General features: G+C 40.3%; 2 protein-coding genes across 5 annotated transcripts; both read left to right on the forward strand.

Annotated features, from left to right (window-relative positions):
• Positions 1 to 18,369: 18,369 nt before the first annotated feature.
• On the forward strand, positions 18,370 to 736,889 carry GRID2 (glutamate ionotropic receptor delta type subunit 2). 4 transcript variants are annotated; one of them, XR_011140833.1, is made up of 17 exons: positions 18,568 to 18,923; positions 168,318 to 168,473; positions 439,562 to 439,846; positions 454,691 to 454,896; positions 507,837 to 507,890; positions 515,456 to 515,629; positions 521,307 to 521,468; positions 528,785 to 528,904; positions 583,480 to 583,581; positions 598,444 to 598,641; positions 606,146 to 606,458; positions 628,257 to 628,395; positions 638,961 to 639,156; positions 666,825 to 666,991; positions 730,446 to 730,686; positions 732,335 to 732,731; positions 734,800 to 734,887. XR_011140833.1 is itself a non-coding variant. In XM_009674498.2 (16 exons), the coding sequence occupies exons 1-16, from the start codon at positions 18,836 to 18,838 to the stop codon at positions 735,220 to 735,222; spliced, it is 3,024 nt and encodes a 1,007-aa protein (XP_009672793.2). In that variant the 5' UTR covers positions 18,370 to 18,835; the 3' UTR covers positions 735,223 to 736,889. The 4 variants fall into 4 exon arrangements, 3 of the variants coding, with proteins under 3 accessions (XP_009672793.2, XP_068797664.1, XP_068797663.1); XM_009674498.2 differs by lacking the exon at positions 732,335 to 732,731 and having other exon boundaries at positions 18,370 to 18,923; positions 734,800 to 736,889; XM_068941563.1 differs by having other exon boundaries at positions 732,335 to 734,923.
• Positions 736,890 to 754,471: 17,582 nt separating this feature from the next.
• Positions 754,472 to 756,344, forward strand: ATOH1 (atonal bHLH transcription factor 1). Its single transcript, XM_068940983.1, has one exon. The coding sequence runs from the start codon at positions 754,478 to 754,480 to the stop codon at positions 755,363 to 755,365; it is 888 nt and encodes a 295-aa protein (XP_068797084.1). The 5' UTR covers positions 754,472 to 754,477; the 3' UTR covers positions 755,366 to 756,344.
• The last annotated feature ends 85,202 nt before the right edge of the window (positions 756,345 to 841,546 follow it).

An 841,546-nucleotide genomic window follows, 5' to 3' on the forward strand; every position in this document is an offset into this window, starting at 1 on the left:
CTGAGATGGTTTTAGATACAAGATACGGAGATGCACCTGTTTATAAATACAAGCATTAGCGATTTAATCCAAGTTGCAGAATAGATTGTATCTGTGTTGCCTTAAGTTAATTATGCAGTTAATTATTTTGGTAGAGCTTTACTTCAGTGGAATGTTCCTATAGACCCTGGTCTAAGGTGGAAAAACTGAAGTGAATTCTTTGGGGTACGTGTTTTTCAGTTTGTAGGTATATGGTCAGATTAGTTTAATTGTGTCTGCTTCTTTTTCCCTTTCCTTGGAAGATTGTAGGTTTTCCTAGAAACAATTTTCTTTCATTTCTAATGTGAAATGACTAAACAGAGCGCTGAAAATGTTTTGGTTATGTTCTTAGTCTGAGCCTGTACTAGTTGTTAAAGGATTTAATTGTACGGGGGATAAATACTGTTTCCAAAACCGTCAACCATTGGTAATCATCCCTTGAAAAATGACATATACCTTGAACTGCTAAAATGGTCACTGTTCGTACTTACATTTCAACAATGTTTGCATGAGCAGACTGTGGGGGAGAAGGAAAAACTATTTATATTTCGGGGGGGGGAAGGAAATTGACATGTTAAGAAAGCAAATATGTACAATTTGCATGCATTTATTCCTTGACTTCTGAAACGTGCTTTGTGGGACATCTTTGTCGTGTGATGGGTAGAAGTAAAAACTGGAGTAAGAAAACTAGTTGATTAGAATAATTGTCAATTTTTAGAGTTTATCTGAGAAGAGAATGTGCAGTTTGAGATTACCATAACACCAGGGTAAAACTTTAAATGTGACATGCAGCTCAATTAAGTGTTTAATCTCGTTCTATCACTAGTTGACAAAAAATTGAGTGTAGAGGAACAGGCAACCTGGAGAAATTGGTGAAATTCATGAGAAACAAACAACTACCAAATTTATACAAGTGAGAGTTGTAAAACATGCTTGTAGTAAATTATGACTAACTGAATCTCTTTAATATGGGAAACAATTAAAAATTCTCAATTGTTCTACACAACGGAGTGCAAATTACACTTAATCATTTCCTGCCTTCACAGAATAGCTGACTTTATCACATAAAATTTAGAAAAGCTGCAAAACCCATGCTATATTTTAACTTTTATTTTTGAACAAAATAGTCCTGAAAGGATACTCCTTGAAAGGAGACTGGTGTTTACTTTTGGCGACAATTAAGAGAGGATAGTGGTTACATCATCTGAAATGTGCTAAAATGTGCTGATTTACTAGGCTTTATGCTATTTTTACATGTTGCTTCACTGTATAGCATTATTGCAAGTGACATCGAGATCCATGATTTGACTGCACTATTGCAATAACAACAATATTGTACAATATATGTGTGGGCATGCTGAGTTGCTCCTGTGTTATCTGAGATTAGAATCAGCACAATCTTAATAGATCTTTCTCAGAAATCTCCAATTAATCTCAGAATGATCAGCAGAAAACATACTTTTGTAATGCATCTTCAAATACCCTTTTCAAAGCCTCTTATGTAATAAAACAAATTAAAGGTAGAAATTCAATTTCACGCATTCAGTCCACAAGAACATTTTGCCCTAGATAATCGAAGTCATATCTTTAGGTATGCTAGAAACAGCATCCTCATATAATTTTCCAAGCATTAAAGAAATGCTTAAGTGGAAATGTGTATGCACGGCCTGACGTTAAAGCACAAGACTCTTTGTTTAAAAAGAAAGCAGTCGTCATCTCTGGCTAAAAGAATAGTGGGGAACAATTAAAAAGTTGGCGGTACTATGTAAATACCAATGTGCAATATCTGAGGTCTAGTCTGAGTATTAGAAAAAAAGAGATTTTGACAGAGAAGAATGAGGAAGTAGTAAGAGGGAGAAATAGTGAAACTATTTGAGGTAGACACCGAGCTGTTTCCTGAACCGTCTGTGTGATATTCAGAAGAGAATCTGAAAACAAACATTTCAGAGAAAATAATAATAAAGACCAGCTTTGGCCCTGCATACAGCAACAAAAGCTACTCATGCAAGTTTGGAGAAGTGCTGTCTTTTTACAGCAAAATTCTGCTCAGCTTCTCCAGGAAGAGTTTCACAACTCTCACTTCTACCAGAGAACATTATAAACCTCAAATAAGTGGCTCTGCATGCTAGCGTTTCAGATTATTCATATCTGTCTTTTAAAAAAAAAAAAAAAAAAAAAAAAAAAAAAAGACTTTTTCCAAACCTCTGGAGGAACAAGGCAATTGAGGAGGAGATTAGTTGGTGGGAAAGCTGGTCAAAATGTTGACTACCTGTAGCATACGTGGAAACTTTTAATTAGGCATGGAATTAATATTTGGAGAACACACAAACTTAGACATATACCTTCATGAGACTAAGTGAATCCAGGTGAGAAGGTGTGAGTTTTCAACACATTTGGGTTTAAAAGAAGAGAAAAGAAAAATACATGGTCAAATTACTGACGAAATTTTACATGCTCAAGGAACGCTACAAATTGGCAGCTCTGAGTAAATGATTATGTCAGCTGAAAGAAATCAGAATGTCTGGAAGCAAACAAATTATGTGGAAACAGTCTGATATATCTAGATAAGTTGTTAAAATGTCACCAGAGTATTACATTATCAAAATATGGTTCTTTATAATTGTCAAGGTCCCAGAGCTATTTGTAATTATTCTTGGTGATCGAAGTAGCCTTGCCAGACTTAAGAGATCAACAAATCTAAAGAATGCATAAAAAATGACTCTCTTGGATCTCAATGAGCAGATTTTATTTCTGATAGCAAGAGATGATTGATATGTACCTTGGAATTTTCTCATCATTTTCAAGAAAAATGAATTAACAAAATGACTTAACTAATCTTTTTGACTGTTTTTCATCAAATTAGCTTGCTGCTTTTTCCATTTCACTTACAAAAGTGCTGTCAAACATTTGTGGGCCTGTCTTTCATCCAAATACCTGCTGCTCATTTGCTGTTGACCAGAATACATTTGCGCATTTTAGCCAAAATTACAACCATAAGCACAGAAGCAAGTATAAGATGACATTAGCAAATTTTAATGTAATGGGAGGAAAAGCCTTCAGGAAAATTTCTGGGCTGAAAAAAAGAAAAAGAGACCAGGAGTTGAAGTCTTACTTTTTCTGAATGCTGTTTAAATAATGTTCATTCACTGTAACCATGGACATTAACTTCTGTGATAAGGAAGATCTGAGTTCTTCTGTGAAGCACCTCCTTCAGGGAAATTAAATACTTGGGGTGGGGGGAGGGAGGCGGTTATCTCATCTCCATTCAGTGTAGACCCACTTTTCCAGGAAAAAGAAGTCAAGTCCTGGATTTTTAACCACCATCATTCTACTGCTGACTAGTGAAAATAATTGGTTACTGCTCTGAAGGAGGGGTGTTTCAAATTGTAGCTCAAATAAAAACCTTAATATTTCTAGGAACTCATGAATTTTTAATTTAATAATTTGAAATTTGCCTTGTATGACAGATCACATTAAGGCACATCTCACATAGTGAAATCAAACCACATTTTGAAGAAAATGTGTTTGGTTGCTATATACATATATTTGAATTAAAAATATTTTTGACTTGTGAAATATGCTCCACCTTTATCTGAGATTTTTGTCTGATTCTTTACAATTTTTAGGGATGTGTAAGATAGGAAAGCAAACTGATTGAAAGTAACTGAAGTTACTGAAATGTTAAGAGGGCTTTACTGCTGATATCTCAGGCTGTAGCTTTGCTCTTTTGCCTTTTTAGTAGCTTCTTTATTTCAAAAATGACAGAAGCATTTATTTTATCTTGTAGAGATTTTGTTTGTGAGGTTTTGGTGAAATCTCTGAAGAAATTGCCTCTTTCAAGGAACTTTCAGGTTTTCCTTCGTAAAGGACTTGGACTTTGCTTAGTTCCTCAGCCAGACAATACAGGAATTTGTCATTTAAACATCAATGCAATCAAGCATGTAGAGAAAACTACCGTTAACATAACTTTAAGCAGAACTGAAAGCTAGTTCACCATGAGCAGAAGCACCACAGGTAAATTCATAGACAGTAACAAATTCTATGTATATGGTGAATATACAAAATGTACAGGTAACTTTGTCTTGAGAAGTTGGAGTGCTAGTGCTCTACACTTGAAGAGCATTGCATTTTGAGGATAGGTTTTGTTTTTAAAGAAACCTCAAGTCTACTCTCAAAAGCAGATCATGTGTAAATTTAAATTCGAAGTGCACCTGCATACTGACTTGACAGTAAATATATGCAGATATTTGCCTCCCAACTGTGGACTTTTGTCTCCTTTTTAACTCTGCTCCATAATAGAACGATGAAACATGTCATACTTTGAAATCAAATAATCTGAAGGTATGTGAATATATTTGAAGTTACCTCAATCACATCAACAAAACCCAGTGAAATCAGTTACCTTTTTGTTTGCATCGCTATATTGGCTGTTATGTACTTTCATGATAAAAAGATAGCTTACTATGGTGAGCAAGCACTGTTAAAAACAGCCTAGAAATTTATTTGACATGGAGAATTTTCACATACAGCGAAGCTGACACAGTGTGGCCTAGAACTGCCCGTTAGAAATACTCGAGTAGAATGTTTCTGTAGAGGTAAGGGTCTCCTGTGTGATAGTGGCATCATAAATTCTCTGAACAGATGAAACGTTTTTTTTTTCCCCTCATTTGAGTGTAGATACATATTTTGGAAATATGAGCATTTTCTTCAGTTGCACGGGGTTGCGTATGCAAAAAAAAAAATGTTTAAGTTATAAAACAAATCAAATTGCATGACAGCTATTGTATATTGCACCTTTCATTAATCATTTTAAACTTGTTTACATAGCATGACATTAGCTCTGGCCGTGGCGTCACTCTTTAAGTTTTTCTCTCAAAAGATTTGTCAGATGACTTTGACCGAGGGGCTGAAATTTTCTAGACGGATGAGAGCAATAGGGAGTGTTACTTACTGATAAACACTGACTCTTTTTCTCTGTCTCCCTGGCAGTTTCCTGCTTATAAAGTCCTCTTGACCATCCTCTAAATGTGTTAAAAGGAGGTGAAACAAAGGGTCGCTTTGATATTAGGCTGAAGTTCAGGAAGGAGTCTATATGGTAAATCCTGTCTTTTCTTTGAATAGTGATGATACATCAAGTTAGGGATGGGCTCTTTGACATTTGTTTTGACTTTTGCTGCAAACTTTTATAATTTGAAGAATAACTGAATACATCTTTGATGCTTTCATCTCATAGTCTTTTATTTCTTCCTTTTTACAAAAATGGGTGCACATCTTTGTCTTTTACCTTGTGTCCCTCAGCACTTTCAAAACCCAAACTGAAAATGCAAAACCCAGTTTCAGCTGTGGCAACTTCTGGGTAACACTTTAAAAGCAAACCAAAAAAAAAAAGTGGAGCCATCTGTAATATACATGGATTTGGTATGTAATACAAGCATTCCATTTCATGGAAATTTTCAAAGTTTTTAAATTAGTGTCCTTCCTGGAATTACACTTAAATCTTACCAAGAGCATCCCTTCCCCCTCCCCCCCCCCCAAAAAAAAAAAAAAGTGGTGAGTGGTGTCTCAGAATAATCACTGTCCCTATGAATCAGGCTATTAACTGCAGAAGTAGAAGGTCCAAATTAAATTATGTGAGAATGGCCTAAGCATAGAGTCAGTCTCCTTTAGCTAGAGAATACTTTTATTTATAGAAAGTGGGACAGCTCTGTCAGGAGAAGCTCAGGTGCATTGTATAAATTGCTGTATCCGGGAATACTTCTGAGCTCTCAGTACTTTATTTTCACCCTCGCTGCTTTGGACCTCAGTTCAGTGAGAGCCCCTGTCCTACTGGTAAACTTGTTTACTTTGAGAGGCAGTGGTTGCACCCTGGCCAGGTCCCCTCTCAGGAAGCCATGACCTGAAAGCTCTCCGTACCATTTAGCCAGCACTTATTTATAGCTTAACAATTAAGGAACTCAGTTGATGTGCATGGGTCCAGGTTCTACTTCTTACTCTGCCTTACAGCGTAATCCATGATGATACTGCTTATTCTGGTACTTTAGTCTGGTTTCAATCAGAATTGCCATTCCTGCACTGCCGGATAAAAAATTTATCAACGGTAATATGTCATGCAAATTTTTGGGTTCAGCTGTTGGGTCTCACAGTTTTCTTTCTTCTTTTGAAGAAAAACGAAATAAATGACAAAACTCTAATCACCATTCAAATGTACGCTATTATCATCTGCGTTCCTTTCTCTGTATTTTCTCATAGTGCTGTAAACTGAGATTTTGCTTCAAAATTCATGTCAATGAGTAAGTTTAGTACTATTTCTTATACAGTTTATATGAGCATCCTCCTACTTCAGCCCTTGTACCCAATCCTATATTGCTCTATACATGGGTCATCCAGAAGAAGGACAACCTTTTTTCCCTCAAAAAATTCTGGAAAAACAGAATATTTCCATATATGTAACTACTTCTGCTCTCTCTGGATGCTACTGTGACAAGTCCCTAGAGATCTTTTTTTATTGTTATTTTATTTTTATTTTTTGTTAAAGATGGCTTTCTAGCAAATAGGGCTCATTCCCTTATTTCTGCTGCTCTCAGGAGACCAAAACATTCAGTTCTCACTTTGTTCTACCAAAAGGTTCATCTTTATACTGAAATAATTCTCATTTTATATATTACTTGATAGAAGAGAGAGTTGATTAGTCTAAATGGCTTTGTTCATTATTTGATTTTGAATTCACTTTTGCCTGCTGGACTTTGTGTTCTTCCACATGTATAACCCTTTTAATGACCATATTAGAATTCAAATCCAAATTTGATAGCCTCTTGCAATGTTACTTTCTTTTACAAATGAGCAGCAGCTTGCTTTCTATTTGCAGAGTTTGAAACCACACTTCTCTTTCTGCTTTTCCTGGAAGTTTTGCTCACAGTTGGAGTTAGAAGAATCTCTCTGAAAATGCATTTATTAAAGTTTCTTACGCTCTGTCATCTATTTTTTATATATATATATATATACATACACACACATACATACACACACAAAATATATAAATATATATATAGACACACACATGCACACACATGTTGCAGACCTCACGGATTATAGATTTTTATGCTCCAATATTTTGGTAAGAACAACAGTAAAAAATGCTAAGAAGAACTGATAGATAGTATACCATTAAACTCCAATGCTTCCAAGTTGTATTTGTGTGTTCAGCTTTCTGCCTGTGGGTACTCCTCTGATTTCACTGAAACTCTTTGAAGCAAAAAACCAAGCAGATGTATTTAGCCTTGATCTTGTGGTGATTTTAACTGATTTGAAAGAGAGTTAGGTAACTGAGTCTTTATGCTAACGTGAGTTTTTGGATATACGTGGAGTTTTAAACTCTGGGGGTGATTTACTGCTTTACAGTTTGTGCCAAGATTCACCTGTCAAAAATGTTTTGAATGTGACTTAATGCAGTTGCAATTATTGTTTCTCCTTCACTGGGTGCTTGCTGTGTTAGTGTGAAATTTATTTTGTAAGGCTGGCAGTTTAAAGTCGGAAACTGCAGCTCATCAAGCAACTTGGACAGGTCAAGGGCCACATTTGTGTCACTATAAGCCATACTTTGCTCCTCAAGCAATTTCACTACATTTCCCTTCAATTACTTGAGAGGTAATGTGTATAAAGGGATCAAAGCTCTATGTGTTTGCTTGACTATGTTGCTATGTATGAATATGTAAAATACAAAGAAATAAAAGTGGGAGGTAATAACACAGTATTTACAGCAGACTTTCAGTAAAGCAGAACTTACTGAACCCGAACATTTTTTGGGTATTCAACAGAAATATGCAATCAGGACACAGATACTCAGGCTAAATGGTTTAAGGGTTTTGAAATAGGTGGCTCACATATATCAGTAGAAGTCCATTCAGATTTGTGTGTATAAGGAAGATCGTAGAACATATAGCTGTTTATCTAGAAGAATAATTCATTTACATTTGCTGTGTTAACACTACTTGGAGAATCCTCTGATAAAGTAATTAGAGGGTGGGTTTTTAAGGTGTAAAAAGTGCTTGGCTTTTTCTGCCTAAGCATTCAAATTATGCTGCTGTTATAGTGTAACGTGTGTGTGTTCTTGTTACTGAACACTTCCTTTTTTTCCAAAGCCAAATGACCAATAGAAGTACTGTTGTTGGGCTATAAGCTACATTTTGACAATATTACTGACGCTATTTTCCTCTCCTGAGGGTTAAAATGAGACTTTATAATGTAGTCTTTCTGTGTTTGTGTGTGTGTGGTTGTACTCTTAATTGATTGTTAAAAGCATTCAGGGTAAGCAACACGTAAAGGAACTGAATTATTGTTACCATTTGACTGTTCAGAATAGATCGCAAAGTTGAAAGGCAAAGGAGAACGGAACGGTGCACTTTGTCATTGCGCCCTGTGATGAGATTATGCTCAGCATTCCACCCAGCTGGTAGGAGCTCAGAAAGATTTTATACTTCACTGGTCACTTAAATGTGTACTGCCCATTCACTTCTTTTTTGTGACTTAAACTGATAAAAGGGCACAGAGCGGAAGAGTAAACATTAAAGAGGAAATGTGAAAAGAGATTAAAGAACACGGAGGGAAGGAAAGGTTGGAAAGCTCATAATATAAATAGATAGTGTAGATTTTTGTGTGTGATGGGGATGGTGCAGGAGCATTCAATGTCTCAAATCATCCAAAACACATTTTGAAGTCATGCTATTAGGAATTGTTTCAATTCATCAGCATGGCTTTGCTCATGTGAAGCAAATTAACCTAGTCGATATAGAATATGCAGCTTTTTTTCTTTTCAAAATTTACTTGTTAGTAATTCTAAACAAATGAAGTAGGCATCAAGGAAAAGTAGGTCGTAATAGGAAGATAGTTTTACTTTGCTTGTGTTTCCTTTTTTCATCTATCATAAGGTTTTTTAGAATTGTATATTTTCAATACGTTATTTGAAATGAAAAGTCTTCCTGCCTGGCTTTCTGTGAAATAGCAGCATTTCAGAGTTATGTAGCCTTTCCAGTCCTGTTGGGATGGTTGCATAGGGTAAATACTAGGTGAAAAGTACTTGTGGAAGCCACGTCTAACTGAGAAAAATAGGTTGTTTATTTTAATTTTAGGTACTGTACAAACAAAATTGAATTATCTTAAAAATCACCACAAATAATTTATCATGTTAGTTAGGTACTTTCTTTCTTGCCATGTCATCAGATCTAATGGTTCTTTCTTAATTTATGACAGAAAGACTGTGGAATAAGGTAAATGTCAACTATAATGATGCTGTTTGTTATGATGAAAACACTGAGAGAAGGAAATTATGTTTAATGCATCAAAGCAAGAAATTTCAAATAGGTTATTTCAGCTATCATGATTTAGTATCTCTTTTGAGGAGAAGAGAATGAAGGGAAAGATGAAGAGTACTTCCTAAAAATAACAACAGTGTGAAAACGTGCATGTCATAGAGAATGGTTAGAAGCACTTAAACATGGAAACATGTTTCTCGCATAGATGAAGAACATATAAACTTTTTCAGAGACTATTAGACCCTGCTAATAATCAACCATGTAACAACCAATCAGTGCTTTCTGGCGTAAGGAATTATTTGTCTTTTCACATGAGGAGCGGTGATTTATACAGCTCTTATACTTAGCGGTCATCCTTCTCTACCTGGCTCTTCTCTACCTGGCTCTTCATTTGATTCAGGTAACTGCTGGTGTGTTGGACAAACTTTGCACCGATAGTTGTGTGACAAATCTTAGGCAAGATGTGAGATTAGTTTTGTACTGAGAATTTGTTTTCTAAAAGCTAGTGTGCAGAAAGCAGTGTGTAGCATAAACTCATACTTCAGATTTTTGTATTACAACAGCTTAGCAAATGTTTCTGGGGTACCAATATTAAAGACATATACGTTCCCTGGTAAGAGTAATTTTTGTCCAGTTACTGCTTCTGTTCAAAAGAGGTCAGGTGCTGTTTAAAATGCAGCGTAAAAGGTAGCGGACAGATTTTGGTGAGTAGTTCCCTGTATTGGAACTTAGGAACTCCAAATTCTGTTTCTGATTTTGACGTACAACCTTGATAAGATACTTGATGTTCTTGTTTCCTTTTCTGACTCTTCTTTTCCTTATGTTATATTAGTGTAGTGTATTTGTGGAGAGGACCACTTTGCTATGCTTTTTGTCCTTTGTCTACCACAATAAAATCTTGAAATCTAGAAATCCCATTACAACACTAATGACTACTACTAAATAAAGATGCAGTAGGAAAATGTGTACAGCTTTGCAGGTGCCAGCTTGACTACAGTGTTAAATAACTAACAGCGCCTGTACTATTTGTCTTTCACTTTCACAAATAACCATATGAGTCACACTTTTGCTAAACCGTCAAATTTAACAATCTCCTTGCTCTCTCTTCCAAATAGGCCAAAGAACATAATGTGTGGGGTTTTCCCATGCTTGAACCATTGGCTCGCAAAGCAACAATAATTATGTTTCAAGATTAAGCCTTTCTGACAACTACTTCCACTGCTCGCAGTAGTACAGACTGAGCTGATTCTGGCTCTTACGTGATATGAAACAAACAGACAGCATGTGGCATTTCTGGTTCAGTGATGACTTCTGACTGGCCTTTCTTTTGCTGTCACAGCTGAAACTCTTCTCAGTGGTAGTGAAGAAGTAGAATGAGATTAGTGAAATGGTTTGCTTTTGGTTGGCTCTTTCATTCCTTTCTCTCTCCTGTACTTTCCAAAAAACTTTTGAGTCCTTTAGCTATATGACACTAAAGGGCTACGTGAAGAGCTACTCAGGTCTGAACTATGACCTCATCATATCCTGCCACCACTCTGCTTTCTTTCGTCAAAGCTTTTCTTCAGATTTCTCTCCACTGTAATGCTTACTATTTTCAAAGCTGGTTTTCCAGCCTTCCTAACTTCTCCTCTGTGCATACCTTCCCCGGTGACTGGTATATTTGGTTTGGCTTCTTTTCCACAGCCTCTACAGAGCATCGTCGGCCCTTACCTAGGTTTATTCTAACCTGGACTTGTGGCTAGAGAGAGACTTCTGAGCCCTTAACAGGAAACAGGAGAGGAGCTAGGAGCGAGGTGGACAAACTGGGCAACATACATGTGTCCTTCATCATTTGCTAAAAGGGAAGTTCCTCTGTGCTTTCAACGTGAAGGCATATATTCCTATATAAGCCCATGGTGAAAGAGACTGAAAATAAAGCCTTGTTTTGAGCGAGTAGAACACAATAACCTAGTTCTGCACATGGCTAATAGGGGCCCTTGCCTTAATCTATTGTTTACTGAGAATGCTGCCTCTGCATTTACCGTTGGTAACCTGCCCAAGCACTTAGGCCTGACTGAGCACTGTGAAAGTGATTGCTCTCCTGAGCTGGATACTCTGTTGGTATCCGTTCTAGCTGTGTCTCAAGGCATCAGCATATGCCCTGCTGGTCTTGCTCCACCTACTGCTATTTTCTGCTATTGGCGATTTGCTTTTCATTGGGCATAGTTACGAGGTGGTGCTAGAGGAAAGTGCTATGCATCTCCTCCTCCCTTATGTAGCTCTGGAATGGAAAGAAAAGATCAGTAAAAGGACGAGGGCAGGAAGAGCCGTGATTCTGAAATGCAGTGTGGTGAGTAGCAGGAGGAGGAGTATTAGAAAGATATGAAGCACCAGCAAGAGAGAAGAGTGAAGCTTTATATATACAGTGCTGAGGTAAGATAAGACGTCTTCAGGAGGAACCAGGAAAACTCTGGAGGAAAAATGGCTGTGCAGAGTGGTGGATAAGAGAGGGAGTCAGAGGTTCTCAGAGATGAAGAAAGAAGACTGACAGGGTGTTTACAGAGACAGAGAAGGATGTGGCTTGATAGTTTGGCTTGATACTTGCTACTCACTGGGCAGATGAAGCAAGAAAAGGAAGAATTCATTCTCTAGTTTGCTTTTAACTTAGATAATACTGAAAAGATGCTACTTAGCTCTATGCATTTGTTTTCTTAGCTTTGTTTGCTACAACCCCCTGAACAAAAGTTCACACGGTTTGATGCATGGCATCTATTTATCTGTATATCTGATATATGCCATCTGATATGTCTCTGATATATCTGACAAATATCTGATGTATAGGTGTCTCAGAGCATAGCATTGTCTCCTCTGCCAACAAAATGAACAACTGAAAACAATTTTCTTTCTTTGTTTTTGTTTTCTCAAGTTTTCTTCTGTCCTGATCAAGCCTAGGAAGTCTTTCTGCTCTTAGGCACTGCCTGCTCCCTCCAGTAGCGTAACAGCTTCTAAATGTGGTGCATAAAAAGCGTGGCTTAGGCAGCACAGGAGATCTATAGCAAGAGTGTGAGAGAGGCAAAGTCAGTCTACTACAGCAGCAGTCCTTGCTAATTCGCTCTGATAACACTGGTTGCTGTAAGGGTTGACTTTACTTCACAACCGCTTTCTAAGTTTTTCTAAGTGTAGTGAGGCTAAAGAATAAGACACAAGCTCTGCACTAAACTCAGTAATAAGGTAGTTGGAAAAAGCAAAAGGCTTTGCAGTTCTTGCTGTATACTGCACACAATTTTTTGGATTTCTTTGGCCCAGCAGAATAACTCTTGGTTCTAATTTGGTATTTGTTTCTCTGTGATAAGACTTTCAAGGCTATCACATGCACTGTCCTTTGAAATTGAGTAAATATTAAATATGTTATATTTATGTGTATAAAGATCAAATGAAATTACTTTCCATCTATTTATATAGATAAGCATGTGCCATCTCCAATTATCACTATCTTTATATATACATAGGCACGTACATACACATTCACACCTTTGAACTAAGGAGGAATAGAATGAAGAAAATTGGAAAAAGGACATAATACTTTGCCTTTGACAAAAATGAACTAATTGGTCCTCAGACTACTCCATTAACTAAAGAAAAGATTAGTGCCATTATTCAGAAGCGGTAGCAGAGATCCGAGAGTGCATGGTTCACTTAAATATGACAGGACAGATGGAGTCAATGTCTGGGCCACTATTTAGAATTCAAATGGTCCTATTAACCTGGACCTCTTTTATAATACAGAGAACAACCTGAAAGTTGGCAGTGGACTAAAGCTTTCATTTAAAGGTTATTTGGCGGTCACTGAGGCAAGTCTATTTCCTGACGGACAGATGCCCTCTTAACTAAAACCCTTCCAGAAGGCTTCTTGTTTGAAGCTATGCCAGGCCAAGCAAAGACTGAGTAGACATGTCAACTACAGTAACCTCTCAGAGGTAGCACTTTCCCTTAAAGTCTGGGCACCAGCTCCGCGGCAAAGGAATGTTTGCTTGTGGCCTGTACTCTGCTGATAGGTCTGTCATACACTTTACATTAGCAGTTGAGAAAGCATATTTTAAAATAATATAGCAACGCAAGGTGAGGGCTATTTGTCAGCTTCTGTTTTTAAAGTGGGAGAAAATCAATATTAAGATTCGAATAGCATTGTCAAATGGAACAAGCTGTCCTACGTGAATTAGGGGTTGGGGGCCTGTGGTCGGTAGTCTTATGATCATTAAATATTTATCTGGACAGTCTTGAGCACACCACATTTTCAAGTTAGCCAGATCTTTTTGAAATCTATATCACAATCATCAAGTCACAACAGTTAAATTGTTAAATATTTGTGGTGATTCTTTTTCTTTTTCATCTCAGTTAAATTAGGCTGTGGTCTGGGAATGGCAACCTTACAGGGAGGTGTGCTGTACCTGTGTCAATACCCGCTGAAATGGCTCTCTGTATAGAATCACCTATGTTGATCTGATTGCATGATCACATTATGTTGTGAGAGTTGTAGTACTGAAAATGTTATGAGTTCCTGTGTTTAATCTATAATGTTACTATATAATGACAAATTAGAACTACAAAATATCATCTGAAGAGAGAAATAAGCCTATCCTTTGGTATAGCCATCAAAGAAATATGGAGACTCGCAAAATTACTGTTAATTTTCCCCTGTCAAGAGCATTCATATAAAAAATGACTCGTAAGGACTCAAAGAAGAAGCAGCTGCGGTGAGAATGAAAACAAATGATATTAAAAAGTCCAGAAATAGAAACCAATCTTAGGAATAGTAGGTGGGCCTTTCTGGCATTTCTCCCATGTTCACAAGGCATCAATAACAATTTGGGTACGTCTTACGTATTTGTGGTTGATGGTTCTCTCCTGTAACAGGTGATCAGTTCTTTTAATCCTACCCCATAATGCAATAATATTGAAATACTTTTTGAAAGGCGGGAGTAAATTTGAACAAAGAAAAAAAAGTGTTATTTTTCACAGCCAATGGTACTGTTGGAATTCATTGCCACAGAAGGTCATTGAATTTAATGCTGTTGTTGGATTTTTATTTATTTACTTATTTATTTATTTTAAGGATAACTCCATAACTGTTAACAGGATTTGTTACTAGCAAGCTAAAATGAAAAGGTTAACTGAACATTAAACTTCAAGATATGAGGTGATGTGGCTTAGTCGGGTCAGGAAGGAATTTCTCCTCTCTCCCTTTCTCACTGAGCACAACACAGAGCAATTGGATGGAGGCATACTGTTGTTTACTTTCCTATGAAGTCTTATTTATGGGCCTTCATGAGAAGGAAGATGTGAGAGCAAAAGGACCAGAGTACTAATCTCAAGTGTAATCTGATCTAATCCAATTTCTTTTTGTCATTAATCCAATTTCTTTCTGTCATTTTTTTTAATAATACACTTGAAGAATACAAAATAGCAGTTTCTAAATGGCTTGCATTTAGTGCTTATGTACGGAAATGTTCAGCATGCACTATGTAATTTAGAACCCTCACTGTAAGGCTTTGCCATTCTGATTGTTTCCCAATGTTGAAGGTTGTAAGTGACTGTTTTACTGCTATGTGAATTTCTTCCGTAACTGAAGAAACTCCTGGGACTCGGAATTAAACAAATCATGTGCAAAGATAGTACGTGGTGGTTGATTAAACTGTAATTTTTAACCTCTCTGTATGGTCAGATCTGTTTGTTTGGCCACCCAGACAGGAAAAGGGGCATGTGGCATAGCATTTTGAAAATCAAGGCTTTAGATGAGTAACGGGAACATAAGATTTGTGTATCTATCTTTCTTCTTAGATAGAAGTTCAGGTCCTAAGCTGACTTGGTGAAGGGGGTGGTGTGTTTTGCACGGATGAGAGGAAATAAGCGTTAGATGGAATTTTTTTTTTTCCTGCTGCATCTGTTTTACAGGACTCCTTCCTTTGCTGATTCTCTAGAGGTTGCGCTAATTTGGAACGCTGCAATAGCTGATCAGTAATAACATTATGTACGTGAACCATTAACCATATTGCACTTTACACCCTCATGGAGCAAGGTGACAAAGCTGCTTCCTGTGGTTAAAAACATTGCTTCATCTGCAGTGGTGCTTCCACTGTAGATGCAGTGGGGACACTAGTGGTCTGATTTGAAGAGTGGTAATATTGTTACGAGAGAACAGCCATCCTGCTATCGTACCAACTCCTGTGAAACTGTGTAAATACGTCTACTTTGGTACGCTTGAAATGTAGTAGTCTCTTTTTTTAGAATACTATTTTCACAGGATAATGGCAATTTATTCTGACTTTGTAATTTATTCTGACTTTAACTTTCTGTAAACGCTTAGCGTATATTGATTGGAAGAGACTATTATCCTTTTTCAACATTCTTCTTTGATACCTTGATCATTTAGCTAACCGTGTAGCCTAAGATTTTTCTCAGTCTATTTCTGTAGATGACACTAGTTGTTGTTTTTAATGAATAAGAATTGAAGAGAATGAAAGAGAGGAAATGCAAATGATTTTATCTCTGTGGAGGATGCATATTAAGTCAATAATGTGTTCATTATTTAAAGTGAGTTTATTTAAATTTACTTTTTAACTTCAGACTTTTCCTCTCAAACTTTCAGATAGCTATCTTTATCACTAGAATTATCAATCAGAGACACACTCAAAAAGCAATTTCTTTTAGTTAGAGGATATTTGAGAGCTACAGACTTTCAGCTCGTCCTGTTAAACATGTCCACAGACTTAAAGGAAAATTTCCATTTGGCGTGGCTAATTCAGGGTACATTTACTGGGTGCTTTAAATAGTCAGTAAGGATAGCTGGTTTCTAGATAAGGCCGCAAAATTCTCAGTATTATCTAAACTGAGGATTAAAAAGTTACAATTTTCTAAAGGTTTTCATTACATTGCCTACTCTGCCTACTGTGCATTGTACATTATTAAAGAGTACCGCTCTGACATGCCCCCCCAAAGAAGCAAATTAACATTTCTTGTGAACTCTGTTCTTTTGTGAAGAAGTAATAATGACTAAAGCAGCTCCAAAAGTTTCTCAGATGAATCAGAATTTATTACTTGTAAAATTAATGCCCATTACGCTTGCTGATACTATGCATAAACTGTCACTTATAGAAAAAAGCCTTTTATACTGCTCGTTCTTAGGGATAACAGATCTGTTACGCTCGCATAGAGGACACGGAAGAATGCAACATGCGAGTGGCATCATTTGTGAGATTTTTGCTTCTCACTGCTCATCATCTTTTCTTCTCTTTCTGTACCCCTTTCTTTCATCTCTTAAAGTCAATTTTAGTTACCTTACTTTGTTACACTCTTAGAAGAAGCAAAGCCCATTCCAGTGGAAAGATGATTCCTTGCTTGCTTTGGGTCTGGCTCTAAGCCGTCTAAGTGTTACCATTTTTAGGAAGTACTCAACTGCCAATGTGGACCTAGGCAAAGTAGAAATTGCTGCTGCTGAGTTCTTGTTTGTTTGTTTACAAATTGAATTACCTTGTTCCTTTGTATATTTTCACTGATTTAGTTTGTCCTTTCTTAAAAATCTTAATTCTTCCTCCTGAGCTAAATCCTTAAATTTTAGAAGCGTACAAGCATGCTTGCTAAGTAGTCCCAGGGCTGAAAGGAGTCTGAGTTCAATTTTACAGAAGTCTTCAATTCAGATAAAATGAAATTAGATTCTAAGTCGTGTACCTAAAGAGATGCCTTCAGAAAGGGATGTTCAGAGAGGGTGAGGGTTGATCAGCCTCTATTCAGACTTTCACAAGGACTAATTGGTCGTTTCAATGACTTATGAGAGTTTAGGATTTAACCTAAAGTTAGTATTTCTTTATTGACTTGTGCATCCTGTCCCTAATACGACCAGAAATACCAAAGTCAGAAGGGAGTGTAATAGGACATGAAAGGGGGATTTGGAGTAGCTTATAGGAGCATTCTTAACCTCTCTCTGCAATTCGCCATCTGTGTAATGGGGATAATGTATTTAACTGCAGCACAACAAGTCTGAAAATTAATCGGTTAATGAATTTGTAGTACCCTGCACAGGAAAAGTGCTCTCTAAATACTGTTTTCCCATAGAAATTTCTCCACTACCCAAAGAAAAAAGTAAGTTCACTGCTTTAAATAATTGTGAGAATTCTATCAAGAACACAGATAATTAAAATCATATTAATAGATTTTTAGGTCTTCTTTTTCCCTTTGAGGCCAGATGTCCCTGATTTTTTTTTTTTCCTTTCCCCTTCAAACAACGTCCCTGACTCAGTTGTCAAAGACCGAAAAGCAAAAGTGCCCATCTAGCTTTGAACTTGATACCTGTGGTGGAGTTACAAGGTTAAATAAATGGGGTGGTGTTTTTTTTTTTTTTTTTTTTTTAAGCTGAACCTAACCCTTCAAAAAGATCCTTTTTTCTCCTTCCCTCCCCCTAATTTATTTTTAGGTTGCATGCACTCCTGGCTATGTTTCTTCCTCAGTCCCAGCTGAAGATTTCAAGGGAGATGAGAGCTCTATTTTGTTTCTCCCTTGTATTGCAGATAGGGGGAGGAGGTGGTTATTAGAGAGAAGCGCTCTCGCTCGCTCTCTCTGTTTCTCCCTCTCTGGCTGATAGCACTTATCTCTCGCTCTCTCTCCTTCTCCTAGGTGATCCATTTCTAGGCAACGTGCTGGCTGGTGCTGGAGCTGCCAGCTCTCTCTGCATCCCACCAGCAAAGCGAGCTCCAAAAGCAACCTGCAGACCATCATCTGCTTTCCTCTGCCTTGCTCCGGGCTCTCCTTCTCTCGCTCCTGCCCTGTCCAACCACTGCCTTGCGCGACAGAGACAGCACGCTGGGCTTGATTTGCAGATTTATTTATTTTTTTCCTCCAGTTGTGGGAAGCGATTTTCAAGCAGAGGGTGGGGGGGGGATCTCTGCATTACTATCTGCATTACCTTGAAGTTCACTTTGTTTTTTGGCCTCCGGGGGGGCTTTTCCTGCAGGAATCTGGCTGCTGGAACCGGGATCGCCGCCTCGCCCGGTTCCCCTTACTGAAGGCGAGCTGTTTGCAGCGGGCTCCTGGGGCTCCTCTGGCTGAGAGGGTTTGTGTGGCTCGTGTGTGCGTGTGTGTGCGTGCGTGCGTGTGTGTGCTGTGGGTTGGAAGTTGCTGTGCAGCAGCCGGGACCGAGCGGATCCCTGGACCCGGCGGAAGGATGGGGATTGTCTGACCAGCAGAGGCGTCTGCTGCCCGCGGCGGCGCCCGGGCTGGATGGATTTGCTGCCCGCGCTCCCAGCAACTCTGGTGCTGCCCAGGAGCCCCCCGAAGTGACGCGGGGTTTTCGCCACGGGGAGAGGCGCTCGGGGCCCCCGGCTCGCCCCCTCTCCCAGCCGCAGCTGGGCGCCAGCCATCGGGATTTACACGCTCCTCCGGCGCCTCAAACTCTTGGGCTTCCTGCGCCGCGTTATCCTCCTTGTTGGCATCGTTTTGCGAAGAGATCTGTTGTTACAACGCTTGGACCTCCGGAGGAGATGGAAGTTTTCTCCCTCATCCTGGTTGTGTCCGTCTGTTGGACTCGAACCTGGAAAGCGGCGATTGCAGATTCAATCATTCACATCGGTAAGGGGGCTGCTGCGTCTGCTGGTGCTGCTGGACACTTTTCCAGCTCTCCTTCGCAACCTTCTCTCTCTCTCTTTGCAGTCTTTCTCCCCTGCCCCCCCCCCCCACTCTTTTTTATCCTTTGCTTGCTTGTCTGCTTTTTTTGATTTACTCCCCTCTTATTATCGCTTTTCGTAAGGATCTTGGGTGTCCTCTTTTCCCCCCTACCGCTCTGGCTAAGGGTTTCTTTTCGGCCGAATATGTGCTTGCTTTAGACCTTGAGGTTTGGCGCGGCTGCTTCCCCGGGGGCCAGGACTAAGGGACACTTGCTCTTTCCTCCGCGCAGCCCCTCGGCTGCAGCCTGCCTCTGCTGCAGCCTCCCGCTCGCCCTCGGAGGGGGGAAGCCCAAGTCTCCCCGTATTTCCCACAGCACAGTCAGGCCACGCAACCCCCCCGCTTCCTCTCCCGCCCCCCCCCCCAGCCCGCCTTCCTCTCCCTTGGCGGAACAGGTGGTTTGGCAACGTGAGCGCGTCCCCTCCGCGGGTGGGCAGGCGGCGGCGGGGGGCTCCGGGCCGCCACCCCGGCGGCCGGGCGCCTCCCGCGGGCCGTGCCGCGCCGCGCCGCTCCGCGGAGGCGGCCGCGTCTCCCCCTCGCCGGCCGGCGGGCAGGCGGCGGCGGGCCCCCCCTCTTGGCAGCGGCGGGCAGCGGGAGAGGCGAGGCAGGGCAGCGCGGGTGCGGGCTCTGCGCGGCGCTGCCCGCACGCCCGGGCCGGGCTTCCCCCGCCGCCGTCCGCATATCCGGCCCCGGGAAGCGCCCGCCGCTGCCAAGCGACGCTTTGTGGCCGCCGCTGCCCGGGTCGGGGTTTCGGGGCGAGAGGAGGGCGCTTTCCCCCGCCGCTGCTCGGCAATCTGCAGGCGAAACACGCAGGCGGAGCAGGAGCGTGAATGGGGGGGGGGGGGGGGCGAGCGGGCGCGGGAGCGCCGCGCTGCCCCGGCGAAGGGGCATTTGGGGCGCGGGCCCGCGGGCCCCCGGCCGCTGCCGGCCCCCTCCCGGCTGCCGCCCGCGGGGCAGGTGCCGCTCGCCGCGGTCGGCTCTAAAACATGTCTGCCGGTGGCTGTCGCGGGCATCGGTAGTGGGTTTCTGTGGGAGAGGAAACGGGCACGGCGGCTGGGAAGCCCTGCCGTCAGGAGCTTTCTGCAGGTCGCCAACATTTGGGCAGAGAGGCAGCGGCCTTTCGTGTCACCCTTCCCCCAGGAGCCCACGGGCTTCGGCTTCCCGTAGGTACAGCAACTTTATAGGGGTCAAGCCTTCTAGCTGTGTGTGACTGGAGCATCAAATATTGCACAGGGGAGCCAGCGCTTTATGCCCTCCTTTTAAAGGGAGAATGACTTTTTTCATTCTTCCCAGTTGTAAACTGTTAAAGCAACACTAGGAGATGGTTAAGCCTTGCGATTTGCTTCTTAGGAGCTTGTAACGCGCCATTCAGATCTTAGGATTTGGGGGGAAATCTTAACTGTGTAACAGAAAAGGAGTTTCCTGGCAATTTTGTGTATCCCATCCTCCTGACTAAAGGAGTGTTGTTGCGTGAGCTGTTAGTCTTTGCACTTGCATCAAGGGAGACGATAGCTGTTTCTCTGTTAATGGTAATTTTGTTTATTTCACTTTATGTATGATGAATACACCACATTTTGCCACTTCTTTCTTTTATAATGCTGTTAGCAGTTAGATGCATCAACACAGTAAATCTTCCCTGAACAAAGAATTCCAAAGTAGTTGCTTCTCACACATTTAATTTGTCTTGAGAGACAATTAGTACATTTGACAAGGGGATTTGCTCTTTTTATAGACTGCTTTATGTTGTCGTGAAAATGGCAGATTGATAATTGTTACACAGAGCTTTAAATCTTTGTAATGAGTACGTTGAAAATAAATGACCTCTAATTAGAACTATTCACATGAAGTGAGTAGAGGCTAAACATTCAAACTTGTGCAGCTCAGAAATGAAAATTTGGCCCTGAGAAATGCCACTGTGTTTTGTGACCTGGATATTCTCAACCCCTTTCGTTTTTCCCACTTGTATTGAGTAAACAAGTATAAAATACTTAGGCATACATAATAAAGAGTATATATTTGTTTGAGTGATGAAAAGTGATAGCAGGGCACTCTATGAACAAGTTAATTAAAAACAATTTATCAATTTATAAAGTCAAATAAGAAAACAAAGCGTGCAGTTCAGGGGAAACAAAATACTGCCACAGGTAGTATCGATGCCTTAGGCAACAAACAAAATCATCAGAAAAAGGACATACACAGCGTTGGTATGTACTTGTTCAGAATGGTGCACTACCTTGTCTTGCTTATTGAGTTTTTGATGTGTTTTCTGTAAAGGATTATTGTTTTCTATATCCAAGTATGTTATTTCTTAGAGAAGGATAACAAAAATGTTAGAAGTATTGGTAGAGATTAATGAATTGGTGATGGCAGTGGGAGGAGAGTGGTAACTTGTATTTAGATATGATGCACTTTTCATGTTTTGTCTTTTGAATGATTATAGCTGCTGCTTTTGATTATCAGGACAAGTCTCTGCGTGTGCATGTGATTTTTGTGTGTGTAAATGTGCACATTTAAAATAAGCATTTTCCTGTATCTATTATTTTGACTATTGGGAGGGCTGCTTGTGGTCTCTACATATCTGTTGGCCTGCTATAATAAATAGGAACTGACGGTTCAGAAAGACTACATTAAGCCCTCTTGTGAAAATGTTGAAATGAATCGACTCCACTGTAATTTTCCTTACCCCTATATAAAAAGGAAAGGGGCAGGGTTACCATGTCAAAGCTGTGCAATTCTGTATTATGCTGCTTCTCTGAGCCTATGCATTGATTGAGTAATTTCATCAGACCCACATTACTTGATTGCTTAGAAGTTTCCTAATGATCTGTATGCTGTAGGAAGAATCTGAAAGACGTGAGTGGAATGGCAATGATATTGTGTTTTATGAGGCTATTCAAAAAGTCGCTCTGATTTATGTAGCTCAAAAGCTCCAAAGTCTTTGAGATTAGCCACGCTGCCTGATATTTTCTTCATACATCAGTCGTCCCACACTCCTCACTCCCTAAACAGGAGTTTAGAACAGTGTTTTAATTAAGCAGGGATTAGGTGGCATTTCTTGTCAACCGTACAATTTGTATACGCTTTGTATCTTCTACAGTTGATGGTCTCATGCTTTTCTCTTTGTACTTTTTGCTCCTTTTTCCCCTTGACATGTACCCAGTAATATATCTGTATGTGCATATGGATTTTCTAGTCTGCGTATAGAAGTGTATATGCAAAAAATGTGTATATTAGATACAGCAAAATCACCTAAGTCAGCTATCACATACTACGGTACAAAAGTTCTTGCTGGAAAAAATACACTAAACCTTTTTTAAAGAATAATTTGGCACAGCACCGTGCCACAGTAGTTCAGACGTGGCGACTACTGCAAGTAAATATACTCACTCTTTCTTTATTTTTACCACTGGCTTCAGCCATATGCATCCAATTGTGTATTGCCCTGAGCTTTTTTTTTTCCCCCCAGTGGCAAGTTCAGAAATATATATGTGTGTGTGTATGTACCTATGTATATATATATATAATTTTTTTTTTTTTCTAGAGAAGAAAATTTGCTGTCTTCCCCCCTTCCTTCTCTCAGCTTGAAGGCTCTTTGAGGTCAGGACTCTTACGTTCCATGTATTAGGCAAGTTCTTAGCACTGCTGGGGCAGGAGGCAATTCATCCTTTAAAGCTTTACTGTAGTGTGGATAATAATATCAGGGCAATTGCACCATGCAGTTTATCGCTTACTATTTCCATGAAGACATTAATATCTTTCAAATATAAAAATTCTTTGTCAGGGAAAAGAAATCATCTAGTTAGGTGATACCCGCATTTCATCTTGAAAGCTGTTGTACTGCAATGCACTTGGCTTGTGTTATGATGTGCATTGGTAATAGGAATTTAATTTGCTGTGCCATTGGTAAAGGCTCATTAGAAAGTATGTAGTATATGTCACTAACTGTTCGTTATTTTCACATTAATTTTGTACAGCACAGGATATAAATAAGCAAAGGAATCCATATATGCATATAGTACTTATAGTAGATACAGATTAGCCTTGAGGTCCTTGTTTTCCCTGCTCTCGAATGTGCCGAGGTGACTGGCTTATTTTAAACGTACGTGCAGGTGGAGACCTGCAGCATAGTGCACTGTAGGTTAGCGGCCAAGAGGTATTGTCAGTAACTGTGTTCTACTTAAACGCGTAGCATGCACAACATAGTTTATGTTTCTATCTATGCACGTTATTTCTTAAACTCTCTCCCAGGAGCTTAGATTTGCCACAGTGTTTCAGGTCCCTGTAATGTTTTTTAGTGCTAGTTACTCTACTGTTAAAATAGGGATAATTTTCCATGCCGTAGATTACCGTTTGCTATCCTCCAAAGACATGTTTGCCATTAGGTGTCACTGCTTTCTGGAGTGTTTCTTAGTGTTCACCAGGGCCTGATCCAGAAACTGGCATAATCTAGGTAAGTTGTTTTGTTGGCTTGAGAAGGTTTTAAATTGATGCTGCAGATTGCTCACTATAGCAGGCTCCTTTTCATGTTCTTAAATAATAATTAGCGTTATTTCTAGTTCTTTGTCCTTTATAAAGTCAGACCAAAAAACAAAAATACCATCCTCTTTCAAGTGGCTTCCTAACAAATGCCTAACAGGGCAATCACTGATGCTGCTGCGTGCTTTGAGATGACTACTTATGGATGTGCAGAGTCTTTATTCTCACAATGCCATCTTTTAAAAAACACACTGGAGAAAAATCTTTTAAGACTGTGAGTGCATAAACCTACCAACTAAGGTTCATTTAACTTAATGAACAAAGGCATTAAGTATGGTTCTCTTCCACTCCCTGGCCCTGTAAAGCAAGTGGTATTGGCAGGAGATGACTTTTGTAAGCCATTAGGTTACTCCCTGGATATAGACTTGAACTTGCATCATTTTCTTCCATTTGATATATAGCTATCTATAATCTGCCATGACAGTCTGTTTTTTTCCTGAAATTTATTGGAGGCTTTTGCCTTTTGAGGCTTGTATTTTTACTCTTTGTCACTGCTACTCCATTGCTTGATGTTATTTCAGCGTATTTCAGCGAAGAAATAGTCTTAGAATTATGATCTTTTGACCATCTGTCCTAATTACTTTCTAGAATTAACTTCTTGAATTATATATGCAAACATGGTAAAACTCCCTTTATCAACCCACCCTCCAAACACAATTTGTGTTTTCTATCTTCAGTTTTCACAATACTTCTTAGACATAGTCAATTAGAGTTGCTTTTTGGACTTTCTTGTAGTACTCTTGGGCCAATTCTTGTAAAAGAAAATACTGTTTGTAAAATGGTGTGTAATTTGCATAAAAACTAGAAAGCAATCAAAGCTTAAGATTGTGTTTGGTAAGTATACATTGCAGTACATGATAACTTGGTGTGTGAAAGATACTGAATTCAGGTGATACACTGGTAATGAGGTAAACTAGGATACCTTCCTGCCTCTGCAAACTCATTTGTCACCTTTTGGTTTTTAAATATTGATTTGTACTCCAGAAGGAACAAATGGTTATCTAAGCTGGTGAAACTGGAAGAAGACTTAGATTCCAGAGACACTTGTACCTACCAGACTGTCCAAATCTAGGCAGCCCCACACCTCTCCAACTCGTTGGCACTGCTGTCCAGGTCACGGCTCCCGTCATGCTGATGCCCATTTTTCAGAGCCCCAGATACACTTGTTTGCTTGTTGAGTCCAGAAATGCCGGGAAGCTGGTAAAGAAGTCACAGCCCAACAGTAAAGCAGAACCTTCAGTTTGTTGGCAAACCATGCTGTGGCTGCTGGGGCCTGGGCGTAAAAGCTTAGGTGTCTCTTGTAGCATTTTGCAACCTGTACTGATTGGCTGTCTAGCAACTAGTGTCCTACTGGACTTCTTGGATACAGGTGCTATCTTTTCCTTCCCTGATGGTTTTTTGCCCTCCTGCACTGTGGGCTAGGTCCATTAGCAAGTAGTTGACCTGTTGCTTGTGGTTGTTGCCAAAAATGAGTTACATTGGCCTTTTTTACACTTAACGTTGAGTATGACTCCACTGCCTGTGTAGGCTAGTAAACTGTACTGGAGAAAGAGTGATAGTGAGCTGCTGGAATGTGATCCTTGGCACTGAATACGTGTTAAGTGTCTGTTAAATAAATGTGGTACTGTGCTAGTTAAGCAGTCTTCAACACCAGGTAATGAAGGCCTAGGGAAAACCTGAGCACAGTTCTTAGCCATCTATGCTAAGTGGCACGCAGAAAGGAGGAAGGAAGTGCTGTTGTCTGCTACTATGAGGCAGAATTTAATGGTGTACTCTTGACGTAGAGGTGGTAAATTAAACATAGAGACTAAAAATGGAAGTACTTAGTGGAAGAGTGGGTGAGGAAAATGCTTCTTTTTTGCCTTGTCTTTCTGTACTGGAGTATCTTTCCACGAACCTCAACAGGACTGTTTCCTCTGGTATTCTTCCATTACAAGGGTTGGGTTTTGTTTTCTGGTTATTGTTGGCCAAGCGGTTATATGAGAAATGATAGAGTAAGGGGAAGAGTCTCTTGTGTCTGAAAGCACTATAATTAATAATGGTTTATGTGACTTGGAGAGTTATTACTGGTCTGTATAAATGTCATGGAGGATAGAAAATGAAATTGAAAGTTAGTAGATGAAATGTACTGGAGTTTGGATGACAGTTATGAAACCTGGCAGCAGATAGGGCTTGAAATTGTGCAGCGTTGTAAGGTTCAAAATTTATATCCTAGTTTCAGTGATAATGTGCTTAATTCACATATGGAAGTGTTGTGTTTTGCATTGTATCACTGAATGCACTTCCTTTGCATATCTTGTTCCCGCTTTGGTAGGGGATAAAGGCTCGAGGAAAGCACGTACTGTGAGCTTTTAGTGTTGCATAAAGAGACCCATAACACAGTAACTACAGAATTTCAATGTAGTATTAAAGTTATGTTGGAAGACTTCAGTGCAGAGACAAGTACTGTAGTCTTAGTCAGTTGTAAACTGATTAATATCAGATTCGTAAGTGCAGGGTTAGATTTAAAGCAGATTTTCATTGCACGTGGTAGTTTTGGAATGACCAGGAAGTAGCATGGAAAAAAAGAGGAAAGGTAAGTTTCCTGAAAATTATGCTAGGTTTATCTGACAAGCCATGCTCAAGAGGCAATTGAAAAGGAAGATGAGTGAAAATGTGAGGAGGGGAGGAAAATAAGATATCAAAGGCAAGAGCCACTAGTTCTCTCTTCCTGCCTCTTTAGGAGCTGTGTAATACTCCTGCAGCTGCTATGCTAAATAGAAATGATCTGAACCAGAAAGGGGAAAACTTGAAGGCATAGAATTTAAATGAAGAATTATATGTGTGTTTTAACCTATTAGATAACACTCTGTGCTGAAATGCTAATTATTCCTAATTGTGATATTTGCTTTGCCTATGAATAAAATATCACATATCTAATAAAATATGCAATGAAAATCATTGTAAAATTCCTCTTGGAGTCTTTCATGCAGATTTAAAGGATTTAATCTTTTATTTCTTCATTGCTTTTTAAATCATTAACTTTCTATAATCAGTTGGATTGCTAAGGCCAATATCTAGTGAACCTAACAATAATTGCTTGTTTTGCAGAACAATTTTTTGTTAGTCCAGCCGTATCTTTCTCACCAGCTTAAATGGAGACGGTGATTTCATTATAATAATTCACTTGTGATAAATCAAAATCAAATAGCACCAACTCTGGTGATGTGGAAATTAACTCTGGATTTTATTCCTTTGTAAGAAACATACAGAGCAGAGGATGGCCTATCAGCAGGCCTCAGTGTGCGGCCTGGATTTTCTGCACCTCTTTTTACTGAATACCAATGTAACAGTGAGCACTTTGGTAAATGGTTTTCAGTAGAGAAATGAAAAATGCGCATGGGGCAGGTTTTCCTGCTTTAAAATTCCAACACTCAAAGCCTGTGTTCAGGACCCAGATCCGATAATAGCAGGTAATTTGATTTGTTTTTAAAGCACCCAGGCACTCAAGTGCCGTTGACGTCTAGTAGAGCTTAGGCTCTTGAGCCAGGGAGATGTTTTTGAAGACATCAGTTGTCTTTCTCAAGTGACAGGAAACTATTTGCAGAGTTACCTAACTGATTGCAACCAGTATTGAATGTAAACTGGCAGTATACCAAATGCTCAAAGCAAGCGGCAAGGAGATCTCTAGACCAAACACTATTAAAAATGTACATTTGTTGCTGCATGCTTTTTGCCTTATTACATTCTTTAGTGTGTTCAAAAGTAAATGTTTTAGACTGTTTTAAAAACATTTTACATACTGGAGAGGTTGTTGAAGAGAAAAAGATACTAGTAAAGATCTATTTCTAACTCAGCGAAGCCAGTATAAAATACTGCAGCATGAACTCTATATGTTTAATGGAATGAAAGGTTTATAGCTATTATTGGGCATATTAAAATACATATACTTGTCTGTTTTTATTCGCTGTTTTTATTCACTTCTTTCCTGTATTCCAAGTTCGTGGCAGGCAGCTATGCTCTGTACTCTTAAATATTTGTTTTTCCTATCCAGGAAGAATAAAGTTAAACAGATATAAAATAAGTAAGTTAGCTGTTATTTGGACAGATAAAGCTGTTTGTTCTTTTTCAGGAATTCCACTTATTTGGCCTCTTTTGAGACAATTATATACCCAAATACTAGTTGACAAACTTAAATGTTAATCCTTCCTCAACTCTTCCATTTATGAATCTGTAGGCCTAAGCAGCATTGTGGAATATTGACCAGTATGCTTACTGACACTTTTTAGAAATGCACTACTTACATACTATTAGTTTTCTAGTTCTGTGCTGCAGTTTAATAGCTAGCAATGGGATATGCATTTATATATGTGTGTACAAAATATAAACACACACTTTTTAATTAGGCAGAGGGATTATTCTTTTTGAAAATGTTTGCCTGGATTTTTTTCTTGAATTTCAGATGAAAATTTCCTCTTGTCTTGTAAGGAACAGCACAGAGACTTGAGAGGCTTTTTTACTTGCAGGCAGGAAGTCTTGACATGAGTATCGATCGGGAAATGGCACCCCACTGTGCTAGAAGCTGTACAAATGGGAAACAAAAAGTTGGGCTGTCAGAAGATTTCAAGATGAAATAAAAGAGAGGACTTGGACCTCTCTACAATTCAGGTATTTTATACACCAGGAGGCAAAGTTCCAAATCTTTTGGGATGTTTTGAGAGACAAATTCTTTCATTCATGTTTGTGAATGATCACTATGACTATAAAGGAACAAATGTATGTAGATATGTCTGCAGGGATATACTGAAAGTACAGATACAGCGTGGCTGATCTCAGTACTTCCCTGATGCTCGGCACTTTATAAAAAAGGTGACGCTTAGTGGTGTGGGTTAACATAACTTATAGGAAATGAAGGACAGAAATGTGTATATAATCATTGCCTACAATTCTTCATTGCCAATGAAATTGGTTAAACTGACAAAATAAAAATAGTCATTATCTTATCAGTTGTTCTCAACGTATTTTTCCTTGCCTTTACCTAGTGCAGGAAATAAAACATGCTTCTGTGCTCATACTGTCTCTCTTGCACGTGGTTGCACTCTTTTTGGGGGGAGGGGGGTACAAATATTTCATAATGCAGTTGTGGAGATGTCTAGGTAGAAAGAAAAGAGCACTAGGTAGAAAAATACATGTTGCAAAACATCCCCATTTGTTTAGAGGAGATATTTAAATATAATCAATGATTCGGAAAGCATCCAAAGCCTCATTAGTTAGCCTCATTTTGTTCTTAAACAGTTATCGAAATATTATTGAAGCAATCTGGATAAATGGTTTTCATACTCCTAGGAATGGCTGTCCTGTTATGGAAATGGATTGCATCCTGGGTAGATATGAGAAATACATATCTACTTGAAAAAATTCTCTCAGTTTTGCCAGTTGTACGAAGAGTGCGGTGACAACTTGAAGCAAAACGGATCGGGGGGAGCACGGGCAGGAAGTAAACGTGGCCCATATCTAAGGTACTAGCTCGGCGGAGGATGATCTGCAGAGCTTGTGTCAGCATCGCAGAGGATGATGTGGTCTTAGGGACGTGGTCGCCATGATGCCAAGCTGCAAGGAAAGGAGGAGTCTGCAGGAAAAGGAGAAGTGTTATCCTTGAGGATTTCCTCTGTAGAAGAGCAGCTCTGGGAGCAGGAGGGATATGGGGAAGGCTTTGGTGGTACTTTCTGTGTGGGAGTTGAGGTAGGGAGGCTGAAGGCTGTGATTAGCAGTGAAGGGAGTTGGCTGGGTGGTGAGATGGTGGAGGGGGAGGTGGCCTGAATGATGGGCCAGACTAGCTTTGTGAGAACGTAGGGTACTTTTTGGGGTAGCAGGTAGTATGCATTGTGATGTTTAGGTGGAGTGGAGAAAGAAGGTGCATGTATATAAGGAAAGATGAGACGTCCAAAGCAGTGAACGAGGCACTGGGTAGTCCAAACTATTTCCATTAAGAAGAAGAATAAAATACAAAATGTGCTGTGGGAACAACATATCTAGAAGATAGTTTCCTGTAAAGTCAGTACTAAAACACAGATTGGAAAATGGTATTATTTCTCCCTGCCTGACTCTCATAGTTTCACTTCAAATTATTCCATTTGTGTGGTAGATTTTTGTGCTTTAGTTTGTAATTGTTTCTGACTACTCCTTTGCAGAAAGATGAGGTCCATCTTAGATTTGGATTATGTAGTACCATTGCACAAACGAGTGCCATCTTTCACCCCTCTGCACCCAGGAGACCTCTGAGCGTATTGCACCTTGTGCTTTGGCATTATCCCTCTGAATTAAATAGTCTTCCATTGCTTCCTCTGTGCAGTAATTTATTGCTGGTCTGTACCATGTCTCCATGTAAGCTCAGCTACTGTGTCTCGTGAGTGAGAGGAAGGGAGGCATAGAGCCATCGCTTCGGCACCAAATTTGACCAAATTTAGGAAGGAAGTAAAGGAGAAATAGTGCAGCGTATTTCTGGTTTTAAAGACTGTGGTGTTTTTTGTGGACAGAGATCTAGGTTTCTCCTCCTCTCTTGAATAGCTGCATAGTTTTCATTAAAAATTAGACCTCTCTTCAGTGAAGCTTCAAAGTGGAACTGCTTTTCTTGTGGCATATGTGCTATTTGGGCTGATGTTTGGTTTTCTGTCAATATTAGGCTGGTCCAGCCTCCATTCAAAGCAATGAAGGGACAGCCACTGCCTTGGGTTTCCTTTAAATGAGACACGTGAGGACTTGGGGTTAATGGGTTTTTAAATATATTTCTGTTTGAGATCAATGATCTCTAATAACAGGGCTGAATGATGTATGGGAGGATGAGGTAAATACCTCCTCGGGGGAAGATAGATAACGATACCAATTGGAAACTGTTATTGCTGAAAATCTTCTGCCAGATTTAGGAATGAAAAAATGTTGTTCATTAAAGTACCCTTTTTTCCAGTATTTTTTTTAAAGGGATGCCTTTTCCCCCATTTCTTGTAACACAGCCAAATGTCCCTGAGGCTAGAATTAATTGGCTCTTTGTGTTGTGTCAAGTAAGGAGTACAACTGTTTTGAGAAAATACTAGGTTTATAGACCCCTATCTAGAACCTGAAAGGGAGAGAGGCTAGCCTTATATAAACAAAATGCTTGCATCGTTTTGTGCCAATAGCTTGGAGTAGCGAGCAGAATATTGAAATTGCCTGTGCCTGTGCTTTGGAACTCGCTAAAATCATCCCTGTAACCCCCAGCCCTTCATTCTGCCTGACTCTCCCTTTCGAACACTCGCGCTCAGTTTTCTTTCCCTTTCACCTCCAAGCGTCTGCAATGAAGAAGGAAGTATCTGCTACTTAGAAATAACCGATACTTGTTTTTAAAGGCAGCTTCAGTAGTAAGTGCCACGAAGAGATATTTTTTTGTGATTTGTTATTTGGGAGATACAATAGAGGTTACCAGTTGTGGTTCATTTCACAGATTCTTTCTGACCACTTTGGATTCTAAGGTTTTTCACATCCTCGTAATTTTCAATACTGCTGTTTCAAAGGCCGCTTCTTATGGTAGTGAGAAGTCAGTGGACAGCAGCAAATGCAGATGTAAGCTTTGAAATACCTCTTTTATGGAGAGGTTTGAGAAGTATGTCTTGGAGCTGTTGCATTAACATTCCAAAGTGTTAGCTTAAATGTAATAATGCTCTGACAAAGTGCTACTACCATCTGCTAGGGAGGATTAGTACTATTTAAAAATCTCCATAATTCCCAGAAAGAGTAGAGGAGTCATGGAGTGAAGAAAGTCTAGCTCTAAATTAATATTTAGTTCAAGGATTCACAAACTCTTTGTGTGGACTGCTGCCTACTAGAAATTGAGTCACACTCTCAGCTCGCATGGATTGGTAAATGTTTTTGCTACATGAGTAGAGCGATGCCTATTTCTAGCAGTTTAGAACTTGGCCCTTGGTTTTGCAGCAGCATCCTTGCTATTCCTAGTAACTTCTCGTTCATGTCACAGTAACAGTTCAGTAGCAACTACAAATACAATTTGCATGGCAAGCAAACAAAGAAATGTGCTCACTGTGGGTATTTAGAAAGCTTCCTTGATTAGCCATTCCTTATCATTTAGTTCTCATCACTGGGGAACGGTTCTTTGCATAGCTTTCCTATAGGGCTTTACCACTTAAACGCTGAGCCTTTTTTGTATGTAAAAGTCAGTTACCCCTTACTGAATGATCTCTTGTTGGAAATGTTCTCAGTAGCAGAACCTCTCCATCCCCAGACTTCTCTCACCTGAATTTGCAGTAAAGGAGGGTCAGACCACTTTCAAACCTATTCCAAAAATCAGCATACGTTACTGGTATCTCTTAGCAAATGTTTTCTGCAGTAGTATTAAGGCTGCTGTACTCATTGGAACAAACAGCTAAATTTTGCTCAAATTTAAAGGTGGGAGCAAGAAGAGACAAAGTTTGTATAGCTGTTGGTTTGCTAGTTTAGGAAGATCCATACGCAGTGAAGAAGTGGAGAGGATGAAAATTCTTCTGTCATCCATCCTGGAAAAAAAATGGCTAAAACGTCTTAGTGTTGGAGTTCTGTATTAAAAGATGCACTTTATGAAAATTCCAGTTGAGAAGAAAAAGGAAAAGGCTGCCACCAGAAGCATTTTTGGTGTCTTTCTCTTCCTTTCCTTAAAGGGTTCACCGAGTTTTTTTTTACTCACGTTGTGGCGTGGAATATAACTAATAATCTTGAATAGCTCTGCAGAGAAGTAGGTCATACCTCTTGCGTGCCTTTAACTGAAATAATTTTTCGTCAGTATTGCTTCCTAGGGTACAGGTCTTTCCTGTGTGCCTGTTAGTGCAATGGATACCTGGTCCAGCGGGATTCTCCTCTAAAACCAACTCTCCTAGATGAAATACCAGTTTGTACCTTTAATTCTTATTTATCATTTTTCAGTGCTGAAAGTAGAACTGGAACTGATTGCTTATTTGAAGTCACAACCCTTTCTCTTGTTAGTTAAGGTATAAAGATCTTGACTTCCCCCTGCTTGCCCCCTCAGGAACCCTTAAACCTTTCCTTGCTTTTTACGTAGAAAAGCTAATTGCCTTTGTGAAGTAACTTGCGCCAGACTAGACACTTCAGAGCCAGGCTAAATGAGACTTCTTGGCTGTCTCCTGCTTAATCCAAGTAACTGTGGTGTTTTGCACTATCACTGAAATGTGGTTTAGGTTATACTGTGTGAGAGAGGGAGTACAGAGAGCCAACTTCTATTGTGATAGCAAACATCTATTTGAGGTATGGTGAATGGGGGCTGTTTGTACTGTGAGAGTATGGTCTTAGCTTAAGGGTGATTATTGTCATGCTATTGCTTTTTTGCTCAGAAAGGCTTTTGTTTCCTTTCATATCTGATATAGAAACAGAAGTAAGAACAGATGGATTTTCCACCCATTTTTAGTGAATAACAGGCTCACGAGATAGAAGTAGCCGGTCTGCAGTTATCAGTCAGTAAAGCTTGCCTTTCAAGGGGGCTCCATATATCATGACTGGGTGCTGAGTAAGCTGTACTAGGTGTACCTCTGTGGTGACCCTGCCTGAGAATGAAGGCAGACTTGTTCCAGTGTTTTCCCTCGCTTGTTTTCTTTTGCCTAAATGTTTAACTTTCTTTTTAAAAACTATTTTAGTGCTGACAGGTTCAAAGCGTATATGAGCAGGGACCAAACTTTATAAAGAGGCAACTTGTAGTAGAGCTAGCGAGAGTAATTTCCATCTATTGAATCCCTTATTTTTTTGCAGGGACACACAGCTATTCCTCGCAGCTACCTTTTTTAATTATCCCTCTCCTATTCCCAGCACCTTGACAGAATGAGGTGAGACCAAAAGGAGCACCAGGAGCGAAGGAAGGAAGGACTTGTTACAGTAGCACCAAAGAGTAAGGGTCTGAAAAGGGAGAAAGTGGCTGGGATGTGGGTGATTATTTTAAAATAGAGTTCCTGCCTCCAGCATAAAAATAGTGTGACACTGCATAGTGCACATGTTCCTGCTGTTTCTTCCTTTAGGATCATGTGCTCTATGCTTTTTTGAAACTGGGCAGAGAGATGTTTTGTGAAATTTTTTGGAAGTGCTCAGAAATGTAGCTCCTCCAGCAAACTCTGCTCAGTACCTACCTCTATTTACAGAGAAGTAAATACCTTTTAAAAAAAAAAAAAAAAAAGACATGGTTGCCAGAAGGTAGGACAGCCTGGCTGAGGCTGATTAATGTCAGGGGACTAAATGAGACAAAACTGGGAGCAAGCTAGCGCAGAGCTACCCTTGTATAGTTTGCTGCTGAACCACTCAGGGTAGCTAAGCCAGTTTAGCGCTTTGTGCCAGACTGCATGTATTATGGGGCTGGTGTTGTGTTGCCCTCCTTTCACAACCTCTCACCAAATAACCTAGGATGTGCCCCTGGCCACCCTGACTATCTTACTGTGTATGCAGGCTGCTGCCCACCTTTCTCTTTCTGGTAAAGTTTTTTTTCATCTCATCCTGTCACAAGTTTGCCTTTAGTCTCCTACTGCAGAAGCCACTTAGGGGGTAGTTAAGGCTTTGGCTGCCACCAGCAGTTTCTTGCAGTCATCAAATACCAAGGGACTAATCTGAGCCAGTGGGGAATTTTCTGCATGTTGGCGTTTACAAGAAGCAGTTGTGTGGGGGTCTCGCTCTGTCTCAGGTCAGTTCCTCCAGACTGAGTTGGGTACCTGCAGTTACACGTGTCACCAGAGTACTCCTATTGCAAACAAACCTCTTAGCTTTTTGGAGATCCAGAATTTTAAGATAATGTCAGTGTGTGTTTGTGGTTGGAGTGTAAATGTTTATGTTGGGAAGTGATGTGATGGTAGGAAGGAAGAGGAGAAGTTTCTGGGGCAAGAGCTTTTCAGGCAACAGCTGTCACTGAAATTCATAACTAAACCACAAGAAAAGTGTACCTCGTGTTCTCTAGTGCTATTTGTCTAATAGCATTGCATGGCGTTCATGTTGTGTTAAGAGTATAGTCCCACCTGAGATCATGACCCTGTTGTTTTATGTGCTGTCTGTGTACACAGCAAAAAGCAGTCCTTGGTGAAGTTCCTGTAATCTTGCTGTCTTGTTGTTTCTTGTCAGCTTCATTTTCTTGGTCTCATGCCCCAGGACAATGCTCTTGTATTCATGTTTCCAGAAAGGCAAGGGAAAGCTTAAATAATAGCTCTAGCCTGAAACTATGTGGGAAATGTTTCTGCTTCTGTTACCTCTTATTTTTCCCCATCTGTGCTGACAGATTATATTTATAAACACAACATAATTTTTGGAGTCAAAGTACTTATCAAAATCCTCTTAACGTTGCTTATTTATCAGCCTGCTCCTTGTAGAACAGAATTTTTAGGGTCTTGTAATGGTCTGTGCAGTATTGTGCAGAAAAATGCCAGCCGCTTCCAAGAGCTGCTATCGTTTCCGTAATATAGTACAATACCTTTAAATGGCATTGATTTGGATCCTAGGGCTAACTTGTCTGGGCACAGCACTAAACTTACTCCTTAGCCTTCTGTTCTTCTGTCTGTATTCAATTGTTTTTGTACACAATCAAAGTGAAAAGGAGATGGAAAAGTTTTTTTTTTTCTTAAAACTTTTTTAACCTTTTTTTTTTTTCCCTAACCTCTTGTGCAGCCAAGTTTATGCAGTAGCACAAGAAAGAATTTTGCATGCATTTGCTTTTATTTCATGCAAAGGGATGTTTTTGCCTTCAGCTGCTGACCACTGAGGCTTCTGACTGAGTACAGCCTTGAAATGTTCTTGAACTTGAAGTTTTTCCTGTTCCGTTAAGCTCAGAAAGAACTTGTCATTGTCTCATCTCACCTGCTGGGCAGCCAGGTCCACAATATCCCTTTGAACATTTTGCTGAATCTGAATGAAACTTTATTCCTATGTTATTTCTTCTCTGGGGAGTAGCTCCTACCAGAACAGTCATCAGAATAAAGACTGCTGACTATGCCCCTTTTTCTCACTTCTAATTGGAATTTGATGAAAGGAAAACGCGATTTTCAAACTAGTCAGCGACTGCTACATTTTCAAGCAATGTGTAGCCCCTGTTATTTTCATAATCTCTGAGAGTTGTGGTTGTTTGGCTGCTAACACAGCCTGATGCATGTGTTTGGATAGTATGTTTGTTAGGATATCAGGAGGAAAAATGGGATTTCTGTTATCACACATATGAGAAAAAGCTGCCATTGAAAGGAAACAAAATAGAATATAACTCTCATTTTACAGATTATAATTTTAGGATAAACATCATGTCCTCTATTGCAGAACATTTGGAGAAATACATGTCAACCTCTAGGCCTGAAATCTGCTATACTCTGCCTTTTCTGGCTCCTTCTGCCATGACTTCTGAAGTCAGCATGAATCATTCCATTGGCTTTATTGGACTTTGGATCACATCTTCTCTGTCTATGTGATTCCTTCTTGTCCTTTTATCCTTCCCTTCTCCCTCCCATCAACTGCTTCCTTGCTCTTTTTATTCAAAGTCGTTACTAGCTGCCAAAAGTCATAAGCAGCCTTTCAGTAATGCACGTGTAGTATTCATGTGCGTGTGAATAAGAGAGACTACTCGGGGAAGGTTTCACATTTCCAGATGTAAACATAGGTGGAAATCGAACAGACACGTTATTCCTTCTGTTGTTAAAATCTTTTGCATTGCTTTCATGTATTATTGTCTCAAGAAGTAAAAACCTGATTTAGTAGACAGTTAATTTTCAGTGGGCTTAATGCCCTTCTGAAGCAGCCATCTCCATCAGCTGCCAAAGACAGGACCACTGGTCTACAGTGATGTCTGTCCAGGGCAGCTTCATGTACTTACTGCTCTATTCTTTATTCTTTTGAGTGAGAATGCCTATTTCCGTTAATAGAAATGGAGACAAAAAGCCAGTTTTGCAGTTAAGGAACAAGGCTAGGATTTGTGAAAGGTGGAATCAATTTTGGACTCTTGTGATTTTTGAGGAAGTCATGCAAAGATTTAAGCATTTGAGCTATCAAAATGAAACCATCAGGACTCTCTGTGAACTTAGTGTGGCATAGGCACTGTTGTACCTTGCTCAGCTGTTATATTTGACTTGTTGAACCTGTTTTCCACATGGATAGTTATATCCCCTTACTGAACACTTTTTGTCTTGTCTGCTGAGTTTGCAAGCTCTTCAGGTAAAGCACTGTCTCGTGCTATGTGTATGTGCATGGCCAATCACAGTGAAACTCCATTTCAGCTGACAGCTTTGGAGTTTACTGTACAACTGTTAGTTATGAAAATGGATTTTTTGCATCAGTGACCAGAACAAGCTATGCTGTTTCAGGAATGCAAATTTGGATGCAAGCAACGAGCTTATTATATGATATGCTTCCAAGATGATTGTCTGTGAGTGACGGAGCGGGACTGTTCGCTAAGTTCTGCTGGAGGATGGAAAGTGCTGATATGGATATGCTGATATTTCTGCCATTACAGGCAGAAACTGGGGCTTCAGGTGTAAGTTTCAAATATATATGTACATTTACTAAACCTGAAGTCCTAGTATGTGTAAAGCTGGCGATGACATTTCAAATGGTACTGTAAATATATCTCCGTGGGTCTATGAAACTACTGTTACTCTTTTACATGTTCTTATCAGCTATTGCTGGCAAACTTGCCTTAAATGAGGGAATTGCACAGTTTTGCGTTTGCTGCACTATTTTGAATGAGAATTTGGATATCTGAAAACCTAAAACTGAAAATTATAAATTATTTTCTGAATTATCAGATTGTTTGTTTGTTTATTTATTACTCTGGCATACAGTGCTCTAGCATTGTAATTCCACCAAATAACGGACTAACTGAAACAATGCAAAGCTCAATCAAATTGCTATACAGAAACCTATGCCTCTCTCTCTAAGCTTCTGGCTATATTTCAGCTGAGCTTTACAGGCTTCTTTCCTTTCACATCTTTCTTTCCTTACCAAGTTGCTGTGTTTAAACACAAAGGTATTTTTGAGAACTGCACAGCCTTTGGAAATTAGAAGAAACTGTGACAGTAGTTAACAGGAAATGCTTGTTAAAAAGCAGTGTATTTTTGAAGGGAGACGGACCAATAACTTGATATTCCACCTGAAAAAACATACAGCATCTAATACAGTCTTGTTTAGGTATCCGTATGTATTGAGTATCATCAGTATGTATGTATTGAGTGTCAAAGCAATATATATGTAAGAACAGTTTATACTGGGTCATAAAAGTAGTCCCTAAACTCGACGCTTATGTTCATCTTTCAAATGTTTTGGAGGCAAAGAAGTTCCAAGTCCTCAAGGGGCATGAGTATCAGAAAGAAGCAACTGAGTCATGCTGCCCAAGCAGAGGAGAAAACTTCTCTTTCACTGAGCAAATCGCATTTAAGGCGTGTGTTTTTTCAACGTGTCATTTCTTATATGCTGTTATTTGGACAGCTTTACCTTTTTTCTTATCCAAATAACGTCAACTGTTAAGCTCTGAAGAATGTCAACTATGGCCCTGTGTTGTGGCCGGTTTCTGTAATTACTGAGTCATCCTCTTCATCTGTTTGTCTGTCCTAGTGTGGATGTGTCAGTCCGTCCAGTTGTGTCTGTGGTGGAAAAATTCCCCTTAGCCTTTTTTCCTATTCCATCTGTGCTTTCCTCGTACTGGTATCTACTTTTTGACAGATAGAAAACATATCATCTACGTATTCTGTAATTTGTTGCCTCATGGGAATGTCTGTACACTGACGTCCATAGATTTGCAGCACAGTAGCCTTAAAATATTTAAGGGAATTAAGTTTGAATGAGCTTTGAGAAGTTTGTGCTTCACAGCTTACTTTAAAGTAGTTCAGAGTCTTCATCTGGAAGTCTTGCTAAATAATGAGTACTTTTAGTAGTATTTCGTGTGAGACAAAGCAGTGTAAATACAGGACTTGTTAAAGTTACTCAACAGTTGTAAGTCTTAAATGTTAAGTACAAATTCAAATTTTAGGAAGATTTGGATTGTTTATTATGCTAGCTGGATTAATCAAATCCTATTTAAAATACTCATAGAAAGAAACGTCAGCACTTAATGTAGAACTTTAGCTTTAGGAATATCTTCTGAGCAAACAAGGTCAGGTTAGGAGCACGCTTTAGAAGCGAAGGATAATACTGTCGTTAGAGCACCTGACTTGCACTCAGGAAACTCTACTGTTTTTCTTGGCATTGCCACAGATTCTTGGGTGACATGGGACAAATCACTTGCCCTGTTTTATTGTGTGCATATAGAGTGAGTAGCACTGGCTATGTCAGTACCTTCAAAATGTTATTTTTGAATTAGTAGGATCTATAATATTTCCCTAGAGGTTTTTTTTGCTGTCATTTCTGCATGCAGTCTGAGGATGTACAGGATTTGATAATAAACATCAAAACCAAGGAAATTGGCTCAGGAGAATGCAATGCAAGGTTCAAAAATTTGAGGAAGTTCTTTCTGGGAGGTAAGTACAACGTGCTAAATAACTTGCTGTTGTATTAAGTTATTTAGAAAAATAATGCTTCTTTGATTAGAGAGATTACCACTGTTACCAAGAGAAGTTATATTTCCTTTATGCAGGGTGCATTTTGCAAAGAGTTTTGTGTCATATTTAGTCATATGTCATTCATTACAGTAAGCCAGAAAGATAAATTAGTGAAGGACTACCGGATAAGTAGTTATATTAGGTATGAAAAAAAGTGAATGCAAACAGGCTTGCTAGAACCCAGTTTGTAGTTCACCAAAGTGTTTGGAGAATGCACTAGAGTAACCGCTGATGTAGCTGAGCGTAGTGGTTCCTGTATACTGCACATTGTGCAGTTGATGTAGGAAATTTGAGAGAAGCTGCAGAAAATGTAGTTACATGTAAAGTAAACTTCAAGTGATTGCATCGGAAAGTTTAACTGATCACAGTTTCAGTTCAGAATTAATGTCTTGTGGAAAGAGTGTTTCTTTGCTTCTGTATTTCTTTGCGTTGTGCCTGAAATGCAAGAGAGGAGAACTTGCCTGAGTCAGCTGCAATTAAATGTGAGCTGCCAGAGCGTCTTCAGTGGTTATTCGCTCACTGGTAGTAGAAGGCAACGTGGAGAAGCTGGGGTATCCTAAACAGATAGACAGGAAATGGAGCTTCCAAAAAAACCCAACAAAAAACCAAACCAAACCAAAACCCTTGAGCACTTCGAGGTCACTTTAAGGCACACTCTGAATGTTCTGTTCCCTCTGAATGATATAGAAAGCAATAACAAAGAATTGCCAGTTTTGACAAGGTTATGGCAACGCATATTTAAGTGTTTTAGTGTGGTAATGGGAATACTTTCTAGACTGTTCATACACATATTGACTTATATTGTGACATGCAATTACATACTTTTGTGCCCCCAACAATATCCTGAGAAATGATTTACTTGCACTGTTATACTAGAAAATTGAATATTGCTTCAATTTTAGCAACTGATTGCAAATACTTATTTGGATGCTTTCCTTATTTCTCATTGAAGGTTTGTTACATAAGGACGGCTGACCCACATACTAATATCAGAAGTGAGGGGAGTTACATGCATACAAACAAAGATAACGTGGCATATTCTTTTATTTTTGGAAAAGAAAAAGAAATTACGCTAGCGGGTGTTGGTTATTTTTATAGCTCAATGAGAGTTTTCTGGTAAGACTTTTTAGGCTGTGCTGTTCAAAATAATGCCTCAGCCCTGACTGAGACTTGAGTACTTTGGCTGTATGGATATCTGCTGTCCAAATTAGCAATCTTATGTTGTTGTTGTAGAGGACAAATGATTATTTCTGGTTGTTAACGTTTATTTTGCCTGCATACCAAGTATTTTTCCTTCTGTTCTAATATGCATATGCAGCTTGATTCTTCTATGGGTGATTCTGTGTTTGTACAATCCTACAGTGTTTCCTGATAGATTAAGGAATTTCCCTTGTTCATCATTTGCAACTATGTAGCACAATAATTAAGACAAGAGGGAAGATATCTAATGTATTGATTATTCTTTAAATCTAGAGCTGCCTGTAAAAAGGGACAGTCAGCCATAAACTCTGTTTATCAGTTAAGCACAGTGTTTATTTAGGGGGGTAACTTTAGTAAGTACCTGGCAGCATTAGCAGGTAACTTGACCTTCCATAGGTAAATATTTTTATTTGACATACCATGCTGGCTTTAATAATGTTTTGCTGATGGTCTCTAACTAGACCTAATGCAATGTGCAGTTCTGTAGGGAGCATGTAATTTGGTTTCTCTACTACCATAGTTCTTAGAACTTCCTAAAAGACTTTCTGTCAACTTTGCCTATTGACTTTGCTGTGAATGGAAAGATGCGTTGCTTGCTGTGTAAAAAGGTAGAAGAAATACATCCCCTGAACTCAGAAAAGGAAGCAAATGAGTGTCCTAGATGAGATTAGCCTATTTATTTTCACATTTTAAGCCATTGTGGAATTATACTGTGAGTTTTTAGATTAGCTGGTCGGAGTTGTGCAGGGGGATGATAAATTTAAGCCATTAGCACATTAGCAATGTGAAAAGGAGAAAGAAACACACTTCTATTAGCAGGGCTGATAGACCAGTCAAAGTAGCTGGGAACTCATTAGGTGATGTATTTCCATCAACACGTCCGTCTGCAGCAATTGAAAAACACTTAAGGATTTGGAGGCTTCAGATTATGATTCAGACACTTGCCTTCAGTAAGGCATTTGTATTTATGCTAGCTGTGATGCTCAGAAACATTCCTTAAAATTCATCGGAGAACTACTCCGCACTTGCCTAATCCTTATACCGTTGCGCAGTGAGTATCTGTGAAAGGCAAAAGAATTTGAGGTTATGAAGAGAGAAAAGACAAACACAGTCTTCAGAACCGTTTGCTTGATTGAACATGTTTTACCATACATAAGATTGGTGTGGTAAATGTATGATGAATGCATGACAAATAACATAATTATTCAATCTATCCTTTGCAAATATGAATATAATTGCCTTCTAATACTTGTTTGCAGCGGTGGTTGCTGCCTTTAATAGCTGCTTTGTTGATTGCAGTCAAATGTGAAAAAAATCTGGCTTTCATAGCATCTAATTCAGACTCCATGGCCACTTGACTTCCAACTGCTGGCTGGAACAACTTCTGCCCTAAGTATTTTGGGTTTTTGGTTTTCTTGTGGGAAAACTCTTTGTTCCATCTGGCAAGTGATGTCCTTCAAAAGATCTCTCTGCAACAGAAACAAAGAAAAGCCATAAGGGCTCTAGTTGTTCTCTCCTCCTAGGTACAGCCCTCCGCAAAATGTCAAATTCATTTTAATCACAGGTGCCTGCCACTGCAGCCTTTTCACTCTGTTGTGTGATGTTTTCCAAGGAGAACTGCTGCTCCTGGAGTAAATAGTAGCTGAAGAAAGACAGCAGGTGATCTTGGTGTATTCTTGGACCAGAACAGCCGAAAACATCTTTGGAATAATTTCTTGACTCAATTAATTTCTCTAAGGAAAACGGATTTGAGGTAAACATTTTACAAAGAATCTAACTCACCAGAAAATCAGTTGAATCTTGGTCTTTTCAGAAATTAAGTTAAATTCTTCATTCATATATCATGAATGCATCTGTAAAGAAATTAGTTCTGTGTCCGCAGCGTGTACCAAAGTACAAAGTCCCTTTCTTTATGTTTATGTAGAAAGTCACTGAATAATTATAGTATTAGTCACTGAATAGTTATGGTGCTGTAGGATGAAGGTGCTTGGCTCAGCTACTTGGTAGAATTGTGTAACCAGTTAGTCTCCAAGTATCTGAGATGTATCTGGATGCCCTGTCTTCTTATTTCCAGCTGCTATTGTTAATGTTGATCTTAATCCAAGAAGCTGTGGTATTATCACTGGCACACAGGACGAAAGAGTGCGCATTACTTCTGTTTGGATGACCAGCTAGGCCACTTACTCAGTTTAGCAGAGACGGAAGTGAATGTGGCTGCCAATAAAATTAGAGTGACAAGAGGTCGATTGAAATATAATTTTATTTTTTTAAATAATAATAACTCTAGTAACCCAAATCCAAGAAATACGTTGGAACTATACAGAAAAGGACTTTGCTGAAGTTTCTTGATGACAGTGAATGTTCTCGGTTGGGTTAGACCTTCTTCTCTCAGCATTTTATTGACTGAACTAGTACTGATCTGATGACCTGGGAACAAGTGTAGAACACTTAGTTTGTGGTGGAGAGATTGGGACTGATGATTTTTTGCAATAATTTCTGGCCTTGGAAAATACCGTTCAAGCTATAGAAGGGGTTAATAGCATCGATGCTCATGGGAAAGGATATGTAAATGAGACTTTTTCCTGTGGTTCCAATAACATAAAACTGTAAGAAATTTTTGTTCATTATTCAGAAAAAAAGCAATTTGGGTTAGTTAACTGAATGTATATTAATTCCCTTTTTTTCCAGAGCTCTGTTTGTTTGTCTTAGGAGGCTCTTGTTTCTGTTTTGCAGTAATTTTAGTTCCAAATATATATTTTACCTTCAGCAGCTTTGGATAAAAAGGAATACATCTCAGTCATCAAAAAAAAATCTTTTTTCATCTTTCTAAAACCTCTCCCTCTAACAGTATTCTCCTATCATTGCTGATGTTCTTTGAAAGCTCTTGTAATACAGCTAAATTGTACAAACAAAAAGTCACTGCAACACAGGAAACTTGCAGACCGTCTTGCATTTGGCTTTAGACACTAGGTTTTGCTAGAGGATCTCAAAAAGGCTATGGTGCTCTCTTCTTGAACATGGATCCTGTGGTTGAGTTATCGAGAATGCTATTGAATGTCTGTCCCTTTCTCTGTAATTTTTGACAGTTCAAAAAGTATGACTTCTGTCTCTTGGCTTGATGTTCAGCCATATTAAATTGAGTACAGATTGGGGTATGTATACCTTTGCAGATCACTCTTCGTAGATCTTCAAGGATTTTCAATTTGCTGACGTGCAAATTGACTTCAATGTTTATTACTCCAAATTAAATAACTTTTCTATAAATGTATATATTTCAAAACAAGACAAATCTTTATAAAGTGTCTTTTCACTTTTGTCATTAATAAACTGCCTAAACTGCAAGCTCTGATTTTAGGTGCACTTTAAGTGTCATGAGTTGATGAATCAGTTGAGAACAAAACAAACATTCTGCTGAGTAACTGTCAGATTTAAACTGGAAAGTAAATACGCTATGTATGAAAGCATGAAGTATATGAAGAAGTTTGGGTTTTTTTTTTTTTTTTCCAGTCAGCTAGACTGTGTTTTGCTTTCTTGACATGATTTCATTTTTGTACAGGCATGTTTGTTTCCAGTTGGGAAATACACTCCACCCGAGAGGAGGAAACGTGGCTGTTCTATCTTTTCTGCCACATTTGCTGATGTTGAATAAAAATAAAACAAGCCCAACAAGCTAAAATTCTTGACACAAGAGTACATTAAGTGGAGGAAATGGTGTGGAAGAGGAAGGGCAGAAGAAAGACAATTTCAGATAGTTTTTTTCTGAATTTCTCTAGTCAAGTTTAAGAACTTCCTGCCTGTCTAACATACCCTGTGATAAACTGTGGCTTATGAATTTTAGTAAGCAGTTGGTGTAAGTGAAGCAGGTTCATGTTGTACAAAATGTATTCAGATAGGACGTTAATTCCAAGACCAGGCTTGTAAAGTGTATTTTTTTTATTTATTTTTATTTTTATAGTCTATCTAGTTTGAAAGTCTAGACAGCAGCAGTGCCTGCCCTTGCTTCCTTTCTTCCTTACACAGGTTTTTTCTGTCCCCAGTGAAATACCATAGTAAATTGCTACTTAGGATTCTGTTGGTGAAAGAAGAAAAGCTGGTGGAGGACTAGTTACATGTAATCAATTGACAGCTAAGGAAATCAAACAGTATTATAACATTTATTTGATGCTACTTTACACAAGCATCTCAGCAGATCAGTTAGTATAAGGCATATCACTTTCCCACATGCCATATTGATTTATACAAAACCAGAATAACGCACATTGATTCAGATATGAGCTCTACTGGTGTGTGAAAGTCTTTCCAACATCATCTAGTGACTTGGTTGGATTTTTATGTAATAATACTACACGGCCCACGATCAATCCAGCCTAACAGCTCTCCAAGGCCTAGTAGCATTGCCCCTGTGCTCGACTATAGGACAGCTTGAGAAAAGAGAGAGTAATGATGTTTTACTCTGTTACGTTCTGCCCTCCAAGTCGGTTAGGGACTCAGGGTACGCATGCAGTTGCAGGTATGATTTCTAGTGTTTATGCCATTGTACCGTTATTATTAGGAAGTATTAGGAATATTGAGAGTGAGTCACGTAAACGTACAATTTGATTATTTCTCTTGTATAGTGGTAGAACATTCTATCATTGGACTTCAAAATCGGGAGCCATATAGGGTTACGCAGAGATTGTTACAGCTTGTATCAGCCTCGCTTTAGAAGAGTTAGAATATTCTGCTTTCAGTGTCTACTCGTGTAGCATCTGCTTTAAAAGATGTTATCCAGCTTTATTTTAAGGCTCTAGTTCTTCTAATTAAAAGTGACTACCATGTCAGTGGGCAATGAATTGTCTTTACTGAAGATATTTATAAGGACTAGGCGTGTTCTGTAGTTTCGACTTAAGTCTTTTCACTTGTACACCTTAGGTACACACTGTTCTGTTGTTTCCGTCTGATCTGCTTGTGTGGCTCTTTTCCCGATGTCAGTGTTCCCTCCTTTGGAGCGACACACCTTTCAGCTTTAAACTGGAAGTTCAGAGATGTATGCACAGTTTAACAGAAATCTTATTTTTCTACACCCCTTTACACACTGTGGTTGAAAACCAACTTCTTTTTACTTCCTCTTCTGCAATTACTGGGTTAAGTAGAAGCTTCCGAAATGAAATCAGTTTGCCCTTGTTGGATTTGTTCGACCCACTTCTTCTGGACTAATGCTAACTGCCCGGATTTGTTACACAGTCGAGCACTGGTGTCTCCCCTTTGTTTCATTAACACTTCTTCCACAGAGTCGCTTAATGAGATCAGGGACTGGGTAATTTATAATCCTACAGCTGAGGAAGTTAGAGTTTATTATATTAATAGAATAAGTGTTTGCTTCTAAACCACTGAGATCTACTTAATAAAACAGATGATCTCATGAAGGAAGAACCTTTTTGAGCTGTTCTAAGAATGCATTCAAAATAACAAGCGTAAGCAGCAACGAGGGATAGGAGGCAATCCAAACACCTCTGAAGATGTGGGAGCTGATGTGACTGCCTTTAACATGCTAGCGTGATCTTAGCTATTGCTATTATTTTGCCTCTAATGAAAATCTAGATTTATAATCTTCTTTTTGTATTCTTGCGTACATGAAATATCTTGCTTTTGAGCAGCAGTATGCCTTATGAAATACTGCCAAAAAAAGTTATAGAGAGAGCGTGCTTGTTTTTCTGTGTGCACACACTTTGCAACATCATCTCCAGAATGCCCCTAGGCTTAATTCTAAGAGCATAACAATGATTCTGTAAACCTATGATTTTTGGTCATGTCCTGTTTGGCTGGTACTTGTAGCCTTATCCTACAGCAGTGGCTAGTTATTAAAAGATATTCAGAGGAAAACTTTGAACTAGTTTATGAAGAACTGCAATCTTTGAAACTTGGGACAGTCTCAAGTTTGCTGTGAGACTTACTAGTATCACCATCTCATGATCTATTCTGCTTTTGACAGATGCTAAATGAGTTTAAAGTTCCCTTCTACAGCTTATGCTACTGTCATGCTCACCCTTAGATTAACAATGTATTCTTAAATCGTGATGCTCACATGCAAACTGCGGAGCCTAAACTGCAGCTAAGGGTAGGCTTGCCGGGGACCCAGTCTTGGTCTGACAGCATGGATATTAGGATTGTCAGGTGTCAGCTCAGATTGCGTCTGGCTCCTAAGAAGAGGGATGAGACTGAATATGATTGACTTTCAGCAGCTGAAATCTGGCTTGTGCACAGGCAGGAGATTCAGCTCTGCTGTCAGGCTATCTGGGCTGTTCTGCCTGCTCTCTTTCTGACCCAAATCCTGAGGAAGTGCTCTTAAGGAAATCAGAGGATGTACCCTTGCCTCGGACTTAACATAAACCATGGATTTACAGCCACAATTATGGTACTGGCAAAAGTGGAATTGGGCTCCTTCTGATTTGGAACCTAGACAGATGTATTTCCAGAAGTAAAACAGTACCATATATACTGTCAGTGCAATCTCAAGAGTTTAATTGTCTTCTGACTGAAATTAGTAACTAAACTCTCCTTCAGTTATCAGACAGAGTAGGAACACAACAGGAGAATTTAAACTTTCTTACTCAATTTTAAATTATGTTTGGATATTTCGGTTAACGTTCTAATTATTTCCATTTTACAAATGAGAATAACACATACATATTCTATAGAAAAGAACTTGGAAAGATTTCTTTCTTTCTATTCACCAGGCTTCCTTGTCAAAATCTCTGTGAAGTGATTAAATTATTTAGTGGAAATGGGTAATTGTTAATCTTAATTTGAAAAGTTCATTTCTGCCTACTTGTTTGTTTGAGGTAAATCTGTCTAGAAATTAATCTGCAAATAGCATGTTTTTCAGTAGGACTGAATCATGGAGCTATTGTATAGTATATTCACAGTAGCCCGAACAACAGGGTTTATCTATTGTACTGATACAGAATGTACCTGATTATTCTCTCTTGCAGTGTTAGAAATCTGGGCTAACTCCACACAGTGCTATTAAATCAGTGAATAGCTGCACTTACTGGAATTAGTAGTAGTACGGTAGCACTTGGAAGCTCTATTCTTTGCCAGGGATTCTACTGCGTTACTATGGGACTTAAAGAACAAAGATTATTTCAGCTCTTTAAGAACTTACAATTTGAAGATGAGACAATATATGATTATACAATACAATGTGATATTCAGTGTGATATATTACAATATATATTCAGTATGATATATTACAATATATATTATATACATTATATAATATATATTATATATTATTATATATTATGATATATTACAATATGATATAGGCGGTTACATCCAGACAGATACAGTGGGACTGTTAGTTTAGTTAGCATTGTAGACAGAGTCCCAGAAATGTTACTGTAAGGAGGGAGAGGTGAAACAGGGCCAGACTTTCTTTCTGTAGAGTAATTTAATTAAACAAAAATGGAAACATGCTTTTTATTAGCTGAACATAAATGAAGCATCAGAACTGAGACTAGTTTCTAAAATCACTTAAACTATTGGTCACAGAAGAGTAGTAAATGGGAAAGATTACACAAAATCTGCTCTCTTCTAATCTTCCAAAGAAAATGGAGATGCGTGTTCTACTCTGCCAGACCCTTTATAATCAGTGACCATAAATACCAAGTAAGACCACTGATGTGGGCAATGTATGGGCATGGCATCTTCCTGCTGTCGTTTGGATTGTCAAAACTCAAAGAAGTGTAGTCTTCTGATGTACCCTGGACTAACACTGGTGCGCGCTGAGACGTGGAGGACTGGACACGTACTCTGTAAGAGAAGCCGCTTTCCTAACAACTTTATCAATTAAAATATCAAAAGTAATCACTGCTCTCCAAATGAAATGAAGCAGCTTTATAATGGTGCTGTCTGAGACACCTCTCACCTTCGCTGCTGTAGAAGATAATTGTGCTTGTTTGGTTGCCCAAGTGTACAATTTTGTCAGATATGCCCACCCACCCAAATCTATCTCTCAAGTGTGTGTGTATGTTTGGGTTTTGTTAAGTAATATTTTCCAGAATGTCAACATCAAATAAGAAAGGAAGACATTATTTTGATAGAAGACCAGGGATGCTGTGACTGGAAGAAGCATATCCTTCATAGGCAAATTGTGGAAACTTTACTTTCAAACTAATGTTGTACTGGAGACAGGCCAGAAACGGTGTGCTCCTTTACAAGCCAGTATTATGACAAAGGAATAAAATAATGTGAAGCTAGGGAACTAGGAAATGGAGATTGTTTGAATATACAGATGTGATTTTTTTTTTTAATCTGATTTTGTTATTTTAGGTTTTAAACCATTTGCTACCAAAAGGATCGGAAATAATTACTGTAACAGCTTTTTTCTTTTCTTTGCTTTTTCTTTTCTTTTTTCCTTTTAACTCAATAAACCTGGGCTGACTGTGCTGGCTGATTTCAAGCAATTCTTTAAGCCTCAAAAAGTCAGTGTTAGTTTACTGCATGTGTTTCTCAAAAAGAGGACACTAATAGCGCGTTCTGTGTCAATAACCTTCCTTTAGATACAGCTGCTGAGTAATAATGAAACAAGAAGTATAATATGAAGAGTATGAAGGTGGCTTTAACACCAGGTAATGACTTTCTATGTATAAAGAAAGAAGAGACAACTTCAGATGGCAGACTAGCTTATTTTATGTAGTCTGGTAGATTAGCAGTCCTCACAGAGGCTGTGAGGTAGTCCTGAAATGTTCCTTTGAATGTTTTATCTTTCCTACTTCCCCTTGCCAAAGTTGAGTACAAGTCCTGAGCAAAACAACCCAAACAGCATTATAGCAGTGTCTTGAAGCGCAGTTGTTTATGTCCAGGAAGCTAGACACCTTTTCCTAATTTGATGCTGGCGACATTTCCACAGGCATCTGATGCTTCTTGCTGCCAAAATTTCTACCGTTTGTCATGGGCAAATCTGCCTTGGCTCTCTCAGTCCCCTAAGGCTAACGAGCCATTCAGACCTGCTCAGACTGAGGTCCCAGAAGCCCTGAAGCTGAGTTCTCAAACTAAATTCCCTTTCCGATGACATTTAGTATGATATTGGCTTTTCTTTATTATCAAAGAGTACCTTACTCTGCTTTACAAGATAGGATGAAAATGTTACTGGCTTTAAAAGACTTTGGAAGTGCAAAGGCAAGCAAAGCTGTGCTCATGTATGTTGTCAAGATCTAGGCTACGGTGCCCTGCCTACGCAGCTTAGTGGACTTGACAGGTGTTAATTCACCTCCTTAGTTTAGACATTTGGCAGAGCGAACAGGCTGAAGGATAAACTCATGTTTGGAAGCTTGGAGCCCCTAATTAATTAAGAATAGATCTTGCATGGTGTAGCATGTTCTGCTAAATACATATGCCTATGCGTGTATGTAGATCAATAGTATTTAGTATTTGAATGCAGAGGGAGAGATGAACTATAGGGAACAAAAAAAATTTACTTGATGTGGCTGTTCTTTAGTCAGGCACACATCAATAAACTATGTTCACTTAATCTTTTCAATGCTTTTTGCTTTTTCATAGCGCTTTTTCTAGAATGTAAGCATATAAGTATCTATGGATATATATTAGATATATTCTGGCTCCACAGAGTGATGTTTTCCCTTGCTACAAATGAATTTATATACTCTTCCCATCTATAACTGAGAAGGGTGTGATCTGAGTTCTCCCCCCTTTTTTATTTTTAAATTCTTATTAAAAATTTAGACTGATTGACTGTAGAGGTCTGAGATACCAGTTTCTTTTTTTTGTGATCCAGCTGTTATCTGTAGTTTTACCCTTCATAAATTCTTGGGGTAAAGGTCTTTGTTACATGTTTGCACTATAAGTAGTACAGTTGGCTATCAAAGTGTTGACATAAAGATGTCACTGAGTAAGTAACACTTGGATAATTGTGAAAAAAACCATATTTTAATCTTTTGATTTTTTTTTAATCTGTCCAATTAAAGAGTTGTGGTTAAAAAAGGAAAAAAGCCATCTCTGTTAAAAATTCACTACTTTGTCCAGTGCTTTGGTCACTCCTCTGAAATACCCAAAGAATTAAGTTAGAACAAATCACAAAGATCTATATGCTTAGGAAAATTTTAGTCTCCAATTAAACAAGAACATGTGCTTTTTTAGAATAAATCAACCTTTCAGACCTTCTCTGTGGGCAGTGAAAGGAAAACTTAAGTCAGCAATCCATTCTCTCCCCATTGCTATTAACTGTAGTAGCTATAGTATTTCCTCCTTTCATTCAGGTCGTCTCCCTCCTCACAAGATACTGATGCAGATACAGTCAGATGGCATTTTATGTTAGAAATGTTATTCAATGCTGGTCTGCTCCTTTCTGGAGAGAATGAAAGGCTCCACTTGATATCAAATGTTTTAACTGTGATCCTGTCATAGCAGTATTCTCAGTTGCTGCAGTGAGGTTGGTATCTACAAGAAAATACTACTGACTTTAAAGCAGATGATGCAAAAAGTCCATCAGGACTGATGTAAGAAGCAGATAGTAGCCAACTGGGCGCAGCCCTGGGCCACCTACTCTAACTGACCCTGCTCGAGCAAGGGAGTTGGGCTAGGCAATCCCCAGAGGTGCTCTCCAGCCTTGGCCGTTCTGTGGGTCTCTGATCTTAACTTAGCTGTATATGCAAGATGCTTCTGTTAAAAACAAACTTTTTGACAACTTTTTGTAAACAGTGGTGTCTGAAATGATTATTTCTTATAGATCAGCAGAAAATAACTGTGGTGATTATGTGGGCTTTTCATAGGGATTGGCGTGTACACATGTAAAATATTCCCGTTCTAGAGAACACACAAAATAGTTTGAACATTGAGCTTGGAAACAGTGTCACTGGTGTTCATCAAGATATCAGTGCTGGTTGTCTGGACTATTGCAAGCCTAAACCTTTCTTTTTTTTTCTTTCCTTTCCTTTCCTTTCCTTTCCCTTTTTTCCCCCCCTCCTCCTCTTCTATATGTAACTTGATGGTAATGCTTAGGTACTACAAAAGAGTCGTGAGGAGTTTATGTAGACAACCTAGGAAAACTGCCTTGGCATTAGAAAATAGCTGTCTGTGTATATGATAAGCACGGCTTTCTGAGGGTGGGTTTGAAGAAGGTATGGTAAGTACTGACCTCTGTAGTGATCAGTTCAAAATTTGAGAAAGCAAGAGCGAGAGGAAGATACAGAAACTGAACAGACTGCTTTTGCATGTTCAGGAGAACAGGAAAACAGTTGTGTAGGCAGGAATGGAGGCCTGTGAAGAGAAGAAACTTTATTGTACAGAGTTAATGGAGGGGGCAGATAAAAGCCATGGTCACATCAGCAGACTTATCAAGGTGGTATCTGTTAGTGCTAGTGTTTGCGTAGAGGCAGATGATTACCAAATAATCATGTTGTCCTTTTATTAGAAAAGTTAACAGGTACTTTTTAAAGATAGTGTAGGAAGTTGTCCCTCCCCTCTTTTTAAAATTTGTCTATATAACCTGTGCTGTGAATCCCTTTTCCTTGAAGCAGGGGTTCTGCCTTTCCTGAAGGAGCAGCAGGATGTAAATCTCAGTCTGCCACATACAGATAGATCCATTAGTCATTCATTTTGTGTGGTGACTAGCTAGGTGACCTGGTCTTACCTTTTCAAGCTCATCTTGCACAGCAAATTAAAACTGAGTCTGTTACCCAGAAGCAAAACAAGACTGAAAGCTCCTGACAAGCTTTCCTTTCAATTAAGCCTTAAAGTTTATCATTGGACTTCATTTCTGCCTTTCCAAATGCAGCTTTGGAAATGGAAATTTGAAATGCTTATCCTTCCAACAGCTGCGATCCAGAGCTCTGGTGAGCTTTCACTTAAAGTATTTCATGTACCTGTTGAAATGCTCTATAGTTCTGTCATAGAAACATTTAAGTTGCTGTACACTACACTTCACTTATTCATAACAAATTTAATTGGAATAGCCACAGGACTGGGATCTCTCTCTCAGGGTAACGTAATGATATGGAGATGCAATGACTGCTGCTTGATCAGGGTTGAATTAGACTATGTTCTGCTCGGAGGCACAGCAGTTCCCTGGTGCTATGCTACTAAATGTTGTTTAACCAGGTGATAAATAAGTGTGAAATTCTGAGTCCTAGTCCTTTTTAATGCAACAGATTAAAAGAGGAAGCAAATGAATTGTGGTAACTCTTTTGTTATTCTTAGATTTTAATTTGTTTTAAGTTTTATCTTGCTTTTCAGTCACAACCTCCTTCCTCCACCAGGAACTAAAATATTATAAATCTTTTCTTTTCCATTATGTTCTTTTTAAGATTTTAATAGTAGTCTTAAACTTTTTTTTTCCCAACAAAGCAGAATTCTTTGTTTGTTTTTATGTTGAATTTTCTGCAGGGATTTAACAAAATTTTTGAGTATATGGTTAGCTATAACACGAGAGAACATATTTTGTGTTTCAGCTGTTCTTTCCACCTCTCAACAGCTGGGGTAAAGCTGCAGATCAGATGTCAATGATATGTGATATTGCTGTTTAAATTTGATAAATACCTTCAAAACTATAGCCCTTTTACCCACTTCGTCCTGTCCGTTTCCTGGAAATAGAATAGCTCTCTGATCTAAGCAAGGGTAAAAACCCCAACAGCTCAGAGAATCGGACTGAAGTCTCATACGTGAACACATCTGTGCCATCTATTAACTACGTCCCTGTAACGGGACAAGGAACTGATGGGATATCGCTTTGGCTCCCGTGGCTGCCAGCCTGCCTGGAAGGAGGGAAAGGCTGCTAGAACAGCGAGGGATGGCTGTGCAGCCAGTAGTTGCCACTACCGGTCTTAGAGCTGTGTATACCTCTGGGACGTGCTTCTATATGATACCTGTGGTAGATACTAAGATTAGTATAAATTCTATGAAATGAAAAGATTCTGAAGTAATATTGATGTTAATTTGAGTCCTGGCCCACAGCAGGTATTGCTGGGCACTAAAGCAATGCTAATAGGAGTATTCTTGGAGAGAACTAAGAAGCATTGAAAAACTGAAATTTCAAAATGATTTCAGCTGGAGTTTCTTTTGCATTTTATTTGAACTTGCTCAGGCATCCAGAGTGGAAACTACTGCATAGAACACTTCCATGAGAACCTTCATCTTTGTTGCGCTTAAAGGAAAATACCACCTGGATGTTATGACTGCTTTGTTAGGGAATGGCATGCTTTAGACATCTGGACTAAAGCTTTTATCTGCAGTTACTGTAGCGGGAGATTTTGTTTCTTGGAAGCGGCAGAAAGACGCTCCTCTTGAAGATCTGTGTTTGCTCCTGTGCAGGTGCTGTATAAGCATTTAGTAAAATTGCATTTGTTCAGTGTTGTTGATTATCTCAGGAGTTCAAATTATGTTCTAAGGCGTCCCCAGTGTGTAAGTACAAAATTCCAGGGCTATACAAATAATAATGTGGGACTTGCTTTTACAAGAATGTTTACTGTAAGCAGTCTTGTCAAACTGGTAAAAGATTATCTAATAATGTGAAAAACTAATAGGCCTTGAATGTAGCTTGAAAAAATGCTGATCCTGATAAGAATCTAAATTGTTCATGATTCAGTTGGATTAGCAGTGAATGATTTTGCACAGCTTTGTGGATCCATTTCAAATCAAAGGGTTGGATCATTGAAAGTTGAAGGAATGACATTTCCGTGTAACTTGCATGACAATTTGCTATGTGTTTGACCAACCAGCAGGGGATTTTGCCTTGGCAGGTAAATATTAGTTTACCTAACTCGATATATCCTACTTGAGAGTACCACTCAAGTGGGTGACCTGAGTCACCCAGCTGGGTTAAACAGAATCATTAGTCCCTTCCAAAATGTTAACTTTAATCTTTTAGCAGTCTCTTGAGTGAGTCTGAATTTTTATATTTAGTGGAAAACCCTCATGTCACAGTAACTGTAACAGTAGATAAAAACTAGAATGTTAAACTTAATGTAATACCAAAAACAAAACAAAAGAACAACAACAACAAAACCTTAACAGTTGAGAAGGTCTAAATTTAAACTAACCTGAACCCCAATTCACCAAGCAAGTATGGGAGAAACTGTGTTCATTTGAGTAGTGTTGGGGAGTGTGGGTATGATCCTGGCCCTGTTGAGTAGTCAGCCTGAGAGCAGCGCCAAGAGGAATTTAGTACGAAGCAGAATAAAATACCTCCAGTATTGTTAAAACTATCACTTCATTATTTTAGGATGCTATGGTAATTGTTTGCTTCATTTCTGTTAATGTGTGTTAGACTGTAATAGGCCAATAAACACTATCCTTTTTCAGGACATGCACAAATTCAAGAAAAGCATTTTGCATTACTACTTTAAGTGGAACTAATAATGGATTTGAAGTCGTGTTGATGGAAGTCATCACCCAGCCTCCTACTGACTTCAGTGTCTATGACCCATACTAAGAAGTTTGCGAGACAGGAACTGCATTGTAGATGTTGCTTGTAAATTGAGAAAAGACAGATTAAAGGTCATACCAGTTATTGATCTGAGATAGTTTATTGGTGCTTGCATTTTGTTTATGTGAGTGAAGTATGTAGACACGAAATATGTAGATGTGCACACACATGATACTGATAATATAGGTTCAGAAGCCATTCACAACATTAGATTAAAAAAAAAACTTAGGTACCTACATTAATAATCTTTTTTGTTCTGTAATTCTAGTTTTTGCTCATTAGAGTCTCTGCCTGACCCAGTGCATTGGATGGATTGAATGGATTCACTCAGCGAACAGCTTTTGATACTTTGTTTTCTACTTGTTCAGTATATATCCCTATATCTTATTTACTTCACTCTATTTAAATTCTTTTTGAAGTCAGAATTACTCATTTTCTCATGAGCTTTTCTATAGCGCTCATTGCTATAGTATCTGAGTGCATCACAAACATTAATGAATTTATTTTCACAACAGTGACTTCCATTGACTTCAGTCACTGTTGCAAGTGCTTAGCAGTTCTGCAAATCAGACCCTAGAGTCTCTAGGCAGGCAACCGGAAAATGAGAGCATGCCATTACTATCTGTGAAAACCCACTATCTGTGGGTTTTTTTCTGAAATGGGATTCATAGACTTGCTGACAGCAGAGTACTGATGAGACTTCGCATTCTTTGGTTGCGTTCCAGGCTCTGGTGTGGAATATACTCGGTTTACTTCAAGATTATCCCATGTCTGATTCCATTTTTCTTCTTTTCTTGTTCTAAGCTTTTCTTCTTTACTTACTGAGACCTCGTTTTCTCTGCTGTGACTTGTTGCCAGCTGGCCTTTTTCACTCCCCACCACTGCATGACTCAGTCTTTTTCTTCTCTTTTCTCCTCTTCCCATTATGAGATTCCTATTCCGTTCTACCCTGTCCTCTGGATCCATATCCAGATCTCGTTGTCTCCTTCCTGTTTAATTGTTCCGGTTGTGGCCCTCTGCCCCTGCTGGCAATCCTAGGTTTGGTTCAGCTCTTTGTTTATGGTTTTACTTTGTATCAATTCCATTTCCTCTTTAATCCTCAAGTTTTCTTGCAAGGCTGTTCCAGGCTTCTACTCCAAGTCATTTGTATTTTCTCATGTCCAACCCTTATATCCCACCGTTTTCATCTCTATTTCTGCTTCTTTTGCTTCTTTTCTTGCTAGTCTCTCTCTCAGGATAGAGCGTGAGAAGTACTGTAGAAATTAGCTGGCTATTCTCTGTTCCACTTTTTGGGCATGGTTTGCCTGTGGTCTAGGGGAGCTGCAGCCACAAGGACAGTCTTGCTCAGTCTCGGGCCAGAGCTGAGCAGTGTGTTCACGTGGGACAGTGAGTTCACGTGGGAAAAGGACGTGCAGATTGTTTGTCAGCAAATTGTTTATACATTTAAGCCTGTGTGTGTTGAGGTCCATGGTGGGGGGGCAACAGCATACCTTTGAAATGAAACCTGGATGGAAGGAATGGGCTGGGAAGGGATACTGAAATGAGGAACACCGTCTCATCTACAAAAGCAGCTTAATTGTCTTTGTTCAATAAAAGGTAAAATAAGTCAAACTGAGACAGATACTAGAGGAAAGGTGCGCCTGGGTGGTTATACCAAAATTGAAAAGGATATATAGTTGTCATATTGGGATGTATTTGTCTGACTGAAAATATGACACTCTTATCTATAGATTCCCTCTCTTCTTTTTTTTTTTTTTCCTTTTCTTTTAAACAGCCCAAGGTAAATGGGGCATGTTCAAATCCACCAGTAAACCATTTGAATAGTGTTTTAAGTGTCACTGCACTTTGACTTAGCATGTCATTGTTTTGTATTTCCTCTGAAAATTACTCTTTTCCCCTTTTGTTGAATCATTGCATAAGGTTAGTGATGTTACTCTAGCTATCAAGAAAGGCAAATTATTTTAAATACATATTTTTACAGAGAGTGTGTGTACATATACATACACACACATATGTGTGCACACACACACAGAAATTTTTAGGAATAGTTTTAATTTTGATGTGTTGTTACAGAGTGTAAAGAAAACGGGAAAACTAGTGCTGGAATGGATCTCAAGAGATAATCTAGTTGCCCCAAGTCATATTATGTGTATTATTCCTAGCAGTTATCTGTCTTGCCTGCTCCAATTAAAGACTTTCCACAGCCTTGCAAGGCAATTTGTCACAGTCTGTTACTCTTTTCACTGTTTGGAAGTTTCTGTTATGTTTAATATGCATTGTTCTTGCTGCAAGTTAAATCTATTAATGAACATGGAAAACAGGCTATTCCCATCCTCTTTCCATCCTCAGCCTTTTCTGTACCTGTGGATTATCATCATCCTGCATCTCCTATAGTTTATCTGTAGCCTATCCTCAATGCTGCTTCACATTTTTTGCTAATTGTTGAGATCTCAGATGAGATTTTTTTTTTTTCAAACTTTATCCCAGCTTCTTAGGTAATACTTGTTAGAGCTGATCTGAAATTCTGAGAAGGCAGATACTATATCCAGGCAAGCAGAAGGATGGATTTAAAAGACTGAAAAAATCACCTGCCTTGTTTACCTGGAGGTAAATTTCTGTACTAAATTTCTATACTAAATTTCTATTGGAACTTTGTGGACTATTTTTCCCCAAAACTTGTTGTCACTAACTGACTTTTTATTGCTCTATGTTATAGGTTTCTCAGTGACTTTGCCTAAAAATCAAGCTGCCAGGGTACTCCTGCTTCTATAACTGCATGATGAGCTGACTGCGTTTTAGCAAAACCTGGGAACTGAGTTAGATGAATACCTTTTTACTTAGACAAAACATGCGTACATCTTTTCCACTAAAATTTTTTGGAAGTAATTATTAAAGAAAATGTCTTTTTATATGTGTGAAATTTAGGCAAACTTGTTAAGTTTTGGTAAATAAACCACAGAGGGTATAAACGGTTCATTCTTTCTGTTTTTGGGCAATGTGAGGGAACAATAAGAACATAATTAGGTTTTAATATGCGACTTTGGTGTCTAAGCACAACTCTCTCTTGAACTGCTGTGCCTAGTATCAGGGAAGTGCTGTACTCCTCTGTTCTCAGTGCCCCCCATCCTGCTTCCTGTGCCACATAAGCTTGAGCTGAGCTAAATGTTTTGTTGCCCTATTTTCATGACAAAAGGATTGTTCATATTGGTTTATTTCTTCCTTGTCTCCATTTTATCAAATTCCCTGTTTTGGTATCCAGTGGTAGGCAGACTTGATCACAGAGTGGCTGAGGTTGGAAGGGACCTCTGGAGATCATCTAGTCCAACCCCCCTGCTCAAGCAGGGTCACCTAGAGCACGTTGCCCAGGATTGTGCCCACATGGCTTTTGAATGTCTCCAGGGAAAGAGACTCCACAACCTCTCTGGGCAACCTGCTCCAGGGCTCTGTCACCCTCACAGGAAAGAAGTTTTTCCACATGTTCAGAAGGAATTTCCTGTGTTTCAGTTGTGCCCGTTACCTCTCGTCCTGTCACTGGCACCACTAAGAGTCTGGCCCTGCCCTTTTGCCCTCCCTTCAGATACTTGTACGCGTTGATCAGATCCCCCCCCCCCCCCCGAGCCTTCTCTTCTCCAGGCTGGAGAGTCCCAGTTCTCTCAGCCCTTCCTCATAAGAGAGATGCTCCACTCCCTTAATCGTCTTTGTAGCCCTTAAACATCTTTGTAGCCCTTCAACTTGGACTTCATCCTTCTATTTTTACTCATTCTTAGCTATATGGCAGTCTGATGTGCCTTGGCCTTTTTCAGATTCTTGGCTGCTTTCTCAGTCATGGCAATTGCTTGTACATTGACTCGCTTTCTGCTTTTAATATGAACTGCAGTCCTTTGGGGCTGCTTCATGGCAACCTTCCATCTTTTTTCTTTTCTTTTTTGTTACCTTCCACTTCATCAATTTTCCTTGGACCTAACAAAATAATGGGCGTTTCTTAGGAAGTCACACAAGTTTGAGGTTATTCATCATCAGAATTTTTAGTTGGTTCATGTTACAGTTACTGTTCTTTTTGACACTGTTCTCAGCTTTCAGACCTTCCTTGGTTTCATAAGATGGTCTCAGAAGAACCAAACCTTAGAAGGTTTTGGTTTTGCCACCAGCTCTAGGTTTTGTTCTGGAGCTCTTAGAGTGAAGAAGGAGGACCTGAAGGAGGAAGAGGTCTGTTCATTTGGAGCAATCTAAAGCTGGAACATATGCTGAAGTAGGGATAGGAGCAAGAAACAGCACGGATGAGATAGATAAGGTTGATGTAAGAAAGTATATGTTGAAGGAGAGAAGGGTGAGAATAAGCTTAAAGCCACAGGCAGAACAGTTTAGTTTGTACATATTGCTGTTTAGAGTCTGCCCCTGAACATCAAAGTCCTGAGTCTCAGTTAAAGCAGATAGTGAGTAGCAGTGAGACGTGCTGGTAAGGTCTTCTAAAGAATGATCTGCACAGAGGATTACAGTCTATGCCTGTTACCATTTAATTTAGTAAATTTACTGTAGTAATCTAGTTATATGGTCACTTTTTTTATTTTTTTTTTTTAAAGACCTATACAGCAGGCTGTATATGTGACAGCTTGTGCTATGGGAATGAAGCAGAGTTGCATAGATTGTCCTTTGTTTTCTTCATTTGATGCCAGGTGTATGGAAAAAGAGGCAGTGGAATAGAAAGAAAAATAGTCTGGAAGACTGCACTGTAGAGAATGTTTTTGCTGATTATGCGGTGAGCCGTACAAACAAAAACTTTTACTTTGCACTTTTCTGGCTTCCCCACTTGAAATAGATGAGATCTGAGTTGATGAAGTTCTGAGTGCTCACTGCTTTAATCATATCACTGGAGATGGACTATATATGGATATATAGTGGCTATATCTATGTAGTGGATGTATAGATATTGTTTTCGAGTTAGCCAGTTTCTTTGAATTGACTCATAAGCACTTTTAATTGCTGTCCCTCTTCTCCCTGTGTATAATATGGACTACCTTGTTTTACAGGAGAGTTGTGAAGACAAATTAATTACAAATTAATTACAAATTAATTCGAAGAGGAGCACACTAAGATAATACAATAAAAGAACCATAGAAAGCCCATGAGGAAAGTAATAATTCTGTAGTCAGTGCAGGGTTTGGATGGTGTCCAGTAAATACACTGTGGGATCACACTCTGTGTAGTGAATATGAAAAGAAATGATGAATAGCTATCAATTCAGTACTCTCCATACCCTACCTTGAACAAAAAAGACATCCTATAAAAAGATAATATTTGAATATAAATAGGGAATATGCCATATGCATACAAGGACATCAGAGGTTGTCTGTTTAGACAGGCTTATTTCTGGAATCTTCCAACATTTGAGGTTTTGAATTTACAACTTCTATATTCTTTAAATATTAACAGTTGTTGTGGGTGGCGTAAACATATGTGTATGTCTTATGATTCATGCATTTTATAGGATGCTTAGCTTTAATTTAATCTAGTCTTGTAAAAAGCACATTGGAAATTTGCTGGAAGGGAACCAAGCAAGGTTAGTACCAGAGTGTTATATGAAAGACAGAGTAGGTCATGTATGTGGAGTAGTGCAGTGTAGTAAAGCAAGCTGTATCAGACAAATTAAGTATGTCAGTGAATAATTAAGAATCTCTATTGAAATTCCAGGCCTAAATTTAGAACAGTTAGTAAGACTACATTGATAGCTGTTTGATCATTGGTGACAATGAACGTGGAGTATCCAGGGAGGTCAAAGAGACTGTTGGTGAGGAAACACAACATTTCATCATGATTGCTGCCTTCGCGTGTTCGTTGGGGAGTTGTCAAGTCATTTCCAACTCAACTTTTAGACACATTAAATGACTTCTCGTTGAAGAAGCTAGTCAAGGAGTCATTAGAGGAGCGCGTTATCGACACAGCGTTGTTACCAAAGTACACCCTGTAACACCCAGCTTAAATTCAACCTCCTTTCAGGAACAATAGAAGTCGAAAGAGCAATTACAATAGTACTTATTTCCAAAAATGGAATTTTAGAAAAATGCAGGAGTTCGTTAAAAGGAAACTAAAAGGGAAAGCTGAAAGAATAAAATATTTGCAGGTAACATGGATATTGTTTAAAGCCATTGTATTGGAAACTAAGAACTAATGTGTACCACCTAAATAAAAGCATTTTAGAAAGACCAAATAAAAAAAGCATCATTGTTCAACACTGTGGTTAGAAAGGCTGCTAGATATAGGCATGTCCTTCAAACAGTTGAATTTCTGTTCAATTATGGAAAATACAAAAGCATATAAACTCTGTTAGGGTAAATGTAAAAATGCAGTCAGGCACAACAAACAAGACTGAGGAAGAACTTCCAAATACTTTTTTCAAACTCATCAGGAATAGGATGCAACATGAGTAAGATGCCAGGTAGCCTGTAAGGCCAGTGGATGATCAGCATATAAGAAGTTAAGGCCAGTATGCACAAAAAATGGGTTTGTTGTAGTAACAGTAACTGTGAAGGAAATTGAGGCAATTCCCACCCAGTGGCATCCTTTTTTGCAGGCATTGATTAGAGAATGTAATTTAGTACAAGAGGCAACAGAGCATACTGACAAAATGAGCAGTAAATATTGGTTACAAATATGGTGGCATTCACCCAAGACTTCTAGAGGACCTTAAAGGTGAATAATTAAATTAAACTGTGTTTAATGTGTTCCCTTTTGCATAACGCTTTCTCGGTAACAAAGTATTGGAAAAAAGCTAACGTGATGTCAAGTTATAAAATGGATTCTTGAGAGTTTTTACGGAGCTAATAACCTGTAAGCCTTCATTCAGCAAATTGATAGAAACTGTAACAAGGAATAGTTATTGGACATTTCAGTAAATAAGATATGCTATGGAAGACTCACCATGGCTTATTTAATCGTTCCTCACTTAACAATTAGAATTCACTCTTGGGGGCTGGAGTGAACTGACTGCTACAATCTGCTTAGATTTCCAGAAGATATTAGATAAGATTTCTCACCAAAACCCTCTTGAAGAAACTAACCTACCGTAAGAGAAGAGGAAAGGTACTGACATGGGTAAATACCTACTTAAAAGATTAAAAAAAAAAAAAAAAAAACCCAACCACAGGATGGGAATTAGTGGTTTGTTTTCTTAATAGAGAGAATATCACAGGATTTTGCACTGGGTTCAGAATGTTTTGAAAAAGTGGATTTAGAGTGACAAATGTTGACAAATTCTCCTGAGGTTGCCACATTAGTTAGGGTAAAAAAGAGAAGGGACAACTTCTAAGAGCGGTGAAAAGGCAAATGGAATTAAGTGTAAATAAACGTGAAGAGGTGCATATGGAGAAAAACAATCCTAACTGCAACCCTTTGCACTGATGGAGACAAATGAGTTACTGCTTCTTCAGAATGAGATCTTGGGGCTGCAATGGATAATTCTAGGCAGATGTTTTCTCAGCTCTTTGTAGCAGTCAAAAAAAAAAAAAGATAATATTAGGAATTACTGGGAGAAGAGTGGAGGGAAAAAAATTCACAGTGTGCCTCTGTCTTGAGGACTGACCTAGAAGGCTATACTAGAACTTGGAAAGCTGAAACGGATGACAATGGTTATTAAAGAATTGCTTTCCCCTGAGTACCGATTGAATAATCTAGGACTCTTCACACTAGAGAAAGAAATGACTAAGAGGGACCTATGATAGGAATCTAGAAATCAGGGTTAGGCTGAGGGATGATGAATGGAGAATTGTTATTTACAATTTTTTCCTATATAAGAACAATAGAGCCTGACATTATGCTGGCAGAAGGCAGTCTCAAAACAAGCAGGAGATACTCCTCAGAACATGTAATTCAACTGTGTAAAACTGCTGTTGGGTGTTAGGAATGCTGAGTGTTTGTATGGATTTTTAAAAAGTAAAAGGATAAAATCAGGGAAAATGATTTTGGATGGCCGTTGAGTGTAAATGCACCACCACTAATTCGGAAAGCTCCTAAGCAGCAGATCAGTGGAGGGCAGGAGAGGTAGAATGATGGCACAGGCATGGGAAAGGAGAAACAACGCGTGGCCCTGTGATCACAGGAAGCAAACATTAACGGTGGTGAGGTTTGGGAAGGCGTGCATATGCTATATGGGAAAGGGTGGAGATGGAAGAGGAGCAAGCAGAGCTGGTAGAAACTGCAGACAGCTGAATGTAGCAAGAATGCAGAATTGGCACCAGTGATAAGATGCACTGGTGGCATTGTTTAGAAAAGGAGTGGCATGAAAGCCGCATGAGAATAGCAAAGGAGCAAAGTTGAAAATGCATGTATTATGTGCATGCCTATATTTCTTTCTTGGATTAAATGTTAGAATGCCTTTTGATCCTGATCTAACAGCACTGTCCAGGTTAAATAGTTAATTGAAATATTAGGTTGGCTGAATATTTTTGAAGTGCAACAATTATATTACGATACATTTGCAAACTAATATATTTAAAAAAATAACATAAGGAGAGCTTGAAAATTTCAGTTATGTTGAGATGTATATTCAAGCACAGTGATAGTTTCTAAAGTATATGTTTTCTCATGTGTATAATAATGAAAAATCGATCACCAGCTAGCCTAGCTGATTTGCAGAGCGCGTAGTGTAATTTCATTCCTGGTCTTGTCATAGACCTGTCTTATATCAGTAGTATAACTCTTACTTTGTTTTTATTTTATTTTATTGTCATTAGTTATTTCATGAAAGCACTATCAGTTTAGCTTGTAGGATAGCAAGCATCAACAGAAATACCAAAATCTTCCAGATATTGAAGCGAAAGAAGGCAGAAATTAATCTCCTGTGAACTCCATTGCTGTTTGTTCTTTAAAACAATTCCTCGATGAATGAAATGATATTATAAGCCTTTCCAAAGAGTTAATTACAGAGTGTGTGCGCTCAGGAAAGACCACTGAGTATGAGGTGAGTGGCTATGTTTTACATTAGCCTGAGACACAAAATTATGCTGATTAAACACAGGGCTTTTGAAGGCATGTTAAAACTGAGCTTGAAGTCATAGCTAATGAAAGGAGCAGGAGAAGGGACATTTTTGTTTACCTAGTAACCTTTTTGCCCAAGTATCTGGTTAACCCATAATATGTTTATTTCCAATGTGCAGTTAACTCAGACATGCAGATTACCTCCCAACTGCGTATTTCATACAAAACAGAAATTATCCAGCAGACTGCCAGTTCCAGGAACCTTGTGGGTTGCTCTCTACCACCTACTAGTGAGAGGCAAAGATTTTGTGGGGTAAAGTTTTGTGTTAGATTTATTTGCCTCCTTTAGATTTATAGAAGGATTAGCCTCCCTTTGAAAGCTGATTGCTTAGATTACTAGAATACATGACTTTGTTTACAGCCTAATATTCTATGCAGAAGGTGTTACACAGGACTTGTAAGTAGTTCTGTTATTTATTTGTCCCGCTGCAGTGGAAGCTGGTTCAGAATGAAAATCTTGTATTAAATATTAGATAATTAAAGGCAAAGTTTGAAACCACAAGGTCTCTCTCTCTCTCTCTCTCTCTCTCTCTCTCTCTCTCTCTCTCTTTTTTAACCGCAATCAGCTTAGTCTCAACATTAATAATTGTATTACAAGTGGGAAGTCAAATAACCCTGAGGTTTCAAGTTTTAAATGAGGAATAACCATTTTTGCAATAGTTTTGCAGATGGAAAGGACGAATTCTCTCTTTCTGAGGCTTATATCTTAAATGTCATTCAGAAGGGCTGAGGTTTCTATTTTTGGCCAACCTGAGAAAATTGCCCGGAAGCTGGTATTTATCGGCCTGTATCAATGCTAGAAGCTATTCTAGAACCCAGGCAAGTTCAGGCTTTTTGCGTTTTCCTTGAGAGATGCAAAGCATCTCTTTGTTCTTCTCTTTCAGCTGTGTCTGAAGATTGTGTCTACCTTCAGAGCTGGCACCTGCTAAGGAGATAGTCTCTCCCTCTTAAGGGATGAGGAAAAGGAGAATTTTCCCCTTGACTTTTAAGGCATCTCTGAGGTTGTTGATGCAAGTTGATGGTATGTCATTTGGTTTGCTGGTAGCTGAATTCTGTCTCATACGTAACCTTTAGCAAGACCACTTGGTAACTGTTATTTCCTCAGATACGATGTTGGCCTTTCTGTTACCTTGTTCCTAATAGCCTCAATTTGTATGTCCAATGTTGTGGCCAAATTTGGAAAGTTATTTGATGGACTTCATTATGCTTGCAGAGAGCTTAGGTCTTGCTTGAGTGGGCTTTCTTGCACTGCATTTTTGAATGCATTCTGATTCTAGCCAGAATGCTGGTTTTCTACAGGCAAAGCCTCTTCTGTCTGCCATGCTTGCTCATATTTTTTTACATTTTCAGTGATGGCAATTTCTATACCCCTTATTTAGAAGTTTTTCACTAGGTTTGTGGCATTACTTCTCTTATTATTAATTCGTAGAAATCTTTTTGCTTCTAGTTCTGTGACATCCCTACAGTGCATATCTGCTTCGGTTTTATCTGTCTGGCAGAGTCCCTCTGTCTAAGAATAGTTGTCAGTGGTAAAAGAACATTACCTCTCTGTCTAAGAGCAGCAGTCAGTGATAAAAGGATTTCTGTAGGAAAGAAAGGAAGGGGATATTTCATGCTTTGGCATGTATTCAGGAGTATGTTCTGCATCTGTGATTTTGGGGGCTTGATGCAATTCCTGTTGAAATTAGTCTGAAATACTTACCTTAGTTGCATTGTATCCGATTTTGGTGTAAAGGATTTGTTAGGTAGTTTAGGATACAGCAGAAGTGAATTGCCTTATAGGTAGGAATCTTAAGATAGAGAAAAAAACTGACATGGATGAAATAACCTAGTTGTATTCTTCAAGCATCCTAGAGTCAGAGCGACTTAAAAGGCAGATCAGGCCCTAAGGAGTCATGTTGTGGGGAACAGTTACTGGGTAAAGTTAGAGATACGTTTTAGTTCCTCATAGCTGTATGAAGAATCTGTTGCATTTTACCAATATTGTTGCTGGGAACTTACTAATCTAGTGTTTTATTACTTTGAGTCACTGACAAGGAATGATACTATACATGCTCACACGCTGTCACCCTTCGTTTGATGAATACTAACAAAACATAAAAAGTGGTGATATAATACAGCTGAGTAATTTACAGGCCTCTTGATTGATAGCTTCATTTAAGAAGTGTTGTGACAAAACAGTGTAAACCACATTTCTTAATACTTTTAGCGCTTAACTATACAGTTATTCCCTCCACCCTGCCTCACCAAGCCCCAGTGATTTGAAATGCGTTTGCATTGTCATGAGAAAGCTCGTTAGATCAGCAAAACGGAAGTATTAGGAGGGATCTTATTTTCCAGTACAATTTTAAAATATGTGACTGGAGATGTTACTGCTATCCAGGTAACCAGAATATGTAAGTGTGTTTTGAATGACCTCTTGGCGTTCCTTGGTACTGATAGGGTAGAGGAATGAAACAAATGCACTTCAAGACTCATGAAGACAAACGATACCTGTGTGAACGCCACTAGTCAAAATGACGAGGTCTAAACAGGAATATAATCCATCAGTGCTGTTTTATTCTATTTAAACCTCTACTACTAGACAAGCAGCTTTTAATCAGGAGGGTAACAATGAAAGCTTAGTGTAATATTTATGTAGATCTTTATTTTGTGAATGTGTTCTTTGGTGTTTTTTTCCCATCTCTATAGATCGTATGATTCTTTTTCCTTCAACTGTAAGAATGAGGGCAGAAATGTTTTCCTACTCATCAATGAACAGGTCTTTCTTCAACTGCTTCTGAAACTTAGTTTCATTTTGTTTTTGTCTACATACACATAAACACATATACACAATGTATATAGAAACACACACATTAAAAATGTTTTTGTGTAGGGAAGTTTTGGTGTCAAGTGACAGTTTCTTAAAGACTTCTGTGAAAGCAGTTAGACTAAAGGTAATTTCCTAAAAATACCTACCATCATGTATAAAAAAAAATCATAGATTAATCATAGATTTAATTATAGATGTCTTTATTTGCCTAAAGACAAATACTATTTAGGGAGAAAAGAGAAGAGTACTTATATTATGGGATGTTAAAACATGGCAAGTAACAGTAAAACACTTCCGATATTTCCAGTGGGAATCTTAATTCCTTTGGAGGTTTATAGACAACATGCTAAGAGAGACTGACTAAAGCTAATTGCAGTTGCTTTGTAGTTAAACTCCAACTTTCAGCAGTACACTGAATAACAGAAGCATTTTTTTTATATATTTTATTCATGCCTTCTGACTGAAGACCTAAACTTGAAAGATTCATTAATGTTTTCTATAATTATATGTGCTTTCAATAAAAATTTGTTTTTACTTGATATAATTACCATTTGCATGTAGTAATTGAAATAAATTTGCTTATGTAAATCAGAATACTTTTTAGCATAGAAGCTACTTTTAATAGCCATGTAATTTTATGAAGTCCTTTATTCCTTTAAACCAGATCTTGTTTTTGAATTTGCATATGCCTAACATGCAAATTACTCATATTCCCCAAATCTCATTAATGCTTTACTTCGTTTTAATTGCTAAACTTCTTTTCAAGTACTTCAAATGGGAGAGTTGCTCTGTCTTTCACACTTTTGGTGAAAAGGATCTTGTTTTCTGAGCCACTACATAAGAAACAGGCTTCCGTTGAATCAGTTTGTGAGAAGCAGGTTAAATAGGAAGCCCCTTCAAGAGAGGCTCCAGCAGCATCAGAGACAAGCAGTTCAGCCATAGACCCCATACCTGCTGATTCCAGGGGTCTTTCGCGTTAGTCTTTCTCATTACACAAAGAAGATTAAAACAAGTTTCTTCTTTGTTTCCTATCTTCCCTTCTTTGTTTCGACAGCCTCTTGTTCTGTGATTTCTTTCTAGTCGAGAGGGTCTAGAGACAGCAATACGGTGACCAGGTTAGTTGCCTGTAGATCCAGTGTGTGGCTTACCGGTGCTGGAGACAGTGGAAGCGGGAGATGGCCTTTGAGGAAGGGGAACTTTGTATATTCCACGGTTGTCAGTCCTTTGCTAATTCTTTCTTACTCAATTCTGTTTTTATGGTGATGTTTGACGTTTTTGGCAGCTCTGTTAATTAAGCAGAAGTTATCCCTGATTAATGTAGTGTAAGCTGCTTCTGAAGTGCTATAAATAACGTGGTGATTAATTGTTGTATCCAAACTCAGTCATCCCTTAGCATACCTCATAGATAGATTGTTTTGGTAAAATAATATCCCGTTCTCATACATATTACAGACATTCATTGCAGAAAAATGTATCACTCGGTTTTTCTGTTTTCTTCCAAATAATCTATTTCTCCTGGTCATTAGGACAATTGGTACAGAGAAGCCATTTTAAAGCTATAACTGTAATGTATTCCTGAGGATTCTGTACCAGACAGTGCGTTGCAATGGAAAGAGAATGACATGAAACGTCTCTAAGTTTTGGAATTTTGAATTTTCTTCAGACCTTATGAGGAAATCTACTAACCACACACAAAGCAAGTATATCGCTTGTAGAGCGAGGAGAGGGTTTGAATTAAAGTTAGCTAAACTAATCTGGTTTTCAGGTTTTTGTTGCAACAAAGTAGGCATAAAACGTGCAGAGAGAAATGTGATTATTTTTAAGTTGTTAATGTCCAATTTGTATCAGAGAAAAAGCTGGTGTACTGAACTGAACGCTTACGTTAATAGTTCCAAATGAATCATCCGTATCATTTACCTGAGATTCTGATTTTAAACACATCAACTGGAAGTAAGCTAGTAGTGCAAAAATCAGAAAAACTTTTGAGAATTTGTCTGTTCCAGGAGAGGAATTCTCTGTACCACAACAGCAGGGTTGTTGCATTTGCTTTTTAGAATTTGTTAACTATTTTGCTTCTACAAGCGTTAAAAAAAAGCTAGTTATCTGTTCCCACACCTGCGAAGAGAGAATTTTCAATTGTGCATGCGTGCATGCATGCATGCATGCCTGCGTCAGGAAATCTGTGGGAAAGGCATGGCACTTGGCAATATCGGAAGACAGGGCCCTGGCTTGAAATCAAAGATCTAACAGGATAGTTGGACGTTTTCACACAGAGTAACCTGCTACAGTGACTTCTGTACAAGGGTGGGTACTGTAGTGGTCACGCCGGCCTGCCTGCTTGCTTCGTAGGCCAGCGGATCAGATTCTGGCTGTGTTTCAAGGACTGCAGCAGTGAAACAACGTGGTTCAAAAAATATGCACTGTTACTCTGTAGGAGAAAAGGTGTTTGTCCAGATGGGATCTCACTGAAGGCCTAGTCCACGGGTTTATTATAGAGAAGGGGGTGGGGATGACTATAGAAAATTTCTAGTCTAGAATGCTTTAAAAATCACCTTGCAGTTGATCTTACTTCCCATTTCTCAACTAGGACTCTGGCTCATGAGCAATTTGTATTGACATAATAGAAAAATCAAACTTACGTTATGACCCCAGTCAGTAAATCTTTTGTTTCATTTCTTGAGGAATGATTTATCACAATAGGATTAACCTCACATTTTAGAGCGGAAGTTTTTGAAAATTCCCCATTCTATTTATTTCCTAACCTATATCTCCTGTCTCCTCAACTTTTCTAGAAAGCCAAATGGTAAATGTAAGCCCTCCCTCTGTTAAGAGCTATGATTATTCAGCAAGAAATGGTATCATCCCTGGGCCAGACCGTGGGCTTCTTGATTTTGCATAGTTTTAGCGATGACAGCAGGATTCTTTGCTGATATGAAGAAATGGCTGAGTCTCAGCCCAAGTGACTTTAAGGGTGATGTTTAAGACAGACAGTTATTTTTATTCAGTTAATAAAGTTGTCTTGATTCTAACATAAAAACAATATTGAACTCTCAACAAAAGTAAAACTGACCTCACCTTAAGGTTGTTTTTGTTGAGTCGTAAAGCTGATTGTCTCTAAATAATCTCCTCTTCTGCTAAGAAAGGAGAATTAATATATTTTTGTAGTTTTCCTGGGTAATTCAGGGAGCAGGGGAAAATGAAACCACTGGAGTGTCTTGGTTTTTTGTTTTTGTTTTTTTTTTTTAATATAAGTGGTGATATTTCTTTTCTTTAGTATCTTGTTATTGGATCTGTGTTGATGTGCAAAACGTATTATTTGATAATGAAGAAGCTAAATCTTCCTGCGTTTGCAAGAACAAAAAACAGGGAGGAAAGGTAATATAGAAAGCTTGGGAATTCTCAGCGTAATGATTTGTAGGAAAATTCAGTTGTTGTGGCATTTGAAATAGCTCCAATTATTATTGTTACTCCTATCTAATCTGTTCTTATCTTGAGTCTGAATACGTTAAAGTGATTTTTCTTAGGCAATATATGCTGAAGGATAAACTAATTCCAATTTAAGTCAGTGGGAGCTGGAAAGGATCCCAGTCTTGCAAACATTCACATATCATGCTTATGTTCAAATAAGTGAGAAGCTCTGGTAGCTGCAGAGAAATCTGTGCATGTGTAGAAAATGATGCACTTAAGTAAGTCTTTGCAGAATGCAAATTAAGGACATTTATGTCTTCTTAACAGAGGCTGTGTGCCGGTCACAACTTTTTAATTCTTCTTATACGTTTGAAGAAGTATGATAGTACTGCTCCAGAAGCATTTTCCATCCATTTGGATAGACTTTATATAGTAAATAGGGGATTATATATGGAAAGAAGATAAAAAATAAAATATTCTGTCAAGTAGTGTCTGAATTGATACTGCTGACCAGTTACAGCCGTTTGTACATTTTGGAATCTGCCCTATATATAAAAGTGCTCCCATCTAATATTTTATTGTAGATGTTTATGGTGGACTGGTACACTTCTGTTCATAAGCACAAACAGATCACACTGAGAGCGCTAAGGTCACTTATGTGATTTTTGTAAGCCCATTTTTTTTCACATGAACAATTTAGATCAGTAATTTATGAAAACATCAAGCACAGCATACGTTCACACTGCAAGCACGGCTCTTAAAAACAAGGCCAGTATCTTTGCATGCATACTTTGCTTTCAACCACAAAATCCACCAGACTTCAAATATCCACTGTCGTTCCTGACAGGAGTTAAAAACCAAATTAATAGGAGTTGAACTGACAATTATTTTTCGCCAGTCTTCTGTTGCTCTTGACCATTTTTGCAGTTAGTGCTGTCCTTGTGACCATAGGACAGAATGCTGTTGCTTCATCAGCCTAGACATACGAAAGCTGAGGAGAATCCTAAATCCTAAAGAGAATACTTCTCTTTTCCCAAGAGAGAGATATTGTCTGATACATCCTAGAAATGAACCATGGAAATTGAAGTCTCAAATCACTTCAGTCATTTCACAAGCTCTGGTTCTCACAAATAATATCATCTGGTACCAAAAGTTTGAGAGAACTGAAATGTGAAAAACTCATTGAGATGTCTTTGGGCTGAGGACAGAACCAGGAGAGCAATTACTGATCTACTGGTATGAAGTATCAGATTCAGTGGGTAGGGAGATAACAGAATAACTATGAAGAATAACTTAGTGATTTGTAAGACAGTATCAAGGAGAAAAGGGCATGTGAGGACTTATGATACACTATATATAATTTCTATACTGAAACATACAGAAAGAAATGATGTGAATGGCATTGATAGCTGCTAACTGTGAAATAACATGGGTAGGGCTGCGGCTGTAAGAAAAACACTTCAGAAAAGAAATCTGATGATCCTTGAAGAAAAGATGTTGGCCCATAATGCAAGTATCATTAAGAAGCAAACCATACTACACCACCAGAGGAGGCTGACTGTATAAAATTAACTTGTCTTGCAGTGAGTTACACCTTAGCAAGAGATACTGTTTCACTGCCCCTGATATTGCACATTGTGAGGGTAATAAAGAATGTGTCATCTTGAAGGTGTTCACTTACAGTCAGTGAAGTATTGATCTCTCTGTTTCAGAGATGTGAGTTATATGAAGTACAAGAAGCATTTTTCAGGAATGAGTGGACGTGTAGCAACTGCAGTGTAGATCAGAACGCTATCCCCGTTTGATTGGGTTTCCTTTTTTGTGCATAATTTTCTTTTTTAAATTTTCTTTCATTTAAGTAAGACGATCTATATTTGATGATCTTTGCTTTACTACTCTATGTGGATTCTTACCTTTGTACTTCATTTCCTTGCAAGAACAGGGTTAAAATTCTCTTGTTGGAGGGGGATTCTGTTCCTTCCCACTGTTGGCATAATTGTGTAAAATAATTGGCTCGTCTTCTGCCATCTTGGGAAGTAAGAAGTGCAAGCATCTTAAGCCTTTTTAATTAACTGAGAAAAGAATATGAATGTTTTAAGTGAACTGATGTAGTACTCTCTAAACTATAGCATGTGGTTCCCTAAAAGCTAGGGGTATAACACATTTTTCTTTGCCAAGTGTTGTAATTTATGGTTTTAAAAGCAGTGGGTACACTGTCAAATATCAATATATTTTGCAAGATGGTCATCTAGAAAGAAATGTTAGATACCTTTCTGAAGTTTAAAATTCAAGGTCAAATTAATTTTAAACTATAGTTTGGAAGTAAAGTTTTATTGAAACAGCTTTTATTAAGGTGATACCTTTTACAGTGGCCCTTTTAAATTGAAGGAATGTAAATTACGGATTTCTGAGCGCATAAAAGTTATGGCCAAACTGCATTTCCTGGAATAAGGCCACTTGGTTTCTTTTTCAGATGGGAATTTATTTTTTGCAGTATATTGTCAGAGAGTCAGTAAAGCTCAATTTAAAGTCCTATTTAACACTTGCTTTACACAGTTTTTCTACCTAATAGGCAGGTTAGTTCAGCTTATGGGAAAACTAAAACCTAAGACATCTGTAGAATGGGTAGATTGCGATGGAGAAAAATTACTTTCCATAGTCAGCAAAGAAAATAGACCTAAAATTGGAATAAAATATGTGCTTTTAAATACCTGGATAGAAAAGTTAATCTCTGTATCTTATTTTTGTTTTTTGAGACCTTCCTGGTCCCATATCCCCCCGATATCTCTATAGAGAATGAAGATGCAAATCATTTAAGCACCTGCCTACCTTTAAGTTTTGAGAAGCTAACTTTAAGCACTGAGAGGTTCTTTTGAAGTAAATGGGATTATATGCTTAAAATTAATCATGTGTTTATGTACTTTGTAATGGAGTGATCTCAAAGAACAATGACATCTCTGACTTTTACTGCCAAAGTTCCTATCACCAGTTCTGTCTGTATCTCACACAGCTATAAAGGAATGTACTGTTGAAACTGAAATCTTGGGTAATGTTTTCAAACTGACAAAGGAAACTTGAAGGCTGATATTCAATTTCTATGTATATTCTACTCCCAGTGCAGCATATGAAGTGAAGAAGGTATCGGCAGATCTGTGAGGAGAAATATTCTCCTAACTCAGAGTATTCCAGTCAATGAGTTGGTCTGTTTATATCTGTAGCATACGGTCTTAACAGTCCTGCTCTGTCCAACCTGTTGTGCCACCGACTGATGGTTTCTTGTCTGTCTTCTGACAGATTTTCTTACACAATTGTTATGAAATGTTCCTGATTTTAAGTATTCTTGTAAAGTGGGGACTAAAATCAAATGTCATGTTTTTTGGAGCATGATTTGACAAGACCAAAATCAGCTGATAGCGTGTAAACATGAATGTGCTCTGCATTTATTTGTTTTTGCAAAAGCTTAATTGACAAGGTGGGGAAAAGAAAGCATTTTTAAAAGTGATTTGGTCATCAGGAGGGCAACCAGACAATATTTTTTAGAGAGTGTAGAGGGATGTTCTCATTTTTGGGAGGGAAAGAAATGAGAGAAGAACATTGTTGAGTCATATCACTGACTCTTTAAAGTAGCAGAAGCTACAGTAACGAAGAAAGCATCACCAGTGAATGGACCACAGTAGTATTGATTATGCATGCATATTTGAGGTGATTATTGAGATTTCCTTAAAACACATTCAAGAAGTGGAATACTATTGTAAAGCCATACTTTTCTCTTAGGATGAGGCAAAACAATTTTGAAAATCTCTCCCAAATCTTCCAGCCTGTTCAGTGCTTCGCCCAGGAGCAACTGAGATGAGACATGGACATACGTTTATATTTATAGAAAAATCAGGCCCACTGTTACAACTACTGCTTTATGACTAGTTAATTGATAATTGTGGATAAGTTTCGCTTTTGGAGGCGATCAAATGTTGAAGTTGAATGGTAAGTGCTGTAGATCATGCAGCTCTCCTACTCCTGCTGGGCCCCTGCCAGGCTTCAGCAGTGCTGCGGGAATACTGGCTGTTCCTGCAGAAGAAAAAGATTTTTGGATTTTCACGTGAAACAACCAAAAACTCTGAATGCAGCAAAATTGTTATTTCCTGAAATAACTTAATTCCTAAGTAATCAGCAATAAATGAATTATTAATTGCTTACTCTAAAATATGACTTTTTCCCTCCAAAGTGAAGTTCATAGTACTGACTGAGACAGTAAGTTTCAAAAACTTCTTCACTGAAGTTGCTATAGTTACCAAAATAATACCATATATTCTTTCATATCCAAAATGCTGTCCAAAATAAGGGTTGTATTGTGTCTTCCCTTCTTCGAGTGGTACTTAATTGGGGGGGGGTGTGGGGGGGGTTGGAAATGACAGTTGGGCCTAGAGTGGGCAGAAGTAAAACTTCTGTGCTTGCAGTACATTACGGTACAGATCAGTGTATTGCTTCATGTTCCAGTCTTTGGTGGGAAGAGCTGAAGGATAACAGAAAAGATGATGATGCTTTTTGATGAGATACAGAAGGTGCAGTGGAAAAAGCACGTGTAAAAATGTGTTGGCATTCCAAAATGTGGCAAAAGTGTTGACGTTCTCCCGTCACCGTCGGGGAGCTCGAGCATGTTTATTTCTAGACAAAAGGCAAAATGCTTCTGTTTTGATCCTGAAATTCACGATTCTTCCATTTTATGTCTGAAGGCAAAGAATTTGAGAACTGAGCCCCAACCATATTAATTTTTTGTGCAGCTGTTGTACAATAGATTAATGTCCCATTTCATGTAGCAGGACATGACAAAGTTGGTATTACCATGAACAAGTAATCCTGTATAATAAACCAGTGTTCCAGTGATCATTATTCTCTGTAATATACAGCAGAGTATAAATATCATAAAGTTTTATGTGCGTATTTTATAGTTCTGTGTATGCTGATCAGAATTCATCTGCATTAAATGTTTCAAATTAATACTTGCGTTAAATGCGCTTTGTTATGCATTTCTAGATGTGTCTACAGATAAGTTAATTATAACAGTAGGAGAAGTGACATTAATTTTGAGAGAGAAAGACATCTGGAGAATATGGTTACTTATTGTTAAGGGTATGTGTAATTAACATAAAACAGTGACATTTATGTTTTCTTTTTTAAGAGAGAAAATATTTTAGTATAAATGATGTCAACAAGGTAGTAAAACAAGGTAGTTTTAAAAAGTTCATGGATGAATCATTAAAACCACTTGGTGCTGTGCCCATAATGTGGGGCTGCTTTCATGATTAAGACTTTATGCAACAGGCTGGGAGTTGTGTTAGATTTTTTTTTCTATTCTAATGAGATATACAATTGATAACTGAATCTTTGATTTTTTTTTCCCATTAATTATGCATTTCTGCTCTTTCTTTTTAAATTGAAAGTAGGCCTAACACCATAATATGGGGTGAGGGAGAACAGGTGAAACACAACAGCAGAATTTTTGGAAGGTTTTTATCTATTGAGGCAAACATTTGGCCAGAATTTCTAGTACTTGCTCCGCTACTGCCAAGTGGCGCTGACTGATAAGTCTAGGATCTTTTTAAGCGATTGAAGCTCTGGGATGACTTTGGCTCTGGGATCTGCTGTGTCAGCAAAAGCCTCGAAAAAACTGACGTTTCTCAAAGCTAACATTTCTCTAGGTGTGTTCTGCTGTAACTTATCCTTTGCATCGCTGAGGTGCATCCACTGAATACTGCTTCCAGCAGTAATGTCCCTGGTGCTTTGTAGGACAGGCCCTTTTATTTTAACTGTTTCTGGGTGGTTGTAAGAGAGAAGAGGAAGGGCTTCTCTGCAGCTACTTGTCCTTATCTTCCTCTCATTTGTTTGATCTATTTATTCATTTATTGTTTATAAACTATCTTAAAATAAATATTATTTTAGCATAATGGGGTAAATGTTATGCATTGGTGATAGAGCATTATTTGAAAATATATATTTTTTCCTAGCAGTGGCTTTGGGAAAGTTTTTTCAGCTGGAGCAAAAGACAGCATCTTGCGATGAGTGTAATCACAATTTAAAATACCTAAACACCAATTTCAGTAGCAAAATTACTGGATTATTACTACAATATAGTTTGATGCAGGAAGCTGGTCATCTGGTTTAATAAAATGTTATAACTTTGGAAGGACAGAATGTATTTAGATGTTGAAATACTCATATAAATAAGCTGATTCTTTCATGATGCTGATCTTATACAGAAGGTAACAGAATGAGATCTGTGATGGTCATATATTAATAATGAAGAGTAAACAGATGTTCTGCAAACTGGATTTCATGGGAAATGTTTGCTTTGTTTAAGGAGAGGAAACAAGGTCAGATCCTCATCTGAAATAAACTGTTACAGCTTCATGGAGAAGAGTTTTATAGCTGTTGAAAAATGATTCTATATCCACGGAGGTGTATGTAGATTACAGCAGAACAGCAGTAGCATGAGATGGTCAAAATATCTTATATATACGTACTTATTTTTACACAATAAAATTGCAAAGTATCTATTGTGAATTACACATTTTTATTATCTGCGGTGTGATTTTCTTTACTTTTTAATTGAAGAATTTCTTTGGCATAGGCCAAAGGGAGAGCAGTGAGGTTAATTCTGAAGTCAAGACTGTTTGGTTTCTTCTTAGTGATTGTTCAGTGTTTGCTACTGGCTTGTTTTCATTTATTTATTCCCTTTAGACATTTGGCTAACTGATATATCTAAAGGCCACCCTGCGTGACCCTTATTTGTGCTGGTGAATCGTACGCTTCCTGGGCAGGAAGAGACAACATGGAATTCCTTGGTTTGACCCTAGTTTAGGAAAATTCAGATTTGTTAACAGTGCAGTGAGACTGAAAGGTTTTATTTCCAGTGCTTAATTGCTCTCCTCTGCAAACAGTGCTCCTGAGCGCTTGTCTCTGGAACTGTTTTCCTGAGACGGCTTGGTATCGTTGCCAGGCGCACCTGACGAACTCCACTGTAATGTTATCTAGCTGTATGGGCTACCATTTATTAGTTGTTGGAAACAGATGCTATTCCTGTAATAACTGAATAAAGAAAGCCCTACAGCTACTTTCAGCCAATCTCAGTATAATAATTTTGGCTAAAATACAAGATAAATTAGTACTGATTGAATTTAATTATGACTGTACAAGACCCAATCTGCAAAGGGCAGAATGACTTAGCGAAGGAGCACAGTACCACTACTGCTGTGGCTGCCTTTATGGGGATGTTTTATGTGTGGTGCATAAAGCTGCAAATATACTTGCAGTAATGGAGCTAGACATGACCTAGAACATAGTTTGACCAAGATTTGCTCTTTCCCAGCTAACGTAATAAATCGAAGCGCCCAAATAAGTGCGAGGACTGCTTAATTGTTTGCTTAATTGTGATGGAATTCTACAGACCCAGAAAGTAATTTTTTGCTGTTTCCTCAGTCTTCAACTGCATTGGACATGCGTGAAGTATGTGACATTTACCTGCCTGGAGTGTTAAGAAGATCGCTTCCTTTGTAATAAGGAATGAAAATCATTGCTATTTCTCGGTAGGGTATGATAAGCTTCTTATTGGGAAGAGAAATCATTTCTACGAAAATGATTTCAGAGTAGCTTATGAAATTATAGCATTTAAACATAGCCATTTAATCATGTCAATATTACAGAGGATTTTAAATGTAGCCTTTGTAGCCTCTTTCTTTCTTTCTTTCTTTCTTTCTTTCTTTCTGCACATGATATGTGTGTACTGGAGTACAGTGGGAATTCCTCTCTGCTCTTTTTACACTCCCTTGAATTTAGGAGTGGGATGACATTATAGCATTACACTCTGGCTAATTGTATGCATCCCAGGAGCAGAAGTAGGTTGCTGTGGAGTTATTATGGATTACACTGTACTTTAAAACAGTATTTAAATAATAGTGTATGACATGTAATATCTTGTCGCTGAGGTCCAGCTCCCAGAGAGGCTACCTTCAATACAGGAGAAGAGTTAATGTAGGGGTATGTATGTGTGAGAGACAAAAGGGAAGAAAGAGATAGAAATCAACAAAAGTAACATTTAAAAAAAAAAACTCTCCAAAGGTGTCTATAATAGTTTTAGAAGCAGCCTTTATGCAGAAGTGTGTTCCGGATGGATTTGGGAAGAATTCTGAGGCAAAATGGGCTGGAGGGAATAGAGTCATCTTTCTCTTTTCCCTATTTGTTTGTTGGGTCAGATAGTGCTACAAAACTCCTCATGCATCTACACAAGCTGGTTTCTCTTTAGCTTGCTTCTCTGTCACCTGCTCTGTATCTTGGCTAGTTTGCGTTAGCCTTGCAACCTGCAAGTAACTGTAGATCGAAAGAAACCTTGTGACTCTGTATTTTATTTGAAAGTTGAGAGATTTTTACTCTGTTTTTGGTAAGTAAAATGGAACACATGCCTTAGATTAGTTCCTATCTGTACAAAACAGTTTTTATGAAATATGCACGGTAAATAAGCATACCTCAGACAGGCGTATTCCTGTTGTGGTGAGGTCCACCTGTTCATGGTTGCCTGTTGTGATCAGGACCAACTGCTTAGATCTCCAAAGCTTTCATGATTAGAGAGCAAATTTAAATGCCTGTCCAAAGAAGCAGTTGTTCATCATCCACCACTTTGGGTAGGTCCCCTTTTTCTTTTCTTTTGAAGCTACAAACAAGTTAAAAGCAACTTCATAAAAACAAAGTACATGAAAGTATTGGTGAAAATCTGACTTGGATTCCAATAAATTGTATCATTTAAAACCTAGAGGCCATTAATAGGGCGGTGGTAACTTATATGAGCTGAAGAATCTTTTCATAGACAAATCTGGTTATACAAAGATTTAGCATATATTAACTTCCAAGTAGGTGCAAAAATATTTACAGAAGTAGTGTCTTAAGAACTTCTTGCTGGTAGTAATACTGTTGTCTTTCTGGATCATCAGAATAGTGCTGATCTTACAGAACCTACGTATACAATAGCTCAAATGGAAAAGATTGTCATTCACAGCCGTTTCTAAAGTGCCTGGAGAGAACATGCTCTTAACAGACATACCCATTTTTAAGGGCAAGGCTGCTCTCTATCAACCCTTGACGAAAGGGCAGTTGCAGCCAGTCATGCTATTTGTGACTCCTGGGTCCCGGCGTATAAATCATGAGCTCTTGCTAATAAAGTGCCCCTTCGCTCTGAGACCTTCTGTTGTAATGCTCCCCCTTCCTGATGGCTGCTTGCATTCTGGCTTCCCATCCATAGAAGACTCGTTGTAAGCATTTTCTCCCATTATATACGCTTAACACATAGTGTTAAACCTTTTGGCTCCTTAACAGAGAATGTCTATGTCTACGCTCTCTTAGCAGTTTCAGTACTAAATAAACCACACTGTCTTTATCTGCAAAATGTTATGAATTGCCCTGCATCACTAGTAACTGCATTGTGCTTCCAAACATGCTTTCAGTTCTTTGAGGGTAGTGTAATTGGATTAGCAAAATTAAGGCATGATTAATTCATCATTGTAATAAGATTACTAAAGAATTCATGATGCTCTTGATAACTTAACGCTGAGGAAATGATAAATGGCCTTTTATGAAGGATTTAAAGAGTAGCTGACCGTGCTTTGAGCAGGAGGTTGGAACAGATGACCTGCTGAGGTCCCCTTCCACCTGAATTATTCCATGATTCTATGAAAAACTATTAACATACATTTCCAAATGCCATGGGCAGATCCTCAGCTGGCCTGAATCAAAGGACTTCCTTCAGAACCAATAAGCCCAGGTCACTTCACACTTAGCCTGAATTTTTATGTCATTAGTGATTTTTTTTTTTTTTTAACTAGCAAATTTTAATTGTTGTACTGTGTCTCAATGAATATGCCTTTCACATGCGGTCTCAAATGATGCCATGAATACTAGTTTTACCTCAGGATTCTTTGCAATAAAGTATAGTAAACTGATCACAAAGCAAATCAGTGGCACAGCTAGGAAAAGAATTTAGGAGTCCTAAACCTTAATTTCCAGCTGTAATCAGTTGACTGCACTTTTTCAACACCAAACGTCATGGATAATGATGTGTACCCTGCTCACAGCACTCTGCGTAAATAGCTGTCTTCATTCAAAGTTTGTATTGGATGTATACTGATTTTTAAAAAAAAAAAAAAAGCCTTCATAGCACAGCAGCTTTTACAGATGTGAAAGTTATTTAACTCTGTCATGCACTATAACATTAAATCTAGTGCTTCATGGCATGCAGCACTGGCGTATGTGAAAGCTCTGGGAAAAAATAGGCAGGCGAAGGGCATGTTCCTTACATTCTACTTGTGCTAGTTTTGTATTTTCTCTTTTAAAATCATCATTGCAGGCCTAGAAAGAACCTTTGATGTTTAAAATACACAATGTGTCACAAGAACACCCTGAGGAAGGGAATATAGGGGAAGAAGGACTGTTTTTTGTTTGCCCTTTGCATTCATCAGCATCTTTGTCTCGTTCTGTCTACCAGCAGGAGTTATGGTTAAAATAATGTTGAGATGAAACAGAGCTTTTCTGAGTCTAGTTGTCACCCAAACCCTTGAAACCTCTTGAAAATTTTACAAGTTTTAGATAACCCATGTACTGGAATATGTTATTAGGAGCAGCTGAATGATTCAGACAGCTTATTTATTGCTTTATAACTGTACATGATTCAGTCTTGTTTTTTGCTTCCTTGAATCTGAAAAAGTAATAGTAAAAAGTTACTAGTAGTGGGAAATGGAGTAGGGATTTTCTAGTCTCCTATTAATGTGTTACCTTGGTTGTTAGGACATGCGCTTTCAGCTGTTACTATGTTCTTTGACTAAGGCAACACTACTTAAGTGGCTGCCCCCAAGTCAAATACAGAGTGGCTTTTTTCCACATTGCTCAGAGACGGTCTCTTCTAGAGCACAGTGAACGCTATGGAGTACTTGTCCTAGGTCTTCTCTGCTTCCCTTGGCATAGTGATTATTTCTGATGGGTTTTGTTTTTTTCAGTATAGACTAACTGAAATAATGTGAAGCTTGTGTTGCAGCCTGCTTGGGTTTTTTTTTTTTTTTTCATAGCATGTGAACAAGGATAGGTGTTGCATGCTATGGGACTTGGTATGAGGATGTTTGAGAGTGTTTGAAGGTAGCAAGCTTGCTGGGAAAGCGTTCCAGGTGGAGGGGGGGTCAAATGAGGTGTGAGCTTATGTGAACTGCATATAGGGCTGCTCTCGAAAGCAAAATTGTCTCAGAGCAAGCCCCTTGGCTTGCTTAGAGTTTTCCAAGCTCCGTTGAATGTGTCTTGAAAACTTAAATGGGGTAAATGTGTGGGATGAAAGATGATGGCCTGTTCTACACAGTGTGATGAGGCTCATGAAAAGTCAGGCTCTTCCCTAGAGACATTAAAAGAAAGGAGTAGGAACTTTTTAAACTCCACTTGCCAACATGGTGTAGTGTTTAATAGGAGGAAAAAAGTTAGGGAAGAGGAGAAGAGAAACTGAAATTTTTTTTTTCTCCCTATGTCAAGCATGAGGAATATTTTTCTATCGCACCTTAATATATAAACAGCTAGAACTGCCTCCTTTTCTTCTGGTGTGACCAAAAAGGACAGGCTGTAAATGGTGAAGTTTACTTCTATTATGGGAAAATTAGCCCTTATGTTTGCAAGGTCTGCTTACAACGGTGTATTATTATTATTCAAATATCCAGTTCTTGCTTTAAAAAAATAGCTTGTGTCACTCACAAGTTTGCTAACAGCAGGCATTGCTTTCTGTTCTTCTCATAGCTTTGCTAAAAATACTGCTGCTTTAATTCATTCAATTGCTATTCTTTAAAATATATTATTGGGTCTTGTCACTTGGAGGAATCTTGGAGAAAAACAAAAAATAGCAGCAAGAAGGAATCTTAATGTTTTCCTCACTTGTTGTTCACTAAAGCTAAAAGCTATGTGAGAATATGTTGAATACCTGGAATACTTTTTTTTGCCATTTTTGCTTTTTATTTTTGCTTTTTGTTTTGATTTTTTTTGTCTAGTAGTTGGCAAGATTAACTATTTAATAGTAATAAAACTACTCATTTAATGAAGTGTGTTCACTTCAGCATTAACTACAGATCCTTCCCTTTGATAATGTTTTTCTCGATTCTAAATATTGTTTCATACCTCATATTAACGGTTGTTGAAGTCCTGGAAAGTTAACATTTACCTTTATTTCCCCTGTTTAAACATTATTGTATCCCTTGCAGGTTGTTTTCTGTTCTGTGAGAGCACGGTGAGGAAGAAATTTGAAAAACATCATTTGCATTGTTACGTACAAGCACGCATTTTTAAAAACATGGTTTATTTTTCCTTTCTAGGGAATTAATTATGTCTGTTCCACTGAGAACACTTGTCATCTTAAAGCTTTTAAAGTTTTACAGTCAAGTAATTAACAAGAGACTTGGATACTGTCATCTATGTTAAGAGTTTTATGATGAATGTTACTTAGTGTAAAATTACCTTGCACCATTCCTATCTGCATCACTGCTGCAGGAAATTACCCACTTTCCCATCAAAGAAAGTAACTGTGACTTGCTCCTTATAGTACAGAACAATATTTATAATAATGTACAAATTCTTAATAAGTTAAAAAAAATCACAGCAGCTGAACTTCAGCCTGTACCTGAGAGATCTGGCTTCTGCATTGCCCATGGCAGAAGCCTCTCTGAGGACACCTCCCTGGTATAACTGACTTGCCTCTCCTGTTCTGAAAGCAAGAGGTGGTCCAAAAAGTGGGTGTTGGGGGAAGCGGGAATGTGATGGGAAGCACACTGATTGAACTATGTGTGCTAGTTTTTTGTCGAGTCTGTGAAAAGCAGCTTCTTCTTTGAAGCAATAGTAGAGGAGGATCCTCTGGGACAAGGCTTAGTGGTTCTGTGAGATGACTTCTCTGTGAGGACACAGTTTCTGCTGGTATAGAAGGCAGGAAGTTGTAATATGAATGCATCTCTGAGTCAACTCACTTGTGTGAGTATTGTTACAATTTATTTACGGTAAGTGAGTTTCATTCCCAGATGCTATTTATTTCAGCGTCGGAGAGAGAAGTCCATTGGTGAAGGCTGCAGAGGGAATCAAGTCCTCTAAAAAATGTTGGATGTTCCTGGGCCTCTAGTCCAGTACCTGAGACCAACTTTTCATTATGGTAAAACACCTTCTGTTATCCATGTTGTGAACATATGAGTAAAAAAGAAAATTAGCAGTACCAGGAGGTACAAAGATGCTTGACTCTGTCGTACATGTTTAGAGGTATTCAGGGCTGAGTCCAAACTTTTTCCTGAAATGAATTTATTGATAGCTTACTGATGACTTTGTGGCAGAATGTAAACTTAGATATTGAACAATTCAATCTCTAGTTGTGCTGTTATTTGTGAAGAGTTGGTGGGACAGTGGCTTTTGAGTTTATGCCAAAGGCATGTGAAGAACTCCAGCCGTCACTCTGTAATCTGGATAACAGAAATACTGTATTGATTGAATTCAAGCATTTTGGTAAATGACACAAATGACGTTTAAATTAGTAGGCGTAAGGAGCCACTTACACAAAAGATGTATTTGGCCTTGGCATGTTGGAAGGGCACATAAGCCAAGCTTGTCTGCTTTTTCCTGCTACCACTTCCTCTGCCTTCCCTGTCTGTGCCAGAAACGTTGTTCAGATGCCAAATCTGCCATTTGTGCCCATCCTCTGACTCCCTTGTCTCAACTGTATAATTAACATCACTACCTAGATGGCAGTTGAATTAAGTTTAAGTTCCTGTAGGAGTTTTGTGATTTTGGCTCAGTTTGGTCCTTTGCCTTTTAAAAGTGACCTCAAGAAGTGACTTTGCTGTTTTGGTCCAGATGTTCAAGGTTGAGTCTCCACATTTAAACTGCAGTTTTTCAAGGTTTTTTCTCAAGAATAATTTCTCTGTTTCTCTTTTTATAAAACCCAGTGACTCGAATGAGTCAGCCTGGTACTGCTTGAAACCAGGGCCAAGGTCTCAAGTTTAGGTATTGAAGCTTTCATGTCTGGACTTGGTCTTATATCTTGCACTGGCAGGTGTTGCAGTACTAGGAACATGCTTTTGGGTTCATACAACTGCTTTTCTGATTGATCTAATAACCCAGCATCCCTTCTGCCTACCTCTTTGGGTTCATCAGGTAGGATTTTGGTTCCCTAGAGACAGGGAGAAGAAAACCTAGTCCCCTCCAATGATATTTTTAAAAAGTATGATATAAAGTTCCCTTTTGTATTAAAAGGGATCTAAAACCCAGGTAGATAGTATTTTCTATCAACTGCCTGTTCCTAAAACTGCTCAGTTAGCATGCTAACATGCTACATCTGTACCTCTGCTTACTATCAGAATTGAACTGTAGTTTTGCCTACATTGATTGTGCTGTAATCTTTTTTTTGTTTCTTGCTTATTGCTAGATCTTCTTTGTCCATTTTCCCACTGCTTTGTGCAGAAGAATGAAGTGACAATTATGTGTGTATCAGTTATTATAAGAATGATTTTCCTGTTTACTCAGCGCAAATTCTGTTCTTGGTAGCAGTGGCGGGCTTTGGGTTGCTTCTTGGCGATGCTTACTGCAAATCAGTTTTCTTCATTACTTGGGGAAAAAAGGAGCAGAAGTAGGGGCCATAGAAACCACTTAACAGAAAAAGGCAGCGCTCTCAGTCACCACAAGATCACTGAAAAGGTCTGGAGAAACTTACTCCTCTCTGAGTAGCACCCCAGCCAAGTGAACAATGGGCTTAACCGGTACATAATTGAGTCCATTGCCCTAGAGTGGAAGCAGGACATTTGTTTTCACTTTACCTCTTTTTGGCTCTAATTCAGCAGTGTTTAAGCAACTGTCTAATTTTGAGTGCATGAACAGCCCAATTGATTTCACATGCTCAAGTGCCTTGTTGACTTGAGACCCTTATTCCTTCTGAGAAGAGGAACAAGTGGTGTTCTGGGCAGCAGAGGAATTACAAATGTCATTTCTAAGGAATGGGGGCATTCCTTGCAGGAGAATATTCGTAAGAATCACATTTGTTGTCTTGAAGTGAGAGTTGTTACCAGCAAGTCCTTTTTGATGTTAGAAATGGTAATATTTTTTGGAAGTAATGCAGGAATGATTGTTTATATCTTTCCCTTTGTTATTTTCCTTTGCAAATTATCTTACCAAGCAAATATGATGATATTGGGACATCTTTTAGATATTGCTTTTTAGTCTCCTTCCTTACTGCAAGGGTTCTGCCAGGTAAAGGCTATCTTTTTATTTTTAATGGGAATAGTGTTCATCAGGTGGCACCATTCTTTAGGGACAGTGAGAAGATCCCATAGGAGGTTACCATGAGTAGTGTGGGACTTTTAGGAGAAGGAGTGATTAGGAGGATATTTGAAGTCAGTAGGACTGTCACAGCGTGTAAATTTGGTGTGTTTGTATGTGTGGAGGGGCATGTTCTGTATTTTGTTCCACTGAGGCCAGGGCCACACAAGGCATTCATTCATACTTCCGTGAACCTCGTTGTTTTGCTTTTAGGGGTGAATTACCAGTTGTATATAGAATATTTTTTTTTATTTCTTAACTTGCCATTGCATGAGAAGTGTATATCATATTTAGCTAACCTTAAAGCAGTGGAAAAAAGTGATTCAGTCCATTTTGGGAATAAGTACATCAATGCTAATTATTAAACTTTGAGAACAATTTGGATATTTTTGCATTTGACTAAGCTGGGATGTGTTATCTTCTAGAATATCCGTATACGTGCTCTGTGGGGTTTCGTGGGTATACTGTTGACTTGTGCCACACTCCAAGCAGTTTTAGGAAAATTGCTATTATACTGATTGGAACTAAATATTAGAAAGAGGTGAAAACCAGCTTTAGTTAAAATTAACCTTTTAAAGTTCACTTCCTGCCTTTTCACTCCCATCTGTTCCTTTCCCCATCCCACAAGGAAAAACGCTTCACAGTTTTGGATGAAATAAGAGTATCAATAAAACTTGTTCTTCTTCATTTTATTCACAGTTTTACTGGCCTTTCAAGTAAGGAGATATATTTGTGTGTTAGACTGTTTATTTGCCGAGAGTGACCAAGCTGTGCAGCGTGTGAGAGTCGGCAGTGAATTTAACCTGCTGCTAGTATTTGCTGCTGATTCAAATGTTTCTCTTCATACAACGTTAATGATGCTTTTTGCTAAATTGCCTTTTAAAACTGAATAATGCTAGAGAAGTGAGCAACTTATCTTTTGCTATTTTGGTAGTAGCACGGCCACAGACGTTAGTCCCTGAATCGGTTGTTCAGACATTTGAAAAGGCAGCTTCGTTGGCAGTACAAAAGTTATATAAATAATCATGCAGAAAGGGTTTTCTTGCTGTGCTTCCTAAGGAGCTTCTGTGTATCTCTCTGGCTGTACCATGTAGAATCACGGAGTTGCTCAGGTTGCACGGGCTTTCTGGGGACCTCCTACTCAAAGCGGGATCAATATTGAATTCAGACCATGTTGCTCAGGGGTGTATGCAGTTGGGTTTGGAAACCTCTGAGGACAGAGCTTGCACAACTTTTCTGGACAACCTATTCTGATGCTTAATTAACCCTACAGTTAGACCCTCATTTTCCCCCCTTATAGCCAGTTGGAACCTCCTATTTCAATTTATGGCTGTTGCCTCTTGCCCTGCTGCGATGAATAGCATGGCTTCATCTTATCGATAGCCTCCTTGGAGGCAGTGGGCACCCTTGGGTCCTTCTTAGCAGAGCTCCTACCCAGGCACTCGGACCCAGGCAGTGCCATTGCAGAGGGTTAGTCCATCCCAGGTGTAGGACTTTGCATTTGCCCTTGTTGAATTTCATGGGGGTTCTTGTGCAGTATTTTATTTATTTATTTATTTAAGAATAGAATATTGTAGTAGTTAATTTATACTTTGTTGTACAGTGTGTTTTACTACCTGTTTCCACAAAATCATAGAAAGGTCTCAAGAGGTTATACAGTTTGTTCTGTCTCCTGGAGGTGGGATTATGATCCTCTTATGTGATGATACTGAGACATACCACACATCTATCATATAATAGTATCCTTTAACTTTGAAAATACTTACGGCTCTGCTGCTTATTCAATGTTATCACTCTAATGGGAGAGAAGCTGTGGCCTAGTAGATAAGACATTTATTTGGAAATTAAAAGACTTGTACCTTGTCACTGATCTATTATATATCTTTAACAAAGATTCTGCTCGCATTCCTGTGCCTTTTTTTTTTTTTTTTTTTAACCCATTAAGTTGTCAGGGCATGACATTCTTCCTGCCATCTCTAGTGAACAGGTAAAACTGTAGCATCTTCTTTATAAAGTAATACAGTACTGAATCTTGATTCTCAATGTAATGCTTAGGTTCTCCAATAGCTTAGAAGTCAGAGAATAGCACAGATAAACAGGTAATGGCTTTATTTGAGATAAAAGAACTGACCATTAGAAATTTAGAAAACCAACAGAAAAATCACAGTTGCCTTTTCCAGACAGCATTGTGGGGTGCTGTCTCTTAGGCTACACGTTTGGAAAAGGTTGGTGCGACTCTGACTAAAAACTTCCTTTTTGGAGAGCGTGGACTTTGTGGTTATTCCTACTGACTGCCCTGTCTAACCAAGTTCCAAAGATGACATACTTTTTCTCAAACTTCCACTTGACTTGAGAAGTCATCAGCAAAATTTTTTTTTTCTTTTGCCACTTCAAAGAATGTCCAAATGAGGTGTTATATCATCTGTATAGCAATAACTGTCCCATCAGATGCTTGAAGACTTCTTGCAGAAATATGTGGCAGGTCTTAAGCCAAACAAGCCCAGCATGACCATTCCTTGCATTAAGAATTGCTCATTTGCCTTCTCTCTCCTTTGTTTGTATTTGAGACTATGTTGAATTGGTACAGTGTGGTTTTTTTTTGCACGTTGTGACCTATTGTAAAACTTAAAATAATTGATCTGCCTTGCAAAACAGGGTCAGAGAGGCTTCATCCAGTTACATTTTAGTTTATGGTGGGGGCAGAGCTTATAAGAATACCTCTTCAGGAATAGATTAGTTCATGCGGACTTCCTCTGAGAGTTAGCCTTGCTTTAACCTCAGGTATGATCTGATCAGCTGGGAGCTTTTCAGTTGGAAGGAGGGAGGGTATGTTGCAAAGATGATGTTAACTTGGATATGGCTGAAAAGAAAAAAAGGAGCGGGAATAAGTGAGGAGAACTGAACTGGGTGGATGTTTGGTAGGCAGAGAGGTGCAAGTCTTTAACATAAGTGACCATATCAACCTGGAGGCACTGATGTTCACAGAACTACTTGTTCTAACTTTCTAAGATGTAGGACTGTGAAGGCCTGACAGAGTTGGTCAGAAAATGAGTGCTGCTCTTTTTGAAAGAGAGAATCCTACCTGTAATGACTGTTTACCTATAATGACTGTTGCACTTGATTTTTTCTTACTATATTCTGATTTCTGATTACTTGTTCCTACTTGATCTGAAGTTGTTTTTTTTTTATCGCTTTATAAGGCACTTTTAAACCCACTCAGAGGGAGAGGAGGTGCTTTCAAGTGGACTTTTAAAAGGTTACGGTTTAAATCAATTTTGAGGTCAGGAATTAAATTAGAGGCCTTAGACAGAGCATAGGGGACAAGAGCCATCACCAGTAAGGCAGCATGTCTAAATTGACTTTCTTTGTTTTACAGGGCAATCTTTTTCTGAGAGCTTTATAAAGTTGAGTAAGTGAGGAGGGTGTATTATTCATTCTATCAGTGCTATATTGACACAGCAGTATTGCCCTATTTACACAGTGGGCAGTTTCGATTCATTAGCCATAACAAGCTAGTGTTTATGCTCTTCTTCCTAATTGGGTATTTTTGTATGTATCGGCACGTACAAATTAAAAGGTCCATTTTCAACATACCACAAAAGGTGTATAGTTTCTTAGCACTTATGCCCCCAGCTCCTCCTCCTCTGACTCTGCGGATTTTTAAAAAATCAAAGTCATCTTTGTTGTCTCTGAAAAGGTAAACGAATAGCAATATGCATTACAGAAATTGATCTCTACAATTAAATATAATTGATTTCTGTAGATGGGGGCTCACAAAGAGAGAAAGGCTGTCTCTCCGTTCTCTTGCAGCAGATGAGAATTCCACTTCTAGAAGTATAAAGCTAAAAATACCAATACTCGGTACACTCTATATGTTCCCCATTTTCCAGGGATTGTCCCAGTTTGGGAACATTTAATTGGTTGTTTATATCCCTTTATATTTAATTAATCATGTACTTTGAATTGATTTCTGGCCGATAGAAGAATTGGCTGCTTTCTGGCACGAAACTGTCCAACAGTGTCACTGTTGACAGTAGAAAAGGCTCAGGATAGCCAAACGACTGAAAGCCAGGTTTACCTCTAACTTCCAATAAAGTACTTTCTGTCAAAGATAAAACCAGCTGATGCATTCTCTCCTAATAGTGTTCACTGTTCCTCTTTAGATAAAAATAGGAGTGGTTACTTATCGTAATGCATAATGTTGAGACAAGAAAGAGGTGTCACCTTAGTTCTTTGAGCCTCAAGACCTTAAAATACTGTAATTTAAATGCATGTGAAAGTATGGTGGAATTATACAAGGTGATAGGAAAACAGAGTATGCAAACATCTGCCTACGCGGTTTATAGGTTAGTAATCCTGTAGGCTCCAGTTTCTAATACCACTCTTTTAAGGCCCAGTCCAGAAATGTGGAAATACATGGCTGTACAGAATAGCATCTGAAGTCCCTGAAAAAGTCTCTTTATTTTACAGACTTGCTGAATGGCTGAGATTGGAAGGCACTTCTGGAGGTTGCCAAGTCCAACCCCCTGCTCGAGCCAGGTCACCTAGAGCACATTCCTCAAGTCCACGTTCAGTCAGGTTTTGAATATCTCCAAGGATGGAGACTCCACAACCTCTCTGGGCAACCTGTTCTGGTGTTCAACCACCCTCACAGTTTAAAAAAAAAAAAAAGTGTTTTCTTATGTTTAACTGGATTTTTTTTTTCATTTTGTGCCCATTGTCCCTTCCCTTTTCACTGGGCACCACTGAAAAGAGTCTGGCTCAATCTTCTTTACTCCCCTGTCAGGTATTAATATGTATTGATAAGATCCTCCTGAGCCTGCTCTTCTTCAGGCTGGACAGTCCCAGGTCTCTCAGCTTCTCCTTGTATGTCAGATGCTCCAAGCCTGTAATCATCTTTGTGGCCCTTTACTGTATTCACTCCAGTATGGTCAGATCTCCTCTGTATTGAGGAGCCCAGGACTGGACCCAGCCCTCCAGATGGGTTGTTTCATCAGGGCTGAGCTGTGGGGAGGGATCACCTTCCTCGACCTGCTGGCCATGCTCTGCCTCATGCAGCCCAGGAGGCTATTGGTGATCTTTGCTGCAAGGGTGCATTGTTGCCTCATGGCCAACTTGGTGCCTGCCAGCACCCGTGGTCTTTTTCCTTGGATCTTATGCATTTCACGTGCTATTCTTGCACATTATACTTGCACATCCACAAAATCCTTTCTCAAGCAGAGAGCAGCATGCAGTTAAGAGGCCCAAATCCAAACAGGAACTGAGGGTACTCAGCCCTGCAGGATATACTTGACAATTAATATGACTGGGGGCTTAGAAACTGGCATACCAAGCAATAACACCTCAAAATCCTATTGCTGGCAGTTGTTGCCTGATTTTCTTTTTAAGCTCTGCTCTGTATTCTTTCTGAGAAAGCATCTTAACGCTTAAGAAATGCTAGGGAATCTCCACACAGCAATAATAGAGATAAAGGGCAGACCGATGAATAGGGCAAACTTTAACAGAGAATTCATAATTGGAAAGATGCTTCATTTTTTTAATGGTCCTGGTTTAGTAAAAGCTTGGGTTGTTTCAGGAACTATGTGTAGAGCTGCTAGTGTCCTTTTCTACTTAATTATCCCAAAGTATGAAAGTATTTCTTGCTTTCTGAACTGGAAGATGATCATCATTAGGTTAATTTAATCTTTTAAAAAAAATCCTCAAAACATGCCAATCAAATATTTATGTGCAATTCACAAAGCATTGTACTTGTATTTGAGATGTCCTTCCACCTTGTCATGTTCTCAAATTGGCTGCCCATGTTACAAATAATGAGCTTGGGAAAAGTTGATATAGAGGTCAGCTCAATTTACTAATATTTTACACTAATGTGAATAGCTCTTATTTTATTTCTATAGGTCTTGATTTATACATCTACTTGCTATTTGCTACACAAAATAGCAAATTTCATTGTTTGACATGAATTATGAATGGAGAACGCTTTTGATGAAAGACTCTGTGGGGAAACCAAAATACTCTGGAGCAAAAAATCGATTAACATTGGAATTAAGAAATAATTATAGGACTTCCTATCCTAATTATAGGACTTCCTACCCTTTTCACTTCTCTTTATTTTACTATGGATGTACTTCTGTTTTCTTGAGCATGTATAATGTATACTTTTTCCCATAAAGAAAATATTATTTGTTCACTCCAGAAGGAAAACATAGGAAGAAAAATCTGATCTTTTTATTTTTTATTTTTATTTTTTACTACTAGAACATGGTTACAACACTGGATAAAATTATCTTCTGTTTCCTCCCCCCATTTTATTTAGTTGATGTAATTTTTTTAAACATTAATAATTTATTTGAAAATATTTATTTTAATATTTCATCTCATAATCCCTGTTTCAATATTATCTATAACTTCCATAAATGCTTCTAAATTCTATCTATAAAATGTCTACACATTTAACACTAACAACAGGCTCAAATTATACTAAGCCGAAGGTTTTACAGAACGTGCAATATTGTGGTAAAACTTTCAAGTGGCAGTAGGGAGTTTTGGGCAGTTTCCAGACCAGAAGGGGCCATGTAGGTTATCTAGTGTAAGCTCCCTTAACTTCTCCATCAAGCCCTAATTTCTACTGAATCGGTACCATATAATTTGAAAAGATACCCAGTCTTGATTTAAAGAGTCAAAGTGATGATGATGGAACACCTTTGGCAACTCGATTATTCCAAAAATTCTGCCTTATTTCATACCTGAAACGTGGCATTTCAGCTTTCCACCATTAGCTGCTTGTGATGCCGTTGCAAATCAAGTAACCGTCTAATATACAAAATATTTTCCATGGCATAGTTGGTATAGTTGGTATATTCCTTTACTGCCTGTCATTCTACAGTGTGTGTTCTGTTTGCCTTTAATTTGTTTCATAACCTCTTCTTTTTGTTCCTGATTTTCTTATTTTATAATACCACCTAAGGATACGAGAATCTCCATTATTGTAATGCTATTGGGAACAGTAATGGACTGTATTTTTCCCTGGCTCTGAAGGCTCTTTTTCTACCTTTCTCTCAATGAACCTTCCTCCGTCTGTTACTGGGTTAGTTTTATTTCCATGCAAAAGAACAACGTGTGCTTTTGACTGTCGTTTTCTGTGAAGTCCAGTCATCTGACCTCTGCGCTTTTTTAGCACAGCGTTCTTTTATTGAGATAGAGTGATTGTAACTTCTGGAAGTGGAGAATGATTGCGAGTTGGGCAATCAAAATGAATGCCCAAATTTCAGTTTCAGAGTAAAGCTTTAGACAGTGTGCAGCCTAATATTTTTCGGTTCTATCTCTTTGTAGCTGGCAAGAGGAGAGAGAGGAAAATAAGAAGTATGTTCGGATTCACATGGCATTAATTGAAATTCAGGCATATGGTGTCAGAAAGGTAGCATCTTGCAGAAAGTAAACAGAAAATTTTCTTGCAGAAAATGTAAATGAAAACACTGATGTGAAAAATGGCTGTAAAACTAGAATTTTGTAAATGATCTCATTATCCATAGTGTATCCAAGGAAATGGCACAGATAAAAAGGTTGTTTCTGACGTTATATTTTACAAGACTGTATTCTGAACCTGGATGGTATATTTAAATTGTTTTGGAACATTACATTTCCATTAGTGTAGTACTGATAATGCTCATAGTACATCTTTGCCCAGTCATAAATCAAGAGAACAGTATTATTAAGTGCAGATACTTAAGAACTGTAATGGAACTATTTACTTATTGAAGATTTTATGGTTCATGTTTGACTATTAGATTACATTACAGCAATTGTAAATATAGAGTAGTTGGAGGATATCTGCTTTTTTATAAGGGTATAGCTTTTATTAAATGAATAAAACAGCTGTGTTGTAAATACAGAGCTACTGCTTGCTAGGGTGAGCTATAATTATAAAATATATCTGTGATTCTTTGTATATCCCCATTCAGATTTGATTAGCTCCAAGACTGTGACTGGCTATCTTAAACGCAGAGATTGTGCAACTTGATAGATTTTTTTCCATTTCCCATCTTACTCCACCTGTCAGTTGCTGTTCTCACCTCCGTTACGCTAGTCTGATAAACAACTTTTCCTCCTAAACAGCCAGTATATAGCTTTAACTGGATACTTACTTGGGTCGTAAGTATATACACAGCTGGGCAGATTTTAGTCGAAACCTTCAGAAAGCATAATCACCACTGCAGGAGGCCTGTTTTTTATTCTCAGTGAGAACTGAAATATATAGATTATGGAGTGGGGAAGGGCAGAGAGGTAAGACTGACAAGAGGAACTGAGAATGGAGTATTTAATGATTCAGTCACTCATCTCTTTGCTTCCTCTAGTTCATATCTTGGAGGCATGCTAGCTATATAGTAAATCGATGCTTTTTGTGTAGGAAGCAGGTTTTATATTTATAACTCATTTTCTAACTTTGTATAGCCCATAGCTTTAACAGAACGTTAAATCTGAGGATGAGGGAGACAGTGTAGGTAAATGAGTCACAGGTACATCAACAAACGTGATGAGCAGCATCACAAGCGTGCCAGTGATCACAACTGAAAATACAGGAAAGTCTCCATGACTTGAACACTTAAATGACAGCATAAACATTTTCAATCCTGCCTGTTCATATTTTTGGTATATACTGTATGCATGGTATTTTGCCGTGTTATCTGCAGGATATTTCTGTATACAGTAACACAGAACAAGTTAGTTCCTCAAAAAACTCCTAGTATAGGGCTTGGCGAACAAAAAAGGATGAATGGGACAGATGAAGAATGAAACGTTGAGGTGACAATAAAGCGGTGAACATAGATCTCAGCTCAATGCCATGTTGAAGCAGATGCTTATTTAGAAAGCAAATAGGTATTTAAAATAGTTGCAGATGATTCATTTGCATAATATATGCTACTTGTCAAGTGGCTTTTGGACTGCTTCAGTAGTACAATTTTTTTCTGTAAGTCGATAAAGCACTAGCTGATGAATTTAATCCCAAGTGCCAAAACAGACAAAAGCAACCTATGGTAGTTTTAAGTTAAGTGTTAAGTTAAGTTAAGTTCTCCATATTTACTTAAATTCATCTCATCAAATAGTGTGTATGGTAGCTTACACAAAGCATCAGTCATGCTTAAATTATTATAGCAAACCTGAGAGGAAAGTTCTAGGTATTCAGTTGTAGCAGATTGTTTGAATTTAAAAGTTGCAGATTGTATTAGTTTCTTTTGATAAAGTGTAACTGACATGATGTTCTTCCTGAAAAACAAGTTAACAAGCAGAGAATATAATGAATCATATAGGAAAGGATATTCCTACATTTTAATATGCAAAAATTTCTAAATTAGAAGTTGTCAAAACCCCCACAATGAACAGTTAACAGTTCCTACTCATCTGCAATGAAGTCTAGTCAAAAAACTTCGTTAAAGAAGGAAACTGCAGATGGCAAATTATGGAAACTGTGAAATTAGTTTCCTCAGGGGCACTTGGAAAACTCTTAGTTTTCATTTTTTATTGGGGAAAGTGATGGTCAGTGTCAACAGAAGGCAATTTGATTTTTTTTTTTTGCTTTTCTCTACAATTTCCTGGGCTGTTATTTATTTTTTATTAAAAAAAAAAAACTTAGGTGCCATATACAATTGCATCTCTTTCCCATTACAATTATTGTCATTTTATGACTAATAGTGTTTCAAAGGAAAATGATTTTCAGATGATTTACTGAAGCCTTCAGGAGAGGGGGAGAATGAGAGAGATGAAGAATGAGAGAAAAGAAAAAAGGTCACTTGCCAAAGCACTATATTTTTATTAGATCAGAGAGCAGAATTTAGGCATTAATTTTTCCTGGATCTTATGTTATTTGTTTTCCAATTATTCCTTAGGTTAGTCTGGAGTTTTACCTGAACAGAAAGGGTTCAGGTAAAGCCCAAATAAGAAGTATCGTTTCTTAGCGCAGCAACGAGTCAACTGGATTGCTCATAGAAATAAGTTTTTCATTTTGATCTGTAAAGCTTTTATTAGCTTTGTAAAGCTTAATATATGATTCATGCTCTTTCTGTGCATAGTTCTGTGTGGCTTTTCAGCTGGATTATTTATCACTTGAATGCAAAAGGAGTCTCTGACTTGCAGCCCTTCTGCTCTGGAACAGGTTTTTCTCCTATTGTGGTAAGAAAATTGGAGGCAGCTGTGGAAACTCATTGGATTTGCGCAGGACTTTTGATTAGGGATGCCTGTGGGTCTTGAATACGCCTTGAATACTTTGTGGATTTTTGTTATTTATATTGCTTCTCTAACCTACCCAGGTCAGACCACTGTGCCCTTTTTAGGCACAGTAATAGTGTATTATACTACATACTGGCGGTATTTGATAAGGAGGGCAAGAGAGCTGACCGGTTCTTCTGTGGCTGGAGATGGGTGGTACCTTTTCTCCGGTTCCAAGGCCTTGAGGTGGCAAGGCAATCCTGGAGTACTCATATGAAATAGCTCTGGGGGGAGGAGGGGGATTTTGAAAAGAAATCATATTTTAAGATGGCTTAATTAGGGTTGTTTTTTTCTTTTTCTCTTTTTAATCACCATTTATTTTTGAAGGATTTCCTAATACATGTGAAAAAGGGAAAATTTGTGGCTTGTGTTTAAAAGTTAGCTGCAGCAGGAAGCAGAGCAGAAGTAGAAAAACAAAAGTTGAGAACATCTGCGCGTATAGAGGAACCTTGGTCTCTTGAGGTGTTAGTGTTGCTCCAACCAGGATAGAACAAAGTGAACAGGAACTGCTTTAGAAACATTGTCCATAAATGAAGTTTTTTAACTCACCAAAGGCTAAACTCAGAATGTTGTGTCAGCATTGAAGACGTCTTTTCATTTCATCCTTTAAATGTATGAGATAATTACAATGTTATTAATGCAGACCGGAAACTTCTGACTGCCAAGAGTAATAGTAACTAAGAAAAAGAAAAATTAAGTTCAGATTATATTTACATAGATCTTTTCGTAATGGAGAAAAAATGGAATAACTGGGAAGGAGTGTATCTAAAGAATAAAAGTCCACATAAATGAAATCAACAATTTAGAAAATTGTCTTTTAGTATCCTCAGTACTCTTTTGTCCTTAACTCAGTACGAATTTGCAATCACTTTGTCATGACATTTTGTCATGACCTACAACTAAGCGGAAACAAAAACTTTAATGAGATGCTTGAAGCAATTACACTTTAAAATCTTTCCTTGAGTACTGTAATATGAGTTACATTGAAAATTGTAACTAAGAGATTGCTTTAAGTTGTTTGGACCTACACTCTGTCATTGTTTTCAGTGGTCTTAATCTGAGTTATGATTCATTAATACATAGTCATTTTATCTTAGTTTTTTCCCAGGGAATATATCAAGTACTCATAGCTTTTTCTTAAATTGCTGAGATCTCACATCAGCTAAAAATGCCCGTCGTTTTTGGGAAGTGAGAAAGTTAAAGTCAGATGGCAAATATTGAGTTTTCCTTGTGATTTTTTGTAGGCTTGCTGCCATAATAAAGGGCTAAAAATTAGATGGCACTGGGTTCTTGTGTGATTCCCAGTGCAGCCATGGGATCTAAGTGAAAAAACAGACAACCTCATCCACCAAAGCTCTGTGAGGCATTTCCCTTGGGTGAAACAAGGTTTAAGATTTCAGTGTAGATCACTAATACTATTTGATGCCTGTGCGTTCAGTATTGTGGTATAAACTGAAGAGGAAAAAGCATCTCTGAGGAGTGTGACCCAGAAGTCATTCTTATAACCTCTTCAGCCTGTGTCTTTGGAGCTTAGCAAACGCTTGGAGACAGTGCTGACCCTCTGGTGGGGTTTCCACAGTGTTCACAGGTAAAGCCATGGGGCCTGATCAGGCAGCAGCAGCGTCCTGTGCTGCTGTTATCGGTGGGGGACTGCTTTTCCAAATCCGGCAGTAGAAAGTCAAGGGCAGGTAATGGACTCATTGCTTAAAGTAGTTTAACTTGTACTGATGTTTCTCAAAGAACCAGGGCTTCACTGGTATCTTAAATGTGTCCAGAAACAGTAGCTGCGGTTGTGGTTTGCAATGTATCCTGCAGGAAACAGGGTGGAATAGAGCAGAAGAAAATGATTTGAATTTTAAAGTGAAAGAAAATGATTGTAGTGAATTTTAGAGTGGCAATCTCTTAAAAGTGTGGTGACTTTCTAACTGCAACTAACTGATGATTTCGGTATTTCCTCTTTTCTCACTATAGATGATTTTAGATTGGTAAATTAATTTTATTTTATTAATTAAAAAAGATTCATTTGCCTTTCTGTTCTGTCTAGTTATCTTAATCAACAATAGCACCTAAACAACGTTGAATAGAGACCTGACCAGTTGTGAATGTTTTGAGTTTATTAAAGAAATTGTTTCTCTTCACAAACTGCTCTAATCTATCTTTTCGTTATAGTGGATCACCTTTGGGTGGAGTATTTCAAATTCTCCTGGGGATGACTCATCCTCAACTTACATTTAAAAACCTCCAAGTAATCTCACATTCTTTTACTCGTAGGATATCCGAACTTTTGCAGCTGTGAGAAGTAATAAAACTAGCCTATAAAGGAAGCTGATTGAATGAACAGAAAGGGAACAATACTGGTCTCTTTCCACCTATTGTGTGTGTAGGCTGAAAGAGGAGTTAAACATACAATCAAATTTACCAGTCTCTTTGCTGCTGCTCGTGTTATTCCACCTCATTATTTTGTAGTTGGGAGTTACAAATTATTGCATCCTATATGGATGCAAAGATGTTCTCTCCCAGTAACGCTAAAAATTGCTATACTGTTGAGACATAAATTTATGATCATAGCATAAATACATGTCCTTTTTCACTTAAGAAGTCCAGCTTGCAAGGCCATCAGAACAGTGCTTGCGTCCCTCAGTCAGAAAGCAAAAATAGTTGTGGAGAGATGCATAGAGTTTTAATAAAATGCTTAAAATCCTCACTTAAAAAAAAATTTTGGGTATCATACTTTAAGCTTCTGTTGCTTTTATCTGAGGAATCAGTGTTCAATATATTCACCAATTAATTTTAAGATATTTTAGATATCTACAATGTAGATTTTTTGGGCATGTGTTTATTTTCCTCTTTCTTTAAGTTCTTCCTCCCGCTAGTCTGCTCTTGTTCTGAACCTAAGCACTCTTCATCTGCTGGGTTCTCTTTTCCCTCCAGGTAAGGCCCTTTTTATGCTTGTGAATCGGCAGGGTGCTGCTGCTGTTCTAATCTTCGGCACTGTGAGTACAGCAGCGGCAGGGTACCAAGTCTCAATGTTGTTCACGTAGCGGGCACCTGACACCTAGAATTGATTCAAATGTTTAAGCAGAATAGTTTCTTTTCAGAGATGCTTCATCAAAAATGCATGATTTGTGTGAATGTGATTTTGACAATTTTTGGTAGTGAAAAATCCAAATGAATTGAGAAGTCATATTGAGAGAAAAGGAAAGGACACATACACTTTGATAAAACACTTCATGTTTTAATGCAGCTAAATGTAGTATATCCAGATGAAAATGAAATAAAAATGTTCTAGTAAAAATGTTGGAATGAAATGAAACAGAAAAATACAGTAGAAACAGCATTTTCACTCCCTGAATTGTCATGATTTTACCTAAATGGAATGATGCAACATTGACAAGATTAAAGATTTCAGTGGTCAAAAGCTGAAATTATTTTCAAAACAGAATTTCACGGGTTATTTTGACTTTTGCTGGATTCAGGACAAAGAAATTGAAATGCTGGGAATTTCTCTGGGGGACAGGTTTCTAACAAAGCTGCTCTTCTTCTTAATTTCTGCCCTGATGAGTAGAAAGAGGAGTTCTACCTAAAGGAAATAAAAGGACTGAGCTCTGCCACTGTGATTGTTGGCCTATCCCCGATTTCGAGATTTTAGAGAGCTCTTTTTTTGGCAACACCTGCGATAACCGTAACCCTGGACACCTGTATGGCCGTGAAGTTAGCACAGGCTGCTTTTCCAAGTGTGGAGACTGAACTGCATTTTTTTTGAATTGAATTTGGTTTTTTTTAAGCCATCAGGATGATCTCTTGCTTCATATTTCTCTCAAAAGTAAATCAGTGTGCAAATGAGAAGCTTGGCTTCCATTAACTCCCCCTGTTCTCCAAAATGCAATCAAATAAAAACACCCCAAATCTGGAGCTTAAGGAAACAAGAACTAATATGATCTGATATAGACACACTGGAAAGAAAGTAATGGAGTTCACCTAGCAGGCAGACATCGGCCTTCCTGCAAAAAGGAAGACCCATTCACTCACAGACAGCCTTCGAAAAGTGCTGGTCCTCCTGGCAAATTTAGATCTACAATTTGTTTCTTTTTGAAGTGATGTTAAATTTGTGGTTACTTCCCATTCAAGATACCTTTTTTATGAATTTTTAATGCCGTGGCTTGTTTATCCATTCTGCCTTTGCAACCAGTGAAAATGGGATGATTCACCTACTCAAAAAAGAAAAAGAAAATGAAAAATACATTTGCTTTTATTCTCTCTGTTGAGCGTCAACACTATAAATCTATGTCAAGTTTATGTAAGAAAAATGCATCAAAGAGACTCCTACTACAATATATGGAACTTCTGCTCCCTCTGCATTAGTAGAGTACTTTTTGGTCCAATGCCAAATCAGATTTTAAGTAACATCTCAAGGGTAAAGCTTCATTAAAACAGGAGGATTAAGCCATCAAAACAGTTTTTCCAAATTATGTAAGTCTTTATGACACTTGCCTAACTGAAGCAAACTCATGTTAGAGGCTAGCTTCCTATCCTTCATTCTTTATATAGTATTAACATCACAGGGTCCTATTATGGGAACATTAGGACTGTGTCTCATTCATGAATAACAGACAGGATGAACACCACATGGAAAATTGTTCAACTTGGCTGTAGCCTTCATTTATTCAAGCCTTTGAAGCTGTGTTTGGATTCTGAGCTGAAGCAGGGGAACGGAAGAGAGTTAAGATTAATCAGGAGTATATTTTGAAAAAGAAAAACCCAGGGCTACAGGAGGGGAAAAAAACCCAGCCAACCAACCAACCACTTTAATGCAGTTTGGTGGTTATTCACTCACAGCTCAATGTTCTGGGACTATGTTATGAGATATCTGGCATTCTGGTGTGACAGGCTTAAGATGAGTTTGTTTTAAAACTTTACTAGACTAAATGGTGTATAAAGCTCATATATCGCTGCATCGTTTGTTTACAAAATCATGGGGTTTTCTTTAGTTTTAATGCTGGACTGCTCAACCTCACTGGGGAAAATAAAGGCTCATCTGCTGTTACTTAGGAAGATCATTTCAATGTTACGAGTGCTTGATAATGAGTTACTGTGCGGGGTTTGAGCTACAGTTCTGAACGTGAGCGTTCTGAGACACAGAAGCCTCACTGCTTCGCCTTCCTTTTGCTAATAAAATCTTTGATGTATGTTTTAAAAAGGGGGCTGTGCTGTGAAACAGTGCACATTCATTTTTATACTCAGAGTAATTAAAATGCTTTGTCACACATGAGAAGTTTTTTTTTTTTGTGTTAAAACGTGGAACTTCTGAAATTAGTGTTATGTGAGCGTGGAGAAAGCTGATGACTCCAAGGGGTGGTTTGTCCCACCGCTTGAAGGGGTTGCTAAAAAAGTCAGAGGTTGAAAAAGCAGCTGGTGAAATAGTGCTTGAAAGGTTTGCGTGCTAGAGCCTTTGCTTTGCACAGGAACATTGTTAGCTTCATCACGTAACTATGTAACGTCCAGGTGGTGGTGTGAGGCAATGGCAGCCTGGTGGTGCCATGTAGGTCCTTGTAGTCCACCTGCTTATCCCTGCAACATGTTTGCCAAAAGAAGTGCAATACCACATTCCCCTGCTTTGAAGTGCAGCTGCTTCTTCTGATTCACTAACGACAAAGGCAGTGGGAGGCTCAGAACAGACTTTTCAGATCGTAGGTTTCTGGTACCCGAGACTACTATGAATGCACGTAGTAGTATACGTATTATTAACATATTTTAGCAATTTTGCCAATGCATTTTTCCAGCTAAGAACCCAGGGATACTGACTTGTTTGAGTGACGCAGGGCCTTTCGTCTGAGGATGTCAGTGATGTTTATCATTATACTCGCAAGACCTGTGGGAGACAATTTAAGTGAGGGATATTAGCTCCATTTTAAAAATGGCTAAAGTGCCCAGAAGTGATATCATTCTCATAATCATTCGTCAAGATACATTCAGGGAAAATATGTATATAGTAAGATTCAATGACAAGTGCTAGTCCTTTTTCTCAGTAGGAAGAAAAAAAAAATTTAGAAGACAACAGCAGCACGATGGAAATCTGGTAGCTTGTCAGAAAGCCAGCCCAGGATAGAAAAAGTGTTTTGGAAATTGTGCTCCAGAGAGATCTATAGGATGGTTGCATAGGGCTTATGGGTGAGTTGAAGGTAGGAATCAGAATATGGCAATATTGGGAAAGAAAAGGGAAGATTTTTTGAGAGCTGATTGCTCTGGACTGTCCCTTACATACTCTCATACTCTCCTGGTTTGCAGTCTGAGTGACTTTTTGGCTATATAAGGACTTGACAGAGTTGAAAGAAAGTGAGGGGAGAAAAGATGGATTACATGTTTCTTTAAGGATGAATTCTATATCTAAAATACAGAAAAGAACTGATATTTATGACCTTACATGGGTTACTGAGTGGGCTATACTAAAATACTATTTTAAAAGGATCAATTTTATCAAAAGGTCTTGTACAGCAGGCTTAAATTATTAGCTGCTTCGTTTTTGCTTTCATAGGGAGGATACTTCTTTATCTGAAAGTAACAATGCTGAGACCATTTTTTTCTCTCTTTTTTTTTTTTTTTGTCCCAAAGATTGAGGGATTTTGTTTTCAAGTTTTCACTCAGGTTGGTAACACTTGCATAAATACATTACCTGGAATGTCATCTAAAATTGTTTTTGTTTACCGTTTCAGGAGAGCAATTTGCCTTTGCATGCAAAGCGTATCCCTCCTCTCCTGTCTGTGTGATTCTTGCCTCTTTCATGACCTACAATGAATAGCAATGAAACTATGGTGACTCTGAAAGCAGTCCCTGAATGTCAGGTGCCGTAGGATTTTGCTTTTATATAGGAATTAAAATGCAAACTTTTTGAAGACTTCTGATTTTCTTACTTTCTGTTATTTCTGTATATTCTATTATTTCTATTATTTTAAAAAGTATCCCAAATTACAAATGCAATCCATGAAATAATGAAGTGAAATGTAATCCATCTGAAATAAAAAGACATTGTTACTGTTAAATTGAGGCAGCTTCATAGGTATCATAAGATTAGAGGGAAAAATTGGGGGGTTTGTGGGGAAGTGCGGTGGCAAAGGATCTTCTCATGCTGAAAAGATGAATTATGTGATAGAGAACCAGCTACAGAATAAAAAGGTAAGTTGTGAAGATTTGAAATAACAGGGCGATAATTTTAATGGTGTCTGGAGAGAATTTGAAATGGGGGAAAAGTGCTAATAGCTTGTAGTTGTGCAGAAGGACTATGGGGATTTAAAAAATAAGATGAGCTGGAATAAAGCAGAAATGCAGGCAATATGCAAAGTGAACTACTGTGTTGTGAGCATTATGAAATTACCACTGGTGTCTTTGGAAATGAAAAATTCAGCCAGATACTGTGTGTCATTTCCAGAAGAACCATCTACAGGTATTAGATAAAAGGTAGGTCCTGGAAGTGGTGGCTCTGCTATATTAAGGGAAACGTAACTACATAGACACATTTTTGCTTCCTAGCGTGACAAGGGGCTGGTCGGTCGCATTTGTTTCTTCTCGGGGAAATAGCACTGGAAATAGTTACAGAAAAATATGTAAGTTAAATATTGAGGAGAAAAACACAAGCAAGATGTATATAAAATATCAGGGGTCTGATAATTTTTTTAAGTTGGATTGTAAACATTTTTGCTTTTGACTAAAATTGAAACTAAATTTAAAATTGAAACTAAAATTTTGACTAAAATTGAAACTAGGAAGTAGAGAAGCATTTTGAGAAAAAGTTAGGTCTTTGCTTTTTTCTGGAATTGTGAATTTTGGGTAAATCTTTAAGGATTTACCCAAATTTACTTTTGGGTAAAAAGGTGTGGACCAGAAAGTAAGAGACCTGTGAAATGTTTGTGTGCAAAGGTGAGGAAAGAGAGTTTTTCCTCATTTTTTCCTTCTGTTTTTCATTTTGCTGAAAGGTTTCTAGAGCCTGAAGCTGCACAGGCAGATTGCACACATGGCCAGTGCCAGTGCATAAGCACACGCGCAAGCTGCACGTACTGCGGCTGGGGAGACATCGATTTTAAGTGCATGGGCGCGTAGGGGTGTTGCGCAGGGTGTGTGTGTGTGTGTTTTCTAAACATGCTCAGTCTATTTGAGGAAGATGTAGCACGTTCATTTAAAATACGGTACCTTCAGTAGAAACTGAACTCACTTCTCAGCCCCCTCCTTAAAGCTCTGTGGCATCAGTGAAATTGAGGAGCCAGACTAACGTCCAGGTTTGCGCAGTGCTGCGCGGTGCATCTGTTATACCAGAACTGTATTTGGTCGCCTCTGTCCAAACCTCCTGTTTCTGTTTTAGGGTCAGTTTTTGTAGTCCTGCCTCTGACAACTGTTCTGTGTTATCATTAGCTTTTTTAGGAAAACTGTATCCTACTGAAAGGAAAAAAAAAAAAAAAAAAGAAAAGAAAATGGGCTACCTGAGCAGACATGGGTACAAGGTCATTGGGTCTCAACTTTGCATCAGCCTTTTTAACAGTCCCCAGAGAACAATTTTTAGAGTGGACATAGCTGACAAGCTGATGGGGCAGATCCTACTGGCAGAGTGTTCTAAGGTAACATTAAGCTGTTTTTTGGACAAAAGCTGTCCAGCAAAAATCATTTTGTGTGATAGATCTGGTATATTTTTTATATTAGACTGTACATCCTAGAACACATTGTCATACTATCTGTCAGAAGCTCTTCACAATATTGGGCTGAAATAATAAGCTTTCTCAATAGGTAACTGAAATTCAGTTCTTCTAGAACTGGAAATATAACTGAACATCACTTAGAAAATAACTCAAATGCTGTTTACAGTACCAAATATCATTGTGATACAAATAGAAGTTTTCATTATTTTACCACATTATAATTCTGAGATAAGGCAACTAAACTTCTTGGATGTCTGAAACAGTCTCAGAATATAAGACTAGCCTTGTATTATAAAGGACACCTTTAAGATGCTGTTTTTTCATGGACAAAAATGCGACAGCTTGGAGCATAAAGTTTTTCCTATCTCCTCTGATTACTTGTTTCTAGCACCGAAGCAGGGATGAAGGGCTTCAGCCTTTGTATCAATGCAGCCTAACTGAGGGAGACTGTGTCCCCTCTCGTGATTGTTTTCTATGTCCATAAAAAAAGAAAAGTCTGGTCACGTTATCTGTGGATTGTTCCAATGAAGAGAAATTGTTGATGAAAGTAGATATCTCTGATGCAATCCTGGTTAAGTGCAAAGGATATATTAAGTCTAATAGCTCTGTGCATTAGTGAAATCAAATAAGAGGGAGCTTCTTTGCTGGCAGCAGTTAGCATTTTTCAGGAAGCATTTGTCTTAAAATACCCCAACAATCTCTTTTTAGACTTTTTCCTTCTCTTTTCTATTGCTTTCTCATTTTACTTTCTTTCACTTCTGAGATTTTACACGTTCTCTCTCCTTTCGCCTTTCTCCTCTCTTGCATATTTCATGCTGTAGGTACCTCAGCGGTTTCACGTTTGCCTGTCTTTGCGGTAACAGTAGTTGTCTATCATTAGTTGGAGGTCTTCGTAGTCTCAGATCTCTCCTTCCGTAAAGAGTTCTATAGCTTTTTTTAAACTGAGTTGAAAGTTATTCTTCTGCTGTGGTCCACAATATTAGACTTTTGATTCTTTGAGCTTTCCTTTCCTGAGTATGTAAGGAATTAGGTGGTGTCATCTGTCTGTCTGTATCTCTTGGCTTGAATATACTTCTAGAATGTAATTTCTTAGTACAATTTTACTGTGATTTCAGTTCTGAAAGGACATTGTTCATTTTACAAGTGTGAGTCATTCTGTTAAAATCTTCAATTCATGAGTACAAATTAATTACCTAACGGGTCATGGTTGTATCTGCAGTATGACTTGAAGAGAGCAACTGGCTCAGAAATCGTAATCCTGTATTTGTGTTAGATCCATTTCCTGCTATACCACTTGCATTATGCCACAGTACAAGCACAGGTTTATAACTTCAAGTAAGGAATTAGCAATATTTGAGCTCCTAGGGAGCCATATCTCCTCTGCACTACTGTTGGGGTTTTCTATAATAAGATAAAGAGGAATCCAAAACTTATTTATCCTGTGGATTCAGCTACACAGTGTTCGCAGTTCTGCCATGGACTTCATGTGTAACCGTAAGGCATTCATACATCTGTCGTGCTCCTCAGGTATAAATAGGATTAGTCCTAGTCATCACATACAAGAATCGGGAATTGTGGCTGTTTTTGCCATCTCCAGAAACAAACCTGAGAATAAAAATCTTGAGCCCGATCCGGGAATACTAGCTAGTATTTGACATGTTGGTAATAAGCTCACAGAAATCCATTCAGCTACTAGTAGAATAAGGCACTACTCATGGGAAGTAAAATGTGACTTAGTAAGATGTAGTGTTTTACAGAAACATGCTCTTTAAGCAAAGAGGTTTTTTGAGTTTTCTGAAAAGATCACCATATATTTCTAGTTTCTGTCTGCATATAAAAAAGGCAACAGTCAGTAGCAGGAAGAATTCAAATCTCAAAGGAGAGGAAGAAACAAAAAGGTAGAGCAACTGTGCTGCAGGAATGGATGGCGTGGTCAAGGTGAGGACTGATAAGAATATAAAGGTTTTACTCATGTACTCCCCAGTGCTCTGCCTTATATTACTAGTTTGTTTGTTTTTTGGAGAGATGAGGTAGGGTGGCTATCATGATCAAGTTAACTGTTGTTAGTGGAAATCCTTCCTGTGAAGGACAGAGTCATAATAACTAGCCATATGAATGCTCCTCTTTCACCAGTTACCTGGGTCACTTATGATTCATTTACCTAAATTCTAAGATAGTTAAAAAGGATGCATGAAGTTAATAACAGAGCTTGAATATCAATGGATTACTCCATCTGTACAATATGCATTAAGTATGAATAGAAACAAGTCACTTATACAAATATGTAGTCCCAATTAGATGACTGTTGTATGGTTATGCCTGCTCGCCTGCCTCCCCTTAAGTGACGAATTTGCTGAACAAAAAGGCATATTGTTAATTTGATGACTATACGTACAAACCAACTGTTGTCAGTTTTTTACTGAGCTATTTTCAGTGAAGGATAAGATACCGTGTTTGGTGGTTCGTCAAATACTTGAAAGAACGATGGCCACATGCAGCGAGGTGGGTAAAGGATGCATGTTAGCAGCAAAAGCAGCAAAATGGATAGTGAAGAGTGCCGTATTTGTTCTTTCTCCATAATAGATTAATTCTGGAAGTTAGCATCTACTAAAGATTCCCTGCAGCTGCAGTACTATTAGAGAAATAAATAAAAACAGTGTGTGAACAATTCTACCTTCTTCCTTTCCTCCTGCCTATTCCTATTGTATGTTTTGGTCCAGAATTTGATACCTATATATTTAGTTTTTCTTTTTTCTTTTTTTTTTTCTTCCAGAAAAGCATACCAGAGACTGATATGTATGGGGATTTTAAACTTTACTACCTTCTCTAAGTTTGAATATGGTTTCGTTATCTTATTCGTTGCTCTACAGTACCTTAATCTGTGGCAGGAACTGTTACTGCTTATGTTAGTACAGTTCCCCCTTGATACATTGGTCTAAAAATGAATGTCAAATCAGCATTCTCATTTTTATCCGCCACAAGACTGGCTATTTCACTTACAAAGGGTAAGCTGAAATTCTGCCTGCTACCTTTTTTATACACATCTGCTGGAGCAGCATCAACTTATGCATACCTATTGTTATTCTCATACAATGACAGTTGCAGAACAACCCTATGGGAGGGAATCCTGCTTTACTGAAGTGTCCTTATATATATATCCATAAAATATATGCCACTATGTATGCTGGATAGAATCTGAGAACATGAGATGATACATATCTTAAAGCGTAACTGTGAAAATAGAAGGGTAGTCGTGATGTAGAAGCCTATTTTATTCGTCTCTCTTCGTTTACAACTGGACTGTGCCATGAAAAATAAATGAAAAAGGAGTGGAGGTAAAAGTGAGCTGCAGCCAGTTTGGGAAGCCCATCAAAACCGGTGTATCTGCTGTTAGAGCGAGAGGTTGAACTGTGTCCTTTGCATTCCTCCTCCATTTGTTACTTACTTGTCTTTTTGTAGTGTAAGCCCTGTGCCATCACTTTTCCAGCAGAAGAATCCCACAATAAGAAAGAACGCTTCATGTGTTGTCAGGTAGTACAGATACAGTAGTAAACTTGGTAAAAATGTCCAGAAATTATAATAAAAATTATTTCCTATCTGAAAAAACAATCAAGGATAAGAGCGAGTATTTTTTTTTCTCTGACAGGAAATCAACTGTTTTTCTTTTTGAAACAGGTTAGAATGATTTCATTGTGAATTACAGGCGATCATTTCTAGGGCCTGCTGAGATCCTGCTACATGAGGTTTCTGAAATAATATATTTTATATTATTTTGTATGAGCTACAGGCCTAAGATCACTCTGCTTTGATAAGAAAATGAATTCTAATAATGACTTCATCTGTTGTTCTGCTCCTCAATTTGGTCTAACTGTTGTATTTTGTACAACATTTTCAGAAGGAATGAAATTATTCTAAAAGCTTTTTTTTTTTTTTTTTTTAACCATTGTTGTTGGATCCAGGTACCATTATTGTTAAGGTAAAAACACTAGCATAATTTTTTAGTATGTGCCTTGCGTAACTACTAGCTCCTTCTGGTTATCTTTCATTGAAGCACAAAGATCTAAAAGTAGTTTTAAAGTAAACATTATTCCTCCAGCACCCTCAACTTTATCAGTGTTATCAGCTGGCAGCCCCATGGCCAATCTGGGAAAAGGAACCACTAGCATCCCATCTGCTGGCAATTATTATAAATAATAAAAACAGACAAGAAGACAGGTTTACTAGACTTAGAAGTAATGCATTTATGTTCTTTTTTTTTTTTTAATGCTTCTGGGCTCCTTTGCAATAGCAGCCATGTCATGTATAAATGACACATGGAAGAGCTGGTAAGAAACTTAATTTTTATTCTTGGGCTCATACTGATGACGATGGGTAAGGAACTGAAAGAATAGGTCCCTACCATTTTATGTTAGTGGTTCTCTCATTTGGTGCAACCCAGTGCCGGAGATGTTGCTGGCAGGATAATTTCTATATCATTCATGGATGTTGGTACACTTAATTACATGCAGATGCTGGGAACTGCTAATAGAAACACGTTGCAGTGATAGCAGAGGTCCAGAGAAGGGAAGTAGGAAAGCCCGTTGCAGGAGAGTCTTGGAGACAAAGCTAAGGGCTAAGGAAAACCTAGTGATTCAGAAAAGGCTCAAGGGCTGGTTCTCTACTATCTCATATGTTTGCAAAGGGACTGCAAATTATTTCACCGGACGACAGAGGACCTCACCAGCAGTGGAAACTTAGATCCTGTGTATTCATTCAGTTGTCCTTAGAGTTACCTTAGAAAGGTATAATTAGGTGCAAGATTGACTATGCAATGATTATGTGTTGTAATGGTAATTCCCAGTAGGAAGCTGTGATTGAATTCCCTTTGCGTATCACCCATCTGGGAGAGGAAAATTCATTTATAAATGTGGTTGAACAGGAGAGTTCTGGCAGCCATCTGAAGGAACAACTTGTGTGCTTAAGCCTAAGGGAGCTTAAATCTCAGACTTTCTGTTGACAATTCAGAAGAACAAGAGCAGCAAAACAGCTTGCCATCTTGGCAATGAGAGAACTTGACACACAGGGTGAAAAGCTCCTACTGTAGGAAGAACTGTTTAAAGGTTCCTAGACATCAATATTTTACTTGACTCAGTGCTTTCAATTTTTGGTAGTAATTGGTTGTGTCATTTTTATGTAAAGGATTCCTGGTGTGGGAGTCAGTAGTTATCGCACAGTGCTTGGAGCCAGAGGGAAAAGAAAGCTGTTTTTTCTGAAGCTGCAATACAGGTTATTTACCATGAGTTTGTCTGAACTTGTGGTTTTAGTTACATACATATTGAAACCATTTACTAGAAGATTATTCTAAGCTAACACTTATAAATGTGGCCTATTGCTGTATCCCAGGCCTCCTCTCAAAGGTGAATGAGGTGACTGACAGACTCTTTGAAATATGTATTGCTAATGGGCGTCTTGCAAGCCTGGCGTGTGTTTTGAGAGAGTCACCTCTTGGATAGCAAAGAGGATGGAAGAGGCAAGAAGGGGGGGAATAAACCAAAGTGAGCTGGAGAGCAGTTGTCCAAGCACTTGCTGTTAAGGAGAAAGCGAGCTGGAGAGCAGTTGCCCAGGCACTTGCTATTAAGGAGAAAGCGCTGCTTTATGCCACAGATGGGCAAGTGTCAACGCTGCAGAACTGCAGAGTCATCTGCAGGGATTTTAATAGTATCCAGAGCTCCCAAAACTGGGAAAACAGCCTGGGAATGTGAGGAACCAACCCGTTTATTCAAAATCTGGTTCAATTTGTTTTTCATCAGGTTTCCAGTGTGGGAAGTGTCTACCTTTCTTAGTGTTGTACTTAGCCTAGCCAGGAAAACAGTCATGAAGCTGTGAAAACTGGAAAAGTGAAGATGATCAGAATTGTTATTACTGTGTTTTGGACCATAGAAGGTTAAGTTTGAGTTAAATTTAGCTATCCAGTTTAATGATGAATCCAGGTAATTTCTCCTTATTTTCCTGGCAGCACAGAAAAAAAGAAAAAAAGATTGAACTGCTTTGTTAAGCTATCAGGAAAAAATGGCAAATGATGTCATGCCTGGCGGTTTATTTGCGGTAATGTAGACCCTGCCAGTTTGAGACAGCTGTAAGCAGGTGAATTAAAGGCATTTGCCTGCCTACAGAAATTGGAAAGAAGTGACCAAATAGTTGATACGCTTTAAATGAATATATGCTAATTCTACACAGGGGATGTATAGATGGCTTTGCCTCATTGCCCAGGCTGAGGTTTTCTTCAGTGGCTTGCTTGTAGTTTACTCACTAACCTAATTCTCAAATTCCCTAAAAAGGATTGAAGGGAAAGAGAAAGCTTACAAAGCTGCAAGTTGATGTTTGGTGCAATGCTTGCACCTATTGCCAAAGCCTTTATGCAGGTAGACTTATCTGGTTTCTGTGTCTTTTGTTGTGGCTTTTTCTTTTCCCATTAGATGAAATGTAAGTATCGCACTGTGCTTAGATCTACGTAGTTTGCAGTGGCAATGGGAATAAGAACAATTTATTTCTTCAGCTATTATTTTCTTCTTATTTTAAAAAAGGGAAAGTTAGGTGGTAAACTGGTGGTAAATAGTTCCTTGAATGAGCACTGAAGACCTGTCAACATATCAAATATAACTGAGTCTGCGAATCCAGATACAACTTAGGTACACTTCATAGTCTGTTTGTAGTAGTGTAGTGACAACTAAAGACCAGAGACATTATCCTGGAATATATATATGCATAAATTAATATATTTATATATGTTTGCAGTTATTGCAGCATAGTGCTGCAGTTCATTAATGCATTTAGCAAACTTTAACTTCAGTGATCTTGAGCAAACACGTTCTAGACATCTGTTTGAACCTTTTTTTTCTGGTGTCTCTGCTTGTAGGGTGATTTTCTTTAATGTGCTAATACCTTCTTTATCCTGTGGCAGGAACAAATTAGATTATGCGTCAATGGAAACAGTATTCACTAGTGGATTTGCAAAATGCTTGGAGTAAATCTGATTTACTCTAATGACCTTTCTCTGTCATACTTACCTTTATGTCCATGACACTTGCATGTTCTTAGTTAACCAAGTTTTAAAGCTCAGTTCTCCTATAAGAACTTCTTTGCTCAGATGTTATTTCTCTGCTTAATTGCCTGAAATATATTTTTTCTGAGAGACTTCATTTTTATCAGGCGCTAAGATACCATGTCTATGAAAAACTTAGTGATATGACTTCTTTCGCTAAGAATGAACTAAAAAAACCTGAGAACAAAGCAAAGAGAGGCCCTTAATAAAACTGCATATTTAATTGTATTTTTCTACTTTGCTTTCTAAGCATATTTTCTACTTCATGACAAGGAGTGTGTGTGTGTGTACACATTTCCATATAAATCAAATGTACGTGTATATATAAAATATGATTTTTTTTAATTGATTGAAATAGACCTTTAACCTAGGTGTGTTGCTAAGGGAAAGATGTCATCTGAATGGAAGACACGTACTACTCAAAATAACTCAGAAAGGTCAAGTATATTTCCTGTGTAGGACAGCTCGTTAGCAGATAATTAGACCCCTGATCAGGTTATATATATATATATATATAAAATATGTATATATATTTAAGTTCTCCCTTCAGCAGAGCAGGATAAAAATGTTCTTTATCTCTATTAACACATCCTGGCATCCAGGCCCCAAATAACATGGAAAAACAGCAAGGCCAGTACTATCTATCTCAAATATAGCTATGGATAATTCATTAGTTAAATTGATGAAAGAAGCATTAGAAGGCATTATTTCCCACTATTTTTAAGAAAGCAGCAAGCAGTATAGCTAGTGTCAAAGATTTAGGAGCCTTTGAGCTACGTCCGTCAGAGACCCTTCTGAATAGACTCATAAAACCCAACGCTGTTGCTGTTCCCCTCAGGACCTGTGGATTCTCCCTTCCATGTGTGGATTATCAGGAAACTTTGAAGTAATCAAGTGATGTGAGCCAATGAAATGATTCATGCCCTTCCTGGGCTTCTAGGGGACGCTGTATGTGCGAGTCTGGCTGCTAAAGGGAACCTTCACTGAAAAAGGCTACGAGATGCTGAAAAGCCAGAGATGCGTCTACTGTCTGTGGAAGTACAATGGCAATTTCATTTGGCTTTGCATTGTTTATGCAAATTTAATCACAGAATAAAGTCTGTGACTTGAGGCTAGATGTTATTGTGTGGAGAGACCAAAACAGGAAAGAAACTTGGAAATACAGGCATTTCTGCTTAGTACTGCTGCCTCCTTCCTTTTTTTTTTTAAGAGCTCTTTCCTTCTCTATCTTGCAGAACTTTCCAGTCTCCACCTGAATATTCAGTTCAGCATCGATTCGTCTGCATTGAGAATGTTATTATCCAATTATCCATGCTAAAAAGGGGGTGAGGGATGCTGAAATAAGAAGTGACTATTTCAGATGAACAGGGTGACTTTGCACTGTGAATAGGAAGTGATGTGTCCGAGAATGGCAGGTTATGCTGGACATGGTATGTTTTAGTTTAGGGAGGCAAAAGTATTGAGCAGAGATAGGGTACCTGAGTCCGAGAACTATTTAAACGTAAGAGAAGGAAATACATTTTCTTGATGCCTTTGTAAATGAAAATATGAGAGCTGAGCAAAAAGTGAGGTCACCACCTCGAAGACCACCCTCAAAACTGTGAATTTTGGAGGTAATGAGCCATCTAGGAGATGGCAAGAATTCTACTATCCTATTCATGATCGACTCGCTGTGGAAGAGTTAGAATGAAATAAATCTTATTTGAGAATAAATTTCTCCAGAATAAGTTTCCGGCAGGGTGAAATTCCCAACAATTCTTTGTACCCATTTAATTTCTTATTCCAAAGAAGGGACTAACAGCAGCAGTCATCAGTTCATTTTCTTTGTTTGTCTTGAATTTTATATTTCTCTGTGAAGGATACAAGACAAATCTGTGCAATGTTACCACCTTCACCTAATTTCCCTAAGAACCAACTTAAACTTCCCTCCATCTTCAGTGTTACTAACAACCACTGAGTTTCGCAAAGGAGTCATAAAGTTGTGAAGAAAAACATGACATCAGCATATATTTAGTTCAGGAGAGAGTTGTTAGGGTTATCAGAGGTGAGACATGCCAGACAGTTTTAGCAGTATCTCAATTGTTACTTGTTACACTGGACACGCTTTTGGCACCAGTCCGCTTATCATCAAGATAATTTTTGATTTGCTTTTACTGGGATGCTAAAGACCTTTGGAAAATAACCACTGAAGCAATGTCTCGTGCTGATGCCTGTCCTTTTTTCTCGTTCAAAGCATATTCTTAGCTATTCTCTTTGTACTTTATACTGAAGATACTCCTATTAAAAGTCATAACTGGCTTTTACATTGTAACTCTTGCGCTTTAAACAGGGTCATATAGCTTAACTCAGTAAATGGTCATTAAATGTAACCACTTCCGTTAAGGACTCTGTATCATCACTTAGCTCTCCTGCCAGGGCTCCCTGCAGTTTTAACTAGTGGTCTTAGTATTGTGGCTGTTCCCTGAGCTGTATCTTTGACATGGTACTAAATTGTTAACAAGACAATTTTTATTCATGTACGAGCACTGAACGCTCTCAGAGGAGCAGGTCTTAACGTATGCATAAAGAACAATAATAGTAATAGCTGCAGGAGAGAATTATTGCTACACTGAAAACAGAAAATCACTAGTATAAATTTGCTTCATAGGTATTTGCTAGTGGTTGGGCGGGCATCCAATTAATATTGAACAGGTAGTGAGAGGCCAAAACCAGTATTAACATTCTGAGTGAAGCTGCTAACCAAACAAATAGGTCTACAGAGCAAAAAAGCTGCGTAACTATGTCGTAGTATTTCTTACAGAGGGGCAGTGATTATTCATTCCAAAAGAGTAATCTCTGCCACAGTGTAAATCCCTTAAAAGCATTTTGGATACTCTCTCATATTTAATTTATATTACGCTACAACAGCCACGAGCCAAGTGATCAACCTGAAATAAAATGGAAGGAGAATAATTGGACAATGTTTCATTTTATTACTGCATTTCAGGATGAAAGATGCTTTAAGTCAGTGTTTCATAACTCAAAAGGAAAGATATCTTAGATCATAGTTTGCCGTCAGATGGTCAAGAACTATCAAGAGGAGCTATGTGATCAGATTTGCCAGCAGAACTGCTTCGTGTTGGCAAATTGACAGGATCCTTCCTCTGAGCTGCAGCTATTGCAGTGTCATTGACTCAGATAAGGCGCCAGGTTGGCAAAAGACTTTGTCTTCACATCTGGGAACTAATGGATAAACTGCAATCCTGTTAAAAATGATGGCAAAGCTGCCATCGACTAAAATGGGGTTGGTATGGTCTCTGTAATCAAATTTCTGTATTTTTCAGTTTTTTTCCGTGGCTGACTTTGTTTTGGAGCAAATTATCTTGGGCACTTCAATGTACAGTTCAGCTGCCCAGACAACTAGCATTCGCCAGCAACAAAAGGTGAACGTTAAGGTGAACCTTATTGTTTCATTTTTAATCTATTTTATGTTTATATTCAATATCTTGTTGAAATGTTATTATTCTAGCCTCTTGCCAATAAGCTACTCCTCTTTAACAATTCATTTTCAGTCTCCATGTCACACAGTTGGAAAGGAGGAGAAGGAATTCACAAGTGTTAAGAGCCAAATTCCCTGCTCCAGCAAACACCAACAGAAAATGTTAGTAAGGAAAACTGCCTTAAAATGACACTATGGTCAGATTTTTCCTGAAATGTAGGTTATGTAAGATCGAACTAACAAAATGTTAAGCCATGCGATTTAATGAATTTTTAAAAAGGCAAACAATCCCTACCACAGTCATATACAGAATCACTGTTCATTTTTTAAAAATATTTCCCTAGAGTATTTGACATGCAGATAATACAGCAGTGCCCTACTGCCTGAGAACACAAAAATTAAATTAATGGATAAATTGATCATTCTATTTTTATCATGCACTCAGTGAGAAATGTAAATACACTAGAGAAATTGTATGAACTTTAAAAAGGAAGTAGAAAGTGGAAAATCTCGGATTGGTCTGATTTTCTGTTTTCTGAGCATTTTCTGAGTTCTTAATAATCAACAGACTGAATCATTTTTAGCCAAATGGTTGGGGGCTCGGGTGGAGGGGAAGGAGAAGGGAGGGCTGTGTAAATTCATCTGGTAATACATCGGGTTTAGGTTGGGGTCAAATAAAGGTTGGTAAGATGTTTCGGTTTATTTTTTCTCTGGGTTAGTCACTCTCCTTCCTTTTTCCCTGCCAGCTTGTTCAGTTGCAGCATGTGTTTTTCAAGACTGTCCTTTCCTCCCTGCTGGATGCAGCCAGCATCCCGTAGGGGAAGGTATTCTGAGCAGGGGCTCGGGTCCAGTTAGAAAAAGTCCAATGGGTGAATCAAATGTGATGCTCAGGTGGCACTGAAACATCAGAGGAGAGCTTAAGGTACCCAGGTACGGAAAGGGTGTGACTCAGGCTTTTCTGTAGTGTGAAAGACACACTAGGAGATTATAGAAGGGCCTAATCTGTAAGAGAGGTCGCAGTGAGCGTTCTGATTAAAAAAAGGAGCTGGAGAATACTCCATGCACAATTGTTTCATATAGTTAAATAGGATTTATATTATTCATCAGTGATGGTGTTATAGTTAAACCACAAAGGTATTTTCTGTAATTCTTTTCTCATCATTGGTAATTAGAATGGTACTTGCCTGTCAATATAAGTCATCTCACTAATTAGCACACTACTCCTGTGTGATTTGTTCACTGAAGCTAAAGAAGTAGAACTGCGTATGTGACACGTATTATGAAAAATGTGACTCAGACCGGAAAGTAGGAGGTCTAAGCTATAGTTTAACCTGACAGCAGAAATGGATAAATTCAGAAGAAAAAGAGTTTTAATGTCTAAGGCTCCAGCAGTCCAGTCTAGACTCTGCTGATTAGAGTCGTTGGGCCACCCTTGAAGTTCAGCTGAGCAGTTAGAAATCCTAACTTCAGACGTTAGATTCCTGTTTTGTTTTGTTTCATTACCAAATGTTGACTATTGTAATAACTCCCTAGTTGAGGTAGATATTTTTGTTGTGCGTTATGTTAATGTGCATGGGATAACATAAGTGCTAGAAAGGGGAGTTGGTCAGGTTACTTTTATGGTTTCAAGTTTCCTTGAGATACTGAAATTTCCCTATCGTAATGACAGGCTTATACCCCTAATGAAAACAACTCGTAGCCCAATTCGTTCCATGTTTAGAATTTCCTTGGGCACAAAGCTGCTGCTTCAGAGTGATGTGCAGTAAAAATTTGCTGTAAGAAATGTGATTTTGTTCTGTTCTTGCTCCTTTTTCTTCATATTTTAACTTTTCTTTTCTCTGGAAGGCTTCTTTTCCAAGAGTCGTGAGATGTAGGTTATATGCTCCCCTTCTTTGGTGAAAGGGCCAAGAGTGCAGCCTTACTAATGAACCCTGGGTGAGGGGAAAGGATGGTGGAGATAAACAAACATCAAAAGTTGTACTTAAGCTATAAATCTTTCAGCATCTTAATTGCTGAAATCTTAAGTCTCTTACCCTATAGGAGCACATGCTTTCATCTGTTACCTAATCGTGCCCAAATCTTTTGGCCGCTAATGTAGCGGCTGAGCAGGGAGCGAAGCCTGTGAGAGCCAGGTGCCAGGCTGCAAAGGCAGAGCAAGCGAGGGAGCCAAGTCAGTTCGACTGTCTGCACGTGGGGCCTCGTTTGTGTACCTTGCGCCGTGGTCTGTGCCAGTGACACTGTATTCCTACATCTGTGGAGGACAAGTGTGACTTGTGACGGGAATAAGCGTTTCAAAACAACAACAGCAAACCTTATTAGCAGGACCAATTAGCTTTTCTTTATGAAAAATCAAGGGGGGGGGGTCACTGCCTGTGCCCATTTTGTATGTGTTAACTTCAGTTTCTACTCTAACCTTTCTTTTTTTTTTTTTTTTTGCGCTGTAGCCATTTTTAAATGAAGGGAAATCACTGAAATCTCAAGCTCTGAGTAATCCTAAAAGAGCTGTGTTGGCTACTGGGTCACAAAGCTACTGACCAGAAGTGAAATGAGTAATTGGTGTTTTCGGGGTAGTTACGGAGGGGTCTGGAAAAGGAGGTGGTGCTCGATGGTGGCCTGCCCATAGCGAGAGTGATGGAGTTTCCGTGTCCTGCTGAATTCTCTAGCCTTCCTGTCTGTTCTTCCAGGTAAAGCAAGGGGGAAGGGATTTTGGGGATGCAAACACAAGCAATAATGTGGCATTTTGGAGGAAGTTTTTCTCTGAACTGTGGCTAGATTGTTCAGAGTGTACTAGTGGGTCTGGGCAAAAAGTTAGTACAAAATTCCCTGCGTGGCTAAAATGCAGATTTTTTTTTTTTTTTTTTTTTTTAGTAAAACACAAAATGGATCCCTGCTAACTGACTTCAGTAAATTGTTCACCCCAAATACTTTGTTCTATCTTTAAGTTATTTATTTATAACATAGAATTGATTTCCAAGTTCTGTTATTTGACTTAACAATACTTTTTATAGTTTATGAAAGCAAAACAAAGCATATTAACATAAAACAACTTTTTTCAGCTGCCAAAACCAGTCATTTTCAGCCCGATACAAAAGGATTTCTTTCTTCTCAACTTCTCAAAATTGGTGGTGAACTCCAAAACTATTAAGCATTCGCCTTTGACAGACAGATTGTAATTGGCACCTGGAATTTCAAGAGAAGGAAAGTAAGATATGCTGAAGATGATTAGTGAAGAGGTTGCTTACGGTGTACGTAGGAATTAAGTACCATTTGCTCATCTTTGGAATGTGTTGTATGGAGCCCTGGTCTGTTGTCAAAACAGTTGGGAGAGAAAGGAAGAAATACGTTGCAAGGATGGAGAGTGAAATAGAATATTTAAGAATGTAACTTCCAGAGGTTTTTCTTTGCTTGCTTCATTTTTTGTCTTAAAGGTAGTAAAGCTAGCAAAGATTATAATGCAGAAATTAATATTCCTTGCTTCAAGAATGTTATCTAAAGCTAAAACAGAGCAGATTAATAAGGTGTATGAAAGAATATATTAGTTGCTCGTAGCAACCACTGTAACTTTCCCTTGTAACTCCCACTTTTCACACATCTATAGTTTTCCAGACCGTTACCTTTCTGAAATAAAATTTTCCCAGGATTTCCCTCCATCTGAAATAGTTTGCATTTTTAAGACTGATAAAATTTTCTTTTGATCATTATCCAATCAAGAGAAAATGGGAGAAATATCCTCCCTGTTGGGTTTTTCTATCTAACCAAGTTTTTCTTAATAGAGACATGAGAAAATTATTTGTCTTACTGTTCTCTGCTTGTTTTTACCCCAGCTTGGATTAGAGTTGATTTCAGGGTAAGCGACAAAGGCTAAAGTGTTCTCTTTCTAAAATACAATGTGGTTATTGGTAATGTTAGGGTCTTGGGCCATTCTGTCAATGCCCAGCAGCAGTTCAGTGCCCTTCTCAAGGGAGCCACTGAATATCTGGTATTCACAAGCTAAGAGGTACAGACTACCTGGGCAGGGGAAGGAGGAGGAGGCCTGCATGCAAAGGCTAAAGGCTTCTTGTTACGAAAGAACTCCTAGCAAGACTATGCAACTATAGATAAATCTCACCCATTCTTAATCACATGAAAGTTTCATGATCACTCGGCGTCCTCCCCCGCAAAGCTGGTTTTGTCCTACAAGATTGTTATTAATAGGATCTGAAGGGACTCGAAGAGGTCAGCTAGTTGTTCCTTCTGAATCCCAACACAAGATTTGGCATGTTTCTCAGTGTAGTAGATTAAGATAGTCAAAAGAAGAGGAAGAAGGAAAAAAACTAGAGTGGGGGGATTCCGTCAGGATTCGGCTAACAGTCAAAGCCCGTTCTAGTTCTCTCTGCAGGGGTCAGGGAAGCCAGATTTTTCCTTCATGCATAATAGCTACTTTTCCTGCTCCGAGGTTAACGCTGTCTTTCCTTCAGTCTTTTATCACAGATCAGGTTTTATAGGCCTCCTTGTGCTCATTGATGTTGTATGTTCTTTTCCAGTGGACCGTCTCATGGTCCGTTATTGGACTGTATTTTTCTTTAAGCAACATGTGCAAAGTGGAATGCACTACTGCAGCTTCCTTGAGAGCGCTAAGTAGAGTGAAAGATTTAACCGGTATCTTTTATAGGCTAAATACCAATTTATGCATCTCAGTTTGATGTTTATCTTTCCTTGTAAAAACATAACAGTGTTTACTTATGTTGAATTTGTGATCCATTATAATCTCTAAATTGTGCTCTGCAAAAATACTACCTAACTTGTCATTTTTCATCTTCTATTATAGAAAATATGCTGCACCCAATAGGGCAATAGTCTTTTAAGAATACATATTTCTGTAATTATGCTAAACAATTATGTTAAGATCTCACATGACACTTCTGCTTTCAAGATTAGAAGCTCAGTTTCTGTGCATTTCCTTCTTCTTTTGTCATAGAAAATTATATTGTGTTTCAGTAGTGGCTCCCATCCCAGACCTCGAATCGTTTTACAAACGTTAACTAGGAAACCTTAACATTGAATTTTTTCATAGAAATTCTGTGCCTTTAAGGGAAAATAGCAAATAGTTTCTTTACTTTGAGTGCAAACAGGTCAAAGAATTTCCCCTATGTTATCTAGCATTAGTCAGTGATCTGTAAAGTTTAACATCATTTTTTACTCCCAGTGAAGTTAGTTGCAAAAACAATCTTTCTTAGCTGAAAGGATTATACCTCTGTAAAGGTTTGTCTACTACATAGCTAAAATGAACTGTAGAGGTCTGTGTGGTCATTATCTCAATATTGTTAATCATGTCAATCATTATTCTTGTCTGGTTTTGAGTAACAGCATTTGGAATATCTTAGATTAACAAACAAAATACAAGGCTAACAAACAAAAATTAACCTTCCCAAAAGCTGTTATTAGTATTTTTGGTTTTTTTGGAGAACCATAGAGGGTTTTTTCTTTATCCTAATAGAGTTTTTCATTTCAAAGAATTCAGGGGCACCATAAAGTCACAGCTGATGTGCCAATAACTTGAACTGGGTTTCATCTAGAGAAAACAGAAAATATTGTTATGCTACAGGAGATGTAAGTTTTCCTAATAATCTTCTCTCACCCTTATTCACTATGATATTGCTCCCTACTTCCAAAAATGTCTTGGAATTTTTAATGTATCTATTGTATCCTCATCTGATATTTATCTTGTCAGACCTTCTTTACCAATAATAGGAGCTTTAACTGATGGAGTAGTGCATTATTCAATAAATATGGAACCTGCATTAAATTTAACTTTTTTTTGGTATTGTGCATTACTCCTGTCCAAAGAAGATGCCAAAGACATAAAGAACATGGTGCAGGGCCCAACCTATAGATTCTTCTATAGTCAATTGAAAAGAATGTATTTCAAATTAGAGAGTGAAGTATTCTAGAGGTCACCTTAGGAGTCATCACTCCATTCCTTCAAATGCATTTTCATTTGAATGTAGCAGTCTAGAAAGCAGTTTATGCAGTGAAAAGAGTGTTTCGTTGAAACAATAGATTAATTTTAATAATGCTTGATCCAGAATGCACTGGAGATATGTGTCTTGCTCAGTGAATTATGATACTTTGATCCTATTCTTTTCTCTAATTTAGAAAGCTGTGGCACTGATGCAATAGGACTCTAATTTAAACTCTTAAAATACCATTTCTGGTGTTAAATCCAGCAAAATATAAGTGGTAGCAAAAGCAGGCCTGTTCACGTTCTGTCTGCTTACCTCTGATGAAGTCTTGCTGTGAGATGCATTTTAATTGTTTCAGTCTTATTTATATAATGTTTAATTCAAGCTTTAATATTTTTAATGATGAATATTTAATTTTCCTATTGGTTTATGACTAATTCGTTTGTAAGTCGTGCATGTAAACTGGGTCTCTGATGCACCAGACCCTGTTCAGGTAACTGAGGAGGGTTTTGCTCTGCTTGATTCGCAGTCCAGGCAAGTTTATGAAAAAGCATTCCACAACTGACCAGAAAAAAGTATATTTTTCTCTGGTGCCTCGGTCCGTGAATATAGTGAAATATTTCTCATAGTTGCTTATTACTATCCAGTTGCAAGGGGACTAATCTATTGTTTGCTCAAACAATCTCAGTTCAGCAGTGAAATGCTTAGGAATATTGGAAATGTAAATATTGCACGTTTGAACTTTGGCAGTGTACTATCACTTGCACTTGATAATACATAGATTAAGTCGGGAAGATACCGCTGTCTATGGTGTGATAGGGAAGAAGAATATATGTTTGTTTCTAGATAATTGCATTTTTCATATAGTACGTGCTGTGACAAAATTGCTTAAATAAGAAGTCATTGTTAAATCCCAAAGACGAAGTGGAATACTTTTTCTTTCCTCAGGAGTACTTTGGAAGTTTACCCAAAAGTATTTCCAAATTTTAGGAGATCCCTTGTTTTATCAGCTTTGACTCTAAGGCAGTGTATCACAAGGTGGTTATCTTTATGCTTGCAGTTGGGACTCTAAAGCGTTTTTTCAGTTATTAAAAAAACAAACAAAACCAAAAAACAAAAAGCAGTAATTCCTTTTTTGTACGTTAGTAGAAGAGTTCCCATTTACCTAATAATGTTTAAATTCTGTAGGGATGATGTAAACTGGAAAGATAAAATATGCTTTCTGATTGAACACTTTATTTTACAATATTCTGAAAGATTTTTTTAATGATACACTTCTTAAAAATATGACCTTTTGCTATAATATGTAGAGAAGCTTGTGATGTAATACGGACTTTGAACGGAAAGTTACATCAGAGGCTTCATGACACAGTCTTTGTTTGATTTTGCATTTTGAGTTCAATGAATGTGGCACCTAATGTGTTTCATCCGCTTGTTCTTACCTCCTCTCCCGTAAAAAAAAAAAAAAAAAAAAAAAAAAAAAACTTCCCAGGATACCAGAATCACTTTTTCCGGTCCTTGTGTAAGCTTTTGGAGGTCGCTTGATCACACCTGCACTCAGTATTCGTTATGTGGCTATACCAAGGGTTTGCAGAATGATATGAAAATAATTTCTGTTTTATTCCCTCGTCCTGTCTTAACAATTTATTGAGCTGTATGACTTTATAGAGCTATCTGCAATATTATGTGAGGAGATTTAGTAGGGGGCATGTGTGTTCCCAGTCTTGTTATAAGAAGTGTTACAGCTTTCCCCCAAACATTTTTCTATGGTTTCTTAAAATAAGTGGAATTTAGTGTGTCAGTTGCTACCTGAAAGGCAGGAGCAGAGAGAATGCCTTCGCTGGGTAAACATATTTGAAGAAATGTACTAAATACCCTTTCTGTGAAGGCAGAATTTCACTTTAAAGCTGGCTCCATGTCATAGTGTATTATGAATTGATTCAACAAATGAAGATGTATTGAAACAATAAGTGGAAATTTATCGTAATAGATTTGTAATTGGAGGAGAGTTGACATGTACAGCTGAGATCAAAGTACTGGATACGCTAAAAGAGTCAGTGTTTGCTAAAACACCTGGAAATAAAGTATTGTCCTTTAGTTTTCATTTTCTCCTTATTTCCAGCAAACAAAGGTGACCTCCTTAAGGTGGAGAAGATAACTAAGAGATCCACTGTTTTAGATTTGATTCTTACAAATAGTAAGGATAGAGCTGAGAATCTGAAAGCAGAAAGCCATTAGGATGAAAGTGTTCTGAGAACACCTTAGGAACATAATACTTCAAAGAATCGGTTGGACCGCTGAGCGCCATCTCTCTGACTGTAAGAAAAGGGAAGAATCATAGTGACAGATCAGCAGCAATGAGCATTAAAAAGTAGACTTCAGCCAACTTACAGGATCATTAGGTAGAAGTAGTCATTTAAAGGATAAAGGTCTTGGGAAAGGTTCCGTGAAAAGAGAATACAAAAAGCACGAAACAAAATGATTTTGGTGCAAAAGACAGACAGGAAGTATATTAAGAGAAAAATATAGTTTAATTGGAGATTCTAATTCAAAAAGAATTATACCGTAAAGGGTAATAGGACCATCTTGCTAATGACACATATAAAAGGATAACACAAGCATATAGGAACAAAATTAAAAAGATGTAATGAGTTCCAGCAACTAAGAGACATTAAAAGGCAATAAAAATTTTCTATTAACCAGAGTTGGTGTTAAAGGGAAAAAAAAGGAAAACAATAGATCCATTACTTAATGGGGAGGAAGAGAACAATGGATAACACCGAAGAAAATTTAACATTTTGATTTTTATGTTGAAGGTCTTTTTGAAAAAGCTACTTATGGCAAGATACTTAACATGATTAAAATCAACAGTAGGATGAGAACATAGGCCAGAACAGGAAAAGAACATGTCAAAGAATAGTTATCCTAGCTTTGTATATTTAAGTCAGCTAGGCCTGATGAAGTTTACCTGCAATGCCTAAGGAACTAACTGAATCAATGGCTCAGAAACCAGTAATGTTTATCTTTGAGAGCTCATGGAGGATGGGTTGGCCCTAGAGGGCTGAAGATGGGCACAGTAATTAATCCTTCAAAAAAAGGAAAAGGGAGCATAACTGATCCAACGCTCACTCTTTCCTGACTTCAAGACTTGGAAAGAGGCTAGAGCAAACTTACAAACAGCCAGTTTTTAAGACCCTAGAGAACAAGAATAAGCCAATATGGTTTTTTGAAGAAAAAATAACATCAAACAAATCCAACTTCCTTCCACGTAGCACAGTTTGACTAGCACATATGAGATGGTGAAGCCTGGGGTGGTCTCACGTATGACTTTCCAAAATGGAAACAGGAAATAATGCAGATGCAAGATGATTGTAAGACAGTTGCATCTTATTGGTAACCCTGTTTACAGTAATCATGACAGTAGTCTCTGCCATTTTATAAAGAAACAGAGAGCGTATTCCCTAAGGATTTTCTCTGGGATCTGATACAATTCAGTATCTGTCTTAATGACTTTATTGATGGAATAAGGTATACCAGGAAGCATTGGTAGTAATTTTGACAATGGAATGTGAATGTAAAATTACTTTATCACAAATTTCAGAGATATTCTGAGATCAATAAGAGGAAATTCAATAAAAACAAATGTAAAAGTTTATATATGTATTCCTATTTTGGAATGAAAAAATAAAATTCAAGAGTGAAAACTTGGGAATAGCTGGGTAAAAAACAGTATAGTAGGAAATCATCTGGGACCTGGTAATGAAAACGTAATAATGGACCGCAAACTATATGATAAGTGTAATGGCCAAAAAAAGCTTAAGTGTTTCCTGCATTTAATTAAGAAGTGCAGTTTCAAGTGTAAGGCTATAATCTATCATTTCACTCTATTTGTCAGCAGTAGAAGACCTCACCTAGGGTTTTCTGGCCAGTTCTGGCCACTTAACTTTGAGAACGGCTGGACAGAGTCTAGAGGTTGACAAAAAAAGGAATGCTAGAAAACATGATTTATAGTGAATTGTTGAAATAACTGCTTTTAAAGTTTTGTATGAAAATGTGTTGGATTGAGGTGTGATTGTCTTCAAATGTGTAAAAACTCTGTATAAAGAAGGAATAACTCTGATTTGGACTAGAGGAATCGGTCTACTTAGCCAAAGAGATATTTAGGTTAGGCATAAGGAGAAAAACATCTATCTTAGGAGAATTTTGATGTACAGGGAAAAATTTCTGGCATAAAAATAGTTAAGTGCTGGACTAGGCTGTGAATTTTCTGTGATAGGAGGAGATATTATAACGGGTAAAACAAATCTAGGATTATTATAGCATTTTTGGCGGGGGAGATAGGTAAGGTGTGAGCTTTTGAGTTACTTTCTAGCATTGTGTTTGTTATTTCCAACTTATAAAAACAAGGGAGAAGATACGATCTAATAATATCTTTTTCTAAGAGTAACACATTGTTCTGAATTTTTAATTCTAAATCCAGATGATGTGAGTTGATCCTTGAGTGCAGAGCATTGTAGCTGGAGTTTGCACAGGGACAGGAATCCGTCATTGTTGAGAGCCTGCTCAGGGCTCCGGGTAGTGTTTGTTTTGTTGTTTTTTTAAAAGCAGTTGATGGTCAGTACTCTCTGTTTTAGTAGCACATGGAAAATGCATGTGGCCAGAGCATACGGAGATCTCAGCTTGACCTGTTGTCTGCTACAAAGGCATGCCCACAACTTTAAATCGTGTTGTTCTTCAAAAGGATCCCGCTGAAGGCACAAGGGAAGAAAACCATACACAATCTGACAGTTTTAGGGTCAGTTACAGTGTGTCTTCATGTATTAAAACATCTTCCTGTTGTAATGACAATTGTATTGGCCCTTGCAACAAGCATGGAGGCAGAATTTATACGCCTTTGCAAGGAGGAGAAACGTGCGCTTTTCTTGTCGTTCATGGAACAGTGAATTTTTCAAACTGTAGCTTATATTTCAATTTTCTCTGCATTTGTGTTTACTTCAATTTCTTTCTCTTCACAGAGTGGCAGTGGCAAGTAGCAAGGATCATTGATTATAAAGTCAGAAAGCAACATTTTGCCAGTGTGATTAGAGGGCCTGTGTGTGTGTGTGTGTTTTCTGTTTGTTGTTTAAGGATGCATATACTCATACTGAGGTCCAGAGAGGTGAGGGAGGTAGATATACTCAATGTTTACGGATCTGTCATGGAAAGAATTTACTACAAGCCACAAAATCAGGAAGACAGGGGCATGTTCTATATTTCAGTCACTAGGAGAATTATGCCATACAGGAATAGTTCTGTTCCTCGAGCAGTGAGTACCGCAGGAAAGTTCCTCCTTTCCTGATGGTTAAGGACTGCTAAAGAGCTCAGATTATCAAAAATATTCTTGAAATCTGTTGGTGACACATTTCTGATGTAGAAGGCAGAGAAAGCAGCCAGAACCGAGGCTCTCTCCGTTTTGACAGTAAGAAAGACAAATGTGATTGAGAAGAGGAATATGGAAAATTACTTGCATAGAAGTGATCATGAAATGATAATTTTTATTATCCTTAGAAATGGAAAGAGGGAGGAAAACCAAATAAAAATAGTGAATTTGAGAAGGTAGTTCTCAATAAAATCAAATAGCTGGTCAATGCAATTTCATGGGAGGCAAATCAGAGGGAAGATATGAAGTGTAGTAAATGAAGAACTATATTATATTATGAGACCTTCAGTGACTTCAAAGATAATATGTGTTAGAACAGTTAGCTAAGAATCAATATGGAAGACTACCTCAAGCAGCTAGGGGCGTAATCAGAAAGACCAAGGCTTTAAATGAGATAAAACCAGTAGGAGATATAGAGGGAGACGAATACCTTTTTATACATAATTAATAACAACAGAGATAGCAAAGAAAGTCTTGATGTTGAAACCGCAAATGACCCAGTCCTTAAACACCCCAGCCGTTGTAAATGGGCTCACAATTTTTTTGAACCTTATTTCAAGCCTGAATTTTGTATTTTCAGATTCCACCCATTGCATCAGGTAGTATATTTTACGGAATGGAGCAGACCTCTTGTATTACGTTACGTGAAAACTGACAGTCTGCCTTACAATCCCCTGTACTAAACTCAGTATACTCAGCACCTTCAGCACCTGTAGTCTTGTACAGCCAGTCCTTCCATTTTATTAATATCATCCTTGAAGATATCCTAGATCTAGATAAATCCCAGAGCAGGGCAGAGCATTTCAGCAGGGACTAATCTACCGGTAACAATTGCAAAAGATAACAGAACCTTCCTGCCCTCAATGACATTGTTCTGTATCAAAGTGAAAAAGCTTAGATACAATTGAGGTGTGACAAATATCATGCTGGACAGGTAGAAAAAAACTTCCGAAAAAAATTGACAGTGAAATCCATGCAGATGTAGAGTAGCTTCCCAAATATAATCTACATTTGTTCAGAGACACAAGACCAAACACTAGGAAGTATATGATAACTGTTTATCCTGTAGTGGCAACGAATTTCTGACCTGATTTGACAGCTTTTTTTTTCCTCATTTATCGATATAACAATATAGGAAAGAATGGGTCTTTCCTGTTGCTAGGGAGAAGTAGGTAAGTCAGGATAAAACAGATCTGGCTCCCACAGGGGCATGAAACCGAGCATGAGATTTTTCCTCATCATTGTATTTCCAGGGTAGCTCCAGGTTTCTAATTCTCTATAGCATTGGAACTGCTGATATAGAGGAAAGATAGTGTCGAGGTAAAAGCCCTTGTAGCGCTTCCATCTCTGTCCTGCCATAGACTAGGTATGTTGTTCGGCAAGCTACAAAGGTGTATGCCAGTCCTATCTTCTCCTTGCTTTCCACAGGAAGAAACCCATGTGTGAGATAGAGACTGAGCATGCAGCATCCTCTGGCCAAGAGCTGAGTCTGTGCAGCCAGTTAGACAGGTCATCACCCCTGTTCCTCACAGATCAGTTCAGCTGCAACCTCTCTGTTTTGGTTTTGTAAAGTGGATAATAGCACTCCCTCACCTCTCGGGGACCGTGAAAAAATGAGTTTGTTAAATGGGGCATTGTAGTTAGGAAGCTTCGGTAAAATAAGTCTTTGCTAGATGATGAGAACCTGCCAGCATGTCTTCATAAGCTGTCAGGTGCATCTGGTGTAAAGAGAAAAATTAGGTAACAGAAAACATGGAAATTACTTAGATGTTTTTTCACACTGCAAAACTTTTTTACATGTAATCAAGTCTGTATATGTATGTATATACAGAGAGAGAAAGAGAGAAAATAAACATTAATGGTGTTGCACAGTAGTTTCCTACATATAAAACTAAAATAGCCAGAAAGAGTTAAAGGCTTCAATGAAGAACTGGATCAGAAGGGTAGAAAACGTCCTGCAAAATTAAAAATAAATTCAAGAAGTGTTAGAGTGATTACAAAGAAGTATCAGAAAGGTTGTTTACTTTTTTAAATGAGCAAACTGCAATACAAATATGTATGGCTCACATGGATAACATACAGGTAACGGTAGTTTTCTGAACTCTTCAACTCAGTGTTGCAAAGTGGCAATCAAGAAGCAACCAAGTTAGAATACTACAAATTACAACATGGACTGTAGTCCCTCAAAATACTAAGACAGCAGAATCATCATACTATTTCCAAGTAAATTTGCAAGAGACGCATTTGTGACTCTGCTGCCTAAGTAAGGATCGCTGAGGCAGAAGCAATGAGGAAGTTAGAGTAATGCCTTATGATTATGCTTATCTACACATTTGGCAACAGCAGATAAACAGAAAAAAAAAAAAAGAATAATCACTCTGTATAAGGTCCAGGGGGAATATAAATACTGAGACACTATTGAAAAAGCACTAAGTCTGACCCAAAAAAGTTACAGGCAAATCAAATTAATGCTGGGGAAAGGTGGGAAAAAGTGCTTGAAACTTTTCCCTTTTTCTAAACGAGCTGAGACAAATATCGTAATGGCAGAAGATAAATTGATGCAAGTCCTTTGGATAGCATGATGTGAACCTTCGAAAAAAGGAACAAAACTTTCCTTACAAGTGATTTAAATGTCAGTTCAGTGATTTTGAAGGTTCTGTCTCTGTAGATCAAGTAAAGCTGCTAGAAACTGTTTGGAAAAGGTAGGAAGAACAACAAAGTTGTATGGCATTCTGGTAACGTTCAAGTACCATACACGTGCTACAGAAAGAACATACCCTTTTGGTAAATTACTTTTATTTTATTTTTTGCACTGCAGCCCAGTAATCCATTCCTAGAAGGGCTTTTTGAGACATGATGAACCCTCTCGGTTTTAAGAGCAGCCTTCATTTCTATGATCATCAAAGCACCCCTCTTTTCTTGTTCTCTCCCAAGAACTTGTTTTGACTTGAAATTTAGTATTTCACCTTTTGGATGCTTTAACTTTGGTAATAAGTTTAACTAAGTTTGATCTCAAAATGCCCTTTGAAAATATTAAATATTGGGAGTTCTCCATTTTTTACTTTTATTGTTTCCCAGGAAAACAATCACTGCCGAGGATAAATTTTTTTGAATTGATTTGATTGACTTCAGACTGCAATTTGTGTTATTGTTTTTTATGCAGAAAAACTTTGCCCATTTTGGAGCTGTTATACAAAAGGCATAAAGCTGTGTTAACCTTTTGCACGCTGTAGTTAGCCACAGATCGAGGTTGGATAGGTGTGTTACCATTCAAATCATGGATGTCTTGGTATAATTCTTTCTCTGTTAAGTTGTTTATCTTTAAATTGTTGCAGTAAAGATCGCTGATTTTCATTTCATGCTTACGTTTATCGGTGCTGCAAGAGAAATATTTTCCACTTGGCAGAGCATTTCTGAAGCAATGCTATAGGTTTGACAGTTGCATAGAAGATTTGTACTTAGATTGGCAGTCGCTGTGCGAGAAGACTGACCTCAGGAGGCTGAAAAACCCTATAGCTATTTTAAAAGTTTTCAAAAGCTCCTTTGCACTAAGGAAAGTCTGCCCAACTGTTTGTTTAAATGGATTTTCTAGTAGGAATAAACCTTTAAAGCTTTCAAATGGCTCTGAGGACTTTCTCCTTTGGAAGACAGAATCCAAGATAGCTTTTGCTGGCAAACCCATTTTGAAGATTAGGATTTTTCATTTGAAAAGTCGAAATAAAGCTCTTACAACTTAAATGACCATAAGGAATTTCTTCTTCCTAAGCTCTTGCTTTCAGCCAAGCTAGGACCCAGAAGAACTATTGTGTAAATGAGTAGGGTATCTGGATTATTAGTCAGTATCTCACATGTATGACTAGTATATTTCACTTTAAGACGTGTTGCTAGATAATTCAACTTACAAACAGTAAGAAAGAAAAATAGCAACAACAATAGCCCCCAGCACTCTCATGCCACTGGGTGCTATTGGGCTGATAAATGTGATGGAAATCTGTTAGAATTAATTCCTGAACCTCTTTCTCCCTTCAGCCACACTCCTCTTGCTGTCTTGGGGTGACATTCATGCTTTGCTAGAAAAGCTGACTATTACTTAATAGCATCAACTAAGTCCAAAAGGAGACAGGACACATGATCCGACATGCTTTAAAAAAAAATGAAACGACAGCCCTCCTGCTCCTAGCCAGTTACAGTAGCATCAATAACCCAGTCGCAAGGGGATGAGCAGGGACGATGTGATTTGAAATCCTGGTTCCATTAACATCAATAGGAGGGATTTTGCCATGGATTACGGTGAGACAAAATTTGCCCCGCGAAGAGAGGAACAAATCATTTATTGCCTTCTAAAAAATTACAGTGATGGTCTTTTACTGATACGTTTGTGTGAACCAGTGCAGGTAAAATAAAAAGCAGAGTAGAATTGCATCGAGGCTCCAGAGGACTTTCTTTTAGATGCTGGACGTGTTGGGCAGTTTTTTGAGATGATCGTACCTGATTTCACTCAGTTCTAAAGCTGGATACAAAAGCCTGTACTTTTAGCTCAGTGAAAATCATGACCGTGCCTGCTTCGTGAGGTTTGTGTTTGAATAAGTGTCTGAATTTTAAGTGGCTTGCATATCTAACTTGCAGGCTATACAGCTATCTGTTCATTCCAGAGAGAGGACATACCTGTACAGACAGATCTTTTTTGCTTCATGGTTGATGGGTTGGGTTGGTCATAGTATGAAAACCAAGACTGGCACTGGTGCATTACTTTATATTTTTAATTGCAGATCATGGTCTGGGATAGCCTCTGATACTGTCAGCTTGAAGTAAAATAAGTGAAATCTATTTCTAATTATCTTGCATATTCTCTCTTATTTTTGTGAAAAATGAAGTGATGTTCTGTATTACTCAGGACTTAGAATTAATTTCCCTAGATCTGCTTTGAATATTAAATAATGCTTCCTCTTTAAATTAATTATACCATCACTTCTTGTTTTATATTGCTGTAGCTTTTTGAAACAAAGGACTCTCCAGAAAGTAGGGAAATCGATACAAAGATGCAGCATTTATTTACAGAGCCTGACACTCTCACTGAGCTACCTTGAAGGATTCAAAAATGGAAACTGACGGCTTGAAAAAAACTGAGACTGTATCAAGACCAATCAAACATTAAAAGAATTAACACTGCAGTAAAGTAGCTGATAGTCTGAATTCGACCTGTTGTTTTGCTCTTTGCAGCCTTTGGTTACCGTGGCCCTTGTATTCAAAGTGACAATGGTGATGCCAGCCCGCTGCTACTTGAGTTTTGCTTTTCACTCTGTGGAAGAGGTATCTCCACCTACTGTATAAATTTAGCATGCTTCATGGAGATAGATGCTGCCAGGCTTTACTTAATTTTCTTTTGTTCTCCTTCAGAGAGTTCATATTCTTTGCATTTTAGGTTTTCTTCATAGTAGTATGCTTCCAGCTTGAAGTTGTATGGCACCTTTCCATCTTATTTTGCGCCAATGTAATTCTGTATTCTTAGCTTGATGGAGGTTGCAGCATCCTGACATTTCTGTCACAAAAACCTCTACCAGGAAACTTTGTTCTTATGTTATCTTAAGTGCTTTAAGGAATGAATCTTACCTGCAGCAAAGGATCACCTGGCATTGTAGATCATTACAATTTAAAGCTGCATTACATTGCAGCTTATTTATTTTCTTAGTTGACAAAGTGAACTACATACATGAGTATCTCATACTCTGAATAGTATTTAGATGAGGGAGAAACTGTGCTGGATCTTGAAAAAGCAAGCAATTCAGTACTCAGATTATATGCTGTGGTTTTTGTGCACTGCACATGCTCATATGACTAAATAGCCAGAAGGTATTGTTGACTTATGGTTTTAGAATGACATTGGAACTCCTTAGATCTGTCCCCATCTGAGCCACTTATGTGTTTTATGACCTTTGGCAAATCATACAATTTCTCTCTCTTTCGTGCTCGCTCTCTCTTTTCTTTTTCATTTATTTTCTGTGGCTGAGAGAGAGAGGTTTAACAGGGATGCCCAGGGAAAATGTAAAGTATTTTAACCTCAGGATTGTGCTCTCTGATTTTTCTTAAGCCCATATTGCAAATAATCTATTTCTTTATTGCAAATAATCTATTTCTTTTTATTTTCTTGTTGTTTCTTTAAGTAGCAACTGTGTAGCAGGCACATAAAATTAACTGACTTGTAATTTCAATGCATCAGGACAACGTTCTGAACTCTGCGCTGTCAGGCTTAGGGCTAAGCCTGCATTTTCTAGATATAACACTAAGAAAGTCTGAGACAACACCAACAGAAAGAAGGGGAAAATATCAAATAACGACTTCTGATCCATGGTCTGTCATCATCACCTAATGGGTATTTTCAGATTCATGAATATATTCTTTGTAACTCTCAAATAATTCTAAATCAGCCATGAAGACTATAAATTGTGAAAATGAAATGCACTAATGTGGTGTTTTAATTTTTCATACCAATTTGAGTACTTGTGTGACCTTTACAAGGCAAAATAAGCTTTCTAGGCCTAGTATGCACAATTCAACATGCAGGTCAACCTCTAGGTCTAATGAGAGAGGGAGAAGGAGAGATCTATCTATCTGCTGGATGCAGCTAACTGGTAACTTGGCGTTTATGTGCCCTCTTCTGCATTCAGGTATCGATAGGTGAACTCTGTGGATGCATGGTCATGCCTACCATACGGTTTCCAGACGCACACCCCCTTTTTTTCCCCTCAGATAAACATGGATATGACTCAGAGGCTACTTTGTTGGAAGAGGCCATTTTGACTTTGTGTAATTAGAAAGTATGAGAGAAAAAACTTTGTTTCTGAATCAAGGGAACTGACCCCTAGTTTTCCTGAAGAAGTTTTGCTGATGGAAAGGAGGTTCCAATTTTAAAATGAATCAGGAGGTCTAAATAATATCCAGTGCCTACAAAGCATGGAATTATTTAATATCTATGCTTAAAGGTATGATCCCACTAAGACTTAGGGAGTTTTTATAAACAGCAAACAGAAGGGTTAGCAAAGTGATTGTTACAGCTGCTTTCACAGGACTAGCTTATCAGCTGATGGGACAGTCTGCCAGATTTGTCAGAATACTTACTCTTATACAGTCTAAGGCATTTTTGTGTTTCGTTAGATCTTTACTGTTTATATAGTCTATTTTGCTTATTGTTTTTTGTCTTTCACGCTCTTTTTGCGTAGCACTGAGCCTCTTGATAATTAAAATTCTATCAAGATTTTGTGATGGCCTTCTTATGAACTGTTGCACATGCTTATCATGAACAGTTTGTTTCTCCGTGCCATAAATAAACAATGTACACATAAGGTAGTTGTTTCCAATTTTTCTAGCTGTGCGTGCAGATTCAACAGCCACCAGCTCTCTGAGAGATTTTGTGGCATGCATGCAGCTACTTCAGTCTGTATTCTCCTCAGGTTTTATGGCCCTTTACTTGCTAGAGTTTGTGTGCAGTTAAAAATGTAAACAACAGTGGGCCCTTAGTAGCTCTGTGATGAAAATTCTGAAGTACATGTTTGTTTTCTGTCATCCAAAGTCGCAGATTTAGGTTAGGGCCAGTGCAGGTGTCAGTCTCACAGAAAGTCAAAATCTGCTTGTGATGACTCTGGCCTGTTTAGAGTGAGTTACTGAACCCATTAGATAGTACAGTGGGTTATGTTACTTCTGCTACTGAATTATCTCAATTGTCAGGAGCTTTGGTTTGTTAAAAAGTGCTGTCCCCTTTGAGAAAGCTCTAGCATAATGTTTGTGATTCTGGCTGATGTGTTGTGGAGACAGCTCTAGCAATGCTGCATAACGATATCTCTCGCTTGCTGCTCAGGCACCGTACACTCAGCTGTGTGTTTATCTCCTGCTTTTGCAGCTTAAGTTTTCAGCACTGGAACACTTTCAGATTTTAAGACTGTTTTATATTAAATTGATACCTAAGTGGAAATATTTTCAACATTCGTTGCACAGCTCAGACCTCTCTGATATAAAAACAGAGAAGCAAGTTACATTTTTGGGCTGATACCTAGTTAAGCTGAGCCTTACAAGAAGTTGTCCCCAAACTCTAGATGATTAATTAAATTTATGTACTGATTTCTGGGCAGCACAAAAGAAGAATGTCAGTAGGATGAATTATGTGTATATACTTTTGTGTTCACCATAGTATTTTCCCCATTCTTCTAACTAATACAATCTCTCCAGAGCAAACGTACTTGAGTATGGGAGTGATTTCCATCTAGCATTAATTGCTCAGAAGATGGTTGTCTTCCTGACATTGTGCATGCCTTTTCATCATAAACATCCTGAAAACCTTCTGGCTACTAGATACTTGCCAAATAAAATGGCATATTAAATTATGCCTTTTTTCTTTTTCTTTCTTTCTTTCTTTTTTTTTTTTTTAAACTTAGGGAAGTAGCTTGACTACAGAGCTTCAATTACAATTTGCTGGTTTGTCATATTCTGGCACTGGAGTCAGCCAATTGCAAAGGGAAGGGACCCTTCTGTAGAGAAGGGAAACAGAGAAACTGTTGCAGACTGTTCTTTGAACAAGTGTTAGAACACTGTTAGGAGAACAATCTAATAGAAAAATCTGTCAGTGCTAAGATACAGCATTAAAGGAGAAGAACCTTGGCTTAAACTTGAGAGCTGTTTTCAATCCCAAGGCAAATCATCCTCCCTACTATTTTATTTTATTTTATATTTTTATGATACCCCTTGGGTTGTATTTCTTAGGGGCATATTCTTTGCAGGAGAAGTTGGTTTTTAATGCCAGTACAAATGCAGCTATAAAAAATGGGATGAGGGTCTTTAAAGTGGCAACAATAGATAAGATATATTTGGTGTTATCATCCTTTTTTTCCATTCTATATATTAATTTCTTTAGATATAGTTTTGGATTGCTCTCCAGATGTTCTGAAGAGCCCAAAGGCCTGAGAAACATTGCATTTCTCACTGAAGTTGAATAGTATTTCTAATTGTTGCAAAATTACGTGCTAACTCTCTGTCATTGATAGAGGCCACAGTCAGAATTATAAAAGCTAGAGGAAATTAATAGACCTGGATCTTTTATAAGGTCATCTTGAGAGAGAAAATACAAACTGAAAAGGCCTTTTCTTTATTGTTGTTTGCATATCTACCTTTTAGTAACGCTTGCAGAAATTCATAATTTGTATATAAAAGTTGGTGTCCTTGAGAAAAACAAGCCATTGAAATATATCATTAAGTGCTTACAGTGCCTCATAGACCCTTACATGTAGTCACATACTCAAACTGAGGAGCTTGGAATAAGCAGCGAGTTGCATTTGGGAAAATGACACTCAAAACAAAGCTCTGTATTTATATGCTTAGTGTTTATTCACAATGAATGTTATTTATAATAAATGATTTATCTCTTTTGTTAAAGTATGGAATAAAATATAACTACTTTAAATCTCTAGAGGAAGTAATTGTAGCTGAGATAGTGACCAATGTGAAGGTTTATTGCTGTACTGTTCATTAATGATAAATTCATTCAAATTAAAATTTGTTGACAGTCTTCTCAGATAATTTATCAAGAGTTTCATATGAAAGTATCTGTACCATTTTAATAGACTTTTAAGGGAAGGAGAATGTATAAATACCAGTGTAAATCTGAGGAACTACTGAGGACCTTTTGTACAAAGTAATGACGCTTCAGACCACAGACTTTTCTGGTTCCCTATCAAGCATTTAGGCTCTCCACATGGAGGATGCAATTGTTCTCATTTGGTCCGTCAGAAGGTTTTTTCCTCCTACCTGTCAAAATCTCATGTCCCCTCCTTTCACCCCTCCTTGACCAGGCATTAAGGATGGCTGGGTTCTAGTTTGTAGCATGCAAGATTTGTTAGCTCTTCAAAAGCTTGTATCATCTCCTCTGTTTCTTTGACTCCCATCCTCTTTCTGTGGCATTGGTTCAGTCCCTTCAAATAACTAGAAACTGAAGTAATTAATGGTGTATCGGTTTTAATAGGGTGACCACCAGGAGCTCAGGTACCTCAGATACTTTATCTGTAATTACATAATGTGGTGCAAATTAGCTGACAACTGATGAGTTTACTGTCATTTCCCCTCAGAGTCAGCTGCTTTGGGCTGAATGTTGGGACAACAGAGAGGTGCCTGATCTACAAGTACAGAGGAAAGCCTTCTTGCTTCAGGGCCTTTAAGCGTGGGCAGAGCTGAAACCTGAATGTGAATGCTGAGGCTTTTTGATTCTGTGATTGTGTGTTGCCTTGTGGACAAAACCCCTCTGTCAAGCCACTCCATCAGTTAAAGTCTGTAGTAATATTTGACCGATTTGGTGCTTGGCTTTTTGTTTCTGTTTTCACATAACCAGCCTCCACCTCTGCACTTCAGATGCAAATTTCATGTATGATTGTATCTGTTACGATAATTATTCTTTGGAGGAAGAAGTTATTTAACGTTCTTAAAATTTCAAAAATAAAACAAAGGCTGATGTAGCACGTAGGGCATTAGTTCTGTAATTTACAAAACGCAGACAAACAGAAGCAAAAATATTTCCTATCTGCTTTAACAGATGCCATTAGCCTTTCAAAAGGGGAGAACAGAGAAAGCCAAAGATAAGCTTTTCAACATGCCTGGTAAAACAGGCAACTGCATCTGGCATAGATTTCCAAAGCCCCTTTATAAAATATGCATTGGTCACAGTTTCTTCTAGCTGGAAGTAGGTACTGCTCTGAAGTCTGTCTTTTCCTTCGAAGTACATGGAAGAAGGCATAATAGAGAGTAAATGCAGAGCAAAGCATGGCATGCTGCAGGTGACCCTGCTTGAGCAGGGGGCAGCACCACGTGAGCATTAAAGGTCTCTTCGAACCTCAGCTGTTTTGTGATTCTGTGACTGGGGGGAAAAATAGTTGAGAAAGCAAATGGCTGTTTATAGAGGAACTTTGAAAGTTACAGATCAAGTTCATCATGTTCTTTCTTAAGTGTTAATGGATCTGAGTTTCTCAAAGATATCCTGGTTTCCCTCAAGCAACTAGATTGTAGAGCTCTCTTCTAGTTTCATTGTTGCCTATAGCAAACCTCTTTCAGTGAGCAGTTGAAATTTTGGGGATGAATTTAACAGTTGGCTCTGAATAGCCTATAAATTCTAGAAATCAGCTCTCAAAGAGTTTTCAAGATGAAATACAACTGTGTGTGGAACAGCGAGGATGATCTGTTAAAGCAGTTCTCTGCTGCTTTAGTACAGCTTTTTGATTTTTTTAAATTAATTAAGTAACTAAAGATTAAAACAAACGAGAGCTAATCGTGAGGCTTTGTTAAGTATAATATGAGTAAGCTACTGCAGCATCTTGTTCATGGTCTGAAATACAGCTGGGTTGAAGAGTTCAGACTCGCATTTACATACAGCATGTTTGACTGTTGACTCTGCAGTTAATGTCTGACAGCCCTAAACGCCTTAATGGAATACAGACGTAAGAGCAGAGAGGCTACCTACTTCTAACAGCTCATCCGAAGAGGCACAAAGCCCTTGAGTGGTGCATGTAGGAAAACACTCAAAGGCTGAGCCAGTTTTGTATCGTGCCATGCATTTGAAGGGAAAGGGAAAGTGTGTTACCATGTACTGCTGTGTCCTTAGGGCTACGCATTTCTGTGATGGCATTAAGCTTGATCTGAATCCAAAGACTAGCAATAAAAATGGTTTAAAAAAAAATTACAAGGTCAGACCAAGAGAAAGAGCTGAAAATGACTTAAACTATACTTTCACCTCCTTTTGTTTCATGTGCTGTATTATTTTCTTCTGCTTCTTTATGATGTAGGCCTAGGAGGTTTAGGTTTTTTTTTTTTTTTAATTTCAGCGTCATCTTTTCTTTTGCTGAAGATCTAACCAGTTCTTCTAATGACTGATAGCTCCTTTGGACGTTAATCACAAGGATTTCCTTCCAACTGCTTTGCCAGATGTTTGAGTTAAATATGTGTTCACCAAAACAGAATATTTAAGGAAACTGAACAAAAGTCACTTTATTCCTTATTAAGTTGTATATCACTACTTTTGGCTTCTGAAGTCATAGTGCTTATTAGATTTCCAATGGATATACATCAGAGGAAGAAGTGCTACAAAAAAATTTTTTTGAGAGGCCTTTCTGAATCTTTTTGAAGAGATTCATTATCGAGTCTCTTTTTAACATACAGAAAGATTTAAATCATTTACTACTTACTTCTTCTTTTCCACATCACTTAGATATCTATGTAAAGAATCCAGGAGATCCTTTGACAAGGGATTTTCTCAGGTTGTAAGAAGAATCAAAATTAAACCAGCAATGAGCAGATTCAGCCCCCCGGAGGTCACACAGGTGGGGTGAAAAGGAATCACGCATGTTAATTCACAAAGAATTTTAATATTTTAGTATTTCTTTTCAGCCCATATTGGAAGAAAACAATAAAGAGAAAACACATTTTGAGGTAAGCAGTTTGGACTACCATGTCCACCTGAGATGTGGAAGACGCAGCTCCAAATCTAGACTGAGTCTCTAACTCTGTCTCAACCAGAAGCCCTCTATCTGGGCTTCAGAAACTCTCTTGACTGATCACATTCCAAAGAAAGATATTAATTTTGAAGAACTGGTACTTTTTGGAGCAATGTTCCTGATCAACTTCATGAAATGCAGCAGGACAGTAGCATAGATATAGCTGAACTTATCAGAGCAGATGCTAGGATTTGGATGTCGTTGCTTCTCACCGTCTACTGAGTGTTAAATCCAGAGAACCATTGCTTTCCGGTGCACTTGGAAGCTGATTGCAACTTTGACTGGTGTCTAAACTTGCCAGATTAAATCTGCTTGATGTTTCAAAGCATTTGTCAAGTTTCCAGGTTTCCTGGATCATTAAAAATCATTAAGCGGTTGGGTCTTGGCTCATGGGCAGGCAGGGTGCCCTGCTGTCAGTCTCTGAATGCCATGCCAGCTCTCGCAAAAGAGCATCTCGGGCATTGAGGTGGGCACAGCGTTGACATAAACTTTTGGCAGGAGCCACGCTCCCCTCAGTGGTGTCTGTGAGACTGCTAGAGGAGTTGTTAAGGTTTGGATTCAGATATAGGTGGTAGACCCACTGGTGCTATTTAGAGAAGGGAAAGAAATCCTCCTGAATGAGGACTCTCGCTCATGTAGCGATGTCGAGTTTTTTAGGAAATTCACTTTCATTAGGTCTTAATGATACTGTCTATCTGTATGATCAGAAGGGAGAGAAGGGGACAAAGAGATTGCAGCAATACCCCAGTAAAAGCCACGTATATACTTAAAAATGCACTACTATAAAAAAAAAAAATCTCCAAACAAACCCCAAATTTAGCTGAGCATATGCTGTACTTCTCAGAGCTGTCTAGACTAAAGTTTGCCTCCTGAATGGGGAAGCTGCAGGTGCCGGTTGCCCTGAGTGCCTTTCTCCTGTGCTCTGCCATCCACAGGAGCTTTGCTTCAGCCCTGAGATGATTACATGCTTTTTAGTCTCATGCTCAAGAGCTACCTGAACACAAGCTTTGTGAAGGTTTCAAATATGCACCATGGCCTTCCAGAAAATTGTGTGTTTCCCTGGCCGTTCTTACAAGTGAATAGCAGATCATGTCCCAGCTGGAAGCAGGAAGAGCTGAGCCTCATAGCCAGCTCTATGAAGACACTATTTTTTCCATTCTGTTGGCATTTTTTGAAAGCTCTCAGGAACATTCTCACTTTTTTTTTTCAGCCTTATTGTAAAATTTAGCCTGTCAGTGGGGCTGTACTGAAAATGGATGAAAAGAACGAGTCAAAACATAAGAGAACAAAAACCCGTACTGTGGAAATGCAACAAGCATCACTGTGGAAAACATGAGAGTCCTGTTTGTTTCACGCTGACACTTTGAACTACTCCTTGAAGAAGGGTTTAGCAACTGTCACTGTCATTTGAGTCAGATTGCTGACGTTTTGCTGGAGGAGCTAAGAAAACAGATCTCAGTTATATCTCTCTGACTTTTATTTCCTTTGGTAGTAGTAAGCAGTATCATCAAGGTCTTCTGGTATTTAAGGTTTCCAGCCCCCACCAACACTCTCCTACTTCCTGCTTGAACCTTTGGGTGTGGTGGTGGTGGTTGTTGTTAGGATGTACTGGTGCCTGACTATGCTAATGACTTCAGAAATAAGCAAATCTTCTCACCTAGGGTATGATAACAAAGTCCAATGCACTACATTATACAATGTTTTTTTCAACAGTTTCCCTTGTCCTTAAGAAACACTGTCAAGATTAGAAAGCCAGCTAAACAGAAAACATGCTCTCAGCTTTGCGGTTCCAATTATGATGAGGGCAAGCATCATCGTACTGGTGCAGGAAGCAAGCACAAGGGCTACTGCTTACTGCTGAAGAGCAGAGAGAAGCATTTTCTATTCCCAGTTGCCATGGACAGCATTGGTCTTTTAGCACTCGCGTGTCACACTAAGTTCCAGCTCTCTGTTTTTACCGTCTTGTTTTGCACAAGGTCATCTGACAGAAAACTGTTACAGGGAAAAATTTTACAATATTCAAGCAGAATTAATGCAGACCTATAGAAGAATTTCTATGCAAAGAAGAGCCCAGTTCTTGTTATTTTTGGTCATTTATTTCTGGTAGAAGGTAATGTCCAGCCACAAAGACCAACTCTTGCTCACCATTCAAGCCTCACTTTCTTCCTGTCTTGCTGCGTAAGGCTGTAAGCTATAGTTTTGAGCTTTGCAGGTGAAAATTCATTATGGTAGTATTTACCACCACTTAGGTGTGATGATATTTACAAAAGCACTGCAGTTTAGATAGGATACCAGCAGCTCTGCTTTATGATGCATGTCCTCACACCAAATGAGTTTTCTTTGATTTATGTTAATGCAGTAAATAAGAATTAAATACATACAGACTATTGTTTCTGTGTTGTTAAGTATTTATGTGTGATGTTACAGAATCTCATTTCATTTCAGATCTGCCTTTTTTCTTTTCTTGCTTTAGGCTTGCTTCAGGCTTCTTGGATAAAAATCATTAGCTAACTCTAGAGCTGAGTTGGTCCAGCTTCCCTCTCTAACTGATGCATGCAAACCAGCTTTTCAACAAATTTCCTTGTGACCTATTGAACCCACCTGACTATTAACCTGAGCAGATGTCCCAAATTTTACCTAATGTAGCAGATAGCTATTGTCCTGAATCACTTACTGTTGTTGGTGATGATGAGCCACTTCTGTTGAGGAAGAGAGAAAGGGGAAGAAGAGATCTGTCCCCTGTTTGTTAGGGTGACCTTTAAAATGACCTTTTTACTGGAGTTTTCCACCTTCAAGTTGTCTGTTCAGAGCGTATTATCTGGTACCAGAGATGGTGCAATGACTTAACAACAAGCTGATTGAGCCAGCTGAAGATTTGGAGTGACTGGCTTTCCCAAGATGAGATTTATCTTCCCACATGAAGAAGCTTTGAGAAGCAGGTATTCTAAACTGTAAAAAGGTGTGTGCTAAATTACACTTATAACACAAAGATCTCTAGATGTCATATCTATTTTGTTAGCTAGGAAACTAGAAAGAAAAGAGCCAGACAGAGAGATGGGTGGCTTGGGGTCAAGTTGACCGAATAATCTGCATTATCTAGTTATTATTTGCAGCTGTACATGCCCCAGATCTATGTACTTTTGTATTTCAGTGAGGTTGTAAGCACTCCCATTTACTAATACCCTGTGGCAGGCAGTTAGAAGAGACAGCCGACAGCAGGCCTGCTTTTGCAAGCAATGAAATAACTCTTTTACTCGAAAGAAGGCATGCCTGCCCTCTGGGCCCGTTTCTAGAGCTCAGTGTGACTGGCTGTCGGCTGTAATATTAGCTGCAGTGCCAAAGCACAGTTGCCTTCTTGATCTGGAACCATGTGGACCAACTGAATGATAAAAGCATTCAGGAGGCATAGCAGTGAGAAGATGCATTTTTCTATCAGACTGTTACTTGTCATGACAATACTCAGGCAAGCTGAGTACCCAGGCTCATTGGGTTTTGTGACTGACAGCTTTTGTTAACATGGCAGAGACCACAATTTTGGCGTAGGCTTACCGATAAAGTTAACGTGGGTGTATTTCTGCAGAGGTGGCTATTCATGCCCTGGATAACCCAGTCATAGCTATTCTTGGACTGTTTTTGTAAATTAAGGTGGAGATTTATACAGATATCTGAAATGACAGAGAGAGAAGCACATAGGACGAGAGAAAATATGCCCTCATAACATTTTGATCTAAATTCTACAAATCTTTTATATGTTTTTCTGTAAACTCTTTTTTATAAATATCCACCCTTTGAAGAGCTAATTATATCTGAATGAAACCTGCGGTTGTCTCCTCACAGGGTTTGCCTGCATTCTGTGCAGGGGCATTAGCTGAGTTTTATGCTGGTTGATTTGTGTTTGGCAGGTAGCAGGTGTTTGCTTTACTCTTGTCTGAATTATATTTTAATAGGAAAGACCCATGCTCCAACAATGCTGTTAACTAGAAAATAAAGGCCTTTTTACTTCGTTAATAAGACGTATGAAGAAAGAGAAAACTGAGGAGCTATGAATTTTTCCCTGCTGTAGTCTATTGGTAAACTTATCTAAGCCTTTTCTTTATCCATGTGTGAACTGCCCTGAAATGCTGCTGGTTAGTTAACATCTGAATGAGAAGTTCAGGGGTTCTGGCTGCAGTATATGCTCAGCGTGACCAGAATATATGCCTTTTCCTTTATTTAATGGCTATTTTTATTCTCTCAAATAGATGCTGAAATTCTGTGTGGTTAAATATTGTAGTTGGGATGTTCAATTTATTACAAGGGAATGAGAATAACTTGATATTTTAGAAACACTCTGCAGGAAGAAGTACCCCTAACTTTTGTGTGGTTGAAGAGGAGCAAAATCAGACTGTGTACTGTTTTTAGTTCATTACAAAAAAACGGTATCAACAGTTGAATTCAAAGAATAGATCTTTAGCTTCTCTTTCCTTGTCTGTGGTGATATAAAAAGGCCACCAGTGCTTCATCAAACGTGTTAAGTCCCTTAAAATTTGATTGTGACCAGGCTTGAATAATTGACATCAATTGGTATATTACATTTTAATTTGGATTACAATAAGCCATCAACAATATATCACAGGTCATCACACAAGTTACAATTTAAGCTCCTCAGATGTAGACATCTGGCTAACCCAACCATAGATTAACTATGTCTGACTATATTTTAATTTTTCATACTATTAAAATAGCAATGGAGGATTATATGATCTGGTCAAATTACCTTCTCTGAAGCTTTTGCAAGAGGCATGTTTTACTGTGTGATATAGCATGTCCTGACTCTCACATAAAATATGCAGTTTGGTTCTAATGAAAGTAGCAATATGGCAGCATTTACCGCTTTTCTGTATTGGGGCTGGCCAATATTGAATGCCTGATAGTTTTAGTGTTCTGTTTTCTCCCATTTTTTAACTTGGTTTCGCCTTTTAACCTTACCATGTTATTAATTTACAACCTAATTCTCTCTTTGTGCCTTCATAACAGGTGTTTCTGATTGCTAGTGGAAAGTAGTAGTTTAAAGGGATGTTGATGATTTAAAATCTTGTCATTTTCAGAAAAATGATTTCACAGTAGTTCAAAAACTACATCTGCTTCTGGATCACCCTGCCAATTCTGTTATGTTCTTATAAATGCAATTTCATGTTTTTTATCTCTCTTGCTGTGTTGTTTAAAACAGTAATATACCAATGAAAATGAAAGTTGACTTCCTCACTGCAAAAGGAGGTGTGAAAATTACTGTATGGAGAGCCAAGTAGTCCATAAAGTTAATGTAAGGCATAAAAGAATATCTGATTGTTTTTTGTGTCAGTATTTTTAGACACAGTTAATTTAGTGTACTTGTAACACTCACAGATGATGCCTCTTCAGATGTGAATATCAAGCTTTTTCAAGTGAAGAAAATGCATTCACTACAGCGCATGTGTAAATGGCCAACTGTGTCTAAGGGTTAATATATCTTCAAACTGCATTAATGTTCCTTGGACTGGTCATCTGAAACTAGAGAGCTGTTGGTCCTCTTGTCTGGACACGTGAACCTTTACTACTTGAACTAGAAGGCAAGCCTGGTTATTTAGTCTTTGTAGTCTCAGAATCATGAAACTTCATTGTGATTTACTGAATAGAGAGAGGATGGTGTGTGGTGCCAGCTGAAGTTATACTTGCTGACCTTGATGGAGAATCCTTGCGAAGACTCTTCTCTCTGTATGATTCTGTTCTATACAAAGGGAAAACAGTTTGGCTGTGAAGGCAGAAAAAGGTTAACAAATTTAACATCCCTAACCCTGAGCAATTGACATGGAGACTAGGGTTCAGCCTTTGAGACATCTGAGGCTTGCTAAACCAGAAGCAGTATCAAGTTGGCTTCCGTTTAAAGTAAAGATGCTCAGAAATAAAAATCGGAGTTAATATTTTCTGCGGAAACTTGCCAATTGCACGATGTTTTGGTTTTGATAAGAAACTGATTGTGATGAAAATCCCATAGAAGCCAGGCAGAGTTCCAGCAGAAACCTTCCTATTTGAGACGTATCCATCAGAAACTTTTCTAGTTTCCTGCCAATTCATTTTCTGCATGCTTGGCAACTGGCCTGAATGACTGCAGAGTTTATTCTTTGTTACCATCCAAATCTACTCCTGGCCAATCTCCTTCACCTACATGTTGTGCTAATCTATGAGCCCTTTTCTGGAAGACAGGGGTGTCTGCTTCTCGCTGCCTCGACCCTCATTCTTGTGAGTGGAGAAGCTTCACTTTCAGCTCCTTGACACTTGTGCCCTACTGATATAGAGCAGAGATCTTGCAGTTGTGAGGTTCAGTGCTTCTCAGACAAGAAAAAAGGTCCAAAAAGCTCTCAAAGCTCTCAAGGCTTTCATGTTCACTGATGTTTTTACCCAAGGTTTTCCCATCTGAAGACCTACCGCTATGTCTTAGATTGTCTTAGAAAGCAAACTTAGAATAATAACTTTTTATGTAAGAGGTGCATGAGGAGGTGCTAACAGAACTGTCACACGTACTCCAGACAAGGATGCAAGAAGAATAAAAACAAAGAAACAAATATAGATGTTACCCAGAATTTGTCTTTGAATACTTGGTTTAGGGGAATGGAAGCAGCAGTGAGCTAGCTCTGCCCTGAGACATAAATTCACCTCTTGTGGCCACTCAATCTTGGCTGCAGAGTTAAAGCGAATCAAAGAGCAGAGTGAAAAATAAACATAAATAGAATGGCAGCTGTTAAATCCCCACCAAGGTGTCCACAAGTCATTTCTGTAATTCAGTCCTTACTAGATACTTGTGTCGAGGAAGAAAGCTACTACGAAGTATACTCTGCAGGAAGTCTTTCACACTAGAATTACTTCTGTTGATTTGTTTCAGCTTCTTAAGTGTGGCAACCTACGGAGCCTTTGACAAAGAACACGCTGTTTAGTGTACAGTGCTGGCCTGATGGTAGGAGGTGCTGAGTATCCAGAATCTCCCACAGAAAAGCTTAATGAAGCACATTCTCAAGTGTCTTCTAAAAATGCTACTTTCACTGAAGCATATGCCTCCCTTTACAGATCAAAGCAATATTACTAATTTTAATAGGACCACTGCATGAAGTTAAATACACGGAAGCCTTTCTTTTTAGGAAATGAAGTACTGAGTCTGAGTTCGCATCTGTCAGATGTGGGGCAGAACAAAGAAAGTGTTTTAGGGTTCCGGGTGTGAGGGAGTTTAGAGAAGAACAATAAAAATGTTTGCTTATGAAGCTATTTTATTAGGAAAAGGCGGAGGGCATCCACACTGCATGCTGCAGTACGCTATGCAGATGATTGGGCATCACAGTGAGGTAACTTGGGTACTAAAAACCTTATAGCTGTCTTAATATTTGGTTTGGGTTGGTTTGGCTGGGGAAGTATACACTTCATACCCTTCAGAACAATCAATACCCTGCACTGAGGCTATAGGCTGACTCGCCTCTAGTTTATGTCCATCTGCATTAGTCTCTTATTAGTAGGCCAGCAGACTCTAGGTTCCTGATTGCAATGGCTTATATTACTTGGCTTTCAATAAAGTCAGCAGCTATTAGAGTTAGAGAGGAGTCTAAAATGTTGTCTTCAAAGCCAAGTTCACTATTCTAAGGTTAATGGTAGCAGGGTTTTTACAAACACACACACACACACACACACACATATAAAAAATGTTACTTTTTTAAACAAAATCATCTGTTCCCAAATGAATGCAGATGAAATTTATGCAATAAAAGGTGTTTATGCCAGTAAGGGAAATTCTATCACAGCAGCGATCCTGCAGGAGGAAAGTGAGATGCGAGTTTTGAGTCTTCCCTGTCTGTTGAAGAGTGACTTGAGGGTGGTAAAGATCTCATCCGTCCTGTTGTTACTTTGATTCTGTAGATGGCAGACAGTGAAAACTTTCATAAACTTGAGTTAAAAAGTCCTCGCTTTAATCATCATTTGTAAAGCAGTGTCAGAATGCTGCCACTTGGATTAATCCTTTCATGGATTAAGTCACCAAGCAAGCTTCTAATGACAGCAACAGCATGTTATCTGGACTCTGAAAGCTTTTCAGAAGGTTGTGAAATTGTACCTGATGGGCAGGCTTCAGTGGTAGCTGAGCGCTTTGGGCGATTTTGTCATCAGCTGTTTGCTGTGTGCGGTTCTTTCCCATGTTAACTTCATTAATGTCTGACACATTGAGGAGAATTACATTGACCAATCTGCAGTATCGGTCTGATCCAGCGCCCAGTGAAGCTAATGGATGTCTTTACAGAGGCTTAAGTTGATTTTTAGATTCCAGATGCTCTTGGTTGCATATTGTAATTAGCACCGTTGTTCTGAGAAAAGAGAAATGTCATCTCTGAAATGGAGGCTGCGTATCTGCAAAACGGTAGAGGTTTTTGCTGTTGCTCAGAGACTGACTGGTTTCAGTCTTAATGTGGTATTTCTATTTAAATCAAATAAAGCCAGCCTAAGTCTAATGATGTGAAACGTTATTTTGAATTCCTTCTAGAATAAGTAAAAAAGTATATTCCACATTACTAAGTCTTTATATAAAAATGTTTAAAACTTATTTAGTTATTAATACCTAATATTGGAATTATTAAGCCAACCTGTAACATCAAATTAGCAATGCTGCAATGTGGTAAAACAGTAATTATAGGAGGTAAAAGTCTTCCTTTGATGAAATGGTAAATATGGAGTCACTAAAAGAGGTTCACGTACAGGGAAAATCTGGCCTAGGGCACTTCTGAAAAAGGAAAACTGAAAACTATGCTGAAATTTTTCTCGAGTTAGCTTTTGGATGACAACACAGAGCATTTCTGGAAGTACTAGTCTCTACTCTTCCATCCTCTCTCTTCCCAACTAAGATTTCCTGACTTCCCGAATTCTCACTTCGATAGATGCATTTGAATGCCATCAGAATATGGACAGCTGTCAGTTTTCATCAAGTTACTGAGTCATAGACAAATCCGAGGTCAAGACCTAATCTACCTTAGCTCTCTAATGTGAATGGATGGTACTTAGCCCAAACCACTGTAGTATCAAAAGATTGCTCAGTTTGTAGTGTATTGGTCTTTGTACCGTTCCTGTGAGACTGGAAAGCAACTGTTATCAAAAGCTATTGGAAAAATGTTATTTTTTCTTTCAAAAAATAGTGTCAATGTATAATGGGCCTGTTCTGCTCATATGTCCATTTTCAAATACCTGAGGTTACTTTATTTGGTTTTAAATCTGATGTAGGCATATGAATTGAGTTGATTTCTAAATATGTAGAGAGCTTTCTGTTAATGCTTACATACCTTTCTTGTAACCTCCATTTACTTCTCCACCTGCTTGTTTATGTTTAGGTTGCTAGCGAGTAAATTTAGAAGGAGCACACCAATTAGATTTGTCATTGAAAATAAATAGATAATGCAACTCTTAGGGTAATACTACAGCTTAAACCGGGGAAACTAGCTTCACAGTTTCTTCTAAATAGCTTTGTTCTGGAAAAACTCACACTAATTGTTTAACTGAGCGTACATGTTTGGGGTGGAAAACAAAAAAAAATATATATAAATGATTAGACAAAATTTGTTACCTTTTCCTATTTCACTTTTAAGAATTTAATTTATATTCCAAAGGCAGACTAGGATTTATAGGAACGATTGAAAAAAACCTGTTCCTGAGAAGCACTGCAAGGGAAGGCAAATGCTTAGTGGATGAAGTTAGGAATGGAAAGGAGATAGTGTGGTAAATAGAGCAGAGGAAGAAAATGGAGGTAAGGCTGGAAAAGGGAAAGACATGAGGTGAGAAGAGAATGCAAAAAAGAAGACAGAGTTAGTGACTTGAGCATGGAAGACCAAATTAAAGAAGGAATGAATGAGACTTTTTAAGAGGACCTACACTTGATTGTGTAGTAGTTTGCGATCATATAACTAATTTCTTTCATGGACGTTTCTCAGAGGATGAAAACCATACTATTCAGTAACCAATCCCATTACCCATTTAGCGAGTTGAAGTAGGTGTGAAAAATTGCCAAGGGAAATTTGTTCTTTTGTTTCCAGACTGTGCAGATCATACATTCTGGAAATTTCAGGAGTTTTTTCTCTTAAAAATATGGGCAGATTTGGGGATTTGTTTTTAATCATTTACCTTAGGTCATGATCAACGTTGGAAGCACCATATAGCCTTTTCACACGTCCACATCACCCAAAACATTTCTCCTTGGCAAACCAGAAAGCCAGTCCTGCAAAGAACTAGGTCAGGAAACCATAAGTGAACATCTCGGTCTTTCTAGTCAACCCTGGGAGGAGCCATGCAGTTTATTCAGCTTGTGGATATCACTCAGGCTATCTTGCAGTTCAGACAGAAAACATCCGCCTATTTTTGTGGATGGCCAAACTTTCCCAAATGCTTTGATGTATCTTTGTTTTTTTGATCCTGCTCTTCCCACCATCATCTATTTCTCTCTCTCTTCCCTGTCATCGCTCTAACCTCAGGGTGTTTAGAAGCCTGTCCTCCTTCCTGAAGCTTGGGGGTTGAAGAGAGTAATGCGGTGCAGTCTGTGTGATTGATAAAGAATAGATATCGCAGTCTTTCCTGTCTTGTCTAGCAGCGTGACTTTATGCCATCCATCGCTTTGACAGCCTCTCCCTGTAGGTTGTAATTTCAGTCCTCCTTCAAAGGCGGGTAGGCCAGAACCCTGGCAACTTATCTTTTTATCATCTTTTGATTTCATTCATGGTGGCTGAGGTATAAATATCTCTTTAGGCAGTTCCTTTCCTTGGCCACAAGAAAGGCAAAAGATGGCATTCCCTCCTCTGACGAACGTGTTGATTCCCCTCAAGGGAAACGTGAAAGGAACCAGTTTGCAACGTGCATACATTTTGTTGTTGTTCTTAAAGCTCCAGGCTGGCTGCCGGTTTAATCTGTTTTGAAAACAAAACAAAACCAAAGCTGCCCCTGGCTTATCCTTGACTTTTTAAGGTCTTACAGTCACTGTCCTTGTTCCAGACGTCCTGAGCCTGAATCCGTGTTAGCCCTCATGGGTATGCTTTTCTGAGGGATGATTCACCCAAGTGTTCATTCACACTAGTAGAAAAACCGGTTTGAATCATGTCCAGACATTGCTGCAGTTAACGCTGCTGAAGCCCTGGACAGGGTTTTTTCAGGAAATGGGTATATTAGTTGGTGATGCTGCAGGCAAAATATCCTCCTACAGGATAACACCCTTTCTTCTTACTTTCTTCTCACCATTTATAAATAAAAGGTAGAAGGGCTTTCATTAGCATTTACTAAGTTTCTTTTTATTTTTAACATTATATCTTACTGTAAAGAATTCATTTTTTACATGGATGTGGAAAAAAAAAACCTATGAAAAAGTTTCTCATTACAATTAGTAGAGCAGGAATGACCTGAAATATTTATAGTGCGTTCAGACTTTGCCCACATTTGGATCCTGCCTTGAAGGCTGCACCATGTGTAGAGGTTTCTGACACAGGTGAGTTCTCTCTGTCTGTAAGTGCAGAGTCCTCTTCGGCTGAGTTATTTGATGAAATGCCTTGTCAGTCTACCTATCTCTGTTTTAAAAAAAAAAAAAAAGTTTCTCTTTGAAAGACTGTTCCCTTCCCAACCTAATCATTGTAAAGCAATAAAAATAGATGCGCACACGTGCACATATGTATGTCAACACACGTGCTCAGGTTGGACAGGCGTGTGCTCCCAGTTGGCATCTTTTTCTGAAATTGCCTCTCTCTCGTAGTGAGGACGTGGTGAATTTTCCGGAGAGATTGTTTTAGTTTCAGAAGTGGAAAAATATCTCCTGCTCCCCCAGGGGTTATTTTGGGAGTCCTTTTGAAAAAATTAAATCCCTGCTGTTGCAAAAAGGCGCGCGTGGTTCTTTAAAAGAGCGGCCGGGGCAGATGCAGCATGGTTTGCAGCATATTCTGATTGCCTTCAACCGGAGGAGGATGAGTTGCCAGCAACGGCAACAAAAGATGGTGGTGGGGGAGGCAGAGGGAGAAACAGAAAATGTGTTGACAGTGTATGTGACCGACACAGTCGGAAACAATAGGATGCATGTTTGGCATGACTGGCTCCATTCATCCTGCTGTCAGCGCTTGGCATGCCTGCCTCTCCCAGGCAGCAGCGCTGCAGGAAGTATCCCTGGCTCACACAATACGGAGGGAGGCATTTCCTTTACCCTGTGTTCTGCTGTCGCAAATTGATGGTCCTGGTGGGTTTTTGATCAGTGAGCGGCTCTAAAAGACGCGGTAACTTAGTCATAGTAATGATGCAGAATAATATACATGCATGAGAAAGGCTTATTGTATAAATCGGGAGCGCGAGCCTTGCCTGGGTAAGCTGTACTCTTGTGGCTACACAGTATGCATGCGTATTTCAGCCTGCTGAAATAGGCAGGGAAAACACTGTCTGCACCCTATAAATGCTGTTTTTGTTGAGGTTACTTCAGCTAGGTTGGGCCCGGTAGGATAGGGTGGCACATGAGCAGCTCTCTTCAAGAACATGTTTGCTTTGCAGCCGAAAGGCAGCCCAAGGCAGGGTTTTCTTCCAGTGCGACCTCAGGCCCCTGGGAGGGCCCTGTTTAATCCCCCGCCAAGCCCCTTGATTTGGCAAGAGCGGTGCGTGAGAACTGACATGCAAAAAGCGAAGCCCCAATTACTCTGCATTTGAAGTACTTGAATACGGTTCTTGATTTGCACAATAGCATTATGATGCAAAACAAGTGCCTCCACTCCAGGTTGCCTGCATAATGCCTCCAACCCCACTGCAAATCAGGGAGAAATAACACAGTGCTAAAAACTCTCTTCAAGTAACTTGTTTGCCATTCCTGCCTCTGTTTTCATCTCATTTGCGACTTTCAAATTGGCACTTTCACCCTGACTCCTCCTGGCAGAATTTGCAATAGAAAAGTAAATATATTCAGTACAAATATTTATGTACTGTTGTGTTCATAGTGTAATTTAAACTGCAAAACATATAAGGATCCTTGAGGAAGGGTTTCAGTCTGTGTCTTCTAGTGATTTGCTTGCTGCATGGGGTAAGAGCTAAGCTAAGTTCTTAGCATTAGTTTCCTGTGGTTGATACAAGCCTTCCTGTCTGTTTAGTTTCCATGCCCTACCAGAATTTAGTCCCCAGGTAATCACCAGGGCTCAGCAAGAAACTGGTTTTGAACGGTTTTATTTGGGAGATGATGATACGTGCTCAAGCCATGCAGAGTTATTGGGCAGTCCCGCTTGCTTTGCAGATCTATTAAAGAATGTAGACTAAGTGTCAAGCTGTTCCTGAAACCTACTGAGTATTTCAGGTTTCTCTGGAAATGTGTCACAAATAATCTCTATGAAAATTAGTTCTAGTTCCGCAAGCAAGCATTTTGACTATATCCCTACCAATACTGCTTCAGTACATGAGCAGTGTAGGTAGGTGAAAGATAGGGGTTAGTCTCTCTACAGTGGTTATTATACTTGGTACTTGAAACTCTTTTGTAGACTCTCTTTTTATTGTTATTGTAATGAATATTTTTTAAATATAAGTATTATTTTCATTATCTGAGGATAACGTGGCACCTGGGTGCTTTGCAGCAGATTCAGCACACAGTCTTTGCAATTGGCATGAAAATATGATCGTCATTGTAGAAGTTACTGTGGAAAGGCTTGGTTGTGCGCCCCCTTACTTCCAGGAGATAACAGCCAGATTTTGATAGGGCTGCTTAAAAATGAAAACAGTATTCAGTAGTGATAAAGATGCAAAAAGCAGCCCAGGAGATATTGGAGGATGTTTTCAAGTATCAGATTTGTTTCTTACTTAAGCGAGAGCTGAATTAAAACTGATAGGGTGGATTTTTCTTGTAATTCCTCATATTATTTTCCGTTTCTTTATAAAAAATAAAGCAAGATGCTGCTTTCTAAGATGCAGCTACCTCCATTAAATTTGTAATGAACCGCAACAGAACTGAATTCTGGCAGTAGCACAGTCAGAGTTGGAGTCAGCCTCAGTGGGACACTTAAGAATCAGGAGCTAGTTGGCCAGGAACCTGGACAGAGTTTCAGAAGTGTCCACACTCAAGTGTTACAGATGGGAGAAGAAATGTTACTTGAACGGCTATGGCACATCCTATGGACTTGTTCAGTAACTGCATACAGGTTTGTGTCTATTGTCCGTTTCTGTTGATGTTGTAAATAACCATCCAGCCAGAGAAACAAAACTTGATTGACGACAGAGAAAACCTTGCACTGTTTTAAGCTCAGGAGAATCGTATGGAGCCACTTGAGAATAGAGTTGGAAGATCTTCTTTTGTAAAATTTAGTAAGCGCTAAATAGCTTGGAATAGATGAAAAAAAATAACTAAATAATGGAAACCTTCTAATACTAATGAAAAGAATGCTATTCTTTCATTTCTATGGTTAGGAGTTTCAGGTTACCTTTCTATAGTATTGCTCTTGTTTCACTTAGAGAAATCTGAAAGTAGCCCTCTAAGAGCTCACTGGTTATATTAGTTAAATAAGACTTTATTTAATGTATTTGCAGAGAAATATACCGTAAAAATAAAGTAATTCTCTAAGTTTGCAGCTATTTCCACAAATTCTGTGCAAGTTTCTTAACTGATTCCTTTACAAGGGTGTAAACTAAATCCTCAGCTGCTTTGAGAATCTCTCTTTTATTGATCTGTGTTTGTAATTATCTTAATAGTGTATACTCTAAATTATATTGTAGTATCTTTCAGATTTCTAAAATGCCTGCCTTGGTACCAGAATAGGTTGTATTTTCACTGTGGTAAATGCAAAGAGATCCTTAGGTCTGCAGATTGCAACTGATTCTTCAAATGTTTTGAGAAACATAAGCTACAAAATACAAGTAGCATTGATGAAGAGTGCATGGATAACTATAATCTCCTAGACTCTTAGAAGAAATTGTCTTCCTAAAAGAGTTTATTGGAAGATATTTTCCCTTTGGCATTTAAGCAGTGTGTACTGTTGCTCAATCACTCTTAATCATCATTTGATTATGTATACAGTATGTGATTTTTCCCTTCTCTTAAAGTGAATTCAGGTATTATTTTTGGTCTTGGAATACTCTCTAATTTTTTGCATAATTCTGAGAATAAAGTGAACTGTGTGCAAAAGATGTAAGCAAATATGCAATTCCATACCTGTAGTATGTCAGGCAGGCTTTTTTGCAGTCCTATGGAGGAAGGCTACACTTGGATACTGTTATTTGTGGAAATAGAGAGGAAAATTATTATAATGATTCAGTAGTGCAAAAGTTTCCTTAAAGGAGGCAGAATGAGCTTTCTTCTGATTTACTGATCTTTTGGATGTTTGTATCACTTCTTGGGGTGATCATCATCTCTGTGAAAATTGGAGCTTGAGATGTGGACTCATATGTAATGGGCTATATATGCTAATATTAGAGAATTATAATTAAATAGTTAATCTTCATTAGTTTGTCATTCTTACACTTTCTAGAATAGAGTTTATAAATCCTAAATAATCTCTAACTGACCAGATTATACTTTAAGAAAGCTCTGCGTTCACTATGAAAATGTGATGTGCCATTCTCTTTGATGGAAACACGTTCTCTTTTGGGAGAGCGTGTGTGTGTTTGTCTAAGGCTATGCATAGATGATGATTTTATATAGTGTTCCCCTTCTGTGAGCTTGCACATGTGCTTTCCTGTTTTTAATCAGTCTTGTGTAATTTCATACTGCTTATTTCAGTAATTTCAGTATTTTCATAATTTCAGACTTGCTTATTGTGGACTGTAACTGGAAGAACGTGACCTTCTAGAGTACTGTTTTTATTTATGCACACCACATAGATAGGAAAGGGAATTTCTCTGCCACCGTATGTGTAGAAACATTGAGGCTTTTCTTAAAGTAACGAGAGAACCAAAATATTTTAAGTCCTTCTCTTCAAGCGTGAGTATTGGATTTCTCCCTGGTTTTCTGCAGGTGTGTGTTCAGAGAGAGAGAAACAAGGTAAATAGGAGTAGAGACTAAAAGCTTCTGAGGATAGCTAATTACTCTAAAGCCGCTTTACATGAGGTGAAGTAGTCAGCTTTATGTATTCGGTAGGTTAAAAGAAAACCAGGCATAAAACCTGTATCGCCTTATGGGGCATAGTTCGGAAACACACGTGGTCTGTGTATGTGGCATGTGCATATTGCAATAAGTTTGTTCTGAGATTCTCCTGAGATGACCAAAGAGGAAAGCTGAAACTTCAGGCAGAACGCCTCCTGGTTTCTGTAAGCATAGGCTGATGAAAAAGGCGTACTTTTAAACCTTGCTCTTTCGAGGAAAGGCAAAGGTATGCAAATGAGAAGCAGGGAAGCGTATTATGAAAATCCTTTAGGTTTTACTGCCCTGAACCTTCTGCAAGAGTCAGATGCATAAATTCCCTTACCTGCGAAACACAGTGGGAAGTGGGGTGGTCCTGCGCTTTCCTCTTCTATATTAGAATATTGTTTCAGGAATTCAGAAAAGGTGTCAAAGATCCCTGTTTAGATTCTTCCTCCGTCTCAGGAGTTTAAGCTCTGTGTGCCACAGTATTATCTTAGCCACCATCACAATGTCCTACTGATCTTCAGCAAAGGTGTTTTCAGCCCTGCTCAAGGTGTTCTGCTGTCCAAAAGGTTAAGTCCATGAAAGTGAAGGAGAGATGGGAAGAGAAACGTGGGAAGACTCTGTAGGGCAATGACTTACCCGACAGGGCTGTACGTTCTTGCCCCTATTCAGTATATGGCATGAATTTTACTTAGTGTTTAAGGGAGGCTTGTTTTGGCAGTCTATTTATAAGACCAAAGAGGAAAATAATGTTATGTATGTGTCTTACCAAAAAAAAAAAAAAAAAAAAAGTGGAAGTGCTATCACATACAAGTGATAAGATGCATTTCAAGGCTATTTTTTCCTCAAAGAACCTGTGAAAGGAACCATCAGGAGATGTTACACTAAGATGACTAGAGACTGGAAGGATTATGCTAAATAAAATATTCTACAATCCAAGAATCAAGGCAATGCTGTTTACTTGCCCTGTCAATCCAAAGAATCTTTTTCTGTAGTGTAGCATGTATTTTTGAGACTTTTTTTTGGCAACAGAGGGGAAGTTGAATTTTGTCCATGACACCGAGTGTTGCAACCTACAATTTCACTTTAGAGCTGTGTATCTGAGTACAGACTCATGCTGCGTTGTATCTGGCGCATAGGATGTGGGAGAGGAGGTCTGGATGTGAGTACTTGCTATAGTCCCAGTTCTTCAGTAGATACTCCTCTGAAATAAGGGCCAATTTGATTTGCATCCTCTGTTATTATGCAGCATGTCAAGCACTTAGCTCTCAATTCAAGTCACAGGCAGGATAGTTTTCCCTTTCCTCAAGAATTTTATTGTATAGTAAACCTTGGTTTGCTAACAGGAGAGGATTGTACAGTGTCAATCTAGAGTGGAAAATCATGACTTCAGTAAAGAATTGCCCCCCTTAAAAATAAAAATGAGAGTTTTGGAGAAATGCTTGCAATGATCTATTTCCTAGAAATGCCTTGTCTAGTGCTATTAGATATCCAGTAATGACATCTTAGGCATCCTTTTTTAGCTTGGAAACAGGTCGACAAGGAGAAATATCAAAAATGTTCTCTAAGAAATCAGTTGTGGTTAGAAGAGGCTGAGCTTCGGATGAAGTGCAAATGAGGGCAGAATTTGGATTCTAGAGTTGGATATAACATGCGTGCTTGTGCTTTGTAAAATCATTTCCCATTTTCCTTTGCTGTTCGGATTTTCTATGTGCGCTGATTATTGGGATCATTTTCTCAGAGCTGAGGAAATAGTTTTGTAAGAAACATCTTTTCCTGAGTTAGCGAGCTAGTTGCTAATACTGAAAGTGACTACAAGAAGAATAGTATGAAGGTTATGCTTCTTGCATGGGTTTCCCTGTGCGTTCCTCATTTGGGTATTAATCAAATGCATCAGAAAATAAAATGCACATTGTTTACAGGTAGTGTTCTGCTGAGGCAAAGAGAACAAAAACTTGAGCTGTTCCCAGTATGTCAGTAGCAGGAATTGTTTCAGGTGATATTAGCACTTTGTTAAAAAAGAATATCTATTCTTATGATGATGGGGAGAAGTGGGATGTTCTTTTTTCATCCTTTTTTCAGAATAATAAGAAAATTTTGTCAGAATATTCTGCTGGTTACTGTGTTGCCAACGTACTACTTCATTCTTAATTTCGTTGGCTTTTCACAAACTTGAATCAATTAGTAGATGTCAAGTAATAGTAAAAATGATTTTATCTCTCCACAGGTATCGCTTATAGATTTTTTTTTTATTTATTTTGCAGTCTATACATTGCATAAATGGAATACATTATCAGGTTTTTTATTAGATTCTTCTAATTTCAACAGAAAACCAATTACTGTGAGTCTGAGTAAGTCACTATACATCTGCTTATCCTTAATCTGTAAAATGGAAATATAATTACTCACTTGCATATAGCTCTTAAGAAGTGTTTCTTATGAGGGGACAACTAAAACCAAATGCTTGGTTCTAGGTTTCATTAGAAATTCAAAAATCTAGTTTTTGTCTAGTTTTACAAAAATGTTTGTGAACCTAACTTTGTTCGTTTCTTCTATGTATTTCTACAGACAAAGTAATTTTTTTTTTTCTCTTCAGAAATGTGTATCTCTTCAGAAAAGAGATCGCTACGTGAGGCATTCTCAGCCTCAGGTCGACAGATCTGATTCTATAGCACAATCTTAGGAAGCCTTCTGAAATCGTAAAAATAATAGAAGCCACCTGAAGAAACAGCTGTTCTTAGTTCTTTGCTGAGTTTCTGTCTTAAAATTGGAAATTATGACTAAAATTTCTCTTACAGACTTATTATATATTGCACCCTGGAAACCACTCTTTAGCAGAATTTGACTACATTTAATTCACTTGCAGTGAGATGCTGGGAAATGTAAATTCAGAGACATTTCACTTGACAGCGTTATAATTTTCAGAGAGTTTTATATTGATGAAGAACCGTAGGGTTATTAGAAACAAAACGTAAAGTCAAATTGTAGCTGCAAGTTGAAGGCATTTAAAGCAAGTGGTTTTGGTCATATTGGGGAAGTCTCATGTAGGATGACGTTAAACTTTGGTTATTCTCAATTCCTGTACTTTTTCTTATACCCTTTCCCAAATCTAAGCAAATTTACCAGAATTTATTGGAAGGTTTTTTTGAAATAAGAAGTCTAACTCTAATCATCTGTGTGTTATATTTTATGATTTTATAGACACAGGTGTAAATTATGAACTGGGAAACTAGTCTATTATTGTCTTTAACGTAATTAATAGAAAAGAGAATTTGGCACTTATCTTCTATAAAAAAAATGGCAGGCAGGCTATTTAACATCCATGTTCATGAGGTCACTATGAGCCCGTAGTTCTGAACATATGGAGATCAAATATTAGAGCAGAATGGGTTGTCCTGATAGCAAAATCATAAAGTAACAAGTTTACAATGAAGGGGAGTAACACCAGTTCACCAGATCTGTATCAAAAAGCTCTTAAGAAGTGTTTGAGTAGAGAGTTCCTTGTGCCATTTTTTGGAAAGTGACTGTCTTTCCTTGTTCATTCTGGCAATGATGACTTTTTCAACCTGTAAAAAAAAACATTTGCAGGGCATGATCGCTGTGTGTCATCATTCTGCTCGTGGGTATTTTGTTTTCGCCCAAAATGATCCCTGTAAGAAAACAATAATAATTTTTGTTAGAGTGTTAAGAGGCCATTTAGCTCTCAGAAACATACCTGTTAGTAAAAGAAACTTCAATTTCTCTGACTTTCTCCAAGTTCTCTGAAAAACTGATTGCTTCTAGATTGTTATCTTCTGTGTCCCATGACCATTTAAGAGCTTACATATGTTAATTTTCTACTGAAATGTGAAGGACAAGGACAGGACAATCCTGCTTTGGCAAGAAAATGGGCTAGAGGACTGTGAGACCCTCATAAGTTTGATTTCTTCCTTTACCATTCAAAGAGTGTGTTTGCGTGCGGATTTACTGAATGTCTGAATGAAACCCTACCTTAAAGAGAAGAAAAGCAGTTTAAGTAAAGGATTAATTTCAGAGTCAGCCTTTACATTTTTAGACAGGCACATAACTTTTCAGTGCTGCTTTCCTTTCCTGTTGTCATTTCATTCTTGATCGTGGTATTCATAATTTCATCAAATTCTTGAAAGCAATCTATCCAGCAGGTATTCAACTGAATGGCTCTGTAAGCTGCCGACTCAGCATCTCTCACTCATTTTTAAGAATGAGGTCTAAAACAAGGAGACCTAGTTAAGGACTTGAGAAAAAATGTCTTATACCAGTAATATCATCCCCTTGGCAACCTTTACTGTCAATGCCTGTATCCCAATGTTGTAAGCCAGGTTTCACCACTACGTTAAATGCTTAAACTATTTGCAGCAAAAGGCTTGAGTAAATTTTAAAATGAAATAGAAAGGAAAAAAGAGAAAAACATCCTCAAAAAATCTCACTGAAATCTTTGTACCTTCGTGTCAGGCTATGCGTATGTGAGTAGGCATATATTTATATCTTATCTCCAGCATATTGGTAATCTCATTTTCCACAAAGTTCAGCTACTAATGGAGTAAGGTGCTGTAGTTGCTCTATGCCCATAAAGTAATGGCTTGGCAGCAGTCTTCGCTCCGTCTCTAGCTAGCAGTCTGAATCATTTGATAATTTGGCATTAGTTCATCTTTCCAAAATTACAGAGCAGAATTCCACATAGAGATAGAGCAAGGAGTGTGAGAGCAGAAGATAGTAAACAGTGACAAATGCTTAAGAACAGTTTAGGATTTTTAGGATGCGTTCATCCATGTTGACATTGTCTTGCGAGATGTCCTTGCAGTCACAGTGGAGGCTAATAAAGTTGATAAAATGTTTTCTTGAATCAGTATTTACTCTGCTTCTAAAATAACATATAAGAAAGCTATTAATGTACAATATAAAGTTTCTTTCTAATGTTTCTTTCAAGAACGCAGATAATATTCAGCAAGTTTATTATCATTGAGCTAACTTTCTGTATGGGACGTTAATAATAATATGGCAATAATATCTACCAAACCAGATGCTTTTCACAGCTAGACCCCGACTTGATGGTTATGGATATGATAGAAAAAATGAAAAGCTACTCATTATTATCAGCTCATTTGTTGCATAATGAATGTGATGATGTTATCGCTGTAGTTAGTCGCCACATCAAGTCTACAGTGGAACAGCACATAGAACATATCTTTATTCTTATCCTATGAAAGTTATATAGTCTATAAAATGCATTTTTTATGTGATAATAATATTGTGCTGTGCTGCATATGCAAAAATAGATAGCAGTTTCCAACTCCGCAGTCAGCATATTTGCATGGTACTTTTGAATTAGCAGGAAATGCTTTCTGGTTCTGCAACATGTGCCATCAACTAGATAACTACAAACAAATGCAAGGTGCATATCAGTCATTATTTGATATAGTAGTTTTTATACCTGTGTGGTACTGAAGGGTTATTTAAGTTAATGAGAATGTGAGCAAGTAAGACGATTTGTTATTTACCTGGAAATTTTCCACAATCACGTTTTTTAGATGACTTTGATTAGAGATTTCATAACCAAAAAATGCACTTGAACAAATACATTTTAAATAGGATCGCAGTGTTTTGTCTTCCTTTTCCTCTGCCCTCCCCCTGCTTGTACTCTTCAGTCAGGAATAGGCCTTCCCGAAAATGCATTAGCAAATTACAGCCATTTTTACAATGAGGCTGATGAGACTCAGCAGAAGAATTTAACAAGTTGTATCATTTGTTGTATTAAATGATGGTTTAGAACTTGAGAACAATTAGAAGTGTCTGTCAGGATGAGCTCAAAATAAATCAACAGTGATTGGAAAGTGTTCGTGCTTGTGCATATGTGCCCGACAGACAGCGTAAATAAAGAGGATAAGATCTGAGAGTCTGTTCTTTCCAAATGTGAACATAATTCCCCGTGACACTGATGTGTATCCACAATGCTGCAATAGAATTAAACAGAAAAAAAGATCTAATTTGCTTGATAATGCTGCAAATTGTGAGTAGTGATTCTCACAATTTCTGAAGAGCTCCGCGGATCTCCAGCACCTATTGTGGCCAAATGAATTGACCCAAGACTGCCTCTAAACTTATTAAAACTAAATCTTATAAAAAGGCAAAGCAAAGACAGTTGGTTCCATACCTTCAGGCTTGTGTTTCTTCTTTCCTAGATATTCTTTATTGCTCTGTAATTAATGGGTTTGACATACAATACCGGAAGCGTTGGCTCTCAATATGTTTAAATCCATTCAGAAAAGCTTGTAACATAAAAAGCTGAGTCTTTATTTTCTTTGTCAGCCTATCAAGCCACCTCAATACTGCCAAAGCTGGGCTTTAAAAAAGCTGACTAGCTGACTTTAGAGAGGGGGGGAAAAAAAAATGTAATGCAGTGGAATTTCCTCCTGTAGTCAAATCATTTAAAACAAATAACAGACCTCAGAAACAGACAATGCTATATAGTTGTTTTACTGTGAGACTGGGACATTAAAAAACAGCCCTGCTTCAGCAGCAGAACACAGAGACTTCTCTGTGTTTAGATGATAACTGCATTTTTATTACTTTCGTTGTATTTGAAACAGATTTTGCCTCTAGCAGTTTGACAGATTGAAATACCTGTAAAATTCCTCATTCTCCTCTTTGTTTCAAACATTTAAAGTTACAAAATAAAAGCAAAAATTTGTGCAAATTGCTCCATCATTTACATGATGTTCCAGCTATATAGCTGCACTCCAAACAGGAGGTTAGTAGACTTAAACCGGCACAGACATGGACCGTGTATTTCTATGGCGTAGCTCACCCAGTGAGCAGAGGCACCTTCTGCAAAGGTCGGGGAAGTGGTGCCCTACAAAGTCAGCGGTGCCATATTAAGCTCAACAAAGTTCTTAATCACTTACCTCATTTGAGATGAAACTTGAGAGAGATGATTCATATGCCTGAAGTTAGGTTCATGCATCAAAAGCATTGCTGAACTCAGATGTGAAATATGGTGGGAAAGTGTTTCATTTTCCAGTCCAGCTCTAATTTGAGTGCTTTGCCCTACTAAAAGGGTAGCTTCTCTAATTCCCAAAATATTAGTAACATACAATTAATTTGTGTACGTCCAGCAGACTGCAGAATAAAGCTGCTAAGATTCGTAGCAAATGAAAGGAGGGTGGCTTCTCTGGATTATAGTGTTTGCAGCTTTTTTTTGTGTGTGTGTAAAAGCTTTCTATGGTCTGGTTAGGTGCAGACTGTGTATTTACTCCCTTAGAAATTTTTTCATTAGACAGTAAAACTAAAAATACATGTCATTTGTAATCACAAATGATTAAAGAATGTTTTCTGGAGATAGCAATGACCTCTCCTTTCTGCATGCAAGCATCTATAATGTATAGTCGAGCACTGTCAATAACCTTGGTGAAGCTGGCATTGGTTATGTTCAGAAGGCCAGGAAGCCAAAGGAGTCTGCTCATAAGGAAAAATATCAGCCCTTCTCTATCAGAAATAAACCCTTACAAAAGTTAGTTTTTTAAAAAAGGGACAGTAGGCCTGATGCTGCTTTAACTTGAGCAATCTTGCGTCAGTGAAATCCAGAAGCTACAGTGCAGTATCTCTAATCTCACAGCTGCCACTTCAAGTTGCAAGTGGACCTTCCATATGTATGCATAGGTGTAGTGTGTGCAAACTCATTTTCTTAAATTGATTATTTTAATTTTCTTTTGCATGCCCAACCACATATAGTGAAAAATATGTGCTGATGTATAGTTCAATTTCATGTACTGTGCTTGTAAAAATACGAGTAGAAGGAGAAATCCTACCTTTACAGTTGAGGGGGGGCCTTTGTTCCTCCCCAGTGCATCTACTCGTTATGTTTGACAGAGCTATGTTGGCAATTGGCTTTCTTGCTCTGGAGAGAAAGAGCTGCCCTGCTTGTTCCATGCATGGGGGATTCGGTGTTAGTGCTGGGGGGGCCTGCCCTGCATTCTCGTTTGCCGTCATCACAGGAGCTGTGAAAATCTTAAACAAACAAACAAACACAAAACACCAAACCAATAGTGTTTCCAAAGAGTTCAACATGTCCTGGCCTAGATTCTCTTTGGTGCTGAGATGCCCTCTAAAGTAAGATTTTTTTCTAAAACTTCCTCATCTTAAAAGAGGAAGGTAAAGCATGCTGACGTTTTCCCTTCTGTTTCAGAATCAGGACTCGATTGCATGTACTAGACTGCCTATCAGTCAATAGAGAAATCTACAGGAGCTCTAAATGTGTCATAAGTGAAATTTGGGGTCCAGCTGTATTAGCGTAGGCTCAGTACCGCAATAATGGGAGCTGCATACGCAAGAGGAGGTCTGTACGTGACCTTCTAAATTTCTAAATGAGAGCAGGCAGACCGTCAAACATGTCAAGTCCCTCTTGTTCTTGTTGACAATAATTCCATTATGTAATTGGCCTTCTAATGCTGTATGTATATATTCATTCAAGCAGACATGATAGTATGCCGTTTAGCCAGGCATTTGCTATTATAATTAAAAATGAATGGATTTTATATAACTTTTCTCAACAAATGGACAACCCTATGGTTTAGGTCTAGTAATAACAAGCGATTTTATTCTGCAGTATATTTCAGGATCTCAAATATCAACTGATTGAAGTAAACTCCCAGAAATTAATGTCTCTTAACCTTGTTTCACATCAGGGAGTGAGATCTATGCTGATTTGCTCGTAGTCCTGCAGGACTTCTGGGATGGGGTCAGCCGTCGGGACTCAAAACTCCTGGCTTCCAGTTTGGAGTATTAACAGCAAGGCCATCCTTTTTCCAGCAGCTGCATTAAGTTTCTCATTTAGAATAATAACGTGATAGTAGTTGAGAAAGTACAGCACAATTGGAGTCAGACACTGGAACGGACTGGCAAAATATTGGTGGGAACAAAGAAGCTTCACAGAAGCAGCAGTTGTTAGAATATCAGATAGCTGCTTAAAAAGTTAGTGTGTTTTAAGGTTTATCTTTTTCTTCCTTTTCTTGCCAAACATTCGCAGACGTGTGAACCAGTACATTTTTGGCCAATCTGTATACTGCTTTTGTTGACGAGATGTGTGCGCGTGATGTTATGAGGTGAAAATCAAACTTGTGTGCTGAAATGTGAACTCTGAATCCAATTTACAATGGCATTTAATCTGTATACTCCCTCTTCCTTTTGAAATGAGGTAGTTAATTTGTGAGGCTAATACAGGGCACAGAGGTCCAAAAATGTCATGCTTTCATAGATAATAAGATTAAAATGTTTGAAACCACTGCAGGCAGTGGACTTTCTCCTTTCTTAGTCAATAGAAACATGAACACTGGTTAAATCTCTTCACATTTCATCCTTGCAGTCATGACACATTTCCGTCCGTTTTCTGGGTTGATTCTGGTAGACAGGGCAAATGATTTTAGAAAGAGCTGATGATATATAATTTGGATTATATTTTTAATAAGTATAGGTCAATATGACAAGCGATCTTTGATAAGTCTTTCTAATGATGTCATTGGTACTTAGTGAACTTATTGAACATGCATATATTCATTTAAATTGACAGATTTCTGGTGATATTGTTGAGTGAGAATGCGGTAGTTAAACACAGGGAATTTTCTACTAAGCTACAGGACATTATTGATGTGCTGAGGATTTTTAAAAAGCCAGTAGAGAATTACATTTGTGCTGGCCTCATCCAGATTCTGAAATAAAGCTGAAAGTAATGACATGCTAATAAAACGAGGGGGAAACTGGTGTGAAGCAGTTGCTGTGTCAGCATGTTGGCTGCTGATGCAATAACGGGAATACTCCTTGAGACAGTTAGAAATGGCATGTTTAGTATGAGGCCTTTTTCAGCTGAGGTGGACTGTGGGGGTAGAAGAAAAATGAACAGCATCTAATTTTATATAATTGTAAACACTTTTTTCCCCCCTCCCAACTAGCACTATCGCCTCTTTTTCTAGAGAGCAAGTGGCATGTAGTATATGGAGGAATAATTTTGCTCCTTCTCCTTAACTGTTCATGACTTTCACTTTTCCTGTTGCTGAAAGGGTTCATTTTTGAAACAAGTCCAAATAAGTGTGAGGTTATGCCAGTCCTCTCATTTTGTAGCTATAGGAGAGGAAATGAGAAAATATGTAGCTCCCACTATAAGAGTAGTTTTACAGTGTGATACCCTTTGCTTGTTTGTTCCTTTGTCATGGATAAAGGAATGAGTTTGAAAGAACAAACCTCAGAGCTTCATTGTGATTTCAGTCCTCGGCAGGGAGAGAAATTCAAATCCAATGCAAAAGCTGAAAAAACTTTGATAGCCCCATTTCACATCGGAAAGTCCACCTCCGCCAACAAGACGACTCCTCAAACAGGAAAAGGAAAATATTCCAACAACGTTAGCACAATAAAACAAAACATTTTACTTTTTTGTTGAAATGTCTTTTCTTTTAGAAAATAAAAACAATCAAAAAACTTAACACAAGCATATGTATCTATTGCATATATATATATATCTATACATATAAACTGTGTAATACTCACACACACACCCCCTCAGTTAAAATAAAATGCTTGCACCTAAAAATGTACATGTAAGAATAGGAATAATTTTGGAATTATTCAGATACTTTTGAGTTTTCCAATTTTATTCAACAACTGAAATTAAACAAAATTTCAAAATCAGTTGGGACATAAAATTTCCCTTCTGCTTGCTCTTCCACGTGGAATTCATAAGGTGCTGTGCACTGCCATCTCCTGAAAGGAACAGTGCCATATATATCAGAAGATTTATTTATGTAGCTAAATTAGATACTCCAATGGATAGAGCCTTAATTTTTGAAAGAGGACAGTGTAATTCCTGCTGGGAAGCTGAGGCAGGAGCTATGGTTGCAACTGTTTTGTAGTTCATTTTATACCTTTGTTTATTTTACCTGTGGAGATATTCCTGGACTAGAGCATGAGTAACGTCTCATATTTGGAAGGTGTCTCATTTAAAATGTCAGACGCAGTATTGGTTAGAGAGGAAATTTGGAAAATTGTGTCTGATATACGGAGCCCTAAATGAAACCAGTAGCAGGCTGAGCAAAACTCGAGCAATTGTATTGCAGTGAGAAGGAGCAGTGTTGGGGAAGGCTGCATGAGGTTTCATCTAGGGCAGTTCTTCATATGTGCAGAGGCTCTCAGTGGTGGGATCTGTGTCAAGCTGAGAAATGGGAGAAAACGTGTGGGAGTTTATTAGGGATATTGTGCATAAAAGAGGAAGAGAGATTTTCAGCAAGAAGATTCATCTGCAGAGAAACTCAAGCTTGGACTGGGGGATGTACTGAAAAATTGAGTCTCGGGAGCAGTTCTCTGCAGTTCTCGGGCTGCAGGACGTCCCTGTGGTGGCTTGTGCTCTGCAGCCTCTGCTGAGTAAGCTCCATACATTATTTTGGGGACAAAGCCAGATTTAAGATGACGTTTCCCGGTTGTAGAAGCAGCAGCTATACTCCGAAACATTGGCTAGATTTTCTTTGTTTTGCTCTGTTTCTTTGCTCTGTTGTGCGACAGAGTCAGCTGCTGCGCTGTGAGTGCGTGTGAAATAGATGCCCCTTCGCTGCCTTCCAGTTTTTTACAGAATTGCCCTAGAGCCTACTCTCATTATTTTCTGACTTCTTTGTTTCCCTCGATTTTAGCTTTGTTACTTGCCTACACTCTAAACTAGTTCTTTCAGGTGTTTATTAACAATATTTCCTAGGTTGTGTAGTTATCATCAGTGTAGATGTGCCCCCCCAAAAGCAAGCAAGTGTGTTTTGGGCTTGAAAAGAGCTGTTTTATACAGTTTAAAAAAGGAAATATTTTTAAGGTATTCCACCCAAAAATATCTTTCATACCTTTAAATGCTACCTGGATATGAAAATAGCCTTCTTCATGGAGAAGACATAGTTTGTGGCATCTTGCATACCGAGTGTATCCTCAGCCATATGATGCTTTGCTTTGTGGAGCAAAATAAAACAAGAGAAATAGAAATGGAGGCAAGGGAGAAAATGAATGTTTTCAGCTGAGATTTGCACAGAGATGACAGGTGAATGAGGTGGAGAGGTAAAGAACAGCTGTTCCAGATGGCAACAGCTTCAGGAGGGAAAATGCTCGAGTCAACGCAGTCAGGTTGTATGAAGAGATGACACTCAAGTAGGATGAGTGCTGCTGGCAGGGAGATGAGTGTTGGAGGTCAGTGGAAAAAAATATAAATAATGTATATGAAGTTTGTTTCTCTTAAAGTAGATGCTTATAAATAAGTCCTTTTTTCTTTCTTTTTTTTTTTCCTGCACTATTTTGTATTTAGCTTAAACGATCAGCCATCAGCATTTTTTTCATCATCTTTGGCCGCCTCACTGCACGTGCTGCCTTAGTTCAGTTTACTATTGACAACAGACGTTCAAGGATGAGTAAACCTAAAAACTGAAGAAGTTTCGTAACGATTAAAAATGGTTTTCAAAATCTGTTTTTGAAGCATCTCTTCTGTCTGTTTAATCCACTGACTGGAAAAGAAAGCTTTAAAGGCGCTTGAAAGTCTTCACAGACCTGGTTTTGAGGTCTAACAATGTAGCTCTCTTCATAGGACTGTAACATTGTGATTTGAGCTTTTAACCCTTCATGCAAGGAACAGATGTAAAATAATGGAAATTAGTGAGGCTAAAAGTACACATTGTAGTTTAAAGAAAGGAAAAAGCTAAACCCTTCAGGTTAGCCTTGGAGTCCTTTTTCAGTGCACCTGAAGAGTTGGCTGTGCAATTATTAAAAGTACCCAAGGAGCCTTTACTCTGCCAACTCCTCCTGAATTTAATGGTTGCATGTTTACCACGCTCAGCTTGAATGTTTTGGGGGAAAGGCAGAGCAGTTGCTTTCTGTCAGATTTATAAAGTCAGAAATTTTTTTAATTAACCAATTAGACTTAATTTGCAAACTTCAGTAGTCAGATGTTTTGCAGGTGTGATCATTGTATAGATTTGATAGAAATTAGAACCGAAATGGTTTATATCAGCCACTGACCTGTCTCCTGATGGAGGCTGTCAATTTTAACGCATTTTCCCAGTGTTGCTGCTGTTCTATGCTTATTCTCACCTCGTTTGAACTTTATATTTTTTAATTGCCCCTGGACAAGATGTAAAGCAGATATCCTAGCCAGTTGTGGTCATTCAGTGTATTAAATGGCACCTCTGCAAAGGTAATTAGTTCTCATTTCTTGGCCACATTTCAATACAGATAATACGTTTTATGCCTGCCCAGATTTCCCCAATGTTTCTAGTTGGAGTCAACGCTTCTCTTCACTTTCTATCCTAAATTTTGATGTAGAAATTCTGTATGTTGTGAACTGGCTTTCTGGGCTCTGTTTTGAGAGAGCTGCTTTTCAGGAATGAGCAAAGGGATGATGTTATAGCATAAAATATGTCTAAATTCTTATGCTTAATGCTTAGGGATACTGCCGGGAGAAAAGTGCAACATGGTTTTTGTTCTTTTTTCCCAGGGGCAATATTTGATGAGTCTGCTAAGAAAGATGAGGAAGTTTTTCGAATGGCAGTTGCTGATCTCAACCAGAATGATGAAATCCTACAAACAGAGAAAATCACATGTTCCGTGACCTTTGTGGATGGCAACAACCCATTTCAGGCGGTTCAAGAAGGTAGGACATCTGAACTGATTTTCTGATATCATTTCTTCAGAGACATGCAAAGTACTACCCTAACTAATAGCTTATTACCTTTAAAAAAGATTGTAATTTTTGTTGGCTTCTTTTTACATAGAATATCAAATATTGCATGGATTTAAATTTGGGTTTCGGTGGTATGGCTTGTTTTGCTCTAGTGGCTTCAAGCAATAAACCTAGCTTTCATTTGTTTTGCAAGTAAAGGCTCTTGAAAGAACAGTGAGAAGTCAGGCGATTTGCCTGCATCTTCCCTCTTTTGCAGGCTGTTTTGAGGCTATTGTCAAGCAGATGGTCCTTACTTTATGACCTCTTAATACTACTGTTTGGTTTCCTTTCACACAAGTACCAGTGCTTGCTTAGTTGGAAAACATAGGTTGCTGTGGATAACCTTTTTAGCACATACACCTGAAAAAGTTACCTATTTTGTAGCAGGGATTAGAGATAACCTGGTGACTCAGAAAGCTCCCTGTGTCCAATATGATTTTGTATTCACTCCATCCTTTGTCATTTCTCAGTTATTGCACAACAGATGAGTATGTTGGTTTGAACTCATGTGATAGCAGTAAGATGATAACAAGACTCAATATTTGAAATCCTTCTGAGATGGATTAGTAAGTCGGGGCTGTGACCGAACAGTTGTCTGGAAAAAAAGCAATGTAAAGTATTTGGAGGTAGAAATTTATATTTGTTTCCTAAGCATTTGTAGTTCTTCTGTTGTTCTAGCACAGTGACTTCATTCTGAGATGTGGAGCATAGGCTCATTATAGGCAGATTATTAAATTCTTTTCTTTTATAAGAAAACAGTGTTTCTTTGCTGGCTTTCTATTTATTTCAAGTGTCAATATAGATAGCCAATAAGGATATAGATCTTGAAAGCTGAGGTGGCTAACTTGCAAATGTTTGCTCTGATGCTTGTGAATCAACAGTAAATAGCTCTTTGGCCTTGATGGACTATTGATAAGGTAGTGCTAATAAAAAGGCAATTAGAGTTTATAAGATAACTTTTTGTCAGTGACATCCTTAATTTCTGGGAATGTAGGAATTTGTGATTTTGTTAACTTTCACAAGAAGTAGAGGGACCCATGTAATGGGAAGCGTTACCCTCTGGGCTCTGGTTAAGGCTGAAGAAGAAAAAGAAGTGCTTTTGAAAATAATGTGGGTTTTAATCTAAAAAAAAAAAAAAGACATGAAAACTGAAGCTAATAGATATATTTTGAATGCAGAGGGGAAAAATGAGGAAGTGAGGTTTGTTTATTTATTTATTTAAAGAAGCTTTTTGCACTGTTAATATTTAGGGGATTTTTTCAATCCATCCAGGGTGGATAATGCTGGATGGTGCTGATTTTTCTGTGGTTAACACTGACACTTAAGAATAAATTGCCTTTATCATAGTGTTAGAGCAGTAGCAAATTATTTCACAGAACTACCTTTTCAGCCCTGTGGTAGTTCAGCAATTTGTTTGTTTATTTATTAGTTAGAGAAAGTAGAAGTACCTAGTAAAGTAGAATATACCGAAGGAGTTAATGACTCCATAATTCGATGCTGAATTACTCACTTTTTTGCAAACAGATATCATTGTCATTTTTTGGAAAATATCTTAATATAGTCTTTATGTGAAATGTGAAGGGAGTAGGTTTGACATGTTTTATTGCTACATGCCAGGGGAAAGGTTCTGTTGCAATACTGATGAATCTAAGAAAATATTTGCTAGCAACAGCTCTGTTTCCTGTAGATGTGTGGTTGAATACAACTACACCGCTAACAAAGGTTGCGTGTTATCTTGAAAATAAAATAGCCTTTAAAAATGCTTTTAATGTTTGCTGAAATGTTCATTTGTAGTGTTAGACTTATGATGATGACTTAAAATTGGTCTACATTTATCCAAAATATGCCCCTTTTAGTGAATAGTAATACTTTTTAAAAGCTTGTCTCAGATTTTAAATTTCAAAAAACAAGAAGCCGTGAGCAAAGATCTGATAAAACAAGTTGTTAGGACAGAGGTAAACTTACAAGTGTGTTTTCAATCACAAGCCGCTAATGGGCAGCATGTTTTATTTCTACCTTTAATTCATTTCATTAGCAAAACTATAGCAAGTAACTCCTGAACAATGTACATGAGAGCACTGATACTTTATATTGATTTTTCTATGAAAGATAATTAATTCCTGAGGATCGACTGCTGTACTGTACGAAATGTTCTTTCCTCTGAATCTGTTTTTATAAATTATTATGGTGCCCTGAAACGTCTTCCATTTGTACCTTAGGGCATCTCATTAACAGGTCTGATTGGAGCTATGAAACGGTATTGCAGAGCTGAGTGGTTTTATCCCAGAAGAGCTGTGAATGACGCGCCCTGTAATACCAGTGGAAGTGCCCTCGGGGACAATTTATAGGCATGTTACAGAGCGCGGAAATAGGAGGTGAAATTGATTTTATTTAAGTTCAGGAAAATTTTCTCCCCTTCAGTATACGCTCTGGCATAGAGGACCAGGAGCAAGAGTGGCGCCTAACGTCTTACAGTCCCGCTCGGTTTTGTACGGCAGCGGTTTCGGGTTGCGTCGTCACCCGTGTGGGCACAGCGAGCCGGAGTGCTGGACAGGGGAGGCGAGCGGGGCCAACGCACAACGCAGCTGTGGTGATTCCTGCCCTTTGTTTGGGCTCTTGCAGCATTTCTGTGTGTGAGAGAGGAAGAATATTGCGCCCGACCTTTTCGGCTGTGTCAGGCTCGGGTGCTGCTATGGGAAAGCAGGGACTTTCTGCGTCTAGGCAATGCAGGAAGTACAGATGTTGCAGGTTTCTTACGGTAGTGAGTCCAAATGTTCAGCATGGTGAAAGAGTGAATTAGGATGCCACGTTCACGTTAGTGCTCATAATAGTATCTATATTGTAACGGTATCAACTTCACTTCCTATCTTGTGAGACTTTAGGATAGAGGTTATTTAAATACCTATATGTGGGATAGGTCTTCAAAAGGTTTTGAGTTCTACAATGAACTTAAATATCTTCTTGATATTGGAGAGAGACATGTTTCTGTATTTCTTTTTAACAGTCTGGGTTGTTTTTCTTTTTTCCGTTGGAAAATTTGGTCAAAATGAATACATCACTTCACTCTTGTTTGCCAGGAAATCATTGCTTTTTCCTAATCTTCTCTTACTTTTATTATTCTTGTGCTTACTTCTATCTGCTAATAATTAAAGCCTCAGTGTTATGATTCTAGGCCTGCTATTCCTGCCTATCCTTAACCTATCAATAATAACAATATATGATTGCTGAACTGCTAATGTGAAATATGCAATAGCATGTGTATTTTTGTGGGATTCCTGCCTGAGTTACCTTGGTGGACGAACCACTGAATGTCTGTTTCAATCCACCACTAATGATTCTCTAAACCACCTTCGTCTTCTAAATATTTTCCATAGAGTCATATTCTTGCAGTACTGATTTATTCATATTTACGGAAAACATTTTTGAACGATACAGATGTTATTGTCCTCCATAATTGCTATCCCAAACCTCAGAGCAGGCAAGCGGAGGGAGGCAGGGGAGGCTTTGATAACTTAAACTAAAGGGAAAATGTTAGCTCCTGCTGATCTGCCTCCTTGGGCAATGCAGTTTCTGCAGCCCCCATGCTGCCATTTCCACCTGCATGCTAAGAGTTATGGAGCAAACCCTGCAAGTGTTCGCAGTGCTCAAGGCATCTGTAACATCTGGGGGGCTGCCGGATCGTCAGAGCTCGGCAGGACCCATGGCCAAAGATGTATGCAGACTCCTCGGAGGTCGTTGCCATTGCTTTAAACCCCATGTCGAACGTTTCATTTTTATTTGTTGCTGTTTTTTTTTTTATCCTACTCTTTTTCTGTTCCCCCTTTTTTGACGTCGTTTTACATGACTTAAATAATATCTCTAGAGTAATCCAATGCTTTCTTCTATAGGCTACCTAAAACGCATCACAAATAGGTTTGCTTGATGCTGCTTGAAATCCACTTTGTTTGACAAGATGCACTATTGCAATCCTATTTATGTGGGTTTTGTTTTTATTTTTTTAAAGCAACCTCTTTGTCATTCAGGTTAGTCACCGGGGTATGCTTACAGACACCAACTCAAGCCTTCGTAATGGCTTTTGAAAGCTTATTGTGATCAGTGAGGTAAATAAGGCAGTGAGTCATAACTAAATGGGATTCAGCTGCAGAGCAACAGAGGTTTGTAGGGCAGCGATATGTATGAAGGTCACATCCAGGATTTTATTCAAGCAAGGTTTTACGGTCAAAATTTATGGCCTGATGGATACATCTGCTTTGGCCTTTGGGGCTAGATGAATGTGATAGGATTGTCCTTTCCCGTTTCACTGATTGCTGTAGAAACCTGTTTAAAGCCGCAGATTTCATGGACTGCTAAACTTTCTGTCACTATCTGTCACTTATTTCTTCAAATTTCTCAGCTTTCCTGGTGCTATTTATTAACTAGTACATGTTCGGTTTGTGATTCCGCCTTTACAGGATTGCACGTCTTCAGTGCCCTTCCATTTCATTCCAGATTTGCTTTCTTATTTCGCAGTGAAATAGATTTTGGTATGAAGTGATATTGCTAATAACACTGAGAGGGAAAAATGCACTTTCAGCTAGGGTTTGAACTATAGAAAGTTTGGGGGAGGGAAGAGGAGGAGAAGGAGAAGCATTTCAATAGTGATAGAAGATTCTGTTGTAAAATGAGAAACTATTGGAAAAGTTTGCAGTGGCAGGAGATCTTTGCACGTACTTCAGAAAATACAAAAAAAATCTTTTGAATTACTGGTTCTCTGTACAGTCACTTAACATATAAACAGTGGTGGCATTTTGCCCTGTTCCCAAAGTGTTGGATGGGAACCACGGTGCTTTTATGCAGTCTTTGTTCTTATTTCAGTCCTGCTAACCCCACAAAATCAGTCAGATCTCCGATTTGCATAAATATGATGTCATGGGACTTCAAGTGTTGGCAGCTTAAGAAAAAACAGATTTTACAACGCTTGTGATAAAATCATGACAGTTGGGAAGACTGTGGGTACATGGGAGAAGATCAGGGAGAAAGGAAGAGGGAGCATTGACTGAACTAGAAAAGGGCATGTAGAAAAGGTTGAGTTTAGCAGGAGCAAGATGCATATTTAACACATTTTCAGAAACAATTTCAAAGCTATTGTGACTTTCATTTGCCTGGAAGTAATTACCAAGAGCATACTGCAAACTGTAAAAGTGGATCAGATTTATTTTAGATAAGGCTTCATACTACTTTGGCAGTTATAGTAGTAATTCTGAGACTTCCACAACTCTCAAGTTTTTGAATTTTGGGCCCCAGTGTTTTCTAGTTCGTAATTCTACCTGTAGTGTTTTGTGGGTTTTTTTTTTCCCCCCAATTGCAGTGTAAGTTTCATTATCTGTGCTTCCAGTCTGTAAGTTATCTCTGGCTGCTGTAAGCTGTACTAGACTTCAAGGTGTACCATCAATCCTTTATCTTCAACTTAAACCTATCCCCCCCCCAAAAAAAAACCCCAACTCCCCTCCCCAAATTTAAAAATTCACCCAGTCTATCAAGAACGTATTTTTCCAGATGAGCTTATGCAATGAGAAAAACATGATGACAGGAAAAGAGGCAGGAACTTCAATAGTCCTTAGCATGCACAGGTGGAAAATCTAAAAAGTTTAAACTACAGAGACTGGTGCAGTTGAAGAGCATTTGCTGAAGTTTGATCTCCAAATAGCTGACCAAAAGTGGAATAAAGGCTTTGAACAGTGCATGGCATCTTTTGTGCTGGTTATCCGTGTTGTCTCAGATAACGTATGGTCTGTGCCTGCTGCATGTCTTTGTTACGGTTTAAGGAAAGATTATTAGTGTTTCCGTGGAAACCACGTTTCTTCAGGTGACCAGGAAACCCAGTAGCATCCCCTCTTTATATTTTGCCACATTGCAGCATTCAGATGAATTTATATGGCTAGCGGTGTTTATGCCGGACCACACATCGGAATAAGGGCTAATGTTTAAGAACTTCTCTTACCTACAACACTACGTTTTTGAGGCCTTTTTTTCCTTCTGCTTGCTCATGACTTTGAAATGGCAAGAGAGGTTTTCTTAAAACCAATGTTCCCAGTTGCCAAAGCTCAACATTAGTTTTTATGACAATTTTTGTAATTTCTATCACAGAGCTTCCGCTTTCAAATGAAGGATAGCAATTGTAATAGGCCTTAAAGAACTTCCTTTAAGATTTTTGCTTAAAAAGCCCGTGACTGTAAAGCAGGCTATTATGCACTTTACCTCTGTTAAAAAGGCAAATCTAATAAAGAACTGAATAAATAACTGGACAGGTGTGATGCTCTTTGGTGCTGGAGTGCAAAGTGAATTTTCCCATCTTAGAAGTACATGTTATGGTAGAAGTAGCTAGATAGGCTGCTGTTCTGCATCACTCGCACTTTAAATCTAGATTGGATCACTTCTGAAGTTGTGATACGCATCTGTGCTCTTGAACTTCACAAGTGTCCAAGATGCGTTTTCATATACTAAATGCAATGCCCCAGTCTGCTGTAATGTACGCTGACACACTGGTAGTAGTTTGTACAGCTCTCTTAAAAGTAAATTGTGATGCGATTAAATAATATCAGTACGGCATTTAAATGTTTAAAGCCACCCTGCCTGAAGGCTTTTGAGGCATTTTAACAAACAGAAGTACAGAGACTAAGCAAATGAGAGATACTTGATCTTCCTAGATGCTAATTATTTAGCTAGCACCTTAGGCAATTAGTCCCCCACAGTAATCTGCCTAAATAAGTAATGGGCAACCTATCCAGATTTTCCTCCCCGTCTTTTCATGAAACACTGTCCACCAAAATCACTACAGCAGTCAATCATCCCTGGCCAACCAGAAATGTATGTTCAGAGACAGCCCTCACAGCACGCAAGTTTACAGCATGCGGCTTTGCAGCGTGGTGTGGCACCTACGAAGCAGTTAACTGCTGTAGTCAACTGGTTTCTGCTCTGTGGAGGTAATCTCCCAAGCTCTTACGTAACGCAGTGGTAATTGTAATTTGGGATTTTGCTTTTGCTTTTTCAGGTTAAGCTCTCTTAATTTAAGACAAAGTCATTAAATCTTCATTACAGCTGTCAATTTAGATACAAACATGTATCTAACTGCATACGGATACATATTTGATGCGTACGTCTATATCTGTGTTTGCCTAAAAGTCAGCGTAAGATGTACGTGATCAATAACTTTCATGCTGCCCTTTAATCCTTCTTCCTTCCCTTCTCAAATATCTTTTATTTAATTTAAATGGCTTTTTTTTTCTGTTGTAGTCTGTTAGCTATTTGAGCACAGTATGTGTTCTTAGTATGCTGATCTGTATTTGAGCCATTTAGGTATTTATGTGATGCAAATAATGATCTTAAGTATAATCCTCTCTATATATACATATAATCAGAGACAAAGTGTACTTTATGGAGGACAGTAGTGTTTTAAAGCCTAATTTGGATAATGAGGAAATGAGCCATGGCACTCTAGAGGTGAAATCTGAAGTGAGTTATGAAGGTCATTCCCTTAGATGTGGAAATTAATTATATTTTAGCTGGATTCACTGTTACTCAGTCCCTTTATATTGTACAATACCAAGTAATTTTGACTAAATATCAATTTATGAAAAATTATCTGAGCAAAATGGAGCAGTTACAAGGACAGATTTGGAAACTACGCAGTGTTTTATTAAAACACTAATCGTATCAGAAAACCGTAGCCTTTCATGCAATCTTTCTGAGAGGGTATCTGCTACAGAATTGTAGTGTTCCTTCTGTCCCTTATGTCGGCGTGACTTTAGCCTTTTTGATTACCAGTCGTATTAAAAAAATTTTTCCCTCTTTAAAATACAATCTTCTGCAATTCTTCGTTTAGTACTCTAAAATAGTATTGAGGAGAGCTAAGCCGTGAGGATAGATACATCTGGAAGTGGAGCACTCACGAGAAGAGATGCAACAAGTAGTGCTGATAATAATGAGAAAAATTCCTTAGGCACCCTTTGTTCTGAGCCCAGAATAAACACAAAAGTCCTGCAGAGCAGCTCACCTACTGTTGGCACACAAAAGTAAACTTACTTTTTGGTGATCTTTATGTAATGATTTAAAGCACTAACACGTGTGACATCATGATCAGAGATTAATTTAAGCAATCCCAAACCAGGGAGTTTGTTTCGTTGGCAGCTGGTATTTATTATTTTGTTCACTGTATGGGAACTCCTGGAGTGGGTTCTAGAGAAGCTTGTAGACCTTAGCAGCATTGTCACGTCCTGCATCTCTCGTTGCCTGGACGGCTGCTACAGGTGGTTGTAGCTCCTCTGTGGTTGCCCAAAGCCCAGAAAGCGGCTGCAGGAAAAAAAGTTGGAAATCAAAACAAACCTTCCGGAGTGCCAGCCCACAAAATAAGATTAAGTAAGCAAAAGCCCACAGAGAGCCCAAGAGCCCACTGTCTTATGACAAGAGGGTTGTGATATACTGGGCTCAGTCACAAGTACCAGGGCACCGCAGTCAGAAATTGTGGTTTCATGTTGCAGGTGAACAATTGGCTTTCTTTTCTGAAAATGTTATCCTTTTATGAGTTGAATACAGAGTTGCAGCTCACTGACAAGCCGGGAGGGGAGAGGATGGTCTGTGGGGGCTGCAGCGGGGGGGCCACTGGGCCGCAGGCACCAAGAGGGGAAAGAAAAACACACTTGTTAATCAGGCAGCTACGGGAGACAGCTGCCTTAAAAGAGACTTCTACATCGGTGAGACGTGAAGCATGCTTATTTAAGTGAATAGAGGTGCCAAAACTTGATCTTTTGAATGAACAGGGAAGAAGAATATTTGGAGAAGATTAAATCCATTCAGACTACAAAAAGGAGTTTTAAAAAAAAAAAAAAAGCCTAGCTATAAAAGCTGATGTGCTCTGTAATGGGTGCAATCTGAAGTGCAAGGTGATGCCAAAAAGATAGATTCTTTGAAAAAGTCTCAATAGTTTTACTAACTTAAAACATATGTAATGCAAATTGCCTCTTGAAGTCTTTGCTAATCCTAAATCTCTGATGAAAGAAAGGAAAAGGAGGTAAATGGGTGTAGATGAGGGAGGAAGACCATTTCCACTGGGTTCTTTTCTTACCTTTCCATTTTTTTCTAACTCTTTCTTGCATATTTTTCATATTAGCTTCTTTGGTATTGATGGACCAACTGTTGAGCCAAAATCGTACTCTTTTGTGCGCTTGGATTGTGGAGTTTGGCACATCTGAGGATAGAAACTGCTACCTGTGATGAGAGGGAGAGATACTGGTGCTGCGTAGGAGCAAAATAACGTTCTCCCTAACTTGGTGAGTTAGAGCAGCACAATGACCTTCATTTAGAAGAGTAGTAGTTGAGCTTAAAAAAAAAAAAACCTCTGGAGTCTTTAACTGAAGAAAATGCTTTTAAGTTCTTTGCTAATTAATTTTCTTTGCTGCGTTAGTTCACTTTAAAAGATGTACTGCTCTCCCTTATCTTTATTTTGAAAAACACGTAACTATTTAGAAGAGCGTTTGCAGGAAACAAGACTCTTCTTTGTAGTCATTGCCATTCTCGGGAGACAGACCGTAACAACAACTTCGTTCCTAATAGGTAAATTGTATCTTTAGAAATGGGATGACGGTATTCTACTGATGGTTCAAAGGAATTCTGTACCAGGCTGGAACAAGCAAGAAAGACAAGGTGTTAAGATGCTTGTTTTTTTAGCAAGTGCTGTAATCCCAAGACTTGGCGGAAGCTGAACAGAACTACTTCCAAAGTGCAAATCCCTTTTTTAAAGGAAATGAGAATGTACATGTTAAATGGATTTAATCATACTGAGATTGTATCTCAGGAATTCCCAGCTCTGACTTTTGTGTCAAGTCTAAACTAGGTTGGTACAGATAATAAATCTTAAGTTCATGTACATTTCCCCTCTATCTTTAGGTGGTTTCCTGCTTTTCAAGCAGTCAATTCATAAGCAATCTAGCTAACTTCATAGGAAAGTTAGAAGCGGCTATAAATCAGCAGGTGCTATTTTCTTGCCTGAAACTGAAAAAGTAATTCATTTCAGAAGATTAAAAAAGTTTGAGTTCAAAGCTATCTTTGGATAAGTGATTTCACATTTGATTTGCTAATGAAAAGTAGACTTTTCAGTAGTTTTTCTTTATGTGAGTGTCTCCTGTTTTACTGAACTGTACTATCCTCCTCCAGAATCAAGTTGTGGAGAACTCCTTGAGCTTTCCTTTAACTGGTGACTATAATGCGCGCAGTACTCATCCCTGACCCAGTTTATTCCTGTTGGTTATTTCTGGCTGCTTGTTGGTTATTTTTGACAATGTTTGTTTTAGCTGGCCAATTTTTAGCTTATCACGTGTTTGTGTTATAAAACTAAAGTATGCAGTTTTCAGGTGCATTATGAAAGAGTCCAAACTTCAGACTCTAAATGACATCTGAAAATCAGCATGATTACTCATGCGGAGGAGCACCAGGTTCAGTGAATCTTCCTCATAACTTCAGTGAGATCAGTTGTTCAACAGAGTACCTCTTATAATAGTAAGCTGGAGAATATTACATGTAAAGCCCCCATGGACTCGATACTATATCTGTCACAATGATTTTATTAAAAGCCAATGCTGAAAATAATAGAAACAAATAGAATAAGTTTTCAATTTTTTTGTTGTATTTTGAGAATTTTGCAGAGTTTGCTTGCTGCATGAGACCTTGGTGGGAGCTCTTCTTGAGTAGCATTTATTCAGGATTAGATTCAGACTCTTGCTGATCTTCAGAAAGCAAAGGAGTGTTCAGTCCTAGCATAAGTAGCACACTGGTTTGTCTTGAACATTTTACTGTTTATTGTAGTAAATTGGCCTGTTTTTTTTCTCAGAGCTCTTAGTAAGCAACATGCAAAACTCTCTCCTGAAATAGGAGAAACTTAGGAAAGGCCTGTCAAAAGCAAATGGAAATAATGTAGCAAATAAACTGTAACTGAGAACATATTTTTTCAGAGGAGATTTCTTCCTCACAAACCGACAAGCTGAACTATGCCACTGATCTGTAGGAAAATAGTGAGGGAGGCTGCAAGGAGAAAAATGTGAAAGTAGCATTTAAAGATTTGTTAGTGCCTTTCCACACATGCTTAATATCAAGCTTGTTTGAGTGCAGTGATGTTCCTGATGGAGACTGTGATAAAATATCTGAAGGGCAAATGCAAAAAGTTAAAGGTGACTTTTTTTAATACTTTCTGGAAGATGCAGAAGCAGAATAAGCAGAAGTGTAGGTGTTTATTGACTGTTGCACAATAAAAATGGCTTTAAGCCATTCTTCCTTGTAGCATCCTGAGACTGTGAATATTAATAATGATATGGAGCCACTTGGGAAGCAGTGCAGGATTCTTTGCAAGAATCCTATTGCCTCTCTAAAAGGGCTTGTGAATTTCTGTGTGATAAACATTGCAGCCGGAAGCAAGAGTTTTTGAATGCAGTTTTTGGTGAGGAGATTCCTGCATCACAGGAGATTTTTGCTTGCTACTCAGCTGCAGGATTACAGAATGAATTACAATTTTTCCTTTCCTGGAAATTATCACTTTCTCCAGCTTTGTACGTTGTTCCTTTCCCTAATGTGAATTAGACTCGCCATTTTAACTTCCAAAATAATCAAATCATCCCTTATCAAAAGCGTGCAAGTCTTTACACGTGTATCACTCTTCAGATTTTGCAGTGCTGGAGAGCGTTAGGAAGTGCATACCTTCTTGGTGTATGCAGGTATCCTGGGACTTTTGACTTACCTTAGGGCTACTGATTTTTGATTAAGTCAGAGGAGTTTAGTACTAATGGATATCTCTCTTCTGTAGTGAGCTATATTCTATGCAGAGTAGAGAACAGCTAGAGAAATCCTGGTGATGCTGTGTATAGGGAGTCTGTGCTCCTTCTTTGTGGAAGTCTGTGCTCCTTCTTTGAGACCCTCTCTGAGGGTCTCAGTTGTGACATGCACAAAAAAATCCCTGAAAGCGTAATTAACTACATTTAATTGTAAATATTTATTAAACAAGATTGAATTATGTAATTCCGACATCTGGAATGCATATGCATACCTGATTCTTTTGAAACAGAAAATAAAGTAAACCTTTATAAAAATACGAAACGTACCTTCTTGTCATGAGTTGAATAATTTAAGTCTAATAAGGCCAACTGACCCAGAACCTCTTTTTCCTCTCACTGTCTCCTGGGGACTCTCCAGTTCTGTTAAAAGAGATGAAAAGCTATCTTCCATTGGGGATTTCTATATCATTTTAGTTGTCTAGATCACAGAAGCAGATATGGAGGACTTAAACCTAATTCCCTAGCTCTCCCTTTCAAAATAGGAACTGAGTAGAAACTGATGCCCGCAACCTCTGTTGTAATCTGCAGAAAGCCTGAACAATGACATTGCAAGAAAGAGATGAATTTGCATTTTTCAGCTAATACATGGAATTTGAGGATGTTTTTTCAAATCAATCATCTGTATAAACTCTTGGTATTTATACATGGTAATGCATTAACAGAAAATTAAGTACTACCATTACAGAAAATGTAAGAATAGTTTTGGATGGAGATGTGTGTGGGTACATAGAAGATATTAACTTGTGGTAAAATTCATATAGCTACCAAGCTACAAGAACATACATGATGTCATCTTAAAATGCTTCAATAATCTTTTCTGTTAAACCAATCATTGCAACAACTTGGAAATAGACATTTCCTAAAGCTTTACCTGACATAAAAATTACTTGGCAGAAATAGCTGTCATGCAGAGTCAGTACATCTGGCAGATGGAATATATATCTTGATAGGCTACATTGCTGTTTTGGAGATACCAGATTTTTTTGGAAAAGCAAAGTATGATTCACAGGTTGTATATTAGTCCTATATGAAAGTAAACTTTGAAATGTTTGCTTATTTCTGGTAGCTTGTCTGTCAGCCCTGCTAGAGCTCATTCAAAGTCTGATTATTTCTTAAATTTATTCAGTATTTCTATTAGTCATATCAACAAAACTTGGTAGTAAGGTTTTATATCTGGCCTGTCGTTATAGACTTGCATAGCATATAATTACATAAGTGTAAATTTAGATGTCTCTTTTAGGACCTTTACCTTTGCCGTCTTCCCCTCTGCCACTTTTTACATGCCTCTTGTAGCAACTGAATCAACTTTTACCTTTCCCTGTACCATGCACTAGATTTCCGCCAACGTGTGAAGAGCAAATATTGCTTGGCTAGGTTCCCTATTGCAGGCATCCTCATTACAGGTTTGCAGGACTGAAGTCGTACGGACTAGTTGAAAGAACTCTACAGTGGGCCATAGTGGGATGAAGGTTGCTTTCTACACAGAGCAGCTCATTTGTGTTAAGGTAGGACCTGAATTAAAAGAGGAATAACCATTTCTCATCAGATCTCTTTGTGGTCTCTCTGGTCTGACGTGAATATCAACTAAGTACGTCCATCAAAGTATTTAATTAAGAACAGCTATTTTGGAGCAAGGCTCCATGTAGTTAGAAACTAAGATATTCATGTTGGAGACCATCTGAGACAAAGATTTACTACAATGTGTTCTTGATGCACTGCCAAACGCTAAGCTTACTTCAAGCGGGAAAAGGGTGGTGGTGATTTTTTTGGCTTGGTAGTGGCAAAGAAGTAACATTTGCCTCGGAAAGGAAGGGGAAAATATTACTGGTGAGCTGTGAATAAAGAAAAGCATACCTGAGTATTGCTGATTCATTGATGCCTAAGAGGTGCTAGAGAGCTACTCCTGAATACCAAATAGTCAACAGCAGCCAGAGATGACATTTATTTTTATCTAGCACATAAATCCTCTCTCGCAAGAATAGTCAACATCTCTGTCCTCCCACAAAAGGGAGGAATGAAACAGAAGAAAAAAATCTCACTTGGTAACTTTGCCTGCACCTGCAAGTGTCTTGTAAGAATCTCATAAAAACTGTTTTTTAAGTATTGTTTTTCATTCGATATGAATATATATTTCTATTTAAACCCCAGATAACTTTTTGTCAATTGCTCCTTTTTTATATCATAAACGTTATGAGAGTAGTATTTGCGAATAACAGGAAAATGACTTTCTGTTTTAGGATACTTTTCTTCTGACTTTTTTGCTGCTTAACATTCTCCTCTGTGTAAACACCTTGTTTGATTTGGACAAGAGGGAAGAAGAGGGGAGCAGAAGAAAATTTCTTAGTGCTCCTGGAAGTAGACTTTTCCTATTTTTTATTGACAGTTTTCTTTGGCTCCCTAATTATAAAACGTGAGGCTTTACACAGCATTTAGTTTCCTGTAAAATTATGTGATATAACTTACATATGATGCTTAAATAAGATTTTATTATGGATAAACTGTCTAAAGATCTAACTAGGAGCTGCGCTGGGGAGCGTCGCCACTTCATGAAGTTTTGCCCGTCCCGGTCGATAGCAGTTTATACAACGCCTAATTCGGAAGTGTAGATTCTAAAAGATATTTTTTCCAAAAATATCCCTGCGCTGTGTCTCCGCTTCGTGCAAGTACCGGAGAGATGTGCAGTTTATAACCTATCCACTAATTCTGTGCCAGCTTTATAGTTTGTCATTATTCTGTCTGTGACTGATACTATGGTGAGAGGCCTATAGTTAGCAGGTCACCCTCGTTCAGTGTTTGGATATTATTATGGTTAATGTCGTAGAGTATCTTCACTATTTCACATTTTTTAAAATACTAGTATCGGCATATTAGCAATCATTTCCTCAGCTAACCCTTAGGATTAGCTGATTCTTAGATTATGGATACTCGGGCTTGCTGACTTGAAAGCCTTTCTCCTTAAGGAGTGGGGTTATTTCCAGAAAATAAACAGATACTGCCGATACATCCATTTTTTGCACGGCGGCACCAATTTCACCCGCTATCTCCAGCCTCTTTGTGGCAGCATGCAGCCAGCGGCCCAGCCTTCCTCTCTGGTCACAGCAGTGAGATCCGGTCTGTTTGAAGGACTGGCCGTGCTCTGCCGTGACCGTCAGGCCACGCTAACGTAGTGCAGACGTGTAAGTGGAAAGCCATTCCCCAAACTGAGTTAGTATCCCCTGCTGCTCTCGAGCGTCAGAGGCTCCCCAGAACGCACCTGAGCGCAACGCGCGTTGCTGGCGGCGGAAGAATCCAGGGATGAGACCTCAACGGCAAGAATTTGACATCCCTGAGCTTCGTGAACGCGGTGCGTTCCCTTCGCCCGCTCTCTGCAGTGTCGTGTCCTGCTTGTTTTCAATAACTGGGCAGACAAATTACACCTGGGTGTTCCAGCCAAAACTCTGAGTATGGGGGAGACAAGCCCAAGTTTATTGCCTGATTCACTTTTTGCTCCTTGCTCTACGTTATTATAAGAGGGCAAAAGAGCTTCATGTTTTATTCAGCTAATATAATGTATATTTAATTTGCATTTTTAATGTTTTCCAAGGTGAAGGGCGACAACATCAGCAGCCCTGAGCGTGGTAACTTAATTGGTTGTAGGGCAATCCTGAGATTCTCCAAAGTGGCTTCCTTGTGAAATCTTGCAGGGCCATAAACAAGACTACTGGTCAAAAGCTCACCTTGACTAAAGTGCCACACTATTACCCCGTGAATTAGCAGGGAGTTATAGCTGTGAAGTTACCTCAGTGTTGCCTCTTCGGTCATTTATTTTCAAGTGTTTGTGGGAGGAGAAACAAAATATTAAATGGGTGAATAGAGGCAAACAAAGTGTACAGAAATTGCTGAGTGCTTCCTTTAATTCCTCTGTCATTGGAAATTTTTCGTGTTAGCATTTTTAAGTAACTCTTTGTATACGTGAGAAATGAAAGAACAGAAAAAGGCCAGTTTTTAAGGCCATATATAAAGTTTGTGTTAGTGAATAACCCAGTGTCTGGCTGCAGGATCGGGCTCCTAAGTCACTTGGATGCATTTGCAATTTTTACCTGCATATCCTGCCTGATACTGAAGACCCAGGGTTCCTGATGGTTCATACGTTGTTCCTGACTTTCAGAGAAATGGATAATTTTATCAAGGCCAAAGTTCTGCATTCTCCAGATTAGATGCTGAGGTGATAATATTTTCAACCATCTAATAAATATTCTGGAGTGTGCGCTAAGATAGAAAATCTCCTTAATCAAATCAAAGTAATTAAAGTTGGTCCAAAGAGGCTATTTATCTATAATGGGTAATTGTACTGCTCACATTTTATCAGACTGTGATTACCAAAATAGAGATCACTGAAACAATAAATTAGGTACTGTTTTTGCAGTGTTTCTTCAGTATGACTGAGTTCTCTCTGCTGTTTTTTGGACTTTGTAGAGAATTAGTCATGGACTCAAGTCTTTGTTTACCTAAAAAGATGCATGCCAGCAAAGCTGGTGCCCTAGTACTGCACCTCATCCATACTGGGAATATGCCTTCCTCTTCCAAGCCTGCCTCTGCGTCTTCATTCCAGTTTGCTGTTCTAGTATGTAATACAAAGTCAAAACTCTTTTCCCTGGACATCATGCCTGTTTTTTCTTAAGCTACGATTTCTTTTGAAGAGTCCCTGAAACACAAGATTTTTTTGATGTGAAGTTGATAAATGCAACATCAATATGAGAATTGCCAAGGTGTCTTAAGACAAAGTTAGTGACCTGACAGCAAGTCTTCCCAGGCTTCCTCCCTTAACTGTTCCTGCAGTGATTTAAATATATATATATCTGTATACAATTTTTTTTTAAATTTTTGTCCTCTTGGTTTATATTTTATATGTTGGAAGACAGAATTCTGAATATGCTGGTTATTAATTATCTGGAGTTGCTGACTATGCTCCATACAATGTGCAATAGCCTGACATTTCATGCATTAATTTTCCCTTCATTAGACTGGGAATGCTATTTTTAAGCTGGTGGACTCTTTCCTGCATCTTGTGTAAGAGTCTTCAGGAAAAAAGGTGGACATACGGGGCTATCAAATATCCTTGCACCTTGCACTGCCCCACTGGAAGCCAAAATACACATATAGAATGGGTCGGGGAGGATTTTGTTGAAAATACTTGTTTAAAATTAGGTCGTAATAATTTCAGCAACATCAAGCCATAGCGTTGGTAAAGCGGTTTAATCCTGTATGAATTATTGTTTAGTTAGAGGTTATTATTGTTTAGTTAGAGGTTATTACCAGCTGCTGTTCAGTTAATGGCGACATGCCAAGAAAGCACTCGGAAGGCCTCCCTGTTCACCCATCTATCCATTGCAGTGAGTAGAAGGCAACTCGAATATATGGCTGTGGAGCAGAAAACTTCAAAGAAACTTGTCTGTCAAGCTTTTAAATTATTTCAGTTATTCTTTCCAGTAATCAAATGCAGATCTGGAGCATCTTTTTTAAAGCTTGCATTTAGATAGAGAGGGAGGAGAAAAAGTGATTGTATTGGTACTGTTGTGTCATTCCACCTACCAGCAGTCATTAAAATTATTGTTACAGGTGCATTAGTAATAAACTCCAGTGAATTGTCTGCATCTGTGGCTTTTTCCTAAGACACCTAGGCTGTTCTGGAAGTTACTTAATTTTTATTGTTTGTTCTGCTATCATTTCTTCTGCTCATCACTCTTTCCTTTTCTTTCCCCGGAGGATATTTGCATTTGGAAGATACTACCACACAAGGTAATATATTTTTCTCTGCCAACAGGTTATCAAGGCCCATTGGAAATTGTATTATTACAGCATATACAGTGCAATAACCTATTCAAAAATATGAAAAGAAAATCAAAGGAGAGCAAATTTATTTTCATTACACTTATGCCATTTGACACGTGTAATTTTTTATGTGATGAACCAGCACTTTCAGACGAAGAGTAGTCAGAGTGGGTAATTCACATGTGTATGCTGCAGTTGTATGCAGGGCTGGGAAGGAAAAGCGGGACATCGTACCAATCACTTCACCGCAGAAGGGATGGCGTCTTCCCATCAGCTGCTGCCTGGCACTGGGAGCACTATGAGCAACAATCCCTGGCTAAAAGAGCCCACGATCCCCAAAGAAGCAATGGTGGGAATTTGACTACAGCGTTGACAGTGACGGTACTGCTTTGAAGTGCCTTTATTTAAGTGTTAAGGTGATTGTACTGCAAAAGGGCATGAAGGGCACCATCCAGAGGTGGATAAGCACTTGTGCAAGGGGGCCTCTGTATTTCTAGTGAAAAAAGTAATCCTGTGTCTGAAGAACTGACTTAAATAATGGCATTAGTGAACGTCACAGACATGATTAAAACACAGAGCAGAGTCCTATACGGTATTTTGGCGAAAATCAGTCATTGTTAGACTCCTTCCTTTGTGATACAGACTTTTTCTCCTCAGGATATCTTCTTACTCAGTATAACCAAAGAGCTCTCAGATAAATTGTCTAGGTGCAAATACAGTTTTACAGGAGATTTTATCATTTAGGAACGTTATTACAAGAAAATACTGTAGGCCTTAAGTAGAAGCTCTTAAAGCTGAGAATTGTCCTTGAAGCTGTACAAATAGCCTTGGCACAGAAGAATTTCATGTCTTTTGGTTGCATATTTTATTTCTGTGTTTTTATGTAAAGTATGAGCACACATTTACACCCGACAATGTATATAAATAAGATGTGAGATTGCAGCAAACAGGTGATTTAACAACCTTTTTAAGTGCTTGGTAAGTGAATTAAGACTTTACTTTTTTATCTGCTATGCATCAAAAGCCCTTTAAACCACTCTTCCACCCAAGATTGTAACTTTGACCGCATTAATAGGCTTAGTCAGCAAATCAGAAAGTATGATGGGATAAGGGAGAGAGGGGGAGGTAAGCAGACTGAGGAAATGACATGTGGCTTGTTGGCTCTGATACAGAACATGTGATGAATGATCTGTTCCATGAGAAAAAAGACCAACTGTTTGCTCTCTTTTCTTCCTGTGGCAATAGGTTTTGCTGAACTGATGCTTGCACGTCCTAATAGTGTGATTGAGCAGACCTGGAAAATGTCATACCTGGTACATTACAAAAGTGCAGAACCCTATTACTTACCTAGGTACCTTTGAAACTAATTTGTATGCGTTCAGCTTACTTTTAGATCAATTTATTTATTTCTATAAGAAATCATAGGACAGGAGATGAGAACTTCTCATCTAAGAAATAGTTCTGCCTTGGTTCTGTGTTTATTCTGTATATCCACATACCAAATGAGCCCCACACCCCTGGGAAAGAAGTGAATCCAAAGCTTGAGTGGTATAACAACTCTCTGTGAATGACTGACGTTCAGGATATCATTAAATGTAACCACAGGCAGTTTTCTGTTATCTCACTCTTCCAGTGCAACAGTTTTAGACTAGAGGAACATATTTTATGACACCTTCCCAGCTCATGATACTCCTACACTGAAGGAGCTGCTGTTTCCTTTCATCTCATCACTTCATTCATTGCTCTATGTGTTCATAGGAAGACCTTCTATTCAACCTGGTACACGTATACTTGGCAGCACAGGGCAAGCATCTCGGGATACAAATTGCTTCTGGAAACCAAAGAGATCCTTAATATTCTCCTGTAGGGAGAGAGAATTGGAGAAAAGAGCTGTCACATACTTATCTTTGTAGACAAATGGGAGGAATGAGGAAGAGGTGCTGGTCTGTCTTGATTCCAGCAATAGAAGGAAAAGGAAATATAAAATGGTGACTGATGAGAAACCTGTTAAGAATGTTTATTGTGTTTCCACTTCCAAAATCTACAACCCACGTCTGTCTTCCATCCATGGAGACAGAGTGATGTACTGATAGAGGTATGTTCCGTGCCACCGAGATTGCCGTTATCGCGTCGGAGGTTATTTTTTCATGCCATCAGACCAACACAGTGCTAAAGCCAGAACTCCTCCTAAAGTAGTCCTGGGATGCCTCAGCTCCCTAGACATCTCAGTAGCAGATTGCACACCGGAGAAGCTTTGGGCAACAGCTGCCTTTGTGCCCAGCACCCTGTGCTTGCTGCTGAGACCGATACCTGCCTCCTCCTCGAGGCTGCAGCTCTTCTTTGTGGTAGCTAAACAGAGATTTCAGTGCTGAGTCTTTGCAGCCTGCCTGCTCCATGACTTTCCTGTCCCAACTCTGGTTGTTCTTGCCTGCTCTGGACTTCCCAGGTTTGTGACACACTTAGCTAGCTCTGTGTGTCCACCTCCTTCCGTCTGCCAATCTCTATCTTGCCCGAATTAAAGAGCAAATTGTGGTTGAAGGGATAAACTGAGGTCATCTTGTCTAATTCTATTTGTGATTGGCTAGAAAAAGAATTATGCAGCCTAGAGCCCTGTAAATTGCTGCTGTGTATTATTAAATAGAGGCTTTGTTTTCATCCGCAGATGGATGGATATTGTTTTAGACAAACTGATCCCTGAACAGCAATTTTTTGTACCATATGAAGTTTATGAAGTATTTTGAGATCCTATTTGATGAGACAAGTTATGTAGAGAGAACCAGCTTGTGTAGGCCTTACTGACATGTAAAAACTGCTTGCTTTCTTACTTTTCTACTTGGAGTATTATAGTCAACGGGGAGTTTGTTAATGGTTCCATTAGAATGATGTTTGCTGGGTTAGTAAAAGGGATATGAAATAGAAAAACGTTTTTTTGCCTGACCAAATGGCCAACTTTCAGGCTCGTATGTCTGTTTCACTAATAATCTGTGAGGGAATTCAACAAATATTTTATTTATTACCAGGATCGTGAAATTCTACTCAGCCAGCTCATCTGGCCTAGCACATCGCACTTGTTTGGTGTGATAGTAATGAGCATGTGCTTATTCTCATCGCCTAGTTTGTTGTTAGGATGATCATCCTCTTTTCCCCTAATCATCATAAGTGGAAGCAGTGAGTCTTTACCTCTGCACTGATAAGTTTTCATGGTGATTTTATAAGTCTAACTTAAACGACTATCTGTTTTTGGAGTGCAGCGTTTTCTTAATGAAACACAGTTAGATTTGAGCTTATATTTTATGTTTCTTGTAAGAGACAGCATCAAGCACTTATAGGCATGAAGAACAATTGAGGCTCGATTCTGGAATGAGTTAAACCCACATAATAAGATTGGGTTTCTAGTGTTATTGATCTTCCATATCTGCTGATGAGGTAGTTTATGCCTACAGACAATGAGTAGGTCAGTTGGAGAGTAATTTATCTCTTCTTCTGAGGCACCAGATCTTGCTGGAGGAGCTGGCAGACTGCAGATAGGAGCCATTCTACACTTCAGGATCGTAAGAGGAAAACATTCATTAATGAGCTTACTATGCTTGTTCTTTATTGGGGTAGTGCCATCAATCCGGAAGCATGCATGCAAGTAACGCATGACGTCAGACTTCATTTAAAGCAGTCTAGCAGTAGTACTTAAAATAGACCTGGAATACTCTCAGTTTAATGTGTGACTTGAAATGCCTTCATGAAATATGTCCATTTTGTATATGCATCTTGTTGTTGTTGTTAGTTTGTCTATTGAAGAGTTGCTGTGTTTCTAAAATGTAATGAGCTCTCACAGCACTGCTTAAATAACGCTCTGGCAGTGTTATATTTGGAGCAGAAAAACCTAGGGCACAGAGCTGTGCTGGGTATGGATTTCGCAGTTACGGGGATTCTTTAGGCAAGAGCTTTCATTTTTATTCTCTTCTTATACTTGGCAGCTTTTAGCGTTATGCCTATTAACTTTTATAGATGTCATACATTTTTATGTTAATGGTTCAGCTTTGGGTATAGTGAGAAGCTCAACTTCTGCTCATCAAACTAGTGTACAAGCAAAATTATGTCACTTCAAAATAGTTAAAAAGCTTTTTTTATTGTTTAACATCAATTTATTGCTTGGGATTTTTCAGCGTCTATCAGGACTAGTAGAACTTCACACCTGTTATACTTACTAGAAAGATTTATACTTAATTTTATTTTTGTAGGTGTCCTAGGCACTGGCATTTTCAATTTTGCTGAGACTTGTGCCAGATTTGGCAGTGAGCTGGTGGGAAAGCAACTGCGTTCATGTGGAGCTCATTTTAATCACTGGATAATGAGTACTCCAACAGTCGCATGTGACTTTGTGAAGTCCAACACCCAAAAAGTGTAAAACCTTGTTCTCTTTGCTTCACTACCGCTAGAGACGAGTTTCTGGTTTCACACAAAATCTTATATGATTTTTGCAAGGGAAAGACCATTCGTAGTGCAGGCTGATGTATCACAGAAATAAGTGAGAGCCAGTCTGTATTAGAAATCTTCCAACAGCATAAAGTAGTCAGTGAAGCATGTAGAGAAAGAAAAATGAGTCCGCCTCTGTTCTGCTGGGAGAGCTCCTGGCACAAAGGAAAGTACACCGGCAGAAGGATCCTTTTGTAAGTCATTTGTCCTTTTGTATGTGACTCGGCAGAAGTTCCTGCCACCAGCCTACACTATTTCCCCACTTAGCAGTTCTGTTTCTCCCATTGTTCTTCTGGTGCAGAAAGGCTATGATACTGTATTTAGTTTTTGGGTGAGTTTTCATTTATTGAATTTTTTTTTTTTTTTCTGAGAGATGGAGAGGGAGGATAGGTGTAAATTTTTGTTAAGATTTCTTGACCTACATGAAGAGATGGTGAGAAGAAAAAGTATTTTCTTCCTTCCCTTCATCCATTTGATATGTTCTATACCCAGTACCGTTGCTAGAATAATGTCCTTATTTGCAAACTGGTGTCCATCAGGTACAGGCATGTATAGAGTAAAATGCTGTGCTTTGCAAAATTAGGCAGTTGAAGTACAATAGCAATATTTTGCTTTCCATTTAACTGTTTTGCAAGTACAAAATAACCCACGTTGCAAAGGCAGTATTCTTATGTAGTTCATTATGGGATACTTTATGTACTACCTTGATCATTTAACCTCAGATAGACACAAACCAGGAAGGATGCAGTCTACTTCTATTCCTTGTGTGACCTTGGCCAAATCATTTCATCTCTCGGTTTTCTTGAGAATTGGAAAGTAAAACCACATCAATAGAAATAGTTACTTAGGGTTACTCTTGGTAATTACTGAATATGGTAATGTTAATAATTTAAAGCTTCTTTTCCTCTTGATTTATGCTATGACCTTATCTGCCAGTAGACTTTGGCCAAATCACCTTTTCTTTTTTATGTGTGTATGTGAATTTGGAATTATTATAAATAAAATTCATGAGAAAATTCACCATTATTTACAATGGTGGCTTCTCATTAGAGCAGGCATACTGTTCCTTTCTTGGGAGAAATGCCAGGAGTCTGATGTGAGAAATTAAAAAAAATATGTTTTCCTCTCTTCCCACAAACTAGTACAACAGTTGCTATTTCTCCACATTCCTTTTCTCCAGTTTGGATATTTTTTGATTTAGAAATTAAAATTTACTGTCATTCTGTATGTACCTTTTTACCAAAGTGGAAAAAATGTTGTGATACAAAATCTAAGCAAATATATTATAAACAGCAGAACTGACTGCATCTCAGCTAGAGATGGCCTTATCCCAAGATATGAGATTTTGTTCATTTGAGCAGTATGCAAGAGTAGAAGTTGAGATTTGCATAGCTGACGTGCAACTCAACCCTAAACAAAAATCTTATAAATGCCATGAAATGTTGTACATTTCTGCTCTAGCACGGAATAGAAATATGATGTCCATGGCTTATTTACCATTTATACCTTTAATTTTACCAGATGTATGGCTGTGATCATCCACTGACTTGTATTACCTGTATAGAACTCCACATAGTCAACCATGGGAATGTTATAATTATTTACATGAGATCATTGAGGCATATCAGATAAAAAAAAGAAATCAAGGACTGTCAAAAACCTTTCAAAATTAACCTTTTGGTAGTTCTTATTTGCAAGACCTGAATGGAAAATATTATCAGATTAAAATGGTGATATTTTTCCATCCAGTTGGCATAAGTTGTGAAAGACTTACAGGTGCTAAATAGGAGAAAACCAGCCCCCATCAGCCAAGATTAAAATATTAAGATGAGCAGCAAATCCATTCGAAAAATGTCTGGTATAACTGCCAAATTGAATTTAATTTTTATGTGATGTCATTTTTGTCTGTGACTTCCCAAAGGAGAACAATGATGCTGTTATGAATGCAGATGGGGCATGAGAAAGGCAGGATGAGCGCTGCTGAGCCAAATGGCTGGGTCAAAATGATTCAATAAATTCAGTTTACCTTTGGTAATACATTTAATAAACTTATTAAGTGCGGTTACAGCAAGAGCAAAACAGAGATGATATATAAAAATGACAACAGGAATGAACACAATATTTGGCAGAGGTAGACTTGACCTCTTACCATAGATATGAGAAGCCTGAGATTAAAAGATTCTTTTTTTTTTTTTTTTTTGGCAATGTTTCTAATCTATATTGTGTGAATTAGTCAGTGAGTCTCTCTTAGTTTTGAACCAGGGCCAGGTAATTTATTCCTGGAATTACTGCAGTAATACTACTCGCAATTAGTACTAATCTCTCACCTTTGGGATGTAACGCAAAAAATGAAATTTTCAAGAGGGTGCTTTTAAATGTTAATTTATTCTTTTACATCTTCTTTGCTGCTAATTATTATTGTTTCTTTCATGCACATTTTCCTCTAGAAATATAAATCGTAAAGGAAAACTATTCCTGTGTTATTATAAACAGAAGAAGGCTTAACATGTCTTAGCCACATTACGAAAAGGCAAAATGTATTAAGTGTTTGCATCACGATTCAGATAATTTACTCCACTGCAGAATATGCCTATTGTACTATAACAAATAGACTTTGGGTATTTGCAGAGCATAATGATAAAGGCTCAGATCCTGTGAGGTATTTAGGTTCCTAAATTCTGCTCATTTTCCTTGAGCATATTGGAATGAGAGTTAGGCCTCTGAAAATCAGTGACATATCAGTGACTTCTTATGAGATGGTGATACGTCAATAATAGCTACTACATGTTGAGCAGAGTCGTCTTGATGTAATATCGTGCGGATAGATCAAGAAGCAGTAGTTCATGTGCTGTATGAAAACTGTCAGTGGAGATTTTATAATTTTTTTTTCCCTGTGGTGTTCAGATCCCTTATTTTTGTTATATCTCTTATTGACTGGGTAGCTTAGGCTGGAAAAATAAGAAAGATATTACATCAAAAAATGTGTAATTTAGAACAGTATGAGTATGGTGTAGACTATAAGATGCATCGCTAATGATGTTATGCACAACAAAATAAATTACTGAATGGGAAAAGCAAGGCCTCATTAAATCTAGTTAAGTGGTGATTTTGTCTTCCTCCTTCTCACTCAAAAAAAAAAAAAAATCACAGTTTCTTCAGGAGGGGGAAAAAAAAGAAGCAATCTTGTCTGAGGGCCGGCAAGGTAAAAGCACTGTCTTTGTTTACTGTGTATCTCGTAGATTCTAATTAGCCATCCCATTTGGCAGTCTGCACATAGACTTCACATTAGTTTGCCTTGCAACCAACAAAGCGCCAAAGATAGGAGGATTTTGCCATCACATAAATTAGTAAAATGGCTTATTTATCTAGCTTTTCCATTAGCTAGGCATTCAGAATATGTTTGTATCATTAGAAAGAGTCAAGAAGCAATTAGAGGATGCTGTAATAGCACATACATGTATCTATACACATTTCTCATACATACATGTCTATAACTTGATATAAGTACCAACCTGTCATCCCCATCAAGTTTCGGATGGACAAAAATACCAGTTCTAGATTTTCAGAGCTGAAAACAACTGGTGCTGACTGTTTCTTTAATTTTGGGTTCCCAGCTCCCACACTTGTATGTATAGTGTGTTGACAGGGAGATTTCTAGCAGGCTAATCCTCCTGGCAGCAAGCAGCAAGATACCTTTGCTTATAGCTGAAGAGGGAAGAACGCATGCCCTATAAATCTGTTTAACTTTTAATCCCCTGTTTGTGTGTGGTGTTGAGCTACTGAGTTAATTTACTGCAGTCAGTACTTCTCGCCAATGTGTTTTATATAATGTAATGACCATCCTGGTCAAAACGAGCTGGCTAGTGTGTCCATGCCTGAAACTGCACAGGACAGGAAGGTACAGCTTGAAATTAGAGAGGAGATAAGAAGTTTTGAATCTGGCTGCTGACAGAAATACTCAACATCAGTTCAGGGTTCCTTAGGCATCCCAGTGCTGAACACGTGAAAATCCCACCACACTTTATTTCCTTGCAAAGACAAACTTGGCAATGAGGATCATCTGTGGAGAGAGCGCTTTGAGCATTCCTTCCGGTTGCCAAGTTGTTGTTTGTTTGTTTTGTTTTGTTTTTTAATTGATTCTATAGTCCAGTGAATGGAAATATTTTCCAAATCAGCAAAAATGTTTTGAATTTTACTGTTGTGTTTAACGATCTGTTTATCTCCACGTATGCAGACTTGAGTCTTTCCAGCTTCTGAACGTTTGCTCTCCCACTGTCCAGTTGAGTGTTTCTCAGAACATGAGTTGAAGCCCAATTCCTAGATAGCACAAATTCCTAGATATTTGCAGGAGATTATAAATAATATTAATTAATGTTTACTACCTCTGGCATAAGGAGCAGGTCTTCAAGTGAGGGCTGATATTTTTGTAGGTATTTGTAGGTATTGTAAAGCTCACCCAGGTTTCTGGACATCAGACAAAAGGAAACTTAGCAGAACTCAGCAGAAGTCTTCTAAGCTCAGCAATGATAGCGAGTGAAATGTTTACTGTTGGAAAAGATTTCTCTTCCAAAGAGAACTGAGACTGTTCAAGAGGGAGATGCAGCCCTGATGCACCCCTAGGTATTCTCAGGTGTGCTCTGCCCAGATTGCAGTTTTGTGCACCCAAGTGTATACTCTTTCCAGAGGGCAGGTTTTTTGCATTGCCCTGTCACAGGAACTGCTTTACATCCTGTCACAGACCTCAGTATCCATTGCACTCCTTTGTGAGTGCATCCTTTAGGTGACAAGAACCATTGCATTTTTTCACTCCTTACCTCAGAGTGGAAGTCTGTTACTCCGCTCTTCTCAGAGCCTGCGGATACTGAAGTTGGAGGCAGTGGCTGCTTTGGGAAAGTGGAATCGCATTAGCATGAAGCTCGGCACAACCTCTGAGAGCTGCCTGGTACTGAATTAATATTCATGTCTCTCTTGTTCACTGAGCTCTGTGCCATCACAGTTGCTTGAATTTGTTATTTTGAAGCTAACTATTCCATTGTAGGCAGATTTGAGAGTTTCAGTTTGCTAATTTCTGCGTGTCAGCATAAAGGCCTCTAACCAATATCTGATTAAAAGGACTTAAAATAGCTCAGTTGATCGGATGAATTCAGGAAGACAGGAGAAAAATGTGATCTTTGGAAAGTTCTACAGACCTGCACTTCAAGCAGATAGCGGGGTTGGGACCTTACCTGTCACTAAAGTCTGCAATTAAGGCTTGAGATAGGATGCTAAGTGAGCGCACACCTATCCCATGTGGAGGCAAGGAAAATTCTCCCACGTGCCTTTCTGTATGTTGTCTTAACATAAAGGTGATAGCAGTCACTGGACTTAGAGCTTATCAGAAATGTCCTATCCCAGGTCTGGTCAACACTTCAGAAACTGTCTTGGGATCTTTTCCCTCCTCCGATATGATTCATACAGTTAGCCAGCTCAGCCTCGAGGAGGTAACCTGACAGAGCAATAATATTTACACAAAATAGGACAGATACTGCCTCCGTTGCTGCGAGTCCTGCACGATGATTTGTGTGTATCTTAAGGTGTCCATTCTAAAAATTATCTGCTCTTTTGCCAAACGCTGATTGCATCTGTCAGCAACACAGAGATGTCACAGAAGGTGAAATGCTAAGTGCTCCTCCGGGTGGCTACCGCAGGATCAAGTCGCATGAGTGCTAAGGGGCTCTGAGTGTACTTTTGTGTGTCAGGTTTGCTTTCGTTCCTAGACGAGTTAATCTCCTTCACTGCTTTTTGTATTTTTTCACACTTGCGTTAACAAGTTGCTTAGGAAAGTGTTTAATAGCATATGGGAGCCACATTCAAATCAGAGCAAGAAACATGGAAAGAACTGACTGGCCCATATTTATAATATCCTTTCACTGCATCTGCGCTGCTACTGTGTTATCACCGGGGAGAAAAGGAGAGGCTGTTGTTCATCTAACGTTAAGGTAACATGAATGCTGAGGAGTGAAAAGGGCTACTGGTAGATCAGCAATTTTAATGTCCTTTGGTTTTCCAGCTCCCTTGAACATGTCATTCCCAGGACTGTTGTCCTAACTCAGCTAATAATATTGTATAGCAGATGTGAAGAATCAAAATTTTCTTACTGTCTAGAAAAAAAGAAAATATATTTTTAATTTGCTTTCCAGGTGGTCTCATGGAAACCTCACTAAATCCAATAGCTGAAATGGGTGGAAGGAGGGAAGGAGGGGGAGGTGAAATATAATCCAGGTATTGTACCGTTATGTTTCCGTGAATAGCATGAGCTATTTTCAGCTTTGAAAACTGGCTCTGTAGCAACAGGATTGTGTCAGAGAGAGAGACCAGACAACTCACATTTTGGAATATAATCTAAAAGGTATGAAAATTTCAGAGCAATTACTTTCCAGGTGTGGTGTGCCTGAAAATTAAAATGGACTGTTTGTATCAAAGCTTGAAGCAGATATCTCCTTCTGAATACAATATCTTTTGTTTCTTCTAGTGCCAACTTGAGGGCAATAGCTAGCATTCTGTAAACAGGATTGTTATCTTAGAGGCACTATTTTACTGTATTTTGTAGCTACTGGGTAATTTCAATGGACCACAATTCCTAAAGCAATTTGAGGAATCAAACTGACAGGAGTGTTTCATTCCAATATCACTAATTATTTCTGGTGACAGTTTTTAAGCTACCTAAAAGAGGATGGGAGTAGGAATTGAGATTACAGTGAAAGAGGTGAGTAAATCTGTGCTCTGTCCCCTTCCCAAATCAAAGCCAGTCGATTAACACAGCAGCACTGAAACCTTTTTGGACAAATGTCAGCAAATCAGGCTACAGGGCTTGTTCTGCCTGTAGTCTAAATGGATAATAACTCCCAAGTGCCTTGAAGCCAGACAGCTTTTCAATCCCCAATCTGAATTACTGCTGCAATTTTAACCTGGTTACGTGAATAAATCATTCTAAAAAAATAAAAGTAAGAGGATATTGAACAGCCTCAGTATTTATGGCCCCTAGTTACACTGGTGCTGGACACAGGGCAAGAAAACCAATTTCCAAGGGTAGCCTACTTCATACATCACTAGTCAAGTATGCTAAAGTGCTGATGGCTAGGAACACCTAACTATGCGTGATTAGACCATGGTGGCAGTGCACATTTTTTCCCTTTATGTTCCTTGGCTTGAAATTTTAGAGGACACATCACTCTTCTGCTTAAAAGATCAGGGGTCAAGAAGTTTCAATCTCATCCTTCTCGCATCTGAACCTTCATTTCATTTTTCTGCGCAAAACACTGTTTAGATCCATGATTAGATGTTGTGGTGAGAGGCCCTTTTAAAATATCTGTCTCTTTTGCCTGTCATCTATCTGTCTCACCAACTAAATAAAAATTACCAACTAAACGCGAGAAAGAGCTAAATAAGGCCAGGTCATTGCAAGCGTGTCCCCGCTTTCCCTGTTGGTTGTAGGGCAGATAAGGACTATGGGGAAGGGGTTCTGTAGGTTATGCAGATGTGTGCATTATCTTGCATAGGTGTGACGGTGGCAGAGATGAGGAGACTTGTGAGACACGAAAACCCTGAAAGGATCGCAAAGATAAGATATGGCCCGATGTTAGCCCAATACCTTAGGTAGTTGTCTGTGAAACTGAATCTGCATTGCAACCTAACCCTCTAATGTCATTTTTCCAGACCTTGTGCTGTCGGAAAGTCACATCATTGGGCTTTAAACACATGAAGCAAACTCCTCGCAGATAAAAGTTTTGCCAAGACTGAAGATAGGGTCTTTAATCATGATGATTGTTTATTGACTTGTAGGTAAGAATTTTAAAGTACCTTCTGCTGAGCAGAATGCTAATACTGATTGATTGCTGTGGTTTGTTTGTCCTCTTTCGGTGCCCAAGAAGGAAGCAGGGACAGTTTGATCATCAGCCAAGTCACCTAGAACAGGATCTTCGAGTTCCATATTTCTAGTATTCCAGCTTTACTGCTTTGTCATACGATGAATCAGTTGGCTTGTTTAAAATATGATATTCCTTACCAGAAAGGACCAGAACAGAACATGCTTATACCTTCATTAAGATTGTGAAGAAGGGGTATAAAATACCATTAAACCTTTCGCTTTGTGCAAGTGGGAATGAAAGCAGAAAGCACAAGTTAATGAACAAGCAGGTCTCCTAGTTCTCTTTCCTCAGATGCATTTGAGAAGGTGCTAAGAAGGTGCTTCTGGGTTATCTCAGTCTGTCCTGGGAGCACTGGCACATAATTTATGTCATTTAACTTAAAAGTGAGGTTGCATGATCTAACAGCTTCCTGCTTCCCTAGATTCCTGGCCCAAAGCTCTTTCTCCTTCTTTGTATGAGCTCTCACGGTCACCTGTTCCCTTCAGTGAGCCGTTCCAGCATACTGATCTAGCAGAAAACAAACCCAGGGAAAAAGAAAAAAAGTCTCCTATGCAGTGGAAAGAAGATTAGGGGTAGCAGGCTAGGAGACTGTGGGTTTTGATTACCACCTATTTTTATAAGCATCAGTTTGCCTGATCAGCTGCCTTGTGAAACTTCATGCTCAGAGCATATTCTGGAGTCACAGCTTCAGCGCTTCCTGTCTAGGGTGCTCAGCACTGGACTTTCTCCTGGCGGTGCAGTGCAGACTCCGCTTATCTCAATGAAACAAATAATTTTCATTAGCTATTGTTGTGCTTTTAAAAAACAGTTTAAGACGCCCTCCACATTATGTTGAGAGTTACTAAGTTCTGTGTGTGACTGCAGTACCGTGAAAGTTTTCTTGACACAGGGACTCACGCATGTTAATTCAGTTGGTACAAGGGCTGTATTTCTTGGAATAGAAAGTTAAAAGAGCTTTTCCTTACATATACATAGGGAAGATCTATAATGCTGACGTGACTGTTGATTCTTAAAACTACTTTAGACTTTCAGTCTTCATACTTCAAAGAATTAACTGATCACCCTTAACGGATATGAAGACATTTCCTATAACTGTATAATAATGTACAATAGGATGTATTATAGAGTTTTTGCTCTCCTCTGAAGTATCTATTAAATGTCTGGTGAAGACAGGAGTTGTCATCATCTGTCTAGTACACTTTCCTTTGTTCTCCGGTGCTTTGTAGTGATGAAGACAGGCAAAACAGAAGCAGCCTTTAATACAAGGACTTCCTTTTATGTCCAATAACATTTATAGTTCTGCATACTAAGAAAAAGTAAGCAAAACATCTTTCAAGATGCATAATAAATACTAGCAGAAAAAAGCAATTGTCTAGAGCAATTGGGTAGATGCTTTGTGGTCAACATCTCTGAAGCCTCTATTATTGGCTTACGGATTTAATTGACTAACAGTCTGACGCAGTCTGGCAAACTCTGTGTTGTTAAAGACTTGAACAATGCAGTTTCTGTATGGTTTATATGGGATTCACTTAAGGGAAAACATATTTGAATGCATTTTTTGTGTAATTATAAATTATTCATTTTGGCAATTTTGTAACCCCCTTTTCTCTGCATGACAATTACCTTTCTTTTCCCTTCATGTGCACAGCTGAATTTTCCTTTTCTTTCCCCTTACCCTCCCTGCAGTTTTCATTACTGAAAATCTAATAGGCATATTGGTGCTTTATCACTGCCCTCTGAGACCTAGAATTGCTTAATGGAGAACAGGGTCATGCCACAAATGTATGAATTCCATTTCAATTTTTTAGTAAATGTATAAAGAATATGAATTATTTGAAATCAGATATTGTTTTAAAAAGGAGAGAGGAACACAATTTGTACCAAACAGAAGAAGAGTCAAAATCCTAAAATATTCTAGCACTTCCAGTTCAATTATCTCAGACTAACTGCTGATGGAGAGGAAGGAAGGAGTGCTCACAGATTTGGCCACAACTACGCTGACTAAATTTTAGTTTTCAGTATTTCCCTATATAAAGCTGAGCAAACAATTCATGGCTATTTGCAGGGATATATGAACTTTGCTGAACCTCTTCAAATAAACTCTCTGCATTGTATTTTCATTATTCACTAGTTTTAGCACGTGCCTTTGCTAGCATATTAGTGTGTTTATAATGGCAGTAATGATGTGTGAAGAATGCAACTTTAAATTACTGTACTTAATTATAACTACTTTTTCCTCTCTGCTGTCCTTCTGAATTATTTCCTTTTTATTTAATAGCCAGTGATCAAATGATTTAATGAAATGATCTGTGGAAGGTTTCTACTGAAAGGAGATTTGACACTTCTGATAATTCAAGGCGTTTTGGCTCATTTCTTAGGAGAAACGGCTTTAAAGAGTCTCCAGGCTTTAATATTAACTTCTGCCTATAATTTAAGTTTTGGATGCTGTTTTTAGGGACGTTGACTCTTCAAGAATTGCATGCTTTGTCATTTAAAACCTAGTATTCAAATGATCTAAAGAAATTATCTGTGGAGGGTCCACAGTGGTCTAATGGAATCTCTTCTGATAGACTTCAGTTACTTTAAAATTGAGCTATAAAATGTTACATTACTTTCTAGGTCTCAGGAAGTACCCTCTCCATATAGGAGATCATATTAAAATCTATGGACCTTTTAGCACCCAGGTTAGTTGCCAATACTCTGCATAAATATATTTGGAAGAAAAATGGAAAATTCCTCTTGGTTAGCATCATCTCCGGTGTCACTAAAGTGGATATAGAAACTTGAGATAGAAATGTGCTTTTTCTCTTGCGAGTGAATGTTTATTTTGCCTGTAGGGCGCTATGTGAAACCTACTGTCTTCTGCTCAGGGTACATGTTGCATGATGGCAACGGAAAGGGGGGTGTATTTATGTTCTTTTAAGTTCTACCATTTCAGGTAATGTTTAGGGTATACGAACTTTCTATTCCTCCAGTGAGGTCAAAAAGAACAGTAGTAGACACTATTCTAAGAAGCAGTCAAATAAACAAAACGCAGGGGATGCTACTTGAAGCTAGCAGCACTGAGCCAAAGAAACCAATCCGTTTCTTGGTAATTCTCCAGACAAGTGCGGGAGGCGGTTTGGGGAGGGAAGGAGATGCCCATAGGATGGCAAGGGAATTGGAATTGCTAGTGAGTGCGTTAGAATAAAGTAGCAGAAATGGAAGAAAAATGGGTATGCTAACTTATGTCTCCTGTTGTCATATTATGATAGAAATAATTTATGCAGAAGATAGGAAATTTATGCTGAAGTTATTGTAGCAGAGCACCTTTCTACTGCTTCTCGAGCTTGTGAATTGGCAGACTACCTTTCTAATAAGGTTTTCAGGGCAGAGATATTGGCAGAGCAAGAAGTGTAAGATGCTTGCTTTATCCTTTCCGCTCCATTAGTACCACAACGTAATGTAGTTTAGGTGAGGTGGTTTGTTATGATGGAGGCTTCTGCTTTGGTGCTAGCCCGTAGTGTAGAGGAGGTCAGACACTGCAGTGTCAAAGAAAATCAGTGCTAATGGAGTAAATTAATGAAAATTCGCTGGGTATGATTCTATCTCTTAAACATAAGATTGATGTGGGATATTTTCAACTACTTCTTTGCTGAAGGTTAAATTCAGTTAAAATACCCTGTTTTCTTTCTTTTCTTCTGTTATTGACATACAAATTTAAGTACAATAGAATGGTTCAAAGATTTGGAGAATTCCAACAGTTGGAAAAGACATACCAGGCCACCTAAGCCTGTCTCTCTGCTAGGCCTCATTACCATTTATTCATTCACTCATTCTTCAGTATATCTGTTAATTGAGCTCACAATAAGGATTGTGTTTATGAGAACAAAAAACAATTACATGTGACATGTTGCATTTTAGAAGTTATACGTCTTCTCAGCATAAAATCTGGCCTTTTCTCATTCAATGGCATATTCAGCATTCCCTCCAGTTCAATGTGATAGCTGCAGACTATGGCAAATTAAAAATGTGTTTTGCATATAATTCTATGCCAGTGGCAAATCTATATAGAGGGAAGATGAAAAACAAGTGTCATGTTCTGTTTTTTATAGAATAGCAATTTCTTTAAGTGCTTACATGGATTTTGTATTGCTTTTGGATAAAGCCTACAAAGCGTGTGTTTCCTTATGCCAGGTTATGCTATTTATTTGCTATTTATTCATGTACCAGAAGATAACTTTTACATGTACGAATATTTGTAGACGGAGAAGGAAAAAGGAAAGGTAACAAACGCAGTTGTTTGCATTCTTGTTGTTGAAATACAGTGTTGACATGGTATCATCCAGTTTTTGCGGTAGTGCATTTCAGAGGAGATCAAAATTGCCTCTGTTCACATCACAACGCTGGGACAATAATCTACACAAAATATCATCTAGTTTTACTGCATAGTTGACACTTTCTGAAGTGGAAAACTGAGAAACATAAATGAAAAAATCACGGCAGCCAACAGTGCATCTCTTGCTGAATCTTGTGCAAAGAACTTTTACCTTGAAGAGCTGTAAATTAGACTCGAGAAAATTGTTTAGGTTGCAACTCAGGTTAAATATTTTCAATTATTAAAAGGTATGCCATCACTATCAAATGTGCATTGCCTCAGAGAAAAAGCACTAAAAAAACCCTCTTAGATGTGAAACATGCTCGTTTTTGCTTCCCTTCAGAATTTAGGTAAACACAGGCAGTATAGAACTGAACTTGCACTTACCTACTTTCTTACTGCCCCCATTATTTAAACTAAAATTCTAATATTATGGTTTGTGCTGCTATGTTAAAACTACGGAGGGAATCGAGGGAGTTGTTCATTTTTTATAGCTGAGTGATTAAAACATCAGCTTTTCTTTATATGTGCGGCCATGCTGATATGTGCTATGAACATGCTTAATTTTCAGTACAGTATTCCCATTTTATGATGAAATGCTTTGCTCATATTTTGCTAGTGTTAGCTAGCACTAGTACTCTTTTCTTAGAGAACTCCTGTAAGTAGCTAGAGATGTCCCTCAGTTTTCTGCTGAAGAGCTGATGGATCATTAGTGCTGCAGGAGAGAGTTGTAATGACCTTTGATTAATCTGTAACCTCCACTACTCCAATATTCTTTGTTAATGGAATTTTTGATTAGATTATTATTTGAATTACAAGTCTTTGCATCAATTCTTTTTGTAAAAGCTGCGCATCTGGTGACGTTACCATTTGGGGGCGTTTAGCAAAAAGACAGCAGATACTCTAGAGGAGCAGTCCCCTCTTGGCATCGCCATCTGTGGTCTGCAGGAATCTGTTCATAATGGTTTTCCTCTGATTTTCTTACAAACTAAGCATAGAGACTAGTCACTACTGCCAAGATGTTTTTCATACCTGCTCTTTTACCGACTGATGCCTGCATTTTATTCATTTTGAGGCAGATATTTTCAACTGCTTAATAGACTGATTGAAAGAGAATCAAGTGCACAGTGGATTTTTGGACTGGATATTGGTGTTATAACACATAATCTACTGTTTCAGAGGCTGAAGCTGGAAGTAAGGTAGTATCTCAGGTAAACTCAGATAGTTCCCCTTATAGGATTGGTTATCCTGAGTGAGACTTTACAGGCTCAGACTTTTTAAAATTTTGTTTCTGATTCCTGTATTCTCCAAATTCTCTTAGTCTTAGTGAGGCAGAACCTCAAAACATGAGTTACTGTGTCTCCTTCCCTTGAACCGCTGAGCTGACTGTTCTGCTGTGTGCTTCTCTTCATCATCATCCAAATCCTTGAATGATGGGTGAGAAACCTAGGAAACGAAGGTTCTCTCTGTCCTGTGATAAACTATCACAGGAGCTTCCACGGCAGCTTCTAGATGACTGTAGTAACCTTCATTTTTGAAAGTTTTCATGCTACAGGGACTCTGTGAGTCCAACTGCAAGCCCTCTGGAAGGCAGAGAAAGGTAAAGGGCCAAAGATTCCTCCAAAACTGCTGTGGATCTGCCTGGAGAATCAATGGATTTGTGCAGCATTTAGATGATGCACTGATCTAAATTTTCTGACAGATCATAAAATGGAATACCGTTCCGGTCTCTTTATTGAAAAACATTTCAGTTATTTAGCAATGAAAACCCAACTGCATTTACCAAACAACTGAAAAGCTATTTGATATATATTTATGTATTGTTATATATAGCAAATAGTGAATAATATTTACCAAATACAGGAGGGATACTGTTTCAGACCGAGTTTCTTGAAGTATTAGTAAAAGTCTAGCAAACACCTTACTGTAAATATTTTTTTTACTTGAATTTACTCAAAGTGTTTGATAAATTAGAGCAGTTCTTTAATTATGTAAAATAAGCCCAAGTTACAGCAGAAATTATGAGAAATTAAGCGTTACCTACAGGAAAGATCTAGGGAGTTCTACTGAATAACGGTAATCATCAAGGAGAGCAGCATTGAGTAGAATAGGGCAGGTGTCTTGGAAATTCAAACTTACTATATACAAGCCCATTTTTAGAAAGCTAGCTCTCCAATGAGTGTACAAAATAAATTGTATAAATAAAGCTAAAGTTCCTATGTGCAGGAGTCATGAATTTAGGAGGCTAGCTATATGGGAGTTGTGGTATCTCTGACAGAGAGGGGATCAAGCAAAAGTGCAAGTTTGTGTGTGAGTAATAAAGCTTTTGAGTCTTCAGGTGAGAGCTCATGAGCTCATATTTTATGTGATTAAAAAAAAATAGCCTCACAAATCTTTGGCATTTTCTAGGTGTGGTAAGGCTTTGAGTGAGCCTCATCTTTTAGGTGGCTTTGCCTAGACTCTCTCTATAGTAAGTGTCCCCAGAAGACAAAATGGCTTTTAAACCCAAAAGCCAGACTCATCTTGGGTGTAAATTAGAGCAATTATTTTAAAGCAGAGAAAACTCAAAATAGTGACACAAACCAGAGCTGAAGTTAAAAGTTTGCAAATAATGTTCCTGACAACTTCTCCACACTTGCAGTCTTCACGTTGCTTCCCTTGTGTGACCACAGCCTTTCCCCCAGGCTTAGTTTCAATCCAGCAACTCTATGGCTGGAAAGAAACTTTTACAGAGCCTCCTCTGAGTCTCAGGGTAAAGTCTTTTCTCTTATACCTCTGAAGCCTGGCCATGTGCCTGCTCCTTGCTTCGCTCAGTTGTTTCTGCTGCCCAGGTCAGGACTCTCTGCTGAGCTCTCATTCATGATCCCTCTTCCACCTCCCTCACCTTGCAGTCAGGAATTGTCTCTTCCTTGAGGAGATGCTTTCTGTCCCCAGAAGCTTCATCATGACTCAACGTGCAGCAGCAGAGCAAATAAAAAAAGCAGTTTTCTCCCTTGTGCACGCCTACACCGTGTTACATTTAAAGGGGCATAACATGTGTTATACGGTAATTTGCAAATTAAAAATAAAAGACACTGGTCGTCACAGCAGGTCACAGTGAGTTCACAGGAGAATTGGAATACATTAGGAAATAAGCAAAAGTCTAGAAATGTATGATGTTCTGTGAAGACTGAATAATCCACCAAGGATAAAAAGGTACACAGCTTTTGTTCACTAATGGTCACCTCATGGTAGCACTAAGGTGTATGGCAAAGTTTTCCCTCATTTCTGTAGAACTGGGTTTGGCCTTAGTTAGTTTTACTTAAAAGACGCTGAGGTCTTTTAAGATTAATTAGAGTTGCAGTGAAAAGTGTAATGCACTAGGTACAAAAGCAAATATATCAATAAGGCAGAAATGCATTTAGCATTATGATATATGGTCTTATTAATGTCAGACTTGGACTAGTGTGTATGATTTTGGCTAATACAACCACCCTGTTATATTAGCACGTAGAAAAGCAAAACAGGTCAATGCAGGTATCAAAAATGTATTTTATGAAAAACAGTGCAAAGATAAAATTTGAGATTAGGGATAAGAGATTGAGAGATTACCTCATTTGTTCCCTGCACGTGTTATATACTGTTAAAGAATATGAAATATGACTTATTCTTTTCTACTTATAAGGAAGACCTGTAATTCATAGTCACAGCTGGAGGCAATTGAATTTTGGGCTAGATATGAGATAGGGTTTTTTTAATTTTTATTTTTTTGTAGTTCTTAGGCTGCAGAACAGTTTGTCATATAATGTTGTGGAAGCTCATGTGTTTAAATGTGACTTGCAAATAATTTTTTTTTAAGTGAAGGTTATGCCTTCCTTTCTTATTCTTGTAAAATCTACAAATAAGAGTATCCTCTTTTCCTTCTTCTGTTTTTTGCCTTCATTCATCTTAACAGCGAAACTGTTCTTTGGTATGACTGTGTTTTCCCTTGACACCCTTAAGCATATGATGAGGTTTTGGAGCCTACTTTTGAGGGATCAAATGTATTGCCTTATAAAAAAGAGGAATTGGATACGAAACTAATGTAGTAATGCTAGAAGACACCAAACTTTTTTTAGAGAATTCCTTAAACACAACAACATGACTGTCCCATGTGCTCAGCTACTGACAGTAGTAGTTGCAGATTTGCTGGAAAAGAACAGAAGGACTAGAGCTAGCATCTAGCAGTGCTTCCTCAGGTTTATCTTCTCACCATCCTGCTACAGCTGCATCTTTGTGTGTAATAGGCCCAGGCAGGCTGCAATGAATTTGGTTAATCTGTTTTTGAACCTATATATCCTTGGATTGTGACAATGAGTTGGCTATGTAAAAACAAAGAAACAAACAGCTTTTTTACTATGCACTTAATGGCTCCTTTCTCATCTCAGTTTCTCTGCCATGAGTTTCCAAGGCAGAAAAACTGATAGAAATCGCAGAATAGTGGAGGCTGGAAGGGACCTCTGGAAATCATCGAGTTCAACCCCCCTGCTCAAGCAAGGTCACCTAAAGCACATTTCCCAGGATCACATCCAGGCAGGTTTTGAATATCTCCAGGGAAGGAGACTCCACCACCTCTCTGGGCAACCTGTTCCAGTGCTCAGTCACCCTCATAGGAAACAAGTTTTTCCTCATGTACAGAGGGAACTTCCTGTGTTTCAGTTTGTGCCCGTTGCCTCTTGTCCTGTCACTGGGCACCACGGAGAAGAGTCTGGCCCCATCCTCTTGACAGCTTCTCTTCAGATACTTGTACGCATTGATCAGATCCCCCCTGAGCCTTCTCTTCTCCAGGCTGAAGAGTCCCAGCTCTCTCAGCCCTTCCTCATAAGAGAGATGCTCCAGTCCCTTCATCATCTTTGTGGCCCTTTGCTGGACTTGCTTCAGGAGCTCCATGTCTCTCTTGTACGGGGGAGCCCAAAACTGGACAAAGTACTCCGGGTGAGGCCTCACCAGGGCTGACTAGAGGGGGAGGATTTCTTCCCTCGATGTGCTGGTGAAATACCAAACATCTACCTGAAATATCATCTGCAAAAGATATATGAGTGTATTTCATAGTTACATGGGAATTGAGAAGGGTCAGAAGTTCAGCTGTAACTTCTTTAGAGATCAAATTGAAGATCTTACGTGTATATTTTGTAGTTGAAAGTGAGCTGTCAGTGCATACAGATTTAGTATACCTATTAAATATCTTGATGCTACTCCAAACACAAGAACAAACCAAGTGATCTCTGGTTTTGTATAGACTGACTTTTGTTTCCATTTTTCCTTTTGTTTTCTCTAGGTGTTATGTCTAAAATACACTTAAGAAAGTGGATTTTTAGTGATGCTGTAGATGTCGCTGCTCATTTTCAGTTAATTAAGTGCAGTTCTAGGATGCCGTCTGGCGTTAAGAAAAGCATAGTTCATGAAAGTAATTTTCTTTCATGTTTTATGATAATCCTTAGTTTAGTTTGTTATAAATTTACAAGTTTTTAACTTTCAGCTGCAGGTTTGTTTTGATCATTTAGTCTCCATTCAGTAGCAATGGAAAGGCCATTCATCTTCACTCTTATTTTATTAGAACAACTAAATAATGAAGCTTCTTACATGGATAGCACTGGCAATCAGATCCAATAAGAAAAGCACAGAAAAGAACTAACGGCACAGGCGAGAAACATAATTGATTCTTTCCTTTGGACTTTTAATTAGAAATTTATAAGTTTTCAGAGGTTAAATTTACTTCTTGGAAATGAATCATCCCTCTGAAGTTCACTTTCATATACTTTTTCTTCTCTAATGGGTCGTATCTCACCTACATGCCATAATGTGGTCTGGTTTTCCATAGATTTTTTTCTACAGTACTATGTATACAAGGTGATTGTGCAGATTTTCTGCTTGTATTGTTTCTAATTTTATCCAACATCTATATCGGACAGTTTCAAGTGGAAATTTGTAGCCATCAAGCCTTGGACCGTACTGGCAAAATTTTGCACTCGCTACTTTGCTGTGGGCTACCATTATGGTTAGGGCAGAAGCAATTAGGTTGAGCATTTCTTTTCCATAGGTTCAGAAGACTCCGATTTCTAAGACTGTGTCCTCACTAGTTGGCTCATGAGAAAAATTGTGAATTGCTGTTTGTTGTTTCTAATGCAGACCCGTGCAACCATTTTACAACAACTGAAGATCTAACCCATTGTGATTATGGCGTATAGCTTTTGGATTTTGTCTTTTAGCTAAAATGGGACACTTAGTCATTATCCAAATGTCACATTCGAAGAGTCATGGACCTATTGCTCTGCCTTACATGCAGAGGCTTTGGCAGGTTGTCTTCAGGTTGCAATGTTAGTTATTTATAGAATGGCACAAATTGTTCTTTGAATGAGTAGGGAAGTACAAGGTGCTAGGAAAATAAGCAAGGATCACTATGGAACGCATCTCCTCACCCAGCCTACAAACTTGATCTGTGAGAACTGCAGCAGATTGGTTGCAGACCTGCATGGATGCATGTGGTAGGTAGGTTCTGAATTTGCTTTATGATAGAAATGGAGGCAGTGAACCTTCATTTTTCCAAGGAAGTACGGTAGAAATTCCAAACTGTTTCTCAGCCATAGAAACTGTAATTACAGATATAATGCACCTCTTATGTCCCTTCTTGTCTGAAGGTAGAGCAACAAAACAAACTTCAGTAGAAAAGCTTCAGGGAACTGCTTTTAATCTGCGTTCTTTTAAGAAGAAAATTTTGTTTGAGGGAGTTCAATAACATCTGGATACTGACAAATCTGCATAGTAATTCTATGAATTATGTGATTCACCTGCTCCCGAATTCCTACAGGATTTCTTTTCTCACCTTCAAAAGCAACGGGAACAAGACAGTGCTAGGGAGAGATTAGTATCAGATGCTTTATCAGTCATGGTTTCCTCCTAAAGTAGGAAGGGGAGAGAGGAGAACAGAAGTTCTCTGATGACTGTCTAGCTCCAGGATTGTGCTTAATCCAATTAGCAATGAATAATTCGCAAAAAGGACATAAAAGCAGGAATATCTGCTGTCCAGCACTACTAATGTGCTCCATAGAGCTAGAAAAACGGAGCTAGCGAACACCCAAGGATTCTGATGCAAATGTTCACACTTCGGCCTTAATAATAATTTTATCTATTTTCTGACTTTATAATGGTCTGGATTAGATCTTCTCTTCCAGCATATAGAAGCAAACTTGAAATGGTGGTATTTCCTTCTGTTAAGTGTCTTTTGACACACATTTTTGGCTTGTTGAAGGGCTTGTCACAAATTAAAATAGCAGCCCCCGCCCCCTTTTCTGTATTATATTTCCTTTTCCTCTGCTTTTTTAGAGATGGGGTTGTTTATAAGGATATGTTTTTCAAATACCTTTCTGTATTTTACTTTCTAATTACATGACAAAGAGTGAGTTATTAGTACTGTAATAAACTATCTAACTGAGTTAGCTGGAGGGAATTCCATTTTTACTTAACTTCCAACATTTATCAAACCCTAAACTGCTAAAAATTAAATTAGGCCCTTAGAGATAACACTTCTCTACCAGTGTTGTGCTGAATCTGACACCAGCATCCAGGGGTTATATTCAGTGTTGCTTGATTGGCGTGAGTAAAAATCAAACTAAAAATTACATCACATTTCTAAAACATGAGATTTTATCTTTGCTTATAGGCATTGCTTTCACCTCTCATTAGAAATTAAAATTACAGCTAGATGCATCAGTATTCCATAGGAATGATGCCTAATATTATCAACTGTCAGGTCTAACAGATATCAAAGACAATTCTTGGCCCATGTTGCCTTGACAACACATCTTGGTTTTGGCCTTTTTTGTCAATTCAAATTCTTGAGTTCATAGAATTTAATTAAGCTTCTTTTTCTTTTTCTTTTCCTGTCTTTTTTTTTTTTTTTTTTGCCAAATAGGAATCGTTCAAGGATGTCACAGAATTTGAAATATACTCAAATAAAACAATTAAGAAGTGGATGTTGTAACAATTTGTCTATATTATATGCTGAAAACTGAGCATATTTTACCTTCTTATGGTCTGCTATGCTATGAGGCTCCAGTATGTGTGCCTGTCACCTAATAAAGGCATGTTCCTTACAGTAGTTTCTCCCCAAGCCCCCAGTATCTTTTTTCCAGATCCAGCATCCTGGAGGTTGAGAGAGGTCATTATCATCATCTACTCAGAGACCTCTCCTCCAGAAGCTGTTGCTGAGCTGCGCCTTTCAGAAAGCACCAAGCCTAATGTTAATGTTGCTAATGCTGCAGAGCTGATGTCAACCCACGATGAGGTGCTTCACTGGTTCATTGCCTTCGGTGTTAAAAATATCCTCTGTATTTTTAGACTGAATTAATCTTACTTCAGGTTTTGGCCATTCATTTGTGATTCTTCCATTATCAAATTTTTCTGCTTCATGTAGTGCTTAAAGACTGTAATCAAGTCAGTCCTTCATTTTCCTTTAGATCACTGAAATAGATAGCAGCTCCTTTTTATGTCGTGTCTTTCCCAGTTCTTTAGTACTGGGACTCGAGGTTGCCTTTTGAATCTTCTTCAGTCATCACTAATTTTTCTGAAGTTCAAACAGCCAGTCAGGACCCAGCAGTTAAGCAGCATTTTGATTCAGTGGTAAATTCAGAGGTGCTTAGGACTCTCCTGATCCTACTCTGTATTTTCTTCCCTACACACCTCCAAGCTCCAAGTGTCACTCATAGCATTGCAATAAGTTGCTCGGGTACGCTGGGCTAGATGCTGTGACCTGTAAATCTTCTTCAGACACGGCTTCCCAGGAAAGTCCCCACTGAGTAAATCTAGTCTATGCTGTTGATTCCTAGGAGCATGAAATTACGATATTTTTTATTGAAAACTAAAATAAAAAATATGAAAAAACCCAGATAGTTTAGATCAGAGCCATCATAACAAAAGGAAATTACATCCCAATTTTATACAGAAGAGGAAAAAAAGTCAGAAATCAGACTTTGGTATTTGTTTTGATTCCTATCTGTACAGATTATTTTTCTCTAATTTACTTGGAATTCTGGCTTTACCGTCAGTCACAGTCACTATCTATTTATTGATGATTGCTTAGTAAAAGGGTAGTAAAAGTGACAAATCATCAGTCAAGCTGGGGTGTAATTGATATTTTTATGTAGTTTTGTTTTCAAAATAGATAACTATTGAACGACAAAACAAATGACATGTCCTTGCAACATCTTGGTTATTGCCACTTTCTAGCAATTTCCTGTCTAGTGGAAGTTCAAACCTTTAGCTCTCTAATGCAACTCAGCCCACTTGTACTTACCCAGCTTTTGTAGCACAGAGCTGTATTTGTTACCACAGTTGTGCCTCTCTATTATTTGCTTTAATAAATACATGGTAGGTACTGTTACTGTTTCTGGAGAACTTTTTCCATTTTAATTTCCTGATTTTCATGGAGATACATATCAGGTGAAAATTTTATCCCTGCGGGATTTTGTACTGCTTTTTTCAGTTTTATCAAAAGATCAAATGGATAGCTACCTTTGTGTTAGAATGTTTAATTATAACAATTTGAAAGGGGCTTGCACATTCATTTCTGGCTTTAAGGGGCTAAAATACTAAAAGACGAGGGGAAAAAAAAGACAATTTGTTTACTTACATTATTATATATGTTTAAAGAAATACACGGTGTTATTCATGACTCCAACAGCATGCAAGTTTCTCTAACCATTGTGATCTGGAAGGAGCCAGACTTTTTTTCCTCTAAGGTTGGTAGTGATTTGTGGGTTTGTTTGATTGTTTGTGGTAGTACCAGAAGTCCCCAATTAGCAGTGAACTCTCATTTTCTGTACTGTGCTTAGCACATGTAAGAATCACTGTCTTTGCCTACGAATAGGCAATCTAATCTTATAGTCCTGTTAAAAGCAAAATGTAGTACTCATGACTAAAATTAGCAGGAGGAAGGAAGAATGACAAATTTAAGCATAACAAAATAAGACCATGATTTAAGATAGCTTCTTAGTTTTCAAAGTATTGCTTTACATATGATGGAAATATATTATATCAGTTTTCCACAAGTGCCACTCAGTTTGGCCGTCGTTTCTTCGCAAATAGCTTTTATGAATCATAGGCAAGAATTAATCCTAAAGAGAGATTTAATTGAGAAAAAAGTGGAGTGCATGGAAGAGCAAGGTATCCGAAAGAAAAAATAAGTCTGTTACAAGGCTATTTTAAAAACATCTTTTTTTTTTTTTTTCTCTCTCTCAGACTGCATTCCTTACTGACTATGCCAGATTAATTTGGACTGCAGGGGTGAGACATCTGCCACTGTAAACTCTGTACCAGTGTACCGAAAGCTGCCATTGGCACAGCAGTACATGGAGATGCGGCAGGAGTGGGACAGCTTGTTGCATTATGTGCAAGAAGTATCTATATTTAAGGCTTGATGTTTTAGTCCCAAACTTACCTCCTGCAGTTTTAAAAGCAAATATTTGTTTAAATTATAGCAATTTAAAAAATGTTCATAACTAAAAAGTTTTCTGCTTATGCTTTAAAAACATAGCCAACCCAGAGAATTGAACTTTTTCCTGACCTGTGTACAATTTTTATCCTTAATTTAAAGTACTATGGTAGACTTGAAAGCATGTTTAAAATGCGTATGTGGAGCACAGATCATATCTGAGCTCTGACACATTAAGAATAATACTTGATTTGCAAGGAAGAGTTATAAGAAAGGCCTATTGGAGAAATTGGAAACTGGTTAAAATAGCCCACTGTAGATTTAAAGAAGCGAGTTTGAACTTTGCAACTATTACTGTGTATTCATTTTTTTCAACTGGGAGTCAGGCGAAGTCACAAAATCTCTCTAGGCACATTATTCATTTTTGTACCATAGGAACATCTGTGCCTCAGCTGCGTTAGCTCCATTGTGTGCCTACGCTTGGGATAGACCAGTGGCTTGTGCGGAGGTTCCCGTTGAGTTCAGTCCCAGCCTGCTTGAATATGATATCTCAAGAGCTTTTAGGTTAAAAGAAGTGGTTAATAAAAAAGTCTCTTTCACTCTGCTTTCCTCCCTCTCTCCAAAGGTGCTACTTGACTTTGCAGGGAGGCCAGTGAATTGGAACGTCTCACAGATTGGTGTCCTTTGCACCTCCTTTTCACAGCAGTAATTTTCCATGACTTCCAGCTGCCCCTTCAAAAGTCTGAAAACCCCCAGTGCGGTTTCAGATCCGTCGTCCCTCGATGTAGCGCTGCGTGCCTGCCAGCCCCCAGCAGCACACTTAAACGGGGGCGCGCAGGCCTGCCGGCAGCCTGCTGCGAGGGTCCTCGGAAGTGAGGGCAAAACTGAGCTGTGAGAGGAGCTGGAGAAGGCCCTGGTGTGGGAGGTGGCCTTCAGCCTATGGCTGTGAGCTTTTTGTTACCCGAGACAAGGAGTGGTACCAGGTGATGGAGAGCTAGCCAGCCCTCCCCGGAGTGGGCTCTCTGGGGCTGTTCTCCTCCACCAACCTGCATGTTTTACAAAGTTTTTTTTAAGAATTCATTGGCCAGTGAATTAAAACATGATTGGGAAGAGCGACAGTGGACACACGTGAGCCTTGGTCCCTTAAAAACTGGGCTAAATTGAGCTGGTTTTTTTTATCTTGGTGTTCATAGTTGTGAATGTTTTTCTTGGATACTCAGACACTGAGAAAATGTTCTGTTTGTCAAAAACTGTGGCCTTCAATCTGCATAAAAGGGTGAAGATCTGCATCCTGTTGTAAAATTAGGATTGTGCCAGTAGGCTGAATATCCTGATGGGAACTAACAAGAAACTGATAGCACCGTCACAGGAAAACACTAGGAGCAGTCAGAGTTGCAGGCTTTTAATCAGTGGTGGATATTTCTGCACATGGCTCTGCGTATTCCTTTTCATTGTGTGCAAATGGAGTTACAAATATTCATATGTACACAACCTAGCTAAGCAGCATATGAGAACCTGCAGCCAAGAAAACGCACAAAACAGAGGCAAAGAGGCAGTCTCAGACTGCCAGTGGTATAATAAAGGAGCTGAACGCATTTTGGTGTATGTCTGCACAGAAATGCAGAGTGTTATGTTAGAAAGTAAAACACCATGACACTGCATTCGGTATTCACACACGCTAAAGGCAAACTGTGCCTGGACACACCGTTCTTCACCCGAGGGCTCCTAGCTTTGCCATCAACCTCGGAAACAGATCTAGAGTCAATATATACCCATGTAACAGCTTGTAAAATCCTCAGGGATTCAAGTACAGGCCAATGAAAAATAACACTGTTCAGCAATAACAAGGTTTTATTCAGTGGCTGTTCACTTTCTCCATAAGGCAACAGTATCCTTTTAGGATTAGGGTTGTTAGGGTAAAGAGCCGTGCTTTTCAGCTGCTTTATATATGTTTATTAATTGCATTATGAAACTAAATTAAAGCAATGGAAGCATAAATACTCTAGTTATCTACAGTTAGGTAAACATGATATTGTTCTTGTAATGAAACAGTAAGTATTTAATTTTGACGTTCCCACTAGGCAACTTGGCAAACAATCACCAGTTATTGTTGTGCTGTGCCGCTTCAATGTGCAAGACCTATTTTCCCAATTATTCTGTGCTGCATTGCAGGACATCTTGTAACATAAAAAACTCCACGCAAATTGTCTGAGAACTAAACCCTTTTCCTGGTCTTAAGAAAATAACCTTGATCAGCGAACTTGGACATCAGCAGTATATTCTTTCTCTTGATTTGAAAGTGGATCAGATTGCCATGAAAGATTTATCTAACAGTTTCCTACAGCCCATACAATACATTGTACAAACACTGTATGTCCTGATGATATGAGACTTCATCACAATTTTTTTTTTAGCAGGGGAGTAATAGCCTGCCAAAATCTCAGATTTATATGAAGCTAAATGTTGAATAATGAGCTGCGTAAGCAGAGACAGAATAGATCTTTGATACTGTTCATGAGTCCTCTAGGAAACGATGGTGAATGTGCCGTCATGTTGCTTGATTATTTCTTTGAAACGTTCTGTATATTGTATGCTGCCAATACCGTGTAATTTAGAAAGCTGCCATTTAAATCTGCATATCTTACTGTGATATTAAGTGTATTTAAACCCCATAAAATGCCTTCTAATTTATTTTTCATTTAGTCCATTTAATAAAATAGCAATAATGTTCTTTCGAGTGAAGGTTATGGAAGGAAAATTGCTCCTACTTTTAAAATATACTTCTCAATTTGCTGTACCATTTATTGCACTGCAGAAGTCATTTACCCTCTGGAACATTCACTTAGGATAAAATTATTGCTTAATTTCTTTAAAAAACACTAGAGATTGGTCATGTTCTTCATAACTTTAAATGAAATTCTGGACATTGTTAATGCTTCATTGGTGTACCTAGCAATAAATTTAAACTTAATTTATCCTTGTTGGTATTGGTTTTGATTTTGTTCTCTGGAAGACTTGTCGTCTTCTACAGCCTTTGGGGAGGCATGAAAGAATGACAAAAAGAATTGTAGTGATAATACTAAGTTATCTTTAAGTGTTTTATGATCCGTTGCTGTTGCTCTCAGATTTCTTCCTGTTATAAAAGAAACCAGTTTTGAAATAACCTGTATTGACTTTGCAGACGTATAGGGAAGCACGTTTGGTTCATGAGTGTTGCTGGCAGGACATGCGTTTCTGATGTACCCAGATGCTTGGCAGACATCTAGGAAGAAAAGCTCTTTCTGAAAATGAGAACACTTACCTGTTTGGTTTTTAAATTACGTTTAAGCCTCTTCAGTTTGGTCAAAATCCCAGTACCTTTTTTTTTTTTTTTTTTTTTTTTTTAGGTACCTGCTGCTCTCCTCTTCCTGTCTTGCATCCCCACATGCAAGCCTTTCTGCCAGTCACACGGTTATATTCAGAGGGTGGGAATTCACAGTTCGAGTTGGAAAAGTAGCTCTGCAACCTTGACATTTCTAGAATTTCACTTCTGTATTTCAGTGATTTTCCTATAAAGTATTCTCAATTTACAAGTAACAGTATGTGTTTTCTAAACTGCCAGCCCTATATGGTACCTCTAGGAGCTGCCAGTCGGGCTGTGCTGCAACTTTAATGATGTTGCTGTGCTTAAATGATATTTTTCATTGTGTAATTGCCCTCCTCTTACACCTGTGCAACCCTGCCACTTTCAGTCAGTATGAGTCGTCGTTAACTGTTTGGATCTGCTGATTTGGTACATAACACATCCGTAAGATGCGTAAGAGCTGAAAACACTGGTTTGCCTTTGTTGTCCTTCAAACTGACTAAGGCCTTGTTTTGTGGCTGCTCGCAGAGCAGATTTGTTGCCAGCTAGTTGAGCGTTATACTTGCCCCAGCGTTTTATGCAAAATACTTCCCGGCATCAGTTCAGACTAGGGACAATCTAATTTGAGGGAACATAAAATTACCCCTTTTGGACTGTTAGTTTGGGTGTAAGATTGGCTCGCTATTGTCATTGATCAATCATTTTCTGTGAATGTCTGAGATTTAAATGGATTATATGCAAAAGAATTAAGATCATCCCTGTTTAGCGCCACAGACTTGAGTCTTGGTCCGGGGAGGTTCTGGAGGATGGAGCCTGAGTGACTGCTTTGCTCTTAGGTGATTTGGGACTCGTACAGCTTTGACAGAAAGGAAGGACTGGCTTCCACTTGTCACACTTTTACCAACGTGAGACAATGTTTATTCTTTCTCCGGTATTAAACATCAGTGATAATAATACTTCTGTTTGTTTACTTATGAAAGCTGATGACTCTAAGTGGCTTTCACTATTCTTTCAGCAGAAACCTTGTAAAGTTTGGTCTTCTCTACAGATGTCCTATTGTTTGTTTATCTTGCATCTAAATCCTTCACCGTTTACTGAGTGGCTCCTAAATATATTTTCGCAATATAATATCCTGCCAGAGCTTAGAGCAAATGAAACTTAGACAATATAGATAACCAGCCAAATAGTGGAAATCACAGTGGCCTCAACAAAATAACTGTATTCAAGTAGGAAGCTATAAATAATCACGCTTGCCTGTGGCATAATGACAACGTGCTTTTTTTCTCCTTTTCTACAAAGCTGTGGCTGATGGAGGTACTGTGGTTAGTGGATAGGTGAGGGGTGGGCAGCAAGTAGCAGTCAAATGCTTCTGACTGCAAACAGTTTTCTGGAAACCTGGCTAAACAAATAGATGAGATTACTGTTGTGGGAGGTCATTGTTAAGAAAGGACAAACGTTACATACAAAATAGGAGAGTGCTGGATCAGTCATGTACTGAAATGGGAAAGCATAATAACCAGTAGCAAAAACATATATGTGCAGAAAATATGAGGGTCTAGGCTCGCATGGCGTGCCTATGCTTGACCTTAAAACTTCACCTTGGTAACGAATATTTGAAATGCAATCCTTTTCTTCCTGTCTTCAGCATGATGAAAGATATTATTAAAGCAAGCCCTCTCTTTTTTTCTGTTCAAACTTGTGATTTTCAAATTGTTTCCAAAGAACTGAGCATATTGTCAAAGTCGCAGCTTTATCTCCACCGTGCAGAAAGACACCTTTGACAATGTCTTGCAATGATGATAAAAAATAGGAGGATCTTCTCTCTATGTGTGGGAGGGTAGTGGAGAAGTGTTGTAGCAAGAGTATCTATAGTTACCCCTAATGGTAAGATAAATGCCTAGGTTTAGGTCTTTAGAAAATCTTGTTGTATTTATGTATTTTGCGACTAAGGAACAGAAACAGGTAAAAATCTAGTTTCGGAATGGCAAGGTGGCTTGTGCTCTCGTTAGTTAAGAACACGTTATTTTAAAAATCCCTTCCAATTTCAAAATTAACATTACTGCCTTTTGGCAACACTCGCCAGAGTGTTCTTTGTTGGTTCTGTTGTTCCTAAATTATTCATGAACTTTCCATAATACCTTTCACTTTGTTTGTGGTGCCAATGCAAGCTCTGCAAATAGGCTCAGATTTAATTTAATGAACTTCCTATATGTAAGAAGCAGTGTGGGTGTGTGTTTACAGATGCACAAAATTGTGTGGGTTTAAAAGCATGATGATTCGTTCTTTTGGTGTATGAAAATTAGTGTTTAATTCCTAAGCTCTTAATGTTCTTTACTAGGCAACTGTGAGCACTTGTGGCAGAATCTGCGTGAACATTGGATTTCACATGGTTACCGCATAGAGGTTTCTTATAGAAGTCATAGAAGGGAATTAGACATTATCCGGCGTCAGAATTGAAGACAGAGAAATAAGACTGGACTGGCACTTGCTCCTTTCCCCTTGTGAACATCTCAGTCACGTCTATCGTCTGTCCGTTGTATCTCTCCCTGCTTTGAGTTACCTTCTCACACGCCATGCAATGGCACGACCTCTCTGCACACGTTCCCCAGCAGGAGAGTTTGGTTAAGCTAATATTTGCTTTACCAAACTGAAAAGCATCACAGGAAGTGTCTTCTTTTTTTTCCTTCCCCTCCTTCCCCCCGCCTTTAGTGTTTTGTGTAAATGAAGCATAAGTAGTTACAAAGTGTAAGAAAAACAGTCTGTGGGGGATGCCGTTTGTCTAATTTATTCAGCTCTTAAAATCTGTTATCTAAACTGCCTCAGGTCTCCTGGTTTTTATGAGGTATTTACAATTGTTTGCCTGACAAATTATATTTATGATGTTTTCTTCTCAAGTTTACTCAGATTGCTGGAATTAATGTAGTCTTTTCCTGAGGAGCTGAGCGGGGCTGTGCTTTTGGAGATTGCCATCGCCATCCCTGGGACTAACTCCGTATCTCCAAGTACAGGAGGAGCTGATGCTCTTGCATCTTTACAAAGGATGATCAGGATGCTGCACCTTGCCCTCTTTCAGCTTGAGAAGGAGTTAGCTGGAAAATAGTGTGGTGTTTAGGAAAGCCTGAAGGCAGTGAATGTGGCTTAGGGTGTGGGTGGATAAGGACTGCTTTGCATCCCCCAGTTCCCTTCAAAAGTGTCCCAAGAGGAAAGCTCATCCTCCTTGGTATAGCTCCGGTTATAGGGTGAGATATTAGTATCATCTTTCCTATGGAAAAGTTTTTGGGAGGAATGATTAAAGCGTTGATAGGTGTTGATTCTATCTTTGCGTCCTTTTTCAACAACAGTGAAGTCTCCAGGAAATGTTTAATTTTCACCTGGTACTGGCTGTGTTTTCCAAGTGGCTAAGGCACAGCTCTTTGTCTTGTCCCCGCTACCGTATAGTACATCTTTCCCCGTCGCTGTGTGCAGTAGCATTGCTTTTCTGTTGCTTGGTCTGTTACCTTGATCTCACTCTCAGTTTTGATTACCTTTTGCGTCCTGGCATCTGTTTTCACAGATTTTCTTCTTACATGGCAGCGCTAAAATACAGCCTTTGTTAGTCAGCCACGAAACTAAAAGTCATGACATTTTATATGCCAGTAATGCAATATTCTGTTTTCCGGCCTTGGCAGATGCCGTATTTTCTGATTCACATCTATTGAGAGCTGCTGCAAAAATATTTTTCTTACCCTGTGACTTCGAGCATTTTACCAGTCTCTCTACTGGCCCTCCCTTCTCTATCACATCAGCCTAAGATGCCTGTTTTTTCTGTTAATGATGAAAGCCTTTCCCAGCCTCCCTGTTTTCATTTGAGGCCAAACCATCGATGGCTGTTTTGGTCAGCCTGTGAGGTGAGGGCTTCATCACCCCCCATGTCAACAAGTTCATGCGCCCTCCTTTTAGCTTGGGAAGAGCTTGCAGCAGCGCACAGAAACCTCCACCACTCTGTTTATCCGGTCCAACCTTTCTTAATACACCCTTTTCTCTAGAAAAAGCTTGATGAGAGTTGGGCGACCAGTGTGCCTGTTGTGGCCGCTAATAACATCTCACTGCTTTCATCTTCCCTGTGGCTTCTCTCCGTGGGTTTTCTCCTGGCTTGCACTTAGATTGCCTCCTCAGATCTTTCAGGCAGAGACTGTCCTTTTCATTCGGTGTTTGCAGCCCGAAAGGGATGCAGGAAAGGCTCCCAGATAGTACAACAGAGGAAAAAATTAATACTAAAAATATAGAATGTGTGTATATTGGAAATAGCTAATATCTAAGTAGGCAGATTATATAATGACTCCTTTGATAGAAAAGCCTTCACTCTCTAGTCTGTTACTTCTGAGCAATCTGTAATTTTCCTCTTTGTCTTCTCTCTTTTTTACACACTACCATTGCTTTGAAATTTTGTTGTCTGTGTCTACTGAGAGGCTGCCTTATTTAAAAGTGCATCTAGAGGCTCAAATTTTTATGCACAAAAATGAAAGGGAAGAAACAAAAAAACCCTATTGGATAGATTTCTAAAATGTGATGTGGACCTAAGGAAATGAATTCTGAAAATGAAGAAAAAGAACTTCCAAGGTTTAGAAAATGCTAGAAAGTCACACACAATTTTGCTTTGAACTACAAACATCTGTATGAAATTTCTAGCCTTATATTGAATATAACACAAGAGAAGCAGGCCTCTGTTGAAACCTTGTTTAATTACACACTTGAGAAATATTTACTTAAAGCTCACTGTTCTGACTAATCTGATAAAATGTTTTCCTTGTAATAATATCTGCTTAGACTGGAAGAAAATGGGGTACAAATCAGGCAAATTAAATTTGTCTTTAAAATGTAAATGAAAATGCAGCTGACCCTTTCCTTAGGAGGGCCCTAGGAGCCAGGATCTCATGATCCAGTTCTCATCCTTTTGTGTTTACTCATGAACATGGTCTTTCAGCTGAAACCCAAGCCTGGTTTTAGCTCCTTGGCTCTTTCTCTCTTGCAGTACCTTCTTTTCTTATCCAGGCACTTTTCCATCACTTTTTCCTCTAATTTACCTACTTCTTCTTGGAAAGAGAACTACAGTGATGTTCCCAGCCTATCAAGTATAACATCACTTTTCAGTGTTCTCCGGCTGGTCATTGGTTGCTGGGTTTTTTGTATAAACCACTTTTTGCTTTTTGTGTGCTCTTTTCCACCGTTGGAAAGGAGCGATGTGACTATGTGCAAGAGCAGACAACTGACCTGCTGAGGCCATGATCCCGCTTGCACCAGTGGCTAATGCCGGATGTGTCAGAGGTAAGCGGGGCAAGAGAATATGCTGAAAGCCAGCGTCTCTTGTGCTGACCTGAAGCTATTCCTAGAGGAAGTTTTCCTTTGTGATCCCAAAGGCAAAGTGCTAGCACCCAGGAGTGTGACATTGCCTCTTTACTCCAAATTCGTGCTTTAAATAAAAAAAAAGTTGTCTGTTTTTATACATGTTACCAATGACAAACTTATAATACAAATATTTTCTGCAGCAGATGAATCCAAAGTGAAGGAAATATTATTTCAGTGTACTTGTAAAATAAGAAAGACAAAATATCGTATTTCAACTTAATGCTTTGTCTTTACATTTCTTATACCAGTGAAATATGTTCACGTTATTCAATTGGTTAGGCTAACGTGCTTGCAGTATGCTTCTTAGTATGAAGTTGCGTTTATATTTCAGTCCTAGTTTTAGCAGTAGATCATATGAAAATCCAGCTGTGGTATTTGTTTTCGTTGGAGTAAACAGTTGTGGACTTGCAATTATAACTAAGTATAGCACTTCAACTTTTCTCCCATACATGTAGCAAAGAGCATTCTAATACAGAAAATTGCCATTTGAAATGCAGCTCGCAAAAACATGGGAGAATTATTATTTCCAATACGTTATCTAAATTGTGAACAGTTTTCATCCCCATTCATTCATTCTACTACAGTGCTAATGATAATAGTTTAAAAATGACCTTAATTAGTAGGATTTATTTGTGCTAATTGCTGGTATCTACTCCATAATGCAGCATGTCCATGGCTGTGCTTCTGTGCAGGGGTGAGTGAATGCTATATAATGAGAGCGAGACTGTGCTCGGCTTGTGCAACACAGAGGCAGGTGGCCTGCGCTTCGCCCTTCTCCCTCCAGTGCCAGGGCTGAGCTGACCTGCGACTTCAGGTTGAGCAGCAGCGTGGACCTCCTGAAATACTTCACTAGGTCAGCTGGGATCCTGAGACCTACTACTTACTTCCATGGGACTGGCTTCCCCTTTTCCTTTCTCCTTTCGTCTGCCTGAAATACTTTTGTGAGGGATCTTTGGGTCCACCTTGTGCTATTAGGGCAGTAAAGCTGAATCGTAGACGAGGCTAAAGATATGGCTTGTCATTTATGAAATATCCCAAGCCATGTATTAGTTAGAGTTAGCGCGCACGTGCATATGTATGAAGCTTGCTCTCTTTCTTTGAAACGTACTTTTCTAAATGTTACAGGATTTAGTGGCAAATCTTGAAACAGTGAATCTGGCTGAGACTCTTTCAGAGTTCCTCAGGATGCATGTAAGGAACAGGCAGGAAATGATATCCAGACCTTCTAGAAACGTTCAGATTGTGGAAATGAGGTTTTGGTTCAAATTCCCAGTATATGTTGTCCGGACTACAATCCGTACTTTGTATGAAGCAGTGCACGTCTTTGTCTTGTTCCTTCTAAATTGCAGGAATGAAAATAAACAACGATAGGTCAGGCCCTAATCTGATAAATGCATCCTATAATTCTCCGCAAGTCAGAATGAGGCTGGTTTACTGCACAGTGTGCTATTTTATGAATATTAATACTGAAGATAAATTCTAGCTAATAACGGCTTTATTCTGCTCTTCTGGATTTTGACAGGGGTCCCCAACAGAAGCCCAGTCAGGAAGGGAAAACATATCTGAAGAAGAATTGCATAAATTTAGAATGAATCTCACAGTCATACAAATTTCACCCAGCTTCATATTCTGCTGTAAAAATATCCTCCAAAGGGAAATTTTTAAGCCAGATGAGCAGTTTGGATGCAATCTGCAGCAATTTTCAATACTGGCCTAGGATGACGTTACAGCAGAGTTTGTGGTTTTGTTTTGTTTTTTGCAGTTTTTTTGAAACAAAATTCAAAGCAGTTCTGATAAACAGAAATCCTGAACTAGAAAGAAAGAGGCACTCAAATCCTTATTTATTGGTCTGTTGCAACAGGATAATATCACACAGCCCTGTTTTTGCCAGCCAAAGCGCAGTTCCAAGTACGGCTGGAAAAGTCAGTCGCTAGCCAAAGAGGGCTGGGAGAGACTAGGATAGGATTCATGTAAACGTACGATGTTTTGGGAAGCTTATGTGAAACCCTTTGGCATCTCTTGTCACATACTTCTGTTTTAAAAAAAAGTGCAGCTACTGTTGGTTATTGCGACTAGCTACTGTAGTCACAAACAGCCTTTCACCTGTGAGATGCACTTGTCAACATTTTCCATCCAGAGTCCTGTGCGGTTTTTTGGCCTAGTGGACATCCACAGAGAATTAAAAGTCTAGATGATTTCATTCGCTTTTTTTTTTTTTTTTTGACTATAAAAACACAAACGTAGAAAAATTTTTATTATAGGATTTGCAGCTGAAAGTTAGGGAATACGAGAGAGCCAACGTCTGTTAGGAGCTGAGCAAAGAGCGAGGTATTTTGGTGGGAGCCTTTTAGAACCACCTGCCATCGTTTAAAAGTTATTTTAGTGGAATCAAATATACTCTTAAGAAAATCTCTTCAGACGTGTTTATGCCCTGTAAATTGGCAAACAGGTAAATGAAATGTTATGCCAGCTATTTTTACGTGACTGGTTTTATAATAGTATCAAATATTGTGTAGCATCCCTGAACCTACACACGCAGACTGTGCGTCCTGCGGCCCGCCGTGAGCTGAGGAGGTTTCGACGTGGGCCTTGAGCAATTCAAAGTGACTGTATTTGCCTGCTTTCCCTCCAGAGCTTCCTGATGCAGCAGAGGCAAGGGCTCGGTCCCTGTAAATCTAATTCTGGTGGTGTCAGGGGAACGATACCGTCGCTATTCTGTTTAATCATTGGGTATTGTAGGCAGCACATGCTGCTGCCGCGGAACAGAAAGCCATAATACCTATTTGGCTGTAGCAGAATGCAGGGTTAAGCATATGAAGTTGGATTTTCAGAAGTGCGCAAGCAATTTGGAAGCAGTTTCTGTGGAAAAAAAATCAATGGGAGTTGTGCTCCTGTGTCATCTGGGTATTTCTGAAAATCCCGGTGAAACATCTAAGGCTTTGTGGCAGGGTGACAGTCATGGAATCATGTACTGAAGCTTACAGAAGGTAAAAGCAGACTCGTGCGCAATATGCTTTTTGCTTGTTTCCTCTTAGTGAGCACCCGGGTTTACTATATTTGTATGACCAAATTTGCCCGTTGCTGAGTTCATGTGCTTTTTGATTCCATGTTGTGTGTTGCAGTAGTTAGTTTTATCAAAATAAAGGTTCATTAACACTCACCTTTTCTTGAGTCCTTGAGACCCAGTTGAAGCGTTAGGGCTCTGCTGTTAACTAGAAGCAATCTCTTTGCTGTAAGAACCATATTCAAATGTTACCTTAATACCACTGGAAAATAACAGTTTCTTTAGAAAGATCATAATTCTCTACACAGGCCTTTCTGGGGATGAAATAGCAGTAAGGAGGAAAAGAAGGAAACATTTTGAAATTGCTTTTAAAATGTTGCTCATAATGACTTAATATTTATTTTCTTGCTATTTGAAAAGGGGTTCATTGCTTCGGCAAAATAACATACTTAGAGTTCCATATTTTTCTTTTTTTTTCCTGTGCTTTTAGAGAGTTGGCAGTGGATTGAGAAAGCCACGTGATCTTTAAAACTTGCAATGCAATGCAAAGCCTGACCCAAATTTTCCAGACAGTGGAAAGTTTGAGTGAAATCATGTTGAAGGAGAGACAGGGAGGATTTGGAATAATTATATTGATGGAAAGAGCAAGAATGTACTAGGTTCAGTAAAGAGAATGAAACTTTGTGGACTTTATCATTTGAAAGAGAACTCTTATATTGACAAGTCCTTGATTCCCTGCAACCAACCTTCCCTGCTCTCACTGTTCTCGCTTCTCCTTTCCCTTCCACGCACATCTTAAAACCCAGTTTGAAAGAGATCCCTGTCTAGGTTTTCACTTTTGTTTCTTTTCTTCTTTCCACTCTTTTCTCCTCCCTATGTTATTGGAAAAAAAAGGGGGGGGGATTAGAAGAATGAGACCTGAAACAGATAACGTAAATGAACCTAGGAACGATCGTCACTTGGAGTGATGTAACTGTAAGGAAATCTTTTGGCTTCATTTGTTACTTAACAATAAAAAATTCTAAGGTGATAAATTTCTAAATATCCTCCCAGGTTTGACAATGATGAAGGACCAGATTTTCTCCCATTCTCATGAGTTTCTCTGCTCCTGAGATTCTCCTACCTTCAGCCTTTGCTGTAGCTAGCAGAAATCAGCTGTGAAAATGAGCTCGCGCACTGCACAGTCTTTTTGCAGTGTCCTACAAATCCCCCCACCCCTAAGTTGGGGATCTGTTAAGAAAAAAGAAAAAAAAAATTTTTTTAGCCTTAAGAAAGAATAGCTAGTTCTGTTGTAGCTATCTTGCTGGTAATTTTAACTGAGAAACCAAATATTGAGGAGTTTACAGGTAGAAGTGGAATTAAATGCCTTATAGAGGGACTTCATTATTTTCAGGAGTAATGAATGTCAGTTTCCATTTAATTAGAAATAAAACCATCTGAGCTCTGGTTATAATACATTAATGACGTAAAATGATCTGGACCTAAATCATTTTAGAGATGGCATTTTCTGAACTGCTGTAAACTGCTAGCGTTGAGTAATAAAAATATAGATCAGCTGTAGTTCTGCCTTCTGCGTGAAATTGTGTGCAGCAAGTTCTGTATTTTGATAGACGATAGCTAATGGGTCAGAAAATATCTCAAAAGACTTTGCAGTCTTGACAGAAATTTCATCTATGTAGCGCTGATGCTTTGCCATAATTTTCAGTGAAATGAAATTAGGCTGCGTCATTAACATCATATTCAAAGTAAAGATAAATACATGGGTTTTTTTGGTGGCATGCTAATTTTGATTTGGGAAGAAATAATTTAGTTTAGCTACTGCATGTCAAGTTTTAGGGACACGTATGTGGTTGGGTTGTGCCACACTGTCGTCAGTAGTTGCTTATGTTCTCTAGGAAAGAGGCTTTGCCAAACATCAGCGCAGGCAGCTTGCAAAAAAATAAAGATTAATGAAGTCTTCCTGTGTAATGTGTGTTACAAGCTGAAGTTTGGATCTAGCTCTCAGTTGTGTATTTTTGACCCTTTCCCAACAGAGAAAGCAAGAAGATGCCTCTTTATAACCCCGGGGGCTCTGGGCACAGGTCCTGCAACCTGTGTTTATGTTACATACCGGGCTGGGCTTCGGCATGTCGCACCGCCGTCCTGCAACCCTGCATTTAGAGCAGCGAGCGGGCTGGCTCTTTCTTGGGAAGCAGGATAACCAGGCCGGATCCTGCAGCTTCAGGCAGGATGCAATCATTCCCTGCTTTTGAAAATGAGGACCTGTAAGTAGTTCGAGGCTGGAGCTGATGGCAGCCACCAGCCCCAGCCCGAGCCACCTGCCTGTGTTCACATAAACAGCATCCATGCTAGGAGGATTAGGTGATTAATGCTTGTGCCATGTGCTCCCTAATTCCTCGATAGTTATTTAAAATGTGCTAAGCAGCGTTTGTTTTACGCTTGAACGGTTGTAGGTTGAAAGTGGTATCTCTCGGCTCTTTAACCCTGACCGTTATGGGAAGTAGAGAGTGTCATACCTGTCACACAAATACAACAGCAAACACGGGCCCTAACACCAAACCTGTTTTATCATTATTGTTATTATCAGTAGGCTCTGCAGAGTCAATGTCAGAGGCCTTCTTGATTAACATAGAGCGAGAGATAAGCTCCTGTAAATTGATGCTAGCAAAGCGCTGTGAAATTCAGAGTAACACATGCTCCGGGTATTGCTTATTCCATTCTACCGCACTGCTCGCCTGTCATATTTTTACATTACCTATTTCTCAGTGATTGATTTTTTAAAGCGACAGAACATATTCCTTTCATGTCATAAAGAGCTTAAATGCATGCACACAGATTATGCGGTGGAAAGAAGTAGACTCAGCTACAAAAACAGTTGAATGTTGTAAATATTTTTTCTTTGATTAGCAATCAGTGCTTGAGGAGAAAGTTGTATGCACTATCCCAATCAAAGCTAGGTTCTCTGTCAGCACTGGGAGGCTAACGTATCAGACAAGAAGCCAAGTAGTGTTTTTTAAGATAAGGTGGCCGTTTATTAGCAGAAGTGGTGGTTATGACTTCTTTTCCTTCTAAATTATTGTTGAAAATCTACATCGTATCAATTTTAATGCCTGAAATGGAGTGAAGAATGGATAGCAAAGTGAGGAGGAAATGGGTTGAGTTGTACTTAATATATGGGAATGTGAAGTTTCAATTCAATCTTGTGACAAAGTAGTGGAAAGCATATACAAAAATCAGAGCAATGTCTGTTCTTGTGCCAATGCATGTTTTTATAGATAAACCAATGGCTGTTTCTATAGTAGGCTGGATGCAGTTTCCAAAACCTTACATCCAAAAGCTTATGTTGTCCCCATATATGTAATTTTTAGCTGTATGTTTTGCTTTCCGTTAGATGCGGGGTCGATTCTAGCAAGATGCCATTCGCCCCCTCCTCTGCTCTCCAGGCTGGACCTGCTTTATTGCCTGCGTGAGCTGGGCAGGAGGCGTGCTTCACGTTCATTTGAGATTAGAGATCCTTCCTGGTTCAATTTGTTTTCTATTTAAATTATTTAGCTGCACTGGCAGTTGTTTGTATCAGTCTGAGGTATTTCTCCTTTTTGTCAGGCTGCCTGCCCAGAAAGGATCTAATTCTAGCAGTTCAAATTAGCACAGACATTTGGAGTAAGTTATGGAAAAACAAATTGTAGCTTCTGCTTCTAAGATCAGTTAGTTGACAGACAGGTTTGTCAAACCAAAACTCTCTGCAGGATTACTCCTGCCGGTTTTGGCAATGCTGGGATTTCCCATCAAAAGTAAAGGCCCAATGGACAATAGCCAGGCATACACATAGGAGGGGGTAAATTAGGGATATGAAAAGCCAAGGTTCACACCTTGTTCTTGAGCATCAGCTCCCACCTTGCTGCTCTTGTGTCCCATGTTGTGTTAGTAATTAACTGGTGATTAGAGCTGGAGGGTGGACTTTTCTATCCTGTGCCATAGGTGAATGACTTTATAAATAATGTGTAATTATTTGTAATAATTCCAGTAAGACAGGCAGAGAGAAAGCCTGTCCCTGGAGCAACTTAGTGGCTAGGACACTGTCCTGTGTTGAGGGAGATGCAGGTTCAACTGCAGCTTAAATCAGTCTGTTTAGGGCCTGGGCTTGGGATCTCCCAGGTGGGTGTGGGATGACCACTGCTTGGTAGTGTGGCTTTGCTCTTTTTGCTTTATTCAAGGAAAAGCCTCACACATGCGTAGGGACTTCTGGAGTTTTGTAGCTTCTGCACAGAGCAGAGGAGATTGGAGCATCTCAGAAGTGGTAGCGCTCATCGAGTCTTCCCAAACTGCTAAACCTCTTTTATCAGCAAAGAGGCTTTATAGTGAAATACAGTGTTAAGTGTCAAAGTAATTCCACATGAATAGTAATTGTCACAAAGACTAATATTTTTTCCATCCAATAATTCCAAGGAAGAAAGTCCTATAGGATGTATGAGATATAAAAACTGTTTTATAGATACATACCAGGATTCGAAAGAAACAGTTCAGAATACCTCTGAAGTTGAACAGAGAATAACAACCTGCGCGGCTTTCTTGAACCTTCCCGCAGCGCTCAGTGGAAGGGATATAATTCCCTTTCAGACTTCATAAGAGCGTTCAGCTGAATAGCAAGCTGAAGGATTATTTATGAAAATCTTTAATTATGTGAGCGGTTCTTTATAGCTCTCCTTTATCTCTCTGGTTCTATTACCAGCCGAAACTGCAAAACATAATTCTCTCCTTTTAAAGGAAATAAATTTGAAGCATTACATAAAATTTCTAGAAAGGCAGTGCTTGGACCCCGGTCTCTGGTAGACGTCAGGTTTGCTAAAGGACAGGTGTCCCACTTTGGTCCCCTTTTCCACTTGTCAGCAACGCTGTCTAGTTGTTAGCCGATGTTAGCCGTCGTCTGAAGGCTGGTCTGGTTCAATACTGCCAGCAGCTCTGGGAGCGCTCGGCAAGGTAGGCCCTTAGGCCCTAGTCAGGTATTTTGGCTGACGTAGCACTTCCCTTGAGCAGGGCTGAAAGACAGCTTACTCAAATGACTGGTAATACTTAGTAGTCATTGAAATCGGCTAAGCAATTTTCTTTTTAATTGTCTTTATGTCGGCTGGGCTAACCTAGCCACTTGAACTGTGCTGGAGCAGGTGTCGTGTATGAAAGCGTGCCTGAGGGAAAGGGGAAAGAAGCAACTGTTGTTTTGTGTTCTCTGGGATGCCCGAAATATGCCTGTCTCTCATTTCGCAATTTTGTATTTTGACCGTTTTATAGAGCGACAAAAGATCTTTGGAAGCTTCTAAAATGAAAAGCGCTCACGCCACCTCCTTGAGCACTGCCTCGCTGCAGTTCAAACTGATTAAAGCTTTGAAATGAGTCGAAACAAGAATATGGCGCAGCATATGTTTGCAGAGGGAACGCACAAAACAAAGGGGAAAACAGATAATGAAACTGAAGAAAGCAGTGCTGGTTTTGGAATGTCACCGGACTATGCATGCGTCTCAGATTTTCTCCGACGCTCCAGTTTTAACTTATATGTATTGTTTTACGTTTCCATGTTGAAAAACTTGGCCATACAAAATGGTGTCATAGCTGTGTGCAGCGTGGAGTAATGGCTCTCAGAGCAAACCCATACGAAACGTTCATGTTGCTATGAAAGACTTGGAAATTAAGGGCCAGTGTCAGACTGTGGTTTGATTTGCTTTGCACAAGGATGCACGGCATCAGTGAAATCCAAGCACAACTTTTTAATTTTCCACTCTTGCAGAAGAGCGCAAATAAGTCACAGCCTGAATCCCGCCATTCATAAAGAGCTGTCAGAAATAAAGGCAAGTTTGGATGCTGATTAATTAAAATACGGAAAGGAAAGGAATTATGAAATTTAAATAACCTAATGCAGTGAATATAGCAGAACACACTCCTCCTGTATCAATAAAACACAAAATTTTGAGGATTATACTTTATGTACCAATTTAAGCCTTTAAATCATTTGTGTTTGCTTGGCTCAGCTTTGCCGGAAGACTTGCTAGTCCTAGTCAAAAGTAACCTGCCTGTTGTTATTATATTTTAATAAACTTCTGTATCATAAACCAGCCTTTGCACATGGAATCCTCAGAAGTAAAATAAAGGAGTTTAGTATTTGATTGGCTAATTAAGTGAAACAGGATAAGCAGAATTTCTCAGAGCAACTTGGACTGGAAAAATCCTCTAGGTATACGATACAGTTTTAAGTCTTCAACGCTGTGGAATTTTACTACGAAAGCTATTATGCAACATTTTAAAATATAAAATATTCACGATAAAGAAAACCTTTCATATTTCGTCAGCAGATTCACCTTGTAGTAGTTGTTCTTGCAGTTTTTAAAAATGGAGATAATTCTGCCTAGTGTGGCATGACTGAGAATAAGGCAGATGTCCAGGTCTTAGGCCAGCGGATGGAGAAATGTTGAAATGCATGGTAGGAAAAAAAAAAAAAAAAAAGACGTGCACGTTGGTGTGCTGATGGAGTTCCAGGTAATCGGTTCTTTTCCTCTTGGCCTTCCTCCTTTCCCAGGACGACCTTAGCATCCCTCCCTTGTCCTGCTCGGTTCTTTCTCCCGCATCTCTTTATCCGCAGCCAGGCGAACACAGCCGTGTGCGGACAGATGCAAGTCCCCTCAGCCCTGGCTTGGGCTACCCGGAGGCCGTGGTTAGCCCCGTCCTGAACCTAGGCTAAAATACGCCGCGTTGCCAAACAGGTTGTTATTTCCTCGGGCTCCGGCTACGCTCACAGCAGTCTTGCTCGTTGGGTCAACTGTGAGCGCGCGCAGAGCAAGCCAGGGTCCAGCGGAAAAATACCACCCGGCTAGCTGTGCGACTGTGCCATGCGCCATGGCGCTCCACTTTTAGGTTTTAGCTGCTGAATTTCTCCCTTTACTTTGGCCCACTGCTGAGTGCTGCTGGGTTCGCTCACGCCGAGCTTGCGCGCCTGAAACAGCCTCTGGTTTGCCTTGTTCGCTACTGTCGCTAAGTGCGTGGGTATGGCTGCAGGCAAACACCTTCTTAGGTAGCAGCTTTTCTAGACCTTTGTTGTACCTGACTTTGGTAAGCTGTTTTGCATTTTCTCAATTATCGTGTGGAAAGATCACCTTGAGGCACATTTATAAATGTTGCTAGAAGTTATATTTCTGTCCTGCCGAAGTATGCTCACAGTATCGTTAACGTGTTTTAAGTGTAGTCTGAAAAACGTCGTTTAAAGATCCTAGCTCTGACTGGGGTCTGTGTATAAGCTTATTTCTCTCTGCAGCATATGAGCGTTAGGTGTTTTAGTTATGCCTAATGTTAATGATACAATAGATTAACATTCAGAGATACATTCCCCCCGGTTATGATCTGCTTCTAGAGAAACTCAGTAGCCTTTTTTTCTTTTTTCCTTTTTTTTTTTAACCACCCTAATAAACATTTCATCTTCCAAGCAGCCGTAAGAGCTATTGTCTCCGCATTCATCTGAATCTTACTGTGGGAGAGACTGTTTCCATTTTAAAAGGCAAAGTAGGTATGTCATTGTGGTGATTTACAATAATGTCATGGTGTCAGCGTTTCAAACGGAGCACAGCATTAGGCTTTTTTGTACATAGCATAAGACAATTTACCTGAGCGAGCTACAATAGTTTTTTTTCTTTTTTTTTTTTTTTTAATTTGAAATAAGACAGCAACTGGTTGTAATATTGGATACTAAGAGGTAGTAAATCTATAACAGTTTACAAATCTATGGTCGTATCCTGAATATGCTGTAGTAGCTGCAAGTTTTTGAGGACTTGTGTGTGATTACAGTAGGGAAATTAAAATGGTAAGGGGAAAATTGGGCAATATTCATCTTGCTATGTAAATAGCCTAATAGGAATCAAAATATTACAGTGCGGCAGTGGAGATGTATTACCTGGTAACCTGGTAGCGTTGTTAAAGTACCTCTGAATCTGTAAAGGTAAATATTTTAAAAGGTCTGTGCATATAAGAAAAAGGAAGTACTGGTGTACTGCTTGTAACTGACTGCACTTTTCCTGTACGTCTTAAAACAAGAAGATACCAAGGAAGTCTTCTATTCCAGAAGATGCGCCTATACTTTCTGGGAAATGCAGATGGCTTAGGATGTGATCTTTAAAAAAGAATGCAGCCTTCTGAAGCTGTAGTTTGACACCAGAATCGATGGCCTGAGTTTCTAGTATTGGGGGGGAGTGACATGTGTGTAACGAGAACCACGAGGTGGTAAATACTTTTGAACATCTGGACATTTATTCAGGTGATTGTTTTGAAATTTCTTAGTGTTAGGTCATTAACACTAAGATTACTAAAAATGAGCTCTGTCACCATAGCATCTGGATATTTCCCAAATGCTAATGAATGCATCCATGCAGCATAGTGGTAAAAAATTGTCTCCAGTTTTCGGGCAGGGAATAAATATTGAGTATTGCTGCATTCCCAAACCTACTGAAGACAGTAGAGAAATTATCTGTGACTTGCCTAAAGTGAAAGAAATTACTTGACAAGGCTGGGAATTGAACCGACAACATTCAGGTTCTGGGAGGATCTTACCTCTGTCGTCTTAATTAAGTTTTGAAAATTATAAAAGCATCCTGTCATCCCACAGAAGACTCAGAATTTCTCATTTCATCTAGAAGAATCACAGGGTATTTAACATTGCTAATGCAAGTTCTAATTCATGTAAATTACTTTGCGAGCGTGGCACATTTTACCCAAACAGTTTTTATTTCACTGAGTACTTAGCAGTTAGTACAGCTGTGGAGGATGCGTGCTGAAACATACCTGACATAATAGGAAAACAGCAGTATTTTGTGGAAGTGATACAGGAATAATATATACAGAAGAGTGCTCAGGTGACAGTGATACTCCAAGGAAGATCATATAAACTGCGTGTTTTTCTTCTAGTGAAGTGAAAAAAAGTTAAACATGTTAATTTTATGCTACTGCAACTGGAACCTAAAAAGTCAAAAACCCCATGGTTATTTTAGTTCTTCCTTTTTTCTTATCTTCCGTCTACCTCTAGTTGGTAAACGGTATGCTAACCTCATTCAGAGGCTTCCCTAATTCCTATCCAAAAGAGGAAGCAAGGATTTAATCAGCCCTGCCCTCATTAAAATCTTTCTAATGTAATCTGTTGTTCTCAAAAAGCTTAGCTTCAAATCTACCAAATGTATTTTAATTATGTTTTAGATGGATTGTGTCTGGAGCCACGCAGTTGCTGAAGCAAATTAATCCATTACATCAGCCGGTTCAGCTTCTTGGTCTGTACTAGACTATTTACAAAAGAGTCACAGACTAGCTAAAGACACTCAATACAGCTTTAGGAACAATAGTGCCTTATAGTTCATCTTTTTGTCCCCCATCTATGCACGGAGTCTATAGATTAAAAAAAAAAAAAAGACAGCATATGTCTCAGTGATAGGTATTTTCAGCTCACAAAGTAGATATTAGGAATGATATTTACCAAAGGTATACTCAGTGGCGAAGCTATATTAGTTTATCTAATTCCTTCTAAAATCTGTATAACCAGTAATATAATTGCCTCAATAAGGAATTTACTATGGAAAGCATGCAATAAATGGTAGATGATATTAAATGCAAAAATAAATTTTAGTTAAAGCATGCTATCCTGGAGAAGTTCACTTTCCATAGAAAACGTTGACTTCCTGTTTAAAAACAAGCACTGAACAACTGGGGAAGTCAGTGGGTTGACTGACTCATTAATCATTTTTGCAGTCTTGCTATCTTGCTAAATACCTTTTAGGTATGGTCTTCAAAGTGTTTCTAATGACTTCAGTTAGCTTTGAAGTGTATCCTTTTCCTCTCTGGCTGTGCCTGTAATGCTGACCCCAAGAGGATTTTCCTAGTCTTCAGATCTTGGATATGTTCCTTCTCCATTTCAAGGTAAAATCCAGGCCCACTGGAAGCTCCCTATTCGCATAACTGCCTGTTTCCATGAAAATGAAATCTGGGACATTGTCACAGCTTTTCCTTCTTCTCCCATTTGGACCCCTTGGGTGAACAGGAACCTGGAAACCTGGGGGACCTGTTGGTCAATAAGCAAGTATGGATGTAACCTTTAGCCCGTGGGTTGTTTCTGAGGAATTTAGATGTCTGAATGATGGTAAGCAAATAAATATCTTGCATAGTTAGACTGAGATTTTAAAAGATGAATATTTAAATAACTGGACTGATCTTGAAAAGAATTGAACAGTCAGCAGCTCATGGTCAAAGCACTCTACACTTAAAAATCAGACCTATTATTTTAGTGGCTAAGTATGTATTTAGGAGCTCATCTCCAGAGTATCTTATTTCTGGAAACTGGAATTTGAGATACTCAAGAAAGCTAAAATAGCTATTCTCATTCCATTAGCTGCTCTCCATCTATTATCATCTTCAAGCCTTGAAGTTAGATAGTTGTTCAGAAAAAGTCAAGGTAGAAGAAGGGAAGGTAAGAGGAAGACACATGCCCAGAAAAATGATGAAAGGCACTTTCACTTGCTTTAGTATTATCTTTGCTCGTCCTTTTCTACACCTCTCCTTTCTCATTCCTTCTTGTCAATTTATGGGAGAGGGATGTTTTAAGACAACAAAGACATAGTAAGGATTCCAGCACAAAATAGCAGGACCACTCAAGATGTAGTTAAAATATGTCTCGGAGGAGCAGCAAGCTCACTCTGGGTGCGCTTTCCCCCTATTCAGTTAATCAGGGAGCGCTGAGCTTGCAAATGAAAGAGAGCGTTTCCCCCTGGGCGCAGCTTGGTTAGGAGGTCTGGGCTCCTGGGGCCCTGTAAATGGGACTGAAAGCTCGGAGGAATTTGGAGTTGAAACGCACTTTGGCCTGCGCTCAGTGCAGTTTAGCACGGTAGCGTAGCAGGGGGAGAAAACTGCGCTGCAGAAATAGTCGGTGTCTTGCTGCTCTGATTCTGGTTTTTCCAGGATTAAAGTGCCACCTCGGAGATGGGCTGGTGGCTGGCTAATAATTAGTTTTCTACAGCTTTCATATCCCTGTGACTTGCATCGTTAGATCTTCATCTGCTAGCTCAGCCCCTGTTCATAGAGTGCGTGGCTGTGAGGATTTTCTGTCATGTCACGTGACTTGGAAGGTTTCTTGCAAAATTGGCATCCTAAGCAAGTGATCTCAGCACTTCAGCAAATATACATCTTAATAAATTCCTTTAGGGGTGTTTTTTGGCTTCCATCTTGATTGTTCATGTCCTTCCTGGTAAAGGAAAATACGTGCTTAACAGGATATATGACTTCAGGTCATTTTTATTGAACCTCCTTTGTCCCAACTGTAACTTATTTGGAAGGCAAAAAGGTTGCTTATTTCCCTGATACTTCGGGGGGAAGACTTTTCAAGTGTTCCTGAGTCTATTCTTTTTTCAAAAATTACACCTTTAGAAAAACAGGTCAGATGACTGTTGCTCACATTTGTTTGGTATCAAGAATATCATTGCTCTTACTAGAGAGAAAGAAGCAGAAGTATCTTAGAGCCGTGTCTACAAGCATCTGCTTGTGCCTGAAGTCATCAGCAGTGGTGGCATTTTAGTCCCAGTTATTACCAGTTTCTATGTTATGTTGAAAACTGCTGTGCTGTCAGGTTTAATGAGAAAAATTGCAGCTGCGATTTGGAAGAAACAATTTATGAGATACGTAAGGTCTATCATGAGAGAATGTCCTTGCTTCCAAACATAGCTATGTTTGCTTTATTCTTACCATTACTTTACTATCTGTTGGGAAAAGGAAAACAATTCATAAATGAAACCAGTTATTAAAATTGTATATACTGTTGCAAATGTTGTTCGTATTTCATCTTTTTTCATTTCTTAAGGTTAATACTTAAGTATTATTCATTTATTGGATTGATTCTTTCAAGCCCTCTGAGCTTTACTTTGACATTCATGTATGAAAAATGAACCCCGTTTAAAACTACAAAATCTTACATGATTTGACATTAAAGGTAAATGTTATTAAATATCAGTTATGTTGCATACAACCTTTAGTTAGGTAAATTAGGGAGGAGTTCAAGGTCTGTGATGAAAACTTGAAACTAATGACGTTTGATTTCTTAATTCTTTCTTAAATGCACCTTTTGAGACATTTGAACCTTAGTATTTGAAGCTTTTTCTATGCCATATATGGCATGCTTATACATCTTTGCTCTGAGCATATAATATACTCTGATCTACAGATAAAACATTTTTATGGAAAGCAGCATCATCTATAGAGGGGTTGTTTTACCTTGTGAGAAAATAATTGGTTACGGTTAATTGTAATTAATTAGAAGTTAGTGAAATTGTTGGAGCATATATTTTCTTCAGGATTCATAATATCCTTTCATCCTTCCGTTTCCATGTAAAATGCTGGAGAAGGCTCATTTTTGAAGTTGGGTGGGAGACCACCTTTGCAAACACGTATCTGTTTGTATTGTATGAAACCTTTTTTTTTTTTATTCCAAATGTTTTGGTTGCAAGCTGCTGAATGTTTGTTCATCTGTATTCTCAGTTGATGATTATACCCTGGATCATAGGAAAATTGATCTAATATGTTCTCAAAACTGAGAAGAGGAAAAAAAACACAGTTAAATATTTTAACAAGTAGAAAACATTCAATAAAGGCTGCAAACCAAGGTTTACTTAGCTGCTGTGAAAAAATTTCTCTAGCAAATTATTTAGTCTGAACTGATCTACAAATTCAGTAGGCACTTTTATCTATAATCAGAAAGCAAACTTTTTTTAACAGGAGTATGTGCTGTTTTCCTGAATATATTTGAGGAAGTGATCCCTTCCATCTCCAGCTGATGGAGAAGAAATATGCTGTGATTACAGCTTTTCTGAGCCGAGAGTGACTAGCAAGCTTCCTTGTAATGCTGTCAGTATTGAAGCCACGTACTGATTTAATTCTTTGAATATGATTAGAATTTCCTTTTCTCTACTTTAAGAAAAAAAAAAGTGGGAAACCAAATGAAGTACATTACTTTTAAGGCTAAGACAGAGTTCAAAACAATAGCCTTCCTGTTGACTCCAGAGACAAATGCATTGCGTGTGGTATTTGTTGACTTCAATCAATGTGGCCTCTGATGTCCTATGTTTTAAGTGTCTGATTTGTGGGGGAGTTTGTTCAGTCAGTATATTCAGGAGCTAGGGAAACCTTAAGAGATGTGGAATGACTGATACTAGCACAATTCTTCAATGGCACAGCAAAGGAGGACGGTGGGATATGAATTTTTTTTTGCAAACGGACCAGGTATTTTTCCTAAGCGATAACGTTCAAACCGAGGTAGGTTACATTCCTTACTCTGCCTTGCTGCCAAAAGTTTCTGCCCACTTTTGTGAAGAAAAGTGTGAATGCTTTTGTTAAGTCTGGAAGTCAAAAGAAAAAGAAAAAAGGATGATAGACAGAAAGTCACTCAAGCCCATAAAACTTGTTGAAAAAGGAGTACTACCTTGCAAAATTGCCGTTTTAAAGCGAATGTCATGTTTTGGAACACACAGGTGTGATACACTTAAAAAAACATGTACAGAGTTGTAGGAAGGCCATGCAGATTACTTAACTGTGCAACTGTTTGACCTTCTTCAAAACAAGTTTATATTTTGAGAACTGCTGACATAATTGGGGTCTGTGTATACATATACCTATCTATATATATTTATATATATATATATATATATATATAATGTCACACTTTTCTTTAAAGGAATGCACCTGAGTCATTTTTTTATTTCTCTTATTTCAGCATAAATACAGAACAAGTCCATTTTTTTCAAGAACTGAGACGAGTAATTAGGCATCAAGTTCATTATTTGGAGTTATTCCCAGCAACTTTCCCAACTGCATGGCTCCCAAATATACGCAGTTGTGATTCTAAGAAATTTAAGTTTGTTGGAGAGATTCCTTAGTGTGGCCTGGAACAGAGCAAAATAAATCTCTGAGGATAAACTTCCTTTTTGCATCTGGAAAAAATTCTGTGGCGTTCCCCCACATCTCATAGTGTTTATCGGTTCTTCAAAATTCTTACGCTGAAAAATGAAAGTAATTTGGTGTATTAATTGCATCCCTATTGCTCTTTTGTATGACTTGATTCTTACCTATGCATGTATGTTGTCTTTTGTCAAGGTTAATTGTAAGATACCTTATTAAAATACAGTCGGTGTCAATCATTTTTATCATTGATAACAATTAGCATCAAAATCTACATGAGACGATTTATTAATTCATATGTTTTCTATTCATGATATTTCCAGATGTTGAAGAGCCAGCAATGGTATTTGCAATATTTGTATTTAATTTTTTTTATTAAGTTTACAAAGCTTGATATAAGCATCGAAGGTTCTCAATGGAATTAAATATTAAAGCACCCTGAAGCTACTTTTAGTGCTGCAAAATGAGAAAATGCAGATAAGAAAGAAAAAACATGCTCAGCATGTAAATTTACGTTTCCAAGTAATAGGATTTGGCTGGGAGCCTTTTTTTTCTCCTCTTTCTCTTTCTCTCTCTCTCTCTCTCTCTCTTTCTTTTTTTTTTACCCTTGCCTGTAGTGTTTAATGCAATAAGAATGTCCCAATAAATATTAGATTTTTACAGTGGTGCTGAACCACTGGAAACAGGAGAATGTCTAAGTCAGCAAGCCATCATTGACTATTTTGTGCTGGATTTCTGGAGATCTTTTGAATGGGATTTGGGCGGCTCACAACAGTTAGCCAAACTGCATTTGTCATTTGTTCAGAACAGGCTCTGTTCCATATATCTGCTGTGTTCTCATTAATGTCCTCCACTTAAACGCGTGGAGCCAATTGCAATGGGAATTTTGGCCTACCTTTTTCTATGTAATCTGTACAAGGCGTAGGTGATCATCTTGTGTCTGGTCTCCTACTGAGTCCCTGATTTGGTTGTTGGACTCGAAAGCGTTTGGTCGTAAGCCCAGTTATCTCAAATACCAGATCTGAATAACCACGGAAAAACACTTGTTCTCAAGATGTCGTGCTCCTAATTTTGCCTATGCAATATCAAAAAGTTGTAATAGTATTCCCTCTCTGATTCTCTGGCAGTTTCTCTGGAGCTTCTTTACTGCCTTTCCTAAATCTCTCTTTCTGAGAAAGTTTCAGCCTCTTAGAATCACATGAAAGCTCTGGACAGATTTCTCCCAACCTTTGTCACATTCTTCATCCCTCTGTCTCGCTTCATCCTCTCTTGCTCTTCTGGCCTCACTGTCACTTGTGCTGGGCTCTCTCCTATTCCTCAGTTCATAGACTAGTATTTTCAGCTCATTCTGAGTGAGCATACATCTGTTTCTGTGTAAGAAACACGACTGTCTTTACTGCATTCGCATCCTAGACTTCTCTTGCTGCCCTAATTCAGTCTCTGTTGGTCCAGAACCCGACAACTGGTGCCTGGTATTACATACCAAGAATTGGCAAAGATCAAAATAATCAAAATGTGTAAGAATCACTCTATTCTGAATGTGAATTTTGTTATTTTATCTTTTGTTATCTTTTGTTATCTATTTTCATCTAGCCACTTCTTCTGTTTGTGACCGATATCCTCACTGTAATTTGGATGTTAAATTTCAAAGCAAAAATCAAGTTTTATTTTTAGATGTTGTAACTCACCATGAAAAGTGATATGATTTTACAACTAGGCAGCGTAGTAATGAGAATTTGATGTCTATACTCAGTATCAATACTACAAGATGAATTTTATATTGGTTAAATACAATGAACGGTGAAACACATTTTTAAGAACAAAACAATGCAGTAACAAAATAATGGAAGGGAAGGGAATATACCAAAATGCAGTGTTGTGTGGAACTGCTAATACAGTTCATATATATGAATTCATTGTCTAAACAGCTGGACAAATTCTGGCCTCGAGTCATTCCAGACACGATAATTTCTGAGATTGTTATCTGAGATCGTAAATCTGAGTAGAGATCATACTTGTAGCTCTTCCAGGGCTCTTGCATTGTTTGTTCCCTTTCTTAGTATTCTTAGAGACTGAAATAAAATCAAGGTAAGTAAACCAGAAGATATTTGTCTTCAAAATAGGTAAACCGTATACAAACAGACAAAAAATAGAACCAACCAGTATTGACGGTGGTCTTTGTTGAGATTGAGTTAATTTTAACAGTAAAACTACTCCTTTCTCTGTCCTTGAGAAGATAGCCTGGTGTTTCTTCTTGATATGTGGGATTTCAGTTGGGCAGAATTAGATCAGAGATCCTCATTTTCCTTCTCTTGTTGCAATAGGAGTGGGGTTCGGTGCTTGAATTCTGAGATGCTGAATATGATAGCCACCCGAAACGCAAGTGTGCCCGGCGTTTCCGGCATGTTCAGTGCACCTGAACTCCAAAATTCTGTTCTGCCTGCGTGATCCTAAGTCTCCAACTTCGCTGGCTGAGCCATATATGAATTCAGTCTCTTGTAAGGGGTTTCAGGAAGATAGTTTTGTCTATGATTTCTAGCAGCAATAAAAAGATGAAAAAGACACATAGCAAAACAGCTTTTATGGCAACACAATGCAACAACAGTGCTCTGATGAAATAGCTGATCTGCATTTGTGGTTGTTACAACAGTATTGGTTATGCGGTAAAGTGCAGCTTTGGACGGAGTTATGCTATCACTTTAAATTTGATAAATGTAAAAGATTTTATACAAAAATCTACCCTTCCTAATAAATGCTTTTATAGAATCATAAATATGTTTTGATACTATTATTTTGTGATAAGATATAGCTGTATATGGTACACTGCCATTACAAAGAGTACAGCGGTACAACAGTTCTTCATTCCTGCATATAAATTTAAACCTCTGAATAAGGGACCTAACTTTTGACTGCATATTGGCCCTGTTTTATGCTCCTCCACTTGTGCTCAGAGATGGTAGACAGTGAATTACCATGAAGAAATCAATGTCTTTCTAATCGACAATCAAATGGAGATTTCACATAGAAACTCTCAAAATGTGCACTCTAGTATAGTTAATTTAGGGACCTGCAAACCTAACCTAACATTTCCTTACCCACGCAGCTATTAATGTTAAGCAGAAATTAATACTAGCCAATCTGTCAGGAGTAACCATGTGGCACGACATGATGTCTTCTGACACTTAAAGTCGCTTTAGCTTTCAGGCAACCTGAACAGGGGAAGGGATTAAAAATGTAGGCACCTTTTCTCTTCATAGTTCACTTTCTTGAAATGTACAGTTTTGGGATAACGCATTAAGGTGCATGCTTGGTATTTTGCTGCTGGCCCTACTTTTATTGTCTCTGTTATTACAGCCTCTCTAACTTGCTCTTAATTTACTAGGATGAAGTATTTCCTTATGGAAAATGTTGCTTCTGAAATGTCTTCTGGAACCTGTTAGGATTTGGGAATCCCCCTCAAGAGCTGATGTGACAGAGTCTGAAAGCCATGACGAACTGTAGCATTTTGGCATTTGAAACAGAGATGGATGAATACGAGCGTTATGCCATTTAATGAAGCAAATCTCTCTTCAAAAGGTGTTTCTCAGCTTTCTGATCTTCATCATACCTTCCCTTCTGTTTCTGTCTTTGCCTTCTGAGTTCCCTGTTGAAGGAAGTATTTGTGGATCGATGAGAGTTCTCCCTTTGCTCTGCCAGCCGTCCTTTTCTTTAACACTATCTTTTATCTCTGAGCCAGGGTAGCATGAACTGGTTTAGATAAGATTAGAATTGGAATCTGGATTAAAAAAAATACATCTCGAAGAATAGCCTACCTGATTTTTTTCATATATCATTATAATTCCTTTCTTAGACTATTCAAGTATTTGAGATATTCAGATAGCCTATTCGTATGCTTGTTTCATGAATTGTCAATGTGAAACAGTTTCTGGTGGAACTTGAATAATATTTTCTACTAACATTCTCCACTCTTTCATTTTTAAATTTATCTATTGTTAGTATTCAATTAGATGAGTATTTCAAAAAGTAATAATTTGAAAGTGAGAATTAATCCAGAGCTCTGGATCCAAATTCAGAATTGTGTGATAGTTCAATTTCGGGGAGATAATTAGATATTCCTTACCTCATATGTCTTTAGCCTAACAGATTTTCTGCAAGTCAGCGCGTGAAGAAAGTGAACGCTCATTTTGACTTTAGTGCGTATTAAACGTATGAACGTATACAATTTTTCATGATCCCTATATATATTGTTAAATTCTGACCAGAAGATACTATATTTTCCTTTGAATTCCTGCCGCTGACTTCAGTTTAGAATTGTCATCCTCACCATCTCTATTTTAGGGGTGCAACCTTTTATTTTTCCCATGCATCCAATGCATTTTCTACTTAGTCAGCTGTACACACTATGTCACTTCCTTGCTTTGCTTCCTCCACAGGTTCCCCGTTGATTTATTTTTCATGTTGCATTATATGGCTGAAATGGGCTCCATAATCTTAGGTGCCTTGTAAGCTTCCTTGGCTTTTAATCCATCCTATAATCTTGTTGTTTTTGATTGACCTTCCAACTCTGGTCTGTGCTCCTACCCTACTACTACTACCCTTTGGCTTCTTAAACTGTTAAAGTTTGAGAATCAATATTTAGCAGATGTGACCTCAGAATTGCTTTAATTCAGTTGACTTCAACTTCTTATTTTATATGGGAGCAGATTTTAAGTATGTGGGAAAGAATAGGAGCTACTACTTCTTTTCTGTGATGCTGTTATGATACACGAGAATTAGTGCAGTAAGGAGGGAAATCTAAATGTATTACGTAACAGACACAGATCGCATTATTTCTTATAAGATGTGGCTTTATGGCTACTGGTTCATTTTGTAAGAAAGTACAAAAAAGAAAAACAGCCTATTTGTTTTCAGGTGGAAGTAGTAGATAGCACTGAAGGTTGTACTGTCCTCCTTATACAGGCAGTGCCAGCTCCCCACCCCAGCCCGACCTGCCCCGCCGCCCCGATGAAAAACCCCAAAGAGGTTGTAAAATAAAAATGTAGTGATGATTTCCTCTGTATTCCAGGCAATTACTTCTAGGGGCCACCTCAGTTGTGTAAGAGACGTCAGTTTGATGGTATTTTGAAAATCAGACCTTTGGTGTTGTCATGAAAGTTGAAATTTCCTTCCTTTCAGCTGCGTCACTTGAGAGATCAGAAGTCTTGTGCTGATATGAAAGATCATTTTTATTCCACTCTATTTTCTTTTTTCCTCCTGTGTCTGTGCAACTACAATACAAGGCGCATATAGCCGTAGGACTGTCAGTATGTAAAATAAAGCAATCTATACTGAGGTTACATATATATTATTGTATGCCAGCACGTGCTGATCTGATTTTAACGGATAAGTGTCTCAATTATAAAAATAGTGTGGGTTTTTTTGTTGCCTTTTAAGAAAGATAAGAAAGTATTTGTAGACACCTTTAGCAGTAAACGGGGTTTAAAAGGTTACTAAATGCTGAGAATTCTTTTGCCATCACTTAGGAGAAATCAGCAAGGGGAAAGACAAAGCTTTCTATTAAAATCTTTTTAAATAGCAACATTCAAAAGGTTTTAAAATACACATTATCTGTTTCTGATCACCTATCGAGTGTGTTGTGTGTGTACACCCCTTTCTGGCCCTGTATGCATTTGGCTTTTTTTTTTTTTTTTTAAAGATAATTACTGTAAAACTCCATTTGATATTAAAGCTCCACTTGGCTCACACTGATTAGTATAAATTAAATATAATGGTAGTCAACCTCAGCATTTAGCATGTGATATGGAAATCTGTGATTTCCATTGATTGCAGTGAAATTATACATATGCTATTTGTGCAACATGCGAATAATGCAAAAGTACTTTTACCACAGATATTAGTACAGTATATTTTGCAATTAGACTGTATCCTTAACCCTAGGAGGGTACAGAGCAGTTCACAAATTATGGCTCCAGTACAGCAACAGCAATTAAATGCATGCTTAGCTTGAACCATTTAAATAGTTTCACTGAAGTCGGTGTAATCATGGCTGAAAAGTTGCACTGGATTCGGGTATATATCTATACCGGTGGCATGGAGTCAGTGCTGGATGTCTTGTGCGTACCAGTAATCCTGTGGACACGCAGGTGCCATCAGTGGTACTCTAGGTGCTATGCTTGTATTTCTTGCAAACTACTGAAAGAAACTGTTTTTACATACTTATGTCTCTGAGATTGACAAAGTTCTCACTGCTGATGGAGTCTCCTCCAGGTTTTTATCAATTGTACTTCTTCTTGCCTGTCCTGAGAATTGGTTGGCTTCCCCAAGATTTGATCCCAAGGTTAATAGACAAATGCTAATTCTCATTTACACTTGCAAAGTATTTCTTTTGTTAAATGAATATGAAAAAGTAAGAAAAAATGGGTCTTTTCAACTCTGCTTAAATAATGAGCTATGTGGAGTTTAGGCTCCTACAGTATAGTTCGTTCCTAAGAGAATTACGTTCGTTTAGCACAAGCCAAGTAATTTTGCCACACTGCTGCTCTCATAAATGCAATTTTTCAGTGACATTTCAGTTTAGTTGCAAATCAGTTACTGTAATTCATATAAGTTATTTAATTGCTGATATAAAAGCTTCTCTGCTAATGCATGTTTTTCATTTCTTTCAAAATACATTTTCCCCTTGCAGGTAATAATAACTGTTAACTCAGCAGGTAGGCCACTCTAAGGTCTAAAACAAGTGTATCTTTAAGTACAGCTAACAAAACTCTTAAGAGCAACAAAGCGAGTGAAGCTGAGCGTTAGCTGCAGGAAAACGTAAAGCAATGTCACAATACGCAGTTGCTGCTAACACTTAGAAAACCCTCTAGACAGCTGAAGGACTTGAGAAGTGAGTACCGATTGGGGGAAAGCAGAAAAATAAGATATTAAGAACCGTTGTCAAGAATAAATTCCACGAAATGTAACAATAATAAATATGCATAGTGCCTTCCAGCCTCCCAGTTCAGAGGTACTTTGCAGACTCGGCGACACTGCTAAAAAGGCACATGAAAAGTGGCAGCTTTGTAAAACACTATTAGATAGAAGAGAGGAACATTTTTCTAACAAAACCGAAAATTGAGCAAAATATCACAGTTAGTTCCCTTATGTGAACTCCAGACTGTCCAAACAGTCTGTCTGGAGATAAACATACTGTTGAAATATTTTCTACTCAGATATTACATCATCACAGAAACATGAAATGATTAAAGATGGCCTGTCTGTTTTGTACTGTTGTGACATGTAAGCTTGGAATTAAACGATGTAAAAATGAAGTATCAGAATTGAATAGAACATTTTTCTTCCTGTTCTTGAAATTAGCACTCATTCATTTGACTGCAATACAAATTTGATTTACACTCCTGAATATTAATAACATGAAATAAAAAAGTTAAATCTAAATATAGCTTCTAGGAAAAAAAATCAGAAAGAGAAGAAGAATAATTTAACTCATCAAAATGATGTGGAAGTCTGGAGCAGGCCAAATTCTGTGTCTATACTTTCTTTTAGTTTTTGTTTTTATGGACATCTAGGTAGGAAAGGGTTCTTAGAAATCTCTTTGGATGAAGAATGATGGAGATACCTGTCTCAACTTTTTGCACCTGTCATCTGTGTATTTAAAAGCTCAACAGGACAAAGGTGTGCCCTTCTGCAAAGGACAGCTGATTTATTTTATGATTAAATCAGTGAAGAGATGGGTCATTAAACTAGGGTTAAACCCAGAGTCAAGATACTGCACAAATCTTTTTGTTGCAGTCTTGCAAACCTACCAAGATTAGGATGGTGGTTAGTGTCTGAAAGATGCTGTAGTTCACAGTTTCACATGCACCATTGGACTAGAATTAAAACATTAAAACAATTAAAATTTCTTTCTTTTGAGAAAGAACTTATGGAAGACCTCTGCTCATCATTAGTTTTCTCTCAGCTTGCAGATTTTTGGGTCTCAGGGAACAACAGATTTGACCTAAGGAACAACTCTCTCCATCTTGGTGGAAGAGATAAAGTCATGTTCAAGTAAGCTAATGTGGAATAAAAAACATGTGCTAGTTCGCTTTCTCTTCTTGAATCCGGAGTCTCCACAAGGGGAGATGCTTATTTAAAATTTTACCAATTTTTCAATAACACATTAAATAGTAAGTAGAGACTGATTAAAAGCTAGATAACTGAGCAGACTATTTAGTCCAGCTGAAAATGGGTGTGATTCTCCCCTAGGAGGAAAATGCCTATAAGCCAACCACTTGGATGCGTCCCTGAAGAGACGTGGAGGCAGGCAGCTGTTACAACTCACCCCTGAACCACAGGGTTGTGTACAGACTCCAGATATAGCTTAAAACGTTGAACTTTTATTCCTTGAAGCTGTGTGACTCTGATTTTGACTATGTGCGTGTTAGCATTCAGCATCAAGTGGATGCTGGAAAAGAAAACGAGTGGGAAAAGGGATTGACCCTGCCTGTGTATAATTAGCAGGATGATAGGAGCAAAAGAGAAAGTGTGAGCTGAGAGTTTGTGCTTTAAGTCTGCTGTGTTTGAAAGGATTCCCCAGCGTATGAAGTGAAAGGGTAAGGTGAGAGTTTATGCTTTATGTCTGGTATATTTGAAAGGATTGCCCAGAGTATGAAGATGGCGTTTGCAGTGCCTCTAGCAAAGGTGCTGGGACTCTTTTTCCATTCGGGAATGGACTATGTCACTGCAGTGGCCTGACCTTTGCTCACTCTTCACTGTGATCACTTCTTGCAGGCTTGCAGAGCTACGACACAGATGGTAAACCAGGCTGATGTCCTGCGTCTCCAAAATGACAACATTTCTCACGCTAGAAAGACGCGTGTTGCACCTCTGTGAGGAATATATGCGGTGCTGTTGCTTGCCTGAGCTTATAGGTAATGCTTCGGACGTCTGTCTTCTTGGGGACTAGGCGTGAGTATAGGAAAGGAAAATTAATATGAGCTTTGTATGATTTAAATAGAGACATTGCAAGTTACAGACCTGACATCTGCCTTTCTTGGCAAGAGAACTGAGGACCTGGCCGGCGAGTGCTTGGGAGCTAGGGGGATTCATTTCGCAGCAAGGTCAAAAACATAAAAGCAAATTACATGAGCCAGTTTGAACATTATTTTCCATTAAAAATCAGTGCCCGAGCTTACTGTTAGACACGTTATTATGACCATATGTTAGGACTAAAGAAAAACAAAATGCACTTGGAAGATGCCGTTGGTCTTTAATGAGTGTGCTGTCTGTGATTTAATGAAGTGTACAGCTTGTCCAGCTCATGAAGCGGAAGGGATTTTCACTGGGGACGTGTTGACATGGCAAACGTTTGGTACTTTTTAGCCGTCACGTCGTCATTTTTACCGTGTGGTTTATGGCAGCGTGGAAGCTGCTTCGACCCTCGCGGTGTAGCAAAACGACAACTCTGACTTGCGAGGAATTCCCAGGGAAAGGAAGATTTGACTCGTTACGGCAGCATTACGGTTTCCTGTAGCTTATTTTAAACTGAAGGTAGTTCTTCTTACCCCGTAACAGTATGAATACCGGGAGTGGGAGGGGGTCGCTCCTCTGTGGGGCGCCTCCGAGGCGAGGCTGGGAGGAGCGCGCCACGCGAGGGCCGGGAGTCTGAGCGGCGTTACAAGGGAAACGGTTTTCACGCCGGCGCGAGTCTGTCTCGAGCCGCAGGAGCCACCCCGGGCTAGGAACTGATCCAGTTTCCTGGAGAGCCGAGGCCACAGGAGCCCCGCGAGCTGGGAGTGGGGGGGTGAGCAGCCCCCCGGGGTGGGGACAGGGACGGGGCAGCCCTGGCTGTGCCCCCATCCCCAAGCCCCCCTCCCCGGCAGCCAAATCCCCGGGGAAGGTGGGCCTGTGGCTACTGATAAGCGAGGTAGCAGGCGGTTGGGGAGCCGTGCTCTGCCCTGCCCCGGCTTCGGGCAGCCCGCCAAGGGCGCTGCAGGGCCGCGAACCCCGCTGCCCGAAACACCCGGCATCTCTCCTCGCCTGGCGCTTTTTTCGAGCTGCGCCTCGCCGGGGGGGAGGACAGCGCTTGCGCGGTCAGCTGAACGGGCACGAGGCCGGTCGGCTGCGCGAGCGCGGCGTCCTCCCCGCGCCACAGCCGCTTCCGCGTGCCGTAATCCAGGTAGATGAGGTGTTGGCCAGGGCTGGTGCAAGTTCAGTTTCGAGCTGGCGTGCAGCTGAAGTCTGGAAACGCCCCCAAAACGTTAGGGAGCGTCGCTGGGACTCGTTGGGATACAGACCTACAAAGATAAGCGCTGCCGAATCTGGCCCTTCACCCTTCGTCTGTAACGTGAAGTTTTTTTTAATTCTCCGGGTTTAGAAGACGGCTTGCGTGCGGTTTGCTCTCCATGTCTCCAAATCTTTTGATTTCCAGAAGCTGGCAGGTGTGCTGAAAGGGAAACAGCAGTTTTCTGATGCGGTATATGTTCCTCTGTGCCTCGGAGTCAGCACGCTGAGTGGACGGGCCTTTGCCCAAACCCATTACGGCCGTTCCTAAATTTTTGCGTTATGTTATATGTTTCATCCGTCAACATACAATCCACAGTAAAAGTGCCCTAGAGAACTGAAATTGCGTTCAAGTGCATGTAACTGTTAGGCTTCTTTTCTTTATTGTGCACAGAAGTAGTGCCTGTGACCCAGGAAAAGTACTTTGCTAAGCTCATTTGTTGCTTTCAGAATTTTTTTCAGAATTTCAGAATGAATTTCAGAATTTTTGCAAAGTGTGCAGGCATTTCTCTTCCCCCTCCCATCTAATTTAATTCACCTAGTTCTTGAATACTAAACTTTGAGACTGGTACAGTGCGTTTAATTTCTCATATTAATCGTGAACGTGAGCGTAGACCCTCGTCTGCCAGACGAGGGTTGTTCCTCACCTAATATCCAAAGTCAGAAAATGATGAACAGGCGTGACAAAAAACGGAACTCGTTTTTAAGCAACGCTCGGCTGTCGTTGGTTTTAGGTGCTACTTGTTGCAGCAGGCAAGCCCTTTCCAGAGAGGTACTGTGTTAGGAATTCACTTCTTTACATTGGTGGATAAGAAAAATGGATAGAAGGTACCATGCAATATATATTCAGTTAGTATAAAAATTTAAGCACTGAAATGACAACCAGGGCTAAGTTGCATTTTCAAAACCGAGTAGTCTTAGTTAGGCGTATGCATAATTCTTTTACAGAATCCAGGCCTGCATTTGGCACTTTAAATAGCCCTGGCCTATTCCACACGCGCAGATTCGGCTGACTCCTCGCTGGAATCGCCTCGCTGCAGGAGCTCTGAGTGGCTTCTCGCGGTCCAGGTGCATGAGCGGCCTTAAAGCACTCTCCTCTGTACAGCAGGAAAGCAGAACTGATGAGAGAGAGGAAGGAGAGAACTGAAAAAGAGAGGTAACAAAATTGAACGGGATGACTACGCTTGAAATAGACTCTTTAGATTTTAAAACCTGATTAAATCTTTCAAAAACAAATGCCAACAGTTTCAAAATTAAGGCCTGATTTTCAGGTGCAGAGAATCTCCAGCTCCCATTGACATTTGCACTTAACTGATTTGCATCGCTTCTCAGTCTGTACCAAAAAGAACTCCACAGTCAAATAATTACATATTTTTGTAAATTATACAGACAGGTATTTAACACAAGCCCTTTTACCATTTTTAATTTTAAAAGAAAGAAAAAAATAATTGTATCCTGTTTGGCTTGTTGGTTTAAACAGTGGCACATCATGTTAATCTGTTTGTTCAGTTGCCACTTAAATAACTAAGGTATATATACATACCAAGTTATATCTATTATAGTACATATAACGTGTATATGTATCATGTATTATATATATACGCACACAAAAATATATGTAATAACCATGATGTATGTGATCTCACTTCAAAATTTCATCTCATTGACAACTTGGGAATGTAAGTGCTACTCTGTGGGTATATGCATTATGTCCCTTTCGCTATTTATCCGTATAAATATTCAGAAAAATTATTTGTAGCCCAAGGAACCAATAATAACGTTAGAGTATAAAGGTGTTGGAAGGCAAGATTGTAATGTTATTCTTTTGGGGGAGGAGAATCGGGATGGCTGTAGGTGCTGGAACTTGGCAGAACTTCCACTGGCGTTGGTAAGGTCCAGGTGTCTCCAATAGATTGTAATATTTACAGCAAAACTCGTGGAGGTAAGGAGGGGAGTCTGGTTCGCTTTCATGACTCTGGCTGGAGCACTCAGCCTCAGTAGCTATTAAGCAAACAGTTATATAAGTGTCATAAAGATGATTTTTTTTATCGCTTCCGATTAAAGAAAAAAAAACTTTAGCTTATTGTAAAACTGTTTTAGAAGTAACTAAAGAGATAAAGCTTTTTTTTATGATAGAGTAATGGGGCTGTTTCCTTCTGCTACCTTTTTGCAGGGTGGTCAAGGCTTAGGGAGTGCCAGTTTGGCTTGTTTTTGCCCACCTCTTACCAGGTGTGGTGCTCTGGGGGGGGAAATTTCCTTTTCGCCCAGCCTGTTCAGGAGTCGGGCTGTCCCCTGCCTCCTGGCAAAAGGCTCCAGGGTCCAAGGGAGCACAGGGGAGTATTGCTGGTTTACATACAGTGCCTATGTGCTCTCTTAATACGTAAGTATTGATATAACTTTTGCGTGAATTGTTGATGAGATCCGTTGTCTTCACGTTAGCGTGGTTTCTCCACATGGATGAAAGTGGGGGAGAGGAGCGCCAGGATTTGTCTTTGCTTGGTTGCCATACTGTGCCTATGTGTGTATAAGTGCCTCTCTACTGGCAGATTCCTTATGGTGGTGGACTGTTTTCAGGCATATTCCATATATAGCTGTTCTTCTTATATAAAGCGATTCTAACTTTTAATTTCTGAAAGGATATTGCCCTGCTGTTAAAAATTGCTAAATAATAATAATGACATTTTAAAGCATATAGTTATTTTTAATACATTTTGACATTCAGAAAGAAAAGGTGCACTAGAGGGTCTAATAATGTTATAGCTGCGTGTAAGATTTTCATATCGTAACAGCCATCTCACTGTTTAGAATTAATAGATATTTTAATTCATGTGATATTTAGTAGATACTGTATTGAAATAACTGTCAAGCAAAAGTCTGGGCGTATTAAACTGCTCAGAGGTAACATTTAATTTTGGTGATAATCCTGGAAATCAATAACTGTTAGGAGTTCCTTGTAATTACAGTTAGTAATTCTGCACAGCTGTTCATCATTGCTCTATTCCACTCCCTAGCTGAGGCTCCATTTCTCTGGTTCACTCCTCTGACCAGAGCTTACACATTGTCCTTTTTCTGTCGCACATTAAATAACTGAACCTAATTTTTACCCACTATCAAACAGTTACAGTTGGATTTTTTTATTACCTATTGGACCGTTGCAATACTTGGAGCTTTAATAGTAAAACACAATTGTAACTGGCTCGTCAGAAGAGACCATGATGAATAGTATTGTTTTTGTCTCACCGTACTCTCGCCATTGTTCTAGACGTTGCACAAACAGTAAGGTGAGCCCTGCTCCAAGGAGCTTGTCATCTTCCTGACTCGCTGTGCTAAACCTTAGTAATGGAGCGCTAAGAGATGCATCTAGCAATTAGGAACTGACTCAAGAAATATAGTTCTAAGTGCTTTAGCCAAACTTCACAGACCCAGTCATGCAAAGACAGTGAAATTACAAATACTAAAATCAATTACTGCACATAATACTTCCTGTGAAGCTCTTTTTCCTTGTGTTTTTTGAAGTCGTATCTCCTGTAGCTTGAAGGATTGCAATCTATGCTAGTACATTTTTCTGCAGAATAATTTAAATACTTTAAATTTAGTCAATACTGGGGGCATATAATGCCCCTCTTATCCAGCATTGTGCCTGGAGCTGAAAGATTACAATTCAAAATGATGTTGTGACTATCAGAGTTTTCTTCCAAATTGAAAGCCAGTTTCACTGTTTTGCAGGGGAGAAAGAAAAGCTTGATAGGGTGGGACATGTTCCATTCTGCAGAGAAAAGCTCGTCAAAACCAAAATACAAAAAAATATTGGGCAAACGTTGTCTCTCTTTGAATCATAAATAGAAACAAACTGTCTTGCCATCTCCAGAAAAGAGCCAATTGACAATGTTATGATAAATAAAGCAAAAGCTTTGCCAATAAAGTTTATCACTGCTCTATAGCATGATGGAGGCATTAGACTCCTGGCTTATCATAATAATACCAGAAAGTAACTAGTTTACTCTAACCTACCTTTTTGAGAATAAATTAGTGCTATCTTTTGGATTGCATTGTAACTGTTTTGCCAAGAAGTAATGTTTTGTTTTATTTTGGATGCAAGCTATTTATCTCCTGTGTGCCCTGAATTTATATTACCAGTCAGCACAGTCCACATGAATTTTACTTATGCAGTTAAAAAAAAAAAAAGTATATATTTCTTTTTACGAGAAGCCTGCAAAATTTCAATCAGTCTGGCCTATATTTCTCTCTCCTTGTCTAGGAAACAAAGCATTTTTATTGCACTTTTTGTGGTACTGTTTGTCTGATGTGTATTTCTTGATTCTTTTCTTTCCATTCTTATTTTAAAAATCTGATGATTTAATGCTTATGCATGTGACCACTATTCTCTGCCAAAGCCAATTTGTAATATTTTTATGTTTAGTAAAAATAAAATCATGCTTCAGATTTTGTAAATAATATAATTAATTCTTACATGTAGTAGAAAAACGTAGATATACCATTTAGAAAAAGTTGGGTGGCCAGCACAGCATGTGTCCGTCCCCAGAATCATATGCTCCGTCCCTTCAGGGAAGTATTGAAAAAGGCAGGTGTTTCAGACATGCTCAAGAATACTGTCCCTGCTTCTGTTGTTTCCCATCTGCTGCTGCTGGCCAGATTGCTCTTTGAAGCTGGAAGATGGCTGTGGCTGAAGCTGTTGCTTGCAATTTGCTGATGAAATGACAGCGAATTTAGTACACTTTACATAACAATCACATTAAAACGTTACTTAATAGTACTTCACAGTAGCACAACAAAGCCCCTTAATCATCCAAACTGTGACTGTAAGAAGTAGAATTAATTTTCTGCTAGGAACCAAAAGGCCATTCCCAATAAAACATGCTTAAGCTTTGCAGCCGTCCCCAGAGCGGGGAGTACCTAGATTTATCACAGCGCCGTAGCTGGAGAACGCGAGGCAAGAGGAGGATTAGGTCGTTTACCTGGCGTCTCACAGCAGCCAGCGCCTCGGCTGCAAAGGGACTGAGGATGCACGTTGCTGCTTGCCAAGCAGCAGCTGTAACTGGGGCTTTGAAGGAAATAGGAGGAGCCTGGTACTGCTGAAAACGGTGATCTGAAGGAAAATGTGAGTAAGGAAATGGGAATAATGTAAGCTGGAGCACAGGGTTTACTCAGGTTTAAAAGAAACATGATGGAAATCAAATAAGAAAAACCAGCCAAGCATATTCTCTTTCCAAGCATCCGTTATTAGGAAAGTGAATTTCCAAGGTCACTGCTAAAATAGCATCACTTCATAATCTAAACAAAAAGTGCCCTTTGTCAGGTTTTATCAGCAATTCACTTTAGGAAAGTTCAGTACTTCAGTGTTTTTAATGGATCATAATATAGTCAATGAAAATAGGGATCTTGCTCCCTTTCTGGTAGCCAGAGGGTTGCACGTGGCTATTCGACTATAACACGGCGAGTTAAACTAAGACCTCAGACAAACAAGCAACAGAAACTGTCTACAGCGCTGGCAGCATCCTTTGAAAGTGGTAGCCTTGGGCATTTTAGATGTGGATTTTTCCCATATAAGTCATGCATAAAGTACAGTAGCTATCACTAAGCCAATGAAAGCATGAAGAGACACTTCTGAGAAAGATTAAGTAATATGCTGCAAGGAACAGAGCTTCTCAATAGGAAGCAAATATCTAGAGACGATAATGATAATCGGTTCGCGTTCTTTGGGATGCATGTTAATCTTCAAAGATTAGTCTATAACCTAAAGCCTGGTCCACAGTGACCCTTTCAGCCTTATTTTTGTATCTCCCCTGTGTGTTTTGAGCTGCTTTTTCATTTCTTTCTTGGTATTGCCAAGTTGGTAAAGATCAGTGTGGTTTGCTACTTTCATTTTAAGCAGAGTATTTCCAAATGTGTGTAAAGGCTAGATGATGTTAAAGGCTGGGAAGAAAAAACTTGTGAAAGACTCTACTCTTCTCGTTTTACTCATTCTCTGTCCTTTTAAATGGCAATTACATATCCCCTTCAAAAGCAGCCTATACTGAGCACGAGATTAATTTTAAAAATGTTAACACAGTGTGGATGCTTTCAGTCTCTCGGCATTTTTGATCTGCCCACGCTCACATTGCGAGTTCATAGCTACAGATCCTCAGTTTGAAATTCCATCATTTCTTAATGGAATTTTTTTTCACTCTTTTTTCATGGACGAAATCCTTTCTCGTACAGAGGACCAGAAGAAAAGATTTCTTACCATTCAGCAGCGTGTCAGTGGCCTACAGATACGGTTCTGGCTCTCTGCAGAGCAGAGTTTTACTTGAGGGCACGGGTTTCGCCAAGCAGGTGCTGATAATTCTGGCAGACTCACCTTTGCCTGCAGTTTGTAATAGCAGCTGGGGGGATGGTTTGCTTGTACCAGCTAACAAAGTCTTTTAAGTTAAATTCACAATGTAAGATAGTTGTCTAAATGTCTTTATAATAATTGGAGAAGTAGATACCGTCCAAAGTTAATTCATCGTTTTCTCAGACAGACAATCTCAAGAGCCCTTTGGAGATTCCTCTTTCCCTCTATTGACTATAAAGAGGACTCCATGTGACTGGCTTAGATTTGAACAGCTAACTCTTGGACATCTAACTAAATTGTTTAAGTCAGGTTAAGATGGGCGTAGCTTTGTTCGCCCGCTCCTTAGTGGCTGCCTTTGGCATGTTGCTGCTGTCCTGAATGCGAGAGGTTGCATTGCGCCTGACAGCTTAAGCCCTTTCTAGGAGACGGATGCCATACAGGTACGATTCTCTGAAGACCTCTGCTGAAGTAGCGCGAAGGTAGACAGCTTCGTAAGTAATGCTGCTGTTGATTTCAGTGGGAGCAGGATTTGGGTAAGGATCGGAAGTGGTTTTTATTTGTATCATTTTGTTCAGATGGGCCTGACTGAAAATACGTTTGTTTCTGAGAAGATGTTTTGCTGTGTTTTTGTTCTTGATTGACTTTGGACTGTTTAGCATTAAACTTTATTTTCCATCCATATTCTCCCCCAAAACAGGCAACTTCAGCATTTGTAACAGCCGTGGTTTTGGCATTTGATCAGATGCTAATGAATTCTTTTTGTAATCCCTAATTTTATCCAGACTTTCTAAGACTCCTGATTTGTGGAAATAGGAAATCTCCTGGGAAAAAGCTTTCTTATCAGTTCTGATAGTTCCTTGAAATCACAAGTAGAGCAGAAAACTGCTGAATTTTTCCATCATACTTAAAATTTTCCAACTTTCGTTCGAATTTTAATTCATATGGGAAAATTAGGTAAGGAAAAGAAAAATTATAAAGTTCAACTTTTTAAGCGTTAGGAAAAGTGTAATCTATGATCTGTGATATTTCTTATTGTAGCTGAAGCAGTCTGTGCATGTGGTACATGCAGTCACACTTCAAGTTTTGCATTTTCAACTGTAGCCGCAGGTTTATTAAAACAATGGAACTAAAGTGCGTTCTTCTCTCATCCTTTGCACGTGTTACTGTAAAGCTAGTAATTAGTTTTCTTTATTAACGTCAGCATGTCTGTTTTATCATTTTAGTTGCTAAATGTATTCGTTGTTTAATTCAAGGCCAGCTAATGACTATACTTAGAATGTAGCCCTGGAAGTAAGTTTATATTTATACCGCTTGCAAAGCAATTTAAAACCTTGATCAAATGAGTTGCTGTGGTTGTTGTCTCGTCGTTTCTCTTTTACCTCTATTGGTAGCAGAGAGTAGAACAAAGATACTGTATTTAATTGTCTTTCTCTCCAAATGCATGTCAGTTTGGTTAAGAAAGGGGTTATTGTCAAGTTAAAGAAAGAACACGCTTCTATTGATGTGTGTAGCTGTATCATCCATAAGATATATATGGGACATCAAAGTTACTTGGCTTATTTTCTGTTTTTTCTGGTTTGTCCTTGAACTTCCTGTTCAAGTCCTATGTATCTGTACTCTGTTCAGAAGGGCTTGTGAATAGTTTGGCATGTGACATAGTTGTGAAGTGCCTTTTGCGGTTGTTAAGCAAGTATATATTTCGAACTGGGATACTTGCTTGAAACAAAAAGAAGTTGGCAGGCCTTCGTACTATATATTTCAGAGTATTTCACAATTTCTTTCACACCGGTCCAAGTCCAGATGTGTATCCAGCCATATCCTGATTCTGTAATGTGCATGACGCCTCTCTTCCTGCCCCTGTGGCTACCCCACAGCGGTTGCTTTTCACAGAAAACCTAAGGGCCGTGGCCCAAATGTCACTTTGCATTGATGCCATCCTGGGTGATCAGGGATTCATGCTGCATATCAAATAGGAATGCAAAAGCAGCCCGAGCAACCATATAGATGTTACTACTGTCGTGGATGGAGATCGTCCTCTTGTGTTCTCTAAAGCAGACGGTAATGGTAATACTAGGACATTCTTTCAAACTTGAATATTTTAGGTATTTTCACAGTGAACCTATGATCAATCAGGAAGAGCTATAGTAGTTTTGCAGACTAAGTGCTCACTGGTGATCGTTTAATGGATTACACCGTTTTAGACAATTTATAAACAATAAGCTTATTAACTTAAGGAGCTCAACAAAGCGTTATCAATGGACATATTTTATGCTGCAGGCTTAGCAGATGTTTTACTAGGAAAAGTGTGATAAGGCTAAGAAGGATAAGATTGCCATTCCTATTCTGCTGTACATAGTCTTTTGAGCACAAAAAGAATGCAGTTATTGTGTGTGGGTTTTTTTTTTTGAGATGAAAGATTTGACACAGCAAGAAACGTTTAACAAAAATTTGTAATTGGTGCTCTGATTTAAGGTACATGAGTTGAGCGTTGGTGTCTCAGTGTTCTGCCTACCCAAATTAATACAGTATATTATGCTTTCATTTATTTAGTACTATTTGATAATAGTAAAATCCTTGCTCTTCGGGCAGTACTGATTGTATCGCAGAGCTGATGCCTTTTGTACTCTTGCATGTTTATGACAATTCTTATTTGAGAAAAGAGTAATAGTATAGCATTGGGTAGATTTCCCTGTGGGGTAGGTTTTATAGACATATAAATAAAACAAAGTTTTCACTAGGAAAAACTATATTCCATTCAACGAATACATTTATCTTTCCTGTGAATTCAATCTGTCCTTGCTGGGGTATCTGCTGGGGAGATGTACTTTTCACTTGAGCAGATAAGATTTCTGCGCACAAATGTGTATCTAAACATCCTACGGGCCGACATCTACATCTTTAAGGCTGGTGGAAACTGCTGATAGTCAGCGAGGCATTGCAGTCACGGTATCTTATTTACTTTCCCAAGATTGTATCGTCCAACCTTTTTGTACATGTGCAGTATCAAAATACTGCACACCAGGATTGCAGTGATCCCCGCTCTTCAGGCGCGGGAGCTCACCAGTGTCGCCTGTACACAGTTCAAACCGGAGTTGCTCGCGGAGTTTCTTCAAGAATAATTCTTTACGTTAATTCTTGAAGAGCCAAGCGAGAAATAAGGTCATGTTCAGAAGGGGCATTTTGTTGAGCAATAAACACACTCATTAAAACACTGTCAGGAAGCTTAAGACTGAATGTTTTGGCAGGAATTGATTATCAGAATGTTTTCTGCATTCAGCTCATCTTCCTTTAAATAGGAGCAACTTTTATGCTTTCTGCATCACTGCTTGAAGGTCAATAAAAAGATTAGATAAAAGGTGACTTTTACGTACCTTTATCTTCAGACAGACTAGGTAAATATGACATTAAGACGTGCCTTCTCAGAGATAAAATATCCAAAAATTCAAGTATATTTCTTAATATTCTTTGTGTTAAAAGTTTTCCAGTTTCTTCAGTTTCAAATTAATTAACTTTATGTAGCGGTCAGCCTGACAGCAGAATGAAAAAAACAGGTACATTTTTGAGCAAAGTGTGACTGTTTCTTCCTTCAGCAGCAGCAGTGGAAAAACTCTGATGCTAAAACTGTGCTAGGAAATCATATTATGGAAAGATATTTAGCTGCAAGCTATGTATTATGTATCAGACTTTAAGAGAAGAAATGTTTTAGAAGACAAAAAGCAAAGTCTTGTAATTGAAAATCACTGAAATGAGAAATGTACGTGTATGTATAAGGGACTGAACAGCTAGGATGGAAAAAACTGGTAACTTGCATTTTTACAAAATACTAGGGTGAAATCAATTGATCGTATTAGAGGCAGAAAAGTGTTTTCATTAACCCCACCGGGACCAGAATTGTAATTGTGTGCGCCTGTACTCCTCTCCCCTCTTTCACCCCACCGAGATTTATCTCTGCTTGAGGCTAGGTATTTTGGGGAGTGATATAGGTATAAGTAAGAGAAAATAAGTGGGTTCATAGGATATTAGGGTTCTTCACAGTTATTTCTTTGCAGCTACTTCCACTGGCAAAGTGTAAGAAACCTGCTTTGGCCCTTACTGACACTAAGTTGAACTGTAGTGTACTCTAATACCAGATTAATGTATTTGAGACGGCTAGAACTTGGCACCAATTGCACAATCCTGAAAGACTTTTCTTTATATCAGTCTGAATCCACCTGGATTTGTAAGTCAATATCTTAAAAAATCCTCAGAAATAACTAATACTCTTTGACTTCCACTTTCCCAGATGCACCTACAGCCCCGAGGTGCAATCCAGATATGTCCGTTACTTATTTAGGCAGTTTGTACCACACTTAAACCCTTTCTGCTAAAACAAGGGCTTGTCCTAGAATTAAATAAGTAGGGACAAATTCTTGACTTATTAATACCAGTGTAAATCCAGATAGATTCTGCTCATTATTTTTAAATTATTATTTTATTTTATTATTTTTGTATTGCACAATGCTATGTGTAAAAACCAGTTAATCTGCCTGCCTGGAGTGTCAGTCAGTTGCTTTTCTTGTTTGGCAGGAAGGTTTTAGAGTAGATGTACTTACCTGTAACTATTTTTAACTCATCTTAAGGAATGAAGTAGATTGAAAGTTTTACTTCTTTAAACTTACAAAAGCCTCTGTAAGCAGCTATGCTAAATTTTGGGTGTCTATTCTATATACAGAGTATTAAAGTACCATATATAGTACTATAGAGTCTACATATGTTTCATGCAGCTTCTTATCTTCTCTACTGTCAATGTTGCTTTCCTGACATCTCCTCACTTTTCCGTATTATTAGCCTTCCTCAGTGACACTGTACATCTGAAAATTTTATTTAATTTTCTTTAACCAAAGACGCCAGTTTGACAGAATTCATTACAAAGGAACATCAGTCAAGAAGCCAAGAGTGAAATGCAATACAGATAAATTGATCACTTCATGACTGTAGTTCCCATGCTTGGTTTACTTGTTTACGTCAGAGGGAAGAGGACTTTCTTGTTCTCAGAGATGATGTTTTGTATTTACAGTTCTGACTGCATTAATACAAATATGAATTTCTACCGGGCAATGGATCCTGTTGCCATACTCCTTATGAATACTTCTTGGGTGTTTTAGAAGGCTATATTTAATATGCTCTTCCACCATTTCCAAAGTAAAAGTATTGCTGAGAATATATATTCCGAGATCTGAATGCCCCTAAAGTAGAAACTATTCCTCTCTTAAAAAACAAAACCAGCAAAAAACCAACGAACGAACCAACCAACCAAAAATACCTTTCACACGTCCCAGTCTGGGTAGTTGTTGTAGACAAATACATCTGTGCACATTCTTACTTTGGGCTGGGTGAGGCAAACTGAAAGTTGAACAGTGCTGTGTTTTTGTGTGCCTGTGCTGGGTTACATTGAAAATGTGAAGAAGAAACGAACAAGGGAGCAGCCAGGAGAATCTGCTTTCTAGCATATTACCTGTGTAATGCTCTATCATGTGCATGCAGTTCATATTATAGCCAAAATATATCTTCTGATGAGAATACAAAAGTGCATTCTGAGAAACCTTGGTGCAAACCAGACAGAATATGACATTAAATATTTCTAGTCCCTAGAGGAGCAAGCAGCTTATACCAATGGAGAGAAGGAGTCACATGGAATGGAAGGCAGCATACCAGAAAACAGATGGACATATGAACTCAAGCAGCTAATTACAGTACATACCATATTACTAAAAATGAGCTGTAGGGAGAAGCATCAGTGAGCCATAATACAGTGTGCCTAACAGCACATTTGAAGTGAGCTGTATTCCGCAGTACACTGCATCTACATTCAGAGCTGAGTTGGAATGACATTTTATTATTCTTCATAACTGAATTGCTGAGGATTTATTCAGCTTTTAAAAGCTGAAAAAAAAATTAAACAGCTCTCTGTTTATCACTGTAAAAATACAGTGATAGTTATATGTCTGGAAAAGCTTCTTGAAACAGACTTTTTGCTCTGCATTCAGGCTGCACCTACAATACGGGTAAACCAAAAGAAGTTTGGGGAAAGGGCCGTGATAATGGGAACATAACTTGTTTTAGTGACTGACTTTAACTAGCTCCAAAATAACAGTGTAAGAGCTCTGAAGCCTTAATAAGCTCTAACTCAGATGTTAACTGGTCAAGGACCTCCTGTGTTCCCCACAAGCTAGATGTCATTGTCACTAGTCCAGTGGAAACATCTGCTCAGTGCTTAGCAGCCATGAAAACATTCGACTGTATTAGGAAAGGGATGGAGACCAATGCTGAAAATATTACAAAGCTGTTGCATACATCACCAGTGCGCTACTTTGTGGAACATAGTGTTTCACTTTTCCTGCCCCGTTTGAGAAAAACACATAGCAGACAGAGTAAACATGTAAGGGGCATGGATTATAGGCAGTGGAAATCCATTAAATGCTCTTATTTTTCTCTTAGCAAACATCACAGCTTATTAAAAGAGATTATTGAGGCTTTGTGCCCTTGACTATGAACTTTGAGAGAGACTGAATGCATTAATATTTAGCATCAAAATCCCAATTTCCAGGGAGAAAGCCTTGCAATGAAACATCAATTGGATTCCAGAAAATGTAGACCTTAAAAAATAGCCAGAGTGCATGCTGAAAACATGAGCTACATAAATTGTCACTAGAACTTGGTATCATTCACTTCAGGTGCCATATCACTTTCAGGTTGACTGAACATTAAATAAGCTTAGTAAGTGATTAATATAGGCATTTTTTGTCATTTCGGCATTGTGCAGCCTTCCTTAATTTTAATAGAATTCATGCTATTTATATTATTTATATTCCTGCCTATCCAGACTTCTGTTAAGAAATTTTAAACATCACAGTAAAGACTAAGCAGCTGTATTTCAGATTGTGCATTGTTATATTTAAATATACTAATTATAGACTTGTTAGAGCCCATAGCAGTGACATGCATTTATTAGGTCTGTTCATAAGGAAAGGCTCTTTTCTTCTTCTAAAGCAATAGATATCATTTACAAAAGTTTGACCAAGGCAGTGAATTTTAAATCTGCAGTACGTCAGCCATTGCTTTGCAATGCAGCAATTCATAAACTCGAAAGAAGCCCTATATCTTTTATAAGTCTGCCCTTTAGATTACCTTGACTTCCACACAGCTATATCAGGACTTAATTTGACCCACAATATTCAAAGTGTAAACAAGTTTTAACCTGTCTTTGCTACCTACGAGCTTTGGGAAACATCCTGTGCTGTGAGATCCCATTTTCCATTTAATGTTACCGGTACCTGAGGGAACTGGCTTTTTAATTACACTTCTGGCTAAGAGGATGTGGGCAGGATGAAACTAGATGAATGATATTTCCTGGAAAATCAATGGGTTAATTATACAGAAAAAGCAAAGCTACTTTTCACTTTTCCTTGCAAGTCAAACATACTGCCCTTACAAATTATGGCTCTGCTGATCCAGCATCACTTGGGAAAAGCAACTGAAAATCCTAGGCTAAAATTTTTACCTCTTTACTTTTGGTTTTTGCAGCTTCTATGCTAATTTTTCTGTTCAGCCATATTTAATATTTAAAAGTGAATAGTTAATACTTTAAAGTGAAAAGTAAGATTTTCTCCTCAGTTACCTGACTTGATGAGCTGAGGAACAAGGAAAGAAGTTAATTGTTACTGAATTGGAATCAAATTTTAGAAGTGAGTGGCACTGACATAAAATGGATTTACAGGAGTACCTTTTAATGTTTGATTTCTTCTATTTGCTTTCCTTGAACACTCATAATAGAAATTTCACATTGGGCATCCTTGACTAAATATCCTGTCCCGTGCTTGGAGTATGATGTATGTGAATACAGAATTATGGCTCATTATCCAAATAAAATGAAAATAATTGAAGCCATAGAATAGCATTTCTTGGGCAAGGAATTTTAGGGTCCTGTCCAGAACCTCTTCCAGTGAATAAGTCTTTCCAGTTACTTCAAGGTCTTTGGATCAGGCCATTACTTTATTTTTTGCAGACCGAATCTGTTTTCTAAATTGATCAGGCAGGTCTTCCCTTGTGTCTGATTTACCCATAGAGTAGCACTTGGATGCTGGGTAGAGGTGGTTACTTCTTTCATTAATGAATGACATTAATCAGGATGTTCTTATGAGACATGGCAAAAGAAGACAAAAACAGGGGAATGAAAACATCCCAATTTCTGATTTTGGAATGAGCCCGAGGTTCAACCATTGTTCTTCTTTGGATCCTTAGAATTTTCTGTATGTGTCAGAATTACGTGCTAATTTTACAGAAGAATATTTGAAGAGGTGAATAATCCTTTGTGCCATAGTACTGTAGAAACATTAGTATTTTTTTCCTTCTGAATCTGTAAAAAAGAGTAAAAAGAGTATGGATTCTTCTTTCTATTGTCAATTGATTTCCTCTTAGAAGAAAAGTCCATCTGGTTTTACTTGAAAACTTACCAGTCAGTTAATCCCAAGTGTGCAAGCAGCTTGGGTTTTTAAGGTTTTGTTTGTTTGTTGGTTTGTTTTAGCTGAATTGAAATGATATAAACTAAAAAAGAAGGTATGACTGTTCTCACCAGTGGAGAAATTCCCGGATCAAATTCTTGGATCAAAACATATCTGAACTTCTGGAAACACCTTATTTGTGCTTCTGATTTCATCCATAATGAGGGGCTCTCAGCTTTCTAGGCTGTTACGTGCCCGCCAAACTGCTGTTCAGGCCTTTGTGCCTGGGCAGATGTGACTAAATGTGAATCGGATATCACAGAATTTCTCTGGATAGAGCTGTGGCCTCGTGTCCTGCACGCCTGCACAGCCCGACTGGCAGCCCCTGGCCGTGACGGCCTTACAGCTCTCCTAGGCGGAGAACATTATCTTTAACGCATGATGTACCCTGTGTCTTTGTCAGCGACGGTGCCGGCAGCATATGCCTTCGGTTTGTATCTAGTCCTGTATAGCCTCCGTCTGTAAGGCCATTACATTACAAGAGGACTGGTGCTCAGAGGGCTGTATAAGGAGGGAAGGAAGTAGTGAAAAAATGCCAAAAATGAAAAGTTGGGGACGGGGGGTCAACAGCTCAAATCAATACATCCAAAGATTTTATTTGTATCTCTTTCAGTATCTATGGAGAGACCGTACCAGCTCTGGGTTAAAACTTTTTCCATCTTTAAAGTTGTTCTTGTAATCCTTTGCAGCAGTTTGAGGAATGTTGTTAAGTTTAACTAAATTTGATGAAGAGCTTTGTAATCCTCCTCTACAGGAACATCTTGTATCAATATATATTTTTTTCCTAATGTTTTTACCCGTTTAATGGGGAAGAAGGTAAACGAACAGTGTACCAAATGCAAAAAACGGTCAGCAGATGGGGGACATTACACAGGGAAGAAGAGGAGTGGTAGTCAAGGAGAGAAATAAATGAGATAAAAATGGAAGTAAGGAGAAAGAAGCTTACAAAAAGAAGTAAAGAGAGAAAAAAGCATATGGAGGAGAAAATTTATATCTGAGTGTGCTTTTATGCAGCATATGCACTTTTTTTCTCTGCCTTGACTTCTTATACAGTATTTCTTAATATATATGTTAGTTACATATATAGTGATATGTTAGAAATACAGATTAATTACAGTACATCTGCATTTTACGTGCATTACCCATTATCGGCCATATCCAAAGCTGTTTGACAATAAATGGAAATCTCTGCCTTTTTCATCTCAAGGATTATTTTCCTATTTCTGTCACTCCTCCTTCTTGCTGGGAAACACTTCCTTTATTAGTGGTCTCAGGAACCCAGTAACATTTTTGTACTTCTTTGAATTTGGTGATGGTAGCTTCTGCACTTCATGCCTTTAACTCTCTATGTGAAGCTTGCTTCTTGATATTTTTCTCTCGTTCCTTCTTTTTCTCTATCTTTCTGTCTTAAATTTATGGACTGTCATTTTCAACTCCATAGGAACACAGATGTTAGCAATGATGACTTCTGCTATGTTTTCATTTGAATCTGTCTTCTAACGTCTCCTAAAACGCTTCTTCCATCTCTGTTGACTAAGGCTGCAATTCCAGCAATAAATGGATGTATGTTTATTTAGATGAACCAATTAAGTATTTATTGAAGGTAATCTGAAAAGTCTTTTGGGTAAACTAACTAAACACACTAAAGCTGAGCTGCAGCCCTCCAGGCAGCTTGCTCCTTTCTGCCACCCCGTGTGTAGCCGTGCAGCAGCTGGGATTGCTCACAGGTGATGCCAATTCCTCTGCCTTGCCTAATCCCCTTGCAGTAACAGCAGCTTGCCTCTTCCTGCTCCGAGCCCTCTCTCCTTTGTGGTGTAGGAGGCTGCAGGAAGCCAGAGGCTCCCACCTTGGGAGATGAAGAAGCTGAAGATGAAGAAGAGGCTGTTGCTCACATGGAAAGGGAGGTAGGGCTTGGCTGCTGCTGCTTTGGGGAGTGAGGGAGGCTGCCTGTGAAAGTGCTAAATATCTAGTCGTGTCTCTATGGCTACCGAGTTTGGTGCACCCACATCTAATTTGCAGGCTTGCCTTTAAAAATCGCAAAAGGCGCCAAGTACCCATATGAAATTCTAGATGTAGTGGGATGAGCTAGCCTTCCTCGTCATGCTGGTACAGTTCTCTTTAAGTTCCTGGTGAGTTAGATCTGAGAGACAGACCCAAATGATGATAATAGAGATATCTTATTCTCTGCTATCTCTTAAAACAAACAAACAAACTGTTTTACTGTTTTTCTTGTGATGAAGTCACATGCTAATACCTAGTACCATGCAACAGTATGTAAGGCTGTTTGGGTGGTCTGATGAGTTCATGAGCAAGATCCACTTGAGTCAGTTCATTCCATAAGAGGTGAAACAGGTGACCCCCAGTGTTGTGTTTTGAAGGTTTGCGGTGTTGGTTTTCACCTAATTTTTCATCATAATATACACCAATCTTGCATGCTAAAAAACTGTAAAGGTAATAGCTGGCTTGAAAGACATTGCTTCATATTTTTGAATATAGCTGGAACAGAAGCTAGAAGAAAGTTGTAAACTCATTTCTGTACCACAGAAAGTGTGTTAGTATCTGCGGATGCTCTGGTGTTTGAATCCCAGCTCTGTTATCAGCACTGTTGTTAAGTGTTGGGAGCCAGAAGTTCACCACATACTTGTTTCCTCATCCAGTAGGAAGGTTAGTTGTGCTTCTGTATCTTGCTGCATATTGAGAACTCATTAATGAACGTGCAGAGATGTGAAGATTTACAATGTGCTGTTATCCAAAGTGCTAGTGTTGCTATTGTTTATTTTCAGGCCAGTGGATGGGATATGTTTGAGTTTTTGTCTGCGGGAGACAACTTGTTTAAGCTTATCCTTAAGGAGCTAAAAATAGTTCCCTGGTTCTGCAGCTGTTTGTTTTCTGATGAACCTATATTTCCCTTTCTTGACAGATCTGAGGTACTTTATTTTTAAATTCTTGATTGTGTTTGTGTGCCAGCGAGGTTATAATAAATGCGATGAACAAATACATTTCTAAGTGAACATCTAAATAGAGTTCTGAAGTGCTTGAGATTTGCTCGTTATCCAGAACGCACTACTTGGTCCTTTTGTGGCCAAGAGTGCCGACTGCGTTGGTACGGGTACTTCAGACTTCAAAACGTGTTCAAAAAGCTCATTCCAGACATCAAAATGTCTTTTTAAAGTAGTGTTGCTCAATAGAATTCTTGCACGCTATTACTTTCTTTTTTTTGAGAAACATTTTGGAGATGGATAAAGGCTGGAAATGGGTGCCGGGGAGCTAGCTGGATAAATTAAGGTGTTGAGCGTGGTAGCGTTTTTGACCTTTCTGTGTAAGGTTGCAAGATAATCTGTGAAGCTCTGAACGGCTGTACAGAAAAGTAGGTGTAACGATAACTATCAAGGCAAGTTGAGAAATACTACATGTAACAGGTTTGGCAGGTGAGGAAGGAGCCTGCTTAATTGGGAATGGCAAATGAAGGGAGCGCTGATCAAGTGACTGTAACTTGTTGCAGCCTACCAAGTCCTTCCTACTGACAGTGCACTCCAGATTTGGCTAATATAAAGTACTAAATCCTCGTATAACTCTGACTTCTTCAATCCATCTCCTCTTCAGCGCGGGGGAGAAATGAGGTTCAGAGAGGTGAAACCCAGAACGCAAATCTTGAAGCTCCCTTTCGGTGTTGTATTACTGTACCATGGTGCCTCCCCTTAAGTCATCTGTTTTCAGCTGCTTAGAGTTTCCAGGTGATTTACATTAAATATTGAACTTTGCTATGATTAACTTCAAGCTAGAAGTGAGTGGGATTTTTAATGGCTTTCTTGAAATTACCTATGTTTTACTGATTTTAAAAAAAGTGTACTTTGTTTCAGTTACAGTTAACAATAAGGTTACTAACCTGTAACAATAAGTTAGGTAATTTGATGTTATTGCAGAGTTATTTCCTTTTTAGTCTAGGACATGGCCTGTGAAATATGTATGCCACCCACTAGTGTTTGTCAAAAATATGACTTTATTAATCTTATCTGAGATGCAGGTAATTAACTGCAAGGTCATGTTTGCAGTGTGTACCCTAGCATGTTTTCAACATTAGACCTAAACAGTTAAATTTTTTTCAGCACTTTGAAATGTTCGATGAGTCGGATGTGGTCCGTATGCCGTTCTGAATGAGGATGGCCTGTTTCTTTCATAAACTTTTTGTTTGAGAACAGACTTAAAAGGGTGATGTTCCTGGGATCTGTACTATCCCTGTTAGTGCTTTAAGTGAATTCCATGATGAGATTTTGCAGCTGCCCTGAAGAATAGTGTTTGCTGTTTTTACTTCTTAGCTCTATAATCCATAGAGGCTGTAAGAATAAAAGGATTATTTAAGGTACACCTTGATAATGGTCCAACTTGTTGTACAGACTTGTTGTGTAGGAAAAGCACAGAAACACAGAAGCATACTGAAACTCTTTGAAATTCTCTCGTGCAGTATATAGCTCATGGCTTCCCCTGAAGCATCAGTATTTATAAGGGATCCAAACTGGGATGAGAGCACTGAGATTTCAATAAAATATTATGTACCTAACCTAGGTAATCTCATAGACAACTTCCTATTTTTGTGGTGAATTAAGAGACTGCCAAGGGAGCTTTTAGTCAGGAGTGGGAAAGCATTTGAGACGGTTGGTCCTGACCTGTGCTTTGGATTTTGGACCAGACCCAGAGGTAACTGCGTTGTTAGATTTTGAAGCTTTTTAGCAGTAAATTTATTTAGCGTTTGTTGCTGCGTGGTGGAGATGACAAAGTAAATTTCACCTTGAAGATTTCTTCTGTACCAGACTGGAAAGGGTGTTGGGAGGCAACAGGAATGGAGAGGGCAAAAATGAGAATTGCAGAAACAGTTGTTCTGTAAGACTGAGGTTTGGGCTGTTGGGCTGCGATGGAGAAATTGAGACTTGTGCTTTCAGAGTAGATACTGACTGGAGTGCTGCTTTATCAAGGGGGAGGTAAGCTGGCAGGAGAAAGCAGGAAGGTGATTAGGCCCTGAAAGCAATGTTCGTGGAGAATGAACCATGAAGTTGCATTTGCACAGAGGACGGGACGTGCAGTGTTAGCAGCGACTCTGAAATCTTAACTCTGACCCTTTTAACTGGCATCAGAGGATGTTTAAAGAGTGTTTGTGGTTTGAAGGTCACAGAGGCATGGCAGGCTTGTCAAAATATTTGAGAAATGTGATAAACAATTTTTGATGGTGGCTTTTTTTAGTGCTGGTGGGGGACAGACCAACTGTGGTAATCGCTCTTGGTGCGACACGTGCTTCTCCAGCGGAAGAGGGACGCATCCGTATAAACGCATACCGCACAAATTGTTGCTGACTTATCTAAGCTTTTGCTACTTATGTGAAGACAGGCCCTACTTTAATACATGTGCAGGGAGACTTATGGTTGCCATGGGAACCGCTCCTCTACATTTTGAGAGAATGTGCTTCTTATTAATGTTACTCTCATGCTGAGATTTTGACACAGAGTCTCTCTGGTGTGGGTTATTTATTTATTTACTTACTCTAATTGGACTGGTTTGTGTGTACTCCTGCCTGGCTAAAAAGCGACTCGGAACAAATGAGTGCTTTCGTTAATAGATGTTTATCAGCTCCAGAATCGAGAAGAAAATTGCATCGCGCCAAGGCTGGGGGGAGGAGAGGAGGAGGAGGAGGGGAGCCGCGGAGCCTTTGTCTCATTAATGCTACCGGAAGGGACGAGCAGTCTGCAGTTAGCACATGGAGATAATGTCTCTTTACTTTGGTAAACCTTACCGGAAATGCGATAGGCTACGTTTTAATAGAGTGCTTCTGTAGGTTATCATGAGAACAAGTGCAACTCTAATTTTATTAGAGAGCTTAGATATTGTTTGTTTTTTCCCATCTTATTTTTGCAAGCTCTTGGTGAGACCTTAAGCAGCAAATCCCCCTCAAGTAAATGGATTAGAGGGTTGAATTTTCAGGAAAACCTTGGAGACTTAAGGGAAGAACGGGCAAGAGACTGGTAATTTTGTATTAGTTGGATGGCAATGACAACCGTGAGTAGGTTATTCGAAAGGGACGGTGACCTCTTGCAGAAACTGTTCTGGTGTCCACAACGAAACTTGTTTAGCTTACTGGGAGCTGCCTGGAAGTTAAATGTTGTTGTCACAATGCATTCCATGTATTGACACAGTCAAGTTTTTAATAAAAAATTCATAAATAATAAAAATCTTATTTGTTTTCTCAAGTTTGTCTTTATTTTATGTGCTTGTGTGTTTTTAAATTCAGTTAGTAGTGTACAAATGCTTCGGCCTTCTTAGCTACCATGCAAATTGTTGGACCAAAACTACTAGTGAACTTAGGTAGAGGAATAGGTGTGTGTATGTGTAAATCTCCCTACAGATATCTAAAAGGAATAACTGATAAAGTATTGAAATTTTACTGTGAATTTTTACTAGTGTTTCTGAATGGCTAGATGAGGAGATTTTGGGGCCTTCTCTAGTATGATAGTACGTTTCCCTGGTACTTTATTGATGTGGTTGGTGTGGTGTGCTTTTTTTTTTTTTTCTTCCTTTCTCTCGAATTTGGTCAAATTCTCTTATTAGTGTGTTGAGTTATGCACTCAAAGAAATGAATTTGCCGTACCAGAACTGGAGGCAGTTCATTACTTAGAATTTAATGCTTTCCAACTGTGAGATGGTTCAGCTGTAGATCTCAGCTTTCAGTAATAACTTTGCCTGTTTCAATAGCACAGAACTTAAATAAGAACAAAGTAAATTTTCAAAGAATGTAATAAAAGTAATGAGTTCTTAATGAATCTGTTAAAGGAACTGAGATGAATGGGAGGCACTCGGGCTTCTTGGAAAGCAGATTTTGCTAGTTCCTCTTATAGGATAGGGCAGCAACAAGGTAAGGCTATGTTTGGAAGTAGGCTTCTGCTGAGTACCTTTTTAATAATTTAGTATATGGGGATTTAAATTGAGGATAGGGTGTCACTTCCTTTCCGATAACTAGAGATCAAAAGAATTGGTCCTCTTGAAGCTGGTTTTTACAGATTTAGATCATCTTCGTCTTGACCGCCACCTCTTTCTAGGCTTTGCCCTGTGTTGATTTCTCACAGCTTCCTAGTTGAGGCTTTTATTAAAAGGCCTGGTAGGCATTACTATGGGAAATATTTCATGCATTTTCAAATCCAAGTCCCACAGAGGCATCGCACTGCATGAATGACTCCTGAGCTGCGTTGCCCAAAGATGGAAGAAGTAAAGCTGTAAGAGGGTGTGGTGTTTTGTATTTCAAAGCAAAGTTGACGTTTCTTTGTTCATACCTGTTTAAACTGTGACTTTAGGCTTGAAAGGCTTTGAAAACCTGTTATCAGTGGAAATTTTTCTGCATAGTGATTAAAATATTAAGGTCATAGAAAGCACAAACAGAAATGGCACAGAAGATGTGAGACTAGCAAGATGAGTTCATGATTAGATTCTGTTGGAGGTTATTTCGTGTAGAAAAACAAAACTCTCCCTAACCTGCACATCAGACACAAGATGTCAATAGTATTGCACACCTGGCTGAGCCCAGGACACTTGGCCATTTCAAGGCTTAGTAAATTTTCTTTAAGAAGTATTGGTGTGATATTATGAAGTGATAAAAAATCAATGAGGCAATGATTTTGCAGTCAGATGGAGAGCTTTGTTGTTAAATTAATTCTTTCACCTGGGGCTGCAAGGCCTAAAAAAGTTGGAAAGCATTGCTGGGTGACTTGATGGAGATTTACTTGTTATGTTATTCCAGAGAAGCCTAAAATGAATCTGCGAATGATGTTTTTGACTACAGTAGGGCACCTGCAATTACTCACTTCACCACTCATGGAAGACAGCATTGATTAAATTCCAAAGACAATCGGCTGTAGTGCTGTGGTTGAACTTATTCTCTTCTTGAGACCCTGTATTTACAGGGTGTGCTTAAATTCAGGTTTGTGGGGGGGTTTGGCTTGTTTTCTTTTTTGAGAGAAACAATAAAAATAAAGGATATGTTCGCTATTAAGAGAGTTTACCCCCGAGTTATTGGAATCTTGCTTCAGCCAACCACAAAAGTGAGATGCATGCTTAAGAGCTAGAGTAAGAGGTAGGTTTATTGACAGTGGATGACTTAAGTTACTTCTCTTATCTTCCCCCCCCCCCCCCCCATGCGATAGTTAAAAGGAAGCTGAAAGACAGATAAGAATTCCTCAGTTTTACATGTCGTTTGCGTGAGTTACTACCAGTTAGGGCACTCGTAAAACTGATTTAAATTATGAAAATGTCATTAAAATGCTGTACTGAAAGCTTCAAAAATGGAACAATCTGAGTAGCATTGGCCTATAAAATGAAGGAAAATTTAATATTAAGGGCTTTGTTATAAAAGTAAATTGGAAACTATGTAAAAATGAAGCATGTCTGTATCATCCCAGAAACAAAGGGCTGTTTAAGGTTGTGTGACTGTAAAGCTCAAAGGGAAAGTCACTTTGTTTTCAGTTAAGCTATCAGCAGAAAACAAAATAAATTTCAATTCCTACTCCCAAGTAAGTTTACTGCTATGAAAGTCTGGTGCATGTCAACAATTTAGTTTCAGTAGTGTAAAAAAAGGGGGGGGGGATGTGAGTAGCAAGATGTCTCTTTAGATAAGTTAAAACAGATAAAACTCGCGCATACGTCTCTATAGGCAAAGCCGTTAAGAGTCATTCATTCCCTGTGCTTCTGTTTTGATCTGTTCCTATATGTTGGCCACTAATTATTTAACAGAACACATGAGAGCAGTCCTGGATGAGCATCCTGGAATACTCTTAGGTAAGGGCCTTGATCACAAAGTAGTTCTCTTTTGCGTAATGTGCCATTAAGCCTACAGTTAGGTACATCCCTGAGACTGCTGGGAAAGGAGTGAAGGTGTGAGGAGGGAACAGAGTCTTGGTGTCTAGGTAAGAGTTCTCTACTGACTGAGGTACTAGGTTTTTTTTTTTTTTTTAAGGAAGAAAAATGACCTTTTTTTTGTGGAAAGAGGTTCCCACACTTGACTCTGGCAGGAAGATATGGGTTTTCTGAGCCTGCAAATCTCTGCATTTCTCCAGTGCTGGAGATGAGTTTCTACTAATTATTTAGGTTGTCTTTAAGATTAAGTCCATTAAAATAGGATTTCAATCTCTGCAGTCCATCATGAACTTGACCTTGATGGAAATAGGTTTTATTTTCCTTATTTTATTTTTAGCTGCTCCAAGCAGCTTTCTCGTTATGTGTTGGCTATTGCTGGTCCCCGTTAGGAGTTATGTAAGTCTTCCCAGACCCTAGGTGGGAGTTAAGCACATACGACGCTCAGCTCCACAAATTCTCGTCCCTGTCATTGATCTCGCTCTGCGTGTTTAATACTCATGGGCATTTCCAAGTGCGTGAGCCTCAGAAATCTGTAGAAATAGCGTGATTGATATTTATCAAGATAGGCCTATTAACGGGGAATGCTAATTCTTTCTTCTGCTACTTCCTCCAGATAGGAAATTGAGTTTGGAAGAAGTTAGAGGGTGGGAAGGGGGGGAAATCTGGGGAAAAAAATTGATTGGGAAGTGGGGGGGCGTTTGTTTTTGTGTATGTGTCATTAATAGCTTTTTGCTAACAATTTCTTTGCTGGTGCTGGCAGGTTTCTGCACTTGGCTGAAAGAGAGGAACAACGTGTTCTTTGCAAATCTGCCTGGTTTTGATCTGTAAAAGTGGCGGAGAGGTACATTATGCAGATGCTCTGTTTTAACTTAGTACTTAAACGTGCTCCTGTGTAAGGAGACACTGGTGTGTGTTTGCAGTAATGCAGGTGAATTATTTTTGTTCAGCTGGGCTATCTGTTAGTGATAATACAGGGATTAAGAACTAAGGCAGGGTGTTTTAGGACAGGAAAATGCTTTTGCATGATGGAAAGATATTTTGGCAGTCCTCACTTAGAAAAACTTCAACTCCCTTGTGGTATGAGCGAGAGGTGCTTTTCATGGTATTATGGTCACAAACATGCAATGTTATCTGTTGCATATGAAAAATGGGGTAATTGTGTAAGCTTGTTTTGCAGTTGTTTTCCCATTTGTGTAATGCAGAAATAATAGTTATGCTTTTCTGCCATTAAAGTCTTGCTGTCAAATCTGCTATTGATGAAAGAGCAGCCAAATGGTTATTACTTGCCAAGAGTGCTTTAATGCAACTGACACTCATGCAAAAGAAATGACCTAATAAACCCAGTTTTAAAATATTTTACTATCTGTGTTACTATAGGAGGCAAAGCCTGATTTTTCTCTTCTCAAAAGGTGTGGGTGGGGTAGTAGCACCAGCAAGGGCAGCACTGATGTGCTACAGGTGAGGGTAACTGGCAGGTGTTTTTGGTTGAGGAGGTTGTAGGTGATGTTTCTCAGGAGCTTAAGTTAAGTTAAACTGCAGTGTTTCTGCACTTCAGGGCCATTTAAAAATGAGGCTATATACTCTCTCTTCATTTGCCTTCATAAACCACAGTGCAGAAAGATTCAGATAACCTCTGTTGCCTGCAACTGTGACCCCCAAAATGGACTACACTGCTACCTGAACGTGTCATTTGGGGTTCTTTGCTGGAGACTGAAGTCCAGAAAGAAGCTGGAAACTTTCATCTTTCTGTAACTATCGTAACAAATATGATTTGTGAAAGTCTTCTCAGCATTATCTTAAAAATTGAAATACTTACTGTAGATTTACAAGTGTAGCTGTGGTATATAATTTTAATGCACTCTTATGCAGCGGTTGGGAAGAGGATAGGAACAGTCATTGGTGTTCAGGATAGTTGTATGTATTTTCTTAAATGTTAGTCCTGTAAAGGACCCTGATAGAGTAAAGAATGAAGTACCTCGTGTTACTGAACAAAGTATGTGACAGAGAGGTTAAAATAAATAAGTTGCTGCCAAGACTTAGCAATGTGCATCAGTGTATGCCGAATGTTAAAAAGACCAATAATCTTATTGTGTATTAAAGTTAACAGATGGGGTGCTTTTTGAAAAATGTGCTCTGATATTCTGAATCTCCCAAGTGTTTTCGCTCACTTTTGGAAATGTAACTTATGCATCTTTGTCAATTAGTCTTATAGAAAAATAATTTTCCTTGCTAAAAGCTTTTAAGGATTGATGTTCAAGCTGCAAATAAAGGGAAGGTATTCATTTTGGGAAAGCAGAATTTCTTGTTATATTTACGTACTTTCTTAGCAGATTATTTTAGAAGAATTGAGATGTATCTTGATATTTTTATACATTTTAGATGGCATAAATGCCTGTGGCTGAGTTGAAGAAAGCATAACTTATTATGAAGTTTATTTCAGCTGATCGCTGTCAACTTCTTATTTTGAAAGCCAGACACATAATAGGAAAAGAGTGCCTCGTAGGCAAATCTGTTACCTGTCTACAGCATTTGAAGAGATGACTTTTGGGGGAGGATAAGGCACGTTTCTAAATCCATGTGGATAACGTAACAGTGTGAGGAAACATGGCAATTTGAGATTTCGGGTGTGGTCTTTTCTTTGTACTTTTCTAGGATTATCAAAAGTGCATATAAACTTGGGTTTCAGTTTGGCCCCCATGGAAGAGATTCCAGATCTCAAGCTGTGCATTTTTCAAGTGGGTGAACTGGTTTGACTTCACATCAGAGTATCTGCATGTGCAGTCGAGAAACTTAGAAGTTATTCTCATGGTGCAAAAAGTTATTCCTGCTTTCCGGAGGCGAAACTCCAAGAAACTGATGAAAAGCTGAGATATGTGCTAGTTCAACCAGAAAGTATAGCTTTGTGTTTAGAGAGAGGGTATTACGTTTATTTTCTGGCTTAGGACATGGTTTTGTCCTCTTCAACTTTTGGATCAATCATACTTTCCTTCTGAGAAATAAAGGAGTGAAGTGTTTTTACATGAAATGTTCGCATAAAATCTCCCAAAGCATAACAACAGATTAATGTGAAGTATTAGAGTTGCTGTGTCTTAAGGAGAGGAAACCAAAGAATCCTGTCTCTGTACCAAGAAACAGGATTTATGGCACAGCATGTGATGGTGTACCCCAAGAGCTTTGGTCTACAAAGTAAGTGGGTTTATGGGCAGCAGGGCAATTGAATGCTGAAGATCAAAATAATAATTAAGTGAGAACAGAGAGAAACAAATTTCAAATTTCAAACAAATCCAACCAGATGCTGAGAATACTTAGCCAATTTTCAACAGAAGATGAAGTTGTAAAGGATGGCAAAAATGCTCTTCCAAAGTCCTTATGTTTAACTCTTTCACTAGCATCTGGGATGAGCAAGTTAACTGGTATAAAATATTTCAGAGATGAGTTTTCAAAGTAACAAGCAGTCAGGGCAAGGTGGCAAACATTGGCTCTGATATTTTACTGAAATTGCTTAAAGGCAGAAGTTTTCTAGTGTGGTGAGGAGTTTGTTTCTTGCAAATTATTGTAGCAAGGAGGTTCCTTTCCATTACTTAATAAACATTGAAGTTTGAAGCTCAAGTGTTACAACACATGAGGCTAAGCCACATATGGATTTTTGAAACCGTTTCCCCCCTGCCCTTTGCAAAGCTCTTTGGAAGTATTTTTGTTTCTGCCTTAGATCAGATATAGACGTTTGTATCAAAATGGGAATTTTATGCTTTTACTATTGATGTCTGTCTGCTGTAGCTGCGTGTCCCCTGCTGCCAGCATCTGCCCTGTAACTTCTCTCTGAGCTGCCCTCCCCAGTTCAGCTGTGTCTCTTCTGGGGCTCCACGGTCTTGCTCTGATACAGCCCATTGCCATAACCTGGGCTTGGATGTCGGAGAAAATTGCAAAGTTGCAAGAAAGAGCTGCAAAGAAATCTGTAGGAAAAATAAGAAAGTTAAAATTTCAGGCAGAGGTGAGACGGTAGAAACAAGGATTGTTAGTGTTTTTTCTCTCAATTCTTTGAGGTACCAGCCTCGGAAAGTATAAAAATCCTAAAGTAAAGAGAAAGGAGTGGCTGGTTAGCTGTTGGCAGGTGCAGCTGGGAGCCAGTTGGGTTATTGGTGCCAGCAGAGTCAGCTGAGGATGGGGACTCAGTGGTGCTGGGCATCTGCCCTGGGGAGCTCCAGGGGCCGACCTCTCTCCCCGAAGCTGGGCTCTGGGTCTTGAGTGTCTTGCCAGGGTAGTGAGTAGCCTTGTAGCTCTTAAAGCAGCAATCTTGTGTGTGTGTTAGCCTATAGATAATTGTACTTTGAAACATATACTGCTGGCGTAGTCTCTTTGCACTAGGCCAAAGCTGAGTGAACAAACGGCCTCAAAAGAGGGGCGGTCACACACCACCCACCCACGCAACCAACGGGGAAGCACAGCTAGGTATTTGAGAATTTAAAAAAAAAAAAGAAGACGACAGCAAACTTCTCCAACATAACATATCCTGTGCTACCTTTTTTCCCCCTTCCCTGGTGATACCCAGGTAGGAGAGCAAGAAAAGGTGGCTGAGGGGAAGGGCTTCAGGGCTCTTGCAGTCCAGACGTGTTCTGGCTTCTTATTTCCCTGCCTGGTGCGCGATGTTAAGGATGTGGGTCCAGAGCCAAAGCAGGCCATAACTGCGGATTCTCAGCATGTTTTCTTTGGTACAATTCCTGTTGCTATTGTTTAAATAGCAATTGTAGATGGGGTGTGTTTAATCGAGATTTCCCCAGCAGTTGAGTAGGTTGCGTAAGGCACGTGGGAGGCATGTTTTGATACTGCAGATGATGTGTGTCTTGTAAATTTCTCAGTTGAAAATTATTTCAAGTTTTAATATCTGTTAATCCAACTTGATTTGTATCCTGGTCTTCAATATGAAAAGTTTAAATGCACTCTTTCAGCAGCTTTGCAGGAAAGGGGTTGTCATGCTGTTTGGTTTATTTTCTTGTCTCCCGTTTAATCTTATTTTACATTTTGATTTGAATTTTTCTGACTGAAAATTCAGCTTAGCTAAGGAGAGAGACTTATAAAACGTATTGTTGGAGATCGCTTTTCTTGCTTTGGGACTTATATGCCTGGTATATGAATTCAATCCACCTTCATTGTCTTCTGGATGACATACTCTTTCACTTCTTCACCTAGCGCCTTTCCCTTTCTCTCCCTCCCTTCCCCCCCCTGCTCCCCCATTGTGATGGTACTCGTTCAACTTAAAACCCTTTTCAATATATCATTGCTAATATGTACGTGACATTTAAAAAATATTAGATTTATTGGAAAGAATTAATCCAGTCAAAACAGGAATATAATGTAATCTTTTTAAAGAGCACAGTCAATTTATATGGTAACCCGTATTTTATTTACAGCACACTATGTTCAAATAGTTGGTGAGCAGTGTTTTGGGCCTAATTCTTACTTTAAAAGGCTGTATTTAGTTTCTTTGTTAATGTAACTGATACAAAGAACGGTATTATTGGGAACAGGCAGATGATTGGACTTCTGGTGTATTTTTTTGTGCTACCAGAACAATATTTTGATCTGTAGATACAAGGCTTTAAAATTTTGTCAGGTGTAGCTTGCAAAAAGTTCATTTAAAAAAAAAAAAAAAAGGCCTAGTAGAAACTAGGCAACACCAGATGACATCTTTGTAGGACTGGAAGCAAAGCTAGGGAAGAATAAAGAAGATGCAGTAAAATCTCTGAGCATTCCTGGAGTATAAAGAATGTGAACTTTCAAATTTGGATATAAGAGCGTTTTTGAACAGCATCACAAAGAAACACTTGCACAAAAAAATGCAACTGCCTTTTTATTGTGGAGCCAAGAAAACGCAGGGGGAAGACGAAGGTGTGCAGGGAGAAAAAGAGAGTAACGAAAGATAAAAATTGCAAATAGATGTAAACCTAAAGCTATTAGCAAGTGATTATAGCAGACCTGGGGATGGAGCAAAAGGTCCTGAAAAAATGTGCTAGCTTGGCCAAGGCAGTGGTACTCCTGCCCTGTCCTTAAGTCCTATATGGAGGCGTCTTAGAGACTTACTTAGGCAATTGTGTGTTCAGTGCAGGCGGAGGAGATCTGTAAGGAAGGATTTATGCTTGTGATAGCAAAACTAACTCGGTGGCTGCATGGTAGTCTATTCATTCCACTCAAGTTTAAAAAATGCAGCTCGTTGAAAGGCTTGTGGATGAATGTGTAAAACTAAGAAGGACAGTGAACAAAGGAGAGAAGCAGTGCATGCAAAGATAAAAGGCTTTTCCTTGAAATGAACTGGGAATCTGAAGAAGAGGAGGGCATATGCAAAGTGAGGACGAGAAGCAACCAGCGTAGTAGGCGGCAGGTATGTAAGAATAAAAAACAGAACAAGCCTGTCGGGAGGGCTGGACTTTGAAGTAGCCCTGCCTCACCCTGGAAGTCAAGCTGCACTTCTATGCAACGTAGAAATGTTAAAGCAGAGGTTTTTAGTATAAAAGGGCCTGAGGAGTTAATGTTTAAGACCTACTTTTTCAGCAAAAAATTATTGATCCTGTTTCACTTTTGTGTGTTATTTTTAATGAAGCACTGCTGTTGGAAGCAATATGTCCCTGAGCTTTTCTGAAGAGGCTAATTTAGAATCAGGCTGACAGACTCTGGCCCAGCTATTTCCTTGCTGCTCACCTGCTTCTTTCAAGCAGCATCCACCTGGGAAGCTTCAAAGTCCTGCCGTGCAGTAGGCCTATGGTAATAGCAAAATATTTAATAGATACTTGAGTTCTCTTGCTAGAACTGATAAGAAGCTTGAAATAAAATGACCACAAGAAATTCGGTCATGGATTTATGGCTGTTTGGAACTTAGCAGTTCTTCACGAGCCCGGGAAGTGTTAGGGCCTGTACCGATTCCCAGCTTCCAATGGCCTAGAGCAGATCCGATAACTTGATAGACACCCTGGAGCAATGTCAACCTTTGAGCTACTATAATTTGGAAAGGCTAAAAAGAAAGGATCCTTGGGCAATGACTTGTGCAATTGTTCTCCCTTCAACCTCTCTTGGTCCCTAAATTTTTATGCAGTGAAGCAAGTGTCTGCAAAATGTTCTGTAAAGGGTCTTAAAACAGTGCCGTCTCCTTCACCAGAAGCGATGAGTGCTTTTCCAGAGTACTGTAGCTGATCCGTGTGTGCTTATTTGTGTCTGTCTGCCTAGTTAGAGCCAAATTTAGTGGTGGGATAGAAGGGCCTCTTTGGTAACTAGCTTGCTGCCAGCTTCATGGAAGTGCACAGGCTGGTACGTGGGAGCTACTGTGTCGAGCCCTTTTACACGTGTCTGAGGGAAAAGTTAAGTGTTTGTGCCTCTTGTAGGTGGTAGAGAGAAAGGGTCTTAATGCTAACTTAAGAAAACATTAAAATTGGGAATTACTGATTTGTTGCTTGTTTCTGAGTGCGAGAAACACGGTTTCCTTGGCCTGGCAACGCACAAAAGGGTGGCATAGACACAAGTGTTAAGTTTGTAGCTGTATTTGTGCAAAAATCAATGTAACTGTAATTGAGCATAGGTTGTATTTAGTACATGAAAATACAGGGGCCACTCAGGATGATGGGGCAGGGCGGGGGAAATCCCCCGAAACAACTATAAAAAAGCAGAGCGTCAAGGAGTTGTGCTTAACGGGATTTGAGGGGGTTTGCTCCTCTTCCCAAGCTAATGGTCTGCCAGTCTGGGTTCTGTAATGGGTTGTCTTAGCTGTGGCTCAAGAACCATCGGATTACTCCCATATCTGTTAATTCCAAGGGCTAATACGCTGAAGCTCCTGTGCTAGGGCTCTTGGCAGGTTCCTAAATTTGCACCACAGCAGAACAATACCTGTTCTGGGCACCTTCTGCTTTTTCCTGATGCTGCAGAGAATTTTGTGGTTGGTGGTGGTTTTTTTTTTTTTTTTTTTTTTTAGCCCCTCCAGCATTAAGGGATCTTGTGATTGTAACAAGAGTGACTCTACTTCTGCTAATGGCCTGCTAAGGCAGAGTGAAGGGGCTGCTAATTCCTTTTTGGGAATCTGTTAGTTTGGGTGAGTTCAGGATTACGTAGTCTTCTGCGCCTAGTGTGCAATCATCTTTCTTAATGGGGAGGAGGCTCTGATGAGAGAGGCCATTAGTGAGTCATCTTCCTGCTTGGCCAAATCTCTCACCAGTGAGAAATCCTCTTTTAAGAGTAGAAGTTGCCTGGCAGAATCTGGGCAGGACACTGAAACTGTTATTGTTACATGCAGTATTTGAGACCAGGCGCATAATCACTGAGAGCACTGTTGCTGCTGAGTGGTCATTAACAGCAGTGTGTGGACCGAATTCAGCCTTTCCCAGCTGGCCAGAGTCAAGAAATAGAATTACTATTAGTAACGAACTATATTAAGCAAAAATATTTGGATTTTTGTCTTTCGCATTTGCATGCGCACACACACATAAAATAGTTACTTATATTAGTTGCAGCTACAAACTTGAGGAGATGTATTCTTAAACATACAGTAGCTGGTCTTGTGTTTCCTATTAGAAGCTAAAATAAGTTTCTGTAAGAATTTGATATGCACAATCAATAGTAGAATTTTACTGGAATGCTTAACTGCACCCTTGTGCCAGTAGTTGAAGTGATTTGAATTTGTATTGTAGCACAATACAGTTTGACACTGGTAGCTCTGTAGAAATTTAAAATATGTAGATACATATGCATAAAAACCTGCTCACATGACTTCCTATTCACTACAATGTTCTAAATCATCAGTCATTAATGATAGTAATAATAAAGGGGTTATGCCCTTCCTTAATTTGGGGGGATTGCATTAGCACCTGTGGGACTTTATCACGTCTCTCTGACATCGATAGCAAAACTCTTGTTGGCTTCCAAGGCGTTCCTGTGAGCGTTTCTACCATGCCTGCCGCTTCTGAGCATCGCAGGTGCAGTACCTGCGTTGGGCCTGGAAGGGTTCTCTTTGACTTCGTTTGGGCTTGGACACGGCCCCATCTCTGAAATTGTTGGTGAATACCAGTGGCTTAAGGTCACAAAAAAGAGAAGGATTTATACAAGCAAATACAAGGTGTATTTGAACTGTAGGATGATGTCCCAGAAATTATTTCTTTATGGCACTTAGATATCTAGTGGTTTGGAAAGCCAAACCTGGTGTGAGAGGAGACGATCGTTACATTGGTTTCTTTTGTATTTGGAATGCCTTCTAATTGACTCATAAATCTTTGGCACAGTAAGACTGTACTTGTTTATATATTACTGAGCTTTCAGACCCCCAGCGTATGCCCCCTTACGTTTTAAAGATGCTAAGGCTTGATGTGACTCAGAGTAAACTGTCGTAGGTTTATTATTTAACGGGCTGCAGAGCACAGATTGTATCTAACTTTAATTTTCTTCTATGTTCAAATATATGCTGCAGTCCCTACAGGGATTGTTAGAGGTATTGGATGAAAATTCAATCAAAATAGAGTTGAAAGAAAAGGAACTTGCGTTGATGAATATGGGAGGAAGAAAATTATATAAACCTTCAATTACATAAACTGAATTGAGATTAAATATTTGGAGCAGTGTTTATGCATGCCCCTGTTTATTCTGTAGAAAGACATTCAAATTTCAATACACTGTGTGTGACAGTACATGGCAAGTATGGTGTTTTGTCCAGCAAAGTGATGGGATTCATGTGAGCGCTTAGGGAAAGACAGGATGAAGTAATATGAGAATTACTCACCCGCTATTTCAGCTCAAATTCAGCTTCTGTTCTCAATGTGTTTTTCTGACTTTTGGATATATGGCAGTTTTGAAATTTGCCTGCTTTCCTAGGTTGATGAAAGCAGTGTAACAGCTAGGACTTGCAAATCTTTCTTCTGGTACTTTGTTGTGAGAAGAAACTTGACTGCTTTCACTGGAACACTGCTAGGTAGGAAAGACATGTGGCACCGGTATTTGCTTTTTCCCCGTCAGGATTTAACTGAAGTCCTGGAAACTGCTTCCCTCAGTGAATACTTACTGGCTGTTCCCATTTCGTTCAGCATTGGCCAAGTCAACTGTCCGTTGCTGTGTTTGTATGCAAGCACTTGTAATGTAAATCTGTAACACAAGCTCTTTTCCCCGTAAACCGGCCTGGCTTGAAGATGGCCTATGGCAAGTAAATGGGAAAATGGAAGGATTGCACCAAGATTAAATGGAACTGCTTGGGAAGGTCTGCATTTACTCCACCTGTGCAGAAACTTTTTGTCTCTCTTTCAAGCGAGTGCCTTGTTTTCTCATGTTCCCATGTGGCTTGCAGACTCTCTTGGGAGACATACTTTCTTCTCTGAATGTTTGCGTTATTGGTGTCTGGGGGCGGGTGTGTGGATGTGGTGGTGGTGTTGTGGGTGTCTGTGGGTTGTTTTTTCTTCTTTTCTTTCTCTTGTGGTGATACTTCTTAAGAGAAAGGTAAGAGCCAGACTGCTTGTCCTGAAGCAGCAAGACCTTGGGGCAATGGTTTAAGAATCTGGCTGGGAATGGTCCTGTTGTGGTGCGTGTGCTGCTGAAAGGGGGGATTGCGCAAAGGCAGTGGTAGTTTAGTTTCCAAATGGGCTGAGCAAGAACCATAAAATATTGAATGCGATTAAATGAAATCAGTTTATCTCTCTCTGTCATATATAAAATATACACACCCCTACACGTGATGGCCAAAAAAACCCCTCAGATTGCCTATTTAGGAATATCTTAAGTGTATTGCATGTAGGGAGACACTGAAGATGTGACATCATATCAGGACTGTGGGGATAGATGCTCTTGATGTGACAGTAGCAAATCTTCTCTCACAGGAAACTTCTCTTTTTTTCTCCCCCCTCCTTTTTTCTGCCATCTTTACATCACTACAGTGTAATGAAAATTTAAAAACTTGGCTTAGTATCCCTAAGTCTTATGAGGAAGTCCTTGCCTTTTTCTCGCCTCTGAAAAAGCAGTGCTCCCCTTCTCGCCGGGTGTTTGGCCTCGTTCTGAAAACTTTGTATGGCTTGTTCTCCAATTCCCTATCACGTTTTAGAAAAGGATTTTCTTTGCTTTTCTCGTCTGTCTTGTCTTTCCTTGATGTTGCTTGGATCCGGAAGTATTTCAGAAGATCCAATTCTTGTTAAACTGAGATCTTTTGAAGTAAGCATATGTATATATTTAGAATTTACTGATGCTTCTTTGAAGAGCTGTTCTTACGCTCTGAGTAGCTCTAATGAGTTTCCTTAGGTTGATTTAGAAACATAACACAACTCAATGTTATTGTTAAGACTAGGTATGTTTCATAATACATGTTATGAAAATCTTTGCTGCTGTGAAAGAAAAAAGAGGAAGTCTGGGAAGGTTTGTTCTTTTTTCTTTTTTTTGGTTAGTAAGCTGGCAGGCAAATAATAAGCTAAGAACAAAAGCTACAGCCTACCTTTTGACATGATAAATATTGTTTGAAGATGCCTGAAGCCAACCAGATGCTTAATAGATAGGCGTAATATAAGAAATCTCTCTTGATTTTATGTGAGAAATGACTCGGCAGTTTAAAAAAACAAACAAAGAAAATGCCCTCCCATCCCCCAAAACAACTTGCGTTTATTGCTCTGTTAATGCAATGAATGAATTCATTTTCAAAAATTACTTTTTTTTTTTTTGAGATCTTGTCCTTGATGCTCTCCCCTTTCTGTCCATCTTAGGTGCAAGTGAAGTGCTTGGAAGTGAGCACCAAAGCCTGCACATGATAGAAATGTATCTTTAATCAGTGCTTCTTAGGTAAATGCATTAGGAAATCTTGTGTGTGTTGTCCTTGTTATTCCATTGAGCATTGAATCGTCGCAAGGTAGATCAGTTCTTAAATCAGTGGTAGCTACATGTCGGCGCTGGGTGCTGGCGGCGGGGGGGGGGTGGAAGGGAATCAAAAATGCTCTCTTAACATTGATGGCTTTATTCGGGAGTGTTTGGGACAGACATAAACTGATGTGCCGTTCAGATAATGCATTTTAGCAACTCTGTTTAGTGACGTCTCTAGCTTGGTGTTTGCACGTCGATAGATGTACTTCAGAGCTCATCTGAGGACTTGACAAAAAGAGTAAACCAAACGCTTTGACTGAACTGGTCTCGCCTGTCTAGACGATTTGGCCACAACTGAAGGTATCCAGCATGTTTTGCAGAAGGGTCCTCGTCCTTTTAATATGGCCTTGATTCTTCTCATGTTTTCAACAACCTCATCTGAATACTATATACTATATAAACAAAAATGAAATCTATTCCAGTTACAAAAATAACTGTTACTGGCCATGATCCCCAGCATATTAATAACTTTCTGCAAAATAACATGGAACATTTGTCAAATGCTAACTGGTTTTTCAGAAGTATTTCAGAAATCTTCAAAACTTTATGGCCTAAAAAGATTAAAACAATTCATTTTCCGTATTTTCAACCCCGTGAGATTCTTCTTTTGGGAACTGCAGTTTGGTACCTTTCTTGCATTTTGTTGGATGTTGGGGTTTGGATTCACTTTGGTGGTTCTTCTGCCCCCCTCTCTGGGAGGGGAAGAGTAGGGGTAAATTTGCAGTGTACTAGGTACTCTGTGGTTATGGCATGGGTAGACACACTTAATTCTTTACTCCGCTGTACAGAGATACTTTCTAATGGCACTAAAAGTGTTTAGAAGAGAAAAGGTAGTTATGAGGAAATCATGTGATACACGCTAATGCCCTTGCCTATTATATGCTGGTTTATCCTATGTAGAGAAGTCCCCAGAGTATTACCTGCCATCTTTATTCCCAGGATTTTTGCCTGGGGTGTAATACAGGAGGGGAAACTGAGTTTTAAGTAACTTATTTTCTTAGATTTGTCCAGTTCCATTTTAATTTTTTTCTGTTTTATTTTTGTTCCTTCACTTGTTTTCTAACCTTGGTTTACAGTTGTGGAGAAATTATTCAGGGCGAGTAAAAGATACGTGGATGCCATCTGTTTAATGTTGAAGTTTTACCCCTCAAGGTAATGAGTTGGGAGAACTAAAAGCCATTTCAGAATATAAGAAAATATGTAATTGTAAACATCCCTCGCTCCAGGTGGGTCTGAAGGTATTTGCTTTCATTACTGTGCCTACCAAAGCATTTGAAATGGGAAACCTGACTTCTGCAGAAGCGACCAGCAGCCGCAACTCTGAGCGGGTGTGGGTGACCAGTGCGCTTGTACATTGAACCAGCGGAGCTGCTCGATGCTGCTGGGGCCTGAGCCTCACGAGTTTTTTGGGGAGGGGGGAAAGAAAACTTTCACCAGGAATTTGAGATCAGCCTCATAGTGCAGAAAGAAGGACGCATAACTCTGCCTGGCTGCCTCTGTGTTTGTATGGAGAGGTGTATTCTCAGACCTATCTGTGAGTAACAGTGTTTGCTTTGAGGCAAGCAGAGCTTTTTGTGCCTCTGTGGGGAAGGCTTTTAAGTGTGTGCAAGTATGTGCCCAGTTAAGCATGCAATTGCCAGTCCTAGCTGGCAGCTTGGGTGTATAACTGCTACAAAGTCGCTCTTTGTTCAGCGTCTGTGTCCAGTCTTCAGATATGCACCTGCAAAAACTTGTCTCACTTCAAATTTTGTTGAGTAAGTCTCCCACGGCCATTCCCAAAGCACGTACCAAAGTGGAGTTGCTCTTCTTCTGAGGATAGGGTCTTTGCAGGTTTTAGGTTTTGGTTTTTTGTTTTTTCTTTTACCTTATCACATGTTTAATGTGGTTTTTCTAGTAAACAAAATAAAAATTGCCTTGTACTTTTGAGCCATTGAAGTATTCGCGGCAATAAGGCAATCTACTGTTTTGGAGCAGGGACATCTAGGAATTGCCAGGTTTGGTTTCCTGTCTTGCAGTTCTTTGAGTGACTGGGGAGGGGGGAAAACAAAGCACATGTGGAAAAAGCTGTTAAAGGGCAAACAAGACAGGATTGCAAATAAAGCTGCTTAGTGTATATTAGCCAAATGCCAGAGGAAGTAGCTGCTAGTGAACTGTACAATTTATTCAACTGTTAAGTACTCTGAAGGGATTTCAATCTCAAACATTGTTCATCTGGAGAAATATGTTCTGACTTAAAAATAAATAAATAAATTCAGACACCTGCACACCAATGTGTGTGAATTCATATGCCCATACTCTTGCACTCTTGTGTAGCCCAACTTTCAAGCAATATATGCAATTAAATAATCTATTTTATAGCGGAGGAGTGACTAGAGGGGAAATATCTTCCATGTGAAGACCTGGGCATTAGCTAATGCCTCAGAGATGTTTTGCACTCAGCTACATCCCAGATTGACGCACCTTTTTAGCAGCAGGGTGGTGGCACAACACGAGTGGTGTGGAGGCAGCTTGGGAGAAGAGCAAGGAGGTGGGCAGGGCTCGAAGGTGGAGGCCTAGGAGGAGAAGAGAGGCAGAGGAGCAGAGATGTGACAGGGGAGAACCCAGCCGGATCATGGTAGGAGCTAGGTAGGGAAAAAGATAGGAAGGGTAATCTGGCCCTGCAGGTTGGTTATGGAGCAGTGAGAAGGGAAAAGGTGGATCACAAGGTTGGTGGGGAGAAGGGGGTAGAGAAACTGGGAGCCGTGGAGGTGGGTTTAGGATGTTGATCTTGCCAGCAGTGTTTAAAATGTATCTAAAACACCTGGAGGTTATTTTGTGTTATGTTTTAGCATGCACACTTTATTGAGCCTACAGGGAGGGGGGACGACACACCAAGCAGGAAATGGGAGGAAGAATCAGGTGGTTAAGATCCAGCGTGGCTGGTGTGCTGACCTCGCCACAGATGCAGCGCCAAGAGGGGGATGATCTCTTCCCTTCCGCGTGGAGAACGTGCCGTGGGGGAGTGTTACCTACACAGCATCGCCTGCCCTTCGGATAGAGAGCACAGCGTGCTCTGCTGGTATGTTGTCTGCCTTGGGCTCTAATCAGGCTTGGTCACAGCAGGGAGAAGTATATCAGTGCTTTCTCCATATTAAAGATAAAGCAGATTGCCCTGAGTTATTCCACCCTGATGGTGTATATCTCTCAGGTTCAAACCCATCTCCATGGTTGGAGCACTTTTTTTCCCCTTATCCTGTTAGTATATAAACCTAGACTAGCATTTCCTTGATGCAGATAGCCTTTATCTGTCAGACTTGATCAGGCCCTGGAGATCCGGTTTTTCTGCTGTGTGCCAGCATCCAAAGGATAAGGATTCGCTGCTTCTGGTGTCTGATGGCCTACCTGAAGGGAGAAGAAGAAAAAAAAAAAAAGATGTATGATTTGGCATGATTTTGGAGTGCTACCAAGTTAATAGATTCATCACTATTTCAGGTGAATGGAGCTTCTCTCCGGACTGTGTAATGGATTGCTGTACAGCAGTGTGGATAACGTTTTTGGCAGAGTATTCCTTATTGCTGACGTTCTGCTAAAGGAAGCTATGGCCAGCTTGGCACCAAACCGTAAGCCAGATTTTCTGCTGGCACCGACACCAGCTTGGCTGTGTACGTCGGGCTCTGTGGAACTGCCTTCCCCTCGTGCTCCTCTTTACCTGGAGGTACCACGATGCAGAACGCTTCTGCAATACGAGCTGATGCCTCAGAATGACACCTTATGACCAACTGTGCTATTGGGCAAAGAATTAATGAGAATTTGAAGTGGAAAAGGGAAAGTAAGCTGTTAGCCACATAGTAATAGTTTGAGAAATATAACACCTTGGGGATTGCCCTTCTCTAGACTGTTTCGACCATGGGCCTTTTCACATAAGAGCCAGTCTGTAAATTACAGTATTTTAAATCCTGAAGCAGTCAAAGACATTTAGAAAGAGCCTTTATTTAAAAAAATAAAAAAAAAATAGAACATCATCTCTTAAGTGCCTGTCTTACACAGGTGGCCCTTTAACAGATTGAAGACCAACTGCTTTCCACCATAGGTGTTGTATTAGTTCAGTTGACCTTCACTCAGTAAACTACTTTAGATGTCTTGATTAGTGTCCAGGTACCAAAATTAACAAAAGATGTAGGAAATAGCTTTTGACTGTGCTTTTCTCAGCTTAAATGCCCATAGACTCACTTGACTCACTTCTGTGCCTTCTGTTTCTGGAATAGATGGGAAGAATCGTAACCAAAGCTCCTGTCAGCTTAACAATAAATACAATCCCCCCTCACCCCCCCCACCACAAATACAGTAATTCTCTCCGTTTTACAGGACCATTATACAGAAAGGGAGTTTTCACCTTTCTGCTCTGTATGAAAAACAGAGGTGTTGGGGGAACCCAGATGTTCTGCAGTATCTGCAGAAGCTGGATGCCAAATACATATCTCTTTCCAAGTAATCAATAGAGAACAGACCTGTTGTTCTTAAATCAAGGCCCATATGCTGGCAGATCATAGTTATACTGTGTGAAAGACAGCAGCCGATACACTGCTAGGGGGAAGCTGATACACTTTTGGGAGGAAGAAGTCTGGAGGGAAGAAATGTGTTCGGCAATATTAGATCCCTTTTTGCAGGAGCAGGAAAATGTTTGTGATTATTGAAACTGATGGGGTTACTGTAGCATTTTCAGTGCAACAAACTGAAACGCTTGACTGGAACGGTCCCTAACCTAAAGATGGGATGAACCTCTAATCAGCTAATATAGATGCTCTTTGCAGGTTTAGGGTCAGCATGTATTTAGATATTGGAGTACTGGAGCGTGTTGACTCCCATAGAGGCATTAATTCCTCATTATTAGACCTCGTTGAACAGTGATGACTTGAAATTGTAAAAGAAAGTTGGAGGACAAGGCTTTGGTAACGTGTGTTCTGCAAGTAGCATGCATGCTTCAGATGCTTTTAACAATGTGAAGAATTTCTCTGCTGTGTACGTGGGTAAGAAGATAACACAAGCCATCTTACAAAGCGAAGAAATAAGGTATTTTGAGACACTGGATGTGGTTTTTTAGTTCTAGAAAAGCAAGAACATATATGCTTTGAGGAGAGGAGAAACTGGTTTCAGGATATACTTCAAGGTGTAGAGGAGCATGTGATGAACTTGTGACTCTCGGTAAGCGCTACTGAGAATTGCCTCTCATGCTGGAATTGATCACAAATAAGGATTAGGGATCCCGAAGTAATATTAGGGAAATTCTGAGTCTTTTGTGTGAAACAAGATTTCTGGCATGGCACGTTATCTTGATATTTACTTGCTTATTAGGATGTTCATCATAACAGATGTAGCTGTTGGTCACTGTTGTGGGAGCAACAAAAGAGAATTTTGCAGTATGTTTTCAATCAATTCCATTTCTATTCCATATGTCAATAACATCTGTACGTTCATAACTTATGCTAATTCAAGTGTCTCAGGACAAAGCTGAGCTTTGTAGTTATAAACATCTCAGAATTCATTAAGTGATATGACTGTCATAAAGCACTGTTTGACTGGAATTTATTAAACTATAACAAATGTTTAATACCTCAGAGGAGACTGTCAAAGGTGAATGCTATTATCTAACCATGTCTAGACTCCTTGTCAGACTAGCAGAGAAATTGGCAAGTCTGCTATTTTTAGTTTGAATTAAATTCACTGACTTGAACTAGAAGGTGAAGTTTGTGCTATCCAAATGTATCAGATAATTAGGATATGCTTTATCTTTGAAGATCTCTTTTTATCCTATTTACCATGCATGGGAGTTGTGTGGGTTTAAGTATAATACTCACAGTATCTTAATGTCTTTGCGGGATGCTGCAAGAATGATAGTGCGTTACCACCGAACTGTGGTAAGTGCTGAGTATTTCAACTCTCTTATGTATTTATTGTTAGTTCCTTGAGCCTGTTCTTGATATAAGGTATGAAGTTGGTAAAATTTCTGGAGTGTCCTTTTCTGAGTGACTGTGACCAAGTTTCAAAGTTTGCTGAGATCATTAAGAGTCTCTCTTGATTTTTCATGACCTTTGGATCAGGTTGTAATGATTTCATGCTTTTCCATAATTTCTCTCTTCTTTTTTTGAGGCAGCAACATACTTGGGCTATATCCTGAACTGTACTGGGAGCTGAACTTTTTGCTTATGAAAAATGAATCTTTCTTGGAAATGTCCTTGGGTTTTCGTTCTTTGCTTTGAAAAACTGTTTAAGCATCAGACGATGCCTAGCTCCAGCAGACATCCAGCCACTAAGGCAGTTCATCTCTGAGACTTTTTGATGTAAAGTTTTACTGTCCATATGAAAGCTATCAACTTGGGGTTTTTTATTATACTAACTAAAAAAAGGAAAAAAAAAATTGTTTTCAAGCTTTAAAATTGCCTTAGAATGATAATTTTTTACCTCAAACTGAATCGTGGTGTTCAAAATTCAGTTACCAAAAAGAAAAGTCTCATTTCCCCAAATGGTTTCTTTGTACAAACAGCAGTATTGCTCATAATCAGCGTTCACACCATGTTTAGTACTTCGAATCTCAGGGAAACTTGAGTAAATCCCTACACACAGCGAGGCATCACGTTTACTGAAATTCTGTGCTATTTAGCTATTGTAGGTTCACTATATATTTTTCTTTTTTTCTACCAGAAAGTATGTTTCTCTCACAGTTGGACCCAATTGAATTTCACGCTTTTATAGGACTTTGGGGAACGTCGGAGGGGCTTGTTAAAGAATAGTGTTGTTTTTAGAGCTCTGTTCAGCCTTTAGATCTGCACGTTGGGTTTCTACTGCGGTGGTTATGCTTCCACTGATACTAATAGCAAATCTCTGTGATGCCGCAGCTTCCAGTGGATTAGGAGGTGGTTGCCTAAGAGGCTGCTTATTTTGCTCTGCTGTGCTCCTAGAGCTGTAGACAGCAAAGGCCCCCTCAGCAGGAGCCTGAGGGGGCTTATGCATGGGTAGGAGGAGCTGGGAACGCGTGAAACATCTCCCTTCCCATCTGGCCCGTGGGTCCTGGATTTGCTGACGTCCGCTGCCTTAGCGTCCGTGTACGTAATCCTTATTTTCTTCCTTGTCATCCGGATTTGGATTGGCATCTAGGCCGTGGTTAATCTAGTCTCTAATTACAATGAGAATTGATACCAGATGCAAAGGCAGTCCTTCAACCTGTTCCTCCATTCAAGACTCCAATATGATTTTTGTTTTTAATGTTTTTAGGAGAAATGCATCTGTTAATGCTTTTTTTTCCTCTGCATCCAAATGAGTAAGTTTCAAAAATCGGGAAGAAAGGCAGTTATTAAAATGTAAATAAGTAGTGTCTACGAAGTTTCGACTGATACGTTCTACTTCCTTTAATACTTGGAAGAGGCACGTGTAAATACAGTATTATTCATTGTCATTGTACCAACCCTATCTTCCTACTGTGGCAGTGGTGAATTTGTCCCCACGCGCTTGCCTGCTGTGCTGATTCAATTGAGAGGCTGCATTCAAATACGAGGTGCGTTTAGTAGCTGCAAAACACAGGCTTTGGTCGCCGATTTCCAGCGGTGACATCTGGGCCATTGGCTCCATCCTCTGCCCTGACCTCTGGTCCAGCCCCGCTGCTCACGACGGCAGCAGCTGTGAAGCTGTCCGTAGGGGCTGGCGAAGGGTCGCGCGCCTGCTGGGTGAATGTGGCCACGTGAGCACTGGGAATTGAGCTCCCTGTTTGGGGTCGGAGAACGTGCAGCACAACAGCGTTCTGATATTTCACGGCCGCTGTGCAGACCCAGCGCTTGCAGTGGTTTGAAAACGCTGCCTATAGGTGTTTTCTTGGAACATAAAAATAAGATCTCGTACTCTGGCCCCTGAGCCAGTGTTTTCTGGTGCTGCTGTTATTTACACATTATGTTTGTGAATCACTGACATACAGGGATTTTCTCTATGCTTCAGAACTACTATGTTGCTTTTTTTGGTTAGTGTTTGTTTGTTTCTTAATTTGCTTTGCTTCTCCTCCTGATAGAGTAGGCAAAAAACACCCATAACTTTAGGTCAGTGGAAAAATTAATCTAAGCCAGTTAGATTGTACTTCCTTGGTTCCAGCTGTGGGGGTGGTGTGTTTGTGTGTGTGTACTCCTCCCAGAAAAAGAAAGGTCCTCCTGCCTATGCGCTTTGCCTTTACTAGCAGAACTGGGCCTTCACCAAAACCTTGAATTAGGACCAATTTCCTCCTTCAGAGCTCTGCAGTAGTCATAACTGGATAAGAAGTTGCCTGTCCTTCTCCATCACTTCTGTGACCGGGTTTGCATGCCTCATGGGCTGTCACCAGATGCTTCGGGTGAAGGTTTAGTTCCTTCCCACGCCAATAGCAGTGGCTGCATGGTGGGCGCTGGACCCCATCTTGGTGGGGCCCTGCTGCTCATGGTCTTCTCCTGGGGAGATCTAGGGGCTCTTGTGCTAAAGCACCTGTAGGAGAGAGATTTTTGAGGTAAAGCTGCTGCGGAGCTTACAAGCAAAGTACAGGCTGAAGCCCCTCAATGATGTGGTCCCTGCTGCCTGGGGTTTTAGCCTCAAAAATATTGAGGGATGAACTGAGGGCTTTCTTCATGAAGTGTTTGAGAAGCCTTGGACAGGACTGAGGTTTCGCAGGGGATGCAGGCTCAGGAGAGCTGGGGTGGCCTGCTGTTCTGTAGCGAATGCTTCACTCGGTGCTAGCAGCCCCCTCTAGTAGTTACTTCTTGTGCCTCAGGGCACCGGTTTGACTGCGTATGCAGTTAAAGAACTAGTAGTATTTGGTGTCAGATGCATCCCTGTGTTGAGTTGCTTAACGATAACAAAGCTGGCTATCGATAACCGGAGTATCATCTTCCGTACAGTTAGACCCACTGCAAATTGCAAGGTAACTTGCTGAGCTGTTCAGTCTGGGGCGAAGCCAGTTAGCTCGGGCACCAGCAGTAACGGAGCTGTATCAGCTCCAGAACCTCCCGCAGCCTAGAAAGCCCCCAAATGTGGGAGCAGAGGAGTCCGAACCCCGCTGGGCGCGAGGCAGCGACCGCAGCAGGGAGTGTGCAGGGGATGTCTCTGCGTTTATCTAGAGGTGTGAGTGTTCGCAAGAGGAGCAGCAAATATGCTGCTTCTCATCAGAAAGTTTCTGTTTAAAAGTAAAATAACAATAAAAGCTGTCAGAAGCTGATACTACAGTGATGATATTATAATAATGTTGACTTTTAATTAAATGAAGTTGACATATTTTAAGTCTGCAGATTAACCATCTGTTGATGCATTAATGAATATCCTTCATGGCATCAGATCAGGACCCATGTTTTGTTATGTTTTGCTTTTTTTTTTTTTTAATTCCCCCAGATAGCTTTCTGAAAAACATACTTGTTGATTAAGGCGTGAAATACTGGCCAGAATCAATTTCAATTAGGCATTTACCCACTGCTGGGAAATGAACTTTGTGCATGGGGCTTTATTTCTGTATTTCTGCGTTTCTTCTTGGTTAAAATGTTTATGAGCAGGAATTTTCACAGTTATCCTCATTACTACTACTCCATATCAGATAACTTCTCTTAAGGAACACCTTCTGATTTATGGTCTGTGAAAAATCCTGGTTAATATACATATCTTTTTGCATGGACGATTAAAGTTCTTCAGCTTTTCTTTAAGGTGTGATGGAATGTTTCAAATGGCTGTTAACTTTTATTCAAGCAAAATATCTTAGTATACATGATTTTATATTGAATTTTTATCTTCAGCAGCAGATGTATCATGCATAAAACAATACTTGTTTTGTAAAAATGACTCCTGTAACCAGCAGCTAAACAATATGAGAAGTTTCATAATGATAAAGTAGCTGTAAAAAAAGATGTTATGCCATAATTTGCTGTTGCATCCTGCATTGCTTTAGGTATTTACATGGCTGATTACGGATAGGAATTTTTTTCTTTTTATAAAATGAATTAATTTTACTATGAATTAATTTAGATGAGTATTTTTGTCCTCCATTACCCTTCTGTAGGGAGCTGTCTGGGTATTAAGTGTGCTTCCTGACACTACTTTCAGAACCTCTTTTTCTGCAGATGTTTGATATCTTCATCTTCTCATCAGATCCTTCCATGAATGTCAATTAAAACTTCTTTTTTTGTCAGTGCTGAATAGCTAATGTTGGATTGTTTTTCTCTTGAAAAGGAGCTTAAAATGACAGTGGTCAAGTATGCTTTTGTGGAAAACCCTACAGGCGACTGTGGCGACAGGGAGGGTAAAGTCTTGGTGAGCAGTAGAGGAAGTGCAAGTGGCCACTTAGGGTCAAACTGCTGGTGTTACCGCCTCATGCAGAAAGTGGTCGGTGGGGAGCTGCCTATGTGCCGCTAGGAAAAACAGGTCAGATGCTTGATTGTTGTGATGAAAGCTTCCAGCCCTGTTAGGGAGCGTAGTCTTTGTGTTAGCGTCAAGACAAATGGTTGGATAGTGATAGTAGTATGGGTTTTTATTGGTTTATGTGATAGTAATTGCGATTTTATTCTTTGTTTTTGATTCCTGACTTAAGGATGATAGCTGGGAGGAGTATGTGACTAGCTTGATACACATCATGCATACCCAGCCTATTTGTCTAATGGCCGGACGTAGTTAAGAAGCCCTGGAATGGTGGGGCATGGCATCTGCTATTAAAAAACCTTCTGGTGTGGTCCAGGCTTTCTCCTAGCCCTGCAGAGAAGCTGACCGATGGACAACATCGGCTGACTGAAGCCACCTTCTCTGTGTCCCACGTGAGCGTGTAGCGAGGGTCACAGCCTGACCCCAGGGAAGAGGGAGGGGGAGAGGAAGGCTTCTGCGCCTGGACTCCTGGCGCAGGCAGCGTGGTTTGCTGATCCTCCTTAGAAGTCAGATGCTGAGTTGAGATGGATATCTAGCAAAAACACAGGGCGGTAAAGCCAATGCTGCTTAGGGCTTTAAAGTCAACAATGCCATTTTAATGTTAATTTTCCATTTTAAAAAGCAGCCTTTGAAAACATCATCTTCTATAATATCCGCAGGAGTACAGCGTGGTATCGCCCATTAACTTGATTAATTTCGCATTTAATAATGTTCTACTGCAAACAGAACTCACCAGTTTGCTCTTGGATTTATTCTAGCGTTTGAAGAAAAAACCCTCTCAAGTGTGTAAGAAAACTATTAGTTATTTTTAAAAAGGGGAAGAAAGCTTTGCACTCTTGTTAATGTAAATGTTGTTAGACTTTGATATGTACTTTTTTTACGCTTAATAACTGATTGATATCGTTCATCAGTATCATTTGAATCATTGTTATCCTGGAGGGAATTGCCTGATTAAAAATATGCATCTCCCAAGAAGATGAAAAGAATGCCAACATGTAAAAGATTAGCAAGTCAAATTTTGTAAGTTCAGTACAAAACCAGAAAGCAAAAGGAGGTCTGTCTTCTCATAGCAGTGCGCTAGGAGGGTGTGTGTGAGAAGGTGGTCACCCACTGCCCTGCCCTTGTGGGGGAAGGAGGCAGCTTTTTGCTGCTTGATGAGTGCTCCTGAAGACTTCCCCACTGAACAGGCTGTCAATAGCGATCAATCCGAATGCCCCTTCAGCTGCAAAATGGCTTTTCCCCTCAGTTACTTGTGATAGACCTTAAGTTCCTGTTCCTCTCGCAGGCTGGTGTTCTCGCTGTCGCCACCTGCCCGGTTGCGCTGCAGCCATTGCCCTGGAAGCCGAGACTTGGCTCTGTCTCTCTCCGGTTTGCCCCTTCAGCTCTTGAATATTGGTTGATTTTTAAGTAGCCGATACTGGCTGCCAGCTCTGAGTGACCTGGCTCGCACCTGTAGGGGCTGTGTCCCGGAGGCGGTGCCATGTGGTTTGACCACCTGAAGCAGTGGAAAAGAGCTGTGAGAACTAATTAATTGGGCTTTTTAGCAAGAAGACGAACTTGGGCTTTGGAGCCCCGGTTTTTTCCGTGACGGACTCTAGCGGCCAGCCGAAGGTTGGTGGCTGCTGGGGTAGCCGCATAGATGAGCACGGCTGCGTGTGAGCCGGGGAGGTCGGGCCGCGTTGCGGGTGCCGCTACGACGGTAGGCTACAGCAACCTGCAGAGGCAAAGCAACGAAGGTTGCTGGGGCAACCTGATTTGAGTCTGAATGAACATGAAATATGAAACGTGAAATATCGACATAAATGCTATTATGCTGCATTTCCTGAGGATACAAGCTCAAAAGAAGGAAAAAAAAAAAAAAAAAAACCTAAGAAAAAGATGTCAAGCTTTACCGTTTGTGTCTGCTGCGGGAATTCTGTTCGGTTTGGAGCGCGGAGATCGTGTGCTCTAGGGAGCTTTATAGTCGAGCGTGATGTAGTTTTGAGGTGCAAACGTGGGTAGCCTAGAGAGCAGAGCACGCAGGCTCACGGTAAAAAGTGTGTGAGGTCTCCAAAACAGCTATAGTCGGACTCTGCATAAGGCTTATTTTCATGTATTTTTTTTGTTTGCACTAATTAGCAGCAAGTTATCAATTTCTTGTTTTTATTGCTCTGTAGTGAAAATTAACTGGTTGCAAATACTGTTCTGGTGTATAAAAATTATAGCAGAAGTAGAACCGGAAAGGTTACATTTAAAATGCCTCAAACACTTCAGGAGGAGTCTAAAATAACAGAAGTATCTAGCAGTATTGAGGTGTGCTGATTTGGTGTTATAGTGCACCTGAATTCTACAGAATGGCCACATCCCTGAGAAATTGAAGTAATCTTTGTTTGGAGAAAAAAAAAAAAAAGGGAGAGGAGGTATCTTATTTTTCTTTAACAAAATCCTTTAAGGTGGAAGTGAAGATTTCTAGTCTCCGGTCAGGAAGCAAAATGTTTTAGGGGGAAAATAGTGTGAGGTGCTGCAGGGCTTTGGGGATGTGTTGTTGGGTGCAGACTTGGTTCATGAGCTCGTACTCTACAATCTTCTCCAAGCTTTCTTTTAAGCAGAAGCTTCCTTTGCCAGTACCTAGAGCAGGAGGAGGAAAAAAAAAAAGTGGTAGGAATGAGCTAGCATGGTGCAGAGCCGCAGTTAATAACCCCTGCCTGGAGAAGGGGTTCACCTGAGAAAGAACTGTAACTTAAATAAGGGCAATAGGTAATGTTAGGGCAATTATCATTTGATTAAGTGCATGTCTGGCCTCAATTTCTTGTGTCCCATTTATCTTTGTAGGGCAGAGGTAGAGCACAAAAGGAAATAATATCGTGGGAAGTTGTTGCTGTAAGATTTTGACAGCCGGAAGAAATTTAGATAAATCCTTCATGTAGCCAGGCAGAAATTTTTAAAGGTGATATAGGGCTACGTTTCTAAATTGGGAAACTCTGAGGAAAGTTCAGGATCCCTCCCATAAACATGGCATTGGAACAAAACTTGAAAATTGAAGTAATTAAAGCTGTGCTAGCGCTCGACAAACAGCCGTAAGAGCCTAGTGCTACACTAAAGGTAATTCATGTGGACTCAGGTAGTTTTGCCCTGCGCTTATGTATGTAACAGAGATGAATGAAGTGGACCTGAGTCTGCTGTCACAAAACTGAAAATTAAACTAAAACTAACTATATTTAGTATTTTAAAAAAAAAATTAAATTTGCTCCAGGGCTAAACTAGGATAAGTGAAAGGAGATCAGGCACTGTGCTACGAAAGCTCGTGGTACAGACTGTGAGGGCTGATAGATGAGCACAGCACACTCATGTGTGTCTCTCTGTTAGGAGCATAAACAAGAATTTGAAACGCTGCAGATGGAATCGTGAAGCCGGGGGTCTATGTAAAACTGAGGAGAAATTGTTGCCAGTTCATCTATCATTCCATTTTCCTCCAAAGATAATTGTCTTAAAATAGCTGATTCCACAGCACAGTCCTTGATGTCTTCCCCCCGCCCCTTCTTTTTACAAATAGGTGGAGATTGAATCAAAGCATACAGATCTTGGCCAGTAATAATCAAGGCTATCTTTAAAGCCAGCTTTCTTCTAAGTGGCTTTTGGTCTCTAGGTGCATTGAGTTGGACGGATATCAAATGCAAAATCAGAATAGCATGCAGAATATGTAGTTTGCCCCATGCTGATATGTTTTCCTTTTGGAGTGAAATACATCTATCTGCCTGATAGTTTATTTTTTGGGATTTAGGTGTGGTGTGTTTTTTTTTTTTCTTTTTCTTCTCTTTTTCTTTTGCCTGAAGTGCTCTTTGCAAATATGGACTTCCATGGCCAAGAATGGCAATGGACTGGGCAGTCCCACTTAGTGTGACTTCAGCTGGGCACACCTTGGTCACAAGGTAAGAGAGCATAACAAGAAGTACATCTAGCGACAGGAAATTAATTGGAATGATTTGGATTGAAATTTAAACATGTATAAACCATATCTTAGCGGATTTGGTCATAGTGCTGTTGCAGCCACGTGGGTTTCCCCCTAGGCAGAAGGATTTCCCTTCTGCAGGGCACGCAGCATGCTAAACCTTTATCTCCATATCTGACTCAAAACTTAAAGCAATCGCTATTTAGGACAATGGCACTTATTTGGCTGGTAGTTCAGCCTAATTGGGGCTGAGCTTTATTGATTGTCTTGTGTTAAATGTATTGAAATCATATTGGGTGAGTATAACTAATATTTACAAATTTTGCTCCAGTTTGCTGTAATTCACAGATTATCTTTCCAAATGCATCCTTCTAATCTAAAACTCAAATGAAAACTGACAATTCTTCACACAGTGCTGCTTCAGAAACTATCACTCGGTGAATGCCATTATCAACATAGATTTAGGTTGTTGCTGTTGGGGTTTTTTTTTAATACAAGTTTCCTGGTATTAATTTAAACAGCCTGCAAATCTAATTATTTAGACATAAACATTATGTAAATAACTCTGTGGCTCTCTTTCTGTGAAGAGCTTTCTTCTTGCAGAAACATCTGAAAAACATCTGAAAAAAACCCGTAAAAACTGTTGACAGTATTTGTTGCTGCTGGTGACAGGTTGACAACTGTGTAGCCAGCTTGGGCAAATCTCAGCTCATTATCTGTTAATAATTACCCATTGACTCGCATGCTCCAAGTCCCTAAACTTTCCCCTTTAGCATTCAGAAGGGGAGCAGGGAGGGTTGCAAAACTTTTTCACTCTGTCCCTGAGCTCTGGTCTTAAAAGCATGAATCTGAAACGTCCTGAATGCTAAGTGCAAAATGGGAAATTTGGCTTTCTTTAAAAAGATATCATGGCCTAGATCTCCTGTCGTCTTTCATGCTGCTTTGTGCCGTCCTGACAGATAGGAGCAGCAGGGCAGCTGGCGTGGCTCGCTGCAGCGGGAGCCTGCTGGAGTAAAGAAAATCCCATGGTGGCACAGTGCCAGAAGAGCCTTCTTATTCCTCTCCTCTTGGTAGCTGGCAGTATGAAAAGTGTTGGAGGAGATTTTGGGGAAGGAGTAAGGGGCTGCGAGGGGATTGCCTAGAGTAAATCCTAGGGGCCCAGAAGGGCTTTTTTTTTTTTTTTTTTTTCCTTTACTCTGTCACACCTGAGCAAGATTTGAAGCGGTCTTGAGGTGACTCCAAGCTGAGATTTGATTACTAAAGAAAAAGGGGAAGGCCAAGGTATAGCCTCCAGTGCATCAGCAGGATCAGGGTAAGCTGTACTGCAAAACACACTCCTCCTAAACTAACTAAACATTGTGGTGCAGAGTAAATACAGTGTGCACAAACTGTAAAGACAAAAAATCCTGTTAAATTCAGTTACAAAAATATATATGAAAACATCCATACCTGTTCCTCGGCATGAATTGGGGTACACCTAATTCAAGAAATGATTGTTCGAGTGGATTAGATGAAAACAGGCAGACCTCTGTGACTTGTACCATCAGGCAGCCTGATTTTTGAAGCGTGCATCAACAGTGGAAAGAAATTGCCTGTGATCTCATGGGAGCCCCATTGCTGTATTATGGGGTGTATCTTCGTTGTTGGAGCAAAAGGATATTGGGTGATATGGAAATGTTGAATGTCAATGCAACTTTGGAAAGAAGTGGTCAAGAGTGCAGCCAGCTGATTTGTTTGAATTTAGTTGTCAAGGCAACAGTTGGAAATTCTTATGAAATTTGACAGATGTATTTCTATAATGTACATGTAAGTACAAATTGTGTCCAAAAATATGAATGTTAGGACTGCCAAAATCTAGCATTCAAAAGGCAGGAGACAGCAGAATTAAAATACCTTTCAATCGATAATTCATACCTGTTTTGTGTATGGTTATACTGTAACACAGTTTTTATGGTGGAAACACACATTACTTTGTCACAGAGCCCCTTCACCATCAGGAAATTATCAGTTATTCAGTATTATGAATGTATGTTTTTAATCCTCCAGGATGTAGTCTGTGTTTAGTATGCATTATCCCAACTTCTCACTAAATACTGTTTTGTAATTATCAGGGTTGAAATGGACACTTTATATTAGAGGGCCATGGTCTTGAAGTAGTATGCGATCTCTAATGAATTTATCCTTACCGTGCCCGAAGGGAAGTTTTGGCCTTATAATCTCTTTTTCACAAATAGAAGATTGGGTCTTTGGGAGATTATGACCAAAATTGTTGAGTAAACTTTTTTTTAAGAGGCGTGATCTGAATTTTCAAAAGTAGATTTTTTTTTTTTACAGCAGTGTTTCCATTCAAAAAAAAAAAAAACCCACTTCAGTCAAATACAGTTGCAGTTTGAATGCTTAGCACTTCTCTAAATCCGGCCTCAGGTGTTGCCTGCTACGCAGGCAGGAAATGAGAAACACACAATTAATAGCCATCTGTGAAATGTTTGCCCAGCCTCATGCTGGAGTGCGATGGCAGAGAGAGGGAGGCAGTCCGGTTCTCGGGAGTAGCGTTCGCTTGTCTTCACCATCACATCCTCCTTTCTCTTCCGTCTGTCTCCTGCTCCGTTTATTAACTGCTTCCAGTACTGGCAACAAATGAAGCACGGACAACAAGCTTCACGCTCAGCCCCAGTTCATTCTCGTGTGGTCTCGCACTACACACTGAATGAGGCAGTGGTCCCGTGGGGTGGGGGGGAGTATGCTAGTGAAATTAAACTGTTTGATAGTGCACACAGAGATAATGTTGGTTTGGGCTATTTTTTTTTTTCCTCCCTATGTTTTGAGTATTTGGCATTACATCGTTGATGTTCTTTTAATGCAGATCTGTTAAAATGTTGGCAAAGTTTTGTGCAAATAAACACACACATGCATGCGCACAGAAATGTATACGTACATACATGTGGGTAGGCATGCATTTGTGTATTAGTGCTTAAGTAATTTCTGTAGCGATGACTGTCTCTAAAGCTGTATGCAACCTGTTTAAAAAAATACGTAATTCTGAAAATGCGATATACTGAAGTTCTTAGTCGTGGAGGTTTGGGAAGAAGTTGGCATTATTAGTATTACTAGTAGTGTTTTTAATCTTTGACTTGAAAGTAGGAACGATTCACTCCTAATCTGGAAGGTGCGGATGAAAAGAAAAGAGGAATCAATATGCCTTGGGAGTTAATTCAAGATTTCTAATAGAAAGGAAAAATGCTTCTGGAACAGAGCTGAACGGTGAATTCTTTTTCTAAATACCTGGAAGGTTACATAGGTAAAGAGAGTCAATGATTTTTGTTATTTACTGTATGAAGCATGTCTTGGTTTCACAAATTTACTCCTCTACAAGGAGACAATTTGCTCTGTTGCAGTGCCCATCAAGGAGCATTAAGGTCTGGAGATAAGAGAAAAAGATGTGCTTTTTGGTCTCCTTCAGATTTCCCTGGGGACCTGATAATAGATTCTGTGTCAAGAAAATGTAGAGGAAAGCAGCTTGAATCTCAGATACTCGGATCCCTGCTTAATCTATGCCAGTTTGCCAAATGGATTTTTATCAAGATTTGAAACTTGAGAACAGCCCTTTAGATTTTTGCAGTCAATAGGATGCTCAAAACTGTTAGGCTGGTTATCACTTAAGACTCTCGAATAACTTTTCTTCCTTGGTTTATCAAAGCAGCTATAACCAGACCGAGCTGTACGTGTGCACCACGAGTGCTGCAGAGGGGTCTCGGCTGGTCATGCCTGCAGGTCGGGGCTGAAGGGTAACAGGCTGGTGGCGGCAGCTGAGCTGGGAGCCCGGGATGAAGGCGAGAGGGTGGCGCTTGGAGCCTAGTCGTGGGGTGAGAGGCCCCCGGGCACCAGCGCAGCTGCGGAGACTGCTGGCAAGTCAGTGATGCTGGAGTTGACGAGCTGAGAGCAGGGCTGAAGCAGTCAGGGTCTCCCAGCGCAAAAATGCGCTTGAGCGCTGTACATGGCAGATGTTTGCTTTTTGCCTTTAGCGTCCTTGAACGCTCAGGATTTTTGATCACTGGAACCAGTCAAAGCTGGCTCTTGAGACTCTCCAGCATCTATGTAAACTGCATCGCTGGCCTTTGACTCATCATTTGCTGTATTCTCCCCCATGGGCCGCTACCGTGCTGGTGCATTAGTAGTATATTCCAAATAAACATGGATGTGCTCTGGCTGTGCTTTCAGCTGAAAAAAAAAGTTACGTGGCCACCCTGTCATCTGCTGAGACTGGTAGGTACTCGTTACACTAGCAGATCCATGTGACTTTATCCAGACCTGAGGTAGCACGAGTAGATGATTGTCTAGGGTGGGTTTTGTAGATGTTTTTTATTAGCTAGTGTCCAACAAACAAACAGTTGCTATGACAGTTGCTGTTGCTATGACTGCTTAATACTGCCAAGCAGATAGCAAGATGGTGACAGCCATTTTATGTTTTATCTTCTATTTTTACTTTGTTACCGATATAGAATGCAACGTTGGGAGTGGAATGCTATTAAAAAAGAAGACTTGAATTGGCAAAAAGTTATGATCCGTGTCAGAACTCAATGTCAATAGTTTTTGTGCTCTTTTATCTTCATAATGTAGTGAACTAAAATTAACTTTTTTATAGGGAACTTTAGTCACTGTGTGTAGTAACTCTAGAGGCCTGCTTGGTTACTATAATAATTTTGTGTCAGTATAGGAACTCTAGGCAAGGAATACAGCACTTGGTGAAAAATCTGTAATGTTGATGAATATATGGTATATGCATGTGATTATATTATGCATATATTGTAGATAAATTATGTACCAATTCTCAATCCAAATGAGGGACAATTAAATGCTTTACATTAGATAACACTCTTGTTACAGCTGGGGGTGAAGTTCAGGAGACCTAACTCGGGACTTCTTGTTCTAACTGTTACTCCTGTAATAATTTTCTTCCTGGAACGGCATGGTCACTTTTACAAATGTCATGCCTGTAGAGATTACATAATAGTGACCAAAGGCACCCGTAGAAAAATCTGTGGGCGACTGGCATGAACACAGCCTTTGTTATATTTAGCTTGCACATCTTGTGATCAATACAGTTAACTGTCTTACGGGAAAGTTCTCCATGCTGTAAATCTTATGCTGAGACTGTGAATATTTGAGCTTAAAAGAGCAGTTTTGATTTATAAGCTTCACAGTCTGTAGCCTATGTTTGGCTGGAAAAAGAGGCAGGAAAAAAAAAAACAGTGGTAAGAAATTTTGCATATGTTGAAGAAGGAGTTCCTGTTCTGTTTTAATGTGAGATTGACTATTGGACTCGAGGGGTTTAACCTTTGTCTTGATTCTTGAGAGTAATCGCTGTCTCAAGTAGTGGGAGAGTAGAGTAATAGTCTAAAGTGGTCCAGGGAAAAGTAGTATTGATTCACCCTTATTTGCAATTAATATAATGCTCTTTTCCCTTATGTTGAAGTCCATAATTAGATACGTATTGGGACAATCGGTCGCTCATGGCCTAAAGATCTCAGGAGTTGGTATCAGAGAGTAAAAACAGCAAAAGAACTGCAGCTTTTAAGGTTAAATCTTTAATACTATTTTAAGCCTCAGCCCCAAAACATGAAAAATCAACTGGTTGACCTTAAGTTTGGTGTCAGCAGAATCAGGTGAATCTAATTAAATCAGAGGAGTTTTGCATAGTTTGATATTTGGAGTGGCTGTATGTATTGTTAATCTTTGTTGTGATTCTGTGGAATTTCATAAGCTTAGCGTGGTTTAGCCATGGCTTCTGGTGTCAACATAGACACAGCTGGAAATAATGTGACGTGCCCCTTCCTTTTCATTTTGTACCATAGTGGAGTTAAAAAGTACTGTGCTATTTGAGCTGCTGTGATTTTGGTGAGATGTCAAGCTAAGGAACTGCGCAGACTATTTTAAACCCCATGGTGCTTTTGCAGGAATAGGTGTGTTAAGTTTAATGAGTTAGCCTAACTCCCATATAAGTAATTTTAAAAGTTTCCCTGAGATTTGGTACGACTTGTCTGTTCTCAGGGATTTTGTTAACTTGCTTCAAATGAATCCAAGAGTCTTGAAGAGGTCTTAAAAACCACTTTGACAAGTCTCAAAGCAATGTGAATTAATGCTTTATTTTGGAGCCAAATAAAATAAATTTCTCATATGTTGTGAAAGCTCAGAAAGTTTTGGAATTTAAATGAATTAAAACTGATACATTGGTCTCAATAAATCCATGCAGTACTTGCATAGATCAGTTTATTTTGTACTTCCATTAACAAATAGTGCTATATGAACATCACTATTGTGTGTTGCAGAAGATAGCTTCCATAATTTCTTCCTTAAATGATTAAATTGTTGTGTTACGGGGCAAGCCAATAGAGAACTTTTTCCCTGTATTATAAGTATTGCACATCATTCAGAGATGCACATTTGCCATCTCTAGTCGCATAGTGCGTCATGATTTTTGTTGTATTTTCTGTTAAAGGTGTATAGGCTAACTGAAATGTTTTAAGGGCATATAGGAGCATGAAAAAGGCCACGTTTCAGTCTTAACTGCTGCATTATAAGCTTAGATTATCTATTGAATAAAGCCTCTGGGTACTGAAGGATCATTTTGAAAAACAGTATGTATAGCTGGTGACCCACTGTCATTACTGGACATTTTATCCCATGGCCAGAGTCACCATCTTGGAAAAATGCCCAAGAAAAAGCATTTTGGCTGTTTCTGCTGTGCAGTTATCATATCATGAAGTGGTATAAAAGCAGATACAGTTTCTCATTGGTTATCACTTTTCAGCAGTGCTGGAAGTGTGTCTCCTTTAGGTGTTAGTGGTCATGTCCCTACTGCCCTATTGGATTTTTCTGTAGGGGATCCAGGGCTGGTGCCTAGCAGTGTCGGTAGGGTGCCTCAGATGGTGTGAATCCTCGGGAGCATCCATCCCTCAGAGCCTGCAGATGGTTTGGATGACTCGCACCTCACAGTGACCCACTTGAAATGACCCGATTCTGTCAACACATCTCTGTGAAGGACATATGGTATGGCCTACACCCTCCATCTCCCATTGCCATCGGGTTGCTTCTGCAAACAGCGTGCCTCTTCACGAAGTTGCTCTGCCCAAAGCTCAGGAAATGTGTACTGCCTTTTCAATGTGGAACACATATATGCGAAATAGTTTTAGCAGAGCTACGCGCAGCAGCGGCCTGGAAAGTCAAGGAATCTTATTCTAAAGTAATAACTCTCTGTGGAGGCAATTTTCTCACAGAGAAGATGCGGAAGAGCTTTGGCAAGGAGGTTGCTGTCTTATCTGTGGAATAAGCACATGTTTAGGGGAAGAGAGAAAGCAGCGCCCCAGACTTTGGGAACGGAGGAATGTCTTGTAAGGAAACTGGTAAAACACAGCCTTAGAAACATCATATGGCCGGTGAAACCTTCTTTCTGAGGGTAGTGTGCTGCAGTCCATCTGTGGACCACCAGCACCAAGATCTCTTTATCAGCTCTTCTCTAGGGCTGGGAGGTAGCCAGGGAAAATCCACAGTGAGCTACAATATTCTTTGAGACCATAGCAATTTTTTTAAAATTCTGGATGAAGAGGGAAGCCTGCATTGATAACTTTAGATAGAAGCCAATGCTGGTCCTTTCTGAAGCCAGGCCTAAGGAATAGAAGCAGTATGTCAATGAGTCTGTGGACTGTAGGACACAATTGTGAAGCAGTGACTATGCAAGGATTGTACACTTAGCCAAACTTTACGAAAGCGTGCTCATACCCCGGACTTGTTATGTGTGGGGTTTTTTTTTTTTATGTGACGTTCTTAAGGAGAGGCAGCCAGAATTATTCAGAATAAGGCATATTCAGAACAAGGGTTTATACTGACCTTGTCATTTTATCTTTTACTCCAGTGCAGGGTGAGGCAGTAGAACAAGTGGTGCCTTTGTAATAGGGAGGCCTTGCTTGTGACTTGGGGTGGACTGGGAAAAAAATCTGTTACTACAGATGGACAACTACATCCCAGATCACAAATGTTTTGGTGGATGTCTCAGACCCCCTAGTGTACAAAGGGCCGGCAGTGGGTAGTAACATGGGACCAACGTGCCTGTTGTGCCCTTCTGGATATCCCTGAGAATTTAAAATGGCACTGGGATGTAACCCCGAGTGTCTCTGATTAGCAGTGGTCAGGGCTGGGCAATTAGCCATCAGCTCCACTTCCACCACAGCTGTGCTTACTCCTAGACCATCTCCTGTGCTTGTCAAACTGCTGAAAATCTGAGTCCTGTGGTGCGATTGTGCCTTATCGTGATGCCACATGCATCCAAGTATGGACAAATTCAGTCTGGTAATGGACACTGGTTCTGCATGCATGAGCGGATGGCCAATAGTTTTGATGAAAGGTTTGAAACTGAGGAGGAGGGGAGCCTAACAACCTCCCTTTTGTTTGGTATAGACAGACAGACCCATGTCAGTATTTCAGGGGAACGCTCTTATTTTTCAGCTTTCTCCAAGGGTCAAGTCAGATATGGTCTGTATTCATGTCCCTTGTCTTCTGGATTACCTGCTCTACCACGGGAATAGCCTCTAGCATTGAAGTAGATTTGTAAAGAACTTGAAGCATCTTCTTTTTGCTGTGGCTAGGTCTCCTTTCTTAGAATAGGGCCAGTTTTTATCGACTAAGGGTTTAAAAAATGAAGAAGTGGCCTGTATACAAGTGCTTCATGTCTGCACTTTTGAGTGTTGTGTACCTGTCTGGGATATTTTACTCAGAGCACAGTTGGATTACTCAAATAGAAGCTGGCTGTTCTTACCAGTGTCGCTAGGATGGGACTTGCCTTTGTATAAATGTTCTTTCGCATTTGTTTTCTGTTTCTTCTGCTAGTGGAATGGGTAAATCCATGAAGTGCTGTTGAATCTAGACTGTCTTTCAAGGATAAGCAGTCCCTTTGCAAGGCCAGTACAGTTTGCTTGCCTCTAACAAGATTTTTTTTATTATTTTTATGCTTGATAACATAACGCTTTCATGGTTTATAAGATATTTTCTTGATTCACTGCCCTGTATGCAAGCACGGTGGCCCCCAGTGAAACTTGGCCTGGTGACTGCAGGAGCTTTGAGCAGGGACTTGGCATCTGGGGAGCTGTTAAAGGGCTAAGACCAGGAGCTGCCAGCAGGATTTGTCTTGCTGTGTGTGCTAAGCTGAAGCTGCAAAAAGCTGCCTGTCTCACAATCCCTGGCTTTCTGAGGACCTGCAACTGTGCACCTGGTGTTGTGTGTGCGCCTGTCTCTGCGGAAGTGTTTGCGCTGCAACCAATGAGTGTTTTGGAAAAATGATGCGCGTGTGTGTGGAGGGGTGTAAGGGCAATGGACAGTTCCTAATGTAAAGCAAACTTCTCTGTTGAAGACAGGTTAGAAAAGTAGTCCGGAAGGGAGGAAGCACTTTTCACATAATATATTTATAATGTAGGAATTAAAAAAGATCTTTTAATAGATCAGACAGCCAAGTCCTGCAAGGGCTGGTGGTGGCATCCAGCAGTGCTGGAGGGTTTTGTTATGATCTGATGATGTACTACTTAGGCAGTCAGCAGGAATTGCCTTCTTGGCTAAAACTTCCTTTTGGTATTCTGGCTGTTAGGAGAGGGCCAAAAATAACGTGACGGCAGCGAATAAGTGCCCTAATGTATCTATGTACATCTTGGAGTATCCTGGGAGGAACGTTTGAAATTCAGAAAGGTGACAATGTTATATAAATAATTTATTTGCCTGATATTGGTATCCATGAATCACTCGTGTTAATTGGGAAGGTTAATTAGGAAGGAGCAGAAGGGAATGGATCTGTCTTCTGTCAATGGCTCCAGACCAGAGAGCGCACTCTCCTTAGTATCGCCCTTGAGGGAAACCTGGCTGGGTCACTCTGAATATGAAATTAGGAACCTGTTCCCAGCTATAGGCTACTGCACACCAGAAATGTTTTTTTGACAAGGCTGTTTTTGTAATCTTGAGTTCAATACCTCCGTAAGTTATTTATATTTCACTATTCTGGGGCTTTAGCAAGTGTGTTGCATGTTTAGTATTTACTTAGACTGGACATGTTGGAGGAAAAAAAAAAAAAAACCCACATCAATAAAAACCTGAGGCAAAGAGTGAGAGGAAGAAGTAGTTGTTGATTGAGGGTCTTGGGGAATTTATTGAGTGCAAAAGTTTTTAACTTCTAGTAAGGGGTGTTCAGTGGAAACTTGCATCCTTTGGTCATGATTTTACCAAGAGGCGGGATACAGAATGTTTCCTGGATGTTGCAGTGAGGATAAGCGTATAAAGACAGACTATCCCATTGCTGTTGCAAGACCTCCCCAACACACAGAGAGCTGATGCGTTAGCTTTGACAAGGCTTGTGCAACTTACTATGACAGAGTTGCTGAAAACTGTAGATGGGGAAATAATATAGATTTGTTTAGAAGGGATAATTTTCTGCAACATTTTTAAATGTGGATTTTCAGGTTTCAAAATCATTGGCTATATAGTGATCTCTTTTCCCATTGCCCGCCTTCTAGCCAGTGGCGGGGGGGGGGCATCCTCAAGCGCTTGCAAACGCTGCAGCTTGCTGCTCTGTTCTTCTGTAGGGTGTGTTGGGATTGTAGAAGGGTTAGGAAAAGCCTTGGGAACCATTGACCTCTTCTGCTGCAGACAGCAAAACGTATCCGACTTGGAGGATTCCTGCTGGTTGTGTGGTTTGTTCCTTCATCCCGAAAGAATCCATCTTCTGTGTACATATGAACGCGCTATAGCTTGGTCGTATTGCACGTAGGTGTCTCAGTAGCTCTGCTTGTAGTGATTGCCCAGCAGAATATATTAAACCCTTGCCTTACTGAGTGAAGGAGATAAAATCTATCCGATAGACACCCCTGTATTGGAGCAGAGGTTTCATGAAATCTGATTTCTATGTCAGATCTATGCTTGGCAGCTGACCTCTGCTTGGTCCCTGTGATATCTATCTGTCCTGCTACGTCATGGTTGTGTTACTGCTTTTGGATGTTCTGATCCTCCTGACTTGTCTCTGAATATACTCTGAGGTTGAGATTCACTACGTCCTTCCGCCTTTAAACAAAGGTATTGTTTAAAACACATGTAGAGTTATATATCTATATATTTTAATATGTATTTTCAATGAATTATGGTAAGTAAGGAAGTATAAAATGAAAACAATGACTTCTGGGCTGTATTTTCAAGAGATGAAAGGATTCATGTACTACACACTAAAATGCGACTGAGCTCTTTATTATAGCACTATACGAACAGTTTGAGCTATAGCATGTGAATGATGAGACAGGTAGAGGCTCTCTGAAAGATTTACCTAGCTATTTTTAGTAGGCAGTGAGTGGTTCAGAGTTCTGCTAGTTTAAGGTTTTTTCCTATTGCTGTGAAACAAGTTTTTGGGGGAGTGTCAGAGAAGGGGCAACTAACGAGTCCTGCTGTTGTGCTTATCAGCTGTGTTTGCACCAGGGGAAACTGATGGATCTCTGCGTGATTATTTGTAGCTCATAGTTGTTATGATATGATGGCGTTTTACTCTTTTCAATCTTAAGTTTCTGCTGTGGAAGAGTTAGGATAAGGTCTTCCGGATTTTACTAGCGTATGCCAATATCTATCATTTTAGTAGTACTAAAGCTGATTAATAGTATGTTTATTACCTTCATATTACATGTTTTGAAGTTTGTCTCAAATTATTGATTTTTTTTTAATAAGGAAAATAAAATATCAACATTATAGTTCTTTTCCATATAAAGAGGCTTAGGCCATATCAATGCTGTGCATTGGGACCCAGGTTTGTGCTTCCAGATTGAGCAGGGACCTGGTTCAGCAAGCCTATGTTTGAAGAGCGGTGCTAATGGGAATAGGCCTGCACAGGTCAAGAAGCAGTAAAGCTGCTTAAGTTAGTAAATTGGCAGACAGAGAATATTAATTGCAGTCAACTCCACTGGGAATGTAACTCTACAACTTGTGGATCCAAGTGGGCTTATGCACTTGAGCTGCAGTTGTGCTTCTTAGTGCTGCTGGTCTGTAAGTCCCTGGCTTTTTGCCATTGTTCCTCATCTTCAGCTGTTTTTCCTGCTCTCCACAAGATCACTTCTGTCAGTTCTTTTAAGTGTCTACTAATGAAGCTCATCTGACCTAGCTATCCTGAAAACATCTCACTTGTCTATGTGTGCCCTAATGGTCTTTTTTCTTGTATTTTGCATATTTAAAGTTGATGTTGCTTTAGTTGGTTTCTTCCACATCTGGTGGTTTCTTTTTACCCTTGAAACCTTTCCTACTTGCATCTACAATAGTGCCTCAGGTTTCAGGCTTGCACATCAGCCACACACTACTGCTCTATACTTTACTCTAGCAATTGCAGTCCAGTTTCTGTTTGCAGCTGTGCTTCTGTCTCATGCTTAAAGCTAATGGAAAACTCACGTTGTAGTTAAGGTGGCGTCTATTACTATACCTCAGATCAATGTGTCCTTTATGCCTTAGACTTTTGCTGACGTTGGCTTTTGGATCCTGTGCAAAGCTGTGAATTCAGTGCCTCAGGGCACGCTGAATCCCTTCCCCGTGCTCTGGTGGGTGAGCCTTGCCCTGCGACACGGCTTGTGCATGGTGCTCACCAGCTCTGCCCCTCCAAACTCTCCTGGTCTGCATAGCAGTGGCGCGTGACTGCCCATGCCTGCACTGGGGTGTTCAGGGTATTTAAGGAAGTGTAGGTGGGTAGGTTCCTGGGGTTCCTCCCAGGAAGTACCCTACAACTTGCTTTCTGGATAGCGCAGTTACGTTCCCTTTTGTTTTCAGCTCTCTGTCTACTCGCTGGCGTACTACTGCAGCTTCCTATACCCAAGACCTGTATTGGTGCTTAGCACGCTAATGGCTCACTATGCTAAAAAGTGAGTGAGCAAACCCAAATCATAATTATTGGGTTAGTCTTTTCTTTTTATGGAACATCAAAAACAATCAGTTTGCTGATATAATTTGTGGTCTATTCTAAATGAATTGTTGGCTGTCTTTTTTAGTAGTTTGCGATTTCTTCTTTGATAGACTATTTAATGTTTGGGTGAAAGACGCTAGGAGAAAAGAGCATTTTAAATAAGCATTTTTTTCTTATCGCTTCCTAATGGACTCTGGTGTAATTGTTGTTAATTTTTGTGAATTGTTTTTAAAGGAATTGAGAACAATTGTCAGAAACTTCTTACTGTTCATCCACAGAAGTCAGCTGGACACGTTAGTCTCTTGTTCTACCTAATGGGCAAAAAAAGTCAAAATCTGAGTGATGCAGAAATGGGTCCTAAACTCTGGATTGATTTGCCCCCCGATCCCTTGCTGTGCTATTAAAATAAAATGCTAATAAGTGCACATCTTTCAGTCAAGGGGAAAAATTACTTTTTTATTTTATTAAAATGTTACAGCAGTGTGTTTTAAGTTTTAGAATCTGACAGATGAACAGCGTTAGATTAATACCTGGTTACAGTAATTGGATATTGGTAACAGGGTTGTTAGCAGATAGTTCCCGTTAACTTGTTTACGGAGTTGCCTTACATGGCTAATCCAACGTGGAGCTTAGCATTAATTATAGCTATGTGGAGATGGATGGAAATCGGGTACATCACCGTTCAGCAGGGAAGATGGTACTGGTGGGGTGGTGCTAGTTAAGTTGCACAGATAACTGGAAAACAGCTGAAGTTTGAGAAGAGCATACCCCGAGAAGGCTAACTTAGAGAGTTGTTATGCCTGGCTACCAGAATTGCAGGTATTGCTTTTCTGGGCACCGAAGAGCTCCAAGTTGGCCAACACTGTTCCTGCCACAGGTGAAAGAGAAGGTGATTATAATTTTCATGTAGGAGACTACAATGCATGGGTTTGTGTATATGTTTTTATTCTGTGTTTGTATATGATATGTAACCGGAACAGGATGTGTATAAGTGTGTGTCGACTCATAAAGGACTTGCCGTTGGGACCTGGGAGTCCCAACCCAAGCATCGTTTGGCTGAGTTTGAGAGCAGAAGGAAGCAATTGAGCCCCTTAGGGCGTCACACGCGATGCTTCATATGAAACTTGGCAGACCTTTCACTGAAGCTGCTAAACTAGGTGACAGTGAAATAAGGGCAAAACTAGGTAATTCACTTTGCAGTCCACCTAAATATAAATGATGTACTTTGAATGTGGGGTTTGTTTGCTTTCTACTTTTGCGTCCTCTCAACCATGTGAATCTGTAGTACCTGTGTGGTACTTATGTGGGACTACGTGAGTATTATTTTGTTGTTTCAGCAGCCAAACCAAAGTAGATGGGAGATGCTGAGTCAAATGCTATCAAGTGAAAGAAGGGCTTAATCTCTGTAGTTGCCCACACGGAATGAGTGCTTTGAGTTTTTTGATGAAAGTATGGCTGAATTTTTTTGCTCAGTGAGGTTTTCACACATTTTCAGAGCTTCTTTCTAGGTGAAAATCAAAACCTAACTTTTCAGCAGAAGGATTATTTGTTCAAAAGATTTACTTGTCAGATTAAGTGAGGTAAAATGTCAAATAATACTTTTGAAATATTGTTTCTCCTGAAAGATATGGGATGAACAGAAAGGTACCAGTAATTAAATCCGTTTTTCTGTTTTACGTGGCTTTTGGTGATGGAAAGGATCTTTACCCAAAACCCTTTTTTTTTTTTTCTTTAAAGATTTTTATGGCAGATTTAGCAGCTGTTGAAGTGGTATAGCGTTATGTGCTTACAATACATCTATGAAGTTGACAGTCGTGTCAGTAGTTGATACTACAGCCTTTCTGTTTCCTCCCTTAACTTCTTTTGTAGCCTCCACAAACCTGTACTCTCACTCTAGTCTCCTGCACAGATCAGATCTGCTTCCTTCTAAACAGTGCTCTCTTTTTTTTCGCCCCTCTTCTTCCTGCAGTGTCCCCGCATACTTGCACTTAGTATTTCAGAGCTGACAGAATTGGGTATTCATGGAAAATTCATATTCAAGACTTCCCAGGCAAGGGTTTTAAATTTCACAAGGTGAAATTGTAACACTTTTGAAGTTGGTGACAGAACTCCCTTCAACTACAGCAGGACCTAGATTTTGTCCTCAGTTTTTAGGCCTAAGTAAGCACTTCAGACTTGATTACTTGCTTCTGAGTTCACGGTGGAAAAAACTGACAAACACAGGAGTTGCGGCTGTTCCAGAAAGGGAGTCAGCAATTAGATAACAATGAATTAAAAACTGTATTTGATGTTCTCACCTGCTTGCCAAGGTCACGTTATGCTTTCAGCTTCCAGTCTGGTACTGATATATTACAGATACATGCGGTGGAGTGTAACCTATTTTACATTGCAAAAAGCAGAAGAAAGGGAAAAATGATGTCATTGTGTTCTCTCTATATAGTGCTAATGTGGAGTGACCAGGTTATTGGAATTAAAATCAGTTTTTTGTTCTTTTATAATCAGACAAGCAAGTTTAATGATTTTATGTAAATGTTGAGCGAGGCAGAAGTGCAGACTTCCAGTCAAAGTGACTTGGAGGACGTGCCGCTCCCTCCAGTGAATGCCGAGTAACTGGGACAGCCTATCTAGTGAGCAAGCACATTGCAACCCCCTGCTCCAAGCTCTTCCTGCAGGAGAGCACAGGGGCAGTTTAATTAGATTCATATGAGAAACCTCAGTGCTAAAGGTAAGTACATAAAAATATGCAACCCTAGTGACTTTCTCCTCTCCATTAATATCGGTAGAAGTCATGTGTATTTATGGACATAGGAAGAGGCCCCCACTGTATAATGACCAGTTTACGTTCAGGACTCTTAAAAATGTTTCATCTCCCTAGCTAAACTTCATTTTCAATGAGACAATTTCTTTTTTTTTTTTTGCTAATGATAGAATTTTACTGTATCACTCACTTATCTCATAGTTGTTATTTTATAATTACTCAAACTCTCATTTATGTTTTACTGGGATATTGTAATACTCTTGAAATAGTACAACAAAGCCACAGGCCACAATGTAAAATGAAAAACTTTCTTACTCTGGCTCTCTTTAAAAAAGAAAGCAATGTCTAATAGAAGTTACGGTGAGGCAAACACATATTTGTTACAATTTAAGTAACGCAACTTTAATTTCCCGGGCATCCTTGAAAGTGGTAGGTGGGAAAGAATGTATTTTCAAAGTAGACAAGTATTAGGTGGTAGGTATTGCCCTGACAGCATCTCTGGTGATGGGAAGGATGTGTCCAAGGCCACAGAAAAAACGTGTGGCAGCAGACTACAATTGGAATCTGTGGGTTTTGGCTCTTCGTCTGTCCTCTGGCCATTAGGCTCTACTTTCTTCTCTTTAATACAGTGTAGAAATCAGTATAAATATTCCTTTTCCCTCTCTGTGGAGTTTCAGCTGAGTGCTCTTACTTGCCTGACTAATCTGTTGAAGTGCTCTTCTGTGGAGGGCTTGAAATACTTGACAAAAGTCTTCAAAGTCTGAATGACTCTGATTTACAATACTCGCAAAACTTTCATTTATTAAATTTAAACTGTCAGTACTACTTAGTTCATGCTCTCCTATTTTCCCCTCTAGACTTAGTTGCAGAAGAAGGGAAGTAATGTGGTTTTGATATGAGATTGCCATGTATGAGGTAGTGATAGTTGCCTGATTTCAGCAACCTGGGGGAGCTACTTTCCATTCAGGATGGAGGAGGCAAGTAGCCTGCATGTCTCCCTGTAGGCTCCCCCTGGATAAGTCGGGAAGCTTCTTTGCTGCAGCCAGGCTTTCTGGGAACAGCTCACTGCTCTGGCTCAGCGTGGATGGCCTCTCGTGCTGATGATGTGCTTGGCCGTGATTGAAGAGCACGTGTTCTCCGTCTGTGAGTGAGGCTATGTGCCTTTCCATGAGGTTTCGCAATGACCTACGCAAGCACCGTCGGCAAGGATGATCCAAACGCCGACAGGAAACGTTAAGATTAGACAGCAAAGGAGATTGTCTGGCCTTTCTTTTTGCTACCTCAAATTTACGCGCGCAATGCATCTGTTTAGGAGCGCAGCCGCCTCGACTCACCATGGCACACCATCTTTGTATGCGATGCAGTAGCTGCCCATTGAACATATGGGGAACCACCATTTCTGAGATGGAATATATGGGGAAAGACCGTATTGTTTTAAATAGGTTCTGTAGGCATGCCTTTTGTAACTTGCCATGTGGGTGGTGGCACCCAAAAACTCATGGAGACTGTGCATAAATAGCATCACAGGAACATAAAGGGAAAAAGTTTAGGAAACATGTTTAAAGAAACAAAATCATTGTATTTATTTGAAGTAGCCTGAGAAATATATACACTGCACACAAGTTTGGTGTTAAAATTCTTCACTTTTTTCCGCACTGGGAGGTGTGTTGACACAGACTTGTCAGTATTCTCCCAGAACCTCATGTTTCTTGTGTTCCTGTCTTCGCAGCTTCCCTTCTGCAAGGATGGTTTTTCTTTCTCTCCTTTTTGACAGCTTCATTTGATCATGACTGGTCCCACAATTAATAATTCTGATAATCTCACTTCCACAGATGATCTTGACAAAGCTGATTTTCCACTTTGAACTTCTCAGTGTGCCTGCTGTTGTGTAGGGGAAACAACAAAGCTTGTTCTTTGCATGGGTGAGGCACATCAGGGAGTGAGGAATGGAAGAGGTGCATGCTTTTTGTTTTTAAACCTATTTAGAAATTGTGATGCAGCAATCTCTTAATAAGAGTTTATACTAGTACATGGAATCCATAAGTCCCTTCCTTGTTATTTGGTTGACTAGTTGACTGACGGACTGCAGTTTGGATTCATATGTTGGACTTGGGGGGGGGGGGGGGGGGGAGAGTTTATTGACAATCAGCTTGCCATTTGATCCTGTTAGATGCTTGCCAGTCAATAAACTGAATGCTTTTCCAAGGGAAGACTTGCAGACTTCCAAAACACAAAATATAACTTTGTTGTCCTTTGCCTTGAAAAGAAACAACAATCAATTATTTATTTTGTACAGTTGTCTTTAAGGCTTAGAAAAATCTTTCTTTTTAAAAAAAAAAACAAACTAAAAACAGAAATCAAGACTTATTTCAAAAGTGGAAGAGCTAGTGTAGTGTACAATGTATCATGCAGCACCACAGGAAGATAAAATCCCTACTGTTTTAGGGGTGCAGTTATTGCAAAATAGAATTTGTTGTGGAAGTCTGGGATGTTTTCAGAAATTAAGTTTTGCTGAATATAGGGAGGCAAATAGCATTCTTTATGGGTAATCCTGAGGTAGTCACAGACTTTCCATCCCTCTGTATTTAGTCAAGGTTGTAAGATGGGTCCTCTTTTATACTAGTTGGCTTGACCTCATAGGCCTCATCCTCAGCTCTGCGTGTTCTCGTCTCTTTTTTCTTCTTTCTAGTTATAAAACATACAGCCTTAGGTAAAAATAAGAGTTGCGTGGAATTTGGCTACAGTTTCTCTTTGCTTTTGGTGGTCATTGTGTGGATAACTTGTTTAAAATTTGCGAGCAGGTTTTACCGTTGTATTAAATTAGTTATTAAACTTAATGGAGAGACTGTGCTCAAGTCACGAGATACGTAACTATCATTGTAAACGGCTCAGGAAATAAGTCTGCAACAGCAATTCTGTGTACAGGCTGATCATCTTATTTGAAAAATTCAGTGTTTGTCTAATAAATATAGACTGAGGAAAATGTGTGGTACTGGAGTATCTAGTTAAAGCTGATATTTCAGCTTTTGATTATTGGGAAAGGGAATATCCTGGAAGTCTGACCAAACCCCCCGTTTTGGTTGTTGAGTCAAATCGGTCAGGCTTCCAGACTTCAGGTGTCTCAGGAGTATTTGCCTGCAGATGTGGTTGTTGGGGACTCTTTGCATGTTGGAAGTTACAGGACAATTTAGGCTCCTCCAGAAGGATTCCTAGAGACCCTCTTTAGTTGTCTACGTGTGAGAAAGAGTCTTTAAAAGATGCAAACCATTAATTTAAAAATTGGCAATAGAAAGGCCGCTGATACACCACACTCGCCCGTATTATGCTATTGTTTCCTTGGAACTTCCCCCTATTTGTTTAAATGTCTGTGTGCGTGCGTGTGTGTTTAGCATCGCTGTGGTCTTGCTCCCACAACTGTGTTTCAGGGGTAAGAGCAAGAACAAATCATGATGCTGATGCTGAGAGTTGGTCCAGATGTTTATCCTGAGGTTAAAATCATGTCAGCCGTACCATGTGATGTGACTTGTCTTGTCTTCGTCCTACAGCAACGGCGTATTGTGACGTGCCAGGATGGAGAGCAAAAGGCGTTCTTGGCTACTCTTTTAACCCATTTGTGGAGCAGATTCGGCAAGCCTTCTGCACATCCTTGTAGTTTGATCTTACAAATTGGGATTGCACAAAAGACAACTGTTTAAAGCTCTTATTTTTATTAAGAAGTGTTTCATGAGAGAAATCAGAATCTGAAATGAGATCCTTTTCCAACAAATCTTCACATATAGATTCATGTGGGTGGTCTTTTTTCCTCTCTTTTTTTTTTCCTCTTTACTGTGTGCAAGGGTACTGGTAGCCTTCATCAAGGAAGCCTATTGCAGAGTTATGTAGCCAGCTTCATATACAAACTTAAGATATATTTCTCAAATATTATTAGAAGGAGTCTGCCTCCTTGGCCCCACGTGCCATTGCCTGTTTACTGAACGTGCCTGAGTAGAAACATAGGTCCAAAGAGAAAACGGTTGGCATCTGCAGGAAGCTGGCTTATTTTTCCTGCAGTTAACTGTCTGGTGCCATTTTGTAAAAGAAAATGCCACTTTTCTTGGCGTAGACCGTTGGGAGAGCAAGCTGCAGTGGGACTGCTTTCTCCTGACCCCTGCTTCCCTCCCAGAAAATTGGATGCTGTGGAGAAAATCAGCTTCTGCCTGCTTGCTGAAGCCTTTCTTCAGGCTCTGTGCGGAGCATGGTCCTTGCCGATGCTGCTGTCCTGCTGAGCTGTGCCGGGGTGGGGGGGGGGGGGGGGGAGCAGCTTCAGGAGAAGTGCTGGCATGATGCAGGCCTTGGGAAGCACTCGCTATCCTCCAGGATTGATCCGAGAAGCACGAAGGATGAAATCCTTTCTTGCTACCTATGGTGATGGCTTTTTTCCATCTTGTTTCTGTCTCATAGGCTGTAAGTTATGAGACTGAAAATGAGTGAGTGTTTAAGACGCCCCTAGCTGTCAGAACAATACCTTCCCTGCCAGAGTATCCTTGCCGTACTCTCGTATGTAGGTGACAGAGTAAATTACAACTTATCATTTTTTTAAAAAAAAAAAAAAAAGTAGACCCCCAACCACCTGCTGAAAGAGCAATTTCAAAATTAAAGTGAATAGAAATGGTACTCTGTTCAAATATCTTTACAGCTTGATTTTATTTTGTCCCCTGTGTCTTGTTATTAAATACTCGGAATGACCTGAAGTGTATTTAGACAGTAAACAACCATCCCTGCTGCAATCTGGAAAATCCAAGTACTATAATACAGTACACAGGAAGTATACTAGATACAGTCTGTCTAGGAATAGATACTATTAATAAATGTAAACCATAGCCTATGTTGTCTTGCCAGATGATACTGTTTTACATTAGTAAAAATTGGTCCTGAGTTGGGGAAATGCTAAAATGCGTGTTTATCCTTGTGATTATATTAAAAAGGATTGGTATTCATCCATTCTGTACAATACTGGCTGTAGAGCTTCCTAAAGTTATTGCTGGGTTGTGTAATAAATTAGGTGTGCAAAAACATAGTTGCCAGTCCAGCTTTAAAGAAAAGCATAAATCCCTCCCCTCTAGGAAGTTAGGGGTATTGCTATATGGAAACCAGTGTAACTGTAAAAGGTGCTTTTGGGGCATGATTTTTAGAGTTGGACACTTTCAGTCTGTTCCTTCTTATAGCATGATTGAAGTCTTTGGATCTGAATTATAATAAAAATAAAGCCTAATTTGATAGCGTTTCTTTAAATAACACATCAAAGCTCTCTTTTATTAATGTTCAAAAAAAATTTAAAAATGCTAAGCTCTTTAAGGAAGAGAATTAAAAAAAATTCAGCATTGCCTTATACTATTGTGATCTCCAATATGAGCAACACTTGAGTTACTGATGAGAGCTGAATGTATCTGTATCTAGGAATGGCAAGGTAGAGGGTTAAGCTATCTTAACTGTTCATGCAGGGTGACTTGGAGCCGAGTGGATCAACAACGAAGCTGATAAAATGTTCATTGAGCTTTTAAAATACTTTCATTGCTAATAACCTGTAGTTTTGCTATTTTAATGGACTTCTCAAGGAAGTTAATGATACCAAGTTTCCAGTTGACTTGAGAAAATACAGTTCAATTGCTGGCTCCATTATTTATCTCAGAGAAGGAACTTGCTGTGTTTTGTGGGTGTTAGTAATGTTACAGATGGGGTGATGAACACTTCCTCGCCCCCCTCCCCCCAACAACAACTTCTCAACTTCAAGGGGCTGCCTGGGTTACAGATGGTAAATAAGAGAGAGGGTTTTAAACTGATGGTAGCTGAAGTGGTCTGGTAAGCCTCTGTGGTGGGAATAGGAAATTTTGCTCAGAGTCTTGCAGAACAGCTGGGTCTGCATGGTCGGGGCGCTGTGCAGCTGCGCTGCTCCCTTCCCGCTTGCCGAGTCCTCTCTGCTGCTTGGAATTGGCTGGGTTACCTCGAAGAGAAATTTCTTTCTGGCTTGGACTGAAGCGTGCCCCTCCGTGGAGGAGGGGAGAGCAGGTTCTTGAAAGAACAAAAGCTAGTTGCCACACGCCAGGATTTTGGCTGCCGTTAGCACTGCTTGAAGCCTGGGGGACTGCGGCTGGTTCATGATCGCGGACCTGGGGTTTAAGGTCAATTGCTGAGATTTGAACATCTGCTTTTCAGAAGAAATCAGGGACAGGTCAGCCTTTCCTTAAGAAATACCATCCTTGAGTATCTGTTCCTGTGCTTCCACATCCTTTGCGGGGAGAGAGGAAGGGAGCTCGGAGTAGAAGACACAGTAATAACCTACTAGTTCATCTGTTGCTTGGAAAATAAGCTTTTGTTAAAAATGTTTGAGAAGCTGAATGCGCTGTTCTGTCATACGCCTGCCATCTTGACGCCTGGTAAATGCAGTTGAAGTTTGACCTGTCAGCGCTAGTATTGCCTCCTTAAAGAAAGGTTCACAATTAATATGCTGCTTCGGATGAGCGTGTGGGGTTTGTGTGTGTGCTGTGGTGGTTTTTTGTTGTGTCTTTGTTTTTTGGGGGCAGGTTGTTTTCTATTTGTTTTTTTTAATATACTCAGGTGGGAATCTAGTGGAAATTTGTGAAGCATATCAACCGAAGTTATCGAGAGCCACAAGGACAGCAGGCCACAGTTTGAGTGTGAAAAGAATTGTCCGGAAAAGATTTTTGGGGAGCATCCCTGAAATCCTGTGATTAGACTGACTTCCATAGCTACAAGTCACTTGGTCATCATTGAGTTTGGTTATCTGTGTAACTAAGCAACTTTATTTTTCTGGCTTAAGCGACTGTTACACATGGTGGCCATACTTCTGCCTTTTTGGATTCACTCTTGGAGATCTTTACTTTCTGCAAGCTCTTCCAGGAGAAAATCAACAAGATAAGGGGTCACTCCTTTGGTTTAACCTTCAGCTCCTTATGCTTGTCCATGTACTTACTGTTTTCAAAGTGGAAAGTATCCATGTAGAGTGGGAGGATGATTTCCAGATTAATTTCAGTCCAAATCAGAACAAATGCACCCCTGGAGCTGAAGGGCCTGCCATCACCACTTCTCCCCTTCTGACAGCTGGCCCTGCACAACAGTTAGTAAGTAGGTTTTATCTTAGCTGGCTTCATTCCCTGACCTGTGCACCATTGTCCCGTTTCCTTCCCCATCCCCCCCCCCCCCCAAAAAAAAAAAAAATCAAGATATCAAAGCTGATGACAGGGTTAGTCCATTTGGACACCGATGGCTAGCCCCAAGAGAACTGTTGTGTGCATAGGTAGACCTTGAGCTACAACAAGAACCTCTTTACTTAGTGACCCTCTTAACTTCTTGGTCATGTAGACCCTGAAAGTGGTTTTTGAAACCTGTATCTTCAGCTTTAGTTCAGAAGGAATGCAAATGAAAATAGAAGTGGCAAAAAAAAAGTTATAAAATGCGTTGTTTAAAAAAAAGTTTTACTGATGAAAATGTAGAAAATATAATTTTAAAATTCACATGTTTTTCTTTTGAAAAAATCAAATTTAATAACAGTTTTAAAAACTGAAATGTAGTAACTTATTTCAGGTGAGATGGGCTATTTATTTTTGCCTTGGGCATTTTCATTGCAATAAGAGCTCTGGCGGGGGGGGGGGGGGGGTGGTGAATCTCAGATTGACCTAAAATCTGTCTAGCATACAAAAAATGTTTAAATATTTTTTAAGCTATGCCATCAAAACAAAAAAAGTACTTGCTCAGCTCTAAGTAACCCCACCTCTCATAAGGAGTCTTTGGGTACCTTTGCATAACCTTTGACTTCTGTGCTTCAGTTGTCTTGCTGTAAAGAAACAGTAGCCTGTTATTTAGCGGATGGACTGTTTTGGGGTTGGTTGTGCTGAAGACAGACGAATGCTGCAGTTGCAAGTGGAATGCTGAAAGGAAGCGCTTGAGAACACTCTGACGTGTTACCTGGCCCTTTGCTAAACACGTGCGTTCCCTTTTATGCCGCAGGAATGTTTGCCTTAACTTTTAGAACAAAGATGTTCAGTTTAATTTTTTTTTTAATGGAATTACCTTTTGAAATCGGAGTTTACATAGTAGAAGGGATGGGGGGGAAGTGGTAGTTGAGAGACAGGATTGTTGCTTTTGTTCTTCTGTCCTTTCGGCTTCCTCTGTGATCTGCGGTAAATTGCTTAGTCTCAATACTGTAAGCCTCTGTTTGTTAAAATGAGAATAATACTTTCATACTTCATGGGAGGTGAGAAAGGGAATTTATTTGTGTTTGTGGAGTGTTTTGAAATTCTGATAAATTAGATGTTATAAAAATGCAAAACGTTCTCTTTGATAGCAATTTCAATGCAAAACCCAACATTTAAGATTTAGCTCTTTAACTTTCTGCTTTACAAAGACGAGCCTTCCCTGCAGAGATTTTATTCATCCTTACTGAGGTGCTTGCGCTGGAGCACCTCCGTTCCTTCAGCAAACCCTCTTCTCACGAGCTCAGCATTGGCCAGACAGTTGTCCGACCGAGGTGGAACGCCGTACGGATGAGAACCGAGGTGCTGCAAGGATGGACGAGGAGCGTCGGGCACCTCTCTGGGGCCGGACTGGGCGGCAGGGTCACAGCCAGGCACGGATCCAGTGTAGCTTGTGTTTTCATATTTTTTCCCCCTTTCTTATTGTGTGCTTAGAAGGTCAGTATATCAATTTGGCGAAGAATCGCTAACTGACACACGGATGAACTGGGATTAAGGCTTCTATGGTTAGTTTAACGTAGTTTCTTTAAATTGGAAAAATATATTGGTAGGGAAATGGATGATCCAATAACATTTTATTGGACAAGTTTATGATTTTATATTCCCTTATAAAGTTATCTTGGGACAAGTTAGCTGTAATTAAAACTTTTTTTTTTTTAAATGACCTTGTAACAACCTGTGGGGGTTATTCGAACATAATGGAGAACTGAAAATCGAGCTTTAGCCAGTTTTCTATAATTAGCTTCTGAGGAGCGATAGAGGCTTGCTGCAGAGTACGTACTGTTTTGACTTCAGTTCATCATTATTTAAGGTGGATGAATAGTGTAACTGCCAGTAAAGATGGGAGTTATGAAAATGCATGACTTTAGCCCAGGAGATAAGGCCCGCTCCTGAGGAAGAGACCAGGAGATCTTTTCTAATTTCTGCTCCAGAGATTGCTTCTGCCCCTCATAGCTGTCAGGGGAAGGGTGCACACTAAGGTTTCGTCTCTCTTTCCTCATGTATCATGTCCCCTCTTTCTGTTCCTGTGAATTTTGTGGTGTTTCTGGGACAGTCATTCCAATTCCTCAGAAAATCACACTGAGGCGCACGTTTTAGCCTTTCGTATCAGATAGCAGTGAATAAAGCAAAACCAGAGAGTCCGAACGCCTTCTGGCCTGCAGTCCTTCACCTGCTACTGAAAGGCTGTCGCTGCAGAGATGAGTATTTCTTTTTCTCTTGCTGCGTTTCTGCTGCACTACTTCGTACCGAATCCAGGGCTGTCAGCACGTATCGGCTGTGTGCCGAGCCACTCGCAGGGTACAAGTATCGCAGCAGGTAGCTTGTGCATCCTACGTGACCTTACGCAGAAGAAATGCCATGGTGCTCAGACTGGTTAACGCTGCAGTGCCTGCTGTCATGCGCATTAACAATTTCTTGTACCACGCTGGACTTCTGGTACTAATTTAGGCGCTCTTAGATACTAAGACAAAAGTATCTAGGCAGGAGCTTTTCAGCTACTGTACAAGACTTAAGTAAGACAGCTAAAATGCAGTTGCGTCTTGTGCACATAAGGCTCTGTAGGTCTTTGGCTCTTTTTCATGAGCAAATAGTATGTGTATATTAACAAAAACTGTGGGTGTAACCTGGAAAAACAGTATTGCATGCACTTTTGCATGTAACCACTGGGTTTCTGGCTCTTGAAAGTCAGCTGCCGAGTCTCAAGGGCAAATAGCACAAACAGCCTGACCCTCAGTTAGATGTTTGCAGTGTGGCACACATGGAAAAGGTTGAAGGGTGCAAGGTGGGTTTTACTTAGGCTCATTTACAGCTAATTGAGAGCACTGAATATGATGCCAACAAAAAAAAATGCTGTTTTCCAAACTTAGGTGTGCTTCATGCAAATTTTTCACTGAAGTATATTGCGTTTTAAACCATATGGTGGTAATTTACATTAATCTTAAAACACATCACTGTAAAAGTGCTGGAAATGAAAGATTTCAAAAAACTATGATGGGAAAATATCCCAGTAAAACAGATATTAAAATGTCATTCTGAAGACTTGCTTCCTATAACTTATGGGCTATGATAAAGAGGAAATACTCTGTACTATCGAAAATCAACTGTTCCATTAAAAATGCTAAAGCCTACCTCATAGTGTGTGATAAAACATCTCAAAAACCTGTGAGGAGTATATCTGCTTGAAGCAAAAACAGAGTTTTATCTATGGAAAAAACCTGGCAGATATTGTGGACTGGGGGTAGATTTTTATGCTATCTTGTGTTGGATAACTCAAGAATCCAGAAGGTACGTTTTCCAAGTAATAACATTCTTTCCTAGGCAGTAATTTTGACTGTCTTTTAAGACCTGAGGCCCTCTGAATCTTGCTAGCTCACTAAGCCTGAGCAAGCACGAATGTTTCGCGGTGTCCGTAAGTATTCAGTGCATCCTCAGTCTACCTGGAGATGATGATGTGGGGCATTGCGCACCTTCAAGCAAGCTGCCCGTTGGAAGAGTCAGCAACAGCAAGTTTTCCTGCTTCTGAATCTCTGTCTGTCAAAGGAAGTGCTGCTAGAAGCATTTCACTGTGGGAAAGAGGTTGCCTGCTGGTATCTCCTAACAGTGCGCTTTCTGACTTCCGTAGCTTCAGTGAGAAACGGCTACAATAATGCTGGCAACTTGGGGAGTGGTAAATGTACCATGCTGCTCTTGAGCTTTAGCTTGAGACTAAAGAGGAGGACTGTTCTGGTAAGGTTTTAAAAATGCTCTGCCTAGGACCTCTCCGCTGTAGGCTGCTTTTTTATTTGGAACTTTAGAAATTCTGTTTTTATTAAATGTCACTGGCACAATTAAAATATTAATTCTGGTCCCAAATTATTTGTCAGAAGGAAATCCTGTTCTCTAAATTATCAACAAATGCTGTATGTTAAAACTGCAGGACCCAACGTAAGGCTTTACTGTCCATTTTAAGAAAGCATGTATGCAGCTGTGGGAAAATGTGGACAGTTGGCGCTTTGATTTGATTCTGTGCAAATTCAATTGCTGATCCTTTCTGGTGTGACGGGTCAGTTTTGGTAGAGCTAGAATTGTTAGTATAAGTTGTAATTTCCAGTGTATAGTAATCTTGGCCAGATGGGCAGGCAGCATAGCTGTAATGGTACTGTTAAGGACTTCCCATTGTAAAATAACTGTCACTTCTCGGTATGGTGTGCTAAAGCAGAAAAGAAACCCAGCTGGGCTAAGCCAACACACTTGCATATCAAGCCCTGTGGTCTTTACCTGTCTAACTTGTTCTAGTGTTCATTTGCGTAATTATGTCAAGGCAAAAAACTGACTTTGTTTCATTCACAATCGATCGGAGTATTAATTGTATGTGAATGCAACCGTCTAATTATTTCTTTTTGGACTGGAGCGATTATCTGGTACGGCAAAAATGAACAGCAGTTAGAAAATCGACCAAAACGGGATTTGCTGGTGGAGGGAAAGCGTAGCAATAGGTGCGTGTCTTGGGCCAAGTTTCACTCCTCTTTGGTGTAGGCTAGTTCATGAGGTTAATGACTGCATGCTAGAGATTTACTTTGGGTTACATAAATTACAGGCAAAAATCTCAAGTGAAAGAAGGGTCAGAAAGGGAATCTTCTTCAAGCAAAACTGCTCTTTTATTTCGATCAATGCCAGAGGAGACATCTTTGTTTGGTGGCTAGAATATATCCTTTCCAAAAGGCCAGTAGAAAGAGATTCAATAGATGAGCTAATTTTAAATCGAGAGCTGTGTGATAATACCTTAATCTCTCCTCATCTGACACTATGTCTATCCACTAAAAATACATAGGCCTGGGTTAACCCAGCACAGGGAATTTGACCTGCCTGCACAAGTAGCAAAGGAAAAGAAACCCTTATGTGCCTGAGGCCAAGATCATCCAGGGGAAGCTGTGAAGAAACCAAACTCTTGAGCCACTGTTGGGCCCTACTCAGTGATTTGGGTAGTTTGCATGTGTCCTAGGTTAAAAGAAGAGAGCAAAGACAAGGGAGGTGAGTGGACTACTCTCAAATATATTAGTCGTCTTTCTATGACACTGCTGTATTCAATCTAACAAAAAGGAACGAAGTAACAAGTGTATATGAAACAAAGCTGTAATTAAGTACCATGAGGGAACCTGACTTTATTTTTCTGGAATCACCCTTCCAGTACTGTGCTTTCCTTTATTGATTGAAATGAATTTCTTTGTGCACCCCTTGCCCCCCTCCCCACCCCAGTTCCTCCATAAAGATAATGGTGTGTACTACGGAAAACGTTCCCAGCTATCCATACTGTGTGGTTGAGAATTGCTCTTGAAGGTCAGGCGGTTGCTGTTTTTCTTTTCGGGCTGTTCTAATTTAAACATGAAGTGCTGAGGTTTACAGATCACAACATGCCCTGTTTGCCCTGTTAGGGCATAACCTGCGCTATGCATGTCTCCAATTCAACTGGGGGTCTGTCCCAGTCAGTTAAATTGCACTGCATAAAGGGAATTTATATCTCAAAAACTGATTGACCTAATTGGGTTAAAAAAATAAAATAAAATAAAGAAACCAAATGAAAATCATGCAGATCATCTAAAGTTCCAGCTGCAGCACAGTGATGGGACTCTCTGGCTTGACTTGAGTCAACAGCCCATAGAAATGTCTCAGCTTCTTGAGTGCCTTGCTATGGCTGCTAGCTGAAGGGATCTGAAAGCTGTATTACTTTAAAACGTATAATAGTCCCTTCTTGTTTCCTGCAAACCAAATTAGATTTTCTCCTGAATTTGTGCGGATTGCACATATGATCTTGAAAGGTAGCTGTATTTTTTTTTCCCCTTGATTGTGCCTTTCTAGCATCCAGACTGAGAGGTGAGAAGGCCAGAGTCACCACAGCTGTGCGGATGAGGTTGGTTAGGAGTAGATACTATGAAAGGAGGATCCAGGCAAGATTTAGGAATGTGGGAATTTTTGAGGCAGATGAAATATGGAAGTCTACTTCTGACTTTTTTGGTTAAATGGTGCATTGTATGTGGCCTTGGGCGTGTTGCTTCCTGTTCCGTGTCACTTATTGCCGAAGTAGAGGGGTGAAGTATTGGAAGCACTGGAAGGTGCTGCAGGTAACAGTTCACAATTTTAACATCTCTTTCTACATTCTTTTAAAATGACAACCTTTCTTCTGTCTTTTTTTGATGTATACCTCTGCCATTCAATTTTAGCCACGCTTGTAAAGCAGAATAGGAATTCCAATACAGGCATTAAAAACATAGTGTGTTTGTGAATCAGTTGCATCTCAGATCTCATACGCTGCTTTTCTCATGAGGCCCTGCCTTGTTTTTGGATGAGAGATAAAACAATAAAGCTGCTAAAGGAACAGGTCGGATCACCTGTGAAACAGTTCCCAGCAAACAGCAGGCTAAGAAAACTTGCAAACACAAGCAGTGCTTAACGCAATCAACTGAATTGTTTTAAGATCTGAAAATGTGGTTACGAGACTAGCTCGAGTTGATGCCTTAATCTTACTGGATGGTGTTTGTGCATTTATTTCCATAGTGAAAATAAAACCTTTTATTCCAAAAATTAGATTTTAGACTTTTTGATTCTTGTCCTAATTTGAGCAAAAATCAGTAGCTGCAATCAAATGTTCAGCTGTGGCATATACCCAGCTCCTGCCTGTCGGCTACTAAGAACTAGGAAGAAATCATTTCTAAGGTGATATACATTTCTAAAGATATACAGCAGGTAAAATGCAGTGCTACTATATAGCATTAATCAGCATGTCACAGCTGCTGCAATGAGCTCCTGTCAGGGAGCACATATCGCTGCTCTGGCTGATAATGACCTTGCTAATTTACAACAGACTACCCCTTCTGTAATAATAAAAAAATCTCCTCCTTGTGCTCTTTTGATATTTTCCCATTGATGCATGTCGTTTTTGAACAGGATAAAACACTATGTCATAACATATACCATCTCTGTTCTGTAAATGCAGTGTATGCTATTATTTGGAAGGAAAATGTTATAATATACTGTGTAGGCAAGAAAATATAAACACCTTTGTATTCTGTGTGTTCTTGGTTAACGGAATTTATCCAGTGTACTCTTTCTCCTTTTTTCTTTTTTTACTTTTTTTTTTTTGAAAGAGGCTTCTTAGAGAAACATGCAAGGCTTGGCTTATTTAAAAATGAAACTTTCTGACTTCAAGAGTGCAAAGGTTTAGGTTTAATTCAGTAAATTGATATATTGGTAAAATAACTGTTTTACAAATCATAAGTAATGGAATGTGGTAATGGCTTGTTGGCTCTTAGAAAGAATTCTTTATCTGAATCTTTAAGCTACCTTGTTCTCAGTTTAGACTTACCCATTTTCTTAGTAGAGCCTTTTTTTTTCCTCAGAAACAATTGCTGGAGGTCATTTGAATAGTCCCTTTTTGAAAGTATAGTTCATAATGCCTATATTGTTTAATATGTTTTATTCCTAGTAGGCTGTGCTGCTTGTAATTTGAATGCTAGCTTTTTGGGTAGATTTTTCGGAAGCAAAGAATGTTAGTTCTCCAAAGTAAATAACCACATATTACACAATGTATGGAAATACACATTTTTATATATAGTGTGTATATTTGCAGTATGCAAGAAAAAAATTGCCAGCTAAGTTATACCCTACAACACGGCTAGTAGAGGCTAAGGTATAAACTTTTGATGCATCTCATCCATTTTTTAAGAGAAATCAAAGTCTAATCCCTGAGAATTTTTGCCCAAAAAACTGTTGTTTTTGAAGGCCATTTCAGCACTGGGGAGAGTGCAGTCGGCTGGTCTGCCTTTGCTTAGCCGCCTTCCCGGGGAAAATGTAGAGCAGTTCAGAGATTTGAGCATGCTCAAATCCTGAGGGCTGAGGGAAGTTGCCCTTTATGGCAACTTCTGCTCACTGTTTAGCTGACCAAGAATATCTTCTTAATCTTGAAAAGAGATTTTCATGTTGAGTATTTCTGCATTTTCACTAATATGGGCAGTGTCTCCCTACCTGTATTGTTACTGTTTTCCCAAATTCAATAGGCAGTTATCATAAATATATATGATGATATATGCATGAAGATAATACAGGATGGTCATAAGAAGGTGTTACAGCCATAAGCTACTGATGAATCTCTCAAATTTCCTGACTTTGCTAACCTACTTCATTGTAGCATTACTCTTCATCAAAGGCTTGGTAAATGTCCTGCCTGGTGGGATGCAGGCCACATGTTCAGGACGTAAGAAACCTGCATCTTCCTTTGTTCCTTTTCTTTAGGTGGGAGGAAAATATGATTAGCAACTCTTTAACCTCTTGGCTACGCCTTCTGGGACTATTTCCAGTCCCTGCCACAAAGAAATTTCATGTGGCCCTTCCCAGTACAACTGATGAGGGCAATGCCGCAGAGATGGTGCTCATGCTGGAAGGGGTGCTTTCTGCAGCTTATTTAGATGGTGCACTCCACTAGCTTCTGGACAGCCTCAGAAGGCTCTGCTGAATGTTTCAGGCTGCCACTAGCATGGTATCCCTGGAGAAATTGGATGAAGGCAAATTAAGGTCTTTCCAGAAAAAGAATGGAGATGGCAAGTGGAAACATTCAAGGCTTTAAAAATAGTTTAAATATACTGCTGTCTGAAATGCAGGATCAGCTTTCTGTCTGCCTACGTTTCAGTGACGTTTCTCTGTATGGTATCAGTATGGTGTCATGGAGCTATTTGAAAATAGTCAGAAGTTTCAGGATGTCAGCAACTACACCCCTCTAAAGAAGTCCTAGACTCCAGAAATTTCCTTCTATTCCATGCTGTTCATAGTAACACAGAGTAGCCTTGGGAAATTAGTTCCTTTCAAATATCAAACACTGGTATGTGTGTTATGCACCAGGTTAACCATCTTCTTACCCCTGTTTGAATCATTACACTGGTTCCATGGCAACTACCTTTTCTAGTTTACCAATTACTTTAACTATGAAAATGAGATAGAAAAGAAGCTTGAAATGATGGAAGAAATATTTTAGTCAAAAAATCACCATAAACGTTTTGAAAAGAAAATTGAGAGACAAGTATAGGTAAAGTACAGTCCTCCTCAAGAAGGAAAATACAGGGTATGTGAAGCCGTCTTGATCGGAAGAGGAAAGCATAACCAAAAGTAAAGGCAGAGAGGTAAAGTCAGGCAAATTCCAGTGATGTAATGATGTGTGAATTTAACAGAGACATAAGCCACTAAACAAAATGGAAAATTCTCCAGTGTCTTGATATCTTCACTCTGGAGTAGATGCTGTTTTGAAACATGTAGCAGTGGCAGTCAGTTATTCATGGCACATCAGTCTAGGTCCACTGTTTATGGTGATGCTTAGAGTTGCAGAGGGTTTGCACCAAACCTCTTGCCATGTTCTTCTTTTCCTTCTCTTGTCACCTGCTTTGGCAGTTGTGAATATGCAAGTACTTCTCTATATTTTGATGTAAGCTCTAGGCACTGCAGTTGAGCAGGAGATTTTTTTATGTCGCACTGAATTTTGAGGTTCAAAAAGTATTCTGCCAAAAATGTCACTTCAAAGGTAGTTGGATGTCTTGTTTTGGAAAAAAAGCAGTGCGTGTGAGAAACTGGAGTGGCTGTTGTCTTGGTGGTCCAGTAAATCCTATGGCTTTCAAGAAGCACGGCTAGTCACCCTGGGTGGTGGTCAGTAGGATATGATGGTTGCCTAACCTGGAATATCTTATGGCTCATTGGCCTTAATATGGGGGACTTGATTTCAAGTCTGTCTTCTTTCTGGTTTGGAAACTTTAAACTGTGGTGGTTCTATAAGTTCCTGCTCTGGTAGGGTAAAAACTCTATTCTGAGCCTGAAAAAAGCTGTTATGATAAAAGCTCTCATGAGCTACAGTCTTTTCATTCAGTTCTTCCTCTCTCCCCCCAATCATTGTTTGACCCTTTTCTAGTGTAAGATCACATAGTGGAGCACGAAACCCCACCAGTTTTGATAAAAGGTTCTACTAGATGACTACTGCTACTAGCATAAAGGTATTCCTTTTGCTGTCTTATTGCACAGTGTTATTCAGAAAATAACATTTACTAGAGCCTTTGGCCTCTTTTTCATCTTTATATATGAGGGAGGAGACAGACACCCATATTTTCTGTTTTCTCTGTAATATGTTGGCCTGTGGTCAGCAAAAGTTCTTGTTCCTGTAAGCGTCACTGAAGGTGTCAGCATATGGAACAAAACTTAATTTTCTGTGTCTAACACAGAAGACAGCTCATGTCACCTGGTCTTGTCACACACATACATACACACACACGTTATGTAATTGCAACTTTAATGAAACATAACGATGGTACACTAGGAACATTATTCACTGGGGGTCCAGCAGACAAGGAGCCTCCTGAAATTGGGCAATTCAAGAGACTATTGATTGTTTTCTCTGAACTAAACCCGTCCAACCTCCTTTTCATCCGTGTAAGAATTATCCATGCCAGCATTTCCAGTGCATACTGAATTTCAGTATGTAAATATGAATGACTTCCTGTGAGAGGTATATGGACAGAAAATGTCTGTTGCAAGCATCTGCTGAAAGATGCAGTTTCATCATTTAAATTGAAAATACTCATATAATAGTGCTACATAAATGGAAGACTGTTGTTATAATGAAAAATAAGAGTTAAGGCTGGAGTGAAAAAACAGCAGATTACTTTTCTGGTGATTTTAATTATGAAGTAGAAGGCGTACCAGATAATGAAAGGCATTTGCTGGAAATGCTGCAGACTTCAAAGGCATAATGTTTTTCTCTAGTAAGCTATTCCTAAAACTTATTTAATAAGCCCATCAAACCTTTACTGGGCAAAGAAATGGTGAGTAATGCCTCTGTTAAGAAGCTGCTGGAAGCTCACTGCGAAGGTGAGTTTGCTCTGGCCAGCGGAGGGGTGGCTTAAACAGCTTCGGAGACTACGGAGAAAGGAGCATCTCTGCCCTGGCTAGAGCTCTGCTGGAGAGTTTGGGAGGCCTTGCTGTGGTCCTGCTGCTCCGTAGCCTGCTACCGTGATCAGTGGTTGGATGGTGCATATCAACAGTCCGCGTTGATGATTTTTATTTTTTTTCCCCTCTCTCTCATGTGAGCTCGCTAATGCCTCAAGTATGGAGTCATGCTCTTTCCTCTGCCTCGTGAACCTTTATTTTTTTACTGTCTTACATATCCTTTTTAGAAGCCGCTGTAAGTGCCCCTAGCTCCTTGCTGGGCATGCTGGATATGGCGTTCGCTTGGAAGGTAGAAACTGAAGTTCCCCCGGGGGAGGAGTGAGAATGATCCAAGAGCTGCTCTTTCCTCCACATGAATTCCCCACGTCAGGTTACTGCCCCTACAAGGGGGACGAGGACAGCATCACTCTCTTTTCTTCCACCATTTGCTGTGTTTCACTGGGAAAGCCTAAGCCTAAACATTATGCAGGGAACGGGTAGGTGCCTAGCCAGAACAGTGATGTGTTTGGTGGACTGTATCACTCCGGTGTAGCTCGCATTATGGAAGCTGAAGCGTGACGATGATTGACGCTGCTTTTGTCACGCCTCTGTTGGTGAACTTTTGGCAGTTGTATGCTCAATCTACAGACTTTAGGCTGTTTCTTGTTTGGTTTGCAGTGTTGGTGGAGTCATAAAATCTGCTGATTTTTTTCAGTATAGGGACCCTGCATGCTGTTGCAGTGCTCTTTACATAGTCATTGGAAAGTTGGATTGAAGATGCCCACGTCCTTTATTGGATCTGATCCCTTGTTCCCAAAGGAAGCAGCACGTGGCCCTGCACTTCATTTTGCTCTCTTTGCTGTTTCCTACAGCTACTGGTAAGCATTCAGCTCATCGCTGGTTAAAAGAATGTGAGGGGGAATGCCTTAAAGCAAAATGTATTGATTCACAGCACAAGAATAAAACGCATAATAAAGCACTGGAAAAAAAGAAAAAGCTCCTCTCTTTTTTTCCTCCTTCAAGTAAGGATTATACATAAAGGGAAGGAGTCAGATCAGAGACTAGAAAAAGGAATTCATGGTAAACAAAAACAAGTTACATTAATGCTCTTCAGAAACAAATACGTAGCAGTTTGAAGCTACGGCGAGGCCGCAGTGTTTCATCTCTAGCTGAACAGGATGCCCTAAAAGAAATGCAGAAAACAAATCTGTAGCTGCTTTGAAAGGAAAGAGATGGATGACAGACTGGCAATCCTCGCTCTTGAAAATATTGGAGTACTTTATTTTAGAGCAACAGCGTCAGTGGGAGAAACCGGGAGCACCTTACCCACGCCTATGGAATAGCTAGGTGGTTACAGTGAGGCGGATACAGATTTGACTCCTTTGGATCTGCAGGAGAAAGCCTGCATTTCATTACCCGTGCAAGCTCCTGACTTCTGTTAACAGGAAAGAGCACCAGCAAACATCATCTGTGGCAGTTTGTAGTGAAACCTAAAATATGAAAATCTGGTTTCAAACCAGTGGGTGAAGTTGGCTTCAGTCAGCAACTAGTTTCAGGACAACTGAAACAATTTTTCCAGTGAATAAACTAATAGATGAAAAAGGCCTCAGTGTATGTCTGGGCTCCGTCGTAGTCTGTAAAGGAGAGCACAAGTTCCTAGCTGTTGCCTTGCCTTCTCTTATTGTTTTTAGGGAGGCTGGGTACGCAGCAGGAAGCTAACCAAACTCATCCTCTGTGTTGCCCGCATGATAGGCGTCCCTAGATAAGGAGCCTGCAAGAGATCTATCTACTTATGTATTCTTTAATTTCTATTTAGAAGGCTTCACTGAGATTTAAATCATACACGGATGTTTGCATCTCTGCCTGCTGCTTCTGAAGAGCCAGCACCCTCTGCCCACCTGCGTTGAATGCCCTTGACAAGACTTGCGCGTGGACTAAATGTTACTTAAATGCTGAAGCCTCAGAAGCTTATGCCAGGGCAGCAAGCTACCTTCCGATCCAGCCACAGTTTCCTTTGTAACTGGTGATTTGAAGGTCTTTGTTTTGTTTTTTTGTTTTTGGCCTCTTTCTAGCTCTTGGCTAGACAGGAGTGATGTATGGTGCAATTCTAGACATGCTGGATAAGTATTTTTCTATAAGTAGGAAGAAATATTGTGAAGCCGTGGAAGAATAATTATCTTCCTTGGCTGAGGACCTCGTTCTGGGTATTTCACATGGTTTTGTTCTTAGTAGATCAGCCTGAAACAATAGAGTACCTTCTTGCTATCAGACATCAATTGTTTTTTGTCTTTTCTGCTTAAGATGTATGGAATCTGAAAGGAGCTCCATACGGGGATCAGTAGTGGACCATTAAGAAGAGGAAAATACAGTCTAGAAGTTGCGGCAATGGAGTAGGGACGTGAAAAACTGCTTTCAAACCCAGACTGGGCCCGTGGCTGGACCAATTACTTTCTGTCCCTTTGCCTCATTTTCATCACATGTAAAATGGCCATACTAACGCTTTTGAAAGAAGATTGAGTACTAAGCTTATTACTGTGGCATGAAGAAATATCATGCTGTTTCATAACCAGCAGTAGCATAGCCGAGGCACCGCGGCTTCTCGCCGGCGATTAACCCAGATGCTGCATCCGGGGTTGCTGGCTGTCCTGTTCTGTGCGGAAATCGCTGACTTGCTCAGGGCAGGCTTGCACATCTCTGCGCGGGACTGCATTGCAAGGGAAATGTCGCGTGGGATCGGAACGATATTAATATGTCTAGAAATTCCCCTCCTCTCCATTCCAGGTCAACGTATAGGGCATTTCATTTCCAGAGAATGAAGCTTGTAATTTTAGTGGGCATCAGTAGGTAAAGCTCAGCGGAGCTCAACTGATGGGTAGCTGTTGAAAATTTGACCCTGTGTTTTCTTCTGCTTAATCCTAATTAAATACTAAGTGGAGCTTGTGGTTTGATACTGTATCTCGCTGAATGCTGACTGATGCTGTGCTATCTCTTCTGATTTTTATTGCTACTGGCCTTTTCTGCCAGCAACTCTTTTTCAGATAAATGTGGGGAAATTTTATTGACAGCTTATTGTAACAGATCTTATGATGAAAGATGTTTCTGTTACAGAGGTAGAGAGCAGCTGTGAGATGGGTTTTACTGGCTATGATCCAATTTATCTAAGTTGTCTGTCTTGCTGTGACTCATCAAGTACTATAAAAAGTAGATGTGAAATGGGCAGGGGAAAAAGAACCCACCTCAGAGTAAAAAAGGCAGTTTATGTCATGGTGTTGTGCATTAGAGCAGGCCGAGAAGAGCAGGCTCGCGCTGACTGTATCTCGCTTCGCTTTGGGGTAAAGCTGTGTGCGGTGAAACTCCTGTCCAGAACAGCAGCCGAATTGCCGCACTGGGTGCAAGCATTGCTCTTGAAGCAAGATTGCAGTCGTAAACCCAAAGAAAGCCAGCTTTTGGACCGCGTGACCTGTCTAGGTAATAGCTTACTCTTATACTGCATCTTCCTGCCTCGAATATGCCAGTGTGAGTTTGGGCGGTTTGTCCGCTTTCGTATAGAGCCTCCAACGTGACGAGACGAACTCGCCGGCTGCTCCTGATGGAAGGAGTTGACCTTTTGCTTTCCTGTCCCTTGCCTTGATTTCTGGCCCCTCTTTCTCCCTAGACGCATAAAGAGAAAGGGGGAGGTGATGTAAAGACTTCCTCTGTAGAAGAGTCGTCGGTTTGCACGCTGTGATAGCTGTGGCAAGGGGAGGGTGGAAGAAGGAAGAGAGCTGGGCAGTAAGCTTTTGGAAACTGCAGCTTTGTAAGTGTGTGTGCATTGAAGTTGTTGCGGTGTAACATGCCAGAGTAAACAGCAAAAGAAAAATGTTCAGAGAGTAACAGTTTGACAGGCATTTTGCTGGCAGAGTTCAAATTAAATGATGCTTTCAGCTGCATGGTCTCGCTTCTCTCTTGCAGGCACTCTTTCTCTCTTTACCAAAAAAAAAAAAAAAAAAAAAAAGTACAGACTGTATATACATAGATATGGACATACATGCATCTAAGTATGTGTGCAGAAGATGTTATATAAATTGTATATACAGTGTTTATTAAAGTGTTTCTGAAGCACCTTTCATATATTTAAAGGGTTTTGTGTTCGATAGGGGTGGATGCTGCTGGAGATTATGAACTGTGCATATCCATGACTCATGTCTAAGTCAAGAATTTTTTCTTCTCTACTTTTTTCTATGACTTGATATTTCCTAAGGAAACATCCCAAGGCCTACTGCCATCATGAGAAAACATGAATTGATGTGGGTTTCATCTCAATCTCTGAATGATTAAATCGGGCGTGTGCTTTCTAGTTGGAGAAGACTTTTCTTTTGGCAAGAGGGCACCCCTCAAAACTCTGAGATTTCAATGCACAGTATTGGCAATGGCATGGCTAACTTCAGATAACTGACTTCTAATATCTGTTAAAGCTCTTTAAACTAGAGCTGCTCTTCCTATTATTTGACCTAATGCTTTCCTCATCTTTATTTTGCATTAGCAGGAAACATGGTAGGCATATGGAAGGGGAATAGGCTTTAGATGAACCACCAAAATATGAAAAATACACATATTTTCAGGCTTTACTGTAATTAAATTTCAATTACTTCTGAATTTCTTATTTAATCTTTTTACGTGTTAATTCCAAGCCTATTCATTTTACTCTAATTAGTTTCAGAAAAGTCTTTATTGATTGTGGTTATGAAAGAACGTATCAAAGAAGAGAAATTTCAGACACTTTACTACTTTAAAAAGATGCATGGTATGAGAAGTTGAAAAATACAATTTCCATTTTTTTCCTATTCTTTAGCCCCAAAGCTATTCCGTTCCCATAGCAGGGTCGAGGTCCTAAAGTAACTGATAAATTCTGTCAAGCTTTAAAAAAGACACTGTTAAACTCCATTATCAGGACAGTAGTTTCTTTTGGATTAGGATTTAAACTCTCATTTTCTGAAGTGTGTTAGCTCAGTACATAGGACTTAGAAGTTAATGCTAGGGCTTATCCATGGTGTTTTATTGTTCCAATTGTAGTTATCTTTGGGAGGAAACAAGACATTAAATTATACCTGGTAGAAATAGGATTAAAATCACCTTTTGAGTTCCAAGGTTCTCATTCTCTCTAAGGATTTTCATTCTCATCATGCTCATAACTTTTTTGCTAAAAACTTTAAATAGTAGTGAAACAGAAATGGTAGGTTGAGATTCAGTCACTTCTCGAGTCTATCAGCAAGGGGTCTTTCATCATTTTTGCCATAGTGGGTTTTTGTCATAGTAACTGCACCAATTAAGCAGGGCAGTCTCACAAAGCAACACTGCAGTTCTAGAGGAGTTTGACTAAGATATGCCTTTTCAAAAATGAGTTATTTTTTTATCTTTTTTTTTTAATGGAGACCGTTTACCTGGCAATGGCATGCAGTCTAAGGGTGATTTACCATTCTTGATCCTTTTTTGCTTTGTCATGGATAAGCTAAAATGATAAACGCACTTAATTTTATGAAAACATAGCAAGAGTTCTGTTTAGCACCTTGCAAGGAATAACCATTTGAGGACAGGCAATGCTAGTAACACCTGGCATGTTATTTCTTGCTTGAAAGAGATGGAATGAGCTGCTCTGTGGAGGCAGAAATTTCACAGAAGTTGATAGCTGAGACCTGACTTGCTGTCCATGAGAGATTTATAAACTGGGGAAAGAAACAATTGTCCTTTTTAAAAAATAGGTGAGGTATGTGAATTGAATTTCTGAGGTATGTGAAGTAGATGCTTAAGTATTGGTGAACGCCCGATTAATCTGCCAATTAGCAACATATTTATACTGAAATGGCTTCTTAGTAATAGCACCAAATGACGTTAACATATTTATGCATAAAACAATTTACTATGTATAGCAGTGATGTTGAACAGGTTTTGAGATTTGCAATTAAATAGTTCAAAGACGCTTGTACCCTTTTTGACTGTTTCGGCATCAAAGATATTCTACAGCGTACTTTGCTACCTTCAGCAGTTATCCTTGAAGTTACGTGTTTACAATGCTTGTGAGACAGAATAAGTTTTTAATTAAAATATTCCTAGAATTCTCTGAGATAGGTTCAAATGGAAATTCTTCATAAGGAAAAAGAGGTTCCCGTTGTATTCGTGCGGTCTTGACAAGCATACGTGATATGCTGATTTCCATAGTCCTTCCTGAGGAACGTGTTTCTTCCTGAAGCTTTCTGTTGCCTGCTCTTTTACTGTACGAGAGCACCGATGTTCTAGGAGCCTCTGTAATTGCCCCGAACACACAATTCGTAGAGCAAAACTGCAAACTATTGCTCCCTGTCCACTGAGAGCAGAAGGCCTTTAAAGTGCATTTTGAAAACTTCCCGTGTGTGCAAGCAAATTTTAAAATCTAATATTGTGAGGTGTTTGTACCAAAAGAGCTTAGTTGTCCTATTTCGGCGGCTGCTGCTGTTTGTACCCTGCTATATGACAAAGTGTAAAACGTAGGTGTTACTGGTAGGATCTGGACTTACGCAAGTGAAAAACTTTGAAAGAAGAAAAACCTTACCAAGTGATGCTTAATAAATAGATTTACTGGTGCTGTTAGTTAGTCTTTTGTCCTCAATAGAAAGAGGGATGTGGATGTAGTATAAAAAAGTATTTGACAAATAGTAGTGTGTCAACATGAAAGCTTTTTTTCTTTTTCTAGCACGGGGATTTTTTTAGTTTCACAACATTACTTCTACCTGATTAACTATTTATGAAATACTGCACTTCTGTGGAAGTAGATCCCCAATTCGCAGGCTCGCTCCTGGGGAAGAGGGCTAAACTGACTATTAAATTAGGCTCCGGCTCAAATAAGTTGGCCACATGGTTACAGGTTCTGCTTAATTGGCCTCGGAAAAATCACGTGAGCTCGATTTGCTCAGCTGCTCTAATGCACCTCTGCTGTTCTGACTTGCTTGAAATCACAGCAATTTATACCCGCTTGGTTATGCTGATGTCTGGGGGTTTTTTGTTTTTGCTTTTTTTTTTTCCTCCTCATCTTTCCAAAGGAGTTTTAAAGAAGAGGTAGAGGAGGCAGGAATGACCAGAAAAATCAAGTTTCCCTTTTGTTTGCAAATCATCCTTCTGGGAAATCGGGAGATTTGAGAAAAGTCTGAGTTCTTTTCTTCAACCGTCCATTTAGTATGTGAAATGAGTTGTGTATAGCTCTGCTTGCAGTCAGCTGGTATATTATGCGCTGTGATAGATCAAACATCTTCTGAGCTACTCTCGTAGCTCCTTGTAAAGATTTTCTTAAAATATGCTTTTATAATGCAAAGTGCATGTTCTGCTAGTAAATGAACTTTCAGGGAGCAGAGAGATTTCTTTCAGGTAATCAGGGGATTAGGAATTTGCCAGAAGTAGATTTTGTTTGTTTGCCTGGCTGTTTATTTACAGGAGCCTAAGACTTCAGATGAGCTGCAGTACTAGTCTTGGCACATGTCAGCTTTTTAATTACTCTTCTCTTAAGCAAATTCATTCCTAATCCCCTCTTGCTGTTCTGCATTCTTCATGTATTCTTTAATGGTTGTAAAAAATCTTATCCTTCCCCCTCCCACCCCTTTGCATAGTCTGCTGCTTCACCTTTCTCGAAATACCTTAATGTTTCATTGGCTCTAAACGAACAGTTTGGACTGGTTTCATAAAAGAGAAGTAGCGTGTGGATCATTGGTAAAAGGGTTTATGATCTTTTTTCTTCCCCCCAGCTGCGAAGTAGTTTTTACCTTTTTTTTTTTTTTTTTTTTTTTGTTCTGCCTATCCACTCATGTAAACTTTGGGTATATGGACAGAATGGAAGAGGTAGCTAGCAGCACAGGTAAAATCTGCAAGGGTAGATGTAGTAATCATTTAAACAAATCAACCAACTCTATCAGAAGAGCGTAAAATGCAAGCAAAGCTTTTCTTCCCTGTAAAGATTCAAAAGACAAGATAATGGAATAAATGCATAGTATTGGTTAATGTATATATGGTCTGGCGACTTAAAAACGCATGAGCTGGAGTCGCGGGTGTCTGTCTCTGGCTGCAGAATGCCAATGTTTTCCCCAGTTTCCTATTTGAAATCGTGAAGGAAAATGTGCTTGCTTACTAAAATGCTCTGAGAATTGATTAATACATGTGCAGTGTCTTCACAATATGAAGCACTATTTTAAGCTGTAATACTACTGATACTTCATTTTATCTAGTGATTTTATTGTTTTCCTTACTTTCAAACCTTTGTGAGACTACAGAAATGCAACTTCTGCCAGATATTGAAATTTCAGTCTGTATATTTACTTCTGCTGAGAGAGTTACAGAAGGAGTGAATTATTTTTAGTACAGTTTACCTTTGTGACAAAAAGAAGCAGAGGTAGCATTTACTTGGGTAAATTCTTAGGAACTTGCATTATTTTGTTGTGTAGCATTGAAATGCTGGCAGTTTCGGAAGACGTATAGTCACACGTTTGCACTGAACTGTGCACGCTGAGCCCCAGCCAGCCATGCACAAGTGAGGAATGAAGCCAGAGGGAATAGAGTAAGGCTTCTTTTTTTTTTTTTTTTTTTTTCCTCCTCCTTGTTTCTTTAGCAGGCCTAATATCTTCTAGGACTAAGCTGTGGTGTAAATCTTAAGCACCTGTTAAGGTGACTGGAACAACCCTAAAGGTTGCTACTGCTGGGTGAATATCTGAGTCTGCGTGTGCCACCTACGGGCTGGTCCGCTTCGGCTAGGGCTCGGCTTCCTTCTCGCAGGCTGTCGGGAGCTGCTGTAGGCCAATGCAGTGCAGGTTTCCTCTCCCCAAGGAACCGTTGCCTCGTGAAACGAGGGACGTGTGCACGCTTCTCTGCATGGGTTTTGGCTGTTTTGCTTTACACTGCCGCTGCTAATGCTTTTACATATGTGTTTTTTCACGGCGTTTTTTGTTTGCAGTTCTGTTTTCTCAAGGTCGCGATGCCGGCTCGCAGGGCGATGAGCGCACAGTGCCTTCTCTGCCACTTCTGCTCACACCCTTCCTTCTCGCCCTCAGAGGACAATTTTGGCTCTCCAGAGATCTTGCGAGTGTACATGCTTGTGTCCTTTTCTGTACCTGCTTTTGTCTCTCGTGGGCAGAGATGGGCAGGACTGCGGGTTGAGAGTTTTTCCTCATCTCTTCCCTAGAGAACAGCTCTTAGTGCCAGTTTCAGAAATCTTTTGTGACCCTGGGAACAAGGAGGCGGCTCCCTGGCACAGGATTGTGGGTGCTCTCCTTCAAACATAGGAGATAGTAATGTTTAAAATGCTTTATTTTTCCCTAAATTCTTGAGAGAACGTGGTTTTGAGGTTTTCTTGGTTTTTTTTTTTCCTTTGTGCTCTCAAAAAGGACTTTTCAGCATGTAAATTGTGCATCATTTCCCTCCAGAGTCTTGGATGACACTGTAGGTCCCTCTAGCCCCAAAGATTTTAGCAGCTTGGAGAAGACTAGTGGTTAATTGTAGATGACTGGAGACGATTTCGCTCAATGTGACGCTTTGCTCTGTCACACACTGTTAGGAAAGGAAAAAAAATTTCTGGGAATGTCAACAAAATGGAGATAGGGTGTAAACAGGTTAAATGTGAAACAGTTTTTACTAAATGTTTTCCACCTCTAAGGATAATCATCTTGCCGTTCTGGCGCAAACGAGAAGTGGTATATATGCAGAGTGGTGGGTGGAACAACTGGAAATGAGAACGGAGATCCTCTGCCGTGAAGCATCTTATTTATTGGCATGCAGATATTTTAATTTAAGGGCATCTAGAGGTTGCTTTAGTCATGATGAAATAGGGGAAGAAAAGGTTTCTCTGCATAGAGAGCTTGAATTCCTCTGCTGCCCTTGGCAGCATGTGAAAATTTTAAAATACTTGGCGTATTTTAATTTACCATTAAGGCGACGTGTACCTAAGGTTAAGTGTGCAATTAGGTCTCCTCTAATAACTACGGCTTTTGTCAACATGTCCTTGTATTCTCTGGAGTCTAATAGAGGTTCACATTTTCTGGAAGTTTTGCAATAAACAGCCTTTAACTATTTGGCAGTTCAGCGGATCAAATGATGCTGCTTCGCTGTGATCAAAGCTAGTTAAAACGCAATGCATTCAGTCAGCAAATGACGGGATATTTGGCCGTTTATACCCTGAAAAGCAAAACCTGTTCCTAGAGGTTGTCTTCTGTGCCCCTTCTGCGAGGGTGAAGGCAAAAGGTACCTTGTGGAGGGCACGGAGTCGGGTTCGCAGCAGGGACATAGGGCTGGGAGCTGTGCTCGTCCGCACAACCAGCGGAGCTGGCAGACGCGCAGATGCATTTTCGGTCTCTAAGCTGTTCTTGAAGTGTCTTTTACCGCAGTTCTTGGCCTTGCAGTCAATTGCTCAGATTAATGTTAAATCGTAGTATCTCCAGTACTTTTAATTTGTTTTCTGTGATAATATCTTTCTGCCTGTTTTACGTGAGATTAGCCAGGGCTTTTGCGGCAGGGTATCCTGCTTGTTCTCCGAGTGACTGCAACTGTGAGCGCTCAATGGGACGCTCTGTAATTACATTAACGCGTGCCTTGCGCTCCGTGAAATGCCTGACGCCTCATGCCTGCTGCACGCAACGCTGGCTGTGTGTGTTTTACGCCCTTCTGAGCGCCAGGTCTGACTGACAACAGTATCGCTTTTTTTTTTCCCCCTCTGCTTTGGCTTGTCTAATGCCCGTGTGCTGTGGTCGCGGCGTTTGCTGCTCGTTATGTGTCAGAGGCGTCGTTGCGTGCGTCACTTCATACGGTGGCGTGCTCTGAGGTGCTGTAGATGGAACCGCTTAATGGATTCAAAAGTTGCTTAGTCTTGAATCTTTTCAACCGTTTCCTTGGAAGCCCTGTGGAATAGTCTTACTAAAAGTTAACGTAGTACGCTTTCCTTAAGGAACGATGAACAAAAATAAGCTTAAAATTTGAATGGTTTGTTTGAAATCAGTGTGAAAGTCCGCTCTCCTACTGCCTGTGACTCAAAACGGACGTGTGTATTCCTGGAACGCCTGGTTACTATCGTTCCCTCAGTTGCTGTGTGTGGTGGGTTTTTTGTTGTGGTTGTTTTTTCTCCTGGTAGCAGAGCAAAATAGCCATCACGTGCGTTGGACGTTTTTCCTCTTGCTGCACAATAAACGTGGAAGTGTTGATCCTCAAAACAGGAGGAGGACCCACAAATTCCACAGGTGCGTGTCCTCTCTAGAAGGAGGCTACTTTAAAAAAACGTGGCTAAACTTGATTTTGCACATCTAGTTTGTAGGTGTTTGAAATTTTAGCCTCTGTTTCTGTTCGTTTTAGTTTGGTACTAGAGAAGTAGAATAAAAGTGCACTTTTCTGGGAGCGCTGGCTGTGTTGCAAAGTGATCTTAAACAAACCGTGGACCTACATAGGAGCTCAGTTGTTTTTAATGCAGATGTCGAGGGTCAGTATGCAGCATAGATACTAGGCTGAGTGCTGTCATGCAACAGAAGGAGAAAGAGATAAAAGTACACCTTAGTGTTTTGCCAGAGGAAAAAGTCTTTGGAGGAAGGTGAGTAAGGTTGTAGTTGATGTCACTCAGTAATTACTGCAGACTAGTGCCTTGAATATTTAGCACTGGGGCTGGTAAAGAGTCTGAACCAAAACTGTTGTCTCCTAATAGACTCCGTTCCTCAGAGTGCTGGGAAAAGGTGGTGTCGTGACTGCCAACCCGAACTGCGTTCCTTGCAGGCGAAAGGACTAGAGCCTGCCTTCCTTCCTTTGAAGAAATTCATCTTCTGAGCTGATGCCACGTGACCAGAGAGAGCAAAGCGTTGGATCTTACAGATAGATAAGACCCTGCTGTGCTGCTGCGTGAGGTTACGGTTCCCTAGCTGCACTCGTTTCGTTATAGCCTGGAGAAAGGGAAAGCAGTGTGAGAGAGCACGGCATCTCGCTAAACAACCGCGTCACTAGAAACCCCCTGCAGAATTTTAAGTCATTCATCATCTTCCCACCCCCGTCCCTCCTCGCTGTGCTGATAAAATGCTTTGCATCCATTATTAAAACACATTTTTCTATATTAGCATGGCCCTGCAGCCAAAGCTGTTCTGTGCTTCGTTATGTGCGGCCGCAAACTACGCAAACTTCTAATTTAATGTATTTTCTGACGGGCTGGCACTGTCAGACTGCTTTTGGCTACTGTCTTTTTTTCCCCCCTATTGTTCTCATGAATCAAAAATCTGCAAGTTAAAATGAGGTGACATATTTGTTTGTGGTTTGCATGAAATAAAAAAAAGACTTGAACTTTGTTTAAAGGAAATACAGAGCCTATAATAATGGGTGCCTAAAGCAAGCCATCCAGTGCTAATGCAAACCCAATATGAATTGTAGATTTGGTAATGTTCCCTGTGCCCTGCCACGTTGTATTTGGTATACCAACATCACCCCAGATATGTCTTACGTTAACTCAGTTAGTCTTAGCGTTGGGTGCTATTTAAAGTGAAAACTAACCACCGGATTTATTTAGTTTCTGTGTGAATCTAAACTGAGTAGGCTGTAACATGTGGCCATCTGTCTAAAGGTAAAAGGAAAATGGTATTAGGGGTGTCATGTATTTTTCAGTCTTACTGGAGCCCTCTGATGGTATGAAATGACGTATTAGATGAGTATAAAGAGGAATAAATTGAAAGGTAGAGTGTGAGAAAGAGGCCTTCCAGACCTTAACCCAGTATGTTCTCATAGAAAAGACTTGTTGTTTTACATAGCTGGTTTTCTTGCATTTGAACAGTGGTACAGAGAACGCAAAAAGGAAAATCTCTGAATATCGCCGAATCCTCCTCTGAAAAGTTACCTGTCTGCGACAGGCTGGTATTTCTCACCGCCTGTTTTCAGCAGGAGAGAACTCCTCGAATGCAAGTTGAAGAAATTGTGGCTCGGGCTGTTGCTTTGGGCGTGGGATTCGGGACAGCACCTGTGCCTGAAGGCAGAAAGCATTACCAGGGTTTTGGGTTGTGCCATGCTCCGCTTCCCAGCTAGCGCGATCGTGAAGGGGGCGCGCGGGCGTCGCGGGAAAGGCTTGCAGGACAGATTTTTGCTTTAGCACTTTTCATGCACCCTCGCGTTCAACGTCTTCCTCCGCTGAGGCCATTTAAAGGCTCGTAACAACCTGCCACGAACACGGTCGACCAGAACTTGCCGTAGACCGGACCCTGGCAGGGCCGCTGGCGTTGGTTTCGAGGGCGCGCTCTGCTGACGTGGGGCGACTCCATCAGTCCCGCTCTCTGCTGAGCGTCAGGAAATGCTCCCCGCTCTTCTGCAGCTGCTGGAAGCCTTCAGAGTCACCACGGCACAAACAGTGCCGGATATACTTGTTTGTAACTGCTCCCTTTTATCCTTAAAAAGGGAGCAGCAGAGATCTGGGAGTTTAGATGCTTTCTCAAATGAGTTCTGGAGGGAACCAGAATCACTTGGTTGAGGTTTTGTGAGATAAATACCAGTGTCTCTTAGGGTGTTTAGGTGTAAAAGGATGAAAAAAGAATTGATATTTCACCGGAAGAAAGGGGAAAATGAAAGCCAACAAGCCTACCTACCAGGAAATTCTCAAAGCTCTTTTGTCGCAAATTTCCAAGCCCTTTGTTGCTGCGCTGTCCCGGGGGTCTGTCCTGCTGCCCTAAGTGTGTGGGGGATTCATAGAGCTAATTCCCATGTCGCAGGGAGGAATTTTGCATTTAAATCTTTCACAGGGAGATTTCATACGTACTTGAGTGAGACATTGCTTTTTATCGTGCCAACAATCTACAGACTTGAATTCTCCTTAGTGTTCTCTGACAGACCATGACAAAACACTCACTAGTGGCACAATAAGTCGTTCACAGCTATTATGCTCTATTGTGTGGCGTGGCATAATTGAGAAATGTTTTAATCTGCAGAGGCTTCACCCTGAGTAACAGGGATTATTGACAGGCTAAGCCATGGCTGCAGTTTTTGCAGGCTAGCACGGCCGAGCATCTCCTGATGTTCACAGAGCCACGACGCTCTCTGGCACGGATGCTACAGAAGATGCCTTATAGCAACTAGTTGCAGACAGCAGACAAAAACCTTCACAGGAAGTGACTGGTGAGTGATCTCACATACCAGTTACCTTCAAGTGCCTTTCCTGGTGGATCTCAGGGCTCATGGCTGCAGGACAGCTGAGCCCAAGAAATGCCAGAGCCAGCAACCCCAGGGCTGCTCGGTGGGCAGCCGACGGCCGCCTGGCTTGTCAGCCTGAAAACCTCCCTTTCCTCACCGCGGGGCTGCCTAAGAGGTACATGCCCTCGAGTCTGCAGCGCGGCGATAAAACAAGCAGGAATGTCAATTTTATTTGGATGCTGAAGATCCCAGGATGTATTATGCTGTGGAAATGTGCATTTCCTGGTTTGTGATGATATTGACTGTATCAGATCTAAAGCCAGACATCTGTGGTTTTGTGAATTGCCACGAGCTTGCATTTTAGCCATCTTTACATATGAATGTGCATAAAGATTCATTTTGCTGAGTAAGGATGGGGAGCTGGGGGGGCATGTTTGATCTGCCATTTGTTCAGGAAAACGGCAATTTCTACCACCTATATAATTGACTTTAAATGTAGAACAAAACTTAACCAGCAGTATTCACTGATGCTTCCAGTGCATCAGTACTGGGTTTCTGCTTCACCTATTTAAATATAAATTTAAATGACATCTTCTGTACAGAAGAAGAAAAAAAAAAAAGATACTACTAGCAAATGGGGGTGTTGAATGGCCCAGATACCAGTGATGAAAGTGTAAATGAGGGATCCTGTTACTTACAGAAATTTGAGGATATGGGAGCGGAGAAATCCACGTAGCGCCTCGAAACACTATTTTTCTAGCTAGAAAAGAATGGGAAATGGACAGGATAAGCATACTCCTGTCAGAGAGCAGAAAGATAAGCAGGCAATATTTGAAATAAAAGGAAAGTCCCTGGCATATGGCGGGGGGAAATGGGTACAAAATTGTGGGTATGCTGCAGGGGAAATACTAGACTGAGGCATGGGGCTGTTGGCCTGTGTTGGGAGCCTTAGAGTGCCTTAAAGGGTTGGCGCAGGACTCCAGAAGTCTCTGAAATAGATGCAGGCAGGCAGGCCCCCAGAGGGAGTTTGTTGGAAGAAGGAAATTAGAAAACTGCTTGGGGGTAAATAATTTAATACACAGAAGCACAAGGTGTGTGACCATCTATTTCGTGGCGTCATTAACTTCCGGCATCAAGTGGCATTGGTAGATGACTAAACAGGCCAGCGAAGATGCGAGTGTATTTTTTGCTAGTATGCTCTTCCAGATCTGAATAATTCAATGAAAAATAAAAAACATACTGTATGCCTCTCCAAGGTTTGGAAACCTTGATCTGCAGCAGCTTTCCGAGGAAGCACGTAGAAGCGGAAAGGCTTATTCAAAGCTCAGCCAGCTGACTGCCTGCGATAGGCAGGAATTTCATAGGGACAGCTTGTTTTGTGACGTATCTTTCTGCTTCTCTTTTTACTGGGAGGAAAATAGCTAAGACTAGTCCCCCCCCCCCCCCCCCAATGCTTCACCCCCTCAATTTTTTCCTTCTCGGATGGCAGCAGAAAACACGAAGGAGTACAGGCTTGCACCTTCTCGCAGAGTAGTAGGGCTCATGAACGTAGTACGAGAGAACATGCATGTGGTATATGTAAACAAATGCAGTTTGGCGTGCGCATACCACATCAGGGCTTTTTCTCAGCACCCAAAAATGAATTTCAAATTAAGCAAGAATTCACTTACAACTATGAAATGATTCTTTTACAGATTAGCGTGTGGACTGTGTTTTGTTCCTGCAGCGACTAGGTGGGTTAGTCCACCTGCACCCGTGTAGGGTAAGTCCCGTGCAGCGTCTCTATAGTAAAGAAATGGTCGTTAGAAAGCGTTCATAAATCGTTCACCATGTCCTTTTCATTTTGGTAGCATCTTCCCTGAGCTGATCGATACCCCAGGCTATCATTTTTTTTCTCCTGCTTCATGTCCTTTTTAGAAAGATACAATCTTGTCAAAATCGCCAGAAAAACATACTCCATCTTATATCACCTTCAGTGTAGGAGGTTAGAAAATTGAGTGTTCTCCCAGAATGATTTTCAGATCATCTCTTAAAGATTGCCTCAAAGTTTGCCTACAGTTTACACTTTCAAACATTTTTACATCTGTGGTATTGAAGGCAAAACATGTTTTTTTTCCTGTTTCCTTGGAGACCTTGAAATTGAGATAGTGTTTATTTTAACCTGTAACATAAGCAAACTTCAACAGAAAAATTTGTTATTTCTGTTCTGCTGATGGCTCAAAAGACTACTCTAGACATCGTTTATGTAACAGTCTGACTAGTAGAAGATTTAGGGGATTTTTTCCACCTTTTTCAGTTTTTCCTTTTCATAGAATTATTTTCAAGTATAACTTTATCTAGCAGGGGATGGGTTGATTCAGATACAAATCAGTTTTAGGAATAACTAAATTTGCGAGAGAATGGTGGTGTGGCTGGCAGAATTAAAATCTCTCTCTTTTACGACTGAGTGCTTGTCCATTGCAACTGCCTATCCTCCCACCTTGCAAAACTTCTCTTGGCAGGGAGGAAAGGTCTATTGGGGTGCAAAATTCCTGCTTCACACACAGCTATGTTGGTTCAAAGCCCATTTCAAATATTAGTAATGTTAAATGGCTGACCTACGTTTCTCAAAATAAGGAAAAACAAATGGAATATCCCTGTGTCTTGTTTGCACTTGGACGTCATGTTGTGACTTCAATAAGGTAAAAACATGACTTCTTTTTATTTTTTTGGAAGCCAGTTGTTAAGTGTTGAACAAACAAGACCGTCCATCAGACAAATAGTAACCTTTCTGGAGTTGTGACAGTTTGTTTTCATACTAATGCAAAATTGTGTGATTGCTTTGATATGATTGTAAAATGAACTAGTTTTGCATTACTAGCTACTTGAAAAGGAGTTTATTAAGTGGATGATAAGTACCGGTATTTTTCCCTAGTTGGAATTTTCCTTGAAAATATCCTGTCTACTTAGCATCATTATATTACTGTTGTTATTAAGCTTTTATTGCTTCCTTCCTTTCCTTTTCAGAGGAAGAGGTGTCAGCCTTTTCTTAGTGAGACTAGACAAAAGTTGACTCGGAGCGACCTGGAGGTTGTTCTCTGCGTCCGGCTTTAATCAGCTGGCAGAGTGTTCCGTTCCCCCCTTCTGCCCCTTCGGGTCTTCGTGGGGGGAGAAAGGAACTGGACTCCGAAGCAAGAATTTCTCCTGTGATATTTAATTGGTAGACTACTGTGAAGATTGAAAGGCTCTGTTGGGTGAGAACCTGAGTCAGTATTAGTAAGAAATTAGCCATCCATAAGATTGTCAAGGAAGAGTTGGAATTTTTTGCTAAATCGAGACTACGTTGACTTTTCTAACAAAAAATGACTATCTGAACAAAATATAGTACAACTAATCCACCATCCAATATTTCTATACTTCTGAAAATATTTTTCTTTGCAAGTGACAGGTGCTATATATTTCCATTTACCAGTATATTCAAGCCAATGAATATTTGCTTTCTCACTTGAGAAAATATATCTAGAGGTTTTTAGATGCTTGTAATCATAACCATGAGAAAGATTAAAGGCCGTACTAGAAGCACTGTAATTTTCACTTTTTATTTTAGAGGTAGAAACATTTGATGTGGACAATTTCCAAAGTGCTGAGAGGAATGTCATATCCTATCATTTAACGGGATTTGTTGGTGATCTGCATCTCCCAGTTCTCTTTCAAAAACCAGCCTCTGTGTGGTACAAGTAGTAGTATACAGAGTGGCCTGTATTGGTGGAAAAGTGATTGATTCTCTGTGTGTCTTGATTATTTATCGTGTATAAAAACAACCAGACTACGTCCCTATCCTGTTCTAGAGAGTCCTTGGCGCTTGAGGTGCGTTAATGTTTTTAATTGAATAATCAGAGCCATGAATCAAGTTCCATCGCAAGCTTTGGCATGTCAGTTGATCAGCAGCTGTATGAACGTGGTCAGTCTATTTACCATCATTTCTTTTGTCAGTCCTTTCATGGCGCTCTATGCGATGATATCTGAAAATCTTTCATTTTTAACAATTTTTCTTTGCAGTGCTGTTGGCAAAGTATAAAAATTCATTTCTGGAGCAGAGATCAGAATTCTTTTACAATGTTACCGTGTTACCTTAAAGAACTTACCATATGTTAGAAGGAAATAGGAAGAGTGAAAGTCATTTTGCTCCATAAAAATTAATGATTAGTTGTGAGTCTTATTCTTTCAAAACTAATTAGGCAGATGGAAAAGCTAGGTTTGAATCAGCTGTTAGGTATGCCCCCTGTAAAACAGGGGGTCATCCACCGAAGTTACCAGATGTACACCAGTAAAGTATGAATTATAAATATGTTGTTTAAGTTATTTGCTATTTATAAGGGAAAGTAATATTTTTACTGATGCTAGCCACATGTAGTGTTTCAGTTAATGATCTTTATACATTTCCATTATTAAGAAGATTGCTAAGGTGACCATGTGGAACTTTGAGTTCTTAATTGTATTTTCCTCTTAATTTTCACGAGTTCCTATTTGACAGCTGTTAATTTGGAAAAAGAAAATGAGTAAAAATATCCCACAGACTTTGGTAACTTACTGCTGTCTTCAGAGAGATGTCTGTCTTCAGGCTACAGCTTGTCATTTACGAGAAGGTTCACATCTATGTCTGTAAATTATGCCTAACATAAACCAGCATTAATATATCAGTGTTTCCCTGCGAAATAGGGTATCAGCGTAGAGTATCAAGTTAGGGTATCAACGTTTATCAAAGCGTGTCTAGTGTGTGCTGTATGTAACTAAGATGGTGTTTGCACAAGTTCTGGAATGTTTTCTCCCTTGTATATGACTAAAGCTATATCCAGTATTTCTATGATGATCCCTGTAGTTGTCACTTGGTTATAAGTAAAGAGTTGAATAAATACAAAATGAATATTTAACATCAAGGTTGACATAGATTTAACTCCATAGTAAGCCTAGCAAACAGACCCTTCTACACAGGACATCGCTACCAGATCTCAAAACAACTGTTCCACTGCTCCGTCAATAATTCTGGCCTCTTTGCTAGCACGTCCTTTGAAGCTCCTCATAGGAGATAAAGAAATAAGAGTCAGTATTCAGACTACTTGAGCCTTTCTTTTTCAGTTCCTCATGGTCTGTCACTAAATTAACAAAAACAGTGTGTCCTTCAAGTTGTGGAGTCCACTTAAACTGTAAGCTACATTAATATAACATTATTGGTAATTATATTAATTGGTTTAGCACAGTTTACCAAAATTAAAATGAATCACCTTAATCTATCCACTCTTAATCATGACAATAATTCATTGTTTGCTTGCCCATCAAAACATTTTTCTTCATGGGCGTTACATGTACATAGCTTTTTTCCCCATGTACAGTTGCTTTTTTTTTTTTAAAGCTATTGTAGCAATTTGAGGTGGAAAGGGAGATACCTGAAATACTAAGTTTCATCTCCAAGCACTTACAAGGAATGAGAGGTTGTGCACTCTTAAATGCTAACTGGCTGGCATGTACTGAACTGAGTTGTCCCTTGGTGTAAGCAGCTGAACCTGTATAGGTTTCAGTAAAGTTCTCTGGCTTTGTCAGTTTGACCCAATAAAATCTACTCTCCTTAATGTTGACAAGCATGAAAAAGCAAATCAAATTTAGCACTGAGAAAACGTTAGTTCAGGACAGTAATTCAACTGAAGTTTTCTGTCCTGGTTGGTAGCAGCTTACGGACCCGTGTTTCTCTTGGGACAGATTAGTTGCTCTTAGTTTTTGGATTTAAGAAATGCAGAGTTGCAGACACACTCCTCTTTTCACATTCAGAAGAATAAATTGCTTGCTTGCAATTTAGTTATTGTGTGCTAACTCCTGAATAGCATTTGTTTTTTAATCTTTGTCATCTTTTGTAGTGCTACACAGGCCTTAATTTTTTTCTAATTTAGATATGGTCTACAGGATTGACCTCTGCCTGTAGATGTTCTCCTCAACACTTGTGATCCCACTGTGCCTCTGCACTGGATTCCTAAATTGAAACTTGAGCTCAGTCCTTCACGCTTTGTAAAAGCAGATGAGTTGTGTACTGTCCGCTTCCTAGCTTTGTGTGTTCTCTTAGCCACAGGAAATTTTTGGCGTGTATGTTCTAGTTGGCAACATTTGTCTTTCCCTGAACTTGACATCTCTTATAATTATGTTTTAGTTTGATTGCTATGTTTTTACTTTTCGGCAGGGTGAGGCTACTCTTGGTTATTAGGCTTCTGTTCTTCCATATGCATGTCTAGGTCTACGTGAATAAACAGGAATAATGCTAATAGTGTGGAATCTGGCCTAAGTTCGTGATCTTTCTGGTTCAGCTAGCAAATAATGCTTGCTTACTACTATCATGGGCAAGGCTGTAAGTGCATGCAGAAGCAAACTATATCTTGGATGCCTGAGACCTTTGTCTCCTTTCTGAAGCTGATTAAATAATGTGAACGCATGCACGCATACATAATAAGCATCTATGTGGTTGGACTGCCAGGAACAAACACATTTATCACTGCTGCTAGGAACTTGTTGCGTCATGAAATTGTGTTTTCCGAGTCTGATACAATGTCAGCCCTGTGACAGATTTAACAAGATTAGATGACCTCCAAAAAAAGCTTTGCGAGGTATTACAGATAATACTATGCAAATTGACAAGCAGCACAGACAAAAAGCTTAATAATTACTCCTCTTTCCTGTTAAAACATTTTCTTTTTGGAGGTCAATCCAGGTTAATTTATAGAGTCCAAAAGTGTCTGTTACACACACTGTGGTCATTGTTCAGAAAATGAAAGGGGAAAAAAAAAACCCCAACATCTTAAACTGAGAGAAGTGATCAGTGCAGATGATGTCAGCAGGTCTTCTCTGAGCCTCAAAGGTCAGTGAATTTCGGTTTACAATTGGACAAGCTCCACCAGAACCAGCACTCAAATATAATGTGACCCTGCTGGGTTAGAAAATGATTTAAAAAGAGCAAAAAATCCCCCCCAAAACCTTTGACAAGTAATTACTCCAGTGGCGATACACTCCTACATTGAAGGATTTCTTCTGGATAAAACTCAGTGCCATCTAATTTATGGGTCATAATTCCCGTGGCCCTGTCTTATGAATGCTTTCTGTCCACACAACTTTTCTCATTCAAGCAGTTTGTTCTATTGAGGTGTTTGCAGAATTGGGCCCCTAGGGCAGAGCTTGGATCAGATATTAAAACTCCACTGAAAGATCTAACCCTCGTCCTCGGTCCTCCAGGCAACGAGGTGGTTAACTTTGGGTGTTTGCATAGTTCTCACTTTCAAACGATATCTATATGCACGTGTCACCCTTTTAGAGGAATGTCTATACTCATGCACCGTAATCTTGAGAGGGTCCATCCTGCGGCAGCTGCAGCTCGCATACTGGTTTGGCAGCTGTTCACAGTGCAAGAGATTAGCATGAACTGTAAAGCCATGGCAGAATATGGGAAACTTTGGAGCTGAAAAAGACATGAGCATGGCTGTGTTGCTCACTGTAGGACAGTGTGGGGTGCTGGGGGTGGCTCTTACAACTTTTTTTTTTTTTTTTTTTTTTAATGTGGATCAGTATTTGGCTTTTGAGTGTAATCTTCCAGTCATCCCCAGCCACCTCCTGGAGTGAGCTTGGAGCACCTTGGCTAGGTCCCTTTCAAGTGAGTTGAAACAGGCAGCTCCACATGGGAGGACTGCTGGGCGTTGACCCTCCTGAAATGGGGAAAGGGTGGACACCGTTGACTGTGGATGTAGGCCCGCAACAGACTATTCTTTGAGCTACCTCAGGCACTAGGAATGGCTCAGTTTTAACTGTGAAAGGTGTGCCTGTGTTGATAAGTTTGGCTTCTTGGTAAGGGCTTATCAGCTTTATTAGATAAGCCTGTTTATGGGCTTTCAAGAATAAGGCCGGTGTCACCAGGTAGTACTGATGGTGCTGTATGGGAGTATCTCTTCCCGTCAGTGTTAGGTCATGGCTTCCTACACCATGATTAATCACATAGGATAGACGAATGCTTAAATTCCTCAGGGTCTGTGGCAGAAGATGTTTTCACTAGCACGAGAGAGTTAATAGCCAGTTCAGGTTTAAATTTAATAGTGTTTTGGGACCAAATTCCCATATGCTATTTTAAGAATTTCTCTTAAAGTTGCTATTGAAAATAAGACACTGACAGCTCAGTTATTATGGCAGTTTTGAGGAATAACTACATGAAAGTGGAATGGGCAGTAGAGATGTTGGGTAAGTAAAGTAGAGACCTGTCTGTGCATTTTCTGTGAGACTCTGAAAACAGATCCATGGAGAGATCATTTCTGTGATGAGACTTGAAAGGCAAAAGGAGTTGCAATAGCTTGTAGGTGAACGACTGATTTAAATTATTAAGTCCTGTTAACCTTTGTGTAATGTTTGACATGGCTCTGAAATCTGTTTTACAGCATTTTCATTAAAGATTAAAAGCCCAGGGTCAGCACTACTTTCTCAACTTTGCCATGGTAATGAAAAGTGGAAAAACAAACAAAAAATCATGATGCATTCGGGAAAGTGAAGAGTTTTGTCAAAGATGCTCTTAAAAAATAGCGTGAGTGGACAAGGTTAGCATGAAACTTGCTGTGGCTTCTGTCTGTGCTGCAAAAAGAGGACCTGATATTACCTTAGAGCTAGTTTTCACGGGCTTTTCAGATTTGGACACTTTGGGAACCATAGCAAACCTCAATTCCAGGCCTGTTAATATTTTCCTGTTACTAATCACAGCCAATCTTCAGAGCGTCTAGCAAACTGTCATGAATGAGTAGGGGGTTGACTGCTGCTGTTAATAGGAAGATACAGGGGCCCAGCTAATACTGGCACCTCATTGCTCTAGGTAGACATTGCACAAACACTTTGCTAGAACATATAGTTCAAGCAAAGAAAGGGAGAAGACCTAGGAGCAGGGAGAAGCATGATATGCCACATCATACAGAAAGCCAGTGTTAAAGCAAGGCAGAGCCTCTGTATCCTCTCACTTCAAGGCTTACAACCCTCTCCGCTTTGCCTTTTTGATAGCTTGCTGTTGGGTTTTGTTTGTGTGTTTTGACTGCTTTAATGCAAGATGTGTAAGGTGAAGGAGGATAAAGAACTGTATGTAAGCCACTGCAGATGTTTGCTGTTCAATATGCTTCATAATAACATTTGGAAAGGGTAGGGATAAAGGACTGTCTCCAAGTCAGTGCAGATTTTTCAGTGTTAGTCTGTTCAGTGTGCTTCAATATTTGTTCACAGTAATGGTTGGAAAGCTAATCGTTTAGTTGGACAGATCCCTCCCATATAATACCTTGGGCTTATGCCAACTAAATGCATGTTATTCTTTAGCTAGTCGCTGTAAGCCCTTTCTTCTGCTCTTACGTTTTCTCTTCCTGTCGACTTACCATGGATGTTTGGAGATTTTGCTTCATTCAAGCTGATTATCTTGGTAGGGCAAGAAATTAGTCTTGGACAATAAAGACAAACATTTCTGCTTGCAGGGACTGAGAATTTCTTATGGCAAATGATAGATTATGAAACAATAGGAAAAAAACTTGAAAAATAAGAACAATTGCAAGACAATAAGGCTAAAATAAAGCAAGCAGTCAACAGTATTGCTATCTTTTCTGTCTACGGTGTGTTACGTTGCCCTGTGTGTGTGTTTTACGCTATTAATTATGGTTCATGATTTTAATTTTGAAGTATTGGCTTTTGCTTGTATTATAGAAAAATGCATCTTGTAAGTGGATTCTAGGCCATCATCTCCAAATGTGTATATGGCTGTTTGTCTGAAAATAGCAGTCAACCAATCTCCTAGAAAATATAAGCCAATGCATGCAAGAGTCATGGGTTTTTTGATTTCTTTTTTTAAAGTACAAAACTGCACAATTGACTAAATGCGTTATGTTTTTATTTACTGTGCTGCAGAGCATCAGGTATTGGTCGCTGCCAGAGGCAACATGTTGCATTACTTCATGATGTGGTCTTGTATGGCAAATCCTCCGCTTCTTTGAAATGAATAGACTGTCAGGGCTGCCTCGTGTTTTTAAAAGTTTTCTATATTCTGTGACAGAATGACTCATAAATGTGCCTTTGATTCATGTTAAGGAAACTGATAATTTACGAATTGGTCTCTTCCTCACCTCTGCAAGCATAAGAAGAAAAACCATGTATTAGAGTTAATTTAGGGGTAAAATTCGAGTAATCTTCTAAAGTCTGAAACTTCTGTGCTCTTGGAAAATAAGATACTTCTCAGTTCATGAACCTTAGCAAGTTTTGCAATTGTTTATTGCTCCCTATCCCCTTTTATTCCCTTGATTAGGTATCAATTTATAAGAATTTCAACAAAAAGACTACCCAAGGGAAATTAGTCTGTAAAGTCCATTTGAAAATTGTAGAGTTCAAATACTTTCTGTACTGAGCAAACAAGAAGAGGACTAATGAATATTAAACAAGCCTGTCTTCATTATACCATAACACCTGAAAGAGAATAGCTGTAATCAGCAGGATGTTGGCTTTATAGATTTGCAGCAGCTTCTAATATGAACAAATCAGGTTCTCCAGCTGATAGGAGTTATCATTACCATATTGACTCTTCCAGTTCTATTTTTCATGTAAACTGAGCATTATGATTTTTACCTTTGTATGTAGCCATTGCTTCAAACGGATCTTCTACAGTCTTAGTTTTAAAAAGAAAACCTATTGTTAACACACAGCTCAGGTTCGGATATTGACTCTAGTCTCCCAGTAGTTGTAGTTTATAAGAAGATATCCTCCAGAATTGAATTAACCCAAACTGTCTCAACTATCTATCATTTGGCCTAGTTGCATGTTCAGAATTCTGTAAATAACATGGCCAAGAACTTTAGTTTGTAGTTAGGCACAAAATGTAGTTACCTCTTCACACGATAGATAGTTGCTGTGTATCTCCTTGCCAAAGGATGTAGATGCTTAAAGTTTATATAGGTTTAAAAAAAAAAAACTGAAGTGACTACATTAATTCAAGGACGACACAAATTCTTTGAGGGCCATTAACTATGAGGACATGAACTCTAGCTTCAGCCAGCAGTTGTTGAAGTTTGGGCAAATATGCTAGAGGGTTATTTGCTTTTTATCCTGCTGTCCTGGGCTTTGTCTGGACTTTGTTTTTGAATTATAGCCTTGGAGTATGTTTGAAGTCTGGCAAGGAGTCCTCTTGTTTCTAATTTTTACCACGGAAATCCATTTAGAAAAATCTGTTTTAGTGTGATAGCATGCATTACCGAAAATACAAGATTCTTGGATGCAACTCCCAATTACCTTCTATGTTCTTGGAATAATAACATCTCATTTGTACTTTGTAGGAAAAAATATTTCAGATTCAATCAGCAAATTCAGTGTAAATGTTGATAAGTACCTTTTGTTTCTCTTAGTAAAAGAAAAAAAGATTTTTGCAGTTCATTCTGTGCCTTCCCAAGTAACACTGGAATTTAAATTAAAAAATATACATTTTATGTATTGTGTGTGTCAGACATCAAATTGTTGCTTGTCACTGCCTTTAGGAATGTACAGTTCAGCACTGAAAGGTGAACAAAGCTCTTGGGCACAGTGCTGGCATTTCTAAAGAATATTGCTGATAAATTAGTTAAGAGCCAAATAAAGATGTGTAGTATCAACAGGAATGTTTGATAGCACAACAGAAATCTTCACAGTTACATTTCATTCACTGTACCTGGGCAGCAGATCGTTATAGGATATAGCTTTTCCTAACTTTTTTTTTCTAGTGCATCCTGAGTGGTGTCACATAAAACTACACAATGAATTCTTCCTACGTATTTACACATGGTAAAGTTTGTCATGACTGACAAACTTGAGTGCATGCTGACAATTATTTCTGAGAGCTGCTTTGAGAAGCAAGCCCACTCTGGTAGTATTCTCCAAGTGCTGAAGACCATACAGGAAAACACTTACCTTGGAAGAAGTGGTGGTGTGGGTTTTTTGTTGTTTTTGTTTTCTTTTTGTTTTGTTTGTGTGTGTATTTTGTCTGCAGTGTAGTTAAATAGTACAAATACAGAGGGGAAAAAATAAAACCAGGAAAAAAAAAAAACAAACAAAATTTCCCCAGGCTTTTATAGTTTGCATAATCTGGTATATGCAGAAGTTGAGGGCAGGTGTACAGATTGGTTGTTAGCATATGGCCAGTTAGACCCTTTGACTTTATTGTGCACATTAAATAATCATGTGCATGAGTTAACTTCCACAGATGTGTTTGTAGCATAAAGTGTACATGACTTGGAAAATATGGCCATAAAAGTCTGAAAGGATTGTTTCCAAGACTGTCATGAAATGGTTTGTATTAATAACTGTTGAAAACAGGCTGTTCGCTACGTAAATTCATTGAAATGTTGGGAGAGTTTGCAATTGGAAGGTAATTTTGCATTCCTACTAGCTTTGTTAAACATCTACTGGGAAAACCTGTTTTACCGTTTGGTATTTCTACCCTCTTAGGAACATAGACTATCAGTTTGGTGTTAACTCCCTCAAATTTTGATTATGAGACTTGCCTTAACAAAATATTTCTTTAGGAAATACTTCTGGTTTGGAAGCAGATTAGCCTGAAGCCCTTGATGTACATCTGTTATGGAGGCGATATTATTTTGATATATTAAATCATGATAGGTACTTGGATCTTGTTTTTCTGATTGTGATCTCTGACTGGTTTTCCTGGAGCTCTTTAAGTCTTCACCTTTCTACTTCCTTGCATCTTCAGCAGTAGTTTGCCTGTACAAGCTCTGGTCCCTGCACTAAGCCTTTGCACTTACCTGATATGTGTCCTCACACACAGTGGTTGAGAAGAGAAACCTCTGTGTTTTCAGGATACTAATGCACTAGGAGAGTCCAAAGCCACAAGTAGTTTTAAACAGATTTCGGACGTACTTGTGTTGATCTTGGTCTTAGCTGAGCAGTTCGGGCTTCGTTCCTTCGCAGATGCCCTCTGCAGTGCTCTCTTTCATACTCTTAACCTTTTTGCTCTCTTTTCTTCTTTTTTCCTTCCCTGTTTCCTTCCTTGCTTCAGTGTCATAGTTGTGCACCTTCTTTTTCTGATTGGACCTGAATTGTACAGATAAGGCACCTTTATTTTTGCAGCCATAGTTTGGCTCTTGACTAGTTCATCACATACACACTGACTGGGGCTTGCATTTTCCATCAGACTCTGCCCTGCGCCCAAGCCTTGCGCGCTGCTGGCAAGGACAAGCAGGCAGGCAGACAGATGATGATTGCACAGGTTGTTGCATCTTATACTTGTCTGTCTAGCAGCAAAGAACATTATTGAACCCAAACTTAAACTGGCAGCACCCAAACGTCATCTGCAGCAGGCCTTTTTGTTGCACGGTGGCCTTCCTCCGGCTAGGCCGCAAGAGCCTGGGGAGTTGAGTCATTCCCAGGCTGAGATTTCTCAAGAATGTGTTTTATCCTGGCTTACTCCAGTATAATTTCTAGCAGTGATAGTTGTTAAAATACCCACATGATTGCTCTGGAGTCTGGCCGTATGTCTCGGTGTATAAGTAAAACTTCAATTTTCCATCTTAGCGTTGGGAATAAATCTTTCTTTTCACCGATAAAAATTCAAATCTCTCTTTTAGTGAGAAACCAGGCAGTTTGAATCTAATTCAGGGCTTCATCTCTGGGTACTCAATGAGCTTATTTTAAATAAACCAGCCATAATTGCTAATAATAGCTAGGGGAAAAAAAAGTATCCTGAGTGAGCTGGAAATTGTGATTTATTCCGAGTGTCGCATGCTTGCATTCAAGTGAGTGATATGGACAAGATGGAGGAATGCCTCTTGTCCCTGATCTCTTCCACTCGCCTCACTTTGACAGTTCAGATTTCCTTGTGTAGGTCTGACCAAACTATTATGTTAGTAATAGAGCATATAAATGTAGTGTAACAATATAATATGAAACAGAAAAGCCCAGAAATTTATTTTGTGTGGCTGCTGAAGCCGTGTCCCAGGTGTTACATGGATAGTGTATTAAAATCTGCTCACAACTGAGATGAGCAGAGATGACATGCAGCCTTGTTCTTCTCCAGGGAGAAGGGGGTGAAAAACCTTAGCTTATTTTTTGTGCTCTTCTGAAATGAAACCTTGGGTACCCTTTAACATCTGTGGCTAAAAAAGCATTTATGGCTCATGGTAAGTCTTTGAAAACAATACATGCTGCATCGGCAACTGTGTATAGTTGGAGTAAGCTGAAAGTTGAAATTGTTTTTCAGAGAAAATTCTGCAGTGCGTAAGGCAACTGCTGCCAGGTGAAGGGCAACTGAGAATGATTTTTGTCTCTTTTAATGCTTTAATAATACATGGGCTTTTAACACCTTAATGCGAAGGTTTTAATGCCTTAGTAGTACAAAGATAGCCATACTAGTCAGTATTTGATACTGTTTAGCCAGTACTTCAGTGAGGGAGGATAAAGAAGAGATCTGCAAGAATTTATAGTAAAAGTACTGTTCTCTCTCTAACTGCAGTAAATCTGGTCCCCTAGGTGCATGATGTATTTGTGTGCTGAAGCTACTGTTTTGAGGAAGGAAAAAGATGATATGAGGTCTGTGGTGTTTTTGACAATTAACAGCTTTGATGACAGGCTATGTCCTGACCTGACTATCTGAATACCTTTATAGTAGTAAGTGATTTTGGCACTTTTAAAAACCGCTTTTTAGCGTTGGATTGTTGCGCAGTGTTTGTCACAGAGGACCAAAACCAAGGATTTTTCTGTTAGCAGAAGCTGGGATTTTTTTCTGTCCCTTTCAACTGCTGACAACCTCCTCTACTTGACGATTGGTGTAATCTGCATATGCAACGCTGCGTTTCTCCAGGAATTTTCCATATCATAGGCAGAGGTGCCAGGGAGAAATATTTACCTCAGTGGGGATTTCCAATGGCAATGGCTATTCGGATAGCCTTATTTGTAGTGGTCTTTTTTCCTGAGGTGATCAGGACTGTGTTCTCAACATTCAACGCATATGCGAATATATGTAACGTTATGAACACTGCTGGGAGGCTTGCAAAAAAAAAGAAAAAATCACAGTGAATATCACTAATTTGGAAGGTCGAGGGGGTTGCATGACTGTGCATCTTTAATTCATTTCCTCATACTATATTTGTTGAAAGATAACTTCAAAAGATGGAATAACCACTGGATAATCATAACACTGTTAATGAGTTTTGCTTTTGTCAGTATCTCATTTACTCCATTTACTTATTTTCTTTCTGGGAGAAAATTCCTTTGCATCATACAGCTTATAGTATCAGCTGGGTTGTGGAGATCAAGTCTTTAGCGTACATCCCAAAGTGAAGCTTCTAGTGGCCGGCCGTACACCTGCTCCTAGTCAGTAGTGTTCTGAGATAGAGATGTGTTGATGTACTTAGATGTGTTTTAATATATTGCAGACATTTTCTTTGTGCAACTTGTAGCGTTACTGAGCAGCGCAAAATCCAAAATTTAATACAGGTGTCATCTGAAGTAGTAGCTCTGCCTTGGTACCACTGCTCCCGTTCTGTTTAGCCTATTCTCAGTTAGTTTACAGTGATTATAGGAGATATTTTTCCATTCCTGTAACAGTCACTTCTTTCTCTCTTTCTTTGTGTCTTTCCATTGCAATGCCTTTCATCTCAAGGAAAAGGACAAGCTCAAAATCTGACTCAAATGTTTCAACAGGGGGTTTCAAAGGGGACTTAAACAAATCCTAACCATCTCATGGCATATTTTATCATTTCTGTGCATGGTCTTAGCAGTCAAAATGGCTATGAGAAGGGGGAAAAATCACTACTTTGCCAAGAGCTCTTGCCAGGAACTGATGTTTTTTTCTGTAGTGTTAGATTTATCTAGGGGGGGAAGAGGATTCATGGTAGCATAATTCAGCTATAGAAATTAACATCAGGAAAATTTAAAATCCGGACCTAAGGAGACTTAAAAATTGAGGGGAGGAAAAATAACTAGCTCTTAATATTTTCAAGTTTTGAAAGGATAAAGCTCTACAAGCAAAACTGCATTATGTTTGTGCATCTGAAAATAGCTTCTGTTCTAATGAAAATTTGTAATGATTAAACTGTTGTGGGCTGGATTCATTAAGGGGATTAGCTTGTGTTTGGGCATATGTGTTTATGTAGCTATGGGTGTGATGTGTGTTGTATATAAATCTATTCCCACACAGAAGACTTCGTTAGCTTTAACTTGAGATTGCTAGACAACATATCCCACCAACACAACCTGTAAGGGGGGAGGAAAAAGCAAGAAATGGTTCGTTCTTATATTTCTCACTCTGTAGTCCTTGGCTATGTCTTTTAAACGTCTTACTACTTTCCCCATGCCTTACGCAGAAACCTGGAATTTCTTTTAATTCCAAGTAATAGCGAAGCAGTTCAGACTTTGACCCAGTTTCCTGAACATACGGTCGTGATATTTTCCTGTGATGGCTAAAGCTGTCGTCAGTGATATTTCATATGCTTTTGCATCTTATTTTACCGACTTTGTGAACATCCGCACTTGGTAACTTGCATTCTTTTATGGGAGACAAGGGCTGCAGATGAAATCTGTGAAAGAAATTTCTCTTTAGATTCATTGTTTTGGAAAGATCAGTGTATCACGTGGGTCATGTTTTGCTCTCAGTTGTCTTGCATTCACATCCGTTTCTACTCTGCTTTTAATATAGTTTGAGGGTACATAAATAATCATAATAGTGATGCAGATGGTTTATAACAGCAATCAATGAACCTGTGGGACAGCTGAGCTTGCTAGGCTATATCAGTGCTTTACTAGGGTAAATGCTGTGGACAGCTCTTAATTTGGTGACATCATAGCATGTGAATATTAGACATGGGAGTCATCCAATGCAACTAGGACTCTCCTGTAAGGGATCCCGTTTCCTGTTTTTTCATCGCTACTTTGCCTTGCAGAATGCATCTTCCTAACTTGTCGTTTGCAGTCTCAGAAGCTTACCTTTGCCAGAACATGACTGTAGCCACGTATTGAAGGATTGCTCTCTAGTGGCTTATCTAATAAAATGTTTTTTTCTGGAAATGTCACATATAAATAAAGGCCAAAGATCATTCGACATCTCTGCCAGATCCCCTCCATCATGCTATGCTTACTGTCACAAGAGATTTAGTTTCATGAGAGAGCAGCTGTGCCAAGTGTTCCTAACCCCCCCCCCCCCCAAAAAAAAAAGAAAAAAGCACACCAGTCAAAACCAGTTCGACTTGGACTATTAAACCTGAAACTCAGGCCAGGGGCATTTGAAACAAAACAAAAAACAGCCCCCCCACCAAAAAACAAACAAAACCCTCCAACCGCCTTGCACATAAGCATGAAAAGCCAGCAGCTGTCTATGCTGCTTATGGAAGGGGTGGGCTTTCCCTCCTGTCCCCAGTGCCCCGTTTCATGTCACTCCTCTTGCATCTGCCAGGCATACTACGCCAGCATATTTCTTCTGCTACTGGAAATCAGCCTAAGGACTTCTGTTCTGGCCACAGACTCCTTTCCCAAAGACGAAGGAGGCCCCAGGAGGCTGCTACATCTAGGAACGCAGGATTTTCTGTGCTGCCTGGAAGATTTTCTTTTAAGTTTATTGGATTTTTGTGTAATTATGGAACATGGCGACTGTGATATCTTGATCTTTTTATTTAAACTGTGGTGAGGGAATTTATTATGTTGGTGGGGTTTTTTTCATCTGTGGTATATGAAAGCATGTGTCACTGGGGCATAGGCCGGTGTGTCACCTTCGGGTTCTTTTTCTTACTCCCTCTTCTATATGCATGCAGTATGTCAAGATGGCAGATGAATAACATGCTCTTTAGTCTAACTGTATACTTGCTTCATCTAATTACTCTTGCTCTTTCCAGGTCTTGAATTTCTTTCTCCCCTTGATTAGTAACCATGGAGCTTGTAATGTGCAGCAATTATAGATTGGAACATACCAGCATTGAGTAATTTATGCAAAAGTAATTACTTAAATGACTCTTCATTATATTGCAATCAAATCCTAGATGCTGTGGTATAGATGTTACATATCCGATCTCAGCATGCTGCTTACAAAGTCTTCTAGTCCGATTCTGAGATGATGTAAATCAGTGCAGCTCATCTACACAACACCAGTGCCTGGAGGAGGACTGCGTGGGCTCATGCAAACAGGCCCTGGCTCACTAATTTCCAGCTATAAAAGCCAAGTAATTGAACTTAAACTGATGCAGAAAGGTAAAGCTAAGTGAGATAGGGTTAAATATTCTGAGGACAATAGTCTCATAGTCCCTAACAGTGATCACATCCGTTCCTCTCTGAAAGTCCTTTAAGATAATTTTCTGCATTGTTAGCTTTAGCTGTTGGGATAGCCACAAAGCGGTGAGTGATACCCATATCGATATAAACACTGGTTTTCTTTTTTATTTTTTTCTTCCTCCCCTGCTGCACTTTGGTTGGCTTGCTGAAGACCTTAGCCCTGTTGTAGTCCTAGCTCGTCTGTCAATCCTGTTTAAGATTTACAATAGCAAAGTTGCCTTTGACTTTTTGTCAGCAATTTGGGACAAATCTGACAGTAGCTGACTTGTGAGGAGTATTGCGAGGATGTGCAAATGAGGCTTCAAAGCCTCCTAGTGCAACTTGCATGTCTGGTTTGTAGCGCAGGGAAGTGATGAATGTTTCTGGGGATGCTTTAATTTGAGGTATAATAACTGATTGCACTCTGAATGATTTGGAAACTCGACCTCATTTCCTCTATAATTCAGAGTGAAATCTAAAAATGCCCAAATCCTACTGTGATGCCCGGAGAGGCTAATATCAACCATGATATCCGAGTGCAAGCACTAGCCCTGTGTTTCAGGCTGCATGACTTGATTTGCTGTGATTTTGAGTGTAAAGAAAACCCTGTGTGTTGATGCCAGTTTTCATTATATTGAGATTTGCATAAAGTGCATCTAGCTCAAGCAAGTCTCATGAAAGTAATTCCAGGAAACTCTGAAAGTCTCCCAGCTATGATACTTAACGTGGTCGGCAGGAAACGCCAATGAGAATCCATCCGTCTTTCTGGTTCAACTGCTTTGCCATTAGATAAACAGCATGGAATCTGTGTTTCACAGAAAGATTTCTTCCAACAAGAAACTGCTTTGTGTGAAGTATTTTAGCACTAAACATCTTTATTTCTTTGCAATTCCACTTCTTGCCCTCCTTTGTGTTAATTACAAGGTAACGGCGAAGTGATCTTGGTGTGTGTGTGTGAAGATGGCACTGCCGTATGTGGAATGTTCTAATGTTATATCACTGGTTAAGTTTGTTTATATTAACTTACTACTTTGACTTCTTGGTTTATTAGTTGACTGGTTGGTAGGAGGTTATTGAAGCTTTATTTACATGTAAACTTGCAGGTAAACTTCACTTAGATGTTATAATTACCTCTTACTATATAAGTTTACTTTCAAATCATATGGTGACTACAGAAATAGAGGTAAAAATGAGAGGTATGAGAAAACACTTGGCTTATGTGTCCGTAGGATGTTTTGTATGTGGAATGTCTTGTTTACCTGTAGAACGACAGTGTACAGTTACAGGGAACATCACTGAGCCTTAGAGGTTTTTTTGTTTTGTTTTATATAGTATCAGAGGGTTGCTTTGGTCAACAAGTTTTTATCCTATAAAAACACTTTAATTGCTAGAAAATGACCTAAAGACCTTTTGTTCATCACAGCAGGGAACTGTAGTCTGAGCATGTTGTGCTCTGAAAGCTGTTATATAAAAATGGCATTGTGGAGTGGCATGCATCTCGGATAAAAGTTTGGCGAGAAATTCAATGCTGACACAGTACAGCTCCATTAGTGAGGTGCTACAGTTGGGATGCTTAGTCCTGACTTGCACATTTCACTGTGTGAGTGTTGATTTACGTGAAGGAAAGACATTTCTTATTATTTTGGCTCTATGTAGTTTTCAGCTGTCTAGTCTACAGAGGGTTATTGAGACTTTACTTAAACTTGTATGCAGCGATCTTATAGGCGGCCTACCCTGAACTGACTAAGTTGAACTGCAGGCAAATTGCTGATTTTCTTCCTTAAGAAAACAGGAAAGGATGTGCATCATGTACATGACATTAGAAAATAATGTTTCCCTTTTTTAATAAGCAGTCATACAATTTCAGGCTCTACAGGTTCCAGATAACGGATCATTCACTTGTCACTAATACAGGATGTATTTAGCGCACTTTACAAAGTTTGGAAAGACAGTGCCCGTCTGAGGCAAAGGCGAGAATTTCTCCTGCAGATTTTTCAATCTGGAGGACGTGTCTTGCTAGCAAATGAACATCCGATTACCTCACGTTGGGAATGCATGGTTAATTTTTCATTTGCCAAGCCAGCAGGACCACTGAGAGGGCACAGATTTTTGGTAGGCACCAGTCTGGCAGGTTGATAGATGCAGTGAAGGCCTTCCAGTTGCCCTTGTGTTTGCCCAATGAACGCTCAAGTGTGTTGTCTTTCTGGATAAAATCCTACCTTCACGTGCTATATTGATAACCTTAGTTTCTCTTGCACTGAAAGCCATAGAGAGATATGCCCGTTACGTGGGTATGTTCCCATATGACTGCAGCTTGCGAGCGTTGATGGTTCAGTAAAGCCGACCTCAGTAGAACGGTTCTTGCTTGCAGCCTTTCTACCCTACACTTACATCAAGGTCAGAGTAGCTCTTTCCGTTTTCTTTTGTAGGTTTCTACTTTAGCTAAATGAAACAAATTCATTTAAAAGAAAAAGAAGGGGGGAAAAAAAGCTTAAAAGAGGTTATATTATTTAGGTTATTTGGAAAGTTGAAACTGAATTAGAAATGCATAAAATTAGTGCTATATGAGCTTTGAAAAAGTGTGCCTGGGGTCGAACTTGAGGGTGTTGTAAAAGCATGTATTCAGCTTTAATTGGGTCCCAGCTGAGCGCAGTGGGGGGTGGGGACAGAAAGGGGCAGAAAACAGTGCTTTTGTTAAATATGGTTTAAAAATTTAACAGTTTTGTAGTCTTCATTCTGGATGAGCCCTTTATTTTTGGGTAATGACATCCTTAATTTCTGTCATGTTCAGAGTTTGGTAAATATGTTAGAGATTTCTGTAAAATTTTACTGAAATTACAGAGCTAATTTACCTTAGACCTATTTGTGTCCTTTAGTCTTTTTGCGAACGCTCAAATGAACAAATGATATTTATTATGGATTAGATTTTTTGTAGCTGCTCTGTCACCATTAGTCCTGCTTGTTTCGTGGGGCTGATGATGGTATTGAGGTGTTTAAGAATAGTGCTATGTATTTAGAACCAGTGATTTTTTTATTGTTGGTAAAACGCAAATGTGAAGAGACCTTCTGTCCTTAAGAGGAAATTCTAAGCTGAAAATACTTCCGTGAGTTTTGTCTTTTTTTTGTTTTTTTTTTTTTTTAAATCTCTTCTTTAAAATAGTCCTCTTCTCCTGGACGCTAGTTTTTAATCTTGACGTGGAACAAACCATTTCTGTTTGGGTAAGCATTTAACCATAACTTCATCTGGAACCTTCAGCACTTTCTTTTATCTACTTATAGAAAGTATCTATCCATATTAATTTATTCAAGATAACCTGTGGCTAACACAGGGAGGGAAAGTGGATGTTTCATTAAATAATAATAATAAAAAACCCAACAACTAAAGCTCAGGAGAACAGGAATGAAAAAGTAACAGCATTGATGCGGGTGCTATATTGTGACTGAAAGCCAGTCTCTTCAGTGATTACTTTCCGTTCTCTCTTTGAGACGAAAAGGAGAGGAGAAAATCTTTCCTGTTAACGTGGCCTGTCATTACTTAGGATGCATTTTGTACTATTTTGAAGTGGGAACGCACATACGAGTGACACAGTTTGGGTACGTTCAACATTCGTGAGGCAGATTATCTGAAATCTATAACTAATTAAATCTGCATAATTTAATAATTAGATTTAATTAAAGAAAATTATATCCAGTTTTGACAACCTACAAAACGAAGTTCTCCCAAATTACCATTTATGTCTGTCTGTATTTCATTTCACCAAATGAGAGACTGACTACAGAAATACTTTTCATTTAGGTTAGAAACCAATTAGGCACCAACTATAATTCCATGGTTGAAATAAATATATTTGATAGGTTGCCAAATCCTAACACTTAGGCCAAGATTTACATTGATCCATTGATTTTCATAGAGTAGGCACCTGAGTTATTTTGCAGCTCAGTCCTGTAGTTCTTTGCTTTGAAAGTTATACTGAATTGGCATATATTTTTATTTATTGCTTATTTAATAGGATGTGTTAAAGTGCACTGAAAGAGATCTTTTGAGCCAATCAGTTTTGGTATTGTGTTGCATAAATCCTAAATTACTCTTAAAGTGTTAGGATTGCAGGTAATAACACAGTACTATGTCTTTGTCCCAGAGGATCCAAAGTTGTGATGTTATAATGATCCGCTTTAGGCATCTTTCATAATCTTTGCTTTTTACAAGTATGGTGTATGGCATCTGCTTCACTTTCAATTATAGTAATGTGAAATCTACAGAGGCAATAAAAATGAGGAAATATTTGAAAATATTTATGAACACTGACACTAATAATGCCAATCTATGGAGCTATTTCCTGTAGCCCTCAGCTTCACCAGGATTGCTGCGGTCTGTTTTGGACTGTAGCAGAAATATCCAGAGCTCTTTGGATTTGGAGATACTTCAGGGACAACAACTATTCCTGGAAAATATGATCCTGTTTATTTCGTTTTCAAATGTTTCATTTCATGACTGTAGCACGTATGACTATAATCTGCTCCATGAACCTATGTGTCCTATCTTCTAGAGTTTCAGAAGAAGTCTGATATTTCAGATGTTTGTTATGTTTTTAAGTAATGTCAAAGCTCGCAAAAAACTGTTTCACAGAAGTCTCAACCATAATATTTTCTATTTTGTTGATAAATACAGTTTCTGACGCTAAGACAGTAGCAGGTGGATAACGTGGCAAAATGTGCCTAGTAGTTCTGGAAGAGCTAGCTACCTTAGAGTTTTCTTGGCGTAAGAAATGTGCTATGGGAGGAGAGGCTAAAAATGTTGAGATTCTTTGCTCTGGAGAAGAAAACACCATGGAGGGGACATGACTGAGATTAATACAGTCATAAAGGTAGAGTGTAAGACAAATGCAGAACTGTTATTCACTTTCCAGTAGGAGAAGAGCAGGGAAGAACTCACCAAAACTGTAGGAAATAGTTTGAAAACGTATGAGCGTGTACATGGGTCTTTTTGTGTGTGTGGTGTCCCTCCCCTTCCCCCAGCAGTTTTGAACTTTTGGTGGTGTTGCCGCAGGTGACAAAGGAGACAGCAGGAGGAGGTTTAGAAAGGGTTGGGCAAAGCAGTGGACAGCAGGTCCCTAGTAGGCGCTGTGGGAGGTGAAGGGGGAGGCATGGTCCATTCAGCCCCTCCAGTGGAGTGGCTGGAGTTGCTTCTGGTGGAAAAAGGGAATGAACTGTGTATAGTGGCCAGGCTTTTATGCCCTCCTCGAACAGCTTTTCCTACTGGCAAAGTCAGAGATGGGACAGATGGTCCTACCCAGTTTTGTGTGGGGTAGGTAAGTCATTGGGCTGAAGAGCAGACCCAGTGGAGTATTTCTTCTGTTCTTAGGTAAATCTGCATTTTAAAGAGCATCAACAAGATTGTAATAGGAGTTGCTGAATTAGGATCTTAATTTATTTGGGCTTCTGTCTCTCTTACGGTTTTCTTCTGCCATTGCCATCTTCTAGCGTCTGGTCTCATACACAGTAAGAGCAAAATCTGCATTGTCTCTCACTTTTCCTCTACTGTGTATTTACACAGGCTTAGTCCTGTGGCAAAGGCAACTGTTTCATGTATGTGCGCTTGAATCTTGCACCAATCTGAATCACTTCATAATTTTGTGCTGAAATGGGTACTGTTCTTCCAGACAAATCATAAACTCAAGAAATGCCACTCACTGCCAACCCAGCTGCAGAGCCCAGTAACAGTTTGTATCCTGGCCATCTAGATAGAGAAACATGGCCAGAGCCTAGTTTTGGAGGAAAAGAAAATCACCTCCTTTTACTGATGCTTTTCCTTATTACTACTGTTACTGACTTCCACTAAGAAATGTAGTTTTTGGTTATAAATGTAAATGGACGTTAGCTATGGTTCTCTGCGGCTGTGATTATGGAAACAAAGGTAACAAAAGCGACTCTACTCCCACACTCCATTGCTGTAATTACTTCCTGTGAGCGCAGGGTAATTATTGGGCTTCAGCTAGCTGAAAGCCCCTGAGCAGTCTGCCTTAAGCCCTGCAGGAAAGTGAAAATGAAGCCAGAGGCACAGCTTTGGTAAATAAATAATAAGATAAAGAATTTGGATTCTTTGTAGGTGCTTTGAGGTTTGAGGGACAGTGACTGAAGAAGCATTATGCAGTTTAGTTTGCATTGACCAGTGCTTGTGGAGTATTGATTATCTGCCATGTCTATATCCAAAATCATTACTGGTGAGGGGAGAAAAGGTTTAGGATGAAAGGATCAAAAAATATCCTGCTTCAAGATGAAATGCGACACACCTCCAAGTGAGAGAAAATCGACATCGATGCACACGAGCAATTCCTGAGATGCAGGGAGAAGTCCTATGTATCGGAGAATAACAAAGAATAAGTAAACAGCTTAAATACTAAATTTAAAACAAGGGTCCTTAAATCTTGAAGGAACTTGATGTAGTTAGTAAAACACATGATCTTATAAATTATTTAACAGATAAATGACCAGGTAACAGATTGGCATTGGATAACCAAGATTGCATTTGTTCATATAACTTGGTGCTGCCTTCATTCCTGTCTCAGTACACTTGCGAAGAGGGCATAGACAAAAGAATTGTTTTGCCGAGTTACTGGGTAAGTAACTTGGACACTTGCTCTCTCCAGCTGTCAGAAGCAAAACTATTTCAAGCGAAGAAGCAGGGGAGTACGTTTTGTAGAATATCCTACGTGGTGGGGGATAGAGCTGGGTGACTACTTCCTGTATTTTCTGTGGACATTTGCATATCTTTAAAAATGGTCCGCTCCATGTGCTGTTTGCAGATGATAAATTTCTACAAAACAGCCGTTCCCATAGACTTGAATGCTGAACTTCTGCATTCAGCAAACGTGCTGTGTACCACAGGCGCACCCGAGGATTTTGCCAGAGACCTGAAAACTTCGTAAGATCACAAAGTTCATAAATGCTCGTGGTGTATAACATACCTCTGTCCGCTCTAACCAATATACTTCATGCGTATGGTTAATCTGTGCAAGTAACCTTAATGCTCATTGTATGGAAAGATACAAAAAAATTGGTCAGTAGATGGTGTGTTTTTCAATGTGGAATAGCGCTTAAGGAGCAGGACATCAAATTTATCCCTCAGCCCTTATGCAGGCACCCCTGAAATGTCTTCCTTTGGCTTCTAGGTTGCTGCCTCTTTGATCGCCAAATCCTCATCAAGGGTAGAATAAAGTGAATGTAAACATTGCCTACCATCAGTACAACTTACAGGAACATCAGTTTTCTGGGGATAAGCAATGTTAGCTTGGTGCAGAAATTTTGTGAAGCACCCTAATCCGGTTCATCCTCCTAGTCTCTCTAGAGATTAAAATATCCCATTACCTTCACATGCTCCCTTTCATTAGGGTTAGAGTTGCATTCCTCCAAAGAGAAAGAACGGTAGCATGTCATTCGTGTTGACGTGAGCAACAACGTGATACCCAAATAAACCACGCAGTAAATATTCGGTGCTCTGTAAATGAGCTCTGTATGGAAGCTGCTTTTTAAGCAAGTAAAATCCTACTTAAAATGCGTTTAGAGGAAATTAAAATAGGATCTAATCCAAAGCCCACTAAAATTAATAGAAGGCTTTGTGCTTGCTGCCGTTCTGTGCTGTGACAAATACATTAAGAGAAACTGTCTGTTTACAGATATCTTCCTAACAAAGAATAACGTGCGTGTTCTTTGGATTGTTCTGTCTGACCCCAGGTGGGGCGATTCTCCTGCAACTGGGAATGAAAGCCTTGGTAGATCTATACGCAGGCCCTATAGGCAGATATTACTGAGAGCCTTCCAGAGGTTTTTTTGAGTTCATAAATCTTCCTGTGGAGATCAGCCCTTGCACACCTTCCCTGACAAGCCAGAAAGCTTTGACAATAGTCAGAACTTATTAAGGGCATAATTGCTGATGAATGGCAAGATATTTCACTTATTATTCAAAGCAGGCTTCATACATTAGCCTGAATATTTTAAACTGTTCTGTAGAATTTAGTAGAGAATTAGATCCCCCCTGTCAGATTCCTGAGAATTGTAGAAAGAATCTGTAGAAAGTTTATCACAAATTAATCATTCAGTTCTGGTGTCTGTTTTAAAAAAAAAAAAAAAAAAAAACCAAAAAAACAACAACAACCTTTTTTGCCTCTCCACGGAGCCCTACTGTTAATGTTGTAGGACTATTTCCTATGGTATTCCTCAGCTAAATTTCAAGTAAGTGTTTGTTCATATAATACAAAAGAAACTGCTCTAAAAATGTGAAATCAAGCTATACAAATAGGAACATTTCAAGTGCTTAGAAATGGTTTAGTTTGGAAATGGGGCCAGTAAATTTTGGCCGAATTTCTAGGCAACATCAATTATTTTTAGAACTGATTTGTTTACCTCGTATGCCAATAACCTTGGAGAAGGATGTATTTAAAAAAAAAAAAACTGTGCCTCTGCAAAGCCAAACTTCAGTTGATGCTGGTAACTCCAGCTTTGTCTTTAAATACAGAGCACCAGCAGAAACCGGTTCTGGATTGTTCTGATGGATATGGAGACTCAAAGGTTTAAAAGGCAGTGAAACTAAGACCCAAAACACATGCTATAACTGGAAAAGGGAGAACAGTGCAGCCCCTAACTTAAAATTATTTGCATCAGATTGCTGCTGTGCAGCATACTGTGGATTGCATTATCTACAGAAAAAGACGCAAGTCTTGATATAGGCTTGTGAATAGACACTTATGTGTGTAATTCATTTTTAAATTATTTTGGCACAAATTGAAGAAATAATAAAATTGCATTTAGAATAATTTGTGCACTTCTCATGACCTTATAATAAGAAGGACATTGCTGAGATTAGGTTGCAGCAGAGACCTCTAATTTACAGTTTGCAAGATGTGAAAGATTAGCCAAATTTCATCTACAAAGCTCTAAGGGGAATAGAATAAGGGGATTGTCCTCAAGGCATACAAAACCCTGGGAGAGAGGACAAGATTGATGCTAATATAATATTATTAGAGATGAGTAATTTAAACCACCAAAATACCTAAGGATTTGTGGAGTGAGAAGAAATGAATTCATAAGAAGTTGAATCACTTGCTGTATGCAGAGTGTAGGTGAAAATCAGACTCAGTATTCTGAGTCAACGCTCGGAAAATTGGTCCAAGAGGGAGCTGAGCAGAGTTTTGAAAACATCAGCTTTGAGACAAATCTGTTTTCTGTGTAGCGGTGTTTGCTATTCATCCAGTTTCCAGGTTCATAAAAACAGACTTGATGGCCGGCTGTCACCTTCGCACAGCCATCAGAAGCAGCCACTTGAGTTCACCTCTGTTCTGAGGTGGGGAATACCCGCTTGTCTAAAGTCTTTGTCTTTCCCAGATGAGGCAACACTAATTTTTGCATCTTGGCAAACTGTGTCGGGGAGGTAGTGCCCACGCTCCTGCATGGGTTTCACTGGCCGTTAGTCTATTTGCTCTTCCCAGCTACGTGTCAGTGGAGAACATCTTTCCATGAGTGGAAGGCAACGGGCCAAACCATCCCGAGACAGATTATTTTCTTCCACTGGAAAATAGGTGAAGCCGTGAGAGACTGTGGTGGTGTCCTGAAGACCACAGCGCCTTAAGCAGCACCCACCCCCAGAACATTTAACAATTAAATGTTTCACTGCATGCTTGCCCTAGGTGTGCTGCTGTCCTGGGTTGCTGTGTTCAATGTCACTTCCCTCTTTTTGGAGCGGGCACTGTATGTATAACTTTGGCTTTCCCTGTGCCATTCCCAAGTGTTAAAATATATGGAGAGAACGAATTCTCTATGTACTGTTATTAAGTAATAAAACTAGAACGAATTCTCTGTGTACTGTTATTAAGTAATAAAACTAGCAGTAATGCTGTTACTGGAGATGCTGCTTTGTCAAAAGGCTGCTCTGTGCTAGATAGCTTTGCATGATTGAGCTTTGATTCAGCTGGCAAAACAGTGATCTACATAGTGCAGGATGCATTAAGGACTCACCTGCTCTCCTAGACATCTGAAAAAAGATAATGAAATGTCATTGGCTTAGGCATCGTTACACTTATCTTTGAGATCCCTTTCAGCATTTATCAATTTTACAGCAGCTGTAAGCTTTTTTCCTGCTTTTTGTCAGACCTCGTTCATTTGTATTATTTTTTTCCTCATTGGAGAGCTGTATATTTTTTCCCAAAGCAGAGTTATGCATCTTCTAGCACTAATAAAATTCTTGTCTCTTTTCATTGCAACTTGCCTCCAGAGCAGAGCTTTCTGGCATACTCTGCAGCACAAGAGATAAAATAATCAATAAGCCCAGATCTGAAAATGAAATGCAGCATTTGTTTTGTTACTGAGCTATATGTGGCCTAAAACAGATGGCTTTGTGATGATGCTTTTTAGTGTGCTCATAAGGCTTTTTGATTCGTGTATGATTTGTATTTTGAAAATACAAATTGAATGAATGGCTATAGCAAAATGACTTGACATCTATTTCCCTTCTACATAGAACAAGAGCTCTAAGTGATGTACAATTAGAGCAACGCTTAGTAGAACTCTACACATTGAATGGAACTGTAGAAAGCTGAATGTATAAAACCCACTTTTTTTGGTTGGAAAATGTTTCGGTCTGTTTGTATGTCTGCTTATATTGGTATGTGCTTTTTAGCATGCACCACAGCTATGATAGTAAGTATATACGCCTCAGTGTGGTTAGTAAATGTTACATATCTGGTAATTTGTCATGAGACAATTTTTTTATGTTTATTTGTCCTTTACGCATTTCTCTGATTACTACTTTTTACCAGAATTTATTCTTAGCATTCAGCTTTGTCAGATACAGTGTGCTAGTTTAAAAAAAAAGAAAAGAAAAGAAAAGCACCAGCATACTACTGTATAACCAAAGAGATGGTATTTAACCACACAAGAGATACCACTTATCTGTGTTGAGATTTACTCGGTTATTCCTGGGCGTTCGGGGAGAGCAGCATTGTCATGGCGATCTTCCAGATAACGTCATTTTGAAGGTGGATGGGAGGGATAGCCGTAACACTTTAGTGAGCGAGTGCCATTTGATGTTCTCAGTTGGTAAGAAACTGTTTCTGAAGAGCACCCTCTCCTATGTCCATGTATAACTGCAGTCAAGTCAACAGCATCGCTCATGCATTCGTAAGGCAGCAGTTAGCTGTAATGCTGTTAGCGCAGGCATATGGTCATTGCCCCCTATTAGGAGGGCACCAGCAGAGGCTGCTGACAGAAATTTAGTAACTGATGCACGTAGGCTGAGAAAGCCCAAGCAGATCTGAAGCTCTTCTGTTTTCTCAGAGTTCTCTCTAATACCTTTTCCAAAGAAATGAAATTTAAAAAAAAAAAAAAAGATTTTAAGCAGGCTAATTGGTAGCCAGGTGAATTTATGTCAAGGTAGAATTTCTTAAACAACAGATAGGTAGGTGCTCTGAAGAACATGTTGCAAGCAATAATAGGTTACATGCACATGAACATTTAATATCTCCTTTGAAGACCACATGCACTTGTCAGAGATGGTTGTTATGGCCAAATAAAACTAATATTGCAAGCGGTCTTCAAGCTACTTTGTGTACATATGATGTAGAGCATTTGAATGAGTCAGCTAGTGAAAACTTTTTCATTAATGTATGTCAGTGACTCGAAACAAAAGAGAACTCATGTTTAATGTTTTTGTAGACTTTCACAGAGGCAAAGAAACTTCCAGTTTGCCCCTCTACTTAAAGGCATTATTATTAGTATAATTTCATTTTGTTGAATATAAGTGAAAGCAATCTGTGAAGAAAACCACAAAAAAAAAAAAAAAGCCACACAACTGCAGATGAAAGTTATTTCATAAAGCTCTCCCAAGGGTTGGCTGACCAGTCAGTCAGTTACTTTCAGCAGGCCATGAAAGTGCTCTGTTTCCAGCCATCACCAAGGGCGTAGTGACAAAATAGGCCCATTCCTCGGGAGGAAAAACATGCTCTAATTGCAAGCTATGGGAGATAATGAGTGCTCTAGCATTTGGCCAGAAACCAAAAGTATTACACATTTGGGATGTAAATTCCATTTAGAGAGACCCAAAAGAGGCAAAAAAGCTCCAAAATGGTTCAATAACTGCTCTTTGAAAATCCAGCGTGCTCAAGCTTATTCCCTTGGATGATGTCAGAAGCTGGTGGAGGCAGGAGGGGGATTTGCACCTGCCACTACTAATTGCATTTCAATGGTTAGGGGTATTTTTTGGAATTTTTTTAAATTCCATCTCAACCCAAACATCACATTAAGAGGGCAGACTGACTGACTGCACACTGCATGCCTTAAAGATTTAAAAAGAAATGAAAAAACAAAAGGGGAAGGAGAGAATTTGTAGGAAAGATGCAAGTATGGTATTGTCAATCTGTAGAAATGGTTGTTTTGGTTTTTTTTTTTATTGTGTCCTGAAGTAAGAAGTAGTTCTCAATATTACCCACTGTGCCACTAAATTGAGCAATCTCGGGGAGTTACAGTGAAATTGATGAATTTATAGCAGAAACCTGAAGTGAATACTGAGAAGACAAGGGAGTCTCATTGAAACATTACATATTTGCTTTAAGAGTTCAGATGAATATAACAGGCTTTTATCGTAACAGTTTCATTGTGAAATGTAATTTGCATGCTCAATGCACAAAAATTTCTTTGCCAGAGAGGGATTTTTGAACTTTTCCAGCTGAAATATTTCATTCATGACTAAGTATTATTTTGATAACAATGTAATGTTGCTGCTTCATCTCATTGATATTGTAGAGATGATGTCTGCTGATGGGGATTCATCTTTTATTCACTGTGTAGGTCACCAGTCTTCATTTTTTGTTACCAATAAAGAATATATGTAGTCCTAGCATTAGTATGTGTGTCTACAGGAGAAGTATTTGCTGCTTCGAACTGTGATTCTTAACTGTATGTATCAATGGGCTATGATCAATCCTCAAAAATCGTATTCAGACCACCGTGAACCTTTTTCAGACTTGCACTTGAAAATATTTTAATGATTCTGTCATTGACCTCACAGGATCATGGCTTGAAAACCGTAGAAAAATTGTGAGTTAAATTGTTTAATGGAATAAACACAATAAAAAAAATTAGTTTCCACTGACATCCACTGGAGCTATGTTGTAAATGCGCATCCTTTCTGAATCAGTGCAGGCAGCTGAGCCTTGGGGATTCATCTTTGCAAGATGATGAGTAATGTCCATAGTTCTGCTTGCTCTAAAGGCTTTACCAGAAGAAACGTTGGAACTTCCAAACAACGGAGATTTCAGCAATACTGTGTACCTAATAGTACCCTGAACAAACTCCTTCCTGTGGCGTTAGAGGCGTGGAAACTTGCATTGACTGTGCTAATAGGAGATACAAAGCTCTAGTTGCTTTCCAGCCAAAGCTTTGGCAAGCGTTGACCTATATCTAAAGCAAGGTCACTGTATTTGGTCTTAAGATTTAGAACGATATTTAGCTGGTAAAACTTTGTAACTATGAATGCTAGATCTCTGTTGATAGAAACCGCAGCCTTAATTTAAAAGGGCTAAAACTTCAGCTCCTGAACACCACTGAAGTATTTTCTAACCTTTAGGACATATCAGAGTCATCCTCTGTCATTAGTGTCATTTAGGTAAATCCCAAGGAAAGGTCACCTCCCACTGGGGAGAGAAACGCTGCAGGTAACTTGCAGATAAAAGGCCACCCAAACCAATTGCTAATCAAGTCATCAAGATTTTCAGTCTGTCAGTCATCCTTCTTTTCGTACCACTGTAGCTCTTGTCGCTCACCAGATTGCTAGCTGTGGAACAGCATTTCTTGCCAAGCATGTTTTCTGTCACTTTTTCCTCTCCAGTTTTAATAATGTCTGCACTAAGCCAATCCTTGGAGGAGGATCAATGGAGGTGATTTCTGGTTTTGACTATGATTATCATTGTTGACTTGATTTTACAGCAGAAGACGGAGTTTTCACAGGTGCCATGAGCATTGAAGCTGTGATCTCAACCAGTCTGTAAACATCTTAGCCGGTGTTTATAAGGGCATACACTCATGTTCTCTAGGTTCATGACTTCAAGGAATGTCTGATGTGCCTCTGTGATAGGCTAATCACAGTATTTAAGTATGGTGATGGCCATTATTACAGGCGTCCACAGCTCTGAGGCTTCTTCAGAAGTTATTGACAAAGATAAAATCTTGTGTGGAGGAATAAGTAAAGAAGGATTTATAACTTCTTTGTCCAGCTAGGCTGTCAGCTATAGTGAATCACTGAAGTGTACCTACAAGACAGTGCCTTTGGTATTCTTGATGTGTCGTGGTAATCTCATGCCACTAAGAGAAAAGATCTCTCTCCACTAATTCATCAAGAAATCGATGGATAGCACGCAGTCCTGCCACGGTGGTGCCATGTTGTGTACTTGCCGTTATTTCCAGTACTGGGAATTACCTTATTGATGTCATGTCGTTATGGAGCTCTTCTGTCAGTAATGCATCTTCCAAGGGATGTTAAGTCACTACGTTACATCCCGTAAACTTGCTGGAGCCGGCGGGTGGGGAAGTCAAGCCCTGATGCAAGTCTATTTAAAGCACTATTTTTTTGATACGGTTGCCTAAGGTAAAGACCTGATTATTATTGAATGTGCTGAATAACCTGTCCTTTGTCGGGTTCTCCCCTGCACCAAATCCGTTATTAGTTTGATACATTGACACTGAAGAAAATATTTTTCTAGGACCAGTAACTGTAATGACTCTGTAGGTATAGCTTTTAGTCTAATCATGCTTTTGAAGAGGGAGAGACTATTACCCTTCCAGTTATCAGTTTTGATAGAAGCGTGGTAGATGGTCTGAAAAACTCTTTGCAGCCATTGCAGAAAGCGTTCTTTCCTGTCTTCAGCTTATTGAGGGTGATGTTATGAAAACGTCTTCCAAGACTCAAGCTTGTGGACTGTAAACAAGATCTTTGAATAAAAGATTTTGAAACTACCTTGCTTACCTACTTCAGGCAAAACAAAGGCAATGAAGAGTGTACAACTGAGCAACATCCTGAAGTTATCTTTTTATTTATGCAGCTGATGCTGCAAAATGGGGTTAATGCTGCTGTGGCGATATTTTATTTTCTACTGCAGAGGTCACAGACTTAGAAGAAGAAAAAAAATAGCTGGGGAAATTGCTCTTTACAGAAGATTATTCTGAACTATCTTCATATGTCTATTGCCAGAATCTCTGAATTTTCCTGCACAATGATGGGCAACTTTCTGGACAAATCCATTCAGTCTTTTATTCCCAACAAATAGTTTGGAAGCGATACTAACACATATCTAATTAATCACTCTTTCAATTAGTTGACTTTGAGAAGTAGGGAACCATCACTTCTTTAACATCTGCGTACAAACTGTGGGCAACAGTGACTGTGCTGTAAAAGAAAAGAAATAGAGTAGCTTGTTACAAATTTTTCACAAAGGAAATTAAATCTGCAGAGCCATATCAAAATAAACAAAGATTTATCTCAGCGTAGATTCCGCATTGGAGGCCCATCCCTACTGCTATTGTTTTCAGTCCATAAACGCAAATCTCTGGTTCTGGCACCACAACTTGTGCTATGTGTTGTACGTTATGTAGGAGAGGAGGGAGATTTTCTTCAAGTCTGCCCCCACCCTGAGCTTTCTGAGTAGTAATGTTTAGTTTCAGAATAAGTTTTGATGGAATACAGTTTTGATGGAATACGGTTTTGATATTTTGTTTCTCTTGCTGTAAGCTAGTCAAATATCAGGACATTCAAAGTACAACAAAAGCAAACAGAAAAAACTTATAACTACATCAACAATTGTCTGAACACAAAACATTCATTTTATAACCTTCTTTAAAAGAAAAAAAGGATAGAATTAAAGACTTCATGTGATACCTCTTGGTTCTGGCAATTGCTTGTCAGTTTTGTCTGGAAGACGCTTTAATACTGGTATTGAAGAACAGTGCAAAATGGATGAGTCAAAAAAGCAATGAGTGTGCAGGCTTTTCCTCACAGAAATGCAGCAACTTCTTGGCTGAAACACAAAAGCTATATAATAATAGCACATAGCAACAACGTAAGGCTGTAAAGAAAGAAGAATATCATGCGTAATGAAAATTGTCAAAGCAATTTAAGCAGGTAAGATGCAATTATCCCAACTGGAGCATGGCCAGATGTGAAAGCATCATGCTTTTTGTTTCAGAAACGTGGTGGGTACTACTGTTATCGTAACAAGCGGGAAAATTTTCAAGGTACTTGCACATCCAAATCGCTGGTACTTTACATGCAAACGTTAGGATTTGTGTATTTCTACCTCAACCTTTGATGCTTTTTTGAGCTTTTCACATGCTTACTCGGAAGAGCTAGGCAGCTCTTCCCCTGAATCTCAAAAAATAAACTAAAATAAAATATTCCTGTGATATGCTATTCTAAATGTTTTGTCGCTCAGAATCTTGGAAGGATTTATTTAGCACAGGAATGTTTTAAATACACAGCTTTCCAGATTTGCTTTTAAAAAAAGCACTGCTGTGGGAGTGTGTTCAGACTAAAACAGGAATGTATGTTGTAAACCTCAGTCTTGCAATTTTCTCTGAACAAGCCAAACAGTGTACAAACATTGAGTAAATTATTCTAGAACAGTTTTTCTGAAAGTGGCTATCTTATATGTTCAAAATTTTGACAATGTAGTAGACATGTGAGGTTGAATTTAGAAATGATGCAACAAGTGATTTTAGTTAAAGACTTGGACTCCAGTATTGCTTGGAGTTATGAGCTCCTTCAAGCTGAACGTCTGTAAGGATCTGTTTGCCTGTGGCTATTGCAAGAACAAAGGTTCTTGTTATGTACAGCAAGTTAATCTGAGTATAGTTTATATGCCACATAGAGTCACGGAAAGAGAAACCCAAAGGTTGAGGTAGAAGGCTGTTCTCTATTTTTCCCATGTGAGCTCTGTGTATGTGTTTTAGTCATTCCTGCAGGCTGGGCTACTTTGGGGAGTTTCTCCTCTGTTCTGCACAGTGCTGCTTTACATACTGTAGACCAGCTGGGATAAGGGCATCGGATGATCTGTATCATTAACAAGGGAACGTGATTCTGAAGCTAAATTGATTTAGCATAGGTTAACTGAGGGCTGGAAAAACACATAAATCATACTTTTTTTCAGATTCTTTCTGTGGGCTTATTTAGGCTTGCCTAGATCTGCTTCTAACTGTTGCTCCGTGACTGAGTGTTAGCCTTGGTTTATAAAATGAGTATGTGTTTCCTAATCTTAGGCTTGCTTTGAAGTTTAATTGAAGCTACTGGGACCTATAAATTGTTGCCTTAAGAAAGCGTGTTCCCAACGTCATGTTTCTACGGGTACAGAGACTGCGATAGCGTGGTTTCAATGCGACCTATGTGTTCTTCCAGGCATATAAGTAGTCAGCCAAGAAGAGAGTGAGTGAGCTACTTATGCTGTTTAGTAAAGGTTGCTTTGGATTGGCTTGACTGAATTTGAGAGGCTGGCAGTGAAATAGCCCTTTGGAGAAACGCAGCATAGGAATAAATCTGAAACAAGCTTTAAATGTCCTTCACTGTGGCTCTTTAATCCTGTTACAAAAGACTAATTAGTGCTAATGCACATTTTGGAATTTTTCAAACAGTGTTTTTCCCTTCCTGATGATGCATTAAAAAAGGTTCACATTCAACTGGAATCATTTTTACACAGCTAAAAAAAATAATACGGCAAACGTACTTAGTGAATTTTCTCATATAACATCCGTTCATGATACCGTTCAGATGTTGGCACTTTCTGAGGCTAACCAAGGTGACTTCAGTAGCGATACCTGTTGGTGAGGAAAGCAAAAACAAAGGGGAAAAAAAGGTAGGATTTAGTTTCAGTTGGTATTTGAGCTTTCTTGCAGTTGTTACCTCTGACTGTAAGTACTAGTTCTTTTGTCTTTACTTATGAAGGGCTGTTCAAAACAGTATGCAAAATAGGCAGTAGCGCTAAAGACAGCAGCAGGCTGACTACGTTGCCAAGGTTCTGGAGGTTTCAGATAAGTGGCCGACCTGAACGTCATCTTTGTCCAACTCTTTGCCCCTGCCGATGTCCTCTACAGCAGGGAAGGGCAGCTTTTCCAGGGAAACCGTGGTCATCTTTGCTAGTCCTGGGATTCCTGATGTCAAGAGGAAGGTAAATGCCTGTTTTTCTCCTCTGGTACTCCTCAGCCCTTTCCTTTCCATTCATTTTCGCCTTTCCTAGGTCTTGCCTGCCTTCCTGCAGCACAGGAGCAGACCCTAACCCTTTTCCCCTTCCTACCCACCCCAGAGAGATATAGAAGCCTAAGAGCCAAATTAACAGGAGAAACGAGAAGCCTGGGGTGGGGAGGGGTAGCATCAAGGTAGAGAAGGACGTAAACGGCCCTGACACTGTGTTCCCAGGCGCTGAAGCAACCGCCGCAGATAGCCATCCTGTGTTCCAGTAAATTCTCTTAGTCTCCCAAAATCAGGATGCTGCGTACAAATAACTTTTGGGAATGGTGCCTGGAATATTTTAACAACTTCTGCGTTGTGTTGGGGCCTTGCTGCTAGCCAGTGTGGGGAATGTTTTAAATGCTAGTATGGGTGTAAGCCGGGGTGCAGGTGTACCACAAAGTTGAGTCAGGAGTGGAGAAAGGGGAAGAAGTCATGCACATGTGAGGGCAGGTCGGAGGAAGGGAAGACAACTTTTGAAGCCTTTGGTGAGGTAGTGAGCACTTCTGGTGAGGTAAGAGGGCTCCTTCTACTCCCTCATCCCTGTGCATTGCCACAAGAAATCTTCACTGACTTTCTTCTCCTCTCTTTTCAAAAGCCCAGGTTTTTTTGTCACTGAGAAAATGAGCATCTTCACCGTTTGGGGAGGGAAGGCCAAATTCAGTTTTGTCTGTGTTGCTGAGGCATGTTCTTATGCCTTGAACCCTTTAATGCAATCTGGTGTATAATTTTAGTAACTATCGAATGATATTATAGCCCTGGTTTTCTGGAGTGAATTACCATTTGAGCGATCCACTGAATTCAGTAAAACCTCTCCCGACCAGCTGAAAATTTCCTCCTGTATAGCTGAGGTAGCGTTTTGTTTGCTTGTTTGTGGGATGTAAGGTATACTTCAAACATTCAAATATATGTTTAAATATACATTTAATTAAAATGTTTTATTGAAAAATATGACACAATTTCTTTTTGATGTGCAAGCACATTTTTCTATTTAGCTGCCTAGTTCTGATTTAAATCAAAGGGAATGAGGTATCTAAACACCTTTGAAGATCTCAATTTAAATCTAGAAAGCTTATTAAAAATGCAGGACTGTGTGGTACCTCAACATAGTAGATGACAAGCCAGAGAGAATGTTTCTAAAAAATTGAATGCTATGCTGATAGATACTTACTTCTAAAAAGGGCAGTGAGCTTTTTGTGCCTGTCTTGAAATATGTTTTTATTTCATATGAATGTATTCTACAAGTACTGAAATTATTTAGAGTAATTACATTAGATGAGCATTTTCAGAAATTAATATTTTGCTGACAAATAATGTATACTTTCAAATATATATTTAAAACCTCTTCTTTTGCTGAACGCACAACTGTATTTGCTCTAAATTAGATAATTATCATTCATTGTCCTTTCATTAAAATCAGCTGAGCTTCATTCAGCTCTTTCACCTATAAGTCTTGTGACTAACTTGTTTTATAAAATATGAATAGAAGACAGAAAACCTGAGAACTGCATAGTTCCAGAACTTGGGGAGTGACAAGTTAGTGGAAAGCACTGAAGAGGCTGAAAACTGTATCCACATCCTTGGTATTATTGATGCAAGTATCATGTGGGATTTGGGGTCACGACACTGTTAGAGCATCACATGCATAGCAAGACTGATAGGTCTAAAGAGTTGCATCCTCTTTCTCTGATAACCTTATGTTCTTCCAAATACAATAAGCATGTAATTCAATGAAATTTTCCTCTTTAGAAATCATAGCTATAATAAATTTCTAATTATTTTCCTTTATTGTTTTTGTGGAGAAAACGTTTACTGTGGAACCCTGATGATTACAAAAAGAACATGTAAGGATCAGGGAATTTGTTGGGGAAAAACGGAAAAAAGTAAGGATAATGATAACTTTTAATATAAAGTTTATGGACCTTAGCAATTAAGATCACTGGGACTGCGATTGTGAAAAACACTTGTGAGATACCATGCTAGTTCTCCGAAGAAAGCAATCTAATTAAAAAGCAGAGATGGAGAGAAATCAAAAGCACAGCAATAATTTGTTCAAGGATTCAGGCAAAGCACTTATTTAGAATTTGACTCCCTTTTTACGAATCGGTTTTCTTACACAGAGACCTGGTTATATTTTCTGATCATCTTGCTGATAAACAGATTCATGATTAGCATGTATAAAAGATACAGAGGCTTTGGTTTATGATTTAAGCTAATAGTGAAGGAGATTACATACCAAACTTGTATGATCTTATGTTAACATAAGGACTACAGAAACCCTCTTCTCTGTCGCTGTCTAAGCTTTTAGCCTTTACTCTTCCCACGTTTCGTGCTCAATAGCCGTACAAAGGAAACTTCACACACGTGCAGACACAAATAGCTTCTCTTATAAGTTGGTGCTGAATTGTTCAGTAATGTTCAAACTTCATATTTTCAGAAATCTTAAACAAAAAAAAAAAAAGGAATTGCTGGTAAGAAGGAGCTTGAATGCCACTTGTGCACATGCTTTCCTGCTGTGACAAATTGGGTCCTGATGGGAAGCAAGAATACAGGTCCTAATGCTGTGTTTTAGGTTCAGAATATGGCAGGACACAATGCTTAAGCTTAAACAACAACAAAAACCCCACATCATCTCTGCTATTCTCCATTCTTTCTTTGTAAAAGAATTCTTCTGCTAGGGATGGTTCATTTATAAAGGTAAATCTTAATCACTGCTTGAAAATACTGCAAATGGACACTCTAGATAGGTGCTTTATTGTATCTTAATGCTTGTGCTATAGGTGCATCGTTTTGAAATATTTTAATATTCATTTCCAGTAGAAGCAGAAGGTTCACAACTATTTCTAAATCCTAGATATCCCTCCTCTCCTCTCCTCTCCCTTCATCAAGCAATAGTCAAACACTGAAAGAGCTGAAAAGCGTTGCTAGCTAAGGTTGATAGAAAACAGGTAGCCCCAACTAGCAGAGAAAAGCTGGTAAATGTGCTTTCACATGGTTGAAATCTTGTGACTGTGCTTATGGTATTGGCACAAATGCAGGAAAAAAAAGAATCGATAGTGGAAGTTATCTGTAGCTGACCTAACGTGTGAATGTTAGGTACCAGACCAATAAGAGGTTAATGTAATGCCAGTAATTACTTACAGCAAGGGAAAGATAAATAGGAATTCTGCTGGTGTTTAGAAAAAATAGTATTCTCTATGGGATACTATATAAACAACATGGGTAGTGAACTCAAGCATATTTCAGGAATTCATTGCAAAACCTCTGCCAAATGTCTGTCAACGTTTTAGGCATCGTCTTGACTTAGCAGGGCAGTTATTTAAAAAAAAAAAACAGAATTCAGAACATGTTAGGTAAAATGTTTTAATTAAATAATGCTTATGCAGATGCCCAGCAGAGATCGGAGTTTCCAACTGTCTAGTCTAGGCAAGAAGTCATTAAAATCTTAAATAAAAGTCTGTTCTAAGCTATTTACCCAGGGGGCTGTGCTGGGAGAAGTTTCGTAGTGTTGTGGGGTTTAGCAAGGATTTTTTCAGGCCTTGACAGCAGCCCAGTTCTATTTGCCATATGTTGCCTAATTCTAGTCATTTTTGGCCACAACATGCATTTAAAATTATTTATTTTTCTAGTATGAGTTTTAACAACAACAAAAGGCCTAAACTATTGCTTTGACCTAGCATAAGTTGGTGCGGCTCTATTAAAATCACAAGAGCCATGCTGATTTATGTTAGTTCAGGCTCTCAAAGGGTTTTTGGTTGGTTTTTTGTTTGTTCTTGTGTGGTTTTTTTTTTTTTTAATGGTCTGGTGAGCCTGTTCCTACCACAATTAGGTGGAAGATGATATCTATGAGATGATATAGCAGCATCTTACTGCTTCTACAGAACTGATGCTTCCAGAAGCCGTATTTCGACTTAACGCATTGTATTTAACACTCGTCTGGGTCTCCTCGCTTGCAAACTTTGCCTGAAACTCAAAGCTCTTGGGTATTAGTAAGATACAACGCTAATTAACTGAACTGTCTACCTACTGAGGTTCTTAAAATGCACCAGTCACCAAGGTGTCTGAGTACCTTTGATGGATGCTAAGACTAATGTATTCAGCGATAGAAAATCCTGTTAGGAAGACAGGCGTTAACTGTGCATTGCTTTGCACTAATATCCTGACATAACCCAGGCACGTTTAGCCTTTGGCGGACTCTGTACCAGGACTGCTGAGGCTCCCTGCTGCCAGGTGTCAGCAACCTACTCGGCTACTGTGCCAAGTAGCTCTGGTTAGGATCACAGCTTCACGGTGCCAGGTGAAGTATAAAAGAGATTATGATCCAGTAATTCCTGGATTTATTCACAATTTTGTACATCAAATTAAGTGCTAAGCATTTGCAAGACTGCGAGATTTCCTTTTCCAAGTGTTTTACTCATACTGCGTTGCTCTTTCTATCTAGGTAATGCATACTGTGTGTCAGAGTATGGCACGTGGCAATGGCAAAATGGAGGAGTTGTGTAACTTCCCTGGTGCGTGAATGTCATTTAGGAAGTTGGTGATTCCTTTCTGAGCGTCTGACGTGTTGTACAGCAGGACTCATGCTTTTGTGATAAGCCTGTATCTCACCAAGTGCACAATAACCATTTGAGTGTAAACCAAAAGGCACATTTTGTAACTCAAGGACAAGTTTGCAGACAAACTGAATATTAGTCTTGCAAGGTATAACATTCTCCTGTACCTGGTAGTAAAGTGTTAATGCTGCAAGTCAGTGTCAGCACCTGAGAATATTGAGAAAAACATGCAAGAGAGAAAATGGGAAAAGTCATAGCGTGAAATAAAGCCAAGACACAATGGATGGTAGAGATGCCTGATGTTACGGGGCCGCGAAGAAAAGACTAGCAGCCTCCTGACTTGTATATTTCTATTTCTTTTTTCCTCCATTTTTCCATGACGTTTTCCCTGTTGAACAGATCTCTTGCCTCACCTGTGGTAAGAACTGATCGTGTAGTGTGTGGCTCCCACTTTATAAAGCGGCAGTGACTGCTGTTTAATGTTTGAACTTGCTCTTCTGCGATGGTTGTCTTTAATGCTACCTTTTTTTTCCTGTTGTCCTTCAGACACTTCTGGCTAGGAGAAGTAATCCTGTGCGTAACCTTCACGTTTTCATTCACTTCTTACACAGATGTTGAGGATGATCTGGCTGGGCTAATCTCTTGCATCTCATTGCTAATCTCTTTTGTCAGTTTGTCCATTCTTCACGTGTTATCTATTCTTTTGAAGTTCTTCACTTCTGTCCCTCATATTCACTGAACCAACCATGACAAAAGATCCAGTCATAGCAGCATAGTTTACATATTTCAGCTCTTTCTTTAGACTCATGCTAAATGTATAGTGTTATGGCCTGCCTTGTCTCTTCTCTCCATTGTTTCATGCCTAGGTTTTTTTTAATACCTTATTGATCAATACGAGAAAAACTAAAGCTTTTTGGACTTGTCTGTAGTTGAAAATATTAATATTTGACCTTCAGTCATGACGGAGGACTTGGTTTCTTTTATGTTTTTTCCTTGTTATTAACTCTCGGGCACCAGCTGTCTTCAGTACAAAGGCAGGCTGATGTCTGCTGACAGCTGTATTTAGAAATTAAAGTGCTTTCCAGATTTGAATCCAGGATCTAAAATTTTAAGATCAATGCACAGATACTGTGGAGGTGAGAAACTGTTATTTTCAAAAGGGTTTCATTTGAGTGCTGCATTGATCTATCCTTCCAATCAGTGTTTCATCATGTTCCTATCCTAGGAAAACAGCAGCAGGCAAAATTGCACTAGTTCACAGAAGCTCAGCAAGCTGATATTTGTAGAAGAAGATGCCATATTTTCAAGAAATACAATACAAATATATCAGCTTGATGCACTAATCCTTATCTCTGAGGAAGTCCAAGGAGGGGAGGGATGTTAAACTGGCTTCATGTGCTTTCAGCATTAATTAGCATTCCAGATAGATTATGGGGAGCCTGAGCCCTTAGGTTGCACCAGCACAAGTTCATAGTTCAGGGCTGTATAATCATAGTAAAATTTCTAATCATGTGTTTTTTCCTCTACCCCTGGCTCTTGTAGTCCAATAGCTGTCAAACAACTCGGAAAAGTTAAATATACTTACGACAGTCTAAAAATATTTTTTCGAGTGGAACCACATGCCTCATGGTGTGGAATTTAGTGATAGGGAAGAGCTTTTATATTGTTATAACCTGTTGCAATATTTGTACTGCAGCATATGGCTATTGGAGAGGCTGCTTCGTTTCTCATGGTGGAAGAAGGGGAGACATAAGTTGTTTCTGATCCTAATTTCAAGCTATACTGTGCAAAATCAAACACAGTTCCGTGTCTTTTAAGGGAGAGCTGTTGCTACTGCTTTTTGGTGTTCAGCAACGGTTGGCAGCGCACCTCTTCAGTTCACCTTACCCAAGAGCATGTATCACCCCTGGCCACAAAAGGCCAAACCTGGTGAGCCTCGCTTTGGCTCGCCTGCTACCGGTGGCTGGCCTCTGAGCTCCAAAAAGCATGACCCACCTTTCTTTGGCTCAGGTCTGCTCAGAGATCTCCGTGATATGGGGACAAGGCTCTTGGCTGCCTTCAGCTTCAGGCTTTGCCTTAAAATTCCCCATTCACCCCAGAGCGTATTCCTCGCGTACCTTGCTTTGCAGCTCATTGAGCCAGATAGCAATTCCACGTGCACCACCACTTGTGCTCCCAGTAGAAACGCTGGGCATCCAGGAATGGTGTTATAGCAAAGGTGGAGCGCGTGCTTCAGGAACGAGGTCTCGAAAGGCTAAGGAATAGATTAGTAAAAGCTACAAAATCAACTGACACATTATATGCCTTATACACTGCTTTTGTGATGTGTTTGAGATTCTTGTGGGGAAAATCAACCCCCAAAACCCATCACATGTCCAATTTTAAAACAGTTTGTGTTCTCCTAGCTAATACATTTTAAATTCCACTTAAACGTTTTATGAGACTCTTGTAAGATAAAGCAGCCTTGTTCGTAAGAGAGTTTTCTTCAGAACTCTGAAAATTTCAAGTATTCACACACTCCAAATCCCTGAGCCAAAATTCTTAAAGCTTTTGATAACCTATTTTGCATAAACACATAGCTATTGTGCCTCATGAATTGATGATGAATGTGTTGTGTTAAATTCTTAGGTACCACTTGCTCGAAAGGGTTCTTGAATTTGCAGGATTGCCTGGTTTTACTCTTGTGTGATGCAGTAAATGGTTATGCTGATATACTAATTGTACCTCAAATATTACTGCTGTTCTTCAGATTCAGAACAGATCCCGCTTGGAGAGTTTCACCATCACTCCTCCTCCGCTAACTCAAAGTAATAAACCTATTCCTTTTCAAAGTGTAATTGAACCCTGCTTTAAATATGAAAGTCTAAGTTGTCTCTACTCTTGTCTCTTCAGTTCTCCCACACTACTGCTTCCCCTCTCCTAGCATTTTCCAATAGCTTCATTGCCTTTTGTTTGCAGTATAACAGACTCTGTTTCTTCTTAATTTTACCTTGTTTGAATGCCAAACCTTTCCCTTGTTCTTTCTTTGTGATGTTGCTTTGGCAGCCAGGTTTTCAATTGCCGTGATTTCACAAGATCTACTACTCTTCAGTCTATACGCTATACATCTTTATCTTCCCTATCTTACAATACTTTTTTATTTTTACTTGCTCATCAATGTCTGTGTATCTGTCTTCTTCCCATCTCTTTCTTTACTTTCACATCTGTTTCAACCCTATTTTCCTGACAGCCTGCTCTTTTCTCCCACTGTTTATCTTCTACACCATGTAATATTTTTCTTCTTCCACATCCCTTCCCTCCTTGTGACTTCAGAATGTTTTGGATGGACCTAAAGCAGGATATTGTCCAAAAAGATGTGCTATGCCAATCTTCAAGCCCTACATGTAAAATGAAGGTTTGGGGGTTTTGTTTCCCCTCTAAATGAAGAAAAAGCTTGATCCTTATTACAGTCTGGTCACCATCAGAGTGGTCATCAACTGTAGTATTTCAAATACACTTTTCAATTTTGCAGAGGCTAAGGAGCATGTTCCTTTTTTCACTTGGTGTTAATTTATCATTTTCATGGGCATATTGTATGGAAAATTACTTAAAAAAAGGAATTGGGTTAAAACTTGAATCTGATTACAGCAAGCAAGGAATTTTCTTCACAAAAAAAATAACGAGGTTAGTAACAGATGTTTGGGGCAAATGATGCCAACACTCGCTTCTGTTTGTATTTGACGTGCTCATTAAATATAGATTTAGGTTGCCTGAGCTGTTCAGAAAACATAAAATATTTAGCTGATACTCCAATGTTAATTTGCGGTCACAGGCCCATGTATGTACTGCGATGTGGTATTATAATATTTGTTTTGCAAACCAAACAGAAGATGTGACGATATACAGTTTTCTCACTTTGAAATTCTACCTAAAATTGGCATTGGAATTTCAGCTGCAGCCAGCAACGTTTCTAGAGGGGCAAAAGTCTCTCTCTGCCTGTATAGAAAAAAATCATACAAACAAAGATGCACATTACCAATTCATGACTGATTAATTGCATAAAAACCTTTATTACACTCAAAATAACAAACGGTTATGATACGTACCTACCATGGCGACTAGCCTTAATCTGAAGTTAGTACAATTGTTTTTAAGGCTGTATGCAGAGCAATAATTTCAGCAACATTTCCCAAACAGTTGCAAATTCTTCTTGTAGGTGTAAAAAATCTCTGGTCTCAAGACAGAAAGACTTAGTCAAGTGTTTTTGAATGGATTTCAGGTTTGCCTTGGCTTGTTTGTTTTCAAGAAAACAGAAATCTTAATTTGCCTTCTCTAGCTATTATAACCCAGCCAAATGACAGCACAAGCAGCTAGCGAATGGAAAGGGGAGGCTGGTGTGGCTCGAGGGGTGGAAGCAGTGGGCCAAACCATACAGAAACAGGGAATGAGAAAGTGAGGCAGCGTTATTAGGCAAGACTAGGCAATTCCTGTTGTTAGGAAGGCAGCATCTCTAGTGGGCTAAAGGAAGGTAGCCAAAGAGAGGCGATGAAGTTCGGAGCTGTTTATGCTAAAGAACAGTTGAATTTCCCAGTTAAATTTCATTTGGACAGGCAGAGCAATACGGATGCTGGAGAAGTCCTGCTGGGAGGAGGTTACAGTAGTCAGAGTTTATACTGGTGAAGGCATAAACAGCAATTGTAGTTATATGGAAAGCTGGAGAAAAAGTGAGGTCGAGGAGGATGCTTGGTAAGAGAGCAGAGCGTTTGGGAAAGCAAAAGGCTCTCTTTTGCTGTGTTAAGCTCAAACTGATGGTGAGTTTTCCAGGAAGATGCATCAGAGAGACAGATTCGCTGTTGTGCATCCTAGACATTCAAATGTAATTGTAGGATGGGCACAAGGAAGTCCTTCCTCCCATTCCCTCCCCTCCCCTCCCCCCCCCGGCTGATATTTGTACTTTTAGTTTACCCTTAAGACATATTTTTCAAGATTCTCTCCGCAGTTGCTATTTTGAAGAATCTCATCTTTTCTTTTTTAAAAGTTATGCTGAGATCTTTGTATGATCCCATCATACAAAAGCTTTAAGGAACCACAGTGCTGAAAATTTTGTGGTAACAATATCTAGTTGTAAATCTCCTTAAACCTTTGGTTCTACAGCAATAACAAAGTTGACATTTGAATATAATTATGTAGCAGTAAGGCCAAAGTTAAAACACCTAGGTATCTGTTGAATTGTCCAAACAATTTGGACGTGTATTTAGATATATTCTGAGCCATGTTTTCTTTTCTGATAGAACTGAATAGCTTTAAACACAGACTAGTCTACTGAGGCCGCTGGTTAATGTGCCTCTGTCATGTTCAACATTTCAAGGATCATATTTCAAAGAGTTTATTTTTAAATTGCATTTTAGTCTCTGATATAGTGTCTACAGTTTAAAAAAAAAAATCAGCAAATGGAGGTAAGTAAATGCAGTCACTTTTATCTTGTCAGTATTAATTTGCTACACAATATTTGGAATAATTTCATATTCTATTTTAATGAAATGTTTGAGTTCCCTCAATGAAAAGATAACACAGCTTTGGAGTATACACGTTCCCTGGGATGTTTCTCTGTACTGCCAGTGCCTGCATGCCATGCAAAGTCTTATCTGCGCATTAAGCTGACTGTACGTGCTGAAGGACCGTGCGGATTTTTGCCGCAAGTCCCTCCACAGTGAAGACGGGAGAGGCAATCACAGTTGCTCGTTGATTGTTATGCTGCAAACCATTCCTTGAGTAACTTGAGATTTGAAGGTGGAAAGTGAGGTCATCTCCTTGTTTCTTGCAAGATAGAGGAATATAGGAGTTTGTTCAGTTAAAAAGTGGGATGAATTGCACAAATTTTGGTGACTTAAATCCTTGTGAAAAAATAAAAGGAATTAGATTATGCGTACTATAATTTCCGTGGCTAAGGCAAGCGTAATTGTTGTCTCAATTCAGAAAATTATCTTCCAGTTACGCCGTTTGTACAATTTAGTTAATCTGCATCATGGTGGTAGCTGTCATACTTGGAGGTTATTTTGTGTTCTTCTTTTGAAAGAAGAGCGCAATCAAGCCTCCCTCTCCCTCTTTTTCTTTTTTTTTGGCTCCATAAAATGAGACTGTCGAAAGAGAAGTAGAAGCAGGCAGCTTTCGGTCTTATGTTTTATCAATCAACAAGCCCAAGGAAGCTATTTTAACAAAAAAACCACTTTCAGCTTCGGGGCTGTTGTTCCCGTGGAGTCGGTGGTTTGCGGAGCAGGTGCCGCCGCAGGGCAGTTCGCTGGCGTTCCTTGGATGAAGCAGTCCGTAGTAGATTTGGTGCCTGACAGGGGAGGGCACCTGACTGGAGAGTATGATAAATGTTCCCAGGACTCATTTGCTGTATCTGTAGAAAAGAAGCGATTCAAACATAATGTTAGCGCACTGTAAAATGAATGGCATTGCCGTTCTCTGCAGGCTACTGGGAAGGACGTTGTCTATGTGAGAATGTTTATGTATTATGTTTTCCTAGGCTGTTGGTATCCTTTTCTTACGCGAAGGTTTTTGTTCTTCCTCTGTCCTTCTATGGAAGGTTAAGTTCTTCCATAACTTACTGCATTTATCTGGTGCTTAAAGCCATCTATATCCTTTTTTTTTTTTTACATTGAACATATTTCCACACTTGCATCCCACCCTGGAAGAGAGAAAATTAGCACTATTAGGAGATCAGTTCGTTATTTCTTTACAAAGGCCAGTTGGCAATTCGCTGTACAACTTTGCTGATAATGTAAAGGTATCTGGTTAGTTTTGCTCTTAAATTTAATGGTAATGATTATCTGTTTGTGTAGAGAGATATCTGTTTTGTTTTTGAGACAAAACACCTTTTTTTGAGGCCCCACTTAAAGTTTTGTTAGTTTCCCTAATGTGAATATTAGGTTTTTTGATGTGGTTGAAATAAATGTTACGTTCATATATGTATCATGTTTTATCTTTAATATGAAGGACATATGGTTTGCTAATAAGAACAGTTAGTCTTGTATTTGTAAACTAGGTAGTAAGGTTATTTCTGTGTCAAGGATCCTTGTGAAACCTTCCCAGAAGGTTGAGGGAAATGATTATTCCCCTTGGCTGTATCTCAAATGCTGTGCCAAGCTTTGTCCCTCTAATGCTAGAGATACTGCTTAAACTGGATTGAGTCCAGTGGAGAGCCGCTAAACGCGTTAGGAGCCAGGAGCTTAAGATGTTTGAGCTTGAGATGTTTGAGCTGAAAAAAGCTGGGTTTGTTCTGCCTGGAGAAACGAAGGCAAAGGTGTGGAGGTGTCCTAATTGTGGTCTTTAATGGGGTTATAGAGAAGGCAGAGCTTGACTTTCCACAGAGGTGCACAGTGAAAGGGCAAGAGGCAACAGAAACAGGCTGCAGCAAAAGAAATTCTGGTTAGATAACAAGGAAAATAATTCTGTGCACTGAGGAAGGTCAAACACTGGCGAGGGGTTCAGAGCGGCTGCGGGATCTCCGTCCCTGGAGACTTTCAAAACTCAGCAGGCCGATGCCCTGAGCAAGCCCGAACTAATTTTGAAGTTAGCCCTGCTTTGAGCAGGAGGTTGGACGAGGTGACCTTAAGAGGTCCCTTCCAACCTACATTTTTCTGTGCTCCTATGGTTATAGGAACTGAGCTGAGGTTTTCGAGACAGTTATAAAGCTAATATTAGATAGCTCTGAGGCTGATCTGTTTTGCCATAGGAGGGAATGATGCAAGTATATCATTACTTTGTAGAGCAAGTTTTTATGAATATTGTTAAATATAAAACCAAGGAATACAGCTTAGAAATGCATAGCTTGGTGGGATGGTTTAGGGGTGAAAAATAGCATGACTATAGGTTACGAAGGAGGAGCAGCTGTCTCTATAGATTAAAATCTCTGCCACCCATCATTTGTTTCATTTTTGCCAACACAGAACTCGGGTATGATGACAACTGCTTGAAGCTTTACTTGCAGCTCTTACGTGGCAGTGTATTTTCTTATTGCTTCTAATATATAAGTGTACCATATTTCTATCATGAATAACTTTCAGATAACCATTTATTAACCTGCTTAAAGAACAGTTCATGAATTGCCCTATTTTTTAATCTAACCTTTCACACTGTCTTTAGCAGGCAGCTTGAAGAGGTTAAAGTTTGCTGAATTACAGTTTTGTAGACCTATCTCAAGGATTATTGTTTACCAGCAAAAGTAAAAGAAATGAACTCTTTGTTAACCTTAAAGAAATGTGCCTACTGTCGCAGAGAAATATATATATACATCATTGTCTGTATGTACCCTTCCTGTTATCAGCCTTAAAATGCTCTGTAGCTTGTTGCCAACTGGTAAACAGCGAGGACATTTAAAAGATCGATAATATATTAATATTTATGTTTTAGAACCTTTTATTGAAAAAGCATCTTTAAGCAGCTAGGTAGATCCATGGCTTTAGGAGTCGGTGGTGTTCCCATCCCTAATTTGCACTGAAGCCTTTAAAGCATAAAGGTGCTCCTCCAGGTGATGTGCACTGGCCCCGCTGTTGGTCTCTGGCTTGCTCTGAAGCTCTAAGGCTGCTCTTAGCTAAGCCCAGATGATTTACTTTAAGAGCCAGGGCAGGGCCTGTATTTCACAGCACTGTCCGGGCTGCGAAGGCACCATGTTCAGTGAGGCACACGGGTATGCATCCCTGCACAATTTTTCCTTCTTTCCTTCTTTTGCTGTTGCAACCACTTTCTAGGCGAATGGTAAGAGAAGCGAACAGAAGGTATGAACTGGCAGCAGGAATTGCTTGAGCTTAGTATGTTGTCTTTGTTTTTCTGGTTCTTTTCCAGAAATGCAGCTCAACTAGTGGTCTGGTAAATTGTGTTGCTGAATTAGTTTTGCATGAATTTGACGATTCCTTTGACATATTCCTCCATGAACTGGACCGCTGTGGGGAATCAAGAGAAGAGGAACAAAAAGGGTTATCCATCTTACAGATGAGTGTATTTGGCAAGATGAAGGAATTAGGTCTATTTAACCTTAAAAAAAAAAAAAAAAAAAAAAGACAAGACAGTAACAACGTTTGGTGACATTAAAATAACTGATAGAGTGCAAGAACAAAAGATTCTCCACATGTACTTAGGGCAAGAAGTAATGGAAGTAAATTGTGGCAAGCAAGTCCTCAGTTAGATATTAAGAAACACTTTTAAACTGTAAAGATTGTGAAGCACTAGAACAGATTGCCTGGAGAGACTGCAGTATTTCCATCTACTGGAGGCTTTTAAGTGTAGATTAGACAGATATCCAACAGGAATAGTTTATGCGTAGCTGATCTTGCTGTGGGGACTTAGATGACCTCTTAAGATCCATTCTAGCTCTTTTTCTGATTCTATGTAAATAATCTGAATTCTGCTGACCTCTGGGCAAGCTTGCTGAAAACCAATTCTTTATATTATCTTTGTTGCCAATTCTACACAAACAAGAGCATTTTTGTGTTCAAAATGCAATGGATTATGTATTGCATTTGATAATTAAAGACATACTGATTTTGGAAGGATAACACTAATTATTCCTAAATACTGACAGTCAAGAAGCTAGATGTGGGGAAAATGTGCTTTAATGTAAACAACAATAGAGAGAAAAAGACTGTTTTTTATTAAAAGAAAATTCTACTGGAAAAAATTATGAAAAAAATCTATTTGCTCTGATTACATTTTAGGTACCTTGATCAAAATGCTCTTTGAGAAAAGTAAGGGGAAAAATATGACATTACAGTTAAAGTATAGTTTCGTTTCAGTCCCAAACTTTGTATTTTCATTTGTATGGCGTTTCATGGCATAAGTCAAAGCACAAAATATGACAGTAGTTATTGACGTGTCACAGTATGATTGACATGTCACAGTATGGCACAATTTTTTTTTTTTTAATTATGGTAAAAATCAGTGAAGGTAACTTTTTTGTACAAGAGATTAGGACATTTTCTTTTCTAGGTCAAATCATCTTATTATTTTATAATGAATCAGCTCGATGCAATGACAAATACCCTTGTTTTAACTTGATATTATATATGTTACTGACAAGAGCTCTTCACTGGCTTAGTACACTGTCTACACTGTGCTAAGCTCGTTCTTCCCAAATCACTGCCGCCTTCGCATTTCAGTGAAACAAAGTGACATCTTTCATGCTGTCATTTTCAAAGAAGATGGCCTCTTTCAGACTACTTGGAAAGTATAAAAGAACATCCAGCACCAACTCTACAAATGGAATAACATAAATACAGAAATTAATAGTGGAAATCAGCAAACATGGGGGAAAAAAAGAATTTAAAGAGTTAAATTGTTTCTTTTACTATTTTTCAATTATTTGACAGGTTATTAAGGAGGCATTTGATTAAATGTTAAATGCTGCCAGCAAAGTGTGAGGGAATTTTCTTACTGGCAGCACATGAGAGTTATTGCTTTGTCACCTTTGCAGATCATCAGTATCGCTGCACTTGCGCACCTGACTGGAATGTTATCACCTAGTTGACACCTGGATATGTCAGGTGCTGGGCTAGATTAGGAAGTGAAGCAGGAGATAAATTGGTTCTTCACAACTTGGTTTGCTTTTACCTCCTGCTTTCACTAGGAACCAACAGGAGGTAGTAATTTTTTTTTTTTTATATTCTGGTGCATGCCTCTCTGACAAATTTCCCCAAAAATAAGTGAGTAAAAGGGTATTGTTAATATTACAATAATCAATCTTTGCAGTGAATGTTCTGCCGTACAGAAATAGAATCATGATGTATTAGGTAATGTAATGGATTTAATAAAACCCAGACAGACTTGAATTGTGATATGAGATTTGAGTTTATTAAGCTCTTTACATATTTAGCAAAAATGTATTGTTGTGAAGTTTGTAATACAGAAGATGATAGAGAAATAGCTATAAACTGTAGGAGCAATTAAAAGCAAAACACGTTTCATTGTAAATATTATTTTCAAATGGATTAAAAATACTAACCTATTGCACTTGCTGGAGTTATTGAAGAGAAAGAACTTTATTCTAGGGGAGAAAAACAATGAATAATGAAATAGTTTAGAGAAGGTCATTGGTTTGGATGAAAAATGACAGATTAGATAAAAGCAACTTAGATCTTTGTATCTGAGATGAGAAAATAGTTTTCAATAACTGTTAAGAAAATAAATAAATTATGGTCCATTATGTCTCACCGTGACCAGAATCAGCCAATTAATTTAGGTTACATAAAGCCATTTTGTATTCTGGAAAGAAGTGCTGTCTTATTGTACTAAATAAGGTGTCAGAGTAATCAGCTGGTGGATGGCCAGGCATTAATTAATATAAGTCATCAGAAAAAAGGTTGGAAGGGAATAACCAAGTAAAAAAATACATGGTTTATCCATAGCTATGCAGGTTACCTTTTCCAAGTTGTGTTCATTGAAAACTCAGTGTAATTAGAAGAATAGCTCACAGAGGAAAGAGGAACTGTTTTGTTTGGCTTCGCTGACAGAGGTTTTGCTGTGCTCAGTATTTCTCAGAGTTGGCATCCCAATTTGAGGGGAGAGAAGAATGCATGCAGGTGTTTTCCTCGATGTGGGTTTTGTAATGAAATACCTTTGGCATTCCCAAACAAGAACTGTAAAGGGCCAAGCTTTAGTGATGGCTTGTGTCTGAGGCTCACTGTGAGATGAGGCTCGCTTTATGGCAAAGATGTAAAAATCGCCTCGCTGTTTGAGTGGTGAATGCAGGAAACTTTAGAGAGCTGAGCTTTCAGAAACTGAGCACCTAGCAGTTTCTGAAGACCAGGCTTCCATGTGAAATCTCATGCTGGGCAAACAAAAGCATTGGATGTGTTTGATAAAAACATCTTAGTCAGCAGTAGACAAAGAGCAGCTTCATTTGAGTTTTGAGAGTCAAACATAGCTATTTTACCTCAGTGACCAGACAAACAGAGAGACCATTTTTGCATATTATTTTTCTAATACTTTGAAGGCCGGGGAAGTTCATAGCTATAGCCTGACTATATTTTGAAACTTTTTTTCCTTGCAAAATGAGAATCTGTCCCTTCAGTCCATAAAGGTTAAATTCTTCTTAATGCACAGGTTATTGACCTGGCAAGGAAGAAAGACTCTCCTAAAGTGTTTCCTATTTAGGTCAGTTTAGATACCTAACCTTGGTTAACACCTCATAGAATCTGAACTTTTAGATTTATAAAATATCTGCAGAAGGAAAAAAGACCTATTAGCCCATAAAATCTGTTTTTCTGTAGCCTCTCAGACAGAGGATAGATATATATCCGATATTTAATTCTTGCTCAACTTGATCTTAGCCAAAGGGTTAGGGTGATTTACACTCTGAAGTAACTCAACTTTTGAAGTTTTTGCTGGGATGTGGCACATCATTGTAGCCATCGCTAATAATTTAATTGCAAGTAGCTTTCTGAATCCTGGATAAGTGTCCTACAACAGTTTTTATTTTAACACAGTTCTTTTGCAATAATAGTAGTATTTCATAAATGAAAAGATCTTTTGAAAAGATAGCAGATTTTCCAAATGCTACTTACTTTTTTTTTTTTTGCTTTGTTAAACTAAGCTGTTAAAATACATTAATTGAAATATCAAGGCCCTTTGACTGATACCTTCTGCTTTTGCTTTTAGATCCCTTAGGGTGAAGAAGGCAGTGCTATAGATGAAAAGGTCATTCATGATATAATAAAATGTAGTGGTGCCCACATAACCTTATATCCTAAGGTGAAATGTATGTGCTTATCTCATTTTCCTGTTAGTGTACATGGCACTTTATATATGTAATTTCAAGTTGGCTAAGAGCCAGGCCTAATACGTAATCAATCACAACTGAGAACATGTTATTAAAATATTGGGTTCAATGAAAGAATGTATTCTGAGAATTTCTTTACTATTAGAAGGAGAAAAGAAAAGAAAGGAGAAGGCAGGCTGGGGTATTGTTAGCGTTGTGATATGGGCATTTAAATAAAATGCAACAGCTGGCTGATTGCCAAGCACTTCATTGGGCAGATGCACAACTATTTAGCGTTGCAGTTACGACAGATTTCATTAATTTTATACCAATTTAATTATCAAACAGGAACGTTTGCGAGAACTTTGCTAAATTAACTTTTGGGGAAAATGTGGATTTTAGGATAGATTACAGGTGCTGATCGCTTTTTTATTCTGTAACGTTAGTAAATCTTCACTGTTACAACTGTGCAGTGTTTCTATAAAAATGTGGGAGGCTGAGGACATGCAGCTACAAGATGTCTTTTTAAAAATGTAAAGGAGGATTTTATGAGCCTGCGTATCTGTGTGGATTTATAGTAAGAAGTCTCTCCCTGACCTTCGCAGAAAGCAAAGCTCTGCCACAAGCTGTGCCTGAGCTTGTAGATGGTCTCGTTGTCTCCTATGGTAAACAGGCACGGTTGTCCCTGATTCAGAGTGGCAGCATCTCGCCACTAGAAATGAAACTAGTATCATCTCCTCTTCGCTTTGTAAGATATTCCCTTTGACATTGATCTTTACGTTTTAGTTGCAGCAGGAAAATGGCAAAGGCTACCGCAGCAGGAAATGTCACTTGACTGCTGCGAAGCAAACCCGGACCTATGACATGGGTTTAAGAGCTGAGTTCAAAACTGAGGTGTTTTATTTCATCCCTGAGGAGGTGGTGACCGAGTGCCTTGTTGAACTGTAAATACTTCTCCTACAACCTGTATGGGAGGGAGAAGAAGCAGCAACTCCATCGGCGCTAGGTCAAATAAAGTACTTTGCCCTTCTGTGCTCGGTATGACGTAAAACGTAGGGCCAGACCTCTCTCGTGTCGAAGTTTTCTGTGGGAGTCTGTCAGTGTGCTCCAGATTGCCCGGTGGTTCTAGGAGGACTGAAAATAACTAATTCTCTCGTTCAAAATCGCACTTTAAGATGTGGGGAAATATGATGGGTGGGCTATCAGCCTCAATAGAGGCTGCTGTAGTAATACTGGAGGTGGCGATTTGAAGGGGACCTATCTTGAAATATAAAAAGATTTGTGCGGGGAAGTTCTGGCACACCAATGCTGTAGCAAATGTCTGGCTAGCTGGGGTTTTTCAGGACTTTTTGGCATGTGGGTAATACTGATTTTTTTTTTTTTGAAGATCATTTGAATGTGTTTTGAGTTATTTTATTAAACGGACAAGCCTGCCCTTCAAAGTTAGGGAGTCGTGCTGCACTTAGCAGGAATCTCCCTTCAAAACAGGACTGGCTGCTGTTGAAATAGTAGAGATGGAAAGAAAGGAACACAGAGGAGAAATAAGTACTTGTATGTAAACTGGTTGAAAGTCAGCGTCAATGTTTCAATCTTGAACTACCAGGCACAAAAAAAATCCCTTGAGCTGTTCTGGTGGAATTTCACCCAAATGGCAGACAGTCTGTGCAGCGAACTTGTTCTGCAAGACTTTTGTAGCTTTGAATTGTACCTGATTTCAAAACCTGTTATTCATCTCTTGAGAGACTTGTGAGGTCCAAACCAGAAGATGTATTTGGAGTTGGGAATGAAAGTGTAATGCCTTTTCTTTGGGAAATGGAGCAGGACTGATTGTTGATAACTCTTCCTTTTTAATGTGAAAACTCTTATTTTAGTCTGGCTCCTGAGAATGTTATGTTTCCTGAGCCCTTCAAGTGAAGGGTATTTGTTAAAAACTAATTTTCAGACACTTTTAGCAGCTATATCTTTAATGTCAATAAGAAATGACTTGGAAAACTGCTGTGAAAACTGAAAACGGGGGCTTTGGGCATTTAGCCTGCTTCAGTGAGCTGTAGATCATTTTCTACAGTTCATGCCAGCTGAATGCTGCAGGTAGAGAAATATGGCAAAGAGAATCAGCAGTAAGTATGAGAGAGAGGTTTGGTTCAAAGATTTGACTTATCTTTGTGCTCATAAACATGAATCTCATCTCCCTTGTATTATTTTTTTTTCTGTCTATCTCCCTTCCATTCCTTTTCTCAGTATATGCGTTTATACTTCACCTCATATTATTCTGATTTATTTACTACTTCCCATTAACTTAATTCATGTATATCTTTCACAGTTTGATTAAAGGGACCAATACATTTTGTTCCCATGATTCTCAGTGATGTTAATACACTGTTATCATGTTTGCGATTCAACCTTATATGTTTATTTTGCAGTATATTTCCATTGTGAAATAGCGAGGGGATAGGGGACTCAATAGTGACTTCTGGCTACTAACCAAAGGATCGCTGCTATTAAATGGGGAAATCCTTTCTACAGCTCCGTCGAGTGGAATGGAAAATCCACAGTGGCAGCATGCGAATGACGACAGGTTCAGCTGAGGTTTTGTGACTTACTTTTCAAACACTGCACTGGTAGAAAGACAGCCAGCTAAAATTCAAATTAGCTGTACTCTGCAAATTTTTAGAAACAGAGAGTTTATATAGAATAGGATTCCTGAGGAGGAATATGATAGTTTTACCTGAAATCATGAGAGAGATAAACAAGATGGATAAAGGCTTATTCAGTTATTCACTTACTATTTTTCACAATACTTGAGTGGGGGCTATAGGTGGAGAAGAGTTAATGAAATCATCAGAGAGACTATATAAGGAAATAAAAGAATAGCATGGAGCTCATTGCTTCAGGGACTTTTGTAGGCCACGGGTTCAGCTGAGTTCAAAAAGTGCGGTTTTTGGCACTCATCTTGGTATGCTTCTTGCTGTCTGGGAGGGAGGAAGCAGAGGGAAAAAGCAGATGAATTTGGACATTAGGTAGTGAAGTGGGGAGTAAGTTAATGTTTTTATCCAATTTATATGGCATAACCAGATCCAAACTGTCTAGCATATTTTCAAGAGCAGTGTGCTAATGCCTCTCTAACATCCATTCAGAAATCTAGTTAGAGGCAAATGAGGCATAAGAAAAGATGGCAGGCTCCACAACCAGCAAATGTGCTAAATATATATACATGGTCTGGATGAACTGGAAAAAAGAATAAGAGCAAGAATAAGTAATTGGAGGGGGCTATGTGTATGTGGGTGTACGTATATGTGTGATGTAGCTTTCAGTCCTTTTCATCAGGTGAAGCTCTTAGCCCTTATTTGGGGTTGATGGTGTCTGTCTTTAGGAATAGGCTGACTATTCCCCTGGGGAAAGAGTGATGCTGTTTGTCAAAATGGCAAAAGCTGGTTCTTCGAGTCCAAACCGATGACATATCTTGTTTACTTTATCACTGTTCCTCTTAGAATTGATCTGAAAACTCGGCTGTTGCCAAAAAGTGACAAATGGTTGGTGCTCCGTATCTGTGGGAGCTATCTGGGAGCCTTTGTAAAGGCTAGTGAGGTTGTAGCGGTAGAGATGTAATCTCATGAATGGCAGAGCAATTGTAATCTGAGAGGCAGAATGAGGATCTTAAAATAAATAAATAAAAGAAACATTGGAAAATGCCTGATGAAATCTGATAAACCCATGATTTATTTCCTATGAAAAAGAATAGGATGCTGCCCTTTGTGTTTGGTTGCAGGTTTGCTGAAGCTTTTTCAAACAAACACTGATTTCTTTTCCTTGGGGCCTAGTGTTTCTCAAGAGTTGTCTGAAATGAAACGTATTGGGTCATTGTTGCCCTCTGACACATTTGAAGGAAAGGTAAATGCTGATGCACTAAAGGTTATATTTTAATTTTCCCCTTGGGTTTCCCAGTCCATTTGAGAAATAGCATTTATACAAGTGGACAGTGTTCTATATGGTTAAAAATGTTCTATGAAAAATTTGGTCCCTCAATTTTTGAAATAAAGGAGGTGGCCTCGGTTCAGCTGCCCTTGACATGCAACAGCAGCAGAGCGGAAGCAGTGTCCAATTTATATTTAACCAAACTGGCTTATGCGCTAAAAGAATGTTTAAAAAAGGAAATCTAAATATTGTCAGCAAAAACTGTTACCTTAGATGAGGAAGGGATTATGGAGGGATACTTCTAATTTAGGATACTTAAATATTTATATTCAAAAAGTAAAAAGGTAGGCTTAAGAATGAAAACCAACAAGGAAGAGGTACTGAAATGAGGGCACTGGTAGGGTGCTCTCTACAAAACAAAGCCATCTTGGATGCATTCAAAAAGCACACGGAAAATAGCCCAGAGCAGTAGGGAGCTGCTGTGCGAGGTGTTCTCCCTGAGGTTTATGGCTGGAGACTTTCCCTAGGTCCTGGCTTGACAAGAGAGACTCCAAACTTTGTGGGGTTGCAGACAAGATCAGTGATCTTGTAGGACAAGGGTCTCGCTGTCTTCAGATATCGCTGGGGTCTCGCTGTCTTCAGATATCGCTGAGTGTGGGAAGTCAGGGTCAGTCCCTTTAGGAAGCCACGGACCGTAAATCCAGCTTAAGTGGGCATTAAGCACTCGAAAGCCTCTCGGGGCTCTCCTATGGCTGGCTGGCTTCAAATAAAACTCCACGCTGGGTCGCACCCGTGGCGCTGGGATAGCAGATCAGCATTAATATCTCCCTAGATAGTTAAAGTTAGCCACTAACCCTTTGAAAATTTGCAGATCGTTATGTGAGCTACACAGACTATTGCTGCCTAAGATTGCACGTTTCTGCATGTAACTCTGAAAGCAGACTGCCCTCGTTCCTCTTGATGAAGTGGCATGGATGTGGGATTTTCAAATAAAGTAGAGACTGAAAGCCTTTTTAAGACTTATTTGCAAAGATATCTCATGGCTCTTTCAGTAGAAGCATTATGCTTCTGGTCTCTTTATTGATGTCACTTAAAACTGAATTCAGACCAAAAAGGAAATCCCATGTGTTCTAAAATAAAAACAGGGACTTGTCAGCATCTGAAAATAGCTAATAGAAAATTATTTTTAGTTAAAAAAAAGAAAAACAACAACAACAGAATAATAAGAAGCTTATTTAAAAACAAAGCTATCCCCCTTATAAAACTAAATTAAACAGATAAATCTTTCTGCCGGTACAGGGCAAAGAGAAAGCATGTTTTATTCATACAGCAAGCTGCTATTTTACACTGATGCAAATAAAACTACATGTGAACTAACAGCTGCTCTCCAACAGATTGCTGCATGCCCCAATCTGCTAAGGGAGCACAGCTGGAGAAATATGCAGAACATTTTTATCTGTAAATCAAACATAAACTAGGAGAGCTTTAAGTACTGTATGTATAATAGTGCTGATGTTAACAAAGGGTTTCCCCACGCTGTATGTAGGGTAAATGGTGTTTAGGCCGCCTTCAATAAGAGGTGCAGCCAACCTGTGATCTCCAAGATGCTTGTTCCAACCTCCAGCGTTTCGCCATCTGCTGATATGGCGCGGGCTGTTCACTGGGGTCTTAGCGGCTTGGTTGTCATCTGCCGGGAGCGAGCAACTGAATGCCGCTTTGACTTGAACTTGCACCGTGCCCTTCGTTTGCGTGAGACAGGTTCGGTCAGGGACGGCCAACGGCTACTCAAAGAAAGCCTCATATCGGCCTTAGGAAAAGCTATTTCTGCCTCAGAGATGAGTCCAATCTGTCAAGCAGATTTGCTGATTGTTTTGTTGCTTGAGCAGAAGCTCCTCTTCTCCCCATAGTGCGTAATTCAGGCCTTGAGGTAGGCTGTGGGGGCAGGCTGGCTCCGCTTCCTCAGGTGCGAGGCACAGTTACACCTTCAGGGTTCACAAACTTAGAAAAGACACCTTTTGCCTTTAACAAGCACCCAAACTAACAAAAAAAGCCCCAAGAAACCCATCTGAGATGGCTAGCTAAACATGTAAACTGTGGAGGCTGTTAGTCTAGCAGATAAAAGTGGAATCGGTGTATTATGCCTTTGTGCACTGGGGGTTTGATGAATAAATGTTTGTGGAGTTGCTGAAGGCAAAATAGACCGAAGCATACAGCCTTATCAGCCCTGTAAAAAACATATTTAACAGTTTCTCTAGGCAGGGGTCTTCATCATGTTACACCGTAGTAGCAGAGCAAAGGCTCATTTGTATGGAAGAGATGGTATAAAAGAAACATGAATTGGTATGTTTGAAATGCTCTAATGCGTTGCTTTGTTTACAGCTCAGCAAGCCACCACAGGTAATGGGTCATGCATAAATATTTACATATCTTTCAGTGATTCAGACTTTTGACTGGGGAAAAAAAAAGATCTATTTAGTGCCTTTGAAGACTCACCTTTGTTAAACTTTTTCTTAAATATACTAGATAACATTTACTTCTTTACAACTTCAGATGCTTTTTTCCTTTTTATAGTTCAGTAATGTAAGTGACTGTAAGTAGTGTAAGGGCCTGATTCAGCAGAGCATCTTAACTGCTGCATCAGGAAAATTGCACAGAGCAATACAATTTTATTTACTCTGAAGAATAAATTTACTCTGTAGAGTAAATAAAATTGCTGTTCCCAGAAGTGGCTTCTTTATATTGCCACTTGTGGCATAAGAGAGCATTTCAAAGGGAGCAGAAACTTGTTTTGCAATCCAAAAAAAAAAAAAAAAAAGTGCAGTAATCATTCAGAAAATGATTAGTTGAAGCCAGTGCCTCATGCTTAAGGGCCAAGTCTGTCTCTTGAGCCAGCAGTTATTTCGGTTTATGTTATGGTGCGAAACAGTTTTGTGTGCTCTTTGCGTTTCAGGTCATGGCCGTGATAGTGCAGGATTCATTCACTCTTCCATCCTTTGATTGTTTTGGTTCTGCCTTAGTTATAAATGGTACTGATTTCTGTTCGTGTCTGATAAATTCCTCCTATGCTTCCTGGTTAAGTGGGGAGATGCAAAAGTTTGCCTTTCTGGGGGAGGAGCCGATAAAACGTAAGTCCATGAGGTCGTGAAGTGATGTGTCGTGCAACGAAGTCTTCAGGGAACCAAGATATGTCAAGGAATTTTGCAAATGAAGGACAACTTATTAAGGGGATGGCACTAAAAATGTCATCTTTTATGGTGAAGGAAGGAGAGTGTTTTTGCTGGATGTCTTTGATTTGTCGTTAAGATCTTCTTTTCTTAGTCCTTTAGCTTGTGATGGAAGTTTTATTTTTATTGCTTAAATGCTGCCTTGATATCCAGTTAAAACAAAGTATGTATAGTTATAATGAAGCATTGTCTGCAAAGAGTGATTTTGAGTTATAAATGCCTTTTTTCAGAGTCACTACTTAGTTTTTGTTTTATTGTGGCATACTTTATCTGCATTTTAAAAAAATCTGATCCATAATATTTCATATTCTGACATGACTTATTAAGAGAGAAGTTCCGTTATTAAGGAGAACAATTCAAGCATGCAAGATACCTATAAAGATAGCCACAATGGAAAAAGATGAGCAGTTCTATAATCACATTAAACAAGATGTAAATAAACTGCTTTGTTTTCCTCCCACATAGATTAGAGCTCTCTCTTGTGAGGGTATGCAAATACCAGAAGATAAAACAAGCTAGCGATAATTATGGCTTGTATAAAAGTCATGTAAATGACCAGCGCTTGCCTATGGTAATGTTTTACGTTTTTGACGTGTCTCTAAACTCTGTAACAAATAATGCCACCCAACCCCAAGACATACAAAAGTGACTGGGAAATTTTTAATTTAAATAAACTAGGATTGTTGAACTAGAATTACTCAAATTATTTACATTCCAGTTGGCTGTACTGACTACATTTCTGAGTTCCCAGAAATGACAATGAAATCATGTATTACTTTAGTGTTAGTTCTAGTACTGTTGTCTTGTGTTGATCATCAGCTTTCTTAGTTATTACTAAGAGTGCAAAGTATTTCCATCCCATTTATTTCTGGGGAAGGAAAAAGGGGGAATGATAAAAGCAGAACTATCTAGAAATGTACAGAATATAGTAAATACAGGATGTAATATATAGAAGTGAAATAGCTGCTCAATGTGGGTGTAAAGTTGAGTGTTGGGGGTAGGGTTTGGGGATGGTTGGTTTGTTTTTACCTTGACCTTGCTGTCAGCCTCATGCTGTTCAAAGCAATACCAGAGTTATTGTTAATTACGGCATTTTAGTGCTTCACAGACTCTTCTCTTACACTGGCAAGATGACTGCTGAACCATCCTCCTTTTACATTTCACAGTCACAACAATAGATGCATTATTTTTAAAACAATCCATTTAATGCAGATTACTCTTGGAGGTTGAAGATAATTTCATGTTGAAATAGCAGAGACATGCTTGATCAGAAAGGAAAAATAGAACAAAATAATTTTTCATCAAAGTAGCCTTTTACTTTTAAAGTGAGGTTTTATATAAAGTGAAAAATTGGAGGCTGTTAGCTTAAAAGAGTTAACCGATTCTTTTCGGTAGTGACAAGGAAAACGGAACTGTCTCAGAAGTGAAAAGTGAAGACTTAGAGCAATTCATGGTGAAGTGACTTGTAACATCCTATTCAGGCAAACGTGTACTAAAATGTATTTGTTATAATTGTTATTGCATTCCAAGTTCACTTTGTAGGGCGCTTTCTCTTTGCATCATACCTCACGTTCTGTTGCAAGATGAAAAATTTTCCAAACCAAATTTTACAGGGGACAATAGAGTTATGCATGAAATTTTGGGGGATTTTTTGTTTGTTTGTTTTAAGAAAAATAAATAGGAATAAGGAAACCTTTGTGTTAGGTCTAAAGTAGCTGAAGCTACCTGTAGTGGGTATGAGTTGGTTAAACCTAAAGTAGTAGTAATAATAAAAGCATAAATAATTTTTGTATGTTTACCACTTAACTGTCCAATTCACAGATTAGCAAAACGTAAATATACCTACTGTGTAGTACATAACTGCCAGCAACATTAAATTGTTTTGAGACCTTTCTAGATGAAAGGTGCCATAAAGAGGCACTAAAAAAATTAAAGACTGAGAGGTGCTACAAGTAGCACCGGATACCTGTTTTAAGTAGTCAGAAAGCAGGAAATCCTGCAGTAGAGGTGAAAGATGCATCCTTTGCGTCAGTCTGGTGCGAGTAAATGACAAACAGAAGGGAAATTCTTCAGGACAGAGAACTTAGTTTTTAAAAGTTTGGCTTCTACATAGGTATCTAAATGAAGTGCAAGTTAGTCTCCCTGGAGAAGACCAAGGAAAGTCTTGCAGAGGTGCTGAGATCTCAGTACCAGTAATTGAAAGCAACAGAGAATTTCCACCACTGCTTCACAGACTCTGAAACCATTCAGGAGCTCATCTGTGTCCCAAATGTATGGGATAGGGGTGTGAAGTGATGCAAGAGATTCAGTGTCTAGGCATTGTATATGAAGGGAATTAATAAATTGCCAGTCGTAACCATTCAGTTGAAGCTTTGGGTGGTTTACAGAAAGCAGTGTGTGATATGATTTTTCACTACAGCTTCCCTTTAGCGTAGGTAACTCTTCTGTGCTCCCGCAAGACTGCTTTTAGAGGACGTATGGCAGCAAAATGGTAAAAGACATTGTAAAAGTTGGGTATGCGCTACATGTCATGTTCACAAGAGCATAAAATGTACAGTGCAAGCAGAGGCTCGTGACTAAGCTGATTTAAAATTTGATACCTAGGAAGGAGACATGAACATCTGGTTTTGGTTTCCAAAGAATGTATTAAGCAGGAAGTGAGAGTAAAAAGGAACAGAGCAACAATAGCAGCCTTCCCACAAAATGTATTATTGTAATTAAAGGATATAAATAATAAATATACAACACAGTAAACAATAAGAGAGCAAAAGTAGTCATGGTCTCTCCAGAGACGCTGCTGAATTCAGTTGCGCGTAATTGTAGGCACAGACATGGTGTTGCATCACGGTTCATGTTCTAGAGAGAAAACAATTGTAGGCTTCCAGAGAAAGGCAGTGTGTCCCTAATCTATTTTGTGCAGAGTGCAGATGAAATATTTTTTCCAACCTCTTTCAACTTTTTCTTATCTTCACCACCCTGCTTAGAAAGCAGGAAACCTGAGTCAAGGAATCATTTATACTAACGGTATTCTCTGCCTTATATGAAGGTCCTTCATTGGAAAAGTCATGCCCAACTGCGAAAGTAAGAATGAAATTTATGCAAGCTCATACAATTTCTGTAATTCTCATTCATTCCTTTTATTCCTTATTGCTGCTTATAGTCATTCCCTTATTTGAATTTTCTGTATTTTTAAAATATCCATCTTTCTTAATCCGAACAGTGGCTGTCCGCAAGAGATTTCAAATTTAGATGAGTCTGCTAGATTATATCAGGACTTGTTGTTCATATTTAGATCAAGTCTTTGACCAATAAATGATCTTTTTAATTGAGGTAAGCATTTAATGTAAAGTGAGAAACACGTAGTGCCAAAACATATGTCACTCTAATGGAATACCAGAGCAATTTCTTCTCAGATTTCTTCTCTTTTTGTTGGGTCTCTATTTTTGACTTATCTTCTATTTTGATTCTGGTTTTTTTTTAGTGGATGTTTATTTCTCTGTTGCGGCCTTTGTCACAGTCTCTTCTTTTTTGAAAGATAAGCCTATTCCAAATAAACTTTCAAAGACGTCCGGCTAGGATGGGTGTTTCAAGAGGCTAACTGAGTTTTATAATTATCAGCAAAAAAATTCTGATTATAACCACAGCGTAGACCTCGTCCTATGCTTTATGTAGCCGACATTTAGCAAGCACTTTGAATGTCAAGCTTTGCTTATACCTAAGGGCCTCCTAGTGTCTTAATATGCCACAGCTGGGAAGTGCTAGAAAGCACATGCTTCTGTTCAGGGCTTGTATTTGTGTCTTCCTTGCAAGCATGCCCGGCGCTGTACTCCACTGCCAAATGATTGAGAGATAAGGATGTTGCAGGAAAGTAGTCACGTGCACTTAATTCTCAGACTGATTCTTTCTTTCCCCAAAGATCTAATTGGGAGCGTCTCAGAATGAAATCCCCTCGGCAGGGGAACATGGTGGTGTTTTAGTTTTGCCTTCTCCCGAACGTGTGCAGTAGCATCCTGTGTGATTTACTTGTGTTTCATCAGAACAGACTTATTAGATATGGGGCATCAGTGGGACATCTCTGATGAGACTCATTTGGCATAATGAGAGTGAATGGCGATGACTGTGGCTTAATTGGGGCATTATAACTAAGAATTCCACTTAATGAAGATGCATTCAACAAGTGCCAAGGGGTGAAATAGTGTTTAACCAAGTCTTACATAAGCATGAAACTGTAGACTTTGGCCACTTAATATAGTTACCACATGAAGTGTAAAAGAAATGAACGTTTGTTATTTATTTATTATTTTGTTTTAATTTACTTTCTTGAGCATATATACTTTTAAAAATACCCAGTCGCCTCAGTCAGGACAGTGGCTGTTCCTCGAGGATTCTGGTTGAGTTTCTGAGATTACAGTAGTATTTCTTATTTATGTACTGTAATCTTTAATGAGCGCTGAATGGCTCATACCTAGTTTGTCAGATAATGCAGTTACCAAATAGAAAAGAGTAGGGCATTTTTCAAAAGCGGGGCAAAAGTTCCAGTTGTGGTTGAATCGTGTAGAGATGAGACAAAACTAGACATCGTTATTGAACACTTCCACTTATTCAGATCATCTGTGATTTATCTAAAGTGGATCTTAACCAGCCCTGACTGTGTGGGCTTTCAGAAACAAACTAACATTGTGATTTTTTCCCCCGTTTTTGGAAACAATGTGGTTTAAGTTATATACACTGAAAAAGTATGGGAAGTATCAAAGTGTGGTAAGAATCTCAGCAGGGTAGTGAGCAGATGGAGGGACAGGATTTTTAAACGATTGTCATTTAAACCATATGTTAAGACAATGGTTAGTTAAGACAACGTGTATTTATTTGAGTATATTGCTTTTCCTGTTGAGTGCCGGCACTGCCAATGGCCCTGGTTCTTTTAAGTAGCTATTATGAAAACAAGCACCTACCCAAAAGGTACAGCCCTTAAGTGCACCATCAGAGGTGGGGGCAAAGCTGCAGTATGTCCCTATCTGTGCAGTTTTGATGTACTTTTTCCACAAAGTTGCACCAAGGTGAAGGTAGCCGGAACCATTTCTCTCAAATTAAACAGATTTGCGTGGTAATATTACAGGAACTTTGTCCAGTTCCATCTGCTGCTAATAGCTGGACTAAAATTTAGTGTTCTGCAACTTCAGTGGCATCAGTAGGTGCTATCTCGTGAAATGTGATTGGCACTGTGGGTGTAATTAATTGAGGAGATACTTTGACAAATGAAACTCGAATTGAATAGAAAAGGAGTCACGAAGGATTGTTCCTGTGAATTTTCCTATTGGTGTCTAAAAATTCCTCTGCCTCGTGACCTTTAAACCTGCTTTAATGGTCAACGAGACCTTCCTGAAGACGTTCGATAGGAAGGCAGTAACGTCGTTTCGCTAGAGGTTGCAGTGAAAAAAGGTGTACTGCTTCTGACGGCGCAAGTGCCGCTCGTTGCGGTGCAGAGCCTGGGGTGTGAACAGCAACGTCTCTTCGGGCCACCAGGACCCCCTTATCCCGGAGCCGTGAGCCCTCAGGTGACACCGAACAGAAGAGGAGCACATCAGCTGTTGCTGTCGGTGGCTGATTTTGGACACAAACGACCTTTCTCCTGGTGACGCTTCGTTGCTAGAGCTGGGGCGCAAGTATTTGCCCTCAGGTGTTGCATGCTGTAGGGAAGCATGGGCGTTTAGAAACCACCGGGCGGAGGGACCGGGAAGGGAATAAGGCAAAAAAAAAGTAGGTTTGAGGCTTCCTCTGGTCAAGGACTGACTTGAGCGTTCCCTTGGCAACAGAGCTCCGCGCTCTCCTTCGGCAGCTGCTGATTACCCGGTGAATTTTATTTGCATTCATGATTAAGGAGGAGTATAAAAGGACTGAGGTAAAGAATTAAAAAAGCAATAAGAGGATAAAAGACCTTTCAATCAATGTTCTTCAGAAGCTTTAATTAAAAAAAATTAAAAAAAAAAAAGGAGGAGGAAGGAGAGGGAAAGGAACGGAGATAGAAAATGATGCTAAAATTTCACAAGTTTTTATTTAATGGGTGAGTAACTGTTGCCAGAGGTATTGGAAGGATTGCCAGCATCATCGTGCATTTCTCTGTGTTTCATAGCTTTGCACTGTGTAAAAGGTAGAGGATTTCTTCATTGTAGCAAGAGCTACTGTGCTTTAGGAAAAAAAATATATATATACACATCAATGGAAACTGTATTTAAGTGAAGGATCTACATTATGTTGAAACATTTGTGTGTGTGTGTGTGTGTGTGTGTGTTCCCCCCCGCCCCCCAATCTGACTTAATGCTTTTCATAAGTCTGCTGTAATACTGGAAGTTACCATGGCTCTTTAGTTCTGGCCTTTGTTCTGTCTTGTGTGATATATAGCCATCATCAGAGATTTTTATATAGGAAATACATATCAAATATACTATAAATGTGCCTGTACTACGTGCAGGTAAAGAGACTACCGCTGAGATTCAGAAAGATTGGCAGTTTATAAAAACCTCTTCTATTCTTAACTGATGTGCAATACAGTCAAGTTACTGATGTCACGTCATTGAAATAAAAAGCCAATTTGGCCTTTTGGATATACTTTGCAGTAGATGAATGTGAGCTCTTCTACATTCCTTCTAATAAAAAATAAAGTTCATAGGAGTTTGACAGTGGGCAACCTGTCCTTTGCTTTCCAAGAAAAGGGATTTTTTTTTTTTTTATAGGAATAGGATTTGTCAAGGAGGAGAGTTTTGCCGTTGCCCTCAGTAGAGCTAGATGTTAACTTTGTCTTCTTCGAAGTGCTGTGGCACAGCTTGGGGAACTTCATTTTAAGTAACAGTTGATACGTTCCTGTGATATGATTAATAATACCAAATAAGATGAGTGTAAAACATCACAGTACTCTATAATACAGCCAATTAATACTTCAGTTATTAGCGAACTGCTATGGTATTTGTCATCTTCAGCTGCAGAAGTGTGACTGTAAGTGCCTTTGCTCTCTGATTTCTGTCTCTGTCCACTTTTGTCTGTCAAGTCTCTCTCTAGCCAGATACTTTCAAGGTTGCTGTTATTGCTGTGGCCGTGCGAGTGTCAGACCAAATCTCAGTGACACCTTGGGCTTGGGGCATTTCTCGTTTTGAGCCAACTATATACGGAGAGTTAGGAGGTCAGGCTAGGAGGCAGCGTATTCATGCAGAAAGGGAAATCTGGGCCTTTGCTCTCATATTTTGCCCCCAAATCGAGAGGAACTTGACCATGAATACTGTTTACGGACCTGTCTAGCGTGTTGTGCATCAGGTAAGCGCTCTCTGTTATGAGAAGGAGGTTTCTGTAGGCAGCAGCTTTCATCAAGATGAAAAGACTTGTGGCTGCTTGGTTAAGTGATCACACGTGTATTGATCGTGATAGGCACGTTGTAGCAAATGTTGAGGCTTATTTGCTAGCTTGTGGAAATATGCTTTTGACTGAGGTATCGTAAAGGACACGTAGGCTAGCAGAGTTAAATATATGCAAAAATGTTGTCATTATCTAAAGTTAATTCCATATTTAATTATACACCACATTAGTTTTGCAGAGTTTTTGGAAGCTCTGAATTTGCTTTTACATTTCAAAATTAAAAGAAATGCATTTCCATTTTAAGGACTCTTTTACGCTGCTCTTTGAGTGAAAGGCGTTTAACAGTGGAAGACAGACTCCTAATATTAAATGGTCATACTCTGAAAGAGGAACGTGTAAGTACTGGGTGTTTGGCAAAACAAAACATATGGCTTTCTATAGGGAGATATTTATGTCTTTCAACAGCTGAACATTTTTAAATTGAAATGATTTGGCTGTAGAAAGATATTCTTTTAAAAAGGTTTGAATCGGCGTCTGTCTTCAGTAACAAACTTTCCATCAGAGCTTTTCTGCTAAGATAACTTAAGTCAGCACAGACACCCTACCTGTTTGAATGCCCTTTTCCCTCCTCCATTAGTATTTGGAGTTTTGATCTTGCAAGCTGTAATATTTTTTTATTGAACCAATAGCCTGTCTATTATGTCAAAAGATGATTCAAACTTTTAACGGCTGCTCAGCAGGGAATGCTGCAGAAAATAGGTATTGAGAAGATGAGTTAGGAAAAAACTGCAGAGAGTATCATTTGTCACTGCTGAAACTCATTACTGGCATGAAAGAGATCCGTGAAGAGCTGAGCATTTTTACGAGAAGATGTCAGAATCGTGTTTAAGTGAGATTTGTAACAATGCATGTGATGAAAATGAATGTTTACTGCTAGTATGCTGGGGTAAATCTGATGCTACAGACAAACGCGCTACAAATACACTCTGGGCAGTGACCGCTGTCCCTCCCGTCAGATCCCTTCAGATATCAGATGCTCATCTTGCTTAGATGTGTGGATAATAATGTGCATATCATCGTGCTGTTATGCAAGTAATATTGCTTCTCCCAACCCCTCCGTCCCTTATGTAGCTCTGCTAAGATTAAAGGACTATAATTCTAAGGAAAAATGGGATCTCTGAATAAAGGACATAGGAAAGTAAGTTATCAATTGTAATGCTGTTGTAACTTATTTTGACTTTTGTTACTAAACAGAGCTAAACCCAGTAAACAACATACGCGTTCTAAATTCACAACACACTTCTGTCTCTTTAATCTGGTAAGATCACCCTGACTTCTCTGAATAGCAGTATGACTAGTATAACATTTGAAAATTGAGTTTCATTCAGAGATCTATATTTTAAGCTTTCCTTACGTTGTCATTGGTCATTTCTATTCCTAAGCATCTTATTCAGTCGGGTGTTTCATTTACAAATGTAGTTGTAAAACATACACTGAAAATTAATATGTGACTTAGCAAAATCAAAGCAAAACGTAAAATGGTAAACGCTCATGATAAAGTGGAACATCACTGACTTTTTAATAGCTGATCGGCACATAGCACAGGGAATCCTAACGCAGGGCAGGTTGTCCTCCTTGGCGAAGCATTTCTGCTGGTCACTATTACTGGGAACATTGTAAATGATCAGCCAAGACTCGTCTGAAGTTTGTTGTGGTCATGGCCTTTCTTCCCACTCTTATATAGGATTAACCGCTTCATGTGCAGCATGTTTCACGCAAACGGAAGTTCCTATTAAGAACAGCAAATTACGTTTGAAGTTTGACTATACAAACTAGAAAAGACATGGTATTTCTTGCAGATATTACACCTGCCTTTGAGGTGACCCTAAGCAGACGTATACACTCATGCAGACATACACCTGATAACGCAGTTATGTGCCTGGTTTCATGCTGGGGGGAGATAACACCTGTGACACCAAAAAGATCTCCGTAATAATCAGTCTTGGTCAGAAGACAGTACAAACTTAATATTTCTTTTCTGAAGTAATATGTATTCAAATACTTTGAAGTTATTACAAGGATATCGGTGTATTTTCCTTCTAAATATAGGAAAGATGACACCAGATATTCACGCAGCCTAGACTGCCAAAAACATAGAGCAGTTAGCAGCATGCAAGTTCTTTTCTGCCTTGCTTCAAGCAGCTGCCAGGGCTCAGTCCCCAAATGCTTGTCAGATCCTGAAGCGTCATGTTAACTAAAAAGAGTTCTTTTTGTTTAAGTCAACAGGATATAAAACAATGCAAATTACACAGGTACACGATAGTTTAATTTTTCTGTTCAAATGCAGGACTTCTCATACCAGTCTAGTCTTTAAAAGACTGCGAAATCAGGCCAGATAGCTACAAATCCAAAGTGCTGGGGTTTGGTCCTTACATCTTGTGAGCAGGTAATATTCCACTTGTATGATTGTAGTTAATCAGCACAGAAAATATTATTCTGTTTTTTCTTGCTTCCCTGAACTTAATTTTTGTGACTAGGTAAACCAGAGGGATGGTGGTCAGCAGTTCTGTGCTTCTCTGCTCCGGCGTCCCTGCGCTCTTTGTGCGCCAGACTCCCTCGCTTCTCTGCGTTTTACCTTCTCTTCTTCTCGCAACTTTGACTCTCTTTGTCCATTCCTTAATCGTCCTTCCTTTCCGTCATCTAGCAAATGTACAAATTGGTGGCAACTGTTCAATTGCCACTGCAAATGCCACTGCTATTTTTGGAACAGACTAGCTGCTGCAGGTCAGGCTTGTTTTTCCTTAGGAGGCGCAATTTCATTGACACTGAATGACAGAAACTGCTTCTAACAGTGACTGTTCAGGGTCCCAGTCCTGAGGGGGAACGCACTATTTTCTTATGTTTCAGAGTTGACAATAAACTGGAGTGGAAGCACTGTCATACTGAAATTTAGAATGCAAGCCGTCAACTGAAGGCCAATATTGACAACACTACTAACAAATGTATGTTATTCATTTATTTGAGAGGGTATGCCAAGAATATTAAGGCAGTTACTTTACTGGGAAAATTTTCCAATAGAACCTTGCTATTTTAGAGAAGTAGAAAATAATTGTTCCGAAAATAATGCGTGCGCCCATGTGCATACACAAACGCAAGAACCAGGACCGGTGATGGAGATAGCCGGCTGTTGGAGAATTCAGGCAGCGTTGAAAACATGGTATTTTGCGTTTGTAATTACCATGCTAGCTCCGCTTTGCATTCACCAGAGGATGTTGACAGGCAAACAAGTGTCCAGGGCTGTCTTTTCCGCACAGCAGTTGCTTAATTAAATAATGGAACCCGGTATTTTTTTACATATAGCTCCCCCTCCTTGTGCCACAGAAATTGTGCAGAATGGTAGATTGTGGCAATATAACTTTCACCACTGGAAAATAATTGTAGGAAGGGAAAGTTTTCAGATGTTTAAAAAAAAAAAACCAACAACAAAAAAACAAATATCTTTCTAGTGCCTACTGTCATCTTTCAGTCTAGGAAATTTTTTGGACCTGTCATGTCAGGAGAACAAGTTCAGTTCTGCTACACTAGTTTTCATGGAATCTGGCCCTTTTGGTCGCATTTCATTGCTGGGTCCCAGAACGCCTCTGTGCTGGGAGCTGAAAAGGGGTCGTCTTTAATTGCTGAAGTTTTTTGTGGCCGAGAAAAATTGGACTGCCTCAAAAGGCTTACAACTAACTATCGCTAAATTCGAAACGGGCACGTGGGTCGTTATCATGGAGCAGTTGTAGCTAATAAAGACGACTGTTTTTACAAAGACGTCTGTAACTTGTATCATTTTAATGCAAATGAAGAAAAGTTTTCTAGTACCAAACGGAAGGCTTTATTATTTTTCACCGAAGCAGGTCTAAACCTATACAGAATGTGGGAACATAATCTGAGTTTCCCCCTGTATTTCCCCTCTGAATTAGAGTGGTATAGGGAAATGACCCTGGACTGATAGCTTCTGTGAAGTGTTCTGATTGTAGAGAACAACTTTCGCTACAGTGAACTGGCATAACTTCCAATTAGTAGAATAGAGACAAGAATAAATAGAGAGTGCCTTAAGAATAAGGTATTTAAATGCTTCTCATTACTGAATAAGGAATCTTGTAGGCGTATTAATTTCTGATATGAACATAGAGTTTTTTCTGCGCTTTAAATGAATTGAAATTAATCCGGTCTGAATATCCTGAGAATGTACATTTGCATGTATGAATGTGATAAAATAACCAAAAAGAGCACATAAATGCTTGAGTAATGCATGTTGTAATTGTAATGCCTACCTTTAGCACTCAGAAAATGATTGCAATATACATGAATGGAAGGACATATTTTTAAATGTGTGGCCAAAATGGACTGTAGTCAAATTCTAGCTAGCTAAAGCATTTGGAAAAAGCTCAGGTAGTTGGCAAGCTATAAGCTGACTGTTAATGAATGCAGTCTATATTGCCATCTTCTTCCAGGCGTGTGGATATTTCTTTCTGTGCTTTGATTTTACTGAAGTCTTTTGATAATATATATGTTTACTTGGTTATATTCTGCTAGAAAAAACATCTATTTTGGTGGGGGGAAGGGGAGAAGTCTGTCGTTCTAGCAAGGAGCCTATTAAGTATTTCACATCATAGTGGGTGTGGTGTGCTGTTTTAAAATTGCATTTTGATGGGAGTTGGTACTAATTGGCTTGGCAACAGTTTTCTAATTTAATTTCTTCTATCCTAGATGTTGTGCGAATATACAATCTAGATGGCTACAAAATCGCTTATTCTGAAAAGTGAATGTTTCTCACGCGTTCTAAATATGAGATGCTTTGACAAATCACTGCATGTGATTAACAAGGTTCTCCCTGACATCTGCGAGTCATTGCCGAGCCCCAGTCCTAGAGGTCTGTAGTTCCAGCGTTTTTTTCCCCCTTTAAACTGGCAAATGCAGTATAGTAGGGAACTAATGCCTCTATCAGAGCAGCTTGCACTTAAATTATAATGGATTGATTGGCCTGTGCTCAGGCCAAAAACCGTTCCCATAAGTTGCTATTTTTGCCCACATGAGCCAACAGAGCAATTGTAATTAATATGCATTTATGTGGGTTTTTTTCCCTCAATTTCTTCTTCCTCTTTCTTTTAAACAAAGTAAAAATCAGTGCAGCATTCTGAGCTCTTTTGGAGGGGACACAGTATTTCTGCTGTTTGCTTTCACTCTGATAATGCTGCCACAGTGCTTCCAGTCAAATATCAGTCACTATTTACTATAGAGAAAATTTTGTTTCTGAAGTTAGACTTGTACATCATGACCAGTCACCCCACGGCCAGTGAGCAGGAATAGTTATTGTCTCTGTTTGCTCTGCGGAGAGCTGCTGTCCAGGGAGATCACCTTTGCATGTCACATCTCTGTAGCACCAAAGATAATTTATAACTTGGAGAAAGAAGACCTGTTTCAGTGTTGTTCCTAGCCAGGAGTGAAAGTCATCTTGTGTGTGTGTATGTGGTGGAGGGTTTATTTGACAGCTTCTTAGCACTTTCCAGCTAATGGCTCAAGCAGCTCCCCATTTCCAGGACATTTAGTGAATGTGATGGCTCTGGGGTAGCTGGTGATGATCTGACGCTTCCTTGATGGAGCTCACAGGAAGACTGCTTCAATAAAGGCCATGAAATTTGGGCCTCCCTGCTTACTTTTCTCATAAACCTGAAAATATTGATTCCTCCAAAGCGTCTCTACAAATGCCAAAGGGAGACGATAAAATAAACCATCTCTTCCCTGCTCCGCTTTTTTCCTTGACTGTATTTCTCTCAACTTGCTGAAGTTGTTTAGATGTATGCGTTTAAACAACGTTCTCTTTACGAGTGCTTGAGAAAAATATTATGGAGCAATAAGATGCTACAGGGTCTTGTAGTCATTTAAGGAATCACAATCAGTAGTGTGTATATGAAACAAAATTTAAAAAAAAATCAAGATTAATTTGCTGCTTCTTTCCGTGAGCTTTTTTTATAAGGATATTTGTGCCCAAACAAGTTAGAAGCATAAAAATCCCAAGTTTCAGTGTTACTTTTGGCAACAGAAGAGATACTGCCCAGGCTTGCATTTGGTGAAAGAATGATGTTAAAGTAGTAGGGGCATGAGAAAATTATAATTAAATGTGATGTTTTGAGGATGACCTGATGGCTTAGATCCTGTCCGATGACTCCGTAACCTGAAATTGGTTGTGTCGTGGGTCAGGAGGAGAGCATCCTTGATATTGTTATCCCCCGTTTTCTAAGGGATACCCGAGAGTGATGAAGTTGGGATTAGAAGCAGCGTTACCTCCAGCATCATGCTTCCTGTGATGTTACATAGCGCTTTCCTTAACCTCAGAGTACTGAACAGATTGATACAGAGCATTACTATCCCCATTGATACAGAGCAGTACTATCAAGTAGATTTAGAAGTCCTCTTATCTTCATAGTAAATGTTATGGGATAAGGCAGCTTTCCTCTAAGAAAAACCGTACCAAATAGACAGAGGGCAAAGGAAAGCATAGTGGGTTGTGTGTCGTTTTTTTTCTTTCGGTACAGTTATCTCCAACTCTATGGAGCTCCATTTACTTATTCTAGGCCTGAATTTGACGCAGTTTTCCTAGTCGGAACAAATTAATTGTTGCTAATGGGAATTGCACTGACACTTTTTTACATTACATGTAAAAATTAAGCTATTTTGCATGCTGCAGCAGAATTTACTTAGGAATGTTTAGGTAGGTCCACAATGGACTAAGTAACCAGGCAGGTAAATGCGATGACAGGATGTAGAATTGACTTCCTATCCCTGTTCTCAGTGATTTGGATGAGCAGCTCAAGCGGTTGGTTCCCCTTTATCCTAGATGAGTGCCATGAAAATTATCTAAATTGTTCTAGATAATTGCCTTCTTCCATCCTTCATTCTAGGGATGACCCTCTTTTATTCTTTCCTGTTACAGCAGTTTCATTCTGTAGAAATAAATACTTACTGATGCTTGAGCTTTGCTCTCTTTCCCTTGCACTCACTCACAAAATATAGATAAGGTCTGAAGGTTAGTGTTTCTTGGTTTTGTGTTTTTAATGGTTTTGATTGCAGAGCTTTTTTAGCTGTCTCAGATTTGTTCAAATGCAAAGCAATGAGGTTTACCAAAATCTCAAAACACATGCGGGTAAGATAAACTGTTGCCTGTATAACCCTAAGTTTATTATCTGTGATCGCTACGTCATGAAGGATGTTGTGTGAGCTCATTTGTGGTCCCTGTTTTAATAGTTCGTCTGTCTCGTAAACTAGTGCAGCCAAGAAACTTCAGCTCAGAAAAGAATGAAATTGGAGTGGAGTCAGAGGAAATACAGGATGCATCACTGTAGCTGCCTACTACGGAGCTTGCTGGGTATTTGTTGTTTTTTAATATGGAGAGAAATCTCTCTTAATTTCTGTAAGAAAACATTTGGGATGGTAGCAAAAGGTCTGAAGGATTTTATTTAGGATGTAATCCTTGGAGCATTACATATTTATAGTTTCTTTTTTTTTATGTTCAGGCATTTGAACATAAACATATGATCTTGTTTCTATTTCCTGTTTCCCTGGCAGGTTTTAAGAAAAAAAAAAATCTTGAATAACACTGAAAGAAGTGAGCCCTCTTAGACAAGTCCTCATCAACACTATTTTCTCTCGTGATCTAAAAAATGACAAAACATGCGTTAAAAATCAAATCTTCTCGTGTGTTTATTTTAATTTTATAAAGCCATCCACCCTTAATTTAAATTAAACCGTGCACATTTGTCATTCAAAATCCACGTAAGGCATCACCATAGGCTTCTTGTCTTTCCGTTGCTGGGCTGGACAGATTCTGTCTTCATCAGCTTTTACGTGCATAGATTTGAGGGACGTCTCATTTACATATGAAGGGAAAATTGCAAGCCTGTGGCGCAGCCAGTGGCCACTGAGGACTAGGCTAGGGTGTGGGAATTTATGACTTGTCAAATGCTCTGTGACCACCTGCAGTAAAAAGGGATAAGCTACCTTGCTGTTTTCGCAGGTCACGGCAGGGTGAGATGAAGTATATGCATGCAGTGGTAGCACTGTGCATTTACCCTATCTCACTCAACTGCCTTACCGATTGTCCTTTAAAAGAAGCGAGACAATTGTAATTCCTTTCATTTGATTCATTAAGATGCTTGCTGGATGTGTGTTCCCCCTACCTTCTCAGGAGTCTACTAAAAACAACTTGGAGGTTGTGGGATTTCATGCTTCTATGCAATTAGACTTCTCGATTTGGCTGCTGAAAAGAAGAGAGTAGGAGAGGGAGGGAAGAAAAAACAGACCCAAAACCAACCCCCCAAGCCTTTATTCCAGCAGATGAGAAGCATCTGTCCTACCTGAAGCAAAATGTCTGAAGATTTTATAAGAAGCAGCAAGCAAGGTGAGAGTCTGGATTCACGGATTTCCTTAGGGAGGAGATGTTCTCCTTTTAGGTGACAGCTGAGTGATCGGTGCACGCACTCAGGAGACACATGCTCATTTCCACCACAGAGTTTTTCAGCTCATGGTTAGCAGGCTATATGGGCAGAGCGTCTGGTGGGAGAACGTGGGGCCGCTGCACCCCTGCGTTTCAGTCCTCGTTCCATTAAAGGTTTGGTAGCTAACACAAAGTGAAATGGTCAGCGAGGCGGTCTTGGGCTTCTCAACCCAGTATATTCCAGCCTGGGGAGCAGCAAGCTCCCTTGGACTGGAGCAGGTGAGGTATTATCGTTAAGGAAAGAAGAAAACCGGATCTAAATGTCCCACATCCTGCATGATTTCTTTAATCACTGATGCTCTGGTTAAAGGTGGGCTTTACTCATAAGTTGAAGGTCTCTCCCAAGCAAAACAAATTGCAAATGATTTCAGACCAACAGAAATTGCGGTATCTAGCAGGTTCTTAAACAAACAAACAAAACAAAAAAGCTAAAAAACCCCCCACCTCCCAGTGCTGTAGACCTTCAATAAATACCTGCATTTGGATAGTAAGGGCTGGATCAGATAGAGGGAAATGATAGAGCACTGTGGCAGAGAGGTAGGTGAGGAGAAGGGTTTATGAGCCTAGATTCAGGTGAACCCACTTAATTCTGGAATTTGAAGGCATCAGCAGTCTTCCGGATGAAGAACTGGTGACCTCTGCTTGCTGAGACAACTGCTGGTGAGAATTATGAAGAGGTCTTGACTCAAGTCTTCTAAAACACTCTGTCTGTAAAATGGTAATTAAAATACTGCAGTGACCTATCTGTGCTGGGTGTTTTACCCACCCTTCCTGGAACCACCCTAGCAGTAGCGATAGAAGATTTCCCAAAAAGATGAAGTCAAGGCTATGCTTTCAATTCCAATTTCTGTCGTACAGCCTAATATGCATCTTTACTGATTGACCTGAATCAGTAAAATTCATAATGCAATGGTTATGAACTGCAACAGAGCTTTGTTTAATATTACATTTACTAAAATGTAAATGTGTGGCCAATAAAGCAAACATAATACTACAGTGTGGCTGCATTGACTGGGCTGGTTGGACATTTTTTCCCTCCTAATTTAGATCACTTTAGGCATGCGCTGGCTTGTTTCAGTTTGTAAGGCCCAACCTTTAGTTGGTTTACATTTCCAGAGTTTACAGTGTGTCTTTGGTGACTGTTTCCAGTTCACACCAGCCTCAAAAAATAAAAAATAAAAAATAAAAAGGTGTTGTAGATGAAAGGTTAAGGGATAAAAACAGTAAACACTAAAAAGGTGGTGTTCCTTTTGGCTAGTGTTCTAAATGAACACGAAAAAAGCACGGCTTTGTGTAACTAATGGTAAAGTCCTTCCCAGCCAGGGTGTGTTTTTTTTTTTTTTTTTTTTCCTGGAATGGATGTCCGCCTCCCAAATGCCAGACTCTCTCTTTACGTAAATGTTTCGCTGAGCCTGTTTGTCCAGGCTTACTTAACGTTATAAGGACGTCCTATTTAAAAATCCGCTCACTTGAAGTTGTTAGGTTTTGCATTCAGAGAATCGCTGATCTATTCCAATTTATACTGCAGGAAAGTCATAGGAACATCTTGCATTTCAAAACAGATGCCCTTCTGATTTTATCATCCTTCACGTGAGCAGCGTTCTCTATAAATTGTATTATTTTGTCTAATCTATTTTTCATAACACCAGTGCTGTTAACAATTCCCTTTGCAGTTGTATCTATTAAAAATAAAACAATGGTATGAGCCCACTGAAATAATCTTTCATGTTACAGTCCTTCTTCATGAAGATGCTTTACAAACAATGGTAGTCCCTAGCTCTGCAGCAAGATGCGCTAGTGCGAGTCCCTGAGCCTGTGCCAGCTCCTATTAACAGCACAGAGGCCATAAATAAGGGCAGTGGACAGTTTGCGTACCTTGAAGTCAGAAGGAGTTTCTATTTCTGTTATACTCGCAGGTATAAAAAAAATCTGCATAGGAAGAAAGCTGTCCTTTAGCGGATGGAAACGCGGTACGGTGGCACCCGGTGTTCTGTGCGATTACAAAGCTCGACTGGAGATCGTGTCTCGGAGCTAAGCAGGGCCTGAACAACGCGCTTGTTGTTTTCGGAAATAGCTGAATCGGATCCTGGAAGGGCAAAAGCGGGAGGATGGCTCGAGGGCTGCAGCCCTCTGAACCGTCCTCCCGTCTCATAAAGCTTCTGTGGTCGCCTTTCGCCGCTGTCCCGTGAAATCAGCAAACCTCTCTTTTTGGGTGCAGCCTTGGAGACCTTCCTGCAAATTTGTCCGTGGAAACGCAGAGGAAGGAAGCTCCCAGGCTCCTCGGTGTGAGTTATGCAGAGGGCTTCACGGCAAACGGCCCTGTAGGTACAGGGAACACGATTTTTCCCTGTGGCAAACGTCAAAAGGTTTAACGCACGAATTGCACACTGATGCCTAAGGTGGTTCCGCTAGGCCAGAGCAGACCACAGAGATATCTCCGAGTTTGCCTGCCTTCATTGCCTTTAAAGAGAAAGGAAGCTTTGGGGAGACAGGGCTTCCCACGACGGAGTGGGGATAAGGCACGTGGATGACGCCAGACCTGGGAAACGTTCCCAAGTGTGCTGCATAGCTGTAGTCGCAACTTTAAATGTCTGCCAAAAACATGTTGTCTTGGGATGTCTTCAGTGCTAATTGGTACCAAGCAGTCCAAAAAGATAAGGTGATCAAGTCCAAAAAAAGAAAGAGAAAAGAGTTTCCTACTGGAAGAAACTGTGTAAGCTGTTGAACTCCTGGGAAAATTGCTTTAAGCGATTTCCAGGGCCCTGTTCTTCTTCTTTTAACAAGATAAAGACTGAGAACAGGGCTGCAAGCTTTGTTTGTTTTTCTGTTTTAAATACTTTTCCAGTTTCTGTTGTTCCCAAATCTTAGAGGGGCATGCATGAAGAGGGTAGGCCAACTTTTTGCCATTCTTTATTTAAAAAAAAAAACCTGCGTTTTTGCCTCCTGTTTGTTTTTGTTCTGGAAAGGGTGCTCATACTGAGCATAAGAGGATTATTTCTCCCTCCTTTGTCTCCTCTTTTATTTCTTACTTTGTGAAGCATGGCAATTTGCACAGAAGTCTGAAACCTTTATAAGGACTGTCAAATCATCGTCTTCTGTGGTATTTGACATTGCTCATCCGCCTTCACACGAAATAATAAGGGATGAGAGCGGCCTTCGTTCAAATGTCAATTTCAGGCTAGGAAGGGCTTTCGTTTGCTATTTTGGGGAGAAAATCACTGGATTTGGGGTCGTCTCTTGCACTAATACCGAATATGTGCCTGGGTTAATTGAAGCCTTACGAAGGAGTGATCTGAGACTATTTCTGCAGTTGAAAGACTTAAAGGCTTAGAAAGGCCACCGGTTTCCATAAATTATGGAAGCTGGGAGGAGGAGACCGTGTTCCTTAGAGTCGAAGCCTGTCTCTTTCTTTCACTTTTACGTTTGGCCCGTGTGGCCTGTCTCAGACTACTGCTGTGCGCAGGGGGAAGAGGGACAGAGTCAGTGTGAGATTTTTCCAGGTATATAGGTACATATTTGTTTGTGTGCTCCAGATACACTAAAAAAGAAAATGCTCGGATCTAACCCTTAAGAAGAATCCTGGGGTATTGACTATGTTTTAAAAATAAGTTGGCATCGAGAGCAGCCAGGGAGAGAGAATGGGAGAAAAACACAGGCTAGCTAACAGTGCCTTGGTACGTGGCAGGCTGAAATTCGCCTCCTAACAAATGGAAATGAATGGATTGTGTGGAAGTTGAAAGATGTCAACGTGTGGTTGGCTCTCTTCTCACTAATTCATAGGGCAAAGGCCAGGTACAATTCTGGGAAAAGTTCACGCGTTTTGAGAACTGGCGAAATGAGATCAGATTTGGGCTATTTGCTAAGCCTAAGCCTGCTGTTTCATACCAGTTCTGCCGAAACGGATGTGTAGATAACGAAATAACGTACGAGAATTAGGCAAGCTCATGCATTACAATGCATTTTTGAATTATTTACTCTTGGCAGTTAGTCAGCTGTAATTAAATTTCTGAAAACTGACCTTCTTCCTCTTTGCCTTCGCATGCCTCTTGCAGCACGCTAATGAGATGCAGTGGGAAACGAAGGCAGCGCCCTGTCTTTGATCACACCTGCCCAATGGCAGACAGACAGCGCAGGCACTACTGCAACGCCCTTGGCAGTGCTCACAGCGCTAAGGAAATTTTGCTTTATTCGGTGCTAAAGAAACATTTCTGAAAGTTCAGCATCTTTCGTGGTGTTTTGAATAGCAGAGCTAGGCATTTAGAGTGATGCTTGCACATGTGCTGACCAGCTCCTGGCTGCTTACCTGCGTGCTGGGTGGGAAAAAAGACCTGCTTTGTACCTTCAGCTTTTCATGTATGCAGCTTAATCTGTTATATTTTGGAGCTATGACTGTAAAATGGGAGTAACTACACTTCCTTACTTGTGTGCAGCATTGGGCATGCCTGAATGAAAAGAATGCTCTTTGTATCTGTTTTTTTCTCTATTTTGCCACTTTGGTCTCCTAAGGCACGACACCTGCAGTACTGTGTACCAGACGGTGGTATGCACTGCTCTGGTTTAGTGCCAGTTTTAAGGCACCCCTGCTAGCTCTACGTGCACGATAGCAAAAGGATGGCTCCCCGTGGGCACAGGTCTCCTTACTAGAGCTAAGCGCACAGTGTCTTGCACCAGAGGCACTTGACAACTGAAACAAGCATCCTCGTGCTTGGGGCCTCTCCCAGGAGGCCGCCTGGAGAAAGCGGGCTGAAAGGAAAGATGTGGTTTGCGGCCCGCAACTGGGAGCTCTCGGTAGAGACAGTAAGCCAGGTTTTCCTTTCATATGCATCCAAGCAGTGACAGAGCAGCTTCCTTGAAACTGGTGAAGTGATACCCGTGCAAAATGAGTGAACGTGCCAAGAGAAATGAATCCTGTAGTGGGCTCAAGACTCTCATTGCACGCAATTATTGTAGCGGTGTGTTTAATGAAAGATCCGAAGAAAGGGGAGAAAATCGTGTCAGTCCCTCGCCACAAGAAACGCTGCGCCCAGGGGATTAAAGACTGCAATGAAGGAGTAAAGTTACTGGTATCCGAAGTCACGCAGCGCGTACTGGTACTTAGGGCTGATAGCAATTAACAGTTAAGTTTAAGAGAGTTAGCGAGAAAATCATAACCTCCATTTGATGGAAAAGTGAGTGAGTGAACTGAGCAGTTCAAGTCCATGTGGCGTTACTGCAAATGCCACTTTTGTACTGCGCAGTCTGTATAGTGAGTCGGTGCCAGTTTCGAAAGCTGAGACCTCTGGTTTTTCCTGCCCCACGTGGTTTTACGTTGATCAGGGAGAGAGACAGTTTTAAAATGCTACTTTCAGGCAAGGGGAAGCTTCACCTCTGAGTTACAGATAGGATTTTGTGTCTATTGTTTTCTGATAGTGGACAGCTACATCTTCTGTGGGCGCGTGGCCCTCCGTTGCCAGCGAAGGATTTTACACCTCCTGGCACTCTCATCATACTGCGGTGCGTGCGGTTTGGAACAACCGCTGCTCTTCCAGTTAAGGTTAAGTGTTTAGTGCTACCCAAATGGTCTCTATTGTAAATGTGTATTTTCCATGTCAGAGTTAGGCAGATTTGTTTCTGTTTTGGGTTTTTTTAAATGACATTGGAAAAAGTCAAGGGAAAAGAAAAACCTGCATTGCCTTCTTTTCCTGGCATCTCTTGCACCCATTAAAGTGAAAGCAATCTCAGTAAAAGGTTGCAACTGGCACCAAAGAAACACTGCGCCATTATTCCTGAAGCAGCAGAGCAAAAATAGACTCTCAAACTTCGGCACGTTTTGTCTTCTCTCTCCTTCTCCTTATACATTGAAGCTGCTGCCAAACCCTGCTGCTGCTTTGTCTATAGCACGCACCAAGTCGATTTTTTCCTCGGTGCCCTTTTAACTGACGCGTTTGTCAATGCGTCGGCTATCTACCGCTTTGGCGGTTACAATATCGCGGTCTCTGGCCTCCCTGCTGTATCTTCTGCTCTCTTCCATTCCTCCCACATTGCAGCAACCTACATCTTCCTCCTTGACGTCTAAATGGATTTATTGCTTCCCAACTGCAAATGTGGCTACCTTATTGCTTACTGGATAACGTTTAGTACCCTCCCCTATGTCCTCAAAGCTGTGATTATATCCCTTTACTTTTTATGACTTCATCTCATGGCTGGCATTCTGTGTTATCCTCCAGCACTTTGTCCCTCACCTACAGCTCTGGTTTTATTTACTGCGCTCGCTCCCTGTTACGAGCACGCTTGTCTTTGACTATTGTGTGCCTGCTCTGGGGTCACTGCGCATCTGGAAAGCTTTGTCACTTAATTCCCTTGTCATAGGCCACATTGCCTTGCCTTTCAAATCTTTCCTCTTCATAAAGCTTAGTTATATTAGGCTCAGAAAATAAAATGCTTTCACTTAAGCACTAATGCTTAAAACAAACAATGAAGAGCTCCAACAAAAGACTTTTGTTTTCAGTCTTTGTGCATATTTTAGCTTGGCTCATGGAAAACAATTTCCTTGGTTTGTTGTCTGACCTTGGGCAAGTAATTCCCCTTGGCACATCTGCTTTTTCTTCTGTGAAATAGAGATGAAGATGCTGAGCTTCTTTGCAAAGCTTTTTCAGAGCTAAAAAGAAAGTGTGTTCTATAAAAGGTAGTTGATATTTTTATTCTATCATGATTGTTATTCTGTGTGTCAGTCAGCGAAATAAGCACAATGTCTATTCTTAGCAAATAATAATGGTGATAGTTGTTTTGACTCGTCTAAGGTTTTCTTGAGTGGCTAAGTTGCTAATGGAACTGATATTCTGAACTCCTACAGACTTCTCAGGTTTTTCACACCCCTGTATTTTTTGCAACTGAAGTACTCTCTCTCTTGCATTCTTTTTATTCGCAGACAAAGCTCTTTTATCTTGACGGAGAGTCTGTTTCCCTCTTTCGTGGCAAATGCAAGCTCTGGCCTTAGCATTGTTTGCTGTTCAAATTGCTCTGCTGGTTTCACTTGTCTAGTAGAATTGCTGTGTTGAAAATGGAATTAATTTGCGCAATTTTTTAGCTTATGGAAACTCCTTTCTCTCACTGCAATGCCATTTGTTTAAAAAAAAAAAAAAAGTTACTGTCCCCTTAGCAGAACACTTCCTGAACCTTCACTGTGTGCAGCGTAGGAAAGGGAGCTCGCCAAGACTGCTGTTCATGGATATTTTTTCCTTTGGGACTGGTCTTATTTTGAGCAGTATTCAGTAATATCTGTACTTGGGAGAATGCCAAACTCATCCAGGGCAGCACAGGCAGATCTTTCCATTGTAGGGGTGCCAATTAAACTAACGCTACCAGCTGCGTGTTCTTTTGTCTGCCCTGAACTAGGTTGTGGTATTGTGTTTCACAGTGCTGCTCTCCAGCAAAGCTTGTGGTCTCCATACTAATGGTTTGAGCAGGAAAGGGGAGCTATGAAACATGAGCCTTCAGAAAGGAGAAGGGATGTAAAGGAGCTTCTGGCAATGTGAGTAATGCAAAGTTGTGAAAGTATCATAATCCCCAAAGCCTTAGAGAAATCAGATTACTCATCCAAAATGTAGTCATGCAAGAAAGTAATGGCAGATGTGGGACCAGGCTGTGAGCCTTCAGATTCTCAGTGCAGTGCCAAGTCCTCCATATCTGGTTGTTTCTTGATGTTGGAGATAGGGTGAAATAGGTGGGGGGGGGGGGGGAAGGAGGAGGAGGAGGAGGAAGAGCAAGAGCAAGTTGCCTTGGCTGGCTGGAGCAGATCCTAAGGAGAGATGGCAAACAGGCAGTGGAAGGATGGAAGCAAATGTCTCCGAGTACTCTGGGGAAAAAAAGCAAATAGGAAGGAAAAGCTGGATCCAAAATGAAGAGGCTAGAAGGAAAAATTGCCTGACTGTCTGGCCAATAGGTGGGTAGCAAAGTGTAATTTTTGTCAAACGGTGTCAAGTTCAGTATTTTCTTCTCTGAACAAGGCTGTTGCCCTGGCTTGTTTTGAGCTAGTAAGTCTGTAAATGAGAATTGTTAATGCTTACGGTTTAAACATGTTTTTTGTTGTTGTTGCTTTTTTTCTCAATACTTCTGTACCAGCTATCAAAGATCACACAACTGGAGCAGAGCCCTCTGATTTTAACAGGGCGTTATCTTTTGACAAAACTGTCATTAATTCTATATTAAGCTGCTTAGAGTCAGCCTTTTTGTTTCCACATAATTGCTGCTGTGCAGCAAGCTAGCTAGCTAGCTATTAATAAGTGTATCAGACACTATTCACTGTTCAATAACTTCTCAAAGAGTGCTAGTAAGAGAAAGTAAAAGATTCAGCAACTGTATGAGGGCAAAGATGAGCAAAGGATGGAGTAGTCTGAAGTAATACATGCTTCATCATTAAATAGGTAATCAAGTCTAATCTATCATTTTTCACCGCACATGAAATGAAAAATTTTCATTCTGTTTAATGGATGAACGGAAATTGCTTATGCAACACTGAGCAAGGATGCTAGCAGTAGGTGAAGTTTGGCTTGTGCCAGTGCAGGCTTGATCAGCACAAAAACCAACCAACCAACCAACCAACCAACGAACCACGCAAACAAACGAAAAACACAGGATTTTGGAGCCATTCTTGTAAATTAAGGCTCAGATTTCCCCACGTTCCCTATTTTCCAGTGAGCTACATTAACTTTACAGACTGTCATTCTTGGGGGAGGCAGGGAAAGGAAGTCATCCCAAATCTAGGTGTTAATTTTGTGTCTTGAGCATTGCTGTAGCAGTGCTGGCACCCTCTTGTTCCTGGACCATCAGCACCATCTCTTGACCTCACAACCATATGTACCTGATTGCAGGGGCGGAAAAGATGTTATGGCACGTTTTAGGAGCGTACTCACATCCATGCGCTAGGGGAGATGGTGGCTAAAGCCAGGGTTCAGCTGAGGACCCATTGGTGTGTTACTTTTTTGAAATACTATTTTTAAATGCATTTCAAAGCAGTTCAGGGCTTTGCTGGTAACCATTACTCCTGTGAGCCAAAACCAGGGTGCAACAACTTCAGCACGAGGTGAACCCAGATTGAAACAACTAGGCGTAGGAAGACTCACTGCCATCTCTCTGCCTGCTATGTGCCTCTATAGTGTGGATCAGAAGAGCTGCAAGCTGGCTTAGAGGAAAAATAAATAAATATGGACGTTTTCTCTAGAAAGAGAATTTGTCTAGTGTTTGGTAAGTTTTGTAAACTGACCTTCATAAACTAAGCTTCTTTCAAGCTCTCTCATTGCATCCTGCAAAGGATGCTGTCAAAAAAAAAAGGTGTAACTCTTACTTCTCTCTAAACTTGGAAGCTTTCTGGTTTATTTTTCAAGGCTCAGATGAATTATTAATGTAATAGATTTAACATCTACCATAATTGACAAAACCTGTATATGGGAGGAAATCTGACCCCAAAAAAGACTTGTTAATAAAAACATTTGAAAGTGGTTGAGGGGCTGTTGTGCAAAAGAGATGCAAATGCTCTGTGGTAATGTTTTTTATTCCTCAAATTTATTCTTTAGATATTAGAAGTTTGGATTATTTTTCCCAAGCAAACAAATCCCAAGGCTTAGGAAGCACAGCTGTTAAGACTCAAACACAAGTTTGTTTTATGGGCAGGACAAACTAAAATCCCTTAAAGGTTAATTACAAGTGAATTTAAAATACCGTGAGCTTTCTGAGTTGTGTATAATGTAATGGAGGAGGGAAAGATTGGTTAATGTTTACACGAAATATGTAAATGAAGTGGCTTTCTATAATCACATCAAAAACATGAACAGGAATGGATTTGCAGAGACTGTGTTATCTGCGCTTCAGCGGAGAACATTCTTTAAAATCCAGGCAATAATACTGTTTCCCACATCTTACCCTTATTTTCTTCTGAATAGTTTTCAAGATATATTAAAAATGTGCTGTCACTCATCTTGCAATAATTCAGTTCTAAGTCTGGGATGAACCACTGTGTTATGAAGGAAGACTAATTTGCAAGAGCAGAAGTGCTATCCAAAAGTGACTAAAAAGATTTATTGAGAATTTGAGACCAGGCTTACTTGATCACAGGCCTCATAATCGCATTTTATCCTTACTCCTTGCATCTAAGATTATGAACATCAACCAAAAGACTTGTAGTTCATCCGTTTAAACTTCTTGCGAGTTTTTATTTATTTATTTTTCTCCTGTAAACACGTTATCTCTTTACACTGAGGTCATGAATGTTTTGGGACTGTTATTTAAAGGTGACAAACAAAGACAGAAAATTACTTTGTGATTAGTGTGCCCATTTGAATAGAGGGAGCGCAGCGTTTCAGTGGCAGATACCCAGCCTTTACCCTTAGTCTTTGTGAGGAGGAATTTGCATGCATGCCCTCTGTCCTCATCGTAACCTCAAATTAAGAATGGATTTGTGGGCCAGCCAGCAGGATATTTTTCTCAAAGTAAACAAGAAAGCATCGTTTATTTTTTCAAAGCTACCTAGAACTTCTGTGTGCCTCATATCCATCTCTTAGGTGTTCAAGTCCGTTGCTGTTGTATTTTGCCCTTTGAATCAGCAGTTTACTATGACTTGGATGCAGATAACTATAAATAGAGTGAGGGAAGAGGCAGTTAATCATCAGAATGCAATAATAAATACTTAAAAGATATTCCTCACCGTTAATGTATCATTATGGGGAAAAATGTGGAGGTTCTTGTGGACTAGACTTTTCTCTTCGGCCTCTAGCTGCGTTGTAGGATCTTGGCTATTTTTCTTGAAATATGGAACAAATCTGCGGATTCTTCTCGGCAACCTGTGGGTGGATCTTGTGGACCCCAGAGACACTGACAGCTTCAAAGAGGACCTCCCAGGCGGTGACACTGGGCTGCACGAGTGGTGATGGGCCCCCAAGACAGGGCAGCCCTTGGCACCAGGTCTTAGGGAACTTGCCTCATTGTTTCGATCCAGTTTCTGTTCACTAAACGTATGTTACGTATTAGGTCAAGCCACGCGACTGTTCTGGAAGGAGTCTTGTAGCTTCTAAATTGTAGAAAATGAAGGAGGACCTCAGATTATTTAAAGGGATACTACCCACTCATTATGTTCAATATGTATCATGTTCAGAAAACTAATGTTAAGAATTGGTCTGGCTTTGTTTAACCAGTTGTTTAAATGGAAACAAAATTGTGCTGTTACTGGAAGCTCATGAGGTTACCCTCATTTTTTCACCTGTGCTCATGAGTTGAGGGTGTATGAGTGCAATTTCTTATGATTTATGAGCAAGGAGAAACAGGGGACAATGATTAGTAAAGTGCCCACGTTAATAGCAGTACTTAAATCTCAGTAGTCCTTTTTTGTTGCGTCTTATTTATTCCTGCATCTGTTTTTAAACTTGCCCTTAGTTATGGATTTTTTCTGCTGAATTACAACAACTAGTAGTTATTTAAGGACCTACCATTGTTTCCATTTTATAGAGAACACATTTTAAAGACACATTTGTAACCATAGCCATTTAAATTCTACTTTGCTAGAAGTGCTTATACGAGCTGATAGCCTAGACATAAATTATTTATTTCAAATTGCAGTAGCTGTGCACTTTATTTAAAAAAAAAAAAAATAGCACAGTGAACGCAAAATTTATTTAGCTGCTATGGCAAGCTCTAGCTTAAAAGAGATTTTACTCTAAAAGATTTGTTTTTTTGCTGGCAGTTGGCCCACCAGTATTGGACCTTCAGTAACTTTGTGTTTTGAGAAAGACAAGATCAGCTGAAGAGTTAGGTGCAAGGCTGTGTGCGTGCACTTGTGTGTGTTATACGGGAGATAATGGCTGTAAGTGTGTATATGTATGTGTGTGTGTGTATATATATGCATTTGAGAAACGTTTAAATTATCTTATAATATAGACATTCCTGATATTCTCTCTACATAACATGAGAAATTTTGTCCTTTGGTTTTATTAGCATTTTCGAATAGCATCTGCTCTGTGGTGGTTATGAGGGTGAATTGATATCTGGACAACTTTTATGTTTCATAAACATTATTACTAATTCTTTGGTCCCTCTACGTCAAACTTGCAATGGAACGGTGTGCAAGTCCAGTTGAGTTTGATATTTCTACTGTACTGCGTGGGGTCATAAAAGGTGCAGCAATATTTTTGTTCTTTTGCAGATGGTGAACTAATATAGGTTGGTGATATTGGCAGTGGACTAAATTAATATGAGCTTGAAAATACAATCTCTGAGGTGGTTTTGCAATTTAAATTGCAACAGAGTTTTCAATGAGAAGACACTACTTAAGTCCTTTTATATAAATGTGTGTGTATATATGCATGTATAATTTTTTTTACACAAAGATAGGATAAAATATAGCCTTGATATTTCAGGCTCAAGAAGGAATATGTGCTTGGACAGAGCTTTTAGTCAGTTGATAAGATACAGTTGCAAGATTTGGATCACTAGCAAAGGGATTTAATTAAGCTTCTGTTGGGGGAGAGGGGAGAAAAGGATTAAGAAAACATGCAAAGCCCAGTTTTAAGCTTTTTACCAAAAAAAAAAAAAAAAACTCCCACAGTTCAGCTTGGCTAAGGAGAATATGATATTGTATGTGATGTTTTGGCATAATGTGTAGGCTTTACTTTGCTTGTATGTGTATATACCAAAGAAATTATATTTGTTTTCAAAAAAATAATCCACTCATAGACTGATTCAGGCAGGAGAGGTGAACTCTGTAACTTATACGCTCATTTTTCTAAAAAGCCTGCCTCTCAACTGACAGCCCTTTCTCCAGCAGGTAACTCTCTGTATTAAACAGTTTCCAAGCGTAGGGGTGCAGGAGTAAGGTGCAGGAGGGTCTGCATTGCCCTAATCCAGGATACACAATTCTCATAAGCGTACATGGAAGAAGGAGCTGTACAGACAACTCTGATACCGAGGCTATTGCAACAAACGTGGTGCAATGTCGAGAGAGGAGGTTGTAATCCTTCACTCAATTTGTTTGCCAGTATTAGCATTTGGCCCTGCGGAGCTAGATGTTCTGTATTGTTTTTTTTTTCCTCATCATGTTTCAATAACCCGATTCACAAAAAGCATTTTTCCCCACTTGGTAGCATTACGGTGCGCATACTGATTGTTCTTGGTCTGACGGAGTGCCTGCAAATGCAGGCATTTTCAGGTGGTTTTTGGAATGCAGTCTAACATACTTTTAAAGTCATATTTGAGAGACTGGAGGGTCACACTACATCTTTTATTTAAAGGGGTGGTATTGGGTCCACATAGACCTAAATTCTGTTTGAGATAAAAGCATGCTTTTGCAAAACCTGACATTGGGTTTATGTTACAGTTACGTCTGTTGACATCTAGGTATATCTATTGGCATATGTATATAGCTATAGACATCTATTGATGGATAGATCTGTATATCAATAGAAGTCGTTTCTCTGTCTAGCAGTAGCGTTCTCATCAGGATATGTAACGTAGGTATTACAGTGCTCATGCAAGTGTAGGAGAACCGCATCAGGAACGAGATTCAGGAACTGCCAAAACAGATAAATTGAGTAGCCTTTTATTTTTTTGAAAGTGAGGATTAAGAAGAACATAAACGAGCGGCATAAAAGATGAAGGAACAGGAGTGTCTTAAAATGTCCCGAATCTAAGAAACTCGTGAGATACTAATAATCTCATTGGTAATTGGTACAAGTGCATTTGGTAACCTTCTGAAAAAGGGCAGCAGAAATATGAGAAATATGTTGCGTTTAACCTGAAGCCCAGCAGCTGGTCCCAAAGCTGAGTCATGTGCAGAGCATGTATGAAGGAAAACATTTTCCTAAGCAAAAAGATTTTGGAACTGCTCTATGGAAAGGCTGATTCTCCCATACTTATCTAGATGAAGGAATTCAGGAGTGTTCCCAGGTCTGTTTCTAAGCTTGTTTTCAGGCTTGGACATAGTCTCAGCATTATCAGGATGCCCTGAGAATCAATCCTGGAGTGTTGCAGATCTCTGTATCTTAACTGGAATGATACACTGGCACACTCTGAATTTGTCATCTACGGTGCTGCAGTTTGGCTATGGAGTCAAGCTCCGCATGGACCTGATTGTGGTAACTCATCCGTCACACTGTAAATATTCCTGTTGAAGGCAATAAGCATTTGCAGAGTAAAATATTACTCGTTGTGAGTAAGAGCCATATGATATGAGACAACAGGTCTGAACATAAGATATGTTTTCATGTTGTTAGGGGAATATTTTCTCGCATGTGGGTTTCTTGCTTTTGCCCGCACCTGTCGTGTGCACAGAAGATTCTTGCAAAATAAGTAATTGCACAGTTAAGTATTAGATATGCATATGTAAATGCGTACTAGGTGTTACTGCCCCATTACCTAATTTCAATGTGTGAATGCAGGTGGACTGCACAAGTAGTTTTTGCCAATGGCAAAAAGAGTATTTCAAAATTTGGCCTTGAGCGCGCTCTAGGAAATTATGCCACAAGCTTGTGGTGTTTCTTCATTTGAGCTCTCAATTCTATTAGGAGCCCAACATAAACACTTGACTCTGCTTTATTTTGCAGGGTAATGCTTCAAAATTACAGACCTCATCATTATTAATTCTTTTGGTATTTATTGATTGCATTAACATTAATCATGATAAATACCTCTGCTGTTACTCTGGATGTCACTTGTATAGTGCTTCAGGATGTCTACTGTAACTCTGTCTCATAAACTGGATCATTAGTTACAAGGTAGTTTTTTAGCGTAAACATCTCAATGCCTCTCTCACAGAAGTGAGGAGAGAAAACGTATGTAAACTAGTCACTGAATTTTGAAAGCATCCTGCTATTTTTAAGGCTTGCTTTTTTTTCCTCCCCTAAAAGGATAAGTTACATAAGATTGTTGCATATATCTCTCGGAACCCAAAAGCAATTCAGTTTTTGCTTGGACAAGTTGATGTACATAATCATGTTCAGTTGTCTTCAAAAGTTGACAGCAAGCTTGAGCTGTTGTTTCTTCAAGTTTTCTCTGTATAATGCAAAGATGCTATTTGTGGAGCTGGTGTGCTAGACTTTGAAGAGCGTTTATCTCCTCAGGAAGTCATGTTAATTCAGTGGTTGGAATACATTTTTGCTCTTCCTGGGGACCCTCAGAAGGCCCAGGGCGAGGTTCCATCTTCAGGCGATAACTCATTTCTGGGCAAGGTGGAAGGGGCAATCTTTCAGCTTTCACTATAAGACAGCTTGAAATGAATAGAGAAGCCTTCTGACTTTCATGAATGTAGATCTGAATTACTCAATGTGCAAAATTTTATCCACGTTTCACTTGATTGAAACTGTTGTGTTTCATTTCCCAGCGTCTGCATTTCAACAGAAAAATAGACTGTATGTACTGAACTGCCCTTGTCATCTTGAATATCGCTGTGCTTTCTTACAGCCTGCGACCTTATGAACCAAGGCATCCTGGCCCTTGTCAGCTCGATTGGTTGCACGTCAGCCGGATCCCTGCAGTCGCTGGCGGATGCCATGCACATCCCTCATCTCTTCATCCAGCGCTCGACAGCGGGAACGCCGAGGAGCGGCTGCGGGCTCACCAGGAGCAACCGCAACGATGACTACACGCTCTCTGTCCGTCCCCCTGTCTACTTAAATGATGTCATTTTGAGGGTGGTCACAGAATACGCCTGGCAAAAATTCATCATTTTTTATGATAATGAGTATGGTAAGTATTTATTTAGCAGGGTGATTGTTGTTAAATCCATGATTCTGTTGAAAGCAATAGCGTTAAATCTTTATAGTCTTCCATTAGATTACATTTTGCCTGTGAATGTTTCTGTTAGCGTTTCACAGCACCTCAGAAAAATCTATTTCCAAAATCAATCAAGTTTTACAGGTTCATTTGATAATTTCTTTGCTAAAGTTAGCTGATAAATATAGAACTTTTCTAGCTTTCTATTTTGTCAGTGTTTATGAGGCGTAAATGTTTTTAGCGAGTTCTTTTTCGTCGGAGTATAGGTAAGACGTATAAGATGACAATCTGAGAGAAAGCATATAAGATTTTACATGTTGTAGAGCTCTTTCTTGTGTGATGAAACTCCCCTACTTATGGGCGCACGTTTGATGGCAAGAAGTTGCAGCAGCAGTGAATGTAGGAGAGAAGCCTCAGCAAGAATGAGCTGGTATTTGTAAATGGAAAGCTGCTAGACAGAACTTCTGTAGAAATAAGTATTTGAGGAGGAGGAACTGGAAAAGACAATGCCCCTTCGTTTTTGAGCGCGTTTAGTGTTCCAGAAATGTGCTGAATTGACAGCCCTTATATAATAGGGTACGTGTAACACAGGGGGCATCGCAAATCAGACTGCGCCATCTAACTTGGTGACTCCGTCAAGTTCTGTAAAGATATCTTCTAAGGTTGAGTAGACATATTGCTGTAGTATAGATACGTTATCTGACTAATGTTATCATCTTTTTCTATGGGAAATTGCTTTGAAACCAGACCTGCTTTCCTCAGATGCATCCATTATTCATAAGTAATCATAACTGGTTTGGATGAACATTTTAAAACTTATTTTCAAAGTTAGATTTTCAAGTTGTTGAAAAATGCTCGCTTCAGCAACTTCCTGTGTATAATAACTGGCTCATTCAGATCAGGTGTTATTGATTTTTTCCCTCGCCTGGCTACATAATAAATTCTTAAATTAGAATGATAGAAAACGATGAATAAGAGAATTTCTATTTATAATGAAGCCGCACTGAAAAGCTTCAGTAATAGGATGAGGAGCACACATGCAAAAGCAAATATATATCTATGTATCTCTATCTAAATGCGCGCGCACACACACACACACACGCACACACACACACACACGCACACACACAGCAAGAGATAAAAGCATACCACCACCTATCCAAAAAGCTTGCAACAGAGAGTATTATTGTTTGTGTTTTATGAGTTTGTGCGTCTAAGTACCAGCGTACGTATGAAGAATATAATTATGCCAGCTAAAACATACCTTTTTGCATGTATATTCTCATGTAAAAAAAAAAATCAAGCCAACTCTACAATTAATGGATAGTTCTGAATAATTATATTCACAAATATTAGTTCTGTATTATTCAAGTTATGTTATTTAACTTGAGAATGCAGTTCAGACACCATGTCCTTTTGTCCCTGATTTCTGGGTAAGAATTTCGTTATGGCATGACTTATGTAATGCAGGTGCCTGTCTGCAAGGAATAAGCTTCAGACCAGTAGTTCGTTCTGTGACACGTGCTCCCTAGATGTGACGTTAGACAGATATTAAGTCTCTTCACTGTTCTCTAAGCTGCTCTGACTTTGGTAGGCTATAGATAAAGACATACTGGACTAGACAAATTGATAATCTGACTTTGATCAGTGATCGCTATCATGTGTACCAGAAAAAGGTGCAAAAAATTGTGCCTTTGGCCTTTATTGAGCAGTCTGTCCTCTTTCTGACTATCTGTGAGCTTATTGTAGTTTGGTGCTTACACTACGAATAAAATGGTTTTAAATACAACCTCAGCTTCAAATTAACCTGTAACTCTGAATAGGGTTATTATGCATACAACGATGTAGTCGTCTTTAAATCATCCTTGACTTCGACAGCCATCCTGGGGCAGCAAGCAGCTTCTATATTCTCTTTAGGCTTCTTGTATTTTCTTTATAAATTGTGTGTCACTGATTGCACTGACTATCTAGCTCCTCCTCCTCTTTTAATAGGGAAAAGGAGAGCAGAAGTTTCAGATCACCATCCCTAACCCAAGGCCTCCCTCGTTATCTTCATCATTAAGACAGTTCTTTTCTGTCTCTCCAATCTCTTTTCTCGTGCTGGAATGCCTCTCTAATTCCTCCCTACCCTACTTCATGTGAAATCATTAGGCCTGACATAGTATTTTGCCTTTTCTTAATTCTCTTAGCCAGCTTTTGATACGTGGCAGTAGTTTTCCTCTTACCCCTGATGACGTTATTTTCTTAGCAGTCCCTAGCAAGCAATCTTGCCAGGAGCTTTTTATAAATCTTAACAAGTTATGTCACTTTCTCCCCTTTTTGTGCTTTTTTGCTTGATATATTTGATGCATTTCCAGTACATTAGCAGGGCATAGGTTTTCTTCCCACGTTCTGTGTTGAGTAAACAGGGACTTGCACAGAGGGAGGGACAGAGAAAGTGAGGGCACAAAATGAGGAGCTGGGATCACATGCTAATGGATTATAGAGTGGAGAAGTGTGAATTCAGTGTTGACCTTGCTTTGAACAGGAGGTCAGACTAGATGACCTCCTGGGGTCCCATCTAGCCTGAATTATGTGATGTTTGAGAAAATCATCCGTTTAGATGAGTCTGTAGACTATGACTCTATAGAGAGTTGGCCCAACAACATCAAGAGAGCTTGGGAAAAGCGGGGAAGGGAACATTAGGATCGTTAAGATTAGTTTCTCTGCCTATTTTAGGAAGCAATCAATAACTGGACAAGCAGACATAGCGTGCAGGCCCCAGAGTGAGGCATGCAGCTGGTCAAATCGTCAGTGCAGCTAGGGATGGCTGCAGTCCTCTCTAGAAGCCACCAGTCCCACGCCCAAACTTGCCTGAGAGGATCTGCTGTAATGTTTGTTTTACTTCTGCCCTCAGCTCATACAGGCCTACAGTCAGATTCTGTTCGGAAGCTTTGCTCAGTTTCACTGTCCACAGCAGTTAACATTAGACATTTTAATGAAATATTCAACATTAAAGTGCATGGGAGATCAACACTTGCGTAGAATTAAATTCATATTTTTGAACGTGGAAGAGATTATTCGTGTATTTAAAGCTAAGCACGTACTCCAGTCCTTTGCAGAACTGACACTTGTGCAAACAGAGCTATTTCTTGCCCCAGTGGTTTTTGATATGCGGTGATCATTCCTTCTCAAGGTATGTTTCACAGCTTTAAGTGATGTCTCCATAGCTAGCAGTAAGTGGCACCTGAGAAGTAATGAGAATACAGATTCCAATATGAGTTAATCCTTTAATTTTTTCCACCGTTGCCATCTTTTTATAAGTTAGAAAACAAGAAAATGCTGTTAGACTGACCAGTTCTGCTAATCAGAACAGTTTCATTTCCTTTGTGAGAAATGATTTCTCGCAGTGATTTAATTTAATGATTTATAACAAAACACTTCAGTTGTATTACTGAAATTATTCCCAGTAATGTTTTTGCTATGTGAAAGAAAATATCCCTTTCATATTTATAATAAATTTTCCTACAGTAAAACTAGGCTCAAATCCAAAGTAAATACTGTGCTAATCCAGATCTCTCGCTCCGCTGAAAGAGGCTGCAACCATTTCTGTGTTAATTTACCAGTGTTATAGATTTTTAATTTTATGAATTGGAGTTGCATTTTACTTTTATCTTGCAATCTGTCATAGACTGTTTTTCATTATCAGAGAGTTAGAGTATTGTTTATAATTGGAACTATGTCCTTCTGCAGGAGAGAGTTATTTGCCAAATATTCTCCTTTTGTAAAAATCCCAGAAAAAATAGATAGTTAAAATTTTTGAAGGAAGCAATTACTTCGTTAAGTCCTAATTAGCCGGGTGTTAAAGAAGTGATGTAGAAACATATCTTTGCCTTTCTCAACCTGCTGTTAAAGGTACCATCCACGCAGCCTGTACAAGCCAAATTTACTTCGTTAAAACTGTCAAATTGGCTCGTACTCTTTTCATTCTTGACTGCTCAGCTCAAATTATAGCACCACTGTACTGTAAAGAGTAGCTATGCCTCTCCCTTTTAAATGCAGGTGCAGTGATTGGCCGTTTCCTATGCTAAGGCCGTAGATCCCACTGAACTCTTTCTTAAGACCATCAACACCCTTCTCAGAGAAGGCACTTTCAGGCTGGACACTGTAAAAAGTAGAGCTTATTAATTTGGAAGTTGCTAAGTTTGCATTTGTAAAAAGAGCCACTGATATTTCAAAACGTTTTGAACACGCTTAGCCCAGTCGTTATCATCTGTATTCTGTGGTTGCAAGTTCAAGGCAAACAAATTATAGTTTGGCACAGTAAATAATGCAAATTCTGGCCCACTACAGATAGGCATCTGACAATGGCCTGTCCCCAAGTATCCACATGAAAAAGACCCTTACGCATTGAAGAAAGTAAATCACAAAGGGAAACAAATGAAGAAGTCATTTGAAATCTGAACGTATGAGCCTAGGCTACAGTAAGTTGAGTACCGACTTAGAACCCCAGCACATTGGTGATTTTTATCTCTGTGGTGTATCAACAAGGGGCAAGCTTTTGCCGTTCATTTCTCTCTCTTTAGGCAGCAGTGTACAGCTCAGTATTTTCCAGGAATGCATCTGAACTCAGATACTTTCCAGTAGCAGTAAATTCTTTATGAAGAAGCCAGTGAATCACTGCAAAAGCATAATTTGTGAATTTTGTGCCATTTTACGGTGTAGCTAGCTCTACGTTTCTTAGATGAAAAGGAGAAACTTTAGCTGTTTCAAAACATTTATTTTTAATGTTTTGTTGGAGCCAAAGCTGATAGAAAGATTCTGCACTTTATCTAGAAAGGTTAGGGGAATAAGATTGTTTCTGGGGAATGAATTTTGTCTTATTTGCTATCCTCTTTTATAGCAGTGGTAGTAATATTTTAAAATCCTTTTGTATTTTATATGCAAAAAAAAGTTACAAAACTCCGCTTCCCTGTCCAGCATTCTGGTCTAAGCTTGTATTTTTCAACCCAGCTTGCCTGCAATATGCAAGCATCGTTGCTGATTTACATCGTATTTCTTGATTTCAGGACAAATATATCTTTGCTTACAGTTTTTCGACCTTCTGCATATATTTGGCAGTGGATTTTTTGCCTGTCCCTCAGGTGGTAATTTAATTTTTACTTTTGCAAAGAAATATCATTAAGGCCAATATAAGGGGGATTTACTCTGCTAAGGCAGGGGATCTCATAGCAAGTGGAGGCTGAAAAAATAATTGAAAACATCAATATCCCTGGAAGGGAAGGGAGAAGGTTAGCAAAAGGAAAAAGAGGGTCTCTTTCTGACAAAACCTTTCTTGTGGAGATCCTCGTGCTCGCCCCCTCAGCATACACAGCTGTTTGGGATTAGTTGCACACCTGAGAAGGATGAAGGCAGTGCTGAGGGGCCTAATTGTGTCACTCAACGTCATGTCTCAAGCTCAGTCTGAGGGAGGTTGGGGGATGAGGAAGATACAAGCTCGAGGAGGGGAGCAGTGAGACCTGTAACACGGTGGACGCCAGCCAGCGAAAAGAGGTCTGTGAAACTATGAAGTCAAAAGAAAGCGCTCCCCCTACCCCTGCCCCAGGAAGGTGGCAGTCCTCCACATCAACTAGATGCAGTGTAGCAGGAGGGGAGTACCCATCTTTAAAGATCCTGGAAAAGAAGGGATTATACCTTGGAATGCAAAAGGGTGAGTTGCTTGCAGAGAGGATGCCACCTGTATTTTACGAGGGGTGATAACCTGAGACGGTGCCCGTCTATGGGTTTGAGCCCTGGATTCTTAGTCTCTCCTTTGACAACCGCGGAAAACAAATAATTCCGTTGATACTTTCCTGCATAAATGTTTTCCAAGAATAAATATCAGATGACCACTCGCAGAGATGCGCTTGGAACCGTAACATTTCAGATTATTCGAAGTTTCAATGCAAGTTTAATAAAGATTCATAAAAGAATCACATTCTCCTTAATCGATTGCAAATGCTTATAATTACCCTGAGGCTGTTTTCAGCTGCCTGATGACTATAATATTCTCAAGTCTGTCTCCAGACAGTCTTAAAACTGTTTATTACTCATTTGGCTCCTTGCCAACTTCCTGTACTCATTTACTTCACTGTGCCTCAGTAAACATATAATTAATTCAGGCTTATTATTGATTTTTTTTTGCATTAGTACATATTATGTTATCCAGCTAAGGAAAGGAACATGTATTTTTCTTCTGTGTAACTTTAATGTGTCACTTAATTATATTGCAAGTTAGCAGCTGTTTGTGAGAACTTTTGTAACAATTTACTTTTGCTGGTTGGCATACCACTGGAAGTTGACTATATTTTGGTTGGCTCTAAAATTGATGCATTTCTGAGCTAACTAAACTACTATATAATATTTTTCCAGTGGAATAATGGCCATGCGATCGCCATGATTATATCTAGAGTTTCAATGCTGAGGTCAAAATAAAACTGTAGATGTTGTCCTAATACTTGTATAACAGGTAAACTCTGTGAATGAGATGCTGCCTCAAGGTTTTCCCCACATACGAGGTTTTATCAGTGCGTGCAGTCTTCAAGCCTCAAAAGAAAAGTGACTTCTCATAAGAATATCTGAGTACCTGAACCTTGCAATGATCTCTACTGCAGCTTGCTAAGTTTTTTTTCAACTTGCAATACATTGTTTTAATGTCTTTTCAGAAGTACTTAAAATTGAGCTTGTCAGCTGATATTCCAGTAGCTAAATGGACAGTTTTCAAAAGGGAAAACTATTGAACAAAGTACTTGGATGCTGGATTAAAGAAATCATGCCTCCAAAGACATGAGTAAATATACATTAGGCATGTTGTGGTAGTTTTTAAAGCTGATGGTTGCGTTAATAAAATCATAATCATCAGGTAGTTTTATAATTTGAAAAAGAAAATTGCTCTCTGCCACAATTTTCGCTGATCTTCAAGGAAAAAGAGACACAAGGAAAAGGTAGAAATGATTTATTACTGTATTTCCAAATCTTAGCTCATCTTCATCATTTTCAAAGCTTATGTTCTTCATATTGCCAATCCACTCTTAAAATCTTCCCATTCCTGTAGTATAAACTTCTAATCAACTGAAAAAATTACTGAGGAGCAGATTGATGCATGCTCAGAGAACAATTTGCCTTAGTTAAGATTATAAGATTATAGTAAAATTATAATACACTCTGTCACACTTGTTTCACTCCCAGGAAGTGCTGTATGGACAGTCTCTTGTGCTGATGCCCCTGACCTCCTTGGAAGGGGACGTATGGCTCCTCACGCTTATGAAAACCAAAAGGCAGCAGCAGTGACCTGAGGGAGAGCTGGTACACCATATACATAGAAGTATAGATTACTTGCTAGTAAATAGTGGTATATATCTAGGCTAAGTATGGAGCGGGGTTGTACAGCTGGGTAATATTTAAGTCTAATTTTATAGAGCATAATTTTATATTTTGCTCTACATTTATATCTTTTTATATATATAATTTTTATTATGCCCTATATAATTTATAGGGCATAATTTTAAAGAGGTGAGCAAATGCTGAAGATGCATAGATTTAGGCTTTGAGCCATTACTTTTTTTGGAAGCAGTGGATGGGAAAAATATATTTCTCTGCAAGATGTTACTTTACTCAAAGGCAACTACTAGAAGCCTTTTGGAAACTTGATGCAAGTTGTAGTCGCAACGAAAAAAATGAAGAGGTAGAAAGCAGGTCAGACAGTCAGAAGTACATGATTATACAATTTATTGGATTGTTACCCTCCTCAAGTGTGTTATCTGACTCCCTCTCTATTTTAGAGAAGCTAAGGTAGCAGCTAATACACTTATGGATTAGTTCTAGCTTCAATTTTATTTATCTTTTTTATCCTTTGCTTTTTTTTTCCTCCTTTCTTTCCAGTTAAAAAGCTGAGAAACTCAAAAGAAAAATCTTGTGTCAGTCACCAGTAAGACTGGAAACTAAGGCTTGCAGGATTTGAAATCTGTAAAAGTTAGTATCGCTTCCCCAACATTGATTCAGCTACCTGAGACTGTCTCTATATTTTTTTTCTTTATTTAAAGGATAATTTCTAATAATTAAAGTATGGCATGAAACACAAAGTTGCTAATGTGGATGGCATATTCAGAAGATTCTTCAAAATAAGAGTTTCCTAGCCGTTTGAGCAGCACTGCAATAGTTCACATCAAACAACAAAATTAGTTACTTGCTTCGCTTGAAGACTGAAATGGAATATGGTCTTCAAAACAGAAAACCTCAAAACTTTTGTATATTTTTTACCCTTTTTCCCAGCTGGATGATGATCAGAAATTTGAGAGAGAATTTTTTTTCTTTGCATCTATAGATTTCAGAAAATTGCAAGCGAAGGAGGAAACAAATGTCATAGTTCACAACTCTTGGGTTTCTTTGGGGAATGTTCTCCACAGAGTTTTGACAATACAAAAAAGATTTCATGTGTAATTAAGCATTTGAGTTTAAATTTATTTATGAGATTGAACTAGTACTATATTTTCTGAAGTTAGACCTTTTAGCTACAGTAGTCTTTGGTCCCAAATGCTAATTTAAAAACACTACTAGAGCACCATGTATTTGTTTTGTTTTGTTTTAGTTCGGAGGCCCATTGAATTACATATAACCTGACTAATGAGAGGAAATCCCACTGCTCTGAAAGCAGGGTAAAAGACTGATATTGAATCATCTTGGTAAATTGTTGTTTTCCCTCAGTCTAAATCTTAGCCATGTTAATAAATATCAACACGCACAGAGCGTGAACATTTCATTCAATGCTTTAAGCGGAGCAGTGGCGTTGTCAGAGTCCAGCCAGAGCTGTGCATCTCCCTTGTGTGCAGTGTATTTCTGTAATTAATAGTTGCTGTCGTGTTCACCATGATTGTGTAAGGAAGAATCACTGCACTGGACTTACAAAGCTCTCTTGATAAGGACTTGAACAGTGTCATTTGTTATACAATGGCTTTTCTCATCAACTGGACAAATAAAGTGGTCTTTTCTGTAAATCAGCCAGTGAATATTTATGACAGGTGCATTCACCTTTACTGCCACAGCTGAATCAGTTGATATTTATCATCTGGGCAGGCTGTGAGGAAAATGTTGGCAGATCTAAAAGGGTATCAGAGAGGATGAGCTAATGACTGTAAGCTGAGTTTGAGATAGCCAAACTGCTCAGTAACAGTGAGCGCCTTGTAATTTAGGTGGAATATAATGATAGAAGAGGATAGGTTAATTTATTACTGTTGGTGAATAATGTCATCTTTCTCTTCTCCTGGTCATACTGAGATTTGGGACAAAAAATTGCATCTACTGTGTTTTTCTCATTTTTCATAAGAGCGTTTAAGTGGCATTTAGCATGTGAGGTGTTAATATAGTCACTTTTTGTGTTGTGTGGCATCTAATGGCTTCGCTGGGTATATATACTGTTTTTGCTTTATGAGAGGTTTAAACCCACCATATTTTGTTTGAGGATGTCCTCAACACTAGACTTTTGCCTAAGAAGGAAAAGGAGATTTTTTTCCTGCATAGAAATTCCCCTATGCATAGAAACCTGCATATTCCCCTGCATAGAAACAGAGATGCAAAAGCAAAGGTACATAGAGCCAGAGAGGAGAAGCAAGGGAGAGCAGGTCCAGTGATGAGGAAACTCTTGGGAAAGGAGCAAATTTTAATTTTTGAGAATGAGATCAGGTAGCAAAAGTCAAGGCTCTACTCTTTCCAGGTGTATCACATAAACAGTTTAGCCACCTCCGTAAAAAGAGAGCAAAGACACAATTTCTCCCATAACCTAGTGTTAAGAAACCTTCCTGAGATGTGGAAAGCTGTGGAGTTTAACCCCCCCCGTCCCCCAATCTCCTGAAAGTATTGATTCCTTTTTCCTGTCACCTGGCTGTGCACATGTCCTAACTGCTGAGCTTTCCATTAAATGATGTGATTGGTTTGTGTCAGGTAAGGTTCTCCTCACCTGCCCAACTCCTGCCAAGTTTGGCTCTCAAGGAGATTAGAGATAGCACCCACAGTCTGTGAAGGATGCTTAGCTCTGCTCTGAGCATGCTGTGCAGGAGCATGTATGATACTTGCATGTATCCCATGGTCTTTCTCGGACCCAAAAGGTTATTAAATGCAGTTTATGTGGATTTAGGTGCTTGCATTCCCTTTGACTTGCATGTCATTTGTGAAGGGCTTTCTTAGATCAGGTCCTCTATAAATCGCACAGTAACAACAAGTCTGTGGTAAAGCTGGCATCTGAATTCTGATCTCAGTTTGACTCTTGTTGTGCCGAGTACCCACATTTGAGTATGTCAGTGACGCCCTCAGAGCTGAGGAGGCTACGGGCCTTGTGCTCACCTTCACAGGATGCTCTGCATGTGCCGCTCAGCTGTGCAGTGCGGGAGCAGCCCAGCAGGTAAGTCCTGTGTTGGACCTTCTGGGCACCAGCAGTGGGGACCCTTGTGCTTGGGACCTGGGTATAGGCCTTTGGGGCCAACTACCTTGCAACAGCAGGGGTATATAGGGATAGTCAGAAGTCACTACCCCATGCATTGCTTTTGTTTAATAGACTTTTTAAGCCAACTTCAATTAGCCACACTTTTGGTTGAAAAGAGAATGGTTGATAATGTTTCTTTTAAATTTTCAGCCTGGTTTAACTTTATAGCTGATGTTGACTATCTGACTGCAGAATGACACTATGTTCCTAGGCATACATGTGTAGAGCTGAAGTGATGACTGTGCAGTAAAAACAGAAAAAGTAATTCTAACTAACAGTGAAGTGACATGTAGCTGGGAGAGGAGATGGTAACTTTGGCTCTAGCGCTGCTCTATCTCTAGATGGTGACTTTGGCTCTCTTCAGTAAACAGAATTATTAATATTGTTGATATCAATGGGCAGCTCTTCTACATTTCTGGAAATGATTGCGACTCATCTGATTTTAAATAGAAAATAGAAATGCATCTTCTGGCTGGGTGACAGGTTGGTTAGCGAATTCAGGGTGAGAAACACCTGTGTTCCAGACGTGAACAGTTCTGTGTCGCTGCAATGGAGCCATCTGTGCTACAGGTTGCCTGCCAGATTTTTTTACAGAAGGAGCTTATCTATTAGAAAGATGATTCCACAGAGCAGTGTGGAAATGTGCCATTTTCAGACAATCCACGCAGGAAAGATAATGCTGCCCATTCAGTGGTAGCATCTGTTCTTTGGCATACGTTTTGAATATGGTCATTGCTGCTGAAACACTGGAAGCACCATTGTAATTAAAATGGCATTTAAATAACAGGGTGTTTTTATCTGCTCTCTGCTGTGTCACAGCAGCAGGTGAGCATCACCAGTATCTTCATTTTACTACCGGGTAAGCTGAGGTGTAAGCCGAGTAGGTATTTATTTCCTGCCCCTAGCATTGTGTTTTATCAATGGTATAGGTAGTAAAGAAGTTTTATAAGTCATGGTTTGGTATCCTTTCCATTAGAATGGTGCTGTTTTCCTAAAAGCTTATCATGGCGATGTCAGGCACACACTGATAGACTACTGGCACGATCACCTAATAAATACACAACTGTAGATTAAGTGCAGTACTTCTGTTCCTTCTGCCCCTTCATCCTATGAAAGTTCAGCGTGTTTGTCTTGTTCTTTGGTTGCAAGCGTAGGTAGGTATTCATCATGGCAAGTAAAACAAAGTGGTTTGATCACATCATCTGGCTTCTGGGACAACACAGATTACTGACCGTCAGCCAGTAACTTCTGCATGTTTGTAAACTCGGCTCAAGTGGAATCATGTTTTTGTTTTGCAAATAAAATTTCCTTTGGTGGTTCCTGCCTCACCTGTCCTGGTGCCAGAGAAGATTATATGGATTTATGCTGTAGAATTTAAATTTTTTAAAAAGGCTTTCCTAATCAAAGTCTTTTTCCCTTGATATTTTGATGGTACATGTAGGTTCCACCTATAAGTGTTCTGTGCACTTCAGTAGTTTTGACTAAAAGTGGTCAGTTTTTATCCAGTTTATATTCCGCTTGTCCAGATGCTGAGTAATTCACAAATTGGGTTAAGTTCAGAAGCTTTAGAACGGAGGGGTTAAAGTGGAAAGAAATTATTTTACCATTTGCATAAAACTAGGCATATTTGCACCAGTTCAAATAATCTGGTTGCTTCTTAATTTAGTGCTTAAGTGCCCCAAAAAAATTCTAACAGCTCTGATTAGATTGAATTTAATTTTCCTGATTTAGATATTAAATAGAAGCTGTAATTAGTAGCTGATTCTCTCATGGAACTTTATTTTTAGGATAAGCGTGGATTTTACTCGTGTTTAAGCTTATTCTTCAAGCGTTCAGTCATGCCGATATTTCAGCAGCATCTGAAGAACATAGCTGCAGCGCTGAATGCCTGAAACCGCCTCTGTGTCTGCCCAGTTCCCTGTATGTTAGCGTTACAGACAAAGAGGCCCAGCTTGCTGGCTGTGACGGTCCCGCTTCCAAGGCCGCGCCTGCTGAATGATGTTTGTGGGCTGTTTAGCTACCAGCTGTGAGGTGGCTGTTTCTTTGCGTTTTAAGATCGCTGAGGAACCCGCCGTCTGCAGAGGGCGGCCACCTCTAATAGTCTCTGGTTAGTACGTCTCCGCTGGGGAGACGGACGAAGCGCTTTCTCTGCGTGCACAGGCTGGACTTGGTTTTCCTTACGCTGTTGTCTGTGGTGGAAAATAAGCAGATCTGGATGTGCAGGTCGTCTTAAGCCTCAGAGCTTCTTGATAGGGCTTTGGGCTTCTGAGACACCCCCAAACTTTTCAGATATCTGCTTTTGCCCAGTAACTTGAAGTTACTGTTTCTCGTTGTTTCATCTGGCCTTGAACTTCAGTGCCTCTGAAAGTGTTAGTGTAGCCCCAGGAGAGTGTGGTTACTACCGTCCTGGTGAGGTTAAAGCAGCAGCTCTGCGCTCCGCCATTCTCTGCGGTTTGCTCCTGGGCGGCCCGGAGCTGTTACCACGGCGTGCCAGTGCGGTGCCCCTCATCCCCTGCGAAGGAGACGGCCCCGAGGGCCGGCCGAGAGCCCTTTCCTGGCTGTTGGGGTAACTTCTCTTCCAGCGCTTGACCCTGTGGTGCTCGGGCGCCCCTCTGGCCTGCTCGCTGCCTGATTTTCTTTTCCCCCCGTCGTTCCTTTGGCTTTCCTCTCGTGTCGCGTGGCGGCTTCTTTTCTTTCCCCCTTGCGCAAGAGGGCCGCGAGCGGGAAGGGGGGAGCAGATGAGAGAGGAAGAAAGACCTCAGAAACAGGCAGGGTAGTCATCTTTCACGAGATCTTAAGAGAGTCGGAAAGAGTCTTTTCCCAGATGCAGGACGCTCCCTGAGAGGACAAGGCGCTTGGTCAGTCTGTAGCCTCTGCTCTGGCCCTTCGCCTGGAAGGCGGGTGATCCAGGCGCGGGCCGGGCAGACCGCCTGGGACCGAGGAGGGCCCCTTGGAGCGCAGGTCACCAGGCTACTTGGTGTGCAAACCCCAAGAGGTGGTGGTTTTTTCTTTCTTTCCTTCCCCCCCCACCCCGTCTGGTTTTCCAGTGGGTTTTAACCACACATGCCATCGTAAATGTGAAAAACCTTTAACGTTGCTTCAGAAACGCCCGCTTTCTGATGGGTTACCGGTGTCCCTTTGTCATAAATAACACCCGCCTCTGGCAGCCTCCGCTTTGCTTATCCTAAGGTCTGTTTTGCTCCTTTAAACGAGATCCGGGTGGGGGGAGATGGAGGAAGGATTTCCCTCCGGTGCTGGGTGTCCCCGGGGGCAGCAGGGGAGCTGGCGACGTCCATCCAGCGCCCCAGAAAAGGCTGTGAAAGGGCAGCGGTGAGGCACCAGCGATGCCTGCAGGGGTTTGCTTTTGAGGCCTAGAGGGCCACTGGGGAAGTGGCTGAAAGATTAAGAGTAGAGCAGCAGGGGAAGAGTAGTTCGTGTTCAAAACAAAACAAAAACAACTCTGAACTAGTCACTTTTGGTCTTCTCTGTTTTAAAAAAAGGCAAAGTTTCTAGTTTTTACTTCAGTAGAGCCCTTCGGAAGAAGGAGGGGAAAAAAGGGGGGAGGGGGGGAGTTTTTTTTGCTCATATGTGGTAGTTCAATCCTTCCTCCCCGAGTCTTTTTTTTTCTTTTTTTTTTTTTAAGGCGGAGGATTTGGTCAGGACGCGGCCGGCGGCGGCTGTGGCAGGCGGGAGCAGACAGCGAGCGCGGCTACGGCCGTTGTTTGGTTTTTAAAGGCAAGAAGTAGGGCGCGCGCACGCGCCGTTGGGTACGACGTTAAGGGCTGTTGGAGCGGGCCCAACCCAAGCTGCGCGTAGGCCCCCGAAGCGGCACGGTGTTGGCGGCGGATGCCGTCGTTTTGAGCCACGGAAAAAGGAGAAGGAAAAAAAGCAACCTGCTTCCTTCCTACTCGCCCCCCCCCCCCCCCCAGCCCTCACCGAAAGGAAACACCCTGCGTTACCGTCCTCTTGGCGCGTTGTCGATGTAGCGCAAACCCCCCCACCACCACCACCAAAGAAAAGGTGGAGCTGGTGTGGTGGTCGAGCGAGGAGATTAGGAAAGCTGCTGGGACTAGTTCAAGCCCCGTTTTCTAGCGGTGCTTTCGGCCAGTAGCTGGCGCGTGGCGGTTCCCTCTCACTTCTTAGCGCTTTTAAGAAATAGCGGGAGCGTTTTTCGACTATTACGTTGAAGTCCAAAGAGGGTTTACCTGACACTGAATAAAGTACTTTTGGGAGATAAACTGAATGTTTTTTTTTTTTTGTGTGTGTGTGTCTCTCTTTTTTCCCACTCGCTAATTAACATCTTGATGGGCTTTTGATATTCCTAGATATCCGTGGCATACAAGAGTTTTTGGACAAAGTGTCTCAGCAGGGAATGGATGTAGCGTTGCAGAAAGTAGAAAACAACATCAATAAAATGATCACGGGGCTCTTTGCCACTATGCGGATAGAAGAACTGAACCGCTACCGCGACACTCTGAGACGGGCTATCCTTATCATGAACCCATCGACAGCCAAATCTTTCATAACAGAGGTACGTGTGTAGCGACGGTCACGTCGTCCTTCCTCCTTACCGCGGCTGCAGCTGTTTGTCAAAAGTTTCAGCTTATTTGACTTCGCAGAAAGATAAGTGTGTAAATAGTCTCTTAAACATCCTCGCCGCGCACAGGTGTTTTCTTATGCTCCTCACTGGTCGTTCAGAGCAGAGGGAAAACTGCGCTCAGCATGAACAAAAGCATTTAGGGCAGAAGAATTAGCTCTCAGGCTTCTTTTTAATGTTTGTGGATATTGTATTGCTGTTTCCTTGCTTGCTGTGTCCATTCCTAAAAACCTTCCAAATTTACAGCTGACAATTATTTTATTTTCGCTTGAGAAAAATATATATCTGTGTGGGAAAAATGCATGTACCTGATTGGTACTTTATTTTTTTTATGTAAGATAAATTTTACTGATGATCTGCTATGTACGACTGAGTAGCAGCAGGTAACAGAATTTATGAATATGAAGGATCAGGTCTGAACGAAGAACTTACGATAAGGTAAGGCTGTACTTACATATATAAACAGAAATTGCAAGCAATATGCACAGAATTTTCAACAAGTTCTTCAGGATTTAGAGAGAAATGACTTGTACGGTCCATTCGACTCCATTAGGTTGCATAATTTTTCTTATATGAGTGACAGGGTTCCTCTTGCACAGTGCTGTGCTGCTTCACCTGTATTTACGTGAAGGTGCGCTCTTCCCTTCGTTGACAACCTATAGTTAAAAAGCTTTGCTGTTTTTTTTCTGTTCCACGGAAACGCACTTTCTCTCTAAAATAATTTCTCTTTGAGTGGATATATTTGTAGCTTGTATAATTCTTCTGCAACTTTCCTATTGCCTGGGTCTGGAAAAATTGAGGCTTAAAAACTAACTCTGTATGCAGGCGCAAGTGAATGCCTCTGAGCAAGATGGAGTTTGGGAGAGGATTTTGGGAGTTGGGGTTTTTTTGTTTGCGTGTTTTTTGGCCGGGCGTTCTGACGTCCTCGTTACACGTGCAGGCTTGCTAATTCTGGGTAATGAGGATGTGCTACGCTATCCAAATGTTTGCAGTGCCTTGTGAACAATTTGTGGGCATGTTTCAGATTGTTCTGCACCATTGTCATCATCCAACTCACAGGCGTGGGGTTTTTTTGTTTTTTTTTTGTTAAGGGGCGCTGTAAGTTATTCCACATTTCAATCCGAAAGCGGCAATAGTCAAGTCTATAACTACAGTAACTCAATGAGGCAAAACTCCTGTATTGCGCCTAAAAAGAGACACGCTTTTAAAAACACACTTACTTTTTATCATCATTTATTTTTACATGCTTGATTGTAGTAATGAAGTCATTGTGATCTCTTGAGATTGCAGGCACTGAGCTTTTAAAGCTTTTTAAAAGAAAACCTGGATAACTAAAAATGCACAGACCCCATGTACCTGTTGTCAAGGGATGAAGCTGTTTACTTTAAAGAATTCTCATTTTGTCATTCTTCCTTTCTGGTAAGACTACCGTATTGCTCATTGTCGTCTTTGGTGAGCAAAGTTTGAGGAGAGAATCTCAGATTAGGCCTACCTTACGGGTTTTGCCGGCATAACGTTTGTTTCAGGTACATGCGTGACTGGTAGAATTGACCGCCGAAGCCTCTCAGTAGGAACAGTTGCTCAAATAGAAGTGAATTTACTAGTATACTTTATTACTAATGATGTGGGGGAATGAACTACCTTTCACAGCAGTTGTGCTCCTGTAAGCGTTGTCTGAACAAGGAGAAATATGCTAGGATAGCTTCGCCAATGTATAGCTGAAACCTGTTTATCAGCAGCTGTACTGCATGGGCAAACAAGTTATAGTATCTATGTACTGTCAATGCATTAAGATGTTCCTGAATAATTCAAGTGTGGACATGCCTATTCCAAAGAGCGTGCCTTGTGCCTGATTATTTTAACTTTGGAATTCAGTTTAACCTTGTGGAATTAGCGTGCCAACATATGCAGTTAATAAGAAGCAACTGCGTATGTAGACAAGCCCTCAATTTTTTATGGCTTTTCTCCCTAGGAGATGCATTTAGCTTCCTAGCTGGATTCAGCTGTCGGCCTCTCTCTCCAGACCTCACAGTCTCAAACAGTCTCTGCGACTTGGTCCCTTCTTCTTGGACTACTGATTTGGCTGAACCCCTTCATTGTTTAGCTGAGAAGAGGGCTCATTCACTCTGCGACAGCTGTAGTAAGCGTGGGCTTGATTACTATGCAAGTAACAACTTTTCCAGGGTAAATAGTCGGACACTAGCCTGTGTAAATAGGCATTCTGCAAATTGGAGATTCCTTGTGGTAGAATTTATCTGTGTTCTGACTCTTTGAATATTTATTTATAAATAAGAGCATTCTGGGTCCGAATTTTCTGTGGGTTTTTTTTTTTAAAGCAGCCTTGCTTTTTATTTTAGATCTTAGCTGATCCCTTCTTTCTCTTCAGCTTTTCTGTCTCTTGAGCTTGCAGAGATGAGGTCTCTACTTAAGACTCAAGAAAATGGAGATTAAGATCTAAAATACACTGTTCTGGCTATGGGGGTGGTGGGTAAAAGCCATTTTTCCCTTTAACAGTTATGTAATAATTTGCCCTCTGTGGGGCATGAAGAGGCAGGAAGACTTGGGAAGGGGAGCAGATATATCACTACTTGTCTCCTTGTGGCCTAAGGGATAACGTAAAAAGGGAGGGATTAGCCAAAATCTTTTCTGTTCTTCATTGCTTTGAGCTGGGGATGGAGAGGTAGAAGACTCTGCCAGAACAGGGACATCCAGTGGAGCTGAGAAGTGTGGAGGCATGGAACTAGCAGAGATCGGGACCTCTCCCCAGATCGGTTTAGGGACATGTCTGGGGGAATCCTATGCCAGGGATACGCTGATGAATGTTTGAGTTTTCCGTAGGGTGGAATCTTTCTGTACCCTCCAGGAATCGTCCAGCTCTCATTGGTGAAGCAAAACATTCCCAGCTAGCCTTTTTTAACTGCTGACAAGCTTCTCACAACCAACCATCTTGCACCGAAGTTGTTATTAGCTAAGGGCACCAGTGACTAGTGTGAACTATGAGGCTCTTACTTGCTTTTTATTTTGTTTTTTGTATGTATTCTTCTGATCTGTGAGGGACTTTGAGGATATGAGAAGCCATGTGGGGGATGAGGAATAGGATCTCACTGTAAGCTCAGCATGAGAACAAAACCCCAGGGTCAAGTGGCACAAGGCCAGGGTGGAAAGAAGAGGAAGAATCACTTGCTGTGCTTCAGGAAATAAACAGGGGGGAAAAAAAAGAAAAAAAAAAAAAAGAGCAAGGAGGCTTTGGGACAAGAAAGTGTCTATCTCCATGTCAGTCATGGTGGGCAGGCATTTCAACAAAACAGTAGGAAAGGCTTAGGAAAGGCAATAGAGAAAGCAGCCCAGTGTTGAGCCTTCTTTGCAAAGCAAGTACTTCTAAAGCCAAGTACAAGAAGGTTGGGCAGGAGGAGCAACAAGCCAGCAAACTCTAGCTCGACGGGGGATTGGGGGAGAAAGCTTAACAACTTTTGGGGGATCCAGTTGTCCTCAAGAGGGTCGAATCACTCCCAGTATGGTTCTGCTTACAACTTTATGTCTCTTTAGCTAGGGAAGCTACCTTATCAACTAAGAGCAGAGAAAAGATGATGTTATTTTGTGCAAAGACTCCAGGAGCCAATTGCAGACTGCAGGAGACAGATGAGGCAGCTGATTCAGTTTTTAGATGTAGCAGAGGAAAATTATGTTGACTAGCGGAAACCTTTACAGGCTAAAAGTCCAAGTAAGCCAAGTAAGGGGAGAGAAAGCTAGCTTCAGCCAGGGATTTAGCTGGAGTTTGACAGGCAAGGTCTAGAGGCTCTTGGTAGAGAAGCTGAATGTACTGTCACCTCCAGCTATCAGTTCTTCCCCTCGGCAGAGAGGTCACCACACCGGAAGCAAGCTGGGCGGATGCAAATATATACCTTGCCACTGCTTTCCAGGTCCCCCCTGTTGGTTCTGTTACGGGGGTAGTGACCTCTTACAGGAGTGGGGTAACAAGAAGCAGTAACACCTCTGACTGCATGTATCAGTCAGCAAAGCTGTCGTGAGGGCTTGAGAATTTCAAGCTATCGGTGCAGCGAGCGTCATCAGTTCCCATACCAGAGTACTGCTCTTCAGCTGTTTTCCTCGCTCCACCATGTGTTTTTTGTAGTTAAAAATATTTAACTTTTATTATTCCAGAGGCTCAGTTCTGCAATAAACTGAAGCTGCAGAGCCCCATATTGCCAGGACGTCAAGCATGCAAGTAATTATGCTAGAGATACTGGGAATGTTTACTGTTAAATACTTATTTACAGTCTCCCGTATCATAGAATTGGGGCCAGAGTGGTCAACGTCTCATGAAATCGGGCAAGGTTCTTTCACTTAGGCTGGTGAACAGTGAGTTAGTGCCTATATAAAAAGTGTATACAACAAAACTAGTTGCGGATCTCAGTTGGCAAATTTGAGAGTTTTAGCAAAGTCCTATGTGTATGCAGACATGCTTGTTTTACCAGCCTCTGTAGGAGCCATTTTATTTCTCTGTGCTCACTCTCAAATCAGAGTTCAAAAATATGTAGCTGTTAGGCATTAGTACAATTTACTATGCATGATTTCTGAAAATTAAAATACATTTTTTCTACTACAAGCTGATATGGGACTGTAGTATGGTAAGGTTACCTTGGATGAAGAGAAGCTGCTCTACCACCTTCATAAATAAAAGAACTCTTTATAAATGAAAATTTAAAGTAGACAGGGGAAAAAGAATAAAGCATGTAAATGAAGTACTGAATAATAATTCTTGCCATGTAGTTTTTAAGTGAAACGGAGAACAGTAAATGCGTATAGAGCAAATACAATTTAAAAATTCTTTATATTACTGAACCTCCACTGTGCTTTTTCTAGTGGCTCCTGTGAATAGAATGAGAAGTAACATTTATTCCGTAAAATGACATCAATGCTGGTGGCAAATGCCCTGTTTTTGATTATGCCCTCTCTTGGAAATGATAGGGCATTGTAAAAGTATTTGAATAAATATAATTTTTTCACATAGTGAAACTGTTATTATTTTATCAGGTTTCAACTTTAGATCTGATTATGCAGCAAATCATGAGTCATTGAGAGCTAAGACAAGGTTTTGCTATAGTGTTATGTAGCACTCCAAGCAGGCTTATTTCTTTAAACAACGTATTTGCTGAGAAATAGGAGAGACTGTTCAACTTTTTTGTGTCCAAGGTTCATGGAAGCTCAGTCGTTTTTTCACTTTATTCTGTGATGTTGTCCTGACTGAGTTTTATATATATCCTAAGGGAAGTTACAGTTACGTTTGACTGTGTTTTGTTTTTCTGTTTCTTTTTACTAATAAGAAAAATTATCTCATCTTTAGACGAGAGCTTTGATATATAAACATGACCTGAACTGAACTTAACTGGAAAATATAAGTTAAGAATCAAAGTACCTGGGTGCTACTTCTACTGAAAACTGAGGCAAAATTTCTGTAACTTTCAGTGGGAGCAAGTGGCCATGGTTTTTATTTCAGTTCTGGATGCCATGAAAGCATGACTTTTGCATGCATCATAGGAAAAGGTAGAAGACTCCAAGTAGATATCAAGTCCATGTAATTAGCTCTTGAGGAGATATTATCATCTATTACAGGTGTGAGCACCACTGAATTGCATGTGCTACGTGGTACCTTGCCTCTTTTTGTAGCACAGCTCTTTTTGGTAACTCGGCAGGGACTGGTAGCTACTGCTTGCCCTGATGCCTCTTTAAAATGTTGTAAATCCAAGCTCTTGATCTTCTGTCATTTAAAAAATCTTTCTGTTTGCCGCCTTTGACATGTATCATAAGCTGCCAACCCCAGGTGGACTCAGGGACGAGCATGGGCCTGGGATTTGGGAGAGCTGGATTCTCTTCTTTCCTCTGCCACTCACGTGCTATGTAATTTTTGAACGCATTGCCAAATCACACTTTCATTACTTGTTCCCTCGATAAAAAGTGAGAATAATGCCTGCATACTTGTGTAGTGCGTGAGAACTAAATAGTAACGTTATTTTATGTACAACCATATGTTTGCTGTAAAGGTAAAAGCTTATTCATTTGCCATCTAAAGCTCGCACTGGATTTTATGTGTTTAAACTAACTCTGCTGCCTGAAGAGTTTCTTCTTGTCAAAGCTACATTGAGATTGGACCAGAAGGGATTTATCAGGTGGCTTTGGCAGTGATGGGCTCTTCCAGACTGGAGCAGCCTCCCCAGGTCGTAGGGGAGCACTATTGCATTTTCCATTAGGCTGGTGGATGGCTTGATGATTTGCCACATTTTTAAGTAGCTCACTGTTTTCTGGGCACTACTGAATGTTTCCTGCTGATAGCTAGTTGAGGCTAATAAAAATGAGAAAGGTAATTTTTCTGTCTTGCAGATATGAAGGATCACCTTCTTCAGAGATTTTCAGTGTGGTTTTTTTTTTTTTTTTGGTGAAAGGTTTTGTGTGATTCATGGTTTCTGGGAATTTACACAGAATACAAGTCAGGTCTCTAATGGCAACAGTTGTTAAAGCAGTTCTCTTTAGATGGTTGTGATGGTAGTAATGGATCAGCAGCAGCCGCCACGTGAACTTGTCTGCTGCTATTTGTCATCTCCTTTTCCTGTGATATTTTATCATAAGTGCAAATCTTCATTTTGAAGACTTATCCTGGAATTTAGCTGGGACAGATGCTCTTCAGAGTCTAAAATCAGATGTTGCACTGTCAGTGCAACATGCTCCTCTGTTTTTCTTGTAAGTCAAATGAATGCTGTATTTTTTTAAGGTTGTCTTGCTCACCAGTTTTATCTGAAGAGAGTTTGAGTTTTCTGAACCTTCACTCTGGTGAAGAGTACTCTTGGCCTTTTGAGTCCATTCTCTACATTGTAACCTCTGGTAGAATAAATCCCTTTCAGTATATCCCACTGTAATTTGTTATTGTTAATGAACTAATGAAATCTATTTTCATTTTTTGTTTTTCTCTAGCATTAAACACAGTATTTATAGCTGTATGTTGAGCTAACAGCTTAAAGACTTTTTACTTCACCGTATCTCCCAAATCCCTTTACTGCTTAGAATGCTGAACATGTGAAAACTTTGAAATGTAGCAGAAGAATTCCTTTGGTGACTTGTTAAATTTTTTTTTTTTTCCAGATCCACAAAGAGGGAAGCAGGGATCTTGGAGGCTCCTATATTTTACCTTCCAGTAAAAAAATTGAGCAAGTTCTCTGATTTAGTCTTTAGTCCAGGCTCTGGACTTGGTCCGTGCTGTTACAGCCTTAAGTATAGGTTGTTTACCTGATGAGTGAATGATAAGATGTGAATGCTGCTCTTATTTTCCTATGTTTGAAGACTGGACTGATTTTTTAATATGCATTTTCCTTCCGGAGATTACAGGTTAAGTGATAAAACATTTTTAGTCATAGGCAAATGAAAGTGGTAAGAAAGTTTCAGTGCTGAAGTAAGTCAGCTTGAAAGGGATTTGTATTCTATGTATTGTCGCCATGACTCTGACTTAAAACAGTCCATATCCCCCACTCTGTTTCTATTTCTGCACGTTCGGGGAAGTATCAGGAGGAGAGTGAAATTCAGTTTTCCAGCATAGCAATGAGGAACTCAGGGTGGAAAGCAGTGCTCACCGTTGCTAAGATGGTTTACATTAGTATCTAAAATGAAGAGGAAACATGGGAAATCTGTCCCAGTGCAAAGGGTCCAGGTCTGCATTAAAGAATAACATGGAACAGAAAGCTTGCAGCAGGTCCTTTGCACGGATCTGAATTTTAGAACGCGGGCTGCACTTTGCTGTTCCTGAAAAGTAAGGTTGTATACTGATAAGGTGGAGCTCAGCTAGTGCAGTTTGTGTTGGCTGTGGTTTGGTCCTGTTTTTTAATTAAGATTGCTAATAGGAGTGGCTGAGGAGAACTGAGATACTGGCATACTCATCTTGCCATCAGCCATGCCTCATATACTTATGTGATGTGAAAAATGAGATAGAAGCCTGACTTCACAAGTCTGGTGGAACCAGTATACCCCCAAGGATTATCTATACTTATATATACCCCAGTATACCCCACGGTTTAATCTATGCATGCTTTTAAATCCTTTTCTGTGGTTGTGGTGGTATAAGGATACCTTCATTAAAGTGTGTGACTGGAGCATCTATATTTTTTACAATATATGATTAAGAGTAATTGTACTGCATTCTTCTTCGTTCTGGATTTTCTTCATTTTGGATTTATGGTGTTTAGTGACGTGACATTTATTATAGATGAATATTGGCGTGATGCTGGGTGTTTTCCCAGTGCCAGAGGATGACAAGAGTTGAGAGACCTGAACAAGGTATACCTCTCATATTACCAACAGTGAAATCTGTAGGGTATTGCATATTTTAATACACATCCTTACATTCGTTATATAGATGAGTGCATAATGATGTGCATGACTGTAATTGCTCTATGTCTTGTTACCAGTAAAAATATTTACGCTATTAGCTTTTTTTGGTAGTTATGCAATAAAATGCATGATTTTAGACGATAGCAAAAGCAGCAAAGACCCTGCTGGAGTGAGCTTTGACTAGTGCTCTGGATTTGAACCTACTTTCCTTCTCAGAATTTTGGAACCACCTAATAACCTTTCTGTTCTCTTCTGTCCCTAACACACTCTCTCTCTCTCTATCCCGAACTGTAACTTTGAATCCAAATTCATGAGTCTAAGTATAACTCCTAGTCTCATCAGTTTCATAAATAATTTATTACAAATATTTAGGAAACCCATAGTTAAACAGCTAGGGTGTTTATTTGAGAGGAAAGAAGAAAAGCTTTAGTGTTTAGGGACTGAGTGGAGAATATAATGTGTGCTTTATAAGAATCTCATCATATCTGCAGTTGTGCAGACAACTGCTTAGTGATGCTTTCCTATAATTTCCTTTTGTTACTGTTTTTGGCTTTTAATGATTCCGTCGTTGGCATTCTCCTCTTTGGGACCTTGCTTGTTGCTGTGTGTGTTGTCTTCTGTACTAAAATATGCAATTGAGGTGCTGACCTCCTGTGCTCTTTAAAGATGTAATAGCTCTTTTTTAATTCTTCCGTTAGGGTTGTCTGTTCTTAATCCTGCTTTCTTAAGTTGCTATCATAGTTAATTATATTCTTCTGTTGTTATACCAGTGATTTTAATTGGATCTAATAGTCTTGGTAACTGCTTATCCTTCCTCCCTACTTTTTTACCTTCACAATAAACACCTCTGTTGTCTTCCTCTTGAGATGAATGTCTTCCCATAGAGAACAAATTACTTCAGCCAGCCAGAGTAAAAAGAAATGATATAAAACACATTAATGAAACAACACTATTTATACACATTGGTAGAGACAGTATAATAAAGCATGTGTTTTCCTGAGAGCTCAGGGTGGGTGTATGATTCGTGTGGGTGTTACAAAAATCCCACTCTGAACAACTGTGAAACTAATATGCGATCGACTGCTGCAGGATGAGTGCCGTTTTGAAACAAAATGACAGCTAGAGAGGATTAATTTAAAGTGCAGATAAGATCTGATAAAACTACTCCTAATCCAGTTCTTCCTCCAATGTCAGATTGCCGGATTGGCAGAATTGTTGTGCATCCTTCCTACCCACCAAAAAAGAGACGTATAGCCAGTGCACTAGCTTTACTACATTCCCTGAAATATAAATAATTTCCTAGTTTCCTTGAAAAATCATTGTTGAATGTTTCTAACGCAGAAGTCCAATTGTCTCATGATCAACTAGTATCTAAATCATTTTGTCCATCTATTAGAATGAAACGAGGAGAACTAATAAATTTTAGTTCCTTTATTTTAAAAACTTTCCCTGTGGCAGTGAAGAAACAATGCTATGTTGTTAGTTTGATCTAAAATTGAGATAGAAACTTATACTCTGTCACCCCTTTCATAATATTACCTTCGAATTTGCTTATGAAATTTAGGTGAGTAGAATCTCCTATGTTTGTTTTCACCTTTTTTCAATATGCATCTTGTAGCTTTACTCTGATTGTAATGTTTTTTCCACGTGTACTTCAGTTATCTTATGCAGTTTGCATCAATTTAAATTCTTTTTTTTTTTTAATTCACTCAACCAAATTGGATAATTATCCTCAAATGGATTGGGTTCAACAGCACATTAAAAATGTTTAGTACACCGTTTAAAAACAATTGCTATAACAATGGGAACCTCAGGCTTTCATGGACATCTCATAATCAGCAGTGATATTTTTGAAGACTGTTGCAAGCTAAATTATTCTATTTTGGAAGTACTTATCAAACAGTAGCTGAATTGTTGTCTCCACAGATCATAATGAGTTGCGGACTTGCTGATATTATAAGCTAATTTTTGAATTAGGCAATACTAGTTTCTCACCTCCCAACATCATCTTTCCCTAATTAGGACTTGTATTATTTAGTTCATTTGCAAATGATTTCAAAAGATTTGTTTTTTGTCCTGAATGCTCTCATTTCAAATGGAAAATTAATTAATGGCTGTGATTCATCTTAGAATTTCCATAAATGAAAATAACAGCTGCTTCTGTTGATTGTAAGAATAGATGTAAACAGTGCCATTTTAATTTTGTAAAAACATGTTATCTACTGGTTCCCTGCGTCATCTCGACTAAAGGCCCCATCTTCTATTAGGCCCCCGACACTTCATTGAAGGGTTCATTCATTTTCTCTCTACTAACAGAGGACTAGGCAGTCAGCATTACTGAAGGTGTTGATCAACCCAAAATACTGCAGTGAAAGGACTTCATAGACTTCTCTAATTGTTGCTTATGAAAACGCTAATTATGCAAGTACTACCGTGTGTGTTACCAGGATAGCCCAGTTTTGGGGCCTTGGGGTGATAACCGATGAACCTGATGTTGAAGAGGTGGTGGATTTTCTGAAACAACGTCTGAAGAAAAGCTGCAAGTCAGTGTTTCCCGACTCTGTCAAGAAACTCTTGAGAATGATTTGAACAAACCACATGAGATTTGTGGGAAAAAGGAGAATCGGCATTTATCTTAAAATAAATATCTTTATCTTCTGCAAGTTCCCATATTTCACAGCAGAAGAATGAGAAGCAGTAGGAGCTTCGTCTGCCAGCAGAAATTAATATACGAATCAGTGACTGGACATGAAAATCCAGTGAGGAAGAAAAAGAGGAAAGGGAAATTCACAAGATGATACTCATTGGCCTGCTGTGTTAAATGAGGAAAGAAGTCTATTTTGTTTGGTCTTCTGTTGTGTATTTAGCTTCTGAGCCAGTGTTGCTGAAGAGTTGAATGGCCGCAAATCCAAGAGAGATTAAATGAAGGGATTGATTTTTGTCAACTTACTTTAGGAACTGGTAAATGAAGTAGCCTTAGGGAATGGTTCATGTGGCATTCATTTATTTACTTATAAAGGCGCCAGGGCAGGAGCTCCTTTTAACTCCTCGGGCAGTTGGAAGCTGGCCCCAAGTAGGCCTTCAGGAAGTACTAGCTTGCCTTAGCTTAGGAAAGTAGACTGATTTGCATCATGTGACTTTTATAATCCTACAGAGAAATGCCAAAAAAAATTCCCAGCGATTATTACATATGTTATTGGACGTTTTAGCATTGAGCAGGATCTGAGATATGCTGGGAGGAGTCGGGGAGGGAAAAGGGGAAAAGAAGTGGATGATTCAAGTTTCCTGCAGTTTCAGTCAAGCCAATGATGAAAGCAGCTTCCCACTAGTTCTAATTTAAACAGAGACTTTCAAAAATAACATACTTGGCATTTTGCGATGCTCTAAGCAATGAAAGCTTTTCATGTGCGATCTTCTTAAAAGAGAGTTCGTGTCTGAATTTCTGGGATATGTAGGAACAAAGAGGGATAATGCGTCCCAAGAGCCCTTGCAGCTTTCACAGATAGATATGTTTTTCGTAAACAAACACGACAGCACTGAAATTTTTGCCTCTTAGAGGAGAGGAGAGGGGCTGTTGGATCTACAGCCATAGGACTTGCAGAATTCCTGTGTCATGGCCACCTTCAGCTTGGGACCGTGAAATCTCCCTCATCCCAGGGGACAACACAGTGTAGATGTAACTGGTAGAAGCCTCAGGGTATTTTTGGTCAGAACTTTCCCAGGTGCTTTGATGTTCTCTCAGGGGTAAAATGTGACTTTCCATCTCTTTAGCTGATCAGATTGATGTGAGCTCTTCACACTTGTGCTGTACAGTCGCTCCGATTCCCCTTCAGAGTGTGATTCAGTATGTTATTCTGGCCACAAACTGCTCTTTGATTTGTAAAATATCTAAGCCATCTTTGTCGTCTTATGGAAGATCTGAATGCTTTGGTGGTTTGGTCTCAGATGAAGGTGGATGGTAGTCTAGAGGGTACTGCATGCTCAGATCTTTGTCCGTGCTCTTGTCTGTCAGAATCTACACTGGGCAATTTTGAAGAATCAGGATGTGATAACCATCATCCTGGTTTCGACTGTGGACCTTAGAGCTAAAAGCGTTAGCTGGTGTTGGAAAAGCCATGCAGGAGAGCCTGCCCGTAGTCTGCAGATTGGCACATGGAAGAGTCTGCACAACACACTCACCAGATGGTTAAAACTGCGCTCAACGGTGACACCATATTCCATGTCTCCTGTTAATTTTACCTCATTGGGACATCCTTGCGGTAGCAATATAAATATATATCTGATTTGTACCCTTTTTAGGGGAGGGCAATAGATTGCCTAAATTTTAAGAAGCGTAAATTAATAGCTGTAAAGTAGAATCATGTATTATTTATATTTTGCTTCAAATATATGCTTCTAAAAAGTGTGCTTGTAGTGCAGAAATCATGCTAGCTGTAAGCTGTTGGAAAAGTAGTTAAGGAATCAAGCCTATGGTTCCGCTTCCATAAATTAGCTGAATGTAGGAGTAACTTCGTTAATTTTAACAGATCGGGTCCTGTCTGAAGCCAGCTGAGGTCTGCCTCCATCAAAAATCTCCAAGTTTCCTATGGTCTGTGGTTCCAAGGTAGTCAGGCAGAATACCTTGAGAGCTTGAACTCTTCTTTCATAGAATTTCAAAACTTCTGAGTTTCATTCCAAGCTGGAATAAAACCAGATTTTCAAATATCTAAATCCTCTGCAAAGTTACGTGACTTTTTTCATGCAACTCCCCTCCAGACTAGCCTTTAAATTTACTTCCAAGCAGAGCGGTTTAAATTTCAGCCTTGGCATATTATGGTCATGGGTCTTTCATTACTGAGAGAACATTACTGTCCTTGCTGTTAAAGCATCCATATTATGGCATTTGAATATCCCTACTGGCAACTGCTAAGTTTGGGATTAAAGTACCTTTTCATCGTCCAGTTCATCAATCTTCATTTTCATCTTGTTTAGATAGTGGTTGCCAGCCTGCAACCACTTACTGAGGATCCTAATTAGGCTTGCAACAGTGAATCCAAGCAAACTGTCAAACCAGTGTTCAAAGAGGACACACAAAGCCAAGCGCTTTGTGTCGTCAAACCAATGATGACCTGCTTAGGCAGGCTGAGGGGCAACAGGATCTTCCACACACACACATTGAGCAAGAGAGGAGGCAGAATAGGATAAGAGCTCCTATAATGTTTTACCAGTTTCCCGTCACAGCTGTCTGATCATACCTGAAATGTATGAAAAGATAAACCCTGCGGGCTGCATCCCCTACCTTTCCCGTTTCCTGTGGAAGGACTCTTGGCAGGCCACATCAAAGACAGCTGAAAGATGGAAGCATCAGCATTTTAGTTATTTTGCCACAAACTAACTTGCGTATATAGTATATGTACTAATTGGGACTAAGGTATATTACGTGTACTAAGAGTACAGAGTTTCGGCAAAAGAACCAGGAATGGAATATCAGCACCAGTTCTGATAACTGAGGTGCTCTTACTTGTGTTAAACCTTTTTGTAGTCTGGATGTCTGAAAAGGAAATGAGAGATTTATTTTCAAAAAGCGCTATTTAGAATGTATGATATTGTAACTGAATTTTATTTGAATCTAAAATTAAATTTAAATCCCATATTGTTATTTCTGTTCACTGTCCTTGTTACATCAAGCAACCAAATCAGAGGCTTTATAGTATATTGTCTCTCTATATCTCTTATCAGTGCAGAGATGTTCCCCGAGGTATAATTGTTAGTGTTTGTCTAAGGAATTTTTTGTTATGTTTGTACATGTAAGATGCATGTAATTAAGGTTTTGATACCTCTAAAGTACATTACAAAAAAGGGAGGGAGAAAGGAATAAATACTGCATAAGGCTTCCCCTTGAGAGAAGGGGAGTAGAGGCATAGCATTCCTCTTGGGAGAAAGTAGTTGTTGAACCTGGTTTCAGTGTTGGCAAACGTGGTGGTTGGATTTTGAAATAAGTTCTACAGGACAAAATTTGTTGAGTGTAAACAAACACATATGTAGCAAGAGTCTGAAATGTAACTTTCAGCCTGGTAAAGATGTGCATCTCCTAACAGGACAAGGGAGTGGTATCGCTTGATGCAGCAAGCTATGTTTCAGATTGAGGTACTGTGTTACAGAAAGATGTGGGGAAATTGGAAAGAGCCAACGAAGGGCAAGGACAGTTAAGGACTGTTGAAGATCGGTTTAAGTGAACAGGTTCAAAATAAATGCTTTTCCATAGCTTGCTTGCTCTCTGAACCAATAATATGGTTTGTATTTCAATTCAGTTTATACCATTTCCACCTAAGAGCATTTTATTCTGTTGGCTGCTCCTTGGTTGTATTTATTTAATACTTTTTAAAAGTAAAATATCACTGTAGTGCCTTTCCCCATTGCCATAACATATTATGAAATTCCTTTAATTCTTAACCTAATAAATCTTCCTCTCAGCATTATTTTGAGAGGCCTTATACATCAGTTCTTACTTAAAATCAGGTGAAGCGCTTTATCCATCTTCTCTTGTTTACTCTCTAACATTTGCATGGAAGTATGCATATACTTGTTTATGGTCTCATTACTTTTGTATGCCCAGCTTAAATAAGACTTTTGCCTCCTTTTTGTAGGAATGCAGAATTTGTCTGACTTATCTCTGACTATGTGATTATCTGCTACATCTCAGTCTTGAGTGGTTGCTGCTTGATTCCGTCTTATTTTGGATAGATCCCTTTCCTTCTGTATAGCTCTGATTGTTCTCAGACTTTTCCCAGGTTCTGTGAATCGGCAGCTTTTCCTTGTGCCCATGCATGGAGACTATCTCTGCTTTACCACTAGGAACTTGTTAGCAAGGTAAATGTTGCCTCCACGACCTTACTGCCTTTTTTCCTTTTGTCACTAGTGTCCATAGGGATTGCAGCCGCCAGCTCTCTCTTTGTGGGGCCCACTGCTTACTGTTGGAGGGAAAATCAACATGCTACTTATATTTATTTTACATTTGACAATAAAGTTTGCCATAGGTTGCCTCTTCTGATCAGCCAACATACTGCTTTTCATGGGGCTACTGAGTCAGATTCTCTTTTGTGCTATCAGCTGGTGGTGAAGTCCCCCGATTCTGTGTTGGTTTCCCCTTCCTCCTCAAGAGCACACAGCCTGCTAAGATGGAGATAAAACTGCTTTATGATGTCCCTGCAAACCTTATCAATATTCTACTTTGCCTTCTTGGGCTTATCCAGTTCAGTCAATCTGACCTCAAGAAGCAGTGCTGGGATTTGAAGATGATGAGCTGTCTGCATTCTGCGCAAACACATCTCGCTTGCCCAAGGCAATCACACCTACTGCACTCAGTAAGACTAAACTGGGACTTTTAGCTTTTGGCTGCTTGGAGATTTTTGGTTTGCTTTGTTTGATTCCCCTTTTTAAATTTGTTGGTGCTTGTTTTTGTTTTCCTCACGAGTAAGTGGTGGAGAATCCCATAACCTCCTCGCAACTCATAGTTCAGCTTCCCACTACAGCCAGCTTCTCCTTTACCTTGTTGACTTGAGTCAGTTCTGCAGTTTTTCTTGACCTGCGGCTCTACTTGCTCAAGGATTTCGCTTCTTATCCTGGTGTTTTTTGCCATTTTGATTTCATATGAAGTGATATACTGAAACACCAAGTTTTCACTGAGGATAAAATTTCATTACTTTTCTCAGAAAAAGCAGCGCTTGATGGTGAAATTGACAGAAGTTTACTCTGAAGCGGAAGACAGTAGGTGAAATTAAGCTGAATAGAGTGTTAAATATGTTTCACAAAAGCCTATTTCACACCAAAGCATAGCTATGCAAATAATGACCTCATTCTACTTTTCAACAATGAATGTGCATTTCTCACAGAAAAGTCTTTCCTGATTCTCTGTGTATGACTTTTAACTGATTTGCCTGGTGCTGATTTTTTTTAAAGGAGCTCATTCATATCTTACGTGATAGCTGTAGGGTAGATTGATTTGCTACAACCCACTGCTGTTAATGTTCTTTGTTTAACTTGTAGAATCTGATTCTTCTTTAATACGTTTGCATATTCTGCAAAAGGGTGTTTCATTTTATCTACATTATTGGTATGTATTATGCCTTCCATATTGATAATTCCCTGCAGAGTGAAGTTCTGTGTTTGTTAACTGTAACACAGGTATAACCATATCCACATCATCCCTTCAGTACGTGGTAATTCTAAAATAAGAATCATCATCTCTAGGAGTGAACGGGAAGTTCTACTTTTATTTGCGTTAAGATTTCAGCGGTGATAGTTACTAGTCAACAAACTCATCCACATCAGTAAGTCCTCGTCCTTCAAAGAATTTCATGGTAGTATTTCATTGTAATCAATGATGTTTCTCCTAGGTTACCAAGGTGAGTTTTAGTAATAGACTAGGTCCTAGTAGCCCGTACCATAAAAATTACTCTCATACTATAGAGGCTGGTGATTTGCAGCTGGGCATACTTATTTCTTGCCATCTTCTCTTTTTATGCAGTGACTGGGTAATTATATTTGTCGGCATAAATTCAAGATCTACTCTGCACTGATGACTCAGATTTAACCTCTCTGTCTCTGTCCACCTTAAACACGTTCTCAGTCTTTCAGACATCTGTTCAACGTCTAATCACCTAACCTCAAGCATATTTTCATCTTTATTTGTTTACTCTAATCATTCTAGGCAACCTGCTTGCATTCTCATCCAGCCCTTATTCCTCAGCCTTGCCCTTGCTCAGCATCTCCGCATCTGGCCAACGTTTAAATATAGAGGATTCCACCTAGAAAGTAGTTTTGAGGTGCAGACTTTCCAAGTAAAAGGTGTACAGCTAAAATCAGTCCCTTGCAACTGCAAAATTTCTTTCTCTGGCCTTGATAAATATAGTCTCACCCAGCTTGAAGTTATTCAAAATACTGATGAAAGGTTATTTTTCTGGCTTGTTGCTCTAATCATCTACCTGCTCTTGGTTCTGCCTCTCTTGTGATATAAAACACAAAGCTTTTCTTTTTTTTCTTTCAGAACCTTTCCTGAACTATTGAATCTTGCCTTTAATATTTTAAATGACGTTCAGATGCCAGCTCATTCGCTTTGCCTCTAATATTGTTCACTGCTTACTTTCTCAGAGATCTTGATTGTGCCATGACTGTCCTTTGCATGTGGAAAGAGCACACTACTAATTCACACTAAATTAATTCATTATCCTGCTTCAAACCTTTCCTTAGAACTTTTTTTGTCATCTTGCCTGTGATTAACTTGACAATACATAGGCAGCTGTTCTGCTGAGACAACTGCCTACTGTGGTGAATAATATTCCCCTGTTTCTTTGTACTCCTCATCTGTCTACCCGTCTGTCTATCTGCATGTCTTGTCTGTCTTGTTTTTATATTTTAGAAGTGAAGCTTTCAGAAGGAAGGTTCTCTCTCTTATCTATATACACATGTGCCTAGATGGATTTTGACCTATAAGACTTCCTCTTGCGGAGTGCAGTGCCATTAATAATTTACTTGTGCTGTGGCTCCACAGTAGCCTAATCTGTCATGCTCCTGTCTGTCCCTAACTGCACGTTGCAGCTTCTTTGTGCAGACTCTTTCGCTTTTTGGACTGTTTGCTTAGTTGCTCCAAAATGATAGCCCAGCAGGTAATTACCCACTTTTCATGTAAGACAGCTGCAACATTACTTTTCCATTAGCAATCGTCAAATACATTAAATGCTTTTTTTTTTTTTTAACTGCATCTGTGTCACCAATTAAAACTTGAAATGTGGGTGTGCTTCTTGATGTTTTCATGGAGCCATGAAATAATAAGAATGTTTAATGTAACTCCAGTGTAAATCTGTTGGTATGAAGAGTTATTAAATATATTTAGGAAGCTAAAATTATTACTGAAATCATGTATGGCAAACTAAATTATTACTGAAAACCTCAGAAATCAAATAGATGAGCAAAAACCATCTCAAATAACACAAATTCTGAGAAAAACCCTTATAGTTGAGAGTGAAAGGTAATACCAGCCGGCACATTATATTCTCTTCTGAGGGAAGAATGAGCTTTCAATTCCCATAGTTAATGCGTTGAAATATATTGTAACATAAAGAGTGATATTTGAAAGAGCTGGATAATACTGAATGCATAAGTATGTGCAGTTGTAATGACTGCACTATGCATTATACATCTTCTCTAATTTACTAAGGCTTTGTTCAGTGACACACATCTCTCTGGTACCTGACCTGCTCGTAACTCCTTATCTTCTAGGAGTCTACTGTGTCAACTATGATTCCTCTGGGGAGTAATTTTAGCTAGAGAAGACATTTTGTTATAATTTCATATGTAACATTTGTAGGCTTGTTCTGCCCGGAGGCTTCAGGGCCTGCTTGTTTTAGGTGCTGTAAAAGCATAGGAGGAATAAAATATCTGCTCTAAGGCATAGTTCTGTACTTCACTCTAAATCATAGTTTGCCTTAGTTCTACAAATCAGAACATTATATCTGGATATCAACTGTTATTTGGTGTGCATGTCCTAATTTAATTTCCTGTGTTACTTTACAGCCATTGAGGTACAAAATTATTGTCTTTATCTTCGTCCCCATTATGAGTAGTGGGCAGGAGAGTACGTTTGTTCAGATGAAGTGCAAGGTGTTCTTCATAAACCAGGTTATCACTGAGAATTTCTTAAGCCATAGATAAAACTAGCAGCACTTATTTTTCTGCAGTCTGAGTGCGTGGGTACCTGTGGGTTTCCTTTCATCCCTGGTCTGTAACCTGTATTTTGACTTGTCTAGTGCAACGTCATCCCTAACGTTGGCCTTCTGCATACATGCATTCTCTGGAAAGAAAGACTAGCCTTTTGTGCTCCCTCTTCTAACGTTTTTCCAAAAATGGACGTGTTCTTCCATGCTTTCATATTGCTATAAAGAGACAACAATGTATCTCTGGCTCTGAGCTTGCATTTTCTTCCGTCTTCCAGATGAATTATCTTTGACATTTCCAGTTTCAGTGGTCGTGGAACCACAAATTTTCCTCTTCTGAAAATTGAATTATCCATAGCAATTAGTTCCTCGTGGAATGTCGAGAATTCTGTTTTATGTGACGGATGGGTAAATAATTTTCCCCGGGTCAATTGACGACGAAGGTTTCTGGTGATGTGCAGTACTGGGCCGTTATTCGATTACAGTATTTAAATCAAGTTATTTTGAGACATACATTTATTTAGTCTGTGTTAAACTTCCTGTATTGTTTCCATCTCACAAATAAGGTGGAACTGACACAGCAAACTTGTAGGAAAAATTTTCAGAAGTGATTGATACAGGACCCTATGTCTCACTTGGAAGGTGACAGGTATTTATGCTTTTGAGCTTCAGTGATACTGGAGTAGACATGCTGTCTCAAATACCAAAGTCACTCTAGGGGAGACTCATTTAAGTCGCAGGCGGAAGTCAGTAGCACAGGTTCCCAGAGTCTACATGGGATGCCAAAGCAGAGGAGTCTTCTCCTGTCAAACTGCTGTTTTCACTTGTGCAGAGGAGCAGCTTTTCTTCAGTATGAACAAACGGTGTCTGTATGTGTATATATAATTCCAAAACAGTTGATGAAATTTTTTTGAGTAGCGTACTTTTATTTTCAGTGACAGTGAAGTGTTTCCTGTGAACTAGTTCTATCAGTTTTGCAGTAGCCTCGATAATGTTTTAGCAGTTTCTTTATTTCAGTAGGAAAGCACAGTGTGAGATTAATGTAGCGGTTAAGAACTGCTTGCCAGTATTTGAGAGAGAATGAAGGATGCCATCCAATGTAAATCTGTATTGCCTACATTGACAATAATAGTTCAAAAGTAATAAAGTCACTTACATCATTGTAGCGTTAGTGCAGCCAATATATACGTGACTTTGCTTAAAGAGACAGCAACAGAAACGTGAGTGAGCAAAGTTTATTCAAGTAATGAAGTGTGGCCTCAGAAAAGGCTACCTCTTTACTAATAACTCATCCTTTATAACAGGGACATGATGTTGAACTGGCTTTTCTGAAGATGTCTGTCATGATGTTCAGCAAGGAGATAGCGCTCTCTTTTTGCTGCTGAGAACTTAAACCGTAGATAACCGATGCCCATTCACGCTGAAGAGGCACTAATACTTCTGGCACTAGTTTGTGCCAGCTTGTATCTGACACTGGGAGGAGGTTAGTCCGACAGTGTCCACCTCTTGGAGAGAGACGGCTTGGTTTATTGTATCGACTGACACTGGAACTGCTTCTCCTACCTGTGCAGCTCTGAGCGCAGGCTTGCCAGTGGTCTTCATAATGCATAGTGATTTCACAATATTTTTCCTTATGAAACAAACATCCAACAAGCAAATACTTTATGTTCGTTGAAGTACCAATATCCATTCTCATTATTTTTAACAAAACTACCTTCCATTTCCATGGCTTTTTACATCTTCGGAGTACTTTGCAAGTGCCAGTAGTTTAACTAAGAAATTTCTGCATGGCATTTTCCATTGCTAGTTTAACAGTTGTCGTGCATTGTAATAGAAACTGGTCTTGGAGGCACTAGGAAAAAGACAATAAAAAGAGGTCAAGAACGAGTGACAGATATTTGGAAGATGTGAGTTTCATTATCAAAGCAGAAAGCATGAGATTCTGTTGTTTCAAAGTATGGTAGCTCTGTGTTGTATCAAATTATCCCTATTATTTGCTAATGATTTCAGCAGAGCTGGACCACTAAAAGACCATATGTTTGCAACAGTAAATTGTGCCCATCATCTTATATTAGATGCATATAATTTCTAGCCTAGATCTGAGAGCTTCAAATTTTTTTTTGCAATTGCAGAGTGAATTCAGAGAACGGTTACATGCAAATTTCATTTTGATTTTTCAGAGTTATTTGAGTATGGAGTAATAGAGAGATTTGCTGATAAGTCTCTTTGAAAAGGGTATGGAGATGGTTGCTCTGGCTATGTATGACATTTCATATGTTCTGCCCTGCAATTTCCTGTCCTGAAGCTCATTTCTTGTCACTAAGCTGTTGGTGTTTTTGTTTATTTTTAAATATAAACTGTATATATAAACTGGACATATAAACATTTACAATGTAAATAGTGAACAAATGTAAAACAGTCTGCATTTTGAACAATATAGATTAGTACTCTCCTTAACTTCTTTATTGTAGTTCTAAAAATTCTGCTTTCTCCTATAGTTGGATAGCAACACTGATAAAAATTTACTAAACGTCAAACGTGATGCTTATAAGCCCTGAGGGGTGTATCTGTAAGATGAAGTCTGCCATTTTGAGCAGTATCGTGTAGCAGAAAGTCATGAATATTCTGACTGTTTCAAATTGTAAAGACAAAATACGGGCTCTCAAACTGAAAATTGGTGTCACATACAAGAACCTATGAGAATTAGGCATTGAAATACCATTAAAACTGAAAGGGAGTTTGCCACTTAACACTCAAGGTTTCTACAAAAATCTGTCGTTCACAGTCTGAAATGATCAGGAGCTCTGTCACATGTCTTATTCATATAATCTTATGTACATTGTTTGAAATTAGTTTAGAAAAGATTTAGAGCTGTAAGCAAAGACCCATTGAAAATGTCAGACGTGATTAATTCTCAAAGCCTTCACTTTGTAATAAGAAAATCAAGATATGTCACACTTCTAATTTCAGAACCAAAAGGGACGGGAAAAAAATCCTGCATTTGCCTAAGACAGCAGTGCGGCTTCAAATGTCAGTGCTCTGTATCACTCTTTGAAGGTATCAGCTGCCCAACAAGGCAGAGAAGTTAGTGAGCTTTAGATCTGAATGTAGATACCTGGGGTAGGTTCCTGATGTTATGAGGTGTCAATGTTCGGTGAAATTTTTCATGCAAGTCGGGCTAAATTGTCTAGTTTCAGAAACTTGAAGGTAAAATGACTTCAGATACATGTCACTATTCAGTCTAAATTCTGAAAAATGCTACCCATTCATAACGTTACACTTAAATCTATATCAGTGTCTGAAAATCAATCATTGGTATGAAGGGAGGTTAAACATTTAAAATTCCTTGTGATTTTTACTGACTGTGCTGCTCAGTGGAAACTTATAGATGTAGAGCTCTCTGAATTCCAGGAGGTGGGTTAGCATTCAAATGTGGATTTAGGTATTGCTTTGACTACACCCTTTTAAAAATGTTGGCTTTATGGTATAGTATTTTCACACCTATAAAATATCGTAGCTGCTTTAGGTACCTCTTAGGGGTGAATATGCTGCTATGTTTTCTTTGGTGTATTGTAACAAAATGGCTGTTCACAACTTGTGTAATGTAGGTATGAAATCTGTTGGGCTATAATTCTCAGGTCATAAGAAATAGGCATGCACATTTATACTATTGTACTGGCATCCTACACAAGATAAGATTCAGCACGTGTGAGATGGCAGAGACTGAAGAGACGAAACAAGCTCCTCAGGCAATAATAGGTGAGTTCAACTATCTGCATTATAAACTAATCATTCATAATCTCAGCAAAAGAATCCTGTGACATTTTCTGCAGTTACCTGTTATATGATTAAGTATATATATAAAAAGGGAGTATTTTCAACTTTAGCTGTAAAGCTGATCAGAAGAGATAATTTTCCTTTGATAAGAATTTCTGGGACTTCCAAGCTTCGACAAAATGCAGTGAGAAGTCAATATTTGGACGTTGCTTGGGGAATGGAAAGTTAGGGGAAAAAGCACTTTGGAAATATTTGGTTTTGATAATGTTAAAATATAATTAAAACCATAAGTACAATATCATGTTAATCATCATAAGAGAACTATACTAGCCTAAAAGCATAAATCCTGCTGTTTCACCCTGTAAAACATGATGCTTACCACTTTCTCAAAATGGATGTGTTGAGACACACCTGGGAGACTTTTATCATGCAGAAAATTGTCCTTGAAAGGTTTTTTTTGTTTTATTGGTTTGGTGTGCTTGGGGTGGTGGTTGTTCTGTAGTGGATGAATTTCAGATGGGTTGTGCCTTTGGAATACATTGCAGGTAGACGTGAGCTTGCTTTGTCCGCAGAGCAGAGAGGAAGCTAGCTGAGTTCTGCTGGTATAATGCTGAACATCACTTAATTACTCCTGCTGACAGGGAGGGTATATTAATATGGAGCATGTGCTGACTTTTGTTCGGGTCAGAGCGTGAGTGGAGCAAGCTCATATTTGTTCCTGGTATACGGTGCAGAAGCAAAAAGCCTGAAATGAATCAAAATACCACTTGGAAGTAGTGCTAGAGTACCCAGGGCTTTGGGTTACTGAGGTTATAATCAGATTAAACAGATCTGAGAGTAGGCTTTTATTATTTTAGGGATAGCTAAAACTCCATCACAAACGCTCTAGGTTTTTAAACTTCTGTTTTGGGGACAGCCAGTGTATTAACAATGGAAATGTTGGTGGCGTTTTTCAGGAAAAGAATATTTTACAATGTTCTTAACGATGACTCTATAATACATATTCATCCATATTTAGGGCAAAAGTCATTGTCTTAAGAGAGGATGTTTTATAATAGAAAAGAAAGCTTGGAAATCCAAGTAGTTATAAGTTTTCATACTTAATGAACTGTACCACAATTTCATTCAATATATCCTCTATTGTCTAATAAGCCACATTATCTTGCCCCCACCCCTTCCTTATCTAGGGGTATTGTTGTGAGTCCGAACTGGGCAATTACATAATGTAGAGAGAAGTGTGGGTATGTGTTCATTAGGTAGCTTTTTTCTTATTTTTAGGTATGTTTTAGAGCTATTCCTAGGAGGGTTTTCCTCCCTGCCTGAGGAGCAAGGGTCTGCTGTCCTCACATCTCTTTTTCTGGCTTTGCATATATTTTTTTCCTCTTGTCTTCTGAGTATTAGTATTTTAAAGAGAGACATTTGGAAGAGAGGAGGAAGGTCACAGAAGCTATTCAGCAAAGCTTAGGAAAACACCAAATCAGTTTCAAGGCTACAGAGAACACAAACCATGCACTATAGTTTAAGCCTTTACAATTATAAAGTACGTAAATTGGATTTTTATGGAAATTTCACAGAAAGGCTCATATTTCCAAATACCAGTATAATATCTGAATCGGGGTGAAATCCGCGTGAGACCTACTGACTTTAAAATTCAACACTTTCATTTTATGCCATTGAGCAAAAAACTAATTTATTTTTTTTATCCTATTGCATAAATAACAAAATGAAATTTTACCCTCTGTTGACTGTCAATACCTTGCATTAGCCAAGATGAAGTCATTAGAGAAGCATTATAGCGTTGCTGCAGTTCAGGGTCTGCTGATGTTTCCGTTACGAGCCTTGGCTTTCAGGGTTATGTAAAACCAGAGGTTCAAGTTTATAATTATAAGTTTATTTCCAATGAAAATTGAAAACTTCTGTCAGAGTGGAAGCCTTTTTAAATAACAAAGAGGAAAGAAATCTTGAAGATACAAGATGACCTCTTGCATTAATCACAGGAGTCGCTAAACTCTATGCCTGCTGCCGACTTGCTGGCTTGCTCCATACAGGTGGGCAATTTCCTTCACTTCTTGGTGGGTGCGACACCTCTGTCTTTTGGAATTTAAGTTCTTGGGGAAAGGAATCTTTTCTTAGGGATTTTAGTCACTTGACTTTGTTTCACCCAAGTAAAATGACCTAATAAGAAAAGCCGTCCAGTGCTGTGAAATACAGGAGCATGTTTCGGTCTTCAAGGGTAATTGAAAGTGTTGAAGGCAAATTGAACTTAAATGACTTTTGGCTGAGGCATTTCGAACGGGACTGATTCCTATCCCATTAAAGGCTGGACTCTCAGCTATCTTCCACTGAATATCAAGGTACACTGACACAGATGACTTACAGGGCTCAGTCCAAATTTTTCCCTGTATAGAAGATGAGAAATTAGACCAAGATTGATGCAAAACCTAAACTAACTATAATGTTCTTTGTGTTGGGTTGTATTTTAGCGAAGTGTCCTTGTTTTAGGTTTTACTTTTACGTGATTCAGAGAAATGTAATTTTTCTTGTAGTATCTTATCTCACACCTTTTTTCTCTCTTGCATGGTTCTCAAGGCTGGAATGGGCCAATTTAGTGATACAGCATCTTTATCACTTGAAATTCCTAAGCCATGTTGAGGACAATTGGAAAAAACAGTTTCAACTTTATAGTGTTCACTATGTTTGTAGTCCAGCTGCACCAATAAATGTTTCTTTTAGCTAAACAGACTTAGTGCAATCATTTGTTATTTGGAGAGTTACTGAATAGCTGCTTTAACAAGCTTAAGTCAACAAACTCCCAGCAGAATGTCTCATTAGCCTGGTCTCTGAAAAGTGTTATTTTCTGACGTGTAAAAAGCATTTGAAATATTTACTCAGTGATTCAGACTAGGATCCTTTAGAAAGGAAAGATATTTTGCTAGGTCTCTAATGCGTTCAAGTTTTCAGTGGCTACAGAACAAGGAATGAAATACAACGCGTGCATGAAACGGCTTCATCTCTTTCTCTGCCTTCCCTTCCTTTTGAGTAGCATCGTCTCTACACTATGTTTCTTTTCTATGTTTCTACGGAGAAAAGAAGGATTGATTAGGCTCTATTCTGGCATTTCTGTCCTGTTTCGACTTCTGATTTTGTGCAGTGAAAACACAGGGCTCCTGCTCTTGTAGGGTCTTTCAGTCGCTTCTCAGAAGGAGTAGGAAGCAGACAACTGATAGGTGCCGTTTTGGTGATCTGTTTTAAAGGAAACATGCATACTTAGAGTCCAAATCTCAGTGCTTGGAGGAGACGGCACTAGCTGCCAAACTGTTTTTTCCTGAATTGTTCTTTATTCCTTTAGGAAGTGCTGGACTGCAGTAGCAGCAGGTGCAGCTGAAGGCCCTGCTGCTCTGTTATCTGAAAGGTGGCTGCCTACAGTGGAGAAGAGTTGAGGGAGGCGAGACAGGGAGGAAGGCAATCAGTTGCCTTTGGGGCCTTCCCTCTGCTTTAACTTAATTGTAGCAATCGCAGTGAGCTACAAGAAATGGTCCTTACCTGCTCAGGGACTGTGACAGAAAAGGCACAAATACGCTCCAGTGATGAGGAGGAGAGGAGTCCCTGCTTGCCTTGCCCCCCCCCCCCAAAACAAAAAAAAAAAAAACGTGCTAAGACGCTTTTAACAAGTTATAATCATTCTGCAGGGTTTTTTCTTTGTATTTCCTTGGGTGTTTTTTGTTTGTTTGTTTGTTTTAAGTTGAACTAGAAATGAAAACAGTACTTGTTTCTTACTAATATCAATCATCGCATATATGCTATTAGAATTTCCTCCTGTACTTTCCTGTATCAAAGGATAAGGCAAGCTTTTGTGTCTGTGCCTAAGGAAGACAAAGGAAAAAAGGAGAGGTTCAGAGGTCCTCCTTTTGTGTTTTAACTTATCTTCTTCTGGCTGTGTTGAAGGAACAGAGAGCTATGAAACAGGAACAGCCTCTTCAGAATGAGTCCTTTGCTGCTCTTCCTTCTTGTTCTCTGTCCTGATTGTCTAGTTGGGGTGTTTGTGTTAAGAAAAATGCTTATTATTGCCTAATAATTTGAGCAGTCGTTAACCATTCCTTCAGGATTACTTCTTCCAAGGTTAGTTATGTGAAAAGTAAAATGCTAAATAGATAGATAGTTCATTACTGCATTTAATCTAAATCTAGACCAAAATTGATTTTACATGCATATTAAATACCCTGCACAAATCCTTCTGGTTATTGTAAACTGACAGTGAATGTCCTGTAAAGGAGCTTTCATTAACGGTATCTTGGACAAAGCAGAAGAACAAAAATATACAAACCTGGAGCAAGATATGAATTCTACCAGTAGTTAAGTAAAAGGCTTTTGTAACTGAAAGCTAGCATACAGAGCACAATGTTATCACTGATGTCTTTTTTTTAAAGACAATACTTCTCATATACTCTATGGTATAGATTATATCTTACTCCAGAAATCATCTTATTGAAACATCTTCTTGTATTCACGTTGGTGTAGAAATATTGTCAACCAAAGCAATGACTTTGCATGGAGTATTGATACGTATATTGCTTCCCCCCACCCCCCGCCCCCAATAAGCATAGCCGATGAATTTAGGAGAAGTCAGAGACGTGTAACTAGCTAGCTCTCGGCTGACCACTGACATACTCTCCAAAGAATACCAGGCTACTATATATTGCAAGTATAGAAACAGTGCATTTTTTTCTAAAATAAAGCTGCAAAAAATGTGTAGAAGTAACATGTTCTGCCTTGGGAAAGGTTTTCAGCTTGGCTTATTATGATTTACAATTTAAGCTCAGTGTATTATTGCTGTAGCTGATGGGTAGAGAGAGAAGAACCGAACCAGCGTTCAGGTGCCCTGAGGAAACTGATGCTACCTTTTATTGTTTCATATTCTACTCGAATAATTTTGGAGTACTAAGATGTAAAGATGACAATGTAGATGCAAATGGACATTCAATAAGTTGAGAATTACGTTATTTGAATTGATCCAATCCTTAGGTATATAAAAAGATTTTATCACCAGCGTTATTTCATGTATTAAGGGGAAAAATAATCTTTACTGTAGATTTGGATATAGTGGATTTTTACTCAGGTTAGAATGTGAGGTTCATATAATTTTTTTTTCAAACTGTAGGTCAGTTGGGCATGGTTATGTAGTTACGATATAAATCCAAGGGCCTTCCAAGGAATCAGGTAATTGGTTTCCATGAGGTTTCCTTGCTTCAGGAAGGGACAATTCAGAAGGAACAAACAGCATGCTACATTTGCCAAACAGGAGAAAATACTGTCCATATCTGGTAGGCCGAGTGTTTCTGAATATTGTTTGAAAAATATTTGATTGTCATATTCTCAGGAGAGTAATGCCAAAATCGATACCTCTTCCTCTGAGATCTTCTAGTTTCAGTCTCGGCATCTCACCTAAGCAGTGGCTGAAATTATTACCCAGAAATTGGCAATACTTAACAAGGACATATCTGAAGAAACTTATATATAAAATAAACTCCTCATGAGAGAGTTGGAATGAACCACTTTGAAGTATTAGACCGGTGGGTGGAATTAAAGTAATGAAAAGTACCGAGACTAAAGAATGAGTCACTGCATGAAACCATTTGAAATAGTTTGTATGCAAAACATTTACAAGCTCATTAGAAAATGCGATCCCCCCCACTGTCCCTTAAATACTGATGCAAATGGTTATTACTTCTGGAAAACAAGCACTCTAACTTTATCAGCATCCTCAAACTATCATCCCAGTAATAAATGACTTGTTTATTATTGTCATGCTGTAATTCCATATAACAGTCAAAATGGAAAGTTTTTAGAAATATTCAGGATGCAACTTTGAAAAAGGAAATGAGAAAGGAAAAGATCTCTACCCAAGAGGTAGTTGTCTACAAGCTATAACCTAATATGGTACCTGACATGATAATGATATTGTGTCCCACTTTAATGCCTGCTCTGAAATGTAGCTTTATGCTTCTCCCTCTCTGTCTTTTGCCACCTTCTCTTCCCTCCTTCCTTCCACAGAGTTGCTTTCATTACAGTGCAATTTGAAAAGTTTTTTTTTTCTCTGATTTTTTTTTCATGACAGAAATCTTGTTCTCAGCCGGCCCTGATGCTCAGTGTTACGGTATTTTAGATCTGGTAGTTTCTCCACTCCTATGCTTATTCCCTTTGCTCAGCTTCCTGACTCCATTCACTCTCTTCCCCTCTGTCCTTGGACATCAGGTTAGCAAAGTGAACACAAAAGTCTTCTCTTGTGAAATGAAACGTTAAATAAATAAATAATACATGTTTAATAAAAATATTAAATGAAAGTTTTCTGTTACAAATTAGTTCTCTGTGAAAGCTGATGAAACTAAAGATGGAAAAGGCGCAACTACCTTGAGCTTTAACTATGTCTCAGCATGCCTTTAGGAATATCTTTTGTGCTTTTAAAAAGCACTGAATCCAATGTTAGTTGACTTTCAGGTATAGACAATTACACTAGGTTTTTATTTTGCTGGACCTCATTTTTGTTCACACTATTGCATTCCACTCATCTATGTAAAGTTATTGTAATATGGAAGGAAGTTTAGTTTTGGCTCAATTTAAGGCTTTGGCTAAGGAAATACAATTTCAGTCTTAGACTCCTGCTTATGTATGAGAAGACTTGATCAGCATCTGTGCCCAAGAAGTTATTTTATCCCATATGAAAATCTGGTGCATTCTAAACTTTTCCTGTAATTTCCTTAGTGCTACCTTTATAAATGACTGACTGTGTTTTCCTGTCTTTACATTTATCATTTGTAGCTTTACTAGCAATACTTTCGCTGGTAATGTTGCATGTCAGAATGAAAGAAGCAGCTGATGGAGGCTGATACAGGTCTCCTTTCTGAAGCCGTGGAGTGCTTTCCACTCAGCTTTCTAAGCGTTTTGGAAAAGGGTTTCCCAACTTGCTCTTACCACGGTACCTAGGAATTAGTGAACTTAAGAAATTCAGTTCGTGGGGATGTGGGAACTGATTTTCACAATTGCTTTAGATTTTCTAGGGCATATGGCTTCTAAGATGCCCTGTCCTTAAAAAAAAAAATGGGTATACAACCAGTGAATGTGGAAAGGAGCTGTAATGGAAATAAACCTTTCTTCAGAAATTTCTGTTTACCGTTACTTTCTACAGAGTGCTAATAGCTTATGGCTTCTGAAAATAGAAGGCATGATCCTGCAGATCGTTGCAAATTCAGACTGCAGACAATGGAAACCGTTCGCACGTAGGATTCACAGCACATGAGCTTGTCTTACAGCAGCTCTGCCGTTGCTTGTTTTCAATTCTCTCCTCTTAGACACTATCCTGGATGTAGTCTGTGGGCATTCAGAAGAAAATGTTTGCTAATTACTGAGTCAGAAGAAGTGAAAGAAATCACTGTTGGTACAGAGGGTTCCTTCTTATGTCTCATGATAGTCATTTTCTTGTGTGCTGGCATTTATAATTCAAACAGTGTATTAAGGGGTGGGCGTGAGAATGGGAATTGAGGTGAAACTATCATAAATGTACATCAGAGGCAGAAATTTTCCTGGTCTCTTGAAGTGATGTGGCCTATTTTTATCCCCGGTTTGCAGTTCTGTTTTCCTTTCATGATATCTTAAAGCATTTTAGTTTTAACATGGATTGCATCAGCAGTCTTGTACGAACTTGCCAGCTGAGGGAAAGGCAGCTCCAAAATATATATGAGCTGTAAAGATGTAAAGACCATAATAGATTAGATAGAAAAAAAAAAAAGGATGTTTTAAAACAAACGTGTAGTTTTTTAGCAGAAAAGGTGATGATTATGGTGAGGTTTTTACAGGAGGTAGTTGTCAACATCCTGCCATTGTCCTTGTCTTATGCTTAATTTACTGCCAACTTTAGGTTCTATACAAGAAGCAAAGCATGACATAGTCCCTGCACTGACAGCCTTTTAACCTTAAAATCCGGGTAATATGTAAAACAAGAGACTTAGATCAGTCATCAAGCAGGCCACACACTGCAGTGGCATGTGTGTCTGGTTTTGTTAAGTCAGTGAAGAGCACAGAGCTGTTAAGCTGCTCAGCTGTCAGTCTGCGTAACAAATTTGACGCAGCGTTTGATTCTTTGAAAGTCCAGAGTGCTGAGTTGCAGGCTGCAGGCTCTCCCTCACCTAGGAGGCCTCTCTCTTTTCTTTCTTTTTCTCTCTCCTCCCTTGCTCTCCCAAGAGAGGGACAGGTTTCGAGACTAAGTCGCAATGACGGTGGGACCCCAGGGCTCTCAAAGAGGAGGCAGTGCCACGAAACAGGGTTTTCTCTTTTTAGGGACAGCGATAGTTCTTCTTTTGCAGGCAAAGAAAATGAGACTGTGTTTGAAAAGAAAGGCGGATGACCTCTGCATTCGGCTCTTTTCCTGAATTATGGTGCTGCTTGCTAGACTTCCAAGAGCAGCGTTCCTTGGCACTGATACGTGGGGGTTAATTCATGGAGTTCACAGCTTTTGCAAGCAGGTAGCCGTGCACAGTACAGTGTTTCAAGCTTATCTCTCCAAGTCTGTCAGAAAATAAAAAACGAAACTTTTCAGGGATGGGTTTGATTCTGATTTCTTTTCCTCCCCCCCTTTTTTGAGCAAGTTGTAGTCAACAGAATGCAAGCTTTGAAGGAGTGATTCTTCCCCTCGCCACCAGACGTGTCCTTCCACTAGTGGAGGAAAAAGCAGGATAAAGGCGATCCAGTGAATAAAAGGAGGAGATGCAAGTCGGTGTTTTTTTTCTAATTTGCAAACTGAAAACCCAACCTCATTTTACCCATGCTGTGATACATTATGATTGCTTAGTGTTATGTATCCACAAACCTTAAACATCCTTTTCTGCCTTATGGCGCTGTATTTTGCAGTTAGGAAAATGAGACTTGTTACAGGATTTTGTCCAGTTCTGTAGACTGTCTGTGGCAGAGCACAAGAAATCAGTCTTCGTAACCCCATTCTAGCCAATATACTTAAAGATCTTTAGTAATGGAGTTATACATGCTATTATTTGTAAAGATTTAGAGTCCTCAAGATGTGTAAATGGCTACTCTGTGTAACCCTGTAGTCCCCATAATGTTATTCCCATATTTCTCCCCTGAATGCGAACATAATTGTTATTACCCACTGTATATTAATCTGGACTGCAACCTCTCCAGAAAACACTACACAGTGTGGAGCAAAATGGATTCCTGTTTTGAACTCGAGCTACTCCTTACCTAAAATAAGGCTGCAAGAGCATCTTCAGTGTGTATATCTTTGTAGGGAAAAGAGGAGGGAGAGAAAAAAGGATAAAGTTATTGCCTTGACATTTTGATAATGGGATTTTTTTGCTGGGCTGGAGTTTAGGAAAAACACAGTGAGTAAAATTAATAGAAAGTGGGAAGGAAAAGAGCAAAGGCTGCAAGGTATAAGGGAGAGCTTTGAGGTTGCTGGTCTCCTCTCCTGAGCTTCCCCAACTCACCTCGTCTTGCACCAGCAGCTCTGCAGTGGCTGAAAGGTATCTAGCAGGTAGTGAGCGTTGTTGTAGATAGAGCTGCATGTATGACCTTTGATTATCTAACTAACTAAATATGTAATTTGCATACACATATATATACACACGCACACGCGTATACACACATGTGCACATAGCTTTTTTTACAGCAACGTATGGTTAAATAAGAGTGGTGGTTTTTAGACACGAGTAGATAACGCTAAGGGAAGTTTGTCGTCCTCCATCGTAGTCGATCAGTGTCACTGATGCCCTGTATCTGGCTTTCTTACCAGTTGCTGCTTCCTTTGCTCTTTCCTGTTTTTACATTTGATTTTATTTAGGCTAGCTGAGAGGTGGGGATCTTAGTCTTTTTGAGGGTGTAGTAGCTGTATATCCAATATTTTCTGATTACTTTATTGAAACTTTAACTGTCCTGTATGTGCATGACACAAGTGCATGTATTGCACACAGCTGTGGAGCTGTGTAGGTATATACCTCATACTAGTCCTTTTCTTACTTGGAAAGTAGTTTTGAGCTGCACTTTGAAAGCTTATATGTGAAGATCCCAGCATTACTCTCACTTATTGATCCAGACTGCTGGAAGTTCATTCCCTTGGGTATTATGGAGCTTTCATTTTGCCCATGTATAATTTGAAATGAAAGTGCAGTGTGCTGTTTGGAGCAAATGCAAGGGGCTGAGGAACAGATAGTCTGGTGATTATAAAAGAGCGAGTGAGCCAAGGCAGCAACCATTATACGTAATTAATAGGGTTTTATTTCAGGCTTTGGGGTAGGGGGTGTCTGTCTTTGTCTCCTTCTCTTCTTGTTTCTTCATTCTCCCAGCCTTCTCCCCCCAACCCACACACTACCACTATTTTTTCTTTTAAAACATTTGCAACTCAAAAAAGGTTAAAGAAAATGTCCAGTATGACATATTCTTATTCTTCAGTTAACCAACTACAATGATAAGTCAAGGGGGCTATTGAGTATATGTAGAGCTCTGTATGTATCGTTCCTTTCTGGATCAGAGCCTCAAAGAGACTTCTGAATCTGTCTGTCTGTCTGACATACAGGTGCACATGAGATTTTTTTTGGCTTTTTGTGCTTCATTCAAATGCCACCAAGTTCTGTTACTTTCTGACATCACTGAGGTTCTAGTCCAAGTGTACTACAGAAAATAGACTCAACTTAGTATAAAATATGTCTATTTATATATAAATACAGACATCCTTTCTCCTCTGTAGCTGATAGGCTTTCAAAAGCTTACAGCTTTAAAGTTAAGGCAAAATAGTTTTATTTTATCCAGAAAATATTTCAGTTCCCCAGTATTACCTAAAAACCTAACACTTTATTTTCTACAGCAAAACACTTTTCCAAACATAGTTGCCAGATACATATACGTGTTGCCTATGAGGAAAAGAATCCATTTGTGACAGCGTATTTATCTGCTTGTATTAGCAAACGTCATTAGCACTAGTATGTTTGCATTTAGTTGGGACAATTTAGGTACTTCTCCATAGCCTGATTTTTGGGAGTGTGGACTATCCACTGCCTCTTTAGAGGGTGTTCAGACCCTCTAAAACTGAAGCCTCTGTTGTTTGTTCAGCAGGATCGCCCTGTGGCTTCTCTTGCAGGACTACTCCGAGAAGTGATTTACGGCGAGGCAAGACCTAGGAACAAAGCTCTCTTTTCTCTGATTTTTCTAATATATGTGGTACTAGTAATGGACAAAACCTTAAATGACTCCAAGGGCTGGTAAAAAATAAGTATCAGAGTTTGTATTTAGTGAGTGTAACTTTTACTAAGCGGTTTTTAGTCTGGGAAACGCCTAAAAAATGGTTTCTAGTAAAGTTCTAATATTCCTAGATTCTAGCAAGATAACAAATACTACAAGAAAATTGGTGCTTTTTGTCTGGGTATATTTGAAAATGTGGTTCCAGTCAAATCCAAGGAATTTAAGATCAACCACTGCTAAAGAAAACTCTTTTCAAAATTTTCTGAGTAAGTAACTCATAGCTGCCTTGTAGATGTGCTAGCTTCATGCTTTCTGTAAGTAAAAAGGAAGAACTTTCTTAATAGTAGCAGGGAAGTGAGGCTAAGCCACTGTGGTTAATGTGCTAATATACTGTAAAAAATAATTAATGAATTAATTTGTGCTATGATAAATTGTTAATTTGAAAGCCAGGCAGATTATACCAGTTCCATAATTAACATACATAATAAGCCTCACCCCAAGGACTTTGTTTAGCACAGTAGCTGGTTGAATAAAAACAACTGCATAACTGCAAATAAATCAACAGGTCTTAAATGTGGTGCTCAAACCTGTATTCTGCCTATGTCCCCCTGCACTCCGATGGTATGTCAACACTTGATGTCCTCAGAAGGAGAAGGTGCGTTCTCAATTTATTTTGTGTCTGATGCACAGCTTCCAGCAGTCGATGCACTAAAGTGTTTGCTTCTCAAATCTAAAGTTCACATCCGACTTCAAATCTCATTGAAAAACGATGCATCGTGGATATCGTATTCCACTTAGGAACTTAACCTCCAGCTAATTGCGGTCACTGAAGGAACGCTGCCTTTTCCACTATAGCTCTTACATGCGTTCTACATCAAATTTAACAAGTTTGCCGGTTTGTATTTAGGGTTTTTTGGGGTACCATCATCTGTCTCAATAAATAGCACTGCAGCAATTTAGTGCCTTTAATATAAAATAGGATAAACCGTGAAAAAGCACAAGCCTAATAAAATGAGAGGTGGCTGCAGGGGAATGTATATGCTTGGGACTGATTTCTTATTTAATTTAGCAAGTGAGGTAGATGCTAACTTTTTTTAGTCACTATGTGTTAATGTTTTACCCTTCTTGAATTGCAGGACTACAGACACTTTAATGAATTAATTCGTTATAGTCCCCTCTATCATGAGTCATTTGCTTCTCGGATTTCTTATGTTGGTATTCGTCTGTGAGAAAAAACACAGTAACACCAGGGGAGTTTCTCTGTATCTGAGTGTGGGAAAGTAACGGTAGTACAAAAGCTGTGGTAAGCTGGAGCCGTTTACACGGAAGCTCAGACGGGGTAACAGTATCTTACTGGGCCCGTTTTGCAGTGTGGAACTGTGGTAAAGAGAAGTGATTTGTTTAAATTAACATTTTTTCCACATTATATAAGGACAAAGGTTGAATCATTTTATATTTGCTTCATCCTCACCTGAGCCAGCATAGTTCCTTCATTTCTGCGTTTTGGACACTTCCATAAATAATTCAGGTATAATATCGTAAGCGCCTTTTACTAGATTTTATTTTCTGTGCTGTCATGGGAGCATCTTAACTTCTTTTAGTATGAAAAAAAGCTTTTAAAAATTATTTTTATAGGGGATCTAATTTGGGACCAGTTTTAACATGGCCATGTATCCCTTTTGCATTGTTTTATAAATCACCATTTTCAGAAAAAAAGGAAGCTGGAGGACAGAAAAAGAAGGTGCAAACTGAAAGATTTGTCCCTTTCCTGAGGCAGGGATAGGATGAAAAGTGAACCAAGCATGTGTAAATCGCAAATGGTTCTCCGTTGTGTGAGGTTCAGCGCTCCCCTCTTTCCGTATTACAGAATTTCTCCGAGGTTTCCTTCCTTTTAGGAGGGTGTCGTTCGCTTCATTTATAGGTCACATTTCTAAAATCAGGTATGCTGTTTTGGATGTATTCTCTCATGTCTATATTTGGTGACACTTACTGTAGCTACTGAGTAATCACAGTATTTGAATAGCACTTACATAGACAAGTTATCAGGATTTTATTAGTGTATACTTTTCATCCAGCGGCAGTCTGAGCCTGCTTGCGTTTTCTTTGTTGTCATTTCTTTCTCTTGCTTATGGTTTCTTTCAGGTTTCCTCAGTGCTTATGCTGCACAGCTAGTAAAATTTCAGTTAGTTAATGTGCTTGGGATTGTAAAGAAAGCTCTCCAGACTAAATTACAGAAAAATCTGTTATGATTGCATCAATGTTTGTCACTTTATTATCTGCTTTTAGTACTTTTGTAGGTGCATTCATACTAGCAGCAACATATGCTCTAATACAGACAGGCCTCTGGCGGTGCTCAGTCAGTGTTGATAGGGTTTGAATGTTGTTTAAGCACTCACTGGCACCCGCCAGCACAGCCGTAGCCGTCACAGTCCTGGGAAGGTGAGTTATATGTTTGCTAGTGTGCATGTAGCTGAGAACAGTCCTGCTTTGCTTGTGTCGCTGGTAAGCAAAATCTTCTTTCCTGTTTTCCAAAGTAAGAGATAGGTTTCAGAAAATGCAGTCATTTTTTGCCTCTCCATTATCATCATTTGTTTGTAGTAATGTGTTTTCCGACTGAGTCAAGGACCAGAATCCCATTGAGGACAAAATTGTGTACAAACAAACAAAAACATTCCCTGTTGCGTTACGGTCCATCTAACTGCTGTAGTGAGTCCCGCTGTTGTTCCTTTCAGCATTATCTACCTCTAGAACAGAAGGTACAGCCACGCATCCTCCCCTACCCCATTTGTTTGTGCCCCAGTCATTTAGGGGATAATGGTTTGTGTGACGGTCTGAAGTCAGGAGAGTGGTGGAACGTGCACCCCTTCCTGCAGCCGTGGCTGTATGTCTCGTTGATGAACTGTGGCGCTCGTGTCGTAAGTGGTGGGTAAAGCCTGGGCTCCGTGACCCCATAGGAAAGAGCACCCATAACTAGTATCTCTGTTTGGTGCGTGTGTGCCATGTCTGCGCATCTGCAGCATCCCCCCCCCGCCCCGTCTCAGGCACAACAGATGGGGACTTGTTGCACGAGCAGTACAGGCTTATTCTGTGTGATAGAGCATCGTGTCGAGCCTTTCAGCGTCTTTCATTCTTTCCTGGGACTATGAGAGAGAGGAAGAGCAGAATAACATTGCAACAATCCTGTTTGTAGGGACTTTAGCTTATGGGGCCGACTAAGCTAGCATTACATTTGCAGTGCCTCTGTGTCTGTAAGGATGCATGCCTTTGCAAAAAGCCAGGCTTTGCTCGTAAACGTTCGAAAAGCATACCTCTGCAGAGTGAGCAAAGTCCCAGAAATTCCAAGGAAAGGAGACAAACCACCTGCTTTTTCTGGCTAGGTGATGCCAACTCCATTTGTAGTTTAAATGCCCTTTAAACATGTGAAACACAGACTTGGGTGCCTGCAGGAGCTTTGCTGCATGCATAAGAATGCACTACAAATGGTAGCTGAAATGCGATGAAACGCATGTTGCCAGGGGAAGGAGATTCTGTACTTACAATATATCATACTTTAGGACAACAACCCTGAAGTTAGTTGCATTAGGTCAAGGAGTATGGTTTTTCATTCTTTTCCGTGTATCCCTCCTCCTGCTGAACCAAAGCAGGAGTTGCTGTCATGGTGTCTCCTACTATTTCAGATCAGATTACATTTTTAGGTTGGGTGATACAGTACTGTGTTCTTCATTTCAAGATTTTTATTATTGTATTTGTTCTCAAAGGCAAAAAATGATATTCCTTTCATTTAAATGCCAAAGCGTAATGATAAGAGCACTGATAATATTTTGCCCGAGGAGAGATGTCTGATTACTTTCAGTTATTGCTCAGTCATGCGCCAGGATGCCATTGGTAGACACCATACGACCTAAAAAGTGATTTAGAAAATCTTTTGTTACCATAAATAAAAATAGTGTCATCTCTTGGTTATTAAAGCATGAAGATTCAGGAAGATTCGTATTTTGACAGAAATATGACACTGCTCTGCATTTATCCTCTTTTGCCTGGGGAAAACAGAGCAGACATAAACTAAGCAATTTTGATGGCCTCTTCCATTCTGGAGCCGTTATGCTGTGCAGAGAGTCGTGGATCAAAGTCTGAGTCTGTTTCATTAGAAGAAATTTTCTATGGTTTTTATGAGGAAAATCTCCCCTCCAAGATATAAGTGTCTTTAGTTTAGGAAAGTAAACATAACTGGTCTGTGCTCCAGGATCCAGGAATATGCCTGGAATGGGAAATGAATTTTGGAGCTGGATTATAACTCACGTGAAGGACGTTTTCATGTGGACTAAGATACATTACTGATCTCTCACAAAAGCTTACAGTTCACGTTTAGAACAAGATGTGGCAGATAAGACAAATAAAAGCAAGTGTGTGGCATGTACGTGAGTTGTGTATGTGTTATAGGACCACATAAGAGGGAAAATAACCTTGTTTCATTTAGTGGGCACAATGCTGTGATTTCAAACAGCTGTATTTTGTAGCCATTGTTGCAAACATCAGACATTACTGAAGATTTCTAATGTGAATGTCCAGGACATCAGTGCAGATGATGTTCTGAACTTTAATTTCTCACGATTGCTTACAACTTTCATCTCTCTTACTGAGTTTTAATTCATATTGTGTTTCTTACTGAGCTTTAATCCATATTTATAGCAAGCCTCTCCCTTTCCCTGCACCAACTTTAAATTCGATTATAGAAGAGATTTTTTTTTAGTTTTTTTGTTTTGTTTTTTAGGATTCTCTTGACTGCTCTAGAGAAGTGCTAGAGACATGCTGGAGGAAGAAGTACCATAAGAAAAAGAGGGTGAGAAGGCACTGCCTAGGGAAGTGGCTAGCGATGGGAGGAAGTGCATCAGTGCATCCCTGGCTCCTCTTGCTGTGGGAGCCAGGATGAGGGCTTCCTGGTCAGTACGGTGGCAGCAGCCGGAGAAAGCTGAATAGCCAGAGTAGGTGAACACTTGAGAAAAGCAACGATGCTGAGCGAGGACTCTGCTGCAGCACTCTTCCCCTGTGCCTCTGAAGCTTGAGGCAGACCTGCTGCTTCTCTTTCTCATGGGTGCTTCAGCAATAGGAGTCCCATGTGGCTTGGGCGGTTTAGAAAGTGCAGTGACTCCCGGCAGGAGTCCCAGCCTGACAGGGTGGTTGGTGACTGTCATCAGGGTAGGCAGTGCCATATATAAAGTCCATGGAGGGAACGCAGCGTGCCCCTGAAAGCAGTTATAGAAACGTCTTCAGGACAGTTAGGTAGCGCTGCCTCAGTGGTTATGCCGAATCGCGTGGCAGATATGCATCCCCTCCCGGTCACCCCTGTTTGATCTCCCCTGTGCCCGTACGGGGTGGGATTGAATTCCCTTCTTGCTCAAGGTAAGTTTCTGGAGAACAGGATGTTGTGGGAAAGGCTTTGCCTCCACCCAATTCCCAGCATAGGTTCAGGAGATGGGTCAGGCAGTTGCCTGACACATTTGATGCAGCTCTTCTGGCTTTGCCAACCTGACTCCCTGGGGAAAAGTGGGATTTGACATCTCAAGTCTGATTAAAATTGGGCCGTAATTGTGCTTGCGCATGCAAAATTTTGACTAGGTCAACAGCAAGCCTCACTGTAATTTATTTCCTCGTGTCAGATGTGTAGGTCTCCTGCTTCCTGCACAGGGGACCAAATTATGACCTTCCGAGATCATTGTGATGATCGCTTCTCATGTACCTGTTCCCAGCTGAAAATACAGCCCTATAGGCAACTTGTTTTTCCTGTCAATCAGCCTGGGGAGAAGTGCTCTATCTTGTTGATAATCCTTGTGTAAAGCTCATGTATCACTTCAAGGATTGTCTGCCTGTTGGTTCTGTCAGTGCGCCTCTATCACTGTCCAGCAGCACAGACCATGTGCCTGTAATATAAATAGTCAGAACAGGAGATATGTATCACTGCTCTGGTTTTAGGTTAGTCGAACAGGATGGCCGAAAGAACGTTACAAAACTGCAGTGCTTAAAGGTAAAAAGATGTTTGACCATGGCTAAGAGAGAAAGAAATGTGATTCTGGAAAAAATTATGAGTTTCTATAATGTGCCTTTCATAACTTACATGAGGAACCTGGACCTGTAATCTATTATATGTATGAGTTATTTTCCTTGTGTGAATAATTTCATTGACTGTTACTATGAGTATGAGTGAAGTTACTGATGTTTATCAACCTAAATTCCAAAAAGCAATTAAAAATGATGCATTGAGTATTTTTCTTCTGTGGAAAAACAAACAGTGGGAATTCAAGTTTAGACTGGAAAGATCTTCAAAGCTTATTTTTGCAAAAGTTTAAAAAAAGTGTTTATTTTTATTTTACAGCTCATTCTGCCATGGCTGAATTAGCTGTCTCGCGCTGTGTTAAAACGCAGGACCTGCCTCTTTAACAGCGTGTCTGGTGTTTTTCCCCTTTCTGGAGTGTTCAAATCCTCTTAAAGCTTTCCCACTCTTTCCACTTTTCTCCACCAAAGTTTTCCAATTTATTTGTAAAAGATGATAGCAAGGATCCAATTTAAGCCTCTCTGTGCAGGAAGCCAGAAGAAATGGGCAACTGTTCCACAGTGAAAATTCTTGGCAATTTAATCCCCATAAATTATTAAAGAACTGTATGGAGTGGCTCAAATTACAACGCCTTTGTTAAACGCTGGCATTTTTCTGTTTTTCTTCTGATTGCAACCTTCGCGCCTCCGATTAAAACTTTGCATTTTGTCTTTCATACCTTAAAATAGAAGTTATTTAGAATTTCTGCCTACTCTTGAGGGCTAGGCAGTTTTGGATGCTTCTGAGCATCCAAATGAGCACATATAGGGCCCGTTGTGCTTTCCTGTTGCTGCTAAAGTACTTCGCGATCTGGTTGGGATCCATCCCACGTGAGAGTTGAGTGCCGATGTCCCAGCTGCAGCTGTACTTCAGGCGCTCCTGAGCCTGCAGTTCTGGCGTGTTTGTCTCCTCAGCGTCTGTCCTCCAGAAACACGGCTGCTGCCTGGACGCTTTAGATCCAGATGCAGTTACCGTGTTGAACCAACTTTTAAACCACAATCAAACAACAAGTAGTGAACTCTTTTTACACATCGTTTTCTTTCTTTTTGATGCTGGGAAACTTATTTAACCTACGTTAGTTTCTGCTGAGTTACTGTACTTCAATACATATTGAATTCAATATTAGACACTTTCTGTGTTTTCATCTTCGACTTTGTTAATAGTTTTCAATGAAATTTCAATATATGAAGGATGCATCGGGATTTCAGACCTGAAGCACATAGTCGTAGTTTACAAACAGTTTTATGGCCAGCAGATATTTTTCTGGGAGAAGCTGAGTATGAACCGTGTTGCGTGTTTGATTTTAGAATGGATATTGCTTACCATAAATATATTATGGTCATACTAAATTATTTAAATTGCAGCATTAGGTTCGTATAGTTTACTGGTTGAAAGTCGGGTAGTAGTAGAAATTCCTAAAAAGCAGAGGTGCTTCATTAGGAAAACTTAACGAATATCATGAAGAAAGCCAGGTGCTCTGATGCACGCCCTGTCTAAGACTCAGTGACTTCTTGTACAGCTCTGCGCCTTCATGAATTTGGACTTTTAGTACCAGTGGTCTGTTTTATTGATTTTTTTTCTTATACGTTCTGCAGCAAAGCACAGCAACCAAAATGGCTGACGGGCTTCACGTTTGATATTGCAGTTTGGTAGGCGAAATTTTTTCCGTATGTTTGGAATAGATTTTTATCTCCGTATGTGTGCTTTTGAGAGGATTTTTGCTGAGGAAGCTTCAAGCCTGCAGCCAGTTAGAACTCTATTAAACTGCTCTTGATTCTTGAACTCCTATTACCAGAAAAGTGCTTTCGGTCTGCTTACTGGGAAGGGAGCTGAATACTAAGTTTGCATGCAAGCCGGAAATGCTGGCTAGCTCGCTTGAACCCCTGCCGCTGTTGTTCTCCGCAGATATGCAAAATGACAGGAGCAGCACCACCATAAAGCTGAAGAGCAAAGAGAGCTGATGGCTTTAGTGGTGTTTTGTCACTTGAACAGAGACCTTGGTTAATAATGCCCGTGGTAGGAAAATGAAACACTTTCTGTTTCAGTAATGTCAAGCTGATGCCTGGCGAGGAGCGCTCTTAAGCAGACGGTGAAGAAGAAAAGGAGAAAAGTCATTATTTTCTGCATGTATACGCTCATGATTTTTAATGTTTCCCTTGCTACACAAGCAGACTGGATCTTAAGTTTACTAAGAGATGTAAAAGGAGGTGAAACCACATTTCTGTATCACTAATAAAACGCAGAACATGCTGCCAGCATAATCGGGACTGGATTTTCAAGGCCCTCAACTTCCATTTAAAAACCTGAATGGAACGGGCAAGCTTTCAACAGCACTCAGCATCCTATAGCTCCTGCTGAGGAAAATCTGGCTAACCTATGGATGCGGAGCAGTTCAGGATGTCTGGCCTTAAAATATTCCCTTAATGCTCCTGGACAAAGAAGGTGAACTAAGCCTTGCATTTGCAGTTTGTGGACATGAATTCATTCTATATGCTTAATAGTTCTCCTACTTAAATACTTTTCAAACCTTTAAAAAGCAACAGTGCCCACAGCCAGTATCTGAGAACAGAAGAATGATGCCAAATGGGCTATTTTAAAGTTAATTAGTATTTAATTTTTACTTTTGGTTGCTGGGCCAGGGGGTTTCTCAGTGGACAGAAACCTCTTTAAGGAAAGCAGCTGCTATTTAGGGCAGCTGATATTTTGTCTTTTGGAGTTTTGGGGTTTTTTAGAAGTGGTAGCAGTATGAAATTGTTTGTTGCCGTTATCAAAAAGCTTTCTGAACCGATGACCCTTTTTTTTTTTGTACTGCTGCTCTTCACTTGCCTCTTTCAAGTTCTTCCTCAAACTCCATGTTTTTCATGCTCATTCTGATGGTATTTGTCATCCTAATTATCTATATTTCCTCTCATTAAAGTGTTGTAAAGCAAGAGCAACTGCATTATGACCTGTGGAATTTCTCAGGTATGGATGAAAAGAGCAAGGTTGTTTAAAAACGCTACTAGTCTTACATGTTTTTTTTTTTTTTTTTTTTTTACAAGCTTTATTGGATCCATGCCCTCTTGCTGCTGACAGGCAACCCATACTAATGCATACTGGGAAGGAATCTTGTGTTTTACAAGTACACGTTTCTTCACTTTTAATTATTCACTGTCTTACTACAGTGGTAACTTTAGATAATCATGATTAACAATTAGACATGTAACATGTACTTCTATGTTGGAAACAGATTTAAGGAGATAGCAAATAATGAAATTTGTATATTTACATGAAATAAGCATGTTTTGAAGATGTTATGACAGAAGCTATTTTATCCTGTGTGTCCAAAGCTCTCTTCGCTAGCAGCCTAGTTACCTAAAGCATGCATTAAGAATGATCTGTTATCAAGCTGAAATTTTTCTTTTCCTCAGAACTAATGGCTATTTGTCTAATTTTATCTCCTCAGACTAGTATCTTGAAAGGCTGCTTCACATCAGTAAGATCTGGCATGAGGCTGTTGCTGCCTACAAACTCCGCAAAGGGTTAAAAATAGGAATTTTCATCCTGCATAGAAAAGTAACTTCTGTATACAGATAGGATAAATTTAAATCTGTAAAAAGCCTCATTAATCCCTAAATTTCCCTATTGTGGAGAAATGCTGGCCTTAGTGAAGTCAGTGATACAAATCTTGAAATCAGCAAGGCAATTATTTTATCTTGTTTATTGGAGGATTTGTGAGCAGCCCTCCATCTAGAGCTGGTTCACCTGAAGGGTAGCTCCTGAATGGGATCAAGTGTGGTGAGGTGTTCAAAACAAACAATGTGTTTGGGGGAAATCTCTGTTATCAGCTCTTAATCCGTACAAAGAAGGGTATTTTGAGACTTCAACATGGATTTAGGCTTTTTATGATTGATTCTTCACCTTGGAAGGCGATGACAACCAGTTTGATTTAAAGCCTGTGTTCAAGTCAGATGCTCAAGCTTTCTGCTTAGCTTCCAGATTTGCACAGATGGATTTCAACCCTTAAAAAAAAAAAAAAAAACCTCTAGTTTGGAATACAGATGAGGAATAGGCGTAGATCTTCAAGTAGGAATGTAGTCTTCAATGATATAAAAACTATCACTATGAAGAAAAAAATCTAGTTACGTGAAATTCTTAGCAAGAAAAGAAAGTACAAGCAATTGTTCAGCAACAGTAGTGTGTACGTACTTATGTGATGTTTTGGGTCACTGTTGCTTTGAAATAGGCAGCTTCCAGGTGTGAGATACGCTACTGATAATTGCAAATATAGTTTTCTACCTTCTTGCATCTATCTTCTGGTATAGGTAGCTTAATGTCATGCTTATGGCTCTGGGTTTGAGTAGAGTAGTTCAGGACAGATCTGTGCTTTTTCTTACAGTGGATGTCATAAATGCTTTTCAGCAGGACAAGTCAGAATGTGAATCAAAACATAAATTTGAAGATAATGAAAACTACAAGACTATAAGAATAAAATAACCCTTAAAATGGAAGATGTTTAAAATAGTCTAATACAGGCATTGCTTTGAACCTGTAGTTCACAGATTGACTTCACAGGACTATGTGTGGTTTTAAATGTGTGATTTCTATCAAATGCATATGTTATTAGCGCTTCTGAATCATGAAGGAAATGAAAAATTTTAAACGGCTATTTATGGCAGACAGACAGAGCTTTTATTTTGTGTTCTCTATACAAACCTATGGTCATATTCCCTGAAGGATTAATATTAGACTTAGTTACTTTTATGAATATTTAACTGTTGACTTGTTTTTTTTGTATATCTTTGGCATGGGGCAGATTTATCTGTTTGAACTGCCTCCGTCTCTTAAAATTTTAGTACAGAGGAGATGAAATCTTCCCTGGAGCTTGACTTGTTTCAAATACAATTAGGATGGCAAGCCAAGTCAGTGTAAAACTAATTATTTAGTGGAATAACCCAATTTCTTTTAGTTGAAAACTATCATCTTTTGAAGTAAATCTGAAAAAGAGGAAAACTGATCGGAATAGTTGAACAATTTTTTTCTTTTTCAAAGAAATCAATGCTCTCGTGAGACAAGCAAACAAAGCCATGTCAGCCATCTCAGCTGTCCTTAGGAGGAGACTAAAACACTCCCCCCACGAGTGCTTTAGAAATTTGCTTTTTAATGCTTGGGAACTAGATGATTAGTGGTCTAGAGAATCCTCTATCAATTTTCATCCAAAGTATCCCCTTTTGTATGCAATGAACTTGAGGGAAAGGAGTCCCGGAAAGGGATTATGCTCCGTAAGAATAAAAATAATAAATATTCTCATTGTTGCTTTTCTTTCCCCTTCAAGTAGTGGAAGTGGGTAGAGATTAAAATTAGATTCCAAAAATATTGCCTTCAGTGCAGAAAGATTTTTATGAGCTTTAGTTTCTGGTGTGCAAGAATGAGCTTTATAAATCAGCAGCTGATTTCCCTACTGAGAAACTCGAAGGCTAAGAGCAGAGACAAAGAAAAGGCCTTGCTGTGGCACCAGCAGGAAGTACTGGTACAGATAGCCTGATAACATGGCAGTGGTTTAATGAACTAGCAGCTAGAAGGGAAGAAAGAAATGGGAGAAAAAAAAAAGGGGACTTGGAGACAGATTCAGGATTTCCATGCGCAAGTCCTGCAGCGTTCAACTTAACGCTACAACCCTGTGCGTTTACTTTTCTGATCTTCAGATCAGTTAAGGCAGTCAGTCCTCAGTCAATCTAACTTTTTTAGTGTTACCTGCACAGTAGCTGTCTAACAATCTTTAAGCTTCCCGGTTTTGGGTTTTATACCACCGCCCAAGGAGCCACCTATGCTACAGGAGACTGCTCCACATGCCCAAACTAGTCAAATCACATCTCTTCAATTAAAGGAAAAGCCAGAAAATAGCCTTTGAGTTTTTATTTTTGTTTTTAGTCACTGGGAGCTGCCTGCCTGCTTTTTCCATCTCGCAGTGATCAGCAAATTAGTATGTCCACCAGGACATACTAATTTTTTTTATAGGTATTCACCTTTAAAACAGCAGTAGAGCCAGCAAGAGACTGATCTGTGAAAAGACACAGGTAACGAGTCTACTGGTCTTTGAGGAAAGCAGTCTTCCAGCTGGAAGAGTGCAGTTAAGATTACAAGACTACATAAATGGGGCGTATTGTAGATAGTGGATGTTTGGATGAGATTAGTAGGGAGTTTGTGTCCCAGCCCAGCTCTTGAGAAAACTAACCAAGAAATCGCTTTCTAAATTATTTCAAAACGAGACAGTTCCAAAACAAGGGATTATGCAATGCCATCTGTTGGCGTCTGTGAAAATTCAAATGGAAAATGTGGTTGTCTTGGTGGTGGTCCAGCAGAAAGAGTTTCACAGTCTCTACTACAGCTCCTGGAGCAGCAAATTAACAGGAAGGGCAGCTCTGATGACAGAAACTTTTCTTCAGCATTTTGAGAAATGAGTCATGGGATCTGGGTGGCTCGTAGCAGAGCAGTCTCAGGTGTAGTAAAGCTAAGACTGGAGCCCAGGAGCTCTCCCCTCTATTTACAAGCAGGAGACACCTGGGATGGCTGGATTCAGCGTGGAGCTTTCTGCACGTACAACGTTATGGATCTTGTCAGATAATTGCGAGGCTCATCTTACTGGGCGAGTGTGTATGGAGATGAGTTTTGAAGACTTGCAACAATTTTTTTCTGGGTTTCCTTTGTTCTAGTCTGTATTTTGTAGTTTTGGCCAGCACCTATGCATTGTCAGTATCTGTACGGAAGAACAGACTGAGAGAACGTTGTGGTTCCTGCTAAAATACCTGTTCCTTTTGTTGGGAAGCTATTTTTCTTTCTTGCTTATTATTACGCATGAGAGAAACTTGCATGCTGGCAGTATGGCTGCTTAATTTGCTTTGGATCGTCTTGCATTTAGCCTGTTTGAAGGTTTGAGAGTGAACAATAGAAATAGTTGTGATAAATTGTCAGGCTCTTCCAAAGATTCAGAAGTTCTGGAGTTACTGCCAATGACAGATGGTTTGTCCTTGCTCATCACTTGTCTTCTTGACAGCATTTTTCTGCTCTCTGCAAAATATCCCTTGGTGTGTAGTTGAATTCTTTAGAAGAAGAAAATTATTTTCTGCTCCAGCCCTTCTCTTGCTCAGCAGTTCAATAGCACCCATGTTTGACTAAGTGGAACACCTTCCTCGTGAAGGAGACGTTTGATTTATTTTAATAGAGTGTTAGGAAAACTGCTGGAGTTTGACATGAACACATTTCTAAAGTTGCAAAGATGATAAGAATGATCTTTTATGTCTATGCTGTGGATTTTCCTGACTGTGTATGAATGGCACTGAATAATCTAAGGGCCGTATGCTTTGCTGCAGGATTTACGCAACTAATGTCACAATGTTTCCCAATTTTCCAGTGTGAACACTCAGTCTGAGCAGGGGTTGAGTAGATAGAGAGAGATTCTTTTTTCAGTCTTTCCATGATTTCATGAAGTCTTACTTCAGAACTGGCCTGCTAACATACTGCATTGATTCTTACTACTGGAGAGTCATGTGCTATGGCAGTACAAATTAACTAACACTGCCTATAGATGAAAGATCCTGAATGGCAGAAAACTCATTCGTTGAAGTCCTTGGTTGCACTGGCCACACTTTGCCTGTTCTCTGGCACAGATTTATTTAGGTGAGACTGAAATGCGTGAGCTGCTTTGGGCATTTGAGCGCAACAGCACAGCTCCCCCGTTCATACTGGAGTCCGTCCGCTTATGAATGCTCCTGCACAGCGAAGGCACTCCATGACCCAGAAAAAACGCCACCTCAACAGCACAAAATCCTTTATTTATTATTGTTGCTTTTGTTGTGAACATCAGGAAGGCAGCCAGACAGTTTCAGATATTTACCTTTTCAGTAAATATAGTCTGAGCTCTGCAACACTTGGTAGAGAACTACTAAGTTTCTGCTACTTCTGCTGCTAGTATGATCCATCCCAGTTAAGCTAGTAAAATGTAAAATGAAGCACAGAAGAAGACATCTTGGGTTAGACCAAAGGTTGCCTCAGTATCTTGTCTCCAAAAGTGGCCATAACCTGAGGGAAGAGAAAGGGGAGGATAAGCATATACGATACTGTCTTCTAATAGTCTCCCAGCTACCAACTGTCTTTAGCTTAGAGGGCTTGCTGAACTGAATATATTTTTATGGGTGTAGTAACCCTCAGTTGAATTCTTGAATGGTTTCCCCTAGAGGAAAGGAGAAAACAAAATTTGTCAAATACGTGCATAATTTTCTTTGTTTTGCGAAGGGTTAGCTGTCCTCCATTCAATAGTTGTGTAGAATTTGGTCTTCAGCCCTCATTATGAACACACGCTACAGGTTTTCCTCAGCTTTAGCTTAAATGTGAGCTGCATAAACAATATGATCACCTGCCTTCTGTCTCATATGGAAATTTCCAATCTGTCTCTTCCCTTTCCCAAGGGTGCAGCACTGCTTCCTGTCACCAAGCCAGCAGGATGGGCAGAGGAGTGCAAAACCTGCACTGTACTCAGATGCGTGGGGTTTGGAAACCCCTAACTCATACATGCCTCCCATCAAATTGCATTACTGTTTTCAAGTTACAGCCTCTCAGTTTTCTTGTTCTTTACTGCCCCTGCGCCTTTGCAAGCAGCGTGTTGCATATTCATTATTCCTGGCAGGGAAGCTAAGTTCATGCCAGCTCGCTAGGTATGCATGCAGATGTTAATTTAAACCAGAAAAAGATCACCACTCAGTGGATATATGTTTTAACTTTCTGAATGTATTAGCCATAAAAACCTTCTAAACAACTTCATTGCATACTTCCATGGAGGCTATATTGCGTATACTTTTAGGTGAGGATCAACTTTAGCAGAACCAGCAATTCTCTCTTATTTTTCACTGTAATTTTGTTTGCTTTCACCCTTCCTTGGTGAAGATAGAGTGGCTCTTTAAGTAAACAAAACTGCAAACTCAGTAGCGAGACGAGGGCATTGTGGAACTTTGTGTCACAATTGTAGAGGCATGCCTTGTCCAAGTAATGACTGTTTTACTGACATAATTGGATCTCAATTGTGCTGCTGTGGCTTTAGAGTTTTTTTTTTTTTAACTGAATTAATTAAATTAGGAACTTGTAAACTTGTGCTTAATAATTGCTGATCAAGTGAATCTTATGACTGCGTCAGATTATGCATGTGACTACTGGTAGCATTTGGAGAAAATGTAGGTCTGAACAACCTCTTTCTTCGAGTTTCAGAATAGGAGGAAGGGCACATATAGTATTGGATGTATTTGTTTTCTGTAAAACAGTGACTGTGCCTGTGCATTCTTCCTCTACACTGGAAAACTGAACCATAATAATTGGAAAAATATTGAAAGGTTATCACTAGAGATAATATAGAGCCCTGCAGTTTGTACAGGCAATCAGAATATACCCTGCCTACCTTTAAAGACAATTAAATAGACGCTATAGGCAATGGGTGGGAATTCAGGGGTATTCAGAAGTGAGGGACTCAGCAGTTCAGCAGATCCGGCAGGTCTTGATCCTGCTGCAATCAGAAGATATTTTGTCAGTGATTCAGGGGAGTTAGGGTGTCATCAAGTAAGACTGAATGGCCTAAGGACAAAAAGATGGCTCTGAAACTCCAAACTAATGCTGGTTTTATAAACCTAGTTTGTGTGTTAATCTGTTTTCACTCACTCACTCACACACACACACACACACACACACACACACACACACACACACACACACACACACACACACACAGCAACATTCTCACTGCATCATCAGTCTTAATTTTTTAAGCAACCACTATCAATAGTAGAACAAGCTTTGGGTGGGTAGGCTAAGGAAAATGCCAAAAGTCAGCTTCTGACAGACTGAAAGGGAAAAGTGTATTCTTAAATCATGGACTGTTCATAGCTCATCTAAACTTAGAATATTTTAGTGTGAGTCTCTCTGAGTACGTTACAAATTCATCTTAATTTGACACAATCTTTTTGAAAATGGCCTTAATATTAAGTGGGTTCATGGATGCGTAAACTTTAATGGATAAAACATGATCTTTCTGCTCAACAGTTTCATCTCTAACTGAAAAACAGGTACGTTTTGTCTTATTATTTGCAAGTTGCAAATAAATCTATCGTGGGTAGGCCGAGCTGTTTGAAAGAATAAGACTGACTAGTGAGACTAGACGTAGATCCAGCAAGCCTCTCCAGAGTCTGGCTTAAGTGGTCTGTGACAAGTTTGTAATAAAAAGAGTGACACCTAAAGTCCTTACTTTGTTGAAAAGGCCTCATCTAGTTGAAATTTGAGAAACTAGGCAAAGTAGATACGCAGACCCAAATATTTATAAAGAAACAAAATGAACTCAACCAATATTTTTAATGGAAGAAAAAGTGCTTTCAAATCAAATGAGCCAAACCTTCAGGCACAGAGAAGGGATCAATCCCGCCTTCACTGTGTTAATAAATAAATTTTAAAAATAGTGAATTTTCATTTTGTAGAGGATTCCTTCCTTTTGAAGTTTGGGCTCGTTGCCGTTATGAAGCAGATCAAGAACATAGGAGTCCTCTGTGGAACGAAGTTATCGTCGTTCCCCGAACGCTCCTGGGAGCCTTGTCCCTGAGGGCGTCCCTCTGGCAGGCTCTCAGGTGTGGGAACATGGGAGGGCTTGATCTTGAACAGCGTACCTTCCTGGAAGGATGTCCCCGGAGCCAGAGGCTTGGAGGGACAAGGCTGCCAGGAACCAGACAAGAAATCAGCCAAAAAACCAGCATGTTTTCAAACCTGCTTTTTTGGAAATTCTGCTTGCTTCCCAATAGAGTTTTAGGTAGATTGACTAGCAGAACTGTTTCCATTTCATTCAAGTGATGATCTTTCTTCTTTCCTTATGGCAAATTTAAATGGTATTACTTACGCTGCAAATGGCATAAACTTTCTGTGCCTGGGAACTTTATACGGAGTAAAAGCACCTTTGAGATTGTTGCTTTTCTGTCCATTGTTAACCTTTCTCTGTTCCTTGAAGTGTCTGTCTTCTAACTGGTTTGATATGAGATACCTGATTAGGATGACAGCGTTCCCCTCCAAGCTTCCTGGCAGGGCGTGTTATGATGCCTTGCATCATTGACTTGCACAGTTTTTATGCTGCTGCATTATAGGTATGGTGTAGGTGCCTACTGTGGAGAATGCAAGAAAATGTCAAAGCAACATGGCAAAATATTATACTGTTGTCACAAAAGAGAAGAGGTAATGAGTGTAAATTCAAAGGGAGCACCCTGATTCCTACTGCTAGTCATATTGAAATTTTCCAGGAGTCCATTAGTAGCTACAGCTTTCATTTCCACTAATTTCTTATTGGCACTCTGAGAATTTCTAGGAAGAAGTTAGTTCATATACTGCTGCTCTGTTGGTTTTTTTTTTTTTTTTTGGTAATCTCTTTAGACAAGAATTTCTACTCTTGCCTGTCATTACAGCAAATAAATACTGACCCCACTTCTGATGCCTCTGAGTTAAAAAATGAAGGTTATCAGTACGGGGTCTTTTACTGATGTTAAGATTTGTAGCCAGTTAAAGTGGTCTCCTTTGGACATGGGACTATATAAATTGCCGTTGTCCCTGGCAACTGCTGTTTATGCCGGTCATCATTAAAAGCCAAGCATATCTGCTGTGCAGTGGTCCAAACAATAACAGACCATCTATTTGGATGTTATAATGCTGAGCGTTTGAAGCTTTGTTCCAATTTTTGTCTTTTGTTTTTCTGAGATTCAACACAGTCCAAAGTTTCTACTGGTTTTGAATTGTGCACTGGGGTAAAAGTGGTGATCGTGTAAACAAAGTTTCCTTGGATTAACTTGATTTTAAAACCATTGCAGTGTCGATGCTAATTCAATTTAATTGGTAGCAAGAACTGTCAAAGTATCCAGCCATTTCTGCAGTTTGCTCCTGGCTTCCCTCCTCTGTCAATGACTTCCCTTTTGGCTAACAAAAGCAGACCAGTTGTATTTTTTTCCCCTCTTTGTTTCCACCACAAAGGTGAATCACTGCAAAAGTGTACAAGTCTCAAGAAGGGAAAAGGTTGACTGAAAGCTGTGTTGGGAAGTACTTTTTCAGTCCAGCACAGAGGCAGCTGCTGGAATGATTTTCAGCAAAGGAAAGAAGAGGAGGCGTGGGAGGAGGATTAGAGGGCCTATACGAGAGGAGCTAGGACATGCCATCATTCATCATCCCAGTGACATGCCTCTTTCTCAGGAGAACCTTTTCCTCCCAACTCTTGCATTTATATTAGTACCATTTTTTTTCCCCCTCCTCTCAGTTCACAGGCGTCCAGGGCAGGTGAACACTGGTGAGGCCTCTGAGGCTGGAGCTACAGACATCTGACAAGAGTTACTTGATATTCATTTTCTGCCTTCCTCTCTACTGCTCCATCTCAGCATGCAGTATTAAGGCAAAAATGATTTCATTTGCTCCTCAGTTAACTGAAACATACTCTCTTCTGCAATGCCGGCAATGAAATGTATTTTCCAAGTTTAATTAACAAGTCAAACAATAACACAAATGCTCCTGCAGTATTTTGCTAAAGGTTCTCTATTCTCAGCTGAATAGCAAAGGTCTTACAGAGCATGTGCTTCGTTTTTTTGTCATTTGCAGAGAGCATCCGTTTAATATTTTTTGGCTTTCATAAGCAAGCTGACTGATAGCTGGTTTGTTCTCTGTTTCAGGTCGTGGAGACTAATTTGGTTGCTTTTGACTGTCACTGGATCATTATAAATGAGGTAACTGTCGAGCAAACATTTTTGTGAACGATGAATCCTGTTTTCAGGCGTACTGACAATTTTCATGCTGATCTTGACTTTGCCAACAGGAAGCGGTAGCTACAACAAAGTTCAGGCATGCTGGGAGGGTTGATGTTGGTTAATAAAAACAGAATGACAAGTTCTTGGACTTTGTTGTTTTGTCTTGCCTATTTTAAACAGAAGTCCTTGTATGAATAAATGAAAAATAAATGAAAAATACTTCCCTACTGAGTATCTTTAGCCTTCGCTTTTAACTTGAGTTGACTGTTTTAAGAACTTTTTCTCAGTGAAGTGCTTGTGTTCCATTTATATTTTAATGTTTGTTCTTAAAAAATATCTTTCTTCCCCCTTTAAGAATCCCACTAGAATTCAATCATGGTTGACACCCAAACCCATCGATAGCTGTAGGAGGCTTTTTGATGGAGTTCTGGGTCAGGTCATATATGAATGTTCATAAAGGGAAAATTGGAAGAATGTTAAATTGAGAGCCTATTTTTAAACTGTGAAATAGGTTCTTCCATGAACACTCGTCGACTAAAATATGACAAGTCAATAAGCGAAGTGGCTTTGCGTATAAAACATTGAGCAATGCAGTTCTTAACTTGGCTGCATTCAATTTTTTCTTTTGTTTTATGAAAAGTGATTGAGGTTCAGAATGGCTGAACTCACTGGAGAGATAACTGTCCCCTGATGTAGGTATTGTGTCTTATCCTGAGACTATAGAGAAGATAAAGAATTGCTTGGAGAAACTGCAAATTCCAGACCTACTCTCTGGCTTTACTGTGCACTTCTATTTGCTTACTTATTTACTAGATCTTCATTTGTACAGTATGCTATAGTGAAGCAATTGGATTCAAAGTAATTTCTTCAAGTTTATATTTTGCTAACCTAGTTGCCCTAAGATCATGCTTTGGCCTACTCTTTCCAAACTAGTGGATTCCCAACCTATTTTTAGACAATTTTCAGTGGAGAAAATTATACCTTGCAAAGTGCTGCATCGGCAACTCAAGGTCAGCAGAAAATAATAATTTGGGGTTCTGCAGTGTTCTTGACCAGCGCTTCAGCACTGAGTGGAGTGGGTCTCACTGACTGAAAGCCTAGCTCTAAGCTATAGAAGGTCACGTGAACTACCCATGGATGTGTGCATTTTATATTTTGTCATACTAAACTAGAAATCACTTGAAGTGATGGGAGCGTTGAAGTACAGTGTTCATTTCTTACTCTTCTGAGTTAATAGTTTTTTTCTTTTTTAATAGTTAACCAAATCTAAATCAATAGAAGTCAATCATTAACCTCAATATGAATAGATGAGACCAAGTTCCTGCATGGAGCCCAGATATTGGTTTGCCTTTTAAGTGAAAGATCTTGCTACAGGTTTTTCATTTTGGTCAACTTTAAATGAATTTGAACTGGAAAGCTCAAAAGAAGATACTTACTTTTAACTGTGTTAGCTCTACCCCCAAAAAAGCAAAATAAAACCAGAGGTTCCAATCTGAGTGTTTATGTTTTCTGTATGCTCGAGAATCTTTGTTTTCAGAAATTAGTGTCTCTGTGGAACAAATTTTGCTTTCTGAGCGTTATAGCTTGCAGGATGTGGCAAATTAAACTAGTGCAGTTGAAGTGGTTACCACTCCAAATTGCCTTCTCTGCTCCAAAACTCTTCCTTTAGGCTACTGCCCCCACAGCTAGGATAGCTCCAGTGGTGTACACAGAGACATGTGCATCCTGTGTTTTATAGCCTTTTATATGAAATTGGTGACGGCTGAAATTAAGTTCATTTTCACAAGCTATGATGTGAACAGTAGCCATTAAAAACTTCTCTGTATCCCATTAAGTCGTTCCTCCTGGCAGCTTCTGAGAACGCAAGCGTATTTAGTGCTGGAGAAGTAACCTCTTTTCAGCCATCTCAGTTTAATGTGCTTCTGGACCTAAATTCGTAAGTTCCTAAGGTTACACCTAAGTGATTTGCTACCAGCTCTGTCTGTTTTAAAAAGCTAATAATATCAATATTTTGGGCAAACAAACATCAGATTAGGAATAAATAAGATTTGTAGATAACTATATGGAAGGAGTCATGTTGTGCCCTATTTTTCCTTTGGTTCATATCACTATGTTAAAATTATAGCAGGGATGTAAGTATTTCCTGAATGAGGAATGTTGCATAATATTCTTTATTCATTGCAACATTTTACCAGTTCAGTAGTAAGATCACAATAACTCTGCTTGGGCTGTGCAGGATTTGGAAATGGAGTGATTTGCAGGACCCTTGCTGTGCAGTGTTATAATATCTATCTTCACATCCAAAGCCAGACGGTTTGATATGGTTTTCCATTAACTGTTGATGACCATCATACTTGCATGGGACTGAAACGATCTGAGAGCTCTGCCCATTTTTCTGCAGTTGCTTATACAATTCGTCTGTAGTGAACCTGGACACATGTGATTGCTGTGCTTGTTTTAAGTAAATTAGGCTGTCAAATAACAGTTTTAAGTAAGTAACACTGCTTTTCTGGCCTTCTAATTTGAGAATTTATTGCAATGAAAATGCATTGTTTTGCAAAGACCACCCCTAATTCAAATAATCCCTTGCAAAGAGATAGCAAAATAAACTGGAGTTGTATCCTTTTGGCACAGTGATGGAAAAGGGAAGACAACACATTTACTGAGTATAATAATGTGAAAGGAAATACCACCTTCAGTTTCATGATTATGAATCTACTTAGGTTTGTAAGCTAGCATCTGTTATTTTAATTGCTTGCTTTAAATGCTATAATGCCTGGGAAGAGTTACTTAATTTTTATTGTCCCATTCACTGACATTTCAGGTAATACAGCAAATTTGCTTCAGGGCTGTGCATCATAATGAAATGCCTGTATGGAATGGGGTGGGGGGAAGGGGCTTGTTCCTATAAAATGAAAGGATTCATAATTTGCTAAAACATCTTATTAGTCCTTTGTAGGTAATACAGATCTCTTCTGCCTGATCTTTGCATTCAGACACTCTGCAAATAAATGTTCCTATTTCTTCAGGGCCTTAAAGTGCATGGCATAATTCTTTATTTAAAATTTGCAAGAGTCATAGATTTAAATTTAGTGATGATCAAATATGGATCAACAAAATGTGAGAATGGATTTCTCTCTCCCTCTCTCTCTCGCCCTCTCTGTCTCCCACTTGCCTCCTCTTGCTCTCTGTCTCTCTGCTTTCTTCTTTTCCTCCGCACAACAATAACTGCAATCTCAAACAGCCCAGGATAGTAAGATTACGTTTCTTTATGACCCTTAGATCACAAGTGTGCGTCAAACTTAGATTTTATTTAGTGGAACAGAGGAAGAGACACTTGTATGCTTTTCATCAGTTTTATTTCTTTGCTCTTTTTCAATGAAAGAAATGTCCTTTTCTTTTTTAAATCCGTATCTGTCTTAAGCGTTTAGCTTTGTTAAAACGTTCAGGGTCATCTTGTTCCGCCCAAGGCTGTCACCAGTTCTCTATTGCTATTGTTTACTCAAGGACAGCCTAAAATGCTTTCCACCACCTACATGTACCATAATGAGAAGAAAATACTAGTGGCACTGTGCAAAGGACTAGTTGGATTTCCTCTGCTATAATGTGCACAATTGTGACCGGCTGTATTAGAATAAAATTGGAACAGATGCCCAGTAAAGCTGATTTGTATGAAAAGAGACTGAAAAGTTTGGCTTGGTTAGCTGCTGAAAGGGGGTATGCTTTCTGTTTGTAAATACATACGGTATGTGAATAAATGCATCGTCGTCAAGGGCTGGATCCCTTGCCAGAGGTATGAGAGCCTGGAATGGAAAAACTCCTTTAAGGAGAGTAATGGGCAAAACAGAACAAGACAAAAACAAGCAACAAAAAAAACCAAATGCCTTTAAAGATTGCTTTATGAAGAAGATCCAGTGACACATTTGCCCATCATAGCACAGGAGCGGACTTGGAAGACCCACAAGGCTACGTTCAAAGCCTGTACTCTGAAGTCCTGCTTTCAGAGGAACACACGTTTTTCCTAGCAAAGGACTGGTCCTCAACGCATGCATTTAGCTTGTTCCAATTTGTTTAGGCCCAGTGCACTGCACAGGAAGAGGAGCATGGTGCACGACTGCACATGAAACTTGGGCAGCGACTTCAGCTAGGTCAGGTCCCAAGATCATAACTCAATTTTAGGAGCTCGCACAATTCTCCATTTTAATGTGGATGATTGGTGACTAGTAATGTTAGGAGTTCATTTGAACCCTTATATTTTCGAATGATGACAGCAGATCAAGCGTGAAATGCTGCCCTCTTTGGTATACCTGCCTTGTCAGGTAGACTAATAAGCTGCCAGCTGAGTTGTTTCTGGCAGACAGGGAAAGCTGATGGACAGAGGGGCTCTGCACCTGGGGCTGCTTCAGCCCTGCTTTCTTCCAAATTCTTGTGGATTTTTTCCCCTGTGGTGAATACCAAATCACCAAGTTGCTTATCTTAAAAAAATTAGATTGAACGGAATGACGACATATAGTAGGTCTCCAGTATATTGGCTGGCTTCCCCCTGGAGTCTGTGCCTAATGTGTAGAGTTGATCCTCTTCAGTTCCCTTTTTCTAATTCATCTCTGAACAATTATTCATTTAAAATCACAGTCCTTTCCTTATTTACTTGCCTACTAAGATGAAACAGAGATCTAATTGTATCCTTGTTCCAAGTGGAATAGGGACAGCAACCCCTCATTTTAACCCCCAGATCAAACAAGTAAGGTTTGGAACTGTATATTGAACTTCTAATTAAACTCGAATTAAAAAAAAAAAAAAAAACACTAAATGTATACAGGTGCCAGATCAATTTCAGTTCAACTTGGCCTACTTCGTAATTTTTTTTTTTCTTTTACATTTGGTGCTTGTATAATGGATCATCTGCCATCCTTATATCGTTATTCTGTATCCTCCTTTGAAGTGCAAATGCAAATTGTTTTCTCTCATATAATAGTTACTTTATATAGTTTTCTTAAGTCTGATCCAAAATTCAAGAATGAGAGATGATATTGGAGAGTCATTATATAAAAAGCTCTTCGCTCAGTCAGTGCCAAATATTAAAGCGTGACAGAGAAATGTATAACAAATTACTAAAGTTGAGTTTGTGTTTGCATGGTATTGCTTTGTAGTTAACTTGAAATCTGAATTTGTGGTATAATCAGTGCGAGTCTTAGCATTTAAAATAATAGTTGTCATTAATCTATTGATATCTATACCTCCTTGGTTCCATAGGTAAATCTCATTGATGTTTTGATTCTATTAGTTTCCAGATGATCTATAAACATAGGTTGTGGTAACCTAAAGGTTAAAATGAGAACTTTCTAATCAAAATTCACGAAAATGCTGAATGCAGGAAAAAAAAGATTTAGAGAGAGAGAAGATAAATGTTTGAGCAGCTAAAAGTCAAATTATCTTCTAAAATTATATTTAGGAACGTAATATGGCCATGTAGGTATCATTTTTTACATTATTAAAAGCAATCTAATAGCCTCTCTGTTACAGCTTGGGCAAAATGTATAATGAAAACCACATGAACTTTTTGTAAGCACTCTAAGAAAGGGTATAGTTTAAAATCAAGATAAGTTTCTTGAACTCTCCTTTCTGATTATATTGAAGGTATTAAAAAATATCTATTTATACATTTTGCTAAAACGGCGGTTTCTTTCTTACCTTATAGCTAGTGAAATGATACAGACTAAATGAAAAGACAGAATCTTAAGCTGAGAGAAACCATTATCTATGGTACATTAAGGATTAATCGACCAGAAATGCAAGATATTACACTGGACACAGCTGATGCCATGTGTTATTTTTGTTTGCAGAAAAATCTATATTTCATAAAGAACATTAACAACAGATGAATTCAACAGCTATGACATTCTGAGAAGAGGAATAGGATGGTTTTACTGTAGTCAGGAGAGTTGAAGTTAACAGTCACAAGTCACACGTTCACCTTCAGAACTTTAAAGGAAGTAAATGAGTAGCAGTATGTCCAAACCAGTGACTTCAAAATAATTTCTCTGAAGAATATTAACTGAAGCACCACAAAAGCCAGAATTGCTGAGATACTTGTTCTTCATGTTTAAAAAATCACCTTTTCAAAAAGCTTGATGGTCTCTTCACAAGGAAGAGTTTGCAATTTGAGGTCAAATCTAGCTCCTTAGGTCTCCTAAGTTCTTAGTTATAGGTATAGATCAGGCAGCGAGAGACCAAAATAAATAAATAAATAAAGGGAACTTTTAGTTACAGACACAGCAGTGCACACGTGCTATGTCTTTTCAAAAATGAGAAGCTGAAAATACACAAATGAGAATCAGGAATATTCAGTAAGCGTTGGTTGAATGCGGGAGTGTTTTAAACGCAGGCTGCTCATGGAAGCTCTTCTAGCGCTCCCTTCTTGAGGAAAATGGCCACAAGTTTAGTTGTCTAGAATGTTTTGGGGCGCTAAGAGTATTCATCCGCTTACCTAATTAAGACAGATTTTGAACAAACAGTTCAGTATGATGGAAAAGATATTCTAGTTATATAGACTGAGAGGTTTTGTAGATTATTTCTCTTGCCTTGCAGGAAAATAGGCAGACACAGAACTACCTTGAAAAAGTGCCAGCTAAACCTGTTTGAGTCCTCAGAAGAAGTTCATGTTTATCTAAAGTTCAAGCTTTTATGCAAAGGTTGGAGTCAGTGGCTACTGCTTGTGAGCCCATGCTCTTCCCCATCTAAATTGAGGGTCACCTCTTTCAATGCTGTGAAATGCCGTGTTGCCTGCCAAGCTGCCGGTATTTATACTAAACATTTTTTTTCTGATTTCTTTAAACTGCCTTAAAAATTAATCTTTGGAGCTTACTGTTTTACTTATTAATGTATTTAGTTATTTTTTCTTTAAAGTGTTTGTCCGTAGAGCTGAGTGTTCAGCTGTAAGCCTTAATAGGTAGCCTATGGAGTAAAAGGTTGGTTTTAAATTAGAGCTTGCTATAAAAAGGAGCACGCACACACCTAGAATAGTCTAATGCATTTTTCGTTGCCCTCTTGGTAAATGATGTTCGCTAACTTGTACATTGTTTATAGGTTCTTGATATTCTGTTTCCAGGAAATGAGCACTTGAGGCCTGAATAATTGTCTGTACTTTCACAGCTCCTAACTAATGCTGCACTTAGAAATATGCCATGCTATGACTTCCTACTGATTTACACATTATCCGCCAAGAATGCTGTGAAAGACTTTTAAGTAAAAGATCAAAGATAAAAGGAGAGGGAGAGAAAAATCCAAATGAAACAGCTAAGCCCAGTCAAGTCTGTGAGGATTCTGCAATGTTTGGGCACAGTATACATAAAACCCTTCGGATTATTGTCGGCATAGTAGCCCAGTCATTTTAATGAGCATGCGTATGTTCTCTTGGAGGCTACGACAGAGCTGAGCAATAGCTGTGTAGCAATCGCATATCTCTTGGTCCTCTCGGTGTATTTTTCATTTATAACACTTCTGCATTTTGACTTTTCTGCATATTCTCTCCCTTTTTCTTACAGGAAATAAATGATGCAGATGTGCAGGAGCTGGTGAGAAGGTCAATTGGAAGGTTAACAATTATTCGACAGACGTTTCCAGTCCCCCAAAACATAAGTCAGCGCTGTTTCCGTGGCAACCACAGAATATCTTCATCCCTGTGTGATCCAAAGGACCCTTTCTCCCAGAGCATGGAGGTAGTTTACATACCAGGATATTCTCACCTGCGAACTGTCTTTCTAGATGAGTTCAAGGTTTTTCTTTAGAGGCCTAGTGTAATTTAATGTTTATTTTTCATATCTTCTCCAACATGTATTTTAATGGTTCATGAAGAGGCTGGTAAAATACTTGGGCGGGGGGGTGAGAGTGGTTCTGATGGATGAGAACGGCTCTCCTATTACATAGATAGTGAGGAAACGTTGGAAAAACCCGCATGAGGTCCGAACAGTGAGGTACTAATTTTGCTGTCCTGTTAAATGTTTTTTTTTGTTATCTCCTCATGAAGAACTTCCTCCTTATAGCCAACGTCCTATGAATTGCATGCTGTGCTTCTCTAAGCCACAGATGTGTTGACAAAAGGAAAGCCATCCTCAGGAGCACTCACGTTGCTTTTTTCAAACTTCAGCATCTGAGGACCTAAATCTGCACCTGTATTCCAGAGAAGGCTTATTTTTAGGGATATTAATTACAAAAATTTCACTGACCTCATGGCACCAGCTCATAACTGTCAGTATATTGCCTCTTGTCAGCAAGATACACACACTGATATGTACAGACTTTCAAAGAGAGCAGATACTAAGATGTATTTCTATGCTATTCCTGATCTTCTATGGATAGAAATTGTTGAAACTGCTTTAGTGGGGTTTTTTTTTGGTGAAATGGACACTTTTGACATCTTGCCACATCTTTAAACTTGTTTATTTTTCTCTTTTCTTTATTCCCTTCTTTCTTGCTATCAGCTGACTAGCCTGGGTGCAGGTGGGATTTTCAAAATTAAAACAAATTCAGGAAAGGAAATAAAACAATTAAAAGTGTAATTGAGTTTTCCGGTATCTCCTGTTTCAAAAATTAAGTGAAAGCAAAATTTCATTGGAAAGACCTGTAAAGACAAAGCAAAACATGAACTAAAAGCTGAATACTCTATTTATTTTATGATTAGGTCTTATCTTCACTGTGGGAAAGTTGAATCAAACCAGATACCCTAACCAGGGCCCAGTTTTAACGATTAAACCCTAATAGCTTTACTACCGTATGAAATCAACAACAAATCATGGTCACTGTCTTCCTGGATTTACGTATCTTTTTCAAGAGCTAGTCCTTTCTCTCTTACTGTGTTGGTTAGGCTTAGTCATGGCAAAGCTATGGCAAATCAGGAATGCGAAATTAGCTCAAAATATCAATTTTACGCTGGTTCTTTGGTGTGGTCACACACGGACTTGCAGAAAGAGGACCATTTTGGCAGTGGTGCGGAAGGAGCATACCTGACTGAGCATCAAAGACAGCAGTCTTCAGGAAAACCGTGATCTTGTGATGCCAAAAGAAAGGAGGGAGTAAGAGAAAACAATGGGAGAAAAATGGGGAAGATGATGTCCTTATTTGATTCAAATGAAATGTATGTAAGGGGAAGAAAAAGCAAGAGAAGCATGGCTGGGCTTGCCATGTTTCAGGTTAGCTGTAGGAATCAGTGGCTTTTGCTAATTGCTCGCAAAGCAGCCAGCAGACAACTGTTGATGACGTGAAAAACCTTCAGCCACAGCACGCTGCGCTGTGATCCTACTAGCGCCCTTAAAATAAACAGGGCTATGTGAGGTTGCTAAATGCAGAGAATATCTCTAGGGACTATTTAGGAACTGTGAAAAATGTTTAGGTTGCACAGTGCTGTTGGGGCAATATGATCCCTAGAGGGAACTTTGTTCTTCTGTGGATATGTGTAAAAACTGAGGCTGTGATTATATGCAACCCCTAGAGATTGCAAAGAGCAGTTTTCACGAACAGTGTTACTAACCACAGCATTGTGGAAAACAGCAGTTCTGTATTAATGGGAGGCTTCATGTTTTAATTTATTTTCATTTCACCCTGACTGAACTGACTCTGAGGGGGAAAAAAAAAATTCTAGAAATCAAACCGTTTAGTAGAACAGCTTGTTTTCTACAAATTGCCGCGTTCCACTGAACATGTTAGGCCGGACCATCTGCCTTAACCTAAGCTCCTTGATCAAACTATGGCTTGGATGGCTGTCATCTTCCTATTGAAAGCTTTCATAAATGTTCAATACAACAGCATTTTGGAAGTTTAGCTTAACTGCTCTGCGCAATTGAGTTGCTGTGTTCTGCCTTTCCTCAAGAAAACTGAACTTCATTAGTAGCAGAGTGAGACAATCCTAGATAATGAAAGGAAGAAAAAGTCTGATGCAGCTTCCTCTGCGTCTTCACATGATACACAGACCTGAGAGCGCTATGAGGTTTGCTCACTGCTTCTTTGTTCTTCCCAACAATATTAAAAATTAACTTCTATTCCATTGGGAAGTTGGAACAGTTTATAAATTGAAAACCTGAATGTTTTCTTATGCTGTCGAAGTGTGAAATATTCTCTGGAAATTATAAGGGTGGATTTTTTGATTTCTAAATTACTCCCCTTAAAGGCTGAGTGAGTAATTAATATTTTTTCAGCATCTTAATTAAAACACTAGAAAAGATGTTGGTGAAGATCTATCATTGTGTCTGTAGGACTGTCCTTGTCAAAACAACCTGTGTTGCTGTGGAGGCCCTTCTTATAAAGCAAAGGAAGTTAAAAGTTGGATTAGCAGTAGTTTTACTGCCATTACCCCTTAGGCTAAAAACTCAGTCCATTTGTCAAGTTATACAGGAAATAAGCATAATTAATCCATATTAATCACTCATACTTGACCTGATTACTAAATATCTTGCTTCTGATTTCCTGAACAAAAAATAATCAAGTTAATATATCTTAATTTAGCTTTAGTTAATATTGCATCTACAGGGCGTTATTCAGTTATATATTGCTTTTTAATGCAAGTCTCCAGCAATTAGTATGAGAGACTTGGAGTAAATAGAGTATCAGTAATTGATACCAGGCAATGCATTAAATGTCCTGGGAAATTTATGTGGGGAAACGAGTAAAAGTGTACAGTAACTTTAAATTGCAGCCCTGCTCTGTATCAGGACAATTATTAATGAAGCACACTTCTGGCAATGGAAGGGAAGGGTGATTTTCAGAAGCAGAAATTAACTGTAGTGTCCTTACCATTGTATTATCAGTGATTGATTGCTGTTCATGTTAAGCTGAACTATTAGTAAAGGAATAACAATGCTTAATAATTGCTGAACTCTATACTCCTGGGCTCTGATGAAGGCCCAGCTGTATTACTCTTAGATTAGTAATTGCATCCTTCCTCATGAACTGTGACAACAGTTTTCTATTTTCTATTTTCATGATACTAAGTTATGGAAGCTACCTTGAGAGCAATGTCATTTTGTTGGGAAATGATGATTTGGCATCTATAGCCCTTCATATACCAATTTAGTCTCATTAGTGACCTTAATGTCTGTACTCTCTAGAGGCTTGCTTTTTTTTTTTTTTTCCCTCCCCTCCAGTGAAGGTTTAGGTAAAAAGAACTTGCATCACAGTGTAGTAATAATTCCTTCTCTCCTCCCAAAACAAATGTCCCTGTAGTGCTGACTTCTCCGGGAAAACGCAGGTCTGGCTGAAATGCCTGGAATTCTTGGTAGGTTTAGGGAATACATAGATAAATCAACGAATTTATTTTTCAAGAGCTGCATTAATCTGAACCCTGGTGTTCAATCCACGCTTCTAATCCTGGCATTGGCAGTGATTTCTGGCCTGTGCCCTTGCGGGAAGTAAGTTAGGTCCTGTGTTGTAGGACCGAGTTCTCTAATGAAAATATGCAGAACCACTGGAGTTGGGGGAGAAGCCTGATAAGAGTGAAGAGCAATCTTCCAGAAAAAGGAAGTGAAGGATCACTGTCATTTAAAGAAAAAGAAAAATAAGGGTCAGAAACTCTATGTGCTTTTGGTACTGACAGTATAGAGTTATTCCCTACAGCAGTAGGGAATCCCAGGAGTTTATTGGGAGCGAAAGAAGCAGACCATTAGATCTCCTTAAATAAACCTCAGGAAATTCTGGCAAGGTAGGGAGACAGATGAACTCTTCCCTGGATGCTAGTGCAGGAAGAAGTCTGTCACAAAAGCTTTCCGTGAGAATTATACAGAGCAGATTGCAGATGACATAGTCAAAGCCAGCATAAAAAATGGAATTTACATAAGAAAAGGAAAATATAAAATATAGCATATATTATAAGGAGTAATTGGGCAGGAAGAGAGGCTATTCTGTTTTTTTAAGGTGACATGTGAATTTCCTGATCAGCATTGCAGACTCTTCAGAATTATTGTGCTTCCTGGCCTCTCCCCCCTCCCAGTACTGCGGGACTTCCCCAATCTTTGGATATTTTCAAGAGGCAGAGTAAGGGCATCCTCCAAAAGCTGGCATAATTTCTTATTATAGACATCCTTCTTTTAAGGTTTTGAGTGGACCATCTGTATAGAGAAACCTTTGCATAGAGAAGTTAACATATTCCACAAATCTGGGTCTTTTGGCAAGTCTATGACTGATGGAGGAAAAAAACCCGCAGCAACCCTGCCTCAATTAGCAGAATTGTTGCCAGCTAATTTGTTTGCAGGGGCTAGAAATGCTCACAGCCCCCTTCGCAGTACAGCTGAGGAAAGCAAGTCTCCCGTGATAACTGCAGGCCCCATGGCTTCTAATGACTGATAGGTTATCTAAAAATAATATTCCCAAAGGTCCTTCTCATTTGTGAATGTCATTTGGCTTTCCAAGCAAAAGCTTGGAAAGCTTTATGAGCTGATGATTCTATTTATGATACTGTTAGCAACCTAAATGTTCCTGGCATTTCGGGACAGAACTGAATGAAAAAAGGCTGCTATTTTAAATTATTTGTTTCAGAAGCATTTGTGATTATGCACTTCTGTAGTTTTATATTGAATTGTATCTTTCACACCTGACTTCGTACTACATGCATTTAAACAATACATATATAGAAAAGGTACCAGGGTAAGTGGAATGGGCAGACAGGTTTTTTCTTTTCTGGAGTTCGACGCTCCTTTCGTTGATGCTAAAATGGATCTTCCTAACACTGTACGTGTGTAAACATGACCATATGAGACACACACGTGTATACATGCCGTAAGAGTTTGATACTGCAAGGATTTAACAGCCATTGCCAGTGACTTTGACAGGAAACACTGTCAACCTCAGAAGCAACAGGAAACTGCTCACCAGAAGAGATCCCGTCAGGTCAGATGTTGTACCAAAAGTCGCCCTGGTCAGACTCAGCTGCAAAAATCAGGAACAGACACCATGTTCTAGTGATTTGTGCTTAAATTTCGGAGGTTTTGTTTTTCGAAAGAGCAAACGTTCTTTTTATGTGCAAAGCGCTTAGACAGAATTTGATGACATCTGGATGTCTGGGGACCGAAAATTGAAAGTTCCCTACAACTTTTTAAAATTAAAAGAAAGTATCTGAGTTCATGAGCTGGGCTTTAAATCCTGGAAGAGGAGCCGTGCCCGTGACTGGACTGTCTGTGCTTCACGTGTGTAGTTTGTCATGACAAATCGATTGTAGTGTTACAGCCCCTAGCTGCTGTTTCTACCAGAGCCAAACAAATGACTTTTTGACTCTTACAGTTTCTTCTTGTTACCAGATAAGCTGTTTAATTATCAGCAGGTTGTGGGTGATGCAAAACAAATGATAAATTCTGACTGCTGACAGGAGGCCACAAATAATCTTCTAATACTCCCGTTTTAATATCTTTGCAGATTTCAAACCTGTATATATATGACACTGTCCTTTTGTTGGCAAATGCCTTTCACAAGAAGCTAGAAGACAGGAAGTGGCATAGCATGGCCAGCTTGACCTGCATCAGGAAGAATTCAAAACCCTGGCAAGGAGGACGATCCATGTTGGACACCATCAAGAAGGTACCTTTTTGCTATATTTCATCTTCTGTGCTTTGTAAATTAATTACAGTAGATGGTATTTCCTGTTGCGATCTGGACTATTCTTGCCAGTGCCAGCAGTGCCTATGCAAAGCGATAGTGTTGATGTATTTACAATTTCTGAATGAAAACGATCTTTAATTATTTTTATTTCTTTTCCATGTCATAATAAGCATATTTGAAATTAGTTAATTGAGTTCATTTGTTATCAGACTAGTAGAAATTTCAAGTACAAATAACATCACATTGAAAAAATAGCATAGATTAGGAGGTAAAGCAGGTACTTTTTTTTTCCTGAAGTAATTTATGTTATAAACAAATCATTGTTCAGTCGGTAGGACAGTATAAGAAAAAAGATTGGACAATTATAACCAGCTGACGGTCAGTTGAATATGTTGTTGCACTGCTCTCAGCATTTATACAGTGCGATGATAGAAATGAGAGCAAGAAAGCTACATTAAGTGATCTCGTCTAAAGCCTGCCATTGCAAAACTGCTCCCTATGGACTGTTTTTGTCCAGTGTTAAGCTTGGTAGATGAAGCTCTCACTACTTCCCTGTGAATATTATTTCGTACCTTAATCATGCTCGTGCCCAAGTAGTTTTTCCTCTTCTTCAGCATTTAAGGATATTTTTACAAGTTATTCCCTTTCTTTCATGATGTTTGCAGCCTCCACATACTTACAGACAGTTATCCCAGCCTTCTAGGTCAGTATTTAGTCAAAATTTACATAGCTTGATAGTTTACCCTTTTCCCCATAAATTATTCCATTCAGTCTCCTTATGTTATTGATGTCTCTCATAAAACTGCCTTCTGATTTGTCTTAATGTACTTTCTGGTAAAGTAAATTTACATTTGAAGTGCTACCAGCGTATGCACTATAAATACAAAAAGACATGATATTAAAAAAAAAAAAAGGTGCTTTATTTAAGGCTTTCATTAAAAGGACATAAAAATAATTTAAAATATAATGTTTCAAGAAGTTGCTGTTCTGAATTAACAGAAGGCAAAGGCCTTTAACTACACCTGAAATGATGCAGGCTCCTTTGAACACTGTTCATTTTTGTCTCCCATTCCTGGGACCAGTCCACATTAGCTCCAGCAGAGCAGTTCAAGACTTTCTGCAGTGACTGCCCCCAGTTTCCATTCTAACAGCTGGGAGTTATGAGACTGCAAGGGTAATCTAGGACACATTTCTTATTTTGGGGCAGGATAGGGCTTTCAGCAACTTTAAACTGTATTGTGCTTAACCTATCAGAGCAACTTCCAATGCACATCTTCCAATCCCATGTATTTTAGACTACGTTTCAGGCAAGGCTGATTCTAGGGCTTTCTTATCAGCTTGCCTTTTGTAAATGCTATTGCATACTTTTTCATTAATAAACTAAAGGCTATTCCTACTTATTTAAATCCAAGTGGAGCTGCCTGAGCTGGAAAAGTCAGAATTCCTGCTTCCACATTAGAATTAGAATTTACTTTCGGAGCTGAAGGTTTCAAGCCAGCTCTGTTCAAGCCCTGCTAGCATCTCCAAATTTAGATTTGCAGCGCTCTGCTGTGAAAAAGACTGCTGACTGTTTTTCATCGTAAATGTTTATGGGATGTTTGTGGATGTGAGACTGATCCTGTTCTCTTCAAAACACCCTTTATGCTGCCTGTTACCACTGCGTTATTGTCTTGCATCTCAGTCACAGGGTTTATTGCGCTCTTTGCCACATCATCCTAGCTAGCTTATGCAGTTCATTTCTTCCATTTCCCAGCTTCTAAAATGGTATGATTAGTAAAACAAACTCCTCCTGTGACCATTCACAGAAGAGCTGCGCAGTGTTGAAGATTAACTCGAGTAATGCTTTTCCCTGAAATGTGAAGAGAAACAGCCAACCAAGAAATATGAAAGCATTCAAGGAGGCAGGAGCAAATGAAACTTGCAGGGTTGTGGCTAACTTGAATAAAATGCCGTGGAATTTCCATGGCATGTGCAGCTCTAACCAGGCTTGCTACCTGTTGCTTTTAAGTTTCTCTGCTAGTTGAATCAGATGGCTTTGATGATAAGTCATTTTATTGTCACAAATTGAAGGATCTAAATACTCTTTACTTGTGTTATGCTGACAGAGATGAATCTCTAGACGTAACATGCTGGAATTGAAGGAATATAAGTACTCTTTATTTATATTGTGCAGACGGAGATGAATATCTAGAAGTAACATGCTGGAATTGAAAGTCAAAACTAAATCCAAAATGAAATACAGCAGAGTTTCCTGTACCTATGTGTACCATTTCCACCTCTATGCATAAGGGCTAAATATTCAGGCTGAGTGCTGGAACTGTGGAAGAAAGAGGAATCCTGCTTCAGTTCAGAGGTCTGATTTCCCTTTGAATTCACTAAAGCCCTTCCATAGAGGAACTTCAGAGTCAGTTTTGTATTTTTGAAAAGAAAAAGGTGACATTGATGAGGAACATCTGATGAGATGTCAGAAGAACAAGAATGTTAAAAAATAACATGAGGAAAAATAAAAAACACTACAGCTCTCTTTTGGAGAATCCTGCCATTTTCCATGTTTGGCTTTTTCTGTTCAACATCTTTCCTCTTGGGTCATCTTGGAACATCCACTAAAGCCAACTGAAATAAAAAGCATTTCTCAAAAACATGTTAGTTTTGTTTACTTTTCATTTTGGAAGATAACAGGAACAAGTTGTGACCATATTATATTTAAATAGTTGAGGAACAAAACAATCTGCATTTTCATTTTGAAATAGATACCGTTTTGAAAAAGGAACTTTATTATGGGATAGAAGAAGATATTAAATACCTTTGGAAAAAGAGCTTCCACCCTCTGCACAAGTTCAACTGTACCTTCATAAGAACCAGTATCCTATAGTAGAATTACAGTCTTGTCCCAAGTTTTGCCCCTCATGTCAGTGTAGATTAATGTATCGTGGCTGAGAACGGTTGTGGTGGGGAAACTGTTAAGGAAGAAATGCCTAATTTCAGCAGCCTTCATTAGAAAAGGGCTGCGCTCCTCACAGCAGCAAAGCAGAGGTGATGTTTCCATCTACAGCTGCTTACGGCTGGGCTCTTCTGCATTCTTGCAGCTAAGAAAGCAGAAAAAAATAATTCTAGCAGAAGCTTTTTTAGAAGAAAATCGGTCTTCTAGACCCAGAGATCAAGAAGTGGGACTATCTGGCAGTATTTTAGCTGCAGGTGAAATCTAGCTTTGATTTCTGGAGGGAAAAATAGCAAAAGAGGTGGGAAATTTCTAAAAGCTACACACAGAAGAAGGTAAGAGAACAGGGCTGTGCATGTTCTCCCTGCAACACTTTTTGTTAAAAACAGCAGAACTCTAGCAGTAAATAAACTATTTTTTTAGTGTAATTAATGAGCTACAATGGCAGAGCAGGACATGAGGGGGGATTAGAGTTTCAAACATTTCTTGAAATAACAAAATAGCTAAATGAATCATCCCCTAACTGTCCTTTGTTTTTTTTTTTTCCATTGTTGCACATTTGCTTCCTAGGTCGTCATTTTTACAAAAAACTCCAGAAGTTGTTTTTTGGTATGAGTTCAGCTGATTTGACAAGGCCTAAAAATCATTCTAAGCCCAGTAATTTTAATGAAATATTAATATCAGTTTCTGTCCATTCCAGAACTGAATAATTAAATACATTAGGAAATACAGTCATACTAATGAATTTGGCCAGCTTCAGCGATTAGTTCTGAAGTCACTCCTTCAGCAGGGCCTATCCCCAAACACATGTCCGGTTGTTTATCTGTCAGTAAAACTACTTCACAGTGAGAGAAATAAGTATTACTGGAAAACAATTCTGTTAGAAAAATTACTCTTCCTGAAGAGCCTGAGAATGAATGTGATTATATGGAGGATCAACTCAGAAAAATGATATCAAATTACTGCATATATCTTCTTTCACACTACCTGACCTCTTCCCAGTCACATGTGCTTACCTCATTCACAAACAGCAAATTTTTAGTGCTAGCAGCAACACAGAGCCTATTTCTGTGTGGAAAATGAGCTGTACCCTTTGCTGTTTCATGAATCACGAACAGAACTGTCAACTAATTCTGATCTCAGAAGTATTGTCAGTGATGTTCAGTTGATGATGTATGAAACAGATATCAAATTGTTTTTCAGATACTAGATTAAACTTTCCTTGCTGGCAGCTGAAAATGCTGTTTTGAGTTGTAAGCTGAACCAATTTGATATTGAAAGCATTGTTGAAGAATACAATATGAAATACTAATATTCACTGCTTGCAGGATTTTTTCTGCTTATAGCCACAGAATTTTCCTTAATTGCAAAATAGCTGGCATCTCAGCATAACTGTATTTTGAAAAAAGGGAAATTTGAAAAGGAGCAGTGAGAAGCAATAAAATATTTTATAACTGATGCTTGGCAAGCAGACGTTCCCATGTGAGGTCCTAACTGCCGGGTAAATGGCACTTTGTTGAGGGACTTACTTATAGTATAGTAGTCTGAAGCGTTTATAAACTCTAGTTTATCTTGCTAGTCTAGACAGGACTTAAGTACGCTCTAACTATATTGCCGAGCTTTATAATAGCTCTGTGAAGCCCAGAGCAGTGATCAGAAACATAAGTAAAACATTTTTGTCCTAACGACGGACGTTTCACTCTTCAGTTTTAAATGTGTCAGGAAATTGCGTGGTTGTGGCTCAGTCTTGGAGGAATTTTAGCAAGTAGATGATAAATCTTTTTTTTTTTTTTTTTAAACTGAATAGCTTTGTTTCTGTAAGGAAGTTGCACTGAATGAAAAATTTCTTGACTCTTACCCATTATCTTAATTAATGGTGAGATAACTCAGAAAAATCTCATTAGGAAGTTACTGGCTCAGTAACTGTCCTATGGATGGCCATTTCCTCTGTGGTCTCCTTCCACTGTGCGATAAATCACATAAATGTTTTAGAGAGATCCACATCGTGCAAAGACCATGCAGAAAAACTGGAGTGCAGTCACGAAGCTCTTACTAGGCAATATGCTTCCCCGCTCCATGAGCCGTAAGCGGTAAAACAAGCCCATGTGCCACGTGAAGCGATGCACGGGGCAATGAGAGCTCACGAATAACAGGGTTACCTGAGCTGCCATGCCAAGCTGAGGCAAGCAGGGTGGACCCGGGATGGCAGCCGGGTCTGGCCGGGCGTCCCCATGCCAGGCAGGGCTGGGGTGATGAGGCAAGTCCCGGCTGCGGCCAGTTGGTACAGCTAAGAAGTTTTCTGTCAGATTTTTTCGTTTTTTTTTTATTATTATTATTCTACGGGTGATTCTTCACTGTTTTGTCTTTCTGCCTCTTCCCTTTCCAAGGTAGGAGTGTTCCCATCTAATATGAGCTGCTATTGCACTGTTGGCAGGTATATGTGGTCTACGAAAGTAAGGTCTCATCAAAGACATGCTTACACAAGAAATCTTCACAGCATGAGAAAATTACCAGAGTAGATGAATGAGAAGAATTTCTGTCGTGGTTACTGCTGGATTCGAAACAGGAACAAAATAACTTACAGGCTTACAATTTGTGTCTTGTCCCAACAATTGCAGCCATTTAAAAATTAAGGCAAATGAAACTTACACAATGGTTTTGCTGTAAAGATTGCTTGTCAAAATATGGCAGCTAAGCCTACTGGCCTGTACGAGATCTTAGCTATCATGTATATCCAAAGAATCTGGTATTTTTTCAGAAAGCAGATGTTATTCCTTCAGATGTTACTGGAGATAAATTTTTCTTCAAATAATTGTTTTGATCATATTTGCTCAAATAAGGATAAATGTTATTTAAAAAAAAAAAGCCTAATTTTTTTAAATTGCTGTGTCAAAAATCATTTACGTTTGAGACAGTGTTGTATCTTCATGTCTCACAAGTTATTAGGAGCACTCAAAAGTTGGAAAACCAAGCCACTTTAATTTTCTAAATAGAAACTGCTGATTTAAAACATTTTCACTTAAGGTTTTACTGAAATCCGTAGTACTGCTGGACTATGGCAATTTTTAAATCAGACTTGTAGACATACCCTTACTCAGCAGATTGCTTTTTTATTTTATTTTTATTCTAGTGTATCTCTGAGCAATTTCATTATTTTTTTATAATGATATTAATGTTTTATAAAAGGATGAAACTTTTTTTTAGTTCATACTAATCTGCATTGGCAATGCAAATTTTGTATTCTTATGCAGTTTTTCTGAAAACTGTAGATCTGAGAATATACCTTTTAAAATCACCATTCAGCAAGAATCATGTGCTTAATTAGGCACTTCATATGGCAATAATTTATCTTCTAGTTTTTCAGTTCAAATAATTGAACTCTAACTGAAAAAGCAATCAGAACTGCAAAAGCCTCATCTTATGTTTTGAAGCACAGCTATGCATTTCATGTGGTTTTACAGCAGAGACAGAAATTATGCTGTGCCTATTTAAAATATTTTCCAAGTTTTTTGAATGAAGTGGATTAAATGTCTGTTTTTTTCCTAAATCTGAATCCTGAGTAATTTTTTCAGGCTTAAGGTTTTCACTATAAGCATTTCACTTGACTTTGTTGATTTTTACAGTTCCAAGTCATCACAGTTCATGTACAAAGCTAAATTGTTTGCCGTGTTGAATTAACCCTAGAATATGCTTAGAATGTAGCTGTGACAAGTGTGGCCTTTTCAGGTTTGATTCTTTATAATAAATATTCACTCTTTCCCCCTTGCTATTTTCCGTGCCACCACCTAAAATTAAAAAAATAAAAGTAAGCTTGAAAACTGCTTGAAAACTTCTACCTTGTTGGGTATCTTGTGAGTCTTTAGTGCTAGAAGATTTGTGGAGGGAAACCAGATAAATCTCTCTCTATTCAATTAGGCAACCCCCTAATCATTTCTGCTGATCACATTTCGAAGAAATGAACTAATGTTTGTGTAATTTCTTTTATATGTTTGTCTTTATTTTTGATTCCACTTAAATTAGTTGCAAAACTTTCTTCAATGGGGCTAGAGTTTCACGCATATAGATAAGAGCTGATGAGACAAAAGACAAAAGTTGGAGGGCAAAAATGCCAAAACTAAGACTGTTGCTTGTTTTATATCTGCTTAGCATTGTTGAATTTGATTAATCAGTGAAAAACTTGAATAATGCAGGGACAGTTCTGGGTTCTAAATTTTTAGGTAAGTGCAATCTCTGGAAAACTGTCCTAATTCTGGTAGTTATGTATGTATTCTGCATAGTATGCAAATACCTTGGTTTAAAAAAATGCATGGTCGACTACTTCGGCTTTTTCAATCCATTCTCTTTTTTTTTCTACTAGGGTGGAGTGAACGGCTTGACTGGAGAACTCGAATTTGCAGAAAATGGGGGGAATCCAAATGTTCACTTTGAAATTCTGGGGACCAATTATGGAGAAGATCTTGGCAGAGGCATCCGCAAAGTAAGGCTACATATATTTAAACAAGAGGCTATTTTTTACTGATTTTTTTAAATCTTTCCTTTATTCCATGCTAATAAAAAAGTATTTAATAGCAGATGATAACACATATTGCATGATTCAGAATAGTAAAGAGCAAGGAAAAAAGTCTTGGCCTTCTAGACACCCATCCATTTTTTTAATTGCAAAGAGGCCCTGAAGTAGCTGATGTTGATCAAGGTGTTGCTCGTAATACACAACGTGTTAACCTGCAGGTAGACTGTCCAAGAGACCAGTGAAGGCTGTTCTTTTGTAACGACTGCAACTATATTTTCAAAATAACAAATTTTACATTAAAACATATTTAGAGCATCCATATTTGCACTCGATGCTTATGGTCACAATGAGATGCTCCAATAGTTGGATGTTTAAAATTCATAGCTACAGAAACAGAAAATTATTGCAAAATAAAAAATTTCTGTGATCTCTTGCTTTCTGGAAGTAAGTACGGGTTGCTTTAGCTATAGCAGAAATGAGCTTCTGCATAACAGGCGTGATGTTAGGTCCTCAGCTGCCAGACACAGCCCAAATACTTGGACGTAGATTGTTTGGGGAAACTGTGCGCATCTCCCAGATAAGTATCTGGTACCTTGTCTTGGCATTTGGGATTTTTTTTTTACATATCCTGTATAAATAAAGGTAAGTCCGCTATGAAGAATGAGGGAAGCAGGTCTCTATTTGCGATATATATCCCTAATTTAGTGTTGACAACTTACTTTCTGAGATGGTAAAAGTAGCCAAAAATCACAAAGTACCTTTCAGAAAAATAGAAGACTAATAGACTTTTCCAGGAGCAACTCTCATCCAACAATTCAAAGACAGATCTCTTGAAAGGTAATATACTGAGATTTCTTCATTTGGTATATCAGATCACACTGTTTCTCATAGGTGAGGAACCTGAAGTAATTATCTCAAAACAAATGATAGAGAAAGTTATTTTGATATATGTAAACTGGTCCCATGTGTCAGTGTCACTGTATGATGAAGCGCATCATTTGGCTGCATACCTTCTGTGATAACAGATAAGTTCTTCAAAAGAAGAGAGATTAAGAAGGTAAAAGTATCTCTAAATGCCTGAAGTTTTTCCCTGCTTTCCACCAGAACTGTTACTCCATTCCTGCTGTTTCGAGCTCTGTTTTATCATCTGTTGTCAATAGCTGAATGTACACAAGTGCCTATAGCTATATCACCTCAAGCAGAGATCTTGCCAGATGCTTCAGAAGCTAAACAGGGCTGGATCTTGTTGGTATTTGGACGTGTGTATTGTAAAGCCTTTAGGCGACCACAGTGCTGGCTGAGTCTTTATTCCCTCACCTATAAATTGAGTCAGCTTCAACATATTTGAACTTGATTTATTTTTCATGCTATGCGTTTAGGAGCTATTTATTTTTTAGAGCAACTAACTACTCTTTACTAAGACAAATCCGTATGTCTTCGTTTAATTTAATTGATAGGCTTTGGCTGTTTTTTGACTTCAGGCCTGTCTCGGTGAATGCCTAAGTGCAGCATCCAATTCTGGACTCCCCATATTACAAAACGATGGAAGAGAAGGAGAAGACAGTGGCAGAAAGCTGTAGGAAATTAACAGAAATATAGGAAGGTTACGAAGCTTTTCTTTCTCTTTTCTTATGGTATGATTTAGATTTATAGTGAAAATTTAAACGGTGGTATAGTTTCAGGAAGAGACTAATGAGTGCGGGTGTGGGCATGCAGAAGGTGTACAAAGCAATGAAATGTTACAGACAGGCTTTTTTCCTGTTTACCCTTTAACATAGTACAAGGACAAAGAGACGCTCACTGACTGTGAAAGAAAATAGATTTGAAATTGGTCAAAGAAAATACAGTTTTGCACAGAATACAGTCAGGTCATGACATCCTTTGCCGCAAGACCCTACTCAGAAGAAAAGCAAGTTTAAAAAAGAGTAATATACTGAAAATACATTTTTATTTGTTTGCTTTTTTAAACCTATTTGGTGAGATGAACATTTAAAATAGTATGTACAGAGTATAAGAAAATTTTCCTGTTGAAGGCCACGCTCTAAATGTCTGTCTATCCTTAGAGTTTTATGTGATGCAATGAATATGGTTAAAAAGAAAGAACCGTCCAGGGCAGACACAGATTTAATCTATTCCAAAGATTGTTTCTAAACAGCATTCAGTGATTCAGAGAAAACTCTAGAAAGTCAAAATAATTCCAATTAAATATTTTAAGTGAATAGTAAATAGATTTAAGACAAATATAGTTTTTATAATGAAAGTCACAGTTAAGATGAGAAAGATACAGTTAAAATGCAATGCAGGGATCTAAAACACTTACATCAGGGAGAGAGGAACACATTTTTTCTTTCAGATGAAAATGCCAGATATTGATTTTACTCTTTTGAATAAAGTTCACATATTTTAACTTAAGATTAAGTTTTACTTTATAGGTTATGTGCCACTAGTGTTGGAAGCAAATCACAATAATTACGGAAGTCAGATATATTTTTGTTAGCAACACTCTAATTAAAGTGCACTTCAAATTTTCATGCATTTTGTGGTTGTGAGTACCAGGAACTACCTGTTTTGATTTCTCAACTCTAGTGGAAGCAGCTGCAATTAGCAGACTGAAATTTCTAAACAAATGCATCACCTTTAATTAACATTTTTCCAAGTACTTTTATAGGAGATAATGAAGGGTGAAATCATAACAAAAGACCCATTGAAGTCATTGGGACGAGAAGTTCACACCAGGTCAAGTGTATAAAGACTTTTTTTTTTCTTTACCATAAGGAATAATCCATTGATTTTAATTAGAGCAAGTAAAATTTTAAAAAGCACTCAATTTCTCAAGAGTCCAAATCCTATTTAAAATCACTACCCTCTGGGTTCTCGAGTCATTCAGTTACTTCTGAAAAGTTCATCTATATTCGCAGATTTATATTCCTAGGATTTTAAAAAGGAAACAATTAGAAAAAATCAAGGAGTATTCTGTGTGTGTTTGTCTGTTCTACTTGGCCAAATAAAGCCATGTACCCACCAGAAACCTCTTGAAAGTCTCCCCTGCAACTTTCATGGGCTCCCATCACCACTAAAAAGCAGTCAGTATTCATGTGGAAGCTCATTGTGTCAATGGGCCTTTATCTAGTGAGGAATTGGCAAACTGAGTAGCGGGATTGCCTGAAATAAAAATTCTTTGTCTTTGCGCTGTTTTTCTCCGGAAGGTTTATGTCCTGACAGTACTGGTGTCCGACACCTTGCAGGCAACAAATGGCTTAGGCCAGGTGGGTTATCCGAGCCTGGTGCTTGGAGAAATACAGCCAGATCGTTGCCAGATACTGAGTTTATTGACACTTGGCGGTGTTGCTGTCCCAAAGGAAGAGCAGAAAAACTGGCTTTTACATATTGTGCTGTGGCCTGAGTTTGTGCAGATATAGATATGTTCAGGGGGAGACAAGGGAGTATTTCTGACATTTCTCTGTTGGCATTTGTCTGTTGGTATTTGACATTTGAGTATGTATTCTTTGACATTTAAATTTCAGTGAGGTACTTTTATCTATATTGCTGAAATAAAAGCTCCCATTCCTCTGAATAACCATCCAACAAACAAACGCGCAAAGGGGAGTTGACTTCTCAGAGGAGTACTGATTTATATCTTTGTGGTATAGAAAACAGCACCGCAGAAATAAGGTGATTTTCATGTTTCTTCCGGAGTCCTTTGTAATCCGGAATGAATTTGTCCTCAAAGCTTTGACGTTGCAGCCTTGAGTTTCGGAAGGCTTTCTTCCTGCTGCTACCACTGATTTTCTTACCACGTATGGCCGTTTGGAGAACGGGGTGCATTTTGTTCTCTCCATATATCACTGGTGCCATGCACTTGCCTCCCGTGCTTTTTCCTTCCCTTTCCTCTGCGGCTTTCCTGAGGGGAAAAGAGACCAGACAGCAGGCTCTCACCTGCCTCACTCTGCATCGCAGTGCCCATGTCAGGACCTCCTTCGCGGGCAGGTCACCTAGGGGTGCCTCAGAGCACGGAGCGAGCCGGGGCCTTCAGGGAGGTTGGCCCACGGGCGTGCAGATCCGCTGGGTGGGCTGCCGAGCCGTTAGGGAGAGTTACGGAGCTGGGCAAAAGCGGGCGACAAGTTGAGTCCCGTAGGGTGTTTCAAGCCCTTGAGGTTTGTCCCGTAGGATTTTGGGACTCGGTCATTTAATGTCTCTTTCCGAAATGCTTTTCTTTTGATGACCTTAAGGGAATAGTATATATTTTATATTATAATAATATATGAAAATATAAAATATATGAGCATATATAATATTATAAAGTATAATATTTAATCCAGTATCTCAATCCCCAAGCATTTCATGTGAATGCGAGTAAAGAAGGCTTTTGACCATACTGCCTGACAAACTTGCGGTTCTTCTCTCCCTCTGCCAGGGCTAATGGCAGGACTTTCTCTGCGCAGTCAACACGTGCAGGCTGTTATGTTGCAGATTAAGGGTTACTTGGAACGTTTTATCATTGTTAAATTTGTTCAGAGATGTGAAAATTGTACTGCACTCTATTGTTTTCCTTCTAGTAAAATTGTTACTTCTTCCGCTTTGTCTGAGAATAACTGTTGATTACAGTAACAGCATTGGTTTATTATCAGGTGTATCAGTTTTTCTTGTGCGTGAAGAAGTGACGTGTGTTACGCCCGTATATTTAGACTTCTTGGGGAGGTTGCTCTCTCTTCTTACCAAGCTAGAAACTCTTCTGTTACATCTTTTAATTTCTTATTCCCTTCTGCTTCGTGAGGTAAAAAGAGAAGTTAGTCAGCTCTGCTGACACCGATGAACTAACGCTACTTAATAACCAAGAGTGGGCAAAGTATTTTCTTCTTGGGTAGCTTTGTGGTTAGCTACTTGAGGTAAATGATAGGTTCACCTCTTCCCTTTGTGCTCGTCATCAAAGGTAGAGCTCTGTCATGTGAATTAAAAAAACCCAGCACTTAGTACTGTAAGCTGTGATCTGTTTCAGCTGTTTCTAAAGGCTGACATGCAATTTATGATGTGACTGAAAGATATACTTGCAATTTACGGAGTTGTTATTGATGGTGTATTTTTTAGTGAATTGAAAAGAAATGTTGGTGCGTCTAAAAGCTTTGCCTCTAGTGTTGGTAGAAAAGATAAACTTAGCGTGCTACTAACAGGTTATTCTCCTTAAAGCCACTTTAAATACACAAGCAGCCTGTGAGAAATAAACGGCTTAGTGCTAAAGGTAAAAATGTGATTCAGTACTTTGGTCAACTGAGGCCTGCTGTTGCAGTTCAGCACAGTATTAAACCTGCTGTAAAGCTGCTGAAGAGTACCGCTTTCTTCCTGTGATTCAGCTCTAGGCAGTACATGAAGATACAGTGACCAGTTCTTTGCTTCCACAAATCTTTTGTGAAATTTCAGTGAAACTTAATTTGGCTAGGGACTGTTGGGAATTTGTATCTTATCGTAATGAAACTGGTGTTAGTAGAAAACAGTAATTTACTTGAAAATGCACTTCTGTTCAGGTTGAAAGTCAAACTAAATGCTGATTTGAGTCTACTGGAAAGTGGAAAAATGCCTTTACTGTAATTGTATGTACTAGACTTTTGAAGAGTAAGACGAGGGAGAACTGTATTCCTGAAATGTAAAAGTTCAAAAAACTTCCCTCTTTTGCTCTTGAATAAAGCATGTTCTTTTAAAATACGAGGCTACGGAAAGAGAGACAGAGACTGACTCAGAATAATCAATAGCCTGCCATTTGGAGAGTTTGCCAGGTTTCGGACTTCCTCAATCAGACGGGGGAAAAGATCTAAATCTCAGTCTTGAACAGCTCGCGTGTCTGCCCTGACCGCAGGCTGTTTCTCTGGACGAGTGAGTATTTCATGGGACATACCAAGTGCAAAGTAAAGAAGCCAGAGGCTGGTTCTGCAGCTCGGGCGATGCAGCCACGGGAATATAGGAGACCCAAGTTCAAGTCCTTCTAGTGATTATTTATGCAAAGCAGACCAACTGCTGCAGGAGATATAATGAGCAACCCGTTCCCTGCGAATTATTCACCGAAGAAGTGGGGCATCTGAATGAAATGCACAAGAGCCAGGGTCAGGTGTACGTGCAAAATCAGCACAAACTCTCAGATTCAAAGTGACTGCCACGGAACCAAGGCAAAGTAATTGCAACAGCAACATCCTACCCTACCGATTTCTCCTAAGTGGAAGCCCAGTAAACCGTGTAAACTCCAGCACTCGCAGGCCTGTTGTGGAACCTGTGGTAAAAGAGGAAGGGTGATTTTACGACGAGGCACCCAGGTTTTCCAGTCCGGAATAATAAGGTTAAGTGTCTGGGGTTAAAGATCAGCTCAAACAGTTGAGGTTTATCCAGTTTTCAGCATGAAGGCTGATGGCTTCTATCAGTGCATTTGTAAGGTGGGTGGTGTGGGCTGATGGCGCCTGGGGCTTGAGGCCAGACAAATCTTGCAAGCCTATTGATTGTTGCTGCGCTCTGAAATGAATAGGGTTTCGCTCCTGCATTGGGAACAGTGGGGAAAAAGGAAAAATGTAGAGCAGCAGGAAGGGAGAGTGCAATGAGACCCTGAGGAGGAGCGCTGGTGTCAAACAGAAATCCCTCATGGGGGCCTTGGTGCTGTATTGTATTTCTCTTTGCAGTTTTGACAGGGATGAGTCCGTCTCTCCTTTGCTCAGAATTTCTGTTCTTGTCAAAACTGATATGAATTTTCTTACTGAAAACTGATTTCAGTGGATCGAGAACTGCCTATTTTGACTGACTGCTTTCATTAAAAAAGAGATGCTTCTTTTTATATGTCTTAAATTATATAGTTCTGTATTTTTTATTCACTTTCATTCATCAGGATAAGAGGTTATATTTTACCCTCTCCTGCGGAAAATACAGTTGTCTTGATAGCAAAGAACAGGAAAAAAATATTTTCCCATTTCAAACTTATGTTTTTATTTTCCTTTAATATCTTGTTGAAAGAATGGAAACTTAGACAGATCAATCAAATAAAAAATGTCAGATCTAGGAAGTGTGTGAGTAACTCTATACTCCATTGTTGCTACAATGGCGTATAGGCAACAAAGAGCCTAACTACAGAGATTTCTGTATGATTATTTCATGCTTTGAAATGGACCTAAGAGCACAGAAAGCCACAGAACTTAATTCATTTATTTTTAGCCATTTTTTTCCTACCAAAATTTGAATAAGTAGAAATTCTTCTTCTTCTTCCTCTTTTTTTTTTTTTAATAATTACAGTGGGAAGGAGAACTTGGACTAGACTGTTGGTCACATTAATGTACTGTGTGAAACTTGATTCATATCTAATAGAGGTTTTTTGCTCATTTTTGGATTCTTTCTCTTTTCTTAACATGGGTTACAGTTGGCCACAGGCTGAACAGTCCTAGGGATTCTGCCACATGTGATGCTCCAAACTCCAGGTCTGCTATTAGTAACCCTTTACAGTTTTCCATATGATTGGTTGGGCCGCTTTGGAAATGCCTTTGTTACGGTTATATAGCTTTCTCTTCTGTGTGAGTAGCTGAGAAAGCCTTATGATGAACATGAATCTGCAGAACTGGCGGGCAATTTCTGGTGCATTTTTATCTTCAAATGCTTCAGCTGAGTATATTAGCTTTGTAACTCACTTCAGAGATCTGAAGTGCTCGGGAACTTTGAAGTGCCTGGAAACTGACATTTTAAATAATGTCAGAAGGAATTGTGTGGCTGATTTGAGAATGAACTTAATACTTCATTGCCGTCTTAGGCAGTAATGTTGCTATGTGATTTTGGAAATCCCATCAGGGACTTCTCTTCACCTTTGAGGGAGCGCTCAGTGAGTGCTGCTTCAAGGATGTTGTTCGTCATCCTTGAAATTAGTAGAATAAAACGTTTAGTTTAACCTTAAATGTTTCATGGCAAGGGAGGGGACTGGTTCCTAATTAAATATGAGTATATTTCAGAATGAAATTTTTCAAAATTTTCAGTGTATGTCATTTGCTTTTTTAGAATTGGTTTGTTTTCGACGAAAGCTATCTGATGAAAATTACTTAAATTCATGAATACTTTTAACTGAAATAAACATACATTTCCAGTAGTAAGAAGAAGTAATAAGTGCATTTTGCTCTCTAAGGAGGGGAGCATTTTAGCTGATTTGTAACGTGAAGAGGAAGATGATAACTTGACTTTCAGTAAGTTAAGTCTTTCTATCCAAATTTGGGTGTGAACTGGGTATTCTAGTCAAAAATTAATAGTAATTGGAAAACCATGTAGACAGGAAAGAAGGATGATAAAATATTGAGCTGCTTCCTTAACAGGAGGGATGAAGAGACAATAGTAGGAAATGGGTCATTTAGCCTTAGCGTTTTGAGGGTGGTGAAGGTTGTTTTTCAGTTTGCAGAATTGAGAACTCAATGCACAGATAATTTGCCTTGGGAAGGCTAATATGCGTAAGGGTTATAACAGATCTTAGGCCATAATATGTGGAACTGGGTCTGCACAGATTTCACATGATCTGATAAACTGCTTTGTCCTTCAAGAACAGTGGGCCGCGATTGACGTGATTAGATGGCCTGATGTGTCCTGCCAGGACAGAGCTGTGGCTCCTCATGGTAATAAGCTGTTGCTAATTTGCACATTTTATGAGGCTCCTCCTTGAAGATGGTGTTATGCAAGAGGCTAATGAATGTTGGCTGAGGCTCTATTGTGTGTCTGAAAGGCCCGGATGGCTCGTATTGATCAAAACTTTGCTGTATTAGAGCACAAGTCTAAAAGCAGATCACTGTTCTTTCACAGTAAGATTTCTTCTTTCACAACTAGCCTATTTATAGAAAAATGTGAAGGCGTATATTATTAGACACTGAATTTTTGTGTACAGCCCAGATAAAATCAAGGAGTCTTTGTGCGGAAAGACTGTATTTCAATTGAGTGTGATGCTGGATGATATTTTGTTGATGATAGTGAGTAGTTATTTCCTGCAGTGGGATCAGCAGACTTGATAAGCCCAATGACCTTCACCTCTGAGGCCACAAAGTGTTTGGTTTCTCTTTCTGCCAAAGCAGGGAGAACGCAAAACCACATGTTTAGTGCCCTGTCCCAAAGGCTGTAGAATCTAGAGGAGCTAGTTAATTTAGATGATGAAATGGTTAATTGAATGGAATGGAAACATAGGGCCTTCCTGTGGATCTCCACTGAGAGCAAATCTACCACCTCAGTCTCTGCAGCCGCAAAACTAGATTTAAAGTGGACAGGAGTGCGGGAACAGATTTAGTGTGAACAGGAATCCACAAAACTGCTAACAGCTCCCAAGTTCAGCAGAAGGACATGGTCTTCTATAGATGTGTGTCAGAAAGAATTATGTTGACAAATAGCCAAGGGTCAGCTGTCCATTCCTGGTGAGTGGAGAGTATTATCCCAGGGAGAATATCTGTTGACTGGATTGGGATTCTCAAATTTAGGTTGGACCATGTATGCTGGTACAGTAATTAGCTAAGCAGAAGGAGGAGAAATTATGCTTCCAGTTTTGGAAATATCACATTGTTTTCCATTGTTATGAGTGCTACACAGCCGAAAGTGTACTGACTCTTTGTTCACTGTATTGTTTTTAAGACAGGTAAGAAACTAATAGCAATGTTTGAAAAGACAACGATTTTTATCTCGGTGTTGTGTTTACGGCAATGCTGAGGTATGTTTCTGAAGCTGTAATCTGCAATTATAAGAATCTTAAAGTGATTTCTAGAGATAAAAGATTTACTTCTGTGTAATTGATAAGGGCCACTTCCTTATACCTTTTAAGTTCTTTACAAATGATGAGGATGATGAACCTTTCAATGATTTCATAATATTTATAGTTCTTTCATAATGTTGAAAAATTTTTATGATTCAGCTGTAAAATTACAGTGCTCATATTTTTGCCTGTTCTAAAGTTATGATATAATGCCTTAATCAAAGGGTAGGTTACAAAAAAAAATTAATAATAAATAGTCTTATCATGGTGTATCCCTGTCTAAAATTGCACGGCAGAAGTAATAGAAAAAGAGCAATTTGTATTAAGTCTCAAATACTTCACATTTTCATTTCAGTAAGCGGAATGAATTTACACATGATATAACCTCTCTTTCTGAAAAATAAAGCTTTTCAGGAAATTGTAAGCACTAATGAGACTTTGAATCCCTTCAGGCTAGAAGTAGATATGGGAGAGAATATTATGGTTTGAGGAATTCAGCAATGTGTGCCTGGATGCTGTGGGAGATGTGTGTTAGGAAAGAGTCTTATTTTTTCTTCAAATCCTACTTCTCTGAGTTTCTCAAAACCTGTGAAACTTATTATGGCCATTTCTATCTCCAGTGCAGTAGTAGAGAGAATATTTTTAAACAGGCTAGGATAAATTGCAGAAATATACTGCTTCTGTTGAAATTTGAGTTCAAATTAAAATTAATTTCAGTCTTATATGCAAAGAACCTTACGACTTGGTTTAAAAATGTAGTGAAATCTATTGAAACTGATATGTTTTATTTAAAAACATAAATTGAAGTTGATATCGATAAAATTTGTACCCAAACTAGTAAGTTATTAGGAACAGCTAATAACTTAATATATTTGCAGATAGCAGAAATGCATGTAGAGAGAAAAGTACATGATATGCTACAGGAAATGGTATCTCCCCTAAAATCCCCCCAGAAATAAAGCCCCTTATATTTTCATGCAGTTAGCCTGTATTTCCATCTAGGAAGGATGGAGCAAGCATTTGCCAAAGCAAAACCCGAGGTTAGGAGCCAACTCGTGGCTAGAGCAAGAAATGAAGGTTGTTGCTGTGGCTAGGCCAGAAAACCTAAGAATGATTGGAAAGACCCAGTCCCTTCAACAGTAATTCAAGTCATCCGCTCTTTCTTTTTGGTGCATGATCCCAGCATCAGTGCAGATATCACCAGTTCCCCGTTCTGTGTCACTCCTACGCCCTGCTCTCTTGTGATAATTGTGCTACCCTTTTATATATATATATATATATATATAAAAATCTTTGGCAGTTTTATGTCCTTTCAGTTTGTTTACCTATTTGTTACTTTGGCTCTTTGCGTTTCTTCTATCTTATCTGTGCTTCTTCATTGTGTTCCTTGGAGCTCAGACACAGTCTCATCTTCACTGCATTATCCTAATCCGTACTTCGCCGAGCTGCTGCTGTGTGTTATCTTGTTATAAACCTATTAGTCTGAAATGCTGGATGAGTGACTTGATTATACGAAGTTGGTTTGCAAGGAAACAGGTGTTTGTATTTTGGCTATGTTGTCTGGATTTTGAAGCATGGAGCTGTTATGCTTATGTGGCATAGGTAACTCTATGAATAACTATATTCACAAAATACACTAGTCTGGATAAGTGGTAGATTTTTTTTTTTGGCAAAACACGCTTTTATATTAACTAAGGTATTTATATGATAGCCCATAAAAATCTGACTTGAAGTATGCTTTTTAATGGAGTACATTATTAATGAGGATCAGTGTTTTATATGAACATATTCATGCAACGTGCAGCTTGCATACACCTCTATTGATCTGGCATTAAAACTGAATTGTATTTAAAAGTAATGGAATTATATTTTAAATCTTTTATCCTGCTACTTTGCATCAGTTAGGGTTTAAAGTGCTTTATTACTCTATTTATTACCCGCTAATAAAATATGTGATTTCCCCATGGAATATGCAAGTTTGAGGTTTCATTAGGGTATTTTAAGCTGTGTTATATACTTGAGACAGATAATTAAATACAAGCATACAGAGTAAGAAAATATTTTATTTAGGCTCTGGTTATATAGCATATATCCATGATTAAACCACGCTTATCACAAAGTGGAGCTGTAGCATTTAATACTTTTGTTAAAATATTTATTAAATTCGAAAAGGGAATATCAGTCCCACTCTTGCCGAAGCAGTTAAGCGGTTTCATAAACTTTTTCCTTTATATCATTCCTTTCTTCGTTAAGAATCGTCTTCATTTTCATCTTTGCCCTGCAGCAACTACCTTGGCTTGCAGTCCCCAGAGCAGCCACCCAGGCCTGCTGCTAGGTGTAGATGTTTCTGGCTGCCTCGCTGCGTTTTGCCTCCAAGTGCGTGCTCTGCTTCTGAAGTTGCAGACTCCACGAGCTTTGTCTTGCAATCGGCTGTGCACTCAGGATGTAAGCTCCGTAATAACGTTGCATTAGCGAGCAATTTCTGAGAATTTTCACCCTTTGCTGCAAGTGTGTAGGGTTTGGCATAAAAATATGTGAATTTGCACAACGGAAAAATCTGTGCAGAAAATATTACAGAAGAGGATAGGCCAAGCATTGAATTACAGGGATGCTGCAGTTCAAGTGCCACACAGACGGATGTTTTTGACTTGTTCATATCACTTTTACCTCTGCAGTGGTCTGTAGTAGAGGAAGGAACAGATGAGGTGGACTTGGTCCTAACATGGTAATGATACAGGCAGATATTTTACTCAAAAGCTCAATCTACAGAACTTTGATAGTCCCCTTGTCTGGCTCTTGCAGAAAGACTTTCAAGTGTAGCCTTTTGCTCACCATAGATTAAGGAAAACTGCATTTCCTCCAGATTTGGAAACCTATCTGGTCACAAATTACCTTTTGATATATGTTTCAAATTCACATAGTGCATTAGTCTAAAGTGATTTATAATGACTCTCTCGATATACCTGATTCTGGGTAGTTAAACTGATTTTTCTATTTGGCCCTGGGGCTTGTTACACTCTGAATACTGCGTGGAAATTATTGTCCTCTCTTGCTACTAACTTTGTTGTTGAAGACTTTACACCCTGCTTGCTTTTGGCTTTGCCACTTATTATGTCTGCAGGAAAGCAAACATGAAAAGACCAACTAAGTGATGGATATCTTCCCACATGAGAATACAATCTTCATGTCACTTTGTGACTGTGGGCCTCCAACAGATTGCATTAAACAGGGACTGATGCACTGAATACAAATGTTTTTAGCATCCCAGCATATTGGAGCTTTTCTGTTTCAGTCCAAGGGAAGTGAATTTCGCATTAGCCGATTTCATTGCAAAGGTCTTCGTGCTGCCTTCGTAACTCTTTTATGGAAGAAGACAAATATGTTTAGAAATTTATATTAATAAGAAGTATTCTGCTCTCCATTTTATGATAGTATACCACATCCTTACTTGTTCAGTATGCATCATCATACCTGTGTTCAGTATGTGGCATTATACCCCACGTTATATTAGAGATCAGTCCCTCCATTGTATAAATAGTCATTTTTCTGGTTCAGTTGTATGTTCTTTTTAAGTTATATTAAGCTGTTTTGCAACGGTTTTGTAGCATCGTTTGTAGCAAATGATTACTGCAAGAGAAAATGAAAACGTCAATAAAGAAAACAGACTGTTTTGATGCACTCTCAAAGAAAGATTTTTCTCATCGTTATTTTGTTTTGTATCTTGCTATTCTTTCTACTTGCCTTATGAAGAGAGGAAATGTCTGTAACATAAAAGTGTCTGGTCTAATTAAACTCTTTAAAAAAAAAAAAAAAAAGAAGAAGAAGAAAGACTTAAGGTTCTAAACCTTCAGAGACCACTGAGGAAATAAAGTGGGTTTTTTTTTCTCTTCTTGTTTTTACTTTTACCATATCTTTTGAAATGGGCACAGCAACTACAAATATAAAAATTTCCCAAGTGGGCCAAGTTGTTTCATCAGTGTGATCTCTCTTCAATCCTATGGAAGGCAAAACCCAAAACACCTCCAAAATATAAAAGGGAAAATATTTCCCTGTGGATTGTATCTATCTATTGACAGGTTATATGGTTATTTTTTGATTATTGTCTTAGCTTGGCAAAACAGTAGTCTTTATCTGGATCTGGACAGGAGAAAAAGGAGAATGTTTGATCAAATGGCTCTTGCCTACCATATTTTTTGAACCGTGGGAATAGCAATAGACTCAGACGTGCAAGAGGCAATGGACTTGAAGAGACATTGCAGTCATTCAGAGACCGCGAATAACATAGTTACCACAGAGGCCATAATGAAAGATTTTTGGAGGAGGATGATTTAACCTTCACCACCTAAAATATTGGTTATGCTAACTCTTCAAAAAAATCAGTCATCCTGAACAGCATGCTCCCATTCAACAAAATCATTAAGAACTGAGAATGGATGCAGGCCTTAACTTGCCATTTTTGGCTTTGAAAGAGGAGAAAGCATTGAACAAAGCTGAGAGGCAAAGTCTCCATATTCTGGAGAAGCCAGGAAAAACTGAAAAGAAAACTAATGCATTGCTATAAACCTGCCTGTAGAAGGCAGATGATTCTGAATATTCTGTCTTGAAAACCTGTGTGATATAGGGAAGAAATATTATTTCATATGGATCCATAACTTCCTTTTATTTTTCCCAGTTGTGGACCCTTAAGCACACAAGGTACATGTTTATAAACAGTCGGGGGGGGGTGTGTATTGGGGGAGGAGGGGGTAGTTGAAAATAATATGGCATCAGTTGAATGCTCCAGAGAATTTAAAACTAAATATCCATAGAGATTATTTGCTATTGTATTCACTACAAAGGTATATGGCTCTTGTGTGGGCTTCTCGAATAAACTGAGATATTTCACTGCCCTCTCTTGGTGAGAATTATAACTGGTCTCTTCCAAAAAACCTTAACCCAAGAGCAAAAAAGATTTTCCTTTGGTGGAAGTACTCTTTGCTAGGAAATCATAGTCAGTGGGATGCTGTGAATTAATAAGTATCCATAACGTTATGATTGGTGTACTATTTATTTCAGCTTTAAGTTATGAATCAGTTCACTTGTTTGATCTATGATGTGTGGGCATATGCATAAAGAAATATTTATTTACTTTTACGTGATTCAGCCTTATACAAGCATCCTGATAATATATCCATTTTCATAAATATATGCAACTTTAAAAATATATATTACCCCTCTAGATTACGAAAAAAATCTCCTATGCACATCCCATGAGTACTGAAAAAGCTAATGACATTTTACTTGCTTGCTCCAGTGATGTCCTTGTCACTACTTTATTAAGGCTGATCAGTTTTGGACAGCTAATTCAGGTGCTTATGTTAGCTAGCAATCTCCCTCTAAAACATGTAGAGGGGAGGCACTGCCCTAGAAGGCAGCTGAAAACCGTGAAAGGGATCTAGAGAGAAGCGAGAGCAGCTAGCTAATTTGGCAAGCCAGTTTGCGAGCCTGCCAATAGTGTTCCTCCTCCAAATCTCTGTGAACTGCAGATCAATTTTTGGATGCTTTCTCTAGGTTCCCATGACTTCAGCTCTGCTGCTCTGGTAAGATTTCTTGCGCTAGGCAGCTGGGACTGAAGAGCCGTTCTGCAGGCTGCCCAGGGATGCGCAAGGGGAACTAGCTGCTACCGGGATTCAGTCTGTCAATGATGCACTGCCCGAGTTACCCCTGAACTGGTCCTGCTGTCTGATTTCATAGGAGCACTGAGAAGTCAGACATGCAGCCTTAAACTAGGACTGATTTCCTAACTGTCTGTGATTTTGAAAGATTTTGTGGAGCGCGTCACAAAAACGTGAGCTTCGTTTTCTCTGCCGCAATTACGTTCCACTTTGTGTGGTTGCAATCTGCCTGCCAAGAAGTGGAGTTAACCTTCACTGAGTTCTGTGCTGCACTTGAAAAGAGCTAAGCAAATTCTTCAGTAAGAGCATTATTCGTTCAGAATGGCTGTGAAATTATACTGCAGGAGAGGCTATAATTTAGAAATGTCATGGGTTTTGTATATATGGTTTGCTACTCACAAAGGGATCGTTTTTGATCAGGTTATTGTGCTGTATATCTGAGGAGGCCTGTGCTAAGGAAATATTTATTAAGGGATGGGTGGGAAAAAATTAACTGATGCATGCCTTGCTCTTTGTCCCTGTGTATTTTTTCGAGTCGGGGGAGTCACAGAAAACAAAAATTTGATAAATGTCCAGAATTGCTTAAAAAGTGCTGAGCCTGTTCTTGTGAGATCATAGGCACAGGCGTGTTGCTTTGCGCTTAGAAATATTAAAGCATAAATTGCCGTTGTAGGTAGCTTTGCCAAGTTATTTATCAGTGTTAGTTGGCCTTTTTACAGCGTGATGGCTTGTTCTGTGCAAAACACAGATTGCGCAGGTGTCCCTGTCCTGAGGTGCTCCAGTCTAAAAGGATAGAGAAGCAGACATGTCAGTGGTAGAAAGTTTGAGGCCCTCCAAGAGGGCAGCGAGTTGCAAGACAGAGGCTGAACGGGAGGCAAAGAGTGGACGGACGAGGAGAGCGCGCCAGTGCTCGTGGCGACAAGGGATCGGCACGTTTCATGCCAGAAGTCGCTATTATCCTATAAGTAACTCTTCCTCACTGTGCAGGATGTCTTCTAAGAAAAGCGTGCTCTTTTTCTATTTCCTTCCCATCTTGCATTCAGCAAAAAGCGCCGTGGCCTGACCTGCCACGGGAGGGTTGTCAGGAGCTCTGCAGATTGCGCAGCCCCTTGTGTCGTGCTTGCGACCTGCGCCAGCAGCGGGCCTTGCTGCGCTTCGGCGGGGGACTGGGGCATGCTTTTTCCTGCACGTAGCAGTGTCATCGGGTCTGACTTTATAACGGAAGGAGGTCCATTCTTTAGACAAATTCTCTCAGCTTCAAAGCAGTTTAGCCAATCAATCTGTAAGGAGCTCCTGAAAATGTCACCTTGCAAACTGGCTATACACGATGGCAGGAAATTAGAAGGAGCAGAAACAATTCACGAAGCAGGTTGGAAGACGGTTATTAATTTTTCTTCCGTGCCTTTGCTGAAAGGGGACACAATCGTATCTTTTTCAACACAGCAGAAAAAGAGGAATCATGACACATTTTAAAAATGCAGTATGTTTGATGCAGCAATCTCTGTACGCAGCCTTCTGAAGTGCCTCGGGGCTGCCACAGAGCTCCTTGCGTTCTTTCATGTGTAGCTGTTATTTCAAGTCAGTGTTGGGGGATATGTCCCATCCCCTACTGCATTTTTGAAGGAGACAGATTCATCACCGGTTGATATTCTCTGCTGGCTATTCCAGTGTTAGTAGAAAGGCCGAGGTCTTTACTTGGAAATACAAACCCGGCTGGCTGGTGCATTTCTCTGTATAGCACATATATGGGATTTGACTAGTCTGGGTGAACTCTGCTTGAAAGTGAGTTTAGACTGAGAAATGGTATAAATTAGAGCCCAGAGTACGGGGCAAGTACACAGGAGATCAAAACGATGTGGAGAAACCTGTTAATAACGTGGTAGAATGGGAAGACTTCTTTGCTCCTCTTTCATTTTTAGTATCCGATGTCACTGGCCAGTGCAACAGCAAGCGTGTTCATTTTCTGTGCCCCTGCTAATGTGGGAACAGAAGAGTTCTGAGGAGGAAACACTGCTTTTAGGGAAGTATGGGAAAGGAACAAATTTGGCTGCTTCCTGTGCCCCCTTTCCAAGCTGTTTCTGTTATTCTGTTTTATCGTCCAAGTGTTCCAAGTATGGGCAGTCAGCGTGAAATGCCAAAAACTAATGATACAGATAACTCCTTTGCTAACCTTTACCAGCTTTGCAGAGTTAGAAAATCAGTATCCAGCTTTTACTACTGCCTTTCTAATACTTTGAAAAACTAATTAGCAAGGAAAATATTTTTATTGGTGCTTTAGTACCACTGCTCTCAGACTTCCTTCCGTAATTCGACCAATGCACTGAATGATCAATGCATTGCCTGCTTCTAATTCTAAGAATAATTTATTGTTTGTGTATCTTCTTTACATAGAAGTTGTTAAAATGCCTTTAAATTGCACCTCTCTTCTAAAGCATGGAGCACTGAGGGAGGCCTGGGATAAACGGGAACGATTTTTGTCAGAGCACTGTTTCATCTTAAGCTCATAACGCAGGTGCTCATTAGTATGCGTGTGCACATACATACATACATATGAGTGCATGCACACACAAAGTAATGGCCTGTAGTTTTCCTGTAAAGTCACAGCCCATACAGCTGCCTGCGCAAGAATAGATTACCTGGCCTGGAATACAGTATATTCGGAAATCCCAAACAGGCAAAAGCGAGGTGGATTTTTGACTCCAAAGACTTCTATCTTTCTGAAGCCTTGAAGGTTTTCCCTGGTGGAGGTGAGAGATCTTCTGGAGATCCCTCTCTCCACGGGTGGCAAAGGTGCTGGAGGGGACGGCTTGCAGCGGCTCTGCGCAAGGCTCCTGGTTGCTCTTGGACAGCAGTGCGTGGTGTCGACCTCTTGCCGTTTGGACTCCTTTCTGTTCGCCCCTCTTTGGATGGAGAGTCATCCTCACCTCCTCTCTTCCCAAGTACTGATATTTAATTAGAGGACTGCTTACCCTGTGCTTTGCCATCACAGTCGTATTTATAGTGATAATGAATGCATTATGTTTGGGACAGTCATAGGCAGTTGTGTCCAGGGCTCAACTTTTGCAATTAGTAGCTTAACAGCTATTCTTCTTGGTGTCTCTCTTCGTCTTAACCCCCAGCACTTTGGTCCTTTCCTTATTGACTCTTAATACTTTTGTGCCATCAGTTTTTTCCTTCTTTTGACCCCTTTCTAACATGCTGATAGATATATATGTTAAGGGAAGCTTTCAAGTTGTATTTTCTTCCTGTTTTACCAAATCAATCACTTATATGATTTTTATTACTGTAGTGTAAGTGTGTAATGAGCCATGTGACTTGGACTGGGAATTAGGAGAGGGTCACTTGCCGTTTATTTTTGGTTTTAAGTGTTGATGGAGCAGTTTGTTAGAAGTACCGTGAGTCCCGCCAGCGGATTTATGAGGAGGAGACTGTTTTATTTTACATTCAGTTGGTTGGCAGAACACAGCTGAAAGAGATGCCGTGCTGTGGTCTCTACTCATGACTGGATATCACTTGTTATGGTCCTTTCTAGTGTGTTTCTGATTCATTTTTTTCTACCGTGTGGTACTACTAAATGCTTGCTATTGAAGTTTTTCCACTGATGTTTGAGCAATAGTGGATTTGTTAGGCTGAGAGCTCTGTCTCCGTGGGATAGTGAATTGCTTTTTCTCTTGGTCTGAGTTATTCTTTGTGATATATCCTCCTTGCTGTAGCTGGTTTTATCTTCCTGTGGGCTAGATAGCGTTTTACTTCCCGCTCACACATGCGCATGCTTTTTTCTTTCTAATTTTTACTAGAATGCTTCATTTCATATTCTTTCTTCCAACAACATAAAAATATCTGCAGAGAATTCAGCAAAGCTGCTTAAAACCCCTAGAAAATGTTGGTTTCCCTTTCAGTTTTAAGTTTTCATTTGCGACCCTCTAGGGTTTCTTTAGAAATAATGTGGTGTAATGCACACTTTATAGCCAAAGTGCCCGTTCTTTCGTGTGGTAGGATGTGTATGTAATTAACACATCGGTAATTAAAAAAGAAAAAATATGATGTTAATTGTTAAACTGTAAGATACAACTGCATTATATTCTGGATAAAGATGATTTTAGCCGTATTTTGTAAGTGAGTGTAATGTAAATAAATACATATATGCTAATTTTACTTGCATAATTGTTCCTTGGAGAGGGGAATATCATCCCATACTAAAAGCATACTTGATGAAAACACTAGAAGCGCGTAGGGTTTTTTTTTAGGGTGGGTTAGAAATCTAAATTTACAAAGTTAATGGAAGCAAGAGTCTTAATATCTCGGAAGATTAAAGCACTTGGATTTATAAGGCCAAGTAAAGATTTAAGCTCCTAACTTTACTCACAGAAGTAATAGCATTTAGGGCGTTTTTATAACATTGCTGGTATTTAATCCTTTTAATGAAACGTTGAGAACTGTATGGTCAATTAAGCTCCAAGGATGATTTATCCATGTGTATTTTAAGTGCTACATGTTAATTTGTGATTTCTAGGCTGCCAATTGTTTGTTTTTTCTCCCTTCAAAAATAAGAAGAAATATACTTTCTAGTAGCAAAGCTATTTCCTTCCAATTGGAGCATCTAACTGATCATCAACGAGAACGTCTTCAGATGCTTCACCAGATTAAAGCTGGTGTGAAATATGTAGGGAAGACCAAAGGGACACCTCCGAGCAACGGTGTAGCTGTTACTCTTGAAGAACACATAGGAATGAGTTTTACCCTGGGGGGCTGCATATCTCTCTGCTTTCCTCGTGTGCGTTTTGCCCAGCGAAAGTGTGTGGGTGTGCAAAGAGGACGCACGGTGGAGTCCTGGTAAGCTTCCTGCTCCCTTCTGCTGCTCTTCACGCAGCTCCTTATTATCGAAGGGCCTAGATGGACACAAGTTGTTCGTTTGAACCATATACATCTGATGTGTCTGACATGTTCCCAGGGATGCCCCCTGGACCTCTCTCCCCCTCACACTTAACAGGGGAGCAAAAAGATGGGTCAGGCAGTCACCACGATCATCTCTTGCAAAGGCTGATCCAAGCCTTTTGCTCTGCTGGTGCATTTGATCTGCAGGAACTTAGGTTGCTGCCAATAGTATGCTTATATATAATTTATGTCACTTAGAATATCAGTAAAATCCTTTTTAAAAAATCAATGTTCTGAAACAGAAATGTAGTTAAGTTTTGGGAGCAGTGGGTTGTTATTTTCCCTTTAATTTTTTATTTCAGGATCCTGCAGGTTCATTTACATACGAGTTTAGAGAGAACAGGGGATAGGGGAAATCAATTCAACTTATTTTTAAAATGTACACTTCATTCAAGGTCTCAAATTAATGTGGAAGGTGAGCTACATTTTAGAGGTTTACTGATTTTGTTTTTCAAGGTAAGATGCTTTTCCTGTACAAATATTCTCTGAACATCACTGCTTTTTCCTCCCTTGCTTTATTTCTAAGACAATAGATTAGGACCATATGTTCTGGAGGTATTTCTCTGTTTTTTTGGTAAGGCTGTAGAAGATCTGTCGTAGAAAGTGTAAGTCTAGACGTTGTACCCGGAGACAAAGGAGCTCATGTTGTAAACGTGACTGCACACGTGCATAAATTCAGTTCTGCAGTGAACAGGGCCCCACGTGATCACTGCTGAGCCATCTGAAAGTAGCCTTTGGGGGGTTTGGACCCCCCGTGCATGCATGTGGCTTTATTTTGCAACTCCTCCCTTTAAAAAAGCTGCTGCAAAACTCTGTGTTTTTTGCTGGTGGCTTTTGGAGCTGCCTAAGAGATGCGGGGGAAACGTTACGGCTCCTGTTCAAATTGCACGTCGTCTGCAGCCGGTGAGGCTGGTCTTCGGCTCGCCGCTCCCCGCAGCGGTGCCGCCGCGCTCCGCCAGCGAGAGGGCCAGCACGCAGCGTTGTCTTCCTGAATTTCACAGCCTCCTTAACAGGGCAGATTGTTTGAGCAGCCGCAGTTATCGAATGAGTTCTTCACCGCTGCTGAAGCTGGGAACGCTTGCGCCGTGCAGCCGGGCGGTTTGATTGCGCCGCCTTTCTCGAGGGCCGTCGTCAGACCGTCTACATCCGTTTGCGTTGAAGATGCGTTGTGCTTACCAGAGATTCCCAGCGTGATTTGCGGACGTATGGCAGCTTCTCGTCAGTCCTGTTCTTGTCCTTCTGTTGCGCGTCAGTGTCTGTGCAACTTAACACCTTGATAGAAACTTTTTATTTATTTATTTATTAAGAAACTAAGCTGACTGTCTGAACGGTCTTGCCTAGTAAGTGTCTGCTACTTGTCAAGTCTGTTGTGACATATAATAAGACCTTGGGTAACTGGCAAGGAACATTTACAGGACGGGAACATAGGAAGAGAGAATTATATATAATATAATGCTGTATATATAGAGAGAATTAGTGCACCAGACTCGTATATGTTGTGGATGCTTCTTCGGCATCTGCAACCAGTTTTTATGTATAAATGGATAGAGATGAGGTTTAATTGAGAACACTGTCTCCTTATTCCTTGCCGTTCGTGCTTATAGTACTTGCAGTTTATTTAGCATGTGAATATACTTTCATGTATTTTTACTCTAAAGAGAAAAATTGCTTGAAATCAGTGTATGTTGCATCCTTCCCTAAGTCCCTAATATCACATCTGTCTTGTTCACGTTCCCTTTTTAGTTCCTTTCTCTGTCTGCTAGGCTGTCGCTAAATATAAAAATGCCTTTAAGTGTGTAACTGGCAAGCACGTTACCATGTGGTGTCTGACGTGAAATTAGAAATACACCCAGAAAGTGGTTCCCAGACAGTTAGCCCCGAAGAGGTGGGTAAAGGAAGCGAAGGGAGGAGGTGGAACTGGAACAGACATTAGCTTCTCCCCCCACACAAGGTTTGTAGCAGCTACAAATGCGAGACCCCTGCGAGCCCCTCGCCCTGGCTTCTGGGTGCCCAGTATCAAGCTGAACTGAATTAAAAAGCAATGGAGCTGCTTTTTTGCCTTTTCCTGCGTTGAAATACCACCCCTCCACCTCCAAACACCGGAGGTTAGGTACATCTTGAATTAAAGTAACATCTGGTTTGAAGTTTACAAAAACAATCTCAAAGGGCAATTTCTGCAAATTTTCCACGGTAGAAAGTGCTTTGTAAGATGTTTTCAGGTTGATTTTCACCATACGTGGTACTTGGATACATTCCTGGAATGAGGTTTAAGGTTGCTGCCTGCAAGTTTGCCAGCTTTGTTCACCTGCTGTAGAGGAAAGACTGCTGTACTCCAGAAACTGCAAAGTGGGTTTAACCTATTTTGAATATTTTATAATGTGGTTCTGATTTTGGGTGGGAATGTTTCTTTTACCTTTTACAAACTAAGGCAAATTATCTGCAGTTAAAAGGCTTTGTTAGATTCAAATTTTTCCTTTAATCGCTTTGTTCACTCTAACTTAATGGCTTAATTTATTCATGGGAAACACTGATACCTTAGTTTCCTTTTAGCTTTCTGGGATGGAGTTTGTGTCTGATTTTATAGGTATGCTTACAGTGGAGTCTTGTAGGCAAATATAAGCTCATTCTGAGCTGAAAAAGGTCTGTGTACTACATTAATGCAGTCAAACCAAAACTAAGAAACCTTAATGCTTAGTAAAAGACCTGGAAAAGGGCTAATGCATGTAATTTTTTGTCTCAGAGCATGCGCTAAGCAGCTGCCTTACACCATCCACGGTAAATATAGATCAGATTTGCATTTTACATATTTAGAGAATGACCAAAAGAAAATAAAAATTCTGAAAGTGGAAAGTGCTATATTCCCATAATGAAAACACTTAAAATATATATATATATATAAAATTTCATTGCATATAATCTGTACAATAAAAATGCCCACACGAGTGTCCAGCAGAGGCAAGTAACTGGAGACATTATTTAGAAAATTAACATACTGAATAGTAACAAGTCTACATCATGAAAGTGAACCATGAATATAGATTTAATGTGCTTACTTGTACAACTTGCTTCTCAGTGCAATTATAATACTGACTGTAGCTTGCAGATTAGTACTGGTTTCCATCTATCCTTTTTTTGCATAGCTATTTAGAATTAAAAATGATATGGAAGGTACACATAATTTTTACTGGAAAAAAAATCTCTGCAGCTCCATTTAGATTTTACTGCATTCTGCTCATTGTGTAAATATTGTCTCCATTGTGCAATCCTTTTTCCCCACTTAAATTCTAATCCCAGGTCCTGCCTAGTGGATGCTACTCCCTCCTTTGATTCCTAATAGCTTTTGGATGAAATTCTTAACTGCATTTCTGAATCCATGAGCGAAGTTTTGATCTCGGTGAGGTCAGTAGCAGAATTTCTGTAGAAGATGACTTTTCCAGGTTGCGTTTGTTCGCAGCTAGTCATTTCTAACTTTTTCTTCATGCTTAGAGCTGGACTAAGCTAGTAGAATTAACGTTATCAATAAAAAGTACTGTCCAATTTGTAAAGTTTGTCTGGGTATGCAAAGGTCGTAGGCATGGAAGGGAAGGCAGGATTCTGGTGGAATGAATAGTGTCGTTGTTAGTGGGAGGAGGGAGAGTATGAGTATTTGCACGTATCGTTTGCATGTTTTGCGGTATTTGGTAGTATCATTATCAAAAAAGATAATGGGAAGATTTAACAGTGAATCGGAGGCCTCATTTTGGCTGCATCAAATCCTTTTTGTGGAACGTAAGAATGGGTTAGGAAGGTCCTCTAACCTTGTCTATTGAAGATTGACGGTGGATACTTAAGGAAGCATAGAAAAACATTGCAAACATGTAGAGATCCCATCATAAATCCTCAAACCGTACAGCAGTGCAAGTTTTAAAGACTTCTGAGCCTGAGACATTACCGTTGTGTTTTATGAACCTGACTTCATGGATTTTTCTTTGTGCATTTCATGAAATGCTTTTTGAGGCCTTCTATAGTTTTGACATTCATGCAAATCTGGGACCTCCCCGTGCTTTTCTAGTTAAATTTGTTGTTTCCTATGTACTTTGCTTTGCATTTATCAATACTGAATTTCATCTGCCTTCCTATCACAGGATCACTCAGTACCGTGAGATCTATTAGAAATCTTTGTCATCGGTTTTCATGTTTACTACTCTGAATTATTTAGTACAATAAGCAAACTTTGTCACTCTGCTGTTAATCAACTTTTCTAGATCATGTATGAATATGACAAACAGCACAGATGCCAGGAGATAGCACGGATACCGGGATATTAGTAATATCCTGCTTAATAAGAAATTGTTCCCTTGTTCTTATCATTTCTATCCTTTAACAGTATCTATCTAAGAAAGTACTTTCCCTTATATGCCATGACAGCTTCTGTTGGTTGTGACTTTAATCTACAAAAGACATGTTTTCTCCCATAATTCTGCATTTAGCAGTAAGGTTCCTAATTCTATTAAAGTTTTCCCACTTTCCTGGAGACTGTGAATGTTGCTGTCTATGAACAGTGGACTTTTTTTTACCCCTGCTCTTAAAGGAAAGAGAAAAACATGTCCATAAATCTTGAGCACTGAATGATCATTCTTTTCTAGAGCTGCAGTCATCACATCAATTGCATATATTTTGAAACTGTGGTTGAGATTCCTACCGAATTGCAATTTTTCATTTTATAAATCCAGAAGTTTACCTGAGTTCTGTATATCTGCAACGTGGTGCTTTCCATAAGTGCATAAATGTCCTCAAACACTCAGACTCCTAAATTTTTCTTGAATGGAGTACCCTAAAGTAAAAGCAATGTAAATAAGTAGTAATGTGCACTCCAGTTGTGCCAAAGCTCTGAATTCATACAATATTCATGAAGGCTTTGATTAATACTTCCACATGAAACTAAAGGAGACAGAACAAAGCCTGTGCTATTAGCTTCCCCACCCATGTTTCTGCATCTTAATGAAAGTGTTGTTAATATTTAAAATGCTTTTAAAGCCCTGAGTGTATAGGAAAAGTATGTGGTTAAAATAAAGATATGGACATTTTATTAAGCAGAACTATTTGAATGAAAGGATGACTCTCAGGTTAATAATGCCAATGACAAACTCTGCAACTTGCAACGTAATTGAAGATTTAAAAATGTCTTTTGCGGTTCCATAATGTACAGGAAGGTGAAAAAGAAAGACTTCACCCAAATACTATGCCCATACTTAGACAGTTCAGACAAATCACTGCTGATTTATTCGCAAACACTTTATTTAGCTAGTATATCTTTCGTTGAATATTGTATCACGGCACTTGTAGGCTCCTGATGTGCCATGGGACTCTTATCAATCAAGTAACGTGTTTCTGTTAAGTGAATGAAGTATTTTAATAAGCAACCCTGATTCAATCGGACATTTTCCATTCATCTGACTTGAATATTTTGCTGTATAAGAAGGAACTATGCAGAATATATTTTAGATCATGATTTTTCTAACAGATTATTTCAGTTCATAGGAAAAAAAAAAAAAGAGTGCATTGATTTCAGCTTGAACATTCCTGGAATGCTCCTGAAAAGCTCCTGGAAATCAGCCAGGTAGAAAAATAATAATAATAATAATAATAATTTTTAAAACATTTGCTTACTGTTCAGTGCTTCCAGTCACAGTATGCTCTAAGCTCCCAGAGCTTGCATTTAAAGTAGATGCATCCACCTTTAAGAGCCGGAAGCCAACCTCCTCATTCAGTAGGGTCAAACGGAGCTATAAAATAAAGTGCATCCTGTTGTGCTGCAATGCTGAATTGCAGTCTACTTGGCACGAACATTGCGCTGGAATATGATGACATAATGCAGTCAAGGTAGCCAGAGCTCTGCCTTCAAAGTTTATATAGTACAGTTACCTTTGCCTGATAAAAACGGGATAAGTGAGATGGCTTTGCAAGGGCCCTTCCACTTTCTTCTCCAATTATTTCTTCTTTCCCTCCCTCAGTGCTTAGGCAGGGAATAATCTTTCTATCTCGTGCTTTCTCTTCTGGTTACTGACACCTTGGCCCCTTGCTTTTCCCTATTTCCTGGCTGTGAGTTCCAACTAGTTTCCATGGGTAGAAGAAAGGTGGGAGAAGTTTGTCTCTGTGGATACCATATTCCCAAGGTCAATTGATCTGTGCACCATGTCTTGCTAGTTCCATGCTTATTCTTGATAAAACAATTTTTGAATTGTTCTGAACCTGGGGACACCATGAGGGGGTGTTTGGGGTTTTGTTTGTTTGTTTTTTAATACAGGACAAAAAGCTGTAAGTTTGGTCCTCTTGATGTTAAATGATTGGGCTCTCTTACCTAATGAGACTTGACCAAATGAGGCATTTCAGCTGATATTGTCATTATGTAAAGCTTCAAGAAGTCAGGCGTAGATTAAGGAAATCCAAACGTACTCCAAGGCTGTGGCTTTCCCAGAGGCGTTCTGACCTCTGCAGTTGTCTCTGATACTTTACCAAACCGGATGTTTCGTAGGGCCTAATGCTTTAATATACGGTCTTATCTTAACTCGTTCTCTCTCGATTTTCAGTCATTCTCAAATGTGCTCTAGCGGGTGCACGTTTTGCTGCTGCCATCCCCAAAGCAGAAAGGTTGCAGGTAGCAGCATGGCCGTGACTAGCACAAGCCTGAGGAAGAGGGGCAGGAAGACTGGGGTTGCCACTATAGCCCTGTCCATAAGTCTTGAACTGACAGCTCAAAACAAATAATGTGTTAGCTGGAGAGGAAAAAGCAGGTGCATGGCAGCACCTGGCAGCACTCTAGAAAAGAATTAAAATTAAAATTTAGAATTAAGAGAGAGCGATGTTACGCCACAAGCAGGGGAGAAACGGCCAATGTTATGGCGTGCTGGATCTGCAGACTGTTGTGGAGTGGGGAGCAGAGCTGGGGCCCCAGCTTTTCCCTGCGGTTTTGCTAGTTGCTGGCAGATTCTGGAGTGGCAGAATGGTACAAGCTGCCCCCCTTCTTACAGCACCTGCTGTAATTTCATCCGTAGGTCCTCAGGCCTCTAAATTTACTCTGTAGGCAAATTTAATATTACATCTTGAAACCAAATAGATGTTATCTAAGCTTTTTTTTAAAAAATACTCTTTTTTACTGTATATCTGATTCTTCCATTGTTTTCTTACTATGTTATCTTTCCCTTTCTTAGCAGTGATGTGAATTACTTTGTTTTTCATTTTGAGTTGTCTCTTCTGTGAAGCAAACTCTCCTCACTGCATGGTATTTATGGATAATCATGAAATCACAGTGATTCCTTCTCCATTAAAGTTGAAAGCAGTGGTTTTATATCCAGTTTTTGGGTTGCCATTAAATATCTTATGTTGCCCATTTTCTGTAAGAGCGCTTTCATTTGGCTGACTGTAAATTAAGGGCTGTATATATTTTCCTTAAATAGTTGTGGGTCTAGTTGCTTCATTGTGAGACAGAACTGCAATTCTGGAAACTCTTCTTAGGTTCACTGGTGCTACAAATGAAAATTTGTCCTTTTACAGTACTTAGAGCATTTTCAGACAGAGCCATTCACAAAATTTTGCACTGTGATTGAATGAGAGACAGACTGAGTCCAAGAAATATAAATATTTTCCTTGTGCATTAGGACTTTACGTTAGGGATGGATGGCTAAAGACATGGGCACTGTGAGCTTTTCCTCTTTCAGCCCATAGTTAAAATGTGGCTCAGTCCCTGATGTACAAATTGCAACCAGTTGAAGGGTTTCTAGAAACCTGTACAAAATGAGTTGATGTTCTCCAACCACTTACAAAAGAAAAAAATCTTCGCATCAGAAATAACTGCCTTTTTTTTGTTTTTTATGGACAAGCGTTTTTCAGAGAGGGTGTCAGACACACAAACTCGTCGTTGCAGTGAGCCTGAAGTGCAGGCATAGTGCGAAAGGTGCTTGTGCCGGGCGGTGTGCAAGTTCCGCAGATGAAGTTTTCACTGCTGTTTGTAACCCCCTTGCTGTTCTTACCTCGTTGTTTCTACCTCTTGTTAGGAACAGAATCTCCACCTACTTGTGTAAAAAAAAGAAAAAAAAGGAAAAAAAGATCTGGTTGAAACCCTGAAGCAGACTGTGCTCAAAAGTAAGAGGCAAACATCTGTAAAGGAGTCGCTCAGTACAGTAAAAGCCAGTATAAATGCTTCATTCCAGTTTGTGCACAGTTCTGTTTAAAGTTTAGTGCTGGAAATGCGCTTTTAACTCTTTCCAAACAGCAGCACTGGAAGACCAACTCTCCATTTCCTGATGGGCTTTGGGTTTTCTTTATGCATCCCCCATCTGAGCACAGAAGTGACTAGTATTATGCAAACTGGGATACCGGCATGCCTCTTCACTTAGCGTGAAATGCTTGCCAGAAGAAATGCAGGCAAAAATGCAAACAGCTCGAACAATGACCAAGTTATCTGTCACCACTGTTTTAACGTTATAGGCCTGTTTGATTAGATTGTTAATTTGGAAATACCAAGTTGTCTGGTTCTGGCTAAAACTAACAGGTTTATTTTTCCAGCAGGGATTAGTCTATGTTAAAAAATCCCTGAGAGGAAAGCTGGGAGTAGAAGGAAAGGTCAGTGTTTACTCAAAATCTAAGACACGAAAAAAGATATACCCAGAGGAGTGAACAGAAGATACATCCTAAGCTTAAAGAAATTTAGGAAAACTTGCTTCGTGGTGGTACGATGAAGACATAGCTATGAGAGGAGGAGGGATAAAAGAGGATTGTACTGTTGGCATCCAGTCTTATATTTATGGCATATGATATCTACCTCAGGCTTTTCTCAGAAATGGAATAAAAGATAAATCCAACTAAATTCCACCATCTGCAATCAAATTGGGCAAAGTTTAACTAGATAACGTTTTTTGGAAAAATTAGAGGCATATATGTATATAAAATTAATAATTCTGAGACCTTATTAGCCAGTTCCATAACCATCTACCAAAAATAACTGTTAGTCCCTGCTGCAAAGGTATCTAACTGAACTAGAAACCTCAGCACTGTCAATTAAATTTTCTCTCTTTATTTCTTTTGTTTTGATTCTTTCATGTGTGTCATGATTTTGTGTTCCACTTCCTTACATGATGATCAAATGGCTTTATATTGGTGAGATTTTGATATATAGCCCAAGGAATTTTTTCTGCAGTTGTTTTCTTCTCTATAAGTAATTTACACTTCTCAGTTCACAGGGATTCAGTTATCACAGGGATAACTGAATTACCTGATAACCTGGCAGGACAGGTGAGGTATGTAATTTTCTCAGTTTAGTTAGATAGGGTGTTTCTAAAGTATATTTTTGACCAATAAATATTTTTATAAAAGTCTTTTTAGAAGCTTCAGGGTTTTCAGTTTATATTTCTCAGTCAGTTGATACTGCAGCTTGAGTATCAAGGGAACATATGTATTCTGGAAACATCAAGGACACTTTTATCTGAGTTCTGTGAAACTTCTGCTGTAAAAAATGTGAGCGTTGCTTTTGGTATAATTTCTGACTCCTTTTCCTGGTGATTAAAAAAAAAAAAAAGGTGTCTTGGCTTACAAAAATATCCTGAGGTGACAGCAGGAATAATAAATGAAACAGAGATTTGACAACTTGCGACTTGTATGCGTGACCGCAAAATATATGTTGTGTGGGCCCATGGCCTCAGTCTACACAGGAGAAGACCGCAAATCGGGAATGCGCTGTCTGTAGTGACAGCGCTTTAGTAAGTCTTTAAAGAAATAAAAGTGCACTTAACGAACAGTAGACTAAAAAGGAAAAAAAAAATAGCCGTATTTAATGATCTCCAGAATTTCCTTTTTGTACCCTTATAATATTTTTCCACAGATACGGCTATCTCATCCACTTTGATGAGATACTCCCATTCGCCTTAAGTGCTATTAATATTCTCCCAGTTGAAGAGAACATGGGTCAGAAACCCTTGCTCAAAATTTCATAGCCCTGTAACTCTGTATATAAAAGAAATCACTCTTTGAGAGCTGTGTGACAAACAGGAGAAAACAAGAAAACTTATTTATTTGTGCAGTGCAGGGTAGGAAATGTAGGGGTAGAAAGAGAGAGAGAGAGATTTTTCCCTAGGCAGCTCACCTTTATCAGTGAAAAGAAAGAAAGCTTTTGTTTATTGTATTATTTTAACTGCCTTTGGGCTTTTGAGCTTGGCTTAACATTGTTTGTTTCAGTAAGGTAGCCAATTGATGTTGGATTATATGCTTCATGTTTTACAGTTTTTGAAGGCACAAGGCTGTTTATGGAGGACTTAAGTTTCAAGTACAGATATTTGAAGTAAATATGTATGGGGCCAGACTCAGGAAAACAGTTAAGGCCATGCTTAACTCCATCCTAATAAAAATAATAATATAGCGATGAAGCCTCTATTTAGTTATTTTAAATGTGTCCTGGTTCCAGTAGGACTACACAGACTTATATGGTATTCTGGATAAAAATGATTTCCTGAATCGGGGTCATAGAAAACTGAGCATTCATGATGTTCTTTCGGTGATGCTCTACAAAGTTATGTGGTATGAGGTCTTTTGGTTTTATAGGGTAAGAGTTGCTGTAGTAGGTCAAACTAAAAATCATCCTAGCCCAATAGCCTGTCGCTCACAGTGGCAGTAGTCAATGGTTAGGGGAAAACATTAGAATAAGGTTGATACTTCTCCCTGCATTCTGGCTTTGTACTCTATAGATATTACAAGCAATCACGTGGGGCTGACAGACACTTGGTATATGTGCGTCCGTGTAGGTAAGTGATCTTACACATACTCAGCTGCCATTAAGCGTATGGAAAAGATTTTTATTCTGGAAGATGCTGGTTCTCTGTTTTTAGCACTGTCAGAGAGACAGAAGTTGACCAGTCTCCTGTGATGCAGTACCAACCAGGGAACTCCTTGAATTTTAATTTTGGCAATTGATTTTTGAGTTCTAGTAAATATTACTGCTGCTATGATTTTTAGGTTACCGTTTGCCGGTTGCCCCAATTTGAAAAGCACTTGAGTCTTTTTAAGTGGAGGCTGAAATTCCACTGACATCAATGGAGTTTTGGTAGGTGGAAGCCAAGCCTAACCATATGCTTGTATTATGTTCCTGAGTAATAACTACTGCTTTCAGCAGGGATGGAGAGATTGCATCTAGGTAAGCAACAGCAGGAAATAAGAAAAGAAAGGGGAAAGAGTATGAAAAGTGAATACAAGATAAAGAATCAGACCAGAAGTGGACAGAAATCATATTGGTACATTAGAAAAGAGCTTGGAATAAACAAAACAAGGTAAAATCAAACAAGACTGTGTATTTGACTAAATTAACTAATTCTCTAATTAAATTAGTCCCCCAGTCACAGAGGTTTAGAATGATTATTGAAACAAAACAGATGCTTGTAAGATTTGTGTTAAGAAAAATTCTAGGAAAATAATTATCTAAATTTAAGAAGTTGAGGAATGTAAACTTTTGTCACATAATGTGTGTATTACACAAAAGTATGCATTGCTTTTATTAGAAACAGAATATTTTTGAGAAAGATTGTTAGAAATTTTTACCAAACAGTTTCGCAATGCCTATATTATAATCAGGATAAGTCAGTGTTAAATCCAGGTCAGTATTAAATGCATCAGAAGAAAGTTAAAATAAATTCAAGTGTTCTAAGGTGAAGTGAAGGTGGCAGTCAAGTGTACTGTTTGTTACTCTCTGTCCACATTCAGTATTTTGCTCTTGGTAGTTTGAAGATGACATGATTCAGTCATCTTAAATATGTATTTTTTGAAAAGTATACTATGACTATGGCCTATATTATCTTATGATACACCTTGCAATGGATGTGGCACTGTTACTTTTAAAGATGCTATAGGATTCTTTTCAAATGCTTAAAAGCAGAGGGCTACAAGATCAACGCATATGCTATCAAGACTGGGAATAAATTAGAGAATCTGGACAGGGACCTGAAACTCCCAGGAAGTAATATTCTCCCAAGAAACACTTCACTTGTCATGCTTAAGCTCCATAACATTTTTTGCATTCAAGTTTAAATCCTGTTATAATGAACAGGAGAAAGGGTAGCAGTAGTTTTGATATCATATTTCCCCTATAAAATAATAATTTTATGTGCATCCAAATCCAATTGCAAAAAATACCGCTCCCTGAGAATCCATTGAAAAGCTGGCTTTTAATAGATGCCGTAGGATTTGATTTTAACTCTTATTATCACTCATTTTATTGAAATGGACAAGAGGCTTGCTTTGGCCAGGAAGCACACCATAGAAGTTGTACAAAAAGAAGTACTTTATGATGCCCATTGTCCTGAAAAGGCTTATTCACGAAAGCAGCTTTTATTTGCACCTTTGGTCCCACCACCACAATGAGATTACCAGCACAAGTGAGGGTTTTTTAGGATCAAGTCCTGTTATTATTCTAGAACAGAGATTGCTCAGTCTTTGTGAAATTAACACCCATATTGACAAATTATACAGAGCTGGAAAGCTGCATCTAATTTACATATAAACTATCTTTACTTTTTCAAACAAAATAAATACTTCTGAGATCAGACACTCTGACACTAGAAGCTGTCATAGCTCCAATAGCAATTTACATCACTGAGGATTTGCCCCACTGCCAACAACAAGGATAAATAAATGAATGAATTTTAATTCTTATCTGAGTTCATTTAATGATAACTTGTTTGCTGTTCATAAGCTAATCCTTCGACTCCAGGATAGCCATGGGCAGTGTTATAGACAACATTTTCAGCTGCTCCATTGCAGGATTTTCTTTAAAGTGTGCAGTTAAAAGTACTTTTACGTCTCTCGACAGCCTGCCTATCCAATTTATTATTGTCATTGCTTTCCCTCTGGCTCTGCCAAGAAATTTGCCCTTCCAGCTTGATCAAATTACGTGCTTTTCCTTGATGTGAACATGTAAAACATCATTGTGTTTGGCTCAGAAAATAATAACAAATTACAGAACGTCCCCTGTTTACGTCACTGGTCTGAATCCAGTCCAAGTCAGTACTGATGGACTCTCCTCCCTAAATAACCCGTATGAAACAGGAGTGGATCTTAGTCTTTTTAATGTTATAAATAAAACCTTTCTTGAATATGAATGAGAAGAATCTGAAAACTCACATATGGTGTATTTGAGCTGCAGCTGAGCTTCAGTGGAAAAGGAAAAAGATTTCCAGCAGATGCTGAACTGTAAGACAGCTTCTGATTGACAGCAGCATCTCAAAAACAGTGAGGAACAGAGGTTGTTCCTTCTGGTATTTTACTTACCAAATGGGAGCTTTAGTTGTTCTTCCAGTCACCATTATGATGATAATACTCCGGCTGATGAGGTGTCTAAATACAATGGCAATAATCGTGGTAAAAGTATCACACAGTAAATAGCAAAGGCAGTGATTTCCATAAGAAGTGCTATTACCAGTTAGCTCAAAAAATGAGAAATTGAGGAAAATCTCAACAAGCCTATGCCAATAATACTGTTCTCTAGCCACTTTTAAAAGCTCCGAAAGGTAAATGAAACTAGTGAATCCCAGTTGCTTTTTGCATCAGACTTTGAGGTAGGCCTATCAAGTCTAATCACAAAAATCAATTACATCTGAAAAATACAGTTAAGAAAAAATCTGAGATCTATTTAATGGTTTGATGTGCTCATATCCCCCCGCCCTGATCCCAACAAAACCAGCACACTTTCCTCTTTTAGTAAGTAAATCCTCCTTCTCTCAGTCAGATTTCACTTCCTTGTTATTTGTGGTATCAAAATTCTTGCGTGAGCACTCACTTTATGCTGGGTCGTGAGCTTACTCAGCCTTAGGCGTGCTGGTACCTCAATTTTTGTCCATCAATATTATTATTATTATTAGGGGGTGGAGGGGAGAGTTTAATCTAGATACATAATGTTGAAATAGAAGTGCTGTCCAAAATCCTTGAAGATTTATATGGTTTTTCATTAAAATTATCAACTTAATATGATTGGTAGTCTTTGATCACATAGAATTCTTCCAGACAATTCATTATGTAAATAAAATATTTAATATTTTATCATTATTTCTTAGAATTCACATCATCTGAGATATCATTCATGATGATAGATCATAATCTTGCAAATAAAGATGTCTGGCTGCTTGCCAAAATAGAACTATCTCTGGAAACTTTCGGAAATCTTGGCCTCCATAGCATATTTTAAAGTACTAAATAATATACGTTATCCTTTATAGCTCAGGAGTTTATAAGTTAAGCTCATCTACGTCGTGTTTCAGTTAGTGTCTTTGCAATATTTCTCTTGCAATTTCTTTTTGATTTTCCCCTTAAAAATATCATTGCATTATTTAATATAGCATTTAAATTAATCTCACATTACAAATAAGTTTTTGTATATTTGACAGCTAAATCAGCATTCAGGGTTGGAATCATTTAATTTGGTCAGGTTTGCAGTAAAAGATTCTTGATATGGTACAAAGAAAATGAAATGCATAGTTCTCGTTAACAGCAGTGGAAAATGAATTTACAACATGGAGGAGAGCAATCTATTCTTATATTAACTCTGCAGGCCAGCTCACGCCTACTATTAATAGAATTCCCTCTGTATTATCTACCAGTGTTCAGTCTCTCTTAAAAAATAATCTGGTGTTTGACTTGTGTTTTCCATAGCATCAACCGAATGTCAGAACATAATAAACTATTCCATTTTGAGACCCCTGAAGTTGAAACTAAAATGTCTTAAAATAAGATGCTAGGCGTTGTAGTGAATGCTGTATATACAATGAACGTTAATAGAATTTGTATGAACATTTACTTGAGTCAACTTCATGCAAGGTAGTTTTACTGGGGGAAAGTGAGGTTGGTGTTCCAGCAGTCACTGTGTGTGGGAAGCAGAGGAGGGTTCAAACTCATTAGGCTATCCGTTCAGGACTAATTTTGTGGTGAAGGGAGTGCTGGAATGTCACAAGCTTCTGGAAAGACCGAAAATATTGGTCCAAAAGTAAGTTCTGGAATATCATTCTGGACTCTTCCATTTTATTATTAGCCCTGTCGTTATCTAACCAAATACTTGCATCACTTCTGTATTCAGAAAATTTTAATTCTCCTACATGGTGATAGGCATTTATGAAACTATACTCCTGGCCTCCTTACTATGAGGTAAGGTAGCTAATTTATCCCAATTTAGAGAATGGGAATTCAGGCACGAAATTCAAAGTCCATTAGAATTACAGGAGTCTCTTGATATGACTTGAACAGAGACCAAAATGATGTCATTGTTGGGAATGGTAGCGGTCAATAGGGATTGATTAATTCATCTTTGAAAATCCCTGTATATTGGACAGTATTAAGAGAATAATTTAAGAAAAATATAGGAGTGTTTGGGGTTTTTTTGTGGTGGTATTGTTTTTGACTTTGTTGCTAGCACCATGTTCCTACGGAGTTACGTTTGAAGATCAGGTAGCAATAAGAGCCCTACAGAAGAATTAATGTTGTGCTTTGTGTTGTGCTACAAATCTTCGCTAGCATTAACCATGGTTAATTGAATGGCTCTTCTTATATGAAGAAGTGCAAGGAAGAAATCATTAAGGAATAAATGCAGTGCTTAGATGCCTCGTAGATACATTCTTCTCATCACAGCTGTCAACATTTTACCTCTGACAATATACATGTTAAGAGACTCGTTGTTTTCCTATCGTTTCAAAAGTAGGAATGTGAAGTGGAAAGGGAATGGTATTCTTTAATGTGACGTTGATGATGACCTGCCCTTAAAAGCTTAGAATGGGCCATAAAAAGATAGACTGTGATCAAAGAAGATAATGAAGATTTATGAGAACATCCTGAATTTTCCTTGAATTAATAGGACTGAGAACTGCTTGGCCAGGACCTTGGCTATTTTTCTGTGTCTTTCCTTGAGTTTTTTGTGCTTCCTTCTTTTCCAAGGATACCCCCCGAATGTCTGATTCTGCTCATTTGGCCAGATACTGGGTATGGGGTGATAGGAAACGCTTCGTTGCCCTAAGTTTCTCCTACAAATCCCACAGGGGGACCGTAGGCATTGCAAGTGCAGAATAGTCTGTGCTACAGAAGAGGCTTCATGTTCGTCCCAGCTGTGCTTTGACGGAAGGTAACAGTAGCTTCATTAAAGCAAAAACGTTAATTCCTCTTTTAACTTACTCTTTCCTTGCCCATAGTTCACCTTGTGCTTAAAGGTGTTGCTGAATTTCAGTAACTGAACTGAGGAAAGAAACATTTGTAGATTGGAATAACTTACACCCATTAGCCATAAAGTCCTGAGGAGGCAGCTGTTACGGCAGCACTAAGCTTTAGGAGTAGGTGTATGAGAACTGTCTCATTTACATGTTGCATAACCTGGTTCTGAGCTGAAAGTGCATTTTTTTTCTCACTAAATTTTCTACACTCAAAGATGAATTCAAATTAGATAGATATCTGCAGCTGCAGTGACCATTCTAGTGACACATTGCATGTCTGCAGTATCTTTTCCTTTTCTTCCCTCGCCCCCACTGTTTCACGGAAAGCAGAATTGAAGTGTAGCAAATGCAACCTTCTTCGCATAAGAACAAAAGCAAATCCTAAAAGCCAGATGTTAAACTCTAGATTTTAGAATTGCAGGTCTTGTGCTGTAATGATCAGAGTTTTGCTTTCTTTCGTTTTTGATTTAACACAAAATATTCAGGACATAGCCTTTCAATATTCCAGCTAATCCCATTCTGTGTCCTCCATTGTACACCAGCTCTTTCTTATAGAATTTCGTTCTCTTTGCTTATGGTCTCATTTGCAGAACTCTGTCAATACGTTGAAAGTTTTGTATGTGTTTTGTCTAGGAAAGCTGGGACTAAGAGATGTAAGGATTACAGCCGATATACGTATTTCTGGATTTGCAAACTTTCGTTAGCTTCCGTGCAGCTTTGTAGCTACATGGGGTTTCAGAACCGCCTGTGCTGTTCCCAGGCCCATGGCACAGCCCAGAGTTGGGGGTGTGCGAGGACGGCTCAGAGTCATCACAGCTCCTCATCATCCCTCTGGGCTGGAAACTCTCTGCTAAATATCTGTGCTAAAGGTGTGCCGCAGAAGGCTTTCCTTCTCCCAGGAAACACTGGGAGTGGGAAACCTCTGTGTTAACGCTGCACGAAGGCTCTGCCCTATTGCATGGTTTATGACTTCTGTCCATACTTAGAAGTTATGGACAAAGCAACGGGATCAGCTGATTCTGTGAGATAATTTATTCACAGTGAATTATTCAGGCAGATGCCTTAAGATTTTAAGTGGAACAAAATAAAAATGGGACTGAGCACGCGAGTCCGAGTGGTCTGATCCAGAAATGACTGAAGTCAGTAGACTCTCAAAAGTTTCTTAAGTCTTTGAATCGTGACCTGAGTGAAAGATATAGCTCTGTGCAAAATTCCTTTTTAGTAAGTTTCCTGTGCTAGCTATAAAGAATAGAAAATATTGTATTGCTTGAGTGTCAGAGGCTGGTTTATTTTTTGTTCTTCTTTAAGGAAAGGTGTATTGTTTTTTAAGGTCTTAATTGTAATTATGGCATGCACTTACAATTGATCTCAAAATCGAAGAGTCTGAGGTAGAGTAGAATAGCCAGCCTGATGTTTTGAGAAATTACAAATCACTGAGTCAAGCCTGCTTGAGAAGAGACAAGCTTAACCCATCCAACGAGACTGTTTTCCTTAAATATTTTACACAGGAACTCTATGGTCTACAGAAAAAAAAGAAAAAGTAGAACTCTTTGCTCTGAAGGACATCTCACCTTTCCTGGTACTCAGAGAATTGTTTCATAAAAGAAGCAGCAGCAGAAACCAAACCTGAGAAGTAGTAGTATTTTTAATGACTGATTAGTAGCTAGCCATTATCTACTCTGTCAGAAACAGTTTTCATAAAGTACACAGGATTTGTACACTGCATTTCAGTTCTTCGATGCCAATAACGTATAGGGTCAAAAGTATCTTTCATGCTGTTGATTCAAACAACTGCTGAAAAAGCAGTTAATATCTGAAGTCCCAATTCCAATATTCTGAACTGTTGTCCCATTTGTCAAGAAAAGGTATATTAGCAGGACTTTTAAATTTTTATAAATCAGATTTTACTGAGATGATCTAGCATCTGAATTGTAGAACAGTTTAAAAGCAAGAATACCAATAAGAGCTGTTTGCCTATCTTGAAACTATGAGCATACACAAACTTTTCACAAACTCCTTGTTTCCCTGCTGAATTGAGTTTCCTGTCCCAAGAATATTGAGTAAGTAGGTCATGGCACCTGTAGTTTTTTGGGGTTTTTTTATGTTGAGAATACAGTATTTTCTACAGTCTTTCTAGCTTAAAAATAATTAAACCTCAGTCAGAGATAAAACCTGGAACATTTCCAGCTGGAAAGTGTTAAGCAAGTGGAAAAATATTAGCACTCAGTAGAAGTTACACTAAAATATTACCTACTGTATTATCACGTCAAAACTGGATTTAAAACACTGCCAAGGTTGACTAGTATTCAGACATTAGAAAATGACCAACTTATATGAGCAACAGCTTTCATATTTAACTGTTATTTGTGTATGAGTTATAACACAGTCCATTTTAGGCTGAGACAGATATCTGGCATAACTTCAGTCCATGTAATTCAAGTTGGCAATATCAAACAAATGAAAAAAGGGTGCTTCATAGCACAAAGCATAGGGTGGCCTTAATAATTAGTGATTAAACCTCCATCTGTGATACCTGTCTGGTAATCCGTCAGTTTATGCCATGATTTTGTATTCCAGCTTCTAATAGTTCAGAGGTCCATTTGTGTTTACCTTTGAGCAAAAGAGCTTGTCATAGGGAACCCAGGGATTGTTTTTCCTTTTTGATATTTTTATCAACTTTCTTCTAGACTGCCATTGCTGGTAAAAATTGCAGATAATTGACAGAGCCCTTTACTGGCTTCTCTTTCCTACCCTTTTTGAGGTCGGGTGTGATATTAGCCTTTTTCCAGTCATCAGGGACCTTGTCCACTCAACCATGGTCTCACAAAAATGAGAGAGCCCAGCTTTGCAGCGCCACCTGCCAGCTCCTGTGGCCCTCTTGGATATATCCCATGCACTCCCATGGACTTGTTTGTTTGTTGAAGCAGCTCCTCATCGATCTTCCTGTGTCACAGGTAATATACTTAATTCCCCCAGACTCTGCCGCTAGATGCTGGAGCTGGAAGGCCTGGGAGCACACTGTGCAAGTAAAGATTCATCAGAGAAGACATTGAGTTCCTCAGTTGTTTCTGTGTTCGTTGTCTCTAGGTCTCCTTCCCCGTTAAGCAGCAGGCCTTTATTTCCTATAGCTTCTGCTTTGCTGCTGATACATGTGGGGAGCCCTTCTTTTTTTCCTTCACGTCCCTATGTATCCTTAAAACTCCTAGAAGCATGTAATTTTACCTCAGTGCCGTCTACTTCCCTGTCTCCTTTTTGTAGGTAGTTGGCAATGTGCTAACTAACAGCTCCCGTGCTCTGTCTGAAAAACCGATAGCTGTGTTTTGTCCTAGAGGTTAGCAGTCTCGGCAAGCAACTCTGTTGTTGAGGTTGAAGAGACCTTCTTCAGGACTGTTAGCAACTCCTTACACAAAATAGCCAAGCTATTTGTCTAGGCCATCATTCCCTAACTATGTTTGGGCTTTTTGGTTTATTTTACTTTGTTTTTACAGCTCCTTTTTGACCTATCTCCTTCATAAGTAATCTATGATAACTGAGGACAGTCAGGCCTATGGGGAAAAGGTTATATCTTTTATAACACCAAATAATACAGTTGGAGGAAAAGCAAGGAAGCTCTTTGTCTCAGAGGACTTTCATTAGTTTTCTGAGCCCAAAGCTCGTTCTCTCTCCACCCTATATCACTTGGTCTAATAAAAGATAGTATTTCTCTCTGCAAGCCTAGCCTTTTTGTAGCGTTACACCAGCACAGCTACAACGACACTTCTATATGAACAGCGAGACAGAAGTATGCACCGTACAAAATAATGTATATATGTTATAAGGTTATCTGTTCAATATAGTTAGTCTGAGCATAGCTATAATTAGCCCCAAAATGGATTGAGTTGAGTAGAGAAAAATTTTTGAAAGAAATATGACTAACAGCTATTTGGAGATGGGAATTGAAGATGCCAGTGCATTAAAGGTGGGAATAGGCCTGGTGGAGTGGCTTAAACCCTGTGTTCATCAGGGAAATAGCACGTAAGAAGTAACTGTAACGAAACATTGAGGAAATTCTCTTAGCTACTGAATTGAGATAATTATGAATCCCATTAGCTGGGGGAAAAGGACATTAGTGAATATATTATAGTTTAATGCTTGTTAATAGCACTCTGAATTTTCAGATCTCTTTTTTTTTTTAAACCTAGATAAATTGGTTTGGATTTGTTTGGGTGCCAGGGGCTTGGACTTACTGCTGCTTGTTTGCCAAAGGACTTAGTCAATTTTGATTGCTCAAGAAATTTAAATCTGCTAAAAACTCAGAGTGACAATCGCAGAGAGTAGGACTAGCATCTGCTGTGTAGTGCTTAGATTGAGTTACTGTTAGTACTTCCTTTACAAAGTACGTGGATTGTGTTTTCCTGGGTTATAAAATTGATAAGAATTGAATTGATAAATGTAGGAGGCATTCATGCTTGAAACTTGATTGTCCAATGATGAGACAAAATGTTCTGCAAGGGCGATATACGCAGCCAAAAAGACAGCATAGCTTTTTTGATTATTGAATGCTCTGGCAAAACTGCTCATAAGTTCTGTAACAGGAGTTATTAGTGGATATTATTCATGAATAAATTTATATATGAAAAATAGATGAATCATTCACTTAGTTTTAGTGCATCTTGCATATAAGCATTTTACCTTTCCCATAATGGTACAAATTCTCATTTTAATGAGTTCTTTAATACAGTGAAAAGAGTTGAGCATAAACCCCAGATATTGTACTATGAATGCAGACATATTCAGGAACTATTCTGGGAAGAAATATAGTTGCATCTGCAAGGCCAGAGATAGGGTTGGATTCCCAGCTAAACTAATGAGACTTATTTTCACTAAAACATTCTGACTTAAACCAACCAGGAATCCCACTTTGAGCACCTTATGTTCAGGTTTGCATTTGCAAAACATGATTGCGATTGCATATTAGGAGTGTAATGAAGTGCTGGTAAAATAAGTAGTATATAGCTACTGTCCACATAGGTAATGAAAGTATCTGAAATGTTTAAATCAGTACTAATGATCATGAGCTAGTAGCCTTCATCTGTGCTTTAGACAATGGATACATGCCGCACCAGGTAAAAGGCTCTTTTAACATTTTTTTCTCCTCAGCCTGAAGCAGTGGACTTACAGCATATTCCCAGAGATAGCATAGACGGATGTTCATCTGATAGTGAACTTTTAAAAGACCACAATAAAAAAAAAAAAAGAAGTAGGTGAAGTTTGTGTTATACAACAATAACACAGGAAATTATGGCTAGTTGCTACAGTACTTAAATAGAAGTACTATTCTATTACAAGAAATTATTGCTCTAATCTGAAACTGTATTGTAAGAAATTATTACGATAGTAGTAATTTCTTCAAGTTTATGTAAACCAGTAAAATTCTCTGTTAATTACACAATTACAACAGAAATGAAGAACACTCAAACGAGTAGTCCAGGCAAGAGCTGGCTACAAAGCAAGCACTCTCAGCTCTGAAGATATTTATACCTTCTCTAGTGTGGATGTTAACCTTAGGGCTTACTGCCTGACAGATAGTGTCCCCAGAGAAAAATTGGAAAATAATGTAGAAAGGCACGTGGTATCCATAGGTTCTTGAGAAATGGGGCTCCTGGATTCTGTTCCTGGTCTGTACCCAACATTTGACGGGATAATATCCATTTTAAATCTTCTTTCCATCTGAAGAAATTTCTCTGTTCTCTTAGGAAGGGAACTTAGTGTAATGCTTTCATCAGCATAACATAAGGCTGTAATCCTGACATATCCTTGGGCAGATCATATAGAGGGTTAGAGAATTACTGAACAGTTCCTGTGCCCAAGTAGCTGTTTATACAGGGAAGTATACAGTTACTACTCCAGTAGCTGTCAGGCAGATAACACAAGTACAGTATAGCTGAAACTGGGGAAAAAATGAGGACAAAATATTTGATTTTATGTGTATCTCTAATGATAATTATGATTACAGTAGTAGGTAAAGGCTCCATTACACAGGCTGTTTTACTACTGCAGAAAACAACACAGTTTCTACCTCAGATTGCTTGCAGTCAAATACGTCAAGTGGGTACAACTGAAAATGGGAAGCAACAAGTAATGGGATCAAGTGTAATAGCTGTACTCAAGTAGAAAATTTCAGACCGATTTTTTATTATGGATATAAGCATATTAATATATATGCTATAAGCATAAGATAGAAAGTTCTGCCTTGGTAAAAGTAGTTGTAAATATTTTGAGCTGGAAAGATGATTTTTAAATTGTTATTATCCCTTCAAATGAAATCCCAGAAACACTACAGTGGTAAGTACTGTATAACTATTTAAATGGTTAAATAATTACTGCCGTACATGTCGCAGTATGTCTTTAGAAGGAGGCTTTACATATTAAACTAACTGAAAAAGCTCAATTGTTTAGAATTAAGTTTTTTTACACAACTTTGGCATTGTATGTGCTGAACAGGACCTATTGTGGGAATACAGTTTACTGGAAAATATATTTCCCACTCTTTGCAAGATAGATTTATAATACATTTCTGCAGTTTAATTACTAAGATATATTGCTAATTTATTTTTGTGTCAAATTCCAGTATCATTAGAGTAGTGATTTTTGTCTGTAATAACAATGTATTTTACTGATTCAGCTATTCTGGAGACAGCTTATTAGAGGTGTCAATTCATCTTTTAAACTAATGGTTTATTATTTTCCACAAGGATTCTTTGTTAAAGCCTTCAGGTATTTTACTGCATTTCACTTGCCGTTTAAATGTTTATGATATGTAGATTGTTCTGACAAACTTGCTATAATAGGAGGAAACACTTGCATCTAGCAGTAAGTTTTTGAAATCACTCATGCTGTCAGCCATTCCAGTTCTCCAGAGCAATCTGCTGAAAATGTTCTGTCTTGGTAGGCAAAACTCACCTTTTTCCTTCCAGTATTGTCCAATAGATGGTAAACGAGAACAGTTTCTTTGCTAGCACTTCTCATAAACTTTGTAGAAATTTTGTGCGTCTAATCATCTGAGTAGTTTCTCGGGCATTTGAGTAAAAGTCACCATCTGCTTCCTTAATGCTGCGTTATGGGCTTTTAAAATTATTTTTTCATAGTGAACATTAGGCAGACAGAAGTATTCCACATTTCTACAAAATGGTATGCTATCCATCTGAACATTTCTTTAATAAGCATCCTTTTTCCCCTTCCTGACTTTAGCATGTCAGATTCTTGCTCACTCACTCTAATGTAGAAGCATCCACTCCTGCAAGTGGCTCCACTGAACTTTCTACTAACAGATCCGGCTGGGGTTTAGGTACCTGTGTAGCCACTCCTTTGGGGAGCTCTGATTAGTGGTAAACACGCTGGGCTCCAAACTTGCCTTAAACAAAGTATGTTTTAATATTAACAGAAGCAACAAAATAAAGTGTATTGTGAATATTTTTAACTCTCAGCTGTGGTTGTTGTACAGCATCAACATCCGTAAGAAGCACCGTTCAATGAGAATTACACTTTTCCAGATGATCAGATGGTGATGCCTCTGGGGTGTCTTTGAGGACATCGTCAGAAGACCATAGGAGCACAGGTGTTGCTTAGGGACAAACCTTTCTGCTGCATACCTGTGCCCTATAGCCTGTAAAAAGGAAAGAAGCTGGATGTATTGTCTGTGCTGATGGTGAGTTTGCAGGGCTGGTAGGTAGGGAGGAAATTGCTTTTGATCGTTATCAGTATAACACTTGATTATCAGTGCAACAGTTCTGTCAGGGAGAATTACTAAAGAAATAATTTCAGTAACGGTTTATTGATGCTAAAAATGCCTGTGCTTTGTAAATAAAAGGCTAGATCATCTGGAAGAGAAAATCTTGGAAAGGGAAAATCTTGGAAAGGATTATCTTGCACGGAGGGACTCCTGGTATGAGGCAGCCCATGAATTTCCAGGTTCCTCAAAGAATTCCCAATATTCGGTGCTCCTGGCCCCATCGTTGATCTTTAGGACTCCAGCTGAACACTTCTGCTCTCATGGTGATTGTATCTAGTAGGAAGGTGTTCCCTTTCCTGATCGAGATCTGTGCCCATGACATGTCCTCAGGTTCACTCCTAGCCTTTCTGTTCTCCAGTGCCTCATGTCTCATAATCCAAAAACCCAGAGATATTCCCAGAGCCTTCAGAAGGAGGGGACAATACTCCCTTAAAAGAATAGAGACTGCCTATTTGCTTTATCCATCCAATGTATTAAATAAAAGGTCCAGCCTGTTGCTTAGTACTGGTTCTCTGCTTGGCCGCTGCTGTACTAAGTTTTTTGGTTCCTTGACCATCACTTCCGACTCCTAAGAAAGCTGCTCTGTATCAAGGGGGAGGAAAATACCCTGCATCCTTATTTTCTTTACTACCAGCCTGTCAAAAATATATGATCCAATTTATCACTTGTAATATCCAGTCCATAACGCGTTGAAAACTGGTGGCATTCGAGCCATACGCGCTGTGACTGTGAGTTATAATGGAATATTTTCTAACATATCAGTGTCAAAACGCTGCTCCCACTTACCAGTTGCCAGCCATCATCAAGCTAGTAAGTCTGACATATCCAACTTAGCAAGCCTCTGTTTTTTTCTGCTAACAATGAGAATAAATCGTACATTTTAGGAACGGAGTATTGATCTATGTGTAAGCAAAGATTGTTTCAATCTCTGTTTTTCCCATTTAAGTGTCAAGGGGATCTGGAGAGTCAGCAGAAAGTGGTTTGCTGCATTGTCATGTTAGTTTCTTTGTGGTGAGCAACTTGAAAGCAATATTCGAACGACAGCTTGTTTTGGTTTCCCCCGGTCACTGAAGGTCTCCATTCTCAGGAATGCCTTCACACATGCATACTTAAAATGGAAATGAATTAAACTTGCCTTTCGTGTTAATTTTTCACTCTCCTTCAGCAAAAATACATGTATCTAGTTTTTGGTGGTTTTTTTGGTCAGGGTTGATGCTTTGTGAGCAGGTATTTCATTGTTCCTGTGCCTGGGAACCGTGTTGCACTGCCGTGTATGAATAAGAGATGCTCGCTCAGAATCTGTTTTTTTTTTTTTCCCTTTGAGTAACTGCATTTAAGAAGGAGCTGGCAAATCTTTCTGTGCTGAACAACAGAGAGTACAAACTACTTAGATGTAACATAAGTTTGAACAGCTTCTAGACAGGTGTATAAATATGCTTTAAGATATTTAAGGTATGTCGCCTGTACTGAACCAGTGGTGCATGTTCTTGCGCTACTTCCATGCTAATTCCTTTGTCTCGCGAGTTGGTGACAGGAAAGTGAATCTGTCTGAGGAAACAGGGACCTGCAGGTACTCCCTGGGATACAAATAATATCTTACTACGCCTGCATCTCTTTGACCTTGTACCTGGTATTTGAAAGAAGTGTTTTCATGGCAGTACATCAGTGCCTTGAGTGATGCAGAAATGAATTTTTCTGTGTCTGTTTCTTATTCTGTAGTTTGCAATTGTGTAGCAATGCCAGACATGCTAAAAATAAATAGATGTTTTAAAATTAGCTTCTCCTCTTTCAAAAGTTTCAGAACATGTGTTTGCATGGCCTTTGCCTTCCAGGAACATTGCCCGTGCTTTACCTAAGTCCTACGGAAGCAACCCCTGTTTTTCATGCATCAGCAGTACTGCTCAAGGAGCATTCTGTAGCTAGATAAATAAAGGAATATATCTACTTTTCTGTAAGATTAGATGGAGTATTACTCTATTTAAAATCAGTTATCTTGCCAAAGAAAAGGGAGTTTCCCGTACACCGTACCTAAAGAAATATACTTAATAACATTTTGCTTCGTATGAAAAGAAAACCAAACGCAGAGTTTTTTGACAATTCTGTGCAAGGAGAAGTTGTGCGATAACTGCTTGTGTTTGAAAAACGGGGTTAAAGAGGTGTCACTGAGGTGAGTCCAGATGTTCTGTAGCCTCACTGGCCCCTGTGTATACCTAAACACACTGTTCCTCATCAGCCTTCTTTAATACAAGCACAGATTTCTTTAGTACGAACACAGGTCTGTACTGCTGTGGTTACACAGCTAGCTTTCTTTTTCCTCCCAGCTTGGAGAGTGACGAAGCTCATACACAATTCTCTGTGCGGGCTTACTTCCAGGATGGACTTCCAGACTGCTAATTCGGTAGCTATATTATTCATCCCCCTTTCTGTCTGCGGTACTTCTCGGAGCGACTGCTCACATTGCTGGCTGCAATGCAGTGCGGAGGTGGCCTCAGTCACTCCGCGCTGGTAGCCGTCTGCTGTGGAAGCAGAGCCTTCAGCATAGGCTAATTTACTCTGCTCTGAAAGATTCACTTACATAGCTTATTTGACTGGATTTATTCAGAATCCCGTTCCCTAAGCCCGCTTCTCTCCAAGTGAAATAGTGCTACTTTTTTATTCTATACTATTACAATTTTGATTTATTTATGGAGTAGTGCCCCCGGAATTTTTGAGCCCTGCAATGGTGCAGCCAGTTCCTGTTGATACTCTACTTTATCAAACCCTTTCTAAAAAATCAAATCCCTCCCAAAGCACCTTATTAAGCTGAATGGAAAGCTGAGAGTCTATTGAAGAATGTTCTCATAATCCCAGGGAAGTGATGAGAAGCTGAAACGTGCAGTGCACAGTTCGCCGTTTCCTGTAGAGAGGGAGCTTCATACAACTCGCTGAAAAAATGTTTTTCGTTGTTTGTCACTGATCAGGTTTGATCAAAGGTTTTCCTACAATACAAAAATCCTATAAACTGTGATCTCATATGAGCTGAATGTATCAACTTTGAGTACTTTCCTCTTTAATTTCATGGAGACAGAGTGGTGCCATAGCATGAATTGGAAAAAGTTCAATGATAAACCCTATTTTTTTTTTTTTAGAACTTGCATGATTTAGATAAAAGGCATCATTTTAAACTGTGAAATGCTTAATGAGAAAGGAGCCAAGTATTTGCAATTAAAGATCAAAGTGACTGTATTTAAACTGCACAGAAAGCTGAACTTCCTTTGTATTATCAATTTCCCTACAATAATCCAGACATCAGTGAGCAAGTTTTCAATGTAAAATTAAAGTGATATTCACAAATTTTGCGCTCTGGTAGAATGAAGAAGAATGATAGTCTAAAGGAGGGTTTGCCTACTGATGAAGAAGGATGCGTGTTTCTGTGTGTGTTGGGGGAAGATTATTACTTTTTCTTTTTTTTGGAGGAGGAGGGAGACGTCATTTTATGTTATGCATCTCATCAAATAAGCTGTAACAAGGTGATCACATGGACTCTAGGAAGCAGCATAAACTGTAAAAGTCCTGTAAAAGTAGATGTTAGCCATAATTATTATCTACTTTGAATGAAGCTGCTTCTTGCCTTCCCAACTTCCTGTTGTTCACTGTATGTTCCGGGTGATATATATGCAAGTCAGGTTGTGACATAATATCTGAGAAGCAAACGTGTTACTCCTTCCTTATTCTGGGTCTCATCCTCAAAGTTGCATAAGGATTTCAGGGGACAGGTGTGAATAAATGTGAAAGGTGAAAGCAGGAGAAGCAGGGTCATGGAGAAGCATGGTCGTGGTATTCTCTTAAGTCCTATCCCCCTTATAACACAAGGGGAAGAGGAGGAGGAGGCAAGGGGAAGAGAAAGGGCAATCCAAGGGCTATAGGAGAAAGAAGAAGGGACTCAAAGTGATTTGAAAGATGACCGAAGTCAGGTGAAAATGAAAGCAAGAGAGAACTGAGGTCCTTTTACCATCCAGGACCCTAAAAGAAGAGCAAGACAGAAAAGGGGCACCGGAGACAGCAGGGAAGATTAAGGGAAAGAAAAGCAAAGAGGAAAGAAAGTATGCTAAAAGGACACAGAGAAATGGCAAGAGAGACCACAACATGGGAAAGAGCAAGATAACACTGGGTGATGTAACCTACGGGAGAGTACTGGGTTGACGGAGACTACCTGAGAAGGAAGAGAAAGGGTGTTTTTCCGAAGATAAAAGAGAAGACGCTTAGAAGTGGGAAATGATGGATTAAAAACATGAATTTCAAATGAAAGGAACAGTAGTAATATATGAAAGAAAGCTAGAGATGAAGGGATGAAAAAAGGGAGGGACCGTTAGAGTGACACCAGTGGCTTGGGGACATGGCTCATTATCTTTGAGATGCGGTGATTTACTATACTTTCCCCAAATCATACCGTTAGACTTCCTCTGGAAACTTGGCCTAGGCCCTGTTCACACTTCCTGAGCGCACAGTGTGAGAACAGCTATGCAGTCTGTGCTTTTTTCTTTTCTCCATATATTCAACGTTTGTCATTTCTCTAAAGCATCCAAATATAACTGCTAGCACCAGTCGGGGTGTATCAGATCTCAAGAAAATACCGAGTCAAAAGCTGGTAGGCAAACAAAAGCCGCCAGCAGATTAACTTTCCTTAGCTGCTTTATTTCTGTTCAATAAGTAAAGGAAATTTGGGCAGTCCTCAAAGCAACATGTTTTATTCAATGTTCCCAGTAGCATTAAGCCATGTGCTTTGACTTTGAGGAATGAAATCCTTGCTTAGGTTATTTGCACTTTTGTCTCTGATCTTCTAATAAAACAAATAGACCACCTTGACTGCTGCTATTACAGTCCACAAATCGCTGAGTATAAAACTAAACCTTGGGTATTTACATTCTTCTAACATAGCTTGAAAATAGCAGAGCAAGTCCAGGGGCAAATCATTCTTTCTGGTCTAGAGGCAAATTAAAGCAATAAAACATATTGTACAAAATAATTAACTGAATGCACAGTACTATATAGGTTTCCCTATACAGAATGTAGGCGAAACAAGTGCTGCTATACATTATCGAGTTTGTTGAACACAGTATTTTCTATTGATTTTAACAACTTACTATTTGCTGACTATTACCTAAGCTCCAGTGAAGGGAGACGTTAAACACGGAAAGCTTTCCCACCTCAACAAGCCGATGTTATTAGAAAATCTCTGTGAAGAACAAAACTGATCCTCATTTCCTTTAATCAGGCCCAGGAGCACAAAGGCCCTCAGTTCATTCCCAGCCATCGTAGTTTTTGCACGTTTGGTTGACCAACCTCTGGTTGCGGGCTAAGAAGCTGAACTGAAGGGAATCTTTAATCAGTTTCCTGCTAAACCCACTCTTTGTCACTGCTGGTAACAAAATGGCAACTCAAGCACATCATTTCTGGCTTTTCTTCTTTGAGACGTAGTCTTTCCTTTTAGGATTTAGTCTGTCATTTCCAAGTAGCTACTGGACATGGCAAACACCAGCTTGCTCACAAGAGGCATCAGACATGTTCTGTGCCAAACTAATTCCATGTTCTTCTGCTTGAATTTTGTCCAAATTGGCATCCTAGCAAAATTTGTAATTGCTGAGTCCACGCATCAAAAAATATTTGTCTTCATTATCTTTTTTTGTTATGTATCCCATTTTGAGTCCTCCCTGCACGCTTGGTAGTCTAGAATTTCATAGCTGAGTGCTGTCTAACAGAAAGCCTCATGACATCTCTTCCGGGGGTTGAGTTTATTACATTTTGGAATGGAGCAAGGCGTTTTTAGTGCTCACTTCTTCAAGGCAGCTGTTGAAGTCATGTTTTGGAAAAATTCATTTCTTAAACCAGGTAGGACCCAGGTGCAAACTGAGAAGGGAACTTCTAAAGAGCATATAGGTGCTGCAGGCTTTGGGGATTCTGTGGGTCACCGGCTTCCACGCAAACGCGTAACAGAGCATTTCTGCAGCCTGCTTCTTTGGAGGGCTTTCGGCTGGAAATGTTCTGTTGAACTGTCGGTAGTAAAACCAAGACCTTGAGGTTTTGGGGTTTTTTATTTTATTTTATTTTTTATTTTTTTAAGATGCTGAGAAAATCAAAGAAAGAGGAGTGATACTAATCCTGGTGTCCTAATCAATTCTAGTTGCAGCTGTAACGATGTTTTATCTTTTGGGTTTCCCCTGCAGCTTCTCTACAGTGTTTTCTGCTCTTGACTGTTTTGTAGTGTTGCTATGTACATCCATTGTGAGTTCAGAGGTAGTTGCATTGCAGTGCTGGATGGATTAGTTCCTGCATGGTTTTTATATTAGTTTAAGTAACAGAACTCTCAAGGATCTCCTGTAGTGACAAGCACTATATAAAAGTAATGCATTCACATCAGTATGCTGTTTTTACTTACATTGTGTGATAGTCCTCAACCATGCTAACACCAGGCATTCATGCCAATGTACTTTTATAGATTAATTGATATAATATTAGTCTACATTTTACTCTGTGCCAGAAAAAGTGAAAGCTTTAGGATATTCAGTAGAGTTCACTGATTTCATGGGGAATATTTATATTGTGTGTTTGATCATGGAAGGAAGGGAAAAAATCAGGCAATAATCTCTATCTTCAAGGTGTTATAAATTTTGCTGTGTTCCAAGTTCCATGTAAATCAGTGTTTGCAAATTGCAAATATACATAAAACAGATTTAAACTATTTTAATATGGATTATGAATCACAGACCTTCCACAGTGAATAAATCATACAGGCAAAAATTTCTTCTAATGAGGAAAAACAGCCCTGTAAAGAGAGGTCAGTTGTTGGCTCTGCCAGCGTAACAGGAGTGACAAACCATTCTAGTAATGATAGTAGAGGGGATAACAACCTGGGAGGTGGGATGATCAGAAAGAGATTGTAAATTGGATATCAAAGGAAGCAGAATATTGACAATTTTTCCTCCTTCATCATTCTGTATCTGAATGCAGCAGAGTGAGTGCTGTCATTAAAGTAAATGGAATAAATTTCATCTGAAGAGCAACGCACTTTAAATGACAAAATTCACGTGATATGAAGAAAACAAACACTGTGCTTAATAGACAGTTCCCAGAACCCATATTGTTCTATGCAAATCAACCAGAATTAATGTAAGATTGTGTTATTGCCTGATCTAGTCCCTCATTTCAGGTATCAGAGGAAGAACAAAAGAAAAAGAAAGCAAATGCAGAAGCAACAAATGTTCTGAGGAACTGATTTAGCCAGAGGCAGAGCTGAAGAGGGAGCTCTGCAGTTTCACAGTCCCCCCACCCCACTTACTGTTTCAACAATAGTGACGTCTGCTCTTGCTGCAAAGACATACTCAAATTGTCACCAAGAAAAGTTGATTCGTTTCCACCTAGTATCAGTAAGCGGCTCCCTACTTGAAATCAATAGCAACTTTATTGGCAAGGGACTCTGCATTTGTCTTTGCCATGACTATGCTGCATAAAAGGAATAATTGAATTGAAAATTAAACGAGCAATAATTGAAAATAAAATGTGCCTTTTCAGAGGAAAGTTAGTGCTATGCTAAATTTCCAGCAGTCAGTTATTGGTAGGATTTTTTCCTTAAAAAGGTGGAATCAGTCTGGCTAAAAAGTTAATTATATAAATATGTACACATTAATGAACATAATTAGAAATGGACTTTAACCTCTAAAGGATACAAAGGCTCTTCAGAAACTTCATGGGTTTTAAATTTGGCAAAAGCAGTACAGTATCTGCGGTAATTAGACTTTCAACACATTTGGATATGCTAATTGAATCTAAATTCTAATTAATTTCCTTATGTAGTAGGAATGACAATCACTGAATTAATTTAGTGTACTTTTATGCTGAACTTAGCACCGGTTTCCATGCTTGTAATACAGAAAATGTAGACTTTATCAAATGCTTTGCTTTATAGGATGGCAGCAATTTGTCACACACCGTGTGCAGCGCAGACACTTCAAAAACATTAACTGCATCTCACAGCACTGTCGTAGGTAGCACGCTTCAGCAATTAGGGTTGTTCAGCTCAAAGTATTGGGACAGACGGTGCCCAAGGACTTGGTGAGGTGAGGGGAGGTGCGGTGGTGAGCATTCGCATGTCTCTTGCTGCGAACAGCCAGGTGCTCTGTGGAGGCGCTGAAGGAGCAGAACTGGCTCCTGTAACCTGCTCTTGGTCTTTGTGATCAGACCTGGATGTGAAGTGAGGAAGCCAGGTGGTGGTAGTTCTTGCTTTTATTTAGAATTAGCTGTCAGAAGGATAAGTAATTGCAAGATATGAACATGATGTATTTTAGTTTCCTCTCATATTCTACTGCTAATTCCAATGATTTCTGCTGGACTTTGGAATCCAGTAGGTCCCTGATTTAGTTGTTATTTGAAATTAAAGGTGTGCTCAGCATTAGCCTTGCTCCATTCTCTGACAATAAGAAACCTTAACCTCAAAATGGGAAGAATTAGGACAGCTTTGAGCTCTTCTGAAAATGCCACAGAGAGAAATGACTTAATTTTTTAAGGCCATCTTCTATGGAGATACATATCTCTCTACTATCCCAGAAAGGATTTTGACCTTTTGAGGCACCCATTTCTTCAGGAGAAATCTTCAGAGAATTGATATGAATATATTGACATTAAATAGCTTAGAAGCTACTCTAAAATAGCCTAGAGGGTGTAATGAAGAAAAAAAATACTTTAAATGGTTAACTTACTAAATTGTTAAATATGTTTACTTAGAGTTTGTTCATTGTTGTATACCGTAGTTTGAAAGATTTATGAAACACGCATTATTAAATACAAAGGCCTTTCCCATGAAAGTTCAGAATGTCTCCTTAAAAAGTGTTTTCTTAATAATACGTGAAGTTGTGTTCAATCCCATCAGCAAAGGTACTCCCCTTCTTTGGCAGACCACTTCAGCTGGCTCAGGCACTCTGCCATTTCTGCAACTTTGTTTTCATGTACAGTATTGTTTTTTGTGTTTTACAGTTGTTATTTCTCGTAGATTAAGGGTGAATTCTTTGCAAGACTAGTCTTGGTAGAGGCCACCAGGCACAGCAATAACCTACTGATTTTAATCTTGTTTTTGTCAGAGAGAGAGTTCTTGTGCATTGAAACAGGGACATGAAAACCACCCATATTTAGAGACTTAAGTTAGATACCTGAGTCAGAAAACGAGCTTTCCTCTGTAGATCTCATACACAGTCAGTGGAGGAGGTGACTCAGAGCAAGAACTGGCACCTGGACGTGTTTATCTCTTTCTTCTGGTTGTGTAACGAGTTTCTTAATAAGCAGTTAGCTTGCATGGCGTGAGCTGGATTCTGCTCCAAAGTCCTCTGAAGTCGTTCGTCATCCTTCTGTTGGGTTTTGGATTTAGCAGTGGTAATTTTACAGGTTAGATGAATTTTCCAATGAATTCCAAAAATGAAGCCGGTTAATGTTTGTATGTGGTGCTAAGCCACGAGCGGTTGGTTGGTCTGTTTCTCTCTGTACCCAAGACAAATATCTACCATCATGTCAGAATGCGGCCAAATTATATTTTCAGACAAGCTAAATTACAGGTAAGTGTTTACTAAATTCAGATGAAAAGGCAATTAATCCTAGAGCGGGAGGACCAGTGTAAAGCACGTATTGGCTGAAGTCCTTTCTCTGCGTTGCCTTTTGCAGTCCTTTGCCAGTACTGTGGTATGCCCATCCAATGATGTTTTCCCCAGTCGTCTTTCAATGGGATTTTTAACCTGGCTGAAAATCACTGCCGTTTCATTATCAATGAGTACTATAAGTTTTAATTAAAACTAGTGAAATTCCTTTCACCAAAGTCCCACTAGAAAAGATGGACTGGAGCATGTTAAAATTATGTTAGCTATTATTTCTCCAATTAGCGTATCACTGGAAGTGAGGTGAAAGTATTGTTAGAGCCCTACTACTTTTTACATGTTTTTCATTCATTTAGAAGTCTTCCCTGAGCTCTCCTAAAGCAATGGATATTGCCCCAAACCCTGGGTGCTGTCATCCATTGCACGTTGGTATTTAAAATCACAAGCTGATATCCTTAATTGCTTCATTTGCAATTTAAAGATGAATCTGTGCGCCAGCCCTTCTCTGACTTTCCATCCCATTGATTCCAGAAGGTGTTCTGTTTATTTCATATGTTCCTGTTTAAGGCTGCGTAAGAGGAATGACTGGCAAAATTTTATGGGCGGTGAGGAAACGAGTCCTCTTCTCTTTTTCAGCTCGGCTGCTGGAATCCTGTCACCGGCCTGAACGGGTCCCTGACAGACAGAAAGCTGGAGAATAACATGCGAGGAGTGGTTCTGCGTGTGGTGACTGTGCTGGTAAGCAGAAATGGTGATCATTTTGCACTAGGAGGAGTGTATTTTCTCCCTCTTGCCTCGTCTTCTTTTCTAAGGGTAATTGGAAAGGATTTTCATTAAGTACATCATGTTACCAGGAACTAAGACGTAGTCGATGTTCAAGTGTCAAATTCCCGCTTGTCAATAGAAGAGCAATGGAGTAATTTTCACTGAACAAAATCATTTATCAATAAAGTTCATTTCAGAGTGTGAATTAAACACATTAAAACCTGTTTCTTCCACAGGCACATACTAAATTAGATAATACAACCATAGGAACTGAAAAGGGCAACTTCAAGTGCCCCATTAGCTGAAGTTCCCTAGCTGAGACTCTAAATGATGCATAAGATGTAGCTGCTTTCCAATTACTTTTCCAAATTGAGTGCAGCCTGACGCAAATTGCTGCACTCGGAAAATATTCAGGATCAGCTTAGGGTGAGTACTGTTAGTTCAGTAAAATATCCACTGTCCCCTCTCAGTTCTTCCAGACACATCCTTCCCCCATGCGGACACCTTGCATTGAGTGGCTGCTGCAAAGCTGTTTGTACAAAACCAAAAAGGCAGTGTATGCCCTAATAGGATTACATTTTGTGATACGAGGCCAGCGTATTCCCTGTCATAAACTTGTGTTCCTTTTCCTTCGGCTGCTTGAGCATAGATTGTTGTGGAGGTGGGAGAAAAAGATGGAAGGGGAGAGGGGGAAGCGTAGGGGAGGATAAGCCTCTCTGGATCTATGCCCAAACACAGAGGTGACTCAGGGTTGCAGAGCTGTAAAGGTTATGTTGAACTGCTTCTCTAGTTGTAACAGCTACTTGCGTCTTTCATTACTCGTTTGTTTGATGGCCTGGTCACTCGCTTACGAAGAGAAAGTCGACAGTGGAGCCCACAGTTTGCCTTGCTGGTGTAGCATGGCAAAGGAAAAGGCTCAGTTAGGGATGAAAGGTGAAATCACTAGAGTGTCAGTGCTAATGATGGAACAGTATTGTTCCAATTACTTTATGGGTGGTCTTTAACAGCCGTTATCTGTCAGCTGTGTAGTCCATTCCACCTCTTAGTACACTGGAAGACTTCCTGCCAAAATTTCTTTAAAACTCCCCAAAGCAACAAAAAAAAACCGAAATAATAAGAATGGCTGCATGTGAAAAGATAAAGCAATATTTTTTTTCCTACTTTGATGTTAATTGCATGTTCATTGAAATAGCATCAAAGTGGCTGTGTCTGATCTTTGCGTTTGCCTGTTATACATTTTAATTGATTCAATATACCTTTCTGGTGACAAAAATGTTCTGGGGGTGTCGTCTAGCAAAATCAAAAGGGCAATAGGAGAGCTCTGCATGGTTGGTCAGTGCGATCTTTGGTTCTAGACAAAACTGTTTGTGAACCACATTGCAAACTAAGGTTCATTTTATTTTATGCACCAAAGATCAGAGGCAAGGATTTTGTAAGTTTTTGCAAGCCCAAAGTGAGGAAGCAAATACTTAAACTCATGAACCCAGAAATGATATTTTTCACTAGTAGTTCACTTGACTGGATGACAACATGAGCACTTTCATCTGAAAGCCAGAAATCTGGAGGACAGGATATCATTTTTCCCACATCCACAAACTCTAATGTGCAAGAGTGAAAGGCAGACAGACGCTGGCAGAAAATCTAGCACCTAACTAAAAGCTTGAAGAGAAGTTGAGCAGTGCAGATTCCAGAAATGCCAAACCGCTCATTTCTAACCTCTTCCAAGTTAGCTAGCTCTACTTTGGATAGCGGCAGATTTTGTTGCCACTTCTGTTGGTGGTGCAGCATCACTGAGGGCACTTACCCTGTAGCGATTTCTCTTACTACTCTTGCGTAAGTAAGGGTTATTGATGAGGATGTGCTGGGTTCTAAATCTTATTTTAGTCTGAGAATTAAAAATGTGCCTGTCATTAGCATATTTTTACCTCAAATCAATATCTTGCTTTAGGATAAATGGATGTGGCCTTTACTTTTTACTAATTGCAGCTTGGTTCATATCTTTATTCACATGGCTTATCACAATGGTAAAACAATGTTACTTTACTGGAAAAAGAATGAGTAAATGCATGCCATGATCAGATTTGAGTAAAAACATACCTGGGATGGCATAACACTCTGGAAATGAAGCAAATTCTTGCAAAGAATACATTAATGCTTGTTTTCTCTCATTTTAAAGTGAAGGATTTAATCCCTCTATTAGTTATTACTCAGTTTGTTCATTTTTGTTAGAAAAAACTTGATCAAAAAAGATACTGACTAGAATTAAATTAAGCCCTATTTATTTTGCAAATATTATCAAGGGCAAATTGCTGTTAAAATTTGCCTTTAATTGCCTTTAATTTTGTGAAATAGAATAAACTGACTTACAGTTTGAGGCAAAATGTGTTCTCTTTGAAATCAGTGGAACTCTTTGAGGTAGAGCAAGGCCATAGTAATGTATAGAAGTGTAGTACTCCTCTGGTGTTATGTCTGCCGTATAGGACAGGAGTGGAGATTTGTACTTAACGTGTGATGAAAATGTGAGTTTCATCTTCAGTGTCAGAGCAGGAGGCATCTCACCCATTAACTTCATCTAAGGGATGGGCTTTATTATCTTTTCTTTTCCATCTTCCTCTGACTTCATTTAAGTCAATATATTTCTGTTAAAAGTAAAAGGAATTGTTATTAACAATAAATTATTATTCATTATTATTAATTCTGCAAGCCTCTAACAGTATGGTCTTGATCCAGGAAAATAGGAAGGCTTATGTTCAAATTAAAGAAAAAAACCCATCCTGAATATGAGCAGTTGTTCTTTTTCCCTGTGATTTGAGAAGTTGCTTTCTGTTAACACTTCTAACCTCTTGTGTCCTTCTGGATAGCAGCCCTTCTCCTCTTCCAGGTTCATTTTGTTATGCCTTCAGGTTCAAAGGGATCGGTTCTAAAAATTGCTGTAGAACTTGAGAGGATGGCAAATTGCAGCACCTGCGTTATATACTACATGGTACTTATTAGGAAATGAAACATTTTGCAGCCTGAAAATGATAAATGATTAAGGCTAATTTCCCCAAAGTAGTCCTTCAAGAAGCTAGTACTAAACAATTCCCATCATCTGCATCCTTCTACTAATTCCTTCTCCTAGATAATTTTGATAATTATAGACTATATGTCTGCAGTTACAAAACAACTTTTTATCTGATGTGTATATGACAGAATACAGTATGTCCCAAAACTGGAACTCTCTGGTTTCATTTGGCAACAAATGCTGGCTCCTCTGAAGTTAATGGGAATTCTCTCCTTTGCCTGAATAGAATAAGATACCATTCTTTGTATTTTATTATGGAGGGAACTATAATAATGCCTCTTTGCGTGTAAATCAATTGTTTAATCCAATCTGGTGTAGTATAGTACTATTCTTTCTGCACTTCTAAAAAAGGTTTGTTTTGTCTTAAATATCTGTTGGCTCCGCTTTGGACTGCTGCTCCACATGCAGCCAAAGTCTGAGCTTCATGTTTGACAAGCTACTTCTAAGTTCAAGTGAGTTGCTGGTGAATATTCTGAGATTCTGAAATACAGCTCCGTCAAAGGTCAGCATAATAACTCCAAACAAATTCAGAGCGTCTCGAATGAACAATTGGCCAAGTACAAATTTAGCTGGATACCCATCTTTGCTATTTCAGTTTATCCCCCTCATTTTCAGCTGCTCAGTTTTATTGAAAGGCAGATAGAATACAGCAGATAGTCTCACAATATCATTTTAGCAGCAGCGGCAATTAATGAATTATTCATATGAATGGTAAACCATCAGGAATGGAATGAGATTTGGCCTGTTTGAGAATGAATAGGCCAGCAGGTATTCACAAAATCATATTTCCAAAAAAGTCACTGTTTGAAAAAGGAGGAATAAAAGCTTGAAGTTGTCTATTTCAAAGAATTAACACCTTGCTGAAAAGTGCAGAGCCTTTTCTGAAACATTATAACTTCCTAATGGTGTGAAATATACTTGTGACTTTGCATGGAAGTTGTTAGGGTTGTGACCAAGTGGTGGCATGTATTTTCACATCTGGATTGATCTGAAAATGCAGGCAGGATGAAGAGAAGAGAAGTAATAGGATGAAGAGAAGAGAAGTAATAGCAAGTGATACTAAATTATGCTTTGTGATACGTCCATAGGTGTGCTGGTTTTCCTAGTTATTACTTGCATTACCTGCAGAGAACCGGGTGGACCACGGGAGCTTGGGTGACCTTGGACCCAGGTGGGCGCTGTGGGAAATGGTATCCTGAAAGAGGTTGCAGCAGGGTAGACAAGCATGGCAGAGAAAGGAAGAATTGGCACCAAGGAAAATGTTGCTGTATGTGAAATGGTTTAATTTTTGATGGTTGGCGTAAAATGCATGAGCATGTGTGTTATAGAGATTAAGAAAGAAACAAACCTTAAAGCAGACAGTAGTACCTTTAGGGACAAAAGCTGTCAGCTGGTCTGCACTTGCAGTCCCCTTTTCTACTGAACTTACCGCTCGGATAGAGAAAAGATGGAAAGTAAGATATGAAGCTAAGTCCCGGTTTTAACGGCTGAGACTATCTTTGAGATTTGACCTCCAAGCCTGGTTTAAACAAAGTAACAAAAGTTCTTTCCAAGCTGGAGCTGGTTTCAAAATGGTTGGAAAAATGAAAGGCATAAAAGAGATGAAGTGAGACAGTGTTTAAGCATACTCAGAGGAGCAAACAGAAGTGATAAAGGATGGAAAAATGGCAGGATGAAAGCAGCAGTGAATGACTGTAAAATGAAGAGCAGCTGCAGTCAAGACTACATATCGGATACCTCAAGAAATACCAAATAAATATTCTGTAACAGTATACAGTCGTTAGAGTCTCAAGGCTAATGACCCCTCCATTTCCTCCCATTCTGCTCCCTCAACAGCTAAACCCTTGTCTTTGATTTTGGTGGGGTTTTTTTGTCCTTACTTTTCTCGTGTGGTCCTGATCCCTTTTCTCACATTCACAGTTGAGTGCTTTGCACTTGCGTACCTCTCTGTTCGTTCTCTCAGGCTGCGCTTTCTACACACCACTGCCTAAAATCTTTTAAAAAACCTTTAAGGCATGTGTTATATCAAATTACATGTTGCTCTGTGTATAAACATTATCGGCATATTGGACAATCATGCACTGTAGTGAATTTCCAGCAGAATTGCCGTAGGAGGTTGTAAAGTAAGACCCATTACTTGATAATCTTCACTAGTTGTAGTATTTGTTTTAAGCAAGCATATTTTACCAATTTACCTATAAAGGATAGATCCTTCTCTGATGACCACTTATGCATCTGAGCTTGAATGGCAGAAAAACTGTTAATAATGTTATCCAAACTATCTAGTGTCAGTTATAGAGTCGCTATATATGATAATTCAGTAATATTTGGAATATACACCGCATGTTGTAGGTAGAATATTTCAAAATATCCAAAGTTTAAAATATTTCATTGCTGATTGGTGAAAAATGCATAATTCCCTAGGCAGCAACAAATCCTTGTGCCTTTTGTTTTCTCTTCCTCTTGGCAGTCCATGTCCATCTTTGAAAGTAAGTTGGAAAGAAAGGATCTTTTATAGGCAAACACATCAAGAAAAATGTTCATTGAAATGGCAATAAATTATAGCAACAGTAGTAGATGTGCTCATTTCATTGGCAAAAGAATGAAATCATCAGGAGCACCGATGCATGACAGAATAGGCTCACTAGTTACTATTTTCCATAGCTACCCTAGTCGTTGGCGTGAAAGTTGTCATTTGGTATGAGATACAAAAGATGAGACTGACTTTGTATGGGAGCATGGAAAAGCTAGTTGGTGTTGGAACGTCTTTTCGCAGGGCTGATCTTCCAGTGTGGAAACTTGAATTGAGATTTCAGGGCATGAGTCTGGATGGGCGTTTACTGAAACTGGAATTCTGAGATTTAAAAAATTTTGTTATTCTCTTTTGCAGGTTTAAATAATATTTTGCCCACTCCTAACTTGAAGAGGATTTTAAAAAGGTTTGAGATATACACAGACAATATGAATTGCTTTTTACTCTCCCGGAAAGCTGTTGTTTCTTTAAATTTAAGACTGGAACCAATTGTCCTTTGGTTGGTTAGAAGTTTTCTTAAGCTTTTCAAGAAAAATCGAACTATTAATATATTGTTACAGCAAATGTTTCCAATTATAAGATTAGCTCATAGTCTCAGATTTTGCATTGCCTATTATAATTACTAATGCTAAGAATAATTAAACATTCCCCTCTGCTTTACCAGAGGTGTTTGAGAATAGGTAGGTTAACATTTGTCAGAGTGAGTCCAGTAAGTTTATCCTTGGAGAAAGCAAAGAAAGTTTTGGAGATTCTTTCCAGCTTGCATTTCCATGCAACTTTATCTATATCTAGGAAAAAAAAAGAAAGCTAAGCTCTGCTCAGTATTAGAGAATAAAAGCCTGCACTACTTAGGGTGTACATGCTGTTATTTAAACCTGAACAACATGTTGTCTGTAGGAAAGAACAGTTGGAAGCGCTGAAAGCAAGCCGTTCCCTTCACTGCTTGACAGTATCCTCAGCGTTAAAATTATCCAGGCATGCGTCCTCACCCTTACAACATAGATTGGTATTACTGGAATAAAAGGACATAGTAATGTGCTCAGAGATTTACAAACCGAGGGAGGGGATTTGCAGAAGCAGTTTGGGTTGACCAAACTCTGCCCGTGGAAGAACGGAAGTTTTATCACAGACTTTAGTCAAAACTCAGATAATTTAGATATCTAAGTATTTTTAAGTGTATACTGTGCAGCAATTGTAAGAGCCTTGTTATCCCCATATTCGCTGCTATGCGTTTTATGCTGCTGCTTAAGTAAATATTTCATTTTAGGAATGTACTTGTTAGGAATGATTTAGTTGTAAGAAACAGGCACTTTCAGTGCAGTTCTAAGGATGCTGATGATGGTATCTCATGCCCTTCACAAATACACTTTAATTTCAAAAAGTAAGACAAGGAAATCGGATTTAAGTTGAGCCAGATATTCTTAGAAAGCAAGGGAGATTTTAGCTCCACATTAAGAAAGTTTTTTCCTCTGCCCTGCCTAGGTTTTAGCTTATGCTCTCATATAGATAGAAACTTTAAGGTTAGAAGTTGGTAATAATCACATTACGTGGTGGTTCTAATTATTGTTAGCAGTCAAGAGAACAATAAGGTACGTCTTTCTCCTTCTTCACCTTTTGACACACTTACCCTGCACGGCAGATAGTGCCCACCATCTTTTCTAGTCTGTGCTCCCATGCAACATTTCAGAAACTATTGACATATAAAACTTACTCTTTACTCTCTGTAAATCTCTTTACTCTCTGTAATCCCATCACAGCTTTCGGCAGGGGTGCAAACTTCCAAATGGCATATTAGTGCCGTACACTGATTTAAGCAAAGCCTTTCTGTATTGTGCTAGTCAGCTGGGACAGTGGTCCCTTCCAGTGATCCACAGCCTTGGCTCTGTCATTTTATTGGCCATATTTCAGCACTAATTTCTGCGCCCATGCGTGCAGGCTGTCACTATGTGCAGCATCCATGTATTTAACACACTTGGTGCAGAATCAGTGTATTTAATACACCTGGGTGTTTAATGAAAAGTCTGAGTCTAATATAATTGCAGAGAAAACTGGCAGCATTACAGCAAAGGGACAGAGAGAAGAGGCGGGTTTTGTGCGTTTCTTTGTCACTCTCCTCAAGAACAACGACCCACAGAGGTGGAATAAAATCAGATCCCTGTAGTGCCTCCTACTCTCCGCCATCTGCCCAGCTACTCTTCTAAGGGTTTCCAGCCCTGTTACGGGCTGCTTTACTAGGAATAAAATGGGGACAGGAGCCGCGTCAGCTATTCCCCTGCAATCCATCAGTGTTCATAACTCAGCACTGCAGTTAGCACCCACACGTGCCCGTCGGAGGCAGCGTGTGCCTTGGTGCCTTGCTTTGCCAGATTTCCATTTGGTGTAGCCTCCTCCCCGTAGTCCTCCCCTTCCCTTCTTTAATCCTTTTCCCCTTTCTGCAAGCATTTGCATACATATTTGGTTTTCTGTTTGAAAATAACCCGACCGCTGCTTGCATTTTCTCAAGTGGTACTGTACTCCGATGAGGTTTCCCCAAAATATTAATAATTATAATGATTATTATAACAGAAAACGATCTCTCTCAATGGAGGCAGAGCCTACCTTTCCATTCCTCTTTCTCGACTCACCCCTGTACAAGGGCCAAACAGGAATTGATACAGGTGGGGCATAGGTTATGTTTAACAGCTGTTTTATGTCCCTTTGAGCTACCTAGCTTATATTAAAACACGTGGGTCAGGAACCTTAGAGTTATTCATACCACACGTGCCTACTGTGATCCATTTATTTTACAAGCTTTACTCTCAGAGGCTGCTGGAGAACCCAGCTGCTTTTATTTTCAATTAATATTTTTAATTCATTTTCCTAAAGTGGTAGGTGTGTATAATAGCTGAGGTGAGCATCGAGCAATTTAAAACTTTTGGGACCTAGCTGAGGCCGCGGTTTTAAGGCAAGGTGGGTGCAAGGCAAAAGCTGGTAGGACTAAACTAACTCATCTGTATGTCATGGGCTAGCTCTCAGGACTCCTTAGCTCTCGTGTTATTACTGACCCTTTGTCCATCTGCTCTGCAGGCGTATTTGCATTCCAGGGCAATTCATGTAGCTACCAGAGCACAACAGAAAATTTAGCTTTTAAACAGAAAGAGGTTCTTAGACTGATTATAATTACTCTTCTGCACTATGCAAGACAGAAGAGGAGGTGAACTGCGTGACAGTGCATCACCATTAAGTGCTATGAATGGAAGCTCCAGCATGGCTGCGGAAGAAGTGTAATATATCTCTCCACCAGGTTAATGCACCTATGCTATCCTTTTGCTAATTCCAGTATCTGAGCTAGGTACTTTAAAGCTAGCACTGAGCTGTTCAGACATACTTGAAAACACTCTAATCGATTCCAATCTCAGTCCATATTCCTATCATATAACTACAATGGCTCAGAAAGAGCTGTTAGGTGCATTAAGTTATTGTGAATTAAAATCAATACGCAAAGCTTGGCTGCATGCTAATCGACCATTGCTGTAGAGTACTTTGAAAGAAACCTTCGGCTCATTGCAGGAGAGAGAGAGGAGATATGTTTTGTTTTGTTTTACACTGTTTGTTTGTTTGTTCTAAACAGCACTAGTCCAAACAGCCTAGTAAAGGCAGAAGCAACAGCCGGATCTTCCGTTTCTGGAAAAAACACTGTTTAAAGCACTGTGTGTTCACCTGTATAACTTGAAGCACAAGCACGTGTGCTATTGAAGTTGATAACAAAACCGTCGTCAAAAGTGGAGAGACTAAGCATACGCATAAAGACAGTAGCAAATCAGGGCCACATGTAAAATCCCCTTCTGTTCACACCGTCTTCAGCTTCTAGGACTTTGACTCTCTCGGTTGTAGGCAAGGGGAGTTTTCTCTTAGTGCAAGTGGCTTTCTAATCGCGCTCTCTCTGAAAAACAGGGAGTCCTACAACAGCGGCTTTGCAGCAGGTATTATTACACAGCCCTTTGACACAATCGGGTATTGAATGAGTAGTATGTTAATCATTCGGGTTTTTCTGGGTTCGAAACCTACGTCTTTGTTTTAGTGTTGTTAAGGAGTGGGGATTGTATTATGTTTTGCAGCAATTTTTATAACCATTGCTACTGGGGGAATTACTGTAATGAGAAAGTTAAATGTTTCAATTAAATTTTGATCATTGATTCTAACATAAAGTAACGTACATTGCTGTTCAATTAAAAATAACAAGCTGCTGTGCTGCTCCTAGCCAGATGTAATCCTCAAAACAGTGGTCAATACAGCACTTGAGGAAATTAATTTTTTGGGGCTGAATGTTTCACTGAAATCTTTAGGGGAAAGAAATTCAAAATGGCTAACCTTTAAAAGCGGGAGCTTAATTTGGAAGTCACAAAGAAGGTGATTTTTGCCTAGCAACAAGACAGTAGCATCCTCTGCTTGAAAATGTTTTGGTCGTGCTTTATGAGTCGTCTTAGTGCTTCTTGTTGGTTGTAATGGCTGTGCTTGGTCACCCAGCGGCCACTGGAAGCAAGGGGAGAGATCCGATAATGAGAGCGAATTTCACGTGTGGGAGCAGTTTCTTAGTACATGCAGGTGATGGAGATTTTAAAGTGTCACAGTGAATGTTTTCTTCATGGGCTTGCTGAGGCCCTGCTTGGTCTGCGTGAATCATTTCATGTTCCTGTGCCTTTTTTACAGCCGGTGCTGAGTACAGACGGATGATCTCACGCACAAATGAGCTTCATTTCTTGTTTCAGTTTTTCCCTCTCTCTTTCTACCTGCGCTAGAGAAGAAGGGAAGATTTAGGTTCCTAAGTGGACTTGCATCTAATGAATGCATGGAGCCAATATTAAAATATTATATCCTAGTGTGCTCAGAAAATTCTGACGAGTAGACACAGAGGTCGTTTTCATATGTTTTATGAATTCTAATCACCCATTTAATTACCAAATTTCAGAACGCTCTTCCAAACACAGAAGCAGCACAGAAGGCCATCCATCTGCAATTTTAGAGTCAAGCCCCGACGTGTGTTGTAAATCCCAGTAGAGATCGGTTTCTCTGATCTCAAAAGCCAGTAACTTTTTGTTCACTTGTTAATTCCTGTATAGCCTCCTTGCTAGGAAGTTGTTTTCCCTTGGCTGAGGGGAAGAGGGGATTCAGCTAAGCTGGAGAATAATCCCAAGCGTTTTTTTTTTTTGCTTTTGCTTTTCTGTTTAAAAATGTCACGTTTGTGAAAGGCCCTGGCTTTTTTTGCCCTTTTTTTTCAGCAGAACAAGCGTAACAGTCTCATAAATGTGTGTAACAGAGCGATGTATCACGGCTCCATATAGTAGCTTAAAGCCACAGAATCTGCCCTACTCGTTACAGAGAAAAGCTGTCTCGTTCCTTCAAAGGATCTCTTGAAGATGTGGTGTGCAGCTCAAATCGTTAGCAGCTGGGCTGGGACCACCAGCTCACTGTAAACAGGCCACTGAATGTGACCTTTCCTTCCTGGCGCGCGTTTAGTGAGATTGCCCTGTTGAAGATTTGAATGATGCTTTTCCTTCCTGCTTTTCTCTCATTTATCCAAAAAAGAAAAATCATGCAGAAATACCAGAACCTCCCAATCTTAATTTTCATAGAAAAGCTAAAAAGAAAGAAAAAGAAAAACACTGTCAACGAGTGGAATCTAAAGTCACTATTCTTCCGGATACAAAAAATCATCCGGAATAGATTCCAGGTTTAGGAAATGTATTTTTCTGCCTCCAGGTAACTAGTCCCTGAACATTTCACAAGTAATCCTTCTCTCTGCCTCACTCCTCTAAGAACTGAATTTATCATTTGACTTTATCACCACCCTCAGTAGCCCAGTTACAAACCGTTGTTTCTCTCGGATTGTCTAATTGCTAACATAATCAAGTTTAAGTTGGAATCATTGTTCTTTTCTGGTATTTACCTTGAGTATTGCTCCTTTTGTTTTAAACCTAAAGAAGGTCGTCTCTGCCCAAAAACTCATCTCCTTTTATTTTTAATGTTATTAGTTGGCCTAATAAATGATATAAAAGGATTGCTTCATATGATCAAACCTATAGCAACACAATTGCATCCAAATTATTGGCATGCCTCTGAGAATTTCATCAGAGTAAACACGAATTATATTTTGTACTTTTAATCCCGGATTCTTAAAGGACTTAAAAACCTTGTATTACTTCCTTTTATGCGTGTATGGCAAAACGTTGGTCCTAAATAGGAGAAGGTGCCAGCTATTTATTTTGTTGGAAAAGCAATAAAAAGGAAAATGCAATTTTATTTTTTTTTTACCACCAATCTTAAATCTAGACTGCTCCAAGCTCTGCACTGTCATCACCTGATTTCCACTAATGTGTGTGAAAATAAGTAAACCTTCTATCCTTACTTCTTGCTTGTCCGGGTGAGGTTTGAATAACTCCAAGGGTAGAGATAGTACAGCCTCCCAGAGAAAAATCTGCTTATATAGTCTGAATTGCCACTTGCTCCTGAGAGACAGTGTATCAGGATTTTCTTCAATTTTTTCATAGTCTAGTGGAAGCTTCAGCACCCAGGTGAAGTTTGTCCCCTCCAAACTCATTAGTCATCTTGTGAGTTTTTTGCCACCTACCCTGTACAGGCCTATTTTTCATTCTCATTATTTTTCTGTTGAGTAGGTGAGGAGTGTATTGACTCTTTTTGTTTTGTATATTTTCTTTTCAAAATCTCTACTTTCTCAAGGATGAAGATAATGATTTCTCGCATCCGTATTGTAGGGATATGTATCTCTCTCTATTGGGAGCTCCCCAAACACCTTCCCAAAGTACATAAAGACTACCGGCATAGTTTCTGCCTGCAGCATTTATGGGGGAAAAATGAAGACAAATATTTTTCTCTTTCAATGCCTTCTGGGAATTGCACATGATTACACGAAATGTAGGGATGGATTTCTTTTGCTCTGTTTCATTTGGAGTGTGTTTAAATATTTTACTGCTCTAGCATTCAATAGAAATTGAGGAGTGTTAACTGCTTTGCATGAATCTATTTGACCCTTTATATTTTATTAGCCATATAGCACACTGGACATTGTTTTTTGGTTAATCTCTATACAGCAAAGCATATTACATAGCTTAATAAAAGACTGAAATTAGCTGTGAAAAACTGTGCATTTTAAATTAGCGGTTGCTTTTTAACAAAATAAAAATGCAGATTCTGAGCAACTATTTTTTAATAACTCAGAAGTGATAAGAAGAAATCCTTTCTAATGTGAAAATTATCAGCCTCTGAAATACCCTTCGTACAAGCAAACCTTTGGAATTTTGTGCACGATATGCTTAGACTGATAAATTACAAACTTTTTGTAGGAACATTCATTTATTCCAGTAGTTTGAGTTTATGTGTAGGGAATCTCTCATCCAAATGATTAGCAAATCTGAAATCACAAGGTGTTTTCATTTGGGAGAGGTTTTCATTAACTAAGTCTCAGTTGCTTCAATGTTCTTGGAAACCAGTCACTGGAAAATGACTTTAAAAGTTCAGTGCTGTCCTCCATTTTATTCCTTTTGGCTGATCTTGGATAATTTGGAGGAAAAAAAAAATCCATCTGACAACTGTGAAATAGTATCTTGCTGGACAGTCGACCTGTCAGTTCTGTTTCGTTTGGTTGGTAGGTTTGGTTTGGTTTTGGCGGGGGGTTTTTTCCCTGAAGTCAGAAAAGAACATTTTGCCGGTAGAGTCTGGTTACGTGACTGTTTCTTTGACCTCAATGTGTGGCTGTCCTCAGGAATGTTATCTTGAGCATTTAAAAATGAAACTTGCTTCTTCTGAGTACCTTTCTCCTATTTATATAGAGCGGTATACTAAGAAAAATAAAAACATGCTTGAATTTATGAACAGCACATTTGGCTTGAGAGTCATTGAAACAACTGAGTAATACAGTAATAGGAAATATCGTTAAACACTAGCTAAAATTACCTCTGGAGACATGATTACAGTTTGGGCCACAAATATTGTAGAAAAGCAACTTTTTTTTCCTGTGTATGCTTGCAGGTTATGCAGACGGGGAGGAAGGAGTCTCGTGTGTTCGCGGTAGCCAACAGAACTCACTTGTTGCAGCTCTGAGTAGACTGTTCTGATAAAGTCATAAGTTACAGCACCATGCAAAGGATTTAAGGAAATAAATGCATAACATTTCCAAAAAAATACCTTCAGGTCACAATGCCCTCAAGTTTTTTCTTGGGGATTTGATTTTTTTGCTGTATTTGGGTAGATCAGATTAGGCTAGGTTCTCAGAGAAAACAAAAAAAGATCATAACTGAGCTCCTTCTACGGTAAATATATTTTTGTGCTCAGAAACATGATTTTATTTTGCTTTTAAAAAAAAAAAAGTGAAGGAAAAATTTAGAAATTAAATACTCAACAGGAAAAAAGAGGGGGGTTAATAAATTGAAAATTAGTCAAAAAATCATCTTTTTCTCAAAATGTTATTAGGTATATTAATATAAAATATAGAAAACGCAGAACTTAGAAAAAGTAAAAGAAAAGTGTATTGTCTGTGAAGTCTTATCAACCGATTCTGGACTTCGGTGTCTATTTGTATCCTTTATTATGTATAGTGTATCCTCTTTTACTGAATATTCACCAGTCATGTTCTTAAAGATGAGCTTTAGTCACATAACTGATTCTCCCTAAACTAATCAAATGGGTGCTCTTAAGGCAAAATTAGTTAAAATAAAGTCAACCAGATTATATTTGCATTACAGCAGAAGGACAAGAGAAATGTCATTTTTTCAAGTATGGCTGGTTTAGCCATTTTTTTTCTTTCCTTAAACATGAATAGTTGGATTTGTCTGATACAGTGGTTATGCAGTCAGTGGAAAACAGCAGCACTGTAGAATGCTTCATATTTATGGAAACTCATCATATGAGTGTGTCTGTCATGCCGAAAATAAGTGCAAAACAAAGCATTACTGAAAACATTTAGAATTATAATGTTACAATGGGAGATTTACCTCTGAAATATGTAGTAGAGATGAAAATTTCTTATAGAAAGTAGGAAATAATTCTATTGGAATAAATGCATAACAAAATAACTTGCAGCAAAATGCAAGAGACACTGTTAATGTGTTGTTGGAAAGTTTTGAATAAATCACATTTAAATAGCTCTTCCTTTACTTTTGGAAAAAAAAAAAAGCACATATTTTACTCAGTGTGATAAATAGTTGTGTTATTAAAACAGTTGCCTCCTTTCTTTTCTATTTAGGAGGAGCCATTTGTCATGGTGTCTGAAAATGTTCTGGGAAAACCAAAGAAATATCAGGGCTTCTCAATAGATGTGTTGGAAGCCTTGGCCAATTACCTTGGCTTTAAATATGAAATTTATGTTGCACCAGATCACAAGTATGGAAGTCCTCAGGATGATGGATCGTGGAATGGATTGATAGGAGAACTAGTATTTAAGGTAAGGTTATTCATAACTTACCAAGTAAATCTATGTAATAAAGCGAAATGATATGTGGTACAGCATATTTGCATCAGCTGATAACATATTTAATGTTTCACTGACAGTGTTTTGTTCATTGCCTGTGCTGGCAGGCATCTGATAGTGTGCCCAGATGCATCAGACTATAAAGAAAAAGCTGAAAATAGTGCCTTCTGGTTACTATTTAAGAAGTAGGGCTGTCTATTTTTTCCAACCAAAGTACAGCAGTATGAAATTTGAATCCAGTCAAATAATGGGATGCTCAGCATCCTAATTAATTTGGCAAGACCTGACACAAATGAGTTGAAGAGGCTGTTTTAAAGAGGAAAAATTGGTCTTGCAGTAATTAGTGATACATTGCATAAATAATGTATAGCACTTAGAAAAATGTTGATGTGCTGAATACATGAAGTATATAATCAACAGAAAATGTTTTATATATAATAACACTTATGCAAATGCATAAATCAAGAGTAGTATATTGTCTATTCTGTAATTAATAAACCATTTTAGCTTACTTAATTTTACATTAAATGTTCAATATTGTATCATAAATAAATTAAACCAAATGCGCCTTATCTTTCTTTTTTTTCCCCACTCTTCACATCTTATCAGCTGCTTTCAGGTTCTCCCTTTGAGACTGAAAGAAAGGGCTGTGCAGATGGTACTCTGCTAATGTCTCGTTCATGCTGTGAACTTATGTATTTTATTTGCTCTTAGTTAACCTGCAGAGGCAGCCTTTACAGCGATAGGTGCAGCTTTTACAGCTATAGAGCCCTTCATCAATTGCTTTTCCACAAATAACAGCAATAGATATTCAAGTAAATAACTTACTGGTTGTTTATGGAAGGTGAATTTAATTGACAATCACAGCAAAGAATAAGGAGCAATGCAGTCAGATATAGGACCTAATTAATAAATACTTGAGCTAAAAGATGACTAAGTACTGGATAACAGATCTTCCAGTAAAGAAAAAAACTTAAGAAAAAAACCACCCCAAAGAATATGTGCCAAATACTAAACATAATGACCAAGAAAGGATGCAGGAATTCAAGAGCCCTTCAAATTGAAAATTCATGTACCCAAGGTTGCAAGTTATAAGCAAACGAAGCAATGATTGACATGAAAAATAAAATTAGTGATAAGTTTAACCTATTCTGTATTCCTAAGCAGCACAGAATCTGTTGGAATTAAATACAACCACCCATGCTGTACACGCAGCATGGTTTGTATGTGCACACTGAAATAATAAACTGCCTTTGCCATGTCCCTATGCCCTTGTAAAATTAGAAAGTGGAATGGATCATACAGGCTAAGCTGGAGTCATTTAGAGAAGTAAATTTTTTTGCATTTTCTAAAATTTGACAACTAAAAATTCCTTATCTTGTTTTTAAACTAACATCACAACTGTTTATTTTTGCTTCAACTGTTTTTCTGCTCCCTAAATCTGATGTATATAACCCCCTACTCTCAACAAATGATTCAGGACACCACATAACACAAACTGGAAGGGTCTTAATTCTGGATGACCCTGGAGATGGGAGAAGGCCTGCAACATTTTTTACTTACTTCAAGTGAATGATGCATAAGGCAGAAATAACTAGTGAAATCAGATGGTTCACCGGAAAACATATATATCATTCTTGTCTCCTTACTAGACAGGGACTCATATAACTCTGGTAATACACTTAAGATAGTAAGTAATATCTGACTAGATGCAGTGAGCGGAACAAATCTATCAGTCTGCTACAATTTTGCTGTAAATAAATCTTAATGGATACGAAATCTTTCTGTATAATTAGAAAGCACAAAGAGTTAACAAAATTGCGTTTGGAATTTAAAAAATGTTTCCATGATAATATGGCAGCGTATCGTCTTTTAGGATGCTCCTTAGCCCTTCTGTAATTAACAGTAAGGGTTTACTGTGTCCTTCTCTCTCTTTTTCTGTCTCTCTAAAGGCAAAATAGAACCTCTGGGCGAGCAGCCAGTATATATCTACCCCTTACCAAGTGCAAGCTGTTCTTGAAAGGCTGCTTTCTTATTTACTGTGAACTGAGTTCTCCTCCCAGAACTCAAATATCTATTTGCTTGGCAACTTCGTGAGGGGAAGCGAAGAAGCAGAGAATAGTTTTAGATTAAAGGTCTAACCTGTTCAAAACACAGTGTTTCCTTGTTTTCCCAATCAAGGCTTACATGATAGTCTGGCCCACATGTGGAGGAAATTCAGAAACAGAGGGAGCACTCTTAGTGGGTGAGCCAGGAGTGAGTTGGGGACAATGTATTTTTTTTTCCACAAAGGATAAGTCCTGCTCAAGAGTAATGGAAAATAGCTGCCTTCTCTTTCTGAGGGCATCTCATTGAGAAGGTCACCTGTGGCCACCACAGAAGATCCACCATGTGAAATGGCAGTTGCTGTAGAAAGCACATGATTTCTCCGTTAAACAAAGCAAAGCCGTGTATTTTGAAGCCATCTCTCATTTCTTCTGAATCAGACAGGACCCAGCAGTTCCAATGTTCCCAGGAAAGTTTTAACTGCGCTCTTTCTTTGTCATGAGAGTTAACAGTAGCCCGTATCCTCTTTCTGCGTGATTTACACCACTTTTAGACTGTACGTTTCACAGGGGCCAACCCAGAAGGCTCCTATGTCATTGTAACGGAGTGTGGGCCTGTCAGGTGCGGCATCTTCTGAGAAACACAAGCTCAAAAGGTAAAGAAGAATGAACTCAAAGAGCCATTTATGCTGTCTGCACTAACCAGACTCACCGTGCTTTGGGATCTGATGCAGATCCTGGTGTCGGTGCGAGCAGTCCTGGGCTGCTCTCGTTGCTTGTGTTGCTGGTGCAGCATGCAAGCCCGATGGTGCAAAGCGCATGCCTTAGGTCCACAGCCAGCCTTGCAGACTGAAGTTTGTGTCAAGTTTGCAGTGTTCCTTCTTCAAAGACAAGGTATGCCTGTCCCTGTTGGTGGCTAAAACGGGAACTGGAATCAACCCACTGTGTTTCCAGAATCAAAGCAGCTCATTTGTAGTTAGTTTTCCCTCCCTCCTCCTCTTTAACTGTCAAGAATTACACCCGTGCTACATACTCCTTCTCCTTTTAGAGTAAACTGGACACACTTCTGCTCGTGTCGCTTCTGAGAGGGGAGGGGAGGCCTTCCAGCAAAGGTTAGGATTTCCATATGATGGTCATTTTCTTCTGCAAACCAGCTGTATTTCCCACATTTCGCTGTACTGTCTCCGTTGGCATGACTTTTTCCACTGAGAGCCACTAAGAATCACATGACTTAAAAACAGCTGCCTAATTCCACTTTGGTCAGTGAGAGAAGGAAAGCTGAAAACACATGTAAACATTTCTAAGAGAAACTGCAGACAAAGTAGAAGGCTCTTACAAGGCTCCTTTTTGATGCATCTTCCTAAGGGGAGTAGCATAGGAAAGAAGGAAGGAAGCGTACAGGGAAGAAAAAGAAGAGAAAATAATAGCTGAGGAAACGGAGGATTATTTGGATGCACGTGAGTTAACTTGAGCAAAAGTGTCTCTGTGATTAGTTTTTGCATGTCCATATTACTAACTGCATACCGTGTAGGACTGTGGTTTATTGCTTTCAGCATCTGGTGAAGCTTGATTTAACAGTGAAAAGGGATAAAATGAAAAGTCTCTCAGGAGCAATTTATAGGAAAACAAGTGAATCTACGATTCTTGGTCATGACCACAGGACTCATCATAAGATTGCTTTACATCACTTGTAGATGTGCCTCCTTAAGGAATAGTATAGGGGCGTTTTGGCATTTGGAGATTTCTACGTGTTGCTGCTTAGCTGATTCTGTGACATAGGTAACAATGCTGTCAGACCCATTTGGGCATTTATTTCGTATTTTCTGAGTCTGATAATAGTGCTGTACAATGATCTTGGGAGACCTGCTGTTAGCTAACGCAACTTCATAAGCTGGTCATGTAAAGAAAAGTAATGCCCTCTACTTTTTTTCAGCTGATCGGGATTCACAGTTTCATTCATCAGAAGTTTGTTAAACAGATATCTGTGGTGATGATAGCTGGTTGATTTTGGCACTGTGAAAGCTTAGTAAGTGGAGAGTTTTACATGTTTATAATTCAGATTGGCAGCTTTACATTTAAATATTGACATAACTGTATGCATTTGCCTTTCTGTCTCAGAAGCATTAAGTGATCCTTGACTTCTTCAAACTGATGTCTTCTCTGATTCAGTTTGACATGTTAATGACAGGCATTTAATTTTTTCATTTTCCAATTTTGATGTAAGTTGACAGACTCTGTACATAATTAAGAACAGTAACCTTCCCTGGATCAACTATTAAGTGAAGCCTAGGCTTTTCTATGGCTCCATTGAAAACTCCAACGGTGCTCTGTCCACAACGCAATCCATAGAAGCTGTAGATGCTCAATGCCTCTAAAAGTCAAATTTTATCATTACAGTTAGTTAATTTCTTGTTTGGCAAGAACATGGGGACTTTACAGTGTACAGGAATGCCGACTCCATCCTCTTAATTAAATTCTGGAGCCAATGCAAATGCCGGAATTTGAGTTGACTTCGAATTTCAGTGTTATGCATTTCATGAATGATGTATTACTGAGTACGTGTGAGTTGAAAAAGAATCACTGAGAGTTGTTCTTCCACTCACACAAAATATTTTTAATGATAAAAGATAACTGCAGCTAAAAATGGAGGAACTATAGTGCAATGCTTTGGCAAATACATGGGTACCAACTGGTAGTACAGTTCTCTACAGTATTAGTACTGGCAACATGATTTAAGGGCCCCGGTTTTACATGGAACAGTTTTCTAGTAATCTGGCACGTGTGATTTGGTTTAATAAGGTAAGAATATCTAGTAATAGTGCAATGTATCCTTTAATTTTAAAAACGAAGCTAAACACCAAAGTACTGAGTAATCAGGGCTTACCTCTCACTTTTCCGTTTTTGACTTTAATACCAGTCTCTTATCACAGGACAGGATTATATCTCAGTTGTTGCTGTGACGTGGCAAAGGAAATGGAACGTTTCCATTAGGGCAATGTTGTTCCTTTGTCATAGCTGGCTGATAACCAGGGTGGGATCATAATGTGGAGAGACTCTTATGCGGGGCCATAAAATAGATGCAATGTTTCCATAAATACCACATACTGTGCTTTTTCATGCAATGCCCTTCAGTGTATTTCTTGGAAAAATATGTTTTTCTTAAAAAAAAAAAAAATACTGATAGCCAATCAATCCTGCAGTAATCTGTTATTTGCTAAATATATCCTTACTGTGTCGTGTGTATTGCTTTTCAGTGAAGGATCTTTAAACACCTTACCAATATAACTTGAATAGCACCTCACAATAAACTAGAGAGGTAGGGAAATATGTTATTTTGATCTGTTGGTAGTTAGTAACTTAGTTAAAGTCAAACAGCAAGGGCCAAGTCTACAACTTAGCAGAGTCCGTGGTTCCATGTGTCCTCATTTAACCCTGAGTTCCCATTTCGCTTTTAGACGTACACCAAATATACATTCAGAAAATAACTGTGTTCATTAAATATAACCTTAGTGTCCTGTTTGACAGCTATTAGTGTAGAGCATTGGACTTTTGCATTTGTAAATAGACTTTTAGATTTGTAAATTATTAAAAAGATCAGTTTATACTCACAATTTGTGGAAAACATTTTGGATGATGACTCATTTGCAACCTGTTCACTGCATCTATGCCTTAGCTGTTACGAGACACTGTGAGTCACTCAAGTCATTTGTTGGCTAGAAGTTTTGTAATCAGAGAATAGAGATTTAAATGGTTTTCCAAATACTCCCATGGGCAATTCTGATGACATTTTTACTTGGATGTTAGATTTCTGACTTTGCTGCTGCCCATAGACAACAGTTTAATGATCATCCACAAAAAATTAGGAGGAGGCATGAAGTGGAATCATGAAGCCACACATTCAGCTGCGTATATCAACACAGCTTCACTTAAGACCCTATAGGATCTAACTCACAAATTAAAGCTGAAGCTCTAACTCACGGCTTTTCGGCTAATCAATATTTTCAAGCACCTTTTCTTCCAAACCATCAGGCCTCTGACTGTCTTTGACCATTTTCTCAAGCCAGTGAACTGTTAATACAGATAAAGAAAGTTAAAGTAACATCATGTAAACCAAAGTCTGAGTGTGTTGTGATCAGAAGAATGTCTGTACCATGGGGCTGTAGCTTATTTGACAGGTAATGTTAGAAGAACCCTTGTGATCTGCAAATTTGATTCTAATCAGAGTTTCAGCTGCCATACCTTCCCTCTTATTGTATCGCATTGCATTTCTAAGCAGGTGGCAATCCCTACCTCCTTTGGACAGAAAGAAAGAAATTCAAGAGAGTTAATAAAATTGACACAGTACTGAGAGTTCAAGCATTTGTGCTCTCTCTCTCTCTCCTCACCCCCTTCCAAAAGACCACCTACTGCTTTAGTCTGAACAGAAGTGGATTTTATCGAACTAGTAGCAGCTTTAACTATTTTAAATACTCTTTTTCATATTAAAATATCTAGAATTTGTAGTCTTTTTATTCAGGATATGGACCTTTTTCAATAGTGTTAATGCATCTGCTTTAAACACCTTTTCTTGTTTTAACTGCAGTTCTAATTGTACGTGTGAAAAGTAAAATAGCACCTGCTGCAGTTGCAACTGAAGTCTCTTGAGACCTAATACCCAGACGTGCTGTGAAATAGAATGATTAGGTCGAGGAAAGTTATTCATCCCCTTCTCATCTTAAATGGATTGTTTAAATTGCAAAAAAAATGTAAAGGGAACAAAGTGAGTCCAAGATACCTGCGGGACAGGTTGTCATAGAAAAGAATGGTTTAGCAGGAGAATATAGAGAAATCTAGTAGTGACAGAACTGTATGGAAAATTTGCTATTCTGCACTTAATGCTCTACAGCCAGCATTGACATTATTCAGAATTTCAAGCCTCCCAAAAGCTCCAGGACCACTGAAATGCCCTTTGTCATGCAGTGGCCCTTTGTCAGGATCCTCATGTCATCAAAATGCTGGATATCTTGTGGCTCTGGCAGGAAACTAATTTCCTCTGAGTAGAAATGCTATACCCAAGGTCTGCCTTTTGCTGCAGTGACAATGATGGCTTCAATAAGCCAGACCAAGAAAAATGACCAGAAGTAGATTTCCTCCAGCTATTATCTGTATTTGAAATATTTTCCTTGTAATTTCTTGGAAAGTAATAACTTGGAGAGCTAATGTGCCTGAGTCCAGCCAAGCCAGGTTTGCTCACAGAAACATAAGATACATTGTACAGCTATTCTGTTCAACCCTTGGTCACGTTTCTGAGTTCATGTCCACCACACTTAAGACACCGGCGCTGGCATTTCCCTCTCCGTGATAAATTTAGCTGCTATAAATCCAAGTGGAGCAAAGAACTTTTGCGTAGCCCATACTAATGTGCGTTATTTGCGCTCTCTCTCTTTCCTCAGAGAGCCGACATAGGGATCTCTGCCTTAACCATCACCCCTGATCGGGAGAACGTGGTGGACTTCACAACTCGTTACATGGACTATTCAGTAGGCGTGCTGCTTCGGAAGGCGGAGAAGACCGTGGACATGTTTGCCTGCTTGGCGCCATTCGACCTCTCCCTGTGGGCGTGCATAGCTGGCACGGTGCTGCTAGTCGGGCTGCTGGTCTACCTCTTGAACTGGCTCAACCCTCCGCGCCTTCAGATGGGATCCATGACCTCCACCACGCTCTACAACTCCATGTGGTTCGTGTACGGATCCTTTGTGCAGCAAGGTAAGAAGCAAAGGGGGTCTCTGCCTCCCATACATCATCCCTGTTGCCGCAGATAACCTTCCTCTTCCCCACCGCCCTCCTGCAGCCCACGGGGGACTCGGAGTGCAGGAAAGCCAGGTGTCATCCAGTTTCTACGGCTCTAGCATCCAGCGATCTGGCGTGGGCACCGCAAGAAGTCTGGGAGCACTACGTGCTAGCCTGTATTACATTGTGATTGTCTAATTATAGAAAGATGATTTATTGCACTGGAAAAAAGTATTTTTGATCATCTGCTTGGGAATTATTCATAGCTAATGTGAGTGCTATGTTCAGAGTCAGACAGAAAATATTGCAATTTGGCTTTTGCGCTAAGTTTAGACCAGTCACTGGTGTTGTATGGTTTTACTATTATTGTGTCTGGCATTCTTTCTTCCCTCTTCTGATTTATCTCAATTTTCCCATATAATTTTTAGACTCAGCCAAGCTTCTCCGGCCTTCCTGTGTGCTTTCTCCATCCCCTCTAGCATGTGGTTTAACCCAAGCTATTCCCCAGTTCTGTTTATATTCCCAAGTCCTTCGCAGTCTACCTCTTCTGGCAGGGGTTTAACCATGTATGCTAAAGGTGTCAGACTACAGACCTTGGCTTGGTATATATCTCTTAATATTCTGATGTACAAATTAGGGTGGTAATGCAAAATGGAATAAGAAATACAATTCCATATGAGAATGAAAAAGACTTAGCTAATGACAAATTACAATAAAACAAAACAAATACCTTCTGGTGTTTATACATGTCATCATTCAACAGTCAATACTGGCACTGCAGAGATGTATGTTTGTAATTTAGTGGAGCATCTGCTCTACAGTAAGCCATGGCCACTGCAGCCTGAAAAGTCCAACATAGTTTTTAGATCTTAACATGAGTTCAGCTGAAAACCTGTAGATAAAAGTATTGTATTTATGTAGGACTAGATTTCATAATTTAAAAATTACATTATTCCCTGTTGGAAACATCAGATGACATCCATAAAAACTCAAGGTGCTTATGAAGATCAAGTGTAAAACTCCTAGAAGGGAACAAAAGCTAAATTAACATCACCCAAAAAAGAACAAAAACCTTAAGTGGATAAATGCTAGAAGAGGTGAAGTGTGTTTTTTAAACACAGCAGCCTAGAGACCTTACTTTTGCAATTACCATTTTCACTGAGCAGGGATGGTCAGTTGAGGAAAACTGAAAGGAGTTTGTTGTTGTTGTTGTTGTTGTTTTTAAGAATACAAAGACTTCAGAGCCAACTAAGAGCTACAAGCTTTTTTTGAATGTGAGTGGGTTTTAAAGTTTACTTTCTGCCCAAAATATTCCCAGTGTAACAGTTTAGGGAATCCAACTGTGCAAGAGCAGTTGGTCCATTACAGAGCTAGACTTGTTACATCTGTCTGCCTGCTAGATTAAAACTTGTGCATTAGTTTCTTTACTGCATGAATGAGAGGTGATTTTATGTAGGTTATTGCTTGGTATTAGCCTTATCGTCCCTGCTGTATTGCCAACATCGTTAGCCCCTAAAAGCTTTACAGGAGACTACTTAGCAAAAGTTTAAAGGAGGCAAAGCTAGATTAATCAGTCACTTAAGTCTCATGAATTATCCGAACTGTTTGCTTTATGTCTCTTTAAATAAGCCTGTATTGCCCAGCGCCCTGACTTTTCCCAAGTCCGGAGCGCTAGCCTGCAAAGAAGACCTTCCGCTGGTGCGCAGTTAGCATGTCAGTAAAAGAGAGTGCCCAAGTAAGGCTTAGGGGGAAGAAGTAAAGGAGATGAAAACAAGTGAGACCAGATGACAGAAATGCCGAATTTACTGGAAAAAGCAAAGGAGTTTGCTCAAGGAGATTGGCAACCGCTCCCTGTACTGATTGAAAGAGGGCCGTGAGACGTGACTCAGTATTAGTAAAACCTGCTGGTGGGACATGGCAGGCTGGGAGCGCCAGAACTGTTACGGACCTGAGAAAAAGAAGATCACAGACTTGCAAGGTGAGAGGCGTTTCTTTACAGAGAGAGAGCTTACCGCCCCACCGAGTGGATTTTCAGCGCAACTCCCTGAAACCCACTAGGATGATTTAAAATGTTCACTTTGTTTCTGTTGAGTAAGAGGAAGCTATAGATATGCGTCTCCTTCAAATGACAAGTAGAAGGACAGTCCTTAATTTGCTAGAAGGAAAAAATGACACGCGTTTAACAGGGTTGATACCAAAAAATATGAAGCTTGCAGACCAATTTAAACATAAAGACTCCGAAGACCTCAGAAATCCGCTGGAAAAGTTAAGAGATTCATTTACTATGCCATCCTGTATTTCACATTCAGTTTGAATATAGCAAAAACTGTATTAGCTGAACCTTTATTGTTTACCAAGCCTTGTGAATACAGACAAATGAAAGTAATTTCCACTGACAGGCTAACTGGCTATTGTGGTAATTTTGCTTCTGTTTTTGCTCATCAGCTCTTCATTCAGCAGGAAAATCTGCAGGTTTTATTTGTTTTGGAATAGCAAATCTGTTGCCATTAATTGTGATCGGCATATCTTAAGTGCGGCCGCATGGGACGTTTCAAATACTGTCAGATTCACTTAAGTCTTTCAGCTGTTGATTTAAAACACGACAAGGTACTCATTTCTGTTATCAAAGCGTGCAGCCAAAGATGCTTTTATATTCGGCACTGAGAGAAACAAAGCGGCACGAACCTATGAGTGCTGATGCTTTGACAGCGCTGGATGCTTTGTGTGGGGCTAGCGAATGCGCTTTAGCATCGTCTTTTCTTTCTTCAGGTAGACTAGAGGTTCACAAGCGCAGAGGCTGGCTCTGGATCTGCCACAGGTCTGAAGAGGAAAGAGGCCTTCTGTCTAAAAAGACAAATCATTCTTTAAGGAGCCGCCTAGCCTATTTTGTTTGAAACTTAAAGGGCGACTTTGGTTTGTTTCTTCTGAAATAGCTAAAGAGTCTGCAGTAAACACAGATAGCTTTGGTCTGCTGTGTCAGTTCGTATTTTCTGTCAGCTGTGGCTCTCTGATAGTCTGATGAAATTCTATTAATAAATCTTAAGCTTTGCAGTTTTTGAAAGAGAGAAAAATACTATGTCATTGTCTGCAAGTTAGAGTCAGCACAGACCAGTCTGGTGGTTTTTAAGGCATGTCTGTGATTCACTGGCACACTCAGTAGCAGAATTTAAGTATTTTTAATTGTTTTCTCAAAGGTAGACTGTGAAACGTGATGTGAAGATCTGTTACCCTTTCATGTGTCACAGAAACTTAAAACTTAAATTTAGCCTGGAGAATATTTTTACTAAAGGAGATTCAGAAGATGACAGGATGAGCCCAGCTTGACTTGCTGCTTGCTTGTGGTATGCATACCTATGCCAAATCCTCAGAGATGAAATTTAAGCAGAGTATCTCTTCACCTGCTAGCTTGAATAATTTAGTGTCACTGCTTCTTACATCATCTAAACTCGTCTCTTGAACTTTGCTTTCAGTTTCTTTTTTCCCCGTGTTGGAGTGAGCCTAGGGTGCCACTTTTGAAACCCCGTGATAAGGAAGTATATTTTCTCTCGGAACCACATTGCCCTCTTAATTTTATTTTCAGTCATTCCAGATATGTGTGTGTATGTATTAATACATTTTTAATCTATAAAATACATATGTTTTTTAATTAGAAGAGACGCTTCTGAGGAAAGAGCAGAAATGTTATTCGGGAGACTCAATTCCTGTAGAAGCGTATAATCTCTCAAGTGTTTTTTGTTTAGTCTGTACTCAAATCCTTCACACTGTATGCTTCTGAATAACAAACTATGGCCGGTGCATTGGAATACTTTGTCTTACTACTGAATATACCCATTGAAGCTCATCTCTGTAAAGCATGGATCTACAATACTCTGTGACTGCTACAAAGGCAGGGCCTTTTCAGTCATCTTGGACATGCAGTGCTATGGATTGTATTGGAAACAAATACTTGTGACTCCATGCTACTCATCCAGGCATGAGAATTCGTAAGACATGTCTTTTATCCTTGAGCTGTTCATTCATGTCTAAAGATGCAGCAAATTAATAGATTGAGACTGTGGAGGATTCCCGTTAGTTGGAATTTAGTCATGGCTTCTGAATTTGTCCTTTTCCACTTGCTCATCTTAGAAAACTGAGTGACAGAAGCTTCGTGTTTTGTTATTTTCTGAAATAGCTTTTGCCAAATCCAGCTGGAGAGAAAATGTTTTCAGGGCTTACTTCTCAGTTCAGTGCCAACAGGATCTTTTTGGTGGTGTTGCTTTATCTTTTGTGGGTTCCCTCTCTCACCCTCCTTTGGCTTCCCAAGCCACTCCTCACAGTTTTTCCCCTCCCTGTCCCCTAGCCCCGCTGGGGCTCACCATTCCCACGGCCTTCCTCTCTGCTATCATTGATGCCTCTGCTGGCCCTGCTGCTTCTGCTCCTTCCCATTGATATTGCTCCTCAACAGCCCATTATTATTATCATCATCATCTTCATCTATCCGGTTGGGGCTCTTTGTGTTTTCTCCTGTTCTATACAAAGTCATTTTTCCTTCTCTTCAGCCCTGGTGTTGTTGCTCTTCCCTCAAATCTTGCTCTTGTTAGAACATGCCAATGTTGGAAACCTGCCATACAAGCAAGAACCAAAGAATTGGTCCCAGACTGTAAATTGGACCAGAAATGTAGCAGATTTAAACTGGAATGACTGCAGGGCCCATTTATACTTGCTGAGGACCTGGTTTATTATCCTGAAGGTTTTCTGTTAACTTCCTGCTACTTTATGGGCTCTTTTTAGGAAATAATCTAGAGAGTACTCTGCTATCGCTATTATTAGAGAAAAACAGTGATTTAAGAAACAGAAGTTCAGGATTTAGAGTTACTCCCAACCCTTTTTGTATAATAGATCTTTTTTTTTTTTAAGACAAGTGAAATGCTGCATATTTTATTTCAAGAATTTATAAAGGAATGTTCCAGGGAAGATGTGGTGGTGGTGTTTTTTTGAGAGCAGCCTAGATTTTGCTTCAGAATACAGTGACTGGCTTGTTCAGTTTAATGGAATTCAGCTGAATGTAGACAAAATAATGAAATTATATTGAAAATTGCAGTTTTCTGTGTATAATCTAAAACAGAAAGACTTTGCCTATCTCTTATCCCACACAGTTCATTTGACTTTCTCTGACTTTTTCTGTAAGATCTGAGGGGGTGTTTCTGAACTTGGATGGCTGGGATTTTGTGTTACCTAGGGAAAGAGGCAAGGCTCTAACTGTTTCACTTGGAAATGTCTATGAGAAGGAGAAGCAGGCAGCCGATTTTTTTGTCTGTAACAGGAAATGTCTTTATAATTGCTGCCTCATTCAAGATTTAATCACTTCTTGATGATTCCGACAAAACAAGCATTCATTGTTGTTTTAGAAAGAGGGTTTGACCACAGGGTAACGGGTAATTAAGGTATTACCTGTAAAAGTATTTTTTTGTTCAGATACCTTAATGCTCTTGCTTGTAGCAAGGTTATGAAAGAAATGATGAGGAAGCGTCACAGATTTGCCATGTTTTTATCCCCTGAAGCTTTGATTGGATTAAAAGGCCAGTCACAAACAGAAGGGTTTGACTGGATACCGATCGTGCCGTTAATGGCCAGTTATGTTCATAATGCCCAGTAAATGAGCACATCTTGCTGTTTGCCCTGCCTAAATTATATTTCATAAGAGCAATGAGAGAGACTCCAAGTCTTGGCACTTCTAAGTCATTATAATACTTCTCGGATGGCTGAAGCCGCTCAGACTTCTCAGCCTTGCTCCTTGTATTACCTCCCAAGGCGTGATATAATCCTCCTGAAACGCGCTGCCTGGAGTCTGCTGTTGCTTAATAAATTACTCCGTCTTACTTATCTTATTCTTGGCATATCGCTATCAGCAGGAAACCATTATCCTGTAACAACGCTCTTTCTAAGTGACATTTTCTCTTAATTAACTGTACACCAATCTCTATGCATTTAATTTCCTGATGAAAATTTTAAAAACATTTTGAAAAAATGTGTTAGCAATCAATTATATCTTCACATGTCATATTTAGTGGCGAAGCCTAATTATTTTTAAGCTTAACAAACCAAAAAATATCCAGTGGATAGGACTGAGGACAAAGGCTTAGTTCCTAATTTGAACTCTGCATCTGATCTGCTGACTGACCATAGAAACTTCATTTAGCATCTTTTGTCCCAGTTCTCAGTTGTAAAATTGAGATATTACTTGCTTTCCTTTGTAAACACATTTTATATCTTCTCATAGAAAGCAAGATTTAAATCCCAGTCTTATTAATTAACATGAATTTTGATTGCTTTTCAGACTCATGCCAGGTCTTGATATGCTCCTGTGACAAGAGGAATAGATTTGGTGAGCCTAAAATGCGCTTAAAAATGGAGCACTAGGCTGGGAAAATAAAAGCCAGATAACAAACACATTAGGAAACCAACAAATCTCCATCTCCTTCTGACTGTTTTTAAGGTCAAGCTGCAAAGTGCACATGCGCATGTACTCTCCCCACCACACACACACATAAATGTACATATGTGCATATAAATATTTTATTGTCAAACTGCTCTCTCACCAGCAGGTATATTTGTGGCGTTGTAGTTCTGCCCTGAAACATGAAATCTCAAAATTCTCATTGTGTTATTCTAAATCTAGGTGTTTGTCTTCGTATGTACGTGTATCTTCATAACGTCATCACTTAAAAGAGGAACTGCGGTGCAGTAGTACCCATGCGCGTTTTCCAGATGTCTTAATGGTGTGGGCTAGCCCTGTTGACCACATCAAAACCTAACGAAATTTTGGCAACTGCGTCATATGTATCTAATGTGTTTGGAAACCACAAGTGATTCACAGAGCTTTCAAAATATACTGAGAATTATTGCCGTAGGTACAATACACTATGCAAATATTGGGTGTAGCTTTGTGTGCGTGTCACTTTCAGAGATTTATTTTTTCATCTCTTTTTGGAAAAGTAATTCCAAGGAATAACCACACACCAAGTAAAATGTTCGGTAGTATGGGCGTTTGTCTGCAGCCGTTTGGTTCAACTGCCGGGGGATGTGTCTGAATTTTCTCCTAAATTGAAGTTAAGACTCAGGCAGTCCTCAGAGGAACCTAAATTAATGGATTTCTGTATCTTGTGTGCCCCTGCTTTTTTGAGTAATAGTTTTGGGTACGTGAGGCAGTATATTTAGAGATGATGTGTCTGACACACCTTCTGTGAGGAGGTGGAGAATGAATGGCAGTGTGAAAGCCCCCAAAATCCCTTCCTTCCCCTAGGACTAGCTCCAAGCCTGATTAATTGACTGTGCGAAGGTAATGTCTGGCTGGCTGTAGTATAAATGCTGATAAAGACCAGGCGAGACAAAAGGAAAAGTACAGTTGGATGCCTGATGCGTCTATCCATCTTTCTCCCTTTTTAAAAAAGTGTAATAAGGTAAATATTTATTCAGAAGAGTTGTTTAATTGTTATTATTTGTAGTATTTCTGTATACTACATGCAGTTTAAAGAATGGATGTGTTAGATTCAGATTAAGTAATCAGTCTTTTCTTTTCAGAGTTCAGCTGTATATACTATATATTTAATTAAGGAACTCACATATTTGTCTGCAAAAAATGTTCCGAAGCGGAAGAGGCTAAACCTTCAGGCTAGCCTTCCTTGTCCTGCTATTTGATTTTCTTGCACAGAAGCTTAGACTTAAGTTGGCAATTTCAGTTGTTTGAAGTAGGGAGGAAGTAGGAAATGAGTTTTAGCTTTATTAAAAATCCTGCCTTTCTGCTCGGATGACAGCAATTTCTTCTACAGCCTGATCGGACTTTCTCACTGGAGGATATCCTAGGCGCCAGATGAACATGAGTTTAGAGGGGAACCCTTGGTAGTTTTCCATTGCTTTTCAAGTCTGCGGGGAGTCCCTCCTCTGCAACAGCTGCCATATCTCTATCCACCCATGCAGCTCTTCTTCATAACACCAGCTGGTGGGTGGGTGCCAGGAAAATTGTCTGCAAAGTGTGAAGCCAGGAACGGCAAAGAGGTTTTTAGGCTGCCAACACAAAAGCCTCCCTTCTTTGACTGTTGAGTTTTTTTTCTCGGCCCTCTTCTAATATTAAAATGCATATAAACGGAGTAGGCCAAAATTAATATTAAAAGGAAGCAAACAGTGATACCAGATGAGTCTTCTGATCATGTTAACCAGCCTGCTGCTCTCGCTGATTGCTAGGATGATATTCCACTCCCATTTCAGCAAATATGGGATAATGACAGCTGGGCCTTTTTTTCCCCCTCTCTCTGTCAGGTTCCCAGGATGCAAATAAAGGGAATTGTCTTCACTGCAGCAGCATCCCGGTGTAGGAACCTACTGCTGCTTAATTTTCATTCTTCCACAGGCGATTGGGGGAATGGAGATTATAAAGTGGGATTTTGCCTTTCCCGTGCTTTTAAAGCTAGTGAAATAGAGGTGGCTTAGAAACGTGTGATACCTCATCTGCCAGGCAAAACCTGAAGGAATACGTGTGGTTTGGGCTCAGGATTCTGCTTCCCCTGCGCTAGGATAGAGGAAAGGTAACAGTGATGGGGAAGGATAGAAAATCTTCCGCAAATAGTGACTGTTAACGCATAGTGATGATAAATCCGTACGGTTGAGTGGGAGTGTTAGCTGTTCATGCCTAGATGTATTTGCTAGTAAAAAACTTTTTAAGTGTAAGCATGTATTTCTTTCTTACAATAGCTTCTTTCATTTCTGTGTGTATCTCCAAGGAGGAAAAGCTTCGCTATCCGGTAAAGTCATCTTTGAAGTCGTTTTTCACTTCCAACAGATTTGACTCATGGTCTTAAGCACAGTGACAGCTGATTCACAGTAAAAAACAGGTTATTCAACCTTGAAACATAAGTGTTTGCGTTAGTGTTTTCCATCAGTACATGACATTATAGTATTATTCTCATTGCAACTTAAAAGGATGAGAGCTTTCTTCTTTCCTCTGTTCCCTGTGAACTATCATAGTATTATTTCAGGCCATCTGAGTTTTAGAGATCTCTTTGATAACAACATTATAGGATGTACTTAAGATAGAATTGTAGTCTAAATTTTAAAATGTATTATTTAGGAGCATAATTAGAGCTTCTGCGTTAGTGATGATTGAATTCCGTAAGGTTCGGAGTTCAGTGCAGATAAACACTCTGAAAATTAAAGAATAACCAGAATTAGTGACATGAAAACTGAACCAATGTATCTGAGATGCATCTAATTCACTTGCCTCTGAAGTAGTCAGGTGCCACTCTGTGATGGTGGATGCTTGGAAATCCTGTAAGAACAGATTTATGCAGTATTTCATAGTACTTTGAAAGCTCAAGCGAAAAACTCTCGGTATGTTATTTTTTTAATTCCTTTCACCCCAAAATTTGGAGTCACAGAGCTATGTAGAGGTAAGAATAATAATAATGATGATGACGACGATGATGATGGGAAAAGGTAACTGTCCGAGAAAAGTAGAGTCTTTATTGGAATTATTATTTGTCCTTATGCTCTCACTGAATTGTCTTTTGTTTTGCAGGGTTCATAGTTGTTTGGTTTCAGCCAAAGGGGGTTCTTTCTCCCTCATGTTCATAATATCCTCCCTGACAGGCTCTTAGATAAAGCAGCACTTTAATACCTCATTAATGACATTGTTCAGTTTAACGTTAATTATATGTACAGATGGCCTATTTTCAGTTCATTGTGCACAATCCTTTTTCCTATCCCGGAAGGTACTGCATATAACACTGTCAGTAGTCTATGGCAAGGCGGCTACTACATAAACTGTATGTGACAGTTTCTTAGCCATTTATGAATATGTACCATGGATGATAATTGTGGGTGATTGTCTGAGGCTTCAGAGCATTTGTATCCAACCATTAGCAATAGGGAGACTGGGTATCAGTATCTCTGGAAGTCTCATCAGAAGGTTGCCAGCGCGTAAGGATATTTGTTAAGATCCTTAACAAACGTTCTGCAAAATAATAGCTAGCGCCTGTCATTTTGATGCACTCTCAGTAGCTGCAAACAGTGTGTTCATACAGGCATGCAATCAGGTGCAATCTTAAAATTGGGCATCAATATTCTATAGAGGAGGTTCCCCGGAAATTCTCCTTGTGTTTGTTGCACACGGGCTTTATGTTCTAGTCTGTGTGAGCGTGTGCTTATTATTACATCATATATAATTTTTGTCCTAAGTTGTGAAAATGGTAACAAAGGATTATCTGATTGGAGCTTCTTTTGAGCAAATAACTGTTGGTGAAATTGCAAGACTTACTGCAGCATTATTTATCGTCGTCATCATGTAACTGAGTGGTATTGCATTCGGTAACTCCAAAATTAAATTTGAAAGCCTGCTAAGTGTTCTGACTTAAAAAAAAAAAAAAAAAAAAAAAAAAAGTAGATGTCAGCTGCTCTACTACGGGCTTTTTGTGGCCAAACTATGTATTTGTGGCATCAAACTATATATTTGAGGCATCAAGCCTCACAGTTCAAAACTGGTCATAGTTATAGCAATCAAAAGATCTACTTTCAAATATCAAGCCTTGCATGATATTTCGGAATCTAAATATAAATGGTATAAGTCCAGTAATGCTGCATCTGAGAGCTCCCAGTAGCTTCAGTGAACATCAGTAGACACCTCCATTTTCAAATTTTGGCTACAGTCATTACTTTTCTTTTGTTATGACAGCAGAGGATAAAAATGAAAAGTACTTTTGTGATACATTTTCCACCACTTCAAAGCACAATTATTTTACCAGTTTTAGAAGCACTGCAAACTCTATCCTCTGTCTCTGTGTAATTATATTGCACCAGTCACCGTAGGGTGTTGGCACTCAATTATTTCACCCTATTATTTGTAATAGCTTTTTTCACCTATGTATGATGCATTTTGCTTTTCAGTTGAAAGCAACACGTTTTACTAATTGGGCAGCAAGATGGAATTTGATCACTGGGAATTTGCTAAAATCTGAAAGTAGTAGTTTATGTTTTTGGTTCTAGGTTTAAAAGATCTTCAGAATCATCCAGGAATTCATTTCCATAGCACTTGAAGATTCATGCTGTAGATACTAGGTAATAGAAGTGCAAGTCAGGTGGATGTATGTTGCTGAAGTATCACCGATGCCAGGAGAAGCAAGATTTCAGCCATTTGCTCTGTGGTAATGTGATGTACTTCCCATCCCAACTTTTACCTCATCGTCACAGTTTTGGCAGGATGGGTGGAAGGAAACGATTTATTGTTGGAAAAGGAATTATAAATATACGATAACTAATATGTTATGCTAACGTAATTTTAATCAGGTAATTATTAAAGGACTGTTTGGCCTTTAAGGACATTGATTTAATGGGAATTAATTTAATGATTGAACACTGTTTGTGTAACATTATCATCACTAGTGATGCGGAAAATTGGAATCTCAGCTCAGCTGAAAAGACATTAGATTTTCCATTATCACATTAGATCCCATTCCTTTGGAATGCAGTTATTAGACCTTTTTTTATACTTTCAGTATATGCTTAAATGTTTGAGTTTTATCTCAAAGTTCCTGAGCAGAAAAAGGATGTAAAAATATTCATCATTGTGCTGTTCTCATTTTTTAATCAGAGGCTTGACTATCCGTCTAATGTAGACTTAAAGTAGACGGGATTTTGGCTTTGACTTGCTATTGCTTCTCCCATGGAACACAGATTTTCTCCATTTTCCTTTTCTTCTCTGCAAGGATGAATAGGATTTTAGTATCAAAAAGCGAATGGGTCAATGGTGAACAATATAGAAAGCCTGTGTTTAGTACCTGAGTGTTAGACCCCAATTAAAGCTGACCTACGCAGGTGCAGCTCCCATTTAACCAAGGGGATGTCATATCTGATTGCCCCTTCTTAATTTGACCTTACTTGTGCTATTGTGACACAAACTATTTTTCTACCTTACTGAATTTCTAAAAACTGCTCAGATTTTTGCGTGCAGACCTAGATGCGTACAAACGTATGGAGAAAGTAAAGGGTGGGCTCCGTATTAACAAGTAACTGGAAGCACGTGGGGAATAGCTGTGTCTGACAGACTCTTGCAGGTAGTTTAATTTTCAAACAAAATTTTAATCAAGGATTTCTATGACAGTTCCTGCCGTATCTTGGCAGAATTTTGCAACAGCGCCTGGCAGTCATTTGATTAGCCCTCTGTCACTCGAATGAAGCCTTTGCAGTAGGGACAGCAAGCTGAGCAAGCCCAGTATTTGAAGACAGGTACAAAACTGATTTGACGATAGAAGTCACAGAGGCTCAAACTCATAAAGGCTTTGTAGGTTGGTAACCCAACAGTGAGCCAACAGCACACTAAAATGCTTTACGCTGGCTAACAGTAGCCCTGCCCTTGGTACTGGAGTATTTTCCAGCTTCCAGTAGGAGGCTTTCAAAGAACATAGCTGAGAATCCTGTGCTTTTAGCAAAATGGGTTGAGAGTAGTGATTGGGCCATCTTTTGGTTATTTGCTTATTTGTCCATCAGGTAATGTATGTATCAAGGGCCTCTGACCGCATTTATGAGACAGATATGTCAGGCTGCAACTTGATGAGGGTTTTGTGGCAGTGCCACAGGTCCTTGAATAGCCTAGCATTTGAAATCTCGGCATGGGTAATATCCTCCTATTAATGAGGAAAGAGAGCTGAGCAGTGAGGCTTAGTATGTGTGCCAAAGGCACATCTGAACAGATGCACAGGAGTAGCAAGTGGAGGATTGTTCGGAGGGACTTTGTATGAGTCTAAGCTCAGTAATATAACTGGTGAGGGAAAGGTGATGGTGACTGCGGTAGCGTGCTCTCTATTTTTTCTTATTAGAGACAAAAGGGACTTTTTCTGTATGAATTACAATTTTCTAGCTGTGATGGGGGGAAAATGGTAGTTTAGATGGAAAAGAAAAGCTGCTAAGAGCATCAGAGAAATGAAGGGCATCTTGAACAATTTGAGAAACATCACCATTCCTGGTCCAAGAAAGAAACAGACACTGGAGGGTATGTCACAGGCAGCGAGAAATACTGACGGCACAAAAACCTCAGAGGCAGGCGTTGAAAGTAGTTGTATACAAGTGCAGAATGGAGGCAGTCTGTGGCCTGCAGAAAATAAAAATAAAAAATAACTCGTAGAGAAAATCTCCCGGTCCCATAAAGGGAAGGAAAGAGCAGAGAGAGCTTTCTGTTGTGGGTGGATCGCTGCTTCCTTTCTGTGGGGGCGATGGGTGCGGAGCTTCCCACCTCAGCGAAAGGAAACCCCCTTCCAGGGAAAGCAAGTCTGATGAGATTAGTCAGGGCGTCATTCGCTAACAACAAAAATGGGAGGAAAAGCGAGTGATCATTTGGTTCGGAGTTAAGACGCTGAGGAAAAAAATCAGGCCCCAGCTGAGGAAGTGAACATGTTCTTTGGCTGCCTATAGACCAGTGCCAGAAATCTGCGTAATAAACAAGAACAGCTGGAATTACTCTCTTATGAATATAAATTTGGTCTACGTGGTATTACTGAAAGCTGGTAGGAAAATTCAAGTGATTAGGGTGCTAACATGCAATATTATGAACGACTTTAAGAAAGATGGAGTGGGCAAAAGGGGAATAAGAGTGGCACTATGTCAAAATGGCATTAAGTATTTCTGAGACATTGAAAACTTAGAAGCAATTGATCTTGAATTCCTGTGGGAGAGTGCGCTAATGGCTGGAGCACAAAACGAGGTAGTAGTCGGTGTCTGCTGCCGACCACTGAATCACGCGGGAGAACAGGATGATTGGCTCCGTAAGTGCATGTCTGTAATGTGGAAGGGAAAATGAGAATTATAATAGGGGAATTCAATCTGAATGATGTGTGTTTCAACTTGCGGGCTGCCCATACTAAGCATCTTGAATGCACATATAAAACAGATGGAAAGAAAAAGTAACATTGATTGGAGCACAGAATTAAGAAGCTAAAAAACTCCAGGAAAAATGATACGGGGAGCAAATGGACACAAAGGCAAATCAGAGTTAAGAACAATAATGAGGATGATTTTGAAAAATCTGCTAGGAGCAAAATAAAGCTAAATGATAATGGTGCATTGCCAGGTGAAACTGATAGAGCTGACAACAGTTATGCAGGAAAGGCAATAAATATTTCTGTTCTGCATTTGTGAAAAAAGCCAGATGATGTATTCCTATCAGATGATGATAATTAAATACTTTCCACTTCAACAGTAACTCAAGAGGATGTTAAATGGCAGCTACTAATGTCAGACATTCTCAAATCAGCAAATCTGAACAAATTTCACCTAAATGTTTTAAAAGAGCTTGCTAAGGAGCTTCCAGGAGCATTATTGTTGCTTCGCAATAAGTTTTGGAACATTGGGCAGGTTAGAAAGCTGGCAAATTTCTAATGTAAAACTGAAAAAAAAGTCCAAATTGAATCTCCCGCTCAAGTATTTTTTCCATCTTAATATATGGATATGAGAACTTGAAACCATTCATGGATATAGACAGAAATCTAATACCTCCAAAAGATACTGCCTTAAAAATATCTGGTTTTGAATGATATATATACACAAAGCATTAGTGTGTATCAAGGAGTACAACAATAGTCCTTATCCTTAAAGTCATCCAGAGATGAAGGCAGGCTGTAGAAACAGCAAGAAAAAAAGAGGCCCAAGCATTGCTATGGCACAAACATCATCGACACATATTGAAATCCTTAAAAACGTATCGCTGAGAGCCGCCCCCATACACACATGCACTGAACGGTACCTGGAGAGAGGATACTGCTAGCTGCTGACAGCAGAGGACATGCAAGGAGATTTTTGGTATGCACAGGGATAGGAAATGTTTATTTTGTCCCTTGAGCAGTGTTTGCTGACGTGTAAAAGATTCGTGTTCAGCAAAAAGTACTAGCCAGATATAAACTGCGTAGAGTAATATTACTGATGGAGTTTGCATGTGAAAATGTCTCCGGTATCCTCCTGTATGTTAGGAAGATGAAAACAGAGTTCACAGGTGTTTCTAGTATTTCTAATTTTAAGATTTGGTAATACCAACATTTTCATAAATTTGCATTAGCTTCGCTGAGTTATTTTTATGGAATATGGGAGAAAAGGAGACAATTTCTGTATGTTTCAACATTTTAAAATATTCCAAATACCATTTTGAAGTGGCATTGTTTCTTATTTACTTTGTTTTTATTGTGAGAAAAGCAGTATGTGAAAAAATCTTGACAATGAAAAATCCCACAGCTTCTGGCATTTACAGTTTTAATGAAAAATGAAGTTACTAGATCTTTTGGATCTGGTGGACGTTTTCAGAATTAGTTTAGCAAAAGAAATGGGTTATCACCCTTCCAATCCTACTGCTCACAGTGAACCGAACAGATTTGGAGCACTGTCACAGTATTAATAGCAGTATTGATAACAATACCTAGGTCCAGTGCCATCTGTTGAAGAAGAAAGAACTGAAGAAATGTTTCATGTATGAAACAAAATATCAGAAGGGTCTCTTAAAAATCACTTGGCTTTGTTAAAAACAAAATGCAAAGGAAGAAACAGGTGGTGTAGTGAATAAAAGCAATGGTGGGCTCTTGAGCTTGTCCAGACCTTGTATAATCTGGCTGCTGGCCCTGCCTCATGCTCAGCTTCCTTCCTACTCTCAGTCTCCTGCAATCTGCCAATATTTGTAAGGCCAGGGAACTTGGCTGCTGAATCACAAGCAGACTTGGAAGGCATCACCAATTCAAGGGGTCATGTTCTCCTCTTGGAGAATACGCGTAACGCCTGCTACGATCTATCAGCGTGAACTTCAGCCCGTGGGGCAGTACTACAAGCTCAGGTTATGGCATGCCACCTTACCTGACACGGAAATTAATGTACTTTGAGCAATTCAAGGAAGAATGGAAAAGTATGGATGAAAAATGAAAAAAACGGAAGAAAAATTCATGATGAGAGATTTTCCAACAACTTTCAAGCTGCATTTATTTCACAGCTGGTAGAAATAGGTACAGGCTTCATTGTCTGTGAAGTATTTTTTGTCCTATACAGAATTGTACATTTCCAATTGAAAACAGGAGAGATTTTACATTATCAGAGAAGTTTTCAGCAGAACAATAGCAATAGCTAATGCCCTGAAAGATTCTGCCTTTGAAGAGCTGTGCTTAGGCAGAGTTTTATAAAGATAACAGAGATCAGTCAAACTTTAGGTATTGTTTCACATGGCAAAAATAGCTAAAATATAAAATGCCTTTGCCTCTTTGTTAATACAAACTACTCCTCTCACACCCACTCTCTATTAAATGTCCCTTTCACAAAGAAAACATAAGACGTGCATTGATCTAAACTGTTTGCAACAGAACTGTACTTTATAGTTGCGCAAATGGAAATTGCAGACGCACCGCATAATTGATGTGACTGTTCTAGCACGCTAAAGGCTAAACTGCAGCCAACTCCCAGTCCTTTGTGCTTCTTTCCAAAGGCCAATAATTCACCCGGTGCGAGCAGAATTTTTGTGAGAAAAAGCAAAAGCCTAGTCTGTCCCCAGATAACCCACCTTGTTATTTCTTTACCTGCCTGCTCCCAACGATATTAAGATCGTCGCTTCATAGTTTGACAGAGTTTCTCAACAAAGCAGTCACAATTAACATCTTTTTCATGATTCTCAAAGTTGTTTGAAAAAATTTCTGGCTAAAACTTCATAAGCAGAAATTCAGCCCAGTACGCAGACCTCTAGCAGAGACTGTGTCCACTTAAATGGCTGATGTTTGGCAGAGTGATTGAAGTGATTGACCACTGAAAACTGTTTTTGAAGGGAGATCTGTTGGGAAGCGTTTGCGGTGAGCACTGGTGACAACTTGGTAGTTTTGTCTGTAATAAGAACCTAGTCTTGGGGATTTCACGGGCTGCTGCGGTTATCACGAATAGACACCGGAGGTCAGGATCCTTGTAGTGCCCTTCTTGCAGGAAGGGCCACAGGCACAGCCTTCTCTTCCCGCCGTCTCTCAGCGCACACGGAGAAGCTGCAGCAGCTCCCAGTGCAGTGCTCAACTCTTTAAAAAATATATGCCTAATTATTTATTTATTTATTTATTAAGAGTTTTCACATCCAGGACGCAGATTAATGGTGTTTTATGGCTTCTCTGGGTGTTCGTGTGTGGTTGCTTACAAAGTACATTTCAATAATTAATCTTCAAAGCACATCTATTATTGTTCTCATTTAAACCCAAGGGAAAATGAGGGATAGAAAATGAACGGTTGACCACAGTGAGCGCAATGCCGGGTCGCGCAGAGCTACCTAAACTAGCTTAGTAGTTGAAACAGTGGAGCTAATTTAGTTACAGATCAATTCCGAGGTCACATCCCGGGCTCTATGCTGCCAAGTTATTTACTTTAATGATAGCAAAAAAACAAAGGTTTTCTGGAGCTGTTGAACAAATGAATTTAACTTGTAAATATTGCACATTCCCAGTGAAGTTGTGAAATCAATATTAAATCAGACAGAGATGTTAGCTCACACGTTTACGGTCTGGATGACTAATGGCCAAAATTGCATCACTTTTCAGCAAGATGGCTGCCACCAGACCTGGGCTTGGAAATGCCAGGTGCGATTCAAACTTCTGCAAGAAACATTTCACCATTTCTTTAGGTTGGCAAGGACTTTCTATCTGACCAACTTCCATAGTTCTGGACTTTGTAGATGAATACAGTTTTTGTTGAAACAAATAATTGAAAAATCCATGAAAAGAAGGAGGTTGGAGAAATGAGCTATGCATTTTGAATTATTCAGATTTAGTCCAGAATTACAGAATGCCAAGATCTCAAGAGGCTCTGATCCTTAATTTCACTGATTTGGGCAATTTTTCTCATTATTCCATTCCTTCTTCTTGCCTATAATCTTATCTGATTATATTTTTAACTCAAATCTTTAAACTTACTGCTAACAAGGGAGAACGACTTAAAAGGTGTTAGAAATTTGTACTGGAATTGTGTAGGTTCACATTTTATCTCCTAAGGTGAGTTTTTCCTGATATTTAGGTCTGTTGTAATTATACATTATATTGTCTGGGTTGTCAAGACAGTGATTTTTTTTCCCCTCACTTGATGATGTTTAGCTTGAAGCACTTGCAAGGAAAAAGGAATAAACAAAAATTCATTAGATAAATTGCAGTCTGAGCCTACCTGCTGAAATAGGGCCAGCATTAACGTGAGCCAGGGTTAATGAAGGAGAGCTGCATTAGATGAGGGTGGGAGGACTGAAAGCAATTGCTTTCACTGTCACTTCTAAGATAATTCAGCCCTTTGACAAAATTCCCAATGAGATTTCTTTTTATGAGTTTATTTTTGAAGCATAGTTTATTTTGGAAAATATCTTTTCATTCCTGAAGATGTGGTCTGAAATTTTGAAGGCAGATTTTAAAATGAATTTTAGTACGCCTTAGCAGTGTTGGCTAAATTATAGTGGGAGCTGTAGCCAGAACATAGACGGTGTACAGCTGGTGGTGATTTGTCTTCCCTCACATCCTTGTACCACTGTGTTGGAAGGGCCTGGTCTAGAGGATGAAACATTTGAGGTCTACCTCTTACAATGGCAAAACAACTCCAGGACTGCTGAGTGTCTTTAATTTCCACTTATTTCATGAATAGATGCTCAGTACTGGTGTGATATGAGAGACAACCTCAGGAGGACAATGTGCGCTCTTCTTGGCCCCCTCTTCTCACCGTCTGTGTGTGTGAGCGCACACATATCTGTCTTATGTGTAACCCCAAGTTTCTTTGAATATGCTATGACCCATATAAATGCATTGGGCATCCACACAAGTGAAAGGCGTACTAGATATTAGCAATACTTCTGCTAGGCAGAGCCCCAGGAGATTTACATGCATGCATGTCCCTTCTGCATGCCGCTTTATACTTGGCAATGACCACTGTTAGGTCTGCAGCTCTTATTCGTGGTAATCAAAATGAAAAACCAATAATTGCTGCTCTCCTGAGCCACTTGGTGCTCTTCTGCACTGAGAAAACACATTCATTTGGACAGAAAAATACTCTGGGAAGTTTTATCCGTAGAAACAAAATCGGGGGAAGGCAGCGAGGAGGTTTCATAAGGTGAGCTGTCGTGGTAAGTGAAGTGTCTTAGCAAACAGCACAATAGAACAAGACTGTATAGCATTAAGTCTCCTAATAGATGCCAAAGAAATGATATTATGGCAGAAAGATGTCTCCTCTGATTTTTAATTCTTTCTTTGGGACAGACAGAGTAGCTTGCCTGTACTGCTCAGAAATCCCCTGGCCGTGCAGTTGCAGTGTCGGTTCTGCTTTAGAAATGGTGCTTTAAGAAGCATCAGTGCAAAGGGAGACTTCTGAGGGGGAGCAGGAGTGCTGAATTATTTTGGAATATGTCTTCTGTGCTTGTGCTTGCAGGCTGTGCTTTGTCCTCAAGCTTCGTTTATTGACTGCTGATGGTGCGAGATGTAACTGTGAATTAAAAACAACATTTCTTCACAAACAACTGGGTGAACTAAAGACACTTGGGGATGAATACCATTCGTAGTTATATAAAGCCTTATTGTTAACATGGGTTTTAATAAAGAAAAGGTAACAGTGAATGGTGAGGACAGTTACAGATGTGTGGGAAAATGACCCCGTCAGAGCAGTAGGAGAGTGCTGTGGCTACAAGCATGTGTGATGGTTTCTGTGAACGTTTGTTGAGCAGCGTCCTTGGTTGAGAAGTTGAGTTGTGCCCGGAAGGATGGTGTGTGACTTTCAACGGTCCTCTCTGTTTTGCGATTTCACTTCAGTAGAACAACTGTGGGAATTTACCATTTTATTCATGAAGCTGAAAAATGAAAATGCAAGGATGTCCCAGAGGTTGTTGGCTTCTCCTCTGCTGTTCCACCCATTTCAATTTAATGCAAAGATTATCTGCAGGATCGGCACCTGAAAGTTAGAAGGACAAACAGCCCATTGGGTTAATTGGATAAAGCTCTCTGCTCTTTTCATTTGATTGAACTTCATTTTTAAATGAAAGATTCCAAAGACATTGCAAAAGCTGTTGTAAAGTGCAAGTATCCTGTCAAAAAACATTTAAAATTTATGCTGGACAGAAAACCAAATCTTCAGATGTGGAAGTTCACGTTCATCTTCAAAAGTCCTAATACTGAAATAATATCTCCTGATCTGATCAGTAGATTCTTATTGCAGATAATTACACAGCACCTTGGAAACAGAAGGAAATTTATTTCTGACAATGCAGGTCTAATACCGATTTTGTCTTTTAATACAGAAATTCTTAAAAGGCAGAAGATCTGAATTATCTATATAGCAAAAATATAAATGGAGTCACTTACAATTATCTCCTATACCGCACAGCTCCACATTAGTGAAGTAGAATGAAAGCTCCAGATTTGTTCAGCGTATGGTAGCGCAGAGTTCCCAATACTTTGTTTAGGTAGGACAAACATTGTACAAAATAGTGAGACAGTCCCTCATATTCAGGTATTAAGTAAATTCTAGATAGTTTGCATTTATAATGGAAGATGCTTCTATTTATACTTAGAATGGGAATAATTGTAATTTGTATTCCCATTAAACCTACTTACCAGGGAAAGAGAAAGGAGTTTTTACACTTAAGTTAAAATCCAGTGCTGAATATTTATGGGTGGTTGAATTTTTGACGAACTGCTTTTGCTTTTGAAAATTCCAGACATCATCCCCTTCTTAGACCATAGTCTGAAGCAAGCGAGACTTGTGATTTTGCATCTGAGAAATCTCCCTCAAAATAATGACCGCTTTTCCAAGTGCTGAGAATAGGAGGAAAGGGAGAAGATGAACATCTTAAGCAGTCGACTGTGGTTGCATGCTTCATTCACCTGTCCCCCTTGGTTTCTTTTAGCTTTGGCAAAACCTATACTAAGGATAAAACAAGTATTTTTAAAACAATGAATTTTCCTTCACTGAAGAATCTATGGTGTGTATGTTTTTAACTGAAGCTGGTATAACAAAGGGAGGAAAAGCTTTTTTTAAAAACTCCAACCTACTGTGTTTGGAGGGCAGCTATTTGAATAAAATATAGTGCTTTTTATGGCTTGCTAAACTGAGCCCTGGAACACATGGCATGCTCACACTAGTGGTAGTGTGCAACTCGGTTTCTGAGAGCCACAAAAGCATAGGTAGGTTTAGTAATTGCTGATGTTTTGTTTACGTGGCAGTTGAATTTAAATAAGCAACAATGGGAATTCACAATAATTTTATGTTGTTCTTCAAATGCAAATTTTTTGCATATCCAAGTTCACTTCCAGCAAGTTGTACGTATACATATGGCTATTACCAGCACGTTCACCTGCCTACAGAACTGTGAAAAATAATTGAATTTTACTTGGAGGAGTCGGGGCAGCAGGTAACTTTGTGTTCTCAAGAATGCAAGAAAAACTTAATTAAAGTCTATGGATAAGATCTTTAAGGAAAGAATATTATAAGAATTTACATTTGCTCTTTTTGTTCTCAGACCTTGAAGTCTATTTCCATTACTGGACAGGACTGGCAGATGAATTGCAATTAAAGACACCATAACAGAAGAGTTTAAATAAAGTAATGAAGGCTGGCAGTGTGGGTCTCTTCCAGTGCTTTTTGTTGTACAGAAAGTACGGCTTGAAGTCATGCTCAGTTTCCTGAGGCAATGCCCTGCTGACCTAGGAGCCAATTTCTCCTGAGCGAGGCATGAGTAGTGAAGATGCGGGTTTCCCTCTGCCAAATGAAAACCCTGATTTTCCTTCTTTCCAACAGGAGGAGAAGTGCCATACACAACACTGGCGACCCGACTGATGATGGGGGCTTGGTGGCTCTTTGCTTTGATTGTCATCTCGTCCTACACGGCAAACCTAGCAGCTTTCCTCACCATCACTCGCATAGAGAACTCCATCCAGTAAGTCACTAAAGAATGAATTGAGAGAAAGGAGGATGCACATATCGACATGGGGCATGAATGTACTATTTAAATGTGTGAAAAGGTGGGGGACTTTCCTCCTCCTCCTCAGAATCAGCTTGGGAGCTAACAAAATAATGATATACCGTAGACCTCCGGTCTCCCTGGAGACACAGTGTCTTTGGGATCAATCAGAATTGTTGGCTTCTGCTAGCTAATTATTCTTCTGTGGCACATATATATGTGTATCTATATAAACGTGTGTGTGTGTGTGTGTATACTTACATATATACACACACATACACATATACATATTTTGAAAGAAGCAATTGAGTTCGAGAACCACTATATCAGTAGTTGAAGTGGCAAAGTACAAATAGCTGCTGCATGTCTCAAGTTATGCTTTCCATTCAGATGCAACCCAAAGATCTGGTGCTCTGACACTTTGGTCAGTAGCTGTCTGCAGCTGCTTCCATATTTGAGGAGCCTGAATCTGAATTAATGTTTTCTTGCCACGGCAAAAAATGTGCTAATAGCAATGAACAATAAGAAATTCACTGACCAGTCATCTTCTCTCCGCTCCCAGCTATTCTTTTATCACCTATTATCAAATCACCTTGCTCTCTTTCTTCTGTCTGTTGGTTCTTTTGCTCCATGTCTCCCTAACATATTGTCTTTGTCTTCTCCTGTTTCTTTCATGGTTAACTGTTTTTCTGCCAGAACTTCCAATTCGTTTTTTTTTTCAAGATCTCTTCGTCTCTGTATACCACAGGAACTTTTCTAGGTCTCCTACCCATTCCTTCTGCCCCTTCGTTCTCCGTTCTGAGCTGCCCTTTCTCCCACCTTCCCAGTACCTCCCCTCCCCCAAAAAAGAACTTGTATCAAAGCAGAGGCTGTCAAATAGAGTAAAGTAGTAGCTAGCCAAACTCTCCAAAAGGTGTTTTTCCATAGCAGGCCTTTGATCTTGCGGCTGAGCATGCATGAAAGGGAGTGACAAGGTTCTGTCTTTTCTGTAAATCCTTTGCAAAAAAGGAGAGGGCGGCCTTAGAAAGGAGATGCACGCTCTGCTGTGTTTGTTCCTCGAGAAAGATGATAATCTCATCTTCAGCTCAGGCTCAGTGCTGAATTTAGGAGAAATTAAGTGTTCACTCTAGTTGTTGGCTCAAGTGCCTGTCTTTTTTGCATTATCACCTACAGTCTTGCTGCCTGTAATTCAGCTGCTTTCCAAATCTCTTTGAAATGCCCCTGAGATAGTGAGCCACCAGTGTCGATGTGGCCAGGGGAAGCCTTGGGCTCCTGGGACTTCAGGGATTAGGTTCAAGCATCACTGCATGCCATCCGCCCACTGCAGTCCTAGTTAAGGCACTTTTCCTCTACATAAGGGTTGTTTACGTACTAAAACCAATCCAGGCTTTAACAGCACATGGACAAGTACATTTCTGCAGTAGAAACCAGGTTTTATTTGCAACTGGAAGCCTAAGGGCCAGTCCTTGGGCTCTACTGGCCCACACTCGCTTTAATCCAAGTTCAGCCTTAAGGGCAGAAGCAGCCCCTTGTTTTGAGTGCGTGGTTACCTCTCCATTAGGAGCATCCTCTTGCACTTTCTACACCCTTTCTCCTTCTGCCTGCTCCTTGGGTGAGGGGGGAGGAGTTGGTGTCCCAGGGCCCAAATTGCTGTTGTCTTCAGCCCAGGCAGTACCAGCCCTTTTTTGGTCCCAATTGAAAACGAAGTGTCTACGGCTGTTATCTTTCCTTTCTGGGCTAACAGCCTCAGCGCTGTCATTTACTCGAGGGCTGCGCGGTCTGAGACAGAGACATGTAAAACAGGCTAAAATCACCTAATGAAATCGTTTCCCTGTCGCAGTTGTATTACCAGTTAAACTGAGTTACCATTTTCTTTTGAGCTCTGAATAAGAGACTCTGAGATCACGGCGTGCTGCAGAGGTATTTTGACACAGCTGAACTGGTCGACTTGGCTGTCCCAGTTATAATCGCTTCACGCTTTATGGGGAGTAAAATGGAATTCTGTGTCAACGTTTGTCAGCATTGATCTTGAGGTGTGTGTGTGTTGTTGCTGCTGTTTTTTTTCAGTTTAATAAGCCTTACGATTGGCTAAAGAATGTGAGGAAACAACATGAGCATTTGCACATGCAAAACAAATAATGATGAACTTGCGTCCTTATATTCAGTCATGCAGCTTGTCCTTACAAATATGCAATGTGCCTCTGCATCCTGCTTTGAAATTATGTCCTTTCTTTGAAGTAGTCCAGAAAAATGTTTAAATTACTGTGAAAAGTGTCTGAGTTTTCTCATCATGAATTAAAAAAAAAAAAGAATAAAAAACACCCAAATTATAATTTAACACATCTTCAGCTTTTCCTTGTCGTCTCTTTTATGACGTCACTAGAAAACCCTCAGTGGAATTCTGAGGTTATTATGTACAGTTGGGACTACATTCGTCTTTGTGCTGTATTATTTATGGGCAAATTCACTGAAAATGTTTTATTCAGTAGAGAACGTTGCAGCTGGAAAGCTCCTGAAATGAAAGAACAGAGACATTTTTCAGCAGTGTTGGTAGCTCAAAAATACAGTAATTAGATGTGCTAAGTATCCGTTAGGGAATGAAGTTATCCTAACTATGGTGGGAGTGTAAAACTTTAGTTTACAAAACTACCAAAATTGGAACTCAAACCAGCACATAACAGAGAGGCTGTTTGTTTACCACGCTGAATTACTGCAAAGTGGGGAACATGAATAAGCAATAAAGAAAAAAGCTGATGCTCTTCTTTTTTTTTTTTTTTTAACAGATCAAATTGTACTTTGGGGAGCTTTGAAGGCCAGAATGGAAATGGGTTTAAGTATTTAAAGAGAATAAACCCAGATTCTGCTTGTTGCGATATCCAGCCAGCTTCAGGGAAGTCAGATAAATAAAAGAGATAGAAGTCAGTGCGTTTGCACGGATGTGAAAAACGGTTAACAGGATTTCCTTTCAGATTTCTAGTTAGCAGCAGATATGAGAGTATGTTGTTGAAGGTACTGTCCTTGCAATGTCTTTTGTAAAAGACAGGAGGATTCAAACAGCCCACGACATGTTTCGTGGCTATGGAACATTTTGGTAGCTACTGCGTTTCAGCTTTTGGCCGCGTAGCCAGTTTGAATTCACTCATTGAACTCTTGCAGGTTCGCTTTTTGGTATGATGGTCGGGGCTGTCGTCTTAGTCAGGGCCTCGTGGTATCCAAACACTTGTTTTGAGAAGAAGGACACGCAGAATTTTGTTAGAAAACGCGCTAGGAAGGACTAGTGAAATGTTCCCTTTTCCTACAGGGTCTCAGAGTAGATCTTTGTTGTATTTCCCTCCCTCCCTCCTTGGAAGTTGATGGCACTTGTTCTCTGCTTCACGATTAATCTGAATCCAACGTGTCACAGTTTTTAAATGAACGAGAGGAATGAGAAGAACAAGAGTGAGCGTGAGCCTCCTTTTCCAAACAAACGGCTACTCTTAATACCTCTGGCAGCTCAGCTTTTCAGCTCCTGCCAACTGGCAGCGTCAGAAGCTAGAGGTGTGCAAGTCATACACTAGTTCCTCGATGCATCTTTTATTCGCATTTGACCCAGATGCAGATGACATTTAAATCAAGACAGTCAGCATTTCCAGTGCCAAAACAGCGTGGCAGACTAAGAATAGCAGAGAGTAAAGCAAAGCATAACTTGATGTGTTCCTTAAATCTTTAGATCACTGTCTCAAATGCAACGTGGATGAATGGTAATGAAGAGTGGCTTTTCTTGGTAAATGGCAACTAAACTTGAGGGTCTCGAGCTGTTTCTTCCTGATGCTGATGCTGAGTTTTGTCGCTGAGCCACTATTGCCATTGCTGTGTTTTACGATTCCTTCGGGGCAGAATTAGAGCCCATTGGCAGAAAGACTGATTTTACTCAGACTTAATGACACCGATTTTGTGGATAAAGTGAGGGTGTCACTGTTTTCTCACAGGCACTGAAATTTTGCAGGAAAGTCGCAGGGGGCTGAAAAAAAAAAGGAAAGTCAAAGGATTTGTCATATAAGTGGCAAATCTTAGGTGGCTTCAAGTTTAAGTCAAATCCAGATAAACTTCTAAAAGTGTAGATGCTTGATTAAGGTTTTAGATTGCAAGTGTTACGGGAGAGAGTCTGTGTCTTGCCTGCCTTCTGTGAAATAATAAGTTCACGTTATGTTCTCCAAGATGTGAGTAGTGCCTCCTATTTGATAGGTGAGATCTCTGCTTCTGAATAATGCAGGCGTAGTGGTACAGTATGCCTTCTGTCATGCTTGTTTTAGCTAGTCATTCTTCTCGCAACTTTTTTTGCTAAACTGTGATTCCCGTTAAGCTGAGATGTCCCCCAGGCTTTACGTGGCTCAGTGCGACTGCTTACACATTGTTCTGCGAGGGGGGTTACGCACAAATTCTTTTGAAGTAATTGAAGGAGATATTTCCTTTCTCTGAAAAACAGAATGTTCTTTAACCTCTCCTTTCACGTGGTTCATCCAGATCTTTAAATTAGCTAGCAAGCAATATTATTAGTTTCTGACACAGCTGTCACTGCCAACAGTCAAATCTCTTGGCTTACTGTGCTCTGTTTCAAAAGCCTGCCTCTGAATTAATCCTTAATGTCCTAGAAAAAAGACAAATGCATAGGAAAGCTTTAACTGAATTAGTCATAAATAAAGACTTTGGTGTAAGCAATCAGATCAGTTGTTTTCTCCTAATATTTAGTGGCTACTTTCTTGCAGGCAGTTATATGCAGCAGACAAATCGAATAACACTGGTAGCCAAAACTGATCTATAACCCAGATCTACAAAGGTATCTTGATGCCTAAGCCTCTGACATCAGTGAAGGTTAATCACCTAAATGGGAGTTTAGTTATTCCTTTATGGAACTGGGCTTTTGTTTTTATATAATTTCTGTGTAACTTTTAAATGCTTTTGGTTGGCATATATAAACAACTTATTATCGATTCCAAAATTGGGATTTGAATTGATAGAAGTTATACTTCAGGGCAAGAAACATTTGCAAAACCTAATGTGAAGAGAAAGATTTTTTTCTTCAAACCTAAAGCAGAGATAATTTTTTTTAATTAGAAATGAACCCTTCTGCTTACTTCTGCAGTTTGTACCAAGCCAGAAAATGAAAGCAACCAGACAACTGCTACCCAGTTAAGGTGTTGAGGAGTAAATAGGCTCAACAAATGCTGAAAATACATGTAATTGTAATAATTCATCTTCAAATTACTTGATTCTTCCTCAGAGTAGCCCTACAATGCAGCCAATCTTATATAGGATAATACTGGTATTATCCTAATAATTGCAATGAGAAAAAATTCATTATAAAGACCACACAACATTTTTCCCCACAACGCTTTGTGAGTATAACCAAAAATAAACTGAACTGTAACTTGTTCATTGTGCCGCATGGTTCCTGTTACTACCATTCCCTCTAAGTAGAATTTCTGTATGTAGAAGCTCGGTTAAGCACATTTCATTTTATAACAAATTTTTCAACTTTATCTGTTCTTCATTTCTCCATTTTAAATTCTTCCAGAATCATTACCTTATTGCTTCAAAATTAGAACATTCAGATAGGGAATTCTCTTCAAATGTGGGATTTTAATACCCTTACTCATGCTAGATGTTTGCTTTGCAGGTATTTCTATTGAGATCCGTAAAACTACCGCAAAATTAAATTACTATCCAGTGAGGGTAATGGTATCTGAATCTGGGTATGAAAGAATACCCTGCATGAATTCAGCAACTTGACAAAATACTTTTTACCCATTTTGAGATCTAGTCTGGCAGCAGTGTGGTGAGCCTGGGTGATATGGTGAGGCTGGTGATTTATGTCTCCCCTAAATGTATTTATCTGAACAGAGAAAGAGTTGTTTAATCTGGGAATAAAGGTACATTGAACAAAAAAATGTGTAATTTGGAGACCAGGCTGGAGGCAAAGTAGTTACAAAAATTCTTTCTTCTGGAAAGAAACCTCAAAGGTTTAATAATGTTATTGGTTCTGTCAAGGTCTGACATTTTTGCTTTTTTTCCTGCGTCTTGGCTGCTAGGTTGTGAATGTCATTCTGGAAGTCTGCAGAGAAGCAGGTTATAAAACCGGTTTCAGAAGCAGATCATATATATTATGATCTCATGTGGCATGTTTTTTTGTGAGGGGATAAAGTCAGTGATGTGATAGCTCTTTTCCATTTTTGAATCTTGCGGTCATAGGCAACAGTGTACCCACACGTATACGCTTGAGAGAGTCTGGAAAACTTCTTTCTTGCACCTTAGAGTAGGGTGAGGTGAACTAAACCTGGGGTTTCGCGTGGACAAAAGTGTTTAGCACATCCGCAGAAATTACCCTCACGCTCCTCTCTCTCTGGTCCTGCTCGCCATCGTTTTCTCTGCGCAGCACAGCAACTACAACTGCGTAAAGATGCAAAGCAGAGGTAGGCAGCTGGGAGTCATGCTGTGTTTTAGGACACGGCACCAAACTGCAAATAACTGCAGGCTGTCGTTAATGCCAGGCTTGGCAGCTAGCATGTGCCGTCCTGAGGACCTCAACATAATTCTCCTCCTCGTTATTTGCCCACTGGTGATCTCTTGGGGTGCGACGGCACTTTTGCTTGCTTCTCACAATGGTAAAACCTGAACTCACCCGTACCCGTGGCAGCTCGCTTCTGTATCAGGAGCTTGAGTCTTGCTTTGGCTGCCTGTCCAAAAACAGCAAGGTTGCTTTTATTGCTGCAAGGTATACTAAGGAACTGTTTTTCCTTTGTGCTGTTTCTAACTGTACTGTTTCATGGCAGCAGTTGCACGTATCATTTACATACCAGTTAGCAATTCAGAAATGGCTTTGTTGCTTGTTATGTAAGAAATTATATGGCTATGCAGAATCTTGTGAGCTACTGATTACAATTTTGCTGGGTGTTGTCATTTGAAATTGGGGGCTCCGTAATTACTTTTCCTATGCTTTTCTAGCAGTATTTGTGACAAATAACAGTTGCAGGACATTACGATATACCTCCTGTGACAGTGTTTGTGGCACTTCTGAGGACCGCCAGGAGATACAGAAGTTTATTGGCAGCAGCAGCAGTGACACAGAATGGGTGAATATACCATCTTGTGTTTATCTAGTGCCTTTTATCAGTGATGCTTTCGACAGATATATAGACCATTAAAGTGACAGTAATACACCTACTTCCGTACAGCACTCTGCCTGAAAGTGAGACAGAGAGAAAATTCTTACCAGGACACATTGCTGTTTACCAAGAGCCCATGTCCCTTTCTGCAGAGGGGCTCCCCAGCGAGTCATTCCCCAGCCTGTCTTGTTGCAGGGGCTGATTTCTTCCCAGGTGCGGGGCTTTGCTTTTGCCTTTGTTGAATTCCACAACGCTCCTGCCGACCTTTTCCTCCAGCCTGTCTAAATCCGTCTGAATGGCAACCCTGCCCGCCCTTGGGCTTATCAATTGGTCCCCCGATTTGGTGTCATCTGCAAACTTGATGAGAGTGCGCTCTGTCACTTCCTCCAGGTTATTAACAAAGATATTAAACCTGATATGTCCCAAGACAGACCCCTGTGGTACTTGTTACTGGCCTCTAGGCAGCGTACAACCCCTTAACGGCTGCTCTCTCAGCCCAGTTATCCAACGTGTTTTTTATCCATCTGGTTGTTCACCCATCCAGACCATAGTGTCATAACTTGGATACAAGAATGTTGTGGGAGGCGGTGTCAACAGCCTTGAGAAAGCTAAAGTAGATGAAATCCATCACTCAATCCTTGTCCGCAAAGCCAGTCATTTTATTGTAGAAGGCCATCAGATTGGTCAGGCATGCTTTACCCTTGGTAAATCTATGCTGATTGTTTCTAGTCACCTTCTTCTCCTTCATGTGCCCAGAAACATGCTCCAAGAGGACTTTCTCCATGATTTTTTCCAGAAACAGAAGCAAAGCTGTGGTTTCCTGGATCATGCATTTGGTCTTTTTTGAAGAAGGCCATGATATTTCCTGTTCTCCAATAGTCGAGGAACTCTTCCAACCTCTGTCACCTTTTAGAGATGATAGCAAGTAGCCTTGCAAGGATGTTGTCCAGCTCTCAGCACGCTTGGATGCAGCCCACTGAGTCCCGTGGACTTCTGTGGGTTGAGTAGTCCTGCCACAACCCTCACCCACTGCTGGTCACTCATCACTTCCTTGAACCCTACCTCTAATCACAGAGGCCTGGGAGTCCTTGTTGGTGAGGACAGATGCAAAGAAGGTGTGGAGTACCTCAACCTCAGCTGCGTCTGCTGTCATCAATTCAACCAAGCGGTCCGCATTTTCCTTGTTCAGGCTTTTAATTCTGCAGAAGCTCTTCTTGTAACCCTTGACGTCCTTGAGAGCATCAAGCTCTCAAGTAGGTAAGCTTGGCTTACCTAATGCTATCCTGACTTGCCCGAGTAATGTTTCTAAATTCCCCCTTTGTAGCCTGGCCCTGCTTCCACGTCCTGTATATTGTTTGGTGAAGACCTTTTGAAAGTCACAATTTTGTTGGTAATTTTAAAGTGGAATAGAGGATTGAATTTCTTTTCCTGAAGAAATCTACCTTGTGGCCATGCCTAATCTTCAGGATTGATCTTTAAAATTGTATCAATCCTTGTTTCAGTTTATCAGACCTGAGCATAACATCTTACTCAGCTGTTTTCTTCTGCAATTCCCTTGATCAACACTAGTGCCTTTTAGAAATATTTACTGTTTGCCTTTCATGCAGTGGCTGCAATGAGATTTCACGTTTTTGCTAACAGCTCAGCCATTTCATATTTAATCTTTCGGAACTCATAGATGTTTCTATCTGGACTTGATAATTTTTTTTTACTTTTAAATAACAAATTGGCTGCAGTATTTATTCTCCTGGTACCTTAATCTTGTAAAGTCTCACTTTTTTCTTCCAGAAAAGGGTAAGTCCTCAGGTACAAGACCAACAGATTCAGTTTCAGCCAAAGCTTTATCTACCAGCTTACCTTTGATGATCCGCTATATGCACTGCTTCTTTGCAGGTTCTCTGCTGCTTATGTTCTTGAAGAAGAATGCCATCTTGTTGGAGAAAGAGAAGATTCAGTTTTTCAAATACCATTAGGTATTTGCTCTTCAAATTAATTTTATCCCTCCTTGATATTTGCTATATATTATCTGCTTAGAATTTAGCTCTTGTTCAATGTTTTTTCTAAGCCCACATGTCTGAATTTCAAAGGATTTCTTTTTGACTCAGCTAACCTCTAAGCCCTTGCCACTGAGCTCTATCGATTTCTTCCTTCTTTTCCTGCTTCCTGTTGTGTTCAGTGGCACGCGCATCCTTTGAGGTTTGATTACTGTTTTCTTAAGTGTCATCCCTGCAACATCTAAGAACTGTATTTCCACCACCCCCCTCCCCAGGGCCACTTGCAATAGCCTCTCCATTTACATGTTTCAAAAATGCAATGTGGAATTTGATGAATTTCATACGTTTGTGTTTGCGTTTTCTGTGGCTGCAATAGGCTTTTACAATTTGCTACTGCCTACTTGAAGACAGTTCTCAGCCCCTTGATTTGTCCTTAGGTGTCATCCATTAGATTTGTGCAGTTTATACAAAACCAATTTATGCCAGGAAAGCTGTAATGGGCTTTGGGCACTAGCGGTATTGCAGGAGTTATTTTGTGAACTGCAATGAATGCCATTGAAGAAATAAAGATATGGGAGAGCAATAGTCTAGGATATGAAAATAAAGCCCAAAAGATCTAGATAATTCAAGGGATTGTAATATACTTTTTTTAAGGCCAAAGAAGGGCTGATAAAGCCGTATTTGGGATGCTTTGGAAACTTCTAAACTAGTTATTTCATTCTTGTTTACAGAGCGCGAGTAAGACTAGATAATACGTAAAGTGGAGCAAATTTAGTGGACAAATTAATATGAACCATGATGAGTGACAGTTCACGAAAACGTAACAGAAGTCTTCCTCTTGCTGAATGCCACCTGCTGTGTGACGAGTGCACAGTTCATTACAGTTATACCACCAAAGAGCGGCTTTTCACAGTGTAAACTGGTAGCAATAGAGTAACGCTCGCTCCAATGCTTTGGGCTATATTCAGTGTGTTTTGAATGCCCCTGCTGAGAGGCTGCTCCCCAGTAGCAGGATGTGTGGTGTCTCAGCGTTGTCGTAGGTTTTTATCAAACTTCTGTTTAATTCACTGCATGTAGTTGGAGGGACGGAAACACTCCCTGCTCCCCTTTGCCGCTACTCAAAAGATCTCTTGGTGTTTGACAGTATTACTCCTCCTGTTTCTCCCTTTTCATCCATTATCCCTTTTTCTACCCCTTTTTCACTTCATATTCCTTTTTGTGTCTTAAACCATAAAAACAATTTTCTAGCCTCACTTTGTCTTGTAAGAAAAAAACAAACAAACAACAAAAGAAAAGGACTTGACAGCTGTCTTCCTATGTGTTGCCCTTTGCTTGCCTGCAGCTCCTTCCTCTTGAAAATGTGGCTTCAAGTCTCCTGTGTCTCTTTTCTTCACCAACAATTAAGGTCTCTCCAGGATCTCTCAAGGCAGACGGATATTCCTTATGGCACTGTCTTGGACTCCGCAGTCTACGAGCATGTCCGAGTGAAAGGGATGAATCCTTTTGAGAGGGACAGCATGTATTCCCAAATGTGGCGGATGATTAACAGAAGTAACGGCTCCGAGAACAACGTTTTGGAATCGACCGCAGGCATTCAGAAGGTACTGGTATGGCTTACTTTTTCCTTCCCATTGGAGAAACTCTATTGCAATGCCAGATTTGCTTTCTTGTTGCTTTTAACTAGCAGGGATGCATTTGTCCCTGGATAATGCTCGTGCTCAGTATCAATTTCTACAAGGCTAATGAGCAGTTCATTGCATCAGCACAGAAGATTGGGACTTCTCAGCTAGGTAGCTTGTTTTCACGTTTTAAAATGTAAGTACCTACAGTATTTGCACTGAAAAAAAATGCGTAGATATGAGAGATGAAAGCATTTATCAGGATGTAAAATGGGAATAGGGTCACTGGACCCTAACACTGGAACACCAATGCACTATACAAAGCTTAAAGTAATTTGAATACAAGATACTGATTAACTTGTTTTTGTAGAATTCTGATTCTGAAAAACTTGGCTTTCAGTTGCGGCTCTGAATCGTATTTGTTTTGAGAAAATCAGGCAGAAAAAAGATGGCCTTGTTTAAAAAGGGGGGGAGAAAAAGTCTCACAGCCAGTGAGTTGGACGCAGGGGAAATAAACTAAGAGCAGTGGTCAATTTTTGCAGGTATGTTTGTGAGTGCAGTGTTTCCCTCCCATGCTTTTGATTGAAATCTACAGCTTTTGTAGGAACAGCAGTCCATGAAAGAGTCCAGAATGAGACTGAATATTGGTTAAAGAGTGACTGAGTACAAGCTTTATCCCTGCCACTCTATCTTCACACTGAGTTTTAAATTCAAATCTCCAAAAAGATTGTATTTTATACATTCAGTTTGAGTCTTTAAAATGTGAAGATTAATTAGAGCAAATATCCATGAAGGTTTGTATTTGCTTGTCTAAAGCTTGGTTTTACAATCACTTCTAGACTTCTAAAAACTTGGGAAAACTACACCTCTGCCTTTTGTCTCCACTGAAATCCCCTTGCCAGGGGAACCTGTAGTTTCTGATGCTTTGACACTTGATACAAACACATAAGAGCAAGAGTCTTTTGAAAATATGATGAAGCCACTGGTCTGGAGTTTTAAAAGTCACTAATCCTCCCTCTGTATAACTGAGATGCTATTTTTCCCTCTGAAAGACTAAAGAGCGTGAAAGAAGAAGGCATGAGATACCCTGGGGAAGTGCACTTTTGAAACCCCTGTAGAAAAAGTCATAGGCTGAAAGAGCAAGAAAAAGAGACAATCTGAAGATTTATTGGTTAGAGGAAATTGCTTCTTTGAAAAAATATGTTTTAGTTCAGTTTGTAAGGGGCTGATAAAGCTGAGTTTCTGCTTAAAAAAAATCCTTCTTCTGGCTTGCCATCCAAAGTTATATTAAGGGTTTCAGGAGAATCAAAAACCAGAGCGCGTCAAACACAGCTGTGTGTTGACTAATGGCCTGTGGCTGAAGAAGGCAACCAGTGCATCATGATGGCAGGTGATTCCAGATTACAGCTTTTGATTTCTAATTCCTGGGAACATGGCAGTTGCCATCTTAAAACCTATAAAACCAGCACTATTTGGGTTCTTTAATTTCCTATACCTCTACTCTCCAGGAAAAAGCAGATGCAAATGATAGCATCAAAGAACCACATTTCAGCATGCGAGCAAGTAAGCTCGCTTCCAGTTTTGCAGTACCAAAGGGCTAGGCCTGATTCTAATGAGCACACACATCCACTTATGTGTGTGCAGTTTCTATCCTTATTTTGCATTACAGGAGAAAAATAACGCAGAGGAGGGAGGTGTTTGCCAGGTGCTGCTCATACAGAAGCATTTAGGGGACTGTATTTGGCCTGCTGAGGAAGAAGGATCTCTTAATAAGGAACCAAAAACTCTGCCTTTCAGGAGCTCGCCGCGATTCTTCTCCTTCAGCCAAATGATAAATGTGATGTGAAAAGCTACTCTCAGGCAGGAAAATTAAAATTTTAAAAGATAACTGATAAGAGGCAGAGATTATAATCTCTGTAAAATATTTTTTTTTTAATGGAAACATTCAGGTGTTTCAGAGGAAAGAATTCACGGATCCCTTCGGTCTATTTATGTACTTTGTAATGTTCTTCGGGGTCTTGAATGAATTTAACTGGCCACATCAGAGCTATTAACATAATCGGATTATAACCCTGGACAAACCAAACCAATGAGTCTCACTTTGTGCTTCGTTTTGTTACTACCGTTAGTCACCGCTAAAGCGTGACTTAACAGCAGTTTACCCAGGCTCATAGGCGTTTACCTAACCACACGTGTTCTTGGAGCGCAAAATGAGGGCTGAAAGTTAACACGTGCATCAAAATGGATATGGGAAAAGGGATTTGCACGAGGCTGCCTAATGACCATGAAGAGCCTCTGACAGGAGGACCGCGGGAGGGCTGTGTGCGGGGAGGGTGGTGTTACAGACGTGGCAGACAGCCTTGCCTTCAGCTGCACTGCCCTGCTGCACCCTCTCCAAGGTGCGCTGGGCTTGCAAGTAGCCATCGCAGATTGGCACTGGTTAGATAGGCGGGCTTCAGGGCAGTGGCAAAGGATTAGCAAAACGTTTTTATCGTCTCTTGAAATCCTTTGGTTTTGTCTTGCTTTTATTCTGCAAGTTACAGCAGAGCTGGCACTTTTTCGTTTTGAGGAGAGTAGGAGTTTAATAGCAACGTATGTATAAACAGGGGGAAGGGAGTCAGATCAATTGCTGGTTTACCCGTTCCCTCCGCAGGACTGCAGATTTGCTCTATCAGTGACTTCATGGGGAATCGCACCTGTGTGAGTGAAAATACAATACAGCTAAATGACAGCGATTCTGCGCTCCCCTTTGCATCAGGAAATCTACAGCTTTGACCTGCTTTTCCTGGCAGGAGGGCAGAGCAGGCAAGAGAAATAAGATGGGAAGATCATGCCTTTTTAAATTTCTGGGTTTTGACATTTTATTGGGCCTCTTCTGCTCCTCATAAATCAGGTACAGATGTATTACCGTGTGTGCTCCTATTCCATCCATGTGAATGCAATTTACCGCATCAGGTCTGGTTAGAGAGCAGCTGCGTAGATTTACCCCGAGGAGAGAGTGGAGTTTCCGATACCTCAAATAGGAAACAGCCTGAAAAGCACAGGCGCTTTAGATATTTTCTACTGCTTATTGTCTCCTTTCTCAGAAGACAACAAAAGGAGTTTAGAATATGAACTGAAGGAACGGAAGCATTCGGTGGTTTGTCTTGCTGCTTTGTCAAATCAAAATGGATGAGGAGGTATCTGTATTCCTATGTATGCTTGGATTGTTCTGGAGACTATTCACTTTTATCTTTTTTTTTTTTCTTTATTATTCGTTAGTGTTCCGGGTATCTCAAATTGATTTTCCTTTTTTTTGCATAGGTTATGAAATATGCATCTCATTCAGTCAAAAGAATCTCTATTTTTGTGGTAGTTATTTATTCGGAGAGGATTTATGGAGGCCTAAGTCACGCTTGCTTAAACCTTCATTGAGGACTCCAAGAAAAATCATTTAGGCTTAAACATATCACATTACATACCTCTTTATGTCTTCTTAAAAAGCACATTACCCTACTTAATCCTTTACAAGCACCACAGGCTTTCCTATCCTTGGAACTATTCCCATTTAAAATATAATGAAGCACTTCCATTGTGCCCTTGTCTGCTCTTTCTTCCCTAGAGTATAATAGTCCCTATCCTACCCACCTTATTCCTCTGAACGTGATACCATAGCCTACAGCAGCTATATTTTTCTCAGCAGTATGAAGTGGAAAATTCCTTTCCCAAGCCGTATAGGCAGAATCATAACGCACTTAAAACCTCTCTATATTGAACTCTATTTACAAAATATTTAGCCAGTAGGAAACTTGTGAATGACTGTCAAGTGAAATAATGCTTCTGGATGGTGCAATAAAAGGAACGTGTCTTAGTCTCTCAATTCCAGAGCGTTAATATTCCCTCTTTCACTTGCACGCAGCATCAAAAGAAATTTGGTCTGGAGATTTTGATTTTCTTTCTTGTGATCTTATCTGCGTAGTCATTGGAAACATGCTAGCAATTGCTGAGCCAGTTTGTTTTCTCTAGCCATTGTGGATGGCACTTTGCCTTCCTGGGAATACTGCAATAACAATAATAATAATATTGTTTAAACTACGTATGAATAGTCCATAACACTGCTTTGTTAAGGTAGTTTGTCTGGGAAGGAAGGGATAATAGTGACTTGCAGGTCTGTACTAAAACAAATTATTGATAACTGGACATGGTTATTCTTAATTTGTTTTCAACAATAGCAACGACATGAAGATTTCTTTCTGAGCCAGAAAACTTCTGAATCAGGCAATTATCCTGATTTACTTGCAAATTTGCCATTGTAATTGCTATTCGGGTGGCAGATGCACTGATCACACCACAAGAATATTTAGTTAATATATGTAAGTTCGTAGATCTTTGTTATGGACGTTCTTGACAGAGGAAATGGCCAATAAAAAGACACTGAAAACAGGAGAAAACCAAGGCACTAGAGCACTACTGCCGATGTTATAAAGGTTGTCAGTGGTTTTGGGGCATTGGATCTGTGCTGCGGTTCAGCAGCTTGACAGTAGCTGAGAAAGGAATAGAAAGCAAAGAAGATGAGGGCACCAGGAGGGTATAAAAATGTTGAGGCTGTGCTTCAGGCCCCCATACATCTGTATTTGCTACAAAAGGGGTCAGCTACACTGCGCAGCTGTTGGTTAGAAGAGAAATAACAGCGCAGACATTGGTACCCTGGTTTCCCCTGCCCCTGGTGGCAACGCTTCTTGGATGGACAAGCTGTCCTGTCACTGCTCCATCAGCAGTAAGGTTCAGGAGCACCCTTCAGACTTTGACGTGTTCAGCCCTACAGCGGAAGCTGCAGTTTATCTATTTTGCAATTACCCTCTCCTGCACAGTCCATGGCTTAGGGCTGACAAGAGCGGGGGCTTACCAAACACACCTGTTGGTCTCTCTTTGAATTACCACGTGTGGTCTAGCTGTGTCTTATTTGTCATATAGCTTCCTTTTTCTGGTAAGCAATTCTTGATGTAAAATCTGAGCCAGATTTACCAGTGAAATGCTGGTAGTGACAGGAGGAATGCCTAATCTGCTGACGCTAGTGTGTGTAATGTCTCACAGCTTGTCAAGATGTCAGTTTACAGGAGGGAGCATATTTCATGGCAAAGCATATCTCCAATAGTCTTATCACAAATTGTCTTCTGTTTGCATGAGCCTAAAGAATAACTATCCTGAAGAAAGGTTTTTTTCTATAATCCTTTGTATCTTTTTTCCCATACCTAGGGCTTAAATAAACTTGCAGCGGTGCAAAAATTTAGAATCCTGAACGTCAGATCAGAAAGCTGTGCACACAGTGTGGTTTTACCTTCGGGCATTATGAAAAGGCTACTTATTATCTGGATTAGCTCAGGGGATCAATGTGTTTTGGATATACAATAATTAATATGTGACAGTTAACAGACTGTGAAGAAGATTCTATGAATAGTTTTAAAAGTAAAATGTAAAACTGTTTTCCTGCTGCCTCACATTCCAAAAATTCAAGCCAAGCTTTCCCATGCTCCTTTAATTTCCAAAGTTCCCTGGAAATCTTATCTGAGTGTTCTCTCCATTGAAATGCCATCCAAGTTACTAATGATTTAGTTCAAAGCCCGGTCCACACATGCCTGCCAGTCAATCAGCGGTCTCAGATGTTGCTGGCTGACGTCTTCCTGTGGTACCATGCCATCCTCTGCCCTTCAGGATGGTCTTTGCTTGCTCTTATCTCTGTTATTCTGGAGAATTTTCCAAAATTGTTGTCTGATTTCTGTGGGCCATCCTAAGAGTGCGTTTTTCTCCATCCCTAACTCGTCTTGGAGCATTCTGGAGTCCCAGCATAAATTCCACTCGCGACTCCATGCAGACAACTTGCAGTTCTGCTTATCTGACTCCAAACTAATCTCCTTGTATCTAAAATAAAATCTAGGTCTTTTCCTCTAATGCCTAGTCATGGTCGTTTGACCACCAGCTTAGCTGAAGACAGCTAAAACGCACACTAGTTGAACTCCTGATCTTCCCCCCAGTTTTGCCTTCGTTTTCTTTCTTGTTGCTTTCTGGCACTTAAGCTTAAAACCTGTTGTCATCATGTCATCAGTAGCTGACCTTTTATCTTAATCTTCATATCCAGAGAGTGTCTAAAATTTGCCAGTTCATCGTCCATAACATGTCAATTATTTAGCCATACAACCTGCAATTTATCATTTTAGTAATTTTTATTGTCTCGGTTACAAGAGTGTTATTTTCTCAGCCTTTAAAATACAATAGAAAAAACAGCAACAAAAATCTTTTCTATCTCTTGGCTGTGGCCAAGTCACTATTTTCTTTGCATTCTTCCACTGCCTGTCTTTCTGATTGCCTCAGAAGCAGTTATCTTGAGTTTCAAGGCCCTTCATGGTCTATTCTAACTCTGCCTGAAGTTTTCCCATTTCTGAACTGAAAATCATTGATGCACGCTTCCAATGAAAACTCTGTACTCTTTCAAGCAAGCATCTTTTTATGTTTTCCCCGATGACTCTTCTGCAAGATAGGAAGTTTTCTATCCGGACTGTCATCTTATCTTCTTCAAACTACTTGACGCGCTCCTTTGTTATTATGCTAGCAAAAACTTTGACAACCAGCTCTCTGATGTACTAAGACCACTACTCATCAACTGAGCAGCACTGTTTTATTGTTGCTTTATGTTCTTTCTCTTCATTTGGCTTATTATATAATTGCCAAATAAGGGGAGAGAGAGGAGTTCATATCATAGTGATCTTCGTATGCTAAATACCACCATAGACATTATGTGGGTGAAACCAAAGTTGTACTGTGCCCCAGAATGAGCTAAGTTAATGAACGTACCCATTATGTATACCATTACCAGAGGAAGAGTATTTCTCCAGAATAACCTCTCAGTCTCTAACCTTTCAGCCTTCATCCTCAAGGGAGAGCTACAGTATGACTTCAAAAGATGAGCTTGGGAGGTAAAGTTCATAACAGTCTGATACCTAAAAAAAATGGTATTGAGCAATCAGTCCTTATTATTGCTGTCACTATTTCCAGCTTCACTGAGGCCAACTGCATTTTTCTCTTGAATTGTCTCATTGATTAACATAATTACATTAAAATCAGAGGCATTTTTCTAATCCTGGAGTTTTCTGCTTGTCTTCAGATAGGGGTTCTTTGCCTGAAATCTTGGCTGTCAGGGTTGTTTTCTTCCCCCAACTGTATCCCTTGGTCTGTTGAAACATATTCTCTGTTAAAACCTTGCCTCACATCCTTGAACCATCATGGCTACAACAACACCACTACCACCATGTGTAACTTTAGGCAGCTAATTTAGATGCCAAAGTTTCATTCCTAGCTATTGTAGACAGGCAATTTCCTTCTCTAGAGTCACAGTGTCTAAGCTAGGAACCTATTTTTCTCCATGGCCAATAAATGGTATGAACGCTTCCAGTAACCGCTGCCCAGAAGTGCTCTCAGTCTTTATTTTGCACAGCACCTATCAGAGAGATCACGTTCCATGGTGAGAAAGGTATGACGTGGTAATAAAAATAAGAAATAACAAAATATATCCAAAGGAACTAATTTTGCTAGAATTCTATAGAATTATATTCTGCAGAGAAATGAATCCTGACTTTTCAGCTAGAGAAGGGATGGCTGACAGTCTTTTGAGGAATGAGCATGAGATGAGAGGGGTCCTAACCATTCGTCCTGATGGCCAAATACAAAGCTAAGTGCTTCTTTCCTTAACCTGGTATTTTTTTTACATGATAAACTACCCCGAAAAGAATATCGACTCCTTTGCAGGTGGAGATTTCACTTGAGGCTTCACTTGTTTAGAAATGGACTAATTGGGATACCTAGAGTTCATCTCCCTCCTGATGGTAGGAGACTAACTCTATCGAAAGATGCTGGTAGATGTCACGGTAGGGCAAACGGTGCAGTGCTGGGTGTTTGATGTAAAGCCGCAGTCATGCACACACCAGAAATAAAATTAATTCTCTGCTAAATAGCCCTCAGTCTCTATGGGCAGAGAGAACAAATAGGAGTTTCCCTTTTTCTTTGATTTCTGGGGAAGCTTGGGTATTTCTGACTGAACTGTAATTCCACACTCGCTCTGTCAGTGAGTGCAGCCAGACTACGCCGAGCCACTGCTCACCGCTGTCTATAGCAGGAGTTTGTAGCTGGCAGTACTTCGTTTATCCCCTTTACATTCCCTTGTGCCTTTTTCTGCTACTGCGCAGCTCTGGGAATTGCTGCCAAAACAGTGCATGTCCCCATTTGTTTCCGTGGTTGTGTCACACCTGAGCACCGCAGTCACTTGCTTTATGTATGAGAGGCTTTAAATTTCTGAATAACTGAACAGCGTGAGCGCTGCTTTCGTTTGCACTAGCAAGTGATTAATTCTAGAAATTTCAAGCTCCCTCCTTGGGAGTTTTAGAGGATGGGAAATTTTGGAAGAGAGCAGAGAGTGAGGAAGCTGGCAATTAGGAAATAATTTAAGAAGAGAGTGCATTTGCAGTCAGTAGTTGTAAAAACTGAACATAAATATGTCAGGCTAACACTCAAAGGAAATATTATTGCTAGCATTATTTGTTAGTGAGGTTTTCTCAGCTGGCCACGCTCAGCATTAGGGAGGCACCTGGTAGAAAGGGTGGTATAAACAGAAAAGACTAATGAAGCCACCCCTCCAAACTAGTAGCTTAATTTGTGCATACCTCAGTCTAACAGAGCAGTGCTATTGTGATACAGCACCCTATAGCACAAAAAGATTTCAGAGTGTTTACTGTACAATGAGTGCACTCATTAGGCATTAGCACATAAGAAATAAAGTCTGAAAGAGAGAAACAATTCTCATGGGTGCTCTTATGAACCATCTCGTGAGTACAATATAGGCTTGAGTAAAGAGTGCCAGAAAGGAGATGTTATGGGTATACTGGCAGCAAAATGGAAGTTTTGCAGCATATTAGCTTCTCATTTAAAACCTAAGCAAAATTATGTTCTCCCATCTGTTCATCAGCTGCAGAGCGAGGGAGGGGCTCACTCTTTGGGCCATGCTTTGCTCAGAAAAGTACCGAGGCTGCAGTCGTAGGGTGTCTGTCAGCTCTCGTTCCGACGTTGCCGCTGGAAGGACCTTGATCCTGATGTGGTGCCTTCCTGCGAAATCACGTTGGGTCTGTACAACAGCAGAGCAGTGCCGGCAGGCTTTAGCCAGATAATAAACGCTACGTTTTCCTTCGCATGAATCTATCATAAAGCTACTTCGTATGCAGTTGTTAAATTGTGTGCACTACCTTTCTGGGTTCTTGCATGAATTCCGTTGTCTCGCCAAAGAAGAATATGTCCACACAGCTTTAAATCCAGGACCAAAAACATTAGAGAAAAGAGGAAGCCATGCTGGAATTGCTAGCAGAGCAGTGAACCTCACTTTAATCAGTAGGTTGTGCTGGGATCTACCCTTCTCTGGATTTTTGAGGAGCACAGACATCATCTCAGGTTTTATGACTAAAGGGTGACTTTGAGCTCAGCTCTTGCTGCTCCACTTTAGTAATTCCTGTTGTCTTCAGAAATTGAGCATATTGTTTGCATATCGTTCTGCTTTGGCAAGCGATCATTTATTTTGATCTAGTGGGAATACAAATGAATATGACATTACAAGTCCTGTAATCCCATAGGCCTATAAGATTGCTCTTTATTAAACAAAAGATACTCTTCATGCAAATGCCTAACTAGCCAAGCTATAAGGTCCTATGAATGTGCTTTCCTAGTCTCTCTGCATCAGATGGCACGTGTCATTTCTGCGCAACCTGCAACAAAGTGAAGCTTGGGATGAGCAGAAATGTCCTCATTGAAGTATTTTTTTTTTTTTTTTTAATTACTTCTCCAGGTCACTTACAGCGGTTTTCCTGTAGGAGGGTGATGAAAAATTTGAATTTGGGCAGTTTAACAAGCCGCATATATGCTTCTGTGCCCAGATCTGGCTCTATATCCCTTTTCCAAAACCCTCAGAGGAGAAAGTACAGGCATGTTTTGTTGATCTGGGGACAAACGGTATGAGTCAACCCCTCAAGTCTTCACACAACCATCAAAAATTGCTATCTCAGATTTATTGCCCAGGAGGGAATAGAAATTTTGATTATGTCTCCTACTTGTCCGTTCTTCTTGTCTTTCCCCTGCTTTTATTTCGTCACTCATATGAAGGCAGCAGTAGAGTGAGAGCTGGACCCTCTCTGTGGCTTGTATTCTTTTCTACCGCACAGAGACACGGCCGTGCCCGGATTCCTCATCCTGCAGTCTGGTTGCCCTAAGAATGGACGTTTTCTTAATGGGCCTGATGAAAAAGAGTAGTTTGGCATTTGGAGCACTCTCATTTGGCTACAGGGGACATAAAAGCTATTAGATACCTATTCCTCTGGTCCTATGACCTCTTTTCTCTCTGTTTTTTATCTACCTTAACTTAGTGCTTTTCCTGCCCAGGTTCTGTAACAGTTCCAGGTTCATGAAGATGAGTGATAACACCGTACTGAGGGTGTCTGGGGGCTACACAGGCTCCTATGCTGATCCAGCAGCCTCTACTCACTTTTTTTTCCTTTTGATTTCTCACTTTGCTTTGTTCCTTCCCTCTTACTTTTTCATTTTTCTGCTTTTTGACCCTCTGTCCCTTCTGTTTTCATACCAGCTATTCCAGCTCCCTCCCAGCGCTCTGATCCTTTCTTGCCTCATATTTCTTCTTTCGGCTCCTCACCTCCCCATACGCAGTCACATATCTCCTTTGCTATCTCATCTGCTTACATTGTCTCACTGTTGATGTGTGCGATGAATTCGGTGAATTTCAATTTGCAATCAAATGAAGCTTTCCAAAACTCTGACTGTCACTTTGAAGCCAGTTGCAGGCTCACAGTACGGTGGGCTGCACTGGGGACATATCATATACAGATCAGGGAAAATACAGAACCTGTCAAATGATCAATAGATGAGGGAGGACAGGAGAGCACACTCTTGCTTCAGGCACAGAACTTGGTAATGTATTCACTTTCTTGCTTAAATGTTTCCAACTATCATTTTAATGTATTAATATATTTTAATATATTTAAGACATTGTGATGCATTAATAAATGCAAATGATGGAATTCAATGTAAGGTTGTTTAAAGGATATATATGACAGAGAAGGGTAATGAGAAAGGGGTATATAAAAGTGTGCTGTATATTATTACAGCTCTAAAGTATAATTTGGACTAGGAGGCTGCAAGACTAAAATATGAAGAGAAGAATAAGAGGTAACAGAGAGATCTTGCTTCATGTTTGAGGAGTTGCTATAGCTATAATTCATTCATCACTTTGACAGATTTATATAATTGCTGTTAAATAACTTGTTGCAAAACAAAAAAAAAATCTATTCCAGAGACTAGCAAATGCAATTTCAGAAAGTAGATCCATAGCAAGAAGTCTGCACTGGAAGACATTTAATAGTCCCTCATGAAATCATTCAGAATTTCTTAATTCTAATACTCTTAAAACTGTACACAATAGAAAAGCAAAAGAGGAGAGCTCAAAGAGAACCTGCAACTGTCCCAATAGCAATTTTTTTTAGACTAGCACACTTAAATAAGTCAATACATTAATGGGCAAATCAGTAGGCAGTGAAATGTTAGTGAAATAATGAGGATGGTGCAGAAAAATTAAATTGGAAACCAAAAAAACCGCTGGCAGAATACTTAGCAAGTTCAACCTTTGTAGTCACTAACATCTATAAATATGAAATATGTCAATTTTGGAAGCTTTAAATAAAGCAGATTACCTTTAAAGTCATTCTAGTCTCGAAACAGGAGGGAGGGAAAAAAACAGTATTTTTTAAAATATTATCTAGAGAGATAAAGCACAGAAAAGTCTAGTTTTTCAAATACAAAAGATGAACCTAAAATCTTATTTGTGCACCCCCCAAAATGATGTTTGTGTTTGCAGATTTTAGGGTTGAAGCCCTAAAATATCCGCATGCATTCCAATGCAAATACAGATTGTATTTTCAGAGATGTCTCTAAGGTCTAGCCCTAAGACATATGGTCTGGGAGATTGGAAACTGGGTAGGCTTTGCCCATAGCTGCTTTTTAACAGTGCACTAAGTCATCTAATTAGAGATGGTTGGAAGTTTTCTAGTGAAACTCCATATTCTTGGACTATATCAGTTTGTAGAACCCCAAATGTTTTGCGGGAAAAGTCTGTCTGTGTTGTGTTTAAGGGGAGAGAGGGAAGAGACAGAGCACTAAAACATATGATTAACTTGTATATGCTTAAACCATACTCAAGTCAACACTGAGATTTGGGGGTAGGGAGTTATTTCTTTAGAGGAAAATTGTAGTAAGCAAAATTCTTCCATGTGGTGGCTGTCCGGCAGGCAGCACTAAGGTCTGGTGTGGAGACATGATCAGAGACTTTTGCAGCTTCCTTATTCTGTAGCCTGCTTCCACGTGCTGCCTCTGGAGGGATGCAAAATGAAAACACATCACTGTAACTCCCACTAAATATTTTAGAAGGTTTCAAATCACATTCAGCAGAGCCAAAAGTTTCACCCAGTTTTCTTCCTAACCTCTGTGCAGTGCTCTGAAATCTAGGGGACGATTGTTTTGAAGAAAAATGGGATTTTCGTTACATCGCAGACTGTGAACCGAGAAACCGTGGCCCCCTTGCAATCGCTGGGGTCCGTCGGGATTAAGTTAACTTCTGGCTGCCTCCTGGATCTTTCTTACGCGAGGGCATTTCTCCGTCACCAGTAGAGCAGGGGTTTTTTGTTTGTTTGTGTATTTTGTGAGGTGCGAGTCTCCACGTTTCTGCAGCATTAGAGTATGAAGCCAGCGTGGTCTGGGCTTCTCTCCCGTGGTAACTGGGACTCAGGGAGAGCGTGAGCGAGGCCCTGGGTGCAGCTGGTCTCACCTCAGCGTGCCGTCTGGATGTCCTGATTTGGGGCAGTCAGGAGATACGCAGTCACCAAGGCAGCACTTTCAGGTCCTGCAGGTTTTGCACGCTTAGGGCCACCAACGTGGCAGTCCCAGCAGAGGATCAAATGGGCTTAGAGAGAGAAAACGAGTTTCTCTCTCTGTCTCAGAAACCTGCAAGACTGGCATATGTCGGTGGTGCACTGGGACAAGCAGTAACAAATGAAGATTAAAAGAAGATTTTTCATTCTCCACTGTCAGCCTGGCACCTTTCATAAGCAACAAAATCCTTTGCAAGCTAAACAAAATGGAGCTGAATTTCCATACCGTGTATTAAGATGCCTCCTACTACCTTCTCTTTCTGACCTGCGTTGCTGATTCAGGCAACTGTTCAATCGTTTTCCGAGTGCTTTTCTCGGAAAGAAACGCAGAGTGAACTTCCCAACCATCAGGTTAGGTATTTTGAAGTAACAGCATGGTATGAAGCATGGTATGGTGTCAGCTGGCTTTCTTAAAGTGTGTCAACTAAAATTGAAGCTAAAATTCTTCTGTTAAATAAGCAGAATCTTTCCTAGGGCTAAAGAATAATGGTAATTGCTTTTTCCTCCATTTTTAGCATTTTATTCTCTTCAGTTCAATTGCCAGCAAGCAGTTCATGTCTTTTTGTATTATTGTTAGGCAGCAGAGTTGTCCGGTTTGAAAACGTGGCCACAATAAATCAGTTTGTTTTTAATAGCCAGGATATGGGAGGAGACGATTAAAGTGCCACATGGAGTCTTTTAAGGAGCATTTTTACCAGGCTGTAATCACATTTCATTCTTCTATCAGTCTGCATAAAAAGCCCCATCTCGATAGGCTGCACGACTCTGCCTGCGACGGCTCTGGCAGACGGGGGTTGTTTACCGTGCCTCGTTCTGCAGCTTTCCTACTGCACCGGAGTTGATTGGTGCTTGTGGCTGTTGTTTTCAGAGTCGCTAGTTAATCAAATAAAACAGACCCCGTTCCCTACTGAATATAACACAGAGAGGGATATAAATAACAAGGACTGTATCAAGATGGGTGGAAAATACAATGCATCTGTAATGAAAAAGCAGTAGATAAGCAGCTGTATTATACAAGTCTGTAGCTATCAAGGGGTTCTGGTCATAACATAAATCAAGGAGCAGAAGCTTAGGTTATCACTCTGACCTCAAGATGGAATTTCCTTGTAACACATTTCTAGCAGGATTTCTCAACGTGTGAGTAAAGAAATCTAGGACACAGCAGCTTCCTGTTAGCGAACTTTTGTCCTTAAGAGTGGTACGGATTCCCAGGAAGCCTCGAAATCTCGCATGAAGTATCACGCTTCCACCAGGCTTGGCTGCAGTTCCTGGGTATTCCTTTGTGTAAGAGGTGGATGGTCAGTACATCTTTCTCTGTGATTGACTGAAGGTACTGCAACGTGCTTTGGTCCAAAACCGTCTGAATTTGGTGGCCCCTGGGAGACGCTGTGAAAAATAATCTGTGTCCTGCAGCATGAAGAAAGGATGTGGGCAGGCTTCCTAAAGTACAGATGGTCAGAAGGCGGCAATCCCAAATTTGAAAACCTCTAAATTTTGTTTCACCCAGGCCTGAGGTTCTGAACATTGTTATGTTTGATGTGGCGCTTCCAGCATGCACTGGGGAGGCTGCTGGGCTCGGCCTCTCCGTAGGCACTGGCAGCCAGTCACCCCGTTCGAGGGACCTGACTGGGCAGAGGTAGGAAAGAAAATACACAATCTAGTCATGTCGGATAGAGGAGAGGCACACAGCTAGTGTTTCTTCAGAAGCAGAATTCGGCATGAAAAGAACTAGGTGCTTATAAGCAGCAGTGTTTTAAGAACCAAAATTTTGGACTCAAGCGCTAAAATATTGCCCAACCATCTCTTTAGACACGTAAATTGTTGTATGATTTTTTTTCACAAATGTTGCTAAGGAGTGTGTTGCAATTCACAGCATAGTCTGGAAGCAACCCACAATACCGTTGGTGCGGATTGGTCAGGTATAAACAGCAAAGGCTGGAATGATTTCTCAAACAAGAAAAACGTGAGCATCGGCTAATGAATGCTTGCAGAACGCTTACAGTCCTTCAGATGAAAGAGACCATGCTATTATTAAACTGAACATCTTTGCTTATGCTGTAAGTTGTGCTGGAAGCTAAACGAAGGAGATGGTTTTCTTTAAAACAGCATCTTATTCTTGATTAGCTTGATCATTCAATCATTTTGGATTTAACGAAGTGAGCAGCACATGGTACACAGCAAAGAAAGCAGAGCAAGGGAAAATGAAACATGTTATCAGCTCACGGAAGGAAATCAAAGTAGACAAACCCAAAAGTAAAATCAAAAGAGCTCATACAAAAATTCTAGCTAAAATAATAACGTGTGACATATGTTTGGGAGTGATAAAAGTTGTGGAGACTGTTCAGGGTGTGCTTCTGTCTTTCCTTTGATGTCAATAATCTTGATTTCGCAAACGGCACTTCTGAGTGTGGTGTCTCATTCTGTGGTGTTGAGAGTCTCACCACGCTGTCAGACATGGTTAGATCTCGAAATGAAGTTTAATGGCAATGCATAGAAACATCAGCAAAGCATGTACCTCAAGATTACATTAAACTGCATCTGACAGGTTTTGCTGCCTTTCTTGCTGAATCTGTCCACTTCCAAACTAACCTCCTGCTTTCCAAAATCCGGTACACAGAATCTCCCTTTTCAGCCTCTCATCAGCTGGCTTCTCCACCGGTTTCTTTACCGTCCTGGAACAGCCCATCAAAATTTTTAGGTGGGTGGAAAGGTGGAGTACACCATTTACAACCACTGTGCTTGTGTCGCCCTGTCTTTCTGCAACAGTCTTCCTCACGTCTTGGGAGGTAATTGCTTCCGACATATAACATGAGAAACCTTTAGCCTAAATTTGGGATCCAGTGAAAACAGTCAGTGATACGTCACAATTTTTTTTTTGTTTGTGTTTGCATCAAACAAACTGGAAGCTGGTCTGACCGTCCCAGATCCCGTGAATGTTGTCACGTGCATAGGAAGTCTCATAAGAGCAAGTATTAGTTTGATATTTTGGAACATAACGTCCAGATCCTTCAGAAAGACTTGCAAAAGATGTATTTTGAATTTGTTTCTAGTAATAGTCCTAAGCCTCGTGGAGTTTCCTGAGTCCCTGTAGAGTTGGACATGGCATCTTTTTTGACAGATGCTGTGTCAAATTGCATTGTATCCTTTCATGATTTATATTGCACATATTCTATACCACCTTCAGTATGTTTTAGTTATTACAATTCAATAAAATTTATAAACTATGAGGTGTTTATAACACCCTGTGACAAGTTTTAAATGCATCATGTGATCTATGGCTTTGACTTAACATAGATCATATTGTACTCATTCTGCAGCTATTTTACTTTTATTATGCTCTTGCCATGTTTTATGTCCTTAGAGATCTGGGTTGCATCTCTCTGTTCATTCAGCTGCAGTACTGCTAGGCCGAGGGTCTGCTCTGAGCACGTGCCCCGCGCAGAGCTGCAGAGCAGCTCCCTTGCACCGACCATCACTCACTTAGTAGCTGCCGGATGCAAATGCTAGTTCTGTTGTGTGTCCCGGGCCTTAGATTCCCATTGAACTTTTGCAGTACTGGGCTCTAAATATTGAAATATGACAAAAAGAATAAACATGACTAAAAAAGAAGCCGAGAGAGACAGGTGAAAATATTATTATGTTTTCATCTTCTTCAGATGCAATAAAATACACTCTCTATAGATGTGTCACATATAACACATAGGAGGATATATTTACCTGGCACTGTATTTCCTGTGTGTGTCTAGTGATTTAACATTTTCTAAAATTTTGCATGAGGAAGACAGCAACAAAGATACTACATTGCATTTGATACAGATCTCCGTCAATAGGAAGTATGCCTTCCATTTGTGTCTGAAGGGAACGTATTTTCAGAACAAGAGCCCATATGCCTGCAATTGTGTTTTATCTGATGTTAATACAACTGAACACAGAAAGGAGATATTTCTGTATACAAAGCACTCTGTAGCGTGTAAAAACCTTCCGTTTTCACATATTTCACATGCCTTGTGTACAGAGGCAGGCGCACAGTTTTGCGTGCTTCTCCCAGGCTTCTTTTCCCAAAAAGCTAGTCAGGTGTATAGTGCCAATTTGTACAAAGCTGTGTGGCACCCTTTAATATCTCTGTGAACAAGTGAAGAGACAAATTGGTGTTTTCTGTTTAGAAACGCATACTTGAGGGAGAAGGAGTAAGCCAAGACAATACAGCTGGGCAACTAGGTGTTTTATTCTTTTGGTCTGGAGGCCAGTTAGGGCCTTTTCTGCGTTCTCACCGCCGTGCTGGCAGCTCACGCCTTCCCAGATGTAGTGAGGTGTTGTGACTTTTCTCTAATTCCTCCCAAGTCAGAGACAAACTGAAGCTCTGTACAGCGTTTAGTATATATGTGTGTCTGACGGGCTGTCCCTCCCATAACATGGTTCTGCAAAAGACAAATTATTTTTAAGTTAACTCTGAAGGAGAGGTATTAATATGTTATGGTATAAATGTAATAAGAAAATAACGATCAGTTTAGATACTGATTATTCTTATAGTTTGTTTTTCAGTAAAAGCAAAATAACAACATTAATAATAAGACACTGAATGAGATTATGCTTTCTAACAGGGTAGTGGCATTTTTTGAGCAGCACCCGCAGAGTTGCTAGCCAGATCTGCTGCACATCGGATGAAGGGCTAGAATGTCAGGTAGATAATTTTATGATGCTATTACTCGTGTTTTTCATTTTCCTTCCCTACTGTTTCGTGTTAACTATTGAAATGATTTCGTGCTCTCGAGTAAGATGTTCACTGGTACACGTGATTAGCTTGGCACTTAGCCCTCCACGCTGGTGCCTGATTTACAAGTACATTCAGTCTGTGTGGAACTAAGAAAATCTCAGCTGATGTTCCTAGTTCTAGGTCAAATGCTATTTCATTTTAAGAAGGAAAATCAGCTGATTGCATTGCGTCTTAGCAACCAAAGTTTTTTGAAAAAACCCTGTACCATTAGTTTTTCCATTCCCCAAATATTTTTACTCCTTTTTTCCAATTGCTCCTCTCAAAGGTGCTGTGGCATTATTATTAGTGTGGTAGGGCAAGAACAAGTACTTGAATTTGACTCAATTTTATTACATTTTGCAAAAAGCTTTCCAGTGACACAAGGTATGCACATTATGTTCAGATTAACAGATTAAGTAAGACTGGCTGACTAGTTGGACAGTGTCTTTATCAAAGAACTCTTCTTGTTTATGAGCTGATGAGATTTTACAGCATGTTTTCTCCAAGTTTGAGAGGCTCAGGCAAAATGTAATGAGACGTAAGTTGCCATGATGACCACATTTATGGGAAATCTAGAGTGAAGTCGGGAATACAATTGCTTATTGTATTAATGGCTCTATTTATATATGTTTAGCTTTTTTTTTTTTAAGATGTCTGCAAACATAGATCAAGTAAAGCAGAGTTGTCATTAGAGATTTTTCCACTGGAATATTACAGTAATTGATATTGAAACTGTCTAAGGAAGGAGATAATTTTACAATGTGTTATTGTTTGTTTTTATCTTTAAAAGCTTTACAATTGTCAAAATGTCCAGTTAGAATATTTCTGTATTGAACTGCTAATTTTTTGATCAAAATGCGTTTTCAGTTTCATTTCCGCATGTTAATTCACTGCTGGGGAAAAAAGTCAAGGTAACATCAAATTGCAATTGGAATAAAACATTTTGGTTGCTCCAGCTTGAGTTTTATTATTATTTTTGGTCCCCAGATTCGCAGTATTTTTCCTTAAAGCAAAATCTTGAAGATATGTTTGCAGAAGGATAGCTATTTTCTGCCCCAGCTCCATTTATCATTTTCATCGTGCAAAGGCTCTGTGTTTAACGTTGTCTCTCTGAGTTAGTGTCAAGCGTACTGCCCTGGAATTTTTGTTGATCACTGTTATGGGAGAGTGAAGGGATTAGAAATCATTCCTGAAAAAATCACTCCTGAATGACTCCTTGGGCACAGTAAAGAATCAAGTTGTACTTTTTTTTTTTTTTTGGTAATTGTTGGGGCAGGGAGGTTGTTGTTTCCTTTTCCTGTCAACTGTAAATGCTTATTTCTAGCATCTGAGATACCATGTGTGAACAGGTCAGGATGAATTAGAAACAAACATCATAGGAGGCTGTGACCTGCATTTCATTCAACGTTCGCAGGTGTGCAGAATGGACGTTATGACAGTGTTATAACCTCGTATAAGCGGAAATGACTGCACAGGTTGTAGGCAGAGATGAACCAAGTTCTGTACATTTAAAGGCAAAAGCTTTAAGTATGTCACTCTCTAAGGATGCAAAAGCCTAACTTTTATCCTCAACTAGAGATGCAATAAGCAGATAAGGCCGTAAACAAATTCCTAGCGGGATTTTAGAAGTACCCAGGTGCCTAAATTGCATTGGCTTGGATGCTCTCTGAACTTGAAACTCCTTCTGGATACCGTTTGTGTCTTTATTTACAGAAGTACATAAAGAACCTGGTGCCTGGTCCTTACTGTGGATTTGCTTCGCCTTCCAGCGGCTTAGCTCTGTATTTGCAAGTGACCGCAACCATATTCCTTGCACTAACAGTTATGGGTGGAAACACGAGGGATTTGACTTCCTTGCGGGTGGATGTGAAACGACAGGTATTTTGTTGTTATCCGTGCTTAATTTAGGTGCAAGCATTTGAGCGGAGTACTTGTCACTGACTGCGTAGTAAATCACAGATGCTAAGCTGAGCCAGCAAGGACATTAGCAGGAGCTCAGGACTGGGCCTTGAAGAGAATGTGTTTGGACTACACAAGATGTGGTGTCCTTATTTGCTGTCCTGGCACCCTGTTCCCCCTAGCAGCTGGCTGCGGGCCAGGCAGCAGCGCAGAGGAACTAGCTTTTACGATAACTGCAGAGAGCAATACGTGGAAATTTGTTAGGTCTTGTCATCTTCTCAGTTGTCTGCGTTGCAGGTTTTCCAGAGGAAGAAGTAGCTTTAAAATTTACCACAGACCCAAAGAAATTCGCTGTGGGAGTTGACTTAGCGTGGATGCACTGAGCCGGTTGACCCAAATCCGGTGCTTCGTGCCCAGCTCGAGCTTGTGAGGTGCAGCACAGGCTGTGCATCATGTCTCCTGCTGGGAATTTTGTATCAAAACGAGGAAAAAAAGGTCTGCGTTGTTGGCCGATCTAATTTCAGAGGAAAAGGGCTTTTGTGAAACATTTCTTTCTGGAACTCTGAGATACCGTGGCTGCGTTTGCATTGCCAAATTGGTTCCATCGAAGCTGGGGCAGGAGATGCTTATTGAGAAGAAAAAAAGATTAAATGGTTCAAAAGAAGATAGTAATTAATAAATTGTTTGAATGTGAGTAGTGGTACATATTAAATCGTGCTACCGCTCTGAAAGTGGTCTGAACTCTTGTACCAGTAATATAAGAACTGAAAGGTAAATCCGTTTCTTAAAAATAAGTGTCTGAAATGCAACTGTATTGTTTCAAATGAGCTTTTAGTGGAGGATTTTTCATTAAAATTGGTACTATTTTGCAAAGAACTCTGTTATGGTTAAAGTACTTTTTCAGATGAAGAATGCTTTTAATGAGTAATTTTTTTTGCTTTTGATGAGTTTTCTACCTTTCAGCTGGTATTCAGTACGGATTTCTTTGATTAAGAAGTGCTGCACAGCTATTTCTGTTGTATTAGCTTTGCTTCTCTTCTAAAGAGTGGTGGAGCTATGAAATTTAGGATGCCAAGAAACCTCAAATTAGGTGTGCTGGACTGATATAATTTGAAGAGGCAGGTTGCTTCTCTAAATTTGCCTGTATTTATCTTATTCCTGACACCCTAATCCACAGCATTTTACCTTTTCACCCAAATGAAGAGGGTTGATCTGAGTACATTCCCACGTGTAAATGTTCTTTTGTTGTGGAGTAGCTGCTACAAAAAATGCAAATATATCAGAGCAGGGAAGTCACTTTGGTGGCATTTGGTTTAAATGTATCTCGGTAATGAGACTACCACTTGGGTACCACAGATCTAGGCCTCTGAGGAACCTGAAATGTTTTTTTGTGGTTTCTGTGCGTGACCTTCACTGGTGATGCCCTTAAAATAATCTCCATTTGTATCTGCAGCACTAAATTGTCATAAAATAAATGAGAAGCTCATGTGAAAAAAATAGCTTCCTTACCTTTCAAAGGTCTGCATTGCTTGGATTTCTTCCTCTTTTTTGTGTCTCTCTCTCTGCTGTTTCTCTCCCCTCTGAAATTACCGTTAGCTTTAATTGAGTGTGGTTCAGCTGCATGCGCGGTGATCAGCGTGATGTGCTGCCTTTTGAGCTCTTTGCCGTGATTACCTGGAGGAAGGGCGGACTCCGTCCTCCTGCCTCGCTCTGAAGCTGCCCCTTTGGTTGGCCTTGGCTCTGTTTTGCTCGGGTTATTTTCTTTCTCGTAGCTTACATGCCGTGTTTTAATTACAGGGGCAAAACGTGAAGGCAGCTGAGCAATGGAAGAACAGTCGGCAGCAGAGGCGTAAAGTGCCCTCTCGTTACAGTGCTGTCATACCTGAGCGATTCTGCTAATTCCCGATGAATTAGTCTAGGTCTGCCCAGTGTAACAGAAAGCGCATACGATCACGGGGCTTGTCTCAAGAAGCTGGCAGCAGATTATACATAAGGAATTAACGCTCTTCCTGATGAAGTTTTTTCTGGAGCAAGTAGACGTGCCATTAAAGCCTGATACGACAGTGTAATGAAAGATGAACTTCATGCGAAGGAAGAGATGAGGCTGCGTTTTCTAACCTCTTATTTCTTTCCCTTAGCTCCGCAGTGTTTCGTTTCTTACTGCTGTTTGCTCTCGGGCACTAGCTCAGTCACGCTTTTAGAGGGGAGTCTGCACTTTTCTGTCTGATTAGGTTTTCTGTGGACCCTCACAATGGCATCCTGAAGAGGGAGAGGGTGTTTTTTTATTATTTATTTAATTAGCTGCTTGCCTTGATCGTTGAGTAGAGTTGTAGGTATAGAGAAAATTTTCTTCTGTGCTGTAGGTTCTGCCATGGGATACAGCTGGCATCGTGCACCGCGGGCAGCTCTCTGACAGGCTCCTACCATGCAACTTCAATTGCATGACTGGATTTCGCTTTTAAGTTACGTAGATCAGCCACAAACGTAGGCCTGTGAGACGGAACGGGGCAAGAAGGTCCAAAGCCGTGCTGCGATGAAGATCTTCAGAACTGCAGAAGGTTTAATTCTGAGAGAACTCTAAATTAGCGGGTTTAGTTTTGTTCAACAAACTGAAACGAAGGATTGTATTTAACTGGGATCCACGTAGAAATTGTTCAGAATTGCTCCCTGTTTTGTGAACAAAACCAAGATTTGAAATGCTTGTCTCTGAATGAAAATAAATTAGCAAACTGGAATTTCTCTGAAGGCAGAAGCTTTGACTTTTGCTTCAGTCTAATAAACAGCAACTTCGTTGGCCTCTTGCAAGAAGATTATGGAGATCAATGCGTCTCCATTCCCTTCTGCTGGAAAAAACTTCATTGTGAATGCCACCAAGCTATTTGGCAACACCTAACAAGCACAAAAATTTAGATTTAAGCTTCCACCACAAATTTTATCGTAGCCTCTCACTCATATATTTGCAAATGTTCTTTCCGTTTCGTTCCCTTTTCTTCACCCTCCCTGTAACAGGCTTCCCAAGGCTGTCTGGTGAAACGAAGTACAGTCCTCTGCAGTCTGCAGCTGTCGTTTACATGTGGGTTGTGCAAAAATCGTGTCAGAAATCAGATTTGTGTGTGCCGAGGTCTCAGCCCCATGCTGATAGACGTAAGACCAGCAGAGTCCGATGGCCTTTTTCCCATGTTGTTAGCCTAGTGAAACGGTCAATACTGGTGAGCACGTAGCAAGGGACCTGCAGAGCGCTGTGCAGGGCAGGTGATTCATCAGTGCCCTTGATTGCTGTCGGGTCGGAGCTGGAGCTGGAGGTGCCGCTGATCCGCTCAGTAGACATCTGCTTCTGTTCGTGTTTCCTGGCTAAAATACACCTGACAACGTCTGGGACACAGATGGATGTACAGCAGTGTAGGAAGGAAGGGATGGTGCCAGACGCGTGTTGGGAATGCACAGGGCAAGTAATGCCGCTGTGTCGCTGGCATGGATGAACAGGGAATTCAGAAAATGCATTTAATCAGCATTATCTTATCATTTTCAGATTTTTTCCAAAAAAATAATCACAGTTTTAAACATTTGAACTTTAACTTAGGATTTCCTGGGCCTTAAATGTTATTTTATTTTTTACAAACAGTTGTGGGCATGTGTGTGTTTTTAGTATATACTAAAGAGAGTCTGTAGGAGAAATAACTGCTAATTCTCTTTAACCTGCACTTTATCTTCATGTATTTTTTCTTCCTAAGGATTTCTGATATTTCTTTCAAAGAGATATAGAAACGATATTGTCAAAGTATTCAAATGTGAAAATCACAGTAGTTGATTGTTGTTTACTTAGAATTATTTCTGCTAAAGTATATAATTTTCTAGACTTCAAAATGTATTTTTAAAATGTTGGAGTTGTAACAAATACATAATTCAGCCCACTCTACATGCACGAGTTAGCATTAAGAAGAAATATTATCCACATCAGTGTTGACATAAAATATGTCCATATGCAACAGTGTAATGGCTTTAAATGCTTTCCTGGTATAACCCAAGTGTATTTTGGTGGAGTCATCAAGGATAAATTTTAACTATTATCTGCAGTCAAGACTTTAGCAAATAAAATTCTCATAAATGTGCAGTGTTGTAGAGCCTTACGAAAATAGTTTTATCATGTGTGCTGATGCCCCCTCTTCTGTACCAAAGTTCACAGTTTGTCAGTTCACAAAACCCTAAAGTGAAGCCAAACATTTTTGCCTACTAACATACCTCCTAGTTTCACTTAATTTCCAGTTTAGTGCATGAGTTCAAATAACTCTTAAGGGCAAAAGCAGATTCAGTTTTGTTTCTAATTTCTTTTTAATGTCAAGAGTCATCAGCTATCCCAAAATCTTTTTTAGCCTCTACCTTACTGACAGGTGGGATGCCAAGGGGAGGGATATGGTTTGAAGTGTTAGTTCTCTGTAGCCTGGTTGACTGGAAAGCTGTGATTGCTGCTGAATGATAATACGCTGCCCTCATACAAATGCCTCCCTGGTGCTCCTGTGCTATGTGAGAGCGTGTGTGAACTGCATTCAGAGTTGCCATCATCCTGGAATGTTTTTACTCAACATAAAATGACAAAATAAGGATGTGGAAATGTAGAATCAGGGGTGCAGGTCTTCTAGGAGTAGTGAATTATACGTCTTAGAAAGAACTATTTCTTTTTCCAATGAGATTTTTCTTTCATTTAGTCCCCATAATTGACTGACTGTAAGCTCCTTAGCTTTTTCTCACAATGCAGAGCTGGAATTTCTGTTGTTCGTTTTATGGCCCAAAGTGGAAGTCTTCAGTACTGCTAGAGACTATCTGCTCTTTTTAGTAAGGGGGGTGGAGGAGAGAGAGACAGGTATTTTAATTGTCATTCTGTTCTGAAATTCCCTTCTCTTTTTTCACACTGAGCATCCCTCCTCTTTTCAAACTATAGTTATGCATTATTTTTAGGGGCAAATCTTTAAATATCAGCAGTTTTCCAGATATGCTATATACTATAGCAAAATTTTATTGTTAGATCTTTAGGTTGAAAGCAGTCTTCAGCTGTGTGAAAGATCCGTGGACAGAAAAATTGAAGGCTTATAATATGCATCTCAGAAGTGTACGCTAAAACCTGAATCGGGTTCCTCCTGAGCTGCCAGGCAACTCTGATTATCTCTTAGGAAGACAGTTCTTTTTCCCAGACAAAAAACTGCTAACTGGAGAAAGTTCAAAAATAGCGTTACTGTTAATGGGAGGACTGAAATACTAGATTTGCGAGGAAAGATTAAAAAAAGCTGCATTACCTGTTTCTAGCCTGGCTAACCATCCGAAAAGTTCATCAACAGTTGAAAGGTGTCAGCCCCAAAGTGGGAGTATTTAGAACTCCACAAGGGAAAACAGCCAGGAGTGACAGAAGAAAGTTATAAAAAAGAAAGATGTAAAAATAAATATGTTGAATAGTAATAAAAGCTGTTAGACTGAGGAATAGTTCCATAAAGAAAGTGATGCAAGCATGACAATTGCAACTTTGGTTTGCTCCATGGGTCTACGTTCCATAGATGTGTAAATGCATGGGGCAAAAATGCTAAAAATAAGGTATTTTATAGCATGGACCAATCTTGTACTGAAGGGAGGTGGCTGGGATGATCCCACCTGGCTCTTCAATCTCTCTTTCCCATCCTCTGCACTTTAACTGAGACTCACCCTGATCTGTCTATGAACAGTAATGTCTTTGTGGGAACCTGAACTGTGAAATTATCAGCTCTGCTCTAAAGCTCTTACATACATCACTTCTTCGCAGATATTATTGACAGTGAGTGTTTTACCACTTTTATCTATTCTCGCTGTGAGTTGTTTTACAGCAAGGCAGCCAAATCAAGAGGATTTTTCCTGACCGTCCGAGCAGCTGATGAGTCTCTCTACTTAGGGTGGCTTCAATACAATAGAAAGTCAGAAGGGTGAGTTAGGACGAGAATCGTGAGGAAAACATTAATCTCAGAGGTTAATTCCCCTCATGTAAAATCACTTGTCTTTTTGAATCCCGTTTTTACTTAAGTCCTGTATTTAGCAAATCTATCTGATCCTTTTCAGGATCCCCTCTGCTTTTGCCTCCTATTTCCCTCACTTGCTCTCGGTCTATGGGAAGGACACATCATGCTGCTTTGGTCTTTCAGACTCTGTCATTGTCCTCGCAAAGACTCCTAGGAAGGGTGCTATGTGCGACTTAGCCAAGTTGCGCCCTTAGGACTGTCCGAATAAGTGCACGGGTGCTAACCCGAGCTAGGAAGAGCTCTGTGAGCTGTAGTGCCTGTAAAATGAGCATACGAGTTGTATGGTTTGTTAGTGATGAGTTTGCTTCTGTCCCTTATTCCCTGGCCATTTAGAGAGACCTAAGCCTCCACTGGGAGACAGGAAACCTTTGCTGATTGTTTTCAGAGCCCAAAGATTAAAACCGAGCCAGTCCCGCATTAATGTCTGTTTTGAAAAGGATTTTTTATATCCTGCCAATCGCTCCAAACCCACAGATATTGTGGCTCCCTTTCTATTCCAAGATCTGCGCAAATCCTCCCCCTACCGTGTCTAAAAATGCAAATAGGAAGTATTCCCTTTTGGAGCCTGCAGTGTCTAATTCAGATTGATTATGCATGAAAAACAATGTGTCCCAAATGCAATAGTTCCTTGTGCACTACATCTTGTGAGCAAGCAGCCGGTGTGGCTTGCTTCAGTAACTTTTATATGTAAACAGTCTTTAAAAACATAATCTACATTGTCAAAGCCTAATCTAAATGATGTACTGACATTGCTTATTTTGATATGCTGACTTGGTTTTGAATTCTCTTTGGATTGCCTGGCCCCAGATGGCCTTTTTGTGTTTTGTTTACTTTTCACTAAGCTGTCACATATTTATTCCCATTAGATGTACAAAGTCAATGGGTTCAGCCTCGTTTTACAGCATAGTTGGCTAATACGGCGTAGAGAAAACACTGAGTGAAGCCAAGCTGAGGGTCAGGAGAAAACCGGTGTGGTTCTGCAGGCCCAACGTAGACACCAAAAAAACAGGAAAGTGGTAAAATATCTAATAGAGCAGGTAGAGAATTTTTTTTAGAAATGTCTTGATTGGAAAGTGAAAATTCATTAAAATACAGAAGGGTTTGCTTAGACTGAATTTCTGTTTTTAAAAGCTTGTTTCTGAACAACTTCTGAAATTTGACATACATCCATATTTTTAAATGAAAAATTTTTGGATTTGTTTCAAATGTTAATGGATAGGAAAACGTTACTTTAAAAGCTTGTAAACATAGTGAGTTGTTCTGAATTTATCTTAATTAAACAATTAGAATGACTTAACATGGAGTTATTGCACAAAAGTCTTTGAAGATGCATGAAAATCCTTCATGCTGGAGAAATACTCTTGACAAACCTAATTGGCGTGATCTTGCCCTCAAGCAGGTACAGAAATGGATACTAATGGCAAGTCTCCTCTGTCTACATGAACCATTATATATTATCTTTGAACCAAAGTAAAGACTGTGGCTGAAATGTGCACCAGGTTGAACTGTGGTCTTTCATCTTTATATCCACACCTACCCTGCACTTCTCCCAACACACATATGTACATTCCCTCTAAATGCTTGTTTTAATGGTTCAAGGAAACAACTTACTGGTTTTTGTTTGTTTGTTTGACTGAATTTTAATATTAAGGAAAGGTGCCTGTTGTGCCCCCTCATTTCCTGAACAGGGCAAGTACAACTTTTCTGCACAGCGCTGTTTTGCTGATGGCACATTGTTCTCAAATCACATTAAATTTCCTGCATTTCTGTTGCGGTGCTAAGGGAAAGTGTCGAGGGGTACCACTCACGGTGCTTTTTTTGCGTTGAAAACTATTGGGCGCTCAAACTTTATTTTCCTTAAAAAAACAGGCTGTGGTGGGACTGTCACGCTTCTAGGTGCGTGGGCGTCCTTTTGGACGTGACCGCCGATAGCCTGTGTTGTTCTTTTGTTCGCTGCAGGTGAAACACGGGAACTACGCCTTTGTGTGGGACGCAGCAGTACTGGAATACGTGGCCATCAATGACGCAGACTGCTCTTTTTACACGGTCGGCAACACGGTTGCGGACAGAGGATATGGAATTGCTCTGCAGCACGGCAGCCCCTACCGAGACGTCTTCTCCCAAAGGTAAGGGCTCGGAGAAGGAGGAGCACGTGCTGAGCAAACATCTCTCTCGGCTCTGGAAACTTTTGTTAATTTAACTTTATGTAAAGGAAGAACATCCTGTGCTTGCTTCATGATTTCTGACACAGGCATTCATTTCCTCAGAGATATAGTATTATTCACTTCTCTAGAAATTGTGTTAGAAATACGTTGTGTTGCTTTTGTATGAATTGTTCCTGTTTCTCTCGGAAAACATGAATGAGATATGCTGAAGTTCATTAGCAGGAAAATGAGGAAAGAGCTGAGGCCTTTATTTTAAAGGGATGGCATGACTCAACCCTTCCTTTTCTTGAAGCCTTTTCTTGAAAAAAAGAAAAGTAAACTTGGACATCGTATAGACCTCTATTAGTACCCAAAAGTTTAGGTGCTTATCCTAATACTAATCAATGCTTTCAGATGGAAAATTGAGATCTTTAGAGATGTTTCTGGTAGGATCAGAAATTCTAAATAAATGGTATCTATTGTGGCATCTCAGCACTGGATGCTTCGCTCCTGTATTGCTTCCTAATTCAAGATGCCTGTGAAATGTTTAAAAAAAAAAAAAAAACCCTAAACATTTTTACAGTGTTATTTCTGTGGTCTTTTTTAGGATAAGATTTGGGCTACTCTTATGATGCTTTTTTATTCTGAACCTATTCTCTCAATCCATTTCCTGATTATTTATGTTTGATGTTTGATTTTACACTTGCTGTGCTAGAATTGCTTTTGTATAGTTGGTATAGTGAATGTGAATCATTGTCGTATGAATATGCTTCATTCAAGCTAGTACCTTTGCCTTCAATCCATGGAGCAAGATAGGGGAAAAGGTAGTCAATGAGTAACTCAAAGCAGTATGCAAATTCAGAGAAATCGTTGGCTGCTCGCACATACTGCATGAACAGAGGAGGCCTAAATTGTTTGAATCGGTTATTTGTCGGGAGTGATTGGGCTGAATTTTGTGCTGAGATAGCAGTAACAAAATTCAGAAGTTCACAGAATCGATGACGAATGTAATTTCAATGAACCATATATATGATTTGTATAAAATATAAAGATTAGCATTATAGGGCATTACTCACTGAATACTTTAACTTCCTGGCCATGACCAGGCAGGCTCTGCTAAAAACCTCTGCCTCCGTAAAGTTCATGTTCCACAATGCAAAACCGAGGAGCAAAGTTGCTTCCTGTAATCTTTGCAAGAAATGCACCCAGCTATTAGAGATCTCAGGTGCTGTTCAAGGTGTTAAGTCGTCATCTTCAGCGCATAAGCAAGTTTATAAGTTTGAGTAAGTGAGTTTGAGTTCTAAAATGTGAAGACAAAGGGGAGTTTCATAGGCTGTGTCTTCGTTACTAAATATAACGAGCTGGCCAAGTGACACGGCAGGGCGCACGCCTACGCAGCTAAGCTCTCTTCGTCCTCCTCCCTCCCTGCTTTCCTAGTCAAGGTGGATGTATCAAACCCACTCCTTAGGAGCTGTTGCTGACGTCATTTATATAGATGCTACAGTTTTCAGTATATTGGGGAAATGGTCGGTGCTGGGGCTAGTAAGAGCATGGCAGCGTTCAGTACCCAGAAAGGCTGCGTTATGACTTCTTCTGATGCACTGCCTTTAGCGGCTTCTGCACCGTTGGTCTGTGCAGCTCTGACGTTTCCGAGTACAATTTTATTTTGTCACAAAATTGCAGCATTTCAGGGTATTACATTTTGGAGGTGTGCGGAAGCAGAAAGTAGCATAAAAACTTGCACGTATAGAGCTCTTTTTATCTGAGGATCTTCGAAGCGCTGTTTAAATACTAGCATCTCTCAGTGGAAAGTTAACGTCGTTTCCATTTAACACCTAGAGAAGCTATGACATAAGGCGACCTAAATGAATTCCCGAGGTCAGATGTTTTCTGGTGGTGGAATCAGGGTTCATAGGCACTCAAACTCCTTCATTTTGTTTTCTGCTGTAATTATCAGAGCTCAGGTGGATGAAGCAAAGGATCATTTGTGAGTCTCTTAGCCACAGAAAGGTCTGGATGGCGATGCAAGACCTAAGTACTGATGAGAAAATAACTCATAACATTATCGGGATTAGAGGCTGAACAGAGAAATCAGAATGTGCTTGGGGTGATGCTACCTGCGGGAGAATTTAGAGAATTTATATTCAGAAAACACGTGTGCCGCCTTTAAATTAATTTTTATTTCTGTGTAACGACAGCTTATTATATTGCACAGTTAATTACATCCATAAATATAAATTTGCATTTTGAATCTGTGAAATACCATATTAGAAACAAACAGGTGAAAGAGGAAGCGTGCTTATAAGGTAGATCTTCTAAAAACACTTCAGCACTATTTCTTATGATTACCTCCATATGGTTTTTACAAATCATCCTTACTTTTCTTCCTAATGAAAAGGCTGAACAACCTTCAGCTGCTGCAGCCTGCATGCTAAATAGAGAGGGACTTCACTGGGTGGGATTAGCAAATGTTTGTACGAATATTGCACGTTCCTTAACGCAGCGGGGAATCAGTTTGAAATATATTGGCGTTTCTTGATCTTTCCCAAAATAAATATGTCTATCTGGAAATACAAGGCTTCTCTTTTATGAAATTTCATATAAACCCATAAGCTACAGTGTGTTAAATCGCTCGGGTGCAGCCGTGAAAGGTCTGGCAAGATTACAGGAGATGTCGGTCTCAGCGCAGGAAGCACGGGCGTGAGGTTCAGACTTTTCATTACCTTTTCTGAGCAGTCAGGGAATTCCCAGGGAAACAAAAAAAAAAAGAAATAGAGAGGTGTAAACACTCACCCCTTCTCTTCAAGGCTACAGGGCATGACTTAGAGTTGTGATAACACTCTGGTAAAGTTTAGGTATTTGGGATTTCCAGATGTATTGTACGTTTGGGATGTCTGCTATGTTGTTGCTGACGCATCCCTTGGGCTAATTAAGAAAAGCATTAAACCTGCTATCGGTTAGTACCGCTGAGGCTCCATCGAAACACATCCAGGGCCTTGCAAAAGCCAAATTCCCGCACGTCGTTTCCTTCCATAACTGACGGTGCTAGCCTGTCCCTTTATACTACCAGCGGTTTGAAAGGCGCTGAAAAGAGGTCTGAAAACGCCGAGAATACGGCGGCAGCCAAAGCCGCCGGGACGGTCCGACGAGGCGCGGGCACAAGCCGCTGACGGCAGCGGCGGGCAGCTGCGTTAGCGCGGGCCGCGGTGCTGCCCGCCAGGGCCGGCGTCGGAAGAGCCTCCAGGTACGCAGGAACCGCAAGGAGAGGTTGACTATGCTGCGGCTCAATTAACGCAAAAAGTTGGACGGGTCGTCGATTGTAAGCTGATGCAGTGAAGCAAGTATGCGTGCCTGAGTTTGGCTGATATTGTGTTCATCGTTTTGCAGCTGCAAGGTGGAGGCATACAGCTTTTAGCGAGCGGAACGGGCGCTCCCGCGTATTTGAACTGATGCAATGTAAAGCCAGAACTCTACTTACACAAGACAAGTTTGGATGCAGTGAAATACTAGGCGGGGGAAAGTGGTAAACATGCACAGAACCTAAAAAGTTTGGGAGCCGTTGCTGTTTTTTAAAAAAAATCCATTTCAGACCCAGCACAGAAAATGAAACCATATCCAGGATCCTTCTCTCAAGGCTCGGGGAAATATAAGGGTTTAGGAGTCAAAAAAAAGGCTTTGGGCCTTCAGTGCACTGTGGAAATAGCAAACAGTACATGAGAAAAGCCGTAGTGTTCAAAGTGCAAGATCAAAAAATAGCTTTTTTATGGGTATGGTTTATTGAAAGAGAGGGGTGAGCAGCCGAAAGCATTATAAAGCAACTGGTCTTTGAGACCCTTCTTTTTTACATGCAGAAAAAAAAAGAAAAGGCAGACAGAGTTGTCCTCAGTGACCACAGTGTGGTCCCTTGCTCAGGACAGCGTTTCAGGGCGCTCATCCCAGCAGGCCACGCGCTTTCAGACACTCAGGGCTGGCTGTGTGCCAGCGGAGGTGGTGAAGGTATGTTACCTCCTGCTATAGCGTGTGCAGCGGCGTGTGGTACGGAAGGTACAGCTTCGCGATAGCTCCTGCCAAAGCCTCGTTTGGAATTTGGCCCAAGTCACAAAAGGCCACAGAGAAATTGTTTTTCAACTAGAGATGCCAGTCACTTCTTTCTGTCCTGGCAGGAAAAGAAATGGAGATGTATAATGATTTTCCTGCACGAGCTTAAAGACCCCTCACTAGCTGCAAGCGTTGCACTTTCCCATATCCCAAACTTTGGAGGCAAAGAGGAGAGCCATCCTGTAGTCTCCGAGACTCTCTCTTAGCAAATCTTTAGAGATATGCTTTAAATAAATACTTTTTTCCTGTGCTTTTTTGTCTCATCAGCAAAACTTCAGGTTTTAGAAAGCTGCTGCCCTAAACTGAGTCATAAATATGGTGTTCTTCCTATCTTCTCAGTATCAGTTCTCTCTTTTTAGCTTTTCATTCCATGTCTTGGAGGTCACTGATATCCAAAGACTACAGTGAAAAGAAAATTACTGCCTTCCCAACTACCTTGATTACTTTGTCTGAGTCCTTGGGAATATGTACTCCTTTCTTTGAGATCATCTTTTTCGTTTTTCATAGAGGCCCAAAAGAGTGTCTCTTATTCTCTGATTTATCTTTTACCAGATATGGGGAAAAAAAGAGTTTGGCTTGGCCCCCTAACCCTGCAGAGAAATGGCCATAATGATCTAGTGTTTGATTTTTCTGTGATTAAATACAGTGATCATCTGAAGAGCAGTGGATGCCTTAGAAAGCTCAGGTTGGCTTTGTCTTTGTTATTTACTTAGACTTGTAATACTCTTCTGGGCTGTATATGTAAAATTTTGAAAATTACAGCAGGGAAACAGATAAAATCCCCTCCCCTCCCCCGCAAACAAACTTGTTTCATATTATTCTAGAGAATTAGGAAATTCCTCCAACTGGAAATATTACTGAACTGGAAGGAAACTCCTGAATTTAAGTAGAATTCTCTAATTTTTAGAGCCTGCCCTTACATCAGATCAAAAGTTCATGTCAGTAAAATTACATGTTTGCGAGGTCGGGATTAATTCCAGGTTTCTGAGCAATCTGACATGAAAATCTAGTCCCAATCAATTCAGATCTAGCACATAACAAGGTAGTTTCTCGGATATCCAGAATACTAAATAGAAAACCTTTCAGTAACATACCGATGTAATATTTCTCGGTCATCAAAAATAATGCGTTATGTCATTTTGCTTTTACTAACTAGGTTAGATTTGTAGGAATGAAACTGGAAACAGCATTAGGCCCTAATTCGCGAAACACATGTCTGCCTGCCTTTTTTCTCACCCATGCCCTCAAGATAAACAGTAATTGGTGTTCGTGGCTGGAAACGCGCCCTGCTCAGATAGCCGCCCGACCCCGGTGGTGCCCGAGGCTGGCTGTATCCTGCACAGCTCCGTTCCCGGACCACTGAGTCTACGCTGGAGACCTGTAACCTGGAATGGATTATCAGAAAACATATAGCCTTATTCTGCTTTAAAAAACGACATTACTCCGTACAAAGCCTTAGCAGAAAGGACCTGTCGCACCATCATAGTCTGCCTTCCCGCACCATCTGGTCAAGCTTGCTCTGTTTTCTGTAATCCTCTATGAGCATATTGCTAATAGTTTTCCCCAAGGACCAGATGATCTGGCATTGGCCCTTGGCATCCTACTCCACTAGCTGCCTAATGCAGAGCTGCAGTTTTTGAAGATTTCTGCACTGTCACCAGCAGCGTTTCCCGGTTTTATTATCCATTTGCATCTCGCTTGTTAGCAGGGGTTGTCGGCTGCAGGACAGCAGAGGAGCAGTGGCTCCCACCCGTTGCACTGCAGAAAAAGAGCATAAAGAAATGGTTTTATTGTTTTCTCTTGCTGCGTGCCTGGTGCTTGCAGGTCTCGTGTCCGTGATAGAGTCACAACTAGGGGTTGAAGGAAACAGAGATACCTACAGAAGCACAGACTGTAGCAACTTTTTAATATACAGTAATAGTAATCGATGCGATGGGTTAAAAGATTCTGCAGCAGATCTGAAGTTATAACATACGTATAATGAAAAATGAATCAATGAAAACATATATAAATGCCGCTAGCAGATTACTGGGCTTTTTAAAAATATCACAGGATTAATTGATGGGGTAAATTAAAGTGTCCTGAAGTAGCAGCACTCAAATGAAGCATGGGGAAGAAAATCTCAAGGAAAAGGCATTAGTTCTTTTTATATTCATAAAGAACAGAATACTGCTATGTATTCGGTATACAGCTGTATACATACAGAACACAGCTATGAAAATCACAGAACCGCTTGCCTCTTTCGTCATGGGAAGGCACCCCTGCATCCAGCCTATGCTTTCCTGGCAAAATTGCCATACGCTGGGAAAGAGGTGCCACAAAAAAAGACACCTCCCCTTCCTGTGTGCTCTTTTTCCTGATGAGCACTCACTTTCAGAAAGGGTGCTTTGTTCACAGGTCAGAAAAGCAAGCAAGAAAAGCTGTGTATGCATAGTGATTCCCCGCCGTTACACGTGAACCTCCACGGAGAGGACCGTCTCCTTGTAACGTGTTCAGATTGCCAGCAGACACCACCTCCCAAGCTATTTCTGACTAGCTCAGTTATCCACTTCTGTCACCTTAGGCACCTCGGACTTGGCACGCAAAATTTCCAGGTATTGCCTAGAGACGTACGTGCAGTATAGTCAGTGCGAGCGGTGTGCTCATCCAACTATATGAAAAAAGTGTTTACCGTAAGCTGAACGGTTCATGTGTTTTAAAGGTTTATTGAGTCAGCAAGCGCATGGCTGCAGAGTTTAAAACTGCTCGGTATTAAGTCTGATGACAGTAAAGCCAAGGGAAATCTCAGCAAGTGGCTTCCCTCAAAGATCTTTCCTCATTTTGAATTTCTAACAGAGGGCTTGGGTTTACAGTTAAGACACGCTTTTCCTGAGTGCTTTTTAGTTTTCATGGCTACCTTCGCTTTTGCTAGTGTGTGTTGGTCTCAAGTGGAGCAGGTTAAAAGACTTTCTCTGACTCAGTTGGATGGCAGGCTCGCTTTCAAACCAGTGTGCAAAGTGAGTGCAAAGCTTTTCTTGCAAATAAGAAGGATCCGATCATGTAGCAGTCCTGAAGACAAACCCATAGTATATGCCCAGTTCTGTCTCTTACTGGGATGGCTGAAGAGTTTAGCTTGCCCTACCCCTACGCCAGCACGACCAGCTGAAGGTTCCTGCCTCTTAACCTAAATTGCACAAAACACCGGTCAACCTGTTTCAATTAAAGTGAGCAGAGGTAGCAAACAAGTACAGAATAATAGGTCTTTCCTAACCTGTTTTGTTGGTTTAAAAAGTAAGTAATTAACCTCTAGCTGGACAATACAGCTAGTCCTCAGAGAAATTTTTATTCCAAAAATGGGCTTGTTTTCCAGGTAAAAATGAAAGGCTTTTTCAAGCAGAAAAAGTGTGTTTTCAAAGCTGAAATGTGCTCTGGTAAGTACTGGATTTGACAGTTTAACAATTTGGGGAATTTACCCATACACAGTGTAAGAATTTTGCATACTTGCATGGCACGGGTGCATTGTGCAATGCCTCGGCCTGCTGCGATTTCCCTGTTGTGACACATCTGTTTGCTATTTGTCACCTGTCCTTGAATTACTGGTGCGCTACGGAGGGTGCTAGCCTCGCTCGAGGAGTTGGGTCACATTTTTGAGTAGGGAAAGGGAAAGAGAGCGGGGAAAATCTGCAGGTGTAGAGCCGAGGAGCAGCAGTAGCAGGCTTTTGCAGCAGAGGTGTCTTCCTTCACTGACAGATGAAGAGAGGAAGGAGAGAGCTGGTTATTGGGTCGGAGGGAGGAGCTGGGCACTCAGAGATGGTTGTGGGGGTGAGTCATAGACCTTGAAGGGAGCTTTTCTGGTTGCTCCACTCCATGTGGGGAGGAGGTTATCAGCACGAGAAATCAGAGAAAACTAGCTAGAGAAGGTATGAAGAAGAACTAGCCAGAGAAGGCTTGTGGCGTGGGTCATGGCAGGTCCATGCGGTGGACTGCCTTGGAGTCACAGGTCAGAAGCTGGGCAGAGGAATCTGGCAGTACACCCAGAAGGTCACTGAAATGCCTGGCAGCGGTTAAAGAGGGTTGGGTTAGTCAAAAGGTGGACAGGGCACAGGGGAAGCCTTTGCTCCCGGAGTGCGGGGGACCTTGGTAGCCCCAAGAAAAAAGGTGCTGGGGGTGAGGTGTCACAAAATCTTTGAGGACCTCTGTCCGAATCCCCGAGAAGACTCAGTGGTGGTGAGGAAACCAAGGCAGTAAGCTGCAGAGAAATGATTTTTTTTTGTCAGGATTTATTCCTTGCATGGTGTAAATAGTAGGTGGCTTTGCGGAAAACTTTCACGCTGTGTGCTCCAGCTATCACGTATCCCTGCTGGGATGCACTGCTTACCAGAGCCCTGCAATGCCCAAGTCATGGAAAGCGGGCACATAAACAACCAGAGCTGGCATCCAAGGGGCCAGTGCCCAAGCCAAGATAAGAAATAGTGCTCCTGCTTGTCCAGGCACGGGGATGGTAAGGAACACAAGGTGTTGAAACCTGGGCGCTAGCGCCTGGTGCCCTTAACTAGGGCGCTGCTAATCTGCTCCACATTTCACTTGAAATATTTCACAGCATCTTAGTCACTGCCGTTTGGCCTGGTTCAGCCCCAAATCCCATGTGAGCAGACCTTGGCTCTGTAGTTTCTGGAGGGCTCAGTGAAGGCAGAAGTATCTGCTAACATGAATCAGCTGGAAATGTTTGGGACTTTTGTTTGCACAATGTGTTTCAAATGCTGCTTAGTGCCAGTCAGGCTAGGTTAGGCCAAAATAAAGCAGGGCCTTGATGCCAGCTGTCATAGCTTTGATGACTTTTAGAAAAACCAAATGCTTTTCCGGACGCACGTTTTGTACTTAAACGTACTTCATTCTGCTTTATGACTAAGTGCAAGCCCCAAAAAAGGATGATAGGGTCGAGGAAAAACTGTGCTTGCCACTTTATTCATAAAACACTTTGCAAAGTGCATTTAGTAATTTGCCATTGTAACCACTTGCACGCAGAGCTTTCAAGAGCAGAGCTCTGACACTGTATTTAGTTCATACTTTGACTGCTCAGCTAAAACTTCCATTTGTATGCATTTATTCTGCTTCACACATTATGTTATCAGTCACTTTCAATATTTCAAAGTCACAGCAGTCTTTTTGTGACATACATTTGTCAGAATGAACTGCCTTGATTGTTATTATTACAGACTGCGGTTCCTAAGTAAGGGAAAAGTCTTATGTAGAACCAGAATATTGAAATTGCTCAATAAAACAATAGATAAAACAGAATAATGTTACAGTAAATGAATAGAAATAAAAGTTTTAAATGACCAGCCAAAAAGAAGGGGAGTAGGGAGGGCAGAATTATAAATCCCACACAACAAAATTTATCAGGAAAAATCTAATTAATTTTTAAGTTGATCTTCAAGGTATAGCAAATTGCTCTTTGCTGGTGCCTGGTAGTGAGTCAGTGAAGTACGTCTTACTTTGACTTTCTCTTAATCAAACACTTTATCATGTTCCTCTAATGACCGCTCTCAATAGAAGGATTTTTAATAATCAGTCCATTATAGTCGTGGAACAATATAACGAGGGACTTTGGCCGAGCCCAAGAGGGTGCTTACACTGCTGATTAACTTTAAGTCCTACTGGCAGTGATTTATCATGGTGCATAAGCACATCTCTGTCTAGCATGGGCTTAAACGCATGCAGGGGCTTTGCTAGTTTGGTCTCAATGCCCTTACGCGCTAGGATTGAACCCTGGGGAGGCACACTTGTTTGGAAAAGTAATGATCCCTTTACGCTTATTGTAACTAAGAAAAAAAAACATTATGTTTGCTACTGTTGTCTTCTACTGACAGAATAGTACAAAAATAGGCAAATTTCCCAAGCAGTGAAGGAAATCTGCCAATTAATTACCTACTATTACAGCTGCTCCCCACAAATCAGAAATATTTTAACTAGAAACAAACATGAAACGGCAAAATAACTTTACTGGCTGCAGTTTCATAGATGGGTTTGCTAAACATGACCAAAGAGAGCATCAGCATCTGTAAAGATACCTAACTGCTACAGGACACTCATAAGACGCATAGGTTTTTTTAAGAAAAACTCTATTAAGGTAATACTTGCTCTGCAGCAGGAGAAAAAATAGGAATTTATGGAATTACACACCTCAGGTCTCATCATCTAGGAGAAATGTAGCAGAACAATAAGCGTGTTTTTTCAGTCTTGGGGATAGGTATTAGAAGTTCCTAACCTAGGACTATATTTCCTTGGCTTTGCATGGGGTACTCCTAGTGAGGCACGTGAGAATTTTTGGAGGAAGCGCAGAGCAGAGCCTTGAGTGAGTTGACAAGTGTGTAGTCTGTTTTTAATGTTGTTTGGTTGTGCTAATTTCCTTGGGTTTCAGGGGCCTTCTGTTAATTAGCAACGGATCTTCAGATCACGGAATTACTCCAGATTTATACTGGTTTAGCTGACAGGAGAATTTAATCCTATGTCTGTGGTATAATTTAGATTTAAGGCCCCATGAAACAGGGAATTTATGTCCTTTTTCTCATTCTGTCCGTGAAGTGCTTTGGAAACCTACAGAAACGTGTCAGCTCTGACAGTCGCGTTGTCACGCTGTGCGAGTGCTTTCAGAAACCCACTGAAGTAGCCTCCAATTCTGTATATCGTTATCTACCTAGATATAGATACGGAGATATCTGCACCAATATAAGCGGGTATGAGCGCGTGTTTGCAGCGCATAACAAGACTCTCGCGCCTGGGGGCAGCCGATAGGAGGTCAGTGTTGCCCAGACCCTCTATGCGTTTCGCTAACGCCCGTCTTTGGCAGTGAGAACGGGCCGGGTTGGCAAAGGCCGACCACTTGCACTTCTCGGGCTAAGCGGGTGTTTTGGGGTTGCCGTAGGCTAGCGAGCATTCGTATGGTGGTGCGGCTTGGGAGGAGCCCAAGGATCTGGGTAAAACTGTAAAGTCCACAGAAGAAAAGCTGTTAAAAATGCGACCTGGTTAAAAGTCAAGAGGAGGTAAAGGTTGTTGGTATTCCTTATGTCCCTCCTAAATTTAGAAATACCTACAACATTTTGTTTTTTTAAGTAAAAATCTTGATCCTAGTTAAATATATAACACATCTTGAAAATAAGGGGTTTTGGAAAGAAGCGCTGACAGGTGTTTAGTCCAAGAACAAACGTAATCTCTGCATGTTACATAAACACATCGCTGTGCTGTCAGCAGTGCATATGTTTTATTCTCACCCCGAAAGGAAATGTTCGTGTGTTTACTTAGGGCGGCAGCAGCAGAGAGAGCAGCAATAATACTCAGCAGTCCCCTCGCCACGTGCTTTACAAATGCCGGGGCTGTCGTCCCCCTTTGCAGTGGAAAACTCAGTTCGAGGGAGACGAATGAGACACCCAAGGTAACCCAGCATGTCCCTCGCCCGGTTGGCAAGGAAGTCGGTTCTCCTATCGGCAAAGCCCGCTTCTCTGCCCATTTTCATGAATTTTTCCTGTTCTTCTTCCTCATGCAGGCCACGTGGCTTAACTGTTTACTTGCTCTGAAGCCTGCTGCCTTGGCATCACTAGTTACATCCTTCCCCACCCTCCCAAATGCATTACTACTGCCAATGTTTTGGTAGATATTAATGCTTCGTTGCAGAAACCTGCTATTCCTTGCGCTGCCAAAAAGTTGCAACTATCTGCAGAGGGGTTAGGGGCCCTCGTGGCGCAGCAGGTGACCCCACCGAGTGGGACCAGGACTTCCACGTATACTCTTTATCTTTTTGAAAACTGAAATAGACATAAATGCTAGCATCTTGGCTAGCTAAAGATAAGCTCTTCACTGAAATGCTTACATGTTGCAGCCCTTAGATTGCTAACATAGACCTAGCAGATCCTTTACAGCTGGAATTATCGCTGTGCTGCATCTTAATAGTGAGACTGTGAGATATCTCTCCGTAAATAGCACAGTATCTTTATTCAGCAGGAGAAATGCTGCAGGTCTGGATTGATGTATTGACCTGGGTAAACAGTATAACGTATTCCTACCTGGCAGTGTGTTCTTAAAGTTTAGTTTGTGATGCTTGCAGGTGAAGGTGATGATTTATTGTTACTCCATATGGCAATATACCTGGTACGCTGCCTGCAAACACAACTCATTTTCTCCTTTTGCCAGATCCTGGACTACATGAGTCTCTTCTTATACTGCCAGTAATAACGTAAACATTGTATCTGAGCAGGAAATGTCCTTATTTCTGTCTGATAGTCTTTGCAGCAATCTGTGTTGTTTACCTTTGGAGCGCTAGTTGGTTCTTGCCTTGAGCCATAGTGCTCTGACTGACAGCAGGTTTGCAAGGAGCTTTCTTGGGAACATCTACCAAATTGTTCCCTGCCTTGAGGTTTATTACCCACTCTGAACTTGAGGTTTTCTTTCAAAGAAATTTCAGCTAAGATTTCAGCTACGATTTTTGTTTTTAATGAGAATGAGTAATTTATGGTTGAAGGAGGAAATGGTATGACAGGCAGGGATTATTTTTGAACCGGAAATTGGGAACAACCTGCAGTTATGAGATGATCGCCCAAAGCCTCATCAATGAGAACTGAAGCTCTTAGCACATCCATTCTCCTGTGTCACCCTGGCTGTTCCAAAATAGCACGGTGGTTAGCTAAATTAGGTCGTACTAGCTAGATACTTCAATGTCATTAGGGATTCTTGAACTGAAATCCTTGTTAAAGTTGAGAGTAGAAATCCGTTATTTGATAGGAAGAAATAAAAATGGATGTTTATGGTAGTTGCAGAATCAGTCATCATAAAAGGAGGAAAAGTCTGAATTAAGGTTCCGCTTCAGAGAAACTTGAAGGTAAGGAATGCAGTTAATAAAGTCAGCCCACCCTAAGTCAGCCTTATAATGACGCCACACAGTTAATCTATGCTTATGATTAAGGCATTTCCTCAGGTGTTAGAACCTGAGTAGATGAAAGCATGCGTTCTTATTTCTTTTTTTAAATTTTTTTTTCCAAATGATTACTTTGTTGCAGGGAGGAGGAAGCCAGTAAGTGGAAAGTTTAGAGAGCTGAGAATTAATGAGAATTTGGTGTCTAACTCCACCAAGATTTGTCCCTATGAAAATCTTCTTCGGGCTTTGCCTGCATATGTCTGAGATTCTCTATGCTGGGTGGCCTGGGATAGCGAACTAGGTGCTGCACTGGCCTTTCCAGCATTCCTGGCTGCAAATCTACGCAATTCATTTTAAACTTGCTCTTCCTAAAGTTTTTTAAACTGCTCATCCAGACTTGTAGTTGGCTCCTTGGGCGCCTCTCTCCCTTCCCTATTCAAGCCACTTAGGTTGCCCTCTGCAGCACATATGGATGCTGTAGCCTGGGCCCGGGATAGCCCCAGGACACTTGGGAATCCTCCCGGCTGCGCTCTGTCTGCACCAGGAGCCCACAACTGGTGGCTTCCCATGATCGGTTCTACTTCGTTTTGCTTCTTAGTGAATTTTGCTGCCGGTCTTGTCTTTTGTACTCTTGGGACCAGCATCCGTTGTTATGGCAATTACTGTCAGAGGGTCGCAACTTGCTTGCTTGGAGGAGGGTGGGAAAGTTGATGGCCAGAAGAAGAAGTAGCAGTTCAAAGAAGCTAAAATACCAGTTACAGATACTACTTAGTGACAGAAATGTTTGAGGTTGTAGCAGTTGGTAGATCATTGATATTCTGTTTCTTTCACATTAGCTCCTAGATGCATATTCTTGGTTTGTGTTTTAACAGTAAAGACATGATTTGAAATGACTGATAAAAGAAATGAGCTGGGGTACATTCCTTTCCTCATCTGTGAAGTCATTCTTCGAGTTGCTACAGTAATCTTACGTCTCCCCATCCTGCATTTGTCCATTTTTGCAGTAGGAAATAATTCATAAAGAAAGCCAAAAGCACATCTGAAAAAAATTGTGTTCTTATTGACACCCTTTACTCTCCATGACACTTAGCCCAATCCTGCCTGATGCTTCAGAGAAGAGGGACTGGAGACGTGGTGGCCGCGCAAGCCTGGCTGGCGTCTCTCGGGTCCCCAGATGGTGTTGCGGCGTGGATGAGGGCTGCAGGCAGAGCTGTCCATCTCAGCGCTTGTGACTGTTGGGCCTGCCTATTGCCACTTCTCACAGGGGTGGCTTTGTTGGGTTGTTTTTGTAAGAAGCAGAAGCAGAACTGAGCCTACAAGCTTAAAGAAGATTGGTACGTGATAGCAACACACTGTTACTGCTAACTGAATTATAGATTGTTTTTACCAAATGATAAACACAAAACAGAAGGCTTCAAGACCCTCAGCTAAGCCTCTCCACTCACTAAATTCTCTTTCACAGGAATTTTGTCTATATTGACTGAGAAAGTTGAAATACTTGTAAATAAGCATAAACTGATGGACAAAATGCAAGATACCTGTTAAAAAAATATGTAAATGAGGCATTTTGTTCATAAGAATAATCTACCAACGTTCTTTTTAAGACAATGGCAATGGGGCCTTGAAGCAGTATTACAAAATATACCTTTTGGGATTTTTTTTTTTCTTAAAATAAAGCAACGCTTTCCTGGCAAAACATTCAGGGGCAGGAGAAGTGGGTTTTTTTTTTTTAATTTACTCAGTTCGCAGCTACATAGACAGGATCAAACTCATTTCCATCAAAATTTGGAGAAAATGATTCATAACCATTTCGAGTGAGAAACACCGAACAGGAGAAAGTTTCTGTCTCTGACATGTCTTGGTATGAATTTGTTATTTTTCTGAGCAGCTTGACACAGGGATGTTCTGCAATATCTCAGATTGTTTGAAGATTTGATTATGTTTAGACAAACAGGAGAAGGAGAATCTTTTGATTATGTATTGGGAAAATTTTGCGTGAATGATGTCTCCTTCTCTATTAATAGTCTGGCTTTCATAATGGAGTGCAAAGAGGAATCTTTGCAAGCGAGTTGTTGTCTGTGTGTTTCTGCTTTGCCGCAGGTAGGCTCTCTAATGTACCTGAGTGGCACAGCTGGTTCTCTAGTGCATGTCTTAACCACATGACTTGGAAAACAGGCAAAAGGTTTTGCCATATGTTTAAAACCTTCCAAAAGGGGATGTATCAATATTGATCTTGTGCTGGAGACTGCATTTCTTGATGCTTCACTCTTTCAGAATGAACCCCTCGGAGAGAAAAATGGGCTAATAATACTCATTTCACCAGGGTCTTGGGGGAATGGAAGCAGGTTTCTTGTCGCACTTGAGCTGACAGTTTCCTGATTGATGGTGTTTAGAGAAAGTTGAAAGAGGATTAAAGCCTCGTGATGCTGGTTTATTTCAAGAACATGACACGTTCGATATGATAATAAAGCGGGGGGTTTTCTTCTGTGGCTCTTACGGACTTGGGGTTGTTTAGGATGAAATTATGGATGAAATGATGGCTGAAGGCAGCTGCACGTGTTTCTGAGGTGGTCAGGCCCAAGGTGATGGGAGCCAACATAAGCATCTTGGTAGATTTTTGCTACTGGGAGCTTGACAGCGAAGCCAAAGGGAAATTGATACCATAATGACTCATTTTATGTGGGAGGCCAGAAGTTTTAATAGAGTGGGCAGACGCTTTGTGCCAGGCTATCCAGTAACAGTCCAGTAAGTCCAGCAACATACTTGAATTTCATAGTCATGCTGATGTATTTCTAGGAGTATTATCAGCAACAGGTATAGGTAGTACTTTAGGATTATAGCCATGTAGGTATATTTCGATATATTTATAGATATTTAGAGGGGTGGCAAAGTGAGTGTTAGTCTTGTAATCCTTTGTGGACATGTTGTGAGTGTGAGGGAGGGACATGCTTCCCTGTGTCACCTGTTAGCACAGAGAGTGAAGAGCACAAAAGCCCCACAGAAATGAGGGATGGTCCCCAAACCATCCACCCATCCATCGTACACTTGGATTCGACCTTTAGCTTGCTAGTTTGTGTGCTTTCCCAACATCACTAAAACTACAGTAACAGTGTTATAAGCCCTCAGTACTAAGACTGGGTTGCTGTAAATAAATCTCTACTGGACCAGGAAGCTTTAAGTGTATTTTTAATAAGTAAACCTTAATTTTTGAGTAGTCTCCTCGGGGTCTCACAGGAATGAAGTTACCGTTATTAATATCCCCTGTAGAGCTCTGAAATAACTTTGCTTTCACTTAGCTATTTATATCTTCGCTTATAATAATATTTTAAGTAAGCTTGGTTGGCATTAATATAGTGAAGGTTCATTACTATTATACAGCATTTTGTGTTTAGAAAGGCCAATTACTCTAAACTATTGAAAATTAAACTGTTTTCAAAAGCCAAGCTATGGACACCACGTGAGATTTTTCCGCACGTGGGCAACACCTCAGAGGTGCCTCCATTGCTGGAGGGTTACAGTTACAGCTGGTTACGCAGTGCTGTAGCCTGACTACCCACAGGCCTCCTCTTCTCCAGCTCACAGCTAAGTTGTGAGAGCCGACGTACCAAGGGCTCAGGTAGACATGGCACACTTTCCCCAGTAATGGCTCATAGCACTATGTAGCCTTTCTTTCCACAGAAGTAGCCACCTTTGCTCTCACAGAGAAGCTAGAGAAGCAAGGCAAAGAGGGAAACAAAGGAGCAAGGTCTGAGAAAAAAGGAAGAAGGTTGGCAATTCTGCAACAAGTGCAGAAAGAGGGACAGAAAGAGAGGCTGGATGTGAGGCTGCAGGTCAAACACAAGAGCCGAATGCAAAAACTAGTGGGGTTTCCTGTAATAGCAGCAACTGGTCTCTTGCTGTTGTTGGTCATATACGTGGAAAACTTGTGGCAGGCCGCCAGCAGCTGCACTGCTGCAGAGTACCGTGGAATAGTGAAGAATGTTTGAAATAAGCAGAGTCCCAGGATGTCTGACTTTGACCAGGAAATGGGGACAAAAACTATATATTCTTTCACAGTGGATGTGGTCAGAGCTTGACTTTTAAATCTCGTTTGACTGAAAGTCAGCATTTCCAGCAGGACACTGTTCCTCATGTTTTGCTGAGGTGTTGGTTCGTTTATGATCAAAGGGAAGACGACCACACACCAAAGCACCCTAACCATTAGTGTTGTGCTAGGGTGCTTGTTTTACATCTGCAGTTGAAGATGTCTGTTAGCCTGATGAAACAAAAGACCCAAGTGACAAAGCTACACACAATTTACTTTATTGCTGTTATATGCATGTAGGAATCAAAGGGATCTGCTGGGTCACTGAGCCCATTATCCTGCTATGATAGGCAAAACACCATTATGATGCCTTTTGTAAGTTCATCAAGCTCCATCCTAATACCAGTTTGGGGGATTTTTGTTCTCATGAGTGTCTTCCTGTAGGAGGGCCATTGTTCTTCTGGTGCTGTTCCTATTGGAAAGCTTTTCCTGATCTGTAGAGTTCTCAGAGCATTCTTCACAGGCCCCGTCTCGATTTCCTCATAGCCAGTGTGTAGGTGTGTGCTTTTGTTAACGCTGGCTTTTAAGTCATATCGCTCTTTTCTGTCACTATTTTTTCCCTTCACTTGCTCTCAGTTTTCTGCCTTTTTTTTCAAGAACCTCAGAAGTGTTTTTATTCTCCTATGATAAGGCCTTATTCTCCTCCTCATCACTCATATCCACGTCGGCTCTAGTTTCTTGAGGATGGGTGACAGCACTTGTACAGGGTTTCAGAGGAGATCACACCTGCACCTTCTGCAACATGAGTCAGAAGTGCCTTGCTCGGTGTCTTCTGGGACAGCGTTTGCCTCTTTCGCAACTCATCACGCTTGTGGCTGTTGGTCACTATTAAACTCAAATCTTTGTTGTCCTCTTTCATGTCTGAGCGATGAATTCCCAGCTGATCAGGTTTGCTATCATTCTTAATCTGAAAATGCATCACCTGATATTTGAACTAATCAGTTTCAATCCATCTCAGTTACTGTGGCTCTCAATGACCGAGATCTTAAATATATTCTTATATCAGTAAGAGGGCCTCCATTTTCTTACAGAGTCTGCTGATACTGTACCATACCAGCTGTACGCTCTGGCCTTCAACACGGTACATAATTTTCACTGAAATCTCAGTAAAAATGATGGCAGGCAGGCAAAAGGTAGCAAACCTTTAATTGGGAAAGTAGCGTGCATGATTGCTATTTATGTATTCACAAGTTGTATTTCCAAGAAAGAAAATGTTTGAGGAAATTCTTGTCAGCTTCTGAGTTGGAATGATAAATAAATTAGGGAGTCATTTTTAGATGGAGGTGTCGGTCTGTGGCAAGTTGACATTAGTATCTGTGAAATTCGTAGAGGAAATTATCGTGGCCAGCCTCACACAAACCTGTGGCACTTCTTCCCCCCCCACCGTTTTTTTCAATCTGAAACTGAGGATGGCCTTTGGTAGAAAAATCCAAATCATGTAGTTAGCAGCAATACCATTTTGTACAGGTATGTAGGAAAAGGCCTGAAGTGAATATATTATTGAAGTTTAGTAAGAAACTTTATTTGGTTATTCTTTTTTCTTTTTTTTTTAAAGAGCGCGCTCTATCCCGTTCAGTCTTCTCACACCCACACTTCTTCAGCATAAAAAGAATGACAGCACAGAGGAAAATGCCATTATTGTAAACGAACGCTTACATTTCTTCCAAGCAAGTCCTTATTCTTTGCAAACCTGGGGAATAATAAATGTAGATTGCATCAGAGATGTAGTTGATGATAATAACACAACATTTGGTCTCTGATTATTCATTGTAGTAGGACAATTACAGAAATCTCGAATTTTTCTATGGTGCCATTGAGATTTCCTACACTTCATTTCAAAAAATGTAGAACAGCCTTGGTGAAAGTAGAGCAAGGTCTATTTTTCTCTTTTTCCTACAGTTAGAAGTAGTACTTGTGATTGCCACCAAGAACTTGGTTTCATGTAAGAGCTGTGAGATGAAAAACATGAATTGCCACAATGCTCTTCACCTGGGTCCTGAAACTTTTAGCAAAACCAGGCTTGATTTTGAGTCTCCAGCAAAGCGAGACAGGAATGCGTTTCCCATGGACTGAGATTTCATTGTGAACGTTTTGACCTAAAACTACTATTATCCCTGTTTGATAGATAAATTCATTATGCTTTTTGATTGATTTTTACATGTTAAATAACATATAAAATACTATTGTTACTTGACAGGGATAGGCAATTGGAAAGTAATAAATGGAGTCAAACAGAGGCACTTTTTCTTCACTAAACACTTCCCTCTGGATCAACAGCTGCATGTTTTCATTCCAATAATTGGAAGTTTTCAGTGCTATGGTAGCTATACTGCTATATCTGTAGGAGAGATTTGATCTGTGGTCGTTGAGACACAGTTCATTTTTGGCTAGTGCTAGTAAAAATAATTGCGATGTCAGTTCTCTACCTGAATTACTTGTGATAGATATACTTGTGGATTAGGCAGTCTGCTCTCTGAAATAATAAGAAATGTCAGGTTTTGGTTAAAAAATGAGTAGTGCAATATCTCTGCAGGTTATTATCACTCTGAGGGATTGTGGTTCCTCTCCATTATTTCCTCCGCTATTGTTGAATTGTCCAATTTAAGTGAATAACAGTGCACTCTTTCTGGAAATTCTTGGTGGGAGCTAAGGAAATAAAACGTAATAGAGGGATCTATTACATAACGGGTACCTGTATACAATGGCCATTGGTGAAGCGAGGAGACAACAGCAGGAATCAAATTCACAGACCTGAGACTTTTTTCTTTTGTTTCTCAGAAGTCTTAGAGAGACATACTGAGCAACCCAGCCCTGCTGGCAAATGCTTACTTTTGTACAGTACCTGCTGACATTATTAACGCAGCAGTCTCACAGGTGGGACACGTTCTACCTGCATTAAAACTCCTAAAGCTGCTATTTAAAGCTTTTGTAATCGTACATGAGTAACCATGGGAAGAACTTGACTTCATGTTCAGTCAACTTTGTAAAAATTAGAGTTATATTTTAATTTTTCAGTATTTGCAGTTTTCCATCTGCCCCACAGTTAGCTTTTACTTCTACCCGCTTTTAAAAAGAGTGCATTACCTTCCAGATTAAATGGGTAAAAGGCAGGGATAATTCAGAATTGTGTTAGTTTTATCTCACCTGTCGTTCTTTGGCTAGATCCCCGCAGATGGGTGCAACAAACTTGTTTGTTTAGGGTTTTTGTTTGTGCAGTTTGTTACTGCAGCCACTAAGTATTTGCTGACGTTGGTACTTGCCTCTGGGGGCCACTTCTTTGGTGACTGCAGCCTCAGAGTTTTAATATGCTCAAGTTTCATTTTTAGTTGGCAGCATCCAGGCTCTGGTTGTTTTAAAACTAGAACTTTTGTGTATGTCAGCCCACACCGAGGACGTAATTTTGAAAAGAGCATCGTTGTCTGTTTGGTTTATTCCTTCGAGATGTCATGCCATTTTGGCACAAATATATTTCAGTATCTTGGGCATCCCTTTCGTGGGGAGAAGAGTTGGATTCTGCAGGAAGTCCCTTTTGGGAAATTAATGTAGACCAAACAAGAGCAGTACTACCAGGAGGGATTTGGGGAGCTCTTCAGTGAACCCTCAGCAGTATCTTCCAGCTTCCTTCCTCCCCAGATTTGCCGGGTCCGTTTGGGCTGAATTATCTACGTGACCTGACAGGATAAGCTGACACAAGGATTACAAAACTTAAAGATTTATGGGCTTCGATGAGTTTAGGCCAGTTCTGATTATTTATTTAGACTGAACACAATAAAGGGCTTTAACATAGTAAACTCTGTTTTTAATGATAGCTCTCCTATTTGCTTGGAAACACATTAAAATGACTAACACAAGCAAATAAATCGATAGGCCGAGACTTGCCCGATTTCACTGTTTAGCTCCCAGATGCCCTTGTGGCCCTTTGAATCCAGTAAATTTCTAAATGTGGATTTGCCTTCCTTTCCCTCTTCTACATTTGAAAGTGTGAGACAAGCCAAGCTGTCATGCCTAATTCATCTTTAATGAAAATGTATTTATTTGTTTTCATTTTGTAAGTGAATTTAGGGTTTGGTCTGTGCGAACAGAAAAGAGGTAATCAACAGCCTTTCTCTGAGCTAAGACCTTGTGCTGTGTGCCAAGTTTTATTATGAAGCAAAAATTTTATGGCCCTATTTCAAAGCCATGTATAACGGAGTTTTTAATAAAAATGTTCCGAGGGTCTAAATCTGTAACAATGCTGGGTGTCGCTATTGCACTCCATTTAATTTTCTGTCATTAAGTTGCATATTGCCACAGCATGTTGGGTCTGTCTTTTTGATTTACATAAACAGATCTGAGATTAGCTGGGGTATGTCTGCATGATGAGATGAACACGAAATGTCATCCGGAGCCCTACATACTCCGCGCTATATTTTTGTTGTTATTGCTTACAGGTAGAGCTGCTGCCACCCTGTTAAATAGGTTTTCGTTCGTTCACAGTCCTTTTTGTTCCGCTTTACTTAATGATCCATGTCAGCAAGTAGATCCCGATTTAGAGCAAAACAAAATGAAATTGATTTTCCCAGTGGTATTAAATTTATTTTCGAACATAAAAGCTCTTGGTGTGATTCGTGGCTAGGGTGGCAAGGACCGCGCTCGTGCTTCGGCAGAGCCCTACCATCCGGCGCCAGGCGAGATGCCCGCCGCCCAGCCAGGACGAGCGCACGGCGCGTGGCTTTGCTTGCTTTTAGCCCTGAAGGGAAGAGAAAGGAGCGCAGGAAATTTGATGTGGCTGCATAGCTCCCGGGAAAGGCAAAACCTGGCGCTCGCTAGCAGGCTGCAGGGTTGCAGGTTGCCCTCTCGGGGCATGCGTCCTACCGCAGCTGTGCCCCTGCTGCGGTGTGCTCAGCGCAGCAAATTGAAGGAAATCCTGCCCTTTGCGCAGGGGCAGGAGCTGGTGATGGAAAAGGCTTGTTAGATAATTCAGTTCATTTCCCTGACAAAGCAGAGCCGTCTTCTGCGTTTCTCAGTGCCTCTGCTCTCCTGGGCTTTTTTAAAAGTGGAATGAATCAAATATTTGATCTAATCCTTAAAAAGAAAAATGTCACTGTTGTGTGGTACTCCGATGTTTCTTGCTACAGGAAATATCACATTATTGGTTTACTCTAATATCAGTATTTCGTATTCGATTATGGTAGTCTGTTGGGCAACCGCTACCTAATTTATATTAAGCGAGCGCTATCTATTTACATCGTGCCACCACTGTGGTATCTGAGTACAAAAGTGACAGCTTTCTTTACCTTTCCTGTATGCACCACATGTTGATAAAATTTATGATTGTCAGCTCTGTTCTTCGTACTTATGCACACGCACATGTGTGTGCGCACACGTTTGTTTAAATGCATTGCAGCATTTTACAGAGCTTACTGATTTTAGCCACTATCAGCATTTTCCAGTGTGAGATAAGACAGGCCTTTCTATCATTTCCCAAAGTCTCAGCTTTCTGCAAAAAAAAAAAAAAAAAGAGAGAAGAAAAGAAAAACAAACTAAGCAACGGGGTGCTGTGCTTACAGGAAGCCCCCGCCTTTTCACTCCTCCGACTGCCATAAGGTCTGATCCCGCAAGGTCTGCCTGAGTTTCTGTAGCCCGAAGCTGCTCTTTGCACCGGCGTGTACTGCTGGAGACCCCGTAAGAGCAAAACAAGTATTAGTAAAATTTCCCCATGCTGGGGGCTTCTGCCAGACCATTTCCACCCCTTGGGTTTGTGTGTGAACTGCACAAACGCGCCAGCTAAGAACAGGAAAACAGACCTGCTGCCCTTACGGCTAAACCCGCAGCCGGAGAAGGGTGGGAGATCCAAATACAGCTGAAGTACCCCTGCTCTCTCCCCCCCACCTGCCTCCAGTGGAAAGAGCTGAGGTGCAAAGACGAGTCAAGTAGAGCCAGCCTGGCTTTTCCTAACAGCCAAGTTCTTCCCCTTAGGATAGAGGGAATGGGACTTACAACAGGACTGCTGCTCCGTTTCCTCTGTGTCCGTCTAAGCCTGAAGGAGGTCAGACCATGCCTACGGCCCCGTAACTTAGGGTTGATGATCAGCTCATGCCATGTCATCCCCCTCCCTACTTTCTTCTTCGTGGATGAAGGGTCTTAGGCCTGCACCAATGCAGAGCAAACTTGATCTCTATATTTATTTCTCTGTTGCTTCCGCTAATAGTTAATAGGAATGCCTGCCATTGCTAATACTCTGTTTATTGCAGTTTAAATGTGTTACCTAATGGAAGTGTTAATCTCCTCTGGTGTTGAAAAACACCCTCAATTAAGGCAGAAGAATCTTCAAATCCATAGAGGTCTGTTAACATAATATTTAGTGTCAGTGTGCCGCCTCCTTTGGCTCAAAACTTGCATCCCAAATAAAAACATCGTCTCCGATTCCCTGTAAAATATAGGTTTTCTGTGAGAAATCAATTACTGATTTTGAACCAGCTGAAGCGAGGCTTAATGATGGCCTTCTCTTAATTTTTGACAAGTGATGGCTTGATTGGAACTAACTTTACATAGCTTTAAATGCGAGATTTAATTGTGATACTTTTCTCTTTCCTCAAATCCCCCAAAGACAACATCAGAGACTAATTTATTTTCTGGACCTTCAGCAATGTGGAAATTACAGCGCAAACGTGATGCAAAAAGAGATATTTGGAAAACTCTTGGCAGGGAGTTCCTCAAGCCTGCAAGGAACTGAATCAGTTCACAGGCTGTGTTCGCAATAGATAGCCCCGGAAGTCCAGAGTCAAGGGAATAATAACATGGTAAGAGAAGTGGAGCTGGCACACGGCAGGTCTGGAGAAGAAGGCAGGCAAGAGTGACACTGACAGAAACCTGAGGCTGCATATAGTAGCTAAGCCAAGCTTTCAAGACGATATCTTCTTTTTTTGTTGATATTGTTAAGACAGCTGAGCGAGAGGAATTGGTGAGTCATTAGGAGGTCACTTTCCTTGCCCCGGTGACTAGATGATGGATGTGTAGACAGTGACTTGAATTTGGAAACAATTCACCCCAGTAGGCACATTTGCACCTCCTCGTGCTCATGAGGTCAACTTCAGCTGAGCAGAGATTTGTCCTACCTAGTCCCGCGCATCTCTGCCGTGTAGCCGCAGGGCTGGAGACGCACGCGCAGGCATGCGTGTTGCAGGACTGAGCCCGTGCTGGGCTCTGCTTGGTTGTGGTCTGCTGCACTTCCTTTTTCACGCTCCTTCTTCTTCTGTTGTCCTCTGGTTTTGAAGGCCTAATGTCATCTGTGACCTCTGTGTGTCTTAATTAGATTGAGATTTTTAAGGTAAAAATCCTTTCCAGCTTATTCTGCTTTTATACAGTCGCTGCGCTGAATCCCTATCTGTTTCAGTGGCCATTGTGTGGAGGACCTGAGTGCCAGGTCTCGTGTCAGGCAGCAGGTTCTTCTTTGCCGTGAAAGTACAGCTCCGAAATGCTCCCACCGCTGGGGCTTATCTCTTATCATTTGTTTTCACAGTTGCCTGCTGTGTCATTACTCAGTTCAGTGCTGCAGTACTATACTAAATCATTTTATGAGATTGTCCATTATCAGTAGTATGGATGGTCTTCTGTTTTAAAGAATGATTTCAGACGTTATAGTTATTTCCTGGTACAGCAAATGTTTCTATCCATTCATCCATGAAGCCATCCGTGAGACCGTTACTTATTTTTCTTGCCTTCAATCTCTTGGTGGAAGGATTCCATTTTATTTCATTTTTACTTTATTTATTTTGCATTTGACCTTAATCCTTCATTAAATTGAACATCCTTTGCCCCGCCAAAGTTTTGCAAACCCAATAGGATTAGGCCTTTAGTGAGTTATTAGAGAAGCAAAGCTTCTAACTCAGAGTAAGTGATTTCCTTCCTTTCTATTTCTTCCTGCCAGAAACAATGAAAAAAGCCACAAGAGACAAGAATAATGCAGTCGTATTTAGTGAGTGCTGAATGCAGAGTCTGTGTTATTTACACTCTATCATATTAAACTGAACTGAATGTTTGCTTGACATCTACCTTTGTGTACCAGGCCTTATTCTATGGTAGAAGGCAAATAAAAAAAAAAAGGAAATTACTGGAAGGAGAGTGACTTACAAACTGGCTAGACTTACATAGCAGGACTTATCCAGATCACGCATTTTCTTCACTAAAAGTCTGGCTGTGGGTTTCCATTGCTAGTCTTCTTGCAGCAAGAGTCTGCTTCTGTGAGGAAATGAAATTGGGCACTGGCGCTAACCATTTTCTGATATGAATGTATATAAGAGTTGCTGGAGAACACGCATGTGGAGAGACGCTATCGCAACTGCCCACAGTGAAGCAGAAAGCAGCTATCGCGGCGAGCTGATTAATGCAATCTGCTGGACAGTATGTTTCCCTCCCACCGTAGACGCTGAGCTCTCAGCAGCCCACGTTTTGGTTGGGAATAAGAAAACCCTAACGAGTGCAAGCTCCAGCTCTTCCCCACCCCCAAACTTTAGGTCCCCTTGGATTCAAAAGACACGCTCTGTTCTCTTTGTCATTATCCTCGTCTCTATCGCCGTGTTTTCAGTCCTCTACCCGAGGCCAGTGGTCCAAAACCGCGTTTCTTCCCAAAGTTTTCTAGCAGGTCATACTTCTCTTCTACCAAGAGTGCCTCTGCCCATAAAGCTTTACCCCCTGCCATGCCCCGGGGAGTTTGTTTCCTGGAAGAGTCAGCGTGACAACGCACCTCGTGCCAAGCTGTGAGTAGTCGTTTCTCCTCTGCTTTCCTCTCCCAACTAGTCAGCCAGCCTACACCGCGACGCGGGTCGCGGGCAGCCCCCGCTGCGCTGCCGGGGCTGCTCCCGTGGGTTGGGGAAGCAGCGGCCGGAGCCAGACCGAAAGGCCGTGAAACGAGGGAGCTTTCACACCTCCGAGCTTTTTCGGGGCCGCGAGAAGGCCAGGCGTGGCATTTGGGGAGCAGCTGGGGAGTTAAGGGGTGAGAGAAGAGAGTGAAGAAACTTATATATATGATAAGATATAAGTAAGATATATTAAGATATATGTATATCTTACTTAAGTACCCTTCCGTTCTGGCTCAAACGATAATGTGAGGTATTTGACCGTATTAAGCTGTATTTAAACTTTATCCCCGGGACGCTGCAGGTCCCTGCAGCCCCCCCATTGCCCGGCTGCGAGGGGGTCGCCCCGCCGGCAAGCAGAGAGGCCCTGGCAGGGACACGGCGGTCCCGCAGGTTTCCCGCACGCGTGGGAGGACTGGCCAGGCCTGAGGTGGCCTTTTGGGGCTGGGCCGGGCACCTGGCTGCGCTCCCAGCGACAGCGTTTGCAGCCATGAGCTCACCAGCAGTTCCCTCCTGCGTTTCTGGTATTTCACCGTTCTTTTCTTTTCCCCTTTTTTGCAACTGCTAGGTGTACCAGTTCCCCGGCATCCTCCAGATGCTTTTATAACGTTGGAGAGGTGGCCAGAGAGAGAAAGCAGCAGTAACTAAATTCGAGAGAAATCTGCCGAACGCTTTCCCCCGGCCTCGCGCAACCTGGGCTATTTCTCTTGGTTTCGTTAGCGCTGCGTGCGATCCCGTGGCTCTGCTCCGCTGCTTCCCTGCTCCGAGCAGCTTGATGTTTTCTCCTCTGGCCCAGGGGCTTTTCTCTTTGCAATTCGCTTTTCACTTGAAACCTTCTGAAGGGAAGACCGCACGCCTCTGAGCGCAGAGTGAATGGCGCCTACTGCTTTGAATGCCCAACAAGCAGCTGGCGGCAGCCCTGCGTATGATCTAATGGAGAGCAGCATGCCCAGCAAACTCCTGCCACGTTCACTTGGAGCGGGAGAGATTTGTACGTACACGCTCTCGCTGAAAGACCGCATTATGCAGAGCATGCACAGTATCGGCCGCTCTCCTTTTTCAGATCCATTGTTAGCCTGAGAATTAGCAGCGAGGAAGAGACAGTGGGAGATTTCTCCTTCTCCCCGCCCTTCCCCTCCCATCATACAGCGTCTTTATTCTGTTTTCTTTATTGCTCTTTGTCTTAACGGCACGCTGGTCGTCTACTCACCGTGCTTTCTTTCATTTATATTGAAATCAGCTGGCAGAGGACAAGGTTCACAGCATATATTTAGAGCCTGTGTTTTTGAGACCGTTTATTATTATTTTCTTCCGTCTTTCCTGGGAAGCTGCTGGTGATTTGTTTTCAGGTTCACTTCATGAGTGTTTACTGTCATTTACTATGAACTCTGGTCTTTTCCTTTCTCTGCCTGTCCCTCAAAATGCTGACCACATGCTGGCTCTGCTTTGCATTTCTGTATCTGAGTTTGCATTTTAATATTCATTAGGTATTTGTACTGACAGCCCATCAATACGTTAAATTAGTATATATACAGCTAACAAGTACGCTACATGCTTAACTGACATATAACAACATTAAAACAGACAAACACAACAGATTGTCTCAGCAGGGTTTAATAAACTGTACTTACCCGCGGTCCCTGTGAAAAACGGGCGCACAGCTGAAAGATGTAGTGCTCCCGCAGAATAGTAAGCTAAAGGGTAAACGTACAAAACTAACTACGTTTGGTTCTTCTGGTTAGGAAATTAAACTTTCTGCCATTGTAGAAAATTGTTTGGTCTTTTGTTCTTTTCGTAAACAATTAGGCAGTCAGCTATAAAGAACGATTCATTTTAATTCCAAAAAAAGTTAATGAACGTGAAAGAGTATTGGAGATGATAAAATGCGTGCAGAGTTGTGCATTACTTTACTCATTCTCATGCAATGCTTTGAAAGTATTGAAATCGCTGCAAGTAATTAGTGCCGTAATTAGAATATCCAAATGTTTCTGCTAATTAATACTAATATGATGAAATGGGAACCTTTTTGCATACGTATATGTATGCAAAATATTACTTACAAGATAGATCTTATTTCTCTGTACTCAAAAATTACATGGTTGAAAATGCACAAGAGTGCCAAAATGGACAACAAACAGTTAAAAAAACATGAATGCAAACAGCTTGGAAGTGTTTGGCTAATCGTTTTCTTTCTTTACCTTGAAACATTTTGTCATGTGATTAACTTTGGTGATGATAATTATCCTTTAACTTCAATAGAGTTACTGAAGAAGCATCTTAGCCTGGATTTAGGCTTTAGAAATTCTCATACTCCCATCAGTTTAAATCAGGATGGTCCCTCTCTAGGCAGCTCATTGGTATAACGTTCAGGACCCGAGTGTGAACAAAGTCACCCCCAAGCCAGGAATGTTTTTGTGAAAATTGCAGGGCTTGGGAGACTCACCTAAACAGGATCGCCGTTCAACGTTGCTTTTGATTAACCATCCGTTAGCTCACGCTGTCTGAGGACCGCAGAGCAAATAAACAGGTCTGCACGTTATCTGCATGGGAGCCAAGGTTAATGCACTTAGACCCGTGAGAATAAACCTGTGGCGCATGTAACTGTAGTCTACGTGGCGACAGTCTCCAGGCAGCGAGGTGCTTGTGCGCTGGAGCTGCCTCCCGCTTTCATGACGGCCACGTGCAGCGCAGAGCTTTGCCTTGGGGATCGGGAGAGTCTTGAACAACGGTTTCAAACGCTTGTCAGCGCTTTTTAAAACCATGACTTTTTGGGGTGTTCTTCCTACTTGGTCTCTATGTATCCCTTTGCAGTGGTGAGTTATTAGCGTGGGCACTGTGTAAATTCAAACTTTTTAAACTTTTTCCTTGTCTTAATAAGCAGTATACAGCACCTGAGAAGCCGCTGGATACAATAGCAGGGCCGCAGAAATGTCCGGTGACTCTTTAATGTCAGATTTTGCTTATGAAAGGAAAAGCCAGGAAAAGAGTTGGAGCTGCTCTCGGGCAGGTAATGCTGCTGTGATCAGCCTGATGTGCCTCTTCTCCCATAATGAGAACGAAGAGCCATCTGTTAGAGATTTCGTTCCATCTGTTAGAAATCAAGGGTCATTTCTCACTGCCTTGACCAGACATTACAGCCCATAAAGCCTTTTCTTAGATTTGATTTGATTTTGTCTTTTTAATAAAAACAAGATCAGAAGAGAACCTCAGTGTGAACTTTCTCCCCAGACTTAGTTTTTGGGGCCTTCCACCTAGAACCGTTTCTTCCTTGGGGTCCTGCTCCGCAGGGGTCGCCCGCTGCCTTCCTATATGGGCAGCGCTGCAAGTCCAGGGTGGGAGGTCAGCAGAAGAAAATTGCCATCTTATTTAAGACACCCACGCATTTTTACTGATTACTTTTATCCCTTCCTAGGACTGTAAAGATACTTGGGGTGATTTTCACTCACCGTTCTTTTTATGAACTTTTAAGAGCATCCCAGTTTCTTCTCCCCACTTTTTTATGGGACAACTTGCAAACGGTCAGCACCTGAAAGTCCAAGCTGTGGACGAGACAGCAATTTTCTTTGTCGTAAACGAGACCTTACAGACCAACCACCATAACAGATGTACAGATCTGGAAGTGCTGGTGCTTTTAGTTTATTAGAAGATAGGTTTCATTTTTTATGTGCCCTTAAAAATAACCCCCAAAGGTAAAAGGCACGAAGAGAAGGCTATTTGTTGTTTACAAACTCTAGGATATAAAGTTCAGTGTAAAAACTTGGAAATAGAAATGTAAGTGGGGAAAACGTTTGCCACGGAACTGGAAAAGTATGAAAGCCGAACAAAGCCAAGATACATTGCAAACATTTCTGGTTCAGGCTTACTCCAGGAGTTTGTACTGAAATGCTAATGAAGTGCCATCAAACTTTTGGCAGTGAGAGACGGTAGATTTCACAAACGCTGCTATATATTACAGAGCTGTTAGAACATGCCTTAATCCATGTTATCGAGTACTTAGCAATAACCACCCAGATAGTTCGGTAGCAGTAATCTCAACAATCAGGCAACTATTGTGAGAGCAAATTCATAAATAAAAAATACCTTCAAATCTATGCATTTGTTGACACACATTGCCAGTGGGTTCAAACTGAGTCTGCAGCATGCTGTTCTAGCATGGGCAAATTGTGGGTTTTCATACTTCCCCCTCTGTTTTCATCATTTTCCTCTCTACCAGTCTGGATATAGAAAATGAGTTAGCCATTGTTCGCTTGAATCACACCTGAACCCATTTGTTTCTGTGTTTTAATGAGGTCCTAAAACTTTTCTCGAGGTGAGAAACGCCCACTCTTTGCTTTCCAGCTGGAAGATGACAAATAGTCATAAAGTCTCTGTGCTGGCGGCGGCAGACTAGAGAGAAATCTTCTTTTCAGTGGCGTCGAAGCTTTCCCCCTCAAAGTGTTTCAGTGGAGTTGGCATCTTGCTACAGAGATGCCAGCGTGCAGAGGGGAAGTTTTCACTCCCCCTTCTGTAGCCAGGTTCCACAGAACCGAATTATTTTGGTTGCTAGCCCCTGATCTGTGTTCTTCGCCTCTCGGTCTGCAGAATGAGAGCCATGTTTTGCGGGTGGGTTTAAGCAGAGCCATGTGTTGCTTTCAGTATTGCCGTTAAAAACTACTAGTATCAGAAAGATGAGTTTGCTATCATCATTAATTTATTTTTTTCCTGACAGCCTCAATATTAGCCTTTTCCAGTATGCATGTATACACTGTGTATTCACTCTGACGCTACTTTTTGTAGAGTTTTAGTGCTCGATCTGGGAGGAAGAGCTGTATCATGCTACCTAAGCAAATGGGGCTGTGGGACTGCTGCGAGTTGCTCCGGCGAGCTGTACGCGCACGGGCTCTGTCGTAGAGCCTCTCTGGTTGGGACTGGGGCGCTCGCTAATGCATCTTGAATCTGTTTTATCTTTGAATGACTCCAGATGCTTTGTTAGATATCAGTTCCGTTCTCCCTCCTTTCCCTTTTTTTTTTTTCCCCTCCTTATTTTTTAATATCAAATGAATTGATCCCAGGCTGTTCCTCTGTGCTGTGACACTCTTGAATATGAAGTGTCACTGTAAAATGAACCGTAGCAAATTCTTAATAAGCTACCTTCAGAGAGAGTTATAGTTTTTGACATTTAGTTATAGATTTATCCCTTGTGCAGGAAGCCTCATTCATTTCATGCATGCTAACCATGGTGAGAAGAAGTCATTATTAAGTATTTTTCATACTTTGTTCTATTGAACAACCACATCACATGCACTACCAGTCTCTAGCAGGCAGCAAGAGTTTAGCAAGGGCAGGAAATGAAAGGAAAGACAGAAGAAATCAAGGGAGGCTGTATGAAACTTACAGCCCAAACACCTTTCAAAGAATAAGTTTTAGGGCTTCTATACCATCATACTGGGTCGGTATCACTGCTTCTTATGCAGAAAGTTGATTCCAGTCACCCAGGCTTATTGATTCAGGATATATCAGGGCTCTGAGCTGTCTTTCATGAATCCACCACTGAAAGCAGCAATTTCTGCTCATAATACACCATATAATAATATTATAAGCTGTTATTAATTTGCATTTCATATATTAATATATATGCTTTATATAGAACATGTTATTATTATAATAAATGAATAGTAAAAAAGACATAACATATGATGACCACTGACTGTGAGATTTACACTTCAATTTGCTGATACTGTGTTATTTTTATTTTCACTTAAGTACTTACTTGAGCTGCTGAGCTTTAAGCAAAATCCATTAATCTATGTAGAGAATCCCAGTTTTAATAGAACTATGAGATGCTAAAGTTCTGCCCAGAAACAAAAACTTAATATTCTGTTTTCTTAGATAAATGCATATGGGTCTGGAAATAATAATGGTATTTTCACGTATATTGCTTTATATAGTGATACTATAGGCGCAATAATCATAAATTGATGCTTTGAACCTAATGAAGGAACCAACTTAGTATTTTTCCCCTTTGGTATATCTAACAGTAGATACATCATTGTAAGTAAAACCCATCTGAAGGGAGAAAGAGCTGCTCCTTGTCTAACAGGAGCAGGCTGAGAAAGTCTATGAATATTTTCTTCCAGTAAGAAGCTTACAAACATGTCCGGAAGGTGCGTCGCCTAGGCTAATGTAAGCCGTGCTCACTTTCGGCTTCTAGCAGTGAGTAAATCTAGCTCAGAAAATTGCAAAATTTCTGTTCCAGCTTAACTAGCATGATTAAAGGAATGGCAGTGACTCAGTGACTTCGATACTAATATTTTTTGCAAGATACACAGTTTTTTGTAGTGTTGTTATCAACTCTCTCTCTTCCCCAAAGATATTATACTCTGGTCATTTTTTTCAGTGGCATGTGTAGCAGGGTATTTGCGGAAGCAGGACACAAGCTTATATAGAGCAATACATAGGTGAGATAAAATAATAATCCTACAAAGTGAGGGACAGATCCAAAATGCACTGAAGTCAATTATTCCCTTCCAGGCGTTTAGCAGACATTGGCTTAGTCCCATCACCAATGCCATCAGCTTGTCTAGTGTATTCTTTTTCTTTAGGAAAAAAATAATAAGGAAAGGTTCTTGAAAATGAAGTATTCTGGCATCACTAGACCTGACATCCACGTGTGAACATGGCGTGCCTTCCCGCTGCCTGGGCCGTGCCAGCCTCCCTTTCTGCACCAGTTTCTAAGCCAAAAATTACTGCCAGTGCAGTCCTGGGTGGTGATCGTCACGAAGCCTGGAGAGGCTGATTTTGGGGTGCAGCCAGATTCCCGTTTGACTAGCCCATACCCGTTGTGTCCATAATGAAATGACAAGTAAAATGCCATGTGGTCCCAATGATTTGCATCTCCGTAACAATTTGACTGGAGACATCATTTCAGGTCCTGGCTGATCAGAAATCAGAGCAGAGCAGTGTGGAGATATCTCGTGTAAGAGCAGCTGGGGAGGCTGGAGGCAATCTTGACGTGGTAGTGCAGGTCTCCATGCCAGCCAATGAACGCATCTCTCAGTATACACACCGTCTAAGTACCTGTCCTCTGGCAGCAATCTGATATTAAAACATCTGCTGTGACGGACCTAAATAGCGCCAGGAGTGAAGGCAAGTGACAATGCCAGAATCTGAAAATTTAGCCATAAAAGTGAACGATAGGTGTGACTCATTTCCCTAGCTAAAGATAATGTGCTGAAATACCAGGCCGAATAGAATTAAAAAAAATAAAAAACTTCTAATTGTGTAATTAGACTGTTGCAAGAGATGAAAGGGCCACACTGTGCAAAGCATGGCTAAGCAAAAAAGTTGATGAAATGCTTATCTATAATTACCAAAGATTATACTAGCTACCTCATAAATAAGACTGGAAGGTCTGCTAAGTGTCTCTGGGTATTGCAAGGAAATGTGGGTTTATTAATACAAAGGAAGACACAACCATTAATGTCATCGCAGTAGGAATGTGAAATAAAGCGTTGTCCTTAATATCGGGCCACATTTTTAAATGTTACTTTCTAGGCTGTTTTCAGTGTCCTGTCATGAATTCCTCGTTCTCTCATGGATATTTTTATGCAATTCTGTGAGACAGTCTGAGGTAGTAATACTAATTTTCTGGTACTCATTGTACTGACCTACTGGGTGCTCATTTCTGGCTCAGTCCAGTTCCTGCTAAAATCAATTGTCAGGTGATTATCAGCTTCAGCTGGAACTAGTTCTTACCAGATGTGATACTGATCTGTGCCTGTGTGTATTTATGGTACCCTAAATTAGGCTGTTAAGTGAACAGAGATGTGCTTAAGATAACGTTTGTCCTACACCTCACGGTACTGCAGGTTAGAATACAAGTTTGATTAGTTTAAGGGAAAGAATTTTCTCAACCTGTGATTTACGTTGAAAACGGACACTGAAGCTGTTTTGGAGGCTTCACACAGGATACGTCTCCGCAGCGGGATAGATTGGGGGCAGAATTCTTTGAAGAGATCAAACATCCATTAAAAATTCAATTTATGTGCATCTCTGGATTTTCATACCAGAGATGTAGGGTTATAATAGGGTTACACGTCACTTGGGAATGAGTGTGTGTAAGTATGCATGTGCACTTTGATCCAATAAAAACGTTTATAGTTGGCCAAAAAGAGTATTTTTGATTAGAGAATTAAGGCTGCTTCTCAATTGTGGTTGGAAGTTTTGATAACGTGTTTGCTCCTGGTATGTGGATGTCTGTGTGGACTACGTCATGCAAAACTGCAGGCGCCCTTTTCCAAGGTCCGTTCTTTATCCTGGCTGCTTTTGTCTTATCGGCTGCTGGTAACCAGCTTATCTGAATGTTTCCAGTAGCGTGTTAAGCAGGTGGACCCGTCCTCCCTTCCTGGGAGCCCAGGGTGGCTCCCCTTTGCAGGCTCCTTCAGACTCACATCCTCGTGTTTAAGATGAGTTTGGGGGTTAAAAACAGGTTTCCTCCTGGAGCTTGAGATAATCTTCTACATGTGCTGGGCCACAGAGCGTCTTCGTGCCTGGGTAATCCGTTATCGTGTAATTTAAGGAACACGCACTAAATATCTTTCACGTGATAAATAATGATTCCTTTTTATTTAAAAAAAAAAAGGACTAAACGCGTTTTCAGATGCAGTCATTAAAGAACATGTGTATCTCCAGCTGTGGAAGCTGGGTGCTCACTGAAGTTTCCTGCTGCACCAGCCTCTGCAGAATGATGTCTTTCTCCTCCTTTAAATGGCCTAATTATACCGCAGGCAGCTACCTTGTTCTCTGCAGCCTTGTATTCTGCTGCATTACCATCAGAAGCAGAAAGAACTAATTAAATAAGGATATTAAATGACTGCATTCTCATTCATTTCTTCTATGTCCAACCTCGTTGCATATTCTCTTTTAGTCAGGGGACAGATAGAAGAAGACAGACCCTGTTCTTTCATCAGTTCTCAGGGGTTTAGGCGGCCATCAGGGCTAGTATGGCTCTATGTATGTTATTTTTTAATTCCTCCTACGTTCTCGGATTGAAATCTACTCCCTCCGCCTGCACTCTACTTAAAGGCAGCAGAGGAAACCGAAATTTAATCCCAGTTCATTCCCACTTTTTTTCAACATATTAAAATTTGACCTATAAAAGGATGCTTTAATATAAAGGATTCTTTAATAAAAGACATACTGAGTCAGACCAAAGGTCTGATGAACCCAGTGTCCTGTCCCTGACACTGGTCAGCAGTTTGCTGAATGCATGAAAACCATCTATGCATTCATTAGTACTTCCCCACTGTTTCTGTGACTTGCTGCTGATGCTTTGTGGTTTATTCTCCCTTACTGGAAAAGAAAAGGAGTTGTGGATGGCAGTAGACGTGCCATTTCTCTGCTATCTCCTGCCACACTTGCTCACCCAAGGACAGGGAACGACCGGCACTCTGTGACAGAAATGTCCCTTAGCAGAGGAGCAGGTTCCCATTCCCTGTTGGATGTTCCCTTTCTGCCCCATTTCTGAGCTCGTTATGTTTTAAGCCTCTCTTGGGATGTCAAAAGCAGAAGGTAGGTGATACCCACCAAGAGGTTCGGACAAAGAGATATTGAGTAAATTAAAGGTCTGAAAACTGTGTAATTTATCAGGGAGATGTAATTCCATCGAGGGGTTCTGGAGACTCTGCAAACCACATCATCCAATTATTGCTTGGAAATTCAGTTACCGTGCCTGCAGGAGCAAATACTCTTCTGATAGTCTATAGTGTGATTTTACAAACCTTGTCTGGATAGAGGCAGTGCTGCCCTCTTTACCCTCAGCTCAGCTGCAGAAGTATTTGTGTGGTACCTTTTGGTGGAATACAGACCATGTTAAAAATGTTACCAGCTGATATGACAAAAGGATGAGGTGAACTGAGAGCAATTTTTCTCTCTTGAACTCTTTACTTAAATTCCACAGTAACACGTTTAGTGCTCAGCTAGAAACAATCCTAGCAACATGGCCAGAGAAGCAGGAGGGTTAATTAGATATGATATGCTGGCTTTAGTCCAAAATACACAGAGCTTGACTAGTTTAAGTAAACATTTGTGCTTGATTAGGCTGTACGTATCCTAACAGAGAGAAACTATGTTGTAATATAAAAGATGACATAGGTTGGATCTATGTCAATCTGCAGGATTTTTTTCAACAGGAATGAGAAGTGTTGAATTATGCTGAGATTCAACCTCTCTGTGGGTGAGGCAGAATCGATTTTATACATGTTTCATAGTGTACTGTGAAGGACTTTGCTGGTTTTGCTGTTAATGTTCCCTTCCTAAAGGAAGTATTAATGCTTTTAAGGCCAAGTTCTAAACCTTTGATATGTAAAAACAACTCCCAAAGTACTCATTTGGAGTTTCATGAAGGTCATACTTAATCTTCAGTGTGTATCATATTTTATTATGATTACATGCTTTGGTAAAGTGCCATCAAACCTCTAAAATATTAATATGTCTTGTAAGTTTTATATTTATTTTTGTCCCATTGCGATAATCAGTGTCTCTCTATCTAGTCTGAGAGGATGCTATTTCTGCCTTTCCAATATTAAAACGCTCTCAGTTCGGTCATAATCCTGTCAGTCCTGACACCTGAATTGAAGGCAGTTCAATTAAGTTTTATAATAAGCGTGTCTTCAGGTGAGCTGTCTTCGTCCTAGCCAGGGCATTGAAGGTCCTTTGGTATTTACCTTCACGTCGGAAGGCAGTCTAGAGGTCATGACCAAATTTTTCTGTCCCTTCCGGACAGTTCTGCTTGCCGGTCACCCATGTCATTTACCTTGAAGCCTGTGCGATGCCTTCATGTCTGTAGCAAAGCGATCCTTGCAAGGACACACCTCGGTGTTTCCCAGCAGCCGAGTGGGCAGCCGAGGACCTGGGAGCAGCTAGCGGCCTCGGGGACAACAGCTGCATGTGGAGGCCGCGAGAACTTCCTCTTCCTCCTCCTCCTGCCTCTCTAGATCTAGCCACGTGAGTAGGAAACCGGAGAAGACAGATGCACTTCAGAAAACCCCCACCATTCTGATTTTTAGGATTAATCCAGAATGTTTTCAGATGTGTCCGATTTGAAGAAAAGCGTAATAGAAGACTGGTGATCAGCGAGCACTAAGTCATAGAGCAACAGTTGCCTTTCAAATCCCACACAACTTTGGTATACAGCCGCTGTCTTTAGCTACACAAGATAAGTGAGTTTTTTGGGTTTTTTTAGTTCTTACTAGCTTTTTTTAGTTCTAACTAGCTTATATGTGGCTTTTTAGATACTATTCTTTGAAGTTCTCTTTAATATGTATTGGGCTTTAGGAGCAAATTGTTTTGTTTTCTGAACTTCTGTATGTTTATATTCCAAATATTTGAGTGAGGAGATGAAGGTTCAGTTTCAGCTGAGAACATATACTGCAGGTAAACTTAACGGGCTACGCTCTCACTTAAATTAAAAGCACATTAAGGGTACACACTTCCTTTTCTCATTAACTATGGATAGACTAGCCCCTCACCCTCTGGAGCCATGGAGAGGCTCTGAGTGTGTCCTGAGAGTAAGCAGCAGCTCAGAAGTAGCTCCTTCACAAGAAACGGTGGCCCTTTGCGTTGCGCACTGCGCCATGTGGCGATCTCCCGAGTCTAGTGCCTGCAGCAGAGCTTCCTGCTCGGTCTCGGCATCATCTGGATAGCGAGTTTGGAAATTGGGGCTTCCATTTGCTCGAAGCAAAACTGTAACAAAAAAGACCGCTTTATGCGCTTCGGTGCATCTCTCCTACCCCCTGGCATCAAGCGCGTTAAAAGCAGTAGAAGACCAGCAAAGAGGAGACAGCAAGCTGAGCTTTGTATTAGCACCGAACGTCCTACTTCTTTAGATGAGACTGGCCCTCACCCCTCAATTGACAACATTTTAGGACTTCATGGTGCATCAAATCAGATCTGTTGGCAGAGAGACTGCTGCATTTGAAAAGCTATCCTGATTGTTAAATGCCCTATTAAAATGCAAAATTCCTTCCAAACAAAAGATTTAATAACAGATCATTTTTCTTTTACTGCCTTTTTTACAGCCACTGCAGTGTATGGTACCCTCAATAGTTTTACAGCCCCCTTGCCATTGCCTTGAGTTTACTGGCCGTAGTAATATTTATAGACAGTGAAAACATTGTTCTCTGAACACAGTCTGCTAGCCAGCGTCAAGATGATTCAGAGGATGGACTTTTTTTATGTCATGAGATTTGCTTGTAAAACAGAACTCATTTTGTTTATTATTCATATTTTTTCATGCTCTGAAACATTTCGGTTAGTCTTTCTCATTTTGCTAAAACTTCAGGGGGAAGGTTTTTTGCTTGTCGGTGTGTGAAATCTCCTGGCTTTTTGAAATAACAATTTCAGTTGATCTTTCCCTTTTACAAGGTCATGTGTCTCTTATAGCAGACGTAGGCCTGTCCCACCTCCATCCTCCCATACAAAAGGCTGCTGCAGAGATTTAAGATGAGCATGCGGGGAGAGGGAACAAAACTCGCATATTTTCTATTACGAAGCAAATAGTTTAATAGAAGAGAGGGTGGAGTGCAACTTCCCCTCCGGTGCTGCCTCGGATGGTCGTCGCTCTTGGCAGGGGCTGACAAAACTGATGGAAATAAGCTTTAAGGAAGAGATGAGAACCACTGTGGAAAGGACTAGTGCCACTTCCAGGTCCTCTTTCATACATTAGTTTTTCCAGTCCTGTTGCCCTTCATCAAGTATAAGCAGTCTGTTGCATAAAATGGCAGGAAATCCACTAATCAGGACCGGCTCAGCTCCTGCTTGTTATATTTCTGTACATGGTCGTCACTTCTGGCCCGTAGAGTAACAAGATTTGTCCTGGTGCTCTGCTCCTGGAGAAACAGGGCTTTCTCCAAAAACACTTCTGACGTCGTCTCACTCAGCTTTCACACGGGTAAAGCGGCTGGTGCCCTTTTCATCCTGCCTCCCTGCATCAGGCAACTCTCTGCCACTGTCAAAACCTAATCAGAAATGAAGATGTCTCCCACTGAGGCCCTCTTTATAACCATAGCAACTCCATCAGTGGTTAATGGTCCCACTGCAGAGCGGCTGTTCAGGAGGACAGCTTTTCATCTTCACGTGGCACACGGGGAATTTCGTCTTCCCTTTCTGTAATGAAAGCAGGAGAAAAGCACATCTAAGGCTCGTGTTTACTTTGTCTTGGATGTGTGGTGTCCCTCTAAAAACTAGGCAGAGTGGAAGAAGTTGGTTAGAGTAATATCAATGAGTGATGAAGCGCAATTTCCAAACACAACAGCTGCCTTGTAAAAGTGGCAGATGATTCATGAGTATTAGCAAAATGCTTTGACCGTCTTTTCAAATGACAGTAATACTGCTATCGCTCTTGCTCTTGCAGTGTCTGAAAACCTTTTATTGCATTCTTTTCCCTTTTTTTAAGTAGTAGCGAGGCTGTTTCCCGGAATAGTTGTGGTATTTATTGTAGCAATTGTTCTGAGAATAAGTAGCTCGGAGAGGTGTATTGGTTGATTCCAGCATTGACTGCTATTGTATACAGCTTACTAAAAATTGACTTTGAAATGACATTGTTGCGTGCACTGTTTATAGTTTCAAGAAATTCCAAAACAGGGGTATTCGCTTTTCAAAGTGGAATATTTCCTTACTTCCCTGATTGCCAACTCTGCCAGCTTAGTCTTGAGAATTACCATTAATAAAGTTTCTCTAACCTATATTTTACCTTGAGTGACTTGGTGCGCTCTCCTTGAATTTGGCATGTACCAAGGCCCTGCACTTTGGTTGTTACAATCCACTTTCTTTTAAATTTTAGCACAAATTAACTCTCAAACATTGGAATCCCTAATCAGAATAGAGGTAGGTGAAATTGCTGGGATGATTTTAGGAGGGTCAAGAAGGCAAGAGGAGGAAGCAAAATATGTTGGGATGGTGACACGAACTTCTTTGTCTTTCAGAAATTGGGCCCAAAAGTAATGTTAAATGATGCCATAAAAATGTCAATAACAATTTTTTATTCAACATTAATGTTATAGCTAGTTCTCTCTAATTTTACTTTAAAAAATAAAAGTTCTCAGATGCTTAAATCTGAAACAAAGCATTTTACTCTAGACCAGATGAAATATTTTGTTAGAAGTGAAACAGTCTTTTTTTTTTTTTTTTTAAATTGCAGGCAGCCCCTAAAATTAATTATTTGGAAACCTCTAAGGAGAACTGATGGGAATTGGATATGCAAGTTGGACACTACTTAGTAGGCAAAAAGGAGATGTTGTTTCAGTATGCAACACTAGAGAGAAGATTTTTATTGGTCATTAATGCTAAGTTCATTTCTGGTACAGATATATTATAAAAAAATTCCGAGCTATAAAAGCAATCTGTGATCTGAGAAATATGACTTATCATGAAAAAAGTTAGAAGCTCAAGCTATTCAACTTATCAAAAAGAGAGTAAAAAGGTGATCGATTGTGGTGTGATTATGTGGGAAGAAAATTTTGATAGCAGAGTGCTCTCTAATCTAGAAGAGAAAAGCATAACACAGTCGAAAGGTTGGAAACTGAAGCCAGATGAACCCACACATTAGTTAAAGCTTTTTTTTACCTTTTTTTTTTTTTTTAACAACCGTAATTAAGTATTGGAACAATTCCCCAACGGGTATGAAAGATTTTCTAGCAGTTAGAGTTTTTAAGTCTTATCTTTCAGAAAGATGTGCCCCAGCTGTAGCACAGGTTAAGCTCAAGGTGGGAATTACTGGTGAAATTCCCGCTCTCTCTCTTCTGCAGGAGATCATATGGAATTAACATAATGATCCGTTCCAGCTTTAAAGCTGGATGGGATATTTTACTTCCTAAACTCAGCGTTATTTGTTATCAAAATGTAGACGTTTGCTTAAAGAGAGAATGCCCAAACTTGATTCCTTTAGGAGACTGTCTTGTCAATCTTTATTCTTATGTCATTTTAGTCTAGAAAGAAAGAAAGAAAATTATGTAAAAATTAACACAGACCTGATTTTAACTTTCAAGGTTTGAAATCAGATTTTTAGAACTGTTAGTCAACTTCTAGAGCATCCCTCATGCAAAACTCTTTTGCAGAAATACTTTCCATAATGATATTTATGGATCAAGACAGGAGAGTAGATAGACCCTGTTGGTTATTCATTGTATTTGAATGAGGATGCGGAAATTCTGAAAGGAGTTACATTTTGCAGAGGAAATGTATTTTCCCCTGGCAGCGTGAAATGAAAGATCAGTTTGCACTTTGCATTATTTTGCCTCCTCTTCAACGGAGTTGCAAATCTGGCTCTCTCCTGTATGGGAACACAAGAAAGCTATTCCATGGTAAAGGATTGAATCTGTACTGCTTGGCTATTACTTCTCTGACGCAGAACTATCTCTTCTCTTAACTGAGGTTAGTGCTCAGAAATATTACACCTCTTCCTAAAAAAGATGGGAGAAAGCTATGACTGTAAGCAAATGAACAAAAAGAGGCATTGCAAGTATGAGCATTTCTGTTTGAACAAAAGGAGGAATTACAAGTGTAAGCATTCCTATTTTAACTGATGTTCCACAAACCACTATTATGAATAAAATATCAAATTAAAACTATGAGAAATTGAGCCAGACTGCTTTCTCAGAAATGAAGTAATTATACATACAAAACTGGGTGCTGAAAATACAATTTGTGGTTTTTATTTTACCATTGCAGCACTATATTTTCAAGCATTCTTTTGAAAACAGCTTGCATGGCTCAAATTTTGATTCACATTTGAGTGTAACTTTTTTACAAAGTAAATAGCTACTGACAGCACTTGAATTAATGGTGGTTTATGGTTTTGGACTGTGGGCAGTAAACCTTCATTGTCACGAGTGACACTGCATTCTGCAGGATTATAACACTTAAAGCGTGTCTTGGCACTTCCATACAATATTTAGATTTCCTGTTTTATGTTGCACTATACTGTAGCATTTACCAGAATTAATCTTGACATTGAGTAGGTAAATAATTTTTTTTAATAGATAAATTAATAGAATTGTGACTACACATAAGAAATAAATCTTACTATGGTGTGTTCATATCAAGAATGGGTGCATGGTGGGTGATTGATTCCTGCTTGGCTAACAGAAAAGGAAATGTCCTTGTGATAACTCATCTTGTGAACTTGAAGTCGACAGCTTCCATAGAGATCTTCTCTGAGAGAAAACCCTAGTTCATGAAAATTGAACAATGATATTAGAGCTAATGTGGAAAATGACCTTTGGGCCTGTCTCTTCTCATGAGGTTCAGGAGGTGTAGTTTCTCTGACTAGTACTTTGCCTGGAGCTGCATTTATCCCTGATGAAGGAGAAAATGTTATTTCTGTCCTTCCTAAGGGTCTGCCAAAGATGGGTGGCCTGAAATTTTGGTATAGGATCTCAGCCCATGGGCGCAGGGAGGTCTGTGGCGGTGCTGGGGCCGCACCACTCTTGTGAATGCCATGTGGGAATGCTTTTTGTGAGCTATGTAGCCTGGCTTCAGATCTTCCACAAGTGCAAAAGCCACCAGTATATTTCAGTGAGTCTCTTTGTTCTTTGGGCAGCCTTTCTGACAGTAGTTTTGGTCACCTTGGTGACCAAAATCAGATGATCCCTTTCTTCTCCAAATTGCACACAAGGACACAAGGGGATATACTTCAGCCTGGCTCCTATGATATTTAAGAGAGCTGTACCTACATGACTACAAACCTGCTGGGAACGTGCTTTTGGCCTTCTGGCCTGCACGGAGCTGTCCATCTGTGCCTGCCCACGTTACTGAGAGACAGCAAGCTCAGCTTTGCCTACCCATGTACCTTCAGATTTCCAAGAGAGTGGGAACATATTCCCGCACCAGAGTTTGGGAGCTTCGTCTCCAGTCGTCTCAGGAATCAGTGTCCTTGTGTGAGGCCAATACATCTGCAGGGGGCAACTTCCCTTCCACTCCAGGCACTTCTGTTATTTTGCTTTTGTTGCCTCCACAGGCAGTATACATTGCTCAGTTTTTCCCTTGTCCAGAGCACCCTTTGCTGGGATTTGCCAGTGGAGAATTTGCTGTCTGGAATTTGTGTTTATGAGACCATTGCCTGAGGCCAAGCAGAAATGGGGCCCTGCTGGCCTAGGTATGATCTAAACACAGGGTGGTGGGCAGTCTATGACTTCTGGAGCTCTTGATTTAAACAAACAAGGGAAAATACGGGAAGGACGAACAGAGGTAACACACGAGCAGAACCCAAAGCATGAAAGAAGCAAGATAGGGCCGTTGCTTTTGGACTATATGGCTCTGGTTGCTAGTCACCACTCTTTCAAAACACTGCCACAGTACTGTGGAGATGGACTGGAGCATCTGAAATCACGCACCTCTCCAGACTCTGCAACATTTCAGTTGCTCCTCTGGCTGCACATAAAGGACTCTATGATGACACTTTTGAAAGCATCAGTAGCACTTCTGGCATCAACGTTGGGGCCATCCATCCATCCATCCAGCGTGCTCCCACTGGCACATCACCAGAAGATCAGGTCTGTGCTTCATGCTTCTCTCCGCTTTGACAGACAGTTTCAGGAGCTATTGGGGCAAATAACACACAGTTTCAGGCTTCAAGGAGGAGTCATGGCATACAAAGCATCCAACCTCCTGTTTGGCATATTACAGATGAAGACCAGGGAAGTTTTAGCTTTGCCCTTTCCAGCTCTACCTGAGTCCAAGCAAGCAGACGAGATGTGTCTTCTTGCAGCTACAAGGCATCTGAGTCTGCTGGAAGCAGACAGCGTCATGGTGGTGTCTCAAGTATCAGAGTAAGCCAGTTCCTCAAAACCATGGTTGATACGTTTCTGTCTCCGTTGTCCTATAGGCTCCTATAGGGAGCCTTGTCACCATGATATGCCTCTTTTCTAAACTTCTTCCTTGAACCCCTTTGAGGAGCACCAACTAATCAGAAGGATCTCCCTTATAAAGACTTAAGCTTAAGGCTCGCATGAACCTTGCGTCCTGTACTATGCTCCATAGGTCTACGAGACCTCACCCAGAATACCTGCGTTAAGGAGTCATAGATTTATCCTGATTCTCCCCAAGGCTTTCCTCCCACCCAGGAGAAGCACATCTTTGTGCAAGGTCTGAAGAGGGCAGGTTCCATATAGCCCTATAAAAGGATAACCCAGTTAGAGGATGTAATTGATTATTTACAACATTGCAGGGAAAGATGCAGCACAGAACATGCTTTTAATGATGTTTCTGCTATGATACAAATTATGTAAAGTAGCGCTGTATCTTCAGAATCTGTTACTGACTCTGCTGAAGATCTCCTCAACCAGAGGCACTTCAGCATCAGTAGGATGTTAGGATGTCCTTAAGGAGTTCCCAGATATGCAGAGCAACAACTTAGAATGAAGTTACGTGAGTGCAGCTGATATGATTTTTCAGAATTAACCTCAGGCTCAGTTCCTGAGTGCAGCACCCCGTATTAGCGAATACCCTACCTCAAGGAGGGTTTAGTGGTTTTTTTCATTTTTATTTTTGCTACTTTTCTGAAGATTAGAGCACAAAGAAACCATCACAAAATAAAAAGGTTGTTTGCCAGTATCTCCTTTTAAACAGCCTCCTGCAGGCATCCGCAGTACTCTACCGCATGCAGCTGCACGGGCTGGGAGCAGGGACGAGAGCAGCCAGTAACACCCACGGCGCTGCCAGGAAGAGCAATGGCCCCATCTCTGAGTGCAAGCAGGGAGCCTTGGTTGCAGGGCACCAAATCTCGGCAGGGCAAATGAGCGCAGGGAACACTTCCTTAGGGGCGTGCAGCCCCTTTTTGGCTCGCTTACGGCTTCCTAGAATTAGCTGGTGGACTGACAGCCTCATGAAGGGGGGAAGGCGGACTATCATGTTTTCTGCCGCTGAGAGTTTGTTGTATTTGTGGAAAGGAGTGAGTGATGCCTGCCATGGCAAAAGCAAACACAGCGAAATACCCGTTGCTATTGATTTCTGGGGGCTTATTTTGTTTAATATTGTGGGACATTTCGTTGCATGGCGGGGAGTTCTGCCAAATTAATCTGTAGTCCTTGAAAAAAGTGAATCTTTTTCCCTTTAATACAGCTCTGAAGTGCAGTAAATATAAGTTGTGAGGGGTTAGAAGTTCAGTGCAGAGTGCAAACTGCAGTCATATTTAAAGTGCATCCTCCATTAGGCCAATGCTGTCCTGTGAAAAATACTCCCCATTAGGGGATAAAGCTGCTCTGTAATTAAGATAATGATTTTCCCCACAGTTGTCTTTTATCTTATTTCTCTGGTTAGTTTTTTTCTTTTCGACATACTAAGTTTTTGAAATCAGCCACGTTGGGAAATCTTTTACAAGGTGTTAATAAGAAAAACTGAGCAACCGCTGGCTGCCAAAATGAGGCAGCTGAGGGGTGGTTTTGCTTAACAGAGCCCGCTGGGAGCTGATAATAATCAAGTGAATAAGAAGAAAATCCACATTTGAAAGGCTGCAGCCTCCATTCCTAATGAAGTGGCTGTGCCTGAGTACCTTTTCTGAACCAGCTCGCCCGACTTTTCAGACGCCAGCCATAAAGGTGGTGAGCCAAGCATCAGAGCTATCACTGGATCACTTTTATCTCAGCACCGCGGGTACTGTGTGTTAGAGGAAAAACTGACACTGTAAATGCGGTTTCGCATGGCTCCTCTTCTTTTGGGCCCCTTGTAGGCAACGAGGAGCTGCGGCATCATCCTCTGCTTTCTGTCAAGGTCAGTAATGACCTGAAGCTCATGTCGTAGGAGCACTCTGCGGCAGGGATCTCCCTCGGGGCCTCTGCGACGCTTCATGTGCGCGTCCGTGAAAATCACCCTTCTCGACCATGGTAGCCTAATTAGGAGCTCTTTGTCTTCCTTCTCACGTCTGATGGTTCCTGAGGTGAGGTGGGTGCTTCATGCCTCGTTTGCTCTTCATAGCGTTTCACCTGTGGGGAGTACCGCGCAGGTCTGGTATAAGCAATTACAGTAGAAAAAAGGGCTTTGCTACTCTAGTACGGTATGCAGTACTGCACGCACCATAAAGGCGCCGGAGTTTGCCTGCTACGCCGTGCTAACACAGCTGTGGGGGGGCCTGGGGACACGCGTTGTGAGCACCCCAGCTGCTGTCAAGGCAGAGCAAAACGCAGTGACGCAGGAAACGTTCGTCTTTCTCTTGCTAGCACCTGGGGTACACCTGAGATGTTGCAAGCTGTGCCACTGATTTCAATCTAGGTGCACCGCTGGAGGTGCTGGCCTTCCCCAAGCTTGCCGCGCTCCACCGGGATGTTGCTGCGCTAGAGCAACATATAAGACACCGTCGTAAGTAAGTCGCGAATAGTCATGGTGTATGATACTGTCATATAAGGGGAAATGCAATGGGGATTCAGTGCCAAGAGGGCTTGTCCTGTTGGTTAGAAATGGAATGGGTGGACCTTTAATACAGCTGTTTATAATGTGGCAAGAAAGGTAAAACTGCCCAAAACTGTGCTCTGTTCTTTCAAAATCCTGAGATGCTGAAGTCATTTAACTGCTTTGGAAAATGTTGCCTGAAATTCTCGGTTTGGGAGCTAACAGCGTATTGATGTTATAAATTGTGTGCCTCTATGAGAAGAAATTAGTCCATTACATTTTAAGGTCCCCTGACTAACAAGCTGTATGCCGTGTTTACATGTCTTTGCAGAGCGCGTACCTGTCTCTGTAACTCCACCATCAGGTAACTCTGTTTTTTATCAGGCTGTCATAAAATCCCTCATATGGAGTAGCGCACAGAAAGACTTTATGAAATCAGCCAGTTTGTGTTCCTTGGATACTTATCCATACTGTCACAGCTCCTACCCAGCCAAATGAGGTCAGTCAACTTGACGACCCCATCCCCTCCGAGAAGCCTTCAGCTGCTGAGCGCAGATCCACAAAGGCACTAAGGGTCAACATCTCCATGGCGGACAACTGGGCGCTACGTGCCCCTGCGGCTGTGGGCCCTTGTTAGGGAGGGATCACCGCTCACTTCCAGTAGCGTGAGCGACCCACCTCTGTACGGCCTCGACCTCCTGGTCCAGCGAAATCTTTCCTGGCGGTGTGTGTCACCTATTTTGCTTCCTTTTAAATCTGTGGTATATAAAGCAGAAGTCAAGTAATATCATGAGATAAATGAGAGGGTACTTGTTTGAATATTGCACGCTGATTAGCAATAGTGACTGTCTAAAGCAACACCCACGCGTTTGCACTCGTGACTGGGCTGATCTTTCATTGCGGGGAAAAAATAAGTATTGGAACAACAGCATTGCACGACGCAGCTTGACTTCTCCCCCCTTCAGCGTCACGCGCTCCAAAATTGTGAATCAGAGCCCCCAAAAGAGTATATTAGCTTTTCCAAAAGGATACTTTGGAAGAAAATAGGATGCGTCTCCCATTTTCCCTTCTGGTTTTCAAGTGTTTCAGAGTGACACAGTCAAGATTGTCCCCCAACACAAGGCAGGCTACAAGCAATAAAAAAAACTAATGAAATGCAAGCCTGCAATTTTCCATGGCCTTTCAAAGCCTGTATTTTAGGGAAAAGGCTCTGTTACAGGTGTTGGAAATGCTGCCGATGCAAAGGATTGACGGGCCTAAGGAACACGGGGGATTCTCTCCCCTTTACTCCTTTTGGACTACTTCAACCAACCCTGTGAACTTCAATCTCCCCCTTGCAAGCGGAGCCTTCCTTCCTACTGATTTGAAAGTCTAAGCACGTAAACAAGTTGCAGCAACCCAGAAGCCACTCTGACATGGCCACTTATCCAGTGAAGTCTCCTACTAGCCCCAGGATCACACGCATGGTTGGGAAGACAGGTAGTTTTTCTAAAAAGATGGGGTACCCTGAACAAAAACTACCACAGGAAGACCTGGCAATACAGTGCACTCCAAAAATTATTTTGACATTAAATGTGATTCTGTTTTTCTGCTAGGCCCTCATCAGCTGGTGAGGCTTTACATGGAATTTCTTCTCTGGTTTTTTTTAGAGGTGCTTAAAGAAAAAACTTAAACCAAGCAATGGCTCTGAAATTCATTCTTAGCTGTTAAGAGTTTTACTTGAAACCTGGTTAAACTGAAAGCTTGCCCCAAAAATAAGTTTTAAAGAATCCTAAGCATGTCACATAAAATATTCACTCAGTTTGCAGATTTGTGCACAGTCTTAAGGAACCAGTCCATCAGGAAAGAGGTAAAACCTGATTTCTCATGTGGATGTGAACCAACTCTTTTGTTAGTATTACTGCTGTAATGTGAAATGGGTGTAAGAAGAGCATTAGCCAGTGTAAGTATTTTTTCTCCTGCAAATCCTGCCCCAGGCTGCCTGGTCTGTCTCTCCCCTCTGCCAGCAATGACATTAAAACAAAATACACGCTCCCCCCCATTACGCTAACTGCTGCCTTGCTGTGCTGGCTTCTGTTTCCAGCAAGGGGAAAATCTCCATTGCCCTATTCTGCAGCCAGTTCCATTTTCTTTGATTCCATTAACCTGTAATTGGAATTACGTGATAAAAAGATAGGGCTGCCAGTTGCAGGCTCCTCAAGCACCAGGTGCTGATGCATTCCTGCAGTGCGGGCACTGCCCCGCGGTAGACACGTTGCTGGCCAGGATCTCTCGTGCACCAGCGCTCAGCTCGTTGCGAGGGACGGGAATGGAGAGAGAGAAGGCAGATGCTGGAGGCAGAGGGTTCGTTTTGACTTCTGAAAAACCATTCAGTGCTATTGTCAGCGCTCGGTCGTCTTTCTGACTAGCGTAGAGAGCTTTTTTTCCAGCAGGCAGCATGGGTGAGCTTTGCCTTATCACACCCGTATTGTCCCTAAGCCAGGAGAAGGTGGTGAGCGGTAAGTGCAGGCTCTGGTCCAACAGTGATGCCGCTTAAGGTAGTTCTCTCCAACAGCGAAATACTGTGCTGGGTATTTAATTCTAGTTTCTGGAAGAGCTGGCTGGAAAGCAAGAATTCTGTTTTGGGGGGCGGGGGAAGAGAAGAAATCTAAGCTTTGGTGTCTGTTTTTGGGTGACTCGACAGCTGTCCTTAGTGGGGGCAGGTTCATCTGATTTTCCTGCACCCCACAGTAGCTTTCTAAACACTAGATTTACTTGCGGGGCCAGGAGTCTCTCATCGCTGTCTCCAGCGTGAATTCTCTCCTCATCCTGATAATTCCTACTATGAAGGAGATCTGGCTCCCACTCCTTGCTTTGAAGCGGGCAAATAGGATGGGAGCCCAGTTCGCCTACGTGCTGGCAGCTGCGTCTTTGTCTCTGAGAAATTTGGCTCGATTTTCCAATTTGACCTGAAGTCTGACCAAAAAGGGAGGATTGTAAATAAATATATAAAAAGGGAAAAATCCTATTAAAGTAGCTTGTAACTGAAATCAGAATTAGAAACTAGTCTAGACAGAAAACTCATTGGAATCTGCTAAGCCCTAAGTAGCTCCATATAGGAATCTCTATGGAAAACTCTCTCTAGCATAACTATCTCCAGAAAGTCAATCACAGCCCTAACTGAATGCTTTGGGACACGGAAAAACAGAGTCATTTTTTTAACCAATTCTCAGTGGTCAGGTACATCTCTGTTGGAGGAAGATCTTCATTCACAGAACTCAGGTAAATCCTTTTTCCCTCCGTGCTGGCTCAAAAAATGTTTCGGGGAGGTTTTGGCCAGATGCCTGGTGATTTGCAAAATCGCAATTAAAACTGTTTTGTAAGGTTGATGATACCTGTATGAGTTTTAGAGCAGCGCGAGCCCCCTGTAAGAAGCTCAGCCCTGCTGGCCTTGTCCCTACGTGGGAAGCGCCTGCGACCAGCCTGGGGAAGGCTGAGCTTCAGCCAAGGTTTTCAAAACCTGTCATCGATTTAGAGGCTGAGCAATAGAGTCAGCTCAGCACCTGCTTGGGAAGTCCTGGCTAATACACTTTCACGTCTTTGGCCTTTTCCACCTGTCGTGTAACCTGCCAGGCTGCTCTTTTTCCTTGCCTTCTCTTTGTTCCCCTTCTCCTGGGGGAACAAATAAATCTACCCAGGGTGAAAGGGAGCCTGGAAGTTAGGGACCAGTTCCTGTCACTGCTTCCACGGGTGGCCTGCGGTACAGTTTAGTCATACTTGCTCTTTGCCTCAGCCTTGTCGTCTCTAAAAGCAGGATGATAATACTTAGTATTAATGACAATGCTTTTAAGATTAGCTACTTTTAGGTAATTAACATAGCATGTTCCTGAAATTCGTCTGAAGTTATGACAACTTGCTTATGTAAATTCTGTGAGAGAAAAGAGACAAATGTTTTGAAAGGCTTACGAGTTAATGTGATAGTGAAAGCAGGGATCTTATTTTTTAGCATGTTCTGTTTTACTTTCTCTCCTTTTCCTGCTTTGGGGCTAGGTTACAGTCCTGCTCGCAGCAGTTGCAGGCAGCTGCTGGTTGCAGGGGCAGAACTCCTGTGGCATTATTTATGGCAGCTGTCAGTGAAAGGACAGTGATTTACTGTGTGTCATCTTCTGCAGCTGTGAATTTGCAGCATGGTGACAGGGCCATTCAATGCAATCCTCATTTTCAGTCTGACACAAAGTTAGAGAAAGGTGAACTGGCTGGCTTAAAACAAGAACCTGCTACTATCCTCCTTTGTCCTCCAGCAAAAAAAACTTTTATTTTTCTGGAGTTGGGAAATTAGGACTGGAAATATTACATGACTCACGCTGCTATCTCTTCTGTCAGACTGGATTTCAAGAGAAGTCAGGATCGTCCTAATTCTCCCTCTGAACTTGTAAGAGTATCCTGACAATTTCTTTCATATGACTCCTTTTCTTTTATGTCTCTCCTCCAAAAGTCTGCTTTTGACTGCAGCAGACCTTGCTAGGGAGACTGTCCGATGGGAGCTGCTCGCTGCCGCATCTGCCCTGCCCTCCCTGGGCCGGGCGACAGGCAGCGATGGAGCCGCAGCAGCAGGTCTCCTCAGACGGCTTCTCAGAAAAGGAGCTGCAGAATTTGACCTCATGCCCTTGATCTGGAAAAAGATGCGCATAGATCGTCTGAGCAGACTCGCCACCTTATCCAAATTGAATCTCAGTGCCAAGTCACTTGCGTTTGACCTACGCTATGCAACTGTTAAATTCCCTATGAAGCTATTGGCATGCTTCAGGGGGAAGCTGACAGAATATTGCCTGGGAGCATGATGTGTTTTATTTCCTTGATTAGTTGTTTTAGCCACAGCTTATCCAGGACAAAGCATAGGAAAAACGATGGGATAGATTTTGTAACGTTACACGCCAAACCCTGGCGTTGCGTTCTGTCAACAGTAAGGGGCGATGCCCGTCTGCTGTGGCGCAGCGTCACGTCCGCGTGAAAAAACTCAGCGTGGTGGCCTCTGTAGGAAGCTGCCCAGTTGGCTCTGTCACCCGAAGAGGGGCGAAAGAGAAAAGGAAGAAAAGAGTCACTTACTGCTGGTAAGGCTGGACTTGAGATTCCTGCTCTGCAGTTTGGGTGGTCAAAATTGCATGACTGCAAGTGGAACTGATCATTTTTACGAAGGAAGCGGCAGTAGGTACAACGGAGGACGACTGTGCCCATTATCTGCTCTGGCTTGCTATTAAGGATTTTTCCTTCAAGACAGCTCCTGTAATAGCAGATTTGGTTGGCCAAAATGTAACAGTCTTTTAGGATAGAAATGATGTGTGCTGTCATTGTTATGCCAGCTTGTGTTTCTTAGACATCTTGTTCTCCTAAGTTGAGTGGAATATATTCATAGATTAAAAAAACAAACAACTAAAAAAGACCAGAAAACCCCAAATACTGAGAACCAATTAGCTCTGAAAAACTAAACACTGAAATTGTGTTGCTTACCTTTATGGGAAGACTATAAGAAAAACATAAACATTTAAGATAATTACTTGGTTTCATCATATGGACTTTGATAATCATGACAAAGATATGCAGTGAAAGAGAGAAAGTAAAATTCTTCATGAAAATCAGTAAATTTTGTCACAAAATATCAAATGCCTTAAAACATGCTGGAGTAAAAAAAAAAAATCCTCTTACGAGGAAGCTGATTTTTTTAAACATTCGATTTAAAACTTAAGATTGAGTCTGCTCCTTGAAACTTTTACTGTTTGCATTGCTTGCAACTTGTGTGCATTTGCTATTGAATGTAATTATTGCCCGCTCTCCTATGAAACATTACAAATATAGGACATGAGAATGTTCTTGCAGGTGACCAAACCATAGATTCTTTATATCAAGTTTTGATAAACATGCAATTTTCATCCTCAGACTACATAGGAAATATTCATTTTTTATGCGCGTGCCTGATTGATCAGGCACTGAGAGAATTTACTCATTTGGGCAGTTTTTTTGGTTGCCGTGAATTTTGGCTGTTTCGTTCTCTTCCTTTGAGCAATGATGTTTTTTGGGTCACGTAAGGCTTTGCTGATCTGGGAAACACCTCTTACTGAAAGTCCTGGCATGGGAAGTCGTCTGTCCATCCATGGGACAGATGTAGCATGAGTATTCACACCTTTCTATAGCTTACTCTGCTCAAAAATCTCAGTTCTGATCTGGGTGGTTTAGTTACAAAGGAAAGCAGTTATTTCCTGGTGTTTATGTCAGGACTGAAATATCTGACAGAAGACTTAATTATGCCGGTGGCTTTGGTTTTGTGTATGTTTCTCCGACAAAGTTGTTTTGCACAGAACAGGCATGCATCAAGGTTGTGTGTGTCATATGGGGCTAGATTTGGGAAAAAAAAGTACAAGGTAAAGTGAAAAGTTTCAGGTCCTCTTGCTAATCCCTTCCACTCTGCCTCCTCCAGAAGTGAGTATAACAGTGAGTCTGGATTGTCCCTGCCTTGTTCCGCAGCCCTAAAGCTGAGAGGCCACAAAATGCTATTGGGAGCACGAAACAATTTGGTGCTTGCTTATTGCAATGCAGAAGGGGCCAGAGGAGCTAATTACGCAAAGGTGGGCAGATAAGACAGGCGAGCTGGCTTGCTAAGCCTCTGGAAGAGCTGTGGCATTACCAGAGAGATGCCTTTATTAAGAGAATAAACACTCAGGCCTTCTGCAGATTGTTATCTAGATTGAACAGCACTCGGTTATTATCAAGGCACTTCTCTATAATATGGAAATCTCCCCTAGTGTTATCCGGTGAGTAAACACTGTGCTGCTTAAAGCCCTTGTTCATAATGTGCAAAGTAGTCTCCAGCGCCTCAGGACACCCACTGCGGTAGAAGGTAGGCAATAAAACATCAGTTATTAATTTTTGTAACGGCTAGTAGCTCGCAGGGCTGTTCTTACTCACCTCTTTCTGCTGCTGGGAGTCCTGCGAGGGCCCTGAGAAATGGTCTGTCTTTTCCCAGTCTCTCGGTAAGTTCTTCCGTCTGCTTTTGGCAGAAAGCCTACACACACAGCGTAGGCAGTGGGGCACACTGGAGCGAATAGGTGCGTTGTTGGAGGTAATAGCTAAGCCTCGTTAAGAAGAAGGAATAGACTAATTCCTAGCGTTATCTCCCCATACCTAGGAGAAATGCAATTACGACAGGTAGCGGTAACACATACATCAGTTCGCCTGGTGCACAGATTTAGTTTAACGCGGCAGGCAGGCAGTTTCTTTGCTTGCAAAGTTATACTACTTTGTTATTTCTCATCATTTCTGTCTACATCCAGGGCAGGTTAAAAGATCTGAATGCTCATGAAGGCCAGGGGTAGAGTAATTTATGATCTGCTGTGTCTGTGAGGAAGACTTACCTGATACATCTTGGAGGAGAAAGTACACAGAGCTAGCCACAGCCCTCCTGAGGTGCCCTAGGCAATACTTCCAGGGACACCCGTCTTGGACAAGTCTACTTGTAACTTGTTCCAGTCTCACGTCAGAAGGGTGATTTGATGTGCGTGTTTAGACTGAAGCTACGGCAGGAGGAGAATTTCTCAAACTGCAAGGAGATGTAGTGCAAGAAATCTCATTAATTTTTTTAAGGATGGTTGAATTCCCTCTTCCATGCCTCCAGCAAATGACCCTTACAATAGTGGACTGTGTTGTTTACTCGTAATGTCAGCGCTGTGCTGTTGTATTTGGCAGGGACTCTCATTAATTTCCTTGGCAGAATTGTGGAAACTCCTTAGGTTTCAGCAGATAGCCAATATACTTGTGTGTGCAGATTTGAAGAACATTCATTAATAAGATTTGATAAATGCTCTAAAGAAATAGTGTGCTTGGAGGTTGTCTCTAGAAACGGACCTTCCATGAAACCCTTTTGCTTGGGAGAACACATCAAATTAATGAATTAGATTGTGGAGCACTAATCTGTTGTAAGGCGTTCCTTAAACTTTCGCACTTTCATTGTCCGGTGGATGGTTTGGAGTGGGTTCTCCTCGGTATAACGTTAACCGTTTGGAAACGTTGATTCGTGAGCAGTGTCCAAGTTCAGAAGCACTGGTTCCACACCCAAATGTGTTTAATATCCTGGGTGGGAATGGATCTGAGAAGCTTTCACGAATATAACCAGAAGCACGGAGTCAAAAGCCTGTGAAATATTTTTAAATGTCAAATTTCAGACATGAAAAATATTACCCTGATTTGATCTTCAGGCTCTGTATTTATCTGCCTAACTTGTGCTATTTTATCAACAGCTCTGTTCGCCTTGGAGATAGCTTCAAGCTTTTTTGATTTGGGCCCTTTATAATCCAGATGGTGTTATTTAAATCAAGACCTGTAAATCGTTCATTTAAACTTCATCTAAAAGAAAATTTTGCAGTTTTAGTTTGTCATTTTTAGAGGCTTTAAAAAAGCAGTGGACAAACAAATAGTTTCAGAAACTTTGAGAGACTCGTCGGCTATGTGTTTAGTCATTTTTGCTTATGTAAACAGCAAATGAATATGAAATGAAATGAATTTTTACTCTAAAAATGGGCTGTGCTGGACTGTCACTTAACAGGACTTAATACTACCGATATGTATTCTGTTTCTAAAAAGGAGAGCATAGGTACTTTGTGCAAGTGTGAGGCTTTGCCCTGCCCCAAGCACGACTCCAAGCAAAGATGCTCATTTCCAGATTCTTACGCTAAAATAAAAGATTTTTCTCCTGCACCCAATAGCCCAAATACCACGGTGTGCTTAAGGATGCTGCTGACATTTTCAAAGACCACCCAAGGTGGTCTCTTTCTGATTGCAGTTATGCCCTCTCTCGCTCTGGGACTCGCTGTCTTTCCCTGTCCAGCCCTCCTGTGCCGTTTTGTCTCACTTTCATTCTGCCTGTTATCAAATCATTTGAGCCCAGCTTTGCTGTTGGGAAAGCTCATATTGTCATCGCTGTGATGACTGCTTGACTTTTAAAGGTAGCACAAACATGTAGAATTTATAAAAATTAGAGTTCCACTAGTCACCACAACCCTTAAGATTAATCTAGTTAGTAAAGTGATTTTTCATGAAATTGCTTCGTAGCGAGCCAAGGATGAGGCTTGTATATTCATTCAGTGGTAGGTTATGTTAAGTGAACTCCTCAGGTATCTATCCTTTTCATAGGACACCAGCAGACAGCTAAACAGATTACTTAGAGTTGATTCCTTAACTTCTGATCTAATTTTTCCACCCAAAAATACTTAATAAAAAAAGACAGACAAAAAAAAGAAAAAGATAAAAGAGAAATAGTAAAATGATGCTACCAGTAGTATATTTCAAGGTTTAATTAGCAACGGCTCACCAGAAAGAAAAAGTCCTAAAAAGAAAGTATGAGATGATCTGGTTTGGAACACATCTGGGTAATTAATAGAGCTATGGAAAAAAAAGTGCAAAAACAGTTTATTAATTGGTAAATCTATTTTAGTATCAACAGAGTTAATTTGCAAATCTGGAAAATAATTTCAGCCCAAAACAGTAAAAAATGGAGAAAAATCTTAATATTTCATTTTACTGTTTTCTAAAAGAAAACTTTTGGAGTTTAGTTTATCACTTTAATTGTGTTGAAAGATTTGAGAATGAACTGTTTTAGGTTAAATAGTAATTGACCCAAATAAGCTTCTGTTTGTGTCTCACTATTGAAAAAACAGTAACAAAGTCAAACCAAAATATTTTTTCCAGCTCTTTGCTTCCTCCTGCTAACCGCAGTGCAGTTCTTTGCATAGCTTGTTACCCACAGCACTTCTCGGGCAGGAGGCAGTTGATACATGACACTGGAGGAAGAGATTTTTTTGAGAATTTTTTTGGAGAAGGCCTCTAAGAAGTAGCTTGTGACTGAAAGGGCACCTTCAAGCTTTCCATTTTTGGTCAATCCAAGTATCCTGTACTGATCTGTATGCAGAAAAATGCCTTTTTTGTGATAGCCTAACCAGGAGGGTTGGGTTCCCGAGTGTGCTCAGTGCTGCCCTTTGCTCTCTTTAAGTGAACGGCGGAAGTCCCGATGACTTGGGAACAGCAGTGGTAGGCTTCACAAGATTGCTTTATAAAATTTTGCTGCAACCCACAGCGGAGAATAGTATTGCTATCGTTGAAAAAATGACTGAAGTTTCCTTCTGTGCTGAAAAATAATTGTTTGAAAAGCAATATGAAGCTCTATGGACACTGAGGGTTGCCGATTCTATGTGAAATCATCAGTTTTTCCAGTTCTGAAAAAAGACCCACTAATTTGCTCGCATCCATCTTGGGACTTATGAATCAAGTCCTCAAGTTAAATGTATCTAATCATACTGTCACCTTGTGTATTCAAAATGTCGCTTTTGACAGCCTTCGGTGTTGCAAAAGCATTATTTTAAGGGGCAGTTTATAGAAAGCGTAATTTTAGGCTGCAGTCTCATCTCCGTTACGTGGTGGTCATGCATAAGGTCGCAGCTGACTTCGGGATCTCGGGGACGCTTTTGCAGGTTTGACAAGCCAGCCCGGCTTGGCTGCTCTCCTGCATCGCTCCTCGGGGCGCGCCGGCGCTCCTGAGCCTGCGCTGTGCTCTCCGTCCCGCTTTCCCAGCGGAGCGAGGAGGGAGTTCCTTGGGATTTATGGTAACAAAAGCAAGCGGAAAATAAGCCCCGAGGCATTCGCATGGCTGAACTTGCGTAAAGTCTAGAAACCGGCATTCTGCAAGTAATTTAGGAAACGATCTAAAATATCACTGGAGTGCTGGTAGTGCACAGGAGCCAATATACCTTGAAAGCACATTGCTTTGTGTTAGTAAGTCTGGTGGCGTACCATAATGAATTCATTTGGTGTTTACCACATCAGCGCTGAGATGAATGAACCCCTGATATTTATGTGACTGTCTGTAGGTGTTCTGTTGGCATTTACAATCTATAAATAGGTACTAGTACTTTTATCCTCACTTTCTCGTAAGCAGGAGACAAACGGAAAAATTTGCATGGTGAAAGGCCAGTTGGGTTCAACCAAGCATTTTCCTTACTACAAGTAAGCAGAAGATCCTGAAGGATTTTGTTTCTCTCTTTATCTAAGTTTCTGAATTGCTGGTATTCAACAAAACCATGTGGCCTGAATAAAACCATTATAGAGCAGCCATTAAGAAGTTCCACCATAGCTGTATGTTAAATATCACTAATATATCATTTCTAATTACCGCAGGTGCCGCTTCATTTCAGTTTAACATTCTATATTTGAGATAAAAATGTTCTTGTAGGTTTTGCAGATTTAAATCAAAATAAGTTCACTAATTTGAACAGAGTGATACTGATTTACAGGATCCAAGTCATCAGCGCTGCATTTTCTGAAGCTAATGGTTTGTTGTTGGGCAAAACAGAAGGTCAGCTGCTTTATCTTTTTAGTAGTTGTTTGATATGCAGATCCTTAATTCTGAACAGCAGGTCTGCTTTATTTCTGCTTCTTCTATCATATTTAGAAGGTGAGGTGCTTATTCTTGGTGTTGTGAGCTGCCTTCCTCAAGCCAGCAGCACAGTGCTGAGTGTTGCTGAAGGGCAGGTCAGAAGAAGGCAGCCTGCCCTCCCTGGTGGGGCTCCAGTTAGCTGGGTTTTGATCTGCTCGGGGTCCTTGCCAGGGAACAGGCTTCGCAGCTGCACCCCAAGGGCGCTCTTTTGCACCCCAAGGGCGCTCTTTTGCTGGATTAAGTGGTGGGAACGGGTGGAGAGGGAGCGCAGCTTTGTCTAATCTGGCAAGCTGCGTTTGGCTTCTGTGAAAAATTTCCTCTCATGAAGCCCATGATTGACAGCTCATTAAAATGCTAGCTTAAAAGAAAAAGGAAAACAAATAGAAAACCCTCTCTTTGAAACCAATCTTTTTATTTACAGACACCAAAACCTACAGTAACAGGAAGGATTGGAACAGCAATGATCTCTGTGCTGTTGGGTGTTTTGTTCCTCTTGCAAGCTTTCATTGCATCTTCTCGGCCCGTTCACGAGTGGCACGAACGCTGCTCCCCTCTTTCCTTCACCCCTGAACGTCTGCGTCTGCTCGACCGCCTTCCCACACCTCCTCCGTCTCTGGGCTGGTTCCTTCAATGACCTGGTGCCCCTTTTAATTCGAGGCTTAGGTCTCAGGATGGCTAATTGGGAGTGTAGCTGGTGCCAAGTAAGCAGCCATTTCTAAGTGAACACTTTCCCATCACCTCTCTGAAGGCTTCTGAGTTTTACTTCTGGCCATCCCTTATCTCTATCACTACTCCCCCCCCCCCCTCAGGTCCCCTATAACAGTTTTCTTTGACTTCATTCCATGGATTTGGGCGAGACAATATGATACAGATATAGCCACCTACATAAGAAGATAATTCCTTCACTCTCCTCAGCAGCTTTTTAACAGTTTGTGGTTGTGGTATGATGCAAAGGTGCCTCGTTGGGCATCTGGGGAGTCACAATATTTGTGTGCACAGGAGAGCATCAAAGTCAAGTCTTTGAGTGTCATATGCAACCCCTTGGTTTCTGTCTATCTGCTCTGATAGTCATTCAGCCATCTGCCTTCTGTGATAACTGAAGGAAGGTCACAAATAAGTTTAATTTCATGATATCTTATTTTCCGAGAGGAGAACTTAATTCTACAAAGACTAACTACCAGATTTTGTTTAGGAAAGTTTAGCACCCGCTGTCAGAGCTCTGTTGCCCAAGGAGTTTGACTTTCTGCTAGCCACCAGGAGTTATCCGAGCTCTTTTAACTATTTGGCCCCCTGTGTAGATGCTGGGTGGTCTCAAACGTGCCCCGTGCAAGTGACCCAGCAGCTCCCCGGAAACAGGCCTCTTCTCTGGGGCAGCCTTAATCTGGGAACTGGAGCTGCGGTAGCAACTCTTGCTCTCATCATCTTCTCTCAATGCCAATAGAAAGCACCAGGTAATTTCTTCTGGATACTATGCCGTGGTGCAGGAAGCCACCAGGTGGTGACCTGTGGCATCTCAGACCACCTGTTGGCATTTCTGACCTCACTGTGAGTGACCCATCACGTCTCTTGCTCATTACTTATAACTTGGAAAGAATGAAACCGTGAGATCAAAATATAGCGTTGTCACAGATATTTCAGTTTTGTAGCTCTTGTGATGCTTTGCTATCATGCTGATTTTTTTCTGTGGTGTACTGGAGGAGTAATTACATCACTCTGCCAACAGCGAGGTATGTAGTCAGCGAGATGAATCCAGTCCTATTCCCACTGATTCAGTAGGAAAGGGTTTGTTCAAATCAGCGTCAGATTTGGAAACCACAGGCAGTCTGGTTTTCTGTGCTTATATTCATGAGACATCACTTAGCACTATGAATTCAGGGCCAAATTAGTCAAAGTCTATACAGACATTTTGTCGTCTTCTGTGTGGTTGAATAACTTTACATCATTGCCTTGAACAATGTTACTGTATCAGTTTGTCTGCTAAAGAAAAATCTGTTCAGAACCACACCCTATCAAGAAGCAAGTTTTAAAACTCCCGTTTTTAAAACAAATCTGAGTTTTTTAAATATATGGGCTTGTTTTGTAAGCATTTGAAGACTACGATTTTTCAGAATAATGGGAAATCATGCATCCTGCTTATTATTTTCCACTGCTCTTTCTGCTGCTTTGTATGTTGCAATACTACTCCATTCTGGTACTGCAGGCTCGTAGGAGCCAAGACCGTCACGGAAAAGTTCAGTTGTAAAAAGCTTGGACGTGTGAAAAGTGTCACTTGCTGAGCAGTGTCATAGCATTTAGCATGGCATTATCATGCATAGCATTTAGTTAATGCATTATTATTTTAGTCAAGTATTAAGTGTGAAAATCAATATCAAACTGATTGTAGTGTCTGCTTCCCAACAGGTCTCGCTGATTAGTATGTGTATGTGCACCCACCAGTAATTGCAGCAAAAGCACCTATTTTTATAGAAAGACTGCCATCGTGTGGGAAGCTCCTGCAGCACACAAGCAGAGTAGTGCTTGCATGTTGCTTACTTCCAAGAAACTTTCCTTCCTAATGTTATTTTTCATGAAATTTCAATAAACGTGCAATAGTCCTTTTTGAAAATGAAGATGTGTTAGAGAATAATAATTCCCACAATTAGGAGCACTTTGGTAGCGTTAAACCTTGCTAGTAGGCTATTATTTTTGTTCCACAAACTGTTGAATTCAGAAACACAGTATTTACTAAGGCTAGTAGAACTGGGATCTCCCTTTTTCTCTGTATGAAGTTAATACAGTTGGATATTCATGCTCCCATAATTTCTCTTGATACGTAGTTTCTCTCTCAACATCTATTTTCAGCTGCAGTTTTACAGGGCTTCATTATAATCTTTCAATTTCTAGGCTTTTCCATGTAATCATATAATTACTCTCCCTGATTTCTGCTTCATTTTTTATGCTTTCCTTTAAACAATTGAACTTGAAAATTGCCAATAATTACCAGGAATACAATTAGGAATAAGTCTCTCTTAAGGAACAAGCTAAAGTTCAGTGTCTTATGCAAATATCTATTGTTGAAAAGATGTCTTGTGTAATCAGGAATTATACTGACAAGTGAAGAATCATTTAATTAATGAGAATAGAGCAATCATTTTGGGTGGCTCATTCTATTACTGACTGAATAAAAGAGAGAAAACAGCCCGGCTCAGGGCTCAGAGCTGCTGCTGAAAGAAGCAAGCCCCAGAATATTGTTCCATTACTGCTAGATGGGGTAGTAATTCCTAAATATAAAAGCACGTACGCCAAATGTTTGAGACCGGGTGTTGAAAATTGATCTTCAGTCACTCTGTAAGAACTTGCATAAAAAGCTTTTGTTTGTCAGAAGTGCTGAGTATCTGTCGCTCCTGCTAACCTAGCAGACTGGAATATTTGGGCCAAAATAGTTGTGCAAGTCCGAGTGTAGGATGGGAGCAGAGCGAGAACCAGAATTGTGGTGAGTTATGGCTGTAAGCGCTGTATGCCGTAATAGAGAGCAGCATATGGACAGTGTTGGCAGTTGTAGAGTCACAGTGTAGTTTTGGTGGGAAGGGGCCTCTGAAGGTCTCTAGCCCAACCTTCTGCTCAAAGCAGGTCCAGTTCAGTCAGGTTGCTCAGGGCCTTGCGCAGTGCAGCCCTGAATATGGCCGAGGAGAGAGGTCCCACAAATTCTCTGAGCAACCTCTTCCAGTGTTTGACCTCCTTCATTGTACAAACGTTTTTCTTTTTATCTAACTGGAACTTCTCGTGTCCAACCTGTCCTCGTTTCCTCTCATGCTGTCAGCGTGCACCTTCAAGCAGGGTCTGCCTCTGTCTTCTCTGCACTCTCCCATCAGGCAGCTGTAGACAGCAATGGGAGTGATCCTACGTATGGTCTCTGTCCCTCCAAAGCTCCTCTTCCATAGATGTAACAGGTATCAGGAGAGTTTTCCTGTCTTTGTCTTATCTCCTGCTAGGAAGCTTCAAGATAAAGCTTCCCCAAGGTTATGATGTTTTGGGGGACTATTCAAAGTACAGCCCAGGCATGTCTGACCCCGTTCTTCACTCTCCAGGGATGAACCTTCAGCGGGCAGCGCACAGGATCTGTCTCACTTTTTGCGAGTGCAGAGCTTTGTAAACAAGGCAGTTCTGACGTCTCCAAAACCACCGATTTTTGTCTCCAGTTTGTTCCTGTGGGGCCCTGGAAAAGGTGCTGTTCTCTTCGGTGCAGGGCAGAAGTGGATGAGTGGTTCCACGCTGGTCAGGTCAGGCTCTCAGCTGCTGGACGTCCTCCTAGGTGGGACGTGGAAACTCGTTCCAGAGCTGCTCAGGGATTTAAGCCACCCGTGTCAGTGGTGGCATAGCGAAGCCTGCCGCTCTTGGCAGGACCCCAGCATACACATACGGGGCGTTTGGATGTGCCATAGCAAATTTAGTCACTTAATTGCCATGCTTACCCGTACACGTGGAATTAGAGGTTGAATCATCTGTGAATAGAGCATTTGTGCAATACTTCTGAGGCGCCTTTAAACTCCCTTTCTTAATACTCTATTATTGTGATTTCCTGTACACCGCTGCACTGAGCAGTTAAGGTAGCTGTGAGTCCGTGTGGGAGCTTTTCTGCCTCCTTCGATGTAATACAGCTTCGGGTAGTAACATCCCGGACCTCTGCTGGTTTGTGTGCACTTGGAGTTTTTGCATGCTGTGTCAAATGATTGCAGAAGTGATTGTTTGCCTTCCAACACAGAGAGGAGAAACAAATTTATTATGTGAAGGGAAGTATTTACTTTATCTTACTCTTTTAAAATGTAAGCATTGCGTTTTTTTTATTTGGGGTAACCGGATGCACCCAGCTGCTCCTCTAGGCACTTGTGGATGTTTTTAAAAATTTATCCTCAGGGATTCATTTGGGTTAACAAATGAACCGAATATGAAAATTTTTCCCTGAACAAAATTTTCATTTCTCAAACTGTTCATCCCTCTTCCCACAGGAAGTCTAGCAAAATATGTAAGCCTTGCAAGCCACCCGGTAAGTCTTAGGCAGCGGGCTGGGTATGTAGTTGCAAGGATGGGTGACTTGCACAACAATGAACCTTCCTGTGGAAATCACTTAGGAGCAGATCGCATGTTCCCACTGAGCACAAGTGAGCAGGTCAGCTCACGTCTTCACTGGCTGTCCTCACGCGCTCCTGCTCAAAAGCGAGCTCTCTCTCCAAAGCAGCAAGTACGCAACCTGGTAAGGACCAGGTCACAATAAGGTAATACGTATCCTGTGGTACAGCTGAACTGGATTTTTCTTTTTGGGGGCCGAAATGTCTCTTTTCGATCTACTAAAATGTAAAATGTTTTCAAATCTCTCATGCACTACCCAAGTCAATTGCTATAGTCTGCAGCCAAAGCTGGGTAAAAGAACATAGCATATTAAGTAAAGCATTTTCATTAGGGAGGTGTGAAAGAAGGAAAAAGAGACTCTTGTGTGTTTTTTGTGTATCTAGAGAGGAGCGTGGCTGTCTGTATGCTGACGGTCATGCAGGCAGCCCCATGCTCCCGCAAGGAAGCCTCATTTCCTGGCTAACCCCATCCATTCGGATCCAGGAGTCGCTTGGCCTTGCCAGGCACGGGAGCCCCTGGCACAGAGCCCAGTGACATCCGGGTGACCCTGCGCTCTCGGGGCCACCCCCGCTGCCCCTGTATAACCCCTGGCTCTGTGCTTTCTCCTCAAGGATCTTGGAGCTGCAGCAGAACGGAGACATGGACATACTGAAGCATAAGTGGTGGCCCAAGAACGGTCAATGCGACCTTTACTCCTCCGTGGATACCAAACAGAAAGGCGGTGCCCTGGACATAAAAAGTTTTGCAGGTGTTTTCTGTATCCTCGCTGCTGGGATTGTCCTATCCTGTTTCATTGCAATGTTGGAAACGTGGTGGAATAAAAGGAAAGGCTCCCGGGTTCCATCAAAAGAGGTATTAGACCCTTCATTTCTCCTGGAAAATTTTCGTGCACCCCAAAGACCGCTGCCTTGAATTTATAGCGTAAGAGAGGGAGGGGAAACAAATTCACAGAAGTTTCCTTAGCTTCCTGATTTTTAAGGTAAACGTTGTTCCTCAAAATATTTTTAACTATTCTTTTTAGAAAAGCTAGAAAGAAAAAAAATGCATATACTGGCGATGTATAAATATGTAACTATTCTGAGTAAAGCACAACTGTTACTTGTAGAATAGTACATTATTAATACATCAGTAGTTAGTACATCATTCCGGTCAGTGGGAGCTAATTCTCACCAAGAAGTTGAGAGGTTTCTTGGCTTCTTCTTGCAAAATACATCCCCCCTAAGCTCAATGGCTGAGTCCTTCAAAACGGATTTTCAAAGTTTAGCCCTTAAATCTGTAGTTAGCTTCTTAAATAAGCTTGTCCTGATTTTCAAAGATGTTAACGTCCTGAGACTTCCATGAACTTCAATTCTCAGTATTCAGTCTGAAGTCCACGGAAGTGAGAGTACTGTGGGTTTTTTTTGTACTTGTGATTTTTCAGATTCAGGGCAGACTTATTTCTGAAATCTAATACAGACTTGTTTTAGAAAATCTTGGCCAGCGATATTTTTAACAGCTGCATAAGGACTGGAAACCAGTGGGGGATGTGTCGTTTGACACCAGAGATGAGTTTGGTTCTACGTGTGCATGCATAATGCTTTCTTCACCCTGGCAATCTACCGCTCCTTTTAGCAGCCATCTGAGCCTTATGCAGTCCTATAACAAATTTCTTACCTTCATAAGTAAGTCTTTAGCTCCGCAAAATACTAGAGAAACTTCAGACAAAAATTGTTACGAAAATGTGCTTGGCACAGATACGCAGAGCAGAACCTAAGTATGAGCTATGATGTAGCACTGTCGATTACAGCTTTTCTATCTGTGTAGCTTAGACGCCTGTTGTGGGGTATTGCTGTTAATTTGCGTGCAGTGGTCTCACCTTCTCTGCAGTTTCTCCGTTGTGTTTATACCTGCTAATCTAATGCTGTGTAATCAGGCAGGATTAATTACACTACCTGATTAGACAGTATCGGCACTGATGTTAGACTATTTTTAATCATTTCTTGCCTGTTTTAATTCCCAAGCTTTTTTAGTTAAAGATCTGGACCGGACCATTATTAAAAGCAAAAAAACATCTTTAGTCTTTAAATTGGGTTTCTCAGGAATGGGAACCATACAGTTTCAACTGGCAAATTATAAAAAAAAATAAAATTTGCTAGACTGTTGTTTACCCAGACTTTCAGATCTTCATATTTATCTGATGCAAAACATAAAAATTAAATAACAAAGGAAAAAAATACCAACCTGGACATTTTATATAACTATAAAATGACGTATTTCAATTTTCAAGCACACGGAAGTTCAAATGTATACTTTCCACAAATGGTATGATTTGGCCTCCTTGATCTTCGTTGTATATTCATTAGCTTAGCATTTAAATTTGTATCTCGAAGCTCAATTGAAAAGCTTGGCTCAAAACTGAGTTTAACATGGACATATGTGCTGAATGTCCCCACTATCCTAGATGTGGGGGTCATTCAGCAAAGAAATACATCTTAACTAACTTTCTTAAAATTCATTTTAGCTTCCATGAAATCCATTGGCTCTTCCAGGCCACTAGTCCAGAATCGGGGGTCAGATTGGGCCAGTTTGTGGTCAGCAAGCCAACCCTTTTTCCTGGTGGCTGCCATCTTGTGCTCCAGAATGCAAGCATTTATACTGAAAAAAAATTGTCTTATGGTTGCGAAGATAACATTTCAGTCGCGTACCAGAAGTAATCCATTCAATGATGTCTGCCTGAGTCTGCAGACAGCCTTAAACAGTAGCTCTGAGAGAAGTATGAACTGCCCCAGTAATCTCAATGGGATGTTGACTCTGAAGCCTGATGATAATTTAAATGTGAAAACTGCTGAATATTTCACTACTGATCACACAAGAGAGAAGAGGAAAGATCATATAATGGAGATATGCACAATCTTACTGTGAGTGGGTCTCGTTTTGGTGTATCACTTGGGTGGAGCTTGGGTTGTGGGCTAAGCATGGGAGGATATCACCGCTTATATATATTTACTGGTCTGACCCTAGCCCCAAATGCATCTCGGTAAGAGGAGACTGAGGAATATTTTTTAAGTAACTTACAGAGGCTCAGAAGTGATGAAATGCTAATTGTTTCCTTATCGGCACTTTAAATTGCAAAGTGCTCTTACGCTTTTCAAAATTGCAAAACAACAACAGGAAAACGAATTAGGACTGTCCCTTGCAGACACGGTCATGAGCTGCCGGCGCCAGCAGAGCCTCTGTATTATTTCTGTAGTTTCCGATGTGGCCCCAGTGCTCCTGCATTCCAAATGCAGCTCCAAAGTTCACAGGCGAGAGAGTTCGGTGAATGCGTTTGGTTTTGGTGTCACCTGTGTGGTTGTTATGTGCATCTATGTCTATGTCCACGTGCGAATAAATTGTAGACAGAAAGCGAAGTCAAAGAAACGAGCGCTGCATTTTTTTTCTCCCGTGATGAGTTCAAACGCCAAAGCCGCTGGGGTCAGGTTTGTTTCCAGCGTGAGCGTCCTGTGGCCCCGTTCCCTGCCCCTCTCCCCCTGGTTTGTCTCTTTGTGAAATGTAGTTGTCCTTGGAGGGTAAAATCCCGGAGGAGGCCGGTCTCTCGGTCTCGCCGGAGCTGGGCTCTGTATTTGGTGTGGTACCAGCACAAATGTTTGGGGATCAGTTTTGCTAAGTAGATGAACTCCTGCAGTCTGTTCTAGGTGGACTTTTTCAGAGTGCTTGACTTCAGCCCTAGACAAAGGAGGGATGTAAAGCCCATTCGGTATACTAGGAGTTTTGCCACTGATTCAATGAGCTCTGGATCAAGCCAGCCATTGAATTGCAGTAATCGAGTCTGGAAGTCATCAGTGTGCATCTATCGGCCGCCTTATTACTCTCTGTGAGGTCCTAGAGTGAGAGCTATTTCTAGTGGCCTGGAAGAGCCAGTAGATTTCACAGAGATTAAGGTAAATTGTAAGAAGGTTAGTTGAAATTGATGTTTGTTCTGAATGAGCTGTGCTACCTAGACTGAGGGGATATCCCTTATACACGTAAACCTAACGCCACACTGACAATGCAGGTGATTTTTTGTGTCGCCTGGGACGTTCTCCTCTTTTTTCAACTTCCGTGCATTTAAGTTCTCACTTAATTACAAACAGCCTCTTTAGCTGAGTTCTCTGCAGGGAGAGAGGTAGGGAGGAAAAAGGACAGAGGTAAGAGGGAGTGATGGTCTGCTAAAAGAAATACTCCAGGCCTTGTTCTCTTCTCCCCCACGACACTAATTCCGTCAGGATCGATGGAATTGCTTCATTGTAGGTAAGGGGAGAATTAATCCCTCCTTTGGCATTGTGATGTAAATTTATCTGGTGTACTCCTTTCTGTGTGATGCAAATGAGTCACCAGTGCTTGGATTTTTGTTTGGAAGTTCAGCTTTATTGCGTTACAGTTTATATTATAAAGGCAAAAATTAAACTGTTACGTTTTTAGCCCTTAAGCCCCGAGAGAATTAATGCTGATGAAGAGGGCGATCTGATCCCTTAGAGCCTCTCGTTTTGGCAGTCAGGTTTAGTCATCATTATGGCATTTAAGAACCGTTACCATCCCACCTCTGAGATTATGCTTTATTTTCACGATAACAAAGTTTAGGATTTTTTTTGTTGTCTTCAGACATTGCTAGTCTAAACCACCTGTCCCTAGCTCCAAGGCTGAATTTTCAGGATAGAAAGCTACTGGGAGCCCTCTTGAGTTTTGCTGTTCGGCTTTAGGGTTTGAAGGAAGATGTGGACTAAGGGTAGAGTTCCCCTTGGTTTGTTTGAGCCTATCCGCCTTCAGGTGGGGTGGGGGTGGTGCTTACTGTTAAACATGAGATGTGCCCCCAGCCGCTGCCAGCGAGCAGGAAGCTTTGGTAACTCGTGTATTGTGTTTATGGAGCAATTCTGATTGCACTGTGCAGCCGCAGCCCGGCCCAAACGGCCACGGCGAGTGGTACATGTTGTGTTTCTCATTCCCCAGGATGACAAGGAGATCGACCTGGAGCACCTGCACAGGCGCGTGAACAGCCTCTGCACGGATGACGACAGTCCCCACAAACAGTTTTCCACCTCGTCGATTGACTTGACCCCGCTGGACATTGACACTTTACCCACGCGTCAAGCGCTGGAGCAAATCAGTGACTTCAGAAACACTCACATCACCACGACAACCTTCATACCGGAGCAGATCCAGACTCTGAGCCGTACTCTGTCTGCTAAAGCCGCTTCTGGTTTCTCCTTCGGCAACGTACCTGAGCACCGAACTGGCCCCTTTAGGCACAGGGCGCCTAACGGTGGCTTTTTCAGAAGCCCCATCAAAACAATGTCATCTATCCCTTACCAACCAACTCCCACGCTGGGGCTCAATCTGGGCAATGACCCAGACCGAGGCACCTCCATATGAGCATCAGACCAAGTTTCGTCACTGTCTCTTTTTTAGGACTCCCTTTGCAAGGAGCAGCTGTAATATTGTGGGACTAACATGGATGTAACCTTTTTTGTTTTTTCCTTATTTTTTTGTTTTGGGGTTCTTTTTGTTCTGATTTTTGGTTTTTAGGAAAAGTATGAGGATTATTAGTAACAACTCTCTCTTCCTCCTCCTCTTCTCTGCTTTCTCAGCCTGGTCTCCTCCTCTGTCTCCTTTTATTCTCTTTACTACTTGAATCTTGGGTTTATCGCCACATTAGTTTTTTGTTACTTCAGGCTTCTCATATACTTTAAGTAGAGCAAACACGTAGTGATTAATGCATAAAAAAACCTGAGGATTACTTTGCAGAAGGGCATTCATTCCTCCTCCCCTGCTGCCTTTTTAAAATATAATTGCAATAACTTAAGTCATTTACATTTATTCTGCTGCATCCAGTCAGCGCTCCACTGCTGTGTGTCCTTTTAACTGTGGACCAAAGGCAAACCCTGCAGTTTAAAAAAATAAAAATAATTAAAAAAAAAAAAGGCAAAAAGGAAAAAAGAGAAAAGAGAAAAAAAAAACAAAATAAAGGAAGTAAAAAGACCGTTCAGGCCCCATAAGAGAATGCAATTTTGTAGGATTACAAAAAGCCATTACTATGCCAGTAAAGACTACAGTTAAATCTACTTTTGCACTGCAACAGTGCATATGACCTTTATGTGATTGTACAGTGTTAAAAGTTTTTCTTATGTACAGTAAACTGTATCATATGGCAGATGCCTCTGTTGTGTTAAATAAATTAGTATCTCATACATATATATATATACATATATACACACAGGTATGTATATATATATACATGTATATATAGCTATAAAATGGCAGCCGTTGCTATTGCAATTCATTTAATAAAGCTTTAGTAAAAATGTGTTGTATACAGGAGAGATGTACAGTGCAGGGGATCTTTTCATTTAGAAAAGACAGGTTGCTTTAATGTTATTCAGACTTGCATTGTTTGCCAACAGAACATATTTTATACTTTTTTATTAGAACATCCAGGGCAATTTAATGTTTGTACCTAGATGTAACTCATTTGATTAGGTTTTGCATTGGCTATTGAGCATTGTATAAGGCTAACCTTGATAATTTTACTTTTAATTAATTAGGCAAATGGAAAACTCTCTTAGGTATATCACGTTCATGAGCAACTAATATAGCTCTAGAGAAGTTTAAGTATAGATCAAAGGTTAATACATTGTTTTCCAAATCAGTACGGCTGATCAATACGATAATGGTGTTAGTGGAGAAAAAAAAAAGCCCTTGAGAAATACTGATGTGGCCTTAATTACAATCACATATTGTTCTAAGGAAGAAAAATAAGAACAGGCGCTCGTTTTAACCCTTTACATGTTAAGTTAGATTTAGAGGAGCTATGTGTGTTTTACATTAGTGCCAACTGTATAGAACAAAAGAAGGAACAGCAGTGAGAGCAAAACCAGTGCCCACTTTGGCACCAGCTTTTTAAAGTAACACTGTTACCTGTTAGAAATGTAGGAAGAGCTTTCAATTTGTAATCCTTAAAACTAAAAATGCGGTTAAGTAGAAAGCAAGCAGTTTATCCTGTGAGTTCTTTGGTTTCGTTTTTTTTTTTTTTTTAATGCAACCATACACTTATTTTAACCTAACTCATTCTTTGGCTAGGAGTAATAGGAATCAGCCTATGTGATTTGCTTTAGGATAAATTAAAAGGTATATTCTTCAGATCTATTCTATTTTGATGCTAATTCTGTTCTGGGGGAGCATCTTGTACTGTCACTGTTTTTTGTACTAAATCTTCAAATATTGTCTACTGTGTAAGGCAGAACAAATTCTTATCGTGCAGAGGGCCATTTTGTTTCCAGGGAAGCAAGTGTCTAAAAGCATGCACGACTTACTTCCCCTTGTAACATTCATGAACTCATCCACACCTCTGAGTAAAACAAAAAAAAAAAAGCAAGTTTCTTTCCAACAAGCTATGTAGGGACATACCAGATGTTGCAGTGATTTTAGCTATAAACAAACTGTTAACCATGTACAATATTTAAAATAGGCCTATTTTGATGTGTTGCCTATTATACAGATACACAAAACACTTTTTGGAGGCCTCAGTTACAAGTGGCAGAGCTTTCTGTGTATAATTTGTCTAAATAATTTGTCTAATAAAATTGTTTTCTAAACTTGTGTTTCCTCCCGTTTAAATGCTGAGTACTGTGGGGTTGTCGGTCTGTGGTCAGCATCCAGGCGGGACCACGCACGCCGCGCCAGTACGTATCCCTCAGGCGCAGAGCCGTCGTGCTGGCCGAACGCGCGGCGGGGTTTGCGGTGCCACCACCGGAAGCGCCTCCCGAAAGCAGCCTGCGACGTCCTCCTCAGTGGTGCCACCGAGCGCGGTTCCTCCTGGGTGAACCTCGAGACGCTGGAACCCCTCCAGCAACTGCTCCTGCCCCGCTAACGCTCCTACGCTATATTATTTTGTCGAGGAAAATTCTCTAGATAAAAAATAATAATAATAATAATAAAGCAAGCATGCACATCCACCCCAAAGAGCTTGTACGGCGAGAACCAAGTTACATCATCGTGCATACAACCATTTATTCTTCTCATGATTTCCTGTGTAGAATTTCCATGGAAATCAACAAGATTTACCATGTGTATTAGTGTCAGGCTTCGATTTCAGAGACCACCCATGGACAGCATTTTGGAGAATGTAGCGTTTATTGGCACTGACGTTTAGGGGACGTGATTTTCAAAAATCAACCTCCATCCCTTGTAGTGTAATCTAGGACTTTTCCTGGAATATGGTAGTTTTTTTATAGAATCGCATTCTGCCGTCTTTATTGACATGGAAGATACCGTTTGCTCTGATACTAGACATACGCTGCCTTTAGACTTTGCAAAAGTTTTCATGTGAGAGAATTTAGCCTGTATTTCATTATGGCCTTCTCAATCCTTATGCATTCAAGTTTTATATTTTCATTAATATGCCAAACTTACAGCCTAATCACAGTAAGTCTGGCAGGAGGTACTGCAGTAACATCAATGATGATGATGCAACTCTGAGCATCCAAAGTTTTCCTGCTGGATTTTTATATTCAGTATACTTCATTAACTGAACAATGTTTCTGAACTCTTACAATCTTCTATTAAGCTCAGCAGGCATTTGCGGGGAGAGGCTGTTTGAATCTCATTTTATAGTTCCAAAACTACATTGGAAGGAGTCTTCAATTCATTATTACATTAAAAAAAAAAATCTGAATCCAGATAACATAAAAAATCTAAAGGACATTAGACTTTTGAAAGTGACTTGAAGACAAAATTTAAAGGTGCCTATGTAGTAATGTCAGTAGGCACTCGTGTCAGTAGGCACTAAATGCCTAGGATACTAGAGGCTTTTGTAATCTATCTTCTTTTATTATTTCACTAAAAGCAGCCAAAAGACAAGCTCTACTTACTTTCTCTGAGACAGAGCTATGGCAAACTGAGGCATTGACCCTGCAAGCACTAGTGCACATTACAATATATCTAGTAGGGGTTACATAAGTCACAAAAAGGCTTGCATGATCAGGGTGCTAGTTTTGGAGCAGTCCTGATCTGTAAAGTAATCATGACCTCTTGGAACATGCTGTACTCCTGGCATGATTAGGTCATTCACCTGACATTTAAGGTGGACGTTGTCCCTGGCACTTAGGCTCACAAACATACCTATCTGGAGCTGGACCATTTCTGCGATCCTGCCAATTTGCTCGTCATAATAGGCTACGTTAAGGAGAAAGCTATGTGACGTTCCTCGCTTTAAATAAAAAAGACAGTGAAGCAAGGTACAGTGTTAAAGACTGGCAAGTGGTTCCGCTGCAACAGCTCCACTGAAAATACAAGACAGCTGTATGTAAACGTGAATTGCTTGCACCGCGATTCCAGTCATACAACCATTTTGACACACCAGTTACGAACAAAAAAAAAAGTGAGCAGTGGAGGAAAACGTATTTATCTGGTTTCAGAGAATCTTAGTCAAATGGCTCTATGGACCAGCAGTGAGGTGCCTGGAGATAAAAAAATAGCCCCACTGTGCCAGTTAAGCAAATGATTATGCCTGTCACCGATCCAGCCACAGCATGATCAGAGCCAAAAGGTGCTAGTATCATTTCCCTAAATATATCGTGGTTTTGGAAATATTTTCTCTTTCTTCCACACTTACGTAGGATACTACAAAGTGATGAGAATGTAAATCCTGCTTTCTGTGCTGCAACGCTCACTGTAGCTCAGCAATAAGGCTTACGTAAGCTAATACCCTGGACAGGCCTAATTTCTTAGATCTGCACAAAGGTGATTACATGAAAAGTAAAACAGCTTTCCTTGTGCACATTGTAGGCGGTAGCTAATGAAAAAATAGGCTCATGAAAACGTCAAAGGAATCATATCAACAGTTAGTCACGCCCATGCTTTTGCTATTTCTTTCCTAGCCCAGATTTTTGTGTTTCCTCTTCCTGTGTATGGCTATTTGAAGTAAATATCAAAATCAAGTATCTGCTGCTAATAATGAGCCATACCTCATTTTTTGATTGACACTGGAACATGCACACGTGCATATTCACGCATCACAAGACCAGCGGGCAACCACCAACTCATCATAACCTACCAGCTTGCCATGTCTCATACATGGTATCATTCATGATCAGAGGTCAGAAATCGAAGCCTCCAAAGGACTCTCCGTGCAGGCAGACTGATTCGTGGCCTAATGAACTCCCCCCCAAAAAACTGCACCGATGCTCCAAAATTACAGGAGCCATGAATTTCATGAAAAATTATCTTTTGAGAGGTAGAGTTATAAAAATAAATTTATTATGTGTCAAGACTCCCACCATCCCATTTGTCATAGTGGTGTGATGCTTTGCATGTACCACAGAACTGATTTCTACAGCATTCCTCAGAAGGAAGGGAAATATTACAGCTGGAAAACTGAATCGGAAAGTCATTAACTACTATGCTCCAGGTCACACAGGAAATTTGAAGCAGAAGCAAGAATTCAACTTCTCAGAACCAGTGCAGTGCCGTAGCAGGAAAAACAAATCCTTCCTCCGTGAACGCTCGAGGGAGGACTTAGCTGAGGACACTGGGGAGAGAGAGGGAGGAAGCAAAGCAGGGAGCCAAGGGGAGCTGTGCACCACCCGAGTGGCTTGGCAGCGGAAAGAGGAAATCATTGTCCCATTCATAGGACAGAGTCAGAGACACGATGTGACTGCTGTTCCTTCTGCCCCAGCAGTCATCTTGGACCAATTTTGGCCCCTTTAAAATAAAATATAAAATCCTGAAATTTTCCACTAGTCCAAGTGGACCATTGACATGCCAGGCTGAGCAACCTCAGGTTCATTCACAGCAGGACTGCCTATGGTGACACTAACTCCCATAGAGGGATTTGGGGCAAATCAAAGCCGATCTCCAGCCCCTTTCCTGATAGTTACCGCAGTCCGGGCAGGGGGAAAGAGAAGCAGCTGCGACACCTCCAAAAAGCTGGTCCCCAGCACCTGTGGTGGGGGGCAGAGGCAAGCGTCTGTGACATTGATTTCCCCCCCCCGCTCCCTTCTGAGGTTGTTGAGAACTAGGACTGAGGATTTGCCCCTTTGCTGGGGATGGCAAATGACTGTTTTGGCACCGATCACAGCCGAGCTCATGGCAGGAAGCCAGATGCAGGGAAAAGCCATGTTGTAAAAGCCTCTGTGGCAGCCACAACTACTCGTGTGAGGAGCCCTCAGCAGAAGAGACCTTTGCCTAAGTACCTAGAGCTCGTAAGGCCGTGCTGTGGAGCAGGATATAGAGGGCACACGCTTCCCCTTCGCTCTCAGCAGAAGTGCATGAGCCTACCAGCAGCTGGAGCATGCCATGTATCAGGGCAGACAGTAACTTGCCTGGAGCTCTCAACAGTGAACATCCCCCAGAGGTGACAATTATGAAACCCAAATCAAGACTTATGTATATATATATAAGGCCCATATAGGCCTTAGTACAAATGCCAGCAGGTCAGCGCCTGGGGCAGATAACTGCCATGCCAGTCAGTGAAAGGCACAAAAACCTGCAGCCCAGGATGCACAGGACACCATCACCACCCCCAAATACACACACACACACACGAAGACATGACCAGCCTACAGGCTCAGTTGCTACCGTAGCTAACTATTCCTACAGACGGTAGTAAGGCCAACTTCTCTTTCAGTGCAGGACTTCTCCCCTCTTCCCCCACCCCCAAAAAGCTTTCATATTCCCTGTTCCAGTCTGGTGATGCACCAACATGGGCTAAGAGACTGCTGTGGAGTGCCCAAAAAAAACAAAAAACAAAAAAAAAGTGCAGCTTCCTTTGCAGTGCTGTCAAATCCAGCTGCTCAACCAGCATGAGACTGACCCAGTGCCAGAGTCAGGGCAGTTGGTGGAGAAAGGAGAGGATGTTTCTGGAAAGGGGTGGTTATTTCAGGGCAAAGATACATCCCCGCTGCTCCCATTCGAGTGGCCGCACCTGGCTGCCCAGCAGGACAGCCCAGCGTTGCCTGCCCTTCCCCTCCCTGCTGGGCTCCCCAGCGTCACTGCGACACAGGGGGGCCAGCTCCCAGGCCCACACACTCATGCATGCCTGCATGTGAGGACATCACCAGAAAAACGTAGCAAACTGAGGAGGTAGAAAACAGCCTCCAACCTTCTCAGCAGCCCTCTCCAGCTAAGCAGGCTCTCCTAGCATCTCACCACCTGCACATGGGCTGAATCACTAACTCAAGGCCTCATCCCTGAATGTCTACAGGGATCAGGCTCGTGAATGGAAATATTCATATCCTCCTTCCACAGATAGGAAATTCAGTCGGAGAGGAGGTTAGATTCAGGTGGGGCAGAGAAAGGCCCAGGTGTGGTGCTTGCTCCCCTTACTTGATGGCAAAGGCCCCTGCCTCTTCCCTTCCTCATGCGAGGGCTTTCTTCTTCTGCTCTGCAGAGCCAGGAGAGGCTGTGGCAAACACAATGCCTGGGAGCATGGCCTGAAGTGGGGATAAATGCTATATGACTGCTGGAAGCAAAAAAAGCCTAGCTGGAAAGCAAAACTTAGGTGTTGGTTTGCATTATATTTAACTTCCCCGGTGAGTCTAGCTTGTGCCGTGCTCAGGCTGGCCAAAAAAAGAAGAAGAGAAGTGGGCAGCTCTGCGAATGCACGGTAACACTGCCACAGCTAGCCAGCTTGGATCTCTCCCTTACTGGCCAGGGATCTGCTGCTTCAAACACACTGTGGGGAGGTCGTGTTTGGTTTTGAATATCCACTGTATATGCATATTCACTGTGGTCCACAGTAAGCGTAATCACAGCTGATCCATGTTGTTACTAATTAATTCTTTTGCTTACACATGGGGGAATGGGAGAAAGAAAGTAAATACTGTAAACAAAAATAGTAATTTGGTTACTTGCTGTTCCTACTAGTTGACACATTTTTAAGGAATAGTCTCTACGGCATGAGCAAGCAGTTGATGTAGTATGACAGAAAAATACGCTGCTTTGCAAAACAGTGCTTAGGCAACAGCGGACTGATTTGTCTTACTATAACTTCTGCAGGCCTTTCTGAATAATTTCTCATGTTGCTCAGGTAGGTCTTATATCCCTACAGGTTTAGGAGATTACAGAGGGTGTTTTCTTCTCACTCCCCCTCCCTCTCTTCTCCAAAGACCAAACAGAATCCCATAAAACACTTTATAGGACAAAAAATATCCTGTTAGAATATCTGCAATATAAAACAAAAGTCAAATCATTGACGTTTATAAGAAAAATAGTCTCCCACAGGGTGTGCAGCCCTGCCAGAAGATGCACTACATGTTATACCTATCTCAAACAATATGTGAACTTTGTTTCCCCTTTCTACGGTAAGGCATATAGAGAGTGACATAGTCATTCCATGTACTGCCACAATGTCTAAGAATTACTGTCTAGGGAGGTGCGAAATGTTATTGAATGTGAAAGGGCATTGGCAGAAAAGGATAAAGCAGAGGTACTTCTATGCTCGACCAACAAAAGCAGTGGTGAAGGGAGGTGGAGCTCCCTGTGGACTGTTCAACTGCGTACAACTTTATAGTTGCAGCTGGTATGGGACACCGGGAACTCGGTCTTTCCTACAATGAGACGAAAGATAGGTAGAAGTACCTATAGGATAGGTATTAGACCTGGAAATCTGGCCTTTGAAATTGCTATATTTACTAATGCTAGCTTGAAACTTTAAAGGCTTGCTATGTCATCTGACAAATGTAGTTCTATTAATATCTATATTGGGCCTGCTATATCTTACAGTTGTTTAGAAATGGAAACAGATTTCCACAGATACCTCAGCTTTTATGTGTCAAGCAGCTTTCCTGTTTAATGGCTGCCTGTGATATATAGCCATTTGCTGAAGTTAACCTGTAGTACAGCCAGACGTTAACATGTAGTACAGCTATGACCTTTTGCTTAACAGCTTGAAGCTATGTAAGAAAACAGCAGGTGCAGTGCTTTTGCATATCTGTTTTTGTTCATTGCCCACAAACTTCATCTTCCTGAATGAATCCACTAGAAAAAGCTGAGGGGGAAAAAAAAGGACATATGACTATACTGCATCAAAAAACTTTCTGGAATTCAAGTGGTCATTTGCCAAACCGCAACCAAAAAAAGGGAAAAAGATGAAACCCACTGTTATTGCAGGTTACTCTGCTGCTGGCATTGAGAGTGCCAAAGCCCAACATCCAGCAGCAGTAAGAGGGAGGCGCTAAGCCTGTTCATGTCCTGCAGCGTCTGACAGGCACCTCTGTAACCGCTCAGTGCTGTGCACCTCCCGCTTAGTCTTTCTTAAGCCCTGGAAGTCCACCAGATCTTTTGCGCAAGGGCATCCCTCGCTCGCAGAGTCAACAGGAACTGCCTTTTCCTGACAGGAAGTTTTAGCTTTAATCTCACAAATTCTCGTACAGGAGTGACACTGTTGGGTTCAGTACTTGTTTTAAGGAAAACTAGACTGAAGGGGCTAAGTTTATATTTATGCTTTAGCAGTGAATCCAAGTCAGGCTATCCCGTGCACGTAGATACATGAGATAACCATTGCTATGTTCCTGTGCCTTCACCTAGGCCAGCTCCCGCATTGCTGCTCATGGCCTTGCCCAGGTGAGCCTCATCAGCCGTCAGGTGGGGGCCGGCTGCCTTGGCCAAGGCAGGATGGCTGTGGTGGGCCCCCAGCTCTGTCCTGCACGCGGCTCGGGAGGGACGTCACGAAACTCCCTGTAGGCTGCAGTGATGCTAGCAGGCTGGCAACCTGCATGGAGTAGGGTGAGTGTGTGCGTGTGTGAGTGGCCTTTTGAGCCCTCAGCTTGGTGGTGGTGGTGGTGTAGTGGAAAATAGCTGAAGCTGAAAAAGGGGGTGGGTTCTGTGTTTTAGGTACGTACTGAGTGGGAGCAAATCTTAGGTCTGAGGAGTTTTTCTCCTTCCCCTTTCTGAACAAGCTAAGGGATGGATTTTAAATAAGGCAGGTAATGAGACAAGGTGTGTGTGGTGGTGTGGGGGAGGATATGTCTAGTAGTAATAACAAATGTGGACAAGCTGGTTACAACCTCCCCTCTCCTGTCACCGAGTATGCTGGCGTGACCTTACAGGCAGCGTTTTCTCCCAAGTTTTAATGATAAGTCCGATTTAGTGGGAGTTACGATGCTCCCAAAAGGTCATGAGAGCCGTTATCACCCCAGGCAAAGGGTTAAACAAGCGTTTAATAAGCATTTACCCTCAGCTGAGCAGGGCAGAGGAGTGATGGTGCAGTGGCCTTAGAAAAAGGCAGCTGTTAAGCAATTGGGCTAATTTGCCCGATTCGCGAGTAATCCTGCGGCGGCGGGCGACGTTTCTTGTGGGGGAAACACCCGGGGGGAGCGGGGCCTGAGGCCGTGCTGCCAGGGCCCCAGTGCCACCGGGGTGGGTGCTGTGGGGCGGGCGGGAAAGCGCCGCCACACCGTCTCGCTTAACGGCCGGACCCTGCGCTGGCCGCCGCAGCTCAGCTGGTGGCGCTGTGGCACCACCGCCGCCTCATGGCGGCCGCTCGTTCCCCCCCACCCCGTCCCGTCGCCTGCCCCCGGCCGTGCTTCGGCAGTCACTCAGGCGGAGCCGCGGCTTTGAGGACCGCAAACCCTTCCCCGATACTTTCTAACCCACCCCCGCCCGGGCGAGGCGGGTTCCCCCCCCCTCCCCCGCCACCCCGCGCTGTTCGCCAGCCGCACCCCCCCCGCCCCCCCTCCCCCGCCGAAATGGCGGCGGGCCGCCCGCGGGGCTCCCTTCAGGGGCAGCCGTTGGCCGGCGCGAGGCGCGCGGCAGCCGTTGGCGCGCGGCAGCCGTTGGGGCCGGGCGGGCGGCGCGGGCCCCCGGCGGGGAGAGCGCGGAGCCGTGCGCGGGCGCTGGCGGGCGGCGGCGGCGGCGGAGCGCCCCATTTCCCCGGCGACGGGGCGGTGCGGGCTGCTATGCAGACGGGATAATGCTGGGGGCCAGCGTCGTGTCACCTCTTGTGTGCGCTTTGCAAAGAGGAGCCCAAGCGTGGCGAATGGGACACAGACCGCCATTGTGCCGGGGACACTTTAATAACCCACACCTACAATATTCAACCTGTTGTTCGCAGAGGGACAACCCTGGGATGCAAAACCCACCCGAGGGGCTTGGGGGGGGGGGGAGAAACATGGCCGCGCGGGGCCGGAGCTCCCGGCAGACGGCCCCGAGCAGCCTGGCTGGGCCTTGCCCAGCTGCCGCGTGCGAGGCGAGTGCCCTTTCACGAGTGAAATGCCCCACACCTGTGAAATTGCCACCGCTTGGGGGGGGCTTTGGCATGATCACCCGTGCATGGCACGGCACACCTTACTCGCGGGTGACAGATGTTCCTGGTCAAGTAGTTAACACGTGGCCCAAAGGTCGTCTTGTGTGACGCCCGGCCCTCCTGGAAGGGGGTAGGAAGGTGGGCCTGTCCAAGCAGGAGTTGTGGCACGGCATCAGGGCACCAGTGGTGACAGGAGAGTTTTTATTCAGCAAAGCATTTCCTGCCGGATGTTGTTCACGTTCTGCCTTCCCATGGGCGCTTTGTCTCCTCACCTGATGTATCCACACGTAGGCCTATAGCGGAAATGGTTTGTACTCGCTTGGACGCAAAAGCCGTACTGAGGCAAGAGATGCTTTTTCATGCTGGCCGACAAGACATGATGAGATGGTGCCGTTCCTTTCTTGCCTCACTGTAAAACTGGAGTTGCTCAGGTGCTCACATTGACTGTTTGTGTGACTGATGCATGTGCTGTTACGAAAACCAGCACACGATGCATGTGCTGTTATGTTTGTTAGTGAAATCCAGGGGTAACTGATGAAAGCCCTCAAGCGTCTGGCCTCAGCAAGCAAGGAAGCGCTCTTAACTGCTGCGTATCAGCCTGGCCGTTAGCGTTGAAGTGGCTCGTGCACATTGCAGGTGAAAGGGAGCTAGGGCCTCACCCGGCGGCGATTCCTGAAACTTGTGCGAAGTTCTGAACCTCCCGGATTGCCTGGAAAATAGCGTCGCTGGTGAACTGCATAGCAAGGCTTCCTCCAGAGCAAACAGAGCTACCGCCCTGGGGCATGCCACAGATACAGGTCTTGCCACAAACTGGCTTTCAAAAACCTGCTGCCCCAGGAGAACCGATTGCACCGTTCCCAGGAGCTCAGAGGGCTCCAGCTGATCGCTGCTGTCTCCGAACGCAAATGCTGAGGACGTCTGTGGCAGGTATTGCAAACAGCACTGTCTTTGCTGAAGCTGTCTGATAGACTGGTGAGTGTCTTCCACATGGCGTTTTGAGACGCTCCTAAAGTTTAAGCGTCTTGAAAGGCTTAAATGCTGTCATCGGTGGGATTTGTTTAAGAGCACTTTAAAAGCTTTCCATGCTGGGGGATGTGTGTGTGTTTTAACCCCTTGTAGAAAAAAGAGAGAAAGCATGATTTTTTTTTAACTTTTAAAGCATGGTTTTACTTTGGAAAAAAAAAAGTATTAAAAAACTGGAGGGTTTAGACATCCTAATTCAAGAGGTAGTAGACTATGAAAGATGCATTCAAGTGGGCTGGTTTTCACAGCCTTTCACATCCGTCGTTTCTTAAAGTTGTGCTGGAGACGTGTTGGAAACCGATTGTTTCTAGAATCTATCGGTGCCCTTTGCTGTCAGGGATAAAACAGAATTGCCAGAGGATTTCCTGGGGGGTGGCGAGGTAGGTTCCTCTTGGCTAAAGAAAGAGGACGCTGCCTGCCGTCAAGCAGACCATGAGGAATCGGAGTGCCGAAAAAGAGGGCCGAATGAATTAGCGTCCTCTGTTTCTTTTGTGAGGGAATAGTCTCTTCTCTGGGGGATTGATGCGAGGCATCAACAGGTCAGCAACAGGTTAGGTCTGTCCAGTCGGCCTTGTCACCTCTGAGGGGCCGCTACTCTCTGCGTTATTTTGGCTTCTGCGACTCCAGATTGCCTTTTGTGACTCTTTACCTTTTAGGAGGCCTGTGGAGGCCTTTCCTTCTCCTCCAGGAGGCCTTCAAAGGTTTGAATTCCAGGTTGGCACTTCCGCTACTAGGAAGTCTCCTTCCTTTTTTGGCAGATGTGTGAACGTGACTGCCTAATTGCCAAGAGCTTTGTGGGTGATGAAACTGCTGGGATGTGGGAACCCCGGACTTAGGCCCAGTACAACTCGGGCAAAGCCCCCGCATCCCCAGGTTACTGCTGTACTGTACACTGTTGCTGAGAGCAATTGCAGAGGGTTTAAGATGTTAGATTCTCCCCTTTTTACCCTGTTGCTTACATATCAGCTGTATTTTTCCCCCCACTTGTTTACTGAAATGGACTGCTACTGTGCCATGGAGAGCCTGCAATCTAAATTTTAGTTTACAGTTCAAGTCTGTGAGTCTAAGCTTTTCCCAGAGCAGATTTTTGTAACTGTTCTCTGTGCAATAGTTAAAGCTACAATGAAACAGGGAACGCTGTAGCTATCATTGAAGAATAATCTAATACAAGCAACTTTATGTGCCTAGCAATCTGAAGTATTTACACTCCCTGTGCTCTTGTGCGAGACCCGCTGAGAGCAATAGGAGTTGACCAGATGTGATTTGAAGGAAATATATTGTCTCTGTGGATGGATGATTGAATGTTAATTCTTCTATCTTAAACCATACGGGAGAATTGCTCTTATGCTGTAAAAGGCACTGGCATTGGTAATGGCACTGATAATTTCTTGGTTAAGTAAGTGATTTACATCAGTAAAACATTAAGTAACGGCATAATGAAAACATGCTAGACAACACTTGTTTTTAAAATGCTTTGACAATATAAATGCAGTGTCTTAAGCAGGAGACAGTTACAATGTTAGTGTGTTGTTGTAGCTTATTTTGAAACTGACTGAAACAATGGAGTTGTGGATAGTGTGTGTGAGTACGCGCGCAGGCCCAGCAAAATTGTTCCTGCTCCAAAGGGCAAGCAAACAATGGGGAATAACATTGCTATCTGAGGGGTGAGGAAATCAAGGATGGGGGAGGTATAAAGTCTGTGGCCCAAATTTGGGTCTGATACTAGTGTTTGAGTTGTGTTGAAGAATTCTTTGATTGCAAGGAAAAGCTTTTAATTCTGTGCAGGTTTTGCTTTTTCTTGAAACCGTTAACTCTTCTTCCTCTAAGAGCTTAGTTCTGGGATATACTCAGTAATGCAGATCCTGGTCCAAAAGCTGTCTGACTTTCTCGAGCTACTGCAGGGTCTCTTGGTCGCAGTTAGAAGCACTAACCCTAACCAAGCAAATGCAGACTTCTGTGTCTCTGTGGTAAGACTTTACGAGCTTAGGAGGAGAGCGCTTCCTTCCTTCCAAACCAGGTACTCTGATCATCTAGGGGAGATGGCAGTATTTATCAGATCATGACAACAGCCCTGAAAACCGCTATGAGGTGGCTCTTGATGTAATCTTTTTTAATTTTCTCTCCCAGTGGCCTGTTGTTATTTGAATGAGTCCCACAGCTGGTAAGTGCCTCAAGTCTCTGTGACTTTGGTGGAATTGTAACAGTTTAGCAATTTTGGAGGAAATTCTTTGCCAAATTGAGTTTCAAAACAAGAAATTTTTTAAAGCAAAGTGAACAAAGGAAAGTTACTATTATGTATGGAGGATATAGCTATACTTCCTTGCATATAAAGCTTTTTTGTTTTTAAAATAATATTAGCATAAGCTCAATTCTCAGTAACTGTTATGGCCATCAAAATAAAGGGGCAAAGTGTGTGTGTGTGTGTATATATATATATATATACATTTTATAGATAAGTTTCCCAAATATATTACAAAGCTGAATTCATTATGCTTTACAATGGCCCCAGGAGGTAGGCAAGTATTGTTGTAGCGATTCTTTGCATTTCTCTTGAAGGCAGTGGGAGTACTTGCAATAGAATTCACTGTACATTACAAAGTATTTGCAGGATTAGGCCCAGAATGTAGGTCTTCAGCCAGGTCTTGATAGGGAGCAATGTCACCAAGAAACAGTAGTGATTCTTGTAGGCCCTGAAATATTTAAAATGAATGATGTCTCCTTGTAGTTGTAATAACCTACCCAGAAAGATTGCTTTGCAGAACTGGAGGCATGCCTGCTTCAGTGGTAATGTGGTCCTAATTATTCTCTAGTAAATAACACGTGGAAAAGGGCAGGTAACCTCACAAATTGTTGTGATGTTCCATGTACCTGTGCTTTTGCAGCCATCACTTCTAGTTTATATTTAAAACACACTGAAAAGTATCACGTGCTCCTTGTAGTAGGAGCATAAGCAAGACTTGCTGTTTGGCTCTGATCTGTTTCAAGCTTGTTTGCTCTGAATAATGTAAAAATTGACACTTTCTGCAGATGAATTTATCGATGATACAGTGGATGAGACTAAGTAGGATAAAGCTGTGTATTCTCTTTATGTGTTTGTCGTATATGGGGTCTGTCATTGCAGTTTGTAGATAGCTTGCTGGGTTGGTAGGAATTGCCCTTCCCCGCACAGGAGACCTGTGCGGTTTGCTGCTGAGATTCAGTGACCATTAGCGTCCTAACTGTTGTAGGCGATATTCAGAACTTTGTCGCTATTTGCTGGTATATTTATCTGTCTGGAGACCAGATGATTAGTCAAGTGAGGAATGGAGGGAGCTTTTTTCCCCCCTCTCCCTTTTCAAAAAGAAGGGAGGAAATGGGAGACTGCGGAGAAAGTGGGGCAAGGGAATGGAAGGAATAAGATACTTCCTAATCTGTGCTGATGCCTGTAGAGCAGCCTGCTGATTTTGAAATGTGATTGAATGAATAATTAGACTACTGAGTACAATTAAGCTGAGGGCTGACCCATGTGCTTTGTGTACTTTGAAAATGTCTCTGGCTGTAATGATACAGCAGTTTTTTTTGCAAGTCTCTTTTTTTTTTTTTTCCTCCCTTTTGTAACCCATTTTTCTGTAACACTAATATGTGCCTGACCCTGAGTTGCTGCCTTGCCCTTAACCAGACAGGAGGGGAGGAATCTGCATAAAGATACAGGGATAAATTCAGTTTGTTTTCCTCTGAAAGCTTTGACACTTTCTTAGAGAGAGCAGATTCATTTTCAAGGCTTCCTACATTCCTGCTATTGTACAGTAAGTGTTTCAGACCGGTGTGCTTGTGTTTCCGACTCCTGTGAAGTTCCCTTTGCAGCAGGGCGTGCCTCGAATCGCTTCAAAAGAACCAACTTCTACAAAAGAAAAAAAGAAACTCAAGTAGGCTTGAACATACAAAGAGAGGGAGAAAGGGAAGAGAAAAGGGCCAGGCAGTGCTGAATACAAAATGAGTTCAGCCAGCCCCAGGAGTTCTTCATCACTTACATTTATCTTATTCTGGGAGAGGAGAGCTAAACTCGGCACTGACATAAACCACCCTTTGCCTTTGACTTTGACTCTGAGTGTATGTATGTGCACAGGGGATATGTGCATATGCAGAGCAATGGGTTTCAATGAAATGTTTTTCCCCCTCTGAGCAGCGGTGGTGAAAACGGCTTTTTGTGTGTGTCCTTTCAAAGGCAAACTATCGAGTGAGCCACAAATGCCTCCGGTTTCAAACTGCATGCTTACAGAACATGGCGCTTGCAAAATCGGCAGCTGGTATTATTTCTCTGTTGGGCTAATAATTTGAGGAGAATACTAGGGAGCAAGGTTTTTCTTCCCTACCCGCTGTAAAATCACTGCAGTGGCTGCTAAGAGAAATAAGGCCCTGAGCGCTGCCATGAGTTGTGGCCCTGCTGGGAGTGTGGGGTACCGTGCCCGGAGGCCAGGCCCTTTCCCTGGTGCCAGTCACCCCCCACACACACACACACACCCTGCACGGGCTGTTGAAAGGGCTCTGCTCCCCTTGGTGCCCGAGGTGTTGGCCTGAGAGCCCGGAAAGCATTCCTGGGCCCGAGTGTTAGGCTTGCTGTCAGGCAAAAGTAGGCAGGTCCTGTAGCCACCAGCTTGGAGAGAGGTCTGGAGCTCTTGCTTCGTTGCGCAACCGCCTTTAAGACTTAAACACTGTACCATTATCACTCTCCCCGTGTGTGCAAGCTTGCTAGGCTTCTGGCAATGCACACAAGCAGCTCCCACTTGGCAAAGCTCCCACTTATTTCCAAGCTTTGGCCTGTGGTCCTAGCATCGAGCAGCTTGCAGCCTCAGCGGCCAGTGCTCAGAACAGGGACGCACAGGCTTAACCCTGAGGATGAGAGTACAATGAGGCTCCTTGCAAAGTAAGCTTGTACGACCAGGACCTGGGTTAGGGAACACAGGATGCCTGGGGACAGAAAGAAAAGCTGGAAGATTGGATATTTAGCTGTCAAAGAGTACGGTTTAGCATGGTGGAGAGAGGATTTTTTTTTTCATGATAAAACATTTTATACATATATATATATGTATAAAATATATGTATACATATATATACATATATTACATATATGTATATATGTGTGTGTGTGATATATGATATAAGGTTATAAAACTAGCTGCTGGATACATATTGATGGCCTGCCAACTTCATTGATAACATACAGGAAGAAGGCATACACTTTTGCTCCTTTTAATCACTCTTACAAGTGAATGTTTTAATTTTGATCAGAAATTGGCTACTAGCTTAGAAAAAAAAAAAACAGAAATGCTGCCTTTGTAACATAATTGCAAGCTGAAGAGAATAGTAAAAGTTTACATTCGATTGAAAAAAAAAATGAAGAAAAAGAAAACTACATACTTGTTTGTTTGAAAACATCAAGTTTGTGGAAGGTGGGCCCCAGGCGCCTGCAATAGCCTAAGCACACTCAGCCAGGCTAATAAACTAATAAGTTTGCTCATTTTATGTAACCGCAGCATGGCTTTGAGCTGTTGTGCTCCCTCACTCCCTTCTTGGCTTGTGAGTTATTCACGTTTGAAAAAACATATCTACCTCATACTGTGCCCATCACTTTGTTCTCAACAAGCCTATTCACATGAGTAAACCTCAACTTTTCCTCTTTAAGCGCTTGAAGGGCTGGGACTTAGGAGAAGAAAGCTGGTGCTAGTGGCAGGAGGGAAGGCTAGTCAGAAGAAAAGTTAAAATGCATGCACGAAGTTATTTTCCTTCTCCACCACCTTTAGGGAGCTATTGTTGGGGGAACAAAAGAACTTGCTTGCTGGGAATCGGGACCGAAAATGTAGCTGCTTGTGTATAATACACACGTGTTAGCTGCACACTCCAGATTTTCTCACCTACTTGGTGGTGCGAGCACTTCTTTCGTTTTCCTGGGAGTCACTTTTTTTTTAAGACGGCTTATAACAGCCAAACGAGGTGGTAGTGGCACCTGCCAGCCAGAAACTTCGTAGCTGGACTCTTGGCGAAGCAGCAAACCGCGTTGTGTTTCGTGGGCTTCCGGAGGGCGGAGGAGGTTCGCGTGGGCGAAGGCCGCGCGCTGCCCGCCGCCCCTGCAGCGCCCCACGCGGGACGGCGCCCGGCCGCTTACTGACCCCCAACAGGTGCCCAGAGGTTGGCAGGCGAAACGCTGGAGGCAGAGGCGTGTGCTGTTCGCTGGTGGACGCAGCTCGGGGTCACTGCGTCGTTAGGCTGCTCGTTTCGCAGGGCCTCTGGCCCAGAAGCCGAGGTGTGCCCGTGAAGTAATTTCCCCACCGGCTGTTCCTGCCGGGGCTGCCGGGAGGAGTTGGAGCGCAAGGAAGCAGGGCCTGGGGCTCAGTGAGAGGTGCCCGGCCACTTTGTCCGCAGAGGAGGAAGCTCTCTGCCCCATTAACTGTGATTCCAGGTCTGGGTTCGTTTCAGATCCTGCGCTTATTCTTTGTCAGCTTTGCAAGTCCGGAGATGCACTGTTTTACATAAACCAGGCGTAACTTGGGAAGCGGCAGCGCAGGCCCTCCCGCATTTCGTTTTGCTGGCGTCTGGAACGAGGGCTTGTGGCAATACCGCCTGTGATTATTGTTATTATTATTTTTTGCTCCCGTAGCTTAATTTGGGTTTACTCCCCAGCGCTTTGGAGAGCGTCTGCCTGCTTTGTCTAACTTGTTTAGTCTTGCTGCCGCTGGAGTGAGCGCGTTGGAAAGGAGGGGCAGGAGGTGCCTGGCGGGGGCAGGTAGAGCCCGCCGGTCCCTCGGGAGCGCCGCGGGGACGCGGCTGGAGCCTGGCCGGGGGTTTCCGTCGGGGGTCGCGGCGGCGGTGGGAGCGGCTCTCTGGCGAGGCGGGCGCTGCGCAGCACCCCAGCAGGGTGTCCGGCCGCGCCGGGGGCGCGCGGCGCCGCACGCACGCGGGACGGGACGGGACACGGCGCGGCCGCGCGTGCCGCCGGCCCCGCGCTCCTCTCTCTCTCTCTCTCTCTCCCCCCCCCCCACCTCGCCGCGCGCCGGGCGGGCCGCGCCCCGCGCGCCATTGGCTCCCCGCACGCGCCGGCCCCCCGCGCGCGCGCGCCATTGACCGCGCCGACACGCGACCGGCGCGAGGAAGGGCGGGCGGCGGGAGGGGTGGGGCGCGAGGGGGGGAGGGAGGGGGGCGGGGGGGGGGAGACCCGGCGCGTGCCGCTCCTTAAAGGGGGGCGCGGCGCCCGGCCGCAACCGGAGACGGCGGGGGCCGCCACGCGCGAGGCACAGCCGGGCACCGCGCGGGCGCGCGCCGCGGCGAGCCGGCCGGCCCGGGCCCGCGGGCCCCGCATGGGCGCGCGGCGCTAGCGGCGGCGGAGGAGCCATGAGCCACCCGCGGGCCGCCGCCGCCGAGTGGGCCGACGGCGGCCGCGAGTTGGGGGCGCCGGAGCCGCTGCTAGGGCCGGAGCCGCCGGGCTGCGGCTTCGCCCCGGGCTGGCTAGGCGTGTGCTGCGCGGCACGCGTGCCCGCCGCCTCGCCCCGCTACCTGCTGCCCGGAGAGGAGGAGGAGGAGGAGGCGGCGGGGGGCGCGGCGCGGCCGCGGGGGGGCGGCGGCGGCGGCAGCCCCGGCGGGGCGCGGGGCGCGGCGGCGGGCGGCGGGCGGCCGCGGGGCCCCGGCGGGGCCGGCCTGCGGGCGCAGGTGAGCGGCGTGCAGAAGCAGCGGCGGCTGGCGGCCAACGCGCGGGAGCGGCGGCGGATGCACGGGCTGAACCACGCCTTCGACCAGCTGCGCAATGTCATCCCCTCCTTCAACAACGACAAGAAGCTGTCCAAGTACGAGACGCTGCAGATGGCGCAGATCTACATCAGCGCCCTGGCCGAGCTGCTGCACAGTCCCGCCGCGCCCCCCGAGCCCCCGGGCAAGGCCGAGCACCGCGGGGCTCCCTTCGAGCCGCCCTGCGCCGCCGGCGCCGCCGCCGGGCCGCCGCCGGCGCCGCCGCCGGCGCCGCCCAGAGCCTCCCCCCCCGGGCACGGCAGGACTCGCTTCCCCCCGCCGCCGGCCGCGGGGGGTTACTCGGTGCAACTCGACCCGCTGCACTTCCCCTCCTTCCCGGAGAGCGCCCTGATGGGACAGAAAGCCCCTTCCCCCGCCCTCCTCATGCAGCAGCCCGGGCAGCAGCAAGAGAGGAGCAAAACGTCGCCGCGGTCCCACAGGAGCGACGGGGAGTTCTCGCCCCGCTCGCACTACAGTGACTCTGACGAGGCCAGCTAGGGCGGCGGCGGCGAGGTCGGTCCCGTCCCCCGCCGCCGGGCTGCCCGGCACTGCCGTCGCCGGCCCGCGGGGAGGGCGCGGGGCCGCGGCCGCCCCTCCGAAGCACGGACTCCGCCATTTGCCCCCGCTCCGGCTGCGGATGGGCAGCCAGCCTGTCGTGGTGTTGTCTCAGATAGCATCAGGTCCTCGTAGTTGATTTGAAATCCGTCCCTCCTCTCCCGCCCCCGTTAACTCTTTGGTTTGTCAATGGGAATGGCTGTTGTTTAGTGACTGTACCGTTTATTCCCGCCCCGCCCTGTCAGGGTTTTATTTTTTTAATCGCTGCTTTTAAAGTTTCCTTTGCCTAGAAGTCGTCGTCGTTCCCTCCTGCCAACGTGCTGCCTTGCAGTGCGGAGCCCCGCTCGGCGAGTAGCTGGCGCACTATCGGCTCTCCCTACCGGTGCTGTTCGCTCGGATGCCAGCGGCGCGCTTCTGAACCCGAGCGTGCACAGATACCGACACAAAGGTCTTCCGATCCTCGATCTGGGTCGCACTGTTATGGAAACACAAAAAATGTAAATGACACGCCGTCCTGTCCTGTAAATAGCAGAGAAAAGGTGGATTTTGTTTAGCGCACCATGTTGGCGTGTTTGGGGGGGGGGAACTTGGCGCAAGCACTTTATCAGCGGCTGGAGATGCGGATTCAAGAGGAAAGCTACTAACTGCCAATTGGAGAACAACGTTTAATTAAGCCACTTAATCCTAACGCTCTTTTAAAAACGAAAACAGTTTTGTCGTGTCAAACTTTTATGTCCGTTTTATTTTGCTCTTGTGGTATTAGGAAACTTATTTATTATGGTGTGTTTGCTACTATTTCTGCTTCTCTTTTTAAAAAAAAAACTTTTCTACGACGAGAATCGTTTATTTTAATTTTAGCAAAGCCAGCTGCCATTGTTTTATGTATTTTTTTTTTTTGAGATCAAATAAACGTGGGGGAAAAAAAAGAAACCAAACCGGCGCGATTGGGTTAGCTTTTCTCCTCGCCCGCCCCGAGCCGCGGTGCGCCTCTCGCTTGCCCCGCGGGGGCTCCGCTCCCGGGGGGCCTTCAGCTCCCCTGGCCGTCCCAGCCCCCTCCGTCGCCCCGGGCGGCCGACTGCGCGGGGCGGAGGGCCGAGCGCTCCCCGTGGAGGGGCACCGGGCAGACCCGGCACCCGCCGCTCCCGCGGCCCGCTCGGGCGGAGGCCAGGGGAGCCCGGACCCCTCTGCCCGGCGCAGGGCTGAGTCCGGGCCCGGCATCGAGCGCCATCCTCGGCCGCCTTCCCCGGCAGCAAACGGGGAGGGGGTCTGCAGGGGGCACTGCGCTTCCCCTCCCTTCCCCCCGCCAAAGCTGAAGCGTGCGTATTTGCAACAAGTGGCGGTCTTTGCCAGGGTCGGTAGCCGCTTGTCCCTCGCCGTCACCCTCCAAACGATTCACCCCTTCGGGGTCAGAGATGAGTCTCTGTACGGAGCTCCGATCTCGTGCGGTGTGAAGACGTGACCCTATTTAAGCGATGCGGAAGTTGCTTGGAGCAGCCGAGGGAGCGGGCAGATGCTTTACTCGGAGATGGGGAAAGTGAGCGGGGTTTGGGACAAGAGAGCGGCGCCCGCCTTTGGGTCAGGTCGCCGAGGGAGCAGCATTTGGCCCCTAGTCTCAGGTTTCTAGAGAGCGGCTGGCTCCAGCGCTAAGGTGGAAAGCCCCAGGGGGCTAATGCTTTGTGCAGCCAAGGGCACCCCTGACCGTGACACCAGAGCCGGGGCTAAATAGGAGCCGCTCTGGAGCAGGCACCCGGCAACTCGAGCCAGACGCTTCCTAGCCTGGGTCCCTCTCGGTTCAGCAGGTGAAACCTCGGGTAGGTCTAAGGGGCAATCAGTTAAAAAGCTGCTCCGGGAGGTGTGTCAATAGGGAGCAGCCGCTGCGAGAGCGGAGCAGGTGAGAGTGTCACTTTCCCGTCCAGAAACAGTGCACCTGCCCCCTCGGTAACCTCGGCGCTGCCGCGGCTGCTGTGCCCTAGATAAACACCGGGCCCGCGGGCTGCCGCCGCCGACTCGACCGCTGCTGCCGCCACCTATTTACCGAGGCGGGGTACGGTCCCGCAGGGTGAAAAGTTCAGCGGTAGGGTCAGTTCCGTTCCTAAAAAATGCCCCCGTTTTCTGGGTTGGTCACTTTTGTTTTACGACATTTATTTCTGGACATTCAAAGTCGGTCTTATTTTTTAGGGAGCACTCGTAAGCTCCCAGTGCCGGAGAGATACAGCAAGGCAAAATATCACCGACTTTTTTTTTGGAGGGGGGGGTTGTTTTTTGGTTTTGTTCCTTTATCGAAAAGCAATCGATGATGGCAGGAATCTGTGTAGCGAGGGCGAAGCGACTGCCGCGATGTCTCGGCAGCGCCGGCTCGGTGTAACGCGCCTCGCTAATGCTCTGCAGAGGCGATCCTGGGGGGCCGAAGGGATGGCAGTGGGTTTAACGGGTGGGTTTATCGCCTCTCATCCCAAACATCCCAGGCGCTGCCTCTCCAACTGCGCGACGCGCAGGCACGCAACTTGGAAGCGCAAACTGATTGAAAAGCATAGATAAAATCCTCCACGCTCCTTAGGACGTGCTCTCTCCCCTGACAGATGAGCGCGCTGCATGGCACAGTTGGTCCTCGCAGCTATAGCGGAGCATTCGTTGTCTGTGGGTCTGGGTGGTGGTGTTTTTTTTTTTTAAACACTTCTTTGAAAGAGATACCCAGCCGCATTTCCATTTTAAGGTTCTGCTATAGAGTTTGCATAACAACCGTTTGGCAGCCCCCTCTCTTACACTCCGTTAACAAGCTGTAACGTATAGCTGCAGGTTGCTATAATCTCATTAATATTTTGGAAACTTGAATATTGAGTATTTCAGACTGCTCATTCCCCATATGCCAGGCCACTCCCGCTATGCTGGCTGGTTCCTTTCTCTCCATTATTAGCAATTAGCTTCTACCTTCCAAAGTCAGATCCAAGTATCCAAGATACTAGCAAAGGAATCAACTATGTGTTGCAAGCTAAGCATGCTTAATATCTCCCAAACAAACAAAGAGACAACATTTCTTTAATGAAGATGGATAAATCGCTTTATTGAACTTGCGACAGTGTTTGTTTTGTATAGACTAGCACAAACTTTTAACAAGAGCAGGGACGCACACCAGCTTCTTGAAGCAGTTTCGGCTGGTTTGCTTTGTGGGGTTTTATCATTTTAACCGGCCTTTTTTTTTTTTTTTTTTTTTGAAACGGCGAGTCAGAAGCGCACTATCCGAGCGTTAAATTTTGGCTGAACACTAAATATCCTCCGGGGTGTGGAAAACGATCGGGGACTGGGGGAGGCGGTCGCCTTTGTGCGAGGCGCGCAGCGGCTCCATTGACTTTCGAGCCTGTGCCGTCGGGTCTGCGTGGGGGGCAGCGGGCTCCGCTCCCCTCCTCGCTGCGGCAGGGCGCGGCGCGGCCCCGCGGAGGCAGCGCGCAGCGGCGCGCCGCTCCGCTTGCTGCGGGCGCCTGAACTTCAGGCGGAGCCGCGGGCTCCGGTGGCCGGTTCCCGCGGCTGGGCTGAGCTGAGCTGAGCTGAGCTGAGCTGAGCTGAGCGCGGGGGGTGACAGGGGGAGCCGGCGACGGGGCTTGAAGGCAGCGCCGCGGGCACGGGGGGAGGCCGAGGGAGGCAGGCGCGGTGCTGAGGGGCAAGTCTGCAGCGCGGAGCGCATCGCTGCTTTGCAGATATCTGGCTGCTGCTGGCTCAACCTCTGGCCTCGGGGTGAGAAAGGGTTAAACGCGGCGAGGGGGGAAGAGGAAAGCGCCGGGCCCACGAGGCGTGTGGGGGCGGCTGGCCGTGGGGCGAGTGCTTCTTAATTAGAGCGGGGCGGACAATGGGGCGGACAATGGGGGGGTGGGGGTGGGGGGAGGCGCTGGCCGCGCTCCCGGCCGCGGTGCGCCGTGTCTGGAGCGGAGCACGCGTTGTCAGCTGGTGAGCGCAGCGGCCTTTCAGGCGGCTCCCCAGGGAGCTGCGCTCCCGCGTTTAGCTCCATCATCACCCCTCCCCTCCATCATCATCATCGGCCTCCTCCTCGCCGGCCCCCCGCCCCAGCCGAGCACAACAGCCAGCATTCAAGCCCCCTCTCTCCCTCCCCTCGCACAACAGCAGCGCAGTGGCAGCCGCGCCACCTCCCAGCAACGAGCAGCACGCGAGGGCACTGCTGGGGCACCTGAAAGAGTCAAAGCCAAAGAAAAGGAGACAAAGGAGGAGAAAAGGATACACAGAAATGGCCCAGTGTGTCTGCTCCGACAATGCGGAGAGTCAGACACGCACAGAGCGCCTAGCGAGCCCGCGCGGAGACAGGCGCGCACTCGTGCGCCCGCTGCACGCACACTCACCCGCAGCCCCGCGGGGTCCCACTCCGCAGCCCGGGGCGGTGCTGAAGGCCCGCACCAACCCACCCGCGGGCGCCCTGCGCGCCTCTGGAGCCGCTGCTGGCCCCCGGGCGGGGGAAACGGAGCCAAGGTCGCGGGCAGGGGTCTGCCGCCGCCGCCGAGGGCCGGAGCGGGGCGGCCGGCAGCCGCCGCGGGCTCTGCCCTTCCGCCGAGGTGTTGGCGAGGAGCAGGGGGAGCAGCCCGGGCGCCCCCAGCCCTGTTCCCGCGCAGGGCACCTCCTGGCCTTGGCTCTGACGTTAGACTCGGACACACCGGTGGCCCCCGCCTCGGGCACTGCTGCCTCTGGGGCAGCGACGCCGGCAGGAGCCGTGGTGCACCTCAGTAACCCTATCTAGTAAGCCACCTTCTCCTTCCACGCGGGACGAGCTTGCCGCCGGGGGCGAGGGAGAGCGAACGGGGAAAAAAGCGGAGAAAGGCCGGCTGCGGCTTGCGCCTTAGGGTGAGACGCGTGTGCGGCGGGACCCGCGCCGCAAGGGCGGAGGGCGAGCTCGGGAGCCCCCTCGGCGGGACTGGCCGGTGTCTCCTGCGCAGGAAGCAACCGAGCGCACCTGCGGCGAGGAGCTGCCTGCCAGCCCCGGGCGCCCAGCTCCCGCCGCTTCCGCCCTCGCCCCGGGCAGTGCTGCTGGGCCTCCCGCTCCGCGCTGGCCTGTCGCAGCGCAGCGAGGCAAGTTGCAGGGCACTGTCCAGGTCTTTCCAACACTGCGGGCCCACGGAAGCCCGCGGCACGGTTAGTCGAGATCCCCGAGTCTTGCATCTGCCGGAAAGCTGGGACTGGAGAGGGGAACCCCCGGCCTGCCATGCCAAGATGCTGCCTGCGGGAGAAGGCCGGGCAGGAGAGGCGCCGGGCGCCTGTGCTGCCACCGGAGCGCCGGCCCGGCCCGGGCGGAGCAGGGCGCCGCAGCTCGGCAGCAGCTGTGTGACAAGCCTTTCCCTTGCCCTCGCTGCCAGCCGCGGGGCCCGCGGGAATGTGACCCCTCGGTGGCGGGCACCGGCCCCGCGGCGGCAAAGGGGGCCCTTTCCGGCCCCCCGGCCCGTGCGGAGCCCCATTGCAGGGTCGCGCCGCCACCCTCTCCTCCCGGGATCCCTCTCTCCCCCTTTGCGGGACCAGCCTGGGCAACAGGTTAGGCGCCAAGGGGAGGCCGGGGGGGACGCTAGCACCCTTCCCTGGAGGCGAAGGGAGGGCCGGGGCTCGGGGGCTTTGGCGCAGTCCGGGTGGGTGTCCCACGGAGCGGCGCAGCGCCCTTGGCTGCCCCGGCGGCGCTGGGGGCGAGCCGCGCAGCCGGCAGCCTTCCCGGAGCTGGGATGTGGCCCCGGGAAGCCATATGCTGCCCTGCCACCCCCCCAGCGACTCGTTTAACTTCAGGCTGACTTCTCCGAAAGTCCTTTTCAGAGCTGCTGCACCCCCGGGGAGTTAGGTGAGACAGTGGCTCCGATTAATGCGTTTCTCTTGTGTGGAGAATGCCCTGCCTCTTTCATTTGGCCATTTCCAGGCTGCCCCAGAGCGGGGAAGACAGAGAGGCCTCTTCTGAAGTGCTATCAAATGGCAAAGGATGCCTTTGGGAGCCCAGCCAAGACGTGTCAAAGACGGTTTGAACGGCGAGGCATTTAAACGCTACAATGGGTGGCTTTCTGTCGTGTGCTCTTCTCCCTCCCTGGTTAGGACTGGGAGCACTGGGGGAGGGAGGGAGCAAGTGTTTTTATCTGGCTGCATCCCCCGAGCCGCGCTGCCCCGCAGGGTGGGAGACTGCGTCCCGCCTCCGCAACGGGCCCTCATGGGGAGAGGAGGTGGCGGGGGCGCCTGTCGCGGGGTGCCAAGCTGCGTGTGGCGTTTCCGAGCCAGGCTCACCTTCAGCAAAGCTGCACCTACTTCCTGCAGCCGTGCTGTCCCCGGGGCTGGACGGGGCGACAGCACGACGGCTGGCCGGCACGGACCGCGGCTGTGTGCCCGCCTCGGCTGCCTGGTGGGGCTCAATCCGCGGGTAGCCGCGGCTAGTGGTGGGCGCTTGGGCGGAGGTTTAGGGCAGGAGTGTTGTGCCGAGGCAATGCATGGGCTCCTGTAGCGCTGCAAATGGAAGTGAGTTTCGGGAGCGGGAGAGCACATCCCTCTGCTTATAAAGAAATTTTCTTTTGCGTCTCAGCCAGCTTGCTTTCCTCGTTCGCTCTCTATTATTTGTTTTTAATCTCCTTACCCCGGCTCTTCCCCCTTTTTCTTTTCCTTTTTCTGCCTTTCGCGGTCCCCTGCGGCGCCGAGGAGGCCACCGCTGCGCCCCACCTCGCCGTCCCGTGCTGTACACCGAGGCGGCAGCCGCTGCGCGAAGAGGCGCGCTGCCGCCGCGGCGCGGCTCCGCCGGGTGCCCGGGACAGCGGCGGGCGGCGGCGCGCACCCGCCGCGGGCGAGCGGTGCTGCTACACTTTTATGGGGCGGTTAATCAACTGCACATCAACGAGACAGCGCATCAGCCCATCTGCTTGATATATATTCAGGAGGGCTCCAGCCCTTTTGAAGTCTAATTTCTTCCCCGGGAGAACGCGCCGGGTAATTTACCATCATTTCATACGCATCGCGGCCAGGGGTTAACCCTTTCCCCAAGCGCTGCATGCGCGCTTTTTTTTCTTTTTCCCGAGCGTGCGATTGTGAAGTCTCGTCGGTTCATCACAAACTTTTGAAAGTGTCTTCTTAATGTTATGTGGCTCACTGTAACAAGATAGCGCACAAGCGCAGGAAACCCCTCTCCGACTTGACAGATTATAGGGGAGGTTAAAAGATCCTTTTGGGGAAAGTAAATCCGTAGACCCCGCCGGCTCAACGTTTATCATTTAATCTCCAGTCATCCTTTAGTGTTCCTACGTCTCTCTCACGGTCTTTGGGTTTGGCTTTTTGGTTAGTTCCCGTGCAACGCTTAGCAGCATAGCTTTACTTCAGTTTGTAAGAGGCAGAAGCGTGAGGTGCATTGATGGGCAATGAGCAGCACACGATGCGTGGTCTGTGTTGTGAAACTGTGCCGCAAAGTCCTCTTCAAGAAGCTAGAGTATAACCAAGCCCATCACCACGGCAGCCCCCGCCGCTGCTTACCCGGCAGGGGCGAGCGGTGGGCAGCCACTTGCTCCGAGTCCGCCTCCTCCCGGAGGCTCCCAGCCCCGGACCTAAAGCGGTGCCCGCGGCCGGAGCCGGGCACGGTGCCTCCGGGCTGAACACTGCGCGCAGACCCCGCGGCCAGCAAGCGCTTCCTCGGCTATGCGGGCACTCCTCGGAGCAGCTGGCAAAACGGGCTTGTGGCCGCAGAGGCGAGGAAGAGGGGGCACGTTTCCCGGGCAGCCAGGCTGATTGCCAGCCGGGATCCCGACGGGTTCCCGGGGCGGCCGGGCCGGGGGGAAGGGGGCCGCCGCGTGTGCGGGGGCTGCGCCGGTGCCAGGGCCGGCAGCGCGGCTCTGGTCCCCGTGCGGGTTTGCACACCGAGCGGGACGCCAGCGCAAAAGCGTTTGATCGTTCCTGCTCTGCTCTGCTCTCCTTCGCCTTTCTTTCTCGAGGGCTTTGCTGAGCTGGCTAGCTAGGAGATGGGGGTGTTGGCGGCAGCACTGACGACTGCATTGTACTTCTCCACGCCCCTCTTAGCTGTAAAAATTTCTTTTTTACGAGGTACTTGGAAATAAGCTTGATGCACTTTAGTAGCATCACCTGTTTCCCGTATAACATCCACCTCAGGAGCTCGGGCAGAGCTGAGCGCTGCTAACCCTCGCCCAGGAGCGCGGGGCCGCCGCCGCGGTGCCCTCAGTCTCCACCTGCAGCTCGCTTATCTCCAGTCAATATTGTCTTATTGCTTGAAGGGGGATCCTGCTCGCTTCCGGCTCCAGGGCGGGATCCAGGGCAGTGGCTACGCGCGGGCGGGCGGCCGCGGTGCAGCGCCGTGCACCGCTTGGAGTCCGGCCGGCGAGCGTCTCTGCTGCAACGGGAGGCTGGGAGAGCTTTTCATCAGCAGCCTGGCTCTTGAAAGAGCCGTACACCATCATATCAACTGCAAAATCTGTCCTCCAAAAGCTGCTTTTAAGCGCTCACGTTTTTCCTTGTTTAGCATGCAAATTGTATAAATGCCATTGCTTTTGCCCAGCTGCTTGTCAGGGAAGAGATACTGTCCAACAATGAGAGTTGGGAGAAGACTTGCTGGTGGCTTCAGTGTCTGCAATATTACAACAAACTTGGGACTCAGAGGAGCTATAGAGACTTGTTGTAGCAGGTCCTGGGCTTTTTTTGTACTGCATTTAACAAAAGCAAAGGGGAAGTGGACCAAGTACTTCCATGCAACTGGTCTTCATTGGTTTGTGGTGGTTTTTGTTAAATACTTCTCTTTGTTTGTTTGTATTTACCCTTATACTCTGGGTTTTTTTTCCCCTTTGATTTTTTTCTAATGTGAGTAGTAGTGCTGCAACATTAAGGACCAATGTTTTATGAGGCTCCCTCAACATGCTGGCTCTGAGCAAAATTGTTGTGATGAACTGCAGGATAAATTTTATAACTGTCCTTAACCCTATGGAATTAGTACAACTGAGATCCTGACTAAAGTTTTGGTCAATGTCCCCTTACGTAGTCCCTAAACTACTCTTCAATGTCCTGGGAGGCATTATGCTGTCTGTGAAGAAGGAGCTGAGACCCAGCAATGTTAAATGACTTGCAAGGGACAAGAGGAGCTCAGGGACAAAGCCAGAGGCATGAGCAGAGGCATGAGTGCAGGCTGTGTGAGTTCCCATGCAGAAAGGGGGACTTCTTGCATTAAACATTTGATTACTTTATTCTGGTTACTTCAAAAGCATTTCCAGTTGTAAGGGTTTGTTCAAAAGAGAAGATATTTGACCTGAGGCTGTGGCCTACTCCAGAGAGATGGTTCACTCAGACCATGCCTCTTGTTCAGGTCCTCCTTTCCCAGTGCCCTGGGAAGCAGGTTGTAGGGTGGCTGTGCTGCCCCAGCAGGAGAAGCTTGTTATTTGGGGTGGGTGGAGAGGGAGGGAGCAACAGAAACTTTTGTTGCAGGGTACAGCTGAGGAACCCCTTTGGCAGGGTGGTAGCTAGAGGCAGGCTTCTGCAAGCAGAATCACTCTCCTGACCCACCACTTGTTCCTCGTCAAGTTTGACGAGGAGCACTGGGAGGTGGGGAAGCCAAAACCAGGCTGCTCAAGTTGCTCCTGTTGGAGCTTCCTCTTTGGTGTGGGTCAGAGTACAGGCTGTGGAGCAGTTTTCTTAGGCACATGAGAAGGTAGGACATGGTCTGATGTTTCCAATACTGAAGAACATGCAGTACCCACAGGCCTCAGTCATCTGTCAGGTAGGATGAATAGCTATCACTTCTCCATAATTATTATTGCTGCAGTGTTTCCAGTCAAGCTGTAATAAATACAACCAGACTTGAGCTGTTATGCTGCACTGCTTTCCTAGAACTTCTTGTAAAATACTCTCATGGCAGATTTTCACGTGGTTCCTTTCAGATCATAAAAAGTCTTCTAGTAAAGTCTGAATGAAATCAATTACACTTTTAATTCTTAAGGAAAAAAAATCTAGAAAACATCCAAGAAACCACCTCTCTAGCCTCATGTAGTGACCTCCTTTTTTGCACGGCAGAAAGCCCTAAAAGCTTTTTGTTTAAAAAGACTTTAAAGACTGAAGCCTGGTTCTGAGAGGGTGGAAACTGGGGCACAAGAGTTTGAATTGCCATTAGCGTTGCCAGGCTCTGCACCTTCAGAAAGATAGCAAAAGTTCAGGAGCGTTGTTTGGGTGGGCAGGTAACCAGATCACTTTACTTGGATGCGTACTATTGCCTGTGAATGCTGACCCCATTCCTGACACCTCATGGGGGAACTGCAGTGTTCAATGAGCAGCGTTCAAAGCTGGGACTGTAGGAGGGATGCATGCTTTGAGGAAAGACGGTTTTAGTTGGTTTCGTTTCCTAAGCCTGCAAAGTCTACCAGGTGTTACTGCAATGAAAGGAGCTCCATTTTCCATTTACCCTTTTTCAGCTGGGTTCCTTTAGGTATTGGGGGTGCTGTGTTTTCAGTTGAAATTTCACAGCCTTGGCAGTTTTGGCCTACTCCAGGGGCTGGGGTGTGCTTCAGTATAATTTAAGCAGTTGAGAGGGAGTAGTAGAGTCCTGGAAAGTTTGCAGCACCGCTACAGGTGGAGCCTGTGCGGGGTTGCCGCAACACTTGGGCGATGTCTCTGTGCCGGGTATCCTTTGGCCTGCACCTGCAGTGCTTCCAGAGCTGGAGCTTGTGATGGCATCCCTAGAGCACAACCTTCTGTGATGTTCAGAGGTACACAGTTGTACATCTACATTCGGCTATTCTACTGTAGAAGTGTTTGTAGGGGAATTGACCCTTATGTGTGCATAGTTAAACAAAAGTTTAAGGAGTGCAGGCTTGGCTGAGACTCTTCAAAGACTGCAGCAAATGTTGGGAACAGGTAGCTTGTTGTCTTCCTTTGGAGTTTTTTTTTTTTAAATAATCCCCCCAACAGTTTATCAAAGTTGAAAAATTTCTGATGCAAGTATTCAGTTTTTGCTGAATTCTGTTGATTTTTCAAAAACTGACATTTGAAAAATGTAAAAGGAAAATATCAAGTCAAGGTTTCTATTTGACTGAAAGAAATTATTACAAAGGGAGACAGCCCTGAACAATCCCATGCCCCACTAAAAATAAGTGTTATACACTTACGTATCAACCTCAGCTTGCATTTCATGCAAACTTACAAATGCTTATGTTAAGATAGAACAAACAGATTTTGTGAACTAAATGCATTTTTGCCAGTGTCTTCATCTTGGTTTGTTTACTTTTAGTAACACAGGCTTTTAGGGGATGTTACCCGAGTTAATCTTTTGGAGGGATAGTTGTTACTCTCAGAAAAATCTTCTGCTGGAGCAAGAAGTGTTGTATTTAACTCATGGGCAGCATCAGATAGTTGCACTGGTTAGCTTTTTAAATTTCTAATTCTACCTTTGAGTTTATTTTCAGATTTTATGGATACTAAATTGGTTTGAACAAGAGTGTTAGCATCAGGCTTGTCCTGAGGAGGTTAAAAGTCTGCTTATGGAGCTTTTTGAGAAATTATTTGTGAACTGAAGTGTCAGCAGATTCATTCCATCTTTTTTACTGCTATTTCAGATTTTCCTTTAGCATCACATTAACCAGCAATAAATAGGTTTTAATGACCTTCATCCCTTTAGATACAATAGGCTACAAAACTGTTAATAGGTAACTCCTGTGTTGGTTATACAGTATGCCCAAAATGAAAATCTGTGAGGGGGGTCGTTAATTCTCTTCCTGCAGGATCAACCTGTAGGAAGAGTAGTTTGGCCAAAACAGAAATCTGTTATCAAAGCTTTTTAAAGCTTTTTATATTGTAACTGAGATGATACAGTTAATTTTTTTTGCGGGGGGGGAGTGCTTTTTTTTTTTTTTCCTTAAGCTTAACAAAATAAGGTGACCTTTGGAGTTGCCTATAAGCTGCTTGCTCTTTTGATTAATTTCGAATTTTAGATTTACACACCCTGCAATAAACTTTTTTATTTACATTTTATTGCAACTGAACTTCATGGCATTTACGCTCACCTAATAATAATCGGGTAACTGCTCCGAGGCAGGTGTTCTGAAGGATGTCGTGAATCGACAGAGCCAAGTCTAATCTAATTTAGGAAGTGCCATTTTAAACAAAACAAAAAAAAAACTACTAATAAAAATGTCTGCGTCGCTCTCGTTAGATTGTTTGCATTCTGGTTTCCAGTGCTCAAGTTGGTGCAGCGTGTATAAAAGTTTTTGCAGAAAGAAGTATTTAATGCTTGCTACATGCTAACGTTGGTGCTCAAAGGCTTAAAAAATCATCTTCGGCCGTATGTAAATGCTGACAGCGTGGGCAGCAGCGTGCTGAACGAGCAAGCCGACTCCTCTTAGCCGAATAGCTGGCTTGCACGGAAACGGGATTTTTACAGCGCGGTGTGCGGTTTTCTCGTTTGCCCCTTCCGGCCGGTGTGGGGAGGGCCGGGCGCCGCGCCTCGGCTGCCTCTGTCCATGGTGCCGCCGCCGCCGCCGCCGGGGGCCCCGCTCCCGCTCCCGCCGCGCCGCGCCTCCCCCTTGCCCCCGCAGCGGGGTCACCTTGCCAGCTTTAGACGCGGCTTTCGTTCTCTACATGCGGGTCTGCCGGTTAACTCTCGGTTTGTTTCTCTAATTTAGGCCCGTCTTGCCGATGCTACACACTGACCCGGCCTCCCCCGTGCGTTGTACGTCTAATCTATGTTGCATCTACAGCCGTAAAAACTAAGCAAAATGTGAAGCTTGGAAGCTTGGTTCCGTGCACACCAAGAGCAAACGGGCCACGTAGCAGTAATTTCGTCTGGGGGCTAGTGATCTTGCGTTCTCTTTTATAAAAACCGTGCAAATGGATTTTCATTAAGGTATAACCGGTAACAGCTAATATGACCCATATTTGCGTTCTATATATGAGCCTCAGTATGAAAGAAAATACTAAAGAAAAATAAATATTCAAAACGGAATAGGAAGGTACAAATGCTCTGCTTTTGTAGCTCTGCTAAGTATCAGTCTTAGACTGCTGAATTGTATTGTAAGGAATGCTGTCCGTCAAGATATTTATGGTTTGGTGATATAATTTTACAATATTCCTCATCTAAAAAAATGTACCATGTCAAAGCAAATCCTTTGGGTGGATGAAAGGATGGCTTCGGGTAGCAAGTACAGGAAATACACAAAGGCTGGTAACCATAATAATTCTTTTTTTGTGTGTGTGTGGCATGGATCACACTTTCAGATTACAGAGCTGACAGGCCAAAGCTGCAAGATAAAATTCTGACATAAAAGTAAAAGGAAAACAGACTTTTGAAATCACAGGAAGTCTCTCCTTGTGCTCCCCTGTCTGCTGGTTGGAATGAAACAGCAGCCCTCTGCTGTAAGCTAACATCAGTTAGGGAGACATTAGCCTGTGGCACGAATCAGGGGAAAAACTTGTTCATTGTCTCCCTGCCTGGTTACGATGTGCTGGTGTAGTGTGCTGCCCCAGTGAGGGTAGGCTGTGGAGTTATAGGCAAGGCCTTAGCTCTCCTCCTTTCTTTAGCTGTTTTTCTTTCTCAGTGGTCTTTGCAGGCTGAACAAATGACATGGCTGCTGCAAAGTAGCCTTTTTTTTTTTTTTTCCTCAAGTGTCTCCCATGAATTTAACATAATTTGGTCCCTCATTGAAGCTCTTGACATTGAAGGTCTTGATCTTTCTAAAACTTACTCATCAGCTTAATTTGTCACAAGGAAGCAAACTCTCTCTGGAGCTCAGCCTCTGGTCCTATTCTAGTCTATTTACCCAGCGCAAGTGGATTTATGTTCAAAAGACTCCCTGAGTGGCCCCTGTGTAAGGCAAATCCTCATAACTCAAGGCTGGCAGAGGAAGGTCCATTCCCTCTTGGCTAGCTCTGCCCCCAGGATTGACTAGACTTGAGCAGAACCTCCGGCTGAGAGAGGAAAAAGTGAGCTGGGGCGGGGGAAGAGGGTGTGCCAGGAAAGCTAGGTAGGAAAGGATATTTTTCATGAAGAGCAAGAAAGACTGATGTGGAAACTTATCACTGGTTGGAATAAGAACATTGGCATCAGCAGATGTCACAGATAAATCAAAGCAAAAGATGACAAGAGCAAGGACAACCCCCCCAATTCCTGCAGTGCCTTAATTTGTCAGAATTACCAAACAATATGCTTGATTAAAACCAGATTGCTTTCACAAGAAATTTCTCCTGATGTAAAGAAAAATTGTAAGATTTTTTTTCTTACTGATTTTAAAGTTACTTTAATCTACAGAACTATGACATACAAAGTAGGTCTTTCATTCCCATAAAAGAAGCAAAGGCAGATGCTGGTATCTTGAATCCATTGTCAAATAAGAACTTTTCATCCCGCTAAGAAGTGTAGTTATGGTCTCTTTCAGCTTGAACCAGTACAGAAATTGGAAGCTGTGATAGGATCCTTGTTAATACTTCTCTGTGTAGTTGTGCTTTGCTCAGGCATGGCTGAAAATGGAATTTGATTTTTTTTTTTATTTTCTTTTTTCTTCCCCTCTCATTGTTTGTATTATGATAACGTCCTCAACATGCAGGTGAGTGCTGGAACGACAAGGGTGTAGCTCTTTATTACTGTACGTCATCTTTATGCTCATAAATAAGCCTTCGGAATTGAATGGGATTACTCAACTGTGCAAGAGTGCACAGGATGTGCATATAAACGTAACTAAAACAATATATCCAGCATAGTTAAATTAAGAATTAAATGCATGAAGTAAAAACCCGGGCTGTTGATGTTATAAAACATTATTAAAACAAGCGTAGTGTCTCGTACTGATGCTGGTCCTCGACCTTTAACATAATATTTCTAACGTCTGTGATTTTAAAGTGTGCGGCCTTATGGCCTGCAAAGCCTTATTCTCACAAAGAAATATCTGACAGACGCATGTGTTTTTTACTGGAGTCATGTGGGTGTCTCACTGGGGTCTCTGCTGAGGTTAGTCAGACAATGCTGGTAAACCCTACCTTGGGACATCTTGTAATCGCTTATGCAATTAATGTATAAATGTATCTGAAAGAAGTTAGAGCAGGTGAGTTGACTGAATCACTGCCTTCAGGATCTTTTCTTTCACAGTGTCCTAAATGCCAACTCCCTGTGCCTTTTATCAGAGAAGCTTGTAAAAGTTAATCTTTGCCAATTAGGTTTCTGAACACTGGATGATCTTCTAATCATAAAATGCATCCATCCTCCTACAAAATAAACAGACCCCTTACTAAGTTCATGCTTTTATTTAAATATCCAAGTATTTATTTCCCGTGGTATTTTTGCTCGTTGGACCATGTCGGGCAAATCCTGGTTCAAAAAGTGAAAGAAAATAGGAAAAGTTCATCTCTCTTGCTTAGAAACGTAGTCCCTTCCCATTTCTGTAGCAGATGTAAGTGTTAATTTGTCAGCACGGCGCTTTCTCCTGCCAAATGAACTACCCATTGAAAGGACTGCTACTACAGCTCTGGGCGAATCTCTTACTAGAGGGCCCCCCAAACAATTGTGTTTATAGTGGATGTCCACCCTTTGCTGTGGAGCCATTAGGGGTGTTTCAAAAGCCCCCTACATGAATGAAGACCTAGTCAGTTAGCAGATGGAGGTTCGGGAGGGTAGGCAGAGCTCTGTGAACAGTACTGAGCTGAGACCATTGCTGTGTCTATTTGGAAAACTCATGTAGCAGCACAGGCACTTTATTTTTAGTGCTATTTTTCAGTCTGAAGGAAAACGGTAAGTCGTTCCTAAGAAAAGGTAATGGACTGGGCATCTGAAGAACAGGTTTGCTTGATATTAATAGCACTGAAAATTTTGGTTCCAGCTGTAAGAGGGAAGTACAATGTGACAATGGAAAAGCCAACGACCAGGCTAAAGGTTTTTCAGGCATAGAGAGTTGCAATTTGTATTTATTTGCATTCTGGCTCTAAGTTTAGCTGATTCTAATTTTATCTAGGTTAGGGTTCTCTTGGCCTTAGTTCTGCTCCTTTTCAAAATGATATTTTCTGACTAGACAATAAAAACTGAGCACACACGACAGGGTGTGTGCTCTACTGCCTCAACAACGTGTCTTGACCGTGTGACATAAGGCCAAAAGCCAGCGTTATGAGCGCAGCATAAACACGTCTTGTAGCATTTCAATGGTATTATAACGTATATTTTATGACTGTAATAAAGCATGTAGAAAGAATTTCCTTTTGAAGCTTTGTGTAAAGCTTGCGTTACAGAAAGAAAAGAAAAAGATAACTTGGTCAGTTGTTCTCAGGTTCTCTGGCGATAGTGTGGCTGCACCCCCGCCCCCAACCCTGAACGTGAAATGCAGGTGGATGAAAATTTTCAAACTGTCTTTGTATGTTTCTGTTCTCATTAGTAGAAGTTGTTTAATTCCTGAGTCTTTACAAATCTCTTCACAAAAATCTCTTGAGGAGATTAATTATTAAATGTTTCAGAAGCTATTTTTTCTTTTTTAATGCAAAATATATAAAAGTTTAGCTGTTGTTTTTAACTGGCAAATTATGTAACTGTGTATTCTCTTAGAAGGTGATTTTTGCTACAGAAGTGCTGTGATTGCTTACTAGGTTCTGCAGCCTAGCAGCTACAGGGTTTTTGACTTTGAATGTTACCTAAATGTAGTCATTCGCTTCTCTGTTCTGAATTTCTGGGGCAGTTTCTCACTTATGTGAGCCTAAAAGCCCAAGTTATATGATAGTGTCACAATGATATTGTTACTCTTCTCTTTCCCCAGGCTCTCTATCTCTTCCTCTCTTCCGTTTTTCCTTAGTATGTGGGGATCGAACTAACTCTACTGTTGCTTTTTCTGAAATCTCTTTTAAAGCATCTGTTCTTGCCCCTCTGTTTCATGCAGTAGTTCTGCAGCTGTCTCATGCTAACTGCTTATTTCTTCACATCTCATCAAATCAAAGAATGTTGGCGGGGAAAAAAAAGTCGCTTTGTAGTGTGTTTTGCAAGCTGTTTTGTGGAAAACCTCTCAGTTTCAAGTAAGATTTCTCTAAACGTGGGTAAGTTTTGCAGGACCCAGAGGCTCCTCTGTGGCCAAAGGTACGGGGCTGTCAGGGTCTTCTGCCCTTCAGCAGTTGGCTGTGATGAAGAGATGCTTGGGCCTGCCATGGCATGTGGCTCTGAGAGAGTCCCCAGCATCGGGGCAGTCATTACCCTGGGGCAGGAAAAGTCCCTGAAAGCCCCCAAGGGATGGTTCTGGGTTCGCTCAAGGGAGCGGAGAGAAGGGTGATGCGACAGGCTGGCAGTCTGAACCTAGCACAATCTGCCCAGAGCCTGCACGTCTGCAGGCCCGCTGCTGCCAGAGACCGCCAGTCCTCTCATTACATGGGGATTGCCTGAAATATATTTCATCTTAGAAACTCTGGGGTGGCGTGTTGGAAACAATGTCTCTTTCCTAATACACGAGCGTCTGATTGTCAAAGGCCTTCCTTTGAAACAAAGCGTCATCTTTAAATTCATTCTTTGAATTCCTGTTTTTTGCAATTTACATAAGAAAATGTATTTTAATAAATCTTAACTTGCTGCATTCTGCTTATATTTGCTTTATCATTATGTTCTTTTGTCAGTAAGAATACAGTATGTGATGCCTTTGATTAAATTTTACAATTGGAACAGTATTTGCAGTTATGTTTACATGATACTTATCAGAAGGAGCACTGAAAAGGTGTGTCTCGTTAACTTTCCTAACCATCCACAAAACCAAGTGCACGCGTGCTCTTTTGTTTGGTTCATAAAACCCCAACTGAATAAACTTGTGTGAACAATACGAAGTTCATCAGCATTATTCTGTAAGCACAAGCCCACTTCAGTTGTCTTAAATGAGGCTGATGTGCATTCACCAATAGTACAAATATCTGAATACTTCTGGTTGTAGCTGTAGTCAAAGTTCTGATGCCTCTTTGATAAAATATTTGTACTTTTCGTTTGAGAAAGAAAAATGGATGCCTAATATTTGAATATCTTGGCTTATTTTGTCCAGATTTCAAGTATTTTGCTTAGTGTTCATCTGTCTGGGGAACTTCAGCTTCCTTGAGTGGGTGCTGGGGCTTTGCCTAGAATAACTCTGACTTTTGTGACTGCTCTGTTCAGTGCAGTTAAAAATGGCATTTGTAGTAGCTGCCTCAGCTGGAGGGGCCAGAGTCCCATCCTAGAAGCACTATAATACTGCCAGGATTTGGGGCTTGATTTCCCCTAAATGACTTGAAAAAAAATTGCTGTTAGTGCAAACTAATGGAAGAGGAAGATCAGGTCTTAGCCTGGATGCTGAAAAACGAATATTCTGTGAACCACCTTTTGCTGCTGTGCTCTGAAGGGGAACTTCATTCCTGTGCAGAGGCCTGTACATGCCCATGAGCTGGTTCTGCTCTGCAGACTTTTGTAAGCTGTGGCATCACTTATTCTTTGGGACAGAGAGGTGTGATTTTTGTGGTGTGGTGTTTTTTTTTTTTTTGGAGGGGGGCTCCTATCTGTGCATTGCCTAACAAATATGGTAATACAAGTGATGTGAGTGTTTTGTTGAACGATGAGAACTGCAGAATTTGAGTACTGCTTCTAAATGCTGGGAAGATGCACTGAAAGAGAGAAGAGATATAGGCTGGCACTGGAAAGTGAGTGTTTTGAAAACCAGTAAAAGGCTTTGCAGTGATTTTTCTGCTGCTCTAGATGTTCCTTGGGTTTTTGTATTAGTTTGGAAAGATAAGGTTAGACATAGTTAATTTTGCCACATAACAAATGCAACAAAAATGACCTGCAAATAGATAAGTTTATAGCTCGTGTTAACATGAACTTTCACCTTGTTACACTTTTATTTGCTCCCGTTTCTTTCAAACATGTAAGTGATATCGAGGCCTGTAAACCAAGCTGCTGGACTAAGCTGGGAAATGGCCTAGCCAGAGAGGGGGCAGGAGCAGTGGGGCGGGAGGGGTTTGGCTGCGGGTTATCAGCTATTAATTATTCATTTGGTAAACAATGAGGGAGTGTAAAAGCAGCCAGGCCAGGTAGGCAGAGGATTAGGTTGTAAGATAATAGAGCTAAGGGAAAATAAAGGGGGGGGGGAGGAGAAAAACCTTAGCGAACAAAACTGGATGTTCATAACTGTCACAAGCCTTCTTATACTGTAAAAGAAAATGCCAGTGAATTATTGATCACTTTCATTAAGTTAATTGCACCAGTGCTTCATGACAGAGTTAGCTATGACTTATAAAGCTAGAGTTTTACAGAACATCAACAGAAAAGTTGTAATTTGGAGAAAAAGTTGCAAGCATTTTTGACCTCAAGTTTGAGTGAAACCATGTCACAAATCTCAGTTGGTTAACACAAAAATGCCTAGGACTTCACTTATCTTTATTTTTCTTTTCTGAAGTCCTTAGTTTGGCAAGAGGAGGTAGTGAGTAGAAAGGATATAAGGTGATATGAGTTTCACGCTTCTGATTTTGCTTTCTAGTGTGTCTGTGAGAGCTATTTAAATGCTCTGCAGTAGGTCACGTACATATCACACCTGTATACTTTCCTATTCATGTAGAAGTGATCATGGTAAAGTTTTCTCAGCCAAAAGGAATTGGAAGAGCAAGAAACATGTAGAGCAGTAAGATTATACCTGGACAAACTACTCTTTTGCCTGAAATATCTTATCTAAACTCTCCGAGCAAGCATGTAGTTGTTGCAGGTAATTATGCCTTAATCTAAACGCTGTATAATAAAGGCAAAGGTCTGTTTTTCCAGGAGAAAGTAAACGTTATAAATAATGTGGAGAGATGCTTCTTGTTGTCTGTATGTATGACAAATAAGTGAGATATGTGAGGAAATACACTTCTGGGTGGTACGGTGTAATTGTTAAGAAGAGAGATTATATTTAGTAACTCTATTGGGGCTGCTGCTGTGCACGGGGTCCGCCAGGCTGCAGGGAGGAGGAACACGTGGTTTGCTAAGGCGCAACATGAAGGAATTGCCAGGCTGAGACTGATGCAAACTGGCAGAGCTAATGAGTGTCCCACACGTGGGCGGCACTGCTGCCTGCTGGGAGCTGGGCACGCTCGGCAGCGTGTCCTGCCCTCCCACCACTGGCCTGTGCAGGCTGGCAAGCTGGCTTGCGGGGTGCCTCGTGCCCTTTTTTCCAGGCTTTCTTCCCAAGGAAACGAGGTTGTGGAAAGGGAGGCGGATTCTGCTTAGCCCCCCCGTGGAGTTGGGGTATTGCATCCCACGCACTGGAGAGGTGGTGCTGTTGTCATCTGTACTCCCACTGCAAGCGTGGGACTTCTAGCAAAGCTGGGGGCAGCACATAAAATTATCTTGAAGACTGCCTCTATTTTCCCAGTAGGGTTTGGTGTTTTTTAGTTTTCTTACAAATGAAATATAAAGCGAGAGTTTTAGGTACCACCTATAGCCCCAGAGCCTAGGATAACCTGTGCTATAAGTGCTAGAAAGAGGTGGTTTAGTGGCACTCTCATCTCCATTAAATTGTTCTGTATAATGACTGTAGGTATGGTGCTGTGTAATATTTTCAGCTGAGGAGAAACAAAGCATGAAACATCCTTGTAGAAGGGGATGTGAGGAATGAAGAGCATTTTATTATTGCTTTAAAGAGAAGAAGACTTCAAGAGTTGAAGCATGCTACTAAACTTCACAGTGCTCCTTCTGCCCCCAGAGGACCCTGTTGTGGGAACTGTTTCACAGATGATGTTTAAACTCTGCATTCAGATTATCTTGAGCACTTAAGCCTTATGGTGTATATTTTTTAACAAGATTAAGGTCTTGCCATATTGCAGCTATGTGTTTTTTGCTTCTTTTTTTTTTTTCTCACCTATTTGATTATCCATGCAATTTCAGATCAATACAACATCGTCAAGTCCTGGCCCAAACTGCTTTGCAAGGCTGTAGTGCAGCATTAGCAATTGATGTTTCACCTCAGACAGCTGTCCTTTTGTGGCAAAGGAAATGATGCCTGCATGGTTCTTTTTTCCACCAATAGATGCCCTGAGGTCTATTAAAGTTGTTACATTAATATTTATACTGGAACCCCCATATTTATTTGTTTGGATAGGGAAGAGCTTTAATATTTACTAAAGGATTGGAAATACAGTTTATGCACACATCAAATTTAAGTGTCATGAATTTTTTCTTTTGCTTTTTGATGACTTGCTAAACTTGCTAGAAAGGGTTATATTGTTAGCATGTTGCCTTTAGAGAAAGGTCATCTCATAGCTTTACTCCTCAGAGCTGAAACTGTTCATCTAGATACACTTCTAAATTAAATGTAGCTGTTGATGCATTTAATGGAGACTCACAGGATGACACTCCAAAAAGGACAGAAGAAGAAGAACCCTTGCTACCATTCGTAGTAGTGAATTGTGCGGGTTGTGGATGCAGAACAGGTTTCCATTCACTTGGAAGGAGAGTGTTGGTGTTATAGGAAGTTTCACAGTTTGTTTATGCATGTTAACACCAAATTTCCCATGTAAGGATCTCTATTGTGCTTGGATCAAGCCATATTCAATGTTAAAGCGCCACTGAGATTGCCGAGAGCCCCGCTCTGTTGCCTCTATTGTAATAACATAATTTCTGTTTAAAATGATCAGTTTTAGTAATGTTATTTTCTGAGAACTGGTTTGTATAAGATTTTTTTCTCTGTAATCTCAGTAATTTAATAATATTTCTGAAACAACTGAACTGAATTAGTGATCATTCAATAGCTCCAGAATCAGTGGCTCCAAAACGTAAGTACCTGAGCCATTGGAGCACGTGTACGTGACCTGAAATAAATTGTGAATCTTAGCATTAGGGCTGAAAGAAGCACTGTTTTTAGCCAAGTGTTAAGGAGATTTCTCTGTCCATATTTAATTTGCATAAGACCTTCACATATGAAGGACAAACTGCGTCCTGAAGGACCTACGTGTCCCTGAGAGGCGCACCGCTTGGACGCGGCCGCTTTCCCCGCAGCGCGTTGCTGCGCGCCTGTCACAGAGGGCCCGGGCGCTCCAGGCAGGCAGAGCGTTCCCTACACGTCAGCGGCACCGTGCCAGGCAACCTTTTGTGTTTGCCTTCCTTCTGCACTCTGTGGGATTGGACATCTAGGAACGTGTTCAGCTCCATCTTTATTCAGAGGGGGAGAAAAAAAATAATCGCAGATTGGGTGACAAATGGGTATGGGACAGACTATGTCCTTGGAAGCTCAAGCCTTGACGAAGAAAGAAACAATGTCTTAAACAGTCTTTCTGTATCTTGACCATGAAGCCCTTACAGAACTTCCCTCTAGTTTATCCTTTTCCCTGCAAATACACAGAGTACGCAGGTGTAAAGCAAACTGTCCAGGGGGTGACGTGGCAGGCTCTCGGCTGAAATGGGAACACTGCTCTTCACTACCTTGAAACTGTAATTAATACAGAGCCGTGTGCTATGTTTATATTACTTTCATAGCCTATCTCAAGTATTTCATCTCCTCCGGGTACGTCAAACTACAGGGATGAGCTAGCATGTTTTCCTGCGGTAAGGGCTGGGAGTGTATGTCACCTCCGACTTGCCCAGCAAAAGCACAAATAGAAAGGTTGGGCCAAATCTCAAAGCCCGTTTCTACTTGGGTGGTTCTCTTTTCCCCGCTGTTTTCCTTGGTCTCATCCTCTTACGGAAAGTCACAGCTTCAAAAGACGCTTAACTTAGCGTTTAAAATAGTTTCGGAAATCTAAGTGGCATATTACCATTCATAAATTACACCTAATGCATAACAGCAATAAGAGTTTAGCACAAAATACTTTCATATCCCAATCTTTTCAGCAGCTTAGCAGTTTTTGATGTCCCCTTTCCCTGTGCATCTCTGTAAATCCATTTCCTCTGTTCTTTTATTCCTCCGTAGTTTTTACACTGCATTAACTTTACTGCTAAAATAAAAAGGCAAAAATGATAATGGATTTAATGCATCTATATCCATGTAAAAGTTTGTTACAATAACATTTTCTAGCTTTCAGCAATGGTGATCTGGTGCTAGTAAAAAGGGAGGGTGGATAATGTGACATGCATTTTACTTTCAGCAAGCTTGTTATACCAGCTCTGAATTTTTCATGAAGGCTTCAGTAACCTGTAGCCAAAGCTCGGGGGGTTTCTGCCACAAAGAGGTGGATCGGCTTAGCTCTCACTTCCCATCTGGCACTGGGTGACAGGGACAGTCGGGGGCTGAAGGAAACCTGAAGAAGAAAAAAGTTCATGTGGGACGTCCATTGTGATGCATGAAAAGCTAAACATGTGCCTCTTGTACAGACATATCTTTGAAACACTTGCTTATCTCTGGCTTCAGATTATATTTAGTCAGTGTGTTTTACTTGAGTCACCAGCACAGCTGTCTTGTCTGTAAATAATACTGCCCATAGGCTCCCTCCAGCCTTTTTTTGCCAAGCCTGCGTTTTCAGGATCCCTTCACAGCTAGTATCCAAACTCTGCGCCTGCTGCTTGGCCAGGCAGTGAGGTACACATCGAGACAACGTGAGGCTTAAATTAGTGTCCCTATTACAAAGAAGTTGCTTGTCAGTTTATTGATTTTTTTTTGATTTTTTTTATTTTTTTTGGTGAAGAAAAAAGGCCAAAGGAAGTGACCTGATTAGCATTCAATTAGTTAAGAGCAACCCCAAAAGTCTCTTTAGATATAAATTAATGTCTAAAACCACTCTGAGAACAAAAAAGCGTTCTACAGTCTTCTAGCAATTGCTTCCCAGAAGTAATATAACTGTCTGTTAATGGGAGCTGAGTTAATGCATCATTCTGAAAGGTGTTGTTCATACAAAAAGTATTTTATGAACAACATAGAAAATTGGGAAGACAGGGATCTTGGGAGTTACACAATGCCAGAACAATTTTTGCCATGAGAATTCACTTCCCGAGGAAGGTTTTAGTGCCTCTCAATGCCTCTGAGGCTTCTTTTTGTGCAAGTACATGATTACAGAGTATTTTTCTTCTGCACAAGATGCCAGCATAAGCTAATTTGCTGGGTGACTGTTGTTGTGGAAGTGTGTACTGACCTCCTGAATATGTGGTTCAGTTGCCCCTGTGTCTTATTTAGCATACACGGTTTATATCCTGGTTTATACACAAACTATTCTGTTCACAAGCTTTTCTGTGGGGGGGGTTTCAGTACGAGTACTTTACAGATGTCAGTTTAGCTCTGACTCCTGTTTAGGATGAGGCAGTAGTTTCTTTTTTGGGAAAAGGGTAGTACTGACACTGTGCCTAAAGTTTGGACTGATCTGCGGTGGTCAGTCTAAGATGCTTATGGTCCCGTAGCAGGCGTCACAGCTGTCGTGGCTTCAGCCCCAACTGTTATACTCGGCTTTTCTGCACATTGGAAGCAGGGTTTTCCAAGCTGGATGGAAGTTACAGCCCACCAGTGAAAAAAACTGATTATGTTCCTTGCCTATCATTATTAAACAGGTTGGTTGCAGGGGACACGAATACTGTCTAGAAAAGGCTCTTTGTCTGACACTCGGCCTGAAGCATAAGGCCATTGCACTCCTGAACTCTTTTTAGACCCTTTGCAATTTCGGCAACGCTTGAAACAGGAAACAGTTTTTCTTATTACACAACTCCAATTCACTGCACCAATGCATTAAATGGAACAATTATCCTATAGAAAAAAGAAAACAGTTTGTGCTAGTGTAATTAAAGGAGGTATTACAGTGTGTTTGCAGCAGTGACTTTAATTTCCTGAATTTTTAGGCTTTGGCGTTGCAACCTCGGGGTGCCTTTATTGTGATTTTTGTTTCATTTTTCTGAGTTCTTAGTAAAATAAACTGGAAAATGAGAATATCCGTAATTTCACTTCATACTAACATATGTGTGGGCCATGAATAGGCCTGGATCCAGGTAGACTTCTGTGACTTGAGCTGATGCTATACTGGTAGCAGTAATGAGGTCTCATGCTGGAAGTGAACTGCTATTAATGGTAGTTAGAAATTCATTTTGCTCTTTGGATTCAAAAGAAATTGCTGTCATTGGGGAAAGTGTTGAGGCTTGTGGGTCTGAGGTTACCTCCTAGGACTTTTGGCGCCTGCCCTTGCTGCAGCCCCCTTCCTCCCATGCTAAACCCACTTGCTGACTTTCGTTGCTCTATCTGTGCTGTCCTAGGCTGCCCAGCTGTCTTCCTCCCCTTCCTCCTTGCTCTTTGAGAGGCAGCGGCTCAAGAAAGCGTTTTCCTTGCCACCAGCTCCTCTGCTGACGCTCCAGCAAGCTGTGGCAGGAGGGGGAGCCTCTTAGGATCAGGTAGAGCCTGGAGCTGTGGGATGCAGCACCTTCTGGGCGGTTCGGAGAATGTGTCTGTCAACGAGTTTCTTCTGAACTTTTGCACACAGAGGTTTTTCAGTGCCTTATAATTTGGTCAAGTCAGGTGGCTTTTCACATGTGCGGCAAGAGATACTATGACCTCTTCTTAGCCTCCTCTCCTTTCAAGCTCTTGTAAGGGGATGAATGATATTCCACTTGGGATTGCTTTTCCCCCCCGCCCCCCTGAAAAATTGTAGGAGTGAATAAAATTATGCTATGCACAGTACTAAAGTGGACCCTTCAAAGCCTTGGGTAAAACTGTAACTTTCTTTTATAAAAAGAGGGAGGAAAACTCCCGGGAGGTACTAAGTTGCTTGGCTTCTACTAGCTTTAGACCGTGGGCTTTATTTAACAGCACTTGCCTGTTGTTACAGCTGCTTTGCTTTCCTACTGAAATTAGTTTTCTTGAAAGGTTTAACTTCTATTTATTTTTGAGAGTGAAATTCATTGGCCCTTCCAGCTGTCAGGATTATATAGGGGTGAGTGTGCCGCCTTTGTGTATGCGCAGAAACCTCAGGGCAGAAGCACCCATAAGACCTGATGCAGCCCAGCATTTAACGGTCATAGGACACAGTTGGGCCTTTTCTAGGAAAAATCCATTGCTTCCTTTGCAGAGGACAGTTTGGCTTTGGTCGAGCAAAAAGGACCGCTTTTCTGCGGTTCAGTTCCTTGCTCCTCCTCTCTTCCTCTTCCTCCACCTCCTTCTCCCCACGCGTAGCCGCAAAGAGCAGCTTCCCAGCAAGCCACGCGGAGCGACGCCGGCCGCCCGCGGTAGCGCACGGGCGAGCAGCGGCAGCCCCAGACACGCCGGGGAGCCGATGACACGGTGGTATGCGCTGAGCATACGGGCTGCTTGGGGCTGCGCTCGCTGGCCCGGGGAAGGGCGGAACCGGCTAGGCATATTCGTTCTGCCGCTGTCAGCGCAGCAATATTTCTGCAGTGAAAAGCCTATAGGTGCCAGAAAATGCCTGTGTTTTCAGCACATGTGCAGTGTCTATGTGCACGTACGCACCAATGGTGTGTTACTGAATGTCAGGAGTAAACAAACCCCCTCCAGATAACAGACTTTATTAAAATTATCAGTCAATCTCGAGATGTCAAGGCACTATCTACCAGAGGAACCTTTTCTGACAGATGTGTTAGTATTTGGATTATACGTTGCTGTTTAGGTAGGAGGTATATGATAGACACTTGAGGCTTAAACCAAAATCTGCTGATGACAACAGGCTTTGGGTCTGGCCCTTTACCCTCAAATATCTTTTCTATCCACCTTTCTCATGTGATCTGGTCTTTCTTTTTCAGGACATAACCTGCTTCACGTGTTCTGTATTAGAAATGAAGTTGTTTGAAGCAGTCATATTTTTCTCATGTGACTAAATTTTTTTTTTTTATGACTTTAATTTTGTGATGAGGAAAATGGCTCTTCATGAAGAAGCTAGTGACAGTATTTGGTAACGGACAAGTGACGTGGCAGGCACCTATTCCCAAGCTGGAATTTTAAAATCTAGCCCCAGACTAATAGCTCAGATTTTCAAACACTTGGAGTCAAATATTTTTTGTTCTGAGCTGCATCTATATTTTTTGTTCTGAGCTGCATCTGTCAGTAAGATACTAAATAATCAATGTCAGGTTCAGCTTTTGTCTCTGGAGGTCAGTGGATGTAACCCGTTCCCCGTAAATTCCCAGTTTATGAGGCAGTGGTGATCTCTGCACAAGCAGGAGATGACTTTTGAACTCGTGCAGCCTTAGATGGGAGGAACATTACACTTTATGAGCATGTTTAGAGGCTGCTAAGGCTGTGTAGAGGCTGAAAAGTCTTCCCTCATAAATCGTGTAACTCGTTCAAGAGAGAGAATTCTGTCTGTCTTTAAACAGACTCACCTTACAAACACATCCCCTGTATCTGTTCCTTCTTGAGAAAAATCGTAAGCGTTACAGTACATACATTTCTCTGCCCCTCTTCTTTAGGGAATGTATGCAGGTAAGTGTATTATCTGTGCGGAAATCCATAAGAATCTATACTAACTTTTTGATGTTGCCACATAGTTTTTTCTCTAATGAGAAATAACCTGTGAAGAGGAGAGAAAATCCTAAGTTTATGAGTTCAGACTTTGCAGCTCATCGATATTGGACTGTCTGGCTGTTCAAAGCTCTCAGGGAAGGAGAGCGGTGCCCTTCTCCCATTGCGAAGGCAGGGAAAGGAGGGTAGAGAAGGGGGAGCTGTCAGGTCCCAGCAGACTAACAGCAGAGCTGAGAACTGAGCCATCCTTATTCCGTTTCCAGTTTTGTCCATTAGGCACTAGTTTCATTATTGCATGTGATAATGCTGAAAAATAGGGATTTCTCCCTCCCCGTAAGAGTTGAGAGTCTGTCTTCCCACAGGTACTGAGGAGTTCAGGTGTGTAGAGGATCCTGCTCTCAATTGCAGAGCCTGACCCTTTTCCACTGGCCAAGGCAGCCCAAGACACTTCTTGCAAAAAAGCAAGGGGTGAAAGTCTCATTATCTGGAAGAGAAGACTGCTTTGAACAGTGAAACCACTGCTGTTTCTCCCAGGTGTTCTGCAAGAGCAGCTCGCCTGGCTTGCTCTCTCCGTTTGCTGCCTGTAGTTTGGCTTCTGCTACAGCAAACGGAGACCCCTCAGAGCCCAAGGAAGGTCACAGCAGGTTAGAGAAAGCCAGGAAAACCAGAGATGCACAACTCCTCTGTTCCCTTCCCTGGGCAGGCAGGAGGGGAGGCTTCTGAGCATTCTTTGAACTTGGGGTGGGGGGGAAGACTGACATTTGTTCACTGACAATTTCTACGTAAGGGGCGCTTGTGTAGAAACAGAGTACTGAAAAGATGAGTCTTGTGGTGACTCTACAAACCTACTCTTACAAATGCTTGAGATTTTTATCCATATCTGGGTGATAGGAGTAGGCTCAGAGTGAACAGGTATAACAAGAAGAAAACCCGTGTGTGTGCTAGCAGCTAGCTCTCTGAACTTCTGGGCATCTGTTATTTTTCACTTTTAACATTTTTCCCTGCTTATTTACAGTCAGTCATATTGACACTTATAAGTTTGGGTATTTTGACTTTTATTGACTTGACTGTTTGTTTCTTTTAAAGCAGGTAGAGTTTTAAACCATGTTATGTGCATTTGGTAATCAGAAAATGAAGCAGAGGAACACAAAAATAAAAATTCTCCCCCTCAACTCAAAACGAGAAGTTAAGTATAGGGCAAACGTGATCACATGGTACTACTGCTACCAAAACAGGCTGAATGCACACCATTACATAACCATAGTTAGGATATTCTTTCTCTACACAGTTGTTAGCAGTCAGATACATATTTAATAGGGTTTCATTATATCCTATAAATGCTGGCACTGGAATACTTTCCCCAGGGCATTCTCTGAATAAAAGGAAAGAGAAAATGACGAACGCACTTAGCACATGCACCCACAACTTCATGATAAAAGCCAGCATTTTCCTATACAACACCTGTTGTCGTAGCTGGGTTAATTACTTTTCATTGTAATCAACTGCCTGAAATATTTATCACGGTGCCTGTAATTTCCCAAATCTGAAAGTGACACCCGCAAAAACAACAATACTTTGAATCTAATATTTCAGGTACTGCATTTTGTGGGTTAATTTTTTTTGTTGTTTTGAATGCCTTGGGGGAGATTTTTCTTAATTACCACTAGAACATTCTATTAATTCAAGACTTTTTTAAAATAGATGTTATCTTAAGTTCTCCTGATGTTACACTAAAATGCGGCTGTTTACAACAGTGATTCTATAGCGTTATGATTAATAAATGTAGACTATCATAAAGCTTTCTTTAATTCCACTTTCTATCCTCCTCACTTACCTTTCCTCAAATTACAGGAACTGTAAGTCATGCAAACCTGTTGTGTGGCGCTGATAAACAGTATAGACTTTATTTTCTCTGAGATACGAGACATGATTTTTACAGAGAAAAGAGTTTTACGGAGAGGAAAGAGGTGTGAAAGGAGGAGCCCTGTGGCTAAGCGTCTGGGATAGGTTTGGGGAGAATCTGTCCTGCAAACCACCTGGCTGTACCTGAGGCTGCTCCTGTTACAGGTGATGGAACTTGTTCCTTGTTACCTTGTGTAGAAGCAGGACTGGATCTGGTAATATCAAAGAGTACCCAGCACTTCTCAACTTCTAGTATTTTATATAACAAAGACTGTGCTAATATAATGACTGTCCCAAAGTCTAGTTCCTTAGCTCTTCCACAAAGTTATTGCAGAGGGCACGTTGAGTTAAAACTTGACCAACCTGAGAGAATCTCTAGATGCTGCACTCCAAATTTTGAACGGGGATGGTGACGTTCTGGTACCAGTGCATGATGAAGTTCCCCCAGTGCAAGGAGGTGGTTTTGCCTCGGTTTTCCCCGCGAAGCAAATCTGTTATTCCTCAGAGGGACCAAGGACTTTCTTCCTATGTAAAGGTGAGGAGCTGTGTCCCTTCCATTACACCTAGGGGAGCGGAGAAGCCTCATTAGCACCGTAACATTTGGTCACCTTTGCAAAGCTGGTGGAAGCGTGAGAAAAGTAAATCAGCAAGCTGGGTTCTGTTTTCGAAAGCCTTCCCTCTCCACAGCTTTGTAGCACAGACTAGAGTTAGAGCTAAGAGAATATATGTGGGAAAGGCAAAGTGAAAGGAGAACTGCCCTGTGGATTCTTGCTAAACCTACTCCCTTATTTCAGTGCACTCTAAGGAAATCCTCGGTGCTGCAAAGGAAGCCATCGGGTTAAATGGTTATGGCACGTGTCAGTGATAAGGGTCTGAGTGTCTGATTGGCGCTTGGTAGTGCGAGTTCTGCATCGTTCAGCATCCTACATGTGTTGGATTCAGCCCTTGGAGCACAGGAGCTGTCTCACCACGTTGCATCTTTTGAGAGTTGCTTTCATTAGGAGAGTCGTCTTAGCCAGGCTATGACTGAAACTGCTAAAACTGAAGACCTCCCCAAGGGGCCAGCTGCAGCGCAGCATTGTGCTCACCCCTGACCCGTGGCTGCTGCTGTTTCAGCCTCTCCCTGCAGCATGTTCTTGCCGGCCTTTCATGCCAGCTTCCGAGTTTCTGATCGCAGAAGCGCTTTTTAGTGCCTCTTACCCAAGCCAGTTCAGTGCACTACACTGGCAGAAATACTGTTCTCTCTTCTTTCGTAGTTGTTTCTGAGGCTGGTGTGCAGGAGAGGGCAGGATCTCTTGACTGGGTAAGAGCACCCCAACCAGGGGAGAGCTGAGTTTTGGCTGCTGGGGAACTGCAGTCTGAATGAGTTATTTGCCAGGCAGGTGGGTTCGGCCACGTGGACTCCTGTGGTCCTGCACTCCTACGCAGCAGTGTTTTGCTGGAGCTTTTTGAAGTAAGATACTAAGCCTGAGTGCCTCCTGGCAGTTAACTGAAGCCTTTCTAGTCATAAGAAAGGTAAGAGTACACGAACGGTATAGTGGAAAGCGGATGAGCCTTTTCCGTGCCTTTCTGACAGTAAAAAGAGCAAAATGGCACAAAATGCAGTTGAGTATCTATTTGGCAGCTATAATAATCCGTTCAAATAAGCGTGTCCTTTATAATCTACCCTGATGAATGCCTTTCTTCTTCTCTATCATAGTAATTTTTTGTTTCCTTATTTGATAAATGGAAGGAGAGGTAGAGTTCTTTGTAAGTCACCCTTCCTGGAAACTATTCTGGTAATGAGATAATTTTCAACCAAAATGAACAGGTTTTCACAATGTGACCGGATAAAGCCCGAGTAACTTGGTGTGATCCCACAGCCAACCCTGCTCAGAGCAGGAGGTTGGACTAGAGACCCCTGCAGTCCCTTCCAACCTGAATTGCCCTATGACCCTAAGATGAGGAGGTAGTCTGTAACTTTGCTTTAAGAGGCACTATGTTGCAGAGTGGCAAATACAGTTTAACTGATGGTACTGGCGCTTTACTACTTTTCTGGAGTTAGAGGGTGTGCGGTCCCCTAGAGAGCAACTGCTATAAGCTGATGGAAGTCGCAGTAGTCCCAAGGTGTCTCTAATTTATGTCACTGACTCTCTTGGTTTAGAAATCAGTTGTTTTTTTTTTTTTTTTCCTCCTCCTCTCTGAATTTTACTGTTTGTTTCACTTTCTGTTCTTGACTAAATTGATAATCACTAAAAGTAATGCACTGCAGGTTTCCCAGTTTAAACCTCAGCCTCCTTAAGCAAAAAGCTCTGCCAAGCACTTTTTCTGTGCTTCCCCTAATTTGTAGGTGTAGCCCCAGGTGCTTACAACTCTCCAGCTTGCTTTTTTGCTTTGGGAAACATGTAGTCCATATGGCTGTTAACTGTAGTTTTTTTAAGTATAGTTCCCGGGCTGTAGGGGAGTGTTGTTAGCTTGCCGTTCAAGGCTTTACGTTCCAGGCAATTTAAAAAGAGTCATTGCAGATGAGCTGTCCATCAGCAAGATTGTTATTCCTAGGACTAATGTCATATCCATGTAGAACAAGATTTTGATTGACAGGAAAGTTTGTTTTAGGAGGAGCAAAGGTCATCGTTTCACTGACAGCTTAACAATGGAAATATTGCATCATCAGTATATTTTATGGAGAGATACATACATCTACATAAATGTAACATATGATAGCGAAACACTGTCACAAGCTGAAGCTGTGGGCTAGGATGTAGATATATAATACATAAAACGTTATTTGTGCTTTATCTATCTTTTTGTAGCATAGACTTAAAATATGTCCGATTATGGCTCGTGCAATGAGTTTGATCCACATCATGTAGAAGGGTCTCCTCTGCGTGGCTCTGTGGTTGAGCAGACAAGATGTTAATTGACTTTGTCATTGACTTGTTTGGAGGACCCTGGACAAATGACTGCACCTGTGCATCACTTTCTCCTCCATTTGAAAGAGAGAAAGCATTTTGTCTGCCTTGAGCTTTAGGGATGAAAACCTCCAAAAGTATTTTGGCTGTAGGAGAACTAGTTTAAAAAATGGAAGATGTGCAAAAGATATCGACAACTGAAAATTCAGATGTTCAGAATATCAGTGCTTCTGTCGCACCTCTCCCAACCCCTCTCTGCTGTGGGGTTTTCCCTTCATTTTCTTTTCAAATTTCTCTGCTGTCCTTTGTGTCAGATGAGCTCATTCCCTCTAGTCCCAGCTCCTTCTCAAACAGTTTGTATTTCTTAGCTTTGCTCATGAAAATTATTTTTGCATTAACTAATGTATGTTAAACTAAAGCGGAGAAAAAGTTACTTATTGCAATAACAAAATTGAGCTGTCAGGGCTGAGATCTGGTCTACTTTCCGCTATGTTTTCCTTTTCCTGTTCCGTAGTGCTCAAGACTCCCTTTTCCCAAGCATTGAGCTGAAGAAATTATTTTTAGTGTGTTCTTTTTACGCTGCAGTCTGTCAGATCTGATCTTCACAAACACCCCTGTTACAAACTCAATGAGACAGAACTGATTAAACTGGCAAAATACAAATTCAAAGGACAAACTTCTCCAAACGACTTTCTCGAACACAGCCTAAGCCTATACTTAACATTTGAATTAGACGCTGAAGGTCAACAAATTCAGGCTATGCTAGAGCAAGTGGGTCACTGAAAACTATAACTGAGAGCTCTCCCCGCTGCCAGGGGCCCTTTGTTCGCACATGAGGATATCACAAAGGGCATCATCTCCTCCGCATCAGGTTTCTTTTCCCCGCTTCTACTTAGCTACCCCATTCCCGTCAGCCACTAAGAAGTGAACTTTTTTTCTGGTGTTCAGTGTCTCCTCCCTGGCGAGGAAGAATTCCTCTCTCCACCCATATCTGGAAAACTCTGGACACCAGGTTACCCAAAGCTGCCTAGTTTTCAGGGGATGTCCTAATGTAAAACAGCAAGAGAAGTGTCCTCAGGGCATGACCTTCCTAGACATGACTACAAAATAGAAACAATGGTAATTCAGTCAAGTAGCTTCCGAGGCATGTTAGTCAGTAAGTCAGTAAATAATTAATTCCTTGTGTAATAGGTTAATTTTAATTTTAAAAATCTTAAACTCAGTGCTAATTCTTTCTTTCTTTCTTTTTTTTTTTAAACTTAACATTCCACCTAATCTGATTGAAATAAGAAGTGATAACATTACTAGCAGGAATGACAGTTTTCACACTAACTCAGCTATGAAAATTATGAATTTTTTTACTAACATTTCCTTATTGCTCAGAAGTGCTTTATAGTGCTTGGCAGATGCTCATGTTCCAGTTCTGCAAAAGTAAAGACCTGGTAAAAGCTGTGCCATTCATGCCTAATAATTACCGATGCTAGCAGATCTGGGCAGAAGCTATGCTATTCCCTTTCTCTTGACAAGAAATATCAATGATTTTTATTAAAGGCATTGCGGTTTTGTTAACATTTTTCCGTAATAATTTTTACCGTTTACGGCAAAACAAAATCTAAAAGCACAGCATTTGTCCAGAGGCCAAAATATTCCGATCACCATAGTCAGCAGGGTACTTCATGTGCTCTATAGGTGGGCCTCTTTTTAAACGTTTCTGTTGAGGTCCCGCCTTCTTATCTTGGGCCTACCTTCAGATACTGCCAAGTCCGGTGAGGTGGCTGCTTTGAATTTTGGTGAGAATAACTCCTTCCGTATAGAAACGTGTTTAAGGAAGGGAAAGTACCACAAAACCACTGCCTTGTTAAGAGCTGATCTGCACTTTGAAAAAATGAGCGAGCACACCTCCCCGGAGGCTTTAGCTGATGTGGTAACCTTTGCCTCAGCACTTTGAACTAGCTTTGCCTGCGGCCACTGCTAATACATCTTCTTGGTGTGGATGAATGATGTAGAGGGTGTATGTTCTGGTTTTAATATGATTAACAGTGCTTCCATGGCTAAATGACAACGTATCTATGGATTCTATCTATGGATCTGGAAACCGCATGAATAAGTAGCAGCTGGCAGCTTGGCTAAATATAACCTTTTACAGGTGAACAAGGGATAAACATTGCGGATAAGGTTCCTCCCCGCCTAATTCCCCTGAACTGGCCTATGAGATGACTGTATTTACCTAGTATACGTTTAATGCTCTCACACCAGGCAGAGATGAGAAGAGGTGACACACGGCTCTAACGCATCGGTGCTGCACGGCTGAGGTAGACTTTGACGTTTGCACACTTGCAGCTTTGGGTGCAGACAGTATTTAATGGCCTACCCTCTCCTCCTGTTGCGGGGGCTCCGCGCACCCAGAGTGGTAGCTGGTAGCGTGCTCTCCTGGGGAGACAAAGTGTACTGTTAGGACGACGAGCCATCGCTGCCTTTTCTTTTCCAGCAGCAGTCTAGACTTTCAGCAGCACTAGCATGTATAGCTGTGGTTCCTTCGATACGAGAGCGTGCCCTGAGTGGAAACACCCCGCTCTTGTGTATTGGAGAGAGCATGTTTTTGAAAGAGGTGACACAGCAGCTTTAATGTGTAACATTGGCCAGCAGAGGGATTGCTTGGCAGTTTCCCTCAGGTGGCTCAGAGCAAGCTGGAGTACAACCGCTTCCCTTGGTAGCTCTCTCTTTTCATCCCTCATTCTCGGGTTATCTGATACAGCGCTAGCATTCAGTGAACCTGGCGCTGCTGACGCAGGCTTGGGAGTAGACAGACGCTTGATGTTTAAGTGCGGACAGCTTTAACCGCTTCTTGAGCCAACGTAACTCTCTTGCTTTTAAAAACGTTTTGTTAAGCCTTTTAGAATTTATTTTATTTCTTTATTTTACTCCAGTGCAGTTGCACCAGTTCAGCCCCTTGTATGTCTGCTGATACACCAGTATAAAAGCACTTTATTCCCCTTCCAGTTTAACAGTCGATAAAGCCGGGTGAGCACCCGGCCGATGCCGCTGTTAGGCTGCCCAGCGGCACCAGGGCAAGGGCAGCCCCACATCTGTCGTGCGCCAGAGGGATGCACTGCCAGAAACTGGAGCTGATTTATCTGCCAACGGGAGCAGGAGCAGGGCCAGCGCGCTGTGAGTCCGTCCTATTCTGTGAGCTCAGCACAGGCAGGGAAATCTGACAGGCAGCTTTAATCCGCTCTGCTGGTACTCGTAGATGCCAGAGTGTGTGTGTAGGAAGCAAAAAGAATAACTGAAGTTGCAAGACAAGTGGCAGTGTTGGTTTCCAAGAAAACAGTAAAGAGGAGCACCTTCTGGACCAACTGAGCATGTGCCTGTTAGTTTGGTGATAGTGCTAAACGTTTAGCACTATCAGTCTTTGCAGAGGGAGGTAATGCACTCTGAAATGGTATATGTTGCAGACGTAGTGTAGGAGGACACAGAGTTCACATCAGTGGTGTAATAGAAACTTTCCTTTCATATAGGAGCAGGCATGAGCCTTTCCTCTGTATTTCTAAATAGTTTGCAAGGGATTCACTTTCAGGAACTTTGTTTTCATACATAAATTAAACTTATAAGGAAAGATCACATTGACGTTTTTCTGATGTCATTGTGGACAGTTTTTTGATGACAAGTTGGGGATGCAACAGAAGGAATATGAAGGTCAGATGCAAACGCTTTGGCTAAGCAATTGTCACTTACTATATGTTTGCAATATACCAGGCACTATGGGCCTTGACCCAGCTGACTTCTACTATTAAAGCATAAATGTGAGTAACAATCATCATAATCTGCAGTAAACTGTTGTTACGATGCCAACAGAATATTGGCACAAGCTTTTAAAGAGCAAAAGGGAAGGCTTCGTAACAAACGCACTTGTGCCCAAGTTCAAATTTAACATTTTTATCTTCAAAGCCCAACCAAAAGTAGCGAAGGGACTGCCTTGCTCCTCTGAGATCATGACCTCCCATGACAGCTACATGCTTCCAAAACAATGGATCTGTCAGCGACAACAGAGAGACTTGGAAGGGTGGGAGACAAAGATCTCTAGGCAACTTGGCCCACGATTATGGAATGCCTGGAGGAGATCAAAACCACCACAAAACGTGCCACCTTCAAATCAAATTTAAAGACCATGGCTTTCTATTTATGCTTCCCCACAGTACACTCTTCCCTCACAGAAAAGAGGAAAGTCAATATAAAAAACACATGCTTATAGGGGCGTGGAGGCAGGAGGTAAGATGGAAATGTAGTTATATTTAGCCCTTTAGTTGTACGGGAGGCGCTCGGAGTCCATGAGGAAGAATCTGGTATAAATGTTCAGCCACCTGCACTCTGAGTAGTTGGAAATATCAGTGGAAATTGTTACAGTGACATTTATAATTACGGTTGCCTTATGACTTTCTTCACAAAGTGCCGTAGTCGAATCCTTAGAAACTACATTAGAAGACCAATAGTCAGTTTAAGTTAAGCGCTAAAAGTGAAGGCAGTTCTGGGAAAAAAAAAATGCCTAGAAAAAGGTTCAGGCTGAAGAGCAGGAGAATACCCCTTCTCAGTTTCAAGTCTCTGCTTCTAAGGATGTATGTGACTAAATAGGAGCAGGCATGGGCCTTACATCTACATTTCTGAATGCTTCCCAGGAGGGCCACTCTCATGGACACTTGACATTTCTCCTACATAAATTAAATTGAAGTGATGTCTATGTAATTTAGAATTATAGAATTAGGGGCACCTCCCAGCGCCTCTCAAGAAAACTGCTGGCATTTTGTTTAATATTAGCAAGTATTTCTAGTATGAAGTAGGTCCTTTAGAGGTGCAAACAACATTGTGCTTATGGGGAATAACGCTGTGCACATAAATATTCCAAAGAAATGAAAGGATGTTTTTCTTTGTAGTTAGAAGAAAGCTAAGTAGAAAGCCATGGTGCTGCCTAACTAGTGAATATCTTACTGGTACTTTCCAGTCCTCAACTTTATATATGATATTTTCATGTTTAAAATATGTATTCTTCTTCAGGATGTTTTGGGTGGCTTATTTGGGTGCTGTATACTTCATTTATTTGATTTGCTTTGTCAGCATTTCCAAATTTTATTCTACTTGAATTTTTTTCATATACTCTGGAAATAGATTATTGCTAACATCAGAATTATTTCTCATATTTATGCTTATTCTTTCTGTTTACACTTTTTGAATAAAGGTTATGTTTGTCTGACAATAAAGCGAGGGTTCAGAAATAGCTTATTGTTTTATAATGAACTATTATTCACACTTTTGAAGGATGAATCTGTCACATATATAATAGCTGAGAGTAGTGGCAGTCCTGCACGTTTTGTCCCAAGCAGCAACAGCCATTACATACCCTTGCCCGTGGATGCAGGGGGAGAAAATTCTGTGGTCCTGACCTCTCTCTCAAGAACATATCCTGGCCTCTTCCTCTCAGCCCCAACCTTTTGTACCCTTTTCCCCCAAAACTTGGCAGGTACTCGAAGGTGAGTGGAGGATACTCTTGAGACCAAGGAACAAGAAGGTGTTTTGTGGGGATATAAATGCAAATTCAGGCACCACTTTGAGGTGTGGAGAGAGGGTGGGTGTCCTATACACGGGAGGGTGTTGCAGGAGTGGAGCAGATGAGCAGTGGGAGGTGACGAGAGAAAGAAAAAGACATCTCCTTATGTTCAGCGCCCTGGAGCTCCCCTGTGAGTGCCAAGATGTGCGCTCACCGTGTCCTTCCCACTCCAGGAGCCTTGCTGCGGCACGTTTGCCAGCACTGCTGCAATGCCTGGCTCCATCCAGCTTGGCCGCTGCTATAAGCTGTTCCTTTCTCTAATTAGAAACAGATCTTTCACTCATTTCACTGCAACCAGCTGTTCATTCAGGAGCAAAAGTCACCGGAAACAAAAGCTGCTCAATGCTCAGAGGTATTAAGGGCTTATCCAAGTAAACTAGTACAGATCCTCACTCTCAGACTATTGATTTCCCCCTATCAAGGGAACAGCTTCCTTGCACACATCCTTGCAGTCCTTTTAACAGGCCACCAGTAAGCAGTAGTGTTGCCCATTTAAAGTCTTCTCCAAGACTGTACCTGTAGGTGATAACCTAAACAATTTCTTCAGGGGAAAATGCAGTAATACCAGTGTACATAATTTAATTTCAGAGGACTTCACTTGGTGGTAAATTTTATGGGATGAGGAAAGAAAAAATCCCTTCTGCTGACAGTCATTAGCATCGGCAATCAGCAACTATGGGAAGAGCTAAGCATTAGGGATCCACTCTGCAGAGCCAATGCCTCCATGCAAGGGGAAGGACTTAAGCACATGCAGTAACAGAGTCTTGTAAGATTACTATCCCTTCTTGAAGATTTTCCCCAAGTCAAGTGTGAGAGGATAAGGAATCACCCCCTCTTTTAGTGACCTGGAAGTCAGTGTAGTTTGTATTGAGTCTTTTGCTTTTTTCTGACAGTAATAATATGAAGAAATTCCGTTGGGAATTTTTGCACCGTGGGGTGCAAAAAATTGTATTTACAAAATACAGCAGCACAAACTTTGCCTTCTAAAACATGTAAAATCTTGTGAGCTCCTTCAGAGGATTCCCAAGCGTTTTGGATCAGCTTCTGTAGTTACAAATCAAGTGCTGAGCTCATCTGAGTGTTTAGATGTTCGAGTGGAGCGTCCCAAAGAGGTCAAATGATTTTTCACTCCTCAAACAGTAACAGGAAAGCAAAGGTGCTTGGGTCAGTTTTCTTCTTGGTAATGTTAATTTAAAGGTTGGGGACTAAGTACCAGAGTTGGACACAATTTTATTTTCTTGATGTTTTGGTCAGTTCTGAATACAGTTCCTCAAGGAGGTGAGGAAGCTCTCAAACTACTGGTCTTTTGTTTGTTTCTTTTTGGCAGAACAAAAATTTGGAAAATATGATGTTTCGTATTAAGTTTTTTTTTTTATGCTGAGTAACTTTATCTTTAACAAAACATCTAGATAAAAAATTCTTAAAATGCAGAACTGGCTACTGTTTGGAATAGTACGTTTGAAAGCAGAAATGTAGACAAAATGGACATATATTATTACATTGTGGTCTCAATGACACAGATGTTTCCAGTAGCTTTGTCTGTCAGGCATTTACTCATTAAGCACTCCTGTCTCTGAAGCTGCAGAACTGCCAAAGGCAGCACAGAGTGACATGAATGCTTGGTAAGCTAAATGATTTGACCCAAATGTCTTCCTCAGCTCACAGTTATGGTAGTGCAGGGAACAAATCTTGACCAGATACTTAATTTGACACTCACCTGGCATTTGTTACCCTGTAACTTTACTCAAATGTCAGTGCATTAGATAGTCATACAAACTGGAAGAGAACGCAGCGGGGTTAGTTCTTTTTTGTTCTTCTCCCATCTCAGCGCACAATACAGTGCTGGTCTTAATATTTCTTATGGGGTTTTTCTTGTTGTTTTTAAAGATTAGTCAGCTTTTACATGTCATCGTTTTTTTTCCTGCCTTGCTATTGTAAGGCTTAGATAAGGTTTTCTTGTGGGTTACTGACTCGCAGAATCTTTATCCTTCAGACGTTTAAGCATGTTGCGTACTCACAGGAGATACGTTATAGAATAGGAGTAGCATTTGTCGCGATTGGAGATCTGGAATTTCAAACAAGGCAAGCACTCCTGAAGACATAGGAAGTAAAGGTGTCTTGCTACCGTTTGCTTTACACCTGGATTTAGCTGGCCTCAAGTACAGCAAGTCCGCTCTTAGTAGAGCGTGAGGGAAGTACTATCCGATCCCTTGACCTGGGAGTTCAGCTGAAAAGAATTTGGAAATTGCAATGGTGGTTGGTTTGGCAAATGTTTGTCTTTTAATTTCCAGTTTTGGGGCGTGCAGATGAAGTCTTTTCTTGCAAAGATACCTATTTTCAAAGAAACATGTCTCAGAACTGTACTTACGTTGCCCAGGAAGAATGCATGCACCATCTTTTAAAATCTGACTGGAGAAACCAAGTAGAGTATGTTCTGAGAGCAAACTGACATTGCTAAATAAGATGCATTTCATAGTTTAATTGGTTCTTTCATCCTAAATTTTGATGTTTATTTCTGTTCTCACCTCTTTTCTGGAAAGTGCACAAGGAAGTTGGTGTGTGCTTATGTGAGTGTGCATGTTGAAATTTGCTACTGATGTATTCTTTCAAAAATATGTTTATGCTTTTATACTAAGTCCATTATTGATATCAGAAATTCCTGGGAAGCCTTACAGTTACGATTCTTCTTGGATATCTCAAAGCTGAATAGAATATTGTAACTAACTAACTATCGTCAGTGTGATCCATGGACAATCTCTCTCTCTCTCTCTAGTTTTTGGGTTTTTTTTTTGTTTTGGCAAGAATACCCACTGTAGCTTAAACTGCAGGAATATTCAAGTCTTCCTCAAAAAGAATATTTACTCACATATTAATCATACCGATTTTTGTTATGACTGTTAGAGGAAAATAGCGCTGCATGTTTGTCATGCAGCTAAACTGTTTACGGTTTTAGTCAGCGATCACACTATATTCACATCTCTCTTGCCAAAAATTTGCAAGGTGCTTTGGTGAACTGCAGGCAAATCTCACAGTCCTCGCCTATGCAGAACTCTCCCTAAATCACAAAAATCAGTTTGCGGAGTTGTAGTATACAGACCACTTGAATTCAGTGTTTAGCTGTCTGTAGAAATTAAGCCAGAGAAATGTTTGCCTTTAGAAGGAAAGGCACCAGACACTTCCCTACCTGTCCCACGATCTTTATATTCCTGTGGGTGATTCCAGATTGAGCGTGCCAGCTGGGTTTTGAAAGGTCTTTATTTGCCCGAAGGCGTTTATAGTTATGGAGGGTGGGCAAAAGGCATTGCCTGAGCAGAAATCCGTACGTATGAGTTCTCTCTGTATGGTTAGTTCTGCTTTGGTTTCCAAAGCGCCAGGTGTAGGTGGCGGCAGGACACCGGAGCTGATGGATCCCTGGCAGACGCTTTCGGCTTGTTTGCGTGTTTTTGCCACGTTGTGTTTTCTTTTCCCAGAGCAGAATAAATTCCTGTCGGTTCCAAAATGCCTGCTTTGGATGATGGCAGGCCTCTTTCCTCTTTATCTCCAAAGAGACTAGAGTGAGGGGATTGTTTGGATTCACAAAGCATTTCTTTTATAGAAGAGGAATGCTTTTGCCTGGACGTTGTGATGCAATTCAGCTTTCTGCTGTATTAGTTTCCGCTGCTTTTGTTTTTCACTGTCAGCAAGTGTTACCGTGTATACTACACCACGTTTTCCAGTCTGTGACTAAGGATTTCTGTGTTGCCTGAGGATGGAAATAATAGCAAAAAGGTCTTGGTGGCCGTGGGCCTTGTTCTTTTCAGAAAGCCCACTCCCATGGCAACAAGGTCTATTAGAGGATAGCAGTCTTGTCACCACAACTTTAAATCCTAATAATTCAGCCAAAAAGATAAAACGAAATGTGGCAACTTTATCTTGCTCCATCTTTTACATAAAGTAATTTCTCAGAAACATGATCAGCAGTCGAGACAACAGCATTTAAAGAGGAGAGGCTTTGAGAGGAGAAAAATCCATTCACATCCGAGTTCTGAAAGGTGACTGAAAGATGGAAGAAAACATGATATTATAGCAATCTCTTTTACTTATCCTGCACAGTGAACAATTGACCCAAAGTTTAGGATTTGGAGATAATTCATGATTAATAGACTGGCTAGAGATCTGAAATTTACTTCCTTTCTAAAATAGCCCTTACTTCAAGAGATAATTATTGATTACAAACACTTCTACCGAAAACAAAGAAGGAAAAGGAAAAAATAGTTTACATACTCTTGATCAAAACAGTTGCACTGTGTTCAAAGACCGTTTTAAAAAGTGGCCTATATTTAAAAGGTACGTTGCTTCCTAAAACAATGCGGTTTCAAATTTCTGCTAGCTGTGCTGGCTTCAGTGTAATGGTGAGGGTTTAACCGATGGTGCGGGCTGGCTTTTAAAAACGAGGCACTGAGAAATCATTAATCTATGTAGTTATTACAGGTGGATCTTCGCTTTATATTTGTATGTAGTAAGGAAATGACCCTTTCTGCCTCTGCTGCAATGACAAATCAAATTGTGGCTATGGTGGTGCAAGATGGTTTGAGCTGAGCTGAAGTGGTAACGGAGGTGCTGCTTTGATGCAGGCTAAACCGGAATTTAAATTTCGGCTTGAGAGTCATTGCAGGCCACCAAGGAAGTTGTTGGGAGGAAGGCTTGTTAGGTTAAACCCAGGGCTGGAGCTCACTTGTCCCAGTGAAGGTGCAGGAGAAACTGTCCACGTCACAAGTAGGGACACGTCTAACTGAGGTTTCCACATCCATTGCTTACAACGGCTTTGCCTGGTGTCTAGGTTGAATCATTAGACTTGAGTATGCAATATGCTCACCTTCTAAAGTACAAAACAGGCTTGTAGAGCAAGCAGCCTAGAAACTGGACAAAATATGCAGAAAACCCAAGGAAAAGAATGGAAGAGCAACTGCGGAAGCAGAGGTGTTTCGGAGAGGCTCTGCGCTTTGCCTCCGAAGGCGGTTGTTACGCTGAGAGCGCCACGCTGCTCGCTCGCGCTCCTTGGTCGGTGCACTCTCTGCTGGCCTTTGGTCCGTCCACCTGAGCGCGAGTGTTACTCCAGGGCTGGGCCTTTTCGAAAGAGATGACAGAGGCACACAAAGTGAGCTGCAATTTATTTCATTGCTCTTTAAGAAGGTAGAGAAATTGCGACTTATTTAGGTAAATGAATTTCTAACATCTGGGTGCCTGATATGGAAAAAGATGGAACAAGTAATAAAAATAAACACCAAGCCGAGCGGTTTCCTTTTCACTTGGGAGCTCTCCTTTTTTGATATTGGACACATCCTTGCATGAGGCCGAGTTACTCTGAGACTGGATCCCCTTTCAGAGATAAGGGCAGAGTAATTTGTTTCCCTTTGACTGGAACACGGGTTAAAACATTCTTTGCCAGTACTTAGATCTGTCTTTGTTCTTTTGTTGGTGTAATCAGAAAAAGAACTAAAAGACCTCTCAGTCAATAATAAAAAAGACAACTTCTGAAGTTCAGCTTCCTTTTCCCTAAGGAGGGTAATATCATTAGAGGACTGGGTGATTTAATGCCCACGGATTCTAGAGGCCTCACTGAATGTGAGGCTAGAAGCTCAGTTTGGTCCTTTCAAAAATGAGTTATCAACAGCATCAACCTTCATTTATTTTAATGGTGTTGATATTCCTATGGATAAAGTTCTGTTTATCCACAATAACTGATCAGAAGTAAATAGCGTATTTTAGACTTGCATAGGCATGTTAAGATTTGATTTCCAGCAAATTTGGTTCTAGTACCTGATGTGACGTCTGGATCAGTTTGTTCTAGTGAGCCAAGTAAAAGCCTCACAGTAGCCTTTTGTGAGAAAAATCAGATTAAGCTTTGCACTTGGAGGAATGGATTTGTCCATCCCTAAAACAGTGTTGTTGTTAGCATGATTTTAGACGTTATGTTCCAGAGTCAAACTGGTGTGTGTCCAACAGAGCAACTTAGAAAAATATCTAATGCTACTTAATATGTGGCGTTAGAGTTTTTCTTTTACTTTCCTTCTACTTTGTTTTGCTGCTGCTTCTATGTGATGTTTAAAATGTCTTGCTGGCTTCCCCACCGTAAAAAATCACACCAGTCTCTTCACACCCTTTTGAGCTGGATTGGTAAAGGATGAGCTAACGCATTCAGGCTTTGGCTCAAAAAAGCACCTAGTTTGAGTAGCTGTGTGCACTTCACTGGATAGAAAACCGAACTATTTTTGAAAACTAATTTAGTTCTAGAAGTAGTTTGGAAAGATATTTGAAATATCAATATTGAATTGTTGTTAAAGGTATGGGTTTTTTTTTTTTTTTTTGAGACAGAGACTAAGAAACAATATTAAGATAGAGAATCCTATTAGGTTTTCAATAAGCTGCTACCATCAAAAAGCCTTTAGAGCTGGGCTATTACTTTTCAGCCTTTGTCGATTGTCCCCCAGACATTTACAACTGCTGTGTATCGAGCCTCTGTTAGGGCAAGGCAGTGAAAGAGTTAAAGTGTGTGTGTGTGTGTGTGTGCGCGCGCACAGGCACCTGTGTGTGTGTGAGAGGGTGAGGAGGGCAGTGATTCTAGCAAAAGTCTGAGGTTTGTGGTGGTGTTTTCTTGCCTTCTGTCTACTAAAGTGATATGGAAATTTGGCTGCTGCTGCTGCTTACCAACACGCAGCTGTAATGGCTTACCCACACCTTTGGAAGGGCAGAATGGGGACCTAAAAATCAGATTGAAAGCTACTGCAAACCATGATCCGTATTACAGTAGTGCAGGGCTAATACAGGTGGATAAGAGGATTTTGGCCACCTGCTTGGAGTTTCTAAAGGTCCAGCAGTCCCAGGGATATTGCTCCAGCGCATGCTGAGCCTGAGTGTAAGGCATCCCAGAGTATGATCTGTGAGGCTGGGGTTGCGGCACCCTGCTGGTGTCTTGTCCAGGAGACATGCATGTATGTATGTGTGGGAAATATTGAACAGAAATTGATAAACCCTAAGGATAGTAAAAAAAAAAAAAAAAAAAAAAGAGGTTTTTTTTGCAGTAATAAATGCCGTTCCTGGTCAGAGTACTTATTGTTGTAACATAGTGTAGAAATCTGTATGTGAATTTTTATGCTGTGGTTAGCAGTAATGGGGATCATGTTGAATTGCTAAAAGGGGTGCTATTTATAAACCATTAAGAAATTAGGCATTTAAAAGGCTATAAAAATTGTCTTCTGTCATGCATAGACATACAGATTGAGGTACAGTATTTTAGCGGCACAAATAATAAAGTCAAGTAAGCAGCGGACATGGGCTAGATTCCTCAATTGCAGCTTTGTATATTCCTTTCCACTGAGTTTTCTGAGATTTCCTTGGTTCTTTTGTAGGTGGTGTTTTTGTTGTTATAAACTCAACAGAAGATAATGTAAATACAAACATCTACTACACAAAGTATGACTTGAGTTGCCATAGCACCCTGGAGAGTAATACCGCTTACTGGTTTTACATGTCTCTTGTGTATGTGACTTTTCACGTGATTCCGCTCAAACAGAGCAACCGAGAGGAGGGAACAATGTGCCTCTATACGCGGTAGGACCCGCATTGTTCGGCGTGTAGCCTGCTGACGAACGTGAGATGGCAAAGTCATCTTCATTAGACGGAATTTAATAGTGAATCAAAGTTGTAGGAGAGAATAGGCTCACCTAAACTTTAGCCTCCCTTGGGTCCTGCTGAAAGATTAGAGGGAAAAAGCAGGGCCTTGCTGAGTTGAATGTATCAGATTGTTTTTCAGGAGAAGTTATTTCTGCTGTACATCCCTGAAAACCACCCAGTTTAACTCTTTGGAAAAAGGGGTCCCCAAACGGCTGGAGAGGTGAGAGAGACGGGTTTGGGGGGTTTCTTGGCTTCCCGTTGCAGAAAGAATTATTTTGCAGTTCAGAAACTTCAGTTTGTGTAAATGAAATCACAGTTTTCCTAAGAAACATAATCACTAAATCTTATTGCAGAGATGTGATCCAAGGCAGCCAGTTTCCAGGAAGGATGAAAACAGAATCTTTCTGGGGTGCTTCTGCCATCCCAAATCCTTCACCGCTGGACAGTTGTTGTAAATTCTTTGTCAGTTCTCCCTGTAACATCTCAAAATGTTGCACATCGGGTGCGTGATAGTTGTTGTAATTGGGCAGTGAAGGAGTTAATGCGGAGTGTGAAGAGGGGGACTGACTCTTAAAAAAAAAAACAAAAAAACAAAAAAACTCACCTCCCAGCACCTGTAGTTCATGATAGGACACAGCTAACAAAAAGAAAGCCAAATGTGTTAGGCGATCTTCCTCCCGTAGTCCCTTCAGTGCCACTGTGCACTGACTGGCTCCTCACCTCTGATTTCCAGTGCCCTTTCAGTGAAGGCACTCCTTTAAAAGACAGATGATGGCAGCTCAGCTTATCAGGGCTTGGTTATCAGCTGGGTTATCCCAGCAGCTTTATTCTTTTGTTGATGTCTTAGGACGTGTTATGTAGCAGCGATAAAAATAGCTACAGAGAAAGCTAAACATCAGCTGAAGAGATCTCCACGTAGATTGGGAAGTTAAACAGCAACAGGAAAATGGGGAAAAAAGGGGCTTCTCACAGGTTGGCTTTGGGGCCTCTTCTTCTCTCTGCCTCTGCAGGCACCTGACCCCAGCTGTGCAGTGCTGGTGGCTTGTCCCAGCATAGGCACTTTTACCACCTTTACCACCTTTATTGCAGTAGCCTGGGCTGCTGCTTATAATCCAGTAAAGCACCTCCTGCAGTCTCGCCAGGGCTGCTTCTGTAGTTTTTCCAGGCACAGTAGCAGCTGCAGCAGAATGACTTTTATTCCTTTGCCGCCTTAGCGGAAGCAGGAGTTCTTGAGGATGTAAGGATATTTTTGGTTTTCTGATGAATGTGTTGCTTTCTGTTCAGGCAGGAGCTATGTAGGATTGGGCCACACTTTGTATTTTCGGGGATGCTCATCTTGGTGGGGCCTATTTAGGTTCTGGCTGCCAACCCTTTGCAGTGCTTGTCTGTGGAACGGGAAGAGCCTCACAGTGTTGGTATTTTTCAGTTTGATACCGGGCATTGGTCTCAATTGCTCTTATTGTAGAACTCAGACTTTTGAGAGTAGGATTGAAGCTTTCCCTTTTAAAATTTGTTTTGCCAGGCCTTTGCTCCTAAATTCGTGCAAGTGCCCAGGAATCTCTCCTGTAGTCCTCCTTCTCCTCCTCCCAAGATAACCTTTAACTTCATGAGCAGAGAAAGCTACAAAATGTGAAACTGTGCCCTCAGAATATATATTTTTTTTGATCCCTTAGTTTTGTTAGAATGGAGTCCTGATATTTGAACTGGACTGAATCTAGCTGAGTTTCTAGACTGGAGGAGGAGCTTACCTCCTTCTGTAACATCAGTGGTCTAATATCAAACACAAACACCTTCATTGCCTCCAACCTATGACTTGGCTGCCCACTAGCTATTTCATTTCCTGACAGTGCCTCACTCTCTACTCTCCTGCAGGCATTCTTAGCAAATCCCAAGTCCAAGTTTTTCAGCCAGGGAGGTTGAATAAAACAGTTGTTCATTGTGTTTGAAACGTTTTGAGGGTCTTGATAAAAATTCTGACTAGTTTATCCCAGGGTCTTTGGTACACTGCAGGTACGTCCGTTGGCCAGGCCAGCACCGCATGCACTGCATGTGGGGTTTGCCTGAAGGATGGAGCTGATTTTACCCCCAAGTGTCTTATAAAATGTTCAAAGATCGCATTCTCAAAGTCAAAGCCCCATCTCACAAAGGACCTTTAACTTGCACAAAGTCAAAGTACGCTCACCTGGGAGAAGGGTTTGAGCCAAACATTTTAGAATAAGAGACCCAGGATACAAAGGGCACCACAAACAATTGGAACATTAGTAGGCAGAAAGCTGTAACTAACCGTCCTGTCCAAGGAGGCATGACTTTGAATTCTGATCAAGGCTATTTTGTCTTGCTGACCGCTTACAGTTTTGAGAGGTAGACTCATGGGAGTCTTACTAAACCACTAACTCACCATGACTGACCTCAGTGTATCGGCCTTTCACACTACATGACTCTGCGCCAGCAAGCTTGAGTTTACTGATGTGTTTCAGACTAATTAAGGTTGGTTTTCTTTAGCATTTCTAATGAAATTCTACCTCCTCAGAAGTATGCACGCACACAAAAAGAGAGACCCCAACTGGAAAATGAAATGAAACAGAAAAAGAACTATACAATAGTAACAAACTATTTTCTTTCTTTGCTTTATTAACCTGCGTAACTGTTGAGTCTCTTTCCCAAACAGCCTTAGCTAGTACAGATATTTCCTAATACAAAGATCAGAAAAAGAGAATGCTGCTTTTTTTTTCCCCTAGAAGAAACACTGTCTCTGCAGTTAGTGTAGCTTTCAAAATTAAACCTGCACATTAAACAGAGTCAAGGCATTTAGGGAAATGCAAAGAATTTGAGAATGGTTGATGTTTAAAGAACTCCTGCGAAGCTCTTTTCTTTAATTGATTTTTCTGCCTAGTAAGCATCTTGGCTAAAAGAGAAATGAAAATATCCTCATACAAAAAATCACAAATTCCCTGACAAAGTTGGAAACCAAATACTACGTTTACTTTCAATACCAAATATTTGGGGGGAGGATTTATTGTGTGGTTTGCCTCACTTAAGAAATTTGATCTGCCTCCAAAGTTTTGCTCGTTGTTATTGTTCAAGCCTATATTTGAAAATCGGGCAGCAGGAAAGCTTTTAGGTAGAAGGTGTGAGGTGGAGAAGAGCAAGCGCAAGGATGGTGCTCTTGCGGAGCTGTTGTCAAATGCACTTGTTGAAATGCAATTGCAAATCCTACTTCAAAAATGGGATTTGGGTTACCCTTCCCAGCCCAATAGGCTCTTGGCAATCTGAGGCGAGAATCAGGGGCCCAGACGAGGACTGGGAAGCTGGCTCTCGTGGGGTCTGTGCCCACCGCTTAGGCAGCAACTCAGGACCTGGCAGAAGTACGTGTGCCAGAGTCCTGTATGTTTTCCACTTGGGAATGCTTTTATGGCAGCTTGGAGGCAAACAGGAAAGATTTCCTCATCCATAGATGGGAGCGTTGTGTGTTGTAAATTGGCAGCATGCTGGCAAAATTGCATTCAGCCATTTAGGAAGAGTTCTCAAGAAACACATTTGGGTAGGCACAAAACCAGACAAGTTTCACACTGTATGTATGTTCACGTATGTTCTTAGATACAGGTGGACGCTATAGTATAGCTATCTATTGTATAGCATATTGACTGCCATTTGTTCATTATGTGTGTCCGCAGCTGTCTTGTACCTGTAGATATTATCATATCTATAGTACCAATATGAGAAATGAGGCTGGAAATAGTATATATTACATATTTTTAAAGCAAGAATTGTCACGATATACTTGATATCAGAACTGGAAGCTTTTGTTTTTCCACAGCAGCTTTTCTTTAACAATGATACTGTAGGAGGCCTTTGGAACACACAAGGGGCCTCGCTCACTATTTCTCTCTTGCTGTATATATATTCTAGATCAGCAGTTGGGGGGAAAGGCAATAACAGAGGAACTTCCATGGTGTTTGAGTTCTCAGCTCATGAAGAGTGCACTAGAGATTGCCTGTAAATGTAGTCCCTTAGAGTTTCAGAACAGAAAATAAAAATCTAAAAGAGTAAAAATGAAAATCTCTCCCGCTTGTTGCAGTGAAACCAGAGAGTTATAAAGGACCTCTGAACAATATTGAGTTTGGGGTAGCACAATCACATCACGAAAGATTTACCTTCACTCTGCAAACTCAATATAGGGCAATAACAATCTATTACAAGCAGAGCAATACAACGTCAAAGGAATATTTAAAAGAACTAGACAGAACCTTTAAATCACCAAAATTGAGTTACATTCTCTCAAAGGAAATACCCTTGGGACAATTCCTAGCAGGATTTTCAAGAGGTGGTGTTAATTTACCAAAAGTTATATTTAATGTATATTTTATATGTAGCTAGTGATCTTACTTCTTCTGAAAGCCCAGAGGGCAGTAAACAAAAGGCAGCAGTCTTCAAGGAATGATTAGAGAGGCAAAGTGATAACTGCTGTGCGCAAACATGTGCATGCGATCCCTAGGTCAGTATAAGTGATTCTGTTGTAAAGGCTGTGTTGCGCATCAGTTGCGGTAGTAAGACGCATAGAATATTTATTATAGACATGTCTCCTTAGTGGGCAAGTCAATCTTCAGCAAAATGAGATGTGATGCATGCTGTGGGTCTCTCCAGTCTAATTGCAAAAGTGACAAACACAGCAAGTGTACGGAAGGATGGAGACTCTGCTAACATACCAGTTAGTCAGGTGCAATCCCGGCGGATTCTCCTCTTTCAGTTGCTGTTTATTCTGGCCATAAGTAACGATTTCTAAAACTAACAGTTACAATTTGGTAAATTATTAAAAGTAACTGGCACTGATAATGCGTCACAGACCTCTTTCTTTCTGAAACGTAGTTTCTTAAAATGAGCCCTTATTGCATATTCTGCACCATGCAATAGTTTGAGACTAGAGCTAGGAAGGCATTGCTTCAAAGCAAGGAAATAACCTGAATGGCAAGAGGAGCTGATGGTGGCTGTAATGGCACAGTCGATGCTAGTGGCAGTAGTCACAAAAGTGATCCCTGGGACGCTGCAGGGCTGGGTGGGAGTCGTGTCAGTGCAGCTGCAGTGCCTGTACCCTTCTGCAGGCTAGAGCAGCAAGAGAGTGACCAAGGGCAAGGGTGATGGACCTGGCTCATGGCTCTTGGGGATGCCAGAGCAGTAATCCTGTAAGAAAAATCCCCCCCAGCTCGAGCTCTCTGCCTGAGTGTAAAATCTCACTGACAAGCCGGCCAATGCCTATGCTATTTGGTGCAATTTCCTCTAAAGAGAAATGCACAGCCATCTTCCACTGTTAGCTGGTCGCTTCCCTTATGGCAGCAATGCAAATTCTACTGTAGCCCTTGACTAGGAGAATATATAGTTTTATTTAGCCTGCAAACAAGAATAATGACTGCCTAGTGACTGAAACTACCGCTTTGCACACAGGCTGGGTACCAACTTTGCGATCTGTTATTGAAGAGACATGAGACAGAGCTCACGCTTAATATCCAGCTTTTCCAGATATCGAAAGATGGACAAAAGGAAGTCTTGACTGGCATATAGGTAAAATAAAGCCCAGTGATAAATAATCTATTTCTCTTAACAGTGAAAAAGCAGTTTTACCAAGGAGCCACAAACTTCTGTGTAGGCAAATGCCAGGATAACTAGATAGCGAGACCTTGGAAATGTTCAGCAGACAAAACCAGATTCGAGAAGGTGAGCACAGCAAAACAACCTTCTCCATCTGTGTCTCACTGGTACATTTGTTATAAGGTGTAACGGGGTATGTATAGAGCCATTAGGAGGCAAAATAGGAATTATTGTACACCTGCATTTCAGGTGAATTTGATTCAGATTAATGGAAGGCATAGGCTTGGTAGTTAACTAAACTGCCTTCAAATCAAAGGTAATTGAGTGCAGGTCACAGGATTGGGTTAACTGCAAAAAGCCTCTTGCTTAAATCCCCAGGTGATACCCAACACACCCAAGCACTAACTTTTTAGATGGGAGTACAGAAGATAAGCTGAAAGTCACACAGTGGTTTCTTTGCATTTGGCCCAAGAACCAAGCTTAAAAATACAAACAGGCCTGTACTGCACAGAGGGTGAAATACTTGAATGTCAGAATAGTATTGTTAAGACTCTATCTGTATGCATAGCAACTATCGTGTGTACAGCAGAGAACAGAGCTCGTTTCGTGAAGAGAAGCAGGAATAAAAGCCCTGTATCCTGTTTTACCATTCCCAGGTGGCTTTGAAAAAAATTCTTTAGCAATTAAAATGTTATTGACCTCAGTGACATGTGTATCATGTCTCTCAAAAGCAAGGGTAAATATACAAAATGTTTATGTAAATTTATATATATATGTTTAGCTCAAGTACCAGTCAACAGAAGAGGCATTTCTTTAATGTCTTATGGAAATGTCCTGTCTTTTCAAGGGAGTAGCAAGACATAGTTATTAACTTCTGCTTTTTCATGCTCTTCAAAGGGACTATTGTAGGACTCTGGACCACATAATCCCCTGTCTTTACACTGATGCCTAGGAGAGGGGTGAGGAGTGCAAGAAGCCAGGTTGTTCCCAGATGCCTATGAAAGAGCTGGGTACCACTGTAATACATATGTTTAGGTAATACAACAAGTGTTCTCTTTTTGAGTCCTGAAAATGGCCTGGGCACACCTGGAGATGCAAACTCATCTCTTCTGACCCTAGGTACTCTGGAAAAACTGAGACACCTCTCCACTTCTGTGAGTGGGGGTTATGCAAGAGGATCTGTGCTTGGGCCCTTTTTCATGACACTGTTAGAGTGGTGGGAGCTGCTTCCAAGATTTTTTTATATTTAATAATATTGGAAGAGCTGGACATGTAGCTGCCAAGTTAGCTCTTAATTACCTCATTGACCAGAGAAAGGTGCATGGACAGCGACAGAGTTACTGCAGTCTTGCATCAGTTTAACCTGAAGCAGAAGGGGTCTGGGTAACATGCAGCCAAATGTGCTGTTACGGCTAAGCAGTATGTTTCCCTGGGTGAGTTGGCTCTTAGAGCATGTTCCTCCCTAGATGGTTATTTGCATTTGTGGGATCGCGTGAAGGTAAAGGTATTCCAAGAATTGGCACTGAGGAAGCTTGGGGGATTTAAAGGAGGTTTAAAGGAACCTCTGTAGCCTTAACTGGAAAAGGGACAGGCGTTCATTGTTATGTTCATTTTGCTGCTATGTAAAGAAAGTTTTTGGAGGAGGAACTAGGAAAAACAAGAGTATTCTGAAGTGTAGTTCCCTTAAGTGCTTTAAGAAAATGAGTTTACACCTTATCATCTATTTATGGAGATAGGGTTGGGAATGCCCCTGAGATAAGACAGGGAAGAGGACATGAGGAAAACCACTCAGCAGCAAGAAGAGAACAAGGAAATACTCAGGATGAACAGCTGTTAGGGAAATCTGGCATGGGTCTGGCAGTGTTCCCTCTGTTATGGGTCTGGAGCCTGTTAGAAGGGCAGCTCAGGAAGGAGATGTGGCGGGAGAGGACAGGAAAGGGGATCTCCTCGTCAGTCACAGAAGAAAGTCTGCCTGGAGACAGCTGTGATCAGGGTCAGGAACAAAACTTGTAAGAGAAACAGCTTTAGGGGAAAGAGGCTTTCTCTTGTCTCTCTTCCTTTCCTTTTACCACCAGCCTTGACTTCTACAGTGTTTAGTAGAGGCCAGGATGTTTTCTTATCTCCCAGGGAAAATGCTGAACATTTTTCCTCCTTCCCAGCAAATTTTCATCTGACCTGCTGTATGTATGATTAGTCCTTGTGAAATAGCTGTTGGGTTTTTCCTGCTTATATGCTTTTCTTCTGTCCATTCTTTCATATGGTTGCTACATAATTTAAAATGTATTTTGCATTATTTTAAGAGAAGACAAAAATGTTTGTCCCCACTTTTCTCCACTTTATTTCATCAAAAAAACCATAGTCTATCATGTGAATGTATTTGCTCTCCAGAACTTAGGTATCTAGATGTGCTGCTTGTAGGCTAGAGAGAGATTTTGACATCAGTCTGTAAGGTCCAAAAATAAGCTGTTGCAAGATAAATGTTCACTCCAGTGTGAAATTTTCTGCAACCTTTATTTCATAGGATGAATGCCCTAGTCAAGGAGGTAAACTCTGGATGTTGACTGGAACTTGATGTTTCTCGACATTTGGAGTTTCGTGTGAGCTGTTTCAGAGGAAAGTTTTAACTCTGTGAAAACTTCAGCATCGTCCAAACCACTGCTCTGCCTTGGCTTATGACGATAATTAACATTGTGTGAGGCTCACTCGGTGGAAAGCTTTGCAAAATCTGTGGAAATGCTGGCAGAGGAGGTTATTCCTAACTGTGAGGGAGCGTGGCATGATCTGGGTCAATGATAGTATTTGTGCAGTAGACATACACATTCAGATTTCCATCCTTTCCTTAGTATTTTATGTGTAATTGTGGGAGCAGGACAGAGAATCTGTATCCATAAAAATTGAAAACAAAATCAATCAATCTCTCTCTTTCTCCCTCTCTGTCGCTCGCGCTTTCCCAAGATTGGAGTTTGTAAGTTATGCTATGGAAACATGCAATCGACCTGCCTTTTGTTCTTGGATTATTATTCCTGTGGATTCAGGTGCGACAGGTTGGCCCAGTATAACAAAGACAGAGAGCAGGGGAAATAACAAGTTGCCTAGTTTCTCCTGAGTTAAGGGTAATGTTAAATACAGGATCAGGAGGAGCAGGTAGCAGCTCCACACAAGGAGCTGGCACCAGACGATTTGTCTGCAGATTGATGTGGGACGCTCCCAGGCTGCCCGTGACAGAGGGAGGGAGAGGGTGAGCAGAAGGGATAGGCACGGAGGTGCGACTTCAGGAGCCAGACACCAAGTACTGATCAGAAGAGAAGGCTCTTCCCTTCTGCTTGCTTATCCAAATCTCAGTCTGTAGCTTCTATCATCAGTAATTTTGAAGCCCAATCTTTTCATCCCCTGGGAGTAGGCTCCTTTGAAACCCCATAAAATCAGAGATTCAACTGTAAGCAGAATATCACAGGATATAGTGTTTCTCATGAGACATAAACGCACCAACACTGAACAAATCCCTGCTGATAGGGACTTTTGGCAGGAACTGCCTTCCCCTTGAAAATAAAAGGTATGTTACAAAAACCCTCCAGACCTTAGAAAGCAGTCGGTGGGTAGGTGTTCCCCATCCATAAATTCTCATAGAGCTTTCGTTTTCACTTCTGTGATGCTAATAGTTCCCCTCTCTAATTTCTCAACTAATTGGCTTATCTCTTCCATGCAGATTGGGGGAATGGAAACATAGCTCCTGCTCGAGCTCTCTGATGTTTGGGCAGACATCTTGAGAACACAGATCGAACTGATAGTTGGCTATTTTATAGGGCCTTAAAAGCTACTAAGAAACTAGCAAGGCCCATTAGACTTTCTGTCATGCATATGATGAGAAAAATATACCAGCATAAAATGCACTTTATTGTCCTACTGTGACAGCAGCAGCTATTGTGCCGAGGAGCTTTTTGGACGCCCGCTCCACCTTAGTATTTCTGCTCTGCTGGCTGGTGGAGTTTCGGGAATGGTATCCAAACAGAGGGGGCTTTGTGATAGGCTCTCAGTGACCCATAAGGAATATAACACACAACCCAGTGGTTTGACAAGACGGAAGAGCTCAATACAAGCAGAGTGACCTCTTTCAGTTTCCCATTTCAAGCTTTAACATTTACTTCCTCGCGCAAAGATTGGTTTGGAGACCTGGTTGCACATTATATTCATGCCTCTTTTCATTGTGAGCTGAGTTCAGCCAGCTTGGCTTAGAGGCATTTCTCCTGGGGGCTTTCCTCACCAGTATTTTTAAGCAGACAGAAGAAACTTTTACTCTTTTGCAGAGGTCCACGCTCATTTTGTACCACAAGTATTTTGCATCTATATTAACGGAGCTGGAAATGAAGAGCAAAGGCTAAAAGGTGTTCCCGTGTTTTTACCTGATGTTCTATTTTATAGTCTAAGTAGATCTATAATGAAAACAAGTAATTATTTGTTCTTTTGTCTTCAACTTATTGTTGAATAAGCGTTTGCCTTTTTAATAGGTAATATGTAGGTATATCGTCCTTTTGTACTAAAGAGTCTAGACGAGCTCATGAAGCATTCAACAGACTATGCCTGTTAAGGCTGCTTTGCACAGATCTTGCATAGACTTGCCTCTGAGTTGGACTACGGTCCCTTGTTGTCATCAGAAAAACATATGCTAGATCCAGCAGACGCTGCGCTGAGAAATAAGCAGCAGCGTTAATGCTGTTTGCTTACTTTCTTTAAAACTGTATTTTCATAACTTTCCATATTTTAGATTTCTTCTAAGTTGTATACAAATCTGAATGTGGAATGCCTGTTTGGGACAATTAGCACATTCTTGGGATCTGTGTGTCCCTTACTTACTGCTTTGTATTATAATTTTTATCTAGGAGTTCTAGATCTGTGTCTGTCTTTTCTCCAAAAAAAAAAAAAAAAAAACCCAAACCAAGCAGTGAAATCAGAAGAAAAGAACAGTGCTCAGATCTCTAGATTCAAGACTGGATTCATAAAGCTGGCTGTTCCTTGGTCAGTATGTGTGTCTATTGTACAAATGAAGCAGCGTTTCTGTTTTGCCGTCTCTGCCCTGTCATCCCGCTTTATTTGCGAGAACCATCAGAATAATGGGAAATCCAGGAAGCTGAGTGCCCGGTCCTTCCCTTTGAAAGCAACTGTTGCCTTTAAATTCCCTGGCTGTTCTCTTTTGATAGTGCGTGTGAGGTGATTAAAACGTTACCTGTGAACATGCATTTTTTTTCCCCCAGTTTAACCAAAGAAGAATTCTGTAAGTGATAAAGTCTGCTTACGCTGGAAGCAAATACTGCTTCCAGTATGCTGCGCGCTCATTCTGGTAATCAGTCACAGCTGCAGAAATTAATCCAAACAAACATGCTGAACTTTGACTTTTAACAATTCACTGGCTATGACTTCTGGTTTTGGTTTTCATCTCTTGATTCTAGATCTTTAGATTCTAAAAATTAAAACTTATATTTAAAAATGTTCACAATATTCCTTGGACTGTTTCTAATGCTTTAAAAGGCTCTCTCAGTTATTGCTACCTTTACAGTGTTCCTGGTCTGTAGCAATACTCTGCTTTACTCCAAACTCTTAACAATCCCCAACAAGATTTTCCAGTATATCAATTAAAGATGTAAGCAGTCAAGGCAGAAGGTGGTTTGTTTTCTAAAAGTACTGGTTTATGTGAGCGGTTTGAGGTAAATAATCTTTGTTGTAATCGGAAATGAATATTACTTTCATTCCTTTTTCAATTCTGCTTTATTTTAATTTACATTATTTGTGAATGTGCCATATGATTAGCCACTATTTATTTATTTATTTATTTTTTAACACCCAGGAACTTTCCTTACGATTCAAAGCGAACTTTTCCTTTTGATTGAGGCTGCTGGTAGAAAGCTATGTCTGAGGGTGAGAATTAATGTCGATTGTGCTGGCCCCTGCCAGGCTGTGCTTGCTCCCTCAGCCGTCCCTGCAACCTCTCCCATGCTGCTAAGGTCCATGTCAGACAGAACCCCCTGTCATGTAGCCCTTTCATGCACTGTTTTCTTCTGCGAGCTGTCACCACCCCCTGGAAGCACATCTTCAGTGTAGACACAAGACTCCTACCAGCCCTGGCGGCAGGGTGGAGATGTGAAAGTAAAATTTATGTCTGGTGGAACTTGGTTTGTGCTGGATGTTTTTAAATTTTGGGTTAGTGCAAAAGAGGCGGTGCTCGCGTTGAATATGGAAAATGAGCTGGCCTCGAGGCAAGCAGAAAAGCTGCCGGTAGTGAGTCTTTGCTTGTTTCACTGAGATTTCAGTTTCTGTGAAATGTTTAAGAGTTTTGTGAAAAGCTTCCTGGAGCGTAGGGAGGCAGGATTGTTATCTGCAATGTAATTTTTAATTGCTTTGCCTTGGTCAGTTGTGAATGGCAAACATAGTAGCAGGAATTTAAGTGTAAAAAGTCAACCACTCCAAAATGAAGAGGTCCTGGAGACAGCATATCTGGATTTCTGCCCCTTAGCATATATCTCGGTCTTTACTCCCATCATTGCGTCCTTTTTTTTTTTTTTTTTTTTTTTCCCCCCAAGCAGCTGACAGAATGGATGATGAACAAAAAGGATTGCACATTCAGTGAAAGAGAGATGTAGGAAAAGAAAAGATGATCTGGTCATTAAGACAGAGGCAGCAGCTTGCTATTATAGAAGTAGTTATAGTTGCAAGCTTCCCCCATCCTAGTTTTTCCCACCTCTTCTCTCCATCATCCCCATTTCCTGGGAGAAAAAAGTATCAGTGTCCTCTGGGCTGGATGCGGATGATGTGGAGGTGTTTGCTACTCGATAAGGAGTTCTGGAGGAAGGTGGATGAATCTGTGACTGCTCAGGAGAGCTAGAAAGCAAAAGGTGGCACTGGGGGGTACATGTGGGAGGGATCTGACTCCTGAGCTCTGTACTCAACTCTTCTTGCAGTCAGGGGGATTTTACAATGATAAAGACAAGCAGAGGAAGAATAAAATAAATATCGTTTATTTATCGTGTCCACTCCTCCCTGCCCCATCTCATAAAGAAATTTCATGTGACAATTTACAGGAGTAGTAAAAACTTATAAAATTGCTTACTGACCTGTTGTTTTGAAAGCCTTACTGAGATATCAGAATGCGCATAGTTAGTGTGATAACAACATAATAAATAAGTATACTGAGGCTGAGAAGCTATATGTTTCCTGCAGAGTTGCAAAGCTGGCCTTTACTGTTACCCATTGGCCACTATCAAAAAAGACCAAACTGATAATTAACATTTCGTATGTAATATACAGATGTTGAAGGCAGGGATGAAATTTTATTCACTTCATCTGTTTGCTATGTATTAATCATGACAAAAAACACTTGCAAATTATAGCAGTAGTACAAAAAAAACCCCCAGCAAAGTCCATCAAACTACCCACAGATGCAGGAATTTTTCACTGTAGAAAGGAAAATTCCCCATGTTGGGAAATGCGTAATGGAGTCCTATTCGATCCTTTTCTTAACCTTGACTAACCGCAAAGCTTTACTGATCCTACTCTTTTCCCTGAACCTTCCTCCAGGCAGAGTGTAATGACTTTATTTTTGTTTTGTTTTAAGACTGGAAAACCTGTTCAAACGACTCTCATTGGGCACCACTTAAATTCAAAATTCACTCTGTGCTGCTGATTCAGGACTGCTGCCAGTAAAAATGCAAGTACCTTGTATGAGTTAAATGTTTATCAGCTCTATTAGAGTAATTCACCACATTTGGACACTTTCCCGCCCCACGCCTCATTTTGCCGAATCTCTATTTCCTTGCCAAATCATGTAGTTCTCCCATCTTTTTCCCAATTACATTTCCAGACTCCAACTATAGAAAGCAATATAATAGTTGTAGCACCAGTCTGCATCACCGCTCCGTGCCCCAGCAGAGTTCAGCCAAGTTACAGACTCAGAGCCTCTTGATTTTTTTCAGAGCGGCGGAGCTTGTGGCACGCCAGTTGCCCTGAAGTGTCCTCTGTGTCAGCGTTCGCTTTTCTCACAGTGCCTTGATGTGTCAACCTTCTGGGCACAATGCAAATCATTTCTTCCAGACATTTGTATAAGAGGTGAGCTTTGAGGGTTGGAGGATTTATTGCTGTCCGGAATGGAGGTAACTTTATTATGTCTGCTCATGCATTTCTATTCTTGAGCAAGATATGCAGCTGTTGTCATTTCTCCCTGTGTTGATTTGGAAAAAAAAAAAAAAAAAAAGTGCAGCACATAGGATGGATTCATACTTGAGTTTATTTTGAATAAACAGATGAGAATATGTAGAGCATAGGTCCACTACATGTTAAGGAAAATTGCTTTGTAGAAAGGTTTATTCCAGTTCTAGTCCAATAGAAATTATTTGGTTTCTCCTACCGATGAAGATGGCTTAATTTATTCTATGAACATATTACTTATATTTTTTCAGTGTCAGATACATCTCTTCTCATTATCAGTTGAGCCTATGAACCTACACAATTAGGGGTGCTTATGAAATGCAGATGGCAATGTTTTTCCTAAGCATGCATCTTCCCAAGTTAATTAACTAGTACAGGATCTGTTCTAATAAAGGCAAAAGAATTTGCAAGTTCCAGCCTAATCAGTGAGTTGAATTAAAAACTCATGAAAAATGTGGATTTTGCCTTATCTTGCCAGCCTATGTGAAAATCACTAACTGTGCTTTTGTAGCTGCATGTAGTAAATTGTATAGCCTTTTCCTCTTTTCTTCCTGAGAACACAAAGCTTTAATCCCCACTTTGTCCTAGTCCTTCTCTAGTCTATACCTTAAGTTAGATCTCTGGTAAACAATCCTACAAAGTTTTGCCTGCAGCCTTTGCTTGTTCACTCACCTTTTGGGGATATGGAAGCGCTCATGTCCACATCCGTGTACTGCCTCAGTGCCTCATTTCTATTGTGATTAATGGCAGTTGGTCCTAAATACCTTTCTGAATCCTGACCTTATCTCATCACTGGATTATGCACATACTGATGTCTCTCCTGGGCATATCTGCTGTATGTGTGACTACAGGATTGTCACTCTGTCTGTGGGAGATGTTAGTCAAGGCAAGTTGGTGAGTGTATTTATACTCTCCTCCAAACTGTGAAACTTGGCTTGAAAAGCCAAGTGTTTTCTATGCGAAGGATCACTTTCATGTACAAAGGTGGAAAAATGCAAAGCCTCAGGTTGTGTGAAGACTAGCTCCACTGTCCCTGGACAGTAATGGCAGTAGTCATACAGGCGTCCTAGAATATTTGACCAAGGCAAACCACACACAAAATCAGGCAATGTCTGTTAATGACTGCAGGAGCATTACTCAGTCTTATTAGCATCATGCTAAAAGGATGAACTGGATAAAATGTCATGTTCAGGTCCACGTTCATCCCTTCTCATTTAGTAGCTCTATTCTCACTAGCCAAAATCTACAATTAAATTTCACATTTGGAAAAAAAAAAAAAAAAAAAGGAAAGCAGTAAATATTCTTTGTGAAAGCAGTGACATGTTCTCTAACTGGATGATGAATAACTGGTGCTTGAAAGCTCTTTCCAGCTACCCGTTAAGGTGAGGGCCATAAACTATGTACTGTTTAAAGGGTGTTGCACAAAACTTGTCCACTGATTGTGTAGCATTCCTTTGTTATGGTTGGTAATTCTGATGCACTTTCTGCTCTGTCAGAAAATTGATCATTTTTAATACTGAACAATTTTCCTCATGTTTGACTTCAGAAATCAATTGCACAGAGGTCTGAAGAGTGCAGTTGTTTCCAACATCTGCTGCTAAGTTAAGTGAGACACTGGAAATAAGACTGCAAGTGTAACTATTGAAGTCTAAGGAACAGTTCAATGATAAAGGAGAAATTTTTGCAATCCAGAATGAGAAATCCTCTCACTTTAGCAGCTCTTAATGATTTTATGTCATTACAGGTAGGATCTGGATACAGGCACTAAAAAGGACTCCTTTAGGCAGGAGACAATCTGTTGGTCAGCAGAAATCCACACCTAACAGTGGAGGAGGATGGTTTTAATTGAGAAAATAATCAGACAAAGGGCAGTGCTGCACTGTAAAGTCATCTAAAGCAGTTTTTTTTATTTGAGGAATGAAGGGCATCTCCTGACAGAAAGGAAATGGTCAAAGGGGAAGACAGTGAAATATTGCTCTTCGAATAATGAACTTCTCTAAGAAGCAGTGTCCCAGGGTGTACCAACTCTGTAGTAAAGACCTCACATTTATTTAGTAGAGATAACTTCTCAGCACTATCCAATATATATTACCATTATCCAATATATATTTTCTGATACGTAGTATCTGTCTTAGATGGGCTGAGACCAAGAGCAAACTTGAAGAGACAAAGTGTTTTTTCAAGAAAGAGCTGAAAACAAAAGCCTTGCTCACGGAGCTAAATCAAGCATCATTACCCATATGCAGGATAGCTCTGGAGTATTCTGATCATGTAAATGGTTTGGGGAAAAAAAACAGCTTCAAGGCTGAAAAAGAGGGCAGACGACATCCAGTTTCCCATTCCTGCCTCTTACCCAGCTGTTGTATTGAACAGGATACCTGCTGGGTGAGTCACTGAGCCCTGGGAGTCTGAGAACCAGTTTCCCAAACGTGACAACCCATCCTGGAAATAGAAAACACCATATACTGTCAATGGCAAAATCAAGGCATATATGGCCAAATATGATTTCACTGGGACTTGATATCATCATCATACTGAAAATTGTAACTAGTTCCCTGAATCTGAACATTTTTTTTCCATCTTAATAATGAATTGTCTTTAATTGAGGAAAAAATGAGTGGCATGGAACCATTTCTGCACGTAAATCCTGGCAATTTTTGTTGCAAAATTAACAACAGAGTTACTAGACAGCCAAGTTAACATCAGATTTCATGGCACAGCCAGCCTGTGATTTACTTCAAGTTTCCATAACTGTTTTGCTAACTTGTGGTGTCTAATTCAAATGTTAAAGGCATGTCTCACTGTGGCTTGAGAAGTAGTCACCAGGAGTCTGACGAAAGGGTTTAAATGTTGAACCGACAACGATATGTTCTTGGTTTCCAAGGCATGCACTTTGTTTAAGATCTTAACAGTTTTTTCTTCTGGCATGAACTCAGAAACTTTTAGACACAAAACAGTCTAAAAGTGACTGGTGCAGGAGGCTACACTAGTAAAAGATGGGAGGTCTTTCTCTATCAAACATGATGTTGTTTCAAGGCAGTTCAGGCTCCAATATCCATCCTGGTCCAATGAAGACTGGTACGGGGTCTGCTGCCTGCTGTACGAAGAGGCAGATTTTATAATACGGACTGGATTCCAATGTCTGTTACTCCAGAGCGAATATAGTCATTCTGTTAGTTTTAGTGAATAGGCATTGTAGTACGCATAAACAGGTGAAGTTATAAGTGAGTCCCCTCTCGGACTCTCACGTTCCAAGTGAAGGTTTTTCCTAAAGATTTATAGACAGTAATTCTCTTCAGGCTACTGTAAACAGCTTGAAGAGGAAAGCTTTTTTTCTCCCATGGTGATATAACATACCAACTGTTTTGAAGAGTAAGTGCTTTTCCCCTTATTTTCTCCCCCTGCCTTGGTAAGTGCCAGCATGGATACTGGATGCTGTTCTGTTAGCATTGTTTCTGTTTTTACTAATTGCTCAGGGTCATGGTGCTACATTCTCAATGCAGTTTTAAATCTATCCATTTCTTCCCCAAGGGTCTCAGCAAAGACGAGGTTTGGAAATACTTCTCAGTCATTATTTTTCAGGCCGTTAGGAAAACAGTACTTTTTTCTCCCAGGGTTCCTATTAAATAATTTGCTTCATGTTCATTTCTCTTATTGTAGTTAATTAGGCCAAATTAGACACTCCTAACAGCTTCAGTTTTCTTTGGATAATAGCCTTTTTAAAAGTGACTTTTTCTAACTCAGAACAGGAAACTGTCTTGCATAAAGAAAATTGAGCGGCTTTTGAGATAATACTCGGTTCTCGTTCACGTTGGAGTTTCTGACTAGAGTATTTCTCAGCCTTCTTACTCTTGCTCCTCGTTCCATTTTAAAAAACCATATCACAACATTTCAAAATTTTTCCCTGAGCCTTTTTTAATGATTAAAACTTTTTACAATGTATGGATCTATGTGACTTGCTAGTTTCAGGACTTACCCAAATGTAGCCTAGTGGAGATTTACTTTTGGTTGATTCCTTTGGACGATCCAGCCTCAAAGATGGGGAGTCCCCTATTCAGCAGATGTAAGATTCTGAGCAACGTTATTTCTTTGTGCTTCAGACTGGTTCATCAGGATTGGGAACCAGATATTGGTGCTATGTTTACAGCAGTGAATGCCGTGAGTGACAGCTGTTTCCAGTGTTAGGAGCTATTTTGTAAACACTGGCTTCCTGCGCTTCAGGTGAAGGGAGCTTCAGTTTGTTCCTGACTATCGCAGCAGAAAGCCTGGGACCTTTTGGAGTCGTCTGAGCTAGCTTAATGCACCGATCCTGCAAGCCCTTCACAAAGACCTTTCTTGTGCTCATGTGCAGCTCCCTGGTTTCAAAGTGCACAGGGTGACCTGAGAGGAGCTATGTGGAAAAGGGAAAGCAAGCAGCAAAAACCAGAGCATGAATAGTGTTCAGCTCCAGTTTGTGTCCTGCTTGTTACATCATCCAGCTGTATTAACTGTTGCTTTGACTACCTCTTATGTGATACAGATGCCCCTCCTGTTTCTGCAGACTTTCTTAGCCTTTAAGAGCCCCTAAGTGGGCCTTTGTGTTTTAACATAGTGTCTGATGGTGACAAAGAGAGGATTCTTTTTGTAAGCTGTTGCCTAAGTCTTCAACCGCTGCATGTCTTAGCAGAAAGACGCTGTGCCAAGAATTCAGTATTCAGGGGAAAAAACACCAACCATTGCAATAGTAACAGCACAAGTACTGACCCACCTGGTAGGCTTGTTTGTTACAGGGGCTAAAAAGAGGGATTGTCCACTGATAAAGCTGCGTACTTTAGCTGCCCTGGATAGGCACTTACACTCTACGTGCAAGGAGAACTAGCTTAGAAGATAGTCAGCACATAACAAAGCTTACTGGCAGTCTGCAATATCCCTTGATAATTGGTAGTGGAATCCAAAAAGGAAGAAAGATATAAGAGGGGGAAATATTGTCCTTAAAACGTAGATCCAAGGAGTGGCTTCTGTGCAAGGAATGGCTGTGTAAACTTGGACTCTTCAGCTTGCAGCAGCAGGGACTTAGGGGAAGGCTAATAGAGATCAGCAAAATAAGGAGTAGTGTGGAGAGAATGAACAGGGGTGAACTGCTCATTGTCTCTCTAGCACAAAATCTAGGGCCACAAGATGATATGAGGAGGTAACAGGGTCAAAATGAATACAAGGAGATGGTTCTTTGCCCAATGCATAGTAGATGCATGGCTCTCCGTGCAAGACTATGTTGTGGATTTATAAAGCTTGCACGGGTTCAAGGGGAGAATGCACATGTATTTGGACAACAGATCCATGCAGGGTTAATAAACAGACAAACCACATCACTCTCGGGAAATCCTCTGAGCTGAAAATATCCAGAGGCTCAGACAGCAGCTGGAGGAATTGTCATATATTTTGGCCTTTTTCCACTTAGGCCCCTACTTCTGGCCACCATCAGAGAGAGAGGACACTAACATAGGGGGACCCTTGAGCAGCTTTCCTGTGTTCCCTGACCAAACTTGACATTGCTCATTGTGTGACTCCGCTAAACCAAGACCATCCTTGCGTTTTTCTTGGAACTGTAATAGGGAACTTTTTCCTGTCTTTGGAGTCTGGCGGAGGCAAACTTTCTATCCCACTGTTAAGCTCCAGTGAAAGATAGAGCCTTCTATCCTTATCTCCTTCAGGGACACAAACTCTGGGGAAAAAGTTTGTTGTTTTCATGAGACAGACTTATCTAACATAGCATGTGTATTAGCCTACATAAAAGACATTAATACAGATTACTGCACTGTAACCTGTTGTCATATATGTTACTCATGTGAAATGCCCTCCAAGAGGGAACGATTTTATTTGCGACCCAGATCAATTTCCAAGAGACAGTTAATGCTGAGTCTCAAAAATTGCCTCTTTCATAAAAGGCAAAGCTGACAGATGCAGGTTTTGTGGCTTTAAATTAAAAAAAGTGTGTGTGTGTGTGTGTATATATATATATAAAAAATAAATAAGAGAGAATGCAATGCTCTAAAACCAAAGCAAATAAAAATTCAATGGACCTTCATATACTGGTGTTTGTACTCGGAAAGTAAGGTTTAATAAAATTCTTTAATTTTATGGCAGAAGACCTGTCAAATACACTTTATATTTCTCAGCCAATAATCATATTTTCTTGCAAGTGGCTGATACATTTATTTTTTAGAGACAAACACAACAAATAATAAGAGTTTTTATTTGAGAGGAGAAACAAGCATTTTTATCGAGATGAAAGGGGTATAATAAATTTATGAGACCTCACATACAGCTATAATATAATAAATTAGGAGGATTAATGGAATTGTGGGCTACAGTAACCCTCACTAGTAGAATGCCTATTTTATGGAGCTTGATAATATAGTTTATCATTGACTCCATGGGAATTCCCACAATATATTAGCTGTGGTGTAACAATAAAGCACACACAGTAAGAGGCATGTCTCTTTTGACACACATTCTCTTCCCACACTTATTTTACCAGGGAAACAACTCCGGTGCAGTTTAATTAAACTGCACCGCAATGAATTAGTCCAGGTCTTAGCCCCCTGACAGTGAGGAGCCTGGCATTACCACAGGGGGCTGTCCCCCTGTGACACCAGAGACTGCAGAAAACCTGGGAAAAAAAGTGTAGGGTCTCTCAAGTGACACTGTCACTGTGCAAGGCCTTAGCTGTCAATCACAGGATCTGAAAAAAGCTCAGACCCCTTTGCATTCAACTTTATCTGCCTACATTTGTTCACTTTGATCTGACCTTTAGGAGGAGACCAGAAAGTGACGTGGAGAGGCATTTAGGAGATCTCCCCGTTTATGAAGACGACAGACTTCAGTGGCAGATAAAAACCCATGTCACTGGATGTTCAGCTGACAAGACTTCTATTTATCTGCATGATTTAAAAAATGTTCAGGAATAGGAGGCAATCAAAGTCAGGAATCTGGAGAAAATATATATTTTTTTTAGGGGAGATGGCACATGTGAGTGGTAAAATCCAAATCCAACTGAAAATGTTTATACAAGCAGATAGAAATCATAGCAAAGTAGTCTGCCAGGTTCTTTGATGTTACAGAGGTCACTGGACTTCCCGACTCTGTTCATTTTTCTTTGATATAGAACATACCTTTCTAGGGGAAAAAAAAAAAAGCAATTTCATTTAGAAGTTGCAAGGAACAGAAAATTCATCACAGTCTTTGGGAACTGTTTGAGTGGTTAGCATTTTAAAATGTTAACTGCTAAATGTGAGTAGTCATTGGAAAGTGGACATCTAATTTTGCCGATGAGTTTGTCAAATTCTAGCTTTCAGATGTTGTATTTTGTAATCGCTCCATTTGATCAACTGAAAAGCGATCTGTTACTAAGTTTCTGTTCCCTCTGGAGATGCTCAGAGAGTGTGATCAAGTCACCTTAACTGAAATGCGTTGAGGTCTTCAGTCTCCCAAGAAGTTATATTTTCTACTCTATTTAATCAATGCTTGATATCTCGTGTCTGTCACTAATACGTGGAAAGAATCATAAGGTGATGCACTCTTCAAAGAAAAGAAATTGGTAATGATTTTTTAAACAAAAAAATTGAATTGTATAATTCTCCTGATCTTGGATGGGAATTTAATACAGACAACAGTTTTTCCCTAGAGCCAAATTTTAGAACATATAGAAAGGTAATTCCCAATAAAACAGCAAAACAGTCTTCCATTATTTATAGATTTGCCTGGATGGAACCTTTTATTAATTCATGAGATTATTTAGAAATGGAAAATGAGAATTTGATCTTTAAAAAATGCATTTTTCTTGAGAGTTCATCACCAGACTCCTCTTAACGCTGTTTTGAACATACACGCCATGCCACAGAGGAGTGTTAGACAATGGCAATTAGATCTCTAATCATTTGGCGCTACTGGAATTACTGGACTTTGTTTAAATGCCAAACACGATACCTTAGTGATTAGTTTGTCCTGTCGCCATGTTTCCATTGGCTAGTGAGTCTGAGAAATGACAGTCACGTTAGATGTCATGTAGAGCATGTGACCTTGCTCTCCCAGCACTTGATCTTTGCACTTCGAGTGGACGTTTATCATTGTCTTGTGGTGACGGAACTCAGGTGGTTCAGATTCACTGCTGGTTTTCACGTCTTAAAGGAATTGTAACGTTTCTTTAACTTTATCCTTTTATTGGAGGAGAGATGGAAATATGATTTTGCTACCAGCTGGCCCGGTGAATTTACTTAGCGGAGGGGGAGAGGAGTGGGTTCCTGTGGGGCAAGAGTATCAAAAGACCAGAAAGAGGTGTTTAGTCTCAAAGGGCATACTCTTCAACTCGCACAAATTCCCTATGCCTGTAACTGCTTTGCTAGTAGAGTCATAGCCTTGTATTAATCAAATTTCACTGCTTTGTTCTTTTTATCACACAGGGAATGCAGAGGTCAGAGATTTTCAAGTGGAAGAAACATATCAAATAAAAGCAACCATAGCAGCAAAACAATGGTTCTCATGTTTAAATGAAATGGAAAAGCCCATCTGTAACCAGTAGAGGTACCTACAATAAAAAAATACAGATACATTTCTTTGACTTTCTGAAAAAAACTGCTGTGACCACACTTCTTTTCTCAGATACGCACATGCAGTTTCAGGAGGACTTCAGTTAGTCCCTGTGAAGAATTTGGCCCAATGTGCTATTCCCCAAACAGATTCAATACAAAGCTCTTCTTTTATGACAAAATCTTGTGAGGAACCTCGTCAGGATTTTCACAGCTAATTGGTGTTTCAATGTGAAGGGCTCTGTTGAGTCTTCCCCTGTGAGTGGATAGTTTCTGTCTGTAGCAAAGATGGTTTAATGCAAACCCTGGGTCTGAAAGTTGCAGTTGATCCTTGTCTCTGTGGATAAATTGACTGGCTACTTTAAACGCTGGGGAAAGCTCACATTTAATTTCAGACTGCGAGGTTTAGGTGATATCTTTTCCTTTAGCATATGAAGGAATAAATCAACAACTGAAATAGCTTTTACAAAATAAGGTCTGCAAAACTGATTGATTTCACTTTAGTCGTGGTGTTTTTCAGCCGAGGGTGTATTTTCCCTCATTGGTGCTACTCGCAAGTGGTTTTCTGGAGGCAGGCAAGGAAAGTGGCCTTTATAGGCATCGTCTTGTCTGAACTACCCACTCTTTTTCATTGTTTTTATCCATTCCATTAACCTAATTTTACCTCAGTACCTAAACAAAATTTGCTATAATTACATAAAAATACAGCGAGGAATGAAGGATAAGGTGGTTAGGAATTTATTGTAAAACTCAAACTGTTCATAGCTTTGCCTTTAACATCTGTTTTTTCCTCTTCTTTCAATTTTTAAGATACTTTCGCATGGACTGATGAACATACTTCTCAGAAACGGTGTAGAGTTTACTGGGAAGTCCTGTGTTAATAAATAGCTATTCCTGTTTCTTACTTAACTTTGCAGTGAGAAATGAGAGACTTTTTCCATTGAATTCACACATTCAGAGTTCAATAACTTTGAATACAAATATGACAATCAATAATGCCATGGCTGGGATCTTTTTTATTTTTGTTCTTCAAATCTGAGACTGTAGGTTAGGTATGAAAATAAAAATGTTAAGATCTTCAGAATGACTAAGAAAGTATAAATTTCCATGAAGTCTTAAAAATTGTTTTGCTGGGATCCATATCTTACGTTATTTCAGATACCCTGCAAATTCTAACCAAACAATGGAAGATCAGTTGAATAATAAACAATTAGAATGTGGAGGGTTTGATTTAAGGAATTGTTAAAAATCATGATCAGAATTAAAATTCTAAATGTTGTAAATAATGCACGTGTGGTTAGAACTGTAAAATACAAGTTAGTGAATCAATTCACATTCCTTCTGCATGTTGCCTTATTGTGGGAATACACATACGTTTTTACTCCTGCAAGAAGCAAGGCATACTCCGTCCAGCAATGAAAGAACAAAGGGAATTCTATAGTTTGTCTCACGATTCACTGTAATATGTCAGCTAAAATCGAGTTGCAGATTTTTTATTACTGTTGTGAAGTCAAAAGAAGTATGAAACTTGTTTTCCTTTGCTGAGTTGCAAGAATGAAGGTTAAAAAAACTCGCAGTTGCAAAATACACAGATTTCATGGAGAAGTTATTGAGAGAGATTAGACAATGTTGCAGTCTTCTAATTGCAACATTTCTTGCCACTGTGGGTATGCCTATGGAATAATTGGTTATAGTTTTGAGTTATGCACCCCCTGCCAAAGGTAAAAGTGAGTAAAAGTCAAGGTCAATTATCTGACAGTTGTGTCCACAGCAAAGGACATTTTTGTGATTTAGAAATATCGTCTAGAGAAGGAACGTTATATTTAGTTGGAAATTTTTTACTTTCTTTTTTCACTTCTGCCCTTCTTTTCTCACTAGGTCTAGTTTCCTCTTTAAAAACTTTCCTCATCATTTCTGCAACTTGAAATAAGTCAAATTGTAGAATAAATACAATTGCATGCCTAATCACGTAGCTTTCATTAATACGTTATTTTAGCCGTATAATGGTAGAGTAAACCTGGCATTCTAAATGAAGGGCTCAAATCATCTATCTTTTATGATATAGCTTTCACAATAATGCAACTTCAGTCAAAAGCACAATCCATAAATTTCAGTGTAAGCAATGTGGGACTCTTTCGTATTTTGTGTGTATCAAGTCTTGCTGTGTCTGAACTCACAGCAGTGAGTGAAATTCACAGTAGGTTATTTTTTTTCTTAACCACTGCTTTCCTAGATAGCAAGTGTTTTAAGAGGATGTAGAAATAAATCCACTGAAAGCAAGTCCATTAGCTTCTCTAATGTCATTCTTAATGTCTGAGGACTTTGCATATCTACAATTGAATTTGAAGGCCATGTTGATTCTCTGTACCTGAGTTTGAGCCTAAATGTAGTTTCTGTTCACTAGCTGGGCCTCCTGCAGAGGATCTTGACATCAAAGAGACAAACTAGCTAAGTCATAATTAGCCCCAAGCTTGTTTGGTGTAAATTGTAAACAATATATCAAGTTGACTAATTGTAATGAGCCTAACTACCAGACGCTGAACCTTAGGGATTGGCGCGCCTTGTCGCCACATTATCGCTTGATACTGCATCTGGGAGAAGAGTCATGTACAGTCTGTGCGTCAGAAATCCCAGCACTTGAACCCGGCACTGCTCGGGGACATTCATCAATGTCTTCGCCGGACAGGAGTCAGTCTTTCAGATGTAAAAAGGTTGAAGGGGTCTCTTCAAGAAAGTTACATGTATTGCATTACCGTTTTCAGTGCTCTAAGCTATCTTCTGAAACACATAATTTTATTAAGGGGATAACTGGGAATGAAAGTCCCTCTTTCTTATTCCAGTTCAGTCATCTAGAAGCTGACATATCTAATCTATGGGAGGCTCACTAAATACTTATTATTTACCAGGAAGAATTTTCCTGATATCACACAAAAGCAAAGATCGCTAAGTTGGGTCACAGAGAGTTAGTGCATTTTAACAAACAACAGAAAAACTTTGCCTTCGACTAGTAATTTTGCCTGACTGACACAGACTCACTGTACAATCACGTGACCACATGCTGCTCTTTTTAGAATGGCAGGTTCAAAGGCTATAATGGGCATGATATGAGAAATGACACACTATTTGTCTGAGGGTGTCTGTTCTATCACAGTATCAACACGATCTAGAAACGGACCAAAGATTCCTAGTAGACAATTCTGGGTTAGCTCTCACCAACTGTGAATATGGTAAATACATGCATATATATATTTTAGTTAACATGTGACAGAGAGATACAAAGAGAAATGTCTGAAATGTGTATTCACAAGCCAGGTAGCTCTTACAAAATATTAAGAAGTGGCCTTATATTGTTTTTAGTGAGTCTTTATAGTGTGTTTAGTGAGACTCTACCTCTCTCAGCAAGCTGTTTTTTCTTTGTTTAATTTTTCCTATTTTCTAAACTAAATTTGCCCTTTTAAGTAGATTAGATATGAAAGAGAGAGCAATATATATTTTTAGAGCCCAAACTGTACAAAATATTTAATATTGAATTACGGTGCAAGAAAGCAAAATATGAAAGCTTGTAAAAATCTTGCAGAATTCAATGTGTCTGCTTGCAAGAATTAGTGAAGGGTTCTTTCAATACTTAGGCGCAGCTCTGCCCTTTTGCTTTGTTGGAAAGTACAAATATGTATCGTGTTATTTTTGGCTTTTAAGAACAGTGGGCATAGCTTTTTCTGCCTCCCATACAGAAACTGATCCTGATTAGATCATCTTAAGCTGAAGTTTTGGGTAGACTGTCTCCCAAAGACTGCAAGAAGCAGCCATTCAGTACTTTCTCAGTCTCAGAGGGCAGAGGTATTTCTTCAGTCTCACAAGGATCCATTATGGAAAGGGAAGACCTTTTTCTCCTTCCTTCTAAAATACGTTTAATGCAAGACTGATTTTCTGTTGGAAATTGCGGACAGTTTTCACCCCAGCATTGTGCACAATCCACTCCTGTCAGAGTCGCCTTAGTCCTGCAGGGTCACTGGGAGGAGTGAGCACTGCAAATATATTCCAGTCATTAGTCATCTAGTCAGTTATTATGCTGAGCCCAGAGGAGAAGTTATGAGTTTTACTTAGCAGCTTTTAGCATAGAATCACACTAGGAAAATGTATGTGCAAGAGCATTTTCAGCTGCCAGAGTCCTGTTTCAAAAAGAGTTTACTCTTTTTTACATGATTTTACATTTTTTTACATTTTACATGATTTTTTTTAATAAATTATTTGTTAGGATGGTGGCATTTGCAAAAACTGCATAAACCAGGATTTCAACTGTATGAAATCATCCTTAGCCTCTAATGCTGTTTCTAATCACTATATAATTACTTCTGCTCCTTGACACTTCATTATCTGATCATGTTAATTGTTCCTAAATGATTCAGGTGTTCCTGGACTTCTCACAAATACTCTTGATTTAAACACTGCATATAAAATTTCCTCATATCATGCTGGCTAGTTTGGGCTTCAATGCTTTATCAAGTTGAGGGAGTTACACATCCTACAGGCATGAAGCAAGCAGAGTGTGCAAGCCAGCTTATGAATACTGGAATAGCACAACAGATGCAGAATCAATGTTTCTGTTCCCAAGTGATTTTGAGTCTGTGCTGGTCAGTCTGTGAAAGAGAAAGCAGTTTCTCCTAAATGTGCTGCTGTGCTTTCAGGGGACTTGCTGTCTCCTGAAATCTGAAACCCAACTGTACAGGCTTAGCTAGTTTATTTTAGCCCAAGGGAAAGAACAGTAAGTCTTTATCCTAATTTGATGGACTTGCCATAACTTAGTCATGACCAAGGTATAACGTGTGTTTGTCACCAAATCCTGCCAAAAAAGAGGGTGCCAAAAAAGAGGGTGCCAAACTGGCCATGCTGAACAGTTTGGTTTGCGACAACGATGGTATCCCTGTGGTCCTCGGCATCCCAGGAAAGCTAACCTTCACTTTGAAGGGATTCAACATATTAAATAAGGCATCAGGCCAGACAGAAGCTGTCAGGTCAGAAGGACATTCAGAGCTGTAGACAGGTAGCTCGTGGGCTTAACACGGTCACAACACTTAATCTAAAACTGATTTGCAGGAGCACAATTTGGAATGAACTACAAATAAGCCAGCTACACAGTAGGCTCCCTGGACTTCCCTATGCTGAGCTGGTAAAGGATCAGCTGGGTCACTGCTAAGCCCATGCAAGTAGGTACACTTTGGAGTCACCCTTTAATACCTCTGCTAAAGAACCTTCTGTTTGCCAACAGGGTATGTTCCCCTCAGATGAGTCCACAAAAGAAATGGGTAAAGCAGTTAAGAACATTGTTACCCTAAAGGATAACATATCAGCTTACCCTTTTTCTTACATTATTGCCCCCATGAGAGCTATCACAGGGACCCAGAGAATCCAGCACTAAAATCCATACCGTTATAAAGCCGCATAGCCTCAGTTCATAGCAGCATCCTTTTTTTTAACTATTTTTATACTTCAGAGAGCAAGTCAAAGTTAGGTGATTTCACTATGGTTAGGTAGGAAGTGAAAGGATGAGCTTTTAGATGTAGCCAACCACTGTTTTAATCATATTCAAACAAGATTGCATGATTGACAGGAGTTTGTCTGAAAGAGGGAATGAATCTAAAATACAAAAGAAGAGCTGGAGTATGTGTGCTTTTTATGACAGGACTGGAGGAACTAGCAACTGAAGAGAAAACATGTTAATTTGTAGCCCATTAACCATATCATCTGAAATCTAGATTATACGTTATGCAAGAATTCCCTGTGAAATGATCCTGTGCCTCAGCTATTCTGGGATGGTGGGGGTTCAGCCCCTCATTGATGCCTGAATCCACATTTTCTCTAACCCTGTTGTGAAAATGAAAACTTTTTGCTGCCTTGCATCAAAAGTTTCTTCCTAGTTCTTTCATCCATCAGTAATGATCAGACTTTCCTCTGATTTAAATGGTTACACTGGTAATATGAATATTTCAAAAACTGTTACTACATTTAGGAAGTATTCTCTATAGATACATTATACTAATTCTTCAATTTCTTATTTGCTTTTACTTCATTGGAGATTACGTATTCAGTGTCAGGTTTAGCACTTTGGGTATTTTATCTAAAACATTTTCTACCTCCGCTGGGAAAGTTCAAGGACTGAAGCTGATACATGGGGTATGAATACTTACACAAAATATGCATAGATCCTGCAGTGTAGACACACATGTACTGATCTTCATTTCAGTCGTAGGCCTGTATTATGACTTTGCAGTAAACATAATCATAATAAAACTGTTGGTGAAGTACTCTTAAGAGTCAAATTCTGACAGAGGATACATGAACCATTAATCTTTCCATTCGCTGGAAACTGAACAAAGGCATCAACATAAGTTTAGGTATCATGCTATAGCTGAATGAATCCCACATCCATACTCAGTAAATGGTGACTTAAGCATTTTTGGCAGCTGCCCCCTTCTAGTAGCTTAATTTAACAATGCCTTAGAGTATTGAGTTACATGGAAAATATGTGATTTTTAAACAAACCCGCGCTAAGATGTGATTGTAAAACCAGAAAGAAAATAAATTATGGCAATGTCATAATCTCACTAAAAAGTAAAAAGGAAGTTAAACTCTGAAACCACTGTTGTGTTAATGCGAAAATCCTGACCTAAATCTTGAAGGTTTAAAAAAAAAAAAAAGTATCTGGCTAGTCTTTTTGAAGAGCTGGCCCCTGCCATCCGTTTTAGCTCTCGGTTGGATCAGCAAACTCAGTTGACGCACCTTGCAGCCTCAGAGCTACGAAGGAAACACTGGTGCTAACAGAAGGGTAGGGAGTATGTGATCAGTGTTGGAGGCGCTGTGGCTTTAAACCAACTGGCTTAGTCCTTTATTTGCTACTAACCTGTTGAAGAGAAAGATCAGACATTCCTCTAAGTAGATTAAACTTGGTGTCACTTTTTTGGACTTCCAAAAGTTGTTTGGTGAAATCAGATGTCATCTCCTGCACTTGACTGGCTAATTACAACTCAGTGAGAGGTAAACCTCTTTTTCAGTTTTCCCAACATGGTTCATTTTGTTCTGTACCTTAGCACAGAACTCATTACTGGGTCTTAATTAGACCAGACATAACTCTGAGGTGTCAATAGGTTTGGGGTGATTATTCCCCTAAGTCTTTTTTCTAGCGTTATCATAGCAGTGATACAATCTTTTGAAGTGGCAATAAGTGGTTTTGGGGGTTTAATTTGAAGAAACATTAGAAGTAAAACATATTTTAAAATGAAATTGGGTTATAAAAATGTTCTAAAAACCCCATATCTAGTCCTGGTCAGAATCTGAATTGGTGTTCATACAACAAGACCAAAAGTAGGATTAAAATGCAGATGAATTTCCAAAACAAAAGCTGTATTATAGGCAGCAGGGTTGGGCAATGAAGATAAGTCATCATCAAGACCACCTAGGTACTGAGGAAGGAGGAAACAGAAGAGCAAGCTGTATTCATTCATCTCTTGACCCTTAAATCTAACCAGAAGTCTCAAGCAGGCTTGCCATTTTTGTCTGGGATCTCCTCGACAGAAGCATGTGCTATGCAGCACGCATCCACACAGAGTCTGAGACATCCAACTGTTGTACGTGCATTAAACTGAGGAAGCACTGTAACTATAACTACTGCCCGTGTGCTGGGTTAGCAGTCCATGCATGGGTAAAAGCCACTGGTATGAAATTTGCATTCAGACCAAGCAACTGGCACTAAGTGGGGCAGCCTGGAAAAACCCTACACAAATGGCCAAAGTCTTTGAATCCCACCTGGAAAAAGTTTCCATGTGGAGAAAGCAGGTGTGTCTGGGAAACTTGAAATATGGATAGTCCTACTCTTGCTTCTGCTTGGGCATTTCTGTGACTCCTTAGGGGGTAGACAGTGCCTAAAAAGTGCTGTTATTTTCAATTAAACTTAAAAGTATATTCTAGCGTTACGTTGTACTTGGTATGGTGCAGTTTCAGGGACTGTTGCGATCATGCCGTGGAGCTTGGTTATCCACCCAAAACACAAACTCAGCTGCTTTAGATAAGCTTTCCGGAAATTCTTTTCGTGAGGGAATGGATTTTATGATGCAGAAATGAAAGGAAGAGCATGTAGTCTTTGCTGCATGATTAATAGGCATCTACCTTTATAATGTTAAATGATGTAAAAGAAATAAAGCTGTATCCTTGATCTGTTCTGACTGCAGGAAACAAAGAGCAAGAGAAAGAAACATTTGTTTTTACATGTACACACTGTAATTATAGGAAGTATTCAGGCAGCAAGATAATGCATATACAACCATATAATAATCTAGGAAAATAAATAAAGGTGTACAACATCCTGTTTCCTTTATGAAAATTTACGATGTTCTGTACTGTGGAGCAGGGTGACATTTTCTTTAGTTTAAATTCAAACAGAACAAGTAGAACTAATCAAATGTCACTTAATGAAATGCAGATTTTAAGAACATAACATGCTAAGTTAGCCGCCTATTCTCAAGTGTTTTGGTTTGCGTGTGGAAATATTTGCAGGTGCTTATGTGTTTACTTATTTGCTTGTATTCTTACCTTAGTAGGGACATTTTCAAAATCTTGGCTCTGATTATCTGAGAAAGTATTCAGAATAGTCTTTACTACACCAGATAAACAGAGATCAATATCACTGAGTTACCAAAAAGTCAGATAACAAATATAAAATGATCGTGATCCGATCCTTTCCTAATTACAGGGACTCTCCAAAGACATATCAAACAAGGGAGCAATTTTCTGTCAAATGCGCTTAACTGTAAGAGTTAGAGTTACGGGTACCATTTTTTCATTGTGTCATGTTTACCTGCTGTGAGACTGCACTTCCAAATCCTATAGTAAAAAATACCTTTCCTTTTTTCCTTTCCCACTTAAAAATAAGCAAAACAAAATGTTTTTAAGGATTATGTTTTTAAATATCTACTTCAAATCGCTATTCACAAATATTTATGGTCAGTCACAACCTTTTACAATATGGGCTTTTACTGCAGATTAAGCAAATCCAAATAAAAGTACCTGCATTAGTGAGTATTATTAGAAGTTACATTTTACACAGCTCTGGAAATAAAATATAAAAATTAGCCTCAGCATGCATGCATCTGAACTACTCTAACTTGATTCTAAGCTCTTTTTACTAAATATATGTTAGATCATGTTTCCCAAATGTATTCAGCCATGTGATATGTAGTACCAGCTCATTCATATCAGATGAAGTGTGACTGGAAATAAAGCTGGATCTTTTTAAGAAGACACAGTTCTTTGCTTCATATTTCCAAACCAAAATAGCCAAGTTCATTGTATTTTTGCTTACATTTCATTACTGCTCTTCTTCCTTCTAAGTGAAGACTAATGTAAAGACAATTGCTAAAGAAGAAGCAATCATAATACCCTATACTAACTAAATTCAGACTTACGGCTACTCACAGGAGAAATACATGACAGATCCATTGTTCTGTATTAGCAGGATATTGTCCCAGTATATGAACACATGCAAACTTTGAAGGCTTTGAATATTTAAGGCAAGACACTAGTGGCTCATCCCAGTGGGAACCACAGAAAAGGGGAACCTGATTAAATTTAATGTCATTGTCACTTTTTTTTCCATTGCTAAGAATTATATAGGTAGCCATAGCTACCACACTGTTCAGACACCATGACCACAATATTCTCCCTCAGAGGTTGGCGTCAAGGGCTGAATTATTCACTCCAAGAATGTGATTCATTACTAGATGTGATTCTCGCAGATTTAAAGATTTGCCAGTATATAAAATACTTATACATATCCTAGAAGCTTATTTTAAAAATATTCATAGGCACTCACAAACTTAAAAGCTACCGGTTTTTATTAGTAAAATTTAAGTTCGGAGCATATCCGTCCCTGCCCCTTTCAGAAAACTCTGTAGTAACTGAATCACTTTTACTGTTTACTGTACTACAAAAGATGGAGTTGAAAACAAAGGTAGAAGTACGTAGGAGGCCACTTATAAACCCTGAAATTAAAATAAAAATCTCCTTAAACTAGTTTCTTAAATATGTTTGCCTGCTTAAACTGTCCCCTTACCTATCGTTTCTTCTGTCCAAATGAAACCTCAAATAAATATCCTGTTTAGCTGCAGAAAGTGCTTACCTCTCTTTCTCCACTAGTGTATCTATTGCTAGCTCTAACTCCCATCTTCTGCAAACTTGCCTCACAGTGTTATTCCTAAGTTGGATAGACTAATTAGACTCATTTCCATCCCAAATAACTTCTGTGAGCATGCCTCATTTACCACTCACTGAGATACATGAATAAAGAAATGTCTCTATCTACAAGGGTCTGTCCAGTGTAAAATGGCTGGTACCTCTAACATGTTTAGAGAATAACATTTTTTTCCTATGATACTAATTCCTACTATTAGCTAATTTTATAGTTTTTCTTTTTTACCCAAGAGGAAAACTGAGTTCTGAAGTAAATTTTTAGCTCGTGTAGTGCTTCCGTAGTTTAGTATGGCAGCAATCTTTTCACGTACAATGATCGTGTGGACACAAAGTAACGTCCTCAGAATTTTGCTGGGTTTAGGGATTCAACAGCGATGAGCATGAGAGGGGCAGAACCATTAATGCTTAAGCAATTTGATCTCAACAGGGAAGCTGATGATAGGCGAAGGGGCCAAGAGCCCTGTTCTATCCCCAGTAATTGTCTCCAGTGTATAGTTGTATAGTGCATGGCAGGATCGTGGGGCAAAGCTGGTAGATGAGCAGAAAACTGCTATATTTGAGGTGATTTCCTAGGATTTGATTTTCAAAAAGCATGAGTGCCTAGATCTCCGGTCAGAATCAGTGGAGCTGTATGAGCTTCTCTTTGCAGATCAAGCTGTAAAGCTAAATAGGGCCCTCAGACCCTGAGGAAAAATTTGAGTGCCTAGAGGAGAAATATGTATATGTATATTGAAGAGCTTATCAAAATATAATGAAAGAAAATGCATTAGTTTCAAAGTGGTTGAAACATGCTAAACAGTTCATATTATTTTTACCAAATAGGGAAGAAAGCAGTTATTATTTTTCAGTAGTGATCTTTTTGAAAGTAATTATCTGTTGTGTTTTTCAGGAAGGTATAATATCGGATACTGTATTTGGAATTCAAGAAAGGGCTTTTGAATAATACAGTTAGGCATTTTTGAATCTCTAATGTTCTATAGTTAATAGTTACAAATAGTTAATTTAGCTACTGTAGCTTCCAACTTGCCAGAGGTCCTTATTCAAAGCAGGTATTTTCTTCCAGTGCAAGCAGTCCTTTGAAATTAATGCACCTACTCATAGCATGGAGGACTAGTGAGCTGAATGATGGAGCAGTCAGAGCACTGGACCCTCCATTTAATATGATAACAAGCACGGCACGGTGCTGGTCCCTTCAGAAGCGACTTCTGACTGCCACGTTGCTTTCTTAGAGGTAACACAAGTCTGAACAGAAAAGCTTGATGTGGTGCCTTTGCTTTTAGTGCAGGTAGCATGAGGGACTAACAGGCTAAACTGCGCTCCCCAGGAGCGGCGTGCAGCCCTACTGGAGCGTGGCGCTGTGTGCTAGCGCTGTGGCTGCCCTGTGATGTGAGGCGGAGTGTGTCCTGCCCCAGCACCCCTGGCGGGAGAGCTGCTGGCCCGTCAGCCCCCCCAGCGGAGCGATGCTTGCTCTCTTGGAAGCCTCTCTCACACATGCTGGTAAACAACAGATGCAAAATAATTAAAACCAAATATTGCCCCCAATTTTAAGTCAATCTTTTGAGCTGCTGCCTGGCCTGTTTGACAACAGCCCGAGGTTGGAGGTCACCTACCTGTTGGTGATGGCACCAGGAGCGCAGGAGGCAGAGTCAGCGATCATCCTTGCAACTGTTCAGCTAGGTTTGTTTGCTGATTAAGTCAATCACAAAATTCATCCCGATCTCTTCACTGGGAGCTTTCAGCTGATACAGGAAAAAAGGACACAGAAACATCACCCTCAGAATCAGTAAGAGTCTTCTTACTGATAACTCCTATTTTTAATCCTTTTGAAATGTATTTTGCCTTTCTTGGAAATTCTGTGAGATACCAGGGATAAATCCAGGGGGCTTGTCATTGAATCTGAATAGGATCAGGATTTGTTGCTAAACACTAAAGATAGTGTCCACTCCACCGGTGAGAGAGACAATACAGGGGCCATCTGTATAAAGCTTCTGGAAAGCCTCTGTGACTGCTCTGCTCTGCAAAGGAAGTCTGGCATCTAGTGGACATATAGCTATTACATCACTTTCACCTTTCTGGTTACTAGAGCTGTAGGCTATCTCTACAGAACCCCCAAACTGGTACTGCTCTTAAGTTTATGTATGTGCCTGATTGCAAACTATAGGGAGTTTTAGTCCTAACTGCTGGTTAAAATTCATGGCGAGTCTTAAATCTGACCAGCTGACACTTTAAATTAAAGTACAATTGAGTTGTACTTTAAAAAGATCTTCCATGGAACTAACTTTTGTGCAGTATATCCTGTTTTCTGTGTTTTTTTCCCCACATTGACTATGAACTTGCGAAAAAAACAATGTCAGAAAATAAGGAAGTAGTTCTGAATACTTGCTTAGAATGAGAGAATAAGAGATACGCTACCCATGAAAGTTATCATAAGAAGAACTCACGTTATTGTAATTAAATTTCAAATATATTTTTATTAGCTCTTCCAACAGGATGAGAACAGGGCTAAATTTCTTCTTTCCTTACATTCTGAATGTAATGGGCACACAAAGAGAACCTCTCTTTACATATGAAGTCCACATTTAAATGATTTATGTTTCTGTTTCTATTCTTTCTTATTCCATTGTGAGGTTATTAAAGGCCAAAGGGTAAGTATGTGTTATGCTGTACAGTTGTTTTGAATAGATCTGTTTCTGTCATTTAGAACAATGTTTTTCTGTACTTACTCATGTTGAGTTATGTCTTACTGTGAACTTAGTCCTATTAAAAGTGATAGGATTAGTTTTGGAATAAGGTATTATGCAACATTAATAGAAGGGGAGGACATGATCAATGAAATAATTAAATTATGCTATATTTATGAATTAAGTAAATTTTAATTACACGGGTTTTTTAAAGTATTTGGGGAAAAAATAAAATTCCTAATTGCCTCAAAACTAATTCACTATGGCTACTATTACAATGGGTGCATCTAAGCCTCTGAAGCATCTTAACAGGAAAACAGGTGGGCTTTTAACCTGATTTTTGTTAAGGTATAGTCTGGACTCCTAAGTACATTACAAATCCTAATTACAGTTTTCTCCCCCTAGTGGGCATGAGAACATGTTTTGTTTTGTTTCTTCATTAGCTAGAGTTCCTCATCTTGCTCTCCCTTCTTAGGCATTTAACCACCTGATTTCTGCAGGAAATGAAAATAGGCTAGTGGGGCTAAATTTAGCCCAGAAGTCATTCTTTACTAGAGACAGCAGTGGCAGAGAGGTTTCTGCATACTAGCATTGAAGAAATTGGTGGAGCAGTGATGAAATTCTTGTAATGCGGAAAATGGAGCTAGCCTTACTTTGATAGAAAATTCTGCCACGATTAAATTCTTTAACCGTATATACATAGAAAAATACAGAGACATAAGAGTATGTGTTTCATTATTCTTTTTAAAGGAGAAAATGTACTTCATTTTTTATAAAACTAAAATGGAAGTGACAGAAATGCTAATGACTTCACTTAATCATTATTTGAAAACTGAGCTGTCAGCATAGCAGTGAATTAGAAAATAATGCACCACAGTACTTGCTAGGGAATACTTAGTAAATATCCTTTTCAGCTTCTGTAATGTAGGCAATGCAATGTCTTTATTTGTGTGTAATGCTGCCATGCCAATTAGGAGGCACATTTGTTTTCATCCCAAAAGGTTTATTCTCATTTAATTGAAAATCTCAACAAACCCTTAAATGTGAAGCACCTTATAGCATGCCTTCAAAAATATTTATTAAATATTCCCCTTGTCCTGCCTTCTAAAAAGGAGTGAATAAAAAGAGTCAGAAACTGGAAAAAAAAAAGGAGATTAGTTTGTGCACTGCTGAGCTCCTTTTGTGTTGGTTTTCACAGTGAAAAAGGGGCCTTTTTAAAATAGAGATAGGGATAGAGAAACAAATGAGGGAGAACACTGTATTTAAATTATTTAAATGGAGTCATGTACGTCAGTGTACGGCTGCTTTAAGAGCAACTGTATGGGCTTGATTTCTCCACGTGTCGGGCAGGGGGTGCATCGGTTGGATGGCCCCTCTGCTTCAGTTTTTGGCATCGCTGGGGTCTGTGAGCAGGGGCTGCAGGAGACAGAAGGACAGTTGCCCTCTGTTTCTGGCCATGATTGTCTGTCCGTCCTTTTGATATTATTAGCCACAAAGTGGGGATGGCAGCAGTGATCAGAGAACTCTTCTCAGCCCCAGCCCTTAACAGACCCCCACAACAAGAAGTATCTAACCTCAAGGACAGCTTAAGCTAGTGTAACGGGTTGTGAACTCTGCTGGTAAGCGGCAGCCTGTCTTCCCTTCTGTCCCTACGTTACAGGGAGGCAGAGACCATGGGGGAGGACAGGGTGGGTACCTAGAGGCAGTAACATCTCTAGGAGCTGCAATTTTGTTCAGCATAGCTTGAGAATCGGTCCTTATTCAGCATTTGCCTTTTTCCTCTCTTTGTTCTTGCCTCAAAAGCAGGAATAGGCGTTTAGGGGTTTGTTACATCCCTGATTATTTCATTACAGCCCATAGAGTAAAGGCACTGTACAGTTACATTGTAAATGCATTTTTTTCTCATGTGAAATATACACATTAACCAAAGAAAAATGTAACATACTGGAATTAAGTGGACAGGCTTAAAGCTGTTATTCACATGATACTGTTGTCTTACATGGCAAAAGTTAAAGAAGAGGCTAAACTAAGGAAAGCCTCCATGGCTTTTTGAATTGCCCTGTGTTGTTCTTGTAAATTGCTCTTGTAAAAGTCCAGTGCAAGAAGGCAGTTAAAAACGAAATGAAACAGAGAGAGAAAAAAAATCATAAAAAAAAATTAGCTGGAAGGGATTGCAAGATCATTCAGTCCATTTTCTGCCCGAAGGTAGGATCAACTGTACCTATGTCAGTTTTGACAGATGTTTGTCTAACTGGTTCTTAAAAGTCTCTAATGATGAAGAATCCACGACCTAACCAGATGTTATACTCCAGTGTTTAATTATCTCCACAGTTAGAAAGTATTTCTCTATGTCTAATGCAATTGCTGCTTGTTTTGTTTTTCCTGCAAATAGAGGACAGATGTTTCCCTACTTTTTGCAGCATCTTTATACATATTTGAAGCATTTTCTATTTCCTATTCAGAAAGTCCTGTTCACTTAATCTTTCCTTAAAGGCTGTATTTTAGGGAAATGAGAAAAAACAGAGTTTTTCCTCTGGACTACCTCCAACTCAGCCACATCAAAAAAGATGAAGTGCAATGTCCCAAAGGGGACACAGCACTCTCGCCTCACCAGGTACTGTGTAGAGCAGTACTGCTCAGAGAAGAGAGTACTCTTATGGGAAGCACCTGTTTTCATGCACCAAGTATGGCAGTTCCCTTTTCACAGTAGTGTTACCTTCTTGACTCAGGCTGCGGCGTTCATGATCCGTTATTGCTTCCAGATCTGTATCTGCGAAATGGTTACGTAGGCTGGATTTTTGGCCTTAAGCATGGAATCTATGCTTATTGCTATTACATAACATGCAATTTTTTTCAGATAATTGCTTCAATTTGCCAAGATCATTTTGAAATGTAATGTTACAGTCTCTTCTCACTTTGATATCATCTTCAAATTTAATATGCCTAGTGCTTTTTTCCTTGACCTGGGCTATAAATAAAAGGAGTGAACAGAAACCAACTGAACAGAACCCAATTTGACAGATTATTCTGACTGTTCTCTATAGGGCCATTCTAGACTGGCCTCTATAGGGCCATCCAGCCAATTTTGAGGTTTAATCTAGATCATGTTTCCATGGCTTATGGGTAAGCTACAGGATACCCCAATTTATGGTATGACATAATGACACAGTGCAAAAACCTTACTAAAGTCAACATAGATGGTATCTGCTGTTTTCCCCCTGTTCATAAGGCCTCTTGCTCTGACCTAAAAGAAATTACATTTGGTCGGGCATCGTTTTTTCACAAATCCATTCTGTCTGTTGCTTCTTAGGTTGGGGGGAGGGAGAGACTAAGTGCCTGTAACTTCTTTTGAATTTTATTATTAGGTTGGTATAATCACTCACTCATTAAAAATGTGTCAGGCTTCAGCTGCTTGTGTTGCAGCCCTGAAAAAATGTCTTTTAATCTATAATAAATACCAAATATCACTGCACAGACACCAAACAGCATTTAAATGTGTGAAGCTTTAAATGCGTGCAAATAGTCAAATGCAACCTAATAACAGTAATCTTTACTATGGAAAGTTTATAGTAATATGACCAAAATGAATTAGCAGTTAATTATTGAAACATTAGTTATATAAATCCCAGTTTAACTATATCCCACTGTTTTTAAGATAATTTAAGGGAATGGCAGTTTATCAAGTTTAAAAACAAAGAGGTAAAAACATTTTTCTAAATATTAAGATGTGTTTTTAGAGATAAGTTTTTAGATATAAGACTAGATATAAGGTATTTTCCCTGGTAAACAAAACAAAATGAGGCAAAATGCATTGATCTGATTACAAAACTAGAAATTACAGAAAGAACACTAATCCTAAGAGTAGAACTGCATCGACATTTAATCTACTGCTGTCTGACAAAGTGAGGCATTTACTCAAACCTCTTCTCAAGTTATAGTGGGTTATAAAGAAATTTAAAGAAAAAGAAAAAACTCCAAAGGATTTTCTAGAATTTTCTTCTAGTAAAAGAACTGGTCTAAACATATTTGGGGTTAGCTGACTTTTTCATCCAATGCAGAGGCTTCTTTTGGCACTCTTCTTTGCTATTAACTAGGTTTTAGAATTTAAAAGCCTGAATTAAAGAAAATGAAGGGCTATAACATAACATGTAAATATACCTAATGAAAGGCTGTATATTCTTTGTTCTAGTTTCTCTGATGTTCAGAACGGTACATGACAGAACTCTCTTACTTTGTATATTACATTATTTATACATTAACAATGTGCCAGTGAGGAAATTTTATTTGCTAAGAGCCAACTTGTGCCTTGAAAGGTACTCTTTCTGAAGTCCAGTTTAGTCCTCTCTCCAACAAGGTAGCTGGGAAAAAACATGGGTGGATCAGGTTTTACAAATGAAATTTGTAAAAGAAAATAAAAAGTGTGGTTGTTTATGTATGCAAGTGTGTATTTATGCATGCACGCACCTGTGGATTTGTTTTGGTGAAATATAGGTACAGTTAGATAAACACTAGGCCAAACAACTTTCACTTCCTGTTCATTTTCACTCTCTCATCTTATGCCCTATGCAATGTTTAAAATGCAAAAGGACATCCTACTGTGTCAGTAGCAGTAGTGTATCCTGACAGCAGTAAGTGAAAAAGGAAGCATGTGAGCATACTTTGGAAATGTATTTGGTTCACCTGAGTCAGGAGGACTAAAATACTTTTTGACTTGCACTTTCAAGCCTATGCTAACTCCTCACCAAATTTTTCCTTGAAACAAAGAGTGATTAGTCTGTGATTTTCAAGCATGAAGAGCACTTTGGGATGTCTCAGCTTTGAGTGATCAACCCAAGGTCCTTGAGAGTGATACATGTTCATAAATCTTTGAATATAAGTTCCCTTTAAAGTGCCAGGGATTGGGAAACTGACGCCCACAGAATCATTAGCAACTTAAAACAAAAAACAAAAAAACCCAGTTTCTCACACTAGTTTGTTTCTAAAATGTTGTTATGGTTATTTCTTCAGTTATCAGCTACTGACTTTGGGCTTTACTGATAGTCTTAATGTGCTAGCAGTTTTCCTTGTAATGTACAAACTCTAAATATACTATATAAAGAAATTTTAAAAGTGCTGATCAACAATTTAAAGTTCCTTGCTGAGGAACTGTATGTAATTAATAAACTATGGGCATTTGTTGCAGTATCACTCAGAAAATGAGTGTGCCTTGGAGGAAATTCTCTTTAAAAACCTCCATAGGGCTCCGGTTCTGGGTTCAATCTCAGCTTTAATAGAGCAGCTTAAGCTCAGTGCCACGGCATCCTATGGTCAGCTGGTGGAATCAGACCCTAAACCACCCCTCTTTTTTACAGATATGTCGTACTTTCTAACAACCAAATGCTGTGTAGGACCTGCTATAGCAGGTGTTGTCATCCAAAGATCTTTTATTATTCTTTCAAAATATTGTTTTTAAAATACCACCTTACCTTAGGATAATCTTCAAAATGTGATGCAGTGTGCATCCAGACCAGT

The sequence above is a fragment of the Struthio camelus genome, chromosome 4, assembly GCF_040807025.1.
Source record: "Struthio camelus isolate bStrCam1 chromosome 4, bStrCam1.hap1, whole genome shotgun sequence".
NCBI lineage: Eukaryota > Metazoa > Chordata > Aves > Struthioniformes > Struthionidae > Struthio > Struthio camelus.

Coding starts and splice junctions, on each gene's coding strand:
- GRID2 (XM_009674498.2), top strand. CDS start 18,836: ATGGAAGTTTTCTCCCTCATCCTGGTTGTGTCCGTCTGTTGGACTCGA. Junction 528,905..583,479: donor TTGGCAGAGGCATCCGCAAA/GTAAGGCTACAT, acceptor TCTCTTTTTCAG/CTCGGCTGCTGGAATCCTGT. Junction 583,582..598,443: donor TGCGTGTGGTGACTGTGCTG/GTAAGCAGAAAT, acceptor TTTTCTATTTAG/GAGGAGCCATTTGTCATGGT.
- ATOH1 (XM_068940983.1), top strand. CDS start 754,478: ATGAGCCACCCGCGGGCCGCCGCCGCCGAGTGGGCCGACGGCGGCCGC.